The sequence below is a fragment of the Myiozetetes cayanensis genome, unplaced genomic scaffold (genome assembly GCF_022539395.1).
Source record: "Myiozetetes cayanensis isolate MyiCay16 unplaced genomic scaffold, myiCay2020 scf7, whole genome shotgun sequence".
Lineage (NCBI taxonomy): Eukaryota > Metazoa > Chordata > Aves > Passeriformes > Tyrannidae > Myiozetetes > Myiozetetes cayanensis.
This window is the reverse complement of record NW_026087964.1, coordinates 48,481,865-49,611,195: the sequence shown is the minus strand read 5'-3', so window position 1 is coordinate 49,611,195 and position 1,129,331 is coordinate 48,481,865. Positions and strand designations below refer to the sequence as shown.

General features: G+C 39.1%; 3 protein-coding genes and 3 long non-coding RNA genes across 15 annotated transcripts; 5 read left to right on the top strand and 1 right to left on the bottom strand.

The window, feature by feature from the left end:
* The first annotated feature begins 20,936 nt into the window (after positions 1-20,936).
* PDLIM5 (PDZ and LIM domain 5) lies at positions 20,937-149,000 on the top strand. 7 transcript variants are annotated; one of them, XM_050338650.1, is made up of 14 exons: positions 20,937-21,013; positions 23,888-24,023; positions 61,726-61,877; positions 91,839-91,881; positions 93,501-93,616; positions 98,156-98,173; positions 98,475-98,647; positions 100,039-100,075; positions 119,980-120,158; positions 132,640-132,814; positions 138,730-138,910; positions 139,950-140,070; positions 144,772-144,887; positions 145,527-149,000. In XM_050338650.1, the coding sequence occupies exons 2-14, from the start codon at positions 23,928-23,930 to the stop codon at positions 145,614-145,616; spliced, it is 1,497 nt and encodes a 498-aa protein (XP_050194607.1). In that variant the 5' UTR covers positions 20,937-21,013; positions 23,888-23,927; the 3' UTR covers positions 145,617-149,000. The 7 variants fall into 7 exon arrangements, with proteins under 7 accessions (XP_050194607.1, XP_050194605.1, XP_050194610.1 ...); XM_050338648.1 differs by having other exon boundaries at positions 93,192-93,616; XM_050338653.1 differs by lacking the exon at positions 98,156-98,173.
* A 36,408-nt stretch (positions 149,001-185,408) lies between these two features.
* On the top strand, positions 185,409-425,856 carry BMPR1B (bone morphogenetic protein receptor type 1B). Of its 2 annotated transcripts, XM_050338657.1 has the most exons (13): positions 185,409-185,552; positions 235,242-235,312; positions 276,112-276,173; positions 394,058-394,214; positions 403,449-403,551; positions 404,517-404,619; positions 410,877-410,973; positions 411,772-411,910; positions 414,809-415,001; positions 415,455-415,752; positions 418,079-418,254; positions 419,599-419,729; positions 422,020-425,856. In XM_050338657.1, the coding sequence occupies exons 4-13, from the start codon at positions 394,075-394,077 to the stop codon at positions 422,143-422,145; spliced, it is 1,506 nt and encodes a 501-aa protein (XP_050194614.1). In that variant the 5' UTR covers positions 185,409-185,552; positions 235,242-235,312; positions 276,112-276,173; positions 394,058-394,074; the 3' UTR covers positions 422,146-425,856. The 2 variants fall into 2 exon arrangements, with proteins under 2 accessions (XP_050194614.1, XP_050194615.1); XM_050338658.1 differs by lacking the exon at positions 235,242-235,312 and having other exon boundaries at positions 185,463-185,552.
* A 3,297-nt stretch (positions 425,857-429,153) lies between these two features.
* Positions 429,154-686,523, bottom strand: UNC5C (unc-5 netrin receptor C). 3 transcript variants are annotated; one of them, XM_050338645.1, is made up of 17 exons: positions 686,067-686,523; positions 526,317-526,538; positions 507,598-507,741; positions 494,094-494,197; positions 481,301-481,481; positions 479,069-479,236; positions 477,718-477,882; positions 463,479-463,535; positions 461,842-462,033; positions 460,282-460,626; positions 457,015-457,102; positions 447,995-448,163; positions 445,387-445,620; positions 440,210-440,359; positions 439,812-439,976; positions 435,945-436,123; positions 429,154-435,708 (listed from the first exon to the last, which is right to left on the bottom strand). In XM_050338645.1, the coding sequence occupies exons 1-17, from the start codon at positions 686,188-686,190 to the stop codon at positions 435,543-435,545; spliced, it is 2,853 nt and encodes a 950-aa protein (XP_050194602.1). In that variant the 5' UTR covers positions 686,191-686,523; the 3' UTR covers positions 429,154-435,542. The 3 variants fall into 3 exon arrangements, with proteins under 3 accessions (XP_050194602.1, XP_050194604.1, XP_050194603.1); XM_050338647.1 differs by lacking the exon at positions 686,067-686,523 and adding an exon at positions 569,204-569,309; XM_050338646.1 differs by lacking the exon at positions 463,479-463,535 and having other exon boundaries at positions 686,067-686,519.
* Positions 686,031-695,420, top strand: LOC126652095 (uncharacterized). The gene is made up of 5 exons (XR_007631870.1): positions 686,031-686,136; positions 687,327-687,379; positions 689,458-689,529; positions 691,973-692,035; positions 694,072-695,420. It is a non-coding gene; the product is annotated as an uncharacterized LOC126652095 (long non-coding RNA).
* A 4,545-nt stretch (positions 695,421-699,965) lies between these two features.
* Positions 699,966-717,021, top strand: LOC126652096 (uncharacterized). The gene is made up of 3 exons (XR_007631871.1): positions 699,966-700,126; positions 707,749-707,949; positions 715,901-717,021. It is a non-coding gene; the product is annotated as an uncharacterized LOC126652096 (long non-coding RNA).
* A 216,182-nt stretch (positions 717,022-933,203) lies between these two features.
* Positions 933,204-1,119,562, top strand: LOC126651939 (uncharacterized). The gene is made up of 4 exons (XR_007631831.1): positions 933,204-933,240; positions 933,369-933,419; positions 986,854-986,908; positions 1,119,496-1,119,562. It is a non-coding gene; the product is annotated as an uncharacterized LOC126651939 (long non-coding RNA).
* Positions 1,119,563-1,129,331: the final 9,769 nt, after the last annotated feature.

Below are 1,129,331 nucleotides of genomic sequence, written 5' to 3'. Positions count from 1 at the left end.
CTCAGTATGAACAAAATGAGATGTGTCAAGTAAGAAATCCTTCAAATACACTGTGAAGAAGGATTCAAAAGAACAGGTAAATTTAAGGAGGCAGATAATGTGATTGCAGACATCATCTCTGGAGCATGCAGCAGTCCAGAGATGTCTCTACCAGTGCTTCAAATGCAGCACATCTATATATAAATATATGCTTGACTGGTGCAATGAGGGAGAATTTGTTGGATGGACTGGTTTCTCCCTGGTGCTCTGTCTGGCTTCTGGCTGAGCAGCATGCTGTAGGTCATTTTACTATGGACTGGTGGTTGTTACAGCCACACTGCCCTGGCAACCCCTCTGTGATGACCCAGTGCAGGCCACATGGGGAGCTTGGGGGCACAGGAGCCTCTGTTGTTCCCCTGATTACAGAAGCTCTGGTTTGTGCGGTGCCTCACTCCTTTCTCCTCCCAGCTTAGAATTGTCTCCCTGAGACCCAGCAAAAATGATGCTGAAGAGGTCACGAGGACATTTTCCCAGGAGAAAATCTTCAGTACACATCTGTATTTGAGCCCCTTTTCTGTTGTACTAGAGGCATCTATGGGGTTCCTCAGCAACTTTTATTGGTATGGGATATACTGAACAGGTGTAGTGCTTTTTCCAATCTTAAATATTCATAAGCCACAACTATGAGGCTGGAAAAAGTCTCTAGCACTGTTTTCCTATCCGTTCTTCAGCCCTTGGTACTTTACTATACCTCAGTATTATTTATTTTCATCTGGACTCAGATACACTTGGTGTTTGCTACCAGGTGAAAATAAGATACCTTCAGTTACTGGAGCTGTAGGTGATAGGTGAGTTGAATTTCTTCTGCAAAATCACTGATCATGATAACTTTTGATGCACCTAGCAACAAGTGCAGAACTGCTTCTAACGTCCTTGTTACTACAAACCAGCTTGAAAAGTATTAAATCCTATAAACAAGGAAATAATACCTTTTTTTTCCTGCTGTGGCTTTGAAAGCTTGCCTTTGAAATACTAACAGTAGTATGGGAAGCCACTAATAGGTCAGTAACTGTGACATGTACAGTCAAATTAACCTTTTAGTGAAAATACTCCTTGGTTGTTGCTCTGCATCCCAGTGACTTATGTGCTTCACCAAGGTTGTCTTGCCACTTATGGTACTATTACCAAACTCTTGCTGGAGTTAATATGTGGTTGCAATTGTACCAATGGGAATCATGCTGGCAGTGAGTGAGGAGGGCAGGTGAAGGAGATGGACAAAATCCATAAAAAGACAGAAAGGATACTCTGCCACTCTATTTGTCTGCTATCAAGAGCTGATTCTTCAGTGTAGTAAAAAATCCCAGTCTGATCAGTATTCGTGGCTTAGAAAATAATGGGTGAGATATGAAGATAATGGATGCTGCAAGAAGATAATGGATATCAGAAGGTGCTATTAAAGCAGTAGGTGCAGAAAATGTAACTATTAATAATAGTTACTCACTTTTCCACTAACTGCTTTCAGTGTTTTTTGTGGGAGAGAATGCAACTCACCATTGGTTATGTTCGGAGATACAAGGGGGTTTATCAATAGAAGAGCTGTGTGCTAATTAAAGAGCAATTGAGCTTCTTAAACCACATTTTTTTTGAAGCGGTACTTGTCTCTCTATCCCTGGTTTCATGTGCTCTGACCAGTAGAAGAAACCTAAATGCAAAGTGAGCACAAGAAAGGAAAAGTGGAAATCAAATTGCTGGTTCTGGGCTGTGCTCTTTCAGGATGAACCTCTTTTTAAAAAAAAAAAAAAAAAAAAAAAAGTATGTAATACTTCCTTTGAGGTTGTCAGAGCCCTTTATTTTCCATTTTTAGCTGGTAAAAATGGAAACATTGCTCCAAGAGTCCCTCCAGGATTCCATCTGTTACCCAAAGCTGAGAGACGGAGGAAGGGGAGGTCAAAGTTTGAGTTCAGCTTCCTGTGAGAAAGCAGAGCTGAGATTCCTTAAACACTTTAAAGTGTTGTTTTAAATGGATTGTTTGTCTCCCAGTTCTCATGAAATACTTCTAAAGGAAGTATTTGCATATTAAAATGCATTCTTTGTTGGTTTCCATGCTTCCTCACTGAAGGTAAGAGTTAACTGCATCTATGGCTTGGCAGTTCTCCCTTTTTTCAATTTTCTTTTTGCTGTTTTTCAATACTTTCCTGAACATAGTCAAATTTTGAAAAGCTGCAGCATAACAAAGCAAACTGATGGAAAAGGATCTCTGGGTGTAATAGAGTGAAGGGGGTGAGCAGGAGGAAAGAGTGCACAGAAAATTCAGTCTTTTCTGCCTTGATGGAAAAAGTCTCTTCAAAACAGTTTTCTGCATTCAATTACTTTGTGCAAAAATGGAATAAAAGAAGACAAAAATTAACTCTGTAGCCAATTCTGTGTCTAGCTCTGGTTCTGGTCCATGAAATCTTAGCCCCTTTGAGTTTGTTCAAGGGCAAACTGAGAGACAGTCCTAAGATGCTGATGGCCTTGCATGATTTGAGCAGCTGAACTGAGCTGCCTGGTTACGTTTTTGCAATATGTTATATACAGCATTGAATACTGAATGGCTGTTTGCCTAATGGAAAAGAAAATGGAGAACACATGGGCCAGATTAATAGGGGGAAAATTGGACTGTTTTTTCTTTTTTTCTACTGGCATGGTTTCCACCTACTTTGATGGAGTTATTAATGATTTATGTTGCCATGCAACATATATAGCTGGCAGAGTAGGACTACAGTGAAAGAACAACGGGCGTTTCAAGTGTAAAGGACAGTTTTGGGAGGTAAACTGAAGAAAAGCAGTAGAGGGAAATGCATTCACTAAAATTGTGCCTAAAGTTCACTTTTCCCTACAATAAGCAAGAAATGAGCAGGTAGGGCATCCCTTGCTCTGTTATTTGACAGGGGAGAACCTAGAGCTTCTCCATGGCATCTGGCTGCCAAAGAGGAGATGTACATTCAGGGAAGGGAACTATGGAGGGAGGCATTTCTTTCGTTTGAAAGGCAAAAGTAGAAAAGCTGCACTGAACCTTTCAGCTTTGGTTTGCTCAGCTATGGAAAAAGACAGAGGTTGACTTATGGGTTGTTAATCGCCACTGAGTAAACAAGAAAGGACTCAATCTAGCTGAGTTATTTGTAATTTTTTTTTCCAGTTCACTTGAACTGGAAATCAGTGAGATGCAATAAATAGAAAGCCATGAGGTTATCATTCAAAGAGCCACTTTTCCTAGTAGAACTGTGCTTTCAATCAGGAGGACTGTCAACCCTCTGACACAGCCAGGCTGTAAATACTCAGTCATCGCTTCATTTGGGGTGCAGGGGAGTGGTGAGAAAGGAACGACCAAAAGCTTTCCCAGAAATATGCTGCCCTAAGGATTCGTTTGTTAAATAGAGGCTGTGCCAGTGTATTGCTCTGCCAGCCTTGTACCTCTATTGAAATGTCTCTGCTGATTTATTCTCAGTATCTGCATTCCCATGTGTGAATGCTATACCTTTCTCCATTTGACTTCAGTATCTGTAGATTAAGGCTGAATTTTACAGGATTCTGTGTGCAACAGTGCACGGCAAATACAACTTTGCTCTTTTCCCTTTTCAGTTAGTCTCACTGCTCTTTTCTTATGCTTTAAAAACATGTTGTTTTTCTGGTTTTCTACTTTAAAAAAAAGCCCAAAAGAATAAGCTTTTAAAACTTTATCCACTGTCTGTAACTCTGCAGGAATTAGTCTGGGTACTGGCCTTTTGCAATACATGTGACCAGTCCTGTTTGTTTGAGTTGGTATCTGAGGATTAAGAGATTTGGGAAAACTCATTCACTCTTTCTTTCTTTCATGATCCTCTCAGTTGCTTTGGCTGGTTTTCTGCCAGCCCAAAGGGGGGAAATGGAAACAAAGATGTCTAACTCTTTACGGCATGCTCCTCACAGCCAGCAAAACCTTCCACTTGTCACTTGGCAGGAAACAGCAGGATTCCTGTATGACGGACTTGCACCAGATCCATATTTTTCCAAGCTGTGATTTTGGACTTCATATTGTAATGTTGATGTTGAGTCCTTCACATCAGCTGAAAAGCCTGACTCCAGATTTTTTTTCCAGCTGTGCTATTGTACAAATGCTAAAGAGAAATAGCTGTGTCAGGAAACACAGTTGTGTATCTGTTGCTGAAAGTGGTCACTGTTCAATCCATTTTAGCTTCTTTTTCAAACTAGTAAAAAGAGAAGTTTCTGTTCTTTTGCTCATCCTGCATCCACAGTCAGAAGCCCATTTCTTCTGCTGAAGATCAGTATAAACCACTTTTTGCACCTCCAGTGTTTTTTATTAGCAGATATGGTTTTACAGGAAACATAACCAACTTGCATGTTACTGTATCTAAGGCTGTGATTTGTTTTTTATGCAAGTAAACCTTCTGGTACAAATATCCTGTTAGCAGGTTGCTGGGAAAGTGGCAAAAGTTGATCTCAGTGGGGGTTTGTGCTCTGTCAGCATATGTGAATTCCTTAAGGTTCGTTCCCCTTCCCTGATGTTATGATTGCAGCAAAGTGGTTTTGGTAGCTATTCTTCGTGGAAAAGAGAGCCTCTGGGCATAAACTGCAGCTTTGCCCCCTGGCACTCTACTCCCAGGGCCATGGGTAGGAGTAGAGACCTCTTGGGTATCCGTTGGAGTCTTCTCTACTGGGATATGGGGAAACACTAGGTGTCATCAGTGAGGTTTATTTTTCCAGCAGCAACATGCATTTGGAAACCCACAGCCAATGCTGTTGATAGACTAGCTGTCCAGGATCTTGATGTATCTTTATAGAAAAGCCAGGAAGAGTCCCTGAAATCCCCGTCTCAGACAAGTCTAGCCAAGACTTCAGGTTGTCCAGTGAAAATCATGTCAGGATTAGGCTTGATTTTTAAGTGCAAAGAAGGCTATTTTTTTACAGCCTACTTTTATGAGGAATGAAAACATTATTAAAATACCAAGTGAAATGGAATTTTTCCTTTATTTGTTTTTTAGTTATCAGTTAGATCTTATTGAGGATTTTTTTGTCTCTTCTCTCTGTTGTTGCTTCTCTTTCTCTCTGCACAAATCTCTCCCTGTTGCAGTAGTGTCCCTGAAATAAAATGGGAATTACTGTCTTGTTCATAGAAGCTGTTTTCTGTTGTTGAGATGTGAACAGCAGTGCACCTGGTGCGCAGCTCAGCCTCCTGGTCCAAGAGAAACTTTCTGTCCCCAAAAAGGGCAGGGAACTCCCTAAAAAAAATTATTTAAAAATTAAACAAAAAAAACACAAAAGGAAAAATCACAAGGAGATCAGAGACAAATGTAAGAGGCTGAAGCTACCCCAATAACACTCAAAGAGATTAAAACTTTTCAAGCAGGAAAAGAGACCTCCTTTTGTCTCTGCTATGACTTCACTGTCCTCTACTGAGTCCTCCAAATCTCAGAGAATAAAAGAGTGGTTTTTTGACCACAAGGAGGTAGCCACTTTTTTCATTCTAGAAAATGATCCTTTTTCTTTTTCTCCCTCTCCTGGTCATTTCCAGTGCCAAAGTTACAATGACGGAGGTGGCAGCCAGAAAGAGACAAATTCCAAAAACAGAAAAGTCATTTTATCTATTTTCCACTTCTTTTCCTATGCATATGTGTATTATTAATACTGAAGAGAAAGGGGCTTTTTTTCAATATATAATGGGTATCTAGAATTTCAATTTTTTTTTTTTTTTTTTGAGATTTACTCTCTGAGCTGCTAGGAATGGGGGAGTTTCATCTGTTTGTGTTTAGGGATTAAACTCACCACTGATGCTCCAAAACTTCTTGCAGGTGACAGCTGTAATGGCATTAGAGACTTGTAAATCCTGGCACCCACACAGTTTAGCCATAATTTAGGTTCATAAACCTTTATAACATCACATTTCACAGAATTGTGTGCATTCTGAGCTAGATGAAAACCCTTTTGCCTCCTTTGCCAGCTTTGGCAATATCTCAGACCCCAGCTATAAAAGAAGTGTGGCTCAGTGGCAGCATCTATAAAACTAAGACCTACATTTAAGATAATATCTAATTTAGTGTCTATGAAATTAAAGCAGACTCACTTTACAGAGTCTAAAAAGTAGACATATGGCCAAGTCCAGAGCCCCACAGCTACTGCTGCGAATCCTGGATTAGACAGTAAGAATACTCTTATCCCTTGGAAAAAAAACCCAAAGAAGCAATTCAGGAAATTGTGGTGCTTGAGGAATTAGCTGTAAACAGAGAAGAGGGCACCATCTTTGGGAGAGAATGCTGCCATAAATAGAAACTGGCAAACTACAGCTCAGAGAGTTGCAAATTATAAAACAGGTTTCTATTGCTGTTAAGTGGAGAAACAGTTTTTGAGTCAACTCTGTTACAAAAAAGACCGCCACGTAGAACAGTGCTAGCTAACACGATCCTGTGTCATGCTCTGCAGCTAGCATCTGGTTTCTGTAGCTACCCCTAACTTAAAATGGTTTCTGAACCACAGTTTTTCATTAAATCATAGAATCATCAAGGTTGGAGGAGACCTTTAAGATCATGAAGTCCAACCATACACCCAACACTCCCACCGTAACCCCTAAATCACTAAACTGCATCACCCAGTGCCAGATCCAGGTGCCTCTTAAACACCTCCACGGATGGTGACTCCACACCTCCCTGGGCCACCTATACCAATGCCTGACCACCCTAACAGTGAAAAAAAAATTTCTAATGTCTCCCCATCCGATGAAGAAACAAGATTTTTCTCAGCAGTCTGCTTCACTTTCCCAGCCTGAATGGCCTTGGGTGGTAATTCTCAGCCACACATGCTGCTGAGCGCTGGCTGTGCTTCACAGAGATAGAGCAAAAGTGGGCAACGAGGTTCTCAAGATGACTGCAAATAAACTCCAAATAAATTTAGGGAGGTCAATGTTTCTGGAGGAAAGATTGGAAAAAATCACACTTCACTGTTTACATTTTATCCTTTGTTGTAGAGCTGACCATTTTTTAGTTCTTTGACCACATCTCTGCATCTGTTTCAGCACTCAAAATAGTCCTTAACTAACAGTGGGCCTTTTAAATCTCTCTTAAAACAAGAGATGCACAGAAAGTATTGTGGACCTATGGGATGCATTACCTCAGCCTTTTCTCAGTTGCTTTTTTCTCCTTTAAATTCAGTTGGAATAAACTTAATTTTTATTTATTTATTTTTATTATTCTGAACTCTCTATCTACATGGATGACAGGGTTGCCTCTCACTTAGCTGCCTCAGCTGGAGAGCAACAGACAGTGGAGTGAACCCAACAAATTCACCTGCAAACCCCACGATGTCTTGTCTTCCACCCCTACGTTCAGCACAAAGGTAAGAAGCTTTGTTTCTCTGATTCTCGTTTGCTTTCCCATCTTCAGTCTGTTTCCCTTTCCCTCCCTATGTTGTTTTCATCCTTGTGAAACTGCTTCCTCTAGTATTTCAAAACAAAAAAAGCTAAAAGCCTTGTGGCATGGTCCTTCTTTCTTGCCATTTTTCTAGTAAGCCATCGATGCTTCTGAAGTGCTAAATGTTTGTGTTCAGTCCTCTGTTGCTGTTCCTCTGTTCCTCCTGAGATATTCTGGAGTTGTTCCTTAAGGAATAGCTTTATTCATCTGCAGAGTGAAGAAAGCAGTTAGCTACCTTTAAAGGTGCTCAAGGTCCATTTTGAAGAACTCTGTGGGAAAACAAAGGATTTTGTTCAATCACTTTTCCACCAAATAGGCTTTTTTCATCAGTAAGACTGGTGGTACGACCTTGAAAAGAGAACATTGTTCCCTAGAAGAGGGTTCATAACTTTAATGTTGGCAGAGTAATTCCATCCTGTCCCCTTCACATCTTAAAGTCAATACTTTTTCCTTGCTTTTACTCTAATTAATGGACATGCACATGCACGGCCAAAACACAGCTCTGAGTGGAAGTGAAAGATGAGGACAAGCAAAGAAATAGACACTCAGAGGCTACGAGATGCTTTTTAAAGCACGAAGGGTCTACAGTTATCTTTCCATTAAACCCCTTTCGTCACTGGGTAGTCTATTATTAGAATGAGAGTACACAAAGTTTTCTGTGTCCATTACATAAATGCTGCTAATAAATCTTGTTCCCTTCCTTGCTGGCCTATGCCATTTCTGAGCAGAGCAATTTTGTTGCTGCCATGGTGGTTGTTGATTGGGTCTCTGGCAGCCTATACTGGGAGTTATAGGGAGTCTATGATGGGAGATACAGGAAGTCTGTAGTCAATGCTGCCCTTCTGCTGTGGGATCTTCTGGCATTTGCTGTGTGGTTCTGTCCACATGAACCTGTAAGCAGCAAATGCAGACTCACACCCCCTGCCTACGCAGGAGCTTAGATCAAGAAGCAAAACTACTCCCAGTTTATATATAAATAGAATTGTATGTAAAATCCCAACACCATTAGCTTACACAAATTGTTTATGCCAGTCATTCTAAAAATTCTTTCCAAGCAAGCAAATCCTCTATAAATTTAAGAGATAATCAAATACAAGTCTTTCAGTCACTTCACACCCTTAGTGACCTCGTCAAAACATGCCAGTGCTCTGCCAAAATCCATGACTCCATTTGTAAATCTTAGCTGTTCCAGGAAGTTTGTGCACCTGACGCAATGTTACTTTGATTAAAACTCCTGCTCATTTTAGTTCTTCCTTTTAATTTAGCTAGGGTCAAGACAGGTTTGTAGCCACTGGAATAAAACTGAATATGAGGAATGATCACTACTGGAAGGATCCTGTATTTTGTCCTTAGCTAGAGAAATCTATACTTTCCAAAAACAAGAGAGAAAAGCCATAAACTAATAATTTGTTCCTGATATTCTAAATGTTTCAAGGATTAAAGATTATGTTCAATATCACAATTTTTGGAGACAAAGTGATAATGTGAAATTATTCATGCATTTTCTTTAAATTTGATTTCTCTTACAGCAAGGCAACTTGTGTTACACAGTCTTGTTCACCACTTTCCTACTCTGCTCATACTCTACAGCTCTTTTGTAAGCAGACCAAACACCATCCAGAAGCATCAGTGAGATTGTCTTGTCCCAGCTGCTCTGAAGTTTGGTCCAAGATTTCAGTCTTGCAAGGCTGCCAACACCCATTCTTAATTTATTCCACTCTCTCTCTGGGTTAGGAATACCCCCCTAAGGTTATTTATCATCAAAAAGAAGAAAGTAGATTTTTTGCATTAGCACAGCCAGTGGGACACATAATACTTTGTGTTTCAAAACTTACCCTTAGTAACTGTGCAAGGAGTCCTCCTGCAGCTCCATACCTCCCTTCTCAACATTGTTACAGCATTCCTTTTCTTCTTTTTTTTTTTTTTTTTTTTTTTGTTTTTGTGGCCATCCCCATTTCCTGCAGTTTGTTTTATAGCTTCCCAAGCACTCCTAGAACTGATGTTTTCCTGAAATTCTTGGAGATAAAATCTACTTCGTTTCTATGTTCTAGCAAAGGGACTCTTGTATCCAGGAGAGCTATGGAGTGAGTTTGACAGCACCTGTTTTTTTGACAATATGCTTCATTTTGTCCTGTCTTTCATTCACATCTGTATCTGCCTCCATCATATGAACAGCTTATTTACAGTCCTGCATATTTCTGTGCTTGCAATAATTATATATGGCTGTTAAGCCCATCATTTTCCCCAGGCATTTGCTCTTAGGTCAGACTTTACTGACATCTCAAGCAACTACAATCCCTACCTGCTAGAGATGTCCACAATTTTGGCAGTCATGGTTTGGCAGGCCTACTGTGTTTTAGCCCCACTAGCTGGCTCTTGTGATGAGAGCTGTCCCTGGTGATGTGGGGACCTACCTGCCCCAGCCTCTGGACTGGTTGTGCACCTACACAGGGATCAATATATTCCTGACACAGCTGATTTCCTGGGAAATCACTGGTCAGGTCAGACAGAACACTATGCAGATGAACTGCCCAAATCGTTGCAAAGATCAGTGGAACAGGCTGGAGGAAGTTATGCAAAAGTCTGGCTAGACAGACCCAAAACAAGAAAAAACATAAGCCCACACCCTCTGTCTGGTGATCCTGATGACTGAACAACAGTGGAAACATGTTTATTTGCCAAAAAGAGCTTCCCCACTCCTTACAAGGAGCTGTGTACGTTCATCCCTGTCTTTGTGGTCCTCTTAAGGACTTGCATCTCCAGCGATAGGAATGAAAAGCTGGTCAAAATTCGTCACTGGAATGAAATGTGAGTTTCCTGCCATCACTCATCCTTTACCCCTTCCTTTCTCTTTGAATAGATAAGGAGGTGGTTCTCTCCAGAAGGGGTTGTTTGCTTTATGAGGCATTTCAAGCCGAGTGCCCGAGGCTGTAAGGTTAACACTGCAGGACAGGCTGTATTGTTTCTCGGCAGTCAAGTTCTGATTTGTGCAAGAAGGAAAAGAGTAATTTCTCATGCTGTTTTCCCTCTCACAAATAGAGCTGGTTAGCAGTATTTTTTTTGCAAAGGTTTTGGTGAGACATGGAAAATGTGCTCTCTGTTTGCAATCAGCTCTTCTCATATTTTTTTTTCTTCTAACAAGTTATTTTCAAATGAGTCTGATTAGCCTACTCCTAGCCCATATTTTGGCTTATGGCATTGAAAGGTGTTTTATGGTGTGTATGTACTGCATACAAGATGTATTATTTTCTTAAATATATCATCAATTATTTTTTACTTTGGCACTTCCTGTCGGTTACACAGAGATAACTGAATTTGGATGTGAATTTTCTGGGTGGAGAGGGAAGGAAAAGAGGAGGTGGAGGGGGAAGGAGCAGCAAATTGTTTTGCAAAGAGCCTCTGGGCTGGAGCCATGCTTTTGTTTGAAAACATAGATACATACCCAGTGACTGCTAACATTAAAAATAACATAATGCCAATAATCTACGAGAAAGCCTACGTTACACGTCATGTAGCTATTAATGAAAAGCTCCTATGGCTCCTAAGTGTCCTTTGTCACGTGTCTGTTGCATGTCTTAGTCCACATGGTTTGTGAGGTGAGGGGAACTAGCCCGTAAAAGCTAATCTGGTAATTCTTGTATATGCCTCTGTCTTCACAGAAAATCATCATAGTCCACTGGCTAGTCCAGTGAGAAACAGAAACCGAGGTTAGATGAGCACTGCTGTCCTGTTAGAAGAGGCCTGGGAGCAGGCTGGAGTGGGAAAAGGAGAGCAACCTGCCTTGGGGAGGGCCAGGATCAATGCTTGTGATCTGGGTTATGCCCCATGCAGGGAAGCTTTTCAAGGAGACTTTTCCCTGCTGGGCTAGGAGTGGTGGAAACCCTACCGACAAAGGAGAGGTGGAAATATTTTTATAGCTGCTTATACTCCCACTTCCCTGGATTATTCAGATACTGCAACGACGAATGCAGTAGCACTTGCAAGTTACTCAGCTACTACAGTGTTGCAAGCTATATGAGGTAATACAGAAATATTTCATTCATTTCCAGGGACCAGCTCACTGGCACTTTTCCAGCAGCACTGTAAACTTGTAAAACTGATGGATCAGTTTCCCAAGGGTCTTTATTACCAAGGCTTCTGACTTCTCAGCAACTGGAACAGCCTTGTAAACTATTCAGACCATGCAAAGTGCTTAAAATAAGCTTGCAATTAGTGTTTCTGAGGGTTTTGTGCTGGGCTTCTTTTCCCAATGACTCTGTCATATTTAGCACTGGAGAATTGGATGTGATTCTCTTGCGGTTTATCTCTGTCAATACGAAAGGGGCACTTTTAAATGAAATTAAGTGCTACTGCTCCCTTCCTCAAAGGCAAAAAACACTACAGTGAGTGTAAGTTATGCCTCCAGTCAGTTTAAAAGATTCCAGACTTTGGGATGACTTAGATCTGCTTCAAATGAGGCTTAGCACAAATATATGTGTAACTGAGTTTCAGACACAGTTCTGCACATGAATTAAACTCTACAACACCGTTACTTTGACTTCTGTCATATAAAACCTGAACCAGTGTGTGCCTCATCTCTCTCTCAGATGTTCTGCTTTGATATCCCTGTCCCTCTGTGTCATTAGGGCAACTGGTTCCTGAGCGAAGCTGTCTTCTGTAAGCTGGCACGGGGAGCTCAGATAAGGTGCATCGTTATTACACATGATATTGGATTAATTTTTCCTTTTTTTTAAAGGTTGTCTTTAGAGAGACTCTGGTTTTGAAAGTTGAGACAATATTTAGACATATAATAATAATACATATATGTTTTTATATATATGACACAATGCTACACTGGTAACATTTTGTTTCTCATCATAAAGGAAAAAAAAAATTCAAAATTGTCCATGCATACTTCTGGATGACAAAACTTGTGATTTGTGCCCTTTCCCTTTAGTTTCAGGCAAATAAGAAAAAAACAGGAGCAGAAGAACGGCTTTGTTCCCCAGCCCTACCCCCGGGTGTATAAATAGCAAGTGTCCCTGCGCCTGAGTGGCTGCTGGAGTTCCTCTCATTCCAGAGATCTTTGGCCATCCTCTTATCAAAACAGAAAGGCTGACTTCACTCCTGCTCTCCCCTGATTGATTTCATGTTGGAAACAGGTAACACGACAGCTTCCATTGTCCTTGAATTAGCCACCTACTTCCAGAGGTCAAACAAACAGGCTGAAGGTCCTGAAATTCACTTCAGCTAATTGCTGCCAAAATTCCTTCTCTGCAAAATAAGCAGGGGCTGGAGCAGTCCTGGGTGACAAATGTTCTCCAGAGAGATGGACAGAAACCATCCCGGGCAGGCTAACAAGGCGTATCGAGCTACAGGGCTGGGGAAGAGGTGAAATGCGAGACAAAGTCCAGTGCCAATTTTAAACTTAGGAGCTGGAGCCACAGAAAGTATCTACTTGATTTTAATAGGCTTTGAAGTTTTGATCAAGCTGAGGTGGAGCTGAGCAGTAGCTTAGGACATGGCTGTCAGATTCAATCCTCGAGCTCAGGAGGCTCAGAATTGCACTGGGCACCAGCATGGCCCTTCACTTGCTGAAAGTTTTCTGGCATCAACACATCCTGCCAGCTTTCTACTTTTTATTTTTAGAAAAAATACGAGTTTAGAAGCAATAAGGGGTGCCTCAAACTTTTCACTCTTCTCCCTCTCATTTTCACTGTTTTTTATTTCCACGGGTGTTCTAGCTCTTGCTTTAACTACTCTCTAATACATTTTTCTGTCACATAGCACAGACACCGCAGCTACTGCTGTGCAATCTGTGTCATGCATTCAACATATACATTGTGCCTAAGGTGATTGATGTCACCCTTCTGTCACTGTCATGTTTTCTTTAAAAGGAAAGCTTAGAGAAAGAGGGGATTGTACTGCTGTGCTTTGGAAGGTTGTCCTCATAAAAAGAGAAGGAAAGTGCGGGGCTGTGCCCAGCTAATACATTGCAGGCACTTCATGTTCCTCCAAAGTACTGTCAGCTCCTGCTTAGCCCTAGATTGATTGATGTGACTACATGTCCCACCTGTAGCTGCACAGATGCCACGGACTGCACAGGCATGTAAAACCAATTGCATTAGGTCCTGCTTCACTTGCAGTTGTTTATATATAGTCTGTCCTCTACAAGAAATGGTTGATATATTTTTAAGTATGTGGGTATAGTAAATAAGCTCTTAGAGAATAACCCAGATATCCACAGTTTTGATTTATCCATGTTATGCAACCACCTTGCTGATAGGAAGCATGGGTGAGAAATACTTGCCTTTCAACAACAGTTTCTTCTTCTTTTTCTTCTTTCCTTAAATTGTGTAGAAGAGTATTTTACCCTTGCTTTAACATCTTTAAACAAAACTCTAAAATACTGCTTTCCCCATCTTTCTTTTGTTCCCTGTCCAGTTTTGAGACAAACAGGACCTTGAGCAACCTGAGCTAGTTGAAGATGTCCCTGCTCATTGCAGGGGGATTGGACTAGATGACCTTCCAAGGTCCCTTCCAACCAAAACTAGTCTATGATTCTATGACACTGCTAAGTTCTCTGCTTCTGCTGCCTTGCACATATTGGCATGATAGTTTCGTGTCTAAGACATGGTGAAACGTCTCAGTGTTTTAATGTCTCTCTCTCTCTCTATTTCCATCTTCACTCAGGCCTCTGAGTGGCCTTTGGCTCCTGCTGGCTCTGGTCTGAACATCTCTACAGACTGCACTTGCAGCACTTCTGCACTTTCCTCCCAGCACGGCTTCCTGGGCTCGCCAAGAGCAGCTCGTGTCAGACTAACCTCACAGCTGTCTTCGTCACTGCGATTATAAACAAAAGGAATGTGTCAGATCCCATTCGTCTGGGCTTTAGCACAGCATCTGATGTCCTGCTTCAATCTTTATGCCGCTCAAGGTCATCATTTTTATGCAAGATGAACAGGAAGACTATAGCAGATAATCGTGCAACAGAAAGTACCAGGCATAAAAGGCAGTTTATATGTGTTCATCTATATAATTATATATGTGGTCAAAAAATTAAAAGGTCTTGGAATCTTTTCTGCTTAATGTTTTCATCATTAAACTGGGCACACAAACTGCAAGTTTGCTGACAATATTTGTGGATGACAAAAGCTGGGAGACACTATCAGGAGGGAAGAAGATCTGAAAAATGTTTCTGGAAGAACAAGAATGTAATGAAGTTAAATTCAGATGCATAATTAACAAAAGCACACATATGGATATCATTTGTCAGTAAGCTGAAAACAGAAGAAAAATAGAAAAAAAAAGAATTAATCAACTGTGAAATTCCTTAGTACCTATGGAACACTGATATGATTTTCTTCGGAGAGGGAAATGTCATTCTGGGACATGTCAGTCAAGATGTTTCCAGTGGAAACACTAAATCTATAACAGAAGATGACATCAGTAATGTGTCCTTAGGACATTATATGCGATTTTGATGTCTCATGACCATGGAAAATACAAATCTGAACAGGTGTAAAGAAAGGCTCCATCAGGAATGCCACAATCTTTCCTTACAAATAGAGGCAAGGCAACTTCAACTTGTTCAGCCCAGGAAAATGAAGGTTGACACAGGATATGGTTTCCCTCTAAAAATACCCAGAAGTCAAACAGCGGTGACAGAGAAGAACTATTTAAACTCGTATGTGACTAAACTTAGTCTGGAAATGAGATGCAGGTTGCTGGCCATTAAAGCAAACAGATGCGAGGACAGCCTTCCGATTGGAACAGCTGGGACCAGAAAAGCACAAGCACTTTTAAGATGTAAATTCAATTGGGAAGAAATGCTGTAACATTTTGGGAGGGAAAGGCTCTGACTCAGGCTTGATGACACATCGTTTTGTGTGGCTCCTGGCTCCACCCAGGGAGGGCATAGAGAGGTGACAGTTTGTGACTACCAGCTAGGGATGCAGGACATTCTTATGTACCTATGGTCCTTTCTGTCCCCCTTGCTCATCTTGATTTATGTATAGCATTTCAGCCAAAAATATTAGCACAACACAGGTTTTATTCTTCTGGTGGTGACACCCAGATCTATGTGGCAGTCAACCTTGCAAAGCCAACAAGGAACTGGTGTTTTCACAAATAAATCATTGTATCATAATTCATCACATAAATATGCCACTGGTGTGTACAAGTTTGGTTCAAATTCTTAAAATGTATAAATATAAGCTTCTCTAGTGGCTGTTTCATTTTTTTCTTCCCATTCTCCTCTGTCAGTAAAGATTAGAGGTATTTTATTTACTGTGGGAATGGCTATTAGTTGATTTAATATTTTTTGTGGGCAGCAGCTAAAATAATATCTCCTGGACATGTTCTCAGATCTTACTGCTCTCACGCCTGGCTTCTTTTTTTTCTTCTTTCCCCAAAGAAATATAATTCTAGACATGGTTACAAAGGCCTAGAGAGGTCTCTGCATGTGCAGGTTTTCATATGGATTTACCTAAGTTGTTATAAAATTTAAGTCAGTTAAGTCAACACAACAGGAAAGTTATATTGATTCTTTTTTCCTTGATTTATTTCCATATGCTTGTAAATGCATTGTTAGACCTGCTGATACAATGGGATGTCACTAGTTTTGATTATGTTAATTTCTGTACCAGTTCAGTTACATGAACTGGCTGAAGTGATTTGACTTGAAGACGACGCAGGGTTGTGGTGGCGAAGCCACAAATGGCATCTGCTGAGCACCCAGGTGGAACTGCAGAACAGACCTGTCTTATGATGAACAGGCTGTGCTTTTGTGAGTTAGAGATGCCAGTAGGAATAACACTGGGGAGCTTCCTGCACCCCTCCTGTGGCATCTGTCCAAATCCATGTGCTGGGCTGCTCCCGACCTGCCAGGCTCTTCATGCCACAGCTTGCACCCACTCCCTCCCTGGCTAAGGGAATATATTACACACAAGCCTATAGGCGAAGCTGCACCTCTTCTCCCATGACATTAATTAATATAAATAACTGCAAGGATCGCTCTGAAAGTTTGGTTGTCTACCTGCCAAACCCAACTTAATTGGTATTCATGGTGAATGTCAAACATAGCTCAAAGACATCACTCAGCAAGCCCTTCCTGCACAGCTGATGGACTGTAATTAAACCACACCAAGCCACAGATTTCTGAATTAACCTTTCCCTGCCATTAAGGAAAAGGAAATTAAGGCAGGCAGCTCACTTCAAGAGGTAAGAGCAGGGATGATTGAAGGCATTACTCCTGTAACTTGCTTGGCTCTGATTTTTTTTTTGACTTCCCATGTATTGCCATATTTGAAGAAGCACGAAGGGCTATGCCAGCCCGAGGTAGGGTAATCCAGTAGTTAGGAAGCTGTGAAAGAATTTGGAAGAACTGGTTTCAATTCTTTGACAGTTGATTCCTTGCATGTATAAATGTTTATTGCCTCTGGTCACCATCTGTAAAATGTGGCTAATGCTTCACAGTGGGGTTGAGGATGAAGTTGTTTAGGCTGTGATGTGCTGAGAAGCTTCAGATTGGTTTCAGTCCCTAAAACAGGCCATGTTTAATGTGATAAGTATGTAACCTTGAGTTCCTCAAAAGGCTTCTCGTGTTTCCTGGAATGAAAAGATTTAGTTGCTGGTTCATTGATTTGGACTCACAGGGAGGAAATGTTTAACCTGTAGCATGGGCTGTGTCATCCACATAGGTGGTCCTTCTTTTACCCTAGAAGGAGGGAATAAAACGTATTTTTCTAGCTTAGAGCTTGGGATGACCAGGATCCAACGTGACCACTCAGTCACTACAAAGGAGTCCAGTAATAACAAACACTTATTTCCTTTGTTTATGCAACTTACTGAGATTCTAGAGTCACTATAAATAAGGAGTATTGTATTAGTAAATATTACTTTTTCTTTGCAAAGAAAAAGAACAATAAAGAAAAATTAAAGAAAGTTGATAGGCTAAAATAAAGAAGAAATCATTGTACAAAAAAGACTATAGATCCATTTATAACAGTAAGAGCTTTAATAGCTAACTATTTAAAACAGGAAGACCAGCGCTGGTAGCTCCTCAATCTGATGAAAGCCACAGGCTTAAAAACCATCTTGATCACCAACATAGTGAGTGAACTGCAGTCAGAGAGGATGACAGCTTACAGAATCAGTAATGCAAGAATATATGCCTGGTGGGAAAACGGGCTGATGAAAAGTGAAGATGGTCAGCACAGCTGGAGGGAGAATAGGGCTCTAAGATGGATGGGGGGGGGGGAAGGTGACAAGTAAGAGTAAACTTGATTATGGGGGGTTTTTTGGCTGACAAAGCCGACCCGAAGTGAACTGGGTGGGTGTAGCTGCCCAGCTGGCTGAATCTTGAAGTCCTGTGCCCCACCACTGGCTCCTCCCACGTAAGGAAGTCTTTGGGCTAACTGGAATTATTGTGATGGACAGGATGCATGGGAGAGGATGTCATTTAGCACTGGGTATCTTTCCAAAACAGGGACAGGAAAACGAAAAACAGACCAAAACAAACAAACAAAACCACAGAACACCAAACAAACAGAAAAATAAAAGTCCTTCTGTGATACAAGTGCTAGGCAGTTTGGGCTTCATTGTTACCAAAGTGTAACAGCTTGCCCTGACAAAAGCTGGCTGCAGCCCCTGCTTCTCAGAAACACGTGGAACGTATCTAATTTCTTTCAATTTTTTGGCCACAGAGCTATCTTGGAATTGGGAATAAGCTGTGAGGCTATAGATAATATTCACATTAACCTCTTTAGAGAGAGGGTTACTTTGTGCTGAACACTAGTTATATGCTGAGTGTAAATATTTGCATTAGCTTTACCTCTGGAGGAAAAGCAAAAGTGAAAGTAGCAGTGCAGTAAAACCACAGCTCGTAGTTCAGTGCCTTAACACACAAAAAGCTAATGTTAGATTAAGTGCTGGTTAATTGAGAATAGTTCTACTGTGCATTGTTAATCTGTTCATAATTTACAGGCTACTTTTTCCATTTACAAGTGCCTTTTTGTACTTCACCACCGCAGGTGATACTCTCTAACAGTTTTGCAGTGCCCATTATCTAGCACCTAAGGCGTTTCATTAGCATTTAAACGAGACTTAAGTGCCTGAGTAATTCTGAGATAGGTTGTATCTGCGTGGCTAGCTGACTACTGCCTTTAATTACTTTCCAGACTTCTTCCTTCCTTGTTAAGAGGGAAAAATGCAAGCTCTGTCTAAAATCTGGTGGTGGTAGGAAGAACAGGCAGGCCACAGTTCTAGCTGCTGCTGAGGTTTCTTGCTCAGCTTACTATCTCTTATTTCACTATTCAGCTCTAATGAAAAGCTTTTTTTCAAAGAGGAGGATATTTGAAAAGTGACCAAGAATGGAGAGAACTTGAACTAATGAGTTGCCTCTATTTCTGTGCCCAGTCTCTGGGGGCAAAGAAAAACAGATCCATTTGTTACAAACTTATCACACCGCAGAAAAGTGACGACGGACTTAAAAGACGAGACTGCCAGCTTTGAGCTGGGAGTGGCACTGACCGGGGTGCAGTGGGTGGGGATCGTGCAGATTGCATGAGGACTTGCCACGGGTGAAACCTGCTGCAAGGCCAAGCAGTAAAAGTCTCGCTGCAAGTTCTTCAGTCACGGTGAGTTAACATGACAGTGTCTTGAGATGCTGCATGTGAAGATAGTTTGGGCACGCTATTCCACCAACAGGAAAAGCTGAAGGCATTGGGCGAACTGAAGTGGAAAAGGATGTTTTTCACTGAAGTGTCAAAGTGCAAAATCAAGCATGGCCACAGGCTGCGTGCTCTGGTGAGCCAAGAGCAGATTGCTACCCAAGCAGGCAGCACAGGGACCCAGTGACCTTGAAAATGTCACGTGATTCACATTAGGGAGTGGGGTCCTGGAGCTTTTTCTACTCTAATAAATAAAACAGCGTGAGAGTGACCTAAGGCCCTTGTGACACAGTGAAAAATCCCTGTGTTGGGGAAATTTTACCTCCATGAATTAAAAGCATGTGAGACAGTCTGTGCATGTAATGGGGATTTTCAGTTTTGCCTGATTAGAGATACTTAATAGAAAAAGAGCAAAGTAAAGGAGAAAGATTTTGGAAAGAGTGGTTCAGCTACAGTAGTGTGGGGTTTAGATGCTTTTATTCTTGAGATACTCTTTGAAATGCATTTATCCTAGTCACAGCAACTGAGAAGACACACAATGCAGTGGGACTACGTTAAAATACCCTTGTTATGGTTGATGTAACTAGGGTTGAGAGGACTGGACAAGACCTGGTTTCATGCACACCCAGGCACCTAGGGCACGTGTCTCCTAACCTAGCATCACCTCCAGTCTGAGGGCTCCCACTCAGGGTGTCCTGTGAAAGGGGCACAGCAGGGCCAAACTCAGCCTCCCAGCTGGACAGGAGACAAACAAAGCAAGGGACAGTGCTTTTGGGCCAGAGGGGAAAGGCAGTGCCATCCATTATGAGGACTGTGTGTTGTGTTGCCTGGTGATAAATAGAATTTATTCCTTCTGCACTCCTCCCCAGTAAATCCATGCTTGAAGAGGGGACTGAAATCCTTTGAATGCTACTACTAATGGTACTGCTAACCAGATGCAATTTTTTTTCATACCGTTTTTACTTGTAATGACTTCTGATGCACATGAAGTACGGCAGGAACCTCAAGCCTCACCTAGCCGTGAGGTGCAGCTGAACAGGACACAGAAGTGCTGTCACTTCATCTTCGCCCTGTTCCCACCTCTTGCAAAGCAGAGGCAGTGGCTGGCACTGGCAAGCCCAGCAGCACGCTCTCCCAGCCAGCCTGTCCTGCTTCAGGCTTGCAGATTGTCAAATTGACTGTCTCTGTGTCAAATAAACAGTTGTATAATATAATCTGATCGAGCATCAGCTTAGAACCCGTTTCAATTCTTGCACTCACTCCTACAGAGAGGCTGTGCCAGAAACCTTCCTTTCTTCCTTGCTGGCAGATCCTCTCTAATTTCTGAGCTGAATTTATCCGTGGCTACTCTATATCTGTTTGTTCTTGTGCCAGCGCTTTTGTTAACTTGAACAGCTCTTCTGCCTCGCTGCTCTTCCCCACTTTGATGCACTCAGGAGGCGAATGCATCTCTGTCAGCCCTCACATTACTCCCCATGAAATAAACCAAACTCCCTCTTTCTGCAAGGTCTCCTGCTCTGCTGCAGGCTGGGCTCGCAGCTTCCCCCTCTCTGCCCGGCACAGCAGCCCCTTCCCTCTGAGCAGAAGCTAGAGCGGCACACGGGGATCAGCCCCTTCCCGCTCGCCCTTGCGTTTCACAGGTGCGCCTTGAGCTACTTGAGTGTAAAGCAGAGCAGGGTGAAAGAGAGCGTTTCACCATCAAAAAACCAAACCCCAGTAAAAGTGGGGACCGCGCGGGAACGGTCCCTGAGCCTTTGCGGCCCTTGTCCCGCTCCGCCGCCTTGTCCCATCCCGTGTCTGCCGTGCAGGGCTGGGCCGGGCCGGGCCAGGGGAGGAGCGGCTGGAGACGGAAGTGAAAACAAGACCAGGGGGACGGAGCTGCCGCCTCCCAGACGAGACGCGCCCCGGGTGTCCTCGCCGCTCCGCGCTGTGCCTCACCGCCGGGTGAGTGACTGCCGGGGGCTGCAAAAAACGGGGACGGGGGGGTGGGGGGAGAAGGGGAAAGAGGGATTGGGCAAAAAGTCGGTAGTCTGGACGCGGTTTTTAAAGCTTCGCGGTGCTTATTTTCTTTTCACTTTATTTTTGTGAGCGGGGGCGCGCAGTCGGTCGCGGCTGCGGAGCGCCCGGCGCGGGTGCCCCGGGGCAGCGCCTGGGGGAGCCCGGGCTGTGGGACACCGGCGGGGCTCCTTGCCCTGAGCCGAGCGCGCTGGGGTCCCCGCAGGGCTGCTCGGGCACGGGGCGCTAGTGTGCCCCCGTTCCCCGGTTTTGTGGCACAGGTGGGGCTGCACGCCGGGGTGCCTCCGGAGTGCCTGGAACCGAGACCGAGTGTGCTGGGGGGGAGGAGGGTGTCTGGTACCCCCAGTCTGCGGTGGCCCTGGGGCAACTCGTCCTGGAGAGCTGCGCAAATGGGGTGCCGTGGATTACAGGAGCTTGTGCTAGCGCTGCCCCTCAGCCCTTCCTCCGGCACAGCCACTTTTCCTGGGGGGGTCCAGAGAGCCCCGCAGGGCACTGCTGTGTCCCTGCGGCTCTGTGCCCTGGCTGGCAGTGGTGCAGGCCGGCGTTTCTGCCTGGGTTTTGAAATTCACCCTTCCAAAAGTAGATCCACCGAACGTTTGATCATCTAAAGGAAACTTGCACAATTTGACCCTTAGCTGGTGTGTTTTCACAATGCTCCCCACGTGAAGCGGGGTAGGTTGATTGAAGTGTTTTCTCTTAGGTGTTGCTCTGATATATTTTAAGAAATTTGTTAAATAAATCTTTGAGTAGATCTTCTTTGTCTGCTGTTCCTTCCTGGTGTATCTGTAAGCCTAGAGATGCAGATATGTCAGAATTAAGGGGGTGAGAAAGGAAAAATGAGTGATGCTGAGAGTGATGCACGGTATTTCAGCGTGCAGTCTCTTCCCTCCTATTTCTAGTTGCCACAAGTGCAAAAGAACTGTATCTTTTCCCAATATAATTATTTTTTTCTAGCTCTGTAATTGTAACTAGCTGTTACTCAGTTTAAAAACAAACAAACGAGTGCTTTCGTTTCAACTGACAGGTAAAGCCTTTCTGCCTGTGCCGAACAACTGCATGTGTGCTGGTCACTAGATGTGGTTTGCTTTTCTGCAGTCTCACAGTTTACAGTGACCAGTCACTGCAGTGGATTTCATTTAGAGGGAGTGAAAAGCATTTGTATTCTTATGTGAAAGAAATCTGTGACTAATTTAAATCCTCTTTTTACAGTAATTCCTTGCACAAGGCAATTAAAAAACCTAGTTCTCACTGTAGCGGTGAGCAAGCCCCCTAAAAATCCTATCTCAAATTTGGTGGGGACTTTTCTTCCTCTTTAGCCACGTAAGAGCTCAGTGGCTAATTCGTTTCACCTTCTGTACATTGGTGCTTGTTGAGGCTTTTAAGGGTGGGTTGAGTCAGTGCCTGGGGTCAGAGCTACCCTTTTGCTGGATGCCAACAGGCAGGGGCAGGTTGGGAATGGCCCAGGTACACAGGCACCTCTGTTACAAGCTCCAAATTCTGCTTCGTAATATGTATCTGGTACTGCCCAATGCCAACAGCCCTGCTCTGGTTACCTGAGTGGCCGTCGGTGTGAATAAAGTTCACTGTTTGATTTAGAATCAAGTCTAAGCAGTGTGGATTTCTGCTGCTATTCGAGGTGTACCCAGAAAACGTGTTATGGGTGGCTTTCTTGGGGAGTGACATCCCTGTGCCGGTGGGGACTGTGCGATAGCCCTGTTCTCGTGGTCCTTGAGAGCGGGCTGTGTTTGAAAAAAAATCCGCCGCCTCCAAAAAACTAACACAGGCGTCATCCCCCCCACACCCCCCCCTTCCGCCGTGTATGAACAGCTAAAACCGGGCTTTGAAGAGTTTAGTGGGGTTTGCAGCCAGCTCCCTGCTGCTTGACTGAAGGTCCACCTTAAATGTCCCTATACGAGTATGGAATCTGGCTGTGCCCCGGTGTAGTCTTACACCAGCCCGCCCTGGTGTGCTCCTGCCTGGCTTCAACTATACAAAAATAGACGGCATCCACTACCTAAGATGTCATTGTAACATTGCTTATCTGAGGTGAAACTGAAGCCCTTATCTTTGACGCTGAACACCAATTAAGTGCCTCCGTTGCCTTTTAAAGGTAATTTGTTGCCCACATTTGCAGAGAGGGAGATGCATGGGTTTTGCTTTCTCAGCGCTTGAGTTGTGGCTGTGGATATTTTGCTTTAGTTCACAGCTTTCATTTGAGGGTTGGTTTTAATATCTGTTTTGTCTGTGACATTGTTCTACCACTTGAAGCCATGCTATAAAAATAAAAAAGTCACAGGGATTTTATCTTCTTCTGATTAACTTCAAAGTTGGGATGCTTTGACATTGTTGTATTTAGAAATAAGCTTTGAGCTGATGACATGGCAGCATATGATACTAATTTTGTTAGAAACGAATGTGCCAGTAGTGCTAATGTCTTCCATACTTGGATTTAAGGGATATATCAATTCATGCTTCTCTCAATATTGACTTTTTTTTTAGAATGAGCTTTTATGTTGTGTGAGTTTCACCACACACACACTGTTTTGTTACTAAGAAGTAGTTGTCAAATATTTTGGCACCATAAGTTCTATAAGTCCATATTACCCATTCCATGGTTATGTTTCTACCTAAGCTATGGAGGAAAACACATGAGGAATAAATGCACGATGACACACCTGGTGTAGGGTTTTTGGCTGATTTTGGGGGAGGGGAATACAGCCAAAGAAAGAGAGCTTTCAAAATGGCAAACAGTACCTTTTGTTTTTATTGTCTTTAAATTAAAACTCTAATCCTCTTCTGCAGGCATCAGTTCCTTGGATTTGGTCCCTGAATACTAAACATCATGAGCAACTACAGCGTGTCTTTGGTTGGGCCAGCTCCCTGGGGTTTCAGACTTCAAGGGGGCAAGGATTTCAATGTGCCTCTGTCTATCTCTCGAGTAAGTGCATTCAATTCTTTTCCTGCATGTGGGTATCTGTTATGCTCTGGCAAACCCACAACCTTCAGACAAAGCCATTAATTACAGAGACTGGGGCTCAACTTGCCCCATGGTATGAAGGACTGTTGGGGGTCGGAGGAGGGGTTTGAACTGGGAAAATAAATATTGTATGAAGGCTCCAAGAAAATTATCTTAAGAAGGACTGGTTCATTTGAAATTGTTGTTTTATCTGCATTTGTTTATGCAACAAACAAAAGAAACTACCCTTGAATTGCCTTCCCTGCTCCCATCCAGAAAACGGAGATGCAGAAGTTGGAGGCTGACAGGAAGCAGGCAATTTACTGTGAGGGGCTGAGCCTGTGGTGTTCAAATGGGAAGCAGTGGGAACAAATCACTTGTATTACCCTTGTTTGTTCAGCAGCTCTTAGCAGCTTAAGGATCTTCTGGTGCCTGTTATTACAAATCCTACTCTTTGCATAAAAAAGGCACTTAAATGACAGGAGTTGTAAATAGCAGTTCATCAATATGTGCCTGAGTGAACGTGCCAGTTTCTCATGGGGGTTTTATAGAGTATGTGCTCTGAACTGGTATTCAAAGGATTTAAGGAACTAAGTCAAAACAAATATGATCCTTGTACCCAGGCAGTGTCTAACTAGTTTCCTACTTTAAAACTGTGTTTTCAGGCAAGGCTTGTCTTTCAGTATGGGCTGAGTTTCAAAGCCTTTCTCAGATGGCTGAAGCACTTCACACATAACATGTAGGGACAAACTTTACAGTATTGAGTTTCTTGGAGCATTGGAAATCTCTGGGTGAAGACACTGGCTTCTGATGGCTCTATACCCTGGAACCTTTAAATTTGATTATCAGTGTGGAAGAATTTGCGGACAAATGCCCCTTCTCTGTCAACATCTCTCTTCCTCCTGCATATTCATGTAGTTTAGTGACAAAGATGAATTATTTTTTACACCTGTTGGGACTGCAGAATTGATACTGCTCTGGTAGATGGGGCAGGTTTCTATTTGGGTTTATGCATCATGGTGATATTTTTAGCTAATCTTAACTAGTGATACAAACTCTGCCAGTTCATTTAGACTTGGCTTATCCAATCCACCCATGGATTATGTTGGTGAGGATAAAATACGGTTCTGCCAAATTCTTTTTATATGGCAAAAATGGACTGGAAAGCTGTAGAAATGCCTCTGACTACAGTTGATGAGTACAGTTGATATCTGAGATAAAAAGCAGTTGAGAAGCAGTTTATTCCTGAAATCCAGGGACTTTCAAGCTAAACTGTAACTCAGTTTCTTGTTGAGTAGCTGGTTACTTGTACACTAATGAGAAATTTGAACTGGGCATGCAGATAGCTCTCTTCTGATTTGGTGGTAGAAGGGCTTTCATGACAAAGATTTGCAAAAGCATAGGACCTTGTCTGCATAGGGTCCTTGTGTGTGATGCTGACTAGCAATTAAGCACTGCAGGCAGTAGGCCATACTAAACAACCAGTTTCAGAGAAGGGTAATACTTTTTTTGTAGAGGCCTCTGTTGTTCCAGAGATCTAGGGTGCAGTCCTGCTGTAAGCAGGCTTCCCATCTAAAACAGGAAATATATGTTGAAATTAGCCTAGACTACAACTTTATTGGAGGAATCAAATATGCTGTTGCATGGAGTAGCCTGGGGGAATTGGCCTAAATAGCTACCTATAAAAGCCTCAGTTGTGGGATTCCTGAATGACAAATGTCAGTGCCTACAAGAGCAGAACATAATGAAAGATGGGGACCAATGTGGTTTTGGAACTTTAATTTGTACACGGGATGGGGGGAAGCAGAATATCCAATTTACTTACTATACCTCGGCACTGCTCCTCAGGTGAGCTGTTTCTTCCTACTCTCTGTTAAGAGTATGCAAGTATTAGACTGCTTGGTGCAAGGTTGTTTTTTGTTGGGGTTTTGTTTGTTTGTTTTTTTTTTTTTTTTTTTCCCTAAACCCCCCTCCCCCCAACTTTGGATCAAAAAAGTGCTTAGTTCTGGTATGCCAGTCCAGCTTTGACCTGATAGCTGGAAGAATTCAACACCACGTTCCTGGTATGCTAGAACAGTGTGTACAGTTCACCCCCCCAAGCCCTTCTTTTCCTGATGTAGCATAAATTCCTTCCTGCTAATTAAATTATTTTAGCAAAACAGTAATGAGACAGCAGAATTATGTTCCTTGGCAAAGAGGACTATTTGGTTTTGTTTTGTTTTTAATTTGTCCTCTAGATGCTGAAGATGAATCTGGCTGGGTTACCGAGGGCTAATTTCCTGCTTTAGTTTAAACTTTTGAAATTAAGTTTAAATAAAGTATAGTTTATGAAGCACAGATAACACACTGGTTTCTAAAGCTGTTTATCTGAAAAGTTAATCTCTTTCCTGATGATTTGAACAAATTAAGATCTCATGCTTCCTTGGAGAAAGTTTTTAGTAAAGTTATTCGACTTTGTACAGGATGCAGTTTAAATGGGCGTATTCCTTATTGCCTCTGTAAAGAAAAAGGAGCCTGTTTTGTGCTCTCAGATGAAATTCCTATGGTTAGCTAATGGGTAACAGTAGTGCAAGGGTAGCAGTAACATTTGATTTTTCATAAGCTAGTATATTGCAGACTAGTTGCAACATCATAACCAATAGCAGCAGCTATTGCAGGACTATGTCAGTCAATCGCTAGAGCTCTCTCTGTGCTTTGAAGTTACTCTGTATACTTAAACAGCTGTGCACATTTCATGGTAAGGGATACATGTGATGTTGGGGATATAGCCTTTTAGTTAGTACAGTTATATAAGTATATATATATACACACACACAGTTACATGTACATGTATGATATATATACAGACAGTGTATCAGTACAACACAAATGCAGGGGGTACTTGTCACGTATCTGACTGGACTTCAACAGGGTGAAGCGGTATGGGAGCAGTGATGGGAGTGTGACGGGCAGTATGGCTCTCCTGAAGGAAAGGCTGGTGGGAAGGAAGCTGCTCTGTAGCAAGGAATAAAGGGTGGGTTGAGGTTTATTAGCAGCCAAGTGTTAAAGTGGCTCAGGCCACTGCAAGTAACTATACTATAGGGCTTCCAGGTAGTTAATTCTGAGGTGGTATTTACGTAGCGAGAGATTGCCAACTGTGAGCAGTTAGCCCACAGTGAAGAAGGTAGAAATTACTAGAGCCAAGTTATGCAAACTTAGATTATTCTGAGTTGCTGCTCTTACTTTTTTCCACATGATGGTTTACACTGAAGAAGCAACTATTCTCCTCGTTCCTTAAAGACCTATGCTGTGATGCAAAAACAAACAAACAAAAAGGAAACTTAGAGCAGATAAGAACAAATTGCTGACATGTAAGGTTTGTGATTTGCTAGCTGTAAAGCAGCCATTGTAGGAAATTATTAAGATTCAGAGTTTTTCTCTGTGGAAAAAAAAAAGCTGAATGTCTGTCCATCTATCTGTAATATATCTAGTCACATGAAATGACATTTGTCATAATGCAGATTGTTGTCACATGAATGAATGGATTGCTTCTGAATCAACACAGATGACTTAGAAGTCAGCTACTTAATAGGCATCTTTGCCTCTATCTGGTATATTTGAGATATATTTTCCCAACATGGAGTGTTGGCTACACTGCAAGAATTACATCATGGGTCCTCCTTCTTTCTCAATTATTTTCAAACAAATTTATTTCCAAGTTTAAGGATATTCTACTAAACATCAAGTGGGTCAAAAAAAGACTTTTGGTCATGATTGCTGATAATAGTGGATCTGGTGATATCCATGTAGATCTGTGGTCTTGGATAAATCCTACTGACATGGGATATCTTCAGTTTGGGACTAATGGTGGTCTACACTTTGCCTCCTGGATTTGTTTGCACAAGAGTTTATTCTCATTCAGTAGCAAAACCAAAGAAATGCAGTTTGGGAAATAAGGTACTCCATATAAACTGCTAGGTAGGATTCTTGAAGTAGCTCTATGGCGTTCTAAATACTGTATTTACAGAATTAGGGGTCAGTGGTATCTACAGCGTGATCTGTGTTATTTAGCTGCAATACAGTAGCTTTTAAAACTATCCACATGTCTTTATAGTTTGGATTAACATTTTGTCTGCTTTAATTTTTTGGGAGTTGTTTAGTTCCTAATACTTATTAACATAACCAGGATAAACTCAGTCAGCATGACTAGCATTAGAATTGTCAAAACTGCTGTCCTCTGCAGATTGAAATAAATAGTGTTTGATATTGGTGATGTATTCATTATGTTGGGATGACCTGGGAGAGGTTTGGATATTTGTTCCAAATGTGTGCTTGATATGCTTGTGACTTATCAAATTTTTTTGTGGTATAGTCTCTAAATGGTGCTTCTCTGCTGTTTTATGGCAAAGTTTACCACTAGAAACAAGGAAATACTACAACAAAGCTGTATTTTGAACAGTAATGTAGCCTATATGCAGTATACTTTCCGACCTAATGCAAATACCTAGGATTTTTTTCTTGTATTTAAAAGTCACTTTTTTGTTGAAGCTTCTAGCTATTCTCCTTCAAAATAGGCAACTCTAGCTATTGTCCTTCAGACGGTGTTTCTCTATTTGTATTTCTCCTTCTGTAGGAATGAAATGGAATACAGTCATGTTGAAATGCTTGACCTGACGGACAGCTCAGTTTTTCTACTACAGCTTCTCTCCTCCCTGCCCGCCCCCACCCCCAGCTTCTTTCTACTTCACTGGTCACTTTGTTTCTTAAAAAAAAACCAAAACAAACAAACACCACTCTCCCCCTTAGAAATAACCCTTTATTTTTGCATATTTTCAATTTTCATTGTTTCAGCTGTTTCAAGTATGTTTTTCTGTGTTGAAGTTGCAATCTTATAGTTGATGGAAGACTCATGGTAATAAATCTGTCAGCAAGCAGTACACCCATGGAGTGGGTGGAAGAGCAGCTCACCTTGAGATGAAGTAGGAATAAAAGTACAGCACATCAGCTGCTCAATATTCATCCCACGTGAGCACGCTGATGTTCTTTATGCTGATGTCAGGAGGTCACTAGCAGAGGAGTTGTCTCTTCTGCTTTCCCTCTTGCTCAAGTACATACATGGTTACCCAGCAAGTTGTCCACATGAATAGAGCATCTGTGATTGGTTTTATACTGTGGTTGCTTATTCAGGGGTTTGGCCTCTGGCCTTCTTGACATTTACGAGCAAGCTGTTTTAAAGTCATTAGCATCTGTGAAAATAGTGAGAAGAGAATAAAGGCAAATGATGCTTTGAATGGACCTAGGGCATGTCAGCTTTGACTGATTAGAGTCTGGCTGAGTCTCTTGCTCTTGTGTTTGTGTGAAAAATGTGTCATTTCCAGTAAAATCAAGTTTTGTGTAAGTATGAAAAAAGTTATTGTAATGGGGGGCTGGAGAAATTGTCTTTCAGGCAGGCATGTGAAATAAGAGAGAAACACTAGAACAACTGCTGGCCCTGACCAGTGATAATTATGTCAGCAACTTTATGCTTCATCCTGGAAGCTACTGAGAGCTACTAACTAAGCCCTAACTGGCGGTTGCTGGCCTTGCTGTGCTTGTTTGGTTTGTTACTGAGTTTGCACAAAATACAGCTGTGTTTGTGATGGTTTGCACAAAATACAGCTGAAATTGTATTCCACTACAGCAACTGAGGTGGATTGAGAACTGGCTGAATGGCAGAGCTCAGTGGTGCAGAGTCCAGTTAGAGGCCTATAGTTAGTGGTGTTCCCCAGGGGTCACTACTGGATCCAATTCTGCTAAACTTATTCATCAATGACCTGGATGAAAGGACAGTGTGCCTTCAGCAAGTTTGGTGATGATACAAAACTGAGAAGACTAGCTGATACCCCAAAGTGCTATGCTGCCATTCAGTGAGACCTCCATAGGCTGGAGAGTTGGGCAGAGAGAGACCAAGGTAATTTCAGCAAGGGCAAATGAAGGGTCCTACACCTGGGGAAGAACAACCCTCCTGCACCAGCAGAGACTGGGGGCTGACCTGCTGGAAAGCAGCTCTCAGAGGAGGACCTGGGGGACCTGGTGTACAACAACCTGTCCGTGAGTCAGCTGTGTGTCCTTGTGGCCAGTGGTGTCCTGGGCTGCATTAGGAAGAGGGAGGTGATCCTGTTCCTCTACTCAGACCCTGGTGAGGCTGCATCTGGAGTATGGTGTCCAGTTCTGGGCTCCTTCATACAAGAAAGACAAGGAACTACTGAAGAGAGTCCAATGGAGGGCTGTGAAGATGAGTAGGGGACTGGAACATCTCTTTTATGAGGAAAGTCTGGGAGAGCTTGACCTGTTCAGCCTAAAGAAGACATATCTTAAGGGCAGATGTCAAGAGGATGGGCGTCAGACTCTTTTCAGGAGTGCCCAGGACAAGGAACAACAGGCACAAAGTGAATCACAGGTAGGTCATTCTGAATATCAGAAAAATCTTTACTTCAAGTGTGACGGAGCACTAAAACAGGTTGCCCAGAGAGGCTGTGGAGTCTCCTTTGCTGGAAATATTCAAAACCCACCTGAACACAATCCTGTGCTACTTGCTGTAAGTGAACCTGCTGTAGTAGCAAGACTGAACAAGGATCTCCAGACATCCCTTCTAATCCCAACTGTTCTGTAGTTCTGTAACTCTGTGGCACAGCGTCAGAGATACTGTCGGACGGCACAGCACTTACTCATTGATGCTGCTCCTAGGGCAGCAAATGCTCTATTTTGCTGGAGCTATCAGTGCTTATGAAATGAATGGGATTTGCCAAGACAACAAGCAAGAAGTGTTATTCTGTTCTGTTTAATTCTGTTTACAAGATGTGGTTTAATGAAAAATACACTGAGAATGACAAATGAGCTACCAGTGCCAAAGTCTGTATCCTCTCTATCGAATCCTGAAGGAGCAGAGGTTTTTCCCTGGATAATTAAAAAGCTCCCAGCTGCACAAGTGGCTTAATATGAGCAAGTGTTCTAAAAGTCCTAAGATTGCTAGTTAGTGCTTTGGAGTTTTCATAGTTGCCTGCAGGCAACAGTCTCCTTTAGAGAGTGCCTCGGTTTAATTTGAAGATGGAAAGAGAGATGAATTTCCCGATTGCTTCTTTTCCCACTCCTGTTTAACCTCTTGGTGCTGAAAATCGGGAAAAGGGCTATGTTTCCCCATACCATTTGTTTTCCTTCCCTTGTATATTCTGCTGTGCAGTTTAAAGCAAGACAGACCAGCACTGGAGTGAAGAAGGGAGGGTGTGGGGAAAAAGAGGCGTAAGGAAAGTGTCTGCATCTTGTCTGTTCCTGACCTTATTTGTCAGACAGCCTCCTCAGACTGAGTAGGAAGCTAACTTTTAAAAAAATAGTTCCTCTACTGATGTCATTCCCGCAAAAGTGAACCTGGCTGTACCGGGACAAAAAGGAACCAAAGAGCTTGTAGCTGAGGGATATCTGATGTGATGTGTGAGCACATTCTTTTCACATTAAAAAATGCTGGTTCCTCTTTTTCCCCTTACAAGTGACAGTTTAGTTACAGTATGAACAGTACAAGCTAAATATTTCATGATGGAAAAACTAAAGTATTTGTTTGCAAGGTCCATTTCTCAAAGACAGATGTAGTGAAAAAATAAACTCTGATTAGACATTCAGAGCAGATGCAAAATTGGCAGTCCTTCCAGAGGCTAAAAGGCAGGACCGTTTATTGAATAGTAACTGCAAAAAAATTAGGCATGTTTTCTTAGCAAGTATCTGGCCCTGGAGGCCTGACAGCTTCTGTCGACTTCCCCACCACTTGGAGATGCTATTTTTAGTGTAACTGTTTTTCTCATTATTCATTGGCTGATGGCTATCAAAAGGCATTGTGAGAAGAGACATGGTGTTGAAAGGTTTGTTTGTTTGGCTTTGGTACGGAGCCAGGAGATAACATTGTGGGATTTTTTATTTTTTTAAATTTGTTTTGACTTTTTAAGAATAGATTTCATGTTATCAATATAAGGGAAAGTGTGAGAGAAAACTGTCTCATATGCCTAAGGCAGTAGAAATATGGGAAAGGTGATATTCTTCCTGCCAGTGGTTATAAAGAATGAAAATTGAGGCTGAGGTTTGTTTGAACAAATATGAGGAATAGAATCATTTAGGTTGGAAAAGACCTATAAGATCATCAAGTCTGACTGTTAACCCAGCACTACCAAGTCCACCACTAAACCATGTCCTTAAGTGCCACATCTACACATCTTTTAAATATCTCCAGGAATGGTGACTCAACCGCTTTCCTGGGCAGCCTGTTTCAATGATTGATAACCCCTTTGGTGAAGGGAAATTTTTTTTTCTAATATCCAGTGTAAACCTCTCCTGGCACAACTTGAGTTCATTTCCTCATTCTATAGCTTGTCTGTTTGGAGAAGAAGCTGACCCTCATCTCACTACAGCCTCCTTTCGGGTAGCTTTACAGAGCAAAAAGGTCCCCCTGAGCCTCCTTTCTCCAGGCTGAATAACCCCAGCTCCCTCAGCTGCTGCTCATAAAACTTGTGCTCCAAACCCTTCACCAGCTCTGTTACCCTTCTCTAGACCTGCTCCAACACCTTAATATCTTTCTTGTAGTGAGGGGCCCAAAACTGAACACAGGACTCCAGATTTGGCCTCACCAGTGATGAGTATGGGGGACAAGCCCTTCCCTAATCCTACTGGCCACACTATTCCTGATACAAGTCAGGATGCCAGTGGCCTTCTTGGCGACCTGGACACACTGCTGGCTCATGCTCAGCTGCTGTCGACCAGCACCCCCAGGACCTTTTCTGCTGGGCAGCTTTCCAACCACTCTGTCCTCAGCCTGCAGCACTTCATGGGATAGTTGTGACCCAAGTGTAGGACCCAGCACTTGACCTTGTTGAACCTCCTATGGTTGACCTCAGCCCATTGTTCCATCGAGTATGTTTACTTCTAGAGGTGGCTGTTACAAGAATAAAGGCAAAAGGAAAGGAGGCCACTGCTAAGGCCAGTGTTACACGAGTCTTTGAATGACTCAAGTCTTCAGGGCAGTAACAGTAGTGAAAATATGACAGAAATACCTCTTCAGGTTCCCTTCCTGTACAAGGTACCCAAGCTGAATTTGCAGAGACATACTACCTTTCCTCAGAAGAGTTGACATGAGTTCCCTCTGTCTCTTGTGGTTTATCTACTTCATTTATCACTCATCTTTCAACATTGTCACTTAATGGATGGTGTCCCCCACACAGTAGCTTCTCATCTTTTGTCACTTCAAGACACCAGTGCAGATTCATGTAGTCTCTTGGGTATGCTGTCCCAAGTAGAGAGGTACGAGGGGGACAAAATTGATGGCTGTATCATGATGCACACCCTCAAAGCAGATTAATAAGTGAATACACCAATGGAATGAACTATACTTTACACCAAAACTACTGAGTAAGCAGCAACAGAGCACAGAGAATTGTAGGCTAGAAAATTTCAAGTAGAATAGTCCATAAGATTTTTCCACTATGGATTACTATTATAATTGCCTTCTCATTTTGAATTAGTCTTTCAATGGAAACTTCAGCTTAAACAGTTAAGCTTAGTAAAGTAAAAGCAAGAGATAGTTGAAAATATTTTAACATATGAACTCTTGCAATTGCTGTCAGCTGTGGCTGTAGCAAAGCCCTAAAGTAAAATGTAATGCCTTGTGTGAAGTCCCATAGGCTAAAATGTGGATCTTGCCAGGTCTCTAGTAGTCCTGTTGGAAAGGTCAAATGGTTTGCATGTTAACTGGATATGAAAGAAGTTTGACTTATCCTGGTCTATATTAAGGAATGACCTAACACAGTATCTAGTTTTCTCCCTAACGAGTAATAGAACAATGTGAAGAACTTACCACAGAAAGGCGAAAAGAAACTTTTATTTTGTGTTAGTTATTTCATAGTTCTTTTGAAGGCATGACTAGTGATTTAGATCCTAAACCTGGATTAATGTAGATTGTATCAATTTCAGAAGGGTAAAACTCCCTGTTTGTTAAGCTTCTGTATTTATGAATGTAATTGGAGGATCTTTAGTTATTCTTCCACCCAAAATTCCTTCAGGCTGTGGAGAAAATGATCAAACTGTCTCTTTTAAATTTGGTGATGTATTGGTAGCAGTACCATTTGAGTCCAATGCTGCTGGTATGCAAAACTTTTCTTTCATGAGATGTAAGAGTTCACAGTTGTTGGGAGGTGTTGTTTTTTTGTTTATTTGTTTGGTTTTTTGGTGAGGATAATGTGTGTCTCCTTTGACAATGATTTCTACCTCTTTGTGGTTCTAGACATAGCATTGCATTGTGAAAGACAGAGTGAAGACATTGTGAAAGACTAATGGGATTGTTTGTCTTTAACTTGCTTGTGTATCTAAGCAACGCCTTCTGTGCTGTTCTAATTTTCTTTACCTAATGCCTTTAATAGGAAGGACAAAAACCAAAGAAAAGCAGACAAAAAAACAGTGGATATCTACAAACCAGAGAGCTTGTGGAAGTTGAGTTGGGCTTGCTTTTATTAGACTGATAGGAAAATGGAAGGCTTGTAGAGCTTTAAACAGTAGTAATCACTGGTTGAAGAAGGTTGTTAGAAGAAAACCTATGCTTGCATCTTCATGACGGAGCTTAAAGCCAGCTTCACAGATAGAACTCTTCCTCCATCATGCCCTAAGCAGGGACAGTAGGTGGGACTGGTGCAGCAGGGGTTCACTCAGCCCAGCAGGCTCGGTGGTGGGAGCTGGGGCTGCTGTCACAGTGGTGAGGGCAGACACCTGGGGATAGCATAGGCTAGAAGTGGTGAAGCCAGACTTGCTAGATCATGTCTGTCAGCATACTAAGCTGTGAAAACTGTCACTGAATGCTTAGGAATTCACAGCTTTTGTCAGCTACAAATACAGTCTATTCTCTCCACTTTTCAGCTGTCATATTTTGAGAACTGGCTATAAGCAAAAGTCATTGTAGCAGGGGTTTACATGAATCTCCTTTGAGAGCATATTCAATTTGTAAATTAAGGTAATTTGGTATTGTGCAGATCAAGTGTAATCCTGTAAATGCTGAGAACCCAAGCCTTGGCACTGCAAAAACACTTGAGCATAAGTGTAATTTTAGGCATACTGGTTGTTTCCATAAGATGACTCTTGCTTAAGGCTCAGCCTGTGTTGATGTACATCACTTCTCAGCACCCTGCAGTTTTTGGTCTTCAGACTGTTACCAGAAGAAAAGAAGCATTGGCTTGCTTGGAGGAGACAACTGACCTTTTCCAAACACCTTTCTACTTTCTCTCAAAGACATATTAGCCAGTGATTGATAGCCATAAGAAAACTGACTAGCAGAGAAGTTTGTATGACATCCTTAGAGCTCAAACAGGAACAAACCTTCAACTGGCCAGTTCATCACTAAAACTATAGGGCTAACATCAACTGATGTAGTAGCATTTGGAGAGGAGGAGTCTTTGCATATTAGGTGTATGGTGGCTTTACTGCTCTGTGGTCTGGAAATGCTGTAAAGATTCTTCATCCCCTTCTCTCTCTCTGCAGTATGCGATTACTGCACTCTTATGTTACAGCTTAGTACCTCAGAGCAGGTCCTTCTCCTGTGCAACTTGGTAAGACTGTTGCTCTTGAACCACTGACTAAAATAATTGAGCTTAGGAACAAAATGTAGATGAGTAGGGTTTTTTGACTGAAAGAATAAATTTTGTGTGTCTGTCTAGAAATGCAATTCGCTTTCAATGTGACACCCAAAAGATGGTTTCCTTGAGGTGTACTCTTAAAGCTTGGAGGCTTAAATTGTAATATCTCTCTGGATAAAAGTATCACTATCCCTCTTATGTCAGAGGGAATGTGATACTCTCTGACCAGTTGAATAGCTGCTCTGTGGGAGTATTTTCTTCCATTGACACATCTACACTTGAACTTTAAAATGTAGAAACTGCTGATTATTAAAACTTCAAATTACATTAATTTGTTTTGATACCTGACCTGATGAAAACTGCAGCTGTTGCAGTTGATAGCCCAGATCATTTTATAACTCTGTCCTGGATGGTGTGGGATGAAATAACTGGAAATTGCTCACAGGAAGCTCTGATTACAGTAGTCAAAGGAAGGATTTAGGGCAAACCAGTTGGTGTTGATGCTTTGCTTTGTAACCTCCTACTGTTGCAGAAGGCTAAACTGCTGGGTTTCTCTCCTCCTGCTTCCTCCTTGCAAATGCAAGGCACGCTTTTGGCATAGTGATGGAGACACATGGGTGTAAGTACACAATTTTGGATGCTGTAGTCATTGACGTCAACTGGTTCCTGACCTCATCAACAGGATGGAGTGCCTCCAGTGCTTCTGGTAACTCTGAATGCCTCCTCTGTCCCAACTGTATGTGTCTTTTTTTTTATTGCATATCCTAGTCTATGCCTGTTTGATTAGCTCAGTAATTCTCCCATTCCTATTTTCTGACTTCTGTTGTTCTCTTTAGTAAGGAACATATTCCCAGGGCACAAAATGAGGTTTTGTAGAGATTCTCCTGTCCTGCTTTGCCCTGATGATGATTACCTAGTATAAGTCAGCCTCTATCCTGCAGCATAGACTTATTACCTTGAAAACAACATCCTGTATAACTTGGAGGGGGGCTGCATCTGAGAAGGAGGTTAGGCCTCACAAGAGGGAATCCCTCATGAAAAAAATATTATCCAGAGTAAGGGGATAAACATGAGCTTTCTGGAATGGGTAACTGCTGTGCTTCAAGGGAAGCATACCTTGAGAGGGGCAGCATGCAAATAGTTTAGACTTAAATGCAATGACGTTCATGTAATATTAGTATCAATTCTAGGAAACATAGTGCGTAACACTGGGCATTACCAGTTAGGAAATACCTCACTTCAGCATTTAAGATAGCTAATCACTCAGGCTGAATCAGAGTTGGTTTTCTAGTGCCATTTTTTTGGGTTTCTGACAAATAGGTTTGAGTCTTTCAGTTTGATGCCTGTTTTTCTTTTAGCAGAAAGAGAGAGGTAGTTTTTCAAGAACATAATTTGTACTGCCTTCAAGTTTTTACCCTTGCTTTTCATAGCCTGAGAACCTCTCTCTAACTGCTGAAATAAGTCTGGCAGGACTTTTTGCTGTTAGTTATCATTTAAGAGAGGTGCAGTTCAGGAACCATTATTACTTCAGGCATTAACAGAGTTTAGGGTTCAAAAGGAATATGATAGGATAGGAATAAAGGGAATAATAAAAACTAGGTATCAGAAAAAACATACCAAACTAAAAAACTTTCAAAACTAATAAATATATAAAATGTTTGTCAGAGAGCTCCAAGTGACAAGTGCTAAGAGCTTTGGACTCTCTATAGCAGGTGGTATAAGTAGTTACAGGGATAGCTTGCCTCTGTTTTGAATTGCATTAGTACTGCATTGTAAGTCTGTAACCATCCTTTTTCTTCCCATTTTTCCTTACTATACCACTCCTTGCCAGAGTGAAGTATGTCCTGGGTTTATTGTGCACAGCTCTGCATTTCTGTTTAATCATAAAAGTAGGGCTGTATGGCAGTTTTTGCTTTATTGGTAAAGTTGCAGGAAAAGGTTCAGCATCAAAAAACAAGCTGTTCTTTTACGCTCTTTTATGAGCACGTGAGTACCACTGGATTCCTGAATGAGCATAGACATCATTAGCAGCATATGCATGCTTTGTGTTTCGAGGCCAAAAAGCACTGCTGACTTCTTCAGGGAAAATTCTGTGGCTGGCGTTGCATGTGAGGTGACAAAATGGGTCTACAGGTGGCTTCTGTTTTCAGTCTCAGCTGACTCAACTATGTATTTCAGTTTCTTGCTGCCCTGTGTGCAGGGCTGTCTTTTGGAGCCTGCTAGAAGGTCCTTACTGCTCTCCCAGGTTCATGGCAATGTGAGCGGCTTTCTTCACTCAGCAGCTTCAGGTGATTCTGATTCATGAGAGCACAGAGGGTTTAGGTTTCAGGTACCCATGAGGCTGTTACAATGTGATAGTGTTAAACTTTCTCTACAAAGTAGCAACTTCATCGGGTTGATCGCTGTTCGTCAATAAATGGAGTCTAAAAACAAAGTGTTGGTTAAAAATCACAGAGAAGATACCGCTTTGGCCATCTTCTCGTTCCTTTTCTGCACACTGGGGAGAAGGGTAAAGGTTGAGTTGTTGTTGAAAGTCTTGAACTAAAATAGAGCCAAAATCTAAGTACTCAGTGGGGCCACACTGCAGCACAACAGAGCCAAGTTTGTTTTGCCAGTCATCCCATAGGGAGGAAGGAACTGCTTTGAGATCTGCACTAGTAACCCCAGCTGGACGTTACTCAGGACCACCCATGGCTGTCTTCAACCTCTTTTTCTATCTTCCTGCATTCTAGACTGATATTCCTAAAGCAGGCCTTCCAGGATCTCTGCAGTCAAGATAATAGAAGGAACCCAGAGTTACTCTTGCTGGGACTGTTCTTGAGTAACTGTGAACTTTTGGGAGGGGAGTGTGGGGACTGCTTTTAAGCTCCCAGTCCTTTGCATTGACGTGCTTGTATCAAAATGTGAATTCAGTTTTAGTCACTAAAATAATCCTTCAGTGTTGCATTGAAGACTGAAGAAAAGTGAGTTGGAAAACCCAGCAAAACCTCAGAGTGTATCTTGGCATTAGAATTGTGAGATTAAAAAACACTCCTTATTCTAGGGCCTGACTCATGGTTTTTGAATGTGTGAGGGTGGCAGTGCTAGCTGGTCAAGTAGCATTGTAAATATTTCAGGACTTTAGGGCACAGAGCTGTGCCAAATATTTTTCTTGTGTTTGGTTTTTTTTCCTAATTCCCGAAACAAATTTTTGCAGATCTCTTATAATCTGGCTTGTGTGTGTAATTAAACAGACAACATGTCAAATCTCCAAGTTTCTGAAAACAGTGCGTCAGATCCAAGTATTTAAATCAATTACATAGTGACCAAAGAGTTGTTGACTGTCTGAAAGCTGTTTTATTGGGATATGGTGTATGCAGTTTCATGTATATGTGGTTGATGAAAGTGAATTACAGAGCAGCTGGCTTGCTAGAGATCTTTAGAAATAAACAGTACGTGGCATGTGTGGCAGAATTTGAGAGTGTTACGAAAATAAGTAAGGCAAAGGGGCTGAGTAATAATGGTGGCTCCAGCTTCTGGTGGCAGCATAGGCAAAGCAAAAGACATGGCGGTGGTAGTGTGTGGAATAATTGAATAATTCTTCCTGCCTGCCAGGAAGCCCCTGGTGCCCTGAAACTCATTCAGTCAATTCATAAATGAATTATCCCCTGACAGATTGCACTCTGGGGGAAGTATATTTCTGTTAGTTTTTACGAAGCATTGCAAGTTGCAGCAGGCCCAGAACATTAAAGGATGAAGGAAGCTTTCGGTGGGGGTGCGTGGGAATATCCTGTTCAAGACTTCCTTGAACACTGGGGTGCTGCAGGCAAGGAGCCAGCATGTCACCCACCATGCCATGGGGTCAACTCTGGCAGTGTGGGGAGGAGTGGGCAGCTGGGAGCATTGGCCTTGTGAATTTCTTGGATGTGACTCACCAGAAACACTGAACAAGGTCTCTCCATGCTTTACAATCAGAACTGAACTGCTAATTTATTTTCTCCCGTTACTGAATGTGCAGGTGTGAACAAGCTGCCCAGTGCCCTGTTCAGTGCAGTAGTGAAATAATGAAGTTGAGACCAGTGTAGGGAATGGCAGGTGGTGGGTCTCTTCTGCCTACAGTATATCCAGATGAAAAAGATAAGAGGATGAATAGATACACTAATTTCTGTAATTTGTTCATCATGATCATGCTGAACCCAAACTTCCATGCTATGTGGAGCAGGCCCTTCAACAAAGAAATTTTTGAGTTTCCTTTATCTTTCAAGAATTCATAGAATCACAGAATGGGTCTGGTTGGAAGGGACCACAGTGGGTGGTGCTCCAGCAGGGTCATCTCAGAGCACATGGCACATGATTTGTCCAGGCGGTTCTTGAATATCTCCAGTGAGGGAGATTCCACAACCTCCCTGGGTGATCTGAATCAGTGCTCAGTCACCTGCACAGCAAACTCGTGAGTTCTCTTTTTGCAGAGGAGAAAGAATGATGCCTGGGATATGTACCTTCTGTCACCATATGCTGTTGTTTAAAATGAGTAACTGAGAGCAGAACACAAGCTATACTGTGTAAGCACAGTCATCATCATCATCATCATGGCTAGGCTTCACAAATGAAGATTTAGGGAAGGAGTCTACCCACGCTTGCTGCAAGCGTGCTGATGGCTAAAAAGGCCAGTGCGAGATAGACAAGTCCAGTTGCAAAAGGCACAGCAAAAAGTCACAGGACTATACAGTTGTCAGAGGGGCATAATTTTGTTTGGACATCTGCATGTCTAACTCATTTACTTTGAAATTGGATTTCAGTGCAAGAAAGGGCTCTATATTGTAAGTTAAACTAGCTTTTTGATTTTTAACTAACACATTGTGGGGAAAAATTGAATTCATACGTTCCCTTAAGAGAGACTCTAATACTTTTTCCTTTCTTTATTTGGTTCACTCTTGATATACAGGAATATGGCAGCTGGCACGATTTCTCCTCGTTGAATTGTGCCATTTAGCATTGCTGGCAGCTGGATATGTGTGGAAAGCTGTATAGTGACAAATCTGTTTCTCATACCTTTTGTAGTCTGTTTTTCATCAGATAGAAAAATGTTAATACCCCCTGAACTTTCCTCCTTTGGCTCACCCTGACGGTAATTTACTTGAGCATTTCCTGTATATTGTCTCTGAGTATAGAGCTCATGCTTTCCGTCTCTGCTGCATTGCAGATCTCCACTGGCATGCTGCCTTGTCCCTAGGCTTCTTGGGGTACTTTCTGGGACACTCCAGACTTGCATGCTGCAGCAAATTTGGAATGTGTGAACTTGTGGAAGGGAACTTATCCTAATCTGAAGTGAAACATGAAAAAAATCATAGAATTATAGAATGGGTTGGGTTGCAAGGGACCTTAAAGATCATCTAGTTCCAATGCTCCTGCCATGCGCAGGGATACCTTCCACTAGACTAGATTGCTCACTTCCAGGGATGGGGCAGCCCCAGCTTCTCTGGACAACCTGTTCCAGTGTCTCGCCACTGTCACAGTGAAGAATTTCTTCCTAATATCTAGTCTAAATCTTTAATTTTAAGTGCTTTTTTATTTGTTTATTTGTTGCGATACTGTTGATGTTTCCTATATGTCTTAGCAGAGTTTCATAAACATTCTCGTCAAACAGAAGTCTGCCTACAAAGAGTTACTGCTGAGAAAAGAAAGACAATCCTATTTCTTCCATGCTAAATGTATTTTGATACTAGTAAATGAATATTTTCATAAGTGATGAATAGAACCTTGGTTTTCTAGAGAATTTTCCTTGCTTTTATTAATGTGTTTTGGCTTTGGAAACCTACAGACAGTTAAAGACTATGGCATAGAACAGATTTGAGTGAATAGGCTGTTGAGTGAATATTTTATGTTTCTTCATGGCATATGAGAAATTTTGTGTTGTTTGTGGACAACATATCGTGATGCTTTCAGTCATCACTGTAGACACTATCTTTAGATGATATTTATTATTATTATCTAAAGACACTATCTTTAGATATTAGTGCCTTAATATCTAAAGAAGGGTTGAATTTTTAACACTCAAACATCCAGGTATTGGGATTGATATGCATGGTCTGGAGGGATCACCTTCTATAAGCAATCATAATAATGATTTTACCTTCTACTACTTTTCTTCTCTGCTATTTTTTTTTTCTTTTTCGTTTATATCAAAGCCGAAATGAGAAGGTGGTACTTTCCTTGCAAATATGCCTTGTTTTTCCATTTAACTGCTAGTTTTGAATGCTGCTGAAACTGTAATTTGTTTCTCTTCTCCAGTTCTTCTAAGACTTGGATCTCTCCTCAGAACTCAAATATTTTTTGCTTCAGGAAAAAATATATTTAGATTATTTGAGCCAGGCTACCCAAAAAAAAAAAAAAATATACAGGACCAACAACAGTCACATCCTTAAGGGGAGATTGAGATGATGTCTTTCAGTGAGCTCTTCCTCATCAGCAGTTCACTGAAAAATTTACATTGCTGCTCCTTAGAAAATATTTTGAGTTATTAATGAACTTTGAAACTTGATTTAAGATGCTGTTTTCTTTAGTCAAGAATGTCTTGAACTTCTTGAAAAGCCAATTTGTAAGTTATTGTAAGGATTAACAGAGTCATGTTGACATAAGTAGGCTTTAAGTTTATTAGTTTTTAGTGTAGACATAAAAAATGTGTATGTGCATGTCTCTCCGCATGTTTTATTTTAATGCTGCAGAATGATGAGGCGAGAGATGTTGCAACATTAGGGTTTTTTGTTCAAAGTACAATCTGACCTGCTGCCAGCAGGCACTGAAAAGCTGTCATGCAAGGCCCAGGTTTTTACTGGTGCATACCAGCCCTGAAACAGAGGTGATAACAAATACCTGCAGGGGTCATGCCTTTAAAAATTTTTCAGCACAGCCCTATAACCAAAATCTTCAGGAGCAGTATATATTTATATATTACAGCTGAGAATTGCTGTTCAGTTTGGGGTAGATTCAGTCTCTACAAGCACCCATCATAACTCTCGATCCAGGACTGGAATCCTGTTCTGAGGAAAAGCAGTATCTGTGCTGGCCCCTTCTGGGGAAGGTGTGGCTCAGGCAGTGTCCTGTAGGGCAGCTTCATACCTGCAGTGGTTTGCTGTGACCTGACTGTTCTACCTGGCAGCACCACAAAAAATGGTGATTGCTAAGTTGTGCTTGAATATGCAGCGAAAACCAACCTGGTTTGTGGTGTTTCCAAGCCCCTTCCCTCACTAGGGTCTCCAACAAGAAGGGATGAATTTCATTGTCAAATAACTCCAGCAAGTGGCAAAGGTCTCCTATTCTTTTCTCCTCTTGGCTGTTACATTCCACGTACCTGATGAAAGCACAGTGGTTGTTACCTACCCCACAAAGCAGCAGTGGTCTGCAACGTTTCAGTGCTTTGTTCTGTTTTTACATTGCCCTTTAACGTGAAGTATGTGTGCAGGTAATGCCACTGCTATGGAACAGCCTGTCCCTCCTCCTGCCTGACCTGCGTTTCTGTGCGTCATGCCACGTGCACGCCGCAGGTGTGGGAGTCCCAGCCCTTCAGGCACAGCACTGGCACTCTCCCTGCCCTGCCTCTTCTGACCTCTTGCATTTTCTTGCATTGCTGGCTGAGGCTGGCCCTGGGAAAGCACCCAAGCCCTTCATTTTTCGCTAAGTATGCTTCAGGTGGATACTTTTGAATGCTTTTTTTATTTCTGCATTAAAATGAGGCCTCTGTTCACACTTAGCAAACAGTGAAGACTGGAGCTGTAAATTGGATGAGGAGACCATAAATCATAGTTAAATTCAGCCTCAAACTCAACTTGTTTAGCTCTGTTCAATGTGAGACCTTTTTCCATGAACCTATGGCATTTTTCACTGCCTTTGGGATACTTCTGCACATCCGGATTTGGCAGAAGCACTGACTAACTCCTGTAATTCTTAAAACCCCAAAGCTGTGGCACTCTGCTCCCTTTCACCAGAGAACTAGAGATGAAGCCAAAGGTTCATTATAAAGCACAACTGTAACATAATCTATAGGCAGCATGTTAAAGTGACGTGCTGGCTCTATGTGCCATGGTTTTAAATAACTTGCATTCATCTCCCCTGAGTGCTAGATGAAAGTTTAGACCCTCACTGGGCAGACCACACCACAGTTGGAGCACACTGTTGAACACGTAGGCTCTGGGGTGCCTGTGTCTGTTTTGGAGGATTTTTCTCTATCACTTGCTCTGCCATTTCTTTTTTCATCGGACTTGTGTTTTGTTCAGTTTTTGTTGTTGTTGGTTTGCTTGTTTGTTTTGGCTTTTAGCCCAAATTTAAGTCACAGCTCTGAAGACAAAGCTCTCACTTCCTACGTGATGTCTGTCTGTAGATAAATGGCTGAGGGCCATTTAAATCCCGTTCCTTACCACCCTACTGTCTTTAGTAGCACTAAATTAAGCTAAGGTGATTTTATTTTTACTTCCAGATGGTACATATAGCGGAAACAGCATTTGACCAAGGTTAGACTTTTTGGGCAACCATACTAAAATGTCTTGATTGGACGTTATTTAAAATTTGAAAATAGTATTTAGAAATATTTAATTACACAGCATGAAGCCACCTATCATTCCATCAGCCAAAAACATTCATATTAGCTGGAAAAATAAATATAAATGTTTTTCATTGTGGGACAGCATTGGTGACCTATGTGACTAGTACTACTTGCTTCATGCAATGTGTCCCAGAAACATAGAGGAGCTTGCCTGGGATTGCCTTCACAGTGGTGTGTAGTTATGTGGTTTACAATGTCTCTCAAAATTATTTTTCATTCTTGGGGTGTTTCCTCTGGCAGGACAAATTTTGGCTTTATGTTGGAAAGCCCCTCAGCACCATCTCCAATAACCTTGAGGCATGCTCTTGAGCACTGACCTAAGTCTCTGTATTGCCTCAATCCTGCCATTCCCCACGTACCACCCCCAACCCCTGTGCTACTGCCACTGCTCATCCATTCATATGCTGTGATAAAAGAGCAGAGAAGTAGACTTCATTTTTATTTTTGGTGGGTAATATCATGAGCTTTTCAATTAGTGTTAGGGATATGTGTATCCTAAACATTTGATTTTCAGAACTACCTGTAACTGCAGGGCATTTTGTTATTGAAATGTCATGTTTAATGATATAATTTGGAAGTTAGAGCACATTCTTGTTTTGTTTTGGTGAGGTTTGTGTAATCCTGCCCCAGGGACGTAAGTTTCCCCACCTGTGCTGGGAAATTACTGTCACTTGTTGCTTACTTGTGTTAGATTGGGTGATGTAAATGAAAATATTACACAGCTTATCGCATATCTGAATAGTAAGTCTTCACTTAACAAATATTTACTCCCTCCAGTACCATGGTTTCCTGTATCTTATTGTGCACCCTTTTACGTGAAGGGTCTGTGTCACCCTCTCTTCTCTGAGCTGTAATTAGCAGACTTTGATGTCTTCGGATGTGGCAAGTTATTTTGTTTTTCAGTGGATTGTACGCAATCGCTGTTGTTCCAACCGACCTCTTCTGCTGTTGAGTTGCTACATTAGTCTTCTACTCCTCAGCACGATGAAAACCAGAGTGCTCGTGTCTTCTTCTGCAACAGGGGGAGGAATGACAGCTATTTTTTGTTCGTGAGCACTATGGTTAGTGTTTAGGAAGTGCTTGTGACAGTAACAGAGAAGCAGGGAGGTCTGGTGTAACCTCAAGCAGGTTAATCACTGTACACATTGACATTTGATGCAAACTTTTGGCTGCACCAGGATTTTCAAACGTCTGGTTGGTATTTTTTTGGTTTTTTTGTTTGCATTATTATCTTGCACTAGCCTAGAAAAAGGAAAGGAAGAAAGATCATGTTCTACTTTAAGCTTTGTTTATTCGAAAAGTTGTGTTGTTGGGCTTTTTTCCCCTCAATTTAACAGGAATGTGGAAGAAACTCTTCCCTGGTACACATCTTGTGTTGCTGTCATTTGAATTTTATATGCTTTCAATTCACAAAGGCTTGAGCTTCCTCATTCCAGTTAAGTAGAGCGGACTGAAGGAGTGAACTCAGTTTGCTTGGGCATCTGAAGGGCATGAAATGTAATTTCTTCAGCAGTTAACTTACTGTTCTCTTCAATATGGGTCATTGCTACAAAATACAGAGCTGGAAGTGCTGGTCTCTCACTTGGCACATTTAGTTATTTTAGTTAATAAGAGAAGCACTTTAGAGGTAATTAAATACTTTGTGAAATTCATGTTACTAAGACGCTTCTATAAATGAGGGATAGGTTCTCCAGGTGCTCTGGGGTGGTAGAATGCCAGGAGGCACTGAGAGTGGCTGGCTCTTGGCTTCTGGGAATGAACGAGGACCTGTCCCCTTGAGAAGGATGCTTTACTAGGGATGCCAGCCACATCTGGGAGCTAGTGGGAAAAACACCTGGGACAGAGACCTTGAAGTAACCGGGTTACTGGTCCTAAAGTGAGATGGGCATTATTTTTGTGACTCTGACTCATGGTGCAATTGGGCAGTAACTCTTGGTTGGGCTAACAAATGCTCATTCCTTGCTGCGTGAGTAACTTTGTATGCCAGCAGTAGTGGTGGAAGCTCACATGCATGCTCCTACACACAAGGGAGAGTAGGACTGGCCCTGTTCCTGCTGCTCCAGTCAATGAGCATCGCAGTAAGAGTGCAGAAGTGCCGATATCCAACATCCGACACATCTGTTTGCACATCTGTTTGTGCATTTATTTGGAAACTTGCTAGATGCTGATTTCTCCCCTTCACCTACCCACAAATCCTGGTTTGGATACTACTATTTCCCAGTCTTTAGGAGTATGTGCAGCAACATATCTTCAAATAGGTTAATATCAGATCTGTAAGGATGTGTTGTCACTCAAGTATCTTGCTGATATCTGGCACAAACTTTACATAACATCAGCATCAGCTAGAATTCTCTGCAGGAATCTGCAGTTTGGCATCACAGTCATGTGAGTGCCCAGGCTCACGTACTCTGTATTTCTGTAGTGACTTACTCCCTCAAATCCTTCTCTTGTAACAGACTGCCAGTTGCATGAGTTTTCTTGTGGTAAGGGACTAAACTCCAGGTTTAAACCATGAATGTTGTGTCAGTTCATGCTCTGAGTAATACACATGTTCAGTGTGTTCATTTGACCTAAATGCCATGCCAGGTCACAGGTATCCTTATGTAGATGGGAGAAAAGAAAAACCTACAAAGCCACAATAACCTGGTATCCTCCTAACCTCATTTATAAGTGGGAATGTTTCTGAGATGATGTTTTACTTCCAAGGTTTCCAACTTTATTAATTTTCCAGCTTTGGTCATGCTTATTGTTCCCTCTCGCTAGTATGCTTTGCTTTGTTCTTCATCAACTCAAAAAGCAGGGCAAAAACCTCTTCTGAGAGAGGCTATATTGTATCAAAAGTGGGATATTGGCCCTGTTAAACTTCTAGATAGTAACTCTATTAGTGTCTTATTCATTTTTGTTTAAGAAGAGGTTGTGTAAAACGTTCATCTCCTCCTTCAGTTCTCATGCCCATGTGGCTGTTAAGTTGTAGCGCATTGTACAGAGATCAAAATACTGTGGGGCACAAAAAGCTATTTCATCCTTGTCCAGTTAGTGCCCAAATAGCTTTAAGGACAGTCTTATTGAAAAGCTTGAGGAAAAGAGAAAAAGTAATCTCAACTATATGGCAGGCCTTTCCTGTGCAGGATTCGTTTCTAACCGTAACCAATTGCAAGACTCCCACTGAAAGTAATAGGAGTTACCAGGCTAGCTTGAATTTCTTTATGTGAGTGAAATAAAACTTCAAAGGGAGAATTTATGCATATTAAGATAATTTCAGTATCAAATTCAAGGATAGATATTAATATTTTTTGTATCCATGTTGGTGCTAGTTCTTCCATTAAAAATTCTTATTACTGTGCTCTTGTAATTATTTAAGGTATGAAAATGCTATTTTCTCAGCATACCTAAACATATTTTGGTTGCTATAATTGTGCTAAGTTGCCATTTAGAAGACAGAGAGAACGTCCCTGTGCTCTCTGGAAAATCCAACCCTTTAGCAGATTGGCATTATGGGCTGTAATTGAACACTAGCAAGAGGCATGAAATGCTTCCTGACCATTCAGTCTCTGGAAGAGCCACTCAGGGACATGTGCTGTAAATCTAGGACCTTCCTTTGGTAGGTTGCGTAATTTTAAGATATCTGATGCCTTCTAATAGGTGACTAGAGAGGAGTGTATAAAACTGTTAATTTCAAGACAGGCATGATGGATGGCTGCGTGAAGAGCTCAGATCCTTCTGTAACTTCTTCATTTTTCCATTGAACCTGTTGGGCTTTTAGAAACTGGTTGAATAAAAATGATATATTTATGAGGAGAAGGCTTTCCCCCAAAATTTGTTTGTTAAACGGGCAGTGAATATGCAAATAGTGCGTTTTCGGGTCAGGGTGACATGAACCTTTGATGTCACCAGTTCATATGATACCGGAATATTGCTTGCCAAAGGTCACTGGCTGCACATTAATTCTCACTTTCTGCTTCCATGTGTATTGTCATTCCTGCCTTCCACCTGCAGAAGCAGGCTTGGGGATGCTGTTGCTGTTTGGTGATTGACAGAATGTGCCTTGTATGGTGGTTTTAGGTGGGAAGCCATCAGACTGTTCTGGTGGCCAGCCCAATTCTGTGATGGCCTTCCCATAACACATCTGCCTGATAATGTTTTGGGAAGGTGGGAACAGACGTGACTGTAATATTTCTGCCTTTTGTTTTTAATGTTCCCATAATCTAAAAGTGGAACCTCAGTGATTTCGGAAACTTTTTGCATTCCCTGTCTCAGCTCAGTATATGGGGGTGGTTTTGCTTGGTTGGGTTCTTTCCTCCTCCCCCAACCTAAGTTTTGCAGCCAAAATTTGGGTTCAGTTGTCTTGAGGAAGTGTTTTGCAAACATCCAATGCACTGCTGCCCAGCGAAGTCTTAAGTCCCACTGAAGTGAGTTATATGCTGATGTGTCTTATTAAATTGTACGTTTGAATGTTAGTTGCAGCTGAGGGATGCATTTTGCTGTGAGCTGTAGGGAAGCAGTTCTTGCTGTGGAGGCTGGCAGTGAAGGCTTGCTCTGCTGCCCCCACCCCACACACCTTAGGCAATAGACACTGGCATCTTCTACGTGGAGCAGGAGTCCCAGTGGTAATCCTCCAAGCAAGCAGAAGGAAGGCAGAGTAGCCCTGCCAGGACAGTTGTCCAGCCCTGCTCTGCAAGTTTCTTCGGTAGTCCCACTTCCTTTTTTTAGTTGGTAGATGAAGAGATTTTCATTGCTTTCAAGATGCAGTGTTAGTTGCATAATTTTTCTTGGATTTGGGCTGATGTGAAGAATCTCTTTTGAGGATAAGATTTCAGCAGTGAACATCCCATATGATTTATTCTGAATACCTTTTCAATTTGAAAATGTCTTCTTTCTTGTGCCAAAGGGCAGGTTATCACTCACGCTACCAACTTTCACCAGAGCCTTACTTATGAGTGGCTTACACACACTTGGGGTATACAAAATTCAGTAACATTCAGGGTAGTAGGGCAAGACAAAAAAACAAGTCGTTGTGGCTTTGACCAAAACAGTGGTCAAACAAGGCATTATTTATAAGGTCCAGAAACTTTGTTCTTCATTTGGTATAGCTGATGCAGAATTCAAGAAAAGCAAGATGGGAAAAGAAAAAAAAAAAAAGCGGCAAGTAGTGATTTTAATTTTTTATTTATAAAACTCTTCCAAAGTCTTATTTCCAGCAGTTCTCAAGCAATAAGTTTACTTCTAGAAATTACTTGAAATTTACCATGAGTCCTCCTACAGTAAAATTTTTTGCTGTTGTTGGGTACTTAGTGAAATAACCTGAAGTGACATGCCTAAAAAGCTACATGGATTTAGCATGTCAGCTGTAATAGTCATGCTTTTCAAATGCCTCCTCCTTTTGTGTTGGTCAGACTTTTATTCCTAAGTAGTTTTGAAGGCATTCAAGAGGCTGTATCTAGACCTCAGAGGTCTCTAGACCACTGAGAAGAGTGTCTGTCACATGGAGGACAGTGACTCCTATGTGAGTGATCAACATGTTGTACTACTAGCAGCAATAATAATAACATTAAAAACCCCACTAACAAACAAACAGAACCACAAAAAAATCCACAACAAACCAACCAAATAAAAAAGAAGAGAAAAAAAATGATCTGCAGGCTTTCCACACCATCTGTCTTGGATCAAGTTGAAGAAGTTTATGCATATTATGTTTTGGTGTTTTGTTGTTTAACTTGGCATTGTTTCCTAGCTTTGCCTGTAACCACCAATGCATATAGGATTTTTTTTTCAGAATGCTAGAGCAGTCTTTGTTTTAGTCACAAAATTTAAGACTGTAAATTACTTAAGGTTTTGTTTCCTTAGATGTGATAATATTGATTGTAAGCTCTGCTTCCTTTGGGGATGTTTTCTTTTTCTGTGTCTTAATTTGGAAATGTCCTGATTTTAGTTTTGGTAGTATAGGGCTATGTGCCTACAAACAGGGGGGAGAAAAAAAAGGGAAAGAGAAAATAAAATTCACCAGAGAGCTATCGTGGCTAACAGGCTTAATTACAGGATTGCTCTGCAGATCCAGACTTTGAATGGCCAGACACATTCCACTAAATTGTCAAGCTGAGAACAAGTGGTAGACTGTTGCAGGAAGTAAATTTGAAGGGTCAAGTTTTCTTCATTGTTTTTTCAGAGCTATTTGATAACTAACTTTATTCATTGTTTAGCTGTGTGTGTAGATTTTGAATCTCCAGATGTCCCAGAAAGAAAAAACATATTGCTGCATAACTCAGACTTTCAGTTTCTATAATTAGTTGCAGTGCAGCTCTCAGCAGTGGAACTCAGAAGATGGTTAAAATTTATCAGCAAGAAATTTAGTTGAAGTTCATAGCTGCAACAAGTACCACAAGCATTTTCCTCTCTGGAGCTTTAGTAAAGAAGTTTAGTCTTACATGTCTGCAATGTGTTTGGCAATGGAATGGTAAGGAAAATCTACTTAAAATGAGGGTCTTTATTTTGTGGTCAGGGTATCTGTCCTGAATAGCTTCCTGTTTGCTCTGAACAACTCCTTTTTGTTGCACACTGCCTAAAAAGAAAAAAAAAAGATGATGCCTTTTTATTGGTATAGAGCTGTGTAAAAATAAATATTTCTATGCAAGTATTTACTCAAAGAATATATGTCTATGTCACCATCTATAGTACTATATCCAGTGTTTTATATACATACATACATAAATAAATGTATATATAAACCCCCCATACCTGGAACTGTATAAACAAATCATGTGAAAGTGATGTTTAAAGTCAAGCAAACTAAAACAGGTTATTGTGTATGTTTACATAGATGTGTGATTTCAAAATGGAAAATTAAATTTGAAGTTGTTATATGTTCTCATGAGCTTTATTAGCTTGTGATAAAGATTTTTGTCTTAGCTAAAAACAGCTGTATGAATCTATTAAACAATGTGCAACTGCTTTAAAATGTGTTTCTTGTTTTCTGAGGGCTTTTTATTGGACTTGTTTTTTCTGCAATATTTCATACTTTGGGGTTTTAGCCAGTATGTGACTGGCTTAAAACAAATGTCTGCTATAATATTCCCTTGACTTATAAAAGGCAAGGTATCCACTAGGATTTACTAATGTCTCCTATTTCTGTTTTATTTCTTTGTACTAGAATTTTGCATTTGACTAATCCTGAGGGGTTTTCTCTCTATTGTGTTAAAGACACATACATATAGGACTGTGCTTTGATGAAGGTCTTGGTACCATCAGCATATTAGCCATGATTGGTTTGTTACTTTCCACACACTTCAGAGCATGCTTGTTTATTTGAAATGAGTTGTCATCTTTCACATGTTTAAGATTGCCTTTTAATTCCATGTTACCGAAGGGTCATGCCATAAGCTGTAGTGCCTTTATACTTAAAATATGAAGCCTCTATTGATGTAGCATGGAGGAGTTTCTGCACCTGGATGCATTTCTTTTGCATTTCCTCCTTGGGTGCTGAGCTGCATGCTCAAAGGAGAGCTGGCAGAAGTGTAGCTCCATCTCCAGCCTTTTCAGCTGCTGGTTATAATGCTAACAGAAATGGCTCTTTTTTTTTTTTTTTTTTTTAATATGTGACTCATAAATCATGGAATTAGCCTCCAAGATCATCAAGCCCAACCCTTGATCCAACACTGCTGTGGTTACTAGACCATGGCACTCAGTGCCACATCCAGTCTCATCTGAAAACCTCCAGGGACAGTGAATCCACCACCTCCCTGGGCAGCCCATTCTAATGTCTGATTAATCTCTCTGTAAAAAATCTCTCCCTAATATCCAACCTAAACCTCCCCTGGTGGAGCTTTAGACCGTTCCCTCCTGTCCTGCTGCTGGTTGCCTGGGAGAAGAGACTGACTCCCACTTGGCTGCAACCTCCTTTCAGGTAGCTGTAGAGAGTGATGTGTCAAAATGTTCTACAGGGAGTGGATGTGGTGGCTGTTATTGCTGCAATTGGGTTTCCCTTCAAAAATGGACTTCTACAATTTTTGCAGAGTGACAGTTTGGGATGGCATTCAGTTGAGTTGTGCTTCCTGGACAGATGCTTTGTGCCAATAAGCAATTCTTGCAGTGTCTGAACTTGCCTCCATTTTCTCTTTACTTGTATGGTGCAGCTTAATTCTTAATTCTTTGAAGGAAGCAGGTTACTTTCTGCTTGTTTATGCATGCCTGGTTTCTGGAGAGGGGAAGTGAGACAATGGCTGATGTATCATGAAGGATTCAATTTGTAGTAGCATCTTCTTGCCACTGGCTGTTATTTTTTGTCAGATTGGCTTTTGGTTCATCCTCTCCACTTAATTCTCTACTTTGCTTTCATGTGTAGAATTGCTTCATTAGTTGCATTTCCTTCTCACTGTTGCCATGTACGAGGCTCTTTGTCCTGTGAGAGATACTCAAAGGCAAAAAAATCAGAGTATCTTTAAATTACACAGTATAATGTATTATGCTATTTGTATTTCTAAATTGGGTGTTCTGGCAAGCATGGGTAGATTGCATCCCATTTGACACAGAAAAGGTGTATCCCATTAAGGGGGACTAAATCATAGACCATGAAAACCTTATGAAAACAAGATGACACATATTGTCTACTAAGATTACTAAGACGATGGATGTACAGTTAGTTGCACTAATGTTATCATCTGTAAAGGAATAAAAGTAACCCTCTTTGGGAAGGGAGGAAGTGCACTATTTTATGTGCCAAAGATATATGTATGACCTTTACAGCATGGATATTAATTTCTTTGGAAGTAGCAGAGCTCAGTCCCTTTTGCCACTTCACACTTCAGCTCCATTAGAGAAAACTAACTCTGCTTTGCTTTGGGTTTGTTCGGGAAGCCTCAGCAATAAAACTTACTTAGTAACTTTCCAAACAGTTTCTTCCAAATGAGACAGGCACTCGAAACTTTTGTTCTGATGCAAATAGCATGGCTCATAAGTTGATGCCTCTTCAGCAGTCCCAAGTAATCAATGTGCTTTAGCTGTGGACTTAATTTGTGTTGGCCATCCAAAAAACCCTCCCAAAAAACCCAGAAACCAACCCCACTACTGGAGGCAGCTCCCAAAAGCAGACGTACAAAGTTTGTGTTTCTAGCTACGTTTCGTTCCATTTTCTCTTTCTGTCTCTCCGAGAAAATTAAGTAGGCAGTAATTTTTACCCACTGCCATATAGTTTCCCAGGGAGAAACCTGGATTAGTTCTGTAAGCTCTCTGAACAGAATAATGATCGTCCGAGAGAAGACAGCCAGTTAAAATAAACAGGTCTCTTAAGGCATGCTGGCACCATGAGAACATGGCTGAGCTCCTTGAGAGAACGCTTAGTAAAAGCTTCTAGTTTCAGGTCTTAAATATCTTCAGACATTCTGGCACTTGACTGTAAATTGTTTTCCATCACTCAAGTGTTTGAAAAGCATATATTTTTTTGGATTTGCCCATGTTCTTCTTGCAAATATGATTTTTAGCCATGATGTCTGAATTACTTTGCCTTAGTCCTTTTGACAACTTGTTTTTTGGCATTGTGACATTACTTCTTCTCCAAGTCAGAAGATTAGTTGTATCTTGTTATTCAGAAGTATTGCCCATCTCATCTTGGTTGCAATCTTTTCATCTCTTTGTTGTCCTGAATGCTCCAAGTGGCTTGGAAAAGCAAGACCAGATGCTTAGTCTTGTTAGATGCCAATAGAGCTACACTTGAACAGAATAGTTTCTTTATTCCTCATTGATGTCATTGTGAATTTTAATAATCATTTGAATTCCAGTGGGTTTGTCCACATTTTAACTTGTATATTAGTGCCTGGATAAAATGTTTAAGCTACATGTAAAATAGGTGAATTGTATCAGAGTTTATTGCTGTATATGTAGTTAGCTACTTCCCTTTCACACAAGCAAGTTCAAAAGCAGGGATTGTACTTTATAATAACTGCTACTGGGCTTGTAGTAATCACAAGGTAGTGTTGTTCTGTCAAAAATTAAAGCTGAAGGCACTTTTTGTGAAATTGTTTCTGCTTCCTCACATTCTGCAGCGGTTGGACTGTCGTAAGGGAAAGGGGGAGAGGTAGCAAAGGTTAAACCTGCTCATGGAAGAGCAGAGCTGCGAGGAAACCATGATTAGTCGAGCCATGACAAGTAAGAGATGGCACCAGTTAATAACCCTTCTGGCATCAGCATGTGGAAACTGTTCCTGCTTATTATCAACCTGTTCTGAGGCAAGCAAGGGAAGCTGAGGACTGCTGCTGGCATTAATGTTGATTTGTTTAGCTTTAATTGATTGAAAAATAAAACAGCACATATTCAAAAGGCCTATACATTGTGCAGTTACCCTGTTTTGTAAACCTAATTTACATTTTTTGGATCCTTTTCTGCATCAACCTGATTGTGTGTAAAATTAACTTACGCTGTGTGGTGCCTCTTCTGTGTTGAGAGGTTGACGTCCTCTTGTGCTCCTTTGTAGATGTGTAGCTTCATGTTTAGTGTATTCAAGGATGGTTTTTCTTTTTTTTTGGGGTGTGGGGCAGTAGATAAATATTAAATATTCAGAGAAAAATTTTAAGGAGAAAAGAAAGCGAGTTGAAGCCATTTGTTTTCTTCCTGAAATGTGAACCCACAGGTGTGCTCAGCCATGTTTGCATAGAGAGAAAGCTCAGACTTTGTGTTGATTTTTGTTTGGAACTGTAGGGATACGCTGCTCAATCACATTCAAATATATGTTGTTGTCAGGGTTACTGCTGTCAGAGCTGAGAATGAAATGTGAGAGATGGTTTTGTGGTTCTTTGCTGGCAAAATGAACGAATGCCTGCGGGCACTCCCCATTTTTCTGTGGGCTATGATGAGTCCAAAGGCTGTTTTGGGTCTGCTTCAACCAAGCCACTGCTGCATCACAGTGAGGGAGCTGCTGCATATGGAAGGAAAGGGATGAAGCAAAACTGGAGAACTTAGGAGGACAGGTCAGGAGGCAAGGATAGCCCTATTGCCAGACTCTCTTGCCAGGACTGGGGTAGTACTTGCTGTTGGGATCCACAGACAGACCAAGAAGTATAAGTTGGTACTTTACCTTACACTGTTTTTTCCTTAGGCATTTTCTTTAAAGATTATTGTTGTGCATGCCGTAGCTTACAGCTTTATAAATCAGTCTGAAAACACCTCTCAAGTTATGGGGACAAAAAGGAGGGAAATGAAAACATAGCAAGTGGAAATTCAGCCACATGGAGTCTGGTGAGGACAGGGTTTCCTGGTGGTGATACATAGCAAAGTACTCTGGTAATCAAACAGGTTTTTTGACCTAAGCTAACTCTGATAGTTTCTTTGTTTGGGGAAAAGCTTTTTAGCTTATTTGCAGGACTATCTTATAACCCCTTTTTATAGCTGGTTGTGTCAGTGCTTTCCACAGCAAACCAGGCATTAGAGTTCTTATAACTCAGCTGTATAAATTTGATCTGGACTTTAAAACGGGTATGTATGTTCTTGATTTGGAAGTGAGTATCAAGGCTGGCTGGCTAATCTGTTGGCTATGCAAATAATATTGCTGTAGTAAAGGCTGCGAGGAACAGGATACACCTCTCAGTTTCCATTGAATGCAGAGGAAGCTTATTTGCCACAATGAGCAGGTGCTCTCATGCCTTTTATTTTTTTTTTTTCCCCTTCTCATGCAGAAGTTTTAAGCTGGACCCTAAGTGTCCCAAACCTGTCAGGAGTCTGGAGTGTAAGTTGGGTTTTGTTTTTGCTTCCTTTTCACCATGGAAGCAGGCGAGGAAGGGCTTTGGTGTGCTGTCCTGTAAGAGAGATCATGCTGGAGCAAACTGTTACCTTATTTGTGCCTGTGGTGTTCAGGTGTTGGCCCTGGGTGTTCCATGCTGCTGCCTCTGCAGGTTGTGAGGTGCTGGGGTCAGTAGTCAAGTCAGACAAGGGCAATTTGTGTGATGCAGTTAGTACAACTACAGAACATAAGGGTGTCCCCTCTTTTGTTTTGGAGCAAGCTTGTGTTCTTCTCTTGCAGCAATTCACCAAAGGGGTGCTTTTTAGCGTACTTTGAGCTCTATGTATGTTTGAGAGGGTGCTGTTAAAATACTGGTTATTGGTGCCAGGTGGTACTTTGGTCAGGTGAAATGAGGCTAGGGATAAGCAGTAGTAGTAGACAGCAGATAGTGGTAGATAAAGATAGTAATAGGTAGTGAGTGTAAATATTAATATAAAGTGTATAGTAGCAAGGAGATAAAGTGGTTTGAATGTCTGTGAAAAGGCAGAATGTTATTTGATCAAAAAGAATTTGCCCCCTTGCTAATTCTGTGATTCTGCAAAGTTCTTTTGTAATATTCTTTCTCCAAATGAGTATGTCGTGGTTCGGCTTTTGACTTTTTAAAAAATACTTTATTATCAGGAGGACTGTAGACTGAAAGAGAAGCAGGAGCAGTAGTGATACAAAGATTATTGTCTGATTGCCTTCTGCTTTGATTATTCATGACTTTAAACTGAATTGCTAAATCCAACTGCTTATCAAATGCTCTAGGGGTAAAAATGAAGCTGGAGGGATGTCAGCTAGCACAGGGAGTTTTAAACCAGGCTCAATGAGTTACATTCTGAGAGAAAGTTGCAGGTGACATTGAAGGATGTTTGTGCAATGGGGAGGACATTATTTACTGTCAGACTATAAAATAGTTTCTTTGGGAAAGTGGTTGTGATACACTATCACACAAGCTGGTTGCAGCTAGGATTGATTTCAAGACAGTTTGGAAAAGATAAAAGGCAGCTTACGTCTCTAGTCAAATAGACCTTTGTCCTATGAGTAACTGCTATTTAAGTAATTCATTACTGCATAAAAGCAAAATAATGACAGCTCAAAGAAGAATTGCTTGTCAAGTTTTCTTCTTAGTCATGTAAGAGAAAAATAGATGATTATATGTTAATTAGAAAATAATTAGGTTGCAAATTACATTGATTCAGAGATAGAGGCACATGTGTGTGCACACATGCAATTTTCCTGGAAAGGCTGTTTCAAAATATCTCCTTGAAGCTTAAAAGTAAAAAAGTTGTTGGTTATTGCAAATAACAAAATAATGTGTTGGCTAAAATTTACCTCAATAAAACAGTTGCATTCCATAAATTAATAATTTAAATTCAATAAAATTTAGCTCAGTAAAACACTAAAACAGTGTTTTGGGCTGTTTGCTTTTCAAATCCTTAGTTATAGAACTACACTGACTTTTTACACCTTGCTTTTGGAAGCTCATCCTGGATCAAGAACTGCTTTACTTTTGTTCTGTCTCCATTTTGGAATGTGCTTTTGGACAATATTTGCAGTTTTGGAATTCTGATGCTTAAAACCACAAGAACAAGGTATTTTGGGGAGTTTGTTTGTTTTGTTAGTGGGGTGTTTTTTTTGACCAAACAAAATTGAAATATAATATTAGATGGGTTATTTTACTTATGTTTGTTAGAAAGCATCGTGGGCACGTGTGGATGGCATAGCCTGGCTTTTGGCTTTAAGCTGTGAAGCTGATTGCTACTGAGGGGCAGAGAAGAGGTTTGCTGCTGGGGGCTGTGGGAGTGATTGGTCTCAACAGGTGCCTGATTGTGAAATGTTTCTCCTCCTCGCCTCCCCTTCTGTTTCCAAATGAGCTTCCCAGAGTACAGAGACATGGAATTAAGTAGGAGGAAACATTCCTGGTTTGGCAGTTTTCTAGCTTTAAACACTGTGGTGTAACATCAAGAGAAAAAGTCTCCTTTATTTTGTAGCTGTGGTTCATACTTGATTTTAAAAACTTGGGTCATATGGTAAATACAGAATAAAAACAGATCCATCAAGGATTTGAAGAATATTTGTGGTACTTAGAGGTTAGCTGGATTCTCAGATAGCCACTTCTATAATTTTAATTCTGTACTTTTCTGCACGTACATCCTGTTACATTGATTCCATGTGGTGATACAGGCAAATTTAATAAAGGCATGTTTTAAGGATATGCCTTTTTTCCAGGTAATATTGTACTTTTATGGGGGATTGATGCAGGATAATGTTACTAAGATAAGGATAAATTTGCAGCTTAGAGAACAAAATCACTTGCACAGGACAGGAAAACAAACAAAAAAAAGGTGTACAAAAGTAGTAATGAGATAAACATGTAGCTAATAATACATAAGAAAACTTGAAATGGTATTTATAAATCTTCTGCATCTGTTGTTTTTTTCAAAATCTAGGTGAAAAAAATAAATGGAGTTAGTTCCCATTGTGACAAGGAATGTGTAGAACCTTTCTCTTGTTTTTGTTTCAAATATGTATGCTGTTTTGGTGCAAATAAGTACACAGTTTTGTATATGTAATCTCCAGTAGATATATTAATTTATTGTTTGTAATGGCAATGCACAGTTAGAGCATCTAAGAAGTGCCCAGGCTGAGTCTCCCAGGGTCTGCAGTCTGGAAAAGATCTTTAATTATTTCAAATGTTCTACATTTGAAACCTGTGTTCGGTGTAGGTGTTTGTTTATTTTCATATACTTGTTCTTGAGATAATATTCCTCTTGCATCTGTGGTAAAATTGCTCTTGTAGCTTCAGTCCCACTTCATTATAGGTGTCAAGGATACTGGCCAGTACTTTCAGGGAAGACTTGTGCCCTGGCTGAGATTTCCTAGAAGTATCAACCTCACCTCTCTTGATTAGTCAGGTCTCTTATTCAGAATCAGTAGGTGTTACTTAGAAGTCTTATCCACTGTGCCTAGATAAGGAGATTACTGCTCTGGCATCCTTCTGCGTGTGCAGTTCTTCACACTCTTGCCCAGTAATTTGTCCAGATATGTCTCTGACAGCCTCATCTGCAAGGCATATTCAGTTCCCTGTCTGTACAGCAGGACTCATGGGCATAGCCAAGGACTCATCGTGCTTCTCAGGATCTATCTGCTCTTTTCCTCACCTCCAAGGTGCAATTTCCAGCTGTATTTTTAAGGGGTTTTCATGCTGAGGTTTTACTGAAATGATTTTATATCTGCCTTTCATGTGTGCTTGCAAAGAGTTTCATCCCCTGTAAGCAACAGTTTAGGAATGACCTCTTAAGAGTCAGTTATGGTTATGTGTTGGCCACTAGAATCAAACAAAAAAGTTTGGCTTTTTTTTAAAATTAATAAATTAGTTTTAATTTACACATCTGTGGATTATAAGGCCTCCCACCCCACCATGAAAATATTTACCCTGCTGCCTGCTTTTGAAGTCTTACTTTTGAGTTGTGTGTAGGTTGCTTTTTTTTCTTTTTTCATCACAAATTACAACATGTCAGCATCATGTGCATTTGAGCACGTTCTGAGAGCTAAATTTTATTCAGTTGGGGAGCCCAATCACAAAGCACAGCGATCCATTTGACCTTTAGCTTTTAGCACCCTTACGTTCCTTTCCCTTTTCCAGACCTTGCTGGCAAATGTCAGCATGCTGTAACATATCATTTTAGGGATCTGTTTATGGCTGGTTCCACCCCTCGCCCAAAGGTTTGAGGAGTTTTCCTATAAATAGCTATGTTGGTCATAGCTTTCTATATGCTTGTGGGGTTCCCTGATCAGTGTTTTATAGTAACCAGCTCTCTTAGCTCAGAATTTGAGTGTGAACACCGAATTTTGAAGGAATTTTGGCTTTGATTGAAGTCTTTTGTAAAAGGATGCACTATAAAAGTCGTAATTCTTATGATTTTAGCAAGTCAAAAAGTTTTTCTGAAATCAGAGCATCTCCTTTTTCCTTTGTCTTTTCAAAGACCAGCCCCCAATATTTCATGCATTATTACCTCTTTGCCATAGATAATATTCAAGACTTAAACCTCATTTCTTCTGTTGAAGTGAATGATGTGGAGACAGGTGACTGCACTTTGTAAAGGAACAACAAGGAACCAAAACTTCTTGGTCCCTACTGAATGACCTAAAACAGGAGAAGTTAAAAACCAGTAGAAATGAAAGCCTTCCTTCTTTCTGCCTGCCTTGGAGAAGTTATAGAATCATAGAATTGTTAAGATTGGAAAAGACCCCTAAGGGCCACCAAGTCCAACCACCAACCTAGCACCACTACCAGGTTCACTACTAAACAATATCCTCAGGTGCCATATCCACACTTTTTTTTAATGCTTCTGGGGATGGTGATTCCAACACTTCTCTGGACAGCCTCTTCCAATAGTTGACAATGCTTTCCATGAAGAAATTTTTCCTAAAATCCAAACTACACTTCCCCTTATGCAACTTGAGAGCATTTGCTCTCCTCCTGTCTCTTGTTACTTGGGAGGAGGGACTTGACTCCCACCTCACTACAACCTCCTTTCAGATAGTTGTCGAGTGATAATGTCTCCCCTCAGCCTTCTTTTCTCAAGGCTTAACAACCTGTTCTCAAGTCATGTGCTATAGCACAGTTGGGGCCCAAGGTGAATTCCACTTTTGGAAATGAAGTAGTTCTGCTGCTTGCAGCACTTCCCTAGAAACAGTGATTTCTTCAAGGAACAGACTCATACTTACAGGCAAATAACTGAGTTGTGGGGTTTTGTATGTACAGCACCAGCAGCTACAGCACCTCTGCTGGAAGATAGGAAATATATCTGGACAAAAGAGGGAATTTGCATCATTCAGGACTGCTCTTCGCAGCCAGCTATAAAATGATTAGGAGACTGAAGACAGGGATATATATCAGTGCATAGATCTTACTGTGTGTTGCTATATTTCTGTTTCTGTTGTTGGGAATGAAGGTAGTTGAAATCAGTGGCATCATATGAAAATATTACAGTTGGAGCCAATAATATGAACTTTACAAAGGTTTCTGTTTCAAGACTGTTTCATTCAAGTGGACCAAAGGCAGTTGAGCTGAACTTTGACAGTGACCTGGATCAAAGAGTCAGACTGCTCAAGAGGCCTTTCTTATTCTGGTCTGAATATACTGCAGGTCACTGGGGGCTGTAAACTTACTGAGAAAAAGGCAAAATAGTATTCTGTAACTGATCAGTGTGTAATATTGAACTTTTGACTTTCTGGTAGTTGCAGCTGGGAAAAAGTCATCTTTACTATTAATGGAATCTTCCACACACCAGACTAGTCATTGATAAATAAATTAAGCAACTTCAAAAAGATACTTAAGTGGAAAATCTAGAATAGAAAGAGCTGGTTTACAACCTTTCTCTCTCGTCTTGTGAGAAAAATTTCATGTATGAAGAGAAAAGTGACTGGAACTTGGCATGCAGGAGACTGTGAGTGCCTGTCCCTGCTTGTGTCTCTTGGTGAATGTCCATAGCTTCCAGCCAGTAGAGTTTGATTTGGAAAAACAGGCAATACTATGCAGTACTTTCCCTGTCACTGAAGTGAAATGAGTAAATATTGCAGCAGTTTTCACAGGGATATGTTCACAGGACTCACAAAGGAGAAACGATTTTTTTGTTTTCTTTCTATGAAACAGCACTGTGAATAAGATATTGTGATTTTGTGTTCAATATAAACATAAACCATCCAAGTTTCTCATTTACCATTCTTGTCATGTTTCAGCTTAATGATGGTGGCAAGGCAGCCCAAGCCCATGTGGGGATAGGTGATGTGGTTCTCACCATTGATGGGATAAGCACAGATGGGATGACTCATCTAGAGGCACAAAACAAGATCAAGGCATGTACAGGCAATTTGAACATGACTCTGCAAAGGTAAGATACTTTTATTTAAAGAGAATTGATCATAGTTGTAACTGTTGTTTGGAGGATAAAAACATGTAAATGGTTTGCCAAAGTACATGGAGTTAAGTGGAAATAATTGAAAGATGTGCTGCCATAGCCTGAAATCTGTCTTGATTTATAGTGTTTTAGAAAAGTTATTAGATGTTAATTATGTGAGTTGACAAAGACCTCTTCCAACTTTATGTCATCTAATCTAGTTCCTTTTGAGCTTCAGTTTTGTTCAATTCACTTATTTAAGCCAAACCAGGTCTTATACAGGCTTTTTTTCCCCTGCTCCAGCTGACTAGGGGCATTTCTTTTTTGGGTTCAAGTCCAACAGCATCATTTTTATTGGCAAACAAAATGATGGATTTAAACAGTTAAACCCTGAGTTAAATGGATGAAAATACTGCAGCTCAGAGTCTCCGAGGTACCTTTCCTGAAGTGAGACTACCATTTCACGAAGTATCAGCCTCCCTTTGCTAATTGAGGCATCTCTACAGAGGTTACAGTTAGTCAGGCCTTGTTCCTGAAACATAAGATATTATTCAATCCCAGCATACCTCTGCTAGCCTGGAACTATGTTTTGGTAGGTGTTAGAAGAAGGGAGCAGGATGCTCACATATGGGTTATTGAATCTGGAGCAGGAAGAGCAGCAGCACAAGCAAGAAATTCCTTGAAGCTCTCAGAAGTCCCCCAGGGCTAAATATTATCTTTTGTTAGAGGACTGCTATTTTGATTTAACGATGTGAGTGAACACCATTGGAGGAGGATTGGCCTCTGAATCCATCACAAAGGGAGAAACATCTTTTCTTGTTTTCAAAGAAAACAAGGGCAGCTGTACCCTATGATCGCTGTTCGTGCCTGCCTTCAGCAGTGCAGAGTTCCTTGATGGGTGTTGGTTGAGATCCGTAACATATCTCTTCACCAGTTACTTATGTCTTTTGTGGCAAATTATCCTGCCCTTAATGAAAGGGCAGGATAACACCTGAGACTTCATCGGTGTTGAAGCGGTGACGTCGTAGATCTGACAAACATCCATCTCTCCAGGGTGGTGATGCTTGTTCCCAGCCCTAAGTGACGTGCATTTGAATGGTTGTATGAGCACTTTCTTCTGTAAGAGTCTACAGTTCAGCCCTGCTTGTTGTTTCTTGTTTTTCTTGTTGTCCTATACTTTGGTCCTTAGCTACCTTTAATAAGGGATTCCCTTTTCTCAGTCTCTGAGGAAATGAGTATCTTGTGGTGTGGTTCATGCCTAGGGCGTCTTCTGGAGTGAAACTTGTGAGGTGGCATTAAAAGTTTCTTGATGAAAGAGAAGTATTATACCAGCTCATTAGAAGAATTATGTGTTGTTTCTAGTGTGTCATTTGCTTTTCTGACTCCCAAAGAGACAGGCAGGTTGTTTAGAAATGCACTTTCCAGGAGCCCACTGAGTCACTCCAGCAGCAGCTGGGAGTGAAGGGGGGCAGGGGGTGGCCCACTTTCTCCTGTCACCATAATTGGATGGGCAGGGTTACTATCAGATATAGGAAAGTAATAGCAGGTGTGTCTCGGTCAGGCAATGACTTGTCTGAGGCTGCTTCTGGTTGATTCTGAGATGAGTGGTTTGAAAATCGAATTAATCATGGGTTAGCCTGGTCCCCTCCTGTTCACACCCTTCCTACCCAGTCTAGCATCTGACTCACCACTGCTGGCTACCTGACAGCTGAAGACTAAGTCAGGATCAGACTAACAGAGATCAAAAGAATAGCCTGGGTCCCATCTGGGGATGGGATAGATGTCCTGTCTTGTGGCTCTTCTGGTTTGCAGTCTCATGGTCTCAGCTGTTTTGAATTCTGCCTGGATCCCAAGAAACCAAAGCTGTAGACAATGCTCCCCTGACTCCTCTGCCTGTGAAAACTTCCTTGCTCTGCTGTTTAACAGATTTGCTTTGATTGCTTATTTGATCTTTATAGATTGGAAGAAAATGCTTCTTGGAGTCAGACTGGCTCATGCGAACTTGAGATGCTGGCTGCTCATGGGAAAGACAGCTTAAGAGTATAAACAGTGTGGCAAGATAAGCCATTTTAATATTAAGGGTTCTCCATACCTAAATTCTTCTGTTCCTACTTCTTCCCCCAAATCAAAACAGAGCTAAATAAAATATTTTAAGCTGTTATTGTTCACATACAAGATTAAAAAGATGCTGTCAATGTGATACAAAGCTGGCCTTCAAAATAAGGGCCGGTGCCACAGTATAGGGAAATCTAAGACATATCTTATTTTGTTATTACTGCTTTTAATTGTCTTTAGTTTTTACACTTCTGAGATTTTATCTACTTTCCCATAGTCTACTGGTAGTTTGAACTACAATGCAAGAAAGTTGAAAGACTACCTAAATTCTTACATACTGCCCTAGTTTGCTTTTGTTTTAGAAGAACACAATGATGAGATGGTTATTTTTGTTACTTTGAGGTCCAAGAAAAATGGAAGAGCATTACATCTTGAGGTGATGGCTTTTGCACTGTGAGCACGTCCATGTGGTATTTGTCGAAGGTGTGAAAGAACTCTGTTTGAGCAAGTTAGTTGTGGGGGCCAGAATATATTTTGTAAGTTCAATTTGGTACATTTTTGGTGGTAGAACTGAGTGACTTTTATTCACAATAGATTGTAAGAAGTGCTATGCACTCATCAGTGGATGCCTGCTTTACTCTTGATCAGTTATGATTTGACAGAGACTGATGTAGAATATGTGGAAGTTAATATAGTGGTGCGGACTTAAGTGTAATGTGAAAATAATGGCAATTGCTGGGTTTGCCACCAGCCTCCTGGCATGTCAGAGACGGGGCTGGCTGTGCTGTGTGCTAGGGAGGGATTAACCAAAGTAATCAGTACTCGTTTGAAAAAGAACTGTGCCTTCTTGCTCTGTTTTTTTAGGGCCTTTTTAATGTGTTATTAGGGATCAAAATGGTAGTTGGTAGAAAAGCAGGGCTGCACCCTGGGGATGGTTAGGCCAGTGAACCTGAGTGAGTCCCATCTGAGGGTGATGTACTCCAGCATCCCAGTGTGCTCTGTTGCCACGGCATGACACCTTACCTTTTAAAAGCTACGAAGGAAACTTCTTGAATCTTCATGGCAAAGGTGAAAGATTTTTTATGAATCTTTATTCTTTATGATCAGATTCCTTATTATAAATATTTTAACTTGATAGTTAGCCTATTCAGGTTTTCACTTGGTTTCCTCTATTCTTTATGTGCTAAGTGGAAAAAATAAAATTAAGGCGAGCAAAACAAGGGGCAAGAAGTAGCTTGCCTGGGAGGTTGGAAGAGATATTTAAAGCAGTATCTTCAATAACTTTGCTTACAGGTTTAAAGCAGTATATTTATGGAGGCAGGTGTGCATGCATGTGGAAAACCAATTTAGATGTTTTGTGACTTGTAATTGAATATCGGCAAAATATTTGAAGTGTGAATAAAAGCTTCCCTTTGTCCTGCATAAGGCAGTATTGCAGCTTGGTTTTTTAAATATGGAATTGTTTTGTGCAGCTGTCACCATTGCAAGTCCACTTTGCTGAGAAATTGCTTAGATACAAATGGACAGAATTGTGCTTGGCAGCCATGTATGCAGTAAGATGTGCTTAATATTTGCATGTGTTGGCAAGTATTTTCAGGTATATGTCTTTAAAATCAATTAGTTCTGTAAACAAGTCTCACTGTTTTGTATTGAAGTTATACTTTTTTTTTAAAATTGTGAAATGAAATTCTGATTTTGGCATGTTATTTGCTCATTTTTCATCCTATATATGGCTCAAAAATATGGAGTGTGTTTTTCTTCTGTTCTTTTTATTTTGTAATGTGTGATTTTTAGCTTCTTGGTAGATTCCTCTCCTTCCCCCCCAGAATTTTTCTCTCTATTCATTCCTGCCTTCCTGAGACCTTGCTCTTTTGCACCCCAGTATTTTATTTTCAGCTAAAGCCATTCCTGGTTCCCATGAGGACAGATGGAAACCAGATGCTTGCTTTTTCTAGTTTAGATATATTTTCAAGTTCAGTAACTTAACATGGACTTTTATAAATAAATCTGTAAGTTTCTGAACAGCTAAGAGCCACCACCTATTTTTAAAATATTATTTTTGGGGACTGCTTCTCCAGACTTTTGCCTTAATGATTCTTTGGAAGTGAGAAAGATAAAGAATTGTGGATTTCTACAGATGCATGAGATCATGATACCTCTGAAACTTCTAGAAAAAGTGTTAGTGAGTAATACAAGGATAAAAGTAAAACAAAAAAGATGGAAAGTTTTTGGGTTTGCTTTTCTTATAATAATATAGAACTTATTTACCTCTCTATTTAGTAAAACAGATCTGCATAGGTATTGTATGATTTGTAAAGGAATTTCTTTCACTCTCTGCTTAATAAATTCAGGTGCTGAGACTGCTTGGCTTGGGAAGTGAAAGGAGGCTTCTCAAGGTTGTTTACGTCCCTGTTGCTATATTGTGTGCTTCAGAAATCTTTTTTGGGTACAGTAAGCTGTCAGTGAGCAGTTACTACTGTTCTGCTTCCAGCTCTTCAGTGGAGGAGCACGGCTGTTGGAAAGCAGTAGAGGAATTTCAGTGATGGCTATGGGTTTGGGGTTTTTTTGGGTAGGGGTTTTGTGTTGATTCTCTTTTCCCCCCTTAAACCTTTTTAAAGCATAGGGTTTGCCCAAGTGTCGCAGGTGAGCCTTGGGCCTCATGGGCATTTTTGATTCCAGAAAGGGTTTTCAGCAGTAAGGCTAGCTCAGTATACTTTTATCTTACTATTTTTTATTGGTTCCAGTTTTGCTTTTATTAGAAAACAATATAATGATATTACCATTTATTGCTTTGAGAATCGTGCCCTTGGATGTGTGTTCTGACAAAATATATAGACATAATGGATGCTCTTGTTCCCATTTTGTAGATGGGGAAGTGAGGCACCTTGAGGTAGACCAGGTTTTAAGAAACTTGAGTCCTTTGCTACTCGGGTGTTAAAATATTTCCGTAGTGTAGGCTAGCAGTAATCTGTTTAATTTCTCAGAAACAAAAATCAGCAGCACAGGGAATGGCACTATGGATCCTGAGAGCCAGCCTTAGTAACCGTTACAGGGGGAGCTGAAGTTGCTAAAATTTGTAAGTCTAAGTTTCTCTTTAGAAAGGTGAGAAAATGCTATAAATGCTAAGTCAAACAATAGGAGAGGCTATTGTGAGAAAAAGAAGAGGAGCAAGCTGAAGAATACAAGTATAGAAAGGATTGCAAACTATTAGCAATACAGGCTTCACTTTAGACGATGGTTAAAACTCATGTTTTGAGTTTCATGAGTCATGGGTTTCTTGGGGTGGATATTTTGTTTCTATTAACCATATAAGGATGAGCTTTAAGAAAGCTATGATAAGAATGCATTCAGAAGTTTTATTTTTCTCCTAGCTTTAGTTTGCTAGCCATCATCGTTTCCCTTACATAGGTATTTTGACTTTAGTTCCATTCTTCAATGATTTGCTTTTCTAGCATATGAAAGAAGCTTGATTGTCCTGTGCCAGTTGAACAGAGGCAATAATTGGTTGAAAGCCATCACAGCTTCTGAATAATTTTTTTGAAATCTGAAAACATTTTATTTTCCTGTAATTCTTTTTATAATATTAAATCTTATCTAACTTCTTTCAGGGATGTCCTAACTAAGTGTTGGATGATTAAGGAAATAATCTCTTTTTAATTGAGAGAGTTGAGGCAGAGAAAATTGTCTCAATTGAGGTTCTATGGCAAGGAATATATAAACAAACTGTATATTGGTGGATTAACTGCTATTCAAAACCTTTGGCAATGTATTCCCCAATACTAGTTTGTTACTCTCAAACATTAATACTAGTTTTCAGTAATTATGTCTGAAAATAAACTGGGTGAAAAATAGTGCCTCCCAGACAGACATTCACTTTTTATTTAGCCATGTCACTAAACTTTGAGGGGGGCAGCTATTCCAGGTAGCTCACTCAGGAGCCCCTGTGAGACTTTAAACATTCCTGTAGATTATTGTTATTGAACACAGACTTTTCTGAAAGTTTCGATAGAAAACAACTGATTTCTGCTCTCTTGCTGATCTTAAAACAGTTGTGACCTCCTCCCTGCCAAATGCTAACATTTCAGCAACTTGAAGCCTTAAAATTTTCCAGTGAACCTTTTTCAGAAAAAAAAACCACAGGAGTTGTCAAAGTTTTCAGTGGCCTGTAAGCTCAAACCAATAGAGATTTGGTTAATGAATTCGAACAGCTTAAGGATGCGGTACATCTCTGCCTTTTTTCACGCATTAAAATTCCTGAGCCTCTTTTGTTTTGTTTTATTATATTATTTGTATGGAATTCCATGTTTCCAAAGAACCATTCAGGTTACAAATCCAGGTATGCAAAACCAGGAAGATATGGAAATCAAAGGATCTCCATTAAAACCACATCCATATCATCTAGGGCTGCCAAAGAGGGCCTGCATGACCAAGAAAGAAAAGTAATAAGGCAAAGAAATTAATATGGCCCCTCAGGGTTTACTGGTTAAATGAACAGGGTGACTTGTTCTTCAGTCCCAGTGATGGCCTCTGAATCAGCCTGACCCTGGGGCCTGGAAGTGACCTGACCTGCAGGACCAGCACTGCTGTGTGGTGTGCAGTAATTGGGTGCTGCTGAGGAAGCCGCTCTTAACCTGCAAATGTGCAGAATCTGTTTCTGAGCTGGTGCTGCTTTGAAGGAAATACCATGAACTCTGGGCAGGCTTTTCAAATTGTTGTGAGCTCTGTCAACTTGGAGGTGAAGCATTGCTTGTCAAGAGCCTGTCTGTTTTCACCTCTCTGAGCTCTGTTGGTGGTGCCTTACGAAAGACACTCCCTCCTCAGAGCGTGGACTGGTGCTTTCCTAGACCACATCTGAGGCTGTGACTGCTGGTGAGTTCCTAAGGTGCAGAGTGACAGCTGACCTGAAGCCTTGCAGGCTCATACCCTCTCACCCTAACGGGAGCTTTTCCAAAACTCGAAGATCTTTTTGTGGTGTGCATTGCAGTGCAGTCAGCTGAGTCATCTTAAGTCCTTCTGTTTTATCTTGTTCTGAAATCGAGTGGTGTTGAGTTAAAATATTGTCCAAAGAATTCAAAGCTGAGGAATGATGCTGGTTTCTTTTTTGCATACAAAGGTTGTTGTATAAGTCTATGTGCTTTTATTGGAAGCAAGTTAGAAAGCTCTTGCTCCTAATTTAGGAGCTGAACAGGTTTAGCTAGCTAAGCAATGCCTTTGGAAAGGCTGCCCACACAGTAAATAAATGGAAGGGTACAGCTCTTGCTCCCAGCTGAAATTCAAAATCCGGTTGCACGTAGCACTTTGCTGCATGTCAGGTAGCAATTAGTTGAACCACAAAACATGCTCCAGCTAAGTGAATCCAACAAACTAAAGACTTGCCTGGAAGTTCAAAGGAGAGTTGCTGGAATGAAAATGGAACATTGCAGGGTAAAAACAGAGTTCAGTGACTTGAACAGAATCATACCTACCCATCTGCCAGGAAAATGGGTGTGGCTGAGAGTTAAGCAATAGCAATAGCAGCCTTCCTCACATTGTGTACCTTATGGTTTTCCTGGGAATCTTTAGAGCTGCAGAAGAGTTGTAAAGGCTGTGCAGTTTCTTGTGGTTGATGCAGTATGTAACATAGGAACATAAATACAGTCGTAGATATAGATAGTGGACAATAGCAGGTGCCAAAGGCAGATTGTTATTTGCTGAACATTGAAATGTTTCCTTCAACTTAAAGTTTAAAGATTTTTTTTTTTTTTTTTTTTTTCTTCAGTTACATTCCCCCTCTTGTTCCCAAATAGTTAATAACACTTCAGGAAGGAAAAAATAAATAAAGCAAAGAAAATTAAGCAAAGGAAGGTTGAAGAAGAAACATTTAATGTGGGTTTGGCTTGGTTTTCTTTTTTCTTTTTTTTTTTTTTAAATTTATTTTTATTTTTAGTTTGTTTGCCACCAGGGAAATGCTTTTTTTTGTCTTAACCAGTGAGAAATGTCCGTGTCATTGCATTGTACAAGTTGTCTGCAAATTATATAATCTTACTTGATCTTAACATTTGCTGGATGGACAGGATGCCTCAGTACGTGATGTGAGGACCAGTTTGCAGTGCTCTGCCTAGTGGGTAAAAGGCAGGATAATGATAAACCATTGCTTGTGATTTAGAATAGCTTTCTTCAATACCAATAGCTTTCTTCTGTCTTACAGAATTCAAAAAAAGCTGAGTTGAGTATCTCTGTGGGCAGCAGGGAATTGCTTACTCTACTCCACGTTGTTCAATTCATATGCTCTTACTGTAAGCAAGAAATAATGTTTGCAAGCTGAAATTTAGTACAAAAAATGTCTAGGTTAATTGAGATGGTAACTAGTGTTACCATCTAGACTAGAGTCTGACCATTGCCTAATAGCAGTCTCCAGGTTGCAAACTCCTTAAGTTAGTTTTGCTTAAGTTGATTTACATTCTGAACGTTGAAAAGGCTTTTCGTTGCTACTGAAGGGTGGAAGCAGAACATATGATACATGGTCAAACATCCCCACACTGAAGAGGGAGGAAGGGGCAAGTGATCTTTAACAACATAGATGCTTCTAAGTAGTGGAGTGAATTTATTTCCCGAACATTAAACATGTATTTTAGGAATGCAGGAACACAACGAAGCTAACTTTCATTATGGAAGTCTAAAAAATCTCTTGAAAACCACAGGAGTTAATTTTGCTGACTGTCAATACCTACATGATGTACAATAAAGCTTCTGTTTGAGGTACAAGTGCCAAGTTCCTACATGAGGGAAAATGGTTTCTCTCCACTGACGGTGCAATAGCAAACCGACCTTTCTGTAGTCATTATATGCCAAGTGCTTTGACTACACTGCCATTGTCCAGACCTGTTGTGGCTGTAGAAGTTCAATCCATGCACTTCCTAATTTTCATTTTCTCTTAACACAGGTGACGCTGAAAGACATGTTGGTTTCTGGGGATAGGAAGAAGGGGGGATTGGTTTTTGGGTTTGGTTTGGATTTGTTTCAAAAAAGAGTACAAATTGAGCTATTGTATAGTTCAGATTTTGAAGATTGATAGGAAGGCAATGTTGTATGACCTTAGTGTGATTTCCTGGCTAAGTCTTGCTTTTTAGTTACTCTGACAAAACATAGTTCATAGCTGTGTTTCAGGAAGTTCTTTTGGTAACTGTTTTCCTCCTGTTTAAAAATAATCCCCAGAAGGGAGTGTAGGGTGTTTTTTTTTCTTTAATGACTTACAGCAAACCATCAGAAAAATGATAATCTTAGGTTTTTGTTATGTTTTGTTTCATCTGAAGTGATTTTAATGAAGTATTATTCTCCAGCAGGCCTTTGATGCAATTCTGGCTTTCATTTCCTTATTTTCTAATGGACTTCCCTGGTATTCACAGTGACAGTCAGTGATACTCCATAAGTACTGCAACATAATGTAGCAAAATATTTTTTTATTTCTCTAGTAATACTACCTGCTGTATGCAGTGGCTAATTACAGCTATTTTAAGATGCTATATTACTTGCAAAATGTTTTCCATTAGTGATCTTGCTATTTCAGGTGTTACTTAGTTTGTCAGAACTAGATTTAGTGGTTTAAACAGGGGGTTAAATTTTAGTTCCGTGTCTGGATTTGCAGCAGACCTGGCTTTGCAGCTTTAATGTTTTATTTCCTGAAACTAGAAGTTTCCTCTTTTTCTTATCAGATAACCCTTATCCAGCTTTACACAGTCAAATCTGATCTTACTTGATAGCCATGAAAGCTCTGAGGAATTCAGTAGAAGATACTAAGAAAAATAAAGTATCATGATGACAATTAAATCAGGGGTGACTATTATCAGTTGTTTTTGTTTAGTTTCTTATGAAATTTGTGTTCTTCCCTCAAATACTCTCATATACTTTCATTTTTTTAAGAGCCCTTTAGACAAATATTGATTGTTGCACTTATTTTTACAGTTTGCTGATGATGTATATCTGCTTTCAACTCTTAAATAATATTTAGGTCTTAGAGTGCACATAGATTTCATTTCCCAAAGTGAAGTGTCCTACAACAAAATAAAATGAGAAGAAAGGTGTTATGGGTGTTATGAAACACTGAGTGAATGAAACACAGTAGAGTTTTCACTGCCCAGTAAAATAAACATGAGTTTTTCATCTTCTAATGCTCCTGTTAGTTCAGTATTAGAAGTAAAATTCAGCTTTGCCTGGTGATTAAGTAATAAAGAGCTGTGTATATGTTGATTTTTTTTTTTTTAACATCTCCATCACTGTCTCACATTTTCCAATAGGGCATGTTTTGGCCTGACACTGAATAGGATGTGTTTCAGTGAATATGTTTTGGTCTGAACACTAAGCCTGACCAATACCAAGAGAATTGAAAAACTGCAGAGATGGCTTTGTCTTAGAGGAGTGTATTGGATCAATGAACCTGTTAGTCTGGTATCCAGACCCGTTGTGGCTGGTATCTGGTGATTCAGCAGAGGAGGAGGGTGGTGAGAAGTAAACCATGCCTTAGTAACCCCTGCATGGTGAGAACCTGAGTGCTTACACAAGAGAAATGTGGGTTTGATTATCATAAACACTTGTAACTAATAATTAAACTGGGGTCTTATAGGCGTTGTTTCATGTATCTATCAACATGACTCTGATCCCAGACAGGCTAACAATATCAATGTGTTTGTGCTGTGTGTAGATGGAAAGTATTTTCTCACACTGACTAGTGTTTTTTTCCCAGTTACTTTCCTCCAGCTTCAGTGCACAGTATATCCCCACTTTTACCTAATCCACAGTGAAGTGTTCAGGAAAAAAAGAAGACAGTTTTCTGTGCATCCTTTCAGCTTTTGGCACAGTCTGCACCAGATCTGAGCCTTTGTCAACTTTATGGTTTGAGACTTTAAACAGGAAGTCTTTAGAATTCATCTGACACTTCAGTTTAGTCACAGCTGAATCCTTATTCCCACTAGAAAAAAAAATAAATGTGCATTGTCTTTTCAGTTGCTCATGTGCACATTCTTTCATTCATGGAGATGCAGCCATTTCTGGTCTTGAAAGGACTTTGGCTCCCAGCTGGGACAGAGGCACAGAGGACATGCTTTTTTTCTGACCTCATGGTGCTCCTGGTGGAGTCCTTCTGAGCTTGAGCCTCTGCCCAAAAAGTGCACAGAAAAGAAAATTTCCCTTCCTTCCTGTGATGAGTAAGGAGATTTGAGAGACCCTATCTCAACTTTGTAAAGGTTTTGAACTGCCCTTTTAACCTTCTGCATTTGTTTGGTGTTTGCTCCACAATCCTCTTCTGTCTTGCACCTGAACTGACACCACTCCCTTCTCCCCAACCCCGGGGGGCATCTAATCAATACAAGGAAGTGTTTGATCCTACCCATTTCAGGGAGCTCTGAGAAGTGGGAATCTGGATATAGATGAGAGCAGAGGGGGCAGAGCAACAGGGAAGCGACTGTCGGTAAGAATATTATGTTTCAAAGAATGTGGAATCTTTAAAGACAGTGTACCTTTTAGCAGAAGTGGCACATCCACAGCACAGATGTTGGTGCTGGCTTGTATCACTGAATGAGCATCTCTTCTGCAAAGATAAGAGATGATAAATACTTGCCTATGCTTCTGGTCCATGGGACTTTAAAAACAAAACAAATAGCAATAAATTTATAGGGATGAAATGAAAAAAAAAAAGTTATTGAAATACCTCAAGAACACTTTGGATAGTATTTTACCCATTTAAAAAACAGAGCAAGTTTCCTCACTTGCTTAGATGCTCAAGACAGAACTTGTATCTAAAGTGAGGGGCTTGTGACTGCTTGAACTAGAACTGAACCTATATTTGTTTGTTTGTTTTACTTAATGGCATCTGCTTCTCTTATAAATAGAGTAAATGATTCTTGTTCTTGCATATTTTCTCAGTTTAGGCTTAATTATACTTGATGCCAACAAAGTGTTTGATGCATACATTGTAAAACATTGATGCAAGTTTAGGCTTTAGCTTTTTTCCAGCATTCCTATGGCTGTTAAGGCTGAGCAGAGTCTGTTTGTTAACATGAAATGTGCAAATTGTTTGAATCGTTCTTACATTTAAATTTACAACAGATTTATGCGCTTTCATATTTTGGAATCTTCATTATTCTCCTTAATGCCCTAAACTTCTAATTTTATGATGTCTGCTCTGTATTTTCTCCCACAGTTTTGTCAAGCTTTAATTTCCTAGCATTTCTAAACTCTTGCCAAGATACAATTTGAATACAACTTGGAAAACCCCAACAAAACAAACAAAAAACCCCGTAAAGATTTGATAAGTCATTTTTATGTGGGTGTGGCTGAAGGCAAAATCTTCCAAAAAAAAACCCAAACACAGTGCAGTATGAGAGCTTACAAGCCATTGTCAGAGACACAAACGTTATAGAGAATTCATGTCAGCGCATAAAGACTTGTTTTGAAGCTGCCATTTGATGTTGCTTTCTGTTTGGAATAAAGTGTTCACCAAATAATCAAATGGGTTTTCTGAGTGGCAATTATCTTGAGGGGCTTGCTTTATCCTATGACTGGTTGCTGCTCTGTAAGAGAGAACATCTTGGAAAAAGGGAATGAATTATAGAAATAGTATGAGCTTTGTTGGCAGGAGGGACTTTCAACACTCAATGTCTTTTGGAGGGAAAATGACCAAACCTAGGGTAGTCAGTCTATTGACCTTTCAAGCTCCTAAGCTTCTATGCAAAAAATGGAATGTAGTGTACATTCTTAAAATGTATTGCAGAGTTTAGGAAGCCAAAGTTTTAATGAGCTCAGTGACTTCAGAGGTAACTAATGCTTCTCGACTGCTAACAGATTATTTTTCCTTTAGGTACAAAGCCACTCCACATGAGCACGCAATAAGTTTCAGTGACACTTGGACTCACTAAAATACACATACTGGGCTAAGTATAATATATAACAGTTTTTGCAAGCACAAAAATGTGTGATATTTTCCATTTGAGGCCTCTCAAGTACTGAAATTTGTAAGTGTGCCTGCTGTCAATACTGATCTTGGAGACCCTTGACCAAAATAGTTGCCAGTTATCCCCTTTCCAAGTCTTGGAAAGGAAGGTGATGACTCGACAAGTCATTTTCCACAAAATCTTGTTAACCCATAAGAAACTGATCCATTAATATGATAATTAAGTGAATGCTCAGACTAATATTTTTGGTTTGCATCTCTTGCAGCTGCCTACAAAGGAATAATGTTGAATAAGTTGATTACAAAGAGATTATGGTTGTGGGATTTTTGTATCTCTTACCGTTGGCTGAAGGGAGCTTTCCTGGAGAAAAAAACTCCTAGTGCAATTGGAATGAGCAGAAGCAAGGGCAGATCAAAGTTTCCATTGTGGCAGGGCTGCTAGACTGAGGTGGCACAGTGCTCTGAATGGGTATCTTGGGCTTACGTGGAAACTGGGACAAAATCAAGTTTCAACATAACTCAGGCTAAAAACACTGTTGTTTAAAAAAACCAAACAAACAGGAAAAAAAAAGAAAAATCAATATTAAATCTCAGTTACCATACATAGGGTTTTTTTTGGTCAGGAAATGGAATCAGGGAGAAGAGAATTAGATGTCTTGTGTAAGTGAAAATTGCTTCCTGCAATTCTTAGCCACTGTTAGATTGGTGGTTTTTTTAGGATCCAGATAAATTTCAGAACTGATATCTTGAATCAATGAATAAAATCTATGGGTCACTTTATTTTTAATTTTAATCAAAAGGAAATGATCCTTACTCACAGTAGCCATTAAAGTATTTCTGTGACGCACCATGTAGTTGTTGCAAGCGGTAAAAGAACAAATTCTGCTTACAATTTCTATTGTGCAGAATGCATAGAGGTGAGTGGAGGTAGTATGCCAGTGCTGAAATTAATGATATATCAATTCAATGCTATTGTTGTAATTTTAAGGCTGGTGAGGGGCACAAGGGGAAGGTTGGAGAAATCATTAAGTGATTTAATCTGGGAGACATATCTTGGTAGGGAGGATGGATTCCTAACTTATGTGTTTGATTATTTTTATAGAAGAAATAACAAATATATTTTGAAATAAAATATGGTTATAAAATTTTGAATTTCTCTTAATGTAGAGGGGAAAAAAAGGTTATTTGTTTAATGAGAAGGACTTAATCTGCTGTAAAAGATAATGTAACCTGAGGCATTAAGCAGCCTTCCTAGGCTAGAGAATTGTAGTACTTTGCAGGGCTGGACCTGAACTGTTTCTGTCATAAATCAGTAATTAGCAGATAGAGCACATCTTTGATCAAGATCTGAAGAAAGGACACTGTGAGACTGACTATTCCTTTTGTTTTCCTTTTCTTTCTTTGCAAGAGAGAGATGTAGAAGGTTGTAACTTGGTATATGGCTTTGTCTGAGGATATAATCTTATGTCAAATTTTTATTTTAAAGCTACCACTTTTATTTTGGTCATTATACTTTTCTTGGCTGAAGTGTTGTTTTGGTTTTTTTTCCTCCCTCCAATACACTAGCACTAGAAAATTACTCCTTTGTTAGGATATTGTGAATAGCTGCACACTGTGGGTGAGGCCAAAAGGAAGTATGAGGGTGAGCTGGAGTTATTACAAACATTAGATATTTACTCTTGACTACCCTGTTCATTGTATAATTCGCCCAAATGATTTTATTCTTAAAAAATGTGAAGAATTCATCTGATCCTTCTTATGATTCACCATGTTCTTGCTGTTTGGGTTTGTATTTATTTAACTCCATTGAGAACTATTCTCATGAGAAGTCATCAATTTGTTACCTCTTGACATTTTCAGCATTTTATTCCTTTTTTTTTCCTACCTGTTTATCAATCTGAGTTGCATTTGTTTGTTTGGGACTTTTTTGTTTGTTTGCTTTAAAGTTGCTCCTCCTGAAGAGGATCTGTCAGACATAGCTGCTACTCATTTAAATAAATAAAAAAAGGAAATGGGAATACAGCGTATGGCATTAATGGTTTAATTAATACTATTCCCTGCTTTAGGTCACTGTAGATTGCTTATGGTCAGGCAGGGAGGTAAAAATAAAATGGGTAGAAATGGGCAGAAACTGGCAAAAATGGGCAGGACCCAGAAAATGATCAGATTTCTGTGATGGTAAGCTTTGTGTAACTACACAGAATATTTTTCAGGACTGTGAAGAAATGCTTTCTCATTTTTGCAAACGACTGCAGAAATCTTAAGTCTTTCACAAGTCAATGATATATTTTTCTCCTTCTTCATGGGTGTTTCTTCTTGGAGATAGCAGTTGGGCCAAGAAAAATTTATATGGGTCACTGGTCTGCTTAACATAAATGTGTTATTAAGAAAATATGTCTGGACAGTTAAACTTTTCATCTTTGTCCAAACAGATCAATCAAGAAGTGCAATTTTCATGTCTAAAAGCTGTTCTAGGAAACAGCTGAGACCCATGCTTTTTTTTTTTCCCCTGAGAAAAAGCCTTCAAGTAGTAGACTGTGAGGTTGCACTCCTCATGGCTTACCAAGACAGTGTCTTTTAGTAAAGCAGCATCCATATTACAATAATTTTCATTATTAAATTAGCCTCCAACTGTCTGTAACTAATATTTTCTGCAGTCAATGAGTCAACGCTTTCAAAGTTCTTGTATTTCAGGTAAATAATTGGTATGTTTTCCCCAAGACTGTTCTCAAATAGCAGATTTTTTTTTCTTTTTTTTTTGCTAACAGATTTGAGAGTGTAGGTTCTCCTGTATGACTGGTGGCAATTTGCCATTCACAGTCCCAAGTGAAACTTTTCTAACCTCTTTTGGTTTAACCTGTGCAACCTTTTTGAAAGTTCAGGGGCTTGTTAGCTAGCATGTAAATTGTGATGCTATTGACCTTGCATATTTATTTTAAGCTGTGTCTGTATTTATTGAGTGAAAGATTTAAAGGAACAATGTGAAGTTGGCCACAGCTTATCTTCACTTCTAAAAATAACACAGATACCCTCAGAGTGCCATGATCTTTGGTGATATTTTAATTCTATTGGCACACTTTAAAATAGCCAGTTGGGGCATCACAGGCAGACATCAGTTTTGAAGCCTTGCAGATACCATCTCAGTGCCAAGCTTTTGACTAGCAAAATAATACATTTATATATAGATTAAACACATGTAATCAGAAGTGCCTCACAATACATGCTAGTAATTGTGAACAGCTGCATCAGAACAATGCAGCTGTTGAAACTCCTTCACACCCCAAATACATGTATTTGGTCCAAATTACTCCTGGGTATATCTGTATGCTCTTTTGGGAATACAAAGAATCATTTGAGTTGCATTCATTTGAGAAAATGAGTCCTTGATTATATTTTATTGAGGGAGCGGATGATATAAGGGGGCTTATAGACATTTACAAAAATAATCTAATGCCATTCTCACGCAGCAAGCAAACATCACTGTAACAAAGTTGTACAGTGCTTGTGTGTACAGTGCTGCCTCCCCACAGGCTTTAGCTGTGTCTGTGAAATACACAGTGCTGCTACAGAAATACCTTGTCTCACAGTACTGTGGATCATAGAAGGCTTGGAAGGGATCTGAAAGATCCAGTTCCAACCATCCCCCTTCCCCGGGCAGAAACCACTTAGACCAGGTTACTGCAAGCACCATCCAGCTGGGTCTTGAAGACTTCCAGGGATGGGGCATCCACAGCTTCTCTGGGCAACCTATTCCAGTGCCTCACCACTCTCACAGTAACGATTTTTTTCCTCAGATCCAGTCTAAAACTACTTTTTTCAGTTTAAAGCTGTTATTCCTGTCCTATCACAACGTACCCTTGTAAACAGTTCCTTCCCATCTTTCTTGTAGACTCCATTCAAATACCAAATGGCCTCAATAAGGTCACTCAAAGGGTCTTCTCTTCTCCAGGCTGAACAACCCAACCCTCTCAGCCTTTCCTCATAGGAGAGGTGCTCCAGCTGGTTGATCATCTTTGTGGCCCTCCTCTGGACTTGTTGCTACATGTCCACATCTTTCATATGCAGAGATCCCCAGAGCTGGATGCAGTGCTCTGGGTGGAGTCTCACCAGAGCAGAGTAGAAGGGCAGAATGATCTCCCTCAACCTGCTGCCCACACTGCTTTTGTTGCAGCCCGGGATACGATTGACCTTCTGGGCTGCAAGTGCACATTTCTGGGTCGTGTCCAGCCTAACACAGTAACAAACCAGTTACAAAATGGTGACAAGAATCCTGGGGGCGCTCTAGCCTCTGATAGCATGCCAGTGTGCAGCTACAAAAATAATTGCTAGTAACAGCTAATGTTATTCTGTGCCTGTTGCTGGGCCGTGTTTTGTGCCACTGAGTACTTTGAGGACTGGAACATGAAGTTGAAGGAATTCTTTCATTGTGATGGAAACCAGTCTTGTCATCATTGTTGTCATCACGCTGCCTGTGTCTTTTTTATCCCTTGGGGTTTTTATTAGAGGAAGTTTTCGGCAGCCTCTGATTCAACTGCAGAAAGTTATGTCATAAGAAGGAGACAAAGAGCAAAGCTGTAAAGGTCTCAAAGTAGGAAATACAGGGGAAGCTTGTGCTTGGCGTGAGGAGCTTTGATTTGAAAGTCTGATGTGCATTGTGTGCACTGTAATTTCCTAAACAGCAACACAGATCTGATTTTGACTGTGCTACCAATTTACAAAGACCCTGATTAAAGACTTCCTGAGACTGGCATAACTGTACTGTTTGTAGTGCTTTAGGACACAGATATTTTTTTTTTTCTTCTCTATGCTAGTTACATATAGATAAGAGTTTTTAGAAAGATATCAGAAAGTCAAGAAAACAATGACTCCCTGCAAACATTAGGCAAAACTTTCTTTCTGCTGCTTTTAAGTGTCCAGCGTTAGTGTTAAGTCAAATGTCCACTGAATTCAATAGTTTTGTGAGACTGCCAGAAAGACGGTGAGCTTGAAGAATAGCCATTTGACCCAGGTCCAAAAGATTTCTGATCAAAAAGTTTTTAAAGCCTTGTTGGTTTACTTGCCAGAACCTGAAGTAGCCTTGGGATTTGGCAGTTGCTCGGCAGTCATGCGTCAGCAGTGGCGCTTCCTGCGCTACCGGCCAAGACTGGATAAATGGAAAAGCTTGCATTTTGGAAAGTTTAAACATTTCTGAAAATGTTGTGAATTTGTTGCCTGTGAATTTGAATAGTATGTGAATATATTTGAGAGTGAAACCTTTGTCCCCTTTTTCAGAAAAATGTGGGAGGTTGTATTTGATATTATCTGGATTGTGGGACATGCTTAATGGCACTTACTTAAAATATTCTATTGAAAATTGACAGCACTGGGATAACAGAAGCAAGATTAAGAATGGGAAAGAAAGAATTTTCACCATTCTCTCTACTGAGGGTTCTGTATGGCTCAAAATCTGATAAAGTACCTAAAGATGGCCAAGTCCATTTTATCTAAGTCCACTGTGTAATTTTTTCCTTTGTAAACACTCATCTCATTATTTGGGTGCCATGAATGATGTTGCTTGTCTCTATTTACACTTTTGTTTTTCAAATGCAGGCTATGGCCCACACCTGTTACTTTCCTTTGAAAAACACATCTCTGCAACATGCATGGTTTATGATGCTAACTTGCAGGCATTCTTAAATTATAAAAGGATATGTGGTGATCTGTCAAGGGACAGTTGTCTCTAAATGGATTAAAAGAAGCTTACATGGTTTAAATATGGACTATGCCCCTCATATACTGAAAATAGTTCTAGTTATCTTAAACTGGTTAAATAGTGTGAATATTTAGTGCCTATGCAGGTAACTGGTTAGTTTCTCAATTTCATATAGTTAATTTTGCACCTCTGTGCATGTGGGATGTAAAGAATTGGAAAAAAACAAACCTAAGGCAAATAAATACATGAACTGACAAGTGTTGTTAGATAAACTGTTCCTAAGCATCAGCCCACAGGAAACAATGAGACACTGGTTAAATAAAACTTGTCCTCTACCATGCAAGTTCTCAGCTGTTGAGAATCAAAATTATAGTGTCCTGACTCATTAACTCTTACTACCTTCCTGTAGTAAAGAGTGAAATGAGAATAAATTAATGATTGGCTGTTTGGAAAGTAAGTGTCTTCCTGAAAGATAGCGGTAGCATGATGGAAGTAACAGCATAAGAAAGATGAGGTGCTTGATAATGCTGGTAAAAGCAGACAGATTTTCAGGTACGCAGGATTTTCTAGAGGTCTGAAAAAGTGCTAAATAGAAATTGAGATCCACCACTGCAAGTTCAGCTAGGTATGTATCTGTTACACCAGCTTATAAAAAGGTAAGCAGTATCTGCAGAGTTGAGTGTATAATTAACAGCTGAATTTCACTGCTGCACCATTTTGAGGGCTTGTTTCAATCTATTTTTTTTGAAAAATTACTGCCTTTGAAAAATTCCAGGGTATTGTCAGTAGAAAGTCATGTCTGTGGCACAAAACCACAAAACCCCATGAGGTAATAAAAACACATACTGTGTCTGTCAAACATTGCTCCCTTACTTTGGCTGTAAGGCAAAACAAAAGTAATGTTTGGAGAATTGTGACAAATCCCAACAGGTTTTGTGACCATGAAATGTTTTGCATCTGTTTTGCATCAGTGATTAGTTGCCCACAAAAGCAGTTAATTGCTTCATATACTGTAAATGTGCTGTGACTGTTATCCTCTAAATATTTTGATCTGAGAGGGATGAAAGGTTCTTTTTCTGAAACTAGACTGTGGGAAGGGAAAACTCCTTAGTTAGCTGGATCACTTGGAGGCAGATGGGATTATTAATTTTTCTCTTCTTTCAGAGTTGTTGCAAAATAACAGAAGAATTACAGAACTCTGGTTTATGCACCTTTACTTAAACAATGTTAGTTTCCAGTATAATTGGTTCTTTGGCCAGTTTATTGACTACAGAAATGAACTATTTGAGATCACTGCCGCTTTCCAATCTTTCTTGCTCAGCTTTTGCCGTAAATAAAACAATTTATACCTACAGCTCATACTGTGGCAGTTGATCTTTGACTTCCCTTTCCCTTGAAGGTGTGGTGAGACCTGTTGGCCAGGCTAACCTGAGGTCTTGATGCAACAGTTGAAAGAAGTCATGTAAGGAAACCTCCAAACTGAAGTTGTTAGATATCTAAAGCTATAGTGGACAGCCATGTTGAGACATAAATAGCTTGTTAGACCTTCAGTACATGCTGCTAAGCCAGTGACCTTAAATATATAACCATATAGACAATACATGGAAATGATAAAGTGCAACAAAAGCAAGGATCTGTAGTGGCAAAATTAACAGCTTCTGGCAAGTACACGGTCATTAAATTGATCCTGTAATAATTCTGCCATGTGATTTATAGTGCTTCAGCTCTGCTCTCTGCAGCCACTACGACCTGTGGTGGTGTCCTCTTTAGGGACAGCCTGTGGGAACCCCTCCAAACACATCTGCAGAGAAAACTGTTCAGGTATGTGCTGGCTGCAGTGCCCATGGTAGTTTTTGTGGCAGTTTGACAGTCAGGTCCTGTGCTCATGCACCCCGAGGACAGATATTCAACCCTTGCTGCTGGGGTAAAATTGGAGGGAGGAAAGAGCTATGTGAGGGGCTGAATGGTAAAGAAAGTTGGCCGGTTCAGTGGTGGGTCCCACTGAGAAGTCAGACAAATGCTTAAAGATATTCCTGACCTTAATTGGAAATAATTAAACCCATCGCATATACTATTAAAACCAACACGAGTTCATCCTTTTAAATAGATTTAGCGTCATGTTTCTTTATCGGTGTCCCTGGCTTTTCTGGACCTGCCCCAGGCTCAGCAGTTTTCCCAACAGCCATGCAGTTGCGGTGGGCTCTCTGCATGTCCGCATGGTATGGCTGGGACGATGTACAGCAGATGAAAATAGAGAATTTGTAGGATTAGGTTGCTCATATTGTTCCCCTGTCATTGTAAGTCAGTAAGAAGCAGGAGGTGTTAGGAGGCAGCTGGGATTTGGCCAAAGATGCCTGGACAGTGCTCCTGGACAGTGCTCTGGGTGGATGACACTACTTCCCATGTTGGTGATCCTAGTGAAGGACAGGGCTCTTCTCTGCTGTTGCAGCCTGACACCTCAGAAACAGCTTTTGTCTTGTTTGGTTAATTACATTTCCACTAACCTCCTCAGAATTTTTGGAAGCAATGAATGGGTGAGCTGCTTCATAGATGAGAGATGTGCTTAGCTCCCATAAGGAGTAAAATACAATAATCTCATGACTCTCTAAATTGCCACATTCTTCATTTGAAAAAAAAAACAAATGCTCATTCCCACGGACACGCTTAAGGAGAAAAAAATAAAAGTACCAAATAAGGATATGTTGAGGATTGGGAAGCTGTTTGTGGTGAATTTCCAGTTAAAATAGATATGACTGCACTTTCGAGTTTCTTTGGGCTATGCTTTAAACAAAGGAGGTAATTTAAACATTACTCACCATATTATGGAAAGCACTGGAAAAAATAATTCTGTGCTTAGGTTTGAATCTTTCAAATTATAACCTAGTTTTGATGACAGATAAAAGTCAACATGAAGCTGAGGCTTTTTTTTTTTTTTCCTTAGAATTTTGGAAGAGAGACTAGGCCTGCAAGTCATTTAGACCTATGAGTCTAACAGGATGAGGTTCAACAAGACCAGGTGCCAGGTCCTGCACTTTGGCCACAACAACCCCCTGCAGCGCTACGGACTGGGGACAGAGTGACTGGAGAGCAGCCAGGTGGAAAGGGACCTGGGAGTGTGGATTGACAGGAAGCTGAACATGAGCCAGCAGTGTGCCCAGGTGGCCAAGAAGGCCAATGGCATCCTGGTCTGTGGTTGTGGCCAGCAGGAGCAGGGAAGTGATCCTTCCCCTGTACTCAGCGCTGGTGAGGCCACACCTTGAGTATTGTGTTCAGCTCTGGGCCCCTCAGTTCAGGAAGGATATTGAGGTGCTGGAGCAGGTCCAGAGAAGAGCAACCAGGCTGGTGAAGGGACTCAAACACAAGTCCTATGAGGAGAGGCTGAGGGAGCTGGGGTTGTTTAGTCTGGAGAAGGGAAGGCTCAGGGGAGACCTCAACACTCGCTACAACTACCTGAGAGGAGGCTGTAGCCAGGTGGGGGTTGGTCTCTTTTCCCAGGCAGCTATCAGTAAGACAAGAGGGCACGGTCTCAAGCTCTGCCAGGGGAGGTTTAGGTTAGATGTTAAGAAGAAATTCTTTACAGAGAGGGTAATCAGGCATTGGAATGGCCTGCCCAGAGAGGTGATGGATTTTCCGTCCCTGGAGGTATTTAAGAAGAGACTGGATGTGGCACTGAGTGCCATGGTCTAGTAACCACAGTGGTAGTGGATCGAGGTAGTTGATGATCTCAGAGGTTCTTTCCAACCCGTCTGATTCTATGATTCTATGCTTTTTGTTAAGATGGCTATTTTAAAAGGTAACATGCTGTGTTACAATTACTATCTAATAAGCACTCATAAAGAAAATCAAATGTGTAAATTGTACTTCAGCAAAACCACAGATATAGTTGTTCTATCTTGTTATTTGCACTTAGCTGTTATGTGGATACTCTTACTTAGCAAGACAGCTTGAGAAGCTTTAAGAAAAGAAAAAATTGAGTTTATAGCAAGACATAGCCGATAGAAATTTTCTCTGTCACTGAAGGCAAGGTATAAGGAGGTCTTATATACAAGCCAGAAGTTTTCCTGTTGCTTCTGAGAAACCAACCAGTGACATGATGGCATTCCTGCTTACCAAACTTGATTATCTAGAAAAACTAAGCTACCACTTGTATATAGGCTGTCTAGGACAACTGACAACAATCTGCCTTACAGGATTGTAAGGCATCAGCCATACTTGGTACTGGGGATGCTTTACCTGTTTAGGCTCTAATCAGGGTAGTTGTGGGCAGGTATGTACAGACATGCCTTCCCAGTCCAGTGCTAACCATATGCATGGGATCTCCAGGTTTCTAAACCTTCTTCCTTCATGGAAGAAAGAAATTTGTTTTTAAAAGCCTCTGACAGCCAGAAGGTAAGTGAGATAAATTCCATGGTGTTTTTCCTTAGCTTTTTGTTTGGTTTTGGGTTTTGCTGTAGTAGAATAAAATATTATCTGCCTGCAGTTAAATTCTCTTTACAAATGCATTTGGTAGGGTTGCCACAGACCACAGGAATGAGACTATGAGCAGTGGTTGTCTTTGGGAGGTCTTAAAAACAACTAATCCTTTGTGGGTAGGAATACCAAAGCAGAGGGCAGCTTTTTTCTTTCCTAAAATATCAGCACTGTTTATTTTAACACATAAATTATGATATAACAAACCTTATTTAAATTTAAGAGGGGGGACCTAAATTTGATTTGGCCAACTATCAAACAGACAATAAAGCTAGAACATAATTTTTCTTTTTTTTACCTGACCTAGTGCTTCATTGTAATCTGGTGTACTGGGGGAGTGCACAGTGTGAGGATGTGAAGGTATTATATAGTGTATATCAAATGTAAAATGCTGGCATGTACATTCTATTAATTCTCCTCCTTTAAACTTATTTATGGTGTAGAAACTTTTTGAGAGTGACACATGAGCTAATATTCCCATGCTGAATTTAATGAAATAAGGTGTTAAATATTATTTCAATGTACTATTCTGACAAGACATAAATACCAGTATTCTCAGCATACTCCATTAAATACATCTACTCAAAGTACATCAAGCCCAAAAGTTGTTAGGTGTTTAAGGTGGTTCATTGGACAAAAGAGATTCTTTTCTGAGATTTCACGTACAAACAGAGCACCCACAGAAACTCTTCAGTGTTTGATTAATGATAAGACTTCTGTGTCTCACACTCTTTGCGTTTTAATCATAGAACCATAGAATGTCCTGAGTTGAAAGACACCTACAAGGGTCATCAAAGTCCAACTCCTTGCCATGCATAGGATCATGCTAAAAATCACACCATCTGCCTGATAATATTGTCCAAGCACTCTTTGAACTCTATCAGGCTTGGTTATGTGACCACTTCCCTGAGGAACCTGTTCCAGCACTCAAACACCCTCTGGGTGAAGAACCTTCTCCTAATAATCCAACCTAAACCTCCCCTGACACTCTTCCATGGTATTCCCTTGGGTCCTGTCACTGGTCACCACACAGGAGAGATCAGTGCCTGCCCCTCAGCTTCCCCTCAGGAGGAAGTTGTAGACTGCAATGAGATCTCCACTCAGTCTCCTCTTCTTCAGGCTGGACAAGCCACATGACCTCTGGTGCTCCTCATACGGCTTACCCTAAAGGCCCTTCACCATCTTTGTATCCCTCCTTTAGGTGCTCCTTTATAGTTTTATATCTTTCTTATATTGTGGTGCCCAAAACTGCATACAGTATTCCCAGTGCAGAGTAGAGTGGGACAATACCCTCCCTCGACCACCTGGCTATGCTTTGCCTGATGCCCCCCCGGACATGGTTGGCCCTCCTGGCTGCCGGGGCACTGCTGACTCATATCCAGCTTGCCACTGACCAGGACCCCCAGCCTCCCCCAGTATAATATCATCAGCAAACTTGCCTAGTAAACATTCGAGTTCTGCATCCAAGTCATTTATGAAGATGTTGAAGAGCACTGAGTCTAAAATGCACCCTAAGGAACCCCACCATTTGACAACCTGATTTGATATGCTCATACTGAATAATCTTAAGAATTTGATGGGTTAACAGATATGTTTATGCATTTTTAATGTAAGAATTAGTTTGCAGAAGGAGATGTTAGTACCAAGACTCCTGGAGAAGTATAGTATCTGAAGTACCATTTTGCATCCCATCTTTTCTCTCCTATATCACTAGTTTGAAATTGCCATTTCCTTCCCTAAGCAGGCAGTCAGCACTGATATTTGCATTGTTTTATTGTAGTTAACATTATTTGACATAACTTGGTATGTTTAACTCAAGGTAAACTAAAACAGTGATCTAGAAAAAAGAGAATGACTGATGAAATAAAATGTTGACAGCCATCTGTTGAGATGTTAGTGAGCACGATGACAGAATAGAGATTTGAAAACATTGCTGCATTTCTTTAGGCAAAAAAAAAAAAAAATCTCTTTTTTTCAATGGCTGCAACAGATTCCAATTTTCAGTGAGTCATACTTAATGATAATTTTTCTACCTCTGCTTTTCCACGTGTTGGGATGTGGACAGGTTTGCAATCTCAAGGCCACAGATGCTTGTCCTGGCAAGATTGCTGAAGTGCTGATTTACTGACTGGTGTTGCCTGGGGCAGTGTGTCTTTCTACAGAGCTGTGGGAAATGCAGTTGTATGTCATATTAGTGTGTGTAAGGAAACCATTTCGGATGCTGTATAAATTGCAACAAGAAGCAAGCTTAACAATGTTCTTGCTTCTCTATTGTTGTGAGTCAGAGCAAGGTTGGCAAGAAATTAATTGTCTGTGATAGAGAAGGGGCTTGTGTTTAAGGAAAAGAAATACATATATTTTGATTATTCTTTTTTCTGTGCTTTAAATTATGTCTGCATTTATTTTTATTCAGATAACCCCTAGTGAAAGTCATGACTTGTTATATATGTTAAATGTCTTCTGCTTGTCATCTTTATTCCAGGAGTTGGCTAATTTATGAAAAGCAAATTTATTTAGCTTCCTGCCCTGTCTAATGACTGTTCTCTAGAAATAAAATGAAGCTAACCAACAGAACTGCAGACTACAATGGCAAAACCACTAAAAGATCAGGTTTTTTGGAAGGAAGATCTGACCAATGGCTTTTCAGGGGTGTAGTGTCTGCTTCCAAAACCTGTATCCTGGTCATTGATGAGCTAGGAGAAAGGAGTTAGTTTTAAAATGGGAGGGGTGGGATGGGGGATAGGAAAGGAATCCTTCCTTTCTTCCATCCTTCTATTAGAAAGGTTCAGTTCAGAACAACCAATAAAGTTTTGTGGAAAACTTTTCAGCTTGACTGCATTTGGTGGACTTGGCAGTGTTATGTTTATGGTTGGGCTCTATCTTTAAGATCTTTCCCAACCTACATGATTCTATAATTCAATGAAGGTGTTGCAGCTTCTTATATCTCATATCACAGTTTGAGCAATTCTTCAAGTTACAGAGATGTGAAAACTGCAAACGCAGTATCTCTGTTAATACCAGTATTGTGTGCTCCCCTTGTTTATAGAGGAGTTTGTATGAGCACAGTTACCTTCTTGTGAATTTCCCATTGATTTTTGCATCTGCTTTTCAAGTTATGAATACATTATAGTCCCTTGACTTAGGAGCAGAAGGACAGGGGATGTGGGGCTTTCAATGCAATTTGGAAAAGAGACACCTCTGAAATGTCTTTTGGATTTTAGGTTCAATGAAGGGATTTATTTGCTGAGGGTTTGGGCCTCTGTTGTGTGGTTAAACACACAGGACAACTGAGATTTGTCCAAAAAAGTCCTGCCTTGCATTGAGCTTGCTTCCATAATGCTAATTATGAAGATAACAGAGTTTTCATTGATGATCAGTCTCTGGAGATGGTGTACTCCCTGCAGAAGCATGAAGAACTGTAGCTTTAGCTTTAGTAACATGTTTTTCCACTTACTAGTAATTACCGAAGGAATCTGTCAAATTACTTGTGGGTCTTTTTTTTTTTTTTTCTTTTTTTTTTAAATGGGAGAAATACTTGGAAAGTGAATGAATAATAGGAGAATTTAAAGAATGAATAGTTTTTGCTGGACATATGGCTTACAGTGAAGAGTGGACTAATTCATTTTCCTAATAAGGCTGTGCTGGAAGTTGGAATGTTTTGAATTGCATTAAATGTCATGAAACTATTCATCAGAGAGGAACAGCTTGTGGTATGTTTAGACAGCAAATTTGATCATGTTTGGTTGAAATGAGCTGTTTACACAAGCTAAATATAGCTTTGCCCCCTCCGCCCCCTTGACAGAAAGAATAAATGACTTTGATGCAGAAGCCTGTGCAAAAAATCTGTGCACTTTTATTTTCAATATTAGTATGTCAGTAAGTGATGGCTGCTGCTTCTGGTTTTATTGTTTATAATAATTTCTATGAAGTTTGATACTGTAACCATTTGCCAAGGTCTTTTGTGTGAGTTGTTTATAATAAGCCTTTATACTGAGCTTTTATGTCTTTGCTTTGTTTGTATGTTATTGAAAGTATTGTATAAACTAGTATGCTGAACTGCTAGTTTTAAAGCATTCAGAAAATATCATGCTTCAAGCCATCCTACTTTTTCTAGTAAGTAGTAACAGGACAAGTGTGTCATCTCATTCGGAAAACCAAATCATCAGTTATCATCAGTTATTCATATGTTCAATGGGACCAAATCAGCATGAAATCCTAGTATGTTTAATTGTTAGGTGGCAAATGAAGTGCTAACAGCTACAAACTGTAAAAGATTCTGCAGTTTAATTATTTTTTGGCTATGCAATTTTGTAGTATCTATGAAAATCTTAAAGGAAATAGCCCTGAAGGAGGAATTTGCTTAAATGTGTGTGTTGGATGTGTACTGTTTTTCAGCTTGAAGTGTGCGTTTCCTTTTGTACTGTCTTGTCTAACCACTATGCATTTTTCACATTATGATCTTAGTGGCTCAGTTTGCTGGGTGAGCATTTTCTTTTTACAATACAGGATAAATCACAGATTTTAGTCTGATTATGGTCTGACGTTAACAAGGCCAAGTTAAACTGCTTGAAGTATGTCTGGGGCAAACAAATTTATGTCCTTGTTTCAAGTACGTTTGAGAGGGAAATAAAGTAATGTTATGTTGTCTGCCTCCACTGTTTAAAAGGAACATTGTGAACATTTTGATTCTCAAGTCATTTTTTCACCCTTTCCTTCTTTTTCTTTTTTGTATGTTATTTTTGAAGATGAATTTTGAAAAGTATGTTTTCAGGTCATCTGGTAATAGTAGTTTGCAATGATTTTTGCTCAGTGCAGTACCTATGAACACAGAGCAATCTTATCCATTGCAAATTCAAATTTGATTATTTTGTAAAAACAAAAAATATTAAGTATGTTTCTTTTATGAGACTGAAATTCAAGGTCCAGCATTAGCAAAGAGAAGTTTTTTTCTCAAGCGTGAAATATGGTAGTTGGCTTGAATAATGAATGTCTTCATACATCTTCCTGTTGGATCAACTTAATTAATACATAAAACATTTCAAGTTGCTTTATTGAAAAAAAAAAAAATGTATGTAAGATAGAAAGCCAGATGCACATTTCCTTCTAACTCTGGTCTTAAAAAAGAAAGGTTTCCATATGTATTGGCATTTTTTTTTCCTCCATGTTGCTTTTGTTGCTGCAAATTGACAACTCTGCAATTAGGAGTGATTAATGATGCACCCCAGTGCTGTGGAGGGCCGGAGGTCAGGCTTTTCATAGGCTGCACACTCTGTGGGAAAGGGGAGAATAGCCCTGTTCCCCAGAGCGGACAAAACCCTCTCTCTGTTGAGAATTGCTGCTGATGTGGACATAATGTGTGTCAGCAGTGATGCACAAGGGGTGAAGGCGAAGTGCAGAAGATGATCTTCTTGTGCTATGCATTTTTTCCTTTTTCCTATGCCAACATAGCATCTTGATTATATGTATTTTGCTTTTTGTAAGTTAGTTACTGAACCTGCAGCAGGATTCCTGTTGCTGGAATCTGATGAGCACTGAGGGCCAAATGACTTTGAGGAAAGGAGTAAATATTGTGAGCAAAATAGTAAAAAGAAGGAAAAAAAAAAAAAGAGACAAAATGGAAAATTAAAAAAAGGAGTGGTTAAAGGTATCAAGTGTGACTAATTCAATTCTAGCTCTCCATGTTCTTCTGGTAAAAATTGAAAAGCTGGTTTGTACAATAGAAGTGTTTTTAAAATTGTAGATTCTGTTAGCTGATCTCCAGTTAAATGAACCTTTTTACCTCCCTAGCAAATTATCTTTTATCCAGCTACAGTTTTTCAGTTGTTCAGAAGCCATGTTGGAAATCAGGGTTGTGTGATGTCAGGCAGGATATGATTGGTGGTTCTTGGATCGTTAAGGGTGACTGCTTCTCTGAGCAGCAACCAAATATGGCCAGAAATGCTTAGAAATGTGTCAAGAACTCACTTTTTATCAGAACAGCATGAAAATACTCAAGTGTATAAGCAGCAATGTTGTGTCATATTTTTTGCTGTATTTTTAACATATTTTTAAATTTAGTGTGTGAATGTGTATTTTTGCGTACAAGTATACACAAATCTGGAAAAAACCCAATTGAGTAAGATGTCTTTTACCTGTAACACAGTGCCATTTCACTTTAGGTGGAACAAAATCTATCAACTCTTTATCTACTTAATCATTTCCATTGCGATACTTCCTTTCCTTCCCACCACCCCATAGTAGTTTCAATGTGCCCATTGTTTGAGAAAATTTTTTTTGCCATCTACTGTGGAGTTCAAGTGACATTAACCTTACTTTTGAAAACAGAAGACTGTGCAAAAAGTTTCTGTATTATTTAACTTGCTAAGTTTCTCAGAAGGGTTTTTGTTCTAAAAGGAAGCTTTCTGTTTTAAGCCTGCATATAGGTTATGTACTATTTAAAATGCAATTTATCTGACCTGAGCTTTTGAGTTATTTGACAGAGTTTCTTGTGAAAGCATAGAAAACAGCAAGCAAATTGGAGCTGAAGTCTCCTAACTGGTGATAGAGAACTATGAATTTATAAATCAAATAGTACTTCATGATATGTTAGAGTTCCTAACACTGTATCTGGACAAATTAATTCAGTTTTGTTTTGCCTTTTCCTTATGTGAACAATGGTGTTCTAGGTTTAACTTGAATACTTCTTGTTTCCTTTAGAGGAAACAAAATTATATATTTTGTATATCTGTGGGTGGATGTGGTGAGGTGGAACAGGGAAATACTTAAACATTAAAGAATTTGGGTTTTACAATAATGTTTGTTTTTCCTCTTCCAGGGTGACTTCTGCTCAAAAACCTGATCTTATTCATGTACCAAAGGTATGTTCATCCTCACAAGGAAGAAATGTAGCATGTGCCACTAACCAATATCCATCTATCTATCCAACCCTGTAATTGATAAGCACTGTCATTCAAACTTTCCTTTCAGTATAATGTGCTTGTTTTCCATGTGTTGCATTAAGAGTATTACAGCATTTTGATCTTTGAGTGATTACCTTTTTTTCTACTCCTAAAAAAAAAATGGAAAGACCTGGCAAATGATTATCCAAAAGAAACCCAAAAAAGGGTGAATAAATGTTATCTTCCAACTCTCAGAAAATTTGTTTCAGAAAGATATTGCTGATGTGTTTCCTCTGTACTTGAGAGAGAAACAGAAGTAAGTAGGCTTTATTTTGGTGGAGATTTCTTTGTTTTTGGGGATTTGTTTGTTTTAATGGACACTAAGATCTTTCTTTGTATTTGAAAGAAGCTTATCCAAATACTACAGTTTCAGAGAACAAATCCCCTCACTTTCCTTAAAGCCCTGGAGAATTACTTGTTCTTGAGTTCTTCTAATGTTTTGTTCTATGCAACAGTTTCAAATCTCGCTTTTTGATAAAAAGACCAGTTACAAACTTGAAAATACTTATAAATGGCCTTTATTTTAAAATTCTCTCCATTGGCCATAAATAATGTCTAGTATATTACTGTTCTGCTGACTGTGACCTTGAAAGGCCACAGTTTGGGAACCATAATGTTAAGAGCATGGATCCCAGCACAAAAAAAAAACACAAGCAAAAAAACCCCACAAAACCAATCCCACCTTTTTAAATATATTGATCTGACAAAGGTGTGTGAAGACATTGGGGAACACCGATGTGCTCTAGTTCTGTTGTTAAAGATCTTACCAACAGATCAGTATGTATAGTGTGTGTGCACACATGCACATTCCATTTGTGTCTGGAGAACATGCATATCTAAAATTGGCTTTGGGAGATGGAATATGGATTTTTATAAAAAACTCTGTTTTTTCCATGAGTTACCCGGTGGGGTTCGCAATAGAGAGCTTTTTCAGTTTCTTTTGAATTTGATTTGTGGAGTGTCTGGTTTGGATATGATGAGAGGGGTCAGCATCGAAGAATTTCATATTGATTGTGTATGTTTGGATCGTTTCCTTTCCTAAAATGCATGGCTTGGATTGTTTTTCCATACATTTCATGGCTGCAGTCTCGATAAAGCTTGCTCCTCTGCTTCCCTTTTTCCCGCTAGGTGGGTTATCTCCTCTGAGAACAACGAAAACCCCTGCTGAGGAATGTGCATGCTTTTGGCGTGGTGTTGTGTGTTTCTTTTTTGTTTCTCATCTCACATAGGGGGAACCTACTGAAGTAGTTAAGCCTGTGCCCATTGCCTCTGCTGTTGCACCCAAAGCCACTGCCACAGCGAGCGTGGCTTACAATAAGACACCGAGGCCGTTTGGAGCCGTGACCTCCTCCAGAGTCACCTCCATCCCATCACCGTCCTCCGCATTCACCCCGGCCCAGGCGTCGGCTCCCTCGCTGGCGGCCTCCGCCCCGGCCCCGTTTGCCGCGGCCGGGCTGCATGTTCACACCAAGCCTAACCCCGAGCAGCGGCCGCCTGTGCCGAGCGCTGCTAAACCTGCAGTTAATGTCCCACGGCAGCCCGCCGCGCTAAATGCCGCCCCGAGCGCCTCTGCCGGCGACGGCGCCCAGGATGTAGCCGAGGGGCCGCGACGAGGATTCAGAGAAAACCAGGGGGAGAGTAAACAGCAAAATGGGTAGGTGGGATTTTTTTTTTTTTTTTTTTTTCCCCCCTGCTAGGGTCAGCTCGTCGCAGGAAAAAAGCTGGGCTTGTTTAAGGGCTAAGTAAAACACAACTTGGAGGCGTCATTTAACCGTCAGAAGGAACTCGCGTTTTAAGAGAGATGCTTCGGAGGGCCAAGCCAGACTGTTGGTGATGATTTTTCTCATGAGCGATAAATCAGTTTACAGAGCGTGACAGCTAAATTGAACAAGGACCTCAAAATGCTTTACGCAATGTGTTCTGGACCTTACAACAAGCCTGGTGTTAATTTCAGTGTCCATGTCTCACTGTGTATTTTGACGCCGAATACAGTGGCTGAAAGCAGCAGGCACTTAAAAATGCAGAGCAGTCTGTCAAGAAGTGTCAGTGGGTGCTGGGGTGGCTGGGAATCAGATGATCTGAAAGACCAACCGTGGCACCGGCAGAAAAGGCGGAAAAATGTCCCAGAAGGGAGGCAAAGGGCCAGATGTCTCGTTACTTCTCTGCACAACACGGGAGAAACTTTAGGATGTATTCAAGGACGCTGTCAGGGTTGAGCAGAATTTTGGCAGTGCTATAATGTAAATACCTCAACTTTAAATTTCAGCTTTACCCTTAAAAAGCAGTGCAGATTTAAAATTTGATTAATTTGCATATTCAAATAATTGTTTATGTTAAAGTGGATGTCGGAGACTGAATATTCAAGGAACTGTAAGCCAGCATAAAAGGCTTATGCTATACCTTGCGTAACATCTAGGCTAGTAAACAGTAGATTAGTAAATTAAATTGAGCTCAGCAGCAGTCCTAGGAACTCAGACCTGCAGTAAGGTTGGTCTCTCCCAGAAATTACAGGGCAGGGTCTGGGTGCTGCAACACCTCAGGGACTGGTTCCCACTGCTGTGCTGTGGGAAGAGGAGGAAGGTGAGCATGAGCAGTCCCATACCAGTTGGCCTCTGTGCCCAGCAGCACTGTCCAGCAGGTTGAATTACATAATAAAAAGGGCAGGAGAGGAGCTGTAGGTTTCTCTTCAGTCTTAAGAATTTAAAACCTGGGCTTAAAAGCTAAAAGGTGTGGTTACTATCTCCCATCCCACAAATGAAAGAGGCTGGAAGAGTAGGCTTGTGCCTCTGTGCTCTGATAGTCTCTCAGTATATAAAGTATATGAAGAGCCCTGCATAAAGGTAAACATCCATGTCAACTAAAATAATGGATAAATTGCAGTTTCAGTTGAGCTTCTAAACTTCTTTAGGTACGTATTCCCTTTATATTTTAATATGAATTTTTTCCATATGTGGACTCATAAAATGCAGTCCATATGCATTTTATATCACACTGTAGTCATGGTAACTTCCAGCCCTTTCTTAAACAGCTGGTGGCAGGAATCCACTCTGCATAGAAGTGAATGAAAGTATGAAGTGAATGAAGTATGAAATCAGGAGATCCCAAGGACTTGCTCAGTGCTGGTAGAATTGTTGAATACACTTTAGCAAACCGACTCTTATCTTTCCAGGAATTTTGTTTTAACAAACGACTCTTTCCAGGAATACTGTTTTAACAAATAACTGTGTAAGGAGTATTCAAAACCAGCAATTAGTACTAAAAAAGAGGAACAATAGCAACAAAAGCAAGTCTCCTGAAAGGAAGTGCTGCAGGCATAGAGTAAGCACTTGACAACCAAGATAGGATGACTGGGTGAGCACTACTATGTGCCCTGCCTTACTGAGAGGATGAATAATACCAACAAAGAGGATGAATAATCATAGTTGAGAGGTGAAGAAATCCCTTACTCACTGTCAGCCTTGCAGATTTAGTTTGGGAAATCTTGAAAACATTTTAGAGCTGTAAAAAATTACTTTACTTTGAAATCTTTCTTATAATAGTGTGTTTGGACTGTCTTGCAGTCCTAAGGCACAAAACAAAAACAAGCAGACAAAAGCTACTAAGGTGATTGTCTACTGCTACACTACTTAATTTTATATAGAAAAAAAAAATCTACAATGATGCCTATCTCCCCATTTAAAATGGTATCAGTGGCATCTATGAAATATCAAAAACATTGAAGTTGGAATAATGGGTCAGTCTGAAATAAATTCCATTTTACTTCTCTGGTTTGCATCATTCATTTTCTCAAAACAAACAAAAAAAGCAATTTGTATCTTGTTCATAAACAGCAATGCTGTGAGCAAAGGACATACACCTTGTTGTACTCACAGTTTCCTCCCTTCCTTTGGCTTCCTTCAAACCACATTCAGCATATAAACTATTTAACTTCACTTCAGGAGGGGAAAGGAAGTTTTGTTTCCCTTGTTTAGTCCTGGCTTAGAAAGCAAGCAATTTGCCTTCACTGGGCTGTGTGTAATTGCATTTTTATCAAGACCTTCTTGCTGACTCTTGCATGAAGATGTGCCTGCTGCTTAAAACAGGTAAGATGTTCACAGACTTCACTCAAGTGCAGCTAGGTTAAAATTTTCCCTTGTAGGTTCTCTTGATGATTGTAAGTTTGGTTTATGGAATATATGGCCTTTCCAGAGCTTGGATTTGGAAACTCCTGTAGTATTTTGAGAAACAAAGAATGAATTAACACGTCAAATACTTTTTTTCCCTTGCAGATAACAGCAGCGAAAAAGTTAGTATCAACAGCACTGGACTTGAATTATGGTCATTTTTCCTGTTGGAATAACCAGCATGTATTCTTGTTTTGCAAAATTATAGCTCTTACAGAGTTTTATATTTAAATTTTGCAAAACAGCTTCAGCTTTTCTTAGTGCAGTAGATTATTTTGTCTGCATTGGACATGATGTGATTTTGCTGTTCACTGTGTTACATTTTGCAGCTTATTTTTATTCTACAAAACTTTTGTGTGGTGTTTGTGTATTCTTGGTGCATCTACAGTTCATTAGTGTTGGTAATACAACTAGTAAATGGTGAAATACAGTATAAAAATAACATTGCCCTGAGAATGGTAGAATGAAGGGCTGGATTCTGAATTCATGCAGGAAAAATAAAATTAACATCCATATACTGTGATTTGTGCATATTAGGATGTTAAATGATTAAAGTTTTATTGGCCTTTCTCCCTTTGCCTCAAGGCTGAGTTAAGGGAGAGCCTGTCTCATTGAATTTTCCTTTGTCTCTGGCACCACCTTGTTGCCTCAGTGAGTAATTACTAGTAGACTCTTATGCCTTAAAGAGGAGACCAGTAGGATTCACGAGAGAAATCAGCAGGATTTTTCCTTTATACCACTTTCAACAAATGTGAAAGACTATTTATTTCACTGAGATAGTTGCTGTAATGCAGTAAACTGCACGTACATAATTACATTTTCATGTATTTCCACACCTTTAACTACTGTTTTAATTTTTAGATTTTATTTTTTGCTATTAACTCTTCAGATGCTTTACTTAATTTTTCTATGTACTTCTTGTTCTCCATCCTGGAAATACCACTGTGTTTGTTTCTACGCCTCTCTCTCTGATGGTAACTTTGATGTGTGATACGTGTACCTCAATAATGCTGTGTTTCAATAAATTCAATGTCTTGATATAATTTTGTATCATATCTTTCACATTCTTTCAAGTATTAAGTATTTTTAATACTTGTAAGTATTTACTAATGCTTTCCATTGAATGGACCTAATTCTTACTTGTTAACAGTTAACATAATTTTCACTCATATTTTCTACCTTTCTTTACCAGAAATAGTTTGGACATTAAGAGTATAGTGAGCAAGTAGTGGCCAAAATAAAAGTGACTTTTAACATTCTGTTGGGTTTTGGTTTTTAATAATTATTGGAAGTTTTATTTTTATGAGCTAGTTTTGCACAGCTTTTCTCCTGTAAATTATATAAAAATAAATGAACGCTCAGAGGGTCTTAAAGATGAATACTTTGGAATAACAAATGTAGAATTTAGGAGTAACTCATACAGTTTGATTCTTCTGTTTCCTTTCCTAAATTGATCAGTGCCATTACATGTTGTTTATATCACTTACTGGAACCAAAGCTTTAAAATCCTGTATTCTTGTCTGCCAGTGTAGGCATAGATAATAGCATGTAGGTTACTGTAGGGAAAATTGCCATGTGAAACAATCACCTTACTTTATTGTCCTTCAAAGAGGGTATCTCCTCATTATGCTTTCAAATGGCCTGGTTCTGATCCAGGCTTTGCTAAGTGTGAAAGACTTGGTGTGTACTGTGTGACCCTTGCACATGCACATGGCCATGATTTGCCTCTTGTGAGCCAAGGGGCACCTAATCTGAACTAGGTAGACTACCCTGCTTGACCGAAACAAATTCCCCCCTCAACCCTGTAAGGAGTTTAAGGGAGTTCTGTGGTTTTAGTGGTAGGATGAGAATATCACTATTAATTGGATTTTAATTCCCCCTTTTCAAGGGGAAAATCAAAACTAATTCAATAAAATAATTCACTGCATTTCTGTTTCAGCTTTCTGACTTTATTTCATGTTTTCTTTTTCTCCTTTTCCTGTTTATGCTGGGAAAACTTTCTCTTGCTGTCTTACTCTGTCATCTCCAAGGAAAAACCCACCCAAACGGTAAAAGTTTAAACATGTAAATGTCTCTATAATACTGTCTTTTATGGTTTCAAATGTTCCATCAGTGAAACAAGAAAAAATATTTCAGTCGACTTAGAGTAATTATAAAGCTGTGTTTTGTTCAGAGAACTGGATCTGTGTTCAGGCTGGCCTGAACTGCTGCACTTCTGCCTTTAAACGCAGAAGCTGCCTTTAAACGCTTGTGAAAAGTCACAGTTCTGCCCTGTGTCTTTGTAGCTACCCAAACCTGTGTGGTCTCTGAAGCTTTTTCACTCACTGCTGTCTCTTCTTCTTGATGCAGCCCCCCACGGAAGCACATCGTGGACACCTACACGGAGTTTTACCACACCCCCACCCACAGCGATGCCAGCAAGAAGCGCCTGATTGAAGACACCGAAGACTGGCATCCCCGGACAGGCACCACCCAGTCCCGCTCCTTCCGCATCCTCGCCCAAATCACGGGCACTGATCATAGTGAGTGGCTTGGTTTAAATGAAACAGAAGTTAACGACCTTGGACAGAGAACTGTTTAAAAGTTGGGGGTGAGGGGAGGTATTAAGAGGAAAATATTGTTGTAAAACTCTTGTGATAGCTGAATAGCGCAGCATATATACATTACCGGACACTATTCCTGATTAAGTTGAATTAATACATTCTAGGTAGATCTTAAAATTTCCATTTCTAGTCCCAAAGATGTTGGCATGTATGTATTTATTTGTTGTTTCTTTTCCCCCCTCTATTATAAAAATGGCAACATTCCTGTTCAAATTTTATGCTTGAAAAAATTAGGTGTTTTCTGGCATGTAGAAAGTCTTTGTCAGGCATACAAAAGTATGTGAAATGCAATGATTTAACCAGTCAGAAACACAAATCCATAGTTCCTCAGTTAATTCCCAGGCTGTGTTTCCATCCTCTGCTTATGCTACGGTGTGATTACATGCATTGGTGGACTGGAACAGGTGATGTGGGGAAGGTTATTCCCAGTCATATAATTTTATTGTAGAACTTCAATTTCATGTTATTCTGTCAGCTATAATTCACTGGATGAGATTTGTGATTATTTCATTATGCTGCTTTTCACAGCTAGTGCTGTAATAAAGAAGGCATTGAGGAAATTGGACCCCTTCTCTGGGGGCAGATTTTATTAAATCCACTATCTCTAGAAGCCAGTGATAACATGTCCCCAAATACAGATTCTTGTCCATGTGTGATAAATATTCTGAATTTGGATAGATTTCTGATTGTTTTGTTCTAGCACTGCATTGTGCTACTCTATTAATAGATCATTGTCCATGTTCCATTCCCTTCATTAGTCCTTGTAAGGGCAGAGTACGGACTTGAACATCAAATAACATGTTATCCAGTACAGATGAATTTATCATGTTGACAAATGCTGTAAAAAATAACTGCAACTAGATTTGCCAGTCTTAAAATCAGGGCTCGGAATTTACATTATTCCTTGTGCAGGCCTCTAGAGCCTTGATGGGTCATAGCCTAGGTGCAAACAGACGCTTGGATTATCACCTGATATAAACCCACTGGATGTTTGTCCAAAAGAAATGCCTCTCAACTTCCATTCGTCTTCACCTTCTCAAATCACCTTTCTCTATGCCAGCATGGAGAGTGGGCCAAAGGAAAGGGCAGAGATCAGCAGAGCCACTTTTCAGCAATTCTACTATCAAAGGGGCTCTTGAAGTTTCAGACATAACTCATGTTCGTTGGGGGATATTTAGAATCAAGGAGTCCTAACAAGTGTTGTTGTAATTTCCTGCTGTGGTGAATGTATTGGCACAGGAGAAAATCTCAGTGTGGTGGCACAGTGTATTTAACGCCTTAGAAAATAAAAAATTCCTGTTTTCTTTCAGTGAAAGAACCAGAAAATGAAGCTGCAAAGAAGACTAAGTGAGTTGACGTTTTACATTTTTATTACTTTAATACTTTGCATGTCTTAATTCTTAACTTGTAGTGTTTGGTGCATTTGTGTGACATCTGAATGTTTTTAAAATGCTGCTTCTTTTTTGCCTTTTACTTCAGCATGTCAAAAACCAAGGTCTTTTTCTCCATAGACAAACCTTTTTAAATCTGTTGCTGCAGTCCAGTAGTAGAGTTTGTGCAGAGATTTTCTGTAAACTTGGACTGATTTGGTTGTCTGTACGAGGTCAGCTTGTTGGTGTGTTTTCCCAAGTCTAACAAGGCGTTTTTGATTTGCAAGTGTTCATCAGATTGCAAGGCATAGCTGGAAAGTGGTGTCGTTCTGGACTGCGAATGAGGGTCACTTGTCTCCTTGCTTGGGGATGTTATTCAAAATGAGCACCAACCAGTGGCTAAATCTTATCATTCTTAAAGTCAATGAGACTTTGACTAACACTGGATCCAACTTTTTGACAGAGAGGAAAACAAAGCGATAGGAATAGTGCATGGAGTTTGCATGCTCACTTGTGAAACTGCTTGAGACAAACTTTCTTTCTTTCTTTCTTATTTTTCTTCTATCACTTCTTTCCACAGGGAAAAGGTTCACAGCCACGTCATTAGCCCCAAATATACAAAATTACGTGACTGGCACCATGAAGTCTCAGCACGTGTTCTTAATGTCCAGTGATTTTACCCAAGTTGCAAAAGCAAAACACAAACACTTCCTTCCTTTCTTCTTTTCCATCTGCTTTGCAAAAAAAAAAAAAAAAAAGAGAGAAAAAAGAAAACTTATTTCACTAGCCTTTCTGCGAGAGCAATTCTAGCCTTTTCTATACTTTTCTAACACTTTCCTACTGATGTGTAAAAAATGGGATGAAAATGTTTTTGTGCTAATCATTAGTTGACAAAAAATTATGTATTTAAAACAGAACAACTTGGGTGACTGAATCTCCCTACATGGGGGAGGAGATGGCTGTTTCAGTTATTTTATTTTATTTTTTTTTTTTGCCTGAAAGGAGTAATTTGCATTGCTGAGTTTCAGTTACTGTAGGCCATTAAAAAGCAGAAAATTTTGAACAAAAGTTTAAGAAATTGTATTACCTTGATTTTGGGGCTGGGGGAAGAAGATGAAGAGGAACTGTATGCATTTATTTCAAACTATCATAATTACCAGGACAATTATTTTAGATTTGATGAGCAGGTCAATGTTAGAGTGGTTGTAAATGTTTTACAAAGTACATCAAGAAGACAGACTGCTTTTAAGCAAAGAAAAAATAAATTAGAAAAATATATTCCAATGTTGTGAATTGAAGTGAAAGCTCAATATAAGGATTCTGCTGCTTAGACTAGTAATATATATTCATGTTTTGGAAAACTTAAAAAAAAAAAGAATAATTGAGCACAATGTTGCTGTGTACCTGTAAGAGCTTTAACGTAAGATAAGACAGTAGTATTTATTTATTACAGAGTGAAGCTTATAGGCTTTCTTGTGTTTATAAAAGCTTCACAGCCCTATGGTTCTCCTGTAAAATAATGTATTATAGTAGCTACACATTCATTAATTTATGCGTTCTGAAGCTTGAAGAGTATTTTAATAAAAGTTGCTTTTATCTTAGCTCTGTCTGTTTTTCTTTTGAGTCTCTCGGACTCCTTGAGTAGTCTTCTCACACATGGAGCTGAAATTGCATTGCACCGTCACAGGTTATAGGAAGAAAAACAATTAAATCCCTGCTGCATACTGGAAACAACCTGAATAGTATAAAACTATCACAGGATTAGAGTTCTGGATCTGCTAAAAATGGGGTATGTGTTTGTGTTGTCAAAATCAACATGAGATTTGCAGAAATCAGTAAAATTACTGACCCTTTTGAGGGGCTACAGGAGTAAGAATTCTTCTAAATAAAACTCCCTTTTGGCTTTTGCAGTGCTTATTGAACCAGATAATGTTTCAGACCTCGAAGGTGTAATTGTAAAGCACATAGAAAAACCCAGACTTTCGTAATTGCTCAGTGAGAACCATTGCAATTGGTTTGGTGTTTTTGCAGCTGACCTACACGTTCTTCTGATGGAATTAGTCGTGTGAACAGATGCTTCTACAGACTTTAGGGTGTTGGTTTTTTTATTGCACAACTTGGGAACTTGAAAGGAGTAGAGACCTTTGGAGGCATATTAAGCCTGTGTTTCCTTTTCAGAGGGTTTATGCTGCTATACAGTACAGCAGTAGCTTATGGTATTTGTTATTTTGTCTTTAGGAAAAGACAAACAGAAAATGGAGACTTCAGGTAATAGCCAAGTTATCTAACACTAACAGTCACCAATGTGGATGCCTAACAATGCACAGCATAAAGATTTGCCCTGGAAATGATGGACCAAGGGGTACCACACTTTACACACCTTTTGGGATAACTCCTTAGGGGAAAATACTCACTTTAATATTTTCACTAAAGACTGTTTTGATGAGAAGTGACAATCAGTTTGATTTTGCCCCCCTGCATCACATAACTTGATAGTGTACTGTGTTACTAAACCCAAGTGTGTTACTGAGTGCACATACACCACAATATAATAATTTGATAGAATACTGCATATTAAAGTAGGAATGTGAAGTAGTGTATAAAATTGTTTTGCTGGGTTTATATAATTTCTTTATGAATGGAAAGACAGGTGGGAGTTCCAGATAACACCAGTGCAATGAAAACTATGAAAGATTATCACTTAGACTCTCTGTCAAGGTTTCTTCTTAAAGGCAGAATGGTTTGACCTTCAAGTATTTGTATGTTTTGGGGATGTCCCTAGGTAATGAGAATATTTTCATGTTGTTATTAAACTTAGCATTGTGTTTATCTATCTCACCAGCTCTTATCCCTTTGAAGGGTGAATTGCTTTAGCGAGAAGTAGAAGAAAAGACCTCTCTAAATAATACAAAGAATAGAAGCCTCTGATAAAGTCTGTCTTTTGAGGATATGGGAGTAGTTTGAGAAAGGCTACTAAAATTATTAGTTTTCCATAAATTCATAATAAAAAAGTCACTAGTTCCAAAAATGGTTTATGAATGGTGAAATTAATTTCATTTACTACTTTAAAGATGTAATTTCTTCACCCAATATCCCCATGCACAACAATTACTGATGTTAAATTTTGGACTTTTTGTTACTGTTTCCAAAACAATGGGCTGCTTTTTTATTTACATGTAAATAACATGCCCTACTCATGTCTGTTTCCCAGCGTACATCTGATCTTTGAAGAAATATTGTGAATAGTTTTTGATATAAATGAGTAAGCTTAAATTTTAGGTGTCTCCCAGCAGTATGACTATGATAATTAGTAATATTCAGCTTTTCAGGCAGGCATTGTCCAAGGCAACTGTTCATTGTGGGATTTTATTATTGTTTATTTCTAAACTGTAAACTGCTAGGGATTTTTGTGTGGATAAAATAGATTTTCTCTTCAGCAGCTAGAAGGACAAGAAATAGAAGTAGAAAGCCCTCACTGAAATGTGTACCTTGCAGCTTTTAAACCAGTTGCTTAAAACTTAGAAAGGCAGTGTCTGGCCTTTTTATAAAGTTTATTTACGTGTTTTAGTAGAACTGATTAGTTCTATTTCTGCAGCACTGTATTTCCAAGTTTGTTTTAAATGTTCACTTTTAACCATCTCCTTTTGAGCATCCAGGTATAGATCTGGGTTTGGCCTTAAACCATAGTGTCAGTTCATTGTCTTGAGTAAAGATGTGTCTGGATTTTCCAGACTTGTAGTTTAGTTAATCCATAGCAGCTGGAAAATATTCATCCTACTCTTGGTCAGTCCTGAAACAACCTGTCATAAGTAATGCATTTATTTTTTTCTCCCCCATGTCATAAATATATGTAAAGCATACATGCAGATCTACCTGATGGAGCAGGAGCCCAGGATACCCGTATTAATTTGAATAAAAACTCCATAGCTACCCTGACTTTGGAGATGCCACGTACACCAGAATTACCATCCACGTCTTTACCACCTATGAGGTCTGCTCCCTGGTCATTCCTAAGAAGTGTTCAATAATTTTCAATACTTAAGCACTTGATTAAGATACTTGATTCTGCATGCTAATATAAGACAAAAAGCACGGTGGCAATACCTACCCCTGTGGCTAATTTAGTCAGTTCAAAACTTGTTGTTGTGATTCCTCTCTACACTGTAGTTTACTTTTATTTTTGTGTATTATAGTGCTATGTCTGATAGGTGCTTTTCTTCAAGTAGAGAGCTTTAAGACAATATTTTCTAGATTTGGGTTTTTTTTCCTATCACTACTGAATAAAAGCATATGAAAAATATTGAGAAATATATAGTCTAACCTTCACAGAACTAATACCCCAAGAAAGTTGTTATGAAAAGCATATAAAGCTCTAAAATACTACTTGGCTTTCTGAGTTTAAAGACAACAGGACACTCTCAACCTTCACTGAAAGCATGATTCTTCCTAAGTGTATTTTGCATTATTTTATCCCCCTAATTGTATTTTACTGAAAACTCCATGGTCTTTTTGGTGGGTTTTTTTGGAGGGGAAACTGGTTGTTTTTTTGGTTGGTTGGGTTTGGGGTTTCTTTTCTTTTTTTGATATACTAACACTTTCATGCACATTGTTTCCTGTTCTACATACTATTTTAATGTGGATTAAAAATCTCTTTCTCTGTGTGTCTTCACTTGGTTTTATTACTGTGAATGGAGTGAAAACAGTGCTAAACCAGAACCTGCAGCTGCTCCTTTGTCAATAGCAGATTCCTGCCCTGGCAGTGTCCCCTCTCCCAGACTTTCTGAACATATTGCCACAGCAGCTCCTGGGAGGTAAATTATTCATGGGGGGGTTGATTCAGTTAACGATCTATCTGTATGTTCTAGCCTGGATTTGTCTGTCTTGGAGGAGAGACAGTTGTTTGTCATTAACTTAAACTTTATTAATCTACTGTGACTAGGGATTTTCCTGGAAATGGTAGGAGGGGGAAGAAGAAAAATTAAATAAAGCTGAGGAAATTCATGAACAGTCTCATGTAACTCTTACCAGTTACAGTAAGACCCAATATTTAGTGTGTGTACATTGTTGGTGGGTGCCCACCCTATCACTTGGATGGAGTAGCTTTTCAGTGGTCTCAACAACTTAAAAGTGAATATGGATTAAAAAATATAAAAATGTGGATTAATTTCATAACACTGTGCTGTGCTATGATGCAATCAAAGAAACTATGGGATTATCTGTAAAATTTCCTGTCACTGGCCTTGGACTGCTTTACTGATGCTTACCTTGGCAGATTGGTGGTGGTTTGGAGATCATCTGTGAGTATTAGACAGTGACAGTAATTTGGAGGGTTATGATACTCCTGCTGAAGGTCAATAACATTCTCTGATGGGTTGTGTTTCATTGTGTAGGAATGCTCTTTAGTTCCAGGTAGCTAGTGTTCATTAAACATGCACAAGCACAAAGTTATAACACGAAACAAAGCTGTTCCTTTAAAAATGATAATTAAATTAACAGTGCCTGGTTCTGCCAGGTCTCTAGACAGGGACTTGTGCTTTTGTAGAACATATAGAAATAAACTGTTGCCTATACCTGTGTGGGCTTTCTTCAACTAGAAAACTAATACTAAGATTTGGAATTGACAGTCCCACCTTTAAAGCGGTAGTCTCAACTAGCTGAGAGGTGAGGAGAAACCTGACATCAAAATAAAGGTCTGTTTGGTTGTCTTTTGAAGACTTTTTGTTGTCTGGGAGAAGCAGGTACCTCCATGAACTAACATGACACTAGGCAGGAAGAGATGGTGGGTGATGGTGGTGTGGGTACCTTCATGGTAACCTTTGGTTTGAACCAATACAGTAAAGGAGATTTGGTTGTGATCTTTCAGCAGCACATTCTCTCAAATCACCAAAGATGAAAAATACACACAGGAAATGTATGGCAGTACTCCTGATGAGGATTTTTATTTTAGCAGAAAGCCTGGGATGAAAAGGGGAGGGGAAAAATTACTGCTTCAATAATTGATTTTCATGCCTACCAATGAAACTCTAGTATAATTACATCTACTTGCCCTATCCCTGGAATTATTCAAGACCAGATTGGATGCAGCTCTGATCAACCTGATTTAGTGCAAGATGTCTCTGCCAACAGCATGGGGGTTGGAATTAGATAATCTTTAGATGCCTTCCAACCCAGACCATTCTACGATTCTATTGGGCTGCAGAGATGCCTTTTGCAGGTACCATTACAACTACAGTGTTCTGAGTACCAAGGAGTCTTTTCTAATCCTAGCTCTGTATCTGAGTTCAGGAAAATGAAATTTAAAACTTTTCTCACTCAAGACCTATGGCTCTACATTTATTATTTGGCAAAATTAACCTGGGAAGACAGCAGCTTCAACATGAGAAAACAGAAATGACTGATATGTTCATGGTGGTTCAGGATGAGAACCAAATTATTTATACAAATAGTCAAAAAAGTAGTTTATAAGAATTTTCTGCTCAAGAAGGGCAGAAATTTGAGCAGCTTCTTCAGAGCTGTAGAGGAAAAGTTTAGCATTGAGTGTGGGAAGGAGAAAATAAATTATTTGATAAAGCTGTGTAGTCTTGATTCTCTCTTGAAACGAGACAAACTATATTTGATGTTAATTTTTTTTACTGAGCTGATGTTACTGCTTTTATAATGCTCTTTTGGTTGGGAAATACAGCAAATCTGATCCCCAAACCCCCTTTTTTACAAAATGGAAGCTATTGGAAATTTGTATGGAGCAATTGGTGAGTGCCATGTCAGGAACTCAGGTCAGTAGACTTTCTCTTGCTACTGAAGCCTTGCATTTGTTGTCAGTGACTGGCATAGGTCCTTGTTTCCCTAATGGGCTCCATCTTGGGTGAAACTCTGTGATTTGGACCACCCACTACTAAACCACCAAGAAGGAGAAAGCTTGCTGTGAAATGTATGAACAATCTGGATTTGATTACTAGATTAAAATTAAGATCACTGCTTATAATGCAGACTTCATAATGGTTTTTTATTGTAGTTTTAGTTCTTTATTAAAAGCCTTAACTAGTAGTATGGCAATACAGCCAACTACTATAGTTTGGAGTGTATTATTACTCTATTTCATATGTGTAGTGTCCTCCTGTAAGTTTAGCAATAAAATATTTAAGAGCAATTATAGCCTTTCCAGAAAGTTGCAAAAAGTCATCTTAAAAAGTGATCCCGGCAACCTTAGACCATGTAAACCACAGAATCTGGCAATTCCTGGGAAAATACAAAACTAATGTAAAGCAGATGCAATGCCAGCAGGTCTTTAGATTGCTTTTTTATATACATGCTTTTTACAGTCATACAGGTTTATATTTTCTTTTAAAGGAATTATGCCTGATATAAATACAAAGACGTAGTATTAGATAGTAGCTATTAATCTTGATTTTTGTTGTGTACTGTCTTACAAGTCAACAGCCAAGAATATTCTCTGCAGAAATCTCCAGGAGTAATTTCTTAGTCCTTTTCTAGCTACTGCCAAATCAAGTGAAAAATGGAAACACGTTTGTATTCAATGTTTGTATAAATAAGACTTTGAGTCAGCTTGTTCTCCCTTTGGAGCATATACCATGCCCATTGTCCTCATTTTCTTCAAGACCCTTTTTATGACTTGTAAAACTTCATATAGATGCTGTGTGAAGTTTTGGAGAATTTGAGGTCAACTCCAGGAAAGGGTAGAATCTGTGCATACACCTGTTTTGTTGTGAATTGTTAATGGCTGCTGTAGTCTCTTCAACTCAGACAGGTCTCCTTTTTGACAGGTTTGACATTTCTGCACCAGTTTTGCTAAACAACTTCCCTCAGTTGTAGTCATCGTGGAAAAGGGAGTTTGCAAAGACAGAAGTTAGTCATTTAACTGGCAAATTAGCATCAGGTTGGGTAGGATGTCTAAGGCTGACCAAACTAAAACTGTCAGGTCTTTAATGGTTGTTTTGGTTTGATGACAAGCAAGAGGAAGTAAGATCTGGGGGAGGAAATGTTGCTTTCTTGTGAATGCTACTTCTGCTTCCTTTTATTTCATAGAACTTCTGTTTGGGAACCTTTTGGAAGCCTTACCCACGTACACCTCATCTCCCTTCAATTTTTTAGATTTTAAATATCAGGTGCCAGGTAGCTACAATGCCTAAAGGGCCATCTACTTACACTAGGTAGAGTTTCTAATATACAACTTACTGTCGTTCAAGTTTGTTGTCTTTTGAGTGACTGCTTTGAACTACCTGAATAGTTTGGTTTTGTGGTTAAACAAGTGTTCAAACTTCAGCTGTGAAAATGCCCCAAAAATTGGTTTTGTCTGATTCCTAGGGAATGAGTAGTTGCTTCCTAGGAAAGAAGGGAAAAAAACCCTCACCTGCTACTCACTTATTCTTCTTACAAAAGATGCAAGAACACAATGTAGAAAGAGTTGTCAATTGCTGTTTTGTAATTTTAATCAAATGAGAGACTTTTTCTCTGTATTTTGTCTCACTATTACTTGTGAAATTAATATCAACTAGGAAAAGAGCCGTGGAGTTGCCTGCTCTGGATGCAGCAAGCTTTTTGCCAGCTGATAAAGCACCTCATCCCCCCATGAAGTGTGCTGTGGCCACGCAGACCACTGAGTTCCCCCTGCCTGCCAGCCTGGTGGGGTGGCCGCCTTCTGCAGCCCCGTGTGTGGAAACAGTCCTTGGGCTGCCTCCTACTCTTGCCAGGTACATCTGAGCCCACCTGCGTTAAAGGCACGATCAGAAACTAATTGTAGACACAATGAAGCACAGAATAGTTTAGTTTGAAGGGACCATAAAGATCATCTCTTTCAAACCCCCTCTTGCTGTAGGCCAGGACTTCTTCCACTACAGCAGGTTGCTCAAATCACCATCCAACCTGGCCTTGAACATTTCCAGGGTTGGGGCATCCACAGCTTCTCTGGGCAACCTGTTCCAGTGCCTCACATCCTCACAAGGATTGTTTCCTAATATCTAATATAAATCTCCCTTTTAGTTAAAGTCATACAGTTTCATCTGATTTTTTGATGATGATGCTGTTGTGAGGGAGCAGCTTATAGGTGTCTCCTGACCCTCTGGCAATTTACATAATAATTAGAAGTTCAAGTAGCTTTTAGGCAAAAGTTAGAAAAATAATTTTAAAATTAAAGCAGTTTAATGGAGGAGGAAAAGCAGTCATGGGTAGAAGGACTTTGCTCGCAAAAGTTGGTGACGTGAGGAGAATATATAGTGTCCAAGAGTGGAAGAAGGTTTTGGGGGTAAGGCACAGTGTGCATATTGGATGGTGCTTTGATATTCCACATCTTATTCACCTGACTTTCAAAGGTTAGTCACACTTGCTACAGAGTGTGTGTTTTTAAATTGTCCAGTAGCCTGAAGTTTTTGGAGGAGAACACAAGCATTAACTTCTACAGTGATGGGACATCTGCAGTATAGTGTTTACCAGTAGTGAAAGAAAATACTTCCCTCCATAATGAACACTCCAAAGTATTAAACCATAAAAGGGTTTGTGTTTTGGTTTGTTTTGTTTTTTGGGGGGGGGGGAAGTTGTGTTTTGTTTGTTTGTTTGTTTTAGGTTTTTTTCCCTTTTTGGTCCAGTGGGGTTTTTTTGAGTTGTGGGTTTGGGGTTTTTTGTGTGCAGTTTTTGTTGGTGTTTTGGTTTTTTTATTTTTTTGTTGTTGTGGGGTTTTTTTGTTTGTTTTGTTTTGGGTTTTTTTTTGTGGTGGTGGTTGTTTTTTATGGGAAAGGAGGACTTTAAAAAAACCCCTTAAATTAACTCCTCCTGAGGGTTAGTTAACATTGCCAGAGGTGTAATAAGTGTTTGATTAATGACTTTTCTTCTCTTGCTGCTTTTGGGCAGGCATGAAGCATCTCTGCCTACTTACGAAGCAAATTCTTTCAGTAAAATCTCAAGCTTTCAGTCTAAATCATCTCTAAGTCATACAAGGTAAATCTTCTAAGGTATATCTACAGCAGACTACTAGGTGTAAGCAAGGTACAGGCGCTGATTTTGCATTTAAATCTGAGAAGTGGTATATAGTTGTGCAAGTGTTTAGAGTGTTCTGTTGATTTCTGTAGTTATTTTAAAAAAGTATACAGCAATTCAGTGGATAATCTTGAAATTTTAAAATAAGAACCCAAGTTACAGATTTACCAGAGTAGAACTTATCTTGAAGCCAGTCTAATTTTTTCAGATTTTTGTTGTCTATTTACATTAATTTCCACCAATATAATAAGTAGAGAAAATGAAAACGGGGTGAGGGACATGCTGAGTTCAGTAAAGGTGGCTAAAAATGGACCTACTGAAGCTATATCAGCAAATATTTCCAAGTTTTCTATGTTTAGTATTTATTATGAAAAAGAGAAGATAAATGATCTTCAAGACTCATTATGTCCACACCAGGGAGGCTCATATGGATCCACACGGAGTGTTCTGGGGACTGGTTCAGTGGGAATGACCCAGGGGTGCATGGCAGAGTCTAGGATGTGGAATTTGAAGGCTGACAGATGCTAAATGCTCATGTGGTGAAGGGAAACCTTTATTTGTGGTTGAAATCAAAATGGCTGTTTTCTCTGTTAGTATTCAAGTGGCTAAGACATTGTTTCACATCTCTGTGAGCTGAAAATCTACAATCACGTAAATTTCCAGTGGTTAAATGTGGTCTGGTATTGTACTGTATCTCTGTCAATCTTTCCTGCTTTCTCTCTTTTCTCCTGTGTTGGCTCAAAGATTCTGTGCTACAAAAGTACTGCAGGAAAATCCCTTGGGAAGTCTGCCAATCCTTGGACCCACTCCTCTTTCGGTTCTTTCTCCTTTCAAGCAGAGATCAAAAATTAAGAGCGTGGCTGCTGCTACTGTGTCTGCTGCTCTTGCTGTCCGGGCCAGGTAGACATAGACTTTAAAAGGAATATTTTTTAGCTTGGCTTGAGAAAGTTCAAGTTCACACAAGAATAACTGGTCCCTGGCAAGGTTGTGAGATCAACTCTTTAACACTAGTGTGGTGGGCAAATTGTTAGAATATGTCCAACGCTCCCATGCCCTATTTTTGTCTTACCTCCTGACTGTCACTCTGACCCTTGGTGAGTAATTCTACCATTCTGTTCCTCATGATACCTGTTTTACAGTTCAGTTAGTAAATTAACTGTAATTTATTTGTGTTGCATGGGTGACAAAGAATAATCTGTGTCGTTGAGGAACTTTTCAATGCTTAAAAACAACTCTCTGAGTTCCATCTAAGTCTTTACCGTATTGCTTTTTATAAAGGCTTGCTGAGACTAAAATTTTTGACGGGTTTTTCAATCATCCATTCATATCAGTAAAATATTTTTGATTATGAAATAATATGTATTTTTATGTTTTTCTAAATTACATAGGTAACCTAATGTACTAATAAATTCTGTACATTATAAAGCATACACAGAACCATAAAATTAAAAAAGATGAGAAAAAGATTAAATAAGCACTATTTTCCAAATAATTTTTACTTTACTTTGTTAACAGTTAAAAAAAAAGTAAATTCTTCTCACATCATAGTGGGTTGTCATGTGCATCCCCTGAAGTGTGCAACATCCACTTTGTGGATTTCTTGTTTAGGCATAATTCCTACATCAGTTATCCTTGGCTTTCCATATGGGTTTTGAGGTTTTCAATGGTCCCAACCAACCTGAACTTTGTGTGGTCACCTAGTTTGTTTATGGGGTCTTTTTAAACGCTTGCTAGACTCTCCGAACCTGGTGTCTACCACTCGCTCTTGGATGCACTGCTCACCACGCCTGTCGCTAAGCCTCCTCTGCAGGCTATTGGACCCTCCAGGAAGTCCATGAGTGCTCTGGAGTTGCCAAAGAGCAAGAGGTATTGTCTGAGTGTGGTGCACGGTTGGCACTTAGGACTCACAAGAAACCAGCTTCTCTTTCAGAGCATGTTTCTGTCGTCTGCGCACTTGAAGCAGTGTGCCTGTTCTGGTCTTTGGCATGAGGTCACCATCCCTAAATCCTATTGATTTCACCCCTTTGCAGAACTAAGCTCCACCCTGGTCCTGCTGATGGTGTTTGTGCAAGTCCACTGTACTAAGTGAAGGTTTCCTCACCAGCATCAAGTGCCCTTCTAACATGCATGGTGCTGTTTGTGTTGTGTTGTGAAGAGGGGCATCATCACCCCAAATAGCCAAATGGAGAAGAAACAAGATATTCTGGCTTGAAACCTCTCTCCAAGTGAATTATTTCCAACATTTCCTTGAGCTAGTAAGCGGCGTGTTGGGCTGCAAGGGGGCTCCAGGAACAAAGAACTGCTATTTTTCAAAACTCACTTGTAATGAATAAAATCAAACAACTCGTATGCAGTCCAGCAAATCACTATTTTAAAAATTATTTGCTGTCTAGGCCCTTTGTTCCAGCGCTGATTCTGTTCAGTGCACAGGACTGTTTGTTCTCATTTCCTGACCGCAGCTACATTAACTCTTGCTTAAGTGGAAAGCTGCAAAGGCAGAAGTCTATTTGGTTATTTTACGAGGCAGTATGTATCAAATTGCGCTAAGGAAGAAATAATTTGTGGGGTTTTATTTGCATTTTTACTAGAGTTGGACTCTTCTAGACATATGGCCCAATTATAAGTAGAGCTGAGATACACTTGATGTAGAATCTTCTTCTGAGTAAGAATTAGTTCTTTCCCTCCTGTTTATGGATTCCAAGGTGGCCTCAGTCACTAGGAAAGGCTAAAGTATCCCTAACCTTCGGGAGGGGAAATAGAAGTTTATTAGGCACAAACAGTCTTTAGTTGTATCAAACTTTCTAATGTTGTGGTATATCTCCACTTCAGAAAGAACAAAAAGGACCATTAACAGAATTGTAGTGATATATCACAACTTTTAAATACTAATTTTATTTTTACCACTGAATTATACCTACTAGAAAACCTTTTTATGTACACGTTAAAAGAGAAAACCTCTCCAAGAATTCTGATAACCTGTCTGCGCACTACAGGTGAAGCTCAGGCCATACTGTCAGCAAGACTTTATTCTTTAGCTGTGTTGTTTGTTTGGTGATACTTTAGTAGAGCTAAATGGTGGTGAAAATGAATTATTTGACTTCCCTTTTCTTTCTTCCTTCACTCACTAATGTGTGTTGTTTATGGCATAAGCTGCAAGTACAGGTAGATTGTTACATTAATGGAAACTTTCTCCTATATGTTTATCCATCATTTGCTCACCATATGGGGAGAAATTGTCCTTGTTTTGAAGGTTTTTCTTTGGAGATGCACTCACTCACTTCTACTAGAAACATGAAATTCCCAAAGTGGCTCCATTCCGTTGCTGTCACTTACAAGTGCATAGGACTGTCTGTTGGGAAAGGCAGGAAACTTCTTTCCTTCTTCCATTCTTCCACTTGTTAAATGTCCAGTTTTGGAGAGTTTTAATCTGTTTTGCTCTTCCAACTGGTAGAGCTGGAGAGAGATGTGCCAGGGAGCCAGAAGGTATACTGGGAGTACAGAGACCATTTAAGCCTTCTTAAAAGACCATATCAGTATTGTATCCAGGTTGAATTGCTTGAAATAAACATACATGGATTAATAGGGTGTTTTAAAGGTAATTTTGAAACTTGTGAAAAATTAAAAATCAGTTTTCTCTTAAGCCATTGCAATAGCTTGTCCTGGTTCGTAAGGTCATAAAGGAAGCTTATAATTTTCAGGCTCTTAGGGACACCCCAAGCAGGGTATGACGTGAAACTTGGGAAATGTGATGTAGCAGTACAGTTAGTCCAGAGCATGTTGTGCATAAACTGCATTTTTTTAAAAGGATTTTTCCCAAAATAGCTGGTGTTGATCTGGAGATTTCATACAACATATAAGGGTAATGGTTTCTGGTTTCCATAAAATCATCCTTAGTCCCAAGCTACCAGCACCAAAAAGGCTACCAGTAGATGGACCCAAAGAAATGAAGATTTGTGATGTCTTGTCCTAGTAAATAAAGGAGCACAGCTTTTATTGTATGGCTTGAGAAACATGTAGGAAAAGGAGATAAAAGAAGATAAATGTAGTGTCAGTGATTTTCTCATTGAACTTAAACAAAGTTCAAGCAAAACCAATTAATTATGTCAGAAAAAAAATAGATTGGAAAGAAATTTACCCATTCAGTGTGAGAAACTAGATATTAAAATGTCTTTGCGTTACAATCTATCCAATGACGTGTGTACACAAATGTAATGCTGAAAAGTTGTTTTAAATGGCAGCTCACTCGTCCCACAATGAAGTAGTTAATAAGGAAGGAGAACTGAAGTTTACTGTCCCATATACTCACCAAGAGATGAGTATATGACAGTATATAGTAGATTGTCTTGTTCAAAAAAAACAATTGGCTCAATCAAGAAAACCAAGTAAATAAACCGCTTTGGGGTTTGTATTTTCTGGCTCTATCCTGTATAACTTTCATGAAAATGTAATGAATCTATTTTAATAAGGTAGCTTAGGCTTCTTTGCATTATCTCTGGGGAAAAACTCAAGAAGATTGTAGCTCTAATAAAAACTGTGTGTTGATTTTGTTCTGCAGTAAGGTTGCTCCAGAAATATTTCCCTTTTATCCCTCTCACTTCACCATCTGCTCCAAAAAGCTGTCTATCTTAAACTGCTCTGTACTGGGTAGCTGCCAGAGAACTTGACCTTTTTCTGGCTTAGTAACTGGCCTCAAGTGGTGCTGAACATCCACACGTTTTCTTCCCCACCAGACTCCTCAGTAATGGCCTTTTTTTGATTTATAACAGCCATGAAATCTTTCACTAAGCTAAGTGTTTCATCCTGATGATAACAGAGATAACCTTAAGTTAATGGAGCTTGTGTGTTTTTTAACAAACAACACATATGCTGCAAAGGAAATGATGTATGTAATATCTTTCATGTCCAAGAATTGGAGCTCTGCCTTAAAAATAATTGCAAGGCAGAAGCACTGTGAAATTTTGGGAAACACCAGCAAGAATGGGTGTTGACATGGCTTTTGCTTTTGATGTGACCTTTGGTTTATCTTCCTGATACTATGTCACATACAATTCTTTAGAAAAATGATAGTTTGGAGTTGTGAGATGAGCACTGGTGTTAACTGAGAGAAACTTACTCTCCAAGACACTTTGAGCTGTTTCTGTTAGAGCACTGCTTACAGAAGGGTTACTGGTCCCTCCCTGTAACTTGATATGGAAATAACCTCCACCCAGATGAATTTCTCTGCTCTTTCTTTTTGTTTCTCTATTTTGCATTTCTTCTTTCTTGCATATTACTGGAACACTGTTAGGTTAGCATGAAAAGGAAACACTGACTGAGACCGTGAGTTTGAAGTACGGGTGGGAACAAGGTCAGCACTCAGTGTTTCTCGTCTTCTATTTCTCTATTGTTACACTAGAAAACCCTTGCAAAAAGGTGTATGTATTTCCCCTGTTCATGGAGTTTTGTCATAATTCTCATTAATACAAATGTTTTTAAAAGTTTGTATTAAAAAAGTCTTTTTTTTTTTCCCCCTCCTCCTCTTTAGTGCTATGTCAAGCATTGTGTATATAATTTATAAGGCATTTGTTCAGGTTTCTGCAATATGCTCGATGTCTGCTTGGGGTTAACAGAGAGCCATCAGGCAGCAATATGTAGTGCAAGGGAAGTCTTATTTTTGTTAAACTATTTTGGCTTTAGAAGACATAAAGCAGAATCAAGGCTATCATATTGTACTTTTTTTTTTTTGGTGTGTGTGTCTTGTTTTTGGTTTTCCTTTGAACTTGCTTGGGAGAGAAGCTTGAGTTAGCTTTTCTAAAGTTTGTTGAAAAAGTTCTGGGTGGCATGATATAGGAGTATATATCAATAAGAGGATGGAGGTAGGTTTAGGCATCTATAGTCACAGACCATGAGTTTTTCTTTTCTGTTTGTTTTTTTCTCTTCCCCCCCCCTTTTTTTTTTTTAAGGGACAAGAGTTGGGGGATGGAGAGGCAGAGTATCAAAACCTCTAAAGACATTCAGAAGGATTTTCCAGTGCAAATTTCTTAAAATACCCTGAAATGTGTTCACCCTGGTCTCTGAAAAACTGGTGCTTATTTCATGTGTGACCTGGACCCACTTTCTCCCACGCAGGAGGAGGAATTGTTACTTCTTCTAGGTTTTTTATTTTTTGCCAGATTCCACAGTGCTTTTGTTGATCGGGAGAGGGTAAGTCTGGGGAGCCTTTTGTGAGCTCAGGATAGAGTTTGCACTGGCACTGGAGCCCTGTGAGTGTCCCCAGGCCTCAGACTGGCTCCCCAGAAAGTTGTGTGTTTTCCATGTATGTACTTACTCTGATAGAAAAAAGCTGCACTGTGTGATAGGAGTTGTTCTCCATGGAACAACAGTGTCTGTTATGTGCAAGCTAGCATATGTAAAAGATAGAGAGGCGTTTTTGGCTTGTTTCTTTGCCATGAATCTTTCTGGGGCTGTTTTAGCAATCTGTTTCCCTTGCAACTCACTTCCAGAATTATTCCTATAGCTTATTAATCAAACTTCTCATAGGTTTTCAGGATGCAAGACTGAGTCTATCAGACTCATGTTTCACCATTCCTTCATTCTTGCACTGCTAAAACTCCTCATCCAAAGCTTGACAGCAGAGCATTCCCATCTTGCAAGGAATGTTGTCTTGCAGGGATGTGACTCTTGGTTGCATTAGTTTTTATCATGGAAAACTTTCATTTTTACTGTAAGTATTCATCAGCTGGAGAAGGAGTTGTTCAGAGTTAAAATGTTAATGGTAGAGACAGAAGGTGGGTGTGTCATTAATAATAGTACAAGTGTTCAGATATCAAAATGTTCTTGACCTGAACCTGACCAATGTGTCAGCTGGAAAGTCTGAGAAAGTACTCACATGGAACTTGGTAAATACATAAGGTTTATCATTCCTCCCTTGGTTTCCTAGTAATGACACTGAAAAGCAGATGGGAGCTCTCTTCCATAACCTGTTAATGTCCTTGAATTTCAGTACATATTTTTGTCTCTTCAAATCATGCAGTTTCTAGATAGTGAAACTTGGGTCATCATTGCACAATATCCTAGTGAGTTACAAAATATTAGTGGGGCTAATTGTGGGTATTGTACAGCCACTTTGTAGAAGGTAAGTGTGCTTATGAAAAGATCCATTGCTATATTTATAACAGATGGATAAAAATAATTGGAATTTGAGTGTTTCTTAGTGTAGAAGAGCATAAAGTAAAATGTTGAGGATTTTATTTTACAACATGAATTTGAAGCTGAGCGTTTCAAAGGTTGAACCTCTCATGAGGAAGACGCTGCTGAGGGAGCAGCATGTCTTTGAAAGCAAGACAAACAGGGATCTATCTTTCTATATAGAACACTGCATGTGCACTCTCAGGCAACTGTGTGGCTGGAGGCTGTAATTCAGGAAAAATGGTGGTGGCTTGAGTTTGTTCAACTCTTTTTTGAAAGAACCAGATAGAGTAAAAAGGGTGTCCAAGACCTGTCAGAAGTTTTGCCCTGAGGCCAGCATGATCCTCTCTGTCAGAGTAATGGCTTCAAGATTTTCCCTTGGGAAGCTTCTTGCTAAAATAGGCTCCTGGCACATAAGCTGCCAGAGGTGATTAAAAAAAAAAAAAACAAACCACAGATAGTTTATACCTGGGTGTATAATTGTCTTTTAGTTTGGGGTCATTAGGATTTCAGTGAATTTCTAAATGAAAGCCGAAGTGTCTCCAATAATCTGCTGCTTCAGGAGATCCCCATATCCCCATATGCTTTAGTGATCCCCATTCACTTAAGAGTCGGACTCCATGATCTTTGTGGATCCCTTCCAACTCAGAATATACTGTGAGCTAGCATGCCCTGTCATTCACAAGCCTTAGAAATAAACCACAAAAATAGCAATAGTAGAGTTTCCAGTCAGCATTGCAATCAACCCTCTGGGCATGTGGTCAGTCTACTTCCTCGCCACAGGGTACCCTTTCTGATTGTCTTACATCTATTTTTGCTTGTCAAGTAGCCTCTTCTGTACAGGACAGCTGCTGACTCAGCAGAATTTCCTTATTTATGATAGATGATTTGTATTATTTATGATTTATGTGTTCCAGACAAAGGCAGTACAGAGGTGCTAGACTGGAAAAGCAATTTGACAAGCAGTGATGAGTGTCTTGGATGGAAAAGGAGGAAGCTTTCTTTTTTTAGCACCAGCAGTGTTAATGAGGAATTCTTAAAGTTGCAGCAGGGCTCTGGCCTTGAATGGGTTTGATGGGTTACATGTCAAATATACTTAGTACAGGATGTTTCTGTAACTATGAAATTGCAGACGCTCTTTTTTCATAGTGGAAGCCAGTCCCAAACTATCTTTGACTATTGAGCTGATATTTCACATCAGAGGATGTTTCCTTATTGTTTTTCTTTCAATAAAAACTACAATAGCACTTTTATGCAGCTTATCTCCACTACCTCGAAATCTGCCACAATAAAGACTTGTATCCTAAGCCTTTAAGAAGGCTAATGTGTTCTTTCAGGGCCTCCATTTGCACTATACAAATGTCTTTAAATATATTTTTAGCATTTGAACATAACAAAAAGCAGGGTATCACTTTGTGCTTCACTGGGCTTGTGCACACTTTGTATAGAAAATACATCAATGTAAGTTCAGCACAGATACCACTATTACCAAAAGCCTACAATCATAGTAGCTGTTACTCATTAAACTGAGCATTCAGATATATTCTTTAAACTGTGAATAATTTTTTTATCCCTTGCCCAGAAGAAGATTCAAAATACATGAATTATTTAGCTTGTAAATATAGAGACAAAAAAAAATCAAGGTTATAAACTTGTATTTTGGCCTCATGTTGTGTTCAAGTTTTAGAATGTTGTATGGGCAAGGCCATATTGTACGTGTGCAGCACTTATAAAGTAAAAACAGGTCATGGATTTTTACTTTATGAGCTTGGCACAGTCTGTAATTCTGTGAATGACCCCAGTGAAATACGCATGGTGCACATGTGCTGTAAATTTCTTGTGCTTCAATAGAGGAAAGAATACAAGGCTTCTAGTGTGTTAACTGATGGGTTTTCAAATTGTGCAAAATATGTATTTGGAATGATTTGGGCTGTATTTCGCAACATTATCAAGTTAATTTCCTGTTTTTGTGGTCCTTTTAGTTTGCAAATGACCTTCATTAGCAATTGCTCCTCTACTTTGAATATTTCAAATGAAAATATTTGTTTTCAGCTTCCCAAAGGCAAGTGAGAAATGAAAAATTTTCTTGTTGGCAGCATAATTAGTGGCTACTTACACTCTACGTGAATTGTGATTAAGTTCAGTTTTCCTCATGTGTGTTTTCGAAGAGCTAAAAGAGTTCTGGTAACCCTTAAAATATAAAAGCAGCTGTAAACTACTTTAAAGAGACAATATAAAATATTTTGCACATTGTTTAATGAATAAAGAAACTTACAACTTGTTTGAAATACTTAATTGGTTAGGGCAGCACTGGCCCATAGAACAACATTACATTTAATTCAGTCACTTTTAGATTGATGATATTTATTAAGATGTACAAGTATAGTCTGCCTATATGAGTATTTGCCTAGTTTCCAAAAGGTATTGAAAATGTTTGGGAGTGTACCAAATGTACAGCAAATGTTCTACTTTAAACTGTATCATGTTGACACTTAATCATTTTAAATGGAAATTGTGAAGGGATTTAGTTGACTATATTGGCTTCTGGCAGACATTACTCAAGTGTCAACTGTCCAGTCATTAAAAAACAGTTTGTTGGTGATGACAGAGCGGTGGATGCTGCTTTGTTGCAGCAGGGTGAAGGAATGTCACTCCGCATCTCTATTTCACAAATTCTCTTGTTCTAGCAAGAAGCATTTTATTTATTCTTCCCTCGTTTCTGAACAGTGATTCCCTGGAAGCCACCCAGCCCGCTGCTTTTACGGCCACCCCAGTGAGGAGCATGCCTGCTTGCCAAGACAACGCGGATGCGAGACCTGCTCCTGCCAACACCACATCTGCTGCAGCCCTCAAGCCAGTGGGACCCCTGGGTTCTGCCAAGGGCTGGCAGCCTCCAAACCAAGCAGGTAACTGTTCAGAGAGGCTTTTTCTTGTTTGCCTAAATAACTTTGGATAGCTCAGGAAAACATACTTCACCTTGGGTGTAAAAATAACAGGCTTCAAATGGGCATTTGTGGGTTTTGAGTACAGGCCAGTTTGCTTACAAAGAGGATAAGAAAAACCAATTTAACCATTTCAGTAAACCAGTAGCCCTTGTAAATTGCCTTATAGATGTAATTGGTTTCACAAACAAGCAAAATCAGATGTCTCTGACCTCTATTAAAAGCATTTATACCAATCAATTATATATTCATGCACCTCACAGTTTCAACTTGGTGCTTCCCATGTGACTGTAAATTCAAGCATATTCCATGCTGTTTCAGTGTTGGGAATATCGAAAGATGTGTTTTCCAAACAGTCTTTTCAGAAGTACAAGTTAATTAAAATAAAAAAAAAGATAAAAGAAAGACAACTAAAACGTTGGAGTGTTTATGTATTTGACATCTGTAGGTTTTATTTGAGCAGGGTGACAGATTATTGCATCGGTTTGTTGTTACAGAGATTTGTGGGTTCTTGCAAGGACAATTTACATACCTACTACTTTTGAATGTAGTTTGGTGATTCTTACCCCTTTAAACCCACACCAGAATGTCTTATGTCTGGAAAGAGTGTTGTTTTCTTTATGAACGCTCCTATGTTATAAACATATCTGTATTAAGACATGTAACATGTGTAACTGTGTACCTGTGTTTTTGTAATATTACATGAAGTAGTAATTTGGGGTACTCTTTTAGTCTGAATCACTCTTTGGTGCTGAACTAAATGTGAGTAGTAATTTCTAAGGATCTGGGAAATCTGCATTACTAATTAAGCTTTAACCTCAGATTTTTCTTGCTAATATGAGATGAATAGTCTTGATTCTCTTTCTGACAGGATCTAATATGCTAAGAAGCTCTATTTGTTTGTTTCCTTTTGTTCTGCTGTTAAGGATTACTCTTTAAAAGTATATCCAATCCTGAAAAGAAACTACAGAGGTCCTGGCATAAAAATTAAGCAAAAACACTGGGTTTTAATGCTGTGTGTTTTATAATGGCTTTGGTACTTCTGGCTAAATTACTGTTGTGGTTGGTAAAAAAATAGATGTATTTTGGCTGGGACATGCAGTTCTGCTAGCGAGCCTCAAGATGGCAATGCGCTGTCATTGCTGTACTTCCCTGTCAAATAACAAGTCTATTTTTAAGGGCAAGGTAAAGACTTTTTAAAATTTAGTTCACTTCAATTTTAGCATTGTTTTACTTCTTTGAGTTAGCTATCATTATAGGGGTAAAAACCCCGAAGAAAACAACCATAACAAAAGCCCCAACTTTTCTTGAAGTTACATTTTTGTTAGTGTGTGTGCATAAGGCAAATGTTTGTGGGAATATGATAGTTCTGCATTTTTTTTAAGTCACTGATTGTGATCCATGTTTGACATACCTTTCTGTCTCACCAAGGGATGAATTATTTTACCTGCATAGAAATCACTTATCAGCTTGGGGTTTCAGTAGTACTACACCCATTTTCTGTATGTTGGTAGGTGTTTCACTGCTAAATCATACTAGCATCCTCTAGTACTAATAATAGTCAATTTTTTGAAATAGACTCTTTTTTTAAGATATACACAAGAAGGAGAAAGATTTAAAGGGGTTAATTAAACTACGCTTGATTCTGTACTACTTTGAAAATCTATGTCCATGCTCTTGGATAATGTGAAAAACTGTTTTTTTCACATTAGAGATACCAAGTAGGCAGGTGAGGGGGAAAGCCAGACAGAGAATTTTTATGTTCCGAAATAACTCACAGAAAGCTTAGGAAATTCATACTGATAGAGAAGCAGGTGGAAGGAAATGGTTGTGAGGATGTCAGTTTTATACTGTCTTGCTGTAGGGTCCTGAGATGCACTGCTTAACTTCCAAAGAAGCAAAGTTGTTCTCTCTCCCCTAAAATATTGGGGGAGCTGGAAATAAAAGCTGTAGAAGAAACAGGCATTGAAAACTCGAAGTTTCCTAAACTTGTAAAGTGCATAGAGGATTAATGCAGCACTGTGAATGGCAACTGCCCAGGAATTAACAGGGGTGAGATAAACTACTATATCCCAGGTGCCAGAGGAGCTCCAGTTAGCATTTGCATCTTAGGAACTTGAGAAGTCATGCATTGCCATGGGAAGCCAGCCTGCACTTGTCCCATTTTTGTGGAACTGCTCACAGAAACAGTGTGGACAAGTGGGCTATTTGGAGGTGTCAAAATGCTCTTGAGTTTTGTTCATCTTCTACACTATCTGACTTCATCAGTCTAAAGGCACCTTCATTTTAGAGCATTCAGCAGTTGAGTGAAGGAGTGACATACCTAGCCCTCCTGCAAGGCCAATTTCTGTATGGAAAGGAAGCGTTCCGTAATTTGATTGAAATTCCAACAGTTACCAAAATTCTGGAGGCTTGTCCAAAGACAGCCTTCCATCTGACAGGTTTCACTGCAGGTCTGCCCTGTCCTGTAAATCTGCCTTAGGCTCACCTATGCCATTTGCTCATGTCATTCAGGAAGTCGGTAATGCAGAAGTAGCTGGTGGGAGAGACCTAAGCATGGCTGCAAGCGGAGATGGCTTCAGCATCTTTTTCTCAGGCCTGTATTTTACAAAAATAAAAATATCAAAGGTTTTACTGTAGCTGAGCTTACTCAGTAAGGCTGGAAACAGCAGTCTGACAGGTAAAACTGTTTCAATGATTGAATGCTTTGGTAAAATTAGTCAGATGTTGAAGAAAAAGAAAGACTATAGCTGTTTCAGGGCACGCTTGGACTTCAGGCATTAATTCTGCTGTTTGTTTGCAGTCTGTGAGCATAAAGTTTTCTTTAAAGTAAAATTGCCAGTGCTTCATAGGCCAAAGAAAATTTGGCTTTGCCGGCCCCCAGGCCCGACAAAATTTTAGACAAACCACTCCCCCCTTGATTTCATAGTTGAAGTCTCCCTTACAAAATAACTAGAAGGAATACATAATCTTATGTAAATGTATATCATATGCTATTAGTAGCAGAAGTATATTGGGAGTACAGTTTTGTAGCTCTGATACCACTCACCCTTCTAATGAATATTGTATATAATACCAAGTTGTTTCCATAGCAAAGCAGGCGTGTCACAGGATTTGTTTGTGTCTGGGGAAGCTGTAAGCTGCTGATTGATGTTGTGGCATGAATATTACCAGTGATTTCATTAAGTTGTCTGACTACACAGATATGTCATTTGGGTAGACAGCATCTTTTTGATTATTAGTTGGAATCTCCCTTTCTTGGGTAGGCCACCAGAGAATCCCCTTTTTGTTTGTGGGTTTTTTCCTTTAAAAGTAGTCTGGCGTGCTTTTTTTGTTTGTTTGTTTGTTTGTGTTTTTTCTACTATGAAAGTAACAGAGGTTTTATTCTTCTTTGAAATAAATTCTTGATATTACAGGATTCCTAGTGGCTTGGTAGAGGAAATGAGAGGATGGCTGCTTCATGCATTATTTTAAGGCTTGAGTAAGAAGCTGAATAGGGAGGGTAAAAGCCTAGCTTGACAAATGAACAAAACAAGCCTGATCTCTGGCACACTGGGTGCACAAGGAGTTGAGCAGGTGGGGCAGGCACACAGAGCAGGGGTGGTATCTGCCTGGACAGTGGTTTTCAAATAATGTATTTGTTATCAGCCTCTCTTGTCTGTGTTGTTGATTTTTTTTCTATTGTTGAAATGAGTAAAATTGTGGCTGTTGCTGTGTAGATTGTACTACAATTTATAATAGTTCTCACTTCACTTTTTTGGAGCTATGAAGCTCTACTCAACCACCAAAAGCAGAAGGTTTTTACAAGACTGTATTAAATTAAAAAAAAAAGAAATTATCCAGAGCATCCTAGCTACCTTGCAATGAGTTATTCTACTCTTTGAGAACTAACTATTACTCTACACTTACGTAGCATTGATCACCCCCCAAGGAACCCCAAAGCATTTTCTAGTCCCGGGCAAGGACACAATGCCTGCACAGGAACGGCTTTCACTCGCCACTGCCCTGTAGTCAGTTTTCGGGTGAAACATAACAGCTGCTTGTCAGCATGCTGTAACACTCACGGCATCTTGAAAGGAAGGGAATAGCACCGAGGCTAATTGAAACTGCCGGGATAATTTAAGAAAGTATAATTGCCCAGCAAACGCGGCTACACAAGTTGGAGTTAGTCCACGAGACGAATTGTTGTCATGGAAAGTGTATCGGGATCTGTGATGGTCAGAAGAGGTCAGGACTTCCAGTGTTACATTTCTCACATGAAATTGCCTTCTCTTTCCTGGCATTTTTAAAACGCTGTCGTTGGAGGATGAAGTGCTAGGGCAGTGGGGACGAGAAAGGCTGTGTGCCAGGCACAGCCCTGCCTGCCCCTCATCCTGCCTTCCAGTACAGGTGCTGCGCAGGCAGCATCCTGCTTTGCTTGCTGGGGTCCGGTAGGATAGCAGGGGTCCTGTGGGGAGCTGTTACAGCTGGTGGCCAGAAAGGCTGGTTTGTTTTTGGAAAAGGAGGGTTTCATTGTAATTGATGCCCTTTGTTCCTCCAAGGCTTCGCAGTTGGGTTACAAGGATGGGATGGGGAAGGTTTGCGATAGAAGTGTTCAAAGCTTGCATTTTAAAGTGACGGTTTACTGACATGTGACAGTTTCCTTATTCCCAGGGTCTCTCTCAGCCTGATATCACTGGGATATATAATCCCCTTCCAGTAGAGCTGCTAAGGAATGTCAGCATATTCTGCAATACCCACAACTGTCAGTTGCCTAATCCTGAGCCAGCACATGTGTTAAGCACATGCTCCCTTCAGCAGAGGGAACACACTTGGAAGCTGACTGCAAGCACAGAAAAATTGCTCCCCAGGCATCTTTGTTTTAAAAATTCTGCTATTGCCTTGAAGTTGTTTTCATGTATTTGGTAGCCTTGCATTTACCTCCTCAGGAGTTATCTTTAGCTATCTTGCTGCATTTTTTTTTTTATTTTTTTTATATCTCAGTCTCTCAGTAATATTAGAATTTTAAAAGCAGAATAAAATAAAAGACTGCTTTTAGGTGGGATTTGACATCCTGCTCTACATATACTGACAATCTGATTCTTTATCTCCTTCCTTGCTACTTATTCTGGTACTTACTTCCATAAAGGAAAGGGGGTGAAAATGTAGACTGTACCAAACTATGGAGTTTGACCATCAGGTCAAACAGTATGAAGATGGGGAGAGGGAGGAAGGCACTGAGATATACTGTGCTATCATAAAATTCTTGTACTACCACTAAGTCCTTGCTCAAGGTCTATAAAGGTCTATAATGGACTGAGGACTCTCTGTCCTCATTACCTTTGCTTTTCTGTGTTTCATTTGTAATTGCCTGAGCCCCTGTATCAGTTCTGTTTACCTTACAGGCTACCCTGACTGGGTAAGTATTCTCAAAGCCCATCAGCTTTGAGAATGCTTTTGCATGGAAAAGGCAACTGAACTATTGTGTCACCTTCTTCATCAAGTTCTGCAATTTTTTTTTTAGGGCCGTCCTATACTAATTTGTTTCCTTTACAGAACAGGTATTTAAAGGCAGGACTAATTATAGGAGTTCAAGAAGCTACTTGCCCATTGAGGACTGTGGTCTGAACATGGGGAAAAAACTGGAGTAACACTACTAGACATTAAGGCAAATCCTTATATTGTTGGTAAGGCCTCTGCTAGAAACAGATCCCAAAATATAAGTAGTTGCTGTATTTTTCACTGAAAAAGGTTGTTGAAGATTGGTCCTTCATGGTGTAGTTACCATTCATGAAAACAGAAAGCCTTGTCCATAAAAGTGTTATGATTGACAAGTCAAAACACAAAAGCTTCCCTATCCTGGTCTATGGACTGTTATTAATTTTTCATCTAATCTAATGATTATAGCATCATGTGACAGCAAACCACAAGAGTTTTTTCTTACAAGTTAAGTAATGTGAAGTCACTTAGCCAAGCAAAACCTATTGTGAAACCAGAGTGATTTAAAAATGTTACCCTTGATGTCAGTATGAAATTTTAACTCCTGTAGACATGGCAAAAAAATGAATATGTTTCTAAAGCTTGAACATCCATCTATAAGAAGGGGCAGATTGTAGTAATGATGCAGAAATGTTCAGAGACATAATGACCTGGTGTACCTCACTGCAAGATCTGCTGAATAGAAACTCAGCTTTCTGTTACAAATTTTCTCAGACAATTTTCCTATGATTTGACTTTGCTAAATTCACTAATTCACTAAATTTGCTAATTTACTCTTGCACCAAGCTGCACACTCAGATGGTTTGCACAAGTTGGACAGATGCATGTCATTTAAACAGAGATGAAGAAACGATCTGGCTCTGTGGTTATTTCACATGCATCAAGTGGGAACATTCACCAGCTTTCAACATTAGATGCTCATTGACCCTGATTTATTAAAAGCAACTAGCATCTTGTTATGGACTCACCAGATCAGTTCCTTTTCATTCGCTAGCACCAGCTCAGAGGAGTGATGTGTTCAGATGTACAAGTGTAGGACATCCAAGAATTATCCCTAATAATTTTTCAATAAATGAAAAGTCAGTATTCCTCTGGTAAGTGCATTCTTATCAGTATTCAGTGTTAAATATCAGCTTCATGAAACTGGCAGATAATCTACATGAGACTGGACAGCCTTGCTCTCTGCAGACATAGTCAAGCTGTCAAGGTCAGAGTAGGAGCTAAAAGCAAGGGAGGCAAAATCTTATCTGCAGAAAGCTACGAGTGAGGTTCTAAACTACCACTCCAAAGAAATGAAACACTATTGTACAGGTCTTCCTTTTCTCTTTCTCCTTGAGTCACGTTTTCGATAAAAGCAGTGCCAGTTGTGCTAAATTTGTGATGGTATGTGATGTAACAAATCACAAGGAGACAGGCTGAGCAAGCCCAAACCACCATACTCATTTTAATTAAGATACTTTACAGTCATTTACCCAGAGCCTTTCCAGTTGAAAGGCTGGTTACTAACACAGGAACTATTCCCTCTACTTGCAGGGGTTGTTGAAATTGGGCTGAGGTGGCACCTGTTTTGATTTTCCACGGGTGCATACCAGCTTGCACCCGGCATTTAAAGACATGATAATGGTTTAATCATTTAATCCTTCCTGTTCTGCCTTTAATCAGCGAAAAGAGTTTAGCTATGACTATGTTTCCAAGACTCCCTAAGAAACAAAAGAACAAGTATGGAACACAGGGGTTGAGTTTTGAGTTGCAGGGTTTTTTGGGGGGTTGTTTTAGGTTTTTTCTCACCCCTTACTTGTCCTGTAGCATTCTCCATTGAACTTGTGTGATTTCATGCAGGCCTGGGAGTGGATGGGGTGTTATATACAGCTACTGCAATGAGCTGACAGCCGAGCTTTTCAGACACGTTGCTTCATCCAGCCATCTGTTTGGTTTGGAAGGAAGGAACAGGAAGATTTCCTACACCACAGATAAATTAAGAGAAGTCAAAAAATTGGATGTATGAAGCTTTATATTTTCCATTTATAATACAGTAGTTTGATAGAAGCGTATAAATCACTGAGTTAGAACACTTTAAAATTAAGTTCTGGCACTCCCACTGCTTAAAGTAGCATTGTTATTTATAGATATTACATGAAGTCTGATGTTATGTTTAAGTGAGCGTTAAACGGTTCAGGCTGTTGTATTGTTGCTACGCACCGGAGAACCTCTGTCAAAGTGACTTTGGCACCACCGTGTATCCGCCTTTCTCCCTTTGTCTTCCAAACCTTTCACCAGTGTTTGCAGTTATCCATGTGCTCAGCGATGGAACAGCCTATTGTTAGACTAACGAGGGCAAAGTCACACTGGGATTTAAAAAAAAAAAATAAAAGCCAATTCTTTACCTTGCCTAAAAGATTGTTAAATATTAAACTAGCCATACCAAGGAGTTTAGTGAAAGCAAACACCGTGGGTTTGCTAAACTTAAACCTAATAAAGTAGAAAGTTAATGGTCAGGTACAGATTGTTTTCTGTTTTAGAAAAAAACCCCACAACAATGACAATACATCAGTGCAAATCAACAGTGCTTTAGAATGTTAAATTAAAGTGAGTGAAGGTGAAGTGAAGCCTGCAAAACTCCAAAATCTGGCTGCGGAGATCTTTTCATGACTTGCAGAGAACCCAGAACTCTCTGGCACTTGGGTCAGAATAGCTCCTGCTGGGGTGTATAATTCTTATAAGTTATTTCTTTCATTTATTAACTGTATTTATTCATTATAATTTTAAATCTTTAGACCACCCACAGCCATTGCTGTGCTTTGTCCTGTTTCAAGCCACAGAGGTGGCAACCAGAAACTATGGGGTGAGATTGTGTTATAAGGAAGCTGGAGTGATTTCCTTTCCCATTCCCATGCAGTCATTATTCACAACTAAAAATGTGCATGCACAAGACAGATCTTGGGTACCAGGGCATCTCCCCAGCACTCTTTGGGAACAAAGCTACTGATCACATATGTAAAATTTAAAAAGCAAAGTATAAAACATAAACCACAGAAAAGCTCAGACTGATTGCCAAGAGGTGAGAGGTCTTCACTTAGATTGAGTGTAATGATTTGGACCTGCCTTGGCACTAAAAATGTGCCCTGGTAAAATCTTTTTGCTGCAAGAAAAAAATCACCCGCATCAGTTTTCTAGACCTGATGTTTTTAAATCAAGTGGTTGTGTTTCAATCAGAAAGATTTCCAAGAGAATAGGGAAGAGAAAGCAGAGGAGGAGAATACATGAACTCACAGTGTCCCCTTCCTCTCTACAGTAAAACCATCTCATCCAGTACAGTTAGATTTGCTGTTTAAGTATAAAGAACATCAGTGTTCATTCTAAACAAGAAAATAGACATACTATTTGAAATTCTCTAGCTACAAAGGTGGGCTACAGTGGAAGTAATGAACCTCTGGTAAAATTACTGAAGTGTTAAAGGCATGTTTGCAGCCTATGGAAAGACAAAAGTGGCCAATAAAAGCTGTCTTCCTGCTGGTGTTCAGAAGGGAACAAGAAAGATAAAAGACTGAGGCAAATCAAGCAGTGAGAAAGGGAGAATGATCTATGGTGAAAGAAAAATAAATCTAGAGAACAACTGTGGAAGGTTTACAAAGAATCCAATATAATAAATGTAGTGAAATAGATATGAAGGTACTTTGCTGGTGTATATTCTCCCATGAGAGTATGGATCTGAAGACAATGGAATCAGACTCTTTAGGAACTAAAATCTGAATGGAAAGAAACTTGAGTCCACTTCAGAACAGGAATAGAGGGGAATAAGATTGTGCAAGACCAATGAGACCTTAGTGTGATTACCAGCAAAGAGAAAGAGAATCCTTGAGAGAGTGCTATGGGCACAAATTATGAGCATGGGCAGGAGAGCTTCCTTGCTTTATGCTGGCCCCAAGAGATGGAAGAAGAGAGCATTTAATAAAATGCCTTAAGGACTCGCTTTCCAAGGATTTTTGAGCAGAAGGGAACTTCTTTTGTCTTAGTTCCCAGATGCTGATAGCATCTGCAATGATCAATTAGATATTGTTCCCATCATAGTAGACCAGAAAGTGACAGAAATTCACAAATGACAGTAGAAAGCCTTTTAGAATGTAGTTTTGCTCCAGTGCCCAGAAATACTCTGGCAAATACAGAATTATCTGAAGGTTTAGGGCTTATTTGTTATTCCTCCTACTCTGTTGGCATTGTGATCTCATGGGAGTCCTATATCTGTTGAAGTTCTGGGCACTGAGCTTGAGAGCACTGTTTTCAGTGGAAGTGGAATTGGTCCATTTGCCTCTGCTGATGCCCAACTTGGTTTTGCTTAGGTCACAGCTTTTGCTTAACATGATACTAATTTGTGTGGTTTATATTATGTGTGGTTTGTATTATGATTATTCATATTATAATTTACTTAAAAGAATTTTTGTTTTAACATTATTTACCACCTCCTTCTCTCCTTTTTTAGTGTTTTAAATAACTCAGAAATGACTGATCTAACATCTTTGTAGAGAAGGTTTACATAGACAAATTCTTCTTCTGGCCAGTAGTAACTTTGAAGTTAGGTAGTGTCCAGAAAAGCATCATTCATAAAAACAGCATTAATGAAAGCTGTAATGAGACCAAAGAAAAGGAAACAATTGTGATGTTTGTACTTTTTTTTTCCACTTTAAGCAAGCAGATGGACTTTTTTTAACAACTCAGTGTAAACAAGCTAGCTGATGTGTCTGAATGGGCTTTGGGATTCAGTAGATAAACAGAAATTTGCAATGCTGCAATTTGATTTATGGCAAAAGCAGTCTTCAAATAGATTTGGTTTTAGTGTGTATTGCTGTCTTCTCTTGAAATGGGATCTGAAAATTGGAAAGCCATGTGTGATGACAGAGGAGGAAAGTGCTATTAATCAACACCACTTTTGTTCGTGTCTTCAAAGCTGTTCTGCCACCTTTTTCATTTTTATCTGTTCCTAGGTTTTCAGCTTAGCAGACATTTATCATGTAAAGTGAACTACAGTAGCAGAGTGCCTTGTTCAAGATCAAGTGCTTCTATTCCTGAATTCTTTCTGCTCAGGAATGTTGAATGTTTCAAGAATAAGTGTTATTTTTTTCAAGACATTGCAAATTAATTAGTTATACATTAAATATAATGAATAGTCTTGTACTAAAACAAAAACAAACCAAAAAGCAACCCTGATGAACTGTTATACTTGTTGCTGCTTCAGATTCTGAAAAGGATCCAAAAATATGTCAGTGTTGAAATGACCTGGTATGAGAAAATTTAATGAACATTTAAACAAAAAAAAGTATATGAGTATATTGCTTCTTTATATATAGAAAGAGTAAGCAAAAGTAGGTAGTGAGCCCATATCAGTGGGTTAATATCAAGAGTAATTATAGTACAAAATGTTGGTTTCAAAAAGGAGTTCTCTTCCAACGGGGTTGCCTTAACCTGTGCATGAGTAGAGGAGGGGGTTGTTCACTAAATTTCATGGTATTATTTTGATTAAACTGTGTAGTGCTTGGCTATCTTACTTCTGTAAATAACACAGTATTGGCATTTCTGCTAGATTTTCTGTGGATTCACTTCTTCTCTGTGAATTAGTATGCCACTTCTGTTTGAGCAGGGAATGCATTGTTTTGCCTGAAAGGTATTTGCAACTTTTCTGTAGGACAGAGGCTGATAAGCATTACATTAATGGAGATAATGAGAAAGAATTTTTCATCTTTTCCCTGGAAGGTGATAGGAAGAATGAGAGAGAATGAATAGCACATAGATTACCAGCTCCACAAACTAGTTTTTTTGCAAAGCTACATACCAGTACCTTGACCCTGGTGTTGGGGAGCTGCATCATTGCAGCAGAAGCATCATCCTGCGCTGTCTGATGTCTCAGTCACTGCTTCATTGTTTGTGTCTGAGTTTCCATTCAAATCTTAATTTCACTTTTTGATTTACAAGGTTTAGCCAGGCTGCACTAAAGCCAAGACACCGAGTAAACACTCATGGTTTCTTTTGCCTGTGGTTGCAAACAAAAGGCTATGGAAATCTGGGGTTTTTTATAACATACTTGAAAAAGAAAAAGGTATCTCCACTTGACAGGAATAACTGCTCCCATAAACCCATGTTGCTGTAGTTCCTACGTTACCAAGGTACTTATATCAGTAGAAGAGAAAGAAAAGCAGAATACTGTTTGTTTCTTCATTACCCTGGGCAACAGAATCATCTGTGCCTTTCATTTTTGTAAATGCATTTTTCGAACTCCACAAAAACTTATGTCTATTCTACGACTCTAAAAACCTGAGTAGACATGGAAGTGTGTCTTGTATACATTTCGGAAAATGTCAGGGTTTTATTTGTGTCATAACTTTTATAAGGAGGATGTGAACATGACCTTTGGAGTGCTTTAGATTGGCAGAATCCAGTAATCTAAAGTAGTGTTTAATTTTAATTTAGAAATATATTTTCCTTATGCAGTACTCTATTTTAAGTTCCTGTACATGTTGTATTGAATGTGTACTCTTGTTTAACCTGTTAGTAATGAGGTATGATCTATTGCACTCACTGAGAAATGTTTTGAGTAGGTATGTCATACTCTCCTTCCTCTGTTCATACACTGATATTCTTGGCTTCAACTTTTCTATCTAAAGCAAAATAATGCCTTCACAGGTTGTATATTCTTTTGCCTAACTTCTTCAGCATGTTGAGATTTGTCCACTACTTCTACAAGTTAGCCAAAAGCATTCTGTGTTATTTCACAGACATTTCATAAAATAGGTAGGACTGATTTGGTAACTTAATGGCAGAGGAGGGGGAAATAAGTGCTTTTTAATTTGTTCATTTGAGTAGGCAGGTATACACTGGACAAAGATGTTAGGCAAATGTTATTTGTTGCTTGTATTTCAAATTAATTTACTTGGTACTAAATGATGGTCTTCTAAATGCTTTGGCACTTTCTCCGCAGCTCCTGCCAGTGGATGGACATCAAACAGTATTAAATCACCTGGAACAACTGCCCCGAGTGAAAAGCCTGACACAGCGCCCCAGCTAAATGAACAAGACACGTTGGTTCAGAGAGCAGAGCATATTCCAGCGGGAAAGCGTACTCCCATGTGTGCACACTGTAACCAAGTCATTAGGTTTGTACCTGTTTGCTGGCTGCACTCTTCACTGGGTACAAAACTGGCTGTATGGCCAGGCCTAGAGAGGGGTGATGAATAGAACCAAACAATCGGTGTCTGGTCACTAGTGGTGTTTCCCAGGGCTCAGTATTGGGTCCAGTCCTGTTTAATATCTTTATCAGTGATCTGGACTGGGATTGAGATGACCTGTGAGTTTGCAGGTGACACTAAGTTGCGCGGGAGTGTTGATCTGTATTCGAAATTGCTGAGGCCGCACCTCAAATCCTGTTGTTCAGTTTTGGGACCCACACTACAACAAAGACATTGAGGTGCTGGAACATGTCCAGAGAAAGGTAATGCAGCTTGTGAAGGGTCTGAAACACAACTCTGATCAGGAGGAGCTGGGGTCATTCAGCCTGGAGAAAAGGAGGCTCAGGGGAGACCTGAAGGGAAGTTGTAGTGAGGTGGGGGTCGGTCTCTTCTCCCAGGTAACAAGTGATATAACATGGCCTCAAGATGTGACAGGGGAGGCTTAGGTTGGGTATTAGGAAAACTTTCTTCACCAAAAGGGTTGTCTAGCACTGGAACAGGCTGCCCAGGGAAGTGTTGGAGTCATCATCCCTGGAGGTATTTAAAAGACATGTAGATGTGGCACTTACAGACATGGCTTAGTGGTGGGTTAATGATTGGACTTGATGATCTTAAAGGTCTTTTCTCATCTGAAGTGATTCTGTGATTCTGTTCATCCTGAAGGCTCTCTCACAGCAGGGCTTTCTCTTGTTTTTGTGGGTTTTGAGTCTTTAATCACAAGTACTTTAATGCTTCGATTCAATAGCGCAGAACACTTTTTTTCTTGCATGGTTTCTCTAACAAAAATGAGAGTACTTCGGAGGAAAAATATTGTGAACTGCTAACAGTCACAGTCTTACAGCCCATTTTACAGAGAATCAGGAAGATGGGTGTTATAAAGTAAAACCAAACAGAAGTAAGTAACTTAGTTTTCATTTACACACCCTCCTCTGTAGAATTGGGAATATTACCTGATTGGAAACCAGAGAGTATAGTCTTATAAAGACTATTCACAAATGTTGATTTAGAAATCATGAATTCTAGCTGAGAAGAAGAAGAATAACAGACTCCATCCATACGTGAAAAGCGTGGAATGATGTTTTAACAATTACTAGGACTGGATTAATAATGATTTCCTGCACTGTTAGATTTCAAGCTCTTTGATGGGCTCTCTGCCTTTGGATATTATGGTAGCTACTGTCCTTGACTTGTATGACAGGGGTAGAAAATATTAAGCAACATAAACACAAGTTTGCAAAATTACATTAAGTTAAATAAATTTTGCTGAGCCCATAAGATATTTTATTGTTAGTCAGAATTTCGTATGGAAGAAAAATTGAATCTGGGTTGCATTGTTCAGTCAGTGATTTCTGACAATTAGTCATGATTGTGTCATCCAGGGAACTGTAATTGTTCTTATTGCCAATGTGCAAAACATCCTCATTTTCATCTACTTCACTTTTTATTTCTTCCGAAAAATAGAGATCTCCTAGGATTATTGGAAGAAATATACTCTTTAAAAGTATTTTCTTCTTTCTTATTCAGTCATTTTATTGTTGAACTGCAAGGGGAAAGTAATGCATTAGAGTATTTTGTTGTATATTTATCTATGCCCAATGTTTTCAGTGGACAAAATAGGAGATCCTGCACCATGGGCTTTTGTACTCCCTTGAGCCCTGGCGTGGATTCTACATCAGAAGCAGCAGCTAACACAAATCATTTGATCTCCAGAGTTCAACTGAGTCCAGCTTGTTTGCTTCCGTTAGATTTCTGTTTGATAGCTCACTACCAGTTTACTTAATACTGGGTTAATTTTAGAACCCTCTTTACTAATGAACCTGTGATGTTTCAGAGAAGTTATTCCTACTTCCAGTGTAATTATTGAAGAAATAAAAATATGTTATCCGAATCCCCATGAAGCAATAGAAGAAACTTATACAAATTCCCAATACAAATGCACCTGTGCATCTTAATCCAGTTTTCCTGCTTTCTTGCAAAATGAAAAATTACTATCAAAAAGGTATACACACTTTTGGAATGAGATTCAATCTGATTCCTTGAACAGTTTGCCCTGTATAATAATTCTGTCTTTAGTATGCTGACCTTTTTGTTTCCTGGGCTTTGGATTTGTGTCTAGTAAATAATATGCAAGCAACCGTTCACTCTCCTTTTTGTTACAGTTTTTTTAGTTTAAAACCAAACATAGAAAATTGACTGTGTGCTGCATCTTTCATACAATTCCATTGCCTTTTACATTCCTTCATGAATGTCCATTCCCTTTTACAGCACCAGTGGTTTAGCAGGGTTTGCTTATGCTCTGTGCTTTGGGGTCTCACAGCACAACCTACAGATCACTCCTGAGCAGTCGACCTCTCCTCTTGGCCTTTAAATCACTCACTTTCCTGCTTCCATCACCATTAAAAAAGAGATGAGCTGCTGCCCTATAAGTAGGGGAGTGTATTGTTCCATGGAGCAACAGTTACTCCTTAGTGGATACATGAGGAGAAACTGCAGAGCCATACTTGACAGTACTTAAGCCATTGTCACCTATTGTAAGTGACACCTTTTTCACGAATAGCAACTGATACCCATGTCTAACTTCTTTGTAATTTGCTGGCGGTGTTTACATTCTTCATATGTTAAATGCCTACTTGATTATTAAAAGCAAACGTTCTCCCATTTGAGGATGAGTTGATGTGCATTAATCAATGCCAAATATGCCTCATGTTCGCAGCATACAGTGAATCTGGAAGATTGCAATGGCATTTTAATTTAAGTTTTAGCATAATTACACTTCATGCCCTCAGTGGTAGTATTACCTATGAAAAGGTAGGAGGAGGATCAAGTGACATTACATTGTACATCTGTTTTGAGACCAAAATGCATTCTAGAGTTGGTTACTTAACACTCGGGCATAGAATAACCATGGCTGGTTGAGCCAAAACCTTTCATAGAGACACCTTATAACTTTTTAATATATCTTTAATTATTCATTTCGTGATTGTCTGAAGGTTTCCTTTTTTTCCAAAGGTACATTAAGTAAGCTTTTCTTTCCATGTATAGTCAAAACTGGAGGCAAAATAAATTTCTCCTGATCTACTTGCTGTGAAGATCTGGCAGACTTCTGGCATTTCCTGATAAAGACTTCTGGTTCCCAGGCAGTCTTACCAAGTTCTGCACTGTAGAGTTGGCTTTTTCTTTGAAGTCCAAATGTGTTTTCACTGGATCTCCGTTGAGAACATACTCTTTGGCATGTCTGCTTGTGAATGATGATTTGGCTTTCTACCTTTTCATAAAGCTTAATTGTTTTAAAAGGCAAAAGCAAAAAAGCACAAATGGTGCTCCCCTTCAGCATCTCCTGTACACAAATTGTATACTATGACATTTTCAGGTGAGGAGAAAAAGACAGTTCCAAGACTATAGACTGCTGTATGGTTGAATGTAAAGTGATTGTCCTACCTGCCAGATGTGGAAATCCTTTTGATCTCTCTACTGCCAAATTTCAGTTCTGGCTTGCTATCGTAATACAAGCCACATGAGAAACTGGATTATTGGCATACTAATATAATACATCACGACCATACTGATGAACTTATATTTAGCTACAAGTGTAAAGACATTGAAATTGTACTTATATTCTCTGTATGTTACTTCTCCTTCCAATTTTCCCCAATATCATTGCTACATGCAGAGCCCAGATGTTTGAGGTGACTACTAAATTTCTGTACATGGTGATCCTTTGGGGCATAAGATTCTGTAAATACTGTCATAAATAGATCAGAATCCCTTTTAAAAAATAATAAATAAATGACTAGCTTTTTTTCACCTGTGAGTTCATTTCACGTAGTATGGCCAGAAGTTTGTTCAGAAATGCTTAGCATGTCAAAGTAGCCTGGGATAGAAGCGTGTTCATAGCCAACTGTTACCAGTTGGGTCATCTCATATCCCATGTGGATGGTAGGAGCATGGTTTTTTAGTACTCTTTTAAAAATATGTTCTGGTTGACAGAGGCATGTGGGATTTTTATTGGGTTTGTTTTTAAATGGGGAAGGAATGTTGAAGCCATCTGCAACCATCTTCCTAACATTTCACGCCCCTATCTATTTCCTGTCAGATTGCATGAGTGTGGGCATGCATCCCCTTTACTCAAATTGGGACTTTAAACTGTTTTTTAAATTAATGCAGCAAATAAATACCTTTCATTACTGGAAACTATCATTTTGATGGCAAAACTATGCTGAGACTGGGAACTCCTCCAAGTTCTGAATATTGTGTTTTAGTGTGTTTTACGTGGCAGGTGTTGGTTTAGTTTGGTTTTTTTTTTCCTTTCTTTCACGTGCTCTAGGGCAGCTTTTAGGTTGCAGGTATCATTAAGCTGCAGTATCAGCTTGACATGTTTAAACTACGGCCTGATCGAAAGTAAAATTGTATTTAGGAAGTGTTCTTCTGGACATGTGTGCACAGGGAGCCAGTCCGCTAATGGAACACCTCATAGACATTGTGCAGGGCACAGCCACAGCTGTCTGGAGACTTTGGGAAAGGAACTCTGTAGGTGCACTCTCAGGCTGTTCCCCATCCATCTGGGTTCCTGCGCACTGTCCTGAATGGCTAACCTCAACATGTCAGAGCTGTAAACTCTGGAGAGCTAAATGCAGCAGATGTAAAAATTCCTTCCCCTCCTGTTGCTAGCACACTTGCTTTCCATTGCAGAGCTAACTGAGCCTATCATTTCTGTGCAGATGGCCAGAAACTCAATACTGCCTAGAGCCGGGAGAGCCTCTTTGGTGTCAGCCCCGTGTTAATGAATCTGTTAAATTAGCCTGTGCTGACACGGCGCACTGAGAGCACTTTGTTGTACATAAGGGCTTGTATTGTTTGATCAGTACATAACTGAAAGGGCATTGATGTAAAAAGGTGCTTGTAGAGCAGTGGGAGGGTATCGGGTTAGGTCAGTGTTTGCACTGCTCAGGCATCCGCTGGGAGCAGGGGGCTGGAGAGCTGCGCTCAGCCCCAGCTCCCTCCTTAAAGGGCTACAGGCTACTCTCCAGGAGCTGTTTTTCACTGCGTTCTCTCCCATAATCAGAGGTGAATAGAAGAATTAGTCTCAGATTACATATATGTTCATCATCTTACAAGGTCTTTGAGTTATCCTAAATCTGTTTGAGTGCCTTGTTTTTGACTTCTCCTCCTGTTAAAAATACATAACATTGCCAGAGAAATTGTAGAAGAGAAATGAAAGTAATTACCCTCTACCCTTAATGAAGGTGCCCTCTGTTCTCACCCTGCTTATATTCCCATCTTGGAGTCAACATAAGCAAACTTCAATGTGTTTTCTTGGGGTTTTGTTTGTTGGTGGTTTTTTCTTGTTTGGGTTTTTTTTTTCTTTCTTTCTTTATAGCTGTTGCTTTGCTCATATGAAAAAAATACACAAAGTGTTCTCGTAGCTTACTTGATTTCCAAAAAAATGTTTAGCAACAGGTGGTGATATTAGTACCTTACACTTCTTTTTTTGCAGTGAGGTATTAGATCAGAAAAAAAAGTGATGCAATTCTTGAAAGAATGACATCTTTGTTGGTCTTGCAAAACCCAGGACATCTGGCGAGGGAGATAAACTTGAACCACAAACTTCACTTGAAACCTGAATTCTGGAAGGTTGAGTGTTGGTGGGACCTTGAAGATACCTCACTAAAGTAAATATGTTCATTAAAGAAATTAGCATGCTGAATATATTTTCAGATGAATATAGAGACAATGGTATATACTTGTAGTAACAGCACAGAGGTATTGGGGGTTAAACCTATTAGCAGCTTTTGCCAAAACCAACCTAGGAGTATTTGCTGACAATATCTCTTCTTTCTGATCAGAGGACCCTTTTTGGTGGCTTTGGGAAAGTCATGGCATCCAGAGGAGTTTAATTGTGCCCACTGCAAAACCTCCATGGCTTACATTGGATTTGTGGAAGAGAAAGGGATGCTGTACTGTGAGGTCTGCTATGAGAAGTTCTTTGCCCCTGAGTGTTCAAAGTGCCAGAGGAAGATCCTTGGGGTAAGTGACCAGCAAGTGGTCTGTTTTTTGGTGAGAACAATAACCACAGTGTTCAGTGAGTCTCTACAATGAAATTCTTTTTTATCTGTCCCAGTCTGCATTCTTTCAGACATACTCTTGACGTATCTTTTTAGCTCCTATCATATACAAATTGTGGTTTTGGCTCTTTTAATGTTCAACCTTTTCAACCTCTTTGAGAAAAGGTACTGTAGTCTCCTTGGCTCTTCCAAGGTCAGCTCCTGTTTTCATGAAGCTACTCTGTAGCTGTTTACCAAATTTTATGATTACCAAATTTTCTGGTTACCAAGTTTTCTTGAGCAAAATGCTTTTAATTGGCAGCTTTTTACAGAATGGGGGCAGGGGGGAATAAAAAGAAATAATCCTCTTAGCTGAGCTGAGCACTGAAGAACACACTGGTTGGCTAGATGTGAAATACTGAAATATTCCCAGTGGTAATGTAGATAGAAAGACGTGTTATCCTACTCGGCACTGATATTGCTAATTTGAGCCTGCCAGCTGATCAGCCGCTGTTTTACTGCAGACAGCAACGTGTCTGGATTCTTGTGTAACTGGGGTCATGCAGGGCTCTGGCAGCACAATTCTCAAGTCATATTTGGCACTGTAGCATCTTCCAAAACAACACAGAGCAGTCATAATTTTCTATGTGATGCCTTTTGATTAACTTCACAGACTTCAGGAGAAGGCAGAGATGCTGCTTTTCTTGTTTCAGGGGACTGTTGTAGGTGAGTTCCTAATTAAAATTAAATAGGTGAACAAATGAGTTGTTAAATCTGTCCAACTCTACACTGAACCTTCCAAAAACCCTGAAAGATTGCTCATGAAAAATAAGTAGATGCACCATAAATAAAACACCTCATTAAGTTTAACATCGCAGAACTTTTGTGCACAACCCATTTTCAAAGTAGTAGTAGGAAACACAAAGTATTCTTGAAATGAATCAAGTGTGGAGGCATGGTTACCACAATCTAGTCATCACATCAAAATAATGTGTTCATAACACTTTTTCTAATCCCCACAGGAAGTAATAAATGCTTTGAAACAAACTTGGCACGTTTCCTGCTTCGTGTGTGTGGCCTGTCATAACCCCATCCGCAATAATGTCTTCCACTTAGAAGACGGTGATCCCTACTGTGAGACGGGTAAGAAGCAACATAACCAAAGTTTACTGCAGCTGTGGAGGGAAGCAGAGATCAATAAGGCTGGGAAAAAAAAAAAGTTCCTTTTCTCAAGCTTCACATCAGAAGTGCCCCAGCAGATTCATGTAACTTTGATACATCAATTCGAAGTAGCAACAGCTGCTGTAGACAACACTTTGGCTTTGCAGCAGGAGAAGCTGGTGAGAATTTCTTCATCAGCTTAGGCAGCAGTAGGCTTCATGTCACTGATTTTACCTTTTTTTTGTTAAGCCCTCAGCTGTAGGTATCAGTGATACATCAAAGCGTTAATTTTAGGGTGACTTTCTGGTTTAAAATAATCTGAAGTTTATGTAAATCTGCTTATTTACTAAACACAAGAAATGCCAGTGCAGTAATGTGTTTTACTCTGAATAGCCTCATTCACAGCCTGAGGGACTTCCAAGAGAAAGCAGACTGTCCAGGTAGTTTTTTGCAGGATCAAGGATAACATCTGTTGAACATACACTTGGGATAAAAAAAAAACAGGCTGTCAGGAAAAATACAGTGAAACAATTATAGCACTCGAAAGCCTGATGAGCAATATTACATGAATGATGTGGCTTAGAAGTTCGGAGGGACTCTGGATTGGTTTTTAGCACTTACAGCTAATTATAACTTTTTTTATAGAATCATAGAGTGGTTTGGGTTGGAAAGAACCTTAAAGATCATCTAGTTCCAACATCCCCTGCCATGGGTAGGGACAACTTCCACTAGATCAGGTTGCTCAAAGCCCCATCAAACCTGGCCTTGAATACTTCCAGGGATGGGTCATCCACAGCTGCTCTGGGCAACCTGTTCCAGTGCCTCACCAGCCTCACAGTGAAGAATTTCTTCTTAATATCCAATCTAAACCTACTCTTTTTCAGTTTAAAACCATTCCCCCTTGTCCTGTTTCCACATGCCTTTGTGAAAAGTCCCTCTACAGCTTTCTTGTAGGCTCACTTCAGGTACTGTAAGGCTGCTGTGAGGTTTCTCTGGAGCCTTCTCTTTGCCAGGCTGAACAACCCAACTCTCTCAGCCTTTCTTCATAGGAGAGGTGCTGCAGCCCTCTGAGCATCTCTGTGACCTTCTCTGGACTTTCTCCAGCAGGTCCATGTCCATCCTATCTTGGAAGCCCTGTAGCTTGATGCAGGACTCCAGGTGAGATCTCACCAAAGCAGAGTAGATGGGGCAGAATCACCTCCCTTGCCTGCTGTCCACTACTCCTGTGATGTAGCCCAGGATACGTTTGGCTTTCTGGTCTGCAAGTGTGCATTACCGAGTCCTGTTGAGCTTCTTGTCAACCTATTATTATCAATATGAACAGTTTTATTTATGTTGGTTTCCTAGTTTGCTTAGAACTTTCCATGTACTCCTCTAGCCTAGGAAAGAAAGAAATAATTTGTAAAACAATTCCCTCAAAATGGAAAAGAGACAAAAATATATCAAAATTATCTGCTTTCACACTGCTTGCTGTTTACATCTGTGTTGGAACTGTCAGTTGGACTCTTTTTATCGTTTTCCTTTTACTCTTAGGAGCATTGCAGTTTAACTAGACGTAGACATGGATTGACCAGGAAATGATTTAGCATGAAATTCTAATGACCTCTTTGGAGCTAAGATTTCCTTCTGGGCTGATCCCACAGTTGTTTGCAGTGGGTGTCATGGAAAATGCTAGGTGCTGTAAGGATGAAGAAAGCAGGCAAAATTTATCCAAAATTTCTCTTGTCAGAGCTGCTTTAATGAGGTGTTGGCAGATACAAAAGGACACAGTAGGTTATTGCTAACTTGGTGACACAAGTAGGGTAACATGTTGCTCCTATTGAATTCGTGGAGCAGCAGAGGAAACGGGTATAAGAGCAGCATCCTCCAGTGTGACAGCATGGTGAAATTTCATCCTGAAGCAATCTGAAGCCCCTAATCCTGGAACCATTTGATGATTCAAAAATAGTACTGGAGGAATCAATAACTCCCCTTTGGGTGGAAAGCTTGTGACCGGGTTTGTTCTGTTAAGGTTCAGTTCTTGTTCCTGCCACCAAATAATCCGTGTGTCACGCAGTGCATTGATTTGTGCTACTGTTACAACTCCTGTGCACTAATGTGAGTATTTCAATACTGTGAGCAGGAAAAACTGTGATAAAATGTCAAGTATACTACACTTCTTGCAGAGTTTATTTCTAAGATAGAAAGTTGCTAGCACAAGTTAATGTAGACACATTCTGTGAGGTGTTATTGGCAGTGATACTTTGTAATGGCTCTGGCTCTCTAACTAGATGTTAATTTGAGATATATTAATTCTTCAAAGACTTTCAGTCCAGCTGGAGTTATGAGTCTAAGACTAATTTTAAAGAAATAAGGAGTAAATGTCATTGCCAACTTTCCTGCTTCCTCCTGTAAAGGAGGGTTCTAATTTTAAATCTGTATTTGAAATTACAACAGCATCAGTTATTAGAATTAAGGGTGTTTAATCTGAAAATGTTCTGGGTTTGGATGTCAGGGCTAAAAATAAATTAAAAGTCCAAATATCTACAACTTTGAACTTTAAAAAAAGTGCAGAGTTAGTAACCTAGTTTTGAAAATGCAGTATGCAGGAAGCACTGATATGTAACCGTATGAGAAGTCTGCCTTGGAAGGCTTCTGTGGTATCACAATTCAAGCATGCAAAAGCAAAAGAAAGCTGATGCCCTTCATTCTGCCTTATCTATTGCCCTTTCTTCAAAAGAAAAGCCAATAAACTTATCAACACAAACCACAGACCAACTTACAAAAGGCTTTAACTTCTGGCACCAGGAAAATATCGGTAAGATTCTGTATGAACACAAAGGCAAAGACCTGAAACAGTATGGTCATGAGATCATGTCCTTCAGGGGTTTTGCATAAATGTGCTAACATTTGATATTTTTATTGTCTTTCTTCTGCTTAAACACTTGCAAACTCATCCTGGTAGCATGGATTAATGAAAGTGATCAGTGAAGCTGTTTCTTGCTACTGGCAGCCAGAGGGTTTTGCTTTTCCAGAGCACTTGTGTTCCCCATCCTATTGATATGTCTCCTATGATGATGCATTTTAAGTGAAGTCATCACACAAAACATGACCTTACTAAATGAAAACAGGACTTTGCTCTTGGGCTTGACACATCTGATAATCCTCCACTGGCTCTGCTGCAGTAAGCACTAGAGCTTCAGCAGATCTGTATAACCTAGAGAGAAACAAAATCCACTTCTACCCCTCTTCCCACTCCTTATATATCTCCTTTGAAAACAAACCCTGGCATCTAATTTCTCTGTCAGAAGCAGAGTGTTACTATGGTAGTAACACTTACTTACTGATAGATGGAGTCCAAAGCATCATTATGTCTGTCACTCTGTAGTTCATCTCAGGAAGACATAACGTTGCATGATGTGTGCTGATCCCAAATTCTCTCATGTTATAGCATGAATGCTGTTGTCTTCTATGCAGGAATAAAACATTTCCTTCTTAGAATAGGGTGTTTGAGAGTTGAAATAAGTGAAAAAGACCAGACAACTTGAAGTGAAATTTAGGCCTGTGCAGGTGGGCAGCAAAGGAGTGACTTGCAGCCCTTGAGATGGGGCAAAAGCAGTGTCACACACCAAGACTGTGGGGATGGGGGTGAGTTGTCAGTGCCTCACACCCAATTTTATAGATGTATTTTGTTCTCTTAGTCTGCTCTGCTCTCTCTTGTTAAAGCTCTGCTGTCACTGGGGAATATGAATGGTTCAGTGCCATTTGTTTTAGTTCCTGCTCCCTGATACTCCTAGAGGACCTTTTCTCTGCCAGCTCCAGGGAGCCTCCAGTCAATCCAGTGCTTAAAAATAAATGGTGCAAATACCCTTCAGAGAGTCTGGTCACTAATAACCATCCTGACACCCTAGTGATACTTTTTGTTAAATGTAATAAATATGTTGCCTAAAGCATCTGGTTGATTTTTTTGCCTTTATGTGGGGGAGGGGAGGGAGTAGGAGTGTTTGCTTGTTTGGTTGGTTTGGGATATTTTGTTTTGATGTTTTGGTTGGTTGTTTGTTTTTGTCATTGGTTTTTTTGGTTCGGTTGGTTGGTTTGGGGCTTTTTGGTTTGGTTTGGGTTTCTTGTTTGGTTGGTTGGGTTTTTTGTTTGTTTTTTAAAGCCATGTAATAGACTCCAGTGACTAGAAAGGTATTCTGACTTGATCCAAATTTCTAGACTCTGTTTAGGGCAGAAGCCTAATGATTACATGATTTTGAGTAGTGCAGTCTAAGGCAAATATTGTGCCAGAAAATGTAGGCAGGAGTTCATTACTCACTGAGGAGGTCTGTCATGCGAACAGCTGGGATATGCTTTCGAAGCAGAGTTGGAGGAAATGTAAGGAGCACATAGAGTTTGTGCGGGTGCTCTGTAAGAGGTGCGTTTCCCCCTCCCTGAGCATGCTATTGATCTCAAGGAAATGAAACACCAGGAAGATGGAAGCATTGCTCACTTGAAAGGATAAGGAAGGGGATGAGAACTGAAGTAGTGAGGAGAAAGTGACATCCCAGTCTTTCGATCTAGGAGCTCTTCTTTCAGTATACTCAGCCCTATGAAACTCAGCAAGTCCAAACCCGCTGCCGTTGAAAGAAACGCTCAAACTTTTCTAAGGGTCAGCCTTGCTTTTCTGAATGTGCTTTAAAATCTGTTCATATCTTTCTGCAGATTATTATGCTCTCTTTGGTACCATGTGCCATGGCTGTGAATTCCCCATTGAAGCTGGAGACAGGTTTCTTGAGGCTCTGGGCCACACTTGGCATGACACTTGCTTTGTATGCTCCGTAAGTAAAGCTAGTCTACATTTTAAACAAACCCGTGGCAGCAGTGCTTGTGCTAACCTGACCAATATGGGAGTTAACAGCTCTATCCTCCTTCAATCCCCTGGGCCCAAACAAAAAGTTATTTGGAAGGTGTGTTGCTATTTAAGTCTTTGGCATAGGTCCAAGAGAAGTTGTCCTGGATTGCAGCCATGTGTCCTAGCATTTAACCCATGACGTTTACTTCTTTGGAGCAAATGTTGAAGGTCATACAGGAATGGACTGTGTTTCCAAAGTAGCTTGACATAAAGGCACTGTAGCCAAGGTATTGCCTGCTGATATTGTAAAACCAAAAAAAAACCCCACAAAAACACCAAAAAACAAACCAACAACCCTAATCTTAATGATTGGATTGGGTTTGTTGGGTTTTTTTTAATGCTGAATCTAACTCTGCTCCTAGTTGGAAAACTGTTGTCTTAAAGAAAGATTATGCTTACCAACCACTAGTATTGCATCAAAAAGAGTATCCCTGAGAAAAAGGTAATTCTTATTCTTTGAATATATCTGTGCATAGAACAATACCATGGTTAGGCATTCTGAATAATTGTGGTACAATTCATCCATCTGAATTGGGTGATCTTTTCTTTTTTTATCCCATTTCAGGTATGTAGTGACAGTTTGGAGGGCCAGACTTTCTTCTCCAAGAAGGACAAGCCACTGTGCAAGAAACATGCTCACTCTATCAACATCTGATGCTTGGAGCTTATCGTGTGTAACAAATGTACTGAGCAGAAAGGTTAACATGTCCATGTTCAATGATTGGTTAAAATTCTTTACATACAATTTTTCTAAAATGGAAGAGAGATGGGGAAAATTTCAGAGGGTATTGTAAACTAATTTTTCAGAGCATTTGTCATCAAGGTTTTACTTCATAAAATGAGAGGAATCAGGAATTGCACCCAAGCCAAACAACTAGAGTGCCTTTACCTCTACACTTGGCACATTACTGTATTAGTTTCATGATTTTATGACCACATTTATATCTGTTTCAGTATGAGAAGTGAAGTATCTATAAAAATAAATACTTGATATTAGAACTCTTGCTTTTGCTGCTCTTGAACAAATAAAATGAGATTGGCTTCAGCAATCCAGATCGCTTTATTGCGGTGATGTTTTCAAAGTGTGTCTAAAAGTATTGCAGCTAAACTCCATTAAAAGGAACTCAAAGCAAAAATAAGATTACATTAAATATATAATTCAAAAACTAATATTTTTATCTGATATTCATGTACATAAAGCCTCCTGCACAATTACATGTACCTGTGCCTTTGCAGTAAATTTCTGATGGGTTTGCAAGGGACAGAGATTTTTACAAAGCAGTTAAGTGGGCCAGTGGCTATACTGGTGAAAAAGAATAGTTTAGAAGATGCCACTTAGAAGAAAACATAAATGGGATACTCTTCCTTAACTCATGCACTATCAGAACACTGGCCAAAACATCCTGCTGCTGAAGGTGTGTCTGACAGGATGGAAATGTTAGATCAGATCTTAAGGGAACAGGGATTTACACTCTTCTGTTTGCACTTCAGGTTTTAGATAGCTTTAAGTGCCTTTCCCCTTTAAGGAAAGGGGAATTTGCACTGAATTTGCAGGTAACAGTGTTTTGTATCCAGAATGTAAGATTCTGGTACTGAATGAGGGCAAGTGCTGCAGTGCAAATGAGGACATTGTTTTTCTCTCAGTACATTCTTTACTATGTAGCTCATGAATATGTATATTGGTGGTGTGCCAGGTAGAGTACTGAAAATTTAACTTTCTTGCTCAGCTGTTATGTTATGATTTTTATTAGTTTTGGGGTTTTTTCTCTCTTTTCTTCCAGATGTAGGGAATATATTGTTGAATAATACTATATTAAGCAGCTCAGTATCTCTCAGATCTTGCAAGAGAGCAAGAGACAATGCTGTCATTATGCATTTACTGTGAGCCAGGAGACCAGCTAACTCTGTGGCTTGATAAGAATTTTGCATCCACACAGAGAGTCAGCACAAGACCTGTGCACCAGCTAAGTCCTACTTAGCTATAAATTAGGGCTTAAGTGGTATGGAGCAATTGCAGGCAGATAGGGAAAAGGTGGTGCCCCTCTGCACAGGGTGAATTTTGCTCCAGCAGAATTGCACAACAGAGAAGGGAGTCCTCTTGGGATCAGAGCAGATTCCTGAAGGAAACTGAATTTACATGCTATTTTATTCAGCTGAGATGTCAGAGCTGAATTGTTAGTCCTTAGTTCTCTTTCCAGTAGAAATTAAAAAAACACATTTACTGTTTTTGTTGCTGGGAGGAGGGGTGAAGGGGGGAGGGTGTCTTGATACAAGGGACAGTTTTATCCATAAAACCATGGGGAAAAATCATAAAAAGTCACTGTGGTTGACTAAAGCAATTGAAATGAGGAACATCAGCAAAAGAGGAGGAAAGAAAACCAAAATTGCTGTACTGAAATATGAAAAGATATTTGGCTTTCTTATTAATTCAGTGGGACAGGTTCACACTGTGGGGCTGTTTCACTTTATTTCCTAAAGTTGTTTTTCTTCAATACTACCATGTTTCTTTTTTTAAGTTCTGGTGGTACAGAAGAAATTTTGTAAATTTGGTAAATACTGGTAAATAAGAAGAAATTTAGTGGTACGGTATAAAGTTGTTTAAAATGTTTACACTCTTGTAGATGTACCCTTCTGTGAGTTTGGCTGAAAATCAGAAGGGTAGAAGCAGACTGGACAAAATACAGTAAAATATAAGCCAGGTTGCTTTTGAAATTAAGTGGAATGTGGAAAAATGAAACCTAGAGACTAGGTTCCAGTGGAGCTGTATTGCACATGTGTGAGGAAAGAGAGTGGAAATGCACAGGATGAGGTGTTCAGTAATTTCTGGAATCCAAAACTTGCTATTTTAATGTAGGATAGAAACTTTTAAGTTTGTCCATAAAATCCAATTAAATTTTGTTTAGTTTCATAATTTTAATTGGGATTGTATTTTTTAATCTATATGCTCTAGGGTTTGAAATTTTTCAGTTGTTAATGAATTTGAGGACAAAAGCCTGAAAGGCTCCAATTGAACCGCTTCATGTAGCTGCTTTGCTTTTTAATTTTTGCTTTTATCTATTTGTTTAAAATTTTAAAGGAAGCATAGAGTCACTGATACATAATGAATATTTAATGGCTTTACCAAATTATATAAATCAACTAAAAGGAACATAATTTTTATCATTATTTTAATAAGTGAGATTTTAGTAGAGCACTTTATAATAATGCCATATATCTCACTGAATATTTATTACCTTTTTTTTTTTTTTATTTAGAACTATGTCATCCTGATATCTTTGTATTTTGTTTTCTTTTTAAGCCTGCCTTTACCCCTAGAATCTTTTGGGGTTTGAGTGTGTATATGTGTACATGTTTATATATGCTTCTCTATACATGCACACATATGCACGTACATTGAGAGACATACGTATATATGTGTATTTGAATGCAGACTTGACATAGCAAAAATCAGCACAGTTTCGTCATCATTTGGGTATTTCATGAGACTCCCAACTGGTTTTCATACAACACAGCATAGCATTTATCTTTTGAGGAAATGTTAGAAAGTCAGGAGAGACTTGTTAGTAACATAACTACTGTAGCTTTTTGCATGCATTTTCAGTCAGCAATTGTTTTCCTTCCAAAACTGCCTGTAAGAGAATGGGGCTTAACTCTGTTTGAAGGTAGGAGGTCTTTATAAGTGAATAATTGATTCACGATGACAGTTTCAGTATATTGTAACTAAATAATTCAGGACTGTGTGTAAATATAAATGCTTAATATAACAATGCAATAAACATAAAAGCAAAAGAATTGTGGTTCAGTGTGTGTTGGTCTGTTCAGTCTTGTACCTATTTCTTCACAGAGCTACTTGTATCATCTAGCCACGTGAGCTGCTTTGCAAATATTGTTTTATGCTGATTTACTAGCTATTTAGTCCTGGTGATTTCTTTGCTTGAGTTTAATAATCTTTGGCATAAAATTTTGGCTGTTCACATTTGCAAATTTAATTATAATTGAAAAACGTAACAATATAACGAAACAAATAAACCCTACTCAAAACCTGAAATTCTCTATCTGTCCTCAGTTATTTTGTGATTGTTGGATGTTTTCTTTTTCTAAATTATAGTCAGTAAAAGAAAGCCATGATTGTATACAGGAATAGATATCATTTGAGCTGCTCATTCTTCAGGGTTGTTTTTTGTTTTGTTTTTTTTAGAATGGAGTTTTGTTTTACAGAAAAGGACCTGGGTCTCCTGCTGGACACCAAGTTGACCACCAGCCAGTGATATCCCCTTTGTGACAAGGAAGACCACTGGCCTCCTGGGCCCATTAGGCAGAGCCTTGCCAGCAGATTGGAGAGGGTGATCCTTCTCTGCTCAGCCTTGGTGAGGCATATCTGGAGACCTGAGTCCAGTGCTGGTCTCATCCATACAGGAGACATGGCTGTATGGAGACATACCTGAGTAAAAAGCTAGGAAGATGATTAAGGGCATGAAGCATTTTTCATACAAAGAGAGGCTAAGAGAGCTGGGACTGTTCAGCCTGGAGAAGAGAGTGCTCAGAGAGTATTCCATGTGTTCAAATATCTGGTCAGGGGAGTCAAGAAAACAGAGCCAGGCTTAGTTCAGTGGTAGGTAGTGATAGAACAACGGTGAGGATGGTTAAACGCTGCCACAGGTTGCCTAGAGAGATTGTGGAGTCTCTGTACTTGGAGATACTCAAAACCCAACTGGACAAGGCCCTTGGATTAGTTAAGGTCCTCCATCTCTATAGATCTCTTCCAACCTTCTTGAGTCTCTGATTCTCCAGCTTTTCTCAAGATGGATTGAAAGACATAAATACTCTATTGATTACTGTAGAATGTGTAACAATGTAAAACTCTACATTGGCCAGTTACTATTTATTTGATATCTTTATTTCATTCCACCACCCATCTAGAATCATTTGCAATGTTTTTTTAGAAGTGTTTAATATTTTTCCTAAGTTGACACTGTCCGAGGAAATGCTGCCTACTCTGGCAAGGATTATCTGATACTGTACTTAGCCTTGGCACCCAGCAGTCTCCACTTTCACCATGGGATACTTAGCTGTCTACTACAATATGGCCAATTACTTCATGATAATACTAGTCTGGTGAGAATCTGCTTAGCTGAGTATCTCTTAACTAGGCCAATGCACTGTTGTTTTCTACCTTTATTGACACAAGCAAAGGAAAACACTGCACACAGCTCTATAAAATTTAGAGGCAACTTTACAGAAAACTTGCCTCCCCTTCAGTGTTTAGGCTATGAGCGAGACAAATGCAAGCCTATTTGCAAACAGTATATTAAGCTCCAGAAGCCAAACTTTTAAAGGCATCAAGTCTGCATTTGACATTTTAATGGCAAAGGTTTGGTTTCTATCAATCACAACGTCATGTAACATTAAAATGCACCGACAAGAAAAAAAGAGATCTGTCATTCATTCATTAAGATGCTGTAATCCAGTGTAAGATTTATAGGCTTAAAACTCAATGGTGTGTTTTCACAATAAATCCACTTTCACTGCTCAGCACAGAACAAATCTCTCTGTCACTCAAAATATTTGCTGGTCAAAATGCCCTGTATGAGATCTTCAAAGGGTTTCTCACAAAATTGCATATAAATCCTTTTACCAGCAAAGGCTTAATTTAGGTTTGAGTTTTCCTTTCTTGGGACATTGGTTAATATCTTGGGCTCAGACAAGATCTTGGTTATATCAGAAACACATAGGGCCTAATTTATTATTAGCAGTCTGGTGTTAATTAGGGGGAATTACCAGAAATAGTTTGCTTGATGGAAATTTATTATGGGATCACACTTTACTGATGGCAAAATAGGAGTCACTGAAAGAGTGCAGCTCCTTCTCATAACCAACTAATTAATAAGGTGCCAAAATTCCTCTGAGAAGGTTTGGTCCTAACTATGGGAACCTAACAGAGCAAATGGTTCCTATGCAGTATTTAAAATTTAAAAGAGGAAAAGAGGGAGGAGAAAAAGCTGCCTAGCAGAAGTCTCAAAAGTCGTATGGCTTTTTCTGAATTTATGGAAGAAAATATTTAGCTGCATTTCCAAGCTCATTAAAGAATGGCTTTTTTCAGACAGAAAAACAACATCTAGTTTATAATCTCATTTGGTATGCTTGAACTTGGTTTTCGGTTTTACTTGTGCATACTGCACACTACAGCTTGTAATTTTATGAATTGGGCTTATAATGAGCTTTTATATTACTCTTTATTGCTTTGCCTAATGGTCTTTCTCATCATCATTTGCCATGGAAGTTGAGGTTGGCATAGATAGGAAACTGAAAAATAGAGCAAATCTCTGATAAGCCCCAATCTATTTTATGTATGGCAGTTTGGGGATAGAAAACTACTGTCTGTTTTTAGGGATTTCATGAAAGTTGTATGAGAATGGCATGTTATAATAAGGAGGAGTGGAAGCAGAATGTCTCTTAAGAAATTTAAAATCACCATGCTAAAATTTACACATGGTAGATTTGGAATAAAACATTTTCCATGAGATTTTTTTTTTTAAATATTTAAGATGGTAGGGTATGCAAGTTATAATGAAGCACTTTTGTATTTACACTGGAAATACCTTAAACTAGTTAAAAATATCCAGTATTTTGGTTATGCTTTAGAAGGTTTCTCCTATACTGTGAAAATAAGGATTGTGTCATTGTGCTCAGAGTAATATTCACACTTTCCATAGGATCACAGTTGTTTCCTTTTCAGTACTCATGCCTTTGCTTTGCTTTTTCTTACTGCTCGGCAGTGCTGTTGTTTGTTTTAAAGTATTTCAGTACAAGATAATCCTGCCAGGTGTGTCCCTTATTTCTCTTTGTGATGCATCAATGAAATGTCAAATGTTCCTTTGGTAAATATAAACTTCCACTAAATTTTGGCACTCTTTCCAAAGTGTCAAGTTTTCCCACCCAGAAGTTTCCGCTGGAAAAATAACTCAAGATACTAGACCAAAACAGTAATTGTATCCCACATAAAGTCTTTATTTCCCTTGAAATCCATTAACCAAAAGGGAAACATATGAAAACAAGTGTAGGGCCAAAATCATTGATATCCTGAGCAGATACAGCCTCACTGATTTCAACTTATTCCTCTCCAAATGAAAAAACGTAACTGGTATCAAAGCTACACTGAGTTTATGCTTAGATTGTCCAGTGAGTAAGATCCGAATTAAACTAAGGATCTGGCCCTTGGTTTTAGCAGGATTTCCATTATGTGTCACAAATCTATTTGAAGATATGCTCTCATTTGGGAGTTAATGAAACAGTTGAGTACCACGTTACCCAGAGACAGGAACATCCCTGCAAGAAATAACTCTGCTTCCTAACAGTATATTTCATTACTCAAACCTCAGATGTTCAGTGTCTCTGGATGAACCATAACAGGTTAGATAAGAAAGGGAAAATATTTCCCTGATACTAATCTGCCTGCTCTCACACCTTGCTGATCCAGTGAAATCTGATGAAACTTCATTATGTCTCTACTCAAATAGAACATAAAAGATTTGTGTTCATCCTGTGCTTGGATCAACATCCTCTGAGAATAAAAAGGATGGTGAATTCATAAATAATTTGGCTCTTCATGAAAGACAAACTGTTGGTATTTGCACTGAGGTACTCTCTGTGGGTTTTACCCACATGAGAGTTCTTCAGCATTTCTTGCCGTTTATATTTGTTGTCCTAGCAGTGTTGCTTCAATTTATGTAAAGCCTTCAAAGTGCCCTTTAAAGTTGGATTGAGAATTGCTCAGATGTTTCCAATTTTTTTCAGATTCACTTTCATTATTGGAAGTGTTGATCATGACACTTAAAGGGATCACTCTCTCCTGCTGTGTACATTTCATAGGGTGGGATTTATTTATTAATTTATTTTATATATGGCCTGCTCTTCTTTGTACGTTCTCAGCCTGTGCCTGTGGGAAGCAGGTAAGGTATAAAATAGAACAACTTAATGTCCTAGGGTCCTAGGGATCTAGGCTCCAATTGTGGTCTTATACTTGGCTTTAAACAACTGCAGTGAAGTTAATCTGGCTGTGTGACTGCTTTTTACATATGTGGTATTCACTGACCGTCAGTAGAGAATTACTGGGAAATTCTGACTAGTGGTGCCTGGAGAAGAATATAGGTTGGACTTTCTCTGAAATAAGTGAGTGTATATCAGTGCGAGTAAAATGATACTATGCTAAGGCTGCAAAATTTTATGTAAATCTTGCACGTTATTTTTTTAATGCAAAATCAACAAGGATGGAAATCGGTAGTCCAAATCAGGTTTTTTTAATAGTAACAATGTTTTCTGTTCTGACCTTTATGTCATCCCATGATATACACTAAGCTTCTGTCTTATTCCTGGAACGGAGAAAAAGTGTGTCAAGCAGCAATTTTTAGTTGCATTTTCAATTACTGTAGAGACAGAAGGGAACTGCAGTGGAGCTACAGGACTCAAGGCACGGATGACAGGAGGAAAGAGGAAGTTACAGTAGGAAACAGTTTTAGAAAAAGGGCAAGAGCTTGTGCAAGTCAGGCTGTTTTGTCAGTTGTTTCTTGTCAGAGATTCATAAGCGTGTAGTCTGAAAAGGGGGATGACTTGGGGATGGCAAGGTAAAACAGCAGGCAGGACTGAAGATGCTCCTAAGGAGGACCTAAAGGGTACACAGACCTTGCAGCCTCGTGGGAGGGGACTTTTCTCTCCTCCCTGTTTTACATTTATGTTCATCACCAAATTGTGTGCATTTTTTTTTTCTCCCAGCTTTTTCTTTGAGGTCAAATAACTTCTTTCATCTTCACGATGTACATGGGAGCACAAACAAATCCTCTTGTGTCATCATCTGATCTGGGGCTATGCAGAGGCTGAAGTTTAGGCTGCTGCTTCAAATGACACCATCCCATCCTGTGCTGTCTGTAGGTAGCAGCCCTATCTCAAATTCCCCCGGTGCTTTTCTTCCCTGTACTACTTGCAGCTCCTGGCATGGCCACCTCTGCTTAAGGCCACTCAGAGATTTTGCAGAGCAGGTCTGTGGAGCTATGGGAACAGAATGCACCTCGAACTGCTGCAGCACTGGTGCAGTACCATAACTTGAAGGGGATGAAATGGATTGCAAAACTTCACCTAGTCATTAAAATTAAGCTAGGGGGAAAGCTGGAGCTGCTGTTCTCCAAATGCTGTCTAAAATGAGGCACTGAGTACCAGAGCTAAACCATGCCCCAGTGCAAGGGGCATTCAGTTGCTCTGGAAGCTGACAAATTTCTGGAAGCTTTATGCTGTAGCTCATGGATAAACAGATCCTTGCTTCTTGTGATCCACGGGTTATATACATTATCCAGCACTAAACCAGTGCATAGATTTTCCTATGCTACTCTATGTCAGCTGGAGATTAATAATTCCATGAGGATATGCAGCCTGATCTCCCCTTTGTAATTTTGTCAGTGCTGCCTTGTTTGGAGTTCCTGTCCATCTAGAAGAATGCCCTGACCCCTGTTAGAAAACACCTCATGCCATCCAAGGCATCCTCTGCTCTGGTCAGGCTGGTGTCCTGGGCCACAGAAGAGGAAGCATCCCTCCTTGTCCAAGTTTCCTTCTCCTGGGGTCTGTCCAGCCCCTGCTGGCTCTCATGAGGCAGGATAGAGATGGGACCCCAAAGAGCACGAGAGATGAACCTGCAGAACATTTTAATGCACAAAGCATTGCCATTGTTAAGTAGTGAAAGACATAACTTAGCTCAGAGAAATGTATTAAATAATAAAGGAAATGGGAAAAAAAAACCCACAAACAACTGTTTAGCCATCAGTGTGTTCCCTGCTACTCACAAATGAACCTGGTACTGTGATCATGTTAGGTGAGCCTGACATGCCCCATGATAAATGTTGTTTTCTTTTATTAGTTTGATGTCTACAAATAATAACTTAAAAAAAAATAATGGAAATACATTTTGACTTTGATCCATCAGCTTTCTGAGGGTTGTTCATATGAGCCACAGTATCCTTGAAAATTAGGATCTGCATCTCCGCCAAAACATGTCATGCAGGCAGTGGGGATGCTACTTTTGGGAGGGATTCTCATTTCATTGCCTTGAGCTGTACCAAACAAGAGGGGATTCCTATGGAAACCGGAGCACACAATCAGGTAAGTGGAGGTTGTGTCTGAAGAGGACTGAATCAGCACTATCTGCTACATAATGGAGTCCCTAATTTTCAGCCTTACACACGTTCTTTTAATGGAGTATAAATAATTTGTACAGCAAAGGCACATGCTGGTGTGGTATCTGGTTCAAAGCTCAAACTGTTCAGAGGTTTGGAGTATAAAAGTAGATCTAAAGGAATATTTATTAGCAGGAAAGGCCAAGCACAGCGGTGAGTGATACGACCTGACTGGTGTAAAATCTGTATGGCCTCTGTGTGTGTGTGTGTGTGTGTGTTCATGCAGTTACAGAAATGAAGACCTGTCATGATTTAACCCCATCCAGCAACTAAGCACCACACAGCTGCATAGCCCCTCCCGAGTTGGAGAGCAGAAATGGAAAAAGTAAAATTTGTGAATTGAGATTAGAGCAATTTAAAAATTGAAACAAAGTAAAATATAATATAATGAATAATACTAATGATAATAACAACAATAATAATAGCAATGAAAAGGAGATAGAGAGAGGAATAAAACCCAAGAAAAACAAGTGATGCCCAACACATTTGCTCACCACCCACTGACTGATGCCCAGCCCAGCCCCCCAGCAGCAATCAGCAACCCCCACAAACTCCTCTCAGTTCATTCACTGAGCACAATGTGCTATGGTATAGATCATCAAAGGGAGAATCTGCCTTTGGCCAGTTTGGGTCAGCTGTCTTGGCCGTGCTCCCACTCAGCTTCTTGGGCACTTCTTCATTGCCAGAACATGGGAAATTGGCAAGTCATTGACTTAGGGTAAGCACCACTTGGCAACAACTAAAATATTACTGTGTTATCAACATTATTCTCATACTGAATTCAGAACCCAGCACTGTACCAGCTAATAAGAAGAAAATTAACTCTATCCCAGCTGAAACCAGAACAAGGCCTGTATGGTGAAAGGTAACAATGAGCATCCTCTAAATTTACCCCACCTGGCAGTGGGTCGTACTATGCAGCAAGGAGCATATAAGGAAAAGGGCTGCAAGTGTCTGTTTGCTCTAGGTATGAAGAGATGAGTAAAAGGGCATGCTGAGCTACTCTAATGAGCAAAAGTGAAGTTGTTTTAAATTCTACCAGAGATTTATGGGCAAGGTTAATTCACGTTAAAGTTGCATACGCTAAGCATGGATGCAAAAAGATAGAGAAAAATTGCATAGCTGAAGCAGAGGCTAATTATACAGCCTTTCTTGCAAATAGAAATCCTAAGTAAGGACTTAAATATTTTTCTGGATAAAAGTCATCAAGGTATGTCACAAGACTCTTAACAGCTGGCCAGAGTAGATGCATGGAAAAGAGCAAATAGAGATGGAGAAGGAATTGATGATACTGGAGAAGAAGTGGTGCAGGCAGTTCAAGCAAAACAAGATCAAAGAGGAGATTGCTTTCAGGTGAGGTAAGCTAAATATTTTACTTTTTTTCTAATCACCACACTCCTCAGCTTAGAAGGAAGCATTTGCTTCACTTTTGTCATACAGTAAATTAGCCAGAGATATTAAACAAACTGTTTATTTTGTATTCATTCCAATCAGTCTGGTTTTAATTTTCTTTCCTTTGTTACATTTGTCTTATGGATAATGCACTGCAGATGTATGCAAAGAATAGAGAATGTTGTGCTCTGCCTCATAAAGATGTCAAACATAAAATGCAACTTGCAGCCCTTCCCTCATTCTTGGTCATGATCTCCAGACAGAGGAGCTCTGCTACAGCACTCTCTACAGCCTTTTGGCCTGGGAGCTGGACGGAGGGAAATACCCGTTGTAATAAGGCAGAAACTGCAGGTAGCACAATGCTTGTTATGAAGACAGTGTGCCTGGAATACAACAAAGCCCTGAAGCACGTGCTTTCTCTTAAATGTGTAAAGAAGTCCCCTTGAAGATAACTGCTTTGTTAGGCTTCAAGCAGTCTGTCACAGCCATCTTTAAAATAATATTTGTAAGGCAAGTTTATCAATGTTTATATTCCTAACCTTTTTTTTTTTTTTTAATTATTATTATGGTTTTGAAAGTGAGCAGGCTACTTCTCTTCCTCGCAGATCCAGGCAATCTACACACCTTCTAAGCTCCCTACATTTGTCACATATGAGTAAAAGGTGGGTTTTATCAAAATGATTCATAACATCATTATTACTCTGCATGGCTGAACTAGAAGACAGTAACAAGTTTAAGTGATCTCGAATCAGTACAATTACTTACATGAATTTAGTTCTGGCATGAATCTTATAAAATTTATGGCTGTCTGAGACCCAGCAAATGGTAATTTTTAATTCCAGACCATGGACTTATTTAGTATTTGACATTTTATATTTGCATAGCTAAAAATAACTGCAGTCTTTGGGACTGTGTTATCCTGCTGCTTCCCAAGTCTTTACCTACATCCCATGCACCCTTTGTGGAGCAATGAAGCTGACTTCAAGTGAGCAGTAGTAACCTCTAAAACATGTCTCTGAACTGGGCAGATTCAAGCTCAGGGAGATTTATGCTGAAACTAGAGGAGGAAATAGGTATTTACAGATGCTAGGAAGAGAAAACGGGCCATCTGAAGCTGGCCAGGTTGATCCCCGGTGCAGACACAGCAGCAGCAGAGAGGGGAACTTTGCAATTGCCACAGGACTTGGCCCAGGTGGCTGCAACTGCTGGTAAATGCTGGCATCTTCTTCTAAGCAAGCAGCCAATGTTTTTTTAGGGGATATCTTAAAGACTCTTCTGCTTTGTCAGTTTCCCTGCTCGAGTTGGAGAGGGTTTCCATGCATCTCGTGCATCACGTGCTCGGCTTTGCTCATCCATCTGCCCGTGGCAGATGTGGTTTCCCTTATGCAGTGCCGTGCTCCACAGAGGAGCCAAAGGCAGTGCCATGGAAAGGAGTACAACAATGCGTCAAAACAGTTTGTGTGCAGGTAGGGCCAAGCAGCCTGTCAGGAATTAGACCACTTTCATGTGGGAGAGTTGGCTATAACTTTTAAAACTCCATGTGAGAATTACACTGTGTGCAAGAAACCCGCCACCTGCAGTTTTACAAGTGAATCTCAGGTGCCCCCAATACACTAGAGCACAATAAGAAATATAAGGTTTACCGAGAAACTTAATTCAGTGGCAAATAACTCTAACAAAATAGATATCCCAGAGCTTGCTGGGATAACCTGCCAGTTTTGGCATAAAATATTTGCAGTAAGGCCAAGCAGGATGCGGATATCTGCTAAGAAACTTGGTTCTATAGCTGTGGTTCCTGGTTCATGTCCACCCAAGGTAGGATCAGCCCCATCACATTTGTCATATGCTTGCATTTTGAGGACAGTTTAAGCTACCATTGCTGTTTTGTGGTGCTCCAAGCTTTTCTTCTTCCTGGGAAAAGCACAAAGAAGACACATGCAGTGCCTTGTAAAAGAGAGAGGAGACAGTAAATGTTTGCATCATTGCACAGCTCGTGTTACAGATACTGTCCAAGCCTTACAAACACCTCCTCAGAAATGAGATAACATTACAGTGTATTTGCACACAGAATATCTAGAAATAACTGAATGGAAATTATTCAGTTGTAAAGGCTGGAGACCATAGAATTGAAAGGGGTTTGGTGTTTCTTTCTGAAGAGACTGCAGGTAAAATTACTATATGAAATTATATTATCTTACATTTGCTCAGAATTTGGAGCCTCTCTAATACATACTGTCTGTCTAACTTGCAAATGTCAGAGCTCTTCCCAGTAGATTTCACCTGTAATATATTTAATATATGGCACTTATGCATAGCCAAAATTACCCTTCCTAAATAAGTTTCAGCAGGGATTTACAGCCCTTGTTACAAGAATAGTTCACACTGGCATGTGGTGTGAGTTTACCCAAGTGGACCAAGATGAAGAGAAGCGCTACCTCAGATCTTGATATGATTATTTGCCCATCTGTGTAGTCTTTCTTTGAATATTGCCAAGATAGGAAATATAAAGTTGCTTCGAAATGTCAAAGTCTTTAATTAAAAAGTAAGCAAAACAGTGACATCTGAAGCTAATATTACAGGAGGAAATAAAAATAGAAATGAAAGCGTAGGTAAGGACTTTGATATGATTAGTCAAATGCCAGTAAAGCCAAAACTCAGACTTGGTGAGTATTTCGAGGGAAGCAGTTAAAGCGATTGCTGCACTGCCTGCTGCTGGGTGCTGGGATTGTCAGCAGGGCTGGACTGGCATGATTTTTTTCTTTTGAAATGCTAACATTGAGAAGCTGGAACAGGAGAGGTGGTTGGAATGTGTGTGGAGTCTCCTCGGGCTCCCTGTCTGTCTGTCCTTTGGCAGAAAATGACCCAAAAAGGAGCATGTCCACTCTGTACCACAGCCTGCCTGGGCAGCTGAAGCTGAAGCCGTGAATTGTATTGCCAGAGTGTTCCCACCCTTGCTGAATGTTACAAACTGTGGAAGTGGGGCAGGTGGGAGCAGCCCAGTTATGATTCTTGTGTCACTGATGAACGCTTCAGTCCTGTTCTTTCAGCTGTGCCCTGTTCTCTGAGGCAGGGCAGGAGCCAGCCATTCCTCCCCTTCACCACCAGTGCCTCCTGCACCTTGCAGCAGGGCAGCTGTCCCTGCCTGCAGCTCCAGGCCAAAGAAAATATGCCCCAAAAGGCAGAAAGGTTAGCTCATCTGTGGCTTATACCCTGCAGTCTTTGTTCATGATGGCTACTATATTGGGAGTTTTCTTGGAATACATAGTTATAAACGGTAATGGGAGTTCTCAGAAATATCATTTCAATTCCCTGTGCTTGTAACACATGCCAGCACATTTGGGCTCTGATCATAGTTTCCAACCTTGCCCTCATCTTTGAGGCACTCCACTCCCTTCCTCCCCACAGACAAAAGATGCTGGACTATAAAATTCAGGGGGAAGTGATCTGGCAGATGGAATGAGGTTTGTCATACACCTTTCAAAACTTGTCACATCTCCCGGGAGATGCTTGTTACCAAACTTGAAGTGACTGCATTTGAATGCAACACCGAAGGACAAATCTGCCCTTGAAGTAAGCAGCCTGCAAACATCCTGTGCTGGTTCAAGGAAAAGGATGACTTGTGTGTTTGTTTGTTCGTTTCTATAGAGTAAAATGTGAGTCTTTCTGAAAGCACACCAGTTAACTGCGGCTATTTGAGAATAGAGAAATGGGAATTGAAAGGGATATCACACTTCAATTTTAGCTAGCAGTTTGCAGTCACTTTCTTTGGATATCCTCTTTCCTAGCTGATATTTCCTCTGATTTATTCCACTGCAGAAATGGATCATTTCAGTGAGTTTTATGTAAGTCTACTTGGCTATTTTACAGTTCTCTACATGTTTCGATATATTCCACTATTAAAAATTTTAAAAGTAGGTGGGGAAAGAGGAAATTTCTGGTTAATATATAACAATTTTTGAAGTCAATGTGCTTGGACTCAATTATTCAGGGCATTTTTCCAGACATCTAATGATGCCAGAAAATAAAAATAGCCAACTAGCAGGACCTTTCTTAAAAACTCCTCTGCAACCAGTAGAAGTTTCATGGCCCTAATCAGGTCCTTTTCTACTATCACTGGGGAGAAACTGAAAACACTATCACAGGCAGACTAAGTCTCTCGTAGCAGAAAGAGTTGAAATTATGTGATCTTTTTGGTAACATCTGAACAGTCATGGCTGACTAAATGGTCTAGCTGAGCTTTGCTTTCAAGATTACAGGAAACGTCAGCTGAGCAATTGTATTCGTTTACAGTGGGCCACGGGGAGAGCAGCAATCTTGGTGCAGGCACAAGGCTGGTATTCTTATTATTGCTATTACACACGCTGTGGGCAAATAGAGCTACATCTGGAACCAGTGTGTGCAATCCCAGCCATTTCAGGTAAATTCACATTGAACTGATGAGAGACATATCTTACATTTGAAAAAAAAAAACCCAACAAAAACCAAAAACCAACAAAAATCTACTCATTTTCAAAAATGTGTATTTTGGATCATAAAAAAAGAAAAGAAAAGCCTCACGTTGATAGTCTGTGTAGAGTTCAACTACTAAAATATCAAATGTGTGAAAAATAGCAGACCTGAAAGGGGAATGTTTTCAGTTCTTTTGAATTCTCTTAAGGAAATACAGTAGGAAGATGTACATCTTGAAAAGATCATGACTTATGGGTTTGCCCATGAAATTTATTGCATTATATTAAAAGAATTTCTATCTTACAGGAATGATGTGTTGCCCAGAGAGGTTGTGTAATCTCCATTCTTTAAGGTTTTTGAGTCCCACTTGAATAAAGCCCTGATCAACGTGGTGTGACCCCACTTGGAACAAGGGGTTGGGCTAGATACCTCCTCAGGTCCCTTCCAAATTAAATTATCCTGTGATCTTATCAAGAAGACAAAGGAGGATGATTTTTATTTCACACTTTCAGGCAAAATTGTTTGTGTTTGTGTGCAAGAAATGCTCTTCTTGATGGAAAGCAAGGACTTAACTGAATTCACATATAATTTTGCACACTTTCCAGGAAATGTAGCTGAAAATACCATATCAAGCAACCTTCCATTTCATTAATAGCCTTCTGTAATTTTAGGCACAAATGAAAATATTACAAAATGTGGAAGTTAAATAGATGACGAAACACAAGAGCAGTTAATGACTGAGTAGCTTGGCAAATGAAACAACAAGTCAGTGTGAGCTATATTAGCTTAGTAGGTTGACCTACGTGTATTATTGCAGGATCAACATTGTGAGCTCTTCAGTCATTGCTAAAGCAGAAGACTCAATCTGGAATAATTCTAGCTACAACTCATTCATCCCACCTATGATTTATGTCAGCTGCCAAATGTTATCTATGAAATTCTTACTCATGTCTTTATTCTTATTCTTGTTTTGCCTGATAAGACAGTGTCTGGGCTGCTAATCCATATTATACCATTTTTTTCCTGTCAATTTCTGTGTGTTATTATTACTTACACATTTCCAATAACATACCTGAAGACAAACGGATGTATAAGAGACTGAATCTGAAATCTTACGTTTATGTCATTCATAGTATTTCAAATTCTTCAGGAAAATGTTGTTTCAATTGGACAAAGCTGTATAAGCCTAGGAGAGATGCTTACTCTTGCCTCCATGTGTAAATACATCTTGTTTTAACCTGACTCCAGTCCTACATAGCAATGTTCATTGAAAACTCCATAAAGGTAACATGCCACATATTAGCTTAGCAGCTGAAAGATGCATAAATTCAACAGCAAGAGAAAACCAAAATTAAGTAAAGAGAAAAAATGACTTTTTAATGATTCAAAGTCACTTAGACCTCAGCTGTTTTGGGTTTGAACACAAGAAAATGAAACTTCATGGGCTTTATGTGAAATCTCTTCCATCTGTTTCAAGCAGGAAGCCAAACCTTTTGTCATGTGGTTAGAAATGAATTTTTCAAACATGCTTTTCATAGATCCATTCTGAGTTTATTGTGACACCTTCCAGAGGTCACAGCAGAAGTCACTATAAATAGATTAAATTACTATTCCTGTACAAAGAGAGGAGTGTATACAGTCACCGGAGTAATCCCAGTCTGACTTCCCAGCCTTTTGAGATTGTTTCAAATAGCAAAGTGAAAATCTTCATGTGTGCTTCTTTTGTCTTTGGATTTTTCTAAGAAAGTCATCAATTTCCCCTTCACCTACACAGTATTACCCAAATCCTCTTATTTCATGATACTAATTTATTTTATAATTCTGATACTAAAAGCATCCATACTAAGTTAGACTGACTCCAGGGAATGCTTTATGCCTTTTGGATCCTTAAAAAGACAGCTGACTTGAGAATAATATACCAGAAGAGTCCTTTGCCACCCTCCAAGAGGTTAAACCTAATGGACTGTAATTCATATGTGGCAGAGAGTTTGGCACATTGTGGGTTGTTATTGTCATTTAGTGGAGCACCTGAAATTCTGATAAAAAACCAATCTTTACAAGGAAGATGGAAGCAGAGAAGACAAACTAGGAAGCTTGAAAGTAGGTATAATTCTGATTCATATTGATTTCCTATAATTATTTAATGCTCAGGGCCTGTCTCTTCTGGCCACATAAAGAGACACTGGAGCAAATACAATCACTAGGTTCAAAGTGTCCATTACTGCAATTAGACGTATGTATAGTATTAAAGCCCGAAGTGTTGCAGTTTAGAAAGAGGTAGACCTAGGTTAGGTGTAGAACAAACTCTGGAATAAAAAGTTTACTTTTGAGAATTAATTTGCAATAGATGTCATTTTCATGGTTGGTTCTGGGATTAGGATTTTGTCTTATATATTTGCTGCACAAGAGATAGAGAAATACATGTTGATACAGATGTTAATACCTGTTTTTAACCATGAATCAGTTCTGAAATAAAATAAGAAATACTTGTTTCTTAATATCTGTCATTTGTAGAACTGGGAAAAAAAATCAATGTCTTGGGACTTTTCACTGCTCAGAAATCACTTTTGGGACTGAGATGCTTCTTTGCCTCTGGGCAGAAACTTGCTCAAGTGCTAGAGATAAAAATGATAGACAAAATAGGGAAAAGATTTTTTTATAGGTGGTTCAGGTTTCTTAAAGTAGCATTAGAATGTACTCTGAAGTTTTAAATTTTAGAGAATTACATTTTTTAATAGATATGGGGAGAATGCTTTGTATGATTGTATCATATTCCTGGCAAAATATCATATGGGTTTTTATGCCCATATCAAGTGTTCTTGTGAGTATAAATATATATATATACACACACACATATATATCAGTCATAATATGTGCATATATATATATATATGTGTATGTGTGCGCCTGTGTTTCTGTAAGATGAAACGGCCCATATGCTTTTTGCTGGGTTATGCCCAGCACATTCATTTAATTATTCAGCAAGAACATACACTACCAAGTTCTTGGACCTTTTTCTTTTATTTCTTTCTCTGTGTAAAAGCTTTGGTACTTTTTGGCACTGGCTCATGTAGTCAATAGAGTACATTTAATGGGCCAAGGGCATTTTTATTACCCTTTAAAATGTTTAACAGAGTTTCTCTATAATTTCTCAGCATGTTCTATTTGTTTGTTTCTGTATATTTTTGGTATAAAGAGGTAACATTGTGGTGTTAGATTTTATTACCTTGGCACTGTCATCATTAAATATGTATCAATCGTTCCATTATGTGCCCATAGATTTAGGGGCTTACATTCTGGACATAGAACTTAATTCCCAGTGGGTGTCCTGATACAAATGTCCCAGGAAGATGCCAATCATGATTTGCTTTAATTAAGTTTAAAAGAAATTGATTTGGCAACTTTTAAATAGCTCAAAATCTGGTTTTCACATTTTTTTTCACAAGTGCAGTAGGAAAAATAGAGTTTTTCTTTGAACAGTTAAGGGATTGATCCATCACTTCTCAGACACTTTACCATCTTAGTTGTGATGGGACAAAGTCTGAGATGAGACTGAAGGGTCAGGCTCAGGAAGTGACAGTCATTTGCTGAATGACTTAGCCTTACTTTTACCATTATGTGAGAAATGCAAGTGGACTGTTTTAAATGAAACAGATGAAAATTGAAGTGCATAGAATCTGGATTTTCTCACATGATGCAAAGGGGAAAAAAGTATATATTTGGTCTTTTGAGTTGAAAATAACAGCAACATATTAGTCACTAAAATCATATACATGGCCTGTGTTTCTGTTTGCACCACCAATTATCCATTTGGTTTTGTGTTTTTAATTCTGCCAAGTAAATATTCTGGTTTGTACTTGATTCAATGTAGATTTTTTTAAGAGGATTGATCAGTAATTATGATTTGGTTATAAAATCCATAAGGAGTTGCACTGAAATGTTGGTTGCTTGTATGCAGGAGTCAGATACCACTATCTGACTTCTTTAGGTATAGCTGTCTTATAAATTCAGTGAATGTGAGTGTAGTAGACCACCTTCTAGACACCTGGTGGGTGGCAACACAAGCATTTTTACTGCCTGAGTTCCAGTCTGTTGCACAGCTCCATAGAAAGAAATGGTTCATGGATATAACAACTCAGAGTCAGATTTCATTTCTGAGCTGTGCTGAGCTTTACCTTTCAATAGTCAAGGGGGCAGCTACATCAACATGCTCCTCAGTATTTGAACTCTCTTTTTTACCACTCTGTGTACTTTGTAAGGATTTTTTTTTTTTTTTTGGCAAAGAAGACACAGCAAGAGGCCAACAGCACTGTTATCCTGCAGGCTACAAGTCCTCCTCTGAAACAGTGCTGAGAAGCTGGAGCTCTGTATATGGAGAAAACCAGCAGATGTGTGGTTTGACCTTGGACTCTTTCAGCCTCTCTCTTACCATATACAGAACACAGAGGTGCTAGTAAGATCACTGATTGAATCCAATCCTCCATCAGAATAATAAATACAGCAACTATATTACAGAGCTCAGTGATTTCAAGTTTAGTGCTATTCCCAAATGTGGGATAATTTGCTAAAAAGGTCCAGTGCTTGGAAAGGGACCAGTGTAAAAGACATATTCACTGCTGGCCTGGTCTTACTGAGTATGGTTCCTCTCTGTTGGAACAAAATGGTCAAGATATATCCATTACATTTTAGATGCCCTCTGTTGCACGAAGAAATAATTCCAGAATTGTCAGTGCGTGTCATGAATGTAGACGAATAATACATAAAATTTGTGAACATGCATACTTATCATACAGATAAATACGTACATGTATAGATACTCAAGTAGTTAGGAGTGAAGCTAAAATGTGTAGGAGGCCACTATCTTATTTGCAGAATGAAGCATCACTTGTGCATCTGTTCTGGAAGAAACTGCTGGGAAATAATGAGATTGCAGTCAGATACTCATGTTACATGATATCTTAAACTGGTGGGAGAGGAGTAAGTGCAGCGTCAACTACTTTTTTCATTGCTAAGGATTTACTCTTCACATATTTGTAGTGAGTAGCTTTGCCAAAAGACTGGATTTCCCATAAAGCTGTAGGGGAATGCACAGACAAGAAGGTCAGAAGCTCCTCCTGTTTGTCACTGGTTTCCCTGCCTCCAGAATATCAATAATCCTTGCCCATCCTTGCATGCTTGGGATCCACAGTGTGGAATATAATGGTTCATAAATCAGAGCATATCAACTTTTGCTGACTGTTTAACTGCCGGTCCCAAAAGTCCTGTGCTGCTGATGAAGAGCCAGTCTGCGCTCGGACAAGTGAAAGAAGCAATCAGGTTCCTGCTGACATTTGGAATCTGTCCTCTCACAAACCGTCATTTTAATGCATGACTGAGAACCTTATTTCAATTACGGGTCTTTGCCATTGGCTATCAGCTATGATATTGTGGAGTTTGCTGTGACAGGGTACTCCCTTTTCGCAGACCAGAGTCTCCACTCAGTCTCTTGACAGTCTGCCAAGCTTCACAACTGGAATGTGTGAAGTTCAGTTTCAAAAGTTTCTTTCCATCAGTCTTGCTTGTTTTGATCTAGTATGTGAAACAGGTTTCCACTTTTGTTGTAGGATTCTTGCTCATTCTTGCCAGATCCAAATTCATTATATAATCTAGCAGCATCAGATGACTGCCTAGGAATGAGTAGCAGATGCATCTCCTGAGGTACAGAATTCCTTGCTACAACCATGCACTGGTGACTTGATAGCCACCACTATATGATTGGATTTCTGGTTACAAAGACACAATGAATTTAATAAAGCCAAAACCAGATGTAATGAACTCTGAAGGGGGTGTGATAAAGAATTGGCCTCCCCCACATTAAGAATGATTGAGAAAACATTTGTCCTGGTGTAACCACACTGTCATGGTAATCTTTTCCTGCCTAAGTTCAACTCAGGACTATCCTCTCTGAGAACAGTCATAGCTATTGTCAGTATTAGTCTGGTTTCTCCATTTACACACTCTTGCACTGTGGGCAGACTCTGATGTACTGCTAAAATACATTACACAGCTCCTCTTTAATGTACCAAGGATGACCACTGTTCCAAGCTGATGGATGAAGTCCATTCATTTGATTAGGGGCTTTGAGACTGTAGTCTGGGTTTTCAGTCCCATTGCTGGCATAATAAGAAAGAAGTTACAGGTGGTAATTCTCATGGGAGTGCCAACTGCTGTATGCTTCAGAAACTTGGAAAGAACTTCTGTGAAAACTGGCATGACATATTTTCTGTTTTGTTTTGTTTTGTTTTTTTGGTTTGGTTTGGTTTTCTTGTTTTGGTTTTTTTGTTTTGTTTCATTTTTGGTTTTGTTTTTGGTTTTGGTTTTTTTTTGGTTGGTTGGTTGATTGGTTGGTTGTTGGTTTTTTTTTTTTTTTAATAATAATTCACAAAAAGCATCTCTCTGCTACTGCTACCAACAAGAAATGCAGTGGTAAAGGCCATTAAACAGCTTAGGAACCTCCATTCAAAACTGCTCTGAAAAAGCTGCAACTTGACTTTGGAGGTACCTGCTGTCTCTAGGAGCTTTCCTGCTTGGCGTTGCATTCTCCTGCCTAGGGTCGTACCTCTGAACATTTCACCCTACTCTTCACAGGAACAAGAAAGCCAGCTGTTAGCATGGAAGAGAAACACATCAAGATCTTTAAAACAGTGGCTTTTTTCCCCTGAAGTCGTCAGGAACAATTGATTTTGTAGCATAGGTGTCCCCTAGATGGAGCATAACAGCTGGCTGTGCAAGCTGTTTCAAAGGGACACGCGAGTCTGAATGGAGCTGGCAGGTTTTGCTAACAGTGGCGGTACCTACTCCCATAAATAGTGATTCCCTCAAAAAAGGAAAAAAACCCCAACAAACCAAACAAAAAGACAAACAAAAACAGTGGGTTTGCATTCTCAGAAAGTGCCTAATACGTACTGAAAGACTTAGGATCCTCACAAAATTAAGTCACAGCTGCTGCTGCCTTAAAACATAGAGGAAGACCAAAAGGCCATCATTTCTGTAATAGCATCCTAGTCAGATTATTCAACAAGTGAGAGGATGTTTCTTTCCATACCAAAGAGAATCAAAGGTCAGAATGTTCCATCTCTGAAAAGCATCCTAGAGTCTATGCTATAACCTGTATCTTTTCTTTTGGTTTGTTTTGTCTCTAAGCAAAATACAAATAATAATTCCATATTCATTGGCCCAAATGACATGCATGAAGCTTCTTGAGTTCTTGTCTCATTATCCCAGGTAATTTGTATAGTCACAGCAACCAGACCTTGCACAAGTTGCAAGAGTGAGTCCTTCAGTGCATAGGTGGGCCTTCCTTTCCTCTCCAATCCATCTTCAATTATTGAATGAGAGGAGTCCTACCTAAGATGACTAACTTTTAAGTAAAGAACTATGGGTGGGTTGAGAGCACTCTATCCCCTGTTTCCTCATTCTGTTGGGTCTCAGCTGCTTTCACTCCATCACCCCCTGACACCCCAAAGTCTCTCACTCCGTGGTGAGGTAGCTCATTGGCCTATGGGGCTTTGCCAAAGTCCTCCACTGTGTCCCTAGTTATCTAGCTCTATTTGTGGAGTCTGTCCCTGGATCATATCCTGGGACAGATATCTTTATGTCCCATGGGTGTAACAACGGTGAGAAGAAAAGGTCTTTCTCCTTTCTCCTTCTTAGTCCAATCCTACATTTTACAGAGCAAGGTATAAATTAACCCTTAGCTTTGTATACCGGTGTTTTTTAATAATTCTTCAAGCAGATGTTAGTGTCCCAGATTGACTATGGACAGTCCTATTAACAATCCTCACTAAATTATTTGCAGGTTTGTCTTGTAGATCGACAGTTGGCAAGATGTTTTCCAAAACTGACTAATATATTATATGCACTGTCTTGAGGACAATGAATGGAAAAACATCTGTGCCTAATACTTTTCTGTCTTTCAGAAATTCTCCGCATTCCACAGATGTGAAATTTGATCCTTCATATGTGAATAGTGCTTTTGAATTTCATTCACAGTTAAAGAGGTTAATAACTTGACAACCACAAGGAAACCACTTAGAAGACAAAATTTCTTTGGTTTTTAGATGAATTAATAAAATTTAGTAATAGTAGTCATTGTTTAAAATATGTATTGGCCATGATTTTTCTGACGGAAAACTAGTATTAAGGGCTCTACTGCATGAGACGGTTGAATATGTATGTAGTAACTACTAGGGTTTTATAAGTCTCTGCTGATTCCCACTCTGTTTGTTAGGGAACCTCAGAGTTTTTGTTTCAGATAACTCCAATTGTCAAAACTGTCAAGAGCAAGTTGAACAAACCCAGGTTAGGAGACATGAGGGATGAACTGGGGAATAAATATTGTAAATTGTATAAACTGCAGTCAGCAATTTCATCACAAATGGAAAAGCAAGGGGATATTTGGATGTTGAATTCTGCGCTAGGAGTGGGTTACTTGACTTGAGACACAGGGCATGCTGCAAAAGGTACTTTGAATTGTTTTGAAGGCCATATACTAATATTACTCATTAATAACTGAGTTTATTTCAATCTCATTTAGCAGGTAAGAGCTGTTGAGTCATAAAGGGAGCAGAAAAAAAGCAATATGATTCAAGACTTCTATAGCCTGGCTTGTGTTCTCTACCACAAGTATATACCATATATGACTGCAAGCATGTCACCCCACGCTATGTGCACCAGTTTTGCCATACACTGAGACTAAGACTAATTTTTGGCATAGAGTAAGTTTGCATGCTCAAGGGTGAAGGTATTTTCTTGCTGTTGTCTATATATTCTTAGAGGGGCTTGTCTTAGTCAAAGTATAGTTGTGTACCTTTGATTCAGGTAATGAATCTGCATTATAGTTACTTGCAAGAGACTGTGTGAACACACTCTCTCTCTCTCTCTCAAGTTTCCTCCATATTATTCCATTGTGGAAGATGAAACAAGGGATTAAACTACTAAGTGCTAGATTACAGCACAAGACCTCATCAGCATGTACTGAGGTCTCCTGACACAATCCCCACTGGATTTCCAAATCTGGCAAATTACTCTTCACTTCCTGATAAGATGCTGACTTGGTGGGCCCTCACCTACATGACTATGAGCAAACCAAGAAACAAATTTTTCGCATAATATGAACAGCTTCTGGAACAGGAGGAGGCAAAGAATGATGTACAGTTGGTAACTCAAGATTCAGCAATAGCACTCCATATTTTCTGGTCATAATACCAGCTTGGTAGATCACAGGCACACTAGACTGACATGCTTCACTTGGTGTTTCTGGTCCTATGTCATCATTTGGCTGATTTAAAATCAAGGAGGGTTTTTTTTCTGAGGTCAGTGGCTCAGGACTTTGCTGGGCTAAACTTGCTGCAGCAGTTGCCAAACTGTAAAGGCATTGGTGACTTTGTAAACTACACAGTGTAGCAGTACAAAAGGAAGCTGCTAAATTAAAGTTGCCCCATAGCCAGATTTTCTCAAAGTATCTTTATCCGAGGCCTTGGCTTCAAAAAACATTATTAAGCATATTAGTAGCAGCAGATTTTCCATATACCAGATATAGCTGTTCCTATCAAAGATCTGTTTAGTTTGTACAACAAAATACTGCTTGGTCTACGTCAGAATTTTTCAATATTTTTAATACTGTTGAGTCCCTAGGTTTCTTTCAGAAATTAAGCATGTTTCAGATTAGGGCACATGAAATATCTTTTTGTGTTGTCCTTTTGTGATCCTCTGGAAGTAACTCTCCACCCTTCTGCATTAAAAGCAGCTTATCTGCATGTATTTCTGCACTGGGTTGGGTGTGCTCTTTTTAGCAGGAATAAACAATCTCAGGGAATGAAGGAACTGTCACAGGCAGCTTTTGGAATAAAGAGCAAAGTCATGGAAAGCACAGAGCTGAAAGGGTTCTTTTTTTCAACGCTCATATTCATGGTTCATAAAAATCTAATTCAGAATGTTAATTTACACCCCTCCAGCCCCTTCCCCCCAAAAAAAAGTCCATTCAGACACTGTGCATTTGTCATTTGTGAGCCAAATGCTGACAATCCTGTTATTGTCCTGTCTCATGGTCCAAGAAAAATCAACTTTTATCTTATGAAAATTATTTCACATATGTAAAATATTGCAGGGGTTTTTTTGTGTGTGTGTGGGGTGGTGGTGTTTGAAATGCCTTGCTACATTACAGAGTTAGTACAGCAATCTGTCCCCTGATGGTTTCATGTTCCTCTTAAACAGGCACAAAGAAAATAAGAGCAATGTATCTAATGGTGAGGTTATGGTAAGACAAACCTTCCAAATGATAGTGAATTAAAAACAAGATTCCTGCAATATAATTTTTTATTTGTTAATATGTTTCTGTGTGACAGACAAGAGCTCTTTTTGTCCAAGCCCTGTGCTAACACGTGCAGAGAGTCCCTGACTCAGTGAATTTATATTTGAACAGAGAAGAGAGCTGGGTGGGAGCGGAAATGGAGAATGGAGGCACAGCAATGGAGGTGCTTGGGACAAGCTATGCAGCAGCCACAGCTATAGCTGGCCACAGCATCCCATTAGCTTGACTGAAAAAGCAAAGCTGCTGGCCTTCCCTGAAGACATCACCTTTAACTTAAGCCAAGTATTTATTTAGATTAATTTCCTTATCTGGAAGATGAGGGGAAAAGCCAAAGGGTTCCAGGGGGACCAAACATTAAAACAGTTCTTTTTTTTTTTTTCTTTTCCAAAAAAAGGACAAAATTAAATACTAGCAATGCTAGAATTTTTTTTTAATCTGTTCTGCTTAATTTTATGTCTATATATGAACTGCATGATCTGACCTTTTACATACTACTTATCAATGAGTTTTCTTAGTCATTAGTCCCTAAGAAGAGCCCTGTAAACCAAATTAAGCATTTTGCACACTGTAATTATTGATAGTCACTACAAGCAGAGAATAAAATAGGAATATTTCAAAAAAAATTACAAGAAAGGAAAATACAGGTAGCTGATCTGGGCAGATGATCCACACCCTGTTCTTGCTTCCAAATTTGTCAAAAAAATCTGCTATAAAAGATCCCTGAGACAGAGATGTAGGAACAGCTTTTGGTTCTGCTATTAATCCAGTTTGTAGAGTGTCGGGTTTGGTGTCTCTTGGAGAGGTGTGAGGATCTGAGGGGCACCAGGATATCTATACATGTATGGAGAAGAATACTTCTTACTCAGGTCTGCAATCAAGCAGACAAAGGTCTGAAAGCCACAAGAGCTGAGTCTATAGAAAAAGGTGTATTCTGCACCAGAGTTTTCTCACCACGAAAAGGTGTGTCTTCAAACAGGCTGGAGAGACTTCTATCCCATCAACCCTGTATAGCTATAAAACATGTCCAGAGGCTCTCTATTGGAGTTTCAGGCAATGTCCTACAATAGTCCCCAAAGCAGAGGAACTGAAAGGAAGGAGTTTCAGAGGGAGGGTGGAAGCCCAAACTAAGCAAATAACTGTTTTGTTTGACAGTTTGCCCAAGGTTCATAATTGAAATAAAAAGCTTTGACCTGTAAGAAACCCTGGGTGTGGTGGAAAGTGCTTCCTGGGCTGGGGGAAACGGGCGAGCCACCCTGTCAGCTGCCTTGGGCATGGGTGAGTAAATACGTGGTCTCCGGCTGAAAAGCAATTATGATGGGAAATATTTTGTGTGAATTCATATTTAATGATTTTCAGGATTACTCAGGTGCTTTTGTTATTAAGGCTTCACTGCAGACTTGTTCTTAAGGGCTGTGAGAATAATCCTGTGCAATAAAAGTCGGTGATTCTTTGGCATAAGCAAAATTTCACTCAGAAGACTTACATTTTCTAAATCCCATAAGCACAATCTAGCATGGCAGAGCCCATTGATGAGGTGATAAGTAATTTGATGGAATGTACAAATCCTAACAAATGAAGATAATATAACTTGAAAGGCTGCAGAAATTAGGCATTTCAAAATGCTGCGTATACAGCATCATGCAGTGCATGTTTGAGAGCAAAAATAGGTGCATGTGGATGCATATTTTCCACTGAACAAAAGCGCAGGCCTTACATTGGTGAGAAAAATTCCCAAGAGATAGTTAGGCAGGAAGTGATACTGGTCCTAATATGGCTGTTATTCTTGTCTCCATCTTTTGTGCTGAAGACCTTTCTTTCCTTCTATCAGAAAAGCTCAAGTCCTTTCCTTAGACCAGGATGTGTGAGTTTTATGCACCTCCCCTGAATTCTTGAGGGAGACATATTTGGGAATTTTTTCTTTTCTTCATGTGATTTATATTGAAATATGCACCCAAATTCCTCCTCAAAGAGTAAAAGCTTTCCAAAAGAGCCTAAAACTTAATCCATGAGGGACTCTCCCTTAAACAGAAGCATTTTGGAAGGTCTCTTTTTTTGCGTTATACTCCAGATAAAATATGCTCAGAAAATCCAGCATCGCACATCTCACAGAGAAGAGCACCTTGTGCATACAGAGAAAGATCTTGCATGGCCTTCCAGCACTGAGGAATTTCAGTCTGTCCATGCTGTACAATATCCTCATTTTTTTCACAGTATAATATTGCTTTCTTTTTATAGCCTAGGTATTTCTCCTTCTGGATATCACTTAAGAGTTTAAAATCTCTTTAATCTAGACTTTTCCAAAATGCCCATGTTTATAATGATTAAGCAGCACCCCCAAAAATCTTCTCCCACTATATAACCACTAAGTTACCTGGAGAAGCTATTTTATAAGTATTTCATCACCATTTTGGTTGTTGGTGGGTTTCTTTAACAGTTGTTCTGCTCCAAACCTGTTCTCTGTATGGGCTTCACCCACAGAGGTCAATGGGAAGTAGACAGTGATTTACCTGACCAAATGGCTGCTACCTCTTTTCCTGCCTGTCCCACTTCCAACCTGTGGCAATCAGAATCATTTGGAATTCTGTTTATTAAGATTTCATGTCTCCCCATCAACAGCATCTGCTTACTCTCCATGTTCCATCTATGCTACATGGAAGAACATGAGGGCTTTTAATATTCCAAGGTATCTGTTACAAAGAGAGAAGGAAGTAAGTTGTAGGTGCATCCATATGTTACTTTTCACCAGGGAGATGGATGATACATTTCTTAGGGGCATTTGAATTGTCCATGTCCCCCTCTGACATGTATGCTTTCCATATAGAATGACCCTGGCTCAGAAAAAAAAAAAACAACATTTTAAACAACAGCATTTATTATCTCAGCTATGGTTGATAACAATCTGTTCCCTGTTTTGGCCAGATTTTAAAACTTCACTGCTCCAGCTCATGTGCCCATCTCACGCTGCTGTGGTCTCACTTTGGAGACTGTGGGAAATGCTTCAGGGTACTTACACAGGTCCTGTAATAGCACAGAAAAAACACCATTACAATTTGTAAAAGAGATATTGTTTTAATCCAAGAGACAGTGGAAACATCTTACAAATGGTAAGCATCTGCTCCAAAGAACAATCTAAAACACTCCTGGGAACTGTGAAATGAGAGTCCACGTTTGTAGTCCTCAGCATTACTTTTTCTGGTAAATGTTGCAATGTTGGTTAATGGAGTGTGTATTTATGGAATAGCTTTGTCTTTGATGGGATCAGTATAACTCTGATGAGGCTCACGTCTGCAAAAAGAGAATTTCATTAGGGTATTTGATGATTATGAAAAGGAATATTGCATGGTTAGGTGCCTTTATATATGTGCTAATTGGCAAATGACAGTCTTTTGCTTAGAGAACTGATCCCAAGGGTAATCTCATTGTTTTCTCATGATTTAACAAGGAGTTAGAATCCTAAACAGGGGTAAAATGCATTCAGAGGTATTTGACCTTGACCAAATCATAGCTTTTAGTTTAATTTTATTTTTCATTCCTTGCAGAGATTTGATAAACTAGAGAAACTTGCCCTGAGTTTTGCACCTACTATAACTGTTTGGTATCATTTGGAATTTCTCTTGTGTCTTTTGTGGAACACCGAAGCATAACTATGCCAGCCTACTCAGCACAGCCTGTTCCCTTCACTGCTCCAGTATAAAGTGTCTGTTGTTCTTAAATTCAGTGACTTTCAGAACACTTAAAAAGAATACATTTTCTTGAAAAGAAAAAGAGAGGAAGTCAACAGTGTCTTGTATTAAGTTGTTTATGCTCCAGTTAATAGTTGTAGAAGCCACCTGTGGAGCGTGTCCTCAGCTTTCCTCAGACTGGGCAAATTGAGGAAGATGGCTTGTCCCTGGGACCTGGAGAGAGTCTCAACTTCGATGTTTGATTTATGGCATACACTTTTCCTGTGCAAAATAATAAATGAGAGAATGAGCTCCAATCTTGCAGTAAACTTCTGAACCCCACCTATTACCAATATGACTGAGCATGTTAATGAGCCTTAATTGCCCAGAGGAACTCCACATGGGACCACCACCCACACATCCTACCCAGTTAACAAAGGGCTCCATTGAAGGTCAGGTCTGAACACCTCCTTCTCTGTGAGCACAACTTTCTCCAGCCTTGTCTCCTGCTTAGAACCCCAGACCTGGCTCACACCTTGCCGTGTTTAAGGCCATCCAAGGACCAGTTCTACCCACTGTGTTCAGGTACTGTATAGGGGCAGGGCCATGAAGAGCAAATGTATGGCTGTTGCTGGGGTTGCCCTCAGCTCCCTCCTGCGCTGAGCAGCCCCTCTTGCTGCTCCCCTGACATCATAGCCTTGCAGCTCAGCATCCTTCACTGGGGTGAGGCAATGATGGGATAGAACAGGAGAGTAACAAAAAGCAATTTGTGCTCCAAAGCAATTTGATGCCATCCCTACTGCACCTGCAAACTCTGATGATTGGTCTTTATGTTTTCAGATGAGTATAGACTATTAGACATGGATTGGTTCTTGCTTGTGCCTTTTTTTATCATTTCCTTGCCAGAAGCTTTTTTTTTTCTTCATATTGACTTTTAAATTTACATTTTCTTTCATCTCAAGGTCTTTGATTCATATTTGCTCTTTGTTTTGGTGTACAGAAAAAGCTTAAGACATACTTGGCTCTGATAATTGTACAGATTTAAACTCTGGTGAGGAATAGAAATATTTGAAACTCACTTTCTCGTGGTGTATTTAAAGTTTTCAGTAACTAATACCTATAGATTGCAAATAAAAAATAAAATAATCATCAGTATTTTGTTACTAGATCTTAAAGGAATAGAATCAGTCATAGTTTATATGCTTGTTGGGTGACATTGGGTGTTAAGGAGGAGAGAAAGCTGACGTTTGCTTCCAAAGGATTCTTGTGAAGTGACTTTTTGGCTTGAAGGGTAATTGCTTTTCCACCATAAAATTTTGAAAGGAGAGTGATTTTCCAGGTGTTTGATAGAGACTTGGTTAAATAATATGTTTTAAGTCAAATGCTCAACAAAAACCTTTTTTCAGAAAATAAGAATTGCAAAGAGAGAGGAAAAAACCCAGCTCCTCCTCACCCAGAAAGAACATATGGGGTTGAAGTTTCAGGGGTCCAGCATTTACCCAGCAACCACATCTAGAGGGGAGCTGACATGTAAAAGCAACCACTTGAAATTTTATGGCTAAGATATTAATGGATTAAATAATTTTTTCTTTCTTTAACACTGTTTACAAAAATAGTTTCAAATTGCAAAATGCTTTTATCTTTCCCCAGTCTGGAGAGAAAAAAACCAAAGGGTTTGGATAAATAAGGCCATATTTTGAAATGCTTTCTCTGTAATGTGTCACTACCTTTAAACAGCACCTCAAAGGAGTAGAAGTGTTCCTATGTCAGGATACTTATAAATGTAGGAGAAATGCTTGTGCTTTAATAATAGGAAAATTCTTCAACTTCTAGTCCAATGAATGCTTTGATTGTGGGGTGGGGTTTTTTTCCTTTCTGTCCCGTGTTCAAAAAATAAAATGAATCTGTAGCGTGTATGTGCCATCTCTGGATTTATGACCATGTGTGTCTGAGTTCTCTAAAATTTCAAGGGACAAATACTGGACAAAAATGACTGAACAAATAGATTAAAAACTTTTTCACCGATACATCTGTGAAAAAAAGGTATGGGTGTTTTATATAAGAGAAAACTGAATCCTCTGGTTGCCAGGTAGAATAAAAAAAAAATTCTTTTCCTCCAGTTGGCCTTCCTAAAACTTACTTTTATCCCACAAGAATATCTGTTTTCAGCAGTAAAATGGAAGTCTATGGAAAGCAGCGAAGGACACAACTAAGCCAACAGGATTACTTTTCCTGTTTTCAATATTTGCATCCAGTGAGCTTTACCTCACTGTGAACAGTGCTTTCTGCACTCATTATAAATATGTCCACTGAGAAACACTTGTGGAGCCCTTCCACAAGCCCGTCCCTCCCATTTGAATACCCCAAATGAGGTTTCAGTGGGGTTCAGACACTGCCCACAACTTCCCATCCATTACTTCAACCTTACTAGAGCCATCCAGTATGAGAGCTTATGGGCCAAAAAGGGCTGAGCCGGAAGGGATTTGCAGGTTGCATTTTCATGTTGTAAAACACTTCCCAGAACTGGCAGGAGCTGATGCTCTACAGTATAATTGCTCTTTTACTTTGGGAACTCGAAGTAAAATACAGAGATCTCATATATGTTCTCTTTGTTATGGATGGTGATAAAAGGCACCTCATGTGCTGCTGCTTTTTATTATTATTACAATAATTATATTATGAAAAGGTTTAAAGGGGATTTCTTTAACTCTGATGCAAGAAAGGTTGTATTTCACTACTGGCAGTTCCCTCTCTGTATTATGCACATGTGAAGGCAGGATACTGCCTAAATGCTTGCAAGTAGCTTGTGTGTGTTTATGAGTTTTGTTAACCAAGCCTTCACAAACTTCTTATCTGCCTAAACAAAACAGAACAAACATCAGATTTAGCTGATGCCACCATACTGGTAGCAGGGGAAGAGACAAGAAACATGTTTCCCTGATATGTCTTGCTTTACCCAAAGCCCATCTGGAAGCTACTAAATTACTATTTACAATGAAAGAGTATATGGTCTTCAGGGCCTGGAGAAAGCTGCTTAAGGTGAAATAGTTTGATAAGAATGAAAGAGAGCAGAGTATGAAGGCAAATAGACCGACCAGCATGCAAGGAAACTATCTGTTGTCGGAAAAATAGTTCCTAGAGTGGCAACCCCTCCCCTCTTGCTCTGCTCCGCTTCCAGAGCAGCATCACAACATGCCGTGATACAAGCTGTGCTCTCTGTGTGCAGGTTTGGAGATGTCTGTGTCCTGTTAATCTGCTGAAAAACATATTAGTGCAAGTATTTATTAGTAGTGACTGCCAACATTTATGGGCAGCAAGTGTATGCCTATCTGCACATTTGTCTGGTAAGACATATTTAGGGATCTGAGGGACTTTTACTATTGACACCTCCGCAGCATAAGGAGCCATTTTCAGTTTCATCATATACTTATTAAGAAATAAGAGCTCTTCATTATAAGTACTTAGCTTTATAGCTAAGTACTACACTGGGAATTTAAAATATCCCACTTTATATTCCACCAGACAAATATCCTGCTATTTTTTTGGCCTGGATCTTAGAACACAGCAGGAAAATAACTGTAATCCACTTTCCATGTAGTGTCTTCTCGCTTTCTAAAGATATTGGATAATTTCACTGGTGGTTCTCCTATTTATCTATGCCAACGACTATAACATTTCTTCTGGTATCCAACTACTCTATGATCCTGAATTTGAAGACTTTTCTTTGCTTGGCTCTTTTTTTATAGCAAGCTATTTCAGTTTACCCACTTAAGTCTGTCAGTAAAATACCCTAAACCCAAGCAGTGCCCTAACAATATGTTTGGATGCATGGCTCTTTCTAAAAGATAGAATGACATGGGGATCTCTGTACCTTAGCTGAAATTCAGTCCAGGAGAGTGGCTGGGATAAAAGGCACTAGTGGGTACATTAGGATACTTCTTCCTGGCTCCTCTTGAAATGTACAGACTAGCTGGATGGACTGGACCAGGGAAGGAAAAAAAAAGGTTTTTCATTCTCTGTTTGAGAGCTTCAGTCGGAGTGCAAAGGGTCCTTTCTCAAATGATTTTTTTGTTTATTTGTATCTCTAACATGTAATTTCCAATATACAATTACAGTAAGTGGTGATTATTTTTTTTGCTTGCTTCTTTAATAGTATTTACCTCTGGGTTGTTTGGTTACCATTTTTTATGACTGAAAATTGGTTTTAAAGTTTTCTCTTTCCTCCTGATAGCATTATGAAGATTTAAGTGCTTTTATTATGATATTTTTCTTTATTTTAGAGGAAAAAATGTGATAGCAACATTTGGCCTTAGCTTCTCAAAGTTTCAATACACAGCTAGTCCCATAGCCAGCCTGTGCAGGGGAGAATATGTAATGATGAATATTTTAAATCTGAGTAGTGTGAAGGCATGGCAAAGCCAAGGGTATGGAGGGGATGTGGTGGGTGATTCTTGGATGCATAAACTGTTTTAAATATTTTCTTGACAAGAAATTTCCATTTTTTTATAAGGAGCTGAAGACAAATAGACTGCCTTGTTTTCTGGACATTTTACCCATTGACTTTCCCCTGATGCAGTGCTCTGTTATTAACTCATCAAAAGCCTTACTCTTTGGAGCCTCATCAGGAGAAAGCCAGGATACTAAACTGCTGGAAATCATGCCTGCATTTCAAAAGAGTGGCAGTCCAATGGATTGAGTGACATGGCAGATCTTGAAAGCATGGCACATCAAGGAAGGAAGGAGTTCCATAAATGCAAGGATATTTGGCTGTTATTTTTAGAGTTGTTTGACCGACAGATCACTATGCAACAGTGATGTGTATGGGGAGGGCTAGTGAAATAGTGCTGGAGATGGTTATAGTCTGATGTAACACCAGTGTGATGACAATTCCCTGGCGCTAGTGTTTTATCCCTGACATGCAATGCTCTACATGTCAGCTTTCTTTTGTTTTCCATGGCTTGTTTCTCCTTGCTTTCCACACCATACAACAGTGAGAAAATGAAAAGGATCCTTTTATGAGATAACGAATGCCTTTTGTGGTTTTACATATTCCATTTTGGGTATAGGAGAAAGGCACTGTATGGCTGAGCCTGTGGCTGGCAAAATGGGTACCTGCAAATAAAAGGGCACCTAATTTAAAATAAAGTGATACCCTATTCCTTCCCACTGGGAGAATGAAGCAGTCTCTCAGCATGGGACTTCTTTGCTTTAGATGGCTCTCTGGTGTAGAAATCCACTGTTTTCTTACTGCTATTTTTCAGATGAAGTCTAACACACTTAGAAAAAGCAAAATACAACCAAAGGAAGATCTCAATAAAGAAATGTACCTTTTTCTATGCAAGGTGTACTGACTTAATTAGACTTTCACCAGGGCCTCCTTTCCATGTGGTAGTCATATAGCTTGCTGGATAAAAGTAAAACAGCTTAATCAGGTTTGTTACAAGAACTTTTTATGGCTGCTTCTATATTGAGCCCCTATCCTTGTTTTGATGTCTTAAGGAATACCAAGATCTTTTGCTATCATTGTGCGAAAGGTCAAATTTTATCCCCTGTGACAACACAGCTGCATCCAGGGAGAACTGCTGTTGTTATTGCATTAAATTGGTCATTTTATGCTCTCCAGAAAGTCCATCTCTTTTCAAGGGTTTAAGTCCAAGAGGAAATCCCATTAATATCAAATAACATTACAGCATAGCAAGAATAAGAATATATATATATACACATACCCTACACAGACACAACAAACAGTAAATATTGAAGTCATATTTATTATGCGAGTCCTAAACTAAGGAATTTCAAGAGGAAGAAAATACATAAAACTTACTCTATAACAGTGAAATGAAACTAATATTATAAAAGAACAGTGGCAGGCTTTTAATTAAAATAACACCTGTTGGATTAAGTTTCAAAGAAGTGATCAAAGAAAATACTGAGCACAAAACAGGGCACGCAGTAAGTGTTTAGTACATCAAAACATTTAAAAGTGTTTCAGAGAAGTATGAGATGTAAAAAGGGGAAAAAAATTCAGGGATTATGTTGGGATTATACTGAAACTTGACTAAAGGACCAACACTCCTGAACAAATAACATTACATTAAACTAATTAGATTTTAGAATATGAAATTGTTAAAGTTTGCTATCTCAGCTGTTGCTTTAAACTAGAAAATCCATATTGTAAAAATAGTTTGTGGTTCAGAGGGCAGAAGCTATAAAATACTGCTGAAGGTTGGAGAAACAATAACAAAATCCACAAAAAATAATGCAACCTGAAGTTCCAGTTCTTGGAAGCCTTAGGCAAGTAGAAGAGTTCTTTGTGCAAGTCCATTTACCGGACTCAGGTGTGCTACTGCTATCAGCAAGGTGTACGTGGGTGCTTTGGGATGTACTGTAAATCCAGGATGTTTTGTCTGAAGTTTAGGACTGAGTAGTTTAACTGAAGTTAAAAACATTATTGGCAACAGATTTATTTTTAATCAACCAGCATTCTTCCACACTGCTGTTGCCCTAGAGACACTCATTTGTTTTTATTCTTTTAAATTTCCTCTAAAGATTTTTGCACTGTAAACTTTCTTACTTAGTAAAGATGTCTAGTTTTCAGTTTTGATGGCTTTCAAGCTCTATTTAAATCAATAAGGATTGTGAATGCCAGAAATTCATAAGAGAACTCCAGCACATTGAAACTTGTGGAGGATGTTATGGCTGACTGCTGGCTCCTCTTGCTGGTGAAAGATGCTGAGGCAGGCAGCCAGCTGCTCTCCCCAGGAGGGAGTTAGTCCCTGGATCTCAGTTTGGGAACGGCTGTCTTAAATAATTTTGTTCAAATATAGTGCCTTTTATGTTCTTTCCAATGCTCTGTCGCTCTCACAATCACCATTTCACATGGGAAGCATGTACCCTTTCTTCTTGTTCCTCTCTTTTTATTGAGATGGGCTGTCAGTGTTTTACTTCCAGTGTAATATACACTTAAACACACATATGTACATATGTATCCTATGGCAGAGTGAGGTAACAAGAAGTGAATTTGACCCTAAACTTCTAGAGTTTGCACAGCAAATATGAAATAAGACTGTGCTGCATATAAATAAGCATAACTTGAGTCTTTGAATAACGTTTAAATCAACTCTTGGCTATTAAAGTTCATTTCACATGTTTGGGGTTTTTTTATAAGCATACTACAAGAGGCACTGGGTAGGTGATCAGTATGAACAAAAGCATTTTTGACATAGTGCATGTGGTAATTCTATCTTTCCTAAGTAATTTTGTAGCTGGCTGATGCAGCTTTTCAATATTCTGTTTGTCACAGTTTAAGGATTGATTTGAAAATCACAGCACTGCACTATGGACACTATATTCCAGCAAACAGATGGTAGAGGACCACCAGTTGTAATCTGTGAGTAAAGAAAGACAAATGAAGCCTGGTATTGAGTTTTGAAGATGAAATGTAACTGTGTTATAGAACTGTAAGAATGCTGTGTCTTATTCTGCCTGCACAGTAAAGAAAAGCTCTATTTAATCTGGCATGATAATACCATTTTTTTTTCCCGCACTACTGAAACCTCCAGCTTTGGTGCAGTTGGAAAATCATAATGTCTGATCAACATTTGGGAAAATGGGAATAAATTGGTTGCATGTGTGTGTGTTTTCCTTTGTGAAACACACAGGGCCACTGAATGGCAAACAAACTTGTTGAAGTTGTTTACCAAGGAGAAGCAATGCATAAAGCACAAAGCCACAAGCTCTTCACAAGACACAGAGAATACTACTGTTTTGGAAAGCGAGAGAGAGCATTTGCTTCTAAAATAGAAAGGATTATGTTGTCTTTTCTAAACATAGACAAAAGGTGAAGAGATCACACAATATTTGTTTTTCCACCAGATGGTTTATTTGAACGTGTTCAGGGTGGGGGGGATTCTCCTCCTCTGGCAACACGTAGTATGAGAAGGAATTGCAGAGGAGTAGTGCAGTGCTCAACACTTTGAGGTCAGGAAGGTGAAAGCACGCCAAAAGCTTTGCCAGGAGGCTCAAACATTTTTGTGGTTTCATCTGTTTACCTTAGCAATGATAGAAGATTTAGACAATTACCCGACAGCCTCAAACAGTGTCTTGTTGGGCAACACTACGTCTCCTTTTCAGTATTGTCACCAGGAGTATATTTTGAGCATTTTCATTCAAGTGTTGTTATAATCAGGTCTGATATAATTAGGAGTTAAAGAATGGTGGCTGAAATGATCCAGTTAGAAGAGATTAAGTGGAGCTTGTGGAGAGAAGAGAGAAATTGTGATGCCCTCATTAGAGCTCAATCCAGGACTGCATATTTTATGTTGTTGATGATTCATTGCAGCTCAGAAGGGCATGCATTTTTGAAGATTTTCTGTATGTTTTACAAGGAAATGGGTGAACAACTTTCCCCTTTTTGTCTATGCATTGGCATTCGAGCACTATAGTACAAATCCTTGATTCTCACATGCTCAGTAAATAGTTAATTATCTTGGTGCCTCAAAGGAAACAACATTTTTCAGTCTCTCAGTTCAGCAGTGTGAAGCAAAGGTGTTCATAAGGCCTTTTTCTCATTGCCAAATGTTTCACTTTATGGCACTTTTAATTTGGTTACACCTTCCTTTTGTTCCCTTCCTATTTATTTTTATGTCTTCTCTTCCTTTTCATCCCTCTCTTTATTACTTCCTGAGGGTGTGTTTTTCTTTTCTCTTTGAGTTCTATGTTTTCTAGGTTTCTCTTGCCAGTGCAGCAGTAATTCAGTTGTTTTCTAGGAGAGCTAGTACTTCTATTTGTCTTGGTCTTCTCTTGTTTGTCTGTAGGAGGCAAAGAGAAGAGGGAATTGAATTGAAAAGTGAAGTATCTCTGCTGAGAGGGAAACCTTAGGCTCACAATAGACAATCTACCTGTTACAATGAGCTGTGGCTAGGATACAGGCCAAAAAAAAGTGCGGAGCATGAAGTGAACAAGGACAACTTGAATACACAAATTTCACAAAACAGCAGTGCAGAAATCTTGCTGGAACAAGCTTTCTCCTAGTTTTGTCAGCATTTCCAAATTTGCTTTGGCTAGTAATAAGTCTTTCCCCACATCTGTCTCTACTATGACTGAGGTGAGGTGAAAAAAAGCCCCATGCCTACAAGAGCAGGGAGAGTACAGGTTTGGGCCTAAGAACAGAGAGACATGCAGTGGAAGAAGCTCTACTTTGGAGAGAGTTTGCCCTCTCTTCCATGTATCTGCCCCCAAATATTGGAGAAATATTCTGCAAATTAAATATTCTGAGTCATAGGGTGATAAGACTAGCTTCTGTGTATGTGAATGTAGCATTAATACACCAACCCCCTTGGAAGGTGAGGGAGTGTATTAACTCCTCTTGAGTGTGAGAAACTGAAATTATGTGAGGTTAGATACATTAGTGTGCCTGTATCACCAGTGAGCATGGCCCAGAAGATTTGCCATCTGAAACAGCTGATCCTGAGGACCTGATTGCTCAGGCCAAGGTCTGAGGTACGGGCTGCAGCCCCACCTCATGCCTGGGGTGCTTGCTGGCCCCAGAGTGCATTAGGTGCATTCTCGGGATGAGTTTCCTGACCTACTGCTTGTAGTCCGTACACTGAGGTTGCTCCACAACTGCTTCAAAGTGCACTCCTGATGCACTCTAAAATGCTAATGTAGTCCCACTCAAAAGTTCCCATTTTAAATTCACCTTTTTTTCATTATAACGTGTAACAGTGGACTAAACTGTGGTCATAAACTTCTGACATGATAACCTCAACTGCTGATCTGTTATTTCCTTTAATCAATCACAGAAAAGAGAGAAGCAGTAATAAAACAACATTGAGGTTGAAAACCCTGAGCTGTAAGGCAGCACGGGAAGGTACTGGATTGCCTTTGAGATGCAGTACAAGTTGCAGCAGAAATGTCTGTATGGGGGCTGCCTACATTTAGTAATAAATTATTGCTGACACTGTAAACGCTATGCAGCGTATCGGCGATTCATTTTTCAATCACCCGTTCCCACGCTGTCCGTTTTATCTCGATTGTTAATTTAATCCTGGCAGTAAATTGCCTCGCTTCTCTTAAATCTCCCGGTCCCGCCAGCCAAGTGCAGGGGGGACTTGGCCGGGTGCGTGGGAGGACGCGGCGGCTGGTTACTTGGCTGGTGATTAATGGGCGAGGGTGACCGGCTCGTGAAGCCCCATCTCTCAGGCTCCGCAGCCCCCCGTGAGTGACCGAGGGTCCTCTCGAGTGGCAGAGGCGGGGGCGGCAGTTCCGCGCCGGCCGCCGCGGGGGGGCGGGAGGAGGGAGGCGGCGGCAGCTAATCCTGCGCCGGCCGGCCGGGAGTGCGAGCACTAGTGGGAGCTGGAGAGGGCGAGAGGAGGGGGAAAAAGCCCCAAACCACCCCAAAGCCGAGTACAGCGGCTGCAAGCCAGGCGGGAAGGGCGGTGTTCGCGGGAGGCGCAGGCGAGGTGCGAGCGCGGCGAGAGAGGCGGCAGCCCCGCGGAGCCCGGCAGCCTTGGCAGGCGGTAAGGACGCGGGGAGCCGGGCGGGGAGCGGGCGCTGCGGGGCGGGGATGCTGCGGCGGGGCTGGCCGGGCACCTGCGCGGCCGGGTGGGGTGCCGGGGAGCGACACGCTTGGGAACATCGGTGGTCCACGGCTGCGTCTCCGCCTCCGCGGGGGGCAGCGCCCCGAAACTCACCGGCGCCTTCCAGCCGGGCGCCGGGGCTCTGCCTGCCCCGGCTCGGTGCTCGGGACAGCCCGCGGCGGGCCCGCTCCCACCCCGTCCCATGCGGGGCACGGAGCGCTCGCCGCGGGCTGTCCCGAACTTCAGCTGAGCGGCTGGGGCGAAGCGTGTTGGTGGCCCCAGGCGTGGAGGCTGGTGGGACCGGATTGTCGGACCTTCTCTCTTCGGTCACACCATCGATACGGTGGTCTCGTTGCGCGCACGCCAGAAGCCGGAGATTTAATCTGCAGTGCTCTCCAAACGAACTTTGAAATCAAAATGCCCGTGTGTCACGGTACACCTTGTTTTGTAGCTGAAGATGATGGAGGGCCCTGTGAATCTTTGGGAAGCGGGAATCTCTAGCGCAGCAGTACAAGTATTTTTAACTGAGAGACTTTGTCGCTCGTGATGGACTGACGTGAACTCTGTTTTACCAGTCCGATTACAGCAGTCGATGCCTTTGGTGATGTTGTTCAGAAACATAGCGTCTGAGCACTTGATTTCAGAAGCTGATGAATGCAAATTACAGGAAGTGTCACTGTTTAGGAGTCTCTTGTGGATAAAACCAGAGGTCTGTCTAGTGTCCTGGGTGTGACAGTGCAAAAAGTGGTGCCTGGGGGGGAGTAAAAATAAGAAACGTAAGGATAATTCTCCAGAAGGCTCTTTCAGCATGCAGTGATTTGCAGCGTGGATGCTTCCTAAGGGAAAGCTGGTGTCTTTATAGCACTCACCAATTTTTCCTTTCCATGAACTGCTCTGAGTGCCCCTTGACCCTGCATAAACTTCTAGCAACGTGCTGTGGCAAGAAATTTCATAGCTTTAACTTTACACTGTGTCAAACCCCACACGATTTTGTTCTGAACCCTTGTTTGATAGTACCTATGTCTTGCATAGTTAGTGCAGAATTGGTCCCTATTCCTCTCTGTCCCATTCATGCTTTTATAAACTTCCAGCGTTTTTTTCTGTTGTCTGCTTTTTGGGCCAAAATGGTCTCTTCTACTTCACTTAAAGTTTACTTCAAGAGGAGGGAAATGAGTACAGACACAGTTATTTTCTGAGAATGGATCTTTTTGAATGACAGGCATGTTCAGTTAGGATGGTAAAAGCTACAGTGTGTGGGAATAACTTGCAGAGGCAGTGTACATTAATTTGACAGAACGGCTACCATATGATGGCCTATAGAGGACAAAATCGCTTCTGTATGATGAGTAATGTGGCTTACAGCACCACTTATTCCTGCTTTCTTTTACTGGCACAGGCTGGGAGTGCAGGGAGTGCATTTCTTTTAGAGACTTTTTAAAAGCAACTAAAAACAAAACCAGCATTTTACTATTAGAATGATATGGTGAATTCATAATGTGCTTGTAGGAAGATTCTCTGATTCATGTGTTGAAATTTTGCATTGTTATGAAACAATTTCGCAGTTATTTCAAAATAAGGAATCCATCACAGTAAATACAACCTAGGGGCCTTGACTGTCTTCCCACAACCTACTGCCCTGCTTGGCTTCAGCTGAGCTGCCCTTGGTTGACACTTGTGCAATCAGGGAAAAACCCCTCAGGCCTTTGAGGTAGTTATATCTGTACCTATGTGTCTGTGTCTGTGTGTATCCCTGACCTATAGCAGTCCTTCCTGTGGGTCAGTATACTGAATGCTTTGGCTTCAAGTTAGCACTTAAGTACATACTTAATTTTAAGGGTACAAGGGAGTCCGTTTTAATTGGTGCACTTGTGTAATTAAAGTGATGCATGTGCTGGGTCTTTGCTGTAGCCAGGCCAGAGCACTCCTCTCTCGGCAGAATCAAGCCCTAGGTCTTGAAACTCTGTTTAAAAGAGCTTTGTTTGGTAATGATGTAAACTGACAGATTCACAAAGGCTGTTCCCAGCATCTAATCTTTCTTGCCTGTTTCTGTCATTCTTCTCAGTGTATTGTTTCCTAGAAAACAAGAGCTTCAGTAAGTAAGACATAATATCTGTTGCCAGGTGTAAGGAAACAAAGAGAGGAAGTCTGATGCTCAGGTGGGAAATCTGTTCCTACTCCCAAGAAATAAGATTATCCTTTTTTTTTTTTTTTTTAGTGTAATGTTTATGAGCTGTTCTGTTTCTGAACCACTGATTGCTTGATGCTGACTACAAAGCACTTGCCCAGACTATGAATCTTGTGAGGAAGGGGCTGCTTTGTTTTGTCTTATGAACATGATACTGAATGCAGTATGCTGGGGAGAGTGCAGGGATGTCTCTGGGTCCAGCCTACACTGTTGTTGGCAACAGCCATTGTAAGTACTTTACAAGTGTCAGATAGAACATGTGCTAAGCCAGAAAAGCCTCTAAAAACTTGTGACAGGTATTTTCTACTGACCTTAGGGTAGATGCAAGGATAATGTAGCATATAAAGCAACATGGTTATCATTAAATTAAGAAGTTAGTGAGGATTTATCGATATAACAATATTTCAATCATACATGCCAAAGTGATCATTGTGCTGTAAATACTGCAAATACAGAACAGTAACAAATTAATTACTTCTATTGGTGGTACTCTGTAAAACAAACTATAAAATAGATTTATTGCTATTTGGATTTTTGTTCCTTTTCAGAAGATATGAGCTATTTTTAAATTGTCCCAAATGAACTGAAACCCTTGCTGCAGATAGGCAAAACCTGGAGGGAACTGATTTGAAAACCCTGCAGTTTGGTTTTAAGTTTGCATGAGTCAAACTGTGTTTTTTTTCACTGGCATACGTTTCTGATTGGGCTAACTTCTGGTGAGCCCTTTCCTCTTGATGTTTTGCATTTGGTTGACGTAGCAAGAAGGGTTATAGGATAAGGTTTTGAAAGATCTACAAATTGTACATTCTGATGATATCTAATAATCTAATAATACCATATATCAACAACCTTGTTCCTTTGAGTGCGTTAAAGGAGGAAAGATTTATCTATTACAGCATTTACAAGGGCTGGACTTTTTCTGTAGTAAGGAAATGATTTTGTAACTAAAATACTTCATAATGTAGTGTTTGATTACATTATAGCAGTTTTTTCACACATTACATTACTGAGTTTACTTTTCTCTGCTTAAAACTTCAACAGCTCATCAAGCTGTAAAAAAAATCCTATGTGATCAATTATTCTTTATGATCAGTTCATGCCACACTGTGCATGCACACCCAGGTGTGAGTGCTTACACAGTGCCCGCAGAGAGGTGCATGGATCTGTGTGTCTCTGGTATACAGGCAATACATTTTAGCTGCTCTCGTACACAGACTGTGTTGCAGGATTGTGATAAGAAGCAAATCCCAAGAGAACCTCTTTCCTTAGGTGTTGTGTCTCGAGGCTGGGGTCCCCTCTGGCTGAGCGACACGTCGGTGCTCCAGCCTTCCTCTCCACAGGGTCACTCACAGGGGCTGTCTTCTCAGCCCAGCTGCCTGCTTCTCTGCTGCTTGTCAGAGTGAATATCTTTTAGGCCTCCAAGCCTATGTCAGATTTGGTTATAATTGGCCAATAGACTCAAAACATATTAGAGAGGGTCTGGCAGACATGTTTATCCACAGATAAGCAAGTCTAAACATTGCCTTGGGAAAGTAGGCTGAAGGAGCTGTGTTCTGTTGGAGTCTGGATGTAAAGCTAGTCCTCATCTGGTGGTACAACGGCCAGCTGGGAGGGCATTTGCATGTAAGTCACGATTACAATTTTGAGCCTTATATAATTGGTATTTGAAGTCATCTGTGGCAGCTTGCAGGACTGCAGATACAGGTCCACAGAGTTTTCAGAGTTTGAGGAAATGGGCACAAACCACTAAACGTAATGAAGAGACTAGAGTAGCAATGTGGGTGTGGGAAGAGCATTGGGGAGCTTAAGTTCCCCCTTTAGATGTTCCAGAAAGCTTTTCCCATAGTGAGTGAACTGTAGTATGCAGTGACCTACATCACACAGGTCTCAGGAAGTTTCTTCCCCTGAAACTGACTGTGTTACATATTAAAATTAATTCAGTGCTGAAGTCAAAATGCATTGCTACAAACCTCTACACTTGGATGTCATTAAGCCAAAGACTGCAGTTTCACTGACCAGGATGAATGAAGGCACATATTTAAAAATGTTCATTCTTTAAAGCTACTACTTATTTCCTTAACACAAAAATAACTGTTACTGTTTTTCTGAAACAAAAGGAAATATTCCTTGGTGTTCAGAAAAACTTCACATCTAAAGCCTAAAATACAAAAATGAATTGTATATAAGAAACATTTATAAAGTAGCCACTTAAAAGTTTTTTAAAAGGTTAAGTTATTCAAGACCTATTCCCTGAAGCTACAAACGTATTTGTTCATGCATAACTTCACTAAGGAGTACTTATGTGAGTAAAATTATGCACTTACAGGTTTGTAAAGTGAAGACCGTAATTAGCTCTAGGTTAATTCTCCTGCTTCCTAATTAAAAACACACAGGTCAATTAAGGATCAAACGAGACATTACCTTTGTGATTATCCTCCTTGGCAGAAATAGCTGTTCTGATAAATATTTCAATTTCACTGTAATGTGACCTTTTGTCCAATTTGATTTCCTTTATCCTTACCAATTTTGGCCGAGGAAAAAGGGTTGTATTTAAAACAGACTCTGAAAAGGTAAAATGCTGAAGCACATATTTTGGGCATGCATATCTTTTACGGGGGAAAAAACAGTGGGTGAAAGAATAGATTTATTTGCCTTGGGTTGATAATGTGTACGTGAACAGGGTTTGGCTTTTCGTTTTTATCTCTCCTAAGTAAACAAATACAGTTTTATTTGTAACCAGACAGTTAAAGACAATTTTCTTCATGTGTCTGACAATTTGTCCCTTCCCTGACAGAAGTGATGATGAAATGACATCCAGAGGCTTGCACATGGAGTACAGTGCAGAGGGTATAGCTGTACATACATGCTAAATCTTAACTAGTCAGATTTGCTTCAGAGACTGTTGATTGTAGTCTCTGTGTGTATGTGAGAAGATTTGGACAAGGCAAAAAAATTCTTGCTTCTGTGCCAGACATATTGCAAAGTCAAGACATTGTAATGGAGATAAGGTTAATTAGCTATTTGCATTTGCTACTGAAGTTGGATAAATAGGGTTGTTTTTTTTTTTCTTACCAGGGAATTTCTCTTCAGGCATAACTATCTGGTAGAGTTTGTTAAAATGAGTAGAGCACGACTTTTGTAGCCTGAAGAAATACAATTAAGTATGTGCAAGCATCATAAACTTCTTTTATTCATAGGCAAGTCTTGTAGGGTCTTGTCTTACCAGAGAATCGAAGTGGAGAAACCCTTCAAGCCGAGGAGGGTCCTGCTGCTCCAAGGAGATGCCTGGGATGGGTCCATATCATCTCTCTATCTCTGTTTCTGTCCGGTGGGGTGCAGACACAAGTACCCCTTTAAAGTGTTTTGAGACCCTGGGTCAAGAATGAGGTAGAGTCCAATCTGCTGCTGTTGATGGACAGAATGAAACTGCAGTTACGCAGGAGATTGCTTCATCTTTATTAATATGAATTGTCTTTTTCCTTTATTCGCAAACATTCCTGGGTAGGCATTCAGGGCTGCTGCGTTCAGCACCTTGCAACTATTATGAACATGAAACTTTGAATCTGTGTTGTGCTTAGGGTTTATAATACTAGTATAATTTCTGTCTGGAAAATGGTGAGAAGTACTTTGTCTTAAGATTGCCTCTGTGATTTCTGCATTCAAGCTACAGTCCCTCTAGCTTGGTGGTTTTCACGGGACACCCATCACTGTGAGCTTCTTGTGGTAGGAAGCACTCATAGAAGCACTCATAGAATCACATAACCATAGAATAATTAAGTGGGAAAAGACCTTTAAGATCATCAAGTCCAACCTAGGTCAACCTAGCACCACCACCATGCTTACCATGTGAACCACATCCTCAAGTGCCATATCCACACATTTTCTTAATACTTCTGGGGATGGCGACTCCACCAATTCTCTGGGCAGTGAATTCAAATGTTTTACAACCCTTTTCAAGAAAAATAATTTCCTGATATCCAATCAAAACCATCCCTAGAGCAACTTGAGACCATTTACTGTTACTTGTTATGTGGGAGAAGAGACCGACACCCACCTCACTACAACCTCTTTTCAGGTAGTTGTAGAGAACAATAGGGTCACCTGCTGAGCCTCCTGTCGTCCAGGCTAAGCACCCCCAGCTTCCTCAGCTGCTCCTTATGAAAGCTGTGCTCCAGACCCTTCATGAGCTCCATTGCTCTGCTCCGGACACACTCCAGCACCTCAGTGCCTTTTTTTATAGTGAGAGGCCCAAACTGAACACAGGGCTCAAGGTGCAGCCTCACCTGTGCTGAGTACAGGGGGATGATCACATTTATACTCCTGCTGGCCACACTATTTCCTATACAAGCCTTCTTGGCCACCTGTGCACACTGCTGTCTCCTGTTCAGCTGACTGAACATCCAGATCCTTTTTTGCCAGGCAACTTTCTAGCCACTCTTCCCCCAGCTTGTAATGCCGCTTGGAGTTGTTTTGACCCAAGAGCAGGACTCAGCACTTTACCTTATTGAACCTCATAAAGCTGACCTCGGCCCACTAATCACCCACTGTCCAGATCCCTCTGCAAAGCCTTCCTACCCTCCAGCAGATCAACACTCCCACCCAACTCAGCATGTCCTGCAAACTTGCTTAGAGTGCACTCGATCCCCTTGCCCTGGTTGTCGATGAAGGTCTTAAACAGGGCTGGGCTCAATACTGAGCCCTGAGGAACACCACTAGTGACCAGCCTCCAGCTGGATTTAACTGCTGCTACCACCACTCTCTGGGCACAGCTGTTCATTTTTCTACCCAGTGAAGAGTGCCCCTGTCCACACCATGGGAAGCCAGTTTCTCCACAAGAATGCTGTGAAACAGTGTCAAAGACTTAATGAAAGTCAAGGTAGTTGACATCCACAGCCTTTGCCTTATCTGCTAAGAGGGTCACTTTGTCATTCTTCCCACAGGTATTAATCTCCTTTTTCAAGTTTGTCTTGCCACAAACATAATCACTTTAGTAAAGTTAAAAAGCACAACCATTTTCCTCCAGAATTTTGGCATTAATTGGAAATGGATGGTAGACTCTGGGAGCTTATCTAGGGATTAACTGTTTACATGGGGCATGTGAGTTCTGCTTGCTAGCAGTATGTGAAAAGCAGTGGTATCACATAGATGCACGTTTGTATTTTATGGAAGGAACAGTTTTGTGCTTTTCCTGACAGCAGTCTGAGCAGCAGGCAGATCCATAATTGAGCATTTGAAGAGGAGGAAGAGTGCATTTTAAACCTGAAGCTAATTAACTTTTCTCTGATAACCACATATCATAAGAGTTTAGGCTTGTCTGTTTTCCTTGTCTTCTTTCAAAAGCAACCATGGAGAAAACACCCCAGAATAATTGTTTATGATGGGGATTATGCAGCATTTTTGGGCTGTTCAGTGTACTAGGGATGCTGCTGGTTGAGGACATGCAGAAATCAATATTATAATCCAATTAAATATTTAAAAAATAACTGTTATAACTTTTTAAACTCAGAAGTCCATTGACAGGGAATAATCTAACTTCTATCCAACTGAATTAGGGAATTACTTAGGAGTGTTTCATTTTGAAAGAAATTTGCTCTCCTGACAAGAACCAACGTGATCTGAATGACACACATACCTCTGTTTCGAACTTGTGGAATTCTCTTATGACTTGCTTTTTTTGAGGTTTTGCAGAAGCTATTGTTTATTTGAAAATCGGTCTTTTACTTTAAAACAAACAAACACACACAACCCCAAGACCAAAGCAATATACAAAATAATTTCTAATCCACTGGGCCTGTAAACTTTATTCTTATTTTTAAAGGTTTGACTCATGAGTTGTTTGACTTTGTGTGTGCAAAATGCTGCTTTTTACCTAGCTTGGAGCTTGTTCTGTGTATAAATGCTTTGCTAGCTTTCTGCAAAAGAGTAGATTTTTGCACAGTTTGTGCAGAAATTTTTCTGATTTACCTTACCAATTCAGGCGACATGACCAGGAATGGTGTGAAGAAATGAGTCTTTCAAAAGGGTTTGATCTATTTTTATATTGCCCTTCTTCTCTCAAATGCTGCACATATATTTGAAATTATTAATCTCAATGTAATTTCTTTCCTTAGTATTTCACTTGTTTCTATGAACCATTCTTGTAATTTCTTTTCCTTACTGCAAATTTAATAAAAACTAAAACTGTGTGACTCCCTTTCTGTAAATGGCTGTGTTCTCACAGGTTTAGTAATCTAAGCTAAATCTTTTTAGAAGTTGGTAAAGTCTTAAATGCATTGAAATGCCTTATTTTGAAATGTTTGTTTTGTTTTTGTGTTTTTTGTTTTTTTTTGTTTTTTTACCCCCTTAATGTTAGTCATACTTAAATGCTGGACTTAGCTCAAGGTGAATAGTAAACTGTAAATAGTCTGATTGACCAAAAGCAGTTCTGTTAAGTATAAATTAATGATCTGAAAGCTGAGCTAAGCTTTTAGAAGTGTTTTATCATAAAATTAAGGACTTAAATGGGCAGTTGCTTTGGGAATCGTTGGAACATTTGAGGAGCTGGTGTACTTAGCTCTTCTTTTTATCCTTCTTGCTGAAAGATAGGTCCTCTGCACTCAGCAAGGTGGTGAAAATGTGCCTGGTCTGCATTAGTGCAAAGGCACCTGCCTTGTTTTGTCTCTTCCCCAGCTGTGATGTGAGATAACCTCACTGCTGTCCTCAAGCAGTGAGGCAATCCTCCCGTGAAGTGTGGGTTGTCTCAGATGGCTAGCACAGAAATGAACAGGTGAAGATGCTGTCTGCCTCAGAAATTAATTTCTTTTCTCTGTGGCTCCAGAAAAAGCAATACTCACAAATGATGCCTAAAAGATATCAGAAGCCAGAGGTAGAGATATTCTTTGTGTGTGTGTGTGTGTGTGTGTGCAACTAATAGCCTAAATAATACTTAAAAAAAAAAAAAAATTGAAAATAGCAGATTGCAGTACCTATGAGGTAGGATAGAGAAGACTCAAAAACAGTAATACCAACAGAGGTCCTGCAAAGCTACCACATTTGGTTTTGGTCTTGTGAATAGGCGAACTGATAGCAGCAGCATAATATGCAGAGCTTAACAGGTTACGTACCTGGTGCTAGGTGCTCAGATCCCCAGTGGACTGAGCAAATGTAAGCTCCAGTACCCTGAAACAAATCCCTAAAGTTGTCTGAAGGTACAGCCCAAAGTGAGTGCTGTCAGTCTAACCCTGGGGAGAGAAAGGAAAGTTTGCAGGGAAAGGTCAGGACTCTTCCTGCTTCTGCTTCTCTGTTTGCCAAGGACAGAAGGGACAGATTACTTCAGGCAACAGCTGTCTATATGTTCTACTAATGCTTAGAGATCTTAGTCTGCACTGGAAATTATTGTAATAAAATCCTTGAAGGATGCGCACAGCAATTCCTTTTTTCATTCCAGGCCCTGGTGTTGACCCTTTCATTTAGTCTGTACCCTTACAGTGTATGTGTCACACCTAGGGTGCAGACATCAGGTAATGAACAGTGTAGATCTTTATCTGCATAGGTGATTTCACTTAAACCAGTATAGGTTGAAATAGGAAAATCATGCTTCTATTGGCATATTATTCCATTGGAAAAAAACCCGAGATCTGGCCTCTAAATGGTGTTATTGTTCCAGGAAGCAGTTTGAAACCAAGATAGTTGTTTCTGGGTGACCACTGACTGATCATTACTGGTTTGGTGGTTTGTTAGCTTGATTTCAAAGCATGCACGTGCATTTCTGGCCCTTTTTCACCTCTTTGAGCGGTATGGGTATTCAGCACCTTTACAAATAAAATAATTACCTTTCTCATTTTGCTTGTGTACTGCAGGTTTTAATTCAGATTTGTAAGACCTTTGAACTCTTCCAGATGACCATCTGTCTTTTCAGAGAAAACACATGCTAAATTACAGGTGTTTTTTCGCTTTCTAACAGACATTGATCTAGTTACCTGTTCTCTTTAGCCGTAAGAATGAACTGAGCTGTGGCCTTTCTTTTTGTGGGGACTGGAAATTGTCACAGAACAGTTGCTAGCAACTTCAAACTACGTCTTAAACTGCATACAGTCTGTAAACTGAATCATCAGATAAGGAGAGGTGGTGGGGAGTGAGTAATAAATACATGTCATGAGTTGAGAAACTTTCTGCACAGAACAACCTTTTCTGAATCACATCATCTCTTCCATGTTTTCCCTAATGTATCTAAGGTGAAGCATCAGACCAGGGACTGTATTCTTGAAAGACCCTGTATCTGAGAGAGGGTAATTAGGGTGATTTTTATCCCACCAACAGGCACTGACAAGAGTATCACGTGGACAGATCTGTGCACTGGCTCTTCGCTGAATGGGGAAGGAAATTGTGTGTTGGTGGCAGTGGTGGCAGTACTGTGTGGTTTGAGGGGAGATGAGGAAACAACTCTGGGCTGCAACACAAGGAATGCACGTGTGAAGTCATTAATCTTGGGAATTTGCTGCATTTTGGGTTTTTTCCTAGAGCCCACACACAGCTTTTGGCTACGGGTATGGCGTTTTCCAGCAGATGGCCTGTTGCACTGGAAGGCGAGGGTGGTATCGGAGACTTTCTTAGTGCGCTGATGCAGTCAACCCTTTCACATATACTCCTAAATTCTGTAAGCCAGTTTTAAGAGAACCAAAGTGACTGTAAAGTTAGGATCTCTTTGCCCCTACTTTTATTTTCTTTATTGTCCTCAGGCATGGATAAAAGTACAACTCTAACAGAATTTTGCCATCTTCCCCCTTCCCTTCTGTTTTAAAAGCAGGAAAACAGGTTAGCTATAGAAAGAGCAGAGCTGCTAAATGCCTGTTGAACTGTAAAAGGAGGATCAGTTTATGCTCTTGAAAATCCTTTGCATTTTTTTAATCTGTGCAGGCCAAGATTTAGATTTGTAATGAGATAAACAGTTGGTTTTGCAGTTAAAACTGGTATTGGTGTCCTCTATAAGACTGTTCCTTCTCTAGTTATCTGACTTCTGCAATGTCAGGAGAATACACCACAGCTGACAGAATAAAATCAGAGGCTTTTATTGCTATGAACACATATAATTTCGGAGATGCAAGGATAGTTTTGTTTCGCTAAGAGTTGTGAGCTACAGTGTTGGCTGCTGCATGCACTTTTTAAAATAGAGGTGTCCACATTTAAATAGTCATTTCTTTGTGATGTTTCTTTTGTAAAACTCTTAAAGAAAATATATTTTCAAATGAGATATTTTAAAACTTTTATGTATCTAGGTTGAATATTTTACTGTGGTTTGCTACATTAGCACTCCAAGAGACAAATTATATTACTGAAATAGAAATAAATAATAAACCCCAAATATGTCTTGCAAAATACATTTAAAAATTATTCCATTTGAGTATAATTAGAATATATTGTAAAAGGTGTTGCAAATGATTAGTCTTTAAGTGACTAGTGAGAAATAAAATAAATGGGCTGCCTATTTAATGAATGAAATAATGAATTGATGGAGGCTGTTATGCTGTTTCTGTAACAACTGGAAATGTTATTTCCATTTAAGTGACTTTATCTTCCCTTCTTCCTGTTCTATTTCTGTTCTCTTCCAGCCACTAACCTCTTTTGTACATCCTCACACCAGTTCCTTCTCTCAACGATATTCCTCCCTGAACAAAAGCAGCCAACTTCTGTGCTTATTGTCAAACAAGCCAGTCTCAAAAATATTCAGCTGTTTTTATTTTTTAGAAGAACTGTGAAAATTTTTGTTGAGTATTAGCTTAGCAGCAGTAATCAGGGTTTGAATGATAACTAGTTTCCAATCAGATGATAAATGCTGGTTTATAGCAGCTCTTTTCCACATTCATTAATCAAGAAAGGTTATCAACAGTGATAAATATAAGTTTGATTTTCGCTTAAACGTACCATATGCAAATAATACAATCCTGCTCATCAGTGAATGCATGACAGATATACTGTAAGGAGTGTGTCAAATAACAGAATATTCTTCTTCCACACACTCTTGTTGAAATGATCTTGTACAGTCTTGTTTTAGCAGTGTTGTGGCTTGCTTTGTTCTGTGCATTTGAGTCTATGCATGTATTATTGCTTACTGATATGGATTTCAAAAGTTCAAAGAAACCCTTTGGCACTAGTGCTATCTCTATCCATCCTCGCAGGGTGAGAGCTCCACTCTGCTTTATTCTTCAGAATCCTGCATGTGTTGGCACTTAGATCAAGGAGCTGACCAGAGTAGCTCTTGTGCAAGGGGTCTTTCCCCAGGACCAGTGCCCCCGCTGGTCTCCTTGGGGTAGAGTGAGAGGGTGTGACCAGATGGTACTCATAGTACACATGACCTCGGTGCTGAAACTTCCCTTGGTATCAGTTGTCCTTGCTGGTCCTCACTGAATTAGGTTATCATTGTGGGGAATGCCTCCTAATTCTTGCTACGCAGTGCACGCTCAAAATCAGTCCTTGCACAGCAGAAGTCAGCTGGAATCTATTTTCTGTCTTTTGGCACTTTAGAACTAGCAGTGGCATTCACTTGTGCCCGTTGTTTGAGGCCAAAGAAGTGATATGAGGAATGTACAGAAGCCTCATTTCTTTGTAGCATTCTTCAGGTAGTCTGAAACAGAGACAATCCCCCCGGCACAGGCAACAGTCATGAGGGCTTTATCTCAGTCATTTTCCTGTTCTAATCAAGATTTTGAGGCACCTACACTTTCTTTTGATCTTCTTTTGAAAGTAATGCTTGGGATGGATCCTCAGTTGCACCTCAGAGCTCTTTTTACAGAGTTTTTCCAAATAAATGCATATTCTGTGACTACTGAATTTTCCTGATCAACTGGCAAAGCCTGTGAACTACACCCATGTAAACTTTCTTCATTTTTTGAGCCATAATATTTAAAAAGTAGTGTTACTATACGGATATAAATCATCCTGGAGGTGGTTTCCATGGGTGTTGTTCTCTGTCTTATCTTTAAAGTTACATTGTTTGTTTTTCATAGGGGGTCCATCTGATATTATGATTATCCAGGAAACAGGGCCTCACACTAGTGAGAATAAAAAATCATGTTGGACTCTTTGCTTTGAGAGTTTCTCAAATTCCTGTCTGTCCTGAGTATTGTGATTTTTTTTTTTTTCCCCCAAACCCTTCCTTTTTCTTCATGTCTAAAAAGATTTAAAATTTCTTTTAGACATCTGGTCATAACATCTCTTTGAGGAAGGTTTACTCTCAAAATAGCACTTCTTGAAACCATTGTGTACTTTCTATAGGTGGTCGTCAACATATGCTGGGGCCAGCTGACTGACAGACTTACAAAATTGATACATTTATTACTTACTGAGTATAGCAAATGTTTTTCCTCAGTTTTTTAAATAGAGCATGGTATTGCTTGGTCTTTTTGAAGCCCAGATAACTTCAGATCTGCAAAAGTTGGCTTAACTTAGAGTTATTTTTTTGAGTTACTTGATTTTTGTGGCCAGAGGCATCAGTGCTCAGGAGCTCTCTGGAGTTCAAATAACTAGCTGACATTTTTCATACTCTCTTTTTACTTTCTTAGTGTATTTACAGTCCTCCTGAGGGAGTTGAGGGATCCAGTCTGAACCGAGAAGTTTGTAGTCACAAAGTGAGAGTGGTGAGGTAGTAAATGCATCACTTGGATGTAGTAGACTAGCGCCTGCCATGTACAGTTCAGATGGTTTTACAGACAAGTTTAGGGAGTCGTGCCACACGTGGAATTCAAGTGGAGAGTTTTTTGTCATTCCACCCTTGAACTGTCTCCAACATGATGCTTACCATGTCATTTGACAGAGGAAATCCAAAATGGGATTAAATTGCCATAACACCCATAAAGTAAGTGATGTGTTTTTCCAGTAGGTCCTTTCCTTCATGAATATAAAACAAGGGGCTGTTGCTAAAATGTATTTGGCAGCAATCACCAGGAGACTGCCAATATGTGAAGTGTCTCTTTGAAATACTATATGAGGTAAGATTTCACAAAAGTATTTCAATCAAAATTACCGTACTTGTATGTGTAAAAATAAGAGTACTGGTACTTCACATCCAGTTTTTTTTCTGTGATCATCTTGAGAAAGTTTTAACTAAATTACTTATCTGGCAAAAAATCTGCCCTTTTTGGTGTTACGATTGACTGCTCCCTAAAGCCTCATTAGCAACCTAACTAAGCACAGAGCAAAAGATGTGATTGTGGAACCCATGATGCAGTCCTGCATTTAGGATGGAAGAGTGTTGGTTTTCTCTCTTCTACCGTAAATGTCATGTGTAGTTATGTCTTTGGAGTATTCCCTAATGTTAAGATTTAGTTTGTGCGGACTGTTTGGTTCAGCATTTTCCAAAGGGAAGAACCAAGGAGGTGGTAAATGACAAAGATGAGGATTTTAAGTCTCATAGTTTTAGGAAACTGGCTATGATGGATTGTGTTTGCTTAAAAAATATCTAGAGAGAACTTTACCAAAAAACATTTTACCTTACATTGTCCATGTAAACGTGGGAATGTCTCTTGTCTTATCAGAATTCCATTTTGACATTCAGAGTTCGCCTACGGCTTTCACTTAGGCCTAAGGGGTGCTACCTTCTTACTGTCAGTCAGAGAAGGTGGACTTGAAGGTGACGAACATTGGGATAAACTGATAAATTGAGGCTTTTCACACGAATATTTAACAGAACTCTCAGTTAAATTGATCTTTGGCAAAACTTGTTTATGCAGATTTAAGATCTAGTCCTTAAATCTGAGCCTGCAGCAATCAGTCAGAAGCTTGCTCTTGTGTTCAGCAGCAGACAGAGGGTGTACTTGATGTGATGGAGTTGCAGACATTGTGCTCATGAGTTATAAGGAAAGAATTGCAATAGATGATACAAAAGGCCTGAAATGAAAGCAACAGCTGATTTTGTTCAGTTCAAAATGACCCTGCCAAAAGAGGCAAATGACATCACAAACTGGAAGGGCATTGTTTCTTCATAGACTTATAAAATATGTTTTTATCCAAAAAATACACTGAGAAACTCAAATGATGATGAATAAACTACTTTAAACTCATAGGAAACAAGCATCCTCAGCTATTTAGAAACCTTCAAAAGTGCTGACAGGAAGGAGGCCTAACCTCATCTTAATGGATATAATCAAATGCCTCACTGTTACAGTCAGGTATGTGCAATGATGTATTTTCCAGTGTCCTGTTCCTCTAGATCAAAAGTCTTGAAATACAGAAATTAGACAAGTTTACTTGGTTAGCTTTACCAACTTTGAGAGGGTGCAGAGTCATTTGTCTTGTTATTTTCCATTAATCAGGTTTTCCCCGCTATAGTTCTTATATCATCAGCTATGGAAATGAATCACAATAAAAGCAGCAGTGTAAAAAAAATTATTGGGTTTTTCTTTTTTTTAGAATGTGAAAATTACTGTAACTATGGGTAAAGTACTCTGTAGTTTCCCATTTCAAAAAAAAAACACACCAAAATATAGAGTCTGAATAATTCTAGACGTCCTTTCTATTTATGACCCAGAAATTCTTGGAGTGCATCCTCTTGTCTTGTAACACTTTCCCATAGGGGGATAGGAACCTTCATTTCATTATTCCCAAGATGCACAATTTTGTTTTCAGAAAATTAGCTCCCTCTTCTGCTTTTTCCTACTATGTCCTAAATCCACCTCTGAGATAGAAGCAGAGACTCTAGAACTCCTCCACTCCAAAGAAGCGTTACCAAGTGCTGTGATCTATGAAGCTCTCCCTTCTTTGTCTGCCCTCACTGAGAATACAAGGAGCAATTGTGCAGGACAAGCTTGTGTTTTTAATGAACATCCATTAACTTCAGACCCATTTTCCATTCCCTAAGCAGCTACTGGTTTTGTATGCTCAGGTTATTTTTATGAGGTGCTTTTGATTGCTTGAAGACATTGCTTTGACACCCTAATGTCATTTTTTTATTCAATCTGGTACGTAACCAGCTAGTGGTCTCCTCTTATGAATCCACTGCTACAGCACTTAGGCATCTTTTTGTTCTTTCTTTCTGAATTCTCCAAGTTTTTTGTGCTTCTGTAGAGTCCGGTGCTAGGCTGGTGGTGCTCAATGGTTGTTAGACTTTCTGACTGTGTTCCAGTATTTAATGGTGTGGGCTATGTACAGGTAGAGCTCACCTAGCAAGACTTTTACCTCCTCTCCACAGAATTCAGTTTGGCTGTATTGAAATCTACTGACTTTTAGCTGCAAAACCATTGCAGATTGTGAATTACAGTTAATACAAGCAGAATTTCCACTCAACAGTTGTCAAATAATTTTCATTTTCACGGGTTATAGTGCAATTTTGTAATTTGTTAGCAGTTGAAATGACACTTACTTTGGACCTTAATGTTACTAATTTTCCTGCATGACTTTAAGTATAATAGTGACTGAATTCTTCTCTTTTCTCCCTTATGAGATCGTTCAGGAGGAGTATTAAAAACAGTCTGAAGAGCAAGGAAATAAGTCAGATGTGTAAACCAGATAAACTTTGTTAACATTTTTTTTTTTTTTTCATTTTGATAAATTGCTTTTCCATTGCATTCTTCAACATGCAATAACCTATTCAGGTATTTTTTTGGTAGTGCGTTTATATACCCACTCCCACTGTGTTTCCATATTGCAGTTGTGACTGGTCACTTTAAGTAATGTCACTACATGCATGGAAGAGCTCATCTGATGTCTCATGTCTCTGGAATTTTTCCGTGGGCAAGGTGTTTTTGCAAGGAGCAGATTCAGGTGATCTCTTTCTGTGTGTGTAGTTGAACCCCTGCTAAATACATTGAGTTTGACACAACTGACGTGATTTTACTCCATTTCACAGAGCAGAAGTTGCATTTAATTTAGCATCAGGTGCTGTATCCATGTCACTGACTGTTTCTGGAATGTGAGAAGTATTTTGGCAAAGGCATCCTCTCCTGGCTCAGGATGAGTGCAGACAGGGATGCGCTCTCAGCTCGAGTGGTGGCGTGAGTGACAGGATGCCTGTGGGTACTGGCCAAACAGGCACTACTACTTGTGCACCTAAAAATTCCCTGGGAGGGTCTGCAGATGAGAGACAAAAGATGCTTAGAGCTTTATGTCAAGTGTATCCCATAGAGGCAAAGAAGTTTTGTTGTTGCATAATTTCAGATATGTTGTCTTGCAGGCTTACCTTCTACTTGGTAACACCATTTTAATGCAGTTCTCTTGTCTCACAGTTTCCAAACCTTCAAAAAAGATGGATCAACTATTGGACTAGATGTTACACTTTCATGTCCAAAATAACTCTCTAGTATCTCATACAACTTGAGCATATCCACAGCAAATTATATTCAAATGCTGGCTTTGCTCTCTGTCAGTGGGCTCTCCAGCTGTTCCAGTGGACACTGTTTTTCATCATTGTGCTGGATTACAGAGTGAAAGTGTTGAGACTACAGATGCTTTTATCTTGTATAAGTTTTCAAAGAGTTTCCGTGTTGGCAGTTTACATTGCTCAACCTATTTTCTTTTATGCTTTCTATATATAATATACATGGCAGCCTCTAGCTGGAGAATCGTACGTAGCAGCTGGCTACACTCTATATTTCTTTCAAGATCTTGTGCAAAACTTCAAAGTTTACATCAACTTATAGGAAAAATAACGCCTGAGTATCAAAGGGAGAAATGAGCAGAGTCCTCAATAAACTTTGGTGCTGGTTTGAGTGCTACCACGTTGCCTTGAACACAGCTCAGTTATTTCTTTAGAGTGTGCACTGATATTTATATTACCTTTCTCTGTAATCCTTTCTAAAGGATTTTTTTCCATTTTAAAAAAATCAGCAGTGAAAAATTTAAAATTAGATTTAAAATGTGCATTTAAAACTAAGAGGTGCAGATGTACCTTGGTTTTTTTTTTTGGTTTTTTTACTATTTTCAGCTTATTTATAAACTACCTTTAATCTACTGAAGGAAACTGAGATGTTTTTATTATGTCATTGGTCTCTCATTAGTTACTTGCTTGTTTTTTAATAGGACTGTAATTTCATTTGGCAAGCCAAAACTTTATCTTACCATCCCTTTACCTCTCCCTCTGTTTGCAAAGCCCAGGAAAGTCTTTGTCTGAACATTATGTTTCAAAGAAAAACAAGAGACCCCTAGACAAAATAATTTAACTCCCCCTTGCAAAGTTGATAGGAACAGCTTAGCACTGTGAGTGTAACGTTCCTGGGGAGTCCTTGGCTCACTCAGCATTGCAACCCCTCCAAGACCAGAGCAGCGAGGTGAAAGCAGCCACGAGCTCAGCAGTGTGAGTGAGTCATAGCTCTACTCCTGGGTGGTTTGAGAACACTGGTGAAGAATATTTGGATAAAATAAAAATGACATCTTCTGGCTTAAGGTCTACAGAAGTGAGCAACTTTGAAAATATTATTGTGATTTATGAGCTATTAGTTAATGTGGTTCACTCATGAATTTGGGAATTAGTACTTCTCTGAAGTTTAAAGAAATTGAATTTGTAATTCCCTTGAAGACAGGTTACTAAGTATAATAGTTTAGCTAGGAGCTAAGACTCTCACACCTTAACTGCCAGTGAAGTCCTTGTTTATTATCTTTCTTTCTTATCAGGTTGTCTAATGGCCCATTCTGACAGGGAAAACTGTGTCTGGGTCTGTCCATTTGGTTTTCTTCTTTCTGTGTCCTTGTGTTGGTAATTGGGGTTCATCTCAATTAATTCTAATTCTCTAGCACTTCTCTATACTCAGTGGTAGGAAATGGACCCTCCTGAAGACTGTTCAGTTTGTCCTTTCCTAACATTAAGGTGTTTTAAGACAGAGAGATGAATATTTGTAAATCCAGTGTCCTTTTCCTTGAAATATAAAAATAATACTAGAGCTTGTAGATGAATACATATGAGAGATAAATTACTCTTTTTTAAAGGAAATATTTATTTGATCTTTCTAAGGGTGCCACTCTATTTATATTTTTTAATTATTATTTATTATTATTATTTAGGAATGGTTTGAGATGCAGAGGTTAAAATAGGCATTTTTGAGCATTTAGGGACCCCAACATCAAAATAAGATTTTGAGATTAATTCCCTCCTCTTTTGAGGAATCCTGCTTAGAAGCTGACTGCTCTAGCAGAAGCTACCCAGAGGAGTTCCCTGTGCTCTGGGCTTCTGTCTGAGCTTTTCCTGGCAGCAGATCAGTGAGATTTCCTGGGTCACTTTCCAGTTCTTTGCCTTTTCATCTACTCTACAATTCCTTTTGTAGAAGTAGCAAGTTTCTTCTTCTAAAAGCTCAATGCTTGCTTTCTGTTTCTCCTTTGTGGAGGGTGTTTTCTGATGCTGAATTGTGGAGTTGCGAGGACCTTTGTTTTCATTTGCAACCTGAACATCATCACAACTGCTTCATACACAGGGCTTGACATCGCCTTTAGCATTTATGCTGCTTTTCCCTCTCTGCTATTTGTGCCTTCCTGCCCCTGTCATGGTAGACAGCAATCAAATGGCCTCCTAGCCTTTCTTCACTGAGGTATGTTAGCCAGGGCAGGCTTTCATTGCTGACCATGATGTATGGAATATCCCTTGGATCAGTTTGGGTCAACTGTCCCAGCTGTGTCCCTTCCAAATCTCTTGTGCAGCACCAGCAATAGCAAAAGCATCTCTGTGTTATCAGCACTGTTTTCACTACAAATCCAAAACACAGCACCCTATGAGGAACTATGAAGAAATTAACTGTGTCCATGCCTAAACCAGTATCTGTTTTCTCATCATTAGGGTGGGAAGGTGAGTTGGGCAGCTGGTGGGCTAGTATAGACAAGGGCAAGGAAATACAAAATGAGGATTTGATCTATTTTTCAATGTTTGGTATCCTCAGTCCAGAGCCAAATCAGATTATTTCTGATGTTATGTGCTTTCTCTTTTGCCTTTCCTTCCCTCAGCCAAGATTAATTGGTCTGTCTGTGCGTATGTCCACATTATTGAAATTCCAGTGGTAGCAGCACGGGACTAATGTTACATGGCGTGGCAGTGACCCAACCATTGGGGGTGGCTGTGGTGAGCCTTTCCACCAGAACGTGTCCTGGTTTTACAGTACCAGCTTTTTTCCCACCTGGTCAGTTTGGTTTCTGTATTCTCCTCCGATTATCATCAAGAGCAAGTTGCAGAGTCAGGAACACCTTTCTTGACATAAGGGGGCTCCTACGCTAGATAGTACTGAAAAAAAAAATAAATGGTGGGAGCTCTAGATACCTGACTTGTCATACCATGTTTTTACTTTCCCTTGCAACTCTCAGCTGTGGGGTCTAGCTTGCAGAGTGCATGGGCCCAGGTTCTCTGCTGTGCCCAACTTCTGAGCGTACCTAAACAGACTGTAGGTAAAAGATAGATTAAGTACAATGGAACTACATGATATTATGGTATCAAGAAGTATTTCACAGAATCACAAAATTGATCAGGTTGGAAGGGACTACGGTGGGTCACGTGCTTCAACCTCCCTACTTAAGCAGGGCCACCCTAGAGCACATTGCACAGGATTGTGCCCAGAAAGTTCTTGAATATCTCCCAAGTGGGAAAGCCCACAACCTCTCTGGTCACTGGCATTTGGAAACTCCAAATCCTTCCTTGTACTCCTACCAAAAAATGCTATGAATATATTATGGACTACTGTGATAAAGTTGAATATTTTGGGCAATGGCAGGGGGAGGAAAGAATGGAAGATTCTTCCCCATGCTCTGCTTTGCCAACCTTTCTCTCCTGTGTTGCTGAAGCAGAGGAAATGCCCATGTAGGCTTATTCCACTTGAAAAGTAAATGGGAAAGATGCATGAGCAGAGAGCCAGGGGTGGACTGGTGAAGAAAGGTTAATGGGATTAGTATTGTGGGTTTCATAGCAGTGTGGTACTCTCAACTTGTAATTCTGGTGTTCCCATCTTGTTACGAAGACTGAGATGCCTGTCATAGAGAAGTAGGAGTTGGAAAAGGACTTCAGTGGGATGTTGAGATGTATGTTTTCAATTTAAGTGATTGCTTTTTTCAACCTTATATTGCCTTATGTTGTTTTTCACCATCTTTTTTTCTCCTTTTGAGTACATCATTTTGAAGATTAAATATTAAGATTATGGTGAAACAATTTCCATCACACCTTCCTGTAGTGAACTGTAGCACAAATGAGCCTGTAGTGAAGTGAAAGTGCATATGAATGCCAGTAACTGTGTCTGAATCCAGCCTTGATTCACCATACCTGCTCTCACCGGAGTAAATGCATTATTCATAATTTACATGATACTTTCCTGAAACCAGTATACTTGAAAGCAATGTGTGTAATATAATGTGTCATTATTCCAGAGCTCTGAAAATGTCCTTTTATAATTCTCCTTAGCAGTACAGTTTATGTGATGTGGAAACTATTTTCTGACACGTGTGCCTAAGCAGTGAGCCCTTTGTTAGATCCAATTAGAATTTCTCCCTTGATAGAGTGTGAGGTTCTAAAACGGTGTTATGCTTGGCTGTGGACAAAATTAATCCAGTCAGTTAGGACTCCCAGCATCAACCTTCTGCAATCTCATGGTATAGAACCACTGATACATATGTTTACATTCAGCAAATCCAGCATTCAGTGCAAGAGGCAATAGCCAGGCTGCTTGTCTGGTGTAGCGTGCGACGTGTCAGCACGTTTCAAAATTATTACATGCACATGAGCTACTGTACAATAACACTTTCACCTACAAAGTGGTGTAACTCCTCTTCCACTGGTGAAGAGAGTTTCTCATTTGTCTTTTTTTTTTTATATTTTTTGAGAGTGTGATGAACATGCTCAAAGATGCTTTGTTTGTGAAGGTACTTAAATAGCATTTAAGAAAGATTTTTGTATTTTCTGTTTCTTCTGCACTGTAAATTTTTAATTAGAAAGCCCCAAACATTTTTTTGATTGCCAATTATTTTGTTTGTTTTAGCAAGTGTTTATTATGGAGCTCAGTGTTATGAACGATTGTTTGAGAAACTTAGCTTAAGGCTGTGTATTAAGCACAGCGATATCAGGTGAAGTAAAATACTTTCAAGTATCACTAATTTCCCTATGTAGTTCCTATACTAAAATCTATGAATGGAGATTTAGCTGCTGTTGATGCTTTACTAAAACAAGAGTGATAAATGTGATTTAAATCTAATCCAAATTTACCGTTCTTCCTGTGAGGTTACACAAAGACCACAATTGTTTCCACTGGTTTTGATCCACAGAAATCTCTGTGAGCATCAAAATGACTCGTCAGTTTATTTTAACATGCAATTGCTTTTAAACCAAACTTTTGTTTTGATGGTAAATTCTGCTCTTCAAGCACTGAAAATCCATGTTCCTCGGTGGCTGGAAGTGAGTTGTTGCTATTGGTGTTCTACTCAGCCTGACTCTTCGTGGCTTCTGCAGGTGCAGAAGTGGGTAAGGGAGGGAGGTGTCCTTACCCACTTGACACTTCAGGCAGCTGCTGTGGAGTGAGGCTAGGTCCTATCCCATACTTGTCCTGCAAGTGTGCTTGTGCTGTTATGGCATGAAAGAGCCCTGGGTGAGGTAGAAGTGACCCTCTGAGGAGCAGTTTGGTGAAAAACACTGAAGAGACGTGATGGCATTGCTCAGTGCTGGGTCATGCAGCTTGGGAGACACATTTATTAAAAGGCTTGGAGTATGCTCTGTGTGCTGATGACTTTCAGCTGCAGAAGAAGGATTTCCAAACTGGAGGGCTTAACAGCTCCCTGAAGCTTTCATCGGATGTCATCTATGCATCACATTAGCTTAGCTGGGATGCAAGATTCCTGGCACTAGGGTAGGTCACTCTCTTTTTCCATTTCAGACCAGTATGGACTTTTACCACCAACCAGTCCCAATATCAAAACCGAAGTTCTTCAAAGATGCCCTAGAAACAGCAAAAAGGACTCTCCTTTTCTTTTTCCTTTTTCTTTTTCATTTTCTTTTTTCCTTTTTTTTTTTTCCTACCCCACTATAAAGAATGCTTTTGACAGGAGGAGGCAGGAACCTTGTTTTGTTTTTGTTTTACTTCTCTTCTGAATATGCATGAGTAGTAGAAACATTTATTTTTCTGGGATTATAGTTCTGTTCTTACCCTGCCTACTGTACTCCAAACTCCTTAGTTGTTTTCTTCCTCTTGGGCTGACTATGATGGGTCATATGTCTTTGGGCTGAAAAGTACTCAATCTCAAACTGCTTTTGTTCCACAGTCAGTGTGTGTGGAGCAAAGATGAACCAGTGCTCTTTCTCTGGGAAATAACTCATCATCAGATTGTTCCTATGGGCTTCTAGTAGCTCCCAGAAGGAGCAAGATGCTGTACATCATATATAGGAAGCATGACCCCTACACCTTGAAGATAAGTCTAAATAAGCCCCAAGTACAACACACTAATTGGGATAAAAGATTTCGTTAAATGCATACAGAAAGGCATATATTTAAATCATCTGGATAAATATGACAGAATTGGATTCTTGACATATTTCTTCAGGTATGAACAGTTGCAGTTATACTTCAGGTTTCCATTTTTTAAAGTTAAGGATTGTACTGCCTTAGAAAAAGGGAATAATACATTTTAGTTATCTAAATGTAAAGTGCAATACATTGCAATTATTAACTTTGTTTAAAGTGGGGATTTGAGGGCTAGCAAATCTTGAATTAGCTGTGTGGTTACAGAGAGTAGGAACTAAATTGTATTCTGGATGCATTTTGCATTTATCTGGAGGAATTCAGTTGCAGAACAAGTTTTAGATTGTCTTGGAAAAAAGTCATCAGTAGATGACTAAGAGATTTACTAAGATATTAACAAATGTTCCTAAATGTAAGTGGTATATGAGTGTTGGAAGTGTGTAACTGATCAAGCAGATGCTAATTTATGTATCATAGGTTATGCCATTTTGCCCATAGATTTTGATATCTTCTTTCTCAAGGTTTTCACAGTGTTGCTGAAAACATGCCCCTTTTAAATTCACAAAGAAACCTTTATGATAACTTTTTCCTCGAGATTATACTAGATAGTTTATTTTACCATCAACTAAACAATACAGTTTTATATACCTTAAAGTATAAAAAATCTTGCACTCCATTTTTGAGCGTATATAAGTTAAAAAAACACTTTGTGTAAGACTTAAGTATTAATTTTTATGAAGTCAAATTCTAGTATTATGCCACAGCTAGTGGAAACTTAGCAATGCTGAGAGCAATATAATTTTAGCCCTCTATCTGTTCCTTACTAGAAATTGTTATGAATCTTTGGAATGAAGGTAAAATGGCATGGGCCTTACTAAAGAATATCATAATAATTCTTATTTTAAATAACCCTACCTGCTACAACTTTCTAGCTTAAAAAATCTGCTCATAAATTACACTATGTTACTAGGAGAATTATTTTGTCAGCTCATGATTTTTCTGTACTGGATTTACATTTTCTGCTTGGAAAAAAAAAAGTGACCTGCTGTCTTCGTTACTGTCTTGTCACATTCTGCTGCCTTTTTGCAAATAGTTAATCTGTTTTGCTAAATGATGCGGTAAATTTGCCAGTCTATTTTTTACTTTGTTCTCAAGTCATGTTTTCTTGATTCTCTTGCTTCATTCATACCTCTGCCAAGCCCCGTCAGTTGCACATACTCTAGTGCTGAGTCTGCTTTCAAGCTTGCATGAGTGTACAGTCAGTTTGTTCACTGCACCCTTTCCTCCCTTGTGCATGGCATCACTTCTGTAGCATAACTATGTCTGTAAACCCAATTCTGATAAGCTTTTTGGGTAATTGCAACGACTTTGAAAAATCATCCACATGAAGAGGATTGGCCATGTTATTACATAGGCAGGGTGACTCCGAATATAAAGTAATCAATTGTTGGAACAAATTTTGCATTTGACTGTCTTTCATTTTAAATAATGCTTTTTTTATGTTGCACGGCCTGTTTAAATATGAGGATATAAGGCAGAGTGTGATGAATGGTAAAGGAATTGTTTAGGCAAGATTGTATGAACAATAAAGCCTAAAACTGAACTTCTTTGTTTTCCTGACCATGAATAATCTGTCATTTTGTCCTATTGCTATTTATTCATTCAGCCAATAACTGAATGGCTGACAAAGTGAATCCAGTCTTACTGATGAGTATTTGTCAGTTTAAATACCATTCCTTCCTGCAAGCCCCAAGTCCTATAGCTTTTCCCAATTGCTTTAGGAATTAAAGATAAAGTTAAAAATACTCCCTGCACCCTACATAGGTGCTTCCCACCTCTCTGTGGCATCTTCTTCTGGCTCAGTATTTTTGAATGATTCCAAAATTGGTCAGACTGCAAATATTTCAAGGGTAGAATTGGTCTGCTGATTTTTAACAGTATAGACTTTAGTGGAAGAACAAGGTTTCTTAAAAAGTAAACATTACTTCACAGTTGTTCCTTTTGCCATCAGTTTATGCTCATTTCTCATTGGGAAAGCGGCAGAGATGCTTTTGAGCCTTCTAAAACCACTGAGGTCTTAATCTGTGGTAGATCCACATAGTAATGTGGCTGACTGAAATACATGATCGTTTTCATGTATGTGGTGTAATTAGTTAAATTAGAGAGACCATAAGTAGAGGGGAGAGCTGTGTAAATTTTTTTGTGGTGTTTTTGACAGCATTTTCTTAGACAAATAAAAAAGCTGATTTTACCTACCATTTTTTATGATTCATCTTATGTTTTTAATCAGGCTCATAAGTCTTATGGCTAAAAGATTTACAGGGTCATAGCTTTTAACTTTGCAGTGGCAAAGAAGGGGAAATCTGTCTCTAAGAGGTTTAATTTGTATATTTGTATATATGAAATACCCAGAGTACAGGAATGGATGGAATTCCCTTCAAGTAGTATATAGATTTACAGGTGGGTTGAGACTGCATACTTCCCTTTTTCCTAAGTTTTCATGGAAAAAAGCAAACTCATACTGGGAAGTTAATGAAAAACCATTTCAAGGCCTTATTCTTCCAAAGCAGAAGGGAAGAACGAGTTTTGTCTTTTTTTCCCCATAGATTTACTTCATGTTTTGTGTTCAGAAAACATTGCTTTCCATAATATCTGCTTCAGCCCTGGTTGAGAATAAGCCTTAAACTTTCCACTCCTGGACATACGTTTTTCCTTCAGTCTACAGAATTTAGCTACATGCCCATAACCCAGCCCAACTCTGTTCAGGCAAGTTGTTGAACTGGTGTTAGTTTTAAGCATCAGGCACCAGTTTAGCAGTGTTTTTCTGCTATTCAGTAGTGCCTTTCCAGAGAACCACTGACACTTGTCAGGTACATTGTGCCTACAGTATGATGCCTAAGGACTTTTCTGTTTAAGTCAGTTAAACAAGTGTAATAGGGATCCTGCACACATCCTTAGCAGGACAGAACTTGGCAATCTTTGAAGTTTTCTGTTTCTTTTATTCTCTCTTTTCACATTTTGAGTTTTCTTGAACTCTTCTTTTTGAAAATCAAACCTTAGGGTTTTTTTTTTCCCCCCCTTCTCATTTGTTTTGACCCTCATGTTCTGCATTTTCTTTTGCTTCATCTTGCTCTTCCACTGATCACATGTCCTTCCTAAAGTAGATTATTCTTTATGTTTGCCTCGTTTCACTCCTGTTGCTTGTTAGGTAGATACAAAGCTATTAGAAACTTCAAGTATGGAAGCACTTTCTCCCACTTTAAGTATTGATATACAAAGTTTTTGAACAGTAGACATCAGAGAGTTTAAAAAAAATCCAATAAACCAGATCAAAGGTACAATACTTATGAGAACTATATATTTGAAGAGGCTTTTAAAATCTATTGTTTCTATGACTTTTCCTTTTGGGGCAACTGCAAAAGTACTTAATAACCTGTTTTTGAACGAGAGCTGGAAGGAAGTAAAAGAATTAGAAGTATTTTCTTACTTTCCATTTGTGATGAAGAACAGTTAGTTCCTTTGCCAAGTCTGCTTTCAGTTCTGTTTAATACAAATAGAAGCTCAAGAAATTTTCTATTGAAAGGAAAATTTTTTATGCCAATATAAAAAAAAAAAATTTACATCTTGTGTATCTATGTGAAGGAATTTTCTGCATATCCCAGCTTTTTAAAATTTCAGTGTTATTAAAAGTATCCCTAGTGCAGCTCAAGGCTGTCCTTAAAGCTATGCAAGTATTTTTGAGGACTATAAACGGGATGTGTTTAGGAGAAGAAAACAGGGACACACTGGATTAGTAGTCTGCTGTGGTTATGAACAGCAGGAAATGTTTGAGTAACTTCAAAAATGAACAGCACAATTAAAATAAGCAGAATTGTCTTGATTAAAACAGGTTGAGATATGTCAAACTAGTGACTATATTAAGGTTAGAAAGAAGGTTTTTTCACTGTCTGCTTATTCAAGGGATATGCTTCTGGTCTCATGGCACAGGCAGGTGTTATGGAGCCTGCTCATAGAGTCTAAATGCACCCTTGCCCTGACTTATCGACCACAGCTGTCCCAAGTGGGGAGTGCCAGTAGAGATAGCATCAACCCCCTGCTGATGTAAGCTAAAACTGACTGCAGAGGGATTGTTCAGCACCTGTAGACATCATCTTTAGAAGCGTCCACATTTCACTTCAGGGACACACTTTAAACTTGGGTTTATATTTTGTGTTTTATTTGTTGGAGTTTTTTCCCTTAAATGGTTTCTCATGTCCAAGTAGTCTAGTGGTATCTTCCTTTCTTATAGTGAAGTCATTCAGCTTGCACCACAGGCAGACAAACTTTAGTCCTCTTTTGTAGGACTAGGAAGGCTTTTATTCTTGTTTCTTTACTTTGGCTTGGTTATTTAATGGGACCTAACAGAACTGAATACTGGATTCCAATCATAAGATTTTAAGAATTGTATGCCTGAATTCCTTTGGAATTCTTAATATTTGGGTGTCTGGTATTTAGATTTTGAATTTTGTACTCTTGTTAATTTCAGTGGGATTCAAATTCCCAGTAAAGAGGAACCTAAGCTCTTGGCAGATTTGCATGTAGTAAGGTAGAAATGGTAAAGATAAAAATGCCGAATTCAGCAAATGTTAAACTTGTATCAACAGTCAGGTTCCTAGTCTGAGAAACCAGCTGTGGAAGTTCAGGTACAGCAAGCCAATTTTTTCTGATGTCTTTTGTATTTCAACACCTGTAGAGAGAAGTCATTCTCCCACCATATGTTTTGCTGGGCTAGTTTTTCTCGATAGTTGTGCTTTTGGTGGTTAGTGTGTTTTTTTTGGTTTTTTTTTTTTTTTTTTTTCCAGTTGTTTTGGTTTTTAGTTTGTTTCTAGTCGTCTTCTTTGAAAGAGGTTTTCCATTCCATATTTGCCTTTGACGTGTCTGTGTTATGTTGGCAGGTCACAGTCAATGTGTTATCAATGACTGTAGTCAACAACGTATTTTCCCTTCTTGAACTTTTCAGCTGATAAATAGCTTATTTCCTGGTGCTTCTGGGCATCTGGACTTTCCTGTTATGCTACAGGAGAACTTCATGCTCACGTTTCGAAGTTAGCCATTAAATTCAATGTGATATTCTAAATGGTCCTTCTGTGTGTAGATCGTATCTGCTAACTTTGCATTAGAAGCTGTTCTAATAAGGTACTGCTGGTTTGAGGTTTTTATTTTTTTCCCTTGTTACGTTCATTGGTAAAAGTATTAAATAAAATGGCTTTCTGAGCAAATGTTTGTAGAAGTACACTAGTAATCTCTAACGCTTTCCCCTTTTAAAACTCTGTAAACTAGTCAGTTGTTTCATACTGCTAATATATGCTTCAAGTTTCCCCTCAGTTTCTGAGTTCACTAAAGAATTCCTTATATGTCACGCTATCACAGGCTTTGTTGAAGGCCAAATAAATGATATCTATTGGAGATGCTCACATTTAAAAAAACCTCATTAGTCACACATTCTTCTTTATTTTTACTTTGTTTTTCCTTTATTTTTAATGCAGATGCATTTATTCCTGTTTACTTCCGTTTCTTTAACCTTTTTTTTCCCCCCTAAATAATTGTCCTAAAGCCATTCATTCTGCTGGGATCAGAATATCTGGATGCTTCTTGCCCAGACTGCATTTTTTCTATCTCAAGTTATGGGTATTATATTCATTATTTTCCAATCAGATGACACTGCCCTGAGCATCAGAGACCTATTAAAATATTTTCTTTAACACCTTCTGCTTTATGTGCCAGCATTTCCAGGGCTCTGGGATGTAAATTATCTAGTCCTAGCTTCAGTGTATTAAATTCTCTGGAATTTTCCTGTCACATTGGCTGTGTTTATTTACATCTCCATTAACTAATCTTAGAGAAGAAAATAAATTTTTTTTTGCTTTATAAGTTTCTAAATTAAAAACACATATTTGGTAATTCACATTGTCCAGAAATCTTGAAAAGAGCCTGGTGAACATTCTTTAAAACTGCCTGTAGAATTCACTGGGCTATTAATATTACCCCAGAAATCATTAAAAAAAAAAACCACACAAGCCAGTTGACAGTAAAAGTAATGTACATTTCCCAGAAATTTAAAATTATGGGGTGAAGAGTCATTTGGCAGAAGAATGGTCATTTTCCTTCATGACTTTCAACTGCCTTTTGACTTTTGTTCAATCTGTTGCTACTTGACATTCCTTTAGTATAGGAGGAAAAAAATGGATGCCTTGAAATGTTGCATGCAGAGTTTTCCCTTTCATGTGTCTGATGTTCCAGCCAATCAAAAATGTTACTGTCCTTCCAGTTTCCTTTCTACTCTTCACATATTTCATCTCTGTGCTTCTATCTGTGTTTTGCTCTCATCTCCTTTATAGTCTTTCCAGCTTCCCGTACAGTCTTCCAGTCCTTGCCTGACTTCTCCATGCTGCCTTTTTTGTGCTATTCCTCAATATTTTAGAAAGCAGTTGCTTTACATTTTCAACTGTCTGTGTTTTAAATATTTTTTTCCTAAAAATCTCTCCTTTCCACAAGTAATCTGATGGACGTAATTTAAAAAACCCCAAACTTCTACATTATACCTGCTCAGTCTATTATACAGTATTTGTTCTTCATCAGTCGGGAGCTATGTCTGTCTATATATGAATATATTTATTCTCACCTTTTCCTTTAGGACCTGTGTATTAGTGCAGTTTCTTTTTTCATGGCTTAGTGTTTTGGAGTCCTTGTTGCAGTAGTACAATTTCTACTATTTTAGTATTCAGATTCATCTTACCTGATGGGATCAGGAGTAGCAGAAAATGTGCAGTGTTATTAGCAAAGCAGTTGTCAAGGTATAGATGTGTAGGTATAGAGCATTCACAATTATGTATGGAGAGAGCTTTTGGTGTAAAAAGGAGGAAACTGTGCATTAGACCTGTCATTCAGGAGATCCCCTCCAGCGCTGCTTTCGTATGAAAAGCCGTGGTCAGCCATAGCCTTGTCCAGAAATGTCCACTTTGGGGTTACTCAAATTACTGGCAGCACTGATTGGAGCACTTTCTATTTCTAAGTGTCAGGAGCCGTTTTATGGCTGGCTCTCTTTATGAGTGGACAAGATGTGATTTAACACGTACTTTTCATTGCAAGACCACCCAACTGTAACACTCGGAGGGAGAGAGCTGTGGTCCTTGACCATGTTTTTATATGCTGTATTGATATGTATTGGCTGTGAGAGTATCTGGTTACACATTTGAGCACTCCCTAGCTGTTCTCTAATTGCTCCTGTTTTGCTCGTGGTTGCTTAATGTGTAATCTTGACTGCTACACTGAACTTGTATTATTTAAGCTGCCAAGAACCTGTGCTCGGCATTAAAAGTACAGCTGGTACAGCTGTGGCTACTTCACTCTGCCACTGTGGAAGCTGCAAGGTTCGCCAAGGAGCAAGCTTGCCAGAGCATTGACCTGTAAAGTGAGCTGCTTTATATTAAAGACTGTAGAAATCACTTCAGCACATAGCTGCTCTAGTACAACCCACCGTGGTGTGAATGCACTGGCAGGAACCCTCCAATTCCCTCCTCGACTGGGCAAGCAGTGTTTCTAATAAGGCTCCATGAAAAGGTTTAGCAAGTGCAGAATGACATTACACTGGTCTAAAGTGACTGCAGGAGTGTCCTTTGTATTAACAGCCATTTTCTGGTCTTGTTGCATCCCTCTCCACTCTCCCCCTTCTCCCCCCCACCTCCAAGCAAGCATACATTGCTTTAGAGAGTTCTAGTTACTGATAGGGGAAAACCTCTTACTCTGAGTTGTTCACCATCTAACCTGTATTGCTGCAGCAAACCAGAGAGAAGTTACTGGGATGGGGCCAAGTTCTTCTAGGGCCACTCATGCAGTCTGCTTGCCATGTGGCAAATAATGTAGTTACTGGATGTACGCTTTACATACGTGTATACTTTAGGTATACATCAGCATACCGTGTATATGTGAAGGATAGTGTATGTGTATGCTAGATATTCAGTTTAATAAGAAAGCGTATGTGGGAAAATATGCAAGGAGGAAAAACAGGTTAAGATAATCAGTCCAATGCAGGGTCGTTGCAGGAAAACTCTTTAACTGCAAGAAATCTGGCTTGAGCCCTTGCAGAGGCTGCTATGGGGATTTTGTCCACAGGACAAAAGCTCAGGAGCTGCCAAAACTGTGAGTTTTGATTGGATTATAAAAATGTACCTTTTTTTTTTCCTTACAGGGAAGGTGATTGTTGGGGAACAGTCTGAAGGAGCTGGATATACATAGGGAGGCAAAATCTGTGTAGGATGGCAGGGGCTTTTGAGAAGTCATCTCACTCAGGTGTATTTCTCCTAATTTTGTGAGTCGATGATACCAATCTGCAAACTTCCTTTTAGAAAACTGTGTAGGAATTGCAGTGCTCTCTCAGATCCCAGGCCTGCTGTGGATTGGCAGCATTGGTTTGCCATAGCAGGTTTTATATTTACTGCCTTAGGCAAAGTAGTTTCTCAGTGGAATTTCAGTTACCAAGCAGTTTTTAAAAGAAGAACTAGCAGGTTTTTTTCTACTAAAACAAAAGGGTTAAATTCTCAGTACAGAGTTGGAGATGTAGTCATGAAAAAGAAACATTAGGGCTATAAAATCTGTCCACAGAGCATACTTGATATCAACTTTTTTCTAGAGCTGTCTTTGGATTATGAAGAAGTGTTTGCAAGCTAGAGTAGACTTCAAAGCAAAGACCTAATGTGCCAGGACACTTCTGTGAAGTTCTGTCTTTTACAAGATCTTCGAAGTTTTTGGGTTTTGTGTTTGAGTGATGTATTGACTTTCAATGTTTAAAGCATGTCTCAAGACCCTTCTTATTTCCCTTTTCTGAATGTGCAGCGCTGCCTGACTGCTTGGTGTCTGTGAGATTGTTCTACTTCAGAGTATATAACCGTGATGAGTACAACTCTTGGATGTGACAATCTTTCCATCCCATTTGGTCTTTTTCTCAGGAAAACAATTTCATTGCAGTCATAAAAGTACACTGTTCCACTTTGCAGCTGCAAGGCACAGAAGCTTGATTCTTTTATAGTATTTTTTAGTCCCAGAAAACGTGTTTACAACATGAGTCCTTTCATAGCAACATCATGGTTTATGTTTTCTCTATATTAAAAAAAAAAATCTTTTTTTATTTAAAAGTGTATGTGCAGTTTCTGTGGAAAGCTCCATCTAGTGTATTTAAAATTTTGACGCCTGAGCTACATGACTCAGTTTCTTCCTCTTCTTAGTTTTAAGGAACTTGGTAACATAACGTAAAAATTCCTGTTGTTCTTAGAGGAAAGAACAGCATTTTTACTAGATATGGAAAATTCCAAGTGCAACATGTACAGAGATAAAACACCATTTGGAGATTTAAGAAGATGTTTTCTAATACTACCTGGTTTTGTTGCAGACCACACAACAACCTCACAAGTGTTTTCCTTTTCATTAGAGTAATTCATCTGAGAGAAATAACATAAGTAGAGAAACTCTCTTTCCAGTGTTTCTCTGAGAAACCAGTAGATAGTACCATGTAGTGTTGAAAACAATTTTTGCAAGTAACATACTTTGTAGTTGCAGGTAATGTCTATTTTTAAGTAACTGTTTGTGCTCAAGTGAGTAGTAGCCAGTCCTTTTGCTTTCTCCATCTTCTAATAGCCAAGGGACTCTTGTTACAGGTGATGACTGGCATTGGTTAGGGGCAGTAGTAGAGACACGCCAACCTGTGTAGGCATTCACTACCTGTTTACGGGCAGGATTGACTGCTTGCAATTCTCCTTAGAAGGGTTACATCATAAGGATTGCTGAGGTGAGGCAGAGGTTGAAAGGATATAGCAGATTTTTTTTTTTCTTTTCCTGCTCCAGTTTTAATTTGTTAGCACACCTGCAGGTCTGGCATTTGTTTTCTTCTTTGCTTCTCCTCTTTTCAATATATATAAATGGCTCACTGGAGGCAAAACTACCTCTAGTTTTATTTCCAGCAGATTTAACCGCATGCTGCTGCTCCCCAGTGCCCACATCCCTGCCCCAAGAAGCACACTCCATCCTTTCCTTTCTCTCTGCTAGGTACTTTGCAAGAGGGAATTGGTGAATACTGGACTTGGAAATCTCTACAGAAAAAAAGAATTTAACACATCTCTCATTTAAAAATTATTTATAATGTTTAAATATAATGGTAGATAGCTTGTAAGAGTAACATAGTTTATTGTTCCACAGGGGCAAAAGTTGAAGAGCATGACATCTGGAAAGTTTAGTAATATGAGTAAAACCAACTGGAAACAGATGGATAATGGGGAGTTCATCTCCTACTACAAATCTTCCTGTTTTAAGAAAATGCTAGATCTGTTTTTAGTACCTGGCAGTATTTTAAAAAGGACTTTCTGTATCACAGAGGAAGTTGATACTAAAGAAATATAATTTTTTTCTCTGTGGAGGTAGGATTTATACATCTAGGTGAGTAAAATCAATGGAACCAAATGTTTCAAATTCAACTATTGAACCTTCAGCCTTTAGAAAAAACTATTTTAAAGGTGAGAAAGACTCAGAAAATATACCATTTACATAACACAAAATCAGGTCTCTCCGCTTGAGTTGCAAGACCCAGTTCTAATAGTACAAATAATTACTCATAATACTTAAAGATATTAAAATATTAATATTAATTAAATAATAATTACTTTAGTAACTAGTGTTAGTAGCCTATTTAGTCTTGTAATTATTAGATTAAAATCCTTGTGTATCTGAATGAAGACTGAAAATCAATACCAATGGCACCAGTCTAAATGTCAAATTTATAATAACTTGTTAGGGATCATTTTAAATCATATGATGTGGTATCTGGAAGTTACAACCAGAAGGTGAACTAATATCAGCAGCTAAATTATCCTTTTGCCTACCATAGAAGGCACGTTATTATCCAGAAATACTAAGTGATATAGTTAAAAAAAAATATTATGCCTTTGATTTATTTGCTTGATATATAGTGTGGTTAATGCCATGATATGTTCTGGAATGTTTTATGAAAGGTTTTATGAATGTTTTAGCTGAAGTACACAATTGATTCTTTTTTCACTTTGTAACATTCAGACATGAAGGCAAAGGAAAATCAAGTTTTAAAAAAAGTTAAGTAGTTATTTGTGTTTCACAATTCTGTGTCATTTATATGCGTGTGAGAGTTTCCCTGCATTTAAACAATAGAAGGAAACAAAATGAAAATTAATTTGTAAAGCATTAGGCTTTATCAAAATGTTTTGATTCTGTGTTTGTGGGACTGAAATTTTCTGTATGTAAGTGCTGAGAAGTGGCCAAACCCAAAAAAATGGTTCTCAAACACTGAACACTTCAGCCTGACAGTCAGATTTTGATTAATAACAAGAATAACTGCTAAGATCAGTCAGAACAACAGTGGGTCTGTCTCGGGAACCTGTCCCTGATGGTGACTCTGGAGGACAGGCCATAGGGAGGATGTCCCCTCAGCATCCATATCCCATTGACCTTACCAGCACCCACCGCTGTCGGGCTGTGGGTGTTGGAGATGTGACATCCCAGCCTCTTGCCCTGAGTCTGTTTTGGAACTCCCAGTCTCTCACCACAGCCTCATCTGGCAACAGAGCTGTTTACTACCAGCTGTAGTGAAAGGGTGCTTTTGCCTGTTGTAAGCCATTCCTCAATTTACTGCTTAATATCACTAATTGCTGTTGAATGCCACTGCTATTGTCATTTCTTCATTTCTGGTTCTCAAAAAAACCAACAGTGTCAGCGTGGTGTGCCTCCTGTAACTCTGCCACCTGTCCATATAGCAGTAATTGGCCTGATTTTTTTTGTAGTGGAGTTTCATTAGTGTTATAGAAGATTGTAGGTTTAGATCCATGGGGTTTGCATCTCCGTATGGTGAGGTAACATTCTAACTGGAAGGGTACTCCATAAATCAAACTGTATATATTTAAATATTCTGCAAAGAACAAATCTTAGATTTCATTTTTCAGAAGAGACCCACTCATCTCTAAGAAGACACCAGATGCTTGCTTTTATTGGGTTCATAAAATCACCTTATGAAACCTGGTTATAATAATTGCAGGTTGTACAAAAGTCTGAAAAACACCCATCTATTTTAAGATATTAAGTATCTTACTAGTGATCAGGGGATTTAAGATAAACAGAGGCAAACAGATCTAGCAGGTTTCGGTTTGCTCTTCTCAACCTGATGCATTTTGAAAGCTCTAATAATTAACTAAGCTCTAGAGCCCAAAGACATTCTCAACTTTACATCAGGAGTGGCTACAGTAACTAGGGATGCTGCAGGGAAGCGCAGTGTTGAGGCTGCAAGGGTTGGTCAGTGATGGGGACAGAGCCCTGGCTTGCATGGAGGCTGGCTGCAGAGGGCCAGGGTTGTTTTGCACCCAGCGCTAGGTCAGATGGGATTGTAGTGAAAAGAGCCGGTGATTTTCTTGCTTTGTTGGAATTCTCGGTGTTTTGGTGAAGACCACTGATTAGGATTTGAGGTTTGGTTGTCTAGAAAAAAATATGATTCCAAAGCACTAATAATTAATGTGTTTAATTTGCTCATTCTGTCCTTTCTTTCCTGTCAATAATTGGAATTAGAATGAAAGCTGTATAGCTAATTCCCGGTGGTGATTTTCTTTGTTTCATATTGCACAAATAGGTTGATCACTAGCCTTTGACACAGCACTGTTCTTGAGGAAGATAATTACTGGACATACTGGATAAGGGATTATAAATTGGTGCTGGTTTATACTTGTCCTCCTAGGTAGGACCCTTGTACAGAAAAGCTGAAGTAACTGTTGTGACTGACAGAGAAGGCCATGCTTCACTGGCAGAGCGCCGAGCATCTTCTATAAATGAACAGCCATCGGTTTTAACTCTGCCCTCCAACTGCAGCTGTAGAAATCCCATGGCCAATAGCTACTCTAGTGGGCAGTGATTGAGCTATGGCAGACCATCTGTGACAAAAAAAACAAGGAACTTTATTCCCCAACTGAAAGTATACATCACACTTCTTCACAGAGTATATAGTGTTGCTGTGGCTCTTTTTTAGGTTCCCATTTTAGCCCTAAGTGTTGAAATGTTATTGTAGGTTGACAGCTCGTATTGGGTGAGACATTCCTTTGAACTTTCAAGGTGGGTAACATGTTCCAGCAAAAGTAGGAGCTTGCTGAATCAGGGTCTTAGTTTCTTTCTACTCAGCAGCACGGAGAGTTCACAAGTTGGTTTGCGTTGGCACCTTTTCATTAATGGTTGTAAACAACAGGTGCATGCTGTCATACTTTCCTTCAACAAAAAGAAAAATTTACATTTGACTATGCATACATTCTCATATTGATTTTGTTTTGATTAGTGTTTATTTATAATGGATTTAAATTTTCTCAGTTTTAAGTATCAGCATACTTCTGTTAATCACATATGTCAATTGACCACTTTTTCTCACGCAAATTTTATAGAAGTCTTATGCTTTAAGAAAAAAATAACACTCAATTTATAAAATCTTTGCGTGTTGAATAAGGTCCATTTGTAGAGATGTCTGAATCCACTCTGATTCCATATAAATGTCTTGATTATTTTTATCATGTGCCTCTGTTTTCAAAAATATATCTTATCTTTGGATGCATCAAGTGACTAATGTTTGGGAAGACACGTTTGGAATGCTTGAATAGTTCGCATTATCTGCACTGACTTCAGCTCATGCCTTGCAAACTTTTAGTGTGACCCAGGAGTTCCTCTTGCATTGACCAAGAGGCAAAACCAAGCAGTGAATGCTGGCAGTGTTCTTACCAGTGTTCACCAACAATAATGTGGTTCTATGCAGTGTGTTGCAAATCACTAGTACTGTAATAAAAAGAGGAGGGGACATTCTGAGCCTCTCATGGGCAAATACCGTGTTTAAAGCTAACCTGCTTCTGGTGTTCCTGCTGTAAACCACCAGAACTTGATTCCTGCCAGCAAGCAAAATGTTGAAGCCTGGCACTTTCAACAATTTTACCATCAAAATGAAAGGATTACTGATGCAAAGAGTTGATTCCCATTTCCAATCTAGAGGATCACTAAGACCATAGAATCACAGAATGGCCTGGGTTGGAAGGGACTTTAAAATCATTTAGTTCCAGCGTCTCTGCCATGGACAGGGACACCTTTCACTAGACCAGGTTACTCAGAGTTCCATCCAGCCTGGCCTTGAACATTCTAGAGATGAGGCAGCCACAGCTTCTCTGGGCAACCTGTTCCAGTGGTGGATACTGAACAAGGAAGAAGGAAGGGACTGAAAAAACAGACCTACTTTTGGAACAGGATCCCATGTTGCGTTGTTGGGCTGGGATTACATTGACCTTGAGTAGTTTTCTTGGGGAAACAGAAGTAGGACAAGAAGACCTGAATGCCCAGTGTTAACAAAAAGATCAGTACCTTGTACAGTAAAGGAACTGTGTGAGAACAGTTAGTCCTTGGGTAAAGATTGCCTCATAGTGCTGAAAGGTCAGGGAGACCTTGGAGTTATCTGCTGCTTTGTCAGCTGATGAACGTTTTCTCACACTAGAATTGGAGAAACAACATTTTGCCATTTCCATTCCCTTTCCATCCCCTAGGTGTCATTCATATAAACTGAATTCAGTGAGAAACAACGAGAAAGTTATTTTTAGTGGCAAAGAGGTATCTTCCTAAATACATACACTTTTATGTTTTACCTTGTAGAAGATGTTTGGGGAATCCTTTCAAGATGCTCTCTCATGTTATTGTGTGCCTGGATGTTGGAAGGTCAAAACAATTAGGGAGAGTGTAAAACATAAAACATATTTGGCTTTGTTCTATTGCCTGTATTTTAGTGCTTGCCACCTTTGGCAGATGCGTATACAGATCCATTAGCCGTCTGTGTTGGTGAGTGAGATGTTAATGCAAGTCTAAAGAAAAATTGCCAAGGAAAGGAAAACATTGGGAGAACTCTAAAAATATGTCAGAACTAGTTAGGGTGATTTGGGGATTTTATAGTAAAACTGTGGAATGTTTTTAAAAATAAATAATGGAAAACTATGTGAAACCAAAGTTCTTACTCAATATATAATATGGTCATTTTGCTTTGTATTAAAGTTTCAGCTTGACACTAGTTAACTACGTATTATCTTTTGAAACTCCAATTTCCATATTTTTATATAGTCTTTTTATATGAGGTGATACAGTGATTTTGTAGACTCTTGCATAATCTAAAACAGGATGTTCACAGGACCACTGCTGTTTGGTCTGGGTTTTTTTTTTTTGGGTATTTTGTGTGGTTTTTTGTTGTTGTGGTGGTTTTTTTCCCCCTTGATTGCATACATGGCATGCTTTTTAATATTGAGCATAGCCATTGCACTGAATAAGAGGTTTGAATTCATGCTTCATGAAGAGCCTTAATTCTAGTATTTATGAATTTGAGAACTTTTTTTAACATTAACATTCCTTTCATGAATTTTTTTAAGTTGAATTTTTTTAAAATTTAAACTAAAACCTTGGGACTTGCATGCTAGATTCCATTAATTGCACCACTTGAAATAAGTAGAGAAGTTGTTGTTTTCCAGAACATAAACTTTGAATTGGTGCTTACAAACTTCATTATGAACACCTTCTATTGATGCTTTCACATCCAATAATCAAGAGACCATAGCTGAGCAAAATCAGAGCCTTGTTTATAATGCCAAATAGCCTTTTATTTGTGTGCCTTATAAATTTCCAGTGGCAGATTAACACAACTGAAGATTTTTGTTTCAAATTAATGTGTACTCATTATGCACTCATTATGCATATTTAATGGAAAGAAGGAGTTGCAAGATTCTCTTGTAGTATATTATCTACTTGACTTGAATTCCTGCCTGGTTTGAATGTTCACCTCTTGTCAGCCTTTTCCCACTATGTGCCAGGCAATTTCAATTTATTGAGTTGTTTGTTTGGTCTTTTGTTTTGTTTTATTTCCTTAAGAGCATAGTTTAGATGAATAGGTACCTCACAACAGTGCACAGTTTGTGGGCTCCCTTTCCATCTTTGAAAATCAGTTTCTGTTCCAAAAACAAGCCACAAAAAAGCAAATAGGTGTGTTGTGTTTTTGAAACCCTATTTTACCATTAAACAGACGGGGCTGCTCTTGGGGCCTGTGCCCTTGCAATGATCCCCTACAGAACATGGAGCAATTGACAACTGTGACTATGCGTTTATGATTCTTCCTTTGAATGAACTTGAAGAGGGGGCTCATGATTCTGTTTTAACCATTTCTTGTAGCTGAATACTAGTAGTTTCATGGCCCAAATTTTGCAGGCTGTGGATAGCCTTTCCTTTTGAGATACACTTTGGGTAGAACTGAGTATTAACAATAATGAAAAAAAATTATTGCTGTAATTGGAGTCAGGAGTTTATTTGGGAAAAATAAATGCTTTGTGTTGTAGGTTTCCCAATTTTACCCACAGGCTAAGTCTTGTATATATAATTATGCTTTAGGAGACGTTTTAAGTGCTAGTTGAACCTTTAACCTGCGTTTCCTCTGGAATAATTGCAGGATGTGAAAATGGCCAAATGAAACGCTTACTCATAGAGATTAATAGAATTAGTTAAGCTACTGTTACCTTATGCATGATTTATATTGTATGTATAGGTTGAAACAGGCTGTAATGGCATGTGGGTGTTTTCCTATCTTTTCATACTTGCTAAAGTTTTGCCTTATGTTTATTACTTGCTATGTTATGTGAACTGCTTAAAAAGGCATTTTATACCACTGGCAGGTAGTTGAATTTCAAAGGCTGGCTCTATTTAAAACAAAACAGTAGTGTTTGAACTTCTATCAATTTTTTTTTCCTGAAAATAACACTAATAGAATTGATTCCATCACCTTCCAAGGAACCAAGTTGAAAAAGAAACCTCTGTGGATTAGTAGTCCAGACATCAAATATGTTTTGCAGACATTAGAAATCAAGCCTGAGTCAGGCACAAGGGAAGCAGGAAAAACTAAGAAAAATCACTTGACTGTCAGCATTGCCAAAATTGTTTGAAAAGGTAGAAAGAAAAATTCTGTAAACATGAGGAGTGGTATAGCAAAAGTAAAACATTTAATCTTATTTAAACATTGAAGATTGGTGGTAATTCTAATATATTTTCAAGTAAAACATTCAATTAAAAGTGACCCATCTTTTAAAATTTGATCTGGTGTGTTTCTTTAAAAAAGAGAGTGATGCATTGGCTTTGAGGTAACTTGAATTTTGATCTTTCAGGAAAGTATTGAACGATTACCATCTCAATTTTCAGAAACCGAATCTTTAACAGAAAACTTAAATTTAGAATTAGAGGAAAGCTTGAAATCAGCTTACCTTATTGGATAATACTGTGACAGTGACCAGGCAGGTTTATACCAGACTTCACTGGTGCTGAAGGACTTTTTGTTGGGTTACTTTTGGTGAACACTTTGCAACTCCCCTCCTGCAACCTCTACGAGCTGCAGTATTTGGAGTCTTCATCCAGGTGAGGAGGAATGTGCAGTGGTGTTACCAAGGAGCAGAAGCTCACCATGGCTCATTTGAAAATCTCAGCAGGTGCCAGATTAATATATTACTTATTGGTTTTTTAGTTGTTCTACAGAATCCTATTTTAAGATGCAGATGATGATTCTCATCTTCCATGAAGATCCTAGGAAGGCTTTGGGGCAGTGAACTGAAACCTCTAAAAATCTGACTCGCAATTAGAACAGACTTTTCTCATGGAAAATTCTTTTCTTGGCAACTTCATTTTGAATCAAAGAACGTTTGCGTAAACCCGTTTTACCACTCACATAAGATACCTTTAGCGAGTGATTTCACTGCTTGTAAATCCTGTTTTAATTTGGTTTAGAGTTAATGTTTGTTTCAGAGGTTACAGAAGGCAGTGATAATGAGATCTATTTTTTTTAAGGTCAGTGAAGTGTAAATGCAAAGGAGATTAAAAATCAATTATTAAATCAAGATTTTCTTTATTCTCATTCTATTTATGTTTACCTCTCTTTGATTACTTCCCCTTAAAGTATTATACTAATGTAGAAAATTAAAGAGTTTCCTTGTATACATTTCTGTATCATCTTGAGTGACAGGATTTCTCAACTCTTTCCTAATAAACATGCTCAGTAAGTCCACTTAGCGTGTATAAGAGATATGTATCCTTTCTGCACACAGATAACTTATTTCTTTATAATAACGACTCTGTTAGTAATTATACCAAATTTCTTATAAGGAAGAAATCGATATTTTTTTTCCTTGTGTAGAATGGATATACAATGCTGGAATTCAAGCATTTCACCAGAGATACAAGCAGAAATCCTGGAAAATGATTGCGAAACATGGAATCGAAATGCAAATGTCCTGTGATAAACGTGGATTATTTTGTCAAATGGCCTATGTGTATGTATGAAGAGCATTTATGGGCACAGCCGTGTGTGTTAAGGTGTGACACTTCAGCTGGGAAATTACACACTAGAATACCTTCCCTTTTATCTTTAATGTCTTTTGTTACGTAAGTAATTTTTAAGGAACTTTGAGAAACAGAGGCTATGGTTGAAGGGAAATCAACTTAGCAAATCATTAACATCAACAAAATAGTAAGAAAAGGGAGAGACTGGAGTACTGAACTATTGACTGTTCTATGTGTTTATCAAAGGACATTAGAATACCACATTTAAAATAGTTGACTAAAACTTCAAAAGCATTACATTGCATAGCTTTATTACAAATATACAATTTTTATTGAAATGATGAGAAGGGATCCACAAATCCCTTAACATACAGTTATCAAATGCTGGTCAGAGAGTTTCCAACACTTATTGGAACATCAGTGCCTTCTGAAATGTCTTTATACTTCTACCAGATTTTCTAAGATCATGGAATGATTAAATGTTAGCCAGTTGTGCTTTTGGAAATCATGAATTTCTGGAAAATATCCCTCTGCTGTCAAAGAAATTAAGTTCTGTTCTGTTCTGGGGAATTCATCTGGAAAGAGCACTTCTTTGGGGGTGATGGGGACCATCTGTGGAATGCCAACTACGTGGAAAACCTGGAGCAGAGATGGGCAAAAAGTACAGCAGGAGGAAGCACTTCTGAAGAGGTCACTGTGGTAACCTTGTTTTGAGGAGAGGTCTGCATATGTGGGCTGACTTTTGACCCTTAATAACTCAAGAGTCATGTGGTACACTTTTCATGCCTATGATATATTTCTGTGGCATAAGGCTTCTAATCATTCCCAATATTCGTACAATTTGTAGATATACATTTACACATACTCAGTATATATGCACACAAGCCCTGTGATTGTTATTTAGTGTGCTGCCTATGCAGTTTAAGAACATTCCACTCCAAAGTAAACAAAGGCAAAAGGAAACATGCTCTGAGATTCAACTCACAATTTACTTTTTACTGTAGTGAATTAGTAACTTGCTTTGTGCTGTAGTGAGGTACGTTTTTTCAACCATTTGGTTCACAAATGACTTCTTACTCCAATATTTTGCTGCTGTTGTGCAATTTCATCAAGCAAGCTGTGTTTGTTGAGTTACCAGTTTTCACATGTGTGTTCATTTGGTTTTGGCCATCCAATTTGAAATTGCATGATATGCCATATTCCAAGTTGCAATGGAAAGCCCACCCCCACCCTTTTTCTCTCCTTCCTTCAAGGCCATGAAATCTATTCACAAATGGAGAAGATCTGGCTGTCATTTCTCTTGTAGTTTATGTGTCAATGTGGTTGTATCTTTTCAGAAAGGAAATCTGTGTCTCTGTCTGCTGTGTGTGTCCCCCACCTCTAATTCACTATTACAGTATATGGTGGTCTTTTTAATGCAAAATGCAGAGATGTAAGCCTGAAAATAGGAGAGAAAGGGTGTTTTTTTCCTTGTTTAAAATGATAATAGCATAATATGTAGTAAATAAGGAAGGATTTAGAACTTTCTCTGCTTTTTTTTTTTTTACGCTGATGTTTTGGCATCAGCCTGAAATAACCTGTAATTCTCATTTCTGTGAGAGTTTCTCACTATCTAATTACATTGATAGGCTTATTTAAAAAGGGAGAATAAAAATTGAAATGTTGTAACTTTTATTGGTAACCTTGGCCCTTTATAGCTATTTTTTGGACATTGGAGCTACCATATGCATGGATAATTTTACCATATTTCACTTTTGTCATAATCCTATTGTTTCAATTGAAGGTCTCAGATTTACAGAAGAAAACCCAGAATTAGATGCTGAATTGGATAAGTATTTTTGTGTTTTAATAGGCATTCCATGGTTGTCGCCCAGTGGATCAACACTGAGGAGATGGGTTCATTAGGAGACCATCTGTCTATTTCAGGTGGATGACACATTATGATGCAGCGTGTGCATTCACTAAGGAGAAAGGAATAGGCTTTATGGTTTCTTTTTGGACCACTGTGCTGGGAATTCTGCTAGCACACTGCATGCCAGCTGTGGGAGGTGGGGAATGTGTGGCCCTCAGTGTCCTTCAAAATGTATTTTCAGATTCTTCCTTTAAACTTACGTACCTCACACTAATAGTGGCAGTTACTTTAAAATGCATAGATGACTCATAATGTCAACACACATGATTTCTGTAGTGCCTTTTCTCCTCAACTTAAGAGTTAAAAACAACACTAGAATGTCTCAAGTCTTAATTTCATGACTGGCCAGAATACAGAATTCTAATATTGACAAGTCTGATAAGTCTCAATAGAGCCACATAAATTTAAGGGATATTTATACCATCATGTTTTGTTTGTACTTAAACTTTGTTCAAAATCTTTAAAAGTTGACTTTGTTTTAAGTGATTACATATGTTTAATTACTGTGTTTCTTTTCTGTGAAGTAAGTGGTAATGAAAGCAGTCTTACTGCATTTCTGCTGATAGGGAGGCAGTAAAATCCTCTGAAGCTGAATAGGTTATTAATTATATATTGAAGCTGTTTATCAGACTTTTAGATATCAAATATTTAAATATCAAACTTTTTAAATATCAAAGACTTATGCATTTGAAAAACAAGTAAAGAAAAAACGGAACAAACCAGCAACCATCCCCAAAACCTCAAAAAACCCCAAACCCAGAATGTATTACAATATCAAACAATGACAGCCCTTGTCTTGGTTGTTTATGATTGTGTTGTATCTCATTAATCCTGGGATAACTCTCTGACCTAGTCTCATGAATTATGAATTAAGCCTTACTCCTTGATCATCCGATTTGTGGTGCTTTCGTGCCATGGAAATAGTCACAGCAAATACGGAAGCCAAATTTCCCATGTTCCTTATCTTTGCATGGACTTCTCGGAGTGGAAGGGCAGAGTTTCATCTTTTCATACTAAGAAAATATTTGAACGTATTATTTCAAAAGAGAGTCTGAAATCTGAAATGTCTCTTTTTTTTTTTTTTTGGTGGATTTCAGTTGAAAACAGGTGGATCATGTTTCATAGTCTCTGTTTAGATAGGTGCTTGTCATTCTAACAGTGAGCAAAGAAGGCTCAGTGTGTGAATGCCTGAATGACGTGGAGCCATAGACAGGGAAAGCATATTATGGGAGTATGTGGGAAAGCATGAGCAAGAAAAGGGCTTCATTGTATAGGAGATCACCTGTGGGTTTTTTAGTGCCTGCACCTTGGAGAATCTCTCAGATGGCACTATTTTCCAGCACAATAAGTACAGAAAATAGGAAGGAATAAGAAATACATCGAAATAGCTCAGCCTGCAGTGGATAGCATAGCTGTATTCTCTTCAAATGTTACAAGAAAGGGCCTTGTGTTTCTCTTGATAACCTAAACACTATTAGCTAGGAAAGCTAGGAAACTTAGGGAGAAAAGTTTAGCCATATCTGTGAATTATGTTTAAGGTTGCAGATTATCAGCATCTTACTCACTAGGTGATGTTGTTTCCCTTAGTGTTTGACTGTGAGTGGGGAATAGAAGAATTCACAGTTGTCACTGGTCACAGTCGTCACTGATTACCACCTTCCTGCTAGAGTCATGTCCTTCCGAAGATCCAGTTCTCTGCAACTGAAGGTTCATGTCAATTCAGTGTTTTGCTAAATCTTCTATTCTTTCTTTTATTTAGAGGCTTCTGCTTGTCCCACTGATATGCCACTAGAAAAACTGCAAACTTCACATTGCCCCATTGTTAGTAAAAGTGGAATCTTATGTGACTGTCCTATGAAATCATGTAGTCTAATAAGAGGGGAGGAATTGATTTAAATTTGGATTAAATTTTTTGTCTACTTGTAATTAGATTGATGTGCCTACTCACCTTCTTGTCTGTATTGCGTTTCTAATTTTCCCTGATAAAACTGTTAGGTAGAGACAACTGCAAATGCATTAAATTGATTTCATTCTATCATAATATTGGGTAATTTGAGAACTGAAGCCACTGATGAAAACTGATGTCCAGAAGAATTATCTGGGTTTCTACAATCAGACATATATTTCTATATGTTATGTTCACACATGTTTACAAAAAAATTCTCATAGACCTTCCCATTCATTTTTTTTCTGTCTCATGGAGGCTTTATCAAGTGAAATCTTGTATTCCTCATGCTGTAGCACTTTTCTGTAATCCATCTCCCTTAGAAACTTTCTGATGGCCTCTATTAATTTTCTCCATGGATTTTAAATACTATTGATGCTGAGTAATGGGTTTAATTAGCCCAAAACTTTCTGTGTAATTATTCCAATCTGTGCTTCTCTTCTTTTGCCTATAAGGCTGACAAATGGCAGGAGGGGAGAGGGCATTTTCCTGTCAGTGGCTGGGGGGGCCTTTGCTCCTTGGGTTGTCAGAGTGGTTTCTCTTTCTGAAAGAGCTGTGAAAGAACGATGAAAATACTGTTTAGTTTCATTTAAGAGGTCAAAACAAATATAAGTTGTAGCAAAAAGCTTTCTTATCTTATGAAACAGGACATTTTTATGGTTCCTTTAGTGTTTTGCAACTTTTTATTGTCATAAATACTCATGAAATTCTAGATTGTATGAACCGGGGTTAAGTTCAGCTTTCTATCTCTAGTCTTGCAGGGTTTAAGAGGAAAGATAAATTAGTTCATAATTGCAAGTGTTTTGTATGCAATTTAGAGTGAATGCTAACTGAATCCTCTTCATGTTTTTATGGGCATTGACATCTTTGGCTCCTGTATTGGTTACGTACCAATTCTGAGGTCAGACACATGGATGTCAAATCACAGCTGTACTGGCCCAGTAAAGGTCATCATAAGTTGAGCTGCTTAATTTTTAGGTAATTTTTTCTTATTCATTCTCGACCTTTTTGTCTTTCTGAGAATAAAATGAAGGAAAGTCTTTATATCTTTAACCCAGCCCATAGAGGTAGCATATGGTTAAATGCCAGTTGAAACGTTTGTTAGGCAACTCCTCTAGGTCACAATTAGAAAAATTAAGTCAATTAAAGAGAAGAATGGAAAGCATTCTCAAATAGGACAACGTGCTTTTCTGGGAGCTGGGAGCTTACATGGAATGTTATGGGTAAAGGAAGAGAGACCTGGCTTGTCTGTCTATAGTGAAATGTATCGCCCTTTCTGTATTTAACACTATCTTGGCATGGGAAAATACTTCTTCTGAGGAATCCTTTAAAAATAAGATAGTGAAATCATATGCTTGAAGGCTATGAATTGAAATTATTTTTTTCAAGCAGGAGAGGCTGTGCTGTGATTAATGGGGACATTCACTTGTAAGGTGTACCTACTCAAGATCAATCTCTGGTCTCTGCAGAATGGAGTTGAGAAATACAGTAAAAAGCACTAGGAGAATGGTTTCCAGAGATTCTAGAAAACAGGAATATCATGTGAAAATGACCCTATAGTGTTTTTGCCTATTGCTGAGCATGGTAAAATTGAGAAGGATATTATTGTCCCTTTGTGAGAGCTGAAGGGAATAAACTGTCATTCTTTACTGCCAAACATCCTGTTTAAACTCCTCCAGGAAAAGATCATGGAAATTTAACTTCTTGCATAAATTGTAACTTCCCAATCGGATCCTCATCCCTCTTTTAACTGTGTAAGAGGACAGAGTCAAACAGATATGAATGACTTCAAATTGGACATTAGGAAAAGGCTCTTCACTGGCAGGGTTGTCAGTCACTTGTTCAGGCCTAATGATGCTTTTAGTTATTTGGTTTATTTTCAGATAGTCCTACAAGGAACAGGCAGTTGGACTTGGATCCTAATCAGTCCCATCCAACATTCTGTGGCTTCTTACGGAAACATTTGATAGCAGAAATTTAAAAGTTTGAAGAATGATATGGCATGCTTATCCAAGATTTTTACCTTTTCTGTTCAAGAACAGAATTTTTCTTCCTCTATCCATACATAAGCATGAAGTTGGCATTTCCTCTTTGCTTTCCACTGCTGCCTCAGGTGTGAATGCAGCTGAAATCTGAGTTGAATTGTCTGTGCCTGTGAATGCTTGGAAGACACTATGAGAGTTTGATGATGGAAGTTTACTAACTTTGGAAGTTTTTGATGCTGGTGAAAGTTACCGTGTTAAATTTTTGCTGTTAAAATAATTTGGTGATGAAATTTGATATAGAGTGGATTGAAAATAAATTGTTAAACCAAACTTTTTCTACCTGTAACTTTGTGTAAACATCAGACAGACCTCTAGGACATATAAACACAATTTAACTTAGTATTTCAGAATAGATATGACCTTATGTGCACAACTGGATGCATGTGAAAAAGTAGAATCCCCAGTATTTGTCCTTTTGAAGACATTCAGCAATGAAAAAGGAAGCTTTCAAAATCTTTCCAGTGAATCTTAGGGAGTAAAGAAATTTCTGAATTTCAATCTACATTGAATATTATGGATACACAAGATCTTCCAAGATGTCAATGTTACAGGTATTTGGGGGATCATAGACTCACCATTAACAGCTGGTCTCTCTCTGTTAAATATAAGAAAACCAAAAGATCACAACTCACTTAAGTAGCTGGTTTCATACATGAATTTTCACAGAACTACTATGAACAAAATTCATGGAGATTTCCTTTTATACTGGAAAAAGGGAAATAGTAATGTACACTGTGAATCAGTGATGTCATTACAAGTTAGTTGCATATTTAAAATGTGTAGCATCTGATTACTGCCCCTTCATATTACCTAGGTACAACATTATTTCTCCTTTCAAACAACAGGTTATAAAAACTGTAGAATGACAAATCTGCTGTAGGAACAAGGACAGTTACTTGAATCGGGCCATTATCAGCAAGTTGGTTGTATTTATGCCCTTGGAAAATTTCTAGGTATTCTGGTATTGTGAAGGAAATAGGTATTTGGCCACTGTTTGGGCGAGGAATGAAACTGAGCCACTCTGCAACTCTTGAATTGTTGTTGATATATACGTAAAACTACTCCAGATAAGATAAGCAGTGACATTTATGGTTGGACTCAATGATCTTAAAGGTCTTTTTCCAACCTAAATGATTCCATAATTGTAAAGATTTTGGGAAGCTGTCTAAATGAATAATTTCTGTTTAACATTCTAGTGTAATAATGGAGTAGTTAATTAAAGAGCAAAGAAAATGAGGGTCAGGTCCTCCTGTTTCTGCCTGCCTCTCTGCTCTTGTGCCTTTTGTTCAATGCATGAAATTTCTTTTCCTTACAACACAGGCGTGTAATACATTCATTTTCCAGCAGCTTTCATTATCATCATCGTCATCCTTCTGCAGCTGTTTTTCAATCTTCTTTTTCACTTTTGCTTGTTGATGAGTGGTTGAAGATTGTGTAGTGAATTGCAAAATTGCCATTTTATCTTGGCAGTGAACCTAATATATAAAAGTGTAATTTTCCTCATAAAACAGTGTTGTTAAATATTTTGCTGTCAGTGAGCTGCAATTCATAGGAGCTTTTGCATGTTACTTGTTGAAATAAGGTAGTAAATACATAACTAGCTATATGCCATCAGTGGGCTTTTTTCCAGGTAGCACTGTATTTTTTACCTGAGTATCATACCGGAATTGGAAGGTCTGTATTATTCTGTGATGATTTAAGCCTTCTTTCAGAATATTACTAATCATTAAAAAAATGTTCTTTGTCTGCAGGGTGGAGTTAATTTCTTTTGTTCCTGGGAGCTGAATAGGAGAAAGCAACATTTCAACTTTTCTTGGTAAAGGTGAGACAGAATCTGTTGATAAGGATAAGACACTGTTCATTATTATGAGCTCATAGAAAGTTGGTCAATGGAGGATTTGTTTATTTTGGGGTTTTTTTTCAACTTTTTGTGCTTTGTAGTAAGTGCAGTATGTGATAACATTACTTGTATTGGGAATGGAATGTGTAATTCTTTCACAGGTATCAGAAAAGGCTCTGAAGATAAGAAACCTGTAGATCAGCATGACAAAGTGGATAGCAATTTGTTCTGCTGCTGGAACTTGTGATATTTTCCATATACCGTTGAACTGGCCTGCCCAAATTCACTCCATTGTGCTTCCACACACTCAGCAAGAGGTCTTAGACACAAAAGAGTTTTCTCCATGCCATTTCCTAGAGAAAATGTATAAGCTTGCTGCTGCTGTCTTCACTGCTCTGTATTGTCGCATGAGAGTGCAGAAGTTGATATGCAGAGAGAAGGGCCTTGAGATCTATTTTAATTGAGATAACACATTCAAAATTAAGCAGCAAATAGCTAGCCTTGTCAGAAGTAGGAGACTGGGAAGGGAATAAAACTCTGGAAGTCTTCTTTGAGAGACACGCCTTCCTCAATGACTCTTGCTTCAAGTTGTTCTAAAAGGTCTAACTTTTTAATAAATTTGAATGTTGAATTAAAGGCTGCAAGAAACATTTAGAAGTATAACGTGCAGCTTAGTGTTGAACTCTTAATTACATTTTTTTGATGCAGAAATCTACATCTTTCCTTGTTTCCATTTGGCAAATTTTGAAAGCTGTGCTTGGGTTTGATGTGGCAGTTGCTAACAGCTACCACACGCTGCAGATTGACCATCTGTGTGTCCTTTGTGCAGTGCATTGCAGGTAGGGAACACAAGCCTGTTTCAATTTCTGTTCAAAGGGGCTGGAATTCATACACGGTCACTTACAATCTCTTATGTGAGAGAGGCTGCAGTCTCTAACTGAGGGTGATAGCACAAGCTGATCACTACCTATTCTGGGACTGCATCTGCAGATCCATATTTGACTTGCTCAGCATTGCATTTAACAGGATGGTAGAATGAAGGCTCCAATTGTATGGTAATGTTTAGATTATCAAGAACAGCATGGCATAAGTCTACTTTTTAAAAGTCAAATAGTTTGGAAAAGTGGAAAAAAAAAAAAAGAAAAAGAAAACTCTAACAAAGCTGAAGAGAAATCAGAAGATTGGCCAAAAATCAGTTTTGTGTTTTTGTGCTGATGTAGCTGATTTTGAGGTTTTCTTTGTAAGCATTATACAACTTTCTTGATCAGTAGTTTAAAGCTGCATTATGTATGGATGCAGTTTTTATGAATTTACATAAAGTAAATTTACAAGTATTTACTATAGTGTAATATACTCTACTACTTCAGGGAATGAGAAAACTATAGGCACCTTCATACCCTTATGATTGTATGAATATGTAGACATTAAGAGTTACATTGCCTTCTTTCTTACCTAGCAAAACACATTTAAAATACTTCTGGTATAAAAATGTTCTTTCAAAGTCTTTGGTTTCTGAATTTAGGCTTACCTTTGATCTCTTATCCACTGATAAATACAAAAAATGCCCCTGAGTTCTATAAAATCCTTCTAATGTACTCTGGTGCTTCTAGTCTTCCTCCTTGTGACTTGTGAAGCCATTGCCCATCATTTCAAGTGTTCACATTTTGTGATTTTTAAATTTACTCAGCATATATGATCTCAAAAGTTAAATCACTGTTGGAAAAATTCTCAATCACTCATGAAAGGAGAAAGAAATTTTCCTGCTGAAGTGATACATCTGTTGGAGGACTTGTGGACTCCTAGTGAAGGAATGTGTTCTAGTGGTAGATTGCTAAAGATGCAGGGTGAAAAATTGCTATGCTAACATACAGAAAAATGTATTAATAATAATTTACTGATAAATTAATATGGCCTGAGCTTAATCTCATTCTGGCAAAACCCATGTTGAAGGAAATGAGAATTTACTGGGTTAGAATCTAATTGAGTCTGATTTTTTTTTTTCCATTCCCCCCCTTTCCCTCCCCCTTCTTTCCTGCACTAGAGAATTCAGGTAAAGTAGTAACCTTACATATTCAGTAGTATATACTGTGTGAACTTGCTGCTTACAGGCAAATAATTTTCCTCCCATCCTTGGGAGACTCGGTTACCTGTACAAAGTGTAGTCTTCTGGTGAAACAATGTGCTCTTGTGTTTTCTGAACATTGAGCAGAAGTTATCCCTTCTTAGAGATTGCTCCATGCCTCTGGTACATCCATTAAACCTCACTCAACGATAAATATCATAGGCTAGATTTGACTTGCTGCACTTCTTTCTCTGTTTAAGAAAAAAATCAGTACATCTGAAGTCTCTGTTGTGTGTGCTTGCCCATAGGCACACAAACAGCAGCAGCACTTCACTTGCTCTTTGTTACTTTGTGGGAGTGGAAGAGCTGGGAGTTCACACTTATCAGTACCCAGCAGAGTTTAGGGATTGCACTTAATGACAGAAATTCCCAAACATAGTCAGCAGCAGATTCAGTTTCTGGCTGTGTGAATTGGTGTTAGTGTGAAGCTGTGGGAGGAACCTGAGCTATACAGGCAAGATCAGCTAACAGTATCACTGAAAGAAAGTTGTAGTTTGTAAGCTCTCATGCTTCCTTGTAACTACTACTTTAGTTTAAATACTTCTGCAGTGGTTGCAGGCTTCATGAAGAAAAATGTCAACTGTTCCCTGCCTCCTACCCACTTTCTGCTCCAAACCCAATGCCCTTAAGTATTAAATTAGCCTTATTTTCAACATGACATGCTTCTGTATTATACACAGAAAGTGTGTCTGTAAATTGTGCATGACTGTAGGATGAAAGTTTTGAAAACATGCTGGAAAACATGCCAGTGGGCTGCCAGTTCAGGCTGGGAAAGCTCAGGTCCTTGGGAGTGTAAGGCAATAAACTACCCTTCAGACATTCCTATATCTTCCCTCTCAGTTACGATAAGTGGTGTAATTTTTTTCTATCACAGCTTAGTTCAAGTTCAAGCCAACAATCCTCCCCATGTGTGTCTTAATTCTTTATTCCTTGAGCCTTTTTAAAAATCAAGAAGCCCTTGGGGCAGTCTTCATACTTGTCTGGTTTATGACTGAACACGTGCATGTTCTGGTCAGTCCTCTCCCTGAACAGAGAGCTATGTCAGAAAGCAAATGCTGTCCCCAGAAATAGTATTTGCCACAAAGGAGCTTGGCCTGTGCTGTGATGTTTTTGGAAAACAAATGCAGGAATAAGCATTATACTGCAAATGAAAAAAGGAAAGTAGGGTTACTGTTTTCCTAAAATAAGAACAGAGCTTTAATACTGCTGAAATGTTTGGTTTGGTGGGGGAGGTTAACTTTCCAGGAAGTTGGATGTTGTCTTGACTTGTTTATTTTGGATGTTTCCCCTAATTGATTGTAACCTAATTATCCAAATACAAAACCAGGCCTCTGAAACAGCCACTAGCTGCAGTTGGAAAGATTTATTGTTATTCTTCCACAGAAGGAGCAGAATTGAGTGGTATTTACGTTTCTAGTAGTGTAGAGAGCTGGAAGTGGAGTCACTGAGCCAGTGAAGTGTGCAATACTTTGTGTCTGGGAACTATCAGTAACTGTTCTCATGACTTTCAGTTTGTTGGTGCATGTTATAATTTTGAACAAATATCAATGGGGAAAGGTTGATTTGTATAGAAAATAATGCAAGGATCTTACCTTTCCTGTTTCATATTCTAATAGTCCATTCCAGATTACTGGTAAGCCATTTTCAGCTTGGGAAGGTGACTACTATAAAACAAAAACGCTAGGGAATGCGTCTGGTTAAAATACATCGCTTTCTCACATAGTGGTTCATTTTCTTTTGTATGTAGGAGCTGATTAGTACAGAAGAGTGAGGTTGGGGGTGGAGTGGATGTTGCTGAATGGAGTGGAACGAGTTACTCATTCTTTAGAATAGCCAGAAGGTAAACTCAAGTGTACTTGAAAAACCACACTGGAAAATACCCCATGTGTAGTTCAGGCTTTTAAATACAATGTTTAGTATTGACTTTTTTATTGGGTTAGAGAAGGAACCAACTCCTGAGAATACACTGGGAAAAATATGTTGTGTAGGATGTTTAAAAGAGGCAGTGTAGGTTGTAGTGCTTTGCACCCTGCACAGCCACTTAAATGTGCATGGTGTGTCAATTCTACATATAGAACATACTTATTTATGGATGCATTCAATATACAGGCATCCATAAATATCCTGTAAATAAATATACATGTATTCATATATAGGCATATAGATGTATATGCACACACATATATATACGCAGACATATATATATGTGTTAATACAGGTGTGTGTATAACAAGGACAAGTACAGGTATTCTCAAACTGGGAATGCAGAAAGTATTGTGGAGGGCAGAAGAATGCCCACAGGAAAAGAGAGTGAAGGGATGGATGTTATGATGTACCTGGCAGGACTGAAGTTTGGGTAAGGCTGTGAATGAGATCGTGTTGAGTTATATATTTATATTGCAGAGGGAGAAGAAGCGGAAGTACTGGAAAAAAAATGTGTTAAAAAGCCTCTAAGACAAAGAAAGGAAAATTTACAGTGCTTGGGAAATGTGGAACAAGTCTGAAACCACAGACTATGCACAGAAAAGTTGCTGGCTAAAGTACCAGTTATGATGTGATTAAAATAAAAAGCCTCTTTGGGTATTTATAAAAAGATGAAAATAATGTGAAACAAGTTGTGGTCGCAAGGACAGGGTAATGTAACCTTTGCAGCTGTGAGGGATCAAAAGCAGGATGTAAACACAGAAACAAACCCCATCTTATCTTGGTACAGAAAGTACGATTTGCGTCTCCCCTGGCCTTGGATGAAAAGACAAGCTATAGGATGCCTAGCAGAAATTGTTCTAGCCACTGAGAGTGGAAACAAACCTTTGTCATCATATGAAATGAGTAATTTTCATCACAAATGGACATCTTGTGGATTCATGGAGTTGTAAATCTAGTGCTGAAAAGGTGTTGCTTGGGAAGTTCAGAGCAAAAGAGGAGGAAACTGAGTAAGATTTTGATTTGTCAGAGTTACCTGTTGCTGATTGAGACTATTTGAACTGAATCCTGGCATATTAGTATGAAAATACATAGTATATCATCAAGTGTTGTCTGCTGGAGTAGCAAAAAACACTTGGGAAACAAGCTGATAATTACAGTTCCCTGGAAATTATTATCTGAAGTCGTGACTACCTAATGCACGAAAATGTAACGTACTGCACCAGAGTAGTACAGTAGAAGCATTGTGATAATGTGATAATTTGTCTTCCTGGAAAAACATATTTTAGATCACTGAAATCTGTGGGATTGAACGACAGAGTTAAAATATATCATGTGTTGCTCTCCTGAATAGTGTTAACTGGACCTTAAATACTTTCCTAGGTAGTGTGGTTGGAGCCATAGCCCATCTGTCCATCATATCTGGGACACAGATATTCAGTGACCTAAGCTCTTTTATGTGTTATGGATGAACAACATATTGCAAACTACCGAAACCATGCTTGAAGATACTACATTTTGAAAATCACAGCTCTGTGTCTGGAATTGAATTAATATATTGCATAACCTATTGGCATGTTGAATGGTATGTCTCTAGAGACATACAAATTGAATACTTATTTGGAGAATTAGAAGTTAAAACCAATAGACTAAGCCTGCTGTAGAGATCAAGCTGCTGCACTGAGAAAATCAAAGTCCATGTGTGTGATTTAAACCATGTTTGACATGCCAGGCTTTGGTTTCACCAGGAGACTCACTATGCTATTAGGTTATGTTTTTAAAACCTGCAAGTGTAAATTAGAACGAGCTAATTTTATAATTATTCCCAACAGACACAGAAGTAATTTAGTCTCAAACATGTTTATTTTATAAAGACACAATCATTCGAAAAAGAAGTGCTGAGAAACCACAAGTGGTTTGAGCAATAGAGGCTTAGAGCTTTTGCAAACATGCACGTGTTTAAAATGTGGTAGCATTTGTTTAAAAGCCACTGAGTGTTCTGTCTTTTTCTTTGTGGCTTTATGACTGTCCTTAAAGAGTAATACTAAAGAACTGGGTGGAAGAGTTGTTTTGTTGATGGTGGTGTTAGCCATTAATTAAGTTTAAATTCCAGGAAAAACCTCAGTTGTTCAGACTTGAGGAATAAAGAACAAAATCATGCTTGTTTCAGATGCTGCTAGAGGAGAGACTGATCCTGAGACTGAATAGAGAAAGGGATTTTAAAAAATTTTTTAATCTCTAAACTTGATGGATTGTTCATTCTGAAGAGACAGGGATACCACTTAATAGCTTAAAGAAACGACTGCTCACAGGATACAAATATGCCGTGTGGAAAGGGCACCATATACAAATATGTTAAAATCAAGATTGTAATATTAGCCTGTATATAAGCCCTTAAAAAGGTGGTTAGAAATGGTGACTCTCAGTAGGACTTCTGATAGTTATTTGGCACAATCCGAGAGGAAAAAAATATTTGGCAATGAGAGAAGTTAAGTGCCCCACGGTCTTTGGGTCTTACACAATGTATGATATGATGTCATAATTTTTTGTAAAATAGCATGAATAATAACAATACAAATTACAGTGAAAAACTACTCTTGTAAACATTGTACTTTCTGAGAGCATTAAGCTTCATTGCAGTAAGCTTACAAAGACTTTGTAGTCTTTGCTTCTTTTACTAGAAAAGATGAAACTAGCAACTTTATCGTGGCTATAATTTGCTGTCAAAGGTGAGTTGTAGCCTACTTTGCTTCTTTAAGGTGTTGTTTAAATAAATCTGTATTTATCTTTTCCTAAGCAGTACTTTACTTTCTGTTTTTGAGACAACTTTGACGGGGGGGAAGGGAGACATTTATTTTCTGTAGTGCAGATATAAAGCCTTTTCTAAACTTTTCGTATGATTTTTAAATACACCTAGGTAGCAACCAGATTTTTTACATTTCCCATGTAAACTTTTAGGATCACTTAACTAATCCTTCATCAGGCAATGTATCATGTTTTAGGTTCAAGTTCTTATGCTTCTGGAATAAGTTGTTTAGTTGCATCTAAAGCACAATAGCTACTGGAGTTAATATATAAATCCCTATTTCTGGATTTTCAAAAAGTCTTCAAAAATCAAGCACCAATTTTTCAATAAAGGTAATAGGAGTTAGGACTATAACTTCATATAAGCTTTTAAATTTTAAATCCCTGTACAAAATAGGATGGTATGGTTGAGAAGTCAAAGTGATGTGAATTACAAAAAAATTGTAGCAAATGGTTCTTTTCAATACAAGACCTTTCTGGCAATTTCTGTAAAATTTCTAACATAAAGTAGATATGAGTATTTTGTTAATGAATAAGAAGTTAGAATATATATTTTAGTCTTTCAGTCTGAAGAACTCAGACTGATTTAAGCAGTTTTTAGGTTTTATGGAATACAGTAAAATGCAGTTAGAACTTTTCACTGAATTCTTGATAACTTTTTTAACATCATATGTTCATTGGCTTTGTTAAATATACCAGATTCATAGCTTCAGTGCTTTTTAACGTGAATGGAGAAATACTGCCCTGATGAGAACAGATTTTAGTGGCTTGAGGAAAGGAATTGTTATGAGTATTCCTGTCAAACTTCTGCATGAACTTACTTTGTACTTATCCTCTGCAGTGTTTTAATAGTGGTCATTGAGTTTCCAGCCTAGTCTAAAACTGTAATTCTAAGTTCTTCCGTTTGCCCAAATGTACAAGCCATTGCTCTCACTGCTTTCTGCTGTAATAGGTATGCCTCCATATTTACATTTCCCATCAGAAAATGTGTGTTTTAAATTGCTGAGTGCAGGTTTTAAGATTACCTCCAAAGCTGGAGAACTTTGTGCAGCAACAGGTTATATGTGGTACATCCTCATTCACATCTCACCAAGGCCAGTAGAAAGGCACCTACTGATGGCAGCTGGTGGTTGAGCACCATGGGTTGTGTTCTCCTCTAATATGTTACTGTATCCTCTTTTATGTTAGTTTACAGGGATGTATGTTAGAAATGTATTTATGTAGTTTTGGTTAGAAGAATGTTCTGCCTTTCAGTGAAGTTTTTAATGCACTCTTTCACCACTTTCAAAAAACAAAAAGTTTATTTGATAGACATGAAAATCCTCACATCGTCATCTTCAGGTTAGTATTTTATTTTCAATAATTACTAAAGCTGAGAACTTATATGCTTACTTCCTGTAAGTTTTAATACTGAAATATTTTATTTACATATTTAATTTTCTGTACATTATTTGCAGCATGTGTTTTCCCATTTAATTTTTATTTACTTTTTTCATGGCTCTAAGACACGTTGCACTTTTTGAGGTTGGATTTTGGGCTTCTGTTTTGGGAATATTGGTTTAGAGAAATGGGAATGAATCTTCAGTATAGTCTTTGTATCCCTTTGTTATGAAAAGCAATTGTAATGGGTGATTCCTATGTTTTTTACTTTAATGACTTTCAGCTACATTTAGATAGTAATGTTTGTTATAAATATAATTCACCAGGATGAAAAAACTAAGCAATTAATATTGCAAAGCTGCAACAACAGAAAGTGTCACTTATTTTGTCAAAGCTGAAAGAAACTGGTTTTAGTCTCAAGGTTTCCACAGTGATTTGATTTTTTTGTTTTAAACTCTACATATCTAAAACTCCAACAAACACATGAAACCTTTAAATATTGTTATTCCACTTATATCTTTAGCATTTATAGATATATGAAGAATTTCACTAAACACTAGTGCTACAAAAGAAAAGAAAGGTCCTTAGCAAATGTGGTTTTATGTGGAAAAAGCCTCAGGTTGGTAGACATCCCTTTTTTTTGTTTCAAATAGCTGTGAATGGTGAGGATTCCACTTCCCTTTTTGCATGCCCATCCTTCTGTTCTTTTAAAATCCTCTGACATCCAGGAAGTTTGTTGGAGGCTTTTTTTTTTCCAATTGCATTTAATAATATTTGTAGGTATCACATTGATATAAAGTTCAGCAGTGCAAACAAAATTCGCAGTAAAGCCCCTCCATCTGAATATATACTCAAAGAACTTTCTCCTCAGTTTTCCTCCATTAGCATATGTGTAGTTAAAAGCTACAATTAAAATGTCATCTAAGATAGGTGAGCAATGAATTTGTTTGAGACTGATCTAAGTCCAAAAGATTAAAAAAAAAAAAAAAAAAAAAGAAAGAAAAGGATCCTTATAGACCTCATTTAAAATGATGGAGATTTACAGCATTTATGTGCCTAGTCAACGAAGGGAAATGAAAATGTAATTGCAAGCAGTCATCAAAAGCTCAACCTTTCAGTTAGTTTCAGTTAAAAAGCACAGTTTATTATGAAGTGACATGCTAATGTTGGCAGGATTTTGTCAAGTCTGAGCTGGAGCTAAATCAGCTGCAGGTAGGAGATAAAAGGCCCAATCCATACTCCACTGAAGTAAATTGAAAGCTTCCCAAGAGATCTAAGACTTTAAAATTTACCAGAAGATTTTGATTGTGTGTGATAAGATTTTTTTCTTTTTTTCTTTTTTTTTTTTTAATTTTCAGTAATTATTAGAAACATTACTTTATTCATTTGCATATGTTTAAATAAGAAAAAAATATCCTGTGGAAGTCATTGTGTTGATCCCAGATATTGGTGGCTGAGCCCTGGGTGTTTTGGAGAGTCCAAGAGTGCCTGTTACTCTGTGAGGCCGTGATCATCAATACTTGTCACTACATGTGAGTGCTGCAGCACAGCCAAGCCATGTGGATTTGAACCAGGTCAGATGTGAGAACTTGCTCATGTATTTGTCAGCCTGGCAGAGCACACAATGATGTATTTATAGCTGCCTGGTACCAGCTGCAGGAAGAAGGATGATACCTGATCTGGCATAAAATCTACCAAGATAAAATTACTTAAAAAAAAATAAATTAAAATTTGTTTGTATCAGCAGAATGGCTTGGTACCACTTTAGGGTTTTTTTTTGGTCATAAACTTTCACTGGATTTTTAGGTACTGAGCATCCAGAAGCTGCAGTCACCATCTTGTTGAACCACATATTACAATTATTATTACTGCATATTAATAATTTAATATTATTAAATATTTGAACTCTGTTGAAGTAAATTGGACTGTTGTCTGTTGTCAGGGTATAATTTGTGAAGACTTTTTCCCCTCTCTTATTACAAAGAGGATTTTCTATGACAGCATGCTTTCTTCTCTTCCTTCCCCCAATCTGTCCTCCCAGACAAAACTTCTGGTTTTATTTGCCATGATGTAAAAATTTTTCATAAGCAGGAGTTACACTATTAAGGTAGAATCATACTATTTTTTTAAAACAGGAATTTATTGAGACACGGCACTTCTCTGTTTTACCATTATCACTGGTGTCATGGTGAACCTGACTCAGGAATATGAGCATGGTGAATGACAGAAATGTCATAAAACTCGGTATTGGACAGGGAGTCATGGACTTAGTAAATGCTTGTATAATTGCACCATCACAGCAGATCATAGTGAACTCGTATTTCACACGAGCAAATCTTACCAAAAAGAGGTCAAAAGTTGTGTCCTTTTAGGTAGTTGTTAATATTTTCAAAGTTTGGTCAACATGTGGGCTTTTGGCAGACATGGAATTGTTAACAGTTTGTTGAAGAGAAATGCAAGACAATAAAAATAAACAGTTCAGTTCTAAGAAATGGGAAGAGCACCTGGGAAATATGTTGAAAAAGGTAATTTGGAGGGAAAAAAGAAAATTGGGAGAGGAGAAAAAATTGTTGTGTTTCAATTACAAGTGCATATGCACACATGCTGTTCTTCCATGTATAATCACATTACAGTTCAGGATAAAGCGAATAGAAAAGCCTATGCAGATTTCTGTAAGTGATCCCTGCAACACGAGATGTGGGATGTGAAGAGCTCTGAGGAATGCCAGTCAGTTTTCTGGGTTAAAGATGAAATTACACTTTCATTTCTGGATTTTATTTTTTTAACACGTTACCTACTGTGTTTATGTCAATAAATAACTGAAAGTGATCTCTCAAGGGCTGGCATTTACATGCAGCTGCAGAAGCGTCAAGAATTTCAGAGTACTGTCTGGTTTCACCTCTGAACTTGCAGTTCTGACTCAGGTAATGCATCATTTGTATGTACAAATTTGCTGGCACTCAGTAATCACTGGTGACAATTTTCATCAAAGCAAAGAAACCCGGGTAAGTGTCCAGATTTCAAACAGTGTATAGAGCAGATCTGTCTGGGTTGGACTATTTCGCTTGGGTAGTAATTGCCCGTGAAGGGTTTTGCACAACTCCTTTTTTACGGTTTTACTGACTGCTGTGCATGACCAGGAGTCGGATGACTGTAGAGGTTTTTTGCAGGGTCTATTGACAGTATGGCCACAAGTAGGCAATATCAGCGCTCAGGCAGGAGAATTTGATGGATAAGATAAACCCCATATAAACTAACAAGCATATCCCTTGGTTGTATGAAAGAAGATGATGGCTGTAAGGTCACATTAAAGTCCTGAATTGTTTAGGAAAGCTTGTGTCTTCCAGCTGGGAAACATCACACAGACAGTTCAGAATACACCAAAGTTTTGGTTTAACAGAAACACAGAAAGTCAACTTAGGTAATTTTATCTGCTGTGTTCCCTTGGGCCAGTGCTTTGGAAAGGAGAGTAAGATCTGTCATTAGTCATTGTTGCCTCTTGTGAGCTATTAATTTATTATGCTCTTTTATGTCTTCATGTATTTTTGTAAATAGTGCTTAGATTAAAGTTAAGTGTATGTATTTGTAAAAACAGATGGATTGGACTTTCTTTTTCCTCTAAATAGGGCTGGTACCATTTTACTCATGTTAAACATCTGCACTTCTCTACTGTCTGTGGAAGGCTTGGTAAATTTAGAAGCAAGACTAATGGTTGGTGAGAGGAGCAAGGTGCAGAAAATCTGAATTCAGTTTTTCTCACTTTTATTAGCAAAGGAACAGCCCATATGTGCTGGATATCTTTAGTAACTTGGTAGAACTTCATATATCCACCTCTGTACTTGCAAAGGGCTTTTGGGGGATGCTTAAGTGCTGCTCTGTCCCAAGGCTGTGTGTACACAGCCATGAAAAGGCCATGAGAGAGCTTTGTAAGAACTCCTGAAGGATCTTTCAAGGTGAAGGGTAAATTTAGCATTGTTGTTTTATTAAATAATCTTTCAACCTTTCCAGCGTTTGATCCTGTTACAGCAGTGCTTTGTGTTGTGGTAAATAGGAACCTTGGAAACACGGTGTGGTGCTGCCTGATCAGGTTCTCCAAAATTTGTGAATGAAACTGCCCTCATTGGAGGAAACTGAGCTGGGATGCACACACTGGCACTACTTGAGAGGAAGGTGAACTCAGCTTTTACGAAGGACATTAGGCCCAAGCTACATAACTTTAAAAGTCTCAGGCAAGTTTGACTTGTCTTTAGATGAATCAAATACATTCTCTGGCTGCTACAGTTTGATGATGAGTATTGTCTGACTTCATTATACCATAGGCAGTTGTTCTGCTATTTTCAAAGTCTCAGATTCAGTAAAAAAGGAATTAAGAACAAAAAGAATTGTGAGAAAATTTCACTGTGGATCCTGGTATTCAGCAGCTCCAGGCAAGCAAGGTGATGACGTAAAACTAGGATGCATGTTTAGGTTAGTGTTTTGGCAAGGAAAAGGGTAGGTTAACAAGGAAAAGATATAAATTTGTGGTTTAATTTCTCTTTTAGCTTCTCATTAGGTTTTACCATTGGGTATAGTTAGATGTTGCATGATTTTATGCATTATGTTAAAAGAGGATACTGTAATTCGGATGAAGGCTTTGGAGTGAACGGCCTTCTGGCAGAGGAAGAGTTCTCTGGGCAGGATGGATCCTGAAAGGAGGGAGATCAGGAGGAATTCGAGCTGCGGAAAACCTGGCCTGTTAATACAACATGCTGTTTCTTGGTTCTTGACTGTAACCCTGGAGCTGCAGCTCTTTTTTGGAGCTTAGTTTATGCCCTCTAAATATGGTTTTGTCCATCTTTTTTCTGTCAAGGGTGTATAACAGAGGTTTAGCAGAATCCCACGTATTTCTGGGGCATTTCCTTAAACAGAAGGACAAGAGTTGCTGAAAAAGAAGATGAAGCTTAGAGAATGTATCCCTGGGAATGAAAGGAGGGTTTAAGCACACACAGAGGTGTTTTGGCACCGCTGTAAGGTGTCGCATGAGTCCTACACCTACGTCCTGGTGCAACAATTGGCGCGCTTCTATGAAAGATGAGATAATACTGACTTAAGAGATGTTTTTCACCCTTTCTTAGCTAAAAGAAGAGCTCATTTCAGGCCTAGTTGAAACATTGTTACTAAGCATGATGAAGACTCTTTGTCCAGGACTCTGCTTTCTTCTGAGTGGGTTTTGAGATGCACAAAATGGATTATCCCAGTGTTGCCAGCAAGCTTGTCCCACAGCACAGTGAAAAGAGGAATCCAGTATGCGAACAATGGTGATAATTTTCCCCCCTCAAACTGTCTGAGGCATGCATGCTTGAATGGGGTCTCTCCCAGCTCTGACGTTTTAGCTGTCTGAATGCTGGAAATGTGAGATTTTTTGGTTTGAATTGTCCATGAACAGATGGCTCAACGGCCAGTGGTTGCTCCTGCTGCTGTTCTGGTCTTCTCAGGTGCCTCACAGAGAGTGTTCCCAGCTGAGAGCCGGCCTTATGTGCTGATGTGAGTGAGTGTAGTGCTCCAAAGCTGGAGAAACCTGAGAAGGAGAGACAGCCTTCCTGCAAATAACAGATGGTTACTGTTTTAAATACAGGGGGAAAAAAAAAAAGAAAAAGAAAAAGGGATTCCTATCTAACGTGCAGTGGTGGGAGAAAAGGGAGGGTTTTCTTGGTGAGGAGGGTGTGTATCTGTGTTGTCTGAAGGGAAAAGAGGTGAAAAGATGGATGAAAAAGAGAAAAATGGGTTGGAGCTTTTTCATATCCTACTTAATCACAGTCATATGTCAGGCTGTATGAGAGGAGGAGGGAGGGGATGGCTTGTTGAAATGTGTAGCGTGCTGGAATTCTGCGAGTGAGCTGTGCGGTGTGGTGAGTCCTGTGGCTTGCCGCTGCCCTGATGAATAGAGCCTTTCCAGAGCTGCCAAGCCTGAAGCAAACGTGGTCAGGGATTTATTATGAAATGTACCAAACCTTGGCATGGGGCTAATTGCATATAACAAGGAGCGTGCTGGAAACTCAGACCTGAAAGGTGACAAATGCAGAAAGTATTCTATATCTGATGCTGGTGAAAGAGGTTTTGTGCAAGGGAATGTCTGTATGTCTGTGCCTTTTGCTAATGAGCTCCCAAACATAGCTGCATGTTTTCTTGTTATTAGTTTTGTTAACATAAATGTAGATTTCTTGTTTTGTTTATTTTTTTCTCAGACAAAAAAAAAAGAATAATAGCTATATGGCTGTAATAGCTGAAGTTCTCAAAGCAAATGTTTGGGTGCTGTCTACAAAGTATCTGATGCATATATCAAAAGAGAATAAAGAGTATGAGCCTGGATATTGACAAAATACTGAAGCTGAGAGCTTGAAACTTTATATTCAAGTTTTCAAGAGACAGCAAAAATAAACTGTAGGCTTTGAAGAGAATACTCTGTTCCGTATCCCCAGTGCTAGAGTAATGCATTTGTCCAGCAAGACCAGAGTTTCTTCAAGTCTTTAAGTTTACTAGACCTCCTGGATCCACATCCTTGTATGTGTAATGTTCATTATCATATTATACAGCATAGACCTGCACCACACTGACATTTAATCCAGTGAAAAGCGTCTTGCTTCCTTTCAGTGCTTCTTCCTGTTCTTCATGTATATCCATAGTTGCATTTTGAAATCTTGCATTGGTCTTTAATGTCAGACATAGTTAAACTTTTTCTATGGCCATGTCAAGACAAAGACTACTGCTTCTGTCTTTGGAAGCCACCAAACTATCCAAATGAGTATTTTAAAAATCAGAGGTACTTTAAGGAAGGGCGTGAAAAGAAAAACTTGGAAAAAAACCCAGAAACAACAACAAAAAAACCAACCATAGTGTGGATGTAGAGCTTAATTGACTTGATATTAACTGACATAGAAGCTAGACAATAGTGAAATGTAAGAAATGGAAACAAATGCTGCAAGATTTTATGCTAATGATCTTTCTTGTCAAATTGGAAAATTTCTTGTCAAGTTTCCTTTTTTTTTCCTTTTTTTTTTTTGGAGAAAAGTGGCTTTTGAATTGATGTTTCAGCCAGAAAACCAACATAAATCCATAGTAAGTGATTTCTGTTCCTTTTCTTCATAGGTCATCTGCTTCTTGGCGTTTCTAAAACTTCATCTAGATTATAGGGTCTGAATAAAACAACTATCTTAGTCATCTTCCTGGTGGTGCAAAATTTGCTGTACAGTGAGGTATTGAGGAGAGACAGACAAGCAAAGTAGAAGCTTCTTGTATAGCATTGCCTTAGTCTCAGTTTCCTGTCATGTTGATATAGGAATCAACGTGATTTGTACATCTCAAGAGAGATATACAAATGAAGCAAAAGAAAACACAAGAAAACAGAAAATAAACATGCTGCACTCAGTCACTCTGGTTCCAGCAAAAGCTTTTATATGGCATATGCAGTCTAAGGCACTTGGTCCAGTGAATGCATTAACACATAGTAACTTATTGTGTAAATACTGATACAAACCTGACAGAGTGTGCAGAATAAAATGTTTTAAAATTGTCCTAGTGTAGAGATTTTTTTTGAGCATGGGAGGGTTATAAAACCTACCAAGGTTTTTATTATTTAAAAAATAAAATGCAGTAAGTATCCTGTAACTTTGTAGATTTATTTCTCTCAAGAACTATTCTTGCTGGCTTTAGCAGCATCACAGAGATGCCATTTTCACTCAAAAAAGCTGTTCTTGAACCATTCCCTAAATCTATGAAGCCCAAATAAGACTTGTTTTCTTTAGCATAAAAGATATATATATATATATGTGTATGTTCTATTTTACCTTCATTTTCCACAATAAATATTCAGGATTTTTATAGAAAACTAGAAATAGTTTTGATATCAAAATGACAGTGTAAGTTTTGTAAAGATCTGTAAAGGTAGATCTGAACATGTCAAAAGTTGTATTTGAAAGAACTTGAGTAAAATTAAAGGGAGGGAAAGGACCATGGAGTCAGGGAGAGGATCTCCATATATTTCTAGAGGGTTTAATTTTCCAGGGTAGAAGTTGTTGATAGCTTCTATTATACTTTAATCTGTGCACGTTACAGTAGCTTTTGTACCTGTTACAACCTCTGCCACTTTGATAATGCATAAAATAGACAAAACCAAGCTACAAAAGTCAAGGCATATGGAACATGGTGTTTTCCTTTGTTTCTCCTAGATGTGGAGGTGCTGTGCAGTTGTCACCTGAGGGGCTGAGGGTCACATGCAGTGGTTTCAACACACATGGTGAAATTCCTTTGGGCTTCAGCGAGGCACAGAAATAGTCCTTAAACCATCAGAAGCTTATTATTCCGCATGTTGTCATGCATACTTAGAAATTTAAAGTACATTTTTCTAAGTGTTACTTGAAACAGCTTCCTTGCACTGTGTGGTATGTGCTGAGCAATGAGCAGAAGCCACATCAGATCTTGTCAGCTGGCTGAAGTCTTTTTCTGTCAATTAAATCTGCAGTTCGATCTATCCTGGCTGAGTAAGCAGAATTGCAACAGAACATGTGAAAACAGGGCCTGCTTTCCTTTTTCTTACTGTATATCATTTGTGCTGATGCACTGCCTAGACCAGCTGCCCAAGGAGCTCCTTGCTACATCGTTTGGGGTTCTTTACAATACATCCTGAAACCATGGGCCCTGCCCTGAAGGGCTCATAGGAATCGTACTACTTTGCTCTCTCTGCAGGGCTTTGAGTGATGTGCAGGTATGCAAGTAACTGCAGACTGCCAGGTTGTACTTCTATCTGTTTTGTGAGGAAAAGCTGGGTGAAGTTCAACGACCCATATTAAAACCATTCAGATAAATACTAGCTAATTCACTACAAACATAACTTCAGCTAAAAATGGGAGTTGTTGGATGGTTTTGCCCAGATGCTAAGTGATGGTGCTGTAACAAAAGCTGCCATGCCAGTAGAGTTGAGTTTAGATGCAATTAACCATTTCTGCCTTCCTTCTCCAGCTAGGATAAATAGTAAGGTCTTGAAGTGTGTGGCAATAGCAGTTTACAGCCAGATGTTTAACCACTGCTGCTGAGGAGAATGGCAGGTTGTTACCATGGGGGCTGGTTGGAGAGGGCTATCGGGGTGGGATGGAGGCTGGGGGTTAGAAATAACCTGTTGGTGGGGATCTTTAGAGCCTTTATGTAAACATGGCTGGAATGAAAACAAGGTGAGTTGTTTTTTTTTTTTCCTTTTGAGACCTGTATGGCATCCAAGCACAACATTGCAGGCTGAGCTGCATGCTCCCTTTCAGAAAGGCACCACAGTGTAGAAGATCGGGTCCACGAGTCTGATTCAGTGCCCGCTTTGTGCACGGCTGCAACTTTCGACATCAGTTGTATTTTTGCACTGTGGCTATAAAGGGTGAGGGAGGGGAAAATGAGAAAAAAGGGTAGTGATTGTGGGGGGGGGGAAATAGCTGGTATAATAGCAGTGAACTGGAGTGACAATATTTATCTCTAATTTGAATGATAGAGCCTTAGGTGTACTAGAAAGTAGTAATAAAAACCCATGCTTAAGGTCTTCTATGAATTTCTAAAAAACATCTCTTAAAATAGAACCATCCTCACTTCTTAATCTAAAAAGAGGTTTAAATCAATATTATTAGCCTGCCCTTGTTTTAGTGAGATTCATAGTTTACTCAGCTCCATGTTGAGCAGCCGTTTTCATGCTCATATGTCTTGTTAGAAAACTATGTAGCGGCATGTCATTTAGACAAATTTAAAGATCTCCGACTTATGCAGTTATTACATGAAGTATATATGTAGTTATACAACTTTTTTTTTTGAGGATGTTCATCTTCATGGGCCAACACCTTCATAAATTCATGCCATGTATAGGAGGCTTATTGCAGAAGTGCTGTATGGTGTCAGCACACACTCATTTCAAGGAAACCCTGTCCAAAAAGATAGAAGCCCCTGCACTTCACTGTGCTAGATGTCAACTCCCAGCACATTGCAGGATCAAACTGTGAAATCCTTTTATCACTTGCTGGGCCATGTTGTTTAAGGCCATGACAATCCTAGGCAGAGATTGTCTCTCTCTCTCTCACCTACCTATTCTCTTTTGACATGAGGGAGGTTGTTGGTGGCATCAGTGCACAGCTTCGTAAGGTGTTCATATCCATGCATCTTGCATTGGTCCTACCATTGCATTGTTTTAGATAGATATAACTCCTTATCAAAAAAAAAAAAAAAAAAAAAGAGAAAAAAACATAGGTTTCAGCAGCCTAAGAATCTGAGTGAGTCCTTTCACAGATAGTGGGGTCAGGGCATGGTCCTTGCTTTGCCTCATAGAAAGAGAAAAACCAAACGCATTTAAACATGGTGGGCTTTGGCCAGTTCAGTTGTCAGCATTATAACCTAAGGGGCACGTGGCATGCTACATCTGCTACTCAGCCAAGAGGCACTGAAGGGCTTTCCCCCACGGAGGAGCTGGGAAAATAAAGCAGCCTTCAAAGTAGGGAAATGTATTTTTAAAGGGAAGAGCAAAAATCAAAATGGTGAGGGGCTGTTGGCTTAAAGCACTGTATTTTCATAGGCTGAGGGTAGGTACAGAGTGAAGGCCACACTGGGTCTCATGCAGGAGAAGCTGAAAGGCAAGTGTTAATAGAGAGCTTGAATTGTGGAGTTAGGAGTATCCACAAAGTCCCCTGTAGTTTTGCCTCTGTATATAGCTGAATTATTAGTGTAGCTTCCTGAAGCATCCATTCTAATACCTGTCCTAATGTTGCAACAAATATAATGAGCTTTAGTATGTTTTACAGAAAGTTAAACAGGTTAGTGAAGAAAGAGAAAAATCTTTCTATTTTTCTCACCAGCAAGTCTAAGCAAATAATAATGATCAATATCAATTAGAAACAAAGCACATTCCATTTAGTATGTAAATGTTAAGCAGAGAATATCCCACAGAAATGTGGCTTGGTAAGCATGTGTACCAATTATTTGGAAAGTGAGTTGTGTTATACAGCCTGTATTTCAAAATACATGGGTTCACAAAGTGTCAGTGGTGACACTGTTATACACTTGAACAATTTTACTGAGGATTAAAAAACATTAACCAATTGAAAAAGTTGCAAAGCCCTTTTTTCGGTTATTGCCTTTTCTAAGTAGAGACTAACGTATTGTTTTTGCTATGTTGGAGGGAAATGAAATTTCAGCTGCCATAACCACATTAAATCAGTAGCTCGTTGCTCAGGAATGCTGCTATTGGCATGTGCTCTTGAAAGCTTATTAAGAAAGATGAGAGTTTGCTGCAATTAGTACATTTAATGAACAAAATCTTCCTGGGATTTTGTGCAAACAGTAGATTGTCGAGAACTACATGAAGTCTGTGAGAGATGTGAGAAACAGGTCATATGGCCTAAAATCAGAGCCACTCTTACAGAATTAGTTTGCTTTTCCTCCAGAGATTAACACTTAGCAGTTCTGGGCTAAATTTCAAGAAGAGTGAACTCTAACCTGTGCATTTTCCCTTTGCTTGTTTTTCTTAACCTGAAAACAGTTTTAAGAGTGTTTGCAATAAAATGCCAGGAAAAATAAAACGAAATTAAATAATCCATTTTCAAGCTTTGGGAACTACTCTTTTCAGTTTATAAAGAAAGCTAAAAATACCTCCTGTACTCACCAGACATTTGAGCAAACTGAGCTTGTTGAAGCTCAGTTTGTTCACTACCAGCTGTGCCCAGGTATTTTCTGCTTTAGGTGCATGCCCCTGTAGAACTGCCCTCGTCCTCCCCAGTGGGTTTGTTCACGTGTAACACTTGTGGAACCTACTTCTGAGATAGCAAGTAAGCTTCTGTTTGCTGCATAGGATGGGAGAGCTGCAGTCTTCTGCTCTTCTCTCCTTCTGTCTCTATCCTAGGAAGAAGACTTTGTCCCTGTGCAAGTTGATTCATATTTACTGCGCAGAGGTTTACTTTTTTTCTTCTCAGATATGGAGTATAAAACTAAGCGCACAAAGAATGTTACATGAGCGGAAAGTATTGAAATGCAATTTAAGGGAGGCCTTGGGAAGTGTACGTTGAGATGGTGCATGGTCAAAATTTGAACATATTTGTACTCCCAATGAGCTGAAGCCTAATGGTACTGTAGCTTGGTGTAATTTTGGTAGGAGATGTGTATGTGTATTTTAATATGAGTATTGTTTGTTTGCTCTTTTAAAACTACACAAACCACTCCTAAGCCTGAAGTCATGGTAGGCTGGACCTGATACCAACCCCAGATCCAATAACATCCAAACCTGGATACTCAGGGGATCAGAGGCTCATCCTGTATTTCAGCACACTTTTGCTGTAGCTTTGATCCGGTGTTTGATTATTTTTATGGTAAAAGTAGCAGTAAAGTCATTTAAAAGCTGCCAGTTAGCCATACATTTTAGACAGTTGTTTTTTGTTCCCATCCTTCTGTCTCGTGACTGTAGTTGAGGTGGTGCTTACAGTTTGTATCTGATATCAAGTGTTTTGAGATGCTGAATGTGCTGAGAAAAGGCATGTATCTTAACATACTGCTACTGCTGAAGGGCTAAGAATTACAGTAAAAACATACAAACAGGTTTTCAAGTGACTTATTTTAGCTCTTACTTGTGGAAACATTCCTGTGACTGGCAAGATTTACAGCTTCCTGTTCATTAGTGTCATTCTTCTCTTGTCAATTTTAAGCTAGATTGTTTTTGAGGTATGACTTTGTTCTTTAATCAGCCTAAAGTATTTATTTTTCTACAATGCACCATTTTCTAGTGCATAAGAACTTGAAATCAGGTAGAAGACCATTGTATAAGCCACCTTGAGGTTAATTTTTCTGCTTTTTGTTGGCCTTTCTGAGAGAACTCTGATTTTTGTGGTGCTGGACATACTAGATAGATAAGCAAGGACAAAAATCACTTTGGGTCTCTCCACTTATATAGATAGCTCTTTTTCAGTTGCTTTAAATCAGTGCTTTATTTTTGTACAGTTTCAAAATCAGTAAGATCCAAAAGTATAATGCATTTAAAGGAAAACTCTACAGAACAAACTGATGTCCATATTCATGTTTCCTGAATACATTTATCTCAGGTTTTGTCTCTTGGGCTGAAAACTGGAACTCAACAACAGCTAAAGAGCTCCTAGCTTGGATTTGCCTGCCTCTTGGGTAACTTTCTGGAACTGAAGTTCCAGAACTGCCAAAGTTACTGTCTGATCAGCAGGGTTCTGAGTATGTGAATACCAACTTAACATTGTAAAATGGCAGCACAATAATTAAAGTAAGTTATACTGCAAACTTAGACTTTACAATTGAAAAAGTAAAAATTGTAAGAAGAGACCAAAATTCACATTTGAAAAATACCTTTCCTCCCTGAGGCATTAATTATTGAAATAGCTGAATATACAGGTATTCATCATGAAGATGGAGATTCTTAAAGAATTGGAAGAATGAAAAATATAATTTTCTAAAGCTCTCAGGGGACTGTGGAATTGAAACCCTTGTAAGTTTTAATTTATCTTAATTGATTTTCTCAGATATCTTTTTAAAATCCAGAGGAAGTGTAAAGAAACCCAAGTCAGGGTAATACTACTTGTCTGAAATGTTCCCTAATCTCATCTGGTATGATTGGAAAGCATTTGTGTGGCTCATTTGCCTTTGACTCAGTAATTCATACATGCACATTAGCTGGATTTGGTAGCATTTTTCCTTTAGGCAATGAGAATGAGTCATAAGAAATGAGCAACTGAGAAAAGTTGGATTGACTTGGAAGCTGGCATGTCTTCAATTAGGAGAATCTGTTTGCTCTTTCTTTTTCTCGATCTTAGAATATATAATTCTTTTTAACCTTCATTCTTAATATGAGTCATACTGCACTCCATAGAGATTCCTGTATGTTCTTGATAATAACTTGTAGTACTGTGAAAAGTATATTTACACCATTAAGAGAACAGGGTCCCATGCCTAGCAGCAGTTTAGACACTGAGAATACCACTGCTGGGTGCTAGTCTACAACTACTTTTTGGTGGCAAAGACTAGTTTCTGCCTCATTTCCTCCAGTTCTGGGTGCTCATTCTTACTGTTGAGCTCTTCCAATAATGGAGGCAGCACTGCCGATGGCACAGAGCTGAGGGCTGGGTGATGGGCTGGAGATGGGAGTGGGCAGGATGCTCCTCAGTCTCATGTTCTCCCTGCAAACCTAGACCTGCATCTGAAGTGTTGTCAGCGTGGATTATTGTCAACATGGACATATCTGCACTTTAGTATGCTTTTAGTTTAAAAGATAGCAATTCTTCCGAGGTTCTTTCTGAAATTTGGCACCACTAGAGAATTGTAGCTCAAAATCTCCTGAGTGTCATGCTCTGATTTTCAAGTGTTTTAAGTTATTGACTTGCACTGTAGCAGATATATGACTTTAAACATTTGCTGTAGGCATTTTTCTTTATGTCTCAGTACATTATCTGATCCTATTGATACAAATCAGGTATGAGACCTCATCTGGAAAGGTCTATGCCGAAGGTGGGTGGGGGCAATATTTGCAAGTGATTTAATTAACACAGCTGGCAGTGTTCCAGCTTTCCTTAACTGGGTCTTTGGTGGGAAAGAGCTGCTTTTAATTTAGGAGAATTACAATATGGTTCTAGTATTTTTACCAACTATGTCTATACCTCCCCACTCCCAAATTTCGATTTTAAAAATGACATTTATGTTAGAATGTAACCTCTGAATGGCCTCTTCTCTTTTAAAAGTATTTAACTGGTTATGTGGAGGCAAAAAAAAATTATTTGATTTTTTTTTTTTAGACAATTATTCTACTGGGAAGCATGGTGCTTGTAGGAGTGCTTCATGTAGGTGACAGAGGCAGTCACCTCCCCTGCTCTAAAGAGGTTTTCTTATTTTCCAGGAGGAGTAGTTTTTAGCAGATACTGTAATAAGAGCAAGCCTTCTTCAGTACTGTGGGCTGTCCTGTTTGATAAGGGTAGTCATTTAATGAAGGAATAATTTCATGGATAGCTGCATCAATGGGTAAATGTTATACAATTCAAGAAGATAATCTGTTCCAATAGAAAAAAAATAATGTTGTAGGAGTTGAGACTATTATTGTCTCCCTAGAGGTAGTATTAATTAAGAGGCTAAACCCAAGAACAAGGTCAGACATTATTTCCACTTGGAGAGCTTGTTAGAATAAATTGATCTTTTTGTCTGAACTTGTCTATTGCTCACGTATCTTGTTAAATGTATTAAGTGAAAAGTGACTTGTGAACAACAAAGCACCTATTCCTTTCTCCTGTGTTTTTTTTGTGAACAATGGTTGTCTTTGGAGAATGTACTGAACACTTGGATGCAACAAAGTTAAATATAAAAGGACAGCCAGTTGAATTTTGTCTATTGTTAGCAAGATCTACTAGTGCTGGAATTTCTTTTATTACAAGAACTGTTTTACCACTTACGTGTTACTTCTTCCCCATGCTTTCATTTCCTTGGACTTCACTGGTATTCATTCAGTATATTTGTTTAAGAAAAGATAATTCTTGCAGGATGGCTTTCACCTGCTCTTGTCTTATAGCCCAGTTTTGGACTTTAAAACATAAATCAAATGGATTGTGTTCCCTAAAATTGGACAATTTCTGCTACCTTCTGAATCAATATGCAAAGATTCAATAGGTAAATAAATTCAAAGGCATTAGAAGAGTACAGTTCTGCCAAATGTTGAGCACATTTTGTGAGGAACTCTGTGTCTTCAAATTCCTTGACATCTAGAACAATTAAATTAGTTAACTCTTTGCTGCACAGAATGTCAGAAGAATCTATTAATAATATATGTAGAAAGGCTTCTGAGATTTCACTGCTTGCAGATAGGCAAAAAACTGGTTTCTTTTTTTTTTTTTTTTGTAGTGCTTTCCACTTGAGGCTAGTTTTAAAAGTAAGAAAAAAAAATCTTGCCTTCTTTTTGTTTTTTTTTTTCCTCTCAGAAATTAAGAATAAATTGTATTTTCTTCAGGTTTTTCTAGATAGTTTACTCTTTACATAATTGAGATGCAAAAAGTGAGTAATAGCAGGAGATTTGTTCACAGAAACAGACTTTGCAGACTTCTTGGTTTTCCTTTGTCTGTAATTTTTTTTCATTTTCTTAGGAGTTCTGAAATACTTTGTTTTCCTAGAGAAGCACCTGCCCCCATATTTCATAAATATGGCAGCTTTTGCACTGGGAACCATTTATTTTGATGCAAACATCATAACCCAAACATTTAAAGTGATGAATTTTGTTAAAACAACATATAGGAAATAATTGCTCTTAGAAGGAGGTCCTTTTTAATATGTGAATTATAAACTGGGAGGTCTCTTTTCTGCTCCAATTTTTTTCCTCAAACATATTTAGTCCACAAGATTAAAAGGTGAAAACTAATTCTTTGTACATTGCTGGAACCTGAGAGCACTGTCAAGGAGTGAAATTATCCAGAGTTTTGTCAGTACCATGAATTCCATAATATGCTTTTTGTAAGACATTCATACAGTGCCCTCTTTAGTGTTTCGTCACAAGAGATTTCAGGTTTGAATGCTTATTTTTCCTTATGATTTTCCTTATGAAAGCGCAAAACCACTACTTGATGTTTTGGACCAGGAAAATCCAGTAGTACAACTAAGCTGAAAGTAAGTTCCCTCGTGTGTTCACCTGATGGAGAAATTGGACAGACTTGACAAAACGACTTTTGTAAGGCTCAGTATATTTGAACTGCAGTGACAGTGAGTGAGCAAACCTCAACAGGACACAAAGCACACTGAGACAGACAACGAATGGATTTCTGGGTTGGGGCCTTTTTTATGAGAAAAGGACAGGGCAGCTGCCTTTCAGTAATTTGAGGTGTAATCTTTGGGCCATCGAACAGCTAACTGAGATGCTATTTGAAGGAGTGTAACCAAAAATTATAACTCCTACTTGAGATCTTCAGTCCCAATTTCATATATGTTCTGAATTCATCATCAATGCACGTTGTGTTTTTTTGCCTCTCGTTTTCCTTAGGTTGATTCTCTTCTAAAATTCCATTGTCCTGCTACCAGTCCTGGACAAAGTACTGTTATTATATGACACTTTATGCAGACTGTTGACCAACTTCTACAGGAATCTCTGAGTATGCTTATAAAGAAATAGATTGTCTGGGTTTTGTGTGAACCTTCAAGACTGCAAAGTAGTTCGTATATAAAATTTAAAAAAACAGGTCATCTCTGAATTCAGGAAGTGAAAAGGAATATTCCATCTTCTAAAAAGTATATATAAAGATGATATTTACATAAAAGTAATAATTCAGCTCATTAGTGAAACAGGTTAGATGGTGATAGTAATTAGTCAAGCTCCTCTTGTGTAGTCAACTGTTGCATACAGTGGTAAAAGTGGACCATGAGCAAATGGCTTTATATTGCTTTCTCAGTAAAACTTATGCTATTACGGCATGAAGGATTGAAGTGACATAGTCACAGGTCACCCTAGTTATTCAAAATCAAAACTTTTTCTCAAGATACCTGGACAGGCAACTTTTTCTTCCAGCAGTGGGATACCAGGTGGTATCAAGCTCATCTGAGTTTAATTGGTTTTCATAAAAAATTTCTCATTCTGCATGTATTTATTCCTCATAGACTTCTTCACTACTAGCTGTATCAGAGTTAGTAGTAGATTATGTTTTCTGACATTGTGTCACACCAGCTGGAAGGGGTTTGGCATTTTACTTTGTGCAGGGCAAGGGTCCCACATCTAAGTGCAGCTTCAGTGACACTGCAGCTTTTCTATATTTTTTGGCAGTGGTTACTAATTGCATCACTTAGAGAGGAGGATGTTACTTTTGTCCTAGAAGATGAAATTTTGCAGGAATTTCTGAAAGCATTTCCAGCACCTGATGCAAGTAGTAGCATTGAACAAACAGAAGCACAGCAAGATTTGTTTTATTGAGACACTTGCCTGGCAAGCTGTTTATCTTGTATGTGATCCAGCAAGCATTGTATGAACTTTGACAAGCCCTGTGTGGTTTTGATAGAAGGGAAAATACTGAAGTGCCCTAGCAATTCTGCTCTGACCTTCCTCCTTATTCTGGTCGAACAGTTTGTTCCTGCAGCTGAATTTCTTGAGCTGTGCAGTGTTTTATTTCTGATCTTTTTCTATCCAGTTACTGGCCTTTCTGCCAGTTTACACTGCCACCTGTCTTCCCGTCTGGTTTTGAGGTCTTCCCCTGATGTGTTTTTTTTTTATTTTATTTTTATGAATACTGCTCCTTTCCAAGCTGTATTTCCAGTCTGTGAGTATGTGAAGGAACTGAGTAAACTCTCATTTCAGTGCTTGCTCATTTGCAAAGGTAATCCACTTTGCCTGAGACTTGCTTGTTTTTGCTTAGCATATTATTAAATTTGACTCAGATATCTTCCCTGAGATCTATTGCTCATTTTAGCTGTTGTTTTTCCCCTAAGTGTCTTGGGGATTTTCATTGTTGCCGATTTTTTTTTTTTTTCTTCCCCTGGCTTCATATCACTCGTGCTACCAAAGCAAACTTGACATTAAAGTAGGATAATGTTATCAGTTTCATGTTGTACTGTACTGGGCACATTCTCCTTCATTCTCCTCCTGTCAGCAACAGCAAGTCAAGCAGTTTGTAAGTATTCAAGACATTACAGTAAGAGAAAGAAAAGAATGGTGTGTCTTTTTCTCATATATTAATATAAGTAAAACCTTTTCACGGTTGAGGCAATGTTAATGTTAAGTTACTTTTATAAAGACTAAAAATACAATTGTTCCTTAACTTCTTATCTTTTAACTTCACGTCCGTTGGCGTTTTTCTTCTTTTTTTAAAAAATATTTTTTTTTTTTTTTATAATTTGTACAGTCAAAGCAAGTAAGACAGAGGAGTTTGTTGAAAAAAGTTGTCTGATCTTGCTGCATGTCACAGGCCATCATACTTCTTGCAATTACCCTGTATTAAGACAATAAATTGTATGTGACTAATGCAAATTTGTACTTTGCCATTATATATGCTCTGGAAAGATTTCTAATACTTTATCTCTTGATATCAAGAGTTGAAGAATCCAACACTACAGGCCTTGGTAATTTAGATCATGGATTAATCATTCTTTCTGGGACATCTGTCCATAGCTGAGAGGTTTTTTTATACCTTCATCAGCTAAAATAAGAGTGGTGGTTTCTTCCATTGGAGGCACTTGGGAAACTGCAGTAAAGTCCATTCCTAGAGCTTCTCTAAGTTAAGCAACTAAAAGTTCCATTTGCATTCTATAAATCTTTTGTTCTGTTCTGTCTGACTTCAAGGTGTCATTTAAAGGAGGGACACAAATTTCTAAGCTGACTTGGATGTCAGTAATGCTGTGCAGAGGCTTTCTTGATACAGATGTTACTAGTAGAGCCTGGATCTGCAGTGATGACTCTGAAATCAGCCAGTCTTGAATAGGTACTTATTAGTTATTTTTACATCAATTTTTTAATCAGAATTTTGGATACTACGACGTGAAATGCCTCACAAATATTGATATGCTTAATTTGTAAACCCTTATTTAATCCAATAGATTTGCTATGCTCATCAGAGGATGAAACCTGTTTTCTTTCACTAGATCTATTTTACCTAAATCTGTGATGTCTGGCATTAATGTAATAGCTGTTTATTTTTTCTGCATCGGTTGAATCCCCTGAAAATATTTCCTTTCCTTTCCTGGATCAGTGTCAGATTATAAGTGATCTGTAAGTTATTTGGGTTGTCCTACTTTGAACATTGACACAACATTAATGACCTTCCAGCTTTTTCAAAAAATATCCTTGTTATTAAAGACGTTATTAAAAGGTACTAAGGGAGTAGAGATGACTTTATCAAAGCCCATTGGGCTTGTTATGCCATATGCCGTCAGTGCCCGTTTATTCCCAGTGAGAAATGAACACCTGGTACCTCATCTTCCTGTGGTAGCAATGTATTCTCTTGCTTTTCTGGTACAGTGTGCAGTTAAGGACTATCACTGAGTGATTAGGATGGTGCCTTTTGTCTGTGTGTTAGAAACAAAGTGCCTTCTCTATATTGTTAGATCATGTTCATCTCATAATGTTGATAACCACTGTGCCCAATACCCTTGAAAAAGACTAGCATTACTAAGCAAGTTTGTTTTTTTTTTCATTTTTGACTTCGCTGTTTTGACTTTATGTAGCTTGTCTAAGCCCTGTGTAGAAATGAAGAGATTCAAGAGTGTTTGGTGTCCCAGGCCTGATCTGTAACACTTGTTCCTGTGGTTCCTGCACAGGGATCAAATCAGGCCCCTACATCCTGGCCCATGTGGCCTCCTGGTCATCTGCATCTTGATCGGTTGGGGGAAGGATGAAGCTGTAACTGTGACATGAAACACTCTCTCTCCCATCCAATATCAATTAAACTTCTCTGTTCTCTGCCCACTCCTTTCCCCCCAACATTATAACTTTTCCCATTACTGTCATGCATATAGTCCTAGAAGGATTCTGTAGCAATTTTGAGTTTGTGAAGTTGATTATCTCCTTTTATTTAGTTTACTTTTAAAATCCTCTTTCAAGTGACCTTCTAAGCTGTCCTGGCAGCTGACTAAATCTTTCTGCCAATAAACTATGTTACCACAGGACCTTTTCTTTGTAAGGCTTCAGCTGTGTCTCTCTTTTGCCAGATGCCAAAAGATCAAATTCCTGATTTGCAAGAACCCAGTAGCACAAAGTAATTTAGAAGGGGTAGCACTGACTGTCAGTGAGTATCGTAGGAAACAGAAATTTTTACCAGGTCATGTGGGAGCAAAGTTCACCCAGGTACAGGAATTACAGAAAATGGTAATAGTCTGTTTCAAGAAAAATAAAGGTTTTGCATATTTGAACATTCTCAGTGTCTTTTCCTTTAGACAGCATGACAGTTTGTCAGTCCCCTTTTCTTCAGTGCTAAAATTCTAGGCATAAGACATTTTGCCTTCTGATGTAGCTTAAGGAAATCTTTGAAGTGAGGTACATTAGCATATAAACTCTGGAACTCTTTGGTTGTTCTTGGGTCAGGATAATAAATGTTTATTCAGGTGCCCTGTCTTAGGAAGTGAGTATTTTCTGCCTTGTCATAATACATTAGCAATTGTGCTGTATTTTCATTAAAGTACTTGTCATGTTTTTCAAACCCAGGCTTATTTCTAATTTCTGTTTCCCCAAATTATAAAATTTTAATGTTCTTTTGATCTTGCCTGCTTTAATTCAGAATGAAAGTGTTCTTTGCATGCATATGAATGTTTCCCTCCCTTGGGGAATTCCTCCCTGACTGGCAGAGGACATGGGAATGGATCAATCATCTGTCACTTAACAGTGTTAAAGATTCCAGGAGCTTTATCTCTTACCAATTCTGATAAAATGCTTGTTCCAGTTGCATGGCAAGCATCCACATTTGGTAGTTGGTGTCTAGTGAGCCCTTTGTAGGGCAGGCCATATGGCTTGTACCTGGGCAGTGAGTCTAAAGCACTCTAAACATTGCAAATATACTTTATGTTGATGAATTGTGCTTTTTGCTTGGCATATATGCAATATATTTTATTAATATAATTATATTTGATATGTAGATTTTTTTATTATTATTAATTACACGTACGTAAGCCATCTGTGTAGTGACTATGCATTAAGCAAGGTGCAAGAGCTGTACTCCAGAACAAATGGACATTTTATTTTGGTAGGAGAAAAAAATGTTTTGGAAATTGAGAACAGTATCTGGAGATCTATCTTGAGAATGAGCTGAAATGTGTGATAACCTTGCCTTTTGTAAGCAGAAAGGGTATGAACAGAATAATAGTTTATGTAAACAGAAGTTTTAAAAGTATATTTTCTTAGAGAATTTACCAGAGACAGATGATATTTCCTACATATTGTATGTTTGGTTTTATATAGGATTTACTTTTGGGATTTAATAGAATTAAATAGCACTGGGAAAAATCATTTCACAATAGGATGTCTGTAGGATATGTACATATGCCAGAGGGACTCTATCACTTGCTTTTTCTGGTTCTTCTGCAGGCTTTTTTTGCAGCTCATTTGCAATATTGCATTAATGTAGGGGTTTGGAGTGAATTATAAAAGGAGTGGATAACAGCTTGCTTTGGCTGTAAAGCTGCACTCTCATTTTTTTGGCAGTAGGTAAAAAGGGCTGATTAGGAGAATGTATTTCCTGTATGTTCAAATATAAACCAGATACTCAGTCATGAAAAAGTCATTCACTGTTTTCCAAAGACTTTTTTTTTTTCTTGAGTGGGCAAAGTGTTAGTCCTTATACACAAAACAAGCATCAAGGAAAGCTGATGTATTGTATTAGCTTTTTCCCTCCTTCCCTCTCTCCCTGGATTCTGATTGTTTCGGGCTTTAAACAGATGAGGTTCCCTAATGACCACACTAGTGCTTTTAATCCTGCATAGCAAGAGTGAAAGTGCAGTTACTGTAAATTAATATCAAAAATACTTCAAGCAGAGTTTTTGATGGTCCAGATTTCATATAATTTTTAAAAATGAAGATCTAATCTGCAGCTGTGGGTGGTCCGTATTCTGATTGTTGATGCTTGGAATTTTTGTAGTCATCATTTTGAATACTTGAATTGAAGTTCATACCTAGATGTGAGAGATCAGGTTTTTTCCATATCCACCATGTAAGGACTTCTTTTTGGTGGTGGTCTCGTAGCCTGCTTAGGGCCGCTGCTGTGTTTTCCTCTGGTGGTTGTGGTGACCCTGAGTAGTGAAGGGAAGCTCTGGAGGACTTCAGTACACAGGCAAAAAATATATTCTGCTGATAGTCACATTCTGCCAGTTATGTTATGCTGGTGAGTTTTATAAGGGAGTTTTCTGCTTCAAGGGCTTCTTGAAGCAGAAGTGCCTTGCTGTTCCCTGTTGTCCTGTAGCCTTTTTTCTGGGCTGTTATCTTGATTATCTGGCATAGCTGACCAGTACATCCCTGTATGGCAGAGCAACTGCACCCCACATCCTTGGGGTCCAAAGGAGCAAAGCAAGAGTCAGAGATGCTTGATAACCATACCCAGAGCTTCTAGATTCATCCCCATTCGTGCCTGTGTAATGCTCTTCAGCACAGGGGTCCTGCCTTCCCCTCTCTCTCTGGGAATAGCGAATACTTGGCACTGCAGGTGATGGTGGCAGAAATTTGAAAAGATTTTGCTTAAAGAGGAGGGTCATTACATAGAAAGAAGATGTAGAGCCTTGGTGTTGTGCACCTCCTCAAGACAACCTTGTTCCATCTTTCAACCAGATTAAAATTGATAGTGCTTTATCTAAATGTAACTCATTCAGGGAGTATTTAGTGGTACTGTCCCAGCAGCAGACATGTATCCCTGTTAGGTTCATGTTGCCTCCCCAGCACATGCAGCCCAGGAAGCTTTTAGCTGGCTAACCAACTCATCTCGCCTTTGATGCTTTAACACATACACACACACACAAAAAAAAAAAAAAGCAGAGGGGAAAAAAAAATGTTGTGTCATCACTGTATCAATGTTTGCTGTATGTACTGTGGCTTGATGATACAAGCTTTCTTATGGAAAATTACATCCCAAAACCTTGTGGTGAGGTTTGGGGCTATGGGAGCCTGTGCACTCAGGCTGGCCTTATGAGAGCTGAACTCTTTATACTGGTGTACATAGCTCCTGAAACTTTTTCCAACACAAGCCCAGTGTTTCCATTAAAGAATTTTATGGGGCTCCCTGCACATCATATCTTGCATAGCTTACCATATTGGCTCTTAAAAGTGGCTTTGAATACAATGCCAAGGCCTCCCAGTAGCAGCTTTACAGGCTGCTAGCGAGCTGGGAAGCCCCAGTTGACTATCCCTGTGCTAGTGGAGCCCCCTCACTGGCTTTTCCAGCTAAAATGTTGAAGCATCTGTTCTGTCTAGTTTAATTAGACATTACTTCCTTGCTGAATAAAGCAGGGAGCTTTGTATAGTGCTACAAGCTCTTGTTCCAGAAGTGCCTCCTCCTGTTCAAAGGAAAAATGGGTTCTAGTCGAATGCCAATGCCTAATTCCTCTCTGTACCTCCTCAGTGCCCGAGTAAAGGACTTTCATGTAGGCCCTAAAAATGAAAACAAAAAGCTTCATCTTAAAGGCAGTTCCTGCTTCTTTCAGTATACCTGGCATAAAGTTATTTTTTCTTGCTTTTGGTTTTGTGAAGTTGCTAAAAAGCCACAGATCTAAATCTTTTTGGTGGGAAATTTGACTCTCGTTGTGTGTACATCGACTTGTATATGAACGCTGCTGGATGGGTATCCTAAACTCATTAATGCTTCTGGGTCATTAAATCTGGAGTAATATGCTCAGAACCTTTCTGCCGTTATCTTTAAGAGCCAGGTAGATGTTGCAGCCTCTAGGAGCTGATGGCAGCCCAGGGGCAGGGTGCTGGCAGGCAGCAGTGGGCACCAGGCTTAACTCCACTGGGCCTTCCTGAGGGGGCAAGCTGTGTCCCAGCACTGATAGGATGATGTTGAAGTGCAAGGTGACAGATATTGACAGATAATGCACCTTGGCCTGTTTTTTTGCTGCCTGGGTAGTTATTTCGGTGCACAGGGAAAACAAGTGTGTAAAACCTGAGCATCTTACTGCGTAGTAATTTTAAAAGTGATGAAAGGATGCACCAACAACTGGTGAATCAGGCACTAAACTCAAAGCACAGCTTGTATTTTTTAGGGGTGACGGGGACTGGATTAGGCATTTTTGTTCATGATGCTAAATGTTAAAATGTGAGAGAAATAAAACTGAATGATACACAAATACACATAATTTTTTTCCCCTCAACAATCAGAGTTAAATTCATATTCTTAGTAAACCCCATTTAATATTATAGCACTGAAGAAACAAAAACTAGATAAGCTTTTAATATAACAACAACATCATTTGGCTTTTTTTTCAAAGGAATAAAGAAACTTTAAAGATTGTATGCTGGTAAGAAACGAGAGAAATTTCTTAAACCAGAAGTTTGATGCTCTGCTTGACTTAGGTCTGAAGATGAAAAGCTTCAGAGAGACAGGAGAGGTCGAGTTGAAGCAGTTCTAGATCTAAACAGGTTTCATCACCAAAGAATATTTGGGAATTAATAGTACAGTTTTGATAAGACTCTTCCAAGGAAAATTCTTTTCAGTGTAATTAGTAAAGAGGGAACTGTTGAGTTATTTAATGCTCACCATCTGCCAGTGTTGTATCTCTATTTTGTAAGAATTTTCTACTTCATACTGTTGTATTTAGTATTTGGAAGGAAGAACTTTTATTATAGAAAATAAAAGTCAGAATTAGTTGGGAAGGGGTGAACTTAAGCACAGGGCTGGAATGCTTGGGGGTCTTTTCAATATGTGGGAAAAGCAGGCAGGATTCGGTGGCTTGATTTAGACCCAATATTGTGTTCTGAACAGTTTGCATGCCACAGCCAGTTGATAATGGTCTCTGCTTTTGGTTACTGTTTGTCCCATAGATCAGACTAGCATGTTGTAGTGCACTTCCAGATGTGATTTCCTAGGCTGATTCAAAGGCCCAAAACACTTCCTTGAGTCATAAAGCAGGGTGTCAGTAGTCATGTTTTTTAAGAGTGTTATGTTCAGGCAAGAGCCCGGAAAGGAGGGTGTAAAAGGCTGCTCCATGTTTGATTGCAAAACCACCGGCTCCAGGTTCTCATGAAGTCTGTGTATGAATATGGCTGGAGCCTGAAATTTTGCAGCTCTGTTATGCCTGCATGTTTTCCAACATCTTTTTTTCACACAAAAACTACAGGGAACACCAGCCAACACGTGGCTTGTGTTATTTTTGCATTACTGTTAGTAGGATTTTGCATGTTGATTAATCTGTTATTGCTGTGGTGTATCACTGAATAAAATATGGCCTTATTTTGACAGGGAAATGCATGTGACAACTTCCTTGTGTTATATTGCACTGCCTTGTTAGTTTGGTGTTTTCCATTAAAGTGAAAGAGAAGAGTAGAGCAGAATAAGGGAGCAGAAGAAGAAGAGATGTCTGTCTGCCATGAGTTTTCCCTCTTCTTGAAAGGCTCTACCAATTAGTCACCTTCCCTGTCCTACATGATGTGCTGCCCACTCAGAGTTTAGCTGGCAGTTCAGACGTGGTTTGTTCCTGCTGCAAAATCACTGCAGGCAAAGTAGCCCCATCAGTCTTCACAGGCTGCCCTGTGGGTCTCTTGGTTGCCAGGCTTGAGAAACAGGGGACTGTTATTCTGGGCTTTGTCATAATATAAAGATCCAGGCACTTCCAACTAAGTGTGATCCTGCCCATTTTCAAGTTAAGAGGTTTATTTGAAACAAGTTTATATAGATTGTTTCAGATTGTTTGGGGGTTTTTTTGTGATTGTTTTATGATTTGTAAGCACTGAAGTTTTACGTTTGCTGCCAGATTTGCTGAGGTTTAATGATGCAGGTAATTTATGGACTTCACTGGAGATAGAGATTTATTGAAGCAAAAAATTATGTAATTAGATACATTAGTATATTTCTGTTTAACTTAGAAGTTATTTGAACAGTTGGTAAGTTGTCTGATGATTTGGCTATATTATGATTTTCCAGTTAGTGTCATTTTTACTGTGTTGTTTTGCTTACTTGGCTGTTCACTTATTGATCTGGTTTTATTCAGTAGGAGCAGCAATGATTATAGATGTTAATTTCCTATAGATCTTATGTTACTCTGTAAAAACCTCATGTTACTCTTAAAACCCCTAAAAAATACCCTTGTAAAAATTCCTATCCCAATAGAAAGTTTGAACAGCTGAAAGAAATCACTGCAACATGTATATGTATAGGGTGCTTTTCCAGGGAGGTAGAGGAGGTGATGATTTGACAGAATCCCTGATATCTTCAGAGGAATCCTAAAGCAGTTGTGTGTTTAGGTACTCTAACTTTCTTTGAAATTCATAATTTTCTTTATATTTTAAAAGAAAATGGTCTATAATAAAGGCTCATAGCCAGCATGCTCACTGTCCAGTGTTGGTCTTGATAGGGCAGACAGCAAATGTTTTACTTAGGGGACAAGGTGCCAACCTTTTACTTGTATGTCAGAGCAGCATCTCATGCAAAATAGTCCTCAAGAGATGACCAAGACCGCTTGTGTCGTAGCATCAGACCAAAAGCACACACCATTGCCACTCGGAGGGTGAGATTTTATATGGTATTTGGAGTTGTATTTCAGGGGACAGGTGGAAGTAATGATGAAAATTAGAATGCCTTTGATGCCGTATTTAGCAAGTGCTCTTTTCCTAAAGTGGGAAGATCAAACAACAGGAAGCAGTTTCCTCGCTTGTAATACGAAGCTTAGCTTTGCAGCCAGTGCTCTAAAAATCTGCCTCTCTTTTGCAAGGAGGAACTAAACTGTTGCTTTCCCTGCTGCCCATAGGTTTCCTTACTGGGTTTGCTCCTCTGTGCAAGTTTAATACAGGACATACACAGGAAATCAAGTCAGCACTTTGTCCCTTGCAGTACATCTCTAGTATCATAGCTGGAAGAGCCTGAAAGCCTCCTGTCCCTACTAGGAAGGCTTACACCTTGTCTGTGCTCAGGGCTAGCAAAGTAACTCCCCAGATTAGAGAATTCTGGCTATGGATTGGAGACTAGTGCATTTTTGTCCCCATGAGGAATTTGCTCCAAACTCTTGATAGTTTCCATTATAAATGTAAACCAGATCACAGCAGGTGGCCCAGAACTTTTGCCAGGTAGATCTATCAGAAACAGCAAAGTGTGACTTACTGTTTGCACTGGTCTTTGAGTGGTGGCTTTCATTGTCTCAGCTGACATTTAGCAAAGACCATTCTAATCACCCTCCATTTAGTTTGGTGGCTAATAAACACATCAACTTCACAAAAACTGTGTTTGCTCATAGTCAGACATCCTATAAAGACAGTGGGAAGACAAGCACTGAAAAGTAAAGACATCCTGCTCATCCAGCTGGTTGACTGTTGTCTAGATAAGAACTACACACCTGCAGTTATCAAATTCAGTAAATCTATCCTGTAGACTTGAGTCCCTCATTTGTATGACCTTTAAAACAGGGACCCACATGGGAGGTGACTTTGTCATTTGTTGTATTTTGGCACATACTCTCTGCACTGTAAATCTAAAACACGAGTAAGTTACGGAAAAGGAGGTGAGAGAGAATACTAATTCTATAAAATGAATGGAAAGTTTGGTTCCAAATATAATACTTTATTTCTTTTGGGGTTTCTTGTGAGTAAGAAAACAATGGTAGAGGACATAGGAAATGTACCTGAGTTGTGTACATGTGAGTGAGCTAATGTTTGCAGTGACTTGGAGCTGTGGACATAAGCTGGTATTGAGTCTAGCAGTTCTGTCTTTTTTCATGCTTTTTGTATTGCAGCTATGTTTAGCATATCGTGTTTTGGTTGAGGTGCAGATTTGGAGTTCAGTAGTTTGACTACGTCTAATGTATTTGAAACAACAAGGGTCAGGGTTTGCATTTTCATATTTTTCTGACATGGAAAGGCATCTGCCAATTAGTGCAAAACTTTCAAGGATCCCCTACTGTTATTTCTCAGCTATGAACACCTTGTTCAATTTTATTCAAAGTTAGCGCTCCATGTTGAGTTGTTGAAATACTGAATTTTTCAGTCCAGGGGGACTTGCTTGACTTGAGTGAACTGAGCACAGCTACTTCCTAGTGTATCCAGTATACCAGCAACTTGTGGTTATAAGCGTAAGGGAATAGTGCAGTGGCTACCAATAAGCAGTGACCAGGCACATCACGCTATTCGTGCATTTTCAAGTGGCTGTTTTCTGAAATCCTTCTGTCATCCAGGAGGATGTACACAGGCTTCTCACAAATAATAACATGTATAAACCCACCAAAGTTATTATTAGGCAGTGCATACTTATGTGACTACTATAAAGCTTTTAATGGAGAGAGGTTGGACTAAACAGCTTTTAAAAGGTCCCTTCTAATTCAAACAGTTCTATGGTTCTGTATTGTTAGGTGCACATTTGTAATGTTTGAATAGTTGAAAATATATCCTATGTATTTTAATAGCTTATTAAAAATAGCTTATTAGCTATTAAAATTTTCTAGTATTTTATACACTAGAGGTATATTTGTTCTATTTTCCATAGACATATGGGTAAACATACTGCATGGGTGTTCCTCTGTTTTGTAAAGGAAAGAGCAAATATAAAGCAAATTCCTCTTTCCTTTATGTAGATAAATCAGTGTTTTCACATTTGTGGGTGGAAGGGAAAAGGCTAAAAATTTTTTTTTGCCCTTAAGTTAGATTTCAGTTAGCACAAGCACTATTGTGTGTAATCTCTTAATTTATGTGTGTGGTAAATGCAAAGGTGAGATGACCCAGATCTGATTGCAATCTTGTATCAGTGTAAAGCAGATGGACAGCGGCAGCTCCCTGTGCAGCTACGGTGCTCTTGTCAGTGGAAGTCAGCCTGAGATCAGAATCTGAAAAATTTACATATTCCAGATAAGAAGGTGAAACTTTATATTTCATGTTGTTAGTTTTGAAGGAACTGTAAAAGAAACCATGTCTTAGCTGCATTCCTATTTGCTCTGGTTTTTACAGTCTCTTTTTTATGCTGCAAAGTACAAGGAAAAACTAAGCTAAGACATTAGTGTAAAATAAAAGGCTATCTGGTACCTAGGATAAGGAAAGGGAACCTATTTTGCACAGTCCAGATACTAGTAGTGGGACATACAACTGAGTCTCTGCAATAAATGTACAACAGGGTGCCTTGGGTCTTCTCTAAGCAGGCAAAAAGGGATTTCTGAACTGAGCTGGCAACAGTGTTTTTGGTTATGGAGAGTTCTCCTCTGTGTTCAGGATAGATAACGAGTATACTAATGTGATGAAATTTTGTTGTTTTTGTTTTTTTCAGGATCTTGGTTTATTGTAATGGAGCACTTGCACAAACTTTTGCCCCATATGCATCTTTCAGATGTTGCTGGATAAAAATAGCTTCAAATTGCCAAGAAGTGTCTTCTGGGATATTAACATGAATTTCATGTCTTTTTATTTGAGGTTAAATTAAAGCAAGAGAAAAACCTGCAAGATCTTTGTTAAAACAAGCAAACAACAAACAAAACCACAGAAAAAAATAGTGTGTTGTGAATGTCAGGATTTTTTAAAAAAAACAAGGGTCTTACCCATCAGAGCCGAGCACAGGCTATCCTCAACCTAAAGTTCAGAAGTACTAGAATTTTTTCCAAACAGAAGGTGTCTTCTGAATGTGGATGAGGAATCAGACAAATAATTGGCCAGAATAAATAATAAAATGTTACTTGGAGGCATAAGGCAAGGTTTCAGTCCAACAGGACTTTAAAATTATTCACGCTTCATAAGGAAGATAAGGTAATACAAAATTACTGCAACTGATTTTAGAATTGAGTTGGGCACTAGATTACACTTGTACAGTTTCAAGTAAATAACTGAAACTCTAGGCTTCTCTTTCCCAACATGAATACAATGAGATAGTGTTTCTTACTTCCAGGAGAAAAGTGTACACTGTTTCTCAGAAATGTCTTCTGTATCATTTATTCCTATTGTATGGAATACAATGTGTTTTTGGGCAGTGTGTGGAGGAGTTAAGCTATGTCATTTTGTAAACATCTTTGTGAAATTGTTTCCATGACACTATGGAAACAAAGGTCTTCACTTGAGTCCCAAAATAAAATTCTTGCATTGCACGTTTGAGCTTTATTTTGAACTTTAATATCATGTAATTTAATGAAAAGTTATCAAGGAAAATTTTAGTTATTTTATAAAGAATACTGAAGAATTTTAAGTTAATTCTCACATAGGTTATTTCTACATCTAGCTTCTGGCACTCCATTGCTGTGGATCTTATTAATGTTGTGTTACATGAATTTTTGACATTTCCATATAAACTATGTATTTTGTATTGCAAATGGTTAGGGTTTGGTTTTGTATTGACTATATAAAATATTCCAAATGTGGGAATATATTTTTAAAATATTACTGAACAAACTATTGTATTTTCCCTGTCTTTCTCCTGCATACATCCTCCAGTTTTACCAGAGGTGACAGAAACATTAATCTAAAAGAATATGGGCTTATTGAGACCAACTCCCTCTTCTAGGCTTGTGTTTGATTTTGTTGATATTGAAGTTGGAGCAGAAACTCACTGGAGGAATGTAGTGCAAGAGCCTGGGTCTCGATGTTACGCTTTCCTCCCATACCAGCTAGACCTCTGAGAGACAGATTGCCCTCTCCGAAAACGAGACTCAGACAAAGTGCAAACTCTTCATTTCCTGAAATCTCATTGTTTAGGCCAACAAACAGGCAGGTCAATGTGCAGGTTGCAGAACTGAAACCGAACACCACATCAGTTTCCCTGAATCAATGAAGTGTAATTTGAAGCTTGTGGTTGCCTGTCCAGCCTGGAGAACCAGCACTGAGAACAAAGGCTCAATGCCGGTCCCTTCAGATATTTGAGCAGCAAAATCCTGTTACCACTGTTCTCTTCTGCTGGCATTTGGCTCAGTGCTGTGCTGTTTAGGTAGGCTAGGCACAAATTTTTTGTGATGGTTATGCCAGCAAATTCTCCCAGGAGAGGGAGAAGCAGCTTATGCTGTCCCTATGTAGGTAAGTTGAAGAAGAAAAGCAAAACAGAACCAAACCACCACCACCAAAACCAAACCAGGAAAGAAATAATGATTTGAGCTCTGCAGATGTTCACATAGAATGTTTCTTGCCACAAAGTTTCTTGATCTGACTCTACATCAATCTCCCTCTCTGTAAAACCAAGTCAGCAAAGAGCTCTCAATGAACTATAAATGAAAATGTTGACACAAGTCTGGCACTAGATGCAGATTAAAGAACAGTAGATGTAGCTGGCTGTGTTACCTAATGGTATTTTCAGCAAGTTGCATGAAAGGTTAAACTCATAGCTTCTGCCCTCAGTGGGAGATGGCACATAAAAATGTGTACTGCCCTGACTTGAATGTTTTTGCAGTGTGACTGCTGGTTTTGGACAGGGAGCCTTATTTGGTCAGTAGAAACTCAGGCTCACAGTGTTTTCTTTAGCTGCATTTCAGGGTGTTAATTAATAATTAGGCTTCACTGAGTGTTCTTTGGGATTTAATCAGATCCATACATTAAGCAAGTATGGGTTTTTGCTTGTTTTTACTGAAGAGCTCATTAGAAGTTGATGGGAGTTGAGTGCATCTCAACCCAGTCATGCACCTCTTCCTAAAGCACCTATTTCAATTGATTGGGTTGTTTAGTGACAAAAAATACAGTCTCAGCAGAACCGTAATGATTTAATCTATCTAACCACAGCATGAGTTTTATGAGTAATGCATAGAGGTAGATCAAAATTCTTGAGTCTCCATGTTTAAGCAGGAACACTGGGAAAGGAAAAAGGTACCTTCTCTTAGTATGTATATGCAGTATTGTACAAGTACTGCTTGATATGTGCCACACCATGAAAGTAGTTAAAATTTTATCTGTCAGTTTTCTCAAGGGTGACTCAATTTTAATACTTGTCTTAAATGCACAATGTATTTTTCTGCTCTTTTGCAGGTTATACCATCTTACTTAAACTGTGAGACAAGAATACTTCTTGAAAATTAAGAAGTCATCAGGTAAGGACTGAGTTAAGTAATTTTCGTTCTATAAAGACCACTGATGTTATTAAGCACTATCATGAAGTAAACACAGAGGGCAGTTACTGTTTGTGAACTAGTTTATGAACTGTGAAAAGCTGAAGAAAAATCACTCGAGATGTTCATGGTAATACAAGCTGTAGTAAACAAGATACTTGAGAAAGGCACGTGTATGCAAGTTTGAATGACTTCACTACATTGAATGCTTAGTATCTTGGATGTCTTTCAAGAAGAGATTGGTAAAAAGTTGTCTTCTAACAGAAAAAATGGGAGCCAGTTGAGAAAATGGCTGGAGGTAATGGGCAGCACTCTTGACACCAGGTGTTGCCAGCATGACTCTGGTGCAGGCTGCTTGTCATTGTCCTTCTCGAATTTTCAGATAAGCATTGGTAGACCTAAACTTAATGTTCAGGAAATGTCCCTAGTTCCCCTGGGGTTGTTGCTAAATAATAGCATGCCCAGCAAGTTAAGTTGTCATCCTTTGACTGATGTCTCCCCTGGGGTAAACAAGAAGTAGTTCTGCAGAGTGAAAATCAGCAGCTCTTTGTTTAAACAATCTGTTAAAACTCCTGCCTTGTGCTTAAGAAAAAGGATTTGAGTCTTTTCAGGAGGATTGTTGAAAGACTAAACGATTACCCTGTTCATTATGGGAAAACTCCCAGTTTGCTGGAGATGGTGTTGTAAAGCCTTATAGACACAGTTGACATAAAGTTAAAATGTGAGCAGTTTTTACCTTATCACGTAATGGGTGGGTTGGGGGTTGTGCGTTTTTTCCTTCTGATGCAGACTGGTACAACGCAGGTAAGCAGTTCACTCGATTCCAAGTCAAGGAGACAGAAATACAGAAATTTGATGGATGATTACAAAACATATGAAGATGTCCTTTGAATTGTGAACTGTCAATCCACTTTTTCAAGCTAATGAGAATTTTGTGAGCTGTTTTAATCTACAGAGCCCTTGCCATCCCTTCAGTTAATTCCTTTTATATACATCTATTTCATCTTAGAGCTTATAAACACAATACAGGAAGTTGCTGAAATCGGATAATTAAATATTTTTCCATATGCAGATAGCTCTACCTGACTGCACCGTATTCTGTTACCTTGCCTGAGTATCATAAAGAGCCTGAAATTGGGAAATTGTGTTGAAGTTCCTTCGGGTTTACCTTCTTGGATCTTTTCCTAGAGCAATTTCATTACTTAATTTGCATTTGGTGTTGGAAAATTTATAAGACTCTGGTGTTTTGTTACTTGTACCTAGGTTTTGAAAGGAAAAAGAATGAATGCCTGTTAAGCTTAAAATGAAGTTGTAACCTTTTTTATAAAAATGGACATTTTAACACTGAAGTGCCAGTAAGTTTCATGGAGGTATTTAAAAAATAAAAAGCTTTTTGTTATCTTCCAAACATTATAACCTAAACAAATTAATTAAATATAACCTTTTCTATGTTAATTTTTATTTATATACACCATAGAATAAAAGAATTTTTAAGACCATTAAAATACTACTAGTTTTCGGTGTTCTGTCCCAAATCTTTGTCTTCCCATGGTTTAAGAAAATAAGTCTTTTTCTTATTAGCTGTTCAAGAATGTTTTAAGCTGAATTTAGAACTACTTCCTCTGACAAGAAACTTTTTTTTAGTCTCAGTTTTGAAACTTTATAAGGTAAGTACTCTGTTTACCATATGTAACTAAATGATAACAAATGCTGGCCCTCCTTCTACACTATCCTGGTTTATTGTTTATCTGCTTGGGTCTGAATAGAAACGAGTACAAAGATGATAATAGTACCAATGTAGTTGCATGGATGTATACATCAATTTTGGTTGTACAACTGCATAGATGTAAATGGCTTTACTACTTCACACTAAAGACCTTTTGAAGGTGTTTGTATTATGCCATGCTTAAAATGCTTCCCTGGAGTAAGAGGATACCTTGGACATCTTATGTTCCTAGTCAGTTCAGTCACTTTTGAGGAAAAAAAAATTGCATTAGTAAATTAAACACAGAAAAAACCCATAAGTAGGTCCATGCTTTCTCCGTGTAATTCCCGATATTACTCCTTGTTTTTAGAATTACACTTGTGTAATGCAAAAACTTTGAGCTGGCATACACCTCATTTTAGGCATCTGGCTGTGAAATGCTATAGAAGATTGTCCACTCTTTTAACTGTCATTTTTTTAACACTTGACCATTTATAATTCAAATCAAGCTTTGAAGTTTTAGTAATTATTTAAATTTTGAATGCCCTCCCATATGCAATTGCTGAAGTAGCTCCAGTGGGTTGCACTGGTTGTGTCTACCATTGCTTTACCAATATAAAGATTTGCTGTAATTCAGATGTTGTATAGAAAGAATTCATTTGTATATCTGCACTACTATTTATTAATGAAAAAAATCAATAATAAATGATAGGAAAAAGTAATAATAAGTCTGGTGCTTCATGCATTGCATACCTGAAAAACCCATTTCAGCTCGATTTTGCTTTTAGAAGGACTTCATCGTAATTGTGGTTATTCCACATATATTTCTTCTGTAGAAAGAAGAAATAATAAACAGTAACATCAATCCAAATCACTTCATCTGAAATAAAGTTTTATTAATACTTCATGGGGAACCAGTGCATCTGAGAAAAGAATATGGTAATATTCAGAAAACTGTTGTTCTACACCCTGAGCCTGAACCACTCAGGGTATTGAGCTGACTCTTATTTGGGCCCATAATGAGTTGTCTTAGGGAGAACAGCCACCTGAAACCTATTTCTTTTGAGAAGCAGGGACCAGTGAGGAAGAAGACAGAGGTAGCTCTCAAGTGGTTTAGCTTTCTAAGCTGGTGTTGCAGACAGGGTCATGAGAAAGCAGTGATAGTCCAAGGGAAATAGGAGGAGGTTGAGGGGGGTTTGGGTAGAGAGCAGAGTAGTCCCTTCAGTGGCAACCTACTGTCATTTACTCTCAGCTGTCTCATAAAACTGCTCTTTGCAACTTTTTGAGGAATTCTCCAGTCTGATGAGCTGGGCAGAGTAAAGGGGCATGTCTTACTAGTGAGACACCCCATGAAATATCTCCATCCCACTAGCTCCTAAGGAAAATACACCCTGAGCCTTCTTCCAGCTCAGAGTTCTTTTAAGACTTCTGTTCTTCCTCCTCCTGAATCCTTTTGGCAGATCCAATTTACGTCATGCTCTGGGGATTTGATTAATTTCCTATTATTGGCCAAGTCTTGCAAACCCCTGCACTCAAGGTTGGCAAGTGTGCTGTTTTATCTTGGTGTGGATGAATTCTGCTCCTGCACATTCAACCGATGGCATCTTTACTGTCTGGGAATAGGTGGTACTTGATGAATAGGTGGTACTAGAATGTTAAATCTACCCTGGTAACAGAGTGAATAAATTTAGTCATTATGGAACTTTTAAGCAGATTTTACTGTATGCCTTAGGATCATAATTTAAATTAGATTTGCTCAAAGTGGAAATCTAGATTCAAGCTGATATCATAACATATGACCTCCACTAGCAATGAAAACAATGAAAACATGAGACAAGGGCATTAATCACTGAATAGTTTATAAGCTTGCCCTGAATGTTCATCTGAAATGTTAATGATGTTTTATTGTATCCAGTAACAGTATAAAGTACAAATTTATGAAAAAAGATAAGGCATTCAGATTCACTTTATTGTACTCTGGCTCAAATCTTTTGAGTCTTTAGTAGAGTACACAGAGCTACTTGCATGCCTAATCTATTGCTTTTGGTGTATGCATAACCTACTCCTTTTACTGGGACTGGAAATGTGAGCAGGGATAGTAGGGATCAGATTTGGCAGCTAGACTTGGGTGAACTCAGATTTGTTCATACATACCCATTTGCAGGAGAAAGTGTTTAATGACCTCAGCGTGGAAGTGTCTGTGAAGTTTGGGTCATTGTTTTCTCGGCTTTTTGATTCTGCTTAGCAATTTGAATTTTGGTTTAGAGTTCTGATAGTAACTTTTTTTATTTTTTTTAGAGATAGCTGTAGCAGTAGTAGTAGTGTCAAATGTAGTTGAATATGGAGTATAATGAAAGCAATATAGCTTACTTATGCATAACTGGCCAGGGCTCTAGTGGAACTGATCTTTTCAGAGGACTTTATGGAATTACCACTTTAAACCAATTTGTAGTTTTATTAATTTTTTGATTCTTGATGTATTTTCGTTGTTTTTGGTTTTCTTGTAATTTTGTAATTAGCAGGTACAAAATTTAATTGATGGTTTGAAAAGGAAGAAACTTAAGAATATCTTAAAAACTTAAAATTGATCTCAAATTCATAATCGTTCCTCTATAATATAGTCCCTTTACATGTGAACTCATCAGTGTATCCAAGAATATTCGAAATTTGGTGTCAGATATAGTTGACTTAGTGGAGTTTCGAAAACACAAGGTAAGGTGGGATCATTACTTTCCAAAGTATTCACTGCTGCTGTTGAACAAGAACACAAACACTCTTCCTAATGAGCTGAAGTTTATACCTGTTTAAATGTTTCACTTGTCAGTGGAGAATCGTTTGCTGGGAGAGCTTCTTTGTTCCTATGTAGCTTGAGCCAGTGATGTAAAAATAGATTTAAATGCTTTTGTAGGTGAAAGTGAGCTTAATTGACAGTGTGTTGATTGTGCCTTTTGTATTTTGCTTTATTGGGTAGTTCCAGTAGTAAACTGAATTTATTGAAGTAAATCTATGAAATTGCCTTAATTGCCTGATCTCAATAATATTTATAAGAAACTCCACTATTTGCCTGTTCTTATTTCAACGTAAGGTATGTGGTGCAGCTTGTGTATGCATATTGTTTGAAGGTTTTGAATGGCTTGCCTGTCTGATCCATTTTAATAGATTCCAGTCTTTTTCCATGACATCATTATTGTAACAGACTTCCTAGAAAATATGAACAGCTGCTGTGTATTTTTTTCCTGTGTTTTATATTAAAACTGTAGCAGCTCTTCTGTTCTCTACAAATGACAGCAATAGGCTTGTCTGATGTAAAACAAAATGAAAAAAAAGTCAAAGTAAGGAGCTGTGATACTGTTAACAGGCCAGTAATGTAACAGGTCCCTATGTATGAATCATTTCATAATGCAATAAGGGATTACTTATGCTGCTGTCATACTGGTCAAAGGTTGGTCCCATTTCCTTCCCCCCTCCTCCTGAACTACACTGTGCATCATTAAAGATGATGAAGACAGTATTGTACTCAGCTTCCTGGCCCAGATGGCAATTTGCATGAAGAATTTTATTGTATTTTTTTTCCTAATATTCTTATGCAGACTGTGCATAGAGGTTTTAAAGTTCCTTTTAGTTCTTACAGTTCAGGTCAAGCAGACTTGCTTCCTTGTTTCTCTGTGCATCCTGGCACTCAAGGATGGCTTAGAGGCCACTTAACATGGAGCCTAGAGTATTAAATAGAACTAGAAATTCATCAATCTTATTGTTACACCTAATTTTCTATCTCGCTCCATCTGTAAATAGCTGGAAGGTGTCACAGAATGTGAACCTTTAGATCATTATATTCTGTTTTGTCTGGAAAACCTTGAATGGATTTTTAGTATTTTTGAGTGACTTGTACCAACCAAACATTTGGAAGTCTGGTGTGTTGCATGCCGCAATATCTGCATTTCATTTAACAAAAATGTCAGCTATAAACAAAACCTATCCTTTACAGGGTTCTGAATAGAAACACGCAACACTGTGCAGAGTAGTGTCCCATTTGTGCTTGTAGATCATCCAGCAAGCCAGGAGTTAACAGCCAATTTGAGTCTCACCTGGGTGCTCCAGATGGAGTAAGAAAACAACACTGATTGTTGATTGAACAACTGCTGCTTAGAGCAATCTGCAAAATCCACTGTAAAATTCAGCTTCTTGTTAGCTGGGCTGGATTTTGCCTAATTGGTGCATTACCATGACTCAACTTCAACCAAACTTTTTATTTGCTGTGTTCCTCTATAATTCTTTTCAGACTTGGCACCTGTCTTAGGGGATCCAAAAATCAGGCTGGGTTGTTTGAAATATACCCTACACATGTATTTGAGTATTAGAAATAGTGTGGCCATCAGACTAGTCAGTGATTGTCCCTCTGTACTCAGCACTGGTGAAGCTGCACTTGAAGCACTGTGTCGAGTTCTGGGCCCCTCACTACAACTAAGACACTGAGGTGCTGGAGCAGTCCAGAGAAGGGGAACAAAGCTATTTGAGGGTCTAGAGGTTAAGTCCTAAGAGGAGCAGCTGAGGGAGTTTGGGTTGTTTAGCCAGGAGAAGAGGAGGCTCAGGGTGTGACCTTATCACTCTACAACCTAGCTCAGTTGGTTAAAACTTGGTGCTAATAACACCAGTGTCACCGGTTCAGTCCCGTGTATGGGCCATTCTGCTGCGAGTTAAGCCTGATGGTCCTTATGAGTCCTTTTCAACTCAGAATATTCTGTGATTCTGTGACACCTGAAAGGAGGTAATAGCCAGGTGAAGGGCGGTCTCTTCTCCAAAGCAACTAGTGACATGACAAGAGGACGTAGTCTCCAGCTGTGCCAGGAAAGGTTCAGGTGGAACAATAGGAGGAATTTATTCACAGAAAGGGCAATTAAGCATTGGAATCAACTGCCAAGTGAGGTGGTGGAGTCACCATCCCTAGAGGTTTATAAGGAAAGACTGGATGTGGCAATTAGAGTCATGGTCTAGTTCTGTGGGTGTTTTGTCATAGGTTGGACTTTGTGATCTCAGAGATCTCTTCCAATCTAATTGATTCTGTGATTCTCTGGTATGTGGTTCCAGTAATACATGAGCTGTGTTGATCCCAGGGTTCTCTGACTCTGTCACAGATCTTGGCAATGGTGCTCAGCTGTATCCCAGGGATGTGTGGTCCAGTCGTGTGCTGAGTATCACAGAACCACAGAATATGCTGAGTTGGAAGGGACTCACAAGGATCATCTAGTCCAACCCTTAGCCCTGCACAGGACCATCCCCAAGAGTCACACCGTATACCTGAGAGTATCATCCAAATGCTTCTTGAACTCAGGCTTGGTGCTGTGATCACTATGAATCACTGCAGGGAGCTGGTGTGAGCCGCAGTACAAGAACTCAGGTTCCAATTGTAGGGCTTTGGTGTCTGGGAGTGCCTGGTAGGCTCCAGCCCAGCACTGCCTTGTGCAGAACACGTGTCCAGTCTGATTGGCGAAGGGTGCGCTGGACCCTGGCTGACTTAGAGACCAGACAAGTCTTGTAATGTAATATGGTCGTAAGACAACTCATCATCCATTAATACAGTTATCTCAGTCCTGTGTCTTTTGGAGTGCTTTTTCCCTTCATTTGAAAATAAGTCACCTGTGCATTTTCTCCTGTGTGGGGGAAAATGAAGCAGAAACTAAGTACCTTTCTTCTTTATGAGGCAAGGAGATGGTTTATGCACCAGGTGTGTTACTGAGCTGATGGAAAAGTGCAGAAAGAAAATCAATACTAACCTTGCAATGAGAAGCTAGATGAGCACAGGGCTACATTGCTCCTGTCTGTGGTGTTCATCAAATGGTGCCCGTTTTGTGGCTCCATGGAGAGAAATAATTTAATGAGCAAAATAACTAATACCTTTTGGCAGTGATCAGTTACAAGCTCTTCTTCATCTATTAGGAGCTTTATGAAAGATTGCTTGACCTGTGCTCCATTCATGTCCTAAAGAAGCCTTGAAAGCACATAATGCGTAAATAATATTAATGCAAGTTATTATTAGTCCTGATGTGAGAGAACACATGAAAATTAGCTTCTGTTATATAACCATGGAAGTTCTAAACCAACATATAATGTGACTGATGTCTGCAGAAAAAAACCAAGGTCATTCCTTCAAAAACTTGATGCCCCAGCAACTAGTGGTTGATACCTGTGGCTTCTGGGTAGTACCACACCCTGGCTGGGAAGGCAGCTTCAGGCCACATGACCTCCTTTTGAAGGTCAGCTCACACACCAGGGTGGTATGGTTAACAAAAATCCAGTCTTATTCCAATCTTAGACAATTTCTGAAACTCTTTTTTTTTTTTGTTGTCATCTCTTTCGTGTTTACATTGAAATGAGTGCAAAAAAATCTGAAAACCAAAAAGATTGGAACAAAACTTGTGCTTCATTTTCTCTTAGTTTTTGCAGGTTATTATAAAGCAAAGTGAAGAAACAGCATGTAGAAAGTATTTTGAGACTGTAGTTTTTATCATACTACTTCTGCTCATTACCCTAAAATTCCTCAGTATGGGGAAAGCTGTAGAGACTTACTTATACTGATTTTACCTTACTGTTTTTCTTCTTTAAAGCATGGAGAAATTAATTTCTTCCTTCCCCTTCTCTCAACCCCCATATTATTTTTGAAATTATAGTTCTCTGGTATTGCATTTCTGGTCAGTCTGGCTTATTTCAGGTGTACAAACAGGCTGTGGATTGTTTTATTAGTTCATATCAGTAAATAAACTTCTTTAGAAAACTATTTTGCCATTTCCTACCCCCAAAAGAAGGTTCCAGAGAGTAATTGATATTTGCATAAATATATATTGATGGGGTTTAAATAGATAAATACTTGCCAGATCAGCTTATAACAATTCTACCTAAAAAATAAATCTATTTTTGTAGCTGTTATTTTTATTTTAAAAATGCAAAACATCAACCATCCTGTAGAGATGAAACACTTCATGGTGGAAAATAATTTTGTAGTCATTGATACACATTAACTACAATATATAAAATATCAAGTAATTTATTTATAATTACCACATTAATTCTGATTTGTATGGCAAAGCAAAACGGTGGACAAATTTAATTGAAACTAAAGTGATTAATCTATAGTTAATCACTGATGTAATACATAATATAGATCATGCATTTATAATTTGAATACAAAGAGATCTGTAAAATAAATTTCTACCATTCTTCAGACGTCATGAAAAATGTGTTGCATTTTGCTTCATAGACCTCTGAAATAAAACTCAGAATATGTCTTAGTAACAGCATATGTCCAAAAAATGTAATTCACTGAAAAATTACTCAACTATGGCTTTATTATTGAGACCCTTCTTACAGTGAATTGGTACTATGAGGAAAACCTGAACCTTTGAGTGAGCAGAGATGGCAATGAAGGCTGTTTAAATGGGTATTTAAATAATAAAATAAAATACCTTATTGAAAGGGTATTTAAAAGGGTATTAAAATGTTTTATAAATAAGTAATGGTATATTGTACTTTGACAGTGAGAAACTGATTTTTCTCATTTGCAGTACAAATGCTTTTCAGTTAGATTTGTTCTAAATTTAATGGCAGACTAAGGGAAGAAAAGTATGTCTTAATAAGCTGAACATGAGCTTTCAGGCATTCATTGCATCTCCTAGCATCAGTGTCTGCCTGTGAAGCAGGTCAGTCAGCTACTTCATCTGTTCCACCAGAACTACTCAGAACATCAAAATACATAAGACACAAAGATCTTCCTTGGACCCACAGGATATGAAAGGTTTTACTGATTTCCCAGGTTTTTTTCTCTGCTATGTAAATGTGTATCCTCATGATGAACCCTTTAGGGTGTAGTTCACGTGTTAGGGTATCACTTGCCAAGACCAGTCCTAATAAGTGTGGCAGTGTTACCACAAAGTAGGAGAAAGTTTATAAATGTGTCTTAAAAACTTTATCTCAGTCCTAAGTAACAGGCCCCTGTAGGAATTGGTTTACTACTCCTTCAGTGGGTATTTGAGAATTTGTGCTCTTCTGGCATTTCCTAATGTTGTGGTACATGTCATACTTGGAGGCTATTCTGATGATTGTTGTGAATGGTGATAATTTGGGATGATTTTTGGGGTGGGGTGGGGGTGGGGATTTTTTGTTTTCCTTCATCACCACCAGCTTTGCACTGGCCCACATTGCCAATGGGTATAATCTATAATAAACTATTACCTTTAAAAACAGTAGTCTGTTCTCTGTGAAATTAGGTGATGCCTGTTAGACCAAATGCAGAAGTCTATACTTGCAAACCATCAGTATAAATAAAATGAAGTAGTGATGCTGTTACAGCCATGATATTCAGGCTGTTAAGGGGGGCAGAGTTTGCATGGAGAGGTAATATCTTTTATTAGATGGACCAGTATAGTTGGAAAAAAACAGGTACTTCAGACAAACAAGTCCTCTTTCAGGACTGTGCAGGAAGGGTGTTCTGTGCCCAATATCTTGTCTGTTTTTTCCAACTGTATCAGCTGGTCTAATAAAAGATATTACCTCTCCCTGTAAATTTTGCCCAACTGAAACATGAGCATTCCTGTTGGCAGCTTTAACAGAAAAGCCTGCAGCAGCGTGGGCATGGTGCTTTGTTGGATTTCATATGCCATACTTCTGCTCATGCTTCACCTGCCCTGCACTTCTCAGACATGGGGCAGAATGAGAGAATATGTTCAATTAAAAAGATAACTTCTTAGATACGGACTGACAGTGCTCATCAGAGGAGTTTGTTTATTGCTTTCCTTAGCTTAAATTTTTGATGGCATGGAAATTTTGCCATCTATGGAGTCTGTTTCTTTCTCTCCTCTTGAGAGATGTGGGTCCATATCTCATGTTAATGCCGATCTTCCCCACACGGCCAGCCTGTGTGTTGGAACAGTTACAGAAGGGAAAATTGTTCCCTAGGCATTGCTCTGCTCATCTGATGAGTCTTATTTGTGATGTGCTTAGGTCTGTAGTGATGATACTTGCCAAATAGCTGCTCATAAGTCTCTTGCTTAGATTTCAAAAGGGCTCTCCTTGCAGAAAATAGAAGACAAAAGTATTTGGTGTTTTGATGGGAAATGAGTCTAAAGGGATCTGCTGTAATTTCCAGTGTTTCCAGCTAGAGCACCAAACATCTTAGAGTCCACTGTGAAAAATGTTTATAGTGTTGTATAGTTTTATTAGTACAGATTGAAGGAGAACAGTTTATTGAATGACTTTTGGAGACTAGAATTTGTACCAGTGAACTATCAAACAGTAGTCAAAAAACCCCCCTCTCTACTATGGGGTGGGAGCAGTGGATCTGTAAAGAGTATTCACCTTTCTTGTAAAATATTCAAGGACAAATGCTGCCTACTCGTTGAGACTCACTGAGGGTCCTAAATTTGCTGAGGGGAGTTGGATTGCAGTGCCAGGAGGCTGTGTGGATACCCTTGGGAATGCAGGCTGTCAGGCTCAAGGTACATCCAAATCCTTCTAGAGGGACACTGTGAAAACAGCATCTGTGGAGCTGTTGTCTTTCCCATTGTACACTCCCAAGACCCTTTATATAAAACCTGTTTGCTTGGGCTGGTTTTTAGCTGGCATTCTCTTAATTGGTTTTGGTTGGCATTTCCTTGGTGTGGTGAGCACTGACACATGCAGAGCAATCTCTCCTCTCTGCACAGGACCATGTGTGATAACCACCCTTCTTGGAAGGACTTATCTCTACTTGAGCAGTAAATATAAAAGCTGCAAAGTTCAGTAGCAAGACCATCAGTTTATTTAGTTGTCTTAGGCGTCTTAGCTGCTTTTACTGTGCTATACTAATGCCAGCTGTTGCTGAAGACTGTAGCTGCAGGGTGAGCCTAGGGCTGCTGTGGAGTCCCAAGACGGTTTGGCTTTTATTCTGTTGAAGGAAGAGAACAAATAGTTCTCTCTGCACATTGCAGAATGAGGTGTGAGTGAGCTGTTGTGTCGTCTCAAGGAACTGGACCAGAGAACTAAGCTGAAGCCAGGACCTGAAAAATGTAGCCTGTGCCTAAGTGCCAGAGCAAAAAAATAGTTGGGCTGGCATTCTTCCTGTTTTGTTCTGAGGCAGTGACTGAGCAGGACTTGGATTTGAACAACGCAAGAAAAGAGATGCCTCTGTGTTAAATCTACATGTGGACAAAAAATGAGTGAGGAGAAAAAGGTGTGAAGGAGGAAAAGAGAGAAGTGTGTCAGATGCTGCTTTCATGTAGTGTGTTTAGTCCCTTACTCTTCTGCCTCCAGAAAAAAAAGGGAATACCTTGTTTGGTCTCAATGTGAGCTGGTCTACTTCCTCTTCTAGATCACTAAGTAACTTGAAGCCTTTAGCCTCAACATCTTTCATCTCTGTCCTTCTGACAGACTTATTTGCTGAGTCATTCTCAATTTCATAAGTTACATGTGCTGAATTTTTCCCTTCCTCACCATGAAGTAATATGGATTCTTTGGGCTGTGCTGTCATGGGACTACGATGAGTGCCACAGTGGATTATCCTTGATATCATTGTTCAGATAGGATGTGACAAATTGGCCTGAAAAGATCCTAGGCCCTAGTGTTCTGTAGCAAAGGAGGTGGAAGACCTCTTTTCTGCTTTGAATTCAGTGGTGTTTTCATTGCTGCTCACCTGCCATGCTGTTCACCATCCTCGCAGGCAGCTGTTTCTTGACACTCTTGTTGCATCTTATGTGTTTCCTATGAACAGTCGTGATCTGCTACAGCTTGGCACACCTCACTGCAACCGAAAAGGTAACCAAAAAATTGTTTACCTACTTGCAAACACGAGAAGCCAGCTATGAAGTTTACTGTCCATTCATGTTTGGAAGATCACTTTGCAGCCAAAAGAAAGCTTAAAATCTTGAGAGGTTTTGGCATTTGGCTAGCTGAGTAGGTGAATAGGTTGTTTTCAAGCCCTGATTAAAGCACATGTGTTGGTGCACAAGGATGGAGAGACAAAACAATATAAATATAGTGTGAAATAATACTTAGGTGATGAAATACAGATATAAGGTGAAAGTCTGATATAAGCAAATGAATGGCATCTAGAGCCAAGGAAAGTCAAGGAGAGAGACTGAAAAACATGACCTGAATAAGCAGATCACAGATGCTAACACAGGCTGTTATGTGTAAGGTCTGCGTATGTGGGACAAATCACTGTCATTGAGATCTCTCTTTAAAAGGTAATGAGACACACAGCTACCACCATGAAAGGTTAATGTGCAAGGTCTGTTGTAAATTACACTTCAGTGTAACGTGTACAGTGTCTCTGAATGTTGGAGCTGGTGCTTCCCTGAACATAATTTCAGGCACATGTGGTAGTAATTCAAAGATAGTCTCTTACCCTAATTTCTAATATATGTAACATGTAGTCTAGTCTTGTTGACTTTTGCCAAATCTAGGCTAATAATAATAAATAATATTTAATATTTTTGGTGATGTAACTAACTTGGAAGCCAGCCTGTTGAATCTTAATAGCTTTGTGATGATAAAATACCATCATGAGAAATTAAGGAACTGGTGAGAATTGGCATGTTTTATAATTACGCATCAGTTTTTGTGTAACTACTTTGAAGGTTGTGAAGACTTAAATAAAATTCACTGGATTTATTTTCTTTGATAAATTAAACGTAAACCTAGTTTAAATTATTTCAACTTTTTTCAAAAAGACTCTAGAAAAAATTTGGTTCTTGAGAATTCTTCATTATGCATCCTCACATTAGTTTGTGCTGTACACACAGAAGCCTCACTCTACTCACCACTTTATCACAGCCATGCAGGCCAACAGTTTTCTTTTGCTCTTTCCTTGTGCTTTGAAAAATGTACCCATTCCTTGAGCATGCTTCCCTCCTCTTGGCTGGGAACTAAATGCTTTTAAGTCTCTCTTCTACCATGTTACTTCTGCCTAAGTAGGTTGGTGTTGCTCTTTTTCCTTAGTAAATCCATTAATTCCAAATTCTTCAGCTGCATCTGAAGACTCCTAGAGCCTTCTCTTCGGGGCAGTTTGCTTCTTTTCCATCATGGGTGACTAAATCTTTCCCTTTTTTTCTGGTGATAATGCAGGAGCTGCCTCCTCTCTGCTCTTCTCTCATCTCTCTGTTTATTTTAGAGGAGATAGAAGTGCTTTTGTCTAATGTCAGTTCAGTTAGGCACATGTTATCTAATCAGTGACGTTTTCTGGAGGTTTGAAACCTTCTGGCTCCAGTTTTGTCAAGTATCTGATATTTTTCCATTGGGTTACATATCTTTCCTTCATTGTAAGGAGATATAATAACCCCAAACACCTTTCTATCACAGGATATTATGACTAAAATTGTTTTTCTCTGCCTCAGCTTCTTGTTGCAGAATAATGTAATTGTAAGTTTAAAAAAATGCTATCTTATTTTAAAAATACGACTCCTTATATGCTGCATTTATTCCTTAGCAAAACAAAACTAAAAAAAACAAAAAACAACAACCCCGAATAATTTATCATGGTCAACCAGAAACCAAAAGGCCAGCCAGAAGATGAATTCTTCATTCACTGTTCTTGTGTTTTGCAGTAGGTAATAAACCAGCTGAGTGTCAGGCTCTGCTACCTGTCTTAAGTTAATGCTTTAAACCCACTCATGGCTAGTAAGCAAAGTTGGAATTAATTTTTAGAATAAAAAGTAAAAAGACAAAGTATTTCATACACTTGAGAGATTTTATTTTTATTCCTCTAATTTTTATCTGCCAAAAAATGCCACCTCTTTTCCTCCCAGGTGAGTGTTTTTGTGACAACACCCTCTTGTCCACTTGGACCAAACTTGCAAACTGCACTCTGGCTGAGCATATGGGATTTGCTGCAGGAGTGATGAGACACCCAGGTTTTTGTCAGAGCTTCTGTGAAGCTGATACAGGGCACAACAGATAATGCAGTGAATTATTTTATGGGCCCTCATTTTTGAGTGCCCAATTTCTTGAACATTTCTCAAATGCTATGTGTGAGATATTAATACAATGTTCTCCCTTGAGACTGCTTTCCCACCAGGATTTTGTGACCACCATCTGTAAGCCCATGTATTAGTAATGTTCAATCCCCATTGACCAGTTCCAGCCTAACTCCTGTGATGGTTGGAAGTGAAACGACCCTAAGTTTCTGCAAGAAAATTAGAAATTGTGTAAAAAAGAGATACAGAGGGTCAAAGGAAACCTGATTTCCCCCCCGAATTTATATAAAAGCTCTTAATTCCCTTTGCATGTGCTAACTGGGGCTTTTTAAGCTACAATAAAGCTACACAACCATACTTTCCTATGCTGCTGGCTTCCCAGATAGCTGGACAAAACTTGCTTGCTTGAATTAATGAGCAAATATATACAGGTAATCAGCTTTTAATCAGTTACATAATTACAGGGAGGGAGAGATGGTTGATGGTTACATTTTATAACCCCATGGGCCGTAATTGCCTTTCATGCCACATGGTGTTTACCCTTGCTGTGTAGTCATAAAATCAGTTTGCAACTACATGAAACAGGGCTCAGAACTGGCTTTCCTCTATTTTTTTTTTTAATGTTATTCTTTTCAGCTACTAGCCATTCAATAAAGGCTTTGGAAGCAATATAGGCATAATGTGGGGAAATTGTAAACAAAAAATAGTTTTTTAAAGGAAATAGCCAAGGACGTCTCAAGCTTTGAAGACTCATTTTTAATAATTTAGCAGTTTGATACATGAGTTTGTGTTCATTACATTTTATCCCTTTTCAAAACCATGTTGAGAAGAGTAATGGAGAATGAGAATAATTGTGGAGACATCCATACCTGACTGAATAAATTAGGATTCATGTTCAACCAAAAACTGTAGTACAGGACGAGAATTTTTCCATTCTTTCTGCCTTTTGTCTAATCCACCATTTAGATCAGATTCATTTTCAATTCTTCATATAGCTTATTTTAGAAGATTCTTTTGCTGTCAATCCATCTGCCTTTCTCCACAGCCTGTTTTTTTTGTTTGGTTGGTTTGGTTTGGGTTTTGTTGTTGTTTTTTGTTGGATTTGTTTGTTTTGTGGTTGGGTATTTGTTATTTTGTTTGTGTTTTATTCAAAAATATCAAGCTTCAATTTAAAAGATTCTTTGGATTGCCAAACTAAATGATTATGTGAATGTTTGACTAATGAGAGGAATTTTCACTGGTGTGAGATAACTCTCAAATTCATAAAATTGATATATAAAATTGATATGATCAGCACTGAAGACTAAGCAGTATTCACCTAAAAGCTTCCTGGGCTGCATTGGCATTGGGCAGTGTGCTGCCATCAGATTGAGGAAGTTTACCTCTGCTCAGCACTGCTGAGCCACATTTGGGGTTCTTGGACTATTGCTGGGCTCCCCAGTACAACAGAGACATGGACGTACTGGAACCATTACAGTGAAGGCACCATGGAGATGATTAGGGGACTGGAGCATCTGTCCTGTAAGAGAAGTTGAGCTGGACTCTCAACTTTCATTAATCAGCATGTTGTTTGTGCATTCCTAGATAATATGAATACTTAAAAGAGTAATTGAGATGGCACTAAAATTATTTTTGTTGCTGCTAGTGCAGCCTTTGGAATGTTTCCTCAGTTGTTTTCTCATGTTGTGTAACTTTTTGAATCACTTTGGATTTATGTAGTGGCTGTCACTTTTTGGTTAGTAGTGTTAGAAGTCAGTAGGAGGTCTGAGAATGTAAAGCAAGGGGTAGTATTGTAATACAAAGCTGACTTGAAGCCTATTTCAAAATGGTTCAAAATTAATCTCTAATTTGGATGCATCTCTGTAAGCGGATCAATAACTAACTGTAAAGTGTGTCAAAGAGTCTTAGGTGAGACTGCACGTCTCACACCCCATTCATATTTCATGTCAAGGAAAGACCCAGTGTGCCCTGTGTTCCTCCTGCATTTGGTATCTTGTCTTTTCAGAGGACAGAAAGGCTTGACAGCATGGAAGGATCAAAACTTGCCATGAAGTCTTGGCGTTGTTGACATGATTTATGACAACGTAATAGAAAAAGTTGCTGTTAGCCTAGTGTAAATTCTGCGTGGTTCTATAGCTGTCATCAGTAGCAAAGCTAGTGTGGGATTTTTTTCTGAGTAACATAAACACGGATAACATTTTTCCCAGTAGCACTAAATGTTAAATCAGGAGACTCTGTTACATTAGAATATCTTGTGGTGTTGTTTATGTGTTGCAACATTCACCGTGTGATGAAAAGGAAGTTGCATGGGTAAAGTGTAGCTGGGGAAATGAGCACATCAAATCATGGTGATTGAATTTTTCAAAGCTTCCATACAGGCTTGAGAGATGCCAGACTGCAATAACTACCTCTATTAGAAAACTAGTTCTAATAGGACTGCAAGAAAGGAGTCAATTGCACGTCTGAGAAACACTTAGGGAGTTAGTTCACCTTTCCCATGCATTTGGAGTCATTCTTATCCCTTTATTCTATATTTCTCCTCCAATGAACTCATCTTCTGTCATACATATGCCTGCAATATGTATTATAGAAGGAATTTGACTCTAATCCAAATATTTAGTCTGATTCAAACAAGCCCAAATCACTGCATATCATTACCTCTCTTTTCCTTCTGCCAGGAGTAGTGTAGCTGTCCAGCAGCTTGCATCCAGCTGTGAGTGCAAGCATGCAGCTGTTCAGGGAAGTCCAACATCAGAAATAAAATGAAGCACCTCAGAGAGATGTGTTTGTAGATAAGTGGCATCATTTACTCTCACGAGACTACACTGATCCTTTACTGTTGAAAACAAGCTACCGGTGTGCTTGAGTCAGTAATCTGCCTAATTGTGAAGTTAAAAAATAGCTGCATATGTTAAACAATGTATGCTGAAACGTATGCTGCTTCTTGACTTTTTTGCTGTTTGTTACAGTTGTTTGGTTTTTTAAAAACAAATCGAGAAAGTGAAGGCATGATGGACTGCAGAACCTAAGTAAAGTCATTGTTGGTAATGTTCAGTTCATTTGTGCTAACTTGTGCTACAGTGATACTACCATACAAAGCCATAAAGGAACATGCACTATTAGAGATGTTTTCTCTTCATTATTCCTACAGGTGTTATTTTACTGTGCTTGAGTACAAGGTCTGGGTAAGATTTGTTTCAGAAGCATTTTGGATATCCTATTGTTTAAGGATTTTTTTAATACTGAAATGGGACTTATACATAATTCAGTTGCTTTTATTATGGGAATGGATCGCTTGAGTATTAGCTCTGATATATGTCAGTATTGCAAAATAACCATCATTAACAGCTGAGTATGGTTGGTGTTTTTTTTAATTTAACTCTACAGTCATATGTTTCTTTTTCTGTCTCTTCCTTCCCAGTTAAACTCTTCCTCCTGTACAATATGTTTCTAATCCACTTGTTATTTGTGTGGAATCCTTTTAAGCAATTTAAATGGTGATTGTTTTCCTTCTTGTAGCCATTAAGAGACAATTATCTAGCACATAGTTTATTAGGTGTGGTCTTAAAAGCAGTGATTAATTAACAATGATTTAGGGAGTAGCTGAAAATATTTATATAGACTGACTTAGAGCAAAAGAACTTTAAATGTGAATAATTTCTTCTTCTAAATGAGATTAGGCTCCTTTTAAAAACAAAAAGGGGAGGGGCGGGTGTTCGGTTGTATGGCTTTTGCTCTGACAACTTGCTGGGGGTTTGCAGTGAAGTGGGCTTCCCACATCTTGCGCTTCTGGGCAGCATCTATTCTCTTCAAGAGCCAAGGCTAGCATTTTTGTCCAAAGAAGAGGGAAATTATTACATGGTGTTGTTATAAAAGCTGCACAAGTGTATTTATAGTTCACCTAAGTGCTTCATTTCTTGAAAACTTCTGGCTCATTTTTAAGGTGTATGAGTAGCTTGCCCTACAAAAAATTTTTATGGAAGCAGGAGAAATTTTGATGCAGCATTTGTTGATTGTGCTGCAATGAACAGAAAACTGAAACCACATTCTGCAAATTACCTGCTGTGTGATGTCTTTATATTTTTAATGGCCTTCTCTTCAAAAGTCCTGTTACAGTATTGCTTCAGTTGAAAAGAACAAATAGGCTATTTATTAGGTGTACAGTCAATAACATTTCAACTAATAATGAATAAGTGCTTACAATAATCTATCAACAGTAAAGGATTTTTTGAAGTCATGTATGATCTTCCTGTCTGCTCCCTGGAGTCTGAAGTATTTATTACTTGGAAACAAAGACCCTTAGAGTCAAAGGTAAGCAATGGCATACTGAAAGACCAAGAGCATGCCTGTAAATGGGAATACGGTGGAGAGTTATTAATGAACTTCTGGTAGGGCCCACTGTACGTTCAGTCTTCTTTTCCCACCCCATCCCCTCCAAGCTAAGAGGCAGTTTCCTCTGGCCACGCTCATAAACAGTGAGTTCATGCATCATTGTAATTTTACATGCATTCATTAGTCTACAAGGAATGCAATGCTCTTGCATGTTTGTTTTCACCAAATTAATAACATTTGGTTCTGCAGACCGAGTGTATTGTTAATTACTCTGAGTAGATTCAATGTTCTGTTAGGTTGGACCTTTCAATGGTGTTTGGATGAAAGCTGTTCTTAAACATGTAAAGCCTTTATGACAGCATGGCCCACTCATGTAGTAGAGCAATAGTCTTTGAGAGAGTGGTCTTTTTCTACTTTGTAATTCTTCAGATGTGACAAATCTGTAACATGGATGCACATATTTAAGAAAATAGCATAAATTAAAAATTAAATTGGTCTACTTTATGAGCATGTGATGGTTTAGGAGTGGTATTCTCCAAATGAGTAGTCCCACTAAAACCACACCGTGGCTCACTCCTCCTCCCCCTCTAACTGAAAGAACAAAAGGAAAGGATCACAGGTTGAGATAAGAGCAATTTACTGGAAACAGCAATGAGATAAGAAAATTAACAGTAACAGTAACTGTTAATACTAGACTGGTGTTGCCCACCACACTTTCTTTCACCAGAAGGAACGCCCTTCTCCCTTACTCCCGCCCCTGGCCATGGTATCAAATAACATCCGGGCCTTAGCTGTTCCCCCCTCCCGACTACTGTAAAAAATTAACCCTGTCCTGGCTGAAACTAGGACAGAACAAAAGGTAACAATTCTTACAGTGTAGGATTCACTTTGAGTTACCTACAGATAAATCCTGTAAAGCTGAATAGAACTCTCTCTGATTAGTGAAGATCATCATATTTCATTAATCTTTGCATTATGAACCATTCTTATAAAGTCTTGAACCATTCTTATGAAGTCTTATTGTGATATTTGGCACCTGTGCAGAGTTTCAAATTGGCGTTCTCAAGGAGGGAGAGAAAATTGATTGGCTTGTGGTTTTTTGTTTTTTTTTTTTTTTTTTTAATGTATTCCTTCTGGCATTTGAAATACTAACTTTCTGAGGTATGTTTAAAACAATTTTATAGTCATCACTGACAACACTGTGAGATTATCTGCCTTTTAAAGTTCCCCTTTTGCACTTCAGTTGTACACATGCTGCTAACAGCACACCTAAATTAAACTCAAATTTGTGCTGCTGTTAAAAACTTAGCTTCTGCTTGTCAAACTTCAGAAGGAGGAGATGGTTTGTTAGTTGAAGAAATCAGGGTTTATAATCAAAAACAGACTAGTTATTTAGATTGTGAGGGAGAAGAAAATAGAATCACAGGAACCTGAAGTTCAGATTTCACAAATTTGACTTAGGTTTTCATTTTCCAGAAAGAGAACAATATGTGCAGCCGTGTGTGATTTACTGTCTGTGGGCTATTTTCCCCCAACGTATGTTTTTTAACAATCATTAAACTTTTTTACTTGAAAGAATGTGGAGAATACTGTGGTCTTCTCCATAAACGAAGGGACCTTTTGTGGTTTTAGTATTTCCTCTACATTTTGAAAGCCATTTGCTGCAGTAATAGCCATTCTGTTGGTTCTGTGTTTAATCAGTATCTGAGGTATTCGTTAAGGATGCTTAAAACTTTGAAAATAGCTGGTCATATTTTAGTTATGACTAAAATAATATTTTTGAGCATGGGAGGAAAATTTAAGGAAACATTTTTTAAGGCAATTTATACTTTTTCCAGTTTGCAATGCAGGTGGAATCAAAACAGTTTAACATATGCTGCTAGAAAGGAGTTTGCCTACATAGACTTTTATCTCTATTGTAACCAAATTTCCTACATTAATTTTTATTGGTATATAGATGATTCCACAGATGTATATATATATATGTATCTAAACAATTAGAAGTTTTTATGATCCCTAGTATATTGTAGATGTCTGCTTTCTGTTGCTGGTTTAGGAGAGGATATGCAAAACTAAGTACCTGCTCCAGAGTGTCCTTCCATGGCAGCAACTCCTTTTCTTCTGTTAGCATACATTCCTAAAGGAAAGCATACATGGAGGAATGTGTCATCTAAATTTAGTGCGTTGAAATTTGTTTCTGCTAATTAATGATTTTGCACATTTGCTTTCCCAGTGAAGGTCTGCAACAACTCATTATGCGCTTCTCCTTTTTCTCCTTCACTTTCAGCATTTTCCAGGTGTTTTTTCATATGGACAGCTTTTAAACTTGTATTATTAGGGAACAGTGACATCTCTGACAAATTCAAATGAAATCACTTACAGGATCAGTTCACCTCCACTGCTCAGTTATTTATATTTTATAAATCCTGGCATTAGGGAGTAGTTTTGTTCTACTTTGAACAGTAGAAAAGAAATGGCATTGATTTGTTTTCACTTTAAGAACTTACCATCCTCTGCATTACTGCAAAACTAGCTCTTTGTGATAATGTATTGCCTAATTTTACCAGACAAATCAAAGATGATGTGATGCAGATAAGTATTAAAGTGGCAAGGTAATGGTAACAGATTTTTTAACTATACAGTAAACTCCCACTGATGTTTAGATTATGTGGTTCAAGTTGTTTACTGACCTTTTATATGAAATAATTCAACAAGGTGGCATTCCAAACAAGTCATCCATGGGTGTGTCTCCTTTGCTGTAGATGTGTCTTCTGTTGCTTATGGCATTTTTGAATAGGGAGGCACAGTGATATAGCTGAAAGATTACTATTGATTTACTCTCTGATTAAACAACTAAATTAGTTTCAGATTTTAGAAATTAGTACTACATATTTTGACTAACTTTGTTTTAAAAGATTAGTGTCTCAAATGAGTGTCAGCTGAGTGAGGAAATGAGAAAGCATTATTATACTAAACTATCACTAAGGCATTGGCCTGCAGTTTGTCAGTTTTAAGAGATGAGGAAGGAATTTTTGTTAAGTGTAAAGAGCTGCCCTGCTGTAGAGTGTGTTAAAAACTATTCCTTATGCTCGACCTCAGGTCATAAAAGCTCAGGTATGCACTGGCGTCTTTTCCCACAGTTCACCGTGGTTTTTGAGTAGACCTACAGACATCCCATCACCTTTGCTGAAAATCTTCTTCCTCCAACTTCAGCCTTTCAAAGTTTTGCAAGTTGTTGTTAGTAACCCAAGTGTCATCTTAACCCTATTTTCTTTATTCACTAGTGAAGAACAACATCCAATCCCTCCCAGCATTTGCATGCTTGTAAGAATAACTCCATGTCTTTAAATTCTTTGGATTTCATAAAAGCCAAGTGAAGCCATCTTCATAGTGTCTGCACAGCTGACAGACTTTCCTGCTGTGCAGAGTGCATGAGAGTAGCCTGTGATGAAGACTGAGGACTCAAACTCAGAATGACCGCAATTTCACATACATTGCATTTGAAAATGTGCCAGTCTATATGACAGATGTTACTGTTCTTGTGTGGTTAATATAAGTTTGTCTTAAGTTTTTACTACATTATGAAAACCCTCAGGGGCGCTTATTTTCTTATTTTTCTTGGCTGGATGAAAGGTAACACTACAGAATGTTATAGAATTTGGTCTTACTGCTTCAGTCATCTGCTCGGAGAGCTCACTCAAAATTTCTAAAGCATTTATTAAGAAGAGAAGACAAGAAAAATTTCTAGAGAGTTTCTGTCTTGCCTTTCCAGTTAAAGAGGAATGTATGCCATCTTTTACAGTGTGTGACACACAATACCTAATTCCAATATATACATATTCAGTTAACTTCCTTCTTTAAACTAAGAAATGCAAATACTGCCTATCCAGAAAAAAATTCTGTGATGTTTTCATAGGATGCCTTACACTTCTAATTTTGAGTGAAATTCAGAGGTTAGAAGAAGAAAGTAAATCAGAGTTAGGAAATAGGCATAGACTCAAAATAATTCAAATTATCTATCTTGTACTGATTAATTTGCATACAAAACTGAGATGTTGGAATCTGGCAATAAGTTTCTGTAATGCAACACAAGCCTTCAGATGAGTATTGACCACTGAAAAAATGGAAGAAGATGATGGTCATGGTGTACAATATTAGTTTTGTACTTTACACTCCCTTGCTAGAGAGACTAAATTCTGAAACAACCTAAAACTTTCCAACTCTACACTGAAGTCAAATGAAGCAATGCCTCTTTTTAGGTCTTTTATATTTGATTACTATAGAAGGCTATATGGCCTTTGTTTTCTTTAGTGTAGTACTTTCTTCCTCTGTAAAGAATACTACCATTAGCTTTGATATATTTTAGTGTGTTTCCTGGCCTTGTAGAGACAAGACAAGACACAGGGCAGTGTGAAATTACATACTCATTTTTTAACCTGTTCGCTGTTTCCTGTTAGTTTTAAGACTGTAGATTTATGGGAAAACAGATGGGCCATACAGTCCTGCTTTTATGATCAGTAGGAATTATTGTGAGCTTACTGAGCTTCTCATCTGATATCTGTAATCAAAGTTAGTTTCTCTGAAGGTGTTAAAGTTCAGGATCTCTAACTATGGAATAAAAAATCAGAAACTCTTATTATCCAGTTTTCTTGCTAGTGCCCACCTTCATTCAATGACAATACGTCTGCCAAGCAGCAAGAACAGTGTTTCCCAAAGTAGAAATAGAGGCAACTGCTGATAGTACATAGAATGATAGAATGGCTTGAGTTGAAAGGGGCCTCAAAAACCATCAAGGTCCAACATCCCTGCTGTGGGCAGGGACACCTTTCACTAGAGCAGGTTGCTCAGAGCCTTGAACACCTGCAGGGATGGGGCAACCTCACCATTCTCACAGTGAAGAATTTCTTCCTAATATCTAATCTAAACCTACTCTCAGTTCAAAGACATTCCCTCTTGTCCTGTCACAACATGCTCTTGTAAATAGTCTCTCTTCATCTTCAGGTACTAGAATGCCACAATTAGGTCACCCTGAAGCCTTCTCCTTTCCAAGCTGAGCAATCTGAATTCTCCCAGCCTTTCATCATAGGAGAGGTGCTCCATCCCTCTGATCATCTTGGTGGCCCTCCTCTGGACTCTCTCCAACAGCCCCATGTCCTTTCTGTGCTGGGGACCCAGAGCTGGATGCAGCATTCTGGGTGGGGTCTCACCAGAGTGAAGTAGAGGGGCAGAATCACCTCCCTTGATCTGCTGCCCACACTGCTTTTGATGCAGCCCAGGATACCATTGACTTTCTGGGCTGCAGGTGTACATTGCTGGGTCATGCCCAGCCTCTCATCCACCAGCAACCCCAAGTCCTTCTTAGAAGGGCTGCTCTTAATCTATTCAGTCCTCAGTCTGTATTGATACTGGGGTTTGCCCTCACCCAGGTGCAGCTCCTTACAATTTGTCCTGTTAAACTACATAAAATTCCCATGAGCCCACTTTTTGAGCTTGTCCAGGTCCCTCTGGATGGTACCCCATCCTTCACGAGCGTCAAACATACCACCCAGTTTGGTGTCATCTGCAAACTTGCTTGGTGTGCACTTGATCCCTTTGTCTATGTTATTAATGAAGATACGAAATAGCATTGGTCCCAATACAGACCCCTGAGGGATACCACTTGTCACTGATGTCCATTGAGACTCTGAGCCATTGTCCACTACCCTTTGGACACAACTGTCCATCCACTTTCTTATTCTTCTAACAGTCCATTCATAAAATCCATCTGTCTCTAATTTAGAGAGAATCATGTTATGGGGACCCTGTCAAAGGCTTTACAGAAGTCCAGATAAATGACATCTGTCGCCCTTCCCTTGTCCACTGATGGGTCACCCCGTCTCAGTGTGGTCAGGCAGGATCTTGTTGAAACCGTGCTGGCTGTCCTATCCTTCATGTGCCTTAGCATAGCTTCTAGGAGGATCTGTTCTGTGATCTTGCCAGGCACAGAGGTGGGGCTGACAGTTTAGTAGTTCCTAGGCCCTTCTTTCTACCCTCTTTAAAGACGGGTACAAAGTTTCCCTTTTTTCAGTCACCTGGGACTTCACCTGACTGCCTTGACTTTTCAAATACCATATAGAGTGGCTTGGCAATCATATCAGCCAATTTGCTCAGGACTCTGGAGTACATTTCATCAGGTTCCATAGAATATGCACACTCAAGTTCCTCAGGTGGTCACGAACCCGATCTTTACTCACAGTGGGAAGCACTTTGCTCCCCCAGTCCCCATCCTGCTGTCCATCCACTTGACAGGTGCGGAAAGAGAGGTTGCCATTGAAGACTATGGCTAAAACGTTGTTGAGTACCTCAACCTTCTCCTTCTCCCTCGTTACCAGTTTTCCAGCTTTGTTTACTGGGAGGGGTACACCTTCTCAGATATTTTTTTTTCTGATTAAAATACCTGTAGAAGCCCCTATTATTCTTTGAGTCCCTTGCCAAGTTCAGTTCCAGCTTTGCCTTGGCCTTCCTCACCCCATCCCAACACAACAGAAATTCGTTTCTATACTCTTCCCAGGTTACCTGTCCTTGTTTCCACTGCTTGTGAATTTGCTTCTTTTCCTTTACTATGGCCAGTAGGTTCTCACTCAGCCATGTCTGTCTCTTACTTTCCTTGCCCCATTTCTTGCTCCAAGACAGACATGAATCTTTCTAAGAATGAAAACATAGCCATTACACAGACGGAAACAAATAAACATGCAATTACTTTGTATAATGTCTGAAATGTAACTTTTAAGCTATTTGTGACTAATACAGGACATATCCTATGTGAAAATGCTCAGTAGAGAGGTAGAAAAACAAGTCTGCTGTCAGTAGAACAGATTTAGGTCTGCAAGCCTCACAGGCTTTTAAACCTATGGGATCAATTTATAATCTACATTTGGCTTTTAGCATAGACTTTTTTCTCTATTTGGCAGGAATAGCTGAGGAAGAAGTCTTCATTTAATCAAGGATAAAATCCACTCATTCATTATATGGAATAAAACCACAGTGTACCATAAGACACAGATGGAGATTTTCATATGGTAATGAAATTTTATATAAGGTGTTTGAATGTTTGTTAAGGCACAATATGTTAAGATAGTTTTCAAAAGATTTAAAAATAATCTTGCAGACCTTTAAAGCTATTTTGTGGTTTCAGAATTTTTGGCATGACTTACTGTATCATAACTGATGTAATGAAAGAAAATAGAATGAGATGCTTTTAAAAATACACAGAATATTTGGAATATTTTTCAGTATTTAAACTGGTTTATAGTTGCAGAAATCCAGGCTTCTGGACACAATTTGAGTTTTAGTGTCTGCCACAATCTTTCCGTTTTATAGGGTTACTGGAAATAATTTTTCCTTACTGGTGGGTGAATTCCTTTCTTTCTTTCCAAATAACTTGAATCGTTCGCACTACTGGTTTTCTTTTTTTCAAGTGAAAAAACCCCTTCGTTCAGCAGGTTTTTCTTTTCCATAAGTCAGACTAGATGATTATGAAACTTTTTTGATATTATTCATCTTGCTAAAAGGTCATTTTGTGTCCCATGGGGATTATTTTATTTAACTACAATAGCTTTTTAAAATTTACTATAGTGTTGTTATATTTCAAGTAAGCCTGTTACCTTGGATTAATATTAGTGTTAGTCCTAGATTTAGAGCTAGTCAGTTTGCATTTTAAGACTTTGAGGTTAAGTGATGTAGTAAAAACTGTCTCATTATCAAACTCTAGAGTTGCTGGTTATGCAAAACGCAAGCAAAAAAGCAGTAATAATGCATTCTCATTTTTCTTGAGCTATCATTCTTCTTTCACAAACTGTGAATTCAGTTAAACCTTGCACATATTTAGCTTTGGACATCATGGTTTGTCCCATCAACTGTAGTGATCAGAGTAGGAAAGGACCCACTAGTTTCCCAGTAGGAAAGGACCTAAAACCGCTCCTCCTGTTTTGCCTCTCTCCAACAGTCATCTTCCCAGTGCTGTCAGACTTTTCCAGCATGCTAAGTTCATACTTTTTGTTGACTCGCTGTCCTTGTATGATTTGAAGTCAGTGATGCCGGTCTTGTGTGCCTTGTCACCTGTGATGTAACTCCTCTGCATGTGTATTGCCAAATAAACACATTGTTATAAAATTAGCCTTCACTAACAGCTCTACACTACAGGTCTAGTTGTGGTATCCTTCTCTTGCTGTTGTTCACACATCTTCTTTTGCTTTTGTGTGGTGTGATAGTGATGTGGTATGGTAAAGTGATGCTGTATATTTGATTACAGAAGTACAGGAATGTGTATGTTTCATTAAAATTATCAGCTTCTCCTATATAATTAAAAAAAAAATCTAAGATAATTTTACAGCTGTAAATGTCCAAGAATAAGTTTTTGGCATTATACTAAAAACAAAAACTTCAATTGCTTGCTTAGTTTTATTAAACCACTGTGGTTTCTGGTTTTTCAAGGATTTATTTGTGGCAGCTTAAAAAGTTTGATGGAATGATAATATGAAACTGTCATGTATATCACTGAGGATGAGAGCTATGTGCAGGAGCTTTATGACTGAGAAACTTGTAATGAGTAAATTGATTTAGAAGACTTTGCATCTGGCAGTTCACCAAGGCTTAGCAATTACCCATGTCATCAAAATATATTTTCATTTAAATACAAAAAGTTTCTCTGGCATAAGCGACAAGCTTCTCTAAACCAAGGATTCATAGAGTGTCCATTTCAATAAAGTCAGCTTCAGTAGTGGTGTGTTACTAATGATCATCTTAGTTTTTCAAGCTGTGCAGTAAAGATAAATAGATTGTATGAAAGAATGAAACCCTTAACTATGTGAATGAGGTACGAAAAAGCACTTGCAAAAGCTGTTGTTGATGACAGTAATGGAAGTAAAGCAATAAGACTTAACATATCTTTCCATTTAAATGCAGGAGACGAAATTTCTGGTTTGTTCCAAACATAGTTTAAAACTTCTTCCCTTGACAGAGCTACAAATGGATGAATAGGCACTGGCCATGACCTCAGTGGTGAACTCAAAAGTGTGCACTGGTTATTATGCCAGCCTGCATTATGCCAGGCTGTGCCAGCAGCTACACAAACTGTATTGTCTAATCACACAAGCTTGATGGTCCTTTAAACCTTGGAACAGACTGGGATTTATGTATAGACATTGTCCTGGGGAAAGCATGGAGGGCAAAGAGAATTTCATGGTCATAAGCTAGCTCAAAAAGACACCGATTTTAAAATAAACTCCTGTAGTTCTTAGTGCTAATGCAGTTATGATATGTTTTATATTTTACTTGGGCAAAAACTCCCAGGTATGCCACCTAACGTATTGATGAAAGGCAGGACATTTATCTGCATTTGTGGTACCTGTCCCATGGTGTACACTTAGGGCATGCATCAAATACATAGTTGTTTGTACTGCTCTTGCCATCTTCTTTTCAATTACCCTTAGTTTCTGTTTCAAGGATCTCACCGTCTCTTAACAGCCCAGTTTCTCAGGGGTTTCACTGAGATGTGATCCTGTTTTTAGGAAACCTTTTTAAACTTTGAAACTCTTATTTACTGCAGGGCAGAACTGTGGATTCCTGCCACTCGAGATGTCTCATGTTTACTATCATGCTGTGCATAATTAGTAAATATGGATTTGGGAACCAAATACCTGACCACTGACAGAAATGTTGAGATGCAATGTTAATATGTATTCTTCATTCCTCTGTGAATAGCCATACAATCTTAATGCTCTTGTGTGAATTCTGTGACAAACATACACTGTCTTCAAATTGAAGAACTTGTCTTTTTTTCTTTTTTTTTTTTTTTTTTTGAAGACGAGCCTCATAATTACCCTTCTGTGCCTGATCTGGGCCTGCAGAAAAGGCCCGCAGCATCTGTAACTCTGGCAGCAGCATGGTATTTCCAGGCAGGCGGGGTGGGGAGCTAGTCCATGGCTTTGTCTGAGCAGCTGAGAACTTCATCTGAGCCATGCCGGCGGTGTACAGTAACACTGACCTGTGCCATCGGCAAGGAAAGCACTGAGCAAGTGTTGGGGCCAGTATTTATAGACCACTACGTAGCAGTCCTGGAGAGAGAGAGACAGAGAGTAAGTGCGAGAAAAATCTTGGCTGAACTGAGGGCAATTTTATTTCAGGTTTCTGTTAGTTAAGCAACATTAAATAAAATCCCCTTGTTGAGTTTAATCTTCTCTCTGAACCATAGCAGTCCTGCTTCACGTTATGACCAGGTGGAAGCAACAGATTTAAAACAAGACATTTGAGGGTAAGTAATTGATTCAGTGTCACTTTTACCTCCAGTGTCCCAGCCAGCTTACTGCCCTTTGAGGACGCTGCATCGAGAGCTCGGTGTTGTAACTGAGGCGTAGTGCTGCCTTTTGCGTAAAGATGTTCTGCTTGAGGGGATTTTGTATACAGTTACAGAGGGATATCGTGTGGTTTCTTCATTTAGCAACATGCTTGAGAAGGTCAGTCAGCATCAGAAAAGAAATACACACTACTTCCACTACTGAAAGTAGTGTGGGTCATTTAAAATACTGTCTCATAGTAACATCTAGGTTGTGGTTTAAAGCATCTGTTTCTTGATGTATAACTGTTTGTACTTGCATGGCAAGTCTGCTGTCTTACCTGCCATGTTATTAGTAGCAGAAAACAAGAAAAAAGTTTGACTCAAACTTTTGTCTGCTGTTGTATTAGCAGTCAGGGTCAATGCTCAGTCTTTCTATGAGGAGAAGGACAGTAGTTAATGGAATTGCATAGTTCAGTTTAAAAAATAAATAATTTTTTAAAGGTGGGGAGGTGAGTAGGTTATTAGGAGAGAAAAATTCCCCTTCCTTCATGAATTGGTCAAGGTGACATAGAACACACACCCCTGCAGGATATTCCCTGATAACAGGGGAAATGATTGTTTACAGCAAACTGTTATAACCAAAATGAAAGAGAGATTCTTACTCGCCTACCTTCATACAGGCAGCTCCCTACAGGTTTTGAAAAATGAACCTTTTTCCATTACTCACAGTATCTTTTTCAGTACATACAGGCTGCTGAGTTCATTAGTCTTCTTTGTTTGCGTATTCTAGGGTGTAATTTTAAAAGCCAGGTTACCTAAAAAGGGGATAATTCTTTTAAAACTCTCTCCTGGCAGCAACATGTGAAATCTGTACAATTCAACACTGATGTTTACTGTGGTTAGCTCAGAGAAGGTTAATGTGTTGCTTAAAGAACACAGCGTTTCCCTGAATGAAATTTATCAGTTGACAGCCCTGGAATTACTTCTTTAAGTTAAGAAAATACAGACTTTGGCAGTGGTTGAAGATTTTTGGGGGTGAGTGGGAGGGTGGCTTGCAACTTCAGAGGGTGTTAGACACATACTGAATATGTGTTGAAAACAAAAGTCTGTTGAACTAACTTTAAGCTTGAGGCTCAAACTAACAAATAAAAGAAAATGCAAGATAGGGCTCACGTTAGATCCTTAGCTTTACTTGTTAACACCAATGTTTTGCACGCACAGGGTATGTAAGGTAAGCCACTATCCACCCATTTAAGACTTAGCAAGTAAAGGACAAGAACAGTGGTGTTTTCCAGGTAAGAAAAGCAGCCTATACAGGAATCTGTAGGAAAACATGTCTATATTTAAAGATCATGATGGTCATTACTTTTGATGTGTATTATATATTTCCCATTTTGGTTAGACACTGCTTTCATGAACACTAGAAACACTAACAGTCTACACTGGGAAATGCAAAAGGTAAGACAGAAATGTACATTAAATGGACAATTAACAGTAATAAAGTAATCTACTGGGAAATTCTCTCATTACAGAGCTATTCCAGTACATAGACATTGAAAAAATAGAAGACAATAAAGACTGAGCTGCCTTATAACTAGTGAATTTTATAGAGAACAGCACTGTCACGTCTTTGGGGTTTATAAATAAATGATAAATGCAAGATGAAGCCTGGTACTTTTTCCCTCTTCCTTACCCAAATTTATCTGTGCTTCTGTTTGAAAGTTATATGAATGTTCTTTGCCTAGTACCTTGGCCAAAGTGCAACTAATAAGAAATAAGAGAAAGTATAGTTGTTGAAAAGGGATTTAGCACAGTGTATTTGGACACAGTAGATTACAAAGCATTAGTCCACATCCTCAGAGTTTCAGTGTTGTGACTGTACATTCCCAGTTGATCACAGCCTTGACAGATTTTACTGTTACTGTACTTTACTATTACTGTGCCATACAATTGATTTACTATTGCCAAAACTGCATGGTCTTTAGAGAGCATAAACTGTTCTTCAGTAACTGGCTCTGTGTGTATGTCTTTACCCTGCATAAATGTGGCTTACCTGTTGGTAAACAGGTGAAAAAAGGTCTCTCATTTATGACCAATGACCGCAAAGTGCAAGTGTGTACAGTGTTGTAAAGTAGCTAATGCAGAATGGTATCCATCTGACCTTACAATGAGATAGGTTGTTTGCTTTCCCATGTAATATAGTAAAACATTTTCTACGTTATAAATTTAAGGGACGTTGAAGGGAAAATGTGGAGAAAATGTCAGGATTATAGACATTGCTGGTCTCACCCCAGGGAAGAGAGTAGCCTCTGAGCTGAATTTGACCTGTCCTTGAAGATCTTGATATAACCACATATTAGCTCTGTAGGTACTTTTTGTTCTTTGTGGTGGAGTTTTCTTGACCCTTCCTAAGCCCCACAGAGTGATGCTTTAATGGCATGTTAACCTACTGATCAGTGAACTCTGTGCTAATGGGTCATGCTGGAGGCAGAGATTTTCTCTCTGATTGCTGGGATTATCCATGGAAAGTCCAATTACCTGCTGGGGCTGGGGTGAGAAAAGTCACACACTGCCTCTTTAGCACTTGTGTCTGTAGGAGTTGTAACAGCATTGGGTGTTGCAGGGGTTAATGTTGGGGCTTTTTGACTATTCTTGACATGCCTGGGAGGGTTGTCAGTAGTTACCCACTAGGATGGGAGGAACTCCCGGGATGAGTGAGGCTGAAGTTGTCCTCCAGAGGCTTTACAAGACTGATGGATAGGAAGGCTTCATAGGAAAGGACACTAGGGATAACACTCTTTCTGATGCCCTCCTCCCCCATCAATAATTGGAGCAGGAGCATAGATATAAAAATACGTTAGTGGGCATGACTCTGTCTCTTGGCAACCATGTTGTGTTTGGGGTTGGATGTGGCTTATCTTTGGTTTTTTGAATGTCAGAAGCCAGCCTGCCCCTTTGTAAGTCATTCTGGAGCTTGAAACTCATTGTGTAACTTTAGATTTAGCAGCTGCATTTCCAGGGATGTTATAAACTGGGATGTTTGCTTTCTTGTTATGCTTTCCTGTTATTTATCTTGCTCTCATGTTCCATTTGAGAAGTCCCCACCAGAATAGTCAGGTTGACATAACAGCATAATTCATGCTCTGCATTTGTAGGGAAAATGAAATTATGGCATAGTTTAAAAGAAAAAAAACCAAAGAAAGAAAAAAAAAAAAAAAGTGGTGTGTGGAAAAAGTAAGACTTAAAAAAAAAACCAAAAAACAAAACCCAACCAAACAATAAACCCCAACAAAAATGCATATGTACGTGCAAAGGCAACGTCATAAAAATAGATGCATTCCTTAGTTAAAGATAGTCCTTTGGAGCTGTTATAATGGACAAATAAGATAGGTAGTGCCTGGGGATTTTGGTGATTTATCAGGGTGGGGAGAGTGCAGAGCATAATTTTTGATGTTACTCCTAATGATGGTATGCCATTATGGGAGCTCAGTTTATAACACATCAGTTTAGAAGAAAATTTATTTTTGAAAGCTGTCTTGGATGTGGGAATTCATTTCTAGTCAGGACCAGAAGTACAAAGACCATTACATTAAATGGCCAATAGCTAGTGCAGAGAGCCCAGGATTCAAATCTAATCTCATGGGCTTGTCTGATTCAGGGCAGGGATGTGGGGCCTCATTTCCCACGTTGTAGCTGAGCACTTCAAGCCTCTCCACCTGAGGCTATTTCTCTTTGTATGCATGCTGAGATGCTTATTGGACTGAGGACTCAGACCTGGATCTCCCATATTGTAAGTGACTCTTCTAATGTCTGGGCTGTTGAGTCATTCTATGTTTTGTGATCTCTCTTAAGAAATACTAATTTTTGTGTGCAAATTCTGTAATTCAGAGCAGGCTGTTAGGTATTCTTTCTTTGCCTCTCTGATTTTTGAGGAAATCTTTTTCAAACATCTTGGTTTCAAGAGACTAAAGAGTAAAATCTCTCAGTTTGGGTTTTATGTTTTGGGGTTTTTGCCTTTTTTATTGTTGTTTGTTTGTTTGTTTGTTTTTAATACTCCTTTCCATTCAGACATCATCTTGGGGCAAACTCTTTCCTAGTAATAAACTTAGCAGTAATTGTTTTCATCTTCAGGATGGCTTCCTCTGCATTGTTTTGTACTTTTTAAAATATTCGAGTTCCTGCGCAGAGATGGGAAAAGACACATAAATTTATTTTGTTATGCCAGTTTGAGTTGTGATACTTTTCAATTTCAGAAGAATGGCACTTGCATCTTGTCATTGCCATAGCTTGCTGATGATGACTTTGGGAGCTCTTCGGGTTTTGTAATTATAAACTTGAGAGCAAATTAAAAAAAAGGCAAAAATGTGCTTACACAAGCAAAGAAAAGCATTTATGTTTTGGGAGTCAGTGCTCTTTCCATCTTTAAGAAAACTCTTCTTTGGCTCCCATCTCTTACAGAAGTGATTTTGACTTTTCTATTCCTTTCCACCTTTAAACTTATGACTGGGAATATTATTTTCCTAACCTCAAAAGCTTTTCTAATCAGAATGTTTGAACCTTGCCTGTAGGTGTCCCACACAGCAATTTTAGTGGCATGCTGTAAATGGGTATTTAAAACTGAACTGGCATTGGAATTTAGTCCTTGAATAAGTAATGAATATTGGATTTTTCAGTTTGATTTGTATTTGCAAATCACTACCAAGTGCTGCTTACTATTGAATGTCACCTATATATGAGAAAACCTTAGTCAAAGTGGTTATATCGACAATGCTATATGTAGATACACCATGAGTATTTAATATCCTAGGGAAATGCTGCTTATCCTGAGGGCAGGTGCACGTTCAGTAGCGTGTAAATTTACAGAACATTGTATTTTTGGGCACTAAGTCCCTTGATCATTGACCTTTATCATTTTCCCTGCACACAGGAAGTCCAGTCTTATTTGAGCAAGACTTAGTCTCTTAACTGGTGCTCATTTAGGCAAACCAAGAATGCAGAGAATTGCATGTGGTCGCTCATTAATACTGGTCTAGAAATAGTCCTTGCAGTGTGAACAGTCCTTTCAAGTTCATCTTAGTCTATGACATGATATGAGAGTACTTACAGCATAAGAAAGCTCAAGTTTTCATGCCATTTAAAAACATTCTTTTTTTGTCTACTGATGCTGTTTCCAATTTCTTTGTAGTTTTTAATATTTGTGTAAAAATATATATATTGCTACTGCTAACACTACTCTGTGATTCAGAGTTAAACTACTGAGTACTGGTAGTCCCAGTAGCATCTTGAAATCTTGAAATAGTTTAACAGAAGGATTTAAAGGAATATTTTGAGTTGGAAGGGGCCCATGAGGATCATTGAGTCCAACTCTTAAGTGAATGGCCCATACAGGGATCAAACCACAACCTTGGTGATATTAGCACTATGCTCTAACCAACTGAGCTTTGACATTCTTGTACTTTAGGAGTTGTTACACATTCACAGAACCTCCCTGACTGTACAGAAAGAAGGATTTGGGAAAAGAGATGGAGTTTTTAATGTGCTTTTTAGTTAAGATGCTCTTTTTAGTGTTGGAAAATAGAGGCAGACTTTAAGATGGATAACCTCAGCAAAATAACAGTGCTTCAAACAGTGACCATGAAGAGGAGGGACCAGGCAACTACTCTGTGTTCTAAAGCGCAATTTGAAAGTCTTCAGCCTGTTGCTTCCTGTGTCAGACTGGCACTCAAGAATGCATTTCTTGCAGCAGAGGACAAAATACTCTGATTTTTTTTTATATATATACTTTGTGTCCTACGTTGCTACTTGGCCCAGAGGCCATATGTTTGAAATCTCTCTTAAGGTCAGAATACCCTTTACTTAGACTTTGCACTATGTGCCAGGGCACTGAAGTGGGACCATGGTTTCTATAAAAATTAAAGTAAACCAGTGAATTGTAGTTATTTACTGTATTTCATCCCACCTGAGAAAATGTAAGTGTAAAGTGTGATTTTTAATTAACAAGCACATTGTCCCAGTGCTTTGACTTGGAAAATTACATGTCAATATCCGGACAGTGTAGCAGACTATTTGTTTCTCCCTCCAAGCAATAAATAATATCCTTCAACTTCTCAGGAATGTTTTTCTGCTTACTTTTAGCAGCATGGGTACAAATGAAGTATTAACGATCAAGGTAAAATAAATGAAGGGTGATAATTGAATAACAGTATGCCATTTGCTAAACAAAACAAAGCACCCAACCCTTTCCATCCCTACATCTCCTTCATTTCATCACTACAATGGCTCATGAAGACATCCACCAAGAGTTTGCCTACTAACATTGAAATGTATCTTTCTGTTTATTGTCAGGACCTTGCTGGCAAATTGAGCTTGACAATGAGATGATGAAGTGGGGGAAGCAGGGTGACCTGGGACACGCAGTTCTGCTAAAACCTTTCAAGGTCCGTAGAGTGCCTTTTCCCTTCCAACGAATCAAATTACCAACTGGGCAGCTAGTTCACTTAGCTAATCATTAATGTGGGACCTGTGAATTATGGAGCTTGTAACCCTTTCTCTTGCTAATTAATTTTTTTGTGTGTGCTAAAATACTCTTGTTCCTGGTGCACTGAGAGTGGTGGCAAGTGCACTGCAACCTGGTCTGGGTTGCCCCAGAGGTGGGCTGCCCAGCTTTTGTCCAGAGCCCTGCCCAGAGCCTTGGCTTGTAGGAAACCAATTCTGTTGGCACCGTCTCATGGCCAGCAAATCTGGGGGTTGGTCCATGGTAGGTGCAGTTGACGGACAGCCCATTTGAGCCATGAGGGTTAGGCATCAGCTGCCCTGGGGGTCCTGGTGCCTAAGGGAGATGAGCGTGTGAGGTGAGATTCTGTGCCATGCCTGTCACTTGGGACATTTTTGACTTGGGATAACTCCTTTCTCCTTGTGCTGAAAAGCGCAGGTCTAATAAGTTTGGTGCATTTGTAGTGTTGCAGTTTTGGTGGCTTTAGTAGACTGTGACCTTTGGCTACCTTGTGCCACTAAGAATGGGGCCATGTTAAGTTCCAGCTGAAGTTCATCTCTATTCCTTCTCCACACTGCTTGTCTCCTCTACACATAGTGCACAGGGTCACCATGGGTTTGTGAGTGGCTTTTATACCATGTTTTCTCAGCATGATAACAGAATGAATTTGAAAGGATTACTCTTACATGTATGGTATAAGATTTTTATATTACACCAGTTATAAAAAAAGATGTTTCTTATTTCCTGATATTAACACAGGTATCAAATGGCAGGTGCTAATTCCATTTCTGAAACCATAAAGAGCAGCTGTGAATCTCTCACTAGGCAAAGAGTTTTTTTGCAGACGTTTTGAAGATTTTGAGGAAAGGAAATCTCAAACCCATTGGATGGGACTGGAAAGAGGTTCTATTTCAAATGCAGTCACTTCTCTAGTTTTTAAAAATTCCAGCCAAAATGCTGTGGAACAGGGGAATTGTTTGTAAAGTGCATATATGGTCAGAAAATGATAATGTCCATCTCCAGACATCCAAAATCTCTGTCTCTTGCAAAATATATCTAATTTCCTTAGTTCAAAAAAAAAAAAAAAAAAAAGCTTATGACTTTTTACTGTTATCTGGTCTATAGTGGTATGAGAAAATGAGCTGGATTCTATTCTGGTTTCTTGATTGTCAACAAAATTGTTAATTGCTTTCTAACATGAGCCAGAGAGCATGCAGCACAACTTCAGGTCAGGCTCCAGGTGTGGTTTGTAAAGCAGGCTGTTAGAAGAACCACTTCTTGTTGGGTTTTTGGGTGGTTTTGTTTTGTTTTGTTTTAAACTTGTAGATTAAGACAATTTACTTTGTAAGACAAATAATGATTTTTCATTGCATCCTTCTGTGAAACCACTTTTCATCCTATACTTGCACTACCAAGGCTTATTTCTCTCATGGAGTTTTCTGGTATTTCTGGCAGTTATCAGCATCCTAAATTTTTCCACCCTCAGAGCTCTCTAGAATAAAGTAACATCCGACACCTAAATAGCAATTTGCATCCTGTGAAGATTTTGTAAGTCTCCATGAATGCTTCTTTCCTGTAGGGAAACAGCAACATGCAGGTTTTTAAGATGAAAGTTGAGAGTGTGCTAAGTAACTTATTCTGAGCATGCAAGCAATTGGTGCTACTCAGTCTCAGAGTAAGTAACTTGAGCATGTAATTAGCTTTCATCTGGAAGCATATTATAGAAAAGAAACATGAACTGCAGTGTGGTTACTTCACCTGCACTGAATCAGTTAGTACTTTGTGAAACATGCCTGGGAGAAGGGACTGACTTGGTCCTGAAGCTGAGCTGGGCTGGGCATCTGGATGATGTCTCTGTAATATAACATTGAAATAAGCAGGCATATTTGCCATGAGCCATCAGCTTATCTCTCTTAACTCAAATGAAGTAAAAGTTGCTATCTCTTTTCAGTTTGGGTTTTCCATAAAATGCAGGGCATGATGGAAATGACAGGTTTGCTTTTGACAGAGTCCACTGAAGTCAGCTGTAAAACTAATAGAAAGACAGCAAATGAAGGGATGCAGGGTCATGATGCAGTTCACTGTGAAGAAGCCACTACACTCCTTGGTTGATTTCCACGAGCAGTAATTTAATGCTTCAAAATGATGCAAGTCATATCATGTCTTTAGGTTTTTTAATACTTTTTCTTATTCAAGATAGCTAGAAAGGTGAATGGTTAAAAAAATTAAAGCTAGTTCTGTTTTTTTTAAAATGATTAATGAATTGAGCATGCAATTTAAATCAATCTGGACAGCATATCATGATGTAGACGTAAATTTGAGAACCTTCTCTAGAAACTCCTGATGATGATGGGTGCGCATGATGGAGTTCATTAATGATAACAAAGGGGAGATTTTAGGAGTAGATAAGTTTGTGCTGTGTTTGGTGTTGATCTACAAAGTACTGTTAACCTGTATGCCCAGCTGGAGAAGACTGTATGCATAGTTATACTCAAAAGGTATATTGAGAAACCCAACATCTAAACATTAGAGCTGTGTTTTTATGCCTTCTTGTAAGCTGAAGCATAGCTGTTGTGAAAGAATATAAAAACTGGAAATCTTCGATAAAGGAAATAAAAAGTTTTAATGAGGCTAATCAAGTTAGTTAATTTAAGTAATAATGAATGTAAACATCAGTGAAAGTTCATGCTTATTAAAAATAAATGAATACACTCAAATATATGCTATCCGAAAATGTTAGCTGGTGTATTTGCTCACATTTCTCTTTGGCAAGGTGAGATTCTACTCTCTAGTAAAGGAAGTATCATTTGGGGATTTCAATGGCATCAGTCATGGAGGAGGATATTATCTCATATTAGTATGACTGGTAAAATTTGAGGCCCTGGTGGCTAGCTTTAAAATACTTAGTTGCACAAGTCCTTAAAAGATTTATGAGAAATGCTTACATTTCAGTTGTTGACAATATCATGCTTGCCTTATTTATTGGCCCTGTCATCCCCATGCTTTTGGAAATATCACCTCTAATTGTTCTGAATAATTGCAGCAACACCTGCTGGCAAGCCCAGAGCTGATATACTGGAAGCTTTCCCATTGTTGATGTCAACCAACAAACCATTTGTGTCTTTAGCAGATGTTTTTAATTTCTTTTTCACATGGGATTTATTTAGATCTATTTTCTTACTCCAGTAAAGGCCAGCCACCTCTTTCAGCCTGTTTACCATCAGAAAGTGTATTGACTGGGTTACTGGCACCAGACTTATATGGATTTTACTTATCCACAATGTTGATGTATTTTGTGTTTTATGAATTCACTTCATCTTCTCTGTTCTTCTGTTTTGCAGAACTTTGACGCTTCATATTTTAACTCTCTAATTTAAAAAAAAAAAATAAAAATCCTCTGCATTGTTTGCCTTTAGATTATAGGTCAACCCGATGGTGTTGGGCTCTGTTTTTTGGTCTTAACTTTGTTGGCATCTTGAAACAGTGACTTTGCTTCCACTTTCTCATTTGCTTTTAATATTCGGAGTGCTTTGTTCTTTACTTGTTTACAGTCTGTATAATTTTATGAATTTCTGATTGCTTTCTCACTGTTCCTTTCAGTGTTTTTTTTTTTAAATTTATTCTTATGCTATTTGCCACAAAGGCTTTGGTTCCCATTAAAAAACAATCAAAACAAAAACAACAACAACAACAAAACAAACAAAAAAAAAAGACAAAAAAACCACAACCAAACAAAAAAAAAGCCCCAAATATTAACAAAAAATTAAATATACCCGAATTAATGGCACTACAATACTATACAACTATATGCTGCTCATAATATGTACTTTGAATATTTTTGTTCTAGGGGTGATGTAGGAGAAAATAATGTCTGTTTCTTTTGACAATATAGGTCTGAATAAGTTAAAATTTCACTTTATGTGGGACTTTAAAAGTTCAATTTTTTGGCTCACTGTTTTTTGGTAGGGTAGCTACACTAGTCTGTTGATAATAAAATGATATTTCATCAGTGTGCAACAAGGACAAATGCATTTTAAGTGTTTCTAAAGATTTCAGACCAGACCATGATAAACAGCAGTAAGGTCTTCCTTGTCCCTTTCCCTCCTTTGCCAAAACCATTACTACCTCCTCCTAAAAAAAGTGCTAAAAAGCAGACTTGAGCTATCATGGAATCCCAGAGGGTCCAAGCATATCATACTGCTTTATAAAGTGCAGCAAGTAAAGTGGTGTGCACTTTCTCAATCTTTCTGCAGCAGAGGAAGAGTGCTAAAATCAGTACACTGTCCTTGAGTCAGAGGTTTTGCTGGGCACCTTTAAAAAATGCAAATCTACAGAGTCCTGGGCATGGGCTCTTAGTTCCCTGACAATGTATCTGTCAACAAGGCTAGTCAGGGCTCACAATCTCTGTATTCTTTTAAGGCATTAACCTTATGTATCCAATGCTAGAAATTCTTCTTGCCTCTTTCACTTAGGCTAGTTGTTACCATTTTGTACCACATTGTGGATATTCTTTCTTTTAATGAAAAACCTCTTAAAGGTATTTATTTTTCATCCAAGAGAACCTTGTTCGTGAGTTAGATGTGCTTTGTACATGACTTCTTTTTGGTATAGGGATGTTAGTCTTCTGCCTTGGAATAAATCAAGAGGTGAATAAGTAAATAAGTATTTCATGACCCAGTCTGTATTATATTACTAAAACTTAAATGTATGTTCCCTGTCAGCTTATGTACCAAATAACAGGCTTATTATTGTTAATTGTACTAAACTGACGGTTTTGTCCTGTGGTTTTTGAAGCAGTATGGCTGCTTGCTACTTGACACAAAGTAAAAGTAAATTCCATCTTGCCACTTTTGTTATGCTCAGGTCTCATCCTAATCAAGGGTTAAAATTATCTGCCTATGATGCCCTATACCAACATATTCCTTAACATGGTATAGTTTCAGCATGAACAAATCAGGTTGCATTAGCTAAGTAGATTAGGCACCTCTCCCTCCTTACTCGTTCCTCAGTGGTAAGATACCAAGATGTTTGCACTGATACAGTTAACATTTACAGCCATTCTTTCTTTTGGAAGGTTTCAGTTATAATCATCTCCAGGCTCCAATTTGTGCCGTACATGGCCATCTATGTGGGTTTTTGTACCCATTCCAACCACCTGGGTCCTATTACTCCCATTTGGTTCCTATTGCACTGACTTCCTGTCTGTATTATGGAATTTATTTTAATTTTTGTACATTTAACATAAACGGTCTTGTAAGGTCTGTACGTGAAAAAAGAAAAAAAATCACCACCCTCGTTCTAAAAGTTTAATTTCTGAGTGTTCCTGCTTACTCATTGTGATATCAGTCTATAGGAAGGCAGGATCAAAGTATAAGAATGCCTCTTGCCAGAGTGTCTCTACAGAGCAAAGAATGTTTTTAAAATACCAATTTTCTAAATCCTCCTAACCACTATTACAGAGTCATAGGAAAATGCTGAAAGAGATCTCCCAGGGTCATCTGGCTTTATCCCAAGGCTGGATCCTTGCATACTTAAGCCACTCTAGAGAGACAGTTTTCTGACCTTTTCTTAAGTAGATACTCAGTCAGCTTTACTGGTGCCTCTAGACCACGAGGTATGCAATAAGAACTTTTTGTTGTGTAGTGGTGCCTGATGCCGAGGCTAAATTTGCTATTCTCTTTCTCATTGGGAATTCATTGGAATTTATGGGATGCTTTTCTCATTTCCTCAAGCTTTCTTTTATTTTGGTTTTCAAAGCATACATATTTGTTTCTATATGTATATAAAATGTACTAGAACATCTTTCATGGTGTTTGCATTGTACTGCCCTTTGGAGATTAATGGCAGGTAGACAGGTATAGTTTATTACTTGTAAGCAAAGACAATGATGGTGCTATGCACAAACATGTAAAGAGCCTTAGACCTTTCTACATGAATGCATAAAGACAGAGGAAGATTTGGACAAGAAAGTAGAGCTCTTTTTCTTTCCAATCAGTTAGAATTTTTAATTGCATTTTAGTCCCACAAGTGAACAGAATCTACCTGCAGTGGCAAAGCAGCAGATAAACAGTGTCAATGGCTAATCTCGTTTCTCCTTTACTTTTCTCCCTTGGCTAATACCTTCTACCCCAGCCTTACTGCTATTTTCTTTCCCTGTATCTGATGCCAGAATCTTCACATCAGATGCATAAAATAATCTGTGCATAGACCATCCAGTCCAAGTTAGAGATTGTGTATTGCACTCATAGACATTTTTCCCAGGTTCCTGGTCATTTGATATGGGAAAATATACTCACAAATAGAGAGTTATAGCACCCCAGCAAAAATAGGGCCAAAATGCTACTCCATGTCAGCTTCCCTGCCCTTTCAAGCAGCAATACCAAATGGCTCTAGGCCTGTCTCAGAAGATTGTGGAGAGGATACACAGTGACTGAGTAATACCAGTACTTTTTACTAGGTAAGAAAGTAATTGAGAGCTAGAAAGGGATTAATTTCTACAGTCACATTGTCTAGAGGCAAGTTCTTAAACTGTCTGCATGTATTTCTTTCTATTGTGTGCCTGTTGGGATCAAGAAAGCAAAGGAAAAATATAGGTCTTTCCTTCCATAAACTGAAATGTCTTATAGGCAGAAAGCTATGCCATAAACACTCGAATTCTGTGAATTTTTAACTTGGTTGGAAGGTGAAAAGACAAAGGCACAGCTGAAAATGTTAGCTGATTAGTCTTGTGTATAAAATCTATTTAAGGGGCAATAGCAAACTTCTGTATAAAAATTAATTAGAACACAGCACAGTCAGTTGTGATCAAAGAACATGCATTTATTGTGAAATATATGGTTGCTGGAGACAATTCATTTTTAATTTATTAGATTCCATAAATTGTTTTCTGATAGGTTTTGGAACAGAAATATATCAAGCTTATTCGCATAATGCTGGCTCTGGTAACTAGCTAAGTGAATTACAGTTTTGAAGTATATGCTTACCCTTTAATAGTAGTAGACATCAGCAGTGAAACTACTTGGGAGTAGTGCTAGTATGTTTCCAGGATTACAAAAGCACGTCTAGCTTAGTAGAACATGCTAATATTAGCAAAATAAACCCCCATGCTCCTCCTAAAACGACTGAGGGAGGAAGTACATATTGGTTTAAACTTACTGGTATGATGTCTAGCATTTTTTTCTGAAATGCATATTTGAAAAGGTGGGATCTTGTTTCATTAGGGATCTGAGGTGACTGCATCCAAGGTGCTTTCAGGTTCTTGAAATGTGTATATGAGTTTATGGTGGAATTTCTCTGCATTGCTATTTTCTGTGTTGACATTTTGCCAGGGATAGAACAAATCTATCCCATTCAGAACATGACCACCCTTTCCCCCAGCTGGTTTAACTTGTGCCTTCAGATAGCCCACGTGGGTAGAATTTGGCCTTATCCTGTTGTGCCTGCAGCTGCCCCTGGTAAAACAGACCCATAAGGCCTTGGTTATCTTGTGCTTTGTAGTGTTGGTTCACAGAATACTGTTAAATGTATAAAAGTCAGGGTTTTTTGCTCAGCTTTCTCTTTATTTATTCCTGCTTTAATCCATGATATGCTACATGCTGTGCTGAAATCAAGGAAGATGTAAAAATTACAGTGTATATAGAATTAAAAATTCAGTGTCTGTCCGATCAGTTTAGTTTATAGGTGTAGTGATTGTAGTAAAGGAATGAGGAAAGCAAGGTGAGCAGTGTTCTCTTGTTTGCAAACCCTTTATTTAACTGCACATTTCCCCTGCTGTTCTTTCAATGTAACTAGACCTTTTAGTTTGACCTGTGCTCATTTTATCCCAGTGCAGATCTGGATTCCTAACAAGTAATCATTCTGTGTGACTGTGGAAACCAAACTTATTTTTGTATATTACATAAAAAAAAGCAACCTTCATGGGTTTTTGCCCCCTTTTCCTGCATCCTATTGTAATTAATTTTCAAGTGCAGCCCTTTGGAATGTCAAAGATAGTCTGGTAAAGGAGAAGAAGACATTTTTTATTCAGAAGAGTCTGAAAACATCTCAGGAGAGATCTGATGGCAGAAGGATGGAGAGCGCATATATATTCTCAGAATTGCACTTGGGTATTCAGTACAGGGTGTATTCCAAAATCTTCAGGAAAGCAGCAGGATATTTTGTTTTAAAATTGTTTTGAGATCTTGGGTCTTTTTTCTGTTGTCAAAATTTCTGATAGCATTTTAAATATAATATGCTCACCCCTCTCTCTTTAGTTTACAGAAGGACTGAGTTTCTCAAAAAGAAACGGTCTTTTGGGGATGTCCAGGTGCACATCTAAATACTATGGAAGGTTAAACAGCATCAGACCTCTATTCTCTGAAAAAATAAGCTATTGCAAATCAGCAGGCATGAAGCCAAGTTATAATAGAATAATTTATTATAATTTAATGTAGATGGTGGATAGAATGGATAGATTGTAATTGAAGCTAAGTGAATAATTCCAGTAAATAATTTATTCAATGAATTTATCCTGTTTTCCTACTAGAAGATTGTTTTGACTCCCCCCTTCCCTCTCCCTCTTTATGTCTTACAGCCCCTGGGTTTTTTTGTCTTACTAGAAGAGTGAGGGCTCTCTTTGTTTTGTTATGTGCTGGGCTGTGCTGGCCACTGTGGCAGTGCTGCTGTTTCATGCCTCTGCATCCACAGCCACGCACAGCTGGGACCCCACACTTGGAAGGAGTCTGGTGAAGTTGATGGGGCTCCATGTGGGACACGCGCATCACGGCAGCAATGCTTACAGAGATGTGGGTCTGGCTGTAAGCACCGCTGCCTGCAGCCCCTGGTCTTGACACTGCAAACAGTCCTCTCTGTGCCGAGTGACTGCCAGCACTGCAGTGGGCATTCCTTCAAGGAAGAAGTGAGTTATGTTGTGGGGTTTCAGCTTCATCCTCTGGGTTCACAGCTGGGTAGGACTTCCTCAGCAAAGACTTACTCAGGACACATAACAAGGCTTAGAATCATGTTTAACTTGGGCTTTAGGGTTGGTTGTGTTTTGTTGTTTGTTTTTTGTGTGTGTATGTCTGTGTGTGTTTGTGGTTTTTTGGTTTGTGGTTTTTTGCGGGCTTCAAGAAGAGAGTAGAAATGTTTGTGCCATACAAACTCCTTCCAAAAAATGTGTCCAGTCCAAGGAATTTGTTCACTGAGTAGAAGCTGTGCTCCCAAAGCCTTGTGGAGCTTTGTTTCTGTTACTGTGTATGCTAGCATCCTGCCTGGTTTTTTATTGCCCATATTATGTCTTGTTCCACTCCTTCTTCTAGGTTTTTTTCTAGCTTTTAAAACAGTGTTTCTGGAGTTTGGAGCTTTTAATCAAGCTTTTTCTCTCCTCAGCTGCCCTTCCCTTCTTCATCAGGAACTTGGACAAAGATTATGAGATACATACACATTCAGTAGATTCAGTTTTTCCTTCAGAGGCCCAAGCTGGTCCTCCACATTTCATTTAACAATAGATGCAGATTTTTGTAACATTTTCTCTCCTTATTCCTTTTAGTAGTAAAAGAGTTTCATGTCACAAGAACTAATGTTCCTAATTGATATTTTAAGTAGGACTCACTAAAACAAATTGAGCTGTGGACGTCTTGTACATATTATTATTCCAAACGGGTTGAAAACTTAAGTAAACATCACTTCATCAGTGGTGAGCAGGTTCTGCTGTGGTTATGAATTTACCAAGTTCATCCCCACAGTTACTAGATTAAGGCCTGAAGATTTTAGTATTATCATTCCGTGATATGTGTTATGTCTCTGCCCTCCATGTTTATGTTTAGCACTTATAAATATCAAAATCCACTAGATCACAGAATCTGCTCTTCCATGTCCTGTCTCACTTCTTGCTTCCATTGCTCTAAGACACCACCCGTACCTGTGGAAAAGGGCTTTAACCCTACACAGTACCCAGCGCAGTTTTGGAGTGATATCACACAGGATCGTCCACCTTCTCTGTGCTGTCATGGATCAGACTTTTTGTCATTGAGCATAACATCAAGCAGCAGGTTTGATTTCTTAAGGAGGCTTGTATTTTTCTTTTGACAAAAGTGAAATCGTTTGGTTTTATATAGATCATCCATGTATTCTTCAAAGTGACACTATTCCCCTTGAACAACTTCAAAATATTTGTGTTTAATATTAATTTGTTAAAAAAAATATTTTAATAATAGAACGTATGAACAAGTCTAATCTGTTCAGCAGTCTGCTGTATTTTTTAATAGATTTCTATATTAATATTGGAGCAAAGACAGTAATTTTTGGTGCTTTTACAGCTGTGAAAACATGCCTATTGCAAAAAGAGACTAAACTGTACCAAAGGGCGCAGTGTGCCAGCAATATTTAATACTTCATTGTAGGTCCACTGTTTTAAACATCTGTCCCTCATTTAGTGTATTTTTAATACAGAATTTTTAGTGTGGGCAAAAATGTAACTGTTTATAGTAAAATGCTTTCTCTGCTACTGATAAAAAAGCAGCTCAAGATTCTATGAGAAAAAGTATTTTTAGCAATTTACAGGATTTGGGTCATTGGCCTTCGACTTCCATAAAATAGTAAGTAATTTTTATTGAAAGGCACACATTTCTAAGAACATGAATGTGGTTGATAAAGAAAGTATCCATGAAGTAAATATAGAAGCTGCAAAGGGAAAATTATTCTGTAGCCTCCGTATTCTGCAGTGCATTATGCATAAATGGCTGTAATTTAGTTAACTCGGGCTGAGACAGGTGAGTGCAACCTTCTCCTGCAGTAAAAAAGAACAGGAAGAGAGTTGTGTGTGAAATACTGAGGTTATGGCCACCCGGTGTGATTGACAGTGTTCTGTGGGCATCGCAGAATGTTCAGGTTTGAAGGGACCTTGGGAAGTCATCTAATCCCGTCTGAAACACATCTTCAAGTGGTGTGAGATGAGAATGTTGGAAAGATGTACTAGGGTCTTTCCATGAGTTAACAATCCATTAGCATGAGAAAGAATTTTACACTGGTGAGGCTACATCTCAAATCCTGTGCTCAGTTTTGGCCCCCTCACGACAGGAAAGATATTGAGGTGCTGGAGCAAGTTCAGAGAAGAGCAATGAAGCTGGTGAAGAGTCTGTTGAGGAGTGGATAAGGGAGCTGGGGTTGTTTAGCCTGGAGAAAAGAGGCTCAGGAGAGACCTTACTGGTCTCCACAACCACGTTAAATGAGGTGGGGTGGGGTCAGTCTCTTCTCAGAGGAAGAGTTGTGTGTGGTATTTGTGCACTGGCAGGGTTTTTTCAACAAAATATAACAATGCAGAAAAAGAAAATCTTTCTGAATTTGTATCTAGACACTAAATATTTTTTTTTAATAATTAATAAAATGATTTTTCCATTTGTGCAGGCAAATGAGGTCAATATGAACTGTGGGAATTCAGCATCTTTTATGTTTTGGGTTTTTTTAAGCAGATCTATTCTTACAATTTTCAGTGATGTGGATTAGAATTGTACCATTTTTAATGATGTCCCTGACTTCAGAACATGCAAGTTAAAAAATAAAAAGATTCAACCATACACCTGATGCAGGTCATAAAGGCACTAGAAAAGGATGCCAGGAAATGTCCCTTTTCATTTTCCAGAAGTGTTTTGGAAAGAGTCCTGTGAGTGTTGGCAGGTTCCATATCTTAGTGGAAAGCCCTGTGATTCATCTACCTTTCAGAGTTAGTGCTTCACACAAACAAGGAATTGTAAATTGAGGATTTGTTTCAATGAATCCCACAGTGTTGATTTATAAATAGCCTTTAGGATAAATTTACAATTATTTGAAATTAAATAATTACTTTGTGAACATTGTGAATTATGAATTATTCTACATAGAATATATAAAAGAAGAAAGTTCACAGGTGCAGTGCATTTTAGAAGACCCATTGTCAACCAGATCACCAATTGCTGGAAATTATTAAAGAAAAAAAAAAGTGTTGTTATAATAATTTGAGAAGAGTTGATATTAACTAAAATATAAGGCATCTATTTTTTGTAATATAACAGGCATATTTTTGTTGCTGTAGAGGCAGCAAGGATACATAGGTGATAATGCTTAAAAAATTTTCAGAATATATCAAAGGCAGAGAAAAATTAATTGTCTTTTCAATTTTTGATCGTTTATGTACACTCACTAGGGTCTAATTTCAAAGAATGTGTGTAGAGAAAAGTGAAAATGTGTGTCCCTGAAAATGGCCAGCATGGGCAGTTTCCTCTTATAGGAATCCTTCAGGAACAAATCCTGAAGTGGAGTTGAATTGCCAGGACGTGGTCATGACGAAAATCCCAGTTCATAGAGGCTTGTGCATGTTCAGGGGACTGCTGAGGTAGGAACTGTGTCAGACAGTTCCTGTTATTGGCAATCTGATTCCCTCGGCCAGGCCTCTGTCCTTGTAGGAATGCCAGGATTAGGCTTCTAGCTGTACGAACTTAGTCACTAACTAAGAGAATGTGATTTTATTGGAGTTACATCCAGGGTTAAAACTCCAAGTCCATTGAGAGACTCAGAGGTACTGACTCAATTCAGGATACCATTATGATCACCAAAAGCTTGTCAATGGTAAGAATTACATGCCCTTTCATAAGGATATCTCGAAGAAATAAAACCTCTCTGAATTGTCTTTTCATGTAAAACTGAAAAATGATAAAAAGGTTTTCCCATCACTTGCCACTGTATGATGGTCACTGTAGCTCATATAACTTTTTTAAACATTTTAGGAACAAAATACCCTTAAAATATCCCAGTACTAAGGACTTCATTTGTACCAAGCTCAGCAGTGCATTTCAGAACATGCTTCCTGTGACTGTACTGTGAGATAACACTGTGAGAAGCAGCTCCAACGTAATAAAAAGTGCTGATTTAATAGGACATTTTAAATGACAAGTTCTGCGTCAAATTTAGCTGCTCCTTGGAAGTAAAAATGGAAGCGAAGAAAATTAAAAGCCCAGTATAATTAAACATCTTTCTGAACTGTTGCATTTCATATATTATGTTAGTTTTCAAAGGTGAGGGCCAAAATAAATGTTTGGAGTTCGTTCTTGGTTCTGTGGCATGGCAGAGATTGACGTGAGTTTACGGTTCCATCATGGACACTGGAAAAACCCCGCTCACCACTGGGAGGAACGCGCTTGGCACCAGGTCAAATGCACAGCATGGAAGCATTCACCTAATTAGTGTTTTAACAGCTGCTTAAGGTTTGTTTCAATGGGAAGAAAATTATTGAGCACAATTTTATGTAATTAGTAGAGCATAAAACACGTGGTGTGTCTAATTAAATGTTTAAAACTATTGACATTACGTAGCTACTGTTGGAGTAAATGAAGTGGAAAATCGTTATGATTTTTTCGGTTGGTAAATTACTTCACAATACGCTCAAAGGCCCATTTGATAAGATGAACTCAATCCTAATGCAGAATGATGAGCACCGGGGCCTTTTCACACCCCACAGGTATGCGGAGGTCTCACCAATTTAACTGGAGCAACTGGCTGGTATTTCAGGGCTTTCAAGTCCTGCCAGCATGTGCTCCACTCTTCAGAGCACACTGTGTTAAATGCTAGTATGTCCCGCTCCTTTGGTTCACAGCTCCTTTATCCAAAGGGTGACAAATTGTGCATTGTAGAGCTGAAGCCCTCACTTTCTGATCCCGAAACAATAAAGCCATTGAGTAACGATCCAGCAGGCTCTTAGAGGAGAAGAGGAGCTTGGAATTGCAAGAAAATTTGCTTATAAAACTTGTTGTGTTTCACAGGTTGTCGTCAAAGTATTTGGACTTTGTTTTGCAGTTCTCAATGTAGATAGGGAAGTGTAATTATCATGCAGCATCGGTTGTGTGATTAATTTCAATCCAGTTGTACCAGAGGTGCTTCCTTCTGTGCCTATAACAACCCTGTTCTCATTTTTTTTACAGCATTGAGTATTGAACAATGTTGATAGTAAAAACAAATTTTTGAAATTAATATTTTCCCCACTTGAACCAGTACAGCCTTTGGTCATGTAAAACAAATTTTTGTTTTCTTTTTTTTTTTTCCAAATACAATAGAGAAGAAATAGCACAAAGACAGGGAATGGGGTTTAATTCCAGCTGCAGTACTCAAATCCAACAAAGACAACAGAAAAACTCTGAATTTATACTGGGCTAACTGAGGGTTCACCCACCCTTTTTGAATTGAGTACTTATAGCTCTACAAGCTAAGTTTCTCATTCTATTTAATACTTTTAGTAGCTGTCAGTGTAACAGTAAAGTGACCAAAGTGACCATATGCCTAGTGGAGAGGTAAACATTCCCTAAAAGAAATTGTATTTCAGGGGGAAAAAAAATTAAAAAGGCAGTGGTTGCCTTTTTTGCTTCCATGGCTTTATATCTAATTGTTCATTTGTTTTTATGGCCTCTGGGAAACCATGAAGTAAGGTTAAGCTGTTATTACAAGTTTGCATAAAACATGCTAGCACTGCCTGCCCCAAAAGGCAGCAGATCACTCTTATGGGGAGGTAGAGTCGAAAATGTCATTACTCAGTGTCTTATCTCCAACAGCTGGGAAAAATGCTGAAGCCTCTCACATGAGGTACTTACTAATTCCTCTTCATGACACAGCTGCACGTCCATAGATTGAGGGCAGGTACTACGATTTTGAATCTTCTAGAAGGAGGAGGAAGGTCTGCTAGAAGTGATGTGGGATTATAACAGGGAAGGGCAAATGGCAGTAGCTCTTCCCTTTCCAGGGCCACCATCAGCCTGTTGTGCAAGTGCTAAGGTAGGACTCCCCTTATGGACACTGCAATGCCTTTGGTAATGGCTCACGCTGCATAGATCCAAAGCCAACAGTTTCTGGAACGCTCTGGTAGACTCTGGGTTCTCCAGAAAAGTAGATTGCAATTAGTTACTGCTGCTGAGCCTTCTTATTTACTTTTTCAATAAGCCTTTTACCCCTGGAAGTACCCTACTTGAGAGCTTGAAAGAGAAGAGGTTCTTCTTATATGGGGAGGGAGAGGAAACAAATTAATATTAAAACTTATAGCTAAAACTTGTAGCTATTATCTGTAAGTAACCAGAATTCTACTCAGGGACTCACTGTCTTAAAACCTCTCTGGTTTGGCATGGAAAGTGATCTACATTTTCCTGATGTACCTCAAAGCACGGTAAGAAGTCCGTCTTTCACTTTGAAAAATCCTTTCAAACTTAAATGCTTTTGAGGAACCCTTCTGAATTTAAATGATTTTATGTGCTATTTAAATTTAGTGACATAATTTTTAAAAGTATACTGAGGACTTGAGGAAGAGCAGGAGTGGTCATACTTCACAAGACCATGGGAAAGAGGGATCTGTGGAAGTCTGTTACGTGTTTTCAGTGTGGGGCTTTTGGAGGGCTGATGCAGCATCAGGGCTGTGTGTAAGGCTGTGAGGCTTCAGCTGTGAGCTGAAAGAGTTAATTTTCAAGTTCACCATGAGCTGTGTTTACTGATCCTTTCTTATTCCTTTGTGATAATTGGCACCTCAGATTCTCTGCTAATTAATTGGGCTGCAAGGGGCAGGTGGCGCCATTCTATTTTGATAATCCCTGTCAGCAATGTCTGTATAATCTCTTTGTTTAATTAAAATGAATTTGTAATAGGGGTGCATGAACTTGCAACAGTTTGTTGGTTTTTTTTTTTTTTCTTTTCCTTTCTCTCTCTCTCTCCCTCTGTCTTTCTCCCTATCTCCACCTCCCTCCCTCCCTCCTGACTTTGCTTTGCTTCACTTCAGTAGGCGTTCACTGCTGGGAGCTGTTCTGCAGTTGTGGAGCCACCTCAGTCTGGGTGCTATTGTCACTTTCTGGTCTCTTTGGAAATGTCTTACCTCGTTAACACTACCCAAGCCATAAGCCATTTATTTTGACCCGTCTTTCCCCCACCCCACCCCACCCCCACTTTAAAACAAAGAACATATGTTTTAAGGTATTTAAAAATTTCTTCCTACTTTAAATTAAAAACAGTTCAGAAGGTGCATTGAAAATTAAAATACTCTTAGATAAAAATGAAATATTTAATTAACCATTGAAACACATTACTGTAATGCTTTATCAATTCATTGCTTATACATCTCCATGCCCCTGACAGAAGTTTCAAGCAAGCAAACAAAACCCAATGCCAAAAGCATTGTTTATCCTAACTCAAGTCCGTTTAGGCAATAAGAGCAAGGGTCAAGTTTTTAACACTCTTGCTGAGGACAGATTTCAGAATGGAGAGCTGAAAGTAAATTTCTGCTAAGGCATACTCAGTTTCAGCATGTGTTTTGTTATGAATATTGAAACTTCTTCATGCAAACTAAAAACACAGAAGCAAGCCCTGTCCTTGAGGAGGTTGCATGGATTTAAAGGTCCCTTACTTCTCCGAGGGCCTCCCTGGTGTTTTGTCTAGCTTGTGTTCACATTCCAAAGCAGAGGACGTAAAGTGGCAGGAGCTGGAACAAAACATGGGATTTGTTTTACAAATACTTTAAAGTGATAGGAAGGTGAAGGATAGATGCCGAAGGCTTCCTGTTCCATGGAGGACATTTCACATCATGTGCTCATCATCTCCAGTGGCCTGGCAGCTCAATTCTGCTGGCTGCTGTTCAAGGGGAAAACTATATACTTCCCTTTTTTTCTTTTTCCTCTGCCTGTACAGGAGGCATGAAGGAGCCTAGCAGAAATAAGAATCCCAAAATTGTCCAAGTTTAACTGCTGACAGGTCACTAAAGGAGTCTGTCAAACTCTTGTAGTAATATGAATGCACACACTTCTTTGGAATCCAAAAGATAAAAAAAAAAAGCTGTTATGTAGTAGTTTAATTATATTATCATCCCTTCTGTGTTCAAGATGAGGTTGCTCAGGAATTGATAGTGGCACTTGTTGCTCCTTTATGTTTATTTGAAAAGGGTGGCATAAAAGATCACTTCTTCAGTGGCATCTGTCTCAGTATTTCCTCAGATCCCCAGGACTCTCCTGTTGCAGATATTTTTCCCTGTTACTATTGATGTGTTTAACTGCATTGTTTGCTGAAGCCACACATCCAGCTCATTTTCCTGCAGTATGTTTACTAGTGATGTAGATAGGAGTGAATATCCCTGTTGTATACCTACAGAACTTGAAAATTGTACAATACCAGCAATGTAGGGTGTGTTTCATGCCACCTTTCCTACCCATCTCTTTCCTAGGCTGTCTCCCCGAGGTCATTCCTTCCCTCTTAGTGAAAAAGCAGCTGATGGTTCAGAGTGAGTAGTTCAGGTCACACAACACTCCAGTCATCTGCCTGGGATCATCACGCCTGGGAAGTCAGCTCACATACACGAGATGAGGTCCTGATGTTACAATGAAGAATGTTTTAGAAAGTTCCATTTGAAAGAATTTTTTTTTAAGTAGATGTCAGTGAATTAGCATTTTCAATGGAAGATTGAAGGATATGCCAGCAGACTTGTCAGAGCACAGCAGTGCTCTGAATGGATGCCCAGAGCTGCCAGCATTTGTAACCTCATCATTAGCCTCCCCATAATTGCTCTTTGTCTGATATCCCAAGTGTCCACACTCAAGTGATCAAATGAAACTGTCTGTTTTCATGAAAGAAAGCAAAATGAAGTTTGTAATTCTCATCAAATCACGGAGAAGTATGAAAACTCAAAGACTAGCATGGAAAAAAACCAACAAACAAATCAAAAAATTCTTCTGTTCAAATCATCTGTGTTTTTAAGAGATTATCTGAAGCTATGAATGGGTTCTTAGTATTAAAAGGGAATGAAAACATAAAATGAACACTATGCAAAGGATTGCAGGGTGCTTTTACCTCCTCTGAAAATCCCAACCTGTAAAGATATAGGCATTTTTCCAAATGTATGGGCACTAGTGTGTAGCAATGTAGATCTTACTGCCACAGTCATCAACTGTCTGGCTGCTGTTTGCCCCTTTGCCAAAAGAGCGCTCTGTAATGCCTATGTGGCAAGGGAGAGGAAATTTCAGTTCTGTTTCCTTACATTTGATAAGCTTTGTACTTGAACTTTTGCTACACAGCAAAAAGCAATCCCCAAACTTTTCTATAACTGAAAATGCATCCACAGATTTGCCTGCATCAGAGAAGTTGTTAGAATTTTCTGTTGTAGGATTGCCTTTAAGGTACAAGACTGTGCAGATGTTTAAAGCAGAAAAATATCTCAATGTACAGTAGCAGGGAAAAAAAAAAGCTAAAATCTTAAAAAGCTCAAGAAGTCAAAAGGAATCTTTTCTCTGAATTGTCATTGAACAACTAGAGATCAGCTCAGCAGCATCTAGCCTCTACTGCAAGTGTGCCTACATTGCATTTCCTTTTCCTGGTAATTAAGATGCTATTGTGTAAAGATGTGACTTCAAAGTTGTGTCTGGGCCCCCCACTCTTCTGTCTTATTAGCACCTTTCCTGTTACAGTGATAGCCTTAAAGGTTTTGCTGAGCCCTGTTTGTTTGTGAGTCCAAATGAAAACAATCTGGGATTTGAAATAACATTTGAAGAGCTTTCTTATTTGGGGAACTAATTGAATTTCTGTCCACCTGGCTTTAAGTAACACATTCCCAGGCAACTGAATGTACAATTATCTCTTCATTGTGACGATTATGTATGTGTTGTTAATTAATAGACTCACAATTCAAGTTATGATGCAGGGTTTCTGAGAAATGTTTATAATATACACAAAATATAACAAGTAGTGTGGCTTTTCAGGTACCTCTATTCCTCTGTTTTTGAGGGTCTCAAGTTTCATGGTTTAGTAAGAGTCCTTTTGGTTCCAGACCTAGTTACTGCTCGATTGCCATAGGAAACTATGAACACCTTTGCTCCCTATTATTCTGTAGACTAGAGGTAGAAACTCCTAAAATGCAGCATTTAGTTTGTGAAAATCCAGCTTTGAATGTGAATCATCATACATGGTAATTTCTGCCCAAGTTTTAATATGGCAAGACCTGAGTATCTCCCAAAGTAATCTTCCTCTTCTGCTAAACATCAGCAATAGAAGAATAGCAATTCAGTTGCAAAGGCTATTTTGTAGTGTTTGAAAGGATTGCATGCATGCTAGAAACAGAATAAGAATTACTCAGGCCACAGAGGATTAAATGCCTTCTTGGAACATGGAATTCCATATCTGCAGCATGATTCTATTCTTGCTCAGATGCCTTGAAATGTTAAGACCATTTCTGTGGTTTAGAGGTGCTTGCTGCAGAGAAACCAGCTTTGCTGATGTGAAAGCAAGTAGTTAATGCTGTCAAATGGTCCCAGTTAATTGTACTACTTACAACTCATTGGTAGATTGTGAATAATTATTATTCATGACGTACAAGGGGGTGGTGTGAGTCATCCAAAACCTTTAATGGAAGCAATTTCCTCTTGCAGTCTAGAAGGTGGGTATTAAGGAAATTCTGTTTTCCCCTGCCCCATAAATTCAGCAGTTTGCAGGAAAAAAATGTATTAGCTAGATATTATAGAGAAGATTGATACTTGAACAAGTAAGTGGTAGGGCAATGAAGACTGAGCAGTAGGGAAGAGTCACAGGGTTGTATGGGGAATGCACAGAAGAAGCTGCATGAAAAATTCTACAAATAGTTTAGAACAATAAAACCTGATAATTTCTCCATTTACTGACAAAGTTATTTTTCATAGATACTGTCTCCAACTGATGGACATTAGGTAGCCAGTAAATGTGACAAAACACATTGTACATTATTAATTCAGATAATTTCCACTCCACAGGTAGTCAAAATCTGGTATTTGGAGCTGACCAGTACAATGACAATCTAGATACTGTACTGTTGACAAGAAACAATCTTCCTAAGCGATACTGTGATGAATTCATTTAGGCAACTGTTACAGAGACTCCTATTGTAGAAATCCCACTCTTTCTTGCAAGATTGTCTCTGAACATTTGAATACTTATTCATTCCCGAATACATGGTGTGCAGTGCCAACTTCTGTGAGTTGTATTTTCAGCCAAGGTCAATATTTCATGTTGTTTTTTTTTTTTCTTGGAGTTGATTTTTGATAGGTCTTAGATGTGAAAGCTTGTGCCTTTTTGATGCTCTCTAAAGATACTGAATTGAATGTCTAATACTTCCGGCTATTGACTTTTATTTGTTTGTTGTCTTTTTTAAGGTCTGAGTGTCCTAAAGTCTTACTGTAGATTTAAACTGTTTAAAGTATTACAGAGTGGTTTCCTTAAATTTATCATTAGTTACTTCAGTTGTGTTTTTTGGGGAAAAAAAAAGATCAAAAAAAAAACAACAACAACAACAACAAAAAAAAAAACACAACAGTATTCAAGGCCTTTAAGGGTCCATTTATCAAGAATTAATATCATGACTAACACGTTACTGAAGTAATCAAGATGCTGAATCATGCAAAATATGAGCTTTTGAGCAAGAACTACACATTTTGGATTTGTTTGGCTCCTGGAGGAGGGAGTCTTCTAAACTGCTAAGGTTTTGAATCCAGATTCTCAGTGTATATCATTTTTGTCCTAAGAGCTATTTAGTACTCTTATATTTTTTTTCCGCTTTAGGTGTCAGCACCAGGATGTAACCTGGAAAGTAAATATCCTTTGTTTTAGTAAAATTTTTAAACATTATAGTGACTGTGCTTTTATACTTCAACTTCATTTTTAAATAAACGAATTGCAATAATTCCTATAAGTTTGCAGTTAAGATATTCAAATAGCTACATTTCATAATGTCAACATTATGTTATAAAGTTTATCCAAGTTTACAGGTGTGTCACTTTATAATAGCCTGTGTCTTAGCAGGGTTAGAGGGCTTTTCAACCCAACAAGAATGGTAAAGACCTCATTCAGATCCCTCTTTACAAAGCTATTTGGGAGTATGGTTGAATAGCTCTAGAGAACAAGAAAGAAAAGATGGAACTAACCCGTTCATGCCATGTTACTCCAGCCACTGGAGAGGCTTGTGGTTGCTGTTCCATCTATCCGGGGAAAATCCCTTGCAAAGGTTTTCAGGAGATCATAATCAGCTGTAAGGTGATATCTTAAAAGGACTACCAAAACCACCCATAGAAATTTGAAGCACTAAAGAAGCAAGCACTGGAGACAGAAAATGCAGACGGCACAGCTGCTCTATTGATTTGTTTTTCCTGGAATTACAAGCTCATTCTTCACTCAAAATTAGTGATCAGCAGGGGCTGAGTTACCCAGTTCGTGTCTAGATCCCACTTTTCCCTCTCCTAAAGGTCGTGTGGGTGTGAGCAGGCCAGATGCACTGATGAACTGAGGTCCCTTTTCCTGCCACCTTCTCTTCTGAGGTGCTCTCAGAGAAGTGTGCATCCATCCTTTTCCTAAAACAGAATTTTCCCTCATCATGGAAGAGAGGAATCAGTTGCAAGAATAACATGCCTTTGGGATGTTTCTGCATGAAGGTGAGGCCTGTTGTGGCCAAAAACCCATTAGCATCTCTGGTTCAGGTTGGTTGGTGGCTGAAGCAGCCTTCTGAAGTTGCACAGAAGCAGAAAAAAAAAAAAAAAAAAAAAAAAAGAAGCTGACATTGACAAAAGCTGTCTTTCAGCACAATCAATCTGGCAAACACTTCTCCCATGCCAGGATCACATGGGAAATAAAGTTTTCATTACATGCCATGATATTTACGTGTGACCTTCTGGTGTATAGGTTAGTAAAGCTGATCAGACCATAGCACACAGCTGTGGAGATTTGGTGATCAGCAGCAATGAGTATGTAAACTGAGATCAAAATCAGAAGGCTCTGCTAACTTAAGTAGGGTTCTCATCTAATGTTAAGTATCAGAAAGAAATTAGTAATAAAATAATTGGCATTGTCTCTAGCTTATACTTGGGCCTTGCAGCACTAAAAATTATTAGTTTGCATGATAGACATCATAGATAATAACACTGAGCTCCTTTACAGTGATGAACTGCAGGTCCATCCATTGATAAAGTAGAATGCAGACAGATGTTTTCTGCTGGAACAGATGTGCTGGTTTTAATACATTACTGCTTATCTGCTGATGATTACCGCCTTTCTCCTGAAGAGAAGTGGCAAGACCATTGAGTATTACTCATCTGCTTTGGTATAAATTCAGATATCTTGTCTTAAGCTGTTGTTGAAGGCTGCTTAAACTAAGCCCAGCTGACTTGACTGTGAAATAGATGGGGGTCTCTTGCAGTTTACTCTAGCTAGTGTTTTGTAAGGAGCAGTAGCATTTCAGATGGGAGAAACAAATGAGATGATAGCTTTCTGTGTGGCTTTAAAGGTAGCAAAAAGAGCCTTGTAAAACGTTTTCTGACAGAATTGAGATCAAGAAGTTAGGAAGGGATGCTGCTGTTACATTGTAGGTACATAGAAAACCACCACTGACTTAATAACTATACATCTGCCTAGATCATAGCTCTTTAAAGTCATCTTAATCTACCCTTAGGGTTCCTAAAGCTTGTAATCACTTGAAAATATACTGTATTTTCAATGTGCTCACTTTTGCTAGGAGCATTTATCAAGTACATGAATTTGTATATCAGCTTCTTTTATTATTTGTGCTGCAGCTCTACACAGAAGTAGAGAAGCAGCATCTTTGCAATTAAGAAAATAGTGAATTAAAGAAACAAACCCACGCTTTACATGTATTCCCTAGATTTCAAGTAGAGAGTGTTTCTTTAACACAGATCTGATCTTTGAGCTGGGAGCAGGGCATGTATTCCAAGAGATGCCAGAAATACCTGCTTATGGGAGGCTGTCTGGTGCTGTGGCCAGTGTTTGCAAGAAAAAAAATGTAAGCACCTTAAAGATAAAATATTATGTGATGCCTTAAAAAGCCCAGGGTTTTTAACTTGTAATGTTGCATGCTTAAATTAATGGAGGCAAGAATATACTGCTAATTGGCATGATGATTCAGTGGAGTTGACATTTTTACAAATAGTTCATGTTTTGTTCAGTTCTGGTGTTTGATTCCATCCAGTGATTTTAAAAATAATAAACACATGAAAATGTTACAAACAGGGTTGGACTACTTCTTAAATAGTTCATTAATACACTGTCTCAGCTGTAAAAGCAGCTCAGAATTGCTTCTGCAGGTTTCTTGCTTTAAGGTTAGGGGCATTATGTTCTTGTATTGTGTAGACTGCCTGCATGAGTTGCTGCAAAGTTCATTATACTGCTAAGGCTGTCAGTGGTATTTATGGATATTCATGTGCAGTGAACCCTTGAACCTGAGCTAGTCATCTGAGCGTTGCTTGTAGTTAGAGCTGTGTTTATGCTTAACATTGGTAGCAGTATTTAATTGCTCCCTAGGAAAAATAATTGCAATTTGAACTCAGTTGTATAGTAGACAAGGGATTGCAAAAATGCCAGGCCCACAGGAAGGATTGTCCTTCTTATACAAGTATTAATTATTAGACTTCTGTTTTTCAGAATCCTGTTTCCAGAATTTGGAAATGAATGTGGAACAAGTATATTGTTCAAACTGCACCATGTCCCACTCCCATTAAAATCAGTAATGGCAAAAATTGCATTATGAAATTAATCTTGTTTCAGAAATATTTTCCAGGCATTTTTCATGTCAGCTGCAAATGGAAGAAAGGGTGATGATGCCATTTTGCAATAGAGAGAAGTGGAGATCTCGCCATATACTCATCTGAAGAATTTCTAATTCAAAGTATTGCAGTGTTATCTCTGCTAAAGTTTCAGTTCTCATAATATAATATCAGATGGGAAAATCCTGCGTAATGCCTGGTATGTCAGCAGAACTGTTATGGTTCTGAGCCTGGTGGTGGTATACATGTCTTCAGAGCTGCATTTTAGCGCTCTCCTGCCAGTGTAAAGGGAGTTTATATTTCTGTAACTCTAGCGGGGATTCCTTTGGCTTGACACAATCCCGGGAATGTCTTTCAAACCATGTACATACACAGAACAGATGGCTTTCGTGGGAAGCAGGAACTACCGTTCAGCATGTAAGAATTATTTTTTTCCCCATTTCTTGGTAGCTTTCTAACTTGAAATAATCCTTCCACAGATACTGTGTAATGGGAACAATGTCTGGATTCGCTCTTTCTCCATCACTCTCTTTTTTTCATTTTCCTATCAAGTTCAAGGAATAACATTTTTCACAGATTTTAAGGATAGAGAGGTTTTTTTGAGCTTTAAATTCAGTTACTTCTGGCATTTGGAATGAAAGCTGAATTGCTGAAACTAAGCCATAGTGGAGAATGTGACAGTACAGGGTACTGTTCCCATCCTCTCAGGCACCAATGCCATCTGACCAAAACTTAGGAATGTAATTATTGACAGATATGTAGCTGCATATGGAAAATCATCTTTGGAATTTAATGCATTTTGCTTGTAATTTGATTAAATATGAACATTTTGTTGTACCATATAGCAACATCAGCAAGTGATATGTTGTGACAGAATATGAAGTGACCACATAAGATAAAGATTATATTTTATCAAATTTTCACACTCTTGCACTTGGCAGGTTATCACCATAAATGGACAGTTAATAAATTGTCTGCTCCCTGCAAACACTGACTCGTTAAGTGGCTCTAATTTCTTGTAACCATGAGTTTGCTTTTCAAGTCTTTTGGCCTTATAGGAAATTAGCCTTTTTTGATTACAGAATAGCAGACCTGCTTTGGCTTTTGTTACGAGCGGGTATTCTCCTCTGCTATCTGGTCAGTCTGGCAGAGAGTTTCTCATATATTTTGTTAATATTTCTCTATCTTGATAAAAAAGATGAGAACAAGCAACCAGATAATGGTAAAGGTGAAAATTTCAAATATTTGGTGTATCTTTTTTAGTAAAAGTATTTGCCCTTGAATACATTTCCCAGTTACTACAAAGACAAAGAACAGAAGCTGTATGTTAATATTCAGCTGCCTGTACAATAATGAATTGCAACCTAGCATTAGAGAGAAAAAATAAGTGTAGACTATTGTAATTCCTTAATTGAAAATGTATCATTGTGGAATTGTTACTTGGATACCACTTGAATTCTTATGGAAATGTGTTTCCTTTCATTACTAGGCAGATTTATTTGATGATATTACAGAATTGTAGGTTAATTTTCATCGACTATCCTTGTGTCACATTGATACTGTCCAGCTACATGTTTTAAATAAGCATGTGACTTCTCATGTCTAATTTTTATTTTCCATCTGAATATTTGCAAGTGCCGAGATTAACATACTAGCTACAGCCGGAGAAGTAAATTAGTACATCTTAAAGAAGCTACATCCAGAGAATATACCAAAAATAGATCAGCCAAAATTAATGAAAAACATGGCAAAACTGAATCATCTAGATTCAGTAAGTACCTCATATCTAATGAGGTACTTATTATGTTAGACCTGAATGAATATAATAGGAATTGAGATCATAAAACTGTAATGTCTGTCTGAATCAAGTCTCAGGAAGGTAGTGGGGAATTGTTCAAGAAAAGGAGATGCATTTCTTTGTTTTGGTCATGTAAGATTTGGGAGTCTCCCATCAGCTTCTAGCTTTCACCTGAGTATGAGAATTACCACAGCTTGGTGATGGTTTAAGGTCATGGAGAGACGATGATACCAGACTCACGTCAGCACATGAACTGATCATGTAGATGTTCCTGAATCATCCCAGACCAACAAAAATTACAGGCATTACACTTCAGCCTCTGTCTTGATGGATGTTTGGGCAGAGGTGAATGGAGCTGCGTGGGAGGCAGGAAAAAAATTCAGTGTTGGTTATACCTGGGGAGTTTAGTGGTAGAACTTTAATGAGGTCCCAAGAGCCTCCTCTAATATATTACTGGGTGGGCCATATTGGCCCAGTGTGATTTCATGGAATAAATGTGTCAGCATGTTTTTGGTGTATGCACATACTTCTTTTCAGAGATTGGGCAAAATTCCTTTCGTGGTACCAGAGCTGCCAAGGGCCAAGCAATTATTACAGATTCCTTGGGCAGCCCCTTCAGTGATGACTGACTGAAGTGAGTTCATCATCACAGGACTTGTGTGATAATTGCTGAGCTAGTTATTCCCAAATGTAGGAAGTACTTAGGTTGGTTGCAGTGAGTGGCTGGGAGCTCATTAACTGGCAACCTTCATTCTAAGAGCATACAAGAATTGAAAAATATGCTGCTGCACCATCCAGTGAGGCCTATACCACTAATTATCTTTAACATGGTTCTTGCAAAGCATGTTTATTCTATGGATGAAGCTGGAGCCTGGGGGCCAGGGCAGTGTACTGATGCCCTGAATCAGAGAAGGTGGTGACAAAACTTGCACACCTTCAGTGCACGGGATTTGCAACCAATTCTAACATAAATAAGATGCTGCAATTATGGAAAAAGGTCTTCATCAGTGAAGTCTCAGACATCAGAAGTCTCCTCAAGGGCCAAAACGCAGGTTATGCTGTTCATATTTGGTCCTTTCCACACTGAGATGTAGGGACAATTTTCAGCTGAAAAACTGTGAACTGCAGTAGCAACTCAGCCTGTGCTCTTGGCTCTTAAGGGAGTAGGTTTTAGAAAGACAAATTCTGCATAACCCTTAAAAACTGTATTTAATCCTTATTCAGATTACTAGCAGGGTGATCATAAAAAGTGACACTTATATTTATGGCTTAAATAAGATGAACTGTGCTTTGATCCTTCAAAATCCTAGCATAATGCCTCGTTCTTTCTGATGGTATGAGATATCCCACATTCCCCCCTCAGTCCTTGGTCTTTCTACTGTGACCCTCAGCAAGGGAGCACCAGTCACTGCTGCTTTGGGTGTGGAACGTGCCCACTAGGGGCCTGGTTTGTGATTACCAGCTAATTTTACATAGGCCACCCTAGAAGCTGTTGGAGAGAAATAAATCACTGCAGAGCTGTCCTGGATTTAAGCCACTGAAAGGCCTATAAAAATATTTGTTACCCAGATACCTGAGCTGGCCAGCCTTTTCTACAGACCTTAAACTGTCTTACATGTTTTGCATTGCTCGTTTTGGGTGGTTTTAGGCAGGCAATTTGAAAAAGTAGTTTTTGGCAGCTGGAGCAGGAAATGTGCATTTGCCATTTAAGTGCATGTAAACAGTGAAAAATTCTATTAAACTGCAGTTGATGAGACCATGTACAGTGAAACGAAAACTGACTATTTTGATAGAAGTAGTCGATGCTGTAGAAGTTTCTGTAATGGAGCCTAAAATTTGTCGCCATTTCTCTTAGAGCAGTTTAAGATATCCCAGCTTTTCTTGCTGTCCCTCCCAGTGCTTCGCTTCCATCTGCTTACCACAAAGGCTTCTCTGTGGAGGTCCCTCTCCTTGAAAATGCCTTCAGAACATTGACAGCATGGCTTGTAAGATCTGATAGAAGGCATATCTATAAAATAATCAGACCTCTTTTTGTCTCAGTTTTGTTTCATGCTGTCTGTTCCCCCTTGGAAGACTTATCTCCTGGTCTTGGGAATGGCTGTGATGTCTGAGCATCCAACCTGATTGTGGAGCCTCACCCTGAGAGCACAACTCTCCATCTCTTTTGTGATGAATACTTTCTGGGTTAGCAGAGGGAGGAACTTTTGACATTTAAACGGAATGATTTACAGGTAGAGGAGCTCACTTAGCACACAATTTGTTTTACAAGCAAAAGATATTGGGGATTATACTTTTCATGCAGTTTTTCAGCTGTAGAGAGAACAGCAAAGAGCTGCTGCATCTCCAGATTTGTTCCAGCCCCTTGGTTGGGGCCGAGCTTTGGTTCTGCCGCACCCTCTGGCTGCTGAGGGTTGCTGTGCGAGGAGGGGTTTGGGTGACTTCTTTTTTTTTTTTTTTTTTCCCTTTTTTTCCACAGAGATGGTTTAAGCAGCCAATCCTTGCTCCACTTACCCCGATGAAGGAAATCCTGTATGAACTGGAAAGTGTTAGAAAGGATTTAATGAGATTATCATGAACTGTTACTTCACAAAAAAAATCTTAAACCCGCAAGCAGCTGTGCTGTGTAACTGGGGACAGGTGAAGGAATGTGAAGGACTAAAGAAGCTGTCTACTTACTTAAAGAGGCAGAGCCAAGGTTTTGTTTGTTTTTTTTTTTTAATGTCTTGATATGCATTTTAGCTAAAAAAACCCCCACAAACAAGGAAACAATATGCTCCTCCCAAAGAAGGGATATTGTAGAAATCTAGTATCTTCAAATTTAGATATTTTTTTCTTAATAATATTGCAGAAGTAAGTGAAATTGAAATTACTGTTTGAAAATTCAGTGGCCCAGTGGTCTGTGCAAGCTGCTACTTGCCTTCAAGCTCATCATCAAGTTAAAAGTGACTCGGAGAGGGCATATTGTGTCCACATCTCATTAGCGACTGCTTTGATGTTTGGCATATCTTCTGTTGTAATACACAGAATTTAGTAGCAATGGAGTGGAAGGTGGTGGTTGTTGGGGGATTTTTTGTTGTTTTGGTGTTCTTGTTTTGTTTTTTTCTTCCTATCACATGCTTGTGATAAATCTGTAAATACAGTTGAGATTTATTTTGATGCCAAGTACTGCTTGTGCTCTTTACAACACTGAAGTCGTGAAATGCATTTACTTTCTATGTGCTTGGTTACTTTTGTGGTCTTCGTGCATCTGTAATTATAGGAAAGTTATGCGTCATGGGTGTATATTATGGAATTAACCTCCCTGGAAACCTGGGTACCTAAAACCAGTGTGCCACTGTGGTTCTTCAGGGTGATCTGCTGTGAAGTTCAACCTATAGAGCAATGTGATTGCAAACAGTGGAACAAGTTGTTTTACTCAGCAAAAAAGAAAAGGGTGATTTCAAGAGAAAATTGTTAAGCAGTAAAGAGGTATGGGAGGAAATAAAATCGCTGCAAGCATTAGAGTAGAACTTATTTTGGTAGATACCTATCTTGAATTTGTAGAACACTTTCCAAATCCATCGGACATGCTTTTGGGGTGGGAGCGGAGTGAATAAATCTATGTCTTTGTCCATTTATTGCTTGGGAGAATAGCTTGGAGGCTGAAATCCAAACTGGGCTGAAAGGAACTTCTGAAATGTGAAATTATGTACTGATAAGATATTGTACCAAAAGACTCTGCAGTAACTTAATTGTTGAGCACACTTTATGGTATAAAAATATTGTTTATTACTTTTATGCATGCTTAGAACTCATTGGTATAATTTTTCTCAGTTACAAAAGAAGACAACATTCATAACAGAGTGGTTTATTGATGTAGATTTAAACCTTGATGAGTCAGACTTTCAAATGTGCATGTTAACTGGCATTGCAGCCACCTTGCAAGACCCGTCAGTTCTCCCGACAATGCACCAAGCAGGAGTCTACGTGTGTGGAAATGCACACGCGTGGCTTAAGCAGTCTAGCAGCGTGCTGAGAATAGGACTGAGCCCGTCTGTCCTTAACCCTTCAGCCCTTTTTTCTGGTCAGGCCAGAGGTCTAAATTTAGGTTCCCAGGTGGCGAAAGGGCACGAAGAACAGCTGCCAGCAACGCCTGTGGCAGGCGAGCGGGTGGACTGCTGGGTCAGGGGGCTTCAGCTCCCCAGATGGAGGGATCTCATCTATGGATGGGAGAGGAAAGCCCTGAGAAAATAGCATGAACAATTAAAAGAATTTTTGTGGGTATTCCTTCCTTCTGGCACTCCTCCCTTCTGTACCCAATCATCACACCCAACTGTCCATCTCTGTTGGTCTTCCTCTTCCAACCTCTTGCAGCCTCATTCTTTGGCATATTGAGAGGGAAAGGAGAAACAGAGATTTGGGAGGCACACTGCTCCTGCCACCAGGAAGGCAGTAATAAGCTACTTCTGGAATTGGTTTTGAGTATGTTAGGCTTTGGAGGAAAGAGTGACTTCAGGGAAAGAAAAAGTAATTATCTAAATTAGCTTAGATCAGAAAGAATTGAGCAAAGCTGTGAGAGATTTGCTAAATTGATGCAAGTGTGCAGGTTAAAGTATTTTTGGCAAATGCACATTTCCAAATACCAAATCCTGGTATATTTCCAGAATATTGAAATAACTCTGAGTATAAAAAGTATCCTTCTTGTTCTCTTGAACGAGTCAAAGAAATCTCCTGCTTTGCACAGTGAGAAAAGCAAACAAAACATTTGTCTCCAAACAACAGATAAAGCTGTTTTCTGGGTGACTGTGTCATTCAGTGAAAGACACATCCTTCCAGGAACACTCCACAGGCATCAGGCCACCTTAGCTGATAAAAAGGTGCAGCAGGAACGGGTGGGTGACTAAAATATAAGATGAACTATCTCCTAGAGGAGCAAGAAACTTAAAATTTCGGGGCTAGTTAGAGAGGACTTCAATAAGAGGAGACAGAAAAAGGAAAATAAAATAATACATATAAAAAGAAGAAGCAAATTGAATTCTTCCATTTAACCTTTTACATAATAAAAGGCAGGAGACATCCCAATGCAATTAAAAAGCAATGCATTTAAAAATTAATAAAAAGTGAATATCTTTTATTGGAGACAGGAATATGGACAAACTGAGCTGTTGCTTTGATCCAGTGTGTCAGCGCAGAAATTACGATGTTACGTGACCTTTTGGGGAGGCCATTATCCTCTGTAGCTAGATCCAGTTTTATTTTGCCACAGCCTGAGACATCTGGACAGAAGCCAGCTCTGGTTCCACACTTGGGTAGATACAGTTGCTGTGGCAGTGGTAGCTGTGGTGGATACATTGCTGTGAGGTTCTCAGTTGTGTGAGCTGATGGTGGCTGCGTGGCTCACAGTTTGGGGGGACAACTTCTAGTTGTGGTACCATGTGCAGGATGTCATTGCAAGATCAGGCTGAATGTGACAAAACACTATAAATGTTTGTTTCTGGTTTATTAAGTCAAACATATGTCCAAGCTCCTTTAACTTTCCTTTTAGGATGTTGGTTTCTTACTCAAATACAGTCAGCCTATAGTCAGCAAGGAGAGTTAGTAAAGCTAAAGGTACCATGTTCCCTCACACATTAGGTTTTTATCCAGCTTATCAGAGAAATGGGCTTTTATCCGTATCCCATTATCCATATGACTTTTATCCATAACCCACATTATAGGGAATGCATTTGAAACCAACAAATGAACTTTGAATGGAGTGAGCATCTATATGTGCATTTGCTCATATTTTTGTGTATATGCTTATACTGCTAAAAAAAATAACCTCTTTTCATCAAAATATTTCAAGTTTTAAAGGCTAGTTTTTAAGCAAGGGGGAAAGAAAAAAAAAAAAAAAAGGTGTGGACCCAATCATATTAGACTGGGTAGGACCTCTTACTAGGATGATTATTTGTTTGGAAGTTTGTAATCCAAATGCCCTGTAACCAAAAACTTTCTAATGAACACTTCAGTTGAAACTGAACACAGATTTATAGACAGGAGACTTGGCCTTATACCTCAGCCCTTAGTAAGCATACCATATCCTAATCTCCACATGTGATGAAGTGGATGGTTTGCTGTTTGTATTTTAAAAAGAGCAGGTTGCAACACATGATGTACAGGCACAGTAGGTCCTCATTAGGAAATGTACCTCCTGAAGGCAGCGAGTGTCTATGCTACTGCTGGGAATGGCTTAAATTAAAATTCATTGAAATTGGTAGTGGATTTCTCTATGCTATTATCTTAGATATTGTCCATTTTACTCAAAGCTACTAGATGTTCTTGTGCCTGATAACTACTTCCTTCTCAATGTATTTTTTCTGTGGTTTAATCCAAATGTCTTTTCACCTCTCTTGGCAATGTACTGCTCCTTTTCTCAAGAATCAGTCACTTTTGACATATAACTGAGAAATAAATGGCTTTAAAAGGAACAAAACTCAAACAATCAGCTCTGGAAAAGCAGCAGAACTTCCCCACAATGAGATGCATCATACTGTGAACTGATCTCCTAAACTGCGGCAACAAATCAGTATTTGCATTTTGTACTTACTTATTTTCAGTCGTATGAAAAAAGGCCTTAGCTTACTTCTTCTGCTGGAGTGTCCAGCTGTGGAATAAAGAAAGTTTACATGGCCTAAGTAAGTTTTGTAGTTAGGAAGCATAATCTAGCAAAGCAAATCATACTTTGTTTTGAGAATCTTTTCATTTAGTCTACAGCTTTGGGGAATAAAAGGTGTTTGAGAGCTAGGTATGATGGCTTATTTGGGCGATTTATTTATTTCTATGAATGTCTGAAGTCTATAAAGCTGGTTTTGTCGGTAAGGATGATATGAATTTAAACTTTACAAATTTAGCAAGGCCCTGCTGGTAAGTACGTTTCAGAGCAGCACATGCATCACCTGCTCTGATTTTCTCTCATAATTTAAAAGTGCAGACTGAAGCAGAAGGTTTATAAAACTGGTTTAGTTCTTGTGAAATCAGGAAAGATAAAACAGAGGTGTCTGTCATTGCAACAGATGAAACGTTTTAATCATTAGTGATTTTTGCAATATATTCTTTACAAAAGCAGATATGTTATTTGTGGTAATGAGTGTAAGTATTTGTGTGTGGTGAACAAAAGGTTCATGAGTTCTTAGGAGTGATTTTGAGAACTGACTTTGTTTTTGTAAATAGGCGGCAACTAAGAAACAGAAGGGTTTTGGTTGTTTGGCTTTTATTTAACGGACCTGGCAAACCTTTTGTTCACTTCCCCTCCTCCCTCCAGCCTGCACACAGTCCGCCCCAATTTGTTAAAGACGAATTGTTGCCCGTGGTAACTGCAGAGAATTTGTTGAAAAGAACACTTTTAGAAGACAATGGGCCCCAAATATACTGTGGCACAGCTTTAAACTTTATTAAGTCTGTCTTGGACTACTCTCTCCTCTCCCGAGTTAAGGGAAGAAAAGTTTGTCAGCCTCCACGCTGTGAGCGTGATTGATGCCCAGAACATCTGAGGGACTTTTGTGTCCACATGCTCTCCATGAGTGCATAATGTGTGAATACTCAAATAAGGTCAGCCCTTATCAGATGTAATCTAGGCCTGAAAGCAGATCAACAGTGACAGTCATACCCCATAAGTGAGAACACAAATCATCCTCGCATGCTTTGGACAAGGTATGGGATTTTCTCCCTTCCTGCTGCAGTTTTACCCTTTCCAAATGGGAGTGTGTGAGTGTGTGCGTGTCAGAGGAGTGGGGGAACTTTGGCAGATCTCTGGAAAAAAAAAAAATAGAGACAAAACCCAGAGGAATACGTGCCTGAAATACTAGATGGTTCCCTCAGATGGATCACAGGGGAGAGGGGGCTGTTTGCAAGTCAGTGTTTGTCCCTGAGCAGGGCTGGGGTGCGTGACGCTTCTCGGGCTGCCAGGGGAGCATCCCCATAGCTGGAATGGGACAAGAGGGAAGAAACTTGCGCAAAAGAGGTTCAATTTACCTCTCCAGTGCCTTTTAAGAGTCTTTTCAGAGGTTTCTAAGTACATCACAACTTTTGTTGTCTGACTGTCCTTGGATTTGAATGCCTCAATTTTTCAAGTGGACCGAAAGCATCTTTTTATTCTTTTTGAGTTGGTTCTCCATGGACACTATGTTTCACCACAAAGTAAATAAAAATATTAGAGAATAATGCCTTACAGAATTAATTGCTGCCAGCTTTCCTGGAGAAAGCAGGTATAAGCAGGTCTCATCTGAAGGAAGAGCCTTCAATTTGTGGCTATTACTTACTGTAGTTTAAGTACTGAATTGTTTTTTTATCTAGGAAAACATAAAGACAGCAATGAAATGTTGTTAATTTAGACTTTTTAAATTTGTGCTTCTGCTTAGAAAAGGATTTAATAGGCAAAGAGCTTTTACAGAACACAAAACATATAGGGAAATAGCATAATTAGCAGGAAGAAATAAAAGATATGGTTACATCATTGGCAACATTAACAACTATGGAAACAGTGATGTCATCCTCTTTTTTCCCCACACTTACAATGACTTGAAACTTTTAATTTTCAGAAATATAATGTCCATATCAGGGAAATAAATTGCAATACTTTTGCTTGCTTATGCACTCTGTATAAATAAGTGTATAATACTGATGTATTCCCCAGGATTGAGGGAACGATCCATGAACACTGACAGGCTGCCTACAAACCCTGTAATTATAGCACTTTATTTCACGCTTCATTTATTTATTTTGCTTTGTGCTCTAATAATAACAGGAGTGTCCTGTTCCTCATTGCAAATGCACAGTAAAAAAGACTCCTTAATTGCAGCTCACACCTTGAACTTGGAAGACATCAGAGAAACAAGAGCAGGACAACCTCTCCCTTCCCTTTGCTTCCCCCCTCTGTGCTGTCACCTCTTTGCTGTGCTGAATGGGACAGTATTACTCATGTTAAGGTCTGAAACACTGGAATATGAGACAGGAGCGGAAACTTCCCATGTCATCAAATTCATGACAATGGTGTCCTAAGCAACCATATTACATGTTTCCCTCCCCCCCCCATTGTAATTCCAAAAAGTGATCAAGATATGTGTTAATATAATTTATTCTTTCTTTTTGGCCACTGTCCCAAAGAGGAATTGCACCTGATATCCATATATCCTGTATGGATTTGCCAAAACCCACCTAATTTACAGAGATGCATCACTGACTGTCAGTCTAAAAGAGTCCTCCTGCCATCCACATGCTAACAAACACCTGTTGGGCACCTATGGTTAATACTGAAAGGAAACTGATGAAAGCCAGTAACTTTTATGAGGTGCTTTGCCTCGGTTCACTTTTCTATGCCAGCATGCATGGTTACCTTTAGGGATACTGACTAGGTAATTGTAGCCATCCCAGCACCCCTTGTCTTAAATTGCCCAGTCAGGGTACAGCTTTGCAATCACATTTGAGGTTCTTCCCACTGTGAGTTTGTGGTCAGATACAGACATGAATTAAAGACTGATTTTAAACCCTTGTTTGCTTTAGTCTGCTCAAGAAACTCCTTTTCTTGATGCATCCTGAAAGTATCTCAATTAGATTCCCCGTACTTTTAATGGCAGTCTTTCAGATTCAGATGTTTGTAGCTCTGAATTCATCTAGTCCTTTAAGGTCATACAACTGAAGCTTGAAGTGTCTGTCCCAGGAGTCCAAAATAGTGATAATCATTTTCCATCTTGCAGTCAAAAGGGTCATCTGTGTTTGATGTAGGAAGAATGACCTGCTCTGTAGTGTACAGTGATAGATGTGTGATATGTGGCAGTTGGGATTTTTAGTTCTAGTAACAGAAACATTTGAAGTCGTGTCAGCAGATGACACAGCATTACTGTAAGGGGTTTTTTAATCGGGTTTTGGGGAAGGAAAGGTCAAGCATGCTTTCTGAAGACCACATGTAGGCTAAATATGAATTTTAGAACTAAGGTAATTTCTGCCAAGAAAAGTGATCTGCGTGGAGCAAATCTGTAATTAGGACTCTTATTAGAAAATAAATAATTTAGACACTACTGTATTACTTTCTTGCTATATATTCCAATGAAAACATATGAGAAAGACTGAAAAATTATATTTGCATAAGGATGACTATATTCACATAAATGTTGCTTTCCATTCATGTGTATAGAAATGGATATTTGTGTTGCAGTTGCATTGTAAATTGGTGTAGTAATCAATCAGGTAATAGAGTTTTAAACAAAAGGATGAAGAAAGAAATATAAATTCCACTCATCACTAGGAAGACAACAGTAATGCTCATCACATTTATAATAGCTGGTCAAGGTCTGGTTTATGAATGCTTTGGTCAGATTACTGTGAGCCACATTAAAAGTGAATTTTATTATGTTATTACTAATAATTGTTGTATGACAGCTGCTAGGTGGACACTTCAAAGATTTCTGTTTTGCTAAGCATCATCAAAGATGTGGATCTTCTCCTGAAAGTTTCAGGAGGATCACTTGTTTGAAGCCAAATACCATTTGCAGCGTGGTAGTTGAATCTACCCACTAAATGCTGTCATTAATAATGACTGTATATTGATATAGAGTTTAATTGTAAATACCTAGTTTACCCTCGCTCAGGTTTTTTAGTTTGCTCAGTGGTAATTGGGAACCTCTTTTTATTGTGGTACATCAGTTTGTAATTTTCCTGTTTTATTGCTTATATTCGGTGTTTTAAGGATCTCACCTGTGTTTTGTTCAAGAACGCAGACAGACCACATACTTCTGCTGTAACAGTTGTTTAAAACATTTGTTCCCGTTTCAAGGGACAGATGTACAGCCGCGTGAATGTGGCAGTAGGGGATGTGCCTTAGTGGTGAACATGGTGGTGGTAGCTTAAACTGTTTGACTTGATCTTAGAGGTCTCTTCAACCTTAAATGATTCTATGATTCTATGGGTTATTTCGTGGGTTTACCTCTGTGGATGACCTGATAATGTAGAAGTCTATAAACCCTAGGCACAGATGAGGTGGCTTTGTTTAACGAGCCCAGGGGAGAAGTGACACAACTGCTGCGCACGTGTGGCCATCAAGGGTGAGGTTAAATCCATGTGTGCGGCTGTTTCACTAACAGGCTTACAGGGAAATCCTGCACTGCACAAATATTGAAGCAGCTCCTTTAGTACTCGAAGAACGATACAAGCTTAGAAAGTCTTTACAACAGTTGTCCGGTGACAGGGAGGGTGCCCTATCTGAAACCACGCCGGGGCTGGAGCTGTCGGTTCCTCGCTCCTGGCTGCCATCAGCTACTGCTGGCGAGCGCTTTCTGCCCCGGGGAAGGGTCTCGGTTCGGGAGCGCGCCGCGGCTGCGGATCTCTTCCCGGGCAGAGGGAACGTTTGATGTGCGAAAGCCGGGACGGCTCCGGCTTCCTTGCGGGGGCCGGGAGTGTGCCGGGGCAGGGGCAGCCGAGGGGTTCCTCTCCCCGGCCCTGCCATCGCTGTCCCGGCTGCGCCTTTGTGTCCGACCCTGGGGGCGGCAGCCCGGCGGGTGGCTCTGTCCCGGCTCCCTCCCGCCGGGCCCGCCGCCAGCCCTGCCCTGCCCTGCCCTTCCCCGCCGCCTGACGGAGCTGGCCGGGGGCAGGAGCGGTCGGGGGCGGGGGCGCGGCGAGGGGGCGGCCGGGTCCGGCGGGCGGAGCGGGGCCGGTGGCCGCGGCTCTCCCTGGGAGCTGGCGCGGCGCTGGCTGCACGCCCGAGGTGAGCGGGAAGAAGGGACGGACCGGGGCGGGCGGCGGGAGGGTGCCCGCGGACGGGGCGATGGGGGGAAGGATTTTAGCTCCCGACTGCGGTTGTGGTCCTGCCGGGGTGCGGGGTGCGGCGGAGCGGGTGATGCTCCGGAGGCGCACGGCGTGCGGGGACAGCCGGCGCGGTGGGGCGGCGTGAGCAGCCGCTCCCGGTGTTTGTTGTTCGCTGTCGGATAGCACAACTTGGGGACTACTTGCACCGCTCGAAAATACAAAGTTTTAAAGCAGATGTGTTATATTAAATCTGCCGTTAGAAATCTTGAGCGTTTCGGGCTATTTATTTTATTTTATTTTTTTAAAACTTTTGTCCTGGTACCCCTTTTAACAGCGAGAGTTTCTTTTTAATAGTAGCTATAGACTTAAGGAACCTTGTGCTGGTTTCCTAGGAAAGCTGAACGTGTTCATGCTTCAGGCTTAGCAGGAAAGCATCGTGGTAATTATAAGTGAAAATGTCGTATTTACCCATCAGGAAGCAAAAATTTGACATAGCTAATAAGAAAAGGGGGCACTAATTAGCAGTAAACAGATTGCAGTAAGGCAGAATTGTGATTGACAGTAGAATCATAGTAGCTTTATTCATTATAGAGACTTAAGGAGTGTGTATTAGAGGATTTGAAACATACTTACAAAAAATTGCATTTGAGAACAAGTTCTGGATGCAGTAAATGAGCTGACATGTTTTGGGGAGATTTTTTTTAGTTTATAAATGTGCTTATAGTAGTGTTTTACTCATGTGGAGGTGTTCTGTGGAAGAACTGTGAAATTACTGTCATTGAAGATTCATTTTTCTGTTAGGCTTAGTGTCTTTTGAAAAGCGGTAAATAATTTAATGAAACACTCTTGGATGCTTTGTCTTGGATGTTTTCATTATGAAGCAGTTAGGTAGAAAGCTGAGTATCACATCTGAAAAGAGAAAAAAAAATATGCACAGCAAGGAAGGTTTTTCTTTCTTCCCATAAATTAACTGTTCTGTTAACTACACAGGTAAACTTTCTGTGACCTCAGCTCCATCCCTTCAGCATGAACCACGGGTTTTCCTTATCCTTGAGATGATTTTACTCTAGCTTCTTTAATAAGACATGCTAAAGCTAAGGAGCAGAAGAAACAGCAGTGCCACTCGTGTAGTCCATTTGTCCTGAAAGATTTCATGCAGTGGGAGGTGGATGCAGTGTCCATGGGAGCAGCTGGGCTTGGGGAGAGCATGGTAGATGCAGAATAGGATTCTGAGCAGTTGGACTGCAGGAATCCTAACAAGTGTAATCCTTGGTCAGTATTTTCTCCTTGAATCGTAAGAATACTGATTTTTTTAATCTAATTTTTTACTTTGTTTTCAGACATGTCTGCAGAAGTTGTATATGAGGCATAGGAGTGAGTGTACTTCACAGTTCGGAGCCCCTGGTGGTCTAGGGGGTAAAGGCGCCGCGCTATCACCGCGGAGACCCGGGTTCGATTCCCGGTCAGGGCCACTCCCGGGTAGGTGGGGCTCGTTAGCCCTTAAAGGCAACCCACCTACGTCCTAAGGACCTCGCTGCCACCGTCCAAGCTCGCTTGGCCCCGGCAGATGAACCTTAGGATTAAAGGGTGGGCTCAGTTCCGCGCACACTGTGTCTCACCTAAAAAATCCAATGCGCAGGCTGGAAGGTGGAAAGACCTTCCCCGGATCTTCGCTCGCGAAGACTGGCCATTATTATTTATTACTTCACAGTTAGGCATTGGCTGGTTTTACAGGCTTCAGGTGATACTGAAAAACTAGTTTAAAATCATTCACTGGTGCCGTTCTTCCTAAGTGATGATACTTTTGTGACATGCAGGCTCTGGACAAATTGCAGTCACACCTGAGTGACCAGTCCTGGATATCTTTGCATGAACCCTCAGTATTCTGCCAGCACCCTCTACTGCTGAAGTGGGGAGTGCAGCTGGGGCTGCATCAACTCCCCTGAAACCATGAGTCATAAATGTTCCTGAGTCTTACTAATCCCTTTTAAAATTTTGATGGGTAAATGCTTTGACACTTTTCTTTTTGCATGATCCCTTGAAAAACAAGGGAGTTCTTAGATTATCCTCAGAGTTATCCGGAGAATCTTGTTGTGATGACCTTCAAGGAAATCATATGTATTCTGATTTATTCTGATCTACAAGGGGATTAGGCAGACCTGTAGAAGAAATGCAGTAGGCTACTGAAAGATGTGCACAGAAAACTTAGGTGGTACAGAAGAGACAAAGATTTTTCCCTCTCTTCAAGAATTTCAGGCATAGAGATAAGCATGCTAAAATTATGACAAAAGCCAAGATCATCAGATATTGTGTCTTATCAACAGTGGAATTACAAGGACCAGTAGGAGATTCCCAGTAGAGTAATTTGAAACCTAGCTGCTTATGAGTTCACAGTTTGCATTTGAAATACATTCCCAACTTCCTGGCAACTGAGAGTCAAAACTCTTCTTGATTTTTGACCACTTGTACAAAGTTTTTTAGGAAATGTAACTAGTGGCTTTTTCAGCACAGGGGTTTTTTCCTTCCCGTGAACTGTGAATTTCTTGTTTGCCAGCACTGCTCAGAGGGTGAGAGGCTTGTGTTGGGGAGTCTTTGCCAGGGAGTGCCCATGCAGGTTCCCACAGGTGCTTTCAGCAGCTCTGTGTCCTCCTCTGAAATACTGAACATAAGATGAACATAAGAACTAAATCTGGCCCAAAATCTTTTAGCAAATAAAGAATGACAAAGTGATAGCAAGTGAAGCAGAGTATTTTAGGATAATTTTAGGAGCTAGTCCATGGAAATAAACTTGTAAATCTATGAATCAATAATTATATTCTTTATGTATTTATTTCCTTTTAAGTTGCATCACTGTAACACTTTGCTTCCTCCAACTTTTGGGTTATGGGTCAGTTTAAAGGCCAGAAATTGTTACAAAAGGAGAGATTAAAATCAAATGAAGAGGTCTTTTAAGTAATTCAGTCCATGCCTCGGGCTGAGATCAAGATTTTCTAAAGCTGTATTAATTCTAACTTAAATTTGCTTAGTAGATGGATCTATTCTTTCTCTTCAAAACTCCTATTTCTTTGCAGGATTTTCACAGTAAGGACATTAATTACTAGCCTGTGGAGTTTGCCATTTGCTGTACCTACGCCTGTGGAGGTCCTGATGTCTCCACATGGTTACTAATATCAAATATAGTTCTATCATTAATGTAATGGATGATTTGCACTAGATTCCAAGAGTTTAGACAGTCCCTCTGACATGCATATGTTTTTTGACTTCCCTTCAGTGATGAGGAGACTGCAGGTTTCCAGGCAATTGGTTCCAGTGTCTCCCTGTTTTCACCTCTAGAAAAATTAGTCCTGAGTGTCTGTGTGCCAGTTCAAGTCCCATTCTATTTATCTGATCTTGAGTGTCTCCAATTACTTTTGCTGAACTTTGCTCTGCACTTTCAGTCTCTCTATATGTTCCTCAAAATGCAGAACTCAGACCTGAGTGTTTCTTTATTTGTACAATTGCTTTTGTGCGTGCATTATGTTATACTGGCTGGGTATTGTGTTATATTGTCTGAATAGCACTATGGCTTCTTCCAAACATTCCTCCAACTTCTTCAGAACATTTTTGAGTGCTAGCCTTGTCCTCCAGTTCACGTGCAGTCTTACTTATGTCCACAAGGCCTATATTTTGTTCTGAAGGGAACTGAAATACTCTTGACATGGTTTGCTTGTGACCAGTGTTGGCTGTTTCTCATATCTGTTTGTTGGAGTATTTTTGGCTGAATTTAATCTTCTCTAAACTTGAGATCAAAGAGCAAGGAATAAAGGCAGAGCAGTTCAGTCAGACTGAATTGCAGGTCTTGTGTTCAGTCTTTTGGACTGAGCACTGTTTTCTCCTTCTATCTTCCATTGCAAACCTGCAGAGGGTAATTTTTCAGGCTGGAATTCAGACTTAAGGAGGTTCCTTCTGAGGAAATGTTCAAAAATAAAGCCAGAAAAGGTAATGTTTTTTTTGAAAACTGAAGCATAAAAAAATGTAGACCAAAAAGCTAATTTAACTGGATGGTTAGAAAAAAAATGTTTACCTGAGCCTGGTGATGCAACATAGAGGGTTCTGTAAAGGAAGCAGGTGAAAGCTCTTCTTACCAAAATTGCTTCTTTGTTTTGAAAACTGTCTTTAATCCCATAATCTGAGCAAAGTTCAGCTCAAAACAAAAAAGAAAAAAAAGAAATATTGCTTAAGAGGGTGAACTTTACGACAAAATTGTAGTTTTGGCCCAAATCCTTTGCACCTTGCACTGCATAGCTGTATCAGTCCTATACATGGAAGGAAGTGTAAGTCTTGTAAGTACTGTAAAAATGGAGCTTTTCCAGAAACCTGAGATTTCCCTGCCTCTCTTACCCCTATGGGATAGAGGCAGAATATTGATTTGGAAGATTTTTCCATCTTCTCATTGGTGTCATTCCAAGTGGAGCTACAAATGAGCATCTTTCAAATAGGCACTGACTGTATTGCAGCATTGTCCTAAAGTGATATGTGGAAATCACAGAGGAGTCTTTCTGAATGAAAGAGTGTAGCATTTGTGGAAAATAGGCGGGAGAAAGTATGAGAAACCTGGGCAGGAACCAGTTGTATCTTTGAGGAGGAGTGTAATGCTTATGTCTATGAGCTCTGTTCGTGTACCCCAGCCTCATGCTGTGGAGTGACATATCAGTATTTACAATTAATGGGTCCAAAGCCACAGGGACTTTGAGCAGAGGTAATTGTTAATTATCATTGCAATATGGTGACTATATAAACCTGATGTAACAAAATTCTTTGGTATAATTATTTGTCATACAGTACACTGCTCAAGGGATTTAGCAGGCAACAGTGTACTTTGGTTCAATCCAAAAAATTCATGTTCACCTGCTGGTCTGGTTGTTGTCTGGAGAAGTGCCAGACCGTCACCTCCACCTCTGATATTTTCCGTTCCCTGATGCATTTTAACACTTGGAGGCTTAAAGCTAAAAATTGTGGGAATTAGGAGATGAGACCTGACAGTGTTTGGCTTGCTGAAAGTTGAAGGATGATTCAGAAAGCCTGAGGATAGGTAACCTTTGGGCTGCATTGCTTTAGAGGTAGCTGTGTGGTGTAGTTGTACGCTGTGCATTTAAAGTAATAATTTTTCAACTGTAAACTGGTCCTAGTTACCATACAGCAAAATCCACTGAAAGTTTGAACCCAGCTGTTAAATGTGTAACCATGTCTGTGTTCAAGAGTGTTAGACTGCAACTGTTACGTGGCATCCCCAGCCATTAATCTCTCACTATTAATCAGCAATAAAAGTAGCTTGTGGTGAGCATCACAGATGCTTGAAATCTGATCTCTTCAGCATCATACCTGGGGGGGAAATAACAATACTGGGGTCTTTCCTTCTTTTATTCCCTCCCTCCTTGTTTTTCTAGGAGGCATGGTTCAACTCAGGACGTATGAAGTGTACTTTGCACCACTTGTTCTGAACTGAAGTTTATTACCCATCCTTTCCTGTCTGGCCTTTACAAAGATACTGGGTTTGAAGACCTGACTTGTTTTGGAGTTTGGCAAACACTGCACTTGTGTGGTTTTGGAATGCCTGTTGTTCCAGATACATAACTAGAAAGCAGAATACTTGAGTGAACTGAAACTAGATGTGCCATGTGTTAGCCAAAGTAACCATTAAGTGTTTACTGAGCAGGTTACTTCGAAGACCTGTATGATCTTAAACTTAAATGGTCCTTTTGAGACTGACAGGACTACTCTCTTCCTTGAGTACTTTGCAGAAGTAGAGGCTTAACTCCTTTAAAAAATTAACCGAGCTGATGTGTCAATTTAGTATCCAGACCAGGAATAGCCTTGTCTTTTTACTAACCTGTATTTCCAGCTCTACTATATTTTAGCATTTGACACTGCAAACAAAGTGTAGGGGACATATTTTCTAATGCTTTGATGTCTGTATGAGGAGTTACTGTGATATGGCAATGGTACTGATCATCTACCAATAGATTTTTGGACTATTGCTTCAGACACAGTGTATTCTTGTAAATAAAAGTCAAAATGTGCACACGAAGGAAGTGTATTGTTCTTCCTCTGCTGAAATGTGGCTTTGCATTAGCTTGGCAACGCAAAAGGCACTCGAGCCTTAGTGTATACACGTTCCATGGAAAGGAAATGGGATATTCGTTGTTCCTCTTTTGAAAGAGAGTTTGGTAAAAGTCACTTGCTGGGCTTCTTCAAATAAACCCTTCATCTCCTTAGGGACAGCTCTGCTGTCCTGGCTCATCCGGTAGCCCTGTAATGCACTCAGGAGGTGTTCAAGGAGTACAGGGGTGATGGGAAGTGTTAGATTTGTCTCTGCTCCTGCTTTGCTGAAATTAATGGCCTTTTGGTTTCTGTTTCAGAAATACTCAGTGAGCTGCACAGAGAGGTGCAGCCTCTTTAATAATCCATGGTATAAACATTAACCTTTTGTACTCATTTTGCTTTGCGAAGATCACACCTATGTGTATTAAGTCGTAGTTCTGTATCTGAATGAATGTTGGAGGATTTTGAAGTAATTGAGTGCTAAATAATCTCAGGTTAACTTCTAAAAAAATTCTTCTGGGTTTCTCAATTCCCCAGAAGAGAGAGAAGAGCATCTTGAAAGGGAGTACTACACTTTCCGAGACAGTTGCTTGCAGAGGGATGAAATGTTGGAATGGCCAGGAAAGGAAAAACTGATCATGTTCTGTAGTAAGGCATATCATGGTGATAACAGATCTACTGAGACAGGCAAAACCTGGACTGTGGAGAGAGAGAGATGTTAGCTGTGTTTGGAGATTTTATGCAGGACATTTATCATTGGAAAAATTGAGGTATTTAGTGTTTCCATGACTTCATTTAATTGTAAATCTTAATTAGTTTATGCTTTCTGTTGCCTTTTACCACACTGACATTTTTTTATGCACTGCTCTTTTGAGGAAGCCAATACAAGTATGAAGTTTTGGTGAACAAATAGCCTGAAGATATCTCAGGATATATTAATTTGCTGAAGTGTCTGACAGGATTCTCTTAAATGTGGGAGAGGGCAGGTTTGTTCATTCCAGCAGTATTTGGTGTCCAGCACATGGTGTCATTACACAGAGTGCTGTATGTGATTTGTGCTTTTTCCTGGCCTTCGAAATACTAAGCTTTTGGTGGATAAGGAGTGAAACATAATAATTCATTTGAGCATGTTGTTTATAAATGTTTGATATGCTGGTGTCAGAGGCAGTATTTGCGGTCACTATTTCTGGAATGAGTGGTCTGCATGAAATGAAAGTGTCTTGGGAGCTCCGTGAATACCACTGCTATAACCTAACCCAACCCGATTGGGTGAAAAATGTGGTTTCCTGCCTTTGTTCGAAAAAAAATATTTTTCAGGCTTACTGACATGCATCCTGCAAATTTAATTTTCATAAATATTTCATCTCTCTCTTATGCTCAATTTAATCTATCAAAGCCACACGGTGCAGGAGACATCTGGGATTGTGCTTAAGCATCTGGGTTTCATTTGCAGGCGGTTTCTAGCAAATTTCTCTTTCTTCCCAAACACAGATTGTCTTGGTGGCTGTGCAGTAGCACTAGGAAAATCAGCATAAGTGACACAGCTTCAGAAACAAATTAGTTTCTTCCTTTACCTGGGTTAGGTACCATCTAAGACTTTGTTTTGTGTCTGGTCAGCCTAAGCAATGAGAGAACTTCTTTTTTCCAACCATGGCAACTTGTACACAGAGTAAACCTTTACAACAGCCAGCTAAATTTTCCTTAGCAGAAATAAGCATAGAAATCCTAGTCTGAAATGTAGTGATTAACAACCTAATTCTACATTGACATATGTTGTGATCAACATATGTATTAAATAAATTAATTATTAGTTGAATACCTCTTCTCAAATCTGAATGTGTATTGATTTGGTCACTGTGATATTATACGAATCTCTTTTCAATGGTGACTGAGTAACAAGTGAAAACTCAGTATTTTGTTTTAAGGTGCTAAATATATTCGGCTTGAATAAGGACCACTGAGTAGATTTTGTTGAATTAATGATAACTGCCTGTGGGAAGTCACCAGCTGAAAATACAGCTACAGATGAAGAAATAACATTGCCGCCTTCTGAATCCGTCATTACCAACTTCAGTTTTGCAAATAAATTTAGACTTAAGAGCATTCTTTCGATCAGTTTTCAAAGAGCTGGAACATCTCATAAACTCTATTATTTTTTAAATGTAGTTTTCTGGTATGTTCTCTTAGCAGTTGAGTTGCTAATAACTGCCCAAAGATGTATTTCATTCATTATTTTTGCTGCCTTATAAATTGAAGAATAAATATGTATCAGAAGTAATCAGTAAAAAGAGGGAAGTAAAAAATTGCAGTAATTATGACTTTTATAAAATTTTATATCTGATTCTGTCCAGATCAGTGGTTACTAACATTTCTTCCAGGAGATAAAAATTCCAACTATAGCTGTAATGAAAAAAATTTGAGAAGTTTCTTACTGCAAATAGGGATCGCACAGCTGCAGCAGGCGTTTTAGCTGGACAGTGAGGATTAAACTGTCTAGGGAGAGTCTTGTTCATGTGGGAAAATTTGGGCATGGAATTGCTGCTCTGTATGAAATAGAGATGATGGTATTTGTAATGGTTCCTCCTTGGTAGTGGTTGTATTAAATGTACAGCAATTCACATTTCTCCTAGATTACTGTATCAAGCCAGATACAGAAGTGTAGTGATATTCTGATGTTTTTACTGGTCAATTCCCTTAAAAACAGTGTTCTCCAAAATGTTTGTGATTGATCCAGTATCTTTAATAGCAAATAGCTGACACTATCTATCCTTGTGGATGATTATTTACAGTACTGTGTAGTGGTTTGGTTTTTGAGGAGTTTTAATGCTTGGCTTAGGCTGACTATTCCTTGTGACAGAGGGAGCTGCTATGCTCTGTACAACCTGAGAAGGATTCAATCTGGAATATCTGCTGTCATTTTCCTTTGATAATTTTTTTATTAAACACTACATTTTAACCTTTACATAAATCCCTCAGAATTTTTCTTTGGGCCAAAAAAAAAACCCTAGACACTTTCTCGGTCTGTGGACATGCACTTCACTCATGTACATGTTTTGCTTAATAACATAATAGTACCACCAAAGAAAAGCAAACTAAATCTCACAAATAAATAAAATGGAATGCTGCTAAGTTATGGAAGCACATAAACAGCCTGAGCCATTGTTTATGTAAAAATCTAACCTTTTTAACCAAGCTTCTTTCCCTTAGAACATGTTTGTGCAGTAAGGTAGTGTCCTGCTGCCAGAAAATGTGTTAAAATAAGCCAATGGTACAGCCTTCCTTTTGTAACAAATATCTTATTGTTATTTTAGGTAACAGAAATAAAGCCTAGCTGATGCAAAAATAAGGGGAAATAAATTCTGTGTCTCTAAAACACATTGTTCTTAAGAGATGAAAAAGCCCTTGGTTTTCTGCAAGGTCTATTGCTAGCAGCATGTTTGCAGAATCCTCTGCGTGTTTAGAGAGCAAGAAGGGAATGGCATCTGTAGATTTTCAACCCTGGGCGCCAGAACCCACTGAGAACAAACACTGCCACCTGTGTGTTTTCATGTATTGGCACTAGGATGACATTACTGCTTCTGGGAAGAACCTTCACGCTTTCAGTGGGCAGTTCTTAGTCGGGTGTTACATTGAAGAAGGGCTGCAGCCCTGCCATGGACATTCTGGAAAGTGGAGGGCAAATAGCAAAAATAAGAATTAATGAAAAAAATCACATGAATGGTGCAGTGCTCTTGCTTCTCTCCAAACAATAAGTTTTTCTACTAGTGGACACCTTACACACTTGGATTGAAGAAGCTAGAGGATTGCTTTGGTCCTCTGGTTAGGTTTAACATGTCTGACATCAAAAGGATTTTTCAGGGCTAAGAAAAGGTTGTGTTGTAAATCTTTGTTATATTTTTATATAGATCTAAAAGATGTGTAGAAATCTGGGATTCTGAAACTGTTGGCTAAAATGACTGGATTTTTCTTACTGTGTGACAGGAGTAATGATTTTTATATTTTCAGTGTTTATTGGCATAATATTTCTTTTATTTATGCAATTAATAGACAATATTAGGAGAAAAGTAAGTCATAAGCAGCGTGAAAAGGAGCCATTAAACCCACCACTGCAACTTTTTGGTATAATCCCTTTGGTATAACTCCCTTCCTGCAGTTTCTCTTGTCTATTTAATGTTTATGTGGTAGTAACTGACCCCTTCTTGATAGAAATAATACAGCTTGGTTTTCTGAAAAAATTTGCGTTCAGTTCACTAATGATCTTTTAAAGATATAAAGGTTTGTAGTATAATCCCACCAGATGCTCATCTGATTTGTGGATCCAGATGCACTGAAGTTCTGCAATTGAACGAAGTTTGGCTTGTTTCAGTGGGAGTTAGGCACAAAGATTTTGTGGCTCTGGTCTGCTCCCTTGTTTCACATTGTCTTCTGCAAAATGGAAATAATAATGCAGTCTGACTCCATTAGAGCTGTTTAGGACAGACATTAATTGGGAGTAGCAGTCTCCACTGGTGACAAAGGCCATAGAAATACTTGTAGATATATGTGTATATATATAAACAGTAACAGAATGCTGCTAGTCCACATGTGACCAAATGGCTTTCAAAATCTGAGTGGACCTATGGCAGCCCACTTAGGCTGTGAGCTACTGACATGTTACATGCCCATTCTTTTCATTGAGGCAGCTTAATCTAAAATAATGGAGAATAAATTTCCCTTGCAGAATGGCACAGTGTTTGTCATTCATTCATTTGCCTGACTCTCAGACAGGATGTTCATTTTTGAAGACATCCAGGCTTTGGCCTCCTCACAAGAACCTCACAAGAAATAGGAGGGATTGTGGCAGAGAAAAGATGTGTCCCCCAAACTTAACACTCCAAAACTGAATCTGTTAATCTGGTTTTCTGCCTGATCTGTACCAAAGAATTTAACCAAGTGCTTAATGCACTGAAAATAATACATTTTAAGGAGACTAACATGACATTTAGAAAGACAATTTAGAGATCTTAAATTATGTCAAATCTGAAACACTGCCTGTTAAATTTCATATATGGAGCAATTCACTCTACACAAGCACAAAACCAGATGAAAATACCCTTACTAGTGCTGCATTCAAAATGTCTGCATTCATGTTGCACATGCAACCTTTGTTTGACCTCTGTGCGTATGCATTGCTATGCAGTCTTCAACTGCATGATAACAGATTAGCTTTTCCATTGGACCCCTGCTTTCTTCAGTATAAAGGATGAGCAGCCCTCGCTTAATGAGTCTCTATTCATTATTTTATTTTAGCTGTGTTGTCCAATGTGTTCAATGTGTGACCATCACCTTATTTACCACATGCTATTCAAACCCTGCTGAGGCTGTAATTATTCATTTCCTCACATTTTTTTCCTGAGATACCCATCATTATATTATCATTATGGTAACTTCAGTTTAGTTTTACAAATGACCACGGTTAGACAAAGGGATGTCTGTCCCCCCACTTTGCAGATAGAGCATCCAGGCTGAGGACAGTTCGGGCTAGAAGAAGGCATCCAGGCTGTGGTTTCACATTTCACAATTTGTGATTTGGTAAAACACCTGATTTAGCACATGAGCAACAGCGTACAACTCCTTGCTGTTGATTCCTTGATTGCTGTTGCTTGTCCCTGGGACTTAGACAGCTGCAAGGTGGATGTGACTGCAAAATAACCCCAGCAAAACAGGAGGAAACTGAATTTTGTGTTGGACTGTCTCTTTCAGTGGAAGCATGTTCTGACATTGGCTAAATGCACGTGTGACATCATGCCCTGGTTCTACTACAGGCTTGGTTTTGAGGCACTTTGGGCTCCATCCTTTGACACGTAATTGAGGTAGAGCACAGCCTTCCTGACATCCATGGTATCTGTGAGTGCTCTGTGTGGTTGCTGATTAGAACCTACATTTTCAGGTTGAGCTCACAGAGAAGTGGAGCAAAGAACTGGGCATGGCTTGAGAAAAGAGTGGCTTAGATGTTGCTGCTGGCCTCACACCTGGGTAGTGCTGGGACAACCAGGTCACAGCAAAGCATCCAGTGCCATTGATTTGGGATCATTCCTTTTGTTTTTCCTTTTTAAATGGTTTTTTCTACTCATGGTTATTTATCTCACCTGCCTTTTAAGTTTCTGGAAAAAACTGAAAAAGGGTTCTTTAGGGAACAATAAGTATCCTTTCTTAAACAAACCTGCAGAAGTAACACTTATTCAGCCATCTCCTAAGTAAGTGAGTGTGTAGGTGAGTTGGTGATTCTTTTAAAATGTGCTTTTAACGTATTGTGGTTTTATGGGTTATTGTTTAGACTTGAAAAAAATCAAGTGAAAACCAGAAGTCCTCTCATGCAGCATACACCCACCCTCATTGTGCCAAAGCACGACACAGCATGATGACCATGCATATCCACATCACAGAACTTTTCCCTTGAGTGAACAAAGTGGCACAAATAATAGGTTACAAATCTCCATGTGTCCAGCACTTGGAAGGGACAGGTCATTTTGCTGGGGTCTTGCAGAAAGGTTTTTCCCCAGAGAAGCAATGAGATTCAACAAATCAAAGTTCCATTCTAAACTGTAGAGAAACATCCAACGACTCTTGTTCTCGCTCCACCCAATTGTCCCCAGACCATTGCCCTCTTTATGCGAGCTTTTATTGTTCACACTGCCCTGATTTCTCAGCTCACTTCAGCTGCTTCTTGGTTTTACGTGCAGTGCTTTTTCTCAGCTTTTCAGTCCGGCTTGGTCTCTTTCACCACCCATTTGGTTTCCTCATCAGTTTTCAAGTATTGGGATGTGCTGCTTCACAGCCTGCCATAGCCTTCCACAGGCAAGAACCGAGGCTGCTGGAAAAGTCCTGCTGAGTTGTCATATTCCTTTGGAGGTAACATTGTCAGGAAATCCAGCTCTTCAGAATTAGTACAGCCGGAGGGGTTTACTGCTGTATTGCTTGGCCAAGCTAGGTCAGATCTTTGAAAGAGCAGCACACCTAGTACAGACTCTTCTGGGTAAAGCTTTTGTTTAAGAAAAAGTTAACAGAACTGCTTCAGGGAATGAACTGTAATGCTTCAAATTATATTTACTACAAGTCTGTAATATTGAAATATCACAGTTGTAGAATGGTTTGGGTTGGAGGGGACCTTAGAGATCATCTAGTTCCAAACCCCCCCACCATGGGCAAGGGCACCTTCCACTAGGCCATGTTGCTCAAAGTCCCATCCTGCCTGACCTTGAACACTTCCAAGGATGGAATATCCACACCTGCTCTGGACAACTTGTTCCAGTGCCTCACCATTGCTTCCCAGTATGTTTGGAAGTCTCTAGGTTTGTGTGCCACTGGTAAAAATAAAGGTCTTAGGAGAAGAAAAAACCACAATCTATGAACACTTTGAACAATTTTTTCTTTGGGCTCACATTATCAGTATTTTTATATATTCCAAAGTAATAGAAATCAAAGCTCATAGCTGTGTGTGCATCTAAAACTGGAATTTCAGTTTAAATCAACAGTGTTTTTTTCTCTTTTCTGGAAATATTTCAAATAATGCTAAGTATTGCACTGGAATGGCTTATGCAATTGCTCAGGTTACATCTGTAGCACTCTTCACACCATTCATTTCAACAGGAGGGAGGAACTTGGGATCTTGTAAGATCAGGTTATTATTTGGATGTTTTTTGTATCCTATAATGCCAAATGCCACCTGGAAGAGATTTTTTTACTTTGATATATATTGTAGAATTGAAAAGGGATATTTCTGCTGCTGTTAACAGTCAGCTGTTGGGTATGTTAACTCTGCTGTTCAGGGAGGGTGTTTGCTCTTCTATACCACTTTCATCCTTTGATTCTAAGAAAGGAATCTTTTACTTAAGCAAAGCATGGCCTTTTCCTGTCAGCAGCTGGCAGAATGAGGATTAAGTTCTTTAAACAAAGCTCATTGCCCTCGTCAGGTCTCTTTTTTCAGAAGGTCTCCAAATCCACAATAATCAAAAGGCAGGTTTCAGGCAAAGCATTCCTTCAAAACACCTGCTTGTGCTTCCCAAAGGATGGAGCTGAACATGGCATGCTTGCAGTGTGCTGCACTCAAGCAGTGCATCCTCTTTGGAAATTTCCCCTGAAACTTGATGGACACAGACCATAAAGGAATTGAAGACATTTCTGCAATGTTGCAAACACTTGGTATGTGTTTCCTTAAACCCCCTGAGAAGACACATGAAGGAACTCTGCAAAAGCATTTTTCCTCACTTTTTTTAAACATTCTTTTGCCTGTTAGGGATCTAGGCTATACATAAACCATTAACATTGTTAGTGCCTTGCAGCTTCAGTCCAGCTGAGTTGACTGGTTCTACTATGGCTCTCTATCTCCTTTCTTGTGCATGGCCTCTGTTGGCTAGACTATTTGTCATCTTCTTTCACATTACTGCTTTTCATCTTCCCCTATAAATTAACAGTTCAGTTGCATGTGCATACATGGTAATTCTGTATCAAATACAAAGTTCTCCAGCTGTGCGTAAAAAACATGCTTTGTCAAGCAAAATTTTACTGATCTGACAACCAAATTCCCAACTGGCAGAAGCTACTATTCACAAGAGATGTCATATATTGAATGAGGGAAGACATGGTAAATTGTATTGTTTGTTACAACTTCAGTTTGACTCATTTGAAAAATCAAGACAATTTATAAAGTAAGTAGCTTTATATTTCAAAATATTGATTAGTCTTTTGGAAAAAAAAAAAAAGAAAAGATTTTAGAGATGAAACTGAACATCTTCCAAGGGGATTTGCATTAAACAATTTAAGGTCTGGAGACAAATATGATATGGATTTTTTTACTTGAGAGAGATGTTTTCTTGTCTGCATTAAAAATAATCTTAGAGGAGATTAGGAAACATGGGTAGAGTCACAGAACAGTTTTTTATGTTGCTTTCTTCCTCTGAAATTAAACTATCTTGACTGAAGAAACATACTGCAATGTTCAGTGTGTAATAAAAATATGTTTTAATTTAACTTAGGGCTTACTCCAAGTCCTGAGTCTCCAGCCTTGAAAAAAAGCAAAATACTGTAGTCTCCTTGTTTCCAAAGCTTCAGTGTCTTTTCTAAACAATTTTCCACTGAGTTTCTTAGCATTTCTTCAACTGCTCTTTTGAAGGTAACGGTCTGGGACAGGGGGTTTGGAACTAGATGATCTTTAAGATCCCTTACAACTCAAATCATTTTATGATTCTAGGATTTCAGATGGTCACCAAGACTGAGACTGATACCATAACTAATCTAACCTCTTCATATTCTGATGCAAATACAATAATGGGAACAGTATTACTGGAATCTTGAAATTCCAATAATGGAATTAGCTTGATAAGAACACTATGGAAGATAGATTTTTTGGCTTGGTAAGCAACTAACAGAAATACAGAGGTACCATAATGTGTGTTTTATGAGCGTTACATTGAAACATTTTGGGTTTAAAATACTTTCTCTATTGTTCATTAGGCCAAGTTAGAGTTTCAATATTATGAAATTAAAAAGTGAAAGTAAATTAAAAGAGTTTTGGTTCTTTAAAAGTTAGGAGGTGTTTGGATTAGTTTTTGAATGAGTTTTATTTGCATTTTGAGGTAAATCCATAAAGAGCGAGACACTAAGTCTGCAAAGAAGTTTGAATTATCTAGGCTGTTCCTCTGCCTGAAGGCATGTCTAGCTGTACCTAAGCCATTTCTGACACCAATTTTTCTAATCATTTTTAAACCCTTGGGAAGAAAGCTTTGTACCTCTGTAGACAATCTGTTTCCATTCTTAGTCAGGCTTTCAAAGAAAACTTGATCTTCTGGATGTCTGAGATCAGAGTGTTTCAGCCTTTTTTTCTCATCCTGTACAAGTGCACATGGAGCAAGGGTACATTTCATCTCTCTTTGCAGAGTCCTTTTGCTTTATTTGAGAGTTGTTACCATGTGGCCTTGTTCTCTAGACTGAACAAGTACTGTAATTTTAATCTTTTCTATAATTAGTTGTTTTCAAATTAATGAGGGTACTTTTTGTGACTTTCTGGATTTTTGTTCATCAGTTTTTGCTCCTCTGGGAGTGATGCTGCCCAAAGCATGAAACTGCTCTTGAAGCTGCTTCACTGTCTTGAGCAGGAGGCTTGTTTCTCCTTTCTCATGCAGAACAGTTTGTGGATATCGCCTGATACAGTAACTGTTTTCTCATAAATTATTACACTGACAACTCACTATAAGTCAGTGACCTCCTGCCTGATGCTGCAGTATATCGACTAGCCAGTTGTTCTCCATGTTTTATTTGTGCACCAAATTGAGACAGTTCAATATTTGGGCTCGTCCTTACTGAGCTTGTGGTGTGTCAGAAATGTCTCACATGGATTTGTCATCAGTGCACATTGTTCCTGTTGTTAATGGTTGCTATTATATTTTACAGATGGTTTGTGGTCAAATTGAAATTACAGAATATGATAATATTGCGAGCAATGCTTGACAATATGTGAAACTTGTGAAAGTAAAAATTAACATCAGTTAGTGGTAAGCAAGTGATATCAGTAGTTACTTCATGTTGTGTAGGATTATTTTAAATCATGCATTCATGCAGTATAAGAACAAGTAGTCCAGAGATACAAAAGGATTTTATGCCTGTACACAGCTCCTCTCAAATGCATGGAAAGGAGGATGACTGAAGCAGGCAAGATCAGCACAGGCAGAAGCAATGGGCATTCAAAAAATAGAAACATACAGGAACAGGACGAGTTCTGATAATGCTGTAGCTGAACATCCTGAGGTATTAAAATGTTTTGGTGGCATGGTCTTTCTCAAGGACAAAGCTCTTGAAAATTACTCATATTCCTTTTGTTTTTCACTCCCAGGGTGATGCAGCTGTCTGGAATTTCTCACTGAATGGAACAGGATTTTGTTTTCCTTATTTTTTTTTTTAGGTTTCTCTTTTATTTTGAAAGGGGATAAAATAATGTGCAATTGCTTTAGCAGTCTTGTTACAGGTGAGACAGGACTGGAAACATGAGCCTTCTGTCTTGACAGTGTACTACTAGATAGAGTGCAATCTTTGTTATGCGATGATTGTCTGGGTGTTGTATTTTGAATGAAATTATGAATACACACAGAGTGAAAAAAAGTGTGAAGTAGTGCAGAGCTGACCAAAGATGCATATGAGCAAAATGGATTGATGTGTCCTCAATGCTGTCAGAAGAGGGAGCTGGAGCTGGAGTTGGCAGGTGGGAGTGGGGATGGGAGACTGGGGAGAAACTGTCCTGCTGCACGTGCTGCTGAGGAATTAGGAAGAATTTGTATGGGAGGATGGGATCACTGCTGCTCTTGCTCAGATCAGGCTTTCTGCCTGCATTCCCATGTGAGCAGTTCCAGCAAGTCTGGATTTCTGTGGCTCGTGTAGGCTCCCATGCAATGGGCAAATGACTGACAGCTTCTGCCATCAATGGGCTGTTTCAGTCCTGAAGAGGTTCCCTGCAGACCTTTTATTGCTGAAAGAGCAGTCCCCTTGGGGGGATGTGAGTTTTTTCCAAAAGGCAAGGTGTACTCGGCTAGGGAGGGAAGAACACTGGTTGGGAAGGAGACTTGGTGGTTCATCCAAACCTCAACTTTTCATTTAAACTGCTCAAAAAGTCTTAAACTACTGCAGCGGTGCCTCCCTGACCTCATGGTGAGTGTGAAGGCATGTATTGTTTGCTGTCTTATTCGTAGCTAATTCAGTTTCTGGAGGTGGGAACTCAAACTGTAAAACCAGTGAAGGACACTTTTGCATCAAGACACATCCTTCCTAAATATTTTAGAAGATTGGTTTTAGTTTATCTGTGAAGTATTCAGTGTTCAGCTCTGGACAGAAAACAACTGCCTCTGCATTAGAGGACTCCGCTTGCTGGGGCTGCTGCTGAACCCCCACAGCAATGGTAGCTCCTCTTTGCTGTGCATTCCGGGAGTCAGGTGCTGCTGCCACATCCCTGTTGTGCTCAGGAAGGTACTTCCCCACAGGCCTGGAGGGAGTCGGTTATCTCATGGGATGTGGAGGGATATGAGTGCTATGGCTGCTTCCTGTCATCTGCAATTCCACGTGTCAGTATTCTTGCTAACCTTTTCAGATAATACCAAGAATATATGATTGACATCCGAAACAACACGCTTTCTCCTTGCAGTAAAGACTAGAACCAGAGTAACTCGTTGTAAAGCTCTGTTTCCACCAGACAGCGATCTATATTGAAGCTTATTAAAGTCATGTGTTCAATTTTTTCATAATTGCCCCCATTCAAACCGTGGCAGGCAGCCAATAATGCACTAAGTGGAAGTTTCTGTCAGTCCACCTGTCTTTCTGTAGCTAACGAAGTGTGCCGTTTTTTGTCTTGTAGACATTACACAATTCATTGTCAGAGGAACTTGTTATATATAGACTTAAAATAAATTAGTTCGAGACAAGGCCAAAGCCATTCAACTATACTTCTTTGTATAGCAAGTCATGTATTTATTATACAGAGTGACACATTAATACTTTGTTTGGGTGGAGAGCTTATTCTTAAACAAGAACAGGCAATTCTGGTTCTTGGCCGTATTCATCTGTTAAATGTCCTAATTAAAAAGGACGACATCCTGTGTAGCATGGCTTTCATCAAGGGCACCCACCAATCTGGATTATGGGCTCTTCTGCTTTCGTTGATGGGTTAGTTGGAAGCTCTTTAGGGGAAGAGCAAGGATTGCGATGTTTTCAGGACCTTGTCCTCTGCTAAAGCCCAGTTTTCAGCTGAGGTTTCCTTTTGCTGCACTTCAAACCATAGGAAGATATCAGCAATTGTCTCACATTAGCCTCCTTGGAAAAGTGGGAAATTAATTTTATAGTCTTCTAGGAAATAAAAGGGGGTTTAAGCTTAAAACTTCTATGAAGAGGTACGCAGCTTATCATACCTGTAATTAATTTGCAGCTGGAAGTGCCTCCAGGATCAGAAACTTGACTGCAGGAGAAGCAACATTAGCAAAGCAAAGCAAAAAAGAAATTTTCCTGTTTTCTATCAGAGCAATTAATCTTGAAAATTTTCTTTGCCTGTGAGGAGATTGGCAAAGACAGCTGTTGCTTCATCCTGGAAAATGGCCCAAAAAAGGTCTGTAAAAAAAGATCTTGCAGTGATTTCATTATGAGCAATAAGTTTAGCAGCAGCATTCTGAATTTTCCTTTATTCTGCTTTAAAATTCAGGTGTGCTGGCGCATATTCATAGAAGGAAATGAGCAACTTTGCTTGCTGGCCATTAGCAGTGAAATGCTTCTGGATGAGCTAAGACAATTCTTCAGTTCAGTGATCTCAGAGTAAGGCTGACACCTTAGTTTTGGTGATATCCAAACTGTTAGCACATGTTTTCCTAGTCCTGCCAGTTTGTGAGCAGCAAAATGTGATGTCTGGTCAAGCCAGAAGGTGAATAAAACATAGCCTCCCTTGCATAAACTTTAGGCTACCCTGATGGCTGTTGCAGAGAACCTCTTACTTTTATGAATGGGTCTCCTGGAGGAGCTTTTCTGATTCGTTTTCCATCTTCACCTTCCTCAGAAAGAGTCTCTTAAAAGAAGCTGCTCCCTACAGTCTTGCCTCTTTTAGGCCTTTATAGTAAGAGTCTTCAGCAAACTTGAATTTTTTAAATAATTCATATACAAGGATGCAGTTCACCTCCTTATAGATATTGCTAGTTCTTTGTTGTTGTTGAGCAACTTGGGAAAGAGGAGAGAGGAAAGGAAGGAAGTTGAAGAGGTTGCCAATGGTTAAATTTTTGCAGTGGTAAAATTCTTGCTAAGAGGGGGTATATGGCTCATGTCAGGTGACTGGGCATATGACTTGTCCTTTGGCCGATAGGTTTTCTGGTTCTAGGTATTTTTGCAGGCTGGATTAACTTATGTGACCTGTTTTTCCAGGCTGAACATAAATGTGATTCAGACAATGTTAGACCTAATCAGGATTTGCTCCTTTGTTATTTTGCCTACAAGGATGACTGGAGTGACTGTTTAACATTTGATAGATAGGACAAAGAAAGCACTGCAGAGTAAATTTACACACAATTCAATCCAGCTGCTTTTCTGAGTAATGCAGAAACTTGTCTTCTATTCCAGTCTGCAGTATGCACATTCATGTACCACGCAAAAGAGAATGAGATGTAATCTCCCATCTCTGTCCATGCAAAGACATTCATGGTCCCATGGAATATCTGGATCTCATATATGTACATTAATTGCTTTGGACAGTGTGAGGAAAAATCCTGAAATCTTGATGATCTGTTAAATAATTTGAAGACTCCTTTAAAATTAAACACTAACATCTCTTCAGCCTGTTCAGGACCTCAAGAATGGTCTTCTTGACAAAAGGGTGTAAGAGGGCCTTCGTGTATCTCATTTTAATTGAACGAGCATTATTTGTCTAGGGTTTTTCACACAGCTGTACTATTGGTTTCTTTCATCACAATAATGCTTGCTAAGATCCCTGTGCTGTTTTATACCTTCTAAAGCAAATGCCAGAGCTTTGAGTTACATTTTCAGCACCTCCCACAATGTGTCTCACTGTTTCTATACACTGAATGTGTCTGCTTGCAAATGTATCCATCAGCATCTCTTCAGTAGATGAGAACCGGCTCTGGACTAGTCATCACCTAGAAGACTGAGATGAAAATTGGAGTCCCATCTTAAAAGACATAGTAGAGACGTGCATAGGAGTTTAAAGCCCAGTGGTTAGACTCAGAAGTCTGTCACCCCAAATTATCATTTGTTTAAACATTTTAAAACTCAAGCATTTTTAAAATCATAAATTAATAGATCGTATTTATTGTACAATATCACAGCAAAGGGCAGCATTCTGGCCTCATACACAAGTAATCCCAGTGTATTGTGAGAAACAAAAGGCAGATTTTGACTGAGAGGATTTCAGCTCTCCATCTCTTCCTTCTGTTAATGAATAAAGGTGAACTTTTGGGTGACAGAAAGGTAGTAATGGGAAAAGAATTCAAATAGTTGTTTCACCTCTGATCTGTAGAGCATGGAAGTAAATCCCACTGCCAAACACTTGAAACTAAGCCCCAACATAAAAAATTGAAGCCATTCTTTTCTGCACCTTGACTGCTGTCTTTCACATGGTTGGCAAAAAGGTGGTGAAGTACAGACACTTTCAGGGTGAGCAAGTTTCATTTATAATGCTGTTATAATGACCATTATACTTGCAGACACCAGTTTTCAGGTTATGGCTTTCGTTTAAAGTTATATAAATGAGGTTTAATGTCCAAGCTGGTGAATAAAGAGGTGTTCTTTGTAGGTGGTTTTTGGCAACATTTAACTCTCATTATAGTAGGATTTTCTTCAGTGCCTTCATATTATTCTGTAGTGAACAACATTCATACAGTCTTATCCTAACAGGATATACTAATGCAAAGTACAGATCTCTACAGAGAATAAAGACTTTTGCATGATTTGGTCCCATTTTCAGGAGCAAGCATTTATGAAAAATAGTATATTAAACTGTTCAAAGTAAACCTATAAATTCCTTGAGGTTTCCTTGCAACACTAGTCAGTGGAGTCAGTAGCAATTATTTAAGATTTGCTCCAGAGATTTTACATGTACTCTATCTAAATATTTTTTCTGTACTAACAGCAAAATATCCCACAGAAAGCTGCTCAAGACTGACATTTTGAACACTAAATGTTGAAAAATTGAGAAAAAAGCTGGACATCTGATACATTTTAATCTTGAAAAAGTATTTAATACTCTGAAAATGTTCATGAAAAATTTATTTCTATTGGTTTAAGTAATGGTCCTGCCAGGTGGACTGAAAGCAGAGGGGACGGAAAAGGAGTGATGAGCAGTTGTTAACAGCAGTGGGCTATGTGAAGCATGCTGAAGTTACCCTTAAAAGTCCAAATTGGGGACGAGGCATGCTGCCAGAACTGGAGAGCTTTTCTTAAGACGGTTTTGTAGTCTAGTAGAGACTTCATGCATCAGGACTGCCATTTAATTAGTGCTAAATTTGTCTCATATTTGACTCTGAAGCTTATAGTTGTTCTACTAGCAAATGCAGACTTTATTAGCTTGTAGCCTAGTTGTACAGAGAGCTGTGCAGAGTTTGAAAGGCATCTTTAAACCTTCTCCTTTGATACCAAATTCAAGCAGCCCTGTGCTAATAGAAGTGATGCTATGGTGGAAATGAAAATGAGCAGCCTTAAGAAGTTTTTATTCTTTTTTTCATCCTTATTTTTTTATCCCACATGCATTTTATGTTAATTATTTCTTTCTCTCTTCCTTGCTCTCTCGTAATAAGTAAATGGAAAGAAGCAAATTCAGCCTTCACAAATTAGGATGTTTTGAAAAGACATGAGTGATTGACTGTGAGGTTTGCTGCTGAAGGGGAGCTACTAGACAGTACTTCCTTCTCTCTCAAAATGCCACTTTTCTGTGATTCCATGGGAAATATGTGGTGTATCCTACATGATACATTTTATCCGGCAGGGCTGGCCCCAGCTGTGGCTGAAACTCTTGTTTCACCTCTGGGATTTAATCATCAATGTGGAACTGCGGCCTCTTTAAGTATTAAAAAAAAAAAAAAAAACAGAATGTGGTTTGCATTAAGCCTTATTAAAATCCATAATTACTTCTAAATGAATCATTGACATCTTTGTGAGACCAAACCTTTGAGGTAAATTTGTGATATGGGTGTTTCCCAAATTTCTGCTGCCTACTGTGGCAAAGTCTTGAATACTGGGAGGACAGTGGAATGATGACTTGTTTTAACCAGGATCCATCATGTCACTTTATTTTCACATCTAAATGGGGACTTTTCTAGTTTTTGTCATAACTCTGTAGATATTTAAGTGACTGTCTCATTATGTCCCGTGACTTTCTGTAAATTTTTTAAGTTTTAACTCTGCAGCATTTCCACTTTTGGGAGAAAAAAAAAAAGGACACTTTTACTTGGCTTTATCTTGTATTTCTTTTCAGTTTTATATGTGACTTTAACATCTTAATAAAATGTATAGATGCAATAGGAAATTCCCAATATTCTTTTATATCATTGTCCTTAATTTTTCTCCTAGAAGACTGGAAAGTGATATGATAGATAGAGCTCATTGAAAAATTTAAGACAATTAAAAGCATAAGAAAGTAAAGACTGGCAGAAAAATGTTTTGGTTTAGGCCCAAAGGATTCACAAATTTGAGTTACATTTGACTAATAGTTTCAACTAAATAAAAGCAGGATTTTTGAAAATGTGCGAGTTCAACTTGTTCTCAGTAAAATATAAATATCTTCCTTTCAAAATAACATTTCCACATAAACACTGAGCTGGCTCTAAGCAACAAACCCCAAAATAAATGATTTCAAAAAGGAGTAAATATTCTAAAAAAGAAACTAAGTCCTGTGGGCTGAACAATATGCATTCAAAGTGAAATTTGCACGTTGGCTGGAATGCATTTGGAGGTAGCTTCCGTAACTTTTTTAAGCTTATTTCCAATTTTTATTTTTAGTAATCTAAAAATTTGGAAATTCCTTATACCTTTATCCTCAAGGTTGTGCACCTCTGTTTTATTAAAAAAAAAATCTAACCAAGAACGAAAACAAAAAACACCCCCAAAATCAACAGTCTCATACAGAAAGACAGACTAGCCAGGGAGAAGTATTATAGGGGTAGGAGTGGAAAAGAGAGAGGGAGAAAGTACACAAGCATACATGTGAAACCAGACCATGCACATTTTAACTGGGAGCTTTTCAAGGTCCCTTCATGCTTCCATATGAACTTCTGTGTATGAGTGTCTTCTCCTCTTACTTGTCTGGCAGCATCAAGGGTGACACCAGGTTCTTCAGGGATAATGCACTTGCTGTACTGCTTTTCAAAGCTATTTTCAAGTTAAACAAAGCACCTTCCATGCCAGAAACGCAGATCACTTAGTGGCTTTCCTTAAACAGAAAGTCCCAGGCATCTCCTTCTGTGAGCGCCCTGCAGGAGTGGGGAACACTTGCTTTATAAACAAACATGGCCCAGGGAAGCTGGCCTGCCAGCTTGCAAAAATAATGTAGGTGGAGGCAGGGTAAATAGTTTACATCTCCTTCAGCCTCTGTGTTGTGTCACAGAGCTGCTAGTTGAAATAAGAAAATCTACTGCAGCCTGAAAAGCCTGTCTTTGGAAAGGCACGATGGAGAAGTTGTGCTTTAGATAGCTTTTCGTGGTGAAAAAAGAGCTTTTAACTGATATCCTGTGGACCACAGGTGGCCAAAAAGCATCACTGCATCTGGTTTTGGCAACAGGCATTAAAACAGTACGTGGGGTTTAAGTGTTTCAGTATTTAAGTATTCTTCTTTGCAAAGCACATGCAGGAAAGGATTTGCTTCTAGTTCATATCTTTAATGAATACAAAGTGCAAAAAGTGAAGAGCGTATCCAAACCAAGGTAGTACAATATGTGTCACCTCTCCTTCAGTGCCTAAATGTTAGCTGTCTGCCCAGTGTCGATGGGCAAAGGAGACTGAAAGATGCTTTAGAAATGGTTAGGTATTTTGGAAGGATAGGTCCAGAAAATGATTCTTTATATCTGAAATATGTGTCTGTGTTACGTGGAAGGAAACTTTGGTGACTAGGGTTTGACGGCTTAAATGGGAGGAGAAGAGGTGTAGCCAGCCACAAATTTTTCTTTGTTTACAGCTTAAATCAGATATAAATGTGATCTCTGAGGATTATTTGGGTTTAGATTTCCATCATTTGTTTTTCTTTAACAACAATCTCTGCAGTTAGGGAAGTCCCGGTGCATGTGGTTTGGGACTAAAAGATGAAGAGGTTCCCCCAGCCAGTGGCCTACAAAATTAGGAGGGGGGAAACACCTGCACATCCCTGCTGGCAGAAAAATGAAAGGGGTGTTTCTTCTGGCAAGAACTATTCTCTAGCTGTTGTCACTCTGGAAGTGGAGTCCTTTGTCGACATCCTAATTGCTGCAGGTTGGGTTGAGAAGTTCATGAGCAGGGCTGATTGCTTGAGCGCATTGTCCTCCATCTCTTCTCCTTGGATGAACCCCTGGAAACCTTTTGTTGAGTTGAAGCTGAATGTCAGCCTGTTAAAATCTTACAGCTGGCTTTATTGAGGAAAGGTTGACCCCCACCTGTTAGACAGTCCTGTGATGTCATGTGGAGGACTTGGGTGATCCTCTGCTGAGGCAAGGGGGAAGGAGCATTGAGCTGACTTTCTCCTGGAAAAGGGTGGCAGGGACAGAAGGGAGACACTGGTGGGATGATCTGTGTTTGCTGTAGGGCAAATAAAACAATGAATATCGACGTACAGAAAAATATGAAGTTCTTTGGGGAATGGGAGATGTTTCTAAGGAAAATTTTCTAGTGCATCTGTTCTATAAATAATTCTCCCCAGTTCTGTCTGCAACTCTGAGATGGATGATTTGTGGTTATTTTTCAGTGTGGTACCTTTTTTTCTTCCCTACCCTTTTGTTCCTGTCTTTAGTTTGAAAGCTTTCCAGAAGAGATGTACCAAAAAAAAGGAGGAGGAATCTGTTCACCTTTAATTTGGCAGTATTTTGGTTTGAACTTTTCTAATACAATGACCTATATAAAGTACATCTGGTCCTTTCTGGAAATGTGCTGAGCCTTATTTTGCCACAATTGTTATGGGCGGAAAATGAATTTACCTTTGGCAGAAGCAAAAAACTCCTGAGAGAGCTAAAAAGGAGCAATTTTGCAGGGAAAGAAAAGGTGGTCTTAAAACACTTGATTAATATTATTGCTGAATCCAAAACCATTTTATACTAGTGAAGGGAACCAGAAATATGATGCTAGAATACTGTTGTTCCTAATCATCTCTTTCTGAATGGGTGTGAAGTTTTAAAGTCAAGGGTTTTGACTTCTTCCCAAGGCTCCCTGGTATTTCATGGGCTGAAGAACAATGAATTTGGAATCCAAAAGGGATTTGTAAATCTATTACAGTGCATGCTGGTCTTTTTTCATCTTCATTTTTAACATCACGACTCAACTTATTTTCAGTGGGAACTAAGATCTAGGCAAAAAACAGGGGAATTACTGCAGTACGTAAATTTTTTAATAGAGAAAGGAAGGGCAATTCTGTGCAGGTGACATCTTCCCTTGAAATTGTAAACACATTGGAGGTGATGGCAAAACTAAGGATGCTTGACTAAAGCCGGAGTTTTGTTCTATAATTTCAGGATTTTTAAAGGCTGAAGATTTGAGATCGTGTCCTGTATTAAGGTTGCACAAACACTACAGAAATTGTAGAAATCACTGATTCTTTTCTGAAACACAGCAAGCTTCCAATTTGAGTCTGCTCAATTTAATAACTCACGTCAACAGTGCTGTTGAAGATAAAAGCAAAGAATTAAGGTTGTTTTTTATCCTGTGTGTATCACCTATTGAAACTGCAGCCAGCAGGATGTAGAATAAATGATAAAGTGCTAATTCACTTGGTTTTGTGTTTAACTGTTCCTCTTTTGGATACTTTTTCATGAATACCTGACACCTGTCTTTAAATGTAACTTTCTGGATTTGTTGATTTCTTACAATTATTTTCATAACAGAAATTTTGTTGCTGAGTAACAAAAATATGTAGTTGATAAAGCAAGAAAATGCTTTTTTCTCTCAGAGTATATTCTGGGCTTTTCAGAACATAAATTTATTAACCTCATTCTTTCAAGGAGTTATTAAAAGGTTCATTCTTGCTTGTTTTGAGATTAGATGGGTAATATTTAGTAGAGAAGTCATGTGTATAGACTACCAACACTTCCTCAGTCTCTAGGATTGATGTGAGCTTCATGTTTTTCTCATGTTAGTAGTCAGGGTTTTAAACTCTAGTTCTAAGCCATCTTTTAAGACAAAGCTAACAGAGAGTACCTATGATATTTCCTCTCCTGTAATACACCTTCTTCCTTTTCTTGATACAACCCAGCAGCTGGAACTCATGCCTCGGGCTCAACTCCTAAAGAGGCTCCTACAACTGTAGCTCTCTATCAATTTGGCAAACATTAGTCATAGTTGCAGCTGTATTTCCGATTGGCATTCTTGGGTTTGTGCCATCTGTGTTATGTGTCATTTTTGTCAGTGAACAAAGTAGGCGTTTCCAATATGCAGACCTGCAGTATTCTAAAGAAACATTTTTTTGAGTAAGATTAATTAGCTATGATATTTTCTGTAGAAGAAAATTATTAAATCTGATATATTTTCTGATTTCACACATGTTTAAGTGTTTACATTGATTTTCTGCAGAATATATTACTAAATCTTTTAAATGTGTTTCCTTGAGCATGGTGGTAACTTAGGGTGAAAGGTATGAGCTCTGTGTTGGGGTAAATCAACTGGAAAGCAGTGTAGAAATATAAATTATTACATGTGGGAAAGTGTGAATGTCTGCAGTCATTACATCCATTCTTAAGAAATGGTTTTACCCTTTCCCTTCTTCATCTGACTGAAACTCAGTGATAATGGCTGTTTTTCCTGGTACAGTCCCCAGCAAGGAAAAGACTTTAGAAAATATTTTCTTTATTACAAAGTTGTGTCAGGAGTTAATTTAGCAGTGGTGCATTAAAAGAATATCAATAAGAAATATAAGGTGGAAGGGAGGCATTTCAGATGACTTTATGGGAAAATAATAATCCCCGTGCATACCTGCAGAATATCCAAAGAGTTTTCCTTATTTGTTAGTTTAGGTTGATCAGACCAATAGTCAGGATGTGTAGCATGGAAACAACCTCTTATTTGTCAGACTTGACCACCAACACGTTCTTTAAGAATTCTGCTATTTTATAGAAGAAAGCTCACTTTTTATATTCTTTTACCCTATATTTGGCATCTATTCCCTTACATATTCTGATGGAAAATGTTGCACAATTCATGCATTTAGGTATGGTAACAGTATTTATAGTGACTTACAGTACATTACACTTATGAAGAAGTTTAATTTTACATCTTTACCTCGCTGTAAAATAAACTATTTTATACAAATGAAAAGTTGAAAGCTTGAGAAAATATTTTTCTTTCTCTCTGAAATCACAACATCTCAACTTGAAATGCATAGTTGCTATAGGCCCCGAGTTCTTATGACTTGAAGTATTTTTAGAGATTGACTGGAGCTGAAAGAAATGAAACTTCATCTGGATGACAATTTCCATCTCTTTAAAATAGATAAAAATAAGAAAAGGGAAAGAAGAAATTATTTTTGATATTTTAATTCATATTGGTGAGCATAGCCACTTTGTTTCGTGTGAGGTCTCTAGAACAGCCATGCTGTTGTATTTTGTTGGCATTTTGCTGAAGTCTAGATTTCTTATTCAATTTTAATGGATTAATGGAAGCTTGAGATCTCCACTGAAATAAGCAGACAGTAGCCTCTGTTACCTTACCTGGGTCTTGTCTAGAAAGTGTACCAAAGCTAAAAAAAAAAAAACTAAACTGCAAAAGTTGATCAAGAAAGAAAAGGCAGTTTGTCATGTCAGCTACTGATTTGGCAAGCAGTGCACTATATCAGAGGGCTGCTCCCTGTGTCCAGTTTTCCTTCTCAGAGGCAGCAGCATCTTCTTGCCCTTGCTCTTGATATACAGCAGTGATTTTGGAGTGCTTCCCAGAGGGAAACCTGGGAAGAGAGAAGAAGGGCTTCACTTCCCCAGGGAACACGAGGACCAGCAGATGAGCCTTGCAGAGGTTGCCCTCCCGTAGTGTGTCTCACTGCGTGTCTGCTGGGTAGCAGACATACCAGCATGGAGCAAGAGGTGCCTGGCTTGGGATTGGGAGTTCATCTTGAGTGTGCTTTTAAAGGGATGGGAAAGTGAGTCAGATGCACAAAGGCTGAGGAAGGAGCTGAGGTCATGTGGTTTTGGCATAAATCATTCAAAAGGTGAGGAGAACGTAAGTGAGAGAGGAAGGGGAAAAATACTAATGAGCTTGTTGAAGCATCCTTGGAAAGCAGGAGGAATGAGGGGCTGGAACACAGATCAGGTTATAGAATAAAACAGAAAAAAGGCAACTGAGAGAGAAAGGGAGGTCAGGAGAATATAAGTGGGGGGAGAGTTGAGTTTTTGAAAGGAAACTTGTTTTATTTAAAAGAAAACTCCGTGAAGAAAGAAGCAAATATATTAAAAAAAAAAAAAGAAAAAAGAGGAAAAGAAATGAAATGCTTAAAACACTGTGGAGGAAGCAGGTTGAGGAAAAATGGGAAAGACGAGAGAATTATTAGAAGAATAGAATAATAAAATATAGGAAACATTGTTTTATTTTCATTTATGAATGGTGTAAAATACGATACTTAGATCTTTCAGCATGATATGGAGAACATAAGCAGTCATTCTTGTGGTGCTTAACACCACATGGTCATCAGAGCACACACACTGGGCAGTATTGCAGGTTTGTTTGTCTCTGCAGCAAGGTCAGTAACTGAGCTACGCATGGGGGGAGCATCTGGTTTCTTGCATAGAGCTGTTGCTTTGGCTGGGATTCTAAGTCTCTTCATAAATAGCAATTTTCATTTAATTTCCTTATTTTATACTTAAATGCGTGTGATCAAAATTTTACATCACGAACTTGTGTTCACTGAGCACGCAAGAAGAATGACTGTGAGGACCATAGCTTGCATACTTAAATTGCTAATGACATTATCATATTGAACAGTAGTAGTATATTTAATTTTCAAATAAGTTCATTTCTCAACGGTGATTTTTTCCATGCAACTAACACTTTGTTTTCATCAATTTAGAGCCCTTGCAGGTTATTTATTTATATATGTTATGTTTAGGTAGAATATGTATCTTATATATGTAAAATATAAACAGTATTTATTCATTTATATTTCTTTCCAAATATCCCTACTAGCTGGAATTGAACTGATGAAAGACCACGGATGCATGGCTTACCTTCTTCCAGTGCTTTTGCCTTCATTCCTTTTCCCAGTGTCTGTATTCTTGGCAGTCTCTTTTGAGTGTTTGTACATTGAACAGCAGGTAAAAAAAAAACCTGGAAAATACAGCACTGTTTGGTATGCCGTTTTCCTCAGAAGGAACAATTTACAGTGCAACTGATTTTATAATTTCAATTGTTGTTAGAGTGTGTGGTTAGGATGGGCAGAAATCCTCTGACTGCATCTCTGTTCTGTATTTTGTTATCCACTGCTGTATTTGGAGTTTCAGGCCATTCAGGATAATCAGGATGGAGTTGGGAAAGAAGGAATGTCTGCAAATGGCATTCTTCTGCAAGTCCTGTAATAAAAATTATCATCTGCAAACCAGAAATGGTTTTGAAAGAACGTAATTGTTCACATCAATGATTTACAGATGGGCAAGGTGCATTATGAAGCATCTGGGATAAAGTGACATAGGTATTCATCACTTTGAGAAGGGGATCCACTTTTGGTTTTTGCAGGTCATAGTCTCAGTCTTAGGTTATGCTGCTTTGCAGAGTGCTTGAATGCAGACTAGCTCTTTTTTTGGCTCTACAATGAAGCTAGGTGATAGCACATTCAAATGTTTGAATTACTGTAATGGCAAAGGCTTTTCATGTTATCAAAGTCAGTGTGATATTAATTAAGGCAAAAGGATTTGTCTAGGGAAGGGTAAAAGGCCATTTAGGGACTGTGAAGAATTGCAGGTCCTGGAAAACACCTGCTTAAAAATACTGTCATCCTAATTCACTTGAGCTTGCCTGGTTGCTGAGATGAGCCACTCATAAAAATATATCAAATCCTGTTTGGAGAGTGATCTCTTTATATTTATTTATGGGAACAGACCACCTCTCTCTCTCTTAATCTGTGTTGTAGTCTTTAGGACATTACTACCATATGATGAAACTGAATATTTTTATTGAATCTATTGTGTAGTGCCAGTGGACCTGAATAGGAGAAATGATACTGGAGAGAACATAAAAGGAGTTTCGGGTTTTTTTAGATGGGCGTATAAGAGAGTTCAATATTATCAGAAATCTGCTTTGAACAATGCTGATAAAGAAGAGGTTTAATAAGCCTGAGGCTGTTTGCGGAAAATTAGTCCGCATTAGGGTATTATTCCTCCAGGGAACGTTTATAATGCCGGCAGGAATGTGGGGAAGGGGGGGCAGATCAGATTCCGCCACAACCTTGCAAGCTTTCAGCTGCTGATGCATGGTGCACCTGCATGTTCCCCTGTCTGACCTCAGAGCTGGCTTGAAAATCTCTGGCATCTGGAAATGCGAGGAAAAATCAGGTTTTTAATTTTTGTGACAAAAAAAAAAAAATCCATCTTTTTCCTTGACAATTAGAATGCCTTGTATTTTACTGCTTTTTAAAGGATACTGGAAACTATTTTGTGGCTGTGCTTTTTAGTGATTTGAGCTTGGTTCTTTTGCTTTTAATTTTATTAAACTGATATCTTAAAGATCTCATAGTGATATGTCCAAATAGATGAATAACGTTAATTTAAAAAAACTGGTTAGTTGGCAAGACTCAAGAAATTAATTTCATACTCTTTTGCTTATCTCAGTAGGAATGTTCTCCTTAGCAAGTGCCGATTTGAGCATGACAGCTCCAGTAGTTATCTCATTTGTGGAGGTCTAGGATAGTATCTCATTTTCAAATTGTAGCGATGTGGAGATAAAATGTAAATACTGCTGTATGAAGATTGCAACTTCATAATGTTGTGCTTCATAACTGGCAGCTGCGGAAGTAACTTGCAAATTGTAAGTGCCTATAATTTAGATTGGTTGGATTTAAGTGTTTGGTAATTACACTTCGATTTGTAATTTTTTATCAGATGAAGTGGAGTGGTTATGATATGCTGCTTACGAACTTTCATGTCAGTAATTTTGTAGTATAAAGTTGTGTTTATTAAATGAACGGAATTTCTTTTTTGGAATTTAAAAGTTGTTCGATTTGGCATCTGTAGCTTATTTCTTGCAGACTACTTAATTGAATAGCTTCTCTGTTTATCTTAAAATGCAGATAAATGGCTTTCAGAGCAGTGTTTATAGCTTAATAGTTCCTGAAATAAGAGTCAACATTATCTCCTAGACTCTACTAGTCATAACTAATGATCCCTCTGCTTACACTGTTGAGCAAGTCAGGAGACACTGAACTCTGCAGAGAGCAAGGGCCCTGTGCGGTGGGAGGATAGTTTGTATGTGATGGCGCCTCGTAGACAAGGCTTTCATGGCTCAGTAGTGTTAATTGGGAAACAAAACTTGTCCTCGGCCACCTCTAACCTCTTATTACTGAGCTGTTCTTCTGCGAATATGAGTAAAAACCCAAGGGCGAGTTGACGGCACACAGTAGTCTCGCTGCCCTCATAATTTAAGGTAAATAATATCAGATTACTCTTGTATTTGCTTCAGTTATGCCTATCAGAGCATAGTTTGCCACACGAAGTCTTTGCAGAAATCGAGTATATTTCTAATACTGCAAACATCACTGGCAGGCAGCCTAACAGAGGCATTGTGTTGAGGTCTGGAAGAGGATGAGAAAATAATTATGCAGCTGGCAACTACTATATTTTGTTCTAGGGCTTTTTATATGGCATTTTAATTTATTAATGAAAGAAAGATGACTTTTTTTATTTTCCTGACCTTTGGGTTAGTTCCTGAGTGGAGAGCAGTAGGCTTTCCTTTCTAATAGGGTTAAGTGCATGGTCTGGGAAGAGAAAGGGGAAAGAAAGAAAAGTAGATTTGACACCCATCAGTAATATTCTATTATTATTACCCTGGAAACAAAAATTTCTTTTATATCCATCAAATTTAAATACTATAGGGAGCAACAATGCCTCATGGCATTAAGCATCAGTATTCTTCTGTACTTTGTCAGCCTGTCAATATGATCTTTTCCTGAGGTTTTTTAACTTGCAAGAAGAGTGTTTATTGGAATTTGCAAATGTAGGTGTTATGAGGTGGATACTGGCCTTGAAGAATTTTAGCCAGCAAAATGTTCTGGTTTCAAATAGTCAATCTAGCAGGCAGCTTTTGCTGGCTTTAGGTGAATTTCAGCTAGTGTTATACAAAGCAGTCTCTGTACCTAATTCCTGTGTCTCCACAGTCATCTAGTCCACTGTTTTGAAAGCTGATTAAATGTAAACATTTAGGTGGGTGACTGGTGGTTGTAAAAGGAACTGTATATGAAAGCTGTTCCTACTTAAAGAAACTTATATCAGTCTTGTTTATGCTCCAGCTTCCATGTTGTTCATTGTTTTTCTGAGTTTTCATGTTATCTTAAAAGTAGGTTTTGAGTGTTGTATTGGCAGGAGAACAGCAGGCTGGTATAGAGCACAGTCTGGATAACACCACATATGGTGCAAAAGCCATACTGTGCAAAGAAAGCAAATCCAAAACACTACTTACAGCTCTGAAGATGTTTTTATTGGACATTCCCATGAATGAGCTACAGGAGACACAAGGCAGAATGAGCAAGATGCCCTTAGAGAGTTGAAGAGGAGGGAGTGAATTACTGCCAGGAGCACCACTGTGTAGTCCAAGTAGTTTCTAGCTGGACCATATTACAACATTGTGCTGGCAGAAGTTTGCATGTTGTGTATCTTTTTCATGTGGTGTATGTGGTCTTGATAGAGAGTACCAGTAGCTTTCTGAAGTAGGGATGCAGCAGGAACAGACCAAACAGTATGGAGGAGGAAAAATTGAACTATTGCCTCTGCTAGTATCAAATAGTTTTTAAAAAGTGTGTGTAAGGCTCTAAAAAAAGGAAGTATTATTTGCAAATATATGCCTTTTTTTTTTTTAAGAGGAAATTGGAGGCAACTTTAATGTTTATGTTGTTTAAAATCTTATTTCTTATGTTTTCCTTTGTGATCAAATCAAATATCCAGATACCATACTTGTTTCACTCAGCATCCTGAAGAGTCAACTCTTTTGTATGAAACCAGTTGAAAGTTCACACAGGTTAGTTTTGAGCACTTTCTCATAGGAATAAAGCTCTTATTTCTTTGGAAATAATCCCATTGGTAAACAGCAGCTGCAAGAAACCTCCCAACAAGAAATTGAATACATAGTTCCGAATGTGCAGATACCTCTTTCTTTCATTACCAGCTTCCAAACATGGAATTAGAATAGGTAATGATGAAGCAGAAACCATGGTATCATCACCATGGGCATGTTCTGACTGCAGTGTCTGATCTTTACAACTTAATATCAGAAAGAAGCATTAGTTACAGTAGCTATAGGTCATCTCTAATAGTTAACATAAACCATGGAAGTGATAGATGTTATGTGAAGGGAGGGTGATATATTATGACCATGTTATCTGGAATAAATCCCAATTACCAGCTTACTTTTCCTTGCATTAAAGTTACAAGTTAACTAAATTATTTCAAGTATCTGAAATATTATTATGTGGGGTTTTGTTTTTAAATAATACTCTTTTGGTTTATATATATATATATGTATATCTCTATGGGATCACAATTACATGGAATTTTAAACAGTGGCTAATCAAATTGTACAGCACATATCAGAATTATAGATTATTCTCAATTGTTATATACTCTACCTTGGAGTGAAATTCTTGCTATTATTCCATTACAGGACCAAATTTTGGTGTTGTTTGTGTCAGTTTTGTCAAGTTTCCTATTTTTATTTTATTTTATTTTTAAAATAATGTGCTATGATAAAGCCTATGTATCCTGGTAGCAACTTCACAGTCTCTTTTGTGGCTCTTTCTCTGAAAATAAAATCACAAAATGCTTGTTGCATACCGTTTCTTTGAATAGTCTGTTCTCAATTGGCATTTTTGTTTTGCCTACAAAGTGAACTGCAGGCAGCCTAAAAAGCATTGAAACCTTCTCATGATTGCGCTCATTGGCAAATATGTATTGAACTGTATAAATGAGGGCCAGGCTGTTGTGGTGTGTCCTGTATCACAGGTAGACACACTTTAAAGGGAGGTGAGGAGCAGAAGGCTCCAGCTTCAGTCAGCATTTCACATACTGACCTTGGAAGCTGTTGTTAGCCATCTGGAAATAATTACAGATTCTGTATTGCTCAGAATCTCTGTTTTATTTGTAATTCCAGGATTTTCTTTTTCTTTCACCTTTCTACTGTCATATCCTATGTAGCCTGAATATTCCATTGCGCCTGGCTGAAATAATATTGTTTGCCAGCTTACAATCAAAGAGAGTACAGAGAAAAACAGCTGAGCCGTATTAAGCAGAGGCAGCCTGGACTACATTTCTTTACTGCTGAATAACACGCCACAGGTGCAGGATTAGCCCAGCCTACGGTGCTGTGTTTGCTTAGCAGAGCCCTGAGAGCCACCCTCTGCCTCCTCACATGACTCTCATCTTCGGGGAATCTGGCAGCGATGTAGCAAGCGCGCGGAAACCCAGTGTAAGTAGAAGGCTTAGCTTTTCAGCTCACAAAGGACTTGTGTTTTCCCACCCCTTCTTTTCCCCCTTTTTCTTCTTTTGTCTTTATTTTCTTTTTATTTTTTTTTTTTAAGCCTGGTTTGAGCAGAACACTACAGAGATTGGAAAAAAATGGAAAGCAATGAAGTTCAGTGGGTTCTGCAGAAAGGCCAAAGAGGGAAATGCATGACTGAAGAAAAAGCAGTATCAGTGGTGTGCTGGCAAGATGTGGGGCTGCCCCGTGGGGCAACAGGGAGTCAGCTGCTCATGAGGCACAATCTTGTGTTTGCAGTTTCATTTCTTGCAGAGACACACACACATGCTGGAGATTTCCTATTCGTTTGCTTGGACTGTGGGTCAGAGTTTGTATGGTGTCAAGGGTCTGCTGCAAACCTTTAGGTGCACTTTGGTTGCTTTAGATTTAAGGAGGAAGGTTGTAGATCTATGGAGAAAATAGTGCAGATAAATAAAAAGATTTCCTGTTTCCATTTTTGGTGAGGATTGAGGAAAAAAGATTTTTGAAAGAACTTGAATTTCAGCCTGATATTGAATTTAAAAGGATGTTTCACTTTTTCTCATGAAATGTCTTTTTATATTAATCTTTGAATTTGAAGTTAATTTAAAAACTTAATATAAAAATTAATTAAAAGTTTTGGCAATAATTTTAAAGGTATTTTGGCAATATATAGTGCATGTGTATGTCAGTAATGCTTCTTAAAATGCTGCATCTGTTCTATACATTTCAAAAACTAGTTAATTGGAAAAAAAGCCAAAAACAAATGTATTTTTTTCCTAAAACTTTTCATCACTGTTCATATATGGCTGGGCATTGGGGAAAAAAAAAAAAAAAAAGAGTTTTACATTTGACTAGAATTGTAGAGAAATCTTTAGAGAAATTCTGATGAGACAAAGGTGGCCATGCAGCCCTTGAAAACTTCTGGTCAAGGAGAAGAACATATGGGACATAGGGGATACGAGTTTGCAAGGGTGATTGCAATTCACATTTCTTTCATACACTCTGAGGTTCTTTATGAAGTGTAATTGTGAAGACATATCCATATGACCCTGGAAAAAGACAAGGCAAGCAAACCCAGTGGGGCTGAAGGCTGGTTCATCCTCTTACAGAGACCCCAGTGGAAGCCTGCTGGTGGGGACTCATTTATGGTTTGGTGGCAGTGCCATTGGCCCATGTGGCACACACCTCCTTCCCACCCAGACACCCGCTCAGCAGATGCTCTGAGGCATTCAGACAGGGAAGTGCTTTTAGGCTACTCAAACACTTTTGGAAAACCATAGCGGTTATGTCTGTGGTCAAAAGTCATTATTGTTGTTTCATGCGTGCAATTAATTTTGGTTTGCAGTAGAGATGCTTTCCCTCCCCTTTTAAATTGATCTGTCTGTCTTCTGTCAAAGTGAATAAGTCAATGACACTTTCTGTTGCATTCGGCCATGTTTGCAGAAGATAAGATTTGCGCCTCAGCCCTCCTTCACGAACACAAAGATCTTCTTTATCGCTTACAATTTCTACACATGCAGTTCAAATCCCTGTGCAGCGTGTGTGGTGAGGCCAACAGTAGCGGCAGTCAGTTTAGTGCAGTCCCTGCCTTGGCAGCTTAACAGGGCAGGAATTTAGACTGTCACTTGTTCAGTTGCTTAAAACTCTGCTTGGCCTGGTGACCTGTCAGGGTGGCATTTACCTCCAGGCAGAAAAATTCTTGCAAATCCTTGAGCACTTCATTCAGCAACAGTTGGTTGCTGAGAGTGTCATAATCACGTGGGATTTAGGGAAGCGTTTGGCATTCATCCATGAAAAATTATCAAAATGTACTAGTTCCTTTCTCAGACACTAAATATTCTGTCCTTCTGGGAGATAGACAGGCACTTGTGGAAAAGTGGGAAGGGAAATTGGTAGGAAGCATCATCCCCCTGATTTGAGAAGCATGATAAGCTAATCACTAAAGTTTTTTATATATACATATATATATATGTAAATTTAAAAAACCCCACAACATTAAAAATATACCATGCTTATGCCATAACATAGATATATGACAGTTTTGGTTTTGTGAATATCTACACTGTTTAATTTATTCTTATGAGAAGTGAGAGGGACTCCAGTGTATTAGGACTCCAGTGTAGTAGGACTGACTCCAGTGCAGTAGGAATTAGAAAAGAGTTAGTAATTCATGAAATAGGCTGCTCTTTAGGCTGAGCTGGGGTTATGTCACATCTACTTGCCAACAGCCGAACTCAGTCAGTTAGAAGGCTACTGGCACCTCTGAATACTGTTGGCGCTGTTTTCTGCAAGCATGGCACGTGCACATGCTAATTATATTTTAATATACAGGTGCAGTCTTTGATCTTGGGGTGAAAATGGCTAGCTGATATTTTTATCTTCCAGGTGCTATTTTTGTCTTGACTGTGTGGTGCCCTTGTGTTTCTTTTCACGGGGAAAGGGAATAGGAGTGACAATGATTTATTAAAAATATCTAAGAGAGCCACAGGATCAAAGCTGTCTATTGCAGTTTCTTTTAAATTCCACTGTCTGAATGCCTCAGTCTAAATATCATCCAAAATGAGAATAAGTAAAAATCTGCAGCTTGCCCAGTGCAATCTTTGCTGCTTTCCTGAAGATTAGATAGCAAAGCACAGATTAGTAACAATGGTATCACATTGCATTACTTGCCATCTGCATATTTTTTTCCCCTGTTGCTACTGTTCAGGAGAGTTTTCAAGACCACTTGTAGTGATATTTGCGTAATCTCCTGATGGTCACATTTGGTGTTTGCTGCTGGGAACTGCAAGTGTGTGTGGTGATTTGCAGCTTAGAAGCAGAACTAACTAGCTTTGGATGTTAACAGCAATCTTCCTTTATTTTTTTTAATAAAAATTTTCTAACGAAGAATGTGGCACAAACTCTCCTGTTTGTAGCTTAGTATCCAGAATGCTCATTTTACATCTTTGTACCTTAACTTCCATCCCCTGTTTTGTTCAAGTGATGCTCAGGGACAGCTTGTTGTCCACCAGTACTCCCAGGTCCTTCTCTGCAGAACTGCTTTTCATCAGGTCGGCCCCCACCCTGTACTGGTACCTGGGATTATTCCTCCCCAGGTACAGGGCCCTGCATTTGCTATTGTTAAATTTTAGATGTTTCTTCTCTGCCCATCTCTCCAGCCTCTCAAGGTCCTTCTGAAGGGCTCCACAGCACTCATGTGGTATCAGCCACTCCTCCCAGCTTCTTGTTGTCAGCAAGCTTGGAGACATCTGCCCTTTCATCCTAGTCATTGATGAATAATTGTATTGAACCTTGGGGGGCACTGCTAGTGACAGGCCTCCAAATAGCCTCTGTGCCACTGATTAAAATCTTCTGGGATCTACTGTTCAGCCAGCTCTCAGTCCACCTCATTACCCACTGATCCAGTCCACGCTTCCTGAGTTTGCCTATGGGGATGTTATGGGAGACAGTGTTGAAAGCCTTGCTTGAGTTCAGGCAGACAATATTCACTACTGTCCTCTCATCCATCCAGGGTGAAGAAGGCAATCAGGTTGGTCAAGTGTAATTTAACTTCAGTGAATCTATGTTGATTACTCCTGATCACCTTCTTGTCATCCATGTGAATAGAAATGGCCTCCAGAATGAGATGCTCCATCACCTTTCCAGGGAATGAGGTGATGCTGACTAGCCAGTAGATCCCTGGGTCCTCCTTTTTGCCCTTTTAGAAAACTGGGATAATACTTGCTTCCTTCCAGTCCTCAGTTCCTCCAGTTCCTTTTCAGTATGTCAGTTTATTACAGTAAATATATATTAAGGTACAACAGTTTTCAAACACTGATTGATACCAACCTCAGTTTGCGCTTATAGTGCAATATAGTCACATGGTGAAAAGGAAAGCATTTTGTTTTCATTTTTCTGGTGTATTAATGCCAGATTTTGTTTACTGTGTTTTCGAATCAAAAATATACAGATCTGATCTTTTCTTGAGTTTTATTGTAGCCTTGAATATCCAGCAGAGGAAACTGTCGTGATCCAGTTTCCTTCTCTGTTATGTATTTATCACCAATAAAAAAGTGTTTTACTGTTACCGCTTGACTGTTTTACACAGTAGATCAGGCTGAGTTAAGAGGTGCCATTTATTTCAAGTTCTTTAACTGTGCTGTGTTTTCATTGCTGACTATTTGCCAAAAAATATCCCATGGAAATTCTGTTATCTGATGACTGTAAAGTGGAGTGAGTTAGCAGTTAGTTATTTCCCCTTCTCCTAAAACAATCATGTTGATGGTATAACCTTGTCCTGGTGGGAAGTCATCAGGCTGTGGTTTATGATATGGCATAGGAAACTCCAGCAGGGTGTTGCAAGATAATTTTGTATTTTAATAAAAGACTGTTTTGAGGAAAGGTGCAGTATGTAAACTAATGTAGGGCATAAATGAAGTCACCTTATGGTTTAAAATTTCCCTCTAACTCTTCTATCAAATTGACTGATTTTCTTCTGAGGTTTGGGTGGATTCCTTTATTTTATTTTCAATTACTGTTCAGACACTTTTGTATGAGTATCCTTAGTTTCCAGTCTAAAGTAGCAGTTGAAACAGCTATTCCACAATGTGTAAAGCTTCCTAGGTGTGTACCTTCTCTGAAGCAGTAAGCATCATTCCCAGTCAGTGGGTGCTGTTGCTAGCCAGATGTTGTTATTAGACTGGGAAAATATGAATAGATGATAGTGAATCAATCTGAGGCTTCAAATACCCTAAGCAGAAAGATGTAAGCACAGAACTCTGATACTTTTTTTTTTCCCCCCCCCTGAAAATGCTTGTTGGTGACCCTTAGCATCTGTTTTGGGAGGGAACAAGTCTGACTTTTACTTCTGACAAACCCGTGCAAGGTCATGGGAGATCTGCTTTTTCACTGCATAGACAGCACAGCCACTTAGCTGTGGCACAGAAATCAATCTGTTAAGATAACTATTGCTAATTCTTCATCCTCCAGGAGCAGGATGGCTTGAGATTTAAACTACAGAATGCAGAGGAAGAGAATAAAGAGCTTTTCACCTCCTGCATTACCAGACTTGTTGAATCAGAGCAGTGCCCAAAAGTCGTTACCATCTGATGGCTGTGGGCCAGTGTGAAATGAGTTACTGGGCTTTTTCCAGGTTCTAGTGGAGAAATTTCTGTCCAAATCCCATAACTATGGCTACGGTTGGCAGGGGCTGAAGTTCTCATTGGCAGCCATGGCAGAGCTTGAGGACTGAATGTACACTAAGAGACTGCCTCTCTAGATCAGATTTTTTCTTTTTTTTCACCTGCTTGAGTCCATGCAAAGCTTAAATAGGCGATTTTCCTTTTGTGTGCGAGGTACCACTGTCTACAAACCTGTCAAACCAATAAACAACAACATTATTTAAAACCATGTTATAATTCATCCTAGTAGTTACTTCATTGTGATTGTGGAGTGGGGATCTGTAATGGCATCTCAGTCATTTTAAGAAAATGATAGCAAAACTAATTGAAATGCCATGAAAGGGTTTGCCACATGACAAAGTTAGTATTTTGATGCAAATCTTAGTGCTAATAAATTACCATGAAGTGTAGGGGATGGGAAGCAAAATGGAAGAATATGTCCAAATAGGATGATTTGTTGATGATGGAGGTTAGTAGGGCTTTAAACTAGACATTAGCATTATCCTGAATGACTATGAGAATTACTTTCATCTTGCAGCACTTTATTTTCCTTGTTTTCCTTCTCCTGGCTTCAGGATCTTTGTAGACATACTTTTCCATAAAGGAGCTTAAAGCATGGAGAGAGACACACATTTGGAAAAAACGCAATAGTAGTGTGCTGCGCACAGTCCCAGTTCCTGGGTACAGACTGATAACAGAGGCCATCACATCACAGTTTTCAGTGGTCCCAGTCCTACAGAGTAAAGTAGTCCTCCTGAGAGACATAAAAGCCATGGTGGCTGACTGCCAGTCCTTGTGGTGGAAGGTGCTTTGTACATGTTGGTGAATTTTAGTACAAAAAGAGAGATAAGCTGAGAAAACCAACTAAATTTGATGAAGGTATACCATTCTGATGGTGACCCTCAAGCTCTCCACTGTTTTGATTAATTCCCTGATGCATTTAGTAAGTTTCTCAGCAGACTGCAGTAACCTTAATTTTGATACCACTGTTTTTCTGCAGTTCTCCCAAGCTGCGCTCAATTTGATGGGAAGCTGACCATAAGCAGACTGCAACAGAATAGGCTACATCAAAGAAGCAGCCAAACTTAAATAGCATGAAATCCCTTGCTTTCAGGGCTCTTGGACATACCTCCTTACAAGAGCTTTCAAATCCTAAAAGGCTTCTTATCACTAGGCAGAGCCAAGGCTGCCTGACCAACATGTGCTTGTTACAGCACAGAAGCAAATGCAAGATGAGCAAGCTGCTCACCATCCCAAACTGTACGTTTCACGCCTGAAATCGGGAGCAACCTGTTGCCAAGCTGGAAAGCTCATGTGGGTTCCTTCCTAAATTTTACATTTTGGGGAAGGGACTGTTTGAAAATCTTTCTGCTCTAAAGTCAAGCAGACATGAAGTCAAAAGACCTGGTTGAAACTCAGCTCGGAGTGGGAGGAGAGTTCTTACATGTTCTACGGTTATCTGCTGGACAGATCTGAATTTCGGTGGCAAAAGATCTACCCATCCTTTTATCTAGCAGCCAGGAAATTAAGGCATGAAAGAAGCAAGAGAATAGAGTGAAAAGAGTTTTTCATTGTAGAAGACAGAAAATAGCTTGATTGAAAGTGTCTTATTCCTACCTCTTTTAATTTTATTCAATTTAATGTATTTGACAGTGAACTGCAATGGCTTTGCACTAGTTTTGATCCTGGCCATTAACTGACAGCAAAATCCTAGGCTCCATTCCTACTTCAAACTCTTGGAAAGTGTAAATTTTAATGCCACCCCACTTGTCCTACATTTTCTAAAAAACAAAATACGTCTCTAAATAGCCAGCTGTGATGCTTTGTTGGTATTTCAGATTTTTTATTCTAATTCAGCACCTTTCACCTGTCTTATTATATCCAAGAGTACAGCCAGGTCTAGGAGTGTAAGCTGTTGTTTATGGCAAGTTTTGCAGGAGCTATTCATCCCTGATGAGGGATGGGTACAGATTGCACTGGAGTTTGGCTGCCTTATTCATTTGTTGAAAAAAGGAATGATCTACAATTGAATATATTATGAAGAAGATATTTAGCTGTCTGAGTTTAGCATCTTCAGGCATGATCAAATGTATAATTAAACCTTTCCCTTTTCCTGTGCTAGGTGTAAAACGCTTTAGTCTTTGTACTTCTTGCTGAGGAAAGATCCCTGCTGAAACTGCAGATACCTTGTAGAAAGAGCCATGGAAATGATGCACAGAGCAAACTATTTCTCTCAATCGCCTCATGAACTTGAAGTCTGAAAATCCTTGACAGGAATATTAATAGTTGAACATTCCCCATTCAATGGTAGCAAAGTAATACATACAAAAATTGCCAATTGAAAGAGAATTTACATAATCCCTAATCCTGTGATCCAGGTAGCAAACATCTGTTGATTTGTTATATACAGGCTTCATTTGAAGGTATCATAATGATATTATAAAAAACCAAAAATGGTGCATTTTTTTTTACTTAATTCAGGCATCTACTGCATCTTATGGTACAACTATAAGTACACAACAACATAGACGCACAATACCTCTTGAGTGAACTAATTAATTTAGTTCTAATTTTGCCAAATGGTAGTATAAACAGTATGGGACTTTGACATCCAGTTGTGTCATGAATCCAGTTTATGTCTTAATGCTGGGCACAAGGGTTACAGGCCCATAGTTTGTGTATGTTTTGTAACTAATTTTCTGGTTTGACTTTAAAAACTTATCAAAACTCCAGTCAGTTTCAGTGGGATGCATAGGTACTGAGCAAAGGCCAAGCTGCTTGAGTCTTATATTTCATAGGTGTGTTAGTTTGGTATAGTGAATGATTCCCTTTCAAGTGTATCCCCTTAATATTAATCTCCCTCTTGTGCAAGGAATATGGAAGGAGTGGAAAGGCTATGATGTTCAAAAAGCTAACAGTTCTCTAAATGCAGTGTTCCTATGTGCAAAGCCCCCACTTTTCCCAGAGCTAACAAGTTGCAGCTTTTTCCGAGTTGGCTAGGGATAAGCTTGCATGTCTCCTGTTACATTGAAGAAAATGAAAGCCTGTCTGCCAGTTGTTCCCAGTGCCTATCCATTTGCAGGACTTTCCTGTCAGAGCTGGCACAGGAGAGGAGGGGCATGCAGGTGTGCAACTGGGAGGCACGACGTGCACGCTTGTGCTCGGGGCACTGGCTGGTCCCACATACCCAGGAGCACAGGCTGGACTGTGTTAGTCTTCCTAAGACCATGGACTTCTTCCAGCCTTTCACTGCTTCAGAATCTTTCAGCCTGTTCTTGCCATCCAAGCCCTGAAGTGTAGCTACTTGTTCCCATCACCTCTGCCTGTTTGCCCACTCCATCCCTCTGTGGGGAGCTAAATAGGATAGAATTTTCTGTCAGCTCCACAATATATCAGTCCTGATGATGGAGATTTGGGGAAGATTTTAGAGTCAAAGCAGCAGTTCAGGAGCCAATCAAAATAATTATGCTGCCAATTGTTTCTAAAGACTTAACAGTAAACCAAGAATTTCAAGCCTGCTCAACAACTACTCTGTTGGAGACAGCTGTTTTTAAATGACCTGTTAGTAAGATTTCTTACAAGGAACCAAAAGGAAAGTGAGGAACTGCCAGTCGAAGCTTTTCATGCTAATCTCATTTTTGTCTTTGAGGTTTAAAACATTCACAAGGACTGAAAGCTGATATTTATGAGTAGAGCTGGGGGCTGGGGAAGGTTGCTTAAACAGCTCCTAGCCTATCACCAACATCTCCAGCTGTACTCCACCAGCTCTATAGAGATTCAGTACTCTGATATTTTATAATTACCTCCATATATTTCAACATTGTTCATTCTAAAACGCATTCTTGTCTTTTTTTTATAGACTTTTTTACAGAAATGAACTCTTTTCCTTGTTTTCCATGTAGTGCTTATGCAATTCAGTCACAGAAAGTGTTGTTTAATATGAAAGAACATCACTTTCTATTAAATCTTTGTTAATTTGTATCCCTGTGTTCTGTTCTGCCTGGAGTACCATAAATCCTACTGATTTTTACGGGGTTCAGTGGGTGTAGAATTGTGCCAACTGCTGTAGAGATAAAGAAAGCTCAAAGGTGTAACCAAGGATTTGACCTGTGTAATGCAATAGAAGAAAAACTGTACTGTGCAATATATAATAATAATAAAAGCACAATATGTCTCTTGGCAGCAGCAGAACTTGAAGATCAGCACTTTTGATCTAATACCACCAAGGTCCCATAAGCCTCAAACATAGTGACCATTCCAGAGGTGCCTACAGAAAACCACTCTGTAGTTATTCGTTGTCTCAGATAACTTTCTCAAATTTTGATGGGTAGAAACACATTAAAGCCTTCATTTCAAGTCTTGCAACGCAGCCTAGAACTGTTTCTTTTTTCCCCTCTTATAGCTGATTTTCTAGACAACATGCCTTTGCGAAGTTCTGGCAAGCTGAGCATGGAGACCAGAAAAGACGGTGAGAGTACGGCACCTGCCCCTCCACAGAAGAAGCTGTCCTGTCAGTGCCACCACCACTGCCCCGAGGACTCAGTCAACAGCACCTGCAGGTCTGTGGGATATGCATTTGGTGATGAAACATGGGAAAACCTATTTGTGGTAGCTCAGCAATCTGAAGTTGGGTGTCGCAGTTTTTGTTTAAGCAGAAATATGTAAATATGTTGTTATACATTGTGTCTAACAATCAGAGGTAATTTTTACCTAGATATCAGCTACGTATTTATATTTTTATTTTAAGGTATTTATAGGTATTTATTATTTTAGATAATACTTGTATTAATACATTGCATATGAAATATTCTGAAGGCAGAACTTTGTTTTTAAAGGTGCATGCAGTTAATGAGAGAAGACTTGATAGAGATATATGGAAATGTCAGTAAATGCTTATAAATTTATAATCACTCTTAATAGAACACCATTTATAAGCACCCTGATCTTTGTGTGCATCTTTGCGCTAGCTGAGCTATTTTCTGTAGATCCTCAAGGCTTTGGGCTTTTTTTTCTCATTTCCATACTAAAAGGAAAACAATCTTTACCTTGATGTGAACCATTGTGTATTTTCTTATACTAGCTATAGTCTTCTGGGGGTTTTTGGGGGCTTGGAGTAATTCAGATCTCTCATTTGGGTTGGATTCTGCTTCCTTGGGTCCTTTTGCCTCCCTGAGGGAGAGGCACATCCAGATGTGCACAGGCTCCTTGAAGGTCCAGCATTGGTCTTGTTGCAGTGTCAGATGTTTTGTTGCACTGACACTGGCTGAAGCAAGCAGAGGCGACTGAGGGTACCTGTCGTGGGACCAAGCTGCTGTTCCCCTACCCAAAAGCATCTCTTGCCAGACACATAAAATTGCTGCTGAATGGTCAAAGTACTGGTCAAAAACCTCTGTCTTGGCTTAAGATGCAGGTTACAGTTTGCTTTAGCTGCAGCAAAGTTGGGCTGAGCTCTTCATGTTCCGTATGAGGAATATAAACTTTTCTGATTATTTAGAGCAAGTATGATTCTGAAGATACACACTATCAGCCATATCCTGGAGGGGCTGTGGGAATCAGAGAAGCGTCAAAGCAGGGCACAGGTATGAGCCCAGCTGGAGATGCCAGTTCTGAGTACGGTGCTGTTTGAGGTGAGATAGTCAAACATTGTGTCAGCTCTTCAAGGCAGAGTATTAAGAAGATAAATGGGGAAAGCTTGAGGTTGCTGAAGATATTGATCGCTTTGTTGGGTTTTTGAGTGTTCTTTTGTAGCCTGACTTAATTCTTCTCAGCCTGCTATTTCATACTGAAGTGTATCAAAGTTTTGGTGGCAGCTGTAAATACCATTTCCCCTTTCTATCCTCTTCCTACAAACCCATGCTCTAGCCAGGAGTTAGACTTAACTGCTCTCACATGACAGTCAGTTTAAAAAGCTGTAAAAGCCCACTCTGATATCAATTTGCAGATCCCCTGCAGCGTGAATCAGCTGTTTCCTTTTCCTGTCCAGCAGGAGCCACAGCTTTCATATGTGCTGTCTCACACACACAGGAACAGGGAAGTTGCAGATGACTTTTAAATCCATGAACTGGGAAGCACAAAGGGATCAGTGTTAAAGAGCCAATTGAACAAGGCTTATACCCCAGCTGGGTAGGCCTGCTGTTGCACGTTACTTTGTAGGCGTCATTGACATTAATTATTTTCCATGTTACCAGGAACTATGAGTAATGTTCTATTAAAATGGATCTGTGCATGTTCCCTTACTGCAATGCTTTAAAGAAAATCTCTTCAGAAGTTGACACCTCCTTATGGGGTCAAATGTCAAACTTTTTTTTTAGGTGATGCCCATTGATAGGCAGTTAAGTGGTAATAAAACATAAAATTGTAACCCCTTTTGTCTTCATAATCTTTGAAGATTTCAGATTTCAATGATGTCACTTTAGTGACAAAATTTTTTTTTCCAGTTTAGACATCAAAATAATAATTGAAACTGGAATTTACCATAAAGTATTGTCGCTTTTCTGTCCCAGAATATGGGAACGATCAGGAGACTTACAGTAGATCAACTCCTCGTTCTCCTGTGCATCACCTGAGCAGTACCCACCTTGCCACTTGCCCAGTGAGAAACAGCATAAGTGAAAAATTGCTGAGGAGGGAGTTTGGAATAATATAAAACAAACAAACAAACAAATTAATTTAAATACCCTTCCTTCATGGCTTGTCAGCATATTGATGTCACCTGTTCATGATGGTGATCATTGCTATGGGTCCTACTGCCTTGGTGTGAGAGCTGCAGTGAGGTATGAAGGACCCAACACCCCTTGTTTTCCCTACATCATCTTAACTGTTAGTCTGTAATTGTTTTTTTCTTAAACTCCTTTCTACATAGCTGGAATTATGCATCAAAAGTGAGATGTGATGTTACAGAGAGAAGAAGGTCTTAAGTCTACTGTTGGGAAACAGTAGTTATTAGGTATCTGGTTAGCTGGCTGGATTGAGACCAGCTTTCAGAAGATCTGAGCACAACCAACCAGGTTAGCAGCAATTATTCACTTCCCCTGTATTTTGGGATCATCCTACTAGTCAGGCAGTAACTTTCATATTTCATCCTAGCCTGAATGACTGTTGGCACAGTTTTAAAGCACTCGGGAATCACCACTGAACCTCACTATAAAGGAAGTTGCCCCATTTTGATGTTCAAGCAGTATTGATTGCAGTGTTTGACTGAAGAATAAGTTGACTGCTTTGGATTAAAAGTTACTGAATTAATTATCCTCTTGCCTCAGATTTAGCCAATAAAAAGCCTTTTGCATTTGATATTTTTAAAAAATGAAAATCAAACCTCTCATCGGCTCTATCTGTTAAGCTTTGGGCTGTGTTTGGACCTGCAGAGTTTGAGCCTGCAAGCCTGACAGGAATGAGCCACTGTGTGCTGGGGCACCCAAGGGCATGGCAATGCCAGGGAAATTTAGTGAGTACATCCACAGGGAAGGCTTGTGCTCTGGAGAGCCACTGCCCCTACCAGGGTTCTTACCAAAGCAGTGAAGCCTTTTGTGAGCAAGGACCCCTGAAAGTTCAATGGAAAAGCGTTTCCAGCTGTGTTTAAATTAAAACTCTTGGAGTTGAACAGCTAGTACTATTGCAATCATCATTTGAAATTTCTCAAAAAAAGCAGTCTGTCATCTCAAATGAAGATTTTTATCTGCTACCACAGGTATTCATCTGCTAAAGGATAGATCCTGTCCATAGTACCAGTAGTCTGAATGTTTATATTAAAATGAGGACATCTGGTGGCCATTTAAAATCCTTTCCGTAACTGTATTTTAGAAATTTAAAAGTCAATTTTTAACCACATCTGTATCAAATCCTCTAACAGCCTGCTGTGTTCCTATGCAGAATTTCCCTTTCTTTATACTTCTGCAGCTGAAGTCCAGTATTACTTTAGGGAGCCAAGGATAACACTGCAGCTTAAAAGGCAGATTGTTTTCTATCTCAACAGAAAAGCAGTAGCTCTTGTTAGAGTGTGCATTCTGTGAGCACATGTTTTGGAAGATCCATTAAAGGGCCAGCTCATCAAGGTAGGATTCATGTCAAGGTGTAGCAAAAGGGGACCCAGGCCAGGAGCTGAGGCTGATGCTAGGTCTGGCCAAATCCTCACTCACCAGGACCCCATTTCCCCAAGGGTATCTGAACACAGCAGGAAGAGACAGCTCCCTCAGTGGCCCTTCACATGGCTGGTAGTGATCTGGAGACAGGCACTCCTGTACCACTGCTCAAATCTCAGTTTATGTGGAGCCCCTGGGCAGGGGATCTGTATAGGGGGAAAAGGGGGTCCCAGGTGGGGCCACTCTGGGCAATTGAAGATCATTAGTGCACTCAGGGCCCTGACAATTAAGATCTTTGGAGAAGAATCATAATCCTGTGCTTGTAAAGGGTGTGTTAAACTGCAGCATGTTGAAACCTTATTCTTCTTTCTGAATGTCTCTGTGTTCCATAAAAGACTTTTGGTAAAGAAGGTCAAAGCTGCTTTGAACACAACCAGGACCTTGTTTTACTGTTCCATTTCAAGTTTTGTGTGTACAAAGTGAATGCATGGATAGTTGTGTCTAATCATAATTAATTGCATATTTTAAAATGTAGTGTTACATTTAATTGGCTTTGACTGTAATGGGATTGCAGTAAAGGCAGAGGCTGATTAGGTGCCTTGTCACACTCTATTTTCATGCACAAATAAATGCTGACAGTTTTAAAGATTGGGATGGTAAGGTTTAAGTTCTTATGTGTTGACTACTGGATTGTATTTCTGCCCAATGGTGTCTTGAGGTATTTTGGTTATCTAAACCAATAAAATAATTAAGTTGCTTTTTCAGAGTTACCAGAGGTGATAATTCACTTGAGCTATGTAATTTTCATTCTCCTTTTTCTCCAGATGATATGATTGAATCTTCTTTGTAATTTGGTATGTAAAAAAATGACTTTGAGAGTGACCAACGCACTGAATTCAGGCAACTTTTCTTTTAAGCCACTATTTTTTAGGGAAAACTTGAACATTTTCTGATATAGGAGCTATGGCAAGGTCTTACATGTTAGCCTTTCATTTTTTTTTAATGCTTATTTTTTAATGTAGTCCTTTATGCAGGGCTGTACCAGAGGTGTTTAAGTTGCCTTTGATGATTAAAACAAAAAACTAAAGGTCAACAGAGACAAATTCTTGCAAACCCTAGTCTTTTTTTGTGCTGTGTTCCAGGGCCATATGTGTCATTGGTGGCTCAGCAGGTGATTTCACCCCAAGTGTTTTGGAGTGTAACTTAAAGTCCCTGTCCCACACTTTTCAAGTGTGCCCTGGAAGTTCCTTGATTTTAGTTTTGCTCATGTGTTGCTTGTACATTAGGTATTTAATATAATAGATAGTAATGGAAGTCCAGCCTTTCTGTACTGAGACCTGTTGCATTACTTTCAGTTTTTTATTGTGTAGGAGTACTTTGGTGTTACTGTGCAGAAAGTGCTGGAATAACTAAAACTTCCCTTGCATATTAAATTTTAGTTATACAAAAACAACAACAACAAAAATCCAAACCAGCAAATACCTATGTTAAGAAGTCTGTCCTAGCATTAAAGAAGAACAACGTCATACAAGTTCAACTGCAGTGTAATCTTAAGATCAAGTAAAAGAAAACATATTGTCTGTGTTTAAACTTTGGAGACAAAAGAAAGGAGTAAAAGAGAAAGAAAAAGGAAAAGAGGAGCCAATCTTTACATTGGCTGTTTCCTTCTTGATAGTTCTTACATCTACTGAGATGGATTTGGCACATAAGTGAAAGGTGCTAGAGAGCCCTGGTGAAAATGCAGAGGTGCTCATGCTTGGTGTTTTTGCCGTGCCCCAAGCTGTACCCTCAGGTCTATAGACCTGTCAAATCTCATATACTCTGCATCAAACCTGGACAGTTTCTAGGGCTCTGCCTCACAGATTGGCATAATGACTTGTTTCCTGTGGTGTGACTCTACATGTCAGGAATAACTGTTTGATTTTCTTTGTGATTTAGTAAAACAATGCAAGACACATTTAGTGACGTCTCAGTCCTGGGAGAATACTATGGGCAGGTAGTATAGAGAAAATATTGATTGATATACCTGTAAATAATAATATGAAAATGTAATAAGTGATATCCTAGCTCCACTAGGATGTGTTGGGTACCCTTGTTTCTCTCTGCGTGTTGGATCATCACTGAGCACCCAAAAGGTACCATACACAGCAGAGCATGCATGGTAGGATCAGCATCACCATCTTGGAGAGTAGTGTGGCCAGAATAGTGGCCTGCTGTGAGCCACCTTCTTTGCTTTGTTACATCTGTAAGTCTCTCTTTGCCTTCAGGGTAGTTGTGCAAACATCTGAAGGTGCATCTGGCTCAACAACTGTGTAATGCTCTTCTCACTTCGTTTCATGTTACTTCCCTGGTGTACAGCAGCTAACTATATTGTGTTTTCTGAAAAATGACCCTGTATTGAACACATTTACAATGACTCTCTATTTTATGGATCGTGTCCAAAGACAGCGTTTTGCTAAATTTGGCCTTCATCATCCTTCTTAAGTGAAGGACAAAATATGTGAATTAGATGCAATTTGGGAGTCAGCCAGTCTTCAAATTATATTATTTCAGCCAGTTTTTACAGAAGAATATGAATTCTCAGTTTCTGTGCATAATACAATCTTACATTTTTTATCATTTTAAAAACAATGCAAAAACCTGTCATGTTATTAAAAGATGCTGTTGCTCTTTCTGATATCAAAATGAGGAATATAAAGAGCAGTGGACAAAAGTAATAATACTCATATGGACTCTTCTGCAAATAAAATTAAAGATAAGGGATCTTTTCATCAAGTTACTTAACCTGTCTGTCTGTGATAGGCACCGAATGAGGGAAAGACATTGCTTTTCACAGTTATATATTGCCATTCCTGGCTGTGTCACACACACATAGAGTTGGATTGGAAATCTTCAGCAGTCAAGTTGTGGTAGCTGAGGAATCACATCTTCTGTGAGAAATGGCTTCTGGCCAGTGAGGACATCTGTGTGAGCAGATGCAAAGCTGTTGGCCTTGGTTTCCGTCTTCTGACATTTAGTAAAGGTCTGAGTTAAGATCATTGCTTTCTTTGTGGTAATCTGTAATTGTAGCAGCACCTTCTATATCAGTGTCTGTCAGTGTTTCCGCTATTAACTCCCTCTATTTTCCTGGCATTTGACTTGGCTGTAAAAATTCACTCTTGGCAAATATGTGACATAGCAAATCTGTGCTTATTAGGGAACACGTCCAAAATGTATTTAATCGTTCTTCTGCACCATACTCTAATAAGGTGATGCTTTAGTGGAGGAGGTTAGTGGATGTGTATCCAGATGTATTCAGCAATATCACATTGAGTTTTGTCTTGACACACCATTTGCAGAATCAAATTATGCAGAATTTAAATTGCAGACTTTAAGAAAATAATAGTTCTCTACTACAAATTTTTGCTAGGAAGGGGAGAATAGGATTTTCATGCTGCTTTGTATGTATAGGTGATGTACAGTTGTTTCTATTTGTGCAGTGACCAAAATAAACATAAACTTTGAGATGATGCAGAGTCATCTGACTTGTTTCTGACTTGTTATATTTGTAAGAACAGTTTCATTTCTACCACAGACAGGTATGAGGTAGGGTAATCAATAAAACAACAGGGCTATGTCCTGTGACAGGAGAACAGGTCAGGGATGGGAGTGGGGAAGCAGTTAGGAGATACTGCTTTCTCTTCAGAAAAGTCACTTCTGCTTATCACCCAAACACCTCAGAAATTTTCAAAAAGAATGAGTTCTTACACTGTGTGAAAACTTTTGGGTTTGTTTTTTTTGTCCTTAGACATAGAAACAGGTAGTGTTTATTCTGCTCAGCATTGCTGTTTCTCTCACTTTTCCTTCATTATTTTAAGATTGTCTGTAAAGAGCATGATTTATCCTTATTGTTGGACATTTATAACTTCTTTTGTTTTGCTCTATCCAATCTAATTTTGGTTTTCTTTTTCATTTTGGAGTAAAATATTCAGAGGGTCTAAAGTACTCGAGGAGCCTGACTTTAATTTTCAGAAATGAGCTAAGACTCGGAGTCCCATGACAAGTCGGAAAAATGGAATTAAAACTGCTGACTTTTCTGTTTCCTTTTTTCCCTTTTGCAAACAATTTGACTTTTCCTTCCCTTGCTTTTCTTTGATGAACTGAGAGTTAGGGTTTTTGTTTTGCTGGCGACTGTTAGCAGTGGAGTTCATTTTTGTGTTTCGCTTGATTGCAATGTATTGTTTGGTTGCTCTGTCCCCTGGGTTAAACTTACTCATTACTTTGAATCAAAGGCACCATGCAAACAAATAAAATCTAATCCAATATAGTATGCTACTATAATGGATTCCTTACAGTCTCTCTTGGCAATCCTATTGTTCCTATCTTTGAAGCTTAAGCAACGAAATCAAGGTGGTGGTTGCCCAGAAGGGTTACTGTCTCCTTTGCCTTACTTGTATGCACAATGTCAAAGAAGGGTAAAAGTCATTGCTCGCTTCCCCGAGAAAGTAATTTGTAATGTGCAGCGGGTTACTTTTCAAATCCAGAAGTCAATAACCCATGATAGATTATTATTTGAAGTAATAAGCTTACTGTGGCTAGACCCTGCACCACTAATATAAAAATATACCACAGCAAATGTTTGACATGATCCTATGCAGCATCTCTCTGTCATGTAGCTAATACTTACAAATTGTGTTTATCTCCTAAATGTGTAACTGTGCCTCTTCATTGCCTGTGCTCTTGTTGCTCTGTTAGACTCTCAAGTAAGGAGCAAATCATCTGAAATTTTGCCGTGTTTAAGTTTTCTAATCCCTTTTTCTTTGTATTTCCTTGGTTTAACTGAGTTTCTCTTCTGAAAAATACTCATTGCACATAATAACCAGTGTTGTTTTCCTGGGGAAATAACAGAATATTTTCTTTTTATGTGACTTAAATGTCTTGTATTAAAGAGGTTTTTTCTTAATTTTTGGATCTTCTTCCTGCAAATCAGTCAATTTTTGTTTCTTACACATTACGTATCTCCCTCAGAGTGCTGAGAAATAAATGTACAGCGGTCTCAATAAAATGCAGCCACGCTTTCCATGCTGTCCTCCCCCTCTTTCCATAGCATTCAGGCATTTGACCTTCATCAGGGAAGGACATTTATCACCAGCACCATCTAGCCATCTGTTAGTATACTTGTCCTCCCTGGTGCATGTTCTTGTAAACGGAAGCATTATGGATCACTTTAGGCTTATAACCCAAGTAAACAATTATGAAGGGTGTTGATGATAACTCAAGAACATACACAAGAGTGTTACAGTTCATAATATGGTTAAAACAGGCATCACAAATCACTCTTAATAATATTTTACATTTAGTATCTCAGAAAGGTTTCTTCCTTTAGGTCTTTCTCATGATGTAAATATCCGTGCCTTCTTCCCAACACACGAGGCAGACCTGTAAGTTGGAGGTTGCATCTGTACAGGTCTCCAGAGTCTTGACAAAATAATGACCATAGGCAGAGAATTGAGATGTTTGTTAGTGGGGTTTGTAGCTGTGAAATGTTGGAAAGGTAAATGAGTGTACTCCAAGGTAAAGCCTCCTCTGTGTGTGCAAGAGCTGATCTGCAGCAGCCTTAGTGTGTTGATTTGTTAATGGCAGATTTGCCTTGCAGGGAGCAAAGTTTAAGACAATATTGAGCAGCTCATTTTTCACTTCAGTGCCTTTTTCTGATTCATTCTTTCCAATCCTCAGCACTGATGGCTACTGCTTCACTATAATAGAAGAAGATGAGTCTGGTGGACATTTAGTCACCAAGGGATGTCTTGGATTAGAGGGCTCAGACTTCCAGTGTCGGGTAAGGAAGTATTTCCTGACAGAGTGTTGCTTGAATTTTTGATAGCTTTCAATTAAAATGCAGTCAGCAGATGTTACTGTGTCCATGTTTTTCAGTTCTGTTCATTTGACAGATAGTTGATCTGCATCGATTGCAGAGGGGAGTGCATGTGTATCCCCAAAAGATGATACTGTAGCTGCTCCTAACATCAACTTATGCTTTTGGTTTGGGCACTGCTGTTACTAGTAACATTCCCATGCAGAGGAGGTTTGTATTTAAAGAAATGCAGTCTTAACTCCTGAAGTCTCCATGGTAGCTAAAGTTAGTTAGGTATCATCTGATAGAGTGCAAAAACTTTTATATCTTACATGCAGTTACACTTTGGTTTTGGATTTTTGGTGCCAGAAATTCCCTTCAAGTACAGTGATCACCTGATGGAAAACTATCTGCAGGAGTGGAAGGGGTATGGGCAATGGAGCAAAGTGACTCTAAAGTGTTTGCCTTTCCTTATGTTAACCTTAAATGGTTTCATATGAGTACAGGAATGATCTAATCATTAAGGCCTATGGATGGTATTTTACCCAGCTTCCCATGGGACCAGAATCAGCAGTTAAATTAGTCCACACAGCAGTTCCTGTATTATTCTGGCTAAACTGTTTTGGATACTCACATTTACTCATTTTTGCAATGTAAGTCTAACAGATGTGTGTGACTTTCAGTTCTGACTCACACCATTAGAGTCATTCACTCCCTTCTGCAGCACTAGGGCACCAACAGACATAAATTAGGAATGAGTTAATCTCTTAATTATCTAGATGAAATATTACTGGATACATTGGGTGGCAGAAATCCTTACTCGACACATCCTAAAAATCTGTTGCACACTGCAGTCCAGCTAGTAAGCACATCTTTCTCTCAAGTACCAGAATGACTATATATTTACAACACAGACTGTGAATTGTTTTCTATCAAATTGTTTGTTTCAGGACACTCCTATTCCACACCAAAGAAGATCTATTGAATGTTGCACAGGCCAAGATTACTGTAACAAACACCTTCACCCTACGCTGCCACCACTGAAGAATCGAGGTAAGGGAAGTAAGGGGAACAAAATCCAGTCCTAAACTGATCTTTTCCTGCTCTTTCTCTTTGTTCCTTAGGAAGAAACAGAGTCAAAACTGAAGCAGCTCTGTCCAGATTCTCATGACTAGAGAGATAAATGAGAGAGATAAATGGCATTAAATAGTATCGCTGCATTCCTATAGTCGTGTGCGGAGCAGCATCTTGGCCTAGAATTGCTGATACTTGCTGTTATTCCCATGGCACACATGCAGCGAACACCAGGTGCTTTAGAGTTGTATGATTTTGTCCTAGCACAGACCTGCTAGCTACCAGTGATCGTCCCAAAGACATGGGATGATCCTCTCCCACAATGTTAGTCATGGCAGAGGATGCCTCTGGCTGTGTGGTTTTTTAGCCTGATAATCAAATTGAATTCTCTTTCTAATCCCTGCAACATGCATTACTGTCTTTCATAACTCTACGCCTATCTAGGACCAGGTCTGCAGTGGTTAATCAGTCAGTTTAAGTTGACTGTAGTCCATTAAGCTTTTCTTCTTTAAAAGACCTGGTAATCCAGCGCTGGGGCAATAACAAGTCACTAAACTGCATTTTGTACTTGAAAAATCTAGCTGAAAATAGAATGTAGGGTAAGAACTCATGCGCTGTTTGTTGTGGGGTTTTTTAATTTGTTATTTGAGAGCAGCTGGACATGCATTAGTAAATGTTGGGGAAAGGTTTTAGCATTTTTGTGTGTTTGTTTAAAAATTACTTTCTGAAAGTTTGCAAAACTACTTTTGTCTGGATGTTGCAGAATACATTCTATAGAAATATATTCCTAAGTAAGTGTAAATTCATCCATGATAAACTTTTGGCATTGGCGGGAATCGGTGCTCAGCACTGAGTCAGTTCAAAGTTGCAGAAGAATTTATAATCACAGCGTTCTGTGTTGAAAATCCAGATCAGTGTGCAGATGCACTCTTAGTTACACAAACAGCAGATACTTACACAAATCCATGCTCGGAGAAAGCCTTCACTCGTGTAAGCTGTTCCCTTCATGCCTGTGAAACTCTGCACAGATGGGCTGCAAAATCAAGCCTATGGAGAGTAGTATGTAAATACTTCACTGTTTACTAGCTAGCCATTAAGGCAGAGAAACCTCATAAAATTCTGACTTCCAACAGAAGAGTAATGTACTACTTTGTTGGTTTATTTCATTTTATAAAGTTATTTGGACTGAGAGAGAAGCTCCAAAAAGAAGTCAATATTTGTTCACACTTACTTAGTCTTTCATTAAATATCAATTTGGAAAACACTGCCATGATTTTTTCTTACTGCTGAGTTTATTCTACATTAAAACTACTTAAAAATACTGAACCAGTGCCTAACACTAGACATCCACCTTTTTGAGATTTTAGTTTTTTGGCAATGCTCTCTGCTACTTATACAGAAAGCAGTAAAACAAGCTTTTGGTAGTGGCAGAAGTTGTTCAGACTGATGTTGGGTTTGTTCTTTGTGTATATGGGGTAAATAAAGTATCACTTGGGCACCATGGTGGCAGACCCATTAAATAGCAGAGAGAATATTTATTACAAGAAAAATATCAGAGAGTTGGAGCAGTGTTCTAGCTATTCTATGTTACAAAGTTGTCTATTTTAGCATGACAAACAAAAGGCGATGTACTCACTCAAAATATTCTGAAGATTTTTGTTTGAAATAAGCTCTCACAGTACCGGTATCCTGACAGTGTATTGCCAAAATACATTTCAAGAGGTGCTCCATTAAATGTGGCTGAACAGGGCTGAAGTCAGCACCTTTATTAAAGCTTTAAGTAAATATGTCATTCTTGGTGCCAGGCCCGTTTTAATTTGTTGCTGCTGTATCCTAATATGAAACCTCAGGAAAAAAAACCCAGTTAGAACTGTAGATCCTCACTGCAACTAGGCACAAATACTGTGTATAAATAAATGCTACCTGCCAGTGCCCAGTACTATGACTGTGATCATGGTATCTATTGGAAACATTTAGATTAGGCTGTGATTGTCTGAGTACTGTTAGAATTGTATATCAAATTTAACATAAACTGTAAGTACAAAGAAAGAAAGAAAGAAAAATTAACTATAAAAAGCTTATCGGAACAACTTTTTGGCCTTCAGGATTCCATATGTATGCTCCTTAGAATTAAAAAACAAACAGAAATTTGGCTTCTGATGAACTCATGTCCAAGGTGACATCTCATGGGAAACAAAGTCTAGGGAGAGCATGCAGCTGCAGGTCAGAGGTTGTTGAACTGCAAATTGACCTATGCACCAAGGTAACATCTACAAAACCAAGTGACTTGTATTCTCAAAGTGCTTTTCCAGACCTGGCATGTGCTGGAAAGTGAGGTTTATGCCACACCCATCCTCCCACACCCCCCTAGCCCCCCAGAAAGGAAAGGAGGACCAAGACATGAAAGTGAGAGCTAGAAGAATTAACAATGGTCAAAGCAAGACTTGTTAAGCAAGATGGAAGAAACAACAGCCAAGTGTAAGTTTTGAGCTCATCTTGGTACAGAACTAGCAGGATAAAATATCCCGGAGAAACCACTAAGTCCTTGGTCCAGATATACATCTGTCTTAATAAGGAAATGAAAATCATAATTGGGTCTAACACCTCTGCTTTAAACAATAAAAGATATTCCTGGAAATCCCAGCGAAAGCGCAGGCTGAGACCAGTCAAAAGGAGAAATATGTCTTTACTGATTTAGAGCCTATATAAGCAGAAGTGGTGGTGCCACCGTGTCTGGCTCCCTGCCTGTATAGCTAGTGATGAATGGGCAAGGGAATGATTGGAGGAATGATGGGGTTTGATGTGTGCACACAGTCTCCACGCCTCGGATTTCACTGCCGTTTTTACTTGGATAACTGTAACATTGTGAACTGGAGGGACCTGGGGAGGGAAGAGAACCTCCTCTCCCTTTGATATGCTGACTTCCCCCTTGAACCTGCTGGGTGGCATTTTCAGTGCACTCCTCAGCATGGTCCCACAGATGGCGGTGAGGGAAATGAGTGGTGGAGGAGGGGAAAATCATGGGAGAATAACTGAGGCGACTTGGTGTCATCAAGCTCACCACTGACAGCAGCATGCAGCGCTGTTTTCATACTACATGAAACTATTAATGTGCTGTTTGCTGGGCTTTGCCAGCCAATGTATATGAAGAGGCTTCCCAGAGTGTTTGTTTTGCACTCCCAACACAATGCTCCTGGTAATCGCTCACTGCTGCCTCCATGGAAGCTACTGCTTATTCTCATAACCCTGCCACTTGGCACCTTGCAGTTACCAAGTAACATAACACTAAAAGGCACAGTGCTGGACTTCTTAAAGGACAGAGTATCTCCAGCACGTAAACTGGCACTGACTGGGACCCACCACAGTCTTCACCACAGAGCCCACAAGCCAGTCATTAAGCAGACTCACAGCTGAGCTGCCCCATCCCTCCACCTGGTCAAGGAGGTGCCAAAAATTGTTCAGGGAAAGGGAGGTTTGTCCTGCGGCTCTGTGGGCAACGGCTTGGGCTGGAGGAGGAGGAAGGAGTTGATCCTCCAGCAGCACCAGCCTGGTTCAGTGCAGCAGAACAAACAGACATTGCTGGTGTAAGGATGAGGGCATGCATTTAATTTTGTGTTGTCCACATGCCAGCAAGTTTATGAAGTCCTCAAGTGAGCAAGCAAATCAGATTCTGCCAAAATGCTTTAAAAATGCAGGAAGTGTTTGAAAGGTGAGACAATAGCTCACTTATCATCAGTATTGCCTCTCATCGTACGTAGCCAAATAAATATAAAGACATATGGAACTTATTCTCCCCTCCTGTGAGAGGCAGTTGCATGCCTGTGCTGTGCAGAGTGAACCACTATGAAAGCTGTGTCAGCTGACACTGCTGGCATGGGGACATCACCCACTGCAAGAGTGCAAGCGCACTGGTGCTGCTGCATTCTGCGTCAGCTGCTCCCAGCAAGGAGATCGGGACACGTTTCTTTATGTCTCGCATGCTTTCCTTACACTTGCTTCATATAATTGCATTTGGGTACCAAAAGAATTGCGCAGCGTTGGAGCCTGAAGGTCATCTGGGAGAGTTAAACAGCACTTCCAAAATGCCTTCTGGCCTCTAGGAAAACCAAGACTGCATTTATTTGCTTTTCTGAATGGCAGAAGCCCATTAGAAACATTGAGCACAAGGTTTGGATCACTTAAACACTAAATTTTACCAGAATTTGAGTAGAGATTTCAGCATCTTTATCTTCCCTCTCCAGATGTATATACTCACGCATGCACAGACAGCATGAACAAGTTCACGTGCAACACTTTGTGCCTGTATAAATGCACAGATTTCCATGGCTTTACTGTCTAGCATGCACAAGTATGAGAGAGATCTGAATTGCTCCCTCTGCATCTGTTGTCAGCTTTCATTACTGCTAAGCACAAAACCCCAGCTTCCATCCTGTCCTACTCTGTGAAGTGGGAAACCCCTTGCTGTGGACAAATATCCAGGTTTCTCCCAGGTGTAAAATGCCACTATATGGTCTCTGTGCTCTGTTTATCTTCTCTTTAGCCGATGGGCTGCGGCATCTTAAACTGTTACAAACCACACAATTTAGAGGGAAATAGTGGCTGACACAGGCTGCTTACAAAGCACAAACTGGAGCCCTCAGCCCTGCCGAGCAGCCATCACCTTCACGAGAGAAGTCTGGATTCCCTGGTGGGCTCTCGGTTTCAACTCACAGCCCACTTGGAGTGGCAGGCCAGGGATAAATCTGCTGTGGCAGGGAGAATGATGGGCTCGAGTGTTTTCCTGATAGACGTGGTGTCAGTGTCCCCTTTCAAAGGCATCAGCCGTGTCTTGAATGTTTACATTGTTAATGCTCCCAGAGCAGGTAATGGCAGGTTAAAACATGACCAGTGTGATCAAAAGGTGAGTTGGTAGGTAATCTCTATTTGTAATGGAATGGGGAAGGAAAGAAATAGTTTGGGAGCGAAAAAAGAAGGAGAAACTGGATCTTTAAAATAAAAGACTGACAGTAAACTAAGAGTCCCTTAGGAATTTCCTCATCTCATTACCCTTGTAAATCTGAAACATAATAACATTGTTCCAGGACTAAGGATAGATTTCTTGCATTCTATGATGTGTCAGGCATTAGAGTGAAGGATGCAAGACAGCAAGGCTGGAAGAGCCTCAGAAAACATGGTCCTCATTTGCGTTATACCAGATAGCAACTTTGGAAGGGTGGCATGTAGATACATGCTGAAATACTGTAAGTTTGAGAGTTTGGGTAGTAGGGGAGGTTAAAACATCATACTGCTAGGTTTCTTGGTTTTTTAGCAGAGAAACATGAATGGTTAGACTTGCTTGCCTGAGCTGAGAATACAAATTTGGAGATCAATGTTGTACTTTAAAAGGGAATGTGAGTTTCCCATGCCCAGATTGACTAAAATGTTTTATTAGTTTTAATTTAACAGCATTTTCTACAAGTTACTTGACAAGTTTCATTTTCAGAGTGTTTTACAGAATAACTGCTGAAAGAACAATTTTGCCCACAAACATAGGAAGGACTTTCTGGCACACAGGGCTGGCTGCTGTAAAAATGAATGGAGGAGAAAATTCCTGTTCAGGTGTTTAAAACAGGATCCAAGAGAAGGATTATTCTGTAATGAGGGAAATATACTTTCAAGACATCTTGTGGCCTACCTTCCTGAGGGTTGAATGGCCTGCTGTGTCTTTCCTTCTAGGATAAATGCAGTTTTGTTGTGGGGTTTTTCAGTTCGTTTGGTTGGATTTTGTTTGGTTGTGGGTTTTTTTTTTTTGTTTTGTTTTGGTTTGGGTTTTTTGTTTGTTTGTTTTGTTTTTTTAATATTAACTACTCAATAGGATGCTGCTTAATATGACTGTTTTAAGATAGAGGCGGTAATTTTTGCATGCCCTGTCTGATCACTCAGGTTAAGTCACAGAGTTACAGGTCTTGATTGATTTTTCATTCAGATCCAAAAAGGGAATTGCAAATCAAGGCAATGTTTTGCCTGAGTGAGGGCTGAAAACTCAAATAGGCTTTTGGAGGTGCCCTGGTCAGTGAAGGTCAAAGAGGAAGCGCACAAAATGCCTGGGGAATCCAGGGGTGTCTTGCACAGGACTTCATTAGGAAAGAACGGAAATGATCTTGTACTCAGTGCACTTTTTAAGGATGTGTCTTTTGAGACTGACTTCGTACCACCTCCCTTTCTGAGTTTTCTACCTTTCTTGTTTTTAACCTCAGACTTTGATGAAGCAAACATCCACCATAAGGCCCTGCTGATCTCAGTGACTGTTTGCAGTATACTTCTGGTGCTTATCATCATATTCTGCTACTTCAGGTAAATAAGGGATAATTTGGCACTTAGTTAATGTTCCTCCCAACTTTTATCTTTTTATAGATTTAGGAATTTGAAAAAAAAACAGAAGTGGACCTTAAGGAAAAGAAATGAGAAACTGTAATTTTTTAGGGAGAAAAAATGGGTATTTTATTCATGCTAGTCACAGGTATATCTATGTGATGTATTTCATATAGAGTAGTCTTTTGCCCAACATCTTATAAAATCATTCAGGTTGAGGCACAGATTATTCTCTACTGAGTTTAAGAGGGCCAAATCACAAATTTTATATATGTTAAATAAACCTAAGACTTCTAAATGTGTTTATGTGGTGAAGAAGTGACCATAAAAAAAGAGGGCAATACAGGAATGTAAGTAAATGTGTCTAGAATGTTATCATAATATACATAGTTTTAATAATTTGTCACATTTTTTAAACAGTCCCAGATTCCATGACTTTAACTCCTCTGGCTCTTAAAAGCCCACTGCAAACAGTAAAATAAAACTGATTATTTATTTGGTCTGGGTTTTAGTCATATTCAAGTTTCTGAAAGGAAAGCATTTGATTGCTTACCCCAGATTGCATGGTCTTTGAGTGTTACACTTTAAGAGTTTTTATCCTGAAAACAGTTATTAAAAATAAAATAGTAAATTTTGGCCAGTGGGTCCAGCATATTCCTCATGGAAGCAGAGAAAGCTGTTAGTCTATAAATGAAGGAAATATGAAGGATGATGTGCATTATTCATTGCACATGTGTTCATTGTGTTCAAAACTAATTTTGTTCTCGTGTAAAACGTCAGGTACAAACGCCAAGAGACGAGGCACCACTACAGCATTGGGCTGGAGCAGGACGAGACCTACATTCCCCCTGGAGAGTCCCTGAAGGATTTGATCGAGCAGTCCCAGAGCTCAGGGAGCGGCTCTGGGCTCCCTCTCCTGGTAAGGAAGCAACACTATTTTAATGCAAGTTTCAAAGGCAAAAATGAGTAGAAGGAGACGAGGCACAAGAAATTATCTTTAAAAGGCCTCATCTGTTGTTTTAGTGTTTTGTTGTTTTAAGCTGGAGATTTAAGCTGGAGAACAGCTACTTTAGAAGCAGAATTTTTTTCATGAAGATTAAGCCAAAAAAAGCTTAGGGTTATTTTCCTACCTCACCTCATTTCTTATTGTAGATACCATAGGATCAGTACAAGCTAAGGGAGACTCTGGGGACATTTATTCCAGTGTTCTGTCTGAAGAGTTTGCTGAATTACAGTTTGGTCTCTACCTTTTTGTGTGTTTTTTTCCCTAATTCCCTTTCCAATGAGCTTTGCTTTTCAAGGGACTGCACCCCAGCCATAGATAGGAAGTTCTCTGTTCAAAATAGTGAAGTTACAATGAGTTGGCTTGTATAAATTTTCATCTGCAGTAGCTGAAAACATTTAGCTAAATGCCAGAAAAATAGGAGGAGTTGGTAATTGGATTGATTCTATTTGGGGAGAGGAAAGAAAAGGCTGTGTAACTTTACCTGGCTGCTTACAGAGCTCAAGTGACAAAATATACAGATTTAAAAAGAAATTAAAAAAATCAGCCCCACTAAGTGTAAGTAATTCACATGAACACATCATTCAGCATACTTATGAAATCAGTTCATCCAACAATTTTGATTAACCTATTTGTTTTAGAAATCCTAATTGGTTTATGATACAACAAAGGACTAAATTCCTTAAAATAAAATAAATTGTTCATGAGAAATCATTTGACCAGTTCTAGCAAGAGGAAACTAGGTTAAGGTCCTTCACATAGTATTCTGCCACCTGAAAACCCATAACAGAAATGTGTTTTTCATTTTCCTAATGTAATTTAATAAGGAACTTTTCATCATTAAGTATTGTAATTCCATGTACTTTATGATGCCATTACATATATTTACACAAATTAAGTTATTTGATATAACTACATTATTGTTCAGGATGCATTTTTAAAATGGGCAAAATAGAAAGCAACAATGCTAAAATGACATTACAAAATGTTACAGCAAAATTCCAATGTAATATAACTGTTGTTCAATCACTATATGAGAGTATAAAAGAGAATAAATCAATTTTAAAAATTACAGTTAATCTCTATTCTTGGCTTTCACTGATCTTAATCAAAAATAATGGCTTTGTGGCTACCATCTTGTAAGTCTAATAGTTCATTACAGGGCTGGAAAAATGGAATTCTGTTTAAATGACAGAAGAAGAAAACTGGGACATTAGAAATGGCTTTGCATGAATGCCACTGTATGTTTTGCTTCTTAAAATTGTCTGTCATGAAAACCAGTGGTTATTTTGCAAAATGAATGATGATTGACCTTACCTAGTAGGTTTTGAGTTCATCTTTGGACGTACATTCATGTTGCAGTGGGATTGTGGCAGTCCTGCTCAGCATTACCAAACTGGTAGTTTCCACTAAACCTCCCAGGCATAACAAAGGAAGCAAATGATTCTAAAAATCATGTTTTGCTCATTTCTGTCAGCCAAGATTGCAAAACTATTTTAGATTACATGAAATGCATATCATTTCGTAGGGATTCAGTTAGTGCACACTTGCTGCAACAAACTGCTTGAGATTTGTATCTGGGTGGTGGCAAAGCTGAGCGAGAGATCACAAATTTGAACTTGTCCAGATTTTGCCAGTTGATTGGACCAGATGAAAATCTCCTTGCGTTGGAAATGATAAAATTATTTTCTTTCAAAGTCTTGTAAAATCCTACCAAACCAAAAATCATTAGCAGTGGATTGAACTGGCAATGCTGTAACACAAGAGGGTGAATGTGCTGTTATATTAGGGAGAGGCTGAGTCAGCCATGAACACCAGTGTCCTGTGCTGCAGCGTCTACTTGTGTTTTTATTTGTGAACTTTTGGAAATATATGATGTGCAGACATGTTCCAATCCGATGAGAATATTAGTTCCCACTTGTCCAAGATTTTTTGTGGTTCTAAAAGCTTGTTAAATATAGACACAGGGTCTGTCATCCTTATGAAGAGTATCTCTGCAATTCTGCCACCATGTACGTTGATCTTGCACTACAGCTGACTTTAGCATTAGCTCACAATACAGGCACTGACAAAGCTGGCACAGACACTAGAAAGCTGTCTTCTAAATATTTGGGGGGGGGAAAATTGCTTTTTATTGATAGATAATTATGAATATTAAAATAATTGTAGGCATGTGGGTCCTAACTCTCTAAGTAGTGGTTCCTAACACCAAATGCATATTTTGAAGTTATTAGGCTTGGCATTTTCAAGGATAGGTGATAGGAAGCTGCTATCAATAATTTTGCTAGTTTTGGAGGGCTAGTACACTTTTGACTCCTGTGAGCCCTAGCCTTCAGCCTCAGCAGTGTTGAGTATATGATGAATATCCCTGTTTTAATCAATGTGTTACCTACCCCTCTGGAATTTGGGTAACATTGAGATGATCAGGAGTGTTTTCTGTCAAAACTTTTCCAAAAGGAACAAAAAAAAATTTCCACGAAGTGGCAACATCTCACAGAAAAATAAAAAATTCAGGGTTCACAGTCAAATGTTTCCTTCACACAGATCGATTTAGTTTCTTGAGAAGCCACAGTGCATTTCGAGCATGCATAGAAAGGCTTCTTCACAGCAGTAGAAGTGTTCTTGCCAGCACTGTATCTTGGAGAAAATGGGGAGTATCTGCAATTGTGGAGTGTTGCTGAAATCTGTGGTACAATGGCCACGTATTCCACTTTCCTCGAGACTGGCTGCGTGGGAAGGAGACATAGAAGGAGGGAGATGAAGGCAGAGATTTGCACTGAGCAAAGTGTAAGCATCTGCCTTGGCATTTCACAGGTTCAAAGGACCATCGCAAAACAGATTCAAATGGTAAAGCAGATTGGAAAAGGTCGCTATGGAGAAGTCTGGATGGGAAAGTGGCGTGGTGAAAAGGTAGCCGTGAAAGTGTTTTTTACCACAGAGGAGGCCAGCTGGTTCAGAGAAACAGAAATCTACCAGACTGTCCTGATGAGACATGAAAATATTCTCGGTGAGTGAAGTTAAAGAGAATTTTTGATAGTGTACAGGTTTCTTAAGTTTAGTAATTTTGTATTTGCTGTTATCTGATGTCCTTTCCGATGTGCTTTGTTACCCGCTGTGCTCTGCAATTAGCCACCCAGCGCTTTTCAAAGGAAAGTTGTTTCAAGGACTACAGAAATATAAATAAAAATTAAAAAATAATGGGCTTTGGGGGTTGTTACTCCAAACGCAATACGTCTGTTTCAGCCACCAGTGTTTCCATATCTGAGTTTTCTGAAAGTACATTAAAGGTTAGAGGTGCGAAATAGTTGCATGTAAGTGCAGTGAAAGAAATAAAATATGTTATCAAAATTGAAGTGGATGACAGTCCAGAGTTCTGAGCAGTCAAAAAAAAATAAAACAAAAAAAAACAAAAAAACCATGAGAAGTATTAATGTGAAAATATCTTTTTTTTTTTTTGAAGGATTCATTGCTGCAGACATTAAAGGTACAGGATCTTGGACCCAACTGTATCTTATCACTGACTACCACGAGAATGGCTCACTCTACGATTATCTAAAATCTACTACCTTGGACACAAAAGCCATGCTGAAACTGGCTTACTCCTCTGTTAGTGGTTTGTGCCACTTGCACACTGAGATCTTCAGTACTCAGGGCAAACCTGCTATTGCCCATCGTGACCTGAAAAGTAAGAATATCCTGGTGAAAAAGAATGGCACCTGCTGTATAGCAGATTTGGGCTTGGCTGTTAAATTTATCAGGTGAGTAGAAGTGAGGAGGGTGAGGAAAAGTTAGTCAATCAGATGCAAATGCTGCCTTAGTTGTTGACTGAGTGAGCATGCACACATGAGCATGCTCCTGCAGTGTATGTGCATACTTTTTGGGCTCTGCTCCTCTGTGTTTGAGGTTATCGGTGTGGGTGAGAATGTCACGTAAACACCTAATGCAGGTGTATAAATAGTTAATTTTTGACTACTGAGCACATTAGTTACGTTTGCATAAATGTTCAGTTTTCACCACTTGGTTCTCAATAGCTACGCTAGTATTGTTTGCACCCAGTAAAAGGGCATAGCACTGACAGATTGAAGTCATGTCAATGAGCTTGTCACTGAAGCATTCAGCTTGTCTGATCCCATGAAAATTCACTCCCAACTTATATGGAAGAATACTAATCATTTGCACAAGTTACTAACTGGGATTTATTGAAAAGGACCCCATTTGGGCTGCCTTTTGTTTCATTTCCTACAAATCAAATTGCCGAAGTACAGATTTGATTTTTGAAATGGCTTTTAAATTTGATTTAAAAAAAATGGTTGTGTGTTTAAACAACTTAGAAAGAGCAGACAAGTAGAACTTTACTCACTCCTGGGATTCGTAAGGAGACATTGCTCTCTGACAGCTCTGTTCAAAAGGAGTTTGAGCTCTCGGCGGTGGTCCTGGTGGTAGAGATGTGTGTTCCAAAATCTCTGATTTTTCTGTACACAGAAATGTGTCCAGAATACATAGACTGAGGGTTTCAGTTTCAGAGGTCAGCTTTGAAACTGTGCGCTCCCTGAAGTATTAAAAAAAAAAAATTAAGAATTCTGTACAAATCTTGAACTGAAATTATTCAGAGTGAAAGGAAAGGCAGTTTTTATGTGCTCTTCTTACCATTCACTTACCTACCAGGTTTCTTGTTGAGGCTTTTGCTTTATGAACCTGACCTTTCTTTAGGACACAAGAAAGGAATATTTTTACTTTGAGGAACAGAGGCCTAGAAAACAACAACTTGAAAATATACTATAAAAATTTTCAGGGAAGAAATTCACACTTTGCAGGCATACCTTGCCTGGCAAATACAGAGCAGCACACTGCTTAGCTATGAACGAAGAACTAGGAACTACCAAGTATTGTTATTAAAGAAGGTGAAACATGCATTTGTCACAGTCCAAATGGAATTTACATTATGTACTTGGCTTGTTTTCATACTGAATCCTTCCTCAGGCAGCATTTTTCAGGCAACAGCAGGGAACAGGAAATAGTTGAAAGGGGTGTGCTCTGCTGAAGCTAATGATTCTAGTAAAGTTCTTTGTATTTCTCATTTAATTTGAAGTATTGCAAGATGTTTCAGGTCACTGGATTTATGTTAAATTCTTTGAGGAGTACAGAAGTGCCACCAGCATATATATGATTTAAGGACTGTGTAGGTGACTAGTTGTACCTCAGACTCCGCTTTTTTTGGTCATTTTCGTAACAGTAGGTGAAAAAAAAATTGCTGTACATGAAGGAAATTACAGGGATATAATTATTCTGTGAGCTTTTGTTGTATCCGTCACATTTAAAATATGTCCATTTGGGAGATGGAGAAGATAAAAACAGATCTTTTTAAGCAAACCAAAATACATGTATAATGAACCTCTAAAAACATTAAAACTGATACAGCTGACTCTGAGTTAATAAGAAAAAAAAGCTTCCAATCACATAACTAATGGGAATTTGTTTACCATTAGAGAGATCTTGTCTCTTCTGGTCAATGTGTGAGGTGTGACACATTTGCTTAGAGACATAAATGTGTAAAAAATTCTGTGTCTACACATCTTGATGTGTAAAGATTGGAAGAGATCAAACATAATGCATGCGGAAAATAACAGATCCATCTTCCTCGCAGATATGATTTGCTGTAGCTAAGTGATACTGTGCTATGTAGTATCCTCCATTAATTGCTAAGACTAAAGCATTAGGTGGTGGAGTATGTTAGGAAAACAGCCTTTAATGAAGATTTGATTGTTATCACTAACATTAGAGCTCGGGCTAATGCTAATGAAATCTCACAAATGTTACAGCATCCCTGTTGAGTCTTATCTCCATTGTGGTTCTGCATTTCAATGCTTAACATAGCCTCAGGCAGGTCAGCCTTTTAAGGAGGATTGCCTTCACACTAAGACGCTTTTCTTGCAAAAATTGTTCCATTAAGATTATGCATTACTTTTGACCTTTTTTGAGAGTGGATGTGGTGTGAACATCTTACATTTCCCATCTAAATTGCTTTCTTTTCAAGCCACTTTGTTGCATGTCTGATGCCCTTTTTTTCTCCTCCTTTTCTTTTAGTGATACAAATGAGGTAGACATCCCTCCAAATACCCGCGTAGGAACAAAACGTTATATGCCTCCTGAGGTGCTGGATGAAAGCTTGAATAGAAATCACTTTCAGTCGTATATCATGGCTGATATGTACAGTTTTGGACTCATCCTCTGGGAGATAGCAAGGAGATGTGTTTCAGGAGGTAAAGAGCTGGGAAATCGCTTTTAATTATGTCAGTGAACCTCGAATCTTCCATTACATCTTTTTCTCTGGGTTATTGTTTTTACAGTAATAAACAAATGTGAATAAACAATACAGGTAACTCTCTTAATATCTATTCTCTTCTTGAAACTTAAAGTATGAGTCAGTGCTATTTCAACAGCAGAAATTTAGACTGTAACTTAATGGCTTGTTTGAAGGCAGCAGATGCCTGTTTTGAAGAGAAGTATGGAACTCATTTGGGGGCCTTTTCCAAAAGCATCATGTTTCTGCTGGACTGTGTGTGCTAGCTAATTTAGCAGAAAGAAGATAGTGATTTCTTTGCTTTGGTTAGAGTTATATAAAAGGAGGAGAACAAATAATGTGGGGTTTGCTGTGCTACTATTTGAAATAAATAATCCGTTTACATGACAAGTAGCAAAAAAAACAGAGAGAAGTGATACTTACTACATCTCTGTCATACCAGTGATGTGCTTAATTTCTTTCTGATCAGGCAATGAAGTTGAGAGGACAGCAAAGATAAAGCAATGCAGCCAGCTGCAGACTCAGGGCATAGATCCATCCTTGTTCACATAAGCTGTGTGTGCTTTCTGCACTTAGAGCTTAGTGTAGTGCAGAAATGATGGGTGTTATTAACTCTCTTTTGTCACTGAGAAAGTTAAATGCAGAGCAATGACTTGGCAGCAGTTAAGTGCCAGTTTGGTGACAAGAGTAGAGCGTGTCTCTCTTGGGTCTCCGCTGCCTTCACCACACTTCATGAGTCTTTAAAGTCTGCAATATTGTGCTGAGTGCTTACCCTAGAGGAGCTGAATGTCACTGATCAGCAGCATGATCCCTGTGTTTAAAACCTGGTGAAGTGTATTGCAGTGATGTGATGTTAAATCTGTAATATTTTTGTCGTCGTTGCTATGCACAAAGAATGGTACCTTATTACGTTCTGAAAAGGCACAGAATGCCCTTTAATATATTCCAGGTCCAGTGATAAGAAAGAGACCTAACTCTGTTAAATTACTCTGATACAGACCCTATACTAATAGCTCTTTTCTGTGAGAACATCATGGAGATTGCTGGACTGAACAGCAGTGGTAGAAACTGTCTCATTTGGCAAGTAACTACACTTTTGGATTAAGATACCTGGCCAGTCTTTTCATGGCAGTGGTTACACTGGAATTTGACTGTGGAATAAACTTCTACGGCAGGAAAATCCTTTTAAGGAGAAGTACATCTAACTGTTAAACAGTATGGCCAATCTGTTATAAAATGAGAGGAGAAGAGGGTAGTGGAAGTTGTTTTCTGCAAGTGACAGGCAACTAATTGCTTCTTTCAGGAATAGTAGAGGAATATCAGCTTCCCTACCACGACCTTGTGCCCAGTGACCCCTCGTATGAGGACATGCGGGAGATTGTGTGCATCAAGAGACTACGCCCCTCATTTCCCAACAGATGGAGCAGCGATGAGGTATTGTCCCTCTTAAAATGCAGTCTGTGTCTTTAATCAGAGCAAGTGAGCGAGGCTGACCCAATTCTGCATCATTTTGAGGGAGGAGGACATTTACCACTGGTGATAGCTGCAGTCACAGTGTAATGGGGCTCAGGCAGGAGCATGACCTTCTCAGAGAGCCCCACTGAAGGGTTTCAGAGCCCCACGGGCCATAGCCTATGGTATTTGCAGCAGGTTCCTCATGTGCTGTGTACTAGATCCCACAGTGATAGCAGGCTGTGGTCAGACCTTCTTAGTCTCTCTGTTTGCTTCTTGCATTCATTTTGCTCTCTGCTCCTGGCAGTAGCTAGCCAAAACTTTCTCTTTTGTAAGAGAAATAATTTTCTGTAATGGAGTGGCAGCATACTTTGTGTACTGGCAGCTACTTCAGTGTGTACTGATGTTTGGGCTGTAATTCCAACCTTTTTCCTTTATTTTTTTAAGAAGGAAATACCTTCTGTTTCTTTGAAATCAAATGAGCGTACAGCTTTTCTGTGATCACAGGTCTGCAGGTTTGGAAACACAGTTTTACTGTGATTTTGTGCTAACATGAGCACAAGATATTAAGTTTCACTTAGGGTATTGATAGGTAATAGCACTGACTACAGTAGCTGGGCTGCACTGCACTGAGGGGCACCAATTGCTCACCCTCCTACATCTTACAGAAAAAAAGTGTTCATGTACCTATTTGCATTTTAGCAAAGAGGACTACGGAAGTGGCCTTTCAGAGGAGATGCAGTAGGCAGAAAATGCTTTCCATTGTAAATTCAGGAGGTGAGAGGGGTGGGGAGTATCTAAACTCTCCCTTCTCAGCATCTGTAACAAAGCAGAGTTGTGCTTGTGGGATCAAGAGATGAACGGTTGAGGTGGCACAGGCAAACCTGCCAATGGCTCTTGAGATGCTGTGGAGGAAGGGTCATTAAACATATTAATTGGTATAGTTTAATGCTGTAAAAGTTTTCTACAGTCACAGAAGACAGCTGCTGTTTGGAAAGAGCAGCATGTAGATGAATATTCTGCAGGTAGATTTAGGAGGCATGAGATGGAGGCACTTTGGGAATGGGAGGCAAAAATGAAGCTTGAGGATTTGTACAACAGCCAGTGTGGGAAGGTCTAATCAAAACTCACCTGCCTCATCCTCTCCCTAGCCCAATCCCTTTCAGTCTTTGGACTGGGATTGTAAACACTGGAGGAAGCTCTGTTAGTAGCAGTCCTGGGAGGGGCTTTTGCGTGGTGGCATGCAGTATGTGTTTGATCTGCCGTCACACATATTGAGGACTGGGGAGGCTTGTTGTTCTTGATTAATTGGTTAGTGTCCTCAGTAATCCCACTTCAGGCGTTCCAGCATTAAGAGGTAAATTTGTTATCGGACAGTGCTTGCGTATTATCAAAAATGCATTTATAAAAATGTACAGTAATCTGAAATGTGTTCAGCTGGTCTGGGCACTACTGGTGGTGTTTATGTGTAATGCCTTTCAGGCTCTGCACTGCTTCTGAGCCAGGAGTCTCATGAACCAAGACTTCAGTGAGATGGAAAACTTCTGTTTTCCTAAGTAGCAAGTAAATACTTCAGGCAGCATAAATTCATAGGCTTGTGGGGTCATCACCCAACTGCAGTGGCTTATGTGGTGCTTTATGTTTGGAAGAAGGTGGTAGAGGCAGAGCAGGAATATGTGCTGCTTTTCCAGGATGTCAAAGGCAATGCTGAGGTGCTGCCAGCAAGGGAGTTGTTGCTGGGAGTCAGAGGAGGATCTGGCTACGTTTCAGAAGTGAGCAAGAGATGGAGTAGGACAGGGCAGAGCTGAGCTGGGTGCTTGTAGGTGACTTCACAGTGTGGGTGGCTGGGCAGGAGCTGTAGGTGCATGCTCGTGCTGGTCTGAACCCAGAGATTGGTTGCTGGCTAAGGAAAACAAATTCCACTAAATTTATGCAGCAAAGGGCTCGCTGTACAGAGCCACACTTGTGCAGATCAGGCTGCACGGGTTTGGGGAAGGGGAAATAAGAAAAGGGCTTTTGTGGAGTGTACAGCCAAGTCTAGACTATAACTTGTCAAAAATTATAAGAGAGTTTTCATGTTTGGAGAACTCTCCTTAAATACAGTAAACAAAAGCTTTTGGAAAGCACTATCAGCCAGCATATTGGGTTTTTTTCCATCTGCCCTTAGAAAAGACCTTTTCCCTTCAGCTTTTCAGCATTTCAGCATTTCAACAACTGCAATCTCCTCTTCCACTGATCCAGATGCGACTTTCTCTCCTGCTTCTCTCCACAGTGCTTGAGGCAGATGGGGAAGCTGATGATGGAGTGCTGGGCTCACAACCCTGCCTCCCGGCTCACAGCCCTGCGGGTCAAGAAAACACTTGCCAAAATGTCAGAGTCACAGGACATTAAGCTCTGACTCTGCCAGAGGCAGCTCTCGTGGAGGCCCATGGAAACGGACTTTTCTTGTGTAGGCAGAAGTCCTGAAGAGGTATCAAAAGTCTTCACTAATAAGTACCTTGAAAAGAATCACGCTTAAGAGCAGCTGTAAGTTTTGAGGAGACTATCCTTTGCAAATATCACCTGAATTTTGACATACGAGATTGAAAGAGGCTTGTCTGCCCTTGTTTACATGGGGAAATACAGTTTTAGTAACTGGTTTAAGGTTATGCATGTTGCTTTCCATGAAAGCCACTTATTATTTTATTATTATTATTGTTATTATTATTATTTTGATTGTTTAAAAAAAGATACTGCTTTAAATTTTATGAAAATAAAACTTTTGGTTAGAAGTAAAAAAGGTATATTGTTACATTAAAAAATTTGGAGGGAACTGCTGAAAATGAAAGCAAACCAACTTTTCCATTTATAAAAAGACTATTGCACTCCAGCATTAAAAAAAAAAAAAAAAAAAAGGTGAGTAGGTCTGTGTAGCTCACAGGAGCTGTAATGGAGACCATCTTAAAAGCCACCTATTTGTAGAGATAACTTTCCATAACCCTTCATGTGCAAGTGGTTCTCACAGGACAGAGGTGGAGCCCAATTACATCCTTGCCATCACTGGTGTGGGTGGCCAACCTTGGGGAAGGTCATCCTTCGTTTAAGGTAATTGGGAGCTATATGAATATGGTTTAGTGTGACTTGTTTGAAGAAGCTCTTCATGTTTCCAGGAAATCTGATGGGGATAGTACCCTGATGATAAACAAGTGCCCCTTTTCTTGGCTTTTTTTTTTTTTTCTTTCTTTTCTCCCACTGCAACTTTGCGTGTGAGTGGATATGAAGTACATATTTGGATCCGCTGGTGAATTTGACACTGCTGTGACACACATAAACAACTGGTGGATAAGAGGAAGTTCCTTGTGAGAAGGAATTATTAACTTGCTCTTTCATTTATGTAAAAGTGAGGGACCCATCTACAACCACAGTTGAGGAAAAAAAAAATAATCTGTGTTCCCCTTTTTTAAGGCAAAGTTGAAAACCTCAAAAATGCCCATCTCTGGGGTGGTAATTATTTTTTTTTAAGTGTAAGGAGACCTGGTGCCTTGTGTCCATAAGACATGACAGGGAAGGAGTATGGGACTTATGTGGGTGATGAGAGCTGGGCACCACAGGCGCAGTGGGAACCTGCCTCCAGCACTTCCCCTGCTGAAGTGAGAGACACCAAACAATTTGGCTCAAACTTCATCTGCACTACTATTTTGGGTGGCCTTCCAGCAGCCTCCATACCTCTGGCAGCCACTGCACAGTAGTGACAGGCTTGGCTGCCAAGCTGGGGCTGCGTAGCATCGTAGTTCCCAGCAAGAGGAGCTTTTATGGGAGTAGAGCAATGGGAAATGTAATTACTGCCTTTCCCTGTTCCTCCTTCCTGAGGTTGCAGCAGTTGCTGCAATGCTAATACTACAGAAGGGGAAATGAGAGGTGAAATATTCCCTGTGAAGTGTTTTCTTTGGAAAGGTTCTGTTCTTCATCAGATTATCAAAGCTGAGCTGCGTGGGAGTTACTGGTTTACCCTTTTTTACCCTTCTTTTATTTTTTAAAATTTTCTTGCCTGCCTACGTCCTGTTTCACTAGATGGTGTTCAGCTTAATATTGAAATAAGTCCTTACAAATGCTGCTTTGATTATGCTAAGCCTATTTCAGAACTGAAATAATTGCCATGCTGGATTTAGCCTCAGCACTTCTGTAATGCTTCTTTTTTTCCCCCTTTTTGGACAAAACTGATTTATTTGTGGTAGGTAGGTATATAATTGGGGTTTAGCTTCACAGCTCCCTAAAGGTATTTCTAGCTGGAAAAATTAACATTTTATACTTTCAAGCTAACAGAGAAAAATGTGCAGGTTCAAGAAAACCAGCAAGACCTCCATGATTATAGGTGTCAAAAGGCTTAATCAGAGGATTTTTGTTAATTAGAGTGCTTCTTCTTCAGTGCAGTTTCCCTGCCCAAAATTGCCAAGCAATGCAATATGAAAAGAAAATCTCTGAGAATTAAATAGTTAGCATTAGTTACATTAGTACACCAAATCCTGACCCCAAGAGAGATGATGCTGGTTTCCCTGTCCTTAAAAAACAGCGTGCTTGTGAAGCTGAGAGTAGTGTGCGCTCCACGCCTTGGCTTTGATATTTGTGGTCCAAAATGAGGACAGCCCAGCCTTCCTTCACGTTTTTTGTCTTAGCAAATGGAGCCATGGGGTTTCTAGTTTCACTCCATTTCATAAACGCCAGCACAGCTCCGTATAACCAAGGTTTCTGAGCTCAGAAGATGCGGATGGGACCGCTGACTTTGGCAGCAGCTGGGACCAGGCTCAGCGGATCGCACCTCTGAGCTTGGTCCCTGCGGGTCCCAGGTAAGCGGTCACACAGCAGGGATGCCTCTTACCTCCTGTGTTTAGGTGTGTTTCACCTCTGCCTTCCTGAAATAGATTTGATTTTTATTATTATTTTTTAAATTATCGTGGCTCTCCTGAGAAATGTTTTGGAGGGTGCTTTTCCCCCCACTGGCAGAGGTGAGGCATGCCATGCCCCGGCACCTGCCCTCAGTGTGTTGCAAAAGAAAGGACTGGTTTTCTGAGCAAGTTTTACCTTTTTTTTTTCTTTTTTTTTTTTTTTTGGTCCAAGAGAAAAGGATCTAAGATACTGGTTGATAGGTTACATAAAGTGTGTATGTTAAATGTTCCAAGTTTATGTGTTTTCTATATATATATATATAAATATATATATATATTCAGTTGCGAGTCTGGAATAGCTCCAGTATTGTGGATTAAGAGTAAACTATTATGGTTGATAAAGCACTAAATAAAGCATAATATTTATTTATGAAAATGCATAAATGACAAATCACTACAACAGTGCTATATAGGAAAATAAATATATATATATATATGAGGAGACACACACTGAGAAAGCAAACAGTCTGCAGTTGTATAACTAGTGCCTATTTTCTCCCAAGACTCAAAAGGCCAGATTTTGCCTCAAATCTCCTACCCACTCTAATAAAGGGTATTGTAAAGGGCTATTTCTAAGGCCAGAAAACAGCCTAAGGCAAGTGTGGAGGTTGTTTATTCTAGCACTGTGACATTCGAGTTACTGCCTGCATGGCTGACTTTCTGTAACACTCAATGTGTCATTATTATGCTTTCAGCATGTACAAAGACGACAGGTTATATGTTTATTTTGCCAGGTGTGGCCTTTTAATGTCACTTCCAGATTTTGGTAGTTTCACAGTGCACGTTGATGAGGGCTTGGAAGTCAGTGGTGAAGATAATTGTGACTTCAGTGCCCACAGGTCTAGAAATCCACTTTTCAAATGTAAATCACTGAAGGAAGTTTAGTTTAGTTTCTGTCTGGCATAGGTAAGATGGCATAGGTAAGTGGGAGAAGAAATTAAAAAAAGGAAGAGAGATGCCATCTAGCAACTGCTATCCTTTCTCTAGCACAAAGTTATTTCTATTAAAGAAAATGTTGACAATGTAAAGACTAAGAAACTAATATGTGTTCTTTTTTGAGAACCAGTGCCTTATTAAACCTGTAAATACTGTAATTAGAAAACCTGGGGAACAAACTGTGTTACGTTGTATTTGTTCAAATTGTATATGGTTGTTTTAACGTTCCCCCCCAATAAAATTGTTTCCATCTCCCCATGACAGAGATTGCTTTTACTTCTATTTCCTTTTCACGTGCTTGAAAAGCACCATCTTTGGGTTTCAGATCCCTGGCTAGATTATTTTGACCGTGCCTCATTTTATGTATTTTATTTTTATAAGATTTTTCCTCTGAGCAAACAAGTAAACAGCAATAAGCTGCATATGTTTCCACTGGCATAAAAAAGCATCACTCCTTTCACAACTCAGTGAAGAGAAAAATAGTAATTAAAATAGTGTTATCACTAATAGAGCAGTCACTCGCGTTTTGAGGCTGATTATGTAAATCTATAGGAATTTGGCATTTGCATAATATTTTTTTGAGACGCCCCCCCTGCCCTTCATTCTGCCACGTATTTATGAATTTTGATTACTATTTTTAATAGCACAAGAAGCACAAGAGGTCATCTGTGCACAGACTGAAGATAGAATTCTCAGCCCCGTGCTTCAGGTGAGAAAGTTCCAGTCTACATACACAGCATCAGCTGAAACATGGCATTGCTTAATGCTAAGAGACATTGGATCATATGTACCTCTACATGTGGGGAGATATTTGTATGTAGTTGTACTTAGAGCTGGAGCGCTCTTCTCATTCTGCAGTGCTGTGTTCCAGATTCAGCTCAGTGTTTCTTAATGTTTAATTGCCTTGCTGGTTATTTTCAGAGAAGTGTGTAAACAGCAACTTGCCCTGAGTTGCCACCTCCACGCAGCCCCTGTAGCCCTCCTGCTTTGCCCCAGATCAGTGATCAGTGGCAGAGCATTGCAGTTATTCTCCGGCAGCATTTCTACAGTCCCTTGACCTGGCCACATCTAGGTAGGAAAGCCCTGTGCTTTGTGCACTTGTCCCTGGCTGTATCCCATGTCTCTGTATCCTTTATTTTGGGGTCTGTTTCTTGTCACTTCGGCTGCATGGTGCTGAAGGGGATGTGGTACTCCAGCATAGCTTGTTTGGGCTGCCTCTTCTCCAGCATGCTGCTGAGATCAGTGTTTCTGCAGCTGCTTGCTTCCTCCCATCCTGCTTGCTTTGTCCTAGCTTAACTATGGCTTTTGGGGGCAGTCTTAGGCTCTGTTCTCATTTTCTTTCCACCTTGCTAGGTGCTATTTAGCCTTGGGCTTAGCTAGCTACCTGTGTATCTTCTGCAACTGCAAGCAACGTTAGGACTGTTTCCCTTCCATTCAAGGTTAGCAGTCATGCTACTGTCCCAAAATTGGAGCGCTGCCTCCTTGTCAAACACACTGAACCATGCCTTTCACTACTTGGGAAGGAGAGTCACAGTCCCCCCTTCAAATGTAGCAACACTGGAACAGACCTTCCAGGAGTTTCAGGAAGAACAGGTAGTTGTCAGGTACCTCAAGGATAAGTCCCTGAATATGAGGAGGGAACTGCTGGGCCAGTGCAAAGACTGCATGCTATGGCAGACTCCAATCCTTAGGGGTGTCAGAAACCAAAGGAAATTCGGCAATACACATGGACAAGGTGGGAATGATGGGATGGACAGAAAAGAACTTGTCTGTTGTGAAGGCTGAGTATGTAAAGGGAAAGGCAGACAGACACCAGGAAATCTAAAAGCAGTGACTGTCCAACATGGGCACAGTTTTGCAGAAACCAGCCCTGCCTGCAGCTCACCTCTCTTTAGCTGCTGGACCACATGGTGGCCAAAGTTACCATTGACAAAGTTGTGCCTTTTGTCCCTTGGGATACAGATCCTCCCTTCACATCATAGCTTCAAGTCCTTCATATATAATCATACTATTCCTACTACAGAGAAGATAATCATAAAATAATAAAAAAACTGAACAATTTTCCCTCCATGTTCCCAAAGGTCCAATGGCTTTTGGATGGAGTAAACCTGCTGCTGGTGCTTGGGCACAGCTCTGAGCCATGCTCGATGTGCAATGAGCCATGCCCAGTATTTCATCTGGACTTTCAGGTGTCAGGTCTTGGCTCAGTGACCTGCCAGTCCCCAGTTCTGTTCCAGTAGCTGCAAGGGACAACTGCATGAGCTGGTACCGTGGGGCTGCCTGCCCTCCTGGGAAGAATTGCTGACTCTTGAGAGCCACTAAGTTACAGAAGCCAGCAGGCAGAGATTGCGTGGGAGATGGAAGAGCCTTGTGTTAGTGATACACTTTGTTAAGGAGCGTTAGCTGTCCCGTGCTCAGGGAGAACAGCCTGAGCAGTTGTCTTCTGCCTGCCACGTAGCTGACATTAAAAATTGCAATGGCAGGAATATGGAATAAAACTACCTTACACCCTGGGAATAGCTTGCTGTAATCCAAGCGTGCTAGGGATGGGTTTTTAAAGGTCTGCACTTTTCCAGCTGGGCTGCAGGGTCTCAAAAACCTGGCAAATGCACTTGTCTCCAAGTTCTTGGCTTTTGGGCTGTGTGCTGTTTGGCTTCATATGCTGCTGGAGTGTTTCAGCTTGGACTTATCTTGGCTTGCCGCTTGCAGGGAGAGCTGCTGAACAAGCACGTTTCTCTGGCGCACTGTGAGGCTGGCATGTGAGGGGACAAGGGCTGAGTGTTGCTCAGCGTGGCACAACTGGAGAGCCCGAGGGTCAGCAGGCAACCCTGCACCCCCAGGGGATGGGATAATGCTGCCTCTGGCCCATTATCACCTCCATAATGGGCAGGGTGGACTCCTCAGCCTGGGGCTGACGCTCAGGTAAGGGGCTGGGAGTAAGAGATGCCCATTTCCCCACTGTCCCCCCATACCCCAGCTGAGAGGAGCACCATGCAGCTGTACTGGAGAATTGCCTCTTGCACTTCCAGAAATTTTATACTGAGCCCAACAGGTCTAACAAGGCCAGGAGGAACAACTACAGTGGGGAGCGGGTGCAAGAAGAGTGAACGTCGGTGTTTGAGCACTGTATCCAGCTGGCTCAACGTGGATGACATAAGCAGGTATTGCTGGACAAAATAACCTTGCCCAAGTGGCATTTATTTTGCTTCTCAGTCAAAGGATACATTTTCTTGCCTGTTGCCTGTTGCTTTTCTCTGCCTTTGACTGTGGCCACAAAATGCAAACCCCAGGAAGACTGTCTGGGGCAAGCTCCCCTCTAGCAGCTGGGGAGGCATGAGGATTTATAAAGTGCAGTGAAACAGCCTGCAAGGGCATGTGGATGTCATGAAGGGTATCTTTGGAAGGAGAGTGCATCAGAAGGAGTTCATATGTGCAGTAACACTTCTTTTGAGGAGATTTTTTTTTTTTTTTAAAGAAACTAAATAAAAGACTCCACTTTCCATCCAAGCTTCCAGGAACTAAACAATTGAACACAAAGTAGTGGTACATTTTTTTTCCAGTTGCTTATAAATATAATTTATTACCTGTTTAAAAATTCTTTCTTACACTTTGTACATGTCAGGCTGACAGAATAAATGCAGGCATTTACAAACAGAGGGAAGGAGAAAAAGGGAGGGGGGTAAGAGGCACACTCAGAACTAGTAAACCACATCTCCACTGTACACCAATACAAATAATGCAATGGCTAGCACTTCTCCTGTAGTAAGTCAGTCTTTAGAAAAGGAATTGCATAGAAGATACAGCAATAGGGAAATCAAAACCAAAATATTTCTCCAGATCTGAATAGCAAAGAAAACAAATCCCATGAACCCTGGTAGAGCTGTGACATGGGAAGGGGAGGGAGAAATGTGATACACCTGGGTGGCACAGATGTTTCATTTCCTACAGGCCCTCCTTCTTTGCTTTGGAAAGGTACTGAAGATACCATCTTAACTTTTTTTTTTTTTTATCTCACTCTTAAACAATAACAAACAAAATATGTTTTAGCAAAAAAAGTCTACCATGCAGATATGAGAAAAGAGTAATGCCGGGTAATGCCACAACTTCTGTCTCAGCTGTGTTACACACCGTGCTTCAAAGTAGGTTATTGGCTCTCAGCTCCGGTGTTTTTGCAAGGTACTTTGGAAGGTCTATGGGAGAAGAGTGTTTTGCCTCTCCTTCCTAATTTTGTTTACTTTCCAGACTGATTTTGCTTTTTATTTGTATCGTGCAAGCTCCCAAATTTACTGGCAAGTGGTAGCAAGAGCCAGCTGGCAGCAGCCAAAGCAGCTCTGGGGGCTCTGCAAGCTTTTCTCATCTAGGGGCTATTGTCCCATCAGCTGCAAGCTGGCAGATGGGGACCGGAGTGCCAGTGCTCGGAGAGCTACCTCGTCATTCTGGGAAGGCCCTGCCTGATTACATCCTGCTTCTTCACAGGCATCCAGAAGGTACTTACATGCCATGGCATGGGATGCTTTGAGAGAAGAAGGCAGGCTTTGTAAGCAGTTGAGGAGACTGAACCAGTACTAAATACGTTTAACTAACACCACAGAAAAAGTGAAATACCTATTTAGGATACAGGTTTGTGGGAGCTCTGGATTATCATTGCTTTTTTGCACAGAGAGAGTTTCTCAAAGGACTTTCAGATAAAGGGATTTTCAGATTTCAGGGAACAGTGTCAAGCTTAAAGGACAAGTACATAAATAAACTAAATGCTCCTCTACAAGCAAGGAGCTTGAGCTACCAAACTTGAGGGCTCATTTCCGTGACTTTGGTTAAAGTCCAATTCCAGTTGCCAGTTTTTACTCTGTTGGCTTTTGATGTTTTGCCTATTTGACCTTGCAGTGATGATACAACACCGAATTTTGACCTTTTCCTTCCCAAGCAAAAGTTGGTAATAAGAGGATACCCATAACTAACATCAGAGCTAAAATCCTCCAGCACTAGTCCTTTGTTTTCTCCTCTTTGTCTGTGTGTATACACACACACACACACAGACACTTCACATCTCTGTTAAATTCCCACTTCGGAGGATGTCTAAGATACATACTCCAGCATTTAAAAATCTGCAGTGCAGCTCATTTTTTGAACTCAAGGTTTCACACATAAGCTAGGAATGGATTGCGGTGGTGACCCCAAAGTGAGTAATTCATTGGAATCCCTGTGGGAGAAGGGCCGAAGGTTTGGTTTCCATTCACAAACCACTGACATCTTTGTACTGCCTGGTATTAAGCAAGCCAGCCTGCAAACAGTAAGTTACTTCATGGCCAGATGAGAGCCAGAGTAATTCCTGAAAAAAACTTCTGAACACTCAGTAAGAAGATAGTTTACAAAGTGTCCTAGACATGAGATTAAAAAAAACCCCAACAAAACCAAAATCAAGCCAACCTCAACAGTATCATTGTGTATAAAATTAACCTCAGAGCTGTGGTAACTACTTGGCTAGAGCATACAATGGTCTAAGGGCCCCCCCTCCCCTCCCTTTCCCATACCCCCATCCCCAAAAGAAGAAAAAAAAGGAGAACAAAAAAGAAACTTATTGTAGGTAGCAATACAAGACATTAGGACACTGTCCACAATGACAGGCTTACAGCATGTAAATACATTTATTCTATATGTAAGCAACAGAAATAGCGAGAAACCCAAGGAACAGACATGTTTTGCTCTGTGGGTATTGCAGACTCCAACATGTCTTATGAGTGTCTGCATTTCTGCCAGTGAGACAGAAAAAAGTCTCAACCTTCCCTGGAAGCAAATACTGGGAGACCCTCACTGCTGCAAAATTTTCAAGATTCAGAAATTTTGGAAAAAAACCCAACCGAACCCCAAAGTTACCCTACACACTGACAGTCACCTTTACAAGAACACAACACAAGAAGAACTGAAGAAAAAAAAAACAGGTGAAAAGGACTGCCTCCAATAAATGGTTTACTTGGAAATTAAAGGTTTTCCTCGAAGTCAGTAGATATTTTATATATATTTATATAATATATATACTATTTATAGCGCTAGTAATCAACGTAATGAAGAGATGGCGTGGAGAGCAGCAAGACTGCTCAGATACAAAGGTGAACAACTAAAATGATATGCATTTTAAAAAAGAGCAATAACTGGAGGATAAGAAGCCTGCAGCCTTTTTTTTTTTTTTTTCCTTTTAAAGCAGATGTGCTTACCTGACATAAAATGTTACAACAACTTTTAAGAGTCTGTTCTGTCTGCCAAACGTCTTTGTCAGAGCCATCCCACAGGAAAGCCTTTTCCCACGCGAAGTTGCTCGCCGTGGTGGCAGCAGCATGCTGGAGCCACCGCTCAGCCCCACAAGATGGCACTGTGTCCATACAATCCAAGCAGAAGGACTGCTGCTGGTTTTTCTCCCACCAATAATAATACCGTGAGCGGATCTGGCTGCTCTTGCTTTCCACGCTCCCTTCTTGGGGCAGCAGGATTGGAATGCCACCAGCCCCTGCCAGAGCCCTCTCCCACAATGCACACCCAGCCACTGCTGTACTCCAAGAAAAAAAAGAAAAAGCTGGGCAAAATTAATGCAGGGAAGTGTGAGGCGAAGTGGCAGCAGTGGCAAAGAATGAGTGCAGAGCTGCTGGGATGAGCTGTGACTCTGTGGAGGAACCTTCCTCTGCTTCTCCCTGCCCTGTCAGGGCCAGGGCAGCTGACACTATGCTGTGCTGGGATCCTGCAAAGGCTTATGGAGCAGGTAGGAAGAAACCATACAGCTCATGATTGCAGCAGGTGACAGAAGGTTTCTGAGCAGCTGGGGTGGAAGAAGAGCAGCTCCACCACCCAGTGATGGTGATGCTGCTGCCCCTAGTCATGTTCAGTGATGAATGGTTATGTTCCTCCAGCCACCTCTGTGGATGCTCCTCTTAATCAGAGTGTGCATTTTTCCTCACAATAAATCCCCTTTACTATGATGCTGTGAAAGGAAAATGCCCCAGAATACTTTAAGAAAGTTGTTCATCTGTTTTTCTTGCAGGAGGCATGAGAATGTAGGTCAGAGAGCTGGCAAAAGGAGCATCCACTCATAGCAATACAGATAACTATGAGACACTTTCTGGTGTGACCCTGGTGAGAAGGGTGCACACGCTGCCCATCTGGCAAAAGCTGAGAGCTGGGGAGCACCAGTGAGCCTGGGGATCAGCCAACACAGACTGAGCTGAAAGACAGGAAAGGGTCGAAGGACAGTTCAACTCATGCACCGCCTTGGACGCAGAGTCATGAAGGAAGGACACATGGGAAAGGTGAAGAAGCACAAACTTAAATACAACTGGTAACACCTTAAGATGGAAAAAAAAAAGCGGAGACCTATTTTAGTGCTCCAAGGTGAGTACAAGGTGTGGAGAAAGTGCAGAGCTGGAAGCCCCAGTCCAAACGTCCTGAAGTTGAAAGCAAAATTTACATTAGCATTGCAATGGGCTGCATCAGATGCCCAAGATGAAAAAGAAGGGTTGGCTGTTGAAAGAATGCCCATATAATCTCCACCTTAAGAGAAGGTGGGGCCTACACAGACTAAACGCAAACAGATTTTGAAAGTTACAATGTATATCCTCTGGTCTCTGGTTTTGACTGAAATGCTGGTTGGAAAACTGCCAGGTTACCTCCTACAAGGAAGGGAACTTTTGTGCTCACTGCCCCAGCGGTCAATCAAAACCCCCACTGGTTTTGATTGACCTTATTTACTGGTCAGGGAGCTGAGAAACAAAAGGTGCCAAGCCTATGGAAATGTCAAATGGAAAAAAAGGTTCAGATTAAATTTTCTTTTCATTTTGACCAATGACATTTTCAAAGTTACCTTCAAAAGCCGAATCTGGAAAGCCTTGGGGAAAACAAAACCAAAGCCACAAAAGAGAACAAGCCAACTCCAGTCACAGAAAGCATATGGAGTGGGAATATGTATGTGGGCAGGGGCATGCATGTTGTGCACAAAAGCAATAACCAGGGCCTGGCTGGAAACCTGGAGTGGGTGGGCTGGGGAAGAAGAAAGGCTTTTTGTGCCAGAAGTAGAGGACAGATAAGACTGCCAGTGAAACTACTGCAATGCTATGCACTCTCAAATGACAACCATTTTTGGTTTGCTTCTTTTTCAAAATTCCCAATTTACCTGTTTGTGGTGGCCTAGAGGGACAAACGTCTCCTGATCAGCCGGTGAGAACCTGCACCTCCCTGCCTAGGCAGCGGTGGTGGCAGGAGCACAGTGAAGGCAGCAAACTGCAGTACACGAGATTTCAACTTCACCACTCCATTGCCCTACACTGACCCACATGACACAGGCTGCAGCAAAGCCTGGGAGTGTCTGTGGAGATCACCAAGTGCATCTCACACAGAAATGGCCCAGCAGAGGGTTGGACTGTCAGTAACCGCAACCGTGGCAAACATCACAAGAGGTGGTGGGTTTCGGTAAAAGTGAGTGCCTGCAGCTCTGTGGGGAATGAACAGGAGTTGCTGGCTCTTAGACCATTTCATAACAAAGCAAACAATATGGAGACCCACCCTCGATGCACAAATCAGGTGGCCAATGTCGGTGCCTCCACATGCTTGCAAGACCTCTGGTCTTGAACTAGTGGTCCATATGTATTAGGACTGGGAGACAGCCTCTGGTTCACAGCCACCTTGGGACAAGACTGCTTCTTGGAGCAACCTGTGAGCACCAGGGTGGTGTAAAACATCCCAGGGAAGGGTGTTGGGACACATACTTGGTGAGTGCAGATCAGTGACTTCAGCAGAGTGTCACCAGTTTTTACTGCCTTTGCATCTGGCATGATGCACAGCAGTGCTAACATGAGGTGGGCAACCTGTGTGGGTTGGCAGAGGACTTTTTTGGAGGAGTACGATGGCTGACAAAGGGAAGGACAGATGTTATAGAGAAGAACATGTCTTAGAAGACCTTCAGGAAAGGGACAACAGGTTCCATAAAATCAGAAATTATTCATTCTGCTGCTGACAAAATTAGAAATAAAGTAATAATGGTAATAATAATAGTCATTATAATCCTTGCACTAGGTACTAATCAGTAAAAAAATTATCATAGTAACTTCTCTTTTATTTTTTTCTGGGTTTCTATTCCCTCCCCCCAACACTCTGAATTGCATATCTGGCCCCCTCATATAGAAAAGGGGTGGAAAGGGTGTGAATTGAAAACTAACTCAGATCCTGCATTCCCCACTGTCTTATAGCTGTTCTCCACACAGGCTTAGTGGGGCTGCTTCGGGAAAGGAAGGGAACATTACTTGTGTTCCTGCTTATCAGCCAGAGTACCTGCTTTCCAGATGCACACCTCTCAAACCCTGATTTTCTTTTTTTTTTTTTTTTTTTACAAGTAGGTCTAGGAAACAGAACGATGACAGAAGGATCATTGCGAGACAACCAATGTGCAGAATTGTAGCCAAAATCTGAATTCACCAGAAACCAATAATAGCCACAACCACCTGTCCATAGCCTTGTCTAGAATGGCTTTAAACAAAAAATATAAAGAGCCATGGACAGTCTCCTTACCCCTGTCCAGAATTTGATGTAAACAACATCCATAGAAACTGGGATTGTTAAGAAAGTTTATCCATATATCTGGATAGCAATAAAAAGCGTTTCCTAGGAAACTGTAAAATCCTGTACCAAGCAGTGTACAGCCAAGCCGAGAGGAACATTTTGTTGATTTATATTTTCAAGGTACAACTTTGCATGATTTCTTTTTGATCCTGTGATAATGTACAAGGAGAACATGTGTGAAGGTCAGGGCTGGTTTTTTTGTTTGTTTGCTTGCTTGCTTTCTTCTCTGAAATGTCTCTTGTGTAACTCATTGGTCTGGGTTTTCATTTCAATTCTCGTTTGCAATAACAGGGCATTACCGCTCTCTGCGTCTGTCCTTCCTGTTCACGCCAAGGCTGCATTAGTAATTTCCTTCTGCTGCCAAAGAAACAACTGTTTCATGTCTTCCCATTTCTTCAAGAACTGCTGCCAGCATGCTCAGGTTGCCATCAGGGAAATTCTGGGCTTCCCAGAGATCCAGGATCACACCGGTGGGGCTCGATTTTGTAGCAAAATAATTTAAGTACCTGCAATGAACCAAAAGGAAACTCAGTTTTTTGAGCTGCATGAAAACTACCTGAATTCATATGATTTCAACCCATCCCCATTGCTGGTGCTGTCAAGGTGTTAATCCCCTGTGCAGTCAGTCTGATCAGTCTGTACACCTGCTGTCACTCACCTAGAGGGACTTCCAACAGGACCCTTTTGCACGTACCTCCCTGGGCACTTCTCTGCCCAACCACACACAGGCAACCCTGCTCACCTGTCCAGTTTCAGCTTGTGGGCCAGCATCCTCCAGTCGTGGCCTCTGGTCTGGGGTGCATCCAGGCTGCTGCACAGCTTTTGCCTTATCGGGAGGGGGATGCTGAAAGCGCTGGGCCCTACTATGGTGGTGATGGTGCCCGCTGAGTCCATGGGAGGATAATCGATGCCAGTAGGTTCCTGAGATTGGAAAGACAGGAAAAAAGCTCAAACAACCCATCAGTTTTGTTACTGAGTGCAGAGACAATTGTAGAACTGTATCCTCTAAGACTCAGTGCTTTTTCCTGTAGCCCTCTGCCAATCAAGTGTTTAGGTTAGTCAACTGGAAAAGAGAAATATTTACAATCAACTTTGGGTAGACAAAAGACTCCCCCCACGGCTTTTTTTTTTGTGGGGCGAGATTACTACAGTTGGATAAAATTGAGACCAGCTTAATTAATCACTTACTAGAAATAATGAAAGATCAGGCACTTCAACACATTTCAGAGCAAATTGCTATTACTAGAACACAATTGGGCTGACAAAGACCACCTTCCCAACATGTCCCCAAGCCCCCCATGCCCCACCAAGTCAGCCCCAGGCTCACACCACTGATATACTTTTGGCAGTACCCAAGCTCTCTGAAGCCTCTGATGCTCTGCAGACCACAGACAGACAGTTAATACCACCCCAGGCACAAGCTGATCCCTCATTTTTATGCAGCTTTAACTCTGTGCTGGAAATAGATGGAGCTGGAAGAGATGTGCTCAGGAGGGGGCAGCCATCGTCTCCCTCCCCAAGACCAGTGCTGTGCTCAAAGGCAGTGTGGCAGCAAGTGTTTCAAAGGAAAAGGCACCTCCAAAACCAGCTTGTCCCCAGCCAGCTGGGAGGCTCCCCATGACACCACTGTTAACATGGCTCTGCTGGGAATAACAGCAGGTGGCTCTTCTGGGCAAGGATTTTGTCTTTTCCTTGGCCTGGAAGCACTTAGCACCCACAGGCTTGGTAGCTGGTAGGACAATGGTAGCTGGCCAATTTGGGTGGTTGGGTTTGTTTAGGAACAGCGATGTCCTCCAGGGTGGCTGAAAGCCCCACCAGACCTCACTGATGCCGACTGGCTGCCCAACTGTGCAATGGAGATGCCGTTCACATGTGCAGCACTTCCCACCTCCAATGCAAAAATCAGCAAGCATGGCTAGTTCTGCCTTCACGTTTCTCAATCTATTTCTCAATTTGGTCTCCTTTTCTGGCAGAAATGAGGGAGATCCAGATCACAGCCCCAGGCAGCCAGAAACAGTTCTGCTAAAGACTCGTCATTAAATGTCAATTTGTTTTCACCTCTGTGAGCTGTCTTGTTGCTTGATGTCAAACTGGCTGTTGAGAAGGTCCTGAAATACCTGAAACTATCTTAAAACCAGGTAACTCCTGATTTAAGCTGCCACTGCAAACCCCCCAAGTAGTTTCTTGGAGATGCTCACAGTCATGCAGTCTTTGATTTCCCACCTCTAAATGTATTCAAAGATGGAAAGTGTCCATGAGTAATGAACAGAATTAAACCTTTTGCCTCCATTCTTTTATCTACACCAATTAATTGTCTTACACTCTACAAATATGATATTTTTTGCCCCTCCTTTTTTTTTTTTTTTTTTTTTTAATAGAAATGGCATTTTAGGCAGTGAAATTTCTAACCAGGGAATTAACTGTAATGTCCTCAGTTAACATGGCAAATGTGACATTGTGACATCTGTACTTGGGTTCCAAGGCCCTGCATCACAGACTGTCTACCCCAACCCCACTGCTTCAGGCAATGAGTTATTGCCCAACTGTCTGGCAGCAGGAGCTGCCCAGGAGCAGGCAAAATTATTTGCCTGACATTGCTGCTGCCTGCAGGCTCACCTGCCCTGGGAGGTGGGAAGCAGCAGTAGGGTAGTGATTGGGGCATTTCAGACAGATAACCTTTTCTTTATATTCTGGGCCAAAGGACACAAGTGCTGCCCTGGCTCCCAAGTTTGCCTGCAGCCTCAGGTGTTTTAGGATTGCTACAGAAGGAACTCAGGTATCCATGGCATTGTCCTGTGGCTCTTTTGCGTGATTATCAACACCAGCAGATAAAAAGCGAGCTTCAAAAACAAATGATGGGAGACCTTTATTGCAGTCTTCCTCCTTGCTTTGCAAATGTGCATGTTTTGGCACTCATTGCATTTGTGGTTTTGAAGTCCCAGTGATAGACACTGTAAAAGCCAGCATAAAACAATTTAATCTGGAGAAGTCTTACATCCTTTGCAGGGGACTAAAAAGAAAGCCCATAAAGGGAGGATGCAGGAAACTGTGTTACTATATTTTTACTGCAGAGTGACAGAGGCACAGAGGCAGATCTAGCAATAAAGAAAGATGCCAGCACACTCCTGTAATGCCTAACCATTAGCTGGATACCACTAGCCTAACCTCAGAAGAAAATGTGAGGTACCCCAACTGAGATTTCCTGAAGCCTGGTCTGATGTCTTTATCACACTTCTAGAGACATACACATCTGCTTCCAGGTTCCAGGTGACTTCTCATCAAATCTCTGAGTTTTTGGACTTTTTCCTAGTTGACCCTATATGCCAGCTCTTGGCAGCCCAAGGTCCTCCTGCCCCTTGCTTGGGCTTGGGAACATCACAAGGTGTAAACAACAAGGAGCAATTTTGCAGGAGGCAGCCTTGAAAGCCGTGGTATTATTCACTCCCTCTATTCATCCTTGATGGATAGGATCACAGCACAAGACAAGAATATTACCCTGTTCCCTCTGAATCTATTACCAGGCTATATTACACACAACCAGCTGAAGATGATTATAGTGTACACTTGCATTTCATTAAAGTTACTTTCAGTTCTTTCTCTTCTCTGTGAGGTTAAATTAGTGATTACCTCAATGCAGCACTTATTACAATAATTGTTTAAGATGCTTGTTTTACCATCTGTCCTTAATGCTATGTAGTCCCCAGATGAATCTGTAACTGTACACCCACTAACCAAGCAGATGTTATGGGTAATAGCACACAAAGTTAGGGCCCTATAGCACAAGTAACTTTTGTCTCTGCTCTCACAGCCCTTCCAGAAGTCAGCCAGCAGTAATTGCTGCCTGAGGGTCTGCTTCTCGTAGCTGCCAAGGGTACCAGGAATAAAACCCACAGGCATATTCACTGAAGTCTATGCCACTTCACATCTGAATGTGTCACTTGGTCTTGGTCCCAAACTTGACTGCCCCAAGGAGCAAAAATTCTCCAGGTTCTATATAGCACTGGCAAAGATATTCCCAAAGTTATGATAAAATTCCTACTGGACAGTGTCAGCCATCAAAAGAAAAACTGCCAAAAATAATAGTCAGGATTCGTAGCAGTAGAAAAATACGAGGAGAAAAGTTTACTGCAACTAGACCATTTGATATTCCCTATTGCACAGCAGCTATTATGTGGGATCAGAGGGGAGTGGTTCATGAAACATATGGCACTGAAATTTTCCTATTCTCTTTTCTCCCTCTCCAGGAACATCAGGCATGATAGGTCTCATGGACTGCCAGGAAACAGGACCAAGCAGTGCTTTGTGAGATGCATTAGGGAGTGGTAGGAAAAGAGCTCCTCCACATAGACACAGAAAAGTAGCGCTAGCAGGGAGACCAAGGCTGCTCTCTTCACTCCCTTGAAGGAGTGATTCTTCCTTCCAGAAGAGAGAAACTAAGGAAAATTGCAAGAGGAGATAAAAAGCAATGATTTAATCTATTTTTTATGTCCATCACAGCAGTCAGGAGGAAAATCGGAAGCACTAAACAGGTAGCAATGGGAAAGGTCATACCTCCTTATCCCTTCCACATTCCTGCAGTTGGATAGAAAATTGCACAAACGTCATTTACCTCTGAAACAGAGCAGTTGAGCTGGAAGATCTGTCCTTCTCCTTCGACCTGCCGCACACAGAGTTTGCACACCAGCTCCAGGGTATTCAGACTGAACCTTTCCAGTGTGAAGGTGCAGTGCAGGTTTCTCTGACATCCACTCCAGATGTGGTAAAAGGGAATCTCCTGCAGGAGGAAAGCAAAAAAGTGGAGTCAGGGAGGGATTTGAGATCACAGTATGGATGCTATGTGACCAGAGACTGTGGGCTCCATGCTACTGTGAATGCAAATGGTCCAGGGGAAAAACTGTCCATGGGATTATAGCCTGGCACCTGGTGTTTTTCAAACACACCTGTGCATGACAGTATTTCTGTAATCCTCACTGCTAGGATCCAATGTGAATGTTTTGTGTTGCTCACCTGGTATTTAGCCAGCAGTTTGCTCTTCCAGAGAGAGTGGGCAATGTCGTGAATGGACAGACGGAGATTGTGAGTGCTTCCCTTAAAATGCAAAGCTTTGGGCTCCTCCAAAAGCTGCCCACCCATCTGCCGCTCAAGCTGCAGGACCTCCTGCAGTATTGGGATAAAAAGAAGAAAGTGGTCAGGTTTCATCAAGACAGCCCAATGGTCTTCTGAGTCCTCCAGACTGTCTGCTGTAGATGCTGTTAACTTGCAATAAAAAATACACAGGCATTGTGTTTCCCTGTGAACTGGAACTGTATTAGTGGATCTGAGTATAAGCCCCTCACCCCCTTCATGCAGCAGCAGCCCAGCAGAGATGCAGGCACCTGTCTTTGGGAGATGCAGTGTTATTTTGCATGTCCTTAATCAGAAGTTTAATTGCATGCTATTATATGGAATGCAAAGACTTTGCACACAGTCACTGCTTGAGTACAGAAATGGATCAGTCTTCTCCGTTGCTCATTAAACTGGACATCTAATGGTAGTTTTGCTATTTTGTTTTTGGTAACTCTTATTCGGTGTAGGTCCTGCTGATACGGGACCTGTGCATACCACTGGTCTTTCACCTTTGTGACCTCCTAACAAAATGCTCTATAACAGAGTGGTACAGGAGATAACAGATGCCTATGCTGAGACTGTCACAGGGTGGTGTGGAAACAATGCAAGACACTCTGAGCATTTTGTACATATGAATACACTGGTTCAGGGTTACTGAAATATTGATCATGTAATTAAAAGCTAGTGAGCCAAGAGTCTGGTCATTTTCTGAAGCTAAAAATAAATATAAGCCTTTAATTAATAAGACCACAGTGGAATATTGCCTACAAACAGCCTAATTGTAGACCACATGGGAGAAGCAAGTACAAAGGCACCTACATGGGCCCTGTTAGAAACCAAAACAGCCCATCTCCGTCATATTTAATTAAAAGAGCCATCCAACCAATCAGTCTCATGTGGCCAAAGACAATCACACACAGAGTGAGAATGCTCAAGGAATATATAGGCACACAAAACCAGGATACTACCCCAGGCCAAATAAAGGAGGTTCCATTTTAGCTAAGCTATTCCTGACCACATTCAGGGCGCTAGTTAGCATGTAAGAAAAGCCCCTATCCCAGCATATGGCAGACCCTGAAGCTAAAGCAATGTTTTTTTATTGGCTGTTAGAGGAAAAGAAACAAAATCAGGACACCTTTCAGCTTTAGATTATGCCAATGAATCAGTTCCAGCTTCTTTCTAGTGCCACCTAATTACTTTGTCAAGATGTCTAAAGAGCAATCAATAGCAATTATCTGATTACTATAGATCTTCATTATTTCCAAATTACCTCCCTGGAAGGGCCAGAAGACGACTTGTAAGCTAATTGCAGATGCCACCTCTCAGGCATGTGGGGCATGGGTGCCGAGAAACTGCTCCTGCCCGTGCTGCAGCAGCTCTGGGAGCTGCACTACTGTGGGGAAAAACACTGTGGTGTGATGCTGCACCATCCCACCCACCAGATCTGGGTGTCTAGTTTCAATATCCCACTTCTGTTGGGACCCTTTTGGTGACCCTTGGTCACCACAGCCATTCTACATGCTCTTACTGGAGGATGCTGAGCAGCCTGTGCTTCTCCCATGCCCCTTAGCTAATCAATTTAGAATTAATATGGCTGGTTCCTGCCATACGGCATTTAGTTTAGAGCAATGTTTATCCTGCTGGCTGGGACCTCTACGTTCTCCTGAGCCAAAACCTGAGCTGCATGTTCCTTGCCCCATGCTGAGGTGGTTGCAGCCCTGCCCACTGCCTCTCACCCCTGCTGTGAGGTAGGACTGTGCCCTTACACCCTTCCTAGAAGAGGGTGCTGTGTAAAGCATCACTCCATCATCAGTGTAACCAGAACAGCCACAACCTGGGCCTGCTCTTTAAAGGGGCACAGGCAAGCAATGGTGTTCAGTCTAAGCTGTTGCCTTCCTTCAGTAAGAGGAAACGTGCATTAAATAACTGAGAGAAGATCACAAGCCTGTTGTGCCCATTTTTGTGTGGTTGTGCTGAAGGCAGTTACTGTGCAGTATGAGGTAGGTTGGGGGATTCCACCCTGCTACAGCCTGAAGTCATTTGCTTGCCCCTAGTGAGGGAGGCAGCTGTTTTCATGTGCCTGTAGGCTCAGCCCCTGCCACACTGCCACACACAGGTCACACACCTCAATCTCAGAGCCACACATGAATAAACAGAATAAAGCAGCTGGATTTTCTTTGTAGTTATCAAATTAGTACCCTTTTTTTTTTTTTTTTTTAGCAGACTAGCTTAGGCACCCCAATCGAAGTGCAAAAATAAGCCTTAAAAAACAGAGGCCAGTGCTCGAGGTCACAACTACCCTTACCCTTGCCCAAAAAGCATTTTTGTGAACATCCCATCTGGGTGGCTTGGGACCTGAGGGGCAGAGGATGCTGCATGTGTGATCAGCGCTGAGCCCACACTGCTTTGCAGCCCTCAGGAACCTCACTAAGTTGCTCCCACAATAACTGAGTCCTTATTGATGAGAAGTCATTAAACTTCCCTACTGTACTGCAGGTGCTGGCAGTTGAGCAGCGAGTGCTTACTCTGCATGATGAGAGGGAAACTTCTGCTGGATAAACACTGCACTGTGTTTTATACTGCAAATACTTGTCTTCCTTTGGTGGCTGTTAAGACACATTCAGCATATGGCACACTCATTCCTAGTTGTAAATAATAACAGAATGCATTTGGTTGTCTATTAAAATACACATAAACCCCTAAAAGGCCCTACCAAAGCTCAGACACTTCACGCTGCTCTTCCCTCCCCTGCTATGCTTTGCCCAGAGCAGCCAGCCTCAAGACACCAAGATGCTGTAGCTGGTGCCTCACCTGCTGTCTGCAACTTTTCCTCCCTCTCCAAAATACTTTTAACCTCAGGTTCTGCTGGCCCAGCCCTGTTTGCATGCTGTGTCCCACACTCCTAGTGGTAATTGCCCAGTGAATGCCTTCCCTTTGGCAATATGGCAGTGCCAAGGATATCTTCCCTGCACTGCCAGGGCTGCTGTGGTACCAGCTGCTGTGAAAGCACGTGGCAAACACCCCAACCTTTTGTTTTCTTTCTCAGTAGTCACAGTTTGAGTCTGTCTCACAGGGATAGTCAGTACACACTGGTTTTTATGCACTGGTTCATATGCAGCAGTTTATACACATCAGTTCATAGTCAACACTTCCATCTACATCCATTTTACTCATCTACAGCTAGTTTACTAGGCTCCTTTTTTTTAAAGCTTTCTCCTTCCCCAGACCTTTCATTTCCAAAGAAGTGCAACTGATACTTTTTTAAGTGTCTGTGGCCAGCAAGTATGTGTGCTTGTCCTCCTGCAAACCATTAGATAGCTAGATCTTGAATCCCATGGGTGGCCTTCCAGTCTTAGGGTAGATATGCCAAAAAAAAAAAAAAAAAGGAATTAAAATGCATGAACTTACTACAAATAATGTAGTAGGTATGAGTGGGATGGTGGCTTCCTGGCTTTGCTCACCTTTCCTTACAAAACTACAAATGATCTCACTTTGGGGTCTACCTGCAGCAGAAGCCCAAGGATTGACCTGCTGCCCTCCCAAGTGCTGGCTGCAGCTTCTCAGATGAAGGATGTCCCTCTGTGTGGTTCTGTGCCTCTCCTGATCCCTTCTACTGTCGTACCGAATTGGATTAACTTTACCTCACAACTCTCCCTTACAGTCTATTAGAAACAGACCAACAGCTCTTGAGTAACACCTAATTAGATTCCTCAGCTCTGACTGCATTAGCTGGCTGTCCAAGGGCTCTCCGACTCACTTATTATTACCTCAGGCCTTGTAGAACCCGTGGAAAATTGTATTACACAGCACAGACATAAAACCATCAGGGCTTTTGAAGCTTGATTGCTATGAAACATCCTTTTCACTTTTTTTTTTTTTTTTTTTTTTTTTTTTTAGAGGAGGAAAAACAAAAGGGAAATCAGACCAGGGAAAAAAATTATTTCTAAAAGGTTGACAACACCACTGCAGTGACAGAGGCCAAACTCCCAGGCCCTGTACAGACAAAACTACGCTGAAGTCACAACGTGCCTGCTTCAACCCTTATACTTGGCTGCCTTTCTTACATATAGTGAAAGAGTATTCCCTCAGCAAAGCCTAGGTAGGCAAAACTTGATATCAGACAGTACTGGGGAGGAAAACTAAGCAATCATGGAAGTCACTGCTCTGAGAAACACAAACATCTCCCAGCCAGTGTATGTGGGTTTAAATCCTCATAATTCCCATGCAGAGCTGAGGGGGAAAAAAAAGCATATACAGCACCAGGATGACTCTACTTAGTCAGGCTTTGAACTCATTTTGCTGCAAAGAGGCATTTGTGAAATTGCACTGGTTACAGTAAAAAAACCCAAAACATCTTTAAATAAACTCCATTCTTGCACACGCAGTTAGACCTACGTATTTCATGAGTGTATCTATTATAGATACCATTGGTATAAATACAGGTATTTATAAAGAGAAACAACAAAAATTATGGTTATCTGTATGCTCATCTGTATGTAGTGAGCAGTTGTTTGTGTGCACGCCAGAATTATGCACAGAGAGTAAGGTTATATATTTAGGGATAGCAACAGCTTTGGTTTATTTCAGCTGTGAATTCCCAACACAAAAAAAACTGCACGCGAAGAGGTGTAATAAAGCAGTATGAAAGCAGGCAGTGATTAACGGGCCAGAAGCTTCTTTTATCATTATCATCTATTTACAAAGAAGCATTTATATGTTTCCCCATCTCTGGGGAGCTGGCACTTAGCATTAAAAATACATGAATAACGAATGAAGTCCCGTGTACCTTATGGCCTTTTAATAATGCAAAAACCTTAGGATTCAGGATATGATACAGGTAAACAAAGGAAAAAAGACTGGTGGGCTGAAAACAGCATGAGACCCCTATGCAAAGGACAATTTATAGCATGTGGAGGTTAAACTGTAAAAAAGCAGCTTGTTGCCAAGCTCTTCTTCTAATCAGAAAAATAATCCAGTGAGCGTGAATACATGGAGCAGAGGATCTAATCACCACTATCACTGCAGTCTTCCTATATCTGGAGAGGGACAGGGAAAGCAAGCAAGAGATCAACAACCACCTTAAGGGCATCCTGTGTGTCATCAAGGCAGTAGACCCGGATGCTGTACTCCAGCGAAGAGCAGGACAGTGGTCCAAAGATGGCCAGTTTGAGACGTTTGGCTGCTGCTTTGGTGATTGACTGTCCCACCAAGGCATACGTGCTGAGGGTTTCTGTCAGGATATGGCAGGCCTCTGGGTCCAGCTGGATATAGCATGGAGTGGTGAAATTTTCCTCCCCAACCACCACCACATCCTAAGGGAGAAAGAGGTGAAATTAGCACATGTGATGCCTCAGAGCTGCTATCCTTTAAGGCAGCAATGCCCCTTTCAAGCCTGCATGATGCAAAAAGTCCTTGCTGTTTGCATCTTAGACTAATCAAGATTAAAATTCCTGCTTCCACCTTTTCTCCTGTGTAGGCACAGGGAGGAGATGATTCCTCTGGGGTGCCAAGGGCGATGTTGGTGGTAAAAAACTCCTCCTGCTGTCCCTCTCTTAAGACTTGGAACTCCTTCCTTTGGGCCCTGCATCTGCTTTTAAAGCCCTGGGCAGAGTTAGGCAAATAATGAAAATATCACCAAGACTTCATTGAAGAATATATTGCAGAACTAATAATTTAGTGACCATGATTTAACACTAGTAGTCTCAGGCGTGTTGAATAAATAACTGCCCTTTACTTCCTAAGCATGACAATAAGGAGTTATAAAAACTCAAGAAAGGGAAGTAACCTCTACAATGGCCAAATGCCACATCTACATGAAATATCACCTGCTGCTTCTCCAGAATAATCCTCCATGACAAGACTGCAGGGTGAAGAAAAAAAATACATACAGCCTGAATGCCTGACCTCCCCACCCAGGGCGTGCAGAAAAACAACTCCCCTGCTAATTTCTCCATTCAACCCTGCATGTAATATCCTGCACGCAACACAAGGTGCTTTGAATGGTTTTGAGAGAGATCAGAAGCAAAACAGCAGCAGCAGATGACGGCTGCCTCTTGCAAAGCCACCATGGGCTACATGATGCTCAGCACAACTTGCCCACTTCACCCCTGTTGCCTGCAGGTCTGCAGCACAATGTACACACTTGGCAGTACGTATGTTCAACTGATATCTGGCATTAAACTTGGGCACCCTAGTCTCAGGGAAGGCATGTTTGCAAGGGTGGCACAATCTTTTTGGAGGGCAAGGTGCTACTGCTGAGTGCACCTCCCCCGTGACCGTGCCGGCACCTGGTTCTGGCAGGAGGTGCTGGTCTTGAGTGATGCTGCAGGGGTGTGCATGAATGCAGGTGGGTGGGTTTGTGTGTGTTTGTGTGTGTGTGTGTCTGTGTGTGTCTGTGTGTGTGTGTGAGGCTCAGCTTGGAGAAGCTGCTCCAGAACTGAGAAAGAAGATGGCTGTGTGATGGCCAGGGACCCTGTGGATGCTGCGGAGGCTGCACTGGTGCCAGTGTGTGCATGGCTGGCACAGCAAACTCTGCCAAGGGCAGGAGGAGGATGGGGGAGAAAATGGAGGGATGCCAGTAACACACAGGCATAAATAAGGAACATATGTGCAGTGCCAAGAGTCAGGCTGGTGGGGTGCAGATCAGTTGGCGAGACAGACCTGGATTCGCTGCATGCTCCCTCCCAGCACGAGGAAAAGCTGGTGCTACAGGCAGGGGGACACACAGAGAAGGCTTTTGAAGGCAATGCTAGACATGGTACTTTTGCTGCTGTCAGCCCAACTACCTTCAGAAGCCACCCTGACCTTATCAAACCTACTCGGTAGGAGAAAGTGCCCTTGCCAAATTAATTATGAGACCAAACTGGTGGCAGCAGGTACCTAAGAGCACAGGGCTGGAGAGGAGGGCTCTGTCAGGATGGCCCAGGCTTGCTGAAAGCATCACTTTATGCTCCAGTTACAGTGGGAAGATCCTTGTGCCACACTGCCTTGGGATATTCTCCTGCTACGCTGCTGGCAAAGAACCACATCAGGCTCCCACCAAGCCTGCACTACCCAACAATGTTTGCTCTGCTCCCCTGAGTTTTCAGGGTGCAGAATTCAATACTGGCTGCATGAACTGAATCAAAGTGATCTCCGCCAAAATCTTAGGAGGGAAAAAGAAAATATATATATTTATATGTATAAGATATATACATTTTATTTAGCTGAATGATGTCTTGGTGCTGAAGGAGATAATTTGCAGCCTTATTTTCACTTTCTTAAAAACAGACTAAAAGCCAGGAGACTGAAAACTGTTCTGTAAAAATCCTTTCTTATTTCTAAAGTCAAGACAGAAATTGTTTTCAGGCACTGCTTTTTATCTTGCCTATTTCTTTTGACCCCATGACTTTGGCACAATATCCTACCAGAAACAGTAGCTTAAGTGCCAAAATCTGGTGATGAAGGCTATTTTATGGAAAACAGCTAGAATCAGGAAGTGCCAAACTGCCTCAAGATAGCATTCCTGCATGGGCATTGGGCAGCTTAGATACCTAGTGCTGAAGGGCGCTCCTGTCTGCCTGTAACAGCTAAGTGTCTCACCTGGAAAACCCAAAATACAGGCATCCAGGTTCAGAAAGGGAAGTGAAAGACTAACAGAGAGCCCTTCATTCAGTCAGCACACAGGCTGGAGCTCCAGAGCCTCACCTCCCATGGTCCTTGGGCAGCCTGGTGCTTCAGCTGGATCTGCCAGTCCTCTGTGTTTGGTTCTGCACAGTGGTGCATGGTTAAAATGACGGGCCGGGTTAGCAGGGCTCCTGGTGGGCCACAGCTCACCACTGGTGTCAGCAGGGTTTGACTGTCTTCTACAGGCGGCCTGACGAGGAAACAGAAAGATGGATACATTAAGTGAGTTGAAAAAGACAAAAAGGTTCATTCGGGTATGCAAAACTATAAAAATCCCTTTCTTAAAATAAAAAGATGGTGCAGGTGGGTTTAGTTTTCCTTTATTTTTTCAAATCCAAACTTATTTTCTTTTTTTTTTTTTTTTTTTCCCCAAATATCACTCATTGGTTAAAATGCAGGCTTAGGTGTCAGTAGATTGTAGATCACATTTCCTGAGTGCCCTCCACTCTTGAAGGCTCCTTGCAGATGGTATGCAGAGGCTTCATTTCACTCATTCCAAAATGTGGTTACTGCTGCATTTGGTAGTTGTTCAGCAACCGACAAAAATGAATGGTGGCTTTTGTAATCACCATGTGTGAGGACTATTTACTGTCAGGACAGAGAAAAATGAAGAGCAGAGGAAGACAATGAACTAATAAGCCTGTCTGAAACCTCCTAAGTGGAGAAAATGTGCAGTTTGAGTTCTGAGTTATCACCAAACCCACTGATGCTCCATTTTACTTAAAAGGCATTCATATCTACTAGAATTGCTACTGCAAGTATGCCTGCAGGGAGCAGGCATCACTGGCAGTGATGGAGAAAGGATGAAGGGACGGTAAGGGATAGCGCAGAGGGCAAAACACACTCTCAAAGCCCAAAATTTCTACTGATTACCCAGAGCTGTTCAGTTAAAAACAGAGATATTATCCAGTGTGCTTGCTGCCAGTCATTAGGAATGGATGTTATGGGAAATCATGTCAATATTTAGGATACATAGAGTACGCTGTAGTTTTTAAATGACAGTGTGTGTGTGTGTGTGTGCGAGCATGCGTGCACGTGCAAACCATCCCAGACCAACTGCTGAGGAGCTTAAAACAAGAGGAAGCATGAGTGACTTTAACTATCCCGACATCTGGTGTATGACAAATACAGCTGAATGTGCCTCATCAACTGCCTCCCTAAATAATAGAGGACAAGTTCATGATCCAGAAACCAGCAAGTGGGAGATTAAAAGCGTTCAATGTGATCTGCACTTAAACTCCAGATCTGCCCACGGGACCTCATATCCTCTGCTCCAGCAAAGGGTTCAATGCCTTGCTGCATTTACAAATGAGAATACATCTGTATTGGCCTCAGTGAAACTAGTGGATTTTATTTCTGCAAGTCTTTGTCTTTACCAAATGAAAGAGCAAAAAAAGTAGCTGTAATCTTAGATAATGTTTTCAAGGAGGCCAATTTAGGACAGAAGCTATTTTGATATCCAATTTATTGCACCTATTCTGGCTCTTGCAAATCCATGTCCATGGGCATAATCTAATTTTGTCCTCCTCACTTTTCCCTGCCTGTCCCATTAATCTCACATAAAATGAATGACAAACTTTTGAAAAATCCTTTTTAAAATGGGGTAAAGGTACTTTTGAAAATTGTCCTTTGTTGCTACAGATGTTGTGGGAAGTTTTCATGACATTTGAGAAAAAAAAAAAGGTCTGGCATTGAAAAATTTAAATGTATGCAAATCAGTAAATCCAGATGATATGCATCTGTGGAAATTAACTGATGAGTTTACTAAATGACTTGACAATTGTTTCTGAAAATCCATGGACTGGAAACAAACAGCTGTGATATAGATGCCTTTCTAAAAAAGATGTAAAGTATAACAATCTGGACAGCTATCATGTATTATACCAGCTATTTTAGCCTAACAAACAGTACACAAAATAAATGAAACACTAGCAGATAGTCCATCTCCTCTTGCATACCACAGGGAATCTCTGGATTCAGATTAAGAAGATGAGGTATCACTCTCTTGCAAGATCAGACTGAATAAATCATTGAAGAGTTTTTCACTACCACATTCCTTTTTTTCCAACTCATTTACTTTGCTATTTTTTTCAAAAGAAGCAACAAGAAGCCTAAAAAACACTCACAGTGATTTTTAATGGTCATTGACCTTGGGCATTAGTAGATATTTGAATATTCTCCTACAGTGTAATTCAAGACTTTTTAAAAATATAACCATAGTATCTTATGAGAAAGATCTCTAAAAATTACACTATTTGTCTGGAAAGCTACAGATATGACCAGCTATAGACTTAATAATCTGGTTAAGCTAACTTTATCTAAAAGTACTGACCCATGAAAAAGGAAGGAAAAAAAAATACAAGTTATCATATTTTTCTGGATTGAATTACAAACGCAGTAGTCAAAAAGAATACAGGAGTGAATATATCATGATCATTGTTAAAAAAAAAAATACAGTGCCTTTTAGGTGAAAAATGAGTAAAAATCAACAAGCACTGATGCATGTGGTTCAGAAAATCCAGAAGGTCATTAAAAAATAATATAGCACTGATACATCAGACAGTCTAAAATTGTCTCCAAGTAAAGTTAAGTTTAGTCACTGTTCCATGGCAAAATATTTTAAACTGTCAAATTTTACGACTCCGATGAGGGGCATGATTCTGTGCTGCAACATTTTATATCCAATTAAGAAAAGTATAAAAAAAAATCATACACAACACCAAGTCGAAATGTGTTGCAGTTGCACACTGAGCAACTGAGATGGCAGGTGCATACAAGATTATGAAGGACATGCGAAAAATATTAAGGCCTAATATTTTTCCATAAGTTGCTAAACAGCACCTTCATCACCAGACTTATGAGATTTATCGGGTGAGGTAGGCATGGTCCTGACTGGGGTATTTATGATAGAGGACAGTCTGATTACTGAAGAGCAGAAAAACAGGCCAGTTGTAGGAACGCTTGACTTTACAATCGCAAATTCCCAACCAGACACACATCAGAGAATGGCATGACAAAATTACTGAACACCTGCCAGTCCTAGTGACTCTCCACCATCCACCTCATGCAGAGAAACCTTTAAAAACTGAGATGTAATGAGTTACAGAGAAGTTCTCAAGTGCTGTGAAATGCGTCAGTGCCACTGTCGAGATGAAATCCCAGCTCTATTGAAGTCCATGCTAAACTCCTCTCTGACTACTGTGAGGTCAGGATTTCTGCTCACAATGTGGAAAACAATGTGAATAGCAATACAATCATTAAATTTAGAGGTAACAACTAATAAGGAATCACTGCAAGTAACACTGGGAGCCAGAAAATAATGCAAAAGTTCCAGAGAGGGTAAAAATACGAGAAGGAAATAAAATCCTATTAATTGTACAGTAGCTCACGCTAGAGCAAAACAAATTCTAAAGAGTTATTTGGTAGCAAAGAACGAAATAAAAGTGAACAAGATTTCAGGTGAGCTTTGCTGCAGCACAGCAGGCATCAATTTGAGTGGCAAAAAGCAAATCTGATTTCTGGTGCTGTATGGGACAACACATGTCAGAGCACACCATGGTGACATTCCCTTTCTAATCCAGCTCTAACATGACTGCAGGGAGCAGGGTGTTTAGGGATTGCAACAAGATCTCCGAAATAAAGACCTGAAACTCAGGGGAATGAGGCTAAACCATCCAATGGCACCCACAGAGCAGAGAGGTGCTCTATGACAACTGACAGGACAAATAAACAAAAATCTCTTGATAGATTTTTTCTTACTTCTCATTGTTTTAAATTTCCATTTTAAAACGAAAGGATTATGCTTTGCTATAGCTAATGAGAACAGAAACAGATGCAGTAGACAAGATATATTATACAAGAGATATTAATCTTTCTGCTTCAAAGCATAAACCCAACACTAATTGATGGAATTAGTAAACAACAAATTCCCCTGAAGACAAGTTATTGTGTAGTCAGTCATTATGAGCAATTTTCTTCCTTTTCCTGAAGCAGGTGATGTAGCTCCAGCAAAGCAGGATCCCAGCCTAGAGGAGTGCCTGTTGTGATCCAGTATTATGATTTATGTGCTACAGATCACAGGAGACCCAGGACAGAGACACAGGGGAGCATATAGAGCAAGGGAGTTAGCTGTGGGCCAGAACCTACTTTCAGGCAGTTATCCAAAAAAGAACCCCAAATCCAGATGCTCCCAAAACCCCACCCATAAGTGCTTCACTTTAGGCTTGCAGCAGTCTTGGGACAAATTATTAGAAAAGACTGTGCTTTCAGATGCATGATTCCAAAGACATGGTGTATGAACATGACATAAGCTGCATGTCAAATAGATGTTTTTGTTTTACAAAGACCTAAGACTAAAGTTCAATTCACTGCTTAGCACTTTCATTAGAAGGTCCTAAAAGTAACTGGAAGGTCTTCAGATATTTTAAGATGTTTTCCCATGCCTCACAGCTTATTATTGAGAACAGTCAACTTATATTTAAAAGCAAAACAAACTTTTATTCACTATATCTGGTCCCTTCACAATCAAATTTGTGTCTTTAATGGGATTACACATTCAAAACCGTCTCCCTGTAATAAACCAGACCATATTCATTAAGGTAGCTGTCAGGCAGCAGATGTAAGCACAACTAGATAAATCTCTGCTCCTCAGTGGGATTACATTGTGCTCCCTACCACCATGTGTACATGCTACAGGTGACCACAGCAGCTCAGGAAGCACAAGATGGAACAGGCAGAGAGGGATGGTTATCTTGTAGCAACAGACGTCAAACCTTTCTACACAGCTTACCCAAAAGTTAGAGGGAAGATATTTTCTTCCTCCTTTCGTTGCTGGGGTTTTATTTTTTAATATGTGTTCTTTCTTAAGTTTCAATTTTAATATTCTCTACTGACCCTGGTTCTTCTGCCAGTCTAGCTTTAGAAGGAAAATAATCTGAAAGTTTGCTCTCCCTTTTTGCTCATGCACTGATCTTTTTTATGTTGAGTTTTTCTATTATAGTGATTGGCAGTTCATGAAATTGTCTTCTGGAGCTGCAAAGTAATTTTGTTTACGCAACTGAGATACAGAAGGAAGGTGAAGAAATGAGATGTGGAAGACTTCCATTTCTTTTATTTTACATCACTAAGCTTAAAGTTTACTGGTGAAAAAGGCAATATTGCTCCTTGGATCAAATTCATTGATCAGATGCTTGACTTTAATGTGCACTCTATGCATTTGCTATAGAGTCATTGATACAAATCCTGGCAAGGCTCACCTGACCCTTCTCTCTTTTAAGGTAGCTAATTTGGAATTTGTACATTTATGTGTGTACATCAAGGTCTTCAGGAGTGCCGCTTGCTCTGCTCTTCAAGGTTGTCCCATTTTGTGGGCACAGCGACATCCACTCTCATTTGCAACACCTCCTATGTGATGGATTATACAGGAGTGTCCTTCACAGTGCTGTATCTGTTTAGTGCAGTTCTTGCCTCTGATTAGAGTATGCAAGAGTAGCTCCACCTAAAGCTGTGCAAGCTCGGCAGGGGTTCACACACAGAAACACGGGAACTGCCATACAAGATAAAACCAATGGTCCATCAAGACCCAGACCCCATCTAGCACTGACCACTGCCAGATGTTTCTGAAGGAAGCACACAGTTCCACTAATTTAGCTCACAGCTACATTTGTTTTTTAACCTGAGGCAGTAAAGAAAATACTGGAGGCTGGAGGTTTACACTCATGCTATTTAACTCCTCGCCATGTAAGACGTAGGCTCTCACAGATGCTCAAGGGAACAGGCTCTTACCAGGTACCAGTCACCTCAATGGGCTTATTTTATAGATGAAACCACAGCTCAAGCAGGGACCCCTTCTTGCAAGTCTCAAAGTTGGTGACACTTCCCCAGACTAAGGAAGGGAGCACCTGATCACCATGGAAAAAGCCACTGAGCTTCAAGATAGAAACCTGTCTGATAGCTGTGAAATACTCTTATGGGCTTGTCACTTTTTAAGTTACAGATATATATATATATGTGAACAGACACATATACATATATGTGTACAAACACCCATATATACATAGATGTCCTTTTCCCCACTGTAGCCACTTCATAAAACACATGGATCATTTCATGAGGTCAACACTCCTGGTAGCTGCTTGCCATCCATCCTGCCCCAAAGGACAGGCAGAATGAGGGTGAGCTTGCAGGACAGGAGCAGAAAGCCCACTGTGCCACGACTATGCTAACACACTTAGAGAATAACAACTGCCTCCAAGTAGTGTTTACTGAAAGCTAACAGAACCCCAATTCACTGCAGAAGGATAATGCTTTTATGGTGCTCACATGCTTTGATGAATATGAAATGGAATAAATAGAGTGTCTCAGAAAGCTCTCCTACCCAATCCACGAGGCAACACAAAGAGTGATATTATTGGGTCTTGAAGTCTCTCAAATATCTGTACTATAGCTTTCAGAGACTAACTGGGGAAATGTATTGAGAAAACAAAGGAAGGAAAAGAAAAGGGGGAATTTGCAGGAGTCTGAGAGATAACTGTTTCAGCTTGACTGTTCAGAAGTAGCTGTGTGAGCTAAATCTTAAGTTGCTGGAAATCCGTGATCTGTGATAGGGAACCTCTCTGTTGCTGCACTGGTTCCATTATGGTAGCGCAATGGAGAACACATTCTCACCTCAGTGGTAGTTGTAATATCAAAAACAAGACGCTGCCTTTATTTCTGATTACAACACCCATCTTAAAATTTCCTATATGTCCCATTCCAAACTACATCAACATCTAACAGGACTTTTCATCCTGTACACATTTGCACTGTGCTCATGAAAATAAATACAGGGTTTGTTGAACACACTGCCATTACCGCTTGGCTGCAAAAGTGAATATCTGCAGCCAGTCCTTACTGGGGACTATCACTCTCTGCTAGTGGAAGACTGCAGTAGCAGATTTAAAAAATAATTACACTACACAGTAACTTGTGGTACCCATATGACTCCAATTATACGAAGCAACATCTGTGGCCCGTGTAGTCAGAAAAAGAAGCTTTGACTGAGCTGCAGGTCTGCTACATGAAGTGAAGTATCTAGTAACAGGTCCTTCAGCAGGAGACAGATACAGCTGGGCACCAACCACCCACTTCTGCTCCTTGGCATCTGGGAAAAAGGAGCAGGTAACACAGGAGGATGCTACAGTTCTGTGATGTTTAAGCCCTTTTTAGTGAATATTCCATTCTGAGTGATCTAGACAACACCTGATGAGCTCCATTTTATGTGTCCTAGAAAAACTTGGTTTCCAAGAATATGAAAAGCCTGGTATGCTTGTGGGCAGCTAAAAAACTGTCACAAACCAAATAAGCAGCTGGAGTCGGTGTATCCATAAAGTGATACCACCACAACGTGATGAGGCCCTGCTGCCACACGGCCAAAGCAGCCTGCTCTCTGCTCTCCTCTCCTGAGGACTCACACCTTTCTGTTCACTTCTGCAGGTGTACTTTGGCATACTTGCTCAGTTTGGTAGGCAAAAACTCTCCAACCATGCTCTTCCCAATACAGGTTAACCTATCATTTTATTCCCTGTGTGACTTGCTGAATAACAGCTATCACAAAGCATGCAGAGAAGGCTTTATGATCCTTGAGGAAAATAAATTAGACTGAGACATTAGTTGTCCACAGATGCATGAATAAGGAAACAGGGATTCCCTCCATAACTGGCTGGAAAGGAAATAATTGCACATATAGCTCTTTCTAGGAATGACTTTTTTTTTTTTTTTTTTTTTTTAAATTTTGTTTTTGTTTTTTAAGAACTAGGTATTTTAGAAAGGGAAATTTAGGGGCAAGTGGAATAACAGAGGATGCCATCTGATTTTAATTTTTTTTTCCTTCTTCAGAAAAGAGTCGTTTTCAATACTGCTTGTAAATGTCTTTAAAACACAGCCAAAAGTAATAGGAATAGAATCAATACTAGCTCTGAACAGAGACATTTTTTCTGTAGCTGCAATTAGCTATTTTCAAAGAGCAAGCAATGAATAATGTATGCAAAAGGGTGGGTGGGAGGATTGCTTAATTTTTCTTTAAGCAGATTATTTTAGCTTGAGTGAAAGACTACCAAGCTAAAGAATAGTGTTCAATATCACACACTGTATAAACAGCTGCGGCTTAGCACATAATAAAAGCTATTAAGAGGCTGAGCCAAAAAACATATCTAGCTATGAGGAGGAGAAAGAGGCAAAGTACCGTGTAATGACAGCCTTAGTTTCACATTTGCCATTCAGCCTTAGAGCACAAGTCCATTCTGCAGCCTAAGATCTCACCTTTCTCTTCATCAGGATTTTCTAAATGGCTTCAGATGGTATTTTAGTCTTTTTTTTTAATAATTTTTTTTATGTCAGGGCTGCCAGATCAGATAGATATTAAGATATTAATATCAGATAGATATTAAGATCCAGAATATGAACTGGCTACACATGCAGGTAACAGGTGACAACAACAGGGGTCATCCCAGCGTTGGCTCTGGGTGGCCCTTGGTGTGCATTTTCTGGGGCTAAGCAGCAAGGAGGTGGAGAACACCAAAAGCTTCGGCTCCATCTCTTCACTGCATGGACTAGCCAAGCCCATGAAGGGTAAAATAAAAATTCACCTTCACTCTAATAGGAGAGGAGATTTTCCAAGTCAGGTGCTCAGGCACCTGTTCTCTCTGCTGAGCTGATTTGTCACCTTGCTCCTCTGCTCCCTTCTTTGCAGCACTGGTCTTTATCAAGAGGTTACCTCACACCTTCTCTGCTGCACCAAACTCATGCTGGCACATTTTCCTCTCTGCTACAATTCAGCATCGCCCCAGACTGAAGGCTTGATGCAGAGTGCAACTCTTGGTTAGAAAAGCTAAAGTCTGAGCTGGTTTTGTGGCAAAGTTTATCCTTGGCTTTGCTTGTGTTTAACTCCAAGTCAGCAAACGGCTTCAACACAGTAGGATTTGCATAAGCATATTACCACAGATCTTTAGTTACTACATTTTCCCCCTCTGTTAGTGCACAAGGAAATAAAGGCAGTTTTTTACCTCATGTTCTCCTTTCTGTGAACTGTCAGATACATTTCATAGACTCTCCCTTGTGGAACGGCACCTGCTGGGATCAGCAAGCTTACTCCTGCAGAACAGAAGAGACACAAAAGGTAAAATGGACAAAAAAGGGGCAAGTGGGTTTGTGAAAAGGAATGACATGAGAGACAGAAGAAAGCCTGAAATGCCAGATTTTCAGCCACCCTCACCAGCAGACTCTAATGATCTCAGCAACTTGGGAGAAAAAGTATCTACTGTAACCCTGATGTTTCCAGCATGCCTGTTCTTACTCTCCCTTTGCACCCACATGGAAATAAGGGAGTGGAGAAGAGGATTTTCTTCCCTTTTATTTTATTTAAAGAGTAGACAGATGGTTATGCTGTTGCTTACCTTGTAAAGTGATGAAAAAACAAACAACTCTCACTAAAATTTTCAACAGCTGTAATGGGACAGACATCTCTCCCTAGGCAATTCTTACTTAATTAAAATCAGGAAAGAAAAGCAGTGGAGCACTGTCCCAGGAAACAATAAGAACTAGTTGTTTCCTGAAAGATGGCTTCTTGTGCCTAGTATGCTGTCTTTTACTGTGCTAAGCTCCAAGAGTACCATGGAGACAAAACTGGATTTCTTGGCACTCTTAATGTGCCTAGTCCTGTAAAGTGGTTCAAAAGTGGGGTATCCAACCTTGAAAAAAATGTAGGCAAATATGCTCAGTGCCCTTTTCAGTAATGATTTGCAGCACACTTGATCAAAAACTGATCTTACGTTACTACCATTTCAGAAATGTCTGAACACAACAAACATAGTCCACGAATCAGCTATTTCACTCCTGTGGACACAACTCAGCCAGCTGTCTTTGCAGATGTGGATTAACTGGAAATCAGTGGCAAGGATTCGAATACAGTTATTGCTACATAGCTGAAAACAAATCTATGGGCAGGTTATTTACATACATGTCTACACAGGAGAGGCTATATAGACCCCTTGTACAGCCCTGTCTCTTTTCTTTAGCATAGAGGGTTTGGTCACACTGCAGACCTCCCATGTGTTGGTGTACAGGTGCTCAGTCCAATACCTGGCTTTGAAGGGGAGGGATTAGCTAGGAAAACATTTTCCACAAATGCCTTCTGGTATTTGTTTGTTTACGGGTCTGTTACAACCTAATCTGTGTATGTTCGTAGTTATAACAGTGCAGGCATAGCGCAAATGAAGGGCTTTGATCACGTCACGAGGAGGATATACACACATCTAGAAGCAGCACAGAGGCATCCATGGTAGCAGTAGATGGATTGTTTTATTTTACAAAATCATTACTTTAATCATTTTGAAGGGATTATAGCACTGAACTTTTTTCTTTACAAATTGATATTAATATATGTGAATTAAATGTGACTAGTAGACTTTGCTGATAATGTGTACCACCATGGCATAAGAAACCTGAGTATTAATATCTACCTTCAGCTGCTACTTAGAAAATGTGAAATCCAAGACTGTATAGCACAAATTTTCAACATTGCTCAGCAGTCAGCACCAGATTTATTGAAGTAGTTCAGCTTCCATTTAAATTTAAAAGATATTTTTTCCTCCTATTCCACAGTAGCTCAGAGAGGAGGCCATGACTCCAACTACTTTTGGCTGCTTCTTGGGCAGTGTGGGATTGCATCCTGGAAGGACGAAACCACCTAGGTCCTGGGCCACTTAGGCATTTTGCTTTCTCCATAACATCAACAAATAAGAAATGATCCAGCAAAGGAGCAGGAGACAAGGCACTACCTCCTTGCTCGGGGCACTTGCTTTAAAATGGCCAAGTTGTAAGCTGTGGTCTTACATGTGCTGTTGTCCTACCTGAATTCAGAGAAACTGGGCAGGAGTATTCCTGACTGCTGTGTAGCCTGTGTATCCCCCCATCCAACATTTTATGGATGTGATTTATCCTCACTTTGGATGTTAATGCTGCTCTTTGGTATCATACTAAACCCACTGAAATATCTAGGTGCTGAACTTCAATTTGAACATCAATGCTTCCTTTAGGAACCAAACAGCAGTATGGATGTGGTAAAAAGATCTGTCTGCAAGAGCTGAGCTCTCCCAGGGCTGCCCAACAGCTCCCTGGATGCTCTGAAACTGCTTACCAGTGCCAAGGTGGCCTGAAGGGGCCTGGAAGCCTGGCTTCATTCCGTGTGAGAAAGACTGAGCAGCACTTTGCAATTACATCAACAGGCCCTCAATGCTCAGTCCCTCCATTTCTTAGTTGTAAAGAAAGTCAACAAGACATATAACAAGGAGACAAATATGGAAGGGCCCTTATTTTCCTTGGATGTATAATGTGTGCAGGTAAAAAGCCTTCAAAAATAGTATTCTGCTGTCAATTACACATAGTCTTCAATGAATTAGAAATGGAACAACTGATTTGTTTTTAAATTACTTTGTCCTCTTTCATGTGGTATGACAAAATAGAGGCTTACTGTATTGAGGTCCCTTTTCTAGGACTGCATGAAAGCAAAAGGCGATGCTGAATTTCATTTCACACAGTGAACATCTGAGGCCTTGCATGTCTGAGAAAGTGGATAAGAGCCCAGCAATATCCTGTTTAGAATCACAGAATGATTTAGGTTGGGAAAGACCTTCAAGATCAAGTCCAACCATTAACCTAGCAGCACCATGTTCACCACTAGATCACGTCTTTAACTGTTACTTGGGAGAAGAGACTGACTCCCATCTTGTTACAGCCTCCTTTCAGATGGTTCCAGAAAGCAAGAAGGTCCCCTCACAGTCTCCTTTTTTTTCCAGGCTAAACAACCCCAGCTCCCTCAGCTGCTACTCCTAAGACTTGTGCTCTTGTAGTGAGGGGCCCAACACTGAACACAGTATTTGAGCTGTGGTCTTTGTGGTACAAAGGAATGATCACTTCCCTAGTCCTGCTGACTCCACTATTCCTGATCCAAGCCAGGATGCCATTTGCCTTCTTGGCCACCTGGGCACACTGCTGGCTCTGTTCAGCTGACTATCAACCAGCACCTCCAAGTTCTTTTTTGCTGGGCAGCTTTACAGCCACTCTTCCTCAAGCCTGTAGTGTTTAAAAGGTGGTCAGGAGTTTGGGTAGGAAATATTTGAAGTCCTTTGGTAGAAGCGAAAGAAGTTTGTTTTGATCAAAGAAAAGGCAGAGTCCCAGGTGTGGGCTTTTGTCCCACACATAAAAAAGCACGCTAAACTCCACTTAAACCCACAAAACAACTGTACCTTTAAGCCAACATGGCGAGCACTTACCTGAATTGGGAATTACTAGGTGACCTCCTAAGGAGTTGAAGGTCCCAAATGCAGTGCACGATGGGTCAGTTTGCCGAGCAAGGCTCTGGTTCTTCATGTTCAGGGTCTCATTCTCCAGAAGAGACTGTGTAATCTGTGGGGACAGCTTGGAGGAGAAGTCAGAGAGGTCATCCTGGGGAGTTACCGCACCAGAGGTGTTATAAACCTTGATCTTCAAGTTAGGGAGCGGGTCCAGGATTGGAGAATTGGTCATTGGGATTTTATCAGAGACATCATGCAAGGCATAAACAGGACCCCTGTACATGGCTGCAGCAGAAGTGAGGTCTGGTGGCACTGCCAGGAGGTCTGCAAAGGAAGTGAGAAGGAACAACCATATGACTTCTCTATTCTGATGACACTGTTCTGAGCAACAATTTGGGTTTGCATTCTGCATTTTGCCTTTTATTCCAAAGGTTCAGATACTCCAAGTCCCTGACTTTCATCTCCATTTCCATGCAACCTTCCAGCAAATTCCCAGGGGTCATATTGCCACAGTTGCTTTGGAATCCAACTGTCATATAAAATTACAGCATGTTTCTGCTATGAAGATTTTTCACTGGGATTATTTTTCCAAGGTGCACTCAGATTTCAAATATGGTATGCTTAGCTTCAGGGCAAGATGTTTTTCTCACTCAGTAGGTCTAGTTTTAACCAATACCCTCTTCCTAAATGCCGTGCAACATTTATCTAACTGGTCTAATGACAGCATTCCTGAAATAAAAGGCACAACAGGGCTACAAAACCATCATGTCCACGACTTCCTGCAGTGAGGGATTATTACCTGCATTACACTTTTTGGAGATTTGTTTTAAAAGTTTCTCCAGCAAAGAAAACAATACTTCTGCTAATCTTCCACGTGACAACTCTCGTCATCTTAACTCTTACTTTGATTTATCCTTCTGGAGCAGATATGGGGAAAAAAGAGGAACTCTTCAGCTTAAATATGGGTCTTGAAAAAGGCAGCACTACCCTTAGAGTGTTTTTTTTTCCTGGCCAATGAAGTGTGGAAGTAATAAAGCTGTTATGCACCAGTGATGAAATTGCTCATTATTAAATGATGTTCTACTACAACTTTTTCTACATTGTCTATTGAAATGCACAGTACTTCTCAAACTACTACTTATACCTGTGGAGAGAGAGCACAGGAAAAAAGGCTATTAGTGAAATAAAGGGGAGGAAGATGTGATAGAATTTCTGTATTATCACTCTGTTGTTTCTGTCAGAGCTTTGCCTTTGATTTAAATTTGAGCTGGACCTGTATTTCCATAAATGTTTCTATGTTTCACTCCCACATTCCTCTCTTCAGAAGTTAAATACCCCTGCTTTATACTCTTGAACACATCTGAAAAGCACCAACATGGGTTTTGAGCACTTGACTATCAGAAACAAATGAACATGGATCTTTCTCCCTTTTATCAAGTGTCAACAAGCATCCAGTGAGTATCATTCATGCAGCCCAAGAGACCACAACCTCACTGTATCTTCCCCAACTGGTCAAAATGGAGTGAAATGAAAACTAACCTTGCCTTGCAGCCTTGATGTTAACAGGCTGAAATCCCCCATTTAGCGCCGAGGAGTCAATAATATCTGACTCAAAGTCACGATGGTTCTTGCGATAGACAAAGAGGGCCACGGCCACGGAAATAGCCAGGCACACGATCACGGCTATGACGATCCCGACGTAGAGAGCAACGTCATCCGAGTCAGGAGCAGCTAGAGGGAGAGAGGCCAGGAACCTTGAAGAAATGTGTGATCCTCACAGGGACTTTCAAGAAAACACACTTTCATTATTCTTGTTTCCTGCAGATATTTACTACCTTTTTTATAGGATAATTTGAAATCCATTTCCAAGATCATATAACAGGTGTATGCCCTTTTGATGGAAAACAATCTTTGATTTCTCTCTAACTTGTGGTCTAACTCTTTCCCTATCGACTCGTTCATCTGTCTAGTACTCAGGCTGTGAACTACTAAGCACAACATGTTATAGACCTAGTCTCATGAACCAAATTCATCCTATGAAATAATATGTCTTAGCAACATAGTGTCGTAATACTGGTATTTAGAAGTTTATCTGATAACAAAAACAATATTGTGCGTTTTTGAACTTCAGAAGCCTTATATTTTACTTTTAAAAAATTAAAGAATCCAAAATTTCCATTTCCTATGGAATACCTGGAATATCACTACCCCTGAGTTTGGTTTTTTTTTTAAACTGTAATATGTCAAGCCATTACTCCCTTTACGTCCATTTGCCTTTAAAAAAATAAACTAGTAAAGCAGACAATCAAACACTGAATTCTCATCATCGGCATTAACACATATGTATTTGGATAAAAGCAGGAGCAAGCAAAACAAAGAATGTGGTAATTTACCAAAAGGAACCCAGATTTATTTGACCTGTCTTGTGAGAAAATGGCTGTGATATTTCTACTAGCCGCTCATACCGTATCATCAGCACCAATTCCAAGCTAATCTCTAGCATCATTATCCACCAGACATCTTTTTATAAAAGGTCTGAATATGTGATCAAAATTTGATGTGTTTCTATACAGTGAAGAATCCCAGTTTTAGAAATAGCCTAATGAAAAAAGGAAGTGCAAAAACAAATTAGACTTTTTAGTACCCCATTTTTGTTAGTTTGAAACATTTGAAATCACTTTTATTTTATTTCTTTTAGCCATTTAAGCCAAACTGCCCTCCAGCTGAAGAGGTGAGAGCTGGCAGATGTAGAAAGGGAGTGATCAATCTCCGTAAGCTCCTGGCTATCAGACCTCCAATTTACCAACCTTGAAGCATCCCATTTTTAACCCAGCAGTTCAGGAAGCAGATCTCTGAGTTCTGGCTCAAAGAAAAGTTACCCTTCTACTGCCTTTCTTTCATTTGCTAAGGAAATTTTAATGAGAAGGTGGTTCATTCTCTACAGTTTCAGTCTCTGAGTCAGCCTCTTCTTCCATTTCCCTTGTGCCCTTATCATTCTGTGCCAACCTGCAGACAGCAAAACACTGCGATTGCTGTCAAGCAAGTAGCATGTTACTTACTCTGCTGAATAGGCCCCTCTTTGCTGAGTTACACAGAGCTGACCTAACAATAAAGCTTGACTCAAGGAACAGCATCAAATCAGCATCCAGGAACATAAAATCAAACAGTAAACTTACAAGAAAATCCATATTCATTCTGGGTTCTCTGTTCAGTTGAAATAGGATAAATGAAACCTTAAAAAGAAAGAAATTAAACAAAAATGGGAACAAAATCAAATGAGGAGAACAAAAAAGTGAAGCATGAAAAATAGTTTAATTAAAAAAAAAAAAGAAAAAAGGAAAAGAAACTGATGGCACTTTAAAATTCTGATACAGCACAGAATTATGATTTTGCATCCCCTGTCTCCTCCAGAGCCTTACTAAGAATTAATAAGCAGGCAGATTGAATTTCTAAGCCAAAATCGGTCTCGAGTCACTAACTTTGGAGTGCTTAAAGTCTTCCTTTTATTGAGCATAAACTCTAATGGATCTAATTTATTTCAGACATCAAGGGTCATTAGCATATGGAAAGTCTTTTTATCCCTATCCCTGCCATATGCTTTAATTCCCAGGACATGTTCGGTGAGGCTCTAAACAGTTTTTATATTTAATTATAATAGCTTGCTGTTGATCTAATAGAGCTAAAGGAGACCTGTTGTCACTGGTCAGAGGTTAAATACCCATTCGCTGAGCAGAGTCTTTGCAACAAGCCATCTCTCTGCATTTCCTTAAAATTATTTTATCCTGTCTTTAATACATGTTCAATAAGAATTCCTTAGGGAGCAAAGAATTCGTCAGCAAATGGTAAACTGAGTGGCTTCTCTTTGAAATTATTACAAAATCAATAAGGCCCCTGAGGTCAGAACATTAGTTATTTGAAATCTTTGCAAGCACCATATATTGACAAAATCATAACATAATTTACAGTTGTATTTCTGAATGGATAAATAAGAGATATCGTTTCTTTTGTCTTTTCTTCCTGCAGCCCTGACAGCACAGCAGGCTGGAGCTGCTTAGTTCACATATGAGTCCTGTGAATTCACTAAGCATCTCCCAGCTTCTTTCCATCCACATGGGAAATGAGTGAAATGCTCCTAGCACCATGCTGCTGGAAAGGTAAATGACAAATCCAAACTAAGCAGGGGAGTCACTGTTTGGGATGGGATTAGAGTCGGTGTAAGACAGAAAGTACGTCTGCTCCATCACCTCCCCTTCTGTTCTTTTAAAGGGAATTTCACCCCTTCCCCTTGGATCACGCTTGCAATGAGCTTGCACAGCTGGGGACTGCCTGCAGGTGAAACAAAACTGGAAAATGTGTGTACCTGGTGTTTGCCGAGCACACAGGGCCACATTAAAGGCAGACTGGAGTAACAATCCCCACCTCCCAGAACCACTGAGCTTGAGTTCTCAGTATCTATTATGCTCCACATATCTCTTGCTGCTTGGCTGCAGTTTTTGCTAATGAAGACACAGCCTATCCCAATCGCAGGTGTAGGCATACCTCCCTCCAAAGTTTCCAGACATTAATTATCACATAAACGCTATCTTAACTGAAATACCAGAGCAAAACCAGCTGGTTTTTGATGGTGATGTTTTTTTTTCTGAGGTATCATCGGACAGAATACATTGCCTGTAATATCTGTTTAAAAGTTTATTTCACAGTAAGGATTTCAGCCTTACAACTGCTTTTAGGAATATTAAGTTCTCACATTAATTTCTTTGGTTCTTTGAGGCAAGGTCTCCTATGTGTACTCTCAATATGCATACACAATCTTCTGTTAATAACTGCTCTTTAATTCCTACTGGTGTACTTGAGGTATTGGCCATAAAGTCAGGTGAGTAACTTCTGAGGGCTTGAGTGAGTGCTCAGCAAGTCTGGGCATGAATTTACAGTACCCTAATTACTGCCCACTTACTCCCCAGAGGAAATTTCAGCTATAGCCTTATGCCCAGTATTTCCTTTGGCAAGATGTCTCTGGAGAGATCAAGAGGCATGCAGCGGGAAATATAAGGCACAAGGACAAAGTGGAATTTAGGTTCTGAATACCTTTTTGCCTCATGCTCAAATCCCCTGGGAAAGCTGAGGATATCTCCCTGCACTTCATGTGCCCTAGCATGTTCATGGGGAAGCTGGCATGGGGCAGCACATGTCCTCTGGCTCTGCATCACCCATGGAGCTTCAGCTCACCTCTGCAGAGCTGAAAAGGAGAGGCTATTCTTCTCTCCTTTGCATTTCAGATACTAAGTTTTGTTTTGTGCATCAGCATTTGTAAGGTTGTGTGTCATTCCTGCCACGTCTGAAATGATCCAGCAACTGACACTCTACAGGCAAAAAAGAGGGCACCACCTGGATTAGCTGTGATGTTACTGAAAGCATTCCTTCCTCACAGGAAAATGGAAATTCAAATACAAGTTTCTTCAGCAAAGTAAACAACTATGATCCTCAAATATTCTAAAAGAAATTTACCTCACTGCAACCTCTCCATAGACCCTGTTTGTCACAAATACATATTTCTGTCTTACAAGTTTGCACAGATTTTCTTACTGATAACTACCGAAAGCATCCTTGTAGCTACATAAGAGTGACACAAATTTCTTCTACAGAAATGTTTTGTGCATATATTTACTGGTGCATCTGTTGAAACAGGAGAAAGAGGTAAGGATACTGCTTGCTGCTTTTATTAGCCTCACAAACCAACATGTAAAGTGATCTTGATTGTACTCTTCTGCATCTGCTGCAAATTGAACCAAGCACCCAACTCCATCCAGCTGCTTCCATGCAAACAGCCTGACTTGTATGAGTGTCTGCAAGGACACACTGCCTGAAATATGTGGTTTTTACAAAGAAGGAAGGCATGGCAGAGGTGGAAAGGTTATGGACTGCTAAGTGAGATGCCATATGTCTGAGTCCTAGGCACACCAATTTTTTCTGAGGACCAGAAGTCCCAGTTGATCCACCTGGCTGTAGACAGATAGGTGGCCACTCGTGCAAGTCCTTGTTGGGGTGATGGCACTACACAAACTACGTGGTCATACAACCCTGTTTGCTCACAGAATGTGAGCAGGCTCCCCTGGCTGAAGCCTAGCAGAGGCCTTACCTTGGGTTTCCAAGCTGGCAACCCCAGATGCTTGCTGGTCAGACATCAGCTTCATTTTCACTTGTAAATTAAGCATGTCTGTCAAAGATCCCTCAAACACAGCAACTACAGACTGATACTTGCAATTTTGGTGGGACTTTTTAGAAGAAAATTAGTTTTAAGCACTCCTTTGTCACTCTTCCAAAAGGGAGCGGGCATTGCAGTGGCAGTGGTAAGGGGAAGGCTTGCAGCAATGGGCAGGAGGTGATGGGCAGGAGGCAGGCTTGTTGCCAAGATCCCAGCAAAAGATCACAGGCTTTTCCTACAGAAAGTTAGCTGTCACACTGGTCTGTCTTGACTATGCCTTCAGACAATGAAAAAGGACACTTTCATCAGATAATGATATAAACCTGATGGGATTAGTAACTGAAATAATGAAGAATGACTTCCCTCCTCTCTTCAAAGTAATTGCAGTGAAAAGAGATCTTGTGTGTTTTTCTCTTTTTTCCCCCCGTTCTTGTATTAAGCACTGCTTGGCAAATACCTAAGGGACTTCTACCAGGATGATCAACATTTTTAATGAGGGTGAATTTAGAAAGGTGTTGGTGGATTTGACTCGAGGAAGACTGCTGAGGCTGCTGGCTCATACTCAAAACAGCTGGTTTCACAGTGAGCTACTTTCTTTGAGAAAAGTAATTTAAGCTTCTTCCTACAAATCATTGGGAAATGTATATTTTCAAAGGCACTTCTGCTATTTTGTTGTGTAACTTACTGTTGAATGAGTAAAATAGTAATAATCATACTTTACTGTATTGTAGGCACTTGCATAGTGCCTACTGTTTGAGGTTCTCAAAGGCTTACCAAAAGTGGGTATTTGTTTCCCTCATTGTACAAGTACCTCCCCTATGTCATATCTGGAGAATCAGTAGGAGGCTCAGGTTAACACAAAAAAATTGAACCACTGTAATTGCATGTTAATTTAAAAAGCATTTAGTTACATTGATGTTTCTCCATGAATTCTACTTTATATTCCAATTTAGGTTTGAAAATACATTTATTGTCCCTGTGGAAGTGCTTCTGCTAAAAGTTTAAAGGTGGGCTTTTTTTAACTAAATTAATTACACTGGCACAAATCCTTTGTACAAATGCAGATGCATCATTACAAAGGTACTTTATGTAGACATTGCCTAATTTCTTTCTAGAAAGTGTGAGAAGAGCAATTTAAGCATTTTATAATGATGTAACACACTGGGGAAAAGTGAAGAAGGGTGAATATGTCAGATTGTACTGGAAAAATAACCAACCTGATGTTGGTATACAGAAAAGACTTCAGCAGGCTTTTTATCAATTTAGTTTAACTCAATTTAAGCACCAGTTACACTTGGCACTGATTTGGGAAATTGTGACCATTTAACTGAGTAGATTGTGAAGCTCATTTAATTAGTTTGGTGCAGCTTGTGAAGGCAGATGATCCCCAAACACTGAAAGTCTAGCCTGAGCATTCTGGTCCCACATGTCTTGTTCTGGTGTTCTGGAAATGCATTCGTGCCAGAGGCCACAGGAGACACAACAGCAAGTCTCTGTTGCTGAATGGCCCTATGTGGATTCATCTGCTTTCGGGGTTAGCTTCGACAAACAAGCAGGCTGACCCTTTCTATAGCACGAATTCATCCGCTGCGATTTTCTTTGGGAGGAGTGGATAAACCTTCTCATAATAAACTCAACTTGTCAAGTTGAGGTAAAACAAAGCATTTGGGAACAGAGAATCTCAGACCTATGAAAGATAACTGTGCAGAAATTATCACACTGGCTCCCTTTAGATTGACATTTAACAGAGTGTCACCAAAGAGTCACCAAAACAACTTTTCTAAGCTCCCTTTCTTCCACTGGGGAAGAATTTTCTCATCATATTCATGGGCATATGTACACACTCATGGTGCTTAGGCTGGGAACTCAGTAGCATGACATGAAAATTATGAAATCCTGTGTTTGATTTAACCTAGAGAGCCATGGGCATATAACTGCCTAGGCCTGCAAATGTGTATATTTTAAAGACAACTTTTATTCCTGCAGTATAGAACACTAGGTCATGGCTTCATGCAGAGGGAACTTTGTAACTGGATCCCCTTTCTGGTCCTTAATAGAGTTTGCTAGCTTTCTAGTCATGCTGAATTTGTATTAATGGATACCAACTTTGAAGTGAATTGATCAGATTATGAAAAGGTTTTACCCTGTCGCTTGCAGAAAATAAAACATTCACATAAGAGACAAAGAAAAAAATCCCAGTTTTTCATCTGTATTTTCCCTATTTTCTCTCTTTTCACCAGCTATCTGGGCAAGACAGTGAAGTAACTGAAGATGACCTTTCTGGGCACTTATTTACCAGGGCTCATACAATTTGGGTCATATTTTCAAAAATATTTACAATTATGCTGCAAAGAAATAGTTTTATACCAGTAGCTGAAGTAGCAGTTAATGATATATAGTTTGAGACTGTATCAAGATCAGAGAGAACTGGAGACATGCACTTTCAATTATAAAGTGAAGATTGCATAAAGCACACCATAAATGCTGGTTTCTTTAATGAATCATTTTTTAAGCTGGCACCACTTGCTTCTAATCTATAAACTCTCTTTACCCTCTCTATAGGAGTTTCAGAAAGAGCTGAGGTCACGTAATTCCACAGCCCTTCTGAAAGCCTAGCCACATGACATGTCTCAGTAACATCCTGTTGCAAAGAACTCAACAGGTTGAGCATAATATGTTGTTACAGCACTTTTTCCCCTTATGGCTCCAAAGTCAGTGCCCTTAAATCACCCATGAGAAAAGAAGAAGGCACAAAGGCATTCAACTGTTGCCTTTCTTTCTCTGCTTTGATGGGTTTATCCAGTTAGCAACACTGAAGTAGGAATAAGCTCATGCTGGTAACAGGCTCCAAACCACAGAGCTATGATAGACAGATAAACAGAGACTAATTCTCACATGTAGATGCCTAAAATTTGAAGGAAGCTGTTCTTAGAGCATTTAAAGTAGGTGTGTGGTGTACACATTGTGATACGAGAGTTTACTAAAACAATCCTTTTGTTTTGCTGTGATGTATATATATCAGATGAATTCCAGCATTTAATAACTCAAAGCCAGCAAGCTGGTAATTTTTTCCATACCAGTTCCAATAACATGCACCCAATTGCTTCTGTTCTTAATTCCCAAGATAATGTAATGTCTTCTTTCAGTATTAATTCAATTATCCCCCTCTTTTGCCTAGCTCCAGTAGCTCAGAATTTTATTTAAAATATTTGGATTTTGCCAAAATTTTCTATAATCAGTCTTAGTCTTAGAAATTATCCTGAGAAGTTTGAATAAAATTGGGTTAAGGATCACAATAATTTTTTTGTTGTTGATTTTTTAGTTCAGTTGAACTCAATGAGTTAAAAAAAAAAACGGTATATATGGCTGTTTCCAAATTCCAGATTCTAGGAATTCAGCTTATCTCCCTTTTCCTTTAAAATGCCATTCCTAATTCAAAGCCAGCCCAATTTCAGATTTTTTTGCATTCACGAGAAGAGATATTCATAAATTCTATATCCTGAATTCCACTACAAAGAGAGGGTTTTGAAACAAAGAAGAAAAAAAGTCATATGCCCATGCAGTGTTTGCAGTGCTGTGACTGTGGCTGTGACCCTGCCATGCTTATCCTGTTTCAATCTTCTGTCTCCTTTAGCCTTACCTCATTCACCATCACCTCTCAGCAATCCTACAGCTATCACCAGCTTGCTTGAGTTTCTTCATTATTTTTGAAGGAAATTATAGATGATCAATACAGTGTGCAAAGACTCAAAGCTTTTAAAAAAGACTTTCAAGGGCTTTCGAAATGTTAATTCAGATGCATTGCAGTGATATAGGCTTCTGCCAGGTCCCTCTAGGTTTCCATCAATGATAGACAAGCAGCCACATATTTCCATCTAAAGAGGAGGAATTTAGGGATTTAATTTGACATTCAGGAGTTTTAAACTGCTTTGTGCAAGTTCTACTGTCCAGAGGCTGCACATGTTTCCAGTACTCTGTTTTCTACAAGGGGGCAGAGTTAATGGTACAAGAGCAACCTTAGAGTAAACACCGTATTCTGACTGCTTAGTGTCAAGGCTTCATGTTCACTTAACGTGTTGCTAATGCAGATTTACCACAGGAGAAATATTAACAATAATACATGACTTGTAATTGCTGTTAATTGTTTCTCTCCCTTGCTATTTCCCAGGAAAACAAGAAGATGTGATTATGTTATACCTTTTTTGTAGTGGTTAAAAAATTTAAAAAATAACAAAAAAAACCCCAACAAAATCTGTGGAGCTGCAAAAAACTTTTAGACAGAATGTGCCCAGCTCATCCTTGTATTTTCTATTCTAAAGAAAGACCTTCATGTCTGCAGTAATGATCTGAAGGTCAGCTATGATATCAGACATCCCAGAGATAACGCACTGCAATTTATTTTCCTTCTGAAGGACTAATTATGGGCATGTTCAAAGTGGGCTAATAAACAGGGAGCTCGAGGTTTTGTAACTCTTTATTTACTTGGGTATTATCTCAGATCTTTCCTGAGTGGGTAAGTTAAATGGGGAGACTCTCTTGTTCTCTCCTTGAATAGGAGTTTATGATATTCTATAATTAAGACTGCAATTATGTTTTCATTTTAAATTAGATCCTGACATTTTGTTAACATTGTTAGAAAGGTCTTGCCTGAGTTTAAACACACATGTCATCTATATGGGAATGGGGGAAGATGAAAGAGAAGGATAACTTGTTGCTAAAATTTGATGTGGATTAGAATATTCAAGTTTGACATTATGCAATCTTTTGCAGTTAAGGACTTTGACCTTTTGGTTAAATCTTATGTCAGTTTTTAGTGTCTTAGAAGTACAGGACCTTAACATTGGGTTTGTTACAGCAAAAGTAAACACATGCCTAGCATGGCAATTTGCTAGATTGTGTATTTGCAAATTCCACTCTTGCAATGACTGAATGCTAAATCGACTTCCTGGGGTATACTTTGTTTTGCAGTAGTAGCTGGACAAGAGCTGAAATAAGGACATGGGGCAAGCACTGAAGAGAGGACACATGGCAAACAGCTATACAAGTGAAGGGATAGTGGGAAGGGGATCTGGGCAAGGGGAATGCTGGAAAAACAAAGGCTTATGGAAAGCATGAGTTATCCACACAGAACAGGTATCAAAATCTTTGGTAGATTTGTAAGCTCACACGTAAGGTAACTTGCATTCCCCAGTTTATAAACTCAAAAAATTCCAGAGACTCCAGAATCAGCTTATCAGCTCAATGTTTGTTTCTCAAATTATAGAAACTTCCTTTCCCAATATGAGTTTTCATTTAAGGATACTGTCAATAATTTTGTTAGTCCAGATACAGAAATAGAGAGCACTGAGTTTTACTTCTGATCCTTTTACTTACTTCTTGATGAGCCTTGGGAAACTCATGTAACTTTGCTCTGCCTGACACCCTGACAGGAAAGCAAAAATAATGAAATATACCCACCTTGGTATATGAAAAGGACAATATAAGCATACATCACTGTCACTGTATGGGGTGGTTTTCTTCTACAATTAAAATAATTGTTCGACTCCATCATAATATTTGCATTTTCCTTTTATCTATATCAGTAATGTTTTAAGTTTTTTAATGTGCAGAGGAATAAAGAAGAAGAATAAAAGGAAACCTAAGAGAATTAAGAATGAAAAGTGTAGATGGACAAGGTTGTGTTTTTTCCCTTCTCTCTGCATGGCTATAATATTTTTGATTAGTTCAGATTTTTGAAAACAGCCTAGAGATACTACAGCACTTGTCTTTCATTAAAAATAATGTGGAGGTGGCTCTTTCTAAACTGACCGGGGTGAAGATACAGTGAGTTCAGTGCCTTGGGTTCTTCCTGTGGCTCTGCTCTTCTATTTTCTCTCAACACTTTTATCTACTTTGAGCAGTTGGTTTTCTAGGCAAGGGCTCTCAGTTGCAGAGGGCCCACTGGAGCGTAGATGCTTCTCAACTGGGGATTTCTCATGTTGCTATAATAAAATAGAGATGAGTCATAACTCTGAGATGTGTGCATAAATTCCCTTGGCTGCTACACCATTACATGGCAGTTGGGTTGAAAACAGAATAACACATCTCTTATATCAAACAACAATATTACAGAAAACTTCTTCTAGGAACAAATGAGATGCCTTCTTCAAATGAATGAGTACCTCCTGCAAGGGCAAAACAGGCAGGTGGCTGTATCATTATGCTGACAGACTGAACGTATTAGTTCTCTCTTGACCCACATGCTCTTAATAAAAGGTTTTATTTCATTCCTCTGCACACATGGGCTTCTGTTGCAGTCTCCCTTGAGAGAGTTCTGCTTGCCTTCTGGAGTCTGGAAAACATTCCCCTGCTCTTTGCATACTAATCTGCTCTGGTGGACCTGTGGTCCCGACCAAGCTGCTCTACCCTGTAATTCTTCCCTGAATGCCTGCTTTCAAATCAAGCCAAAAAGGGAAACGAATACTTATTCCATCAGAGGTTCTGACATGTTGCATTAAACAAGCAAGGCATGTGCAGAATATTTATGTTTTGGGAAGAAAGAGATGGTAGTATCAGGGTAACCTTGCCTTCCACTCCAGATCTGTGTATAAACAGAGATGAGACTGCAAAAGGGCAGCAGTTAGCCATTTCACACAAGAGCAGGATAAACTGCATCTTTTTCACTCGCTTACACACTATCATTGTAAGAGGGAACCTTATGAACTTCACACTGCCTTTCAGACAAGGATTTCAGAGTGCTCAGCAAATACCGATTTGCCATCACCATTTCACATCAATTCACTCTTGACTAGAAGGAAGCCTTTTTGAAAAAGGAATGGAATTACTAGGCCGATAATAACATCTTCACCATGGTATAGGTATCTTTTTCTCAAGTGGTACATCTGCTATTTGAGTTTCCAAGTAGTTAGTTACAAGAAAGGAGAGACAGTGATCACCAACGTGATCCAAGAGTTAGTCCAGATTAACAACAAATGAAGATGTTTTGAATCTTTTCTTTCATTCTTTAAATGACAATAGGACATCTCAGTCTTTTCATGCTCAAGCAACAAAGGAAAAGTCTATACTGGATCTGATGACACTCGGAAATGATTCACAGGTGGGAATTTCCTTTCAGCCCTACTCAATGATGGATCTTTATTCCATATTATGACACTATAAAATAAACAATTTTACTACACAATGAAACAGTACTCTTTATGTAACTCTATAATCCATAGTCCTCAAGGAACAATATGTGCTTCAGTATTATCTTGCTTGTTGCTGTGAGACAGCAAATCCTATGTTTTGGAAAAAATCAAAAGCACAGCTTAGCCAGCCTTTTATGAAAAGCCACAGCGGTTGACTAAAGCCAAGAGCGAGCTGAAAAAGGGGCACTGGTTATTTTCCTGACTGTGCTAGTGCCAACCCTACACATCCCAGGCATGATTTCAGAAAAGGCCAAAAGCCCAGCAGGCACCAACCTCACACGTACAGACTTGCTGTACTTATTCATTCAGGACAGGGACAATATAGATCTGAACACTGTCACTTCAGATCCTCAACAGATAGGATATAGGTGACAGGCTCTGAGCATGACAGCTGCAGGTCACAACTCAGGTAATAAGCCTTCAACATAACCATGCAGTACAGCTAAGTATTCTCATAGGGTCCACCTCTTCCTGACTACCAGCAGCATTTTACACATAATACAAAGCAGAGCTTGGCCTGCCAAAGGACTTGTAGCATCTGTTTTGTACCAGACAAATGATCTAGCAGTCATTCCAGACTGAGTTCAGCCAAAGACTTCCACTTGTATGTTGCTTTAAAATAATTTGTGACCTAGTGAAGGGAACTAATTGTTCTGAAGTTTTAGCTAGCAAGGGAGTGCTTTGCTTTCCTATTCTCCACACAGAACACCCCCCAAAGTCATTAGGTGGGATGAGTGAAGGGCTAATTGCAGTGCTTCAGTTTATAGCAATCCCCTGTGAGATGCAGTGCGTGCCTTTAAAAGTGTTGTTCCCTGCATCGAAGTATTTACCACAGTACTCATACATCAAATGGGAAATAATGCAACTATGGAGGCAATAATGCAACTAGTGTGGGTGGTAACCAGCCAATTCTTCTTACACCTACAGCATATTTTGTTCCAGAAGATCATATTAATGCTATTATGGGAATTATGGAATTGTTATAATGGACCTGCTAAGCAATATTATGCATCTGGAAACTAAAAATAGCAATGCCCACCCTAAATTTTCACTACATCTGCTTTTCCTCTTCAATTCAGCCTGCTGTGTCTCTGCAGGCTCTCTAGTTTAATGACTGTTCATCTCTTCATGTTAACAGAAAAATACTAACTACTGGATAAGGGAGTGTATGTGTATACTAGCAAGATCATTAGTCTGAATAAATGCGACAGCCGAGTTGCATGAGAAATGCCACAGTTAGTGGTAAGCACAAGCTACAGCTTTGTGTGTAAAATGCTGTAATTACAAGGGATGGAGAAAGCTCCACAGTTTTTATCCCCACAGCAATCGATAGTGGTGCAGACTTCTGCTCTTTGCTGGAGCAGGAGCAGTCTGATGAAAGAGCTTATTGATCTATCCAGCTGATGCTACTGAAGTGAATAATAGACTGGAAGAGAAAGGGCTTGTAAATTAGACTCATTCAATCCAGCATTTTCCAGGTTATCTTTTACGTGCAGCTTCATAAAGATATATACTTACAAGTGAGTTTTTGTCAAAGCAACAGGCTACTGACTCCTTGCAAGAGGGTCTGTCTACTAATTCTTTGACCCCGACTACACCCCCAGTGTCAACCTTCAAGCTCTCACTAAAGGCTGACAGTAAGGAGGTAGCACCAGGTCATCTAGGAACAGGATTTGACTATGGGGCAGGTAAGCAGCTGGCCAACACATCTCCCTGAGGGCTATGGCCACAGAAAAAAAGGTGGCTGTAGCTTCTTCCATGCCACATGTGCCATGCCAGACTCAGTGTCATGAAGGCATTGGAAAAGTCTGCTGTGGATCCACAGGTTCCCAGGCTAGGAGAAATGTCAGTTCCTGGCCAGTCCCCAAAAGCCTCAAATAATATGGAAAGAAGGATGTTGTTTTAGAAATGAAAGGAGTCCAGTGTGCTTTCCTGGCTCAGCAGGCAGATTTTCTATGAACCTAAATCCACATGGGCAAAAATGTAAGTGTTCAGATTGATTGTGCATAAACTGAGAAGGAGAAATAAAGAAAAAGAGAGGGGGGGGGAGAGAGAGAGAGAGAGAGAGAGCGAGAGCAGCAGGCACATTGCCACCAAGTACGGCAAATCAATCTTCTCAGCAGTGATGGATCAGGGAGCAGGACTGTAAGTTTTACAGGTATATGAAACCCCGCGAGTATAAAGACACCATTAAAACACTGCCATTAAATTCCAACACTGAAGGATTACCACGGCCCCTGGAGCTAAGCAGGTCATTATGTGACTGCATATTTTTCATTATCATTTTTTATATACATATATATGAAGCAGAATAGGATTCACAACAGTTTCACCATCTCTCCTACTGAAGACCTGTGCTTTATACTCAGCATCCACTTTCACAAATAAAATGCAATATACCATCAACAGATAAACGAGATCCCTACAGGGCTTTTATTCTGCTGTACCATTATATCTACTTTTCCACAAGACCTCTGTTTAAATGGCTGTCTTTATGCACACACACAAAGATGACATACACCTGTCTAAATATAATCTGATAGTGAAGAGCTCTTCTGTATGGGGAAATGTATCTTTTCTTCCTAATTTACCATAATGACTTATTAACAGTTCTGGAGCTAAGGGTATGCTAGCTTCCCCACAATAAAAGTCACAGTGTTATATAGTAAGACATGGATGGATTTTTATTTTTTTTTCTATCTTTAGAAATGAAAAAGAGAGGAGCTCTAAATTTTACCTTTCCATTTTCCCCGTAAAAAGAGATTTTTTGAGGCATTACAACTTCATAGGCTGCTGACATTGACTAATAGTTTTTAACATGATGGAAGTGTTTGTATGAGCCACACTGAGGAAGCTATTTGTAACTCTGGGAAACCCCAGGACAAGTGGCCATACTGTGCCATAAGGTAGCTCAGAGATCACTGCCAGCACAGTAGCCATCCTATAAAGTAATTATTCAAGGGGTAGACCCATGTATTAGCTAGTAGTGTCACTTTTCTATCATTGTGACTATTTCAGTCAAAAGTAATCTGCCTCAGAGAATAAAAAATTCTTAACTCCTTTTTTATGAGAGAACTCAAAGCATTTTATGATTTGGACACATAGATACTGGATAGTTACAGCCACAACTCTTTGGACAACAGACAGCTGAGCTTTGACAGAGAAGTACTGTCAGGAGATGGGATGAAGGGGCAGGAGAGACGTGAATGTGACGATTTTGGCTCAGGTTATTGTGCTACTGAAATGTGAAAGAGAGTTTTGATGCACCAACAGCCCAGAGAAGACCTAATTTTTGAGAAAGGATGGGGTGCAGAGCAGACAAATTGTTCATCAGTATATGTCAAATCACGCTTAAAGCTTGGGGTTTTTTTTTTACTTCTCTCTCCTGTTAGTCACAAGAGTGGGACCATGGCATGAACAGGTGCAGGCAGAATACACTTCAGTGCTAGAGCTGATCTTCACGAGGCTGCAGCATGATTGTGACTATATATGTGAAGTTTGCACTGGCACTGCCTAGATACAGCCTACCTCTTTCTACCACAGGGCACTCAAAATTCAAAAAGGCACATAACTATTATATGTAGAAATACGTGCACCCACCATTCCTAACATTAAGAAGCCACAAGTTTATCTGCTTGGCCAAATTTACTCTTTAGAAAATGCTAACTTTGGCCCAAAATGCTCCTTTTTCCATTTATGTTGCTGTAAGAGCCACTGCCAAACTTCTCTGGACAGATGCTGCACCCTTAGAGAGAGGAAAACTGTTTGGTGAGGAGGGCAGGGGAAAGAAGGCTCTGTCACGGCTCTTTCTAATTCTTCACCGTTCAGCTTCATATACCTCAGACAGAATTACATTCATCATCAGGCAAAAAGAGTGGGTTGCCCAGACTGGTGAGAACTGGATTAACTCATTTCTTCTACAAGTGATTCTGTGACTTTAGGTCAGTGATGCTGATCTGCAGCTATTTCAGGTTTCACTGTGGCCACATACATCCCAGATCCCAGAGAGGTCACAGTGGCACTTACCCTGCATGCAGAGCCCGTCAGTGCAGTTCTTGGACTGCAGCACCAGCCCCTCACAGTCCTTCCCCCCGTTCTTTGGCGCTGGGGCCGTGCACTCCCTCCGGCGCCAGTGAGTACACTCCGTGCCACAGGTGGACCACTTGCTCCAGGACGTCCACTTGCCATCCACTGACACAAGGAAAGAACAACTTGTTAGGGTGCACACAGAAGTGACACCAAGCAAGAGCGATGCACACACATTGCCACAAAGCCAACCTGCAACTCCTGGCCATCTCCGGCGAGGCAGAAGGATCATCAGCCTGCTCTTCTCCAAGTTCTACTTCTATTACGTAAATGCACATTCACCCCCACCTCTCCTTTCTCTCTGCTCTGACCCCATTTCTGGTCTTTCTTCCTCCTTATATAAACATTTAACTAGTTTACCTGTGTTCAAAGTGTACAAGCAACAAGTCAGGAATCTGTGATTTCATCTTATTTTTTGGCATTTTTTAACACAGAGGTTAAACTGGTCCAAAAATTCTTCTTTAGTGGGAAGATATTTAATTTTAAATACTCCCTATTAAAAGAAATATAGAGAGGTACCAATCTATTTCACATGAGCAGAATCAGGAATGTGTTTAGTGCCTGCAGATGTCCTGCAGATGACTTTCAAAAGCACTAAATTGAACAGGTGAAGAACAAAATATTAAATTGTTCCTGTGACAGAGCTGGATGGCCAAACTTAACAAGCTGAAGATGACCTTACTGACATTGATTTGAGTGGGTGTGTAGAAACAGGTAAGCACTGGGCAATAGGGACAGAACTTTGGCACAGAGAAGTACCAACAATCTGGTGTGTCCTGAAGCAATTTTCTATTTTCCAGAAGTTTACATTTAAATACCTTTCAAAGGTATGGATACACATCTCTTTGTAGAATAAATGCCTTTTTATTTGAAGTCAGGTAAACATGTGCCACAAATTTAACATCCACATCCCAGATGCTTCAGTTGCTCAGACAGCTGGACTGAACAGACATTGCAAATATATTTACATCACTGTTCCTTGCTATATTCAAATTCCAATCCTTTTCCAGAGCTTTCAAATTTGAAACTCCAAATGTTCCCCAAATCCCCTGAATTATGAGGGTCGAGACACCAGTGTAAGCAATGTGCAAAAGTAGGGCTGAAACCCCTGCTGCTCTATATGATGTGCTCACTATTTTATCTACTTATATAATACAATTTCATATTCATTCCCTGAAATGTTGGATTTATTAATAACGGGAGGCAGGCCTTTGTAACTCATGGTATTCTCCTGAAATGACTGATGGCAGACAAACAATATATCTAGGGCTGTGTGCTGTTCATACTGAACCTGGACACAGAGTGGTGCAAGCTATTTTCTGAACGCTCTGGCCCTCGCAGAAGGCACCACCGTTGAGGGGGGCAGGGTTGGTGCAGGTCCTCGTGCGCTTCTGGAAGCCTCTCCCGCATCGGCTGTTACACACTGACCACTCCGTCCAGGTAGACCAGCCTCCGTTCACTGAAAAGCAAGAGGGAAAGAGTATGATCCCATAAGCAGGTCAGTTTGGTCAGCCCAAAGCCCAAAGTGATGGCTGGGAATAGCATGAGAAGCAACACTGAACAGACACAAAACCCACATCTCCAACGTGCCCAATGTATGCCAGAAGTCACTTCAAAAAGTTGAAGAAATGCTGATGCCAAGTGAAAAACACTGTTTGATAACTATTAGGGCTGGTAGGGGACCAACCTTACACTGAAAACTGACCTGACCCTGCCCTAAGCTCCTGATGGAGAATGTATGATCAAAATCCCTGCAGATTCAGAGAGCACACACAGCTCTGACAGCCAGAAGCCAATGCTCTGAAAGATGTAGCATTTTCCAAAGGGAGATAACCTGCACTCCCACAGAAGCTCAGAGGCACCCATCACCTATGTATGCTGAGACACATCCTGCCCCTTCCTCCCCGCTTTGATTAGATATTGATAATTTTCTTCTCCTTTCTTTGAAGAAGGTGATTTCAGGATGTCAGGACAACTTCACAAACCACTCTGTGGACCTAGCTGGTGCATATGAATATCTCAGCACTTCCCTAACAGATATTTAAGCTGTTCAGAGTGAACTAACACTAAATACATTTTTTTTTTTTTAATTGACTTTGGGAAGATATTTATGCTGAGTCTCCTTTTCATCTAGCTCATTTTCTGGGATATATGGATAGATGAAGAAGGAGATATGCTGCTCTACATAAGAATGTCACTTCCACTATATGGGTAACATACTAACAGCTCAGATTCTCTAAACCCAAATGTTTGTGATATGATACAACCCTTAAGCAGCTCTTGTAGCAAAACCCATAAAAATGCTACTCCCCTACACATGTCTCTTGAATGCACTGTTGAAAAAAATTCTGTATATGAATGAGGAGCAGTTGCCTACATCTTTATGTTACTGCATTCATCACAGTTACAAAACACGGAGCTCTTGCATGGTCCATTCCTCAGTATCACAACCACTGCTAATCAACTCAATTCAGTCAGTTTTCTATAAAAACTGAACTAAAAGGCCCTCATTGTAACTTCAGGGAAGCAACTGCTTACAATTAAATCTAACTGCTACCCTGAATATGAAATGAATATTAGGGATAATCATAGGGATTTTTTCCTACTTGTCTATCCTATAATTAAGCTGATTGTAAGGAACACCAGTTCAGTCAGCTGGCACATCATCAGAGCAGGTTTTGTTCTGGTGGATACCCCCACCTGGGATGCATTTGGGGCAGTAACTCTGCAGGGGCAAAGGCTCAATGTGGTGGGGCAGAGCTGCAGTGCAGCACAGGCTGGAAGAGATTCTAGAAGGGCATCTCATCCAGCCCCTCCACAGGCAAAGCATGACCAGCCTCAGTTGTATCAGGACTGCAGATGCAGACACAGAATACTGCTATCCCATACTTTGTATTCCCCTAACATTTATTTTTAAGCTAGTCTGTGTGCCTCTGAACTGCAGTCCCAGAATGCTTTGTTACTTCACTCCTGACTTCAGGGTATGTTTTGGCAGTAGACACCAAAAATAAGCTTATTTAAAGAGATATAAGGAGATGGATGGTTCTGATGAGCTCTGACACTCTTACCAGTATCTGGGAGCACAAACTTTCCTTCAGTTTCTCTCTTATTTCTGAAAAGTGTCACTAAGAACGTGAACTGTGCTGGTAGTAAGCAATGCCTTGGACACTCCTGCTGGAGGATGTGCCACTGTGGCTCCTTGCTGTATCCAGCCGGCATGTGTTATGGCAAGGGGAAAAACTGCCTTTTCTTCAATGAGGTAGCTGGCTGTGTGTGTAGGTGCCTGTTCCTCCTGTCACCATTTCCTGTCACCAATAAGCCAAGCCATCAGACCTGTACTTCTGATATTTTCAGTAATGAACCCTGACTGCAGTTCCTGCACATGGCTGCAAGTCAACAGGCAGCACAGGCAGCCCAGACTGACCACAACTAGAGTTGCATACATGCACTTTGCATCCCCCTCCTGCCCCTCTCGCTTTGAGTGTGCATCCATCCACTTGCAACAGGACAAAGCAGCACTTACCATAGACAATCACAGTCGCTGTGGTGCTTTTCCTTTTGGCCACAATGTTTTTTGCAACACAGGTGTAATTGGCTGTGTCAGAAAGCCGGGCTTGCTTGATGATCAGGTTGTGATCGATCGTGATGTAAAAATTTCGGTCTTCCACGGGATCAATAACCTCTTCATTCTTCAGCCACTCCACCTTGGGGTTTCAAAGGGCCAGAGGGGAGGCAGTGAGTCAGCACCAAGTCACACCACAATGGACAGACACAGTATCTGTGATTACATTCCTCATCCCTGAAAATGCCACACGCCAAGGCACATGACGAAGGACTCACCTGCTGCATGATGCCATCTGAAATAAACTAAAAGGGCGGAAACACAGGACAACACTCTTTACACCTACCCTTTCCTTCAGGTCCCCTTCTGTCCCACCTGTCCACACAAAAGCTGTCTTGCCTTGCCTTGAAAGTATCAGTGCATTTTAAAAGTCTGCCAGCTACTGTACAGAGAAAAAGAGCTGATCTGTGCTTTCAGAGTCTGAGGCAAAGCATAACGAAAGGGTGATAATTTACTTAGGATGGTATCTACAAACAGAAAATTCTCTTACAACATCAGAAACTCTAAATCAGCAAGGAGCTCAACTATTCTTTCTATGGTTTGCCTAATTAGGCAGTTAATAATGAAGAAATCTTGTATGTACCTGCCTTGGGTCTCACACAATGAGACCCTATAGTGGAGTAGGTGGCACTAACAACTTATAAACAGCTATACTTTTAAGTACACATGCACTCACATGTACATACATGTTATTGTCTTAGTGCAATCAGAATCAAACAAAATAGAGACAGTTACCAAGAAATCACAAGGACATCGGTGCTTATTTTTCCTTTTTAACCTATATAAGCTGCATTTTATTTTAATAAAGCGTAATTTCCTTGGCTACACAAAACAAACAAACAAACAAACAAAAACAAAATCAAAAAATTCTATGATTTTTAATCTAGATAATGTTCTCTTTATTGCCCTGTTATATCCCAGCTGACGCCTGTGAGCTGCTCTTAATATAATTTGGCTGCAAATCCAGTAGCTCGTTTTCATTTGAACTGTGTGCTCTGAAGGACAGGACAGGACTGGGCCCTGGATGGATCAAAGCTGGGCTGTTATGCCACTGGATCACTTCAGCCTGTGTCCAGAATTTAATTAAAGGAGGAAAAACATAAATACAATCAGCCTGCCAGACCTGTGAGGTGCTAGGTGCCAAGACCTGCTCTTACAGACCCCACTTTTCTAAAGACATTTGAGGAACTACCCGAGCATTGACGTACCCCAAAAGCAACCGAGAAACTGCTCCCCACTTGAGACAGCTGTACAGACTGTCTCAATCCATGGTGAGAAACTGAATGACCTCTCTTGGTGCCCAAGACAGAGGGCTCAGTTCATCCCTGGACAAAGCCAGTTCAATGCTGCAAGACCAGTGCTGGCAGATGTGAGTTTGGATTGTAGGTGCTCACCATCCACGCCCCCTCTTTAGCCCTGTCTTAAGCAGCTCCAGCTCCCCTATCCTGGTTTGGGTGGAGGTATATCAGGTGTGCGTTGCTTCCAAAGGTGCACACCTTAGTGAATGTAAAGCCATTGCTGCAGTGAAGGTTTGATTTAAACCCCCCTTTCCCACAGCACATCCCTGCAGTACGTGGCAGTCAACTGTCAATAAGGTGTTGCTTAAAGCTGGTGGTGTAAAAAGGGCCGTGGAAATGGATACATGTGTCTGTGAGGAACAGGAAAGGAAAAAAAAGACATAAAACTTTGGAGGCTGGATTTCTCTCACTACCACAATCATGTTTCACCACAGAAGATACAAGCTCTCAGTCAATAGCCTGGTTATCCTTGACAGGATGACTAAAATTGTTCTTCCTCTTTCTTGAATCCTAATAGGTATCAGGTATAATCAAGACAGACAGATTCCTATTCAGTCAGTGGCAATATTTAGCTCCTTCCTCACCTGCAGGTCAAGTCCGCGTGCATTCTAGAATGAAAAACAAGCCAGGAGCTCGTCTTCACCAGCGGTAGGCTGTCACTTAATCGCTGCCTCTCACGCAAACAAAACACCTTTTTTTGGGTTTAACGTCATTGTTTATTTCTGGGATGGAGAACAGACTTACGCCAGGGATCTAATAGATGGTACACTCACTGCCAGAACTGTGTACGTACCACCTTCAAATCTGCCTGTAATCTTCCTGCACTCTGCACACTGAAGACACCAGGACATCAGTAAGGACAGGACTACAGTCTACATAGTCCAAGGCTCAGTCTAAAATGTTTCTGGTACGCCCATCAGAGCACATACTCCAGCAGCCTTTGGTACCCTGAAGGCTCCATGCCCAAGCACATGGTTGTCTTTTTTGAGTACTCTGCAACACTTTCCACTGAAAACATATATGCATATTCAGTCTGGGTCTCAAATGATTAGACAAAATTAAAGCTGTAAGCATTAAATTCCCTATCATCCCTGCAAAAACTCTGAAGATAATATGAAAACTGAAGTTGCCAAAAAAAAAAGCAGTTCTGTATAATTCAGTATATTGCCTCTGGCTCTACACCAAATCTCTTAGGAAAAAGATCCTTTTCACCTAATGTCTCAGAATTCCACAGAATTTGCTAACAATAAAAGTTTGCAGAATAACAGGATGCCTTTTTTTCCACCAGTACATCAGAACTGTGTGTGCATGTCTAAATCCCATCTCTTTTACAAGACATCTCTAATATATCTAATTCAGTGTTCTGGCATCCAGGTTTTTATGACGTCTGTTAATGTTGCAAACTCCAATGATAAATCTAAAGGGAGGAACTGACGGATGATTTGACACGTAGCAGAAGTCTCCTTTCACACACATTTTTGCCATCAGTAGAAAAACACAAAAAAAGAGCACGCTCCTCCAGTGGTTGTTTTCTCCCTTAATTCTGGTAGAAATGGTAACTAATTAAATACACTATAACATATAAGTGAGACTGTTGTTGTTACTTATTTTCAATTATTATCAGCCTCATTTTCTCTGGTGCAGGTGATTGCAGTGCTCAGCACCTCCAAACTTCAGATTTTTTTTTTTTTTTCTTTTTTTGAGGTAACCAGTATAGGTGGGAGCAAGGTTGCTCTGTCATGTAAGTAGGAAGAGATCATGTGTCAAATGCAGAATACAGAACAGAAGAGAACAAAGAGGAATGAGACAGCGTGATTTATGAATGACAAGTATGCAAACTGTTATTACAGAAGTTAAAAGCAGCATTCTCTTTTGATGCCTTGTCATTCCCCAAGGCTCAGCCCCCTTGCTGAAGTAGGCTGTTAATTCAGCCAATGCAGAAACTTATCCTGAATTCTGCTGCCTGAATAATAGAGACTGGCAGATGAGGCACCAGACACTTACGTGCTAGAGACCCGTACCCCTGCAGGCAAACAGACAGAGGGGCAGCAGGATATCCATGGACATTTCAAAGTGCACAGATGCCAGCCTCCAAGGTCATATCAAATCATACCTTCATGCCTCCATTTTTCATATATCTGGAGATGTTTCAGAGTAGATGGTTGCTTTTGCCTAAATATTGAGGATGTATATTTACTGGCTATAATAACAATTCTTGAGCAGGTACCTAGTTCTATATATTAGAATCACAGAATCATAGAATTAGGTTGGAAGAGACCTCCAAGATCATCAAGTCCAACCCTTGATCCAGTCCCACTGTGATTACTAGATCGTGGCACTCAGTGCCACATCCAGCCTCATCTTAAAAACCTCCAGGGACGGTGAATCCACCACCTCTCCGGGCAGGCCATTCCAATGCCTGATCACTCTCTCTGTAAAGAACTTCTTTCTAATATCCAGCCTAAACCTCCCCTGGCAGAGCTTAAGCCTGTGCCCTCTTGTCCTACTGCTGATTGCCTGGGAGAAGAGACCGACCCCCACCTGGCTACAACCTCCTCTCAGGCAGTTGTAGAGAGTGATGAGGTGAACCCTGAGCCTTCTCTTCTCCAGACTGAACAACCCCAGCTCCCTCAGCCTCTCCTCATAGGATTTGTGCTCAAGTCCCTTCACTGGCCTCGTTGCTCTTCTCTGGACTTGCTCCAGCACCTCAATATCCTTCCTGAACTGAGGTACCCAGAGCTGGACACAGCACTCAAGGTGTGGCCTCACCAGGCGCTGAGTACAGGGGAAGGATCACTTCCCTGCTCCTGCTGGCCACACTGTTCTTGATCCAGGTCAGGATGCCATTGGCCTTCTTGACCACCTGGGCACACTGCTGGCTCATGTTCAGCTTCCTGTCAATCCAAACTCCCAGATCCCTTTCTGCCTGGCTGCTCTCCAGCCACTCTGTGCCCAGCCTGTAGCGCTGCAGGGGTTGTTGTGGCCAAAGTGCAGGACCCGGCACTTGGCCTTGTTAAACTTCATCCTGTTGGAATCAGCCCAACTCTCCAGCCTATCCAGGTCCCTCTGCAGAGCCCTCCTGCCTTCCAGTGGGTCGACACTCCCTCCTAACTTATTCAATTAAATGAGGCATGTCCATCCAACTCTTATTGATAAATGTACTGATGACTGTGCATGTATATGTAGAAGAAGCAAGGGATCAGTTTTTCCTTATCATAACAGAAACAATTTAGTTGGCAACAATTATGCCATAAAGGATGAGGTAAGTGTAACCCCTGGGAGATGACAGCTATAGAAAATTACAACAATCTGCAAATTGGTTTTTTTATATACAAACTCCTAGAACAAAGCAGACACAAAATCCCCATTTCTTATTATTAGTTTTATACTCGCAGAAGTATTTTTGTTATGTGTTTGCAAACTGACTAGCAAAAGAAGGTCACTCAGCTGAGGTGTGAGAGTAGTGAATGAAATCCTGACTCACAGAATCTGCAGACTCTGAGAAGCTGGAGCACATCTGAAGCTAGTTACCTTTCAGCCAGAGCTCCTTAGCGCTCTGAATGCAGCTTGCAGAGCAGTGAGGCACACAGCTCCTGCCAGCTGTGCTGGATCTGCACATCCAGTGCTGCTAATGGGCTGGCAAGCAAGCCTGCAAGAGACTGAGCCATCCCTGCAACGGGTTGAGGAAGCACATGATCCAAGGTGGCTATAATTTACAGCAACATACCTTGTAGCATCTTTCTGTCATCTCATTCCCCAGTGAGAGACAGATGTGTTGTCTCTAATCATTCACTGATTGGTATCGGGAGATACATTAACATAATTGGCACATTTGTTCTAATTAACAGAGGGAAGCTGCCACATGCCACCCAACATGAAAAGCAAGACCACTGGCAAGAACAGAAAACCTGCAATCACCACGTCAGATATACCTGGGAGCTGCAACCAGACCTGTGCTGCCAGAGGATGTTTCCAGCAGCTGCATGAAATAAGGCAGCACACACAGAGATTAAAACTTGCAGAGCCAGGACAGGCTTCTGTGCAGACTAAATGAACACAGGGAACATAAATCACACAAGCGATTACAGACGCAGGAAAACCTATTACGGAGGCTAATTGCTGACACAAATTTAGCCATACTAAGTTACTAGCATTACTAGGCACTTAAGTCCCTTGGCACACTTGCTTATGCGTGACTGTTTTAGAAACTGGCAGAACAGAAGCACATCTGTTCCAAAAGAAACCCGAGGATGGGAAAGGAACAGGAACTCATCTAGATCCTGCCCTCCAGATCGTACAAGTCATTCCTTACACCTCTCGCAATCTCAAGAGCAAACTCAGCAGCGTATGAGTTCTGGATCCTGGTTGTTCATTACCTCCTTTGCACCAACCTGCCTAGAATCATCTTCAGAGAGAGGAGCACCTGCTGAAAACCACAAGTATTTTACCCTCCAGACACAACCAAAGTGCTCCAGTGCAATTCTCCAGAAGAAATGAGATGCAAACAGCTGGGAGAGTCTTGCCTTGATAAAAGGCAATTTGTAATTCTGGGAAGTGAGAACATTGCACCCCTGCCTTCCCCATGCCTGGTTGATGCAGCAGGATTGCTTTCCATCTGGTCCCCCATCCACATCGGCATTGTGGTTGGTGTTCTCCGCAGCTGTGCCAACTGGTCACAGCAGCATCACTTGCCTTGCAGCAGTCCCTGCTGAGCTCACACAGCCTCCAACAGCCACAGGGAAATCACAGCTCCCCTGCTTCACCTGAATTGTAACAACAGACACGAATCCCAAGCCGTATTGGTAGTAAAGGCACACATACTCATTCCAGTAAGAATAAAGCGTTTGTGAAACTAGCTACTGATTTGGACACAGTACAAGATGTTCAAGTGAGACCGAGAAAACTTTAGCAGTTTTCACACAGGCTATTGAACCAGCAGCTATTTCAGGTACCTTGAGACTTGAGTGCTTATTTGAAGAATGCTATTTGATTTTTGGTTTTTGTTTCAAATGTATACTTTCACTCCAGCAACTGGCTGGTGAAGGGGATGCTATCCCCTATGTACTATTTACTGGAAAGAGATTTAAGATTTAAAAAAAAAAAAAAAGAAATAAAAAGGCAATCTCTACAGAGACTGAAATTACAGCTATGAGCAACTAAAAAACACATACTGAGAATGAGACAGCAAATGCAAACCACTATGATGTTTTGTTAGGTTTTTGCTATTGTGCTTCTGCTGACAATAAGGGGAATTGTTGTTCCTGCTGTGGAAACACTTCCTTAATCACACATATATCCAGCTTTCTGCTTGAGCACTAAAATCTACATAGGGTGTAGGTACAGCTGCTGGATGTCTCTGGCCCCATTACAGCTTCTCTTTATGCACAATTGGGAAGTGAAGCCTAACACAATAAACTTCAAAGGCCAAGGTAGACTGGTAGAAGCAGATGAAGAACTTTATTCCATAGAGCCTCAAATTCAAACATAGATCATGGCACTATTAAATGAAAACCATAGCTGCTATGTGCCATCAGAAGTTTCTGGGCTTCCTTTCCTACATGAAAGAAGGGCTTGAACTGGAGGCCCCATAGCTCATATGTTGACTGGCACTTTTGTCATCCTGTGGGCATGTGGAGTCCCCAGTCCCAGAAGCAACTGAGGGGGTCTGTTTGGAAGCAGCTTTAAATGAGTTACCAAAGTGATGTCTGCCATCCTTTGGTTTGATTGATAGATGGATGGATCTTATTCTTCACAGCACAGAGCTGTATGCTCTTCAGGATCATTAAATTCAATAAGGGAACAGGATTTGGTGGGTGGCTGAAGTCCCCAAGGACACCCTTTCCCACTCAACCTCAAAATTGCCTGTTATCATACAGACAGCTCCTCCTACAGTTTCAAAAGGCTGTAAACTGTAAATCCAGAATGGATTTTGTCCATTACACTTTTTAGTTACACTTTTTAGAAAAGAAAAGCATCAGGTCTAGAAGAACATGGAAATTCCTGAGCAAAACCCAGCAAAAGCTGATCAAACAATTCTTGAGTGACAGCTGATGCGTTCTGCAGACAATACCTCCAGAAGTATCTCCATGAAAACATGGGAGCATCATAATTCTTCATGCCTGAAGTGAGCACTGCTTTTGAAGAAGTTACTGTCAGAGGAACTGACGAAGGCAGGCACTATCACCAGGTGACTGAGGATGCTGTTAAGAACCAGGAGCTCTACAAAGCCCTGACAGAGGTAATTCTCACATTTCAGGCACGATAAGGCCTGTTGGATATAGTGAGCCAGAGTCACTCAGTGTCAAAGTAAGACCTGATGGACTAATCTTATAGGCATACGAGATTATGATTAGAACAGTATCTCCAGGATGAGGAGCTATCTTTTCTAAGGGGAGAATTGGGAGGTATGCTCATCTATCTCATAAAAAATTGCAGCTGAAGGCTGTGTCCCACACTGCATATCTTCCAAAACTAAAAAAAACAAAACACTGCTGCTTCTGAGTACATCCTGAAGAGGACAGGAAGGTTGCGCTAGATAATCCAGCATCCCAGAGCTGTCATTGCCACAAAAAGTGGGTTGTAGAGAACAGGATAAGCTAGCAAAGTGTATGTCAGTGCTCTTGTAGAACATGTCCCATTGTAATATTTCCTGGAGGAACTGCAAGTCTGACTGTCTCCAGTCCCACAGATCATTCTCGCCTGAATAGAATCATACAGGAACTTGATTCACTTCGGAGCACGTTCTGCCCTCACTTACATTGGCATCAATGGAACTGCACTAGAAAGCAAAAGTATAAGAGTAGATCCCACAGAAAATCAATGTCTCAAAAAACTCAGTTCTACACAAAGACTTGCGCACCCTGACATGGGCTGCTGCACTGTGGAAATGAACTGGTAGGAAATAAATGTAAAAATAAGACTACCTAATAAGCTAGTAGTCAGTGTACTTCCCAGGAAAGCACAAAACCCAAATGCAAACCTATCCTTCAAGCAGAAGGTTCTAACCTCCAACTTCATGCTTTGCAAAAGAGTGTCCTGACCACCACCAGCAGACTGGGGGATAAAACATATGTCAAAACAAACAGAAATAGAGAGGACCAGGCACTGACAATTACAGAGAGTGAGCTTTATCCTGTAGTTTTGGAGGACAGGCCTGCATTGCCAGACCTTACCCAATGGCTCTCCACGGTAAAATGGATGAGCAATTCTCATTCATTTTGGGCTGTGCTCCTTCTGCATGCAAACCTGCCTCTCCCTCCCCACTCTTCCTCCCACTGACACCCGAAGGCGGTTCTGCTGTATGTTGCAAGGCATTGCAGAGAACAGTGTCACTTTTCAGGTAATTAGCCTTTGTCGCCACAAACTCCCCTACCTGTCTCTCTCAGAGTTCACCTTCCTTGCTGTGAATGTAAAACAGCATCTCAGTGACACACACCTGCATGGACATGCATACGCATGAACTCCCAATTAAGGGATAACTGCTGCAAAACATAAGGGGCTCTCATGAAACAAAGCAAACAGCAGTCACCTTAATAATCAATTAGATGGAGCAGCCACCTGATGCAGCCTATTTGGAGAAGTCCCCAGCTTCCAGCAGCTTTGCCTGTGCGAGAGCAGCTGAATAAAGTTTGTGTCATGGTCATCTTGACTAGGCAAAACACTCTCTTCTGCCTCTTGACTCAGTGATGCTTTCCCCCTTGCTCTAGTTCCTAATTAAAGCCATGAATGTGGATAAATATCACATCCAGTTTTAAACCCAACCGGGTCACCAAACTGTGCGCTACACCCTGTTCTGCAATTAAACTACTCTGTGAAACACCTCAATTATAATTAAAGAAGCAATTATCCTCCCTGCTAAAGGCCCCACAAATCACACATTTCAATGCAAAAGTTCGTCTAGCAGCTCTACGGCATATTAACCAATCTTACATCTCATTTGTGTTTTGATCTATAACCTATCCCAATGAGCTAATTTGATGTGACTTAGTGTCTCTAACTATATTTTATCATGTGCAAGATGATGCTGGCATCTTTCAAATAACAAGTTAAACGAGCTAAGGAGTTAATTTTAATAACTCTGTCATTACTGTTGGAGTGTCACAGAATAGGATCCTTCCCGCCTTCTCCAGTTAGGTTTGAAAAATGCACACACAGAGAAGAGTGCAATTGAAATGGATGCTTCTGTTACTGCCAGGGAACTGCAACTGATTTCACTGAAAGCATGAGGCTGGTGGGTCAGACTGCTTATCTCACCACTTTATCCTATTTCTCTCCATTGAGGAAAAGCGGAAGGCAGAGAAGCATGGAGCTAGGGCAGCATGCTGCTTGTTTTTATATCCATTCTTCTACTTTCTTTTTTTTTTGTTACAGCAGGAATATGTGAGTTTGCCTTGTCACCCCTCAGCTATGTGTGGAAACCTCAGTACAAGAGCACCTGTGCTGGTCCTTCTGCTGCTTTCCTCGGCCGTGCACTGGAAAAGCCAAAACATTCATCCACGTGTTTCAAAACCTGTAGGCTAGTTCAGCTTGATGTTGGCTGTAAAACTGAGAGTGGAGAAGCATGTCACAGTGCAGCTGGCACCTATGCTAGTTGGGGCTGGTGGGCAGGGGTATATGACTGCAGAGAAGCTGATCCGTTTTTTCCAGAGACCTCAGTTCCTTACTTTGTCCCAAGAGAACAAGCAAGACTTACTTTGATTTGACCTCTGGCCAGGAGGCTGGTTGTGTTTTAACACATCTACTTCCTTTTGGATCGTGAGGTTTTTTTTTTCCTTTTCCTAGTGTTCATGACCGGAGACTACTCTAATGCTTGTCATGTACTAGTGGATCTGTGGGCCTGGTAAGTGTTGCCTTAAAAGCTTTGCCTGCTCATCCCCGTCTTCATCCTTGCTCTTTGGAGAAGCTCTATGCTGCTATGTGGTTCAGCTTTGCTGTAACAGTATGATCTGCTCTAGCATTGATCCATAAAAGCTTGACATGGTTAATTAAATATGCTGGGAATTATAAGACTGAATTCCCCAGATATTGAATGGAGTACAGAATTTATCGCCAACCATGCTTGTTCCCACCACTTTGAAATAGCAGGGAAAAAAATCAAAAAACACTCAAAAAACACACAAAAAAACCCCAAAACCCACCCCCCCAAAAAAAAATCCCACCAACCCACAATGAAGGGGGAGAATAGAATAAAAGAGAAAAAGCAAGGGAAAGATGCTGGAACTTTGGACTCCAGCTCTGCACTGCATTACACTGAAGGTCTATTCTGTACAGTTTCACAATGTACTTGGAATCAAAGCAGTCTTTCAACAAGATGGAAAATAGCCTCAGACTTCTGCTTGCCTTCTCCCAAGTCCTTTCTTATAGTTACCTGTACCATCATATCAGAAACTTCTCCAAACAAATAAATGAAGTTTTAAACAAAGAACTCATTCATCTTTAAATTAAAATAATCATGTAATCCTCCAAACTACCAAGTTATCTTTCATCTTTCTGCTTTTTAAAATTTATCTTACCAGCTTCAGCAAGTGGCTGTAATAAAGTGTCACATTAAGGTATTCATATTCATTAGTGTTCAGGTCTTTGTTCTTTTAATAGTGTTGGAAAGAATCTACAAAGAGGCCGTATTAGGCGGCTGTCCAATCTGGGTGTTTGATCTCCTTCTGACTTCAAAAGTCAGAAGAGGAAAAAACCAACATTGAGAACAGTTCTTTTGAATGTCAGATGGGGAGAGTATACAATTTCTGAGACTGCCAAGTGTTAATTGGTGTCTGCCCTGACCATGGTACAAATAAGATTCAGAGCCAGTCAATGTACCGTCATGAAGAGCTAATGACAGAGTGAGCAGGATACTGGAAGGCAAGAAAAACCACAACTGTTATGACAGCAGCTCACAGAGGATTTTTTCAGAGATCACTTTCTATGAAGCACGTGAAATTGTGCTGTTTGGGTCCCAGCCACACGACTGGGTATAACAGACCCGTCCCAGAGAACAACCAGACTGGCTGCTTAAATTTCAGAGGTCCTTGTAATACTGCATAAAAACAAACTAAAAATCGTGATTAATCTCTCTTTCTAGCAAAGGTAATGAAGTTCCCCAGTACAACCCTGCACTGCCTGAACAACAAATCCTGTTGCAAAAACAACTGTCACGGCACAATGAGAAGTTGATTTGATGCAGAGAAGCATCAGAAAGGAAAATAAAAACCTGCTGCTAAGTTCTTGAGGAAACCCAACTGATTAATACTACAATTGTCAGCAAGCTGGCTTGGCAGACCTAAACAGTCCTTACAGTTTTGAAGATGTTAAAGGGGAAAGAAAACAGCCTAGAGAACAAGAAAATGGGAAAAATCTTCTAATTATCCTTTCTGATGTTTGTGGACATGTGGCTGCAATTCCGATTAAATTTAAACTTGGGTTAGATGGGGAGGTAACAGTTTAAGCTTCATCTCCTGAGAAATCAGCCATCAGTGCTGCGTGACAACCACTGTGCTACTTAGCCATGACAGTCTGACTTATCCTAATGCAAATTGGCAACAGTTTCTTCTGTGCGTGGTAGAGGAAAACCGAAGAGAATTCAGATAGGGGAATTACCGTCATTAGCAATCAATTTTTCTCTTAACAGCCGCAGCGGATTTAGGATTTCAGAGGCCCCTCTGTGAGTCAGAAATTCCCCCTTCCATGAGCTGTGAGCCTGAAGCTGCAGCCACCACAGCACTTAGAGAGGCTGCTGTTCAAGGGGACGCTCACTGCTGCCCTCAGGCACAGATTTTGCTGAAGGGCCAGCTGGCTCCTGCAGGTAGAGGGCAGGCTACCCACTCTGGGTTTACTTAAATGACAGTAGGATGACCAGATAAGTTCCTGAAGATGGATTATTAGGCAGACACATCTCCTACTTGCCCAAACGACATGCTGCTTCACGTGGGAGCCTGCACTGGACCATCCTCTTGTGCCAAGCTGGCAGGTTTATGCACACACATGTGAGGGAAATATAATCTGGCAAACTAAAAATTAAAACATCTTTATATCATGCTTGCAAGGTGCCTCTCAGAATAAGTGAAATAGTTTTTTTCTTTAAAAGGAAAAGGAAAGAGAGTAGGCTGGTATTAATATGTTCCACCTAATGGAACAGGCTAAATGTCCTTCAGATGCCAGATATAACTGTGATTTTTCAAAGGGAAGAAAAAACCTGAAACCAAACCCCCTGCAGCTCTGCCCAGCAAGGTGCCATAACCCAAAGCCATTAATCAGTTCCCAGTCAATCTTGCCTGTGGGCAGCAGTCAGTCAGCTCTCCATTACCACCCATTCATCATGCCATGCTCTAAGTCACTGCACATCAGCCACCGATCAGGCCTTAGTTAGGATGTCCAAGTGCCAGGACACTGCTGTTGCTGCTCACCTCAGCTACTGGGATGCCTTCAGGGGGACGGCATTGGAGCAGGACCTCTTGCTCCAGGGATACTTCTTTCCCCAATGGCTCCTGCTCAAAAGTTTTCCGGAGATCTGGGGAGAGAGAAGAAAAAGAAGTATTAATAGTATTAATAGCTGGTAATTTAAATTACATTTGATTGTCATACTGGATGAATTCAAGAGACAACGAAAAAAGCAGTTCTGCTCCCTGGAAAGTAAAGCACTTAAAAAAGGCTGGGTCATGGTTTTGCTTCATTCCAACATTAAGCAAAGATTTCATAGTGGATTTATTATTCATATTATGGTACAGCACGTGAATCCAGTGAGGGTCCAAGGCTTCACTGTGGAAGGTCATGTCCAGACAAAGAACAGAAGAAGTTCCTTCTTCAGATAATTTATCTTTGGTAAACTACACCAGTGAAGTACTAAAGAAAGTTATGGAAAATTAAATAAATCTGTAAAACTAAAGCATATAAACTGAATTGCTTTAAATTCATAGATGAAAGTGCTCATACTGTGATCTAATGTACTATTAGCTTATAAGCCTTAACTTTACAGCTTTAGCTAATTTGTCTACACCTTATCATTATCCCTGTAGCACTAAGTTATTATTATTAATGTAATAATAACAATAATATTAATTATAATTTAAAAGTAACAATGTGGAGCTGAACCAGCTTGGATCCTTCCACAGCAGCACAGAAATGCAGTACGCTGAGAGGACATCAGAAGCACTTCCAGAGATTGGAACAGTTCGCTCTATTGGAAAGCTGTGGACTCTGGCTTTCTTGTACTCTCCTGTAATGTCTTCACACAGATGGTAAAATGGACTTCAGAAGTTCCCTCCTTGCCACTGTCTCCGTGTTTTTGCCATGGACTGGCACCCTCTGCACTGTGCCAGGGAGGACCGGGCTTTGGAGAACTGAGCATTCAGCCCCAGTAGCTACTCAGGATATTTCTCCCTGCTCCTGGTTCCTGCTGCAAATGGACATGAGGCCATGTTCAAAGTCACATCAGAGAGCTGGCCTGACTTCAAAAACTTTGCAAACCAGTTATTTTTATTTTACTTTTTGTTCTGAAGTCAGACCAGTTCCTTATGTCAGCTCATAGTGAGGTTGCACAAATACTTGTGTCATACTGGAAACAAGTCATAGTCATATGGGAACAATTTAAAAGCCAAATATTTCATATTTTGAAGCCATAACCTGTGACTGCACTGGAAAACAGATCACTGAATTGAACCGGCTCACAAATAAACCATCCAAAGAGTTATTTTTCATCTAGATTACCTCCAAGATCTAATTTAGAACTGACCCCATAAGAAACTGCATCAGCAGTACCAAAAGGCAAAACTTGGGGCAGGCAAATGTACAGATGGAAAAGGAGATGGAGTGGCTGCTACCAAAATCAGTTCCTCTGAAACTCACCTCTGAGCATGAGACCTCTATCTCTAAGACTGTATTGGGAAAATGTGGTTATTCAACTATCCAGAATTCAATGTAAATCTAATTGTACCATGGAAAAGCTCTGTCATAGCTGGAGACGAACATTTTAACTGAAGCTGATTTAGTAGTAAACTTCTAACATCTTTAAACCCAAGCATTTCCCCAGTGAAACTGAGGCATCTTTCCCTGCACCACAGGCATGAGAGAAGCAACCCCACACCTCACTGCTTTCCTACCACTGACATTCCTGCTCCCTCTAGCACAGAGCGCAGGGATAGTGAGAGGCCCTCTGATAGGACAAGATTTATGGTCACAGTTTAGGGCACCAAAAGATAAGTGGCAATACAAGAAATTACTGTCTCCAGCTGTCTGCTTGTTTGGGGGTTACTCTCTGTGGAAAGAAAGCACATGCCAGTGTCACAGTTACCTCACCACAACATCCACCATTTTAACCTCAGTTGTTGCTGAAGGGAGCTTTACCCTACAACACTGGATAACTTAGGGCAAAGAGGAGGAGCAAAAGTGTGGATGTGAACATTTCTTAGGATGACATACCAAGTTTCACTGGGCTGTGCCTGTCAGCATCTGTGTCACACTGGAGTTATTCCAGACGAATGAGGCTCGTTCATGCAAGAGCAACCACAGCAAGACAACTGGCCAGCTTAGGTCAGATTTCTGTACATAGCTCCCAACACATTGCCAGCTCCAGCATCATCAGACCTCCAGCTTCGTCCCACCTTCTCTGACAGGCTAATCAGGGAAAATTTGAGTTGTGTATGGCTCAGTTTGAGTAAACCCAAACCCTTCAGGTGCCCTGTGGGTAGAAGTCATTCAAAAACCACTGAATTTGGCTTGGTGTACTTCCATACTTCAAACACGGAAATAAGCAGCTCTTTCAGGAACTGGTGGGTTTCTTGGGAACTTACAATATTCCTTTGGCCCAGGCTCCTCACCCATCCTGTGGGCTTGATAAATATCCTGGGCACACATAATGTCAGGTTAATGCAGTTTGCTTTAAGTTAGCAAACAGCTGCGGTTATATTGCTAGCAGTAGCCATATGATCTGATGGTTCCAGAGGTATTTTCAAAAGAAAAGAATGACTTCCACATTTGGTACACCTTACTGCATTTAGCAGGTACACATACACACACACACACACACATTGCAGACAATTATTGTGCTCTAATATCATGGCTGAGGGCAAATTACCATCACACTGACAGAAGCATATAAGCACAGTAATAAATAGCATATCAATAATAGCTTTCAGGTGTTCAGATATGGAGGGATGAAGACAGTAGAGGTAGATTCGGCAGACAATAATCTGATTTTTTCCTAGACATGCTGATTTACTGTTCTGCCAAGCTTCCTGAAACATTTAATAGAATTCTTATCTTCTGCACTGCCTCACATGCACAAAAATCACATCTCCCATAAAGCACTTGCCTTTAAAAAAACTTCCAAATTTTAGTGCATACAAAAGTAAATAGCATTAATCTAGAAAGGTGTAATGACAGTAAAAAAAAAACACTTTAACCTCTTTATTATAAACAGCTGTAATGTCTGCAGTGGGAATAGCTGGAATAGTTGTAGTGGGGCTGCCGCAGGTGAGACAAACTCTATGGGACCCTGGGTCTCCTGGCTGCCCCCACACATGGTGCCTTGCTGTGTGAGGTTGCTTTAATGATACCATTGGATTCAAGTGGTTCAGTGATCCACAAACTAAAAATACAATAAGTAGAGTCCTTGACATAACAGGCAGTAATGCTCTCAAAGGAGCCATTAGGTACTACTGAGTAAATTATACTAATTTGTGGGGGGCAAAAAAAAGGTGCGTAATTGCATACTTACAAGACTTAGAGCTTCTATAAGATATTCTGTTGGCTCCCTCCCACATGTTCACAACTTTATCCCACCACTGCAGCCATGTCACCTACAAATAACTACAGATGGCAGCAGTGCAGAGCAGGTTTGACCTAACCAAGCATAAGGTTGGCTGGTTGTGACATGTACAACTCAACAAGATGGGGTTTTGAGTGATAAAGACGCAGAGGGCCTGGACAAACATCTTCATCACCTGCTGCAGTTATCATGAAGCCACCTGCTGGGACAGCACTGGATTTTGAAATGACTGGTTTTTTTCTATGGCTCTTGCTATAATTTCTGTTGATAGTAATGACATCCTTCTAATTCTTCAGTCCTCAGTTTCCTTTACCATTTAACAATTATAGTCATCTGGGAAATCTCACACTGTCAGTCAGGACTGGGTGAGCTTGCTGAAGTACTAAGGGACTTCAAGAAAGTGAAAAATGTTATTGAAAATGCTCTGCTTGGGAAAGATCCAAAGTGTCATATAAGTTAAAATTGCTTGCGAGCAAGGACATAAGGGATACATTTTTCCCAGAGAATGCTAAGAGACTAATAAAATACATCCCAGTTAAAAAAAAAGCTTTAACAATCTCCAGATAATATGCCTGAAAAAGCAAATCAATAAACCATTTGATCCATTCTAGATCATGACCCCTTGGTCTGTAAAGAGACAGTGTGCATTATTAAAGCCTCAGGTCGGCAACAGCCTTGTTCCTCAGACACCAAGAAAGCACCTTCTCTACCCTCACCTTCAGTAGAGGAAGGCACGAGAGAAAGGCAGTTGCACTTCCTTTCCATTATTATTTTGGTAATGTCGAATAATCCTATATTGTCTGTGTTAGCAATACTCTTCCTCCTCTTAAATAGGTAATGTTGCTGCCACAGCTCATGTCTCCAGAGTGGAGTGTGCCTTCAGTGAAGCTGAAGGGTCCATCTTGTCTCTCTGACCAGCTCTCTCACATATCTCACCAAGCTGCAGGTAGCGATTTCACTGCCTGGCCCAGGTAACAGCCTGCAACCCCATCAGGCACTTTACCTCACCTCTAACTTCCTCTCAAGGCTGTCTTCCTAAAAAGAAACCAAGGAGAATAACTAAAATTCTGGTCTGCCACCTTGAGCCAAACTCTATTTTCCTTACTAATGCATAGTCCTAGTGAATTCAGAGGGTCTCCTGCAGCATGTATCGCAGCACGTTTACAGCATACTTAAGAACAGACTTTCCTTCAAGACTCCTGAAATACTTCTGCACAATCTTCTCTGGTAAGGACATATGGCTACATTCAGAGCTGCACTGAAATGAGAGAATTTTCACAAGTATAAAACTGAAATAAAGAAATGGGAAATAATCTCAGTGTACACCATATTGTTAGCTTTACTCCTGAATTGCTATGCTTTTTGGGCAAAAGGGCATTAGAGCTACATTTTGATGCACTGCTAAATGACTTAATTTTGTTTAATGCATTTTTATCTTACAAAAGAGCCAGAAGTTGCATTTTTGTCTGCTAAAGGTAATAACTTATACAGGAAGTCATGTCATTTCCCCACTTCCTTTTCTACCTGTCAACCTCTAAAACAGAGCAAAGAATGACCCTATTATTTTTTTAATCAAATGTATTTTATCTCTTTGTTTTTTCTGGGTTTTACTGTGATGGGTGGGTGGATAAAACTATAAGGACATCTTTTATAATTTCTGAAAAATGTGGTAAGAGGCAGACCAGACAGTTCAACACAGTGCTAATGTAAGGGTGACTAATGAATGAGCATGAAAAACGGACATTTGTCAGCCAGGAATTAGATGCAAACCAGATGAACAGAATAATACAGCATTACTGTCAGGAAAAGATAGATTTCTGCCCTTGGTAGACCTTTAAGGGTCTCTGCTCCTTCTAGTAACTCCAACATCAACTTTCCTTCTGTAAGAAGTAATCCAAAAAAATTAGCAAGCTTTAAGAGCAAATAAAGAAATAAACACATTATTTTCTATACAACTGTCATATTAACTACGCTCATCGAGAGAAATATGTTTAGTGTATGCTTTCAGAGAAAAAAGGGTTTAAGAATGTGAGAAGACCTTCACAAGAAGTATTTCCATACAAAAGACAGCCTGTTTTATATGGGTAAGTATATACAGCCATCCATGTAAAAGCAAACATGTTATAAGGAAAAAAATGCAATTAAAAAAAGAGAAAACAAGAATATGGCTTGGTATAATTTTAGCTAAAATTTAGTTATTAGAGGATCAATACATAGCCAAGCTCTCCACTTCAAGTCTACCTCTTACCCTTAAGAGTGTTCTCAAGAGGCAAGGTTCAATAGGGTTTTAATTTAACCTAGCCTAATAAGAACACCCAAACAGAAAAATAATTGTGGAAAAAGAATGGTAAAATGCCACTAACATTCTACAAAATGAAAGAGGTTCTGTGCTTCTGAAAACACATCTCACTGCATTTATTCCCAAACTTGGATGACTGATGCTGAGTTTGAGAAACATGACTAATAATGTAGAACTGGTCTATTCCATCCCTCTTCCATCATCTTTCAGAATATGGATAGAGTTAAGAGACAGCTTTTTTTTTCTTTTTTTTTCTTTAAAAAAAAAAAAAAGAAAAAAGAAAAAATTAAAAAGGCATTAAAGACTGAATTATAAATCTAAATGTAAGAAACTTTGGCCTCTCTCTTCTGTTCACAGCTGAGTCTATGACCTTTGCACAGGGATCAATCACATTGGTGGGTAAGCAATGGAAAGGTTAGGTACAAAAACCTCTTTTTTTTTTCTTTATATTAGTCTTCTGTGGTTTCAGCTCTCTGTTATTAATTAGATCAAACCAGATTTCCACTGAGACAGTCACAGGAGTGTCATCAGTCTGTAACGCAGAGGATCCCTGTGAAACCTCTATCAATTGCTTTACTAAGTGTGGTGTCTCACCCTGCAGGGTCCCCTGCTGTGTCAGCCCCATGCTGGGTGTTGATCAAAGCCTCCTGCCCTCCTTCAGTACACCACTGTTCATGGAATGACACTGCAGCTGGACAGACCTGTGCTCTCAGCTGGCCCAAGCCAGTAGCTGGAGCTGAGGAGCCAAGGAAGGAGGAAGTAAGTCAGCACCTCAAAACTCCATCTTAAAGCTCAATGCACAACTCTGTGCCACTCCTTCCTTCTCTGGAAGAGCTGTTTCATGCCTGGACAATCCTAAAGACAAATGTCGCAGCACCATGAGGCTTTCCTAGCCACATTCTCAGCCTTGGAGAGGAACATCAGGGATGGTGGAGCTTCCACCTTTCCAAAGCTGCCTGGCAGCTTGTCACTTGGGACAAGCTTGTCTGTAGCCCTCCGTTGTCACAATAATATATCGGGCTGACATCCCACACAGCCAAGAAGCAGCATGAGTTTTCACAGCTGAGCAGCCAGTGGGGATTGAAGCAGCTTCTTGGAAGTGTGCAACATGTTTTGGGGATGCAGCCCACTATATCCACTGACCTGAGGTACAGAATGAGGTGAGGAACACCCTTTGCTTGCCAAGCTACAATCTGCAAGACACTCTGCAAGACCCCGGGACCTTCTCTCTTCTTTTACTTTGTATGTATTTTCAGCCTAAGCAAACAAGGGGTGTTAGACTGGCCAACCCCTCATTCTAACAATGGCATCTTCAGTCAGCTGGGGATAACACTACACCCTGATGACTCTCTGCAGACTCATTGCCTACATATCTGCAGAAAAAAACCACGTTTTTTTCCCCTCCTCTCTTAGCTCTAAGCTAGTCCAGCCAGGTGGTCCCAAGACTAAACACTCTTTTGCAATGCAGCTTCCATGTGGGCTGTGCTTGTAATGAGGGATGACCCACTCAACACATTTGGTATAGATACAACTGCAAAAAATACAAGCAAGCAAACTTTATCAAGAATTCACTGAGCAGATGGGTTCCCAGGTGTACATCATTTGCACTGTTCTCTTCCTCTTATATTTTTACTTGATAACTCGATATTTCTTTGTAAGCTTAACCTGAAAACTACCTTGTAAACTTAATTCTATTCATTAATTTACTTGGTGATTAAAGATGGAATCCAAAGTTGTTGGGTTTTTTTTTTCAAAGAAATCTAAATGTAATGTTCAAATGAACTAACCTCAACAGGTGCCTTTTCAAATGACAGATATACTAAAGGTACTAAAGATAAACATTAGAAACATCATGTCTACATTGCAATTCAATTCATAGAATTGAATTTACAAGACAATGAAACACTAAAAAGGAAAACTATATATATACATGTGGTATTTTGTTGTTGTTGCTCTTCTGATACACTGAACTAGTGCACACAGCTTTCTGGTCACTACCAAAATATACACAAAATTTTGTTAACTTCCTAGTTGGATCTGATGTTTCACCATTAGGCACTAAGCAGACTCTACTGAAAGATGATAATTTCTTAGGCATGACAGTGTAGGTAGGTAAGGCTCCTTCGGAGGGACTAAATTCACATAAATTCAGTAAAGGGGTTTCCTTTTTTTTTAAGCAATGCCATCAGTGACATCAAGCCCAACCTAATTTATAGAGTCTTTGCTCTTTAATAAAATGCAGTGTATTTCATATTTATTACTGTTGAAACTGCATCCTTAAATTTGGGAATGGTCATTCCTGTTAACTTAGGAAGTGGTACAGAAACATGCCTGTCAGAAGCAAAAGCAGGGTGATAGGATCAAGTATGCTAAATGTGCAGTCAACTTCTCTGCTGCCCTGTCTGTAATCTGCTGTTCTTTAGTAACCTTAGCTCAAGACCACGTGGCTCAGTTATCCCTTTTATTAAACTACAAGCAGCAGATATTGATTAGTAGCAACTTAAATGGTACACAAGGAAGGAATTAGAGTCCTACCTATGTTAACTCTCATACACATTTATCAAAGTACACAAACCACATTTTTAGGACATTTTTTTAATACTGGATATCCTGGGCTCTACCTTCCTATTAAAATTTTCAAGTGTTGTCCTTCCTAGCTCCCTCTCCTTATCTTGACATCCACCCAACTCCGTATCTATTGCAATGGGCTCTAATGCTTTGCTGGCTACAGAACATGTCCTCACAGAGTTAGGTGTGTGAAGAAAGGGAAGAAAGGCACTGCATCAACGTAACATGGAGCATGGGACCCAGGACTAAAAGCTGAGACAACAAGTGTCAGTAAAGAATGTGTGGCTTTTTTCACATCTGTTTCTTTGTATAACTGCATATCCCTTGTAAGCAGACATAAACCACCAGATGAACCAATGTACTTTTCTGCACTGCATTTATCTAATCAGTATACAGTATCTGACATGCATATTTTAACTACATTCCTTTGAAAAAATGTCTGGGGGAATAAAGGCTTTTAGATAAGTACATAGGAAACTAGTACAAAATTATAAAAAAGATTAACTGTAGCACAGTTCCTTACTACATCAGGGCTTTTTAAAACACTTTTTGTTTTTTAAAATCTGATTTGAAGATAATGAATAAAGGAAAAGAAAAAATCTATTCCCATTCATTACACCAAAAAAAAAAAAAAAAAAAAAAGATTGAGTAATAGAAATTACAGAGATAGCTTCCATTTTCTCATGGGTGTTCAACAAATCCGAAACCTGACAGCAGATTTAGGGCTTATATTGTTACTATATTTTCTCAAGGACAGCATGGGTTAACATCATGAAGTCAGGGAGGCTACAGCAACACTGAAGTGGTGCAAATGAGAAGTGAGGTTGCTCTATGCACATGGGCTCAAAGCAATTTATCTTAGCCACCCCTTTATTATCTGATCTAAAAATTAGGTCAAATCCTGCAGCTATTGTTTAGTCTTTATCAGATGTATCTTCCAGTGGGTTTAGCTCTACTTTTGGTTACACAGGCTCAGATCTCATTCATTGTTTCAACAGGAATTTTTCCCTGTTAGGTTTTATCTGGTCAACAACATCAGTCCTGTTACAGAAAATTCATGTCAAAACTTTATATTCGGCTTGGTTTTTTACAGCTGAAGGTAAAGCTGCCCAATCCCCCTCCTCCCTCCCTCCCTCTACAACAGCAACATATTTTAACTGAGCAGAAAAAATGTATCAAAACATATTAGTGACTCACTAGTGCTCCTGATAGGATGTACCTAGAATAAACAAGAAATGTGTGAATAAATAGGAAATGTGTTTTAGCACTTTCCTTGGCCAATATCTGAGAAAATTTGTTATATATTTCCAGCTTCACCAAGATACATACATTATAGGTGTCTCTACTTTGTTGGGCACTGAGATATCTAAAATGGTAAAGTGAAAATTAATCTCAACAAATCTGCTAGTCTAAAAGGAAGAAATGCTCAGCTCTGCTCTCATGGGAAGACCAGCACCCCAGGAAGATTAATTCCATGAAATAGGAAAAATGTTTCTTATCAGAAACAGCCTGCACAGAAGGGAGTCATTTCCAAGCATACTCGTGATCCATGAGTGCAACGGTGATTTGCCTTTAAATGCCCTGAAGACTTAGGGAAGCTGGGATGTTGTCTTTAGATTCACACTCTTTTTCTGTTTATACTGCTAGCATGGTTAGCCTTTGAAAACCATCAGCATCTTTACTCCATATCTATAGATTACCCCTTTCCTGAATAACTGAAGCTCTTGGTCAGAGCAATGTTGCAATTGATTTTCACCGAGAACTTTCATTGACTAGGTTGTTATGTACTTTCTGACACATGCCTGACCCTGCATTAAACAAACACAAGCCACTTTTCCAGGATGCACATTTTTCACACTTTCAAATTACTTTTCAGTTAATTCTATTACATGCTCAGTGAACAGTGATGCTGGATGCTACTTTTTTGTTTGTTTGTTTTAATGGAGTGCAGCTCCAGCCCTTGAGAGAACACAATAATTCCAGAATAAGACACAAGGGCATAAGAGAGAAAAGACAAAAAGAGGATGAGAAGAAGATGAATAGGGAGAGGGAGAGAGAAAAGGAGAGGGAGGAGAGAAGCTTTTCTTAGTGTGCTAAGTATGGCTAGTTATGCTACAGTTGTACCTGTCAAGATGAAATCACCAGGTTCAGGTATTAAGACAAATAATACCACTTAAGCAGGGCACTTTACATGCTCCATTTACCCCTCACCTTTCCTAAAGGTGTCAGTGCTCACTTTTGTGCCAATTAAAAGGGAAGAATGCATTGGTGACAAACAAGCAGCTATAGCTGCAGACTGATCTGGAGAGCTGGACTCTTCTGTCCCTCTTAAGTTTTGGACATCCTTGATTTGCTGGATTAATAAATAGTGCATGGACCCTACTTTGCATCCCAGCCTCACAGCACACTGTGTAACCATTAGAACACTTCTGAGCTGTGTTGAAAGTTTATAATGAAACAGCTATTATAATGCCAGTACAGATTCAGTCCTAAGAAGTCAAAGTTGTGAACACAGATGGGTATTGGTGTATCTGAGTCCAGAGTTTAAAACAGGGATCTTGTAGACCAAATGACATCATGAGATAAGGCATACTCCACACATCATCTGTCTTACTTTCTAAAAAATAGTCGTCAGTTACCTGAGAAATTTACTGAAATCTGTGTAACTGGAAATGGACAATTCTGCAGTGAATGTGCTTCTGCTGCCGGTTTAAAATCTGCAGATTGAAGGCCTAATACTTCAACCCCTTATCCCAAGGAGTCTAAGTGATTTGCTTGTGTCACAGCTGTCCAAGAACCCCAAATTCAGGAACAAGAGGTTAAAAAAAACTTCAGTAAAATACAAAGTCACATTTGTGTAACAGGCCTATAAAACTCCCTAGTGTTTATTTAATTAGATTTAAAAAAAAAAAAAAAAAAAAAAAAAAAGAAAAAAGGAGCCACTGAGACTAGAAAAATTACTGAACTGATTTTTCCTCTATTTCCAAAATATAGTGAGAAAAATAGGCAAACTCTCTACTATGAGCACTTTCAATAAAAATGTGGACACCTGGGAAGAAATGTCAATTGATATAAAATAACATTCACATAATTATTATGTGTTATATAGAAATTAGGTGCATAGTTTTGGCAGCACAAAAAAGTAACTTAAATATCAAGTTAAATACACTCAAATATATATAAAATACTTCCAAACTGTGTTAATTTAATGGCCATCTGTCAAGGGCTACCTGGCAGGACATGAAAATCTAATAAAAAGAGTTAACTTAAGAGTCATAATCTAAAAAACCTGTTCAAACATTGCTAAACCCTTCTGAAGTGCTGACTGCTTAGAAGAAAAAAAACCTGAAATAACTCTCTTTTGTTTCAGTACAAAAAAAAAGAAAATCCGCAAAGTTTTGAAAAGTTTCCTGCCATGAGACAGTACTATGAACACGTGTAATGGCATTTCTACTTTTGCCAGAAGACAATAATTTTAATTCCCCTTAACCCCAGGGAAATTCTTCTCTGAGGTGTAGTCCTGTACTCAAAAGTATGCGTCTCTATTTCCATTCAGTTACTTGGACTAAAAGAATTCAAAAATGTGTATTTCAATGAAAACTCCCAGACTTGTATCTGGATGTTTACACAGAAGGTATCTCCTCTTTGAGGATTTAACCACGTAGTACTTTCTCAAGAACAAAAGGAGAATTAAGCTCTAAATGGAGAGTTTTAAATGACAGAGGTCCTTCCTTTAATATGTCTGTGAAAAGCTTTATTTGGCTGGAAGAATTCTCTTATACCATTATAAGTTGCTAGGCACAGTGCAGGAAATATAAGTATGCTGCAGATCCAGCTTCTAATGACCTTTTCTCACAAAACATGTTTTTGCTGAGGTGAAAACTGTGGAAGAGAGATAATTTCAGATTATATATTTTGTTCCTATTATACAGAACAGTATTTCATCATGTGAAAGAGAAATGGGAGTCCCCAGTGTGACTACCCTATTACAAAGAAAATCACCTCTTTGAAAATTAATGAACATTAAATATTTGTACAGTCAAATGAAGATCTGTTTTCAGGGCACTGGTTGCCCTGTGTTCTTGGGATCTAAGCTGGGACTGGTTCCAAATAAATGCTGAGGTTAGTAGCCATGAATAACAATGATGAAATATTAGGGTTGAGATGATCGCTTTCAAACTCATATTACCAATCTTATCACGTGATATGTTAAACACACACTTTTTTCTTTGTTAAGGAACAGCAGTTTTATTATACGGCTGCAGTGATATATATTTTCAGCTTTACAGAAAAGAACCTGGGTGTTCTGGAGAACACCAAGTTGACTGTGAGTCAACAATGTTCTCTTATGGCAAATAACACTAATGGTAGCCTGGGCTGCATTAGAGAAAAGTATTGACAACAGGTTGAAGGAGGTGATCCTTCCCCTCTGCTAAGCACTGGTGAGGTCAAACCTGGAGTGCTGGGTCCAATTCTGGGCTCCCCAGAACAAGAGAGACATAGACATACTGGAGCAGACCAACAAAGGGCCTCAAAGGTGACTAGCATCTCTCCTACAAGAAAAAGCTGAGAACGCTGGTACTGTGCAGCCTGGAGAAGAGATGGCTTAAGGGGATCCCATTCATGTGTACAAACACCAGATGGGGGGGGAGGCAAGAAGGACATAGTCAGGCTCTTTTCAGTGGTGCCAAGTGATGGGATCAGAGGCAATGGGAACAAGATGAAACAGTTCATTCTGAATATCAGGGAGTATTTTTTCATTGTAAGGGTGACAGAGCAGTGGCATAGGTTGCCCAGAGACGTGGTGGGGTCTCTTTTGTTGGACATACTCAAAAGCCATCTGGACACGATCCTGGCTCTAGGTGGCCCTGCTTGAGCCAAGAGTTGGATCACATGACCTCCAGAGGTATCTTACAGCCTCAGCTGTCCTGTGGCTCTGTGAAAAGAACAGCTATCACCTCATTTCATAGCTTGCTTTGTTAGTATTCCTACACATTACCTTCAGACACTTTTCTCGAGACATAAAAGTACTGTACTCAAGAAATACTGGTTTTGATGCTTTCCCCTCACACGAGTGAGAAGAATGAGATTTTGTTCTTAAGAAGAGAATAAACTGAAATTATTACAAATATTTCTGAAGGCCTTAGTTTTAGTATGCACCTGTAACTGCAGAAAATACAAAGCCTAACTGGCTGGAAATAAAAATCTCTCTTGAACAGCAGAGCTTCCACTTCTCACCTAAGCTTCATCAACTCAACACGGACAGCAAAACACTCACATGCAATGCGGACGTAGGCTTTCCGGCTCTTGGTGGTGCCTGCAGAGCTCCAGGCAACACACTGGCACCAGTAATCCTCGGGCCCAAAGAGCTCCTCGACCTGCTGACGGGAAATCTCGATGCTCACCTCTCGGACAATCAGACCTGTCAGGGTACAAGCAACACATGTCGGTATTAGGCTTACAGGTAGAAAGAAAAAAGTGTAGGTACAGAGATCTGCAAAGTTGGTGGGAGACCTAACAGCTCTCTACAAATATCTACTCAGCAACACAGACTGTCATAAGGATACGAAGGAAAAAAAACCTCCCACTTTATCTTGCATAATAAGGGATGTTGGTGAACGAAAAATTAATTACTAAGATTTTGACTTTTATCACATACAGAATGCATGTTAGACAAATAAGAGGAACAGCACCTCAGCCAGTATAAATTGTACCATGTCTCTAGGGTAATTAACATCAACTGACAATGCAGATCAGTTTTATTTTGATATAAATATCATATAACCCCAGAGTCATTCAATTTATATGATCTCCTTAGCTCTTCTGTATTTAATCTCCTTTTGCTAGACAGACACAGCACAGGGAGAAGTCCTGACACTGAACTGCCCAGGCAAATGGATTTTACCACGGCAGAAAATGTCATGATACACACACTGTGTAATCATGAGCACATGTGCTGCAGTATGGTTATTGCAAGCTGCAGGATGGGCACTACTATTGTCATATATGCTACAGATACTGCAATATTTTAAGGGGATTTTATAAACACAATGAAACACATTTCAGTGCCTGACAGTCTTCCTGGCCCTGGCCTCCATAATGCCTCTCATCACAACCCCCCACCACACCCACAGCTGCACCCATGATGACAGTGACCCACTTGCTATCCTTCCAAGTAGACCACAGTTGCCCACATTTCCCACACGGTTCTCTCTTTCAGGAAGCTGTTTTGCTTCTTCTAAGTGCAAGGAAATTTTGTGGTGTCTCAGATACCACTGCAAGCATTGATGGTAAAATGTGTTGATCCTCTAATGACAACCACTGTGTTTCATACTGACACACTTTTCTCTTTCTCAAAATGCACTGCCTGGTCAAAAAGCTCTTAATTCCAGTCAAGAAACTGGGTGGGGGTGGGAGAAAATGCTTAGTATATCTGGTCTTTGCTGGCCATGCTAAGGTATCAATAAATTTCTAATGTGACTGCCTGTAGAGAACACCATTGCCATTTCAAAAATGCACTCTCACAAACAGCCCTGAATATATAAATTCACACACAAATGTTCTGTGTAGTAAGTCTGATTTCTTTTTTTCCCTTCCAGAAATGCCAGGAAACTCAACTGAAATACCCTTGGATCAGAGTACGCACAGTTTGTCCCCATCACCAAACACCAAAGGGCAGGTCCTTCTGCTGAGCACAGACTTGAGCCTGTGGAGGCCAGCTACCCTCAGCCTTCTGCCTCACGGCTTACAAGGGGATATTCATAACGTGAATGTTCCCAATTGTACTGCATGGCGTGTTCCTCAAGCACTGGAAACCAGGCCAGCCCTTTGATTTGCCTCCAGCCTCACAGAGGCTCCATTCAGGGAGCCAACGATTAATTACTGTTTGCACACAGTTGTGCGCTGTCATTGAGGCTGCATGCTGTTTGCATCCCAAACTTGGTTAACAACTTAACGGCAGAAAGGAATTAATGCATGCAATACCATAGACTTCTCTGGTGGGAATGCCATCTAATGAGATGCATTTTCCTGTTAGAGACTATCACAGCCCAGCTCCCTTTTTATTTCATTATCCTTGACATCTTTAGCCATTGAATAATCAGCTACTTTGGGGGAAACACTTAATAGCTCTTCTCCTTGAAATGAAATACTTAAAATATGGCAACAGCACTCCAAAGAATGGAAATCAAAGCAGTGCATGGACATTTGATATGCAGTGAACACTGTGTTATAAACTTGTTCTGCTTTGATGAGCTAATTCGGCTCCAAAAGGGGTCTGAGGGATAGCTTTTGTCCTGGTGAGAAGAGCATGAAGAGGGTGGGGAGAAAGCATGTACATTACATGCATAGAAATTGTTATATTTTCCCAGTGGAACTGCTGTTAGCCTAAAGATTACTTCAGTTCATTCCCAGTTTTTATTGCAGTAGCGCAGGGAGCCTTTGAAGGTTACAATATTATGTTTTTATAATAAGGCTGATTATGACAGAGCTTGATGGAGAGCTGTGAACTTTGTTACCCAAGGGCTAAAACAAGCAGACTCATAATGACCGTACTGGTAATAATGATAATGATATAGTCTTAACATTCAGGATACAAATGCTGTTTTCTGACAGTTTGCAGAAGATACAAAACTATATATATATAGCTCCCTCTGAAAGCACCAGCAGAACTTTTTGTCTCTGACTTCCTGAGATGTTTTCTAATTCAAAATAATGTGCTACTCCAGCTAATGTCTTTTGGGACAGCTGTAAAGTACTGACAGGTTTCAGATTACTCAGGGTAATTTGGTCTTTGAGTAAAACCAACAGTTGGGTCATGACCAAAGAGACCACCTCTTTCTGCTTGCAAGCAGAAGATATCATTTTGTCTTTATCTCTAAGGTAAACTAGTTTTCCTAGAGTTCAAAATGTATCAAATTAGTTGGTGGTGCCACGAGATCATCTGGGATATCAGGATCCACAGCCAGATCTCCAAGGTGATTCCACCACTCCTTCCCACCACTGCCCACTGGTACCTCATTGCACAAACAGCCACGCTAATTTAGGAGAAACCTCTCACTGGCTGAAATGCACCCAGCTTCAGCACCCACAAAGAGCTGCATTTCCTTTGTTGTACCAACCCATCCCTTCTGGGGGAAGGGATCACCCCTAACAGAAAATCTCTTTCTAGGCCAGACTACAAAAACTGCAGTTTGCTGAGATTCCTCAGATAGCAACTGCCTTGTTACCAGCTGCCATGGTGCTGTACATCAGATTTCACAGAGGAGCTGGCATATTCTCTCTGCTTTCATTCAGGAGTGTATTGCTTATCTATCTCACATGGGCACCAAGTGCAGGAAAACCCTGGCTTCATCTTATGTCTGCTGAACCTGGTTCTGCCTCTACATCAAAGAACACTGGCTGGAGTAATGGGAAAAAAAAAAATCAAAAAGAAAGCTGAACAAACCATGTCTCAATATTTCCAGACAATGTGACATGCTGCGTCTGTCATTCAGGCAACTGCTTATCAAATTGTTTGATTATAGTTGCACAACCTCTGAGAACAAAATTAGACTCACTTTATAAAATAAGTCCCTATATTTTGACTAAAGATATTTAGGACAAGACATATTAAGAAATAAGCAATAATTTATGCAGCATATAGCTCACCTGGTACTGGCCAATTCTACCTTGCCATTGGGCTAAGTAACAAAATGTCACCTTCTCACAGAGAGTATCTCCTCTACCTTACCTTCTTTATTAGAAATATATTGAATTTTTCAGTCTAGTTCCTCATATGGCTAAGCTATACGGCAGGCAAAGATATGCAGCTTTTTTTTTTGTAACACTTGAGTGAGCTGCATATTTCCAGAATTACAAAAATTACACAGATAGTGGAAAAACCCACACAAAGTCAGGATCTTCCTATTTTAAAGCAATGCAACAACAAACACAGCTGAAGAGAAATAACAGTAATGTGGGCAGCTGAAATGCTTAATATGATCCTTCTAATTTGTCTAACTCCATAAAGAGCTGACCAAAGGGATATCCAATACCATATGATGACATGCTCATCATACAAAGCTCGGAGAAGAAGAAGGAATGGGGGGAATGTTTGGAGCAATGGCATTTGTCCTCCCAAATCACTGCTACTTGTGATGGAGTCCTGCTTTCCTGGGAACATCCTGCCTGCTGATGGGAAATGGCAAATAAATTCTTTCTTTTACTTTGCTTGCTTGTACAGTTTTTAGTTTGCCTATTAAACTGCCTTTATCTCATCCCATGAGTTCTCTCACTTTTACCTATCCAATCCTACTCCCCATCTGACCAGGGGAGAGCTGGGGCTAATGCACAACAACCAGTCAAAGATATACTTTCATCCTAATAGTTTTCTGTCCAGTTCAGGACAGAGGATAGTTTACAAGAAGGCTCACAATATTTGTCATAATTGGTCTACAATTACGTCCCAGTCCAGTGAATTAAATAAGTTCTCCACGTGTCAAAATTTTTGCCTGTTTAGTAGCACAGCTTATTCAATCTTTCATTTCAATAAAATAAATGAGTCTCTGGGACTAATACAGCCTGGACTCTGAAAAGAAGTAAGAAGGAACCAGAAATTTACTTATGTCTGTATTTGCATATTAATGAGGGATCAATGGGCAGAGAGAGGCAGAGGGCGGATGGAGCCTTGCTCAACCTGTCTATTGCTGATGTGTGCAGCTGAATAAGCACAGGGAGAGGCACTAGCTGACAGTATATATCAAACCCAAAATTACTACACCTTGTGGAACAAAAGGATGTGTGAAGAATGAGTCGTGCCTCATATATATGGTCTTTTATTATAAGCTGTATCCTAGATACACAATGAAGCAAAGACACACTTCATACACACGGTCCCCAAGTGCCTAACATAGACAGTTATACAAACTGTGAGGCAGATTATCTGCTCTTCAGAGGCACAAATGTCATCTTTTTTAATGTATGCAAATGTAATGTAATTGTAGATATTATGGCAGATTATTTGGTAACTGCAATAATAACTCATGGGTTCCATATTGCACTCTCTGAAGTAATTGGCAAATTTCCCAATGATTTTAATAGAAACAGATTTGCCAATCAGACTCATTATCTTTTAGGGAAACAAAAATGTCTCATAAGGTTCTACAACCCTATATGACTGCAAAAGACAATAAATGATCACCATAAACATCAGAAAACAGAAAATTGTTACCAATTAATCAAATGTTATTATCCAGCCTGGAGTCAGTCTAGGTCACAGAGTTAATATCTACACCTCACTGGGCATCGTTCTTTCAAGAAACTGTTTGATGTATTTTGGCTGCCATAACCATTCAGCATTTGATATTAATACCCAGGATGTGTGAAAATATTCCTCAGGACTTTGATAGAGTAATTTTGGTGAAAGTGTTATATTGGCATGTGTTTGAACCCTCTGGCACAACAGTAAACAGGAACTATTTAGTTGCAAGACTAAACTGCACTTACAGACTCTAAGAAACCGCATGGATAATTTGTTTATTTTCTCTGTAAGTAGAAGTTCAAGCAATTTCTGTGCTTTTGTGCTTTCATTTGCCCAAGAGGTATCTCATTAATTAGGAGTCACATATGCCATAGAACACATTTCTCAAGGAGACGGAACTTTATGACCTACTGGTCTGGAAAAAGACATTAGACTAATACCTGCATATAGATTGCAGGTATATTGCAGCCACTGTAAATAAGTATGGAAATACAGCCCATTTTCACAAAGTTAACTTGCAACCCTTCACATGTTCAATTTCCTGAAGTCAGTAGTCAGAGCAACCTCCCAGACTTGGTATTCAGTGCTGTTGGTTCCTTCCCAGACTAGACAGGCGCAGGTTCCCTTGACTGTATGTGACCCCAGATCTCCCTTCCCACTGGGCAGTGGGGACACAGAGGGCAGGGATGGAGTTTCTGGATGGCATAGAAGAGGCTTCGGGGAGTCAGTAGAAAACAGCCCTGGGGCAGGGGGATTGCTCTGCCCATCCATGAAACACACTCTGCCATAGAATCAAATTATACAGCACGTAACTTAGAAAACCGTGGTCTGTCCCCATTCAAGTCCTCAGTTTAGACATAGTGAAAAGTGTGGTGGCTTGTGTGGTCTTGAGATAAATCAGTGCCAGTCTGAAACAGGCCATGAGTTCTTATTCACAGCTCCTTTTTCTAGCTATTAGCAGCAGGAGAGGGGCATGAAGGAATACTTTATGAATGTTGCTCAGTCAGGACAGATACGAATGATGTAAATAAATATACTTTTAAAATGCAAGATGACGGTGGAAGAAAAATTCTGATACCAAAACAGAAAGTCAGATTTTTGCTATCATTTCAGGAGAAGCTGGATTATCTCCATAACATTTGGCAAAAAGGATGAAAGCATTTTCAGTTCTCATAGTCCTCATCTGTCTTAGATTTCATACAAAGCTGCACCCAAAAATACTTAAAACAGCACCGTATTTTTTGCTTCACTAAAGTGGCCAAGACAATATATCAAAGTAGTCTGACTGTAAATGGATTTAATAAAAGGTAAACAGATTGGTTTCTTATTATGCAGTCCTTTGTCCTTTTACATTTAATGGTAAAATTTAAGTGACCAAAGCCAAGAATTATGATCTTTTTACTCACTGATAGTCCAGAATGGCCTGTCTGATTTATTTAATTACTCATCACAGGTGCTATAAACAGCCTGTCTCTCTAGCAGAAGTCTGATCATTTTACTTGGTGAAATAACCTTTTTACAAAGGTAAAAAAAATCAGTGCTATGCCAGAATTTAAGTTTATTTACTCTCTTGCAGAGATGGATCCCTTATAGTCAGAGAGTTATTCCACTCAAATATATCAGAGTACTTAAGCTATAGAATTTGACATTTAAAAATGAATAAACAGGCTATGCACAAGAAGAATGGCTTCAAATATTAAAGCTCTTGCTGAGAAAAATGTACTCTGTGCACCGTAATGGGACAGAGATTATTGCCTAACTGCACACTTTGCCTATAGCTTATTTTCTATATAGTGTACCTGTAATCTTAACAAAAGATAGACAGATAGATATCCAGAGAGAGTTTAAAAGAGTAAACAGCTTTAACACCCAGTAATCTTCCACACTGTGACTGCATAAACCTGGTTTTGTCTTGACACTGCTTTTCTGTAAATTGAGGCTTCCCGGCAATATGAAATGACTGCACGAAGATCACAAACAATTTTCCACAAATATTAGCTTAAATATTTAAATTAAAAGCTTCCAGCTATTTCTGCTCTCTTCCTAACTTTCTCTTTAGGAAACAGATACATTCCTAATTCAGATTAACACAGGTGAGGGTTACAACCTAATAAAGTCAAACTGTCTTAAAAACTGATGTCAAGTTTGCACTGGTTTGCATCACTTACCTATGGTATCTAATTACCAGCTAATGTTATCAAGCTGAGCTAAAATCCCAGCTATCCTAATATTTTTTAACTGACTGACTTACACAAAAATTACAAAGGACTGTCTTCAGAGGGATTTTACTTTGAACTGGAATTAAAGAACATGCATTCTGCTTGGGTTTTGTTTTCTTTCAGTGAAAACAAGGCTTTTTTGTTCTTTCCTGTTAACATCTGAAGGACTAAGTTGTGTAAGATGATGGGAAGATTTCAAAAGGGAGCTCATGAATGCTGATGGAAGACAAAATGTGTGCCCTGGTCCCTGCCAGCATGGTGGAGGTGGGCAGTAGAGCCCTGTGGGTTTGTCCCTTTGAGGGAGGTAAAATAGCCCCTCTGCTATCTCCTCCCCTGGCCAACCTTGGCAGCTGATTGCTTTACATCATCGCCCTTGAACTACTGTTATTTAATACCATAGAACAGCATTGGATTGCTTATTCTTAGCTTATAAACAGTTCAGAGACAAAGGAAAAACACCTCCTCCCTTGTTTTTTAATGAAGGCTATTTTCTGGCTGACAGCAGCTTTTGCAAATATGTCCAAATTGCTCTAAAATGCATTATTATCTTCCACATGTAACAATGTGTGCCTACAGTTGCCACATTCTTTTTTCCCTTTTTCCTGGTTCAAAAGTAATAATCTTCAGAGTAGGAGGACTCCAAAGAAAACCTCCCTACAAACATGTATTTACATTCAAGCATGGGCATCAGGATTTCTGAAATCATACAGGCTGAGGTCTAGGAGCAGAAACAAATGCAAATCAATGCATTTTGACCCAAGCCATCCTGACACTAGGAAACTCTGGGTGGCAATACCCACACAGTTCCCTGCCTGGCTGGTGCTGCTTACAGGATCTGAGAGGAAGACAGGTCGTCCACACAGAAAAGCATGAGTATGAGCTCTTAGCAGCTCCAGTTTTTGGGTCAAAGCCCAATCTTCCCTTCTTTTGATTGAGGCACGTGCAGCTGAGAAAAGATACTGTTTTGGTTTTTTTCAAGGGCCAGGAAAAAAATGTGCAAATGGTTCATGTGTTACTTAAAGCTGCAGTTCAGACTTCACAAAGAAAATCTGTGCATTTTTTATTTCTGGTTCAGAGGATTTACATGCTCTTTCTAATGATCTGGGCCTTCAGCAGTGGGTAATGCTTCCCAGTCCCCAGCTTAGTGCTCATGCAAAATTGAAGCACTTCTGAGGCAGTTTAGAGCCTACAGATGAATCTCAATGTGCAAAAAGAAATAATGGTTGTTTAGCACTTCACAAGAAGAAGCAGAGGAAATTATGAAAAAAAAAAAAAAAAGAAATCTATTGAACTTCAAACATCTGGGAAGCCAACAACAAGCATCTGAATTCTGAACAGCATGTTTACATTTCCTTTGCATAGTGGAGGGGGGCAGGGTTTGTGTGTAAATTTATATATAAAAATATACACCAAGTTGTTTATAATAATTACTGGCATATACATGTTATATGTATATTTATATTAAAAAAAAATGTATCTGCACATGTACTCATGTACCACATGCACTCTGCATGGTTTTGAGAAGCAGAGACAACTTGAAAATGCCTTATTTCTGTGAACTTGATGCAATGACACAGTTCAGTGGCTGGTGCAGCTATTGTGGGATCAAGGACAGTCTCAATGTGACACAAGGGGTCACTCGGGAGCCTTCCTCAGCAGTTGTTTTCCTATTTTTTCAGTCCACCATGTGCAGAAATGGCAGGCTGGGGGAGAAGTTTTAGATCCCCACTGTTTTTTGCCGGTGCTGTTCTGCATGCTGGGGGTGGCATTTCACAGCTGACTTACATATCTTAGAAAAAAAAAAAAAAAGCTAAAAGGAAAAGAAGAAAAAGGCAAGCAGCTACTTTTTAAAGCAGCTTTGTCCAGTGCACTGTCAAGTGAAGTGACTTTTTCCAGACAGAGCTGAAGCTCTGGGAATTTACTGTCTGCTCTGCCATCCAGCGTGATTTCAGGGCTGTGCCTGAAAGGCTAATAAATGTGATCTTGGTTTGGAAGTGAATCCCAAAGTCAAAACATCAGCTCCTGAACACCAGGACGTTATTCTTAGTTTGTAGCAAACAAAAGAATCATTGCAGGAAGGCGTGCAAAAAGGCAGCCTGGTGCTCACAAAGCCATTTGGTGTGTACGTCTTTCTGGATGCAGCACAGTTCATGATACTCATCAGCTAGAGCAAAGCACCAGGGATGTAAGCAAGTTCCTCTGCAGATCCATGTGACTTTGACTTAAAAAAAGACCTTTCAATTATGTAAGCAAATGCTGTCAATAATATCCCTGTAATTATTGCTGCTTCCTCTTGAAATTTTTTTCTAGGTACCCACTACTCTGTGTTCCAGTACAGATTTCCACCTTAGTTGAAAAACAAAAGCATTAAAACTAAACCCCAAAGCAAGCCTGATCCACTTCTAGGCATCACTGTTCTTCAGGGCTGGCAGTCCTTACTCCTCTTCAGAGGAGGGCATGGCAATTGACCCAGGTGCAGCATCAGCACTCATTACAGAAACATCATTACACATGACACTAGGAAGCCAAAACCTACAATCAAGCAGCCAAGATCCTCTCTGAAATAAAAACCTGGGAGCAAATAATAGAAGAAGCTGCAACAGCCTGAAGATCAGTATTCAGGGGGTAGAAGAGACAAAGAAGAGTCTGACAAAAGGCCTCCTTTCTGCTCTCACAATCAAAATATGAAGAGGGACGAGAAGTTATGAGGAACTCTGAAAGGCATCCCATTAAAACCTGTGGAGAAAGAGCTGTATATAACCTCGTAGGTGAATGGCAGTCCTGCTGCTACCTACTGCATCATGCTGCTCATTTATGTACAAAACACAAATGCATGGAAATGACAAAATGAATACAAGCAATGAACCTGTAAAGGCAGCACAAAATTAAATCCTGTATGGGTCAGAACTGCATGTGACAGCCACCTCTCTTTTCCTTACACTTTAGTGATGGTTTGGTACCCTACCAGCATAGCGAAAAAACCTCATTAAATCTGATCTATGTGCAAAGGTTGCTACATACAAATGTTTTTGTGGGTTTTTTTTGGTTGTTGGTGGGGGGAATTTGTGTGTTGGTTGTTTGGTTGGTTGTTTGGTTCATTTTTGTTGTTTTTGTGGTTTGGGGTTTGTTTCTGTTTGTGTTGTTGTTTTTTATTTTGTTTGGGGTTTTTATAAGAAAAAAAAATATAGAGGAAAGTATCTTTCCAATGTAGTTTTAAGCAATAGGAATTCTCCTTCAGATAACGATTTCATCGCCTAACAAGCTGATAGAGAAAAATATGGAAGATGCCACTCAGGTAACTGAGATACAAGGGCAGGCATCAAGGGAGTCTGGAAACAACACTTAAATGTCTTGCACAGTCACCAAGACTCCAATGTGTCTAAACAGTGTTAGACTACAGCCAGACCATCTGGCTGCATCAGACTATAACTTGTTTGCATAGAAGATAAAGTAAAGTATACATTTGACCTTTCATTTTCATGAATATTTTCAGGTATTTTTGCAAAGAAACTACAGATATACTACTCATTCTAGTCCTACTAGTCCTACTCATTCTCACATTTAATTAACTGAAAAAGCTACATTCATACAATGCAAGTGTTCCTGTCAGGGTGCTATTGACTGCAGCACCGTTTTATGACAGCATACAAGATCTTTGCTGTGCTCTTCTTTTCTGACATGTTCTTCTTTTCCACCATTACTGTATCAAAAAAACATTTGTTTTTCATTTAGGTCAGTGGGCGCAGGATAGAGACTAAGCTTTGGGACTCACTTCCGAATCAAGATCACATTTATTAGCCTTTCAGCAATCGGACCACCCTCACAACGGGGGTTCCAGATCCCACACAAAGGGCATTCGGCTCCAAAGGAGCCAGGGGACATGGATGGAAAAAGGAAGCATTGCTGTGCAAAGCTGTGGCTAGTCTGAAGCTGTGGTGGGTGGACTGATGTCAGAGGATGTCTTTTGGGGAATTAATGGGATTACGAGTGTGTAACAAAGGGTTCAATGAAGGAACAACTTGCTGGAGATAAGATGTAGGCTGGAAGTATTCAGGGGGCTATCCTCAAATGCTTCAGATGAATGCACTAGGCATCCATATTCCTCGTCTAATTATTTTAAATAACTTTATTTCCTGTCTCAGATTTGTTTTTCTAGAAGCCCACAGGAAACCTCCAGGACAATTACATGAACAGCTGCAGATAGGAAGTTAATGCTGCAGTAAGACATGAATAAATATCCTAAAGCTTTTATCTTTTGGTCCCAAAGCACTTTGCAGAGGTAAATAACAGAGACATTGAGTGACTTGCACAGACACATGGTGAATGCAAAGAAAATCTAGAATAGGCAAATGACCCTTCCCATGGGCCCATCATTACTCAGTGGAAGAGCATGAGAGGGATTAACTTGCAGGAAGAGTATCTCTCTCTGCACTCCCTGTTAGCATCCCTGAGTACCCTGAAGGATGGAGCAAGTGCCAAGGCTGGGAGACCCTGCTTTGGTCAGCTTAGCAGCAGGAGGGCAGAGGGTCTGACATGTCCACAGCTGCAGTCTGCAATGGTAGCTGGGACACACCCCCACAGGGAACGGGCAGCATTAGCAGGACAGGCAGGTCTTAACTGATGTGAACACAAAATCACAGAATCATAGAATCAACTGCGTTGGAAAAGACCTCCGAGATCATCAAGTCAAAAAGAAGGTGTCTAGGTCTAAGAGCTGGAAGCAGCCTTCCACAAAGACTTAGATGGACAAAAACCCCACATACAACAGTTTAATTAAATAAGAAATTAATGATATGTTAATGCACATATTGTAAGTGAATACTAAGTAGCATCTAAACTCAAAACCCTCAAGTCTTTTGCAGGCATCTATACAAAAACGTAAGTTCCCTGGGTTTGAGGGGTAGTTTGGTATTGGCTATAGGATTTGCCTCCAGCATCAAGTATCTGGTCCAATGGTCTTATTTTGTATGTATAAGGTTATTTCCCTTCTTTAGGTATGTGCTGACTTTAGCAATTTCTCCACTCACTTCAACAAAAAAATTCCACTATTTTAAATGAATATTCTATAAAATGGTGACTGTCTCCCTCTCTGTGTGTTTCTTTCGATGCTTCCAAAATGGCTATTTTTTCTGTCCAAATATGCTAATTACTCAACACAAAAGTGCAAACTTTGTCTGCTTGCAAAAATTTTCTGCAGAAGCTTTGTTGTTGGGTGTTCCCCTGATCTGTGTGTGCTGGAAACTGTGTTACCAGCAGCTGATTTTGAAGATGCAAACTGTGAGAAGAGAGAACATCTCTTGCAGCAGTGATGGGCACAGGGCTCCTCTTCCCCAGGAGAGCTACCTGTTAGGCCCCAGGGAGTGACAGGTAGAAGGAAGATGGTCCAAGTGGCAGCAAAAAATGGCTGCAACTTAAATGTCAAGTAGGAAAAAGCCATGAGTTTCTTCATATATTTTATGTAAGTAAACAGCCTGTATTTCCCCAGTTCTTTGGAGAAACAGAGTTGTGCGCTTCTTTCTGCACCAGTTGCAGCCTTTCACACCATACACATAAGCATATTTCACTCCCATCATCCTTACAAAGAGGGGACAGACTTTAAATTACAAAAGAAAATGGACTGTAGTATCAATTCTAACTCACATCTCAAAACTATTAATAGGAGCATTTGGGAAGACACATATTTAAATTTCCTTGAAATGAACTGGGTTAGGGCAGAGTATGGAAAGAGCAGAGCTAAAACCTGGCAATATGTTGCTGAGAAATAATTATTTTGTATACGGGTACTTGATGTTTGTAATGGATTTGATCCAATGATAAACGGAAAATAAAATTACTTGTGACAACAGTGGAATGAAAACAATCCTTATTTATGATGTGTGGTTACCCTTACTAACATAACCCCAAGGTATATTCTATCCCAGAGAGTCAAAATATTGTAGGCTAAGTATAAGTGCAGAATTCAGCATCATATGTCATATATTTAGTGAAGTTAATAGGGACAGTGGCCACATTTGTTCAGAAAAACAGCTTTTTTCCTTATCTTTTGGATCCTTCAAAAATAATACAGAGAATCAGGAGGCTATAGCAATTCAAGAAGCAAAAAGAGATTAAGGAAGAAAGATGTGCAGAGAAGGAAAACAGCAATAAGGAAAGGAAGATTTATGGGTCAGAGAAAACAAGTAAAACATATTCCCTCCACACTTCTCTCCCTGACCTGTGCTTCCCTGGGGACTGGGGGCACTTGAACTTTGTATTTGGGCTACCAAAAGAAGTTCTTCAACACTGTTATTCAAAGAAGTGCTATACTAATAAACAAGGGCCTTTCTTATTTACAAAAAATACTAAGACAAATGAACACAACTTCTCAAAATAAGAGGCTGTATGATGATCTTTGCTGTACAGTCAGAAATCCCAGCTTAAACAATGGCTGTGACTTTTGTCATTAGGGCAATGCAGCCTTCTAAAATGTGGTGTCACAAACATCAAAATAAATGGCTTTCATGAGATGTACACAGATGAGAGGAAGACAAAGCGGCAGAGCATTTTGTGCTGGAAGTGATTTCCCTGCCTCTATACATGGTGCCAGAAGAGCAGAGACAGTCACTGAGAATGTTTCCCCACTGCTGTCGTGGCTGCAGCATCTTGTAAGAGATGTTTTAAAGGCAAAAGGGCAGATGTCAATCTTTGATCTTTCTGTTGAGAAGATGATCTATTAAAGACTTAGCTAGCTGGGTACCTACTCCCTCGACAGGCTGCCAAACTCATTGCTTAAGGTAACAAACTCCTATTTGCCAGATCAATGCTGACCCTACGTCAAAAGCTCGGTCTCCTTTTGTCAAATCTGCAAGTCATCCAAAAATACTTTATTAACAGGGAAAGGTAACAGTGGGAGGTAAGCACTGGAATCACAGTGGTGGCTATGTGAAGAAACTGAAAGAAAGAAGTCTGAGATTTTGGTCTGAAAAGAAGTGCATATTTTTCCATTTCAGTGCAGTTTGATAAACCCTCTTAATCAGACAAAAATCTTATTTTGAGACAGATCCTAACTTTATCATTTTTGCTGATTTGTGAGGAAGGCAGAGAGTTGAAGGGGCAGCTGAAGGGAAAGTCCTTGGAGCAACGTATGCTCCTTGCTGAAGGCTGTATGGCACCAGGGATGCTCCTGGAGGAAATTAGGTCTTTAAGTATGGGAAAAAGAACTTGACTTCGCCTTTTCCTTTTGAGAGCCTGCCTCAGCATACTTTTTCTCTGAGATTGGACAGATGAGCCCATTTCTTTTGCATTAGCTGCAGCTTCAGGCTAGCCTTGAGTCCTTATTCACCCTTGCTGCTATTTGTGACCATGAAGGAGGTCGTCAGCGAACTACCCAAGCCCTCCTCTCCCTATGCATCCCAGCAAAAGAAGACAGACAGTACAGGCAAACAATAATACCAGCTGAATTGCCCAATATGTCTATTTAATTAGCACTTAGAAGAGTCACAAATGTTTTCTCCTTGTTTGAAGGAGAGAGAAGAAGAACATGTCCCTGGCCTTGCAGAGGGCAAGAGGGGGTTAATAGATTGTTCCACCTTAACAGTCATGGAGAAAATAATACAATGCATATCCAAATTTAAAAGAGAAAAAAAAGCTCCAGATTTTTTTCTGTTTTTCTTTGGTACTTCACTGGGATGTAGGGTTTGATTTAGCAGCATTTAATCCCTCTGGACAAATGAAAGGGGTGTAAGACACTGATTTTCTATATACTCCCAATTCTCCTACAACTGCAGAATTGGTGTGTGTGTGTGTCTCGGAAAATATTTCTCTATAAAAAGCACATATGTAAAATAAAATCACAGAATCATAGAACAGTTTTGGTTGGAAGGGATCTCTAAAGTCATCTAGTCCAAACTCCCTTCAGTGAGCAAGGACACCTTCAGCTAGATCAGGTTTCTCAGAGCCCCATTTAGCCCTTCCATGAATGTTTCTAGGGATGGGGCATTTACCACATCTCTGGGCAACTCATTTCAGTGTTTTGCCATCCTCATTATAAAAAAACCTTTTGCCACAGTAATTTTCAGCAGTACGATAATTTGGAAAATGTGCACAAATTGCTCTAACAATTATTGATGCTATTGAACTTCCTGCCCTGTGAAAACAGAATTTTCTTGCCCCCTCCCTCCCCAAAGCATCAGTTCTGCAGTGTTCCTTTTATTTTTGTTGCTGTTATCTTTTATGACAGTCAGTCATAAAATCAAATGTGTTCCCTCAAAACAACTCTCATCTTTGTTTTTTAAAACCAGTGTTCTTATTCTTTTCCAAATTAATGGGAAAATATTCCAGTAAAGACATAAGAAAGACCATGCCCTGCCTTGTATTTCACGTACATAGGAAACAAAAGAGTCAAAGATGTTCACTAGGCATTTCTAATGCAAACATCTGACTTCTTTATGAAAATGCTTAGCCTTTTCCATAAAGCAGAAAAGTTCCAGTGAGTCTGAGGATTAAAAAACAGAATGTAATGATCTTCTGTGTGAAGTAAAGCCTCTAGTTTCTCAGACTCCATCAGGATAAAATATTTTGCAAGGCTCTCTTTTCAGGCCAATTTAATTAAATGAAGTGGTACTAGAACACCCTGTCACTATTACAGTTCCCATCCTTTCCAACCAGAAGGCAACTCCCACAGAGTCCCTGTGTATGTTCTTTACAGCAATGGTCTAACTACTGATTAAAAATATCCCACAGTGCAAAGTGCATACAGCTATTACTCTTATTTTATACCTTCTCCTTGTTACAAAGAAAAAAATACATAGGCAAATTATATAAATATTTATTTTCCCCTCTTAAAAGCTAACCTTCTTAATATATTCAACATTTCTATACAGCAACTCTCTTCAATGAGAACTTGACTGTGCTCTGATTCTATCTCTTGTGCCATTGCTATGCTGTTTTGTCTGGCCTTATCAATGACAGAAACAAATTTGCCTTGTAAGAAGAGTTAATCATCTCTACATAGATTTCATTCCTGGGCACAGGCTCAAAGTCCATGAACACATAATCTTTTGCAAATCAAAACCTATTTCTCTCTTTCATGCATCATTTGCAATCCCAAGATGATGTACTGCTAGCATCACACCTGTATTTTAGTTCACTTTCTTCCCGATTACCCGTCCTTTAGAAAAGAAAGCACAAGTGACCTTTACTTTTTTCCTCTCATATTTTATTGTCTGTTTGCCTTGTTTTCCTTTGCTTTGCTTGTCTACATAAAGAACTGAAAGAGAAAGCCTGGTTCAAAAAAAGCAGTAGAATATCTCCTCAGCATGTTCCTCGTCTTCATAAGGAGGCAGAACAGACCTTGGGAACAGTGGAATACCAGAAAAAAACAAAGCACCTAGTTTTCAGTTGCTGGGATCACACAGCAGACCCAGCAGAAATACTGTGCAACTGAGATCCCTTTGAGCCCCAAGTTATCCTTGTAAAGGCTAGACCTTATCTGGTTTGTGAGCAATATCGCCTGCCTCTCACAAGCCTGAAGGCAGCAGCAGCAGCAGCAGCAGCAGCAGCAGCAGCAGCAGCAGAGGCTTTGACTGCCATCCTTACGTCACCCTTTGAGCAGCTCAGTCATTACTGCTGTGCCCTAAGTTACAACTGCACTAGCTAGTCAAAAATAGCAAAAGAAACCAAAATAGTCTCAAAAGTGATAGAGTCAAAGAGCTTTTGAGTGCAAGCTGCCAAGCCAATACCTCCTTCTTTGGGCACCAGAATGAATTCTCACAGTCACTGTCTCCTGCAATTTTTTTTCTCCAGCTTCATCTGCAGTGAATATATTTTCCTGAGCTTCCATTGCTTTGAAGAAGATAGTATTTTACAGCTACTTTAAATAAATTGTTTACCCATTTCTATAACAATTATGTGCCATGAGCCCCAGATTCTGAGTCTGATTACAGGAAGGTGCACAAACACTGCAGCTGTGACACGCATTAACCAATATTCTGGTAACAACCAGGCTGACTGACAAATTTGGGTTTTGATGACAGCTTCATTTTAACAAGCTATTAGTGTGACTAGGTTTGTGGCTCTTGTGCTAACAATCTGATGTGCACAGCTTTGACATCCTCTTCCCCTCACCCAACTCCAGTAGATTATCTTAATATTTAATTGGATATGGTTTTCATTTGCATATAATTGCTGCTCTTTGTTATGAAAAACATTTGTTCTCTAATATATTCTGATGCATCTGGAATTTTCAAGACTTGTACAATGCAATTTATGGGACCACAAAGTTGTCCCACAATGAGATATGTGAGAAAAAATAATGAGTTTTTCATCTCTAGTGGAACATTTTCATGTTTCTAATGTTAATAAAAGCTTAAAAAATTAACCCTTTCAAACGTGTCCTCCTGTTTGCCCTTTTTCATTGCCTTGGCCTCCCCTTAAGATGTATTAAGTAACACATTTTTTCTGTTTTCCTTGTTTTAGTTTTTCTGCTACAGTCAACTTGTGGAAAAGCCAATTCTTACAAACAAATAAACAGGCCCAAAGTTTAATACAGATTTTTTCTACAGCCTTTCTTCCTACACCCACCTTCTCTTTTTCAAGTGGGAGCATCAAGAAAAGCTTATGCTTTTGATCTCTGTGCAAATAAATGAGCTAAAACAAATAAAACCTGGTTCACAAGAGACTTCCAAAACATCTGGTGGAGTTATTTTTCAAAGTAATTAGACCAAGTGGTGGTGTAATTCCCAAATGAAAGGTATCTTCTTGCTTGGTATCCAGTTATTTCTCAGAGCCATCAAAACAGCAGTAAGTCCTGCTTCTCTCCTTGCATGTGTCTCAGACTCTATTGATTATCAGTCTTCCCAAACACTGCCTTATTACTCGAGTTTTTAAAACTTTTTTTTTTTTTTCCTGATACTATGAGGATCCTGTTTTACTTCCATGAATGTCAGTGGGATTTCCGGTATTAAGTGAGGAATGATGGCAACCTACTGTAGTTCTCCTTCACACAGGCTCTAAGGAGCAGGCAGGAAAGTGTAATGAATAACGGCCAGGTGCTTGCTCTGGATCAATACACTGCTCTAAAGTGTGCCCAGGTGTGCTTTTTCCTTCTTTCTTGCTGAAAGCTGATTAAATTTCTCCTTTTTTTTGTCATATCTCCCCAGGAAAATACCATTCTAGCAACAACCCAGTTGCTCTTTGACACTTTGGGAAGAACGTGGTCTGTGACAACAACACAGTGCAACCACTGTGAATTTGTGACGCTGGGGAAGTGACTAGGGAGTAGAGCTGTCTAAGAAAGCAATTCCATTTTTTCTGTGCATGGTTCTCCTGGTTTTTTTGTTTCAAACTTGGTCAGGGTGCTCTACAATCCTGTTTCACTAACCGACCTAGATGCAGAGACCACCTCTGTGCTATGACAGTCATGTTCTGTAATGCCAGACACAGAATTCACAGCTGTATCAGAAGTAAAGAAAAGTAGCTCCCATATGAAACAGATTACAAAGTGGGCTTGATATTAATGCTTTTTAATTCTCATCCCTTTGTGACATAACACAAACTCACCGGAGGTTTCATCTACTCTCTCGTCCACCACATGGTCCTTCTGATGAACCCACTCGCTGTTGCACTTAAAATAGATCTGTGTGGCTGGACTCGCTTTGCAGTACAGATTCACGGGCTTGTTCTTCACAATGTAAGCCTCCTCGGGTTCGATGAGGAAGTGAGGCAATGGCTCTGGAGGGTCAGATGGAAAAGTTTCCGGAAGTTCATGAAAAAAATCATCATCTGTAAAGAAGGAACAAATAGGACAAATTAAACAACCCAAAATTCAGATGCCAAACACTTGCAAACCCTTCCTGAAAATTTCAAAAGGCGCATAGTTTTTGAATAAAATGTTGTCTTAGGAGCACTTCTAGACTGAGGCTTAAAATGCACTGCTGCTTTTAGACTAGAAGAAATTGTTCTTTACATCCTGAGCTTTCTTTCCTCTACATGATGTGACAGGGATGTGCACATTCACACATCTGGGATTGGTCCTTTGTTATCAGCAGCAGCAATACTAGCAATAAAGCATTATGTTAGCACTTGGGAGAGTTGCCTGCAAAACCGTAAAAAGAAATAATAGAAACTTTTGGAGGCTTCAAGGTCAGACTTTTCAATAGTGACTTATCGCAATGCTTAATCAGGTGCGTGCAATAGCCAGTGCCAGCTGAGGCTGGTACAAATAGGAAATAGCACCTTTAGTTTCAGATGAGCAATCTGAAATCTAAGGGCATAGACTAAGTGCAAGTTCAGTCTGCACCTCTTTGTTCATACTCTGACTCTCATGCTAAGACTGCTGATGAAGGTGCCAAGCTATGCTTTATTTACTTTGTCTGTAGTACATTTGTCTGTACAGTCCTTGCTACAGAGAGGACTTGTGAGCTGGGACATGAGGCAGGGCAGCTTCAAAATGGTGACATTTGGGCCATCATGGACAATTGCTATTGGTACAAAGAACATCTGCACTTCCCTGCTGCTGCTGGTAAGGAACAAAGTCAATGTAAGTAGTCTGGAGAAGGAGGAAAAGAATCTATCACATAGGAGGCAACACTGAAAGTACCTAACATGCATACTTTCCTTTCTCTCTCCCTACCTCTTCACAAACCTTCCTTTACAACCCCTCTGCCCCTTCCTGCAGAAAAAGTCTTCCACATCAGAAAGCACCAAATTCAATGGAGAATAACTCTCTTCCCATCCACCTCCCTACCTGCTGTCAGAGCACAAGAATATGTGAGAGGCTTGCAGAAGCAAAGCGGTGGGGGAGCACCAACTACTGACAGATCCACCACCAGCAAGCTGACAGTCCTGAAAGCCTTATTCAATCTCCCCTTTCTGCCTCCGAAGCAGTTATCATTATACACAGTGACAGACGCTGATCCTGATCAATAAAACACCACAGAACATCAAACTAAAAATACTGCGGAAGGCTGGCTATCTTCTCCCTGCCAGTCTCCAGGAAGACGAAATGTCAGACGGCTACCCCCCACCACCCCGAACCTGAGACATGGCTGCGCAGGCCGTGTCCAGAATTACAAGGGGCATGACTCTCCTTCCCAACAGTGCTTTTCAGAAAGACAAAAAAGGAACAGATGAAGGAGAGAGGGGAAGAAGGTAATACGGTACGCATCCAAGCAGTTATATGACGGTGGACTGTATGTCTTTATCAGTGAGGGGAATGCCCTACACAGCAAGCGATTTTGTGAACCTCCTGAACTATTTACGAACAGAACATATGTTGTTGAACTTTTTTTTTTCTTTTCATTTTTTCCCCCTTCATATTCATTTAAAAATACTCCTGTCCTTCTGAGTGTCTCATTTTACAAGGAATTTCAGGCCTGAATCACTACTGCATCACTCCCTGAGAGTTAATAGAAGTGAACAGGTTCAAAGATGGAAGAAAGGGTCAATAAATAAAATCTGACAATTTTCTAGCAAAGGGAAAATATGTGATACACTATAACAATTCCATTTCCACTTCCAATTAATCATTTACAGATCCTCAAATTAAATTGAATTTTTTATCACTTTCCCATCCTTCCTTCTCTTCCTGTAGTTTCTTTTTCATTGTGACCACACCAGCCTCCTTCTTCTGCAATCACATTTCCTCTCCTCATAAGTTATTTCTTTCTTGCTCCATTTTGCTCCCCATCTTTTTCCAAAGAGAAAGATGAGTTACAGTAAGTTAATGGGAGTCCTCATTTGATTACATGACAATGAAACATGTCTGAACTGAATCAAGAGGCTTTTTGGCACTCCTCATCCCCTTCTATGCATATCTCCCCCTCTTCCCCTCTTCCTCTGCCTCCCTCTCATGCTGCTCCATAGACAGCCACAACATAGAAACATTAGAGATGAATCATTTCCCCTGAATTGCCACAGGTTGTATCTTTTTCTTCTGGTCATTTAATTGCAAATCAGCGAGCAGACAGATGGAAACTAACAAAGCACACATATGTTTTATAATTAAACAAGTATCGCTTCACTAATTTCTGGTGACTGGAAGAACAAATGTATTTATTTTCACCACTAAATTTCTGCACATTATCAAAGGCAATACTTACACTGCCTGACCAATTAACTGCATCTTATCAAAGATAACTAGAAAGTCTAAAAGGAGTGATCAGCTAGCTGCAAAAAAAAAGAAAAAAGGTGTTTTTAAAACTGATTTTTTTTAATCAGCCTGAAAAATGTGTGTGTGGGCTTTGGCTTTTCCTCCTGAAGGTAAACCCTTCTGAAGTTTAAATATTATTTGTATGTTAAAGTGGATTCACAGTAATGCCCAGTATATGGCAATCTAGGCCTACATTTTGATTGTGGTGATAGCTGCTTCTCTGCACCAGCATGGAATCCTTCAGTCAGGTACAAGCCTGTTTTCTTACTGTCTTTTTGCTCTGATTCCTCTCTACTCTTCTTAAGCAACAATAAAGCTCAGCTTTATTTTTCCACACTCTTATTGCTATCAAGAGGCATCTGAACGGCTCTTAAATGTTAGGGATATAGATAGAAACCATTCATAAACTGTCACACAAATAGTGCGCAGAGGCTGCCACGTCCCTGGGAACAGGAATTTAAAACCATCACTTTCAGAAAAAAATTAAGATAGTAGCTAAGAAAGATAATTTTTTGCTTTTTAAACCAGAGTGTGTTTGTTCAATCCCTGCCCTCTTTCTGTTGCTATTAGGAGTAACAATGGTGTTCTTTTTTTTATAGAGCAGTTTCTTAAGAGGAGTATATAGAATATGGCCATGACTAGGTTTGGCAGAAAAAAATCCCACTCCCACTGCTAAGCTAGTCCTACCTCCATTAGAACCGAGGGACTCCAGCTTCCTGTTTTTCACTGTGGAAAGGTAACTGGTGGCTTAATCAGCCTGTGAATCACAGGGGGAAGTCACTCGGTGTTCTCTGCCTGCCCCAAAGAGATGGGGTCAGCTGCTGTGGGGCAGCAAAGCACCCCTCTCCTCCCACCCAGCCATACCAGTTGCCACCAGATGAAGTGGCAGGATGGTGGTTTACAGCAGAGAGGGCGTTCAGCCCCACTTTCCCTGCACCAGGCTCTGGTACTTGCCTCTCAGGATAAGGATCTTATGAGGAGGAAGAACCTTAAGTCCCCTCATGATGGCTTGCACATCACACCAGGCACAGCTTAGGACAGTCAGCCAACTCAGCTGCTGATTTGGGACAGGGTTTTGAACTATCAACCTTAACGCATGTCTTGTATCCAAGTCTTGCATTTCATTTTTTGAATTACAGTAATATGTTGTTGTGCTTTCACTGTAATGCTCACAGCAACATGCAATAATTATAATGTCAGTGTAACTATATGCCAAAATATTCCTAAAAACCCAATACAGAAAATGCCAACACAGGATATTTGATAATGCTGAGATTTTTTTTGCAGAATGAGCTTCTGGTAACACTGAAGCAATTTAAAAACATGTGCTTTCATGAGGACACAGTTTCTAACAATGTAAAAAATACTTCCATCAAAATTTCTCCTGACCAACTGCCGTTAAACACAGCTCATTCCTCTCTCCATACAAAAACCAAACTCTGACTTAGCTTCTTCAGGGATGATTTTGCTGTAACAGTGTGGCCTGCTGGGCCCGTTTCTATAATTTGGATGGGAGCTACCTCTCACTATGTGCTCCACTGCTATATGAGGTGATAAATCTTGCCTGAGACTTTGATCTGCATCTTTCCGATGGTTATTGCTGGTTATTTAAAATGTTCATCTCCCAATGGTGCAACAAAGCAGCAAACTTTATAACTCTCTTATTTAATTCTCCTAAGTAGTTAGACATTTTCTTTTGTCTGAAGGAAAAAAGCTAATTAAACCATTTGGGAGTGATCTGGGCGTGTAGATACAAACAAACACTAAAAATTCCCATACTTGATTTCCAATCATTATGTCAATGTCATGTGCAGCAAGTTCCCCTTACAACCTTGATCAAACACAAATACAAGGCACACATTGTTCTCCCCTGTTGTAACAAATCCCCTTCTGTACTCAGTAACTTTGAGCTGCAACTTTACTTCTGCAGTATGTCACATTCATCTTTATTTTCACATAATAAAGTGTACAGCCCATCTGTTGTTATTGACTGATTTATATTAGCAAGACAAAAGACCTGATTAATGATACTGCTAAACTGGTTTTGCTCATGCAATTCATTCATATTAAGAAAATAAATTTTTAAAAGCCACCTTAATTTATAAACTTCATTTGGAATTTTTATTTTATTTACTGGACCAAAAAGAGATATGGTTTTTATTTGCCTTCTGTAGTATCTGACAACTATATTTTTTTAAAAAACAAAGTCAAATGCAAAATCTATAGGAACAGGTGGAGTGCTACTGAAATCAGCATTGATATGGTTTGGCATGGACTGTCACATATAGGAATTTTAGCTTAATTTTACTTCAGTTTTCTTTTAAGGTGAAAAAAATTTTGCCTAAGTCGGGAATCTTCTGATGTTAGAAAAGGTCTTTATTGTTTTCATGCATTTGATCACAAAACTATACATATTATAGCTCTCCATGCATAACAAGCGAAAAGGAAATTTAATGGTATATTTCCCTTTTTATGGACTAGTATCCCTGCTCTAATCTGTGGCAGGAAAATATTGTGCTCCATACACCAATCTATTCATCTCTAGATCACTAGTTTTATTACTATATATCAAGCTTTAATTCTCATCAACCCAGTATATAACTCAGTATATATCTGAACTGCAAGACTTGAACTATTATTGCCTAGATGATAATATATTGGACCATTATCTCTTCGTGTGAGACCTGAAGCAAATTCTTCTCAAATGGAATTTACTTCAGAATGATTCAAGATCAATTTAAAATGAATGGCTGCGAAGTTATTTCCATTTGCATTTGGATGCCCATCACTCGGCAAGATCATTCCCCATGTGTTGCGAGAAAGGCAGCTGGAGTTCACCGTGTGGATGGGATTTCTGTTCAGTTTTTTATGTTATGATTAAAAAGCTTTCTAGAGCAACAAGTACTGTTTACTGTGAAATTAACAGCAGGTGCTAGCTCACTAAGACAGCTTATCAGGATGGAGGCGAGGGTTTGGATTACAGCGTACACATTTTCAGGAAAGGAAAATTGCTTGGCTGGAAGTCCTTTGGTTGCAGAATTTTCTGTTCTCCAAGGAAGGGCACGTGATGCCAGCAAATGGGAAGCAAGGAAACAAAAAATACAGTATGCCATATAGTCTGCCTCCACCTTAGAGGCCCATTAACACTGATGAAGTTACGAATCCAACACTAGGCTAAGCTAAAAGAGAATTGTGAGAAAACAGGACTTTTTCTAGGAATTACTCCTGAGTAGTTTCCATACCAAAAGGCCCTCTCAGCCCTGCCTCAGCCCTGGAGACCACACAGGGACAGAGAATGGGCACAAGGAAGAGTAGCCCGTGCCCTGAAAGAGAAAGCACATTTTACTGCTCTGCCTAGGGAGGAGGAGAAGGGTGGCTTTCTCAGCACTTACCCTCTGTCAGCCCTACCTCCAGCTGATTTCAACGTGGGTATGCAATAAGGCAATCATGTGTTACTCTTCATCATCTCAACAGTAGAAGATATCCCCAAATAACCCAGGAAGACTGCAATTTTACAACAGCAAAATATTCGGCCAGCTTGAGAGGCTGACATCCACTTGTCTGTAGCTGAATTCACTTCAGGCCTTTATGTGCCTAAAGATAAGGCGTGGTTTTGTGGCAGCCCACAAACCAGAGCCTTGCTGAACCATGCTGAACCCTTCTGCGAGCAAGGTCAAGGGAATTTCTGCCTCAAATTTACTGAGCACCCATAAAATTAAATGCTTTTTTCATCAGGGAAGGCAGAGTGCAGGCACAGTCTGGGAAAAATTATAGAGAAATCGATAGGGCATGCAACGTTCATCTTTCTTGGGTAACTTCAGTCCAGAAACAGAATAAATAAGGACCACAAAGAGGAATGAACTTTCCCTGCACCTGAAACAGCTCAGCGAAGACCCTCCTAGCACATCTCAGCTTAACAAGAGGTCCCCAGAGGTCAAACCCAAGCTTTACATGCACTTATATAATGAAGAAAATATCCACTGAGTGGCTACATATGGATCAGAAGGCTGCTGAGCAAAAGTCTCCCCTTCCAACACATGAAAAATCAAACAAAATCAGAACACATTCTTTTCTGTCCTTCTGTGCCCCTACCAAAAAAACAACTTTCACAGAGGTACAGGAATCAATACTCAATCCATGGTCAGCCACAGACACCAACCTGGAGCCCTTTCAAAACCCAGACAATGGGCATCTCAGACATCTGAAATAGTGGATTATTGGCTAAACTAAAGAGTCCAGGAAGGAGACTTCTGTTATTTAGAGGCAGACCTACTATACAAAACATCCCAAATAAATAAGTAGACTTCCTGCTCTACCCACCATACCCTGACTAGCCTTTCTCAGAAAGCTGTGAAGAGCTGAAAGGAAGAAGAAAGCTCCATGCTCTTCCTTTCAACAGCAATGCACAGTTTGGTATTAGACTGGGAGACTGCTAAGGCTGGGATCTGATCTGTAGTTCAAAAGCAGGGATGTTTCACAGTCAAAAAAAGCAGCCAAATGAGTGGCTGCTGGTGCTTCCCCCTGGCATCACTATGTGGAGCAGAGCCCTCTCCTCTTGTGTGCTTCTCTCCATGCTCCTATTTTATATGAGTGCTGTACGGTCAGATATAAAGCCAACGTCAGAAGAAGATGAAAGAATAAATGGTTATCACACAGCCACAGCCAGTGTGGACACTGTGCAACCATGTTGCCTACAGCAATCAGGTTGTGCTCCATCGTCCCTGCTTTGATAGTGCCATCTCCTTCTCTGAGCTCCGTGCTTGGAGTACATTTTGCCTGGCTTACCCTGGTAAACTGCACTGCTGTTAATCAACAATTAATTCCAGTGGAGTTGGGTCTGATTTGTGTCAGAGTAAGGAAAAGGAGAATTGGGTCTAGATGAGTAAAACATGGACTATACCAGCTTTATAAAGCATTTTGCAAGTTCTCTGTCTGGGAAAAGGGCATCTTCCCCCAGTTTGTTTAATTCAGAATTATAATTAAAGTTTCTGCTTCTCATGAGGCTAATGGCAATTTTAATATCAATCAGATAAGAGGCAGACTAAAGACAAAGCATGTGTCCTCAAGACAACTTCCACAGCTGTATGTAACAGAGAGATGTCTTTGTAGATCCCACTGCTAATCCAAGACAAAAACTGCAGGTATATATGCAGATATGACATTTAAGGTTCTGTATCAAGAACTTTACCATTGTCCTGAGACAAACTCTCTCAGACTACCAGTTACTGCCTAAACATGCAAGAGATGGTAGAGGTACTCGTTAGCACTGGACTCGATGCAGGAAACTGCCAGAACATGATATGATTTCACGCAAGGCAATGAAAATACCTTCTGTCGCATATGAAGAGCACCAAGCTGTTCTTTGAGCAACAAGGTTTCTGAGAATTGTTGTCAGTATAAGAAATGTAATGCAGCAATCTGCAAGCGCTACTTACTGTGAGACTTCCTAGCCATGAAAATAGATGAAAAAGAATGGAGGCAAATCATTAGGGTGTGAGGCTGACTTAGGAGCACTGAGTGTGAAATGTCAAGTGAAGAGGCAAAGGTCCTATTTCTTTGCTGCCCTGCCCTGCATATCAGCATCACATTCCTCTTTGCAAAACTTTCATTACTTTTGCTGGAAACTCTGTTGTTGTGCTTGTACAAAGCTACTGAATAAAACTGGCTCAGTTACTCTGCCATGGCTCTCAAGAGTACAGCACCTGAAAATAAAATGCTTGACAAACACCAGATGACATCAGTGACATTTCGTGTTAATTATCCTGTGGAAGATTGCTCTCTTTCCACTTCCAGAGTTGAAACAGGCTGCTTAGGGAAGTGGTTGAGTCACCATCCCTGGAGATATTTAAAAGACGTGTAGATGTGGCGCTTAGTGATGTGGTTTAGAGGTGGATTTGGCAGGGCTGAGTTAATGGTTGGACTCCATGATCCTAGAGGTCCTTTCCAACCTAAACAATTCTATGATTGTAGGATTTGTTTAAAACTAATAAAATAATCATGATTAAAATAAAAAAAAAAGTGGGTTGCAGACTGTCTCTGAAACTTTTTCTCCTTATTCTGCCATGTAACAAACAGACAGAAAACAACATGCAAGTGTTACTTTGCTGAGTGCACACACTGTATTTCATGTGAGCTACTGGAATTTAATCTAATTGGAAAATTAGCACACCTTCTGTTAGATATGGTTGTGCTGGTAGGGTTCAAGCATATTATCACTAGTTGTGTTTTCTCTGATGCAGCATATGAGTAGTAAAGAAACTTCATTGTCAGACTATAAGATTTTGTGTCTTCCCTCTAATGCATTTTCCCTTTTGGATTCTAGCTTGTGATGGGTCTGCACAATGGCATGGGATCCCTTCCTAACCACCTGCAAAGCGAAGTCTAATTTGAAACATTTCTGCCCCAGTTGCCATTAGTGGTCATAATGGTTGACACAGGGTCAAAAATTATGAAACCTCTGAGGAGCATCATTTCCTCTTCAGTGTTAGGCTTCGCTTCCCTTTGACACATTAGTCCTGAAGCAGCTCCAGGCTCTTGACCCCTCCTTTAACCCTGATAACTAATTAAAGATGGACAAGGCTTACGCTAAAATGCTTTTTGTCAAACCTATTCATTCTCAAGTCCCCTTCAGGCACTCTTTGTCACACAGGACAGAGGCCTGCCGTATTTACATGAACATGAAAGTAGGTTCCTGTTACAATGATACGAAAAATCTCTTTGTACAAGACCTGACTTAACCTTTGTGGTTGGTTAGACAGTGGGATGCATTTTACAGTACATAAAATACATTCTCAACACATACTGGAAACAAGTTTCCTGGGTATAGTCCAAAGCATACACTTCAGGAAAAATCCAAGGTTAATTAACTCTGTACGCATTTTTAGAATTAGAGACTCAGGTCCTTTATCTGACTGCTGTGTCAACAATCCAAACATGGTGTCCCAATTACAATGACCAAATGAAAAAATTCATTCTAGCTTTTTCATGCACTCATGTACTAGAAACAGTGACAGAGCTCAGGCTAGAGTCATGGATGGATATTAGGGCCAGTGGTAAATCATATTACATAGCACAAGTTGGTTTAATATAGATAAATCTGTGGGCAATGTATTGTTGATGGCTATGGCACAATGAAAAGAGCTCCACTCCACTAGCTTGAGAGAGGACCTGTAACTGAACGTTGCACTACAAATATTTTCTTTGCTTTTTATGTTGTTTCATATTAGTAATTAAGCTTGCTTCTTGCATCAGTATGTTAGGGTTGAAACACTAACCCTTTGGTTCTAGCAAGAATAGTTATTTTTATCCTTACTTCTATTAAAAAAAATAAGGATAAAACCCAGTATTTTATTATTAAAACTGCAGTAGAGCTTTGCTCCCAGTTTTCTAACGCTTTCAATGAAAGCATTTTTGTCTCAAAGAGTGATGATCCAACATCTCATGACTGATAAAAATGAGATCTAATGGGATGTCATGGATCCTGATTTCTTGAGCTATCTGAAGCGTACAGTTAATCTAGTTAGTGCATCCCAGAAAAACACAGGACACTTGACTACACCTAAAGTAATAGCTCAGTCTCATGGCCACCTGGTTAAGGCGTTGAGCTCAGACCCAGGGGATAGATATTCTTGTGCAACCTTGGGGAAATCTAATCTGTCAGGTTCAGATGCAAAGTGGATGTAGTAGCTTAACAGGTAGCACTCTTCATTCACTACCTTCAGACTGAGCCAACAACTCAATACTCAGACTTTTTCTTCAAAACTTCTCCAAAACACCTGTCAGCATCAATTACTGAACAGCCAACAGTTACACAAAGGACCACAAACAAGTCTACGTTTATGAAATAATTAGGGAACAAAGTCTGTCTATTCTGGAGCTGATGCCATGCTTGCCACTGGTCTCCCTTTTTATCCACGGAGCAGCCTAATCTTAAGTGCTCTGAAAGGTCTCTCCATGGGCTAGGAAATCTTGGTGATACTGCTATCCTGAAACTAACATTAGTCCTCATGAATATCTACCTACTCACTACTTTCTTCCATGGATCTTAATGACATTATTATTTGCCTGGTGCTAGTTACCTAATTTCATCTACAGCAAATATTTCAAGAACCATAAATTATTTTGTATGAGCCTGATTTATCCCAGCAGAAGTCCAAATTGAATTAGAAATCCATTAGCTAAATTCTAAGCATGAGCTTCTAGGGAAAAGGGGAAAGGGAGGGGGGAGACTTGGGAATCTGAACACCAGATGTGGAAAAGGGGAAAATGTCCTTAAAAGAAGTAGAAAAGGAATAGAAAAGATAAATATCTTCTTATTGAATTAAGCACTCAGGTATTTATGGAGCCAGATGGAGAAACACAGATTATTGCCTAGGATCAGAAATATGACTCAGGCATTTATTTATTTATTTTGACTAGCAATTGGTTTTGTAAATACATGAGACTTTGTAAGCAGGTGAAAAACTCTCGTTCACTTGAATATTGTAGTTGCAGTCATGAAAATAACAGCAGATTGTGTGTACTATATATACTAATGAAGCTAATAACGAGCTATTCAACCAAATCTTAATACAAAATGATCAAACACATTCCTTCCTCTGAGGAAAAATGAAAGCAAAAAAGGGTTATTTACTTTGGAAACACACAGGATTATTTAAACAGCTATCATCCTCCATGCAGAGCCTGCTTATTTGAGGAGACTCATGGACAATGTACCTCATCGAGCACATCTCCTCCTCTGGCCACTCTACCCTCACCATTATTAAACTCAGCAAAGGAAGGATGATGGAAGGAAAATGCCGCTAGGTCATTAGTATGAGCATCCACCCTATCTTTTTCTAAAGCTGGAAACTATGATAGACAGGTCCCACAGAGGAAACTGCAGTACCGTCCCTCTCACTGAAGTTACAGAAGCAGTCTACATCCACACAGTTATTTCAGAAGTCTACAAAAGGTTCAAAGTATTTGGTTAGAGACTGGAAATTTTCCCCTGCAGTGACTAATTTCATTCACACTCATTTCTCAAGTCTTGCTGATCTCTTACTCACAAACTCCCTAACAATTAAGAAACAACACAATCATAACATTCCAAGAGAAGCCTGAGACAGTAGGCTCCTGACTTTGCCTTACCTCCGACTCAACTTTTGCCTTAAGTATCTGTGAACTAACACCCTTTCCAATATCAGGAGGATCCAAGATAGCTCAAACAGAAGTTGTTGTTACCAGAAAGGAAATGTGCAATGCCAGTGGGAAGCTCTGATGTGTGCCATCAGACTTCCTCTGGATCCCAGCAGGTAAAACTCCAGTACCAGAAAAGTATATGGTCACCCCTCCCTGCCACCATTCTACCCTCTAGTGTACTTTTTTTGGTGTGTGTACTTTGTACTCTTTTCAAGCTCACTCCCATGGACACTAACAGGAAAAATGAGGGAAGAAAAGGAAATCTGAATAGTCAGTAATCACAGTTATGACTGGCAACAGTAGCTAAAGTAGAGAAATTCCCAACAACTGCTGAGAACAGATCCAGCACTGAAGTTCTGTGGAAAGAGAGTGTGAATATTGAGAGACCAACAGCTGAAGTTTAACCCCTGAATCTATCTATCCCACACTGACTTTCTTCTCTCCCTTATCTTTGTTTAGTTTCTTGTCTGCCGCATCCATTTTTAATGTAAGGTTCCCATAGGGACTGATATCTCCTGATATGTCAACAGAAAATGCCACTGGACATTTCAGATCCTGCAAAGCAAGAGCCTTGCTGCCAAGTTACATTGCTGTTTCTCTACAGTGTTGTGAATTGGTTTGAACAAAACCAGAAGCACCTTGAAACTAAAACTATAGGTCAGACAATAACAGTATTGTGTTTTAGTAGCTGAAAGTACACAGGCAGAAACAGAGGGAAAAGGTGGCTTGGAGTATCTCTAGCTTGACTGCCTACAGTTGCAGGGATAAGAAACACTGAGAGACAGACATCTATTTCTACCTTGTAGATGCCACAGGAGCTAACACACTGCATGGTACACAGGACAACAGTATTTAGTCAAACTGTTCCTTAAATCTGCATTGCCTGTATACACGGGCATTTATACCTGTCCTTGACTCCCTTGCTTCCAAAAATAGTGGTATTGTTCAATAACGGTGCAGATTACTCCAAGGAACTGCATTTGTCTGTATCTCAGTGTGGTCCAAAGACTGTAAATCTTTGAGGTCTCAACTCCCTGTACAGGTAAGCTTGCTGTCTGTGTTATAGTCTTGGCTCTAACAAGAAACCAGAGAATCCTTTGGTTTTGATTTTTAAAATATAGATCTGCACTCAAAAGGACAGACCAGCAATGTTAATGAGTGAAGCCAAAAGTAAAAGAATCATTGTAGAAGAATAATGGAAATGCAATGAAGTTGCAGGCGTTGCTGGGCATGTTTTCTATAGCTGTATTGTATTTATTTATTCAGCACTCCTCAGCAAGTCAGCTCAAAGCTAGGGAGCAATGAATCAGTGCTCTAATCTCCATCCCCATCATCCCCAGACTTTGTGAGGAAACTGATATCCAGCCCCAGCTGAATATTTCGATTTCTGATCATAAACATCATCACTAGGGAAACACAGACCTAAGCTATCTGGATGATTTGAACATAAAACATACATATTTCAACTGCACTTTTGTTTTCTCATCTCTAACTTCCTTCTTCCCTTTTCTTAGCTTTCCTGTCTGATCTTTTTCCCCTCATTTTTATCCTCTTTTTTCTTGTCTCTAGTCTCTCTACCCTCTTCTTTTTAATTCCACATCCCTCCCATTCTTTTTTTCCTTAAGTACAGCAAACCTGATTGGTCAGGAATCTCCCTATGTTGTTACAAATGAATAAAGATTAATGGCCAATAAGCAGAAACAGAATGATTGGGGACAGAGGTCTCACAAAAGCCAGCATCAAACCTAAATAGTTGCACCTACTTTTAAACTCTCTGAATAGTTACCAACAGATCTACTTTATACACATTCACGCAAAATCCATCCATCTATGCAATAGCAATAAAATCCTACTATAAGACAAGAGGTAACCCCTCTTTATTTTAGTGTCTAACCAGAGACTACAGTTTAAAGTGGTTCTCCAATTAGTTTAAACAGCTTTTTCTGCTCTTCATTTGGCAACACAAGTTCACTTTGTAGTTAGGTAGCCTCATTCAGCAGGTTACTAATTTGTGAGCAGAAGAGGACAGTAGTATTACATCAAACATATCTAAATATATGATAGAAGATCACATTCTGTGATTGCACAAGGCTTGGGGCAGAAGGGGTACAAAATACTTAACATTAATTGTTAGCCATAGTATGTGGAGGTTTAACACCAGAAAGGTCATTTGCAATGGTTTCATTTCCCTCTCTAAGCCACATTTCCTTTCAAGTGGCAAAATCACAGCACACAGACAAATTAATATCTAAAATAAAACAGCAGCTGTGCCTTTGGGTAGCAATTGTATGCAAGAAACCTCAGAAGCTCGTTAGTAATACATAAAGCGAGGGGTGTATTTTGGTTGGATTCCCACTGTACTCAGCTCTGGTGCCAAAACACATTATAGCACAGCTGAAAACAGGTATTATATGAGCAGAACTGTCAGCATTTTTGCCTCGGGAATCCGGGCTGTAGCTTTCTGTTAATGAACAAAATCTCTATTAGCTGAGCTGCTTCTTTCCCATGCCTAATTCTTCTATAACTACTCCTAGGTAACGTATAGTACACTGTCCCACTATCAACACTAAACAGAATGCAGCACTTCCCACCACTGTAAATTAACATGAATTTGTCTGCCTCCCCTTCAAAAGATGCCTAACTATTACACTAATCTCTTCCAATATACTCAAGTTGGAGTGCTCTCACAATTTACTGATTTCCAGCTGGGGCTGGTTTTTAAGTGACTTGTTCTCTGACAAGATTTTCCTTCCCATGCTGGACAGTATATGCTCTGGCCAGGTGAGCAGAAACCCAAGCAGTCTGGAAGTCAACTAGGAAAATACTATTTTGCATATAAGCCAGGGAGCAAATGGGCCAAGGTACTGGGGATGCACTCTAATGTACCACACATGCTTCAGAGATAACAAATTACCAGCCTGTTTTTCCACTGCCCCACACATGTCAACTTCTTTCAAGTCCTGAGGATCTCCCCCATAGCCCTCCACAAACCCTGTGACCTGCAGGCTTGGACAGCAGACATCCTGTGGCATCCCCTCTGTCTCTGTGCTTGCTACAGACACTACTACTGCTTGGGACTACAGACTGGAGCATCTACTGGCTTCATATTCCCCTGGTCTGCTACTCCCAGGTGGAAAAATGCCATTACCCCAAGAATATGCTTAATGTATGCAAAGGTAATCTTAGGCACAGAAGGAGAGGGGGACTAGGTAGCAGCAAGAGCAGAGAACAAGTTGCTGTACATGACAGTTCATTTCTGGATAGCTGAGGAGATTAATGCCTTTGCCTGCTGCTCGTGCATTACTGTCCATACACAGATGAAATGCTGTCATGTACAGCAACTTGCTCTTCATTGCTCAAGCGGAAAGAGCCCATGCAGTGACTGCTCTCCTGAACCCCAAACCACGGTGGAGAATGTTTAATTAAGGAAAGCATAAATATGAAGCATGCATTGTATTTAAATAATGTACTGTAAATGCTACATCCCCAAACAACTTGAAGCAAAGTGTAAAAACTGACGCAGCCATGAACTATCTTAGCACAGATCGCAGCAGTCATCTATGAAATAAGTATTCTCTTTGTTCAATGAATGATATCAATGAATATTGTTCAAATCTTTCTTTAAGATATATTTGTCCCACTTTCCCTGGTTGTACTACTGTTCTTATCATTTGCCACTTCTACTAGGTCCTACAAATCTGAAAATAACCACTCCCCAGGTACATTTTTTGAAATTTGAATTTGTAACATGAAGTAAGTACTAGAAAAATTACTAGGCTGGTCATTCCAACACCCAGAAATGGACACATCGAGGAGTTTCTGCAAGTTCACTGTCAACCTGCCCACCGGGTTGAAAACCTATCACTTCTCTGTCAGCAGTGGCCTTATGCATCTTTGGAGACATTGTTTTTTCCTTTTCTTTTTTTGTTTATAGCATGGAGACCCTGTCAGACTAAAAACTGATCAAATGAGGAGTCAAACCCACCTTTCTGAAATCGCAGTCTAGTTTTCACTCTTCTAAATTATCCCTAGTCGTCACTTAGACAAACTTTTCTAGGGACAGGATTGTCACTTCAAGTTGAGATTTTCTTGTAGCCTAGAGAATTTAGAGGAATTTATTCCTTTAAAGTAATTTGTCTAGATTTACTAGACTGCTTTTAAAGACCAAGCCTTATGTCTGAAGCAGTTTAACTCCTGAGCTCTCTGCTGAGGCTGCAATTGTGACCAACCTAGATGCCAAGATTCATGCAATAGGGAAGTGTTCATTAGAAAGCCAGCACAAGCACAAATTAACTCTCTTTTATCATTCAATTTCTACAGTAAGAGCTGTCATCTTCAGCAACCTCAGACAAGAAATAATACAAAAAATAAAGCATACTGCTGTCCCTACCTCTTCCAAACAGGCTGTTTCCAGTTGGCTGTTTTCACCTACACTCATCACCTACTCCCTTTAAGTTAGATTACACCTCAGACTGTAATTCTGAACTTTACAAAAGTTAATTCAACAAGTTCATAAAACTACCTGAAAATCGAGATCCCAGTCCATATGCACTGACCTTCTCTATCATTAAACTACTGCAGGGCATACAGAATTTTGATGCACATCAGTATCATTCTAGGACCCCAGTTCAGAAGGGGTTCCAGCTGTTCCTGCAGTCAGAACAACTCACATTAGAGTTAACAGTTTTTAGACTTTGGGGTGTTAAACATATATGGAGACAAATATAGATATATTTACCCATACAGAGACAAAGAGAAAGAAATAACCGTTTTCATCTAAAAAACCCAGATCTTGCACCAAAATGGATATTCTTGAGCTTGTATTTATCAGTCTTGCAGCTGCTTCCACTAATGTCAAAGGAAAACTATTGCCTTCATCAAGAGTAGCATTGATCCCATTATTTGGTCAAATTATTTATTTCTAGCCTCATTGTCTCATCAGTTATACCCATTCATGTTTCTTCTCTGCTACAGGGCTCCCATATCTTATTTCTGGGATGAGTCAGGTTTCAACTGCTCAGATATATATAATAATAAGTTTTATACACTGTGTAAATACCCCTGTTTAGGTGCACTAGCAATCTTACTGAGACAGTGCAGAAGGCAAAGCATTTTAATTTAGGAACACTCATACGGATCTTGATAGGTTGTGGTCTGAAGAAATAAAATTCTTTTCATCTGTTGTGGGTTTTGCCATTTCTATGAACAAGAACTTGCAGCATCTTCTGTTTCCTCTAGAGGGATAATGCAGATAACACAACATTGTGGGACCTTTGAGGGCACGGGCCGAGAGATTTTATGATCTCTGGGCCACTCTGTTAATATTCTCCTTTGCCTATAAACTCAAAGGATCATAATAGGGTAAACATAATCTGAAAAAACTATCAGATAGCTAACAGCTATTCTGCCAAATACATCTGCCTGAACTTGATCCTTGTTGGGAAAAACACATCATTGTAATTATTTATTGTATAGAATTCCTCCCCATATTTAATTTTCTGACCATGATTCTCCCCAGAAGAAGAGATCCAATTTAAAAAAAAAAAAAAGCCAAAAAAACCCACCCAAAACAGAGAGAGAATATGAAAGCTGGAGAAAATTAGCATGCAACAAGCCATTTCTTCCTGTCAATTTTCTCGTCTGCTTTTATTAACAAATTTGTTTTTGAAGCAATTATACACGTGCAATCCATTTGTGGCATCTCTTTACTTGCCTCCTGACATAACCATTATTAGGGCTGTCACAGCTGATCAGCTGACAGCTAGAGAAAGGCAGTTCTGCAGTGTCTTGGTACTGCCAGTCAATACCAGCTGAATAATAACAACACAGCCTGCGAGCTGCCTATTGTTTTTATTTTTCTAGTGGCTGTGTTGAGAACAGTTCCTGCAGGATCTTGATAGAAGCAGGGGAGATGGAGGGCGGTCTTCATGTGTTCCCTGAATCACGTGCTAGCCACAGACACTGCTATTTCACATATTCTTACAAGCAGGTACCCACTCCAACTTGTGTTGAGCCCTCAGCAATCCCCATTATAGCCCTGACCAGGAGGAGGTTTGCTTCGGAAGTGATTCAGGCATATTCCCACAAATGTATGGCACTGCTGGTCCTGTCACTCCAGAGCAAGCTGAGTATGCCCTGAGGTCTGCAAAACGAAACGTAGCCCAGCTGCCTGGAAGAATTTATCCCCTAGTAAAGAGGGAAAATTGGTAAAGCTGTCTATTAATATGAAGAACCTGTGAGAGCAGGGCCAGGAATGCCAGCACTATTTTTTCAGTCATACATCACTATGGAACATTTGATTATCATTGCTGTAAAGCATACTGTGTGTTGACTGCACCAGTTTTGCCAGGAAATTCGCAAGCATGCTGTCCTGCAGATACCAACAGCTGTGCCCCACGCTGCAGAGATAACTCAATTCTCTGTGCAAGATGTGCCAGTCAGGTGGGAGCAAGACTTTGTGCCTGATGTATGTTCTGTATTGGCATTCCCTGTGCTCTCAACTTCCTAAGCGAGGACAACGTGAAGCATGCTCTTGGTAGGCACAGAGAGGAAGATTTAGTATCTCACAATGGAAACAGGTCCAGCCCAATACAACATAAAACCAGTGGCAAAGTCCTGAGGGAAAGGAAGCTGAGCTTCGTGACAGATGTGTACAAGAGACTTACAAGGTCAATCCCAGCTCTGCTACAGACAACTTGAGTAACCACGGGCAAACCTTTCAGTCCCTATGATCCCAGTAATAATCTTTGTTCTTTCCACCCTTATTTAACCCCTATATTTTAAAGCCCTGAAGGGACAAAGACCACCTTTCACCGCATTTGTGCTCCACCTAGAAAAAAGCCACCTTAGCCTTGAAGTTAAAGTCACAGCTACATGTTTACAATAGCCTTCACAAAAACCCAGAATTCAAGCACAGATGCAACAAAGTCTTTATACTTCTAGCAGGAAGACACTTGACCTTCCACTGATTATGAGTTTATGCTGTTGATCAAAGAACTGTTCCTCTCTGAGACGATGCAAATAAACTGATTAATGTATGAGTTTATTTTAAAATGAACCCTTCAAGAATTCTGGCCTGTGGGTGTCAGACCATTTGTTTCTTGTTATTGAATAAAATGGATGCATTAGGCTTCCCTTTGAGATAAATCTGGGTCTACATCACAATCTGAATTGTATTTGCAGGCACTGAGCCACTTCAATCTTTATGGCTTGGATAATAAAAGTGATGAAAAAGTGACAGGTTTGCCTTCAGTACCTTGTGTGCCAGTCCCACCTGGGATCCTGGATATTTAGCTTCCATTGCAATCTGCAATATTCAATCTTCAAAAGTATTCCTACCTGTGGTGCCCAAGATAAATACAAGCCATGGTATGTCTGGATACTCTGCAGACAGAAATAGCCAGAGACTCACTGAAATAGCACACAGAAGCAGGATATGTAGGAAGGAAGGAAACCTTTTAGCATTTTTACAGAGATTCTTTTCAACTTTAGGCAATTTTTTTCCAGCATGAGCACATCAGAATTTAATGTAGAATCTTTCCAAATGGCCATAATTAATCTGAAAGGGGCAAGACTCATACTGTACTCACTATTAGGTGGTGATTTTGAGAGTATTTATTTCCAGTTATTGGCAAGGGAACTGAAACTACACCTAGTTCCTGAAAAAGATGAATTCACTTTTTTTTAAATAATTAAGGAAATGGTTATGTAGAAGAAGGGCACCATAGCACAGTTCTGTCACTGCTCTGTTGATACCAAGGGAGGGTGGCAGAAACCTTGAAAAAGAGAGAGCAGGTGTTTACAGCTGTGGGGCGGAAGACACTGGCAGAAGAAGGAGATACTGCAGAGAGAGGGAGTGTAGGTGCACATGGGAATTTGCGTGTTTCCAGGGGAAGGCTAGTGGCACAGGAATGCAACATAATCACACAGCCAGAGAAGAGAAAACCTAGAACTGTCCTTCAAGATCATCTCAATATAATCCAGGACCAGAAAGATTAAATGTTTCACTTTTAATAGTAGAGCTGTTAACTGGAAGTGGTGAGTGTTAAGCTTGTTTGGGTGGCGATCACTTCCCTACCTCGACAAGCATGGATGTATAAACTTAAATCTAAATACCCTGCATTTATAATCCTTGATTAGGGATTGTTGTACAGGTTTTCAATCCAAACTACAGACATCTACATGTGCCACTGCCACTGTGTAATTTTAAAACAGCCTTTTCCTGTACAAGTGGCATTCCAGAAAAATAATAGAAATCCTATTCCAAAATACAGTTACACAATACAAAGCACCTATACTGACTTTCTCTGATGTTCTCAAATGGCTCATCTCCTATTCCTTCAGCAGAAATAGGCCAACAACCAAACTCTCGGCTTCTGTAAGTCACTGCCTTGTACAAACTCACGAGCTATTTCAATGTGTAAGAATAATATGTCCTTCAGTCAGCTGGGAGTGAAGGATTTGGGCCAACACACTGAGTGTAAATGCACACAAGAGTATTCTGCACTTATGTATTCAGGCACATAATTAGTCTTCCCTGTACAAGGCAGCCTTCATGTCCTTTGCCTGTGCAACATGTTATGTAGGCCTTGTACAACCAGCTGGGGTTTCCACTAAAATGGTCATTTAAATAATGACAAATAATACCGGTTTTGCAAATTCTGTTGTTGAAGGAGCCTGGGCTTATAAAGAAATAAATGCCAGTTTTCTCTTTGTTCTAGATGTCTTTGTGCTCTAGATTAAACAGCAACTGGACACTGCTTGCAATAAAAGATGTTGATCATGGGGTTCCATGGAAGCATGAAAACCTGGGAGGCAAAACACCACTTTTTGCCCTATGTCTAGGGCATGGGCAGCACAGAGCACTGTTTCGGTTCTATCTGAGCCAAGCTGTTATTGCAACACAGCCTGGATAAACAAGAAAAGCAATTCTCTGCCTGGTTATTCATGAAGTCATGGCTGACCAAGAGCAAAGTTTTTTTTTTTCTGATGGGTAGTGTGCATCTCTGCGGCACAGTCTTTGTGTAACAGCAGAGAATGAGACTGAATATATAATAAAGTTGTGCTCTATGGAAAAAGAACTATGAAATGAATCAGGCAGAAGAAAAATTTATCCTAACAATTTCCTTTGCTGGGCAACTCCGTAGTCTATCAAGAATAAAAATCAAGACTTCAATAAAGTATCCATGCCTGAAATTTCTCTATGAAACAACACCTCTGAAAAAATATAATATGAGCACTAAGCTACTTTTCTCATCAAAGAAATGAGTACATGAAAGCATGAATCTTCAAACCTAATAAAAAGTGATTGCTCGCTGTGCCACCATACAAAAATACTTGAGTTTTTTCTCCTGTCATTCAAAAAGTACTTTTGCTTATTATATTAATTTTATTCTAAGAGTTAGATTTTATCAAAATGTTAAGAGATGAAACACTAGTTTTTAAAAGAAACACATTAAACAGGCATTACCCTCACAGCCTACAGCACTGGACAACATTTGGAAGAGACTTGTTTCTAAGATCTTGCTATTCTCCCGTTTTACTCAGTCTCTTTGCCTCTCTTGCTGTTATTTAGATGGAATGAAGTATTGCTGTGGAATGGGAATGAATAAAGGGCCCTTGGCACCACCTCATCTGAGCCATATTAAAAATCCTCCTTCATTCCTTAGTCTGCCAATAGTTGAGTTCCTCACATGTCCCAAATCAATACTATGATATAGATTGTACAAACTTAGCTATTGACTGTGTGAGGTTTCTATTTTACTGTGAAAAATTGAGCAGAGCTTTAGAAAGAACACACACACAAAAAAAGGAGTTAAACCCCAAACAAACTGATGACAAATCAAGCCTACATATATCAATGAAATCTGTTGAATTCCTATCTCTTACATCTCAGAGCTTATATGTGACTGAGTCATAACTCAAAAGACAATTTTATATCAAGAATAAACAGGAGTAAGTAAAGGCTAAAGGTGTTCACTGATTCTCAGGGCTAGTTATTTTTACATGCGTTTATGAAACGTGTTAGATATAAGTCAACCTTCTTCTATTTAGAAAATTGCTACACATGCTTTGGTTCAATTTTTTTTTAGATTTAGAAACAAGACAGTTGACAATTTCCCATCACAGCCTCTCATTACTTGTACCCACACCAACATGCCTGACTGCATCCTCTCATGGTCAGATTCTAGTGACTCTGGTCAATGGAGAGACACATATGTAGAATTTTTATCTGAAACTTGCAGTATGCTATTCATTTCATATAGGAAAACACCCTCAGTTAATGATTTAGGTTCCACCATTTCAATGTTCTGCTATTCCAAGACTAAGAAAATTGCCAGATCTTCAGCAGTTTCAAGGGACACTTCAATCACTGTCAGGAGAGCAAAACTTCTCAATACCAGCTGAAGGTCTTGTCAGAGAGAAGTACAGACAAAACACATGCAGTCTTGCCACGGCAACTGAGGCAAGAAATCACATATATTTAGGGTGAGAATGACATTTGGGAAGGAACTGTGACAAGAAATTATTTCCACCTTTCTTCTCTAGCAAAACATCTGCTTAATTCCGTATCTTAAAACATAAAATGCATAAAATAAATGCTGTAGAAAACATGTCTACTTTTGCACACATAGACACAAATATTTGTATCTTTGTTGCCAACTTTTTTAGACACTTTTGTAATTGATCCATTTTCTGCCAACTGCTGCTTCCTATCTGTTGAGCAGTAGCATGCTACCTGATACAGTTATTTCCTAAAGCCTGTATCTGTCCAACTACATAATCACATAAAACTTTCGCCACTTCATACCTGTTGTTTAATGCTAATTTCTTTGTGCTTACTAAGAGAAATTGCTATTGACTGCTTTCATTAGGAAACTATTGACCCTTATCCACTGGCGCATCCTGGAGAAGAAATTCACTAAATGTGCCCATATTTCATTCTCTGAACTTCAAGGTAGGAGAGCCATGTTGAAGGATACGGTTTATTTAATCCAAAATTAAAATTTTATAGGCTACATTACCTAAAGTAAATTGCTTAATACATTCAGATGAACAGCTGCTTTCTAAGTGTTTGGCTTCCATGTTTTCAAAGCCTAAATTAAGCTAAACAATAGAAAATCAGTGCTAGCCCTGTAGACTTCCAGGAGATGAAATACACTATCCCTAAATTTAAGAGGCAGAACTTAGATTAAGCAAAGCAGTGATTTTCAATGCATTCCTTTAAAACAGTGCATGACTATCACAGTCTTTTGAATTTAATTTTCCCTTAGTAATAGCTTTTATAATATACATTTACATACTCATGAACTGTAAAGAGAAGAAAAGTGTAACGACTTGATTGCATTCACATTTGCCTCTTGCCAGCAATTATATGGAAAACCACTGAAATACAGAGATCCAGTGTGCCATAAAGATTTTGGAAGTTGGACACAATGTCGACTCATTTATTCTCACTTCCCAGACAAAATAGATCTTGCCAATGCAGAACCATTGGGACATGATGAGGCAATCCAGCCAGATTTCTCTTTGCACATGACACCGTCCTGCTTGGCACAGAGTCAAACGTGCAAGGAAAAGCTTTTGCCCAGGCCCTTTAATTTATGGGACATAAATGCTACTGACTGTGAGACCACTCCAACCCCTGAAGGGCACCGATGGAAAGTGGCAATTATGGACTTTATATGGTAGTTCAGACTTCATTTTGGCTAACGTAGAGCACCACTTCAGAAAGTCAGGACCTAGCACCATTGCCATAAAAACCACCGGCTTCATTTGCTTCCCTGCCATCAACACCCTGTACAGGTCTACAAAATCCCTCCAAGCCAAGGGGGTTCTCCAAGACAATAATGAAAAATATAACATCAAATTCACTTATAAATGCCAATGGCACATGAAATCTGTTAAACCCTAACAACTGAACGTAAATGCAACTTTCAGAACTGCTTCACAAGTTTATTTGTTGTAATTTTGACCATTTACCTGCTTTATGCTCACCAATCTATACCCTTGAATAATGTCAGGGCAGAAGACAAGAATGTCCACTCTAAGATACTGAGCCACTTCCACCAGCTGCTAAGTTAATTTATTTTCCTTGTAAAGAAAAGTGTAAGTGAGGGAGTAGGAGAATACTATGTGTGGAGTAGAAAGCCATGCCATAAAACCTGAGAGGTATAGGAGAATTTATCACACTTTTGACAAACTTCTTGGGAGTCTGTCTCCAACTACAACCATCCCCTTAAGACTTCTAACATTACATAACATGCAAAGAGTTGCAAATAGTCACCTTTGGGTTTTATTAGTTCATTTGGGATTGCTAAATTATTTTGTCAGAGTTATGGCAATCTGCAACATTAAACAGTCCATTTTCACACTGCATTGATGTAGGTATATGTACAGAAAATTGTGCACAGAAAGCTATTTTATGTGCTAGTCATGCAACAGGAATGTTCATGTGATCAGCAGAGGCACATAGCAGAAAACCAGTGAAATTCACCATAAGCCTGATTATATACCTTACCCACAAATTAATCTCATTGAGATTTATTTCAGTATTCCAAACTTTTATACATGTGTCTGTTCTATTATTGATATAATTATTGTTTATTAGTGCTGTTCTGATAGTGTTCAAATACTACAATTAGAACAAAGCCCAAACATGCTACAAACACCTATTAAATCTTCTTGCACTGGCAAGCACAAGATCTAGAAAAACACAAAGGAAGATAGGAGAAAAACAGAACAATACAGTGAAAAAACAGTGATTGCTTCCTCTTCTTCCTTCCAAACTTTTGTGCCATTTTCTTTGGCATGAAATCTTTGGAAGTTTAAGTACTTTCAAAGTTAAACACTTTTTACAATAAAATTAACCACTGTCTTTCACTATTGCATCATTATTCTTGACTCTTTCTCATCACTGTGATTATTTATTGGCACAAAGCCTTCTGGGACTATGAAAATGAGCACTAGTGATCTCTGTACCAATTTAGCTTCGTTGTGATCTATATTAATCACATCTCTTCCCAACATGAATTACATAAATGCCCCTAGCTCTGCCTCTTCACTCCTTAAGGCAATAAAGACCCAGTGCTGCAGGTTTGGACCTAGCCCCAAATGTCCCCAGCTACAGCCTGCTGTGCTAACACGCTGCTGACACCGCAGGTCACAGGCACCTCCTGATGGAGGTGTGCACCCCTGTGTGCCCATGTGGTACCTCCACATAGCTTAAGCACTGCAGAAATAAGCACTAACTTACTAATTGCTTTCCCAAAACTCAAAGAAACAAAAACATGTGAAGTTCAAATTCCCAAAAGGCCAGGCAGCAGCCTGAAAAGTGCTGATAGAGGCAGTAGGGCTGTGGGACTGGATCACACTTTCCGAAAGCAGAGAGATGAACACAGGGCACAGCCATTTATTAAGCTTGTTCCATCCATTTATTAATCTTCTTCCTTTCCCTTGCAACCTTCCCTTGAGAAATGGTCATAATACATTTTCACACCCACCCGACTGTGCTGGCAGGAGTGCAGTGAGGATTAAGCAATTAATGCTTATGTGTTTCTTTGAGACCCTCCTAAGAAAGCTAGTAGTGGTAATCAGAAAAATGATTACTGATGTGTTACCTCCAACACTGATTTGTACAAAACCTGTACAGATTTGAAAAGACTAACCAGAAGAGGTCCAGTTCATGTATAACTTCTGATAAAGGATTTGCAAGCTCCTGGCAACTGATTTAGAAAACCTTCATAGCGTGCTCTATGTTCACTGCTTTGTAAGATAAGACACCAAGAAAAAGGATTTATTTTCACTTTTTCAAGCATCTTTGAAAAAAAAAAAAGCCTCACACTGTAAAGGGAGTAATCTGTACCTGCATTTATGCATTTCCAAGGCTTGTCAAAAAGTTCCATTTGCTTACTGCAGAGTTTGTGCGTTCTTCCGCAGAACTAACAGCCACTCTGGACATAACGACACTACAAGGGCAAACAAGATAAACCAGCAGCAGATGTTGTTTCTGTGCCCCTCTGCAAGAATTCCTGCCAGCTTGCTTTTCCTCCTCAAAATCTGCAGAAGAAGTTGGGGCTCTGATGTCACCTTGCCTAGGCAGCTCTGGGCCTTTTATGCTGTCTAGTGTTATTATAGGCAATACAATAAGCATAGCTATATCTTCATCTAATGCTATTCACTGCATGTACTTAGTGTCTGCCTGTATTATGGCATTATAAGTGGTGGAGGAAGAAAAGAGTAAGCAAGAAGAATAAAAAACAGGATGTTCTTGGAATAATGTTTCTCAGCCTTGGACTGATAATGGGCTGCAGTCAAATATATTCCTGTCATCACTGGCACACAAAGCTGCCTAGCTTTGTCACATTTGTTTTACTAATTGAACAATCAATTATTAACATAGATTATTTTCACAGTCATAAACAGCTCTGCATACAGACACCTGCTCCATCTGAGAGAGCCTCTGGTCCAATTTATACTCCCTCAAGAAACTCAATAGCCCCTCCCTGCTTTTCATGAATGCTACCCTCTTGTACTGTTTCAGCTCCTTGGCCTTGCCTTTGCCCCTAAATGGCACTTGGCACGGCCCAAGTAACTGATGTTCCTTAATTTCCCTATCTGCAAAGTCTCCCAAATCCCTCTCTCCTTATCAACACACTGTTAAAATGCAGGTTAAGCACTCCTTGCACTGCTCCTTGGCATTAGAGTACAATTCCTTTGGTCAGAACAATATCCTTTGAGTCTCACCGTTTGACTCCAAAATCAGTGTTTCTCAGTGGGTGCAGGCTGCAAACCAGAGAACCTTCCTGTCAGATTTGAGTTTACACCCATTAATTATGCTGCAGCCACCAGCAAATATTGCTGAATTTCCCTCCTGCAGAGGCAGCCCCCCTGCCTGTCCTAGGAGAGGACGAGCCCTTGCTCCCTGGGAGCAGAGAGCCCACTGGCTCTGGGCTTCAGTCCCTCAAGCGGGGCTGAAGGTTGAGCCTGGGGGAGTGCTTGTGCCAACCTGTAAAACCTCACATCAAAGCTGAGCCCACAGGCTGTGTATACGTAAGCAGGCATCAGCCCGCACCGATAATGATTTTCAATGCAAGACTTTTCTGTTATCAGGACGCTCTTTTTGAAAGATAAACCCCACTTTTTCAGTAATCTTACTGCAGTTTTGGTCCCACCTGGGAGTCACACAGGGGTGTGTGGGAGGAGGCAGGCAGGGAGGCAGGCATCCTTCCACACGTGCCCCAGGCACTTCCAGAGGTGCCTCCACAGAGGGACCTTCATTGGTGAGAAATGAAGGAAGGAGTGCTGGGTTGGGAATAAAATAAATCCAGAGCCAAATTCTCCCCCCAGAACTGCCGAAGGCCATAAACATGAAGAACACAAACCCTATGCTGAGTTTGATGTGTTTGAGGCAGCTTGGCTTGGCAGTCTACACTGACAGTGGTGCATGTAGCTCTCCTATGTGAATCTCATTTCCAAGCTTCTCTTGTAAAAATAAGACTCAGATGCAGAAGTGCAGAAAGACACTGAATATGCAGGAAAAACATTAGCAATCAGTGGCCAATCCAACAGTTTAATCCATTAAAGTGCAGAACATTAACCCAGTGGAACAGTATTTTGTCTCAGTTAGGGCTTTAAGAGACTGAAAGTAATTAATCACTGCCTTAAGCATTCAAGTACTTATGCCAGGTGAACTCCTAAAAAACTGACATAGCTCCTCTAAGTAGCCTAATTCCTCACCTAGGTGAACAAGCCTGGCTTCTCACCAGTGCAATCCAAATAAGTAACAGATGTTTAAATGCAGGAACAGCAAAATTAGCAACAAGTTATAAAATTATTTTGCCTCCCTCTTCTACAATTTTGTACAGGAATTTTTGCCTCAAAGAAACCTCCAATAATTCCTCCCCCTACTCCCCCAGCATTGCTACATATATTCCAGTAAAACTGAGAATGAGAAAAACAAAATCAAGTATTTTTTCTACATTTTATAAAATACTGACTGCCAAAACAGGTAAAATAGAGTATCGTAAAAAAGTACATAGTTTTTATTTGAAAGGTAAGAGCAGTTGTCTACAGTGTGGGGGAAACGAACTTTAACTGATTTCATTACAAAAGCAGGAAAGGCTAATCATTCACTTTCTGTTTCAGTTTTCCAAACCCTGATTCATACAGAGGAATTCAAGCATTCCCCATGCTTAAGCAGCTTTTGGTAACATGATTAGCAACATTCCTGCTTTTTTCGTTTGATAGATACTTTGGGTATGATTGAGTGTTTCAGAGTCTTAAATGATTAAGGAGACAAAAAGACAGACAGTGACAAGCAGGAAAAAAAAGATAAGAAATGGATTACTCTCCAAGAAACCGAAAACTCCTCTGGAGACCCTGGGCCTTCAAGTTCATTTAAACATTAACGAACTTTACATTTCAAATCATATCTAGGAGGACAAGTGATAGGATTACACAGCTAAATCTATAAGCATTGATTTTGTCTCAGTCACAGATGCACACTGTGCAGCACTGGAATATCTGCTAAGAAGATAAGGTTATGACACACAGCAAACAGCATGCAGTCTGGGTTTAGATGTGTCTTTAAACAGCCACACCCACTCTCCCAAAAAATCCCCCCAAGTGTCACATTGTCTTAAAAATTAAATTATTCTAGAAGCAGGTGCAGGCCCTTCCTGACATTGGCATTTCATTTAGAGGTTGTTACACAACCTGCATGGAACATTGTTGCCAGAAAACACGTATTGCAATTGATTATATGTAAAAATCACTGTGTAGCTCTACACTTTAAAATCTCCACATTGTTTTGTACAAAACAAGAGACTTGTGTTGTGTATTTCAAGACACTCTTACTATCCTCCCAGCTCAAGCAATCCTATGAGTCAACAGTGCACTGTTAGTTTTAAAACAGTATGTTTATATCACTTAGATTCTTGGTTACTATGGTAAACATTATCTAGTTTCTTAGATGATGGAGTAGAGAACTAACAGAGCAGCTCAAGAGGTGCCATAACTCCCATTCAATCCTCCATACCTATCCCCCCCAAAAAAAGTCTTGTAAAGCCCTCAGTGAGAGTGGCAAATATGGGAAGAGGACAGTGTTGGATAATGCCTATTTAACTGTCTTCCTTTTGGTCTCTATCTGCTTCGTCAGCATAACCAAGAATTGCCATAGGCAGTTAAGAGAATAAAGCAGGGAAGATGCTCTCCTAAAGATTTAGGGCTGCCAATTTGGAACTCAGTCTGAAAATCTCCGAAGGTGTTCTGCAAGATGACTCTAATTTAAACAAGTCCTGTTTTTATTTGAGCTACAAGTTCAAAGCCAGTGAGATGTAACTCCTACCACATCCCTTTGGTCCATAAATTTTTGCCCTTTATCTGTACTAAAAACATGTACAAGTAGGTATTTTGATGCAGTTGACCTATGCTGTTTTTTTAGGTTTTTTCCCATTCTACAAGGAACTACGTGCCATATGGTACAATATCACTATGCTGCATAACATCCCTCTAACAGAGAAGTGTTATCAGAAGAGAATTCTCCATGGCCCCTTTTATTTGGCTCTCTAGTGCTTGTCACTAACACAAGCAGTACCTACAAAGCCCATACAGGGTACAGTGTAGTATAAACCTCTGCTATGTTACACAACTATGGTTTACCCAGCCCTGTTGAGAAAAGTTTAGTGCTATTTAATCACCAAACTTAATTTTCTATCAGTCTTCTATCTTTTGGGACAAAGCAAGATACTGGAGTTTAGAAATCTACCTTCTCATAGAAGATACTGGAATGCATTAGGAAGAGCTTGGGATCAAATGTTTTGGCTGTGAGTCTCCAACAGTATGTACTTTGTGTCACCTGTGCAGAGGGTTGCTAAGTGAGAGGACACTTGGAGAGAAGACAGGATGTGGTCTGGTCTTTTTCTGGCAAACCTGCTGCTGAAATCACAACCAGTTTGCATAATGTCATCGTGTTGCTTCCCCTGACCCTTCCTCCCTCTTCCTTTACGCCCATGGTGGTTTAGACCTGGAGGTCTGCCTCTCCCAGCTCCCTACTCCTGTCCCACCTGCATGTTTGTTGGCTTCTGACCTTGAAATAAAGTGGTATTGAGGGGCCAGACGCTCTTCAGTGCAAAGTCACGGAGCAGCAACTTTCACGTCCAGATGCTGCAAGCCATCCAGCGCCCAAATTTACTGACCTAGAAACAGGCATTCAAAACCAATAGAACAACCAAATGCTTTCTTTCCCCAGCATTGGGATGGGGAAAGTTAGATTTTTATTTAGCCCATACTTGATCTGTGGGCTTAGGTCTTTAATGTAAACCAAACACAACCTTTAGGTCCTGCTCGTAGAAAACACAGAACTGGACCTAGAGAAACATATGCTTATATATAACCTGAAAAATAGGTCATCTCTGCAAAGGAAGCAGGTGTCTATGTTAACATGTAGGCATATTTTTGTGTTTGTGTGGGAAGACAAGATTTAGGGTTTACATTTTTAACTCTAATTTTAGAGGGAACGATTATTTTCAGTGTCTTTACATACTCAGAACTGAAATTTTAAGCATCACATTCAAGGATCTTACTGAATACCATGAGATCTGACAGACGTATAATGCATGTGATGTGATCACATATGATCTTTGACAATCTAGAGTTATTTTAGCAAAATCTGAGCTCTGTGTAATATTGGACCTAGCATCATGAAGACAAAGCATCCAATATCCGAGATGTAGGAACTGATTCAAGAAATAACTCAATGAAAACTATACAGATTTCCAAATTTTACTTGGAAAGGTCTCTCATAATTTTTACTCAATTTCTGATACACTAATACATCCAAGTGGAAATGGGTAGAAATTAAGGTGGAATTTAAGATATGCATGGATTCTGCACAGACAATAAGCCACATTTAGGTTAAGAATTAAATTAAAAACACTTTGCATACTTGAACCTGGACACTTTCCTAGAAGTTACAGCTCTGGCTGCAGTGCTGCATTAAAGCATAGGGAGTCAACATCCAGGAGAAAAACTAGATTACCAAAGGAGGCAAAGCATTCCCAAAAGTCCCTGGATCAGCAAATCTGAGTGGTAAGGACACCTGAGCTCATTGTCTCAGAAATGTTAGTAAACTTCATAATGCAAGATTTTAAAAATACAAGTGTGCATATGTACAGGCATAACATGCCAAACTCTGCTTTCAGTTTGGCCAGGAATAAATCTAAACCAGACCTATTGACTTCTGTAGAAATACACTGAATCTATATCACTGCAAAGTATACATTTTTTTAAACACAATTAATTCAGAAGATTTGTGCTTGGTGAAGAAAATACAGGATTAGGCTAGAAAGTATCTGACTTTGGAACTTTAGGACTTAGAGGAAAATTTCAAATGTCTGCAAAAAGTTGCTGATGAACACTGGAGACAGATGAATTCATCTCTGACCTCTGTAGGCTCCTAAACTAGCAATTTTCAAAATATGAATTATCTCTATTTTTGAAGAAATACTCTATTTCAAAAGAGGATTTCAATAGAGATTTCAAAAATCTCTATTTTTGAAAAAATCCCCAGCAGCTAAAAAGCACAGTATTTCAGTGGTAGAACACTAAATTTAAGGTACAGGGAAAGGCTATGTAATCCATACAAAGACAATGTAAGACAATTCAGGGAATGTTTATGTATGGACACTGTGTTCCCCCCCTCTCCTGTCCCCTTTTCAGATAATGATATTTGAGCATGTCTTTGCCTGTAGGATTTTCCCAGTAGTTACAGAAGATAAGTGCTTCTGCACTGAGCAGAGATCATGTGCTTTATAAAAAAGAAATAGTTATATTAAAACCTGGATAATCCCAACCTCCATCCCTTGTAAAATCATAGTTCTACTTTGTGTTTTAAATCCCTCAGGAAGTTCAGATTAATGCCTCAACAGCACATGCATAACACTGTTTACTCTGCTTACAGGTCACTCTTTAAGCTACTCGAATACTCCAACATCTGGACAAGCCAAGCACCGATTAACCAGGTCAGCCCAAGTACACACACTCTGTCTCATCCCTCTTTCTTTTACTAAATATTGGCATGATCCCTTTGCATGGCTGCACAGACCCTGCAGAGTTTTCCTGATATCTGTCATCCTGCCACCTTGCATTAATGGATACAATGAGACTACAGATCAGCAAAGTATTTTACCATTTTCCCTATCTCCTCAGCCATTTAAAAAATTCAAAAAACCCTATAACACCTGATGCATAAAGAAAAACCAGCCAAGCACAGGTTTACTTGAATAAACATGCCAAGTGAATGTCCTCCTGGCAGCAGTGTTTGACAGAGATCCTTTTGGCCATGGGATAAATAGCCACGCTGCTGTTTGACTGGAAAATGATTCTCCTGTTTAGTGCCTGCTTCATCAGCGCTTGGCTGCCTGCAAAACCGAGGGTGAGCAGCTCCTGCAGGGTGAGCTGCACGTGATGGGTTAGCTGTCAAATGTTCCCTTGTCCAAACTGTGCTGCCACTGCACACTTTCCACAAAGAAGGAACAATTTAACGTGGTGTCACGCCATCAGTCTTCCATCCCCTAGTACAGTTAGTTTGCAGGTATCAAACCTGACTAACTTACTAGGGGTATCCAAATGCTTCCTTGAATTGCTTGTCACATATTCTCCACAATTTCTATTCACTGTCTTGTCAACAGAGCATGATAATGATAAACACTGAGTGTAACGTGCATGACAGAGCTGCTCTAAAACACAGTGTAGCATCCAAGCTGGGCTGCAAGTAGTTTGGTAATTAGATCATAAAAAGAAACCTAATGTAAAAACCCTACTACTTTATCTGGTTCTTCCTTTGGAGATAGAGGGTGAAGACACAACATCATGACTTGGAAAAGAAGCACCTTTCATTTGCTAAATGTACTTTATTTAAACCTCCCCTGTAACTCGTGGCTGTGTCCTCTTGTCCTATTGCTTGTTACCTGGGAGAAGCGACTGACCCCCACCTGTCTACAACATCATTTCAGGTACTTGTAGAACACCTTTAGAGCCAACAGGCAGTGGACAGATAAGATACAAGACCTATTTTCTTATATACAAAAAAATGTGAAAAGTTAATATCTATACAGTTAGATTTATTACATCCATTTGAAATTATTCCATTAACTTCCATTAACTGTTCTGTTAATTTCTTAGCTTAATGTATTTACACAAAACACTACTATAAGGTCTTTGTTACCAACTTGAATATTTATTACTTTTGATCACAACAAATATTAAATTAAACCAGAAAAAAGGTCTCTCCAATTGCATACTGTTCTGCCTCCTTTTGCACAGCTACCTTTGCACAGCTTGGCAAGATAGCTACAAAAGTTCTCACCGTGTCATGTAGGTGTAAAAAGCTCCATCAAACAACACTTAAAAATAATAACCCTGACATAATGGCTTCATCTATAGCTGACCTAGCTCCAGACCTTACCCTGTACATGAAACCCATGGAGTTTGCAGTCACAGCCCCTGGCTGGCAAAGCTCTGTGACTCAGAATGAGTGGCAGTGGCATCAGGATCATAAATAGGGTTGGTATTTCTAGCATGCCCTCAAACCACTTTTTTATCTACTGTACTTTGCTCATTTGTGTTTTTCACTATTTTGACAGCTGGACTACCTACATCTCTTGTAAAACTTCAGGGTGTCTGAGATCAGTGGTTGAGATCTATCAAATGCATATAAAATCTGCCAATGATGACAAGGTAGTTCAACAGCTGATCAAAACTCACTAAAGTCCTGCTTCACTCTACTGTGGGTACAAAAACAGTGCCAATACTCACTATTCAGTAAGCAAACAAAATACTTTTTAAGGAAGATGGAATACTGTTGGTGACCTACTTTAAATAAACATGGCAAGCCTTACCCATGATGTTACCTAAAAGCATGCTCTGAGAAACAAGCACCCTGGTAAATATCAGATTTAGAAGGAGAAAAATAATAAGATAGCAAAAGCTATCAGTGCTGAACCATTGGGTTTCTCTTTTTTTAAATGTGCAATTGTATTACATAATACTGTTGTGCAATGATTTTGTAGCTATAAAAACCACTTCTTGATTAAAAGCTCAATGAACTATTCATTATAGTATTTTAGTGGATTAGTTACATAAATCCAGGTTTCAAACAGACTTCTGCTGTATAATACTCTGGCAATCTCAGCAAACCACACACTATATCAGTGCAGACTAGACGTGTTTAAAGTGCTGGTTCCGTTTATCTGCAGCTGCCTTTGTACCCTTGCTAGAAGCACCAGCCAACCAAGTTGGGCTTTGGCAATTCCTGGCTTCCACCTCTGTCCTTGCCAACAAGTCAACAAACCATTTCCCAGCCCAAGAGTAGTGCACACTTCACCTGCACACATGCATTGTTTCCCTCTCCTCCTGATGTTAAGCTGATCCCCTTAACTGAGGCATGGTATTGGATAGATAGACAGCTCGAAGAGACAAAAAAAATCAGTCTGGCCTGGGACTGGAGGAAATCCCAAGAAAAAACTCAGTGATTGGTTAAGAAGGAAGATAAGGAATATTAACAGCCAGTGTGAGGAGCTTTGTGCTGCTGGTACTCATTTCTAGGGCTCCTGGTGACAAAGAAAGGTCTTCCCTCTTTTCTGCTTGTCCATCTGGCAGCTTCTGCAAGCACTAAAAATTCATGCCCAATTTTTTTAATGTATTAATTCCCTTTAGTTATTAAATTACATCTTAAAATGCAACATATGGGGAGCAATCTGCAGATGGGAGGGTGAGGAGAGCACAGTATTTTACTCGGTCCATGTGCTTAATGGAGTTCAAGAAGAGAGCGATATTTTGCATCTGGGATAGGAGGACACGAGAGCAAGCTGTATTTTAAACCTGTCACTTTAGGATGCATCAACACAGGAGTGAATAAATTTCAAAATAACAGCAACAGAGAAATTTAATGTTGTGCCCCTCAAGCTGCCGAGTTAGAGGACACTTCATCACACTGAAATATATACAAATAGAAATACAAAACATATGCCACTATCACAGCAGAATTTTATTTTGCCAGAGTTGGTAGTTCCAGCTCACTTTTTGGGCAGCACAGTGGCTTTACTTCTTTTAGTGGTCCATCACCAATTCCACCAAGAGTCACTAAAACTCACCCCAAGAAAGTGGTTCCCTCACAGCTGCTAGATCAGCTACCAGAACAACCCTGTTAGCGAGTCTTTGACCTGCTTGAGCAGTGGTATTGGAAAAGCAGGTTTTTAAGATGAAGAAAACCACAGTATGTGGTGGAATTGGCGGCAAGAGGGAACAAAAGAAGAAAACCAAAATGTCACCGGTCCTATAATGGGAAAACCAGAGTTCGGATATGAAGTAACGGTGAATGACACCTTCGACATGAGCTCTGCTCCTGTTCCACACCTTCTGCACACTCTCCATCCAGAGAGGTTTAATTACAAAGATGAGCAAGTCCTGTACAAAGGCACTGGATGCTCCACAAAAGCACATTTCACTGGCAGCTGTTGATAACAGAAATTTCATTTTCAGCAGACTGAAGTCTTCCAGTTTTACAGGGAAGTAGCTAATAAACTGAAAACAGATGTTGCACAGCCTGATAAGGGAGGAAGGTTGCTGTCTTTCCCTTGAGCAAAGACAAACTGACAGACGTGTTTTAGGGTGCGTGGGAGCAAAAAATATGTAGTACCGTGGCACTGTAAGTTCTCACTGATCCAAGGGAGTGTAAATCCCACCCTGGAATGCTGGACCATCTCCTTTGTTGCACTACATTGCAGCCAGGGTGGAAGAACTATCATTCCCATTATTCATCTCCTTCACTTTGACCATCTCTAGGCACTTGTGGGTGTTTAAGGCCAGCCGTTTGAGGTCATCTCAGGTTATCTACCTTGTGTCACTCCAGCATGCCACCAAGTGAACAGGCCCTGGCCAGCTTTACACTGAGCAGATTAGAGAAATTACCTGCCTTAACCACATCGCCTTTCCCTGTGAAGACTCTCTGCTCTGAAAACCTCTGCATCGAAGCTTCCACTAACTTTTACCATCAATGTTATTTAATAAGTGGATCCTTTGGCAGACTCAGCTTAACTGCTAGAGCTGCTAAGAAGACAAAAAGGAAGTACAGATCTGAAATATCTCATTTTAAAGACAGAAAAATGGCAGATGGGTATACTAATCACTTGAATTTAACAAAACAAAAGCAAGCTACTGCAAATATTATTGGTCTAGAAAAAGTAACCACTTAGCACCACCCCTAACATGCCACCAGAAGAATTGTAACCATGAGCACTGCATCAGCTCACTATCAGGATAATGCTGGAGAACAGCTACAGCGGTAGCATTCACCAAAATCTACCCAGTTTAGAAGAGAAAAAATTGAACACCCATGATGCTTTTTAGAAAACAAAAATGAAATTGTTAAAACCTCAAGCTGACAGTCCTGAATCCTTTTATCAGTATGGAGGAATAATCACAACTGGAAGATATATCCTTTTCAACCTTCTCTTTCTGCCTGTGTTTATCAAGAATAGATAGCTAAAAACATCCTGAAAGCCAAGGAGAGTTGCTAGACTTATTCAATAGCCAAACCCACTGTTGAGCCCCTCTTTCCAAGCATGACTTAATATTTCCTGGCAGAACCATCTTTAAGGATATCCTTTCACACACGAGGACACAAAACATGTCTGTAGCTCTGGACAGACTTTATGAACCCTTTCCCAAGCTTTTTTTTTTTCCCCCATCATCTGTTCTTTTTTCCCCTTAGTTTTCTTCCCCTATCCAATATAATTTATTACTATTTTAGGGAAGTAACAGCTTGAGATTATTAAAAAGGTGAAGATTTAAGATCAGATGGTATTGAAAAATAATAATGAGAAATACTAACAGAAGGGGGAAGCAATTGGAAGAATTACTTGTTGAAGTTATTTAGTTGGCTAAGTATAAACATGTGGGATGTTTATTGCACAGACTATCTTTTGTTCACATTCCTGCTTTTTTTTTTTTTTTTTTAAATCTAAACTCCTGAAGTTGTGACATTCCTACTTACTCCCATTCCACTCACTGGTATGGGACATATACCAGAGCCTCAGACTAAGGAAGCCGCAGAAGGAAGCTCATGTAAATGATATGCTGAGCTTTTTTTTCCTTTTTTTTTTTTTTTTTTAACTTTGAATGAAAAGCTTTCTGCTCCACAGTCCGTTCCTGAATTCAGTCTTTGCTCTTACCATACATAGTTCCCCTGGTCAGACCACAGCTGCATTCTCAATATCACCATTTGGATAATGGTGCTACTGAGCCTTAAACAGAAAACATGTAAAAAACTGGTTTGAAAATGCTCTTCAGTAGATCATCTTCTTGTTGCTTTACAAATGAAGCACTTGCTCTAGTTTATAATATGATTAAGCACATTTTTTCAACTAGTTAAGCTAGTTACACTAGTAAGTGTAGCACACTCACCTCCCGCCTTGCAGAAAGCTATGCCTTTTCATAGCAACAATCCTCAACAAGTGCTGAGGAAACCAAGGGATCACTATAAAGTCCAATATGTTGTCTTGTCTCATCTATTTATTAACACTGGGCAGAAGAAACAAATCTGTCTCTGTCCCTTATATAAGTTCATAACCATTTTCATTTAGATTTGATGAAACAGAAGCAAGACAAGTCAGTTTAACTGACCCTGTGTTTCATATAAAGGCCATTGCATGTTGCAAATAATACATGTCATATCATCAAGTGTCCAAACCTATTGCAATCTGTGCTATACTTGCTGTGAAGTTAGTAGACAGTCAGTCACTAATGTCAGAAAAGAAGTACAACCCTTCAGATGGTGTAAAGATGAAAAGAGTGCTTGAACTGTTTTGCCACCAAAATCTAGTTCACTAATTTTTCCTTCCCAAGAACCACAATATGGGGTTTCTGCTGAACCCACGTTGCTGTGCTTGAATGCTATCTTGCCAGTTTGCTTTTCAAGAAGGGAATTTTTTATCACAGCCGCTATTCAAGTTATAGCAATATTTTTTTTTACTTTTTTTTTTTTTAAGTCTCACCAATAAATTTGAGCTGGTTTCTTTAGAGGACCTCAGAAAACTATTCAAAACAGAAGTCCACTCTGTAGAACCCCAGAAAGAGAATCAAAATGAGCATCAGCAAGAGCAACTTTGTTCCCACGGGAGGTAAGAGCTCTTCTCTTATAAAATCTGTCTTCAGGTCCATTACTGTATTTCCCATCCTACCCTGTCCTAGACTCTGTCAGAAAGTTATGGATGGGTCTGTGATAACAAAATAAGTTTAAGGTCTTCAAGGAACAAAGGTGGTAGAGAAACTGACATCAATATTGCTTTAACTGGCACCTGACTTTACAGGAAATTTCATTTCAAAAAAGCATATCTGTAAGTTATGAAGACATTTATGTGGGATCAGTACCATGAATGCTATTTTTCTAAACAGCCATGAGATGAAAAGGTTCCATTTGCCCTCTTCATGGCCAACATATGCTAAGTGAACACCTATTACATTGAAATGTTACAGTAACTCCTCTCTTAACCTTGAAGAGATCCTAGAACTGGTTTATAAGAACAGCAAAAAGAAAAATAATTTAAAACTCTGAAGGTCAATGTTTTAACAAAATCTGCATTTGAAAACATTTTCTCCCTCTCAAATTCGTTAGAGGTCACATTTTTTTCTAGATGTTCCAGTGGACGATCTTTTTGATGCTCTTCCATGTATTTTTATTGGCAATTATTTCATCTGGCATCCTTTTCTAATCCATTACCTTTAGACTTTTTAGCAGTAAATAGGTCATAAGCTTATAGCTGGCACATGCACCTTTCTAAATGTGTTCCACATAATTGTATTTTTCTATGTCATGTTTATTTCAGTTTCAGGACTCAAAGTAGAGCTTTTCTGATGTTTTATTATGGACAGCTGTTCTGTAAATTACAAAGGATTTTATGGACTATGAGAAGTGACTCACAGGCAATCTGCTTTCTTAAGATAACTTACTAAAGGTCTTTCCTCTAGGCCTTGAGGCTTGCAGGAAGACTTTTGAATTTAAATAAGATTAAAGTTATGATAATAGTGTCCCATTATGAAACCTGTTCCTGGCAAGTTATACTGAGAAGCGGGACTAAAGCTATATGTCTTTGTTTAAGATAAAGGCTTCTTTGGGTTTTTTTCGCCTTTCAACTTATACGTCACATAGCTAATAACAGGGATATGATACAACAAATAAAAACACTGTATTGTCCCTCTCTAGAAGCATTATTTATTTATTTGTTGAAAAATAGTTACTGGCATTTGGTCGATTTTTCCATTAAGTCAGTAATCGGTATTTGAAACTGTGATCAATGTTAGTTGCCTAAGAAGCATTCACTCAACAAACCGAAGGGCTTTTTACTTAATATTCAGAATAATATTTAGAATGAACATTTTTCATGCTGCTTTCGTAGCCAGAAAACTGGAAATTACTTTCTTAAAGACAGAAAAAAAGTCTAAACCACAAAAAGAACCAAGATATTCTTTTAACTTTCATGCTTTCTGCCCTTACTCCTGCCCCACAAAAGGAATGTTGATACTGTCAGCAAAGAGATGGTAGGGAAAGGTCCATCATGACAGTGTCTCTTAGGCTGCCACAAGGAAACCTCTTTTGTAGCACTTAGCAAAACCAAACTCAGTGACTTTTAATTTGATAAAAATTTGGTGCCTTTTGATGGCTAACAAACCCTCAAAGTTTCTGTTTACCATACCTGCCACTTCAGAGCCAAAGCAATACCTTCAAAAGGCAATCAGCCCCAGATCTGCAGTCACTTAAGTCATTAGGTTATCCCCGGAGCCTCTTTCATTATACAACAAAAGCTCCAGAGTGGTGGAGAATTACTGCAATTAGTGGGAAGTTAAGCTTCCAAAAATGCAGAGACCTCAGGATCTCGCCCTTTGGTACTTTTACTGCACATCTGCAGTGAAACAGCCTTGGTGGAAGAATGTGCATGTATGTGTTGAGATGGCAGAGATGCTGAACTTTCCTCAGACGGAGAACAAGATGGAACAGTGATCTCACCCAGAATGGCAAGCCCTTTGTGTCTGACATAAGCACACAGTGTAAATTAATAGCTATTTTTCATAGTTGCTTCAGTGCATCCCATCCTACATGCTTTCTATCTCTAAAGGCTCAAATGCCACTACTCCAGAGGAGTTTAAAGCCAGAGCAAGATGCTCCTCAAGTCTACTTGCACATGACTCGCAAGGAAAGACAAAAATACTCGGTTATGACTCCTGCAAGAGAGATCTTTTTTAAATCGATGATTATATCTTTACACTATTTTTATCTGCTGTGAAAATAAACCTGCTGAGCTGAGAGTGAGGAACTGGGAGTGCACTGTGCACACGCAGTTAAAAGCAACCTCATGGCGCTGGGAACCCTGAAGAAACGAAAAATAGAATAAGAACCAAAAAATAACCTCACTCTCCTCCATTCGCAACACCTAAAACAACAGTCTGTGAAAATGGTTTCATTAAAAAATAACAAGCACATGCTCACCAGGGGATAGATCAGGGCAAACCGAATAAAAAATTCTTCAATCATTGCTGAAGTAGGTCAACCAGAATTAATTCAAAGGGCAAACATTCAAACTGAGCCTGCCACCCCTCCATCTCACCCCACCTCCCCACAGCATGTCTTTCTGCCTGCCCTTTGACAAGGCCAGGTGGAGACCCAGACTGACTTATTACTTCATTTTGTACAATGCACTCACCGCAGTGGGTCTCTTTCTCTCCTCACTGTAAACTGATAGGACACAGATTTCCTCTGGATTTATAGCAGGGTGAAACAGAACACAGCAGAGCCTGATGTTATCTGGGAACACAAAACACTGAGCAGTGTGCCTCCCCAGCTCAGAAGACCAGTCCTAAGGGCACCTTCCTTTTGCAAATTTCTGCCAAAGAGGCATTCATGCTGGCCTAGAAGCCAGAAAAACGTACAGAAAGTAAACACCAGGAGATAGGAGTCAGATGAAGAAGTCTATGCAGTAGCCATCTGCAAACCAAAAAAAAAACTGGGCTGCCCACCCAGGATGCACATCCTGCTGCCAGGACAGTGCCCTGTAACATGATGTCTTAGCTGAGCACATCAGCTGGACCAGGGCATTGTTCTCTTGAGCTCACCTTCTGCTGGCATGAGCTAGCTCTGATGTAGTGTATACTATTAATTGACTTAATGGCTTTCAGTTATAAGAGTTTTACATGTAGAAAAGCTGTTCTAGCACTAGATGCTCTTCAAAACTTATTTATCTTTCAGCAATGGATTTTATGAATCGTTATTTGGCTTTAAATCCCCTCTCTCTTCTCCCAGGTGAGCTGTCATTTCATTTACAGTAGGAGAGAATAATTCAGGTCATCATGAAAGAAAAGCTTTTTTTTTTTTTTTCCCCTTAGCAGACACTAATAAAATACATTAACCTCCCCTTCTCCACCCCACCAGCCTTTTCAAACCTAACCTCATGATTGAGCTTTGAAATGCAGGCAGGAAAGGTTAACTCTGGGGGGTGCAGTCTCTTAACTATTTTATTCAACATCCCATCTAATGAAACAGTTGTCACACTTTCCCTCTTTTCCCTCTCACCGCCCTAAAAAGCCAATTAACCCTATCCTTAGAAGGATTCTAGGGATAGAATCATTCATCCTGATATGATGAAGATGCGTCACTTTTCCTTCACTGCCAACGATGACACAGCCAGATCAGAGGCGAGGGCGTTATGCTGTGCCTGGATCTCCAGCCTGTGGAGGGCACTGCCCCAGGTGGAAAGGAGTCGCAGCATTTTGGGCAACAACCAGGCTCCCCCCAAGCACGACAGCTGCTGCTTTGTCATCTCTGAAAATATCAGTCAGCCATTTTAGTCAAGAAGCAAGAGAAATGACATGAAGCTTTGGTGTACTTGGCGCTTCCCCCGGAAAGCACTTAAGGGAACTGGGATGCTTATAATACCTGTTTCAGATCGCCCGTAAGATGAATACAACCAAGCTTAAAAAAGTTACAGGCTTTCTTCTTTCAGACAGAGATCCCTCCTTATACACACCACTTAAATCACAAAAGCTGGATTCTACTTCTACTGGTATCAATAGGGATTTTGTCCTTGATTTTAGTGAGAGCTTTATCCGCTCCTAAGAGAAAATCAATGCCCTATAAAGCAGCGCAGACATGAGATTGGGTTGCTAGTGGCCCTCCGCCGGGAGACAGTTTGGGGCCGTAGTTTCTGCCGCACTCTTTTGTGAAGCCAATATCAACAGATAAGGGAGCAATTCCACACTGTCTCCTGTGCTTTGGCTATGTGCAGTCTTCCAGTGTATAATTTCCAAGGGACACATTTAAAAACCTGACTGGGTTACTCAAAACACAAGACTGAAAAAAGTCTGCCAGTGTTCGCCTTACAAACAGACCCCTCATAACCAACCTTTTCCTCCTGTTCCTGCCAAGAGCATCGCCTGCCCTGCAGTAGGCCAGCCAAGCCACAGCATGTGTCCCACCAGGGCACAGCACTGCACTCCTCTGCCCTGTCCTGCCAAGGGAGGCAGAAACTTCAGTGGCCGCACTACTCACATCTCACAAATCGTTGTGCTTTACAGCTGCAGTCATGTCGGTGCAATACAGAGCCTGCAAAGTCCCCAGCTAAATTCAGCACTTAGGATAAATGGAGTCAAACTTTGTGCTCAGGAAATAATGACTGACATTATGGTACACATCGACTATCCAAGACTGATCTTGAGGGAATAGAGGACGTATTTAAATGAGTTCATCTGTGCAAGGCAAGGAGTGCAGATCACTTTATTGTGCTATTACAAAATGATTATTATCAAAAACATTATCCTAAACTCTCATTTATATTTAAGAGCAATTTTACTATTAATTGACTGGGCTCCCCTTACTCCATAATTCAGCATGTCCAAGCCTGTTTCAGTTTCATGAAACTGGCATCTTTATTACCGCCTTAGGCTACAATTTTCCAACAAGAATTGTCTAAATGTAGGGGTTTTTTCCTCTTCCTGTGTAAAATGCTACTCTCTATTACCTGTGAGTGAGTTCCCAGGAGGCAGGAGAGGAATTTGTACTACAGGGTACCTGTAAATTGAGACAAAGGCATCCAGGTCCGTCATCAACCTCTCCCCACACAGGGTTTCAGACAGTCTGGCTAATTGGGAGAGGGTCTTTCCCACTCCTTCTCATGGACAGAAATGCTCCCCTGCCAAAGACCAAAAAGAACACTTATCACCCCTCCAACCCTGAAAACAATGAAGACAACAATTTGACATTTTTCTCTCATTTCTGGCATCTTGATTTCTCTCCTACATTACTCTCTCTTAAAGAGTGTTCATAGCATCTCATATCTATCAGAATCCTTTCCTTTTGTTCCTGCAATTTAAACCCACAAAGTCATTTTGGCATGCTGTATAATCCGTGTCCTTGTTGAGATCTCTATTTGGAGACAAGACAACACATTAATTTAAAACAGAAGAATGGAACTATTACCCTTTTGTACTCTGATTTCTCTTGCCAGTTACTTGTATCTCAAAGATTTCACTGCACTTTTAAAACACACATAAACAGAGCATCTGGACTTTGTCTTAATGAGATAAAGTTTGGTCTACCCTTTTTCAGTGGAATTATCCATATAACTGGTAGCAATGATTTCAGAAGTAAACCCTTTTTCTGCCAACAGCACAATCCACGAGGAAATGAGGGAGCTGGGGAAGCAGGCTTTCCTTCTGAGGAAAAGTTGGCTTTTGCCTAATTAGAAGAAAAATCACAGCAGAAGAAAGTCCCATTCTGCTGACCTCTCAAATTCTCCAAACACTGTGGAATAAAACACATCCTCTTTTGAAATTCCAGGCTGTGAGATATTTGGATTTAGAGATGAGCTTTGCAATGTCAGGCATGAAGCCCTCCTTCCTGCTCCTTTAGGATGCCTCAATACAAAATTCTTGGCAAACATCAGAAGCTAATACTTTATCCCCACTGCACTGAATTATCAATCCAGCTCTTAAAACAAGCAGACTTCCTATTCAGCTGAATGCTGAGAATTTGGAAGAGATGCCCATAAATCTTTTGTGAAAAGCCCATACTTTGGATCCCATGGAGGAAACCAGATCTCAGCCTGCTTTTAAAAAACAGTCTCTAGATGTTTTCTTTGCAAAGTTGGGCTTGAAAACGTCAGTGATGCAGACTTCTTGCTGGAAGTGAAAAGAGTACAAGTAGGACTTCATTGCTACCCTGAGTAGAGAAGATAAAGCAGACTTTTCCCCTATCACATACTTAGAAGTAAAATGGATCAATTAGTTTGGGGTTTATAGCAAGTGCCTCCTTTAGAAATGTTCTCCAAATCATTAGTTACAGCCCTTGCATAGGAAGGGAGACAAATCGATTTCATAGCATTGCTTCGAGTCTCCATTGCTGAAACTCTTTTCACATTTCTACCTACAATTCTTCTCGTCTTTGGTGAGCTTTCCCTCATTCTTTTCTTTGCTATCTTTTTCTTTCTTTGTCAGAATAAAATGAGCAAAAGTGAATCCCTTAATGAAGGTGAAAAGGTAACATTATCTCCTCCGTAACAAAGTGCAACATTTAAGCCATCCACTCATCATCTTTTTCTGCCACCACACAGATATCTTTAGCTGTCTCTCTCTTCAGTGCTGCTTGGCTCAGTGAGGTTAATTATGCTCACTACACATTTGTGCTGGGATGGGAAAGGGAAGCTGCCCACATGCCTGAACCAAGCTAAGTGACATGCTGCATAAACACTCCAGGAGACACAGTCACAGCTACCATTACTATTCAAGCAAAGAAAAGTCAGGCCATGCTTTTACCCACCTCAGACACGCAGATGACACGTGATGCTCATCTTCATTCCTTCCAGCCACAGGGCTGAATTTATTCTAGAAGACCTTTGGTACGTTCTAATGTAAGGGGGACAGGTAACCGTCCATCCATTTATCTCCTCTAGAGGTGGCTGAATTTAATCCAAAATGAAAGCTTACCAAGCTTGATCTCTGCATGCATTCCATTGCACCTGGCTATACTGAAGTACACTGCCCAAGTTTCCAGCTTTCTTAGGAATTTTTAATGTACTGTGTAGCTGCATAAACAAGTTGTACCAGCAGTCACCTCTTTCCTCCAACTCTTACCCTAAATGTGTTTAAAGGCGCTCACTCTAGGTTTGAACCCTGTGGCTACATATTAATAACCTCTTTTTGTGCTGAGGCACAGATATCAGTCCCTGTATTCTATTTTCCTATCTGTAATCTAGGTAATCTAATTCCTTCTCCTAATCTCTGAACAGATCTAACTTTACTCTTATCCCCTTGTTAACAAATTTCATTAACAGACTTCGTAAAAAGAACTCTATAATGAGATATTTGAAAAAAAAAAAAGTTATATCCGTGTTCTAATGACACAGGGGTTTTTTTCTGCATTGTTTTACATATTTTTGTTAAGCCAGTCAAACACTGTAGAACATCAAAAGTAATAGTATGTTAATTTATTAAAACCCAATACATTTATTTTCCTACAACGAAGATTAAATTCAGTGGCTACAATATAATTCTTGCTGCTATTCTTGTCTATGAAAAAGTCTTTTCAATTGGCAACTATTCTCCTTAATAGATGGGGTTGTTTTCAGTGATAATCTAGACATATTTTTATAGTAATTCTCTTTTTTTGAAATCTCATATGAATGCCATCTGGTCCCAGTGATTTATTGACATTTAATTTCCTGAGTTTTTCCATTTCACACACATGAATACATATATATGGATATATATATAGAAAGAGAGAAATTTTTTTGAAATATCTGTCAAAGGGAGCACTGCATCCTTACTCTCTGGAATTTCCCTGCTCCAAATTTATTCATCATTCTCAGTAGCAAAGACCAAGGAAAAAAATTATTGAAAAGCTACACAGATCTTCCCAATTCTCATTAAATGGGTGCGGATGAGTGTACTCTAAGCTTACAAATAGATCTGAAGAACAATTTCCATCTTTAACACAGATTTTCAGGCTGAGGTCAATTATATATCTTGTAATGCAACTTTTGTTTTTTTGCTTTAGATGATAGGCCCAATGCAATAAGAAGTCAAAAATATTTTTATATATTCTGCATATGTGCAAACACATAGATAGAAAATCCTGCAGACTTTTTCAGTACCGTGTCTTCCTATTAATGCTAGACAACATGAAAGTCACTTTCATTACAGTATTAATTACTTATGCATATTTTATTACATAGTATGAATTAATTATACTGCCATCACCATACAAAGGGCTTAAATCACTTGCCTAAATGTAGATATCTAATGTAATTTGAGATGTCTCTCTTATAACCCATGCCTCCAATGGTTTGGTAAGAGTTAATAACTTAGGGGGAAAATACTTTTAATTTGTTCTACATCATATTTTGAATGTCTTTTTTAAAGTAGCAAGATTTACCCATTAAAAGGGAGATGATTAGAAAGGAAACTTTCTGGGTGTATTCAATAGATCAAAGCAGAATCTTAGGGTTTTGTTGGTTTTATTTCCTCTGTTACCAACACATGCAATAAATGGGCCTCATTGGAAGAAGTCTTTAAGCCAGAAAAAAGCTGAACTGTTTCTGTTTCTGGAATTTAATTCACAAAATGGGATGTTCACCACCACCCCTGCCATATGTTACAGTAAATCTGAACTAGACAATGTAAGTGGTCTTCACTGAGGTACTAGCTCCAGACCCTTCATGAGACCCTTTGAAAAGGCAGGAGGTGAGAAAAGTATTTTAGAAAGAACTCTGAAATTATTACACCTTCATTTATACAGAATCACACCTGTCTCTCTAATATAAATATCATACCCTTATCCTTAGGAAAATGACACTGGAGCATGACCTAATTCCAGTATACATTAAGACTTATAGGGAATTTTCATGTGTCTATCAAACCCTCACAACTCACCTTGATGTGAGTATGTATTTTATCTTACTCAAGGCTAGAATTTCCCAGATTTTTAGGTCTTTGTAATTTGATTCATTTCCCATTTGGTGACTCTGGTAATGCCAGGAGACATAGGCATGAGCACAGGACTCTTGATCTAAGTCATAATTAGTGCCCCAAGCCAAGAAGCAGATTTCTGGAAGGAAAGGTTGCAGTGAAGGACTAAAATGAAACCTTCAAAATAACTCTGCTGTGAAAGTCATACTGCAGACAGTTTTTTAATGAGATCACTAAGTTGAATTAATTTTCAACTGTTATCTGACTTTGATCTCAAATAACAAGAGGTCATCAAGATAAATGCTGCTCATGCTTTAAATGACATAATGATGCTATTAGGAAAACCTGAGGGATTAAAAACTAGCCTATTTATTCCCACAAACAGTCCCATTGAGGTTCATGAGAACAACTGGATGCACAAATTAACCAACACTATATGAGGGGGGAAAAAATTTTCCAAAGTTCGTTCTTCATCATAGCTGCTGTTTCCATTTTTTTTTTTTAATTCATCTGAACCAATAAGAAACATTCCATACTACTTACAGTTTCCATTAGGATCAAGATCTTAACTCCTAGGTGCTGTACGAACATTTTTGTAAATATAAAACACTGCTAAACCAGCTCTCAGAAGCAAAAGTCAGTGTGTCTGCTCAAAAAGCTCCTTCTATTCTCCCCTGTCACGGGGCTCCTTTGCACTGGCAGCTCAGGATTGCTTCATCTCGGCCTGTACAAGTAGATTCCATGAGGAACGGGCATTTGCTGCTGGATTATGGCTCTTGCTGTGCTCACATGCACTCAGGTTTTACTCTAAGGAAGATCTGGGATGCCATCAAGGTGCCCTCCCAAAATCTCAGACCTGATCAGTACTTCTAAAGCTTAGCTGCATCCAATTAAACCTACCCAGAAACCAGCAAAACAAATTAAATGCTCACGTAGTCTTTAGAGCGTAATGTGGTTTTATAATAGCGGTAACTTTAAATGGTGCGCTTCCTCAACAAATTACCTTTAAACTCCAGTGTTAATATCATGACATTTATTTTTAAGCATGCTAAAAGAAAGAGCTCTGCTATGTTCAGTAACACAGTGCAGGAGAGCTGAGAGGTGCCACCAAAGCCAGGAGAGCTTCACAGCTAAACCCAACCAGAATGCAGCAGTGCCAGCCATGGCTATGGGCCCGGAAAGGAGTATTTTAGGAATTCAGTACCCACACTGTTAACAGCAGCAGGGACTGCAGCCTTGGCAGATGGCTGACAACCACTGCCCTAGCAAGCACCACAGCATCTCTGATCTCACGGTTCAAGGCGGTGCTTAACACGCTGTGTCAGCTGGCTGTGCAGTTATGGTAACGCGCCTCATCTGAGGTCCCAGTGGAGATAAACTATGTTAGCCAACTGCAGTAATTTTTCTGTTGTAGACAGGGGCCGATTATCTGCAGTGATCATTACTGCAAGGTACTGAGATTCCCAGCGAAGCACCTGTATTAAATAACACATTGTCTGTGTCAAAGGTAGAAAGAGAACTGAAGGAACTAATCTTGCTATGGGTAAACTTTTAATCCACTTTGATTCATGTGTTTCCACCTAGACTCTACATAAATTCTAACAGTGGAAACTTGCAAAAGATTGGTGTGGAAGCATATTCATTTTGTCCTCGGCAAATGGAAATACTACAAACAAATACCAACAAAATCTAAAAATTCCTAGAGAGCAAGAATCTCAAGCAAATTTCCTGCCTCACTGAGAGAGCAAAGCACCTGTTTTCCAGTGGTAACAATTGCCAGTACAGCTGTGCTTAGAAGTCTAGATGCTAAACTGAACTGGTAAGTTAAATCACCCTAACACACCAAAAGTGTCTTTTCACCAAGGTGCAGTGCCATATGAAAGTGGCACACATGAAAGGAGTATCATGCACATGCTGTTTCTGGGGTGAAGATTTCTGTGGAAAGAAAGATTTCTGGGGAAAGAAAGGAATGACTTTACAAGTGATAAAAGACCAGCTTTCTTCAATGTTTGTAAAGCAATCTGAGAGAACACCAGAGACTCTTTGTGTTTATGTTTCAAAGCACCACCATGCCCATCTGCCTCTCCAAAGCAGGCTATTTAGATCAACAGAAAAATTTATATAGTAGGAAATATGTAACACGTCTTCACTCCTCTCTATATGTCAAAAGGTAATGCAGAACATCCATATTAGAAAAGAAACACATTAGTTAATAAGGCTTAGGTAAGACACCTGGAGACCCACATCACCCTTGGGACACAGAAAACACAGCTGGTTACATAAAGACAAGGTGAGAATTACAAACTACCCTCTTTGGGGATTTTGCAGCTGAATGTTTGGGATCAGGAACTGAAGAGAGGAAGAATTTCAAGTCAAGATAAGCCTTTACTTACTGATGTCTTAAGACTTTCCTGTCCCCCTAATGTTAATATCACAAAGAGAGAACTGCCACCTACCACAGAGCCATTTAATGTAATGAGCAGCATCATGGATGTATTTGCTCTCTCAGCCTCAGTGATGCTCCACACTGACAGTGCCCAACAGCTGCCTGTGCAGTGCCTGACATGAGGCTGAAAAACTCTGGCCACTTTTCACTGCGCAGACCTCAGAACTTCAGCTAGACTATGACATCTGCTATCCTTAATGGCTGCATTGCCAGGGAAGCCAAAGCCTGAAACTAAACCAAGTAGCAATTTAAAAAAACAAAACAAAACAAAAACAAAAACCACAAAAACAAACACCACAAACAAACACACAAAAGGCAAAGAAAGAAGGGTATTTTAGCAAAACGGCATGATATGATTTCCAGGCACTGCTGATGTTTAAGTGACTGTGCATTGCCAAATGTTTTGGCAGAGTCAGAAGCCCATGGAAAAGGTCCCCTCCCTAAAGGGAGAAAGTATAGGGAGGGCAGTGGGAGCAGAACTGCCAAGCTAAGACAAAAGCCAGCTCCAGGCAGGGAAGTGGGTATCAAGTACACTAAGCACTACATAGCTGGCAGCTCAGAGGTACAGGAGAGCACCCAAATGTGCTCTTTTTTTGACTTTCTTCTGCTTGCTCCCTCTTGTGCTGCCTCTGCCCAAGGGAGAGCTGCCAGTCACAATCCTCTCCTGCCTCCCCAGGGCCCACTAATGGTCTGCAGCCAGGGGAATAATGTGATTTGTCAGGAAAGGGACAAATGCTGCAATAACAATGATCACCAAAACTCCAGCAATGGCACACGGTAATTGTCCCTGCAAGACACTCTCGGTATAGCTAAGCTGGGGAAAGCCAGAGAAAGACATTATTTGCCTGTCCTTTATTGAAAATTTCAAGAAAACCAAATGTTGCTGCCCCTAGAGACTTCAGCAAGGAAACTAAGTGACAGGGAAGATAAATGATTCCTACTACCAGTGACACACCACACACAGAGACAGAGAATATTTTCATAACTTTGTGCTTTAAATGCCTTTATTAGAGAAACAAGATTTATGCTTCTGGCTCTGAGGGAGGGCAAGAGAAACTTAAACTGTACAAGTAGTTGTGTACACATGGATGCCTGTATGTGCAGATCACATCAGGCACAAGGAAGGGAAGAGGATTAAAGATAATCTGCCTCTGAATGGAAAGGCCCTCCCTGCTGTTCAAAATTTTCCTGACTTTTGTTCTCCTTAGAACTCCTTAAGTAAAGCAAGGTACAATGCAATATGCTATGATCAAAGTCATAGCCTCAAAGAGGAGCCAACCTAGTTTTTCTTTTCTAGTTACATCATAAATAAAGTCACTAGAGGACAAAAAAAGTAGGTATGATTCTTCAAGTAGTTGTGTGTGTATGTTTATTGTAAGCAAAAGCCTAAAAACATTGACTATATTAAAAGAAACACACAGAGTATCATTTTTAACAGGCATAAGCCTCTGATGCCAACTTCAGACCAACATAACTATATCAACTTCACATTTACCCTTGGACTGATAAAGAGAAGAGAATAAGGGTCAATGATATTCACTCTGCCTATTAGTTTAAGCATTAATGTTAAGTACAATCACTGCCAAGAAAATGACTTAAAATAATGAAAAGGAGAAGCATTATCCAAATCCAGTATTCCAAAATAAGCCCCCTGAAATGTGCAAACCATGCAAAGATGAGCTCATGAGGAGGAATACAGGAAGCATTTTTAAATCCCTGCTTTAAGATGTTTTATAGAATCAGTAAACCCACAATAAGGATGGAGCTAACTACTTATCTTTCTAAAAGCTTGCATATGCTTTATGTCTGTCTTTAAATCCTGTGGGGTTTCAAGACTGTTTACACCTCTAAAGGTGTTTTTTAAATCCTAGCAAGCACACAGGCAGGAATACCTGGCTTCCTCTCTCCTCTGCAGCTTGATAAATGAGCATTTGTTAAATGAAAAAAACCCACCTGTAATACAGGGCAGGCTCTCTGTTCTATATTCCAAGAGGCTTCCCACCCACGTTGTAACAAATACACACTTACTGTGTGGTTATCAGGCCAGGTGGGAGAAGATGCTGCAAACTGCAAAAACAAGCCCTTGAGCCAGACTTGTCTGTACTTCTGTGATCTGCTGGGAGAAAGGGACAGGGAGAAGTGGGGCTATGTGGGCAGCAAACTGGAGAACAAGTGGTGCTCCAGATCAGGTCTCATTTCCCTCTCAGTTCTCATCAGAACATAAAGGAGCCATTGAAATCCATTGTCAGTGAAAGTTGTGCTGCTCTCCCCTTTTCTATGGTCATTTACTTTTCCCATGTTCAAACGCAGATGGTCCTCCCATCTACTGAACAGCCACAGGTACACGATGGACTTTTTCTCAAAGGTGAGCTGATCTCAGCTTGGTCTCTAGATTTAGCAAACTCAGGTTTTATTACAAGACTAATTTTTATTCTTTCACTTTGAGAAATAAGTTTTACACTTGTGATTTATATTCAGATGAGACAACATAAACATAAAGCATCAAATGTTGAGTTCTTTGGGGATTAAAAAAATAACTTGGGCCCACTTACCAGATGTAGCATTTGGAATTCCCTGAAAATTTGGCTGTATAAATACATCTGCATTAGCCAAAAGGCTGAAAAAGAACCGTATGCAATTTGCTGATTTCTCTGTACTATATGCATGAAATTATACACTAATCCAGATTTACCCAGACCACTGTATAGAGCTGAATTTGGCCCAAGATCACCGAAAACTGCACCAAAGCTTTCTGAAAGCCTTGTAAACCAGAGAAAACTATTCTTCAACTGGGACTGGCTTCTGAGCTGACAATGAAACCAGAAAATGAGACAGTTTCACATTTAAATATGAAATCAATCTACCTTCTTCATAGTTTCATCCTCCCTCTTCACAGCTTTTGGAGAACAAATCTCAGAGTATCCACTTGCTAATCAATTACACTCAGCTTCCTTAAGCAAATTCCAGTCCATTGTGTCATTTTCCCTCTCTGATATCCTTGTAGATCAAAACATTCAGCTCAGGCATACTGAGAAGCCCATAATGTTTACTACAGGCTGAAGTAAAGACTATGATGAAAATGCTAGGACTTACCTGGTTCCAGTTCTGCAAAGGAAGCAAGGTACGTATTCCTAAAACCAGAGGGCTACTTGACCTTCCCATCCTGCATTCCTGCACAGAAGTTTCAGAAAATTCCTGCCACTTCCCTTTGACTGCTCAACTGAACCAGCACTTTCCTCTGAGGGTTTTGGAAAAATCTCCTTTTTAGCTGATTCACAAAATTGTTGCTGGTTTCCAGAAGCAGAAACCAAAAGCAAATCTGGCTCAAGGAATTGTAGAAATGGATTTGGTTCCCTGGAACTACGCAAGGAATTAGAGTTTCACTTGATATTGTTAGCATTCCTTCCATTTCCCTCGTGAGAACTGTAAGTATACTGGGATCTCTTGCACTTCATCACTTCAATATAACAAGTTAGAAGACAGTATTTAAACACCATCACATATTACATTCACGCAGTATGTGCTCCTCTATTTAGACATGGATCTCTGTCTGATGTGAATATGCTTTCTCTTTAAGGTTTCTTCCAGAATTTATCAGGTTGTTATTACTTACACTTCTTTCCCCAGTAAGATTTGGAACTGTTCACAGGTAGATCAATACATAGATGAAGTGAAAAAGAGATTAAATGTGATTTCTTTTACCAAGGAGTGAAGTCTCTATGAATAATATAATGTACCTCAGACATTCTGGTGACCAAAAGAATTATACAGATTGTATAGCAGCATGAAGATAAAATTAATTGGGTCTCTTTGCATGGTGTCTGTTATGAAAGCAGTTAAAATAGTTTTGTATATTTTGGACGAGTTGAGGAAATGTCACTTTCATGATTTTTCCTTCCCTCTCCTTTCAATCAGTGTCCTTTTATTTTCATTTTCATGCACCTGCTAAGTGCATCCTGCTGTATTCACAGTTCAGCGTGATGGGTTTCATATTTAGTGGAAAATGAACAATTCGTACCCTGAAGATTCCAATTATTAGGCTCCCTCAGAGATTTGCCTTTGGAGTATCAATGAGGAGAATGGAAAGTGAAGCCAGGAAAAAATGAGAAAGTAACTATTTTTTTTCCCCTGATAAAGTGTTGTTTCAGGGGAAGGAAGGCTTGAAATCAGCAGCTTGACAGCTGAAAAGAAACAAACTAAGAGCAAAAGGTTGTTGAGGGAGATCTGAAATTTCACACATTTGCATCATTATCAGGACAGATTTATTGCAGTTCTAATTCTGCCAGATATGCTTGAAGAGAGAAAATAATATTGAAAGGAGGTCATGCTTCTCCTCCATACTGAACAAATAACTGTTCTTTCAGAAGAGTATCAAACAACCTGCAATGTCACCCTTTCTTGTCCTTGTGATCTTTTGGTGAGGAGTGTAAATTTAACTCTCTGCCTATGAGGGGAGGACTTCCTCCAGCAATTCAATCCAACTCTGAATCTGAAGGCAATTTTCAAGTCTTAAGTGCATTTGTTAAACCACAGTCAGAGGCAAACCCGGCCACAGGGTGTGCCCAGATCCTATGGGACACTTAGTTCCCACTCACAGATTTGGAGACTTTGAAACGTTTACTGTAGGACAGTTCAAGGCTCTGTGTTCCTGGGCTTTCTGCCAGTGGTTCATCAGAAGTAAAATATCAGATGTTCAGATTTACTGCATAAAGAGTTAAGGGCAGAGTGATCTTATTTGGAAAGACTGGACTCAAGAGTCTGATGAACTGATTAATCTCTCCAAGGTTCAAAAAATTCACAATTTCCTTTCTTCTCTCAATTATACTCTCCTTCTGGATTCAGATTTATCAGATGTAGGATGGATTTGACTCCAAGGTACAACCCAGGGCCACCTGTATGTCAGGCATGTTCAGAGCACTCTCTATTTTCAATTACACTGCACTAGAACTTCTAGATGAACAGACTGGTAGTTTTGGGTTATGGGTGAGGCAAAACAGAGGAAACAACCCAGTTGACATGAGCTAATAATGAGCATGCAGTGTCCAAGACAATGAAAGGTTAACTGCTGTAAAAGTGCCACTGGTGTATTTTCCAGGCCTTGCACCTAACACTGATTTTCTAAACTAGAGTCCCAAACAGAACCAGAAAAAAAATGGTCAAGACACCACAAGACAAGCTATTTTTATAATTATATCAGTGTATGTGAAACACAAAGCAAGGTGAGCTTTTATATAGGAAATATAATTTGATAAAAAGGCTTCCCCAAAGCCACTTTTTCCTCTGACCCTACAGATTTAGATATTCAAATGAATGTTTGGTGAGCTTTGGGATCTTGGTGGAACTCTACTGATCCTGTAAATTACCTAAAACTCCTCTACATCTACAAGAACAACATCTTAGGAGGAAAGTGAGGAGAGACAGGAAATAGTCAGCCGTTTAAGTTCTCGTCTGGCTGCTCATCTGATCACTAAATCCCATTCACTCCCTAACCAACAGAGTTCCCTTTCTAACCTTCCACAGTGCAGACATGCAATCAGCTTTGGAAAATAGATTACAGTGTGCTGTTTCCAATTACCAACTTCTCATGCAGCTAGGTAGGAGCATTTTGCAGTAAAGGAAATCTGCTACATACATGTTCATTGTCATCTTTGTCACATTATTCAAGTAATAGGGGAACATCGATGATTTGCAAACAACAACAAATTAAGATTGCAATAACAACTGTTGTACAAAGAAAGCTCTCCTTCCTTCTGAAAGGGTTATTACATGAATTACTTGGTTTGGTCTTGTTTCAGTGTAATAACCTGGTGGGAGAGAAGGAGGGGGAAACGTAATGAAAAAGAAAGAAATTGAAAAGCAAACAACAAAAAGTCTGAAATGTACATTTGGACAATGGTATCTTGCAAGGGAACAGAGTGTACTTACAGCCCACTGAGGCCTGTCTTTTACTACAGTAACAGGGACATCATTTACTAAACAAACACTAGCTGCCTATAGATCTCCGACACCTGACCATTCAGGTGGTTCAAAAAAACCTTCATCAAACACAGTCATCTATTAAAGAGGAAAAGCAGAGCTTTCAATGCTAAAAATCAAAAGAAAAAACAGTACAGCTTGTTCCTCTCAAAGATATGGGAAATTATTTTTGGACAAGCATTTCTTTTCTTCCTGGGCACACTACATCAATCAGTCAGAGCTCTGTGCAGCAGGGAAGGGAACATATCTCTTTTTCACCTGGGAAACAACACTCAAAACAAGGATGGCTGTTTTGGAAATCAGCACACACAATGGCACGCTTCCTCAGCTTCCTCAACTGACAGTCCAACACAGACTCTCCACGAAGCTTTCCTTCATGTGCAAACCTGGATGGAAAAACCATAAAACACTTGCAAACATATTTTTGCTTGTTTGGTTGTCCATTCTTACCCATGCACATTCATTTCCTGTGCAGTGTGGATCACTTAGTTCTGTAGAACAACCGAAAACAAGTAGTCACTCAGGAGTGGTTCAATGCTCGTGGGATGGCATCATTGCATTTGGGTTTCTGGAGAGTATTCCTACCAGCATGGGCCATGTGTGATTATCAGCATTTGTCCCAAAGTGCTCTTGGCAGAAGCACCAGAACCACGTCTACAATATTTCACAGTGAAACAGATAATCACAGTAAGCCAAAAGAACTAGGAATTACCTCTTCTCCTTCTCTTTCCAGAGCTGCCTTGATGGTAACATCTACTGGGAGAAGAGCTGCAAAACTGCAGTTCTGTAGCCCCCTCCACCCGTCACTAAAACATGCCATCCAGAATGGAGGTTGACTGCTTTTTAAAAAAATTGCATGCCGAGTGGATGCACACTGTATGAACTGGGAGGACACTCTATACCCACCAGTGTAAATGGAGTGCCAAGGTCTCTGCAGTTATTCATCACCACTCTGTAAATCTGCACCTGTTTTCCAGAGCTATTATTTATTTGGGAAGGAGGTCCTAAACTTTCTGTTCGCAACTGCCTAAGGTTCAACCAGAGAGCAACCTTGAAAGATAAGAGCATTACAGTTTAAACAATAACAGAAGGGCATTTGCCCACCGATTTATTCTCTTCTACTTTGCTAAATTTGGCTATTTTTGTTTGCAAAAAACTTACTCCCTTCTGGACCACAATTTAACTCCCAGTAAGGTCACCAACCTTCCTTTGCAATTATGTTGTGATTCCAAACTACTGCTCTGCTACAAATACAGCACTGTTTTGGGTGCTTACAAACCTTTAACGCTACAACCCTGTCTGCACAAGGAGAGGTAAACCCAGGCAGAACACTAGCAAGTGGTGCAAGACCTGCATTCTTTCTTCCCTGACTCTTAGTAATCACTAAAAACAGTGACTGATTGCCCTTCAGTCTTCAAGCAAAATCCACTCAACTTAGATCATGCTTATGACGTGTACCCAATGACTTTTTAAAGCTCATCAGTGCAGACCTGACCACTTCTCCAGGTAACTATCCCCGTGCTTAATTACTTTTCTCCTTTGAAAGATTTTCAGGAGATCTACATGAATCTCCTTTCTTTTAATCTCAGCCCACTCAAACTTGTCCTGTGAGAACACAAAGATATCTGATCCCTTCTTTGTAATAATTTTTTTCATCTGTTCAAACACAAGTATTTTACATGAGAATTGGCATGGAAATTAAAGCAAGTAGTGGAATTTTTAAAATCTGCTAACTATAAGAAGTACGTAATCATGAAATGCCATGGTTGTAAGTATAAAATTATGTACTATTAAAACAAAAAATTTTATGTCCAAAGATAACTGCTTAAGGTATGAGCCCCATGGGGCCCATATCACCCACAACTTCTTATCTTTTTGTTTCAGACTCATATTGCAAGGGACAGAAATACCCAGAACATACTGAGGTTTGAGAGCAGTCAATTCCATGTGCCATAAGCTGTACACCAATATAAGGTAAGAACAAAGAAGCAGGATGATTTCTCGCTTTAGATAGCCATCCATATTGGAGACACAGTTCACATTTAGGGAGAATGGCCATGTGAATCATCAAATAGAAGATAAAAATCCACAAACTGTTGTTTGGAGGTGATGGTGGCAATTGTTTTGGAGGTTACATAGCATAGCTACAATAACTAGTGATACATTTATTTCATGAACAACTATCATGAGAGACAGTGGCTCCTTTTAATATTACACTCAGAGCTTACATAAAGTATCCCTGTCTCAGACTGTGAATTCTTCGGCACAGATAATGTTTCCTGTAGGTTATTCTACTTTGCCAGTCATAAGCACAACTATGGTTTTGACAGCGGTTACTGAAATATTAAAATAACTCCTGTGAACCCGACTTTACTCTGTAACCTGAACTCAAGACTCAGCTTAAACTGCAGACAGATGTAACAATTTCCCTTTGTGCAATTTCCTTTCCCTTTGCCTGGTTCATTTTGTCAGGTTAAAAACTTGATGAGTCTCAGATGATAAAGCTGTATGGCAGTGAAAGGCCCGGCACTTTCAAAGAAGCAGCTCTGTTGCACAGGCGCATCTTCAGCCTGCTTTCTCTCTGGCTATTCTTTTGCTCAGCACTCAATTGGGATGTTCAAAGTAAAAGCAAAGCCAAGACTATAAGCCATTTTATAAGCTCTGAGGCCGAAAGCTTGACATATCTTGGTGTCATCTTGTGACTGAGCAGAATTCTTTAATTTTATGTGCCCGGAGGTCTAATAGACTTGCTGTCACATGGTTGTCTGTCTTCTTTAAAACTGGGCTTTCTTTTACTGACTTACTTCTCTCTGGCTGCAATGCCCAGAAACAGTCAAATTCCTCTCTTTGTGCCTAGAAATCTTCCTTCACAAAACTCTGCACCAGAGATGTGGTTGAAAATGACAGTCATTTATCTGATGTCACTTCATCTGGGAATCCTGTACCCTCACCTGTCAAAACTAAGCCTCTTCACCATGGTCCCTTTGGAAATTTCCTGATCCTGCTCTGATCCTTTCATGCTCACATCACCTCCAGAGACAGCTGAAATCTATGGGCACAGGCACCCCAACAGCCCCTTGGTACGCCCTGTCCTCCCATGGTGCTGGACACAGCCCAGCAGCACTCAGGGATGCTGAGCATATTTCCAGTCTGCTGCTATTACCCCAGCTGCCATTTGCTACCTGCTTCTGCAGTGTACACACACACAGAAGAAAAGTCCTTTTATCCACCTTGAAGCATTTCATTTTCTCCCCAGGCCCATACCAGCCTCTACCCCTCAGCTCAATCACCAGTGCTTTCTTTTTTAAATAAATTTCACAGCCTCATCCTCACTCTCCCATGACCCCCATCTCTGCCAACCTTTCCATCTGGTACCTTTCTGGCTGCCCAGTCCCATCAAGAAACCCTTGTTCACACACACTCAGTGGCCAAAAAATGAGTGAGTGAATAAACAAATGATTTAAAGGAATTTGAGCAATCAGAAAACTGTCCACTGCCCTCTGATGTTAACCAATGTGCAGCTAATTTTTCCCTGACAGCAAAATGGCCTGGGATAAAACAGAGCAGTTTTAAGGAGAGAGAAGATCCTGAAGGGCTAAAGTATGAGATTACCAGTAACAGTGAAAGCTAATATTTCCTTTCCATCAGACTAATTTCTGTAACCAAAGACTGCTGAAGAATGATTCTCTAATGGCAGGGAGAAAAATTATGTGAATGCTAGAGATTTTGACAGACATATTTTGTCTCAATTTATCTAGAAGTATAAAAAATCAGAAAGCCACCCACTGGAGGCTAGTGACCAGGGTATATTGAAAGAAAAATAATTATGGCTGGGAAATACTGACATGTCTGCTCTCCCTAAATTACTCATTTGGAGGCATTTTACTCTGCTTGTTTATTTTATAAAGTGCAGGTGGATCAAGAACACATGCAGTCAGAAATTAAGCCAAACAGAAAAAAAAATTAGGGGGAAACTTTGGCTTAATTTACAAGTTCCTATTCAAAACCACTAACATGATCCCCATCCAGAAGGCAGGGCAGACCTCTATATAAGGAGTTAACACGATGGGAGAGCTGACAAAAATTGGAATACAGCCTAAGCAGTTAGTAGACTGTCAGTAATTGGAATTAAATAATCAACTTCAACCACTATGAAAATGTACTGTGGAGAACACTCTTCCATTGCCAAGGAGATGAATGGGATAATTGTATGGCTTTTCCATCTCTAGCTGCTATGATTCGACGGTAGAATAATCCGCGGGCAACCGAATGCCTGCAATTCAACAATGAAATACCAGGATCAATATTTAATTCACAATTCTGTTACCTTTTCTTTAAATCCACTTTAAGCATATTAATGCTCTGAAGACATTAAGAGGCTTTTATTCCTGGGTGAGTGCATCTGGAGCAGAATGCCGCCTGCATGGTCTCAGGTTTCAGTATGTATTGACTCGCGCTACTTGCCTTGCATATGTATTGTGATAAGCATTCATTAAAATCACGGTAAAGAAAAGAGCAAGTGAGCACTTGAATCCTGAAAACCATCCTGAACTTCACTATGAGTCCTGCATCATTTTGGCTGGGCCATTCAACCACTACCTGCCTGCTGAACAAATGGTACAGCAGCACTTACCCACCTTGTACACACACTGCAGCGCTTAGTGAAGGTGAATTGCAGCTGCTCCTGGCAAAGTGGTTGAGGAAGAGAAAAGAGGGGCAGGACGCAGCCATAATTTGGGATTCCCAAGCACATGAGGCCTTTTGGGCAGCATACCTACTGCCAGCCCCAGCCTAAGGGACCACAGCACGCCACACCGTGGATGCAGCTACTGTTCTGCCCATTGGCAGGTGCTGGGGAACCACATGTATCTCTCTAAGGCAGGTGCAAAGATTGCCAGCGCCCTCGGGGGAGCCTGAGGAAACCTGCATCTTCAGCCATGCCAAACAGGCATGCTCTTTGCTCAAACCACTCTTAGGAGCATCCCAGCACTGTGTCCCTGCCTGCGTCAGCCAGTGCTGTGTAAACACACAATAGGGTTATCACGCCAAATGGCAGCTTGTCCTACTTGCATCTTGGCTGTACATCTGTCTGTAGCATTACCTATCTACCTGCTAGGGAAGGGCAGAGAAAACCATTTCAACCACGTCTGTAATTGTTGCTTCCCAAGCTGACTTCCTGGTATGGATGTGCAACACAACATTATGGCTTGGGAGGCGACACTCACAGGGCTATGCACACCCAGATGCTCAGCTCCTCTCAAGGCAATGCTAAGACAGCCCCCAGGGCAGTCTGCCCAACACAACATGGCCAGTCCCCTCACTGGTTCCCTAATAACAGCCAGCAAGAAACAAAAATAAGTTCATGACCCTGCTTAAGACAACAGACCTTGCAGCCAACTGCCAAACTGAGGCACCAGGAGCCTGTAATCGAAACATGCCTTGTGAAGAGAGGCACACATGAAATATTAATTTCCTACATTGCCTGAACTAGCATAGTAATAAAAAGTTCATCCTCACGGCCTGCTCTGGCCCCTGTTAATGTTTGTATCACTGTACCTAAGGTCTGGGGGAGGAAGGGAGAGTAACAGACAGGAAAAAGCCTCCTTTGGAAATGACAGCCCTAATGGAGCTTATCTCTATCAACAGTAATTCAATCCAAAATGTGAGGTGGAGGGTTGCAATACCCTGTTAAGAAAACATTCTCTAAAATAAAATCACTTCTAACTTCAATTAGGCCCTAGCTTTTTTTTTTTTCTCCCCCTGCTTTCTCCCTTTTCTTTCTTTTAACCTTCTCTCCCACTTACCCTCACTTCTGAAGTCAAAGGGCTGGCAGCAAGGCCAGGATTTTTCCAGAGAAAGCCTCCGTGTCAGCTGTGGATTTTGCAATGGAGATGTATCTGAACGTGTTAACTGATGCACAGCTTATGACATTTCAATTAGCCGAGACAAAGACCCAGTGTTCCTATGATAAAGGCCTAGTATCTCTCTCTCCCCAGGGTCTTAGTAGAGAATGTAATCTGGCTTCACTTTCTGCATGTTAATACAACAACTTCCCTAATTACTTTTATAACAGAGACGAGTGGTAGTTTTCCGAGTTTGCGGTTTTTCCTCTGAGTTACACAAAGGTGAACAACCCTTACCATTAGGAAAAGAGAAGTGTAGGCAGAAAGACGACTGAGATGACTCAAGCCCTATGATTAGGCTGGACAGTTTTTAAGAAATTCAGATCTTTAAGTTTCTGCTGGCAAGAGGAGATTATCCCCTTGGCTGGGAGGCAGAAAAGCAAAGCCCTGTCTGCTCACTGCATAATTTCCAAAGATATAGAAGTACTGCAGGAAACTACAAAGAATTGTAATTTTTGTTTTTAAGATGCGAAAGGGGCTGCTGCTGAGCATCACAGATGAGACAGATTGCAGATACAGTATGAAACCCTACAAATTTTGAGTAACAAGGTTTTTGTGGTAGCAGCCAGTCAAAATTTGTCTTTCCTCTTCAGTAACTTTTCTGGTTGGGATTTGTGTTGGCAAAGATAAGAATACCAACAAAAAACCCTAGATAAATATAGAAGTATTATTGATTTCTTGGAGGGCAGGTTCCTTCTGGGATAAACTCACACAAAAAGAAACAAGCAATCTCAGCACATACCTTGAAGTGTTCAGTAAAGGGCACACTCTGTGCCCGGCTGCTCTCATGAGATAAGGCATTTGCATACGTGACAGCCAGGTACTTGTTACTACAAGAGGATTCATAATTGAGTTTCAGAGGATTATAAACTGTAATAACCTCGTAACTGAGAATTTCAATGTAATCTGTATAAAACAAAAGCATCACATAATGTCAGAGGAATGGCCTTGTTTTCATTAAAAGACAGGGAGCATTGGAAGAAATATTCTTTGTTTGACACTATCCAGTTAAGGTACTTGGGGAAAATCACTCATGTATTAGCAGGATTCAGCAACTAAAGGTACTGTCACATTGCTCTTGCTGAGAGGCTCATGAAATCAACAGGCACGTATGTGGGAGCAGGATGGGACAGGAAAATGAAAAAAAGATGCCCGGCCTCCCTGAAGGATGCTCTGGAGTGTTGCTCCTTCAAAGTGTCATCTTACCTCCTTCCTGGCAATCACCCCAAAGGAGGAGGATGGCCCTACAGGATGTAGAGTGCACTCCCCCTCTCCTTCTGACTTCCCACTCAACTACCTTTTTCTTCCACCTGTACCAGAGACAATGTTGCCAAGAGAAACAAACCAACTGAACCTTCTCACTTTGGTCATTTAGGAGAGTGAAGGATGAAAAAAGAAAAGGGAAATAAAAAAAAACTAAAATAAAAAAATCTGCAGATTTCAAGTGATGGTCCTGGCATGCCTAAGTTACAGAGTCAGGTTTCTGCCTATAGTGCTGCAGATTAGAAATCACAAAGAGCAGCTGCACTCCAGCAGCTGGGTGCCTAACAGGACCCCAAAATGCTGCAAAACCTGTGGGCTCTCTGTGAAAGCCAGCCACGCTCCAGGCCTCTCTTTTACCCACAAATCCTGTTCTGTTCCCAGACCTTGGGAACTACTCCTTCCACTCCATGGCTATCCAAAAGCAACTGAGTTGCAAGCAAAGGCTGACCACCTCAGGTAGCTCAGGGATGCTTTTGTCCTAGTGGTAACCACATTAAAAGTCCCTCCATTTACAAGATGGTTAGGAAACAGGGCGATAAAAGGACCATAATAATTGCCACCCAGATATATGGCTAGTTTTTCCACATTTTCTCCAGCAAAGGAAAATCAGGAACTTACTCCTCCAGATGAAAGTGAGCCTTTAGAGGGCAACTGCTCTAGTTATTAGTGGGATATGACAACCTGGCGTCTTCCCAACATCTACGTTTTCATCAAGAAATAGACCCAAAATGGCTCCATAAGAGAAAAATCATTAAATAAGTCTACTTAATTGTACACCCACACAAACCTATAGATGTACATACACATGTAAGGGCAGAAAATATTTGGAAACTTAATCATAACTGACTTGCAAAGAAGACAAAAAAAAATTAGTAGATTTAGAGAAAGAACAATTTTGAACTGAGAACACTGAATGAAGTCATCATTCAGTCATGTCTCACTCACCCAATTGCTCATGCTGCTCTTAAATTTTCAGCTCTGCAGATTAGCAATGTAGAACCAAGGTCTGATCTTGAAACAAAGCTTTGCACCAGCATACATGGAAAAAAGGTGCTCTGCAGCTTTTCGCTAAAGGTTCCTGGGGACCTTGTGAGTTTTGTTACTGCCACAATATTTGTTATCTGCATTTTTCTGTTCATATAGAAAACCTTTGGCATTATTAAGCACAACAGTGCCTAGGCCTGGAGCCTGCATGCTTTACCTCAAATACTCCAAAACATATTCCTGCAGCCAGTCCACAGGATCACATCTGAAGATTTACAAATTTAAGGTCTGCATCCATACTCCTGCAGTTCCTCCTCAAGTTCTAAAGCCACTTTACTCGTTATTTAAAACAACTTCAAATTCCTCAGTGGGAAACAAGCTCAGCAAATGCAGGAACACAGAAGTCTTTTTTTATTCACATTAAACTGTGGGGGTTTAAAAAAATATATTTACACAAGACTTCATATAGCAGGATTTCAAAGGCTCTCTAAAGGCAAATAAATAGAGGATTCCAGAGAAGACAGCAGCCACTGGCCTCTGAGCCTGAGCACAGACCTGTGAGCATCAGGAGAGCAGACAGCTTTTCTGCAAAGCTCTTTGTGAGCCCCTGAAGCTCATATACTTCCACTGGAGGTCAAATGGGAAAGCCCAGCAATTCTTCCCCCTGTGAGAAGACTGCTCCAGTATCTCTCTGCCATGAAGCCATCTCTTACACAGTCAGTCTTTAGGTACTGCACAGCTCTTTAGGTCCAAACCAGCTCTCCCTTTCACCAGCTGCCCCATCAGTTCCTTGTAATGGCTTCTGAAAAAAAAAAACCAGCTAAAAGCTCTGATACCCCTTGCTCTGTTTATTTAAGGCAGTCCAATTGAAGTGGCAGTAGCTGGGAGATGAGCAAACTTATCCCAGGAGATGGAGGCCCTGAGCAGTAACTGCCCAGCTGCCCTGGTTCATGGGTAGCTGCACCCTATCTGCTCCCCCAAACCTCACTTTCAGGGTGCCCCAGGGACAACACTTTCTATGGACTAGCCCAGCCTTATCTTGCCCTGCATCCCTGCACACTGATGCTCAACTCCCTCTGAGACATTCTTTGCATTTTATTTGAGTCTGGTAAGAGCCTGCTGATGTCCAGCGCAGCCCTCAGGAAGAGATTAAGTCTTTCCATGCCTTCAGCCTAACCTATATGCACACCTCCAGTTGTACTTCGTTATCAGACTCTCAGTGGTGTGCTCAGACTCCCAGTCATCCTCAAACAAAGAGGAGCAAACAAGACACACACACAGATGCCTACACATGGAAGTCAAAAGAAACATTTTCAGGTACCAATGTGGTTCTTGAAGCTGGTAGGAAAAGGAGGAAGGCAGTGGCCATCCTACCGGGATTGTGAGATGTACTTAAGAAATGTAAATAAATGCAGTTCTTTAGATTCGAGTGAAGACAGCTTAGGAATGGCAAAGACCCTTAAGGTTAGTTCTGCAATCTGTATTTGCACTTCTTCTATAATTTTTTATTCTTTTTTTTCCCCCCCTTGGATTTAATTAGCTGCAGTGCACCCTAAAAAGAGTCTCAGAAATTTCTGACATACTCTGGACTCTTTCCAGCCATTAGAGGAGTCTGTCTTCATCTGCCTTCATTATGAATAGATCTGAGTATGGTTGTGAATGTAAACAGCATTGTAGCTGCACCCTGAGTCCACAGCTAGTCAGAAAGATAAAAGAAAATTCTCCCTTTTACAAACTGCTGGTTTATTCCAAAGAAACATGCACATTTCTTGTATTGAAAACACTCTCAAATCAAGGTTTTTTTCTCCCTAATATTAAGCACACGTATATAAGGTTATGTTGTTTTATTCTGTAACATATTACATTTGGCCTTTTGCCCACAGGAGAGCAGAATGGCCCATTTGTAATTAGAAAAGGCATCCTCTGTTTGACTGTATCTTATCTCTGCTCTCTCTTCTGTCTCCTGCCTGGAAAAACAGACAGCACAGTGGTTGGTCAAAGCAACATTTTTTCCACTGGAACATGACCAAACCCATACTGAAATTGCAGAAGCCAAATAAATGTCTCTGACTTACAGATTAATAAAGGAACCAGGTCTTGTGACTAGAGAGGGTCAGCAAAAACAAGCATCAGAAAAGGGAAAATGTTTGCACAGAAAACGTATGGGGATCATAAATGACCAAATGCTGGGAACTCACCACTGTTATCTGACGCTCTCAACTGAATGCCACAACTGTGTTGATTCTACCAAGATGTAGTGTATCAAAAGACCAAACAGGCTCTGCCTCTTTGCTTACAATCAATTTGATGTCAGCAGATGCATTTTATAAACTAGGTTATAAAATTAGCATAGAGCCTTTAACAGGCTCTCAGTAAAACTGTGTTCATTTGTATAATCCAATCTTCCATTCACTGTGATACCTTGAGGACTATAAAATTCATAAAATAGAATTTCTCAGCCTAAATTGTAGCATAAAAGCTTTAATGGGGTTCATGGAGAAAGGCCAACTGTGGAACCAAACACAAAATTCCAACAGGCCCAGTTAATACCTGACCTAGCTGCAAATCACCAAGAGAAATGCAGCCCCAGCTCAACTCCATTGCAGAAGAAATACAGGAGCCAGAATAAATTGATGGAGCAAGTTCTCAGGCTGGATCAGCCTTCTCTGGGGAGAAGGTGTGTTTTGATGGCAATATTAGGAGCTGTGGCAAAAAGCAGATATGTATATAAGTTCCAGTAGGAAGAAAACCAATGCTTATCCATCAGCTGGGAGGGTCCTTAGCTTTAAAGCCCTGGAGACTGCAGAGGTCTTCTTCAGAAGGACTTCCCACACAAATTACTCTCTCCAGGGAGATCTAGCAGAAGGCAATGGCAGAAAATACAATAAAGCCTTCCTATCTTCTTTATTTCTGGTCTGACTTTAATTTCATAACACAGCAACAGCACTTCTCTTGTTTTGTCCATTGCTACCAGGCAAGCATAGGTAATTAACTGCTTGGTTTAACTTGGTAAATAAGAGCTAAACCACCAGATTAACAAACAAAGGGCTTAATAAATCCACAGAAGAAATTAAAATTATTCATAATAGGGATGCAAAGGCAGACAAACAGAGTTATGGTTACTAGTGTGAACACTGCCCTGCCACACTGGTCTCACTTGCATTCTACCATGCCAAGTATTTCTCTCATTGTCTCCACATCACCACACAACCTCACCCCTGCCTTGTCCATCTCCTCCTCTATGGGGAGCGCTCCTGCCATGACCCTCCATGCAGCAGTTTCCAGGTCCCTTTGGGACAAGGCAGACATGCTGAGAGTGGCCCACCCCGCCTCCTCACAGCTCTCCCTCAGGGGTGTCCCACTGTGACAACAAAGCTTAGAGAGATTATTTAATCATCTGCATCCTGCATGAATGAGAAAAGCCTGCAGCATAAAATCCTGGCACTGGGGCTTTGTTGGGATGCCCACTCCCAGGGCCTGGGGGCTACCAGCACCAGGCTGTCCCACAGCATCCCGGCAGACTTGTCCCCTTGCCGAGACACCACAGGGATGAGCTTCCACAGTCCCTGTGCCACTCCAGCCATCACCACGCCTAGCAGTGAAATGGCCATTTGCAGCTGCCAGGATCAGCAGGCAGCCAGCACCTGCCCACAGGCACATGTCTTTTACCAGTATCAAAACAAATCGGGAAGTTTTCACAGAAGGAGGGTGTAAAGATCTGAACTGCGCAGGGCAGCAAAGTTTTCAGATATTAAAACTGGCATCCCTGGAGTCTGTGCAGCCTGTGGCTGGTAGCAGCCACCTTGATGCAAAGCAGCAATGCTCCCTGTGAGGGAGGCGTGCTCCCTGGCCTGCCCCTCACACCCCAAACAGCTCGCCAAGCCTCCTCCAAGGACGGTAGTGACTTTATCTGCCACTAGCATATAACAGAAAACACTATTTAGCTGACTCTAGCCCTTGGAGACAATGCAGGGATTTGGATTCAAGAGGTCCCAGTCCTCGGATTCACACAGAGACCAATAACTTTGGGCAGGACTGTGTCCCTGTACGCATTTTGTGCTCAGAAGGAGGGTCCTGGTCCCCTTCTACATAATCCCAAATACTGCCTGGACACAAGTGAAGCCTGACAAGCTCCCACATCATATGATGCAGAGTGCATGCCAGTAAAGTGTAACAAATTATAAATGCCAATAACGGTTTATCAACAGACTTCTTCCTGCCGAAAAGAAAGGTCAAGCACAAAAAGTTATTGCTAAATGCAAGGGGGCACCTGCATTTTGGTCGCACTCTGTTACATAGAAAATTCAGATTCATAAGCAAGCCTGATTGAAATAAGAATTCCTTATATCTGAGGCTTAGGTTCAGAATCATTATTAGGAAAAACCAGCGTATATCAGGGACAATGAGCATTTTTTGCTATTTGGAATTTCACAGTTAAGAGGAATGGATTTACATGGATGGATGGCTAGATGGATGGATGGGTGCATAGACAGATACAGACAGACATGCATTATTTATTATTCTTATTATGTTATAATATATACAACTACTTTTTAAACATGACGGTCATCGGTACAACCACAAGCTTGTTTAGATGGCTTTTAAATATGAAACAAACAGCCTTTCTTTTTTTCCCCAGTACATCTCACAGTTCACATCTGAACCAGAAGTGACATGGGAAAATGTCTTTTTGGGCAAACTTAGCTTTCTTTGAAGTGTCTGTAACTCTGAATCCAAATCCCTAGTCTTAATTGGTTAGACGCCTGATTTTTCTTTCTTCTAAGGATTATTTAAAAATTCAGAACAGAGACATCAGATCTGCAGTGCTGTCATTTTAAACTTAAGCTAGTGAGGCAACAGAACAAGAAAGCCATCTTGGGAGTTAAAACAACTTTGGCTGAATGCTTTGTATTTGCCATTTATTTTTGTGATTCGCATTAATAAATGAGACAGGTGCAAGCATCACATTTGTGAAAAGTATCTTGCTCATAACTGCAACAGCCTTATTGTATTTTACTAAGCAAACTGATTGAAACATTAAATTCCCAGGGCTAAAATTTTATATGTGATCTTTTTCTTTTTCTGTACTAAAACTCATCTTTGTAGGTAATTTAGCAATCCCATATCTCAAAATACGCATTAGCTAAAAAATTGGATCTTTATTAAACATTTATCGATCTTCCCTCTACATAGAAATAGATAAATCCTTCCAACCATCATTAACTGGTAGGTTTGTGAGTCTCTGAGCTAGTTAAAGCATTTTCTGGCCATTTTCTCTTTGGTAGCGCTGCAAGTAAGAAAAGAAGTTTACCAACAGAGATGAACTACACACAGCTTTACAAACCCAGAGAGCCTGATCTTGTAAACATAGCTGATGCAAACAGTCATGTTCATTAGAGTCAGAAGAATAAAATGAAAACCGAATATTCTCCTGTGCAAGGGCTTGAAAGATAAAACCAAAGGGGAAGAAATGGGTTGCTCAAGTGCACAGACAAAGGATGTCATGGGCCAGACCCATGGCCCAGAAGACTCCTGCCTGTTCATGTCTTTCCTAGTCCCCGATCCTGGACAGGGAAGGGAGTGGGATGATCGGAGGAGCTCTCACAAGCAGGGCCAGGCGTTAAGTTCTGCGAGGTTACACCACCAGCAAACTGCAGTGATGCAGAATGAGGTACTCTGCATTTCTGCTCCTATGACAGCTGGTGGAGCCCAGACATCTCACTTACCCAGTGTCCAGCACTCTGTACGGCCACCACCCACCCCACTTTTGTACAGTATGCCAGTATTTGAAGGCAGGCATTTGGATACTGCAGCAGATGAACGACATCTGTCTCCCCAGAAATACCTCCAAAGAGGAGAAGCATCTATTTTTCACTTTAGCTTTGGTTGTACTCAGATAATTTACTCCTTCCAGATCTACTAGACACAAAGGAATGTTTGAGTGCCTTTACTATTGTATAAAACTGACAACTGATCAAGAGCAAAAGCATGCTAAGGTACCCATGAGAGCATCTGAGCACAAAACAGCATGGCCTCTCCAGCTTACATGTGTACAGCCGCCCTGGGTGACACACCCCCAATTTCAGAGAGGGCTCCACACACAAAGTGCAAGGGCAGCTCACACACCCAACACTGCACAGAAGCAGAGGACAGCATCACCATCCCAGAGCAGAATTACAGCATGACAGAAACTTTGACACTAGAGTATTCTGAGTGGCACAGAAGTTTCATTTCCAAAAGCATTCCTGGGAACAGCAGGGCACAGCTCCCAGCAACATCTACCATCAGGTTGCGAATGCCTGCGATCTGGGTGCTACCTGTCTTACCATCTTTACCCGCCTCCTCCTCTGACAAGCCAGAGGTGATTTGGTCTGCAGAGCACCACACCTCACCTGAGCACACAATTTGTATCAGTCCAGAGGCAAACTGAATGCTGGCAATATTACTGTCTCCCATGGGCAGCTCCAAGAGGTTCCTGGAATTCAGCATATCCCATGTTGTTTGCATCAGTGCTATCAACCCAGGTTACACAAGTCAGTTCCAGCCACAGCAAAGTCCACAGGGCTGGTTGGGAACAGGTTGCAGGCAGCAGTGCTGCACATGAGCCTGAGAATGCAAATGCTAAACTAGAGAGTGCTTGGCTGCACACACCCTTTGAACACTTCGACTTGGAACTGACCAACAGGAATTATCAAGTAAGAAGTATGGAAAGTTCCGTGCAGCTTACTAATTTAAATCACCTTACCAATACTCATACCAAACCAAAGCTTCACAGCTTGCCACCTCACTAACTCTAAAAACAAAAAACAAACAAAAAAAAGGCAAAACACAAAACCAAAACAAAAACCAAAAACCAACCAACCACAACCAAACAAACAAAAGAAATCTTCCTTCTTCAGACGTTTAGTTGCATAGCTTCATTTTGCTACTAATGACTTTAAAAGGACCCTACCTCAGGGCAATGTTTGATCTTAAGGCCCAGAATTTGCAAAAAATTACATATCTGCTTTAATTTCTGCAGTCTAGGTGAAATCCTAGATGGTCACAGGATGCCAAGATCTGATCTTCCAAAGCCTTTCTTTAATGTCAATGGACTATTCAGCCAGTACAGCAGACCATGCTCAGGATCATAACATGGATTACACCTTTCCCTGCTTATTGAAAGGAGGCACAGAGGTATGTGCTCTCCAAAGTAGCTACAGGAAAACCTGTAATTGGAGCAGCTTTAATGTTTATACTAACGAAACACTGCATGCCCTTGTTATGGGGTAATATTTTATAATTAAGCTCTCATTGATGTTATGGGACCTTGAATGCTGTGGGTAGTAACGCTTATTATATTAGTGCCTGAAAGCACACTGAAAAGGAACTTATTTCCCCATTAGTGTTAGAAGTAGCAATCTGAATATAGGCACTTACTGGAAGCAGTGGGTATTTTTCATTACACATATGTATATGTGCTTGTGTGTGTGCATACATACACACACAGAACTTAGTCCTTACTTTTGACCACTGTAAAAACATATGATACAGAGATATATATTATTGATTACATGATACACAGACAGCAGGGCTCTTCTGCACCAATTTAATTCAACCAACATTAAGTGGGATATTGCTTCTAGCTTATCTGCGAAACTTTTATTTAGCAGGGGTTTTTTTTCTAACTCTATAAGCTAAAAATCCATTTTCAAACAACTTAAGGAAGAAACAGAGATTTCACTTGAGCTTATTAGCTATGATGCTGTCACTGTGAACCAATATTGCTGATCATTTGGCAGCCAGAAACAGAGGGAAATCACTGCTTTTAGAGAAAAGAGGTGAAGGAAACTGTGGAAGAGTTGTTGACTCCCTCAAAGGCAGGGAGGCCCTGCAGAGAGACCTCAGCAAATTACAGGACTGGGCAATTACCCAGTTTAACACAGACAAGTGCTGGATTCTGCACCTGGAGTGGGGCAACTCCACTTGTACAGACAGACTGGGGAATGAGATGCTGGAAAGCAGCAACATGAAAAAGGACCTGGGAGTCCTGGTCGAGGGCACATTGAATATGAGTCAGCAGTGCCCTGGCAGCCAGGAGGGCCAACCATGTCCTGAGGGGTGTCAGGCAAAGCATCACCAGCCAGTTGAGGGAGGGGATTGTCCTGCTCTGCTCTGACCTGGTGCGGCTTCACCTTAAACAGGGTGCCACAAGACAAGGCAGATACAAAGCTTTTAGAGAGCATCCAAAGAAGGGCTATGAAGATGGTGACAGGCCTAGAGGGGAGCAGATAAGGTCACTTAGATTGCTCAGCCTGGAGGAGATTGAGAAGACCTCATTGCACTCTTCAGCATCCTCACAATGGGAAGCAGAGGGACAGGCACTGATCTCTTTTCTTTGTTGATCAGTGACAGGACTTGAGGAAATGTCATGAAGGTGTGGAGGTGTAGGTTAGACATTATCAAAAGGTTCTTTATCCAGAGAGTAGTTGGGCACTGGAACAGGCTTGCTAGGGAAGTAGTCACAGCCAAGCCTGACAGAGTTCAAGTAGCATTTGAGCAACACTCTCAAGGACATGGTGTGATTTTTGGGGTTGTCCTGTGCAGAGCCAGTAGTTGGACTCAATGATCCTTGTGGGTCCCTTCCAAGTCATATGATTCTGTTTGGCAACAGTAGCATGAATTCAAATCTGACTGAAGCTCTAAATGGATTTCCTTGGGTTTTTTTTTTTTTTAGGTTTCAGTCAGATCATAGCTTAATTTCAGAATGACCAGCAAAATGCTGCATACACCAGAAGACATTGCTTTGGGACCTTAGCTTGCATAATTTTACTGTGAAATATTCTCAAAAGTTTTTCCTACTTCAGCTGAAAGCCAAGATGTACCTGTCTGAATACAAACCTTCCAAATTAATAAAATGCAGATGAGAGATGAGTAGCATTTTGCTAGCACAAGAGTTAATGGTTCCAGTCATAAATCTTGTCTCACGGATTAAACCCAGAGGATCAAATGCAGATATTTATTACTTCATTTATTACTCCATCTGAGTTAATCACTTTCAGGAAATAGTTCATTCAATGAAACTAGAATGCTTTTTTATAATCAGGTCATAGTTTCCTCAGACATACTTGTTATTTTTTATGACCGTGTTTTATAACATTTATAGTGCCAACTGGGTCTGCACATACAGCAAACGTATCAATGCCCCATAAAGGATGTGGCTTGAAGTTTGGAGCCTACCTCTACTTGCATGATTTGCTAGGCTGCATTCCTTCCTGACTCCAAAATTTTCTGCTCCCAGATGCAGCTGTTTCCTTCACCTCCTTTTACTAAAATCAGTGAGCTGCCTCTGTTCTCACTGCCTCCATTCTTTCCTGAAGTGCAGGTATTGGCAGTCTACAGTTTAGCAATATTCCTAAGCCTGTGTAAGGCAGTTAGCAGACCAAACAACATTATAAATCAGATCTGCAACCTAGCCCTTCCCAGCTGCCACTGCCTCTGTCCACAGGTCCGGATCCCAGAGACGTCTGAATGCCAAACCCTCCAAAAACCTACCCTTCATGCAACACCCAAACTCTACAGGGAAAACCAAAACTGCCAAGGCTTGTGGGTCTCGGATTGCATTTCTTTAACAGTGGGTAGAGTGAATAACAGGAAACCTTTCCCCATAGTAAAGGTGTAATTAGCTTTTCTGTCCCAGTTCATTTAGCAGTAGAGTTGAACAAGGTGGATATAATCAACATAATGCTGCTTAGACACACTAATGCAGCAGCAACGATAAGATCTAATGCTGTAGGATGCAGAAAGAGAAGTAAACTGTACATCCAGAGGAACTCAGCTAAATTGTTTTTCTGGCTCAAAATAAATAACGGAGTGGCATTTTCCTTATCAGGGACCAAAAATTTAATGTGATTAATTCCTCAATTTAGCTGTAGTTTATTTGTGCATTAGAGATAACAGCAGGGCTGTGGGTAAAATCCAGCTCCCTCCATGCTCCTGACTATTAATAAAGTGTGCAATTCTTATTCACGCCCTGAAACCAAAACAAACCAAACTACAAAAATCCCCAACAACAAACCAATAAAGGATCTCTGCTGTATGGAAAATGCATTTTATGTATTTGCCCTCTTCTACCCAGAGACCACCTCTTCACCATTTTTTTTAGCATTGCAGGTAAATCAGATTTATCTTGCTAGTCAGTGCCACTTCTCCCTCCAGTTTTAGAAAGGAAGTATGTTAGACATGTACAGTAACAGAAATGCAGTACAAAAAATATGAGAGTGTAACAGGCATAGCAAACACACACTACCTAGATAGGTTTACATAGATTACATAAAAAGGTCCCAGTATGGTTTTTAATTTTTTGTACTGGTAGCTCACATTACTCACAGCCCAGATAAAACAGTCAAAATGGAGCTCCCTTTGCTCTGGGTATTGCACACAGATATGGCAAGGGAGAGTGCAAGAACCGACCAGCAAGGATTAATGCAAGGCTTGCACACTTTTTACTTTCTCATATCTTTATCTGGACATGTGGCTTTGCTCTCCTGGATTTCTAGACATGAAGGAGCACCTATGTCTAATGATTCTTACATACTTCCTCTGTGCTTCTGTTGTGCAGTATCTGTGGCCTCACATTGGTGCATGTCACGTCTTTTCATGAAATCTCAGGAGGATCACACGCATGATATTGGCTCAACAAGACACCTCTCTGAACCTAACCTTTATCTCCCGATCTCTGCACACAGCAGGTAATCAAAGATCTGTTCTACCTTCTGCAGGCTACAGAATGCTCTAAATCCTTGACTTTTCAGGCAAAACTGCAAGCATTTAAAGAAACTAGGTTACTACTGATCCCTAACAAAATAATCTGGGGATGTAAATTAAGAATGAAAGGAGGTGAGTTTCAAAGCTCACCTCTATTCTGCAAAGACCACCTGGGTGCAAAAACAAATGCTCCTAAACTGCTGCCTCATCTCTGTATCATTGCCTGCCCTGTGGCATCCTTAGATGCTGGATCTCACTCTGCTTACTTCTTTTTCCCAGACAACGGCCCATGTAAATAAGAGCTATGTAACACCTGAAATCGTGGAGCAGCTTCTCATCTCATATGTTTTGCTGCTCATCAGCAGTCTGCCCACTGATCTTGGGGAAACTGGGATAGTTCCACTCAAGCACAACACAGGTGAGTCTCCAGCATCTGTGTGGGCTGGGCAGGGGGGTGCTTGCTGCCATATAAAACACTCGTGACCATATTCTGTTTGGTCAAACGCTACAGCATGAGATGGTCCACAAGCACGTTGGCCTGGGTGTGATCAGGACAGCTATGATGTCACTCCCCTGGCACTGCTGCAAGGGGCTTCTGCATCAGAGAGATATTTATGAGCTGGCAGATAGACTGAGAACTTCAGGAGTATTATGCCATCCCATACTTGTATCTGCTCCATGAGTTGTGACCAAGGACGAGAATAAATACTATAACACTCAGCAGTGAAAAGACACCATCAGATTAGGCCTGGGAAAATATCATGGGGATTAGGTTTTCTGTGCATTGCCAACTCAGCTGCAAGACTTTCTACCTCTATCACAATATTGGTGGATAGCATTTTTCTTGCTCTTCTCCCACTTGTCTTGTTTGTGAAGCGTTATCACATATTTACTAACACATATTTTCTTTCTCTTGCTTTCTGAGATACCCTTTTGCACAGGCACAAAAGGGACAAAAAAGGCCTCCAGATGTGCATCAGGCTCAAAGCAAAATATCCTTCTGTGTCTCATTTTTATCACCTTATTTATACAAGAATCCTTGTGAAGATCTGCAGGCAAATACAGGTAAATAACTATGGTTTAAGCAGGTGTACAGGGGAGGTAGAAGGGAATAAACACCTGCTACTACCCCATGGAGGGCAGAGCAGCACTGCTTCTTTTACTAGAAGAAGTAGAGGGTACAAATTAGGTGCTCTGAGGATAATGTGCTCTTCAGGAAAAACAAAAGCTTTGCTTTGTCTTGGATCCAAGAGTGCTGCATCAAATCAAGCTTAACTAAGGCTCTCTCAATCCACATAAAGCCTCAGGGGACCCCAGAAGCTCAAAACTGCAGTACGTCAAAAGGAAGCTGCACAGAAATTACAACAGTGCCAGTCCCAAAACTCCAGCGGCGTTCCAGTGCCCTGCCAGGCAAAGCAATGGGACCATGTCTGCTGCAGTTTAGTCTTTAACTACCCAAGAAATATTGGTTTCATTTGGTTTTTTTGTTTTCTGGTTTTTTTTTCCCCCTGCCTCAAAATACTGAAGGGACCAGTGCTGAAAAAAAAGTTGCTAATTTTCTGCAGCAAAAATGCATAACACAAGAACTCATTTAATCCCACACAGAACATATGATAACAAGTCACAGAATATCTACTGAAGAATCAACAGTGGTAGTTGTGATGACCCCCCATAGCTTTGCTTAAGTATTTTATATTTGGCCATAACCTAGAAAGAAAAGTAGCTAATCAACAAGAATGAATCCATTTTTGCAGAAAAGAAGCACATTTTTAAAGGTCTCTAAAATGGAAAAAAAGAGTGAGCAACAGCAAAATACTGAGTTATTAGATTATCCTCTGAAGAATACTCTTCAGAAAGTCAACAGGATCCTGCTGTTCTGCTATCTAGTTTTAATCACCCTATATTTTTACAATAATTTTCTGTGTGCTCAGAGAAACTTGATAGTGTGGAACAAAATAATTCAGTAAGAGGGAAGACAATGGTAAACTCTGGACATTTGCCGGCTTACCTAACCCTCCAGAGAACCTCTTACAGGTAAGAAAAAAGTTATGGTGCACTTCAGAGATCTAGGGAGAACCACAGGTTTCTGGACCCCAGCACTTGACAGTTAAGAAACACACTGGTTCTCGCAGCAAACGAAATTTTGTTTGTACCCCCATGTGTCATGGTATCTCCTAGCCTTGCCTGCTCTAGATCAGGAGAGGGTTTCAAGACTCTCTTTGGCCCCTCTGACTGCAGCCAGTGTTGGGCAGAGCACTCCCTCCAGGAAGGCGTCAGATGTCCTCTCTGACACACCAGGTCCCAGTGTGGGAAGGGCCTGGAGCAGAAGTGTTCATTTCCAAAAATATGGCAGGATAGTTATAAGACTAAAGCCCAGGCACGGGAGCAAAGCAGGTGGGGTGGAAGGTTCATGGAACTCAGGTTCACGCTTTATCCCTGATTACGTAAAAACCTACAACTTCCAGTAAAATTTGGATTGAGAAAATTTGAGGGAAAGAAAAGTGGGGCAAGAGCAGGAGGGATTAACTCTTCTTCCAGGTCCTTGAGTACACTGATGTGTCAGAAGCTGATGGGCACAAGTGACAAGTTGCTCCCTTGCAGGAGCTCCATGGGATTTGAAAGCAGTTTGAGGGGGGAAGGTGACAGTTTGGAAAGTGAAGCAGTGAGTATGTCAGTCATGAAAACAAAAATTAAAGACAAAGCTGCTGCTTCATTCACAGTTTGCTGTGATTTTTTTGAGCTTTGGCAAAGGAAAGAGCCTGTAAAAACAAGAACATTGCAGTTAAATTTCCATAAATCTTTGTATCTTTGTCCTTCTGCTGTAGATTTTTCCCTTGCCCTGCGAAAGGCATTTGAGGAAAATCAAACTGTTTACTAAATTAATTGTGCAGGATTCCTAGTTATGTTTTCATCATTGTTTATTTTAATTTCTTTCTTAATTTTTCCTTGATCACAATAAACCCATTGGGAACTAGATTTGAGAAGGAGATTATTTTAAATTCTAATCACAGCAGAAATCATTTGTACTAAATATTTCTACAGAAGGGTTCAGGTCACCTATTAAGTTAACCCACACAGACACCCCTTAATAAGGTATGCTCTTCATTATAGCCCTTGATCATCCCTAGAGATACAGAATAAACCATCAAGGTTCTGTGACATCCTATACTGTGGAGTAAGACCTTTTTTTGCAGTAGGGCTGTGATTGTACAAAGGCAACATAAAATCAATACAGCTGACTAATGAAGGATCCCTTTGCTTATGTAGCCAGACCCTGAAGTTGCTAAAAGCCATCAGCCTAGTGCCTACATCAACTGCTCTGGGGTCCGTTCTAGAGATGGGCAAAAATGCCAATGGGACACAAGCTAAAAGATTTCTCCTCAAATCAACTGTGGTCACCTACTTTTCTTCTGAAATATTACAAAATACAACTTGGAGCAGTCTCCAGAGCCCTAGCCCCATATGACCTGTGCAGTAACTGAGGGACATAACATGCCACAGCCCAGGTTTGACCCCTGGCATGAATATGATGGTGATTTTATATTTCCAAAGCAAAACAAAAAAGAATTACAATCATGACGGGCTGATTGGAAATGTTTTACTAACTGCAGCACTCTGGCTTAAATCTCAGAGTCCCTGAGTTTCTTAGCAATTCGGAAGGATTAATTTTGCCTACTACATATTCCGGACTGTCCTAAGAACTGCTGTTAGCAAGTGGGTTTGGTTAATCTTTTGATTAATCTCTCTTCAACAGGGGGAATTGGTTTTGCCACTCAATTACTATACAGCAAGCTAAATTCTGTTCTCATCATTTGACTTATAAATCTCCCTGTTATTCTTCTTCCCCCCCTCCCCTTGCTTTTCTAAAAACATGCTATCAATAAATAATAGAGAAGAAAACTAATTCATACTCAAATTCTTAGTATAAAAACCCATGCAGATGATGGCATATAGGTCACCAGCTGTAGCGCAGCATAATACAAAATCTGCAGGAAATCTGTTAGACAATTTCAGCAATGAGGAATACATGATAGCATAAACAATTGGACACAATGATCACAAAATTAACCTGCCCTCCCGCTGCCCTCCTATTGTCCTACTGTTGTTTCAGATTTGCCTCTTTATTACAAGAGAAGATACCTCCTGGTTTTATTAGATGGTGTCTGAGGAAACGCTCTGTGTGACAGACAGCAGACAGCAAAGCAAGACTTAAGTGTGACTCAAGGCACGTAACAAGCCTTATCTTGTAAAATCTCATGCAATTAGCACTGAGGATGCAATGCTGTTGTTTCACTTGATACGTAAGAGTTAATGTTTTATTCACTCTAAACACACTTACTCGCTCTTACCCAAAAGCTTTCTGTCTAAATTCAGATGTAATTTCCAAGATTTTCAGTTAAATACTCAAAGTACAGAAGAGACACAACAACATCATCCATCCCAGAAATGTTGCACAGCAGTAGGGACACGAGGGAAATTCTGAACAACGACACCAGGACAAATCCCTCTGAGGCACAAGGATCCTCTTAAAGAATGACACATAGCCAACTGAACTTCTATTTTTAAGGTCAAGCTTGAAAAATCAACCCTGTGAATGGCATGAAACCCTTTGAGCCAGTATCAGTGGTGTTACCCAAGCAAAAATCCTCCCGTAACCAACTAGAGAGTCAGCCCAAATGATCTGTCTTGAAAATAAAGTTATAAATGAAGCTTGTCTAAATTTGAGCTGATGGCCCTAGGGAAGGCAGATATTTCAAACCAGATGCTTAGACCATTAGGCCATCTGCTTTAGAAATGTATGAAAAGCCAACTGCTACAATGAAATTATTTCTCTCTCTCATTTTCTCCTTAAATCAATAGATCTCTTTTCACAATGTAAATCAAGGATAATTGAGTATTTTAGTTTTTCAGATCCTTCTTCACCTGTAAACGCTAAGGATATCTTCCCTCAGTGGACAGTGAGCAGAAGAGGAGTAGTAATTGATTCCCATCATGCAAATTATAAAAGCAGATTAATATGTATTAAGGAGTATTCACTTTTTAAAATGTACGATTTATTTGTGCAAAATCATGTCAAAACATTTTCAAAATGGTTTATTATGAGAATGAATTTCATATGTAACATTGCTTTCTTTCCTTCATCAAATGAGAATAGTCTGTACCTTGACCTTGAATTTGGGGACATATGTTGAGTAGAAGTATTTGCAAAATAAGCTGGAAGAACTAATTATTTAAATCATACAGTAATGCTTCTTTCTTTGTTAATTCACTGACTGAGTTAGTTCCAGGAAAAAAATGAACAATAAAAATTAAGAAAAAACATACAGCAAGTAGGAAGAGCCACACCGTCAGTGCCAAAATTCATAAGCTGTGGGTACTTTGGGAACCCATTTGTGCTCTAGGTCATTCCCACCTTAGTAACTTCGATAATTTGTTGCTAGATCTCACAGTGCACAGAAGCACCGATCAGCTCATCAGAGCTTTTGTTTTACTTCTCTCTATATTCCCTCTCTCTTAAACATTGGCAATTAACCTAATGCCAAACAGCCAAAATTAAAAAAAAAAATAATAAAAAAAAAAATTAAATGGCTTCATGATCAATCAGAAACTTCTAACTTGTAAAGTTGCCCAGCTTGGTCCTTTTACACTTTGTGCAGCTGTAACAAAGACCTAACCAAAAGAAGGTCTTTTCATTTCTTGCTCTGAAAGTAACTGGAAAAAGAAAAAGGGGAAAATACCAACCGGATAGTTTAGCATGAATAGCCCTATTTACACTTGATGTGAGTAATAAGTACGTGAAATTGAAATATTGTCTCAGCCGTCCCATGGTGTGCGAGAGGAGGCAGAGTTTTATTGTATCAAAGATCTGCGCTTTATTTCCTCCTGCCATAGCATCCTGTTGCCCTTAAACTGACCACTGTTCTCCTTGACTCCGTAACTGCATGTGGGTGACAAGGAAAGCCATGGCACAGGCAGATATTCCTTAATTGTGACGCATCAAGGACAACATCAGCCAGCAGAAAATCTTGAAATACAAAGAGCTCAGTCTAACCGATTTCCACCTTTCTGAAGCAAGAAAGAGATGCAGTCCTGTCCTAACAGCCTGCCTGTTCATACAGCATCGGGAACAGCTTCCAGCCAGGACCCAGGATTTAACGGGATGCCAGAATGAATATGGCTTTATACTGAGCTCCTCATGTATAAAGCAACCTAGCAGTATCCTCAAAAAGGTCAAGCTGCTGAAATGGTTGAATATGACTCCTCATTATTTCAACCATTTGTACCTTGAGATAATAGAATCCATGTGCATTAGATCACATCTAAACTCAACTTTTTACAATTGTTCATGAGGATAGTTTATAATTTGACTTTTGTTTTTACCCCAACCTGAAAAATATTTGTCATGGTAGTCAAGAAATCACTCCCTAAATTTTAAAACCCTAAAACAGTAGGGTTGAAAAACACATGGAAACATTAAAAAAAAAAAAAAAAAAAAGAAAGAGTTACCTCCTTCCCCAAATTTGTATTTTACAAAAGACAAAACATCAGCATAATTTCATTTTCAGCAGAACTACAAATCCAAACCCTAGATCCAAAAGCCTGAAGTTTTAGGAGCTCAAACCACATTTTAACATTGCAGTTCATTATTCACTCACCTTAGTCATCTAATATGGAGAAAAATCTTACTCATTTTTTTCTTCCTTCCCTTGCCAACACTTTCCAATATCCTCAAAAGGGATTTAAGACTCCATCTGCCCAGTTTCACTTTGAATCCCATACCACTCTTCTCTGCTCACCTTGCTCAGGCTATTGGAGCATCTTCTTTCATATTTTTATGACTTCCCATAGTGTCCTTCAACTATGCTGCCCCTTCTGACCATCTGCACAAGGGCTTTCTTTGTCAGTAAAACTCATTGCCTATTTGCAGTAGACGTGGCATGAAACATAGAAATTGGGGGCAGGCATGGTGATTAAGTAATGAAATCTGAGTATGTGTCGTTTTCTTCTCTTTCAGATAAAATATTGTTGGGATTAGAGGAAACATTTGCTTCTTGCTCTTAGTTACGATTTTGTGTGTGTGTTAAGTCAATTAAATCTTAATAGGGTGATTCTCTGGTTCTTTATTTAAAACCAAACAAGCAAAAAGACAGAATACAAATAGCGTGGAAAGGTTGGACTTTGTATATTATGTGCACTCATATGGCATTCAGGGTTGCTTATTTCAATAGTAACAATTTTTAATTAAAAAAACCTCCATTACTTTGACAACAGTCAAATGGGAACTATCTCTTGCATCCCAGATTCAACCAGCTACAGTTAATGGTGTACCCTGCATCCCAGGATGTCTCTGCAGAGAAGAGAAGCAGGGAGAGTGAGGGGGTGGGTGGCACTTTTCTGTTGTGTTAAATCAGTTCATCATGCTATACAGACATGATTAGCTATGATGCCTCAGCCTTGTTTACAATGACGTTCTTTCAAGGCTTTATTTTACCAATTTGTAAAGTGGTGAGTAATATTGACTTTTCCTAAGCATTTCCATTGTGGTAATGGCATCATAGTTGAGCAATCTCCAAATTAGTAGCAGTTATGTCACAACAGCTTTATTGAGAAAGTGTTTGCTTCCCATTAAGAATGAAGAATCAAGTCACGGGGAAATCGTGCATCCATATGAACTGAAATCATCTCTGCAGATCCATGGCTAGCACCTAGGCTTCCTAAAACCAAGCCTAACCTATTATCTACACAACTCATAGCCTATTACAGTAATGGCAACCGCAAAATGGTGGTTCCCATTAATATTTAAACATTTCTAGTTGTGAGTAGGACAGCAGAAACAATGGACAGTACAGAGTAAGGCACCCATGCTATGGAGCTGAATGTGACTATATTTAGGGGCTACTGCAGTACAGACCAACTGGAGGCATTAAACTGTGCCAGTGTGTTGCAACACAGGGCCCATGAGTCTGCTTGCTGCAAGACTCACCTGCGAAGGAAGCGATACAATTGGTACGAACGCTTTGCTGAATATCTCATTTAATAATGCAGAGCACTCAAGGAAAGCCAGAATCCCATTTGTATGTGTGGCAATACCCTTCAGCAGTGTACTCTTACTCCCAGTCTTAGCATTTGCACAGAAGAGGCTAAGCAGAAGAGAGCCCTCAAGAAATTTCTGGGTCAATAGGAATCATGGCAGCAGCCAGTCCTAAGTGTTTTAACTCATGTAAGAACACAAGAAATTAATAAAGCCAAGCTGCAAGAACCAATTTCATCTAATATTGCTTGTAATCACTACCAAGAAGATGTAGAAAGTCTGCAGACAGAGTTTGGTGAAAGGCCAGGAAGTTAATTTGTAATTTGCATAAGTCATTTAGAAGAAGAAACTATTTCAAATTACGTATCCATGACACATTACATGTGAATAGATGAACAGTAATCTTGACTAATAGTTCGGTGTGTATGTGCAGAGGAGGGGGAAGGGAGCTGCCTTGATAAAAGAGCATAATTTGCAAGCATTAGAGCAGGGGGATGAAACTACCCACGTCACAGATTACAAGATGTGAAGGAAAACATTTTAAGATGCTGCTTCATGGCAGTCATTTTGTTTCATCCCTAACTTAAAGAGAGAAAGGAACAAGTAGTCTTGCATGTACGTCCTCCAAAGTTTCACTGCAGCAGTGATCCTGATGGTACCATACTACCACCCAGCACAACTCATCTTTCTTCGTACTATTTTATGCCACTGTCTTTTAAAATATTGCTACTGAAGCAGCGTTTCCAACATGAATAGGTGTAAAAGGAGAGCCAATTTGCCCAATGGTTGAACGTGATGAGAGGGCAGGGACAGGGGGGAGGGTGAGGAAAGACACACACACTTCATTTTCCCTGAAGAGCAGTGTGAGATTTCCAATCCTCAGCTTTAACACATAAAATATTAAGAGCCAATTTTCAGCTGCACCTCTGTCACTTCCATTATCATTCTACACGTCCGGAGGTGATAATGGACTCAGTAAATTGCAGCCTCTTTCCATCCCAGACCACAAGGGCTTTCACCTGGGGACAAGTCTGCACAAGGGGTGGCCCAGATATATGCTAATGGCATCCAGCAGCAAGGCACTAGGGAAGACAACAGGATGTGTTCAAAAAACCAAGGTACCATATAACAATGGCAGGAAAACAAATGCCCGGGAACAAAGCATAAAACAAAAAGGAGGGTGCTTGTTCCCCAAAGTTATGCACATATGGCTATCCTCACAGACTTTGGCTGCAAATAAGCTGGGCAGTCAAACCTCTTTTCATTCAGATACATCCTATCTGAGCTGCTCACTGCTTTGGTTCAGCCACAGTGCCAAACAATACTGAGAGCAATGATTTTTTAATTACGTTGTGACAGCAATATGGACCGTGGCATGTTCAATGACAGAGCTGCAACTGGTATTCAGCATGTCCACTGAGCTCACAGGCATGGTTCAGAGCTGGGCAAACAAAAGCTACTTACAACAAAATACTGCTGCTGCCAGCTGCAGCCTTTGTATTCTCCCAGCTCTGCTTGAGAGCCTGGGACATCACACTTATGGTGACACACATTGAATTCCACGGGAAACCATCCAAAAAGTTTGTGATTTTAAAATAATGACAGTATAAAACAGTTTCCATGGATCAGAAGCATGAAAGGTATCCCTTTGTTTTCCCATGGATGCAATGAACCCAAATCTCAGATCCAGTAAGTAGATGGAAAGGGTCTAGTGGGTATTAATGAAATTGGGATCATGCCCAATACACTGCATGTCTCTCCTGTATTAGGAAGAAGCCTTTGAGGAACAAACTGCAAAAACTGAGAGCGAGACCACAAGGATGTTGGTCAGTACTTGGAAACCCCAAGTGGTTACCTTCATCAGGGCTGAACAACCTGGTGCACTCAGGTCATGGGGACAGCATCCTTCCCACTCAGGTGCCAGGAGCACTGCATTTTATGTGCCTCAGCTGTGACATCTCTTAGAGCCTCCATCCTGCCACACTGCTAAAGAAATCAAAGTGCACTTTGCTACTACCTGCTGTACGTCAGAAGTTACCATTTAATTATGTTTTTTCCCCTGGCAAAACGTTCTTCATGTATTACAGGAAAGCAAGACTACATGGAACATACTTAGCACAAAAACATGCTATTTGGTTCTCCACCCCTCCAAATGCACAACCAAGCTTTACAGTTTAGACGACCAACACAAGGGGAAAAAATATGGACTGCTAAATTCCAAGAGTCCAAGAAGTCACATCTGACGTAGACTTAATTACCACCACAGCTAATTAATGTCACATAGTGGATATGTTGCCCAGAGCTCTACGCAGCCCACTAACAGCAGCAAAGCATTATAATTTACTTACTTCCCAACTATCCCTCTTAGGCATTGCATCCTGTTACAGCGCTTATCAGTATATCAGCGCTTAACAATCGTTAAACATTTTTGTCTCTGCTAAGCTATGCATCAATTTAACCTGCCCTTGTACTGCACGTGCTTACAGGTATTTCATGCATACAATGATATTATTTCAGGAAGTCAAACAGCAACACTTGATCCAAGTTGTAAGGTGACTGCAATTAGCTCTCATAAGAATTACAATTTCGAAAGTTCACGAGGTTGGATTACTCCAGCTGCATTTCAACAAGTACTAATTTTGCATGTGCCAGTCTCCTCACAAAAATTTCATTTCTATGAATCTTTAATGATGCAAAGTAATTTTTTCAAGGTCACCGAGAGACCGAGCAGACATTAAATTTGCGCACAGTTTCTTGGCAGCTTTGCAAGAAAGTGAGCAAGGATAGTGTGTGGTGGCAGTTGGGGGAGGGAAGAATGATGGGGTAAAAGAGCAGAGAGAAAGTTTAAGAAAAATCAGGCAACAAACTTGAAGGAGAACTAACTTTGAGAATAAACTCATGGGATTTATTCAGGTCCTCAAAGGGAAAAAGAGTGAAACTTGTGCCTTGGGAACATATGTAATCATTTATATCCCCTTTTAGAATTTTATTTTGTTTGAATAAAAATGAGAAGGGGGAATCATTAGTCATTTAATTTTATTTCGCGTTTTTTTAAAGTCCATTTATGTCACAGTAGATTTTCAAGTAACCTAAATGTGGCAGTATGGAAATAACTGCTTTACCTCATTAACCAGCTCTGTAAAAAAGCTGGCATGACACTGATGTAAATTAACAATTCAAATGGTTCTGGCAGCCATGAGAGTGCCTGCTTCCAAATATTTCACCTCCTAACACCACCAAAATCTTACCGCTATGGGAGCTTAATGCCTGACAGCCATGTAGCACCACCACCCTCTAAGCTGTTTGGGACGGGCAGCTCAGTGTGTGTTTTTTTTTTTAATATTCATCAAATATTTAATTTTCTAGACTTCAGGCTAAAGTTGTTTAATGAAGCAAGCAATTCCTAGAAAGAGGAGGTAGATCCCCTACCTCACTACTGCGGCATATGCTGGGGTAGCCCGTGCTACAACATACATGTAAAAAATAAATGCAGGAACATTGCAAGTGGAGCTTGGTTCCAGTGAGGTAATGCAGCCCAGCCTGAGGTCCCAATTCACCTCAACAAAGTCACCCATGTCCCCAAGCCTCTGCAGTCCTGGGCTGGGCAGTGCCTGCTAGCACTGTGCAAGAGTGCGTGTTTTTTCCTCAGATGGCTTATGTGCTTTCCAACATTGGCTTTGCACTGCCTGAACAGCCCACGCTGCCTGTTAAATCTGATCAGATGGACAGCTTTCACTATCAAAGAAAGGCTATTGCAATAACTGCCGTCCTCATCACCCCTGTCACTCCTCATTTGGATGAGCAGAGGAGATGCCCAGCCGACAGCAGCGACACAGGGAGTGGGCGAGCTCGAGAAAAACCGCCTGGAGGAATCTTTGGCCTGCGCACACATTTCCGATTCACCTGCATTTAATGCCATTAATATTTCAGCAGCTGCAGTGCCAGGGTCAAACTGAAATTTTGCACTCTCTGTTTCACTCGGAAATGTCAGTCTCAGACCTTCTGGATTTTTTTTTTCCTTTTAAACACAAGTGAATGAAAAACAAAAACAAAAAGAGCGAGTAGCAAAAAAGTTTACAGAAAGGTCAAAATACACATTTCCACAGCCTGTAATTTAAATATTGCTTTGTACAGAACTTGACCTCACCATCTGTCTAAGGCAGGTAACATTTCCATGCAATGCAAAGGGAGCTGTCAGCCCACCATCACTGCTTCATTCTCTCTTCTCAAGCAAAATCCACAACAGCACAGAGCGTAAGCACACAAACCGCACTGTACCCAGCGCGTAAACCCACCACCTAAGAGGAACCTCCCCATCCTCTGCGTTCTTGCTGCAGGTCTGAGATCAGGAGGACCACATCTCTGGTGCAGAACTGATCCTGAGAAGCACTAGAGATGGGAAGTCCTGGAAATCTCCTGAGGTGCAGGGACAGTGTAATCTGAGAGCACCATGAAGAGCAGAAGCTAGAACACCTCACCTCTACCTGTGTGACCCTGAACAGTCACACAAGAGCATTTGCAGACCATCTACGGGATCATTTCAAAGCATGCAAACACTCCATAGAGAACATCGTAGGAACAGCTGGATTATGGGCCTGATTCTGAAACCTGAATAGAGGTTATCTTTCATACAGATAACACATCACATGTCACCACTCAAGTCACTGTATGCTGTAGCTGTCCCTGCCCAGTGCAGGACCAAGGCCCTTACTTATACAAGGAACTCTAAGGTGAGAAAACAATTCAGCCTCTGTTTCTGTTCACCTCTGCTGGATGGCAGCAGATACTGAAGAAACTTGTCAACAAATATGTGAATTGTATCCACTCGTTCATTCACACAACCAGGAGCGTATATACTTAAGAATTTAGAAAATGATAATCATACACACACACACACACACACACATATATATATATATATATATACACTGTAGCTTCACTTTGCATTATTTCAGAGAGGTAAGTTTAAAACCTTCAGATTTCCCTAGAGATTTATCACATAAAAGTTATTCACCTGTGAAATTTGATCCCTTTCTGTCAACATTAACACTATTTATCTAGGTGGGAAAAAATTCCTAAAAGTAGCACTTCATTTTTTTCTTAAGACCCGAAACTTAAGCAAAAAAAATAAATCTAAAAGGAGCCTCTCAGGTTCCTGACACCTTTGACACACTATGAAGATATAATCAATAGAGAAAACCAAACCCAGCAACATGACTTTCACAGTGTTGTGGATTAACCCCAACTGGCAACAAAGCCCCACACAGCTGCTCCCTCAGTCCCTCCCTGGTGGGTACCTACCCTGGGAAGGATAAAAGTGAGAAAACTCCTGGGTTGAGATAAATACAGTTTAACAGGTAAAGTGAAAGCTGCACAGGCAAGCAAAGCAAAGAATTCATTCACCACTTCCCATCAGCTACTAGCTACTGTGAAGAAAATTAACTCCACCACAGCCAAACCAGCACACACAGATGCCAAAGTGAAGATTCACTAGCCATATAGCTTCTCTCACTGACTGCATGCGTTGAAGTCCCTCCTTGCCCTCAGCCAGGCAGGAAATACTCAACAGAAAGATGCCAAGCTACCTTCAGAGATTATGTGCAAAACTCAAGGTTTCAAAGGGATGAACAGTTTGGAAAGATTTGCCCCAAGGGCATGGCCCCTTCTAAACACCAATCCTTGAAGCTTGGTTACTGTGAGATGCCTCAAGCCACAGGAGGATAGAGTCCATGGCTGCCTCTGGTCTGTGCTTCTAACATTATTCCTGACGGCACAACCTCTTCTGGTCATTTGGAACTATGGGGAATTTCTGGAGGTGTCAGCAAGTGGTAAAAACGTCATCAAAAGACATTCAGTTAAATAAATGCTTAATGAAATTGGATGCCTAAAAAGGACTTTGGTTTTCAATATAAATATTGAGTTGGTTTGGGTTTTGTTTTTGTTAGGTTTTTTTTTTTTAGCTGGCTCATCCTCAGAAAGGCAGCCTGGAGCAAAAAACACCTGCTGACTCTTTTCATCTATACAATGTTTTTTCTCCAGTCACTTACCAGCAGTTCAGCAAACCTGACTGGACTATAATCCCTTTCTCTCCTTCTGCATATGGGATCAAATTCACTATGGCCTGACCATCACTTAGAACTGAACTTTTCAGTTATAGACTGTAGACAATTACTGAGCTGTTAGTTGTTTAAACACCTCCTCCCTCCCTTCCTCCCGCAAATAAAAAACCCTAGACAAAGGAGTACCAAAATGGACCTCTAATTTCTCTGAAGACTGATGAGTCATACTGGATAGGTCAGCTATAAATTTAACAAGATTCCCAGGAGCATCCTTATGTTCCCTCTAGGACCAGGTCTACACGAAGCAATATTAAAAATGAAAACATTAGCTGTTAGTTTTAAGGAAAGAAAATTAAATGAATAAATATTAATAATTATATTCCCAAAATAGTCTTGTGAGCTAAAAAAAATAATCTTTACGTATTCTATGCAAAGAATAAACACTATAAAATTCTGGTTGATTGGGAGATTGGGAGAGTCTTGCTTTTCATGGCAAATCATGAGCAAGATGGAACTAAAGAGATGTGTCTCTCCATCCAATATTAGGGCACTCCAACAGAGACTTCAGACTTTCCCATTTTGGAAAGTAAAGAACACTTTTTGTGTGTGTGTGTGTGTGTCTGTGTAAAACAACCAAACAAAAAAGGCACTATAAGTATCTGATGATCAATCTCAAAAATCTTCCTCTCCCTCAAGGTTCCTCTTAATTTGAAACTCAGCCTAACCTGAGTCTAGAACATTAACAAAACTGCAGTGTAAGTCATGTATGTCATAAATCACAAGTGCAAAGCTTTTCTGCCAGCTGACCCTGTGAAAAGCCACAGCATTTGTGATCAGGGGGATTTTACCCACAAAAGTGCAAATGCTACCTTGTAAACCAACAACAAATTACTCAGAAGAGGGTGGCTTGTGATCCTCTCTCCCCTTTTGTTGCTCTGTCACCCCTTTTGTTGCTCTGTCAGGACTGGGGGAAAGTGCTGTCAGATGGGCACTTCTTTCATTTTTATTTTCCCAGCTGATTCCCAATCAATTATTTAATGAATTTTATGATACATACTACATAGCCAGAAAATAAACACGCTATCAAATGAATGAGGTAAAAATGCAAGATTTTAGAGTTCAAATAAACAGCAGAAACATGTGAAGATTATCAACACCAGAAAGATTTTCTGATCATCTAGTTTGTTTTTCAAGGCTTAAAATGTGTTAGAGTTTGTTTTCCTGGTTGATGAAGACAGGATCGCCAGCTTCACACTTGTCTGTGGTCATTTCCATTTTACTGTCATACCATCCTGTCTGAAGTTCAAATGCTTAAGCAGAATTCAGTAATGATCAGTGGTAACTCATGATCTGTTTGATGTGAATAGATAGGTTTGATTAAATTCACATCTAATATCCTTTTAACAAAGGAACTGCAATAATTTTGTGTCTTCATGTGGGTACTTAGTTCTGAAGCAGTGATAATCTGTCTGTAGAAAAACCCTTCCAAACTGTAACTTTGTGCAAGGCAAATGGTGGCTCTACATTTTTTCCCTACCCTTAATATAACAGTCTTAATCCTGCAAGCCAGTAAATGGAGATGCCCTGTACTGTTTTTGCAGAGCTTTTCAGAGCCCTATGTGAGGGCAGGGCTCTGTCAGCCTGCAGACATCCATTTGCAAGATCTCACACTTAGAAATAACACATTTTCCCTTCCTCATTTGCATAACCATTTGCCACATTTTATTTTGACGCACAGTCCACAGTTTCAAAGCTAAGGGAGGTACAGCTCTGTTTAGGACAGAATTCATGCCAGTGCCATGCCATTTACATCTTTAGCTTTCCTGTTGCGCTGGGAAGGGCAAACAGAGCAGCTGCAGAGATGAAGGCTGGATCAGCCCCATGTGCTTGGAAGAGTGGTTTGCTGCAGCCACCTGGCAGGTAGCATCTACCCTACCCTAGGAGAGCATTTAAGCCGCTGTGTGAAAAACAAGCAAAACGCAAAGATCTCCAAGTACAGCTGCATTGGGACTATAGGTAGCTGCCATCTGCATCCAGCTCATTTGAGTACAAAAGAAATGCTTTTCCATTGCACAGATGGGGCCAAAAGATACAAGGGAAACAGGTGTAGGATTGGCTTTTTATTTGAGCATTTTCGCCCATGGTTGTTTTTGAGTCACTCAGCTTCATTTTAAAACATCTGAGCCCTTTTCTTTCAGGAGTAGTGTATGAAGAGAGCTCTTGGGCTTGAGCAGGGACTTTGTGAAGGTGATATTCTTCTGAAACACAAGTGCTCACCCACTGGCTTGCACCCCGCGCCCCTGCAGATAGGCAAGGGGAAGGATGTGCCATCACAAGTACTCTGCTTGTTTATTTCTGAGCTTTTCTTAGCATTACTATTTTCTTACCTGATGCTTTCCTGAGCTGTGACTTCAGGTTCAAAATAAAATGTTAATGAATTTGGTGGTTTTTCATAACTTCTACTTCATGACATAAAACATACTAATTTATCAAACATTCCAGAAGAATACCTGGATTCTGCCTTCTTTTGTTTGTTCCAAAGACTAAGGCCCTTAATTGTCACTTGCTGAGTTTTGGATTTCTTTTAAATAAAATTGATTTCCTAAAGGATCACGTTTGCAAGAGGGCATTGAGCAGTGAATATGAGCAGCAACTAGTGTGGTAACAAGCCTGTTTGGTCAGCCTTCCTTACGTTATAACAGATGTATTTTACTTAGACATTTTTACAAGCTTCTCTTGAAGAAACCAGCACCATGTATTGGCAAGCACTGGAAATAACTGGACTAAATATCTCTTTCTGCAGGCAACAACTCTTAAATACATGGTGGCATTAGACATCAAGAGTGAAATCCTGACAATGTCAAGGCTAAAGGAAGCTTTGTCATTAGAGGGATTAGCAGGCAGTACCCACGCCTAGGAGCATAGAAAGGGACTCCCACAGATGCCTCTGATGAAGTTAAAGAAGATGGGGGCTAAATTCATTTAAAGTTGTCAGGTGGTATGCAAATGCCTCATACACCACACCAGCCAGGTGCACACACATAGCTATAGGGTTTGGGCTTCATGGAGATTATTGGCATTGCAGGGGTTAATAATTGCCCTTGAACCCCTGGGAAGTGGACTTGAAAAGTTCCAGAGTTCAAGCGTGATGCCATAAGCAAGGTGCTAAATAATAAAAGAGCAGCCTTGTACGAGGCTCTCCGGCAGGGGATGAGCCTGTCAGAAGCTCCGCCCGGGCTGATGGTCCAGACTGCGACGCCGGCAGCATAATTTCTACAGGGTGTCAGAAAATGCATTACTACTAAGTGGCACCACTCTGAATGAAATCTGTATGGGTCAACTGCAGGTTAAGCTAACAAAACAATTAAAAATTTAAAATCTAACAATCACAGAGCCCCCCAAGCACTCAAGAAGGAGCAGTGGGTGGTTTCTTATGTGGACAAAGGAATGAGTCCCCACCTCATTTTTATTTTTCCAAGCGATAGTGAGATGTTTCCCCTAAGTGGGTTTCACCAGGTTATTGCCTTGAAAACGGGTTCATGATCTTCCCTTTGTTAGTGAGAAGGATCTCAACTCGATAATGTTTGAAAACATGGCCTACATATAAGTGCTCACTGTGAACCTGACTAATGTCTATCAGTGGCAAGATCTCAGTGGAAGGACTCTCACTTTCTCCACTTCTATTTTTATATAGAAAATGTGTGGAGGACTTGGCACAATTTGTTGATGGTGCTTACTAGCCATGCTGTGTGTTCTTCCAAGCAGCTTTAGGAAATGAAAAACTTCATGAGACACCTGGGAGAGACATTTTTGAGAGACCATGGCAGCTGGACATCTCACAGCCTCACTAAAAAAAGATCTTGCTGTGAGCAGCAGGAACAGGGGAAGCGTCGACCAGCCACGGGAAGATGTTCATTTCAAAAGAAGGGATGCCTGGGGGAGAGAAGGTGCTTCTAGGTGAGGTGTGCCTCATGAAGAGCTCCACAAGTCTCAGACCTAAGTTAGGGCAATGGATGGGCAAACTGCACAAATGGGTTCCTGTTCTAGCAAGATGTCCTCTTTTTTCCTCTTGATCACCATTCCTAAGCAGTACTTCAACTTCCACGTGAACACAATCATATTGTTTTCCACGTTACATCACAGGATGAAATAATTGTGAGGCTGGGGGACATGCTGGTGTCACATTCAGTAAGACAGTCTCTTCTAGATCAACACATAATAAGGTAACTATGAAACGCATTTCATCTCACAGGAACTTTCAAAGTATTTCTGTGCAATCTCAAAACTGTTTCGTCTGACATGTTTACACATACGACTGTATACAGGCTCATTAGCACAAAATTTTGTTACGTTTTGACTTTGAACCTTGCGCTTTCCCTCCTAAAACTCCAAATGAATGCTATCTATATACATCCTGCTAGTGGACTTTACAAATAACTGTAGTGCTTTTAAGACTTCTGTATATTTTCTAAACATTTATATTTGTAATGAAAAGCAATTCTAAGTCAAAGATACATTATTAAGCTAAACCTACATGTATATATGAATATCGTCTAATGAAAAGGCTTCAACCAACTCCTAAAAATATGTGTTTATACAAATCAAGTTAAAATAGGAATAAATAATTTCATTTATTCTCACTCCTTATGTTCAAGAGCTACTGAATAATTTTATTTTTACTTTATTTTAAATAAAACAAGGGTTTTATTTAAAATGCAGATAAAATGAAATAAACATCAAAATAGAGGAATGGAAATCCAAGTAATAGAGTGCTGTGCTTGTCCACAAGAATGTTTTCCTTTGCAAATGTAAACCAAGAATGGTAACCCCTTAGAAACAGAAAAATCTGAATATATTCAGATTTATATCAAGATTAGTCATTAATGTGGAGATAGGAGAAGGTCCATACTTTATCCCCATTTGAGTGAAATGTAGAAAACTAAATTCATTCGTTGCAGATTGTAACTTTTTCCAAATTAATACAGAAAATAATGAATTAGTTTTAACAAATTAGTTTTGCCTTAAAAAAGGCAAAATTCATAGCATTTCATTCTCTTTATGAATACTATTACCACACATATTTTCTTCATCAAAATGACAATTCCACTAACAGATTATACCACCAGTTCAGGCTCTATTTAACCATTACTTAAACTTCATAGCTATTTTTCCTTTATTTTCCTGTGCTGCTTATCCTGCTTCCATTAGGTGACATGAAGGGACTTGCTTGTTAGCGAGTTAACTTAAAATGTCCAGACAGTGTTTTCAGTTAACAAAAACATATGCACACACAGAAAAATTAAAAATATCCACTGATATTTTCCAGGCTGACAGCAGATAGTATTTTGTTTTTATAAATATGGGCTAACTCCAAATGTTGCAATCCCCTGTACACTTGGATTTTTTTAAAAACTAAAATCATCCCAGCATCTATCTATTCATCCATCAACCCATCCATCCGTCTATCCATGCCTAAGCCCCCCCCCCGCCTTCCTTTTCATAAACAGCTCTGCTAATTAACTCCCACATTGCAGCAATCTTTCCATTACAGAAAAAGGAGAGAGATATTGAATTTATCTATACATGACGAACAAATGCCCTGGAGAAGCTCTTGTAATCTATCATGTCAATGTAGATGAACTCCTCGGGATTTCTTTTCTTTGTTTTACCATCCAATAACAGCAAAAATAACACACAGAAGAATCCCAGTACTTAGGCTACACAGCTAATCAACATCTGGAAAGACATTCAAGGTTACTCTGCATTTGTCCTTTTTTGAACAATAAAATTTAGGGGTGACTGCTCCTGGATTTGAGGTCTAATTGCTGTAACAATTAGGCTCATTGGTGTATTTTTATTATTAAGGAATGACGAAAGAAGACTGATCTCCATCTAATTAAACAAAATAAAGGACTGAGAAGAACAGTGAGTCCATTATTTTTCAAGTCCCTGGAAAACGGCTAAACTTCATAAATGGAGACAGCGCTAATCCTTACTACAAGGAAATGAAGAAGAATGGGCATCTTCCTAAAGAGATGTCGGACAAACAGCGTCCCAGCACAGTGCGTGGCACAGCACTGGTGAACGTGCCTCCACACGCCGATCCCGGACACACACGCCTGTCACCACGATTTTCAGAAGTCATTTATTACTGTGACACCTCTCATTTAAGACTAGCTCTGCATTCGTTTTTGCAATGACTCATTAATGTCACAGCCTTCACTTACACCTTCCCGGTTTTTTTTTGCTCCGCTCTGTTTGGGCGCAAGCTCTCACTGCGCGGTTACGCGGCTAAATCTTGCTGGAGCGGTGGGCATTTTGTCTGCAAACTGACTGGGAGTCCTGAGGAAATAAAATCCCCATTCACTCAGTTTTTGAAAACATTTCCAACTCTGGGCTGTATCAAAAGCTGATTAGCACGGTATGTCACACTACTCTGTCTTTTGTGAGGCACAGTGCAAATGTGCTAAGGGGTTTTTTGTCTTTTTACATAGAAAAATACACCAATAGTTCAAGACTACAGAAAAATAAAATAAAACAAACAAACAAAAAATAATTAAAAAAACCCTACAGAAAACAAATTATTCCAAGCCTCGAACTTTTATGCAAAACCAAACAGAAAGAAGGCACATCAGGAGAGATACAGAATAACCAGTCACCTTCTCTTCCCTCATCTTTCTACATTTTCAGTAAGCAAGAACCTCTTCTGTTTTGTAGGTTTATATCTCCTTGCACTCCTGAACAGGTCAACACAAATGGCATTTCAGTTCCAAAATCCACACAAATTAAAAGACTGTGGCTTTACTTGGTAATACTTCCTTAAAAACTGTTAGCAAAGAATATTGTTTGCAAAACTATCATGGGATGCAAAACATTAAGTAGTTATTTAACCCTAAACAAACTAATGATGATGGTTCCGCTTACAGGAAGCAAATAAGACACATTCCGTTACAGTGGAGAAGGAAATATATTGTAGGATGAAAGTAATCTACTTGCATGCAAACAGATACACTTTCCTGATCAATAGAAAAAAAAAAATCAGCTCTGCATTTCTTAGACCAATCCCCCCCCTTTTTAATGTAATACTTCAAAGCTTATTTATGCACAATGCAGCTGCCAAAATATTTGATGTGGTTTTAATGTTGATGAGTACAGCAATCAGAAGCTTTTCATAAGAATTATAAAAACTTTAGATTTCTAACTATGTTGAACAGACAGCCAACAAACAAACATTCCAACAAGCAACTTCATGACTGCATTTTACCACAATCACAACGGGACATTCCTCTAGTGAAAAAAGCTACCAAGAGTTAAGGATATGCACTTTCAGAAATGCACGGTTCGTTTTATCCTGTGCAACACCATTTCACAGGGCACCAGATTAATCCAGAGCACCGCCTGTTCTGAGCAGCATGATGCAAATATAAATTCACCTTTCAATCACTTCTGCGGGTTAATGACACTGAGTAATAGCACATTAGCAAAGTGCCACTCCAGACACCAGTCAGGCATGCCAAACAGATAATCTGACAAACGTTTCAGATTCATTTGCCATGAACAGAAACACCGTTCAGGCTTATTAACTAGCAAATCTGCATACAGTGCAGCGCAGAGCAAAGAAGCTCCATTAAAAGTAGCAATCTATCTCATTAATGTAATATATAAGGGTATTTGGCTTCTTCTATTGTTGCAAAATTAAAAAAAAAATATGCTTGTGCTCCATAATGTTGTAGTATATTTGCACTAATTGCTTCATATACTCCAGGTAAGTTTTCAATGTAGAGGAATTCCCCCACTGGTTTAGAGAAAAAATGTGGTTTTGGTTATTATCATTTTCAAGAGTGCAAATAATTCAGGTAGCCTTCCCAAACTACTCACTGTACTCAGTTCATTTCTTCTGTTTCTATTAAATGCTTCCCCTGCAAACACGTTGTACCTGTATCTGGCCTTCACATCTGTTACTACATTTCTGCTTTTACAGATGTTATTTGAGCTTGTGGTGAGTACAGTTACAGGGGTTGATTGCTCACTTAGTCCAAAATCAATAGGAGATGAACAGGATCTGTCTTCTTATCTCCATCATATTGATAACCAAATGGGAAAAAGGGCAAACAAGAAAGAACAGTTCCCCAAAAATGTTCATTCTCAGTTGTAAATAAAATTACTTGAGTGTTTTCAAAGCCTTTAAATATTGATCTTACCAGAATGTTAGAAAACAAGAACCTTGCTAAAACAATACATTAAAAGCAAACTTCTCAGCAGGTTTATCCACACACAATTCTAACAGCAAGCACATGTACTGAAAACCCAATTAAAAGCCCCATTCCTACTCAGAAAGCAGAAACAATGCTGTGTTATCCATATGTCAGCTCAGTTCATAATATTTTTTAGCAGCTGGGATTCAGAAAACTATCTGTAGACATTTCCTGTGTTGGCTAAATCTTTGCCTAGCTGGTTAGCTTCAATTCTTTGAATTTGTATACAGTACCAGTGTTTTAATCTGACTGGGGGAAGGGGGAGCTGGGGGGGCACAACAACAACTGTTGTTTTGTCTAAAGTGTCTTAACACATCATTTCTAGCCACAAAATCACTCCCTTACAGTGTTTTGCCTCTAGGATCAGGAGTTACAATTTATCACTATTTATAACAAAAGGTAGGTGGAAAATTAGCTTTCTGTCCCTTTGTTGGTCACCCTGTGGCTTTCATCAGAGTTTTTGTTTGAAAACAGGGCTGCAGGTGATTACTCCAGTGGGCCACCAGCCTACTCAGCCATGTTTCAATTTTCTTTAATGCTGAATTTGAAGTTTCAAAGCTGCAATTTGCCATTCTGAATTTCCCCTTCTGTGCTGTGCCATTCTGTTTCAGGGTGTCAGAGGAGACAGAGGGGCATGTTCTTGCTCTCGGCCTCAGATCAGATCAAGGTAGCCCAGGTCTATTGTTTCCTTTTTAATCTTGTGTTTCCTTTTGCACCCATTTTACTGTACTCTGCAGAGTAGTGAAGAGGATGTGCCATGGTTGTATGAAACTGCCAGGCTTTTTCCAAAGTACTTCAGGAAGGATTTCAGGTTTGCATCACTGGGTAATCAAGTACTTGTTTTTACTATTACTTATATTGAACGGCTCACACACTATTTCCTTTAGAAATGCCTCAAGAGCTTATGTTGGTTAAAATTCTTAAATAACCTAGTTTTTAATGACACTACAGGGTATTTAACAACAAAATACTGCTGCAATTAAGGGATGGCAAATAAACGTGTTATCGATTTGTGATGAAAATCACAATGAGGAGATTAAATCGCCACCACATTTGTGAAGACTCTGGGAGATTATGGGCAAGTCTGTTAATTTTTCAGTCTGCCTCTTCTGTGGAATAAGAAGGGAAATACTCTCTTTTCCCCAGACTTTTTGGCTACGCAGATAAAGCAAGCTCCTTTCTGCTGGAACTGCTATGGTGTGTGCAATCTTGTGTGAGTGCCTTAGGCACTACACTGCTATAGAGCAAATCTGCTGCTATGAAATATTAAATTATAGTAAGAACAAAGGATTTAAGCTATGGTTGGTTTAGGATTTACATACAGTGGGTTCCTTAAATTCGTAGTATTCCACATATTGCAAGATAGTCAAACCCTTGATTTTCCTTGAATCATACACATTGTTTTACATACATTACACTCCACAGAGACTTGGCAACAGAGAGCAATTAAGAAAGCAAACAAACTGTAGTAATGAACCATATAAGGAAGAAAGGCAGAAATGTCACCCCCAACCTTCAAACATATGGCTCTCCAAGGCCCTCCTTGCGCCATGCAACTTCTACTGCTCCATCAGGCACAGATGCCTGCTTATTTTGGAGCAGAATTTGCTTAGAAAACGTCTCATGGCCAGCATGGTTTCATACCTCATTAGCATTGTCCTGATGCAAGTAATGGAAATAAAAGTCCTGGAAGCCAGCAATTCTGTACACTTGCAGAAGCTGCTTGCTTATCAGATGCTTAAGGAAGGCAAGGGAAACTGAAAAAAGAATAATGCAGTGAGGGGCAGGATAAAGATAATTATCAAAAGGAGAGAGATTAGAGTAGGCATCAGTGGTATTTACAGCTTTAGAGAGTGTTGTCTCAGTTACCTGGGAATGGGGAAAACAGATCAGTGTTTGCCTAGATACACTGATAATTTTTGATGGTTTATTGCAAACAGCATTGGAGAAGTAATACTGGTAAAAAAAATTCAACTCTTAATCTCTTTTAAAGCTTTGTTTCTCAATTCAGATCATGTCAGTAAAGTTACAGCACTGCCCTAGAAACACTAATGTGTGTACAGACAAGATGGAAAAATCTGATTAAAGGGGTAACAGGTAGCAAAGAAAGGATGGGAATCACAGAGAAATCCTGTAAATCAACTTTGCTGCCAAGGAAGAGCACATTAGTCTGGCACAAGTCATTGGTTAGGATATTCAGTAACATATCCAGAAAAGCACTTCACAATCGCACTTAATTTACCTCTATCAGTAAGTTACAGATTTCTACATCAGACATCTACAGTCAAAGAAACTGCCCAAGTAAACTTCAGTAGGTTATCTTTTTTTCCACATGAAATAGAAGCATATTGGGTATTTAAAAGTAGAGTAGAGTTTTAGTGACAAAGTTCCCATTAGGGCTACTGGGTCTGTGAATTTGGGTCTCTGGCCCACAAGCCGGCACTTGAGTAAACAAACCAACTCTGATTTGCTGTCAAAATCCACAGTGTCACTAACACACAACAGACTGCAAACAATTTTCCATGGTGCATGATGGGAAAACATGCAGTGAAAGAATGTGATGCTAAAATCAATGGGAACAACACTCTTCCAGGCTTCCTTTATTCCATCAGCTGAGTGCCACCTTAAAACTAGCTAAGCTATTTTGCTCACTGTAATTACACTTCATGTCTGTTGATTACTGCAAAGTTTAGTTGGGTTTTTCAAGTTGCCAGCCACAGAAATGTTAGAAAAGAAGAAAGAGCCGGCACTGTAGCCAGCATCCTGTTGCAGTCATCTTGGCTAGCCAGTATCAATAATGAAATGTTCAATTTGCAGCTGCTCTTTCTTTCTCCCTTATTGAAACAACTTGAGTTTGTGCAGAATGGCCCCATGATCTCCAAACAGTATCTTATCTATCTGGCAAAAATTTGCAAATTAACAGTGACACAAATGGTGTCTCTAATCATGGACAAAGCTGAAACTATTTTGAGAAAGAATGAGCTTGGTCTTAAAACAAGCCTGTTAATGTACACAGACCCAAACAAGAATATTTTGAATGTGGAGAAGTGGAGGAAAACAAAAAGGAGGACAATTAATAAGTAAACCCAGTGCAAGCACTGCTCCCTGAGAAGGATTCCCCCACCCTGCCCTACCTGATCACGCAGGCTGATCACGCAACAAAACCATGAGCACTAAATATCAACATAAAAAAATCCAGCAAATGACATTGTTATGCTAAGAACTTGTGCCTCTGGGGCTGGCTGTGCTCTGCTGCAGTGTCCTGCACAAGAACAGCTCATATTCAGGTGATCCCAGTGTGCCTCCTGAGGCAGCAGCAGACCTCAGGCACTTCCCACAGCACACTGTCCTCAGTCTCCTGCAAGCTGACAACTGCCACTCTTTCATTTCCCCCTTCAGGATTCCCCACCAAAAGCAAGAGTCCAGGTCTCTCTCTGATACACCAGAACATCCACTAGCAAGAAACTCTGGTTCCATCAAGCATAAAAAGTCATCAGTCTTACAGCTGGCACATAACTCACCCCCACCATTTCCCCTCTTGTTTGGCAGCTGACCTCCCGTGGAGGCAGCTGAAAGGGGCATTAATGGTTTCTGTCAGCCCACTTTGTTTTGCAGCTATCAAAATCAAATCAATGCCTCCTTCATTGTCTTCATGTTCTCCTATAGTTTTTTCTATACTTCACCTCATCATCACTGTGGGCTTTGAACCATGATTTATCACCAGGTTCATGAGGCTGCTGTTTCATGGGAGCAATAACCAAAAGCGTAATTCCAGGAAGTTTGCTTTTCAGTGTGTTCTTGCTGAAGGCAACAGCTACACCCCTGCTACCCTTAAACATAACTCAGGCCCCAGTGTTTCCAGAATGAAGAGACAGATGACAGCCTTCAGAAAAAAAAAAAAATCTTTTGCCCTTCCCTAACTCTTCCTTCCTTTTTCATCCCTGTATCTCCCAGCTCCTGCCGCAGCTGTAGCCCAGAGGCAAAGACTCTGCAAGCTGCTTCAATGTTGCCAGCTGCATAGGAGGATGGTCTTGAAGCTGTGGATCCTCACACAGCAGAACGGCAGAGCAGAGTGGAGAGGGCATACTTGCTAGAGGCATTAGAGAGGGCTGGCCCCTTCCTGGCCCAGGCTGAATATGGTCCCACACCTCAGCTACAGCACCTCTGGTTTGGCAATTGGGTCGCTGCTTACTGACCCAGGAAATACTAAGAGCAAACCCAGAAAAGGCATACTGGCAGAAAAAAGAAAAGTCATCTAATAAATTGATTCAAGAAAATCATATTTTTGTTCATAGAAGACAAAGCTTATGAAATAACCAATATTGAATTACTCACTGAGCTATCATCCTACAGCCCTAATACAAGATCTGTCCTGCTGGAGCATGCAGAATATGGTCCGTCACTCTCAGAGGTACTAAAAGTCCTTACTTTATAGAGGTGGTTATAGATCTTATTTACACATAAAATTTCATGATTTTATAAAAGCAAATTCCAAAGCAAATGTAACTCTTCAGAGTCATCATTACGCAGGGTTTTATTGCCAGGCTTGTTAATTCTCTCAGTGAGAATCAGGTCCAGCCACTCTGTTCAGTCCTGACACTTCTTCAGAGGCTGGTGAGATTTATTTCTGATACCTGAGCAAAGCACACTTTCCTTTAGTTTCTGTATACTTGCATTATACAGCAAACTTGTTCCTCTGTTTTATTTTCCCTCCCCTGTATCCATCTCAGACACCTGTTTGACTTGCAGTCAGCAAGGGTGTTTTATTAACAAGTGTCTTCAGGATGACGCTTGCTTTTTTTCTACCACATGATTGCAGATGCAATTAAGCTCCGATCTTTACATGTGGCCTCTAAGAACCACAGTAATGGAAAGAATAAATCATTATGAATAATGCTGTCACGGGGAAATTCACATTCTCTTCCCTTTTATACCGGAGGGTTTGTGGGTGAGGTAAGCAAGATGGAAGTACTCTTTGATGCTGGAACCTGTGTGGCAGCACCATTTTGACATTCTCTCAGCAGCATCACAGCATGCCAGAATGGATGTTACGTCTAACACCGGGTCCCTTGGATACATCTACAATAGAGGAATAACAAGTATTTCTCTCAGGTGACGCAACATTACACTGGGACACTGCAGAAGGACACTGCACTGAAACATCCTAAGACTTAAAAGAATCCCAAGTTTCCTTTTTAATACTTAAGGAACAGTGCAATACTTTTTTTTTTCCCCCTTTCTTCTTTTTGATAAACCAAATACTATGAAAATAGCTAAATGGTCAAAAAGGAACCAGCCTCCCCCATGCATACAGTCCTGCATGACCAAATTTCTGCACAAACAACTATGGAAGGAACGTGGCAGTAGACAAACAAGATCAATCCACCCCCAGGCTGTTTCTCAGCAACAAAGTTGTATTTCAAATGAATCCAGTCATCTCAAAACAGTCTGAAATATCTGACATTTCTAATTCTGTCCCCTTCCATCAAAGCAGATGTTTCACCTCTGTAACATTTATATTCCACTTATATTCAGTACTATTCTATTACTGAAGTATCTCTGGTGGAATTTCCTATGAAAAGAAGCTAAATTCATTAATTCACTGCCACTAGCTCACATTAGGGAAAGCCAGACATCTTTGGGGAGAAGAATTTTCCCAAGAGAAAAGATATAAAAAAATAATCTTTCAAATTTATATACATGGAGTGCATACATGAATACCTGTGAAGATAAGAGAGGAAGGGGAAATATAAATCAGAAAATATTATTTTCAGAGAGTGGAGCAACAATAACTCAAAGACTTTTATCCTAAAGCACTTTGTATTGTAATAATACAGTGTTCATCTATTAAGGAGGCTCAGGAGAGTTAAACCAGACCAGACGGCCTCAAACATGAGTATTAGTACATTTCTTAACATCATCAGTTGCTTAATGTTGCATCGCCAGTGTCATGTTTGTTTTGCATATTATGGCTTTTCCACTGAGTGCAGAGTCGCAGGAGATTTTTGAGATCATAGAAGGGCACGTGAGCAAACAAGCCAGACAGATAGCCTTCTGATGTCTCCTGTATCTCTTACACACTTCTGCTTTCTATCCACTGCTTGAAGAACAGCACAATGTTTATCGACGAGAAGCAATTAGTACAGGGTTATCAACGAACTCAAAGCACAAAGCTTTGCCTTCTGGATCACATCAAGCAAGTGAAGCCATATCTCAGTTTCATGGATATCTGGGAGTGTTTCCCCACTGACTTCTTGTGGGAATAAATTTGGTTCACTGAAGATTTCCTCTTCGCTCTGTGTGTACACTGCACCAGAGGAAACGAAAATTATGCTTTGGAGAGAGTAAGACATGTAAAGTGACATCACCAAGACTAAACCCTTGACAAGAGCTCTGCTGGAAAGAGGCAGGCAGAAGCCAGCCAAGAGCTCTGCCCTCTTCATGTCATCTTATACTTCTCACCTGCTTTTTTAAATTGCTCCAAGATGATTGTAGTGAAATTTTAAAACAATGTGATTTACACTGCATAAGATACACTGTTAAGTCAAAATTCCCTAGGACACATATTCAAAGGCATGACTCAGTATCTGTGCTTTCGTTCAGGAACATATCGAACAGGTCATTATTGCCGCAATCCTATGTCTACACATCTATTTGATTATCCAGCTCTGCTCCCCATATCCTGTTCTGTTTTCAGGACACCCTTAGAGGGACAGGACCTCTTCCCATGCAACAGGACAGAAAATACTCTTGTTTTAACCCTTCTACCAAGGTCAAGATCCAGAACCCAACAGCCCAGTTAGGTTCAACCAACTGCCAGCCCAATGATTGCAGCAATACTCCAGTTTGCTTTTTCCTCTCTCGTCTGAGGTCTGAGCACAGGAGAGTGCCCAAGCCCTGTACAGCATGTGAGATGGGATATACAGTGATCCCAAACTAATTAGTCAGGGAAACATCTCTATTTGTGCAATCACTAAATCCTTTACAAAAATCTAGACTTCATGCACCTTTGGGAACTGAAGTTTTAATTGTGTTTAAAAGTCCGACTCCTACAAACACAGTGTTGTGTTGAACAGACCATGACTTCAGTGGAGACTTAAATCACATGGAGGCTTAGATGATGTATTGAAATGTATTCCCCATGCATTTATCTCAGCTTGGATAATGAAACTAAGCTGTTTGGCTTCATTACCCACGAAATACCCTTAAGAAACAATTGTGCCATATTACAGTGAGCAGAATTGACTTTCATTTTCACACTCTTTTTCTGCTGTGGCCTGTCTTCTCTGTGCCTATACCTGGGGAGCTCTGCAGTAAAGGAATCATGCCTTCCTGTCTTCTCTGGGTAGATTCTACCACATGTTGGACATTCTATTATAAACAGCAAACTATAATAATTACCAGTATCAAGTTTTACCTTTCAAATTTTCCACGCTGCAGCATATGTAAACACTTTTTGCCCTGCCACTTTCTTAAAAAATTAACACTAAAAAGCCTTTGCAAAATACAGACAATCAAAACCCCAAGAATATTTCTCTCTCTTAAAAACCAAAATGCTGGGAGAACATCTTTAGCCTACACAAAGTGTGCTTTATTTCAGGAGCAACCTGTGACCACTAGTGAGATAAAGGCACTTACACCATGGTATGTCTGAGCCCACAGGAGGAAAATGCTGAGGTCTTTTTGCTGCTGGTTACATGGTCTTTACTTCGCTGTTGTCTTATGATCAGCCGAAGCAGATGACTCTCAACGATCGCAAAAGGAGCATTAAACTTCCCACAAGAGATCTTAAAATGGCCAGAGGTACTGTCAGCTTGCTTTCTTTTCTTCTTAGCTCAGCACACAACATCAGTCATATGAAAGTAATTTAAAACAGATAACATCCCATAAGGAATTGACTGATTTTTCTTTAGCTGATTTATGTAACAGGTTTTACTTTTTACTGATACAGTGCATCAGCCTTGCATCTGCCACAGAGCAACCAAACAAAAATGAGGGATCAGCTACTGGACAGAAACAAGTAAAACAGAAGTGAGCGCTCCGCATTCTCTATGGTGTCCTGCCTAATGCAGAATGAACAAAACTGAGCATCTTAATCACTGGGGAGCTGAGGGAATGTAAGGTTTTGGGGTTTGCTCTGCACGTTGCAGGATTGGGCCCTTCCTGGTTTTCTCTTGCAATTCATTTGACAGGCAGGTGATGGTGGACTTCCACCTTAGATAGACGAAGGCATGAGTATGTCACAGGGCACCCGAAAGAATGAGCACCACCTCTGAGCTGCAGAACAGTACAGCAGACAAAGTAACATTATTGTATACATCCAATGGCTGTGATTCATCTCAATCCTAAAGCAAGCTTGTCAGCTCCTAAACACTAAACTCTCTTGTCTTTACTTTTGTTTGAGTCATGTTGAACAGGTTACCTCATTGCACCATTTATTTAGGGAAGGAATAAATGTGATGTCCATTGTTTAAAATGTAATGGAAGCCAAAATGCAAGCAGCAATTTTAGCCATTCAACAACTATGTGAGTTTGTAGGAGACCACTCACTTTTACATCTACTAGATGAATGATTTGAGAAAAATTATTTACTGGATTTGAATAGTTAAGGTGAAAGGACTTTCTGCTGGCCTGAAAACAAAACCAAATAGCTAATCCTTTTACAATAAATCATGGACAAGATAGACTAGATTTGTCTTCTTGTCCATAGACTGTATTGAAGATATAAGTAGTTATTGATGTTATGTAGTAAGTACAAAGCTGGACTTAAAAAAAAAAAAGCCCCAGAGTGTTATATGCTGTAAAGTGATGAATGACTGACAAGAAGGAAAACTTGGGGGAAAACTGTTGGTAATTTCATACTTTCAGCTGATTTCTGTCACCTACAAAAAATACTCAACATTTTAAAAGTTAAGATTCTCAAAAACCTTCTATACATATATATATATGGAATCTAACTCAAAAGCATGTATTTTTAAAAGAGAATGTAATATTATTCTTTCTCCAGCTTACAGCAAGCAAGCTAATGACTGCTGATACAAATTGTCATACATAAAAATGTGATTCAAATACTTTTTCCTGTAGATATAACAAATACAAAGATTATCTGATATGCCTTCTAATTTGGCCTGGAATTTTGAGATGAGTGAATTATAATAAAATTCTACAGTAATTGTGTAATGACATATGCAATTACCCCAACAAATAAATCAAGTCAGTAGGTGATAGCATTAAGATATAGGGGACGAATTTGGGGACCCCTGAGATACAGACTTAGCTCTCGCCTGGTGCTAAGTGACTGGGCTTCTCAGGGCATGTGAAACATACCCAGCCCTTTCATGTAGACATTTGTCCATAATTGAACGCAGTTCACATATGACTTCAGAGATGCTGGCACATTTTATGCGGGACATGGGCAACTAATGATGATTTACTACAAAATGGGCATAGGTCTATTTTTCCTGGCAGGCAATATTCTCTGTTCACACCATAAGTGCCCTACCTTATGTAGCAGGTTGCTACACTTAAATGTAATGATTTAAGGATCATGGATTCCCATGGTGCACTAGATGCTGCCACTCCTTCAAACATCCATACATCTCCTACAGTACATCCTACTGCTACATAATGGATTTAGGGAGTAAGAAGTACAGACATTTGGGGACTGCTTTCATTCAAGTCAACTGGAAACAAGCCAGTGCAGATATAAGCACTTTAAATTTTGTTTTTAGAGGAATGGAGGCCTAAATCACATGTATTTCATCACCTGCACTTGCTAAACAATTCAGGAACATTTTTAATTGCACTCTTAGGCTGAGATATGATGCAAAGGTTCATGGGACAATCTTGATTTTATGAGGAGTATATCACATCCCACAAGCTTACTCTAAAGCTTTGTTCTTAGTTCTGAACTAGTTTGGGTCTCCTGGGCTCCCAAAACTTTGCAGTACAGTAACTTGACCCAATGCTGCAACTTATTCAAAATGTGTTAATTTGTGAGAAAGGTGTCTTGTCATATAATTACATAAAATCATGACAGGACGTTCCTTCATCACACATCAACACAACATGACACGAAACTGCAGTGAGATGAAGTTATTCTGTGCAGTACAACATATATGATTATCTCTAGTGAAAAACCAAAGAGAAAAACTGCAAGTTATGTCAACTGTAGTGACAAAACAGCCTGTAGTACGAATCCCTTGGAGTCAGGCCAAAACAAACAACTAACAGAGACAAGATCACACACTCGAAGATGTAAGAGTGGCAAGCGGGTACTGCTCGGAGCGCCTCTCAGAAGCAAACGTTCTTTGCATGCATTTTTTTGGTGTTAATTTTTTTGCCATTGATACAGTGCTGAGGCCAAGTAGCGTAACTCTGAATATTACACACCATATACTTTAACTACTTAGTGCCCTGCTTTACTATTTCTTATTTCTAAAACCATGCCAATGAGTCTTTTACACGAACAGCCAACTTTTGCAAACAAGACAGTTAAGAGGAGAACGGCAGCCCTCTGAAATCTTGGCCAAGTCTCGAACAAAAGCAGCTATTTAAACAGCGAACTTTGAGAAGTCTGTTAAATCATCTGATTTGTGTAACCTGAGCCACAGTATGCGAGGTGTTTCCTCTCCACTAGCCAACTCTGACTGCCACAAGGGTGAAGAGAACAGGGTTCCTTAGAAATGTCAACCTCTGTTTATCAAAGAGCTTTGTAAAATTACTAAAATAACATTTCGGCTACAGTGGCTGCCCTTAAAAACTTGCCAAATGCTTCTGATAACTGAAAGGTACTTCAGTAGTCCCAGCATTCCAAGAATTTCCTACTATAAGCAGCAGGAAACACAACTCAGTGCTCAGGCACTGCAGCACCTAATGCCACGCTGGCAATTTTACATGGAGCATGCAGTGTCCTACACCAGCATATTCAGATGTCAGAAAGCACGATGGTTTTATCAGTTGGGATATTCCCTCAGCAGCAGAATTGCTGAAGCCTGGTTTCTTTTAAATCCCTGTCTTACATACCCTAGATTTCCCTCCTTTCCTGGTCCCAGCGGGCTCCCACCACCGGCAGCACAGCAGTCTTCCCACTGTGGCTGCTAGGGCAGCATGGAATAGGGCTGCAGGGTCACAGTGCTCACATCCTTCCCTTTCTACATGCACCCTTCCCTCCACCAGAACATTATTATGTCCTCTCATATCCTTCTACTGATTCTTGCAGAACTTGGAGAAATAGCTCATAGTGTTTCTTACCTCTTTCTGTTGAAATGGCTATTCATAAAAGAACCAACAAAGTTTTTGGAGCATGAGTACCTACATATCACGTCTTTAGGAACCCAGAATGTTTTCAGAGGAGGAAACTGCAGTGATGGAGAGAGAGGTCATGAGAACATTTTGGTGAAAGATGCATATAAATGGTATGAGAGATGATGACAATTCTGCCACCACTGCTAGACCTAGAAGGTCAGGGTTGATCGTTCATTATTGACATATTTGGGCTGACAAATATCTACTTTCTATCCGTTCACCTTTTCACGTTTTACTTACTTGTTCTCCATTAGCATATGACTATGGTAAAGCAAAGGAACAACTTGAAGAGCTAACCACTGTTGGTTAGCTTTGACTGACTTTATATGGGCTCCCCAAATTTTCTCTCAGAGCTGTAAGCATGCACAGGTGACCTCCTCTGTGTCAGCCATACAGCTCCAAGAGCTTCTCGTTGATAATTAAAAGTGACAGTGCTCCTTTTGGTTAAAATTAACAGAGGTGAAACTTAACAGAAACTGCCTACTCAAGGAGTCACACCACTCTCCATTATCACACTCTAAATTATTAACTTGCCTTAGTTTTATCATGATTAATTATTAAAATTCAGCTGCTTGTCAACATATTCATCATAGAACTGATAGATTAGCAGTGTCTTGTGCTATATTGTCTGTGCTCTAAACAGTGACCTTTCAGCAGTATTTCATGTCTCAAAAGGATTGTTCTAGTGGCACATTTTACTCAGGATAATAAAAGGAGCAGAAGAAGAAACAGTCATCGCTGCACTGGAAATTTAAGGCAAATCCTACCCTCCCCTTTATCTCAAACATCCAACTGAGTTAAGGGGGGAAAACAAGAATCAAAGGTTGCTGATTTGTGTTCTGCAGCAGGAGGAGGAAGGGGTTTCTCCTTTTCTTTTTCCTTTTTTTTTTTTTTCCTTTATTCCCTCAGTACTCCTTCCTCTAGACTGAAGATTTACAGGGATTTCTCAGACACTACGTGCTGCTGAATTGTAGCAACTTTTGCCTCTAGTCAAGAGGCTGCAATTGAAAGTATTCCCTTTCAGTGTTGCATTCCTGGCACTAAAGACAAAAGACTTTGTTATTTGAGGAATTATTTATTTTTTCTTTTAAACAGCAACAACTACAATTCTTTGCAGTCTTTCCTGCATATTTAACACTTATTGGAAAAGTCAGCTGAATACCACAGATTGCAATCAACATCTTTCACAGATGCCAGTCTTTTCTTTTTTTTTTTTTCCCTTTGAATGTTCAGAGCTTTGCAAGTCATTAGTCCATTAGCACAAAGTTAAAGTACGCCAATCAATGTCATTTAAAGCTGTAGGTCATCTCGGGTTTTCATAAACAATCTTAAGGCTAATGACAGCTACCTACCCTTCTGCTCTCATTTTCATTTCATCTTGAGCTTTCTTTGAAACATTAGATTTGGCATTTGCAAAGAAATAAACCCTTTGCAGGCTCTACTTTTTACCACGATAAAATAGAAATTATGTTCCCCAAATTCTTTAAGAGACCTCAGGAAAATGCAGGATATTGTGACCTGGGTTTATTCTTACACTTTCTAATATCCTTCGATTTACTAGAATGATGTGAAAGAAGCCATGCCAGAAAAAACTGTAACTGTTTGGCTCTAAAGACGCTTTATTCAAAGGTTAGAAAAAGTCTTGAGCTCGAGTTACATGACCTGGCAACAGTAAATTCAGGTCTGAGCTCTGGTCAGACCCCCTGCCCAGCCTTAGGCATATCACTTAATCTCTCAAAATGTCTCAATTTCTCCCTCTAAATGAAAACAAACCAGATTGCCTGGTATTTTCCCCCTTTTTCATGAGAGCACATCGGTGCAGACCATTATACTAATCTTGGCAGGGAGTTAAATAGTTCTTCTGTGTCTTCTATCAACTTACTGCTTTCTGCCTACCTACAGGGAAAGGCCCGCTTGGGAAATAAAACTGCTGAAATCTGAAGCGCAGATTTCCACGAGGAATGAAAGAGTCATTTGCACAATCTGGTGTTATCCTTGCACCGGCAGGGAAAGCATATTTACTTCCCCATCTATCAGACATCAGGTAGCTGTGTGGGGATGCCAGTAAAAGGATGGTTGGACTCCCTGTGGAAATCTGGGTGCAGAGCACCATGACACTGGGAACAATCAGATACCCGGGCTGTTGGGGAAGGAGAGCTAAAAAAAAAGCTGTGCTGCATGGAAAGAAGGAATGAGGGGGGAAAGACTTGCATCCTCTTCATTTCTGTTCAACTATCAAAACATTTCTTTGACAACCCTAGTTTTGTCCAAAGGAAAGGTGCTTTTATCTTGGACACATAATGAGACCCTGTGCAAGAATCAAGTTCTATTCTCAGGAATAACTCCTGACCAACAAAGCACTGCAGTGACTCCAGGTAACTGCTTCCCTGAGCTGTAAATGAGTGCTCAGAAGTTGTCCATGGCAAGATTAGTGGGAGACGAAAGGATTCCCTTATCATTAGGTCTGAAGGACAAAGCAAGGACATCAGGGTTGGGATAAAGATTTGCCCCACCATTTATTGCAAAGAGTTATTGTTCTCAGCTTTGTCGTTGTTCTCAGCTTTGTCATAGTTCTCAGCCTTGGCAATCCAAAGGTCCTCGGGGAAGGGAGTATGAGTGGGTACCAGCCTGGCATCTATATTTTATTTAGTTCTATATTAGGTTGGTTGGAAAATTTTAGACTTATTCCTTTCACTCTCTTAGGGAAGAAAATTGGTACAGTACCCAGAATGAAAATGATTTGATGAAATAAGCTTATTTCTCTGAGGCTTTAGCCCCTTCTTTCTTTAGAGTTAGGATGCAAGTTCCAATCCAGAAATGAGCCCAAGAGCCAATAGTCAAGACACTCAGTGGGTGTTTTTCAGTAGAAACTGAAATTTAAGTCTCTGGTTTGAGTCAGACAGACTGGAGACTCAACTCTTTTACATCCAAGTGTCCAAACTAATGGGTGCTGACTACTCTTGAGCAATTAATTCTCCTGTGAACAGCTTTGTAACTGTAAATGTCATCTTTGATAGGTCTGTAATTTCTACCCTCCTAAAGGTCCTCATTCCATCTTTGCAACAGAATAATGTCCCTTTTGGTTTAATTTTTAATTCCAGAAAAGTACTTTAAAAACAATAGAAGAAACAACAAAACCTGAAGGTTTTCTGTAAAGAGGAAGGCTCATTCCCAGTGGACATTAAACTGTCTTAGAGATGCTCTCTCTAGATTCTTTGCACAACTTTAGTAAAAGAACTGAGCAGGAAGGCAGAGCCATTTCTGTGACAGTCTAACTTGAGTCCAAGCCTCTCAGTGTTCATAGCACCCAGTGTGTTGCCCAATTCCTCAAGGCCTTACTACAACAGCTTCCTGCCTGGAGTTTTTGTTACCACTCAATTTTTGCCAGAATAAGTGGGTCGAGTAGGTTCCATTCTTTCCAACACACACCAACTCTCTTGCTAATTCTAACTATGGAAGTATTTATTAAATACCATGGATTTGCTTTGCCTAACACCCCTAGCCACTCTAAGTAAAATAACTGTTGTGCATGGAGTTACTCCAGATGAGTCATCAAGGCAGGGAAACATGCAGAGGTGCAGATTGATCAAGCACTAGGTTCAAACTGGATTTGCAAGCAAGATGACTAGCTGCCAACTTTTTATTTTTAAATTTGCTCTGTTTCTCTTCTGTCTCCTTTTTCCTTCCTGCTCTCTCCTCTCCAGTACAAGGAATAACTTTTATATTATCTTGCACCAAGAAAAGAAATAAATTGTCTATTCCTGATTGCACTCTTTTTAGAGCCTGAAATAATCTCACTTCCCTGTGATTTGGTAAGTCACCATTTGATCCCTCACCCCTGAGGAAGAAGAAAGATTAGTTTTGACTGCACTGATGAGCAAGAGCTACTATCAATTACAAGAGCTACACTTTCTTGTATTAACCCTGAAACAGCTCTCTCTGGTGTTTTATTAGGCTATGTAGAAGAGGATATGAAAGTGATGGTGAACCCTCTCCACCAGTACTTTTCCACAGTGGCAACTGGTAGCATGCTGATGGCATTTGTGCATTACTAGGGCATTCAAGGCAAATGGAGAATTCTGCCATAATGAACCCCATGTTGTGTGGGGGAGACTGTGAGGAGTCAATTCATCAGCTACATGTCTTAGTTGGGTGAAAAAGCCATATAAAACTTTCATTAAAACTGAAAGAGGAGTGGAGCCAAATGGAGAGAACATGGGATATCATTAACAACAGTACAAGTATTCTTTGGGTGGATCTGTGGCATTTTCCCTATTGCAATTTCGATTTTTTTTTTCCTCAGCCACATGAAGGCCCTTTAAAACTATAAATAGCCTAGGAAGATCTCCAGGTTGAGAGTTCTGGCCTGGCTCTGCCTACCTTGTCCCAGCAGTCAGGGACAGAAGCAGAGCTGGGCACTCCAGCCCAACCCCACTGCTGGGACCCACACAGCCCAACACCAGTTGTGGTAAGCCCAAATCAGGCTACAGCAGCAAGAAGGCAAAAGTTAGTCAATCATAAATACTACAAAGCACCATTCCCAAGCCCTCTGCATTCCCACATTCAAACATGGGAATGACACTCAAGTTAATGGCTTTTCCATTCAAAGTTGTCATACACGTAATGCAGTAAAACTACCCCTGGCAGCCTTACCTAGACTTAAACCTGGCTTATACTGTCTTCACCCGCTGGTGTTGAGCTACAGCAGCTGAAACTTGGGCTGGCTCTTATAAAGGTAGCAGTTCAAAGGACACAGGTCTCACATTTTCAGCTCTGTTTGCCCTTCCTTCCACCACCCCATACCCCAAAGGTTAATACAGTAGGCTGCAAAGATCTCCCTCTGTGGGGAGTAAGTTCACAATCTTGACCTCTCTAAGACTCCCAAGACCTCTTCAGCCTCTAGTGGACTCACTCAGTCCTCACTCCCAACTCATGCCTTTAAGAGTTCCTCCAGGAGTCCTTCACAGTTTTTGACAAGTTAAGACTAAATCTTCAGCAGGACCACACTGCGGTGCCAGAGCTAAAGAGAATTGTAGGCCAAAAAGCGGCTAGCTTGGGACAATTTGTTACCATCAAAAGCCCTCACCCATTATTCCAGCTGCCAAATTGCCTGGCAGCCACCACTAACCTAGGTCACAACAGCCTTCACACACCATCCTGGGCTTCAGTACACGGTATGTATCAGCAGAAACTCCAGTTTTCAACCTGCTCCCTCCTCCTCTGCAGCTCTTCCTGTTGCCCCACACTCTACAGAGAGCAATTCCCTGATAATCAGAATCAAGCGCTGACATTATGAACCTTTCCATTACTCGTGGTGTATTGCTGGTTTGTAAAATACAGATTAAGCATAGAGTCACACTGAGCCCTACATCAGGCTAGTGTTGTTACATGTTTATTAAGAAAGTGATTTAAAAGGGAGATCATGCAGTGAATTACCAATCCTGCACAACCTACTAAAAACTGGGTGATGAAGCAACATAATCATCATACATCAGCTTCCCATTACCTGATTTAGGGTAATTTGTATTCTCTGCCTCTGTGCAAACAGAATGTCACTTACTGCACTGTCAAACTTTATTTTAAGAGTTAAAAGGTGGGTTTATTATTCATAATGCTAACAATCAGGAGCAACTAAAATGTTCCATATGCCAGAAATCAAAACCTTTAATCATGGAATGGGTTACAAGAGATTTAAACCAAATTAAAGCTCTGACAACATCAGTTTTAGAATGGGAAAGCATAAGAAGGAAGAGCAGCACAAAGACTAATTCTGTGCATCTGCTCCTGCAGGCTGTTTTTGTATTTCAAATACACATTGAAAGATAGAAAAGTTAATTATTTCTCTGGGCTAGGACAGAACGTGTGTGAGACAACAAGCAAATGAGACGGCAAGTGCACAGTAGTGTGCACACCAGAGAGAGTCAGATGGCCCTGGTTTTGTTCTCTTTACTCGTTTTTGACAGGACACCTGCCAAAACCCATAAGCAAGTGTCACCCAGGGCTCTTGTGGTTCTCCAATTCCAGACCTCCGGTCAGGAAGTGTTTTGAAGACCAGTAAACCACTCAGCCCTGGTCTCCTCTTCATAAATAATTCCTCATGGCCATTGAGGAAGACTAGAGCTGGCTTTCAGCTTCATTATGGTTACTTGAGAGCACTCTCTGGTCTGGCATCTTCACAGGCAGCCTATTCCTCTGTGGGAAATCCTAGTGGGCTATGGGGAGTGGTGAAAGAGAGCCGTCAGCAGTGACTGCTTGCCTAGCTGGAAGCCACACTCCTGTGCACTTTTCATGCAATCAATCATGAAGGAAAGGTCAACAGACAGCTTTCAAATAACCGATCCATTTAACTACTGACATTGATCTGGGCCAGAGAAGTGGAGTTGGTGTTGGGAGGCGGGGGGTGGGGAGGGAGGAAGGGAGGGTTCAGTGGTCAATCAGTGGAAATCTAAACCACTTTCAGTCTAATGGGAAGCCCAAACACACTCCTAAGCTTTCTGCTTTAAATCTCACAGTCATTTGCTTAAGGTACTGTGGGACTTTTACATGGTTATCTTAAAGAGTAAAGGAAAAAAAGTTATTTTCCTATATAAAATTAAATACATAAACCAGAAGAGGTCCATATTTCACTGCATAATGCAGTGCTATACCAGTAAGTGTGATGGGTGGGACAGGGGAATCACAGAGAGAGCCCCCAGTGTGGTCCCAGGGCCAACAAAACTCCAGCTGTTTTGCTTTGGCCATAGTTTGAAAGATGTTCTTCCTCCCATCATAAGCACATCCTTCAGTGCAACCCAAAGCATACTGTCATCAGCCGTTATGGAGACTAACGAGTCACCTTTCAACTAAAAGAAATAAAAACTCCCTAACTCACATTTGCTAGCTTAGGACTTTTCAACCCTGAACCCTCTTGTGAAGAGCCGAAGTCTTGGAAAGAATCTCACAGGAGAGAAGTTGAGCAATCAATACACAACTGGTCATTCACTGCCCAGGTTCAGTTCAAGATAATTCAGGTCCATAATCTGTCAGTAGGGTCCTACAGCCACCAAACAGTAGTCTATGCAAAGTGGATTTTATTCTCAGTGCATGTATACCACAGAGCATGATGTTCAGTGCGTACCCAGGAGGAAAAAGGAGCAGGGAGAGAGAGAAAGCAAATTTGCTGTTCTCACTTAAGGCCATCATCTCAGAAGGACAGGCTAGTGCTGGATTCCAAGCTGTGCTCCCAGAACTGTTTCCACAGTACTTCACATGAACAGCATCATCTGCATAAAGGATACACACATTCCACCTGCGCCTACAGCCACTTGGCAGGGCCTTTTGGTGACAATACATTGGAATTTATCTAAACCAGAGTTTCAATAACTGAATTCAGTCTTTTATCCAGATCAAGCACTTCATCTTGCTGTATTTTAAATCCCCATCAATAAAGTGGAAAGACTATCTCTTCCTTACCTCACAGGCATGTAGTAGGATGAATATATCTATTATGATAAGCTCAGTAGTAATGATAATGAACCACAGATGACAGGCAGGCTGACCAAGAGATAACTGAAATCAATGGAAGGATTCCCTCTGTATTAATTGGGCTTTGGCTGTAGTCTCCATTTAAAGGGAACAAGGAGCACAAGGATTTCTTGGTCCCTAAGCTGGAAGTTTAGAACAATTCTCTTGATCCCACAGGAACTACTTCTCAATCAAGCGTGGTAATAAAAGAATCTCTCCATAAGACACTACTACAACAAAAAAATATGACATGAAATCCTGTGTGCCTTTACGCATGTGTATCAGGAGAAATGATATTAAATTCAAGAGGAAAAAATAGAATTAGATATCAAAAACCAGATTAAACCATAAAAATCTGTCCACTATGGAGAATCCAGTTTGTAAGATAATCTTTTCTATAAAAGGCAGAATATTAAAGTAAATAACTCAGAAAAACCCAGGAGAATCTGAGCTTTCAGTTACCAGCCAGATGGAGAATGCAATATAGGCAAGAGCACTGTATGGTACACTTCATATAACTAAGGAGGAAAAAAAAAAAGCTATTTCTGGTGAACATCATTGTTCCTCATGGTTTTCTCAATAATTTTTTCATTCTGCTTCTCCCCATGTGCATCAACACCACTATTAGTAAAACCAGCCATTTGCACCAAAAAGTACGATTTTGTTGCAGCACTAATCACACATTTCTGCCCTCTGCCACGACACAGAGAAGCCCCAGCTCTTCCCTCTAACTCCCTGCCATACTATGATTTGTAAACACATTTCCTGCAGAGAGCAAGGAACCCAAAGGAAAGGTACACATTAGTCTGAATAGGGTTTTCAGTTTTCATTTTGTCCAAACAGAGAGGGTTGTTAGTCTGTCCTGTGCCAGGGGAGCCTACACAGACAGGCTAGAGATGCTGACAGATTATTTAAGGGAAAAGCCAGCAATCCTCTGGTAGTCCACAACCCATCCCAGCACAGTCCTGCCCCATGTCACAGAACTCTTCCCACCTCCGCCCAACCATCACACTGCAAATTTGCCAAAGGAACTCATCTGGATTTCTGAAAATCCAACATAGCACGTACTCTAAAAAATTACCTCCATGTATTTAATTTTCAAAAAGAGGCCCTAGATTTACTGTCTTAGACTTTTAAGAAAGAGCACAGGCACCCAGATTTTGGGAGGTAATAAGACATGGCATACTATGCTGCCAGTCCTCACAGGTACAGAAGCAATAAGCAAAGGATTACAGCTACTAAATTGCTGTGTTATTTCAGAAATTTATTTTAGTGTATTTAAATGCTCTTTATTTATTTATAATGAAAAGATAACCCTTTGTGGTAAACTGAGGTTTGGAGGCTTAATTAAACCTACAGGCTACAGGAACACAGAATAAATCTGTTAACTGCAAAGCACAGAGAAGATAATGCAAGAGGAATGATAACTCCACAGTACAAACTGTCTAACACCCAACTAAAGGCAGCCATAGGGCAAGTTAAGCAGGAAAATGGTACCCCAGAAAAAAAAATAGCAAAGTTTTGGCATAATTATTTTAAATTAACTTTTTTTCTAAAAACTCATGGGAGATCTAGACTTGGTATCCAAATGTCTTTGAAGATTGCAGTCCTAGCTATCTCCAGCCAGCTTGTATCCACTTCTTTCTGAAAAGCCCCACTAGAATCAGTGGTTTAATCCTGGATCTCCACCATCTTATGTTAATTATTTATAAGTGTAGAGTCAGTGTGAGCTGATCTTGAGCATCACAGCGCAAGCGCCTGCCGAAACTCCCACCTGATCTATTACACGACTAAGACAAGAATCATTCAGCTCCAGCAGGAGGTCTAATCATCAGCTTTTATCTAAGCAATGATAATATCTGCTACATTATCCCACAAGGGCAGAATTCTCTTTTATCCAACAGTTTGAGGCTGCTTTGAGGCTGACACGCACAAGTTGAGGAAGGACATGGACAAAGAGACTGGTATAGGAGTAAAAAAGGAAACAGTAAGATAAACATGTTCAGAACAAACAAATAACTAAACAGGCACGTACTTTACTGAAATATATGCATGTTTCTTTTAAAACATAGCTAAAAAAAATGTAGGATTGTTTAATGTGAAATGTGAAATCAAGCTCTAGTGATATCCAGCTCTTCAGCTGGATAAGCAACAACTTGCACTTATTTTGATTAAGGGGAGTTATTACATGTTTTTCCTGAAGCTATTATTTCGCAAGGATCATGTTGTAATTTACAAGTTTCTCCAAAAATGTCCCTTTAATGAAATGAATAGGAAATTAATGCTATCAGGCAGAAAGCTTTTAGCTAATAGTTTCTAACACTTCTCTCTGAGATATTGGAGAGCAATTTTCATTTACCAGCTATCTAAAGGTAAAAACAACCTGCAGTTTCACTGACACAAGCTTGATCCTCTTCTCTGCAGTTGTCTGATGTTTTTGGTCTGGGGATAACATACAGGTATTGCTGAAGTCTTCTGTCCAGCAACACTGATATGCAGTATGTGCCTGGCCCAAAGTGACAAGAATTTTAGAAAACAGCATTCCAGTTAAGACACAAACGGCTCTAAGATATATTCCTGTTCCTAATATGATCAAGAGAAGTTAGGTTTAGAACTCCCTCTGGCTCCTATGCATCCACATATATATTAGATAAGATCATGGTGACACCAAAATACACATTTGTCACAGAACAGTGGAAGGGTCTACCCTAATTCAGGACAAGAGGCGTGTTGCACAGAAACAGAAAGATAAGATAAATAATGTCTTTACATTGACCCAAAGTAATACCATGGAAAAAAGACTAATTTAAAGACTGAGACAAGAACTGATAAAATCATCCTCAATGAGCCTTAGGAGCAATTTTACATGTTTCAGTTTTCTTATTCAGAAAACATAAAAGTACTCAGTCTGCTGAAGGACTCAAGTACCCCTCCTAATGCTCACATGACTATGGCTAGATGCTGGGTTTGTGAGTGGGGTCCCATGGCCATAGGAAAACACCAGTTTGTACCAAAACTTCATCTTTGAATGGCAGCAGTAGTGGTGGCAGTGAGTGAATAAACCATCAAGAATCAGATCACTCTCTAAAGCAGAGGTGTACAAGTGATTCAGGAATGCAACTGCTGCTGCTGCTGTTGAATCAACAGTACACACACTACAGATCCACATCATCACGTCTGCTGCCTTTTCTTATCATGGGAGTGTGGGATATTGGTTGGCAAGGACACTCTGGACGCAGTGCTTGCCACACACTTATGTCATACTAAGAGATCCATTTCAAGTGTGACAACACTTGTGATTTCAGTGCTGTCCCTTTCTGTCCATGGAATAGTGGCACAGAAGGAAGGGCACCACCATCTGGCTGAACCCACATCGATGCCAACATCGTGCCTCAGACGCGGCCAGTAATGCTGAAAACGGAGTCTTGGAGATGGAGAAAAAAAGCCACATCTCTCCTGTTAGGAACAGTTAGGTTGGGAAGGACACAGGGACTACTGGCTGTGCTTCACTCCTCTTAATTCTTCTATCAGGAGCCCTACTTTGAAGTGCTCTTGAATTACATGCCTGACACTCACTCTGAACACGCTCTCAAAGTGATGCATGTCCCCTTAACTGACTTTTTATTTTGAAATACATTATTATATGGCCTTCTAGAGAGATGGAGTTGTCAACCACATAAATGACAACCTCTGGCAGAAGACCAGCTCACAAACCCCCTCTCTTTCACTTTCACTTGCAGAAACCTTAAAACTGAAACAAAAGCAACCAATTAATCATTACTTACATATCATGCTATAGAAAACAGTTACAGCAGATGTAGAAATAATACAGACTAATTATACAGAATAATTGATTTCTTTTTGCTAGGAAACAGGCAAATTTTTTTTTTAAGGAGATGTTAAATTCTATCATGGCTAGGCACAGCTCACAACCAGGAGCTAAAGGTTCGTTACAACTTTTCAAGTGTGGTATTTGCTATCAATCTTTAAAGAAGACAATCTTAAGAGCTAAAAACGTCCTATACTATGTTATCCACTATGCACTTTTAAATTCTATTAGTAAACAATCTATCAGAGACATTAAATATTAGCTTGACTTTTTGGTTAAGAAGCCTAGAATTTCTGAGACCTAAGAGAGGATAGAGAGATTATGTGCTGTAACATTTAATCACAAAATAAAGAGAGCTCTGATGTAAAACAGCAGACAATCTTTACAGGCTGCACACATCACTGCTAGGATATCCACAGACCAGCTATCACACTTACGGGATTATTTCACATCAAGAAAAAGAAAAGGCATGGGGGCAAAGACCAGACCCGGGGCCTTGGATCTCTGTGCTTAGAGCCATAATTAGGGGAACTCAGGTCATGCTTCCTTTCTTTCTCACTATCACTTTGGACCAAAGGATCCGTCCTTCTGCTCTTCATTTCAGCACACTTCACAAAGGAGACCCCAGGGGGCAGGGGATGGCGTCTTACAAAGCAGTCTTATCTTTGCGATCAGAGCTGTCTCCTGGAAGAGGTCGGTTTGGCAAGGAGAGGAAGGACTGGAAGCTGGACTCCCCGGCAGTGCTCAGATCATTAAAGTTCCCATTTAAAGAAACCCCACACTTTTCCAAAAACTGAGAGGAATAAAGCAAGCATCCTGAGCAGTTCTTGGAAAGGCAGGGCACATTCCCACTGAATTTCCTGTGTCACAAGGATGCTTAATTTCAGGTGCAGGCTGTCCACCCCTCACCTGAACAGTCACTCTGAAGCCAGCAGAACCAGTCTCTTGAGGCTGGGCTGAATCCTCTACATGCAAAGAGCTGTTAAGATAACACCCTCTTCACATGGTTTCTGCTTTTGCTGTGTATCTTGCTGAAGCAACAGAATCACAGCATCAGCAGATCGTTTTTGCCAATACGACTCTACTGACTTCAGAGGGAAGGGCAGACCTGCACAAGGACCTACTTGCTGTTATAAAATACCACTGACACCGAAACCAGTGGCACCAGAGTACAACAGTGATGAATATAGATGAAAAATATGCCTCCTCAAAACAGGAGCTGCAAGAAAATTTAACACTTCCATCTCCCCGCTCCTTTATTTTTTAAAAAGCACCCAGCTGGAACTTCAATGTAAAAACAGATTTCTCCCTTGCCTTATAGGTGTGTACAAACTCATCACACAAGAAAAGGACACTATACCCACAAAACCTATTCTCCCTCCTTTGAATTAATTTCACTCTCTCCTTAATTGCAGCTGTTTCTGTGTTTTCAGAGCCACCTCCCTGTTCACACTAAACAAGTCACCCTCTTTGTCTCTCTGCAACTCATATCAACTCATATTGCCTGACTTTCCTTTTGGTCTTAATTTCATAATAAGTAGATTGACTGCATAGCTCATTCTTTACAAACAAACAAACAAACAAAAACAAACAAACAAAACCAAAACCAAAACGCAACACAACACACACAAAACCATGAGAATAGGTTACTAGTGGTCTGCTTTATCATTTTCAGTCTCTGTTCTGTTAATGTTCTGGTTAGGTCATATTAAATTTTTCTGTACAAAAACAGACAAATGGTTCCTTTATTTTTGTCTCATTGAAAAAATAAAATTAAATTAAGAAAAGCAGAGAGAAAAAGAGAATAGGTCCCTGGCCATCTAGTCCTCCCTTCTTTGAGTGGAAAAACTGCACTCTGTTCTAAAAAAAAAAAATAAATTAAAAAAACCACATGCAAATCAGAACCCTTTTTTGTCCCTGAAGTCTAGTTTAGAGCCTTCAATAATAACACCAGTTCTTTGGACCCACATTATTGCATTTTAATTACAAAGCCAGTAAATACCTGTATGCTAGCCTAACATTTTTAAGACTGTTTTCCTGCAATGAACATAAAACTTCTGGCTAATTTTGAATGAAGATGTGGTCTAGTTAATGTGGTTTAGTCTTTTTATTATACCTACCTTCTTCATGATGCTATTGCATCTTGCAATAATCTCTATTTCTTATGCATTTACCTCTTGTCCATGAAAGGTGTGGTTAAGACAGAACAACTCTTAGAAGGATCTCTCCTACGAGAACAAAACCCCACCAATTCTGTTTGTACTTCATTACACAAACAACAACAGCTACAGTGAACCCTCCTGACTCCATCATTTACAAGAATGTCCACAAGAACATCTCTTAAATCTGACCGTGCTAGCTTCCCAAATGAGGGCCTTTCAAAGCCACACGAAGACCCAGAGCTACATGTGAGCCCAGGATCACAACCTCCCATGTGTGGGATTCAGAACAGATCCAGGAGAGCTCATAACTGCCCTGCTGCTTATCTTACCTATGCTCCTACTCCTAGAAGATGGGAAAGCTCATCAGATGCTGAACTCACAGAGCTCTCCAGACAAGGGCTCTCAGCTTTAAGGAAAAGAAAATGCTGCTCTACCTTCTCATTATTTTCCTTCTGTTTCTTGTTGACACACAGACATACGGTGAGTAGTATCTAGCCCAGCATTTGCTGGATCAAAAACCTGAGCTTATGTATTTGAAAATTCATACAAACACTTATGCAAAAGGAAAATAAAAGGCACATAAAACCTATGCCCTCTTCTCGTCAGTGCTGTCTCTCAATAGCGTGGGTAAATCAGATTTTGTTTTTATTATTCTTTTAGCCTTCTTCAGACAAATAACATTTTCCAGGTATAATGTTTGCCAAAACGCTCTCCAAACCCTCCAAAAGCATTTCCTCCCCAGTCTTCCCCAGCAGACCACCAACAACTAAAGCCTGTAGTTGATATATTCCTCACCATTTCTTTTTTTTCTTTTTTTATTAAGGGGAAAAAGAGTTTTCTGTTGTTCAGAACATTTTCCTGAGAGGACTGACTGCACTTATTTTCTTTCCACGTTTCTGAAAAAGGAATGCATACAGGTGTGAAAATGGGACACATGCACCCAAGACCACTTTACTAACCACAAAAGCATGAGTAAGCAACTACAGGTTCCACATATTCAAGCCAAATCTCCAGACTACAGTGGCCTTGGCATCAATACCAGCTTCACAAGCTGTTTTGAACCAGCTAGCAGAGCTGCAGAGGTGATGCACACAGCTCAAGGCAGAGGCAGTGGGCTGCAAGTCCCATTGGGTCAGTGCTGCTGCCAGAGACCTGGTGTTGCAGGGTCATGGCCTTGCTGGCTGGTGGGCACACACTGCTTGAGCTACTTATGGTCAGCAGCTGTACTGCAAGAGGCTTGCCATGAAGTAAGACTCCCCTGTGCTGCATATCCCCCTGGATAAAACCACCGCTATCCCCCAGCCACTTTCCCTTCTTCTCATTCTAAATCATCAGCCACCTCGTTCCCTTTAGGCTTTGTAGAAAGTAAGAAAAGGTGGTGGTGGGTCTTTTGGTTTTGGGGTTTTTTTTTTTTTTTTTTTTTTAGCCTTCTCACGTTGTTTGTTCTCAGATTAGCAAATAAACACATTTTGCATGAAATAACAGTAATTAATGAAAACACTTTTAATGATTTGGCGTTAGTTCAGCCTTGAAAACTTGGTATGAAATGGCTGGGGGGTGGTTCACAACTGTTTTCCTTTTTTCTTCACAGTGTCTTGATTACTTTCAGAAAGTAGGCTCCCTGGCACTAAACAGTTTGCATTAGCCTCTCACTTACTGGAAAAACAGAAGCAAAAGAACTGCTGCACAAATCTGCCATCACACGATTTGTCAGTCCTCCACTTCTCCCCTTCTCAAGACTGTGCAAAACTGTTCCCTCTCATGCACGGCCACAGATCCATCACATTAAACATTTCTATTGCTCCTAGTTGAAACGCATCTTTATAAAGCTCACTTTGTTAGCAGAGCTCTCAAAATGCCAGAGCACATGTTAAGCACTGTCAGCCTCTCTGCCTTTTGAAATATGTCTTTGCACAGGGTGTCTTTCAAAACAATAAATCCTGAATATTTAAAAGTCAGCAGCAGGGTAAGAAAAAACAAGCTTCTCCATAGCCAGTGATAAGCACAGGGGTTTATTTCTTCTTTTCTTGAACTTGCAGGAATGAACTTGACTGTTTTAGAAGTAACTGGAGACCAAGGTGTTGCCAAAAGTCAGTGATGAAGTTACTGAAATTTGACTCGTAATCATTTGTTGGCCCCAAACCACCCCCATCCAAGCGGTGTGAGCAATCGGCAGGGGCCCAGGGAACACAGCAGGAGCATGTGCAGGCAGGGGGGGTGGGCAAACAAGAGGCCGATTCAGAGGAACTGGAAGGGATCCCAGAAAAACAAATGGTGGAAATGCTTCAGCCACCAAGCTGGGACTTCACTGAACCTCTCAAAAGAGCGAGTTGGTACAGCCAGCTCCCAGCAAAGGTGACCGGTGAGCCTCAGAGCTGACACTAGCCCTGCCACCTGGGAGCATGCCCCCAGCAGTATGGCACACCTCTTCTTCAGGGCATCTTCTTCCGTGGCCGTTTGAGGAAGCAGATCACATGCACGGCAGTGAAACATCAGGCTGCCCAGCTACTGGCCTCATCTGCTGGTATTTCTTATTTCGGGCATACTCACAGGAAAGCGCTTACTCATTTCACTCCATAGGAAGCAAAGCAGCCTCACTGCCTCAAGAATAATTTATTGTCATTAATAATAATACACTGATATAGAACTTTTCATCCCGAAGGACGAGAAAAGCAATTTAGAATCTCAAAGCAATTTTCAAAGTGGAATAGTTTCTGCTTTAAGGCACTTGCAGCAGTGACACTGGAGTGTCCCTGAGTATGCCCGCACCAGTCCTGCACATGGAGGAAGTGTGCCATGCTGCAGATCCAGCTGACACCCTCCTTGGCACCTCAGGGAGAGGAAACAATAGCAATGGGTGAATTAAACATGGCAGGGGGTGCAAAGCCAACTACTCTACTGCATTCAGTGGGATGAAGCCCCTGGGGCCACATTCCCCCTTCCTCTGGGCAAAGGAAACAACCCTCCAGGCATGAATCAGTGCAAAAATGAAGAGATGATGCAGTGAGTAATGGAGATTTCAGAAAGGAAAGGAGGGTGAAAGCAGACCAGAGAGAGACTGGCAGTTCCTTTGCTGCCCAAAGCTAAGACAGAGTGCTTGCTTGACACCAGTTGTTAAAACATCAGTATGATTGATGCTTTTGTATCTCTCAAATCGGAAAAGAAAACAGACAAAAACAAGAACTACTTTTTGGTCATGATTTCACTTGTAACCTGGGTGCCAAGTCTTTCTTGCACAGAAAACTGTGACTTCAAAAATACTGGACAAAAATTGAGAAAATATGAAGCTGCACAAATATAAGCAAGCTTGTGCAGTGTTAAAGTAAGATATTTCTTCTGTATACCTTCTGTGTTTTCCTTCCCTTAGCACTTAATGATTAAGCCAGAGAGATAAAAATGTACCTTTTGCTTAATGACCACACAGAGGAAAGAGCACTGCATTCCTCCAGGGAGCGGCGGTTGCGTACAGAATTTCTCACCAGAGGTCACTAATTCAAATCTAACCTACTTTACTAGTGACTCAGATGTATTAGTGTCTGCAGCCATTGCTTGGTGGCTTAAAAGTAGTACTGTTTTTCAACCTCATATGAGTTCTTGGCGTGTCCTAGACTCCAGCTCATACAGATGTAAAATCTCCAGCTGCAGAGAAGAGAGCAAGGGTCAGTGGAGTGAAGAGGCTTTTCTTTCCCAGTTGACCCATCTGATCTGTGCAAACCTGGACTGGAAGGTGGGATCTCCATCCTCCTGGCATGACCTTCACATGCCCCTTCTTCCAATCTCCCTTCTGAACCATCTCTCATTTTTTTAATTTACCCAAACCTCTTCTTTGGCTCTCCACTTTCACAATGCAAGCATGCTTTCCGGTCTCTGATCTTCAAAAGACCCAACAAATCAACCAACTCTGTTAGCACTTCTCATTGTGAACTACAGATCTCCCTTCTCCATGTCTCACCCCTTAGCTTGTTGAGAACACAGTTCATATAGAAATTAAAACAGTTGAAACAAGATAAGAGGATGTGGTTAGATGGACAAATCCCCATTGCTACTGAAGGCAGTTAGATTTCATTATTGTGAAGTCGTGTTAAAAACACACTTATGTGATCTTTGGGGGAAAAAAAGGGAAAAAAAAAAGAAAAAGAAAATAAGAGGAGAAAGAAGAGCCCGTATCAAATATTTATGGAGCCATGAATCTGTTTACCTGGAGGGTAGGTAAGATAAACAAGTATGTCATATATCAGGTTGTATTCTGGAATGGAAGAATCTACTGTTCTTTGCATGCTATCCAGCTCACATCCATGAATTCTTTTATAAGACTACACTAAAATTTTCTTTAAGCATTTGGGGATTTAAGGAATCATTTGGGTGTGTTAAAATCAATATTAACTTGTATTGTTCACTGGCAAGTCACTCTAAGAGCATTATGCAAAATGTTTTCAACCATCCTGAATGAATGATGATGATATAAACCAGTTTGGGGGAAACTTTTATTGCATTAAGTGCAGGGTTGTTATTTTATTCTTAAACAGTCTTTACCAGCATCAAAGGGATGTAATTGAAATATGTTGCAATGATTTCAAATGTTGATGGCTGCTGACATACGATTTTACAAACATGCAGACAGAAATTAGGATAGCACAGGCTATTACAGCTACAAATAAACTTTTAAGCAATTTAGGAATACATTAAAGGAAGGCAGAACACTCAGAGGACCAAGCAGCTGACTCTCACAGCTTCTGATGAATAGGTAATGATAGTCAGTGCAGCATAGCAAAAGCATGCTTGCTGCCAGGCAGAGCAGGTCTGAGGAAGCCAAAAGTCTCCCCACCTCCAAATCATTACAGATGAGACCTGTAAAACCAGGATCCTGCCTGTGGCACAGTCACAAAACTCCCAGGGACCTTTCAGGTTTTGAGCACCACCTTACATGGGTGCTGAAGCATTTTACCCCTGCTTTGCCAAACCCTGGGCCTGAGTGGGTTTCCTCCACACGTGTCCCTAAAGCTCCTGAACAGTGAGTCTTGCTTTACTAAAGGTGCTCCAGGTGACATTTAACATGAGAGCAAGCTGGGGCCTCCTGCTTGGAGGAGGACAGTGATGCTTGTCCTCCCTCTTGGAGGAGAACAGAGGGACAGTGACGCTTCCTCTGCCTTGTGGTGGAAAGGGAAGAATCAACCGCTCCCTTTAAGAGTGCAAAGCCTCAAGCATTTGCCAGTACTACATTTAAAGCACAGTATCAGCATGGTTCCAATAAAGAAACTCTATTTTCACTGCAGTAGGATGGAAATTACTTTCTAAATTTGTGCATTCCTCATTATTGTATATGTATCTATATATAAAAATATTGAGAGAGAGATATATATACACATATAAAATTTCCAGGAACATCTGAAGTGAGCAGAAGAAATACGTGCCTTTTTCTGACCAGGGACTATCACATCACTCCTCCAAGAGTTCCATCAGGAGCTATGCTAAGCACCCTGTTCTGCTTTTGAGTCTCCCCTTCTTGGTACCCAGTCAATAAGGATGCTGAGTAACCTCTACCCAACACTTCTCAATACTTTTCCTCTCTGACATGGTCCTTTATGCCAACTCATAGTATGAAAACAGTTTATAAAAATTTCATTATTTTTGATGAAGTCACACTTTGTATGCTATGCAAATGTGTTTTGTTTTGGATTTTTTTGTTGTTTTTTAAAGAATATTCCCAAGGACGGGAGTTTTTTATACTGGTTTATCGTATATGCTCTTGACATATAGATTATACATCAAATTAATGATATATAATGATATATAACTTTGTGTTCAAATCTAAGCTTCTTTAAGTTTATCCTCAAAGGAATAAATAAAACGTGTTCCCCTAATTATTAACAAATAATATCTACTGCAACCAGATTTTCAAATCACTCTAAATTGCACAGTAACATTGATTTGAATATGGTTACAGCAATTTACATCACTGCAAGACCTGACCAAAATGAATATTTCAGGCAGTTTAGTAATACTGGTACAGGCTGTTCCCATTTGTTTATTTAATGGACAAAGTTAAGCATAAATTTGCAAATAATAAATGTGTTCATGACTGTATCTATATGCACATGTTTCTATCAAAACTTCTAACGAGGTCTGAAGCACAGAAACAAACCAGCAACAAAGATAAATATTTAAGCCGGTGCATAAGAGGAGACATCTTCCCACACTCACTCATGAACACAGATGCTTCCAGGGAAAGCAGAGCCACGCAGGTGGGGAGAAATGGCAGATTTGGGAGGACCATACAAAGTACTACATGTTCTGGGAGCAGAAGTTTTCTTGTGGTCCAGCACTGGCTGCAGTGGGAGGTAAGATGGGTTGGCACTGGGGCAGCTGCCAAGGGTTAAATAATACACTGTTCTACACTAAATATCAGATGGGATGAAAAAGACATATAATTTTACACTGTCTATAAAGATTAAAAATGTTCTGATATTAGTTGTATGGGGAGATTTCTTAAAGACCCACTACTTGTAAAAACAAAGCTCTCAACACCTCAGACCACAAAATCCCAATCACAGGGACAGGCAGTAATCCCTGCAACTTTTTCAGTTCAGTAAAATTTCATCTCATTAGCAGAAAATTAAATCAAAGCATGTACTTAGTCTAAGTGGACAGCAAGGGATGCTGTAGAATTCATTCCTGCTCAGTCATCCCCAGATTCAGCGCATCTGTTAAGCAGTTACATCCACACTTTCAGGTTTGGCTAGCCCCACGAATTACTACATTACATCTATTGTAAAGAAAAGACCTGGAGTTTTGCAGTTGTTAGGGCTACATTAGTACCTCAACTTCTTTTCTTTTAGAAAGTTACAAGACATACCACAGAATGTGAAACAGAAAATTAATAACACTATGAGTTGGGTTTTTTTACTGTAAAAGATCACTAGACATTTCAATTAAAACATGCCCATGGATGAGTCCAAAGTGTACACGCAGAAAATAACACAATCAAAACTTCAGTCATTACTATCTTTTCCAGGTTTCAGAAATGTCTGATGCCCTGAATGCAAGGGACTGATAGCAATAGCTGTAATCTTCATTTTTAGTTGCCGCGGAGGTAGTTTCGTGGGGATTTAGTGGAAGCACTAAAATACTTTAAACGTTTAAAGTGTTTCTCAGTTCTAAAGCTGCTCTAGGAGGTTGGCAACACCACCGCAGAGGTCTCAAAACAACGGGCGCAGAAATCCCAGCTTCTCCTCGTCCTCAACCCCTCCCTCGCTGCCCAGGGCGGCCGCCAGAGGGCGCGGGCACCATTCCCGTGGGTGCCGCCGCCGCATTGTCCCGTCCGTTTCCTCCTCTCCCCTTCCCGGGGTGGGGCAAAGCTCAGACCCGCACCCCAAGGTGGAAGCCGGGGATTTCGCCGAACTGCCGCCGTGCAGCTTTGGCGGCAGCAGCAGGGCGTATTCCACCTGAACAACGAGCGACAAGTGACTGCCGTCAGCCAAGCGTGTTCCCACCCCCAGGTCTGCCGGCGGAACCAAGTCAAGTCTGTGCCCCGAACCCAACGCCGTGTGCTCGCAGAGCAGCCCGAGCATTTCCATAGCTCAGTTTGCCTCCGCGCTGACAGAGATGTACAGGATTGATATGCAAAGCAGAAAAAGCGCCCGTGCTGGTGTCAGGGACAATTAAGGGCTGTGCTCCCCTGCCCATTAGCTGAGTGACTCGGAGCTGCTGGAGAGGTTTAGTCATTCCTGGGGGGGATAAAGGACATGGATACTCTGTCTGGGGATATTGATCGAGAAGGACACAAACAGTAGCTAGGATACTTTTTCAGTGACACAGAAGTTAATGATTTAGTGATTCAGAGAAGAAAAGCTGCCTTTGGTAATTGTTTGCATTGCAGATAAGTGCCGCGTCAGGTGACCTTATCAAATTAGCAAGAGCCCAGAGCACCATACAGAAAACTACAGAGGTGAATTTATCAATAAGTGAATCTCTGTACACACACTCTATGTTTCATCCTGCTTGAGCAAATTTCTAGGAGCTTTTTTAGGACAGAGTAGTTCAGGACTGCATTTCTGTTCTGCTTATCACATCCTTTAGTGAAAGATCCTAAGAAGCCCAACCATGAGTTCCTAACAGACAGAAAAACTAAAGCCCATTCCCCTTCTTTTTCTCTACTGAGAAGAAAAAAAAAAAAAAAATTAAGAGACAAAACGTTAGAGTAATCCTTCGGGGATTCACAGGAGAAGGGAAACTGCCTGACTGCTGGGGAACCACAATGCTGTAGCAGAGCACAGTCGCTTCCCAATTTGCTTGCAAGCCGCAAGCACAGCAAAGTAAAACTAAATGTGAACCCAGCTCTCAGAAAAAAATGGGCTCAGCTGCAGGATTACAAGCCTCAAGAGACTATTAATGGGCCTACAGAGACTGCAGTCACCTGCAGGCTACTGTTTGGCTCAAATTCACACTGGCTGAAAGTTTTCACCAGATGATGAGTTGCTGTTGCTCTGCCCAGAATAAACCCGTGCCTTCCTACTGCCTTAAAACTGTTCTTCTAATTCACACTGACTTTGTTATTGTGTCTGGTTTATGCTTTCTTCTAACCTACATCAGGATTTATTTTCTTTTAACAATTCATACCTATCTAGTAAATTCAAAAAGCACCAGTGTGGAGAGGACACTTTTCGAAGTGGCCATTTAACTTTGCTCAATAAAGCCAATGGCCTGTGTATTTGAAAGCGCAGGTCTCCATGCTACTACAAGAGAAAGTATATGGAACCTTTTGTCTTCTCTGTTTAGAAACAGCTGGGGCTTGCCACTAGATGTGGAATGTGTTACTCATCACATGGTAAAACTCTACACAGGCAAAGCAGAGCAGTTTCATGAGAAGTGTGGTTGAGCATCTTCCCCTCACCTTGCCCAGGGAGATAGAAATATAATTTAATATTAACATGTCCACATGAATTTGTAGCTTTTCCATTGCAGTGTTCAACATGAATAATATATTTCATGGCCTCCAAGTTTCTACAGATAATTGTGATGAAACCCTGTCCTTCTTGAAGCTAATGGAAGATTTGCTCTGTAGACCAATTACATTCACTATGTCCTGAAATACATGCATATATCAGACCCATATACACCCATCACACCTCCCTCTGAAATGCATTGATTTATGAAGATGTCAAAGTAAAAAGCTAGAGTAGGAGTCAAACGTTTTTCCCTAAACACTTGAAATTATTTGCATTTAACTCACTGGTGTGACTCCAGATTTGTTTCCGTAGCATTAGACCTGTGCAAAACTATAGCACTATCGAAGATAAATCAGGACCAACACTTTTTAAGTCCCATCCTGGTTTCATGAGGCATTAATTAAGGTACCTCAGGAGCACTGGGTACTCAATCTCTTTCTTAACTAATTAAAGAAAATATTTTAGTTAAAAGCACAACTTCTTTGATGTGGGTTACTCATATCCTTCTCCCTCCCTCCCCCTGAAAATGTTCAGCATTAAGCATGTAAATCATACTGAACATTACCAACATAAAGGAAAGTGACAGATGACTGTGACTGCCATTAAATGTTTATTGCATCCCTGCCATGTAATGCAATTAGATGGCAAGGAACATGTAATGTGTATTGCTCTGGTGGGAAAATGGAGAAATTATTGAATTTTCTTTCTTAATCTATTTATATCTTGCAGTGGGGGCATTAGGTAGATTAAGCTAGGGACAGTGCCCCCATTCAGTATGCTAAGTAGTGTTTGTCACTCATTGCATTATATGGCAATAACAGCCGTAAGAGTCCCGCACATTGCAATAACACTGAATCAGAGAGAAAGTGGCTGAAGAAGTCTCTGTTAACAAAGTACTCTCTTAGTACCCATTCTTAAATGCTTCTCTCAAATAAGAGGCAAAATCCCTTCCCCCTCCCTCCCCCCAAAAAAGAAAATATAAAATAAAAAGAAATTTCTACTCTGGCTATTTCTTTCTTTCTAGGGACTGGTGCTACAGGAGTATCAACCTGCATGATGCGTTGCTTTAATAAAATACTGCTGTGCTCCTTCAACGGTGCTTTATATGCAGGTGGTTCTTCAGTCCCTGCTGAGGCTGAAAACTTTGAAGCTTAATAAACTCAGATTCACAGTAACTTCTGGAGGTCAGCAAGCTAAAAAGGATCTTCATGTTAAAGTAGGGGCCAGAAGCCATCAGAGGGGGGCAAGTATAAAATCACAAATGAATGGGCAAACAAGCAGGATTCAACACACTGTTTCAGCTTTGTGATTGATGCACATTCCTGGTCATTCAAAAATTATCCCTCGCTATCTCTGTAAACTCCAGCTCAGACCCTATGGTTTCCTCAGGCACTTCCAACACTGACTCTGCAGCTGGGCTCCTGCAGCAGGCTCTGTTGGAGCAGAGGTTTCGAGGCTGGGGCTTCTGCCACACCATAGTCCGAGGATCACATCCCGCTCTGGGGTGGTCCTAACCTTGAAGTCTCAAAGACTCAGTATGGATCTATCAGCAAGTGGTTTTTCCAAAAGTTAATTAATCCTTCAAACATCTGATCTCAAAACTGTCCTCACAGTTTTGCTAATTCAGGCCTCCTCAGCAGATTTCTAGTGTTTCCTGACTCCAATCTAGCAGTGGTCGTTAATGACAAGCTAAGTGGCCAGCTGTGGCTCCTTAATACTTCACCTAATTGCTGCTCTAACATCCTCCTCCTCCAGCCCTTGCATATGTTTGTCTGAAGTAATGGATAGGTAGCCCTAGAAACCAAGAGCCTTTGTTCATGCATAGATAGATTTAACGTGGTCAGGAGCAATAAAAGGCTTCTCTGAGACATCCTACTGATGCACTTTACACTGTAGCAGCACCATTAAAAGTGTATCTTTCTCGGAGGGTTAACTCAGCACTTGCTCCCCACGCTTGAGCGCTGGGCTTAGCCCAGCACAGCTCTAGTGCCTACGTGGTCTTCCTGAGCCTGTGTCGCCTCGCTTTTGCTCTGCATGCACAGGAGCATGTCTGGGGTTTCTGAAGCCCTATTCCACTGCTCTTCGTGCTGTTGCAAGCTTTGCTGTTTGATGGAGTTTCTTAGAAAGCTGTGGGAGGACGTAGCCATCTGCCTGGGCACACAGCAGAAGGCACTGGAAGACTCCTCCTCCTTAAGCGACAGCCTGCATCCTCTATAAACACACACTGGGGGAAATGAAACTGAACCCCTTTGCAAAGCCATGGCTGCCAACCCAAAGTCATAGTAAAAACAGTGTAATTTCTCTTGTTAACTGCCTCAAACAGCTTTATCTTCAGTCCTACCACTCTCTAACCTCCTCATCTTCCCTGTCCCCTCACATAAGTCACTGTGCTGCAGTCACAGCCATGCCTAGCACCCAGCAGCCTTGAATCATCTCCAAAGGGTGCGTGGCTTTGCATTTGGTGACAGAGAATTTGCAGCCCTGCTAGCACTGAATGTGATGGCAACTCGCATGCAGAAAGACTCAAGCTGCTGCTCTCACTGATCACGGATGCTTGGGGTAACGCTTTGAGCTGCTGCCACCTCCTTCAGCACAAAAAGCCAAACAGTAGAGAAAAGTCTAGGCCGAGAAAGTTCCACCTATGTCAGGCAGGCTGGCAGCACTTACTACATTACTCTTCTGGAGGCTGTCATATGTGATATTGCAGGAGGATTAAAGTCTAGGAATAGATCTAGGCCAGGAACTCGGGAAACAATGAGGACTATTCTGAACTCATCCAAGGAACTTGAGAGCCATGACTAAACTGAGCTTCCACTAAAATTTTCATTTATATGTCAAAAAAACTAACAGGAACAAAGACCTTCCATGAAGCCCTCTTGCACCTCTCCAAGATCAAAGGATCACAGAGTGGAAAGCTCCTCTCCTGGGACTGGGCAATTATCAGGTGAGACTGTAAGTGCTCAGCAAAGTCTGAACCTGTTTTCCAAGGTATTTGTAGCAATTTAGTTTTCACGCCTTTTCCTTTGTCAGGTGATATAATTGAGTTGCTCTGGCTGATGATGGTGTATGTATTCACAATAAAAATCCCTTCTCACAGTGTTATTTTTGCACTGAGTACAGGAATGCTAAAAGTTTCTGACTGACACCTTTTCATTAAAGGGAGAAAAAACTGCACACATCTATCAGATCTCTAGATGCAATAATGTAATATGATTATTGCTAAAAATAAGATCAATTTATGGTACAAAAATCAATTCTAGCAATTTCCAGTGCTAGATATATTGCTTTTATGTCCTTTTGTGTACAGTACTTCAACTAACTGAAAAGTGACACTCAAAAGCTCTTATATGAAAGCTCAGCCTTTCAAGAAACTCATGTAAAAGAAGTATCTTCTCAAGTTGTTAAAGGGGACCAAATGGAGCCGTGTAGGAAAAACATGCAATATAAAGTCAGTAGAGCTGCAGTTGTTTATATTTGGGCAGAAGCTGCCCGTGCAGAAAGGCTCAGCCTCCTCCTATTTCCTAACATGATACTAATTTGATGGCAGATAACTAATCTGTAAGGTATACAGGTAAATCATATATTTTCTTGAATGAATACAAAGGAAACTCAGTATGTCTCACACTTAGGAGATTAATAGTATTATGAAGGGAAGGTATTATTGCTGCATGTAAATCAGACTCTGAAAACCAAAGAGTGGAATAATACTCCTATAGAGCCAGTGAAACACCACTTTGCAAATTGGCAAGTCATTGCATTTTTATATTTTTGGCACTGCAGAGCATCTGCAAACCCATCATGCTATCTGATAATCTTTTTGGTGGTTGATAATATGATACTAAAGGCACAAGCGAACAAAAGGCAGACAGGGAATTATTTGTGAATTATATGATATTGGTATTCAGTAATTAAGCCTTAGAATTATCTGGGAGAGGAGAGTATTAGACTTCAAAATTGCTCTACTGAGTACAATATTTGTCTTCTGTGTCAAACACATTTATTCAACTGAATCATGCAGATCTGCTTCCAAGCTTTGAGACTTTATGCCTAGTGAAGGGCTTGAAAATGACTGATTCCAGCTGAAGATTAAAGCATTTACCATACACTCACAGAAGAATCCCCAACCCCCTTTTCACTCTCCAACTTCAGCAGCCAGGAAGGACTGCAAGAATTCAATCCTTATTCTTTATGTACAAGAATATCCTGGTTTGTATAATCTCATATAAGAAATACCTGTTTCCCTGACTCCTTGTTTGACAGTAAGCTTCTGCAGGTAAATATTTCCTACACAGTCAATCCTCTTTCTACTGAAGCCAGTTTTCAAAAATCCAACAAACTTCACACAGAGCTGTCAGACAGTAAATGTTTGTTCCAGACTGCTAAAATTTAGTGGTTTACACCTTATAAAAGAGGTACCACTGGATTATATAGATTTAACTGAAAATAAGGGAAATTATGGGCAACAATGAGAGGAATTTCATTGTGAAACTGATGCAAGAGACTATAAAACATCTGGAAGATGTTAGTGACTGCACTGGCTGTAATCACAGAGCATGCTATCTACTCTCCAAGAGCTGACTCTCCTTGACTTTAAGAGGAAATATAAAGTCAGGCAAGATAGCAGATGTGTTGTTACTTGGCGTAAGCTGGCACTCCTCATGCAAGCACTGATAAAATACCAGAGGGAGGCTCTGACTGTACTAGTTCTCCAAGGAGTAGACAGCCAGCCCAAGCTCCTCTCCGACGGGTCTGAGTGTCACCACTGACAGTCACTCAAGAAACACGGCGTGTGCTCAAAACCCAGTGGCTGAAGCACTCCACAGCCTCCCACCACTTATCACCCCTGCAGATACTTTGAGCAGGGAAGAACTGCTCTCTCCTTCTGACTTACCCTCTTTCTTCATCTCCCTTCCCCACTTGCAGAGAGAAAAGCTTTATTTGAAGTCTCACAGATTGTACTGTTTTCTTTTTTTTCTTTTTTTTTTCTTTTTTTTCTTTTTTCTCCCTTAGAGAGATTTTAAATGGTCAAATTTTTTTTCTCAAAACAAATATTTGCAATTCTATAAAAGAATATACATTCAGGTAAAATGCCTAACGTGATAGTAGAGGCAGAATGCAATGGAAGAAAGCATTACAACTGGAGCCATTGAGATTTATGTTTCCCAAAACCCTGTAACTCAAAGGTGCATTTCAAAATAACCACGGCAATTCTGATTGGTGCTGAAAAATGGCAGCAAGAAGATAAAGTAGTGACAAAACATGAATTATCACGTTCTTCTTTACAAGTTATATATCGCCTTATTTCTTTCTTAGTTTTATTTACAATCTGATCTGAGTATTATTCAGCTATGTTTGCTGTTTGCCAGTATTCACAGAATTATTTTCCTGGAAAATTTTTATGCACACTTAACTCCCAAAGTCTTTGTGTTGGCAATATACCATTCCACCTGGCAAGGCGTACAAGATATCAAGAGCCATTTCTGCTTCCTAGCGCTAGAAAATAGTAAATCATAAGCATGCTGCTGACACCCCTAGATATGAAATACATTCTAAATACAAATTTTCAGACAAATGATCAATCACACCACAACTCAACAGACTTTGAAGATTCACAAATAATTTCAATACTATTTTATCCAGACGCTGAAAAGTAGTGGTGAGGATGGCCAGAAGAATCACATAAATTAAAACTAGTGACACACTGACAAATATGCTAATCCGCATTAACACTTCTGTTTGCTCTGGGAGATAAAAAGCATTACAACTAATGACAGCATCAGCCTTATCAACAGCATCCAGAGAAGCACAGAAATATTTGGATAGCTGTTGGGACAGCTTCTGAAAATAGTCTGCAGAATTCAGCCAGAAACCTTTTAAAAAAAAGGTTTCTGGGGATGGGTTTTTTTGAGAGATAGGCTGGTCTCCTGATTTGCAGGGCTACCACCAGAGGCAAACCTGCTGCTGTGTCAGGACAACCCCTCAAAATGATGTGCAGAAAGAAAATATGACACTGAAAAGCATGTAAATTAACTGAAGGCTTTAGAAACTTCAAAAATTATCAAATTTAAAACCAGTAGATTGGGAAGAAGTGAGTGAGAAAGGAGGTGAGGAATTGAGGCAGAGACAAAGCTCTTGAAAATAGTTTCACATAGTCATAAGAAGAAGAAAAAATTGTAAAGAAAGGTTGAGGCTATGCTAGAGCAAACTGAACATGCTTCAACATATTTCTGCCTTCATTTGTTTTTTGCTTGGGAAATAGGGGGAACAGACAACTACAGTGGACGTTATCTAAATACAAAGCAGAAAGCAAATTCTCATAGTGTGCCTTTTAAAAAAGGAAGGAGAGATGCCAGTTCTCAATTATATGCTTTCATTGGTCAAGCCTACATACAAAATAGTTTACACAACACCCCTACCTTGCCTGTATTTCTGTAGTCAAAAAGCAAGCCAATAGCAGAACTGGTTTTGTTGGGAGACTCAAAATTAATGGAGAGCTTTACCTCCCAGATCTGGTTTCCATCACACTCTTTACTGATCCAAACTCGCCAATGAAGCCTTGAGTATCAGCACACATAAATGAAGAATTACCTGAATTTTTAAAAAGTAGGGTTTTTTTGCATTGGGGTTGATGCCAAGAAAACTGGCATCAGACGTAAGTGGTACATAAGTCACTCTTCATCCATTAAAAATTACAATATTACACTAAAGAGAATGGAATGTCATTAGGACAAAATAAAAAACTGCAGCTCCATTTTCCGGTATTTTTATCAGCACTTTAAATTCTCCAATAAGCTGACCTTGAATGCAACAGACAAGTAAAAGGCAGAACTGAACGTTTTAACCCTAACAATGTTTTGCACAGGGACAGAGTAAGAGTGTGTCTCTGTGTAAAAGTCCTTGTCAGGCTACTGGAAAAGCAGCCAGAGAGTGGACAGCCCAAGGTGAGTACAACTCTAGCATTCTTCTCCTTTCATTTTATTCTGTACTTACTACAGCATTTGGAAGATGTAATCTAATATCCACAGGTTATATAGCCTTCTGATTTGGAATAAAGGGGGGGGTAGTGGGGGTGGAAGAACATAAATCATCCTGTGCCAGGCAAAACCAATACCAGAAAAAGTAATTACCAGAAAAAGAGGCATGAAAGTTGTTTTGAGATACTTCACTTCACTAATTTCTTCAACTCAGTGTTCACACCAGAGGATGAACTTCAGTTGGAAATCCCTGTCTAGTTATTTGCACACGAGCAGCATAAGTACACCGTGTACCAAAACCCCAACTGTATCCTAGCCAGAAACAAGCCCCATTCCTCCAGCTAACAGTTTCAGAAGCGTCTACCCCTGCAGTACAAATCTCAAGAATGTAATTCATTTTACAGTGACACTGAGAACCAACCCTCCACATCCAAGCAGTAAAGTTGTGTGCCACCCCAAGAGAGAACTGACTTTACTGCAGAGCAGGGATTTTCGGTTTGTGAGACCTTCTGCAGAAGGTGTGAGGCTCAGCTGGCCCCCCATGGGAGGAACTTGCAGCTTCTTACAGTAAAGGCACAAAGTGTTATCTGCTACAGCAGTGACAGAGTACCTGTGGCAGTTCCTACAATATTTGCTCATCAGGGTGTCTCGAGGACTGTGCATAACACACATTGTTACTTGAAGCCTGCAAAATGCCCCATAGGGGAAAGGAGAAAGGGAGGATGATGGAGTTCACACATGGGCAAGGACACTTTTCAGTAAAATGTCCAGACGGTGAATGACAGTCAAAAAGCCAGGGATACTTCAAAAGCTACTGCAACAGAGTCACATTTTGTAGCTAATAACGATTTGTCCGAAGATTGAACTAATGTTCCACGTTTACAAAGAGAAAGGGGGGTTTGGCCACTTGTTCAAAATATGTTGCCTTCTTGGCTGTAGTTATGGGGAGCTCATTTTCCTTCTCAGACCAGTCAAATGAGTGCAAGTGCTTAGGATGTATCTACCCAGGCTATAACCCCTGCTTCTGCACTAGTGGGGAACGTGGTTTGCCTCTAAAATCACTGGTGGTACCAGTATCATTGTACCCCAGTGGCATTCAGTGCAGGAAATCACTACGTCTGGGATTCAAACACCCATTTGGACCCAAAAGTATGTTACAAGGTAGCAACGAAGATATTCTCAAAGTCACCAGCAAGTAGAAACCTCATTTTGCCTGGAGAAGTCACCAGCTCCACCTCATCCAGAGAAGCCCTCAGCATCAAAGGAAAGATAAAAACAGAGAGCCTAATAACACAGGTCATCACTTCTTAACTTCCATAAAGCACAAAATGACAAAATGCAGATAAGAGATTGTGATTGTTAATGGATTGACAGACTGATGGGAAGTGCTGGGTGGGAGGACCCAGTGGAGCCAGGGGGATGGTGCAGCCCATCCAGAGAGTAGGGCCAAGGCTTTCATAAACAGTTCAGGTTTTGCTCAGCTCTACCATGAGATCATTGAAGCACAATGCCTGTTGGAGAAGCCACACAAACTGCTTTAGCAGGAGCACCCTTAGGTCAGTAGTTATTTTTTCCCTTTGATATATGTCACCCTTTCCAGACCATAAATCACTCACCCGGACAAACTGTGGAAGCCAGACAGAGGGCGAGGCAGCAACATCTGTGGCAAAAGCCTCGTAACAGCTGTTATTTTACTGATAGCACATCATCAGCACTCAGCACAGACTTTTGGCAGGTACACTCACCTTCAGACATGCAGAGGCTGGTGTGCACAGTTCAGGGACAAAGAGAGTCACAAGGACAGCAAACCTGGCCATGCCTCCAACTGCTGCATGTCCCTACCTTTGCCTGGTGCTGGAAGGCACTGACAGCTAAACACAGCTTTGTTTGCACTCATTTCTGTTGCCGGTTGGATTGTGCAGAAGCATTTATAGACAGCTCAGCACTGTCTCTCCTACCCTCCAGCCTGGCCACGGAAGCCACTGCACGCTGTCCCAAGCACATTCCCAGGAAGAAAAAGGAGGCATTTCTACTATGTTTGCAAAGGACTGATTAATCCCAACTCTTATCTTCATCTTTGTATCCACCCATTTGTCTTTTTGTATCTCTGTCTATCCATTTCTCTCTGACCTTTTTTTCAGTGCTTTGCTGGGAGCCTGTTTTCTTGAATACATACTGCCTGGAAATGCAGCTGAAGACAGCATATACAATTGTGCTTACTCTTTATATTATAACTGGGGTGCCAGGGTCCAAATACTCCTTGGCATCCTCTATCTCCAAATCTTCTTTTGATCAATAAATAAAAGAATTCTGTAACTTAGATGAAGTAGATAGAAACTAAATATTAACAGCCACCAAAATGTTTTTAACTTTCAAATATATAGATCTACTGATGCATTGACATCTGCAAAGTGCAAGAAAGTTTAACCAAAATGTTTTATTAAAAGGAAAACAACAAAACCCCTATTCTTTGTGTTATTTACACATGACAATAGGTAACATGCCTGCCTGTCCCTCTTGGATTCACTTACATCCTACAATGCGTTTTAGACATATTGTTCATGTAATCCTGCTCTTTTCGTACAGTATCTCAGAAGGGTACTCCAGTTTTTTTCTGGGCATGGTTCCACACAGGAAGACTCCAGCAATGGATTTTCTAGGTGTATCTTCCAAAGGAGGAAATAAACTCTAATGTACTGTAGATCTCTGTCCTCCAGTGCAGACACAATTTCATAAACACCAGAGCCTGAATGGTCATTGCTTAAAATACAAACTTTGAGTTAAAAAAATACAAAGAGAACTGCACCCATTTGTACCTGTTTCCTGCAATGAGAAAGGCAGCAACATCTAGCCCTCAGTTTAGCAACAGCTAATAAAAGTGCGAGCACTGAGCTACAAAACAGTTCTGTGTTTTGGGATGTGTCTGTTTACAGGCTGATTTTGTAGCATTCTGAAGGAGACAGGAGCTCCAGACCAGGAAGCAAAGTCATTCCCCCCTCTGGGCACCGGCAAATTCTTGACCTGCTGTATAATGCCCCTCCACCAGCTCCAGACCACTTCCTCCAGCCCATTCTGCCCTCTTCAAATACAAAACTGATTTCAAAACTGACATGGGAGCTAAAAGAGGGCACCTCTCTGGAGTAACTGCACCAAGACCCTGAGGGACTTCCAGCTGTGCAGATTTGAATGATGCAGTGTCGCAGCACGGCTCCCTCATGTGAAACCCAGCACAACCACCCACCTGAGTGCAGCCCCCTTGGGGCACCCCCTTGCCTTCACAGATAAAACAGTCTTGAAAATGATCTGGGAAGACTTGTCCTTCGAGTGGGGAGAAAAGGAGGCTTTTACAAGGGCAGTGAGTAACAGAAAAGCTGTGTAGGGGTGTCATTAGAGTCACATAACCTCAGCCTCACGAACATAGGCAAAGAGGCTGGAGAAAACCACACGGCATGAGGCAAAATGGTGAGGGCTGGTCCTCAGAGCCAACCAGCTAAGCTGGAACCAACAGCTCAGCGGAACAGAACTTCTCCAGCTGAGCTTCTGCAGCCAGATGCTGTTCTCATTGCAGATCTGTGGAGCCAAAAGTCGGCATTAGGAGCCCCACTCCTAATTTTGTCTGTATCTTGCTGACCACCAATGACAATGAGCGGCAAAGATAATCTGGGCCAGCAGCTTTTAGGCTGGTCACAAATCAGACCTTACTATAAAAATCCAGTGCCCACTTCCTATATTCTCCATGGCCTTTTGATGGAAACAAGCAACTCCAGCCATTTTCATACCACAAATTACTTCCATGTTTTCTGTAAGCCCACCAGAGGGGAATTCCTGTGTCTGCTCACTCCCGAGTCCTGCCTCCTGCTCCTCTGGTTTCCATCTAAAAATGGAGATAATTATACTTGCCTCTCTCCAATATGTTTTTCCTACTGCAAATAAAAATGCACAACATTCACTCAGTCTTCTGAGCTTTCACTATGCAAAGGCCTCCTTTCTCAGGGGGCATTAGCTTTGTATTTCATAACCAAGATGGCCTTCATTAATTCAAGTGGCATAAAAAGAAAATACATTTTAGAAAACACTGTAGAATGAAATAATATACTGAAAAGTCTTCCCAAATTTTATTATGAATAGTTTTTAAGTTAGTGGATAATTTTTTAATCCAATATATCATATTTAATGTTCCACCAAGCCAAATCCATAGATACCCCCAGCTTTTTACATTTCTTTCTCTGCTAGCATAATATACTGGGTCAAGTGTGACTACTGTTTATTTTAACTTTGCAAAATTGATCCCAGCTTCATATTTTTGAGACAGATTGGTCCATTTTGGTATACTTCCAGAATAAATCCTGCCTGTTCTTTTAAAGTGGGACAGACTCTTGACATACCACCATTGTGACTGTGGAAGGCATTTCTGGCACATGCAGTGAGTGATAGACTTCCCTGCTTGTTTTCATAGCAATAAATATGTGGTACCATTAGGCATGAAAACAAAGTATTCCCCAAAAAATCTCTGCTAAGCACATTTTGGAGTGAATTGGTTAGTACAGATACATCATGCCCTCTTTCTGTGCTAAGAGGTTTTTGGCTCCATGAAATTCACTCACTCCCACATAATTTAAAATGCTAAAATGGAACATTCTATTTTCCCTTTTCTGCATAAATAAAAAGAACAGGCAATCTTGCCAAGGCTAACTATACAATCTTGTTAGGCTTCTATAGATTTCATTAATGCCTCATAAAAGAGAATCAATAAAACTCCTTGCACATCAATATAAAAAATGACCTTTCGATTTACTCTTTAAGATACAAAAAAAAAACCCTTAATCAAAAGATATGATCAAAACTTCTCTGGTAAGAGTTCTTGCAACAAGGAGTTTAGATTAAAGAATTCTTCAGAGAAGTTATGTTCCTGGTCTGAACTCCTTCCTAAGGAACTGTTTCTGATTCTATTGGGAAACTTTGATGGCACTACCCGTGTTAGGCCACACATAACCTTGCAAGGCTGCATATTAGAGGTGTGGGATTACTCACACACTGAAACATAGATCCTTATATAAGTGCCATCACAAATCAAAGGTTAATAGGACTGCTCACAAGGGAGTGGATTTCTACAGAACTGTGCCTTTAGTCCCATTCTTGCTTCAAATTTTCATTTGACATTTTTCCTTGGGTATGAAAGTCCACAATGACTTTATCAGCTCCTTTTATGTAATTTACAGCTTAGCATATCCAGCAATGACACCAAAATGACTCTTACCTCAACCATCCCAACAGGAGAGTCACTGATAACAAACAGCTCTGCTCTGGCAGCAGCATTAGCATTCAGAAATGGCCTGATCCATGGCCTTTTCACCAAGACTTCCCAACTATTTTGCTCCAAATTCTTCACTCAGACAGCTTGTGGGACCCCATTTTACGTCACCTTTGGGTTCTACAGTTTTGTATTGCATTCCAATATAATAATGACCCTCTGTTATCTTTTTAATGCCTAGATGGACCAATTCAGAAAACTATTCTATGTGCCCCCCCCCCCCTCCCCATTTCTGCAAGGTGGATAAAATCCCCATTTTTGAAGTGGATAAGGAACAGCCTCACCTTAAAAACAAACAAAGTAAACCAAACAAAACAACAACATCAAGAGACAACCTAGTGGCAATATTAAATCTTTTTCTTCTTTTTAAAGCACCTCTGTTGCTTAATGTGCCTCATAGCCACGATAGGCAGTTCATGTAGTTCACATCTATTTTAAAAATAATTCAAAACTTAAGTTCATGTGACTTTCCTTTTGGTTTTCAAGGAGTTTTTCCTTCCTGCATGTCATAGCTCTAGTGAATTGACCTCCAACTTGAATGGAGAATCCCGACATCTTTCGCGAGGCAGGGAAGTCCAAAGCCTCTTATGTCAGAGCCACATTCAGTTCACTCAATCGCAAGCAACTAGTGGTGTGAGCTCACTGCATGGCCACTCACGGTCACTGGGCAGGACCAGCCTGCTTTGTGCGTGCCAGTGTCCTAACAAAATGCAGCAGCAGCTTCTTATCACCACCTTCCCTTCCTTGCCTCAAGCAGAGTCATACATAACATGCTTTGGTAACCTTTAAACAGGCTGCCTGCATGCATTTGTGTCTGTCTTGTGGTTTTGAAGTGGCTAGTAAATACATGCTACTCTGCTCCCTTTCTCCGGCCTCAAATCCCACAGATAAATTTGTTCCATCCCAAGTTTTCATGCAAGAGAAAATAATGTTTAGTCTATACCTTGTATTTATGAACATGTGTTTTGGGGAAAAAGGATGCTTTAGCTTCCTTATACAGTGTGGTATTTGTCTTACCACACAGGAAAATAAAAATAAAGCCTGTAGTGTATTCAAACTTCTTGATTCACCAAAGAAATGTATGTTTTCCAGTGTTACTAACTAGTACTTGAAATCATTAATCTTAACAGGTTGATTTTTGTAAGTTTTAATTTTCCGTTTCCTACTTTGATAGAAGACAATGAGGAGAATCAAGTTTTATTTCTGTTTCTGTAAATATCCTCTAAAATGATCGAAAGTGACCGGTCATTGTCACAGCTAGGAAGGGGGCCTCAACGGTACAGAGACCTACTGAGAAAAGTTCATCTCGGGTTTTGTTCAGAAGTATGGTGATGTTCTGAGGCAAAACAACTGCAAAGAGTAGGGGCAATGTGAGCACACAGCCTTTTCATTTTAATTACTAAGTCTTTGAAGAGGCTTTGCATCAGAGGGATTGTGGGTGGCTGGAAAAACTTCCAAAGAAGATTTTCTTTTTAAAAAATAAAAAGCCTCAAACAATTTGTAGTTATAAAAGAGCGTTTTACCCAATAACTGCCCTTCTAGATGCCTATCTTTTCTTTAGGCTCTCCTAAGTGGGACAAGATCTTGTAAAGATACAAACATTTTCCTCCTAATTTTAGTGACAAAAAAATCTCTCTCTTTGCTAACATCGGGATCACTCTCTGATGTATTTTTCAGTGTCTGCTTCTTTTTTTCCCAGTTTTTTAAAAAGTGTTCTTGGAGTCACGGAAATTTTTTCTGTCCAAACAGATGAGATAGAAATCTCTCCTCCACGAATTCAGTCTTACAGAAACCCTAACTGTTAATAGCCCTCAGCTGGTGCAGAACTGAGAGACTCACTGACCTCGGGCAAGCTGTGCTGGTTTACACAAAATGAAAGGTTCAGCTGCAAACATACTTTGTGAAGGCCAGCTCTTCTACTTAGAAAGTTCACCTATCTGAGTGTAATCACATGTTTCAAAACCTAGACCCTGCAGGCTGGAATTTATTAGGAACAGATGGGGCTAAGTGGCATACACAATTTACCTGTACACCTAAATACAGTTACATATATTTATAAGCATAAATAAACCAGCTGGTCTCCATTTCCTCACTAATGAAAACACCTTTGGCCTTCCTGAATTCCAGACCTACACTGCCACAACTACTTGGTCTTCATACACACAAGTCATATCTGTTGGCCTTTGAGTCATTAAAACTTGGTGTTACACAAACGCTCGTTAATGATTTTGACTCCATCCTGTTTTCGTGTTGAATAGAGTTCATTTTCTTCCTAGTAGCAGGTATAGTGCTGTATTTTGGATTTAGGATGAGATAATGATGGTTTTGGTGTTGCTAAGCAGTGTTTATGCTGAGTCAAGGACTTTTCAGCTTCTCACCCCACTCTGCCAGCAAGGAGGCAGGGGGTTCATAAGAAGTTGGGAGGGGACACAGGGACACAGCCAGGACAGCTGACCCCAACTGACCAAAGGGATATTCCATACCATATCATGTCATGGTCAGTATATAAATGGGGGGGAAAACTGGCCAGGGGCCACAGTTCAGGAAATGGTTGGGCATCAGTTGGCAGATGGTGAACAACTGGCCTGTATATCACTTGTTTTCTACATTCTAATTATTTTATTGTTGTTGCCCTCAGTATTACAATTATTTTCCCTTTCTTTTCTGTCCTATTAAACCGTCTTTATCTCAATCCATGAATTTTACTTTTTATCCCCCTCCCCCCCTCAGTTCTCTCCCCCATCCCACTGTGTGAGGGTGGAGCGAGCCAGCAGCTGTGTGGTGTTAGCTACCTGCTGGGTTACACCACACCAGGCTCCTACAGGAGGACTCATGCTGCCAATTAAGTAAAGGCAGCAGCTGAAATCTAAAGGTCACATCACCTAATATGAAATGACACAGCATTTATAAACAACACAGAGCACAAGTCAGAAGAACTAACTTTTGAAGGTACAGCTATTTCCAGGTAAAGCTCTGTACCCTTGCAGGTAAGGTAAGTGTATCTTCCCAAATAATAATTCATGACTAGTAAGACATTTCCTTGGTAAGAGTCTTGCATGAATGATCCTTTGAGCTGGGTTTGTGGGAAGGAAAGGGAAGGCTTATATAAGCTATTTCAGTCAAGAAATTCCTTGTGGTTAGTTAATTATATATACTAATAACTTCCCAATGACAGTGTCTGGATGCACATACAGACTGTTTGTGTGCACACACATAACAAAGCAATTGAATATTGTTCATGCCCTTCAGTGTTCTCAAGCAATGACTCACACTTCAGTGCAAGTTCTCATACCACGGAAAACTAAGAATTGGGACTTCAGCTTTCCAAAATGAAAGTACTGCACTCAGGAACTCCTGTGATCTCTCTAGAGTGACCTGCTACATATTTTATAGTAACACCTTTGCAAATCATAGCCATGAATCCGTAGGTGCCCGTAGGATGCCGAGAGGGACACTTGATGCTGATCACAAGTATCCCCATGTACTATGATACTGATCAAAATACATTGATGTATTTAAAATACTGACAATCTAAAAGCAAGGCCAAGGAGCTCCCTCTGCACAAACATGCACCTTGGGTTGCTGAACACATCCACAGGGTTTTTTTTTAACCCTTCAAGGAGGCAGGGAAAATAAAAATCTTCTCCTGCAACATATCCCACTGTTATCACCTACCTCATAACAACTGTTAGTCATGCTTTTTATTTTGGGGGTGGGGTCCTAAGCTTGAGAGGTTCATGGCTCAGAGGAGAAAGAATTCATGAAGGAGCCTGGCACAGTTTTGGAGACTAATGATTTCTTCAGAGAGTGCAACAGCCAAAACATTTGAAAATTTATGTCAACTTGAGTGAGGAAATCCAAGTGCAGAACAAGGGTAAAAAAAAATTCCCAAAGTGAATATTTTTCAAATTTGCTTTTCAAAATAGTACTGTGGTTATTTTATTTCTTACTTTATTGTAGAGGTTTAAAAACATTCCCAAGTAAACAAAAGTTGTGAAACGTCTTTTGCACAACTGCTTTTTAAGGTCTTTGTTTGGGGCAGGGGAAAATGACTTGAGGGTTGATCATAAACCTTTTCTTGAACCTCCAAGGCCCTCTTCTTAACTGGACTAACTACACAGGCAGTTCAAACTCTCAAAGATGATTTAATAGCCTTATGCAACCTCAAATATTCTGCAGTAGACAGACAATTGGTCACCTTTTCTTCCTTCTATTTAAATGCAGGCTCAAAGCCTTCCCAGAAAGAGGGGACCCAGCACATCAGACAGTATCATAGGTCCCCCAGCACTCCACTACAAACCTGGCTCACGGTCACCTTTGGTTTCCTATCCCTTTGGCAACCTGAATCAGCTGCATAACCAGCTGTTTCTTAGTGTCTTATGCATGTCTTTCAGGCTTAGTATACAATCTACAGACATCCACACAGATAAAAATAGTAAAACTTTGAAAAAGACAAAGAGTATGGCCACCACAATGCCTTTTGCAATGAAAAATAGTCCTGGCTGTATTGAAGCGATTGTCCCATGCCAGTGTGAATGGCATCATTTCATTAGCTCCAGCATAATTCAATTATATAATTTTCCCAGCTTATGAACATGTATATATTTGCTTTTTTATAATAAAATACAATAATGATTTTTTTCAATAACTTTCAGGCAAAACAGTGCAAGAGATTAAGAAACAACATATGGTAAAACTAATTTTTGACCTGTGTTTTATCCTTAAAACCCAAAAGTGGATTCAGTACTAAAATCAAAGCACTCTAAGTATATTATGAAATATTTACAGCTGTTATTACTGCCTGATTTATGTGTGCCAGAGACTGGATTATTCAGGCTGGTTTCACAAGCAATATGTCAGTAAACAGGATTTTGTTTAGTAATTATATTAAACATGTCCATATAAGCTTGGAAATAATTATAAACTGTATTTTACTGTACTTGATAAAAGCACTAAGCAACAAGAACTAACGATGGCAAAAAGGTCTCCTCTCATTTTCAATAAAGCTTTCCATGTGAAAATCTGTCAACATGAAAAAGTTACTGCTTGTAATTAAAACCAGGCTTTAGTTCAGTAATATGTTTATATGTTATGTTCCAGAAGGGGGAAAATGCAATTGAATGACTCTCCTTAAACCCTGTGGTTAAAAACACACAATCTGCTCTGGGCACGCTACTGATGTCAGAAAAAAAAATTCAGGTTCAGCCTCATGACACATTTGAGAGTTTTGTACTACTAACACAGCGTGGTAAGAGTTTAAGGGAGCCCTCAGACATGTTCACAGGATTTTTGCAGTGGGTACGTCTCCCCGCATCAGGCACTTAAACTCCACTCCTGTCAGTACTTGTACAAGGTTTCGCTAATGGACAGAAAATAGCACAGCTATCGAGGCTGAGGAGGTTACAGTAATACTTCACCATACTTGTGAGCATGTCAGTAAGTGACTAATTAACCTTCTGTTTCCAGCTTTCACATTAACTTACTAAGACCCTTTGACTTTCTCCACAATGGCTTTATAGCACAAGATCTATTTTAAAAGCAAACTTCCAAGTGACTTCTCTGGATTAGACCCTCTGCCAAACTGGGTGCTAAACTGTGCTTCTGTGGGTCCCAAGATCACGGTGCTAGGACCTCAGTCTGCTGTCTGCTTTTGGGGATGAATAGTAAATTTGACAGCTGCAACACTTCTCTTTGCCAAGCACGTATCACTTTTTCACCATATTTTTTTACCTTCTTTTTGATGCAAAGAGATGGATAGATGATGTTTGCTGCACTGCTGGTTTACTAAAATTTCAGACCATAGGCACACAAAGACTATCTTGACACGTTTAAAGGTTTTCACACTGCTATAACGATACATATTTCCTAAACAGCCAGGAAACAACCTTCTTCCATGCCAACCTAGTGCTCCACATGAGAAAGTGTCTCACTGACTTCAGTATAAACTTTTCTTAAACAAGGTCATAATATATTTAATGATAAAAAAACAAGCAGATAAGCAGCTCTGTGCTTATCCTGTATTACAGAAGTCTGTACACTAGATTTGTTAATCTAGCTTTAATTCAGAAACCTGACACTCCCTGCTTTACTTGTAACCATTTTTGTTTCTTATTAATGCAACCAGATGGTGACTTCGGTTTGATTACAATTCTCCCTGCTTTAATGTGAACTCTTCATCTTACTACTATCAGATAACATTTGCTTTCCTTAATGTACATAGTTTTAGAAAAAATACAGAAGTGCTATTGCTGTGTTACATGAAAAATTCCAATATACATTTAGCTGACATAGCATCAGCTGGTGTTTAAACTGGGCTTAGCTAATGGACTTTTAATGTCAGTGGGGTTGTGTGCAGTTACTGGCTATTAGCAGGAATGGGCCCTTTCTATAAAAATCACTTTTCCTCAAGTGTGTTGTTTGAACATTCCTTCCTCTGATTTAGTGACTGTCACCAAATACAAAACAAATGCAAGGACACTGGAATCTACTGTTATCTTTAAAACCAACTTAACCTCAGCCTGGCCTCCGAGACTGAAATGTGTTTTGCATTGGTACTAGTGGATACAAAACTTCAAAGACAAAAAGACCAAGTTTTCCTCGTCTTGCTCCAATGAGTAAATCCCAAGCAATCCAGTGAAAATAATCAGACAGAAAGTAAATTTGATCAAGATACTGCCATCAATCGATTTCCCTAAGAGAAAGGATCTTGGCAATGAAACCAAGTAAAACAAAGCAGATTAATAGTCCACACAATGTCACTTTGTCATTTTAATTCAGTTTTTGTTGCAAATGTTTCTTATAAATGCAAATTTAAAACTTTCCTCTTGAGACCACAAAAATGATAGAAATGTTTATAAAGTAAGTAAGTAAATTAGGCCTTTTTTATTTCTTTTTAAGATTTGGAAGGTTTTATCTAATAGCCATGTTTTCTACAAAGAACTAATATATAACATTTAGGGGAGGGGGGGAAGAAAAAGATCCACACAGAAATAGTTCAGGACAAGCAAAGGACAAAAGTTAGCAGCTAAACAGTTTCACTCTTTCCAGTGCTCATGAAAGGCATATGGCACTTCTCATTCTACTGCCCAAACCAGGATAATAACCACTTTTGTTATCAGCTACCATGTTGCACTTCTAACACAAGCTTTTAGTAGCAGAGGTCTTTAGTTCAAAAACCACTGAATGCTAAGACAGGAAATCGCCACACATTTGTGTGTAATAGATATTTACATGGATATCTGCCTTCAGTTGGCAACATTTGGCTTTCAGTGTTCTTATCTCAGATATCATGACAAAACCCAAGAGAAAAAAACATCTACCTGAAAGAATCTCCCCAACCTGTTTTCAAGTGAGGCACTGTGTTACTCTCTCTACAAAGAAGAGTCACATTGCTATACATAAGGGAAATGGAAAGTTAATTAAATTATTTAGCTTAAAAAAAACCCAAAACCTCAAACAACCCCACAAAAAAACTTGCTAGCGAATAAGATGAGACCAGAGTCTGCCCATCCTAGTCTCAATCTACTGTGTCAACATATTTTTAACACAGAATCAGATCACCTGACATGTTCTGGCTTTGAAATTAATGGAACTATATTTGTTGGTGGTCATAACCTGGCCTTATACAGCACATGTCTATCCTTGGTATAAGCGCTAGGCGTTAGAAAAAACAGAAAGCAAAAGGAAACTGAAAGCAAAACTGACACATCCCAGTACTGAACTTTCTAGCTACAAACTTTCTAGTTACTTAGGAACCGAGAAATTAGGAACTTTTTATTTGCTACAGCACAGTTATTTTACATGAGGAAGAGAAGGAAAACCAGGACTCGTATTCTTGCCATCAGAAATCTGCTGCGTAAGAAGATTTCTGCATTTTCTTTGAGCAAGGGACCAAAAAAGTTACTCTCACCTTCAGAAACTGGTGAGGAAGCAGAAAGGAAGTCCCTAAAGCTATGTTTGCAACTTCTGCATGAAAAGAATTTGTAATGGGGATGATGACTTGCCAAAAACTAGTGCAGCTTCGGGGCCAAAAAGCTTAGAGCGAGGAATACTAGTATTTCATGAGACAATTCAGCAAGATTTTCTGTGAACGGCACTCACAGAAGGGCAGTCTTCCCCACATAATAACCACTCCATTCCTTAACCAGACATTTCTAGTTTCCACAATCAACTCTTATTTTCAGAAATAAAGTGGACACGTTTAACAGGGGAAACTTTTTCTCCTAGTTGAAAGTACCACTGAATTTTATCATTTTAATAAAGGTTCAAGCAGCAGAGATTTCTCTATAGTCTTCTCTGAATGCAGACAACCCAAAATTTCAGTCTGGACACCTCACTGTTATCCTGTTAGCTCCAGCTATTCACTGCTAGTCACAACCACTCATCTTTTGTATGTGTAGAGCTGCAGAGTAATGAGGCAGACACATGAAGTTGTTGATGTTGTAGGGAAAGGTGAGAGGGAATACATCTGTGCTAACTCCATGAGCAGCTGGCAAAACATGGGGATACGCTATTGAAAGAGAAAATTAATTCAGACTAAGACATTGTGCATATCTGTACTTGAATAACACTTGATAATTACTCATGCTTCAGTCAGTGTAGGTAAATCCACTGCACATAAGAACAGAATTAGTCTTGCTTGCTGTTCTGTCCCATTTCTTACTCCTCAATTTCAGTATGACTGAACTGCAACTAACCTCATTCGGTGAGAGCATATTATTATTTTCACTCACTATGTAAATTTTCCAGTATAAACACATATGTTGGGACTGGATAAGACAAGCGATGTATTTAAACAATAAATAAATACACCATATCATAAAAGTGCAGCAATTCACGTTCCAGCCATTATTTTAGCAAATTTATGGCTGGAGTATAGCTCTCCAAGAAGCTCTGAATTACTAATAATCCTGTGGTGATCACTTTTCACTGTCTCACATGAAATGCACTAAAATCAAGCAAAGAAACACCTGGGAAACAACTCTCGGTTCAAAGAAGTTTCCAAAACAGCTGCAATAGAGTCAAACTCATTTGACAGATCGTCCAAGGCTTACTTGCACATTTCCTTGTATCTTGCTGATGAAATTCAAGATTTCTCAAACAATTGCATCAAGCACTCAGGAGACCAAGAAAAACGCAAGCTTTCCTTTTTCTCAAAGGATACACTGCTAATCCACAGAGATTAACATTTCAACCTCTCACTCAGTATGAGACTAAGAAATAAAGCTACTTTACTTCTGGAAAATAACTAAAAAGGGATCGGCAGGAGCTACCTAACAAGAAAATGCTCAGCTGTTGCCAGGCCAGTAAAATCTATATGAGCTCCTTTAGCATTATTGTTGATAATGTTACCACAACGAGAGAAAAAAGATACTGATTTAATTGCCTAGGCAACCTCATAGCTTTTATGACTGGTAAGGCAAGGGGGTCCTTTATAGCCCAAGTCGTTCATTCAGACAGATGAAGTACAGTTGAATAACATAGTCCTGAGTTGCAGCTTAAACCCAAACGAAACAAAACAACCCAAGGTATTTCATTTACACAAGTGCTCCAGTCATGCACTGGATCTGCTCTTCCTCCTTCCAAATTTGAGATAACACTGTGGGATTTCACTGGGTAGAGCAAATCCTTCCCTGGGCTAAGCAAATCCTTCCAAACTGCCAGCCACCAGAAAGTCAGAGCTTCTAGGGAGCATCCCTGTTCCTGAGGAACAGCATATACTTTTGCACTTTTCCTTTGTCCTGGTTCCAGTCAGAACAGGATTAATTTTTGCAGTACCCATGAGGGGGCACGGCTAGGACCTGGAGGTTATTATATATCAACTCACATCATTTTCCAGGGACCAGGGAAGGGCTATCTTCCAGGTCAGCCTAGCATGGAAGAGGGAGCAGTCAGGTGTTGCTATTGTCAGGGATGAGGTTCTGTGTGAATCCTTTACCTCTTTCTTGTACTCTCTGTCATTAGTATTGTTGCTGTTACTGTTCATTTTCTTATCTCGTTGTTTCCAGTAATTTGTTCTTACCTCAGCCTTGATCTTTACCTTTTGTGTCTCCAATTCTCCTCCCCCTCCCACCACAGGGGGAGGGAGAAGGGGAGGAGGGAGTGGGGTGTTTGGTTTGGAGGGTCTCAGTGGGAGCACTAAATTGGGGAGTATCATTCCTAAACCATGATATCCTTTTATACATATTTCTAGATACCAGCAGATATAAAGAAATCATCAGTGAAACTCAACAAATACAACATTGGGAAGGCATCTGAGAGCCTTCAACATAGCATTCCCTCTGTAGTATCCCTCTTTGGGACTATCAGACAAGAAGGAGAATGAACTGGAGCACCAGTCTTGGGTACTCAGAAGGTTTGTATTTTGGCTTCCTTACACATTTGCTCTGCAAACGTAGGCAATTGCCCTTGGATATTTCCACCAAACAGTGATAAACAGAGCAAACCTCCAAATCCAGCAAGATGGATTAGAGATTAAACAGCTAATGCAATGCGACAAATAAGAACTTCCCACTGTCTTCAGCAATGCAAACATGAAGCAAAGCTATCCTAAGAACATAACTGCAGATGTCCCCTGTGTGAGGTGTTACCAACTGAGATGAGCATGCTCAGCTCTTTGGGTACCTCTCCTGTCCTGCCTGTGTAGGACTCATAACAAAGGAAAGTGAGAACCTGAGGAGGTGCTGATGCACTGCAGCATCACATCCTGACACAGATGTCCCTGTCTTGATGGGACTATTGGACTGTCATGCAAGCTACAGCAGCACTGCCTGCATTTGGGGAACAGCAAAGGTACTCACCTAAACCCAGCACTGACTGACGTTGCCTGGTGGAATTAAGGATAATGTCTGGGACCACTGAGAATCTGGGTCTCAATCTCAATTTGCATGACTGTAAAATCATAGTGATTTCCAAAAAACAAAGGGAAGAGAGCGAGACCTAGAAAGTGCTGTGAATATATGCCCTAAGCAGTGCTTAACCAGGACTGTAAATCAAGTTTAACAGTGAGGTTTTTCACTAGGCTGGTTGAAATACATGGAAAAATGTAAATTTCATTTTCACTGAACATCATAACAGATTTTCAGAGAGCATAAATACAAAGAGTTTGGTCAGTAAGGTAAATATTCAGGGCTTTATTGACGTTTTCACTAAAATAACTGAATCTTTTCTGGTTTTGATTAAGGTTTCTTGCTTTTTTTCCAACCTCCCCTAGCAAACAAGCAAAAAGTAATTTTTTTCTGTCTCCTGTTTTTTCCCCTAAATTTTCCATGTTGATAAAAAGGATATTTCTAAGTGAAACTGTTTTTGCATGAAGCTCTTTCTTCACCAGCTCAAACTTTTAGATAATGCACCAGGCTATAAAGGGACTCCCCAAATCCTGGCGTTTGATGAATTGGGAGGAAATCCCATGTTTCCTGCTTAACGTATATGTGATTTGGGATGGAGTCATAAAAGCAAACAGGAAGCTGTTCTGGTGATGACTACCTAGGGGGAAAGCTATACACAAGCATCTCTGAGGTTACTGAAAGCTGGGAAAACCTCTGGTAGCTTTTGCTCCTTGTCAGTGTTGTTTGTACAAGCAGACCCAACCTCAAGGAAAACAACTGGAACAAAACTACAGTTTGGGGCTTTCTTTTACCTTCTCTAGTCTGTGTGCACACAGTCAGTTTTATGCTACATCCTCACCCTAGGGAGATAAATCTAAATACAATAACCACAATGAATGCTCTGCAAAACGTTTAAGCAAACCTATCACAAAACCAACAACAATACTCAATAAATCAGCTCCCCATCACAGCAGCGGAGTTTGTGGCTGGAGTACCTGCAGATGACCCCATTAAAGTAAACACACTGGAATAAAGTATGTCCAATATTAAGGGGAATTTTGTTGCTCCTATTTGTTCTGTGTAAGGTTCTTTATAACCACTTCCCTTTTAGCATAATTTCAAATGCTTGCTTGCAAATGATGCAAATTAAGTGTTTCTTTGAATACAGTTTGCCTCCCAGAAGACTTAATAACATTTCCTTCAGACTGCCTATTGGATAATGTTATGATGGAAAGATCCAGGGGCGCCTGCTCACGAGACTGGACTCTACCGAGCACACACAATAAATCACTTAAACCACCACCATTCCTTTAGCCCTTGGAAGCAGTCGGCACTGAGCTGTGCCTCTGCACAACATTATTTTGACGCTGTGCTGATGGAGGTTATAGCCAACTGGAAAACCACTGCTTGTCTCTTACTCCTGGCTTTTAATTCTTGACTTATACTTTAAAAGCTGTTTTATACCTCCAAGCCAAATGTGAAGATGGCTCATGAAAATGACAGACGGTGTAATTACTGCTTTATTGGCACTGATGCCAAGATCGCTGCCTGCTAGACTTGAATACCTCCACTGGGTGGCTAACAAGATGTGCACTCCACAAACTAGCACAGCCCTCTCCCCACCCTACAGGGAGGAAAGAAGGAAAGGGAATACCACTTTTTCCTATAGGGACGTGCAGATAGTTACATGAAATATATTGCATAGGCAGAACATCCATGATTACATTAAGTTTTTTTTCAAAGATAGCCTCCAGTAGCGTGTTTTCAGTGACAAACCAACAATCTGAGCATTTGAGATTCACATTGAGTCAAATACTCTTTGACTAAATCGCAGCAAACTGCTCACTACTTTGAGCAATGCAAATCTACCCAGGAATTCTCCTGTGCAACAGCAATTCAAAAATATTTTTCTGATCAGCTGCAGAAGTAATTTTTGTGCCTTTTAGTGGAAAAAGTAACCAGAACTGATTCCTCAAAAGTCTGATGATGTAAAATCCAGAAAGAACCAGAAATCAACAAATATAGCCACACACTATAAAACGGGTTACTCCAAACAAAATTGTTTAGCTGGTAGCATGACATAAACGTAGCTTCACTTTTCAAAGTATAACTCTCCTAGTATTTTACTTATACACAAAACTCTGTTTGTATATTGTACAGAAATACTAAACTGTTGTCCCACTCAGCCTGGGCTTCTCTCACCTTCCATAGGAACTGATGTTGCTTTGCATTTTATTCAACTGAACTAAGCAGACTGTGTCTCAAAAGAACTCTCTTCAATTTGCATAAAAATAAAGATATTTACCTGGAAATATCTAATAAATATAATCCACATTTTCTCCTCTCTTGCTGCACAGACCAGCTATGGAAGTGATTTGCGTGGCCTTGGCACAGAGTTGTATTCCTGTTTTCAGATGTACTGTATTTGGAAAATTAAATTAGGAAAATATTTTTCATTTGGTTAATGCTGTTTCCTGTTTCTGAATTTGGATGTCACACACAAAGCTAGCCCCAAAATACAGTGAATAACTGGGGTTTGAGACCGTTACCGAAGAAAAATAAAGTTGTGTAGCGACTGATCCATGTAAAACGCTTAAGTGCAAACATGCACAACTGTGGAAATATCTGGCATTCTTACTGCACAAAGGAATAGATGACACTGACAGTAATGCTGAAGAGCCATCAGAAGGATATGATGTATATACTTTTTCCACAACTATTGCAACCAGCTGCTAGAGCCTGGAGCCAGAGGAAGAACAGCCCAGATTCTGACTCCCGTGTTCCGAGGGAGGAATCCCTCCTCTACGGACAGATCCATCCACTTAATTTTAATCCTGCTTAAATTGCACCTCAGTCAGCAAAGCAAACCTGGTGCCTGCTTCACTTTCAGCAACGAGTACTGCCATACTGAAATGTTACTCAGGATCCGTGCAGACTGCCACATCCAGCTCAAGCTTGTCAACATCATTGAAATCTGCCACAATACATTGCTTTAAAACAGATTAATGTTCCAAAGGGCCTTCTTCATTCACAACAAAATACTACTTGGCTCTTGCTTTATTAATACAAATACTATTACACCCATACGATCAAATACAAGAGGTCTACTGATGCATCAAGATAATTAAGTCCTTTCCCCCCCTTTCTTCAACAAGACGTGTTTAGGTATTTAATTAGGAAATGCATCCCCAAAAGGTTAGTACATTCACATGTTATATTTCACTTTTTCCGCACTAAGCATTTTCAAACTGCTGCTGTTGCTAATACAGACTATGATGGGGCAAGAAAAATATCTGCACATATGGCTCTTTTACAGTTTTCTTTTTAAATTGTCACTTTGATTTAATTAGGTTTGAGGGGTTAAGCATAAAAAAATGCACTCTTTTATTGTAAAGGAACAAATGAAACACAACCTCATTAATACGTAGTCCCTTTAGCTTTTCTATCCATCTTTTACACCACTGTTATTAACCCAAAAAGCTGTCTGAACCATGCTTGTCACTACAGATAGATAGCCTGACTCTCCCTTTCGTCCCACCTACACACCAAAAAGGTGAGAGCCACAGTGTAAGTGGGTAACACTTTGAGAGGTGGGAAGTGGGGTGGGGTAGGAAAGCACAACAGCTGAAACCCAGTCTCTGCTGATTGAAGAGCCAAAGGAAAAGTTGCTTTTACGGAGATGGCACTGAAAATGCAGTCTGAGACATTTAAATTCTCATTCTGATGTAGCTTATATCATAGAGCCATAGTGAATGCAGTGAAATGCCAGATCAGAGTTGATTCTGGCTTGATAATCACTCTGGGCTCATTCTTGCCACTTTGAGAATTAAGGGCTGTCTCTATCACTGTGGCCATTTCCTGTTCTCTCCTGATAACAGCGGAAAAATACTTACACAGCTTCAGATAAAAAGATAAGAAATACTAATAAAACAAAAAGTGTATTTAGGTCTGCTGAGAAGCTCACTCAGAGACGCAGTGATATGAATCTGCCAGGGCGTGTGGGGGGTTGGTCCACCAACTACTCCGTTAATAAATTTATTTTCCACGAGGCAATGAAAAGGAAAGCATGAAAGCAGAAGTCTCAGCAACACTCATAGCTTTCTTAACCTGCTTCAAAAGATAAAGATAGTTGGGGAATGGAGATTAAATATATATGGTTTTGAAATATACACATAAAATAGAGGGAAAACTTTGCCCAGTGCTATATGATGAGGAAACTTCCTGAAGAGGGCATAGTTAAACTGTTGATTCATTGCCTCGCTGAAGCACCACATACACATACATACATACATATAGATCCCCACTGCACACACCAGTCAGAAATCTCCTCAGCTCTGGGAAAAATGCCAAAACCAGGTCTGCACCCAAATTCTGTGCCTGGTCCCAGCAAATGGGAAATAAAAATAAACACAGAAAAACAAGCCCAAGACAAATAGCTATATCCCTACAACATTCCCTGGATTTTCCACTGTGTTGTGGAAGTTTATCCCACGCTGCACACTGGGAAGTGTTGCCGAAGAGCTCTCTGTCCCCTTCTGGGTAGGTGACAACACCTGTGTCCTGTGACAGGTCCCACACACAAGACACCCTCTGCAGTGCAGGCAAAAGGGGCCTGGCTCCTTATCCCTCATGGCATTTCTGTCACACAGCATTGTGTTTATAAGTGTGGAAAGGAGAAACCACCCGAGAGCGTGAGGTATGCCCTGTGGCACTGAGATGAGCGCTCTGAAACAGCCGAACGCAGGGGGTCCTCTCTTCTCCACTCAGGCCATCTGTCATGCAACCTCCCATATCCTGCTCAGCAGAGCAGGCAGGCTCCTTTCCACTCCAGGTCCAACTATCTGAAAGGATGTTCTTCAACACCCCCCATCTACACTGACTGATATGTACTGACATCTAGGTCTACATGCATATGGTACTATTAAAACCTTTAAATACAAAACATCAAACCTGTCCTATCTTGAATACGAAACTAACCAGGGAAAGAAGACAGTGTGTAAGACACAGATGAAACGTGGCACAATGCATAGGACTTTTTTGTACTTTCGTTCTCTGTTACCCCCTTTTCATGATCAGATTTCTGATCTTCCTATGAGACAAATGCCTGGTATGAGCAAGGGGATGTGAGTCTGAGGATGGAGTAAGCATCTGCAGGAAATGGATTAACACCGTTGCATGTACAGACATGATTTTCAGCGCATCCAGCCCACCAGAAGCAAGTCTACAGCTCCCAAAAGCCTGCCAGGGGCACTGAGAGACAGAGCAACCAGCACTACTCTCCTGTCACAAAGGCCACACAGGAGAGTGCACTTTGTAATGGCTAGGTGAGAGCACAGAGCCAGATCTGTGCAGTTTTCACAAGTGCCTCTCCACAGAAATAATGTGGGGAAAAACCAAGCATTCTTACATTTGCATTACAGTAACAAGTCCAAATCAAAACTCTGGTGTGTATTATTACTTCTTGGTTACATACATGGACAAAAAAAACAAAACCAAAAAACCAAACAAAACAGCCTCTAAAATTGCTTTTCTCTTGTTAGCCATATAACTGAGATTTCCACGTGCTTCAGCAAACCCGCACATCCTTGATCTGTGCAGCTCTGCCCACATGCAGCAACAACCTTTCTCTCTCTCGTCCTCCACAAAAGCAACACATTTCCACAATAAGTCTAACTCCTGGGAAGAAAGAAGAAAAGCACCGAGAAAGTTTGTCCAGCATCAGCTCACAGGAGAAAAAGCCTCCTGCTGTGGCTGTCTGCCGGGTGGGTGCCACACTGAGACAAGGTTCTTTGTGATGCTCTCAAACATCGCTAAACACGCACTGAGAATCAGGACATTGTCACTTGGAAAGAGGAATTTAAACACGGGCCACAGGGAAAGCAGATCTAGATGTACTCCAGAATCCCCGACACGGGAAGGGAAACAAAATCCCAAAACATAAACATAGAAAGACGGTAACTCCCTTCGGGTATATCATGTTTTAGGCAGGAAGAAGGAGGGAGTGGGGGGCGAGGGGGGCGTTCAAGAATGACCATCGGATGCAGAGCCCCCGGGTACGGCTGCGCCCCTGCGGAGGGACACCCGCCTCGCACCTGCCTTTCCCACGCACCTTGCCAGCCCTCCGGGGCGCACCGGCGCCGCTCTCCCGCCCCGGAGCGCTGTTGGCGGGGCTCCTTCAGCCCAAACTTCCCCCTCAGCTCCCCGTGCCCCACTTGAGGACAGAGTGCAGGGAAAAACGCCTGTCGCGGCCAGGCTTCAGCACCCGCGGACCCGACTCGACCAGTGCGGTCGGACCCCGGCGAGGGTCGTGCATGCGGGGGAATGCACTGTTTGCACATACAAACACGGGGGAAGGGGAGGGGGGGAGAAATCACGGGATGAATTCGCATATCTAGCCCACACGCGGAAGATGCCCCGACCCTTATCCATCCATCCATCCATCGCCTTACCTTGCGCCGCGGAGCCGGGGCGGCTGGCCCCCAGGACGGCCAGGGCGGGGAGCACCACCGTCTGCAGCAGGTATCCCAGTCCCAGCCCGCAGCGGGCCGCTGTTCCCTCCAGCCCCTTCCCCATGGCCGGGGCAGCGGGGCAGTCGCGCTGAGAGCCGCGGAGCTTTCCTGTGCCGCCTGTGCCGGCCCCGTCCCACCGCCGGGCGCGGAGCGGCGCGGAGCTCTGCGGGTGCTCAGGGGGCGCGGGGGGCGGCGGGGCGAGGGGCTGCGCTCGTACCGGGGCAATAGGCTCTGCATGGCCCCGCGGAGGGGCGCGCGAGCCGGCGGAGCACTGCTTTCTTCCCGCGGGCGGCTCGGCGCTGCTGCCTCCACCCCGGGGTGGGCGGGGGCCGGGGCCGGGGCCGGGGCTGGGGAGAGGGGGCTGCGCCGGCCGCCTGCGATAAAATGCGAGCTAGAGCGAGGAGCGGACCCAGAGGGAAGGGGGCGGGGGAGGCTGGGAGCCACCCGCCGCAGAACCGGCCCCCTTTCGCCTCCCCCGCCCGCGCCCCCTGCGCGCACCCCGCGGGCACACGGGCGCGCAGATGCTGGTGCACACACGTGGGCGCCCGCACACGCCCCAACACACGCTCGCACCCCCCGCCCCAGCCCACCCCGACTGTACAGCCGGGAGCAGACGGCCGGCCGGACCCCTCTATACTGGCTCCCTCTCCGCCACACTGTTCCCGTGGGCCTGACACCCTCCCTCTTCCCCCCCCCCCGCACCTACAGGGCTCGGGAGGACCGGGACATCTTTAGGGAGCCATAAAATGCAGGGTGGGGGAGCTCTATACTGGTCGGGCGTCACCCGTCTTCTCCCACAAGCAGCAGGGTAGAGGGCAGGGGGAGAGAGGGAGAGCACCAGGTGAGCTGTCGGAGAACCCACCATCCCTGGGGAACGTCTCGCCGTTTGCCCTCCAGGGCCTCTCTCTTAAGGATGGGGTCGGTCCCTGCCAGACCTTACCCTTCCACCCCTAAAAAGCTGTCTCCTAGCCTCTGTCTTCACCGCGTACTCACCAAATCTCACTCAGTGGGATAGCAGTGCCTACACCTCAGGTTTGCTGTTCAACCAGGGCTCGATTTGGTTTTACTGTTGCTTTCTAGGGCTTGGGTTTTGGTTGGGTTTTTCTATTTTAATGGTTTAGGGTTTTGTAGGGGCTTTTACGTTTGTTTTGGGGGTTTTCGATGGGTTTTTCTTTTTTTAAGTTGTCCTTCCCTTTGCAGAGCCAAGGCAGGCTGTCTGCAGCCATTACCAGATCCAGCACCTCGCACACCAGGTGTGTCAACGTTGCTCCACAGCCCTCCACACACCATGGTATTCCATGTCACCTTCTCCAGCCCAGAAGTTCCCCCAGAGCAGGGCTGCGTGCGAGATAAGGAGCGCTCTTTTCCTCGGAGGCACGGCTGGGATCTTCCCAGTCGCTCTGGCTTTGCGACCCCTCCCCCGCCCCTTCCACACAGGAAAACAGTCTTGCTGATGCCGCAGGAGGGTTTCCTGGGAGCTACAGGAGCTGCCTGCCTCCAGGGAGGTTCTGTCCCACCTGCCCCCCGACTTTAATGCCCTTCCCAGGGGATTACCCAGACTGTTCCCATCTCAGGGTCTGGGGGACAGCATTTTTTTCTCCTACACAGCAGCTTACACACAGCTGCAGTGTGATAGGAAAGCAAAGTTAATTTAAGTTTTTGTATGTGTGTGCAGGCACAGAGCAAAAAAAAAAGGTCAGTTATTGTTCTGGGTAGCATGCCTGGGCATACCTGGAAGGTGCCCCAAGTAGGCTGTGTTTCAAGCCCAACAGGCTGATCTGCCCAGTAACTGTTAGCTATACTCTCCAGCTGTACTCTAGAGGTGGAGCACTCCACCTCTCCATCTCCTGGCTGTACTACATCCTTTAAAGGGGTGAGTCCCATCAGCTTTGAACAATACAGCACAGTTTACGAAATATTAAGGCTCCACCAAAATCCATGAGTTAAGTCCTGAGGGTCCGTAAGTGGCGAAAAGGAAACTCACAACTTGTAACCATGTTCAAAGGGGAATGTGAGTCCTGAACAAGAGGTTTTTTGATTGCAGGCACTCCCTACAGCAATCCCTGACTCCATGCTCCCTAGCCTTAAGGCTCAGGTTAGTAGTCATCAGAACAGTTCCCCATGTATCATATCTATTTGCCAGTTTTGCCATAACTCTGTAAGCTGGGAGCATCTCTCTTTTTTGGGGTACTTCTTTCCCCTATGCTAGGGGAAACTTTTCAGAGGCAAGAAGAGAGGCCCCTGAAAGATGTCACACGTGGAAGATGTATTCATTGCAACACCAGCTGACGGGCACATCTATTGCCACAAGGGATGAGAGAGGGAGGGCTTGCTTCTCCATTAATCGGAGTTAATTTATTTTTGATGTTTTGGAGCTTCCCAGGAGTAATACCTATAGTTACAGGCTTAGTTTCTAGTTAGTAGCTCAGTGACCTCATTAAATAAGTCCATCCCAATTTCAAGATGATGTCCCTGCAGCCCTGCCCAGGGATCCCTGGTGGCTGCCAACCTGTCAGCCTCTCTGCTGTGGAGTAGGTGCAAGGGGGAGCATTGCTGCTTCACAGCTGTGGCAGAAGTGATGGCACAGGGACCACAAGCTCTCAGATGGGAAGAAAGGAAGTCTTTTCTCCAATACCCAAGGTGTGGTGGACAACGGAGGAACAAAGGTACTCCAGCCTGAGATGTTCATTAATCACTTTTCTACTGGAAATGGATATATCTTGACCTGGAGAAGATGGTTCAAGCCAACAGCAACAAATAACTAGACAGGGGTCTTCTCTGGAAAACATTCTTTCAACTCTTTCTATGCTCCATTATGTGTAAGAAAGGGCATCCAGGGATGCTCCACGTGTCTGCATCACTGAGCTTTCTCAGTGATCCCATATACTCTGACAAACAACACTTGTGACTGGGCCAGCCCTAATGCCACTGCAATGGATTTTGCCTATTCAGAAGCAAGTCTCTCCAAGGGCTTTTTTTTTTTTCTCCTTATGAGATAAACAGAATTATTATCCCAGCTTAATAAATTTGACATTTGACACCAGAGTTAAAGGACTGAGATAAATCAGGGATTTGGGATTAGAAAGTGCAAATTGCCTGGATTTATTCCAAAAGTAGTTGATTGGTTGGTTTTGGTTGTTTGTTGTTTTTTCCCTGATAGAACCTGATAGTTGGGAAGGTATTTCCCAACTGTTAGAAAAGCCTGTGACTTAAAAGTACATATAAGGTAAGTGTATCTTTTTGTCAGTTTTAAGGTCCTTAAAAATCACTGCATACCTTTTATAAACTCATCTGAAGCAAATATTAATCTCAAATTTTTGTACTTGGACAGAAATATCAGGTGTGAAAGAGTTTGCATTGGAAAGTGGCTTTAGTAGCCTAACAGCCTTCACTAAGTTTCCAGGTAAGTTCAAGAAATCACAAATCCAAATTACACACCCACAGTAAATGCCTATAAAATCTAGGGTGACATTTAAAAAGTTCCTATGAAACTTGTGTAGTGGTGAATTTGATTTCAGTGAATTTTATTGCCCAAGCATCTGGAGTTGCAAAACCATCAATTAGAAGGTATATTGGATTTGAAAAATCCTATCAGCTTTCATAATTAGTATTGTGAATGGTGGTATAGATACCAGGTTTTTCTCTACATGTTTTCTTAAGATCCTCTACATTTATAATGATTTATACAAACCTTAATGTAATTACAGAACTCAAGGGAAATTTATATTTACTTGTGTTATGGTGGCACAGCTCCGGACCACATTGCAGCAGGTACTAAAACAAAGAATCAAAGAATCAATTAGGTCGGAAAAGACTCCTGATATCATCGAGTCGAACCCTTGACTGATCACCACCTTTTCCACTAGACCATGGTACTGAGTGCCACATCCAGTCATTTCTTAAACACCTCCAAGGATAGTGACTCCACCACCTCGCTGGGTAGTCCATTCCAATGTTTAAGAACCCTTTCCATGATGAAATTCCTCCTAATGTCCAACCTGAACCTCCCTTGGTCCAGCTAGAGGCTATGTCCTCTCATCCTGTTGCTAGTTGCCTGGGAGAAGAGGCTGATCCCCACTAATGAGGTAGTATATTTCAGTAAAGGACTGATATTAAAAAACAATTCCAGAGGGTAAAATATATTTTCTAATGCTTGGACCCAGGTAAGATCTGCATCAAACTTTTTGAATCATCCCATTATTCATCTAGTATAGATATAATCTGAAAGGAAAGAAAACAGTAAAAAGCTACATGGACATCTGCCATGTCTGAGAGAATTAGGTGTCGGTGTTCTATGCTTTGTGGAGAGATGAACTAGAAAATGTGGAGGTCTGGGTGTTCTAATGTCATGATACCAAAGAGCCACAATCTTCATTGTTATTCCAGAACATATTTCCTTCCAAAACAGTGGTTTAAATGGCAATTGATTATAGAGAGTTTTCAGGAGTAACTTTGGCTCAAAGGAATATAACAGTTTCTTAATGCATTCCTCTACAGTATACTGTATTAAACCAGATCCAGTCAGATAAAAATGGTAGAACCTGGTTCCAGACAGTTCAAACTGGCTCAAACTGTTTCCAACTGGTTTAAGCTGATTCAAAAGGATTCTGACTAGTTCAAAGCATTTTAAACCAGTTCAGACCAGACTAAGCCACTTAAAATAGGATCAGAGTGGTTCCAACCCATTCAAACCAGTTAAATAGGATCAAAGTGGTTCCAATTAGTTGAACTGCCCTGATACTCACTGCAAAGAGTTGCAAAATTTGATTGATGACTTTGCAGCAGAGGTACCAAGGTCCCCTGTGCTAAGTGGGACTTCAGCAAGGCTGGTTTGAACAAGGAAAAGAATCTTTCCTGTGCACTGATAATTGAGAGTAAGATTCGTCAACCCATCCTCTCACTGAGTGCTGTGTTCCTTGGCACGTACTGTCACCTCTGTCCAACCAATCCGAAGACTCATTAGGTACACAAACATCAACAAGGGATGCATATTCAGGTTACACATCAGGTGATTATGATAGTCAAGATGCTCTCGGCTACTGAGGTGCACCTAAATCAGCACGGTGTATTTGAGCGAGGGCTGTATTTTGCACACTCCTTCACTAGCTGTTTGCAGTGGCACGTGGCATGCACATCTGCTTTTGGCTGTGCCATTACCTCAGGCTCTACCATGCTGCCTTTATTTTATGGCAGAGCCCAGCACTGTGCAATCCAAAAAGCAGGTGTGTGACAAACCTCTCACTTCACTGACATACCTACCACAATCCATCAAGTACTGCATTTTTCTCTTGCAGTTTAGATAGGCAATTACTTCCTCTGTGGTTGCTGTGTGTTATACTGGGTATCAGCGAATGAAACTACCCTTTTGATATCTTACATTTCAAGAGCAACACAACCTCATTTCAAGTAAAAACTTCTGAGCACTTTTTTCACACTAGGAATGACTATTTGTGGTGGAACTGTGGTCCGAGGAAAATTTCTTTCATACCCACTGAAATCTAATAAAACAACTGATTGTGTTTCAGCTTCCAAAATCACTACTTTGTCTGCTTATTTATGGAACCAGATCTTCCAAATTTCCTCTCTTACTTATGAATTACAGTTACGTGCTAAATTTTCTGTCTTGACATTATATTAGCAAGTCCATGGGTCAGCATATATGTTAATAACACCCATTTTAACAGGGTTTCACCTCATAGCAACCATCACTCCACAACTGTGCTTGAGTTACCTGGAAGACCATATGATGTCCTGCTCCTCATACCATTTGAGGTGCACAGCTCTCATTTGTTTAATAAATTAACAATTTAACAATTAACAACTCTGTTGTCCTCACCATTCTTTAGAACACCTTGGATTTTCATAATATCTGAAGAGGACCTTCTTGAACTAAAGGAGTTATACTAAAGGTAGGGCCATATTCTGTCTCTGTATGCATTCTAGGTATTGTGCATAACATCCTGTTGTAATTTCTGCAAGAGGATGCTACAGTTGGAGCTCAAAACTTGGTCACCTAGGGAAGAAAGGTTAAAAATTCAAAATTGTTTAAGTCTCACTTTCAGTAGTCAGGGGCATCATATTTTTGAATGACAACAGGACTTAGGCTCCTTGCCCATTTTTGAAATCTGTGTCCTCCAGCTACAGCCAAATAATGCAGCCAAAGAGCTTTTTCTTTCATGTGAATTGTCTGTAAACAGATCACAAATTCCTTATTTATTTATTCTCTCTTCCCATTTGTTTGGCGAATATTTTCTCTGAACAGTTCTTGAGCTGTAGCTCATTCATGCACAATTCATCACGAGCATTTGAAGTTCAGTATTCAAACTATTTTCCTTACTCCAATTGAATGATACCATATGAAAACATTTCCCATCTACAAATATTCTGTAACAAAAAAACAACAAACAACAACAACAAAAATACCCAAACCAAAACAAAAAACCCCACCAAAACCAAAATAAACAAACAAACAAAACAAAAAAACCCCTGTGATCATTTTAATCTCTATCTACCTGGAAACTCACTGCAAAAATACAAAAGGTGAGACCTACTGTCAGCTCATATTTGTTGGGACCTGAGGCGAGCGTTGCCCTCCCTGTTTCTGGAGGCAGCCCTGGTGGCGACGGGCGGCTGAGCGATTGCGGTGCCTCCCAGCAGAGGGAGATGTGATACATCGGCTCCGGCTCCGGCTGCGCAGCTCTCAGTCTCTGCAATAGATCGATGAGTCATGAATGTTTTAGGAACATGTCAGAGTCCCATGGCTTCTCATTATCTAAGCATTTTATCTCAGTACAAACCTCTTTTAGGCCTGTCCCTGATAGCTGCATCATCCTATACCAGATTTCCTCGGTCCCCACCTTCAGCTGAGGTGAAGGACTTGAATAACTTGATATATTTCAGTCTGTTGCACAACAGAATCGTATTCCTCTCTCCCTCTCCCCTCACTATTTATTTTTGTAGCATTGTAACTACATACCTACCTTGAAGTTGAATAATAATGTGACTTACAGGTGTCAGTCTCTGCCCCAGGATCATCAGATTCCACTGAATTTGATTATATGTTTTGTTTGCCAAGCACTAATTTTTTAATTGTCCAGTTTAGGGTATGATGCCTCCAAATTTCTTTACCAGTGTCACAAAAATTCTTTTTCCAATGTCCGAATACTACCTCACTGCCCACCTCTGCCTTTGTGTTTTCTCCCTGCCTTAGGTACCATGAGATAACAACATGGTTGCTTTTGGGATCTTTGTTTCAAATTTTCTCTGTAGGTGTGTATACTGGGTTGCTCTTACTCTGGGCATTATTTTATGGATTCTCTTCCCTGATACACTTTGCAGAAAGTGACATTAGAAAGAATTATAATTACAGCATTTATTAAACCACTTTTTAAAAGAGGAGACTGGTAGCATGCAGAAAGAAACAATGAAGAAGAATAAGAAAACTCTCTGGCAAAATATGTTTAAGAAGATGTAGGTTCTATGTAGAAATACATTTCCTGACAAAATTAACTGTTAATGTAGTATTTTGGTGCTCTACAATAACATCAAACTTACACGCAGACCTGTAACATTCATCTGTCTTCTAGATAAAAAAAAATTGCATAATTTTAATTGTTACATATTTTCTTTATAGTTCAATATATTTGTAGTTTCATACATGAACTATTTTGTGAAAATATATCATATTAAGCAAACTGTGAGAGTTTGAGTACATGGCAATGGCCCCATCCTTCCCATTTGTATCTACTTTGTGAGGAAAACCAACTACAACAAAAACAATGAGCCTCAATTTGTATGTTTGGGGTTTTTCCCCTTTTCATTTTGAATCTTGACAAACTGCTCCATTACACAGTGCATTTGAAGTGCAACTCTCCCCACTAGCTGCTCTACTGCATTTACTCCTGACAGTGTGTAACTGAATAATCTTTTTTTTTTTAACCAACAGAAAGAATCTTTCATAAGGAGAACCTAAAATTTTCTGACCAGTGTGTGACAGTAGGAGGAAATCTGTTGTAATGCCTGTAATGGAAGCCTGGTTGTGTGTTTTCAGTCTTTTTTTCTCCTGGCCTCTTGGTGGCAGGGCAATTAGAGCTCAAATGTACAGGGGAAAGCTATCCCAATACAGTAATCAAAGCAAACATTATATAGATTTTAATTGCTCCAACAAGAATGAAGTATTTGTTAGCTGAAGTAGCTTTATTGATTCGAATGAGGAGATGTATTTATTCTGTTTTGTGCAGTGCTCCAAGCTGTGTATGCATTTAATGCTTATGAACTCAGAGATGAAGGACTAGAGAAGTTCTGTGTCAAGCTGTAGAAGAGAAACTGTATCACTTCCAAAATGGTTATTCTAATGTTCTTTTCAAAAGCCAGTTATAATACTTGCAGTTATCATTATCATCTTATGAAAGACCTTTATGTTTCACAAACAGCGTGATTTGTTTAAATCACATAATTAACAACATTCTTGACTGTTTAGTAATAATTAGTTTGTTTTCATAGAAATACTCTGTTTCATCTATCTGTATAGAGGCTGAAAAATATAACAAATATGCTCAGTCTCAAGGCTGAAGATGAAAAGTTTATGAAAATAAAAATCACCCACAATGACAACACGTGATCCTGTTTTAAGTATGACCCTTAGCTTCTTAAAGCTCCTGTTATTCAATGCTAGAAAGTAACTTGTGTGATTGGTGTTACCACAGTAGTTTAAATTGACAGGTTTTTTTCATCTGAAGACATTATTAGGAATTCAGCTGTGCATTTCCTCATGTGCAACACAGACAACATCAAGCAAAACTTGAAAAATAAAGAGAAGGCTTCCCTTGCTTCTGAAGTCTAACCAGGATAACGTGCATTCCTTGTAACACACACTGAAAAGAAGTTTAAGTTTTGTCCCAAGAAGATGTAGTTATTCTACATCTGCTCTTATTTCAAATGAAGTTCTGTAGAGATTTACAGAAACTGTCTCAGGCCCCTTGGGAATAAGTTACCTCTGTGAAAAAACCTTGTGCCCTTTCACCTATAGGACTCTACTGTGAAGATAATAGTGAGAGACTTATTTTGGCTAGGGAGCATTGAAGGTTATCTGCAGCTGTCTAATTTATTACCACTTCAATTCAAGACCTACATTTTTATTCATTGTTTCTCTTATGAGTAACGTTTTGAAAGGTAATATCAAATAAATGGACCTGTGGCTGTGGCCCAACAATGCTTTATGTTATTAGATGTCTCAGTTGTTCTGTGTTCAAGGATGATTAAAGTATCTTGAATGGAGTTTCTTAGTTCATTTCATTCTATGTGCATACATAAATTAGTTGATGCTAATCTATTAATAAAAACTTAATATTCTACATTATTATCTTTAAAATGTAGCAGGTTTTTTTATCTTTTATCTTTTTTTTTCCTTTTTTTTATTCAGAACTAGAACTACTCACACTCTCCTCAAGAGTCTGATAAGATTTAGATTACAATACTGGCTTGATAATGGTCAAGACTTTTGCTTCCTCTGAATAACATGAACTCTAAGATGAAAAGTGATACTTTCCCTTCTAACTAACATTAGTCATTATTTAGTCTTGAGATTATTAAAACCAGTTCTGAAATGTAGAACAATACCTTACCACTGAAAAACAGGATACGGTAAACTCTGTTTTCTTGGTCCAAACAAAGTAGGACCAGCAATCATGCTATCTGCAAGATTAACATTCCCTAAAAGCTCCTCCTTCTCCAGACCACAGGAGGTAAAAAAAGGGCAGAACTTGATTTTGACAAGGTTAGACCACAACAGACTTGCCTGGAGACTCATTGATTTCTCTGGAGTTGAATTGTTCCAAGTAGCAGCAATGCTGGCTCAGTTAATGATCCCTTTGAAAAGCAAGTTTTAATGATCAAGTGACGAAGATAAAAACCATAGAGTGGAAGAGAGTAGACATGGGAGGGGGACAAGACAGACTATTACCAGACAGTCTCAATACTCACAGGGAGTGGGAGTAAGTTCATTAATTATTGGAGACCTTGGATTCTTTCTGCCTGCTTTCCATGTTCTCAAACGTGTCCTGGAAGAGGAAGGCATAAATTGGAACTGAGAAAGGGTAGCATTTTGGAGGATGCTGGCTGACTTTTTTATCTTTTCATTTTTTAGCAAATAAGGAAGATTTGGTTACTTTAGAGGAAAATTGAAGAACTGATCACAGTTTACAAGGATGAACATGTGGGAGGACTGCAGGGGATGGAACACTGTAAAAGTAATAGGACATAGTATATAAGCAGCAAGATCCTGTTTCTTAGAAGGATCAAATAAACAATATGATCATAACTAGGACAAGATTCACAGTTACAAGCCAAGAAAAGATTTCATGATTCTTGTTCTTCCCCACACCTCTAACATTTCAGGGATTGTCAGAATCCCTCCAGGAGTACAGAACATCTCTAGCCATTTCTCCTTTTTGTTTTTTTTTCCTCCAAAAGGAATTTATTTTTCACTTAAATTTACTCCACATATGCTTTCCATCTTTCTCCGCAAAAATATCATTCTCACAGTGATGCAGCTTGCAATATGGTAGCTGGGCTGCGTTTGAGTATGTGATGGAAGGTAGTGCTGTAACTTTATCCATTTAGCCAGATTTTTAACCAGATTTTTGTGCATGGTAGAGTTTTTTTGTTTTGGTTTGGTTTGGTTTGTTTTTTTTTAAAAAATGGGAGTTCAAAGAGTGCAAAGGAGTCACTGTGTAGTCTTACCCCATTCTGGCATAGGTCCAGACCTTTTGTTGCCCTATTAAGGACATTTGTCTGCCCTAGGAGTACCATGTGTCCTTAATGTTTACAAGAGAATTAAGATTACCAGTGATAGTGGTCTTAGGATAAAGAGGCAAGTCTACATTCAATACCTTGTTTATACTCCTAGCTGGTTTTCCCAGAATTAGTACACACATCAACAATTCCGTAATGTATGAGTAAGATCTGTTTATTCTTTACCACAGCTTCAGCATTAATCATTTATCCTTCTCCAAATCATCATAAAACTCTGCACTGTGGAAAAGTACTAAGAGATGTTTAGTGTCTTGGAACAGGATCAGGCTTAGACCTAGTCCAGATTTAACAACACTGTTTTGCACAGGGATGTTACATTGCAGGACAGCTCTCTGCTCAAACATAAGGGAGTTTTTCAGTTTTCCATTCAGCTGTGCCTTGCTTTCAACCAGCAATTTTGACCAATAGATTTTTAGAGACATCCAAATGTAACCATACATAAATTTTTGAGAACACGAGATCATTTATGTGGTACTTTTTGCACAAGTTACAGAAAAAAATTATAATCTCTGAAGATCCCTTACATCTTGCAGTGCTGTAGAAAGCTGCAAGGACAAAGCTAATGGAGTTTTCTTGGATATTGGACTGGTGTCATGCTTACTCTCTGCTGATGAGTGGCATAATTAAGAAACTTGTGTCAGTCTTGGGCTTATGATAGGAGGAGAAAGACATTTTTAGATCACTGCATCTAGTGGATTCCTTTGGAAGCACTGATAAATAGACGCAGCTGGTGGCAGAACTAGAAGCTGAGCTGCCCTTTTTTTTTCCTGTCTTCTATGAAGTATTAGTACAAGATGAACAAGGTGAAGGTGATTGGCGCTGAGAAATATCAACTGGAAAATAACAGCAAATAGAACTTATATTTGTGTGGGGTTGCCTAAACCCTGCAAAAACATGGAAAGTCTTCCATACTTTGTCTGCTACTGGTTTCCTGAGAACTTCAGCAGAAACCACTTGGTGAGCTAACTCCTTTCATAGCTGCTGAAGTGTTATAGTAGCTTTTATAGCTACTGAAGATTGTGTGCTCATTAGCAGATTGGCCCTGCAACTACACAGACATTGCTGCAGATCACTGTGGGAGGTATGTTTCTGGAAACTCACTTGGTATGGTTTTCACCTCTCATGATAACACTTTTCATTTGGACCACTCAACTCCTTGCAGTTTTTAATTCAGCTGGTCTGCAAATAGAGATACTGTTTTCCCCACGTACAGTATTTATGTTCTTCCACATTTCATCCCAATAGAATTAGTGCTAAAGGTGAACATTAAACCAAAGAATGATTCCTTTCATTGTATCTGCTGCTGACACAAATGTTCTTTGTATCCAGAATCTCCTGCTAGTACTCTTATGAACTACCATGTACCTCTTGCAGGAAAGCAAGTGTTCACAAGCTTAAGGAATTCCATAGTCATTTTATTGATGGTAATTCTGTTAGTTGTGTGCTCTGAGACTGCTGCTGGTGCAAAGTCTGGTTTGGCTAATGGATTCTGCACACAGAACATACATTCAAGAGGAATTCTCCAGGGAATTGAAAAATAGGCTGTTACCCCTTATATAGACACCAGAAGAAAAGACAAAAGAACCCTCCAAACTTAATACAACAATATTTATAAAGTGTGGTTCAGCCTGCATGGTGGGATTTCTAGAAACTTTGCTTACATGTTTGTAACCCTGTCTAATGACAGAAGAGTTTGCTGTGAGTACCTAAACCATATGTAGATGGCTTACAGTCTTTCCTCAGACATTTCTAAAGATATGTGCCTCATGTGGTTTATCTTTTTTTGTCCGTCCGTCTGACATGCACAGTCCCCAGCATAATCTCAGTGTTTTTTTGAGGAAGATGGGGTGAGAACAGGCTGTCATTCTTGTGGAGACGTTCACTCCCTTGCCCAAGCAAACTCTGCTGCCTCTAGGAAGACAGACAGCTGGGAGCTCCTTGGTCAATGTAAGTACTCACCATCATTAACCTCAACCACATCTCACTCTCTCAGTGTGAAGAAAATGTGTTGCCTACCAATATTGCTTTACCCTACGTCTTCACAACTCCCTACCAGTCTTTCAGACTCATTGGCAGGTGCCACAGGCTGAGAAACACTGACTTAGAGGACTGCTGGTAGCCTAGTCAACCACACTGCAAAACCCAATACCAATTGATGGCAAAGCAAACTACACAGTTCTGCAAATCCCAGCACACACCAAAAATCCTGGCAATTTATTTTCGTGTGGAATATGGAGTAAGATCTTATGAACATATATGAACTGTGTCTGGAGGAAATCCTTTTTGTATTAGAGAGGAATTCACACAAAAGTGATTGCCATACTTTCAAGCAAAAGTTTGTGAGTTGTCTCCTGAGAAAGCTAAGGGACAGAAGTACTTCTTGTTGGCTGTAAAGTACCAATAGGCGTGACACAAAGAGGATTAACCATGTCAAGAGTTTGGGAACTTGAGGATGAACATTTTTGGTCTAAAACCACAAGGTCTTGTGCTTCTGAACTCTTCAGGTCATGCTCGGTCTGGATATGTCTTAGCCAGATATTAAATTGAACTCATTTAGAAATCCCAGAACTCATTAGGAATCACAGAAAGAAAGGCTGGAAGTTGATCTCACTGCCTGAAGGACAAAAAAGTTAGCCCATGTCTCAAGCACAGTTAGAAATGGCAATTAAAATCTAATTCTAATTAGCAGCACTGGATGCTACTCTAAATAATAATTAAAAAAAAAAAAAAGGTGCAGATTTGTTGTGCAGATTCTTGCTGCAGATGTAGGCAAGTAGTAGACAATGTGCAAGTTAATCACTGCCACAAGAGCAAACAGACTAGATTGTAAATAAAAAACCACACACTACAGATTTCTTTTGCTATATGAATTATTGTCAGACCAGACATTAAGGCTGATGTTGGGGCCAGAGCAAACCGTTTAGGCTTTAGTATCTGGTTCGATTTCTAGTTAATTAGGGTTGAGAAGTTGGAAAGTTTGCAACTCTGTTGCATAGCTTTTACCTGCTCTGAGGACATAAATTAGGACAAACCCCAGGCTGTCAGTTTTCTATTTCTAATAATCATCCAATAAAAATTACAGAGAGGCAGGAAGTCTCCAGCTGCCAGCTCAGACTCATTACTGTGGGTCGTGTCATCTGGAGAGCCAAAAGAAGTGAGGAAGGATCCAGGAACTCTAAGTATTAAAGGTAAATTGTCTTTTATTTAACCATTATTACTGTAAACATCAGGAGATGTGAAAACGATGTCCCAAATAAGGCAATTATTATAAATAGGCACTGCATTTGATCCTTTCAATTTATGACCACAGTATAATACATACTTTTATTAATTTGAGCAGCACTAGCTCCTGATCCTGCATATATCCCACCATGCAATAAGTTCAGAAATGTGACTACTGCTATTACTATTCATGTGTGTACATCCTGCAGTGTGCCTAGGGCCAAGATCCTGAAAGTTCAGCATCTAAATATCTTCCGAGATTATGACCTACATTAAACATAATTGAATTTGCGATACATTTTGGCATAATGCTTCCAGAAACTACACTAATAACTGTAATAATCCCTAACCTAACTGTTACAAGGGAGGGGAATCATGTTAGAATTATAAGAAACAGAAACACATGGAAATACTTAAACTATGTCACCCAACATTATATATTGTGCTTTTTAATTGCAAGGAAGCTGGGACTGCAGTGAAAAACAGCAACACTTGTGAATTTGGACTGCCATTACTGTCACATTTTGTTGAGTACTACATTTATACACATTTTAATGGTACTCAAAATAGAATGCCAAGCCTTCTCAGCTTTGCTTGCTCTATAAAAAGAATCTGAAGTCAAAGTCTAGAAGCAAAGGAAAGAAAAGGAAACAACAAAAAAAAAAGATATGAAGAAAGAATAGAAAAAAGAGGAAAAATCTATGTGATGACTTTCCTGGAAGCAATTCAATGGAAATAGTAATGATAAAACTATTCTAGAAATAAAGAGACATAAAACACTGTTCCTTAATGAAAGTAAATCTTTTTACTACTGTGAAACATATGAAATGCTACCTGTCAGTAGCTAAGCATAAACCAAAGCTTTTCTCTTCATCTTCAAAACCAGAAATCTCAAAAATGGACTAAATACAAATCCATTGATTTTCATTAGGACAATTCTGTACAGGTTTTTGAATAGCCCTTTAAAACAGCTTGGTTACTATTTACGTGCAACTTTTATAATAGAGCCCCAGGCTTTCATAATATGTATTTTATGACTTTCTGAAGGCAACTTAATGTATTATGAAGGAAAAGGAAAAGGAAAGCAGGCAATTTATCCCAAAGATGTTTGGCTACCTTCTTACTTGTAATTCCATACAGCAGTAAAATGTCTGGCAAATAAGGGGAAAAAAATTGTCCTCGTTTTTGCATATGGTGAATTGTAGAACCCATATTAATATTCATAGCCTCTCCTCTATCTCACCTTGAGCAGCTTTAACTACAGCTGAAAGGCTGAGTCTCGTGCTTCAACGGAGACCTTTATCTTGGCACTTGCTTAAATTCTGCTTCTCCAAAATGGTATAAGTAAATTTGCATACACTGAACTTATAACATTAAAAAGATATGTTTTCACTTCCAAAACACTACAGTCCCTGTTTCTGAGTTTATTACAGCTTAACTCAACTCAACCATGACTGGGCAAAGGCTGTAGAATGAGCTCTGCATACACATGGATGCTGAGTTGCAGACATGGTAGATGTGAAGTGGTATTTAAGATGCCTTTCAACTTGTTGGCAGCATCAGGTTTTTAAATCGTGTCTGTAAATGCAGCTTTTGAACATGTGAGGCCTAGAAATAATTCATCAGTATGGGATAATTCTTATTAATTCAAATTTTTATGTCACTGCTGCACCTCTGTAAGTCATGCTAAGTTAGCCTATCAGTTAAATCAGGGTGCAGGCAAGCTGCATATTTGGAAAGTACATGGAGAAGTTACCTTTGTTTTCAGAATTTATGAAAGGAACTCCAAGATACTGATTGTAGTGTCTTGCTTTGTGTCCCTGCCTCAAGGATTAACATTTTGCCTGTAATAATCATCTGAGCTCTTATTCCTTAATTTAATTTAAAGGTATATATAAAATTAAAACTTTAAATTAAATAGTTCAAAGGAAAATACTTTATCTCTCACTCACACAGTTAATGAGAAGGCGATGATACAAATATCCAACTTAGAAATGTAACTTAAAGTTTTGGTCTCAAACATTAGAGCAATTACAGAAGAGCACTGAGTCTGTATAAACATTCAGTGATACTAAACTCTTTCTAGGTTAACATAAGGAGAATAAAATTGTTTGAAATTCATTGGCACATGAACTAGACTTGAATTTCTTTAGCAAAAGTGGGTTCCTTGCTCTGCTGCCGTGCAACTCAGACCCCTTATGGCAATTGTGTCACGTAAAGATGAGCTGCAAAGATTTGCACTGTAGCTGTGCTGCTTGTTAAGACAGTGTGTGTTTGTAAGGACATACAGTCATGTGGAAATTTGTGATTAGGTCCTGTATCTGTGCAGAGCAACATTAAGATTAGTGGGGCTGAACACAATTTCAGGAGCTGTCCCATACATACTTCTTCATCAGCCTAGAATGCAGAAAACTCAGGAAAAGCTCTGTAGCTGTTGGGAAAATATAATCTAAGATTTTCCTTTTTCCTATGGCAAGGACATAACAGTGTCTCAAATCACCTAAATATTATCGTAATAATTGACATACTCAATTGGGAAATATACTGAATTTGCCTTGGGAAAAGAGGCAGGACAAAAAGCTATTCTGACACAATTATTTTACATGGAATGCAACAGGTCATGTAATCACAACCTATATTAAGCCCTGCATAATTACATTTTTTCTTTCAGATCACCAAAGCAGTGCAATAGCTGGAATGATTATGAGTGCCATGAGCTGAATAAAAATACAACCAAGTATTTTAGCTGAACGTATCCTGCCCAGGATACATATCCTGCTGCCAGATCTGGATATGACTTTTGTACAGAAATTAACCATACCCTTCCTTTGGTAGAAAGAATTCATAGCAGCAAGTGCTTCCCGTTGAGGGTGCAGCAACAAGCTGCCTGCTAATCTTGCTTCCCTGGAGGCCCTGCAGCTGCCTTGCTCAGCACTCAGAGTAAGTTAGATAAGTGCTTATACATCACAGCGACAGGCATTATAAATATCCTGCTTGGCTGTGCTTGTGAAGCTGCATTAAGTTCAGTGCAATTTACATGTGCAACTGGAGGCACAACACTCGTGTGGTTCTACCCGTTAACCGCACATGCAGTGACCTACCCGACCATCCAGCTAAAATGCCTGATGTCCAAAGATGCCAAGCTGACTCCTTTCTGCCAGCACCTACCTGGGAAGCACTGATGTTATCAGCAGATGTGCACTGCTGAAGTGGCTGAGTGCCTGCTCTGTGCACTATCAGGTGGCATCAACAAAGACCTCAAGCTGATGGCCTTGGGGACAGTCAGCATTCCCTTGCCACTTTTATTCCCAACCACTTCAGTAGGAACTCAGGGCATTTTAAGTCTCCCAGTTCTGTGCCCAGCCCAGCTGTCAATATAATCTTGAGCCATACAACATTTTGGAAACCACCTGTGTTTTGCTTTTAATGTGACCTGCAGTTGAGCCATTGGTGAAAGAAGCTTCAGCTCTGAGTAATCACACTGTCTGCATCAACATGATTAAGCAAGCAATACGTTCAGAGCTTTGCAGATGAGATAAATTAAAGCTTTTTGTTCAATGGCATTGAATGCATTTGAGTTAAAAAAGGGCGTATAGTGTCCCTTCAGTAACCCTGCCTTGTCATCATGATACACCACCCTGTACTCCTGGATCAGAAAGATTAAGAGAAGCATTTACATCTTGCATTAATGAAGCAACAGATTATGGGGTTGTGCACTCTGTTTGCTTTTTTTTTTTTTTTTTTTGAACAACCTAAGAGAATCGCAGTTCCAGTGGGCTGAACAGGATGATCTCAGCTGACGTCTGGAAGTAATTTTATAATTGCCCAATAAGTCAGAAATGACAAAATATACTTTTTTTCCCATGGCACTGAGACCACCAGTTGCTGTATTTCCTGCCATGCTCTATGCTGTTTGTACTCAAGAGGCTTCTTTTCAAGAGGAAAACTGTTTACATTGATGAACTAAAATAAGATATATTGTGCAGTGAAGGATATTTGGTTAGAGAAGAAAAAGACTGGGAGAAGGAGAGAGAAAATAAAAACAATAAATAGTGACTTGAGCCTTCAAGCCTTCAAACATTCTTCCTTTTTCTTTTTTTTTTCTTTTAATAGTGCTTTGAGGTTTGTTTTGGAACAATTTCTCAACAGAAGTCCTAAGGTTTCTCACAGATGAGAATTATTATTTCCCAAAGTTGTTTTTTCTATCTGGTTGCAGAAAGGAACACATTTACTTTCTCAAACAAAAGGCACCTGTAACCCTACCATCATTAGAGAGGTTCATGGTGAATCTCAGTAACCTTTGTATGAGGAAACTTTGCTCAAATTGATGTTTTAGCAACAAAGTGTGGTGTCAAGAGGTGCAAACCCAATCTCTCCTATTTATTCCCAAACCTTCTGTGAACCCAGAAAATAATGATGATAAATCCCACTTCCTCATTGTACTGTTATAGTTTAAGGTAAATACAATGAGTCAGATCTCAAAACAAAAAATTCCTGAACTCCTTTCAGAGTTATTAAAGTATCCCTCTCCCTTGCCTAACACATCTGTCACACGAGTAGAAGACAGCAGACAGTGTGGTCTGCAGCCACATTTGCATGGTCACCCTCATTCAGAGGCTCTTACTCATGAGTATATGCAGTACAAAGACAAGCTGCCATACAAACAGAAAGGAGGTTGGATGCAATGAACCAAGCAGCCATCCTTGTGTGTATTATTCCCTGTCCTCTGCTGCAGAAAGAAGCTATGTATTACATACCCAGATCAGGTCAGTCTTCTGTGGCTGGGCACCAACCACCTCATTCCTAGAGATGCTCTGCTTTTTTGGGTTGCAGAGGCTGTGTTTGTACACCGCATAATATAACAAAGATCTCAGGTCTCAGGTGTGACCTGCAGGTGATAGTGTAATAAACTTAATAGGGAAGTCATATTTTGTGATGTCCTTTGTCTTTTTACAAGGACATTAGGCACTTTGAGGTTGGACAGTTAGGATTATTGCTTTCCGAGTGTTAAGCTCCAAATTCTGTCTTGTCTGATTAACACCTTCTATAGTTTATTTGCAGGTGTCAGTGGATGCAGTGGGGCTGCCTGTAAGCAGTTCTTCACTGTGACAAACTTAGAGAGACCAAGTGACTTGCCAAATATTTTTTTCCAGGGTGCCTGCTGCATACAATCTGTCTTTTTGGCATCTACAAGCCTTACGAACTGCATGTCCTCCCGTCATCTGCTATTTGGCTATTGCCTTGTTTAAAACAGGTTTTTTGGAACTTAAATGTCAACAGGTGTGACAGAGTGTATGAAGGCATGTTGTACAGAAACGTGACTAATTAAAATCTTCTTTTCACTTTAATTTTTATCCCATTAACAATTAAAGTAAAAATCAACATGCATACAGAGCCCTGTGACTTTTTCTAAAAAAAAGTTCTCTAATTAATACAGCTTCTAATTAATGAAGTCCTACAATCTGTGTCGGTTTTAAGTCATCCCAACTCATATACATCTTGCTGTTTACTGCAAGCCTGGAGTCAAGCTAACCTGTCAACCATTTTGTACACAGCATTTCTGGAGTAGGGGCAAGGGTCTGATCAACATCTAACTCAAATAAGCAGCTTCCAAACAGATGGGATTGGAGACCTGGCAGCCGAAATCCCCATTCTGTTCATCGACTGTGGGCACAGAACATAGCCTGTCCAGACAGATTTTGCACCCTTAGTTAGCAAGCCTATGGCAAAGGTGTTGTACAAGGAGGTCTGTGAATCTTTTAGAGCTCTGAATCCCAAATTTCACACATGTTGAAATGCCAAGTGGTAGAGAGTATTTGTGTCTTATTAAAGTGCTCCTCTGCATGTATTTCTGCAGAACAGCATTCCACAAAGAAAGAAACAATTTTTTGGCTCATATGTTACTTTAGAGGTGAAGAGCTAGCAGAGGAGCTGGGAGCATGTACCTCATTATGACAAAGAACAGCAACAAAGAACATACACTCTATCTTTCCCTCTTGTTTCTCCTTAGACACACAAAAGAAAAGAAAATTCATGGGTTGTGCTTCATCATGTACAGTTGCTTAGACTGAGGGGAAAGCAAACCACATGGGCTCCCATTCATACCTCTCCAAAAGACTAACCAAAACACAAAGAAATGGGCTGCCCTTAATATAAAGGGCACGATCCAGAACACCTACCTCGTATCCCAAAGTGCTGACTTATGCTTATCTCTCAGCATCTGTAACTCCCTGCCCTGTGCAGCTTTATTAGGATAAATAAAGGAAACATGTCTGAGGGCAAAAGACGGAGAGAAGCGAGGCTTTTAATAATTATTCACTAGAGATTGATTCTTCTCAGTGCCTTATCATCAGTCCTACAGTCACTTTGCTACACTCAGGGTCAGAGTAATCATATTGTGTATACTTGTTTGTGCAAGCGTGGGTGAAGTAAAGGGAAGTACGAAATGTTAGGAATTCCACTGTTGTAACTCCACCCTTGTTGCTTCACAATGAGATTTTCCTGTGTTCCAGGTACTGCCTATTTATCTCTTAACTGTCATTGCCTTTCCCACTCTGCTTAATCCAGGCAGTGCTGTAAGGTTAACACGGAGGTTGGGCACAGAATCTTTTTGCATTATGCCAAAAAGATTCACTAAAATAGGTCTGCGTAAAAAACTTTGTAATGAATTCACAAAGCCTCCTGTAAATGCCTAAGGACTTTGCACTCTATAAATATTTAAAACAAATATCTCCCAATACATAAACACACTCATTTCCTGCTGATAAACCCAGACGCATCAGCAGGGGCGGAGGGAAGGCAGTTATTTGTGCTCAGATGTTGTTTAGCATATCCCTGGATGCAATGAAACTTTTTTGTGTTAATTCTTCCTTTTCACTTATCCTTTTCATCATCAGATAGCATTTAAAAATGCTGGAGATGTAATCCAGCTCCTAATCTTAGCTAATGGGAGCTGTGTCTAATTAAAAACTCATCAGTGTAAAAATATGTTTTGTTCACAGCTAAAGGAAAAAAAGTACAAACCCCAACTCTTAAAAATTCCATCTTGCAATATTGCTACTTTTATTTCTTGTGCATGATCTGTGCAATTAGCAGTACTTTACCTCCATTAAACAACATCACATACGTGCAAAAAAAGTCTTGTTTACACTAGACAGTTTGGGAAGAGGACAGATGTTTTCTAACACAGGAGTCAGCTCATCCACTACCGAAAAGTAACAACGGTAATGCAGCTCCTGCCTGCTCAGTCTATTATTATTATGCAGCAGAGAATGAATACTACTGCTACTACTACTAATAACAAAAAGGTATCAAGTACTACCTATCAAGGAAAAACTACACAGGCAGAATGTTTCTGTATAATGAACTATGCATCCATATCATAAGGGTCTTCAAACAATTAGGCTTCATTTTTCTGCCTCAGCTGTGTGGTGCCCTCTCTCATCCTCTTTGCCTGCTCTGATTCTGACACAAGTTGGATTCATGGAGTGCACACATTCAGCAAATGTTGCCATCGTGTCTGAGGCATTTGGGCTCCTCTGAATGCTCTGCTGGGTAACTGAACCCTGGCTCTGTTCTTCTGACCTAGTGCCATCTCTGAAAGGACACAAGGACAGCAGATAGAGAGAACTAGCTTCAGCATTCTGAAGTCTGGCACTGCCCCAGAGCTCCAAGAGATGCTTCACTGCCCTCTCCTGAAATCTACCAGGTGGTGTGTGAAAGCCCAGAAAGCGTGCAGACTGTTGTCTTTGCAATTTCACAATTTAAATCCACTGCACAGCTCAAGTAGGTATGTTGTTTACTTATCAGTGTTTGTTTGCATTGCTGCATTTCTACCATTCCTACTTAGAGAACAGCCTTCCTCTCCCCACTTCCAGAACAATGCCTTGCAGGGAAACACTAATATACTCAGGAGAGCTCCTGCTGCCTTTGCATGGGAAAGAGTGCCGATTGCATGTGGAGATAGAGTCAGGTTATGTTTCCGCTTTTCTAAGTTCAAGTAAACTTCTTCAATTTATTTAGTAATGTGGAATTAACTTTACATTTAAAATAGGTCCTGTCCCCATGAACTCAGAATATCAGGAAAAAGCTCCTTGGGTTTTCAAGGCTTTAACCCTTGCAGATCTGGAGAAGCTTCCTCCTTTCTCCCTTGTAGCAGCCAAGAACAGCACAACCGGAGGGGGAGTGAAGCAAGCCAGGTGACTACAAAGATAGGTGTACAGACCTATGCACAACACTTTAGGTCTGCCTTTACAGGCACAACAAGGTTTGATTTTCTATTCTGTCCTTTGCCTTGCTCTGTTTGCTCCAGTGCATGATCTTCCTTTTCAAGCAGCTCTACAGATTACCTTATATTGGTACCACACTGATATCTAGCTGTGGCTGACAGCATGCAAAAGTTGCTGTGTACACTGCAGGGGAACATGCCATCAAGTGCCTTTGGGAGCCATTCATGGACAGCTGTATTTTCTTTCATTTAAATACTCCCTTTTACAGCTAGCCGAATAAACCAAACCATCTGAACCATGTGTCAGCTAAGCTTTTGGTGGTGGCTGCAGGATTTATTCCTTTTTTTTTTTTTTCCTGTAAGTGAATGAAAAGTAAAGTAGGCTTGCTACTGGAAACATTGTTATTGTTATTGCATTATCAAATACCAACAAACTAGACTTGTCATCTATACCTATATGACACCTACAACCAGGGCTCAGGCTTGGCTGCTTGAGGCATCATCATCATCATAGATAGTGTGTGGTGAAATAAGTTCTGATAATCTCCAAAATAATACTTCAATTCTCCCAGTGTTACATTAAGCTGTTTAAGGCACACAAAGTCCAGATCAGACAGTTATGTATATACATGTAGAGAACCTAGGAAGCTTTAGAGACACATGGAAATGGTCCAGCCAACAGCACTGACAAAACTCAAGTGTGGCATTAGATCCTACCTAAGGAACACAGGCAAACAGAGTGAAAACTTGTTTCTCTGTGTAACTGGTGAATAAATTACTGCTTGAGCTGATTCTCAATGCAGCTCTTCTCCCAATAAACAACTCTGCCAAGGAAGAAGTGTCACCCTGAAGGGCACCATTTCTGCTATCAGAGCTACACTACTACTGCTCTGAGCCCCTGCTGGACCTCAATCCCTGCTGGACCTCCCAACCCTGAAAGCCTCCTGAGTGGGATAAGTCATAGGAAGGAGCATTGCTAGACCCTCTGGAAACTGGTGTTCCTGATATATATCTTCTCTTTTTAATCTTAATTTCTTCCCTTTTCCCTTTTACCTTCAGTTTTGACTACCTGGTCAAGTGGACCCCTTGCAGCACCACCAAGGCTCTGTGAACAGTGAAGCCAAAACAGCCATGTACTAAATAGCACAGAAAAGAGTTGCAAGCTTACTGGATTGTGCTGGGCTTCTCCTCAGCCATCACAGGACTGGAGAGGTGCAAGGAAGACACATCACTAGTGGTAGAAACTCTCTTTGCTGTGTGACTGTGAGTGTTTGTCTTCAGGAACCTGAAGCTGGAGTTTAATGGCAGCTGTCTAGACCATCTTAACAAACTTGTTTTCCCCTGCCAAACCCAGAGTTTCATCCAACTTAAGACTAAATATTTGTTTTCTGTTCCTCTAAATAATTAAGCTCTATAATTAAAGGGTTAAAGGAAGGCTGATTGAAAAGCTTAATACTCTGTATTTCATTTTTTTCTTAATTTTTCTGAATTTTTATTGAAAGTAAAAAAAAATTTAATGATGCTTTTTGCCATGAGACACAGGTGAAATCTGTTCTCAAAAGCCTGAGCCTTGTTTAAGTATACAGTGACAGGGTCATGCTAATGCCGTTGACTCTTTAGACCAATTTATTCCATTTAAAATTACCACAACATCAACAAGTCCTTGGTCTCTCTGCAGTCAGCAATGCTGCCAGTTGTGATGATGGTATTTGCAAATGAAACCTTGCCTGCTGTGAGCTGCTGGGTTTAAAGGCAACTGCTAGACATTTGAATCCAATGTTAAGCAGAAGCATAATGATGTTTTGGGAATAAACTCGTAGCAAGTTTCCAATTTGTCTTAATTTCTATGGTACTATATTTCTTCAACAGCTTGAATAATACCATGAAGATTGTTTTAACTTCACCAAGTATATCTCCTTGAATGGAGGTATATATATGGTCTGATGTCTATTTATATTTCCCACTTCTATATTCTTAATTTTTTTTTTCCAGTGTAATCCTCTAGTTCTTCATCCTTTGCCCTCTATCCACATTAGATTCTCCTCTTGTCTGTCCCCACAGATGCAGAGATGAAGAGAATTTATTTGTTTTCTCTTCCCACAGGATGAACCTGGGGGGGCATGTCTTCCCACCTTTGTCAGTCACTGTACTGAGATGTTCACAAGCACTACAATGGCATATGTTCAGCTAACAGAAGTAGTGAAGTTATGCATGGTAAAATAACTTACTCACCAATATTTTCTATTATGTGAAGCAGATTCTTTCAAATTGCTCTGTTCAAACAGAGCAATACCTAGCCAGGCAGTTTTATGGAGAAGCAAGCTCAAACCTAGAAAGTGTTTTTGCCTTTTTTTTTTTTTTTTTAAATCAGATTTTTGCACAAGCTTTGTCTATTTTTGCTTCTAAAGTAAGAATAGGTATTAGCAATTACATATGCAGGGACCACCTCCACTTGGAGCTCAGTGTGGCCATTACACCTCTCCTGAGCAGCTACAGAACAGCACCTGGAAGAGGCAGAACACTGCACCTGCTTCCTGGAAGTGTAAATGTGACAACCCATGCTGCAAAGGAGATAGAGCCTGACCATGCTCTGCTGTACACACCACAGTGTCTTATCCATCAAACGACTGGTAGGAGGAGCATTACCAGGGCAAGGAACTGAGAGAGGTGAAAGGAGAAGTGACTGAAGCATTCAATGGTTATAAAGGAGCACTTCAATGTGTTTCTGCTTCAATGGCAGAGTACAGTGTGATGAGAGGGAAAAGAAGTGCAATATGCAGACTTCGGAGATAGCAGCAGTGGGGCACAGTGGAAATTGTGCAGTAGGTAGACACAAACTAGCAAATTGGAATGGAATGGCTTTTTTTCTACTCTAACAAGAGAGCTTTCATACATACCTGTTAATGAATAGGGCACCCTTCACACTCAATATCAAAAGAAAGTGCAAATCCCAACTGCATTTGCTTTCACTTACTCATTGTTTTAATCACTGAGCAAGGAGTATCTAAGTGTGCAGTAGAAAAACTATGATAACTGCCAAATTTTCATACCAAAATAGAGCTTTTGTCTCCACTCCTTTGATGACAAATTCTTGCTATACAAGAAGAAGGGTAATTAATGGCAGAGATTCAGGATGAAGGCGGTGATTCTGCTGCTGCTGCTATTGTTGCACTTCTCACTGGAGTGCTCCTGGTCTTACTGAACATCTTGCCAATTAATTTTGATTTCCAGTGGTTTACATCTGTTTCCCCAGGGTAGGTGTCAGAAGTCATGGTCATTTTTAACAGCCCATGTAAAGGCAAGTTCATCTACTTCACTGGGGTGATGGTTACCTGGCATTATGCAAATGGAGAAATTCAGGCTTTATCAAAGACAGAGGGAATTCTGAACAAGGCAACAATGGGGCTGAGCTCTATTAAATCTAAATGATTTCCCGATCCCACAAAACATGCCTGGCTGCATTACTTGAAGCCGGGCTAGTGAAAAACCTAGTTGTAATCACCTGGTTCTCAGAAACAACTCAGCAAGCAGAGGTTAAAATTCCTCTTCGTGACCACCCAAACTGTCTCTCGAATTTCAAAAATTGTTAACAGTATTTAAGAAATGGTGGCTAAGAAGAGAAGAGAGGGGAAATAGCCATATTTTAAATTGGTGCATCTTCTTTTTTTCTTTCTTTTTAGCAGAATTAATTGTAACTTTCTTCTTTATCTGGGAAGAGGGAAGCTTTTGATTTGAAACAACGTAGCAAGGAGCACATGCAAGCAGAAATGGGCACGGGTCTTTGGGACTTGGACAGAAAGATCAGTCACTTTTGGATCAGAGGTGCTGGCATATCACTGAAACAATCTGTTGAGGCAAAGAACAAATGGACTGCACACTGGATATCAGGACTCTGTATTGCCTGTATCACGTTACCTACTGTTCAAGGTTACAAGACTAATGTACACAAAATAAGGTCAATCACAGCAGCATCTGATGCATTCAATGTATTTTTGGATGTGTGTGACTCCTCAATTTCACACCTGCGCAGCAGGGCTTGATTCCTATGTTACAATTGCTTCTGACTCAGTAGGCACTACAAATAATCAGTGCTCCTTGATTTCCTCACCTCTCTACCCTAGAAATCTGTTACCTATATTTGGTTTCATGCCAGATCAAAAGCAACTAATTCCATTTTTAGCCCTGAAGCTGTTTAATTGTTTTTCTCTTCCTCCGCCCCTTTCCTTCACTGTGAGAGGGTAATGACCCATTTTTGAATGGGTTTGTAACCCCCTCCATCACACAATTAACAACTGCTCCAAAAGGTCTACTGGATTCACAGAGAGAAAACAGCCTTAACATCCAGTCTTGTAACAACAACAGTCAGGCAACTTTGCTGTAATGCTAATCACACTTCCTAAATTTCATGCATTTGGAGTTTGAAAATTTCTTTAGGCAACACAAAACACACTGAAGATATTTCACTTTGGCCCACTGCCTCCCTGCAGACCTATCCCCTATGACGAGGTACAATGTGCTTGATTACCTACCTTCAACATAAATACCAAAATACACTCAGGATATAATTACTGCAGTTTACCTTACTCACCTACCTTAAACCTCTCTTGGTTATTGTAGATGATGGTTTGGGCCTTGTTTGCCAGCCTGCATGTTGTAGGAGAGCTCTGGAAGCAAAACAAGCTCTGTGGATAGCAAGGTATTTCAGGGAGGAGAAAATTTTGAATAAAAATTTTCTTGCAGTCAGAGAAAGAATGGGCAGAATGATTAGAGGGGAGATCTAGGATCAAGGATCTGACGATTCCTCTTGGTTTTCTTTTGTTGGTGTAGAAAAACATGCAAACACAACACAGCTGCTCACAGCCCTGTGGGCTGTACATGTTTTGGTTCTTCTTCCAGCAGTACAGGCAGCTAAAGTTGCAAGGGTAGAAGTCCCTTACAGATAAGCAGAAGCCACTACAAGGGATAACATGGCTCTACCTCTAACTGGAGTGTGTATGGCTTGCTTCTTTACGGAGTTGTTCAGGATTTCACCTTGGAAACTGCAACACTTCAGCCTGTGTTCCTTAGCACAGCCCTGGAAGAGCTGGTCACTGAGGAAAGTGCCCGCTACCAGGAGTCCTACCTTGTAGCAGAGGGAGTGAGTCTCCATGAGCATATTGCTGTACTCAGCACAGCGTGGTGGGACTGATGTGGGTTTTAGTAGAGCACTCACATATACCATATGCCATCAAAAAATCCTCTTATCCTTCAGTGATCCAAATGGCAGTGCTCTCAATGTTCCCAAAGCCAGCAACAGGACTAAACAGATCACTGTGCATGAGTTTGTGTGAAACTGTTGTAAATTTGTGATATTAAATGGATAGCCAGTATTTTATATAAATAGGCTCAATGGAATCATGAAATACCATCTTGTGACTTTCAGAATGGGGACGTTTATAGAGATGCTCCAACCAACTGTGACTGGAAGACTGATATACAGAGAACAAAGTGAACATTACTGGGGTTAAGTCAAAAATTTCACATTTTGAGAGACAAACAGGTATTTACCAGGGATGGTATATATTAAAATTAGTCACAGTTTCCTATTTAATCTGATTTTTACATTTGCCTTCCTAAGGAAGACCATAGGTATTTCAAGTACAGAGGACTAGATATCTGGTCAAATATCAGTCTTATTTTCACTCTGACTCCTATTCACAAATCATTTTTTTCCACCACAGCCATGCTTCAGGGCTACCTCTGTTTACAAAGCTTCAGTCCTTTTCAGGTTAGCAGTAAAAGGAGCTCAAGGAACTGAAGAATAGCCCTAATAGTCAGCTGAAGCCTTGACCATGTTTGTAGCAGGTGCTAGCCTAGCCCCCTTCAAGGTAGTTCATAAATTAATAAAATAAAAAGACCACTTGAAATATTATAAATAATATATAAAATAATAGAGACAAAGCATATGAATATTTCTCATAAAATCCCATAAAATGGATTCTAAGTATTTCAGTTTATTAATAAGGAGATTCTAACCTACAGCTCCAGGGGTAGAGAAATAGATTAATCATAGCATCCCCTTTATAAAAATCAAAACAAACCATGTGTTTTATCGAAGGTTTAGATGGGAACAAGGGGTAATTTTTGCCAAGTGGTTACTAAAGAATATCCACCCACCCCTATCATAGGTTTTGCAACTGGAAGGAGCCCAGGTGGCTCAAACAATGTTTGTCAATCCTGTCTTGATAGAGCAACTACCTTTTTCTGAGCTGCTGCTTTCAAGCAGATCAATTGTATTCAGTCAAGGTGATGGTGTTCATTCTGCAACACCTCCTTGACCTGCAGGATATTTCATTTTTCTGCAATGCACTGCAGCAACTGCATGGGTAAGACATGTCCCTTTGGCTTGCCATTTTTCTGGTAAGCTTATGTTTCCACAGGCATGTCAACACCTCCTTGGATATTAGCAGAAGTATAAATGTTAGTTTATGCTAATAAGTAATACATTGAAAAACAAAGAAAAGGTCAGAAACTGTAGTTTTATATTAAGTGTGATTTCCCCAGACAAAATAAATCTGATTCATGGCACATGCTTACAGTTTTCCAAGAGATATATTTATAGCTGTGAATATGTACTTTGGCTAACCCTATTGTAAGCACAGAGAAGGGAGAAGAGGAGGGTGAGGGGTTTTTTTCACTTTTAAAGTAAAAGAGGGAGGTTAATTGGTTCTGCTAGCTGAAGGGTTATGTGCCAGGCAGCAGGAGCATGCATTGTAATAGAAGAACTACGGAGACAAATGAGCCGGTCCACAGGATGAAAATATCCACATAATGCCTTGGGATAAAGAGAAAAAACCACCAAGGCACAAATAAAATAAAATAAAACTAGGAAATCTCTGGCTATTTCAGGTGCAGTGATATTAACCAGCATCTCGTGTAAGTAATAAACAATTTTTTGCTTAGAAGGGTAAAGAACATATTGTTTCTGTGCTGTAATTGCTATAAGAGGTGGTCAGGTCAAGACTGAAGTATTGCTTGGTTGTTACCATCAAATTTACCCTTTCTGGCCCAGAGACTCCAGAGCCCAAACTAGCTAAAGGCATTTTGTCATTAAAGGTTTTTGTCATGATCACAAGGAGCAAATCTCACTTATTTTCTCCCTTTATATTGGTGATGAATGATTTGTGTGAGCAAAGGAGTAGTGTCGTAAAAGCAAACAGGGACAGATCCCATAGACCTTAAAGGAAAATCACTAAAGAAGGGGACAGTTACTTCATGGCAACATTTCACAGGCATTTCCCATGACAAACTTGTATATAAACTTATCAAAAAATACCTACAGAAGGAAGGGAAGATCTTGATAAACAAAAGCAGCCTTTACTTAATTTTCTTGTTTATCCAACTTTTTTTTCTGCTTAGTTGCAAGGAGCTCATGGGCAAGATACACAATTTTGTGTAGGAAAGTTATTTGTCTTATTTCTTCATATTCCATCTACTTTTCTGTCTCTCTACCCTTTCTTTCTTTCTTTGGCAGAAACTACAATTCTCCTTCAACAGCGACCTGCTTTGGAGAAACTCTCCCTGTACTTATCCATCACTCTTAACTTAAGGTCACACATCATTTCCAAGGCTGACTGATAATAGTACCTCATACCATCCCAAGCCATACAAAAGCCAACGAGAGCACCTGGAGTAGCCCATCCTCGGGAAAAGCGTTAGATACCACTTACCATACTGACAAAACTGCTGTTAAAATACTACCAGTTCCTCTCAGGTCTTCATTTCTATTCACAGCATTATAAAAGATCAGGAAGTGGTACTATCTCTGTAGTACAGACAAAGTCCTATGAAAACTCATGGAAGGAACGACATGAGCCAACACCAGCGTGTGACAGCAATTTCCTCCAGGCCTAACTGGAGCCTGAATGAACAGAGCTTCAACAGTGTTTGATTCAATAGGAATTAAGAACCTGAATAGCTTTCAGAATCTGGAACAGCAAGATTAAGAGATGGGCTTCTGGAAGATATTTTGGAAGTCTGGAAGACTCTACATGGACCTAAGTGATTCTGGGTTTTAAGTTCCACTTTTAAACATGATCATAACATAACTTCTCAGGATCACACCTTTTCCATGATTTTCATAGGAATGTCCACTAGGATGAATAAGGGTTTGCAATTTGGATCAGACATAGTCTTTTCCTTCTAATAGATCTCTTACTTTATTGGATGTCACAACTCATCGGCTTAATATTCTTCCCCGTAATTGTTAAATTTGCTAAAATTTTGCACTCTGCCCTACAAAGTCTGAAATAGTTTAAAAATATATATTGCTAATGCAGAATTTGGCAACTGCTGTGACAATTCCACTGTGCACTGCTGAGGTGACTCTTTTTTCTTGTAGCTTTTATTAAATGGACTTGGGGAGGTAAGTCTACATTTCCTTTGGTAGGTCAGCTGTAAAATTTTACTTAATAGCTAAAATAAAGTTATGAAATGATTTCTACTGGGATTGAACAGATGTGTAACTGAGAGAAACTCAGAGGACATAGCAAGGAGTCCTTTTCCTTTCATTTCTTATTAATACAACACCAAATCAAAAAGCACTGCAATTTCTAGAGTGAAATTTCTGTTAGATTTAACAGGCTTTGAATCCATACTTTTTCATGTGCTTGGCATGTATGAGAGAACACCATTATTATTTTTTTGCAGGTTCATGTATTAAAAGACAGATCTTAGAAACTGTCCATCTGATCAAGCTCAGTGCATTGCTGTGTGAACTTTTAGTTTTTGTAAAAAAAGGTACATACTGTGTAGTTTAGATTATTTATTTTCTCATAGAAAATCTTGTGCATTAATATACAAAGCACTCATACACATAATATTAATGACTTAAAAATAGTAACCATGTGCAAAAAATATATTGTGTGGAATTAAACATTAACAATGGAATTATTTTACTTCCGATGTTTATTGTTTATTCTTCTGGAAGGGGTGACTGTTGTACAAAATGCTCTGTTACTCTTTCCAGTAAAAGGCCACATTAACATTTCTGAATGACCTGTTTTCAGATTTTCTGCTTTCCCCCTCTTACCTCATAAGAGGTAAGATGCTGTGCTTGAATTTATGTTAACATGATAATTTCTGTTTCTCAATCTTATTGAAAAAAACACAGATAGAATATTTATTGGAAAGCATGCAAGGGGGGATTTCTTGTTAGTTTGCTTTTAAATTTTCAAATTGAAACTAGAAGAGATTTATTTCTTTATGCATTGCTGTTGTTGATTCTGAGATCTTTCACAGGGGGAAATGAAGAATGGAGCATCAAATGAAATGGTTCAATAAGAACTAAGCAGGACAGTGGAAGATCACCATTTTGATTCTACCAGTTTTTAAAAATATATGAAATATGGCAAATTAAAAGGTAAGTATTTTTTAATGAAAACCTAAAACATTTTAATTTTAAAAAAATTTCTACAAGTTCCAAGTAAAATATTCACTTTTTCTTTTGCTTTTGTTCTTTTAATGGAACAATTAAGTAAAGCTTAGTGGAATACCCCCCAAATTTACATTTTTCTCCAAAAGAATTGCTTCAGCTAAAAACTGACACAACTCTGAACAAAATATACTTGATTAGATATTTTTTTGTCCTTTTTGGGATTTATTTGCTTCCTTGAAAAGTCTTTCTGAGTTCTACCATTTTCTTAGGTGAATTTAGGATAGTTAAAATGGAAATATTCAGAGAATAAATTAAAAAAAAAAAACAAAACAAAACCTGGGAAAGAAACCACCAAGAACTGTTGTAATCATCTGGGAATACTATTGTATGCATGGTTGAAAAAGTACATGTTGTTATTAGTTTAACTACTGGGATGACCAATATGCTTTCTTTTTTTTTTTTATTTGTGTGACTTAAGTAAAGAAAAAGGAAAAAACAAAGAAGAAGAAAGGCTATTATATTTAGATTTTTTTTTCACTGTGGAGATCTTTGAAATCTCCACTGAGGCTTTCTGTTGGTATAAATAATGAAATCATTTGAGCAGCTAATTTTTAAAGAATTTTCACAATTCGTCTTGTAACTAAAAGTTTTAAAACTGTTATTTTCAGAATGCTAGAAAATGCTCATTGCTATTTTAATTTAAATGAATATGAATTATTTTGTCTTTTAAAAGCTCTGTTTAATAAAAAACATTCAACTGAAGCTTGTTTAGTACATATATATTAAAATTAATTAAAATTAATTAATTAGAGTGTTAGACCTGATGCTAGATTTGTACATTTTTTAGAATGGAAGTAAAAATATGTACAGAAATGTTCATGCACATTCCTTAGAAAGGAAAATGGATTTTAATCATATTATGGAATACATTCACCTTGTACTACAGAAATCCCTAAATGCACAGTGGGACTGTGGAAATGAGGAGTGCCTATAGTCAACAAACGCTTACCAAAAATATCAGACTTTGAATTTTTTTTATTTTTTCGGACAAGACAAAGAAGCAACTGCATCATCCTCTATGCTCAAATTGGACTAATCAAAGACATCAATTTCACTCTGTGGAAGAGGTGCTGTGAAAATAATGTTATAGTACACTGAGTTCTCTGCTGATTTTAGTATTCAACCGTGCACCATTGGCATCAGGGGCTAGAATATCCTATAGTATATGTTAAATGATGTTCCACTCCATGCAACACTCACACATTAAAATGAAAGTAAGAGCTCCGCTCAGGACAGGAGGAGCAGTATAATTTCTGTTCAGTGAATTCCCACAACTTGTACCTTTTGGAAGAAGTGAGGCAAACTGTCAGAAGGCAAGGAAATTAGTTCTGATGTGGGTTTTGCTTTCGCATCAGAAAATATTGAAATAAGCACTCAAGACAAATGGTTACCTTTTTCAAAGCTGCCCAGCCTTTCTCCTTCGTTGCTGACCCTCTCAGTGTGAGAATGGGAGAAAGACATCATTTTGCAAACAGAGGTCATAGTGGAAAGAATGATGCCATGCATGACTAATGAAGTCCTCTGATTCAGGAGGAAATTTTTATTTACATTTCAAATCAACAGCAATCTCTACTCAAAACAGGTTTTGAGCAAAGAAGAAAGTGAACTCTGCATTTCCATAGAGATAGTTTGTGAAGCATAACATAAAATGGCTAATATTTCATATGTTATTTCTTGCACCAAAGTGCATGTTACTCCTTGCTAAAAGAGCACAGCAATTCATAAAAGCAATCTGTATTTTTCTGCAGGTTCCATATATATCTAAAAAAGTGATGTCATTTATTATCCAAGTATTGATATTACTTTATATAGTAAATTCTCTCTTACATACAATTGAGATAGACTGTAGTCCTAAATACAGAATAGTTTTCATAATAGCTTAAAAAGAGAAAAGCAAGGCAAAACTATCACTAACAAAACTTTCTCATTAACACTGTATTACTTACAATATCCTTCCTTTTAGCTATGAAAGGTTTGGTTAGTGTCTCTCCTCCACAGCTTGATTTTTGATTCCTATGCAGGGTATAAAGCTGTCAGTCTCAGTTATTGTTCATGGAAAAAATTATTTTGTTTTTTTTTTCTTTCTTTTCATAGAATCATAGAATCCTAGAATTAACTGAGTTGGAAGAGACCTCCAAGATCATCAAGTCCAACTCCTGATCCAACCCCGCTGTGATTACTAGATTGTGGCACTCAGTGCCACATCCAGCCTTGTCTTAAAAACCTCCAGGGACGGTGAATCCACCACCTCTCTGGGCAGGCCATTCCAATGCCTGACCACTCTCTCTGTAAAGAACTTCTTTCTAATATCCAACCTAAACCTCCCCTGGCAGAGCTTAAGCCTGGGCCATCTTGTCCTACTTATTGCCTGGGAGAAGAGACCAATCCCCACCTGGCTACAACCTCCTCTCAGGTAGGAGTACTCATAGACTCTGCCAAGAACAGATTCTTAGTGCTCAGCACGGCTGAAAGGGATGAGCTTTAGCAGGGAGTCAAATACAAGTGGTTATACCAAAATAGATGCAAATCCATGTGGTCATCACCTCTTCTTCTGAGAGAAGAAAAACACACTGAATGAGCAGCAGCAACACTTTGGGAGTGGTTAGAAACATTTTCTCTGCTCTGGCATAAAAATAAACAGAAGGCAATCCCTCATTCAAACCAGTGCCCAAATTCCCAACAGCAGAGCAGGTAACTGAAGTCTGTGCTTCCACCAAATTGCGGAAATGGATGCACTTTGAGACAAGCTGAGGTGAATTAGTGACAAGAGTGTGTCTTAGCTTCTATCTTATTTTTGCTAGTCATGCCAATCTGGCAGACTGTGCCTGAGCTGGATTCTGTCCTCGTTCATGACAAAACTGTTAACACAGCTGCAGCTGCCAATCCAGATGTGCCTCCATAGTCTCTGTGCAGTTCCACCATCTCCTTCCCTCTTGGGGATATCCAGGGATAGAAAAAAGTGATAGGAACTGAGGCATCTAATGGCAATGAAGTTGCAGAAAAGGTAAAGTAGGAAAGATTTTACCCTGCTAGAATTTTCGTAACAGATGATGTTACTTGTGCCAGAATAAAAATGGATTTTCAGAAGCTAACACTGGCAGTAGCTGAAAGCACTGGTCATTAGGAAATTCCTAGTGCATTTTGTCTCTGACCTGTCTGAGCAGATACTCCAAACTGTTACAATGTTGTTTTCACAGGTACAAGTTTCAAATCATAATTACTATTTAAACCTGGAAGCATACACACTGCTGAGTGCATGTGAGATGCCTTCTCCTGCCTGCCTGCACTTCAGAGCTTTTCATTTCCCCAGTGGGGTGCACTCTCCAGGTATGAGTATCACATTAAATCCTAGTAGAAGATTATACAGATGACATAAAGTACTAAATTACTGAGGAATGAGCTATGTAGAAAGAGGAAAAATGTGAAGAAAAATGGCATGAAAAATATCACATAAAATTTCTCACACAATAAGAATTTCCCCCAAACCTGTAGTTATTATTTCCAAAGACTAAAAGGTGCTTTGACCTTGTCCTCAAAGGTAAACCCCAGAGCATCTCATAGCAAACCACAGTATTTCTCTCTCTCCATAACTTTTTGTCAGGAGTGCAAAAAACAGAAAACTGCCACTCTGGCCTAACACGTCTTTGGAATAGTCATGGGTGCAGAATAAGAACATAAAAAGTATTAAACTGAATTCTGTGATTTAGACAGAGAATCAAAGAGAACACAGCACAGAGATGAAGGATTAGATCTACACTACAGTACTGTATTTTAAAAAAACACATGTAAAAGACAAAGGAAGAGCCAAGTCACCTTTGTTTGACAGCAGCTCCACACAGCTGTTTTCTTTTTTGAAGGAAAGGAAGGGAAGAATGGGAGTTTGTTTGGTTTTTGAGTTGCTTTTTTTTTTCCCCAAGTGAAACTGCAAGTGGAAATTTGAGATAAAGATAACTTAATTATATAAGTGGATTTTAGCTTTGACAGAAAGGTTAATGATCCAACACTTGGAAGTATGCCAGGACACATTAGTGACCATAAGGAGTCATAAATTTGGTTTTACATTCCAATGAAAGAAGCCCTGCAGTATAGCATCTCTTGTCATCCTGGTGAAACATTGACTACGGTGATGAGTTGGGAAAAATAAAACCTTTGTATTCAATAACATCCTTTCCTGTGAGAGCTGAGCTGAACCTGGAGATCACCCATGTGAATCACAATAGCAATCCTATTTCAGTTCCAATATTGTGTCATTATTATAATTTTCTTGTTGGGTTTGTTCTTTATATTCAGAAATACAGCACTCTACGGCGATAGTGAAGGCCCTGCTTTTCTGCCTCAATTTGTGTTAATCTCAATAGTACATGAATTCATTTGTAAAGGGGACAGAGAGAAGAGACTAAGGCCAGCTACCATATTGCAAGATACACACTGCAGCATTGTCTGGAAACTGTGGAGAGGGGAAAACTCTCCAAGAATTTTTTTTAATTTTTTTTTTTATTATTATTATTGAGAAAACTGAGGGCAGCTATTCAGAGTGAAGTTGGTGAGAGGAGAGGAAAAAAGTGCTGTCACTGCAGGTGTAGATGTTGCTCATAAAAAAAAAAAAAAAAAAAAAAAAGGTGGAGAACTGAAAAATGCCAAGAGAAAAAACAGCAGGTCTAGAGCAGGGGAGAATAAAGAGTAAGCTGACAGACCAGACAAGAGAAATGAATCAGTCAAACACTGGAATTAAAAGAAGATCAAAACCCAGCAGAACCTCTGTCAGTTTAACATAGCTTTTAAAGTATCTAGCTTGACAGAACCTTAGGAGAAAAGGATTATTTCAGTAAGAAATACTGACGACCCTTCCTGCTGCACAAGGAGTCCTACAAGGAGGCCTTGGCAGGTTGGACCTGGGAGGGACGTCTGAACAGGCTTGGGAAGGACATAAAGAAAGGAGCAGGCTTAGATTAAAAAACTGCACAGTACTAGCCTGAAAATCCCAAACCAGACCATTACAATACAGATAGAAAGACAGATAGATCAGAAACTGCAGATAAACAGGAACTGATGTCATTAAATAAGCACTCAGCCTATGATAAGCAGGATATTGCTTGGGCAAACAGTACACAGGCAAAATCTTTTCAAGAACAACTATATTCAACAGTAATCTCTGTTTATATTATCTGTAAATATACTTTCCTGATATATGTCACAATAATAACTCCTAATTTTTCCCTTTCACTGGATTTACGCTTTTGTAAGTGCATTGGCTTCATCAGTGGGCCTCCCAAATTGCCTCAGGCTACATGAGAGTAGCTTCTACCAGCCAGTGTAAAGGAACATATTTCCACTACAAACACTGCAACATAATGATGTTTCACTCCTACTTGCAAATTCCTGGAGCTTCTTTGTGTCACTTCTGATTTCTGAACTCTTCCAAATTTACTTGCATTCCTTCTCATAATTTCATTGGAACCCATCAGCGCTTGTAGCAGAGCACAACAATATATATGTTCTGATTGATGGGAAATACAACCATCACATATCCCCATACAAGTCCTGAGCAGTCCACCTTGGCTCCCTGCAAAGCCCTTAGCTGAATTTTCTTCCAGAGCAGTTGGTTTTAGGTTATTGGACTGAATCCCATCAACCAGAGCTTTGGCTTCACAAGCACCTCTTACCTATCTTGCTAACTACTTGTTTTCTTGTTTCCCATTTTAAGCTCACACGAAAGCAGCCTTTGGGACATGGGTCCATTACAGCTGCATCCCATAAACACCAGGACATGAGTATCACATTATGCGATGCCCTGTGAGGTGCAAGCAGGGATCAGGTCATACACAGAGGCCACAGTGAAGGGGTGTCTGGGGTGCAGCACAGTGAGCTAACTCCCTGCTACTTCTCATTATATTTTCCAGCTTCCCAGAGATGTGGCCACTCCATATTCTGCCTAGTGGTTAAATGATACAACTGTCAGTATCATAGCACCTAGATTAATACTTATATTTGCAGCATGAGCATTTTTCTCAGTTCACATCAAAACTGATGGGTCCTGAAGAGCTGGTCGTGTATTCCTTCATGCTGTAAATGCCTCCCCCCCTACAACTTCACTGGGAAACTTGACTGAACAAGCAACGCAACACAAGAGTTTCAGTGTCAGCTTCAAGAGTCAGGGAAACTTAAAAAATGCTCTGATTCATTTCAGTGGCCCTTAGACAGTAAACTTATAATTATTTCCATGATTATATCACGTAGATTTTCATAGCTTACAAGCAAGAGCCATTTGTGCTGGGAAAGACCAGTGATACTTTCTGTGTTATCTAGCCTTACTAAAATTATAGTTACTATTCTCTGCCTCTGAAATAAACTGAATAGTTAAACAGTATAATTCTAGTCTTAAATTTGACTGACTTCCAGTTAATTAATCTTCTTCCGTTCCCTGTCTCTCTTTGGCACTGAGAAAGCCTATACACAAGACTATTTGTATTTCACAGATACAGGAAGCTGTAGAAGAACAGCATGAAGAAGAAAGAACTATATAACAAAAATTTCACTGTTTGAGAAAAGAAGGCTCATGAGTGACCTTATTGCTCTCTACAACTACCTGAAAGGAGGTTGTAGCCAGGTGAGGGTTGGCCTCTTCTCCCAGGAAGCTAGCTACACAATTAAGCAACCACAGGTGAGGTTTAGGTTGGATATTAGGAGGAATTTCTTCACAGGAAGGGTGATTAGACATTGGAATGGACTTCACAGCGAGGTGGTGGATTCACCATCCCTGGAGGTGTTTAAGGGAAGTTTGGATGTGGCACTTGCTGGCATGGTCTAGTTGACAGCGTGGTGTTGGGTCGTAGGTTGGACTTGATATTCTCAGAGGTCTTTTCCAATCTAATTGATTCTGTGATTCTGTAAAAGGATGATCACACACTTGTGTACAAAGACAGGAGGAAATCTGGTAGAAATTTGTTAATATGATGTAGAAAATAACGAAGATGTATTTAAATAAAGCACCAGGAAAAAAACATTTAAAATACTTATGTGGACACTATTAATTTATGTTTAGCTCTAAATTAAATGTCATTCTGGGGAGAAGGAACAAAGTTGAATTCATGGTAAAATCATGAAAAATGTGAGCCTTTACTGGACAGGATGGTAACTATATAGGTTTTCTGAATTTACTGTACTGTCATGGCCATACCTGTCTGGGGCTGAACTGGTTGGGCGAGAGCTGAGATGGATATCCACCAGCCCATGGCTGTGCCTTCTAAACAGTCCTCAGTTTACTGAAGTGATTCCTAGAACAAATTAAGCATGAACTGGACCCTTCCCTCTTATCTGTGAATGGAGAAGCAGCAGGTAATAGGAAATGCCTACGCTTCCCTTGAGGAAGTATCTAACTGAGGAGACACCAGGCACTGCGTAGAGGAATGGTGAAAAAACTGAAGGTGTAAAGCTGCTTTCTCGCTTCCTGAGCAAGGTGAAAGGTCTTTTTACACCTTCTCTTTGAAATGATTATGCACATAAACTATGAATAAATTAGGAATAAGTTAGCAACGACTAACCAGGATATGCTTGGAAAGACCTTATTAAGAAGTCCATGCATATGGCATTTCAAAAATGAAAAATCCATTGCTGCCACTTTTTGAAATTCCTTTTTGAATACAGTCCTAAATATTGTTAACTTGAGAAAAAAACACAAACCCAAACCAACAAACAGCTGAATGAGAATAGAAGAGAGTTTGAGAGCACAGTTCTCACTTGCACTATCCCATCTTGCTAGCTGGATGGAGGTGTCAAATGTAAAGCATAAAGGTGGAAACGGGAAGCGACATTTTCCAGAAGCTAGTAATGGTAATGGCACTTAATCTGTAGGCATTAACTACACACAAAAGAGCTAATGTGTGGATTTTATGAGGTCTGAAAACTCTGAAAAGCTGGAACTTCTTAGAGGGGTGGGGGGGGGCCAGAGGTAGCCCTTTAGCATACGAGCCATTATTTGTTTCAGGCTGAGCATGCAAAAACTGAGCCCTCCTAAATCTGTGTGCAATCCTGAAAATGCTGACTTTGACTTTTTAACCCTCTACTAATTTGCCAAAGTAATTTTTCATTTCCCAGCTCCCTGTACCTGCAGTATGTACCGTGCTAGATGATTGCAGCATCTCTAGAGGAAATACCTTTTCCACATACAGAAACAAATGCTATCGAGTTGGCAGATTGAGAGGAAGGAGTTCAGTTTATACCTAGAGACACCTGCCTTGGGCATCACATCCCTGACATTCAGTTTTCACTGCCTGTGGCTTTGCCCCTCCTGGGCAGTTATCAGCCATCCTCTATTCTCACATTCCATATATCTGCCAACAGATGTAGCAAAATTAAACCCCATCTGTTGGATAATGTCTTGAGTTTCATGTTCCATTTAGCTCTCTTTGGCCTACAGTCTCCAAAGGCAGATTTAAATTGCTGGTTTGCCTACGGCTTCAAGCAGAAATACGTGTGTGTGTGTGTGCGTGCACCTTCCTCTGTAGTAATTTTCCTTGTCCTCTGTTTACAACAACCAGGCACTTCAGCACAAACTGGTTTTGACAGGGGAATAATGTGTGTACCGTGTGGGAATATTTAGCACAAAAGATGTTCGTTTTACTGGAATTTGCATAGGAAAACTCTGCTCAGAGTCCTGACTGGGGAGCCTCCTCTGATCTGCAGTAAGTGCAAATGGACAAACAAATTATTTCCATTACTCAAGACACTGTGCGGAATTTGTACAATTTCAAAGCTAGCTGAAAGGAGGAGTTTTACAAAGCCTTGGGGCAAGGTACTCAGAGATGTTGTGAAATGCCAAAAGGATTTCTCAGTGGGCAAAATAAAGGTTATGTTTTAATAGAGGAGAAAGATCTCAGATAATCCAGAGAGATCTTAAGGTTTCCTCTTGCTGCTCACCACTCAATGCTACCAAAACATATGTTTTGTTACCTCTCTGGAGACATGAATTAATGCTGTATTTGGCTGTCAGTGGGTTTCTATTGCTTTTTTCTCTTCAGCAATCACTGTCCTAGAGATGTCTCAATTCTCACACAGGAAAGAATGTTTTTACTGATAAAATTCCCCTAGGAACAACACCAAGTAGCATTCAATTCATCCAAAAATTATGCAGGCATATTATCAAATTATTAGCTATTTGGACAATGATGAATCTACATATAATCGGGTTTGTTTGCTTGTTGGTGGGGTTTTTTTCCCCTTTTTTTTTTTTGGATTTCAAGAAGCAAATCCCATTTCCCTTCAGGCTTCTCTGCAGGGCGTAAAAGCAGTCTCTCCTCTGCCTCTACCCCACAGCACACTCATCCCTATCCTGGAAGCTGTCACTCAGCTGGTCGTGTGAGACAACAGACATGGAACCACAGTCTTGCTGGGCTGTGAAGAAAGAATTTTTTCTATTTGTATTATTGGTGCTAAGCAAATGTTAGTGTTTTCCTGATAAGAGCAGTTCTTAGTAATGAAAGAAATCATGTGGTAGGCAGGAATGTCGGTGTGCCATTAATCCATTGAATGGGCAAACTGAAGAGACAATTCAGGGGCCAGTGCCTGACTATTCCTTGCTCTGCCAGAGCAGATTTCTTCCCTATTTGAAAGAAATTATATCTATTCCAAAAGATAATGCAATTGCTTGGTTTTCTGTCTGTCTGTGCCCCAGCTTGAAATTCATAAAGAAAAGATTCCCTGAAGTTATTTAATATAAGTGGTTCTGAGAAAGCTGGAAATCAAATACAGTAGGTATTTTCTGGTACCGAAATGTTTCTGTGGATGTGGAAAAGGATTAGATGATCTTGTTAGCTCCCTACCAGACCACCTCCTATGATTATATGCAATCAAAAAAACCCTTATCACTCATCCAATACTTCTAAATATTCCACATTTCCCTTTTTCTTTTTTCTATGTACTGCTTCTGATGGCAGAGAAGGGTGACCTGGTCGTTTTTTAAGGTGTGAATTGAAAGACACGAGTTGGTTTTCTTTTAACCCAAGCTACTTTACCAATTCTTTGTGGTTTCACTTTTGTAAATTGTGGGTTATTGAGTTGTCAGTTCTCTTTCTCTTTGGGTTGATTTGACCTTTAATGATCATTTAGGTGACCAGTATTTAGTTCCAGCTGAAGCACTGAATTCCTCTATAGCTATTAGCATATCTCTAAATCTTCTCATCTCTGCTATCACTATCCCTAAATTACTGCTACAATTTCTTCATTCGTTCATGCCCTCTGCTCTTCACCACTGGCCAGCTGTGAAATGCTGTTCCCTGGACACTAATCAAAGGTTTCTAGGGAGAAATTTAATTTCTAGATTTATATTTATCTATGGATCCTCAGATTAATCCATCTTCCATATTAAAATTTTTATTTAAAGTTGTATATCACAGCTTGTACTACCTCCCAAAGCAGAACACCAATGCCATGGTCTCCATTCCCTCCCATTTGTCCTACACTGTTTTTCCATCCTGGAGTACTAATCGTATGCCCACATTTTCCTTTTCCACTTCCATATACCAGGACTCCAGTTTTGGTGTCCAGATAAGTAATAAAATATGAATCTTGATTATAATCTCCTTTACATTAGTTGCCACTTTAATTATGCCTTAATTTCAATAAAATTTGTGGTGTTATTTTGGAGCTGGTGTAGTTAAGACAAGAAACCTCCTCTTTCTACAGAGCTAAGTAAATTGTTATCAGAAGACATCTGCATGCTGACATGTGTGAAGAGAAGCAGTGCTCTCAGCTCACCTTGCATTTGACACTTGCAGGAGGTTCTTACCTGCCTGCTACTGCTCACATTCCTTCCCTTCAGACCAAGACTGCAGTACTGCAGAAAAATCATATGATCAAATGAAGGTTGGCAAGTGCTACTGTACCCATGCTTATTTTCATTTTCAGTATTAACTGTGGCACCTTTGCTTTAGATACTGTGATAGAAAGTCAGGCAGAGTACAGCTTGACTTTTTAATTCCAGATTTCTTTGTCTGTTCTACTTCCAAAAGGACTTTGCAAAACCCTACACGCATATTCAGGAAAATATATTTATTCAAAAATCTCCCACTATTTCCTCAAAGGTTAAAAAAAGGTGAATTCAACTCTTACAAATTATTTCCCTCTTCCTGTGGGATGGTTTGGGGTTTTTTTTTTCTCCTTCTGAAAGGGGAAAAAAAGTTTAATAGAAGAAATAAAAATCCTAAAAACTTAAGAAAGAGAAAATAATTTTAAAGCCATTCTGATGACTCCTTAGCTCTGGTCCTAGAAAAAATTGTTAGCAGTTCAAGATAAACAGAATTTTAGTCTATTTTTTTAATTAAAAAGGCTAGCTTTATAGCTTCTACTCAACAGGGGTGGCTCACATTTACTCCATACTTCATATATCTTCTACTGGTCATGCTTTCTCTTCTGACTTCCAAGACAAAGTCGCTTTCCCAACTGGTTTGTAGGTCAGCTGCTTTGCTTCCCCTTTGACTTTACTGTACAGCTCTTCTCAGTTTTCACTGTGCTTCCTCCCCCTTCTGCCCTTTTTCCTTCCTTAGTTTCTAGAGGGCATTACAGTATTATTCCTGCTGGCTTTTCAGCTATAGAGAGGTGTATATTTTTAGCAGACATATCGCTTCTCATCTACTTGGAGGCAAGTGATCATGATAGTGGGAGGGCACCACAGACAGACTGGATCATCATGCTTCCCAACGGCACCTCAGTCTTTATGTTCTTAGCCTTGGGATGGGTGGCAGAAGGGGGAATTTTCCTGACACCCACCCGTGTCCAGTGAAGACTCGGAGGAAGCCTTCTGTCAACACCAAACCCAAATTTCAATCAAATTGTACTATGTGCTTAATTTAAAACAGTAAGATTTTAAAATCATGACACAACTGCTGTTCATTTTTCTCTTTTCAGAGTCTTATTAGGTGTCCAGATAACAGATTCAAATCTTTTTTTCCACAGTTGTGAGATATAGAGACTTTTTGTTTCCTTTTGTGACAAAAAAATAATTTCTGATCTCACTCTAATATAGAACATGAAGCACCAAGTAAAATATAAAATAAAATTTTAAAAAAGAGTGGGTATTGTTATCACTTAACCTGGCTGAAATATATAGATTTAGAAGCAGTGAACTGGTGCTTGTGCTCTATATAGATGAAATGAGAATAGGATGCTTACAAAGTAAATTAAAAAGGCATGTAAAAAAAAGGAGTTTTTCTACTTCATGGAATTGTAATGTCAGTATTAGAACTATAGCAGTTTAATATGTATGGGCTGTTTATTATGAAAAAAAAATCATCATTTTGTTCAAGTAGGGAAATGACCATCATTCAGTAGGTGGTACAGACTGACTTTTCCACCTGCCTCAGATGTCACCTACTCAAGATGTCAGATTACATGGATAGGCAGGTAAAGGGACGATAATTGTAGTGCAAATGCATTTCTTACTTAAAAATGGGGCTGTGCAATATGAAAGAATAATGAGGTGGACATGCAGATGATAATATTCAAATTAAGTTGAAATAAGTATAATGAATCAGGCTGTCAAAACCTAATCTTAATACTAACTTAATACTTTCTTAAACCTGAGCATTAGAATTTGAAATGTTTTGTACATACTTTTTTTTTTGTATCCTTACTTAGAAAGTGGGATCAATCTTGTATTTTTTCCCAATAAATATGCAAAAAGTATTTATATTCATTATTTATAAAAAAAATATTTCGCTGCATACGGGCTTTCTTTCACATAATCTGAAGGATTTAGTTACGCAATTATTAGATATACAATGAATAACTCCAACAGGAACTATTGTTTAGTACAGTTTAGTGTCAGCGATCTGACAGACTGACTGATAAGTTAGAACTATTTAAGTGAAAAATAATAATAATGATAAAAAGGCAGAATAGCATCTTTTATAGAGATCAAAAGTTCATCCTTGATACTACTTCTAATTATATTGTCATGAATCAGGAGCAGCTCTGACAAAACAAGACTGGGGGAGCAGACACTTGCTATTGAACTGTGAAAGTCCCTAAAAGGAAACTTCAATACTTACGTTATTTGCATTTGTATTTTAATGGCTTTCTTTGGATTTTCATGTTTAGTGTTCTATATAGATTTAACTGGGCTTTCAGGCAAAAATGAATAATTACATTTTCTAAAACCTGTATTATTTAATTCACTGACTATCTGTTGGATAAATACCTAATTAATCGTCTTTGTTATTTTTAGATCATATCACTGTATGTTCCAAAAAGAGCTGCTACAGTCTTCTGGGTAAATACTGAATTTTTAAAATAAAGTTAAACAAGCACTTCAATAGTGCAGCAAACACATTAAAATACCTTTTTTTCTTTTTCCTGGTTAACTCCTGGCTTGCCATTTGTTGCTTTCTTTACACACGTAAGACAGAACTGAGATCCCAGAACTACCTCTGGAAATCATTCAGTGTTCTAAGCACACAGCTGATCCTTCTCCACCTAACACTTACACGGTGAAAACATGCTTTGCATAAGAAGGCAAACACCAAAATGACAGAATGGAGCCTGACAAGGAATAACGTTATTGCCATTGCTGTGTTTACCTATTGAGAGCCCCTCACATTTTACGTCCTAGAGACGGGGTCCAAAAATGACCTTGTCACTAGGAGGCTTCTGGAAGGGAAAAGAATGAAAACACTCTCCATTTTCACTGCCTGACACAGAGACAAACTACATTTGGAAGCCACAGTGTCTGGCCGAGCCATTGAGTTTTCTACCTGCTTACTTATGGTCTAAAGCATCCCAGCTAGGAGAGGATGTACACTCAGTTATGCCAGCTTAACTTGCCATACTTGCTATGCAGAAGCTATGCAGCAGGAACATTTGCAGCTTGTTGCTCCTACAGTTGATGGTCATATTTTGCTGAAGTGTGTACAAGAGAATATGGAGGATAATTTAGGCAAAACAGATTTTATTGAACTGGACATGCATGCACTGAATGACAGAAGCACTTTTCTCCTCATTGCCATCTTATGCAAGCTATACTCGAAATCTCTTTTTCTAAAGTTTCAGTAAGGTTAATAATACATGAGGTCTTTCAAAATTGTATTTTCAATTAACCTGTACAGCCCTTACACCAAAAATCAAAACCCAATAAATGCAAAGATGCTCCCTGACTGCTAAACAGATATATTTCTGATGATCAGCGTCTGCTCCTGTGTACATGGTCATTTAGTACATTACATTTTATACAGTATTTGCACAGATCTGGAAGGCAGTAAGCCGTTTCATCTTACTGGGTTACAGCTGTTCCTCCATGGTTTCTGAGCTGAATACTCATTAAGTCATTCTTACCAACAAATTAATATGTGTGTTTTTTTAAGGACCCACTCAGAATGCTAATTTTAGGAAGATATTTGAATGAGGAGCAAATTTTCTCTATATGCAATTTATATATCCACTTGAAAATATGGTTTTGTAATGAAATGCAGAGACCCTTAATTATTGCAGCTTTAGTGGTGCCATTATAATACTAAAAAGAGACCATCTAAAGGATAATTCCCTTCAGCAGAGATTTGCTGACTACACACCTGCTTCAGCAAATGAACACAGAATAGTGTCAAAACATTCTTTTGACTTAGTCCTGCTTTCCCACTCCCTTGGTCTCAGTATATCTTGCACATGACTGACAAGTATATCTGTAAAATAATAAAATGTGTGAGAAAAAAAAGTTGTCTAGTTAGTGTTTCTGCTGAGGTATTAATTCATTTCACTTCCTGTGTGATATCACCATTATGTCTAAGTAGATTTTATGAGAAGGCTCACTGAAGTGAAAATCTAGCCAATGAATTGCTTAATATGAAATAATGAAAACCAGATAAAGAAGGCTTTCACAACTGTTGTAGAGCTTTAATTGTCAAGCTGATGTAAATTCAGAGCACTCCTAAGTAAAGCAATGCAGAAAATGGGATCACTTTGTGATAATTGGTTTTAATTAAATAGTCATATAAACAGCTCTGTCCTGCAAGATACTGAGTGAAATAAAGAGTTTGAAAGGTAAAATTTGGAATTGCTAAAGAGTGTGCAAATGGTGAGTGCATTATCATTTTGCCTTCTGCCTTGTACTTCAGCTGTAAGCGCTGAGGAATGTATCTTGCTTAAATAACCAGTATTCTTACAGTGGCATTTATTTTTGCTTGATGAACAAAAGCTTCTTCACTGTACAACCTCAAACAGACTGGGGATGACTGATTTCGTGTTTGAGCCTCTCCTATCATTATACTGCACTAATACTTGTAATGCCAAGTCACGGGTTTGGAGTCCACTGAGTTAGCCTGTTTGTCCCTTGACTTGTCATATTCCTGCTGGGGTGAAATATGCCCGCAGACAAATATCAGTATGATTTCTGTGAGACACTTTGTGTTCTCACATTGATGATGGCACTTAACAAAGATAAAAGAAGAAAAAGTGTATAACACTTTTCCCTCTAGCTATGTTCCAGAAATGCTGAAAAAGATTTGAGAAAAGTATTTTGCATTTCTTTCTATATCTAAAATCTATGACTTTGCATCTTACATAACAATCCTGGGAAGCAGTGGCTATAATGCACTCTGTAGGGTTAACTCGTCACCAGTTGATTTTTTATACTGCTGTCATATGCCTCAGTAGATATTTAGTGCTCAGAACTGATAATGCTTCCCACCCACCTTGCTCTCATCTTGAATTGGTGGAACCAGTCAACCTGTGGATGCTGGAAGGGAGAATCAAGCCCTATATTCCTGAGAACACCATGCAGAATGGCACCTGTTTTTCACATTATTTAAGTTCCATACAGCCCACAAGAACTGAGAGACATATTTAACCAAAATTCAGTGTTATATAATAAAAGCCATGCAAGAAGGAGGGGGAAAGTGTCTACTCACACTGAAGGGATTATCAAAGCTTCACTTTGTGGAATTTAAGTTTTCATTATGTGCTGAGACTTAACTAACCTCCAGGATAATGGACTAGAGCAGAATAAGTTCTGTTCCAGTAATTCACCTAATTTTGGCAATCTTTCATATTTTAACATACACTTTTAGCTAGAGTAATTTTTACATTTTTAAGCTAAAAGGTAACTATTTTGAGGTAAAGAAAGCTGAAAAGTTGTATCAATCCAAATCCTCTGCCTAAAAGGGTGCCACAACAGAATTCAAGGAAGGAAGGGATTCTTCAGGGTACAACAAAAGGAAAAGCTGCATGCTGGCAGACCTGGGCAGCCTGTACCCACTGATCCAAACTGAGGAGGGAGAGAGACTGCTCTGGACTATGTTTCACTTTTCACAAGACCATTACACCACTCTGATAAAACCTAAATTCAGTCTTTTCTAGCTGGGTCCTTGCCCTTTCTATCTACTGTCAGGCAAACTGGTACTCAGCCTAGTTAAACAGCAGGAGCCAGAAGATGCTCCAAGCACCATGGAGATTCCTCGGAAGGACCTTTGCTGGCATAAACACTCAGCTGTTTCCCACATTATGGTATCCCCATTTCTCTTGCACACAGTTGCTTGTGCTCCTGATTTTTCCCTGAGTTAAAGTTATAGGTGTGTGGTCTTTGCTTTCAGAAACAGGACAGTTCTTTGGCTGGAAAGGAAATCAGCACATTACATGCCACATAGCTGAAACAATGTTTGAAAAAAAATGCAAAATGTCTCTAATATCCCTTAAGCCAGAGGGTAAAAACCTAAAATGAGTCATATAAACTGTGAAAACTCCAAAAGGTTCTAGTGCTGGTAGAACGTTGTACCAATTGGTGCTGGTACAACAACATGAGCAGAGCTTGGTGTCATACCACCTCATCACTGGCCAAAAGACTGCTTAGGCTCTTGCTTTCCAGGCTGTATCATGATGATGGGTCATCATGATGACCCAGGTTGAGAAAAGGGTCATCACAAACTGTGGGAGAAAAATAGATCCATACTCCATTTTTGCAAAATGTTTATGAAGCCACGTCTTGTAATTCAACCATCCAGCTTTGAAGGACACAGTCGTTCCCTGTGCAGGATGTCCTTTGGCAGTACATAAGTCCCTACTTCTTTTGGTCAGACAAGAAATTGAATTTGACATCCCCTAGTTCCTTTTTGTGGAATGTTGAATTCCGTCTTTCTTGTTGAAATGTATGGTTTAAAATGAGTGAAGAATAATGTTTGATAGGTTCTACTTAGCATTCACGTTTATCAGTCTCAGGGGAACCTGCAAGAGAGAGGTCCATGAGGAGGGTAACAATTCATAAAAATCAAATGTAACAGTGTGCCTAATACTTAAGTGGCAGAATCAATATCTGAAGGACTTTCTGTTTTGATGCCTTTGAATGATACCACAGAAACCTTCCTGCTGCAAGGCTGATGAATGGACTCAGAAGAGGTGATCTGACAAATGCAGGTGAAAATAGATTCTGGCCTTCCTGAACAAGACTAACTTTACCCGTTACATTCATGGAGATAAAGTAACTACAGGGAATTTGGTTTTATCCAGGGCACCCCTGTTTCAATTGATTTACCTTGTCACATATTAGAAATATGTTTTAATAGTACAAACAACAACATTTTCTTTGAAAAGGTTTCACTTAACTAGCTGACTTTGTTTGGAGGCACAAAAAAATCCAACCACAATTAGTATTAACTTCTGAAATGGCAAAACATTCTGCTGAACATAGACCTTTCTGTTTCTTACAGCTTCTTTCTCACTTTCCTTTTGTGTATGTGTGTCAGTTAAAAAAAAAAATCAAACAAACCAACAAACCGAAAAACAAACCACCAGAAAAAACCCACACAAGAATTTAACACTTTTTTTTTTTTCAAGACAAAGGTAATTTTGTGTTTTCTTCATGTATCTTCATCATGCTGAACATAATTATCAGGCCAACTAGAGCAAACTCTTTGTGTAGTTCATACTGAAGTATAAGTACACATGCTCTGTCTCATTATTTCTCCATTTTTTACTGGAAATATTAAAGAAAAGAACACACCACAGATGAGTGGAAGAAGGACTCAGTCTTTGGAATTAGTTTACCCATACGTTTCCCTAATTTTATATTATTTTTTAACTACTCAGCACATCCTCTTCAGCATGACTGACTTTCTTCTGTGTACACATTAGTGGAAGCGCCATCACATACAGCATCTGGTCTCAGCTTAGCACAGTCGGTTTTATCGGTAAGGTGAAGCACCAGTACAGATCAGTCAAGCACTTGTTTGGCAGGCAGTGGCATTTCTGGTGTCAGTACGTGGTGGCTCCTGCCTCAGCTCTTCCTGGGTAACCTTCCTGGAAGAGCATATGCTGTGAAGGTCTGTCGCTTTTCCCCACCAGGTGGCAATGCGACAGCAAGAGGCCTTCTTCATCTGGTAGGAGGGTAGCAAACAGAGCTTTTTCCTTGCTGCAAGCCATTTCCGTGTGGAAATTCACTCTATTGTAAATAATTTCCAAGCCATTTACATGTCTTGGAAGATGGATGTGCTTGAAAGAGTGTTTTTGCCTACTTCTTTCCTCTCCCATCTTTTTTGTTTTCTTCTATTCAGTCTTTCGATTTTTTTTCTACATTGCCTATTAATGTTTACAGCTAGAATGTTCTTTCCTATACTAAAGCAGGTTTTTATTCTCCCCTTTGCATTGTAAACGTCCACAGAAAAGTATAATAACAATACTTAGCATGTACATAAGGCTTAATATCTTCAAAGCACTATAAAAAGTATCCCTGCTTCTGTGAGGTAGGTAAGGACTGTGAGGTATGTTTTACAGAGAGGGCAAGTGAAGCAGCTGGGTAAGTAATTGAGCTAAGGACAGACCAAATTAGCAGCAACCATGACTCAGAAGTTCTTTTCAATCTTAGATAACAAAACTCTGCTGCTTTATCTACAGCTGTTTCTCTTTGTTCTCTTTCAAATGCCCAAACCCAGGTTTTGTCTTTGTTTTGCAAGTGCATTTCTTACTTCAATTCATCTCAGAATATGATAGGATTTTCCCCCCTACTTGTATTTCAAAGCAGAATTCTTTTGCTGCTCAACTACAGCAAGGTTTTTCTTACTAGTACCTCTTTTTGTAGTTCAAAGCAGGGGTTTTTGACTTCTTGTAGTTCAAAGCAGTGGTCTTTCTCTTGTAGTCTAAAAGTAGGGTTCTTTTTAGCTCAACCTTAGATAATTTGTTCATCTCAGTGAATTAGATATGCTATATGTAAGTATTCTGGACATTAACTCTTTCCTTCGATACCCAGAAAAATCACAGTCAGCTTCAAAATCTTACTGCTTCCCTCCTTTTCCTTTGGCTGGTGGTTTCTTTCATGATCCTTAGTGTTTTCAGTTTCATATCTAAGAGAGACGATGTATTCAGTGCAGATGTAGAAATGCACTGTGCTCAGTCCATGTTCCCAAACAGAGCCTCTGTATTTGATTTTGGGGGGGAATGCTTATTTTGAAACACTGACGTGACTAGAATACTTCACACAGTGCTCTGTATTTCTGAAAAATATTTATGAGGTTTTTTCCTGCTTTCTGAATTGCAGAAGAGTTACTTGTTTTTGTTTCTTTTCCTGTGTCTTGACACTCTGGAATGCCAGGCTAATGGCTGTAGCTCATGACCAACTGTAGAGGCAGTACAGTGTATTCAGTTACCCAGCACAAAGAATACTGGCTAATACACACTCTACTTTGAAAAACAGACTTTTTCACTTCAGCCTTTCATACTGTCATATGCACATAACATATGTGTTAAAGAAATCCTCTAATCTAGACAAACATTACTTTTTAAGAACATTTAATGAAATGTCTCACTAGATGTTTTGGGACAACCTAAAGTTACCAAATGCAATTTGGAGGCACTAACTTGTTTCACTGATCAATTTTTAACCCTTACTTATCCTACATTTCAAAATGTCTCTCTGTGGGACGTAGCTGGAAAAGATCTGTGCTGACAGAGTTCCATAATACATTATAATACTGTACTGAAAAGGAAACAGAAATAACTGGGAAATGTATTTTTAAAACTACACAGCTCTTTGGAGAGAGGAATGAAACTACAAAGACTGCACAATGGGTTCTCTGGAAGAGATTTTCAGCTGTGGGCTATCTCCTCTCTTTGTGTGCTTATTTCATCTACTGATTGCAGAAACTTCTTATCTCAGTCATCCTATCAACTGTTGTAAATGTGGTGTGGCTCCATCTAACATGAATCTATGCTATCCATATACAAACCATGTAACAGAAATATATCCTAGTCTTTGATTAATAACACATAAAGTGGTATCATTTTAAGCATGGAAGATTAAAAATCCAGAATTCTTTAAAGTGATTTACAGTTCTGGCAATTGAAAACTTTTACTACCTCACTGCATATACTGTAGTCTGAAAGAGCAAGTACTCATCCGGTCTCAAATGTCACCACACCATTAAAAACAAGAGGCCTTGGGATTCCCTGTGGTGTACCTGAGGCTTTAACTTCTTATATAATTGTCCATTGCATGTCTGCTTGTGTGCTGAAATTCTGTTCTCAACCAAGTTAATTTTTTCACCTAGTAGTCCCTCTGCTCCTTTCTGAAGAAATAAAACCATATTTCCTGTGACTTGCTAGAAGCTGTGTTAACTTTCCTCTCTCTCTGGAGGAACGCATTGTAGTCATGGGAATGCAGCTGATAATGGCTGTAGAAATAACACTTCAGCTCAAAGTTTCTTTAAGCAGTACTTTGTCTGTCACCTGAGTATTCTCAGGACTGAAAACTGTTATTCTACCTGCACTGAAAAACGTGTGTTTTTGAAAGCATTTCTCTCTCACCCACAAATATGCACATACAATACCCACCTCTGCTGAGGTAAAAGCACTTACTATATTGCACTAAAAGTCCTCTCCACAAGTTTCTCCTATTTCTTCTTGCTTTATTAATAAAGTTTTTGTTATTTTCTGGGTAGAATCTCCCTGAAATTTAATATGTGGGAACACAGAAGTCCATCTTCTTAGTCTTATCTAACAGAAAGAGGTATGACTGGGTCTCCAGAGAGACAGAAAAATAAAACCAGAATTGCTTCATCTAGTAGCACCAAGGGCTCAACCGTTTGTTCTCCCAACCTTAATATCTTCATTCAGTGGAAGGCTAAGAAATAGTGATAAATAATTTTGCATTGAATTCTCTTTGAGTCAGTGTACTCCTAACTCCCAAAAGAGTAGGTGGGTTCATAGCACTTGCCCACAGGGAAGCCAGCACTGCACGCGTAATTGTGCATGGCAGCATTAGCCAAAATCTTCACTCCGCTTGTAAAATATCAAGCGCTTTTATGGATAGAGGAGACATGAATAGGCTAAGATTCACATGTCACATATCCTGAATCTGTGTTTAACCCAATGGAGCTGTGTCTTGATGAATACAACATTAAACAAGATAAACACAATGTGAAATAAGGCTACTACAACACTAGGAGTGGAGCTAAATCTAGTGACGGGGAGTTTAATTTATTGCAACAGAGTTGCTAATGAGACTAAAATTCCCCACTCAGGTGTATAATTCTGTCCTACAAAGTATGTATGTTAAAGGATGAAGACATCCACACTGACAGAGCCCAAAATTCACAGACATAGCAGCTCATAAGGAAAGAACAGGGACCTTGTGTTTCGACAGCTCTCTGTAAGGTTCTCTGAGCCTTGGTGTGAACTACAGCTCTCAGGGTGATATCCCTTAATCACTGGAGAAACTTCTTCCAGCAACAAGACATCAGTGCCTCAGCAGGTGAGAGTGGAAGCTGCCTGGGAACTACCATTAGATGGACACTCTGCTTACACTACTCCCAGGAAACAGTCCTTCTGTTCTCCTCCCTGATTACTCCGGATGGCTCTCAATGAAATGCTTGCAAAAGTATGTCTGAATGACTCACTTGCAAGGAGTAATTTATCAAATTGATTTAGTCTCATTTCCTATTTGTGGGACTGTCCACATGCAAGTCAGGATTTCCTTAAATGCATTCATTGTCCAAAGTTAATTTTGTTTAAGCATGTGGACTGAATATGAACTATTTTCCGTATTTGGTCTCCCTGGCTCCAGAAAGATTGACAAATAAGTGTAGGAGATCAAATCTATCATGTGGCCTCACTTCTGTTTCCTTGCTGCTTGAGAGCAGTGTTGGATATGAAAGCTGCAAAAAGGGGGTTCAGTGGTGCCTTGCATCTGAATCCATGAATAAGAACAGGATGTCTTCAGTTCTCACATCTTGTGTAAATGACCTCTGGCTGGCATGAACAGGGTCAGTGTGAATTCTGGTTGGTAGCACCAATAGGAAAGATTGCCTTGTGCTCCTTTCAGTGACTGACATGCCTTAAGCAAATCTTTCATCAGCGTAGATCAAGACTGAGCCACTTAGTCCGGCTTATTCATATCCTTGCTGAGAGCTTATAAGAATTATTTTTTTGCACAGTAAACCACACACCATCGTTTTACAAACCATTATATAACCTTTTTTTTTTTTTTTTTTTTTTTGGTAACTGACTCATCTCTCCATTATGTCACTGTTATATTAGTAAATGCACCAAAGATGTTCCTGATTTAAGCAAACAAGCAAGAGGGCAATCAGTCCCTACATACTCAGACAAACAATCTAGACACTGAATTATAGATAGGCCTAAAGTAAATGTATGAATGTGTTCAAGCTGATTTGTTGACTCAGTTCTATAAACACCTCTTGGATTTTAATCCACACTTTGCTGTTTTCTGGTTTTACGTATCATTCTATTTTTTTACAATTCATCTTTTGTGTTAGATTTCTTCATGTATTTTGTCATCCAGAGGCTTATGAATGCAGCATATTTCAAGATGTGGATGTGATATATATGTATTTTTCTCAGGAAAACAAAAAATAATAATAATAAAAAAAGCATAAAGAGTGAATATGTAAAACCCAGCAACAGCAGCATCTGCAATAACAAAAGCAACAACACTTGCTATTCATATCTGAACCAACCTCACATTTTCCACTGTATTTTACTTAGGCATCTGATTTTATCTGTCCCTGTGATTTTCCTACACTCTCCTTGGTGTACATTTCTACTGAGGGATTGGTCTGATGAGCCTTCTTGCCTCTTCCATTGTCACTACAATCAAGTTGGAGCTGCCGGTGAGAGTCTACTGATGGATTTAAATAACTGATGTAATTGCTTCCTTTATTTTGCAATCTTCCTAACCTTCAAAACATCAAAACTTCCCTAGAGGTTTCCAGGGGGAAAAATGACTTTTTTAAAACTGAGAAGAACAGCATCTGAGTCCAAGCTACTCAACTACTAAGATTATCGACCCCAAATACAGACTGGGAAAAAAAGAACACACACAGAAAAGAAAGCAGTTTCAGAGTGTTACCTTAAAAAGAATCAGGTAGCTATTCCTAGCAAAAGAAAAAGTAAATTGTATTGAGTTTACAAGGCACAACTGTGATAGGTATATCAATGTGAAAATCAATTTGTATGAAGTGTTTATCTCTTTATTCTTTAGTTTTTATGGCTGCACTTTTGTCCCCCAAAAAATAACCTCACAGACCTTCCTTCCTCTTTTTCTCTATGTCTGCCCTAACAAACCAACAAATGTTTAAACTAGCAAGCAAATATTAGTAAATTGTTGCTGCTCCACGTGACACAAGGTGTACACCACTGTACTCAAATTAAGTCAGAGTAAAGCTGTTCTGAATAAAAAACACATAGCAAGACACTGTATCAGAATTTAACCTATTTTACATCCGCTTAGTACCAGCACACAAGAGTGAATAATGAGGTCTCTCATTTGCACAGTATGTCTGACTTTATTGGATTGGTGACTTACCAATTTCTTTTGTGTGCACTGAATTTTCATGCATACATATATTTCCTGGCCTGATCATAATTGTGTCTTTTAGTCCTGCAAATCAATTTTGGCTATAGATTGTTTTATCTAAAGTGGACTAGATAATAGAAGCAGATACATTTTGTAATATTAGTCATTTAACCAAGTGTCCTAGATATAGCATCTCAAATTTTTAACTGCAAATTGAAGGTTAGTTCATTAGCTCCGTTTTTTTTTTTTTTTAACCATTTTCCTGAAGTCAATCTGGTAGCCAGGCTTCATTAAACCCCTGAAATAAATGACTCTGACAAGATCTCAACTGATTCCTCTGGCTCCTGGAGCTTTCCTTACACAAGAGAAACACAGTGCCTCTGTGGCTCATACTAAAACTCTCCTATTTTTTTTTCTCTTTTTAGTCCATGTCACTTTTATCTAGCACCCATCCTACATGTGTGACAAGCAGCTGAAACTAGGCTGTTGTTGGTTTCTAAATATATATCGCTGTGTGAACACTTTCAAATAATTACTGATCTACCGGTGAAGTCATGAATTCAGTTGCTAACATTATACGAGACCCACACCATTAAATTCATTGCAGGCTCCATTCTAGACATATGAACTAAAGGTTACCTGGTTCTTCCTCCTGCAAAGCCAAGCCTGCCTCTTACACTTTACTGTCACTGCTTCTCAGTCATTTCAAGAAATAGGTCTTTTAGTTTGTTTCAAGGGAAACTGTTCCCTTCTTATAGGAAGTGATATTTAGTTTGAATTCTCTTAATAATATTTTTTCTTTCCATCCAGCATCCCATTAACTCATTAGGAGACATCTCTCACTGAGCTAGGAAATGCCAGATCCCCGTTTGAGTGCATAATGGCAATTGTCTCCTTCCCAGCATATCCTAAGAAAAAGGCTAATATAGGAACAGACATATCAAATATCAATCATATTTGTTTTTCCTGAAGACTGTGAGGAACTCGAGTGTTCTTCCAGACCACATACAGTCATTTCACAGTCTTTAATATACTAATATAATGAGACTGAGGGAAAACAGCAACACCCTTCCTGAAACGAATGACCCTATCAGACCTATTTAAAATCTGCAAGAGAGGAGGAGATCAGGAACAAATGAATTACATAAGACACCAATGAAGACAGAATTCATATGAATTAACTTTTGTGTGTTTGTGTGTGTGGTTTAAATTTCATGTTATAACTTCCTGCTCACAGTCCTACTCTCTGTTTTTCTTATTTCTCTCCTCTGTGGTGTTTGAAGTTCCTTGTAAGCCAAGGTATTTTCAGCCAATATCAGCCCTTTGGACTGCACTCATATCCAAACCAGTTTGAATTATTGTTACTTTTTCTATATTCAAGAAAGGTTATGCATGGCCAGTCTGCAGTTTCTAGGACAAAAGTCAAGCCAGCTGCCCACAGACTTCTCATATTGCTTGCTGTTTGTATTTGAAATCTCACAGAAAAAGGAAAATTATTTTCTGCACAGTGCATCTGGGAACAATTGATAGATTTTATGAGACCAGTAGAAAGTCGAGGTGCATTTAAGCAGGTTTTGGAACACTGTAACAAATGCCTGACCCAAAGCCTACTGAAGTAAATGGAAGAAAAGTCCCACTGATTCCTGTGGTCTCTTTGGATCAGTTGTAGTTACTTAAGCCAGAGGACACAGTAAGGCACTTCTGTAATTAGCAATGCCTGACTTCTTTGCCAGTGACACAACCTCTGGGGGCAGCACATGCACTCCCTGTTTTCTGACAGCCTCAGAGCAGGAGCATGGAAAAATCATTTGGTGTAAGTAATTTAAAGTTATTTTAAAGCCTTACTGCAGCTCTGCTGGTCCTGTGGCTTTGGAGGTTCTGCACAGACCTAAGGTGATTAAGGATGCGTGTGGAGCACAGGATACTGTTCCTTCTGTGAATATGAGATTTGTACACTAACACTTTGTATCAATAAGCAAGTTGAAGAGAATGAAATGTCAGGGGCTAAAAGAGGAGTTTTCACTGAGGATAATAATCAAAATGCTGAATTTATGCACCAGGTTTGTGTCACAGAAGCTCTCACTTGACATGTTTGTTGCTGTAACACAGCTTTTTTGCTGCCGTGCCCGTTTCCTGATCTGGAACCACCTTGGTGCTCACTCTAAAGCAGCTCACCACACAGGTGAGCAGCCTCCTGGTGCATTGCACAGCATCTAGGATTGTTTTCAAATCTTCTCAGAAAATATGCTGTGTCCTAGTCTCTTTTACTGACTCCAGAGTACATCTGTGTAATTCTGTGGAAAATGAGTGAGTTCTTTTGCAACTAATGCAAATAAACAGAATCTGGCCAACACAGTGCAGTCTTATTTTCTGTAACTTTTCAAAAATATACTATTTATTCCTAAGAAATGCATGAAGTTTAGAAACAAAATTGATGGGTGATATAATAAAAAACTGCAATGAGAAACTTAAGATGTACAAGTATGTGCTGAAAATCAGATCTTCAGTTGAGATTTGGAAGAAAATTAGAAGTTTATGAGTCAAAGAGCTATATAGAATCAGTTTCAGATGTCAGGAACTGCACAAAAAAATACATCAGGAATCACAAGTGGTGAGCTGCACAGAGACACAATGAAAATTCAGCTGTAAGATGAGTGTGAAAAATAAGGACTATGATTGAGAAAGAAAACACTAAATAAAATATCCCAGGCCAAGTTTTGTGTAGCACTCAAGGAATACAAAATCCAAGTGAGAAATCAAATATGGAACTCACAAGAGATGCAAGGCTGTCTTTTTGAGAAAGTGGGTAAATCCTCAGGAACCTTCTGCTTTGGAATGCCATGGAAGAGACAACTGAACTAGCCAAGGTCGGTGTGTACCAATAACATGGTGGAGGAATCCAGGAGACATAAAAGCCAGGAAGGGCAGGCTTGGACAGTGTTCTGTAATTGCAGTGTCAGTAGGGTGCATGCTGTTTTTCCCTGGAAGAGATTGAAGTACCTATATCTCTTCAGTAACTTTGTAGTATCACTCTGTTATCACAGTACCCCACAAGCTTATAGACCATTATTTATCCTTAAAGATGATCATTCCAAAGGTACAGATTTAGGAACGGAGGCATAGAATCAGATCACTGCATTGCCTGTGTGCTTACTTGGAGCACGACGGAGGAGCAGAGCAATGTTTGTGCATTGATTAAAAATTGCTGCTTCTCTTCAGACGTGCCATACAAACAGGTGAGATGTCTCTCCCAGTCCGCTGCGTGGAATGACCAATATATCCAATAAAAATAGTATTTGAATATAATTTTTGGTTTAGTATTGCCCCTGGGCCTTATCAGAGGGATTGAAAATTCTGGGCTTTTCCTATCAACACTAAGGGCAGTTAAGGAAGAGGGTGTTCTTCTTTCCTTCAAGCAAGCAAGAAACCATGGTGGTACATTTGAAATTATCTCTGTCTGTCCCTTTTCAATTAAAGCTGGTCATAGCTGACCTATTCTTTATTAAACCTTAATCCATAGCTGCTTCTGAGCCACCAGCGATTCAGGGTCTGGACTTGAATCCCAACCAGCTCCACGCTATTAGGTAATGATGCAGAAAAAAATGCTGTTTGCCCCCATGCTTAGTTTTCTTCTCTAATTATCACACTGTAATGTGAGGGTTCACAATTAAAAGAGAATGGAGCTTAAAAATGGGCTACTTGGTGTTTCTTGCACTCTTTTTGCTAATAATATTAGATATAAGTTGAAACCAGTGACTTTTCTGTGATTTTTTTTTTCCAGGAAGCAGTCCAGTCAGGGAAAATTAGCATTGAAATATATGAATATTTTATGTCTAAAGTGTGATAGGCACATATTTATTCACACAGAGTTTCTCACAGCTCAGCATTTATGTTGTTTTCTCTGCATTTGACACCACCTGAATAATATGAAGCTCACAGGCATATTAGGCTTGACAAAACTAATTCTTTTCTTCTCAGTCGTGCCACAGAATTTTCATACTTATATCCTTCAGTTATTTCAGCTTAGCAGATTAAAAAAATTAAATATCATATCACTCCTTGCCACTTTTAGTTCAGAGAACCTCATTTTGCCTCTCTGTGCCTTCATATTTATGTGAGGACTTCTGGTCCAATCACATAAAGTGTTGACAAGGTATGCACAGTATTTTCTTTCCACAGCCCACGTCCTAACTAACTTTTTATACAAATATTTCTTATCAAAGCTAAATAACATTCTCCATTAAAGTGTAGTGAGATATGGTACAAGAATGAAGACCAGGACTTTAACTTTCTTCCTTGAACTGCTAGAGGATCCAGAGTTCCTTCATTTCTTTCTTCTAGTGCCTTGGATAACAAGTACTTCCTCTAAACATTCTTCTGTTATTTTATTCTCATTTTCTTCTCAACACTATCTGAGAGTAAACATCCATCTGCAAACAACTGTCACCCTTGTATCATTTGAAGTTTTTCCTACCCTATTTCCCTATATCCCTGCCCTGTTTCTTCTTGACATTTTCATGAGGCAATTTAATTTCAAACCTAAAAGTTCTCTCCCAAGTCAAGGACCTTCAGGGTTCCCAAGCATCACTGCTGCTGAAAAGGGGGACCAAGTGATGATCCCTGTAGAGTAGTTGCTATTTCTTGTAATCAGCAGGGATCCATATGAGATGGTTTCTTTAGCTCTGAGGTTCCTCATCATGGACTAAGAGCAGAAGAGCTGGTGCCTCAACTGAGTCTTTTTGAATTCTCTACTGTATCAGACATGACTTGTCCCAAGACTTTCTGAGGCCATAAAAAATGGCAGGATATAATACACACCATGAACTTTTGTGGGAGGACATAACTGTGTCTTGATTAACTGGTAGAGCTAGTTATGAAATAACAGAGGTTGATTACAGTTTCCTTATCTAGTACATGTATTTATCCAAGCAACTTTACAGTAGATGACAATCACATTCTGACCCTCCTCCTTCTTGTACTAATGTGAAAAAGTGGGGCTCTTATCTGGGCTTTGTCAGCAGTGCTTTTGTGAGCATTAACCTAATGGGTGGCTGGAGCAGAGCAAAGACAAATATCAGTGAGGAGCCTCACTGTGATTTACCAGAGTTCTTAATGGTTCTCTGTGGATCTATTAGAAGTCAGACGAACATTTTGAAATCAAAGAGATCTGAAACTTTTGCTTTTACAGGTGTTGCTGTCAGAAACCATTTTCCCTTTTTCAGAACACCTATGACTCTCAGAACTTTGACAGACTGACCAAGAAGACAAGTTTTCTTAAAGCAAAGCCAGAGTCTTGCATTTGTAACTGTCAGCCCAGATATTATACAAGAGTCCAAATCCAGCTGCACTGTCCTCTACTTTTTTTTTAATTCCCCTCTGTCATTCAAAATTCCTTATTTCATGAACCTGTTTGATTTGTCACATTATTTGATTCAGTAACATTAAATTTAAAGAAAAAAAAGTTGTAGGTTTTGTCAGTATTCTTGCTAAATGCATACTTCTTGAGGTGTAACTTTATAGCGTGCCTACTTCTCTTAAACTGTACATTATCATAACAGTCACACTGAATAGTTATTTAGTTATTGAAGCATCATCTGAATGGTTGATATTATCATTTAGGCAGCAGTTACTACTTTCTAATTGAAAATAAAAACAACACAGTAGATAAGTATGCAAGACTTCTTCAGTAGTTTTATATGCGAGATATACATAAAAGCAGTGGCTAAGCATCACCTGCAAAACAGCTACAATGGCCTGTAAAATGGCACTTTAAGATGCAACTACATGCACATGGTAATAGAGTCAGATAAATAATAAAATAAATAATAATGGCCAGTCTTCGCGAGCGAAGATCCGGGGAAGGTCTTTGCACCTTCCAGCCTGCGCATTGGATTTTTTAGGTGAGACACAGTGTGCGCGGAACTGAGCCCACCCTTTAATCCTAAGGTTCATCTGCCGGGGCCAAGCGAGCTTGGACGGTGGCAGCGAGGTCCTCAGGACGTAGGTGGGTTGCCTTTAAGGGCTAACGAGCCCCACCTGCCCGGGAGTGGCCCTGACCGGGAAACGAACCCGGGTCTCCGCGGTGATAGCGCGGCGCCTTTACCACTAGACCACCAGGGGCTCCAGAGTCAGATGGAGTATTAATATAACCCACCACTTATTTGTATATGAATACATTTAGCTTGAAGTAAATTAGGTCTCTTTTGCCAGGTTTTTGTTGCTTTGGGGTTTGGTTGTTGGTTTTTGGGGTTTTTTTTTTTTTTTTTTTTTTTGAGGGGGAGGGCATTTGACATTAAGGACACTAAAATAGTTCCATTCAAGATCAATGTTTTTTAGACTTTTTAAAAAATTTGGATGCAGAATTTTTTCAAACATATAAATAATTTACATAACCAAAGAAATGTAAGTACATATATACATATACATATATACATACATACATATATACATATATATATATATATATATATAAGAAAAACAGTATTTTCCATCATCAATTTTTAAAGCAAATACCAGAGCTCTCTACTTCATTTAGACATTGGTTACTGGGACATCCATGAATCATTTAGCAGGAATGCAAGTTGTATAGGAGTACATTAATTAGTCAATTCCTTGCCCAATTTTTCTCCTACACAAATGTAAAAAATTAAAAGGATATGCCAGTAAGCTTTCATTAGAAAAGAATTATAAGAGAGGAATCTTGGATGTAATTTTCAGATAAAATCTTATTTTCTGCCTCAGCTCACACAGGCTATTTTGTAAATCCTAAGAGTGAACTTCTGAGAACAAAATTGTTCTCCTATCAATCTTGCCACCGTCATCTTGCACACCTTTCTATAGCTCCACAAATGAGGGTTGTTATTATTTTCAGAACTACACAACACAATTCCCCATGGTAGTGTTATCAGATGTAAAATAAGAGCAGAAACAGTCTGTAGAACACAGCAGAGTTAATCAATAGTACTAGAAAAGGGAGCATTTCAATCAGAATTTTTTAATAGCAGGAAAATATACTTATATAGTACCAACAATACATATCCTGACTATAAAACAATGTCTTTTTAGTATCTTCTTCCTATCATACAAAATGTTTAATTTAATTAATACAACCCATATCCTGATATTTGAACCTTACATTTATTTTGTCTTTTGCTCGCAGATCTTTTCAAAATCCACTAGCTTTTACCATATTTATAAGTGATTTTCTAAAACAGGTGTTCGCAGTGGATTTTTTTCTCTGTTGACCAAGACAGACTGGAAGACTTGGAGACTTAGTTCTTGCTCAGAGAATGAACAAGCCTTTGGACTGCTACTGTTTTTCTCATTCTCTTTGTGTTCAATGTAAAGGAAAACCACAGTAAATTCTCGTTTATAGTGACTTATTATTGTACCTTCTTCATCATCTAGAGGATGAGTATTTCATTCTCAGTTCAGTCATGGCAGAATCATGCCTTGTAGTAGATTTTCAGGCATTACTATAGCTTACCAGAGATGGCCTCAGCACAAGGAGGGCCCCATGAAACTACTGTATGTAAATCTCTGCTATGGCCCCATAAATTATTCTGATAAGCTTTCCAACCTGTTCTTTACATTTCCCTTATAATCTCTTTCTTTTTGTTGCTTCATACAGACAATTTTCTATTAAAAGCACTTTCCAGTGATAATGTTCCCCCACTTACAACATCCTGGATCCAAGCAGCTCCCAGAGCATATTAACAACTGGCTTTATTGTACAAATGAGCTACTCATACCTATTTTCTTCTGGAGGATAGCCATATTCAAAGGAAAATGCTTCCACTTAACACTGCACTGCTAAACACTGCACTGCTATCTTAAGCAAACCTTCAGAACTAGTTGCTTACAGTAGGCACAGTTCTGAGGAAGAGGTGAGGGTAAACATCCCAGAAATAGCCCCACTAGGCAATGAACTCATCAGTACATTTTCATGTCACAATTTCTGCATAGGGAAGTATTTTGTAATGGTGTCTTCTGAGGACACATTCACTCTCCTTTTACTCGCCCATGCACTGCCTTGGTAGCAAACAAATCTCCCAAGAGACAACAAGGAACATGGAATGGCTGCACAGCTTCTTTACATTGAAGAGCCCTGATTCCTGTGAGGTTGTCATATTAAGGCAGACTGAATTCATGTATGCAAGCAAGGATGCTCCTTCAAATAACATCACACTATATAAAGTCTGTAGAAGCTATTTCAGCAAGCAGACGAAGGTGATCACAGGGGAGAGATCTTTTAATTTTCTTTCATTCCAAATTAATTCCCTTAGCACTGAGTTTGATGCTTCTGAATTTGACCCTGAATTATCAGTAGCAATCAGCCCATGTTTGGGACTGAAAAGGGTCTAGGCAGGAACTCCTAGGGCTGAACTGCAGTCAGGTAGGTCTGGCTTTCGGGAATACTACAATGATGTGAGTTGCTGTCATGACCTTTTTTCCAATTCGGAGAATATGTGAACCAGATATAGAAACTAAAGTCCTCTGGTTTTTATTCTTCACTGAACTAACAAAAATCCCAAACCCCTTCCATGGGGGATGCAGATTCAGAAACAAGAGTTTCAGTCTGTATCTCTAAGGATCATACATTAGATTTCTTTTGGAAGGAAGATTCAATTAGGCTCCTGCTTGAGAAAAATATTGAAAAGTAAGCTTTATTTTGTGCACAATTCCTTATTTAACAGGAAGCAAATCATCATACATTATTTCTTAGGAGACTTCATGTAAAGTCAGATATTTTTTAGTATAATGAAGTTCAGGAGTTTTTAATTATATGTTCCTGTTCTACTGGAAAAGTTTATTTTTTTCCAGTAAACAGAAACAGGTTAGAGAGGACTTTAGGTTTGCTCAAGTATGTGGTCTTATACTACTATTATTTAACACGTTTTGTGAACTAAAAATAAAGAAACTGCTGCAGCAATAGGTTCAAATTTAACTGACATGATCCCTTGAGACTGCAGTACAGATTCAATGCAAAGACCTCAAAGAACTGCCTCAGCAAAACTGTTTTCCTAGCAAAAATTATGAATAAGATCCTTCAGTGAGGAATGACTGGTCACAATTCTGCACCAAAGGGAGAATGTTGGCTTGGATGCAGACAGAGGAGCAGGAAATAAGTCTGTTCCTTAAGCAGTTTAAGGAAGGAGGAAGCCTCATTTTCCTATGAAGATCTTTACTGTAATGGCTGAAAGTAAACTGCAGCCTGACATGAAGTGTTGATGAACAAAGAACTAAAAGTTTAAAAGTGGAACATGTTACGCATAATTAAATTTGGATCCTTTCTAATCAATAGTGAGTGTATAATTACATTTCTCAAGGTTATTTAGGCAGGGTGTTGTGAAGAGACAGACTGAATAGAGTCAAGTAGGTAAACCAGAGAATCAAAGAGCTCTGAGTGTTACTGAGCTGTTTGCAATCAGTCTTGTCATACCTGAAAGGATCACATTGGAATTTTTACCACTAGTCTCATTAAGAAGCCACAAAGCAAAGTTAAGGAGGCCTCCAAGAATAGGCAAACCCACTTAAGCAATGTTGCAAAACCACTCCAGCAACTATTTCTATCCTAATCCAGGGTACCTCTGCATTTCTACACTTTGAACAGTAGTAAACAGGTCTAGATCACGTTCCTTCATTGATTTCTTAAAACAGGTTTGTTAAACCCTTGTCTTTAAAATGGTAACATGAGAAATGCTAAATATTTAAGACTAAAATGCTAATTTCCCTGATGGAAGGTTCTGTTGCAAGTCTACATCTTAACCACCAGACACGATTACAACAAAAAATAATATTTAGAAATACTTTAAATAAAATGACTTAGCAATGTGATAATTTGAAGATGTCAGGTAGGTTTGTTAGTATCATTCTTCCCAATAGACAGAAATGCCACACAATATAAGGGAGTATTTGCGCTAACATTGGATTTAAAAAATCAACACCTGAAAAACTCTCCTCCCACTGATTACATCTATTTTAAAAGAGAATTCATGCTAATCAGCTTTGAAACTTTTAATTCTACATCCATATGACACCTCTCAAGGACAAGGGCTCAAAGGCTCTGTGCAGCACCCAGAGTATGCACAAACCTCTCTGCAGCCCCTACAACACTAGATCCCATCACTGATGCAGACAAACTGTGACACTGACTGTATGTGAAACCTCATGAAATGATCAGGCTCTGACATACACAAGTTTAGGGTAAGATTCTGCAAAATTTTTTCCTGTACCTCAGTGTAATTGAAATTCCTTTAACTGAATTCCTGCAGTAGCTATAATCAAAATACTGGAATTTCCTTCAAATTTAGGTAATAAGAAGAGACAAGGGGAAGGGGAAAACACTGATCAAGTTCATAGGGTGTCAGTGAGGACATGGGTTTCCAAACAGGTTGGGATGGATTTTAGGTGTTTTGTTTTGTTTGTTTTTTTCATGGGTCCCAGGTTATCATCTTTGTATTCATATGGAGACATACTCTACTCATATTGACTAAACTTGATGGAAACCCAAAAAGCACACTTACAGTGTATATCACATATATATAAAATACCTATTCTGAACTTATTTAAGAGAATAAAAGGAATAAATACCAAATGGATAAAGCTTCAGATGAAGATTTCACTTCTACCCATCTGCAACTGTATGGTCTGAACAAACTTTCTATCACTTTCTCCATTAAAACCAAAGCCTCTGCTTTTGCGCTTTGTGTAGTATTTTGAGATTTCCTGATGGGGAAGCTTTACTCTCTGTAGATACTGAGGATTTCTATCAGATTTTTCCCAAAAAGGATTTAAACTACAAGGATGCAAAATAGTAAATATTTTCTCACACAAACAATTTTTATTTACCTAAGCCATAACAGTAAGTTCAGCACGATTTCTAAAGTAAATGAAAGCCACTTAGAAATCAGATTGTATCAGTCTCAATCCTTTTAACTCAACTGTTCTCTATTGAAAATTTCCTATAAATTTTTGTAACTGTTTTGCTTTAGTACCGTATCTTCATATTAGCACTAAAAATGTATTTGGCCATCATCGTTTTTCCCAAACTCTACTGTTCATGAATTCTGATAAGACTAGATGGGCAATAACTGGCCTATAAGCAGAAAAAAGCACAAGCATAAATGTACCAATAAATGCATTAAATTTGATACAGCACAGACTTTACAATAAACTGTTAAGGTTTTCCATTACGCACATATTCCTTTCCCTTGAACATGGTTTTGCTGGGTGAGGTATAGAGCATGCAAACACTCCAGTCCAAGAGGTCTGGTGCTGGGTACTCCTCAGCTAGCAGCTGCTTATGTATTGACACAAAAAATAAATGTAAGTAAAGAAACCTGTGTGTATTCCAGTGTAAACAGCTTACTGACCTGCATTCCTTTGAGAAGCTGTTTAGGAACAATAAACTAGAAGCTAGGTTTCTGAGGTAGAGAAGAATCCCTCATAAATATGAACAAGACATCTCTTTATTTAATTTCCCTTAGAAAACAGATACAGATTTTGATTCAGCAGTGATTAATAACATTTCCTAAGTTATATTCTGTCACTCTTAATCTAAGCATAGATAAGAGAGTGTAAATAGATATAAAAATGGCATTAGAGAGATGAAAATTGTTTTTGTTTAAATAGACTGCCAGGAGCCTGGCCACTGGGTTAGCTCTGACTGCCTAAGACAGATCTGGGCTCACTGACCATAAGCAAGACATTCTCCCAGACTCAGGAAGGACAGGAGCCAACGGATTTCACTCATTAATTTACCAAGAGACCTCAGTGCAAAAATTTATTATTTAATTTGTTGGCTAGACTTGGATCACTGTTCAAAGCTCACAGCTTGTTTTACAGTGCAGTTTAGCTGAACATTGCACTTCACCCACCTACCAAGACCAGGTCTACTTTTTGCGGTACAAATTGGAAATGTTAATAACAATAAAGGCAAACCCTTTTCTCTCAGTTCTTACCTTACATCTAAGATATCTGTTGCTGTTACGAATTCTCAAAGGAGAAATACACCAGATCCTGGATGCTAGAGAAGAGAAGAGAGGGAAAAATTCTTATCAAGAATTTTGTTCTAAAAAGCACTTGAAAGTTTTAAATGCTGCTACACAGGCTATTCTCTTACTAAGCTGAGCCTTAAAAAACCTTTTCTTTATTTTTTCAAAGTTTCAAATTAGACAACCAAGTGTGTTGCAATTGCTTCTGAGCTGCTTGTGAGTGCATAGTAATAGCAAGGCCAGTCCTCTCATACTGCTCAGCTGATGGAAGTGAGCATCACTCTCATTTGCCCTCATTCAGGAGAAGTCTTAATGGGAAGCAGAGCTCAAAAGAAATTGGCACTTTGAGAAAAATGGCTATGTGGGGAAGAGCACTTTTGTTAATAGTAATTGGAGGACATACTGCAACATCTTTTCCAATCTGTGGACAATCCAGAGCCCCATTTTCTGCCAGAGTAATTTCACTGACTGTATTGTAATGATCCCTATTTTACACCAGCGTTAGCAAGAACATGGTTACACTCCTGTGTTGAAGTCCCCAATAAAGGTGCAAATATCTAAAATCCAGGAGAGTAGATGCCTAATTCAAGGCCCACATTATGCCTAGAGGTCAAGGTTCTAACAATGAGGACGAAAACTAAAAAGACAAAAGAAATGTTAGTTTGACTCAGTGTCTCACCATAAAATACTAAAAGCATAATGACATAATGTTAACTTCAGCAAAGGATACAGAAGGTGACAAGGTTATTTCTTTTTATCAGCTGAGATATCTCCTGTGACAAAACTACTGTTCTGCAGTGCAGCCTACTTCATCCTCATACAAATGCAGAACAAAGGGAGTGAAAACAGAGCTTTTCTCTTCCATCTTCTTTCTTTTTTCTTTCCCACAGCATTACTCTGAGGTAGGTTTCAGCCAAGCTGATGGCTTTTCAAGACACTTTTTACTCACTAATTTTGTAAGTACATTATTAGACCAAATTATTTGCAAGCACAGAGTTGAGCAGTAAAATCACTTCATTCCTAGAATGTAGCAGCCATCAGGTAGGGAAAGTAGAAGTTTTTGGCAGTTTAGCTCTATCTAGCACCTTCCGTGCTATTTGCCCACATTGATTCTGCAGTCCTGATATGTGTTAAACTTATGAGCTAATATCTAAATATTGAAGAGTATTCTTTAGCTTAGATATAGGTCTAAGGGATGAGTGATGATTACTTAATATCAATTTTTAACTAGTTTGGAGAGATTTGTAACCTCAGGAGCCTGAATCCCCAAGCCATTACTCTGTTGTTTGTGTGAGGAACAATCATATTTTGCCATAAATTACACCTGCTTCTCTGAAGAGAAAATGAGAACTGAGAACCAGAGGAGGCCAGCTGGGAACCAGTTTAAGAAAATCCTGCCCCTGCAATGCTCTGTGCTCCTTATTCTTGCCATTGCCATTCCCTTGGTCCTACCGATTTGACTGTTTGTGTGTCCACAACGTTAAGAAGATACATGAAAGAAACCACTAAAAATAATAATAAAAAAAGAAGAGTGTAATAGAATAACTGTTTTGCTAGTTTAAATGAAAGAACTGAAGCACTTCATGGAAGGGAAAAGAGAAGAAGAAAGGCAAGAAGCCCAGTCAGGCTGGGAGCAGTGAGCGCTGATGGAATAATGAAGATACTAAACAGGCCTGCAATGGCAACAATTTGGCTCCTCTTAGTTCAAGAATATTTTTCTAAGTCCTGATAATTCTTATACAATAGTAGATTACCTGTCCTCCAGTAATCTAGTGCACATAACAAAGTGAAACATTCTAGTGATCAATCTCTGCAAAAACCAGTTGTGAACTATGAAGACTTAGACTTCAGTAATTATATCTGTATCCAGGATTTCTGACTAAACATGATTTACACTCCTCCTTTGGGTTAGTACAAAAAGTACCATTGGAGAGAGACAAAAAGGTGAATCCACACATTATTTCTGTTCCAAACACCATATTTTAAAAATGCATTGTAATACATTTTTCAAGAAGTAAAGAATTTGTACAAGTACAGAGCCTGCTTCAGCAAGTCTAGGGGTGTCATCCTTGCTAGAGAAAGAAACACTTGACTTTCTAGGGCTTATTTCACCTCAGGGCTTGATAATAAAGCTAGGCTTGGAGATATTTTCCTCACAAAATGGTTAGGAAAAGTATTGTACAATAAAGCAGTTTTTCACAAGGTGCTTACTTAAACTCTTCAAACCTTCTCAGCAGATGCTGAGATTTGTTTAACTGACTGAATTTTTGAAGTCCATCAATAACAATAGCAAAGCTTTTAAGTCCTTTTGTTTTGAACCCCTGTTCTGAAGTAGGGCTATTTTTCTGTAAAGCTGATCAGCTAGAAGATGTGTTTCTGTTACTGCCCAAAGCCAAACCCACAACAGGATTAGATATTCAAGCAAAACATTTCTCCCTAGTTTCAAGATTTGCCATTAATTTACTTTGTTTGGTTGTATACCTTCTCCATAATTACTCTGTTGAATAAAATTAAGTCAAATATACTTCACTGGGCCAAGTAATATGCAGTATTTTGTATTCAGAAATGTTAATTTAGCCACTGAAAGAGTCGTCTGATTTTAGTGAAAAAAGTTACTTCTCTCTGATCCCTGAGCAAAAAACATTGGTAATTATATGTTTCAAGATCAATTTATAATGCAATTAGGCAACACGTCAGAGATTATGACATGGAGAATATGAGAAATACACTTTATCTTCCTTCCAGTATTTTTTGTCTATATATCTCCTTTTGAGTTGTAACATCCTCCCTGTTTCTTGTTTCACATGGTAAGCAGACAAGCCAATCTTGATAGAATGGCAAGAAAATCGACCTATTTTGTATGTGAGCTGCTGGAAATATTATGTATAAAATGTATTTAATAATTTTTTCTTTTTCTGGTTTTGCATTTTGAGGATTTTTGAGTTTTTGTCTTGACTCTACTTTAAATGAGTGAGGGAGGACCACAGAATGTTTTAACATTAAAATTCTGGTTCTTAGAAGTGCAACACAGCATTAACAAAAGAAATTATTATTAGCAAAGCATACACAACCAAACACAAAGATGACATACCACAAATTTCTTGCAAGTAGTTAGTTTCTCATATTTGGCATTTTGTTAAATGTACTTGAAGGGAAATTCCAATTAAGTAATTACTACTAATATCCTTGGGCTCTTAAAGACTAAAACGATAACGGGAGCAGGTTGAATATTTGACCTTATGCCAATAACACCGGTTAATAAACAATCCCTATTGAAATGTATGAGAACTATAGATTTCATTAAGTTTTCTAAGGATTTCTTCACATTCAACCAATTCCAGCTGGGAAGTGCTCAATAATCTAACAACATCATTGCTGAAAATTTCCCATACAGGTGTAAGCAGGTCTGTAGGCTGCAGGTGGCCCTAATCACATTGTTTCGTTCCTTGCTTTTGCACCTGAGCTATTGTGTAGGTTTTAAAAGTAATGGATATAATTTCCTAGAGAAAATGAATCGCTGCTCTGCCTTTTTTGCTGCTTGCTTTCTGGTATTCAGTAATGTGCTCATAGACTTTCATATGCATAGTATGATTGCTTTGCCAATCTCACTTGGATTCCTACAGCTGATCACATACAACTTCCTTCCCAGCTTTGTCTTCATGTCATTGCACTGCAGTATTGGCTAATGCAGTCCTTAAAAAGCATCCCACTCCTATTTTCCAATAAAAATATATTTTGTGAAGGTCAAACTAATTTGCAAGAAGCCTTCCTGTTCTTGTAACACTTAGTCTTGAGTGTGTCCAAATTTATATCTATCACTCGTGTGCTCTTGTGCTCTCCTTTAGCTGAGGCACTGCAATATTTGTACAGTATTCTTATACCTGGCACTATGTTAAAATAACAGACAGCTCAAAGGACATAAGGAATAAAACCAAGCACACAGGGGAGGATGTAGAGATCAAATTCTTCCAATTTACTGCACATCAATATTCTCTCTAGTACCCGAGTTGATCTTTGTGTGTGTGTTTGTGTGTGTGCATATATTTTTTTCTAAACTCAAGTTACATTTATGCTGTGTGTGTGGTTTCTCAAGAGTAAACAGTGAATAATATACTATGGTTCTATCTGAAAACATCAAAGTTCTCTATATAGCAACCACAGAAATGATCCACTCACATTATACCAGGAATAAAGGTCATTTTCCCTTTCTTTCAGCCTTTGAAATCAAAATTACCATGACAGCTTTCTGCAGCACTGAGCTTAAACATAAAGTTGGATTATATAAAAGATGTTTTACTGCTTCTCTTCTGTACAAAAATAAGAGAGTGGTTGTAGCTATTACACAGGATATGTCACTTTGGAGGGGTGTTTGCAACACGCTTTCAGAAAGTGACCAGTCCCTCCAGGAGCGATGTGCAAAATATCCAAATGATATTTCTAACAGGAAAAGCTGGTATTTTGACAAACTATATTCTCTCATTTGAAATTACGATCGTGGCCAATGTAGGGTAAAAGTTATGGTGAGGGACTGCAGTGCTAATAGACTGGATGATGGGTTGGCTGCTATTTAGCCTAGTAAGTGATGTCTACCAGATCAGTTTTTTTCTCTCCCACTATTAGTTGGTTTGTTACCACTTCTCCTGTGATCAACTCAGAGAAGAGCAATATTGTAGTAATTCTAACAATATTGTAGTAAACTTTCAAAATTAAGAAGAACTTCACATACTTGATGAAGGACTTCTGGGCCTGAGAGTAGCAGTATGAGATGTTCTGGAGAAACATACTATCTCTCATAATAAAATTTTTCTTTCTTTCATCAATAGACATGTGGCCATGCCCTTGTCTATATAGTCCATCTTCCCTTGCTAGAGAGGTATGTCTACCATTGAAGGCATAGGACCTGGCAGGTGGAAGAAATTCTCTGAAACACCATCTCATACAAGTGAATGTGTAAATGACACTGTAGGATAAACATGTGTTCACTCTTAGACAAATTCTACTTTGCTTTTTGGGCAGTAGTTGGCTTCAGCAAAAGAGTGGAGGGTTTCAAAAAGAGTGGGGAAAAGTGGTAGGACACAAAGCTGCAAGATCAAAGCCTCTGTCTAATGCCCTTTGATTTTACAGTGTTAATTCCCAAGTCTTTGAAATCCCTTTAGCCAGTATTCCCTCAAGAAGTTCTCTAGAAGCTTGTCTAGGACTTAGGAGAACCTGAAAGGGAAATTCTGGGAATGATAACAATAAATAAAACAAAAAGCAAACCCTAAAACGCAATGGTTACTGTAGCGGTGGATCTGCATACTGAGGTGTATCTTAACATTTCATAATTACGTAATCAAGATAAACACTGTAACATGATAAGGAGAAAACACATGAGTATAAAAGATAATTAATGTAAACCCCAAAACACTGTAAAAATCACTGTTGTATTTATAGCTATTGTGGTGTTCTAGGGTACATATGACTTCTTTTTCCAGAGATTTACCTGTGTCTGGATACAAATAACATCCCAAGTACTAAACATTTTTTCATTTAAAATATGTGACACTCATGTCTTACCATTTGCTGTTTTTGTGTTCGTTCTCACTCCCATAATGACCTCCTTTGCATGTACTACTGTTACCATTACACATATTGTGTCTCCTCACTTTCTGCTATTACTGACCTTCTCCACATTCTCTCAGTCTTGCCACTCCTTTCTTCTCCTGTTTCATTACACACACACAGAGCACACACCACTCACCACTTTCCTGCTTTTATCCACTTGCCCTCATTGACAGACTGTCATTTGTGCCATTTTTGCCAAAAATCCTGGTGGTTTTTTTTTTTGTGAGCCTGTTACAAAGGGGGAAAGAATGATCCCGTGGTTAAGTTAGGTTAGTATTGTAGGGTTAGTATTGTAGGATTCAGATTGTGTACCCTGGCTTCCTGCCCAGTTAATGTAACATTCCCAGTTAATTGAGAATAAGGAATGCCATGTATGTAGAAGTTTTAGCAAATCACTTAAACAAAGTGCTTAGATGTCTGAAAGCTTTTTGTAAGGTATTCATTGCTCTGCAATTCCAATGGGAGTTGAGGGCACACAACACTATGTAGCACACGTTCATCTTGTTGAAGGATTGGGCTTAGTTCACCACCTGCAAAAGGGGGCTAATTCTTACTCAGCTCACATAAGGCTTATGATGATGAAAACATTCTATTAATGGTCATTATGTGTTCCTTTGCTACAGTAATGAGAGCCAAGAAATAATTCTCTCAGTAAGATGAATGCCAGCTAAAATAATTCTGCTCTAATAGATTAAATTCGATGCAAGGTCACCAATCACCTTCCTACAGCACCCTTTATTTTTAATATGTTCCTAACATGGAGTGAGTCTTTGGAAGAAAAGTTTAAACTGAAGTCCTTCCCTGTAGGAACACATATCAAAGACCAGTAATACTTGTCTTAAGCAGAGAAGCATGCTCCTGTGCCCATAGTCACAGTTCCCAGATAGGCAATGTGCTGTTTCTTGTGTCATTTGGTGGTTGGATTTCACATTTTAAGTGTCTACAAGGCAACACCAAGGCTAATTCTGTTGACGCCATGTTGAGTTCAGGACTACAGATTCAAGTCACACTGTGTGAACTATGAACTACCACTGGATTAAAATACACTATTTTTATTGCTAACATACTTCTCTCTCCTAATCCCACAACTGCAGCTATCTTAGAGTTCCGCCCCCTTCTCTACTATTTTTTTGAGTCTCCTCTTCATTTCCTGTTTCTTTCCTATAATTTAGCTTCCAACAATTATTCTATATAATGGTCATTTCATACTTTTCATCTTTTACATTCACTTACATCTTTAATAGGTAGCTTAGCTGATACAATCTTTCCCTCTCAGTGCAATTTTTCATGAGTTTGTTTTGAACTCACTGTATTTTATAATTTCCTTACCTGTGCACAGATCATAACTTACATTTTATAAGCTTTTTTGTTTCTTGCATTTTGAATGCAAGAAATGGAGTTTGTGCACATTTATGTTTTGCTGCATATGCCTGAATGTCTTGCAGATGACATGCTATGTTTACAGAAGTAGGGTATAGCTCTCAAGTGTATTCAGAGGAGACAGTGGCAAAACTTTAAAATTCCTCCTTTCTTTTAGAAAACTGGTGACATGAAACATATTGAAATAATATGATTTTGTTATTTTCCTCTTCTCAGGTGGCAGAGCAAAGAACTGGATGACTTTTGAACAGTTTAATCTTGAATTTATTCTCTGAGAACTGAGTTTCCTTCAGCTGAATAGTGCACAGAACTTCTGCTCCACCTAGGAGGATCTGGAGAGCTCACCAAGCGTAAGGAAGACCATTGTGACAGAAGTCATGAGCAACAGTGCAGCCATGGGACGTAGGTAGAATGATCTCTGTAAAGGTTACTTCTCAGACCTGCCTTTCAGAGCCTACAAATGATCATACTATCACCTGTAGGAAGTCTGGATGCTTGTATCTCATTAATCTGGAAAAGGAAAAGGCTAGGCTAAGAGCAACAGGTAGATGATCATACCCTGAGAACATTAGATATCAAGGCCTGGAGATTTATCTCAGAGCTCTTCCATTTTGTTACTGGCTTGTATTTTTGAAGTTGTCACTGCCAGATCCTTCATACACAGATCCTAATGCTGCCCCTGGAGAGCCCGGCTCCCAGTGAATGCAGGGAGAAGCTACAGTGGCACAATTTGAGGAAGACTTTTAGTCTTTGTTCCCTAGACAATGACTATGGCAAAACACGACATGTTACCTGCAGTTTGATCTAGCACATAACGCAGTGATGTGAGTTTTAACTGATATTATATTTATAGGAAATGGAACATAAATAGCATGCTGCCCTTTGGTATGGTGGCTTGGAGGTATTACAGCACATTAGGTTACTACATGTGTGTAACCCAGCTGCTCAAATGCAGAGGATCAGTAAAGTGCTACTCTTTTGGAGTTACATTTCCCAGCAGGCTTTGAACAGTAAAGGTTTGTACAGTCTCCAGTGTCCTTGGCTGTGTGGATACTACTCAACGCTTTGAGTCAAGTTCTTCTTGCATTATCTTGGCAGAATACACAGCCTTCAGGAATCTTAATCTTTTATTTAATCTCTTTATCTTTTCAATTTCATCCCTTTTCTGTCCTAATTCTTTATTTTGCATTAAAGCCAGTACACAAAGATCAAGCTGGTAGAATATGTTCTGTAGCTGTCAATCAGTGGGCACAAAAAATACAAAATGTGAATAGTTAAATCAGCAGACTTGCCTGCTGGAGCTATCTGCATGGCAGAGATGTCAGAGTATTGTTTCCAAGCTTGACTTCTACATGCAGGAAGTAGCAGAGCATGTCCTGGCCTCTTTTATCTTCCTCAGGAGAGCAGCCAAGTGGCATAATCAATTCTTCCAGGCTTTTGTCTTTCACCTGATGTTTACTTTGCTCACTGCCTAAGACTCTGCTCTTCTTCTGCCCCTTAAAATGTATTTACTTTTAGACTATATGAAAAGTAACTGCAGATTTTGCATAGTGATAGATAAATATAAATGGACTGCATCAATAAAGAAGCAGGATATTTCTGATTTTTTCTAATTACTACAACCACAAACTTCCCTTAGTTTTTGAGACATAGTCAGGCAAACACAAAATTACTGCTAAAATGTTAAAGAGGGAGGAATAACCTTCACACAAGCTAAATGATGGAATTTTAGTAATACAGGCAGTTTTGATGATTCTGTGGTATACATTATTGCAGCTAACAGAGGTCAAACATTAGAGACGTGACTCTTGTAACTCCTGGTATGAAAATAAAATAGAATCTATGGTTGAGAAAACCTGCAAAGCATTTAAATAAATGAAAGGTGATTTAACAGCATACAGTCAACGTATAAAGGAAAATTAAAGCTGGAAGGAAGACCAAGCTAGATTTTACTATTGTTTTGTTTTCTCACTGATTTAAATTCATAAGGCTGAGATACCATAACAAAATAATAGTGACAGTCACAAAAGGAAAATATTTCCCTTCATTCACATCAGTTCTCTTTCAAAGCCAATGTCACAAATTCAGGTTAATAGGTATAGAACATTTCTCTAAGAGCAATACTTTTGCAAAATATATCTTTAGCAAAATCATTCAAAAAAGAATAAGTATTACTAGTGAAATAAAAGGTGGAATTGGTAACTGACCAGTGATAAACGAGTTGATTAGGTACGGAAGATAAAATATCAAATGCAGTGAAAAAGGGTTTTGGCTATTAGTACTGAATGCCAGAATTTTTTGTTTTTTTATTTTCAAGTTTCTATGTGCTCAATTTACTCCCAAGTGAGCTTCAAATACAGATTGGAATCAAGTCAGGTCCACAATGTAACTGAAAATATCTGTGCTTTACACAGAATTACCCAGTTTTGAACAGAAATAACCATATTTTAAGATTATTTTTAAGGTAAGACTCTTAGAATGCTGGTCATTTTTACGTCATTGTTTATTTTATGTTTTACTGTCATCTGCTTTGTATTAAAGGGCTTAGTTTAAATATCTGTACAGGGATCCTCAAGTGGGAGAACATCCTGCCTTACAAAGGAATCACCAGTTCTTATCTAACTTTTGAAATGTAACTAAAGAATAAAAGTACTGTTGTTCTATAATGCATGTCCCATGGAAGGACTGAGAAACAGCAAACAAATCCACTAAAAACAAACCAAAAGAAGGAAAGGAAGATAAAAAATACTCCCTTACCCTGTTAATGCCTCCAAGTTTGCAAGAATGACTTAAGTCTCTAGGCAGTTATGAGCAGACGAATGAAGGAAGACCGATGTCAGGAATGACTGTAGTTGTGCTGTCCTTGTTACTGCTTTGCTTTGCTTAATTGTTATACTGTCCATGCAAAATGGTGCTGTTGACTACAGTTGGCTCAAGCCAATAATTACCTCTTCCAACAATGTATTTCTGTATTCTCCCAAACATAAAGTCAGTGAACTGTAAGCATTGCTACACCCATTCATCCCTAACTGTTCTGAGAATGAGTGTAAAATATAATCTTTAAAACATTAAGAACAAAATTCCTTTCTTTTTTTAAAAAATCATTTTAAGAGGTGATAAAAAGCTGAAACCTCCAAGAAACCTCACATAGAATACACTGATTCCAAAACTGATTCCTAAGGGCTTCCACTAATCTCACAAATGCCTGGAAAGCCATCACGATTAGGGTGTTTTAACTTCAACACACTCCTCAGAAAGACCTCTAGTAGTCTCCACCATTAGAACTGCCCAGCAAGGGAGTATAGGCCTATGCTTTTCTTGGCTTCACTAAGAAGCTGCCTGGTTATTTCTCAGGGCTTAGTGAAAACTAGGCTACCTGGGTTGAGTTGAGACTGCTTGGAGACCTCAGCTGACACACACTGAAAGTTCCTAACTCATCCTAAGAAAGGAAATTCTGAAGAAAGGAAGCACAAAAAGAATAATCAAGATTTTCACAGCCTGGCATTGTTCTTCCTTCTACGGACTAAATTTTATAATACTGAGAGCTAAGATTTTTATCTTAAAATAAGACTTCAATATTATGCTTTCAATTTTAGCTTTCAAATTCAAAACCAATTGAAAACACAGATAAAGAATACAAATATTTGCACCCTCTGGCTTTTTGTTTCCCAGGGGTACAGGGATCATAGCTGTACAGGGCTGGGAGTTTATGAAGGGCTCTATCACCACCAGAAAGGCATCACTGGCCATTTAATGACTGTTCAATCAGTGGACCAGCTTCTGATCAGAAATTGCACCCAAGGTTGCTTTGGTGTCCTAAACCAAAAGGAGAGTAATTCCACCAAAGGAAGGGAAAGTGCTTTAGGCATCCAGCAGCACTACATTCAGACTGTGACCTGGTGGTACAAGCTGCATCCTATCAGAAATTATCTTGCTTGTCATGCTTTTGAATTTCACTCAGAGCCAGACTTATGTCTTAGTAATAACATATACAGGTACTTTTCCTGTTACTCACTGCAGCAGCTCACTGAATAGGTTTCTGTAACTCCCCTGTGCACTGAGCAAAGTTATTGTTATACATACTAATGATTTTTAAAGGGCTTCATTTATTTTAAAACCTGTAAAAATAAACAGTAAGAGGGTAGCCTATGTCTATACTACATCTGACTGCTGTTCATCCAAGGATTCCCATTTACTACAAAGAAACCATCTAAGTTCTGCCGTTGATGTGTCATCATAGCCTGGCATTCAGCATTGATTGCAGAATTTACAGATGGGCTGTGTTGCCAGGTTGTTCTTGGTGCATAAGCTAATTTACACCTCAGAGAGCATGGCATAATCACAGTGAAATGAAGGGCTAAGCATTCAGTTTCAGTCTGGATGACATTTTTAAGATTAAGACAAATGATGAAAAATAAAGAGCAAAAAGAAATCCTGATGAGGAGGAACATATTCTGCTTTCTTCTTCTCTAGAATGAAGAGACTGAACATTTGTTGTCTCAACAGCAAAGATGAGGAAGCTCTTACATTTGAAGTTGCAATATGCAGAAAAGAAATCTAACTTTACCAGGGAAACCCTGGGGGTACAAAATCTTATTTTTAATTATAAGAAACAATTTTTTTCTGATAAGAATAAGACATTCTGAACTTAAAACCGAGACAGAAGCATAGTTAGCTTGTGTAGTCTATCACCAAGCTTGAGCCCAACATGACAAGCCTAGTAGAGCACGTCAGCTTTTACACTGATTTTTGCCCATTTGTTATCAACTTAAGGTTCTCCAAAATGCCATTTTAATCCTTTGCTTTCTTCTGATAACTTTGTAGTACAATGAAATGTTAATGGGAACAAACCTAAAAATAAAACAATGGAAGAAAGTAGCTGCACTGTCCTGCTTTCAAGGGCTCTGAACAAATGCATAAATAATGGACACCAGAGATGCCCAATGGGAAAGCACAAAATTACAGGTGTGAAAGAATACTGGAGGGAGGTGTTCTCAAACTTGAAAAACCAATGGGTAGCAGAATATTTTTTTCAAAATGGCTGGTTAAAGAGCCTGCATTTACTTTTCCACACTGAAAACTGGCAGTTGTGGGTTACAGTCATGCAGATATACTTTTAAAACTGTGCCAAACTGACTTGGCTGCTTTAAAGGTTTTGCAAACCACTTTCCCTCTCAGCATTTTGCATATCAAGTAATTTCTCTGGAGTTTTTTGAGCGCAGACATTGGACTCCAGCAATAGGAATGGTACAAGAGGTTAATCTGTTAGAAAGATTAAATAGTAGCATTTAGAAACAATAGAAGTGTTTAAAACTATGTCAAATTTAGTTTACATCTGCTCCTCACAAAAACTATAATAGGACTCACTGGCACATTTACAAATTTTGTTTGGAAGGAACAATCACAACGTGGGGGACACAACTGCATGATGGGAAAATTTACTACTAGTTGTGAAATAAATAAAAATGCAAAAAAGGTCACAAAAATACTATTCCTACTCCACACACTGTTAATAATTCATTTCCTAACTGCTCCTAATTTAGGGAAATGGGTAGTTGCTAATCCAATGGCACCATGAATCTGGCTATCAAATAACCTGTATTTCATAAAAGAGGATATTAAAGGTTATTTAGGAACTCATTAAAGACAACTGCTAGAATTTATAATGTTATTCTAATAAAATATTCTGTTGACTCAGGGAATTTCTTAGTCCTTGTGATTTCAACTACTCTGATCACTGTACAACATGTTAGGCACCTGTCTCCTTCCTAAAGCGTTTATGTAATTCCTTTATCAAGTGGACAAAAATGTGGAAAATAGATATGGATATGTTTTCAATGATTTTCATAGAGACCCTTCAAGATTTACTTTTGCTGTGATCCAGGACATGTCTATAAATAATCCCCAAATAAACCATAAATAAAATAACCCTGGGCAGAAAGCATAACTTGGGAAAAAACCCATATTTTTAGTAGATGATAAGAAAGAATGATAGCAACAGTGGTTTTGAAATGTCCCTTTTTAAGCACAGATTTATAGCTGCAATATAAATTTGCCCATATAGCTTTTCTTAAAATAGTTTAATCTTAAATCCATTTTAAAACAAAGATAAGGTTTTTACTTATTAGTAGATTTGTAGAAATATAGAAGGTTGTACCTGTGTCGTACAATAATGGAACTGAGATTACAGGTTTTGTAGACTACAATAAAAATCAAACAAGATTCAAGTGAACACAATGAAACCCCATTTACAATCAAGCCTGAAAGTGTTTTAGTTCCATTTAGTGAGTATGCTTTAATTCCACTAGAATCTAGGCAAATATTTTATTTAAAAATTAATTAATGATAATGATTTTATGAAACAAACTCAAACCTCAGTCTTTACTCTATACAAGTTGTCTTTTCCAGAAGTTAAATTTCTGAAAAGTATAGTCACAGAAACTCTAATTCCTTCTAAAGTTTAAAAAAAAAAAAAAAAAAGGAATTCTGAAATCCAAATGCTTAGACTCAGAAAACTCTTACAGAAAAAAATGTTTTGAAAGTAAATTAATGAGGGAAATGAAAAAAATGTAATATGTCCCCAAAGACTCCAGGAAGACCAGAAAATAAAAAGCTGTGAATTTATGAAGGCTGACATTTATAGTAAATATATTTTGATATTTTTGCTAAATTTTGCTAAACTTTCAAAATTATTTGGAGAACTTATTAGTGTTGGATACAGTTTAAAAACTCATGTCATGATTATGAAAAAATAGGAAACATCTTCACCTCATTAAAGTTACAAGTAAATAGAGTAAGATATTTCCTCCAAAATACTAAACTACAGGGTCAAAGTTCTGTGCTTAAACATTTGCCTACAAAAGACTCAAATATTTACATTAGCATATAGTAAATGTCCCAGTTCAGCAGCATGTCTTTTTAACAAATTATTGTGTGAATTATTTTCATGCCAGCAATACTGTATTTTCTAATCATTGTCTTAAAGTGCACACTTAAGCAGCCTTCTAAATAGGATGGACACTTATAATAATTTATGTCTCAATTGTACATATAAATTCACTGGTCTCTGAATGAAGCCAAAGAGAGAAGTGTTTAATAGAATTTTCTATAGGCAGTTGTTTTTGTGGTTTTTCAACAGGTGCTGTTTTATGCCTGTGTAAAGGACAATGATGAAACCTGTCACGATGAAAGTATAAATTCACACCAAAATCCTTGTTGGGTTTGTTTTTCATTAACTTTGCTGCAGTGGTTTATTTTCTGCCTGAAATGACTTGTGCTTACAGAAGTACTTTTTTCAGCATGAGTGCTGGTTTATAAACAGCCCTTGTTACAGGACATTAGTATGGAAGTGCAGAGAGAAACCTAGCTATGACTTCATTATATATTAATTAGCTTTACAACTTCATCAGTATAACCACTGTCATCCAGGTCGCAAAACTCCAGACTGAAAAATGCAAACTAGTAGAAGATTATAATAAAATATGTACAGTAACTGTAGTGGGGATATTTATATTTATTCTCCTTGTGGGATAAAATGTTTGTGAAAATCTGCTGAAAACAAGATGATAACATTACGTTTTAGTCTCTCGGAATATTAATAATTTTAATTTTAGCAAACAAAGCAGAAATACATTTTGTGGGAATCACTGTGGCAGTGTACTACTGGTATTTCATATGCATTTGAACAATAAATTACCACAGTTCTCATCAATTAGGTTAGCTGGAAAATAATACACAAGAATAAACCTATAAAGATCTTTCATTATTGCACACAATTTAAAGGTGTACAGTTAAAGCTACTCTGTCAAGAGGGATATATGAATGCTATCCTTTCCCATTTAAATGGGGCATTTACTCTTTAAAATATTCCTGACATGCACCAAAATACCTCTAAAATTCCTCTTAAAGAGGGTAGTAGGACACTTAAAACTAAATTCTGTACTATAGGGTTGGAGGTGGCCAGAAAAGGCCTAGGCACCCAACAAAATACACAATAACTCCCTTGCACTTCCCTTATTTCCAGAGGGCCTATAATGTGTTCATAGTGAGCAGCACCTTTCCCATTGCAACTGATATGAAAGAGAGAGGAAGCAATTTTTCATTCTGCATCAACTCAGGGATGAGAGAGGCTCAGAAATTACAAAGAAATGTTTCCATAGTATACATGCTTAAAAATTCCCAGGCACCTTAGGGAAGTGGATTTTATATCAAAGTAAATCTAAATTTTCCACTAAAAAAATAATTTAAAGTGATAAAGGAATTTGGTCTGAGTGTGGGTTATATAATCACTCTTTCAAAAATTGTATTAGAACTTCACAAAATAATTTGCTTTTTTTACCTTAATTTTGATCAGCTTCAATTTCCATGTGTTTTTTCCCCATTTAAGACATGGGCACTGCTTCTTGCTTGAAATAACGTACTGAAATTGGAACAAGAATTACAATAATTAGAAGTTATGGCACTTATATTCCCAGAGTATCAGATAGAATCAGTTCCTGCCTACTGTTAAAATTCATCTCTTAAAAATATTAACTGAATAGAACTCTGGGTCCTGATAACACATATTTACACTTATATTTTTGTCTTTCAATTTAAGCTTTGACTATGTTAAATGCCTAATTGATTTTTTACTTAAATATTTTCATGATTTATAAGTAATGATGTCCAGTCCAGGAATTTCCTGGGAGCTAACAACCATCTAGAACAAAATTCTTCACCTAGAGTTCATTAAGTATTACTTAAGTACTTAAGTGTTTTTAGGAGTCTTTCAAAGTGTTCTTATATTTCAGGATTTTTCTGACTCTGGCATGTCTTTCTTCCATGAATGTAATGGCCTGTGGTTAGCCAGACATCTTGAGAACTGTTGGTGAATATTCCCAATAGGTGGACTTGATGATTCTTCTGGGTCCCTTCCAGTTCTGGTTATTCTATGAATTTTAATTAATTTAAGGGAAAATAGTGGGCATTCACACTTTCATTACTCATTTATGTTCCTCTTAATCATCTGTGTAGTTCTCAAACGGAGAGGATCCCTTGTGGTGGGCTGCAGCAGAATCCTGGCAGGTTTGATGACCTTTCTTTATGAAAAAGACATATCGCATCGCTGAATGGAAGAGGAAGGGGCACTTAAACAGCTGCTACTGAGGCAATAAAACTAAGCTATTGGATTCAAGACAACAGTTAGACCCATGCTTTGCCTTTATTGGGATTGATGATGAACCATTTATAGAGGCAATCCAATCATACTGCAATGAGTGTGTGATGCTGTAATTTTATAGTTTGCATGGCCTCATTTAAATTAGTAATATTTTACAGGTACAATAGGAAATTGGAGCTGTATCTTCTTCATAATTTCTATATTCATTAGCAGTAATGAATAGGTGTTATAGAATAACATTAAAGCAATGCACTTAGCAAAAGAAAACTGAAGATATACTGTCTGGCTCCAAAGGGCTGCATGCACTTCTGCCTCGACACACATCAGTATGCTACTATTCTCATCAAAACTAGAACCACCCCATTGTTAGGTAACAGTGATGAAGGAGACTTTGCATGTCTAATCCAAAATGTATTTCACAGAATCACAGAATCATTAAGGTTGGATAAGAACCCTAAGAACATTGAGTCCAATCATTAACCACAACCATTAATCCATGCTTCCAGGGATAGTGACTTCACCACTTCCCTGATCAGCCTGTTCCAACGCTTAATTACCCTTTCAGTGAAGAATTTTTTCCTAATATCCTATCTACACCTCCCCTGGTGCAACTTCAGGTTGTTTCCTGTTGTCCAACTGTTCTCTGGAAGAAGAGACTGAACCCCACATTGCTCCTCATAAGACTTGTGCTCCAGACCCTTTACTGGTTTCTTTGCCTTTCTCTGGAGACACCAAACAACTGAAAACTGAAGACTCAGCACAGGCCTAGTCACATGACTGCCTGTGTTTCATAGCTTCCAGCTGCCTTGGTACACCTTTGTCCAAATGAGCAGTGACTGTCACGCACACATCTGCCCATACTGACTGATGAAGACAACTACTGAAAAGAGCATCTATCCCAAAATGTGCTGACGGTGCACTGGCACTGCCCTGCACTCTGCCTGTGTGGGGAAAATGCAACGTTTGTGTCCTGCTCTGAAAAGATGTTTCCTCCTTGAGTGTTCTTGACAATTAGTGTATTACCTCATGTATTGTAATGAGCTCCCATCTCCCAGATATGCTGCTCTGAGATCAGTCAGCACTGTAAGCCAGATTTCACAGATAGGGAAACTAAAGCTAGGAGTAAATTTAGGGGCCTGTCCAAATCCAATTCAGAACTAATAGACAGGACACTACTGCAATGAAACATCTCAAGCAGCAAGATAGGAAGAGTTGAGGGGTCATATAGAGCCCAGGTCCAGGACATAAAAGCTGGACTGGGATAAGCTGTCTCAGACATGGGTCCAGATAATATAACCTGAGCAGCCTGGCCATTTGCACTGCCTTCTGTGGGCTCCTAGGTCTTATTTCTCACTGATAGGGCAATGAATGACTTTCACTTGATTAAGGGAAAAGGAAGGAAGTTGCATGGGTACTTTTATCTCATCCCACTTTTTTCCTCTCCTTACATTACACCTTAATGATTTTTTAAGTCTGTGCTTTCATTCTTTAAAAAGGATGCCTTCAATCTAAAGGAGACCTAAAGTCTTCACAGAGAAGATATTATATAAGTCATTATTGGAACAGTAGTTAGCTAAATAAGGAAGAAAAACCTAGCAACTCAAAATGGCAATTCATCATCAAATGTCTGCTGCTTTATGTGATAACAGCCTTTCTCAGCTTTCTTTAAGCCATCTGCTTGTTTCAGCTATCTCTCCATACCACCAGCCTCTCCCATTGCATCCCTCTCCAACTCACACGTTTGCTCCTCACTACTCAGACTACTCAGAGTTTGTCTTTTACCTTCTAAACACTCTTGCCTTTTTCCACAGACATATTTGTTCTAGAAGATAGAAGTATCAGCTGATGCTTCTTATGCAGGAGAACAAACTTGTATTAGTTCCTTTTTGTGTCAGGAAGCACCTCCAGTGCCTCCAATTAAATAAATATCTCCATTAAAATAAGCACTTCCATTAAAATAAGGTGTTAAAGGACACCAGGGGAAATTAGCAGATTTTGATAGGCAGGAGTATACAACTGGCACTTAGAAATGACAATAATACAGTGAAATTAAGCAAATTACATGTGGATTTCTTTTCTCTTACTGCTACCAAGAGAAGCCTTCTTTTGCTGTTTTAAAACACAGACTTTACTGAAATAGATTTTGTTGTTTTCATAGTAGTATTTTGTAAATGCCTAGCTACAAAACTGCTGGCTGGTGGGAGCGAAATGCAAAGGAATTGCACATGTAAATGAATATGATCACAAAGACTGGAGTATGCAAGCTTATATTCCAGATGTATGGAAAATAACTATTACAGCAGTAAGTCACAATGTTGTAAAGAACGAAACTGAAGGCTAAGTACTTGCAGCCATTTGCAAAATGCAAACACTCAGCTATGAAAATGTGGGTCACTAATTTAATAAATCATTAGGGGAAAAAATGGAACAGGAACGATAAACAGTTTAAAAGAGACTCTTGTAGACGTAATCAAGATGAGGGTGGTCAATACACAGAAATGGACAGAGCACAGATCCTAAGGGTAGGAAGGACCTCGTCCCAGGAAGAATCAGCACGTGCCCAGCAGAGAGGAGGCCCTCTGCAAGGAGGGCAGAGGCACCTTACACAGAAGAGATGGTCTGTGCATTGCCTCTGTTTCCAAAGAAGATTTTGTCTTAAAGGATACGTAGGTGTTGCTTAGCCTGCTTGCTAATTTTTAAGGAAGTAAACTTTAAAAGCATGTGTTTGACCTTGGAACTCTGTTGGAAAGACAGATGGGTAAGAAAAGAAAGGTGAACAAGTGCCAGTTCCTTCCCATGATTTATAATTTACTAACAGTGTTCTGATGGAAAGTTCTTTACTAGAGAGTACCTAGATACTGTGAGGTCATTTCCACATTTACTTTTTTTTTAATGAACAACCAAATAGATGTGGAGAGACACACTTGAAATAGCTTGGAGGTTTAGGTTGACAGAGGTGTTTTTCTGAATAATGGATTTTCGCTACAATATTTAATATAGTGCTCATAACACCCTGGATCCAGATACTGCACAAAGCACAACCCAAAAGCCACTATACTGGCATGTCTTGACCTTCAAGGCATAAAAAGCCCCACAAAACTAAATTTAGGACCATTCATCTTTAATATCTTAAATTCTTTAAATTATAACAGGCTGTAATCACGGTCATTTACGCCCTCCTTAAGAAAAGAGAGGTTACTTACAAATGTGCTGGCAATGAAAATCCGAAGAGTTTAAAACTTTCTTGTCAGCTATGCTAAGTACAACTAGACAAATAATATAAGACATGATAGATTCTCATCTTTTTTCTGAATATAGCTGAGATGTCACTCCAGTGATACTTGTGGGATCATGCTACTACTTGTAAGTATTGCAGATTTGATCAAACAGCTTTTGCAATTATCTAGAATCTCTTTTTCTACTGATTTTTCTAATGAATTTTCTACTGATCACTTTCTTCAGCGAATTTCAGTTTGAGACTCATTCTTTATTTTTTCATTTGATTCAAATTTTCTAATAATTAGGATAAACAATATTACACACGTTCCTGCTCCTCTCTTGAACAAGCCACTGAATACAACACTTTGCGATCAGGTTTTGTGGTACGATATACATAATATACATATATGCACAGATAGTAGGATCAGTTAGAGGAAATAGAAGACTACCTCTGTGAGATAACATATCCACAACCAATATTTCAATTATACCTCCTTAAATCCACGTCCTGACTGATGTGAATAATTTTCAAACTTTTGAGCACTCTGATGAATGTAAAATGAGTTCATCTGCTTCCGTACTTCACCCCCTTAATTCCCTTTTCATACATGATGCCTTGTACTCTGCACAGTCATGCCAGTAACGCAGGCCACGTTTTAAAGGCAATTGTATTTATGTTAAATACCATCCATCAACCACAAAATGAAAGATTGTATCACAGTGACAGGAATAGCAATTAAAATAATCACTATCTTTTATTAAGTTTTAAAAGTAATTAAAACTAAAATCTGTCACTGGCCTTATAAAAGTGATCATCTGTTTTTCTTTCAATTCTGCATAAATTAAACAAATATTTGCTCTTAATTAAAAACGTGGGTTTACACTTGCATTTTATTGCAAATAAATTTGTGCTAGTGTGTATATGGGTGACTTTTTAGCCCTGGTAGAATAGACATTTTATTAAACAATGACAAGCAATAAAGCCTGCTATTCCGAGGAAGGGAAGGATGCCCTGTTGGCCGTCATGCTTTCGAGAAGCACAAGGGATTGCCTTGTATTCAGATGGCATAGAAGGTAGAACTGCAAAAGAACAACGAATTAATTAGAGCAATCATTTTGAAGAGCAGTTCCAAACCCCATTTTAATTAGCAAATAAAGCAGAATACTAACTACTTAAGAACTATTTTTGCTTTCTGATTTACTGGATGATGGCAGCTGTACTGTGCTTTGTTACAAATCACAAAATCTAGTGCCTCATTTTGCATGCAAAGTGCATTTAAAATACCTTCTTTCCCATTCTATAGGGGCCTTCAAGATATATTACAATGGTAAAGTCTGTACAACCCAGCACAATTATTTTCTAATTAGCATCCTTAAATGTTGCATTGTGGCCTGAATCAGTTTTAGCATTGTCAAAGAGTTCTAGAAACAGCCGTATCTGTACAACCCAGGCCACATGTGACAAAATTAAATTGGCACACTTCACTGTATAGACCTTGTGCTCCTGGCAGTGATAGCCAGCTCAGTACCTCAGAGAGAAGGCTCAGCTGTCACTCACTGACCCATTAACGCTCAGGTTGCATCCTGCAGTGTCATAGTCCTCATTCTCACAAAGATTGTGCTCCCTGGAGATCCCCAGTACCTCCAGGAATGAGGGAAGGACAGCCGTGACAGCAGTACTTTCAAGCAGGGCAGCACAACATAGCGTGAGAGTGCCTTGTGCCAACATCCCAAAGTACGGTTGAAATCCACTGTGCTGCCCTGCTGTGCCAGTTTTAAATGGGAGATCATCTCTAACAAGCTGTAGCTGTCCCCTTCAACATCATACATACATACACATGCAAAAGGTCACAGCCGAGTACCTTTGGTGTACTGCAGAAACAGAGTTTGCTCAAGTCGTGCTGCAGACCAATCCAGTGAGGTGTTAAATAAAACAAACACCTGCTGCTGCTTCTCAAATGTAAAGGGGAACCATTTCAGGAATAAGGACAAATCATGCATCAAAACCCCACTACTTTTTTTCTTTTTATCTAGATTCCCGTAATTGCCCGTACACAAAATAATTTGACCATACTGCAATGCACTGTTTAACATGAAGGGAATATTGCTTCAGGTTTATGTGGGTTTTATGCTAGGGGAAAAAACCCCAGGTCCAATTCAGTGCAGGAGAAGACAGTGTCAATACCACTCTGCCTGTAGAGCTCAGGCACATCTCCCCAGCAGTTTAACACACTGGGGATTCACTGCATATATATGATTTAGGCCACACTGTGTGCACTGGATAATTAAATTATATCTCACCTGTAATAGAGTGTGGGCGTGTATGTGTAGGCATATGACAACAAGTCAAAGTATGTGTGCATGCACACATGCACATAGCCAGAAAAAGGAGAAAAAGAAACAAAACCAGACTGGAACTTAATGGAAAAGATAAATTCAGGCATGATTACAGCTGTGAGCTGAAAACAAAAGTCCCAATTCTGTGGATTAGGTGGAGAATGACCCAGTAACAAGGTTTTATTTCTAAAGATTCACACTTCTCATTTTCTGTCTTCTCAAAAAAACACACCCGTGACACCCCATGCAAAAGAAGTCACAGAAGAGAATACAAGTAATTAACACAAACATGAATATAAAAATAATTCTTTTTTGAAAGAAATAATATATTGTTGCTATTGCTGCAGGGGACTCAAACTCAGTACATTGCAGCCCCCATGTTTCAGCCTCTAGGTCATGTTCACTGATGGATATAAAACAATGTAAAAGAATTCTGGCCCTGCAGGTTTTATAAACAACAACATAAGCAAAAACCAAACGAAAAAAACAAAGGACGGAAACTGAACTCCACCTGTTCTGCCCATACAGACTTGAAAGACAGACGAACTCTGCTGCTTAAATCTATCATGAAATAATTTCTGGTTGACAAGTAGGTATATGATCTCAAAGAAGAAAAGAGAGCAAAAGCCCAGTTTGTAGAGTAAAAAATTCTACAATTATAGTAGAAATAAATATATTTGAAAATTTTCTTTTTTGTGTGACCAGTGCACAAGATGTGAGTGTTCTTATTTTTCAGTACCTAGGTTTGCCCATTGCTTAAATCCATCTCTCTTCCCGTTTTCCAAACCCAGTTCACACTTTAGGTGCATGCCTCAGTGAAATGCATGTTTATACCTTACCGAGTCCAGAGAAACATTTGTTTTAATACATGGACTTTACAGCAAGTCCAGATGGGGGCCAATCAGTTGTAAAGAATATCCCTGCTCTGAAATGTGAGCTGGGGTAATTGGGTATCGTTGGGCTGGATGTTTACCTGGCAGTAACTTTAAACTCAAACTGTCTTCAGGGTAGGTTAAGCCCTCTCTACCGTAGTGTCACAGGGCAGTAATGACTACAGCTTTAAATGGGATTGTTTCTGGTGCACGCTGCCCAGCAATTGCTCTGCTGGGCACATCACACAGTGAGCACCACTGTCTTCTAATCATATGGTCAGAATCATCTGGTTTGTCCTAGTGCCCTCAAAGAGATTGCATAGGAGTTGAGATTTAAACAGGGATTTCAGAGTTTTCATCGTAGAGCAATTCTAACTAAAAAAACCAAAACCAAAACCATAATGAATTACAGAATTAAAAAAATAGATAAACATACTATACTAATATACATTTAGCTATAATATCAGAGCAAAATTAATTGGAATAGAATGCAACTCTCCTTTTCTTCAGGTGCTGGCTTTGAAGGGCTACTAACACTGCTAAGCAGGAAGGATCTTATGCAGACACTGAAGCCAGCTAATGCGATTCTGGCTCTGGAAAGGAAGCAGATCAGTTGAATATGATGGTGCCACATTATGTGCTCTCACTTTTCTTATTAGACACACATTTTGAAGGTTGAAGAGGGGATTTATTTATTTCATGCAGCACTATGTGTCTAGAGGTTATTAGTGATTAAAGAACTATTTTTGGATTTTCCGTGACCAATTTCTCTGTGGTATAATTTCACTAAAGCCAGTGAAATTACAGGAGGGAAGAATTTGGCCTTATATACCTTAAAACCAAATGTTTCTGTCAGCATTTCAGTGAGGTTAAATACTTGTAGAGTGTTAAATTTCAAGGTTCAGGCAGTGAGCTGCACTGTCAGCTTAATGCAAGGCTGTAATCACACAGCAGTGGTAAGGCCCACAGACATATGATCATAAAGGAATGGGAGATCCCTCTGCTTTAGAAAGGCTGAAAGTTACTATCCCCTCCCTGATCCTCACTTTGATGTGGTGAGATGCCCTCATGCACTGCTATTCTCCACACAGTGGTCACCAGCAGGAGACAATCTGAAGAACACAAAAACCAACAGAGGGTTCAGACTGCAAAGGTAACTTGTTGTCTCTGAGAGAAATACAGCGGCTCAGCTGCAGCAGAGTCGGCTTATTTTTGAAATACAACCAGACTGTGCTGCATATTCTGGCTGGCATCTGCTGCCCATAGCACCATGTGGTTGGATCACAAGAGAGCCTGGTGCCTTGCAGCTGCAGAGGGTCTGCAGCAGTTCCCAAAAGGACTGCTGTCCTGTAGCACAACAGGGTGAGCAGAGCATAGCCCTCCCACATCTTGCACTTCATTCCTTTTTCCCCTGAAGTCCCTAGGTATCTTTTTCAGCTGGGAGTGGGAGTAGACTCGGGTCTAGCAAGAAAACTCTTGATTTGTGATTATATCCCTTTCCTGAGGCAGCAACAAAGAGAAGTGCCACAGACCAAGTTAATGTTAGTATTCCTCATGCTTGAGGATGATGAGGTATCAAAAACATAGCACAAGATTGTGCCAAATTCATAGAGATAATGAATTGTCATCTTACACTTAGCAATAAAAACCAGAGGAGGTTTGAGTCAAGAAGACTCAGAAAAATAAAACACAAACCTGTCTGTTGCCCATTTGGTCAGAAGTGTACATAGAAGTGTACAATACTAAACACATTACAGTGTTACTTCATATATATTTCCTATTCCTCTTCACTTGTTAAATGAAAAAAAAAATATGGTAAAGAAGACTGTGAAACACAGCTTATGCCAGGAAAGTCAATGTGCTCAAATATATAGCTTTTTTAAAAATGTTACTTTACCTTTTTGTCATACTTTAGTTGCACATCACTAATGTCTTAATTCATGTAGTCTCTCTTTCTTCATATACATGTATACATATATATTCACACACACACAACCCAAGTATTCATGTGTATAAATACATAAATATGAGAGTGTGCAAATGGAAATAAAATTAGATAACATCAGAGTACAACAAATCTGTCACACTGTTGCCTTAATCACGGGAAAATAAATGCCCAGATCAAATAATTTAGTAAAGCAAGCAATAAGAGCTAAGTCTCATGGCCTTTCGGACAACGGGAAAGAGATCAGTTTTCCCCAGGCAGGTTCTGTCTAGCTCACAGTGCCTTAGTGTTCTGAAACCCTCTGGTTACACCACTCAGGAATTATTAAAGCATTGTCCGGGCAATTTGCATTCTCCTGTTATGGTTTAAGTTACCTTCCTTCCAGAAGATCTGCTACATGAAATATTACTTTGCAAAAAGAGGGAGCAATTATTTTAACAATGTTTCTGGAAAGTAAAAGCTATTAGATTTCACTTGAATACTTTTAGTTGCACATTAGTGAAATGATACTGTCGCTTTAGGAAGTCTATCATTTGCTTCCATTAGAGACTTGCCGACTGCCAGTTCCAGCAGGGCCCAGAACAACTTCCACTGAAGTTATAACATCAGTACTGGTAGCAAAGCAATATCTCCCCTGATGAATGGAATTCTACCTCTGACCACTGTAATATTTGGGGGGCTTATGTGAAGAAAAGTTTTTATATTTAGCATGCAATAAAAATATCTTACATATTTATGAGGTCCTTGTCAGTATACATGATAGCAGAATGGAATATTTATACTTATGAGTGACAGTATTTACTGCAGTATTTATCTACAATATCACTTTGCAAAGAAGGGAGAAGGAATATCATGGGTGATCTAATAGATCTGACAGTAGACTTTCTAGAGAGTCTTTTCAGGTACTGTTTTAGATGTAGGTAGCTTTACTCATGTGTATCTTCACTCACTTCAAGCATACTTTGATTAAGGGTTCATATATGAGAAAACTGTCACCCTTCAAGGAGAGAATATAAGGCTTCCAACCAAAGCAAACACTGTGGTGAGCTGTTGGGTGACAGGGGTGACTGGGTGTGGAAGAATGCAAGGCCTTCCAGACAATTGTTAGAAATACTCATTTTACCTGTAAGTTAATTGGGAGTGATGCAGAAAACTGACCTCATCTGTGCCTGTGCATCAGTGAAGAAAAGAAAAAAAACAGCCTCTAACTTCTTCCAAGGACTTAGGTTTTCTGATAAAAGTCCAATTTATGTAGCTTAAAGAAAAGTTTAATACAGGTTTTTTTTTTTTAGTAAAAGCTCAAAAAAACATACTTGTTCCCAAAATTTTCTCCACAGATGCTTTGAGACAACCAGATACACAAACAGGGAAACTACAACAATGCACCGTCTCAGAACCACAGGGAACATGACTATTTTGAAATGTAATTTTAGCCCTAATTGTAACATCAGCTACTACTATGTCCCTTACTGAAGGATCTCCAGTCTGGAAAAAAATATGGCAAATACTTCCATAGGAAATCCTCTTACCAAGACCATTATTCATAATTTACTGTATTGTTACAGTTGGATGTGGACTTGCATACCTTTTTTTCCAAACAGTTCCTTAACTCTAAGCTTTTGAGGTTCATTAATCCTCTCATTTTATGCACAATGTTGTTTTATGAGTAAGAAATATGAGCTTCTTTTTGCTTTTCCTCACAAGAGCATCTGTACCTCATAAAAGATATGAAAGACAGATTTATTTACTGTACACTACCATTTTTATATAATTTTTTTTCTGGTGTCTGTGGGTATTGGCGGTTGTAAGTCTTCAATGGAAAGAAACAAATTTTTCAGCCACATCACATGACTAATGGCAGCTAAAGGAACCATCTTTGTTCTAGTGTCTGTATTTTTCGTGGGGGCTACAGTTTCCAACACACAGGCACTTGCCTCCCAAAGCAATAGCACTAAGCAGTACCTATTAATAGACCATTATTTGTATTCTTGTTTACCCTCCTGAAAACAGACAAAGACAGGGAGCAAAGTTTATACAGTATCAAAAGCAACATATTATTTATGACACAAAAGATGAGAGAGATGAGGACTTTTATGGGATTCCAATTATACCTTCCTATAGGAGTATTATTTGCCTTTGACAAAACCTGCCATTTAATGAAATCTGTTTACACAAAGAATTTGCTGTTCAGTATTATGTTTGTAAGGCTAAGAGCAATAACTCATGCCTGGCAGAAGCTATTAAGCAGTATTCAAAATGAGAATAAAGTAATGAAAGTGAGAAAGTAATTCTAAGACTCAGCCTAGTCTGAGCAACATTTATTGAATCCATTTATGGACTTCTGAAGGTGCCTTGAAGCACACAGGTATAATTCCATGTCCAACCAAAACCTATGAAGTACGTAAGTCCCCATTAGCTCTCAAAGTCGAACATACATGATGTTTAGGGCTTTCATACATTTTGCAAAATGTTGAATTTCATTCACAGAGAAAAAAAAAGTTAAGAAGAGTTCCCTGTTTAAACTCTGACTAAAAGTTCACTGTTTAAACTCTTTTTCATGGGAATTCTGTGTGTGATGCTTACTCAGACATTGATCTAGAAAATGTAATTTAACCACACGGTAACTCCCAGTTGCTGGCAGAGAAAGCCTAATGCCAAGTTTGTTTCAAAAGGAAGGATAAAAAGCAAACTCTTTTTCTGTGACACGACAATGGATCCTTCACAGTTTGTTGCAAAATTATTTTACAGTAACATAAACAATAAACTATGTCTCTTCTCAGTGAAAATCACTATCCAGCTATTACTGAAATAAACAAGTTCACAAGCAAAGTTTTCCATGCAATGACAGGAAAACATCCATGAACTCAAGCTCGTTTGCTTTTCCATTCTCTTTCTACATAGTAAGTTCTTGCTGATGAGAAAACATCAAGAGTAGAAATGAGGTATTTCTATTACATTTGTTCAGTTAGATCATGAGTTTATATTGTCTCCTGAATGACAACAATCCTGCCCAAAAGTGCTGCTTGTGCACGTGTATATTGTTCATGTAATTTAATTTTGGGGGTCCCTATGAAATCCGATTGGATGGAGTGAGCCCTACTCTTTGAGAGGTAACACAGTATAGTAGTTATTCAAGTTCTGTAATAGTTTGGTGTTACATATGTATTGCTATTTACACTCTTTACAGCTTCTCAAATGCCTGTTACTAAAAACATCAACTTTTGTATATGGTCTGGAAATTTATTACACAACTCAGTGGTTAAGGTCTACAAAAATTCCATTTGGTTTTTATGTTGGTAATAGTATTTTTTTTCTTCTTCAAGAAACCAATACTAAAAAACCCTTCTAATTATCTGTACTTTGACTCAACATAGCACCATCCAGATCTATATTCACACTGGTGTTAAAGTAATAGTGATAGCATTTTCATTATTACTATTCTAGAAGATCACATACAGAAGACTATTACTGAAATAATATATAATTATAAATTATCAACAGAACTAAAAAGGAACTTAAACAAAGAAATCTAACACTTATGGAATACCTATTGTGAATAAATTAGCTTCTCATATTTCTAAATAAGGTGGAATTTATCTTCTTTCCAAAGGTAGGGAGCAGGTGGCTATGTCATATTGGGGAAGGAAAACAGTGTGAACACCATTTATTAGCATCATTCATAAACTTCCTATCATGAAAAGCATTACACTGCTCACTATTCTGCATCAGGGTATGAAAAGCTCACTCAGGCTTCAAAAATCAATGACAACTTGCCCTTTACCCATGGCTTTTCTATGGCAAACAGCAAAAAAGCCACTCCTAAGACTCAGCATGCCATTTTTTAATTCGCAGTTATGTTTCCACTTGAAGAGACAAGCCAAAACAAACTATTCCTCCCTGAGAAGCACCGTGGGAATAAGTTCCCTCCCAACTTCAATAAGTATTAAGCAAGTGTTTCTTCATTCCCTCTTCCACTGAAAATACAACCCATTTATAAGGACAACGTTGTATTCTGCTCCCGTTTGCACAATTCCCAGATGTCAGCCTGCAGGTTGGCTGCATCCAGAAGAATCCCAGCTTTGCTTTTCTCTGTCAGGCTGAGCCCTTTCACAGCTGCAAATGGGCTCATGCTGTCACAGAAAGTGATAGACAAAGTCCAGCAGTAGTGCAACCTTTCTCAGCTTAGCGTACATCTCTAACTATTTCTGATCATTTGTTTACAATTTACAGCAATTTTAGTTAACCATAAAGAAAATTCTAACAGCTGTTTTCAAGTCATTTAGACCTTCAACATTTCATTCCTCAGAATAAATAAGTAAAGAAATGAATTCATTTACAAAACATAGTCTTTGTACTATCAAGGTTTGTAGAGGAAGCAAATTTATTCTGATTGCCTATATTCATATGGCCTTACAAAGCAGAAAATTGTTTTCCAGATATCATGTAACATATTGTTAAAGTATGTTTTTCTAATTGGTACTGTAAATTATTCAACTGAATTCTGTCAACATTATACTGTATCTAGTTTCTGTCTTTTGAGTAGCAAAACCATGATGATACTTGCAAGGAAACCAGTGGCAGAATCCTGAATGGAAGCAGAACATATAGTTAATATACCATCATCCAAAATAAAAGACACTTTGACAGATGGAGAAATGAGAGTGGCACAGCTCGCATTACACACTGTGATCAACCTACATATAACTTCACTATGTCAGAGGACAAAGACAAGAAAGAGGTGTTTCTTAGGCTCAGCAACAGCAACAACCATCTACCATTTTTAGATGGCCACAGTGATATTTATGGCATAACCATACAGCGTAAACAGTCTTCAAGTTAAAACGTTTCCTGAAATAACCAGCGATGAACTTGCTCTTCAAGATGGACATGATCAATTTGTTTTTCAAGAGGAGAATATTTCCTTTGAAGAGCCCTGTTTTGTGCTGATCATATCTTTGTGGCTAAAGGAATGCCTTACAGGGAGTTGACTGTTGACTGTGTTATCAAATGGTGAATGAATCTTTCATATGTGAAGACCATTTTTTTTTTGTAGGTGATGATACATAATTTATTTCATACTTAATTCTGCAAAATTGATTAACTGTATCTGAAGCATGAAAATTTTTCACAAGATAAGATGTTGATTTTATATATGAGAGTATCAAAACTATTGTCAATTGTTTACCATTTATTCACAACAGTTAAAACTTCGGTGTCTGCTAAGTAAGTAAATAGGTACCTTGTGAGGACAGATGCTTCTGGAAAATTTCTGCTTTCTTCTGTAAACTGTTTCAGTTTCTATGGGAACCCAAAATCTTCTATTTCTGGTTCACATAGGAGAAAAGTTTTAGAAATTACTAACATAATGTCTGTCTGAATTTCCTCTCTCCGTTGTGCAGTGAACGAAAAATAATAGACCTGATGACAGATATAATTAAAGAAGTAGGGAGCCTATTTTCCTGTGGTGGCTTGGTGCCTGTTTTGAGTGGTTACACTGGGATCATATTTAGATTTTACTCAAGGAAGTACTATAAAGAGACCAGAAATGTTATACAGTTCTGCAGCTACTTTTCCACATCAATTAAAACTTATATTTCATTCTTGGTTTTCTTCCATTCATCTGAGAATAACTCCAAGCCACATCAGTTTTTTATTCAGTTTCACATCTTTCTGAGAATCTTCTCTTTGAATTTTCTTTATAGCTCATTGAATACTAATTTCTAGCTTGATATTCTTTCATTAGACTAATCTAACTCATATTCCTGTACTTTTCCATAGTTTCATTGAGGAATTGGTTCTGTTAGTTTTCCCTTTCCTTCTTTCTTTCATTTTGGACAGGACAAATAGGTTTTCTAGTGCTTCCTTTGGGTCCAGCAGCATTTTCTCCACCTGCATATTCCCAGTAGACCAGCCTATGAATAACTGATATGATAATGATGAAATGGCAAAACTAATAAAAAGATCTCTTTAAATTTGAGTTAAATCAGGTTTGTTTATATTCTTCAGCTTCACCAAGTTTACATTCTTTATTACTTTTACAAGAAGTTTTCTGCAATAGCTCTGAAGTGCATGTAAAGTTTATGAAGAAACTCTTCCCTTGCCTCTGGAATGCCAGTGGGGGTCACTGAAATAAAGACTAACTCTCAGATGAAAAGTGCCTCTGTTTTTTAATAAAGGATGCTAGGGAAAGAACATTATTTGCAGTTTTCCTACTTTATTGTTTAACATCTCAAAGCTTTGACCTCTTGATTTCTAGCCTTCACCAAGCACTTTGTTAGAGCAGTCTGGTTGTTAAACCGCTCATAAATGTGCAATCGCATCATGAAGGAAATAAGCGGTACTGTTTAATTTAAACCATGAAAATATATATTGAAAAAGAAAACTCCCTCAAAACCAGAAAAAAATTGCAGCAGTGCTACACTCAGAGTAACAAAACTCAGATTCACTCAGAACAAGACAATTATTTTAATAAGCATTCAAATGATTCTGTTTCATAAATATGGCACTCATGCTCTGCTGCGGAGGCAAGTATGAAGGACTCTTCGTACTTGAGTATGAAGGATGGAAGGTGCCAAGATTCAGTGTGCTACAGACCTCTGACATGTCCATCCAGTGAAAGTGAGCAAGCTTCAAGAAAGAGTGAACATTTCTAACTATTGATGGTGAGTAGCACAAGAAGTCAACCATTCAAGTTGTCCAGTCACAGGATTGTGGATAGAACATTCTGCTACTCTGAAAAGACTCAGGTTTGCTGCTTTTCAGAAGGACAAATTAAAAAAAAAAAAAAAACAAAACAAAAAACCCCAGATTCTTTATTCCAGATGAGTGATGAAAAGGGTGAAGGGTAGGGACTTGCTTCTAAGGAATGTCTTAGAGCTATGATTCAAGAGGAGTTGGCTTTTTTCAAGGGCTTTGCTGTTCTTTACAGTGTCCATATGAGTGTCCAATGTGTTCTAATGACTATCTCTTGCTAAATTTCATATTAAGAAAAATACAGAACTATTGGAAGAAAATAATTTCTTATGTTACTTAAAGATACTAATTTGGTTGATCTTCACACTTAGCTGCTTCTGTTCTACATGTTTTGGACTTCTAAAAGGTGCTGAAAAGTGAACAAAGGTTTCACCAGTCATGATTTCACTCTGTTTTATATCCCCAAAAGACTGATGTTAAAGTAGCACAAGGTATGGGGGTAACACTAATGCATTCTCCAAAATTCAAGTCAATTGTCCTAAACTGTAACATCCAAATGACAACACTGTGAAGCTTTAATCAATTTGACAGTGCTGTGGTTTCAAAACTCTGATCAACCTTTTCAGATTAACATTTTGAGATTGCGACTACTGTTTGGTTAAGATTTTCATGATGATATTTCCTCAGTAAAATGAAGGCTGAATTTTCTGAGCTTCTAGTATTTTCATTGGCTTTCATTGTGTATTAGTGGTGAAAAAGAACATGACTTGTTTTTGTAGTTTTGATTTAGCCTGGCTGTGAGAAACAGTAGCTAAACCAAGTTAAAATCTTTAGAGGTACAATTTATTAGTCTAAAATTCTTTTAACCATGGTTATTGTGTTTCTCCTCTGCCTAGAAATGCTGTGTAATGTGCATTACTTCATCGATTATTAAAAAAATTGATTATCAGTACCTTCCTTAAGAATCTGTTTTCTTAGGTTTTCATAAATTTCTATAAATTTGTGTCATCGTGCCCATGAAAATTAGCTGAGTATGAATCTTTTAATTTTATAGAAGAAGAAATCAAGATACCACAAAACTAAATGACTTGTCCAAAAGCACACAAGGAATCAAAATTAAAGGCTGGTTCATGTGCAAAGCAAGAAATCCTTCTGCCATTAAGTTGGTAGAATGAGGTCAGCATCACGGTAAGACCTTCAACCATCCTACATTTTCTGGGGTGAGGTTTTAATCTGCATTTTCCTTACACTTTCCAAATATTTCTGAAGCCTTGAATAGGTAAGATCATAGAATGACATAAAAAGGAAATTTAAAGTGGTCATTTCAAACATAACAACCCACATATGTCTTTTGATTGTTCTGAATCCAGCTTGAAGAGTCCTTTCTCCAGTTATTGTATACTCCAGGCAGAATGGTCTATTCAGAATATGCACACATTTATTAAGTGAGGCAGCTTTCATAAAATGTCTGTGTTTTGGGCCAAAAATTGATATTTTGAAAAAGCTGCCCTATTTAATAACTCTAAGTATTTTGAACACACTGCTTTATCTATAATATGACACCATAACATAAGAACTATTTATACTGGCAGTAGCACAGTATAAAGAAGCTACAATGATCTGTAGAACAAGTCTCTAAGTTTAGGAATTTCTGTAGTGAATTATTTTGATGCAGTGCTGGCTACTGCTTTCAGAGCTCCCCTCTTTTATATATATTGATTATTTGACATGTACAAGATCATTAACAATCTCAGTGAATGTAACATCAAAATAGCTGTGTCAATAGAAAACAATAGGGCTAGCTGTCTTAGAACTGCAGACTTTAAACCCTGAACAACTGTTTAACAGAACAAGACAGGAGGGAGGATCTTACTACATGTATATCCATTTTGTGGCAGGTGTGCTTTATGGTGCATCTTGCAGCCTTTATCCTTTAATTGTTTAGACAGAGGCTGCTCCTGGAGTGTACTGAGGGCTCTCCGTGGGACAGCAGGGCATGTGGGCAATGCTGCACTGACAGCCCCCCCACTGGGGTGTGAAATCAGGACACAGACAAGCTGTTCACCAGGAATGAGGACCTTTCCTATCCCATAGGGCATTCACAGACACAGTCAAGCAGTTGGTTGAACAGCTGGGTTCAGTTAGTTCATAACTTCCTACATGCTTTTCAGAATAAGTTCATTAATTCTGTATGTAAGATCTTCTAAATTCCTTAGCTATAAAAGGGCAGTTATAGTAGCCGACTTCTCCACCGTTTGCCATTTTAAATTTTTTACATTTTAAACTCTACAGAATTAAGTATGAGCAGTGTCTTGCATAAAGTGGTTTCAGTCTCAGCTGGGATCTCGCTCATAAATGACACTAACGAGAACATCCTGCACCACCATATTACACACAATAGTGACATATCTATTTAATCTCTGAAATAGAGCTAGAAATACTATTTGGAAATAATTCCTAAATGAAATGCGTAAGTCAAAGATATGCATATATTTACACTGAAACCTTAAACCTGCAAAGTAAAGCTTTCAATGTATAGGAAGTACTGGGGTTAGAACTGCCTTCACATTTTGCACTAGGATATTTCTTTAATAATGTAATTACTGATGCATTTTCTAGAGAATTCTGCCATCATTTAGTTGAAAGTCCTTGCTTAACTGCTTATGAATTTCCTTTTCACTAGTCGATGTACACCTTGTACAGCACACTCACTTTTGTCCTCTGCTGAGTACAGAACAAGCATCCTCACAGTCTTTTCTATGACACTGCTGTTAAATTATCCAAAAGCTTGTCTTTGCTCATTTTAGTAGCTCTGTGAAGCAAACACATGTTAACAATTCCACTTTATAACAGTGAGAGTCTAACGCAGGGTCTAAACGTAAAACTTTCCACAGCCTTTTAGTGTTATCTCTCCTCCTTGTCTCAACTTCAGTATGCAAGGTAAGATTAAGTAGGTCGCCAGACAGAAAGGCTGCCACTGATACCAAAGTCGAATCTCCCCACTTGACTTTTATTTTATTCTCTATTAAAATTCAAACAATTACGCATTTATGAAACATTGCATGATGCATAGTAATAAATAATTATAATAAATGCCTGCAATGATAATGATAAATCATAAATTATCTTATGTTTTAATTTCCTTGGGCAAATATGTCGAAGCACAACATCTCATTTTCATTGCTGACCTGGGGTGAAAGCACAGCAGCATGACATTTACAACAGATTCTTCAACTGTAATTACCAAACAGTTAATACATCAATTTAATTAAAATCCCATAGTGATGAACAGCATAAAGTATAAAAAAGAAGTTAACCCAGGCAAAAACAAACAAGAAGATCAAGACAGTCAGTCAAGGCAAAATGAATTACAATACTTGTCCCACCAGTTCAGAGGGTTATTTGCTCTTTGGAGACAGATCTTTCAAAACGATATTCATCGTTAGACAGCACACAGGAATATTTGGAGTATCAAAATGAAGAAAGAAAAAAAATCAGGTTTTATTTTATACTGAGTTTGGTGATAGTAAAGCCTTATGTTCCTATCAGGTTTATCTCCAGATAAAATGAAAAATAAAGGCATATTAAATATTGCTGAAATTCCTTCTACTGGTTTCATTGTAGAGTTTCTAGCCCAAATTCCTGTAATTTCTAGATCAATCAGTCCACCCTGAGTATTGTCAAGCTGCTCAACAGTTTGCTAACAGTTAGTGCTGATGCAGTTCTTTCTGTCTGAGTCTCAATCAGCAGATTTAGAGTGGTCGGAGTCAATTAACATCAACAGAAGAGCTGATTTACATCAACAGAACAGTCTTTTGCCCTTAAAAACTAACCTCTGAGTTTTCCCTTAATTCAGTCAGCTTTTTTCCTTCTTCCTCCTGTCTTAAGAGCAATCCAGCCTTCTTTAGGTTTTGCTGAGGTGAAATATTCATTTTTCTTCAATATCATTTTATGTAGCATAGAGAATGAATATTTGAGCACCACAGCGGGGAAGAGGCATTTAAGTATGCAATTTAAGGCTTGAAGTGGGGAAAAAGCATAAGCAATTACAAACACTGTAGCAAAAACAGATTATGGAAGTGTTTTTCCTTGTGAAGCATGAATTCAATTCTTAAGACACAAGCCTGACAAATAGGCCTTCCTCTCCAAACAGTAGCACGTTCAAGAATTAGGTCTTGGGTCATGATGAGAATAATTTTGGCATGTGAAATATCAGTAAGATCTGGTAAATGCCCAAATGGAGTTTTTTTTCTTCCCTTTTGAAAGCTGCTACAATCTCCTATTAAATGGCTCGTATGTAGATGATCTGTCTCACCTATCATTAAGCTGATTAACTATATTGTCTCCTATCAGGTTAAGGAAATCACTGATTTGAAAATGCTTTCCAAGATAGTTCTAAAGATTTACATGCAGTAAACCACATTTGTAATGAAACCAACATGAAAAGTTCTTGTGAAATCCAGGACTGGGTTAGGTGCCAGGGAGCAATACTGGGAGCTTTCAGAACGGGATCCAAGAAAACTAGTATGCTAAGAATGGGGCCAAATGCATACTACAGAATAATCCTAGAGGACCAAAAGAAAGAAATAATGCTGGGAGCAATCTGTGTCTTTTAAATATGACCCCTTTGTTTAGAGTGCAGATATCTGTGTCTGTGTTCACTCAGATGTATGTTGCTCCAAAGCTGTGTGGTTTTCTGGGGACAGAGAGCTACAAGGTCTTCTTAAAAAAAATCAGTTGAATGTCAGACTTCTCAAATTTGCTATTAGAGTTGATTCAAACCAGCAACTCTTGTGTGAACAAAGACTTTTTTAATCACAAGGCTATTTTACTTGGAAGGCCCTAGAAATCAAAATTGAGCCAACAGTCTTTCAGCTCAGATCTGGCATTCCCTTTTCCAGGCAAGTGTTCCAGGCTATGGATTCACTCTCAAGTTTATTCTTTCTCCCTGACCTAAGAAATGCTTTTGTACTGCACCAAAATTTCCATGAGAACAGGGAAGTATGCCCTTGTTCAGTGTTACCTATGGCTGGTGAATAAAGATCCATTTTCCACAATGGAATAGGAAAAGTAGTTTTGCGCATAATCAGACACACAGTGGAACTGAACTTTAAATCTCCCACTTTATAGATAAATTCCCTAAATGCTTGGTAATCAAATAAACAGGGTTCATACCAAGAGTACTAGCAGACATAATTGGATTTGGGAACGTAGTTCTGGGTGCAGATTACAAATATTCTGAGATTGCTTCCTGGATTGAGCCTTCGTGGTGTTTGGAAAGGACCTGTTTCTGGCTCCTGCTCAAGACTGGGTAAAAGATAATATCAGCTGAACATCCTGTCAAACCTCTTGCATTTCTAGAAACATATAGGCAAAGTTGTATGGAAGTTGTCTAAGAACTACCATGCTACTGGAACTTATGAGCACTCTGGGTGTAAGGAGCACTTAAACTGAAGTTTTCATGATCTCAGCTTTGAACCTTGGCACCTAAACTTCACTGATGCTCTACTCTAAGGAATTTATGTTTAAGTTTAGCTCTCTCTGTTTCTAAAGCATCCAGTAGTAGTTTTAAGGCCCATTAAGGATTAATTCTCTGGGAACTGTAGTTTTCTGTTTACTCTATTTTTCTTTATGTGAATATTATCCAAGTACAGTATATTTTACCTAATTTCTGCAGTAAAACTTGCAGAGTTTTTTTCTGAAAAAAATATTTAAATAGTACTCAAATTTTACTATGTAAAATAATCCAACTGCTATTATTTTTATTATTACTCTATGCAAGTATTTGGTTGATTCTTAAAGAACATCATCAAGTCGAGCTTGATGGGATCACCTTAGGGTCCCAAACACATATTTACACTGATTTTCCTTCCTTGTGGACAGCCCACTGAGTGAGATCTTTTGTTCAGCTGAGCTGTACTTGTCACAGGAACTGGAGAGTGGTAGGAAAAGGCAGCTTTAAAACATTCTGTACTGGAAGTAATGTGGGCCTAGTTCTTAGATGCTGTTAAAATTTATTTCAGTTCCAGTAGTCTCCAAGGATCTGCTTCTCAGTGAAACTGTACTGTAACAGTGTCCTGATGTCCCCTTCTCTCCAGTCAACCCCCTAGGATTTGGTAGAGGGCCAAGCAGGCTTTTATGTTTGAAAGGCTGCTCTGAAAGGAATGCTTGCTAGGAGTTTGATAAGGCAAAAAGAGCATATTGATGTTGTTGGATTAAATTGTTAATTTTATTTAAAAATCCAAGTTTATACATCTAAAATCTAATTAAATTACAAAAGATACAGATAATTTTTTGAAAAAGCTCTATAAGTCCATACCACATCTGCACAGTTAATACAACAGCTGATACTCCTTTCCTTTCTCATTTCCAGCAAGGCTTATTCTTGCTGGATTTTAATGATTATAAATACATATTTTGGTTTTCTCATCTGAGCTTCTTTTCCTACCCTTCACTTCCCTATGCTTAATAATTTGCAACGTTCTATCTATAAACAGTTGTAATTTTCCAAGGCATTCCTATTCCTGTTATCTTGTTGAATGAATCTTTCCACCACTTTCAGTTTGTATCTCAAATCTAAGTCCTGGCAGATACAGGTTTTTTGCTCCTGTACATGTGCTGAGGATGTGATGAGTCCTATCAAACAACAAGATTTTAAGCAACTCCCAAGAATTTGAGACTCTCTTGTGGGAGATCTATTGAGATGCATCCAGCTCTGAGGCTCCCAACATAAGAAGGACATGGACCTGATGGAGTGAGTCCAGAGGAGGCCATAAAGATGCTCAGAGAGCTGGAGCTTCTCTTCTATGAAAATAGGCTGAGAAAATTGGGACAGTTCAGCTTGGAGAAGAGAAGGCTCCAAGGAGACCTTAGAACACTTTCCAGTACCTAAAGGAGACCTGAAAGAAAGCTGGAGAGGGACTTTTTATAAGAGCATGTAGAGACAGAACAAGGGTGAATGGCTTTAAACTGAAAGAGATTAGGTTTATATTAGATATTATGAAGAAACTCTTTACTGTGAGCGTTGTTGGGGCACTGCAACAGGTTGTCCAGAGAAGCTGTGAATGCCCCATCCCTGGGGAAGTGCTCAAGACCAGGTTGGGTGCGACTTTGAGCACTCTGGTCTAATGGAAAGTGTCTCCACCCATGGCAGGGGTGATGTATTTAAATGATCTTTGAGGTCCATTTGAGCCATCGATTCTGTGATTCTATGATTTTATAATATATTAATCTTTTAAAGAAATAGCAAAAGAGAAGCAGGCATTAAAAATAGAGAGAAAACATGGGGTCCAAATATTCACGCTATTTCAAAAGTGTTAAGGACTTGTATTCCCCAGTTAAAAGCAAACAACTGTAGCTTGTAGTTTTAACTCCAATTCCATCTTCAGAAGTTCCAGCTACCAGGATTTGCTTGTAAGCAGTAGAACTGCAGTCCTCAGAATATCCTGAGTTTGTGTCCAAGCTAGTTTGAACTAAACTTCTTTCTTTAAAGAGAACTTTTTTTTTCCTACTTCCTCTACCAAAAATGCCTACTTTCAGAGTGAAGAATTAAAAATTTGTACATATATATTATATTGAGAGCTTACTTTTGCAAACAGTATAGTTTGATCAGTACTAGTCCCAGAATGGGAAATGGCACTGGGGAGGATACAAGCTGTGCTACTTCCAAACATTTGCAAAGGAATTGCCTTTGAGAAACAGAATAGTTGTGGTTGTTTGTGTTATCAACTTTAAGAAGAACAAACTATGCTTGGCTAGTTTTTATGGCCAGATGGGACTAAATAGACCCTGACCTCGAATACTGGCTCAGTAGCTTAAAGGAGAGAGAAGATGGCAGAGATGAAACACTGTACTCCAATTTTAAGTGAACAGGAGACATTTAGATATCAATACAGTTTGGATCCAAATAAATGTAACCACAGACATTTGGCACTTCAGAAACAGAGCTACTCTCTTTACCAGTCAAACATGAGAACTCAAATACAAGCATTTTCAATAAGCAAGTCCGTAAATGGATTTATTTGCATTAAGAGAACTTTGCAAGTTCCAACAAAGAAATAAAACCAATTGCAAATAAATATTCTAAATAACAAGGATAGTAGTTCATAAATGCTGGCAGAATTTGGCCTTTTACCCAAGTTACAATGCCACCAGATTATTTTTCTAATAAGATGTAGTTTATACTTTATGCCTGGGAAAAAAACATAATCTCTATAAAGAAAGTTTGTTTCAGTTCATCCCATAGCCACACATTTTTTTATTCTAAAGATCTTCTTGTTATGCACAGTTGTAACTCAAGAGATAGCATAGCTGAGGTGCTATGTCTGTGGTAAAACCATTGTCATTTTAAACCGTGGTAGGTGTACTACTGTCATTAATTATAAGCTTGACTAATTAGTATCAGTAGTGATCAATCTTTGCTTTCATAATTAGTGCTGATGGCTGTACATGGTCTGCTTTATTAAAAATTCTTCCAGAAAGACACAGAGGAAATCCATAGCATAGCTGTAGTCTCTGGAAAATGATAAAAAGGATCAGATGTCACAGAGAGGCCTCTTGGTAAGTTAAAGACCAAATTCTACTCAACTAAGTTTTATTGTTTATGTACTACCCAAACTCAAGCAGCACCCACTTATATAAGCTGGTTTCCCAGTGGCATTTATTGTGGTATTAGCTCCAAAAGAAGAAAACTCACATCCACATATAATTGGATGCCAAAACCTAATGAGCAATAAGCTCAGAAGAAGCTATTCAGGAGATCTAGTTGTTTCCAAAGAATGAATGCAACAGAGACACTTTCATTATTAACAATGCTATTTGAAATGACAAAGAAGTAATTCTATAAATCATTGTCTGTACTTGAACCTCTTATACTAACCTAAGTGAAGCTGAGGAAGGTTTTATTTTTGAAAACACTAACATAAAATTATTGTACCCCTTGCCTCAGTGTAGGTCAAATTCTTAAATCATCCCTGGCATAGCTTTCTGTGTCCCTGATTCCATTTCACTGTGTGGGTAGTTAGAAATGTTAAATATCAGAAAAGAAGCTTTCAAATTTTTTTGTGACACGCTGGAAAATGACTTCAAGATATGCAATTGCTTTTATATTATTAGATGAAAAATGCCTTTAGTCATAGGCCTCCATAACTGAATAGCAGTTATTAATAAAACCTGTTATTTAATTATAAATCAAGATTTTTTTTCAGATGTAATAGTTTGTGTGACATTTAAATTATAGACAGTAATAACAAGTAGACATAAAATGAGGAAAGAGCCACACAGAACTCTTTTGAATAGAAAATATTGTTCAAGGTTACAATCTTCAAAAAATTATTTAGACTCCTAACACACCCATCAGGAGTAGTTTCACTTCTGTAGCAGAATGGTTTTCAGTGGGTAACATTTAAGGTGGCCCCCAAAATTTTAATCCTAAGGCCAAATCTATGTTGAAGTGTAGATTTTCTGTAGAAGTTTAACACTGTGGAAGAAAAAAAACCATGATACCTTTGGAGGAAAAAAGCGTATGACTGTGTTACCTGCTTTGCAGCAGTAACTTTTATGTGCTTTCTCATCAGTATTTCTCTGCCCTTTCTGACAAATCATTCAGACATTTCTAATCTCTGGGCCACTTCATGCCTTGACTTCTTGGTTAATATAAGCAAGCTGGTGCCAAATACACACTTTGTTTCTGTGATACCTCCTATGAAAGTCCACAGCTTAAACCAAAGCTTACAATTCAACCCTGTTACATCTGCTGTATGAGTGTAACCAACTCGCTCTTTTTATTCCATCAGTCTAAATACTCTGTGAGTGTTTTGTCTTTTATAATTTCTTTAATCTTCCATGTTGGTGATATAATCCATAGTCATAAATTATCACTTTTAAAAGCTTTTGAAGTGTTTTGACAGTAGTAGACACCTGTCCATCAGGTACATCAAGGCCACCAGTTTACATCAGATGAGAGGATAAGCAGACAGCATTCAGGTATAACGTATTATCTGTTGATCTCAGCTAGATTTTATACATGGGACCTACAGCTTTTACTACCAACTCATTAAACTTACCCAGTTCCTCTCCAAATTCTTCTAAATACAAAAGCATGACTTAGGAGGTATTGAGATTTATCTGTTTATTAGCATTTCACTCACCATTAGAAATATTGGGATAATTCATCACATTGTCAAGAAATGAGAGAGAAAAGACAATGCAAAGCTACATTGCCATTTCAGTGCATGTAGGCTGCTGTCATAAAACAATCACCAATTAAATAAGGAAAATGCATGTTATGCATAGGTTTTCAGTATTTTTTAAACTTATCTCTTTATATAATAATATAACACTTTTTAGCTCAGTTAACAACTGAGATTTCTGAACTGAATTTTAGAGAGACAAAGTAAAACCAACTTTTTGAGTCACACATTTCTAACTTAGTTTGGAATTACTAAAAACAGGTAAGCTTGAGGGACAAAAACTCTTATGACAGTGTTTTTGATAGCTACATGTAGTAGGTTCACTCTGACCAGATGCCAGGTACCCACTAAAGCCACTCTCTCTCTGCAACTGGACAGAGGAGAGAAAAAATAACAGTCAGGAATTCATGAGCTGAGATAACGAGCTGTGAGAGATCAGTTACTGATTACCTTCCTGGGCAAAACAGACCATGGGTGTAGTCCTTCACAAATGAGCTGTACTGACGTGGGTACCCCACAAGGGCCACAGGTCCTGCCTGGGAAAAACCTGCTCCAGTGTGGGCTTCCCTCTCCATGGGCTGCAGGGGGGTCTCTGCACCCCAGTGTTCCTCCATGGGCTGCAGGGGCACAGCTGCCCCACCATGGTCTGCACCACGGGCTGCAGCTCCGGCACCTGGAGCACCTCCTCTCCCTCCTTCTGCACTGACCTCGGTGTCTACATTATTTTCCACAAGTTCTCACTCTGCTCTTCCCTGGATGGAATTCTTTCTGCCCACAACCTTCTGTTCTTAAATATGTTATCACAGAGACATTACTATCACTCCTGATTGGCTTGGCCTTGGCCAGTGGCAGGAAGCCCATCCTGGAGCCAGCTGGCATTGGCTGCACTGGACAGGGGAAGCTTCTAGCAACTTCTAATAGAAGCCACTCCTGTAGCCCCTCTGCTGCTACCAAAACCCAGCCACAGATACCTACTACACTACACAAATGGTTAGCTGACTTTGCAAAGCCTTCCCTGCTTCTTCCGCTGTTTCCTCACGTACAAAGTGAGAACAACACCATCATTTTGAAGGTGAAATTATTAATTATTATTAGCTACATGACTAATATTAAATTACAAGGGTACTTCTGCCTTAGGATAGATCAAGTGGCTTTTAAAGCTCTTCAATATCTTTGCCTTTATCAAGCTGTGATTGTTATTAATTAAATCTTGTCCAACCAAATTACTTGGCAACACGGGTTGTGACACAGGCCCAATAACATCCATTTCATGTTCTTTTTAGATAGATTTTGATTTGCTAAAAGCTTGCCCAAGTAATATCTAAAGCCTCATACAATGAAATGCTATGACTTGAAGTACGATGCATGTGGCTCATCTCTGCATGAGACAGCACTGACCACATCTATTTAGTTCTGTAGTTTTACTCAGAAGACAATCCCTATTCATTAGTGTCCCTCATCCTTCACACATCCTTTAGGAATACTAATGTTTCAGGCAGTAGCTCCAAGCACTGACAATTATTTTGACCCTGGTAACATAGAAATAGTGTATAGAACTGAGCACTGAAATGGAGTATCTTCTATGGGCATAAGTCAAGGGATCTCAAGGTAAAGATGTTAGAGCAAAGGGCTTCCATTCAAATCACTGTGTTGTGGAAATGTTAACAGAAGCAAACTGTAGAATCTTATTTTCAAGACACCAGGCTATTTTAAAAAAGCTGGACTCAGACCCATTGAATAAGTGATGCACTCTCAATTGTGGGATTTCAGTGTAGCTTCCTGGCCTGTAGAAACACCTCATGTATGGAAAAATTGATCCATCTCCCTCAACTTCCTCTGCCTTCCTGAAGAGGCAGGATGATTACCCATTTCCCTGTCGGAGGTGGACCAATGGAAGCCTACAGAGAACGGAAACAGATGCAGAAAAGCTGCGAAGAAACCTCAGAGGAAGAAGTTTAAGTCCTCTGACAACTGCAGCTGCGAAGGGTTGCCTAGAGACCCAGCTACAGGATGCAGCCTCACAAACTTCTGTACAACTCCCCTGTTTGTACCCCAGACCACTCCTTCCCTTCCTTCCCTAACTCCCAACTCTCCCTATATGGCTGGACATATCCCTACGGCCAATCTCTCCATTTTCCCTTATCACTGACTCTTGGGATTTGATGCCCCTGGCAAAAATCCCACCCTTGTTCGAGACCCTTCCATATTCCCCTCTATATAAACTGACATCTTGTTTTAATAAATGCCATTTTGTGGGTCACCTATATGGGTGCTCATCTCCTATACAAAGTGTGCCCAAGGGTCTTTCGCAGGGACAACCCTACAACCAGGTAATTAGGATTTAACTTTATAATGATTCACAGGCAAACACTGATCAAGGGCCTTCAGTCACAAGGTACAGTTGCTTTAAAGTCTTATTCGAAGAAATTCCTTTACATATGAGCTATGATATGAAAAGCTCCATATGATATCACAGATTGATTTGACCATACATGTGCTAAGCATTGTGAAGTAGAAACCATAAGGTTTTAGACTTCTGCAAATGTGAATAAAGAAAGATGTACATAGAACAAAGCTCTATTAGTAAAGGCATCCTGGCCTATGCTGGACACCCTGTCTTTTCCCTTTTGAACCACAAGACAGAAATAAAGACGAGGAATAGCTTCATGACTGTTTTCAAACAAGAAAATAAACAGTTTTTTTCTCAAAGTATCTGATAACTTTTATTTCTGATGGATTATGTATTTGGAAGAAAGTAGGAATTACATAGCTAGAGATACTACCGTGAAATATTTTTAACAAAAAATCACTCAGGCTATTAACAGGACTAGAAGCCTAATAACTTTTTTTGATGGTCAGAGCTGTTTTATGTCCCTCAAGATCCCATGTGGTAGCTCTTATTGACTTGTGGTGACATTTACCAGAAAGGACAAAACTCTTCACTTACTGGCCCCTTGCTATTGAACTCAGCTAATACACTGCTCAGGACTCACCAAGCTGCTTCCAAATCTGGAGCCTAAAGACAATAAAAGTTTTATAGGAATTTCCACTTTCCCCACAGGAGAAAAATAACTGTGAGTATGTGGTTTGGAAGGCATTGATTAGGATATTGTTGGAACAGACTGTTGACCTAACTATCACAGGCTCAGCATGAACAAGTCTTCTAAGAAGTATCTAGCAGAACAAGTACTCATTTCTCTAGTAAAATTAACTATTTCAGTAACTTAGATGTTTTATATTTCATATGTTATATTAGTGAGGAAATTGACTAAAAGAAAAAGAATTCACCATCTAATGAAGGCAAATTATCAACTCATCTAGAAGTTGAGTTGAGAAAGTTGAGAAAATTCAGTTTGCATTAAAAAAATTCCAAGAAAGAAAGATGTAGTATGTTCTTGTGATTTTTATTTTTCAAGCTATTTATTTAAATAAAATTGGAAATGACCAAGACATGGTTCAGGCAAGTTAGGACACCCTCAGAGCATCAAGAGTAGTTTCAGACACTCTGCTATCCAAGACAGCAGGATATAAACAACATGGGACTGCTCTATTTGTAACACTCCTGTTAACCCAGAAGCAATGTAGAATTCAGGATGCTTATTATGTGTTTCCTAGATGTTTAAGGACACTGTGTTTCTCTTGATCTTGGGGTTGCAGGGGGAGGAAAAAAAAAATCTGCTGAATGAAAAATCTGTGTGGAACTGTACCCAGAGACAGATCATTGGAATAGCATATTGCAGGGGAACAGGGTATTTTTAGGTACTTTAAGGATGGGAACTGTAGGCTTTTTGTGTAGAATTAAAGGAATACAAGATACAAGAGTGTCACACTGCCTCCTTTCTTCCTGCTTGCACTTGGTTTGTTTTCCCAGAGTTGCTCCAGAGTTATTCCCAATTCCAGTTCTGAATTAATGAGGCATCCACACTTCCTCAGGGAAGATCTGGTTTTAAAAGCACTACTGTTCATGTTCTGCCTGTGCTGTACAGTTGATGTTGACAATGCAGTTACACTGAAGAACAGGCACTTCTAGCAAAAAAATGCCCCAAATAGATCTTAACATATGTTTCTTTGCCACTGACTGGGGACAGACTATACCCCTTGTCCCTAGGAATCACAGTGCTTCTTGGCAGTTTCTCTAGTATGCTGTTCTGATAAAGAACATTCATTAAATTTTGTTGCTCTCAGAGTGCAGAGCTATGCTTCTTCACCACAAGCAAAAGTTTTCAATGAACCAGTTCAGAGGGATCCAATGAACAAAAAAAAGCCGGATAAAACGTCTCTGAATATGTCTTATCGTGTATCCACTTCTATGGATGAATGTGAATTAGTTTTATATACACTAGCTCTGTTAGGATGTGTTCCATTGTGAATTCATTCAGCAATATAAATCAGAATAGATTTAGGCACAGATGTACGTATATGTACACACATCCCCATGCACACATCCCCCTGTTTCCTAAACCAGCAGAAGAATGTACTGCATGATTCTTTCAAGAGCTGAGTTTATAAAGATTCTGTTTATTAACACACATTCCTGTCTCATGGCAGAAAACTAAATGCCTCATTACCTGATTACGTCTACAAAATTAACTCTGTATCATTCTCATTTTTACACATGCAGCACTGAGGCAAAACATAAATTGATTGCTCAGAGGGTAAATTATAGTTGACCCAGGACTGAATCCCAGCCCAAACCTCTATGTACCAGATGATGCTTCTATAGTTTGTCTTTGAGACCTACTTCTTATAAAGGGAGAGAGGAGTTTTTCCTGAAATGTAGAATTTTTTAAGAGCAATGGACTTTTGTAGGGTCACATAACATCCTTACACTTTAGTCTTTAAAAAGCTGAAAGAAGAATGCAAGACAAGATTAAAGACATGACTGAGAAAGTGGGCATTTTAAGGTTGTGTAAGGGGAAAATCCTACAAAAGGGAGAGTTAAGGTAGTAATGAAAGTCAACACAATTATCCTAATGTACAATGGGCATAAATGAGGGGAAGAGGAAGAACCAGAGTAATTTCATCTTGCTTGCACTTTAGATGCCCACAATGTTTATGTCTATGATCCAATCACACATAATTCCTCATAGAGAAAAAAACTACATCTAAAAATGAATTTGTCTGTTTAATATTTGGAATGAGAGAAATTATATTCTGTAAGTTCCTTTTCTCTCACTCCCTTAGGGAAAGTAGCAGATTTCCTCAGATATAGAAGTATATCCCATTATTGCATCTCCCTAGCTATTTTTCTGCAACAGTGGTCATATTCTAAATGCAACTAAGCATCTAAATAAAATATGGAAAACTTTTAAAGTAACAAATTAATGAATCCAGGGGTCTTTAGTGGTTTCTGCTCTCTAAGTCAGTATTTATTCAGTATTCTACTCCTCAGACAGTTTTTCATCCATTTCATCATCCTCTCATTGACTCTAAGATCCTTGAATTTGCATATCAACTTCTGGGAAATTTTATCAAAGCCTTGCTCAGATATAAGTGAATCAGATCGATAGCATCCCTAGTCTCTAATTTCTTTGTCCCACTTGCTCCTTGATTAATTCTATCACATGCTTCTGACAAGATCTACTTCTCTAAACTCATGGCTCTTGGCTACTGCTTAAGATACTTTTATCCAACATGCTAACAAGTTCATCCTTTATGAATAATTCTAGAAATCTTTCCCAAAACAGCAGTTAAATCTGCAGGCCTGTTGTTCTCTGCTTCACAACCTGAGTTAACCGACAGTGAACAAAATGTCAAAATTATACAATTCAGGTGGTGTCTGATGAAGTGAAGATGTCCTCTTTGTGGTTTGTACCTGTTTAGTGTTACATCTGTAAGACAAGGTTTAGGATGTGCCTTGTTGTCCAATCTGCTGTGGCATCAGTGTAAGATACAGCAGGTGAGAGAGACAGCAAATAAATTGACTTCAAAAGGCTGTTGTGTGAGAGAGGATTTAGGGAGTAGGGATTTCTTTCTTGAGATGGTATCACTTTCACAGAGTTGTAGAAAAATGTGGACAAAAAAACAGGAAAAGATAAAACAGACCACACATTTGCCCGAGTCACGTTATAATTGTATTTTGCCAGAGAGACAGTTTTTGTCTAACCTATTCTTAGGGACATACAGAGACAGATCAGCACAAGCTTCAATCTACTACAGTGTTTCATTGTCTTCTTTCTGACAGAAAGCTTTTTGGTGGGACTCTTCACTGAAAGATATGGTATATTAGCAATAGCTTTAAGTAATTAAACTACATTCAACATTTAAAGTAAAATGGCAGCTAAAGAGCCTGATACTGACACATCTTTGAATTCAGGAATTACCTATATTTCTACTTACTAAATTCTGCGAAATACATCAAGAAGCATTTTTGTCTATGCCTTACACCCTTTCCCTGAACACTTCCTGCTTGTTAGTGTCAGGGACAAGATGCTGAACTAGATGGTACTGTGCGATGCACTATAGCTATCTTTTTGCTCCTACAGTCTTGTTGGTCTGCACTGGACTCTCTCCAGTGGGTCTGCATCTTCCCTGAAGTGTAACTATCAATTTCAAAACTCTCTAGCTTACACTGTCAAAAGCTCCATGTGATAGCCAAGCTGCTATCACTTGCACTATGCAGGACTGCACTACCACCTCCCCCGCCAGTTTTATATTTCCACTTGTTGTTTGGAGTCATTTGAGATCATAGATTTGCCATGATGGCCTAAGCAATGCTTCTTTAAACTGGTATCCTCTACCTATCTGCAGAAATATCCCACTGTCCACAATTGTTCTGAAGATGGTATATATTATCTGCAGTTTTAGCCCATCTTATTGCAGCACTTTTGACTCTCTTTAGTCATCGCTATCTACTCTTGGTATTATTATTATTCCCATCAGTTCCCTCGTAAGGACTCCAGTGAAACAGAAGCTCAGCTCCTTTAGAACTGCTTGCCCTCACCTAGGAGAAGGAGCTCTTTACTGTTTCTCAGGGACCCATTTTTCCCTCTTTCTTCTTTTATCACCAAGGCTACAAGCCTTGGCAACAGGGAAAACGGAACATCTATTTATAGAACCAAGGAGTGAGAAGTGCAAAGACCCAGAGATGGACCAATTAGCAACTACTCTGTCTCGTTTGCATTCAGTTTAGGATGGAATAGAAAAGGCAAGTCTGAAGATCATCTGCATGAGATACTGGAAACAATGAGACCAATCCGATACTGCCTAAGGAAAATATATAATGACACAACAGTAACGGTTCCAAAATTGGATCCCGTAGAACCCCAGCATTAATGAAAGTTTCATTAGAGAGGATGCAACAAGCTGGCTCCCCTGAAAGAAATGTGGTTCATGCAATAATAGATAATACAGAAGAGATAGTTAATCTCTGATGCAGAAACTGGTGTTCATTGGTAACAAATGTTGCAAACAAATCCTAAAAGAGGGGATTAACATGGTCTTTTTAGTAAATATGTGATGAGCTCTGCTGGATACTTCTATTAAGCATCTGGGGTGAATCACAATTGAAGCTGGTGCTGAAATTTCTTGCACATGTTGCAAGAAATGGGATGTTCTTCCACCTGACCTATAGTCTCATCTTGAATGAGTAGAGGCTAAAATTGAGTATATGAAAACTAATTCTCTGTAGGAAACACGCATGAATTCAAGATGTAACACAGTTAAATTCAAACATGTAAAGCTAAACATGGTTAAACAGATATAATACTGGAACTGATAGACAATCTTCAAGGAACAAAATTAGCACTGTACTGATTAAGAATAACTACTTCAGAATAGATGCACAGTCTTGTATTACTGTGTCACTGACTAATACATCGGTTGAAAACAGACCTAGGCCTAATTTTTCCATACGAATTTATTCAAACTGTTGTATTCTTCCTTATCTGCAGCTTTTCTGATGATGCTTTCTTTACATTTTAAATGAAAACTCTGGTCACCTCGGAGAAACTTGTTACAGTGCAAAACATTTCCTGTTTATGAACAACATGCATACTATCCAGGTCACAAAAGCAGACACCGATTAGTAAGAGCAGTAAGAACTTACTAGATTGTCAGTGAGACCTTGCCAAAACAGGGAAAGTAGCAGTTCAGGGTAGAAAATATGGATAAAAGTTTGGACAAGGTTATGAAACCCAAGGTATAAATTTTCTTCAAACAACCCATTTTCTAAGAGAAAGCATTAAGTAAATAGATAAATGAACTCTTAAGAAAAAAAAAAAAAGGTACATTTCCAAAGGACAAGAGAATGAAAGCAAGAAAAAATACACCATTGTTGTTTTGCAGCTGAACAGCTGAAAATTCTCCCAAAACTTTCCCTATAAAATTGTTAAAATACACTCCCTTCCCTGCCCATCCTCTGTCCCCCCACCATTACATTCACAAATTAGGCACATTTATCTCCTACATAAGAAGGGAGGGATTTGTTAAATTAGGAGTCACCATTCAGATTGTTTCTGGAAATTTCTCCTCCTGTAGTTTCCCCTAGAAAGTTTACAGGCTGAGGATCTCCCCTAGCATTAATTGAAGAGAACTTTCTGCAGATATGAACCATCTGATCCTCCTGGGGATTCTTTCTTACTCTTCTCAAATGTTAGTGTTTAAATCTTTACCATCCCCATTATACTTCTCAGCCTTTCACAGTCAGGCAAGTTTTAATTTCACCAGAAATCAGACTGTTCTCCTCACAAGGCTCTTGGCAATTCAATCTGCCACAAGAGCAACAATTCACTCTCATCAACCGGGCTCTTCTAGAAGCAATTTTGGCTCTCTGTATGGGAAGTACTGAGTGTACTAGTGAAAAATAGATAATCAGGACTCTCTCTAGGTGATGACATTCACTAGCTGCAAATACAGAAGGAACATTAACGTCATCCTATCAAAATAAATCACAAGAAAAGAGAGTTTGATGGTTAAGACCCTAGAATGAAACATCAGCAAACTCACCAGTCTCTGAGCACCCTCAGAAACTACAGTACCTTTACATCTAAACTTATTCTGCTCTTTACTTATTTTTGTGGTCCTCAGGTCAGGGACTGTGTGGTTGAATTTACTGCAGCCACCACCATTGTGTCACAAAACACTTCCAAGTTAAAGAGTTCATGAGCAGAGTTCACTGTGGATCCCTGAAGCCATGGCACTAGAGATACTCTGCTCATGCCTTGGAAGTTCACTTAGGTAGTCACATTCCCTGGCTAGCAAAGGACTGTCAGAAGGGGAGGGATTCAAATCAAGAGGGTTAAAAAGATGAACAGTAATATAAAATGCTGATTTTATGCAGTTCTTTGAAAGGGCAGTGTTCTTTACTACCAGTGAAGAAGAAAGATTGTGGAAGTATATGTACACACACACACGTATGAATGCATATATATGTGTGTAAGTATGAGTTCCAAGGGAAAAAACACAGTCATGAGGAACAGGGAAGTGCATAGTCCTGAGTCCCACACCATCAGGCAGTTTTCAACCAAGATCAAGTTCTGTACTGCTGGGCAGAACATACTCTACTAAAACCGGTTTCTCACACCCTGAAAAGTCCTGCTGTGAACATCCTTTCTCCCATCTAATCTTCACTAGACAGAGAGAAGCTGACAGTCAGGATCAATGGAACTCATCCTGTTGTACTGGCACCATGTCCCTCCTATCTCTGCTTCCTCCCACAACTTCATTGTAAACCTGACCCAGCTGCTGTGGCCAGGTCACAGCTATTCTCCACATGGCTCCTACAGTCCTAAACGTGGTTTCTTGCCAGTTTCCTCCACGAGTCAATTATTTGCAGCACTTGGCTTGTCAGCTGACATAGATAAAAGACACACACGTGTATCCACACAGTGGTGGTGATGAAACAGGAATAGCAGCATCTTGCAGCAACTGTCATGGTTTGATAGCATCCAAACAAGATAGGCCACTGCCTCCAACAACTTCTGCAGTTTATGTAACTATTGAAACACAGTTGAAGGCTGTTTCATGGGATTTTATCAGGCTTATTAAGAAGAAGACATCAGAAATGTGAGAGCAAATCTGAAGAATGGTCAGAGACAAATACATGGTAAGAAATCCAAACAGACACAGCAAAAAAAAATCCTGCCATCAATGAGAAACCTCCAATAATAGTTCTTTACACCATTTTCTTTTTTTTTTTTTTTTTTTTTTTAATTTCAAGTGTACCCTTTAATTCGTAGATCACAATGAACCCACTTGTCATTACTCTAAGCTCTGGTTTTTATGGCCTGTAGCTGAAGCAGTGCCCTCGTTCCAGAATAATGCTGTTTCCTGATAAAAACTACACTAGTGCTTGGAAGTTTTAGAAAATGATACATATTGTAATCCCGTCTTTGGGACACTGGCAATTCAAAATACCGGAATATGTGGCAATCATATAGCACTGGTGTCTCGCCAGACTTGCAACAGACTGTGAAAGGGAGAACATTGTGTATTTTCCTCAACCTTCCATTAGGAACACTAGAGGAATTTACTAGGTAAGAATTCTGCCATAAAACAGCAAAACACCTTGTTCAGTGTTAGAAGAAAGCTTGTAACTCCAAACCACACTCTCATGACCTGAACTGTGCTCCTTGTCGAAAACTGAGCAAACTTCCTTTTCTGCTTACTCAGGGTGTAGTGTTGCTCCTTTTGAAATGGAATGGCACTGTTCCCATGCACTCCAATTCACGGAGCTGGCTCCTGGTTTGTCAACTGAGTCCACCTTCAAAGGATTACATTGTTTTCATCTTGAACTCTGCAAACCAGGTTAGTTTTTCAGTGTTTTGAGCTGTATTTATGAGCCTGTGTGGTACAAGCAGCATGCAAGGGATCGGTCACACAGGTCTTTTGTGGTTTTACAGGAGAAATAAGCTCACAAACTTAAAGGGCTGCAGGGGTTAATTGGTATTCAAGTTTGAGACCAAATCATACCAGTCATTAAAAAGAGTTTATTTAAGGTCTATGAATGTTCACAAGAATGCTATCATTTGTACGTTCATAATCCGTCCCCTAAATATCTCCATTTTCAGGGTTAGCTTCCCAAAAATATTGATAAAATTCTGAAATGGGTAATGATCTGAAAATTTTCTGGGTCTTGAGGTCAACACCCTGACTTGCCATTATGATGCTAGTGAGCGAAGGCCCTGGAGTACGCTATGCACTGAAGTAATTGCCTAGAAAGAATAAAACAAGGAAGAGCCCTAGTAGGTCCTAGACTTGCAGTTTTAAAACTTTATTGCCCATTAAAAGGCAAGGTTGCAAAATTACTGTTTCCCTCAACATTTTTCTTAAACTGCCAACCACAGCTATGCTAATTACATGGTAAATGCATGAAGTTGAACTCACTGCTTTACACTAGGTATCCAGCTGGAGGAAACAACATTTTGAGCTAATATATGGACAGTGGAGCTTTGCAAACAAAATGCTTCACTTCATCAATAGCCCAGCTCCAATTGTTTTGATTTGTGACATCAGAAAAAATCTACTGCTGACTACTTATTAATAGGGAAATGTGCAGCTTCCTGGGTGCACTACCCCTAATGAACCTGATCGCTCATTAGACATGCTCTCAAATAATAGTTTTTAAAAACTAGCATATCTGAAAGGAAATACAAAAGAGATTTGCAAAAGAGGTTTACAGATTGTTGCTTTATAAGTGTTCTGAAAGTTGAAAAAAAGTGTGAGGAAAAGCTGATAGTCAAACTCTGAGAAAATCAGCCACAGAGCAGCAGGTATCTTGATCATTTAATCTCTCTTTTTTTTTTTTTTTTCTTCTTTGTGGCTCAGACATTTCTGAGAAGTCTGTATCTATGCGAAAATTCAGGCCTATTTGGGTTACAAAATGTTTATTTATCTAGGTAATTTCACTTTGGGGCAAACACCCTGCATTTTATCAGTTATACATGACAGATAAAAGAGAGGGAAAATAATAACAAAGCAAAAAAGATTACTACACTTGGAACTCTAAGAAAAGGTGATTAATAATCTGGTATGTTCTAGGCCTCTTTCAGCTATTTTTCTGGCAGCACAATACAATGGTGTTTCTCTAAAATAGGAGAATTTCATTGTGACACAGAGATGGTTTTGCAACCCCATTTCTGGTCATTATATTATGGTGTACTAGATTATATAATTGTAGAGAAAGACCTCCTTCTGGTTGCAGTTTTGTCTTCAATGAGATCATTACAAGGGGCAGTAACAGATGAGATAAAAGTGTACACAAGTAGGATAGCTCTTCTCTAGGAGAGATATAGTTTTTGAGTAGCTGGTTTCTCTTTCGTTTATTTTATGTGTCATATGGAGGAAGCCACAGCCTCAGAGTTACTCACTCTTCTCTGCCAGCACTTTTGGTAGGTTGATCACAATTTCATAAATAAATCAACCCAAATAAACCCTAATTTCATTAAGCGGTTTTTACCAACAATAACTTTCCAACATATGCATTTTTAGAAATTGTGTCCAAACACACAGATTGGTAGTTCTCTCTTCCTCTTACCCAAACACACCTAAAACCTTAATCCCCGGTTGCAAACCATCTGTATAAAGCATTTTTTTATGTGAAATAATCCCACAGTACATGACCTTGCAATTTTTAACTTAAATTAGGAGCAGGCAGAAAGACATAGCACCTTAGAATCAGAACAGATTCTTCCAGCAAGTTTCATTTGCTAACATACCCAATTCAAGATTAGATACGTGATTTCACTTCAGAGAAGTATTATACTGATTATTATCTGATGTCTTTTTCCTTTATTCAACATACAATATCATCTCAAGGACCCTGATGTTTTTGCAGCTGTGTAACTGGTGAGGAGTTACATATATGCAGAGTATTTTCACTAGCGAATTCTTTGTGCACGATGCAGGGTCATGGCTGTTCTTTATTTGTTTGGCAAATTGATTATAGCTCTTTAAAGCCTCTCAAGCAACACAAAGCAGACAGGAGAATTATGAGCTAGTTTAATGCATTTTACCTTGAGAGAAGGGGCTCATAGCTCAGAGAAGCAGGTATGAAATTATATATATACACAGCCTTCAGAGTGAGGCTTTCACTGCAAGCTGCATGACTAAATCAGAGGTTTATTAGTACCTTGTTGATGACTTGGTTTTGAAAATATACTGGGGTAGGAAAAAGGTTGTTTGCTACTGGTTAGGGTGATGTGTAGCTGAAATATTTATCAAACCGCTGTATCTGGTTGACATATGTTCTTCAAAGAGCAATCTTAAAAAACTTAGATTGAGGTATAACTGGGCTAACTGACTGAAGTTTGTCATGTGTTTGTTACACGTATTACATTATCTAAAATTATAAGCAAGATTTCATATTAAATTTAGATTTCAATCCAAAACTAAATTTCATGCAGTATCTGAGGCTGGGCATAGTCATTCCAGTTTTGATATTCGGTATCTGAAGTGCTTTTTTCCATTATCTAACAGATCATGGCAATTTGGCAGCCTGGCACATTGCCATGGTTTAACCCCAGCCATCAACCAAGCCCCACACAGCCGCTTGTTCACTCCCACACCACTGGGACCAGGGAGAGAGTCCAAAACACAGCCCCACACCAACCACTGGGAAGAAAATTACCTTGACCCCAGCCAAAACCAACCCACATATGGAACAGAAAAATTCTGCAGACTGGGTGCATAATGGATCTGATGTATCCTGGACATGACATTCCATGTAGATGGAACTGTGGATACAAAATTGACTGTGGATACAAAATTGATGTGCCTCAAATATATTAGTATTGCCAAGAAAGATGATCCAAAACCATAAAGAAGCAAGTATGTTTAATTTGCTAAAATGCCTCCTGCATTGTTACAGGCCCTCACTTTTCAAGGTAAGTTTCCCAGGATATACACCTTCTCCTTTTCAAAGAGGAATACCAATCTGGAAGATAGAATCCAGTTAAGACACTGTAAGGTTCAGTGAGGACAAGACCAAGTCAGGCTAGACTAGACCAGAATACCAAGTTGGAAGGGACCCTGGGAAAAGCAGGACGAGATGGGCCAGCACCCTGTCTGGTTGAATCTTAGAAATGTCCAATATTGGAGAATCCCCCACTTTCCTGGGGAGATTATTCCAACGGCTGATTGTTCTCATTGTGAAAAACTTCCTCCTGTGTCCAATCAGAATCTCCCCAGATGTATCTTATGCCCATTCCCCTTCCTCTTTTCCATATGGCTCCTCCAAAACGCCATCTTCATCTGTAGCCACCCCTGAGCACTGGAACATGGTGATAAGGTCTCTTCTAAACTAGACTCCTCTTACAACAGGCTTCCCAGTGCTTTGATCATCCCTGTGGCCCTTCTCTGGACCCTCTCCAGCCCTCCCCCATGAGCTATGGTTCTGAGGCACTAGGCCAGATCCTCACATTCTTTTAAGACAAACACAGAATGTGGAGAGCATTAGGAAGGCTATATTTTAATTAGCTATATGACAGAGTTTGTATAATTTTTATAAGTAATTTTCATAGTTTTCATGCATTTATTAAATCATTTATTCAGTCTACAGTGCCTTGTTTCAAAAAGTCACTAAATAGGTTCTTGTTAAGATTTCTGGTACATTATTTCATTGTCAAAGACTTGATCGTATTCCCTCCTCTCCCCTACCCCAACTTTTTTTCCTCCCTGAAAACTAGTACTTCCAAAAATATCCATTTGACCTCTGATTTTCAAAATTCATGTACTGTTTTCAAGCACTGAAAACCGATGCTTACTATTACACCATTTTCAATTTGTTGGGGGCATTTCTTGTCCATGTAAAAAGCATAGTAACACAATAGTCTGGAAAAAAAGTATTTATATCTGGTTTGAAAACTAGATACCTCAATTGAAGATGTCACTTACAGCAGAATCTGTACATCCACTACTCAGCAATGGAATGCAAGTGGCAGCATTTGCAGACAGCAGAATATTTAGGTTGCTTAAACCTAAAAAAAGACTGAGAGAATGTCAAAAGGAGAAATAAAACACAGTGACTGCTGTCATTCTACAACAAAAACATTGTTTATACTGAATAGATAATTAGTGACTGTAAATCTCCTGTAAGTGAGGAAAGAATGATTTGGAATTCATTTGAGACACAACTAAAAATACCTACTCTATTTCCACCAGTAGCTAAGTACAAGGTAAACAGAAAGACTGGGATAGCAACTAATTGAAAATACATCACTAAATCAATTATATGCTTTCAACAACAATAACATTTTCTCTTCCCATCCCTTTTGAGAGGGAAAAGCAGGCATATGAGAAATCCAAACACAGTTAGCAGAAGTCTTCAGGGGAATGGACAACTTTCAAGAGAAAATAAATGTACAGAACAGAACCCATCAGTCCAAGGAACAGACTAAGAAGAAGCAACATGACAGAAGTACACAAAGAATGAATATCATGGCTAATAAGAACCTTGATACAACTACTTATCCATGATCATTCTATAATTACAAAACACACTTTAACACCACATAGATATAAAAAAGTTGGGTAGAAAGATTTTACATATACATATACATTTTTCATATACATATGAATATGATGATCTTCAAGACTAACAAGAGTGTTAAGACCCTGGGGACAATGAGGACAGTTTACAGTGGGAAAAAAAAAAATAATTGTTTGGGGTTTAGTATAATACTAAATCCAAATTTGTTTCTAGAAGACATCATCTTCTGCTGCATGCTGATTATTCTCAGTGTCTCCCACTGCAATTTTTAATTTGCTCACTTATCTCGATCTGTGGTTTTGATCTGTTACGGTACTTCCATCATGCCAAAAATCACCTAAGTTCTTAGCTTAATAAAAATCATTCCTTTTCCCCTCCCCAAGACACCATTATCCTTTTCCTAGAACAATCTGAAGTGTGTATCACCCGAAAAATACTTGCACTACTCTGCGAAAACAATAATATTTTGATATAATTGAACGACAGAATTTCTATCTTCCGCTAGGAGCAGGCACCACATTTAAGGCAAAACTATGGCAGAGAAAATTAGTCATTGATACAGGAACCTTAGTTTCAAGTTCCTTCTAGGGCCTCTTCTTCTACTCTTCCTTAGGCAGGCAACAGAGAGCTGAACCTTATTTGGAAGTACAGACTGTGCCAGATGGAGCAGGCTGGTTTAAAAATCAAAGGAACACAAGGGCCTGTTTTCTGTAGGAGATAAACACAAAACGTTCTGTGCTGCCAGCACTCATGAGCCCTCCTGTACCTTGGTGCAAAGGCATCACTTGGCTTTCAACTGCTCTGACGCCCACTTTGGCTGAGTTGCACCAAGTCCAGTAGTACCATCATCCTGTCAACCTTAACACCATTTCCAAGTGTTATCCAAGTGAGTGTAAAGTACTGGTCTTAATTTGCTGTATTTAAAATAATTAGGTTCAGTGCCTGAAATATTACAGTGAAAAGCTATCTGCAGAATGATATGGTCTCCACACATTATAAATGGCAGTTCAGCTTCAGAAAAACTCTCAAACTGAATTGACATTGCATGGTACTTTTTTCTTGGAAAGGGTAATGGTGAGGAGGAGACCAGGTGGGCAGAAGCCTTAAGGCACTCAGTCTGCTTTATTCAGATGCAAGAACTATTTGGGTCTTATTTAATAGGCACAAGCACTATGAAGAGTTGTAGACAATTGAAAGAATTAACTACACATGAAAGTCTCTCTTTCTCTGATATTAATGTCAGAAATCTCACCAAAATCCTCATCAAGGTCATAAGATTTTTCCCAACTTTTTACTGGACTAATTATTCAAACTCATTATTTTTTTCCCTATCTGTATAGTAACCACCTCATAGCAGGCACTTAATGTGAAATAGCAATACAAATAACGTGAGTAATTCTTAAAGATACGAGTTTGATAAAATTCCTGTTTGAACTGGTTTTTTATTTATTATTTTCATTCCCAAAACCTTCTTATAATATCTTTGCCAAGTTAGGACTTGGTCTTGAGGCAGTAAGATGAAGAGCTCATTATGAACTTACAGACACATAGTAGATATCTACTACATAGATCCACTGGCAATTATTTTCCCACCTTCACAACCATTTGTCTGCAATATTATAGTGATAAATAAGGGTTTCCTCTGTAATTCTGGATAATTTTGTTACTTCACAGTGCAGGACTGAGACTTACAAGCATATGAGTCAGGAATGTTTTCACAGAGGTTTCAGTACTTTCATGGTTTAACCCCAGCTGTCAGCTAAGGACCACGCAGCCACTCACTCATTCCCCCATCCCTGATCCCTGGGGTGGAGAATTGGAAAGATAAACTTCTGAGGTGAGATAAGAACAGTTTAATAATTGAAACAAAATAAAATATAATATTAATGCTACTAACATTAATTGCAATGAAAACGAGAGAGCGATAAAACCTGAGAGAAATAGACTGCTCACCACTCACTGACTCATGCCCAGACAATTCCCAAGCAGTGATCAGCAGTTCCCAGACAACTCACAGAATCATGAATGGCTAATCAATGGATAAGGTTGGAAGGGACCACTGGTCTAAACCCTTCTTAGAGCACGTGGCACAGGATTGCATCCAGGCAGATTGTATCCCCAGGGAGGGAGACTCCACAACCTTCTTTGGGCAATCTGTTCCAGTGTGCAGTCACCCATAAAGTAAAGTTCTTCCTCATATTCAGGTGGAACTTTCTGTGGATCATCTTCTACCTTTTGCCTCTTGTCCTATTGCTTGGCACCACTGAGAAGAGCCTGGCTCCCTCATCTTGACACTGTCTCTTCAGATACTTACACTGATGAGGTCCCCTCTGAGTTTTCTCTTCTCAAGGCTGAAGGGGTCCAGTTCCCTCAGCCTGTCCTTCTAAGAGGGATACTCCAGCTCTCTAATCATCTTTGTTGCTCTCCACTAGACTCCCTCCAGGAGCTCCATGCCTCTCTGGTAGGTACTGAAGAGCCCAGAACTGGACACAGAGCTCCAGTTGTGGCCTCACCAGGGCTGAGTAGAGAGGCAGGATCACCTCCATCAACCTGCTGGCAGTGCTCTTCCTAATGCATCCCAGGATACCATTGGCCTTCTTGGCTACAAGGGCACACAGCTGGCACATGGCTCACACAGCCTGCTGTCCACGAGGCAGGTACAGAGCTGCTTTCCAGCAGGTCAGCCTCCAGCCTGAGCTGGTGCAGGGGGTTATTCTTCCCCATGTGCAGGACCCTGTACTTTGTTGAATTTCAGACAGTCCTTCTTTGTCCATCTCTCCATCTCGTTAGGGTCCTTCTGAAGGGCTGCACAGTCCTCCTGGGGTATTGGCTGTTTCTCCCAGCTTTGTGTTGTCAGTGAACTCCCTCAGGAGGCATCTGTCCCTTTCATTCAAGTCATTGATGATTAAGTTAAACAGTAGTGCGCCCAAGTATTGAACCTAGGGGGACACCATTAGTGATAGGCCTCCAACTAGAGCCTGTGCCACAGGGGATCTGCCATTCAACCAGTCCTCAATCCACCTCACTGTCTGCTCATCCAGACCACACTTCCTGAGTTTGTGCAAGCTATCGTGAGACACAGTGTTGAAAGCCTTGCTGAAGTCCAGATAGACAATATCCACTGCTGTCATTCAGGTAGTTGACTCACTTCAAGAAAGACACTGAGGTGCTGGACTTGCCCAGAGAAGGGCAAGAAAGCTGGTGAAGGGTCTAGAGGGTAAGTAAGTCCTATGAGGAGTGGCTGAGCATACTGGGCTTGCTTAGCCTGGAGAAAAGGAGTCTCAGAGATGACCTTTTCATTCTCTACAACTACCTGAAAGGAGGTTGTAGCAAGGGAGAGGTTGGTCTCTTATCCCAGGCAACTAGTGACAAGACGAGGAAATAGAACTCAGCTGTGCCAGGGGAGGTTCAGGTTAGACACTGGGAGGAATTTCTTCATGGAAAGAGTTGGTAAACATTGGAATGGGACTGCCCAGAGCGATAGTAGAGTCACCACCTCTGGAGGTGTTCAATAAAAGACTAGATGTGACACTTTGTGCAATGGTCTGTTGACAAGGTAGTGACTGGTCAAAGGTTGGACTCAATGGTCTCAGAGGTCTTTTTAAACCTAACTGATTCTGTGTGTGATTCTGTCCTGCCCATGCTCCCTCCAGGCTTCCTGTGTGCCTGCTCACTGCCAGAATGTGGGTAACTGAAAACTTACTGATTTAGACTAAGCACTCCTTGACAATTACCAAAACATTAGTGAGTTATCTACATCATTCTCATACTGAATCCAAAATCCAGCACTGTGCCATCTACTAAAAAGAAGATTAAATGTATCCCATCTGAAACCAGGACAGCCTTTTGCTTTCATCTAAATTCAAAGCCCTTTTCTGAACTAGTTCAAACAGTGTGATCTCTAATTTAGCCTTTATATATCTTTGCAAGTAACTAGTAGACTATGAGACTGAGAATTTGGTAGTTTATTGGGGAATTTGTGAATTGTTTAAGGAGAAAGATGTATCTACATGCATCATCCTGAGGCCTCTTCTATTTTTCCTTTCAGGGAGTTATGCTGGCAAGTGCTATGGAAAAACATACTGTACAAATGAAACCACACCATTAGAAACAATTAAGGAATCTGAAGGACTAGAAAGGTGTCCCATCTTCTCACCATGACAACAGCAATAAAATGTTCTATTTAACTCTTGATCATATTGAATATGATCAAGATAATCAGATGATAATGTTACTGATAACCATAACCCTTTATCAATTTGACTAGGTAGAGGTATTTATTGGGGAAGAGTATGATAGGATTAGGTAAAGCTGGTATATACACAGAAATGAAGCCCTGTGAAATGAGTGGTGTCTCTCAGGAATCTGTATTGGGACCAGACCCAATTAACATTTTTATCAATGACATACCCAGTGGGTTCCCCGGAAACACACTAGGTCAGATTGGATGGGGGTCTGAGCAACCTGACCTAGCTGAAGATGTCACCGCTTATTGCAGGGGAAGTGGACTAGATGACTTTTGAAGGTCCCTTCAACACAAGCTGTTCTAGGATTCTACAACTCTATGAAATATTGTGTTTGAAGTTTGCCATAATTAATCTGGATAAGAAGTCTGCTCTTAGTAATTTTTCTGAGTGATCTTTCAGTGTCTTAAAAACAAAGTCTGTTTGAAGAATAAAGGGAGAAATCTGATTACCACCCTAGAGGCCAGACAAGTCAGTGGAAGTATAAGCCAGTCAGGAGTTCCCTCATTTACTAGAACTTGTATCATAAGAAAAAGTTTTATGTCATTAAAATAATTACTTATATCATACCTGTTCAAATGTTTAAGTGCCACTAGCAGAGTCACTGAACGACAGATACCCAGTATTTCTGGTGCTGACAGATTTTCATAAAGTGACATTCATCAGCCTTGGCATAATTATTCCTATTGAAATAGGAGCCACGCATGTTAACACAACACGTACATGGCATATAAGGTTTCATCAAAATAATACTATTTTTGGATTTTTGATTGACAACCTCCTTTTGCTGCTCCCTTAAATCAGCTGTGACATTATTAGCACACACACTTCTGATCAGCATATCAGTAAATTTTGGGGTTTTTCTAACCATGATTTATCCACAAAAGTGGGTAAAAATATTGTTTGTCATGCAGGTCCATTAAACCCTTGCATAACAGATCGTGCTGCCGAGTCCCAGCCATGTGGACCCTCCCTGCAAAGAAAAGATGATCTCTGCATCTCTTCAGCAGATGCAGTTATCCTCATTAATACATGTTTTGGAATGGGAAGGCTCTTCTCCCATCAGGGCTATTAACAGAGATGGGTTTGTCTTGATGTACTTATAAGCAGAACACAGAACGTTCTGGAGACCTGGGCTGTTGGAAATAGTAATATCAGCTGCTTTCAAATATTGAAAGAGAAGCAGAAAACCAAAATACTCGTTTTGGAAGAAGGAGTTTTTTAATATAATTTCAAACCTAGAAAATCAATATTGATTACTTGGTTATTAAAAACAAATAATATTAAACAGATTTATGTTCATAAGCATTTCTCACAAATAGACCATATTTGTCTGGAGGAAAAATGTGCTTTGAAGAGTTTTGTTGTTCTGAGCGTGAGTTGTGAGCTGATATAAATAAAAATAAAGAAGAACCGTGTTGAAACTTTGGGGATGGCTATCAAAATTGGAAGTGACTCGTAAGCCAGAAGCCAGCTTCTCAAAATTGGCGTGGAAGAATGATTCTTCTCAGCACAAGACTTATTTTTCTCATCACAACAAATCATTCATTCATATATAAAATGCGGAAAATGCTGAAGCTCACCTTTTGGAAATGTACCTTGACGTTCATTTTAAGTAAGCCCACTCTCATCATCACAAAAGCCTACTGAGTACTAAATGCAGAGTACTGTACTTCCAAAACCATTTCTATTTAATTTCAATTTTTTTTGAAAAATCCACATTAAGTAGTGATAAGGTTAAAATACACAGAGAAGGTGAAAAGTACTGAGTAAATAAAAGCATTTCTTCATATATAACATTTTCAGTACAAATTCTATCATTGTCACAGCATCTGATGAGCACTTGACAGTCATACTTTCTCAATGATGCTGATATCCTTGTACTACACAGCACTGTCACGTGTGCAGAAAGCCTCAATTATTTCATGGCACTTGGTCAGAGATAAGCTGTGCAAAAGCCATTCTCCTTTGTAAAGAGCTATGTATATCATTGCAGAAGGGAGTGTGACCATCACCTGCCAACTGTGTTGATAAAACATGAAGCAGGCATGCAGCAAGGATTCAACTTTTGATCCTGACTTTAGCCTTTCCAAAATAATGTTACACATTATTATACACATCACAGAGGAAGAGAAATTATGCAAGATACTTCACAGAATTAATTTTTTCCTCAGGAAATGTATGCATGTGAGACAGCATCAGGGACAGAAATGACAATCCCACTGCAGTGAGGGGACAACAGCAAGCTGTGCTTTTTTCAATGCTTGAGAGTCCTTGCAGCAAAAAACCCAGAGCAACAGCTATGGGGAAAGATGAAAGCTTGCACAACCAACAGTGTCAGTGTTAATGAGGAAAGAGTATCAATGCAAACTCTCTGTTGGCCACATGCATAGGACAATGAAGCTCAATCTGTTGAATGCTCCAAAAATAAAATGACAAATTAAGCATCATCTAACACTTCTAAGAATATGACAACAGCTTTTGTGTTTCCTGCCGAGAACCATATATTATTGTGGAACACATGTAAATACACATTGTATATCCCAGAGCCATTCTTCACCCGTAGAAATGCACCCATTCAAAGTCTGACAGGCATAAATGAGAAGGTTTAAAAATTTCCAGCAGAAGTAGCAATAAAATAAAATAAACAGTGGATATTGTTTCCATTGGTTACCTTCACAAACCAGTTAACGAACAAATTAAAAACCATCTATAAAGGTGTCCTACAGATGACAAAACCAATTTTTACTAATGATCTCTAATGCTTGAGATATTAAATAGAATCAAGAGGTATGTTGTATTACCACCAAACGCAAGACCAGAGAAAAGAATATACATCACACTTACTGAGAGAAACTATGGTGTCTCATAAAAGAGAATGTTTCTGAGAAGACCCTATTATAGGTAGAGAACCAACTGATACTACTGCACCTTAACCAAATATCACAAATATTTTAGCAGTGCAAAAGGGTGACATCTTTATTATGGGCAAGTGAATTTTATGATGTGAGCCTTCCAATAGTCTTCCAACTAACCCAGCAGATGTAGGACACTAGGATGACGTAGGAAGAACTAAAGACCTTCCAAGAAGTTGCACAAAATGTAACCCTCTGGACATTCTGGATCACAGAATAATATGTTTTGTCTTGGGAGGAGCACAACTAATCACATCAGTAGTTATGTTTTGCAAATGTTTTCTTGATCAATTTGGTACCTGGAACACTCAACAGGGCAACCACCATACCTATAACTGCAAGAATTATAAATAAAAGGCTGATACGCAGACCTTGGCAAAGGTACGGTTACTTAATCTCCAAAACAGGTCGGTAATTTGTCACATCAGCCCTTTTATGAACCATCAACCTCATTATCACAGTTCACTGCTCAAACTGCCCTTTGGGAGTCCAATACTAATAGTGTGCAGAGAGAGGTAAGACACACAGTCCAAACTACCTCATTATAGATCCACTCTAAAGAAGCACTTACATATTAGGGTGAAACAAGCATTACATTTAGGAAAACAAAAATCAATACAAGGAACCCAAAACCTAAATGTGTTTTTTCAAGTAATACCATCAAAATGAACTCCAAGAAGCAGCCCAGGAAACCATCCATGTGACAAGTATCATTGATCTTGCTGTTAGTGAGCCTGCATGAATAGCACCATTATACACTCCCCATTATTGGTAGAGGCACAGCATGAGAAAAGAACTGCATACTTGAAGACGAATGCCGGCGTCCAACAGACCAACATGCTTTAAAACAGAAGATACAAAGGACCTTCAATTTTGCATGTATGTGTCTGCATTATTCTCCAGGTGTAAGTCACAGCAGTGCCTAAGACCTCAAGCCTTTAATCTGTTGGGTGCTTGGGGAGATCTTACTGCTTTTATTGAATTTGTGGGGAGCTGAGTATATTTAGTGCCTTCTTGGCATCGTTGATGCAGATTTCCCTCTATGAAGTTTTGAAAATATGTGTCACAGTAAAGCAGAGATGAACTTTGCTCATGAAATTCCTGTAACAGCATTAAATATTTTAAATAGGTACCACACCTTTTTTTTTTTATGTGGCCACTGAAGAATAAGAGGATAATCAGTCTTTTTCTTAAGGATGAAGCCAATAAAGTGTGAGAAAACTTAAAGTAAAATCGATTTGTTGGTAATTACAAAATACTTCATTCTGTTTAATATTGCAGAGGTAGATCACCCCCAAACCTCTAGAGCTTTATCTACTTTAAACACACTTGCTTTTTTACTCTTAAATTTCATCTTGGCCCTATTATCCTCTTTTTGACACTACTGTGATATTCAGTAGAAAAAGAGCAATGCTTTAAGTGTCTGAAATAGCATTTTGGAAATTTAATACGGACAGAAATTTTGTATCAATTTTACATCTTCAGATTAGTTTTAGATTTGAAAACAACTTACCTATGAAAAGCAAAAAATATTGTTAAGACATCATAAGGACTGAAAGCAGATTTGTTGCTCATATCTACGCATTTTATGGGCCGTTATTTCCTTTACAATTTAAGTGGACTCAGATCAAACTTCCCTCTTAGACTTTTTTATTTGTTGTCATAAAACACCAGAGATCCAAAATAGCCACTGTGGAGAAATTTATTCTTGATAGTATACTATGACTAGGTATCCTAGAATTCCTTTTCTTCAGAAAAGAATGTTGAGCAAAAGGAGGTGAATGAGCAACAGGTCATAGAAAGCTAGATCAAACACATTCCAGACACACTTCAATAACTTAAAGGGACGATATGGCAAAGCAGACTTATTAAGATCTGAAAATTTAGTATGCCTGAAGTTTATGTTACATTAAATTATATAAAGTTTGGTTGGAGGCTGGAAAAAAATGGGAGGAGCTACCAAACAGTACTAGGGTTTTACTTTCAAAATTTAATTGTTTTATAGGCTAGCTTAGCAAAAAAAAAAAAAAAAAAGGCAAGAGAACAGTATAATTTTTGGTTAGTTCCCAGCCCACAGGAAAATAATGCACACCCATAACTGATTTTGTTTGCATAGATATGCTGACCTAAACTGACTTCACATTTTTCAGTACATTATTTCTAGTGATATTTTCCCTATTTGCTTTTCCATGTACTGCCTTGGAAGCAGATCAACTAGAAATGAAATACAGTAGGTTTCAAACCATGTGAATCAAAACCACAGATGAAAAAAAAAAAAAAGAGTTTCCATGATTTTTTTACCAGCATGTACCAGGTAAATCTTTGATTGTGGAACAATTGTTTCTATTGTTGTATGAAGGTTTCATTTTTTAAAATGCCAACCAAACAACCTGTTGTATAAATAGATAGTTCTACTCCACTCCATCCTCTTTTCTTTCAACACTTGTCTGACTGGGCAGTAACCAGTTCAGGGAATCACACTGGAAGCTCACACAACATGGGTTCCCAAAAACAGCTTGTTATGGGCTCAGACAAACCTTAGAGCCAGCCCAGAAGACGAGATGGGACCATGTGTGTGAAAGAAGCATGTTGTCATAAATCTCAGGCACAATCTCAGAAAGCCTATATCTTTTCACAATGTTCTTTCGTAAAATATACAATGATTTGGAAGTGTGTCCTCTAACAGTATTTATAGAAAATGTCATTGCCTCCTCTGTAACACTCCGGTAAACTCAGCACATTAATATAAATATGCTTGATGCTTCCTTCTACTGTTACAGATACTTTTCTTACTTCTCCTGCATCTTTTTTTTCCCTCCAGATCTACACATCATGTTTTAAAACATGAGCGTCTAAAATATTCATATTTTACTACATGGATCAGCAGTTTAATTATCAACATATAATCTGACAAGCATTCAGTACTACTGACAATCACATCTAAACACAAAGAGTTATTATCTATCTTTGAGCTTGCTCATGAAAGTCTGTTTTCTTCCCATAAGGAGCTGGCAAGAGGTGAGGATATCTTCTACTACCTGCACAGATCCTGAATAAAAGGTTTCCTTTTCTTTAGTTGCCCCTAAATAATGAAAACAATGTCTTGCCTTGGTTAACTGACTCTTATCCCTGACACAGAAGAATAGAGGCAAACAAAAAACTGTGACCAAATCTTGGAGAGTGCCATGAATTGATAGGACTGAAATGTACTATGAACTGCTTTCCTATCTGTGTGATACTTCACATTAAAAAAACCCATCGGAATGAATAGAAAAATGCATCTACTCTCTCTAACACTTCAAATCTTACACGAAGAATATCTCAAGCTGCACAAGAAAAAAACTGAAACAACACACATCAGGGAAATGTGTCAGCTACAGAGATATCTCAGATATGATTGTATGAGGAGGTCTTTTTTGAAAGTAGAGTTACTTTCAAGTAGTGTAAGGCCTTCTCCCTTCTCTTTTCCATTCTCCCCAGCACTCAAAGCCCAGGTAGGAGTAATTTTGAAGTTTTCTCTTAGAGAAGAGTGAGACAGCACCAAAAGCCTTGATTTAATTAAAAGGGACAGAGATTCTCTTAAAGCACCCTTCTGCTTGAGGAACAAAAGAGACAAAAAGTAGAGTAACACGGTGGGGGTTCGCAACGCTCCCAAGGAACTGTAGAAAAAAAAAAAAAAAAAAAAGCTTTCATTGGTGGGAACAAAACAGCACTACCTCCTCCCAGGAGCCCGACGAGCCTCCGAATCCTCCCGGTGGGAAAGTAGGGGCTTCCCACCGCCTCCCCAGCCTCCAGGTGGGAAGGACAAGGGCTGCAGTGCCCGGGTCTGGGCCCAGGGAAGGGCGTTCCCAGCACGAGGGTCCCGCCCGGAGGGCAGGGAGATGCAGGTATCACAGGTGATGGCAAATACGTGCCCGCCCTCCGCCCTGGGCTGCTGTGGGCAGCAGAGAGCGCCCGAGCGCTGAGGGGCTCCCTCCGCTCTCGCCCGGGTGGGAAGCTGTGTTTTCCCCTCTCACACACCCCTGCCACGGCATCGCGGAGGTTTGGGGCTCCTTGAGCTGAGGAGGCGCGGACGGGACTTTAGGGGTTCTCCACGGGCTTGTTCTGCTGCCTGTAAGTGTGTGTGTGGGAGCTGGCCCCTGGGGAAAGAGTATCAGCCTGGAAGTGGCTCGCCTTGTTCGGTCGCACAGGGTAGTGCTCGGTGGCCTTACGGTGGGGATTGATGAGGGCGGGCAGGCAGCGCTCAGTGTGGCCGTGCTGTAAAGCTTTAAGACCTCCAGGCTCTTGCTCTCACCCTCACACGCAGTGCTACTTGCCATGTCTATGCTAATGATACAAGCTGATTAGATTTGAAGCTAAGACTGTGTAGTAGTACTTCCTCCATTTCCAGATTATTAATTTTATTTTTTTTTTTGAAGGTCAGGTAATTAGATTACAGTGCATTGCCTCCTATGATTAATTTTAAATATATCCTAATATGTTTACTCCATTTTTTAGATCACTAATTCTTTGAACTCTACTAAGCAAAATGTTTATATTTCTCCTTAATAACTAGGGTGTAAATACACAAAATATTATTTTGCCCTAACATAAACCAAGAATTTCTGAGCTAAGTCACATCAAAGTTGCATCTACTCCTCAGCTACTGAGTGTGTGTAAGAGTAAGACTAGGGGAAGGGTACTTCGTGTGCTCTTAGCCGTTGTTGGCAATTTCAAGAGATTTGCTAGGCTGGAAGTACCTCTTGACTATTTGGTAACTGTCTGAGTTTCTTGCCTGTCATCCTTGAATTCATCTGGTCTTTGGCATACTTGAATCTTTTGTTAGTGATTTCATAGATCCATTTTGTGATATTTATAGTGTGGAATATAAATGCTTTGCCTTTCACCTATCCATGGTGAAGCCAAGCAGACTTATTTCCCTTCATTATACTGACAAACCTTGGAGCCCCTGGTGGTCTAGTGGTAAAGGCGCGGCGCTGACACCGCAGATTCCCGGTCAGGGCCACTCCCGGGCAGGTGGGGCTCGTTAGCCCTTAAAAAGGCAATCCACCTACATCCTAAGGACCTCGCTGCCACCGTCCAAGCTCGCTTGGCCCCGGCAGATGAACCTTAGGATTAAAGGGTGGGCTCAGTTCCGCGCACACTGTGTCTCACCTAAAAAATCCAGTGCGCAGGCTGGAAGGTGTAAAGACCTTCCCCGGATCTTCACTCGTGAAGACTGGCCATTATTACTGACAAACCTTAGAGGAAGAAAATCCCTCTTCTCATTCTACATCTAACATACCAAATGCAGCTGTAATAATCACTATGAAACAATATGCACCTCCATTCATACTCCCATATGGCAAGGCCCACCTCTCATGGATGGACATGCCATTCCTTTTATAATGGCTGTAGCTTAGCCAAACTACTGCACTTGGTTAATTCTTCCCAAAGTTCAAGTAAAAAGAAAAAGTAAAATACTTTTACTTTTGTACTGAGCTGCAGTGCTAGAATCGGACCTAACCTGAGGTAAGGAAGTCTGTCTATAGACAGATGTGTTTCCAGTGTAGATGCAGTACACAGCAATATCAAACAGTAGCTTTTCATACGTAAGAATTAACTTTCACTCATGTTTTGGAGGAGATAAAGGACTATCAGAAACCCTTTCCTTTGATGGTCTTGGTATGTAAATGCTGTGCTTCAGTACTGAATGGAAGTTTTAATTTTACTCCAGCTTGCAGAATGCCAGGCTAAATTTTTAACATTTTTTATCTTTGTAACATTTTGATCAAATTTTTGCTCCCACTAGGTGGCATACACTCTAAATGCACACAGGTATCCTTTGGGGGAGAACATTATAAGCCTAAGTGATCCCAGATTGTATCCTTTTTTCCCTGCACTTTCCTAATCATTCATTACCATGCTATCTCTTTTAGTTAAAATTTAAGACTAGTACTAGGTACAGAAGGACTGCTTGTCATTAGGTGTAAAAGCCAGCCTTTTATACTACTAGTCATCACATCTCACAGGGTATGAACACCTTAAATTATCTGTAGCAACCAAAGACTTAGCCAAAATTGTTTCCAGCTCTCAGTCTGAAAAATTACATGTGCGTATTTGGGTAGGTTTCTGTTTGTTTCCCACTGTGTTAATCTTGTTCTTTATTCACAGAATCCATCCCTAACTGACCCTAATGGTTTCTATTGTGTTATGTGTTAGAAGAAAGTTAAAAGAATGTATGTTATTTTTATCTCCTCGCTTAGGATGTGATTCCTTAATAAACTGCAGCGCCTGCTTATTATTAAGTTTGTGTTAAATGAAGAAGTCAGTATAATAAAAAAACCAATGAGCACAGTGCATATTATTTTTCAAAACCTTTATTGCCCTCGCTATTTCTCTTAAATTACCTTACATACCTGTAATTCCTCTGCTATATATACTCTCCCTTCACCTCTCTGCTTTTGGAGCACCTTGCAACTGTATTGATTTAGTGAACTAAATAGTCAAACAGCTTTCTGCATGTGTCTAAAGACTATAAAGTAAGGATGAACACTCTCTTAGGATTTGGATATCATGAAGTTTACAGTAGAGATGATTACTCAAGCACCATAGTTCAGGCATAATGTTTATAAAAAGTTAATGAGAGGAGAGATGGGTAAGAATGAGAGGGATGTAAGAACTTAATGTAAGGGCTGCAGTAGAGAAGAAGGATACTGCCTCCTTGGGGCAGAATACTTGTGGTGAAGGAAGTATTTTGTGTTAGTTAAGTACTTAATGACAATAAATCTACAGGTGTTGAATTGTATTTGTTTTAGGTGTGGATCCTGTCCTCACACATCAGCATAAACCAAGAACAGCATTAGGGATGATTGTAGACTCACGCTGGCATAACACCAAGTAAGTGAAAGAAGAGCTACCTCTGCTGACAGTAAGTTTTCCAAAGAGAATCCCAAACTATGCAGGCACTGTGCTTTATGCTCTGTGTTGTGTAGCGGGGAGCAAAGATGAATCCATGTGAGGTGCAGGGAGAGGGGGTATGCCTGAGAGTACTGAATCATCATTGCTCTTAGGGGCAATTGGAGTAGTGTTGTCTGATACAGCTCAGGTTTTAAACTGCAGTTTAAACAGTTAATTTCATCAAGTAATCCTTGAGGACCTTCTCTCTGCTGTAGAGAATCTCAATATCTTTTGCATTTTACTTCACTAATGACTGGATTGCAAACCTCTTACAAGGGTGGGCCAATACCCCATGAACAGTAGTATCAAATTTAGAAGAAAAGCAAATACAATTGTTTATAAATTACGAGGAAAGATTACTAGTCTACTTCTTTCAGCTTCTTTCCCTCTCCAATTTTGGATAAAATTGAAGGGAAACGTGGATAATAACCAAGTAGAAAGTACTGTACATGAATACCTGTAATTCAAACAAGATTTATAGCCTTCTCAGAACATTACCATCAGCTTGAGAGCTCAGAAATTTAAATTAAGATAAATACGCTGTCATTAATTTCAATCATTAATAGATGGAGGTTAGGGAATTAAAATTCCTTCTACATTCTTTTGCAAAAAAGAATTTTTTTACAAGGAATAGTTGTAATAGTGGCTCTTTTTTGGATTCCAAGTGAGATGAAAAAAGCTTATGCTGCAAGAGCACAAAGCACGTGATCTTTGAAAATCTAGCTACTTTAGTCTGCGTTAATAACTTTTCTATATCACTTTTAAAATTCTTGGCTGTATGTTTTCTCCTCCTTTTTTCCCCCAGTGGCTACTTTTTCTTTTTGACTATACTACATAAAATATTCTAAGGGAAAATTTTGGTTCTTTATTTGGCATGTTTAGTAACATTGCTTGGACTTCCAGTGAAATCTATGTGACTAACCTGCAGAGTGTTTTAAGCACAGTGTTCATGGAGCAGTTATGTTTCCTCATTTTATTGTTGTGGTCAATGATTTAACTTGGTTTCTCCCATGGCTTTTTCCTCCATGTACTTATTTTCTGAGACATTGCTTTAGTTGGATTTAGATAGAGAGATTAAGACAAGAAAAATTTGTTGTCATTCTTTCCTTCCACTATGAAGAAAGAGCCCCATGCAAATCCCTCAACTGGAGTCACTACCCACATGTGACTTATGCTTATGAATTCCACAAAGAGAATATTGCATTACACTGTCAATCTCTAGTTTCCAAGTGCAGACATTGATATCACAGAGTTAGCTAAAAGCCATCAATCATTAGAAAGCTTATTGACTGTTCAGAATAGTTCTATCAATATCTCATTTGCTGTCTGATCTAATGCACAGGCTGTGTAATGCCAGTGCAATGACTCCATCTTTCAAAGGATAAGACATAATTTCTTACAAGTGTTTATAAAAGGCCTACATTTTTATGTCTGGCCCACTGAGTTAAATGGATGTGTTTGGCCTACTTTGCTACTAGTCTGGTATCTGTGAAGAAAAATTGTTCCTACAACATATGTTTCAAGTTCATGTAATAAGAGCATTTAAAGAAATACTTGCTATGATGAAATACTTCAAGTTAGGCTTTTTGAATGGATTTATGTAGTTGGGGTTAAATGGTAGGCATTGCCTTTACTAGATTGAATCCAAACCAGTATTTAAAAAAGCCTGATCTAGCTGAATGATGCCCCATGAAGATAATCCAAAATGGTGAGAAACCTCAGCTTTAAATCATGTTCTGGCTTTGCACCCTTCTTTGTATCTGCAAACTTGTCCCAGAATGGCAGTATGTGTGCAGGCAGCTTTTCCCTTTCTTTAGCTCTGGGAAGCTTTTGCAACACTTAATGCTGGATTGGGTATTAGGCCTGAGCAAATCCAAATGCTGCCCAGTCCTCTCGAGCTTTCCCAGACTGGATACTTAGGACCCAAGGACAGCACATGTATACGGAGTCTCTGGAGCAGATGAAGCAGAAGATGGACAGAGATGTATTTCCATCCTTTGCAATTCAATGGCCAGCACAGCTGGGCTAATGTTTAGGGGCAGGAGGGGTTAATGATTTGCTGGTGGTATAGGCCAGCAGCTAATTACTTTCTGTCTCCAACAATAGGGAAGCAAGATGGAATAGCCTTTGTCTAATCTGCAGTCATTCCTGTGGAATGCTCCAGTGCAGAAACATGCTGCTCCAAGCTCTCTCTTTGTGTCATTGCCTAGCCCTCAGTAAAATATATAAACACTTGTCATGTCTTAGGGGGATAAGAAGGTTTAGCTTCTGTAGGAAGTCTATGGTAATAACAAACTTTTTGATATATCCTAGCACCTGCATAAGAAGGAGGGTTCACAAGGAAGCTGATTTTCACAGCGTTGTACAAATCTTCTATATAGTTTTCTAGATATACCCAAGCCTGAGGGCTATATGCCTTTGAATAACATTGTAGACTAATTAACTCCTGTTAAGTGCAAGTATGATGTTGAAACCAAAAGATTTCTTCTAAGATTCTGGTATTTCAACACTTAGGCTAACAGGAGCTGATGTGTAATCTTAACTGAATCTGAGATGAACAGTCATGCAATGAGATGGTTTTAAGATGGTTTGCTGATACAACCTTCAAAGATGGCCAACAATAGGCATTCTGAAAAACCTAGTTTTTTTCCTCTCTCCCCAGAGAGCAGATTATGGTATCTGATGGGAAGTATTTCCTTCTGGAAAAAAAAGGCAAGGTTCATAAAATTTTCTTTTCTGGTATTGGGATTAAAATTTCACAATTCTAAAACTCAAAAATTGCCTTTAGGAAATGGTATCTTAGTTTTATAATTTTAAATGTTCCCCTTTTTTATTCCTTTTTCATGCGTTTTCTCCTTTTAGAACTAAATATGCAAAACTAGGATTTTAAGTAGCTTACAATAGGAACGTTTAAAAAAGTTGAGAAATACCAACATATTTCTACAATTACAGAAAACACTTCCAAGAAAAAATAAGTTTGAACCCATTTGTTTTGAATCAGAACAAGTCCTCTTTTGAGGGAAAAGGGATGGAGAAAGTAAATCCATCTGACTACTGTTGAAGTAAGTTTCTTGAATAAGTATTTTCTGCTGTGGGGAAAAATAATTAGGACTAAACAAGAATGTCACACTTTTTGTGCTGTGTGAATGTGTCCCCTTGTCTCCCCAGCCCCATACACCCACTTGTTAACCTCCCTTGCAACTGGGAATTCTATGGCTTTCTGGTGCTACTGAGATTTACAAATGCTAAAACATAATCTAGATCTGCAATATGCTGTTCTTCAGGTATTCTTGATAAAATTGTGGATCTGAGGATTAAATCACTAAAGTGAGTGCAAAATAACCCATATGCAGTCACGGGGTGGAAATCTATGCTTTTGATCAGAAACACACAGGAAAGTCAACCAGTAAATGGATATTATTAAGAAATACAGACAACAAAGTGCAGAATCTCCTCAGGAGACCAAAATATGCAGACCTGAAAAACTAATAAATATCTGATGTTGCTTCATAGAGAGAATACTTAGGACTAACTCCTGAGAATTATTATGATAATAACTGCATTAGAGAAGTAGGAGAATTTTAGAAATACTTATGGTAAACGTGAATAAATAGAAGTGAGTGTTTGAGGTGGTAAAAAAAGGTGAATATTATAACTTATTTATACAAAATAATGAGTATGTGATGTTTTTCTCTGTTTCCTCAGGCTGATAGCACAGAGTAAGACAGCCTTGGTTAAGCTACTGTTTATTGTAGATAACAAAGAGTAAAATACAAGTTTTTTACTTGTGTGTGTGTGCCTAAGTTTCAGTAAGCAAGTGGGCAACAGAGAGCTGCCATGATTGGGCTATTTTCTAGAATCTAGAAACAAATTCTTGGTCTGTTGCATTAGGTACTGTGTACAGAGCATCATAAGACTGTTTTTAAAAAGTCTTAGTTTTATAAAGCAAAGGAATTATGGATATAAAAAAAGAATTAATATGACTTTTCTAGCACAATTTAAGACTTGGTATTACACTACTTCTGTTTGTTGGCTGCTTAATGGTTCTGAGAACATCAATGTGACACTGTATATATGCATTGCTGCACATTTTATTGTGGCTATTTTATGGAAAAAAAGACAGACTTGATCATAGTTCTCAGAGACTCACAGTGCATCATTGTAAAATTTCTTTTAGCTTGTGCATTGTGCTGTAGCAAGAACACAATACCTTTATAAAAAGTGCGACTTTGAGTATAAGAATGTAAGAAATGCCACACTTTGAACGTTCAGTATGCAAATAATAGAGTTAGTAACACAGCCTTTTACATAATTTCCTGCAAGTTTGAGTGATATAATTCACTTCTTTATGGGTATACAAGTTTGCTTCTGTTCATGAATATAGTTTGCTTTTGTGAATGAATTACTGGACAAAGCATTGTTAAGATGCTTGGATTGTGAAGTATTACAAAGAGCTCTCTCATAAGCTGAGGTGAGTTATCTGTGGGAGATGCAAGGTTGCCACATTGTTATATATATCTATATGCTACATTTGTTTTCTTTATATTCTGTTTCCACCCCCGTATCTATAAACATTATTGGTGACAATGTGAATGTTCTTTCAAAAGACACCATATAACTTTAGCATTAGAGTAGAGCACTACCAATTTGAGTGGGGAACAAGAACCTCCTAAAATAAAAGATCTTTTGTCTTCATGCAAGTGTAGTCAGTTTTAAAACTGTGGAACAGATTACAGAAGAGTTATCACCATAGTGCTTATATGCATGAGAAGCTGTTTTTGTTAAAACTGTGATGGAGATGTATAGGAGAGGCCATTCTGTACTTGTCTTTTGCATGGTGGATCAAAGGTAATATGTGCCATTTTCCTTTTTCTCCTGCATGGAAAAGGCCGATATAGTCCTAAGCACTCCCGAGGGCACGTGAGGAGTTTTTATTTTGACTGTAGGTCAGAAGAGACAAGAAAAGTTGGGCTGCTTTGCCTAAAGAAGCTAGTAGTCAGTTCTGGACAGGAGAAGTCCCTTGTAAGGTAGAGAAAGCAAGTACACTATAGGTGCTGACCAGCTCTATTTCACTTAATTGCATCTGATATGAACTATTGTTGTCTTTGAGCTGAAAAATATACTATACTCTTTTTTCATAACATTGTAGAGGAAAATCTAGAAAGATACATAACTCCACTCATCGTTTGCTGACTTGATGGCAGTGAATGTGAGCTGTTGATCCTCTGTAAAAAAATGTGTAGAAATAAGCATATTAGCCAACTTTGCAAAGACAGCCAAGATACAACATTCAGTCCTCCTCTGACAGAACATGCTCATTCTCCAAGGGTTTGCCATGCAAAGTAAGCTACTGCAGGTCCTATAAACTTCCCATGTAAACTGAAGTCATGAGAGGCTGGAAGAATGTATTGCTAATCAGTGTGGAAGCGCTGCTAAATCTGTAGGTAGTCTGTGGGGTTGAACTGAGCTGCTACCAGAGATGTGACAGTTGTGTCCCAAAACATGAAGTCTGTTGTTAAATACAGCAAGACTGTTCAGTTGCAATAAAATATAAGTACCAAAATGTAATGTCAGGTCTAGTGAGAGATTTATTGTTGCTATGAAGAGCAGTAAGCTCACAGAATCTGTTGTTCTTTTTTGTGTATATGTGTGCCTGTTCTGGACTTTCATGGTTTTGTTTTGTTGTTTGGTTGGTTGACTGGTTTTTCTGCCATACACATAAATATAGTTTCTTTTTATCTAATTTGCTTCAGGATTTTACTGTTAAGAACTTAGTGTTTTTATAGATATTTGGTTCTGTGACATTTTCAAAAGATTTGGTGTAATGCTGTGCTGTAGAGTTGCAGTTTTGGAAAAATCCTGGCCACTTTTACTGAATTATCAGTTGGTAAATAGAAGAAGGGGAAGAGGGTACAGTGTATTTTTCAGTCTTGCAGCATTTTGGAAAGGTTTAACCCTAAGAGATGAAGTGAAGATGATAAATTGTACTGTCAGTTTTGACCAATCAAGCAATGAAATGGCAATAAGAGGATACTACTGTCCAGCATGTTTGGTTTGGTGGTTTTTTTAAGTTCTTTGTGGCAAAATTTTTCAAGTAAATGTTACTTTCATTAGGAGACTGCTGGTTATCTTGTTTTCTTTAGAATGCTTTCCATCCTTCAGAAAAAAGTTTCTTCAGAATTTGTACAAACTATTTGTTATCTAAAGTAACAACTACTGCATGAAAAGAACTGTACTTTTAGCACTGAATGAGAATTGATACAAGTGCTTTGCCTTACCCTTAATTATACCTTTTGAACTAACTTTGTATCCTGGTGGAGATTTGCTCTGCGAAATCAATTACTAAAGCACCACTTATTTTATTTTCTGCTAAACAATCAATTTTAAACAAACATCAATTTAAGAAGACAGTTCTGTTTGTCTTTTTTTAAGCAGGTGACCATGTGGCATCTTTTAGTTGGGAGTGGAAGCTAGAAGGGCCGCCTTTCCTAATTGTGAGCATCAGACAATTATTATTAGAGGAAAAGAGTTAAAGAAGCCTGTTGGGAACCTTACTATAAATGGTCAAATCTGTATGAGTTCTCCTTCCTCCTCTTATTTTTCGTATTTGGGGTATCTTGAGGACTGAAGTTTGTAAATATGCTTGGAATGAGCATAACCTTATTTCCTTGGAGTCCTTGGAAATGATTTTATTGACTTTGGGAGACAGGCATAATCTGGTAATGAAGATCTTATCCTGACATATCCAGTAAAATGAAACGTGTTTTCTGAGACTTAGAGAGATCGGACTCTGAGCAGAAGCAATTTTCTGATGAAGCTGTAAACCACTTATGGGTGACTCCTGGAAGGGATTGTTGCCTGAGAGAAAATTTCAGGTTTTTTGATTTCTCTATTATGAATTCTTAAATAAACTATGCCTTCTTGTCCATGTTCTCTTGCATGGAAAGGCAATGGTGTGGTCCTTTGTGTAATTAAGAAGTATCAACACAATCAGGCCCTTGCACATCATGAGTTAGAGCTCCACCAGCTTTTTGTGAACCCAAACATGGCGGGAATTTTGAGAGGACATGACACAGCCAGAATTATTAGATCAATTAACTGTAGTTGGGATTGATTACCTTTGCAGTAAGGCAAGCAGGTGCTGTCGAGTTGTTTCCTAATAACTCTTCAGTTTAGTGGAAAGGCTGTATCCTTGGGGGAACTTACTATTGCATACATGATTTCCAGAATTGTGGGAGCTTTCATTTAGCTCTAAATGACTTATTCATAGAGGCCTTAATTTGAAAAAAAAAAAAAAGAACTTCAGAATTCTAACAATGCATAAACAGAATATTTTACAGTATTTCCAGTTAATATCTAATGAGACAACACATCCTTCCTGGAATTCCTACTTCTAACTCCAATTATTGTTAATGAGAATTTTATACCCTCTGCATTGAAAAGAATATGTTAAGGATATACTCATGCAACAACTTTTGGCTATATATTCATGCTTTACACCTCAAAGGGAGATGAGGATAGTATGTGTGCCAGTATGTCCGTAATTAGTATTGTCATCAATTATAAATACTGCAGCTTGCTGCAGACATTGAATCTGGATTCAGCTAGGGACTCAGGGCATTCAGAATCCCAGGCTGTTTGGACTATACTGGTTGGTAGATAAGATTTCTGAGAAGTGTGCTACATTTTAATTACGAATTTTAGCTGTAACAGCAGCTATGTTCTTTCAGAGAAATAAAAAAGACATCTGCTACAGCAGCCCATCAGTGTAGCCCATCTGACTGTCTACTGTGCCCTTATATGTTATGTATATTTTACAGTCTCAGGTTAATGGAACCTCCTAATTGCTGATATAGGGAAATGTCTTTTATGCTCACAGTGAAATATAGATGACTCCACAGCATGTTACTGAAAGTCATGTGTGGTTGTCCAAGTTGGATCAAACAGAAAAATAACTCTTGCCTAATCAGCTGTTAATCTAATGGGAAGGTATAGGGATTTTTGGTTTTAATTTGAATTTTTCAAGTACATTATATGTGACATAAAGGAGAATAAAAGAAGTATTAGATTCTTTAATTAAGATAGAAGTAAAATGAGAGCTTACTTTGGACTTTAAAAGTGCTTGTCATCCTTTGAGATAGTGGTTTGCCCTAGTGAGTGGTTGTATCTAGCTGACACCTGTGATTATTGCATTTCCACAAAACTATGTCTGCAGACTTATTTAGTAAGAGCAGTCTCTAGGATTGATCTTGAGTGGCCAGTGAAGATGGTTCCTTTGTTCTTACATCGGTAACTTTCTGCAGGGGAAAAACTCCCATCTGATACCTGATGGTATAATAGTTTGAGCCAAGTGCAAGTGAAGTCCAGGCAATATGGTCATGTACAAATTCAATCACTAAGTTCTTAAGAAAATTAAAGCAATTTTTTTTATTTTTTTTAAAGTGCAAACAACAGATCTTCAAAATATGTGCTTCACACTGTGTGTTAACTTCTGACATACTGCACAATTTCTAATTTGGAACAATCTGTGGAGTCCGAAATACTTTATAGGGAGTTGCTAAGTCTTTTTTACCTTTGTATCATTTGCTGATATCCTTAGTCAAACAGTTCTCCTTATACTCTTGAAAAATGCCAGTCATTTTTCAGCACAGTAAATAATCTGCCTGCTAAATTATTTACATTAATTTACAGCATGATCTTTAAAAATAAAGCATTTCAAATTTTGTATGCATGCCAGATTGTTATAAAAGAAATAAACAGGGTTTTTTTTCTCTTCTCCTTAAAATTAGATGTCTTTGGCATATGGTGAAAATATAAATACACGTGTTCAGACAGGATCCAAGTGGGTATTACGTGTGTTTATATCAGCATTCAAATTCAGTTACATTTAAACATTGACTTCTCTGCAAAGGTAACAGACAAAGGATGGGGTTTTTTTCACTTGGACTCACTCATGACCTCTGGAAATGCAATTCCTACTCTGTTATTGATAGCTAAATGTCAGTTCATTTATATCTGAAAATAATTGGGAGCTAACCATCTAAGACAGAAAACATGTTTCTCAGGCCCTCATCTAGCCCAACAGGTATATTCATTCTTGTAAAGCTCTCTGAGTGTCCAGAAGGTCTCACTGTGATTGTTTTAGATCTGCTTAATCTTCATCAAGTTAAATGAGCAACGAAGCTGGTCAAGGGGCTGGAGCCCAAGTCATATGAGGAGTGGCTGAGCTGTGGTTGTTTAGCCTGGGGAAAAGGAAGCTCAGGAGAGACGTTATCGTTCTATACAACTAGTTGAAAGGAGGGTGTTGTTTGATAGGACAAGAGGAAATGGACTCAAGTTGCACCAGAGAAGGATTGGGTTGGATATTAGGAAAAATTCCTTCAATGAAAGGATTGTCAAGCATTGGAACCGGCTACCTGTGGAAGTAGTTGAGTCACCACACCTGGAGGCATTGAAAAGACATCGCAGAATCACAGAATATGCCAAGCTGGAAGGGATCCTCAAAGATTATCAAGTCCAGCTTCTGGTCCTGCACAGGACCATCCCCAGGAGTCACACGAGAGTATTGTCCAAATGTTTCTTGAACTCTGTCAGGCTGGGTGCTTTGACTACTTCCCTGGGAAGCCTGTTCCAGCACCCATCCACTCTCTAGGTGAAGAACTTTTCCCTGATACCCAACCTAAACCTGCTCTGACACAACTTCAGGCCATTCACTTGGGTCCCTTCACTGGTTACCACACGAAGAGATCAGTGCCTGCCCTGCTCTTCCCCACATGAGGAAGTTGTAGCCTGCAATGAGGTCTCCCCTCAGCCTCCTCCAGGCTCTTCACTGTCTTCATTGCTCTCCTATGGACACTCTCTTATGGCTTAATACCTTTCTTTTATTGTGGAGCCCAAAACTACACACAATATTTAGGGTGAGGCCACACCAGTGTAGAGTGGGACAATCCTCTCCTTTGTCTGGCTGGTGATGCTTTGCCTGATGCCCCCCAGGACATGGTTGTCCCTCCTGGCTGTCAGGGCACTGCTGACTCATATTCAACTGGCCATTGACCAGGACCCCCAGGTCCCTTTCCATAGCACTGGTTTCCAGCATCTTGCTCCCTAGTCTGTATGTACATCTGGTGTTGACCCATCCCAGGTGCAGAATCTGGCACTGTTCTTTGTTAAACTTTGTCTGGTTGGTGATTGCTCAGTGCTCCAGTTTGTCGAGGTCTCTCTGCAGGGCCTCCCTGCCTTAGAGGGAGTCAAAAGCTCCTCCCAGTTTTGTGTCATCTGCAAACTTGCTCAGTATCCCTTCCAGTCCTGCATCTGAGTAATTTATGAAGATGCTGAAGAGCACTGGGCCCAAGATGGAGCCCTGTGGAACCCCACTAGTGACAGGTCACCAGTCTGATGTCACCCCATTCACTGTCACCCTCTGTGCTTGACCTTGCTCACCTACTACATGATATGTTTATCCAGCTCTGTGCTGGACATTTTGTCCAGAAGGATCCTGGGAGAGAGAGTATCTAAAGCTTTACTGAAATACAAAAAGATTACTGGCTCCCCTTGATCAACTAGGTGGGTTTTACCTTGTCATAAAAGGAAATCAGGTTTGATAAGCAGGACTTTCCCCTCATGAAGCTGTGCTGGCTGTGACCAATGCAGATACGGTCCTTAGGAATGCTTTTTAGGTTAATAGTTGGACTTGGTGATCTTAAAAGCCTTTTCCAGCCTAAAGGTTCCTATGATTCTGCACTGGACTGCTCTGCACTGTTTCATCTTGTGGAGAAGCAGTTCATGAGGAGCCTGGTGGTTTCATGGGTATGCTGTGAGTAAGATGAACTAACAGCTGGTGTTCTGCCCTCTACAAAACACAGTGACAATGGCTGTTGCAAGAGACAGTCAGGTTTCCCTGCTTTTACATAAGGTAGCCAGCCTTATGCTGTGAATGTGTGGAAACCCCCGCATTGCTGTAGGTTTTAGATACGTGCTTTTCTCATAGAAGGGAGCCACCTTTGGACTTCTGGGTTGGAGTAAGAAGGAGGGTTAAATTTAAGAAATAGTCTTCTGTCTTTCTAGGAAGGCTTTCTGAACAATCCAGCAGCTTTAACAGTGCAAGAGAGTGAGTTTTATCAGTTCTGTCAGCCTAATATTTAAGATGCTCATCTTCAGGAATTCAGTCCTTGCTCTGAGAACTGTACCTTGTGTTAAATAGTCATAGGCCAAATTTCAGAAATGGTCCTTCCAACAGGGTCTGCAACTCATTCAACCTGTTTTCATGTTATGGTACTTCCTCATCGTATGTTTTGGTTTTGGTGGTTTTTGTTTCTTGTTTTGTTTGTTTGTTTGTTTTAGTGACTGGGTTTAGTGTTTTGTTTTTTCTTAATTAAAAATAAGCTTGAGGTTATATGACATTTCAGTGGACTGTCTTGTTCCACAGATAGCTTTTTTCATGTATGTGTGGCATGTTGACATTCAGTCTAAGCATTTTTCCAGGCTAAGTGACAGAATATCAAAGTGTCCTGTTGTCAGGTTATTGTTTCAAAATCTTGGTTGTCTTTGAAGCTTTCCCCATGAACTGGATTAGCTGCTGAAAAGAGGTTTCTGGTTTTTGTGACAGGTAGAAGGAATTTGAATTTATTAAGGGTTGTGAAGGGTGGGAAGATAATGTAGAAATAGTGTTAGTGTATTTCAAGGGAGGAAGGAGGGCTGACTACTAGGAAATCTGGTAACTTTTACCTTCTGTAAAAGTCTGCTAAATTTGAGAGGTGTTGTCAAGAGTCTGTCCCCTTAGTGCATCATGAGGATAGGCATCACATTTTAGTGAGTGGTAAGCTGCAGGAAAGCAGAATTTGGGGACGTGATGTTACATGCTCGACAGGAACTGCCACAGCACATGGGGCTGTGTGTTTTACAGTAGAGCTGGCTATTGTTGGGGAGTTTGGCTAAGAGGTAGTGCAAAATGCCAAATAGGTTTTAGAGAAAGATGTACACAATTTTCTGTAAAAGCCAAGGCTTTTACAGTGCCTTAAACCTTACAGATAATGACAGTTAAAGGAAATGTTAAGATATGAAGCTCTATTCTCCTTTTCAAATTCTGCAAGCTCACCATCACCACCCTTATTGGATTATTTAAAAAAACCTCTTTTTTCTTTTTTCTTTTATAACTTTAAATGTAGAAACAGACAAAGCAAGTCTGCCTGTTCTGGCAATTTGACTGAATGCTCAGCTCAGCACCAGCAGCTTCAAGGTTAAGTGGAGGAAACACCATAATGGGTTGTTATGGTGCAGAAATGGCAGTTCTGAAGCAGTTTGCCAGTTGAGAAAGATTTTCTTCTAATGACCAGCAGCAAGAAGTTGACTTATTCACTGAAGCATTGAGGTTTATATCTCATGTGCTGTGTATTTTAATCTCATCTAAGGTAGCTGTGGATATTCTCATTATGCATATAAATGTCTAAATCCTTTTTGAATCTTGCTCACCTCTTGGTCTTGATAATACCTTCATGAAAAATTCCACCAGTAATTATATGCCATATAGAAATATTTTCCCCACTTTCTTTCTAAATTTGTTTTTTTCAACATCACTGTCTGTCCTTTTGCTTTGTATTATAAATTATGGTAAATAGTACTATCCAATTTAAATTTTTTAATTATTATTATTTTGTATATCTCCATAGGTTCTGTTTGTACTCTTCTCATTTCTCAGTCACAAAGTCCAAATCTTCAAACTCTTCATCCAGATTCTAAGTATTTGATTTCCAAATATAAATGTCTTCACTTAACTCTTATACCGTGGTTGTGGACTGGACTGAAGATAAGCTGTAATTCATTGGTCACTCTGGTTTTTCCCAATCATTTTCATGAGTGAAATTCAATTATGTGTTGTACTTGCATTCAAAATAGAGCAAGGTTTCAAGTTCTGGTCTGAACACCTTACAACCCCAGGATAACTAATATAGTTGAGCTTCAGGTTTAAATTCAAGCAGACTCTTTAACTTACTCCTTGTTTTTATAAAAGAATGACTTCCTGAAGCATGGTCAATATTTGGAGGCCTTGCATAATTACCCACGCTGTTTCTGAGGAGAGTAGAGATGAAGCATTTCCCAGAAGAACTAGTCCATATTTTATGTGGACAAGAGGGTACAAGCAGCAATCGGCAGGTTTAATCTCTGTAACTGTTTGAGGCCCAAATAACCATGGTGGCTGGAAAATGTTCTTCCATTTTTATATGTAGAATTTGCTATCCATGCAGTCTGCCCATGAAGATTTTGTAGGTTTTTTAATCTGCTTTAAACTGGGCCAGCTGGGTTTGTTTATGTGGCCTGAAATAAATAGAGAGCAAGCACTTCGGCATTCCTGCCAGTAGGGGTAAAAACCTCCAGTTGGTGAATGGAGAAATTAAGGATAATCAATGTCTGCCCAAGGCCTCGTTGTCTGAGTCAGCAAAGCTGTTTTGCAGCTTAGCTCTCAGCTGTTTCAGGGAGACTACTGCAGCTGAAAGTTGCCTTTGCCTTAGTACTTAGCTTGGTTGGGTAATAGAAAAGATAATTCATAGTAGACTCTTACTTGTTTTTCCAAGCACGTGTGAAACAGAGCGTGCAGTTATTCAGTCAGAGCTTGAGCCAATGCACTCTGTGGCCTGAAAACAGGGCAGTATTAGTATTTTTACCAGCATACTTGTGTGTGCCCCTTAACACTTGTTCCTTGTACACATATACTGCACTTAGTAATAACTGGAAAATAGGTGATTTGTATCCTGTGATGGACAGGAAGCTGAGGAATGGTATCAAGTAGTACTGGAGAAACACTGTTAAGATTTCATCTCTGTAAAAATCCTACCTATTTGCTGATCTGAGTTTACTTAGCTTCTTGATCAAACACTTAAGTATTGTACCTATATACTTCATTAAACATGTCGAGATCTTTAAGCTACTTCATGATGTTATGGGTGATTTGAAGAATTACTTTATATGAAAAATTAGCTCATCTGTTGATGTGCAAACTGCTGGAGTAATTCGGGATGAAAATTCTATATTAGCATGCTATTTTTTTCCTAGAGTAGTCCATGAACAAGCTCATGTCCTAGATCAACGTGTAAATAACACATGGCACTGTTAGACCAGGAATTCTCTTAATTTTGCAAAATCCTAAAATGGTGCTCTAAGCCATTGCAGAATTCTCCGTAAAAACTGGGCTAGTTCAAGGTAAAAGAACCAATATAATTTGGCCAAGTTAGGTTATTTTAATGAAAGAAGTCCTTTTGCTGAGCCAGTGTTAGAAGTACAGATGACTTCATGCAAAATAAAGACTGCTTGTGGTTTGGTAATTGCTTCCTTTACCAACAGTGCATGTCTTGGTCCTTTATCTTCATTTTACTGCTATTCACTTTGTTCCTGCAAGCTTTCTGTTTATCCTGTAGCTCAGCTCATTGCTGCATCTATTTACTTTTTTCCCCCTGCACTGCAGTTTAGTTAGAATCAACTCTTTGTGTTAACTGCTGGTAGAAAAAAGTGCAAGGGAGAATGTTTATAAGATGTTGGCTGTGTTGTTAACAGAATTTTTCAAGGTTTCTAAGTAACTGATGATACATCAGCCATCAATCCAAATCCAGGTCCAGAGAGACACTTTAAAATTTTAGTGCTTAACAGAGCTCAAAATATGCACCTGTCCTCCCCTCTACCCTGCGATTACAGACTGAAGATAGACTCTTATAATTATTTACATGTCAAAATACTGTCTGCCAATAACTATCTTGTTGTTGATGTTTGCTAGCGCTTTGTACTAGGTGTTCCCATCATTTTGATATAAGAAAGTTCAGCATGCACAGAAAAATATAAGATCCAAAAACTGTCATCTGTGTAGGAACAAATAGTGCATTTTAAGAAAAATAAATATAAAAATTAGCTCTCTCTGGACCTAAAGGAAATAGATAACACGTGCATTCTCTAAAGGTGCATGATATTTTTATGATATTCCAGAACTCATGCATTAACATTAGCTTTTTGTAAACATGTGTTTCTTTATTATTTTTCCTAAAATTCAGATTATATCATCAGTCATGGTAATGAATGAAGCAGCAACAAGTTTTTTAATTATTGCTGTCCAGTAATCCTGATGAAAGATGTAAGACCTAGACAGAAGATCTAGAGCAGTGATAGTTCTAGAGCAGTTTGTAGCTAATTCTAATCTAGTTTATAAATTATTAATATTAAGCTTTCTCGTTCAGGCATAGCTTTAATAATAACAAAGATCATGTTAAGTAAATGTATGTTTCTTCCATCTTCAAAGCGTGTAAAAGATTTTAGGTAATACAGTTCTGGTGATGCAGCTAAATGTTTTTTTACCTTACAAGTGGAAATGAAGATGCTTATACAAATGAATAAGCCAAAGCCACAAAGTGAGGGTGCTTCAGATCCAGTTTAAGAACTGTGAAAGTTCAGCTTCACATAGTTGTACTTATTACTAGTTCAAGGGTCCAAGTTTGTGAAGACACTGAAATATGCCTAAATGTATGAATATTCTATTTGACTGTGACACTATTCATGGTGTGGAGTTTAACTCAAGTGCTTTCCTAATTCAAAGCTAGAAAGACATTATTTAGTTTGAAGTTCATATTTCACCTTTTTCACCATTGAGGAAGCTTTGAACACCAAAACGAGATTTTTTTTCTTTTCATAGGTAGAAACTGTGTAGATAAAGACACAAGGAGCATCAAATGTATTTTTGGAGTGATACATCTATACTTGGTTTATTTTGGGTTTATTTTAGTGAGAATACTCAGGGTCAAAAACTATAGTTACTTAGTTAGTGAATCTGAGAGATAACACTGCTTTGATTTCCTGGAAAAGCAGTGATGCTGAGTTTCTACCAATAGCATTTTTCTACATCTGCTGCTCTTCCCAGAGATGGCTCCCAGTTGAACCTCTCTTCATACTAGAGTACATGTCCTGCCTAACATGCCATAGGTTGCACTTATGTTTTCTCATCTCTGCTCATCCTTTCCTCCATGCTCACAGTAGGGCCTCTATTTAAATCAGAAAATATTGTTATCTGCAATTGTTCACAAGTGAAGTATTCCCTTGATACTTTTTTTTGTGTGTGTGTGTGATTTCAGCTTTGGTAATGTGGATGTTGCTGCTAAAGATGTGTGTTAAACCATAAATATGGATGAAAAAGTTACCCTTTTAGGTCTGGGATTTAAAAAAGCCAAACCTTTTGGAAGGCAGGCTGTTAAATTCCCCTGAGAATAAATTAACGATGTTTCCTGAAAATTCTGGCCTTGATTATCAATGTGCTGTGTTTTTTTCCATAATTTTTTTACAGGTTTAAGAATAACCGATGTCTTACTCATCATTGTGACCCACCAGACAGGTGTCAATCAAACATTTGCATAAGCACTGATCACTGAATGTTGCTCAGTGCTTTAAAGGGAAGGCATTTTTAGCTTTTGCCTTTGAAAGTGCAGGTCAAGCACTCTATCCAGCGTTAAAGATTTTTCTCAATTCATCACTCAATTGACTCAGTAACTTGACCAGTATTAACCCAGACCATTAAATGCTTTTAACCCTTTTCCATGAAAAAGAAGGGACCTCTCAAGTATGAACTATTTCAATGAATGTATTAATTTCATGCAGTTACCATTTGCCCTAAAGAGTTGGTTTGCTTTAGTGATATACTTTATAAAGACAATTCAAAAACCAAAAGAGGCTTTTCTTGTAATTTGTTTTGCTGCACTGAAGTTTTTTGTTAAGATATAAAACATTATGTGTTGGAAGTGTCAGTAGAAACTATAATAACACAAGCTGTTATGTTCAATACAGATGTGAAAGGTGAGTGCATTTAAGGCAGGTTAAGAAAGCATCTGGGGATGTGGGGAACTGGTATAATGCAGCAAAAATAAATGCCAGTGAAAAAACATCCCTTCTGCTGAGTAATTAATTACAGGAACACTATTTTTATACAAATAGCATTTGTCTTCAATACATAGCACTGATATTTAGCCACATATTCTTTCTATGACCAGAAGTGAGAGCTGTTGCAGAAGTTAGTACAAATAACAATTTAACTCCTTCTCAAACCATGTTAAAATTAAATATACAAGGGGTAAAACTCTACTGTGGTATGGCCTGTGAGGTGATTAATTACAGACAGGCAAGTTTATTTATGGGAATGGCCACTGCCTTTGAAAAGTCACTGAGTTCTCCACATGTGAAGAAGGCCTACAAGATATTTGTTCCTCAAACTGTGTGTGTATTATGTAGTTTTGCAAGGAATCCAGACCTCCTGTTTGCTTAGGGTTTTGTTTCTGCTGTGCAATGATTTTGGGAGAAAGTTTTTTCCAAGGCAGGACAAGTTTTGTCATTTGCTGTTATCAAATAGCGATAAAGAAAGCAGAATTTAGCACAAGCTTAGTGCTGTATTTTTACCGATCAGCAAGACCTGCATCTGATGTTAAATGGGTCATAGGACCTTCTCCTAGCTATTTTCAGGGAGGGTACAGAACAGGGAAGTGGCAGATTTCTTTTTTTTTTCTTCTTGTTTCTTTTCCTTCAGAGTAATCATACTCTGATGATCATCCGATCACTGAGCTTGATTAAATTCTTTGAGGTAACAACAATATGAATTTAAGCAACTGCTTGTGGCTAATGGGTGAATGAAAAGAAACATTATGAATAATCTGTTTCTTTATAAAATCTTAATAATGGCCTAAAACAAGATTAGATAATGACACTGAGGGGTTTTATCATGCAAAATGAAATGAGTATTGTCAGATATGTAGATGTTTAATAACAGTAGCAGAATTCCTGTTAAAGGCAATGGCTTGTGGGTTTTCTTTCCAACTTTTACTGTATTTTGTATTCTTGGTATAAAGGAGGTTGATGCTTTTAATAGTTTTTATATAGCTAGCAATTTTTTTTTTGGAGGGGGGCAGATGTCTTTTGGGCATAGTTTTTAATGATTTTGCTAGCCTATCACATTTGTAGATTTGGCATGTTGGCATATGAAGACAGCCTGATTCATGACTAAAATGATATTTTTTACCTTGGTAGTGAAGCTTTTAAACCCCATTTAAGATCAGTTGGTGCTTTACAGACATATTTGAAAGAAATTTCTTTGGACATATGCAAAATCAGGGCATTGCTGCCATTCATTTATAGATGTATATTTTCATTACAAACAAGGTGCAGCCAAAAGCCCTTCGGGTGAATGTTGACCAGGGAATTTTACAGGGGTTCTAAAGCATGGTCTGACTCCAGTTTGATCAGAAAGGTGTATGAGTATATCTGCTGTAGCACAATCCTTACCATGCTTTTGGAGTGTTCATCAGATACTCCTTTCTGTGCTTGACTGTTTTGGAAGAATCTCCTTGCATCTTGTTTGCTCAAGGAAGAATATGTAACATAACTTGTATGCTTGAGCAACAGGCATCAATTAAAGACTTCCAGGCCTATGTGTTGCTAAAATTGATTTCAAGTTATTTATCACTCAGAGGTGCAAGGAAAACAAACACAGTAGAAAAATACTACCAACCGTTTTTGTGGTTGTTTTGGTTTTGGATCATGCTCTACCTTTCTGGGTCCCAGGTGTAGCACCTGTGCTCAGCATCTCCCTCTCCACACTCAAATGCTGGTCTCATTTTTCCTCCCCAGACTTAATTTTGTCTCAATTAACTCTGACTTTTGTGCAACCTGAACTCAGCCAAATGGGCATTGAAAACAGAGGAGAGAAAAATTTTTCACTGCTTCCCACATTTCTCTTATAGGGTAAGTCTTATTCTGCCTGGACTCTTCAGAGACTTCTTCAGTAAATATCCAGCAAATATATGCTAAATCCACAAGCTAAGGTTTTTATCCCAAAATTTTACCACTTGACGTAATTTAGCAGAATTTCTCAGGAATACATAGAAACGCATCCCTAGGAGAATTCATTCCACTGTCAGTTTTCTAATTCCTATTTTAAAATGTCAAAAGTATTAAAAACCCTTTAACGAAAAGTCAACAAAATGGGGGGGAAAAACAATGGTTTTCCATAACTGCTTTTTTTTTCTTCTTCTGGGCCAAGATTTAAAAATAATTTAAATAAAAATTCACTTCAAAAGAGATTTTTGCAAGTAAAATTGTAGTTTGCAAAATTTGGTATAAGTATGAGCACTCAAAAATAAAAGAGAACTTTTAATAACATGGAAAATTATCATTTGCTTGTAATATATACATATGGAACTTATAAGATAAGTATCCACGTCATTATAGTTATTGTCTTAACTCTCTTCTGTACAGCAAAATAGGATTGTATGGCTCTCTGAATTGCTTAGAAATTGAGATTTGTATTATTTTCTCCATATCTCTATATTTTTATTAGGGGAAGAGTTTTGTACTGGCATCTTTACTATAATTACAGAAAACCATCAATCTCTAGGTTACATTTTTTAAAAATGGTACAGTATGAACTCCTCTATAATTAGAGATAGTTATTTTTGCCCTTATGTGCTCCTTTCCCCTGAGGATCAAAAAATTTTTTACAAACATTACATGAGCCTCACAAGTTATCATTGTATCCAAAGACTCATACATTGACTTATTTGGTTTGCAGGAGCTACAAATGAACTTGTTCCCTGGAGGTTCATGGAAAGGTTTGAATTCATTGTGTATTGAGCTGTAAGAGGAAATCTTCAAAGTGAGTCTAACTTTACTCTTTAACTTCCCACTTCTTTCCCCATTTTCAAAAGTTTTATGCTCCAGTTGCGCACATAAGGTGTAAGAGAAGATGTGTTTGGATGCTCTCAGGCTGTGAAAATGAAGAAGGCATGGGAATTTAGCAGGTCTTCAGCTCTTCAGAGACTCTTGGGATGTTTTTATTCATGGGAAAAGGTTTATGAGTATGTCTGACTGCTGACACCAACTATAAATAAGACCCCATTATTTTTCTATGGATTTGGTGCTGTAGTATAAAGAAGGTTATTATATGCCACTTCAGATCAGTATTGGGATTTCTGAAAAGCTTGGGGTCTGCTTATGAAAAGTCAGATAAAGAGCCAGTATCCCTATAATGACATGCAAGGTCTGAATTAGAGACATATTGTTATTGGCTGTTTTGGGGTTTTTTTTACCCCTTACCACTTTAAGGATCATAACTAAGCAGCCACAAACAATTGCATTAAATACCCAGAAGAAAGTGCTTTGCTTGATCATAAAAAATAGTAGTTTAATTTTACCTTGCTTGCAGATTTGACTTGTAGCTGATACATTGTAAACCTTTCAAAAGCAAAAAAACCAAAAACATACCCTTAGTTAAAATGACATTATTTGTGCTGTAATTAATTAAAATGAAGCATCATTTAATGACAAAATTGCTGTCTGGACTGATAACAGATTTCTCAGCGGTTAGTAAGTTTATATTATTTGTTAGACAAATTCTAAGGTTAGGAAAACATGTTACGGTTTTTGTGTATAAACCACTGAAATATAGCTAGTATTCTTCAGGCTAGAGAAATAATTTGTATTTTAAATGCAAAATCCAGTGAGAGAATAGCAGCCATAAGGATCTGACTGTATCCATGATCCGGAGGGCATATGTGACCATCTGCATGAAAGCCAGTTTATTTTCAAGCTGGCGACCTCATCCTTGCAGCATTCCCTTCTTCTCTCCCATCACCAGTCCACCAAAAAGAGCCACTATTGAAGGAGCAGATTTTCTTCTAGAGGCTACAGACTCCAGTAAGCTGGGATGGGAATGAAAGGAGACTGAACTTGATAGTTTGTTAAGATTTCATTAGAGTTCCTGTTAGGTACTGAACCTATTCTACATGGAGAGAAATGGTGCCACAGGCACGTTTTTGGAGTATAGGCCCTGCCAAATTCCCCTACCACTGCTTTTTCTTGTGGGCCAGTGTGAGTAATCAAGGTTTATTTTGCATAGCAGGTGAAGTGGGAATAGTGATTAAAAAGATAGAGCAATGTTGCTTCAGATTAATTTAAAACTATTAATTTTTTAAATTTGGTGAACTGAAACTATTAATTTCAGACGTAATCCATTCAGAAGTTAGTTCAGCTCTTGGGACATTTTAAGGGCAAAAGGCAGATGCTACAGAAGCTTTGGTGCTGCTTTTGGATAACTCAGGGTTTAGAATATGACCCCACTGAAGTGCAATTCATTGACCACACAGATCCTTTTCTCTTCATTGGAGGTTGTCGAACTTGCAAAGAACTGATAATCTGTCCATCTTTAAACTGCATTTTTATGAACTTTGTTATATTATAAAACCTATTTTTATGTATGAAAGATAATTAAATCTAGGTTGCTTACTGATTAGATGGGTGTCTTTTATTGACCTTCATGTACTTTCTTGCCTCTCTGGGCTACATAATGCTTAGTTTTATGTAAAGTAGACCATGCTAAGAGGAGAATCTTATTCCCAAATTCCCTCAAGTCTAATGGTGTATACATAGAAGGTGAACATGTCAGTTCAAGTTGTTGTGGAATCAGAGGAGAGCTTGAACCCAAATGACCAGCGTTGTACTCACCTCTGAGGTTCCTAGACTGTTATTCATTATTACAACTGTTCAATCCTAACTGTTGAACCACTGTGCTTTACTATTACCAAAATGAACAGGTTGGATAGTGGTCTCTTTCTTTCAAAAGTATTGTCTGAATTTTTATCTGAAAATATGCCATTCTGTGCTGATTAATTTTGGCTGGCAAATAAAGCCTTCCCTGTTCCTTTCCTCTTACTCTATTATAGCTCTGCACTTGTGATTTGATTCATCAGCCAGCACAGCATGGTTCCCTTCTGAATCTGATGCAAAAGAGAATAGCTCTGTCTGTCTGTAAATGGGCTCATCATTATTTTCATTCTAATAACAAATTATTCTTATCATGAAGGTAATACTGTGTGCAGTATATATACTGCTGGTTATCATATGATTCCTACGTGGGAGTCTGGATGGAGGCAGAAACCCCACTTATTCTCTTGTGTTAGAAACCAGGAACCACTGTAGTAGTGACTGGCACTTCCACAGCTGCTGTGAGTTGCACCAAGTGCTGTCCTGGGGCAGTGCCAGGCTGATCTGGTGGGAACATAAAGGTTGGTTTAAGGTCCCCTTGCACATTGCTGCTGCCTTTGTCAGATACATTCTGAGCTACTGAGCTGTGATTGAGCTCTTAGATCTATGCATATATAATACCTTATTCCCAGATGCTATGGTTACAAAAAAAGGACAAGGAAGGAGGGAATATATGCTACTAATACTTTGTTTCTGCTATATTAGTAGCAGCTTGCTAAAGTGGCCAGCCATCAAACAGTATTTATAGCAATGTATAAAGCATATTAGTGACATCCCTTTTAAATTCAAAAGCTTTAGCTAATACTACTGTCTGCATTCAAAGCAGAGCTCAGTGCCTAAAAGCCGGTCAATAAACATTTTAGTACTGCTCTATTCCAGTGATCTGAATTCAATAATGTTACCTTTCCAGAAGCTGCAGAATGGAAAGTGAAAGAATGATTTATGAAGCTTAGCTATGCATGGCCAGATAAGAAAGCTTTAACTGATGCTTGCAGGATTCTCTTTAATGAAGTACAAGTTGCCAAGATAAGTTTAGGTAAATGAAGCCTCTGTCACAATATGTTACAGCAAAAGAAATGACAGAGACAGCAGAGCAGATGGAGGTTATTACAGAACAGTGGTGTCAAGAATTGTAGTCTAGGTAACTGCACAAAGACAGAACAGATGCATTAAGTTTTGTATTAACAATTTTGTGATACCAACGAGTATTTATAGAATCTGTTTAAATTAAGCCTAGCGAGTGTCTTTCCTCAAATTGTCATTTAGCCTTCATTGAGATCACACTACTAAGCCATCGTTCTCTTTTGAGTAGAATTCTTGTCTTTTCGTGCCACCCTCCATTTTTGATGTTGTCATTAAATGCAAAACCCCTTTACTTTTCAAAATGTTGTTGATTTGTTTGTTTGTTTTTAATACCTGCCTTGTTGACAATATTAAGCAGCATTAATTCAAATTAGTAAAATTCTTATTGTCTTTTTTAAACATCCTAATTTAACATGTAACAGGCTATTGTAAATGAAATGAGATAGGAGAAACTATGCTTGATTGTTGGGGTACAGGACCTAGCAGTCCTCAATTAGCAAGTGTGAAAAACTTACTTTGACTTCTGCCCTTTTCAAGAAAAAACTGGGACTAAAAGTCAGTGTGGAATCTGCATTTGCATTGTGTCCTGTTTTATGTTGAGTAGGTAAATTATTTTTAGGGAAAAAGATAAATCATTAGGGAACTTATCCTAAATATGACTTTGAGATTGTACTTGAACAGTAAATAAGCTTGTTTGATGATTGTTTCTTGAAAAACATGGAGTCTGCTTCTAATTTTCTTAAAATTTAGAGAGTTTCAAACTGCAGCATCACGAAAATACAGGTTTTTTTCTTTACATCCTGTCAAGAAGGGTGTACTAGCTTCCAAAGGGAGTTCTGTCACACCTGTAGGATGACAGCCTCTGTGGTGGGCAGGCTGACAGACAAGCACATTGAGTTTCTCTACAAATACACATGAGATTGAATCTCACATGGTTGTATCACACAATCCATCTCCCTGGCCAGGGTGCTTTGTTCTTGTGTTTGCTCTGACTATTGAAAAGTCAGCACCGAAGGCACATACTATCTTTATGCACTGATAGGTTTATTTCATAGATTATTTGAATACTGTATGTTTTTAGTTGAAGGGTATGGGGGTGGAGGCAAAGGAGAATGTGGTATGAAATACACCTTTTTAACGATTTGAAATATCTCCAGAAGAACTAAGATTAAACTGATTAGTGAAGACTCTTCGGTACAATAAGAAACCAAAATAATTTTTATTCCTCTGCTTCTTTGTATGTCAAAAGTTTTCCCCTTCCCTCACTTAAAAATTAATGGCTTGGTCTTCTTTCTATGATACCTCTGTTCCAAGGCTTAGGTTTTACCTCTTCTATGACTGTTGAAGTCCCTTTTCAGTATCTTTCTTGTATTAGTCAGTGTGGGAAGAGTGAAAGAAAGGGAAGAGTGGAGAAGGATGGTAAGGGAGGAAAAATGGGAAGAAGCAAGGGAACCTGCAGACATCTAATTTTTTCCATACAGCTAACAATAGAACAGGGAGGATCTCCATTGGCTCTGGTTAATTCCAATGTGCTTCCATAAGCAGGTGGAGTTGTCATTCATTTATTGAGAAATGACATTCACATTGAGGTAGAACCTTACTCTATTGTGAAATCTGTGTATTACCAACGCTTGATGTTCTATTTCTATGCTGCCTTCAGCCCTAGTCTGATAATTTATAGAGTACTGTATAATGAAACATGAACTGATACCACAAAACTCACTTAATACAGATGAATTGTGTATTTTATTTTTTCGGATCTGAAGGATACTAACCTTGGAATTAAAGGCATTTTCTGCTGGGGTTCTTTACTTTTAAGACAAAAATCTTCCAGCGTACAAAGAACTAAGACGTCTCTGCCTTGGTTTTGCTGATGTTATGCTTTTTGTAACAATTTAACTTGTAGGTAAACAAAGACAGATTCCATTCAGATGCCACAATTGGCTCAGCATTCCTTGTGGCGTTTTAATAATAGTTTTAACAGCAGTGCCTTTTTATCCCTGCAAGTCTTCTTTCCTACTGCTGTGTTTGTGAGAAGGGGAGCCTTAGAAAGTGCGAGTTAGAGACAGTGAGAGAGAATTAGAGCAGTAATTCTGTGAGGCTTAGAATTAACTTCTTGTATTTTATTCATGCTGTATTTGTCTTTAGGACTGTAAGGGCTAGGAAAGTATAATAAAGTTTGGGATTTATTTTTTATGTTAACAAAATCTGAATGTTATCTGGGTTCTGTAGGTCCTGCTAGGCTCTAAAAGAAGAAGGGAAATTAGTTTCTGCATCACTTGGTCTACACAATTGACTAATTAGAAATAAATTTGTCTTTTAGTCTTTCAATAAATCAGGGCAGGAATCTGTACTTGCAAAGCAAAAGGAGAACTGTTATTACCAAAATTCAGTGAGTGGTTATGGGTATGTTTTGTGCCTGAGGAGAGGGAAGATAGGTAAGAAATATAAAAAAATCTGTCCACCTCTTCTCCCTCCAACACATTTTACAGGGATTTCAGACATTGTTGTCACAATTAATTAGTGAACATTTGAGGAAAGATAATGCGTGACTCGGCTGTCAGTTTCCAATCTTTGTGTTCACTGGGCTGAAATCCGAGCAGACTGGCAGAAGGACCTGGAAGTAATTAAATATCTAAAATTCTGTAAATGCAAAAAACTTCCATTGTTTGTGTCTTGTTTTTAAAAAAGTAATAGAAGTTTGTGATGTCCCATTCTTTTCAGCTGCCAGGTGATTCCTAACAGAGGTCTTAGTTTTTGAGAGGATGAGGAACATACTGAACAACATAGTGCATCTTTGGGATTGAGACATGATGTTGCATCTGGTAGACAGAAGAGGTTATAACCTTTGAATAAAGGTTCAGTGATGCTCTGAATTCTGTGAAGAGCCACAGCCCTTCTTTGCCTTTTTTTTTTTTTTTTGGCAGGGGCAAACAATGCTCCCAAACACTTTACTTGCTCTGTTTCCAGTGTGTGCCTGTGGAAAGAGAGGTTATTCTTATTCCTTCCTACTTGTCTGCTACCCTGCCATCCATTCATCCATCCATCAGCCCATCCATCCATCCATCCATCCATGCACTCCTATCCCCATTGGTGCAAGAGCAAATATGGCTCTGTGAATAGACCCTGCTGTCTAGCAAGATAGAGACTTCCATCGAGCTCAGACTCTATATGGAAAGTTAGTTACGTGGTTAAGTTGGCAAATCTTAGCAAGTTTTTTCTACCAACCTATAACACAGTTTCTAAAACACACCTCAGAAATATCAGCATTATTCAGGTCTGCCTCAGCATTTTGACCTTCAAAATTAGGAGCTAAATCACACATAATTTTTTGTATAGTTTGGTTTCAATGGTTCATGCACAATGCTTTACTCAATTAAATAGAGAATTAAATCATAATTAGTTCAGAATTAAGGGAATCAGTTTTATACTGTATGAGGCACCGAGAAGTTTCAAAGTGAAGAGCATACTTTTTCCACTACAAGAGAAAATGGAAGGAAGACAAGTGTAGTTTTACTTTGTTTTTTATTTTTTAAGAACAAGTAGATAAGATTAAAAAAAAGCTCCTAATAAGTAGTGAGAATAATAATGAATAATAATGAAAAAATTATTGATAGATTTACCTTGGGTGTTCAGGCAGCTGTAAGGCCATTATTCTACTCACAAAATTATAATGAGAAATAGCAATAATATACCAAATACCAAAGAGATAGTCATGATGCAAACATGTAATAAAAAAAAAATCATTCCATATCATAGTACTGACATAAAAGAAGGATTCAAATTAAGAACTTTCTGCTTTGCTGAAGTGGCATCAATCTGTCTCACTGCTTTAACAAAAGACTGCACCAGTATTAATCCCATTTTGTTTGAATCATCTGACTCTGCCACTCTCCCTAGCCAATTTATAAAGGTCCATACAAATCTACCCAGGTGATGTTCCAATTATGTGTTTTTGATGTGGGGGATTTTTTGCTTGGTATTTTAATAGGGCAATGTAAAACTTTTCTATTTCTTTAAAATTTGTTTGATTAATTTACTAGCCTGAGTTACTGTGTTCCTCTAACTTAAAAATTTTATCTAGTCAATTTTAAAAAAAAATCTTTACTTCACACTTTCTTATCAGAGACTGTAATTTTGTATACCCATACCGGGGTAACTTGTGCTTACAAATGGAATTTGGGCCCAATTTAGACAATTAGAGATGTTTGTTTCCGGGTTAGTGGGTTAAGTACACATTTCAGAATTCCCCAAACTTGAAAGGTTCATTGGAATACAATTTAAAACTTGACCGTGGCTGAACTGATTGGCTACATTTGTGGCTTCACAAGACATGTTCTGTTGTGAACACAGAATTTTAGAATAACTGTCTTTTTACAAGCTAGTAGAAATAGAATTAATTTCATATAAAATGGTCTGCTTTCTATTTGTTCCTCTTTACGTGTCATGAAGTTAGAGTTAATATTCTCCTCCAAGGCTGCTGCTCAGCAGTGGGGAGCAGTCATTTGAAATAAGCAGTGTGTTGCCTGATCTGTCCAAAACACTGCAGTGCCTGAAACTCTCCTTGTGGCACTTTACCTTCAAGGTCTTGTGATTAATTCTTTGTTTCTGCAGCACAGTATTTCTCTTAAGCTTGTTTGAAAACTATGCAGGGAAATGCAGAAATTTTATAGTATAGTTTTCATTTTTTCATTATTGTTCTTTTTTTTCTCATATGTAAGGCTTGGATCTTCAAGACTGTAAACTATAATCTTTGTTAGACTTTGATCTGCCAGCCCAGGTCTACAGTCAAAGTTCTGATCCCTCAACTGTGAACAGCAAAAGGTGTGACACTCCACAGTATCTGTATACACCTTTCAGTTTGCACAAGCACTAGTTTTGTGTTTAAGTTCCTTTCACTAGCACTGATTGTTTCAGTGGAAAAATCAGCTCTTAGATCTTTGTTAAACAGTGACTCTTTCAGGACTTTTCAGAATTAAAGAAGTGAATAACGGTGTTTGTGAACATTTGTGGGGTTTTTTTGTTTTGGTTTTTGTTTGTTTGGGTTTTTTTGTTTTGTTTTTCCAATAAAAAGAAATACAGATGTATATAAAGTCTAAGAAATATATTGGGCGTCCAAATTTCAGAAACAGAAATGAGGCTGAGTGAACATGAATCCATTTTCTTCAGTTATAAATTTTTGCTAAACACAGATAAGCCAAGTTATGGCACCTCCTGCCAAAATTTTCTGATAGCCTAAAAGCTCTAGAATTAATTTTTCCCATAATTCTTAAAGTGGGATATAGTAATTAAAGTACTGAAAATTGCTAGTAAGACTAGCACATGCCAGTTTACTCTTAGAAGGCATTTGTGTAATATCTTTAGTGTTAAGAACACAGAGAATTTCTGATACTGATGCCAGAGGTTTTGGGATATAAGCAGATAGAAAGAAGTAGCTGTAATACATGCACTGCTGTCTTCTTAATAGCTTAGGTATTGTGCCTGTAATTTTGAAGAATTTAATTTGATTTCTTAAGAGGTTTATGTCTGAACTACTCTCAGTTTTATTAGGTCCCAGTAGTTTGTGGTATTGATCTTTTAAGTAAATACTAAGTGATGCAAATGGAAGCTTTCGAAAATCTTACTCACAACTATTTTTTATTTCTTAAAGATAAGTGTTTATCTGAGATTTTCAGTACATTGAAAGAGCACTCTGACATATATCATACCCCTGATCTGGTGGCCAGTGAAAGCCTAAATCTGATGAGCTAATCCTCTGTGCAGTGATGCAGAATCAATGTAGGGAAACTCGTTTCAGGTTCTCTGGATGCATCTATCCACAGAATGAAAGTTCTCATCAGCTTGGAGGAGAAAGAAAGTGTTCAATGAAAACGAGATTTTTACCTACATTTTTTACTGAAATGTGTATTGGTAGTGACTTTGCTGTTTGTCGTAAGTAGAAAAGTTCCCAGGCAGTGCATACTAATTCATTTTTTTCAACTCTTTTGCTGTTAGAAAGGATTTAAGTTCCTATATTTAAGGTATCATCTATAGCATATCTGACTTTGACATGGTTTTAAGCAGTTCAGTCCTGAACAGAATTACAAGGGAAACATAGGTTTGGCTGAACAGTCAGACTTTCATAAAGCTGGTCCCTCATGTAATAGTGGACAGATTAACCTTGCCTTCTTAAATGCAGACATGAACTCACTTACTAAGCAGAAACTTTCCCATTAGGTACTCTGATCTGCACGTGCTGGGTTGCTTGACATACAAAGCCATGACTGGCTCCAAAGGAGAGCCTGGCACTTAAGGACTAGCTGGAGATTAGTGTGGAATACAACTGTAATGTTTTCAAACTTGGGTTAATAGGTGTGCTTGGTGCTGAGCTCTGCAGGTTTCCTCAACTCAGAGCTTTGTGTGATGTTTCGTTGCACGATACGTAGAAGTTCTTTTGTTGCAAGAAAACTCTAAATATACAAATAATAACCACTGGATATCTTTAAATTTTTCCCACCGTGTTGCAGATGGAATGTATTTATTTCTGTGTCCCATTTGGAACAGCTCCATTAGCAGCTAAGTAATTTTCTTTTTATGTGTTTACTAGTCAGAATACTGCTGTGCTTTTTAAGCTGTCACTAACTGGAACAGGCTAACAGTATAATCATAGTGGGTTGATGGAATATAAAATGAGAAAAGTTTTGCTAGAATAAAGTGCTCTTAACCATCTCTGTGGTCTTTGAATGTAATAGGGTGATAAATGCATTCTGTGAAAGTGTTACATTAAGGAAGATAAATAATATTCCAAGAAAAATCTCTCACTTTTGATTATTGAAGTGATTTGTGATACCTTTATTGATCTCTATCCCAACAGCATAACTGTTATTTTCTGCGAGTTTTCTTAGAAAATCAGTACTAACGATTTTCTGAAAAGGAGTTCAAATCAGATGGGAAATTTTGGTATGGTGTGATTTGCCCTTTGTTTTCTAGTCAATGTTGATTACATCAATCTTAAAAAGATTAAAAAATGGGTGGTCTGTGTCACAGATAGTCTTCTCTCTCTATTCCAAGACATATATTGTTTTAGTTTTTTCCTTTGGACTTTTCTCTCCATTGCTTACAGACAGTGGATCCCTTCACACACATTTAGAAATGAGATTTGAAGGATTTTGGAAAATACCATGAGGTGGGATGAACTTACCAACCACGCTTTTTTTTTTTTTTTTTTTTTTTTAATGGGAAAGCTTCACACAATCTCCAGGATGATAAAGAATTGAGAGAAGTATTAAAGTGTTTTAAGAATACATCAGCACCTTTCCTTAATGCACAAGTTTGACCACTGGTCTTTCTGAAAATCTTGTTGTTTAGTTTAATGGAAACTACCTATATGCTGCAGAGGGAGAAGGGACTGCCACTCCCAGGATATAAGCTAACCTTTCTAACCTTCCTACAAGTTCTTCAAGAGGGCACTAATGGTTAACAATTCTGGACACTGATATGTTTTATTCTAAAATCACATGTTCCTGGCAAACAGTTGTGATTTGAAGAAGAAAACCCAAATGTGTGCCTCTACATGTTTGGACCTCTACAGGTTTTGACCTTCTTTATGAGAAAAATGCAGAAATTTGCCTCTGAGAACACAAATGTTCAAATGTCTTGAATTAGAGTAGTCTACACCGGCTTTAAGCAGAAAATAATGCCTTTTTTCTGTGATGCATCTAAAAATTTAGTTTTCAAACATGCTGTCATCTAGAAGATACACTGATTCTCCACAATCAGATTCTGGGTAAATATAAATCTAATCTTTCCCTTCTTGTAATCCCAGAAATCTTGGTATTTGTGGCTGTATGTGCTGGCATGGCAGAAGTAACCGAATCTTAGACAAGAGAAAACAGGTAAAGGAGGGCAGGAAAATAAAGAGGTTTCTTCATGATGACTTGACTTTTTTCAACTAAAGGCAATGAAATAGTGTCAAAGCAGGCAATGAAGCCTCAGATGAAATTGAAGAGACAGGAAAATTCAGGGGAGAATTCTGGGAATGATAAAAGCACAGTGGATACACCAGCCATGAACTGAACACTTCTAAAGAGAATGTGTGATTGTTTTGGCCTCCAAAATGGTTCCTTAAGACATTTCAAAATATAAAGATCATAAAATCAAATAGATATGAGAACACAAGTATCTCAGTTTATATAGAAAGAAAAAATAGAGAAGGGCAAAGCATTTGAATGCTTTCAAAATGTTGTGAAGATAGCAGCTCTTTAAATGCTTTTACTCTATTTGAAGATACTTTCAAGGTAATAAACTTCTTGTATACACTTTGAAGAGTTTAAGACATTCCTGAAATATACTTCCAAAAGAGAATTGTTCTTCCCTGTTTCATAATTGGAGGGAGGAATACAACACTGTCCCCCCCTCCCTCAAATTTCTTATAGTTTGATATGGTTCAGAGTGCAGTAAGGATTGCTTGTCTACTTTTTTTAATTCCCTCTGAGATGGAAAAAAGTTTTCTTGGTATTGAAAATCCAATTTCTTTAGTTTTAATTTTTTTTTAGTATCATTTCACTTTCCTAAATTATTCAGAATACTTCTGAATAATTCTGTAGCTTTCTTCCCTCTTCTGTTCCCCACAAATTTAATCAGTCACATTATGTGTATTGGATTTATTTTTCATCCCAATATTTGATATTCTATCTTTCATTTTTGTTAGCACATTCTTTTTACAATAATTAAGACCTAAATAAGTAAAAACACCATTCAGCTTTTCAGGTAGGTTTGTGTTTACTTCTACCTCTTAATGTTTTTTGAACCTTCTTATATTTTTTCAGTTCTCCACCTTCAAAATCATGTTTTTAACCTTGAGCTCAGCTTAAGTGTTGTTGGAATTGCAAATTCATTTGTATTTCAAACTCCTGTTTGAGACTAGTCCCTATGGCTATGAAATTTTGTTAAATATCACAGCTTCAGTTTATGTTTTACTTTATTTAATTAGGATTCCAAGTAACATGTTTTCTTGATGATTTTAAGTCTGAATGATAACAAGAAAAAAATAATCTTTTGCCCTAAAACTTTGCTGTTAATGAGCTCCAAAAAATCCGTCTTCTACACTGCATGTACCAAAGTTTTTAGATTTCTTTAACAGTGAACATTAATTAGGTATTAACTGAGCCATAACATTATTGTCAGCTCAATGGATGTCTTAATAGATATATTTGAAAAATTGTTCCAAATACTGAATTACTCAGATTTTTTTTTTCCACCAATGAATGTAGAGCTATGTATTTTTTATATATAAAGAATGAACATTACCTCAAGAGAATGCTGTAATTAATTTAAATCTGAAATTTAAATTGTAGTTTACTTTCTAGTTCTAAGAGTTCTGCATTCACAAAAACTAAGAATGAAGTTTGTTGCCTTAAGTGGAAAAAAAAAAAAAAAGCTGAAAAATTTCATCTTTCCATGTCTTTTGTGTGTGGAAGAACACTGTTAAAGTGAAGGACTTAAAAATGGAGTCCTAGTGGAAATAGCTTTGACAGTTACCAAACAGCTGTTTTCCTTCAATGTCACTTAAAAACGTATTTTAGAGCACAGCTGTTCTTTCACTGAGGTATTCAGGTGCTAGTTTGAGGTTGGCATAAATGCATCTTCCATTGCTTTTACTATTTCCTCAGCCCTCTACACTTTGAAAAATCCCGCTGTTTAAATTTAAAATAGGATATTTGCTCTCCTCTCTTATTCTGATGAAAATAACTATTTGTCATCTATCTGATTTAGCACACATTGAAATAGGGCAGTTGAGATCTCAGAACTCTTCTGAAAGGGTCTTAGTTAATCTGTGCAATTGCATTCCAGAACCAACTAAGACAATCATGATATTTTTGGCTGGTTTATTTCTTTATAACGATCAGAATTAGAAACGATCAAAATTACCTTTTATTTAGGAAAAATTGAACAGGAGATTGAAGAAAGCAAGTATATCTCTCGGCATATCATCTCAACTAGTTTGATGCCTTTATTAGGAAGACAATGTAAAGCTATTTTTGGTAAACACTACCTTTAAAATGTTTAAGTATGTTCTTTGCCACTAAACATCTTACAGACCATTCTTTCTTAAAATTAATAGTTCTGCCTTTTTTTGATACTTCGTTACTGACTATGCATGACTTCTGATATCTCCTCTTTTTTTATCACAGAAGCAAGGGAAGAAAAAGCCATCTAGTTCTGATATTTAGTGTAGTTTATTATTATCAAGTAAAATTTTTGATTTTCCTTTGCTGAGGAACTTTTTTTCTCAGTGAAACCACCAAATCTGTTTAGTCCAGGGCAATAGATTGTACTGTCTTTGACTTATTCTGAAAGCAAACAGGCTCTGAGCTTTAGCTAAGGTGTGGTGTCACTATAATTGGGTGCAGTGTGGTATAGGATTATGTTACTTCTAAAACCTGTATTGTGCTGTCTGCTGGAAAGCATCTCCTGGTTCCTAAATTTAAGTGTTTAGGCTGAGGTTTATCAAATGAACTTCAGAGCTCAAATGCCTGATTCCATTGCATTTCAAAAGGTATGTCAAACTGCACTGAAAATATCAGCAATAGTACAATATGTACATGAGAGAAGAAATTTTTACAAGTGGTCAAAATATGCACCTAAATATTGAGCATCTCGAGGAATTATTCAGTAATGTCAAATTGGTTTGATATCTGTTTTAAGAGTCCAAACAGCATTTAGTAATGTTTGCTATGTGGCTGAATTTAAAGAATACAGATTTTGGATTGCTGGTTATATTTTTCCTAGAGTCCTAAAAGGATTTGGAAAATTTTAGAAATATGCTTTTTGTAGCTGTTATCCTGTCCAGTTTAATGTTAAATCTGGCTGACTGGGATGGCTGGACAAATGATAGTACTTGAAATTTGTTTGTATTTTATATTAATTTTGACTTTTATTGATAATCAAATGGTTGTTGCTTACATTGATACGGCCCAATACACAAAAATTGCTGGATTTATGCTGGTAAGACTAGTGGGCATTCTGGTGGTTCTGGTGAAAAATTACAAATGCCCATGAAATACGTCAGCTCTACCTGGTTGCTTATACAGAAATAATCCTCTACTAATCACAGACAGCTCATCAGGTGTGAAAGTGGGGTAAAGGGTAAAACAGAAAAAGAATTATTATGGCATTTGTCAGTAATGTGTCTAATCTTGAGAGGCTGTGCAGATGTATATGAAGATGTGTGAGCACAGAAGATTATCTATCCATCACCCGGATTAATCTCCAGAGTCGGCAGTAATTTCTGACAGGGGTTAAAAGTTGCCCTAAGCCCACCCCTTGTACACCATTGCTGAAAGCAGAATAAAGAGACCAGCCTTTGATGTGCTGCATGGACAATGAGGTCTGTGTTAACCTCTATTCAGACTTAGAAAAAGTGAGTACATATAATATTTTTCCCACACATTTCTTACTGTGAACTGGAACTATTTCTGTACGTGATGTAGTGCTCAGGCAGAAAGTGTCTAGCTTAGTTAACGATTCCCACTGAAACTCTCTGAGTCTGGTTTACTAACTTGTGTTGTGGTTTTTTTGATGGAGACAAAGTGCTTAAATATTTGCTGTGGTGTTTATAGTACTTTGCTTAACATATCTCTTTTTACAAATCATTTTTGTTGAAACCCCCAGATTATTTTCATGCTACTGTATGTAGTACATATTTATGAAACATACAGAAATTAATATTATTCTCTCTATATACACACAGGGAAAAACAATTTTGTATTCCAGCAGTCAAATGAATGATCTACTCTTAGTTACCATTTTAGTAAAATTGCAGAAAGCAGTGACTCATATTGTAGTGCTCCAGGCTTCTCATCCATCCACTCTCATGGATTGTTTTTCAAAATCTAATCAACAGTCAAATGTAGTGTAGATCACAAAATATATTATGAACCTATCTCACAATAACTAACCCTGTGTTCTCTATGGAACTGTGATTGGGAAACGGAGCAGGAATTATGTGATAGAGAGCAAACAAATTCACCTCTCTTTCCATTTTGGTCATTTTCGTTACCTTCCTTGATAAGACTGTAAATTCTTCAGAACAAACAGTCTTCCAATATGGGAGTGTTTGTGGAAAGTAGCTCCCTGACACAGCTGGTGAGGGAAGCCACTAAGGAAGGTGTCCTGCTGGACCTGCTGTTTATGAACAGAGGACTGGTGGGTGATGTGATGATTGGAGGCCTTCCGGGGCAGAGCTATCATGAAATGATTGAGTTTTTGATTCTTGGAGAATCAAATCTAGCAGAACTAGATCATTGGACTTCTGGAGGGCAGACTTTGGCCTATTTAGGACACTGGATGAGAGAGTTGCTTGGAGACAGTCTTAAGAGGCAAAGGAGTCCAGGAAGGCTGGATGTGCTTTAAGAAGGAAGCCCTAAAGGCACAGGAGCAGGATGTGTCCATGTGCTGAAAGATGAGCCAGCCAGGAAGACCAGCCTGACTGAACAGAGAGCATTGGCTGGAACTCAGGGTAAAAAAGAAATTTTGGCCTTTGGAAGAAAAAGCAGGCAACTTGGGAGGAGTATAAGTATGTTGTGAAGTTATGCAGGGAGAAAATTAGAAGGATCAAAGCCCAGTAGAACTTAATTTGGCTCTTGCCATAAAAGAAACAAAAAAATCTACGGATACATCAGCAACAAAAGGAGGGCTGAGGAAACACCATGACAAAGGATGAGGAAAAGGTGCAGGTACTTGATGCCTTCTTTGCCTAAGTATTCTATAACAAGACCAGTTGTCCTCAGGGTATCCAACCCCCTGAGCTGTAAGACAAGGATGGGGAGCAGAATAAAAGCACCGTAATTGAGGATGAAATGGTTAGCAACCTGCTATGACTCTTAAACATGCACAAGTCTATGGGTCTAGATGGGATCCATCAGAGGGTACTGAGGAAGCTGGCAGAAGTGCTCATTGAGCCACTTTCAGGCATTTACTATCTGTCCTGGTTGACTGGGGATGTCCAAGTTGACTGGAAGTAGTAAGTGTGATGCTCACCTACAAGAAAGGCTGGAAGAAGGCTCTGGGGAACTACAGGCCTGTCAGCCTGACCTCAGTGCAGGGGAAAGTCGTGGAGTAGATCATCTTGAGTGCCATCATGCAGCATGTACATCATAACCAGGGGTTCAGGTCCTGCCAACACGGGCTTAGGAAAGGCAGATCCTGCTTCACCAACAACCTCACCTCCTTTTATGACCAGGTGATCTGCCTAGTGGATGAGGGAAAGGTTGTGAATATTGTTACCTGGACTTTTGTAGGGCCTTGTCTTCCACAGCATCTCCTGGAGAAACAGACTTTCAATGGCATGGACAGGTGCAATTTTTGTTGAGTAAAAAACTGGCTGGATGACTGGGCCCAGAGAGTGGTGTGAATTGAGTTAATATCCAGTTGGCAATCTCATTATTAGTGGTGTTCCCCAGAGGTCACTATTGGCATCAGTCCTGTTTAATACTTTTACTAGATGATCTTGATGAAGGGATCGAGGGCATCCTTGGTCAGTTTGCAGGCATAATGTTGATCTGCTTGCTGGAGGGTAGGAAGGATCCACAGAGTGATCTGGACAGGCTGGATTGATGGGCTGAGGCCATTTTTGAGGTTCAGCAAGGTCAATTGCTGAGTCCTGTACTTGGGTCACAGTAACACCATGCAGCACTACAGGCTGGGGGCAGAGTGGCTGGAAAGCTGCCTGGTGGAAAATGGCCTGGTGAAGCTGGTTGACAGCCAGCTGAATGTGAGCCAGCAGTGTGTTCAGGTGGTCAAGGCCGGTGGCATCCTGGCTTGTGTCAGGAATAGTGTGACCAGCACGACTAGGGAAGAGATTGTTCCCCTCTGTTCAGGATTGGTGAAACCACATCTTGAATCCTGTATTCAGTTTTTGGTCCCTCACTACAAGAAAGACACTGAGGTGCTGGAGGTGTCCAGAGAAGGGCAACGGAGCTGATGAAGAGACTGAAGCAAAGGAGCTGGTGAAGTCTGAGGGAGTGTCTGAGGGAGCAAGGGTTGTTTAGCCTTGAGAAAAGGAGGCTAAAGGGAGACCTTTTCACTCTCTACAACCCCCTAAAAGTAGGTTGTAGCCAGGTACCTTGATCTGTTCTCCAGAGTAAAAGGTGACTGGGGAAGGAAATAACCTCACGTTACAACAGGAGAGGTTTAGACTGGATATTAGGAAAAATTCTTCAGTGAAGGTTGGTCAGGCATTGGAACAGGTTGCTAAGGGAAGTTGTGGAATCAGCATCTCTTATTTAAGTGTTCAAAAATGTGTGGATGTGGCACTTGGGAACACGGTTTAGTGGTGAATATGATTAGTGGTCAAGCTCAATGTCTTTTGCAACCTAAACGGTTCTCTGATTCTGTATTTATAAAGTATCTAGTATGATGCAGATCTGATCTCTGACAAGGCATCTGTTGCTAGAAAAAACAGTTATGCTATTTCCTGATCAACACTTTAAATTTTCTATTCAGGTAACATGTTCATGTTTCTCACTTTTCTTGTTTTGGTGCTTATTGATTTTCTTTTTTTCCTCTATCCTGTGTAAAATAGTGGGTTTTGGTGTGGAGGGTTTTTTTTCGTTTGTTTGTTTTTTGTTTTTGTTTTGTTTTGTTTTTGTTTTTGGTGAGTAGCCAGTGTCAGTATGGTTGTATTTTTGAAACTCAGTATGGGCTAGTAGAAAGCCAAGTAATTTCAGGTAGCACTATACAAGGACATTTAAAAGTGTGTAAAATTAAGCATATGCGGAAGTGTAAGCAGGTCACAGATAATGACCAATCCTCCATTGTACCTTTAAGGTAATACCTCAGATTCACAACTTTACAAGCAGTAGCTCTGCATACAATTCAAGATATTTATGGACATAGTTAAAACTAAGATTAAAGTGTTATAAGAATGTACAGAATTAAAGACACTTTTGGATTTCTCTGGGTTCTTTCAAAGTCAAAGAGTAAGTTCTGTAAGAAAGAAAACAGCACATACTTGGTTGCTAGGCAGTTACATCTAATTATGTTTCTAGGATGATATTGCACATTCTTAACAGGGCAAAATAAACACAGGTCTTTATATAATAGTGAATCGATTTTTGACACTAGCTCTTGAGAACAAAGACATATAACTTTTGGTTACTCTCTCTGTGTTTCAACAGCTTGCAGTCATATTGCGTAGGAATCAGATCCTTGCTGTGGCTAAACCCCTTTATTTGACACAGTATATCTGCACTGAAGAGTGTGCACTGCTCTTTGGTTTTGAGTGAGGAACACACATTTGATGAGCATTTCCAAAATGTACTCTTGGGAAAAGAACTATTCCCTGATTAAGTCACTATGGTACTATCAAATGCAAATACTGTTAAGAACTAAGTGTGGAAATAATCAGGATGTTTCACAGAGCAAAATCTGCTGAAAGCAAAAAGTGAATTATCCAAGGTAAAATGGTGTTTGATATGTGAAAATTGGATTTTGTGCATTTCTAAAATGACATCACAGTGGCCTATTTGGACAAGTGTTTTAAGTGCTTATTGTAAATTTGATGCCTAATGATTTCTTTTTTTCTAGTGTGCAACATTTTAAAGGCATCTTAAACGTTCCTCTCTTCCCCTCAGCAGTGTCTTGAATATCTGGTCATATTTAAATTTTATCAAGATGAAGTGCTCATTTTGGAAAATCTTGTCCCTGGGCTATAGTTATCTTTAGTTTATATATTAGATATATAGCATGTGACTTATATAAAATCAATAATTTATATGGAATGGATCCTAATCCTTACTCCACTGAAGCACTGAATGTAGCCTATTATACTGAGATGAATGAATACTGACATCACCTACATTCTGGTGTAGGTAGAGGGTTTCTGTCACCATCTGTTGTTGCATGAATCATGTTTTCCTTATGTTTTTATGGGGAATAAAAATAACAGGAAAGAGAAAGTGAGGAGAATATAAGGGAAAAAATGGGGTTTATAGTCTGCTAAGAGTATTCTTCTGGTTAAGAAGGGAGTATTGCTTACCTTGGCTTCTTTTACTGGTACTTTTGTTCAGCTAGCTAATTTTCACCACCTTGGGAAAAAGTGAGAATAGTGATTATCCTGCTACAGAAAAGTAGAATAATTAAGGTTGGAAGGGACCTCTGGAGGTCATCTGATCCAACCTCCTTGCTCAAGCAGGGTGATCTAGATCTCGATTACCCAGGACCATGTCCAGGTGGTTTTGTAATATGTCCAGGGAGGGAGAGCCCAACACCTCTCTGGGCAACCTATGCCACTTCTTGGTCACAGAGAAGAAGTGTTTCCTGGTGTTCCATCTTGTGCCCAGTGCCTCTGGTTCCATCCCTGGGCTCCACTGGAAAAGCCTGTCTCTGTCCTATTTGTACCCTCCCATCTGGTGTATGTACACAGGGATGGGATTCTCCTGATCCTCCTCTCCAGGATGAACAGTCACAGCTCTTAGCCTTTCCTCCTATGACAGACACTTAAGTCTCTTAGTCATCTTTATAGGCCTTTACTGAACCCTTTCCAGGATGTTTGTGTCTCTTTGAACTGGGGAGCCCAGAACTGGACACAGCACTCTAGGTGTGACCTCACCAGCTGCAGCCAAGGATAGCATTAGTCTTATTTGCCACAAGTGCCCGTTGCTGACTCATGATCAACTTGGTGTTCACTAGGAGCAATGGTACCCTTCTGCCCAGCTGCTTCCCAGCTGCTTCCAAGCCGTGTCTCTTCCCAGTTTATGTTCTGCTATATGAGGTTGTTCCCTCATTGTCCAGGTGAAGGACTTTGCAATTCCCTTTGTTGAACTTCATAAGGTTCTGGTCAACCCTTTTGCCAGTCAGTTGAGGTTACTCTGGATGGCAGCACAACCCCCAGGTGTACCAGTTCCTCTCAGTTTTGTTCTATCAGTGAACTTGTTGAGGGTGCACTCTACCTCATAATGCAGATCATAAATGAAGGCGATGAACAGAATCGGAACCAATATTGATCCCTAGGGTATACTGCTATTTTCTAGTCTCTGTTTCTAGTGGACTTTGTGCCACTGATAGCTACTCTTTCAGTTCAGTGGTTCAACCAGTTTTCAGTCTATCTCATTCTCTATTTATCCAGTCCACCCTTGTCAGCTTCTTTCTGAAGATCTTATGAGAGACACTGTTGAAAGCCTTCCTGGAATCAGATAGACTATCCACTTCTTTCCCTTCATCTGCTAAGCTGCATGTTTCATCACAGAAAGTTATCAAGATAGTCAAGCATGACTTCCCCTTGGTGAAGCAATGCTGACTACTCCTTATAACTTTATTGTCCTTCATGTGCCTGGAAGTGGTTACCATGATTAATTGTTTCATCTCCTTCCAAGAGACTGAGGCAAAGTTCATCATTCCCTGGGTCCTGTGTCTTGCCCCTTTTGAAAATAGGAATGACATTTGCTTTCCTGTAGTCCTCAAGCACTTCTCCCAACTGCCATGATCTTTCAAAGACTACTGAGAGTGATCTTTCAGTGACATCAGCCAGCACCTTTCTATTCAGATATATAGAAAATTTTTCTAGAGTGGAATGCACTCCCAAATCCCTTTTACTTCTGGCAATACAAGTGCTTAGGAAATGGACAGCTTATAAAAGTTCATTGGTGTTTTGAGCCGGGTATATTTCTGAAATATTTAGGGATTTTGGCTATGAATAAGAAGGATGCTATGATTTTTTTAATGTGTACTGTTCATTTAAAAGGAATATAAAAAAAAAATTGTGAGAGAGTGTGTATTATTTGTGTACACACCTTGTAAATGTGAATTTTTAACCATTTTATTTTCATCTGAGGCTAACTGTCAGCCAGCCTATGATGTCTTTTTCAAAATCCAGTTAACACGTATGTTTATTTAATTCACTTTTTATTACTCTTTATGTATAGAGTCCAGCTCTGAGGCATACTTGGGTTCCTAAATAGCACGTGCCAGCCCATGTGACTGGAGAGAATAAGCTTCTCTGAAAGTCACAGAGGTCTTATGCTGCCCCGAGGGTAGTTTTGACAGGTATTATGCAGTAAGGCATGGGACTTGTACACAGAATTTTAGTTCAGCAGCTCACTGAGAATGAATTTCCCTTCACTTCTGTCAGTTAAAACTCTTACTTTTTTCACTGTGACTACTTTATTTTTATCCTATGTGTTACTGCAGTGAAGTGTTTGTCGGCTGGGGCTTCTTGTTAAATAACATGTATCTTTATTACAGTGAATCAAAACCTTAGCGAAGTTTCCCAAACTGCTTTCTACCAACAGGCAGGGGGAAGCATTACATGCAAGCAACACCCACAAACCAGTAGTCTTTACAAACTGGCACAATCACAGTTTACTTTCCTGGATAGATTGAGATAATGTCTTCCTGCCTTGCACCAGAACTGATGCGTAGGTGGGTGAATGAAGTAATGTTCTAGAAAGCATTGCCTGTAGAGAAAATCCTCCACATAACCTGAATGACAAGCTGTTAGCTTATATACAGGTTATTTTTGGTTTTGAACAAATTACGTCAGAAGAAATCAGTAGGATTAATCATTAAAGAAAGACAGGTTTTCAGAAGAAAAATAAAACAAACAAGTGGCATTATTATTGCTCATTGACTGTCTTTGGCTCTTAGGCAAACTATCAGCAGATGCATATGGAATGGCTACTGTCAAAATACAGCAGCAATTAAATCCCATTAGATTTCCAAAAGTCATTAACCTGAGTAGAGGGCAGTTCAGTAGCACTGGCTTGCTGTTCTGCTATTAAGAATTTTCACAAAGGATGGAGTGGCCAGCATGTGATAAAATGAACCCACAGAAGCTACTGAAGTTAAGAACCTTCAGGAATCCCAAGCCATTATATTTGCTATGCAGCAGTGTTGGTATGAAGGAGTGAACTGCCACTGTGCTCACGTTGACTGACCTAGACGTGACTCCATAAAGGATGCCATTCTTGAGGTCAGACTGGTGTATGGACACTCCAATTCCATGTTAATAACCATTTACTCTCTTTGTTCTTCCTACCAAGTTCCTGGTTTTCATGCAACCTCCATGACATCCCTGCTGCCTTAGCATTCTTTAATCTATTGTTTTAATTTTTACTGTTCTGCTTTGGAGACCACATATTACCGGGGACATATCCATTGGTATTTTCATAAAACTCCCTGTTTAGAGTGCTTTGGGACAGATTTAAATGTTTACAAGGTATTTACCAGCAGACCAATACCTGGCTCTGAAACCAGTGTTGCTGTCAGAATTTTGAGTTGGGGTATACCCGTCTCAAAGGGAGGAAAAGGATCTTTGCGCAAGATGAGGCAGGGTTTATTGAAGGAGCTTTAAACTAGATTTGAAGGGTAAAAGGGATAAAAAGAGACTCACTAGAGATAAACCTCGGAGTAGCACCAAAGTTTGAGGGATGGTGTGCTAGAGAGGTTCTTCAGTCTGACGTATAGACGGAGATAGGGAATGGACATCATGCAGCAGCAAAGATGCAAGAGTTACTGATGTGTTAGAAACAACAGAAGCACCTGAGAATGGTCACATAGGAATTAGGACTTCTCCCATGGAAGAGGTGGTAGGATCAAGAACCCAACTGAAGTGCATCAACACCAATGCACATGACACAGGCAACCAACAGGAGGAGCTGGAAGCCGTGGTGCAGCTGGAAATCTATGACATAGTTGCTGTCATGACAACAGGGTGGGATGATTGGCACCACTGGAGTGTTCCAATGGATGCCTGTAAACGCTTCAGAAGAGCACAGAGGAGAGGTAGGGAGGTAGCCCTGTGTGTTAGGGAGTGGTTTGATTGTCCAGAGCTTAATGATAGTGATGATAGGGTTGAGTGTTTATGGGTAGCTATCAGGGAAAAGCCAACAAGGAAGGTATTGTGGTGGGAGTCTGTTATAGTGTACCCAACCAGGATGAAGAGGCAGATGAAATATTCTCTAAGCAGCTGGAGGTTGTATAACAGTCACTAGACTTTGTTCTCATGGGAGAGATGTCTGCTGGAAATACAATGCAGCAGAGAGGAATCAGCCTAAGAGGTTTCTGGAGTGTATGGAAGGTAACATCCTGACAGAGATGATGAGGGAGCACACTAGGGAAAGTGTCCCACTGCACCTGCTCTTTGTGAACAGAAAAGGACTGGTGGGTGATGGTCAGAGGTGGGTGATGGTCAGAGGCTGTCTTGGGCAGGGCTATCATGAAATTCCTGGAGAAGTAAGGAGCAAGGTCAGCAGAACTGCTTTCTTGGATTTCTGAAGAGCAGGTCTGTTTAAGAGACTGATTGACAGAGTCCCCTGGGAGGCAATCCTGAGAGGCAAAGGAGTCCATGAATTCTGTATGTACCTAAGGAGGAAACCCTGAAGGATCAGGAGCAGGGTGTCTGCATGAGCTGAGAGATGAGCTGATGGGGAAGAAGACCAGTCTGTCTGAACAGAGAGCTTTGGCTGTAACTTAGGAAAAAAAGGAGAATTTATGACCTTTGGAAGAAGAGGCAGGCAACTTGGGGGGACTACAGGGAGGCCATGAAGTTATGCAGGAAGAAAATTAGAAGGGCCAAAACCCAACTAGAGATTAATTTGGCTATTGCCAATAAAAGACAATAAAAAATGTTTCTATAAATACATGTACAATAAAAGGTGAGGATAAGGAAAAAGTGCATGTACTTAATGCCTTCTTTGCTGTAGTCTTCAATAGTAAGACAAGTTGTTCTCCAGATATGCAGCCCCTGAGCTGGAAGATAGTGAAGGGGAGCATAATGAAACCCCAATAATAAAAGGAGAAATACAAAAAAAACATTGAGGTGCTGGAGTGTGTCCAAAAAAGGGCAATGAAGTTGGTGAAGGATCTGGAGTACAAGCCCTGTGAAGAGTGGCTGAGGGAGCTGGGATTGTTTAGCCTGGAGAAAAGGAAGCTCAGAGGAGACCTTATTGCTCTCTACAACTAGGAGAAAGGAGGTTACAGTGAGGTGGGGGTCAGTCTCCTCTCCCAACTAACAAGCAATAGGACAAGAGGATATGACCTCAAGTTGTGCCAGGGAAGGTTTAGATTAGTTGTTAGAAGAAATTTCTTCACTGAAAGGGTTGTCAAGCATTGAAACAGACTGCTCAGGGAAGTTGTTGAGTCACCATCCCTGGAAGTATCTTTATTTAACTTTTAACTTAAAAAATTAAAATTTAAATAAAAAAAATAAAAAAATAAAATTTAACTTTTAGTCTCCCTAAAGAAAGAGACAAAGGGAGTTAGAAGGATAGGAAATATTTCTAGATCTAGAAATTTCCTTGTCTAGAGAAGAATTTCTAGAAAATCTGTTCTTTATTTATTATTTATCCCTTTATTTTAATGGGTACAGAAGGGTGGCATCAGCTGAACTCACATCATTAATCTTTATACTAGTCTGAAGGAAAAGGATTGCTACATCAATATACTCAAGTCATTTTGATGTTAAGTCATATGTCAGATCACGAGACATGATTCCAAATGTTAGTGAAATGACCTTTCCACTGACAAATGGCACAACCTTCAACTTTCAATGGTTTTGTGGGGAGCTTATGTCCAGCTAGTCATTTTCACATATTTGGAAATGGGAAAAAGTGCATTGTTTTTATCTGGTTTATCTATCACGTCATATGAGCTAGTTAAAGAACACTGAGGTAATTACTAAATAGATTTGTAACCCACATTTTGTACTCAGATTACTCAGATTACAGACATACTGCAGTGTATATCTTTCTTACTAATGATGATATTTTTTATAATTGTAATAGATATGAGTAACCTTCATATATTACATTTGGAAAACTTGTTCAAATTGAAGCAAAGAGGTTAAAATGCCTCTTTGAATGTAATCTATTCACATCAAGCTCCTCAAAATCAGCAAAATCTACCATTGACTTGAATAGTCTTTGAATCAAGCCTAAAAGTAATTGAGTTGTATGTCTTAATTACTCATCATTTTCTCAGCAATGAGTCATCTCTTCCTTTAAGTGTTTTTTTTCTAGGGGGCAATACATATGCAGGTCATACCTAATTGTTCTCACATGCAATATTTTTTGCTTTAACATTACAGTAGGACCTGAGTTAAAAGAAATTGTTGACTCTCAGATAAATCCATAATGACAAATCATGAGACTTATTTATCTTTTAATGTCTTTGCTCCATATATGATAACATGAGTTATATTGAGTTCATGAGATAACATGAGTTCATAAAAGAAATTTCTTTTAAGAAATCAAGAGAGAATGAAAATGAGTTTGGCTGAAGTGTTCTATGTATTAAGCCACCCCTTTTGCCCAACCCAGTTCTCTCATCTATTAAAAATAATATTTTTCCAACTTTCACTGATGAAAAGAAGAAAGGTCTACAGCACACATACTACAGAAACGGAACATTTTGGCATACTTGTTAGCACACTTGGTTTTGCAGATAATGAGAGCATTGCAACCTGCTTGGATCTTTTGTCTAAATATTCCCACCAGAGGCTCTTGTGGCTTACCATGGCTTTCAGTGACTGATTCCTGTGGAGCCTAAGACTGGTTTAACTGTTATTGTCAGCTGTTTCTTGTGCCTGTTGGTGCCTGTTTTACTATCAGTGGGCCCCTTGCCAAAGTTCTGATAAATCCACTGGCTTTAGGTGTCCTTCCCTTCACTCCTGTCTTTGTGGTTGCAGTTTTGATCTGCTTCTCTGTGGCTGCAATTTTGATCAGCTTCTCATCGAAGAGAGCTGTCATTTTGAAGCACATCACATGATGACATAGATTAGCTTGCATTGCCCCATCCTGGCTAGAAGTGAAATGGAACTAATGACTAGCATATGGAAGCAGAATGCACAACCGTAGCAGATGAAGTGCATCAGACCTTGCTGTCCTTTGAAATTTTCAACAAGTCAATAATCAGCAGTAATTGAGATTTTTAAAGTAATGTTACAGAGATGTTACAAACTAGAATGGCAATTTTTTCGGTTTTGGTAGTTATTAAGCATACCATAAATTTATTTAAGACTCTTCAGTTCTCAACACCTGCATCTTTTTTTTAAAAGCCAGTGAGTGCACAGCAAAAGGTAACCGACATTATATATGCAGATCAGCCAACCAAAGTGTCTGTCCTTCAAACCAAGAGAAAGGAGCAGAAAATTACTTGGGCAGGCTTAATAAAAAAGTGGAAAGTCGTCCTGTCTCAGAAGAAGACCTGGGGTATTTTCATGTGGTTGGTTTGTTTGTCTGTCTGTTTGTATATTTTTCTGAATCTGGCTTAGTTTAGTCTTGTAGGCTATGAGGAAAAACCTGGGGGTGGGGCTGGGGAATAGGAAAAGCTTTTCATGTATACCATTCATGTCACAGAATGTAGATGGATAACGATGTCTTGAATCTTGGAGTGTATTTCATCTAGACAATCATAATAGAGATGCAGGACACTAATGAGGAAAGTCCCAGATTTGAAGTGGAAACTGCCCTGTGTTTAGTATAAATAGCTGAGAAACAGCCATTCCTAGAATAATAGCTGGGAACCCTAATATATTTAGAAATACATTAGATTTGTTTTTAGAATGCTGAGTGTGGATATCAGGAATCTCTGTGTTACCAGGATTCATCTGTGACACTTTTCCCTGGACCGTCGAGCAAAATCATCACTTTAAGACTCTCATCTAGAACAGATCTCTGATCTCTTGAATGTCTCAATATGTGGTAGTTTGATGAAATACAGAAACAAGTCCTTGTGACAGCCTGGTGCCTAGAGAGTGCTCTTATCACAGTGCTTCACAGTCCTGCTAAGTTTCCTTCTGTTTCTGGCACAATGAATCTCAAACTCTTTTCTGTAGAGTGAAGCATCTTTAACGTAAACAAAATTAAAAAGGTGGATAAGTGGGGTGGGAAAAAAAAATAAAAAGCAGAGCAGCAGCATCATTGCTGCTGATAGATTGTTCCCAAAGCTTTTTATGTTTTGGGGTTTTTTTCTTAGACTTCTAGGGTGTGAGGGAGTATGAGCATTTTGGAAGGCACAGGAGAATGAGAGGATGTCTCCTCGTAGCCTGAGGATTTAAGCATTATTAAGAATTCATAAGTATTATAAGGACAGGAAACAGAACTCGATCCTCAGTCCCCAGCATTTGTTATTGGCCAGGCAATTGTCCACTCAGCACGTGCAGGCCAGATACATGAAATCCAGTTATCTGACAGGGAATGGAGGTTCCATCACAGGGACTAACCTGAAAGCAGATGATGTGGGAGTTGGCAGTTAGCACCTAAATCTGCTTTTGCATTCAGCCCTGCACCTATATTTATTTGGGTTGGTTATTTTTCCATGTTTTCAACATCAGAAGTAGAAATTTCAGAAGCAGTTTTTCATGCATGGTACAGGTAACCAAGTGTACTCTTCTCTGAGAATGCACACCATTGAAGTCCTTAGTTACAGAAAGATAAAGCCATGCTTTTGAAAGTTACTTTTGTTACTTTGATCTCAATATGAGATCTATCTCAGCCTCAGATCTCTATTTTGCTTCTGTGCTCATTTCCCTTTCTGCTTGGGAAGTGTTTTTTGTTGGGTTTTATATAATGTTCCCCACTAACAATTATATCACTTAGAAATGTCCTTTGGTTTTTGTTGTTAGTTTGGTTTCATTTTGCTGGTTTTTTTTTTTTATTATTAATTATTTTAATTGGAAAGGGATCTCTTTGAAGGAATCCATATTTCCTTTAGAGAGACAGTTTTTGTCCTGTATAGATGAGGATTCTGGAAAAGCAGAGGTTGTCATTTATACAAAGCCATGTAGTTGGCAGTGGCGAACTTGAGAATCCAGACAATACTGCCCCTTGCTTTTACAAACCAATTCCACAGTTGGCATACTAGTCTCTTACTAGAATTGTTATAGATATGAAAGATACCACCTAATGCTCTAATCAATACCCTGTAAAAGCAAGCAGAACACAATCTGTAGGAACATGAGAGCATGTCAGTTTGGGGTACAAATACATTATTCAAAGTATAGTGTGAGGAAGAGATGTCTGTGTTAAAAGCATCTTCTACAGACTTTTCACAAATCTAATTGCTGGTTTCCAGTGCTATTAAAGGTTTAGAAAAAGTTATTCCCCAGCTCTATTAGTCTAATAACTCTCTCCAAAGTTTGCCTTGCTTTAAAAAATGAACAGTTTACATCTGAGACTGAAATGCAGTTCTTCAAACACACAATATGATTTGCTATTTTCATTGCATAACTAATACTGCAAATTAATGACACTGCTTTTAATATAGAGGGGTTTAACACTGACTTAATGATATTAATGAGATCAAGATGAGTAGAGAGATATTTATTTTCTTTTAAGACTCCAAAAAGAAACTCATATTTCAGAAATTGTCTTTGACAAAGGTCAGTCAAAGACAATGAGCATTTGTATTAGCTTTCATGTGCAGATTTCCATTGTGATTTACACTGTTGAAATTACATGTGAAAGACCATTCAACAGCTCTAAAAGCCAGATTTTTTTGAAGTATGGTAGGTTACAGGGTTATTCATCTATGTGTTTGCTTTGAGAGTATTTAGGAAGTCTTTGTAGCACAGAGTAGGATATTGATAGAATTAATCCGTTGTGGTGGTTTTACCCAAGCCGTCAGCTAAGCCCCACACAGGTGTTCACTCACTCCCCACCAGTAGGATAGGGAAGAGAATTGGGAAGGTAAAAGTGAGAAAACCTGTGGACTGAGATAAAGACACGTTATTAGGCAAAGCAAAAGCCATGCACACAAGCAAAGATAAACAAGGAATTCATTCACCACTTCCCATCAGCAGACGGGTGTTCAGCCATCTCCTGGAAAGTAGGGCTCCATCATACATAATGGTTGCTTGGGAAGGCAAACATCATCACTCTGAACGTTTCTTCCTTCCTTCTTCTTCCTCCAGGTTTTATGTGCTGAGCATTACACCATATGGTATGGAATGGGATCTATTGGGGTCAGCTGTCCTGGCTGTGTCCCCTCGCAGCTTCTTGGGACTGCCCTGTGCAGCCCCTTTTTTAAGGCCTGTTTAAAATCTACTTTGTAGTAAGTTACTGTAGTGGGATTTGTGTTTCCAAACCTTTTTTTTTTTTTTATTTTTTAATCATTATGGTCCTGTTTATGCTGACAAATTTCACTTTTGAAGTCTGGTAATGAATAGGGATGGAGGATGATGCACTTATTTATGTTCCCTTAAAGAGTGCAGTAAAGAGTGAAGTATAAATTGGGTTTAGAGGAGATGAAGAAAGAATAGTAGGAGAACAGAAGGGTAGGAGAAATGGCAGCAGTCTCATATTAGAAATTTGAAATTACTTGATGGAGACTAAGGCAGTGAGAAAAGGGAAAAATAAACAGCAAACCATCTAAGGACTTTGAAGAGGAATTTTCATGAGGCTTCATTCCATATACTTTCAAATTTACATTGAGTGACAAATATTACTGATGCTAAAGATGGTTTTTATCTTAAAATGTTTTATGATAATCTTATGTGCTTTTTGTATCAGATTTTTTAAAAGACATAAATACACAAGGGACTCAACTCTCTCAGCAGACATGGACATTAGAGCATATTTTTTTCTTCGAAGGGGTTAATTCTCTGTTCTGTGGTGGGCAGATGGTGATCTGCAGTAAAAGCTTTAAAGACATACAGTTTGTAATGAGGGACAACATTTTGTATAAATCCAGGTAAAATATTTAGGGAGAGGAAGTGAGAGGATAAAAAGATCCAACTTAGACAATGTGTCCCTAGGAGTTTCTCCATGTACTGGAGCTGGTCTGCTTTTTGGGTCTTTGACTTCTTCCTTCCACACCACGTCTTCTTTTCTAACCCTACCAGCTTGTCTAAGAAAAGAGAAGTCTCTTTTCATATAAACTGTCTTGTGTGCTCATAGATCATATTGGCCTTAATACAATTAAGTTCACCTAATGTGCATCTGGTCGGCAAAGCAATATATTTCTTCATTGAGATTTGCTAACAGGGAAGTGCAGAAGTTATTTTGTATTGCCTGTCATCATATTTTTGAGATGGAAAACTTTCTGATGGTATATTGTTTTATTTTCTTTTCATTTTTAGCTCAGTTTGTTATTTGTTTTGCTATTTTTTTGCTCTTATGCCTCTTAATGTTTCACAATTTTTTCCAATAACCTAACAGGACTTAAGAGACTAACGTTTCAACCAACTATTATTAGAATATGTTGCTTCTAAACTTTCACCTTCAGCCTTCTTTTAAACGCATCTGAAAGTCACAAGGAAACACCTTCAATTTTAGTATTTTCATCTCCTGATCTCTGTAGATGATGTTGATGAGGGAGCTGTTCTCAGTGACTGCAGAAAACTGTCATAGTAAGTTAAGAAAAGAACTGCTTATGTTCTGTTTTCATATATTTGGCTCCAGCACTAAACGGCTTTGAACATCTTATTAGAATGAAGTATCATTAAATGCTATCAAAGTCAGATACTATGCAACTTTCTGGAAGCAAAGGAAATCCAAGACACTTCCAGGGTGTGCTTCCAATGGGCAGTGAGAGGTAACAGAAAGAATCATCAATTATTACAAATGTGTATCTATTTAAGTTGCTCCCAACATTTTACTAGATACTTAAAATTTTATTTTTTTGGAGTCTGTAACATCTGTAGATTTCAAAAGATCAGGAAGACAGGCTAAAGTTGATTGTGAATACAGTATGAATTTGACTGACCTACAGTCTGTGAGGACAGGTGTTCATAACTACCCTTTTAGAGGCTAACCAAATATTTTCTGGTCTTTCTTTAATGATTATTATTATGATTAATATTATGCACACTTAAATTACGTCAGAAGTTCAAATAGGATTAAAAGGGACATCTGCAGAGAAATATAAATGTTTTGGTGATGGTACCTCATTATTTTTAATTGAGAGGACATTAATGTATGAAGTCATACACGAAGAGGCAGACATAGCAAGTCAGTGTTAGCAGTGAATTCCTCCTCATTTCCACATAAACAAGTTTTTCAGTATTGGCAACAGGTTTGCATTTTGTTTTCTGTTTTATAGAGTGAGGCTTATCTGGCCTCCATCCCCCTCTGTGAAGAGCAGACAAAAATCTCCCCGAGCTCTGACTTACCAGCGGGTCTCCCCAGGCTGTAGGGAGGCCTGCACAGTGCTAGATAAGAAAAGAGTACACTTCAAACAGCTTGGCATTAATCAGCCAGCGAGGCTTCAAGCTCGATGTTAGAGCAAAGGAATGCAGTTCAGAGGCTCGCTTACATTAAATGAAATTAAACCAGACAGACTCACTTAATTCTTGCTTTTAAAAAGCTCTTGAAGTGCTGTTTTAAACTAGTTACTTTGTGATGCCACTGAGTGAGGCAGTTAATCTGACTCATCGGAGAGGGAAAGCGGCAGACCCCTTGGGATTCTTTCGAAATATTGCTGGACTGGCCTTTGAAACAATTTCCTTATATCTTATTCATACCTTTTCAGCATAACATATTGTATCATCTGTTATCTTTAACTAGAAGACTCAGCTCCTCCTTTCATATCACTGTTAGGGCAATCCTTGTAAGGAATGTGGATGGTAGCTTAATTACTCTAGGAGGCAACACGGGATGTTTTATTTTGCACCCAGGAACTCTTGTGTGATTCAAGGTCAGTGTTAGCTTGTTTCTTAAAGGGCAGTGAACGAGGTGTCAGTGAAACTTTACTTTGTAATGCACTCCACACTGTGCTTGGAAAAGATATTGAAGAGTTTGAGGAAATCGGTATACAAAGATGAGAATAAAGTCATCCATTATCTATTCTTCTTGTTTTACAAGTCTGAAAAAGAGAAGAAAGTCAATATACTCTGAGGTATATTCACAATAATACATGATTTTTGAAAATCACATAGGTGGCAAGTAAAAAATAGTCTACAGTCTAAACAGAATGTGCCTAAGAAAATCCTGTATTTATAGACACTATTCCAAAATGGTTTCTTATTAAGGATCTCTTTCCTAATTAAGTGATTAGCCAATCAGAGCAATCAATTTATGCTAATGATAGGGCTAATAGTGAATTCCCAGTTGGGGTTTAAATCCATGGCTGTAAGCTCAGAAACATCTGTTCTAATGATTAAACCATTTGCTCTGTATATATCTGGTACTATCTCCATCAGCTAAACCAATGATAACTTAACTGTAGCTCTTTCACCCTAGGCAGAAAGTAAAGTATCTAAGAAAAAAATCCTGTACTGACAAAGTCTTCATGGGTATATATTTTTGTCACTGCCCTCTTTGAACTACGCTGAAGCAAAAGCAGGTCTGGAGTCCTTAGAACTGTATCCTTTCCTCCAGCAGAATCATAGGTCACCTCCCAAAATTATGAAGGCTCAAACTGAGCATTGAAGCCTTTCTGGACCTTATTATACTTACCACTGATGTATGTTTTTGCATTTATAAGATAATAGCTTTAAATACAAATAATCAGGAGATTTGTGGAGGTGTAAGAAATGCCAAGAGGATACTGGAGGAGTTCTATGCAAGTGAGAGAAAAAAGGTCTTTAAATAAGCAGTCAACATGAGATTTTTATGGCCCTTACCTTATCACTTTAGAAATCAAAATAAATGAACATTTATAATTCTATGAAGTGAAAGCAACACTTTTTATCTATTTGAAGGCCAAATCTAGATCTTGTCCTCCCATCTGTCTCTTTCTTCTAGTTAATATATTTAGCATTCTTTTAAAAATGAAGCTACATAAAATAGGATTATATATAGAAGATTATATATACGATAATTGCTTATATACGAGATCCCATCTGTCTTGGAGATTTATGCTATTTACTTAAGCAATGTTTACTGGCATTTGTAATATCAAGTGGGATTGGTTGGTAAAGTCTACATTCAAGTAGTTCTTAGTTTTTAGTGCAGAGGCTTTTTTGGAAAGTGTTAGGTCACTGTCCCGTTCTGACATTCTGTTTTCAACTTAGAGCTATTGAAATAAGGTACTGTTGCAAGAAGAAAAGTGGAGTTTGGAATGCTGTGTTAATAGAAAGCAATTTGCCCTTAGAATGTGATTTAATTTATGCTAAAACCTTCTTTTTTTAAAAGTAATGAACTGCTATGTGAAAGAGAGAAATCATGAATCAAAAAAAAATAAAAAAAAAAATAGGGAAAAAAAAAATCTCTACTCCTGAAAGAAAATATATTTTACTTTCCAAGAGTGTCTTCCTCTGATGTCACCTAGAGGAGAGGAGCAGGTAGCTATAATATTATGGGCCTACTTTGTTTGGTTTGGCTACCTGGCATTAAAAGAGACCTGAGAATGACAATTGAGTATATTAAGATGACTGTCTCCTGCATTTCATCCAGAAAGGCCCATTATCATCTGGGCTTCAACTAGAACCATGTTAACTTTTTGTTATCTTTATTTCAAAAATAAAATGAAAAAAAAATAAAAGTTCATCAGGAGGAGTGAGGGATGAGAAGACTAATGGAGAACCACAAAGTGAAAAAGAGGGAAGAAGTTCCAGTAAAGACAAGGGAAACGTGGCAGAAAAAATGAGAAGTGATAGGAAGGGAAGAGACGAGTAAAGTTTGTGAGTTGGGGAGGAGGCTTTTTTACCTCTGTTTTTAAGTGAAAATTGCCATGTGATTAGTAAGTGGAGCTGAAGGCAAAATCTGGTAGGGTCAGAGAATGAAGGAATAGCAGGCTTAGACAAACGGTAGTACATTAAGCATTTTGTCCTGTCCAGTCATTTTCCCAGATTTAGTGTCACAAATTGGAAAACAGAGACCAAAGAAAATTTCATGTCAGACCTGAGCAGCATTACAACAAGCCGAGCAAAAGGAAACATATTTATAAAAGGAGAGAAAGATGTAACAGAGTGTAGTGCTCCAGACAACAATATGTGGCAGGAAAGGGTGCTAATTTGCTTCCCTTGCAATCAACTGATTTGCTTGCCTATCCTGCAGTGGAGAGAAGCAAGGATTTTTGCTTTCCTTCCCTCCTCTCACTTACCCCCCCGCCTTCCTTATTTCCCATTCAGTCATCTGTTGTGCAGGGTGAGATTTCCTTCAGTCAAGAATGACCCACCATTGCCAATTCCAGTCTTCTGGGAGATGATCTTGCATTGGGCAGCTGTCTTCCCAAAGACAGTGGCATCGCCTTCCTAAAAATCTCTTACTCTGCTGTTCTCAAGGCTGCAAGCTTGAGTTTGTCCCAAAAACCAATCATCCAGTTGTCACTCAGTGTGCTATCACCATATGCTAACTTGATGGGAAACTGCCTTCAAAGCAAACGTGATTGTCCACTCTACCACTCCGTGACTGTGTGGGTGCATATGTGCAACCATGCAGGTGGTGTCTGTGTGTGTACGCAGGGAAGCAGAGTGAGCATGAAATGATTCAAGCGTCAAACAACAGGGACAGTTTGTTAGTCACATATGATGTGTGGAACCTGCCAGCATTTAGCATTTTCCATTTTTACTTATAGAGGATCCAAAGGCCCATGGGTCATTAAAAGAAAAAAAAAATCACAAAACCACAAATAAAATAAGCGTGTCTGTGTGTGTTATTGGGGTCAGTCCAATAATTTTGGACATGATATTTGTGTAAGTGGAAACACAGATTTATTCACATCTAGCCATTGTCATTTTCAGCAACTGGGATGAGCTACATCTGGAGGCAGAAATATGATAAAGATTCCCCTGATACTGGTAGTCTGTGAGAGTAGAAACTGTTTTAGAGCATTTAAATGACAATCTTCTTCAAAGTTGTTAGCTACTAAATCAGCTTAATAGGCATGCTCCAAAGCTCCACTGGGAATCGTCCTTCTCTCTTTTTTTTTTTTTTTTTTAAGGCACAAAGACACAAATCTTTCTTTAAAAAAGTATGTAAACACAAGTGAATGGCAGTATATTCCAACAGTTATATTTTGCAATTCCCTTGCGTCACACTGAGGACACTTAATTCAGTGGCACTATTCCCATCAGTGAGGCAAGGACAATAATGGAAAGAAAGTGTAAAAACACCATTTAGGCTTCTGTTTGGAAACTGAAGGGTAAATCTCCCAAGGCTCTCTGTAGAAATAGAAAGCTTTGCCAGGTTGTTTTCTTATGTTGGATCCAGAATCACTTCTTGTATAATCTGTTTTTCCAAAAGACAAGGCCAGTAACAATCATTCTTTCTCTGTGACTTGCAAAGTAAGACAATATTATAAAATGATGTTCTCTTTCACCTTTTGTGAGGTGAATGGATCAGGACAGATATCTTCTTTTGTGTCTGCATATACTTATCTGCCGTTCTGCCATGGGAATAGTGCTCCTGAATGAATTCCCAAAACAGGTACGTGGTACACCAGGAAAAGACACCACCTCTGTTTACAAATCTACTTGTTTTCTTTCCTTATGAGCTTAGAGTAACATTATTGGTGTTACTTGAAATATTCCTTACTTTTTGAAATGTGCACACTGCATCACAAGAAAACAAAATTATCAAACTCAGTTTTCTTATACATTGGACAAGTTGTAGCTGGAAGGTAGGGATTTTTTTTGGTTGGTTGTCAGAATGCGATTTTAAATAATGACTTTAACTAAAATCCCATCCCTGAATGGGATTTGAACTAGTGACTATCACCAAGAAGAGGATGAGCTCTGTATCTCAAGATGTTCTCACATGGAAGGGGTTCTCTTTTCTGATGTTAGCTTCTGTCTGCAAAAAGTAATAATAAAAAAAATTGTTGCTGTTGAACTACATTGTTCAGTGTCAGTTCAGTGGTTACTGAATTTAACATCAATTGTTAAAAAAATAGAGAAATAAGGAGCATAAAATTTCTAAAGTTAAAAATAATCCTAATATCTTCAAATATTCAACTGTCAATGAAACTTCTAGTTATGTCACTGAAATAAAGAAAATGTGTTTCTATAAATAAAAGGTCTAAGCAATACCTCACTTCTTCCAAGAAACACTTTAAATTTATGGATTTGTTTCTTTTTAATTTTGTTTTACTTTCAACATTGATAGAGTATGTTTGAAAATAAATGTACCCCTGAAAATTGGTTTATATGCATACATATTCTAGAGCTCTACAGTTTTGGCCAGGTATTGAAGCCTGATTGCCTGATTTTGACAAATGCACATGGTTGTTTGGATTACTGTATAGTGCACAAGTACCTGTGAAGCAGTTGTGTGTGGTTAGCTCACTTGCCATGTTTTTGCAGACTGGTAATTATGATGTGCAAATGAGGTAGTAGAGGACATAAATCAGAGTTACATGTATATACAGGTAACATAGTAACACCCTCTCTTAAATTTTGATCTTTCTAAGAAGCGCTGGCAATGGTCTGAAGTCAGTCAAGGGCTTTAATACTGATTTTTATGTATAAGGTTTGCAAACAGCAGCATGAAGGCAGTGTCAGAAAAACTGCTGTTTGTAGCTCCTACAGTGGTGGTATGTGATTATAGCCAAGTGAGGAAAATATAGTGAAGCTTTAGTGATGCTTACTGCATTATCCTAAAAGGTTAGCTTCTATAACAGTAAAAGCATCCATGAGGGTAAAGGTAAAGGAAGTGAACTGGACACCAGAAGAGTGGTGTCACCAGACACCAGAGTGGTGAACTGGACACCGTGGCTCAGAGTTTACTGCATTTGGAAACCTGGGCTTCTTTCTGGCAGTGAAGTGGAATGTGATTCTTCACGTAGCACCAGGATGTATACACTTACAGTGCTGTAAAAATGCATAGAAATCCTGAATGATGGGAATTTTGAAGGAAAATTTGCAGTGAAAGCAGTCATTTAATTGAACAGAGGTTGAGCAGGTAGGAGCTTTTCATTTAATCTGAGATTCTTTTCTATACCTCTACTTTGAAAAGGCATATAGCGGTTGCCTGTCAACTAAATTGGACTAGTGTTTTGACGCCACACATTTTTATGCACCAGTGGAGCGGAAATGAAAGCTGTCAATATTAAGCTTGGCCATACAGGTGTACACCCACTTACATTCTAATCTTTATAAAAACCTATTCCATACTTCACTACTGAGGGTTGAAACTAGTGACAGAAAACTTATGAACGTTCCAGAGCCTGTGTGCTACAACTCACATTTCTTCTATTCGGGGAAGAAATTCTATTTTGTTTTATATTCTAAGAAGAGAGGAAAAAAGAGTTCAAATACTAACCACATTCAGTGTTCCTGTCAGTGCCAGACTTCTGCACTGGAGGACTTTCGTGTGACAAGAAATCAAAAGCTATTGCTCTCTGGCAGTGCTACCTGTCGTTCAGTCTGCTTCAATAAAAGAGAAAAGAATGTAAAAAGTGGCAACTTCTGCAACTGTGGAAAATGATGCATCTCATTGGCAGTAGACTTGTGGCTGGGATTCAACGTATGCACCAAGGCTAGGCCTAGTCAACACTTCAAATGTTTGTTTAGGTATGTTATATATACTGGAAACATATGGTCCTTGTAGTTTATTGCTTTCCGAAGGGACTGGCTTGTACTCTTCCAGAATTAGATGAAAGCATATGAAAAAGATCACAGAGGAACACAGATTGTGACAGACAACCACAAATCTGTGATTGACACAGATGTACCACAGGGCATATGGAATGCACCTTCCCTACATAAATCACTAGAGTTCAATCTACTAAACTTTCCTCTTAAAGAAATATGTATTTGCAAATGCAATCACCATGGGATTTAGTGGTTATTGTTGTATTATTTGCACAGAGCAGACTTGAAGTACCTCAAGCATTTCATTTTCATGTGCTTAATGTTATCATATATGACACTTGAAAGGCAAGTGAAGCTCTCCCAATTTCCTAGTGGAAGCTTTTCTTTCAGTAATATTTCTAGCGCTTTAATGATCCTAGATGTCAGACTTAGAAATACCTTCAGTTTAAAAAAAAGGTAATATTTTTTAGGGGGGTGTAGGAGCACAAAACAATTCTTAGTATGAGTGATACAGTTAAGAGGTTATTTCAAATAGGTTGTTTTGAATTTCTGCATTTTCCCTACCCTAGGGATTATTTACAAGAAGGGATCTTAAAGGGGCTCAGTGTTGAGTACACGTGCATGCCTATGTGTATGGACACAGTTGGCCTACCAGACATTTGTCCAGATCCACAGTAACTGTGCAACTTGAGGTTTAAATTAATAATTACCTTGCTGAATGAGGCCTTTTCAACAGGTGTGTTTGATAATTAAATGTTTTGATTTTTTCTTAGTTATATGATTCAAATAACTTTGTCAAATTACCATGTTAAATTACATGATTCTGAATCTGGCAACCAGTTTTATCACCTGCAAGTGACTGTTATTCCAGTAAATGCTCACATTCATGCTATGCATTCACCGTGGAGCTTGTTCTAGTTAAGATCCTATTAGCTGAATTACTTTGTAGCAAAATTATGAACATCACACTGATTACAGGGACCAACCATCTCCCTATTAATTTCTGCAGAACACTAGCTCTGAGCATCAAAGCTACCATTGCAATTAGATAGAAATTGGGTTGCTGCACTGTATTGACGAGCAGCACTATGAATAGCACAGGTGTGAATACCTGCTCTCACGGGGAAAGTCAAACACGGCAGAAGGGGAGTCTCCGTGGGTCACACATGGGCTGACTGAAGAGACCGGTAATTTTAGCTACTTTCTGAGTAAATGAAATCAGACAAATGGTGGGGTGGATTTCACAGCTTTTTAGGATGCTTCTCTTTCATAATTTGCTACGTGTATGTAAACACCTCTTTAAATGCCTTCACTGATCTAAGAGGTAAACTCTACCCTGCAGAGGCAAACGTGTGTGCAGCCCCATCGGAAATGATGGTGTTTGTGAGAGCGGCATCCAAGGGCTAAATTTGGCTTGACATGTAATAACTGACATAACTACACCTGGGATAAAAGTGTTAGGAATGCAAAATGCATCACTCTGGTAATTCCATCTTGCTTTTTCTGCTTCCCTACTGTCAGAGTACCTGCTGGAGTGGGAATCTCCTTGACACAGAGCAGATAAATAATGTTGTTCTCTTAAATGAGCTATTTAGAGTGCCTTATTACGTTGTTGGGGTTTTTTTGTTTGGTTTTTTGTTTGTTGAGAAATGTTGGACCAAATGATCCTGGAGGACCCTTACAACCTGGGGTTCTATGATTCTGTGATTGCGGTCTTAGGTAGTCATGTTCTATGCCTATATCACTCACCACCTTGTTTCTTAGTTTGCTGTAATCTACAATTTTAAGTATATTTCTTTTCCAGATCTTTAATTAGGGAACTGCCTATTGCAGCTCTACAATTAGGGAGCTCTATCTTGTCCGAGTAGCAATGCAGGGGAAAAATGTGGAAGGGATATTTCCCAATTTTATCAGTCTGAATTACTATATCTTTTTTCTACTATATTGTAATTTTGAGAAAAGCAATTTTTCATTTTTCCTGTAAGTCAGGAAGTATGATAATTTTCACAAGAGCATTTGAAGTTAAACAGATTATTACAAATAAGTAGCAGTAACTGTTATCCGCTGGTTTTAATCATAGTATAATGCCAGGAAGGTTAAAAAAAAAATAACCTCAAGCCCCAATACAGGCAAGCAAAGATACACAGCAAATGAGCATTACATGTTTGTATTTTGTGTTAGATCAGTTACTGTACAGAATTGGTGTTTTAACTCACATTTGTACTGCTGATAAGCGAATACCTTAGACTGAGCATTTTGCACGTGGCAGCTGCCTTCAAGGACAAACACAAAGGCTTGTCGCAGGTCTCAGCACGTTGATGTAATGCTGCAAAAAACATCAGGATATTGTGAAGAAATAAATAACTTGAGCCCCATCATTATGATAGTTAATGGCTTTAGGGATGGCACTAAAGCAGACAATATGGTCAGAATGAAGTCTCCATCTGTGTCACTGCTGTCAAGGGAAATAGTTTTACATCATTTCTTATCTCTCTTTTGGTCCCTGTGACAAGTAGTCCGTGAGGTGTTCAGACCCTGCACTGAACTAGCTAATGAAAGATGATGGGATGGGAATTGATAAGTGAATTTACCTTGACTGTAAACCCTGCAACGTCAGATGGCAACTCCTCCTCTTATCCTTTTTATAATCTTTCTTTTAGTATGGTGGCCCTGAAAACCTTCACACACAATTCTGAAATGTCGTTTTCACAGTAATTCAGAAGTGATCAGAAAGGCGACCAAAATGACATAGAGAGCAGGGATAAATTAATGGGCTGTCAAAAAAGTATTCTCACTTGGAAGGATTTCAGGCTTCTCTCAGATCTGATGTTAACCCAGAAAAAGTCTTGACAAAACTGAATTCTATTAATTTTCAGTGGTAAAGTTGGAGTTCCTTATTGAAAGTTTTGCAATATACTTTTAGCTCATAACTAGACTGTTTTTGTTTATTCCCCATTCTGGTGATGAGCAAACCCTAACACAGTTCTGATGGCTGATCCCAGAGAGAGGTCAAGAGGGTTACTCATGTGAGTGAAGTAATATACGAGCTTAAATGTGAGCACAGTGGGAGACAGAGTTTAATGATCTGGTTCACTTTGAGTAAGAACTTTAAATGATCATTTGAAATAGTCCAAGCTGTCTGAAACAAAAAGCACAGCTAATTAAACAAACATCCCTTGACAAGCAACCCTCGCCTCCCAGCCTCAACAGGGGTGTATTGCAAGGTTGCTCATATGTCTGAAAATCACTGTCTAAAAGATATTTTGGAAGTAGGTTGTTATAATAGTTTCAGGCCTCAATTACCGAACAGAGAAGCAAAACAAAGTCTCATCAAGCAAGAAGGCAGAACAACTTTTTAAAATTAACTTTATATTTTTAAAAACTTTCAGGCAGTCTGACTTGGTGTATTTTGTTCCAATCCCACTTTTGTGGTTTGGGAATGTAATTCATGATTATTCCATTTTACAAGACCACCCTCATGAGTACATAAAGATAGTAGAGCCTGATTCTGTTTTTGAACTGACTTGACTGCATCAAGAAGAGATGGCTTAATCCTTCCTCTTCTTCTGGAATCTGTGTTTTAACTTCCTATATTACTAACTTTCATCATTTTATTTTCTTAAGTTTCATGCTGTCTAATGTCCTGTCCTACATGCTATGCAATATTCGGGCTCAGAGCCAATGTCACTGCAGTATAGCAAAGAGCTCAAACCCTTCTAAATCCTTAAGCCTGGTTGGTTGGGTAAACTCTGACTGGGTGCTTAACAGTTTGAAAACTGGGCATGATATCTAAGCCCTGAATAGTACCTTAACGCTGTATTAACTCCAGTCACGAGAAGGAGAACCAAGCTTGAATGCATGTGGATTGTGGATGGGATAAGTTCCTGTCTAGACTGCCTCTGGAGAGAACAGAGAAAACTAGCTGAGACTTGACAGATGCATAGCATTTTATAACACAAAGTGACACGAGTCCTATCAAATATGATCAAACAAGTATCAGTTTCTAGAGGTTCATAAATACAGACACAAAACTGTTCACCTTGATCTAGGTCACCTAATTGAACCTAGCTTAAAAAGGTGGTTGGTTTGCTTTTTTTTCAACAAAAAAAGTTCTAAGTGTGAGGAGGGCCAAATGCTGAGGGAATGTCTAAGGTTCTTTTACTTGTTTGATGTTGGTGTGGAGGAGACAAACTGAGACCAAAAAAAAGGTAGTTGTAAACTTGAATCCTTAAACAGCCTCATTTATAATTTGCTGTGATTCAGGGCATATTAGCTAAGGTTTTTCAGGTAAAGAACCACAGCAAGATCTTTGTGATACATTATATTTTATTATTATTATTATTATTAATTTTGATTGTGAAATTGAAAATTAAGAGAAATAAAAGTTGTCCTGAAATTACTTTGCTGTATTAAATAATATAAATAAATATATTTATATAATATATAAATAATTAATATTTATTGATTTGGGGCAGTAAAAAAGCAGTACTTTGGAAAATGTTCAGCTAGAATAATTCAGATTCGTGGAGATTTTTCTCATTTTTGGGGCTGAGGAGAGCTGGGGATGTGTGTATATATTCTGAACTCCTGGACTAGAGTTTGTGAAAAGTTATTGGTTCTCTGTAAATGAAAATCAGCTCCCCCCTTGGCTCCACAAATAGAATAAGGGAGTAGGAGTTTATAGTCTCCCAAACCTTGTATTTTTGGGAGAATGAGTCAGTCCTCCTACAGATGTCAAAACAATTAGCTATGAGGCGTTTACAGGAAATTTTCTGGAAAATAGAGATTGTATATTTTGTATAGGCATGGAGAATTAGTTTGCACACTTATACATATGGTTTGACTGACCACAACGGGGCACTGAAATAATTAAGGAATATAGGTAGGGGTTATTTCTATCTCTGAAATGAATGAGGCTGTAAGCTGTTCCTCAACTGAGTCTGTTGCATGTTCTATTCAAAGAAAGCAACGCTTAAGTCAGACCTGACAAATTTAAAGCAACTTCTTTGTGCTGCTTCTAGCTCATCTCTTGCAATATGTTTAAATGTGTGCTTTGTCTCCGTTTAAAATGAATTCCTTCCACAATGGCTGCTCTGGAAGGCAGCAAATAATGAATCTTGAAAACGTGGAGGTTTACAGCCAGATTGGGACAGCACCACCATGACCACAAAACTGCTACACCACCTCCTTGGCCTGTCAATTGCAATGTTTAATCACCTTTCTTGTGAAGAAATTCCTCCTAATGTCCAACCTGAGCCTCTCCTGGTGCAGCCTGAGACTGTGTCCTCTGATCCTGTCACTAGTTGTCTGGGAGGAGACACCAAACCTCACCTGGCTCCGTGTAGTTGTAGAGAGCGATAAGGTTTCCCCTCAGCCTCCCCTTGTCCAGGCTGAACACCCCTAACTCCCTCAGCCACTCTGACAGGACTTGCGCTCCAGACCCTTCACAGATTCATTGCCCCTCTCTGCACTCGCTTCAGCACCTCAGCATCCTTCCTGAATTGAGGGGATAATAAGCATAGCTTCCATGATTTTTTAATTTTTTTTTAGCTACTCTGTGTTGGTTGGAATATTTTGTGTGGTATTGGGTAATAACAAACAAGAGTATTTTTAGATAGACAAAAAAGGGGAAAAAATTTCACACAGTGATGTTGGAAATGATTAGTGCAGAAGATTATGGTGAGATTAAAAGCTTCTCAGGGGGAAACAAAACAAAACAGAAACCAAAGAAGTATATATTCAAAGAGGAAACAATTGATTTTCTATAAGGTTGGGTTTTCCTTGTGATGAAAAATTGTCTTTAAAGGAGACCAGAAAAAGAGGGGATCTAAATGCATTTCATGGATTATGTTTTTCTGACAGAAAATGGAATGGTTCCAGTTTAGGTTTATCAAAGTAAATATAAAGATATCATTTTATTTTCTGCTACCTAGTGTTACTCTAGTGCTTTCTTAAAAAGGTATTTTCTAATTTTGGATATACAAGTAGAAACACAGTGGCAACATATTTGACTTTTTCAAGAAAATAATAAATATCTGGTGAGCTACTTTTCTCTATATGCTTTTTGGTATCTGTGAAAGAGATTCAAGATGTTCTCTTTAATTTATAAAGCCTTCAGGCACTGAAATATAGCATAATTAATTTTAATTCTTTAACTCAATACAGAAATAAAACAGCTTTAATAGAATGGTTAGCAGATCTTACAACTCACATGGGTTTATACCTTCTGACTGAACTGTGATTTTTTTTTTTTTCCAGTGATGTGCTTAAACTTGATCTGGTTTCCAACATGTATTATTCACCTTTTATACACAAAAATGGAATGCTCTACCAAAAAAGTTCCTCACATACATTTTGGCTTCCTCATTCCTGTGATGTATTCATTTTGAAAGCCAACTTCTCCCAAGGTCATGGATTTAAAAACAATCCCCCAAATAAAAGTTTCCAACAACAGCAAAAAAACCCCACAACAAAACCAGCAAGAGCCAAACAATAGCTGGCTCAGGTTTGTTTTTACTGGGTTATGCAGTAAGTCTTGTGTAGACTTTATTTGTTTTAAATTTTGTGTCTAACAATTTCTTAGCCAAACAACCTTGACAGTGTCCCTTTAACTTATTCATAGCAACACTCAGAGACATCACAGGGAATTTATTTACATCTCTAAGTATTTCAGAGGCCTGCAGCTTCTCCACAAAAATCTTCTGTGCTGAACTTCAGAATCAGCTTTACTGTCTGTTTAGATTGATTGATTGATGGGCCTGCGAGCCCAGTTACTCTCCTGACAAGCTGCACTCGCAGGAGCTTAGTCTGGGTAAATAAACAGGTCAGTGAAGTGAGAAGTATGTAGCTTTGTTGTGTGCTTTCTGCAAGCAGACTATGGTTTCGCCACAAGATTACCGAGAGTACATCAGATTGGCTCTTGTTGGGACTGGACATCACTTAACCTTGCACAATGGAACAGAGAGAACTGTTTCTGATGGCTTTGAAATGAGCTTGCACTAACCAAACTATTAAATGACAGTTAATAACAGACTGAGAAATAATTTGAATTCGTGAACTCGAGGCATTATTTAGATGTAAGCTTTTTTCATTAGCATTTATATTTGCCAAGCATCTCTTTTTGCTTTTCATGTGTACTACAGACAGGTTCTATTTCTTTTTGTGTCAGCAATCATTGGCATCATGGTTAGTACTAATCTTGGACTCATAATGACTCTTTCCATCTTTAGGTCCTCTCTGAGCAGTCTGGAATCTTTGACTGGAATGATCTGTGAGCTCCTTTTAGGCAGCGCCATAAAAATGTAAAAGTCCTGCTGTGCTTAATTAAAAAAGAAGCATCAGTATCTCTTATGTACAGCTAATGGCATTTTCTTTTAAATTGGGAGGAAGATATAGCAAGTCTGGTCCAGATCCTCAGCTGATAATTTACATTTATTAACGGCCTGGCATAGGGAGTCTGACTATGGAATTATGATTGCATTTATTTTTTAGTTAATGCACACAGTTTGAATTAGGTACTTCAGTCATTGCACTGTGTTTCAGTAATGAACATCATCATTGATAACTACGAATTACAGCTCCAAATAAAAGATGGGCACATTCATATCCTTCTTCAGGCTTTATTAAATTTTTCTGACATTTAGAAAATGCAGTTTGCTTTCCTACTGTTATGCATTAGAGTTTTAGGAGAACTCAAATGGGATATATTTGCACTGTGCATAATCATGGTTTGGGGAGCAATATATTCAGGGAATTGCTTTAGAAGTAATTCTTCTGAATGACATCCTTCAAATGAGGGTGTGCCTGCACTGTGCATGTCAAAGATAGAGCTTCACTTTTTCTTCTATCACTGCCAGAATTACTCTTCTCTTTTCCTAAAGCATGCAGCATGCTGAATTTTCCATGGCATTTGCCTTCTCTGCTCAGGGCTCATTTAGTTTCAGTGAGATGTCCTCATAGCATAATGAAGCACTTTGGGTGATAAGATGCTGTAGAAATACAAACAAGTAGGGGAATTTCTAAGCACTTGACTCATTGTTTGGGGTGTGCAGGGGACTCTGATCTGGCTAAGGCAAGCAATGGGAGACCCTTTTTTCATGGAAGATGGAGTTTAAAGTTGATTGTCACTGATAAAGGAGAATAACTGAAGTTAAAATATAATTTGCTGAACTTTTACGATTTCTTTGGCTAAAAGGCTTTTAAAGGGGTGGTGTGAACACAACTAGAAAAAGTCCAGGTGTTACTTGAGATTGCTTTAAGGCTGCCACCTGGTCACAAAGTCAAGAAATTACAAGATCACCAGGCTATATTTTCTGTAATTTTTTTAACCAGAGAATCTGAATCAATGAAAAGATTGTTATGTTGAAAAAAGTGAGTCAAACCATTTACATACACAAAAGAGAATTGGATGAATCTTGAGAAGTTATCTGATTTACTGCCTCTGCCTCAGAATAATGTAAGATGTGTTAGATACTGACAGATGCTTGTCCTGCATTTTATTTGAAATGCATGATAATGGAGGCTCTATATCTTCCTTGGATCAGTTCTTCTACTGGTTCACCATTTCTGTCTGTAGAAAGCTTTTTTGAAAATGTTCCTTTACCTTCTTTTCTGAAATTCAAGTGCATTTTGCACTATGTTCTGTCCTTCATCATATCTAGAGCAATCCATTCCCTTTTGTTTTTTTGCAATAGTCCTTTGCAGTCTATTAATATTCTTCCTTTCACACTTCACTTTTCTGGATTAAAAGCCAGTTGTTTCAGCTCTTGCTTGTGGATTCACGTTCTCCAGGCCTTTGTTTATTTTGTTTGCCCCTCTCTAAGTCTCCCTCTGTGCACGTTCATCCTTCTTGTAGAGTGTGCCCAAAGCAAGGCACAGTGCTCAAAATTAGCACTGCTTGTGCTGTATGGCGCAATAAATCCCTTCAAGTTTCTTGAAGCTTTTTCCATTCACACAGCCAGTGATGGTGTTTGTCTCACACCATGGACTGACAGTGTTGATGTAGGTTCAACTTGTACCCCACTATGCTGCTGCACTGTTTGTCCCCCTCAGCTGATAATTCCTGCCCAAAGATATCTCCAAATGGTCCAATTTGAACTGAATTCTGTTTTTTTCACCCACCTATTTATTTAGTTTCTCAGCAATGCAAATCCTGTCCTGCAGAATGTGCACTGTTGCTTAATGTGGCTCTATGTGCAAGCTCAATATTCCACCGTTACGTTATTTAAAGAGAAAATGAGAAAAAAACCCGCTTTGAATTTGGCAGCAATAGATTGAACAGGTGAGGTTGACTGTTGAACACCAGCGGTAGCTCAGCCTGCCAGTCTATTTAAACAACGGAGTAAATCAGCTGCTGCTGAGCCTGGGGAGAAGGGAAGCAGCCAAGTGTGCAAGCCCAGTCTGCTGTTGCAACTTCAGTCTGATGGTATAGAAAACAAAATGTACAAGAGAAGGCAGGAAGATATTTATGACTTTTCATTAGAATCAAAGTGATTACCAATTTAATCTTATTAGGGTGATAAAAATGAAAATAGATAATATTTTGCACTCATTTGGACATGAAATTAATTAACCCACTGAAAAATATGTGAATAAGAGGATTGTAGAGAGATGCTGAACTGTAAGGATAAACCATAAATTACAGCTGAAGTAAATTTTACCTACTGAAAATAAAGAATTGGGGCACTCATTTTTTAAGGCAATGGTCCTAATTATAAGTGCAGTTAGCCTGTTAATTAAAATACCTTTGAGAAAATTTTATATTATCACAGTTTAAAATGTCTATTTATTTCCCTAGTTTCTTAGGTATTTCTCTGAGTTTGCATTAGGAAAGGAATCTGCTGACATTTTATTTGTTTATTGTACAGACAATAAATATAGCAACTTGTCAAACAATAAAAATATCACTTAGTGAAGAACAGGTTGTTAATATACAAATCAACAAACATTATTAACAGTGTGTTATGGAATAAATCATAATTTTGAAAAACTGCTCCCACTCATTAGAATTAAAAAGATTTTTTTGCTTGTCTCATGAAGCGTATACAAGGTTTGCTATGGGGTTTTGCCATCTGCCCTCAGAGAGTGGCATCATTTAGTTGTTCTGGCCAACCTGAGCCATTTTTCTCCTGCTCTCTACCAGAACTGCTACTCCTTTCTATTGGAGGAGGAGGAAGGAGGAACCTCACAGCAGCGCTGCCTGCTTGGCATGCTGGCACATCAGTGCAGCCCAGGCTGTGGTGATCTTTTTTCCTTGTGAAAATAGGGGGCACTGGTGCAGACCCAGGGTCTGTTCAATCCAGTTATTGATCTCTAACAGTAGCCATAAGCAGGCGCTGATAGAAAAGTAGTAATTGTGGGCAATTATGTATATTTTTCTGATTCTCTTCGAATCTCCATCTGTGTTCAACTGAGAAATTTCCTGGCCTTTTTGTTGCTCAGTTTGTAGTCTGCTCTGGATCTTTCTTCTTCTTACTTCTGCAGTCTTCCCCTGACCTCTGTGCATAGCACCTGCACTGTCCTGTTGTAGAGATCTACTGCCTGATGCATGAAATCATCTCCTTCTGTTTGTTTTGAGTCTATTCCTCCTGCCTTTTTAGGCAGCCTGTATTTTATCAAAAACTTTATAGATTTCTATATCCCCAAAACATCATCTTGTTTCCTGACAGGACGTTCATCATTCATGCCTTGTATGGAAGTTGTTCATTACACTTGACAATAGCTTTAAAATTTGAGTAGAGCATTTCACTTGGATCGGTCTTGCCTATGTGGTTGTAAATCTGTTCAAAAACCTTCAAGAGATTTTTAAGGTGGGATTTTTGTTTAGAGGATCCATATCAGGTCTCCCGAGTTTACTGCACTTAACCAAATGTCATCAGATCTGTAACAGAAACACTCAAATAAAGCTATATGGTAGCTGAACCTCTATACTATAAACAGCCTCTACTTATTTGCCTTAGGTACTTGGAAGACTTACAGTCCAGCAGCTCATGATGTTCCTCCTCCACACTACCCCAAACCGTTGTTTTAAGATTGCAGATACATTTAACATCTTGAGATTAGCTCAGTTGGTTAAAGCATGGTGCTGATAACAGCTAGGTTGTGAGTTTGATACCTATATGGGCCATTCACTTAAACGTTGGACTTGATGGGCCTTGTGGGTCCCTTCCGACTCAGTATTCTGCAAAATTCTGTGAAAGTTTTAGTCTTCATGTACCAAAAATGTTTTCCCGATATTTTCTCTGATGGAGGTTCTCTAGTGGGAGTTTGCTCAAGAAGTACTAGAAAAAAGGTTGGATGCTTCACCAGAGGACAGTTATTGATCTAAAAGTTTTTTTACCTCTTCTCAGAGTCCTACGTGAAGTATTTATGTGATGTTTGTCTTGAATACATGAAGACTGCTGTAGTAACACCAAACAACTGTGTTTTCTATCCTTACATTTGGCCTTTCACTGGGGAAGGTCAGTAACACAAACATGTTATTATATTATTTAGTTCTGAAATTTAAATCTATGCCAATTCTTGGGTATTTCTTGAGATGGTTAGCTCACTGATGAGGCTTACTTAACTTCTGTGCTGTTGTAAACACGTTGATCTATTCTGACAACAGCATGGTTTCCTATTTCTTCACTGAATACTTTGTCATGGTGTTACGGTACTCCAGTGATTGTTTTCCTGTCACCAGGTTTCTGATATGCTTGATAAAAAGTCTTTATTTAGAAAAAGACATTCCACTTCCCCAATTTATTTTTAGCTTTCTAGTATTTGTGTAGATGTATTTAACTTTGTGTTCTTTGTCTGGTTCTCCTTAAGTGTCACTCCGTTTGTGTTTTACTTCCTCTTTATTTCCAACTTTTGACCTAGGGATGAAGAATTTTTGCATCTTCTTTCTTATAAGTGTCATACCAGATCATATGCTCATATGTCAGTCTTTCTTTATTGCTCAGTTTTACTTCACTGACACCCTTCCTGCTTTCAAGCGAGAGTATGATTTCTTTACTATTTAATGACAATATCTCCTGTTAGGAGTCTTTTTCACCCCACATTTTTTTCCCCACTGTGCAGATAGCAGGTAAGAGGTGAAAAGAAGTCTGAATACTGTAGAAACAAGATCACATAAATAAAAGAAAATGCAATATTAACTACACAGTTTTTTTTTTTTTAATTGAGCGTAATGAAGGTGAAACATGAACAGAAGTAATACCATGGGTGTCACAATCTCTGACAATTCTGGAAAATTTATCTCAATCAGGTAAAAGCCTAAAAAAAAAAGGTAAAAGAAAACAAGCAAACCACAAAGTTTCTGATTGTGAAACTGTACATATCTCAGCATCTGTTGAGGCACGTACACCCTAATTTAAGAAGGTTCTTAAGCTCCTGCTGAATTTAGAATGATGAGCTGATTTCAAGAGTATTCTTCTATACACTTAAGTTTAATGCATATTTAAGTATTTAGATGAACCAGGATCCTCCTGAAACAAGCTAGGTAGAGAAACGAACTTGTAAACTTTAAAATAATATAGCAAGGAGCTTGCAGAGATATCCCACTTGACTGAACAAAAACCATGAAGAGAAAAACCTGTAGAATATAATTTACTACAAAGAAACTATTAGGGCAAACAAAAAGTACTTTAGCTTGTGAATTAGTTGATGCAAAAGACATAAACAGCTAATTAGTTTGTATAGTACCTATTTATGCCTAGAAAAGGAGTAGACATACAGAAGGAATTTACACAGTTTGGAAGTCAGTGTAGTGGTAAATAACTTACATATCTAATTAAAAAAATTAATAACCAAGGAGTTTATAGTATATACACAATGTGAAATATATATTGAATGTTTTATTAATTGTACTTTCCTACAAGGTGTATAAATTTTTTATTGTATAAAATATTACATACTTTCTCACTGTAGAAACTTCTTGCATATTTTGTTCTATGAAGTTCAGCAGATTTTGCCTTCATTTTGATTACTGTCATAGGTATCCTCCTCCAGAATTAGTGTTGTAAAGGGTTTAAGTGAACACAATGAAATCATGACTTTTGCCAACATAAGGATTAAAGAAGTTACCCCAAATAATGATCAGAGATAATTTAAATAATCACAGTTAGAGAAATTTTCTCACACTGATAACTAAATAAATAGAACCAATGTCATGTTCCTTTTTATAAAAGTAATTCTTGCATAATAGGCAATTCACATTAGTGAGTACTAATTTTGCATCTTTAATAAGCTCTTTTGATCTACAGGTAGATGGGACTAAACATTCATGGCTTTTTTTTTTTTTTGGCATGTGAGAATGTTTTCTGGTAAAACTACTGGAAAAACATAAAGTAATCCAATGTCAGGTTTGCACAGGTCATGTCTATGCTTGCATTAGAGGACAGCAAAATAGGCTTGTCTTAATGGTATTAGAGCCTTACTGGACAAGGAGACTCTTGGAGCTGGCCCTGGCCTTTAATGTACTCCTGTCACTTAATCTTCTTCCTATCAAAAAGTCTTTACCTTAAAAATACTGAAAATTGTGTAAGCTGTTTGTTTCTGCACATCTTTGAAGGCTCCAGCTTTGTCTTCAGAGATAAGACATAACTTCCCAAAAATGTTTGTCTCTCCCTGAAGAATAAATCCTCATAGATAGAAAATAAACACCAGCGTTCAATACAGGGTTGTTCTTTGCTGGTGATTACTGGTGAAAACTTGACCAAAAAGTCCTCTATCATCTTTCTGAGTAGAGAATTACTGAATTACTGTGAACAGTTTGGTTTTGTACTTGTTTTAGCTTACACATCTACTAGTGATCTTTGAAATGAACTCCCTAGCTCTTCAAATATAAGATTAGGAGGAGAGGGATCTTGTTTTAAAAAAACTCAAATCATCACACGAACAGGCAAACAGAATCCCCAAGCCATTATTTGCTTCAACTATGTAACCAAACTCATGGTTCCAAAATTTTGTTGGTAATTACAGTAATGAACAAAATATGCTGCTACCTCAGTGGGACTCTGATGGAAAGCAGACAAGTTTGGAATGATTTCTGAACTCCTCATTGATTTTACATCAGTTCTTTTAAACAATTTTCATGTAGAAAAGCTCAGGAAACTTCAGATAATGTGCTTTCAGCATAGTATATATATCTTTGTCGGGTTTTTTTTATTGCACAGTAGTTTGGTCCAATAAATCCTGTAACTCTTGATGCAACGCTCTGAACAGAAATCATCCATACTCATAATATGTTTTTCTTATGATCTAGTGTGTAAAATGGAGGTATTTAAGTTTTAGATTATTTTCTTTTTTACTTTTTAGTAACTGCACATTTGTAACACCTTAGAAATCTTGAGTATGCATTTAAGTATCTTTGGAGCCAGATTATAGATTGGAGAGTATATTTCTGACCTTTTTAACTATAATGTTCAGCATGAGCATGAAAAAGATTGGAAGTAATTGTTACTGTCATTATGGATATATAGTGACAGTGGCTACTGCAGTTAACTGAAAGTACATTCTGCTCCTGTAGCAGTTGAACTCTATTTCTTATCTGTCACTGTGTTATTGAAAGATGGAAAAGGTGTCCTAATTTATATTTACATAAAGAAAACCCAAACCAGGTGAATCAACTCAGTGACTTTTACTGAGTGATGTCCAATTAGAGGTGAGAGAAATGTAAAGGAGAGTGGAATAAAAGATGCCTGGTAGATGTGTGCGCTTGTCTGGCCGTCTCTGGGTTTAAATAATTTCAAGCGATGTAAGGGAAATCTGAGCCTCACTGCTAGGAAACTTTTACTGTGACAAATCTGGACATGAAAATGAATCTACCACTGTCAGGAGGGTATTTTGACTGACTGGGAGTGTATCTCTGTGTCAGAGAGTGAGACTGCATGGTCATGGGTATGTTTGCAAGACAGATGGATCAGGCTGGTCGCAAACTTCAGAGCATCGCTTTACTTCCCTGACATTCATTAGCAATTTGTGTTAATGGTTCAGTCTTATTCATTATCAATCATTATCACTAAGTATTCAAACAGATGGCCCTTAAGGAGCTTATCCCACATTAGTTGTGCAGGTACAGCCCCGTGGAGAGGATGGTGTGCTGTTAGTGCTGGTGGCTGTGGTCTGCAGTGGTCTCAGCTGCTGAGGCCGAGGGGCCAGGCTCCAGCCCTCAGAGGGGAGCTGAAGTGGAAGAATGACCTCTTCCGTCCCTATTTTAAATTCTCAACATTGTAGTTTTATGCTCCTCACCCCCTTCTTGAAAGAAAAGTGAGGCAGTTCCTGGTCTGACTCCACTGCACATCTTTCCTGCCAGTAATACACCTTATTCTTACCTTGTTTATTTTACTACTTAGACATGTTTACCTGAACCTTTTTGAGTAGTTATACCACAGGTTTCCCTTTAAACCTTTGCAGTTATGTATTATGCATATATATGTCTATATGTGTAAAAATCTTAGCCATGGTACAGAATGCTCATGGGCTGTCTCTAATTATGTTGTTAGTAATCTTGCAGTGTTACACAGTAGTAGCCTCTCATGCAATTTTAGAGTCCTTAATTTCTGCTTTCAATGCATGTAAATAATTTTATCTTGTGTACTATACTTTATGATTAGAACAGGACTTTGCCTACAAGTGAACTTGTAGTTCAATAGTATAACCCAAAATAGAACAGTTCAGCGTATGTGTCTATATATAAATCTATTTTATCAATAGTTTCACTATCCACCAAATAATTTATTATATTGAGTAAGACATATCATATGAAGGCTGTGTTACTGCTTGCTTTAATGGGTGAAATTACATTTCATGTTTTTATTTTCAGTACAGCTTAGCTAAAAATCAGTGTAGGTCAACTTCAGTCTAGGTGAGGGAAAGACATGAACCATGAATGAAATCCAGTATTCCTGTGCTATATAATTTATTATTTGGTTTTGTTATAAAATCAGATGTCCAGTCTTCTTTTTGATATAACAATAGTTGTTTTTTGGTTAATGACATTAGTAACTTATTGAAACATTTCTGATTGTAGGAAAACAGCAGGTAACTGTGAATTATGATTCTCTGATTTCACTTCAGTGTCAGGTGACACAAAACTACTGTAGTGTTTTATATGCCACCAAAACCCTGGTGAGGTTAAATTATAGGCTCATAACTCAGAGTTTTCTTAGTTGTTGTTTGTTTTGGTTTGGTTTTTTTAATCTAATGTTATATATAGGTCCAAATCCAATACCCTGTGAGAATCCAGCTCCTTCACTTCTCTAACTGTAATCCCCTTTCTGCACCCATTGCATCAGTTCCATGTTTGTATCCCTTTCAGCTTTTGGCATGACTGTACAGAGGTCAGCTCCATTCACAGATCTTTCAGCTGCAGAAGGAGCAAGGGGTGAGGCACTGGATAAGATCTGTTCAGGTCCCACTTGAATTTAGTCACATATAATTTCTAGGGGCCTTAATAGCCTTTTGCTGAAATTAGAGCAGAGCACTCTGGGGTTCAGATTGAAGCTCTGAAGGTGTGTGCTGCAGCAGCATTAAGCATTTCTGCCATTTAATTCATGCAGGTCCTCATTTCCATAGTCCAACCAAAGGTCTGGCTCACTTCTCCCCCTAGTATCCTTGTCTCTCTTCCTAGACTGGTTTTCCTCTTTGGTGAGACAGCAGCCTGCATATGCATCCCTATTACTCTATTCCTCTTCTCTGTACTCCTTTTTGTTATATATTTATCAGCTATTTCCTCTCTTAATACCAGGAGTTTAAAGAAAACCAAAATCAATTAAAAGGGGGGCAGACTTGGGCAGGGATTCAGCGCAGTGATTTCAGCTCAACTAACCAAGGTTGGAGAAACATCTGTGGAAAAAGAAACAAATATATCTGTTCCAACTGTAGTGAGAAGTAGACCAAAAAGTATAGCTCTGTTACTGTTAAAAATATAGAAGCATGGAGAGATGGTTGAGAGAAGTAGTTTCCATTTATAGGAGAAGAAAAATGGGAAAACAGGAATATGGCAAAGAATACTGTGTCACTGAGAACATAGACTGATGAGAAAAAATAATTGATACTATATATGAGAACAAAGAAGCAGGCTTTCAAATCAGTGAGTTTGCAAGTACTGAACCTGGTTAAAGCCCTCTGTTTCCCCAGAAAGAAACTACTGGAAAGATTCTATGGGAGTACTTGACACTTGGGTGAGGACATTCAGAAACTGAAGCACTTTTTAGAGGACGTGGAAGTGAGGCTGAGAAGTAACAGAAGGTTATTCTGGCTCTTCATAAGCTCACCTGTTCACACAGCTTCTGGTAGACGTGAGCAAGGCTGCTCCCTCGATTTAGAGGAAAGTGAGCACACTGAGCTTCTATCAACTCTCCAGGAGAAGATAAGGACAAAACTAGAATTAAAACAGCACTGGAAAAGTTTGTTACAGTATATAACAGTATAATACTTGCAGCCTCAGGGAATAGTACCTGATGATCCAAAAGATCCCTCCTGGTTCCTGAGTTCACTTCCAGAGCCTTAATAGTACTTTATGAAAATGGTGCGTACTGGCAAAGGATAGTGAGTAAGCTCTTAATACAGTCTAGTAAGCTCTCTAAAAAAAAATAATTGGCTGTGGTTTAATAGATGGAACTGAGGCCATTTTATCTTGTTTCTAAGTAATGTGGCTTTTGTTGATACAGAAAAGTTTTTCATTGTTTTTAAGAAACACAGTACATCTGAAAAACTGAATTCCTACTTGGGTTTTATAACATTTTCAGAAATGGATAAGGTTTAAAGTGTAAAATATTTTTGCCTTGTTGTTTTTTGAGCAATCCCTTTTGAAATTACAAAGAAGGGGAAATACAATCTCTATAGATTGAGGAGAGTGCATCTTAATGGAAATGAAGAGTAACCTGATATTCAAAGATGAAAAGCAACCTTTGACATAATGCTCATGAAGCCAAATGATTTATAACCTCAACAGAAATACTCTCAAAAAAAACCCCAAAAAACAAACAAGCTATTAAGTAGTTAATACAAAGGCATTCATTTTACTCAAAAATGTATTTTTTCCCATCCTATTGACTCACTGTTAAACAAAAAAATCAATGTATTTTTATAAAAAAGATTACTCCTTTGATATCACAGCCTATTATCATGTGCATTAAAGATTTTCCTAAGATTCCATGGACTTTACTGGATTTTACCCAACTGTAAATCAGAAGCACCTTCTTAAAAATCGCTGGTATTGTGCTAGTGTGAAGCCAATGATGAGTTTGGTTTATGATGGAAGCTAGACCTTGCTACCCTAACTTTTCTAATTCTCCTACTTCTACTGAACAACTAGCGTAGCTGGTGGGCTAACCCATATGTAGGGAAAGTACACCAGGATAGTTTATTTCACCTTTTGCAAATCACACCTAGATTCCTAGTGGCTTTAAAAAAACATTTTGCAGCCATACGAGTATGGAAGTGGCAAGACCAGTTGCCACTGAATATGACAGCTGCAGTTATCATGAACCTGGGAACTGTACTTAAATTTAAAGAGGGCTTCCAAAGAAGTTCTGCATTTTCAGAGCTGGCTTCTCCATGCATGGGTTGGTCTGACCACTCTTTCATGGTCTAGTGCAGTGCTGGTAGCTAGGACACGTGTGTCTTATGTTTGGCACATACCTCTGTGTGAGCAATCTGCTGTACTCCTTTACATAGGTGTAATTTTTGGTTCATGCCTACAGACAGAATCATAAAAGTTTCAAAAGAAATTAATGCATTTATATATTGTAAGAATTAATTAAAAAGTAAAATAATTATTCGTTTGCAGGAGGATTGTGGAACAGGATACTATGAGAAGAACTATTCTATGTATATTATTATTTTCCATTCACATTATTGTCCAAGGCTTACATTCTGCAGGATTTTTTACCCCTTTCAGTTAAATGTCTGCAGAAGCAGAGAGGTTTAAATATTTCTGAATTACCTGAGATGCTTCCTGTAATTATGTGGGATCTGGTTTGTCAGTGCAGAGTGTTTTGACAGTACATTTCTGCCCAGCTGCCTTCCTTGTCTGTATCTGCCACTACACAGACTGCCTATTTATTCTCCTTGCTCAATATTTGTGCCATGAACAATGGAGTTTAATCCAGAACAGGAAATCCTTTCCTCTGTCACTATATACCACACTGGTTAATGAATAACACCTTTTTCCAAAGAATATCAGAGAACAAAACTTTTTAATATTGCTTCTTTATAAGAGTTACAAGACTGAAAAAAAGGAGGTAATATATCTTTCCTCACTTTCAGTATAAATGAGTTTCAGAATAAATTGATCCATATTCTTATATTATTATGAAAATGCATTTGAAAGTGTTATCTTGAAAAGATTACATAAATGGGTGGTTATTTGGATGCATCATTTATTCCTGTGCAGTAGAAAATATTTAGAAAAAAATATCTTAGGAAAATATTTCTGGTCTCTGAGTTTGAGGAGGACACTGACAATTTTTAGTTTCAGTAATGGTGACCTTTGTTTCTTTGGGAGTCTTTTGAGAGTTTTGTAAAGGTGCAATATATCACTTTACGTAATGTGCTTCTCTCTTGTATAAACCAATTTGTTCCTAAGCTCTGTAAACATACATTTTTCCAAAAGACAATACAAATATATCAATAGCTTGGAAAAGAAATGTAGGGACAATATATATATACATAGAATTGAAAAAAGAGCAAAAGAAATCTATTCTTTAGTGGTTCTAACTGAAACACTGCCTTGTACCTGAATACAATTTTGGAAAATTTCTACACTATCAAGAATTTAGTCTGGGACAATGCAATATCCTAAACTGTCCCAAACATAGGAGAAGAGATGCCACCTTGGATATTACTTCACATTTAGATCCTCTGTTGAACTGCAGTTACTTTGTGTAGAGAAAGTGATATAGTTCTAAATCTGGCATAGCTGCATAAAGGCAGACGAACTCTCACGGGGATCTTCATGCCATGAAACCAAGTTAAATCTTTCCTTGCCCTTCATATAGTGGATGGTAAAGGATGTAAAACCAATGTTGCCTTCACCCTGCTGGCTACAGGAGGCTTATTAATTTAGAGTAGTCCCTGACTTCTTTGGTATGCACCTGGTGGTCACAATAGGATTCAGATGAGTAAAGGCACAAGTAAGTCAGGTAACATGCAGACACCGTGTGCTAAACCAATCCAGTCCAACGTGTTTTATACTCCTGGTTTCTGCTGATGGCTCTTGCTTAATTGATTTAAGATTCATATTAATTTTTTCATCACTGAAAGCCAAAATGCCATAAAGAAACTCCTGTGAGATTCCATCCTATCCCTTATCACTTTCTTTTAAATGAATGACCCCTTACATTTGAGCAGAGGGCTTTCAAAGAATAAGGACCTTTTCTAAGGCAAAGAGGCCTTTTAGAAATGTGGAAAGTAAATGAATTGCCTGCTAGTACAGGCAGCATGATTGCTGTGTGCTGTCACCTATGTTTTGTGAAAACCGAATGGGCCAACATTGTTTAAAACAGCTTCTGACAGAACAACTTTTACATACTCAGCAGTGTGTTTGTTTAGAAAAAAGTACATTCAGATTGAACAGAATGAGCATCTTTGTCTGATGTGAACAGATAGAAGGAAGATGATTGTAAAAAATTGAAGAATTTCTCCTGAAGAAATTGGCTTCTTCATCTCTGAAAACAACAGGCTTCTTGTGAAGTGCAGTCAAGGCTTACAAACACGTTGCTGTGGTACACTGAGTTTGAAATCCTAGCTGACATTTCAAATGGTATTTAGAGTTATGACAAATCTGATTTATTTGGGTCTCTCTCCAAAGCTGCCATAAAAGAAGTGTTGATTTGGTGACTTATTAGTCACAGCACCTTCAGACAGCTTCTTTTTCTCGTTGTGGAAATTGCTATCAGATCTATATGTTCTTTCCTGTACTGTAATTTAATAATTTTTGTGAAGATGCTGTTCTGGACTAGACTCTTAGTTTGCACCAGAATATATGTTTCCTTAGAAGAATATCCTGACAAAAAACATTGCAGGTAACTGAGGATAATGCCTTGGAAAACGCTGATTTGAGTGATTCAAAAGAAACTCACTTCAGCTGTACTATAAAAAAATGATCTTTGTGGTTTTATAATTTAAGTAAAATGAAATTGAAATATATCATTAAGTATAATTACCCGAGCAGCATTTATAAAATTTCTTTTCAGAAGTGAAACAAAATCGTTAATTACAACAATCATAGTCTCAGTACTGAGGCCATCTTAACAAATGGTTGCATTTAAGGCAGTATTTTAGTATAACATTTTACTCCAGTTGTGATCTAAGGGTTTGACCCAAAGCTTGAGTCACTAAGGACTATGCCTGAGTAAAAATGTCCATTAAAATATTTTTCCCCAGATGTCTACATTGATTTCAGTTAAATAAAACACACTTCTCTTTCCTGTTTTACTATACAGTTTATTACACAGAAAAGGTGCTCTAAAGTGGGGAAATCTGGTGTACTGATTAAATCCTGTGCAAGGTCAGGAGCTGGACTCAATGATCCTTCTGGATTCCTTCCAACTCAGGATATTCTATGATTCTATGATGAATATTTTTTTTTCGGTATGGAGGGGAGTAAGGGATTTCCTGTGTTTTAAATGCAAACATGTTTGTGGATTGTTTCCAAACTTCTACTTGAGGATGCAATACACTTCTTAATTTTAATGGGATTTTTTTTTCTTTTCATTTTCAGTCCCAATATCATAACAGTTAATTTTGAATGTCCCAGTTTTTCATGCGAATAACAGTAGTTACTGGCCATGAGTTACTGACCATGAAAACTTAAGAGGCTGAAATACTGAATTAAGTTCCTATGTCTTAATGTTCCTTCTGCTTTATTAAGTCCTGATAATATATATGTATTTCTATAAATATGTATAAATCCTTGTTACAGGATTTGCCTTTGAGTAGTCATTTTTCATCTTCATGGTATGTTTGTACATAATAAAACTACACCTTCTCCAGTGCAAGCAAAATAGCAAGCTCAATTCAGTTCATGTTTTCTTTCTGAAGTGGTCTTGAACAGTCTCAAATATCCAATTTGCACTCAAGGCAAAGTTTCAGATGTGCTCTCTACAGAGGAGTTTGCTTGATACAAGTAGACTGCTTTCTCTTCCTTTCTCACTTGGATGGCTGTTGACTGTCTACAACAGCTGTAATTCTCTCGCTCTTATGGAGGTGCCTTCTGTGATGAGATCCAAAGTTACAGAGAAGGTTTTTGTTCCTTAATGTACTATTTCTTCTTTCATAAAGGCATTTCTTAAGGTTGTCCAATTCTTCCTGCCTGTTATTTCTATTTCTTAAATATAGAATGCCTTTTCAATGTTGGGAGGTTTTTTGTGGCATCATGGGTCATGTCCCAACCCCGGCCTTGTCATCAAAATGTTTGATAATTACAGCTTTTTTTCGTAGACTGAGACCATTGTTGAAGCACTAAATGAAATCAGGTTGAAGACTGGTCCTTGAGAGACTCGACTCTTGTCACTCTGTGCTGTTCCTGGCGCTACATATTGCACAGCTTCTCATTTTTCCCCTTAAGGAAAATTTACCTTAGCACTAGAAGAAAAAAAAAAAAGAATTTTTCTGTCTTAGCCAGAATTGTAGGGGACAGCTGGCTGCACTGTAAAACACTCACAGAGTTAGTTCTAATATAATGAAACAAATTTAATTTGTTAATGTTTAGCAGTGCCAAAGCTCCCAGTTTAGATATGAGACCAATGAGCAAGGACTTAAGAAATGACTCACCATTTTATGGAGTCCTGTAGAAATGCCTATTTCTTTTTGGAATTACTCTGCATAGCTGCTCTTTGTCCTTTGCCTCTCCAGTATGAGTAACACTTAATAGAAGGCCTTATCTGGATAAGCTGTGAGATGGACGATGCCAGTGAAGCCAAGATTTTTCCTTCTCATGCGTGTTGTCTCTGTAATGCATTGTGTGTGTTGTTTCACTACTGTATGTTAATTAGACAACAGCAACACAAGAGTCCAGAGACAGTTGGTCAGTCTATAGTTGGTTGGTTGGTTGGTCAGTCTATCTGTCTCTTTAGCCATCCTAATCTATTCTGATCCCCTTCATCCCTGCTGAGGCAAGAATGCAAAGACTAATGTAGATAAACAAGAACTTCTGGTTTTTTGAAAGGTTTCCAGGCTTGTGTCTCTTAATGGATGTGCTTAGAGTACTCCTGCTGTTTTCCAAATGCTTCTAACACTGTTCTCTGCCATCAAAAACTGCAAACAGCAAAACCTCTATAGATTTTCAGTTGAGAGAAGTTTAGATGTTAAAAGAAATAAAATCTGGAGCCTTCCTCCTTGTGCTGTTATATATGTTAATTCTATCAATAATTTTGCATGTTGGTTCAAGGAAAAAACTATTACTCAGTGTCTTAAAAATGCAGACAACAGAGATTAGTGATTGCTGCAAATTGATACGTTTATCATGTCCTTCACAGCTCTTGACCTGACCTAGGTCTGATCCTCATTTATACAGCGTAACAAAAATCTACTTAACAGATGCTCAGAGGATGCATTTTCATAAATTCTGAGTCTCACTGGTGTTAATTTGCTGATGCTGCTGAAAGCAGAGGGGAATATGTCTGAAATGAACCATGTGCAACTAAAAAGCAAAAAAAGAGAATGAAACAATGTGTTCATTTTTAGTTAATGAATCGATAAGCTGGTAGCCCTGTTAATTTTAATACTCAGTGGAAAATCACCACCTCTGCACTCACTGAGTAGCTCACCAGTACAGCACACCAGTCTGTGAGATAGCAAACTTATTTTAAAAGTCGAGAATGTGAGGGTAAAAAGTCACAAAGTCATTGTCTTTCTTTTTTTCCACTGACATGAAAAGTGTGCAACTTCCCCATTGCCCTGCTCAGCAAGGTTTGTGAACATGAAGCACTGGGTTTGGTACAGCAAATACATGTTCTAAATGTTGTAATCAGTTCTGTTTGCTTGATGAGAAAGACATCATCATCATCACCCAGCACCTCTATCATGAACTGACAAAAAAATTAGAGTCAGTTGTTGATCTCAGCCTTATTGAGTTTGTTCTAAAAGTAAGAAAACCACGATTGAAAGTATTTTATAGTTTTGTAGACCTGCTTGCTGAATATAGCATGGAAAACCCAAAATAAGGGGATTTCTCCAGATATTCTTCAGCATGGTTGTGACCTCTCATAGACTGATTGTGTGGATCTTCCTTCCCCATCTCTTGATGCTGCCAGTTCTGCTGTGAGAGTTAAGATTCTTGCTGCATTAGTTCAAAGATGGAATAGCTACAGCAGGGCCAGACCATCCACTGGTGTAAATTGATACAACTTCACTGAAGCCCAGAGGGCTAAGCCACATCGTGTCTGCTGAAGATCTGCTCACTAAAGTGTACTGGGAGTTGCTTTTTCAGTGTTTTTTAAATTAGTAGAACACTCCTGGAGGAGGAAAAGTATCTAGGAAGAAAATACAGTATTCTGCTTTTGCTGAAGTGTTAAGAAAACAAAGGCAAAAAACACACTTGGCAAGATATAATAGGTGGCAGATTCTAAGGACGAAGCATTTTTAAAAAAATATTTAGAGCTGACACGTAGGGGGAAAACAAAACAACTGATGTAGAGAACAGCAGATGGACATCATGCACTGTGTGGGACTCCAGCAGCTATCAAGTGAAATCAATCTGACTTTTGTTAGGTTCATGGCTGATCACCACTGAGTAGAGGGGACAGAGGTGCAGAGATTATGGCCACCATATGCTTTAATCCAGAACAGAGACATTTCCTTGTGTCCAGCTTCCAGGACCAGATGACCTGTGAAATTCCTGACTTGGTAGCTGCTTTCACCAGACTGCAGCAATGAGGCAGTCCAATAGACAGCTGTCCCACAAGCCTGAAAGCCTCATTTTTATGAGAGTCCATAAGATGAAGCTGCCTTGCAGGTTCGGATATCGAATTTACTTGCTACTGTGGTAGGCAATGGACCCTTTCGAGAGTCTGTAATTTCTGCTGTGATTTCTAAGAATTCCCCTTCCAGCATCCCTTTTGCCAATGAGTTAGTGCAAGGCCAAATCCTCTGCAAACCAAGGTGAAGCACTCAGATATTTTTTCTTCTGTTTAACCTTTTACTGAATGCCAGTGTGTCCTGATCTCTGCAGACACTGAATTATGGTTTAATGGAGTGCTGTACCATGAAAGTATTTTTTTCCCGCACACACAGAGGTGTGTGAGGAATCACTTCACTCAAGCCAACGAACCTACTCCTGATTTATGTTGCTATAAAGAAGAAGATTCTCTTTTATCAGAATGACAACTACGATGATGGAAAGAAGCTGTAGAATCAGCATGAAGGGAACCAAGAAACAGTATGAAAGAAATCCTGTATGGTTGATAGCGTACAAACAGTGGTCTAATGGTACACATGGAAGCTGACTAAACAGAAGGGAGGATTTAAGACAGTACTGCCATATGTGAAATGCTTGGCTTGTTTCAACATTCAGCACCAGGGGGAAAAAAAGTATTCCTGAAATGTTGATTTAGTACCAGACAAGACAAACTTGGCTCCACTGCTAGTCATCCAACTATTCTTCATAATCCTGAAACTGTTATCTGAAGGGATTATAATATATTGAGATCATTGCTTTGGCACTCCTAAAACAAACTGAAAAGGAAGAAAGGAATAATACCAGAGGAAATTGTCCAAGAAAGTTGGCACTCATGGACCAAGGAGGATTTGTTATTTGGAGGCTTAGATCCCAGTCATGCATCTGACTCCTTTCAGTTGCTCTAGTGACACCAGGCAAGTAGAAAACTGGCCCAAATGGCCAGTTTAGAACAATCCCTGGAAACACAGCTGCCTCAACGTGGTTTTCATCCAAGCACTATGGGTAGACGGGTGGCAAAGCTTTTTATTTTGCCTTCTTTAGAAAAGCTTTACTCAAGTCAGAGGTTGCTAGAAATGCAGTCCTGGATGCCTGAAATGAAATGCGAACTTTATGCCTCATTAAATATGTTTTAACAGACTGGATGAAAGCTCTGATTGTTAGCTTACACTTGCAAGACTAATACTTACTGTTTACTTGTCCCTGACAAATGAATTGTTGGGCACTGACTATTCCAAAACAAGTGCTACCTTCTTGTGTTTTGACCAAGTGTTGCAACACAGAGTAGTTACATCAAGGGGAAATAGGCTCAGACTAAATTTCAGGTATTAAGAATTAAGAATTGTAATGACTGCAATTCTGTTGATGGCTGAAAGAAGTGATACAGCATACTTTTGTCTGTTGCACTGGCATTAAGAAACCTGTATAGTAGGTCTCTCTATAAATGAGGAAAGGATTAAACAGTGCCTAGTTTACCTATAGCATCTACAGTGGTTTTTAACATGTGACTTGACAACCAGAAAACAACTTTTTCTTCTACTTTCATTCCAAGCAAGCTGTAACAGTAAAAGGACTGACCTTAAACTGTCTATGTCTGGCAATATCCTACTTTGGAGTCCCAGGCAAATGTGGACTCTCAGGAATAGCTGCTGTACCATTAAACAGCTGGGAAAAACAAGCACAGGTCATATCCTATTTCCTCTTCAACATTACAGGTTGCAGCACAGCAAAAGAACAAGGAAGACAGAGCACTTCTTTCACTATGTGCAGAACTTCTGTGATATGTACACACAGCTTGTATTTTCTTTGACAGCAAGATCTAGGACACCATCTCAACCTTCAAACCACTGCCAGGTCATTCCAATTTATCACGTTTTCTTTTTTTTCTGTAACTCCATAATACAACAAAATGAAGTCTGATCTACTACCAGTCATTGCAGCAGGCAGTTCAGAAGTTACAACAAGTCTCAAAAATGTCAAACGTAATGAAAAATAAAGGAAACATACAGACAGGAGTTGTTCCTGTATTCCACACAATCGGCACCATTCTTTTGCTCATCAGTGACTGCAGTGTAAAGGTTCTCATCCTATTTTCTCTGGTACTCTTGTAGCAAAATGTCCTTTAAAATAACATCTTTTGCAGAAATAGCAGGACTTGCCACATCCCAATAGCTAAAGCAAATTCAGCTTCCTACTTTCACAGATTTCTGCTGTAAGTTTCAGATTTTTGCAGGTAAACCAAATGCCTAAAAGAGGTAATGTCTGATTTGCAGACATCTTCTACTACTTAGCAATATTTGTTTGTTTGCTCAAGATGATTGCTTACTTTGTGTATCTCTATAAAATATTAAAGATTTTTTCACAGCAATGTATACTTATTCCTCTACACTGAAACCTGTGTCCCTTAAAAATTGATAATAGTAACAATAATATCACCAGTGACTTATTTAGACCCTGGTTTATTCTGTATTTGAAAGATACTTAATCTCATCCAGATTCATAAAATGAACTATATATCTATGTTTTAAATAATAACTTTTAGATTTAAAACAATTGGTTTTTTCTCTATCATAGACCAGCTTGGAGAACTGAGTAACAAACCAATATTTTCTTTAGAAGGTTACCATTCATGTAGTTGTAATTCTGCCCCATAAGCTCTTACAGACTTTTGGTGTAATGTCAAAGATCCATGGGTATGACTTGGGCTATCAATATTAAGTTTGGGGTGTTATATGGCAAAAGTAAAATGTAATTCCTCATATCCACTTGTGTATTCTGCTTCAGGTGCAGAACAGAGTTTGTAGGTTAAATCTTACTAGATGTTTAGGGAGCTTTACAACATTTTAGGAAGGCTCCTTTTCATTACATTTTTAAAACTTATTTCCCTTATTACAATAAGTCTAGATTTCAAGGTAACAGGAAGAGACAGAAAGGTATAGAAGACTTAGGATTTTAAAATGTACTATTATATGTGAGAAAGAAACCAGTTTCTGATTTTTTGGATTATGTTTCAGATCTAGAAGTAGGTTCTGTATGCCACTGGAAGATGAGAATCACTGTTATCTCTTGAATGCACATTCATTTCTAGCCTAGTTGTCTTGTGAAATAATGACATTCAAACTTGTCACTGCTGGAGTGTTGATTATTGCCCATCTTTGTTCCCAGGCCACTGTGATTTCATATGGAAAGTCCTCATTCATGATGAGGAGATGAAACATTTTGGCAATTTTTATTTTTATACTGTAGTCATTGGCAGCACTCAGAAGTTTGGAATATTGTGGGTATTATAGTAATCCTAGGATTGATGAATTACTGAGCAGCACAAAAGCGAGATATTTGAAGCTGTGTGGTAACTGCAGTTTATTGAGCAAATCTCCGTGCATGTGTTCTGAATAGAACATTAATGACAACTGACATGGAAGGCATTTAACAAGATCCTTTAATGTATAGGGACTTCACCATGAGAAAGATGATTTGTTAAAGCCCTGGTGTGTGTGCAGGTCCTTAGAAAATATTTTTGGATCCCTTGAACTAGAAGGACAAAAAATTTCTCCAAGCACCCTGCTTCTACTGGTGCAGTTTTAGAATAGCCTCGTGCTTTCCTGCACAGCCTTTCTGAGGCATGGGTTTGGAAGCCAAGTATTGACTGTGCAGATTAGAAGCACAGCTTCTGGTTCTGTGCACTGCTTGTAATTTGGGAAGTAGACTTTTCCAAGAGGACAGAGAGGTATTTTTGAAACATGTATTGTTTAATACTATTTTTTTTCAGTGTGGAAAATCCATTGATGGCTAAGTGTCAACAGAGAATGAAAGATATGACTTGTGAAGATAAAAAGGAATGGAGAAATTGATTCTGTAAATATCTCATATGAGTGGAAGTCTCATTCAGTGACAGGTGTCATTTAGCTAAAATGTAAACTACAAAGGGGAAATTATGACTTACTTCATTCTCTTTGTATCCCTTATTAAAAGAAAATAAAAACAACATGCAAATGTCCATAATGATTAGAGTGAGCAGATGCAGTGCTAAGGAAGTAAGTAGTCTTAGCTGTATCTATCACATTGTCATATGTATACAGCATACGCTATACAATATGTCTAAGATCATTATGTCATCTGCTGTGTAAATTGCACATCTAAGGAGGATGGAGGAATAGCAGTTGTGTCACTGGGAAATGCTAATCGGATAATTGTTTATGCAGCATTATTAGTCTTCTTCCCAGAGGACCCAACAACCTTACTATCTAGCTTTGTAAGTTTATGAGTTATTCTAGAAATGAAACGCAGCTGGTTGTGGGGTAAGGTTTACAAAGAGTTGTTCTGAAGTTCAAAACAACAAACAAAAGAAAAGGTAGAATTTCTTTTTGCATCTGAAAGGGGAATTTTGGGAAATAGAATAAAATTACTGTAATCGAATGGCTGAGCACAAAGAGTTATGTGCTTTCAACATCAGTGGGTTTTAGTTTAACATAAAACCAAAAAGGAGATGGGGGGAGAAGGTGCAGCTTTTAAAAAGAAGCACTCTGTGTGTCAGTACAGCACGCCTCCCTTACTGTTCCAAATGCAGGTATTTTTAAAGCATATTATTTTGTAGACGGTGAGGTGCAGCAGTGTTACACACACAAGCATATAGTACATTTGTTCACTGTACATCAGATAAAACTGGTCAAACACAAAGTGATGTTTAGAATTCCTTTATAAATCTGTCAAAGGGAAGGAAAACACTAAATGAACCACTCCTTCATATTATGTTTTATAAACTGGGATGACTGGAAAACTGTAAGTACAAAAAAAGACTGAGAAGATTGAAATGTAGGAATATCTGATGCAGATGATGAGGTTTGGTGGCAATATAGTGCAAGATTAGATTAGGATTCTTTTGCTACAGATGAGATGACTGGTCAGACTCATGGCATATAACTTGCTTACTTGCTTGGATGTTTGAAAGTGGAGGATAGATTTGCTTGTGGTGTTGTGATAGGAATATTTAGAGATTATTGCTGACAGGGTTCTAATCTTCCCCAAAGCAAAACTATTAGCAACTCTAGTGGAAGGAACAGTCAACAATTTACAAGACTTGCATGCAGAATCAATGTGGAGAACACAAAGCCAGTTGAAAGCAATCAAGCTCAGAAAAGGTACTTTCGAAATAAAGGAAATTACTTTGTGCTTGTTTGTAAACTTAAAGTTGTCCAGAATTATAACCGCCATAGCTCAAAGAAGCAAGGACAGTTACCGAGTTCCATCCAAAATCCATGATGTGACTCCCCAAAACAATGAAAAAAAAAGGGAAAATAAAGCAGCTGTTTTATAAATTTATATATATATATATAAATAAAATCTATTTCCTATTGTTCTGCACAAACTGCTGTGCTCTAGACCTGGCTCTTATATCAGTCTCTCCCTGGCAGCTGCTAAAAGAGTCCTTGAGCCTCTCTAATTACTAGGAAACTTCAAGAAAGGCTGCAGGTACCCTGAGTCAAGAGCATCCAACCAAGCTTGTTAGAAATTGCTAGATCTTCCTCTAATGTACACAGTTGTGCCTTCCCATACGTCGTCCTCACCTCTTGGTAGGAGGCATTGCCATGTTTCTCAGAGAGGCCCTAGGAGTTCTTTGATGATCCTGACCCTTGTGCTCAGAAGATCTAGAACATCCCAAAACAGTACCCAGAGGGTGTTGTACAAACTGCTGTGCCTGCTGGCTGCCTCTGTTTGTGGTACACTCGTGCCCTCTGTATTTGCACAAAATGAAACATGCCTCAGATCTGAGTGCATAAACAAAGAGACAGTGGAATTAGAAATTAATTCTCAGATTATAACCTAGTGAAGAAAGGCAACCTTCTGGAAAAAACTTTGGGTATACCCCCTGTCTTTAAAGAGAAATGACTCAGGATGGACAAGGGTTCCAATTTGTGTCCAGGGTGAGGTCCAGTCAAACGTCTGAGAGCAGGAGCAGATCTCTGTGCTTCCTGAATAAAAGATCAAAAATTGAGGGTATTGTGTAACCTGTGTGATTTCCTGAATAACTATGCTTTCATTGCCTTTAGTTAGACAAAAATATCTATGGTACCTATGATTAATCTCACCCCAGCGTAGGGTCAGAATTAAGTGCAGCAAGTTGTGAACTGTCAGCACAGAGACTGGAGGGAGACAGGAAGACATTTACCTCTCTAAAACTCTGAAAGGGCTACTTGAAATGTAACATCTTGCCATATGAAATCTTGTCACCACCTGGATGTTCCTAGAGAGCAATGGAAAATCTGTTGAAGGTTATCTTTCAACGCTATTATACAGAGAATTGACAATGTTCCCAGAGGAGGCAGAGGTAACGCTGAACATCTGTCCACTCTGGAAAAGATATTTCCAAGACTGGAGACAGTGGGACTTAAAGAAACTTTGTATTTATGAAATTGTGTATTTGATTGTAGCAGTAGATGGAGAATATAACCTGTAGGAAGGGTCACAGCAATTGAATGGTCCTCAGCTCCTTCTTACCTTATGGAACAATGGGTGTACTGAAGTTTTATATCATGGTTACACAAAAGAATAGGCCTTTTTATCAGTCTTTGAAGAGTGACACTGCAGAGTTTTGAAGAAAGAGATAAGGCAGAATTTTCCAAGAGTCTTTAACAGTGGCTTAAGGTTTTTAAAATCTGTGGTTGCATCAGCCTAAGCAAAGAAATTCATCCTGTCACAGAGAGTGGTGATATATGGCATGAGGAAGTTTTATCATATACCCTAAGAAATTTTGTAGAGGAGTCAAATGAATGAATCCTCAGACTAAAAATTTCTGGTAATGGGATTATGCCTAGCTGATGGAACAAAGCTAGTATTCCATCAAGCATTGGATGAGAATTTTACTTATATAATAGGTAAGAATTTCAGTTATATCATTGGGTGTTACTTTTAAACATGTGTTTATGAAATATGCAAACTTTAGTATCACTGTTTCAGTGCAGCTGCATTCAGTTTATTGCCAATATAAGAATAATTAAAACAACACAAACAAAATAATACTGTGCTATTTCCAGTAGAAAGTGTCTCTTATGAAACACTTTCAACCTGTTGGTAATAATGCCCTCTCAGGTAGCAATAGATCAATATGATTCTGAATATAGCTGAGGAGACTATAGACAGAGAAGAATACATGGAGTGCATCTCTGTGCAAGGATTAGAGAAAATCTTTTCTGAACAGCATAAGACTCAGAGCTCACCCTGATATTTTTTGCACAAAATCTTTGTCTCAGAGGTATGACTAAAAGGGAAGAAGGACCTGGAAGTACTAGAACAAGACACTAGAACACTGGAAATAGACCTGGCAACCTTCCTGTTTGCCTAGCATACCAATAGGCTTTAGAGCCTCATTAACCCATTTTAGAAGGTCGTGGGTTGCTGGGAGGAATTTAACAGCATTGATTTTAATCCTTTGAGAATGAAAGGGAAAATGCTAGAAGACCTTGTTTTCTGAAATCTAAAGTGTAGTTATTATGTGAAAGATAAGAGTTAGGCCTGAAGGTTCTTCCAGAAGTATCAATATCCTTCCATTCACTTACATTGATTTTACCTTGAATTGACTCCATGTGAAGTAAAATACATTTCTTCTTGGCCAGTCAATTCATAAGATCACTCCAAAGAGTTCGTTCAAATGGACAATGAGATACCTAAATCCAGAGTGGGCTTGGCTGGATCTGACAGTCTGAGGAAGTAAAGCTGATGAGGGATGGGAGGAAAGCCAGAAAAGAACATATTTATAAAATGTCTGCTATGAAACTATGGAGGGGCAAGTTTTTCCTTTACTGATGCTGCAGAGAGGCTCTGTCAATTTATAGAACCTATGCAAGTTATTTAGTTAAATGATGGTATTAAAATTGAAAATTAAGAGAGAGATGTGCAATAGCATGGCGTTAAAGGGATTACTTACGATACTGTCTATATGGTCACCATCTGTTTATTTTCTATTCCTTTCCATGGGAGGTTTTTCCCCTGTGCAGCTTATGATACAATTAAAGTAGAACAACACTTTCCTGCATGACTCTGAGTATAGTTTGTTTTTGTTGAAAGGCTTAATCCATTTGCACAACCATGGTTCTGTTTTGTATGTATCTGTACTGTTGATTCTGGCTTGTTTAGATTAAATTTTTTTTCATTACATAGAATCATATTCTCTTCCATGCTTACCCCATGGAAAAATATCTCAGTCTTGCTCACTTGCTTAGGATTGAGTTTATCTTTAGATTTAAGGTCAAACTGAATTTTTCCCCCTTAAGTGAACTTGGCAGGGATATCAGCTAGTGCCACTGTTATTTTTTGACTGTAACATGAGGACCAGTCTTGTCCTAGGATCATTTGGAGGTTTAATATAACAAGTTCCCTGCTATTTCAGGAACCTTAAGCATTGTTTGTGTGGTCTGTGATCTTGATTTGCATTGTTTTTGAAAGCTTTCTGTGGATTAGGGAGAACTATTGCCCAGACCTTTGTCATTGTGGACTACTAGATTTGATGACTGATTTGCTTTCAACCTCTGTTTCTTATACTCAAGACACTAGAGTAACTCTGGTAGTAAATTTTGTGTTGCAAGGTGCTACTCAGTGTAAACAGAAGTGGCATTATCATGCCTCAGTATTTTCAGATGCACTGGGGAAATGGATACCTGGATATAAAGATGCCACTGTTTTTCATGGATGCTCTGTTCCATGCCAGCTTCCCACAACAGGATTTTTTTTTTAAGAGAAAAAAACACCCACCACATAATTATGGGTAGATGTTTACTATTCGCTCCTTATACTGAAATGTTTTAAAATCCTCTGTAAGGCATGAAATACCACTTGACTAATCAAAACTCCCTGGGGAAGATTCTTATAGATTTTGCCACTCTCTAAACTATCTTAGTTGACTAGTGCCTTCCACAGAGGATTTTCTTTTCTGCTTATTTGTTCAGAATATTATTGAACAGTGAAGGTAGCCTAAAATTCATCAGAATATTATTAATTGATTATAATTTTTTTTTTCTGCACTGACAAGCTGGTGCCTCTCCGATTATCCTCTAGCTGAATGGAATCTAGTGACCCTCAGTCACTGTACATTTTAAATAAAGTGTACTTACATGTTATTTTCTTTTTTTTTTTGTTCTGACTACTTCTCCCTGTTGCTGCACCCTTTGCTCTGTGCTGAGTTTGAACATGGAAACTTTCCATAATACAATAAATACAGCTTAGTCTTAACTGGCTATTGAGAAGACCTGAGTAGCTTGTGAATGAGGAGTGCAACCGCATTTAAAAAAAAATCAGTTTTAAGACTTAGATGTGGAAACCATTAGAATCAAGGGGAAGTACTTTCCTGCAATCGAATGGAATTTGAACAAGTATCTGTAAGGATTTTCCTATCTAGTGTGCTTCCATTCCAGAAACTTAGTCAAACACTTTAAAAAAAAACCAAACAATTGATGATCACATAGCTAGTGTTCCTTCTTGTAACTTCTTGATAAAGTTAGTCTTCATTTTTCTAAATGCTTGCACTACAAGTAATCTTGTTATCCGATGGTACCGTGACTGATACCTGCTCCCTCTTGTGCATGAAAATACATCTAAGCCCTTTCATGTTAACAGCATGGGAGAAAGAGACTTGCTGAAAATTCTTGAATGTGACCCGGAGCCACAAAGCATGTCCATGTGCCTTTCTGCCTTAAGAATCTGCAAGAAGTCTTCATCACCTCCTTGCAAATTTCAGGCCAAAATCAGAGACTTATGGACAGTTCATGCTGTGATCTGGCTTCTTTCCCTGCTGAAAAAAATTCAGTTGCGAGCATTAGTGGCCTGGTTTAAATTGTTTACTCCCTCCCTGTGCAGGCCCACAGTGACCACACATATTGTGAGCAAAGCCAAGATGCAAGAGGTAAAGTATCTCCAATCTGCATTTACATCAACGGATTTGCTGGTGGATTATTGACTAGTTTGCCATGGAACAATGCCTCCAAGAGTTGGTTCTGCCTGGCTCTGTTTCGTCCTGGCTAGACATATCCCCTGAAATTATGTAAAGCCCAGGACCATGCTGTGTTCATCCAAAAGAGAATCCACATGCTCAGAGGGAAGAAGATTATTATGATGTGAGGGCTCCACTCTTCATCTGTGCTTGTTGGACACATTTGGCAAGGATTATGACCAAATGACCTCCCTCATGCTGAGCAGCTGGAGGAGTGATGTCACCTCATTTTGTAAATGAGAAGATGAGTCAGTCTGTTCTTAGCTGTAATACTTAATGCTGTTTGTATTTTCTTTTCTGAAGAACAGATAGTATCCAGTAGGTTCTGGAAAAGCCATAAGTGAGTGAGTGTATTCTTACTTAGTTGGAAAATAGGAACTCTTACAGCATTGCTGGTTTACTTCCCCTTGGATCTCCTTAAAATTACTGAATTATGTCACCTTCTGTGGCTAACTAAGTGATTAAATGCTGTTATGACTTCCATTTTCATAGCAATTTTATACATTCCTTTAACTTGTTTTAATTCTCTGTTTGACCAATAGTGATGCCATTGGATGCTATTATGTATTTAGTCTTTCATTCTTTCATCTTTTGTAAAGATGTCCAGTGCTGTAAACTAGAAGTTCTTGAAAAATTTAAACAAAAAAAATGCTAACAAATACTTAGATACTAACTGGAACTAGTGCTGGCAATAACATAAACTGTTCTAAGCTGGAGAATGCTGAGGTGTATTTGCCTTAGCAAAAGCTATTGTCCAGTCTGAATTCCATCTCCTCAATAAGACGAAATGCTGAGAGTCAGAATTGTTGCAGATCCTACTAAACTGTTACTATCTGAATTCTAAATTAATTGCTACTATAAACAAGTGCTGGACATACTACAAAGTTTACTATAGCCCCCACCCTGTAACCTAAAATGTTAATGATAAGTACCAACCTGTATTAATAATAAAGTTGTAGACCGCTCCTGATTTTTAGTTGTGACAGGTGATTATGCTGGGAATATTGCTGGGCCTGAGATGTAGTTACCAGATTATTTGTTTGATACTTTTCAAACCCACATGATTTTTTTTTTTTTTTTTTTAAGTAATATAAAGAGTAAAATCTTTGCATTACACTTCTTTATCTTGCCACTTTTAAGGAGGAGATTGGGACTCATTTACTTTTTTTTTCTCTCCGAAGTTCTCACCAAATATAAAACTACAAATTTAGAAGCCTAAAATCCAAAGTGAAAACAGAAATGCAAATTTGTGGGAGTAGTGGTTTTCTTTCCTCTCTCTTGTAACCCCCAGGTTCTGTGGTTGTTTGAAAGATGAAGTTTCATTACTCTTAGAAAACTAAAGAGCAGTTTTGGCCATGTGATGCTTATTTCACACTTCAGAGCTGGCATTAGAAATGTTGTGATTGCAATGCTGTTGTGCTAGGCAATAGTGACATATGCTCATTTATTTATTTTTAAATAAATAGGGTTGGAGAGAAATAGTAATATGTCTGTAATAAGCCATGAGAAAAGTGCAGATAGATAGCTGAATGATGAAACAGCAAGATGATAATCAGCAAATGGCTGCAATAGTAGTGCTTTAATTTTTCCTTCCTCTGTCCCCAACACCAAAGTTGTTAATTTAAAAAAAATTCAAATTATTATAATAATTTATAAATAATTATAAATTTGCTTCAGAAAACTACGTTTGGGGCATTAGTAACAAAACCATCTTTATTATCTTTAACATTAACTTCTGTATTTGACTACCAAAATGCCACTGCACACAAAAATAAATTTGTTATTCTTTTCTGTTGGTGTTGCCTACCAGAAAGTGAAATGCCTTTTTACTGATGCCTGTTTCCACATACTGTACTTTTAATGGCGTGTGTGTGGGGTGATAGAGGGTAGTAGCAGAATTTTTGTATAAACCATAACAAATTGGACAGCTCGTTTTAGAGAGATCTGTTGCTGCATTAAGAATGTATGTTTCTCAAATCTCCTGTGTGCATCACCATCTGTTTCTAAAGAATAATATACCTGTCTGGCCTCAAGCTATTTTGCCAATGGCTCAAGCAATCGAATGAAGCATCCAACAGCTTGATAAAGATAGCATTGCTGTCTACTTTAACCAGAGGAGCAATTTAAGCTTCCAAGTCTCAGGAAAGCATGAATTTCTGCATGGAGAGTATACAGTAACCCCACAATCTTTTGTTGGGTTGGTACATATGAGGCTTGAAAATGAGAACAGCTTGTGGACTGTAAAGCCACTGGTCAGTGGTCTGGTAATGCCATTAGATGCTGGAGAAAATATTCATCTTGGAGGTCAAAAATCTTTGTTTTATATTAACATTCCTTATTAAATTTTTCTATCGTAAATAAGGATCAATGGATATAAAAAATGAGCAATGCTATCTCTTCTATGAGGCTGTTACAAAAGATTACTTAGGAGGTAAAATTTACCCCAGCATAGGGTTTGCAGAGGACACCTACTTAAACCCTGACCCTAAAAGCCACATCTTAGACCTTATGAGGTTTAAAGTTTTGTGACTGAGCTTTGCATTAGCACGATTTCATACATGGCATATAATCCATTAAATCCATATAATCCATTAAAATTTCAGTGAATTAAATATAGTATTCCAAATTAAATGAAAGAACAGAATTTGGCCTTATTTAACTTATTAAACTTAGTCACTGACATGTTTGAATTATTGTGAAGTAGCCAAGAAAATACATTGTTTGTTTGTCAATGTGCAGATTTGGAAGTCTGCATTCAGTTCCTAATTATGTCAAGGACTACTGGTGAATCCATGAACAAATAGTTTATACAAAAATACTTCTTACTCGAAGAATCAGAGATCTCAGATGTTGTCCACAAACATTTCTGTTCTTGTTTGCGTATGTATTTGAAATAGTGTTGTCCCATTTCTACAGTATTTCTCTATTTTTTATTCCTAGCTGAGATGCTGTATGCACAGTCCTCTGGACAGTGGACATGCAGAGCATGCATCCACGAAGATTAACTCCACAGTATCCACAGCAGTGGATTCTCTCTGTTGCCCACTGTATATCATATTGTTCTTTGGTGTCTCTGCAGGCTGTTTCCCAAAGGCATAGTATTCTCTGAAAAGTTAGGTCCTTCAACCTATTTTGACAATAGTTGACTTTTACTTGATTACAAAAATACAATTTACTTTTTGTCCCAAGGAATTCAGTCATCAGTTATATTTTGGTTAAGAGTTAAAACATCCACCAAATCTTCAAAACTGAAAACCATTCTGTAAGTGAATACTTGGATTTTTAGCTGTGTGTCTGCTATTTGACAACTCTGAAATTTATTCCATCTTTTTGCTTCAATAAATTAAAGGGAAGATTATAATATGTTTGCATCAGATAGAACTGATATGATTCTTACTTCTACTATTTCTACCACAACTCCTTTACTCTCAGTATTTATGATGCTATTCACAGAATCAAAACTTTTTGCATCACAACATATATTAATGCTTGGCCTAAACAATGAAGTGTCTATGTAGCAGGTGGACAGCAGCTGAACACCAAGTGATGTTGAGAGAAAGACAGCACAGGTTATATTCAGGAATTCCTGAGCAGTGTGATGAGAACAGTAACCAAACTGCTTACTCACTCATGTTTAAAATAGACATCATGAAAGGCACTAGTCACAAGCAGAATTTTAAAGGAGGAAAATAAATTTTCTTTGCTTATGTTTATGAGGAACTTGTTCCATGCATAAAAAGCACAGGAAAAGGCAGACCAGAAAATGTGATGTAAAGCCCTGTTTGCTGCCATAATTGGCATAGTGCATAGCCGTTTATTTTCAAGTGGGAGTATTGAGATATTATTGCAGTAAAGGCTGAGAGAATACTTAGACGAAAAAATTACTTTTCCTTCCCAAGCTTGATATGAATTATTTTGAACTGCATTATTAGAAGCACTAGGTCCAGTCAGATACTCTTTGTAAATGGAAGATTGATAAAGTACACAACAGAATACACATTTGTGGATTCATTTGTGTTCAGGAGCAATTACCAATCTTAAACAGTCAAAAAGTCAAAACTGTATTTATGGACCTTTGCTCTGTGTGGAGTGATTGGCATGGTTTATAATGTTGTTGGATGACAGAACAAATATTTATTTTATTCTGTACTGACTGAATTGTACTTTCTTTTTATATTCAGATGCTGGGTTTCTTTGCTCCTAATGCAGTCTCACAGTGCAGTACTGAACATAAAATCAATAGCCCCTATCTCAAAGCAGTGTAGATCTTCTCTCCTGTACTTTGCTCTCCAGATTGAAGTATCAACAAATTATCCTATAAACATGTCATAAAATCTGTGGCTCTTGCACAGCTATCAGATAGCTTGGTGACTCGGGACAACCATTTAAATCTCATGTGCCTCTTTCACTGATCTCGCTCAGGGGAGCCTTGAAGACTACTGAGTATCTTCTGCACAGGTTGAAGACGCTTGCTAAAGGTAAAGTAGAAATAATATTATGTGCTAAGGTACTATTAGGGCCTCATCAATCTGTAGTGCTTCACAGCTGCAGAGAAGCAATTTGATGCTTGAGGTGGGGGCAAACTCCTGGGCAGGATGTGCTCCTGCCCAAGAGTTCTAGGTGATCCTGCCCAGCACAAGTGTGAGTGGAGGAAGTGAGGGCCAAACTACATGAATTGTCACCAGCCCCTCACCAGCATCCAGCTCTGTGCCTCAAGAGGAATTTCCCATATGCACTGGCAGAAGAATGTAGTTTATCTGAAATAAGAATCAACCATTGGACTTGTATTTCTTTTCCTTCACCACTGTTCAGGTTGTGAGAACAAGATTTGGGATTTGAGATGTTAGTCTATTCCATAGAAATTAGTAGAAGCTTTAAAATTGTCTTGTGTACAAAAATGACTCAAACAGTCATGCTCCACTTGTACATTATTGAGCCTGAAACTGTGAACTTATGACCGAAATCAACTGAAAAAAAAAAAGTCTGCAATGCATTTCAGTAGGATTTAAATCTAAAATTTGATGGGTCAAAAGGTAAAAGCCAGAAAAACTAGATACCAATAAGCCCCCAATGAACTGATGGAGGCTTTTTAAAAGCATCATAATAAATATAACACATCGTACAAATCATTTTAGAAGCATTTCAGAGGGCTTGACGATGATAATACACTGCTTGGCAAAAGGCAAGAGGAGAATTACAACTTCATGAAGTCAGTTTACTAAAGCTCTGTTGAGTCAAACCTTTGATTTAGAGCTTATGATATATAGGGCTTAAGTAAGCTTGTTGGGAACATCTATAGTGGAGAATAAGCTGTTTTATAAATCCATGCACTGTACAAGTATACTGTAATGCAAATCAAAGCAATATCGACGCAAAGTACATTGATTGTCCCTGAGCCACTACCAGTTTTAATAATAGAATTGCTGCAGATGCAAGTTTGAAGTGGCTTTGTTTAAAGCCCCTGTTTTATTTACAGCACAGATGAAAACTGCTCTGCAGTAATAAGCTTCCCTGTCTCAACAGTATGTATGTGTTTGTTGATGTTGGTTACCCCCAGGTTCCTGGTTTGGAAAGAGACTTTGGCTTGATTCATTGAGCAATTTATGCACCATTTACATGCAGTTCCCCAAGTATTATTTGAAATAATTGAGTACATATTTTTATGATCTATAAAACAGTCCTTTAAATTTGTACACATGAGGAAACTCTTTATGATGAACCAAAGAGTAACCATCCAAGTATGAATAGCATCTAAAAATCAGGGGCAGAATTTTCCCACAGCACTTCAAGTGCTTAAAGCTTCATAGTAATTCTTTCTTTATTGCAGTTACTTACTGTGTGTATGATACTTTGCGTGTGTAACACTCTAAGTGTTTTATCAGCAAAAGTGGCTATTATTTTCCCTTCCCACCCACTCCTTTTCACTGTGGAGAAACCAGAAGTAGAGAAAGATTAGGCAATTTTCTGGAGTAGTGTAGAACATCTGCTGTGAAGATGGGAATAAAACTGTGAGACAGTAGTGTTCAGACCACCTCTTCAGTCACAAGACTCTAGCAAGAAGCCTACATACTGTCAAGGGGCAGTGTGGAGTGGTGTCATTGGGAAGGATTGTTGGGAGTATCAAAGAAGTAATTTCAATGGCTGCACATGTTCCTTAAAAGGAAAAACATAACCAGGTAGTTTTACTAAATATTTTGAGAGGACATGATCTGGTCATATTAAAGGTCTACCTATGACAAAGAAAACCAAAGTAATTCTGTTAAAAAAAAAAAAAAAAAAATTAAACACCATACTCACTATTTTTTCCAGTCCAAATTCACAGCATTAGAGGTTGCTATCAATGGATTTCATTAAGTATCAGAGTGAACTTCTTCAGTGCCATTTTCTGCACTTGTTTGACCCTTCTGATGAATTTCCACCACTATATACTCACATGGTTTCTTTGTGAATCATACTGATAAGTTTTTGTGTGCTAGTTTTGCTCTTTGCCAATTTTATTATTGTTTTAGATTGCTATCTTTGCACTTATTTATTAGGAAATACAAGTGTGATATATTTTGGGAAGCAACTAGTTATAAACTTACACCTCTTTACCAGTAAAATTCTATGTGAATAAAGTTGTATAGATGCATAAAGAAAAATGTGGATGTGAATCTGTATGAGTAAGGAAAGGCAATGTTCTATTATTGATTATTCTTTTTTTACTGTCCTTTGTTTCCTCAGAAATATGGCTACCTGATGTTATAATATAAAGAAAGTCTTTCTAAAGTCTGTCTTCTTTTTTCCCCACTCAGAATCTCACTTTAATAACTGTCAATATTTTAAGATACTTACTCACTTGTTCTTCTTGACAAAAAACATCATCTCTCCAATATATTTTATTCACGTTCCTTTTGCAAGAAAACCTGGGAAGCTAATGTTGCATATATAGTCAAGTACTGTTTTAGGACCCTCTATCTCTTTTACAAGTGGATTGAAATGACAGAGCTTTAAAAAGAAGAAATTAACCTGCTTCTAGAAAGCCCTTTGTTTGAAGAAACCCAGCTGGCACTGTGAAAGAAAGAAATTCATAGCAGGTTTCTACATTTTCTGTTATCTATCCATCTGCTCTCTGTGCCAAATGTGGATAACTTTATGAATAAAAGCACTGAATACAAACTATGTGAAGACCTGCTGGTATGATTCCTACTCGGATATTCAGGGACAAGAAGCATGGTGCAGAAGTTCAGAAGAGGACTGCATCGATTAGTAATCTTGTTTCCCTCAGGTGATCTGACGTGGATAGTCAGGATTATATCATGTGACCAGGATGCTTAAGGCCAAATATTTATGCAATTCATCAATATCTTTTTTCTTCACTGATCTACTACACCGTCATCTCCTTATTTCTGCTACTCCTACTACAACTCCTCTACTATCAGTATTTATGAGGCTATTCACAGAAACCCAAACTTTTTGCATCACAACATATACTAGCAGCATGGAAGAACAACTCTGAGAAATCTTTATGTCTTACTAAGCATGTATATTTTGCATTTTTATTTTTATGGTGAAATTTTAACACATGTTAATTTAAAATAAATGCTTCAGATCTCCATACGAAAAGAAAGAAAAAATTTCCACACTGAGAAGATATAGGAATTAGAGCCCTACTACACATACAACATTAAATGAAAGGACAATAACGAAACTGAAGTTCCATGCCAAATTAGAATTTCATGTTTGAAGTGTGTGAAAGGTTTATTACCAATTCGCAAATTCAATAAATTAATCAAGACCACAAAAAATTACTTAAATCCATCATGGAGGGGGATAATGTTTTGGAATCCCTAATGAGTTACTTCCCTTACATTCATTAGGCAAGACACATTTTCCTCATTATTAAAAGCATATGCAAATTACAAAGCTAACATGAAATATCAACATGTACTTTTGTGCACTTATCTGTGTCATGTGTGCATGGGGGAATAACTTCAGCACTAAGAGGAACTATATTTCTCCATCCCGTGGCATGCTCTGCACTTGGGTTCATGTGTATATCCAGTGGTAGCAAATAGGGTTGCAGACAGAAAAATACAAAGAAAAACTCCTTTAGTAAGAAATAGATTTATTATTTTAACACTGAGGTCATCAGTAAGGAAAGAACATATTAGGAACATCTTAGAAATTGTTAAATCCTGATCTTGATTAACCAGGTGATGAAATCTCAGAAATCGCAATAACTATCTTTGAAGTTTGTGGAGTGGATGAGATGATGGACAACCAGAATAGAGTACATCTACTATTAAGAGAAAAAATTTTAAAAAGGCAAAGCCCCAAGTACCTGTAGTTGCCTAGAATATAAGAAGGAGAAAATTAACACCCAACATTTGCAAGAATGAATAGCACCCTAATTATTATATTTACGTTTCAGGATGCTGACAGGGCTTGTGAGTAAGAAAAAGCATTAGATTAAAAAAAGATTAAAATTTCCTAGGGGTTTTGTCTCCATAACATTATTTTCTATAAGACATTTGAGAATTCTAACCTTTTTAAATCTTCTCTAAGTTCCCTGTGTAAAACTGGCTGGAAAACTGTTCCGAGGTAGCAATTATCAGTATTGCACTGTCAAAATGGGTGGAAGTTCTGTGGAATCTCTTCAAATTCCAGTGCTATTCAATATTTTTCTTAATGGCACGAGTGATAAAATAGGGTATGCTACCTACAGATGCAGCTGACACAGTTCTAGGAAATCTGCAAAAATTTTCATAAGGGTTTACTTCCAAAATTCTTTAAAAATAAGAAACATGATCTAAAAGCACAATTATGCTATATTAGTAAGTGCATGATATTGCATTTAAGTGGAAATAACCATCTGAACATGACGGTTATGGAAAAGATACAAATGTTGCAGTAATGTTCTTATGTCTTTCCTTGATCACAAATTAAATATTAATTGTCAATGTTATTCTGTTAGCATGATAAACAGCATGCAGTATAAAGGAGTTTATCCCCAAAAGCTTGTGAATTAGTACCTCTGATCAGATCTGGTGTAAGTTGTGAAGTTCTACAGTCAATAATTTACAGTCTCATACTTTTTGTCTGTATTTGCATGAGGAGCTAAGACTAGACAGGCTTGCTTTTTGATATAATAGAGCATGTCAAGGCTGTTGACATACCTTCTCTCACAGACACACACATAATTAGATTTTTTTTCTTATTTGCAGTGTTATCATGGCATGAAATTGCTTTATTTATTGAACTGCCTCATTTCTTTTAGTTTCAAAAGAATATTAAGCATGTTTGCTAATCAATAACAGTAGTTAGTTCAGACAAGGGTGAACTAGGAGAATTATTTTAAAAGACTGATGAAAAGTTATTGAGGATGGGCTGGATTATAAATTTACCTCTTGCAGAGCTACATACAGATTCTGATTCCATGTCCAGAAAAGTTGTGTTGTGCAATTCAGTGGCCACAGATCAAGCTGTAAAGCTCAGATTCACTACCTGAAATAACCAGAATGGGTAGTATTCAAATAGTGCAATTTCAAACAAACAGAATTTGTGAGAGGACAAGGCTGATAAACTCAAACTTTCTTTTTAAAAAGTACTGATGTGTTCAATATTGTGATTAAATAGCATCATATTTGGTGAATGTTTTTTCTAACGAGAATAAGAACAGAGTGGATTGTTTTGCTTTACCTCATTGTTACAAATTAGTTCCATTTCAAATGTCCGGTTTAATTCTGGCTTTATCTCTTTGGTTTGATTTGATTGTGGAAAATTTTGTTATCAGATGTGTTTTTTTCCTTGGTGATTCCTTGGTGTAGCCATGTTGTTTTCCACTTGGCTAAGGTCAGCCACTTGTAGGTGTGTTTTGCTTCTCAGGGTTTGATTGCTGATACAGTGCCTATTCACATAGAGCCAGTGCCAGATCCAGGAGAAGAGTATATTCAACTTTCATGGACGAAACAGAGGATAATAGCTCTTGAACTTCTGTCTCCATCTGCCAGGAGTTGCACAGGAGTCCTCCTGTGCTGGCATGTCTGTGCCATTGTTGTTTTAAGAGATAACGATCAGGCCTTGAATTTAACTCAGCACCACAAAGCCTTGTTTTTTTCCCCAGCGTCTAAGTGGATTGGAAAACACAGTTCTTATGAGTTTATATATTTATATATAAAATACAGAGATCCATCTTAAACAGTTATTCTACTTCAAGTGCCAATATCTCTAACTTAAAACTGAGATCTGAGAACTGAATTAGTTGTACTGGGAGATCACAGCAGATGGTTTCTCATAAGCATGTTCTTTGTATGGACCATTTTAGAAAGAGTAAAAGAAGCAGCTTTCTTTCTTCCAGAAGCTTATTCAATAAGAGAACTACTGTAGAAATTCTTCAAAATAAACCCTAGTAACAGAAAAATGTGAATTTTCTATAAGCAAACAATTAGTCTGAAAAGGATCACAAAACTCAGTTGACTATTTCAGGTTCAGGAAGTAATGATACTTGTGGAGGAAGAAGAGTTTTAGGGCATCTTCCTTTAGTGCAACAGTACATACAGTTGCTTTTCTTGAGTCCCTACAGCTGCAAGTTACTGACTAGATACAGAAGTTATTAAGGGACTGTACTTGATTATTTTTAGATCTGGAGAGGATGTAATTATCAATTCCCTATTCACAAGCAGTGATAAAAAATAGGCCCCTTCACCTCCACTGGACTTGATTTGACCACATAAACTGCGAGGAGATTGAGCAGTGACCCAACCTCTTATGCAGTTGATCAGCAACTTTTGTCATTCCAGGCAGGTTTCCCAATGGTAGGGACAGGTACAGTCTCCTGGATTTTGGACCCTTTCTGCTGCAGAATTAGAAACACTGCAATACTTTTGTCGTCTGCACAGGTACAGAAAACCTTCCCAGAGTGGTGATGACACTGAGTCCTTGAAAACATCTAGAAAACAACCATGGAGAAAACACGTTATAAAAAGGTTAGCTCATCAGAGAAGCAAGCAGGCAGGAAGTTCAGTACAGAGTTAATCTTGCCATTAACACTGTTCTTCATTATTTCATTAGCTTGGTTCAAATCCTTTGCTTTTCAAACTTTTTTACTTTTTTCAGATCAGGCAAAAGCAGGAGTCATAAAAGCCCACAACTGTACATATACTTACTGGATGAACAAAGAAGTACGTGTTGACATGAGCCATTTCTCTGTGTAGAAGACTTCACTTTCAACACAGCTACTCCCTACTCAACTTCCTTAACTTAGTTACTCCCAGCCAACAGATCCACTGCCATACCTCTTTCACTAAAACACAGGAGGCAGTCTTCTGCTGTGGGAGGAGCTGCAGGCACACTGAGCTTGCCTGCACATCCTGTGTGAGAACCAAGGACCAGGTAACCCTTGATGTGCAAGTTACGAGAGCTGGATCAATAGCTGAAGACTTCAGTGCAGCACTGGTGATGACAGCAGTACATGGCTCTTTACAGTTGCCCGTTCGAGAAATAGCACAGCTTCAGTAAATCCTCAGCAAACTTAATTTCATCCTCCTGCATTTTGATGATGTCATAGAACAGCCTCTTTGCTAAACAAAGAACTAAGACATACCTCAGCTAGTAACAGCATGACATTACTGAGACAACCCTGATGCAAATCATGCAACCTGCTGTCTACACAGTCCCTGAAACATCTCGCGGTAGACACTCTGGCATACATAAACCTCAGATATAGGAGTACCAGGCTTTTATCAGAACAGAAATAATTCTGCTGACCTGAAGCTGAACCCATTATCTATGCTGGTTCGAGACAGCATCTGTACTTAAAGGCAGCACCAGGTAAAAATACCACGGGTGCTGTCAAGACAGACCCAGTAAGTCATCTTCCCTTGTGGACTGGAGGGAGGTCTGTCATGTTGGGCTGTGATCTCTTAAGAGGTAGCAGCCTGCTGCCGTTTCTGTTGCAAAGTGCAAGAGAGAATAAATTTTTCTGAAAGAGAATGCTAATTTTTACCAATTCCCATCCTTCTGCAGTTAAAGCAGGGTGTTTAGCCAGCCCTGAGTTGGCCGGTGCTCATCCATCTCTCCTGCTTACGTCTTGGATGGTCTCTTCAGTGAAGCTGGGGCCATTGCCTCCAAAAGGTGCACATACTGCTCATAAGAGAATAAGAAGAAACTTTCGTCTAGCATAGATTCATAGAATCAGAATGGTTTGGGCTGCAGGGGACCTTAAAGATAATCTCAATCCGACCCCTTCCACTAGACCAGGTTGATCAGAGAACCCCATTCAGCCTGGCCTTGAACACTTCCAGGGATGAGGCATCCACAACTTCTCTGGGTAACTTGTTCCAGTGCTTCATCACCCTCACAGTAAAGAATTTCTTCCTAATATCTAATCTAAACTTACTCTCTTTCAGTTTAAAGCTATTTACTCCTCATCCTGTCACTATATGCCCTTGTAGTAGCTTTCCTTAGGCTCTCTTTATGAACTGGAAGGCTGCTATAAGGAGTCTTATCTTCCTCAGCCTGAACAAATCCAACTCTCATTCTGACTTCATAGGAAAGTAGTTGTTGACTTCTTAAGAAATGTATCCAGTGTGACATCCCTGCTGTCAGGAAGGGGTCAGAGATGTGGGTTGAAGATGAAGGGATTCTCATTCACTAAATCCTCTTTATGACATGGAGAGAGTTGGAAGAGTTTGAGTGAAAAGTACATGCTGTCTGGGCTTTCCTTTAATGTTTAATTATGATGCTAGAGAGTTAAAAGATTGGGGCATTCTGGTTTTTTTCAGAAGAAAGTTTCAACTTTTCTTGTCCATCAAGATAATATTTGAAAATTCTAGTTTTCTTTCTGAACTTAGGAAAATACTTGTTGGTACTAGAAATGAACCAAAGGCTCCTCATTCATTCAGTAAGAATAACTAAAAATGTCCTTTATGATCTCCAGCATCAGGGCAAATTAACTTCTCAAGTGTTTCAAAATGTAGAAAGCAGATTCTCTAAAGGTTCAGGTGTTCATCTTACTACTTTTCTGTTGCTGGGCTACTTGCCTGACTAACACTAGTGCTGTCCTTGAGCAGGCACCCAGTTGCCTGACTGCAAGCAGAGTTTGTAAATCTCCAGGACACAGCAGGAATTTTCCACTGTCTTCATTTAAGGATGGTCATGCCTCTGCAGAATAAGCATCCAAAGATTAGACAGGAATATTAAAAAAAATTTTATGTCAACGTGGAAACAAAATTAACTATAAATCCAGAATATACTCTTTAGGTTTCTGGAAAAAGAGATTTATAATGACATGGGTGACTAAAGGGAAGAAAACAAAACTGAATGTAATTACAGTTTATTTCATGATAAGCTGCATTTTTTGGGACAGTTTTCTGCACACTTAGAAAGGGCAACTAGCCAGCTAAATTGCAGAGTGGAATTTAGAAGTGACAGGAGCCAGCACAAGGAACGTGACCATCGCTTGCAAATGGTAATGCACATTTCGTACAGCAGAAGTAACTTTTGTGCTTGAGCAAACCACTAGCAAGCCATTACCCATTGAGAGGGAAAAATACTTTTATCATGACTAAGGCAATATACATATTATTTTCAGGTGTTTCTCATGAGCCAGAGCAAATAATTCCCATAAAATATTGAAGTCAACAACTCTTGATGTAAACAAAAATTAATTAGGTCATTACAGGTTGCTAATTTCTGGTTTATGAGTGAGATAACAGTGGGATAAATAGGCTTAATTTTTGTTCAAGACTCTTTAAAGTTGGTCTGTTGATTTTCTGACCATAGCACAAGGTTCAATGTAGATTCCCCTGTTGCTAAGGTCTTAATGACTTCTAAAATACACTGATCAGCATTTAGTGAGTCTTGAAAACAATTTCTCTCTTTCTTTTTTCTGAAACAGGGTCTCCAAGCACCTTAAGTCAGTGTGATATGTGTACATAAAATAATCATTGCACTGCAAAAAGAGGAATGTTTTATTTGCTGTCCTTTTGAAACAAGTAAATAGCTTTATCTGACTGTGCACTGAGAATTAGTAGCAAAACTGTATGCTTTACAAAATATAGCTACATTTATTATTTACATGATTAATTAGGAGTCGGCAGGATTTGAAAGTAAGTTTCTTTCCCGTGCTATCTCAAAAAAATATTTCTTGATATGATGCTTGTTTACTGCAGTTGTCTTGGCCTTGATTAAAAAATTGATGTCTGAACTAAGAATGGAATGTGTATTTGCTACATGCCACCTGCAAAAATAATTTTAAAATTGTATACACTCGTTATATTTAAATTAATCTCTTCTTTCTTGGCTTCTAGTTGTATGAAATAGTTTTATAGTTAAAAGAGAATTTGCATAATGCTTTTAAAAGTCTTAATAGCTATAATAATTTCAAACTACTATAGAGTGTTTATAATATATAGTAAGCTGAAGCATTTAATTGTGCAAAAAGGAATATTAAGGTACATCTAACCAAAAGAGTAATGGCAATATTAAGTATGAGGGGTTTTGTTATTTTTTTCCTAATTGCATCTGGACATCCAATTTTATTACTTCTTTCAAAGCCCAAATGACCATGAAAAATGAGGTTAAATCTTCACCATCAGAGATAAGCTGAAATAAGCTCTATGCAGGTGTTTTATTTAGTGTCCTTTCTGGGGTTCTACCAGTTGGCTCTGCTGAGATCTGATTCTTCCCCTAGTCAATGAATTAATGTTTTCCCATTCACTTTATTTCGGTCAGGTTCAGGGCTTCAGTTATGATTGGTGGGTTTTATTTATTTACTGGAATATGAGAGACAAAAATATGAGTCATTATCTTCAATGTGCTATTTAGTCAAGGATCAATCTCATCAAGAGGTGCAGCAGATCTGACATAAAGGACCTGCAGCTGTCCCAGAACAAAACACACATTGCACATAATAACAGCCCCAAGCAGCTTTCCCCTATCAAGTGTCCAGGCAAGATACCATAGCATACAATCAATGCAAATCTCCAAGCATAATGTAATATGGCCATTTTTCAAGGATTTGATGCAATTCATCCTTTCAAGCAGACATTTTTTTTTTCATTTTTCTAATGATGATTTGAAGTGGCAAAGTCATTTCTTTGGAAACTATAGAATTTTATGACATCTTTGTCAGGAAAACATCACTTTGGTTCAATCTTTCTATTTTTGCAAGATTAGGTAAAATCTTGTAGCTGTACAACGAAGCCTGCAAGATGGTAAGGAAGGGCAAGAAGATTTCTACCCTGCCATATGTTTGTGCTGAGTTAACTTAGGAAGATTCTGCTGTACTGGCTTTGTTTTTAAGTGCTGTAAATAGAGAAGAGAATTTCCTATTTTATCAAAAATTCTAACATGTAAATAATATGTTCTACATTGGGGAAAAAAATTTATATTTAGCATTTTTCATAAAACAAAAAGTTCTGAAATTGTTTGGTGGTTTTTTCCTTAATTTGAGGCTCAAAATATCTATGTTAGTGTGATTATTTTTATTATGTTTTCTTAATATTTTTAGCATATTTAGGTTTCCTTTATTTAATGTGAAAATAACTTCAACATTTTTGACATGAAGCTTTTGATTTTAAACAAACAGTTTATCTTTACTCTTTTGAACAACTTTGCATTTTACTTCTTATTGTCATTGTGCTGATTAATTTTCTCCACATTTTAGTACAAATCAATGAAAATCGTTGAACTTTTCTATTAATCCATTGTACAAATTCAGAATCTACATCTCCATGATGTTTTCCACTGCCTCTGTTCATAAGGAAAGATCAATACACACATATGGATTTATTTTTTAAACATTATGTGTTCTTCAATATGAGAGTAATGTAATCTATGTTCTGAAGCTAGAATCTGGTAGGATTCACCTGGGAAATAACTTACATAATTACAGCATGGTAGTCTCATCTTTTATCACTGAAGGCAAGGCAGGAATTTTTTTTAGAGACAATGATGATGTGTTTTATAACACTAAGGGCTGAACATAAATGCAAATAAATTAGGGGCTTCACTGCATATTTGCAATTTATTACCTAGTCCAGTTTCACCTACCAGCAGGAATACCATAAGGAAAGTAATTCTCTATTAGATCCCTGACTCTTACTTTGGGACTGTAGGAAAAGAAAAAATACCTAGGCATAACAGAGTTCTGGCTTGCTCCACACACTTGAAAGTTTTACTGTTTATGAATGTCAAGTCTGAGTAGCATTCCAAGTTTGTTCCCTCTGCTCCTTTCTTACCATTCACATTACACATTTTTGGAAGTAGAGCTCATGGGTGCCTGAATACACACACACCATAGAACTTCTGTTTAAAAAGCTCTTTATTGTAACATCCCTTTATCTAATTTATAAAAATAAACTGGCTGACATAATTGATGGTATACTGTAGCTTATAGCCCAGAGTGCATTGTTTTAGTAATAACTTTTATTTCTGTAGTGACTCAGATGCTTTGCTCAGGGGTGTAAAAACAGTGTTTCTCCATGCCTTCGCAGTATAAACAGTCTTGCATAAGCTTTGCAGAGGCATTGATGCAAGTGAACACATTCAGTCATGTTCTTCTGTCCATATGGCATTCAGTTCCCTGATTGCATGTTGCAGCCTTGTCTTTGTAGACAGAATCAGCTGAACTTGCAAATCTTTTCATCATTTTTTATGGCACTGATGTCATTGTTCAGCAAAGAAAGTCACGTCTTGGAACACAGAGAAGCTGGGGCACAAGTGAGGATTCCTAAAGTCAAACTGAATGTGCTTGTGTGGAAGAAATTAAAACAGCAGCATCCTCTGCTGGGAATGGCATTGTAAAATCAGGTCTTGCAGTGTGGGTGCTTGAAATTTGAGTGTTTTATTGAGGTTATGACGGAGAAGTTTTGGAGACATCTCTGATAATTTTCTGCCTTCACTAACTTTCTACTATTTGTTTATTTATTTATTTACAGGAGCTGTTTACCTGCATGCCCATCTGTTTGGCCTTTGAAATACTTATACCTGTAAGTAGTCGACCTGCAACAGGCTGAAATTCTTTTGGTTTTCCTACCGTTCTCTTTTGTTTCTTCTCCCTCTTCTGTTTTTTAAGACAAGGTACATTCTTGTAGAAATCTCCACCTGAAAATATTCACGTTTAGTGTTACATTTAACTGTCAGATATTCTGAAGGATTTTAATAAGCTTACTTCTGTTTTAAGAATAGCCATATCCGGATGGAAAGATGTTTTCAGGTTGTAAGACCCTTTTAAATTGTTCCTTTGAGTGGGTGACTCAGAAGTAGCCTATTTTTATTGCTTCATCGTGCAACAAGAACAAAAGTGCCTTTATGTTTCCTTAAGATATAACATAGTTTGAAGTGTTTGAAAACTGCATGCTGAAAATTCTCCATTTCTGGCTTTCCTCTGAATCCAAACAGTGTGCCAATGCCTGGTGCTCCAGATACATGCAAATGTATGTGCACCTGTCTGCAGTGGAGCTCTTCACATTGATAGAAATGTTGCTGTTTACTTCAGTGATTGCCCATTGAAATAATGATAGTACATTTATATTTAGATAGTATCATCTATTTCAAATGATCTTGAAGAATGTTATTATCGTTAAGACTTTCTGTCAGTCATGAGGAATCCCTAGGGATTTCAGTGCATCATGTTGTTTGGATTTCATCACACGACTGGAGATATGGAGATTTGGGGATTTGGGGAATGATCTCTTGAGTCAATTTGCAATCTTCATCACTATAAATGGAAAAATCTTTTCCAATTGTTGAACTTTGACATGTTTTTGTTAACAATGAAGCAAATTCCAACCAAAGCAGATGACAAAATGGGTGAAAAATGGAAGGGACAAGGGGGCTGAAAGAGCAGTGGTCAGAGGTGCAAAGTCCATCTGGAAGGTGGCTATCAGTGTCATGCTTCAGGGCCTGACACTGGGGACAGGACTATGTCATGTCTTTATTAACAACCTAGAATGCAGGATGAAGTATTCCATCAGATTTTCAGATGATACCAGGTTGTGGGAAGTCTGTACAATGGAAAGCAGATACTCAGAAGTAGCTAAATAAGATGAGAAAGTGGGCTGATAGTAACTTCATGGAGTATGACAGATCCAAGTGTAAAGTCCATAAATGGGATGGAGAACTCCATAGTCAGACCAGGTGGAGAGCTAAACAGCTAGAAAGTCGCTTGGCATGAAAAAACCCAGGGAGGTCCTTGTGAAAAGCAATATGAAGGGGAATCATCAGTGTGCCTTTGGAGCAGATGTCAGTGGCATTCTGGGCTGTATTAATTTGGCCAAGGGAGAGGATCCTTCCTCTCTGCTCAGCACTGGATCCAGTGCTGGGCTCACCAGTATAAAATAAATCAAGATATACTGGATTGAGGCTTGTGTAGAGCCACTGAGATAGTGCGAGACTGCAGCATGAGGCATATGAAGATGAGCTGGGGTCGTTCAGTCTGGAAAAGATAAAGAGGGATTTTATTTCTGTCTACAGGTGCTTAATGGGATTGTGTGGAGGAGCTGGGGACTGACTTTTCTCAGTGGAAATCAGTAGAAGGGTTAGAGGCAATGGGCAATATTTCAGATCATTGTGATGAATTGTCCAAAACAGTCATATACACATAAACTTTAGATCCATAAATACCTTCCAAAAGTTCTATTTTGAAGGAATTTGGAACTGTATATATCCAAGAAAACTACTGCTTTCTCATCAAGTATAGTTGAAACTGCATTAATATTACATACATTATTATGTGTGCCAAATTAAATAATTTTTTAAAGTATTTTACATATGTACATATAAACTGTATAATTTTATTTAAATACCTTAAGTACAGTTATTCTGTATTTAGAAATTACTGTGTTCTTTTTGAGTATTGAAAGTTCTTTTATTTTGATTTAAAGCCTGCTAGTCTAAACTATAAAAACCCTTTTCAATGTAAAGTAATAATTTCTAAATATTTTTTTCTAGAATGTAAGGGATTATTTTTTTTCTTTAACAAGCTAAATTCTAAGCTTGTCTAGAGCTAAGCTGCATTTGTTCAAGTTACAAATGAGGGGAGAAGAAAATACAAAATGATGTTTCTAAAGAAAATTCAAATTTTTACCTTCTTCGTGTAAATGGAAATCCTTTGTGGAAAAACATGCATAAGATTTTTAAAGAGAGGGGCAAAGTCTAGCATTACAGCTGTTCTATAATGACTAGTGGTTATTAAAGGGCTTTCCAGAGCATTGCCTTTCTAACATTGAAAACAAGTATTTACCAGATCCAAACAATATTCTTTTAGTCCCGTGTGCCATTTAAAAAGGATTCAAAGTTGAACTAAATACTCCTAGAGCCATTAATAGCTGTGGTTGCATTAGCAGTATTAGAGCCACAAGGCAGTCACTGCACGTGCTAGAGGTGTGCCCAAACTCACAAGTGCCGCCGCAGAGAACAGTGAGTGCCTGCGCAACAACTCTTCCCTTCTCCGCTGCCTCTGAGGGGCCCTGGGCAAAGGTGACAGCTGTTGATGGAGGTTTAGACGATGGAGAAGGAAATCCATAATCACAGGTTGTGGTTCTGCTTTGGAGATGCTCTGCCCTTTCACAGCCTGGCCACATGGCTTTGTGCCGTACGTAATCGAGGCCATCCTGCCTCAGCGAGAGAAAGGAATGTAGAAAGCAAGGTTGGGATACATAAGGCACGTTCATTACTGGACATCCTAACCCTGCCTCTTCCCGTGACAGGCATAAGAGCACAGGGTATGTAAGTTAATAAAGTGGTGTTAAAATCTTACAGTGAATTTCACTTCAGATTACTGGGTGATTTGTGATACTCTGCTTCAAATAATTTACAGAGGAAATGTGCCATTTCACTGTACTTCAAAGACTAGTTTTCTTTCGATGCTTTAACTCTTAGCACTGTTGACCTTTTGTGTTAAATTACAGCAGTCCTTTTTCAGGCTACTTTTTCCTTATCTTTGGCCTTCTTTTGGAAAAGGCAATACTTCTAGAGAAAATACATGTTTTATTACTCCACCACCTTCCAAACTTCAAGGAATAGAGCCCATCTATTGTGCTATAAGACAATAAGTATTGTCCTATATAGGACAAAGTAGTGATTTCTTAGACGCTTATTAACAGAATTGAGTGAAAACTGAAAAATATATCAATAATAACCTGTTGATGAATGTAAGAATGAGTAGTTGAGTTTCACCTTTACCCCTCTTCTAGCTTTTAGCAAGCATCATCTTACATTACCATTAACTCTGCAGAAAAGGCAGAAATATGCTTGGCACTCAATGACATTATAGTCTCCTCTAATAAATTCCTCTGAAAGAGTATTTTAAATTCACAGATTTGAATCCTTATACCAAAAGTAGTTTGGATAGGACACCACTGTAGGGGAAGTGTTGGATCCCTTCTGAAAGTGAACCCCTTAAAAAACCTACAACGATCATCTCTCTGCTTTCTTTGCACCTTGGACTGTAATATTATGAAGCACATAATAATGAAAGAAAAAACTTAATATAAGGAATTTTACAGTAGCTTATTAAAAAAAAAAAAAAGTCTCCAGAAAAGCAGGTAGATGCCTAGAAAAAAAGAAAAAAAAACACAAAAAAACCCACCAACCCCCCCCCCAAACAAAACCAAAAAATCCACCAAAAAAATAAGAAAGAAAACCAAAAAAAAAAACCCAAACCACAAAACCACTCACATAATATTCATGGCCTTTCCTTACTATGTTTGGATAGATTTTTAAAGTAGCTTCCTCTTCATAGCTAACCCAGAGATTTGTCAGCTTATTTCAGGTCACTCTTATGAATAGATTCATATACTCACAGAGCAAAAACTACTCAGTGATTCTCACACCACTCAGATACAACTAAAATTGTATTAAGATACCACTAAAATTTGTCCTGCTCCCATAGGAGATTTGTGAGAAAACAGTGAGGAAGCCAATAACATGCAGTGGCACAAAAGGCACCAATTACATGTTTATGTCTTCAGCATTTGTCTGGCAAAGCCATTTCCAAGAGCAAGGAAGTTCCTTGAATAGATTTCAATCTTCTGGTGTGGAAGCACCATGCTGGCACTTCCAGAGGGATTTCCAATGTCTTTTCATTCACCAAGAGACTGGTCAGTCTTTTCTTACTGTGTTCAACTTGTAGTGGAGAAATATCATGCTAACTGTTGAGGGGCCAAATTGACTCTTCAGGAGGGTAATGCTATGGTAGCTAAGAAAGGCTGGACCATGGTGTACAGATTTAAATGATAAATGAAACCCTGAGGTCTCATAAGGGATGAGAATGGGCTTTGAGCTGCGTAGAAAATGGTAAACCTTGAAGAGGAAGCTGTGTACCAAAGGAAAGCATTAATGTGACACTTTTTGAAAAAATATCCAATTCTAAATATGTTCCTCAATGTGTGTTAAAAATGAGCTGTATCATTCATTTTGCAGCAGTCCTCACCACTAGTGGTAAGTGAATCCCTCCCATGTATTTTTGTCTTTCTCTTATAAGTGCTTTTCAGGCATTTTGTCATGGTTGAACACAAATACTTTGCTGTTCAGTGTTTCTGTACTCCCTTCCGAAAGTATATGACACAATCCATATACCTAAGTCTTAAGCCGTGCACAGTCTTATAAGACTTTTATTGGTCTGTATAATCCACAGTAAAGATCTGTTCTATACAACCATTTTTATGGCTGAGTATTTGGTTGAGTCCGAGTTCTCCAGTCACAACCAAAAGTTTCTCTACTTAAGAAGGGTGGAGAGAAGCAGTCTTTGAGGCTGGATACCTAAGTCACTGCTGTATGGAATAGGGACCTAAATTTGCTGTCTTTTCCTTTTGTGATGTCATCACATTCCATCAAAAGCTATAAACATTCATAGAAAAATAGCAAAGTGTCTATTATATGCACAGGCTGCCAGTGTACTGAGAGATAATTTTGGGAAAGCTAAGCCTGAGAAGAAAAACGACATAAAAGCTGGGCCACCTGTTGGGGAAAGTTAGCGAGCATTCAGAGGTCTTTCCAGGGCTTTCAATGTTATCATGCAGTCAACATTTACATTGCTATTGGAAGAATCCTTTTGTAGACTCCTTCAGCTTTTCAGTAGAGTTAAACTGTGTTGGGTAGGTGAGGGCTTTTTTCATTTTGAGAGTGTGTGAATGTGCACGCCTGATGAAATAAATTTGGTATGCCAGTTCTAGGGTGCCTATTCATTAGTGTCCTCCTGCTGTTCACATTTTATTAATGAAGCAAACCATCACCCCCCTACCAGCAGGCACTTAATTCCTTCCCAGAATCCATCTGCTTTTCATGGTCCTTTGAAACCAGCTTTTTATGGAGTCAGCTTTAACAAAGTCTTATTTCCATGGGTCAATTAAATACCAAATATTGTTATTTCACAGCTACAGCTCCTTTAAAGCATCTCTTAGCTGTGATTAATTCTAAGATTATTTCTGGGGAGGGGATTGTACTACCAAGGACCTATCTTAAAAGAAATTGATTCTTACAGCAGATCCTGGAATAAAGGTGGAATATGAACTCAAAATGGGAAAATTAGAGTGTTATCATGGAACTTTGCCTTACTCAGACCCTGCTTGGACAAATAAGCATACTGGCTGTTTATTATAGGGTACATGATATTTTAAAGATAGATTTTAATTCTCACAATGCATATTTCAAATTTAATCAGAGAATGCATATATGCATCTATGATTCTATGATTTGTTACAAACTTAATAAAGAATTACTATATACATAAAATTAGTTTAGGTGCAATACAGAATTAGAGATTTACAGTAATGTTTTGAGGATATTCATTACTCTTTCATTATGTTTATAGTCAGTATCTCTTCCAATGTCATTCTGTCAGCTATAAAAATATATATTTTAAAAACTCTGTATCTTCAACCGTAAGAAAAGTTTTTGAAAAGTTTAAACATTACTTTTATATCTTCAATTGACAAGTTTAAAAATCACTTTTCATGTCTTCAATACTATGAATGTATAAAAATATATTCTAAGCCTTTATTAAATATTAAAAGCTGTCACTTGCATGACCCCTCTGCTTCTAAAGGTCACTTTTGTGCTTCAGGTTGGTGTCACTACTGAGGTAATAATAACACTTTAATGTATAGTGGGGCATCACTGAAGAACTGGTGGCAGAAAGTTTAACAGAATGGATGTGGTGGGACCTAAGAAACAGTAGGGTTTGCATTTCATTTGTGCTGAATGCCCAACTTTATCTTCCAGCTCAACATCTGCTGCTGAAGTTCAGGGAATATGTAAAAAGATTTGAAGTTCACCTCTAACTTTGTAATATAAATTATTGATTCAACCACTGACATTCAGTTTATTGCTCTCGTGTGTTTGCACTCTCTGGGTTTTTTTTAAGTTAAGACAATCCAATTCCTGGTATTTTACATAGTGGGTACTGAACTGAAATGAGTTGATCCATAACTAAAGGGGAAAAAATTTCTGTATTCAGTAACACCTGCATATGTGTAACTAATATTTGGATAGAGATTACTGCATCTTCCTCTTTAATCTGAGAGTCATGGCATTTGATATCCATGAAACACTTTGTGCAGATGTAACTCACAGTTGACAATTAAGAGTGAAGATGTTTGAGTGGTGGAGTTGAATATATAATTGTGTAATTGCCAGTGGATTATGTAAGATTCTCATCTCACCTATGTTTGTACCTGGGCCAGACAGTGGTAGTGGTTGTGGGGATTGCTCTGGGTTTTGTTTCCAAAGTCTCTCCTGATACCTGCCTCACAAACCATAGTGGATGTCTGCCAGTCTCAGCAAGGAACTGCAGTTTGGAAATAATTCTCTCAGATAGGGTGAATGTTTATCAATTGGATAAAAGGGCTAAATGTTAATTACTTCTGGCTTTATTTTAAGAAACTGTACTTGGCCAATCAGTTTTGTGTGTTAAGTTAATGCTACACATGTACATACCTGTATGTTTTTCATAAACAAGAAACAAACCACTCTTTTTTTTAATATCAGGTATCAGTCAGGACTCTCTACTCCCAGTAAAAACACTCTGCATCCTGATCTAGGTAATTCCTGTGTTTGTCTAAGCCACTAAGTTTAAAAGTGTTTTGGAATAGAGTATGAGCCGTGCCATCTGGAACAAATATTTATATTCCATTATTACACTCTTTAAATGCAGGATGCTGTAAGTATCAAATATATAACCACTATCTTGAGGTAAGATGAAGGATTTATCACTACAGGAAAAAATAATCTCCATAAACATTTACATACAAATCCTGAATGTAGATAAGGAAGTAATGAATAGATAATCTTACAAAGGAAAGATAGGATTTGGAAACAGAGGGAGATGTTTTGATATGTGCCCAATGTCTAACATAAACACACTTCACTTTACTTTAAGTAGTCCCTGATTAATTATGTACTGTGAGTGTCTAAAAAAATAATACCAGGCTGCTTATTATCATAATAAAAATGAGGATTAGTCATTTTTTAATCCAATGACCATAAAAGCTAGAACTCTAGATATTTTGTCTCCTTCTATTATTTTTTGTGCAACACATTTCTAAGAACATACTGTTTCCTAAAACAACCTAATCTGAGTGCCCAGCTGCATGGTGTATCCATATTTTCTTTCAAAACCAAGTATGTTTATTAATCAGCTGCTAACTAATAAAAACTGAAAAAGAAATATCTAGTCTCCCAAGTCTTATGTTGGATTGAAATAGAAGGAAGAAATCTGAACATTTTGTACTGCTTGAAAAAGTTCATGTTTTACACAGTGAGTTATGTGATTTTAATGCCACATTTCAACTTAGTAAGGAAAAAATTTCTTTTTAATAGGAGATAATATACTAGAATACAAAATAGCAAATATGGTATAAGCAATACTTGGATGCGAATGTTGCAACATTAGTCATAACAATAACATTCTCAAAATTACGTGTTTATGCATTACAAGTCTTATATAGTGTAGTCCCCTCAACAACTTCAAGTAGACTTTAAACATTTTATCTTAACAGACCACATTTTTTGACAAGCTGTATTGATATGGTTTAATGGTGAAATACATAAACATTTTAGCATCTAAATACTGATTCATTCTCCAACGGGGAGTGACTGAAAACTGTGGCTTTGGTGATAGTCTTTGGCTATTGCTACCTCACTGTCTTTTGAGATATTGCTAATTTTGCCCCGTTTCCCACCTTTCTTCTGAGAAGACCCTTCTGTACACCTATGGGAATGAATGTGATAATTATTCTACAGATATTTTACTGAGAGCTATCAGGCAGATAGTAATTTTTGTGATGGCTTCTATTTGCGCTGTTAAAGTATGTTAAAGTTTCCTGTTTGCGCTGTTAAAGTATGAAAATAATCTTGTTTTTAAAAACCCACAGATTTTTATGGTTCCAGTTACATTAAGGCTATTTACTTTGTAACAAAGTGCTCTACAAAAGCTGTGACTTCAAATGTAAACATGACTCGCAGTACCACCTGCCATAGACACAAACAAGCCACCTAATCATCAACTTGAAATTGCATTTTAACCATAGCAACCTGAACACTTACCTTCTGAAATATTTAATAAAAATAACAAGTGAATTCTTTGCATCTAGAAAATTAGAGTAATTTAGAAATATTTGATTTTTCATTTGCATGCTTCTAACCTGTAGGGAGTCATTCAGGTTGTTTTATTTTTGTTTTTTATTCTATATGTTTCTGCATTAAGTTTGCCCTTATAATCTCTGGGCAGAACCTAAATCTGAAAAATATTAAAGGGATTCTTCTAAACTTTCTTGGGGAATTCAGTTGTTTGTGGGGGTTTTATATCTACAACTGGATGAAATATAAATCTAAAATAAAATAAAATACAACACTATAAAATGAAAAACAGCCAAAATATTATTTTCATGTACTTATTTATTAATCTTTCTTGCTAAAGGAAAATACTAACTCTAGATTCTTCTCTTCTGCCTGCCCACATGCATATGCTTGAAAACTGGTGCCTCATTATATACCTAGAGCATGGATTTAATAGTGTAAAGCGTTTGGCAGTAGTGCCAGTTTTATCATCTCCCACATCCCATGCTTTGGTCTTACCTCTTGCAACAGCAGCATATCATTAAAAGATGAAAAAGTAATCTTCTGTCCTCTCTCCTTCCAAATCCTCAAAGCAGTAAGTAACGCAACAGTTTAGCTTAGCTACTGGAAGGGAAATACTTGACAACCAGTTATTGCAGATGATTCAGCTGTGTTCTGAAGAAGACAAAATCATAGAATCATAGAGTCGTTTAGGTTGGAAAGGACTTCTAAGATCATTGGTTCCAGCTGTAAACCTCACATTGCCAAGTCCACCACTAAACCATGTCCCTAAGTGCCACATCTATATGGCTTTTAAATACCTTCAGGAATGATGTCTCAGTTACTTCCCTGGGCAGGCTGTTCCCATGCCTGACCACCCTTTCTGGGAAGATCAAGCCCTTCCTTATTTGAAAATGAGAATAAGAAATGTGCATTAGATGTTAGAGAAAGGTTAATGAAGTAGTGGCAGTACAAGAAGTCAGCTCACAGATTCCACTGTTATTCTACTGATAGTGTTCCTGACACTGCAAGTGCCTGAAGAGATCATGGTGTTCCTATTTCCTTGTTTTAGGGAGAATTTAGTTCCTGCTCTGGATGAAATATGTCTTCTTTGAGAAGTTTTACAGTCTTGCAAGGCCAAATTTTCTAGCTTTTCAATGTTATGTCTTTATATTACTTTTGATAATAGTGAGTATAAAAATAGTACAAAATGCTTTTTTATCCTATGATTGTATATCAGAGGGGAAACAACTGTGCATGTATATATGTATGATAAAAAAAGAAAGTCTTGGAAGAAAGAAGCAAGAAATGGAAAATATTTGTTTATGTATCCTATAAAGTACAGGATTAAGAAATCCCAAATTTCCTTCACCAGCCTTTGTTTGGACTTTTGGCACTGAATGGAGACATTTCTTTCCTTCAGTTTAGCTTTTAAAACCACAAGAACTTTAAGTGGAGTACGTGATAAGTACTTTAAATATTTTTAGGAGTTCTTTTTGTTGACAAGAGGGGTGAACTACTACATTTATGCTGAACCCTGTAGAGAGGAACTGCTGATATAGAAAATCATCAGTCCAACAGTCTCTATTGAAATGTCCCATCTGGATGAAAAGCCATCAAGGGGAAGCTGGGTTAGTGAGCTCCAGGCAGGGCAGAGCTTGTTGCTGACTGTGTAATGGGATCAGCTCACGATAACCTCAGTGGTATGTGCTTCCCTGAACAAGGCATGAATAAAGCTATGAAGACAATGAATTGTTTTGTAGCTTTCTTATGAGAGATGAAATTGATAGCAGCTAAAACGTGAAGACAGTCTGATCAGAGTGGAATGATGTATTGGGAAAAACAACAAGAAACCAAATACATGTGAAGAAAAGAAATGAAAGTTACGTTTAGGTGGATAAAGAAAAATGAAAAGGTGATATTTAGGCAGCATTGTTATGAATTTTTCATCGCATCCTGAGATAGAAGGCAGTGCCACAGTGGTTTGGGTTTGAAACTAAGAATCTTGTGACATCTGTGATGCCATGGACCATGCTTGGATTAGATGGAGACTCTGTACTTGGGAATGATGGTAATTTGACCTATTTTATATATCTTACATTGTAACCTCTGCTTTTCATGATTCTGAAAGCAACCCCATTGCTCACAAATGAAAATGAAACAAGAATGAAATTGAGCAGGCCTTTTTCTCTGCAGTGTATAAAGGTATATTTTATGCTGGTGTTACACAAGCATCTGCATATGACTGGAGAAGCCACCAGACTGTGATGAGTACAAAAATAGGGGAAAAGCTTTCCCAGCTGAGTGGCAGTACAGAGGCTTTTAGACAGCTAAGGAAGAAGCTCAGAGCTTCTCTTGGAGAAAAATCCAATCTAATGTCAGAGCTTTGCTTGCATTCATATACATGGCTTGTTCATGGAGCACCTACCAAAGCCAAAATAAGTATCTCATCACACCTTCCTAGAACCCAGAAATTATATAGAGATGTATAATATTAGAAAGTAAAAGATTAGTCCAGTTTAATGCTGGCCACAATAAGATGTCTCAATATGCCTTCAAAACATAACCATTTTCTGTAGCCAGATGTGTTCTTTCTGTTATGTTTTAACATATACTTTTATCCCATGAAATTTAAAAGATTTAATTTAAAAGTATTTGAAAAGCATTATACAGGTATTAGTGATTCCCCTGAATTTTTAAGCTTATTCCTTGTTAGAGGGAATTATGATGTATAATGCTTGATATTCTCAGAGAGGACATAATTTTAACTACAACTGTGTCATTTTATTCTAAGAAACTGCTTATTAGTTGTAGCAGTAGAGCTTTGAAAGCTTTACGCATTATAAAAACCAAAAAATCTTAGCTACTGTCCAGGCTCACAATAGTGCCTGACATAACAAAAAAGTAGGTTATAAGGCCATGAAAACCAGTACCCATCAACTCAACAGGAAAAACACAGACTCAATGGCTCAAAACACTGATTCATTATCTCCCTAATCTGTAGCCAATTTGCACTGCATAAAAATCGCCTAAGTCAAATATGAGCCTTGCAGATTATCATAGTTTAAACACATGAGAAGAATTCCTGCTTTTCTGAGGAAACCTCGATCCTAATAAGGTGAAAATTGTTATCATAAATCTCAGTTTTTCTTCTTACCTGCACTTGAGCACACATATCCAAACTGTACACTGATGAAGAGTGTGGAGTTTCGCTGGTGCAAATGGGGGACAAGTGTTGCCTGATGCATTTAATCAGAAAACCATTGGCTTTCAAATTCACCCAGGGGTGATATGTGTTGCTTTCCTGGACAGTGTGACATTGCACATATTTTTGCATGCCAAGTTGCATCAGGCTGCCATGGAGAGCAAACAAGTGAAATAACAAGTCCCCCTGGCATACTACAGCATAAAATCTGTGACCCAGATTCTCCTAGCTCTGCACATGGCATAGTTCAGAGCTAGAGTGGTGAAAAGACAGCCTTATGCTGTTGAAACCTGGTCTGCTTAAGACAGGTCCTTAGGGAAAATACTGGAAGCTCGCTTGTACTGGGATACAGCAGCTAGAAATCACCAGACCATTGGAAACTACTGGCCAGTCCTTTCAGAAGGTGACCAAGGCCACTTTCCCAACTGTGTACTTCTATGAAATGGTGCCAAAGTAAGTTCTTTAATGGAACACCTCTGAGAAAAGCTGTACTGTCTTTGAGGCTGTGGGACGCGTAGTATAAGATATAGTTTCTAAACACTAGGAAAACATGGAGTAAAAAAGAACATGTGGCATTGCCCTTCTCCAGTGGAGTGCCAGGATACAGGGAACATGTTGGAGAAAAGTGGTTTTATTTTTTCCAATAAGCCAGTAATTTTTTGAGATAATGACATTTTTTCATCTAATCTCTTATCTAGTCTCTACAAGTTGTCCCAAAGTAAAACCTAAGGACAGACAGATTTATCTCTCTTGAGGTTACTAGCAGAAATGTTGTATTTCTGCATTATCATTTTCTTCAGGGAAAACTACAAGAAACCCAGAGAGGCCAAACTAGACTTTGGAATGCCCTTGGCAGGAAGTATTGATGCCCCTTGTGTAATGGGTGTTTGTGTATTTTCATCATTATTAAGATCCTGATTCAGGAAGGTAGGGAAATCTTTTCATAACTTTCAGCACAAGAGGGTGCCTGATTTTGAAGTGAATGACCTCAAATAGAATACCCCTCTGAAGCACTGGAGAGCATCTGCTACTTCTTTGTATTCCCAAATGGAATAATCTCTAACACCCAAAGGGACATTTCTGTTTAAAGTGCCTGGCAGTCTAGCAAAGTCAGCTGTAGTTTAACCTTCATATTTGATACAGTTTGTGTGACTCACCTATAATAGATTTTTTAATATACACAGCATATTCAGAGAGTTTTGGGAAGCAAAGATACAGGCTCTGCCAACACAGCCAAGGTTTTATCACAGGAAGGGGGAGATGTGAGAGTGTGTCAGTGCAAGAATGCATTATAGTTAAACCTTCTGGATTGTGGTGGTGGACAATGAGCTTCAAGATTCTCATTGTAAATATAACATACTCTATTTGTCTAAGCTTTCAAATACCTGAATGTACAGGTGATTTCAGTTACAATATAAGGAAAATAAATGTTATACCTTACAGGTCATTCTCTACCTATGCATAGTGGATTTAAGAAAAAAAACCTGCCTCTAAAATAAGTTATCCCGAATTGTCCTTGACAATTGTCAAAGACTAATTATTCTGCTAATGTTGTGTGACTTACTCAAAGGCTATTTTTACCATGAAATTTTCCTCACAATGAGAATGCTTCATTCTGCTTCAGTAGTTAGTGATATGTCCTTGAAACACAGGTCCTAGGTTTTAAAATTATCAAGGGCTTTTGAAAGTGCAGACCAGTTTACTTTGTAACTGAACTGATTCTTTTTCTGTCTCATTGCATTTAACAGAAGCAAGTTTTCATAAGCGAACACTGACAATCACCACAGTGCCTGGATTTGAAACCTTATGTGCTTATACATACATGAACATATGTGAAACAATAATATTGTATGAATCTAAAAATGTCTAGATCCTCTGTACAAGATATCAGAACCTAAATGTTCCTTAGTAGATCTAAATATAACTATACTAAACCACATTGCCCTTTTCTTCTCTTTTAATTTAATGCAAGTGTTTGGTTATAAGGGTAGTAGTATCATGTCTCAGTGTCAACAAACTGCTTGAATGCTGCGATCAGGCATGGCTTTGTTGATATCATGCAAAATTTATTTTCTAATGTGCACATATTGTAAGATGCAGAAATCTTTCTGGACGATAGTGAATATTCATATACTTAGAATATGTATTAAAAAATCTAGGAATGGTTTTGGAGCAATTTTGGAACAGTGACCATGATTGCTCTTACCAAGAAAGTACACTCTGTTGCACTGGCCTGGACAGACCTTACAGTATTGGAGAAAAGCAGATCCACAATGCATGTAACAAAAACTTGTTTGCATTTCTCTAATGTTGGGCAAGGATTCCTAGACGAGCCTCTTCACCTAAATCTGTTGAACTCCCATGAGTGTCTTGGACTTTTTTTTCTCTTACTTTCAAAATCTTATTTATGTTTCTTTGTTTAAGTGGGGTAAGGGGTTGGGGAATTGTGGAACAGTGAATGGTTTACCTCTATCTAATAATTTTTCAAGAAAGAACTCAAGTGGGAAATAGTTGTTGATCCAAAAATTCTCAGTCAGAGTAATTTATTTCTTTGGTGCATTCAGGTGGTATTTTTATTCAGGCTTGCTGCTTTATACCCATGTTCAGTTACGAAAAAAAGTTTCTAAAACACTTAAATCCACAGGATAGAAAGAGTATAGTAGAGAAAGGTGACACTGATATTGATGTTATTGTGCTAATACAAGATCCCTTGATTAAGAGTTTGTCAAGTCCCTTTTGAAGCTGTACAATAAATCAACCTCTCTCTGGAGATGTTTGAAAGGGTGTAAGCAAGGATGCTGTACACAAATACCTAGGGGATATTTACTAACCTCTTCTCTCCAGTCATCAATCACTTCAGCTGGGCCAAAATGACGGTATCTGGAGGTCACCTGGTAAATTGGACAGCGTTAACCCTTTCTAGAATTATGTTATACCTTCCAGTCATTAACACCCATATCAGATTCCCAGCTACCAATTCTTATCTTTAGGAAAAAATCCTTAAGGACTTGTACATCATCATGAAAGTAGAAATTATAAATGGGTGGCTTGAAAGTTTGTAATTAAGAGGAACAATGAATCGCTGTTGTTTGACATATGTGGTTGCAATTGAACCAGAAATTACTATAATATAACAATATTTTTATTGTAATATAATTACAATTATATACCAGTTAGGTAGAGGTGAGCAGGTGTTAGGTGTAAGAGGTAACTTTGTTCATTTTAGACCTGTGTTGGAAGCATGAGGATAGTTTTTGCAGGAGGCCATGTGTGAATTAAGACACCTGAGTGGGAAAGTTGCAATATAAGTATTGACATATAAAACAGTGGATTTATGGGCCTGAAGTTAAGATAAGCAATAATAAACACCCCACATTCTGCAGTTCAGATAAATAGAGCAATTCTTGTCTTATCTGTTTCAGATAAGAAGGTCTCAGAGAAATGTATCATTGCAATCATCTGTACTCAATAGCTCACAGCTATTGCTATCCATTTGGCAATGAACCATGAATGTAGTCTGTGGATCTAGAGGACATGTAACACTGAGTTGCAGTTCTAAAATCTTTCCTTCATTGTCTTACCATGGGTCAGCATTTCATTTGACACAGCAGTCTGGTCAAAATGTTCATCTGTTGGTGGTATTACTTAGCTCTGTCAGGGTTAATGTCTTTGTTTTTAAAGGCTTTTTTTCCAAGGTTAACTGTAGATTAATTTCATGCTTTCTTACTTTTCAAATTCTTTTTTCAACAACACGATCTTTAAAGGTAACGATTTTCAATTGAACTTTTATTTTACCCTAAAAAAGGTTTGTAAGGGAATTTTCTCTTTTACTGTAAGGAGGATCCTTACAGACATCCTAAGATTCTCAGAAGACTATTGTTTTGCTTTTCTGGCCAATTGTATTCTGTAAACCAGTCTCTGCTCTATCCTCTCAAAGAGATACATTTTGTTTCTGCATATCCTGTTATACCTGGAAAAAATGGAAAATTTGTATTTAAAACAGAAGGAGTTCTTTAAATGTTTTAAGCAGCCTAGAAAGACATAGCTTAAGGTAAAAGGGCAAACACCTGTACCTGAGGTCAAATGTTTGGGGAGCCTCTGTGCATACTTTGCAAATACCACAAGTATCTAGATGTCTAGTTAAAACCAGCCCTAGTAAAATTGAAAACTGCCTTTATGCTAAAAGCTCAGTTCTACCTTGCTTCTGCCCAACTTGCGATTCATTGATACGGCTGAAAATACTGTCACTGACTTAAATAGCAAGTTTAAAATGAGCCACTATTTATTCGTGGCATTCTAGAAGTAAAACAAACAAAATATAAGTAAGATATGGTGTTAAAAATATTCTTTAAGGTGTTATAAATGTTTCATCACCTAGGTGACATCTGTAAGGAAGACAAATTTGTTTTTCTGTTAATTTAGGTTATTCATTTCTTAATTTCTAATCAACGTCAGTCTTCAGCAATTTCTTTCCATAGAAGTCTAGCTGCAGATTTCCAAAATGAGTTCTGATTTGCTGTTGTGTTCACATTGACTAGCTTGAAGTTTTATTGTATTTTATTAAAAATACAAATTTGTTTGAAAGAGTGGACATAGTTTTAAGTCTTGCTTTTGTAACACATAGACTACCAGCTTCCTTTGCAGTGGATGAGAACTAGCACAAGATTTCTAGAGTATGGATAGTCATCTTTATCAAGAAACTGTTTGCTAGCAATTGGTATGTGGAAGGCATTGGCACTTCTAAACAGTAATTAAATTTTACTTTCCTTAATCCACACATGACTAAAGAGATTTCTTCTCTCTAACTCAGGTGGTAGGGAAGGCTGGAGACTTTGAGTAGCATTGATTAAAATGCCTACACATCTTCTCTTCTGAGAGCTGCTACTTATTTATTATGATGAACCCGGATATGAAGAAGCCATGTGGAGTGTGCTGAGGGTGCTGATGAAAAATAGTTGGAATGATCAACAGTGTTTATATTTGCAACAAAGATGTGCATTTCTTAATTGCAGCCTAAATATTACAGCATTTATGTAGGGATTAATATACCAAAAAAAGAGACTCCTGTAGAGTTCTGGAAGTTCAACTCTTAAATGTCACACCATATCTCCATTTCCTCAAATGCGGAGAAAGGACTATCTAAAACCAAAAACAGAAAGGCACTTAAAAGGGCTGTAAATTGCTGTCAATATTGGCATCTACTCAAAGAAAACCGATGTAGTTTCACTGTTCAATGATGTGTTTCAATTCATACTCAGACTTCTTAATATAGGAAGGAAAAAGAATAGTTAAAGAAGCACAAATTGTGCATATTTATTTAAAAAAACCAAACAAACTCAAACCACAAAAACGATGTTATATGTTTTAATTAGTTAATTTGAAAACAAAGCTCTATGTTATGGGTTTTACTGATAGAAATTAATTGAAGTAAATGAAACTACCGTTGTCTGAAGGAGGCCATTTTTCATCTCAATAAACTGTTTCTACATATGATAGAAGAAGGAATACAGTTTGGTATCCAAATAGGTAAAAAACTTTTTAGGGATCAAGTTAGTAATCTCTTTACTGGCGAGTTGAGGACTTTCTGCCCTGTTGATACTGGTTCAAAGCAGATCTCAGCACTGGTGATTCTTATGCAACTTTGTTCTAAGTTTGCTACACTCCTGTCACAAGGTTTCTCCTCTACTTTGAAGTTTCAGTCTTGTCTTTTACTTTCAATATTGCAGCCTTAGGCAGAAAAAGTGTCCCAGACGTGGTGGATAGGCAGTATCACCATTCAAAATAGATGTTAGCAATGGTTTTGATATTGTTTAGTCATATATAGCTCTGCAAACTGACAAAAATCCTGGAAATTATACTGATTTTTCTCTATTCTGACCTACCACTCCTTGAACTGCATTCTATGAAATGTGTTGATTTGAACTTTCCTGTCCTAGCTTGCCAAATTGTGTAAGCTAATTTAGAAATGTTATTCGGAAACAAAGGTTTTACTCCTGCAACTTTGAATTGTCCTCAAGTCACTCAGCTAGAATATTCAATGTACAAAACAAAGTGGTAGTTGCTGTAGGAATCCACAGAAAATAATGGGCCAGTGTTCCTCAAGAAAGGTAGACCTGAATCAGCCTTTCTTGAAATCATTTGAAGTTTTGCAATTATTTAACAAAAACATGGTTGAGGCTGCGTGTGAATAACTCAGAACAGACTTCAAAATACTGTAGTGGTGCAGTATTGGTAACTTGTAATCTTCCCCCCTTCCTCCCAGCATTCTGATTGTTTCTGTATCTGGTTTTGATTTTTTGCTTCATTTTTAATGTAGCAAGAGCATCACATTTCAGACAATTACAACAGTAAGTGTTTTGTTTCTTTCTAATGGTTTCTCATATCTTTCCAATGCACAGTAGCTATATGATATCTCTTAATTGCTCGAGGTCATAGACATACAATATCAAGGCACACAGGCAGAACTTGACATTAAAATCTGAATTGCATTCAGCCACATGAAATAGCCAAGAAAAGCAGATCTTATTTCTAAACTGCAGAAGGGTTGTCCTCTACCTCCTCTTTGTTCTGTTAAGACTTTTGTACATAGATTAATGAAGAGATGGTGGAAAAACAAGACGAGATCAAATAATTTCATAGTTGCTATTCACCATGTATTTCAAACTTTAATATTCTCCAAATATAAAAATGGGGTTTACTCCTCTTTTACATATGAGGTTATGTTTAACATTCAGTGAAATGAATAAGGGGCTTCCTATTAGTTTCAGAATACATTGGATCATATTATTAGACATTTGACACATGACATTCAAAATGGCCTACGTGTGATTGTGTGCTAGAATGAAATTATGAAAATTATCATGCCTTCTGCCAGAAATGTCAGTGAAAACAAGCAAACAAATAGGCATGCATTTGCAATGGGCATACAATTTTAAATGCTACAAATTACAACAACCTTGGAGGTTGTGGGTTTGGAGATAATTAATATGTTCAAGGAAATGCTAACCTTCAAAAGCAGTGTCTTTTCTTGTATTCAGGGAAAATAATTAGTGTGTATATACCACACATACTATAGTATTGTCTTAGACAACCAGAATATTTCAAAACATTAAACAAATAACTTTTACAAGAGAAGAAACATTCCAATTATTGGAATTTTGGGTTGCATTGAGTGAAGTTCTTTTTATATTTGCATATGTCTTACAGAGAGGTCAAGGTCTTATAAGGAGAAGAAAATTTTGAATCACAAGTTATCACCACTAGAAATACGTATTTATTCCTCTGGTATTTACAAAAAAAAAATCAAAGATTTTCTTTTGCAGTAACATGCTGTAACAGTGTCAAGATCTTAAAAAAAGATCATGACATTAACAAGGCAGAAGGTTGCTTTAATGGAAGAGCCATAGGTAAAATGCTATAGCAAGCATTATAGCAAGTAATTGTTCTTAAGGTATTAGGAGGCACTAATGCCTCAGGTATTTGTTCATGTAGGCAAAACTTAAAAAAATCTGAAATACTACAACTTTGTTATTGATAATCTGTTAAACATGAGAAGTGACCAGCTGATTAATTGTTGTAATTCACTGGCTGCAGTGAAGAATTATGACAGGCTTTTAGATTTAAAAATATTTTGAGTAAATTGCAACTCAATGTATTAAAATCCTTTAAAATGAACAATTTTGTAGAAAAAGATATCACAGATAGCCTGATCACTTTGATGGACATAGTATTGCAAATAATTCTTTATCCAGCAGTGTCTAAAGGGGTTTACTTTTAGAAGCAGCCCAGAGCTGAATAAAGTTGGCAAATGAATGAAGTCTGAAATAGTTGTGATGATTTGAGGCAAGGAATCCCCTTAGAGATGGTGAAGGGAAAAATGTGAATAAATGATTTACAAGCAGGTTTGGTCTGAGGTAGATATATGTGGAAAGATTAATTTGAGGCAGTGGAGAGGTTTGATTAGATGTTCTTTTGGAATTCCAAGTGTTTTCCTCATTTGGTGCCTAATGGAAATACTAAAGGGATGGGGGCTGCTCTTCCACAGGAAAGCTCTTCCATGCTTTCTAGATCTTGACCAAATATCCCCTCTGTAACCTCTGAATTGTTTTCCTCTTACACTAAGAAAGAATGTCAGGGGCTCATACACTGGCAGCATGCCCAACAACACCCCACACAGATGGAAAGACAGGAGCTTTTGTAGTAGCCCTCAGCAAAGAGGAATCCCCAGCAGCTAAAAAGTATTGGTGCTGGCACTGTTAAAAAAGTAGACCTATCACTGCATTTTTTCAGTTTCTGAACCAGTTTCAAGTCTAATACAAATGCTTGTTTTAGGCTGGTAGGCAGAAAAAGGAAGTTATTAAAGTGTTTTAGAACCTAAAATAAGAACAGATCAAAATCAGTTAAAAAAATCATCTGGGATCTGAGGGAAAAAAATATTTCAATTTTATTTAAACTTTATTTGCCTCAGAAAAGATGGAAATTCCTATTCCACTGCAGGCAAGTGAGCTGTTCTTCTCCGTTCTCATTTATCTCAAATACCAGAAAGGGTAGAATCACCAAGAGGGAAAAATATCTATTGAGATGAAAAGAATACAAATGCTGGAAAATTATGTAAACAAACATAAAATTTAGTCAAAAAAAGTAATGTGAAAATGTTGCTTCTGTACACCACATTGTTGAAAAATTTTTTCATTCATTTGTGAGGAATCACAAATTCTTCAGTCCTCATTTAGGGAATTTGTTATTAATATTGAGTCCTTTCAGAACCTATATGCTACAAGCACATTTCTAACTTGATCTGTGTGGAGTGCTACAAAGCTTAGTTATTAATTTTTGGGCTAATAATGCATTTTCAAGAAAACTTTCGACATCTCTGTAGGGTATTTTACTCAAATCATAGACATGTACCTTTGTCCCACCTTTCACTTTAGCAGGGATTTTTGGGGAATTTCTCTGGTTCTCCCTAGCTGAAAAATGGTGTTCCTAAGCACAACAGAAAACCCATGAAAAATCAAACACTGTGTGACCACTGATAATTTCGGTGATTTCAAATAAAAAATATCTTTCATCAACTTTTTAACATTGTTTGATTCAACAGTGAATTTTAATTCTCTTCTCACAGCATAAAGCTACCAGTGCAATCTATTCCTTTTAACTGGATTGAGAGATCTTGCATTTTGCCAGGTTAGTTTTTCACTTACTTTTGTATTTTAAAAGCTTCTCGCTTTTGTTCCTTATGGCTTTCTTTAATTTCTATACCTCAACATATACCTGTCCCTTCATATCCCCACAAATACAGAGAATTTCCTGTATCCCTCTCCCTTGCTTCCTGTGCAAGAAACACTGTTTTGCTTCTCTCACCCTCTTCCTTCATTTTTGCAAGTATGTGTACATTGTCCTCTCCTCCCCCACCTCAGATGTGATAATAAGGTTCGGTGGTTAGGCATTCAGAAATCATAGATTTGAAATGAATGGTCCGTTTTTTGCAGTTATCACCTCAAAACTGGTTCTTTGCACAAAAAAACAACTCCTTTCAGAGTGATCAATCCGCAGTGTCTTGTCTTGTCAAAATCTGTATCTGTGCTGTTCAGTGGAGCACAGGCCAAGAGCAATCGAAAGCATGGTGTGGTGTGTAAACAACACGTTGTGCATCCACATACCTTATCCCAGCATTTGATGAGCATGACAGTCTACCTGCAGCAGAGCACTTTGCTGCACACAGCTCCAGGACCTTCCCAGAGAGAAACCACAAGTTGGTGTGCTGCCCACTTTCCACAACATGGCAGTGCGGAACAGTTTAAGATGTGCGTTGTACTTTCAGGCCAAGGAATTGCACCTGTAGGTGTGTCCAACATGTTCAGAAGTGGAGGTAACTAGGAGACACATTATTTACACCTTGTAAGTTTTTTTCTGTGCAGTACTGAGTTGTAACTTAGGTGTGATGCTGAGCTGAAAGCACAGTGTGAATTTAGTCCTAATTGAGATAGACATAGGGAGTGCAGTGGTCTCCTGAGCTGTGAGGCTGCCATCCAGTCTCGAGCAGAGTGGCCAAAAGCGGAGCTCAGCTTTGGTTTCAGTCCCACTGGGGAAGAATAAGAGATGATAGTTGCTTTAGAAGACTATCTTCACAGTATTATTTAGAAGACATTCTTTACAGTATGATTTAGAGTTGACTATTTATCTTTTTGAGTGCAGTAAATAAATTACTTTTTGTTACAATTAATAAAATAATGGAAGTAAAAATGATCTTATCTCTGAAAAATTGTAATGTAGCCTATCTAAACATTTATAGCTTTTAATTGTATCAGAGCCCTGAAGCTTCAATGATACTGTTACTAAGATTAGTCTGGCACTGAGTGTTAACTATCTTAATTTAGCAAATTTCAATTCATTGTAGTTCCTAAAAGAATTAGGAGATTTTGGGTTCATTCTGTATAAATTCATCTCCAATGAATCACTGTGGTCATTTTGGGAAGGATACATTGTCATTTTCATGGGTATCAAAATATAGAGACACTTTTAAGTGCAGCACTGAGACCAGTTAATTATAGAGCTATCCACAACCTTTCTGTAGTCTGTGCATGTTTATAGAAAGATTATAAATTCATGAGTCTATGTTTACTGTTATTTTTAAACTGTTACTATTTGAAGGTAATTTTCTAATACACATGGTATAAAAATGAGAATTTTCATATTTTCTTGGTTGCCAGATGCTTGCCCCTAATTCCCAAGATAGGTATTGCCCCTTTATTTCCCTGTAAATTCATATGTACCTGGATAAAAGCTGTTTTCTTGCTGTATATGCATTGTCCATATGGCTAAAAACCTGTTAAATGTCTGGAAGATTATCCAGAGCAGCAGTGCAGTTAAGCTTTATGTTCAATGAAGCGTCATTATTTTTTCAGGATAGTAAAAATGAAGGAATATTAAATGGAAACAGATAAAAAGGTGTTATTACAACAGCCCCTTAATTAGCCAGTTTGATTTCCCTTTTGATCTTTTCAATTAGCCCATAAACTGTCCTTTAAGTTATGTTATTGGGCAAGCACATCATGGAAAATCAGTTATTTTAAAGGATTTTAACAAAGTCTCATCCATTTTTACAAATGTAAATGTACTGTAACCCTTAGCCAACTGACTAAGTAGCCATCTGCTGTATAGATGATCACTCTGATTATGTGCTAAGACAGCAGGTCTCTACTGTAGACTTTATTTTATTTATAAGGCTATATATATTGGCTTCCATTCTAATTAGATTTTGCACAGCTCTAGCAATGTAGGAGGTACTTTAATAAATGCTCAACGGTATCTATGACTCTGCCAACTTGGCTTAATATAATGAGATGTCCTTCGCAGACATGTTCCAGGAGGGATTGTAAAGGGATTGTTCACCACTTGGTCTTACAAGGAGTTAACCAGGATTCTGTAACAGCAGAGGTTTGTAGATGAAAACCATGGGCTGATTTTTGACTTGAACTATAAAACTCACCTAAACCAAATCTGTGGCCATACATGGCTTTACATACTAATCATCCTTTGACAGAACTTTTTTTTCCTAAGATAACACCATCTCAGATTATTTCCAATCAGACCCTAAAAAATATTTTTGAATGTGGAATAATAGCTGCATGACTCTTTTGTCTCTTTTACTGCTCTGGAGGTATGTGATTCAACTCTCCCAAAAGCACCACTGCAAGAGATAGTTGCAGGGAGAACAGTTTTGATGAATATACAGTGAAATTGTAATGATTGTTTTGTGTCAAAGCCAATAAGCCTAGACTTCATGTTTCTGTTTAGCTGGCTTTCATACCAGAATTTCTGATTCTTAATGAGGACAATTCATCCATTAAGTGGTTTATTTATACAGCTTTGAGATCCCCTATGAAAGAGATTAGTTTTTAAGGAGACAGTGTCAAGAGGCTGAAGACCTACATGTCACTTTTGTTAGACAGAAATTTTTCCAGAATGTTTGTTATTCCACAGAAAACCACATTTATATTTTTTTTCTAAATGTCATCAAAAATTTCAGTGAGGGCAACATTTTGATTCTGAATGTGAGGAAGAAAATGTAGTTGCACATAAAAATGGGTAGCTGACCAGACAGAGTGAAAGATCCAAAAGAAACAATGTGCTGTAGTAATTAAATTTTTATGTACTATTTGTTTTAGTAAGTGAAGTGAAATTTTCTGGTGTGCTAAAGAAAAGCAGTGCCATTCCCCAGTGGGATTCACAAGTGAATGCCTTATAATAGCTTGCCACAAAGACGGTATTAACAATAATAAAACCCTTTCACATAATTAAAGGTGTTATTTTCCCTTTAATTACAGAAAAAACCAAAAAAGGGTCATATAAAAATATGTGCAAGCCTAGCAATAAGATGTAGGTAACAAACATAACAATCAAACCTTCAGTCTGAATAACACTATTCAAGGTGAACATGTCTAAGTATTAGGTAATAGCTATAATTTGCATTACAATAGGTTTAAAAACTACATTACAGAACTACTACATGATAACATCATGTAGATTGTCAAACAGGGGATAAAAAGGTTTAGGAAGTTTACTACTTATTTGTAACTAGCTAAATGGCAGCATCTTCAGCTTGCCAATGGGGAAGCAACACCACGCATGTGTGATACAGTATGATAGAGTGTAATCATAGTGGAGACAAAATGTAAGCCTCTTAAAGTAACAAATACCTGACTGGTTTCACATTGCTGCCAAAAATAAAGTCAGGACAGGCTGCTGGGTAATCTGGATGCACAAGCAATGAAAAAAGGAATGAAAACAGTGGCTCAACTGCTCAAAGTGGTGCCAGATTATTAAATTTTAAAAACCATTATATTGTCTCAAATAATTTTTCCCTGCGCTTTTCATTGTCTTGCCTTTCAAAACCATAATTTTGTGATAATCTTCCCCCTCAAATTGCTTCTTTGTGTAATTACGCCTTTTCCACTGTCAGAGTTTGACAGTCTCTCTCTGAAGTGATACTTTACATCGGAGAGACACAGAGGAAGAGAGCGTGCTGAACTCTTCCACGCGGTGACAGATTCAGTGTGGCAGTATGGCAGCATGTAGTCTGCAGTCCACGGCCTTAGAAATACACAGCCTGCTCAAAGACAAGCACTTAATTTTATAGCTCTATCAGTTTAATGGGCAGGTTGAGTCTGGGGATGGAAAGAGCTGGGAATATAAGAGCAGTCCTTTATGCTCAAACAGTTTTCCAGGAGAGAAGTGTTTCCCTAGAGATATTTTTCTTTACATTTTTTAGTTTAATTGTTTCTATAAGATGCCAACAGGTGGATTCAGTTTACACAGACCATCTCTGTGTTCTCTTGTTTTCCCCCCCACCACTCTGTGTACTTATTTTCTAACTCAGGTACCTTTTCAGCTGTCCTATAAATAGTACCATGCATTGCAATGAGGAAATTGAAAGTAACATCTAATATTTAACTGCTTTCTGGAAATAGGGAGAAAATTAACAGGTTGAGTGAGTACGCTTCAGAGAACAAAAGTGGGAAATGGCATTTTCCAAGTCCCAGAAGCTGAGTGCAAATGCTTATATTGTTGCAGCTGAATGGGAGTGTGGGGGTGGTGGTGTGGGGAGTGGTGTGTGTGTTTGTGGGTGTAATTGCATCAGTGTTATTAAGTGCTTATGATTCATTTTTTCTGTTTACTGATTTATCTCAAAACCTAGTATAATTAGCTCCACCTCTGACATAAAACTCAAAAACTCCTTGGAAGGATAGATTCAAGTGTGGGCAGCATGCTCTCACCTTTCAGAGACAGGAAATATTATAATGAACATATTTCATCTATGAATCCTTAGCCTGACACTGTAAAATTAGAGACTTTGTATGAGCACTAGAAAAACCTGTGTGTATTTAGTAAGGAGCAAGAACCATTTTGCTGCAGGTCTGTTTTTTAGAAGTGCTCAAAACAGAATTGTAACTGAAGTTGGTGGGAGTTGTAAGTGTTCGGACTTTCTGAAAACTAGCCCTGGGGTTTTACTCATGGGAAGTAATAGGAAAACTGAGAGAAAATAAAGTTCCTCGTATAACAGAAGGACAGTATATTTTTTTTTCAGAATAGAACATGTTAATCATTTATGGAATATCTTTTTATTATCAATGAAAATCTAACATGAGTAAAAAGTCCAAATCTTCCCCTTTCCTAGGAAAACATTACTGTGAGTGACAGTAGATATTAAGTGTTTAAATGCCAATTTCTGTCTCTGCATAATGACTTCAATATGCCATTTTCAGTTTGCCCATTAATTATGTTTCATAATGTTCATTATACATTATTATACACATATGGGGTTTGCATACATGCATTTAAGTCAGTGTGTTCAGTTGTAAAAACTGTCCATTGACATTGAGATGTTCCATCCTTGATGTAAGTACAGTCCTTGGCAAACATCCTGGATAGATTCTGGGAAGATGTGATTTCATTTCACAAGGTCAAACATGCATACAAAGAAGAGTAATAACTAAATATTTTGGGTATATTCTGAAAAACCTATTGGTTTAAATTTATTCTCAATTCTGAGGTGATGTTAAAAATGTCATTTTGTACCCATTCATGGATTATATAAAAAAGAAAACTATACCATGATAAAAGAAAATGTGATACTTCTCAGCTACTGGCTTTTATGAGTCAATACTGAGAAAACACATAATGATCTCTGTCTCCAAGGTGTAAAAACACTGATTTGTCCACAGGAAAAGGAAGACATTTACATATTTATCTGTAAAACAGCAAAATAACACTAGTATAACTACACAGGGATCTGTGCATTTAACTGATGGATTTGCACATTTAAATAATAAGTATTTTTATTTCTGCTTCCTGATCTCGGTTTGACAATAAGTATATCTGAACTGATACATTTCAATTATAATGATGACACCTTATGGTTTCCTTACTTTGACCTAGAATGTCATTCAGTGAAAAATTCTCCCAGCCATGCTGAACATAGTTGCTTTTCAGTAAAACATGCTTCCACTGATTAAGTTGGAAAAAAATGGGAAAAAGTTGTCATAAAAACAATCCCTGATTGAATCTCTGGGCTCTGAATTTTCTCTCGAGTTTCATGTTGCTTTTTTCCTTGTTACAAATCATTTTGCTTGCCAAACACATCAACCATAAGCATCTTATAGCAGCTTAATAATGGAATGGATGCCTCACTTTCTGTAGAGGTAGATCTAGTTAACAGGAAATTTAAATTTGCAGATATGATAAGCTTGGCCCTCACCTTCATCTCACGTAGATCATTAACATAGAGTTTGATTTAGTGGCATCAATAGTCTTTCTACTGTCCTTCCAGTGTTGAGGGAATTAAGTTCCCACATCAGTAATTTCTTTTGGACAGCGTACCAAGCTTTTCTCATCTATACAACATTTTATATTGTCTCTTTAAGATCATCTATTAAGGGAAAGCAGTTGGCACAGTACTGCATCAGATGTAACAAGACTAATAGCTATTACTTTACATCTTCTTTAAAGCATTTTTACATTTTGGCACAACAGTCAGGTGATTTTCTAGTGAAGATGTGATGGGCTGGTGGAAGTTCTACCTGATGTAGCAGATATAATTTACAGTTTTGTCTAATAAAGTAGATCATCCACTGTGACTTATACAGAAATAAAAAAGAAGCCGTGGGTTTTCGTTTTCTTTCTTGTATAAGTATTTCATTTTGGAGAATGTATAGCCTTGCATTACCATTGTTACACAAATAAATGATAAGTCACAAGTAATAAGCTTCAATTAGTTAAGCTTTAGTAACACCCTTACCAAAGTACTTTCAGATGACTCATATCATATGAAATTCTCTCAACAGTTGCTCATCTGTTACTGATAAGGGAGGTACAAAATAAATCATAGCAATATGATTTGGGTAAAATTCTCTAATGCACCTAAATGGTAGAAGATCTAATTTTTAGGGCTTAGAGCTATGCAACTATGCAGTCAGACGTTGACTAGAATGTAAATGCAGATTTGAGTAAGATTTAGCATTTTATCTTTTTACAAGCAATTTAAAATTCTGTGATCATTTCTCTGCAATTTTTAAACTTCTAAATACTTTTGTAAGTCTTGGATTGTAGAAGTCAAAGTGTAAAGAAAGTTAAAGATCTGTAGTATTGAAGAGTAAGGGGTTTAATTCAAGAAAACTGAGGGACTGAGATTTATGATTAAAATATTTCGGCTATCTAAAACCCCTAAAACATCAGGACCAGGATTTCCCCAGTTTCCTAGTGTTCAGTTTTTCTGCATCCAGGTTATCTCAACCTTATACTGAACAGCTAAGGTCTTATCTTTTTCTTAAGTTGCCTTATTTCTTTATCTGCATGGTATCAAGGAACCTAAGACATAAATCCATTCATTCCCTTGGGTTTTAGTTCAGGCTGTATTTTCCCTGGTTGTTTACAGTCTCCTTTCATAGTAAAGCTATCACAGGTCCTGATTACAAGAGTATGTTTTGTTTATTTATAAGCTTTCAAAGACTGCTCATCATTATTTTTCTCATCTCATTTTGGCATTAATGAGCACTTCTTTAATGTACTTTGGAAAGGGAGTAGAAAAATATTCTCTCAGTTCTGAAGATGAAATGAGGCACTAAGAGGTGAAGGAATTTGTTTTAGTCACACAGCCAGCCACCACATCAGCAGGATTGTGAGCTACTTGTTTACATGGCCCTCACCTATGCAGCCCCTGAACACCTAACCACCTTCAGTGAACTTGCCCTTCATAACACTCCTGTGAGATAAGGAACTACTATAATGCTCAGTGTACAAGTGAAGAATTCAGGTACAGGAAAACTAAGTGCCCGATGCTAACGGTACTTAGAGGTATATTATCTTGAAATTTTTCCAGAAATGTTATGGGAAGGAAATAGCTGTATCAGAGAATTAAACCTAAGGCTCTTAAGCCTTGAGCTAAAGCTCAAAGCTGCTGAACAACCTTCCTCCCTTTTCTTGGAAAACTCCTGCTACTCCATATGATACAAAATATTTCTTTTCTCTATTGTCTTGCTGCACAGATACCCAGGCACAGACTTTTAACTAAAGAAACTGATTTATTGGGATCATCTGCAAAGGTTAATACTCATACAGGGAATGTCATTAATAGGTTGGTCATTCCCTGTCTAGGTGGTCATGAGGATTTCCACAGCAGACACTTTGTGACACCTTCTTCACCTCTGTCAGCTGAGAGTCCATGAAATGCTGGCCCATGAATTATTGTAATTCAACTAACCAGAGTCTACATGACCACTCTGTAGTCTATTGACTATCTCAAAACATGTCTTATGTTATGTTATGAATATTTACCTTAAGCATCTACAAAAAATAATAAATACATCTGAGCATAATAGAGAGCTGGAAACAGTTTTCCATCAAGGAGTTTCTGTCAGTCAGCTCCTGCTGATGTCTATGTGAAACCAGAATAGCCTTGCAGGTGTCTTTTGTTTATCCATAACCAATCTCACCTGGGCAGAAGTGGGCATGGGGAGCAATTGTCACTGCCTTACCAATGACCCTGTGTGTAGGCACAGCTCTTACATCCAGCTGCATTATTGCTAAAGCTAAGTTACAACATTTAAATCACCACAGTCTGCACCAGCGTATATATTTTTTACCTTTCTATCCTTTAAAAATATCCATGTTTATAACCCTGGGTTTGAAGGGCTTCCTATCAGACTGCCACTTTCTTACTCAAGGCTCAGCCGGTCCTTTCTGGGAAGCACTATTTCTGCAGAGCCCAGGTTTTCAGTGGCACCCGGGAGAGCAGCAGCACCTGTTCTTTTGGCAGAAGGGATATGTGCAGAGAATGAGCAGAAAGAAACCATTGTTCTGTACCAAGTTTTCCCTTATGTTATTGTTTCCAGATGAGTCAAATAAATAGAAAAGATTATTGAATAACTGAGTGACTCGTATGTGATTTTGCATATGTCTTAATCAAGTTTGTGCCAGCCTTCTACAGCACAACCTTTTGTTGCTCTTGTTTTTCTGTTCAGCATATTCTATTAAAAAAAAAAAAAAGAAGAGTGCTGAGTTGAACTTATTACTCCTCAGACCTCAAAAATTGCTCTGTTTTCTGACTGGAAACCAAATAAGAACTACAGAACTGGGCCTAATGGTTCTGCAATTATAACGTCATATTATCAATAAGTTCTTTAAAATGTCAACATGAGGAGAAAAAAGGCTATGGGATATTATTTTCTCATTATTATGGTGTTCCTTTGAATACTGTAAAAAACATCAAACACATATTAGAAACAAAGGCGGACCAAGTAAATGAGATCATACTGAGGTCTTTGTTGCTCTGGCTAGATTGTTTTTGATGTCTGAATGAGCTCAGTAGCTGGTTTTATCTTTATCTGGGACTGCAATTCAGCCTGCAGCATCAACACACCCGGCCAAACAGCCAATAATTGTGGTTGAGGTTCTGACCTTTTCAGATTTCCTCACAACTAATAAGCAGTTAAGTGAGGAATTTTATTTTTTTCCCCCTCTCTGGAAGAGACTTCTCATACAAAGCAAAATATAGAAGGGTTATGTTTATGCAAAATCCACCTACATTTTGGTTTGACTTTTCTTCTTCAGAAATTGCATTAGAGAAAGCATCTAAGTGCATGAAGAAGCACTTCTTGTTCAGCTGCTTTTCACAAACCATAGATAGGCATGGTTGTCTCATTCCTCTGAGTTACGGATTGGCCTTTGCAAACAAAATACAAAGATTTCCAAAATATTTCAGTAAATTTCCAGTGTAGAATTGGTGTCCAGTAGCGTTGTATCCACTGAGAAGTACCTGAATTTAACCAAAAGAATTAATTTATAGTACTTTTAAGGCCAACTGATTTGCAAACTGGTTAATCTGTTTCCTCTACTTGTTGCAGTCCTGATGAATTGTTGTCACTTATTTACTATGGCTTTCAAGGATATCATCTGTCAGCAGTTTGGTCTCTCTGGTGGCTTTGAGGTAGGAGAACATCTGTCTTTGATTCTTAGGGATCCCTCCTTGAGCCCTGCATCCTTAAACATTGGAAAATACATTCTCAGTAATATTAGGCCTCCAGGGTTCTTGCTTTACTAACAGATAAGGTCCACTTCAGCGTCTTGTAAAGTATGACTATAGACATAATAGTCTGGTCAAAGCTAACATTTTTCACTGGATGTTACATGATACCTTGAGTACTACAGGCCTAGAGATAACAAAGGCAAAAGCTGGTATGTCTGATTTCAACATGAGAACTGAGAAAATGCATTCAAAATTTTTAAGAAAGGAGACTTGTCCAATTACATAAGGAAACACTTCTCATGTGCTTAATTTTCAGATAACAACTTGCAAGTTTGCAATGACTTCATGATCAAAACTGCCTACGCTTTATTGGAAATCTAAAATGTCTTAACTAAAATCCAAGTATCCCTTTCCAACATTATTAACAATAATCACTACAGAAGACAGCAAAAAAAAAAAAGCTGTAGTATTGAATTCCAGTGACTGCAGCTGGACCTGAATGTGAGAATTATGCATAAGAAATAAGAGATTTGGAAGCTTTTTATCATCTGTGATTGTTTATGACGTGGCTAAGATTTCTTAGGCCTTTCTTTAATTGAACCAAATGCTTCAGGGAATAAAAAAACCAACTGAAATATATAAAATATAAATCTTCTGCCAAAACCATGTAATTTCAAATACTTACACATATTTTGTAAATGCTTATCTTTTTCAAATTTAAAATTATTTAAATTTATTTCAAGAAATTATTTCTTGATAAAATGCAGGTATTTTTTCCTCTGCTTCTGTTGCTTGCTGATGAAGTGTAGATGTGCATAGGTTCTAGATGTGTTGAAATGTTGTTCAACATGGAAGAACTCTGACTTTGCACAAAGTGTCTTCAGTTATAGACTGAGAGTTGAGGAGAAGAGGAAATTGTGTAAGCTTTCTTGCATCCAGGCTGTTGACTTTGAATGACTGTAGAGATTAGGACAGTCACTTTGCATTAGCAATTAAGGTACAAAGTTGAAAGAGTAACAAACTCACTCTTTTTTCCTGTCTTCATCACTTGAATTCACTTTTTCTCTCTCACTCCAAGGTAAATCTGCAGAAACTACATTGAAACAAAAGTTGTTGGCCAGAGTGACAGAACTGAGGTCAGGAGTTGAGCATTCATTACTAACACAGCCATTCTACATCCTCCTTCATTCATTTCAAGCAGGAAGACCTATGTCAGTTTTCACCCAAAATTGCTTCTCTCCTAAAAATTATAATTAAGTGGAACAGAGGGGAAAGGGGGAGAAAAAGAGAGGGAAGGGCCTACTTCTGCATTCTTTTTAAGAAATATTTTTCTTTCTGATTGTTATTAAATTAATAAGATTGTGATAATTCAGAATTATCAATAAAACTTTCATAGATAATTCCTTTTTTCCCCCTGTTCTCCTTCACTTTTTTGAGAACCTATCTTCTAACTTGAGTATCAGACAAGGCTAAAACTACCCATTCTGTAACCATGACGGTTCTACATGATCATTGTAATATCCAGTACCTCCAGCCACCTGTGGAATCTGTGGCTAGCCTCTCTGTGTGATGATAATGGTGCCAGAAATTTAGGGAGGGGAGTAGGGAACCTTTCCAAAAAGTCACAGAATAATTTTGCAGCTACCATGACCACATACTCTTTTGGTTTTTTCTGGGGATATTTACCTGTATGTAGAGGCATGGGGTACAGATTGAGCTTAAATCACAAATGCACCGTGTATGCACCTTTCCACGGAGTTCATTTGTGCAAACACTTATTTGATGAAAATGTTGCTTCCCCCGTGCTGTGTGGGACAACACACAGTTTATCACAAATATCACAGTGTCTCTTTGCATTAAATATATATGTTTGCAAGGTAAGGAACGTGTCTTGTAGAAGGAAATTGCCTATTCTGAATTTGTAGTTTGAGAACAATGGGTACATGCAAAAGGCATGTATTTGTTACTGGACCAAGATGAAGTATGGCGATTACAGAAAGATAGCTATTATATAATATACATAATTCTATAGGGTGCCTAGGTTTTTATATTATGATTGTATTGCATATTTTGATTACACAGTGAGGATTATACTTGGGGATACAAGTACTAACATTGCTAAGAGAATATCTCTTCTAATACATTTCAGACAAGTTATGGCAGTTTCCTGTGGGACAATGAAAAAGTGTCGAACGAGGTAGTATTGAAAGTCATTTTATGGACAGAATAAAGCACCAAAAGAGGGTAATGTATTAGTATCATGAAAGAATAGAAATTATTTTGTATAGGTGTTCCAGAGGAATTACTTTCTTGTTGTACACTCATTACAAAGGTGGAGCTGAGTGTTCAAAACTGTGTTGCTATAAAACCAGGCCATTGCTTTCTGTAGTGGGTTTCATGGCTATCCCAAAATGAGTACAGATTTTTCCTTCCTGATTTGTGCCTCCACTTTTGATCAGGCCTGTTTTTCCACCTAGGAAGAGTCATTGCTGACTACTTGTTGAGTGAACCTCAACAATGAGGCACCTAAATTTGCTGTACACTGAGAACTCATCTGTGCTATGAGGTAATTCCAGCTCTAGACCCTCTTTCAGATACCACAGACCATGTATCTCTTCTATGGCCATGTTATTGAGCACTCCCATTTCTTCTGCAAAGGGGTAGTATCAGTGTTATTGCCTTGAGCAAATGATGCCATAGACAAATGTAATGGTGTTTGCAGATTATACTTATATTTAAAAGTTTGGTGAAATTCAGTTTTTATGTCCATCATGTAATCTCTTTTACAAGAAAAAATCATTTGCACCTCCTAAATCACCCCTCTGTATTTTTTTTTGAAAGATGACAAGATTAAAGATTTAATTGCTTTTTATGCTTTAATACCAAGATAAGGAGGCAGCTTTTACACTTCCCTTTTCTCCCACAACTCCTCTCACTCATCTGATGTGTCTCTGCAGTGCAAAATGCCAGTTGTTTTAACCTTGTGTAATAAGACACTTCCGATAACAGTGCTAAAAACACAGAAATGTTTTCCTTGGAAGTGTAATTTTCTTTTTGAACAAAAATTAACACTACAGAAGACATGTTTTCTGGCTGGCTGGCAGCAATTAATCGGAAACTCCTGAGTACTAAATCACTGGAATCAGTTTGTAGTGTATTATCTGATTTATTTTTAATTGAGTGATCAGACCTAATTTCTTTGCACTGATAAAGTTACTAATGTTTCCTGTTATTTTTATTTTGTTTGAAGAGGAACATTTTTAGGATTGGTGAGGGTTTTTTTGTGTTTTGGATTGTTTTGATTTTTTATGTATTAATTATACCATTGAGGTTCAGGCAGTAATGGAGTTAGGAGGGAGAAATAGCCTCTTTTACAAATAGTAAAGGATTCCAAGCAAGGCAGCTATGCCCTGAGTCTAATTCTGTTCTCTTGCCAATCCCTGCTAACATGAACAGGAGGAATCACTTTCTCCCTCCTTTAGCTCTGTCTTTATCAGCACTGACGCTTTGAGGGCAGTAATAAAGAAGCACTATCTTAATGACATCAGGAATTACCTTAATGGATGGGGAGATTGTTAGGAGTAACCATGATTAGTTTTGGACTAAGAGAGGGGATTTCATGCACACAGCAGAAAATAAGCCAGGGAACTAGTAACTCCCTAGATGAAGGAGCAAAAGGGAAGAGAGACTGAAAGGATTCAGTAGAGCCTTAGGGAAAACAGCTCTCTTGAATGAATCAAAATGAGTTAATTTTCTTGAAACTTCAGGCTTTTTTGCAGGTACCACATGTGAAAGTTTGAGAAAAAAGGCAAACATTATAGGAGATCTTGATTTCACTAATACTAATTGATTCTGTTAGTGTTTATTTTAGTTTGTACAGCAGAAGAAAGATTCTTTTTTTTCCTTTCACCTAGTAATTGCTGTACTTGGGTTCTCAAATTCCTTTATGGCATCTGTTACCCACTACACATACAGGCATTTTTAGGTTTTCTGACTAAACCTCTTCTAACCATGTAGATCCTGTGCTGATAACTGAAAGTTAATTCCTTAGGTCATATGAATATGCGAGAATAATATCCAGTCTAGCAATAGTTCCAGCTCTCTCTGAGTTGAATGCCCACTTTTTCCTCATAATTGCAGAGGTTTGTGTTGTCATCACTTCAATTATCCCCCAGCTTACAAATAGGCATAGGCCTAAAAGGCCTAATTATTTTGCATCTGGTATGTGATTATTAGAACTCCTGACATGATGACAACATTAAAAAAATATTTTTTAAAAAGAAGTAATGTCCAAGCCATTTACTTTATTCTTTACCTGTCTGAGCTGCTTTGGAGGTATTGCACTGTCACAAAGTAGAAAATAGCTTAAGGAGAGGAAGTACAGCATTTTAGAATCCATAGTTTACCTTTTTAAAAAATAAATAATTACTGACAAATAAAAATGTGTTATTTGGTATAAAGTTTGGTGGCTTAGGCATTTTGAAGTGTAGACATTTATTTTGGTTTTAGCAGTCTAAATCTGGCAGAGTGTGGCAGCACTTGAAGATAAGCCTTGGATTGGCTTGTATGAAACAAATTAGTGCTGTCAGCTTTGTTATGGCTGAACTGCTTTTAATCAAGAGCCACAATCACAAGTGCTCTTGTTCACCAGAACATCTGAAAGGGCCACTGTCAACTGTGAATTGCGGATGAACTATGTCCTCCTTCTTGGAAGAAGCCTCCTGGCCACAACTGAGGAGACAAATGAGTGGGTCATCGTGAGGGGATGGCTGCATAAGCTCTTGCTGTCTGAGGGTGAGGGAAAGGCATAAATCTCCAGAGATCCTGTCTGGCACCTGGCCTAGTCATTCCAACCGCTTGATATTAAGAGCTATGTGTGGGTTTGGAAATCAAATATCTTCTCTTTACCAAAGCTACCACTCCAGTGAAAAGAATCGTAACCTGTCTATATTGTTCACTGAAATAGTTACAGTGGGCTGAGAGAGGGAGTGAGTAAGAATATACTTGATGATCAAACTTATTGCTAGCTCTGAAAAATCCTGGAAAATCTTCCTGTTGACCTACTTGTCTGTGAATTTAGATATATTTATTTAGGATAACCCTGCACTTTAGAATGGTACAGTCTGGGAGAGCTACTATATGGTCTCTTATCTTTTCAGTCTATCACAGGGATGCGCAGTCTTATTCACTTGAATATGTAGTCCTGTAACTGCTTTTTCTGTGACCTATGTACCTTTGCACATCACCTTGAAATGCGGCCAGCAGACTTGAGTGTAATCTAGAAAAGAGGTTACATCCAATATCAGTCCTCAGTTAAAGCATGACAGTTGTTACATCATCTTGCACATGCCATGAGGAGCTCCCGCAGCTGCACTGTGGTGAGAATTTGAACACTTAGGCAATAGGTGAGCAAGGAAAGCTGTTACAGTTCAGTAAGTGAGTTAGCAATACAGGTTCTGATACTAAAAATGGTCTACTATATTTTGTCTTGCCTTCTCCCCTCTGAAAGTCAGTCTGACTCCTTTACTTGCCTCTATTTTTCTTTGTCGTCAAAGCTGAGTTTTCAGACGTGACAAGTATAAGCCATAACCCCCAGTGCTGTAAGTAGGTCTAGAACATATTCCATCTCTCTGAAAACAAGATTTTATTTTCTAAGTATAGCGTGTAGGTCTACAATAACCTTTCATCAGTAGCAAAAGAAATTGATCTGAAAAAAAAAGTGTGGGTTTGTTTTTTTTTTTTCTGCTAGATCATCTCCTTACTGCACTGACTGTTTTGAAGCTAGCTTTTATTTTATAGTGAATCTGGTTCAAACAGAAAGGCATTCATTATTATCCAGCAACATTATAGTTGTCATCTAAACCTGAAGAACCATAATTTTTTTTTGACATCAAATAATCCACACTTCAGAATTAAAACCCTTGATCAGGTTTTTTTGTTGAATTTTTTTCCCCCCTATAACCTTGTTATTTGCTTTTGAAGCAAGAACATTTACATGTGTAAGAAAATGGACATATATTTTGTACATGTTCAGTATCCTTCAGATTCATTGCACAAAATTCCAGTCACAAGAAATTTTGACAGGATTTTCAGTGGGAACAGGACTTTTAATCCTTAATGAAAGCCAGATTGGTTTTGTTCTGAGAAAAGTGTATGAAGGCAAAAACTGGGAACAAAAGGAATTAAATTAAGATCAAATTATTCAGCACCTTCCTTACATTAGCTGAAATTCGTCAAACCTTAGTTGTTCCCTAGAGTCCAAAACCTTGTTCTTGTAAGTTTGCACTTTTGAGCCTGAGACACTGTCCCTCATACTAAGCAGCTGTAGACATCAGGCCTTTTTCAGGATTACTCCGTGGAGTAAAATAACACTGCATAAACGGGATGCTTTGAGGAGACTGGAACAAATAACACCTAGTTTTACTTTGTGGGTATGGTTTATAATAAAGTAAACTTAGTGTAGTGATGAGCTTCAGCATGCACCAGCTTTTTCTTCTGTTCTGAAATCCTTAGTGGCCAGTGAGCTTGAGGTCACATTGTTGTTCTTCCCCCTGACACGGCACTGTCCATCCATTTCCACACAGCTGCCTATGGTATTTAAACTTGTGCAACTTCATTTATCCTTGAAACCTTTCATGTTCTGAAAGGTTTCAAGCTGAAATTGGTCTGTGAGTTAGAAACACGCACATCCAGATGCAGACAGGCATGCCACATGCACAGACAGGCAACACATATGACCACGTCAGCCTGCTGAAGTGGGAAATGGGTAACAGAAGAGGACAGTATGGGTAGGGAAAATATTATAGCTGAGAAGTTCTGGGATAACTGCAGTTCTTATCTTTTTTAAGGTGTTGGACAGAACAGTCTAAACATGTTTCAGTCCTGCTCATCAGTAGGTTACTATGATTTTATATACTCTCTCTGTGTCTGTTCTGGGCAGTTCTGGCCTCCTAATATAGTGATATCTCCCTTCTGATCCCCACTGTGATTTTACCTGCCTTGGTAAAGGCTTTTCTTTTTCCAGTGAAATTGCTCTCTGAACAGCGTGTTCCCCAGCATGAGTACAGATTTCTGGATTTTGTCTTCAGTGTTCTCTTATTACTGATGTCATTGCTTTAATTTTAATTTTTATTTGGGAAAGTGCCACACAAGATGATCTCAGGAACTACCCTAAAAGTTAGTAGGAAAAACACTTCTCCTGGGTAACATTAAAGAGGAGAACACACACATCCAGTTCTGTGTGGCTTAACATCAAAGACCTGGGAAATCATCAAAAGCCTTTTCCACCTTCTTTAGCCCTAGGGACTCTTCCTGGGCTGTTTGTGAGCTTTGGCAGAAGTTGTTAGCATTATCCTGAATACTCTTCCTCATACTTGCCAAATTCTTTTGAGTTCAGTAATATAATATCACTGTTGGCTATATGCAAAATTTCTTGCTGTCATCTCAGGGCTAAAGTTTCAGGAAGTAGGGGCTATAGCATTGCTTAAACAGAATAACTCCCGCTGTTTTCAGGGTTGTTGTTTTTGAACATTATGAGTTCCTGTTTTTGTGGGGGTTTTTGTTTGGTTGGTTGGTTTTTTGTTTGTTTGTTTTTTGCCTTAGATCTGTTTAGCTCTGGAAAAAATAAAACAATTTAAATTTGGTTCAGAAAAACTATAATTCCATATTGGTTTGATATCCAATTTAAGATAGTGTTCTGCTATAGGTACAGAAAGGGTTCCAGAGGTCAGATGTGATAAGAGCTGCAACTGAAACCAATAAAAGAAGAATGAATGATTTATTTACTGATAAGTCACTTTTCTTCAAAATAAAATTATCCGAAATCTTTATCTGTTGGAATAAGGAACTGATTTAATAGACGAGAGATTAATAATTGTTTTGTTATACTGTGAACAGTTTTGTGTCTCAGTATTTTTGCTACAAGTTTATACAAATCTGCTTGTGGATCACTACTCAGAATTCAGTAATGCTATGTAGGATTCGATAACTAAACAGATGCAAGTGACATTGCAATTTACCAGGTGTCCTATAATTTTCATCTGGCTTTAAGTGTTTCATTCCACTTAATTAATACCTAAAACAACACATTCCATTCCTATAAAAGAAGGTATGAAGAGATTAAGCTTTAACTTTCGTCCAGAATTTTTCCCAACATGATAATAACAGGATATAATAACAGAAATGCCAGTTTCAACTATTTGAAGGCACTTTCATGTCTTTTTTTTTTCCCTTCATTGTTGCATTTATTATAGCCTTCACCACTGTGTTGTACTTTGTGCCATCTCTGCAGTAGACATCCAGCTGGTAACTCACTCTGTGCAAGGGAAGCAATTGTGAGTTGAGCTATGGTATCTGAGGAGTGAAAGACATGAAGAAACAATACACATATGCCACCTCTAGTAGAATATTTACATATTTAAAAATACTTCCCACTGCCTCCCTTTATTCGGTTCACTATTCTTTGCATTCATCTGGGCACCAACCCAGACCTACTCAAATCGTTGGTCTAAATCTGTGTGAGTCCTCTGAAGTCCAGGACTTCAGTCCTGATCAGAGATCAGAAACGAGGTATATGCATGATTAACCAGTATTTTCAGACTAGCTGAGCTCCAATGCTCCAACTGAACTTGAATTAATTGAGGTGTAGGAACCTGCTTGGCAGGAGTTTTGAAGTCATCCTAAAAGAGAGGAAATCTAATATCAGACAGTCTCCTATGAAAGAAAGAGGAGGTGAAAGGAAGTAAGGAGAGTGAACACATTTCTGCTTAAATGAGCAGTGCTAAAATGGGGTGATGACAATGACATGACCTAATGCTCTTTAGTAATGAGAACATCCTTCATGTGTTTTGCCTGTGCTGGGCTGAAGTCAAGCATTGCCTCAGTAGGCTTTTAATGCCCTGGCTGTTGTACAGAATACAGAGGCTGGGTAATGTGCAAAGTGTTAGGTTTCTGAGGTGACGAGGCTTAGGTAAGTACCACCAGATGATAAAACATGGGATTACCAAACAGAGCTATTGATTATTTTCTTTTTACATTAAAGCTTAATTTTCATTGCTGATGTTTGGTCTACAAGAGGTTTCACATATACGCTAGGAATTCCATTCAAGAAATTTGGGAATGTTGAAACAAGACTTATTTATCAAAACAACTGGCAGCTCTTTTCTATTTGAAGGGACCTCACATTGTATTATTCCTACTGGTGAGTTGCAATAGGAAAGATCTCATCTGGGGGTCATTAGGCATCAGTGCTGAGCAAGGGTGAAGAAGCCCAGTGGCTTTAATTTTCAGGAGAGAAGTCCTGTTCAGAACTTGCAGTGGGTCCCAAAAAAGCTCCTTGTGCTGCTTGCCCTTGTTCCTTCACTGTGTAGCAAAGATATAGGCATGGTTTTTACAGAGTGACCAAAATTTAGAAGACACAACAGACTTAATCATCCTACTGCTGTGTCACCATGGTGATTTCCATTTACAACCAAAAAATATTAGTCTGATTTATTAATGTTTGGTTGTTGGGTTTTTTTCCCCACAAAACAAGCCCTTGGACTACACATTGATGTAAATTTACCATTCATCAGAATATTTCTAAGTATTTAAGGTAACTGGCCAGGAGGAGTAGTTTATGTCAAGTAAACTATCTTAGCCTGTAACACAGAGTGGCTTTGTACAAATTTCCTACTGCAGTGGACCCCTGGAAAAAATCTACCTGCAAGTGAGGGCTCAGGACCCCTCCAAGAGAGTGCTAATTAGATTTGGCTAAATATGTGTTTGGGTATATCATCTGCAGTTTGCTAACAGAGAGGGTCATATACCAGTGCAAGTATGGGGTGCTCAGAAGGGAAGCTGAGAAACATCTCAACTAGTTGACTGACTACCTACCATATTTACTCTGTTTGTCACTGTCTGTGAGATACCCATGTGTTTCATACTCTGAATGTCAAATGTGAACCTGAATGAACAAAACTAATTCTTAAATTTGGGACAAACCTGCTTCATTCACAGCAAATAGTCAGAATTCAAACCGTACAGCTCCAGGCATTTTCGACAATTGGATATATTTTTGAGAAGTTTTGTTCTTTTGTATAGTGCTGTTGTCAGCTTGTTTCTTGCCTGTTATTGCTGTTTTTGTCACTGGTTTTTTGCAGTGGTGTGGTTTGAACCTGATATTTGGGAGAAGTGAACTGTCTGAGTCTGTTTTTTAAAATGAAAACCAGCCTTTCCAGTAGAAGACGAGAGAAGGCAGACAAGAAATATCAGACCTCCACAGAAAGGCCTAAGGTCCTGCAGAGCTATTTGCAGTACATACAGCTTGCTCCATAGCACTTATAAAACACAGCTGTTAAAATAAATCATCCCTTGGGTTGTTCTTTTGCCCATTATATAGCATCCAGTCTCCCATTTAGTCTCTTTTCTTTATTTAACTTAGGGCTTTCATGACTTGTTACTGTTTTTCTCCATGCATATGGACATTGCTAAATGTACCTCTAGAGACAGTAATTGCATTTTAGTAATCATTTTAGTAATGCCACTTATCTTTGGAAACCCTTGTGCAGATACCACACACTGGCTTTCCTCTGAGCAGAAGGCCTATTTATTTTACACATGCATTATGTGGAAGAATATGACACAGCGCATGATGGTTTTAGATCTTAATAGTCAGAGATGTCTATAAATAAAAAGCCCTTGCAAGTAATGTTGAAGCTCATTGCTTATCCTGCCAAGTAAAAGGCCACACTGTGATAAACACTATTTACAGGACAATAAGATCAGAAGGCAGGTCTGTATTAAAGCCTCAGCTAACAGCTTTTCAGGCTTTTATCAAACCCCTCATCTGTCTGCCGAGTTATGATGTAGGCTACAGCAGGTTTCACATGAAAAGGATTTTTGACCTTTCCATGCATTAAATAGTAACCACAGAATATTTTATTGTAGTTAAATTGTACTATTAATGCAGGTTAATTCAAACACTGCAGCTCCCTGCTAACACTTTTTTAGCAGTTTCTTCCCCTATGTCTACATCATAGATGTAAAAAAATCAACTCTCCTATAGAAAGCTACCCTAAACCCACTCACTACTTCACAAACACGACAGAGGCAGACCTTGAGAATGTTGCTTTAAGCAAGGTGCTTCTTTAACTGAAGCTGTGTGCCATGCAGATGTCTAACAAGTCTCTGGACATCAGAGCAAAGTGTTCCTGCATGTGTTCCTGACACATAGGGAGAAAGATCTGAAATAACTTTATTCTATTTATTCTGTACCATTAGTACGAAAAGCTAATTACAGAAAAGTAATAGAAAGCATCAGTCTTCAGTTTGGTCTTATGTGTGAGATGTGAGTAAGGGTACTGCTGCCTAGAGGAGAAAGGTTGATAGTAATTTATTCATTTTACAAATCTAGCTAGAGGTAGAACAAAAGCATTCATTTAACTACCTGTCGAACCACTAGCACACACTTTCTGAAACAGATCCAAAAAATGTTCTTTCCAGCAAGCACCATTAGAGAGATGTTCCTCCTCAAGTGATTCATTGTAGCAGAAACACAAACACATTTTGTGTGCTATTTTTTAAAGCTCTATTCTGTGAATGTTAACTGGAATATGATGCCATTCTTACCATCTTGTAGAAGTGCACTTATTAGAAACATCCAACCATGAAAACATGAATGAAAGGTATGAGAAAGCATAAAGCATGATTTCAGCATTGATTAAAAATTTTAAAGCTCTGTTTAGCTTCGACATAGGTCTTATAATAAGTAAGGGTCAATAACTGTTGGAAATGCTATTATTCGTTCTAACTCGCAATTTGCTTCTCTGCCCTATTGCAGTCTTTTTACCAATATACTTCCAAACCCGTTTCACAGAGGGCTATACATGTAACTGCCAGACATATATATCAAGAAAGAACCAAAATGTAGGCAAAATCTCAAACAATGAATTAAATAAAGAACCCAGGAAACTTTTGGCTCCGTATATTCAGTCTTGGATTCTTCTGCAGTGGTTTTGAGTGTCTGTTGGTGAAAGCCTGCATAGTGCGCAGGTATGATTTACTGTGTTCCCTGATGACATTCATTTTCTCTTGGGCCTCTTTTCTTTCCTCCACTGGAAGCAGAGAAATGCAATGAGACTGGGAGATCTTCAGGACTGAGCTAGCAACTGGAGAGAGCTGAAATTGAATTTGTGGTACTATCCTACCACTTCCTAATTCTATTTAGGCCAGAACTATTGATGCAGTAGCCTGTCTTGAGGTCCTTTTGAACTGCCATTTCCTGATGAAATAGATCAGGAAGTATGATAACAAATAAAAGTAGCAATAAGAAAGAAACCAACAACCCTTAGTTCACAAAAAGATAGCAAGACTTCCCTGTAACAGAGAACTGGAGAAAAACAGTTAGTTGAGCTTGAATTTTTCAGGAGTTTTGAAACAGTCCTAAGTTAATATATTGTGCAGACCATTTTCTCAAGTGGAGTAAATGCATATAGTCCCTATGTTCTCAGTTGAGCTGCAGCAATGTGTCACTCTATTTTGACCTGGTTTATTCTCACAGTACTGTTTCTCAGGCTAGATCTCCATATGTATTGTTGTAGAGTTCATTAAAAAGCAAAGGTCTGCTAATTTGGTCTCCTAGTAATTTGCATCTCTTCATAGGCATAGAAAAACTGCAAAGCAGGTTACTGTCAGGTTTGCATCATAACTAGGTTGCACTGGGACACATGTCTGAAGAGGTGACACTTGTTTTTTTTCCAACTTGTAATAGTCTATAGTTAATGAACTTTTTGAATGAACCAGTTCAACACTTGAGTTTGAGGCGGTCCTCTAATTCAATACATTGAAAATCAGCTAGGTTGTATGCACTTTTGCAGGGACTTGGTAGGTGTTGGGGGTTTTTGGATACTTTTTTAAGAAATACAAATTAAAATTTTACCTTTTAGACGTCTCAGGTACTAATTAAATTGTACTGTTGCTTGATGAGCTCCCTACATTTGTACTGTGAAAGTTCTTTTTATTACCTGTCAAAACATAATCCATAAATCTTTCCAGTGCAAATGTATTCATTAGTAAAAGAAAAACCTAAAAAAAAAAAAAAAAAAAACAACCCACAAAAAAATCCGAGGAGCTCAGACTCCCTTTCATCTTCAGCTAAGTGGGTGTCATCTTAAAATTCTAAGGTAGCTCAACTGACTTGTCACTGCCACCACTTCCTTTTGCCAGAGGAAGCTGACCATTTTGGTTAAAGAGGAAGTAGGTGAAAAGGGTGCCATTTTTCCTGCTTTCAGTCTTGTCAGTCATTTAATTCCTTTTTTTAAAAAAAAAAGATCAAATAAGGGATCCTTTGGTGTCCACCAGTCAAGCAGCAAGTAATAAACCCTCAAGAAAGTCATCATGAGGAACTCAGTGTTTGTGAGTACTTTGTCCAGCATCAAGGGGAAATCAATGTTAATACAAATCCTGGCACTGAATAGCGGATAAGATGACATCATTTTTTACAGATAGGCTCTCTAAAAGAGACTCATCAAATCATGGCAATCTGCCTGGGCCTAATGTTGAGATAATTCTGTGTATCTGCACTACCTCATCTTCCCAACCAACCCAGGTCTCACTGGGAGGAGAAATTAAGTAAGACTTGTATTTTCTTCTGTCTTAAAATGAAATAACTGTTTTGCCTTTTATGTGAATTAATGATTTAGGTTTTCAGAGTTTATTTGACTTTCTATAACCTAACAACTCACATAGATAATTTGCCAGGAAACTTGACAGAACTGGAAAAATATCTGCAAAACACCTTCTTTTAATTATTTTATTTTTTAGAAAGCCGTTCATAGCAACTTTGGCACACTTCTGCCAAGAACTTCAAGTATTAAAAACATGCTGTGTTTTGGAGAATATCATTGATATTCACTGATATAATTTGACATATCAAAGGATACTGTAAAGTTTGCTTCATGTCAAGAGCATATTTTCTTCTAGCAGACTCCTTTTGAAATGCTGCACTAGATATGCATGCAGGAGAGCTTTCCAACAGAAAACAAAAAAAGAGCCTGAAAGGATTTGACCTAAAAAAGAAACACCTGCCCTGCTGAGATCTGCCTGGCCTTCAGCCAGCAGTGCAGTGCGCTTGAGAAGAAACGGGATCTTTTCCACCTCCCAGGTACCACGTGCGTAAGCAGGGTCAGGGGTGCCTGATGTCTGAAGAGCTGGGGATGGGCTTCCTCAGCCTGCCGCTGCACACAGGGCTCTGGAGGCCTTCGGAGAGAAAAAACGAGGAGAGTGCACGATACAGTGTTTCGAGTATGCTGCTTGCATCTCGTGGTATGGCATCCAGCAAGCTGCTTGGCTGTGCAGGGGAATGGGAAAGGAGAAGATGAATGTGTCCTGACAAAGGAGTGTTGTTTTGGCAGCGTGCAGCCTGTAGGCTCCCAGATGCTCAGAAGCCACTTCCTGCACCCCTGCTGAAGGGCTGTGTTTCTCAGCTGCTCCGAGATGACTTATAGCTACAGAGTGCCATCTTCCCTTAGATCCCAAATTGTAGGAATGCTGACTCTCAGATTGGAACTCGTGCTAATTAACTTACCAATAAAAGTTTTTTAAATGTAACTGCAAGTCAGGCATGTGATCCTTTCTTCCATTTCTTTTTCTTTTTTTTTTTTTGTTGTTATTGTTTAAAAAAGCATCTGTGTGAGAATACATGTTTAGCTGCTAATTAGATACCCAGTAGCTAATGTTGTTAACAAACTGCTAAATACCAGATGGAAGTGACAGTGGTATAACAATGTTCTGATAATGGAATATCAGTGACCAGCAAAAATATAGGGAATTTTTAGTGTACAAGGAACATGTAGTTGCTGTGAAAAACACCTTAGTTTCCAGATTAAGTGAAGGACTAGATAGAGTCAGTCTTTTTTTAATTTCCCTTTGATTGGGAGTGCACTGACTCAAGTGGCAGCTGCACAGGTGCAACAACAAGCAGAGTGGGTTCGTTTAAAAATTCAAATTAAAAGGTAATGTATACATTATTCTCTTGGCCCTAGATATTACCCAGTTCTGCACAGGAGGCAGAGTCCTGAAAGTAGGTTTTGGCAGGTACATAAATCTTGGTCTTTTTTCATGTTTATCTGTTTATTGAGTGCACAGAAGGATGCTGACAGTGTGCTGCTGTTCCATATAGGCACAGCCCAGGCCAGGCAGAGCTGCCCTTCTCTAAAAAACAGGAAGGGGGCTGTAGGCAAAGGAGACTAAGTCTAAGGCTATCCCTATCTGGGTCATGGCTTGAATTGCAGAGACTAGGGGTTGGTATGAGTCTTGTGGGGCTGAGGAGGTTCCTTTGAACAGATTTTTTTTGTGTCTGATTTCATTCTGCACACCATTCCATTCTATGGCCTGAACCTCGATGATTGTGCACCATGCAAGAAGATACTGAGCAGTGTAGAATAGAGCTTTTAGACAATTGCATTAAATGTCATCCCCTACACTTTGTTGATTGCAGTGATGAAAATATTTTTTTTCTACCAATTTCTCAGCAATATGCCTGATCACGAATTGCTTAATCATGTGGCACATTAACTTGTGACTCCCACCACAGAATGGCAGGAAAAATGCAAATCTTAAAGTTGGTCACTGAGTTTTATTACTGTTTGATAATCATAGAATTATTTGAGTATAACTGTGACAACATTCAGAATGTCTGGTTATAACAGTAGGTAATTTCAGAGCAGACACATGCTTACTGCTGTGTTGTATGAGGCTACACCATGACTTCAGGCTCCAGAATACCCCATACAGTATTCTGGACTATTAATCCCTTCAGCCAGGGGATCTCTCCTAGTCTTCAGTGACCATGGGATCAGGACTTAGGTGACTAGAAAGAAACCTTTACTTACTGTGTCATGGTTAAAAAACACAGTGAACCTTTCCAGTATGATGCAAGTCTGTAAGCACATTTCAAGTAACATCTATTTAGTGATACATAGTCTTCAAGAAATGTTAAGGTTTGTGTTTTGTTTTGTTTTCTTTCCTGTAGCACACTGTGGGATATCAACAAAGACATTAAATGTGTCACAGATTTCTGGAAGCTGAAAATATAAATGTTTCATTTAGGTCGTTGCAAATTATTTAATTTTATTTCCAAGCTTTTTCCTTTTCATTTTAATCTCTCTCAAGAAGATTCACATTTAATTATCCTTCCAGGTTTTCATCTTGAAAATGTAAAAGCAGGATGCTTTACCTGTTTACAACTCTTTCTCCAGACAAACAGAAGTTTGAAGTAATTTAAAGCAAAGAAATTTATCAAAAAATCTGCAAACTTCTCAGTTCCAAAAAAATTGATTTTTTTTTCAGTGCAAAAACTTTAAACAGCTTTTAATCAAGACTCATACTGTTTCTTAAGTGCTCCAAATTCTCTTGATATGAATTTGGGTTTTTATCATTACAATTAGATTCAAATTGGAGGGAAAGAATCCTATGTCTTTAGAACTGCATTTTCATATGTGCTTTACACACCTGCCTCTTTTTGAGTTCATGCTTTTTATGTTAGGGTGTTTGAAGGCCCATCCTTTTACTAGCAATACTTGTTCATTGGAGCACAGCAGCAATACAAAATAAGGTCCTGAAAAAGCTGCAATTTAGTAGCTAGAATCAGCAGTAAAAAAGAAAGCATTCTTTAGAGTTGTTGTGCTGTAGTGATGCTTTCTTGTGCCTAAATGATATTGACTGTTGTTCTTATTGAAGAGGAAATAAGTATGTGCTCAGAGCTACTCAGACAACTATTCATCATTCTCTCTGGCAACAGAAAGAATCCTCATGCCAGAATGCAAAATCCAGCAGCAGCTACAGTTGCAGAATATCAGAAGCCTGTATTAGAAAACTCACAGGCTAATCAGAACCCAATTTCCAGGCATGATGCACTTCTTCAAGAAGCATTGCTTTAGGACATAACTCAATTCTCAGAACACCACAGTCTGCAACTTAATTCAAACATTTAGGGGAAAATGAGGGTCTTTAAAATATACGTTTTGTTCTTTATTGCTTTCTAGTGAAGCTTTGGTGGAGTACTGGAGTGAATAATGATAACGTTCATTCTCAAAATCTGATGCTGGCTCAGTCATTACAGCAAATTAGGATGAGGGACCCTGCTGTGAAAGACGATGAAAACATCATTTTTTATAAGATAATAGTGAATATTGTTACTTGGTAAACCCACTATTAATATCTGTAAAGGTAAATGACTATTGCTTGGTTACTTTAATTTGTTGATAATCATGTTGGTTCATAACCGCTGACTTAAATCTGATTGCTGGTATGAAGCAATAGGTTAAAATCTATGCCACCAAATTTGTCGCACTATTTGGAGCCACTTGGAAAAACTGACTACAAGAAACAAAGAAAATAGGTACAGACCTAATCAGGCAAATTGAATCTCAAGGGTGTCTAGACTTGCAAGGCTTACACAGTAAGCTCAGAGAATCACACCAGGCTCTCATTATGCAGAGAAGATAGAAATCATCCTAAACTGTATTCTGGCTATTCCTGGATTTCCATCTTCTTGGCAGCATAAGTAACATACTTTCTCTAATCTTAAGCTAGCACATCTATAATTACACCCAAATAGAGACAAAGGGTAAATAAATACAACTTCTGAACAAATGCCTTCTTCTTTGACCATGAAATGTAGAGTAACTAGGGTTAAGATTAGCGCCTATGTTACGGAGCACACTTCCTGTCATGGTGACTCAACCTCTCATTCTTTTTTCACAGACTTCTATTATTTGAATTTTCTAATGGGAAACATTGTTTCAGTAAGATAGTGCCAGAATTAAAACAATAAAACAAAGTAACCATTAAACTATTTTATTCTTAACCAAATTTGAAAAAACTGCAAAATACTTGTCATTGCTAGTTTTCATATATTATTAAAAGCTTCCTATTCCTATTGCAATGACTAAAGGAAATGTGAAACCTAATCTGTGTTAAATAGAACCCTGGAAAGACAGAAGTTTTATCAAGGAAAATGAAAGCACTGTTTGGAAACAAAAGCTAATTAAAAAATTCTTAAAAATGCCCTAGAGAGAGAGAAATGTACAGATAGTAGTCACAGTCTGTTCAATATTGGCAAGTGTGTCTAACATGACAGTACATTCAAACCAACCATTGCCTGTCCAATCCAGCATCTGCCGTAGTTATAATGATTAAACTTCATAACATTTATTAGAAATCTTATGCCTATTAAACTAAATATAAAACCATATCATGTTGAAGCACTACTGTTATTTCCATCTATTGATCAATGTCTCACAAATTTTTCAATGTGTTGGTTTCATGTGTTTAATTTCATATTAATTTGAAAGAGTATTAAAATGATACAGCATTAATGTAACATACTTTTGTAAAAAAACACAGGAGATTTCTTGATCCTCCTTGCAAAAATAGTTGAAAATAACTACGTTAGTGTGAATGGTTAACATGCCTAAAACTGAAAGAGAAATTATTTTTTATTCAAGTTTTAGGGCTTCTCTAATAATATTATGTAGTAATAATACACAAAATTACCTTATAGATCTGTATGAAATGTATTATGACTTACTGTCTCCATGATTTTATATCCAAATGTGGAATAATACTGTTAATACATTTTTCCATCTCTAGCCTCCATTGTTGAGTGGGTAGATGTAACAGTGTGCTGTATTTTGAGTCTCTAACAAAACATGTTTTCCTTTGCCAAAATACCACCTACACGTTATATGGAGTCACCATGGCAAAAATTAACTCTGTACACTTCTTCTTATTCCCTTTCTGCAGAAAAAAAAGTCCTTTTTAGAAAAGGAGTAACATATTATATAGTTTATGTTAGGCCTGCCCCCAGTAATATAGCACATGAAATGACACTGTGTCATACTTTGTGTCAGTGTGACTGGTAAGACCAGTACTCAAAAGGCATCAAGGTTTTCTACCCAGTGCAGCACTGAGTGCACTAACAAGCTTTATTGACCCTGCTCAGCCTCACCTGGACCTCCCCACATTCACAGCCCCCTGAGCTTTCCTTAAGCTCAGCCTGGGGCTGTTGTTCCTTTGCTGAGCTGTGCTCTATTGGTGCTGGTGCGCCCCTTGAGAGAGGGCTCATCCTGTGCGCTGGCTGTTTATTTCGACTGCAGCCCTGCCTTGTCACCATCATACTGCCTGATGATCTGGACTCTTGGTTGGACTTGACCACCATCTCCAGGACTGCACTGCTGGCCTCTCGGGTACCACGGGATTCCCCCCGGCTGAAGCAGGCATGGTGTGCCCCCAGCTGCAGGCTCACCCCTGCTTAGGGAGCTGTGCTGACACACTGAGCTGAAATGGCTTCCCCTGACTCGGAAGGTGGGACAGACATCAGGGTTGAGCATGCTGGCAGGGAGGTGCAAGAGGTAATTTTATGTTCCTTTAATCTTTGTGTTCTCAAAAATGCATTAACAATTAAGCTGGGAGTGTTTCTACAAAGCACAGCTGGGAAACCCATTTATTTACTTGTATGCCTTGAAAACATGTAACTAATTATTTCTGAGTATTAGGAGACAAAATTTTCTGTCCCTCATCGTATATCTGATTGTAATCCCAGAATCTGACTGTTCTGCTCTAGAGACTGTTATTTCTACTTTGGAGTACACCTACCTATCTGCTTACGCAGCAATAGATGGATGAGGTGATGGGTCTCTACCTGTCCCCCTGTTTCTATATATCTTTGCATTTTTACATCTAACAAAGGTTATTCCTAACTAACTGTACAGAATTAATTTCTTTATTATATAATATCACTTTATGTTAGAGATCTGGTAAGAAAATTGTATCTGACTTGGACATTACATTTTTTTCTAAGATTAATGTTGATAAACACACATGTAATGACACATTTATTTAGGACTTCTCTCTACTGCTAATTATCGAAAACCATAAAATATATTATTGGTGATTTCTTATGCCATTCATTTGGTTTTCAAGATTTCCATAAGCTAAAATTGTGCTAATTATGCAACCTGGTTAGTGATGGAAGCTAAAACAAACACTGAAGTTACTTCAGACCTTTGAAACCGCAGTGCTTTGATACTTGTGGTATAGCATGCTGTCCACTCCTGGTGGTACGAAAAAGACTCATCTGTCCAGACCATCAAAGTCTCCTCTGAGGGCAATGCAGATCTAATTTGATTTTTTTTTAATTTCCTTTTTGTTGAAGTGATTAAAAAACAATAGAGCCAAATGAAAGCTTTTGACTTCAGAGCCAGATACAATGCAGCAAAGAAGGGAAATGGAAAAACTGCAATTACTGTGAAGAACTTAATTGTAGCCATGAGCTCTAGAGTTCTACCCATAGAACAGGATAGGGAAAAAGGAACTGGAAAAAGAAAAACTTTACTTTTCAGGTAAAAACCTGTTCTCAAATTCTGTGTTTAATCTGTGATTCCTACATTTGAGAAAGCAGCTCAGCTATAAAAGTACTGTTCTAGTGCAATAATGTTGCAGAGAGCTATACTTAGTACAACAGTGTTGCAGAGAGCTGTCTGTACATACTTCGTGTCACTTAACAATGATGTCTACGGACACTGCCACTAACCAATGTCACACAGATCCTACTGTCAGTCATTTTGCTGTATCTCTGCAGTGATGGAGCTAGTTATCCCACGCTACCTATGCATGGGATAGCTAATGCTGCTGTGTGCATGCAGTGCTGGAGTGCTCACTGGAGATCCAAGCCACTTCTGGTTTTTGCTTGGTTTTAGTACAAGTATAATACCATGTGTATTATAATTAGTGTTTGGAAATAAATCTTCTGTGCTTTTTCCAGTCCCTCTCCTTTTTAATGAGACAAGGTGAAATTCAGTCCCAAACTTCGCCTTTCCTGGGTTTTCTGTGTGAAATTTACCTTTGAATATTAAGCTTAGGATTTTGCTGAGAATCATGCCTACATTACTAGCAGCTGAAGCTGAGTGCAGGAGACAGAAAGGCTCAAATTCCAAACTGTACCCTTTCTTATTTGTAGTTCTCAAGTGGGAAGGGAAAATGGATTGAGCAATAACAAGTCACACATTCAAACCAGATTGCAGGGATCGCTACTCTTTATTTTCAGAGCAACCTGGTGAACTAGACATAATAAAAGGAAAAGAATAATAGTCATAAATCAAATGAGTTTGTTTCATGTTTGATCAAACATGACAATAGACTTCTTTGTACCTTTAAGAGAATAGTTTCAGAATCACAAATGTTATTAAATTGTCACTCTGATAAGGAATTCCTTCACACTATCAAACAGGAGGAGACCAGGAACAGCCTTTTTCCTTCAAGGTATAAAAGTGAAAGGAAAATCCATACCAGTAAAGCTATGAACAGCTTGCTCCTGAAGTTAACTTTGAAATCTCATGGACATCAGAATCATGTTGTCCAATACTTGTCCTTGTTTGTGCTGAAGACATCCTTTCTGTGTCATGTACAAATGTGGTTGTAAATCCACATGTACCTTGTACCTCGAAGCACATACCTCTGCTATGGAATGTCCCTCTCGTGGTTAAGAACAGTCTGTGACTGGGCAGCCTTCTCAGGTACTATAGAGTACTATCTAAGGTCCAGCAAAATAACTTTAACTTTGAGTTCAACGCTGAGTGGTCAAGTTTGTAATTAACCTTATGCAAAACTATTGCCAAAGCACTTCACGGGTCTGTTATTCTGGGTTTGTTCGCATTTTTCTTTCCAAGATTGCCTGTATTTGAAGGCTTATAGAGTAAACTTTGTGCCATGCATCACAAAGTGATTAAAAATGCACTTTGAAGCCCTAATAATACTGAGGGCTTAAGCAATATCTATTTATCCACAGGGGTTGTTAGCTTCATGAATATCAGAAACAAACAGCTGGCTCCCTCTTAACTTCTGCGCTCATTTAAAAAAAGAGAGAAGGTCTTCTCTCCTCCTTTTCCAGTCTTGTTTCTGTAACTAATAGTCATTAAAATGTCAGATTTCCTCTGCAGGTAGAATAGTATGGTAATGTTCACAAAACAGGGAAAAATATATGTTGAAAAGCAGTGGGTACCTTTAAGTGCCGGTAAGAAGCTGGATGTTGTCAATGTTGAAAATAGCCTGCCATGACTTGGCAAGCTACCACCTGCCATTCATATTCACTACTTCAGTTTCTTGTAAAACCTAAAAGCAACAAACCGTTTCAGGCAAAACGAGCCTTACACAGAGGAAGTGCTTGTGTCCCTCATGATTAGTAATTACTAAAAGAAAGAGGAAAGCAAGCACTGATAATTGCAGAAGAGAAAAGCAATGCAATCAAACAGGACTTTGTTCTCATTTCTCTTGGTATGTAACTCACAGGATTTCTTATAGGCCCAACCACATTTTGCTGATCTTAGAGTTTCCAATACCAAATATGAGACAGAAGGCACTTGAAGGGCAAGGTAGAGGATGTAGTGGCAATGCTGGCTATAAGCTCGACTCATTCAACAATTACTGATCAAAGAGTTATTTTACCCCAGGAAAACAAACAATGAATTAGTTTTTTGTTAGCAGCCAAGGAACACCTAAAAATGTGTAGCACTTGTTTTCCTTACTGGTATTACTTTTGGTTAGATACTTGACAAGAAAAAAGGGCAGTATTTTATTTGAATATCTTCTGGTTTTGCTCTAGGAATGGCTCTGGCAAATAACATTGGTGTGGATGACATGGATGCACTCTGAAGAAGGTGAGCATTTACACTTTATTTATGTAGTCCTTATGCTGAATTATACTGCACTTTAACTTCTTGAATAGGTGGAGCTTTTACTTCCAGTATTTATTGCTAACTTTTGACATTTATATAAATATTCCTAAGGTTAAAATCTTAAAAATATTAAAAATTAATATAATTCTACAGAATTACATTATATAATATATATTATATATTATATTATATTAACATTTTTTCAGTGATAACCCATGATATTTTGAAAATACTTCAGCATATGAAGCCTTTGCTAGCATGTACACAGATGAGATTTATAAAGCAAGCCACCCATTTGCAGAAAAAATAGAGAATGAAAATTCTTTATTAAAGATGCCTCTGTAGATACTTCACAGGAGAGGAAGAAAAAGCACAAAAGATAAAAGCAGAGATTAATTCCACAGATTTGTATTGAAAAATAAAACATGTATTTTCTGCATGGTTTTACAAACTGCAGTGGAACCCTGGGATTTAATGCTACATTTCTCTATATTCTTATTGGTATTAGCTATTTATGAATCAGGAAGCCAGATACCAGACTGTGCAATAGCTTTATCAAGTCTGAGAGTTTCACAATAAGAATGTTTGATTATATTTGTGAAATAATTTACTCATCAAACAGTGCTATTAAATGTAGGATGCCTTTACAGCACTGTTTCTATTGTTGTTTTCACATTCTATTTTGCTGGCAATAAATCATTTTGAAGCGATTCATTTTTTTTACACATTGGGAGATAGACAGCAGATCCTGAACTCAGCAGGTGACACATTAAATTCAGAGACATGTCAGTCACATTTAAAGCATACAGCTAACTCCTACAGCAGATCACTCCAGCGGAAAAAACAGTGTCTATGCAGTTCTCTATCCATGTCAAGCTGAAATAGAATTTTATTTTTCTTCGCCTCACTAAAGAACTTTTTATGAATATTCTGTACTTTGTCATGGAGTAGTAATAAAATAGTAACCAGTTTCTGTATCGAAAGTACAGAGGTCCTACTTTTAAAGACCAGACTTGAGCTCTTGATCAACACCAGTTGATGAATTAACCGATTATCCAGTATTTTACAATAAGAAGATATATTTGACTAACAAAAATCAAGTATGTTATTTTTTATTGCAATAAAGAAACATAATGCTTCAGACATTGGCATCCACCTTTGGCTGTCAGCTAGGATGTTAAGAATAAACTTCTGAAGCCTTCAGTCTGAGAAAATGCAGCCAACCTTGACCTTGCCTGGAGCTCTGCTCACCTGCAGACTGTAACACTCCCTGCTGAACAGGACGGACACTTCCAGCAATGTTCCTCAGGGTCAGATTTGCTTGTAGGAATTTGTTTGTTTTGATAAGACGTATATAAGTAAGACTAATGAAGTGGGAAAATCCCATCAAAGATAAGCTTTCACTGACAAACTGTGATGTTGCAGTTCCTGGCACACAAGAGAGCTAGCTGCATCTTCATTTTAATGTGTTTAAGGACCTACTCCTGCACTCTGGTGTGAAAGCCTGACTTACTTGGGCTGTTCAGAATCTTTTTGCCTTATGCAGCCAAAGTTAGGCTGAGCCGTGCAGCTGCACTGGATTTTAGCTTTGAACTGTCCAAACCAGTCAAAGTTATGTGTTAATTTTGCATCTTGCCCTGCAAGGGATGATAAGCACTGTCTGCAGTAATTGCATATATTCCTGCTGTCTCTGTTATTTAGTGTTAAAGTTTGGACTGCAGTGGACTGTGCAACTCTGCAAATTTTCTCTGGATCTTTTGCATCTCTTATTTCAGCTAACAGTTTTAAAGGGAAACCTTACAATGTCACGTTTCAGGGCATTGCTAGATCAGTTGCTGTTTGCTATACATCAAGGATGTTCAGACTTAAATAGGTGATGTGCTGAGTATTTCCTTTATTATAATTACGATTCTAGTGGGAATGTGCTGTTGTTCTCTGATGCAGCCTTTCTCTGCTGGAAGATTTGTGATGGGTGTATTTCCTTTCTTTGATGCCAGTCATTAAATTTAACTATAAATGGCAGTAAAAATGGACACAAATGTGGCAGGTATGACTTTCTAATTGACATTTGTGCTGGAAGCTCTTTGTAGGTTTTCATAACAGGACACCACCAGTATTTCCCTTAAGTAACATGATGGCTCTTGTCAGACGCTTACCCAAAACGTCGGTCACGTAGTCTGTACCTCTTGTTCTCCCTTGTTGCTCCGGCTGCACATTCCATCACCAGGTGACATTAGAGAGAAAGCAAGTACTGCAGTCAGGAGACTTCCACTTCACCATTAAATGATCCCTTTAAGAGAGTAAGGGTGGGACTTCCCATGTCTGGTGTAAGGTGTGCTCAAAGAAAATTGGTATAGCAGCCCTATTCCTGCTCTGTCTGTCAGGTAGGCATTTTGGCATATGAGAAAACCCCAACAATGCTTTTTTTTTTTAATACAGAAAATTAATCTATCTCTCTTCACAATCCCTGCAAAGTGCAGCATGTACTCTTTATCCAAGTGTGATAATCAAGGCAGTGTCACATGCTGATACTGTATATTTCCTGGAATGTGTTTCTAATGGTTTTATTTAAAACAGTAAGCATAAATCAGAAAAAAAGGAGTCTGTATCTGTAATAGTTATTCTTTACATTTGATTTTATTACGTGTTATTTAAATGTTATATATACCAAACCTCTGCATTAATTTCTACATCCATCTTTTCCCATTCCTCCTTCAGTTAAAACTGTGCAGGACCTGGGGACAAATGGGAAGAGAAAGCAAGAAAGTTTGTCGTTAAGCTTTATGCATATTATATTGTGAGGGAGGCTAAATGTCTCTGTTTTGAAACAGAGTTCACTTAGGGACCTGAATAAAAACTTTCAAAATTCCATTAGAGATATGTAAGAGATTCTGCAGAAGAACAGAATCGTACAGTCTTTGGTCAAATGTTCAGTGGGCAAGTAAATCTAATGCAGTCAAGCAAAAGGATCAAGGACATTCTTTAAGCCCTGGAAGTAGAATATGGTACTGGTAAAGATTTCTAGCTACAGACTTGAGAAGTGCAGGTGGATGCATCTATATCCATTTTTTGTGATTTATGTTGATAGGGCATATGCTACCAATGGTGGGAATTATTTTCCCCTGACATAAAGGTCTCTTAATAATTGAAATTTGACCTGAGTGTGAGGGATTGGTTGGGGTAGCTCAGTATTATCAAATTTTCCATAAATTTCTTGAATGGATTGACCTTTAGCATCTTTTTAAAACTCTAATCTTTCCTACTGCATCTCTGTGATGGCCTAAATTTATACCTCTACCCCTATGTAACAGGAGATGGGAATTGAATGTGTGCTCATGCTTTTCTTCTCCTCCCCTCTACCCTCCCATCAAGTTCTGGAAGCACTGGTCATAAGTGGGGAGTTTTCTGCTCCTTTTTATCAAAAGAATTGTTGAGACAAGTTCCATCTAATGCATTAACATTTTCTGATTAATAAATCTTAATTTACTCTCTGAATCATTAAATTCTTGAGCTTTGTTTTTGGTGAAGGTATTAACCTCCCTCATTTGTTTTGTTGTTGAAAAGCATTGAGGTGTTTTTCCTTTTAATTGTCATGAATCTGTTGCATGCATGCAAACAATTTCAGTAATCCATTTCTGGAGTTTGTGGCACTTTCTTATGATAAAAATATTTGGTAGATGTTCCTATGTGGATCAGGAATTTCTCCCTCTGATTATTGGTTTTCCATGAATGTGTACATGGGCATCCCACATTTGTCCTTGTAATTTTTTAGTAAAGTTCTCTGTGGACCAGAAATGTGAGTTCACTTTTTTGGAAGTGTCTTCTACTTAAACTTTGATCATTGCTAGCTGCTACTGAAAAAATCTTTCATTTTAGCTGTATTTCTAAAGAATGAAGAATTTGTGCTTTTGAAAAAATTTCAGGAGGTTTGTGCTGGTTCGGATTCACAGGCATCTTCAGTATGGTCACTTTGAAGTTTTCCAACTTCTTGAGATGTGTCTTCCACAGGTACCTTCTGACTTCAGTTATTCTTGACATCTATGACTCTTGTGATATCAGCACAGTAGGAACGGTATGTCAACATTGTTTAATACCATTTAAAAATATAGCTATTTATATCCAGCTACATTAGAGATACTCAGGATGCTCATTAGGCAATAGGCACAAAACCAATATAAAGCTAAGCCCAGAAACCAAACACATGGCTTTAAATACAAATATATACTTTCAGAGTAGCCAGTTTTAGAAGGCTGAAAACAGCTATGAACCACATCATCTAGGGAAGAGAATTTGTCAGAAAAATGAGAATGATATGGAAAACCCTTTAAAACAACTTCCTGTAGGTAATGTGTCTTTTAAAGCTTCAACAAAAGAGCAGTATGTACAGGTTCATGTTTATTTTTTCTGGGAATGTTCAGTGCAGGTCTTGCAGATTTATATATTCATAATTTTCGATAATGAAATATACTTCCTAATTTTTTTTTAAAATTACATTATTTTTAACAAACATACAGTAATGTAGTTTTGTATAAGTGTATGTAAAAGGTGGGTTTATTATCTCTGAATATATCTGTTGGAGTGGGGTTTAGTAATTCTTTGGTAAAAATATTTGTGGGCAATAATGACTGCATTGGAGTTGTGTATCTGAACTTCTGTAAGGCCTTAGACTGTAAGGACTTGGGAGTGCTGGTGGGTGAGAGGCTGGACATGAGCCAGCAAGGTGCACTTGCAGCCCAGAAAGCCAATTTTGTCCTGAGCTGCATCAAAAGCAATGTGGGCAACAGGTCAAGGGAGATGATTCTGCCCCCCTACTCTGCTCTGCTGGGACCCATTTGGAGTGCTGAATCCACTTCTGGAGTCTCCAGGGCACAGGAAAGACATGGACCTGTTACAGCAGGTTCAGAGAAGGCCATGAAGATGCTCAGGGGGCTGGAGCACCTCTCTTCTGCAGACAGAGAGATGAAGTAAAACTATGTTGAAAGCAAGTGGCGTTGGAGCACGCCATTATACGTGATAATTCTTAATACCTGAAATAATTTAGCTGCCCTTTATCAGAGACAAATTTTAAATACCTTCCTGAGAATTCAGTAAGGCCATTAAAACTAAATAGAGAATATGTGGTTTTCTATATATACACACAAACACACACACAAATATATATATAGGGGAATTGCATCTTTTATTTACAAGCCAGTGAACTAACAGTCTGTCTCAAGCATCATTCATAGTTGCCATAAATTTCCTGTTTTCATTAGTAGCACACAAGAAAAAATATTTGACTATTATAAAATTTCTGTAGCTTTACTCCAACTGTTTGTACAATTGCTAAAAATTTAATATATTTTTGTTCTAGCAACTTTTGCTGAGGGTTGTGAAGTATTTGGTAATTGCCTTATTTGTCAAACACTGATTATTAGCAAATATTTTTTTATTTCACTTTCCCTTTTTTGGGGGGGATTGGGGAAGAATGTTTTCTGAAAATAAGGAAAATCTGATTTGCTCTACCCTGTTACTAATTGCAACATATAGATTATTTTGTTCCTTAAACAGTTTTGTTAAGTATATGGCAGGAGACATTCATTGTGGACATTCCTAACTGTATCAGTGGTTTGTTCAAAATGTTTTTCAGCAACCTATTTTGGTGTAATTCTACTCTGTAAATCTCTTTTACAACTGCTATTTTGTGCTATTTATGAACTACAATACAATTCCAGTGGAACACAGTTTTATTAACTATAAATGTTAGTTGCATATGATCCCCTCCTGGAGAAATAAGGGGTTTGGCACATTTAGGTTAGTTTTTTGCTTGGTTTTTTTCTCATGTGTTTTTAGGAACTCTTATGTCAGTGACCAAATGTCCATGTAAGGGATTTAGATCTTCTTTAGTTTATTTCATCCTCTCTCCAGAATTGAATTAGGGAAGAAGTTGAAAGGAAATAAGAGAATCTGACAGTTTTCTCCCTGTTGGTTATTATGAAGGATAAAGACCGATTCTTTTAGTAGTTTCAGATCAGTGTATTTAATTTGATATATTCCACATCTTGCTGGAAAATTATCAAAATTAATATGAAAAGTTGTTCAGTTTACCTTCCCCAAATTACCCCCCTCTCTGAGAATTTGGCAAGCATTATTTAAGGTTTAAACACTTGTAAACAACCTACTGTTCAGACAAGCCATTCATTTCCTGAAAGCATTTTTTATATTAAAGGAATACACAATTACTGTATTCTTGATTTTTATACATTTCTTCTGACATTGTGTGTTTCTGTACACAGAAACACACTATTAAAGACTATTAAAATTAGTTTTTAACTGTAATCCACACTAGATTACTTTTCTCTGCTGACTTTTTTAGTAAAGTTGTTTTCACTGGCTTTTTTAATTATTTGTTCTGTTTTGCTTTTATACTCTTTTTATGCGGGGCATTTGCATTTACCTTGGAACTGTGTGTCACATGTGCTGTCTCTTATCTGTTCTGTGTATTAGGGAGAGGGAGAGAGAGATAGAAAGAGAGTGGGAGAGAGAGAGAGAGAAAGAGAGGGGGAGAGATCTGTTAGTATGCTGTGGCATAAGTTTTTTGTGATATGGTCAAAAGGACTCCATGGCAGGGACTACAACTAAATCTTTCCTCCCTACCCTAATAAATTGATCTAATGTACACAAAAGAACCATGGCAGCAGAACTTCTAGGAGCAGAACTTCTTGCTAAAATGGAAATGAACTTCACAATATCTCTTCTCCACCACAAGAGTTTATCTATGTCTCGTAGATCTGAAAAAATACTGCTTCCTCCATTGCAGAAAATGTTACTTTACTGATAGTTTTTGTTGGGAAAGAGTGCAAAAAAGAAAAGCAAACACTATCATCAGTACATTCTTCGTTTCCATCTTGTTTGTTGAATGGGTATTTTGTAAATCTGAGAGATGGGGGGGAAATGTCAATATCGGAGAAGGTGTACAGTGCCTTATTGCATAAAAGTAGTAGTGTTTTAAGAAGATGGCTTGGTTTCTTGTTAATTAAACATGGCCAAGCATAGATTTGTTCCTTAACTGGAAAATGAAATCAAAATATCAAGCAGAACTCTCATGAGAAACATACATTTAATTAAATTGCAAGTCTTCAGGGAAAGGGACCATTTTGTTCATGTTTGAAACCCATTCTTAGATCACCTGGATCATAACCAAAGATCCTACTTTGCTATTGTAATACCTTCCATGATGCATTTGGTCAAAAAAAGTGTGGTGGTAGTGGATCAAGGGTTGGACTTGATGATCTCAGAAGTCCTTTCCAACCCATCAGATTCTACGATTCTATGATAAATAAAATATTTGTGTCCATGTGTGTGCAAGTGTCCCAAATGTCTGGAACTGGGAAGAACAGAGGGCAGTAATACCTGTTTTTCAGTGTCTTTATAGAAACCAGAATCTCATTCTGCCTACTCAGTTTGTCATTTAACTCCATTTAACTTCTTCCCTGAATGTAATTGCAAGCATGGACAGGCTTAAAGGTGTGTAAGTGAAGATATAAATATGGACATATATACATTGGAGCAGTACTTCACTGCTATGACAGATGACTACTCAGAATTGATCAGGACTTTCTAGTCTCCTTGTTAGCAAAACACACTTTGTTTTTGCTGCAGTGGGCTGGTTACTGGTCCGTGTCCACCTCCCAAAGGGGTAGGAGAAGGGCATCTTCTTAATCCTCCTCTCTGACTGAGAGGTAGAGCATCTTCAACATCACTTTCTTTGAGCATTAGACCACTACTGCAGCCTCTTTCAAAGGACTGTGTTCCTGCGCTGAAATATGAGGGTTTAGCATCAGATCTGCACCTTTTTGCACAAAAATGTCCAGCCAAAATGCTGCCTTGCTGAAAGGTATTTTCTCTCCTTATGAGGCTATTCCCTTTCTCTTCAAACCACATCGCCTTTTTATACCTGGAAGATTTTACACCAAAATCCTGCTTGTGATCATGTGGCTGTGTTGCACCATGTCAGCGTGTTTTTTGATGGAAAGCATTCTGTGCACTAATGAGGAAAGGTCTTTGAATTTATATTCTTCCAAAGAATTGATAGGAAATTAAAGGCAGATACCTTAACCAATTCTTTACATAATTTAAAGTAAGAAAACATTCTCCTTTCCATGCCCTTGTTGTGTTTAGTTCTATACTTCAAAGTTTATTGAATTTTCAGAGATATGTTGAAAAACATGAATAATTGATATTTGAAATTATTAATCTTTTTCAGGTGAAGTTGTTTTTACCAGGACTTTCCACAATACAGAAAGAAATAAGTTATATTTTTTATATAGCACTTTTAAAATTGATTTTCCTATTCAAAATGCATTTTAGAAGTTTCAGCCAGAATGTCACCTTATCTAGTCTTCTGTGATCGTCTGATATGTGCTAATTTGAATTTATTTTTATGATCTCATGATTTTACTAGTCTATAAAAGCAAATTATTATCACTGTACACATTCAGAATAATAGCACTTAGTCTTATGTAGTGATTTATCATTTATTTTCCTCCACCTTACACATGCTAATTCACAAGGTCTCAATGTATGCAGAAGAACAGTGTTATTAAAACCCAATTTATAGGTAGGTAAACTGGGTCACACAGAGTTTGAGGGCTTTGCCAGCCAGCTGACAGCAAGTCAGCTTTAATGAGGGATAGATAGGCTCAGACTGTCTGGATTTTCAGTTGGCTTACATATATTATCCCATCAGCTGAATGCAGTTCACATGAATTTGAAGTCATGTAGCTAAACAAAACTCTTCCGTGCTGCTCTGTGTGTGTGGAAAAGTCATGTCTTCTGGAAACAGAAAGTTTTTTCGCTGTGGTGAAGGAAGTCAGGACTTAGCTATGTGAGGTACACCATTGCAAAATTGGAAAGTTTTACTCAGATTTCCTGTGAGACTGCTCTGTGTTATAGATGTAACCCATTATACAGTACTCTTTGGTCTTGATGGTAGTGATATTCCTGTCTTCTCAGTTAAGGCAAGTAGTCTTTCACTAATCTCTGTCATGCTCCATTTGGAACATTGCTGGTATACTGGTAAATTGTATTGGCTCGGTTTTTATAAAGGTCTCCCTGGTCGTCTCCACACTGCCCAATTTTCTAGGCCACTCAGATTTTCTTGTGAACAAATAATTAATTCAAAACTTGTACATGCTTAATATTTTAGAGCAACACAGGTGCTTACAATTGTACTGGAAGTCTTGACAACGGGTTTCTTTTGCTACTTGTGCTGTTGACAAGTAGGAACAGCTATGAGTAATGCTGCAAACCTTTCCCTTATTATCTGCCAATCCCACTTTGTTCACTGTCTCAAAAACAACTATAAAGTAGTAATTTAAAACAGCCATTGCTCATGTGGAATTGTTATGTACCCCTAGTTGCCTGAATAGCAGTGTTGTAGCTCTGCTGTACCCAAGATCTACTGGAGTAAAGTCAGGCAGGCACATTAGAAATTGAGACAGGTGAGATATTCCATTTATGTAATCATATATCTCACAGTTCTCTGCAGACTGCATTTTGTCCTCAGTTACCATTTCCCCTGCCAATATCCACTACTAAAAGTGATAATTATGGGTGAGAGAAGAGAAAGGAATACACTCCAATTCTAACAGCTGAATTTAGCTACAGCTGAAGCAACTGTCAGTTAAATTTGTTCTTGGCTCTGCTACAATAAAGGAAACATCAATTTGAGCTTTCTGAGGACAGTGTGTGACCAGTAGGTGTATTGGACTAACTGTGTACTGAATCTACTAAAGGAGAAATATTTGTCAAGTGGACTATTATTTTGGGAGGATTGTAAAACACACAATAAAGTATCACATGCAACAGACTTCTTCTTACATGCTTTTGTTTAAAAAGCCCATCGAACTGCAGGATGAGGTGGAAGTTTTAGATTCAGTCTTCCAGAAAATATTACAGTTTTTAGCACAGTTTCTTAGGGAAAGAAACATATTGCTCTCTTTTCCTCTGAGAATGATGCTAAAATAACACTTTTTGGCCGTTAAATACAAATGTTTCTGAGCTTTGTAAAAGGAGTATGCTAATCACTTCTCTACTATAAAATATCTGAGTGTCTGCTCTTGAACGATTTGTAGTTTGAAACTGTTGACAAAACACTGTCCAGGTTTCCTTGGAGCACTGTCCACAAGTCAAAAGACAAAGGAATTGCTTTATTAATGTTAGGGACTTTTTTCAATAAGATATTTTATGGTCAATTCCCTAATATCTGTGTTTTGCTTCAAGTGCCTTGAACTGACCTCATCAACAAAACCCTAGTTCTTGCTGCAGTAGCTATTACAGAAGCGAAGCAGAGAATGTTTACATTCCTTTGGGTCAAGGAATGCCCCCTCAGGTCTGCCTCACTTGGAGCTGGTGCTGAAATCAAAGGCTATTCAGAAATTCTGTTTTCATCTGCCTGAAATTAATTTAGAATTTGACAGATGTATTATGAATGTTAATTGTCTAAGGCTACTTAAGAAAGGATTTCTTGAGAAAGAGCTCCATCTTTGCTTGAAGGTACTCTCCTTATTCACTTGGCTGTGTGATTCCAGGATGCTTTTTCTAACATCTTTGAGTTGAGAAAAATATATTTATAATAGACCTCTCTTATGACTTGCATATTTCTACCAAGAAACTCAGTGCTTGTGAAAGGCATTATGTACGGCACTTCACTCTTGCCTTTAGAGATTATTGCCTTTGCTGTTCATGTTTTTCGGTTTTAGTTGTTCGGTTTGGTTTTTTTCTTGTTGTTTTGGGGTTTTTCTGGAGGGATGGTTTATTTCTGTGGGAGGTTTTTTTCTTTATTTTTGGGGGTTTTGTTTGTGAGGTTTTTTTCCCCCATACTCATTTTCTGTGTCAGTTATAGCCTCCCTTTCTCTTAGCCCAGTCAGTCAGAATCAGTTGTATGTCACCTGAACTTCTGAAAGTGTTGTGTTCCTCCTTTCTGATGGCAAAATCAAACTGTGAGGGCTTTTTAGTAATATCTCTTATCCAGGATTTATCTCTTTTACTACCTCTGAACCCCATCATGGTTATGCATTTCTGTAGTGCAATATTTTTTATTTTGAATCTTAACTGAGTTTAAGAATCATTTCCCAGAATCCTCTTTTTGGATTAAGGTAAGTGGGGAGGCAAATATTGCATCTCTCCTCCTTTCATTGTTTGAATTAATCATTAATGACTGACCTACAACTATCCATCTTTATTTTGAGTATTCTGACTCCAGTGAAGCAGGAGTCTTTTTTTTCTTTTCTTCTTTTTCCTCCCATGCTGGTGTCTTATGGTGTTCTCTTCCTAGTGAGAATGGTTCAAAGGTATGACCATTCACATCTCTGACAAAAGAATAACTGTTGAAATGGACCTCAAACTGTGGCTGAATCCTAGAGAAAGTTAAAGACTTGGAGTGGACAGTTTTGTATGTTGTAGGAATCTCGGTGATGAGTCAACCCTATGAAAAACACAGGAACTGTATTAGCCAGCATCAGCTGGAATACAGAATTTTTCATGAAAGAATTAGCTAATTAGCTACTATCTCTCTTTATCTGTGGAAAAGAACTAAATTCGCATTTTGTTATAATGCATTCTCCATATCATAGAATCAGTGTGGGTGGAAAATACCTTCGAGATCATCAAGTCCAACCCTTGATCCAACACTGCTGTGGTTTTACTAGACCATGGCACTGAGTACCACATCCAGTCTTATCTTAAAAACCTTCAGGAATGGTGAAATCATCACCTCCCTGGGTAGCCCATTCCAATGCCTGATTAATCTCTCTGTAAAAAATTTCTTCCTGATATCCAACCTAAAATTCCTCTGGCAGAGCTTAAGCCCATGCCCTCTTGTCCTACTTCTGGTTGCTTGGGAGAAGAGACCAACCCCCACCTGGCTACAGCCTCTTCTCAGGGAGTTGTAGAGAGTGATGAGGTCTCCCCTGAGTCTTCCCTTCTCCAGGCTAAACAACCTCAGCTCCCTCAGCCTCTCCTCATAGGACTTGTGCTCAAGTCCCTTCCCCAGCCTCGTTGCTCTTCTCTGGACCTGCTCCAGCACCTCAATGTCCTTCCTAAACTGAGGGGCCCAAAACTGGACACAGCACTCCAGGTGTGGCCTCACCAGAACTGATTACGGGGGAAGGATCACTTCCCTGCTCCTGCTGGCCACACTGTTCTTGATCCAGGCCAGGATGCCATTGGCCTTCTTGGCCACCTGGGCACACTGCTGGCTCATGTTCAGCTTCCTGTCAATCAGCACTCCCAGGTCCCTTTCTGCCTGGCTGCTCTCCAGTCACTCTGTGCCCAGCCTGTAGCGCTGCAGGGATTGTTGTGGCCAAAGTGCAGGACCCGGCACTTGGCCTTGTTGAACCTCATCCCATTGGAATCAGACCATCTCTCCAGCTTGTCCGGGTCCCTCTGAAAAGCTTTCCTGCCTTCCAGCAGATTTGTGTCTTTTCTCCTTGCCTCTTAATTAGTTGGCATGCTTCAGGCATCTTAAGCACAGTGAATATTTTGGGTCATCCTGTAAACTAAATTCAGATAGATAAGGTCCTTCTGACCTTGAAGTCATCATTCATGTAGTTCAATTCATGTAGTTAATTCACTTACCTGTTGATCTGCCATTAAAACACAGAGAAAGCAGTTCCATGAGCCTTCCCTCTGCAGGTGTATTCTGCACCTTTTTGGTGATACGGGGAAGGAAAAAAAATAATGGGAATTAAATAATGGCTGTGCAAATCTGAAGAAAGTTTTGTATGCCCTCCATGCCCCTAAATTTGTAGATGATGATAACTGTGAAGGAGGTTGCTGTTATTCTAATTGGTATTTCTACTACTGTCCACTGAGGTAGACAAAGTACATTATTTTTGTGCTGCTGACACACAAAGGTCATTTGCAAGGGCCACTGTCTCAAGAAGTAGTGCCATTACTAATGGAAAGAATAAAAAAGCTGATACTTGGACATATTTTTAATAACTTTCCTCGAATTCTGTAGGCAGCTGCAATTTCATTACTTATTCTAGACTTCTGAATCTCCAATATTGTTTATAGAGGCAGACAAGGATTTTTGGAAACAAAGCTTGAGGCAGGGTGGGCACATTTGCAGATGCTGATTTCTCTGACAGAGCGCCATTTGAACTCTTCAGGCAAGTTTCAGTATTTGGTAATAGTAAGAGCCTATAAAGAACAAAACACTAGTTAATGAGGTCTGCATTTCATTTCTCTGTCTTTATGTGGCACCCCATGGATCTAAACATTTTGATATATTATTAAACATATAAAATTGATAGTAGAATTCAAGCTCAGTAATTATAAAACAGTCCCTTATCTCTAAACAGCTCCAAGTATGTAGTAGGATAAACACTTAAGAGAATGTTTCATCTTTAACAGAACAGACAATTTAATTTCAGTCTTGTATGATATATTTTCCTACCCATGGAGTACCAAAATGTGTTACAAAACAACCAAGTGAATAGCAAAGTTAATGTATGGACAAACAGCAAATTGTATCACGCTTAGCAAAGCTAAATCACAGTTTCACTCCAAAAAGTGGATGAAATCCTTCTTGCTCAGTGAAGACTTCAGTTCTGTGTCGTTTACTTTGTCGTTTACTTTATTTCTTCTTACTACAGCACAGAAAAATTTGGGGTTTTTTTGCATAGAGTTTGAAACAAAGATGCAGGGAACATAAATCGAAAGGCTAATAGCTTGATAGCTGGCTATGTTGCAATAGAGTGCTAGACTTATTTACAGAATTTATAAAGGTAACAGTTTAAAATATACAGTAAATGAAATAATAGGAACCTTTACCACATTTACCAATTAAAAAAAATTGCCATTATGAAGCATAGTACCCATCGTTACTTACTCTCAGTTCTTTCTTCAGAGGCTGGGAGGGTGAAAGTTTTAATCCTTTTAAAGGATAAATGGATATTCACTTTCCTTCTAATCAGCTGCAAAGAGAAGGGAAAAGGGAAGCATGGTACTTGAAAAAGTACAAGTAGCAGTACTATTGACTGAGATACTGGTGTGGTCATGAACCCTCATGCTTAGAAAAGAGACTGGTAACAATGAAATACACTGGAAAGGAGGTGAGACCAACCTCAAATGTATTTGTGCAGATGTAGGTACCATAAGTTGAAGGGAAAGCCATAAACTTCTAAAATCTACAGCCTATAAAATCTAGATTTGCTTAACACGAGTGTAACTTCAGAAATGCTTGTTACCTTCATATAAGAATATGCAACAAACTGTACCAGAAGGGAATAAACCTGCTTGTAGCAGATTATTTTGTTGGACATTGAGAACTGCAGGCTTACAAATGCAGCTCTGCAAGTTGATCACCTGCAGATGGGCAGCACAGTGCAGTCTGTGGGTTGTGTTATTGCTGTGGTGCAGTTGCTGCTATGAAACAGCAAAAATACACAAGCCTATCTTTAAAACTCTAGTCTGCAACTGAGCTGGCATGGGAATCCTTGATTAAAAATAATGTTATTCTCAGTGTGACATTCTCAGGGAAAAATATGCTGTTTGTCAGATTAACAGAACCAAAATTGGCATACTTACCTCATAAATAATTTTTCGCAGTATTTTTTGCAAGGCTCTGTGGTCTGAAGGGACTCGGATCAGTTGAGAGCCTAATTCACAGTGACTTTCAGGTTCAGGTGGCACCCAAAATAGAGAACTTGATTATTACTCAACTGTTATACCTAGGTAACTGATGAAATGGATTTTTTGATAGCTTGGTTAAGCCAAGCCATACATAAAGTTATTGAATTTCACGTTATTTCTCTTCTAAACCACACAAATCACAACATTGTTTTATTTGATTGTGTTATGAAATCTCAAAGTACCTCCTCTGTTGGCCATGCCTGAGCAGCAAGAGAAAAAAAAGAAAAAAAAAGGAAAAAACAAAGGGAGTATATTGCTGATTTGTATCTGTATTTCAAATACAGATTACCCCTCTCTTTTTGAAATACAGCACATATGTGAAATAAGAAACTGCTAACAATATCTTGCTTTGTTTTAGCACTGACCTTAGTGTAACACCCCATATTCTAGATCTGTAGTCACCTGCACCAGGGTGTTTTCATTGCCATTTGGCATCTGATGGGCAATTGTATAGCAGTCCTAAAACTGCGATGGAAAAATGATCTAAGCTTCACATAAAATTTCAAATGGTGTCACTCTTCTGTGTCTGAGGCTGCCTTATTTTTTGGTGATTTGTATTGTTTGTCTAGAAGTCACTGTGAACATTTTTACAAAGGCTTACTGGACATGAATAAATAAAAATTGCCTTGAGGGATTAAAGATTAAAACTAATGGAAAATTATTAATTAAGTAATTTTATCGGGGAGCTTCTATCCAATCAGGAGTATTTGAAAGTTCTTTTCATATAATGAACAAATGGCATACACTTTTAAAACAGATAAAAAGGAAAAGTTGGAGCCTTTTCAAGCAAACATAGGCTTTCACCTGGCAACTCAGAAATGTGCTATGTCATGATCCTAACTCCATCGAGTAGAATTGCTTACTCTGCTTGTCAGTTTTTAAAAAACTACTGCTGTTTACATAGAGGATAAGGATATGAAAATATATTTAATTATGAACCACGATTTGATCCATGCTGGCACCAGGAAAAGTGCCCTGCTTCTAGGGTAGGTCTTATAAATTTATATAGCTTAGCTTTAAATTTCAAGATCCCAATTTATGATTTTTGATGTCCAACTAAAATACCCAGAGATGGATGCTGAGGTGTCTCATGTCTTTCACAATGCCTACTCTGTTATTCTGTAAAATCACCACTCATTTTGACATCTTAATCCCTACTGAGTCAATAAAAACTGTGCACCACTGTCCAGTGCTATAAATATTCGTAACAACTTTCTCTCTTCCGGAGATGTTTTTCTCCCATACAGAATTTCTAAGCTGATATATACTTTTATGACTTCAGTGAATGCCTGCAATGGCATAAACTGTGGTCACAATACTTGCTTCTATTTTATGCTACATCATATATGTACACAAACTGTTGTTTAAGGCAAACCAGAAATTGATTTATTCATTTTAGTAACTAAACTTGTATTATTTCTTTGGACGCTGTTTGCTGTCAATACTGAGAGTTTTCTAACAAATTCTCAGTGTCCACAGATTGATTTTTCCTAATGGGCATCAACTAGGCAGCATTGCACAGTATGAGGAACTAAATAGCAACTTGAAGTAGTAGGAATAAAATATGAGGTAACATGCAATCGTGTCAGTGATGTACTGAACGATGGTGCTGACAGAATGTGCCATTTTTTAACCATTCTTGGGGAAAAAAAAAAAGCTGCATTTTTTTTCTCTTTATACTACATCCCATGTTCATGGTAATATGAACTTCTCTGCAGGATGAATTACCAGAAACCCAGTTTCACTACATTAATTTTTAAAATGTTTATTGTTCCTTTTTGAAATGAAATATATGTCTTAGGTTACATCTCAGTCTTTCTGTGCTGGCATTCAGATCCTGGTATATAGCTTTTATAGCATTACTGTAGAATCTATTAATCAATGATGTATTTTTAAAAGCATTTAATACATTAATTCTTTATTTCTCATCAAGATCTCCTTCAGTAATTTCCTGGAGTGGTAATTGTGTAAGCACCTCAGCAATAACAGTAACACTAAACAGTAATTAATACTGCATAAGAGGCCAGATTAGTTGGTATTATTTCTTCTTGATTCTGAGTTTTCTAAATATTTTATGATTTACAGCATTGCAATGTTTGAATTAATCTGTCTGCAATATTCTATATTGCATCCTGTGTGAAACTGTACTTTTCTTCCAAGAAGTTCAGTGATTTCTAAGTAGGTAAGAAATATTATGCTGTTTTCATCTATTAAGTTAAGGTTCAGAGAAAAGTTTGTGCTCTTTTTTTGTTGCAGTTGTTTTAAATCTTAAAATAAGATAAATCAGCATTTTTTAAATATATGGATTTGGGATGAAAAGTCCTGAATAATTGAAGATGACCCTTCCTGACATCCCTAGATTTATAAATGGAGCCATCTTACCCTTGGCTTTTGTGGAGTGTCTCAATAACGTGTTTTCTAATAAAAGCAAGTATAGAAGTTAGGAGGGAACTTCCTGTTGTCTTATCAAAGGAACAAAGCTGGTGGCACATAAAATCTGTGCAAATGCAAGCCCTCCCCTTCAATAATTAAATAGGAGTAGTAGTTTGAAAACAGTTTCACAAGAAATAGGATCCCTGCAGAGTTTCTACCTGTTCCTACTTTGAATTTTGTTTAGGAAAGTTGTTTCCAGTATAATGTAGGAGTGACTTTTCAGCACAACCAGTGCTGTAATTTGAAGTGAAACAATCACTAAAATATAGGAGAAGACATACATATTTAAAGCTTCTAGCTGGTATGAGGGGAAGCATATGTCAATAGGAATTGAAAATGGATGTTAACTAGCAAACATAGCAATAAAAAATATGCTACAGAAGCTGAGAGTTGAGGGGTTTTTTTAATACAGAAAGAAATCACATTGGTTCAAAATCAATACTTATTGCTGCTGGATTCAAATGACTGATTTCTTGTAGTGAACTGTACGTTCTTAATCATGAGTCTAAATGCCTCACTGCCAAAAGTATGCACCTGGTGTGCACTGTCCATCTTGACAGGAGTTGCATTATAAGATTTGCAAGTGACTGTGCACTTAAGAGGAAAGGTGACCTCTTGCAATTATTCTAATTACTCTTCCTGATTACAAAAGCATTGTCTGCCAGGTAGAGACCACAATTTTGCTTCTACTTGCTGGCCTGTTATTTCCATAAACCATTCACTGCTTGCCATTATATTTTTATATATATATATATATATATATATATATATATATACAAGGTTTTAGGATTCAAAGGAGTCAAAGAAGAGTACCACTTCAATCTCAGTTCTTTCATTTATGGTCCTGTCACCTGGGTTAGAAAAGAAGTGCATATTCTTTTTTGAAGTGCCTGTTAGGACACACAACTATGACAGTCTCAAATTACTGGCCTTAACTCATGACATTCTCATTAGTTTTTTGGTGTAGGTACCTCATGACATGGCTGGGGAATGTGTTTGTTGAGTGATATCTCTCATCTAACCTTCTAAAATGGATTGCTTTGGTGATTGTGGTTTTTTCCCCCGAATTTAAAGAACTAATAAAAAAAAAGAGGTAGCTACTTAATGTTGTAATTAAGTTCTCTGAATATTCAATTTTAAAAAGTTGTATCCTGGAAGGGTTTCCTATTAAATTCTCAAGTGATTCCTGTTATCTGCAAAGTAATTATTACCATTTAAAGGAAAGCACAGAAGACACGTGGTCTTCAGTAAGTATACACCACTGTGCCTTTGTTATTCAAAGAATGGTGTTAGTTTACCACAGCTACAGATGTGCTCCAGGGTCATACAAAATTCTTTGCACTAAACTGCCACTGCCTTGCAGGGAATAAAGTAATGCCATCAAAATGTTCAGACAAGTATTGGCAACTGGCTGCATAAACTCTGTGTTCCATCTGTCACTATAAGTAAAACCTTATACCATTTCCTGACAGAATTTTTTTAACCTCATACACATGATGCTACCTACTCAACTGCTTACTGGTTTTGTTTGTTTGTTTGTTTGTTTGTTTTCTGGATAGCTGTGAGGAGTGAAGGGAACTGGAGCTCTTTAACTCAGTTTTTTCCCTCTCAGATGTGTAGTAGTATATGTGTACATATATTTGCATATACATGCATGCCTAAACCAACATCATTACCACAAGGATCTAATGTTTCTTGTTGAAAGCAAACCATAAATCAAATAATTTTACCATTTTATGTTTTTGGATGATACTATTTGCAGCATATCATCCTGTAGACTTCTAGCCCACCAACTCACAGAAGTTTTGACCGAGGTGTTTTCTTTTCCACCTGGCATTTTTGCCCATGTGAAGGCTTCTAAATCTGTTCTAAATTACTTGTATGTTCACAGTTGTGAATTAGATGCTGTAGGACAAAGGGAATGTGAGAGGCAAAAGCTAAAATAAAAAATCAGGACCAGCAGAAATCTTGACTCTGTTGTTAGCAGTTTGCAAACACTTTGGTTGAACGTAATTACGCTACTGAAAAACTGTTCTGTTGTAGTTCATAGGTCACAAGATAATTACTGAGAAAACTCAGGAAAAAAAAAAAGTTGAATTTTTTTTTTCATTTATCTAATCTGTTTGTGGATTGTGCTTATCCTTTCAGGTGCTTTACACTTAAAAGAGCTGAAAGATCATTGTGTTCAAATATCACATGGTGCATTTCCAAGAGCCATATAGCAATGGCAAAATGCTGGAGGGCAACATGCCGAGGCAATGCATCATACCCCCTTCTAGTGGGGTACAATGCCAGGCATGCTTCATTAAACTGCTTACTCTTTGTGCTGTAGTGGGGACCTCAAAACTGGGCAACAGTGTAGTCTTGTGACAGGGTCTCTGAGATGATGAAACAATTTCTTGTGATCTGCTCTCTTTCCTGTGTGCTTCTACTGTAGCCTATATCTCTGTTTCTCAAACCTTGTTGCTGGAGTTTTTTTCAGAAAGTAAACAGTACTTTTCCCTCCTAAGGTAGTGGCTTTGGATAGTGGCTTTATTCTCTGATCTATCATTATGCAATTCAAATACATAGACCATTAGAGACTTGCTGCTAACGAAACAGTCTTGTTACTCTCTTTTCATGAGTTTAGGGTCAGCACACTCAGAAGGGACTCCTTCTGCTGCAAGTGCAAGAGCCAAGGTTTCTACGTCCTCTAGCTTAGTCCTCTAAAAATGTTATCTGTTAGCATTTTGCTCTGACCCTACAGGCTCCCTACTGTTATTTCTTAGTGCATGTGTCCAGACGCTGTGGCATTTTGTACCATCACACCTCCTCCAATTAATTGTATGCCTTCTGTGCACCAGTGCAGCCCATACTCTTTGTCTCCAGCAGCTTTTGTCCTTTGGCTTTCCTTTAGTTGCACCTACACCCATGCTTTGATCTTTTATGATTTTTTCACGTTTGTCACCCTAGGAACCTAACTGTCAAGTGTCCACTTCCCTCCTACTGCATGATTCTGACTCTGCACCCCTCCAATCCTCAGTGTCTGCTGGCAGGTGAGCAAGCCCTGGGTCTAACTCAGATGCCCAACAAGTGATGGTTTGTCTGGGGCCTTGCCAGTCTGGGAGCACTTACTCTAGGGAGGGGAACACACAACTTGGGCCAATTTATCACAGGACAGCAAGTTGCTGAGCATCCCTTCTGCCATGGTGACCTCCCCAGGGCAGGCTTCTGCACTTTACAATAAGTGCTAAGTAGCCAGTGATTGTCAGTTTGAGTCTTATTTAATAGAGGTAAGAGGGAGTGGTCAAACAGTTAACAGGAGGCAGGTGAGGAGTGGCAGGTCATTTAAAGGCTACCGGTCAGGCTGCCTTGCCCAGTCAATGGCTTAAGCAGCCACACCTGCTGTAGGCAGGAGGCATCTGAACTGCACTGATCCTCTGCTGCAGGGAATACCATAATTTGACCAGTGACTGAACTGGTAGCAGCCTGTTGTGCCTCTGCTCCGGATTCCAGTCCTTGGCCTGACAGGTAAGTTTGGCTAAATGTCTTAATCTGAATCCATGTTGCTTTCCTCTCTGTGAAAGATGGGTAATGTTATCAAATTACTTGGAAAGCACTCTTAAGATCTAGTCATAAGTAGACAATATAAGAGTTGGGTCTTATTACTTCATAATTAATTTCCTTTCTTGTCAGTCATTACATGTGGCTTTGGGGCTCATTTTCTTCGCTCTTACTCTGAATTAACTGCTATACCGGTGCCTTGTGTTTGTGTAGCTATAACTTTGGATGTTAGTGCATACCCAGCGTCTAAATGCAAAGTCATGCCTACTGCCTTTGCTTTTTAGAATAATTCTTCTTTAAGTATTTGTTATCTGCCTAAGGACTTTTATAAGCTCCTTAGTTACTAAAGTTGCTAATTTTCATTATGAAATAGAGCAAGAGAACACAGAAATATTTTGTTGTTGAGTGTCTGCATGAATCTTAGAGTATGTCTTCATTTTGTTTTCTTCTAAACTTGCCCTGCAAGGTGATGAGCAATCTTGTCTTGATGGTTTCAAATTAACTGTTCATGTATTTAGGTGTTAATGAGATAAATATGCGCTTTATTGGATTGGCTTCTGCCGGACAAAAACCATTAAAATTTAGATCTTTTGCTGCACTGAGATGAAATTCATTTCATATTGAAGATAATGACTGAAGTCACTAGGGGTAGTATTTAAATACTTACTAAATTATACATTTGACTTGTATCTATCCAATCTTTTGTAACATCGGTGACACTGTGTTGTGGTTTTTTGGGGGGTTTTTTGGGATTTTTTTTGCGATGTGGGGGAGATGGTTTTGGGGGGGGTTTTTTGGAAGTCTATTGTCATCTGCAATTACCAAAGGACATGCCTAGGATTTTTTTTTTTTTTTCCTGAGAACTGATATGAATCTAGACACCTAGGTTATATGCATAATTTTAGCCTAAAACTAGTTTTCACATCTCATGGAAAAATAGAGGTCTGTAGCACAACTGCTGACACATCCTTAACTATAGCATTGCTACTAGGCACTGCTATAATACAGTACATATTTCTTTGTGAAAGAACTGAAAGCTGCAATAATAAAGCTTAACTTTATGGTATCGAAATTCGCTGTGTTTGTACCTCCAGGGAGAAAAACAATTAGAGAAGACAATCTACCTAAATAGGCTGGGAAACTGAATTGCTCTGTCTATGCTTCATTACCCTCCCTCTTTCTCATCTCACACTTTCCACAAATAGCATGATTATGTTTACCTGACATCTTCATGCTTCCCTGCTGAGCAGGCTGTGGAAGCCTTGCAGCTGAGATCAGCAGTGCTTTCTATGGGGAACGACTGAGATTTTTTTATTTAAAGGATCCAATTCTTGAGTCGTTTCAGCAAAGAACTTCAGAGTGTTCCTGAACTCTGGTAGGGAGCAGAATATATGAAGTGCCAAAGGGTATACTTAAAAAAATGCCCCTTAGCAATAACAAGGACTGTCTCGGCAGACGTTATGTTGATACATCCTTAGTTGCTTGATAGAAAGGCATGGTCTGAGATGCTAAACATGAACTTGATGAACTTCATAAATGGCAGAAAGCCTGACAAATTTTTCGTGAAGATGCCTCTGAGTACCAAAACAAGAGTCAACCCTAAGAGTTGTGCTGAAATAAAATGCCCTTTTATGGATAAAAGCCTTAATACAAAGGAAGAAGATCTGGAATAAGGCACACTGTGAATGTTACCAAAGGGCTTTTCATTGTCTCCTTTCAAGAACTGAATCATAAAACCAGAACAGCAAAAAGACTTGGGAAATATACAGGCTACAAGAAACAGGTTATAAGGAATAGGTATTTTATTCTTCACACCTTTCAGGTAACGGAGAAAAATTCAGCACTTTCTTGTTCTGAGTTGCCAAGCTATAAATCTGAATAACTAAACTACAGATAATTGGGCACAATTCCTCAAATTAGAAACCAATATTACATGTGAGAATTAATGATATTTCATTATGCATTACTGTCTACATTAATAAACTATGACTATATTAGTCTTAGCAGCAGCATAGAAGTCTCTTTTTCTTGTAGCCTCTGGGATCTCTCTCTAAATTTAACTTTAATCTAATGTTGTATGAGCTGCAGAATAACTGAACTTGAATTCATTTGCTTTTTAGTTTGAAGCACTTGAGTACTCAGTCAAAACAGTATTGTGAAATATCTAAATACCTGAGTATCTACATGTTAACATGTCTATATAATACAGGTTTAATATCAGTAGCCTAAACCCATGCTACTACACCATTTCCAAACATTTGGAAAGACATTGACAGGTTTTGGTGTTTCTGCTTTTCTGTCCTTCTGTTTTAAAATTCACACGAAATGAACCTGCTCTTCAGGTGCCAAAATCTTATTCTGGTCTCGGAGTCCCAAATAACGAGAATTAAAGCTTTGTTCCACATTTTACAAAATGTCATCAAGTTGAAAGCATGGAATTAATAGGCACCCTGTCTTTTTTGCCCTTTCTCTTGTACTGCTCTTGCTTGTTATAGTTAAATGACTAGGCAGCTGTCCTGAACTTTCCTTAAAACATAGACTATGTTAAATTGTAATATGCAGTCTTGTTCTTTTGGGTTTGGTGGTTTTGGGTGGGTTTTTTTGGTTTGGTTTGTGGTTGTTTTTTGTTTGGTTGGTTGGTATTTTTTGGGGGGGGGCAAGCAGCAATGGCATGTATCCCTCCTCCACAGTAGGAAAAAAACTAAGCCAGACTAGTTCAGATCAGAATTATTAACCTAGATGAAAGCAGGATTCCCTTTCTGATTGCTTCTGAACTTATGCTTCATCATCTCAAAGCTAAATCCTCCTGCAAAGTCACAATACGTTGCTGATATTACTGGTCAATAAACTTGGATATGTTAGCAGTCCTGCATTAATAATTTTAAGAAAAGTGTGAATAAACAGGCAGATACCTTAAAAATTCATATCTGAAAGAACCCCAAAACTGATGTTCCTGATTTGTTTTAGGATAAATGCTGCAGGACCTAGGCAGCAGTCATGGTCTTTTTTGACCTCAGACAACAGTAATGACAACGTCGTTCCCACCTCCAAAAACTCATAACATAAGGAAAGATGTCTCAATAGACCTGGAAATATCAGCAAGATAGTTATGATTCATTTTATGTGCAATGACCAAAGTCAGGCCATTGACCCGCTGTGTGTGTTACAGTGAGGGACTGAAGGGTAGCTATGGCAATACAATAAACTAATGTCACACAACTTGATCTCATTCAGTAAAAATACCTGGAGGTCTGTGCCTTTTGTATTACACTGATCTAGGCTCAGATCCTTCAGTCTCTAGTTCAAGTAAAGCATTTAACAGAAAAGAGTATTACTGCATGTGTAACTTATACAAATAGTCTCTAATACATTTCTATAAACAACACAGAGCAATTTAAGAGACCAGACTGTCAGCTGTGATTTGTATGTCTGTGGCTTCTCTATTCTTAGTGCTGCTATAAACAATAATAGCCTGTTATAGTTTCAAGGGTTTCTCATGCCAGCTAGCATTACCTGGAACACAGTGACTCTTTGGACTTATGCCCTGTCTCCTGTCTACAGATTTTACCTCCTAGTGCCAAGAAAGTATTGACAGGAGCCGGCAGATCTTGGGAACAAGCCACTGAAACAGTTGTTAGCCTTTCCCCCGGTTCATTTCCCGTGGAGTGCAGGTTTACAGGGGGGAGTGTGGACTTGCATTTTTGTTCTCTGGTGTAGATTATTTCAAAGACATTACTATCATGGGATCTGACAGTATTGAAGCTTCTCATTATCCAGTGAAAAATATAGATTGCAAAGATCGTTTTATGTAAATGGAGTCAAATTGTAAGTAAGACTTAACTCTGCACTGTGCCCGAAGAGCTGAGGATCTGGACCTTAAGGTGGGAGGGTGAGCACTATGCAGAGGAATGACCTGGCTCTGAAGCAACGACCTCTAGAACTAGAAACCACATGGCCGCCTTTGGGGAGTGCTTTGCTGACCCAGTTAGTCCTGGCAGAAGGCAGCACTGATGTAACTTCACTGATTTTAGAAACCACACTTCTGTGTAATGAAGTGCTCTGCCAAGTGGCTATATCAGGTCATTCAGAAGGTAGCTTGAAGATTTCTATGTTGCAAGAGTTTTCACAATGCTTGGTCTACCTGAAGAATCATTCCCAAAGGCAGGTACTGTGTGTTAAACTAGGGATTGGTTAGACACACTGAAAGTTTTTTTTGTTTTTAAATGCTATTAAAAAGAAATGAGAGGGTAAGAAAAGAAAGAGGGAGAGAGGGGGGCAAAGAAGTACACCTTGGCAACCATGTTGTTTGAGAAATAGTAATAAACAAGCCCATTATTAATAACCCAATAAAAAACTCTTCTACACTACATATATTGGGTCAGCTTTTTGATGGGTGTCAGTTTACCTAGTTCCACTGATTAAAGTAAAAGTGTAGTGATTTACACCTATGTTGACTCAGCACACTTGCTCTTGTAAGTAGCCTGTGATAAAATAGACAAATAAATAAAATGAAAGCACAAATCCTGTACTCTATAGATATTGCTTAAATAATTCATTATAGCTGCAGGGATAGAAGTAAATACAAAGAAAACTGCTTGCCTTTTGAAATACTAGCTAGAGAAAAGTCTTTTTTTTTTCTATTTTTTTTTTTCAGGTTGTGGTAGCTCATATTTTCTTGCTATATATTCTTCAAGAACTTATAAAAGTGCAGAACTCTTTAGGGTCTCACTTATTTATGGAGTAAAGCTGACATAATCCCATAGATCTAAACACTGTTCGCATCTTCGAGCACTGAAACAAACTTGGCCATGCAGTATGTTAAAGTGCAGTTCATTCATTAAGTCAGACAACAGCTCTGTGCAATTAAACCCCTGTCCAGCTCCTTAATGATGGCTTGCTATTGTCAGGTTGCTCAGCTTGCTTTACTGCTGTGATGGAACTGCACTTCAGCAGCCTCACAAACGTGGCCCTTGCACCTGAATCATACCATATAGCTGTTCGGTGCCATACAGACTTAATGTTAAATGGTTAGTGTTCATTGAATAGTGAAATAGAGAGGGGCTTTAGGTAGGAAAATCACCAGACTGTGTTTATGTGCACCCCATTTTTAGAGACAAATGGCTCATCTAAATAGAAACTGATCATCTGTATGGTGCTTCGAGATGAGAAAAGCCATCGACTGAGAAAACAAAATGTTAATTTATGTCTTTGTAAAAACAATGGGAAAGATTTGTATCATATCACTTCAAGAATTTGAGGTTCTGGGGTGAGGTTTCTTTGTTTGTTTTTTTGCATCCTTTGCATGCCTGAAATATTGGTTAGTTTTTTTGTGGTGGGGTTTTTTTCCACAAAATGCCTATTTTCATATTGAAATCTATAGTACTTGATATGTTCTCACTGTAAAACAGAGAAAAAATATCACCCTGAATAAGCCAACTCATTGGTCTTACTATGTAAAGAAAAGTGAGAAAAGGAAAAAAAAGCCTTTATTGATGGTATGCTCAAATTATTTTTGAGGTATTTAGAATGGCTCTTCATAGGTTTATGGATCTCACTGATTACTCTATAGTTCTATAGGAGTCAAGTATAAACAATATCAGAATGCACCAAAATCATTAGAAATAAACCTACAGTAGGCTTTTTAGTGATACCTGACACATCTTCAAAACCATGTGCAGCCTTGGACCTGAGTGAGTGGCTTGGGACACTTGATGTTGATCAAGAGCCTTTTTTTCTGCCTTGCACTGAGGGGAAGGAATTCAGATGCTGTGAGCTCTGATGGATGAATAGATCCTGCCGCATCATTTCAAACAGTTACAGAAATGATGGGATAAAGAAACCTTTGTCCTTCCAGTAATGGCAGAGAAGATGCTATATGTCAGTAACATCACATTACCAGAAATGAAGTTCATGGCAAGATGTTGGCATTTTTTGGTATTTGTTTGTGACTGTATTTTCTACCAGCAGTTCTTTTAAAGGTGTGTGCTTTTTAAGAAATAAAAGGTTTAAAATGGAAATTTAAACCTGTGTTTAAAGGTTTAAGTATGTGCAGAATAGCAGTGTGTAAAGAAGTCTAAACTGATAGAATTTATACATCAAAGCATAAAAAAGAGGATGTGAAAATGTGTAGTTTAAGAGCTGCCACGTTGTTTTAGACCAGCATTTTGTCTCTTAAAATGTCAGAAGTAGATGCTTAGAGAAAGAATTTAATTGTAGCATGAGGGAGGTAGTGGAGCTTCCCTTGTGTCTTTTCTGAGTTCCTGAGCCAGAGGTTACATTTGGCAGACCATGACTGAAAAACACTGATCTGTTTTTAATAACTACTAATCTATTTGCCATCCTGAATTTTTTTCATGGCTTTTTGGCTGCTGAAATATGCTGTGGCAGTGGAGTCCATAGTTTAATTATGGACTGTGTAAGAAAACATTGCTTTAAATCTGTGTGAACACCCTCTGCTTGTCACATCATGAACAAACAAAGACCCCCTCTATCTGTTATTCACAAATCTGCAGACTTCTATCATCTTGGTCCTGGTTGAGATGTTTTAGTCTGTTTTGAAATCTTTCAGATGGAGATGGGTGAATATCTCTAATCATCTGAATGGTCTTTCTTGTGCCTTTTCTGACTAAAGAAGTTTAAATATGCAAATTGACTAAGGCAGGGATATCTGCATAGCATGACTATACTCTGCCAAATTTCCAAGGTGAGCAGAAGAAATGCAGCCAGGGTGCTGAGCTGAGCTTAGCTAAGCAGCTGAGTCTTAGTGCCTTGCTAACATCATCACACAGCCTTTGGGTCTGGGGTCGGTTTTAATGACTGGGTGGCGTGTGGGCAGAACTGCTCTCACCTTTGTAGCTGCCTGCAGGACTCTCTGTTGCTGTAGGCTGATGTTATCTGCCATCAGATAAGTTAAGAGGATACAATGCAGGGGCAGTTTCCTATGTGATAGTAGTGTAAATGCCGTGAGGTAAGTGTCCTTAAACTCAGAAAACTATTAGGCCCCTGAACCAGGACTGTTGAGTCTGATAGGAAAATATTCCAAGCACTCTCTTTTCCTTTCCCTTGGTTTCTTTCTTTACTATTGTAAAGACAGTACACTTAGATAATGGATGTGAAATCTTACCCATGTGTGAATAAATGAAAAAGTATCTCACTGACTTGACTTTGGCTTGGATTTATCTGAGGATATTTAATGACTTTTTCCATATTCCCATTTAGAAAAGAACAGTGCTATAATGCACAACAAGGTCACAGTAGTAAGATGTATATTTTTCCAAAATCAAATACCTGTTACCTGGAAATAATTACAGAAAATTTGCATCTTGTTCTACGATATCTGCCCTTTCCTCCTCAGATAGCATTGCTGCTACCATCTTCATTTTTGTTTCTCTAACTTGCTCTCTAATAGGATTGCACTAAAGCAGCTGGGAAAAGTGGCCCCACTTAGCTGGTCCAGTGACCACTAGAAGAATGAAGATTTGGGTCCAGGAAGTCTAGAATCTTCCCTGGAAACATTGTTTCATTTTAAAATGGTGCACTATCCACAACATGGAACATGTTTTCTTCCTGCCAGGTGGCAATGATATTTCCATGTGCATAACATTCAGTAGAAGCCTTCCAGTCCTCAGAAAAGGAAGGCAAAGGCCAGGCTTGACAACAAAGATGAACAGATGGCTCAAGGATAAATGCTGTGAGGGAAGTCTGAGGATGACTGACCATCAGGAAGCATTTGTGGAACAAGAGTTCCTCCAGACTGATGGACTCCAGTGGAGTTACTGGGCTAATAGCCTTCTGGCAATGAGCTGAGCGTGGCTGTTAAAAATACTTCTTAAATAAACAGAAGTGGCAAAATGAAAAGGACATAACCAAGAGTGAAAGATACTGGAGAGTAAAAACACGAGCTTCAGGGGAGAAAACAGTAGTTCTTGTGTGTCATGGCATAGTAAAGGAAAAAAATTAAGAGTCATTTCCTTACTGAGTTTCAAAAACAGCTGAAATGCTTTTGTAATATTGCAAGAAGAATGGAGCAAGAAAGTGGAAGAAAGAATTGCTGGTGAAAGATGTGACATTCACTGTCACAGAATAACAGAAACACAGTACATGTACTGGGTTATACAACTTTTAAACAAAAGAGAAAAATAAAGCTAGAGATCTTGGTGTATGTTAATACAGGAAAAGATTGTTAGCAATACCACCCATCTGGGCCAAAATCACTTGCAGCAGGATGGAGATAAAGGCATTAAGGAAGTTCAACTCTAACAATTGTAGAGACATAAGTGATGTAGGTGACAAAGTCAAATCAACTGAATTTACCGTGACTTTGAGAAGAGCTGATATTTCCTGAAGTCTGTGAAGTCTATTGCAAACAAAGAGGCTCTAGTCTTCATGGCAACTTGTAGAGATATTGTTACCTAAATGACTGTGGGGAAAAAAGACTCCAAGCCAAATTAGGTAGGAGATAAGATAAGGATTACAAAGGCTTTAATGAGTCCCCAGGCTTTCCGGAATACCCCCAGTGCGCTCCCGAAATACAAATGTTCACAGTTTTTATAATGATTTTCACCCAATCCCTGTCCAGCCACCACCCAGATTCTGCCCCCGCCATGCCTCTTGGAAATTGGGTCTGGGGAAATTGGGAGCATTTTGGGACCCCCTCTTCTTCATCTTCATCTTCCTCAGAGCACGTAATGTCCTTGGAGGCCTTCCAGAATTCTAGACCTGAAGGTTGTTGAGTCTACGGCTGTATCTTCTTCTGTAGGGTTAAGATGTTCCCTATAATTCTACCTTGAAAAAGAGACAAAACAGGCCAGTGGAATTTAGAGGAATTGATATGGGAATGGGTAACAGGGGTTTGAGCTGGTGTGTTAAAGGGTAAAGGGATAATATGCTGCTACTCTAAAATCTACATTTACTACATAACTACTTCTAAGATCTACAAAAATTTAAAAAATCAAAACATCAAAATTCCAAGGTATCATATTAAATGAAAATAGAAAGCTTACAAAAAACAAATAATAGAAAAGAAAGCTATGGTTTGTTTAAGTGCACAGATCTAATGAAATCTTCTCTAGATCTAACTTGTGGAGGAAATTAAAACAGGCAGTGAAAGACACCTGTGTGGAAAAGAGAGGGTAATGACAAGAGGTAAAAGCTTGATATGACTCCAAAACTAAGTGAACTAGTTGCCTAGGGTATCTATGAGAATTATTAATGAGAGTGTTGCAGTACATGAATGGATGGGTTGGGAAATTAACTCTACTAAGTCAAAAGCAAGATTGCAAAAGCTGACTCCATCTAGTTCATGGGAAACCTACATAATCTGCATTCTAGAACTGGGACAGAAGGATTACGTAAAATCACACTCTTCCCTTCCTCTTTGGATTTGGTTCTGTGTAACACTTTGCCACTGGGGTTTTCACTGGAGTTTTCTTTCACTAGTTGATCTATTTGTCTGTAACTGAAAAGGAGTGAAACCTGTGGTCTATGCCTTTCTTCTTAGCACCTCACGGATTACACCTCGAGAGAACCAACATGAAAAATAACCAACCTTCCTGAACTTTTCCTTGAAACCCTATCTGACTTAGAAGTACCACAGTAGGATTTGTTGAATTTAGGAGAAACCTTATAAAGACAATGCCTGTTTCAATATATTTTTGTCTTTAGAGATACCATTTCAACCTCAATTCAGAGTTATGCAGCTATTATCTTACCCTCTCATTCTCAGCAATATCCTGATCAATCTAAACAAGGCTGACTTATTTAAATCTCTGCTCTTTCCTTTTTCCAAGCTCTGTAATGATGCACTGTGATTTGCTGTTCTCAAACGACTGCAGTCATACCCATAGCAAAACATTTCCTTACCAAAAGTATCCCCTTTCTCAGAGTTAACAAGACCACCCTCAGGTCAGTGGAGTGGCAGAAGTACTATTTTATGAGAGTCACTCATTTGGACTGAAATCTATTCTTTTACAAAAGGCAAGATTAAACCTCTGGGCTTGTGTAACCTATTTGCAATGTGATAGTTTTGGGTTGGCCCTCTAGAATATTTTCCTCTCTCTTTCAAGCAGTGATTGTATTTTTTTTCTGCATATGTCCTGCATGTTTCATACATGTCTCCCTGCACTGGTTGGTGTTACTGGAATATGAAGTATCACAATGTCCTGGTTCCAGCCAGGACAGGTAGCCTGCAGGGGCATGGCTAGGAGGAGGAGGTTATTCTGTACCACCTGACCTCATTGTCAGGGGGTGAAGTGAGGGGAGGGGGTCCCTTCCAGTCACATAGCATGGTGAAGGAGGTGTTCAGGTAGTGAATTGCGTGAGAGTTGTTCGCCTCTCTTGTACTCTTTGTTATCAGTACTGTAGCTGTTACTGTTCATTTTCTTATTCCACTGCTGTTTCCAGTAACTTGTTCTTATCTCAACCTCTAACTCTACCTTTTGCGCCTCCAATTCTTCTCTCCAGCCCGCTGCAGGGGAGTGGGGTGAGGGACAGGGGAGTGAGTGAGCAGCTCATGGCTTTGAGTGTTTTAGTGGGAACACCAAATTGGAGAATACCATTCCTAAACCACAAGACATAATATTGCAGCACTTCATGCATAGTGGATCTTCTCAGTCTTTGGGGAAGTGGACAACATTTGACGTTTCTGATGGAAGAATGGGTGTTTGGCAAAAAAAGACCTCTGAGACTTTGAAGACTTAAGTCTACATAATGAGAGTATCAGCTTTGCTTATGCTGACAAGGCCATGACATACTCAGGTCATGGAGTAAGCTAGGTTAGTGTCTCTCATGGTGATGCATACGTGTTCATGGATTCACTTTAGTAAACATTTTCGCACACTCTATCAGCTTCCTTGTGTTCTGGTGCACTCTTGTCAGCGTTTGTCAAAACACTTTCATTTTGTGGTTGAAGAATTTGAAGTTACACAACAGTTTTTACAGTTTGTGGTGTCATTTTCAAAGCGAGCTACGTAAAAGTTCATTAGCGGTTTATGTCACTTAACTGGAGATAACTGGGTGTGTGGTACTTGTAAAAAAATACTAAGGTATGCTTGATTGATGCCATGAAACAGAGTTGTCAGGCTGTTTTGCAGCTTCTACCTCCTCTCAGACAATAGCATGTGTGCATATGTCTGCGTATGAGTGGGAGAAAGAGATACTTCCTCTGTACTTTGACTGAAATCCAGTGTCTTATCCCCAAATAATGTAGACTAGAAAAAAAAAGAGTCAGAGTTTTTCTCAACAACTAGAAGAGAAAATATGAATTTTTATTTTCAATTCTTTGATATGAAAATAAGTCTCTTTCTGGGCTCTGTAGACTGTGAGCATTTCCACGCATTCATCCCCATCTCTCACTGATCTGTTTTCAGAATTGTGTTTTGTAGAAATGATGTGGAAATGCCTGAGAGCTCTGCTGGGTCAGGAGCTGCCACAGCTATGGAGGGAGGGAATCAAGCAGGCAAATTTATGACAGTTTGACATTTCAGATAATAGAGGTCAGTCCTTCAAGGCGCAGTCCCCCCGAGATGAGTGAGTTTCTGCTGGTGAATGTGGGAAGAGCTGGTACCGTTAAATTGTCCCTTTGCTGCAAGTGAAGCATGTGGTGATAGGCTGGAAGAAAAGAATTCTTTTCATTATTGCCAGGCAAATTCTGCTCCCTTTCTGATGTGGATGAATGATGAATGATCCCATTCATTTCAGTCACCTTACCTGCTGCTGGAAGAGGAATAGGATTTGAATTTCTAGAATAAAGCTTTAAGTTGTGAATGAGCTGGAATGCGATGTATTAGTGCATCGATATGCGAGGCTTCCCTTGCTTGTGCTCTCACAAGTAGGATCTTGCAGGACTGTTTATTCTGAATACTGTTTATGACATCTGAGACCAAATAAATTTAGTCCACTTAATAACTGGCTTTATGCACTTTTAAAACGATTCAGTACAGGTTAGTCTTTAGTAGTACTGATGAGCCCTGTCCCACTAAGTTGTTGCATCTCTCCCTCAGGCACTTTTCCTAGCAGTTACAGGAGCTAATGGTATGCAGTGTGATAACAGTACTGGTGTGAGGTTTATAGTGTAATATTTGCTAAGTGTTTTGAAACTGGGATTTGGGAAATGCTCTGGAAGAGGAAATAAATTAGTATTTGTGTAGTCATTTTCATTAAATGTTGTGAGAACCTTTTTATAACTTTATGATAATATCAAATTTAATAAACTATATTAGCTTTTTTCAGAATTGGGGATAAAGCCCCCAAATAAACAAACTAATGACAGTTCCCAAATTAGAAACATGGCTTTATTTTTTGTTTTCTTTTAATTAAATGTAGATTTTTTTTCAGTTCAGTTTGTTCTTGGAACTTCTTCCACTAAAAGTATTCTAATTAAAATGTCAACAGCTACTCAACTTACTGCTGTTTAAGTGTGAACTGCCATATTTCTTAAATATCTGTTTTTGAATTAACAGCAGAGAAAGTGAAAAATTAAAAGTCTGATTTCTGTAGAAAAAAACCAATGAAAATAAAGTCTATATTCACTTTACCTTTTTGATATCTAGACTAAAATTTTTGTTCCACAAAGAGTTAAGAAACAACTTAAAATAAAAACTTGACTGTGATGTAACCCAGTCATAACTTGCTATAAAGAAGCAAGAAACCACGGGGGAAAAATGTGATTTACATTAAGCTGAACTGTAGCATCAGCTAAAATAGCTTCTCCTGCAAAAATACGGGGTAATTGATTGCTATTTGGTGTTTGAATTTCTTCAGATGGTAATCAGAAAATTTAAGCAGGTCAGGACTGAATTTGGAGGAAATGATCAACCTCTTTTCTAATAGAAGACAAAACATTTACTAAATCTTGTAAGCTTTTCTTTCTAAAAATGAAACTTTCATGTGCTAATCTCTGTTTCATGTGCCACTTCCTTAATGTTTCCTTATGAGAAGCAGTCTAGATTATATGCCTGGGAGCCAAGAATGTGCCAGTAGCTAAAATATGTGCCTGCAAGCTAAAAGTGAGAGACTCTACCCTTACTTAATTTCTTCTGGGGAGAAGTGGTACGTAAAAAGAAAAAGCATGTGTGTGTGCAGTAAATATACAATACTTACCTTGTATACATGTTTATACACCGTATATAGCTGTGCAGCAACTCATTCTGGAAGGGTAAATTAGAGTCTCCAAACATATTTGCAAACATAGTGATTCTACTGGTGGAAAAAGGATAGCGAGTTTTCTTTCCACAGCTGAACAGTGAATCCTCAAGGTCAGACAGCCAAATCACAATTCTGCAATTATCTAAGTCTTTAAACATCCTCACTTACTCAGAGCAAAATTGACTAATTGACTCTTACCAAGGTGTGGGTTTTTCTCCAAGATGAAAGGGAAATTATAGAGTTTCTCTCTGAACCCCCAAATAGTATATGTATTTCTATTTTGTGGATTAGTTTGTTAGGTTACAACCTACTTGTATATGCACTTTTTTACTTGTGGGATCTCTCTAAAAATTATTTTATCTCTTCTTTTGGGCTTGAAAAAAAGGAGAGAAGAATCCCGGTGTTCAGGTTACAAAATTAAAAAAGTAGGGAAGGAAGAGCATTAATTTCAAGGAGATCCCTTCTTTTTTCCTATCATCTCTGGGAGCAACTTCCCAGGTGTGAGTCCTTGCACAGCAGCCTTGTCATCCAGCCTTCACAGCCAGGCCAACTCCTGAAGAATGCAGCTCCTTTGAGCAATGGATACCATGAACAACATTCATGTCAGTGTTTCATTCAGTTATTTTGTTGGATCCTTATTGTCTTCAGGGCAAATTAAAATTTTAAGGAGTTCTCGGCATTTTCTAGAAGGAAGAGGCAAGGGTAGAAAAAGTTAAGTAAAGCCAGGAATTAGGGAAACTAGAGTTCTTGTATTTTGTAAAGATGTTCAGATGCCATATCACACACTGCCTTAATGACTACATGTCAGGGATATCCTATGGGGTTGATTGTGGCAAAATTATAAACTCTTCAAAATTCAGAAAGTGTTGAAAAAATAGGAAATTACTTACGATGAGAAAGAGCAACTATTAAAAGAACATAATATTTCTCATGATAGGCTGTGTTCTTCCATAACAAAGCTACAAAAATCCCTTTAGATTAGTTGTTATCTACAGGTTGCTGGTGTCTGTCTGTATAACATTCTTTGTCTTTTATCCACTTCACTGTAGCATTGAAGTTTGTTTTTCTTATTGTACCCTCACAGCAATTATTCATTGAAGGTCTTCTTTACTATGAATATTGTTTCCATAGCTGTACTGCTTTTACAGGCAAGTTTTTGTGATGGACAATCTGAATTACAGTGCTGGACTCTTTTCCTTTTGCACTTCTTGACAATTTTTTTCGTGTTACTTGTCAGTGTCTGATCTTCTCTGTAATTTATATCCATACTTGTTAAAAGTTTACTAGCAGAAAACTCTAATATATAACAGTCACAGTTGTGTTTTGTTGCATAGTCCTTCAACTTCCTTTTATTTTTAAAATGGGACATAGAAGACATTCTTTGTGTGCTTACTCTGAAAATAGATTTCAAAGAGAAGAGAGAAAAAAATCTTTGCTTCGATTTGTTACAGTGGAACTACAACAAAAAAAGGAAACAAATAAATGTAACTCTGTATATGAATTTTGTTAAATCTCAGAAAAACATTGCTATATCATCTGTGTGTTTGCACAGTAAGGAATTAAATTAATCTGACATAAATTTCTTTTGCTCAAAGAATCCAGTACTCTTGAGGTCAAAAGTTTAAAATTCAGGCCTGAACCACAGCCCAGCTGAATTTTCCTACTGGCCATAGTACTGGCTGGATTAGGCTTAATCAGGCATTTTTTATTGTAATTGATTTCTACCTTTTTCAGCCAAAAAGAAAGGGAAACTTAATTGTTTTTGTAAATAAATATTACCTTATTGATTTGAATCAGTAAACTATGTCTGTAGGAAATTGATATTCTAGAAATCTGTATAATTAATCTGGGGAACTGAAGGTGAGATTTACTCTGTAGTTCAAAACACCAGGCTCTGATACTGTACTATGCAACATCAAAGGCTGATGATTAGCATCTCCTGTTCTGTGATAATTCTGATTGCACTAATGAATTCCTTATTCATTAACTATTTTTATTTATTTTCTTTACCCTAAACGCAAATTCTCACATAGTCATATAACCTTTGTACTTGTTGCTTTCAAGTACATCCCTTTGCTGTCCTGGCTCTCTGTTGCCATATTGCAATCATTTTATGTTTGTCATTTAATGTTTGGATTTAGTACACACAGACTGCATCTATTTTTAAGATGAGACTGGATGTGGCACTTAGTGCCATGGTTTGGTAACAATGGCAGTGCTGGATGAAGGGTTGGACTTGATGATCTCAGAGGTCTTTTCCAACCCTGTTGATTCTATGATTCTATGGTTTTAGCAAATACTGCAGCCTGTATGAGCAGATATGATTAGCAGAAAGGTCCATAGGGTACTTACTTCAAGGGATTTACTTTGCACTGCTTCTAGCCACAGTCCCACAGTGCCCTTTAGAGACTGGAGCATATCAAGTAAAGCCCTGGGAAAAGTATTCCAGTTCAGCTGGAATCAGAATAAATCCAGTTTGTGTGCTGAGGCCACCCTGTGATATGAACTGAAGCAGGAACGGTTGATAGAGGTGCTTCAAAATGTCCTACTAAATGCTGAGCAGTAACACAGATATGCCCAGAGATGAGGGAAAGGGAAGAGCTTGCCATAAAGAGATGCAAAGAGATCTTGTTCAATTTTTACCTGGTACGTTACTGGTTTTATTTCAGCTGAGATCTTTTTGGGTTGATAGACCACAGACTTTGGTGAAGTTCATTTCATTGGCATGAGATGTGAGTGTAGAATTTTTTTGGTAGGACAGCAAATGCAAAGGTATTTCAGCACCGTTTCCTCAGTATACTTGGTTTCCCTTAAGGGCAGATTTAATATAAATATATAAATATTTATATATACTTATGGTTAACATAAATTAACAAAGGCCTTATACTTCAAACAAGCAGAGTTATTTACCTTAAATGACAATGTGGTTGTTAATTTCAAAATATTATGCGGTGCATAATGTTTAGTGTGGTTTCCTGCTTAGGAAGCCATCATAAAAAGATGATCCCTTATCCAATGTGTATTTAGGTATGGATTGCACTGGTTTAGTGTAACTATTCACTTCAAAAAAAGTAGTAATAATCAAACGGACTGGAAACAACAAGTTTCACAGCAGTTCAAGATGTGGTGAATGACAGGCTGTATTGTAGATATGTTTTTCTGACTTTAGTGTGTATGAGAAATCTTGAGATTCCCATGTGAAATTCATGGAAAAGATCTTTCTTCAGCAAAATTTTGCAATTAGAGTAAGTAAAAAGATACAATGAGGATAAAAATATAACAGCAGGTGCTTAATTTAGCCCCCTGAAATCTTGCAAATAACTCATTTCCTGTCTTTTGGCTGGGCTACTAAATGAGGCATGCTCGGTAATTACTGAATTATCCCTTTCAGCAGGGGGAGAGCAACATGGGTGTTAGGCTTTTGTTATTTTGCATTCACCCCCAGTAGTGTTACTTGCTACACCTAATAGGCTGATAAATGGGGTATTGCTACTGTAAGTGACTAAATGGCACTTAATATTCCATTTTGAAGTTCAGCAAATCAGAAGTAGGAGGAGAGGCTTTTGGTGGCCATTTGCTCAGTGACACAGACTTATAATCAAGTAAATTGATGTTGAAGGTTCAATTACGTGGATCTTGCCACAAAATGGAGCTGTAAAATTGTACAGTTGATGCAATGGACTTCGACAATATAACCCTTCACCTTATTAGGAAAGCCTCCAAAAATAGTATTAAAAATTAGAAGTGGACCCCAGTCTCTCATTCTTGTAACATTACTTCAGTACAGGTAATGAAAAGAAGAGGGTTTGGAGCAGAGTGATGCATTTTATTGCAGAATATAACTGGTCACTGAAGAAGGTTTAAGGTGACAATTCCTGCTTTGAGGTGCTCAAAGGCTGTCAGCAGGCACTTTAGCTGAGGAGAGCGCTAGGATAACATCTTAAAACATTCACACCGGTGGGTTCTTTGGACTGCTCTTGGACAACTAATCTGCAGTTGTTAAAGCTAGTATATATTTGATAAATCCGTTGTAACATAGCAATTGTTATCCCTAGGCATAGTTATCTCTTCGTGGCAGTCTAGGGAACGCACTAGACCACATTAACCTCTGTGTATTGTTTACATTTAAACATGTATGTAGTTCTGCCAGCACAGAACAAGAAACAGCACAAGTCTGGCAAATTTGCTGTTTGACCAGAAGAAAAAGCCACTCTGAAGAAAAGGGATTCAAATCCAGGCAAGGAGAGCTTGCACAGCTGGATTTGGATGCAAGTCTAGGTTTTAAATATTCCCTTTGTTCAGAGTCATATTTGGAGAGCTGGCCTTTTCTGCTTCTCCCACATAGGGAGATATTGTCCATTGATTCATGAGGAAAAGGTGGAATAGCAAGAAGCTTACCAGTAGACAGGCACTGGCCAGTGTAATGTATATGCTGAGATTTTATAGTCTGAGAGAAGCAGATTGGCCTCTGCTGAGTCGCTGAAGTTCTCCTCTTGGGTCCTGACCTCTTTTCTGGCCCAAACATTATCACAGGGTTAGGCAGATTCAGAGTCTCCATGCCCTCCTTGCCATTGGACCCCTCTCTTGGTCTGAATTTCTCAAGTGTTTTGAGAGCCGCCTTCTTCGCAGCCTCTACCATCTGGAATAGCTTCACTGTGGCTCTCTGCCTCATTGACTCTCTTCTTCATTTCAAATCTCAGTTGACCATTTATCTTTTCTACCTTGCCAATTTCTTTTAATTTCCCTGTCCATCTGCTTCTTCTATTTAACTCTGTGAAAGCTTTTAGATTACATATTTTATAGCAGATGCATGAGGAAATGGTACTGTATTATATATGAACAACTTCCCTAGCTTGAGCAAGCATGCTGTTAGCATCCACTGAAAAATCCTACATCTCCCCTATGTGCTCAGTGTTACACTTGACAAAGTTAGAGGGGGATGTTGAGGTTGTGTTGACAGCCAAAAAAATATACCTACTTTCCTAGAGCGGCAGCAAGTAGAGCAGATGGTATTTCCCCCCGCTTCACATCACTCTCTGTCCTTTCTTTCCTCATGCCCCATTGTTCATTTCTCACACTTCTCTGTTGGCTTGGTTCAAATTCAACACCCGCTGAAGTCAATGGAGTATCTCCCACTGACTTTATTTGGCTTTGCATCATGCTTCCTGCAATCTCTCTTCCCTTCAGCTATGCTTGGACCCAAATCCCTGCCCTGACCTCTCAACAGTTTGGATCCTGTCTGTGCACCATCTCTCTTCTCACGTTCTGCAATTTGCCAAGAGTCTCAGCAGAGCAGTGATGGGGAAAGCTGCGTGGAATGGATACTGCTTGGGTCAGTAACTTAAAAGAAAACGTAAAAAAATTTTGGTTTGGATTACTCTGAAACAACATTTTCTCTAGCTTTTTCCATCACTGAACCATTGAAAGAAAACAAGAACATAATCTTGATTTAAATATTATGGGAATGAAAGCTAAATGTTTTGTTTCACTTGGTTTTTTATTTTTAATTAAATTGAAAAATCATGTCAAAATAGAAATTAAGCCTCTCTGTTTTGAAAATGTCACAGTGAAATATTTTGAAATAATGCAGACAGTTTTCCATAAATCATTTTTTTCCCCAAATAATTGGTTATATTATTAACCTCAAAACAAATTTTTCTTTTGTGGAGAATGAGTTACTCAGTCACTTGATGATATTTCCTCTTATAGTTTTTCTCTTTATTCCAAAACATTAGTTACCCCTTTCTTGCCAAGATGCTTCCCAAACATCCATTTCTTTTGTTGGAGTAGAAATGGAAGATGTAAAAAAAAAAACCCAACAAACAAAAAAACAAACCATAAACAAACTAGTGTCGCTCTTGCTCTAGTAAAGATTTTTGTTTTATTTTTTAGGCCAGATATTGATTCCCTTGATATTTCAATCTAGTACAAGACTGAAATAATTGTTACTGCATTCTCCAAATAATGCTGCCTGCAACCCTATCAAGCTCGAGAACACCATCTCCTATACAATGTCACACTTCAGTAATGACTTTCACTGGAGGTTCTGTGATTTTCTTCCATAACAAGGAAGCCAAAGGCTTTACTCTTTCTCTGAGTATTCAGTTTCTAAGGACAAAATCATCACCCTCTTGAAGTCAATTTCCATCAACTTCATGTAGTCACAGCAGCTTTTTTATATCCAACAGCCTCTGTGCTACTTGACACTTGAGCCACTCCAGAAACAAAAGATTCTTTGTACAGTAACATTATGGTTGTCATAAACAGTACCTCAGAAGCAACTCTCTGTACTTTTCTAGACCTGAGAAATGGTGTGGGTTTTAATTGACATCGCTAGGAGTTGTGAGAATTCTCAGCAACTTACAGGATTTAGCCCTAATAGTATTTACAGTAGTTAAGCACTCTAATTAAATAACAAAACAACTAATGACAAATTGATTCAATGCCAAATAAAGGAGTCAAATATATGTTTAATTAAGGATGCTAATAAAATCCTCTGCAGCCTTTACAGTCTGCTCCCTAGGGCTTAAGATGACTTTCCACCTCCAAAATCAGCCCTTTGCAACCAGGTCTCTAGGGTTGCTGCCTTTTTTAACCTCTTTATTAAATGCTTGTTAGCTAAGCTCTGTATAAACCCATTTAAAACACCATCAAAATAATTAAGTTGGATCCAGAATGCTCTGTGTCCTTCAGATAGGGTACACCATGATATTCCTATGTGCATGGATGTTTCCTTTCACTAGAGTATGCAAGCTTGTATCAACTTTGCATCTGGGTAGAAGGACCTAGGCCTAACCATCAGACCTCCTAAGCCAATGGCACAAATCACGTGCTTAAATTTAGGCTAAGTACCTTGTGGAATTGAAGCCAAAATGAGAATGAGCATAGCCATAAAGCAGTCTAGTTTAAGTAGAGTGAGACAGCTGTTTTGTAATTCATTATTGATCCCTTTAAACTTTCCTATTTATCACCTAAGCAGAACCTCGCAATAAAAATATATTCTTTTTAAATAAATATGTTGGAGAATGGAGCTGCCATAAAAAAATGTCTATTAAGCAGACTTGGAGAGAAAAGAGTTTTTTAGGTTGCTGTTCAATATTTCTTTCCATGCCAGGAATCTCTCTCTTGCCCTGGCAGATAGCCTCATTAGATACTTTTCTCCTTATCTGGACATACAGCTTTTTACATTTTGCATCAATAATGATAAAACAAATGCTTATAAAAGTATAAAATGAAGAGTTATTTCCCAGCCTTTCATAGAAGGTTTGCAGAAGAACATTTGAGCAGGCAGGCTGCTGTGATCACCAGGTACAAAATATATAGTTCACAGCAGCTCTTTCCACTTTTATCTGTAATGTTGTTTTGTGCTGGGATTGTTGTCTTCGGGGTTGTCAGCAGGTAGTCAATCTCAAAATTTTCCTTTCTCCCTCTGATGTGATACATCATTTCTCATTATCTCATCTAACAAGCCAGTGTGATTTCGGATAGGGCTGTATGTGTTTAACTTCAGAAGACTCTCTGAGCCCAGCTTGGGTATCTCTTATCAGCTTTGGTACTATCCAGCTCTGAATCAGCTCTGAAGATGGAAGTAAATGAGAAGGGAAGAATTCCTTACGCTTGTATAAGATGCCTCTATCTCTGTGCTATTTGCTTATAAAAGAAAGCAGGTTCTGCAGCCTATTGGGAAGTTATTACACTGATCTGAGTCATGTAATTTGGATTCTGCTGGAAATATTAACAAAATGTATCCAATATGTCACCTTTAGTTGTGGGGAGGGTGAGGAGTGAATATGAAGAAAGCTTATTCACACGAAGGTGTTGCTTGCAGTGTGCTGTTGGATACCTGAGTACTGGCAAATATTGCAGATAACTTGTACTTATCCCTCTGGATAAGTACCCAGGAGAAAAAGCTTACATAGCTACCAAGTGAAGAAGTATGAAAACAAATGAACGTGAAAGAGGCTTAAGGAAAAAAAACCCCAAAACAAAATACAAAGCCCTGAAGTGTGAAAATAATAGAATGAGAAATAAGAGCCTTAACTGAAACAGAGTTGCTCCAACCACTGATCTTTCTAAACTGCACCACTCTACATCTTCCAGTTATGTTCCTGTGCTGCTTTCCATCAAGAATAAAGAAAAAATCCAACTCTCCAGGCAATGGTATTTGAAATGATTCATCACATCACGTAACTATGTGTTATAGTGTCAAATAAATTTTATGCTAAGTCACGTTTTGACCCATCAAGGATTCTTCTATTTTCTCCTTCTCGTTTGCTCAAGGCCTTTAAAATATCCGCTCTTACTTTGTTTATATATTCAGTAACTTTAATTAGCTCTTACTTTGTGTCATACTGGCATTTGTGTTTCCCACTGTTATCCTTCAGCACATATTACAGGGTTTTGATTGAGTTTTTTAGTGACTACAGTGTATTTTTTGGCATTGAGAAGGGCCCAAAATCTTCTCCAGTGTTTTTTAAACTCTTAACAACAGTTCAGAGAAAATATACTACTTATACTTAGAGCCTTTCATTGTTTAAGTCTTTAGACCATTATGACTACAGCAGTAGCAGTGTAGAGCATTTTAAAACCCTGCTACTATATTCAAAGCCGCTGTGAAAGACTGAGAACAAAAAATAGAGCTCTGGGTCATGGCTTGCATCTGTTAGAAGAAGTATTTAACTTAATTTCCCTCAGAGATTGTAACGCAAAAGAACAACAGCAGCACATCTCTGCCACAAATTTGTTTTGCCAGAGAAGAAGCATGAGGGGATCACTGAAAAGCTCAAAGGCAAGGGATTCTTCTGGAGTGCTGTGTTCATATCTGTGGGAGTTTTGTCCTTGGTTGTTTGAGATACTATTCTGTAAAGTGAAAAGGAGAGTTCAAAGCAAAGCAGAGACAAAGCTGATGAAGACAAAGGATCTACAAGCCCTCCTTAAGAGAATTCCTAATATTTGTCCGTGTCTCACAGTCTCTGTCCTTTGTTATTGCTGTTGATGAAAATAGTCATGTCTGTTGAGGTAAATGTATACAAGCAGCGTCACATCCCTGGAGTGAAAGGGAGTTCTGTTCTTTACATAGCCTCGTGAGAAGTTGAAATACAATTCCAAATCCTAAGTCTTTGACCAATTACTTGAATTGTTCTCAATATCATGCAGTATTTCCACAGCTAACTTAAAAAACTGTTCTATTATCACCCTGGGAAGTAGCCTAGAAAGGAAATGCTACTTTGTAATAAGCAAGATGCTGTCTGGCATGGCTGTACTGAGATGAAGAAGGAAAAAAAAAAAATCACCATACAGTTCAGCAGTACTTAAAAGAAGCAAAATGATTCCAATCTGAGCAGAATGTCAGAGTTGTTCCCAAAAGTGTCACAACACAGGAACATGGGAGTACAAGGTAAAGCTCTGCTGAAAATTGTTACGTCTCTTGATAGCTTTAGTCAGCTGTGGCAGGGAAAACAAAGGTGTCTCTTGCTGTGTTGCAGGAATGTACACTGGGCAGTAATAAAGGAATAAAATTAGGAAGTCACACTGACATAATAATGCAGTGCAAATTTCATTTGTTTCAGTAAAAGCATAACAAATTCTTTTTATCGTACAATAATTTCAATTATTCTTTTAATGGCAGTAATTTAAGATACTTCCATTGTACGAGTAAGTTGCAATAGTTTGAAAGGTGGAAATTTCATCATTGCTGCATAAGAATATGAAGATTAATTTAAGCTCTGTCAATAAAAGAAGAAAAAGGAATGTCTTTAGTTTCAAAAAACTTTATTTTAATGAATGGCATAGAATAACTAAATATTTTACTAGGAAAAAGGAGAAATAAGAGGTTGAGAAGGACATACTTAACAAAAGTGGTTATGCAGCCATTATTTTCCTAATGGAAGTAATTTTTATTTCTGAAATTCGGAACATCTGTGAGATCTCAGCTGTTTAAATTATGTACAACACTTAAGACTTGGAAAACACTACTTAAAACAGAGGAGATACAGATTGCTGCTAATAATCTAAATTGAATACATCTACAAAGAAAATGGTTAAAATGACAAGAAGTCTTGCTGTAGGGGGCCAGGGAAGCTGCCAGGGGACTAACTACTCTGATTTCTCAAGGGCTTATCATGGTGTTGTTCTGGTTTAATGTTGGTGTGTTAGTTAGTATGTTTCTTAGAACTAATGTTAGTGTCTTTGAGAGGTATGGTAGTGTGAGAAGGTTGCTGGTGACGCAACCTGAAAGTCACCATCAGTACAGAGAAGAAACTGGATATTTTTGAGAAAGAACCAGGTGACCTGGGTGATCACAGAGATTTGATGAAATATAATCATGAAAGTGAAGGTTAAATAGTCAGTAATGCATAAGCAGAATTTCTCCTATATCATGGGAGCTCCTTAATCAGAAATTATTAAGGATGAGAAGGCTCTGCATCTGCTAGTTGCTCACAGAGCAATTAGGAGCTACGTCTATCATATTGCCGTTAAAAAGGCAAATGCAAGTTTAAAATACTTTTGACAAGGCATTTCCATGAAAGCTAGTAGTGCCAGTGGATATTTCAATGGCAACACCATATGGCATGGAACATCATCTATACCATTCTGTGCACCTACATATATAGAAAAAAAAAATCAATCTTAAATAGACATAAAGAAGGAGGTTAGAGGAGTGAATAAAAAGAAACTAAGGTGGGACATTGGCCTAGTGAGATAAACACTGAAAGAGAATGTAATTTGTTTGTGTGAGTTAAATGACAAACAAATACTAAAAAACATTTAAAGGTAAAGAGGTTACAGGAAAATTGTATATAATTTAATGCCATTAAATAAAAATATGAAGTTTAAAAATCATAATAGTGGAGTTCCAGATTACCCTTCTAACAAAAGATGAAGGAGCAGCACATTTAAACTTATTAAGGTGGAGTTCCAGAAGTTTATAAATGGCTTAGGACCAGCAGCGGGGTGCTTGTCCAGGATGGAAACTGAGGGTGCATGGATTGTAACATTTTAGTTGGTATCAGAAGTGCAGTTTTTGAAGCTATCTCCACAGCTGTGCTTTGTCTCACAGTGGAGAGGTCTCACACTGCGCTGTTTCCTTTCAGCTGAAGCTGATCTGGAAGATGAAGTCCAAAAGCATGATTGGTGCAGCATCTGCTGATGGCTTCTCAGTTGACGGGACCAGGCTAGAGCTGCTAGGAATTAAAATCCTGAGAAGTCCATATGCTATGGATGTCAGGCTTTTAGCACAACTCTGTCACTGTCCCTGTCTGCTACTGTTCCTGTAACCTGACTGAAAAGGAAAAATGCTAAATCTTTTCAATTTCTGTTAGATTTCTTACTCATAGTTCAGAAAGCTAAAAAAGGCTATTTTAATGACAAAGGAAGGCATTTGGCATGTATATATGTATATATATGTGTGTGTGGTTTTACTGGTGCTAAAAAAATAGAAGGAATGAAGCCTTTAAAGTCTTTAATGCTTTCTAGGAAGAACCATCTTTATACATATTTATGCACACACACTGCACATACCTATATGTATAGATCTATGCACAGTGTCTTGCAAAGTAGAGTCCTATATCACACTGCAAATACCATAAAAGAACAGACCATTCATATGGTCTTATTTATAGCTCTTTGTTTTGCTTACAGTGTTTATTGCATGCCAATGTACTATATTAATTCCAAGGACTTAGTCCTCATTTGCTACATTAAGAGATCACAATCAGTACAGTCTCAGAGCCCAGCTAGCTTATTGACTTCCAGAATAAAATAATTTGCCTGATGTTGTAAGATAATTAGAGCAAAATTTAGAAGTCTGTGGCTTGCTGTGGAGCCAGATAAAGAAAAAAAAAAATCACCTTATACACGTGTACAGCATGAGTGGTTGGTGTTTAGAGAGTGCCTGGTCACGAGATCTGCACTTAAACATCTCACAGCCTTAATTTTCAATTGTACACTCAGTAACTGTAAAAATAGTGATTTATTTAGCTAGCTAAATGTGAAAAAAAAAAGAAGCCTACTGTCAAAACCTTTTAAAAACTACTGAGTTATTTTCTAGAGAGAGTGCATGCATGCCTCATATACACAGGGTACATTCGCTATGAGGTTGCTCATGTTCAGGAAGTAGTTTTACTATTGATTCACAGGAATGCTGGGCAGCTGCAAAATACGAGGGGCAGGTATATATGTCCAGTAAAACTTCACTCTTCCAGAATTTAACTGCCATGTCATACCTATTCAACCATTTGTAAAGGAGAAGCACGGTGCAAGCGCTCCCACTCTTGGGTCAGTGCCATTAGCAGTGGGGTGGTACAGGAGGGGTGCCCAGAGCACTGTGAGAACAACTGTGGGGCTCTGCTTTGGGCCAAGCCATTAAAGAGCTTCTGCTCCTCCAAATCTCACCCTGAGCTCGCTTTCTGCAAATTCCTCAGGCTGACTGGCTCCCCAGGCCAGTGTATGTGCAGGTCATCTTTGCTACCATCAAACAAACAGCTTCTTGCAAACTGAGACCTTGCAGGATAATGTAGCTGAATACACAAGTGCTTTTGGTGGCCCAAAATGTTTCTGATGAGGTTTTATTCAATACAGGTGGACAAGTAATCGAAGCACTTGGGCAGCTAGACAATTTATACCTTAAAATGTCTATAATTCCTTCTAAGAGGAGCCTTGTGTTTCTGTCAACAATTGATTTTAGGCATTATTTCTGTCTCGAAGAGAAATTATCAGACTCCACCCTTCTTCTGGGAAGAGGTCAATAACACAGACAACCACAGATGACTGATTTTTAGTAAAAGTTTCCTGGCTCGTCCAGGTACTGTAGAGTATCGCAGGTGGGGGTTTGTCCCGTGACAGACCCAGTGGCACATCTTGTATGGGAGACGAGACACACGAGTGTGACCCACAAAATGGTGTTTATTAAAACAAGATGACAGTTTATATACAGGGGGATACAGAAGGTTCAGGAACAGAGGTGGGTTTCTTGCTAGGGAACATCGAATCCTGCGAGTCAGTGATAAGTGAACTTGGAGGGTTAGGCTGCATGGAATATGTCTGGTCACGCAGGGGGAAGGGAGAGCTTAGGGAGGAATGGAAGGAGTGTCCTGGGGGCACAGACAGGGAAATCTGCAGAGGCTGCAAGGCTGCGACCTTGTAGCTGGGTCCCAAGCAGTTCTGCGCAGCTGCAGTTGCTAGAAGACTTTGAGAGAGATCTCTTCCTCTGAGCCTTCCTTGTAGCTCTTTTGCATCTCTCTCCACTCTCTGTAGGCCTCTTCTGGTCCATCCCCGACAGTTGAGTTGTGTTAATTTTTTTGTTGTTATTGCTTTTGGTTTTTTTTTCATAGAGTTAAGAGTGCATTTCATTCCCTCACTTTCAGCTCTGAGGTGTTAAAAGTGCTCTGGGTTTGACAGAATATGGACAGTGATGTGTTGTGCTATTTCTAATTCTTTGGTTCTATTTGGGCTTTTTTACATTTTGTAAGTAGGAAGCTTTGGGAATGAAAGAAAATATAATATCCCACAGAGTTTTATAAGGACTTATCAAACCAGCATTTAAAATGTATCACTACTTTTCCCTATACGTCTGGTGTTTCACTATGTTCATCAACATGGCACTGTCATTTATAGTAATTAAAAAAGGGAGTAATCACTGTTAAGTTATTTTTGAAGCTACTGCATGCAGGACTGTGGGCAACCTTATACCACACAGCATAAGTCTTTTCTTTCATATAAGGTTGTCAGGGCAGTCCTGTATTGGTCAACAGGAAATATCCCCCCACCAATAGCAGTCATTTCACAATTAGGTATAAATCTCCTTGACAGGCAGAAAAGTCTGGGAGGCTTTTAGAGATCTACGAAGATGGTAAAACCTTCAGTCAACCTGCAGCTCCATCTCAGCTGGATGTCCTGTGATGGGCAAATCATTTGCTGAGGATTGCTGAATATCACAGAGCTAAACTGCGTTCAGTCACGCAAATATTTCCAGTATTAATTGTAATGAAAGGCATTCAGCTGTCAGAGCTACCAGAGCATTCACATCAAAATCAGACAGGCTTGGGGACTTGACTGCTTGCACTCCAGTACCAAGGCACTCTCTATGTTAATAGTCAAGGTTACTGTAGAAGGTCATTATCAGACTTCATAAAGTCAGTAGTGTTTCCTTTCTTTTCTCACCTTCAGGAAAGATGGCAATTTGCTTTTCTCTCTGTTATTTGTGGGTGAGAGAGCACGGTGATAAGGAGACATTCTGTTGTATAAGGGACCATTTAGAGAAGGTGGCCTGATACCACCACATGACAGGGTCAACACTGACTTTCTTTTAGAACTTCAGTTCAGAGTCAGGTTACCCTCACAAGAATACGAAAAAGGGATAAATGAGTAACTTGGAATCTCTGAAGAGTGGTCTGTCAAGTCACTGACTGAATATAGGTGTTCATTCATGAGTCTTCTGTAATTCAGTCACAGCAGAACTTGGAAATTTGAGTATCAAATGAATGCTTCTAGTACTTAGGGACCCTTTTCCTCTCTGTCAAAATAGCATTCTGTACTCATACACCACATTTTGGTGCCTTAAGAGCATTTTGGTGGCCTGTAAGTGCTTTGAATTGTTGGTTTTATATGAACTATGTGTTTACTCCTCAGAATTATTCCTCAGTGTGGTAAACGCTCATTTTACAACAAAATGGGAAAAGATCCAGTTTGTGATCGAACACTATTTTCATGACTGTAAGCATACAGTCCAAATTCATCCCTTACCTAGCTTTGACTTAGCAATAGTGACAGGTGTATATTACCAGGATCCTCCTGGTGGTTGTTACTTCTCTTTCCTGCACTGATGCTGTTCATAGCTGCTGAAGCGTGTAGATGGATGTAGAGAAGTGCTGAAGATCTTAGGTCATCCTCTGTTTGCACCCTGAATACCAGATTAAGCCTCTTTTAGACAGCTTGTCATCGAACAAAGACTCAGTAGTGTGGGGGATATTGCTCTTCCTTACCTCCCAGCAGTGTGGACATGTCCTCCTATCAGCAGAGCTCTGAGCACATTTTCTCCTTGTCCAGTTTGAGAGCAATTTGAACTGGTAAGCCACCTCCAAATCTAGTCTTCATTGGCTCTAGAAGTTTCACAACACTTTATTTTAATTTGGTGGATTCCACTAAAGCAGTTCAAATGCACTAATTTTAGAACACCTAAAAAGTGATATGTACTTTTATGATTGTGCATATAATTTCTGAGAATAATTAAAACCAAACATATGTGTTTCAAATGCTACCCAAGCACATTTTGCAGCTGCTGAGGTTTACTGGAACAGTAAGAAATAAATCTTTTCATATCTGTATTTCCAACACACTCTTGAAAAAGTCTCTATACAATTTAAAACAAAGCTAGGTCAATATAATGTCTGTAGGAGACAGGTTAGAATTGTTTTATATTCTTTGTTGCTTGATAGCCTTCCCTCAGGCCTAGTCCCTGCAAACCTGCAAGAGAGCATCCTTAATGTGATAAGCTTCGAGGGTAAATGGGGAAAATGATACGGTATCCAGGCTTCTGTGAGTACCAAGCTGGTTATGGAGAGACATATCAACCTCAGCTTATGCATACAGAAAGAAGACTTCTCCAGGTGTGAGAAGAACTTTAACAGAGAGGCCAAGGGAAGTCAGGAAGGCAAAGCCTGGAAGCAGGGAAAGAGGTTGAGCTATTTTATTTATTTGCTTACTTGCTTACAAGGATGTAGGTTTGCATAAAAGAGCCTGGTGCTGGGAGGGCTAAAACTGAACTGGAAGCACTGCTGAGGTAATAGAGATCCAGAAGCACTTACAATCTTCAAACTTTCACTGAGTCCTCTAACTGCTTTACAAAAGTGTACTGGATATTTTCTTCTAATCAATGATATAACTGACTGTATCAATGAAAATATTTTGGTCCATTTCTGTTAAGATTCTCAACACAATAATAGGTTTCTAGTTTACTGCTTGATATTCTTTCCTCTGTTATATAAACAAGTAGTCAAAGACAAAGCAAGCTGTGACATGCTCTCTTACAAGGATAAACAAAGATCAATCTTTTCTGACATTTTACCTAATAAAAAAGCTACAAATGAGTCAGAGAAAGAAGGCAAACAAAAATGGTTTCAAAGAGAGAGAATGAAAAATAGAGAACTATTGTCTTGAAAGATATATGTTCCTCATAAAAACAAACAAACAAAACAAAACACAAACAACAAAGAAATTGGCTGAAACTGACAGCTGTTTGATATATATTAAAAATCTTTATTTTCTTGTGAATTTCAACATATATTGTCCTAATTTTCACCCCCTCTGTTTAGTTGCCTGCTTCTGGAACCAAAAATCATCTCAGTACCAGCATTGTGAATTAAAGCAGATGAATTCACAGATGACTCTTTTTCTCAGTGAAAAAGAACTGAAAAAAGTTAGCATTTCTTTCTCAAGTGTTTTAAAGTCAGCTTTTCATTTTCTAAGGTTTATTATATATCTTGATAAATGTATATTGAAATAGGACTAAAAATAACTTGTGAATATTAATTGAAGAATTAAATTCTCATTCTGAAAAACTTTTAAAATTTGGGAGAAAATGGTTGTTTGATTTAAAACTACCCTAGGTACTTTTGTGAATGCCTAACAAGAACTCATTTTATGAATTAGTTTGACCTTGTGAGAATTAAAATAATGTAGGTAATAATCTTTTATAAAAGCATTGCTCAGTAAATGTTGAAATTAATCTCTCTGCATAGTACTAGTACTCCTCATTCTCCTGTTTTTCTCTGTTAATATTCTCTTTCCTTTTGGTTGTGAATAGCTCATTTTCTATCTATTCTTGGGTCGTGTCCCAGTGATGAACTCATTTTTAAAAAGTTAAGTAGTACTACACTGCATTATTAAAATTATCATCCTTTTGAGGTAATCACCTAACATATTTAATCACTAAGGGTATTGCATTTCCTAATGGGAATTATGCAAACTAATATTTCATGTGGCAAACACTGAAGCATGTGCATGGTTTTTTCTCACCTAAGTAAATATATGTATGTATTTGAGGGTTTGCAAAAGCTGGCACTGTATCATGGATCATATCTTGGATTGAATTTCTGCAGATCTTGGAGGAGTTAGAGTATAGGAATCTACATGCAGGTTCAAAGGCTGTTCCTTTTAGAACATAATCAAGCATTGCTAGTTTGACTGAGCAAGGGAGAAGGGTAGTGATACCCAACCCATGACAGAAGAAGAAATTAAATAAATTCTGTCATACCTGGTTGCCAAAGTTTCCATTGGAATGATTATTGTAGTACAGGTGAAATTTAATTTTATAATGAAGCTTCTAAAGCAGAATTTTTTTTCCTGTTTGGTTGGTTTGTTGTTGTTGTTTAATTTAAATTTTAATAAATAAATTAGAAAGGGATGAATTCTGAAGAACATTTCCCATCTGCCTTTGTCAGTTGTTGTTATAATGAGACATTGCTTTCTTATAAAAAATAATCTTAGCATCATAAAATTCCAAACTGGAAAGATATTTTTGTCAATTTCCACTTTTAAAGTGAGAAAAGTATCTTTTGAGAAGTCCATGAAAATAAAACCTCATCATATCATGAAAGATACTGTCTTGATTTGTTATAAAAGACCTACCTAATTCTCAAAATGACATAGAATGCCATTGAATTTGGAGATAAAAGGTAAAATAATGATAAAAGAAAGTTCTATTAGCTCTAGATAAACATGCTGACTCTTTGAACCAGAATTTAATGCAAATTTATCTTGATCTTGATCTCCAAGTTACACAACAAATAAATTTGCCAAGTATGCTTTTTTCCATATTTCAAGTAACAGGTTTATATTCTAGCTAGATTTTTTTCAATAGAACATAGAAAAAGGTTTCTGTCATGGAACGTGATGAAATAAAGCCTCAGTTATTGAAATATATAAAATCAGAAGATTGTACGAGGTCCTTTTCCTAAATTTTGTACTGGGGAGTTCAATTATATATCGTGTCTTGAAGCTGAACATTAGCCCTTTAGTAGCATGGAAAGACTATGCAAATAGAGATTCTAAATCAATGGAGTGCTTAAGCAAATAATCAACTTTATATGTGTGAATAATGCCATTGAACATATGAATATATAATAATGAATATATGGAAGACAGCTGCAAGTTGTTGCCTTCTTTTTGAACCACAAATAAGACAAAACCCAATCACATATGCGTGAGTCTGCATTTTATCCTCGGTTTCTCAGCCTGGAGCAGGAAATTCCAGAAGAAAAAAGGAAACCCATTCCTATGCTTACCCAGTCCCTAAGTCCAGAAGTTTTAGAACAATTAGGGTGATACATGATGACAGAAAGTAGTTTTATGTTGCCTTATTCCATTTTCTTCAGAAACAGTGAGTTAAGAGACAGTGTGTTAATTGTGCTCTAAAAGGAATTCAACCAAAACCCTATGATAAAATATGTAGCAAGTCAAGCACTAGAAGAAAGAGTGTAGAACTAGATTTCATGCACAGTCTACACTTAAAACTGTCATTACTGAGATAATGATGTCAAGATTATTTAAAAGAACCTTTCAAAGGAAAAAGACACCTGAAGTCTGTGAGCTTTCAATAGGAACTGGACAACCAACTTTCCTTTCTGACTTTGAGAAATTCTTGCAATTACAAAATGCTAAGAAACCTTTTTCAAATGTATCTTGGAGATATCTCGGCTATATTTTTGTTGCTATCTGTGTAGTAGTTTTAAACCACATTTAAAATATTTTTAAAATGTTTGGTTGATAGGAAATTACATTACTGCCACAAGCAGCATCTGAACTGGGAAGTTTCCAAGCACCATTACTGCTGTAAGCAAATCAATAAAGGTAGTATTTACTGCATAAACTTTATATGATCTCTACTCTGGCAGTGTTTTTAGCTACTGGGTTTTTAGTATTGGGTTAAAATTTTAAAAAACCCTCTGATTTCACTAATGTATTTGCAAATTCATAACTAAACTAATTACAGATTGCAGCAGTGCAGCTATTTTCAAAATGTGGTCTCATTTCGCTACTGGTGTGTAATGAAAATGAGTCGATGACTTTACCCTTTCTTCTTCAGAAATAAAGTGTTACAATCCTAATGTGTTCAAGTCAAAGGAAGTAGGTGGTAATTTCTCTAGCTTGTTATTACAGATGTGATCTTAACTAAAGTGAAGCAGTTGAGTGGAGAGTGTCTTACAAAGGTTGTGCATTGGCTAAATAGACCATGACAAGTGGCACACAAACTTTAGTCAGCTTTCCCAACTAGGAAGACATCTGAAGATTTGTTTGTTTGCCTGATCTGTCTTTAAAGCTTCAAGCTATTTTTTCTCTCCTCAGAAATTTTATTTTGGAAATATACAGGAAAAGAAAGACTCTTAGTACTTTTGGACTCACTGATTTTCCTTTTCCTAGTTGAATTGAGACTTTCAAGAATCAAACTCCTGTTTAAGATGAGGTGGGCAAGAGACAGAGGAAGAACAAAACTCCCTTTGTACAATCATTAGTCAAAATTTCATGTCTGTCAAGTCCCCTGAAAGTTGAATCTGCCCCTCTGTCCAGTATTGCTGCTCAGATGTTTTTGATTATGACTAGTCTCTGTTGAGAATTTGTAATGATCTGAAGGCATGATTTCCCTGTTTCTACAGACCACACTTTGTATGGCTGGAGATAGTATAGTTTTTTCACAGCAGAGAGTTTCACTCTCATATTTCAGCCAGTTAGCTGGGTTGTCTACTCATTTACCTTTTAATGGAGACATAAAAAACCAGTCATTTATGGTTGTACCCTTGGACTCAAGAAAATTCAGTAGTGAATTTCTGAATGGTAGACAATTTTATCTATTCAAATGCAAGGAATATCAGTGTGTCTAATATTGGTGGAAAATCAGAATAAAAAATGGAAAGAAAATTAGTGTCTTGGGAGAGGTGTTACAACTTGATATTTTTATTAAGTTTCAAGTTTGCAAGTCATAGAAAATCCTGGAAGAATGGGTAAAATAAGTTTCTGACTTTAATCTTAGACAGAAATTGGCACATGCTGTACCCAGGTAGAAAAAGCATCACCCAGAGTATCTTACATGAAGATTGTGTCCCATTTATAATGTCTTGCAACTTTGTATTTGGAAGACACAGAGAAATCTCATGAAGGTGAATTAATATTTAGTTACCTGTAAGTGGCATTATTCTTTTCATGTCTGTCCACCTCTTTCTAAGCATAGCAGTAGTAATCTTTCTATTTTAATTGAAGTAGTTATTTACATTTACCTAGTGTGAAGAGCAATTGCCTGGTAGCTGATCCATCCCAGACATGCCCTCTTTCAAGCCAGGCATGTATAAAGGTATTTGATCTTGTCTTCCCTTAGTCAAACACAGGCTCAGGACATTTTTTGTTGCTAAAGTGCTTTGTGTTGTGTTTGAAAGTGAGAATGCTGAGTTAGGAGGGTTGTATTTCAGGGACCAGTATTACTTAACCTTGTTATGAAGCTGGACAAGAAAATTTGGAGCTCTCTGGTGAGTTTGTGGCCATATTATTTTAAATGTTTGTGAGAATAGCATTTGTGAGAATATTTTTGCATATATTTGCTGTATAATTGTTTTTCAAACTACTTCTTTAATTACATTACACATGAAATATCCTGGATGAAATCCTGGTTCCAGTAAAAGCATTTGTGTTCTTAATAACAAAATAGCCCATCCAATTTCTATGCAACCTGAAAGCCTGAAGCTAGAAATTGGTCTCAAGTAACACAGTGTGATGGAGAAGGCAAAATATGAAAGAATTTTAGCATCAAATTGGAGACTAACTTTAATGTTCTTTGGGGACAGCATCTAAAATTCTGTTCTCATGGTATGTTTTTCACTAACTGCTTGGCACACTGTTTCTAGCATAAAATGCTGCTATAGAAGGCTTTCCTAGACTTGCATCTTTAGAAAATTGCATCTGTAGGAGAATTGTGTTGTTCTTCCTAGTCAAAACAAGGATGAAAATTTATAATTTACAGGGTTTTTTTTTTAATTTTAGAAAATTACTTTAATTTTTTTTTGCAAAATACTTAAGCTCCCATGAAATCCAGCAAAGAACACTCTGTACCTCAGATCCCTGCTTTAAAGAAAGATAATGCTATTGTTATTGGTAATTGGTATTGATAGATGCTATATGCATTCTTTTGCATTACACAAACTAAAATCCATTACCACCAAAAGGAAGGTAATTAATAAGTTGCTTAGATCAGGCAAAAACAGGCAATGGAAGAGGAAAATGTGATTTTCCAGCTTGTGTTTCCATTATTCATTTGGCATTTTGTATTAATAATACATTGCAATGCAGAACAAGGTAACACAACTCATAGAGTGCCTTATTATCAAGTATCCACAAGGCACTTCAAAATAACATCAAAAAGGAGACCAAAAGACTCACCTGCAAGAGAGGCTTAAAGCTTTTTTTTTAAAGTGTAATGAGTTGGGGTCCCATCAACTTCAAAAGAATTTTGTTTAGGGCTATGTCTCTCCCTTTCTTTTTTTATTTTGGTTTGTGTTTGCATTGTTTACTGTACTTCACAGGGGGAATATTTTCAGAAACAGGGGAGAAAATAGCTCTTGTAGTGGTAATCTGCCTGGCAGTGTTTGCAAACTTGTGGGAAAAGGTGTTTGGTGGGAGTTCAGTGACACTGCACTGCTGCCTGCATGTTTGGTGTGGAAAGGAGGCCTAGGTTGCCAATTACTACATATATTTTGTAGATAGTACATTCCAGAGCTGCAATAGTTGAGAGGATACAGTTTTAGGGAGTTGCCAAATACAGCAATTCTCTGGCAGAGGCAAGGCAGCCACAGGTTAGTGCTCCAAGTCCAACCAGCAGTGAGGCTGAGCATGTAATCCCGACAGGTTCATGTGCAAAGACAAGTGTAAAATACCCATACACACAGTAGGCCACACAGATGAACACTGGCAGAAGCATGCAGAAACCACAGAGAAATGCACTCTCCTAATTCTCCTCCTGTTCACCACTCTGGCTGATCAAGATGAAGTGCTGTTAGTGGGAAATCCATACATACTTAACACGTGGAGCTCTCCAGAAGCTGCGCTTATAAACACATGTATCCTACTGGCTGGTTAGTCTAGCTTGGTCTTCACTGGCAGTCACACACTGGACTTTAGTTACTGGCAACCCAGACACAGGGTCCTTGTCCAGCTCCTGGTACTTAAATGTCCATGCACATGCATGTACATAGATTAGGGATTTCCTTCATCCAAGAAAATAAAGTTTATTAAGAAGACAGGACTGACTGTGCTGATCAGGTGCAGGGCATGGCCAAACAAATATGCTGACCAGCACCCCACTAGTAAGTAACTACCCCCTTTTATCCCCTTATCCCTCATTTCCTGCACTTGTTCTGTAAAAAGTGCAATCCCCAAATGGTCTTTCCTGTGTCCCATAATGTGCCCCATACTCCTCAGATCATCAGCTGCCCCAGACAGCCACTCCCATAGACCTGTGGTGCTGGGACACCCCTGGGGTTGCTTGGGCAGGGGTTCACTTCTCTGCCTGTCCTACTGAGGTTTCCACAACACACCTGCCAGTGTGCCTCATTGTATGGTCTGATGCTCTCCTGTGATGGGCCTGCATGGTGCTAGGCTAGGGTGATATATGGGTTCCACATCTCCTATTGTGCCTCTACTCCTTTCCACTTCTGCAGATGAGCTATTTATTGCGCAGCCTTACATTAAGGAACTTGTATTTTAGAGATTTATTGGCGATGAATAGGAACACAAATAAGGAGGCAGGGGAGCAGGCCCAAGGTGCCACCCTATTTCATACGTCTGTATTAGCTCTACACAGTACAAAACTGCAGTCAAAGCTATTCTGCATGTTAAAGCTCCAGGATTAATGATGATGAGTCAGTCTATGCTGCTACTGCTGTCATCACTGCAGCTCAGTTAGCCCTGTTTAAATTATACATAAGCCCTGTTTAAATTAGCTGCAATCTTGCAAAAGTTGCTCATGATGATGGGTAAATTCATAACTACTTAACCAATGCTGCTAGTGACCTTGAGTAGTGATGCCATACAGACATAGCAAGGCTGCTAAAATTATCTTTGAAGATCGTGCTGTTTTGTGACATCTCCACTGAGTCAACTGGGAACAACTTCACTAGCTAATGCATTCATTTAGCCACAAATGACATGAAGTGATTTGTGGGTTACCAAGGGCTTAGACCTCATTTTTCATCACTCAGGGAAGCTAATATAAAGGCTTTGGCCGACTAATATCGCAGAAAGGAAACATCACTGGAATAATTTTAAACATATTTTCATGGAACAGAAAGCGTGGATAGATTTTCAATAGACTTAGATCCAGATTGCCAGTGTAATAAATTCTTTACAGTTAGCCAAAGCACAGTGAGGATATAAAACCACATTTTACTAGGCACAGGCATATTTAGTTGAAATACTGTTTACCCAGGTATTGTAGTGATTGGATGAACGAGATCAAACGTATAACCACTTTCTGTTTAATTAATGTCTGCAAGAAGACAGAAGATTTTGCACCCCTTGTATCAATCTTAAATATCCCATTTTAGCCAGAATATTAAGGTGGACACTGCATTAGATGTCTCATAGAAACCTAATGATAAATGTGGAGGTTGACACTGTCATATGGTTTGGACTGGAGTAATATGCCTGACTGCTTTCTATGCTATTTCTTAGCCAGAATTTCAAGTGCCAATGAGATCAACTGAGGGTACATAGCATAAGTGAATGTAAAATGCACCAATGAATTAGTCGGAATGCACAGACCAGAGAATTTTGCTAGTGCCTTTAGCTAAGAGCCTGTCAGAAATTTTCTATTGCAAATTTCCATTCCAGAGCCTTATTATGTAAAGGAAACTCTCTTGGGTAATTTTAAAAACTTGATATAATCTTCTTGACAATATACTTTTCATGAGTACAAAAAGAAAAGAGAAATTTTGAGGTCACTTTGGTGCATGTGAAAACTTAGTTTACTTCATTATGTTTTCCATGACCAGCAAACAAGAGTGTGGATGAGACATGTCTGAAACTTAATGAAAAAGCTGCTTTGATTTGCTCTGGGACATAAGGGACAGAACACATTTTGTCAGATGAAGCCAAGGGATGAAAGTGAATATGACTCAGTTTTGGAGGAGTCATAGCTTCTCTGTCCTTCAGTTTACCCACCTGTAAAATGGAAATAATGGAGACAGGTAAAAATATTGGTTTGTGAAGATTTAAACAATGTTTAAATAACTGTGTTTTTAAGGTTTGTTAGAATGAAAATGACGAGTATTTCCATTAATGCAGAAGTACTGCCAGTAGTGGTGTTTGATAGGAACTTTAGTGGCAGTTGGCTGTATTGTGTTCCCATAGGAGGGGTAGAGAAAATGTATCTTTTTGAAAGTCCATAAATCAGCTCAGAGCAGGCCATTTAGTCCTGAGTTTATCTATGCATTTACTGGTCCCATCTTATCATTAAGAAATTTCAAAACCATTTTTAAAAATAGGTATGGAGCCCATTAAAAAATCTCTCAGAAACCTTAATACTTATGATGGGTATCTCATCAGATACGACTCCTAATACATGCTTCACTGTGAAACTTGTGATGTTGTTTTGTATTAAGGTACTGTATCACTGGACATTCAGCTTCTGAGGTTTTCTTCTCATTAGTATATTCAGACAGACCTCTCACAAGCTTGATAATGAAGCTGAATTAGTTGAAGATAATAATGATTTTGTATGCAGTTTTGTAAAATATTACTTGGGAAATACCTTTGCATTTATCTAGATCATGCAAGGCTGAAACAGGCCAGTACCATGAAGCAAAACAAAATGCTTTGATAAGGTAACATTATGAATCAGCTGTCACCTTCTTTATGAGATGGATGGGCAGTAGAGAAAGCAGAGAATCAATAGTATTTATAAGGCATATTGCAGGGCAGTTTCCTCAAATTATGCAGGACTTGATACATGTTCTCAGAGACAACCATAAAAATAAGAGAAAAAATTCAGTTCTGAGCATTGCTGGTAATATTCCCAAACTCTAATCAAATCTTTATTCTCCTCTGTCAGTCCTTTTCATAATGTCCAACTAAAGGAGTCTCTTTGTAACTATCTCCTATTTTCCAACTTCCCTGCTAATTAAGGAATTTTCTAGTAAAGCCTGATTTTATTTTGGACAAGCTGAATGAAGGTTGTCTGGAGCCTGCAGGGTAGAAGACATTGTTCTTAGATGAGAAAGAAGCTGATTTCTTGCCTCGACATTATCTGATTCAGGTACAAAGTAATAATCTCAATAAAGCAAAGGGTAGTGTTTACTTTCCAATACAAAAATAAAAAAGCCTTGGAAGGGACCAGCTTGAGAACAGGTGCAGTGAAATGACATGGAGGATTATAGATTAACATCAGTGAAATTTATCTTCTTGTTACTTAAAAATGTGTTTTCCTGTGAAGATGAGAGTGACTGACGTATGGTGCCTAATGAAGAATATTGTTCAATATTTACATCTGCATCTAACCTTTCCCAGGCAGTGCTAGAAAGATGGTTTATATGAATACCTCTGTACTCTCAACAGAAAAAGCAATGTTATGTGTGAATGTTAACATTTAAATTTTTCATTTTTTCAACAATTTTTCTATATTTACTTTTTAAACTTTGTGCTTACTTTTTAAATGGGAGAGGTTTCTATTGAGCTAAAAAAACCAGTTACTGCTACTCAAAATGGTGGTGCTTTTTTTTCGGTAACCCTCTGTTAGGTACACTTAACTCCATAGCCACGTTGATGGAGGACTGACAAATATTTTAGAATCGTTTCTAATCACTGCACACCCTAGCCTTGCTCAGGTTAGTTTCTATTTATAAGCCTCATATTTTCAAGCTTTATCAGAGTTATCAGTCCCCTGAAGGGCAAGAAATTGTCCCTGTCAGCTTCTTTCATGAGTTCAAGCCAGCCCCTTCTCCTGACTCACACACCTCCTTCTGCTGTATTCAGGTGGGGTTCTCCTTTGAAGTGTTTATTTTTGCACCACACTTTCAATTCTTTCAAGCCCTAAGGTTCATGTTTTGGATCAGTCAAAAATAAAAAGTTTTTATTATCTTTTCACTGTAGGTGTGTTTTAAATCTCACTGTGCCACAAGCAAAAATTAAAACCCTTGCTCAACTTTAACTTCACAGCATTATAGATTCTACAAATATGAAGTTACTCAAATCCCCAAAGCGCACTGTGAGCTAAATTAGTTCTCCCATTTAATGCTAAGTATCTTTTGAATTTTGAAGGTACCAGCTGAACGCACTCAGTAATAGCTTTTTGAGCCCTGTTCTTAATTTCTGCATATTATGAAGTTTTCACCACATTTTTATCAATTGCTCCTTTTCTTTAGCTCAGCAATATAATAGAGTAATTGAAGTAATTCACTAGCATGTAACCACTTTGCATTCAAAGATACTAATGATAACACTTCTGACTTATTAAGGAACCCTTTTTTTCCCTTCATAGTCACAGGGTTGTACGTGTTGGATTCAGAACCTGTTCCAAGTGGGCAGTTGTTTCACATTGAGTCCTTAAGTTGCAGAACTTAATATGAATGCCTTTACATGCAATTTCTCAGTATAACTCCATTTAAATGATTGTGTAATTCAGTGTAACTATATAAAAATGGCAATATAGCTGCTTCCCAATTACATAATAGTTACCGAGTAGTCAGTATTTCAGTGTAAAATGTAATTGATTCTTAATTGCTCTATCTTGGAAGAAAGGACATTGATTATAATTTCATTAGGATGGTAGAAATGACTCTGCAAAATGAAAGACTCATCCAGATGTATAGGTGCTTATTTTCTGTTTGCCAGAAATACTGCTGATTTATCTGTTTTCCAGGTGATCTTTGTAGAACAGTACTGTAAAGAACAGAAGTACAGAAAAGAAATTTCAAGGCTATTTCCTCGTGGTTTTGGGGATTTTTTTGTGTGTGTTTTGTTTGTTTGTTTGTTTGTTTGAGGTTTTGGTATTTATTTTTGTTTGTTTTTGTGGGAGGTTTTTGTTTATTTGTTTGGGGGTTTTGGTATTTCTTGTTTGTTTGTTTTTGTGGGGAGTTTTGTTTGTTTTTTTGTGAAAAATTTTTTTTTTTTTTAAATTTGATGTGTACTGGTTTGCTATCCCAGAAGCAAACTGAGGATAAAGCAGCCTTGTTAGGCAAGTTATTTCAGGACAAATGAAATATGGTAACAACATATAGGCAGCTTTTCTAGACAGAGTTGAACCTTGTCAATTATAAACTCACTCAGCAAGCAGAAGTGAGCCACCCAGACTACTGTAAATTTAATAGTTGGGTTTCCTTCTTGCCCCCAAGGCTCTTTCACTTCTCTGTCCAGTGAAACCTTGTGCAGCCTTCTTGTCTCCACCTCCCATGGGACCACACAGGGTACACAGAGTAGCTATGGGCCCCAAGGGCACAGCTGCAGCTGCAAAGTTGGGGTGGTTTGGCCACTGCACGAGTCAGGGATTTTGCATTATTTGGCTTTTCGTAGAATTGGAGAGTCAAGCATTGCATAGCTGACTTGTTTGGAACTAGCTGGAGAGCTCCCTGCAGAACGGCAGTTTTCCCCATGATCTTCACCAGCACCGTGGGGATGTTTCATTCCACTGACATGGTAAATGGGAGCCTTTTGCCCAAGGGGTACAATTATTCTCCATGGTGGAAGTTAGGTAAGGTGTGAGGATACCTTTTACAGTGCTTAGGGTGGCATAAAAAATGTTTTCTCTGTTATTGGTCTACACTTAGAGTGGCAATATGGTCGTGCTGCATGCCTTAACTGTAATCAATAGGATTATTCAGCTACGTACATTGTTCAGATTACAGGACATTTATTCAAATGGAAAATTTTATTCTGACTGTGCAGTCAGGTTTCTGTCTTTTTCTTTCTTCCACATCAGAAAAAAAATTCTAAAGGCCACCATGAGGAGGGTAGCAAAAAGAGAGTTTTCAGATGAAACAACGGTCAGCTCTTCCAAGGAAATGAAATATGTTTAAACAATAAGTGAACATCCTCAAGGAGAAGTAACCTTCATGGATGGTTGCCTAGTGATGAGATCATCCAGTGCAAGGCTGATTGACTGGCAGTTCAGATCTACAAGACTATAAAAAGTCACGGGTTGTTTTCCAACTTGGATCATGGAGATGCACAGGGAATGCTTTCATTAGCTCAGAGTGAAAGAAGCCTTTTGAGTGCTATGGGAACCCATCCCACTTACACATAGAAACTTCTGTAAGAACTCAATGAAGCTGGCCAAGGCAACAATGGAGGGGACCACTACATCTAGAACAGTTTGTCCTCATTTTTCTAGCTTTTTGATTTACAGAAATTCACTGCAAAGTTTGTTCGAGGCCATAGTTAAGCCCTCACCGTAGCTTATGTATAAATTGTGCTTTGCTGCTTAAATATGTGATTTACAATTGCCTCCCCACACATAAACACATGTGCATGAGAAAGAGAGCAAGGTTAGGTGGAAGGGAGAGGTTCAAAGTGACTTTTACTGGGGAAGGGCAGCATTTGGAGTTGGAGGGTGCGTTGTAGGTGGAAGTGCCTGTGTAATTCAGGTTGTGCTAGCATGTACGTTGTTACCTCAAAAAGGAAAAGCATAAACCCCCATATAACCAGGTGAGTCGTGTTCAGAGAAATGTATGTGTGCATATGTTTTGTGGGGAATGGGAATTTGGCTATAGTCTCAGATCATAAAATAAACTAGAAGGTCTTCTGCATTCACTGATCCTGGTGGTCACCAGTGTTTAAACTACTGGGAGGGAAAATGCTTTTATTTTGCCTTGAAGGAGCTTCAAAGATAAACAAAAAGAAGTTAAAAGACCTGAAAGTTATTACATGATATTTTATTTTTGGTTGAACAAAATTTTTTAAGTTGACCATAGGCTAACATTTTTTTCTTTTTTTTGAAAAGTGAAAGAGCCTTACTCTCATATCTAAGCATGCTTTTCAAAATAGGGTCTACAACTGTATTTTCATGATCTGGAATTATATTTACTATGATATTCAGCTCTGTAGAATCACAGAATGATTTGGGTTGGAAAGGACCTTAAAGACCATCTAGTTGCAACACCCCTGCCCTGGGCAGGAACACCTTCCACTAGACCATGTTGCTCAAAGCCCCATCCAACCTAACAGTGAACACTGATCATGAGGCATCCATGATTTCTCTGGGCAAACCTCATTGTGAAAACAATTTTTTCCTTATGTCTAATCTAAATCTGACCTATTAAATTTAAAACCATTACCCCTTTTTCTGTCACTACAGACCCTAGCAAAAATCCTCTCTGTATCTTTCTTATAAGCCCACCTTATATATCAGAAGGCCACAATAAGATCTCCATCTTCTTCAGGCTGAACAACCTCAACTCTCTCAGCCTATCCTCATAGGAGAAGTGTTCCATTGCCTGATCATTGTCATGGTCCTCCTCTGAGTCCACTGTAACAGGTCCATGTCCTTCTTGTGCTCTTTAGCCCCAGAGCTGCATGTAGAACTCCAGGGGATGTACTGGGAGAGTTTGACAAAATATTTTAAGAACAAAGGTGCACCTGCCTTGCTTTGTTATTGTAGGTTTTAAGTGTTCCTTTGGCAGAGCAGTCTGCAAAAACTGGCAGTGACTCTGTATTCCAGTCAAGTAAATGCAGACTGTTAGACAAGTTTCACTGATGTTTTGTTGTCTCATATGTATTTCCTTTTTTAACTCACTGATACTTTAGTGCCTTGAGTCAAAAAGCTTTCACTCATTCAGAACATATCTGTGCATTCTTTGCATGTAATAAAAATCACAGAATGAAGCAAAAACAGCTGTTTCACAATGTCCATGAAATTTTTTTGGTTGCACAAAAACTTTATAAATTGTACTGCCAGATTAAAAGAAAAAATCACCAACCAAAAAAACAAACAACAAAACAAAACTCAAAGAGGGAGGGAAAATGCCTTCACTTACCTGAGATGTAAAAATCTGATGCGTTGTCATGTGAGATATGACTTTATGACTCTTTTTGCCCATGTGAAAACTGGTGGAATTGTAGAATCTGAATATCCAAAGAAATTTCTACTTAGTACCTTACAGAAGAAAACTACAGTGGTAAACTTACTTTCACTCTGCAGTGACTTAGGTTACCCTCTTTCCTGTCCCAGTTCAGTCTTCAAATAAGGATTGTTGTCCTCACATCGTGTCAGCTCATCTCCTGAGTCTTTTATCATGTTTTTCATTCCTGATGAAGAATTCTTCAAGATACCTTGAATCACTTGTAGACCTGATCTGACCTGTCTGCAGATACGTGGTGATGGTATTAAGTGAAGTGCCTGATGTGGTTGCTGATAATGTGTATTTGTATTTATTGTTGCTACTTCACCAGCATGTCTAAGGCTGGCAGAAGTTTTCCAGGGAGTAGGCAAATCATGCTGTCTCGCCACACCAACTTGCTAGTCACTCACCAGAGTGACAAATCCTACCAATAAGCATCCCCTGCCAGTAGCTCTCAAAAGAGGGGTGGCTCTCTAGAGAGAAATGAGCTGGGGACATTGTTTGACACAGAATATCCACAGATTCCATAAGGCTGTAGTGATTCCTGTTTATCACTCCTGTTGCGTTAGCTTTAGATCTAGAGAAAAAAGCTCTGGCTATCCTGAGCTATAAAGTTCTGTGACTTTGAGGACCAGTATATTTTTAAGTTGTTGTCTAAAGAATAGAAGGACAAGAGTTTTTTGTAGTTTCAAATTTCTCATGCAGTTTCTCCCTGACAATGTAACTAAGCCAGCTGATGGACAGCAGCGTGCTGAGTTAGGCTTTTTGCCACACACTGCTTGACATCCCTGAGTGGCAGGGAGTACCATGTAAAGCAGAAAATGGGCTTAGAGGAACTCAGAGGTGGGACTATCAATGGACAGGTGTAAAACCACCATTACTGCAATTGGAACTAACTGTGGCTGTTTTTGTTGGCAAACTCAGCAGGCAAGCAAGAACTGTGGTAGGTCTCATGCCTGCATTACTGGTGTCACCCCAAGGGCAGTGCTACCATGTTATACCTGCACTGCGAGGAGAGGTGGAGGAGGAGTTGGGTTTTTCTTCTGTTATGTTAACATGTAAGTTGTCAGACAAACGAAAGGAATAAATGTCCTTTCGTCTCAGAAACCTTGAAAAGGTAAAAGCAGCATAAAATATTGTCTTCTATCAGAGGAGCCATGATTTTTCAAATACATTTTCAAGAGCAGTCCTTTTGGTTAGGGGGTGTGTGTGTTCGTTCATTTTTGGCTAGGTGTCTAGGTGAATTAAAATAATTTTGACTTTTACTTGCATTTTTGTACAATTTATTGCTTTTCAAAAATTTTTCTTATTCAGCTAAAAACAGAGGATAAAAATCTGCACCTAAAATGAAGGAAGTCGTACTTGGTGACTGTAATTGTATTTTCTGGTTTAAGCATTTATGAATCATACATAATAATTTATCCAGAACATAATCAGTGCAGAGCAGATATCTGTCACAACCTTTCAGATTCAATAATTTTTTACAGCTGCTTTGCACTCATGGTCACATATTTCAGTGCTTGTCTGCTCCATACACCATGCCAAATGAGCACATAGGCAAACAAATCAGTATTTGGATATTAAAATGCAGATGAGTTTACTTGAAAATTGTTCATGAATTTCAGGCCCGTGTTTCTTTTAAAAATAACCCTGTTCAAGTACCTCGTGTAGAGAGGAACCTGTGCAATCTAAAGGAGTAATGAGCTTTTCTTGCTCACTGTCTGCTGCTGCTGAACCCCAGTTCCCATCAGGTGAGAGCTAAAAGCTGCCTGCAAAGCCCTTGCATATAAGGTACACACAGCATCATGTGACTGTCGGGTGCCACTTAAGATGTAGAGCAGGGGTTTAAGTGTTTTTACATTCACTCCTTCCACAGGTGAGACCAGAAGGGTTTTGTGAGCTCTTGGCACAGGGGAGAGGGGGTCTTGCTGCAAAGCAGTGCTCCTGTGCATGGAGGGAGGAAGCCAGTGGGGTTCAGTCAGCAGTCTGAAAAGCCCAAACAGTTTATAGCCAATCATTTCAGCTGCCATGCGGGGAAAGGGTGACCACAAAGTGCTGTGCAATGAAAACTGTTTTAATTGTTATGATTATATTAGTTTCTTAAGTCATTGTTGTGTTTAACCCCAGCTGGCAACTAAGTACCACCCACCAACTGCTTGCTCGCTTTCTCCTCATTGCTAAGGAGAAGAATCAGAAAGGAAAGGTAGACCTCATGGGTTGACATAAGAGTTTAATTATTGAAACAAAATATAAAGTATAATAAAAAGATACTAATAATACTAATAATATTCATATTGCAACTACTACTAGCAATGAAAAGGAGAGAGAGGGAGAACTAAAACCCAGGAGAAACAAGTGATACACAATATTATTGCTCACCACCCACTGACCAATACCCATCTCATACCAGAGCAGCGATGGGTCACCTTCCAGGTACCTCCAGTTTATATTCAGAGCAAGACACTCTGTGGTGGGCAATATCCCTTTAGCCAGTTCAGTTCAGCTGTCCTTGCCATGCTCCCTCCCACCTTCTTGTGCACCTGCTCGCTGCCAGAGCACAGGAAACTGAAAAGTCCTTGACTTAGGGTAAACTCTACTCAGGAACAACCAAAATATTGGTGTGTTATTAACATTATTTCCATACTGAATCTAAACCCAAGCACTGTGCCAGCTACTGGGAAGAACCAGCTGAAACCAAGACGGTCATATAACTTTGTATAGTAGGAATTAGTTCAGAGAGAGTAAGAACAGTTCGGAAGGAAATCTTAGAATTTTGCTACTTTTTGCTCTATTCTGTTGTGGATGCTACTTTTTTCCTCTTTTAAATACATTCTAGCAGGAGAAATTCAAACATGTCAGCAAGTCTACAAGAGCAAGTAGGGTAGCAGGGACTCTATCTTCTGATGGTATTTGTATAAGTTTAACTAATTCAGCTGTAGCATACTGTACATATCTGTAAGATAAACAGGGACTTCACTATCTCAAGCTGCCAGTTCTGGCTGTCATGTAATTCACATTTTTTGTGCTTTATCTCAATTATGTTTCATCTCTAGGGTACACTGCTGCATATTACTGCTCTGCTAATGAAATGATAGCTAGATGGCATTTCTTTCTGATTCCAGCAAACACAGAATAAGCACAAGTCAAACATTCCCTTGACAAATTGTGTGAGCTAGGCTCTCATTTCCATGCAGAAAAGAATCTGTTTAGCTAAGATGAGAGAGTATCTGAGTTACTATACATCTAAGCTTTGGACTGTTGGTCTTGGCTGGTTTGCTGGTGGAATTATTACAAATGCCAAAGGAACAGGGGAGCTCTTCTGGTAGGTGGGAACCTCTAGAACCCATGAGAGACCAGAAGGTGTAGGGTTGGCTCCTGACAGGACAGCTCTTGCCAGGCCCTATAGAGAGCCAGAGAGTTGCTTCCTGCAGGTAGTGCAGCCATTGTCCAGAGCAGGAGGAAGGGGAGAAGAATGATGATCTGCTGGTATTACACACTCTGGAATTGAACATTGAGCTTAGGTTTGGTTGGAAAAAAGGTGATAGCATTAGAAATTAAGTTTCTGGTAGACTTTTCCTTTTTCTGTTCTCTGCTTCCAGCTCCTGATACAAGTCAATATTGTTCTCCTTCACTCTAGTCTCTTCCAATGGTGCTGAATGCTGATGAGCTAATACTTGGCTCAACACCAGCAAGTAATTTCCTGGTAATTAATTTGCTTTCTCTATACCTGATCTGAATTTTTTTCAGGTAATTTGCAGGTTGGGTAACCCATTAGAATCAAACAGTTTTAGGGGGTACCCAGGAGTGCAGGGAGTAATGGTTATTTTGAGTCTGTCTTCCCTCAGACTCTTTTTCTCTCACCATTAGGGTTTCATTGCTATTATAGCACTTTGCATATAATTACCAACAGCTTTAGGTTATAATTATATTGTCATTTAGTACATTTGTAATGGGGAAAGAATGAACAAAGCAGTGAATTAAATATGTGATGACTGTTGATGTTGTGTGCCTTTTGCTTTCTTAACAACTTCATTAATATTTTGCAATGTTTATGAGAAGCTACCTGGAAAAACAGCCATTGCATGCATTTGAACATGTCACAACTCTAGGAGCTGAAAGGAAAAATAAACAGGATAAGTACATACCCTTTTGGATTTAGGTTTTTTAATATGGACTTAAAAAATTACTGCAATCATTTGCATATTTATTGCACACAACATTTTCAAAAAACAGTAGCAGTGGGCTAATGCTGCAATAAGTGGTAGAACTGTTGACCTCAGTAAGAGCAGATGTAAATAGGTACCATTCACTCAAGAAAATACCACGGAGTGGTTACTGTTTGTAAAAAAGTTTAAAAGTTAAAACCTATTGAGTCTCTGCTTTTGGTCTTGAGATATTATCCATACACACTATCTGCTTGGTATTTTCTCTGCAGGTGACCAACATGAAATACAGTCGAACAACTACATTTTGCCACCATATATATGGAATAAACTTACAGTAGTCTCTAGGAAATCTATAATGGCTCCAGTTTACAAATGTATGTAAGTCCAAAGCATCATATATTCTTTATTATGTTGCATAATTTGTCTGTAGGTATACAGACATAAAAGTGTACTCAGTTGTATGTGTGTGTATGAATATAAATATACAGTTACAGATTTAAGAGTCTAAATTACATGGCACACTAATGGCAGAGAGAGTAATGGGGTCCAGCTGCCTGACTCAAGCAGGTGATCATAGGCTTTGAGGATGTCAAAGGGTATTTCACACCCTTGTCCTTCCTCCAGTTATACCACCTTACACCTATGATACTGACACTGGTTGCAGCACAGATCATGAAGATGAGTTAACACAAGTACAAGTTTAGCAGCAGGCTGGGGTGGAATTTACTGGAGTTGATGTCTGTATGGGTAGCACTACTGCCTCACTCGCAGCCTGATTTGGGTGCTCTTCAGGGATTTAGGACTGCGGATTTCTAGTTACTGTGGGTGAGTAACTTTAGACAACTAGTTTTCAAGTGTCTTTTGTGTTTGTTTTTTTTTTTTTACGTCACCTGAATATGTCAATGCCATTTGTGTAGGGCACAAAATCACTGTTCAGTATGCTGGTCAGGTTTTACATTCCTATGAACTCTAGAAAAGTAGGCATGAAAGAGATGTCTCAGAATATCTAGACAATTCTGTGTTATTCTGTGGTCACAAGAGAGCAATCAAACTTAAATCCTTGAGACACAGGTAACTGCAAAAATCTAAAATAAGGCAAACATAATGGATTCGTTTTGTTAACTAATAATGCCACACTACCAGGCTTATCTGTCTCTCTGTCTCTGATCTGAAGCTAAAGAATACTGGCCACAAGATATTGCTGAATATACAAGATAGGATTGTAAAGCATAAAATATACCAGAGCCATTGAGAACATCTGCTATAAACTCTCAATACCACATAAGCTTGGGTGAAACACACTTTCCCTGACTAAAGTCATTGAGCTTGTAATTATCAATAAATATGATGGGTATTTAGTAAAATAACTGGTGCTTGTAACATATCTCAAGTAAGTAGGAGAAGTTAGAATTTGACAGCATGGATGAAGACATTTCTAAAGATTGATCTTTCTAGTCATGTTATTTCCAGACAGCGTCTCTGTATAGTGCAAACAGGGGTTTTACAAGTGAAATTTGAATGCTGACCTGTAAACAGAAAACAATTTACAGAGAAGGAGAATTTGTTTTAGTTTAGAACTTCTTTAATTTAGAGAATTTGTTTAGCTTAGAAAAAAGATAAGCAATTCAACTAAAAATAATTGGTGATCAAGAGCAATTCTTCATATTCAAATGATTAGTATTAAATACTTCACAATGTAATCCTTCATATATTTGCATAGTGCAGAAGAAGATGTGAAGGTAACAGCAGTAAACCATGTGGAAACACTTCTTGATATTTCTCAAATGCAAAATATTAATGAGTTTCTTCTCAAATGTTTCACACAAATACAAGAGTATTAAAATGAAAAGAAATCATATCTTCTGGTTTTTCCTGACCAGTTAGAGAAACCAGGACTCAAAATCAGTGTGGATAAATAGGAATCATACTATTTAGTTCAAAGTCATAATAGTCTGTTCAAAAAAAGTATACTTGCAAAAAGTTGGAATAAAACCATATTTGAATTGGAAAGCCAAGCTGTGAGGAAATGCCACAATTAAGCCCGTGAGCATATACTTCAAAGTCGTTCCAACAAGTTGCTTGCTGACTAGGATTTCTCAGTACAAAAAGGCACAGCGATGGGGTTTTTTTTTTAAATGGACAAAACATTTTCTCCCATTCCAGCAAACTGCTGGTACAGTAGAAGCTAAGGAATCAGCCTGCAAACAATAGAGGCAATTTCAGGTCAGTACATTGCAATTTGTCAAATTCCTAGGTGCAAATGAAATTCTATAATAAGAGAACCTTGCTCATTTTGTCGTGCTTACCTGTCTGAATGAATCATAGAATCGTAGAATCCGCTGGGTTGGAAAAGACCTCCAAGATCACCAAGTCCAACCCTTGATCCAACACTGCCATGGTTACTAGACCATGCCACTAAGTGCCACATCCAGTCTCATCTTAAAAACCTTCAGGGATGGTGAATTCATCACCTCCCTGGGCAACCTATTCCAGTGCCTGATTACTCTCTCTGTAAACAATTTCTTCCTAATATCCAACCTGAACTTCCCCTGGCAGAGCTTAGGACCGTGCCCTCTTGTCCTGCTGTTGATTGCCTGGGAGAAGAGACTGACTCCCACCTGGCTACAACCTCCTTTCAGGTAGGATCTGGCCCGGGGACTTCAGCCTTAAATTTCTAAAGTTATATAGCTGTCAGCAAGATTACAGTGTTACTTGTCCCTGAGGTAGGAAACATCCTGCATAAGCACTGGTAAATGCCTGACTGCTAAGTGCTAGACCCAGTGCCTTAACCCTAGGAGGATTTTCAACACTGAAATTGCTTTATGAATCTTTTCTGTGAAACCTGATTAGGAAGGATTTTCTGAGTGAACAATAACCCTATGAATGATAATGAGCCACCAAGTAACGTATTGTTTAGGACAATAACACTGTGATGGTCTCCAATTCAAAACTTTCTATACTCAAATTTGAAAGCTGGCTCTAGGTGTGAATCTGAATACAAAATAAGCCCCCAGAGCAAGGCAAATGGACTCATCAGTTACTTCTGCTGACAATCACATTTTAAAATTTTTCACACACTTTTTCCTCTTTTTAGATCAATGAATACATACTATTTTAATGGAAGAAAAGTTATTCTACGTTTCAAGATTAGTGTTACTAATTAGCTAGTCAAAGCTTTGTTGGTTGGGATTTTTTTTTTTTAAACAGTAAGGGGGATAAATCCAGACTTTTTGAACGATGTTCTTCTCATGAACAGAGATTAGAAAAGTCATTATCTTAAGACCATTTTGTACCAACTACGAGGCAAATGATATGAGTTTTCATTTTTCAAATTTTATGTATAAGGCATAAAATTCATTGAAGCAGCAATATTCTGTGTGATCTCTTCGTAAACAAGCTTTCAGAAAAACTGTGATAAATAAAGTATCTTTGATAGGTAAATGAATGCCTTGAAAGCTAATGCTCTGCTTAATGGATGAACAATTTCACCAGTATCCATTAATGTGTATATGAATAACCTGTAAGTATAGGTGGTCTTCAAGTCGATTATACTTCAGCTAACCATGACAATGAGGAACATACAATGAAATGGCCTCCTTGAAGATGCGGTAATGGTGAACGACAGGACAGATAATCATGAAGGATTATTTTACTGGCTCATAAATCCAGACCAGTGCTGACAAAGCTCAGCTCTGGGGATGACAAACTTCCTCTTTCTCTTGTGATGTTGACTTGAAGGTGCCAGGCTAATGATCTTATTCCATTAAGGTTTTCCTAGTGCCATCATTTGATGTTGTCTTGTTTGAATGTATATATTCATCTTTTTTTAAGTTACCAGATGACTTTTTAGGCCTTGGTACATCTGACAAAAGGAATTCTGCAAACTTTTTGGTCTAGTGAGAAATTTTAACCCAAACATTTACTGCTGTTTTCAACGTACTGTGTTAGTCAATGGATGGTCGTTCCACTCTCTTCAAAGGCAAAACTCAAGTATTTAATTAGGAACATTTAAAATACAATAATAAATCAAAATGGAACCCCCCTCCCAAATGTTACTGAAACTTCAGAAATTTAGTGAATATTTTATTTAATTCATCTACCTGATCACTTTTTAGATTAGTAGGGATTCAAAATGAAACTGCTGAGAGGCGTTTTTCTTGTGCTTTCTTTTTGATGGATTATTAACGTAAGTTTGGTCTAATAATCAGGTCATTGTAAAATGTTTCATAAGGGATTTTCAGTCTTTCTATGCATAAAATCTATATCTCTGATCATTCTGTGTCCTTCTCTTACTCATCCATGCATATTGCATCTGTTTAAAGAGAGAGTGTTATTAAACATAGTATTCGAGGTAGAGGAACACTGCCATGTCTGTTGTTATGAATAAATTTACAGATCCATCATATCATATTAAAGTGACTAGTTTGTCTGCATTTTCTCACTTATTCTCTGCTACCCTTCATTTTCTCAGCTTTGAATTTAATTCGTCCTTGTGGTGCCCAGCTGCCTATCTTTGACAGGTCCTTTAGCAGGACCTTCCTGACATCTGTTTTGCCTATGTATTCAAGTTTATAATATATACTAGTCTGTTGATCAACAAACTAATAACAGGAAGGTTTTCTGTAGTCCCTTTTCTTCTAAACTGGCTTGATTTTTGGAGCTGTGTATGTACATAAATAGCACCTAACTGGTGTTAGGCAGATATTGTATTACTGTTCACTGTAAGTCAGTGGATATTCGTGACTGATCCAGTGGCTAAAAGCTTCGCTAATGTAGCTAATAGTTAAGTGTCTACCTTCTGGAAACAAATCAATACGACATTAGGGACTCATTTTTTTCCCCCTCAGTTCTACCTGCCCTCATCTATTTACATTGCCTGCCTCCATTATCTCTATATTAATACAAGGCCTCAGGAGTGAAACTGTGTTATAAATGACTCCTTGTGTCCTGTATTTTAAAAAAAATCACATGAATCACAGAACTATGTGAACCTTTTGTCAAGAATTAAACCCTGAAGTATTGTGCTGATTTGGCTGGGATAATTTTAATTTTCTTCACAGTAGCTAATATGGGTTATGTTTTGGATGTATGCTGTAGACAGAGTTGATAATACAGAGATGTTTTTGTTATTGCTGAGCAAAGCCTTTTCTGCTTCTCTGCCCACCCCATTCCACCAGCGAGGAGGCTGGGGGTTCACATGGAGTTCGGAGGGGACAGAGCCAGGACAACTGACCCAAACTGACCCAAGGGACATCCCCCACCAAATATTGTCATGGTCAGCATATAAAGCTGGGGGAAGAAGGCAGAAGGGGAAGACATTTGAAGTGGTGGTGTTTGTGTTCCCAGAACACCACTACATGTGTTGGAACCCTGCTTCCCTGCGGATGGCTGTACACCTGCCTGCCCATGGGAAGTGGTGAATGAATTCTGTGGTTTGCCTTGCTTGCACGTACAGCTTTTGCTTTACCTGTAAACTGTCTATCTCAAGCCATGAGTTTTCCCGCTTTTCTGATTCTGTTCCCCGTTCCAAAATGAGGGGACTGAGAGAGCAGCTGTGTGGGGCTTAGTTGCTGGCTGGGGTTAAACCATGACAAAGATCTTACTGATGTCTGTGTACCTTCATTTTATTTATTTACACACTATTACGAAGTAACACTGAAAATAATATATTCCAGGAAAAGGGACATTTTGCTGTTGCCATTATAAAATGTAACAGGACGGGTCCTGAAATTTTAAATCTTCTATTATTAATTAGGCAAACATTGGCTTCTTTTGCAGTGCGAGACTTGGTTCAAACTGGACAGTGAATTAGCAAAAATGGGGTTTGACCTTATATTTTTACTGCTACCGAGGCTATACAGTGTAAAGAAGCACATATGAGTTGGTGCCCGTAAAAGCTTTTTGGTTTACATAATTGAAAAATATGATCAAAAAAACTAGCTCACCTGTTCCACTAACTGTATTATTTTAGTTTTCCCTTTGTATATACCTCAAGTTTCTGAACAGCCTACACACTGCCAAGGGCAGACTCTTTTTGAAAAGTCTTGGACAAGTCTGGCTTAAAAAGCTGCCATGAGACTAGCATATGAAGTATTCTGTTCTGGGATCTTGAGAAACTGACAGTTAAAAGAGGGCACATTTTTTCTTCTGCCCATTCATTACTCAGTTTTGCCTACAGGAAGATGAAATGAGGTAAGGAAGAGTCTAGAAAGGTGGATAGCTTGTGCTTACAGCACAACTCCTTTTCTTTTACATTTGCATGCAAATTGATCTAGAAATCCATCAGCTGACTCTGTTAATGAGGTCAAGAAAAACATGCAGAGTTAATCAAACCCAGATATAGTTTTTATTGGTTAACTGTCTCCAGGGATGGAAACTCAGAACCACAATTTTTCTTCTGTGCTTTCAGAAACACCTTGCCATAAGTGGTATTGGAATTTAATTTCATTGAAGAGCTGCCTCTCTTTTCCCTTTTGCACAAAAGTTACCCATGCATGTCAGTCTTGTCATTTTAATTGAACTTATAGGCATGAATGGCATGTGGTGGAATTCAATCTGTCAGTATAACAATAATAAATTATTGCAGTAGTTTTGATAAAGAAACCTGGGACTTTGCAGAGAATAGTAAAGAATTGGGGGTTGGAAGGAAGAAGTTTCATACACCTTTGCCTGACAGTCAACTTCTCTGTTTTATCCATTTCTTCTTGTCATTTTTCTGCCTGTTGGTGCCTAATTATTCCAGCCACTACTCCCATCATATTCTGCATTACAACTATTAATCAAATGGTTCAATCTTTTTGAGTCTGCTTTTCAGACAGGATAATGTTTCTAGTTACTCTTACAACTCATCTTCTTTTTCATCCATTTTGCTTGTACTTTGAAATGAATTGTAGAAATAAGATTTATCTTCTTGAATCCACGAAACATATTAGGAGGAAATTAGTTTTAGCTTTGAATCTGTTTGTCCTTAAAAGATTATAAGACGTTGGTAGTTGTGACCACGTGGCCTGTATAAAAAACATCATGGGAGATGCTTGGATTCATTAGTATTTGTAAGAAATGTATCCATAGAGGCCTCTAAGCTTTCAGCAGTAGATAGGGGAACATAGTAGGGTGCTTATTAAAGCACTTGAGTAACTGAAATTAATACCAAGAATTTATGACTTATATGATGGGATTGGACAATAAGAGGCCATGCAAGTAAGTAGATAATGCCTGATGTTGGAGAAGAAAGAGTTGGAGTGACTGGAAGAATGACACTCTTTAACAACTGTTGGCTATCTTATGTACTTTTGTATTTTAAGCACTGAGGGCCCCGTCCTGGCCCCAGATTGTGAGAATAGGACATAATAGTTATTTTTTTTCAAAAGTACATATACCTCTTCTGAAAACTGAGGATCAAAAATAACCTAAAATACTTAGTTCTAAATAAAAAATAAAAAGGTATGTGGATGTCACTCCACTAGCAACTGTCAGAACCTATAGAAGCCGAAATGGAGGTTTCCACACGTATGTAGAGACATCCTAAGCACTCAGATGCCCCTTTGCTGCATGCCAGGTGTGAAGCAAAACAGCACAAAACCAGCAGACACTTGAGAAACCCGGCTTTATCTGCTACCTGTGTCCAGAGCAAATCTATTCCACAACAATGAGTCTCACAAATCCCAGCATCCCCACTGATTGCACTTTTCAGTAGAGCCACTGGTTGTAATGGTGATAGTGAATTCTGCCTCAACAGTTTATGCATTTTCTGTTATACGAAAAGAGGCGTGAAATGGACTTGGCCTCAGCAGAGACCAGACTAACAGGTTGTCCCTCCCCAAGGTGAATATTCTAACTGCTTGGATACTGAGTCATACTTCTTGATTACTGTCATGAATTTTGTCAAGTTTGAAAGTATTATTTAGATATTTCAGTGAGCAAATGACTTCACAAGGAGGTTCTCAAATTGTAGAGGTATCACCAAGAATGCACAAGGAGACCAGCTTGAATAAGTGAGCTGCTGAGATTAGCCTGAGTTAATAGGCAAGTGAAGGTCTCAGAGATTAGTAGAGTATGAAGAATGAGAGATAGTGGGATTACTTGGATTAAAGTGACATTCAAGGTAGACACTGGGCAGTGAGGACTGCATTTCTGCCGGAGTGAGCAGTAGTGCTGTAGCCAGGACACAAAACCTAAAGTTCTCAGGAAATAATTTTCTCTGCGTAAATGTGTAAGGAAGGCTCAACCTTAGCAATATTACTCAGAAAGAACGTACAAATTTAGGAAAAAGTCCAGACCAAAAATGACATCCATACAAGTGTGGCGGTAATAGGCATTGCACTGTTGACTCTGACACAGGGTATAAATGTAAATCTTGAAAGGCAGAGCAGTATTTCTGTTTTAGCCATAGAGAGTCTAAATGAACAGCTTCACCACTGCCAGATAAGTCAGAGACTGACTGTGATTTTAGTTTAGATGGAGAGAGAAAATTTTGGAATAGCAAAATCCATGAGTTTTCAGAATAGAGAAGGTACTTAAATATGTGCTTCATGACAACAAATTGTGGTCTTTAAGGTCTGGGTCTGCCACATTCATTGAATAGATTTTGATAAAAGCTGTATTTTAAACCTAAATTGAGTAATAAGATATAATTTAAGGTCCATGTAGTTATTAGGAAGAATAGGAAAGGCTGTGTATTCCTCTCACAGAGTTATAAAGCAAAAATATTTCCTCTTTCATCATTAACCTTGGTGTTAATTTTTTAAGTAAAGACATAATCAATCTCTCAGAATCCTTCTAACAGGTATATATTTGAGTGATACACATGCAAAGTTAAGGTTTTTGTTTCATATTTCATAATTAGAAACTAAAGCCTTTGATAATGTGATAAGTGGTCCAAATGGGGGTTGCAAATAATCATGTCTAACTAATTATCTACTGTATAATCAAAAAACACAAGAGAAACAGACACCTGCATAATGCAAGCCTTTGGAACAGATGTGCCCTTATTAATAGACATGAGTTGCCTATTAAAACTCTGTGGTGACAAAGAATGTTTTCCACCTTATGAAGGATACCCTGCCTAACCTTCAGTTTCTGTGTAATTATGAGGACAAAAAAAATGTAGAGGTAGTGAGGCTTTCCTGTTTTCCCTATTATGTTACAACATGAACTCTTAGCCCTCCAAGGTTTCAAAGGTACTGTAGTACTTATCCAGTTGTCTTTGGTTAATTTTGAGGGCTATGTATTGTCTGAAGACATGAAAAGAAATATTCTTCAATGAGAATATTTTGCCACTAAAGAAATTCAAAGTCCATTGCAAACATCTGACAGATGTGCTGCGTGGATGATTATGGATGTAACAAACAATGTAGTGTATGACAGTTTTCTTAAAGATACCAAAATAACAGCTTCAGAACTGTATGACAATAAAAAAAGGGTGAGCTACTTAAAAATATACTACAGGGAACTGAAAACTCATACATTTATTCATTAGGATAATAGTTTGGGTATTAATAACTGTCTCCTGGCCCTAACAGATTTCAGTGGAGATGAGCTTGAGTTTCACTCTCTGTACACGCAGGTATACATCTAACATTATACATGTGGCTTGTCCTAATGATCTCAATGGTATTATTTACATACTTAAGACTATGTGCATGCATGTGCATTTACAAAATAGAGGTTTTAATTTTTAGAGATGTTACCCATTAAATCCCCTGATACAAGCAGCTAAAATTAACCAGACCTAAAAATGAATTATTTTCTTGATGCTAGTGGTCATGAGTGAATCTGATTTGAAATATTTCTAAGAGAATTATTTGAAAACTCTCAAAGATTAAAATAATTTTTTGAAGAATAGGCAGGGTGGGGGACATTAAACACAGGAATCTGGTATAAGTTGTCACTTTTTTTTTTTTTTTTGATGGTGCTCATGAACAACAAAACTAAGATGTTATGAAAAATCATCAAATCATTGCCATTCAGGCTGCCTAATTCTTCATCTTTACACATTTTTCCTTTTAGTATTTTCTAGAAATAGGTGCTTTGAGAGAGAGAATATTTTAGTGGTTTTGAGTCTGAAATACAAAAACTTGGAGATATTCTCGTGTCAGAGAGCAGTTATCTGAAACCAAAGTTATTCCTTTTTTACAGTCTTGCAGGTGGGAGAAAAATTTATTATTGGGACATTTGCATCCATGGCCTCTCTTTTGGATTCAGCTCTAATGAGCTGAAGAAATAAATGAAGGTGAAGGATTTCAATATTCTTTTTTTTACAACCCATTTCAGAGAGCTGACTGAATCTTGCGAACCACACAGTGCTCAGTGTACCTGGACACTGAAAATGTGTGTGAAGATTTTAGGTGCTTCCCAGCAGAGGACCAAGTAGGCTGCTTCCCTACTACGTAATTCCCATTTTTCCAGAGCGGCTTAGAGCAGAGGGACTGAAGTCCTGGCAGAGGGCTCCAACACCTAAGGTCATGAAATATTAGTATATATATATTTTTTTTAAGAGTAAATATTTCGTATTCACAGGGTGGAATAAAAAGCTCTGAACTGTGACTAGTACTGAGATAATCTGCCTGAGTTTGCAGAGACAGGGAAGCAAAAGCTGTGATGAATGTGGGTTGTCCCATATGTCCTGAAGCAGAGCTATCGGAGGCATGGGGGTTTCTCCATCCCTGTCCAGGACAGGACTGGGCTGACTACGGGAAAGAAAAGTGTGCAGAGTCCAGCTTGCACCTCTATTAAACCACCATAAAGGTTTCTCTGCTACTGGTTTATTGGGAATATACCAATAAATTTACTTAAAAATAAGGAGAGGAAGAGTGGCTTCTTGTGCTGAGAGAGAAAATCCTGATTAGAGAAGCATGGAGAAGACTGGATTGTACAGGCCCAAGATTATGTGGTTAATGTGTTCTTTACCTTAGAGCTCCATAGGTATTACCCATTCTTTCCCTCTTCTTAAATACCATGTGAAGCTTCTAACATTCAGTAATGCAACCCCCTTGCAAAGTTTTCTCTTTAAAAAATATTTTACTTTGTCCTCTCTAAAATTTAGGGTAAGCTGATTTCACTTACAAGCCACAATTGTCATTTTAGAATACATAAGTGGAAACTGTTGGCCACAGATGTATCCATTCAGGATAACAGAAGCCTTCCTTTTGAAATGATGTGTTATGACTTTCTAAATTACATTTGACAGCACCAGGGCACTGCAGTGAAGCCAAAAGACAGCTGAGATTTAGATATTCTCCATGTCTAAAATATCCTTTTTTTTTGACGAGTAAAGTTTAACTTAAAAGGTCAAACTGAATGTTACATCATGTACTGTAGTAAGTGTAGAAAGACATTAAAAATATATTCATAGAGAAAAAGAGCATGTGTATATTCATTCAGTGAGAACAAATATATTCAAATATATACAGAAAATCTATTCCATCCATCTAAGTTTCAGACCTGAAACACTCACTATTAAAAAGTCAGCAGTTGTTAATGTTTATCACACAGTGGGAATGAGATTACCTCAGCTTTTCTTTCCATTTAGGATGAAAGATATTCTGTAATAACTGTAATTTTAATTTTTTTTTTTTAATGGATTCATGGACTTAGCAGTTCTCACAAGTTGCTGTAGCTACTTGCACGTTGGGATTTTAAAGGCTGGTAGTGTTGAACTGTGTCTGTGTGAAGCTGATGTGGTCGCCATTGCTTAGGGATCAGAGAGCCATTCCTCTCCTTCTTACTGTTCATTCTGGTAGTAGCTTTGCTGCTGACCTACACCATATTTGACATTTTTAGGGCTGAATTCGCTGCTCCACATAAGGTGTTTAACGATTTTTGAGATTCCCCTAGTGTATCAGTAACAATCACATGGAACTGACAGATAAAGAAATAGGACATGCAAGAGACCTGTGTCTTCTGAAGTGACAGCCAGAATCCAGGTGAAGTATCTTAGAGCAACACCGGTGGCAACTATGTCAAAGTGGCACTTTGGTATCTACTCAAGTGAGCATCAACTGAGCCCTTAGTGACATTTTTTTGTGTAATGAGAGGTAGCTAAGTCTCTACCTGCTTTCTTTGTTTCCCCTCTCCCTGCTTTTGTAGATAGAAATAGCCTGCTTATGTTCATCTCAGCATAACCCATAGCACAAAGATATCTCCAGCTGGATATATTTGTGTTTGGCTTACTGGCAGCAGTCTTAACTCGTAGCATTCAGGAACATGCATTTATGTATTTTCTTTTCTGTGGCCTTTTCACTCTGTTCATTGATGCCCCCAGGGAAACGTTCACTCACAAAGATTTGTCATCTGTCATCCGGAATTCATCATAATTTTGTTGCACATTAGATTTGACACAACTATGATGAATACTCAGAGTATTGCTTTCCCATTCTGTGAGTGCCACTTAAATTTGTACAGTCTGTGTTATCCTGGTGACTCATTTTACTTTGATACCATTTTTTAATCTAGAAGGCTGAACAGCATGTCCCGTCTTTGGTCTTTTGCCAACTCTAGCGAACTTTGCTTTCCTACATCAGAGAAGATCCTCACCAAAAAGAAAATATGTGCAGCTAAGAACTCAGCTGATCAGAGCAGCCCTGTCCTTTCCCATAGAGCTGGGAATAGGCCACTGAAGACTGGTGAAAAGCATTTAATTAATTCATATTAGCCTTTCTTCTTCAGCCTTCTTGAAGCATTTCTTTCATCCAAATAACTTCAGCTGTAGTTTGCTTAAATCAATGTCAAGGAGATAGGACCTTCTTTTCCAAGTCTTCTCCTGGTCCACCATGAGTGACTTCAGACCAGTAATTCACTCCCCTATGACTCTGTTTCCTTTTCTGTAAATGGAAACAACCTCCAATGTAAGGCATATCCAGACCTTCAGGAAAAAAAGAGCACCTTTCTGAAAACTCTAAGATACTATGATACTTGTTTGGTGCACCACATACTCTCCACATAGTTACATGAACATAAAGGATTTTATTCCACCAGAACTGGTTATTTATCTTCACAGCACGTGACAGCCTGCCTGAGTTGATTTTATACAAGTCAAAATTATTTCTTAATTAGAGATACTATGCTTGTAGGGGCCAGCAATTACCAAATAGATATACTATTTAACCACAATTGCCCATAAGATGCACAAAACAGAAGGTGAATCCACATTGTGCCAACTGTAGAGTGATCCCACGATCTTGGTGCTTCCACAATTGTGAGGGAATATATACATTGACACTGTTGACTGTCAAGTCATCCACACTCACAGCCAAAACTGAGGGTGGTCTCCTCTTTAAATAATGTGCATATCAGGTAGCCAGTCTGTCATCCTAAGGAGAGTGGGAACTCCTCAGTCCAAAATAAACCTTCTAGAGAAGGAGGGAATATCCTAGTTTCTACCAAGATGAAGATGAAGAAGTTTTTATTTAGGATGATGTTTTCTTTCTCTCTCCTCCTCATCCGTTACACAGACAGTAAAGAAAAGCAGGGTCAAGTGTGGGTTCAAGGTTAATTTATATCCCACCCATGCAGAGCAGTCTTGTGTGTATTTACTGCAGTCACCCATACAGAAAAAACCTTCATTCATCCTGGGATACTGAGCATTTCATCACAGCCCAGTTTGTCTATGCTTATACAAAAACATGAAAACAGTTTCAAACTTGTAATTTCTGTGGTGAGCTCACACTACTGTTCTTGTTATTATTCATTTACAATAACATAATGAAACGCCTAAGGAATTTGGAGAGCAGGACTGCAGGTCTGTGTTCACATTAGGAAGATTTGTGACAGTGTTGTTTGAACCCAGTGACTCAAAATACTCAGGGGCTTGCTATTTTCTATAAGAAAATAACATCAGAAGCTACCTAGCTGCAAACATGCAGAAACACTCCAGTCTGAGACTTCTGTTCCTTAGTAAATGTAGACTGAAATGATACACAAAAACCAAACAGAACCTAACAAAAGCTTTATAAGAGAGAAGAGTACATATCAAAATTGAAAAAACAAATAAGATACATGAGGCATTGAAGATGATCTCTGAGAGCCAGGAATGAGCCCATCTTTAAAACAGACACAAAATTTGGTGTAGGAAGAAAGTTGGAACAGGTTGATATGGCAGAGGAAATCGAATGAATTAATGAAATGCATATTTTATATGCTCTGAGCCATGACATGTATGCAAGTATAAAACAAATTAACCAGTGTAATGGACAAGCATGCATCCAGTGCACCAAGTTTACATTACTATGAATGTCTAATATGAGCTAAGTGTTACATATTTTTGAAATCAAGATTAGAACCACTCTTGACATTTGTGGAGCACATTTATTAATTTGTTTTTATTTGTTATAATCTAAATAGATATTTCATTCTTACAGTATGTTTTTTAAACTATGGAGTGCAGTAAAAAATTCTTCTTACCTATGTCTAATATAAGGGATGAGTTATTAGTTGCAAATCTTCCTCTGTTTGTAAAGATCATTTGTATTTATTTAGATGGAAAAATGCAAGATTAAGCATTGCCATAGTTGATTACACTGAAGACATTGGTCAAAATCAAACCAACAGAGTGAAAAGGCTGCTTTGCACTTGAGGGCACCATTGTTTGTACTGAATATATAGCTCTAGCATCTTACCCTTGGGGTTAGAGCAATTAAGGCAATTCTCCATGGCACTAATGCTTTTCTGTGTTTTATATTTTTCAGTACAAGGTGTTAAAAACTCTGCAGTATCATCACCTGAATACACAAAAAGCACTTTTCACCCTGAAGGTTTAAAGTTAACGTTCTGAAATGTATTTTTAGACTTTCAGAGTCATCATCAGGTACATCTTATGATCTCTTATCTTTAAAGAAAGGTAGAACATAAGAGTCAAACCTGCTGCTAAATTCTGTATTTTACAGCAATAATATGCTGGTTATACTGGTAATAGCCATTCCAACCAAATGGAAGGATAATGTCTACTGACATGTCATCATAATGAGTTAATGTGAAATCTACTTAATTAGATATCTGTATCTGGATGATATTTCCAAAGGAAAACCATCCTATATTTTGTATGGCTTGGGTTCTGTAGCTGAAAACTGGATACATCACTGTCTGTTGCATAACAAGTATGTGATTAAATATATTGAAACAGGAATTTTTCAGCTAATGAACCTGATCCTTTACTCACATCTCAGAAAAAAATTGCAGTTGACTTGGCGGACAGTTTAGTTTCTTATATTTTTCAGTGGCAGAAAGAGGATAGTTGACATTTCACTTACAGAAGAAAATTGCTCAGTGAAATGGTGAATGTTTCAACAGAACCTGTTGAATTTGGTGAAATGAATAGATGTGGTTTTCTTTGTCAATATTCTACCTCCATTAAAATAGTCTGAGAGTATGATAGAAGCAATAAAAATTTGTAAATCAAATGTAGTACCATTTAACCCTTTGTGAGCTGAAGGTATGATAGAAATTGTGCCTTAGTATTTCACTTGAGTCCTGATTTCCCTGTTCTGTATCAGAACAACAGGTTCTATTTTATTTTTGAAGCCAGTCTTTCTAAGCAGTAACCACAGCATAGGCCCATATTTGACATGTGGGAAAGTAATACCTGCTGTATGAAGGAATAATCAACTTGATAGTCTCACCTAGAAGGCCAGGCTGTCAACCCTGTGCATTCTCCAGCTAGGCATGCTGAGCCCTGAAGGTATGATGTGGGGAAAGGGAGGATGACTTCTCTCCTATACTTAGCGCAACACAGGCAGGTCGAGGCTGTGACCTCTGCAGCCTGGGGGCAGCAATAACTCCTGTTCTTTAAGAGACCCTGATTCAGAGTCAGCACTGACTGCTTCTTTAGCAGTGAGTGGTATAACAATAAGTCCTGTGGCACCTGAGACCCCAAATCTCATAAAAGATGAATGTGTTGTTGTAGCCATAGGCAGGTATTCAGAAAACATGCCCTTCCACCTGTCTGCACTCTCAAGACAGAACTCTTGCTGCTGGGCCCTCAGCGTCAGTGCCTTAAATCCTGCCCCTGTGCCATGTGTGAGTGTAATCAGACATGTTGTGGTTCACTGTGCACTTGTGTGTAACTGTGTCTGTGAATGCATAAACATATGAGAAATCATCTAACAGGAGTGTTGGTAAAGACAGAATTTAAGAACAGCATTGCTAGCTACAGGGTTTACTAACTTGAATTTTAATTTTACTGTTAACTACTTAGAAAGCTACTTGGACAGGATTCCCACCACTGAAACAATTCAACAGCCAGACACTCAGTTAAGACTCTCTTAACTAATTCCTGGTGTCCAAGGTAGAAGGGAATCCAGCCCGACCTTCAAGTGTGTGGCCAGCAGAGTGTGCTTTTTTATTTTTAGAATTTAAGAATATGGCTTCAGGAAGGCATAGGCTTGAATTGCAGACAGCTTATTGAGTAATAAAGGGCATTTTTAGATAAGTTTTGAAACCATAAGCTATATTAATTTTAATGTAGGGCCTCTGATGCAATGTGCCCTTTGTAACTGTGTTGTAACATTGCATGCTGGATGCATAACAGAAAAGAATAGGTGGTAGATATGAGGGACACAGGATAAGTCACTGCCATGCATCTTTGATTGAGAGGCTCTGAAAAACCTATCTCTTCCCCATACCAAAATCCTGAAAAAGGAAGATAACACTGTTACTCTCTCTTATTCTGCAAGAATCCCATAATAAACTGGGCTCATCGAGATGTAGTAGTCTATACTTTTTTATAATGGAAAGATTCAATCTCATCCTCTAATAAGAAGTTGATTCAGACAGTCTTTCTAGCAATATTAAAACTCCATTCTCTCTCATACACTGGTGTTTTTTTGGATCTTCTTTTTGTCAGAGAAATATGTCTCGGTTCATTGTGGAGATTGTGTTGTGCAATATCACATTTACAGGCTCCATCCAAGAAAACCTCTTTAAACTAATGAGAAGCAAATCACATTTCTACATAGATACTTGAGTATTTCTACATAGATATTGGGATACTTTATTGCAGACAAACTCAGTTCCTCTATTAGAAATGTTGTCAGCAAAATCTGTGGTACTGCAGTTTGCTTTGTTTTAAATATTTCAGACTTTCAAAACCAAGAAACTTTCTGATCTGCCTAAGGCAGCATTAGCATGAGCTTACCTCCTCAGCAGAAATGTTTCCCTTTCCTGGTTGCAAAAGTTGTGATATTTAATTGATTCTACTTGAATATCTCTACTTAGTTGGTGTAAATCAGCACCACTACTTTGTTTTCAGTAAAGCACTGCCAGTTTACATTTGACACTTGACTTTGGTGAAAGAAGGCAGGTCTTTCAGGGAAGAATTATACACATGTGAATTTTTGTGAAGAAGTTATGTTGTTCTGCATTTCCGCATTTCATTTTTGAGCAAAAAACATCGTGGATAATAAAGTGCTTAGCACATCTAGAGTTACAGTAAGTTACAGTACTTAGTAAAAAAAAGGTATTATACCTCCTACAATTTGCTCTAACTTTAAATATATATTGATATTCCTGCAACTTCAATACAAATTCTAACAACAAACCCTTTCCCATGTCAAAGACTATTAATATCAGTCTTTTACTATCAGTTGTCAAAAGCCTGCTAAAATTTAGGTACTTGTCCTGTCATTCTTCTGCATTTTTCCTCTTCTTTCTCACCTTGCATCCCCCAGGCCCTTGGAGTAATTACATGTACGTTTATGTTGTCTGCCAGTCAGTCTACACTTGTAGCAATAAATTCAAAATGCCGGGATCACCCATTTCATTGAACTGTGTATTCAAGGCACAGTTTTATCGCTGTGGCCTCTAATTAGAGAACGGTATCCAATTTGGTTTTGCTTCATATTTATTTTTGTTGCAGAATATGTTTAGAGCTGACTGGAGAGGGGAGAGGATAAATGTCATAAAACTGGCCAACATCAGAGGATATCCTACATCAGGATACTTTCCTGGATGATTTGTACTGCCAGAGAAGAGTAATGTAATTACTAAGGTCGTCCGCCTACATGGCCTTGTGTCACATCATGGTCTAGTGAGTGTCTATCAATGCATTGTTGCCATTGTATGTAGGTTCTTATGTAGTTTTTACTTAATTTAGTGGAATTTTACTTAGTGGAAATATATTGCATACCAGCTAAATCATAGGTTTATACATAGTTTCAGAAGGCAAGTGGAATGTGTTCAGGTTACTGAAAGAGTGAACAACCCAAAGTTTTACATTTGAAACAGTATAAGCAGGTGTCCTGTAACAAGCACAGTGCCTATTGCACTGTAATTTTGCATTGCATTCGCAGCTGATGTTTGGAATTCTATAGGAAAAGTAACACTGCAACATATTTTCTCTTTTTGTGTTTATGTTCTGGTATGTCATCTCCTCTTGTAATTCGTCAGATTTGTAGCAAAACTGAAATCTATATATGTGTAACTTCCATGAAATATGAACTTAGTAACGTGAGCTATGAGCTTTAAGATGCTGCTAGACTGAAACTATCTTACCTCCAAAATATGACATTATTGGATTCTTTCTGAATCTGGCAACATGCCACATATTGCTGGATTTATATTCCCAGTGTTTCTGAATTTCTTAACAGTACAGTTCTAGTGAGAATGTACTAAAATATAATTTGTCTGCAAATCTCCCCTGTCATATGCAAACACTTTAAGATCTTCAAGGGAATTGCTTTTTCTCTTACTACAAAAAGACACACTTTGCCTGGATTGTCAGTGTAAAGCTCCGTGTGTAAAATGCAAAGTAGAGAAAGCATACCCAATAATAATTGAAATAACTTTGTCTATTAGCAGTGTAAGAATTGTAATGTAAGTATGGATAACAGAAGGCACAGGGCCATCAGATAACAGAAGGCACAGTCTCAGGGTCTTCCATCAGTGGTCCCGCTGCCATCAGCAATGCAAGTAGGTAGAGACAGATAATTGTCACCATAAGTGAGGGTCTGACAAAATCTGGATAGCAATGGGCAAGCACTCATCACTGAGCACTTTGTGTGAAGTTGCAAATAAGGGTTTTCAGTGCTAAATGGCAGCTTAGCAGAAGGGAAGATAAGTCCCTTTCCCTACCTGGTGTCTTGCTCCTGTGAAGGGCAGTTTCTTACTTGTTCTCTGCTGTTACAACCCACCCTGAAGGCAAGGGTGATTGATGTTCTTGTTAATAATAGATGCCTTGGGGTGGAACAGAGTGAAATGACAATGACTGGTATTTATATATGTAGGGTTTATTTTAGAACAATTTGGTTGCAATGGAAAGCAGGTATGTAGCCGGTTTTGTTATTATCTATAGTAATATGGCAATATAAAAGCATAAAAATAACACTTAAGAAAATATATAAGGAAAAGAAAGAGAAAAAAGGTTAAGACTAGAAAGGTATCACCACACGTGGATTCGGCAATGAGACTTGATTGTTGCAATTTCCATGTCCCTTGGTTGAAGCGATGGTTGCCGTCTTGATCCATCAGGGTGCGGTAAATCACAAAACACAAAGTTTCAGTGAGTTAATATACACTTAGGTTTATGTGGGAACATCCGGGTACCTGCCCTGGAAGGGTGGGGCAGTTTTGCACTGTCTGTTGGAACACTGTGGATCTTCTGGAATCCTCTGGTGGAAGGCCCCAGAAATGAGACTGTGGGCACTTTGGGGGTCTTTGGTGGTTTATGACAGCTGCCTCTCACATCAGTGCAGTTGAGTGAGTTATGCCGCATCAGAAGGGATAAGTACCTTCAGGACTATGTGTGAATGTCCCAATACCTCCCATGGGGAGAATGAGGAAGTTTTGCTACTGAGTCAGCTGTGTAAGGAAGGACATCGGCATGATAAATAGGATCCCAACTCTGCAGGGCCTGCTTCTTATCAGCCTTCTCTCCTATTTGGCTCAAAACCCAGCTTGTAGCCTCTGGTGGTGGGTGCACATCCCCTTTGCCACTGGTCTGTTACGTTTCATATTGTCAGCAAAGCACCCACTGCTTTTGCAAATGGCCGATTGTTTGAGTCATTAACCCTTAACATTTCAGTCTCTCACATCCGCAGAATTCTGACGGAAGAGAAGTTATGGAGTTTTTTATCAGTTTTCAGATTCAGTAATACAACTGTATTAGCTGCAGTAAAATTCTTGATTTTTAAACGTGGCTGATAGAATATTTTAATGAAACTTAACTTGAATCTGTTTTCTGAACAACACATTTGAGAAGGAAAAGCACAGATATATTCCTGTTAAGAACTTGTTATTCCCTGTATTAACATGTGGTTAGTCAGATTTATGGGCTCAGACATCCTCTGTCTGCATATTTGTATGCATGTGCACTTGTTTAAACCTGAGAGAATATGAATAGTTGAGAACAGCGGTTTTTAAGGAGAAGGTACATGGAGTAACTGCTGTTGGCTCTCCTAGGAGTCCATTTGGGAACATGGTGTTCCATTTGCAACTCCAGGAGGAAACCACTGGTAAAAGGTATCCAGAGGATATTTTCTAAAGCTGGGGGAACAGTGACCGCTAGGGACACGCAGTCTGGACTTCAGGGTCTTGCATAAGCCCTGCTAAAGAGGTATGATCTGATGAGAGAGAGATGGAACTGCTTAATGTTTAGGTATGACGGTGCTTTGGAGCGAGCATGTGAGTGCCTGGCATTCAAACTACTGACATTCATGTCTTGCAGAGGTTCTTCCTTAGAGTATCTCTGGTAACATGCAGAAAAACAAAACTGAAAGTCATGATGCAGAGACAACAGTTGCCCTGTTCATTGGCTTCCTCTGCACGTTGCACTCCTCTGGAAGAGACTGATCCCTGTTAAAAGGTTTGTCATTCACCTCTGACCAGCTCTACTCTGTTGAGTAGACTTAAGAGGGAAATGTTCCAGCAAAACAAGGTCCAGCTTGTAATCAGGACAAACAACCATGCAACTCTGCCCTCTTTCAGTCACTTTTCATTTCTCTCCTGTCTGGGCTTTCACACCAGGCCAGATGGGTCACACCTCCCTTTCACACTAAGGTCTCGGAAGCAGGGAAGCATGTTTTTGTCAGTGACATTTCTGTCCATTTGAGAGATCACCTCTGTCCCTTGGGATACTGTCCCAGGTGGAGTTGCCTCCATGGCTTGGCAAGGGAAGAAGGAAGCTGACCTCAAGGCTTGTCAGTGGCAGCTGCTGCATTTCCAAAAGAGAAACTCGCTGCCCTGCTGCTCTGTGTCTCAGAGCTGATGATTTTGGGAGTCATTGCATTATTCAGGTACTCCCCCAGTTTTCACCTGAGACTTGAAGGGGTTGGGATTTGGCTGAGGAGACATGACAGATATCATGTTAGCCAAGATTTTTAAGAAGTACATGCACAGATAGATTTAAATTTAGTTGTTGCAATCATGTTAGTTCACTTTGTGCTTAGCTTTTTTCTATTATCTGTAGTTGTAGTTTAAGGAAGGCTTATTTGAAATTCAAATGGGTCAAAAATAACAGGAGAATAGACATGACAGATCTCAAAACAGAAATAGTAAAAGCTAATCTATGGCCGAGGACGCTCTATGTGAAAAAACAAGTGGCTTCCAGCCATTCTTTCTGAGGTCACAGGCCAGCACAGTGAGAAGAAACTGAGGACTTGCTGAGTAATACCACAGTGTCCATCCCTTCAATCCATCCCTTTAAGGCAGCAAGCTGAGAGGTGGCATGGTGTGGTGTTGCCCAACTGGGCTAAATGGAACTGGACTGCTCTGTACAACTGTGCCTGTGATGCCTGGCTCCACATATGTGCTGCTGCTGGGAGCACTCTTCTACAGATCATAAATAATAGCTACATGACTGTTGACAAATTTCTGCATGTTCTTTTCACCATCCATCCAAACTACTTAACCTTGACATGTGAAGCTAATGGGGAATATACCTTGTAACTCCTTCATTCTAAAGAATTCCTTTTGATGGCTAATTGAAACTGGGTTATAAATTTCTTAACCTTATTATAAAGTACAACAGCTTCAGTTCTTAAAAAAAAACCAACAAAAACCGGCCCATAGTAGTAAGGTCAGTATTTTAAAATCATCATTGTTGATATTTTCTGAAAGTGGAACCTATATTTTTGCAAGGACCAAGGCTTAAAAAACCCATTCTTTTTGACAAAAAAAAATTACTTTGTCAACTGATTTATAATCCTGGATCCCATTTCCAGCCACTTGCACTGTATTAGTTCATTAAAATAGCTTTTAAAAGCTGGCTATGGAACAATCTGAATATGCCTTATAATGGTCACAGAATGGGGCAGTTTGGAAGACACCGAAACATCCGGAGAATTCTACAATAGTAAAACAACAGAGAGTGCAATCATGAGGTGGAGGAGAGTAGCTACACATGTCTGTGTCTTGGTCTAGAAACAGAGTATTTGCATGTGTGTGTGTGTTTGCATGTTATTAATGAGGTGTAAAAAACTTGGATACTGAAGAGAGAAAGGCAGAATGTTTGGAAAATAAATTGAATTGAGGGGGGAGAGTCTTTTTTTTTTTTCCATTCTAAAACTCAAAGTCATACTGAGTGCATGGTGAAAAATAGGAGCAATTGGAGCCAGGATATTAATAAGGTTTGATCTTTAGAAAGAAGAACGAGCAAGCCAGAGAAGGAGAAATATAATAATGTTTTGAATTTGAATAAGATGTTAGCTAACAGCAATGGAAAGAAACATCAATTCAGAGGGAAGGAAAGTGGCCAAAATTGCATTATGGAATATGAATCATAGAGTAGCTAGAGAGCAATATATGTAAGGAAGCAGCAGCAACACCCAAAAGACTGGACACCTTACAAGGATTCTGCTGTTGAACAAATTATCTATTCCTAGATTTTTTCTACCAACAAAGTATAATTCAGATCTTCCAGGAAAGAATAAATAAGTATACAGAAACTATTACATTCAAGAAACAAATGATTTTTAAAAGTCATCAGCCTTGGCTGCATACAGTGATGCTAACTTGTACTGTGCTTCCTTTCCTGGAAGATCATCTGTCATGTCAAAAAAGGTGTCAGATTAGTATGAGACTACCCTTAGTAAATGCATATTCTATTTACATCCTTTTCAGTTTTTCTGTCATAAGTTCTCCAACTTTGCAAAATTTTGAGAAGTTAACTCTGGCCAACAGATACCTGGTTATTTTCTTTCTTTTCTTAAGTAATGGCCCTTTCTTTGTTGTCTAAACAAGGTAATATTATCCTTGTTTTGGCAGGGTTTTGCAATTCAGAGTCACCCTGAATTGGCTCCAATAGAATCTGTCACTGTCATTTTAGAAAACAGAGGTGAGATGTTTAAGTCTGGGGTTTTTTTTATTCATGGCTGCACTATCCTTAATTTCTACCCTATATTTCATTATGTAAGAACTCACTTTTCTCTCCTAATTTTTAGCATGCGTCTGAAGGATGTTTTGGGGGTACTTCTAATCTACTTGATTACCTCAACTCAGCCTGCATTTTTTGTAATTCTCACTAAATTCTTCAGCATTTTGTCCCTAAAGAAACAGCTTCTTTTTGCCAATCACTTCTTTCTTTTTTTTTTTTCACATCTTTAGATACTCCATTTACTCCCAGTATCTTATTTCATGTAATTATTCATCCAGTTATGTGTGAAACCTTTCCCTGCAAATTCTTTTCTTCCTTTTAGCAACAGATTCTAGCCAGTTTTATACCTTTCACGCTATTTGTTTTCATGGTAAAATCATAAATTAGTTCTCCCAAACCAACAGCCATGGAAGAATTAAGGTTTCATATTATCACATTATTTCCCTATTCTAAGTCCACTGGCAAAAGGAATTGAAAGTTTTTGTTGGAACTTTCAAAATGTAAATCAGACTACAGTCAAAAAAGACAGGCTTCTACTAATTTTTTAAGTCCTGGGACTTACCATTTTATTCCAGGCTTTTTATTCATGAGGTTCTTAAGCTGAATACAAGTTATTGTTCATATAGCAACCTGAATACAAATTCTTGTTCATATAGCTAGCTGATAAACTTTTAAACCCAAAAATGGCTCTCAAAGACCATCTGCCAGTGGTTACACCACAGATTCAGGCAAGGTTCTTCGAAAGGAATCACTTTAAGCCAGGTGGTTGCTGAAGGCATCTCTCCTGTTGAATGTCCCTGCGCACAGGGCAGAGGTCCAGATCTATCCACCTAATGCTGCCTATCCATAGGAGTGAATTAAACAGGGCCAGGTAATGTCCTCAAGTGCTGGACCTGGATTGTCTGGACTATTGTGTTATTAGAGCCATCTTCAGCATGAGTTTGGATTACACTCAGAAGGCAGTTTGCATGAAGCTGCACTGTATTGTTAGTAATAAAATAATAATGGAATATAACCATAATGTAATAATCATGATGATAACAATAGAAATAATAATGTTAGTAATTGCTGTCCACACTGAGCATCTTCTTCAGGTCTCACCCAGCGCCCTTAAAACCTTAAGAGAATTTTCTCAAACAGCTTTTAAATTCACAGTGTCTAAAACAATGCAAGCATTGTGCTGTACTACACCAGGGTGATGCCTTTCTGTTATTGCACAAGGTACAGAATTGCATCTGCATTTGCCTGAAAGATAACTACCAAGTTGGCTCATTTCAAAAGAGAGCTGGGACTGAGGAGCAAACTGGGGAACAAAATTATCTGTCCGAGCATCTGTAGACACACACTTTTCAGGCCTGCTGTCCACCCTCTTGCCCACATGGTGATGCCAAACTTTGCTAGCATAAGAACCTTAATTAATAGGGAGGAAAACCTGTCTTAGTAAAAGTAGTATTTAATTGACCAGAAACCAGGGCAAACAGCTCATCTATTAGTGCTTTCCCTTTGATTTGTTTAGGAAGTTCCAGATTTTTAAGCAAATACAGCAGCTGTGAGTGTGAAAAAGCGGTAGGAGGAGGGCAGAACTGCTGTACCCTGCTTGCGCCCTGAGTTTAGAGGTTGACTGGGAGCACTTGTGGGATGATCAACGTGACAAATTATTTGTGTTAAAAGTACCTTGGAATGCTCTGAAACTATAGCAGCCTGCAAAATGCCTGTGCAAACAATCTGAGTGCTTGCACAAGTGTCTAACGTTAGGTGCATGAACAATCTTGTTGACTCAAAGAGCACTTCTCATGCATTGACAATAAGGCACATTCTTGTGCCTGTGGGTGTAGGGAACCAGAAGCCTATTTCTGCAGTCACACCATGTTACTTCTGTCTTTGATGCCTACCGTGATTTCCAGAGGAAGAGTTTGCAAACACTGAGCCACGATCAAATATGTTTACTTATGCTGAGTATCATTACCTCACTCTGTTGGCGTTTCCTTTCACCCCCGTGGTGTCGTTCGTAAAACTGTGCTACTTGACCGGTAGAAACATCAGTCTGGGTACTGATGTCTGTGTGATGGCACAGACCTCAGATTGAGCCATTCCATTCTGGTGGTGCTAAAACAGACCTAGAATCAATCTACTTGTCAGTAAGTGCAGTGCCTAATAACACTCATATTACAAGCCACGCAATATTACTTTTCAGCTTCACGCTGCTACGAGTAATTAAGGGATAATAGTAACCACTTGCTGGTTGATGGGACAATAATCTTGTTCCCAAAGGGACAAGCCACAGAACCAAAAGGAAGCAAATTCTTTGACAGAAAAAGTGAGGATGGCATTGTTCTTAGAGCTATATGAAGAAATACTCATCCCAGGTGTTTCTGAGAGCTGAGGTTTTAAGATAACAAACCACCTACTAGGAAGAAAAATGTTCATCTTTCTGTTGATTTGCATTTATCCTGCTGTGCTTTCAAGGCTGAATTAATAAATTGTTTACCTCTGAAGCCCAGAATCCTCTTTATTAAGTACTTTATAAGAAATTGTAGTTGTCTCTGAGTATAAGATGGTGTTTCAGCTTCAGAAACTGGAGCTACTGGAACAAAATCAACAACAAAACTACTTTTCTTCACGCTGATGTAGGCATGGCTTTTACAACCCACGGACTTCATCCTCAGTTTTCAAATTGCTTGTAGTTACTTTGTTGGAGATAATAACATAATGTGGAAAGTAATGGCTTATAGGTAGTTAAGAAGGAATGTACCAAAGTGCTTTGATGTTGTTACTATTCACAACTACGTGCTGTCTATCCAGAAGAGACACAAAAAATCCAGAAACTGGTACCAATCCAAAACTTGGAGGATTATTTTGCACAGAAATTAGAAGGAGAATTAAAGAGGTCCTAAACAGAGGCTAAGCAAAAAAGTAAATGGCTATCTTCCCAAAGCCTATCTTACTGAAATGAGAAAAGTTAAGATAATGTACAGTGATGGAAATCAGACCCATTCAATAAAAAAGACCAAGGAATGTATTCCCTTCCAGATGGGCACACTGAAGTGAAAATGAAGGTCACAAACTCAACTATGCATACTAATTAGGTCAAACTCACTCACTACAATATTCTTTCACCCGTCCTGAGTAGAACAACCAATAATCTTAGCCTGACAATTGCAGGCATACATGAAAAAACAAAACCCTGCAACAAAATCCCATTAAGAGCTTTGGCCTAAAAAGGCAAAGAGAGGTATTAAAAGTAATCCCTGCTTGTGTAGTCAAATGAGTTTGCCTAAGGTCCTGCTCCACATTCTCATCTGTGTGCTCAACAGATTCAGGCATTACTTTCTCTTATATTTGCATGTGGAAATACTCTCTTGGGCATAGGAACACTTGTTCATATGTACACATTGTAAAGATTGTATCTGCTACCTCTAAGAAATAAGGTGTATGAAACAAAATGGTCCTCTTAACAAATGCTAAGGTGGGTGTCCAGGACTTGTTTTGATAACCAACAGCATTTTGAAGCATTACCTGTAAAGCAGGGAAGAGTCTGCAAACTCAGGGAGAGCTTTTTGTGAAAGAGGGTGGTCGGACCAGCTCTTTATGCTCTATCTCCCCCAAGCCACCGCCTGCTCACATACACTATTGTTAGGAGGAAAAAACAGTGGATTTTGTTTGGGATGGAAGAGGCATGGGGGATGAAACAGACAGAGTTTCTTCCATTTTGGCCTTCTGGGGTATTCAAACTGAAAGAAGTTTGGGTTCTTAACAGATAAAAAACCTGAAGTGGAAAAACCTTGGTTCACATGGCCAGAGCTACCTGTGAGAAAAAGAGTGTAAAAGCATCACTATAGCTACCAAATCATTTGCTTACAGCAAATCACTAAATTTTAAACTTCTATAGTTATTAGTTAACATTGTTCAAAGCCATATTACCTTGATAGAACAATAATCTGCGTACAAATCATTTGGGAATACTTTGGGCATCTGTGAGATGTAACAACTCAGACTCTTTCAATAACATCATCCTAGCAGCTGCAGAAGCACTGCAGAGTTTAGGCTAAGCAGATAGCTGCCCAGTGACTCCATTCTGTTTCCCAAAGACAACAAATGTTTCTTGTCTTTTTATGTCACACTAATCCATCTGTAAAATTCTGGCTGTGTGCAAGGAACAGGGCTGGGCCCCAAACATGCAACTGTGGGCACTATTTTCTAGCAGGATGTGTGAAGGCAGCTAGTATTTGACTGCTTTTGCACTTTAATTGTAAGGTCTAACTATTGACAGTCTTCTTACTGCTCATTTTCCAGATTTTGTCTTCTGAATATTTGCAACATCAGGACAGATGGCCATAGAAAATGCAGCTTCATGTAATCTACCCTCTTATTCATTTTGTGCTATAGTAAATATTCAGGCAGAGTCAATTATAGAAGTAGAAGGGGAAGAATTAAAACCTAATGAAAGTTAATCAAAGAGAAGAACTTCCTTCAGACTGGCCATGCGTGTCTGTAGTTTGTCTGTCATTTATAATGCTGCAGCCTCTGGTTCATAGTCAAGCTGTAATTCTGCCAGTTAATGTATCCAATTAACCCCACTAATGAGCTAATCAACAGTGTAAAATCTGTGTAAAATCACTGAGGGTGTATGATGAATGGGAAATGCACTGAACTCTCATGGTATAAAAAGTGCTTTATTGCACTTGTTAAAGTGGCACAGTCTTCTCCCTCTCTGAAGGATAATTTATCACTAGGGTCTGTAACAGTGCCATGCCCTGATAAGGGAGAGGTGGCAATAAACCCATCATAAAATGATTACTCAGGAATGCAGAGCAATTAAAGTGTCTCTGCATATCAGAGTCATAGGATAGAGACTAAAAATGGTATTTTTTGGTGTAGGGTGCTAATAAAAGGGAGGCAGTGGTTTGAAGGTGATCCACAATTTGGGAAGCAAATACCTATTTGATACAAATATTTCAGTTTAGGAGTAAATAATCTACTGAATGGCTGTGGGTTATGATATATGAAAATCATTCAAGACTAGATACTGCCACCTTTTTCAGTATCAGAATGTTTGCTGCAGTGATAATTCTACTAATTTCAATAACACTGTGAGAAGAGGAAAGTAATATTCCACCAAAATAAGCATAAGAGAATCTGACTGAGAGAAAAGAACCAGATGAAACTATACTTTCTTTCCTACAGTCATGACTAATGCAAAGCACTGATAAAAGTAATTAATTTCAATTATTGTTTTGTTATTTTATTCAGTATCCATACTCCCTTTCTTTCAGGACCTCTTTTTGTGAGATACAGTTTAGGGAAAAGTAGCACATGATAAGAAAGGAGAATAGTGAAATACTGTGGAATACAAAGGAAAAACCTATATTTAAGTAAAGGACAATAAAGAGAGGAAAAAAGTTGTCTTCTTAACCTTTGAAGTGAAAAAAAACCCAAAAAAAACCAAACCAAAACCCACAAAAAAGAAAAACAAATTGTGCTAAGTAGAGGGGTGAGGCAAATTATCACAGGACTTTGGGAAATTATTTCAATGGAAACAAGGAAGTTAGATCCAGCTATCAGAAACTCTTATTGATAATTAAATTTGTGTTTACCTTGTGCATTTTAATTATCTATGTGAGTAGGAGGAAATGGGTTACATGATCTGCTAGAGATCCAAACTATTCTGTGACTGAATGTGAAACTATTTTATTTTCCATGTAAAAAGAAAACCTTTAAAAAGAAAATGCAAGAGGCAAAAATGATTTCAGTAGAAAGAAAAAAGAATGTCAAGGGTTGTCTGGGATATTGAGAGAGACACACAACTTTAGCTCTACAGTTTATGCCAGAGCAAAAAACTCCTAGATTGCGATAGTCACTGCTAAAATATAGCCTCTGCAGTTGGTTTTGTTTTGTTTTTTGAATGTTAAGGAAATATGAGTCATTTTCAAAAGAATTATAGGAAATACATGTTAGATAAGGTTTGTAAAAAGCAGCATTTGTCAAAGCATTCTGCAAAGAGACAAACTGCAGGACATTTTTTCTTGTGGTCTGTGTGCTGAGTTTTCCCAAAAGAGTTAGTGTTTTGTCTCTTTTTGATCTTCCTTTCCACTTCTGCACTGACAAAAAAATAGGAGGTTTGACGTATTTTGTGTAGAGTGTAGGTTCTCGGTTGGAGTGATTATATTACAGGATTGTGAGTACACATCCCAGGCTGAGCTCTGTCGGGTACTCATGTCCTCCTCCCAGCTTCTCTCTGCACTTTTCCACCTTGAGGTCTTACCTGTGGAAGAGGGAAAGACAACTAAGTGAGCAGAAAGGGGATCTGTGAGGTCACCCAGGCAGCCCTGGGCACTTTCCATCACCACCTCGATGGAGCAGTGCATTAGGATACAGCGGGAGAGGAGCTCAGGAGATTGAGAGACACAAGGATTTGAGAAATTGTAGGGGGGAACACTGATTAAATTGCTAAAAAGCAAACTAAGAAAAGGAGACAAACTAAAGTTAAGTGGCACATTCAGGGGATGGGAGCTCGCAGAGGGCCTGCGGGGACCCTGGGAGGAAAGTAAATCCCTGTGTGGTGCACAGGCTGCAGGAGGCATAGAGGTGTCTGGAGAGCAGGAGGAGGAGGTTACCTTTGTAGAGGGGTTGGCATAGAACAAGTATAATAGGAAACATTTAGAACGTGAAAGAGAGAATCTGAAAGGAGAGGAATCATATTTATCAAGAAAAAAAATCATAGAATCTTTTACGACGGAGACATTTACAGAACAATGGATATCTGTACCTTACTTCCACCTTATTTGTGCCCTGAAACTTGCTGGCAGAATTGTCTAATTTCCTTTATTTCTTATAATTTGTGTTATTAATGCTATTGCTGTGCTATGACTTAGCAAGAAAATCAAGACTGTGATTATATTGCTTGGACTGTCCATATGTGTATTTAGCTACCCAACTGACATGCAGAATTGAGCAAAATGTGCAAGTTACTTCTGAAACAGGTCTTATAAGCTATTATTATTATTACTGTCTTGTTGGGTTTCAAGCAGTACATCACTATGGTGACTAGAAACAGTTCGTATTTCATCGTTGTTTTCTGGTTTCCAGACTCAAAAAGATCATTGCATGTTTTGCATTTCATTACTCAGTTCCCTTCGGAAGTTTTTGATGTAGTCACAAGGGATGGAAATAGAAAGTGGAAATGTCTTCCTCTGATACTGGGAGGAGTGATGCACATGCACTTTGAGTCACCAGAACACCAGCACCGTCACAGAACCTGTGGCTGGTGTTGCTCCACGCTTCCTCTATGTCAGACAGAAACTCCTGAGCCTTTGTTGTGAATTAAGATGAAAAGCTACTCTGGATTAAGACTATTTTTTGTCACTTTCTGAGTTAGTTTTAACCCAAGCCAGTTGCTCACTTTGGTTCTTTGCGTGGCACAAGAAACAGGGGGGCGGAGGCAGAGGAGTAATTGGCCCAGGCAAGGTGAAAGCAGGATGCTGTCTTTCAGCATCAATGCCAGCTTTTGCTGCCTTAGCATGCTAATGCCAAACAGCCTATGTGCATGCCTGAAGCAAGCTACATCCCTAACATCCCTTCTATGAAAACATAATGCTAAAAATTGCAGTTTTCCACTTGTCTCATGATTGATCCACAGATACTGCAGTATGGTGTTCTTAATATCTAGATTAAAAAATATCCCTGCATTGCACCTACTCACTTATCTGGGATAATGTTTGCTTTTTGAAAAGAAACCCTGAGGCAGGATTTTCATCTCAAACTAACAAAATAATCCAGAATTGTTGTTGTTTTTTTTTTTTTCAATGAACTTAATAGATGAAAGGTACAGGAAAATGGTGTATCAAAATCATGTACCTAGAGTCTGCTAAAACTGATTAATGATCCAGCTTGCATTTATGTCTACAGTGAAAATAAATCAATTTTTTGCAAAGCTGTCTCAGGCATCAGACAAACATAAACTTAAAAATATTCTCTTCAAGTTCTCTTTTGCCCAAAGTTATAGTGAGAATCATATGCAAATGCCTGAGGATAAGAAATGTCACATTGATGCATGAGTTGTAAGTCCCTTTTCCTGGAGTGGGCACTGGGGGCCCAATTCTGCTCTCTGTTCCACTCTACTGAATTGAATGGCATTGCATTGACATAAATGAGAGCGGAAAGGCAGCTTGGGTGTGCCTTTCACAATTAATAACAATAATTTCTTATGAAGATGAATTTTCCAAGTGTATCAGAATCAATTAAGGTGCTACTGATACTGAAAGTACATTTGCCCATATACTGAGTCTGTATTCATTCTTCTTTCCAGGAAATTTGAATTTTTACCAGAACATTAATATGAATTGTGTTCTACTAAGTGGAAATAGAACTCCTATTCACATTTTATGAAGTAGGAGATATTCTGTATTTTATATGAGTTTTGAGTATATTTTCCTCTATGCATTAAACTCACCTTGTTTATCACCACAAATCTTAGATAATACTTTCCTATGAGTATTGCTGGTAACAACACAACAAAATACCTGCTGGGCCAACTGTTTCTGTTAGATCTCATTCACATTTCAGGCCCAGTAGAGATATAAACTGACTAGTATAAATGTAGTATAAATACTATCCTTTCCTGTATCTTTGTGTTCATCTGCCTTGTATCTGAACAGTAATGTACAGCCAGTGCCATCCAAGAGGTCAGAATCTCAGTACTCCTGTCCCACGGCAAGGAAAAGCTACGCAACTGATAAACTGTTGACCAGCAGTGCCAGCCCCTTAGCCGTACATCTCAGCTTTATGTACCTGCTAAAGAAAAACAAGCAAAGCTGCCATTCCAGCATTTCTAAATTTTAAATATCAAGATCCAGACCCAACCTAATTTTCTTGAAAATTCAGATTTTTTGAGACAAGCATTTGATGGAATTAGTACAATATGAAACGAGTTTTAGGCAGGAAAGATATTCTGAAAATCTACTTACTACTAGGCTATTTCTGAATGCCATATAAGGCATATTACAAAACTGAGTGTACTCTATTGGCAATTCTGACTGGGAACAAAAATTTACATTCAGCTACTGTCCAGCTTCTCCTTTCATACCATTTATAATTTGGAGGTAGTAAAGCCTAGAGGCGTGGCTTTCCAAAGCAATCCTTAGAACCTGTAACTAGGCAGTGTATTAAAAGAAAAACAAACCAAAATTGGACTATTATACAACTTTATTCCTCTTTAACCATATCCCTGGATTTAGCTCTAAGTGCACAGATGCCTAAGGCTCTTTTTTAGTGCAGCCCACTATAGGACTACATTATCTTTCATACAGTCCTCTCCAGACCCTAAATTATATTCTAGATGTACCTACATGGTTCAAGTTAAACTTACTTTATACCTTTTGATATTAAAGTATATTTTTCAGCGTAGGGCTCTAATTAGAATATATTTGCTCTGTAAACAAATCGCTGTACATTTGAAGGAAATTTATTTTTCCATTCAACAGAGTAAGGATTTTAGTTAGCAGCTGATATGCAGATCAACCAACCTTGTAGAAGAGGTAAGCAGTGTGAAATTATATGTGAGTTATTAATAATTCCTAATAGGAGGAAAAGACCTGACAGAAAGGGTGAATTAAAAGGCTGTAATAATCACAGAGATGCATTAATTGGGATTCATTTCATCATATTTTTGATACTCTATAATGGGAGAGTCAACTTTTAATTCAACAAGAAAACATGTTCTTCCTCATTAACAATATTTTCTCTTGACTTTAAATTCTTTTGCTTTACATTCATACAGTGATGCCAGTACTACACTTGTATGATGGCTTTTTATTATGAAAATGCTTGTATTATAAAAATACATCCATTGAGCTGCAGTTCTGAAAGCACAGAAGAGATTGTTTATGTCTATTCTCAGACCTTTATCTATTTATTTCCTTTTCCACTGAATTCTAAGAAGACATTAAAGAACTATTTGTTAAATACTGTGTAGTAGCAAAAGGGTTGCTGCAAGGGAAAAAAAAAGAAAAGAAAATAATAACATGTTACACTGCAGGAAAAAAGGTGGGAAACTATTTGGTGATCTTATTATGCTAGCCTTATCTGTCAGGAATTTTAATCCTACTTTGATCCCGTTGTCTTTCTTACAACTGACTTTCAGATTATAGCATCTCTTTCTATGTGCACATATTTTCAGCACAGGGCTATCTATATGCTGTTAGACAAAGCAAGATCATCTGGATAACACTGACAACAGATTGAAATATTTTAAAGAAAGTGCTTTTATTGTATGTCCCTTACCTTTTCTCAAAATCCTATCTTCGTGGGTTTGCCAACCAGCTCCCCCTGGGGCTGAAAACAGTTTTTCCAGGTGAATTTCCAGAGCAAAGCCAGTCAAAAGTTTTAGTAACGCCTCAGCCAACTACGTATTTAAGAAAATGGAAGAGAATGCGCAGAAGAAATTAGGAGCCATGTAGGGAGAGAGGCAGGCTCCAAGTGTGGGCCAGGCCTCCCTCAGCCCTAGGCCGGGGGCAGGTGTGGCTCTGAAGTCCCCCTGGCTGAGATATGTAACAGAGTGGAGGGAAAACTCTTAGAAAGACTACGTGGACAAGACATGCTGTAGAAGGAATTCCAGGTAGAGAGAGAGTGCAGCCTCCAAGTCAAAGCTGGCAGCCTAAGAAGAGAGAAGAGAGGCCCAAGAGGAGGGGGGGACTCCTTTTCTTCCCTCTCTCTCTCTTTACCTTCATCAGGGAAGAGACTGAAAACTAAAAACCCCTGCTGCCTGTGGAAGGCTGTTGGGGAGCGGAGACCCCCCTCTGCAGCTCATGAGGGAGCCCACTCGGAAGCAGAGGAGAGCATGAAGAAGATGTGACTCCATAGGAGGCCTAAGATGAAACAGAGTAGGACTTGTGAACCAGTGAGGGATCCATGCTGGTGCAGCTGAATTTGTGACCCTAAGGGACAGCAGAGAATGGAAGAACTGTTGCCCGAAGGCAGACCCATGTTGGAGAGGTCCATCAAGGACTGTCTCTTGTGAAGAGGGACCCCACAAGAAACAGGGGTGGACTCAAAAACTATTATCCCCTGTAACTATGGGAAGACCATGGTAAGGCAAGTGTCCCTTGCAGTCCATGGAAGACCCATTCAGGGCCTGGGTAACCCCCAGCCTCCAGTCTTAGCCCAGGAGGGGGTAAGCCCAGCCCTGAGGTCAACATAGAAGAGAGAGAGAAAGAGAAACAGCTCCAGCTGCAATGAATCAGAGCTGTTGTCCTAGAGGTAATAGAAGAGGAGCTTTCAAGTGCTACAAAATTATTTAGAAGGCCTGTAGCTCTGGAAATGGAAAAGAGACTGCTTCACCTCCTAAACTGATACAAAGGGGAGAGGGGTGCTTCTGTAAATACATAACACTTTTGCCTAGTTAAAATTGTTGTATATATAGTTATTTGGTTTTTATCTTGCTAATAATAAATCCTAATATTACTCTCCCCACATCAGATCTCTTTTGTCTGCATAAAACTTAAAGCAGTTGTGTGGGGAGTGAGAAGAAATTAACCCAGAGCAAACCCACGACATTTTTGGTGGAGAATGTGGGCAGAGACTGCCAGGAGAGGCAGAGGCCGGATCAGACCACGACACCTGTACATATTTCTGACAAGGCTGGGTGAGTCAGACGAGCACGTGTGCATACATACACCACCACACACCCACTGCGCACACCCAAGACCAGACAAAAGGAAATACTTTTCTCTAATGTGGAGGATACATAAATGTCAACTGGAGGGGTAAATAATGGACATTAATTTGAATAAGGAGACGAGAGCTGAGTGGGAAATCAAAATGAATAGCTGTGGAAGAAGGCTTGATAAAAGAGAACTGAGGAGAAACAGTTGAACTAGGTTGAACATGTACATGACTGCGGAGAGCCAATGACAGAACCTACATGAAAGAGGAAGTATGCAAAGTATCTGCACTACTGTGTATCAAATTTCATCATAATCCATCCTTGATTTAAATACCATACTTTGATTTAAGTACCATACTAGTTTACAGAGAAACTGGGACAAAGCTTAGAAAACAAGATTCTACCACATAGTGGATGTGGTAGAGTTCTTCTGTTCCATAACTTACACAGAAGATGAGTAGGATGTTCATTGCAAATGCACATACAGTGTTACACAAGTTTTTAAAGCACAAAACTACTATGTGAAATTTACTGTTCCTGTTTAAATTATAACACCAGTTTACAATGAATTGGAAAATACCAGCATGTGTGTGAGCACTTGGAGGTGGAAAGGAAGAGAATTAATTATTTACTGATTTTTTGGTGGGTGGATTTTCTTGTGTTTGATTTTTTTATGCTTAAAAATTTTGCACTATAATTTATCTGTCTTATATAAATTAATATTAGAAAAATCCTATTTCTTTATATTCCTTAGTTGGTCAGTATCTCCTTCTATTAAATCGGCAGTATGCTCTCCTCTTTAGGTTGTGCTTACCTTTTGAGAATTTTTTAGAAGTTTTGATAAAAACACAAACATCACAAGAACATCTCTGCAATGATCAGTTTTGCTGAGTTTTTATATGTTCTGAAATGGAAAATAAATTTACCATTCCTATGCATTTGAGAACAGGTATATGTATGGAAAGGTTAGTCTTTTTATCTGCCATGATCTACAGATGCTGGTAAGAAAAAGAAAGAAAAAAAGTTTGCATTGTCATCCATTTCAGTAGACTATCTTAGGTCTTTAAGAGCTTTTCCTGACTTGGCAAAAAAAAACCAAACCAAACAAACCACCAAACCAACAACAACAAAAAAACCCAAACAATCCAGTCATTATTGGATCTTTTCTTTTGGAAAAATTGTGTTTTAATCATTACTTTCATGGTCTGTTTAGTAAGATGAAACAGCAGTGACATGTTCCTCTATTGGAATTTCTTTTTATTTCTATATATTCTCTCTTATTCTTAAGAGCTTTTGTCTAGGCCAAACACCATTTGGATTATTGTGCACAGTTCATTTTTGCAAGGTAGGCAAACAAAATACCTCCCTGCACAAATTCTTAGAACTTGTGTTCTACTTCAAAGATATTTTCCTCAGTGCAAACATGAAAGTAGAAAATGCATACGATCTCTTCCTCATCATTTGAGATCAAGCATGTACTCCAAAAATCACATATTTGTAAAGGGAATAGGTCTCATGCCACTCCTTGAGTGGCAGCAGACCATGCACTCTGAAGATATTCCTTGGTTCAGTAATCTCAGTTATTTCAGGAGATTACTAACATTACGGGTTGTACCATTAAACTACGGATTTGCTTTACAGCAAAGACAAGGCTGTTGCATGAACAGAAAAGAGAGGACTTCATAAACTGTGCCTTGTCTTACTAAGTACCACGTGGGGTTTTTTATTTAAGGCTGTCCAACATCATGTACTATAGGATAACATTCTCAGCTGCTCTTAAACTTTGATTTCTTCAAATCTAGATTGACAGTTTCTTTGTTGGTTTTATTTCTCTTTGAATATCTCAGGGAAAGCACCCAGTCAGACAAACAGTTCTGTTTCAGAGTCTTCAGTGATGTGGTTTAACATGTAGCTTAATGAAGAATTGTGTTAGCACAACTTAGGGCATGGAGCACTATGGTACAAGACAAGCTGCCAAGGTTATAAGCTTTTCAAAGCTTGCATATCTAACTTCAGAGTGGAGATCTTTTTAAGAAAAAAGTAACACAAAAGATGGTAGAAAAAAGGAATCAACCTTTAGATGTAAGGAAAAGGAAGTAAGAAGTGAAACTATAATAGACTGGGACAGGTGTTTTTGTAGGACACACAAATTTGATCAAGACAGGAATTAGCTGAATGGGGAAAATGCATATGAGAATACAGGGATGAGAAGATGAACAGAAATCATACAGGGTATCAAGGACATGCTGAGACTGGGAAACAGAAAGATGAAATAGAACACAAAAAGAAAAGGAGATGGACAGCTAAACTAAAAGAAAGCCAAAAGCCAGTGGTAAGTGGGCATGGCAATGTCAGCATGACTGATTTATGTCTGGTCATAAGGAAAGTCAGAGAATGCTAAGAGCAAGGAAGCAGCAAATTGAAAGAGAACATGAGAAAATGAAGGAGATGGGAAAATGAAACAAGATGGAAGAATCTGAGGGACTGTGAATGGTGGGTGTAGACTGTAGGTTTTCAAGGGATAAATTATGTAAACCTAAGGGAGACAGATCAAAGTCTGGGGAAATGAGCAGAAGTGCCTGTTCTCACTAGACTCCCCTGTACTGAGCAGCAGCAGTGGAACCAATTTCTATTTCTCTGCATTCACTTGCTATCATGAAATATTTATGGTTCACATTTCCTAACAGTGTTGATCCACATATAAGATTACAACTGTATTACAGAGTTGTCAGCTGTGGCATTAGCACTCATATGGCAAGTTTCTATCCTTAGAGATATTCAAAGGCTATCTGGATGTGGTCCTTGGCAGCTGTCTCTACGTGATCCTGCTTCAGGAGAGGGGTTGGACCAGATGACCTCCAGAGGTCCTTTCCAATCTCAACCTGCCTGTGACCTTGTGAAGTCACAGCGCAGTGTCAGGCAGTGTGAAGAAGGAGAAAATCCAGGGGAATGGCTAGGTTTTTCTGAGTCCTGTGAAATGTCACTTACCCTTCACTTTCTCTCTCCAGCACATACACAGCAGTTTCTCAAAATTAAACACATATCAGAATTAAAATTTTTTTCTGAGGCGTTATTTCTACTCCCTTAGATTAATGGTTGGACTCAATGAACTTTTCCAACCTTGACAATGCTATAATGTTTTTAGTTGCAAAATTGTGTGCTACTTGTTTGCTGCTCCTTAAGACCTGGGAAATCATAACTGATTTAACAAAGGCTGATTGCCACAATGCAAGAAAATTATTTGTAAACACAATTATTCCTGACAATCAAGGAAATACTAGGAAAACTTGGACTTTAACTAATCTTCAAACAAATGTTATATTAGGTTCTTAGGAGCATACTAGTTACCCTGACTTAACATCCTTCCTGAGAACTACTTTTGCAGTTTAGGGAGACCCGCTAAAATTTCTCTGCTGTCTGCAATGAAGACCATGTAAACTAGATGCTAATAGCACTGCATTTTCTGTATAATGGTGAGTGAAAATGAACTTTCACAATTTGATCATGTACCTGTTGAGAAATTATGGAGACAAGTGACTTTGATCTGTAGAAGGGCAAGAAATATTTAAGTATCTATGTGAGAGCTAACAATGCAATAAGGGTTGTAATGACGTACAGACAGGGGTTTGGTTTTGCCGGCTCGATTTTGCCCATGAACCACCAGCCCTTTGGGTGTAACTTCTTCTGGTTTTGGCACAGCTTCTGCTTTCCTCTATGCTCTTTTCTCACAGTCCTGAAACTGTTTCACAAATGCCCACAGAAGAGAAAAACACTGACCACCATTGGGAATTTTCAGAGACCTTTCAGTAATTGTCTATAAGAACAGTTCAGTGAGGCAAGGCATCGTCTTACAAACAATTTAATTCTTAATCACTAGGGCTTTGAGTAGGATGAAGCTAAATGTTATCATGGGAAACTGCCAAAGAAATATGAATTACTTCTAGGGAGATGTAGGGACTCATTCTCTGACATCTTTTGTGGTGATTTTCACACACAGCAAAGCAGCCTTAAGTAGTGGTATACAGGAGTAAATGATGACAAGTTTCAGCAGAGCTATAGGGTAAAACAGCTGTTTGTAGATTTTAGCTCCATGAAATGAAAGATGAAAAAAGGCATGACTTCTATCTATACAGAGTGAGCACAAACAAAGCAAAATTTTATATTGGTTTGTTTTTAACTTTGGATAGTTCTTCACTTTTGCATTAGAACTAGTTTTTCCTCTGCCATGCTCTACTTTCCTACTCCCTTTTAAGCATTCCTTGAGTCTGGTTGCATAAGTGTCCCATGAGATTGCAAAAAATGTGGTACTGTGTACTCATGGCTTTGAGTCCTGAGTGTATGAACAAGACTCAGTGTGATCTCCAAGTCAAATTCCTAGGTGTGTAACCCCATGTACAGTATGACAGTGATGGCTCTAGAAGCACATGTACTCTCATGTTTTTAAGTGTGTAATGGTGTTCAGAAGCCCTAGAATAATTTTGGACATGTATATTTACACTTCTAAATACATATATATGGATGTAGGTGTGTATACACTTCTCAGAAAGCCCAAACTATGCACTTGGAATGTTCTTTAAAAATTGCTTTCTGAGAAAATACACAGCAACTGATGGCACTATTGACATAATTCATAAAGGGAATAGTTGATTACCTGTTTTGTAACTGAGCCAGTGAATATTCATAGATCCCTTGGTATGGAGCTGGCATATTTCAGTTAATTAAGTCTTCTGCTTAGTTGGTGCGTATCCATACTTTCTATATGATACCAAAGCATGTTTAATTGAGATTTGGCAGATAATACCAAAGGGAGTTTGCAAACAAAGCAGACTCTGTTGTCATTTCCATAAATGGAATTATGTGACTTTGTGGACACGTGTACAGAAATGTCACCCCATTTCAGAAGGGTCTAAAATTCACACTCTTAGGGTATGTTTCAGTTAGAAATCAGCAAGAGAAACACTTGTTTTGAGGTAATGCACTTATTTCAGAAGTACATACAAATTTCTACTCAGAGTGTTTCTAAATGTTGTTGATATTGACATTATCGCCTTTACTGAATGCATTTGAGAATACTATACAGCCTTTGAGTTAAAGTTTGAAGATTTTGTTTTTCCTTTGAGAGTCTTGGATGCAAGCCAAGGTAAACTAAAGATCAGAAGTTGAGCTGCTATTTCAATTTCTTTTTTAACTTCCCACTGTCTTTGGCTAGGAGCACACACAGTGGCTGGTAAGGAGCACAGCCTGCCACAGGGTGCTCATCACCACCTCGTTCAAAGTAAGTTGCCTAATAAGATGCCCTGAGGCTAGTTTTGGGCTGTGTACCCAGGTACCCTTTCAATGGCTTTGCCACCTAACTGTAGTGGAAGGACAGTCAGATTCATGTCTTGATCGAATGCAGAGTCCAAACACAGTTGGGGTGTGTCCCCAAGCCAGGAATTCAGAGCTTTTGTGTCCTGAGAGCCTAGAGGTACCCCAAAATCCAACCCCAAGAAAATGATACAAGCGGTGTGCTCTGCTACTCCGTTTCCATCGGGCCCTTGCCCTTCCTCCCTCCCACATCTGAAGGACTAAACCTTCACTATGGTACCACAATGTTCTCATGTTAATGGGCACATCAATTCAGCCACTGATCTTGACTTAATTCTCTTTTACCTATCAAAATGACAGCTTACTAATTTTTAGTCTTAAATTATATTTCCCTCTTTTACTAGTCCTTCCTGCATTCAATAACCTTTTCCACCCCAATGGCACTTTCCCATGTTTTTCTGTGATATCCGTTATTGAACAGAAGACTTGTGAGTCCACCATCTGCAACAGCATCTTTATGTCTAATTGACTCATGACTCTTTTTAGAGATCCCATCTTTTTCTCTGACCCATGACTGGTAACACCTTCTGTAATAAAAATATCTAATTCTAGAGTGTTGGTGATTAAAGAGTTGGTTATGAAGCAGAGCTTTTTAATCAAAGTCATTGCCTCAGACCCGCTTCTTGTTACAGGCTGGAGTCCATCTGGAGGAATCATACTGTCACAGGTTTAAGGGAATAAACAGACTTCTCTCTGTAGCTGGTGGGAAAATGTTTCCATGTATACGAGCTCTAAGGCATCCACAGCAATATTTATATCAGATTAGATGTGTTGCTGAAAAAAAAAAGCAAATCAAGCCACTCTGAAAAAATTTCGCACACTCTGCATCAGATTAATATACAGTGGCACCAGAGTTAGACATCGTGTTAGGGTATGTGGTTCTCTTTTAATTCAAATAAATCTGCTTCCTGCCTAACTCAAGTTTACTTAGCAGTTATCAGAAACTCATCTAGACCTGTCCCCAAGGAAGGTGTGGCTTTACTTCTAACCGGAATTATGAAATTCTGATATATAATGAATTCCACTTAAAAACTCAGCCATTAAAATTCTATTCAACTTAATGAAAATCAATTCCACTCTTAATTTTTTGAAATTTTATCATTTCTGTGCATATGCTCTAATCTGCTTGGAAACACTATAACACTTTTCTGTGTATGAAGCTATAAAAAATATAATCTCTTATAATCATGACCCATACAGCTTTTATGTTCTGGATACAATATATCAAAGCAGGAGTAGAAGATAGAACATGATTTCTTTGAAAAGGAAGGTCTGAACTACATTTTCATTATTTTTCTTTGTGAAACTAGCAACAGACTGGTTCACGTTCTGCTTCGGTAACTTCTCATGAAGAAAATACATTTAAAAACTGATGAGTCTTTTTCCTTTTCATATTTGTTCTTTCTGTCTGTGAAGCTTTAAAAAATGAATTCCATAATGAAATTATTTTCTCTGTAATGCTAAGAATTTGAAGCTAATTTTATCTCACTTACATGATTATTTCATCATAAATATCTAGCTATTATGGTCAATCAGATTTAGTATATAAGTCTTAATTCAGGATAGCCTCTAGTAGATTTTTAGAAAGCAGTATGTCAAAAGCATTTGAAAAATAGCTATTTTTACAAATGTTAAAGCTATGTCAGAGTTGTTTTTTTTTTATTATTGTTAACTATGTTGCAAGGAGCAAAAGTAATTTTGCATTCTAAAAAAGGGACGGCACTGGGTTTAGTGTGAACTGTTTTATTTCCTTGCGGTAGCAAAAGGAGACAGCGGCACCTTGGAGACTCTTATAGTGGTTTTTAACATGTGTTAGCTTTTTCCCCCATTTTACCCCAGTGCTAGTGAAATAAACCATTAGGAGAAAAGAAGAAATCTCTTTTTCTGGAGGGTAAATCAAGTCACACAGTGTGACTTAAAAATGTTTCAAGTAAGTATTGAAGGCACGGGAAAGTCAGCTTTTTTGAAGTGGTCTACAGGGTTTTACCAGTGACTACCAAGGCAGAGATGGCAGGAATCAAGAAATATGTGGCTTTTCTGAAGACTGTCCTTCCCCTGAAAAAGTAACCACCAAGTGTTTATTGCCCATATTTCTGTATTGCCTGGGACATTTGCTCCTGCAAATATGTTTATACTTGCACCTAAGTGACTCTCTGGGTGAAGGGGAGTATCTCTGCCCCCAGGATTATGCTGCGGGCATGGCAGCAAGGGCAGCCCTGTTCAGGGAGATGATAGAGAGCATGCAATGAGGGGAGTGTAGTTCATCCCCAAAAGCTTTCCACGAGCAACCTGGAATGCCCAGCTTGGATCTGAGCCTTTGAGCCTTACAAGATGGGTTTCTTCTTTTATATTGCCATCATTTTAATTAGTGTAAGCACTGAAATTATCTGATAGCAGTATTTTAATGACCTCAGCTAATGCACTGGTTTTAGCACTGCGTTTTAAAATGGGATAATGAATCTAGATGTGGCACGAAAATATTCCAATAGGCATTTTATAGTATTTCTGTGTAAATGAAATTACAGATTTATAGTAATTAAATACAACATTCCAGTTTTCCTACCCCTTACAAGACTTACTTGGACTCGTGTTAGCTTTTACCACTATGATTTTTATCCAGACCAGAGCAGGATCCACTTTTGTCTGCTTTAATCAGTCTCACAGGAGACCCCCTGACCTGCTTGGCTAGAAAACTGAGAAAACAGAAATTCACTTGATAGTCTTGTGACCTGGAGTCAGAAATCAAATTGCAGTACCTCTCAGGAGCACTAAAATTCACTTTCAAGAAACCGTGTATTTAGAGGCACCACCCTAAGTTCCTATTAGAAGGTGAGACCTGAGACTAGGAACTTGTAAATAAAACAAATAAGGTTACTTGTATGCTGCCACTCCAAATTAATTGGCTTCAACAGACGAAGGTATTTAATGGAGTGGTTTCGATTTTAGGTTTCCTTTATGTAATCTGGCAGCAACTTCACGGAATTTGTTGAAATTGAGGGAAGTGGGCAGAATTGTACAGGCTACTTGTTGAGCACTGTGCTTTCTGTTTGTGTTACAGATGATCTGTGAATAGAGTATCTAGCTGCAGGTAGGTTGCAATGTTCTCCTTTGATTTTCACCTCTCCCATACAGCTGAAAAGGCATATGACTTTTTTAACTTGCTGATAAAATATTTCTTTTATCGTAAATGATATATGTTCAAAGATAATTCTTCACTGACAGTGTTTCCACTCATTGAATCAGCTATGTATCTAAAGAGACATCCACTAACCAAAGGAAGAATTAGAAATATTTTGTCTTGTTCACTGTGGGACAGCAAACATCAGTCAGTAGATCTGATCCAGAATAAACTGCAGCAATTTTTTGTCCTGCAGAATTTAAAATTCAAATACCCATCTTCTTGATCTTGTGGAGGCAAAGACGTACTACTGTTAAAATAAGTTAAGGTATTTACTGAGCAAAGTAATAATGTCAAAAAGTGTGTCAGAATCTAACCAGTGTACACTAAATAATTAAAAGTGAGACCATAATGTAATACTTTTCTGCCGTCAGGTGGCTATTTTTTCTGTAACCTTTTTGTTATGTGCTAGGAATAAGATGTAAATAAAACAGGAAGAGTCATTAAGTTGCATTGCAACTGCTTTTAACTTTAATGGCATTCCCTGGATCTGAAATAACTACTGTTACTTACAACATGACCTCTTTGATCTGCTAATAATTTAGCCCCTGAAATTAGAGGGTAACACCATCAGTAATACTTCATCACTGTTTTCAGAGGAGACTTGGCCTTCCTGATGAAATTGGTGATGTTTGCCTTAATTTTACTTTTGCATACATGGAGTGGTAAGTGATTTCATTTATGCTTTTAAAATGAACAATGAAATAAGAATCTGCTTCCTGATCCATTGACAACATTTTGACATAGTTTCAACTCTTCTTCTCTTATTCCACTATTACTTGTATGTCTACTCTCTTTGCTAAATATTACTAGTTCAGTGTATGATGATACTTAATCTGGAAGTGTTGAAGTCCTTTTTCTAGCATGTTCAAAACAAATTTGAACATTTGTATATATTTGTGTTAAAGGTCCATTAAGAAAGGATCCTTGATCTTAACTCCAGATTGAAATATTGTTACGGCTACTAAAATCTGAAATATTTTACTTTCCATAGAACAGTGTAAAAGTTGGTCCAGCAGATAAGCTCAGTCCTGAGAAGATCAATCTCTTTTGTGTTTGCTCCTAAATGCCAGGCATTTTAGTGTGTGGATACACATGAGCAAGAGTAACACCTTAGGAGTTGTTAAAGGTGATTATTAAGCATTGGATCTGAATGAAAGGCTTGAAATGAGCAGATTAATGACACTTTATTTTTATCACAGATATGCCCAGCTACTTCATAATGGACAGACTGCATTGTTTGTGTTAGAAGTATTTGATAGATTTATCCTTGACTAGATTTTTTTAAAATTATTATTTGCTTAATTCTGATGTTAAAACAGAAAGCATAAGTACTATCCAGCCCACTTCCCTGCATCAGATTCAGTGCTCCACCATCACAGGGATGAACAAAATGTGAGAATATGAGTTAAAGTCTTTTCTGCACAGCACACCCTTGAAATGGTAGTGGTCCCTCGGACTGCCTCACCCCGGCCTCAGAGGGGGAGACTTAGACCTTCTTGTATCCTTTACTGAAAAAGTCCCTTTTGGTGTGGTCACTGAACATCAGGTTTTAAAACTGCAAGGGAAATGCCCAACAGCCAGAATGAACACTGATGCAGAAAGTAAGCACCTTGCAGGTCTCTTGATACCCAGAGGTTATGTATGGATGGGCTGGCAACTGGGAAGGCACTGCTCCCTTCTGGGAGCAGGGAGCCATCAGAAAGGATCCCTTCTTTCCTAGCAAGAGCCAAAATCAATATCAGCTGTATTCATGCAAAGGTTTACAATAGTATACACAGGCACAGTGTACTGATATTTACAACAATGTGTTTCGCCTCTACCATACGTGCAAAACATGCAGAAAATAACCTACACCGTGAATTCAAATATTGCCAGGGGCATGTTGAAATGTGTGAGTGGTGCATTTATGTTGCGATAAATACAGATAAGTCCTTGTGGTTTGAGTCCTACAGCAGATTTTTCCTTGCAGCCTGATGTGGTTATTTGCATTATGACAAGAAACCTTTCAGAAACTCAATCTTTCCATCACATTTCCTACCTCTTTCTGCCTGTCTGGGACTTTCCTTTTTCTTTCACTTCTCACCAAATGAACCGTGAGATATGATTCCTCTAAGCTACTGCCTGTAAAAGAGCCCAGAAATCTCCTTCCACTTTCTGTCCTGCAGCTCAGCTTCAGGAAGGTTTCTCTCTCAAGGCTGTGTAAGCTCACAGGCAGCTATTTCTCAGTTTTTGGTTTGTTAAAAAACTGTCAAACAGGGCCACTGAGCACCTTCTTTCTCCACATCCTGTTTAAAGTCTGTGTCCCTTGACACAGAGCAAAAGAGGCTTATTATACACATACAAGATAGTGCCAGAAGATACCTTGTCTGCATCCACCTTCTGCTATGATAAAACATAGAAGTGGATGAAGATCCTCAAAACTGCATGTGGTAGCTAGGGCACCTTGGTAACCTTACCTTTACAAAGTATGATCATGTAGTTGCTAAGGTATCACTGAACAATTTTGGTTGCCTATGGGCTTGGTTCTGCAGATGGGGACAGGAATGTTCACTCTGCCAGTCCTCTGTGACACACAGATGGAGCCCACAAAACAGGAAGGAAACCTTCCTGTCTTTCAGATCGTCTCTAAGGAGGCAAAATGTGTGTGGGAAGCATGTAGGGCTCATTAGAGACAGCAAGCTAGTTTGCAACCAAGAGCAGGAGATAATTTTCTGGTGGCAGAAGAGACAATTTTTGTGAGAAAAGAGTAAAAAACTCACTGTGGGAGGAAGGTGAGAGTCCAAACATGTTTGCTTTTTGTAATTCTTGTTTTAGTTTGTGGAAGGTACTGGGCTTCAAACAGAGATTAAAGGAGAGGAAGACACAGTAGCATCCATAGTTCAAGAAATAACAGACCACTTTCAGAAAGCTGCTTCTTTTAGAAAGATGAAGCAACTATTAGTCTTCAAATATCGACACTTTCTTCTTCTAAGGACAGTAATTTTCAACACTATTAAACACTGGCCAGATCCCAGGACTTAAAAATTGAATATGGGGGTTTGACACTTTCAAAAGTTGGTTTGTTTATAAAAGGAACCTGTGCTTTGTCTCCTAATCCTGAAGAGGACAGAAAGGTTTCGATAAACTATTCTGACCTGCCAAGCTTTAGAAAAAAATGTACCATCTAGCTCAGAGTTGGACTGCTTCTCCATGTCTGTCTTCAGAGTGATTTCAACTGTGATTAAGATTTCCAATTATATTACAGCTGGAAGGATAAAACACATCAATGAAAGCAGAACAAAACTACAGAGCAACCTGAGGACAATAAAGTAGACAAGCCACAGGGAATGAGAAAGAAATTCACTAATAAAAATGTAAGCTGTTATGAAATGCCTTTTGCTCCAGCTTCTCAGAGCAAAAAACACATTTCTATTTTGATTTTAATCTGGAAGGAACTAAGGCACTAAGCATTGAAATGACATAGAAAAAGGGCAAATGCAGAGAAAAGTGTTGTAAACATGGAACATAAAGAGATGTCATTTGCCATAGAAAACTATCAGAGGAATGTTGGAAGGCAATTTTCAGTGGTCAAGCTATACAATATTTCTTATTTGCTTTCATTTTTGACTGGAAAAACCCTACATTTTTCTGTATTTCTCTAGGAAGCTCAGTTCAAGAGGGAAGAATGGTAAATTTGGGTTATTGAAAATATTTAACATTTATTTTGATTTCTGCTTCAGAATGTAGTATAGAAATAGGATAAATAACTATTTCATTTAAAAAAAATTGAAATTCTTCATTCAGAGAAGATTTCAATATGACACATTGACATTAGAATTCTTCCACTTTTTTTTTCTTTTTACAATAATATTCACCAAAATCCACACAGTTCACCAAAGTATTTTTACTTCTGTCAGAACTGTATGTTCTGATGGAAAATTGTTTCCTTAAAATTTTTTCTGACTGGTTCAGTTTCAGAGTCATATATCTATACTATCCTTCCACTAATGCAGAATTGTCCCCTGCAGTATATTTTATCAATGCTTTGTCCAGGGTTGCTATAAATGTCTCAGACAATGAGACTCCCACTGAAAGATTACTCCGTGGTCTAATAGATCTGTCAGAAAGATTTTCCTGAAACTCAGACTATATTTTCCTTGTCTTAATTTGGGATGTCGCAGAGCAGCTCATGAAATGCAAGCGTAGTAAATCACTTGAACCAGATGGTATTCATTGGGGGGTTCTGAAAGAAATAAAGTGCGAAAGAGGGAAGATACTGGCAATAAATCATTAAAAATAGCAGCTGTTCCTTTTAAAAGGGAAAATCCTGACTGTACTTAGAATAAAAATTATTATTCTTTTTTAACTGAATAAAAGATCAGTTTCAAGAATTGCAGCCTGATGAGCTTAATCTCAGCTTCAAGGAAATCTACTAACAATCTAACTACAGGCCAAGTATTAGATGATTGTAATTTTAGACCAAACCATGGCATCTCCCACAGGGGTAAATAATGGCTCTCTGGTGTGAGAGAAATCTTTGGAAGAGAAACATCTATAATTGTGTAGGAGATTTCATTCTACAAAAATGTATAACTGAATGGCTCTAGCATCCCTGGACTTTTAAAAAAGCTATTGGAAAGGAGTCACTGGAAAAGGGGTTCACTGGAGGGGCAGTTTGCTATTACTAAGCTGAATGGTGTAGCTGAGGGCTCCCAATGCTAATGGGACCTAACATCTTGGGAGGCAGCAGGGAAGGAGTGTTTATCACACCAGGTGTCCAAACCTGCAGGAGTAATGTCTGTCATGATAAGGTATTTATTTAACTTTAAAATGCAATGTGCTTAAATTAAAATAGGCAGAGAGAAGCAAATACACCCAGCAAATGGAGCATGAGTGAGTTAAGATTTGTGATGGCCCCTAGGTCTGATGACAACCCTTTCTTCTCCATGGCTTCTAAAATAAACCTTTATCCTAGCCAGTAACCAAACGAAATTCAATTCATCCTGCTCTACTTTGGATAAATATTCGATCAGTTAAATAACAAACAGAACTCTCCCTGGGAAGTTTCTGGGAATTATCTCATAGGTAACTCAAAATGTGGCACAAGAAGGATATATTTCTGTTCTCTTAAGAAGCAGGTGTTTGTATTACAAAGCAGGAGCAAGATAAATTGGTATTTCCATATAGAGATGAAGAATTACACTTATTATTATTCAGATCTTATCTCCAATTATGTTAGAAATTTAATGGGTATTCATGGGGCTTGAACCACCTGTTGAGAAAATCTCCCTGATTAGCGTTGCATGAGCAACTTATAGGAAGAGAATTGTGGGCAGAGATAGCAAGAGCAGTCAAAGAAAGAGAAGCATACACAGCAGAAAGCTACTGTGAGTCACGTAAAAAAAAGAAAGAGTACTGACAGTTTTAAAAGACTTATTCGTTCATCTGAATGCTTTGGGCAAGGAAAGGTAAATTTGTGAGGTTTTCTGCTGTGTCATTGTGGTGCCTACTTGGTTTGCTTGGTCCTCCTCCACGTCAGGAGGACCAGCCATCAAGGGTATCTGCAAAACTTCCTACCATTCCTTTTTGTCTTTTGTAGGCATCACACATTCAGCCCTGGCTCTGGCTGCTTACATATCTAGTCTGTATTTGCACTAGATAAAGTCTAAACCCCCATAGAATATACACTGGAATCCCTGTCTGGAAAGACTAAGCTGCAGTCTACAGGTGACCCAGGAGGATATAGCTGAAGGCCTGCTTTATTCCTACTGAAAGCACTAGGGTAAAAAGGGATTCTTGCAAATACTGACTCCACCAAAACTTTTCTTCAAGTAAACCTGGAAGGCTGCTGCAGAGACAGTACTGGCACTGTTCCTATAGCACAAATTGTAACTGTGGTTATGGTGACTTCAAAACCGTCAGCAGAAGGAGTAGAGAACTCCATCCAAACACATAATGATTGCTATTGAAGTTTTTGGAAGAAAATTAATATCTGCTTAACTAGAATTGTATCCACAGGTTTTTCTTACTGCAAACTCTGTACTGTACAACAGTATTTTTTACTATTCAAAATACTCATTGAAAGACAGATTCTTACATCTCTCCTCTGGTTGAAGAAACCCTTATTTCACTAGTACTTTGGCATAGCACTGCAGTATTTACAACTCCTGTCCTTCCACAAAGTGACACAGCTGCAGGGTCTCAATCAGAAGCATAGTTGAGACCCCCTCCTTGTACTACTTTGGTTTAGGATTCCTTCACAAATCTTAGGCAGCTGACCAAGGCACTCTTCCCACTACTAGATGATGCCCAAATGCAAATCTCTTTGAGTAAGAAATCCAAATTCTGGGCCATTTCCCACATAAATCTGAGCATATTCTGCCTGGATGTAGTAGTATTGGCACTGAAAATCCATGTGCAAGAGAACTGGACATAGCAAAGAAGTGAACGTGCTCTGTTTTTGTGATTTCTCAACAAGATGGATAAATCTTAAGAATAAATAAAACAAACCTAAAACAAAAACAAAACAAATAAATAAAAGGGGAAAAAAAAAAAAGAAGAAAAAAATGAAAACAGTCCCCAAGCAATGACAATTTCTTTTGCCAAGTGTAACAATTCATGTGAGTCACCTGAGACAGGTGTGCTCTGTGGTCTCCATGCAGTCCTAGTGCCTTGATTATTGACTTGATTATTCCCAGTGAGAGATGCACAGGAATGCTCCTTATGCTACTTACACACAGATTTCTCACCAGTCTGCTGGGGGATGCAACCCCTACAAGGTCAGGAGTCAACCATGGTTTATTTCTATTGCCAAGACTGAAAAGTGCACTACAAATCAAAGATATAACCATCAGGATTGAGTTTGCTCCTTACTTTTTTCCTCACATTATCCTACTAGTATTATAATTCTGTGGCATTCAGCAGAATTTGTTTGATATGTAGGGGGCTCCCAAAGCATCATCAAAATCTGAAGTAGCCTCTCTGACAGAAAGTTATTTTTGGAAGACTATGAAGCCACTCACCCAAAACCTTTGAACTCAGTTTAGAAATCATGTTTTCTCAAAATGTAAGACGTAATTTTTCCTTTGCATTCCTCTCCCCTTGAGGTTTGTATTTTTGCAGAGTAGTCCCTATACCGTGAGTGCTGCAGAAGCCTCTCCTTTGTATTGCTGTAGGAGCTCAAGTTGTAAGAACTGCTGTAGATGTTAAGATTTTACCATAAAATGGTTTTTGTTCCCTCTAATGATTTTTGGCATTAATAATGCTCTGCTTTTCAGACATGCTATGTGGAATTTCTACCAAGCTATCATATAAAGCAGTAGACATGTAAAACCACTGGTAATCATTTTGGGGGTGGCATAAAATGCGTTCTTTTCAGTGTCTAGATCCATTTTAGGCTGTTGAAGATGATATACAGTCATGCTGCCAATTTTGATTTAGAACTAAATTTTTCGTATTGAGTTGTGTTGCTACCTTAACAATTAGCATAATTTTAGTCTGCTACTTTACCAGCATTTTACTACCTTGATACAAAGCCTTGTTGATTCATGTATCTTTGAAGATTGCTCCCATAGTTGTCGCATCGTTTTCTTCCAGGAAAGAAAGTATTATCTTGCTGTAGCTGGCTTGGAATACTGTGATAAAGAGGTCCCATCAGGGTATGGTTCACCTCCACATAATTTAGAGCAGGGTTTCAGACCCAAAATTCTTCAGAGTTAAACATACAATGTACAAATATGGTGACCTCATCACTTTCAAAGACAGAGAAAATCTTTGGTTAGCAAAAAAAAAAAAGATAAAGACTTCCAATATAGGGATTATATCATGTGAAAGGAAAACATTGTGTTTTTTCTCCTCTTTTTATAGATAAAACATTAGTGGATAAAATAGGGGATCATATTCCTCTTTTGAAAAACTTACTACTTAGAGATTTGAAGAAAAATCAATGTGACATTTGAATACACTTTGAAGTTCTTTCACAGCTTGAAACTTCACAACTTTTGTCTCTCCCTCTTTTTATCAACTGTATTCATTACATTTCCATATAAAGCAGCCTCCTTGTTAAATACCACCTCTCTTCCTCTTGCTCTTTTCCTGTTCCTTGCTCTCTCCTTTCCCATTTTCCCCCTCTGCCCACTTTGCTCTCCAGGAGTACTGAACATTTTCTCTCAAAGGTAGCAACACACCATTCAATTAAAGCTCCAGCCTTTGTAAGGACAGATAATAACTTTGATCGCAGCATTTGTATAATTAAGGGACAGGCCTCTGGTTTAAAGGGGCTCCTCTTTCGCCTTTGAAACAGCGAGAGCGTGATGAGTTTTCTGCGGCACCAGCACGGTAGGAAAGTCCCAGTCTCCTTTGGTGTCACATCTATCTGCGTCCCCCAGCCTGCTCGTCCCTGTCCCTGGGACGACGATTAGGCAGCCCTCCCGCTGGCTGCAGATGGAGTGAAGCAGAGCGATAAGGCAAGCTGCCTTTCTCCCCTGCCTCAGATCGGCAGAGGGAGAGCTCTTCTTCACAGGCAGCCCAAGTGTAAGCCGTTTAAACAAGCGTGCAGGAAATATTGGGGTAATTACCAAGCGCAGGGAGGGGGTCTCCGGCTGTCAGTGGCATTGAGAATGGATTCGAAAACCCGCTCAGCAGATTAATTGATCCTTTTTCTGTGGCCCGTCTTTTGAATAATTCTCGCAGCAGCACACAGCCAAAAGTTGGGAGAGTGCAGTGTGCCGAGCAGAGGCGTCCTCACCCACGGACGTGCATATTTACTGGCGTCTGCATCAGACTTTCTTCTCCGCCAGAGCATTAAGAATTTTAGCGATAATTCATGCTTGGTAAATTTGTTTTCTGTAATAAGATCAAGCCCACAAAGGGAGAATAAAAAGCAGTGTTGCCTGTGCCTCCTTATCAGCGGTGATGCCAGCTAAGTGCTCTGATCATAGGAAGCGGCTCTGAGGTGCTCTCGCCTGCTACTTAATTCAGTTTACTTAGAAAAGAGTTCGCTGTGATTTTAATTTTCAGTTTCACACCAGCAAAGCGGGCTGCCAGTTCAGTGGAACAGTGGTGACCAGTGGGCCCCCACGGAGAGCAGACAGGCTCCTCTCTGTCCCGGCAGGCCACTCAAGTGGAACATCAGCCAAGTGGCAGGTTTGTTGCTGGGGAGATGCGGACCAGCCTCGCAGTCCCGTCTGCCCCTGCCCTCACTCTTCCCAGCTGGTGGAGGAGGGAAACTGGCAGGGAAGACCTTGATGCTGTATCCACTTCTCACATTTGCCTGGCAAAGAATGCGCCAGCAGGAGGGAAATGGTGTGCGGCACATTTGTAGAGATGCACGTGTGTCTCCTCTAGAGCTGCATTAGTACATTGGCATGCATTTTGTGCCTAAAGCAGAGATGTATGGGAGAGGAAGGAGAACTTGCAAGAGCTATGATGTGTTGCTCTCCTGGGTGACTAATATTAATTGCTCATTTAAGGAAACTAAAATAATTTTCTGTGATTTTAGATGCTGTGCTGCAGAGAGGATTTCAAAACTCTTTATTAGCACTGTCCTAGCAGCTTGAGATAAAGCAAGTGTCAAAAATGTCCTGATCTAATTTTGAATATCCATATTTGCACAGAATGATCTAGTATCGTGGCAGTTTCTGTCAGGGCACCTTTCAATTCAGACTCCATTTAGTTGGCACACAAAGTAAATTGCTATCCTACTAAAATGCAGTGAACAGAGCAATTAAAATTTCTGTGATGGTTGTCAGCTCCTTCATACAGGACTAGAAAGATATTATAGAAAGTCTCTTAAAGCCAAAAACTTACAAATTACTGTGTTTACCCTGTCTCCGTTTTTTCCCACCTTCACCAATATTATTGGTACATCTGCGAGTGTCATCTCTCTCACTCACAAAATACCAAGGGCCAGACTTTTGCAATTATATTGCAAACATTTGTGCAAGGGAAATTGTGTGCTCACATTATCTGGGTTTAAAAGACCAAAGATTCATGATTCATAGCCAGGCAGATGTCTGATCTGCCAGTAACATGTACACTTCTCTTTTGCAGGCGTGTGCACAGACATCAACATGGAAGGTCTGCAAGTGCTGGTATACTCAGGGTCACACTGTAAGGCCCTGTATTCTCCATAATGTTCTCAGTAACCCTTGTGTCTTTTTTGGTGTTAAGAAGTTTTCAAATGGAAAATTCCATTTAGTGTAGGCAGATGGATTTAAGAAAATTGCTGGGACTACTGTGACTACGTGTCTGTACACTTCTATCTTTCTATCCTATAAAATGGTGAGAAACATGTCTGACTGATTTCACAGGGTCTCCCTCAAGTATTCCTACATGTTTTGATCCTCAGGTCTTATACTCCTTCAGCCTTGCATGTCATGACAGAGTAAAAAGAATCACAACTCTCATTTGGCACTACTGAATTTCAAATCTCATTTGGCACTACGGAATTTCACTGTGTTTACACTACAGTGCAAAGCAGAAGGGTCCAGCTTCACGTCATTCAACTGCGCCCCACCTTACATCCAGGTTTACCTTGTATCTCAGGAATTGGGTTGCCTACAGAACTAGAAATGCCAAGTTATCTTTTTTCTTGCCTATCTTTGGCCATAATTTGGTTGGTGATGAATAGTAAAAGTACTTATCTGCTTAGGACGTCTCAGCCACTCAAGCTAGCTCAGAGGGTAGTGACAGTCAGAGGACTTGGCTTCCTAAGGCTGCCACAGACCAGGAAAGCACAGAGAAGTACTCTCAAATGATCTAGCCACTAGTCTTATAGAGACATTTACAACAGGTCAGTGGGGAAAATTACTTTAGTTTGTACATTGTTTAAAATCCACTTCTCTGTGTCTGTGCAAATGACTGTTTGCAAGTTACTCGACCCCAGAAAGGAAGTGGTGGTATTGGTGTGCTGAGTGCTTTGGATACACCTGTACTGATGGCATTGCATATGTGGGAGCCCATTTTGTTTTGAAAAGAACAATGTATCTGCAGCTTGCACTCTGTCATAACATATGTGAAAATAATATCCTACTGTAAGTGTATATAAAGGAAATCTTTGGTACAGTGCACATTCTTGAAATTAATCTATAGCTCCTGAAATGTACCCATTCTGTGGAGAAGAAACAAGGCTTGAAAGCACTCCAAAGAACCATGTTGACATCACAGCTGCTGTTTTTAATACCCCACTGTGCAGGGTAGCATCCTGAAAGAGACGGAAAGCCTCTGTCCATCTACTCATGCCAGATCCAAAGCAGGTGGCTGTTAGAGCTGTCTTTTTCCTGTTGCCAGGCTTTCTTTTGGGGATCCATCACAGAGCCAAGGGCAGTCTCCAGTGGGGCTTGCACCAATTGTTTACTCTATTTATATTTAGCTAATTAAGTGATAATCCTAAAGTATCAGGACACATGTGAAATAATAATTATTACTCATAAAAGCACAAACTGAGCAAATTATTTGTTTCTTTTGTTTGTGCCCAAAGGCTGTAAAACTGCTGATTGAAAGTTGTTCAGTTCACCTTGAGATGTAATTTTGCTATCAAAACTAGAGTAATAGATAAAATTAATTTGGTTGACCGAAAAAGAGTTTTAGTTTCAGGGAAGCTAAATATATTGAAATATATATATGTTATATAGTCATATATCAAAAAATCTGTGGGCTGGACTCAGCTGTGACATCAATAATGTTTTTGAATTCCCTATCAGTGTTAAATACTGGAAGGGCCACAGTTGGTCATAAGAAAGGTTCAGAGATTAGCAAGTGCAGTTTTAATGACACAGCATCTCTGGAGATATGTGATGGTCTCCTGGTGTGGTTGCTTCAGAGGCAATTTCAGAAAGTAAACCAGGAGGATATGCTCCACCATAGACTTTTCTCCAATCTATTCTCTGATGAGAGAGGAGTACTGAAATGAACTCCTGCACACAAACATGTTATGTTGTTATGGTGTCTGCATAGAGGAGATTGATCTTTTTGTTCAGGCCTTTCATATTGTCAGACCAGGTTAAATAAAATGAGGTTCTTAGTACTCCTTGAGTAAGCAAATAATATAAAATGTGGTAGGATACACCTAACTTACTTTCTCAAACTTTTCTATGTAATCAGCAAGGTTGTAAAGGTGCTGCTTTTAAATTTTTAGCAACACTTTGATACCTCTGTAGTCTCAGGTCCATTCCCGGGGTTAAAGTACAAGATTCTCAACAGTGAAAGTAATGGGACCACCAGCTGGAAGTGGTGCAAAAGGCTCTTTGAAAGGTGGCAATTTGCAACCTCTTTGCATGGAAATAACATTCCATTTCTTCTTTTTTTCTTCTGTGGTCTCTTTATAGTCTTGGAAGAGGGAGGACCAAGAAAAGATGTCTCGGAGGTTTATTAAATTGTATGGGGTATATAGAGGATAAATAGGGATAAGCTGTTCCCTAATACCTTCCAGTATAAGACACAAGTCTGCATGGTCAGATGGCAAATTCAAAACAAAATTTCACATCAGTCCAAGGGACAACTGTGCAAGTTCAAGGGGGTAACAGTGCAAGTTCTTTGTAGAGAGATTTGTCAAGGACTATTGAATACAAAGACTCTGACCTATAGAGAAAGTAGCCTATCACTGCCTGCTTCTCTGTCCTTAGACTATCCCTTGGGCACCTAATGTTGGATGGTATCTGAGATGGGATCCTGTACTACAGAAACTTTGTCTTGGACCCAACAAGGATTCTTGTGTTGAGCCTTTTTATTTTAATTGCTTTCTTATGTTTTGCTTTAGAATTCTCTATGATGGGAATTCGGAAGTTTTGATTGTATGTGAGTACTCTTGTAGAAAGACCAGATTCTGCAGTGATACAAATGTGTTGGGCTCTAGTTTTAAATTATGAATTATTGCAATTCCTTTCATCTATATTAGATACATTTTTATGTAAAAAAATAAGAAGACATGTTCTTTTTCTATTTGACCTTTTGTTATGAATTCAAATTAGAGAAGTCATATTTTTTAAAATAGAGGAGATGAGACCATAAAGCCATTTAATTACATTGTTTTCCATATTTCTTTTCCCTTTTATTTCTAAATAATTTATCAGTTGTGTGAGGTCCTAAGGCACCCTTTCTCAAGCCAATGAGAACAACCATTTATGATTGTTACTGCTTTAGATAAACTGCCATAGAAAATAACCAACTCTATGTGCATGGCAAAGGGTTTTAGAGATCTTAATAAAAAGTATATAGAAGTATATACAAGATGGATGTGTGAACTGAGCAGAATCAAGTCTTTCAGTCTTTTTACATACAATATTTCCCTCACTGACAGTTGAAGTTGGAGCTATATCATGAAAATGAGTTTGCAGTATTGAGACCTTGGCTAATAAGATGTGCAGAAATAAAAAATTAAGCTTCATTCTGATATAATCAGATTAAAGAAAAATATGAGACTGAGTTTTAATGGCATCAAAGGTTTCAAAATAAAAAGAGGAAAAAAGAAAAAGATGAGGGAAAAATAGCTGAAGAAAAAAAAAGCAGAATGAATTGATTCAGTAATCAGAAAAAACCTCCATAATTTAGCAAGGAGATGCTTTTTATTTTAAAGTTAGCTTAAAAAGACTAATGTATATCTTACAAATCTGTAGTTGGTAATTTTTCCCATTATCATAGTCTCTATCTCTTTAATCATGCAGTGCAAACCTGTTACTTGAGATTCAATGGCTGGTTTAAAAAGGACATTCTTGTTTTTGTGGGCTTTTTGTAGTGTCTCATACAAAAACGTTGACTTTTTGACAGATCCCTGGAACAGAAGGTGTGCTTCTTTACTGTAATGGATAGTCCTTTTGCCCTTGTTTGTGTTTGAATGCTGCTACCTGTCCAGTTCCTGTCTGCCCTCACCCCTGCCTCTTCTTGGTTCATCTCCAGTTTCAATTTCAGCTCTCTCTGACAGCTATTTCAGGTAAGCACTGCCTTCCAGTGTACTGCTGGCTCACTGCAGACAAAAATACAGAAGGAAAAAGTATATAAAGGAAAGGGCAAGACTGTTTGAAAGGAGTTTTACCATTACTTTTAAGTGTAGTTGCCTTGAGGGTGATTTGTAACACTAGAACATATAACATTTTTAGGACATATTAAGTCATCAGCATTGTCTTTAAATTTTGTCACACAACACAGTGTGGAAACCCTGTTCATGTGTTTTACTTGCTTCTAAACTGCAAACCGTCTTTCTGCAAAAAAAAAAAAGAGGGATATAGGTAGGATAACCATCACATAAAAATCTGACAGAGTACCTCTAGTAAGTCCCAAGTCCTTGCTGGGTACCATTTTACCTTTGGAGAAGTTTCACTGAATTTTTCTACTGGCAGGAATGGCCAGTAGGTTTCAACGTCTTTCCTGCAAAAAGGTTTGACAAAGATGGAACTGGAGACATGACAGCATTTAAATGCTTGGCTCACAGACACTGAGTTCCTATTTCTACTACTTGGTTTAAATAACCAAAATAATGAGTGAATGCTGTTTAGGGACAGGGGACAGCAATAGGGGCAAGCACAGAAAGCTGTCCAATTTCATCCTCAAATCTTCTGGTCTTGTATTGGATCTCTGTGAGGCTGGACCTTTCAATCTGTGCCATTATTCCATATCTCACACAAAATAATCCAAATAAGTCAAAATAAGTCAAGTTTCCTTTACCTGCAGCACTAAAACCTAAAGATGCATCATCCTGGACATGTCCAGATAAAATATCGCTCTGTTTTATAAAACTTACCTCCCAGTGAAGGGTGTAATGAGTGGGCTTTGCAGTCCCCGCACCTCTGCTTTTTATTTAGCAGAGTCAGACATCCCCCAGTGTCTGCTTTGGGACAAATAATAGGGGATCAAGCTTGAAAGGTAAGCTTTTAGGGCCTAGAAAATTATCTAGGTAAACACTAGCAATGTAACTCCTCATGTAAATGATAATTAGACTGAACAGTATGTCCTTTCCCCTCCACCAGCACCAACAAGTACTTAAATCGGTTGGGATCCTGACATGCTGCTAAAGAACTTAGTCTGCCCAGTTTATGCTTTTTATTCATAAATTGCAGCTTTATGCAGAGGTGATAATTTCCTAATAAATAGTGAATTCAACCACATTATACCTGTCAGACAGTTGCAAATACCTAGAGACACTATTACATGAGAATGATTGTGTATTCTTTATTTTGGGAAAAAAACTGTGTGTGCCAGATTAATGAGGTTATGAGCAAGTGAGCAGAATAAACCAGTAAAATGTAATTAAGCCATTTAGCACTCCATAAAAACAGGAACACATAAAAAAGTAATGCAAACCACAGGGTGCAGTTACTTACCAGTCCCAGTATGTCAGTAGGACTTAAAGGGGCACTCTTTTTTTTTCCCACTTTCAAGGCAAAAAAGTTCAAATCAGTTTGAGCTTTTAAAGTTGTCCATCCATGTCCCATCCCCATTCTATGTTATGTTTTCCCCCACACCTGTTTCTCCCCTTTAATGTCTTCAGCAGGAGGAGGATTTTTTTATAAAATCATTTGAAGTTTATTCATTCTTTCCAGCTGTTGACACTCTCACTTCTTCAGCAGTTGTTATCGTGTTCTCCCTTTGGTAGCAGGAGATGTAAACTCATCAGGATGCAAACACACCAAGCAAAATTGCTAGTCTGTGATATACTTTGATTTTTGCTTCTGCATAAGTCGCTTCTTCAGGAATGCCTGGACAACTGAATCCTAGGAAGCACAGAACTGCATCTAGAGACTGTGAGAGGGAGCTAGTATGTGTTCATTTTAGAACTGAAATAGACTCTCAGAGATAACCCACAGCAGCTGCAGTTCAGCAAGGATATTTTCATTGCAGAGAACAGATGTTTCAAATAGTTGATGTCTATCAAAGGTGGCAAAAGTAGATTTTCATTATTCATAAAGCCATTCTAAATACCACTATGTAAGAGGAAAGAGATCAAAGGGAGAGAGCTTAACATGCTTGCAGGGTGTGTTAGATTCCCTCTAGTGGCTGTTCTTTGTGAATTTAATAAATTACTATTGCCAGGAGCTAATAGAAATATAGTCACTCACTTAGCTGAAGTGGTAGATGTTCAGATCATGCAGATGATACCTGTGGGGAATCACGGTAAAGCACAGGAAGAGAAGGGGTGAGAGGGAGGAACCAGTGTTAGCAGAGAACTGCATCCAGAAAAGGAGCTTCTGGAAGAGACAGAGGATATGGTGTGCCAGCAGTGGCTTGATGTGACAGATCAATGGCTCATGTCCTACAGTAGACTGGATGCAGTGATAGCCTGAGGATTTACATACATCATGACAAATGACAGATAAAGCAGAGAACTTCAGTTAAACCAGTAAAAAAATTTTGGCAGGTACTCACAGATAGAAATACAAACACAAAGAGGAAAGTTGGGAATTTCTAGGGGAGAAAACACAAAAACCCAACTAGGAAACTGTATATCCTAATATGAGTGAAATACAGTGGTTGTAGTAAAACACCAAAATGGAACAGCAGGAGCTATTGAATGATGATAAAAATCAAAGAGAAAACTTAAGCAGAAACAAGGTGCCGGAGGCTGAGTGTAAAATAATACATGGCCATACATAGACATGATCAGAAAAACTAACGAAGAAATGGAATTACAACTGGTGATGGACATAAGAACAACACAACGTTTCTATAAATATAGCTCCTTTATGGGAGACAGAGGAAAATGCAATCTCTTGCCTAGTGGAGACAGAAGCAGAAACATTCAGCTTTTTTTCTTTTTTTTAATCTTAAAACATAATGAGATTGTAATTGCATCTCTGATAAGATTAACAGCAGTTAATGAGAGGACCAGAACTCTGGTCAGATAGTCAAAGATCAGGTCAAATAACACTTAGACACAGTTAGTGTGCTGCAGTCATTAGGTTGGCTGAAATATACCCTTGGAGTATTTAAGAGATTAAGATGAATCGTTTCTGGGTAGTGATTAACACTCTGAAAAGAAGGGTGAATTCCAGAAGACTGCAAGAGGATGGACATAATTCTAACTTTTTTAAAAAAGCGATGAAGAATGGTGGAAAAGGGGAATTAGATTTCCCGTACCTTAAGGGAGTGTAAAGAGCTTTCCAGCGTTGAGAGATTGCAGTGATAAGATACAGCAAGCGTGGGTTTAATAAGAATAAATCACATTGAAACAAGGTCCTGTTGAACAGCATTGCACCTCCAGTGGGTCTTGAGAGGAGTCAAAGGATGTGATGTCAAGGCTTTTGGCCCATTCCCAGATGTTGTTCGTGTAAGCAGCCTAAAAAGCTATGGCCCAGGTGAAACTACCATCAGGGTGATGCACAACTGAAATCAATAACGTGGTGTTCAGAGTGAAAAGTGCTGTTTTTAGGACTGAGCACTCTCTGCACAAATGGGAACTGGGGACGAACAGGCTGCTCAGGTACATGGCAATGCTATGACTTGGAGCTTGTAACCTGTATTCTGGGGAATACGCTCCAAATGTGAGTCATGAAGGCAATACTGTTAGGCTCACAGGAAATTTGTGCTTTCTGTGAGGCTGGCTGTTTTTAAAGTCTTATTGCTCAGTTTTAAAGAAATGTGCATGTCAGTAGGAGCTGAGAGTCAGTTGAGCAGAGAAAGAGGATAGCAAGGAGCATGGTTGTCCTCTAAAGTTTCAAATCCTTAGTTAAGGAGAAAAATGTTCCAAATTATAGATTATGTTGGCTTTTTGAATATGTGGTTTCCCTTGGCTTCAACTTCTTAGTCATAACTTATTTTTAGACTGTGATGATTGAAAAGACCATTTTTTAATCAAATAGCCTGACCTCGTACTTAAACAGACTTTTCTGAGTTAATTCCTGTCTTAGTTAAATAAAGGAACTCTTTCAGAGTAACTTGCAAGCACAGATCATTTTAAAATTGTTTCAATAATTAGTAGAAATGTCAACTTCAATTCTACTCCATTTCTGAGTTTTACTTCTGGATATGTCGTTTTATTTCCAAAGTTTTCTTTCCTATTGCATGAAGAGTCAGATCAAGTTATCCCTTAACCTCTTTGATGAACTAAATACATGACTGTCCTGGAATTTAAAGGCTTACTTTCCAATCCTGTAATGATTCTCACTGATTTTCTCTGAACCCCCTCCAATTTATCAACATCCCTGATGAATCATGAACGCCATATTTCAGCATAAACTCACAAACATGAAGCTCTAGTGCCAAATCCAGAATTAATATAATTCCCTTCTGCTTGCCTACAGACTGGTTGCCTACAGAAATCCTCCTGCTTATTCTTCCAGGGACTGTACCAACTCTTTTGGATGCAGCATCACACAACACTCATGCACCATTAGTTATCCACTATCATTCCTAAATGCTTTTAGAGTCCCTGAAGTAAACTACCCTGTTCCTATAAGTGTGTCCTACACTTTTTATTCCTGGATGTATTTCTTTTCATGTAGCTGTGTCACACTGCTAAGGGTTTGCTCATTTGTCTAATCCTGCAGATAATTTTCTGCTGCATCAGCTATTTTAGCACTTCTGCATGAACAACAGTGAAGATTTTGATTTTGTGTGGTACTTGATACCATTGTTACAACTGCTAAACATGTAAGGGCCAAAACCCGACCACTTTAGAGCTCTGATAAAACCTCAGTCTATCATTGATGATCCTCTGATTTGAATCCACTAAAAATGTGCTGTACTGGTTTTCGATTGCTCAAAATTCTTGATCAAAATCCCATACCAGCTAACAAGTCATTTTGACTAGATTCTGTATATTGTTTTTGGCTTACTGAGAGGGTGGGTACCAGTCTTCAAATTACACTGCTGTGTGACTGAGTGAAGTCGTGCTAAAGACTTGGGAGTCAAAAGCAAAAATTGTACCACACATGAGAAATGCTGTCTGTTGGGGGAGGGTTCAATAATTGCATTTTAGTGTTGCAGTGCAGCAGCATGTGCTTCATCTTTGACTAGTTTCTGTGAAGATCAATGTGAGATTTGAGTGAATTAGTGTGGCTAAGTGTTTGCAGCTCAATAGCTGTAAAATTATGATAGATATCTTAATATGACTATATTGGCTTTCCAGAACATCCTGCAGAGGTTTGGTGGGTTAAAGTTTTTGATGGCTTGGTGTTTTTGTTTGGGTTTGTTTGTTTGTTTGGGGTGTTTTGTGGGGTTTTTTTGGTTTTGTTTGTTTGTGGGTTTTTTTACTTACATTTACAACCCAGTTCTGCGTCAGGGTATTAATTTTCCTGATGTATTTCTTGTGCCTTTTCATCTGCTGGAACTTCAGGCATTATTCTCAATAGCAAATTTATTTAAATAAGGTCATCAGAAACCCCCTAACATTTCTGTAGTTTTCTGAAGAAATATTATATTGTTTTCCTTCATCTCTTTTTAGAACTTGAAAATTAAAATATTTAGTTACACTGGATTAGTTTACATACCCTGATTTTTTATCATATATATATAAAGAGAGAATATCGTCATATGCTGATCTAACTGAATTCTGAAAAGGGAAGAATTGCTGATACTTTTACTTTGCAGACTGACCCATTTTTCTGATATTTGAGGAGTTGAGGGCCACTTAGTTAACATATATTTTTACTTGAGTGTCAAAATGTAGACAGTTACGTCTATACTTGACTTTTGCATTAAGTTCTGAGTTTTGGAAAAGCGCTGAACATTTTCAGTTTCTTCTGAGTGCTGGCGAGTGCCTGCAAAATTGCCTGCTGTCTTCCTGAAACACTGATAAGGACAATAAGGAGAGCATCAGCAGCATTCCCTATTTTATTCTCTCATATATAACATGCTTGTCAAACGAAATACAGTATGGTGAGGTAATGACTGCACTGAGCGAGCAAGTTTCCGAGCAGGAGGCAGTACCCCGGCTGCTCTGTGACTGAAGCAGCTACACTGTTTCTAGGACCTGAGCCAGCAGTTCTCTGTGGTTCTGCTTGTGCTGTGCTGTGAGTAGCCAACATGGGGGTCTGAAACCATCCCTGCACTCACAGCCCACGGACAAGGTTTGCAGATTATTCATGGGCTGCTCGTTCATTGTTCTGTCTCTCTGCCAAAGCAAGGCCCCCTGAGGCCCCAGGCAGGATGAGGGTACCTTTATCAGGTGCCATACGAGCAGGCAGACAGGGGTTTGGTACCCCCTGCCTCGCAGCGGTCTGCGTTTGTCTCTGGCCAGGCACAGGCACATAATGGCACAGTTCATGTTCCGGATGGAGGCGATGAGAGAGCATGCTGAGAAAAATAATTGAAAACGAAGCTGCATTTAAAAGTAATCAAATTACTCCTTGGGATTAAATTTTTAGAGCCAAATTTTAGCCCTCCTTATTCCACAGGAATGCCTTGCCAGGACTGCATAGCTTGGCCCAGCTTCATGCCTGGGGAGAGTTTACTACTTTTCTGAGTAAATAGAACGTAAGAAGCCAGATCCTCATTGCTTTTATACTTAAGTAAATGCACCACTTTTTCAGTTGAGTCCTCCCTGATTTATACGTATGTCCATGAAAGAAAACAGAAAGAGAATGGCTCCACAGCTGCTAAACCCTTGCTGCTGTCCCTGACTCTACTCCCAGAGAGCTTAGGGAAGGCACTGGTTATGAAAGATAAGACAGCATCATTACTTGGGGTCTGATTACTTCTTCGGGGATCCTGGACCAGCTCTGTCAGCTACAAAGTGGCCATTAGGAAAAAGAGTGTAATTCCACTGTGGTATCGAAGAAATGCAAAATTCCATTGTTCAAGGACTCCACCCTTAAGAGCTCTGGGGGATTTATCCCAAACTGTTTGTCTTACTGCCTTTTGACAGGAGCTTTATATCTCCTGTAAAGGAGAAGCAAAAAGAGGATGTTCAGAGGCCATTGCATGTTTCTCATCTTCCAGACTACTGCAATTCCTAAGAGTCTAGTCATGGAGGTGCCAGGTTTTGTTATTCAGAAAAATTAAATCTGTCACTGAGTTGCACTGCCTAGGAGGAAAATCGAAAAGAAACAAAATTCTGCAGTTACCAACCATGAATACGATTTTTTGTTGCTTGTGTCCTTAACAGGCACTTCGTTGGGCCTGGACTCTTTCCTCTCTTCCTGAGGTGTGCACACATCTGCAACATGCACAGGTATGTAGGAGTGGGGCCTTCCTCCTTTGAGTGAGGGAACCCGATTTCCAGCTAACATCCCTGACACTGGCATAAGAAAGTGCAGTGTACCATATGCACCCAGGTTACAGTTTCTGAGCAAGAGCTAATCATGGAATCATAGAGTCATAGAATTATAGCATCAGCCAGGTTGGAAAGCACCTCTGAGATCATCAAGTCCAACCCTTGATCCACTAGCACCGCGGTTACTACATCATGGCACTCAGTGCCACATCCAGTCTCATCTTAAAAACCTCCGGGGACAGAGAATCCACCACTTCCCTGGGCAGCCCATTCCAATGCCTGATTAATAACACAGTATAGACTATTGCAATGAGGTCTCTCAACAGGTGTCTTACACAGTCTTGGGGAGCTGTTCTAAGAGAAAACGTGCTTTATGTGTATGTGTACACACATACATGTACAGATGTATTTCTGTAAATGTTCAAGCTAAGCTCAAATTATCAGTTTGAGTTAAGCAAAGAGAAAAAAAATGTTGGGGACAGTATATATGTATATACACACATATATATGTATGTGTGTGTATATATATATATGTATACAGTATAACTAACTGTGACAAATACAGTTGCACTGAGGTGTTGCATTATAACATATGTGTCTGTCTTGCCCATTTCTTACGCTGAGCCCATCAGCATTTTATTTGAAGATTTTCGTGTCATATATCCTACACTGTGCTCTGACAGTATCTAAGGTCTACAGAGTGAGTTAAGAATGGACTGACAGTACGAAGACTGTCCCTTGCTGTTAGTTTAGCACTGTTTCATGTGAAAAATATCTTCAGAATGGCTGTTTCTTTCTCAGATAACAGACCTGTCTCCCCTACAAGTGACAGCTCCATCCCTTCCACTTCAGAAAACGGAGGGTATCATTAAAATGTTGACATTCACCAAACATTTGTTAAATTTATCATAGTATTTTGTGTTCTCCATATAGGAATACTAGAAAAAGAAAACAATAAATGAATATACCAAGATCTGGTATATGTCAAGATTTTAATGGAACCCATGCTGTCGAAGATCTCAGAACCAACCATTTACTTAAGAAAAATGTCCCCACTTCTTTACTATTCTGGTCCTTGAAAATTGGTAGACAGGTCTTACTAAAATTAGATTTGTAGTGCCCCAAGGTGGGAGTCATCACATCTGTGGTCTCATTAGAGGACTTCTCTTCCTCCACAAGTGCATCCATCAAAAGTGATATGAAAGAATTCATGTAATGAAATTGGATGTGCTAGCCTCTTAGGAAACTTGGTTCAATATTCACTGAAATCAGTGTAATTATTTAATTGGGACCTTCTGCTCATTTTTGGGTTTGCAACCCAGGTTCATAAGTGACAAGGCTAAACTCTTTTTTCAAGTTGTTTCCAGAGCAAAAAAGACCTTTGAAGTAATAACATGTTGCTTTCAGATTGCATTAAATACATGGGTGATTTGTGACTAAATGTAAGCATTTAGGGGCATAAAGATATCACAGTTGCTCCATTAGATCAGGTCTGTTCAGACTCGGAAAATGGCCACATGAATAAGAAGACATTATAGGAAATCATTTACTAGAAGAGTGTAACCATAGAGTAATTTTCTTCCTGTCATGTTCAAAGAGCTCTTTACTTGAAGTATACTTGTTTATTTCCTCCTATGTTGTGTTACTCTTCTAATATAACCATGAAAGGTCTTATTGTCCACAAACGAATGAAGTACCTGATGCCCAATTCTGGCTTTTCCCCAAAAAGCAGATACAAAGCAGATACAAAGCAGATACAAAGCCTCTCTCTCATTAGTCTGGTGGCAAAATTCCCATTATGTCTTCTGCCATTGGAAGATTTTTTTCTATTGAGTCTTAATTCACAAAATATGTCACAAAGTCAACCAAAAGGATTTTTGAAACCTTTATTTAATTTCTAAAATTATATCAAACAGAAATGAGGAAAATATACAAAAGCATGGAAATTAAAAAAGGAACATGGTCTTTTTAAAAATTGTCTTCCTACATCTTCATCAACTTATTTTTTACACTGTTAAAAACAATCAAAAACTGCTTCATTCTGACTTAACTGCAGTATTCTCAGTAGAAAACAAATCTTTGACACTTTCTTTTCTTTTGCATTGATATCACATTTCTGGTCAATCCAGGTTTTCCTTTATACCAGCTTTTTGTTTTGACTAATAAAGGAAAAATATCAACCATTCAAGTGTGCCTTTCGTCTTTAGCTGTAAAGGACTGAGATTAAGACTACAACATCCAAAATGCCAAAAATGCTATCACTGATCTCTAATTAAGTAGTCCCTTATCAAAGGACATCCATACACAGATGAAAGGAAAACCTATCATTTAAAGGGCCAGTAGTTATTAAATATATATGAGAAGATAACAGTAAGTCTGTGTCCTCTTAGCATGCATCATATCCCACGGTGATTTTTTACTTATAAAACATTGAACTGATTGCATACTGTTTTGCTCTGTATCGCTCACAAGGACTACCCTTGGGTAATGAAGTGTAATTAAGAGGAATTGCATCTATCTCTTCATTCAAAGCCAATGATTTCCTTTCCCATTAGTTACACTCTGGAAATACAATGCTTTACAGACGAAATCTTTACCATCGATTTAATTGACTCAGCTGTTTTCAGATGTTAGAACTTGGTACCAATGTCTGTATTGTTTAGGTGCTTCTGCTTAGTTCAGAAGTTAAACAAATATAAACAATATTCCTTACCACTCATCAGGAAAGATTATTAGATACAATGTAAAGCAGCCATTCCTGCCTTTGGAGACCAAAAGGTATGTGTGTTTTTTAATTTTTTAATTTCCCCCCTCCACCCTGCGGGAAGTTTCTTCGAATTTGAAATTACCAAATCAGGTAATTTTCTTTCCTGTTTTTTTTTTCTTTCTTGCATTTAACTTCTATGCTTTAGAAGATAATGAACTACTAGCAAAAGCTGGGGATACATAACACCTAAGTGCTCATTTTCTAACTACCAAAAATCTGCGCTATCAGTTTGTAATGTTGTAGTGAAGAGCACAGAAACTGAAGGAAGGTTGGTGCTCCCTCAGAACTGTAGCAACTTACACAGATGTGCTATTCCTTATGGCTGACTACTGACATCTCCCTAAGGGTAATAGTGGCATCCTTTACATCTCACTGGAAATTCACAGTCATTTACTGAGAAATTCTGAAGCCCAGTAATGATATACTGGTGAATCTCAATATAGACATGCTAACATGGAGAATAACCCAAAAATTTTAGAACACGAGCATATGAAATTGGACATGCTGTGATTTCACAGAATCGTAGAACAGCTTGGGTTTGAAGGGATCTTAAAGATAATCTAGTTCCAACACCTCTGCCATGGGCAGGGACAACTTTCCCTAGACCAGGTGTAGTTCTTCCATTTATATTTGACAATTCTTTATCTTGGTCTTCTATTATGGGAAGTACCTTCGAGTGAAATAATTAATTCAGCTACTCTCAAAAACTAATATGAATGAAATAAGTGACTGTCACTAAAATAACTCAATGACTAGACAGCATTGGTTCAGTTTCTTCCAAATTTTTTACTAACAATTATTTGCAGTGCATTTCATCAGCAATACTGATGCCTACCTACAAGAAAGCACAGCAGGGATCATAGAAACTAAGAAAACTGCTCTGTATTAGAAGGTGTTTTAGTTTACAAAAGGGTGAAATCAGCGAGCTTGTTAGTTATATAAGTGCTTGTCTGGACTACTACTGGCATTTCACAATGGGGTTAAAGCAAGCCACCTACTTTCCTGTATGAATGGATTAGGTTCATGAGATGATTCATTCTTTTCTCTTTCCAGAATATCATCTAGTCTGAAATCACCACGTCCTTGCTCCATCTCTGCTCTGATCAACAGAGTGAGGCCAGGTTAGTGATAGAGAAGAGGTGGCATTAAGGGTGCAATTCTTCCAGAAGATACACTCTCCATCCACACGTCCAAAGAGAGGTTTCTTCCCATGGAAGGCTGTGGCTTTGCACCACACCATGCTCAGGCTTCAGTGAAAGTGCCTTCTTTGTGTCTGGAAGTAAGTCCTGATTGTGTCCTTTGTCTGGGGTAAATGGAACAAAAAAATTTTTCCACAAAAAAATTAGGTCCAAAGGATTCTGTAATTTTCCCTGTGCGAAACCACAGACTGAACAGCATTTGGCCAGTGGGAGTAATAGGGTAAATCTGCCTTTTAAATGCTTTTAGCTTCACAGAATAAACCAAGACTACTGCAAACCTCAGGCCTCTAGTTTCCTGCTAGTCAGCAGTGCCACCACTATGTTAACGGTCATCAAATATCAAGAGTCATTTTCACCTTGGAAAAAGCTTGGAACAAGAGAATAATGTCCAAATAAATCTTGAATCTTAGGCATAAATATGTAATTTATGATACACCACAGAAGGGAGGTTACCTGTATAGCACTTCCTCGGTATGTTTATTCACACTTAGAGAGGAGAATCCTTTCTCCTCCAGTCATGGTACACATCGTATATGTTAAAGACAGGGAACAGATGACTGTTTAATATGGCAAAGAACTATAAAAGCATTTAATATATAAATATATAAAAGTAATTTTAAAAGTTTTTTAATGAAGTACTGCAAACTAGCTTCTGAAGAGTCATATGGTGTTTTAAATACCTACTAGCAATAAAAGAGATTACTTTTAAATATTGTACTTTAGAGCTCTTAGGAGACCTCAGACAGTTTGTTATTCATTTCAACCTAATGCAAGCAATAACAAGCTTACTGGATAAGGTGTCTCCTTTCTGAAATGCTTTGACTCTCTAACGTTCATTATTAATTGTTTTAATATATAATTCATTGCAATTTATAGTATGTATCTGAACATTCTTTAGGAAATTGAACTAATACTGTCTCTGGATGTTAAAAATACCCTGGACAATGTATTTTATTACTTCTCTGTTATCTTCTGTTTTGAAAATACAAATTCAAGGAACTCTTAAAAAGGAGAGATCATTAAGAGGGCAAAAATATCAGAGTGGCAAAACAATAACATTCTTCAGCTGCTAATAATCTCCAAACTGCTAGAAATGCTTCCTGCAGTCTGCGTTTTAGAAACAAAGGCTAATGATGTTTTGTATCCTCGGGATCCTCAGTGGTGTCATTAGTACAAACTCATCTCAGGAAAAATTCTCTGTGTAGCTGAAGGAGCAGTTTGGGACCTTTGGCTTTTCCAGGATCCCCCTGCCATGTGCAGTGTGGGTTCTCACTGTGAGCAGCAAGTGGACACCCCAATACAAGTACTGAGGGACAGAGCACAGGGCCAGAGTCACAGTAGTGACAAGCCTTACCCTGGCACGTGGCACTGCCTGCTTCACAGTGGCAGTAGGTGGGATGAATCAAAGTCAGTCTTTGTGGCTTATGCATGCCCACTGTTTTACACTGCCAAAGAGGAGGCCTTTTAGCTGCAGGTACTGGTAATGCTGGCCAGATTTACCCATTGCATTAGGTAAGAGCAGCAAATCATCCCAGAGCCATTTTCTGTCCCATTCTGCCCTGTTTGTTCATACAGTGTCACCTCCTGAAGCTACACAAAGGCCTTGCTAGGTGCATTGGGGTTGACTGGATAACAGTGTTACATGTGACAAGGTCTGTAGAAGATAAGGAACCATTTTACCCATGAAATTTCGTCCTAATTGTGGCAGCACTTGATTTTGTTAACCATGGTGCTTTCTTGTGTCCAGGAAGCTCTGGGTTTTATTATGTCTTAACAAATCTTAAGGCAGCACTAATATGGTTCAGCACTTGAGCTCTTACAAGCTACAGTGACAGAAGTAGAAATGAATAATAAGTGTAGTAGGGCTTGCAGCTCCCAAAATATTGATGTTTGCTGATTTTGGGAGCCACAAAAACCCCCAATATCTCACATTTCAAGCACAATAAAATATGTAAATTTCGTAACACTTAGGAATATGTAAAGCCCTTTGTCGACTTTTGTCCTTCTGGCACTGCTGAATTTAGTAAGCTTTAATCTTGAGGCATCTGACTGGCTTAACCCTATCCTGTTTTATTTTGTTTTAAGACCACTGATTTACATGATAGTTTGCCTTAGACAGGGCAGTCAGCCTTTGATATTTGATCCCCATGGGACTGTTGATTAATAAAGGCTGAGAGGAAAAGTTATAACTGCAGAAAAGGGGAGCAAATGAGAGTCCTTTGTAAATGAGAGTCCTGGGATCTGCAATGATTTCAAATTACATTTTTTTGTATATGTGTAGTCAGTACTTTAGCATGTCAATAGCTTTTAGTGTGCTTTAGGAAAGATGCTCTGAACGTTAATAATCTGTAGAGCTAAGCTATCTTGGTTCAGATAATTGTATAAAAATAGCACCATCACTGTGTTAGAAATGAAACTAGAAAAAAAAAATCAACCTTCAAAAAAGGCATCATAAAAGCAGGAGACTAAAGAAAACAAAAGTGCTAGATATTACAGCTGAGAAGTATGCAGTTTCCTCCTGAAGGCACAATAGGAAAAAAATAATTCCTTTACAAAGCAAGATCCAAATCTGAGGCATCAAAGAAATATGAGAAGTAAGCTGTAGGCCTGTAGGCTTGACACTGGGCTGGTGTGATGGTTCAGACTTGGCTCCCTTCCACCACAGCTGGACAGGTGACCTCATTGCTTTGGGCTGTTTGGGAACAAACAGAAGTTTCTGCATTTTCTATATTCCAATTTTGAAAGGGTAACTTTGTAGCCTGACTACAAAGCATCTGACACTTCTTCATATGACCACACATGACCTTTCTTAATGTGGAAAAAATCTATGAATCTACCCATTCCCACCGAAAACTAACAATCAGTCATGTTACATGCATGTAATAAAGGCCCAACTAAAATTTGTTAATCAATGTTTGGGACACATACAATCAATTTTTTTTAAAATGTCTTTGGAAAGTGGAATTGCAATATTCTCAGGTTTTGTTGGTGACCTTCACTGAATTGACTGTAATTTGGAAATACTGTGAAATCCATAAAGGCTACATTTTGTAACCAGCCAAATGTTGAGTGTGGGTTATGATTTCCAAGGAATGTGAATAGCTTAATATTTTTATTTTATTTTACCTCTGATTAGTTGTACATGGAATAATAAAGCTGGCTTTTTACAGTCATATATCTGTGGGTATTTAAATCAGACCATAGATCTCTCTCCTAAGTACAAATCAGAAGGGTAGAAATCTAATAGTTTTGAAGCATATGGTTAATAGATCTATATTTTTAATTTATAGCTCTATGATTATATTTTATTTTTCAGTTTGTAGTTATTGGGAAATGAATCTTCAGATGGTCCTTAATTATTTTGAATTTAACTAATGAGATATGTTGCTGCAGTCCAAACCCTAGGTGCATAATAAACAAAAGCTAATAGAAGGAAATATTGTCATTCTTTCATTCTTGTTTTCTTAGTGGATGTTATTTAGAAATCTTTTGTTTTTAACTTTCTAACTACTGAGAGGTTAGTTTGTAGGTTTTGGTTGTTTTTTTAGTGATTGTTCTATATCTCTAAATTACATTGCTGCGCTCTGTGTTGGGTTTTTGAGAGACCTCAGCTGTCATTTCCACCAGAGCAATTGGTATGATTTGGGGGAAAAAAAAAAAAAGGTGAAATAGCTCAGTGTAGTAAGAAAAGGCTGACCAGAAGCAACCAGCTGTCAAAGCCTGTGGGAGCCAGAGCACTCGCACACCCCCTCTCTGACCAGACACTCAGCACCTGTGTGGTATTTCTCCTCACTGTCCTGCAAAGCAGGGAAACAGGTCCATCTCATTTTTCGGACTGGGAGCTGAGAGAAGGTGAGGTTGTGCTTCAGGTTGAGCACCCATCCTGGATTACACAGCAGGAGCAGCCCCGTTTCCCATTAGATAAGCCATATGCTGGATCTGCAGTGGCCCTGGGACAAGCTGGGATGGAGTGCTATCCTGGCAGACCTTAGGAGGAAGATGCAATACATCGAGGGTCACCTCTAGTGCCACCACTGTGACTGCAGAATAGGGTATAGGACCATGAGAGACAGATGATTTGGAGGAAAGCAGGGATGATCTCCTGCTCCCAGGAAATGCCCACTCTGAAGATAATGTGAGTATCTTGCCCTTACTCTGGAGGTGAAGGCTTACAGAAGCATGAGGTGACACAACACTCTTTAACAACCTCCCACCACCAGTGCTCCTTGTCCCCAAGCGCTCTACTTCTGTGTGCATGAGCCCTTTCCTTAATGCCCCGTGACCTTCTGAATCCTTCAGCAGACACAGGACAGATGCATGATTTTATTTGCCTAAATGGCAACCACCTACCAGAGTGAGAACTTCAAGTTTTTGGTAACTGGCTCGTTTACTGTCGCACCTGACTTTTACAGGAGACATCACACTCCCTCTGGGTTGCAAGCATGGGTAGTTCTCATCCAGGAAGGTAATATAAGTAATTCCTGGTGCTGGGTCAATTCAAGGATTTTGAATTAAATTCTGTTTCCTTTCAATCTCCTAAATAATAGAAAAGAAGGGTAATATTTTGTTATATATAAGTTGTCTTAGAAATACGTATTTTTTGACCTTGATTTAAACAAGCTCTCTACTAGTAATATGGGAATAAGGAGAATAGGTTTGACATAATTTCCAGTGAGGTATTTATAGAACTGTTTGAACAGATTTTACAATAATTAAAACAGAGTATAGGTTATGTTAAAGTAAATGAAGTCAATTTAGTTCATCATCATTTTTACACTGTTGCAAATTAACATAACAATGACAACTATAGTTGTCACTGACTTGAGCAGCAGTAGTTAATCATTGCAATTAATCATTATTAATGCATAATTCACAATGATCAATCATGCTTGACTCTAGGATCATAGTAGGCTTATATTAAATACTATATAAATATATAATGGCATTAATAACTCTCCAAAACCTAGGAAAATCAGGCCCCCATTTCCCATTTTGATGTAGTGTTGTGAGCTATAGCTGCCATGTGTCTGAGTTTGTTAGGACTTGTTTAATTTGAATTAATCTTGACAGGTAAGAATTAAGATTGCTGCATGTATATGTAAATTGCATAAATGCCCCATATTTGTCTAAGATAGCTGTTGAATGCCTCACAGATCTGTTATGTCAATCTGGCAAAACTCTTTTGCTCTGGACTGAACTGGTGTTTTTGCCTGACAGTTCTCCTCTAACTCTCTCCCTGTGGAGTGCTGAACATCATGAAAAGTAACCTTGGTTTTGAGATTAGCTCTCAGTTCCTCCTCATCTTCTGTGCTCAAAGTTTATTGAGGAAGGGCTGAGGTGGACACTGTGCTGTGGTTTATACCTATTACAATACTGATGTCCAGGAGCACAAGAACCTTTGAAAAGTAGTTCTGCAGGCTGCCTAGGTGGCTTTACAGGCTGCAAGTTACCTGTATTCTAGAAGCCCATCCTCCAGACCACGTTTTGGTTTGAGAGTTTTTTTAAATTTCTCTGTTTATGGGCTCGTCTATCTCTCTGTGAAGCAGAAGAGCAATGACATAAATTAAATACTTTTTCAGAAAGCATCAAAGTACTACTTTTCAAGTTCAATATGCCTAGACATTTTAATGAGTCTTCTGTGCATGAAAATTAACTGGAGTGATGGTGTTTGTGTTCCTGAGTCACCATTACACATGATGAAACCCTACTTTTCTTGGGGCAGCTGAACACCTACCTGCCCATAAGAAGTGGTGAGTGAATTC

Coding starts and splice junctions, on each gene's coding strand:
- PDLIM5 (XM_050338648.1), top strand. CDS start 23,928: ATGAGCAACTACAGCGTGTCTTTGGTTGGGCCAGCTCCCTGGGGTTTC. Junction 24,024..61,725: donor TGCCTCTGTCTATCTCTCGA/GTAAGTGCATTC, acceptor GTCATGTTTCAG/CTTAATGATGGTGGCAAGGC. Junction 91,882..93,191: donor ATCTTATTCATGTACCAAAG/GTATGTTCATCC, acceptor CATCTCACATAG/GGGGAACCTACTGAAGTAGT.
- UNC5C (XM_050338645.1), bottom strand. CDS start 686,190: ATGGGGAAGGGGCTGGAGGGAACAGCGGCCCGCTGCGGGCTGGGACTG. Junction 448,164..457,014: donor CACAGAAAGGAGAACATGAG/GTAAAAAACTGC, acceptor TTTCCTCGTCAG/GCCGCCTGTAGAAGACAGTC. Junction 445,621..447,994: donor CTGCCCAAGGACCATGGGAG/GTGAGGCTCTGG, acceptor TTTCTCCCTTAG/GATGTGGTGGTGGTTGGGGA.
- BMPR1B (XM_050338657.1), top strand. CDS start 394,075: ATGCCTTTGCGAAGTTCTGGCAAGCTGAGCATGGAGACCAGAAAAGAC. Junction 403,552..404,516: donor GCTCAGACTTCCAGTGTCGG/GTAAGGAAGTAT, acceptor TGTTTGTTTCAG/GACACTCCTATTCCACACCA. Junction 411,911..414,808: donor GCTCTGGGCTCCCTCTCCTG/GTAAGGAAGCAA, acceptor GGCATTTCACAG/GTTCAAAGGACCATCGCAAA.